This window comes from Thalassophryne amazonica, chromosome 1, assembly GCF_902500255.1.
Source record: "Thalassophryne amazonica chromosome 1, fThaAma1.1, whole genome shotgun sequence".
NCBI lineage: Eukaryota > Metazoa > Chordata > Actinopteri > Batrachoidiformes > Batrachoididae > Thalassophryne > Thalassophryne amazonica.
This window is the reverse complement of record NC_047103.1, coordinates 5,508,445-6,513,944: the sequence shown is the minus strand read 5'-3', so window position 1 is coordinate 6,513,944 and position 1,005,500 is coordinate 5,508,445. Positions and strand designations below refer to the sequence as shown.

The 1,005,500-nt window shown below is 41.9% G+C and overlaps 21 protein-coding genes, 11 long non-coding RNA genes and 1 pseudogene across 56 annotated transcripts; 16 read left to right on the top strand and 17 right to left on the bottom strand.

Moving 5' to 3' along the window:
* Positions 1 to 10,024: 10,024 nt before the first annotated feature.
* On the bottom strand, positions 10,025 to 14,029 carry LOC117527606 (zinc finger protein 99-like). Of its 2 annotated transcripts, XM_034190147.1 has the most exons (3): positions 13,759 to 14,029; positions 10,835 to 12,615; positions 10,025 to 10,768 (listed from the first exon to the last, which is right to left on the bottom strand). In XM_034190147.1, exons 1-3 carry the CDS (start codon positions 13,795 to 13,797, stop codon positions 10,654 to 10,656), a joined length of 1,935 nt encoding a protein of 644 aa, XP_034046038.1. In that variant the 5' UTR covers positions 13,798 to 14,029; the 3' UTR covers positions 10,025 to 10,653. The 2 variants fall into 2 exon arrangements, with proteins under 2 accessions (XP_034046038.1, XP_034045958.1); XM_034190067.1 differs by having other exon boundaries at positions 10,025 to 12,615.
* A 10,472-nt stretch (positions 14,030 to 24,501) lies between these two features.
* On the bottom strand, positions 24,502 to 46,364 carry LOC117530515. Of its 3 annotated transcripts, XR_004566405.1 has the most exons (10): positions 46,284 to 46,364; positions 46,020 to 46,131; positions 43,276 to 43,483; positions 40,172 to 40,365; positions 39,812 to 39,919; positions 39,484 to 39,677; positions 35,627 to 35,883; positions 35,220 to 35,330; positions 34,759 to 34,931; positions 24,502 to 25,743 (listed from the first exon to the last, which is right to left on the bottom strand). It is a non-coding gene; the product is annotated as an uncharacterized LOC117530515 (long non-coding RNA). The 3 variants fall into 3 exon arrangements; XR_004566403.1 differs by lacking the exon at positions 46,284 to 46,364 and having other exon boundaries at positions 46,020 to 46,277; XR_004566409.1 differs by lacking the exons at positions 43,276 to 43,483; positions 46,284 to 46,364 and having other exon boundaries at positions 46,020 to 46,277.
* Positions 46,365 to 71,747: 25,383 nt separating this feature from the next.
* On the bottom strand, positions 71,748 to 93,969 carry LOC117519554 (zinc finger protein 883-like). The gene is made up of 7 exons (XM_034180849.1): positions 93,911 to 93,969; positions 92,527 to 92,657; positions 85,196 to 85,899; positions 82,287 to 82,387; positions 80,275 to 80,435; positions 79,648 to 79,746; positions 71,748 to 72,991 (listed from the first exon to the last, which is right to left on the bottom strand). Exons 2-7 carry the CDS (start codon positions 92,542 to 92,544, stop codon positions 71,894 to 71,896), a joined length of 2,181 nt encoding a protein of 726 aa, XP_034036740.1. The 5' UTR covers positions 92,545 to 92,657; positions 93,911 to 93,969; the 3' UTR covers positions 71,748 to 71,893.
* Positions 93,970 to 95,056: 1,087 nt separating this feature from the next.
* Positions 95,057 to 116,899, top strand: LOC117529271 (zinc finger protein 271-like). The gene is made up of 2 exons (XM_034192042.1): positions 95,057 to 95,120; positions 115,696 to 116,899. The coding sequence occupies exons 1-2, from the start codon at positions 95,088 to 95,090 to the stop codon at positions 116,875 to 116,877; spliced, it is 1,215 nt and encodes a 404-aa protein (XP_034047933.1). The 5' UTR covers positions 95,057 to 95,087; the 3' UTR covers positions 116,878 to 116,899.
* Positions 116,900 to 123,257: 6,358 nt separating this feature from the next.
* Positions 123,258 to 127,390, top strand: LOC117527528 (zinc finger protein 501-like). Its single transcript, XM_034189952.1, has 2 exons — positions 123,258 to 123,347; positions 125,936 to 127,390. The coding sequence occupies exons 1-2, from the start codon at positions 123,315 to 123,317 to the stop codon at positions 127,277 to 127,279; spliced, it is 1,377 nt and encodes a 458-aa protein (XP_034045843.1). The 5' UTR covers positions 123,258 to 123,314; the 3' UTR covers positions 127,280 to 127,390.
* Positions 127,391 to 128,164: 774 nt separating this feature from the next.
* On the top strand, positions 128,165 to 139,241 carry LOC117527826 (zinc finger protein 271-like). Its single transcript, XM_034190363.1, is given in 3 exon segments — positions 128,165 to 129,730; positions 137,294 to 138,313; positions 138,315 to 139,241. Coding segments are annotated over 3 exon segments (1,791 nt in total). The 5' UTR covers positions 128,165 to 129,697; the 3' UTR covers positions 139,053 to 139,241.
* Positions 139,242 to 145,490: 6,249 nt separating this feature from the next.
* Positions 145,491 to 161,432, top strand: LOC117527926 (zinc finger protein 420-like). The gene is given in 3 exon segments (XM_034190470.1): positions 145,491 to 145,549; positions 159,569 to 160,420; positions 160,422 to 161,432. Coding segments are annotated over 3 exon segments (1,707 nt in total). The 5' UTR covers positions 145,491 to 145,516; the 3' UTR covers positions 161,244 to 161,432.
* Positions 148,419 to 160,574, bottom strand: LOC117530901. Of its 2 annotated transcripts, none has more exons than XR_004566492.1 (3): positions 160,493 to 160,574; positions 148,953 to 149,120; positions 148,419 to 148,448 (listed from the first exon to the last, which is right to left on the bottom strand). It is a non-coding gene; the product is annotated as an uncharacterized LOC117530901 (long non-coding RNA). The 2 variants fall into 2 exon arrangements; XR_004566483.1 differs by lacking the exon at positions 160,493 to 160,574 and adding an exon at positions 159,907 to 159,993.
* Positions 161,433 to 167,737: 6,305 nt separating the features above from the next.
* LOC117528231 (zinc finger protein 271-like) lies at positions 167,738 to 304,249 on the top strand. Of its 7 annotated transcripts, XM_034191068.1 has the most exons (4): positions 231,035 to 231,128; positions 290,200 to 290,274; positions 297,426 to 297,429; positions 302,103 to 304,249. In XM_034191068.1, exons 1-4 carry the CDS (start codon positions 231,096 to 231,098, stop codon positions 303,035 to 303,037), a joined length of 1,047 nt encoding a protein of 348 aa, XP_034046959.1. In that variant the 5' UTR covers positions 231,035 to 231,095; the 3' UTR covers positions 303,038 to 304,249. The 7 variants fall into 7 exon arrangements, with proteins under 7 accessions (XP_034047141.1, XP_034046824.1, XP_034046959.1 ...); XM_034191250.1 differs by lacking the exons at positions 231,035 to 231,128; positions 297,426 to 297,429 and adding an exon at positions 167,738 to 167,785 and having other exon boundaries at positions 290,200 to 290,228; positions 302,065 to 304,249; XM_034190933.1 differs by lacking the exons at positions 231,035 to 231,128; positions 290,200 to 290,274; positions 297,426 to 297,429; positions 302,103 to 304,249 and adding exons at positions 167,738 to 167,785; positions 266,797 to 267,569; positions 267,821 to 268,557.
* On the top strand, positions 168,438 to 172,691 carry LOC117518761 (zinc finger protein 271-like). The gene is made up of 2 exons (XM_034179984.1): positions 168,438 to 168,500; positions 170,403 to 172,691. Exons 1-2 carry the CDS (start codon positions 168,438 to 168,440, stop codon positions 172,581 to 172,583), a joined length of 2,244 nt encoding a protein of 747 aa, XP_034035875.1. The 3' UTR covers positions 172,584 to 172,691.
* LOC117530841 lies at positions 173,474 to 185,084 on the top strand. Its single transcript, XR_004566464.1, has 3 exons — positions 173,474 to 175,024; positions 182,033 to 182,225; positions 185,074 to 185,084. It is a non-coding gene; the product is annotated as an uncharacterized LOC117530841 (long non-coding RNA).
* Positions 182,030 to 182,911, bottom strand: LOC117531034. The gene is made up of 2 exons (XR_004566512.1): positions 182,789 to 182,911; positions 182,030 to 182,067 (listed from the first exon to the last, which is right to left on the bottom strand). It is a non-coding gene; the product is annotated as an uncharacterized LOC117531034 (long non-coding RNA).
* On the top strand, positions 223,050 to 224,176 carry LOC117518751 (zinc finger protein 239-like; the record flags this gene model as incomplete). The annotated part of the gene is made up of 3 exons (XM_034179973.1): positions 223,050 to 223,094; positions 223,262 to 223,416; positions 223,501 to 224,176. Coding segments are annotated over exons 1-3 (876 nt in total), but the record flags the coding sequence as incomplete, so codon positions are not given.
* LOC117531270 lies at positions 224,227 to 224,721 on the bottom strand. Its single transcript, XR_004566603.1, has 3 exons — positions 224,658 to 224,721; positions 224,407 to 224,490; positions 224,227 to 224,238 (listed from the first exon to the last, which is right to left on the bottom strand). It is a non-coding gene; the product is annotated as an uncharacterized LOC117531270 (long non-coding RNA).
* LOC117530731 lies at positions 267,327 to 270,954 on the bottom strand. The gene is made up of 4 exons (XR_004566444.1): positions 268,635 to 270,954; positions 268,307 to 268,390; positions 267,803 to 267,970; positions 267,327 to 267,551 (listed from the first exon to the last, which is right to left on the bottom strand). It is a non-coding gene; the product is annotated as an uncharacterized LOC117530731 (long non-coding RNA).
* Positions 282,328 to 283,256, top strand: LOC117530016 (zinc finger protein 492-like). The gene has a single exon (XM_034192982.1). It carries the CDS (start codon positions 282,424 to 282,426, stop codon positions 283,141 to 283,143), a length of 720 nt encoding a protein of 239 aa, XP_034048873.1. The 5' UTR covers positions 282,328 to 282,423; the 3' UTR covers positions 283,144 to 283,256.
* Positions 303,920 to 323,954, top strand: LOC117519490 (annotated as a pseudogene).
* Positions 323,955 to 327,653: 3,699 nt separating this feature from the next.
* On the top strand, positions 327,654 to 337,397 carry LOC117531075. The gene is made up of 3 exons (XR_004566525.1): positions 327,654 to 327,668; positions 331,750 to 331,754; positions 337,191 to 337,397. It is a non-coding gene; the product is annotated as an uncharacterized LOC117531075 (long non-coding RNA).
* An 877-nt stretch (positions 337,398 to 338,274) lies between these two features.
* Positions 338,275 to 355,747, top strand: LOC117530780. The gene is made up of 3 exons (XR_004566453.1): positions 338,275 to 339,669; positions 355,088 to 355,092; positions 355,735 to 355,747. It is a non-coding gene; the product is annotated as an uncharacterized LOC117530780 (long non-coding RNA).
* LOC117530648 lies at positions 339,385 to 346,833 on the bottom strand. 2 transcript variants are annotated; one of them, XR_004566420.1, is made up of 5 exons: positions 346,590 to 346,833; positions 346,353 to 346,438; positions 341,295 to 341,350; positions 340,765 to 340,869; positions 339,385 to 339,989 (listed from the first exon to the last, which is right to left on the bottom strand). It is a non-coding gene; the product is annotated as an uncharacterized LOC117530648 (long non-coding RNA). The 2 variants fall into 2 exon arrangements; XR_004566432.1 differs by lacking the exon at positions 346,353 to 346,438.
* Positions 348,250 to 381,913, bottom strand: ssr1 (signal sequence receptor, alpha). 2 transcript variants are annotated; one of them, XM_034192804.1, is made up of 10 exons: positions 381,780 to 381,913; positions 377,277 to 377,410; positions 374,781 to 374,877; positions 374,243 to 374,346; positions 364,546 to 364,704; positions 358,502 to 358,578; positions 358,328 to 358,406; positions 355,819 to 355,912; positions 355,462 to 355,476; positions 348,250 to 350,241 (listed from the first exon to the last, which is right to left on the bottom strand). In XM_034192804.1, exons 1-10 carry the CDS (start codon positions 381,844 to 381,846, stop codon positions 350,174 to 350,176), a joined length of 894 nt encoding a protein of 297 aa, XP_034048695.1. In that variant the 5' UTR covers positions 381,847 to 381,913; the 3' UTR covers positions 348,250 to 350,173. The 2 variants fall into 2 exon arrangements, with proteins under 2 accessions (XP_034048695.1, XP_034048761.1); XM_034192870.1 differs by lacking the exon at positions 355,462 to 355,476.
* Positions 381,914 to 385,705: 3,792 nt separating this feature from the next.
* nebl (nebulette) lies at positions 385,706 to 605,320 on the bottom strand. 5 transcript variants are annotated; one of them, XM_034189279.1, is made up of 69 exons: positions 546,845 to 547,219; positions 537,668 to 538,137; positions 534,846 to 534,917; positions 528,898 to 528,999; positions 525,159 to 525,269; positions 513,965 to 514,075; positions 511,086 to 511,196; positions 509,998 to 510,108; positions 508,907 to 509,020; positions 497,973 to 498,083; positions 497,571 to 497,681; positions 491,439 to 491,549; positions 491,198 to 491,308; positions 491,020 to 491,130; positions 490,354 to 490,464; positions 488,865 to 488,975; positions 484,966 to 485,076; positions 484,773 to 484,883; positions 484,576 to 484,686; positions 484,225 to 484,335; positions 481,208 to 481,318; positions 480,278 to 480,388; positions 478,340 to 478,450; positions 477,888 to 477,998; positions 474,812 to 474,919; positions 474,395 to 474,505; positions 468,474 to 468,584; positions 467,913 to 468,023; positions 466,727 to 466,837; positions 466,489 to 466,599; positions 466,172 to 466,282; positions 464,433 to 464,543; positions 464,234 to 464,341; positions 463,408 to 463,518; positions 463,165 to 463,275; positions 462,927 to 463,037; positions 459,015 to 459,125; positions 457,949 to 458,059; positions 457,143 to 457,253; positions 456,950 to 457,054; positions 453,940 to 454,050; positions 452,825 to 452,935; positions 452,637 to 452,747; positions 448,594 to 448,704; positions 448,371 to 448,481; positions 447,086 to 447,196; positions 441,487 to 441,594; positions 438,751 to 438,861; positions 438,292 to 438,402; positions 429,730 to 429,840; positions 422,463 to 422,564; positions 418,007 to 418,111; positions 417,748 to 417,861; positions 408,349 to 408,453; positions 406,107 to 406,211; positions 405,915 to 406,022; positions 405,687 to 405,797; positions 398,973 to 399,089; positions 398,540 to 398,650; positions 398,351 to 398,455; positions 398,171 to 398,275; positions 397,112 to 397,216; positions 396,621 to 396,713; positions 395,365 to 395,469; positions 394,929 to 395,103; positions 392,999 to 393,091; positions 391,247 to 391,354; positions 389,892 to 390,028; positions 385,706 to 387,628 (listed from the first exon to the last, which is right to left on the bottom strand). In XM_034189279.1, the coding sequence occupies exons 1-69, from the start codon at positions 547,008 to 547,010 to the stop codon at positions 387,452 to 387,454; spliced, it is 8,085 nt and encodes a 2,694-aa protein (XP_034045170.1). In that variant the 5' UTR covers positions 547,011 to 547,219; the 3' UTR covers positions 385,706 to 387,451. The 5 variants fall into 5 exon arrangements, with proteins under 5 accessions (XP_034045170.1, XP_034045239.1, XP_034045303.1 ...); XM_034189348.1 differs by lacking the exons at positions 447,086 to 447,196; positions 448,371 to 448,481; positions 448,594 to 448,704; ... (9 more) ...; positions 463,408 to 463,518; positions 464,234 to 464,341; XM_034189412.1 differs by lacking the exons at positions 448,594 to 448,704; positions 452,637 to 452,747; positions 452,825 to 452,935; ... (29 more) ...; positions 491,439 to 491,549; positions 497,571 to 497,681.
* An 18,560-nt stretch (positions 605,321 to 623,880) lies between these two features.
* Positions 623,881 to 625,732, bottom strand: LOC117519436 (NACHT, LRR and PYD domains-containing protein 1-like). The gene has a single exon (XM_034180785.1). The coding sequence runs from the start codon at positions 625,730 to 625,732 to the stop codon at positions 624,002 to 624,004; it is 1,731 nt and encodes a 576-aa protein (XP_034036676.1). The 3' UTR covers positions 623,881 to 624,001.
* An 83,277-nt stretch (positions 625,733 to 709,009) lies between these two features.
* Positions 709,010 to 733,718, top strand: ezh2 (enhancer of zeste 2 polycomb repressive complex 2 subunit). 2 transcript variants are annotated; one of them, XM_034189043.1, is made up of 19 exons: positions 709,010 to 709,264; positions 712,965 to 713,088; positions 715,800 to 715,928; positions 716,015 to 716,134; positions 716,603 to 716,723; positions 716,833 to 717,003; positions 718,437 to 718,542; positions 718,787 to 718,950; positions 719,052 to 719,149; positions 719,245 to 719,473; positions 719,575 to 719,741; positions 726,034 to 726,169; positions 726,334 to 726,459; positions 730,421 to 730,599; positions 730,699 to 730,794; positions 731,294 to 731,375; positions 731,896 to 731,976; positions 732,058 to 732,142; positions 732,433 to 733,718. In XM_034189043.1, exons 2-19 carry the CDS (start codon positions 712,972 to 712,974, stop codon positions 732,491 to 732,493), a joined length of 2,268 nt encoding a protein of 755 aa, XP_034044934.1. In that variant the 5' UTR covers positions 709,010 to 709,264; positions 712,965 to 712,971; the 3' UTR covers positions 732,494 to 733,718. The 2 variants fall into 2 exon arrangements, with proteins under 2 accessions (XP_034044934.1, XP_034044996.1); XM_034189105.1 differs by having other exon boundaries at positions 709,010 to 709,268.
* LOC117527031 lies at positions 727,168 to 734,384 on the bottom strand. The gene is made up of 3 exons (XR_004565421.1): positions 734,302 to 734,384; positions 733,293 to 733,297; positions 727,168 to 727,177 (listed from the first exon to the last, which is right to left on the bottom strand). It is a non-coding gene; the product is annotated as an uncharacterized LOC117527031 (long non-coding RNA).
* Positions 734,385 to 739,337: 4,953 nt separating this feature from the next.
* LOC117526819 (cullin-1) lies at positions 739,338 to 765,538 on the bottom strand. The gene is made up of 21 exons (XM_034188925.1): positions 765,162 to 765,538; positions 755,684 to 755,858; positions 755,370 to 755,537; positions 755,132 to 755,182; positions 754,864 to 754,954; positions 753,360 to 753,523; positions 751,876 to 752,038; positions 746,692 to 746,822; positions 746,364 to 746,471; positions 746,176 to 746,282; positions 745,818 to 745,866; positions 745,542 to 745,673; positions 745,344 to 745,461; positions 744,988 to 745,064; positions 744,774 to 744,892; positions 744,079 to 744,184; positions 742,002 to 742,049; positions 740,592 to 740,674; positions 740,406 to 740,511; positions 739,998 to 740,111; positions 739,338 to 739,500 (listed from the first exon to the last, which is right to left on the bottom strand). The coding sequence occupies exons 1-21, from the start codon at positions 765,299 to 765,301 to the stop codon at positions 739,420 to 739,422; spliced, it is 2,331 nt and encodes a 776-aa protein (XP_034044816.1). The 5' UTR covers positions 765,302 to 765,538; the 3' UTR covers positions 739,338 to 739,419.
* A 51,180-nt stretch (positions 765,539 to 816,718) lies between these two features.
* On the top strand, positions 816,719 to 845,447 carry si:ch211-230g15.5 (polyhomeotic-like protein 3). 3 transcript variants are annotated; one of them, XM_034188695.1, is made up of 12 exons: positions 816,719 to 817,200; positions 818,469 to 819,111; positions 820,277 to 820,429; positions 825,021 to 825,131; positions 825,225 to 825,432; positions 834,595 to 835,734; positions 836,018 to 836,352; positions 837,359 to 837,521; positions 840,349 to 840,460; positions 840,571 to 840,691; positions 844,088 to 844,367; positions 844,788 to 845,447. In XM_034188695.1, the coding sequence occupies exons 2-12, from the start codon at positions 818,491 to 818,493 to the stop codon at positions 844,940 to 844,942; spliced, it is 3,399 nt and encodes a 1,132-aa protein (XP_034044586.1). In that variant the 5' UTR covers positions 816,719 to 817,200; positions 818,469 to 818,490; the 3' UTR covers positions 844,943 to 845,447. The 3 variants fall into 3 exon arrangements, with proteins under 3 accessions (XP_034044586.1, XP_034044644.1, XP_034044718.1); XM_034188753.1 differs by having other exon boundaries at positions 816,719 to 817,220; positions 818,472 to 819,111; XM_034188827.1 differs by lacking the exon at positions 825,021 to 825,131 and having other exon boundaries at positions 816,720 to 817,200.
* A 521-nt stretch (positions 845,448 to 845,968) lies between these two features.
* Positions 845,969 to 850,513, top strand: LOC117518959 (claudin-11-like). The gene is made up of 3 exons (XM_034180244.1): positions 845,969 to 846,214; positions 848,285 to 848,449; positions 849,995 to 850,513. The coding sequence occupies exons 1-3, from the start codon at positions 845,989 to 845,991 to the stop codon at positions 850,252 to 850,254; spliced, it is 651 nt and encodes a 216-aa protein (XP_034036135.1). The 5' UTR covers positions 845,969 to 845,988; the 3' UTR covers positions 850,255 to 850,513.
* A 4,755-nt stretch (positions 850,514 to 855,268) lies between these two features.
* On the bottom strand, positions 855,269 to 865,192 carry slc7a14b (solute carrier family 7 member 14b). The gene is given in 8 exon segments (XM_034188622.1): positions 855,269 to 856,088; positions 858,565 to 859,343; positions 859,421 to 859,629; positions 859,979 to 860,106; positions 860,109 to 860,124; positions 860,918 to 861,135; positions 863,482 to 863,718; positions 864,800 to 865,192. Coding segments are annotated over 8 exon segments (2,262 nt in total). The 5' UTR covers positions 865,101 to 865,192; the 3' UTR covers positions 855,269 to 855,714.
* A 6,199-nt stretch (positions 865,193 to 871,391) lies between these two features.
* Positions 871,392 to 876,704, bottom strand: rpl22l1 (ribosomal protein L22-like 1). The gene is made up of 4 exons (XM_034188537.1): positions 876,654 to 876,704; positions 874,624 to 874,737; positions 871,845 to 871,966; positions 871,392 to 871,542 (listed from the first exon to the last, which is right to left on the bottom strand). The coding sequence occupies exons 1-4, from the start codon at positions 876,660 to 876,662 to the stop codon at positions 871,398 to 871,400; spliced, it is 390 nt and encodes a 129-aa protein (XP_034044428.1). The 5' UTR covers positions 876,663 to 876,704; the 3' UTR covers positions 871,392 to 871,397.
* Positions 876,705 to 883,370: 6,666 nt separating this feature from the next.
* Positions 883,371 to 896,142, bottom strand: LOC117526340 (eukaryotic translation initiation factor 5A-1-like). The gene is made up of 5 exons (XM_034188435.1): positions 896,031 to 896,142; positions 892,786 to 892,973; positions 887,991 to 888,095; positions 887,304 to 887,435; positions 883,371 to 883,524 (listed from the first exon to the last, which is right to left on the bottom strand). The coding sequence occupies exons 2-5, from the start codon at positions 892,951 to 892,953 to the stop codon at positions 883,459 to 883,461; spliced, it is 471 nt and encodes a 156-aa protein (XP_034044326.1). The 5' UTR covers positions 892,954 to 892,973; positions 896,031 to 896,142; the 3' UTR covers positions 883,371 to 883,458.
* A 13,542-nt stretch (positions 896,143 to 909,684) lies between these two features.
* On the bottom strand, positions 909,685 to 1,002,158 carry tnikb (TRAF2 and NCK interacting kinase b). 6 transcript variants are annotated; one of them, XM_034187349.1, is made up of 32 exons: positions 1,001,817 to 1,002,158; positions 994,914 to 994,979; positions 980,707 to 980,763; positions 979,998 to 980,123; positions 979,577 to 979,687; positions 977,349 to 977,439; positions 976,689 to 976,819; positions 971,101 to 971,155; positions 970,854 to 970,932; positions 970,556 to 970,731; positions 965,721 to 965,787; positions 965,164 to 965,362; positions 964,920 to 965,036; positions 961,939 to 962,025; positions 959,285 to 959,488; positions 955,151 to 955,453; positions 949,492 to 949,656; positions 941,264 to 941,494; positions 935,460 to 935,566; positions 934,926 to 935,041; positions 931,614 to 931,705; positions 922,416 to 922,597; positions 922,228 to 922,342; positions 921,316 to 921,424; positions 920,951 to 921,127; positions 920,713 to 920,856; positions 916,826 to 916,960; positions 916,604 to 916,704; positions 915,660 to 915,809; positions 912,799 to 912,958; positions 910,344 to 910,483; positions 909,685 to 910,218 (listed from the first exon to the last, which is right to left on the bottom strand). In XM_034187349.1, exons 1-32 carry the CDS (start codon positions 1,001,922 to 1,001,924, stop codon positions 910,135 to 910,137), a joined length of 4,185 nt encoding a protein of 1,394 aa, XP_034043240.1. In that variant the 5' UTR covers positions 1,001,925 to 1,002,158; the 3' UTR covers positions 909,685 to 910,134. The 6 variants fall into 6 exon arrangements, with proteins under 6 accessions (XP_034043240.1, XP_034043309.1, XP_034043455.1 ...); XM_034187418.1 differs by having other exon boundaries at positions 949,492 to 949,608; positions 1,001,817 to 1,002,157; XM_034187564.1 differs by lacking the exon at positions 941,264 to 941,494 and having other exon boundaries at positions 1,001,817 to 1,002,157.
* LOC117526221 lies at positions 978,538 to 994,693 on the top strand. The gene is made up of 4 exons (XR_004565243.1): positions 978,538 to 978,661; positions 982,055 to 982,057; positions 994,312 to 994,317; positions 994,683 to 994,693. It is a non-coding gene; the product is annotated as an uncharacterized LOC117526221 (long non-coding RNA).
* Positions 1,002,159 to 1,005,500: the final 3,342 nt, after the last annotated feature.

Below are 1,005,500 nucleotides of genomic sequence, written 5' to 3'. Positions count from 1 at the left end.
ACTCAAAACTGTTATGTTCAAACTGCTTTTTTAGCAATCCTGTGAATCACTAAACTAGTATTTAGTTGTATAACCACAGTTTTTCATGATTTCTTCACATCCGCGAGGCATTAATTTTGTTGGTTTGGAACCAAGATTATGCTGGTTTACTAGTGTGCTTGGGGTCATTGTCTTGTTGAAACACCCATTTCAAGGGCATGTCCTCTTCAGCATAAGGCAACATGACCTCTTCAAGTATTTTGACATATCCAAACTGATCCATGATACCTGGTATGCGATATATAGGCCCAACACCATAGTAGGAGAAACATGCCCATATCATGTTGCTTGCACCACCATGCTTCACTGTCTTCACTGTGAACTGTGGCTTGAATTCAGAGTTTGGGGGTCGTCTCACAAACTGTCTGCGGCCCTTGGACCCAAAAGAACAATTTTACTCTCATCAGTCCACAAAATATTCCTCCATTTCTCTTTAGGCCAGTTGATGTGTTCTTTGGCAAATTGTAACCTCTTCTGCACGTCTTTTATTTAACAGAGGGACTTTGCAGGGGATTCTTGCAAATAAAATTAGCTTCACACAGGCGTCTTCTAACTGTCACAGCACTTACAGGTAACTCCAGACTGTCTTTGATCATCCTGGAGCTGATCAGTGGGTGAGCCTTTGCCATTCTGGTTATTCTTCTATCCATTTTGATGGTTGTTTTCCGTTTTCTTCCACGCGTCTGTGTTTTGTGGTCTATTTTAAAGCATTGGAGATCATTGTAGATAAACAGCCTATAAATTTTTGCACCTGCGTATAAGTTTTCCCCTCTCCAATCAACTTTTTAATCAAACTACGCTGTTCTTCTGAACAATGTCTTGAATGTCCCATTTTCCTCAGGCTTTCAAAGAGAAAAGCATGTTCAACAGGTGCTGGCTTCATCCTTACATAGGGGACACCTGATTCACACCTGTTTGTTCCACAAAACTGACAAACTCACTGACTGAATGCCACACTACTATTATTGTGAACACCCCCTTTTCTACTTTTTTTACTAATAGCCCAATTTCATAGACAAGAGTGTGCATATCATGAATGCTTGGTCTTGGATTTGTGAGAATCTACTGAATCTACTGGTACCTTGTTTCCCATGTAACAATAAGAAATATACTCAAAACCTGGATTAATCTTTTTAGTCACACAGCACTACTATTATTCTGAACACTACTTTATATGGTTATCTTCACTGTGGATACACAGGTGTTGTTTTAGAGAATATGCGTGACTAAAAGCTGTTCCACACTGTTCACGCCGATATGCATCATGGCCATACCAATTTAGTTGGTTACATGGCTTGTAAAGGGTTGAGATGTGACAGAATTACTGACTCATTCACATTAAAAATGCAAACAAAAGGTCAATTTCAGTTTGTACAAGGGTCAAAAGTTAAAGTTGCTCCAATTTTGGTAAAAACTGATGCAAATTATTGGTTTCGTTAATAAGCTTTTAAAAATGAATAGTTTGCAGCCTGCGTCATGCTTAGTTATTGTGTTACTTGGTACCATGATATTGGGGGAAGGTGATGGGTCTAGCAGGTAAGTGTTGGGCTTGAGACCACATGATCCCTGGTTCAAAGCCCAGCCTGACTGCGATATCAATATGAGGTAAGCACCTTGGATGGTAGCACCCTGACATCGTGTGTGTGTATGTAAAGTGCTTTGAGCTTCTGATTCAGATAGAAAAACACTACAGAAATGCAGTCCATTTAACATGTCACAGAATCCAGTGGATGCTGACCTTGTTGCAACATTACTTTGTAGACCAAACATTCAACATAAGTCCCTTTCACAATGGGCCCTGCGTAAGTTGCACACAGGGGGAGAAGCTTGGCTCCATGATGCCATTTTTACAGACTGCCTGGACACGCAGATGGATCTGATACATTGGAAAAAGTCAGAATACATTATTTTCAGGAGTTGGACTTTATTTAATGTGGCACAACCGTGAGAACTTGAGGAGGTGAAGGAAGAGATGCAGCTGACGATTGCGCACACAAGCTCTGTCCGTGACGAGTTATAGTGGACGTGGACATGTCCTCTCACTGACGATCTGTCCGTGAGGAGTTATAGTGGATGTGGAAGCTTGGCCCGCCTCTTCTCCTTCTGTAGTTTTGAAGCTTCACTGCCAGCAAAGTTCCGTGGGATGAATAATATCTAACAACGCAGGTATGAACTGATAAAAACCTAAAAGGATTTTTTGCCGGACTGGCATAGGGTTGTGTACAATTGCCGAGGCATGGTGTACAGTAGCGCAATGTTGCATAGTCTTACATACAGTAGCGGAGTGTTGTGTAGACTTGCATAGAACATTGCTTCCAGTGCTCTTCACCAAAAACGTTTGTGAAAAAAATTTACCGTGTTTAAATTTTTGCGTCCATTTTGTGGACCCTTTTGTGTCCCTCAGTGTATTGCCAGGTAGGGCTGCATAAACTCAGTGTAGGGCAGCATAGTCAGTACACCCCATTACGCAACTCTACGTTGGTCCCGTGTGAAAGGGGTTATAGAAAAAAAAAAAAATTCCATTTATTAATCCTTATGAGCTCAACAAATAATTTGCATCACTTTTTTACCAAAATTGGAGCAACTTTAACTGTTGACCCCAGTACAACCTGAAATGGACCTTTGCCATATTTTTTCCTGTTTTACCCAATAACATTTAGTCAGATAGTCCAAACAATGCCTTTTTTGTAATCTTTATGATCAAATGGAGCTTTTTTCCATTTTGATCGCTGTGTAATTGTTCACTGACCACTGCAGGTTGATAAAGCAGTAAGAGTTTGGGATTTTTTTTTTTAAATATTCAATACTTAATTGTTGCCAGGCAAAGTGACACTTACAAGGTCTGTTAGAAAAGTATCCGACCTTATTATTTTTTAAAAAACCATATGCATTTGAATCACGCGTGATTACATAGCCAAGCTTGAACCCTCGTGGGCATGCAAGAGTTTTTTTACGCCTGTCGGTGACGTCATTCACCTGTGAGCACCGCTCGTGGGAGGAGTGGTCCAGCCCCCTCGTCGGAATTCCTTTGTCTGAGAAGTTGCTGGGAGACTGGCGCTGTGCTTGATCAAAATTTTTTCAAAAACTGTGAGGTACATCCGAGTGGACACCATTCGAGAAATTCAGCTGGTTTTCTGTGAAAATTTTAACGGCTGATGAGAGATTTTGGATTGTTTCTCTCGCTGTAAGGACTTCCCACGGAGCGGGACATTGCGCAGCGTTCTGAGGCGACGTCGTCATCCTGTTTCAAGCTGAAAACCTCCAAATTTAAGCCTCTGTTGACCCAGGACGTCGTGAGAGAACAGAGAACTTTCAGAAGAGGTCGGAATCAGCAGTTCATCCGGACATTCCACTGTTAAAGGAGATTTTTTTTAATGATAGACGTGCGGACGGACTGGCGCGTCGGCCCGCAGCCGGCGCGGCGCGCCTGCCACAGGTAAAACACCTCCGTTGGAAGCCTTAAGGACAAGTTGGAACATGCCCTGCTGTTAAACAATTTCTCAGATACTCACTCAACTGAAAGCCACCAAAAGCCGCCTGGATTTTACAAATGGTTATCAACACGGAGGTGTTTTTCCTGTGGCGGGTGCGCCGCACCAGCTGCGAGCCGACGCGCCAATCCGTCCGCACGTCTTTCATTAAAAAAAATCTCCTTTAACAGTGGAATGTCCGGATAAACTGCTGATTCCGACCTCTTCTGAAAGTTCTCTGTTCTCTCACGACGTCCTGGGTCAACAGAGGCTTAAATTTGGAGGTTTTCAGCTTGAAATAGGATGACGATGTCGCCTCGGAGCGCTGCGCGACGTCCCGCTCCGTGGGAAGTCCTTACAGCGAGAGAAACAATCCAAAATCTCTCATCAGCCGTTAAAATTTTCACAGAAAACCAGCTGAATTTCTCGAATGGTGTCCACTCGGATGTGCATTAAACAGTTTTTGAAAAAAGTTTGATGAAGCACAGCGCCAGTCTCTCAGCAACTTCTCAGACAATGAAAATCCGACGAGGGGGCTGGACCACTCGTTCCACAAGGTGTGCTCACAGGCGAATGACGTCATCGACAGGCGTGAAAAAACTCACGCATGCGCACGAGGGTTCAAGCTTGGCTGATGCAATCACACCTGATTCAAATCCATATAGTTTTTAAAAAAAATAAAACTGTCAGTTTCTTTTCTAATAGACCTCGTAATTCACTTCACATATCAGTGGTCTTCTGCTGGTTATACTACAGCAATCAGTTTGGAAAAAGTCTTTTTGCAAATTTTCTTTGTTTAAATATTCAGTTAACATCATCGTTATAAGGTGGTGTGACACAAATTCACTGCAACCACCAGAGGTGTTCTGCCCGAGCCAAGCTGGATTAACTTGAATCTCTGAGCTTCTAAGGTCTGGGAGGTGCTTCAAACTCCCTCTAGCAAAAAGCCTTGTAAAAAATCTTTTATCCCAAATGCTATCACCATTTTTAACTAAAGAAAGTGACAACACACATATTTGACTGAGCTGCTATTTTATGCATTTTAACCTATTTACTATTTCACTTTTTCATCTTATTCTGCATTTTTAGCAATATCATGAATGTGCCTGAGCTCTTGTCTGTATGTCTGTCTTTATTATGTGTCTGGTGAGCCTAAGAAAAATTTCAACCATGGTGGACATTAAAGATTTATTATATTATTCTATACCATTTAAGAAATTGTTGCATTTGCTTTCCATGAATCAAAACACTGTTTTCGGCTTCTAAAATTGACAAAAATACAAATGTGCTCATCTTATATTTAGACTGATCATCCCTGTACTGTGAGAACTTACTTGGCAATGAATTAGATTCTGATTACACAAATGCATCTTTGGAGTAAAATGAAAGATCCAAACTGATCTCCATCTGCTCCAGAGTTGTTCTGAATGATACCCAAAGGGTTTGTCCCTTATTAAAGTTGTTTATATAACGGCTGAGTGGATTCTTGTCATTTGATTGGTGCTTTGTATGTCACATGACATGGATTAATTCATCCCATTTGTGTTGCATTGCATTTACTGTGCAGTTTGGTTCCATTTAGAGTGCAAATTTGGTTCCATACATTTGGTATCACTGCACTCGGCACATTCTCATGCACGCACACACGCACACAAAGCGCGCGCATGCACACACAAAACAAATCCACTGTGCTGTCTGGAGGCTGTTAACAGGAATAAAATGAAAAGATTAACTAATTTCTGATGTGTTTTTTTTTTTTTTTCGCTGCACTGACGATGTAAGTCTTTTTGTGGTAGTACACGCGCACACAAGCACCGACCGGGTTGTGTGTGAGTGCACACGCGGGGGACAATGGCGCGACAATTTGACTGAGCTAACTGACGCTGCTAATTCTTGTAACACACACACAAAATTCACTAAGCCCTCTGTAAGCCATCTGGATGCATGAAGAGCTGTTCAGATAAAGGCTAACGTGATTTTTGGCTGGACTGAGGAACTACAAAGTCTTTTTTTCTGGAAGTCTGGAGTCAGTGCACAGCATCACTGGACTACATGTCACAATTTGGACTTTAGCAGCAGTGGACCACCAAAATGTAAGTCCCTTTTCTGTTGATTATAAATTAATAAAATATCAAATGACAAGGATCTATTTTAGCCATTATATTCATGGTATGTTCCAGGTTTCATCTCATGAAATATTCGTACCATTGAACTCAAACATTCATTATTTGTATAACACTTAAGTGCAGTTAGTTAAATTTTATTAAAGACTGTAGGTTGCAGGCACCTGCATGGGGCATTTCATTCCCTGTACAATATACAAGGAATGTTAGAAAAGTATTGGACCTTTTTATTTTTTTCAAAAACCATATGGATTTGAATCACGTGTGACTGCATCAGCCAAGCTTGAACCTTCATGCGCATGCGTGAGTTTTTTCACGCCTGTCGGTTGCGTCATTCCCCTGTGAGCAGGCTTTGAGTGAGCACTGGTCCACCCCTCTCGTCGTTAAGGAAATGGCGGAATGATTTGGAGCTTTGCTGCATCAATTTTTTCCTGAAACTGTGAGAGACCTCCAGGTGGACACCATTCGGTAAATTAATATGGCTTTCAGGGATGATTTTATGGGGATTACACAGATTAAGGAGTGCTACAGCCGGTTTAAAGACCGCCCACAGCATCTGAGAGCGCGGCGCGCTCCGCACACTGATCGACAGGCTCAAACCCCGCTGAAACAACCAGATCATTTCCAACGTGAAGGTTTTGTTTATCCGGGACGTCGTCTGACTTTCACAAAAAGGCAGAAGGCATGGACATCAGCACTTTTTCGGCACATTCCACTGTTACAGGAGTTTTTTTCATGGAAAAAGAAGCGGATGAATGCGTCACCGTGCCGCCCATTGCGTGGGACAAAACCACCTCCGTGTTGGTCTCTCAGGACGGCTTTCAGGTGGCTTTCAGACGGCTTCCGGTTGCTTTTCAGTCGTGTGAATATCCGAGAAATTGAGCATGAGCTGGACATGCCCCAACATGTCCTGTGAGTCTTCATCACGGCGTTGCCTTGCGCCATGTGGCTCCGCCGCGACGCGCGGGATACCTCCGCTCCTCTTTCCATGACAAAAACTCCTGTAACAGTGGAATGTGCCGTTCATTTCTAAACTGGACGCTGTCTTGATCCGGTATGTCGTCTGACTAGCACAGGAATTGCGGAAGACATGGACATCAGCACTTTTTTGGCACATTGAGACAGACATGTGGAGGAATCCTGCGCGTCGTGGCGGAGCCACATGGCGCAAAGCAATGCCGTGATGAAGACTCACAGAACATATTGGGGCATGTCCAGCTCATGCTCAATTTCTCGGATATTCACACGACTGAAAAGCAACCGGAAGCTGTCTGAAAGCCACCCTGTGAGACCAACACAGAGGTGGTTTTGTCCCGCGCCATGAGCGGCATGGTGGCGCATTCATCCGCTTCTTTTCCATGAAAAAAACTCCTGTAACAGTGGAATGTGCCAAAAAAGTGCTGATGTCCACGTCTTCTGCCTTTTTGTGAAAGTCAGACGACGTCCCGGATCAACAAAGCCTTCACGTTGGAAATGATCTGGTTGTTTCAGCGGGGTTTGAGCCTGTCGATCAGCGCGCAGAGCGCGCTGTGCTCTCAGACGCTGTGGGCGGTCTTTAAACCGGCTGGAGCACTCCTTAATCTGTGTAATCCCCATAAAATCATCTCTGAAAGCCATATTAATTTTCCGAACGGTGTCCACCTGGAGGTCTCTCACAGTTTCAGGAAAAAATTGATGCAGCAAAGCTCCAAATCGTTCAGACATTTCCTTAACAACAAGAGGGGTGGACCAGTGCTCACTCAAAGCCTGCTCACAAGTGAATGATGCAACCGACAGGCGTGAAAAAACTCACGCTTGCGCATGAAGGTTCAAGCTTGGCTGATGCAATCACACGTGATTCAAATCGATATGGTTTTTGAAAAAAAATAAAAAGGTCAGATACTTTTCTAACAGACCTCGTATATGTTGTTCAAGATTTTAATTGTTTTCTTGCATCCCATAATTATTCCATGTTTTTTACTTAGAATCCTAAAAGAACAGATGTCAGATTGTTGCCTGTGCACTGTAAATAACATTACAGACACCCAACACCGAGGAGCTGATGTGCTGAGGGTGTGATCCCTCTGCTTCTTTCGGCTGCTCCCATTGTTCTGACTGTATCAAAGGTCCGACAGAATCAACAACCCGCTGTTTGTTTTCCTAATAAAAACCTAAATTTATGATTTTAATAAATTCATACCATGTAAACAGTCACATTTAAAATACATTTTTAGGACAAACAGTGCAAGTTGAAAAGCAGGTTTTCTTTTATTCTTTGACAAAATAATTGACATCAACTGTGTCTTTACAGAATATTGTGGCATAAATTACAAAAATTGAGGAATAGTTAATTCTCTGATAGTCTTCTCATAGTTGAGTGGAATTGAGCAGGTAGGTAATTCAGTACCACATAAGACATATTAATCCAGCCTGAGTACACTATAACCTACATAAATATATAGTGGCCATCAGGTTGAGAATAAACAGGTCATGGATAATGAAGGTTTACGCAGCCGAAAATGGTGTAGCTCTAAACTCAAGTCTTCCATCTTGCACTGTGTGATGCTATTCTGGACTATAAGCACACACTCTTGGATACGAAATGGGAGCATCACTCTGACTTAATAAAAACAAGCATAACTCAGTTGTTTGACACATCGGTTACACTTACAGAGGGACAACCACCCGTAAGCTGGACTCCATGTACCACTCTTGATTTCTTAAGATAATTTTACAGTGAAAAATACAGGATATTTGGTCAAATGTATCAACCGCTATATATTCAACCACTGGCTCATGCTACAGATGGGGGTGCCATCTCTGATAGGATGATGATACTTTACCGCTGGGTGTGCTAATGAAACAAAAACATAAACCCATCTCTCTGATCTGTGGGCTACACGTGGGGCCTACTATGTTGAAAATTATTAACCTGTCATCAGCCTGTTTGTTTTAAATTTGCAGTGATTAAACCAAAGACTCAGGTTTACTGAAAAATTACAGATAGCGAACCTACCCTTTTGCTCTAAAATCCTTGAAAAAAGTAGTGGCTAGCATACCTGTAGTTTCAAACCATTTTTCCTCTCTTGTTAAACTGCGCCATTAACAACAGAGCAGGTCTCTGCCTCTTTATATCTAAATTCTGGCTTTGTTAAGGCCTAGTTCATGAAGCCAAAGTGTGACATAACCATCAAAACTTAAAAGTGGTCTTTTTTCTGAAATGTTATCATTTTAGGTATGGCTATATATCAGAGTTTCAATATTTCTATTGGTCTCGGTTCAGTCATTGCTAGAAATTATCAGCGCATATATATACTATAATGTGCTAGAGCGTAACGCTTGCGACAACAGTTGGAGGTATCTTCTTTAGTCTGCAGAAGCCTGAAACAAAGAAATTCTGTCCATTAGTTCCTGGTATTATTGAACAAGTAATATAGTTATTCTATTGAAGCAGAGTAGGAGATATAGCTAAGGTTTTGACACAAATAAATCAAGGACTTGTTCTCAGCGTTACGCTTGCGACAGTTTTACCTTGCTTTAGAAACATGTTTTTTCTAGGAAATGACATTTCTACCTTTACAAAAATGTATTACTGTGTGTTAGTATGAAGCACAAACCAACTGACAAAATACACGGTTATTTCTTTAACATTCAACTTTAAATAATAATATCAGTTATCAAGTTGTTTGGCCTCATCAGGGTGTATGGTTTTCTTCAGGGTGTATAAAGCCATATTCATTGGTGAACAACTTGATAACGATTTTATCATATACAATGGTCCCTCGTTTATCGCGGGAGTTACGTTCTAAAAAAATAAAATGCGATAGGCAAAATCCACGAAGTAGTCAGCATTATTTTTTACTATTATAGATGTTTTAAGGCTGTAAAACCCCTCACTACACACTTTATACACTTTTCTCAAACAGGCATTAACATTTTCTCACTTTTCTCTCGTGTGTAAACACTCAAAAGTTCAAACCTTAGTAGAAAAAATAGAACGTTTTCCTATAAATAATTATGGCTTTTAGAACTAACGAATTTAATTTTAACAATCAACCTACGAGGTTGGACATGTAAGAAATTATTAACAGTGACTCACCAGTATTTCACAGTTCCTCTGATTGCGCCTCTTCATCGTGGCGCCGCTCCGCTGTCCGGATTGGCTGATTACTCGGGTGGTATGAAAAATATTACCCGTCCGTGAAAAGGGTGTATTGCTATTTATTCTTTAATGTTTTATCCAATCATATTGGCATATCATTTATAGGTATATGATCATGCTAAATATGAATGTCACACAAAATGTATGAAAAAGTGCTATTTTTGGGGGTAAATTTTGTGCATATCTCTGGAACTGTGCGGAATTTTTCCATGAAATTTTCAGTACCTGTCAAAGAGACTATAGGCAACTCACAGATAAATCTGGATGGTGCTAAATAAAATAATGGCTTGTTCATGACAAATGCAATGCAAATCAGCAGTTAAGCTTCATTATTTTTGAACTAGGCCTTAAGGAATCAAAGGGCTAGGTGCTGACGACCACATTAGTACCCTCTGTGCTTCTTGGTTTCATAGTTTTGTCAGTTCCAGCCAACTGATTCTGTTCATTTTCTGACATGCTATTGCTGAAGATAAGCCTGGGACCAAGGTTTCTGTCAATGTCCAGTGAACCTTCTGACATCAAACAAAGCTTTGGATACAGCTTACCTGCTGAATGATGTGGCAGAGCAGTGCTTCAATATGATTTGAAAAATTTCTGGACTTTTTTCAAAGTAGATCTGTCTTGAACTCTGTTTTTATTTTTCTGCACTACATTTTGTTTTGATAAACATGATTATTGTTAGAATGGCCTAAGCAGTGGGTCACCCTTTGAGTTTGGTCTCCTTGAGGTTTCTTCATCCAAAAATGGCAGAGAAAGTTCTCCTTACCACTGTCACCTACGTGCATGCTCATGTGGGTTGGTAAGGTTAGACCTTATCCATGTGAAGCACACTGAGGCTACATTGTTGTGATTTGGCACTATATAAATAAAGTGATCTGAATTAAATTGAAAGAGAATTTAATCCCATGTTGACCACAAGTGTGGGTGGCATTTCTTCATCGTGCATAAATTGATGTTGTTTTAGATTCGATGGACAGCTGAAATCTTTCCCACACTGGTCTCCACTGTGGGTGAACTGGTGGTGTTGTAGGGTAGATAACTGGCTGAAAGATTGCCCACAGTGGTCACAGGTGTATGGTTCATCTCCACTGTGAATGAGTTGATGAGTTTTGAGGTTCCCAGAGCACCTGAATACAATCCCACATTGATCACAAGTGCATGGTTTTTCCTCATTGTGCATAAGTTGATGCTGTTTTAGATCAGATGGACAACTGAAAGCTTTTCCACGCTGCTCACAGATGAACAGATTTTCTCCACAGTGGGCAAGTTGGTGCATCTTTCGGCTATGTGAATGAGTAAAAGATTTCCCACATCGTTCACAAATGTATGGTTTCTCTCCACTATGGGTGCGATGGTGTTGCTGTAGGGTAGATAACTGTCTAAAACAATTTCCACATTGGTCACAGAAGTATGGTTTCTCTCCACTATGGATGCGTTGGTGTTTTTGCAGATTCGATAACTGCCTGAAAGATTTCCCACATTGGTCACAGTTGAACAGATTCTCTCCACTGTGGGAGAGTTGGTGTGTCTTTCGGCTATGTGAATGACTGAAAGATTTCCCACACTGTTCACAAATGTAGGGTTTATCTCCACTGTGGATGCGATGGTGTTGTTGTAGGGTGGATAACTGCCTGAAAGATTTCCCGCATTGGTCACAGGCATACGGTTTTTCTCCACTATGGATGCGTTGGTGTTTTTGTAGGTTTGATAACTGCCTGAAAGATTTCCCACATTGGTCACAACTGTAAGGTTTCTCTCCACTGTGGGTGAGTCTATGTGTCCTTAGGCAATGTGACTGAGTGAAAGATTTCCCACATTGATCACAGATGTACGGTTTCTCTCCACTGTGGATGCGTTCATGTTTTTGTAGGGTAGATAACTGCCTGAAAGATTTCCCACATTGGTCACAGGTGTACGGTTTCTCCCCACTGTGGGTGAGTTGATGTCGCCTTAGGTTCTGTGACTGACTGAAATACTTCCCACATTTCTCACAGGTGTAAGGTTTCTCTCCACTGTGAGTGAGTTGGTGTGTCCTTAGGCTACTTGAGCGAGTGAAAGATTTCCCACATTGTTCACAGACGTACAATTTCTTTCCACTGTGGATACGTTGGTGTTTTTGTAGGGTAGATAATCGCCTGAAAGATTTACCACATTCGTCACATGTGTACGGTCCAACTCCAATGTGGATACGTTGGTGTTTTTTTAGATTATGCAACTGACGAAAAGCTCTGCCACACTGGTTACAGGTGTATGGTTTCTCTACACTGTGGATGAGTTGATGTCTTGTTAGGCTCCATAACTGCCTGAATGTGATCCCACAGTGACCACATGTGTGTGGTTTCTCTTCATCATGGATAAGTTGGTGTTGTTTCAGATGCGATAGCTGGCTGAAAGTTTTTCCACACTGGTCACAAGTGTGTGGTTTCTCCCCACTGTGGACGCGTTGGTGTTTTTGTAGACTAGATAACCAGCTAAAAGTTTTTCCACATTGGTCACAGATGTGTGGTTTCACTCCACTGTGGATGAGTTGATGGCTTTGTAGGTTAGACAACCAGGTGAAAGATTTCCCACACTGGTCACATGTATGTGGTTTTACTCCACTGTGGATGAGTTTGTGGCTTTGCAGGTTAGATAACCGGCTGAAAGATTTCCCACATTGGTCACAGGTGTGAGATTTTCCCTCATTGTGAATAACTTGATGTTGCTTCAGATTCCAGGGCCAGCTGAAAGTTTTTCCACACTGATCACACTTATATCGTTTATCAGTTGTTCCTGGTTTTGGGTGTACATCGTCACTCTGAGCAAAGTGTTGAAGTCTTTCTCCATTTGTCTTGTTCTGTTCCTGCAGTGCAACACAAACAGAAAAAGATGACAGCCCCCAGGCTTCCATACCAGGTGACAGCTGGGAACTATGAACTGAATGATGTGCAGATTTGTTTTTACTTTGCTCAGTGCCACAAAAACAACATGTAGGAAAGTGACAGACTCCATGGATGAATGGCTCATGGCACTGACTGAAAATAAGGGCGGCTATATTTGTCACTGAACATTTCTAAAATGTTAAAAGTGTTTGATAATTCAGTTGTTGTACAGATTACAAATCGGCCGGTTTTCAATTATGACTCAGGAATTTGTACGTTTGTTTTTACTGAGGGATTGTAAGCAATGGAATTGCATAAAGACATTTTGTTTGTGGAAGTGCAGGGTGCTCCCCAGACAATGGAATAATGGCACAATGACAGTTACACCTATGTCAGGCTGCTTTATCTCTAGCAGTTGAACAGAAACCTAGTCTGACGAATATTACCAACAGTTGCACACCTACACTGGACTGGGAAATTCTGTCTGAAGCAGAGTATAATCTATATGCTCAAAGGAATATGATCGTACACAAATTTCATGTGTAATCTTGACATTAAGTTAACCTTTCATTCATACTGCTCTCCGATGTACACAGCTCAACTCTGGTGGAACCACGAGAAATCCTCTATAAACAAATTGTATGTGTCCTATCATAACACCTCTAAATTATTCATTGGATTTTCCAAATATGAGAGTACAAGTACACTCTGCACAGTCTTTGACATACAGTCTTGTCAGGCTGTGATCAGGAATTTGGTGTATCGGTTCATGCAGTGTTTAGACAAGTCTGAATCCCGTCATATGTGCTGTTCTTGACACCAGCTTAAACTATAGGTCTAAGATCAGGACCCACTGGTTACGGATGATGCATACAAACTTTTCTGTACAAGTCTGCAACTACTCAGATATAAACCTATGTACATATCACGTTTCTATGTAGCCTTGAAACTGGAATAAAGCCATTATTATTATTATTATAGTTTTAGCATAAGCTAAGCTAAATACCCAGAAGAACGACTCTGCTAATACTCCATTAACAATGAGAAAACCAAGTTACTTTAAACACACACATAAGACTACTGGCATTTGTAAGGCACCCAGTAATTTTTCAAAGTCGTTTTACCTCCAAAAGCATCTTTGACCCGATGACGGACATTTTCATGAAGAGCAGCACGTGAGCACGTCCGGTTGGTCCGTCCGTACCAAAGGTCCGACAGAAACAACAACACGCTGTCACCTACCGAGTTCGCTCTTTTTGTAATAAGCCTCAGAAGTGTATAAATTTATTAAATTCGGAAGACGTGAACAGTCACGTAAGAATTAAATAATTTTAAGAACAAATGGTCAAAGTTGGAATGGAGGTTCATTTATTCTTTGACAAAATAATTCACTCAAGTCTCTTTACAAAACAATATTGTTACAAAATTGCGGGGAATGTTATTTACATATTTCATTCTGTTCCTATGTTTTCTGATTTGGGGTTGCATTGGCTACAGCTTCCACTTTATACAGTGCAGCAGATAAACAATCCAGCAAATGGCGATAAAAGCACCAAATTTGGCACAAATAATCCTTCAACCTTACTCTTTTGAAAATAAATAAATAAATTGGCCAATTGGATTTTCAATAGGGAGCCACAGGAGTGAAAATTAAAAGATGGTCAAATCATATTGAAAAATATGTCTGATCGTACAAATTCCAAAAAGGTATAGTTTGGACTATCTAGATAATCCAAACTATTCATTTTTGCAATCTTTATAATCAGACAAGTAATGTGGTGTATTTTTCAATCTGATGGGGACATTTTTTTTTTTTTTTTAATTTTGACCCCTGTGTAATTCTTCACTGACCCCTACCTGGCTGCCTATTGAAAATTCAAGCGAGTAGTCTGCTTTGTAAGAAGAGTAATGTCTAAGAGTATTTGTGCTGAATTTGGTGCTTGCATAACCGTTTGAAAGATTGTTTCAGTTATCCGCTGCACTACTACAACGTCATACAAATAAAACTCTTTTGACATTCTCCACAGGTGTAAACTTTATTTCCACTGTGGATGCGTTGGTGTGTTTTTAAGTTTGATGACTGGGTGTAAGATCTCCCACATTGGTCACAGCTGTACAGTTTGTCCCCACGGTGGGCGAACTGGTGTCTTATTAGACTCTGGGATTGACTGAAGGATTTCCCACACTGTTCACAGGTGTACGGTTTCTCTCCACTGTGGATATGTTGGTGTCTTTTTAGATTATATGACTGACTAAAAGCTCTGCCACACTGGACACAGGTGTACAGTTTCTCTCCACTGTGGATGACATGATGATTTTTCAGGCTCCACGAGTGCCTCAATGTGATCCCACATTGGTTACAGGTGTACGGTTTCTTTCCACTGTGGGTAAGTCAGTGTGTCCTTAGGCTCTGTGAATCACGGAAACATTTCCGATTAGCAGCAATCTTCCATTCCAGCTTATTAATTAATCAAAAACCCAGACAGAGCTTTAATTCATTTGAAAGCTTGACTCTTAGTCTTGTCCATCCAAATTGGAAGTCCCAAAAACCAGTTTTATTTGTTATTATCTATCGTCCACCTGGTCGGTACTGTGAGTTTCTCTGTGAATTTTCAGACCTTTTGTCTGACTTAGTGCTTAGCTCAGATAATTATAGTGGGCGATTTTAACATCCACACAGATGCTGAGAATGACAGCCTCAACACTGCATTTAATCAATTATTAGACTCAGTTGGCTTTGCTCAAAATGTAAATGAGTCCACCCACCACTTTAATCATAGTCAAGTTTCATTACACTAGAAGTGCCTGACTCCGTGGTATAACTCACAAACTCGCAGCTTAAAGCAGATAACCCGTAAGTTGGAGAGGAAATGGCGTCTCACCAATTTAGAAGATCTTCACTTAGCCTGGAAAAAGAGTCTGTTGCTCTATAAAAAAGCCCTCCGTAAAGCGAGGACATCTTACTACTCATCACTGATTGAAGAAAATAAGAACAACCCCAGGTTTCTTTTCAGCACTGTAGCCAGGCTGACAAGGAGTCAGAGCTCTATTGAGCCGAGTATTGTTGTGTGGGCCGCCAGAAGAGGAGGTACTGCTGGCCCACCACTACCAGATGGCGCCCTGCTTGGAGTGCAGGCTTCAAGCATGAGAGGGCGTCGGAGCAACGGAGAGTGGCAGCTGTCATTCATCATCTGCACCAGCTGTCACTCATTCACCACATCACCATAAAAGCCGGACTACAACTCCACCTCCCCGCCGAGAAATCAGCAACCAAGAGGTAACCTTCTCTGCGGTAATTTCTCTGCTAACTAAACTCTTCTTTGCAGCCGTTTGCCCTGTGGTGTACTTATCCGAGCTGGAGTAAGAGCGTGACCGCGACAACTTCACATCACGCTCCATAGCAGATAAGTGGTTACACAGGAGCTGCACGAGTGTGTGATTGGAGGTGGAGGTGCTCCCTCCTTAAAGAACATTGACTATGAGTGGACTACTGAGTGTGCGAATTCACACTCACCTGGATTTTCTCTGTTCTCTGCCAGCAGTACCAGGGTCGACAGCCGAAGGCAGAGGCCACCTGGGGACTCAGGACTTGGCGGCTCCGGTGTTCTTCAGGCCCGCTGGTGGTGGAAGCTGTGTGGGAATCGGCTCTTCTCTCGCCAGAGGTCTTCTATCTTCGAGCCTGCCCACACGTCACCTGGTGTCTCATTGGCAATCCATATCTCTGTCTGTATTCCGTTGTGTGTTTTCACAACATTAAATTGTTACTGGTTGGCTTATCCATTGTCCGTTCCTTTAGCACCCCCTGTTGTGGGTCCGTGTCACGACACCTTCCCAACAAGTATTCCTTTAACTTTAACTAGTAATGACTTCATGACTTTCTTTGCTAATAAAATTTTAACTATTAGAGAAAAAATTACTCATAACCATCCCAAAGACGTATCGTTATCTTTGGCTGCTTTCAGTGATGCCGGTATTTGGTTAGACTCTTTCTCTCAGATTGTTCTGTCTGAGTTATTTTCATTAGTTACTTCATCCAAACCATCAACATGTCTATTAGACCCCATTCCTACCAGGCTGCTCAAGGAAGCCCTACCATTATTTAATGCTTCGATCTTAAATATGATCAATCTATCTTTGTTAGTTGGCTATGTACCACAGGCTTTTAAGGTGGCAGTAATTAAACCATTACTTAAAAAGCCATCACTTGACCCAGCTATCTTAGCTAATTATAGGCCAATCTCCAACCTTCCTTTTCTCTCAAAAATTCTTGAAAGGGTAGTTGTAAAACAGCTAACTGATCATCTGCAGAGGAATGGTCTATTTGAAGAGTTTCAGTCAGGTTTTAGAATTCATCATAGTACAGAAACAGCATTAGTGAAGGTTACAAATGATCTTCTTATGGCCTCAGACAGTGGACTCATCTCTGTGCTTGTTCTGTTAGACTTCAGTGCTGCTTTTGATACTGTTGACCATAAAATTTTATTACAGAGATTAGAGCATGCCATAGGTATTAAAGGCACTGCGCTGCGGTGGTTTGAATCATATTTATCTAATAGATTACAATTTGTTCATGTAAATGGGGAATCTTCTTCACAGACTAAGGTTAATTATGGAGTTCCACAAGGTTCTGTGCTAGGACCAATTTTATTCACGTTATACATGCTTCCCTTAGGCAGTATTATTAGACGGCATTGCTTAAATTTTCATTGTTACGCAGATGATACCCATCTTTATCTATCCATGAAGCCAGAGGACACACACCAATTAGCTAAACTGCAGGATTGTCTTACAGACATAAAGACATGGATGACCTCTAATTTCCTGCTTTTAAATTCAGATAAAACTGAAGTTATTGTACTTGGCCCCACAAATCTTAGAAACATGGTGTCTAACCAGATCCTTACTCTGGATGGCATTACCCTGACCTCTAGTAATACTGTGAGAAATCTTGGAGTCATTTTTGATCAGGATATGTCATTCAAAGCGCATATTAAACAAATATGTAGGACTGCTTTTTTGCATTTATGCAATATCTTTAAAATTAGAAAGGTCTTGTCTCAGAGTGATGCTGAAAAACTAATTCATGCATTTATTTCCTCTAGGCTGGACTATTGTAATTCATTATTATCAGGTTGTCCTAAAAGTTCCCTGAAAAGCCTTCAGTTAATTCAAAATGCTGCAGCTAGAGTACTAACGGGGACTATAAGGAGAGAGCATATCTCACCCATATTGGCCTCTCTTCATTGGCTTCCTGTTAATTCTAGAATAGAATTTAAAATTCTTCTTCTTACTTATAAGGTTTTGAATAATCAGGTCCCATCTTATCTTAGGGACCTCATAGTACCATATCACCCCAATCAGTGTTGCCACAGTTACTTTGAAAAAGTAATCTAATTACTGATTACTCCTTGAAAAAGTAACTTAGTTACTTTACTGATTACTCAATTGTAAAAGTAACTAAGTTAGATTACTAGTTACTTTTTTAGTTACTTTCCCCAGCTGCCGACAACAACTCACTTTATAGTCACCCTTTCTTGACTTCAATGAAAATAAATACTTGTTTTATAAAAAGTAAAATAAAGACCTCTTTCTTGACCTCATATTTAACTGTTGACAGCACTGTAACAGTAAAACTTGCAATTTCAAACCTACATTGTTTAGAAATGTAACTATTAAATTCTAATTCTCTAAACATTTTACTTGTCTAAATTATTATTATTTTAAGCAATATTAGTAGTTGTAGTAAAAAACGGCTTCAAAACTGGACCTTTAATCTAGGGGTGTTGTGGGGGGGCACATCCCTGCCCCACGCCCCCATTCCATCTGGATCCGCCCCTGCTTTGGCGTTTGAGCACAAAGAATGGATAACATTTATTTATGTAGAAAACAGGACCAGATTTACAGGTAAGAAAGTTTTATTGCGTTTTCACATCATGTGGTCCTCAGAAAGAGAGTTTAGGTGCATTTGAGTGGAAAATAGTGTTAGTTGTTGACGCGTCGCGGAGGATCAGCTGTTTTTAACGAGACGATACGGAGCGGCTCAGATCAGAATTCTAAATAAAGGAGGGAAAAATGTATAAAAATGTCTTTGTAAAGCTCAGTGCAGGTGTGCTGATCACCGCGCTTTAAGAGGTGAGGACGAGTCGAGCAGCTGCAAAAAACCGCGGATTAAAAGCTCACAGCTCACTGAAAGTGGGCAGTTCAGTCGAACCCCGACCTCCTGCCCACAGACCAAGTTTAATGCTGCTGTCGACCCACAATGAAAAATAATAGTAACGCACAGTGACTTGGAGAAGTAACTTTAATCTGATTACTGATTTGGAAAGATTAACGCGTTAGATTACTCGTTACTAAAAAAAGTGGTCGGATTAGAGTAACGCGTTACCGGCATCACTGACCCCAATAGAGCGCTTCGCTCTCAGACTGCGGGCTTACTTGTAGTTCCTAGGGTTTGTAAGTGTTGTGTGGGCCGCCAGAAGAGGAGGTACTGCTGGCCCACCACCAGAGGGCGCCCTGCCTGAAGTGCGGGCTTCAGGCACGAGAGGGCGCTGCCGCCTACAGGAACAGCCGAGGTGACAGCTGTCACTCATCAACTATGACAGCTGTCACCGATCATCTGCATCTCACCCGAGATAAAAGCAGGATGACACCTCCACCACATTGCCGAGATATCGACTTCTGTGAGAGGTAATATTCTCTGCCAGCATTCAGTGTTTCAAGAGCTCTTGTGTTGCAGCTGTCAACCAGAGGACCGGCGTGGGTCGTGACTGTTTCGTCCTTCATCTCGTCAGATAAGTGGTTAAACAGACGCTGCACGAGTGTGTGTTAAAGGTGGAGGTGGAATTCCCACCATTATTGTTACGGGGTGTACACACACCCACACTTGACTGTCTTTGTTCTCTGCCAGCAGTACCAGATCCGACACGCTGAGACGGTGGCCACCTGGGGACTTCGGGACTTGGCGGCTCCAGTATCCTTCGGGTTCGGTGGCGGTGGAAATCGTGTGGTTCCGGTTCATCTCCAGACGGGCGTCTCCTATCGTCGAGCCTGCCCACACGACACCTTCATTAATTGACTTGTATTCATTCTGTAATCTGCTGTGTGTGGTTGTGACATTCACAACAGTAAAGTGTTCTAATTTAACTTCCTCTATTGTCCGTTCATTTACGCCCCCTGTTGTGGGTCCGTGTCACTACACTTTCCCAACAGTAAGAGTAGAATGGGAGGCAGAGCCTTCAGCTTTCAGGCTCCTCTCCTGTGGAACCAGCTCCCAATTCAGATCAGGGAGACAGACACCCTCTCTACTTTTAAGATTAGGCTTAAAATGTTCCTTTTTGCTAAAGCTTATAGTTAGGGCTGGATCAGGTGACCCTGAACCATCCCTTAATTATGCTGCTATAGACTTAGACTGCTGGGGGGTTCCCATGATGCACTGAGTGTTTCTTTCTCTTTTTGGTCTGTATGCACCACTCTGCATTTAATCATTAGTGATTGATCTCTGCTCCCCTCCACAGCATGTCTTTTTCCTGGTTCTCTCCCTCAGCCCCAACCAGTCCCAGCAGAAGACTGCCCCACCCTGAGCCTGGTTCTGCTGGAGGTTTCTTCCTGTTAAAAGGGAGTTTTTCCTTCCCACTGTCGCCAAGTGCTTGCTCACAGGGGGTCGTTTTGACCGTTGGGGTTTTTACATAATTATTGTATGGCTTTGCCTTACAATATAAAGCGCCTTGGGGCAACTGTTTGTTGTGATTTGGCGCTATATAAATAAAATTGATTGATTTCCCACATTTTTCACAGATGTACAATTTCTTACCACTGTGGACATGTTGGTGTAGCGCCATGGCATCAATGTGCCTAATTAAATAAAGTACATTAATGTTTCAACAACAAAAACAACTAGGAGACAGACTGTGCTTTCCACTCTCAGTGGAGAAATTCCTAAGTCAACAACACTGCTTTCCAGAGGAAAACAAAACCATAATTGAAAGTGTTTCAAAAGGGAGCCCTCGGCTTTTATCAGTGAATTTTCATCATTATGAATCACATGACATTATAATTGCTTCACGTCAGAATCTGAGCTTCTCCAGGCCGGAAAACCCAAAGTTTATGATCAAACTAAGGCAGGAACCTCTCAAGCCTGCAAAACCTTCCCCCATGATAACATGTGGTCATAAACTTGGTTTTGACAATCAGTTTTTATCTCGAGTTTAAAGCAAAGAAAATCTTTGGTTTGAAATAAAATTTGAGATCAGTATTTTTTTCATTGATATCTAAAGACTTACAATGTTGGTTGTATTGATTATCCAAAAAAATGTTTTGCATGTAATCATTCCAGTTTATTGACATGTGCTCATTTTAACTGTGTGTGTGTGTGTGTGTGTGAGACCTTTCTGCAGTATCTAAAATGCTGATGTTGAAGTACTCTGTTTATCCAAACCCAGACAGCAAATAGATCCGGGCCGGATGTCGTCCAACATCTGGTACCAATCCTGAAAACAGATCCGGTCCAGATCTGAACTGGATCCTCAAAATACCAACCGTTTACAGACCATATCTGGCACGGATCTGGGACAGATGTGGTCCGCATCACAGCGCCGTGGCAGGAACATGGGGCATAACGATAAGCAATTTTATCTGCACTCGGTAGAAACTATCCATTAGCGGTTGTAAACTCTGTACTCTGTAATCGTGATCGTCATTGAGGCTTTTTTAAATGCTTATTGCAAAGTGGTTTGTTTCTTTACGACAAGTTTTATAAGTCCAGGGACACTGATCTGTGTGTTATAGATACAAATCAGTTTCCTCGGATCCACGGAACTTACCCCTGTAAAATGTGTTCCTGCCACGGTGCTGTGATGCGGTCCACATCTGCCCCAGATCCGTGCCAGAAATGGTCTGTAAACAGTTGGTCTTTTGCAAATCCAGTTCAGATCTGGTCTGGATCTGTTCCAGAACTGTAAAGCGGAGCCGTGCCGGATCTGGGCCAGGGTGCAAAAACTGTCTGGACCGGATCTGTTTTCAGGATTGGTACCAGATGTTGTACTACATCCGGCCCAGATCTATTTGCTGTCTGGGAAGGATGTGAAGGATGTAAGAATGATGTTTCCATTTGAGTGTCTTCGAACAAATAGTATTTCAAATTAATTAATGTGTTTAAATAGTTGAATCATTTAAGTCTGCCCTCTTTCTAAGGACATGAAGTTTCTGTGAGATTACACACACGTGGCATTCATTCATTCATTCTTTCCTTTTGACAAAGTTTGACAAAGCGGCAAGTCTTTCTGAACTTTTAAGCAAACTTCAGAGCTGAGTTTTTCAAATTAAGAGCGAATTTACAGAAAAGCGACTTCTTTTCATAATTTTCAATGATTTTAAAGTTTTAAAAATTTTTTTAATTCACAAAGACTTTAATTTGGCTCCAACAATTTTTAAGCCACCAGACACCATTTTCAACAAACAGCTTCTACCTCTGGGTTCCTGCAAGCTGACAACGGAGCTGATTTCAAACCAGCAGTGGACTGCTGGCAAAGCCAGCCGACCAGCCCTGGGATCACTCGGGTCGGGGACACCTCTCGTTAACCCCTCCGACCCAGGTGAGCTCACGCTGCCGGAGCAGAAATATCAATGACGGACGGACAGTCCAAGCAGCTCTTCAACAGCAGCTAATTGACCCAGTCCAGGCTCCATGAAAGAGTTTTGTTGTCAATGGATACAGGTGGCTCATCCTTTTTCTTTAAAAACATTCATGTAATATTTTTCTTCATAATTGGCTTCAAAATTCATCACTAAATTCCAATCAGATTTATTTCTTAAAGTTTTAAGCTTTATCTCTTTCTTCGAACATCTCATGAGTGAGTAAGAAAATTGTTTCCATGAATGAACCTGTTTGCAAACACTGTCCAGAAAATGCCAGTAAAATGTTCATTTCTTGTACAAATTGTAAATATTTTCTGCTGTGGCTTATTTTGTGTACAGAAGGAAACTCTTGGTCAACCGTATCGTAGAATTCATGACTTTCAGATCAGAGATTGATTAAAATAAATCGAGACTGATTAATTCATTTGAGACTGATAAATTAATGTTTAAATTAAAGCACTTATGTTACAAATAAGTGGTGCCCCGAGAATTAAGTAAATAATAAGTATTAAACCCTAAATTAATTATTTTGGTGACCTGTTATATTGGGCCTAGTCCAATCTAATTCAATTTGGGAGATTAATTACTTATTCACTATAAACTGCTACATGCCTCTGGTTCCCCGCGTGTGAGCACATTGAATAATAAAGATTATTCCATAAATAAACGTTACATATTTATGGTGCCCATGTGTGGAGGCTTTATTATTAAAACTGTTACACATCTATTGATGCTCCCGAGTGGAGGCACAAAGATTTAACAAAAAACATTACATATTTATGGGTCCCCGTTGCGAGGCCTGAATATCTGTAAAGCAAAGGGTCTCATGAATAAATAAATATAAATGCAACATTGGTGTTGTTGTAGGGCAGTGATACTCACTATTTTTTTCTCAAGAGCCACATACAAAGAAAAAAACCAGGAGAGCCGCATATGTACATTAACATACCATGCCTTTGCAAATGTGCACAAACGTCCACAAAAAAGACAAAAGCAATATATTTTCAATTAAGATATTTATTACCTTAGTACTGGGATGAGCGGACCATTGCTTGCATGGCCTTGACCTTCTTGATGTTGTATTTGTAGTTTGTTGTTGCAATCACAGTAAGACATTCAAGATGAGCATTTGTCAGTCGGTTTCTCTGTTTCCTCTTGATAGTGTTCATAGTTGAAAATGTTGACTCGCAGGTGTATGTGCTCACGAAAAAAGACATCACTTTCTGCACAAGTGGTTTCAAAGTGGGAAAGCTTGCTTCAGAAACCAAACTCCAGAAGTGGCCAACACCTGTATTGAGTTCAACCTGGAGAATGGCATTTGTTTGCAGCTCAACTATTTCACACTTCAGAGCAGCACGATCACCAGGGCAGAGCTGAGTGATGGATGGAGTGAGAGAGGATACATCCATGTGGAAGGGGTTTTCAATAAAATTGAAAATGTTCTGATGTTCAGTCACATCACTGAACCTGGATTCAAACTCAAGCTTCAGCTCCTCCCAAACTTTAACAAATCCAGTGTAGCTGAAATGCTGCAGCAGTGATGGGTCTCGTGTGATTGTTTCTCTGAGTTTTGGGAAGTGGATGAGTTCTCTGTCAGGTATCCACAGAGCAGTTATTTTGCTTTGGAATGCTCTGACTGCCCTCAGCATGTCACCTGGGAGCTTGTCTTTTCCTTAGAGTTGCAAGGTGAGAGAATTCAGGTGACATGTAATGTCAGTAAGGAGGGCCAGCTGCACAATCCACTGTGGGTCTTTCAACTCTGGCTGTTGCTTCCCCTTGCTGTCCAAGAAGGTGCTGATCTCAGGAAGGAGGCTCAGGAACCGCTCCAGCACTTTCCCACGAGACAGTCATCTTACTTCATTGTGCAGCACTAAATCGCTCTGTTTCATAGTCCTCGATTAACTGTCTGAACTGTCTGTGGTTTAGTGCTCTTGAAACAATGTAGTTGACCACATGCACAACAATTTGCATCACATTTTGAAATGCATTATTTCTGAGTTTTGACACCAGGGCCTCCTGGTGGATGATGCAATGGAAGCTAATGAAATTTGGCATTTCATCCCTTTTTTTCATGAGGCCAACAAGACCCTTCTCTTTGCCTTGCATGCTTGGGGCACCATCAGTACAGACACTTGCGAGTTTGGGCCAGCTGAGATTATTTTCCTCAAAAAATGCCAAAAGTGCATTCAGGATATCCTCGCCTCTTGTTTGGCCCTGGAGTGGTAGTAAACACATTTCCTCTCGAAAAGTTTTTTTTTTTGGGAACCTCACCCAAAAGCACAGCTGAGCTACATCGGTGATGTCAGTGCTTTCGTCCACTGCCATGCTGAAGCAAGGTGGGGCACGCAGATCAGCCAACAGCTGGTCACGAATGTCCTTTCCAATGTTTTCCATCCGCCTCATTATTGTTGAATCAGACAACTGTAGTGCTTTTAATTGTTTAATGATCTTGTCCTTGTTGGCGAAGTCTCTGAACACTATTTCCGTGGAAGCCAAAAAACAGTGTTTAACTGTTTCGGAGTCCAAGAAAGGTTTTTTTGTCCCGGGCCAAAATCCACGCTATCTCAAAAGACGCCTCTGTTAAAAGCTCTGCAGCAGAGCTTGTCTTGTGGATAAGTCTTTGCTGCTCACCAAGTGAAGTGAGCTGTGTTATTTTAATCTTACTTCACTGCCAGGTGGATAATTTTCATTAAATTGTGGGTGCGCTGTTTTGAAATGCCTCTCCAAGTTACTCCTTTTAAAGCAGGCACGGGTTTCATTGCACAATAAGCACAGCGGGGTCGTGTTATGGAGAATAAACAAAAACTCATCCGTCCATTTATCTTGAAATTTCCTGTGCTCATCTTGTATGCTTCATACCTTCCTTTTTGTATTCTGACTTTCCGTTTGGCTGCTTGTCCCCTCATCAGGGTCTGCATGCGGATCTTCCTCATGCTCTCTCCCCTCTCTGTTTCTTGCAACTCTCTGTGTCTTTCCATCTCCTGCATCAGCTATTTTCTTTCCCTTTTTAATTACAAACCAATCCATTTTGTCATCTGTGATTTTTGCATCTCACATCCGAAGCAGCCTATTATATGACATCGCTGCACATGCGTTCACAAATGGTTGGTGGGGTGCGTTGCCAGGTTTGCGAGCTGCCAAGTAAAGCTCGAGAGCCGCGCAATGAGTAACAGGGTTGTAGGGTAAATAACCAGCTGAACGTTTTCCCACAATGGTCACAGGTGTGCGGTTTGTCTCCACTGTGGAGGAGCTGATGTTTCTTTAGACTCTGTGAATGCCTGAAAGTAATCCCACAGTGATCACAGATGTGTGGTTTTTCCTCATTGCGGATAACTTGTCACTTCAGATTCCATGCCAGCTGAAAGCATTCCCACACTGGTCACACTTGTACTGTTTATGGGTCTTTCTTGGTTTGGGGTGCACCTCATTACTCAGAGGAAAGGGTTGAAGTCGGTCTCATTTGTGGTGTTCTGTTCCTGTCACACAAAACAAAAAGATGTGATGTGCAAGTTGTGGAAAATTGTCATGGATTAAACTACATGGAGGTGATTTATCAGAGCCTCCAAGCTTCTACGGGATGGTGCGAGTACATGTCAATTCTGGCGAATCCGAAGGTGAGAATTCGTACTTCCACAACTGGCCGCCCAATGAAAACACGCTTGGGCTGTACTGAAATCAGCTGGTTTGGATTTTGTCTCTAACTTGTTTCTAACAGCCAGCTGATAGCTCTCGTTAGCTGAAATGATGAGATTTATACACCAAGCTGACCTGAAGTTGACTTTATGGACGAGTCTGATCCCTTTCAAAAAGTGAACAATTTACATGCATTTGTACAGAGTTCAGTGATGTTTTCATTGGCCCAAAATGGCCACCACAGGTCCCCGGGGTAAAGTTAGCGGCAACCAATACCAGAAGGCACCTGGGAACTATGACTTTTTGCAGTTTTATTTAATTTAGATCATACTGTCCAGACTTGCTTTGACTTTGCTCAATGTCTTAAAAACAACATGCAGGAGAGATATCACATCTTTTGCATATAACACTGTCTGCATTGTTCAGAAAGGGCACGATTTCTATACAGAACAGCGCTCCACTGCTTTGCTTCAATGACAGCAAGGTCCCCTTCTACACCTGACTGAGAACTTGTGGGCCCTTCATAAAAGTGAGATTACAGTGAGGGAAAACAACACCTTTGGGAAGCTGCTGTTGAAACTCCACAAAACATTTGATCATCAACAGATCAAGAAACTGAAACTCCATGGATGAAAGGCTCATGTTAGTAACTGAAAATAAGGGTGGCTACATTAATCCCTGAATATTTTTGAAATGTCAAAAATGTATGATAACTGATTTATTTGTTATACTCAATCTAATAAACGAAAATAAGTGAAAATGGAAAATTTTAGTTTTTCACTGTTGCACACGTATTTCCCTGAGAAGCCTGAGCTGTGACCACATGTTGGACTCCATCAGGGCTGCCTCTTGTCTCAAATCCTGTTCTTGATGTTCATGGACAGGATTTGAAGGCGCAGTCAGGGATGTGACAACTTAACAGAACTCTGATTATGCATTTAAAAGTTAATAATACCTCAAGAACACTTATGTTTGGAGGAAAACCTTTTATCAGACTTTGAGTCCTGTGGGGTCAGCTGGAGATCCAGATTTAATATTCCACTGGATAATCTGAGAGAAGAAAAACATTTCCCCAAATCAACAACAGTTTTATAACTGCTATGTTTGAGCCGTAAATGGACACATTCTGTTGCCTACCCTGATGTCATGTACCCACAATTCTGTGTGCATTCACATGCCCTCCACATTGAAAGTGGTGGCAACAAATAGAGTTGTCACGGTAATGCTTTGCACTGGAATTAAATATTCACGGTTGATGTTAAAATTTACAGGATTCTACTGCAGTGCAGAGAAGGTGAGTGTTGGCTACATTACTTACATCATCACTACAACTTGAATGTTTGGGAGCATGGTGGCTCGGTGGTTAGCACTGCTGCCTCATAGCAAGAAGGTCGTGAAATCGCTTCCTAACTGGTGCCTGTGTGGAGTTTGCATGTTCTCCATGTGGTTGTGTGGGTTCCCTCTTGGTGCTCCGGCTTCCTCACACTTCCAAAGACATGCAGGTTGGGTGAATTGGAAACTTAAAATTGACCATAGGTGTGCGTGTGGGTGTGAATGTGTTTGTCTGTCTGTATGTGGTCAAGTGATAGACCTGTCTATGGTGTACCCCACCTCATGCCCTATGACTGCTGGGATAGGCTCCAGCAAACCTGTGACCCTTACTTGGAGTAAGTGGATATAGAAAACAAAAGAATACAACTTGAATGTATGTGGTCTCTTTTCAGTTTCCTATGTACTTACTACTGAGAATTTCTTTAATTCAATATGGACTTGTGTCTTGATATGAGCAATTTTCCACTCGGTCTACGCAAATAGAAACACTCTGGCACTAGGTAAATAAATGGACTGCATTTATATAGCACTTTTCCATCTGCATCAGACACTCAAAGCACTTTACACACTAATGCCTCACATTCACCCATGTGAGGGTGCTGCCATACAAGGTACTCGCTACACATCGGGAGCAACTAGGGCAGGGGTGGGCAACTTGTTCCAGAAAGGGCCAAGAGGGTGCAGGTTTTCTTTGCAACCACTGACTCCACCAGGTGATTTCACTGATTAACTGATTCCATCTGCTCAAAGTGATATTAATCAGTGAAATCGCCTGGTGGAGTCAGTGGTTGCAAAGAAAACCTGCACCCTCTTGGCCCTTTCTGGAACAAGTTGCCCACCCCTGATCCAGGGGATTAAGGACCTTGCCCAAGGGTCCTTAGTGATTTTCTGGTCAGGTTGGGATTTGAACTGAGGATCCTCTGGTCTCAAGCCCAACGCTTAACCACTAGACCATCACCTCCCCCTAGGTTAGTGGTGTCAATCACTTGTCCAGCTGTAGAAGCACTAAATCATACTTACAGTGGTTCAACAAATTGGAATCAGCCTAATAAAGGCTTTTAAGGATACACTAAGGATTCACCTGAACTGTTTTACAAATATATAAAAAAAACTAGAAGCACTGGGGTCATTGACGCCATAACTGTTATGTGGGCCGCTGAAGAGGAGGTACTGCTGGCCCACTACCACCAGAGGGCGCCCTGCTTGGAGTGCGGGCTCCAAGCACGAGAGGGCGCCAGACCCAGAGGAAGTGACAGCTGTCACTCATCACACCAGCTGTCACTCATCTACACCACTACTTAAGCCGGACTGCAACTCCACCTCCCCGCCGAGAAATCGACTACCATTACAAAGGTAATTTCTCTGCTGACAGACACTTTGTGTGTTTAACCTGAACTTCTGTTACAGCCGTTTTCCTGGAGTGTTTCCTTGTCTGAGGGATTGCCGTTTGGTGTGACAGCGATGGCTTCGCCTCACATCCCAACCCAGATAAGTGGTTGAACCAGGAGCTGTACGAGTGTGTGATTGGAGGTGGAGGTGCTCCCTCCTAACTGTGTATGGACTGTGAATTACTGAGTGTGCGGACTCACACTCATACATCTTATTTCTGCTTTCTGCCAGCAGTAGCAGGGTCGACAGCCGAAGACAGAGGCCACCTGGGGACTCGGGACTTGGCGGCTCCGGTGTTCTTCAGACCGTTGGTGGTGGAAGCCGTGTGGGACGCGGCTTCTCTCGTCAGGGGTCTTCTATCTTCGAGCCTGCCCACACGTCACCTGGTGTTTATTGACTGTGCAAATTTCTGTACATTTAGTTGTGTATTATCACAACATTAAATTGTTACTTTTTGGCTTACTCATTGTCCGTTCATTTGCGCCCCCTGTTGTGGGTCCGTGCTACGACACCTTCCCTACAATAACATCTACACGCCGTGGAATCACTGAACCTAAAAAAGTCTAACAATGATGTTTGCTCAGTAGTAAAAAAAGTTTCATCTGCTGTGACTGGATAGCATGTATCCTTAGCGCCTGGCATCACAGTTTATTGCAACTTGCACCTTTCCCAGAAGCTAGTCATCTGAGCACTGATATTGATATTGCATGTGCTCATAGACAAAAACAAATAAGAGACAAAATTCAATTTATTATTCAACTAAACTGCAAATATATGAATTTTTTTTAACATTTATGAAACACTTCTCTAAACAAGGCCATAGGGTCACTGACCCTAAAGAGATTCCTTCCTTGGCACAGTGATCTATTCAACAATTCAGTGTTACAACCAAAACTATGATAATACACTTTTCTTTCCTTTATATCTGACATCCTTGACCATGAAAACATACCACTAGAACTTGGAATCACTTTTATGTCTTTATTAGTTCAAAAGTTATTGTATAAAAACGATTTTTCGGTAATGGCGGTTTTCTTCTGGATCTAGCGCCATAACATTTGAAGCTACATCAAATCTGATGACACCTTACTGAATCAGTACAGATTCAGCTACAATTTGGTGTTACTTGTGCATCTCTAGCTTCATTTGTCACCTCAGACTGACATTTTCTATTTTCCCTATATTTTTGCATATTCTGGATCACCAGATCCGGAATCTGGATCCGATTATCACCAAACTTTGTTATTTGATAGAACATTTGACTATGTTACACCCTAATTTTTTTTCAAGCCTTTCTGCCTTGTTTTTGTGGAGTTAGAAACTAGAATGTCAAAATTCCCCTTATCCCGCAATGGTGAAGAATCCTTTAAAACTTCCTGGATCCGGATCGTGATCCGGATCACCACTAAAATGTAATCACTTGTTCCTCTTGTCATTTCCAACCACTCCACAAAATTTCATCAAAATCCGTTCAAAATGTTTTGAGTTATCCTGCTGACAACCAGACAGACAAACAAACAAACGCGACCGAAAACATAACCTCCTTGGCGGAGGTAATAAGAAGGTTTGCCCCTCATTAGTGGGTCCTCTTAGGTCCCATATGGGCAACCTGGTAACGGATCCCCAGTTTGTGGCAGAATGATTGGCCCAGGCTTTCCCAATGGTCTATGTTGCAGAATCCATAATCCAGCTCCTCATTGGGACTTTAATATACAGTTGAATGGAAAAGTTTGGTCACCCCTGATGATTTCCATGATTTTCCTTTATAAATCATTGGTTGTAGTAGAGAAGCTTGAATCTTCGACTGGACTGGGTTGCTTGACGCGAGGACGTTTCGCTTCAAAATCGCAGAAGCTTCCTCAGCTAAAATTCTTGCTCTGATAGTCTGACTTCTGTCTTGACTCTTGTAGAGAAGAATAAACAGAAGCCACAAAAGATGGAGTTTTAAACCTAACAGACCCCTCCTACCGAGAGGCAGACTGCTATAGGCTAGTGACTAAACAATAGCTCTAATTAGCACCTATTGTGCTCTAGTTAGCACCTTCCTAATGACATAGCAGCTGTCCCTCCTAATGATGGGACGGACCCTCTCCTGATGGCTCCCTTGATGACAGAAGTCAGACTACCAGAGCAAGAATTTTAGCTGAGGAAGCTTCTGCAATTTGAAGCGAAACGTCCTCGCATCAAGCAACCCAGTCCAGTCGAAGATTCAAGCTTCTCTACTATGGAAACCACCTGGACAACTGAGAGCCTACACAGAAATCATTGGTTGTTTGGATCAGCAATTTTAGTTAAATATATCATATAGCAGGCAACCACAGTGATATATGAGAAGTGAAATGAAGTTTATAGGATTTACAGAAAGTGTGCAATAATACTTTAAACAAAATTACGTAGGTGCATAAATTTGGGCACCCCAACAGAAAAAAATACATCAATAATTTAGTAGATCCTCCTTTTGCAGAAACAACAGCCTCTAAATGCTTCCTATAGCTTCAAGTGAAAGTCTGGATTGTGGTTGAAGGTATTTTGGACCATTCTTCTTTACAAAACATCTCAGGTTTGTTGGCTTCCAAGCATGGACAGCCCACTTAAAATCACACCACAGATTTTCAATAATATTCAAGTCTGGGGACTGAGATGGCCATTCCAGAACATTGTACTTGTTCCTCTGCATAAATGCCTTAGTAGATTTTGAGCAGTGTTAAGAGTCATTGTCTTGTTGAAAGATCCAGCCCTGGCGCAACTTCAACTTTGTCACTGATTCATGAAAATTGTTCTCAAGAATCTGCTGATACTAACTGGAATCTATGTGACCCTCAACTTTAACAAGGTTCCCAGAACCTGCACTGGCCACACAGCCCCACAGCATGATGAAACCACCTCCAAATTTTACTGTAGGTAGCAAGTGTTTTTCTTGGAATGCTGTGTTCTTTTTCAGACATGCATACCGCCCCTTGTTATGTCCAAATAACTCAATTTTAGTTTCATCAGTCCACAGCACCTTATTCCAAAATGAAGCTGCTTTGTCCAAATGTGCTTTAGCATACCTCAAGCGGCTCTGTTTGTGGCATGTACAGAGAAAAAGGCTTCCTCTGCATCACAGCATGATACAGCATCTCTTTGTGCAAAGTGTGCTGTATAGTTGAACGATGCACAGAGACACTATCTGCAGCAAGATCATGTTGTAGGTCTTTGGAGCAGGTCTGTGGGTTGACTATGACTGTTCTCACCATCGTTTACTTCAGTTTATCTGAGATTTTTCTTGGCCTGCCACTTCGGGCCTTAACTAGTACTGTGCCTGCGGTCTTCCATTTCCTCACTATGTTCCTCAGAGTGGAAACTGACAGCTGAAATCTCTGAGATAGCTTTTTGTATCCTTCCCCTAAACCATGATGATGAACAATCTTTGTTTTCAGGTCATTTGAGAGTTGTTTAGAGGCTCCCATGTTGCCACTCATAGCAAAGATGCAAAGAGGGGAAACATTTGCAAATGCCCATCTTAAATACCCTTTCCCATGATTGGATTCACCTGTGTAAGGAGGTCAAGGGTCAATGAGCTTACCAAACCAATTTTGTGTTCCAATAATTAGTGCTAAATGTATTCAAATCAATAAAATGACAAGGGTGCCCAAATTTATGCACCTGCCTAATTTTGTTTAAATAATTATTGCACAATTTCTGTAAACTTCATTTCACATATCAAATATCAGTGTGTTTGTCTGCTATATGATATATTTAACTGAAATTTCTGATCCAGATAACCAATGATTTATAAAGGAAAATCATGAAATTTATCAGGGAGGCCAAAACGTTTGCATACAACTGTATTATTTATGGTCAATGAAATCTACAGACTTCTAATAGCTATTGATGCCGCTTCTACTATGGGTCCCCTAGTATCCACCCTCAGCTCCTTTACAAATGCACCCAACATTTAGCAAACCCTGTTTTCTTCATTTCTGACCAATCCCTCCTGACCAGCACCCTACCTTTGGCTTGGAAAAAAAAAATCTATTGTAATACCAATGTTTAAAAAGGATCCCGACAAAACCACTAAATTACCACCGTATTAGTGTAACTTCTGTGTGTTGCAAGACTTTGAAAAGATTAGTAGTTTCCAAACTTTACGAGGTCTGTTAGAAAAGTATCCGACCTTTTATTTTTTGCATTAACCTTATGGATTTGAATCACATGTGATTGCATCAGCCAAGCTTGAACCTTCGTGCACATGCATGAGTTTTTTCACGCCTGTCGGTTGCGTCAATCGCCTGTGAGCACGCTTTGAGCGAGCACTGGTCCTCCCCCCTTGTCGGATTTTCATTGTGAGGAAAATGTCTGAACGGCTGGAGCAGCGTTGCATCAAATTTCTTCTGGATCTGTTCCTAAATGTTTAGAATCTGCAGTGATTACTTGATTTTGTTCAAAAATTCTGGAAAAAGTGGTTTCATGGCAGCTCGTGGACCAGCTTACTGAGAACAATCTTTTTGAGCCATTGCAAACCGCCTTTAGAAAATATCACTCCACAGAGACAGTGCTCACTAAAGTAGTGAATGACCTTCTGCGAGCAATGGACTTGGACACCACTGCGGTTTTGGTGCTGTTAGATCTTATTGCAACGTTTGATACCGTGGATCATTATATTTTACTTGATAGGCTGGAGAATCATTTTAGGATTACTGGAAGTGCCCTTGTGTGGTTAACGTCATATCTGTCCAATCGTTCTCATTGTGTTTTGCATAACACTACGTCTAATCTTAGTGACATGAAGTTTGGGGTTCCACATGATCAGTCTTTGGCCCCCTGCTTTTCTCCCTTCATGTAGCACCCCTTGGGAATATACTGTGGTGTTTTGGGATTGCCTTTCATTGCTATGCTGATGATACTCAATTGTACATGCTGATAACTGCTGGTAGTCTCATTCACTTAAAATCTTTGGAAGATGTCCTTGCATCAGTGACAAGTTGGATGTCTAGTAACTTCCTACTTTTAAAATCTGATAAGACTGAAATGATGGTTCTTGGTCCAGCGAGGCATCGGCATCAATTTGACCAGCTAGTGCTTAGCTTAGGTTTGTGTGTTATACATTATACGGACAAAGTGAGGAACCCTGGCGTAATTTTTGATCCTACGTTGTCCTTGATCACCACATTAGAGCCATTACGAGGACTGCTTTCTTCCATCTGCAAAATATAGTGAAGATTCGCCCCATCCTGTCTATGGCTGATGCTGAGACCCTGATTCATGCTTTTGTTTCTTCTAGATTGGATTATTGTAATGTTCTATTTTTGGGGTTACTGCAGTCCAGCATTAGGGGTCTCCAGCGGGTTCAGAAGGTTGCTGTCAGACTTTTGACACAAAGCAGAAGGTTTGACCATGTTACCCCCATTCTGGGATCTCTTCATTGCCTTCCTGTCTCTGTGAGAGCAGACTTTAAGGTTTTGCTGCTGACCTACGAAAATGTTCATGGATTGGCACCCTGCTACCTGGCCAATTTGGTGAAACCCTATGTACCGGCCCGGGCTCTGCATTCGCAGGATGCGGGACTACTTTGTGTTCCTAGGGTGAAAAAAAAAAGTCAGCGGGTCAAAGAGCCTTCTCTTACCGTGCCCCTGCTCTGTGGAACAGTCTCCCTGTGTCAGTGAGGCAGTATGATTTTGGGGACATTTTTAAGTCTAGGCTCAAAACGTTATTTGTTTTCCCATGCTTCTGATTATGCCATTACAATTTTTATTGTGCTATTTGTCTTTTATTTAATTGTGTCTTTTAAATTGTGCTTTTTAATCTTTTAATTCTTTTTTATCTGTTTTAAAATTCTTTTTATGTGAGGCGCCTTGACACAATGTTGTGAGTTGGCTCGGTATAAATTGAATAAACTGAAATTAAATTGAAATTTGGGCGGCCTTATACCTTTAAATTTCAATCAATTCTGATCTCATCTCTTAATGATATTGCTTCCCTGGACTCATTCACAAGTGTGCTTAAAAAAAAGAAGAAAAACTGTGAAAACACTCAAAATTTAAACAGAAATTCAAATCATAATGCAAGCCTATTTACGTAACATTTTAAATATTTGTTTATGAACTTCTGATTATATAATGAGGAGTATTTGGTTTAAAATTAAATATTTCACTAACCTGTAAGGGTCAATCCAATGAGGATCCATTTTTCGACCTTTGTGCCTGACTTTTGTCATTACGTGACGCAGCACAGTGTCACCAACATCAAACTTGAATGTTCTGACTGCCTTCAACTTTCGGGCCTTGTAGGACTTCTGTTTTTTCTGGCAAATTTCTATGTTCTTTAGTGCCTGAAGATACCCAAAAACTATTAAAGTTGATCTCTACATATATACATATAGGAACAGGAATATGACAAGCATAGAAAATGTTCATGTTCACTGTTTGTCCAATTCCATCAAGCAAATCACATCACACAGGTCATCCGTTTTACCCACACCAATATAAAACAGAAAAATGGTTGTGTGCGTTTTCCCAACATATCAAAAACTGCGGTTCTCATGTTACAGTAATTTCATCTGTTGATTTAAAATGTTACAGTAATTTCATATGTTGATTTAAAATGTTTTAGAATATACCTGTTCATGGGTGGACTGCACTCTTTCCTCGCAGGCTGACACCATTTCTTCCAGTTCAGCCTCATCTACATGTGTTAGATTGGGTGCAACATCATCCGTTACCGGATCCATCTGAAAGGACACAGTCATACATATCCCAAGAACAGCTAAATGAAATGGAATGACAGGCTGGGTTTTAGACCCATTCTGACTGCACAGCAGTTAGGCTAAACATCACCAAGGGGACTGCAGTGGAGAGAGTAGCTTAATGAACAAAGTGCGGAGGAAAAAAAAATTCAATACCATTTGGCTTTTACATGACAGCTATGCAGTACTTTTCTTCTCAGAATAAGAACAATTTTGTATAGTGCTGATTTTTTTTCTTGTAGCTTTCAATGTAAAATTTCTGGATCTGTGGCAAAACCTACCTCAATTGGTGATCGAGCATGACGGTTGAACATTAGGAAAAGGGTGTGAACTTAGTTGATGTCTGTTTCTGTGTTCTGATGGAAAATGCCATTTCCTCAAGGTATTCGGCCCAATCATCCTGGTGCTCATCCACCAGCTTTGTCAGTCGGACCTTTAAAGATTGATTTGTATGTTCATTGAGCTGATTGGCGTGTGGGTGGTAACCACCGACGATGGGCCGCTTTATGTTCAGCTGCTTACAAACTTCTTCATTTACCTACGGATTATCAGCAAAACAATGACTCATTAACAACCTTGCAGTCAAGGATAATAGCATTTTTAAATAGTGGTAAAAATCTGTCAGTTTTACTAAAAAGAGGTATTGTTGAAAAATAGTTTGTCACTGAATAAACAGCTTTTTTGGCAGATTTATTTTCAATTTAAAGGAATCCTTACATATCAAATCAAATCAATTTTATTTATATATCGCCAAATCACAACAAACAGTTGCCCCAAGGCGCTTTATATTGTAAGGCAAGGCCATACAATAATTATGTAAAAAACCTCAACGGTCAAAACGACCCCCTGTGAGCAAGCACTTGGCGACAGTGGGAAGGAAAAACTCCCTTTTAACAGGAAGAAACCTCCAGCAGAACCAGGCTCAGGGAGGGGCAGTCTTCTGCTGGGACTGGTTGGGGCTGAGGGAGAGAACCAGGAAAAAGACATGCTGTGGAGGGGAGCAGAGATCAATCACTAATGATTAACTGCAGAGTGGTGCATACAGAGCAAAAAGAGAAAGAAACACTCAGTGCATCATAGGAACCCCCCAGCAGTCTAAGTCTATAGCAGCATAACTAAGGTTCAGGGTGGTTCAGGGTCACCTGATCCAGCCCTAACTATAAGCTTTAGCAAAAAGGAAAGTTTTAAGCCTAATCTTAAAAGTAGAGAGGGTGTCTGTCTCCCTGATCTGAATTGGGAGCTGGTTCCACAGGAGAGGAGCCTGGAAGCTGAAGGCTCTGCCTCCCATTCTACTCTTACAAACCCTAGGAACTACAAGTAAGCCTGCAGTCTGAGAGCGAAGCGCTCTATTGGGGTGATATGGTACTATGAGGTCCCTAAGATAAGATGGGACTTGATTATTCAAAACCTTATAAGTAAGAAGAAGAATTTTAAATTCTATTTTAGAATTACCAGGAAGCCAATGAAGAGAGGCCAATATGGGTGAGATATGCTCTCTCCTTCTAGTCCCTGTTAGTACTCTAGCTGCAGCATTTTGAATTAACTGAAGGCTTTTCAGGGAACTTTTAGGACAACCTGATAATAATGAATTACAATAGTCCAGCCTAGAGGAAATAAATGCATGAATTAGTTTTTCAGCATCACTCTGAGACAAGACCTTTCTAATTTTAGAGATAATGCGTAAATGCAAAAAAAGCAGTCCTACATATTTGTTTAATATGCGCATTGAATGACATATCCTAATCAAAAATGACTCCAAGATTCTCACAGTATTACTAGAGGTCAGGGTAATGCCATCCAGAGTAAGGATCTGGTTAGACACCATGTTTCTAAGATTTGTGGGGCCAAGTACAATAACTTCAGTTTTATCTGAGTTTAAAAGCAGGAAATTAGAGGTCATCCATGTCTTTATGTCTGTAAGACAATCCTGCAGTTTGGCTAATTGGTGTGTGTCCTCTGGCTTCATGGATAGATAAAGCTGGGTATCATCTGCGTAACAATGAAAATTTAAGCAATGCCGTCTAATAATACTGCCTAAGGGAAGCATGTATAAAGTGAATAAAATTGGTCCTAGCACAGAACCTTGTGGAACTCCATAATTAACCTTAGTCTGTGAAGAAGATTCCCCATTTACATGAACAAATTGTAATCTATTAGATAAATATGATTCAAACCACCGCAGCGCAGTGCCTTTAATACCTATGGCATGCTCTAATCTCTGTAATAAAATTTTATGGTCAACAGTATCAAAAGCAGCACTGAGGTCTAACAGAACAAGCACAGAGATGAGTCCACTGTCTGAGGCCATAAGAAGATCATTTGTAACCTTCACTAATGCTGTTTCTGTACTATGATGAATTCTAAAACCTGACTGAAACTCTTCAAATAGACCATTCCTCTGCAGATGATCAGTTAGCTGTTTTACAACTACCTTTTCAAGAATTTTTGAGAGAAAAGGAAGGTTGGAGATTGGCCTATAATTAGCTAAGATAGCTGGGTCAAGTGATGGCTTTTTAAGTAATGGTTTAATTACTGCCACCTTAAAAGCCTGTGGTACATAGCCAACTAACAAAGATAGATTGATCATATTTAAGATCGAAGCATTAAATAATGGTAGGGCTTCCTTGAGCAGCCTGGTAGGAATGGGGTCTAATAAACATGTTGATGGTTTGGAGGAAGTAAAGAAGGAATCATATCCTTAAACCTAGTTACAGCACTTTCTGAAAGACTTCTAGTGTAATGAAACTTATTCCCCACTGCTGGGTAGTCCATCAGAGTAAATGTAAATGTTATTAAGAAATGATCAGACAGAAGGGAGTTTTCAGGGAATACTGTTAAGTCTTCTATTTCCATACCATAAGTCAGAACAAGATCTAAGATATGATTAAAGTGGTGGGTGGACTCATTTACATTTTGAGCAAAGCCAATAGAGTCTAATAATAGATTAAATGCAGTGTTGAGGCTGTCATTCTCAGCATCTGTGTGGATGTTAAAATCGCTCACTATAATTACCTTATCTGAGCTAAGCACTAAGTCAGACAAAAGGTCTGAAAATTCACAGAGAAACTCACAGTAACGACCAGGTGGACGATAGATAATAACAAATAAAACTGGTTTTGGGACTTCCAATTTGGATGGACAAGACTAAGAGTCAAGCTTTCAAATGAATTAAAGCTCTGTCTGGGTTTTTGATTAATTAATAAGCTGGAATGGAAGATTGCTGCTAATCCTCCGCCTCGGCCCGTGCTACGAGCGTTCTGGCAGTTAGTGTGACTCGGGGGTGTTGACTCATTTAAACTAACATATTCATCCTGCTGTAACCAGGTTAAGGCACGTGAAGATTACACTGTGAAACAAATCGTTATCTAGTTATCTAGATCAATCTAACTGCGCAGATTAAACAGTAAATAAACGTTTAGACTATTGTAACAGTTTGTTTTCATGTCTAAACAAGAAGGAGTTGCGTCGACTGCAGTTGGTACAGAACTCTGCAGCAAGAATTCTGACGCAAGCTAACAGAAGGACTCATATTTCCCCAATTTTAAAGGAGCTTCATTGGCTACCAGTGTCCTTCAGGATCAATTTTAAAATTTTGGTTTTAACTTTTAGAGCTCTACATGGCCAGGCGCCTCCCTATATCTGTGACCTTATACAGCCTTATGCCCCTGCCAGGGCTTTGAGGTCTGTGGACCAAAATCTGTTGATGGCTCCTCGCACCCATTTTGCAACCAGAGGAGAGCGATCCTTCCAGGCTGTTGCTCCCAGGCTTTGGAATGGTCTCCCGCTCTCTCTGCGCTCACTGGACTCTGTCGATACTTTTAAAAGCCAACTTAAGACTTTCTTTTTTACTCAAGTGTTTGCTTAGCTTTTAGGCTGCTCTGTGATCCTATGTTATGTTTTATGTTTTTATGTCTCGGCCATTGTCTGATGTTTTGTGTGGTGTACTGTGCTTTTATGTTGTGAAGCACCTTGTGGCTCTTGTCTGTGAAAGGTGCTATATAAATAAAATTTACTTACTTACAGCAAAACACCACTGTGCTCCGGAACAGGAAATGATACAATACCGCAGTGAGAGCCAACCTCCAGTAGAGGCTAGTATATACTCACAACATGGTCACTTACATATTTGTCAACTTACCGCTGCAATAAATTCATGTCCTTGATCAGATAGTAACCGTTGTGGTGCACCCCATCTACACACAAAAACCTTTATCCCTTTGGCTACTCCGCTGACTGCTTTAGTTCTCAGTGGGAAGAAATCCACAAATTTAGTAAAGTAATCTGTAAATGCTAGTACATATTTGTAGCCATCTGTAGTCATGGACATTAGACCTGTGAATGAAATATCATTAAGCCAAGTCTTAAATGTCTGCTAGAAAGTTGAAAATCCTTAATAATTGTAGATTAACAATTTAAATTTACTATCAAAAAACTACAAATCCACTAGACCTAGTATGAATAACTACCAAATAAATCCATTCGGACCAACTGCAATGGCTCTTTTACATAGATTGGGTGCAACTCTGGGGCCTTGGTTTAATTTTATGTCGCTGGCACCCATCACAGCAAGAAATCTGAAAAAACAATGCACAGACATTATTCTGGATTAGTGATTATGAAACTTATTTAATGTGAGGTTTTATGAGCATTATAATTGTGGCCATTATAATTATTATTCCAAAATTCCCAAGTGAACATTACAATTGTTTCTTTTGGCGAACAATAAGATTTGATCACCTACAAAACTATTTGACACAGAACAAACCGCTAATTATATATTAAGTTACAAAATCCTAATGCAAACAAACAACATGTTGAGTACATACATATTCAATTATGTCCCCTTTCATGCCATTCCAGATATAAAACTGAGATATCTTGGCAAGGGTGCTGTTGATTCCACTGTGTCCTCCCATCGGGTTTGAATGGTATTGTTGAAGGAGATCCATTATTTGACTCAGTTCTGTTATGACTTTTTTCCTCGACTTAGACTTGGAACCAGTGTAGAACAACTCTTGTCCTGTAAATATAACAAAAATGTTAAATATAGCGGGTAGAAACCCATGTGACTTACACGCAACCAACACACACAGTTCAAAGAATCTATGACATATAACATGACATAGTACTTGCAGTCAGACTGAAATCATAGTTCTCAAAAACAGAGAAATTATGAAAATAATATTTTCTAGTAATCATTTCAGCTCAACTCTGTCTTTACTTATAAACCACATTTAAAACAACCGCAATCAACCAAAGTGCTGTACACAATAAAACATTAATAAAAATGCAGCAATTACAATAAAACTAAGCAACTAACTCAATACTATAAAATTGATAAAATAAATGAATTAAAATTACAGTCCACTTAGAAGTGATTAAAAGCCAGGGAGAAAAGGTGTGTCCCTTGGTAACATCTACGAGAAATTGAATCATGGATGGCTACTGATACAACTGGATTCTAAATCATCTTCTACAGAATGACAAGTTCAAAGTGTGAAATTAAAGTTCTCAAAATAGATTTTCCCCCATAATCACTAATCCATGACCGCCGTGTCATATCTTGTCTCATATCATGTCACAAACTTATTACTATGAATCATCCCTATCAAATCCAAGGGTCTATTTGAGGCCTTATCAAAACTATAACCAGAAGCACGGTGTGGTCTGGCTTGCCTCCCCCCCAAAAAATTTTAAACTTCAACAGAAGTTTGTTTTGATGCCTTCATCACAGGGCCATAACTGAAAAATATACTTTCAGTGAATATGAAAACTGTTTGACAGTGGCTATAACTTTAATACTTTATGGAATACAGTTTTCATTCATTTTTGGTCAAAAATCAGGATTTTACGCTAAAAATATGCATGGCTATAGGATAATAACAGTGCATAATGTAATAATCATCCAGACAAAAGATGTTGCCACATATGGAATCCTTATGACCACACTTAGTGAAACTACAGTGCCTGGAAAAAACTTGACGTAGGGTCCACGCGCATAATAATGACAGACGGATCCTTCATTAGCTAGACTCCCATTGCATTGCATGAGAATGAGAGTCAAAAATCAGCTTCATAGAGAAGCCCACAGCAAGCCAAAATTTTATTCCAATTAGCATGATTAAACCATTAATTTGTAATTAGCCTGTAACGCCCTGTGAACACGTCAAAGCAGAACAAGGTTTGTGGTTAGTGCGCTTGGTTTCAGTGCAGAAGGTTTCTAGTTTAAACCCCACCCCTGCCACATTTCTCCATGTATTGTGGAGTTGCATCAGGAAGGGCGTCCGGCATAAAACCTGTGCCAATTCAACACGAAGTTCTGCCTCAGATTTGCTGAGTGTAAACAAGGGAAGCTGCCGAATGGACTTACTACTATATCTCTCTGGTATCCGTCTGTCTCGGGAGACAATGGAGCTGCGCTGTGGGTCAGCCGATAGTTGGGTTGTAGCGCCTGCTATGACTGAAGAGCCCGATCCTGGATCGGCAGACTCTGTTGCAGGTGCTGCAGGTATAATTTCCAGTTTCTGTGGGTGCTGACTCTGCTCGCTGTCATCGTTGGAGTCTCCTTTCTTCCCAATGCTCCTCCCTCCTCGCTTCTGCCAGCTGGATGCCACTCTTGGTGGTAAGCCGCCAGCTGTCACAGTCTGCTGCTGATGTTTCCAGGTCTGTTGGGCTGATGTTGCTCGCTCTGAGGTCACGCTTACAGACATCCTTGTGGCGTAGTGCAGGCCATCCTGTGGGTCTGGAGCCAGTGGCTAGCTCACTGTACAGCATATCTTTGGGGATACGGCCGTCGTCCATGCGGACAACATGACCAAGCCAGCATAGCCGTCTTTGGCTAAGTAGGGCAAACATGCTTGGTGCTCCTGCCTGAGCCAGTACTTTGATGTTTGGGACACGGTCCTGCCAGGTGATGCCCAGGAGTCATCTGAGGCAGCGCAGATGGAAGGCTTCAGCATGCGTTCTTGATGGGAATACAGGGTCCATGTTTCGCTGCCATAGAGAAGAGTGCTCAGCATGCAGGCTTGGTACACTTTCATCTTGGTGTTGGTGGTCAGCGTGGAGTTGTCCTACACTCACTTTGCCAGGCGAGCCATTGCTGATGATGCTTTGCCAATCCTTGTGTTAAGCTCAATGTCGAGGGAGAGGTTACTAGAGATGGTAGAGCCCAGGTAAGTGAAGTTCCCAACCACTTCAAGGGTATGGTCACTGATGGTTATGTGGGAAGCATTACTGACATCTTGACCCATAATGTTGGTTTCCTTGATGCTTATGGTGAGACCAAACTCAGTACAGTCAGAAGCAAAGCTGTTGATAAGCCGTTGTAAGGCTTCCTCTGTATGTGTGGTGAGGGCAGCATCATCTGCGAACAGCAGCTCTCTGATGAGAATTTTCTTTACCTTGGTCTTTTCACGGAGGCGGGCCAGTTTGAAGAGGTTGCCATCACTTCTTGTGTGAATGAAGACTCCATCTTCAGTCTGGTTGAAGGCGTGTCTCAGCAGCAGTGAGAAGAAGATGCCGAAGAGTGTTGGTGCGAGCACACAGCCCTGTTTCACCCCACTCTTGATTGGGATGGGTTCCAAGGATAAGCCATCATATTGGACAGTACCTTTCATCTCCTCGTGGAAGGACGTGATCATTTTCAGTAGCTTGGGAGGGCATCCAATCCTCTGGAGTAAGGTGAAGAGACCTTGTTTGCTGACAAGGTCTCTTCACCTTACTCTTCTTACCTTCACCACTCTTCAGGGAAGCCGCCAAATGGACTTACTACTATATAACAACACATATTTATGGCAGGCAACACCTGTGTTGTTTCTAGTTTTTGACAATTATACTTTATTATATACATTTCTTGTCATTATCCGAACGTAGAATTTTAAATCATTTACAGCCATGTAGTCACAGTAATTTAACTACCAAACATACTCACTTGCAGCATCCCATTTGTGAGTCTTGGCCTGGTTTCGTACATTGCGAGCTTCTCTCTTGGTGAGTCCTTTTGGCATCTTACCGCTTTGTAGATAGTCACACAGGAGATGGTACCTTTTCTTGTTCTCTGCCAGTCTATCTTCCCTGGACATATGACTCGATGGATTGTTGGGGTTGGCAGATACTTGGTCCTCATCTTCTTGATCAACCTGGTCAAGAGTCAGAGAACTTGAAGAATCAGACTTGTTTTTTGTGGCAGTATTGGTCTGGCTTGTGTCTAATGGTTTGTAGTCAGGAGTTTGACTGACAACGAGTACAGTTGTTTGGGTTTTAGAGGTACTGTCACTGGCACTGGTCTGAGAGATGGGGACAATCGCTGAGGAGGTATTGTTGTGTGGGCCGCTGAAGAGGAGGTACTGCTGGCCCACCACCAGAGGGCATCCTGCCTGAAGTGCGGGCTTCAGGCACAAGAGGGCGCTGCCGCCTCTTCAGGACAGTCAGACGTGGCAGCTGTCAATCATCATCTCCAGCAGCTGTCATTCATCAACCACTCCATAAAGCTGGATGACATCTCCACCTTGCTGCCAAGAAGGTAATACCTCAGCCGTGATTGTGCCGTGCGCACATTATTTTCTCTATTCTGTGATATTGTTTCAGGAGTCTACTCACTGTTGTTGTTCTGTCGGAGTACGGAGTGGTGACAAAGTGAAGGGTGTTCACTTGTCACACCGCACTACAGAGACAACCGGAGTTGAACTGTCAATAAAGGTGGAGGTGTTCTTTCCCACTTTAAAAGAAGTCTGACTGTTCTGACTGTGTTACTGGGTGTGCACACACCCACCCTTGATTGTTTCTGCTTCCTGCCAGCAGTACCAGATCCGACAGCCGGAAACAGTGACCACGTGGGGACTCGGGACTTGGCGGCTCCAGTATTCTCCGGGTTCGGTGGCAGTGGAAATCGTGTGGGTTCCGGCTCCTCTCTGGAGGGACGTCTTCTATCCTCGAGCCTGCCCACACGTCACCTTTGTAGACTGACTGCATACAAATTCTGTAATCATCTGTATTTCGTTGTGCACATTCACAACAGTAAAGTGTTCTATTTTCGGCTCATTCATTGTCCATTCATTTACGCCCCCTGTTGTGGGTCCGTGTCACTACACTTTCCCAACAGGTATGGCTATATGCATTTTTGTGATACATGTGGTAGTTTTGGTTGAGGTGATACTTTGGGGAGATGGAAGACTTGTGTTGGATATGGTAACTATGGTAAGAGCGTTGTTGGGTAATGATGTGGGAGTGCTTTGGGGCTTGAGCTGGAACTTTTGTCAATACAGTTTGGTGTCTGCTAAACTACTCACTATTTTTAGTTGAAAACAGACTTTGTAGGTATATGGTTTTTTATTTAGTAACTTTGTGAAGTCCAACTGCAACACAACATATTTAACTGGGGCACAGGGATGTGCACCATTTACAGTGGGCTTGTTATCAGCCATAGAGGATCAAATTACTGCCAACCAAAACAATAACATATCTTACCTGCAGTGATAACAAAATGAATTATACACATTCACAAATCTAATAATTGATGTTGACTATATCAGTGTATCTTCTTCTCACTAAAATACATATTAATAAAAGCACAACAATAATTTACTAGCTCTACTGCAATAATCCAACTGTGTAAGATTTATAATCTTATTATACAATTAAGATTATATAATAAGATTAAGATTAGATAAGATTACATAATCTTTCTAACATAAAGCCCCCCTCCAGAAGCTGGTTTTAGCCATGCTCATGCTCCACCAAAGCATTTACTCAAAAAAAATAAAAAATAAAAAGTCCGCGACAAATACGTATTATTATGTCATTACACTGAACTTACTAAACAAAATCAATGAATCATCTATCAGAATTTATTCACATTAAGCCTGATTTTGGTCAGCACACAAAAAGGCAAACTCGACAAAAAGGAAAGCCCGACAACCGGCCGGCACTGGCCTCCATTTTGGAGTGAGATTTTTCACTCCTAAACGACCAATAGGAGAGCATCACTGGAATTCCCACTCCTAAACGACCAATAGGAGAGAAGCGCTTGCGCCACATCAACGTGAGGCTGACATCAGCGTCTTGGCCGCAAACCAATCACAGGCTAGGAGAGAGAGAGGCCTAAGCACCCAGCTCAGAGTGCCGCTCTCAATGGAGCGACAACACACAGAATGTGTCTCTTTGTCCCAGATTGATCTCTTTCAGTGCAGCTTCTTGTTCTGACTTTAACACGAAGTTAACACCCAAGTCTTTCATCGTCAACTGTAAATGGTCATCAAAACATTCCAATCATAACTTTCTGAACTCTTCGGCGTCAAACTCCATCGTGTCAATGTTTACAATGTGTTTGAGCAATAACAGGTGAAGTTGCTCATAAATTTTAAGTTTCTTAACTATTAATTATGGCCTCTCTTAAAACTTCAGTTAACTTTATAATTTTATTACTGGTAAATTTTAGAATTGATTTAGATGACATATACCGATTATCTCAATTATATGGGAACTACTTTTTGCACAGGAATTCAACAAGCACGTCGGCCGCGGGCGCGTACTAACACAGAATATACAGAAACTGGACGGTTGTTCGGCCATAACGAGAGCGGCCACTTTTAGCTTGTCAGAAAGCGAATGTACAAATCTAGTACGGGGCAATCTCAGTACGTCAGCTTATCCCCATATACCAAGTTCAGTGCTCACCTCAGAATACGAATGATCACCTGCAACGCGTTTCTTCGGTGATGCCGACAACATCTTTTCTTTTTCCGCTGTTGAGTTTGTGGGCCGCGTAATTAGCTTCTTAAAGACAAACCTGCAGAGGATAAAAGTTAGCTTCGTTGTTATCCGGTTCTTTTAAGAGTATTTTTTTTCGACTGACTTGTAAAAATATGACGTGTCAGACAAATATATAGGTAGGTTTGTGTCTCTCAGCGGTCCATAACTATATATTTTTTTGAAACGTACACATCTTACACGGAAGCCATCTTGCCCGTCCTCCTCGCGCGGGGTAAACTCAGTACGCAACAAACTCCCCATTAGTCGCGCACGCGCAGACAGCGAATATACAAACCTGGCATGAAAGTCTGGAGGTAATCTCAGTACGTCCGTGGCGGAGCCCAAACCTTAAACATCAAATTTCGTCAGAATAATCAAAAATAGATGCAACAGTTTATCTCGGACTTGAAATGTGGTTGTGGGTTAATAAGGCGATGCGACTCGCAAGAGTTCGCGCAGATTTTGTGGGAAGAACTCAGCACTTTTCAGACTGACCTGCTGCAACATTAATGAGCAAAACGTCACTTCTCAGGAAGTAACTATTCGTACGTAGTAACCGTATTAATAACACCAAAATCTATTCGTACGTAGCGAAGACTTGGAGGTTTTTTTTTTTTTTAGTATTATTAGATTTTAAACTTTATTGCAAGAAACAAGAAATTTACAGAAACATTTGGCAAAGTACAGTGAGTCATCAAACATAAAGGCAACTGGCAAGCTTGAAGATGGGAATTACAGAGTACAACTGTCTAAGAAGTTATTGTATAATGTACCTGAAAAGTGTGTGTGTGTGTGTGGGGGGGGGGGGGGGTGCTAGAGGAACTCCAACAGCTTCAGTTCCTCAAATAAGTAACAAAGCTTCACATTTTTGTTCTTCATTAACTTTAAGGAAGAGAAATAAAGACATAATTCTTTGTGAAACACAAACATTTGCGGCACTGATTAGCGGTAATTTTTTTTTTTTCTAATTTTTTTATATAGCGCCAAATCACAACAAACAGTTGCCCCAAGGCGCTTTATATTGTAAGGCAAGGCCATACAATAATTATGTAAAACCCCAATGGTCAAAACGACCCCCTGTGAGCAAGCACTTGGCTACAGTGGGAAGGAAAAACTCCCTTTTAACAGGAAGAAACCTCCAGCAGAACCAGGCTCAGGGAGGGGCAGTCTTCTGCTGGGACTGGTTGGGGCTGAGGGAGAGAACCAGGAAAAAGACATGCTGTGGAGGGGAGCAGAGATCGATCACTAATGATTAAATGCAGAGTGGTGCATACAGAGCAAAAAGAGAAAGAAACAGTGCATCATGGGAACCCCCAGCAGTCTACGTCTATAGCAGCATAACTAAGGGATGGTTCAGGGTCACCTGATCCAGCCCTAACTATAAGCTTTAGCAAAAAGGAAAGTTTTAAGTCTAATCTTAAAAGTAGAGAGGGTGTCTGTCTCCCTGATCTGAATTGGGAGCTGGTTCCACAGGAGAGGAGCCTGAAAGCTGAAGGCTCTGCCTCCCATTCTACTCTTACAAACCCTAGGAACTACAAGTAAGCCTGCAGTCTGAGAGCGAAGCGCTCTATTGGGGTGATATGGTACTACGAAGTCCCTAAGATAAGATGGGACCTCATTATTCAAAACCTTATAAGTAAGAAGAAGAATTTTAAATTCTATTCTAGAATTAACAGGAAGCCAATGAAGAGAGGCCAATATGGGTGAGATATGCTCTCTCCTTCTAGTCCCTGTCAGTACTCTAGCTGCAGCATTTTGAATTAACTGAAGGCTTTTTAGGGAACTTTTAGGACAACCTGATAATAATGAATTACAATAGTCCAGCCTAGAGGAAATAAATGCATGAATTAGTTTTTCAGCATCACTCTGAGACAAGACCTTTCTGATTTTAGAGATATTGCGTAAATGCAAAAAAGCAGTCCTACATATTTGTTTAATATGCGCTTTGAATGACATATCCTGATCAAAAATGACTCCAAGATTTCTCACAGTATTACTAGAGGTCAGGGTAATGCCATCCAGAGTAAGGATCTGGTTAGACACCATGTTTCTAAGATTTGTGGGGCCAAGTACAATAACTTCAGTTTTATCTGAGTTTAAAAGCAGGAAATTAGAGGTCATCCATGTCTTTATGTCTGTAAGACAATCCTGCAGTTTAGCCAGTTTAGCCTGATTTTCCAGTCAGGCTAGGATTTGAACCGAGGATCTTCTGGTCTCAAGCCCAACACCTTAACCACTAGACCATCACCTCATAAGAGTCATAAGAAAAGAGCAGACAGTGGAGCAGCTGCACATCGTGCTCCAGTTTTGTGGAACAGTCTACCAGTTGCAATTGAGCAGCCAAGTACTGTGAATACTTTCAAGTCCAGACTCTAGACAGATTCATTTCCCACTGCTTCTATACAATGAGGGGGTACTGTTGCGTAAATTTGGTAAAAAGGAGCGTTTTGTTTAATTAGCTCATCAGGTCAGATAAACACCGAACTGAAGAACCTCGGGGTCTGTACAGGAACTCTTCTTCTTCTATGCTAAACCAACTTGACCTTTATGGTTGTCTCCTGTATGGATCTGCTTGTGTCTTAAGTACCACTTCATGCGACTGAAACTCTTCTGACATTCTCCACAGGTGTAAAGTTTATATCCACTGTGGATGCGTTGGTGTGTTTTTAAGGTTGATGACTGGTTGAAAGCCCTCCCACACTGGTCACAGGTGTACGGTTTCTCTCCACTGTGGATGCATTGGTGTTGTTGAAGGTTATGCAACTGGCTGAAAGATTGCCCACATTGGTCACAGGTATATGGTTTATTTCCACTGTGGATATGTTGGTGTCTTTTTAGATTATATGACTGACTAAAAGTTCTGCCACACTGGTCACAGGTGTACAGTTTCTCTCCACTGTGGATGACATGATGATTTTTCAGGCTCCACAAGTGCCTGAATGCGATCCCACATTGGTTACAGGTGTATGGTTTCTCTCCACTGTGGATGAGTTGGTGTGTCCTTAGGCTATGTGACTGGCTGAAATATTTTCCACATTGGTTACAGATGTATGGTTTCTCTCCACTGTGGATGCGTTGGTGTTGTTGTAGGATAAATAACCGGCTGAAAGATTTGCCACAATGGTCACAGGTGTACGGTTTCTCTCCACTATGGATGAGTTGATGTTTCTTTAGACTTCGTGAATGTCTGAAAGTGGTCCCACACTGATCACAGGTGTGTGGTTTCTCTCCACTCTAGATGCGTTGGTGTTGTTGTAGGGTAAATAACCAACTGAAAGACTTCCCACAATGGGCTCAGGTGTGTGGTTTCTCTCCACTGTGGATGCGCTGGTGTTCTTGCAGGATAAAAAAAACGGCTGAAAGCTTTCCCACACTGATCACAAATGTGTGTTTTTTTCTCATTGTGCATAAGTTGGTGTTGTTTTAGATAAGATAGCCGGATGAAAGCTTTCCCACACTGGTCACACTTGTACTGTTTCTCCATCTTTCCTGGTTTTGGGTGCACCTCTGTACTCTGAACAAAAGGTTGAAGTCCGTCTCCATTTGTGCTGTTCTGTTTCTGCAGTGACAAAAACAAAAAGTTGTGTTATCTCCAATGCACGTTGTATTTAATGTTTTATTGTCATGACACTGGGCAAAGTAAAAATAAATCTGAAAAATATGATTAAAATTAAATAAAACTGAACAAGTCATAATCCCCAGCTGCCAGAATCTCTGATCACATCTATTATTATTGTATTATACCATTTAATGTTTATTTAAAAAGGGACAGATGCAGGAGACAGAAAATAACAGTTATCCAGTGCAACACATCACAGTACTTATAGCTAATGCTAAATAGCTACAAACAGCCATCATTCACATGAATAATAGAAAGACAAGAAGGGGCTTGATTGTCATTGTACATACATACACACACACACACACACACACACACACACACACACACACACACACACACATATATATATATATATATATATATATATATATATATATATATATATACACACACAACAAAACTTGTCCTCTGCATTTAACCCATCCGAATTACAGTTAGAGACAATCCAACCACTCGGACCAGTGGCAGCCACAGTCTGGCGCCCGGGAATCAACTCCAGATGTAGAGATGCTGCTTTGGTCAGGAGAAGAGAAAGGAGCAGACTCTAAATAAGCATGTTTTTGATTGTGGAAGGACACCAGAGTGCCTGGAGGAACCCCACACAGACAGAATCGATCGATGCTGTGAGGCATCAGTGCTAACCACTAAGCTGCCATGCTGTAAAAGTGATCATTTACTGTAAATTCATCAAAGGGTGCCAATAACTGTCCAAATACATTTTATGTAAAGATTAGAGAGTAAACTGAGCGACCTTATGTCAAAAACTGATTTATTGCCCTGTCAGCCAATCAGAATCGACTACGTCGCTAAGCCCCGCCCCTAACCACACCCCTTATGACGTCACAACCAACCAGAATCGACTACGTCACTATTGATAATGTCATTTTATTTCATGAATTAAAGAACAATTAAAAAATACCTAGATCTTTTTTAATGTATTAAAGAATTAACTAATTCTGAAATAATTAAACATAAATCAGTGTCTAATATTTAATACCCCTTTAATATTTTTTAATTCTTAAATTAAAGCACGTCCTTTTATGGTTTTTAATGCCTCAATTAAAGAAGGATTAAAAAATACCCATATCTTGTGCACAATTATGGAAGGTTTTCTTCAATTTAGTGATTAAACACGAATATTTTAATACCCCTTTAATATTTTTTAATTCTTAAATTAATGCGTCTCCTTTTCTGTTTTTTATTTCTTAAATTAAAGAAGGGTTAAAAATAACCGTCTCTCGGCTGTAACGGCTGTAAGTCTTTGCAGCAAGACGGTCAAATACCCACACATAGAGCTCCTCACGGAAACATCACCCCACGGCTGTAATACCTGTTGCAGACGCTAGCTGTGTGCGTGTGTGTGTGCGCGCGTGTGTGTGTGTGTGTTTCGGAGGTGTGTGTGTGTTTCGGAGGTGTGTGTGTGTGTGTGTGTTTTGGAGCGCTCTGTGTGTGTGTGTGTGTGACCTGCGCAGCGGGGGTGTCACGCCAGATGGTCTTTTATAACATAGTAGAGAAGCTTGAATCTTTGGTTGAAGCTTGAATGTTTTATTACATCCGATTTCCTGATGACGGGGTCGTTCGCTGGGTTTGTTTGAAGATGGAAAAACAAAGCTTATTCTTAGTCACGATAGATGCAGTTTCTTTTAAGATATTACCCGGTCGATCAGGGGCTGCGGGACACCCGCTGATCGGAGTTGCCGCCCGAGGTGATGAAGGCGGAAAAAACAAAGTTTCTTCTCAGTCACACCAGATGGTGTTTTTATTCATCCGAGACGTTGAATTAAGTGTGACATACAGCATTCACCATGGCAAGACGAACTCCGATCCTCCGTTACATCTGTGAGACGCCCGTGAACATCACCATGACGACAGAGGGCTCACTCGCTCCAAAAAAAGCGAGGATGTATGTCAGCCGCTTGAGTCAGCCGATACCAGAGGAAGATTTGACGTACGGCCTGGAGGGGCCCGAACGTTTAACTTACACGTTTGATCTGTATTTCGCCCAAGTAAGTTTCTTCACTCTGGCTGAGGGTGAGACTGCCACTCGAGGAACCCCGCGGGTGGCGCTTCCTTCCGCCGACTGGGGAGTGTTCTCCGCGGCTGCAGGGTTGATGATTCGTGACACGGTCAACCCTGAGCCTCCAGGAGATCGGACGCCGGAAAAGAGGAAAGCTCACTTCCAACTCACCTGGCTCAGCCCCCAGGGGCCGCGCTATAGGGTGATATTTCAGCGGGGACCTCCTAACGCTGACTCTGAAGGTGAAATTAAATTGGAGAGAGTTAGTGCCAGAGGCCACGTCAGATCCGTCACAGCTGCGGCTGAGAGCTGGGACGAGTTGTAATGTAATGTCACAACCACTTTACCGTATCTGAAATTCACCGGTCGATCTTGATCGCTTTTGATTTCGATGCGTATCGTCTCAATATGTCTTTTGGAGACCGGGATGTAATAAGCAGGATTGAATTTCTTTGTAATTATTTCCCCGAAACGACCTCCAATTTTGAACGCTCGGAGGAGAGGAGCAAAAGCGTCGCCCACCGCCTGAGGCTGTACAACGTCTGTATAACAGAACAGGTGATACATGCCCGCTTTTATATCGTGGTAGCGGGGAGAGCTCGTGACCCCGGGTCCGCATCTCAGCCATTGATTAGGCTGTATCCCCAGCATGTATGCTGGCAGGGCTTCAAAATATACCTGGCAGGTACCGTCTCCTTGCCACAGAAACTTTTTCTGGATATCATCATATCATCAGCTTCAGATCTATAGTCTTCAAACGAGGGTTTATCCGCGCTGCAATAACCTCAAAGTTATCGTAATATCCCGTGTCAAAAAATTGCGAGCTTCGAGTTTGTTCTTGGGCGGTAAGCCCGTAATTTTCTTCACCTGAAACGTACAGCAAGGTTTTTCCGGGATATTTAACCAGGTGTGTGGATAAGAAATTTCCGTCAGCGCCACATCCCAGTCACCCTCTAGATCCAGGTGTCGAGCCAAGTCCACCTGGTAGCATGAAATTGTGTTGTCCGGGAATACTTTTAGGCTGGCGTTTGAAGGCAGAGTCATATAAAATCCGTGTTTCAGATCCTGATCCATTTCTCATATGTCGGTTGAAGATAGATGTTGTCATATTTATACGGCCATCAGCTGGTCCGCGGGAACCCAGGAGTTAAATTTCTCGGGCCAATTTTTCCATCTGACAAATACAAATTTCTTCCCCTTGGTAAAACGTTCACGAATAATTTCTTGAACCTGATACGGTCTGTCTTTTGCTATTTTAACCTTCTGCAATTCTGGTTCATAGAATGAACCTTCAATGATCTCGCCGTCATAATCTTTCAATTTATAAACGGGCGGCGCACGTTGTATTCTGACACCATGAACATTTCATCTGTAAACCTTTGTTCATATTTTTTTATCAAAAACTCCCTGTTGTGTGGGCCGCCAGAAGAGGAGGTACTGCTGGCCCACCACCAGAGGGCGCCCTGCCTGAAGTGCGGGCTTCAGGCACGAGAGGGCGCTGCCGCCTACAGGAACAGCCGAGGTGACAGCTGTCACTCATCAACTATGACAGCTGTCACCGATCATCTGCATCTCACCCGGGATAAAAGCAGGATGACACCTCCACCACATCGCCGAGATATCGACTTCTGTGAGAGGTAATATTCTCTGCCAGCATTCAGTGATTTCAAGAGCTATTGTGTTGCAGCTGTCAACCAGAGGACCGGCGTGGGTCGCGACTGTTTCGTCCTTCGTCTCGTCAGATAAGTGGTTAAACAGACGCTGCACGAGTGTGTGTTAAAGGTGGAGGTGGAATTCCCACCATTATTGTTACGGGGTGTACACACACCCACACTTGACTGTCTTTGTTCTCCGCCAGCAGTACCAGATCCGACACGCTGAGACGGTGGCCACCTGGGGACTTCGGGACTTGGCGGCTCCAGTATCCTTCGGGTTCGGTGGCGGTGGAAATCGTGTGGTTCCGGTTCATCTCCAGACGGGCGTCTCCTATCGTCGAGCCTGCCCGCACGACACCTTCATTAATTGACTTGTATTCATTCTGTAATCTGCTGTGTGTGGTTGTGACATTCACAACAGTAAAGTGTTCTAATTTAACTCCCTCTATTGTCCGTTCATTTACGCCCCCTGTTGTGGGTCCGTGTAACTACACTTTCCCAACACTCCCCTGAGCTTGGACCCTGACTGTATCTACGACCTTATATTTAAACTTCGCAGGCCTCCTGCGTAGGGTGGATGCCCCGTACAAATTTTGAAACACTCGATCTACGTTTCGAGCGTTAACCTCATTCGGCCTCATCTTAATGCTTTTATGATAACTCTCGTTATAAGCCGTGAGTAAAGACGACAGGACGTCGATGTATCTTCGTGTGTTTTTAGCAGTAAAATATCTCCACATTTTCGTCTTTAGCGTGCGATTAAACCTCTCGACAACCGAGGCTTTCAGATCACTGGCCGTCGCAAAATGTAGAATCTGGTGTTTTTTCATTAAATCTTTGAACGGTTTCTTAAAAAACTCTTTCCCTGCATCAGTCTGCAGCTTCAGATGCACCCCGCTGTGCTTTAAGAGCGAGGCAAAGGCCTGTGAGACTTCGCGCCCTTGTTTCGACTTCAGGGCTCTGGCATACGCTTTTTTTGAGAAGATATCGATAACGGTCAGCAGGTACTTGTACCCGTCGTTAAAATCTGATAACCCCTGCATGTCGCATAAATCCGCCTGAAATTGGTTAAGCGGGTTTGTGACAAATACTCTATTTCTTGGAAAATGCGTCCTGGCAGGTTTGTGTAATGTGTATGCATCTTCCCCCGACAGGAAATCTCTGATATGCTTCATACGAATTTTAGATCCGAGTTGATCGCGCAGAGCCCTGCGTAAATGCTCCGGTCCTCCAAAACTCCCCGGATTTGCCGGACTATAATACATAGCCCTCATTAAATCCTCATCACCCATCTTTTAAGGCGGATCTCTTCAGAATGATGAAGCGAATAGTCCTTTTTCATTTTTATATGTTTTAGTGAACATAAATATTAATCTTTTGTTTTAAATAGGCACTCTTGGAGATGTTAAATTGAACTCTGATTCAGCACTGTGGAGAGCGCTCACAGATCAGCCTCGACCTTTTAATAAGACCGTGTTAAAACCCCGCATAAATTCATACGAGAACCTTTTTTTTCCACCAAAACCTTGTTTGTATGACTCTGTCTTGCAGTATGAAGCGCCTTGGGGCAACTGTTTGTTGTGATTTGGCGCTATATAAATAAATTTGATTTGAAAACATTTCACCCTTTTTTCAACAATATTATTGGAAAGAACACTGACCGTCTAAGTTTTAGAATATATGCTTTATTACATTCATTAAAGTCACACACAGAGAAAAAAAACAATTGTTCATGTTTATTAAACACAACATACGTGGAGGAAAAAAGTATACGTTCATGTTTATTAAACACAACATACGTGGAGGAAAAAAGTATACGTTCATGTTTATTAAACACAACATACGTGGAGGAAAAAAGTATACGTTCATGTTTATTAAACACAACATACGTGGAGGAAAAAAGTATACGTTCATGTTTATTAAACACAACATACGTGGAGGGAAAAAAGGATACGTTCATGTTTATTAAACACAACATACGTGGAGGAAAAAAGTATACCTTCATGTTTATTAAACACAACATACGTGGAGGGAAAAAAGGATACGTTCATGTTTATTAAACACAACATACGTGGAGGAAAAAAGTATACGTTCATGTTTATTAAACACAACATACGTGGAGGAAAAAAGTATACGTTCATGTTTATTAAACACAACATACGTGGAGGAAAAAAGTATACATTCATGTTTATTAAACACAACATACGTGGAGGAAAAAAGTATACGTTCATGTTTATTAAACACAACATACGTGGAGGAAAAAAGTATACATTCATGTTTATTAAACACAACATACGTGGAGGGAAAAAAGGATACGTTCATGTTTATTAAACACAACATACGTGGAGGAAAAAAGTATACGTTCATGTTTATTAAACACAACATACGTGGAGGAAAAAAGTATACGTTCATGTTTATTAAACACAACATACGTGGAGGAAAAAAGTATACATTCATGTTTATTAAACACAACATACGTGGAGGAAAAAAGTATACGTTCATGTTTATTAAACACAACATACGAGGGCTGTCAATAAAGTAACGGTCCTTTTTATTTTTTTCAAAAACTATATGGATTTCATTCATATGTTTTTACGTCAGACATGCTTGAACCCTCGTGCGCATGCGTAAGTTTTTCCACGCCTGTCGGTGACATCATTCGCCTGTGAGCACTCCTTGTGGGAGGAGTCGTCCAGCCCCTCGTCGGAATTCCTTTGTCTGAGAAGTTGCTGAGAGACTGGCGCTTTGTTTGATCAAAATTTTTTCTAAACCTGTGAGACACATCGAAGTGGACACGGTTCGAAAAGTTAAGCTGGTTTTCAGTGAAAATTTTAACGTCTGATGAGAGATTTTGAGGTGAGACTGTCGCTTTAAGGACTTTTCACGGTGTGAGACGTCGCGCAGCGCTCTCAGGCGGCGTCATCAGCCTGTTCAAGCTGAAAACCTCCACATTTCAGGCTCTATTGATCCAGGACGTCGTGAGAGAACAGAGAAGTTTCAGAAGAAGTCGGTTTCAGCATTTTATCCGGATATTCCACTGTTAAAGGAGATTTTTTTAATGACAACACAACAGGGGGCGTAAATGAACGGACAATGAAAGAGTCGAATATGAACACTTTACTGTTGTGAATGAGCACAACCACAATACAGAGGAATGTGAAATTTTGCAAACAGTCAATCACAAGGGTGACGTGTGGGCAGGCTCGAGGATAGAAGACGTCTGTCCTGAGAAGAACCGGAACCACATGATTTCCTCCGCCACCGAACCCGGAGAATACTGGAGCCGCCAAGTCCCGAGTCCCCAGGTGGCCACTGTCTCCGAATATCGGATCTGGTACTGCTGGCAAGAAGCAGAAACAACAAGATGTGGGTGTGTGCACACCCAGTAACAGCAATGGTGGAGATTCCACCTCCACCTCTCATCCACACTCGTGCAGCTCCTGTCACACAGCACTTATCTGGTGGGGTGTAAAGCGAAGCTGTCGTCGGTCACGCCAATCTCCAGATAGTGCACTCCACAGGAAAAAACAGCTGCAAAAACTGAGTTTACTAGACACAGTTATTTATACGGCTGAGATCGTTACCTTCACAGGTCGATGATATCTCGGCAACGAGGTGGAGATGACGTCCGGGTTTTATGGAGTAGCATGATGAAGTGTTGATGGGTGACAGCTGTCACTCATCATCTCATGACAGCTGTCACCCCCGGCTGTGTCCGTGGCGGCAGCGCCCTCTCGTGCCTCCCGCACTCCAGGCAGGGTGCCATCTGGTGGTGGTGGGCCAGCAGTACCTCTTCTTCAGGCGGCCCACACAACAGGACCCCCCACCTCAACGGGCGCCTCCTGGCGCACGACCAGGTTTATCGGGGTGTCGGTGGTAGAAATCAGCCAGGAGGGCCAGATCCAGGATGAAGCTCCTCTTCACCCAGGAGCGTTCTTCAGGTCCATACCCCTCCCAGTCCACCAAATACTGGAACCCCCGGCCCATTCGACGGACGTCCAGGAGCCGGCGTACTGTCCAGGCTGGCTCCCCGTCAATGATCCGGGCAGGAGGCGGCGCCGGACCGGGATCACAGAGGGGTGAGGTGTGGTGAGGCTTGATTCTCAAAACATGAAAAACCGGGTGGATCCACAGTGAAGCTGGGAGTTGGAGCTTCACTGCGGCAGGACTGAGGATCTTGAGGATTTTGAATGGTCCGATGAACCTGTCCATCAGCTTAGGGGAGGCCACTTGGAGGGGAATGTCCTTCGTCGACAACCACACCTCCTGCCCGGCCTGGTATGCAGGGGCCGGGGACCGCCGGCGGTCTGCATGGGCCTTAGCCCTCATCCGGGCCTTCAACAAGGCAGAACGGGTGGTGCGCCACACCCCACGGCACCGCCGAAGGTGGGCCCGGACCGAGGGCACACCGACCTCTCCCTCCACCACGGGAAACAAAGGGGGCTGGTACCCCAGACACACCTCAAACGGGGAGAGGCCGGTGGCAGAAGACACCTGGCTGTTATGTGCATACTCGATCCAGGCCAGGTGGTCACTCCAGGCCGTCGGGTGCGCGGATGTCACACAGCGGAGGGTCTGTTCCAACTCTTGGTTGGCCCGTTCTGCCTGTCCGTTCGTCTGTGGGTGGTACCCGGACGAGAGGCTCACGGTGGCCCCCAGTTCTCTGCAGAAACTCCTCCAGACCTGAGAGGAAAACTGGGGACCACGATCCGAGACTACGTCAGCTGGTATCCCATGCAGACGGACGACGTGGTGGACCAGGAGGTCCGCTGTCTCCTGGGCCGTAGGGAGCTTCGGGAGGGCCACGAAGTGGGCCGCCTTGGAGAATCGGTCCACCATCGTGACGATGGTGGTGTTGCCCTGGGACGGTGGGAGGCCCGTGACGAAATCCAGGCCGATGTGGGACCAGGGGTGATGTGGCACAGGAAGTGGTTGGAGCAGTCCTTGGGACCTCCTGTGGTCTGCCTTGCCCCTGGCACAGGTGGTGCAGGCCTGGATGTACTCCCGGACGTCGGCCTCCATAGACGTTGGAGGAGATGATAAACCCCAGGAAGGACAAAGAAGCGCGGTGGAACTTGCACTTCTCGCCCTTCACAAACAGCCAGTTCTCCAACAACCGCTGCAGGACCTGACGTACATGCTGGACATGAGTCTCAGGGTCCGGAGAACAAATGAGTATATCGTCCAGATATACGAAGACGAATCGGTGCAGGAAGTCCCGCAAGACGTCATTAACCAAAGCTTGGAACGTCGCGGGGGTGTTAGTGAGGCCGAACGGCATGACCAGGTACTCAAAATGACCTAATGGGGTGTTAAATTCCTTTAACTAATTCCTTTATTCCTTTAACTTTAACTAGTAATGACTTCATGACTTTCTTTGCTAATAATAATTTAACTATTAGAGAAATAATTACTCATAACCATCCCAAAGACGTATCGTTATCTTTGGCTGCTTTCAGTGATGCCGGTATTTGGTTAGACTCTTTCTCTCAGATTGTTCTGTCTGAGTTATTTTCATTAGTTACTTCATCCAAACCATCAACATGTCTATTAGACCCCATTCCTACCAGGCTGCTCAAGGAAGCCCTACCATTATTTAATGCTTCGATCTTAAATATGATCAATCTATCTTTATTAGTTGGCTATGTACCACAGGCTTTTAAGATGGCAGTAATTAAACCATTACTTAAAAAGCCATCACTTGACCCAGCTATCTTAGATAATTATAGGCCAATCTCCAACCTTCCTTTTCTCTCAAAAATTCTTGAAAGGGTAGTTGTAAAACAGCTAACTGATCATCTGCAGAGGAATGGTCTATTTGAAGAGTTTCAGTCAGGTTTTAGAATTCATCATAGTACAGAAACAGCATTAGTGAAGGTTACAAATGATCTTCTTATGGCCTCGGACAGTGGACTCATCTCTGTGCTTGTTCTGTTAGACCTCAGTGCTGCTTTTGATACTGTTGACCATAAAATTTTATTACAGAGATTAGAGCATGCCATAGGTATTAAAGGCACTGCGCTGCGGTGGTTTGAATCATATTTATCTAATAGATTACAATTTGTTCATGTAAATGGGGAATCATCTTCACAGACTAAGGTTAATTATGGAGTTCCACAAGGTTCTGTGCTAGGACCAATTTTATTCACTTTGTACATGCTTCCCTTAGGCAGTATTTGTTGTGTGGGCCGCTGAAGAGGAGGTACTGCTGGCCCACCACCACCAGTCGGCGCCCTGCTTGGAGTGCGGGCTTCAAGCATGAGAGGGCGCCGAGACAGAGAGTGACAGCTGTCACTCATTTACACCAGCTGTCACCAATCACCTGCATCTCTATAAAAGCTGGATCATTACTCCACCTCCTCGCTGAGAAATCAACTACCGTGAAGGTAACCTTCTCTGCTGAATTATCGTTGTATCTAACTTTGTTCTGTGTGCAGCCGTATTCCTGTGGATTGAGTCTGAAGCTGGACTGGCGGATAGTGGGAGTGCGACGTTCTTCGCCTCTTACTCCATCCAGGATAGAGACTAACAGGAGCTGCACGGATGAAATTGTGTCTGGAGGTGGAGGTTTTCCCTCCTTGAAGATCTGTAGAAAAAGGATTACTGGGTGTGTGGATACACACTCACCATTAACTGTTTTTTCATTTTCTACCAGCAGTACCAGGGTCTGCAACAGAAGACGGTGACCACCTGGGGACTCAGGACTTGGCGGCTCCCGGCTCTCCGATCGCCAGAGGTCTCCTATCTTCGAGCCTGCCCGCACGTCACCTTGTGTTCAATTGGCATTATCTTTGTCTGTATTCAGTTGTGTGTTTCACAACATTAAATTGTTACTCTTTGTCTTATCCATTGTCCGTTCATTTGCGCCCCCTGTTGCGGGTCCGTGTTACGACACCTCCCCAACAGTATTATTAGACACCATTGCTTAAATTTTCATTGTTACGCAGATGATACCCAGCTTTATCTATCCATGAAGCCAGAGGACACACACCAATTAGCTAAATTGCAGGATTGTCTTACAGACATAAAGACATGGATGACCTCTAATTTCCTGCTTTTAAACTCAAATAAAACTGAAGTTATTGTACTTGGCCCCACAAATCTTACAAACATGGTGTCTAACCAGATCCTTACTCTGGATGGCATTACCCTGACCTCTAGTAATACTGTGAGAAATCTTGGAGTCATTTTTGATCAGGATATGTCATTCAAAGCGCATATTAAACAAATATGTAGGACTGCTTTTTTGCATTTACGCAATATCTCTAAAATTAGAAAGGTCTTGTCTCAGAGTGATGCTGAAAAACTAATTCATGCATTTATTTCCTCTAGGCTGGACTATTGTAATTCATTATTATCAGGTTGTCCTAAAAGTTCCCTGAAAAGCCTTCAGTTAATTCAAAATGCTGCAGCTAGAGTAATTATTGTATGGCCTTGCCTTACAATATAAAGCACCTTGGGGCAATTGTTTGTTGTGATTTGGCGCTATATAAATAAAATTGATTGATTGATTAAATGCCGTCTTCCACTCGTCTCCCTTCCGGACTCGAACCAGGTGATACGCATTCCTAAGATCCAACTTTGTAAAGATTTTGGCTCCATGCAGGGGGGTGAACACGGAATCTAACAACGGCAATGGGTATCGGTTGCGAACCGTAATTTCATTCAGCCCCCTGTAATCAATGCATGGACGGAGTCCGCCATCTTTCTTGCCCACAAAAAAGAAACCTGCACCCATCGGGGAGGTGGAATTCCAGATCAGCCCGGCAGCTAATGAGTCCCGGATGTAGGTCTCCATTGATTTGCGTTCAGGACGTGAGAGATTGTACAGCCTGCTGGACGGGAACTCCGTGCCCGGAATCAAATCAATGGCACAATCGTATGGACGGTGCGGGGGAAGGGTGAGTGCCAGATCCTTGCTGAAGACGTCAGCAGGATCGTGGTATTCAACCGGCACCGCCGTCAGATTGGGAGGGACTTTGACCTCCTCTTTAGCCTGTGAACCGGGAGGAACCGAGGAACCTAAACACATCCGATGGCAGGTTTCGCTCCACTGAACCACCACCCCAGACGGCCAATCAACCCGGGGATTGTGTTTCAACATCCACAGGAAACCCAAAATCACGCGGGAGGTAGAAGGAGTCACAAAAAACTCGATCTCCTCCCGATGATTCCCAGACACCACCAGAGTTACTGATTGTGTCTTGTGCATGATTAAAGGGAGAAGGGTGCCATCTAGTGCCCGCACCTGCAATGGCGAAGGAAGCGCCACCAGAAGGAGCCCTACCTCCCTTGCCCATCTGCTGTCCAGCAGATTCCCTTCTGACCCCGTGTCCACCAGTGCTGGGGCTTGAAGGGTTAAATCCCCGCTCAGGATTGTAACTGGGAGTCGTGTGGCAATATGTGTGTGTCCCACGTGAATGCTATGACCCCCCCCTTAGCCCAGTCTCTAAGGGCGGGTGTTGTCGTTTTGGCTGTTTGGGGCAGTTTTTCTGTATGTGCTCTTTTGAGCTGCAGAGAAAACACTCCCCGCGGACCAGCCTCCTCATTCTGTCATCTGTTCTCATTTTGGCCCTGTGCGTTTCCCTAGCAACGTCAGCAGGAGGAGCTGTTGCCCCACGGAGCGCTGCGGCTGTGGAGTGTGGGGAGGGCGGAACCCTTTCGGACCCGGAAGGGAGAGAGACGGCACGTGCCCGGCCACGTCCTTCATCTCGCTCCTGACGGCGTTCCTCCAACCAATTGTCTACCCGTATAACTAGATCGATAAGCCCATCTAAATCCCGCGGTTCTTCCTTCGCTACCAGGTGCTCCTTCAGGACCGACGACAGTCCGTTTATGAAGGCAGCGCGGAGCGCAATGTTATTCTAGCCAGACCTCGCAGCCGCGATGCGGAAGTCGACTGCATATTCGGCTGCGCTCCGGTGCCCCTGTCTCAGTGACAGCAGCACTGTTGAAGCAGTCTCTCCTCTGTTAGGGTGATGAAACACTGTTCTGAACTCCCTCACAAACCCAGTATAAGTGGTAAGGAGCCGTGACTCTTGCTCCCAAAGCGCTGTAGCCCAAGCGCGTGCCTCACCACGAAGCAAGTTAATTACATAAGCCACCTTGCTGACGTCAGACGCGTACATTACGGGACGTTGTGCAAAAACGAGCGAACACTGCATAAGAAAATCCGCGCACGTCTCCACACAACCCCCATACGGCTCTGGGGGACTTATGTATGCTTCAGGGGATGGTGGGGGGGTTCGTTGAATGACCAGTGGAACATTTATATCCTGCACTGGGTCGGCAGGAGGAGGAGCCGCAGCAGCGCCCTGAGCGTGCGCTTCCACCTGTGTGGTGAAAGCCTCCATCCTGCGATTAAGGATGACGTTTTGCTCGGTCATCAGATCCAACAGAGCAGTAAAGGCGGTGAGGATTTGCTGCAACTCACAGTTTTCAGGAATTCCTGACAGGAACCAGCCTGGCCGGTCTGATGCATAAGATGTGGCGTATTTCTCAGCCCGCTCGAGATCTTGTACCTCCCCCGGACTCGCGGCCTCCGTGACAGCGGGAAGAAAGCCCACGCCTCCCGGGCTAGAAAGCGCCTGAGAAGGATGGATCTCGCCCCAGACCGGTTCGAGCTGAACTCCCCACGGGGTCTCGTACCCGCCGCGGGTCCGTGAAGCCTTCTGGCGCCGGTCCTGGTTCGTGACCGGCTCGGCAGATCTCGTCCAGGCCTGCCCCGGGGATGGTGGGTCTCTTCCACAGGCGAATGCGCAGTCTCAAGTGATGTCATCGGCCGGTGCGATGGGGGAGGTTGAGGAGCTCATGCTGGTCCATCGTCCGATGCTTAAATGAGATGTGGTCCGCTGGTTTTTTTATAGAAATCCCCGTGCATGCGGGGGAGGAGCTACGACAGAGGTTTTTTTTTTTTTAAGTAAAAAAAGGCGCCAAGTTTTTTTGGACTTCGATCACGTCTCTCCAGGCCAGACACCTTGTAAAAAGGCCCGTAATCCTCTCGTTACAGGTGTTGAACAACTCGTCCCAGCTCTCAGCCGCGGCTGTGACGGATCTGACGTGGCCGCTGGCACTAACTCTCTCCAATTTAATTTCACCCTCAGAGTCAGCGTCAGGAGGTCCCCGCTGAAATATCACCCTATAGCGCGGCCCCTGGGGGCTGAGCCAGGTGAGTTGGAAGTGAGCTTTCCTGTTTTCCGGCGTCCGATCTCCTGGAGGCTCAGGGTTGACTGTGTCACGAATCATCGACCCTGCAGCCGCGGAGAACACTCCCCAGTCGGCGGAAGTAAACGCCACCTGCGGGGTTCCTCGAGTGGCAGTCTCACCCTCAGCCAGAGTGAAGAAACTTACTTGGGCGAAATACGGCTCGAACGTGTAAGTTAAACGTTCGGGCCCCTCCAGGCCGTACGTCAAATCTTCCTCTGGTATCGGCTGACTCAAGCGGCTGACGTACATCCTCGCTTTTTTTGGAGCAAGTGAGCCCTCTGTCATCATGGTGATGTTCACGGGCGTCTCACAGATGTAACGGAGGATCGGAGTTCGTCTTGCCATGGTGAACGCTGCATGTCACTCTGTCATCGAAAACGGGATTTTTAAACCCTGTCTTCGGCCCGCGGGGCTTAATTCAACGCCTCAGATGAATAAAAACACCATCTGGCGTGACTGAGAAGAAACTTTGTTTTTTCCGCCTTCATCACCTCGGGCGGCATCTCCGATCAGCGGGTGTCCCGCAGCCCCTGATTGACCGGGTAATATCTTAAACGAAACTGCATCTATCGTGACTAAGAATAAGCTTTGTTTTTCCGTCTTCAAACAAGCCCAGCGAACGACCCCGTCATCAGGAAATCGGATGTAATAAAACATTCAAGCTTCAACCAAAGATTCAAGCTTCTCTACTATGTTATAAAAGACCATCCGGCGTGACACCCCCGCTGCGCAGGTATCACACACACACACACACACACACACACACACACACACACACACACACACACACACACACACACACACACACACACACACACACACAGCGCTCCGAAACACACACACGCACACACACACACGCACACACACGCACACACACCTCCGAAACACACACACACCCCCAGACAGACACACACGCACACAGCTAGCGTCTGCAACAGGTATTACAGCCGTGGGGTCATGTTTCCGTGAGGAGCTCTATGTGTGGGTATTTGACCGTCTTGCTGCAAAGACTTACAGCCGTTACAGCCGGTTATTTTTAACCCTTCTTTAATTTAAGAAATAAAAAACAGAAAAGGAGACGCATTAATTTAAGAATTAAAAAATATTAAAGGGGTATTAAAATATTCGTGTTTAATCACTAAATTGAAGAAAATCTCCCATAATTGTGCAAAAGATACGGGTATTTTTTAATCCTTCTTTAACTGAGGCATTAAAAACCATAAAAGGACGTGCTTTAATTTAAGAATTAAAAAATATTAAAGGGGTATTAAATATTAGACACTGATTTATGTTTAATTATTTCAGAATTAGTTCATTCTTTAATATTTTAAAATTCTTTAATTTAACATTTACATTTACTCTGATGGACTACCCAGCAGTGGGGAATAAGTTTCATTACACTAGAAGTCTTTCAGAAAGCGCTGTAACTAGGTTTAAGGATATGATTCCTTCTTTATGTTCTCTAATTCCATATACCAACACAGTGCAGAGTAGCTACCTAAACTCTGTAAGTGAGATAGAGTATCTCGTCAATAGTTTTACATCCTCATTGAAGACAACTTTGGATGCTGTAGCTCCTCTGAAAAAGAGAGCTTTAAATCAGAAGTGCCTGACTCCGTGGTATAACTCACAAACTCGCAGCTTAAAGCAGATAACCCGTAAGTTGGAGAGGAAATGGCGTCTCACTAATTTAGAAGATCTTCACTTAGCCTGGAAAAAGAGTCTGTTGCTCTATAAAAAAGCCCTCCGTAAAGCTAGGACATCTTACTACTCATCACTAATTGAAGAAAATAAGAACAACCCCAGGTTTCTTTTCAGCACTGTAGCGAGGCTGACAAAGAGTCAGAGCTCTATTGAGCCGAGTATTCCTTTAACTTTAACTAGTAATGACTTCATGATTTTCTTTGCTAATAAAATTTTAACTATTAGAGAAAAAACTATGCATAACCATCCCAAAGACGTATGGTTATCTTTGGCTGCTTTCAGTGATGCCGGTATTTGGTTAGACTCTTTCTCTCTGATTGTTCTGTCTTGAGTTATTTTCATTAGTTACTTCCTCCAAACCATCAACATGTCTATTAGACCCCATTCCTACCAGGCTGCTCAAGGAAGCCCTACCATTAATTAATGCTTCGATCTTAAATATGCTCAATCTATCTTTATTAGTTGGCTATGTACCACAGGCTTTTAAGGTGGCAGTAATTAAACCATTACTTAAAAAGCCATCACTTGACCCAGCTATCTTAGCTAATTATAGGCCAATCTCCAACCTTCCTTTTCTCTCAAAAATTCTTGAAAGGGTAGTTGTAAAACAGCTAACTGATCGTCTGCAGAGGAATGGTCTATTTGAAGAGTTTCAGTCAGGTTTTAGAATTCATCATAGTACAGAAACAGCATTAGTGAAGGTTACAAATGATCTTCTTATGGCCTCGGACAGTGGACTCATCTCTGTGCTTGTTCTGTTAGACCTCAGTGCTGCTTTTGATACTGTTGACCATAAAATTTTATTACAGAGATTAGAGCATGCCATAGGTATTAAAGGCACTGCGCTGCGGTGGTTTGAATCATATTTATCTAATAGATTACAATTTGTTCATGTAAATGGGGAATCTTCTTCACAGACTAAAGTTAATTATGGAGTTCCACAAGGTTCTGTGCTAGGACCAATTTTATTCACTTTACACGTTTCCCTTAGGCAGTATTATTAGACGGCATTGCTTAAATTTTCATTGTTACGCAGATGATACCCAGCTTTATCTATCCATGAAGCCAGAGGACACACACCAATTAGCTAAACTGCAGGATTGTCTTATAGACATAAAGACATGGATGACCTCTAATTTCCTGCTTTTAAACTCAGATAAAACTGAAGTTATTGTACTTGGCCCCACAAATCTTAGAAACATGGTGTCTAACCAGATCCTTACTCTGGATGGCATTACCCTGACCTCTAGTAATACTGTGAGAAATCTTGGAGTCATTTTTGATCAGGATATGTCATTCAATGTGCATATTAAACAAATATGTAGGACTGCTTTTTTGCATTTGCGCAATATCTCTAAAATTAGAAAGGTCTTGTCTCAGAGTGATGCTGAAAAACTAATTCATGCATTTATTTCCTCTAGGCTGGACTATTGTAATTCATTATTATCAGGTTGTCCTAAAAGTTCCCTGAAAAGCCTTCAGTTAATTCAAAATGCTGCAGCTAGAGTACTAACGGGTACTAGAAGGAGAGAGCATATCTCACCCATATTGGCCTCTCTTCATTGGCTTCCTGTTAATTCTAGAATAGAATTTAAAATTCTTCTTCTTACTTATAAGGTTTTGAATAATCAGGTCCCATCTTATCTTAGGGACCTCATAGTACCATATCACCCCAACAGAGCGCTTCGCTCTCAGGCTGCAGGCTTACTTGTAGTTCCTAGGGTTTGTAAGAGTAGAATGGGAGGCAGAGCCTTCAGCTTTCAGGCTCCTCTCCTGTGGAACCAGCTCCCAATTCAGATCAGGGAGACAGACACCCTCTCTGCTTTTAAGATTAGGCTTAAAACTTTCCTTTTTGCTAAAGCTTATAGTTAGGGCTGGATCAGGTGACCCTGAACCATCCCTTAGTTATGCTGCTATAGACTTAGACTGCTGGGGGGTTCCCATGATGCACTGAGTGTTTCTTTCTCTTTTTGCTCTGTATGCACCACTCTGCATTTAATCATTAGTGATCGATCTCTGCTCCCCTCCACAGCATGTCTTTTTCCTGGTTCTCTCCCTCAGCCCCAACCAGTCCCAGCAGAAGACTGCCCCTCCCTGAGCCTGGTTCTGCTGGAGGTTTCTTCCTGTTAAAAGGGAGTTTTTCCTTTTAACAGGAAGTTTTGCCAAGTGCTTGCTCACAGGGGGTGGTTTTGACCGTTGGGGTTTTTCCATAATTATTGTATGGCCTTGCCTTACAATATAAGGCGCCTTGGGGCAACTGTTTTTTTGTGATTTGGCGCTATATAAATAAAATTGATTTGATTTACATTAAAAAAGATCTAGGTATTTTTTAATCGTTCTTTAATTCATGAAATAAAATGACATTAAAATATTAGACCCGGGTGGGAGGGGAGGTGCTAGGGGCGGGGTTAGGGGGTGGAGCTTGGGGGCAGGGTTAGGCGAGGAGCCAGGGGCGGAGCTTGGGGGTGGGGCTAGGAGAGGAGCCAGGGGTGGGGCTATGGGAGGAGTCAGGGGCATGGTTAGGGGCAGGACATAGTGACGTAGTCGATTGATTGGCTGTTATGTCATAAGAGGGCGGGGTTAGGGGCGGGGCTTAGTGACAGTCAATTCTCATTGGCTGACAGGGCCATAAATCAGTTTTTGACATAAGGTCGCTCAGTTTACTAAGATTTTTGATTTCACTTTATGAAAGCATTTTTTTTTCTTGTTGCCAAATAGCTTTGTATATTTTTCAAAAAAGTTTTTGATTAAACAAAATTCCTTTGTTTGCATTTATTTCTGACCATATATCAAAATGTGTACATAAAATATAGGGTTACAAACAACTTTGTCCCTGTATTTGTAAAAAGTTGAAGTTGCAAACAAGGAATGCAGCATAAATTAGCAAAAATATCTTAGTGCAACCCTTTCGATATAAATTAGCCCTGTGCAGAGTGTTTCATCATCTGGGACATTAAGCCGTTACTGTCCACAAACAGCTCTTAATTCCAACTAAAGCCATTTCTGTATTAAAGGATCAACATATGCTAAGATTATGTCAACTTTGGAATTAATCTGTGCCTCAGTTCTTAACGTTCTCAGCTGCATTCCATTGACACGCATGCTGGAATGCTTCTACACACAACAAAAATATAAACGCAACACTTTTGGTTTTGCTCCCATTTTGTATGAGATGAACTCAAAGATCTAAAACTTTTTCCACATACACAATATCACCATTTCCCTCAAATACTGTTCACAAACCAGTCCAAATCTGTGATAGTGAGCACTTCTCCTTTGCTGAGATAATCCATCCCACCTCACAGGTGTGCCATATCAAGTTGCTGATTATACACCAGGATTGGTGCACAGGTGTGCCTTAGACTGTCCACAATAAAAGGCCACTCTGAAAGGTGCAGTTTTGTTTTATTGGGGGTCGATACCAGTCAGTATCTGGTGTGACCACCATTTGCCTCATGCAGTGCAACACATCTCCTTCGCATAGAGTTGATCAGGTTGTCAATTGTGGCCTGTGGAATGTTGGTCCACTCCTCTTCAATGGCTGTGCGAAGTTGCTGGATATTGGCAGGAACTGGTACACGCTGTCGTATACGCCGGTCCAGAGCATCCCAAACATGCTCAATGGGTGACATATCCGGTGAGTATGCCGGCCATGCAAGAACTGGGACATTTCCAGCTTCCAGGAATTGTGTACAGATCCTTGCAACATGGGGCCGTGCATTATCCTGCTGCAACATGAGGTGATGTTCTTGGATGTATGGCACAACAATGGGCCTCAGGATCTCGTCACGGTATCTCTGTGCATTCAAAATGCCATCAATAAAATGCACCTGTGTTCTTCGTCCATAACAGATGCCTGCCCATACCATAACCCCATCGCTACCATGGGCCACTCGATCCACAACATTGACATCAGAAAACCGCTCATCTACACGACGCCACACACGCTGTCTGCCATCTGCCCTCAACAGTGTGAACCAGGGTTCATCCGTGAAGAGAACACCTCTCCAACATGCCAAACGCCAGCAAATGTGAGCATTTGCCAACTCAAGTCGGTTACGACGATGAACTGGAGTCAGGTCAAGACCCCGATGAGGATGACGAGCATGCAGATGAGCTTCCCTGAGACGGTTTGTGCAGAAATTCTTTGGTTATGCAAACCGATTGTTTCAGCAGCTGAGTGGCTGGTCTCAGACGATCTTGGAGGTGAACATGCTGGATGTAGAGGTCCTGGGCTGGTGTGGTTACACGTGGTCTGCGGTTGTGAGGCTGGTTGGATGTACTGCCAAATTCTCTGAAACGCCTTTGGAGACGGCTTATGGTAGAGAAATGAACATTCAATACACGAGCAACAGCTCTGGTTGACATTCCTGCTGTCAGCATGCCAATTGCACGCTCCCTCAAATCTTGCGACATCTGTGGCATTGTGCTGTGTGATAAAACTGCACCTTTCAGAGTGGCCTTTTATTGTGGGCAGTCTAAGGCACACCTGTGCACTAATCATGGTGTCTAATCAGCATCTTGATATGGCACACCTGTGAGGTGGGATGGATTATCTCAGCAAAGGAGAAGTGCTCACTATCACAGATTTAGACTGGTTTGTGAACAATATTTGAGGGAAATGGTGATATTGTGTATGTGGAAAAAGTTTTAGATCTTTGAGTTCATCTCATACAAAATGGGAGCAAAACCAAATGTGTTGCGTTTATATTTTTGTTGAGTATAGTTGCGACGTCACTTGTTGGAAACACCAAAGTACTTTGTTTTTGGACGCCTCCGTAGCTGTTTGCTGCAAATGCCATATACTTTGAAACCAGTCACGGAAGTGCACAAAGTAATCCCGGTGGATCATTGGGTGGCCACCAACAGCCTAAATCTAAATTGTTATGATTTTGGTGCGACATGTCCTTTAACTTATAAAATTAACATGCTTTACACAAATTTTAGATATATTGTTACTAGTAGCCTATTATGATGATTTTTCACAAGCTTGATTTTTTGGGGCCCCTCAGGCAGCATGGAGCCCTACGCGCAGTGTGTGATTTGCGTATGTGGGACTACGGCACTGTATAAAAAGCACCAAAGTTTGTAGTTTTAACAAATTTGTCCAAAGGGTCACATTGAAATAATATTCAAGACAAATGGTGCAAGTTGAAAAAAAGGTTTTGTTTTATTCTGTGACAAAATAATTCACTTCAACAGTGTCTATATAAAAACAATACTGTGGCATAAATTACAAAAATTGAGAAATAGTTAATTCTTTAATACTCTTCTTGAAGTTGTGTGGAATAGAGCAGGTAGGTTGTTCAGTACCACCTAAAATTAATGAATCCAGCCTGAGTATACTATAACCATGGAGCTGTATATAAGAATATATTATATATATATTATATAAATATATATTCTTATATACAGCTCCATGACTATAACCCACATAAATGTATGGTGGCCATCGGGGTGACAGCAATAAACAGGTTGGGTTCAATTACACAAGATCAATAAGTATTACACAGGGACCAACACTTAACCATGGTCCAATCATATTGAAAATTATAACATTATTTGTCTGATCATAAAGATTCCAAAAAGATATAGTTTGGGCCATTTATGACTGAATGTTTTGAGGTAACAACAGAAACAAATATGACAGCTCAATTTAAATTTTTACAGGGCTCAAAAGTATAAGTTGCCCCAGTTTTGGTAACAAGAGTGTTCTGAGAACACAACAGCCACTGGAAAATGCTTTGATACAAGTTCTTTCTACATTCTAATAACATTTCAAGGTATGTGATAGCTGATTTCAGGATGCAGGTACCCACTCATTTAAACTGACCGTATTGATTTGTTAATTAAGGGCCATAATTGTGGTCAAATGTGCTCAACTCAAACGATATGATAATATTCATTTTACCAAATGATAACAAGGACTAGTACCAGGTTTCACAGAATTCCTCCAAGAAGTGTGGGTTGATTTCAGAACGCTTATACCCTTTTTGGGATGGACAGAGGGACGGACATTGCCATGACATAATCCTGCTTCGGGCCTTTGGCTATCATACAATTTTCTGGAGGCTTCGGTATTCTGGGACTGGACTGGAAGTGTTGTTTATTAACCTCAGGTGGTATCATAAAAAAAAAAAAAGTCTGTGGGCCCACGGACTAATGCCTGTGTCCTTGCATTAAAAACTATCCACTTTGCCTCAGTCCACCCAACTGTAAACTGGTACTGGGATTGGCTGGGGAAGTAGGTAGTCAGACTGGCATCCAATCCACATAGAGTCAGACACATTTATTCATTTCATGCCATGGACTCTGGGGGTAAGCACCGACCTGATAGGCCATAGTAGGGGTGGCCAAGTTCAGTCATCGAGAGCCACATTCCTGACACTTAGTTGTCTCCCTGCTCCAACACACCTGAATCCAATGAAAGGCTCATTAAAACTCTGCTATCGAGTCTTTCATTGGATTCAGGTGTGCTGGAGCAGGGAGACAACTAAGAGTGTCAGGAATGTGGCTCTCGAGGACCGAACTTGGCCACCCCTGGGCCATAGGGTCTGTACAGGACTTCTTATTCTTTGCTAAACCATCTCGACCATTATGGTCCGTTGCCTGTGTGGATCCGCTTGTGCCTCAAGTATGAAAACATGTGACTGAAACTCTTCTGACAATGTCCACACGCATAAACTTTATTTTCACCGTGGATAAGTTGGTGTGTTTTTAAGGTTGATGATCGGCTGAAAGCCCTTCCACACTGGTCACAGATGTATGGTTTGTCTCCGCGGTGGGCGAGCTGGTGTGTCCTTAGGCTGTGTGAATGAGTGAAAGATTTCCCACACTGGTCACAGGTGTATGGTTTCTCTCCACTGTGGATGCGTTGGTGTTGGTGTAGGTTAGATAACTGGCTGAAAGATTTCCCACATTGGTCACAGGTATACGGTTTCTCTCCACTGTGGGTACGTTGATGTAGTTTTAGACTTGTTGACTGACTGAAAGCCCTGCCACACCGGTCACAGGTGTGGCGTTTTTCACCACTGTGGATGAGTTGGTGTGTCCTCAAGCTGTGTGACTGACGATAAGCTCTGCCGCACTGTTCACAGACGTGTGGTTTCTCTCCACTATGGGTGAGTTGGTGTGTCCTGAGGCTATGTGACTGACTGAAAAATTTCCCACACTGGTCACAGGCGTACGGTTTATCACCACTGTGGATGAGTTGGTGTGTTTGCAGGTTTGATAACTGGCTGAAAGATTTCCCACACTGGTCACAGGTATACGGTTTATCTCCACTGTGGGTACGTTGGTGTTGTTTTAGATTAGATGACTGACTAAAAGCCCTCCCACACTGGTCACAAGCATATGGTTTTTCACCACTGTGGATAAGTTGGTGCTTTTGTAGGGTTGATAACTGGCTGAAAGATCTCCGACACTGGTCACAGCTGTGTGGTTTCTCTCCACTGTGGATGAGTTGATGTCTTTTCAGGCTCCGTGACCACCTGAATGTGATCCCACACTGATCACAGGTGAGTGGTTTTTCCTCATCGTGGATACGTTGGTGTTGTGTCAGATGAGCTAGCCGGCTGAAAAGTTTCCGACACTGGTAACACTTGTACTGTTTGTTAGTCTTTCCTGGTTTCGGGTGCAACTCATTACTCTGGGCACAGGGTTGAAGTCTGTCTTCATTTGTGGTGTTCTGTTCCTGCAGTGCCACAAAAAGACAAGATGATGTGATGTGCAAGTTATGGAAAATAGTCACATGGATTAAACTACATAGAAATGAGTAATCAGAGCCTCCTTCCTCACTTGATCTAAATCCAATTGAGAACTTGTGGGCTCTTCTTAAATGTCAGATTTACTGTGAAGGAAAACACACCTTTGACCGGCATTTCAGAGGCAGCTGTTGCTGAAGCACAAAAATTGATCATCAACAGATGAAGAAACTGAGAATCCATGGATGACAAGGCTTGTGGCAGTTATGGAAAAGAAGGATGGCTATATTAAATCACTGAATATTTTCAAAATGTCACATGTTTGGTAACTGAGTTAATTTTGTTACGCTTTAAGTATAACGTCAGTGAAACTGATAACGATGGCGGACACCCCCCCCCCCCCCCCCCCACTGATTCAAATATGACTGCAGTACGGACCACGATACTTTAAATTAAACATAGAAATACTTACAAACGTGATGAGAATTGTGACTGAAATGGCAAGGATTATATATAGCGAGGATTCGTCCCATCCCATCTATGGCTGATGCCATGACTCTGATCCATGCCTTTGTCTCTTCCAGACTCGATTACTGCAAAGTCCTATTTTATGGATTACCGCAGTCCAATATGAGAGGTCTTACAATTGGTTCAACATGCTGCTGTTAGAATCTTGACTAGAAGCAGAAAGTTTGATCACATCACCTTGATTCTGGCCCCTCTTCACTGGCCTCCTGTCCCTGCGAGTTCCTAAGGTTTTGTCACTACATTACAAAAATAATTCACGGACTCCTGCATCCATACCAAGCTGATCTAATTAAATTTTATTGGGCTGTGTTCTGCATTCTCAGGATGCAGGATTGCTATGTGTCCCTAAGGTTAAAAAGAAGTCAGCAGGCCACAGAGCCTTCTCTTTTCATGTGTCTGTTCTGTGTTACAATCTGCTGGTGAAGATAAAACAGTCTGATTCTCTGGATTCTTTCAAGTCTAGACTAGTACAGACTCACCTGTTTTCCCTTTCATATGACAAATATATATGTGCACTGCATTTCCTCTCAATTTAATCTGTGTTATTAACAATGGAACAGGTCTCAGACTCATATCTAAATGATGGGTTTGTTAGCGAAGCATAGGGTTATCTGCAGATGATCACATTAGTAGCCTATTTCTCTGTTGACCTACTGTTCATGAAACTAATCCCTTAGGCGTTGATGGTTGCGCCCAATTGATTCTGTTTTTTTCTTCCTCTGTTTGAGGCATTATGGCTGTGAGTGGGCCTACCTTGGACCGTACGGAGCCGCGTGCTGAATGACTGGATGGGATGCTACCTGCACCTTTCAGACTGAATTAACACAGACTAACTCTCATGGCATTTTTCAAAGTTAAACTTGATTCGCTCAAAGTGTATGTCTTTTCGCTTCATCTGTGAGGTGGAGAGCAGCCAGGGGATCAACACACATAAGTGCATGCCTGCCTCACTGTTTGATACTGTAGAGTTAATATGAATCCTCTTTTTAAGGCTTTATTTTACTCAGTGAGCTGCTTTGTAAAGTTCCAGCTTCTGCTGCTACATTGATTAGCCCTTACACCAGACATGCATATGCTCCACATCTTCTCCATTTTTTTGTGCAACTATTACAGCACCACACACAGCCCTGGAATATACACTCAACAAAAATATAAACGCAACACTTTTGGTTTTGCTCCCATTTTGTATGAGATGAACTCAAAGATCTAAAACTTTTTCCACATACACAATATCACCATTTCCCTCAAATATTGTTCACAAACCAGTCTAAATCTGTGATAGTGAGCACTTCTCCTTTGCTGAGATAATCCATCCCACCTCACAGGTGTGCCATATCAAGATGCTGATTAGACACCATGATTAGTGCACAGGTGTGCCTTAGACTGCCCACAATAAAAGGCCACTCTGAAAGGTGCAGTTTTATCACACAGCACAATGCCACAGATGTCGCAAGATTTAAGGGAGCGTGCAATTGGCATGCTGACAGCAGGAATGTCAACCAGAGCTGTTGCTCGTGTATTGAATGTTCATTTCTCTACCATAAGCCGTCTCCAAAGGTGTTTCAGAGAATTTGGCAGTACAGCCAACCAGCCTCACAACCGCAGACCACGTGTAACCACACCAGCCCAGGACCTCCACATCCAGCATGTTCACCTCCAAGATCATCTGAGACCAGCCACTCAGACAGCTGCTGAAACAATCAGTTTGCATAACCAAAGAATTTCTGCACAAACTGTCAGAAACCGTCTCAGGGAAGCTCATCTGCATGCTCGTCGTCCTCATCGGGGTCTCGACCTGACTCCAGTTCGTCGTCGTAACCGATTTGAGTGGGTAAATGCTCACATTCGCTGCCGTTTGGCACGTTGGAGAGGTGTTCTCTTCACAGATGATGCGAAGGAGATGTGTTGCACTGCATGAGGCAAATGGTCACACCAGATACTGACTGGTATCCCCCCCAAAAAAACAAAACTGCACCTTTCAGAGTGGCCTTTTATTGTGGGCAGTCTAAGGCACACCTGTGCACTAATCATGGTGTCTAATCAGCATCTTGATATGGCACACCTGTGAGGTGGGATGGATTATCTCAGCAAAGGAGAAGTGCTCACTATCACAGATTTAGACTGGTTTGTGAACAATATTTGAGGGAAATTGTGATATTGTGTATGTGGAAAAAGTTTTAGATCTTTGAGTTCATCTCATACAAAATGGGAGCAAAACCAAAAGTGTTGCATTTATATTTTTGTTGAGTGTATATTACAGCGTTTTCAGTGGATTCATGTACGCAGATATTTCTTGAAATGGTGCCGTGTTTATGGAACACTTTTTTAAAAACAACAGAGAAAAAGATTGTATCCGTTCCATGTGAACCAGGCCTTAGTTTGGAGTTTTAGAGAAGATGTAAAGCTGAAGTTTCAGCAAATGGCTTCCATTGCTATTTGAAAAAGGCAAAATGCTAGAGCTTTCCCCGCCTGACTTCTAAGGCCATCATAGTGTAAATTTCTGCTGAGAGCCCTGTACAAAAATTGATCATTCAATGTAAAATGTTAGCTTGTACAATCTCACTTCACTTTATTTATATTAGAGCCCGACCGATATATCAGCCGATATAAGCTCTGTTCAAAGTACTCACTATCGGCCGAAATTTTGCTGATAGAACGCCGATAATTTTTCATAAACAGAACAGTTACTGAAATGTTTGTCAGCAATGTAAAATGTCCTTGCACCGTTTGTCCAGTAGATGGAGCTCTGACTCCATTCAACTGAGAGCTGCTTACACCCCTGCTTAAATGTGTTCATCACCGGCCCCCGTAGTTCGCCGTCACACTGCACTGATCGGCTGACAAAAGCATACAAGTAAGTTTATAAGAATGTTTGTAATAACTTTGCGATTACATTCACCCCACAATTCTCCTGTTTCAGTTCAACTCAGTTTATGTAGTAATGCATCAAATGTGCTTCATTGCATCGGTACGATTTTTATTAAGCCCACGTTGTGTAGACCTTATTTCTAGCATGAAAAACTTTCGTTTACTGCTAAGAGGTTGAAACATTCAGATTCACTGGTCATTTGGAAGGGTTCTGGGGATTACTGCCGTTCGCCATTAACCCTCTGGGGCCAACACCGTCATATACGATGGCTGGGACCAAGCTTTACTAAACTGTAAATAACTTTTTAATGATATGAGATAGAAACTTACTTTTTTTTTTTTTGCTGAAAAGTTAACTCCGTGGAATTTCGATCCAATGTCAGCCATCTTGGTACTCCTCATAGAATATGTGATGACGTGCGCAATTTGAGTGTCCAATCGTAATTGGTTTTCCGTCACATGGTTTTCCAAAATCCAATCGTAAGGCAGATTTACCTCACGTGATATGGCAAAGATCGTTTTCAGGAGTCATATCTTACTAGTTGGCCCGTTTGAATAGCCCCCTAACTGCTCCAATTGGATTTTTGCATTTTTTGAACTTGAAAATTCTTCTCTGTTATAAAGTTAATCAATATGAGGACAAAGCTTCAGCTTTTATCTCATACCTTTTTTGTTAAGGGTCCAAAAAAGAAAATTTTATTCATTTAAAAATAATAATATCGGCTGATTTATCGGCTATCAGCAAGTCAGCCGATTTATCGATTAACATTTTTTTCATCCAAATATCGTTATCTGCATCGGCCTCAAAAAATCCATATCGGTCAGGCTCTAATTTATATAGCACCAAATCACAACAAAGCTGCCCTAAGGCAATTCACTTTGGTAAGGTCCAACCTTTCCAACCACCTGAACCAGCATATAGGCGACAGTAGAAAGGATTTTTTCTTCTGCCATTTTTTTAGGAATCTCAAGCAGACCAGACAGAGGGGTGTCCCACTTGTCTTGGCCATTCTAGCAATAACAAAGTGCATGAAAAGTGAACAGAGTGCAAACAACATTGTCAGTTTACCCACTATAAAGAAACCGTATGAGGTCTGAGTAAAAAAAAAAAAGTCTGAAAGTCTGTTTCTGTTGGACACGATTCAGTGTGATTCCAATGGTGCAGATAACACTCCGTCCAGTTGTTCAGCATGTGGTACCAGACTTCCAGGCCCCACTCTCAGCAGTTTATCTCAGACATGAAGCACACATAATCAGTCGAACGGAATTAACAGCACCTAAGTCATGAGGTTCACTCACAACAAATCAGAATTCCTTTGTCATTATTCAGTGGAGCACAATAAAATTTGAATGCAACTCTCCAGATAAGTTACAAAAAGATAAAAGTATATACAAAAGTAACACAGAAAAATCTAAAAGTAATATACAAATACTGTATATTGAGCAAAGTATTGAGCAACGGCTGTGAATACTTAAGTTTTTTATTTTTAATAAATTAAAAAAAAAATCTTTTCTGTCATTATGTGGTGTTGTAAGTAAAAATTTAGGAGGGGGAAAAATTCTTCTACTCCATTTTGGAATAAGGCTGTAACATAACATGCAGGAAAAGTACATCTGGAAAATATTAACAGCCCTTCATTTTTTTCCACATTTTTTTTTTGTGTGTTACAGCCCAGGGTTCTCCCCAAACGCAAAACTTGAGCTCAGGTGCCTCCTGTTTCCACTGATCATCCTTGAGATGTTTCTACAGCTTAATTGGAGTCCACCCGGGGTAAATTCAGTTGATTGGACATGATGTGGAAAGACACACACCAATAAAGTCCCACAGTTGACAGTCAGAGCACAAACAAGCATGAAGTCAAAGGAATTGTCTGTAGACCCCCGAGACAGGATTGTCTTGAGGCACAAATCTGGGGAAGGGTACAGAAACATTTCTGCTGCTTTGAAGGTCCCAATGAGCACAGTGGCCTCCATCATCTGTAAATGGAAGAAGTTCAGATCCACCAGGACTCTTCCGAGAGCTGGCTGCCCATCTAAACTGAGCGATCGGGGGAGAAGGGCCTTAGTCAGGGAGGTGACCAAGAACCTGATGGTCACTCTCTCAGAGCTCCAGCATTCCTCTGTGGAGAGTGGAGAACTTTCCAGAAGGATAACCATCTCTGCAGCAATCCACCAATCAGGTCTGTATGGTAGAGTGGTCAGACAGAATCAACTCCTTAGTAAAAGGCACATGGCATCCCACCTGGAGTTTGACAAAAGGCACCTGAAGGACTCTCAGACCAGGAGAAACAAAATTCTCTGGTCTGATGAAACAAAGATTGAACTCTTTGGTGTCATGTTTGGAAGAAACCAAGCACTATCCCTACAGTGAAGCATGGTGATGGCAGCATCATGCTGTGGGGATGTTTTTCAGCAGCAGAAAGTGGGAGACTAGTCAGGATTCAGGGAAGGATGAATGCAGCAGAAACATCCTGGATGAAAACCTGCTCCAGAGCGCTCTTGCCCTCAGACTGGGACCACGGTTCATCTTTCAGCAGGCCAATGAACCTAAACACACAGTCAAGATATCAAAGAAGTGGCTTAAGGACAACTCTGTGAATGTCCTTGAGTGGCCCAGCCAGAGCCCAGACCTGAATCCGATTGAACGTCTCTAGAGAGATCTGAAAATGGCTGTACACTGACACTCCCCCATCCAACCCGATGGAGCTTGAGAGATGCTGCAAAGAGGAATGGACAAAACTGCCCAAAGATAGGTGCACCAAGCTTGTGGCATCATATTAAAGAAGACTTGAGACTGTAGTTGCTGCCAAAGGTGCATCAACAAAGTATTGAGCAAAGACTGTGAATATTTTTTTTTATATAAATTTGAGAGGGAAAAAAAAAAAAACTTTTCATGTCATTATGGGGTGTCGTAAGTAAAAATTTAGAGGGGGGGAAAATGATCATACTCCATTTTGGAATAAGGCTGCAACATAACAAAATGCGGGAAAAGTGAAGCGCTGTGAATACTTTCTGGAAAGGCACACACACAAAGCAGAGAGGACTCAATTCCTGTTTTTTTTTTTTGTTGTTTTTTTTTTATTTCCTGTGTGGTGGTGGAGGAAGAGCCTCCAGGCCCCCATAGGTGGACATGCCTAGGGCAAGCAGACAGATCAGTAGCAGTCTCTCAGTATCTGGTGTGGAAAAACCTGCATTTATGTTCATGAAAATAAGTGAAATGGGAAAATGTTACTTTTTCAATCTTACATACATTTAATCCCCTGAGAAAGCCTGAGCTGTGACCACATGTTGGACTCCACCAGGGCTGCCCCTTGTCACTAATCCTGTTTGTGATGTTCATGGACAGGATCTGAAGGCACAGTCATGGATTTGACAGTGAAAAAGAACTCGGATGGTGCATCAAAGTTACAATTATCTCAATAACACATTTATGTTGTGAGGAAAACCTTTTATCAGCTCTTGCGTCCTGTGGGGTTAGTTGGAGATCTAGATCTGATATCCCACTGGATAATTATTTGGAAAAGAAACTCTGGGCAGAAGCAACATTTCCCCAGAAATCAACAGCACATCAGTTTTATAAGGGTTATTTTGCAAACAAGACCTGTAATATAGATACGAGTAAACAGCAAAAACAATGAGCTACTTATCATTAGCTCAACACCTTCTATTCGTGGTTTGTGGCATTAAACCCTTATTGTCCACAAACAACTCTGAGTTACGATTAAAGTCATTTCTGTAGAAATACTGTTCTAGCACAAGCTAAGCTAAATGGGCTAAGTGATCGAAAGAACAACTCCGACAATACTCTATAAACAGCACCAACAGCATACAAAAAAGGACTTCCATTAATACTTAAGACACCAAAAACCATTTTTACCTCTAAAACCATCTTTGAACCAACGACGGACATTTTCATGAAACGCAGCACGTCCGATTGTTCCGTCCGTATCAAAGGTCCGACTGGTCGAACTACTACTACTACTACTACTACTACTACTACTACTACTACTACTACTACTACTTCTTCTTCTTCTCTTACTTAGCAGACTAGACGCATCCAAGGCATAGTGCTGCCATCTGTTGTTCACTTAACAAACAAACAAACAAACACACACACGGATCAGATTCTGCTGAAGAGTCCAATGGTCCGCAGATATGCCAGCACTTTTTCCATTTTGTTCCAACTGCTCACGTTAAGGAGTTCTTTCAGAGTAAAGCTGGCTTGACCAGCACTTCCCAGGTCTCTGTACAGTTGTTTCCTCTGGAGGACATACTGTGAGGAAAATAAGTGTTTGAACACCCTGCGGTTTTGCAAGTTCTCCCACTTAGAAATCATGGAGGGGTCTGAAATTTTCATCTTAGGTGCATGTCCACTGTGAGAGACATAATCTAAAAAAAACAAAAAAAAAACAAAACAAACAACAACAACAACAAAAAAACAGAAATCACAGTGTATGATTTTTTTTAAATAATTTATTTGTATGTTACTGCTGCAAATAAGTATTTGAACACCTACCAACCAGCAAGAATTCTGGCTCACACAGACCTGTTAATTTTTCTTTAAGAAGCCCTCTTATTCTGCACTCTTTACCTGTATTAATTGCACCTGTTTGAACTTATTACCTGTATAAAAGACACCTGTTCACACACTCAATCAATCACACTCCAACCTGTCCACCACAGCCAAGACCAAAGAGCTGTCTAAGGACACTAGAGACAAAACTGGCTGGGATGGACTACAGGACAACAGGCAAGCAGCTTGGTAGAAGACAACTGTTCTGATTATTTATTAGAAAGTGGAAGAAACACAAGATGACTGTCAGTCTCCCTCAGTCTGGGATTAAAAGGGAAGATCTCACTTTGTGGGGTAAGGATGATTCGGGTCAATGACCTGAAGAGAGCTGGGACCACAGTCACAAAGATTACATTAGTAACACATGATGCTGTCATGGTTTAAAATCCTGCAGGGCAGCAAGGTCCCCCTGCTCAAGCCAGCACATGTCCAGGCCTGTTTGAAGTTCACCAGTGACCATCTGGATGATCCAGACGAGGCATGGGAGAAGGTCATGTCGTCAGACGAGACCAGAACAGAGCTTTTTGGAATCAACTCCACATGTTTAGAGGATGAGAACAACCCCAAGAAAACCATCCCAACCATGAAGCATGGGGGTGGAAACATCATACTCTGGGGTGCTCTTCTGCAAAGGAGACAGGACGACTGCACCGTATTGAAGGGAGGATGGATGGGGTCATGTATTGTGAGATTTTGGCAAACAACCTCCTTCCCTCAGTAAGAGCATTGAAGATGGGTCATGGCTGGGTCTTCAGCATGACAATGACCCCAAACACACAGCCAGGGCAACTAAGGAGGGGCTCCGTAAGAAGCATTTCAAGGTCCTGGAGTGGCCTGGCCAGTCTCCAGACCTGAACTCAATAGAAAATCTTTGGAGGGAGCTGAAACTCCAAACCTTAAAGATCCAGAGAAGATCTGTGTGGAGGAGTGGACCAAAATCCCTGCTGCAGTGTGTGAAAATGTGGTGGAAAAACTACAGGAAATGTTTGATCTCTGTAACTGCAAACAAAGGCTACTGTACCAAATATTAACATTGATTTTCACAGGTGTTCAAATACTTATTTGCAGCAGTAACATACAAATAAATTATATATATATATAAAAAATCATACATTGTGATTTCCGGATTTTTTTTTTTTTTTTTTAGATTATGTCTCTCACAGTGGACATGCACCTAAGATGAAAATTTCAGACCCCTCCATGATTTCTAAGTGGTAGAACTTGCAAAATCGCAGGGTGTTCAAATACTTATTTTCCTCACTGTAGTTGCCACATGGGAGCAGGACGTTTCACTGTCTCTAACTGCCCACACTCACACTTTCCATCTGGCTGTTTGCCTGTCAGAACCAGCCCACTCCTCAGCCCACAATACCCTAATCTCAACCTAGTGATGACCACAGATTCCTGCCTGCTACAGCTAAAATATTCCAGTGGTTTCATCACACCCACTGGTCATTTTTCCAGTGATCTGTATATATTATATATTATTAATATATAGAGATCAGTGCGTTTTTCTTATGTACTTTCTGTAAAAACAGCAAAGCATGTGTCCTTTTAGAAAACTTGGATTTGTGATTTTTTTTTCCCTGAAAAAGATTAAGTTAATCACAGTTCACTTTCCCATATTCATGTCTCAAATATAAAAAAACAAATAAAACATATTTATAAAACAACTCAAAGTCCGTCAATAACTTCTCTTTGATGATACAATTCCAAAATAAATGCAACAATATTTCTGGATCAAAATGAACATAACCTATCTTTATGTTGAACATATTTAGAAAGACACGGTTTCACCAGCTAACAGCCGTGTGTCATTCTTAAAGAGAGTCTTACTTTACTTGGAAATACTTGTGGGGCAAAGTCAAGTCCCACCTATATTTTGGTGAAACTGGGACTAGTAACTTTTACATTGTCGATGAAGCAAACACTTCCACACATCATTTCATTGGGATGTAACAAAGGAACATTTAAAGTAAATATTTCTGAGTTAAAAGAAAATTTAAATGTGCAAGGAACTCTTCAGAATGTCAGAATTCAGCTGTCCTACAAATAAAACATTTCTATCAAACCATTTGCTTAAAAATGTATATATACAAAGCTACAGTGTGAGTAACAATTATGCTTGTAAATGAATTTCCGTGCCACTAAGGCCTCCTTATGAAAGGCTGATGACTTCAGGGGGAGTTTGTCTATTCTATAATTAACAGAACCAACACCCTAAACCTGGTTGAGTATTCTAGAAATAGTGTTCTACAAGAAGCACTTCAATTTATTTGTGAAAATATAATTCACAGAAATCAAGAAAATCTAAATCACCATTCTCAATAAAATTGGCAACCACAGGTTTTAAAATAGTCAACTATTTTTCCATTAAAAAATAAGTAACATTTCATCAATAACATGTACTTTTGTCCTCCAGAAATACGGCATTAAAAAAGCATAAAAAATTCTTAAAACCTGGTATTCATAATGAAATGAAAATTGTGATGAATTTCAACTTTAATGATAATCATTATGAAAATTGGGTTCGATTTACGTGATTTATTTTGGTATATAAGTCACACCAGAGTATAAGTCGCAGAACCTCAAAAGCTATTTTAGAAAACATTACTTAAAGTGTGAGCAGTTATGTTTTACAATCATTTTAATATGGCATAAGCATTTGCAATTGTGTTTGTGTGGTATTCTACTGACTAGTACACTTACAAAGAAATTATGAAATAATAATAATAATAAAAAAAACTCGCATTTTTGTTGGAACTGATTTTGTGTTGACATCCCAATAAAAGGGAGTGGGGAGGGACATCAAATACTTTTTTTTTTTATAACTCTGGGATGCCTAAACCTTTTTCACAGTACTGTGTGTTGGGTTTAGAATACTGTATCTTTGATAAGAGGAAGAGACAACCAGGCAATAAAACAAGTGAGAGATAGAATTCAATTTAAGCTCGCGAGGAGTGCAGTCAGGCTGTACACCAAAGCTACACTAAAGTCTGGCCTGCGCTCCCGCTCTTTTTATTTAGGACTTCCCTACATACATGGGCGGTACAGCTCCTGAGGGGAAGAGTGATAGCGCGTGAGCTGTTGCCGCAGAACTGCTGATTGCACAATACATTCAGGATGTTCAGAACCTTTTAATCTTGGGCTCGATTAAGATGTGTTTAAGACATCTAACGATTAATCACACTTCTTCTGACACAAGGACTGATGTATCACAATCACACTGTGGTTGGAACATTCAATTCTCTATTCTTTATCTCACTGCTCAGCTTCGGCTGCGTCCTGCATGAGTCATCTTCACATGTCCTGAAAAAGAGCTTAGCGTGCACAAAGAAATACCACAACTTGCAGAAACACGTCATGTCACATATCTTAAGTAACCTTCACCCATCACATCAGTACAATACACTTTATCAGAGCAGAGAGAACACAAAACATGCATGATAAAATAAAACAGTGTATCCACAGAATCACTCCAACACTGTGTATGTACAGTACTACTTGAAAGTTTGTGAACCCCTTTAGCATTTACATGTTTTAAATTTTTTAGGACATCAAAAAACAAAACTTCAGGCTTAAGTTGATTGATTGATTGATTTTTATGTTAAAATTCCTAAATTCAATTTATTGAGTTTATATTGCGCCAAATCACAACAAAGCTGCCTCACAAAAGCAAGGTCTGACCATACCAACCCCTAGAGCAAGCATATACAGTTAAATAAAAATAAAAAATCTAAAAGCCAAACTGATTGTGTGAATAAGAAAGTGCACCCTTTATTATAACACATACAAACCATCACTTTTGCATCTAGTCTTCTTCAGACAAGTCAGGGAATGAACACATGCACATCTCAAAGGCACTGATTATGTCTTGGACTTTATTTACATCAGTTATGAAGAAATACAAACAGTACTGTGCTCTATGGAAAATCTGTGGAACACAGGTCTCAAAAACTGAGTGAATGTGCAAAAAGAATAACAGTGAGGAAAGCCACCAAGACACCCAGGTGACCCTAAAGAAGTTATAGGCTTCTGTGGCTATGACTGGAGAAATTGTGCATTGTGTAAGTTCTGCATCGCCACTCATAGCTTCATGGTGGAGTGGAGCAGAGAAGAACTTTCTTTAAACAGAACAGATCAAATCTAGGCTATGTGCCTTCTGGCAGATTCAAAATACAATTAATTTTCATTTAATGAAAGATTGAACAAACAAATGTCCTGCTAAGACAGTTTGACCATGCAGTCAGCAGAACACGTCTTCTTCAGTTTGGAAGTCCTCTGTCTTTTCCAATGAGATAAATTGGTGAAGCTTTTATTACACTCTCCGCACCAGTACACTTTCTTCCCGCTGTGGGTGCGCTCGTGCCGTGACAGCTTGGATGAAGAAATAAAGCTTTTTGGGCAGTGTGGGCACTGGTACGGTTTGTCACCACTGTGGATACGTTTGTGCCGTACGTATGAACTCTGCCACCGGAAACTCTTCTGGCACTGGTCGCAGCTGTAAGGCGTAGCCCCGCTGTGGGTCCGCTGGTGTGATCTGAGGTGAGACGGATGGTTGAAACACGTCCCACACTGGTCACACGTGTACGGTTTTTCTCCACTGTGGATGAGGTAGTGCCGTATTAAGTCACACCGCTTGGTGAACGCTCTACCACACTTCTCACATTTGTGCGGTTTATCCCCACTGTGGATGAGCTGGTGCGCTTTTAGATGAGCCGACTGGCCAAAACCTTTCCCACACTGGTCACAGAGGTGCAGATTCTTTCCCATGTGAACACGTTTGTGTAACTTCAGGCCTGACGGGTGGCAGTAAGCTTTCCCACACTGGTCACAGCTGTATGGTTTCACTGTCTTTGCCGGTGATGCTAAAACCTGCTGGCTCTTCTGTTGGCATTGTGATCTGCACCTTTTTGTATCACTTAGTAGCTGCAGGAAAAAAAAAAGAAACAAAAATACATTGTAAAATACAAAAGATGTGGAATGAACTAAACTGAATTCTGGCAAAAATGTATATGTAAAAATGAGTGTGTTTGAGTTGTGTTTCTGAGATGATCACAAGATGTACAGAGGAAATTATAAAACTATGATGAATGAGAGGAATTCCTATTTTTTTTTTTTTTTTTTAAGGATAAGTCTCTGACAGTGAGCCAAATTCCAGGTAGTAAGAATGCTGAACACAATATTTTACAGGCCTTTAATCAAGTCTGTCTATATCTACTACTATAAGCAACATGTTCATTTGTCATGTCCAACAGCAGTCTGTACTCAAGGTTCTTGAAATGGAGCAATATCTCCACCTGGTGGACATATACCATTAGTGCAGGTACAACAGAATTTTGCCAAGAGCTAGAGTGTCTGTCTACAGACAGACAGACAGACACACAAAAAAAAATCTCCCTCTCACCCCCCAAGAAAAGTGGTATGTGTGTGTTCCTTAAGTTCGGGTCCTCTGTCAGAGGTCTGGGAGTTTGATGGTTCTCCACAGTATCTTAGCTGTTCCTAGGACTGCACTCTTCTGGACAGAGACCTCTGATGTTGTGCCTGGAATATGCTGGACCACCATTACCACTTTGGTCTTTACCTTCCACATTTGCTCCAGTTGTTTCTTCAGTTCTTGGTACTTCTTGATTTTCTCATACCCCTTCTTTCTGATGTTGCTGTCAGCTGAGATTGTAACATCGATCACAACTGCCGTCTTCTGTCTCTTGTCAACCACCAGTATGTATGGTTGGGTGACCAGCAGCTGCTTATCTGCCTGAAATTTGAAGTCTCCCAGGACCTTAGCCCTGTTGTCCTCCAACCACCTTCAGTAGTGTCACCCACTGGGACTTGGGGACTTCTGATCCGTATGCAGCACAGATGTTCCTGTACACTACTCCTAACACTTGGTCGTGCCTCTCAGTGTAGCTGTCCCAGCTTGCACCTTGCTACTATTTGCTGGACTGTCTCTGGGTCACATCTGCACAGCCTACAACTTGGGTCCTGTCGGCTGTGGTAGACTCCTGCCTCTATGGATCTGGTGCTTAGAGCTTGTTCTAGAGCTGCCATGATCAAAGCCTCTGTACTGTCCTTAAGGCTTTCATTTTCTAGCCACTGGTAGGTCTTCTTGATATTGGCCACTTCCTCTGTCTGTCAATGGTACATCTCAGGGAGGGGTTTGGTCTTCTATGATATCTCTTCCTCCTGTTCCTTATCACAGTCTGTCTTCTGCAGCTGATCTCAGCATGGGGCATCTTTCTGATGTATTCATGGATTCTCCTTGTTTCATCCTGGATTCTGGCTCTGATACCAGTGGTTGGCACAGATAACCAAAAAATTAACTTTGATAACAGATAATCAGACAACTGAAAAGTTATCTTTGATAAAGATAAAATGATAAACCACCCAAAAATGTATCGGAAGTTACAGATAACCGATAAATTCCAGTATTGTCTCCGGTACCCTTACAGTAGTGTTCAGAATAATAGTAGTGCTATGTGATTAAAAAGATTAATCCAGGTTTTGAGTATATTTCTTATTGTTACATAGTAAACAAGGTACCAGTAGATTCAGTAGATTCTCACAAATCCAACAAGACCAAGCATTCACGATATGCACACTCTTAAGGCTATGAAATTAGGCTATTAGTAAAAAAAAAAGTAGAAAAGGGGGTGTCGGGTCTAGAATACTGTACCTTTGATAAGAGGAAGAGACAACCAGGCAATAAAACAAGTGAGAGATAGAATTCAATTTAAGCTCGCGAGGAGTGCAGTCAGGCTGTACACCAAAGCTACACTAAAGTCTGGCCTGCGCTCCCGCTTTTTATTTAGGACTTCCCTACATACATGGGTGGTACAGCTCCTGAGGGGAAGAGTGATAGCGCGTGAGCTGTTGCCGCAGAACTGCTGATTGCACAATACATTCAGGATGTTCAGAACCTTTTTAATCTTGGGCTCGGTTAAGATGTGTTTAAGACATCTAACGATTAATCACACTTCTTCTGACAAAAGGACTGATGTATCACAATAACACTGCGGTTGGAACATTCAATTCTCTATTCTTTATCTTACTGCTCAGCTTCGGCTGTGTCCTGCATGAGTCATCTTCACATGTCCTTAAAAAGAGCTTAGCGTGCACACAGAGATACCACAACTTGCAGAAACACGTCATGTCACATATCTTAAGTAACCTTCACCCATCACATCAGTACAATACACTTTATCAGAGCAGAGAGAACTACATTCTACCAGAGCAGAAAACACAAAACATGCATGATAAAATAAAACAGTGTATCTACAGAATAACTCCAACAGGGGGTGTTCACAATAATAGTAGCATCTGCTGTTGATGCTACAATCTCAAAAATATTATGTTCAAACTGCTTTGTTAGCAATCCTGTGAATCACTAAACTAGTATTTAGTTGTATAACTACAGTTTTTCATGATTTCTTCCCATCCGCGAGGCATTAATTTAGTTGGTTTGGAACCAAGATTTTGCTGGTTTACTAGTGTGCTTGGGGTCACTGTCTTGTTGAAACACCCATTTCAAGGGCATGTCCTCTTCAGCATAAGGCAACATGACCTCAAGTATTCTGACATATCCAAACTGATCCATGATACCTGGTATGCGATATATAGGCCCAACACCATAGTAGGAGAAACATGCCCATATCATGATGCTTGCACCACCATGCTTCACTGTCTTCACTGTGAACTGTGGCTTGAATTCAGAGTTTGGGGGTCGTCTCACAAACTGTCTGCAGCCCTTGGACCCAAAAAGAACAATTTTACTCTCATCAGTCCACAAAATATTCCTCCATTTCTCTTTAGGCCAGATGATGTGTTCTTTGGCAAATTGTAACCTCTTCTACACGTCTTTTATTTAACAGAGGGACTTTGTGGGGGATTCTTGCACATAAATTAGCTTCACACAGGTGTCTTCTAACTGTCACAGCACTTACAGGTAACTCCAGACTGTCTTTGATCATCCTGGAGCTGATCAATGGGTGAGCCTTTGCCATTCTGGTTATTCTTCTATCAATTTTGATGGTTGTTTTCCGTTTTCAAACTACGCTGTTCTTCTGAACAATGTCTTGAACGTCCCATTTTCCTCAGGCTTTCAAGAGAAAAGCATGTTTAACACGTGCTGGCTTCATCCTTAAATAGGGGACACCTGATTCACACCTGTTTGTTCCACAAAATTGACAAACTCACTGACCGAATGCCACACTACTATTATTGTGAACACCCCCTTTTCTACTTTTTTTTTTTAACTAATAGCCCAATTTCATAGCCTTAAGAGTGTGCATATCATGAATGTTTGGTCTTGTCGGATTTGTGAGAATCTACTGAATCTACTGGTACCTTGTTTCCCATGTAACAATAAGAAATACTCAAAACCTGGATTAATCTTTTTAGTCACATAGCACTACTATTATTCTGAACACTACTGTACAACTCCTAACAAGCTGATTTTGAGTTTTAACACCACGATCGCTTTTGGAAGCATCAAAAGCGACAGACCCAAACAATGACTCAGCACTTCTGTCTTTGAGCGTCCTGCCCCCTCCTGGAAGCTTCTGTTTACTACATGGTTTCCAGCACAGAAGCAACTGAGAAGAGCCACAAAGCTCTACTCTCTACCCAATCACAGCACTGCTGTCAGGCCGAGGTCTTGGAAAATAAAGCAATGCTGAGTTATGGTTTGGTGTATAAATAATGAATACTGATAGACTAACTCCATTAATGTCAATTCTGTCATTTGTGCAAAGTTAAGATATAACACATATCTTTAAATGTTGAATAAGGCACTAATTCTGAAGTTTTGTAACAAACACAGACAGATCGCAAAGGATTCTGGGTAAAATGTGCCTCTGCTCACACTGATTGGATGATTCATTCTATGTAAACCAACACATTAATGTGAGGTGTGTCGTGTGCCATAATCCCTTGCGCGCCAGAGTCGCTGCAGTCAAACAACATAGAGAATCCACATGATGACAGTTGTAAATTAATATTATACTACAAAAATGTATTTTTTATGCTTTTCATCACGTTAATAAGAGACCGCTGCATGATACCCTGAAAACTTACTAAAACAATTATCACAAATAATCCATGTCTGCTACGTTTAATCTGTGTGGAATTTAATAAACGCAAACCGAATTTCAGACATCTTATATATTAGTCTGGAACAAAGAGGACAAACAGTGTTGTAAAGAACAATAATCAAGATGTTAAACAGCAAACTTCACTTTCCCCCAGAACGACATGATCAGGAAGTGAGCGTAGCTCACAGCAGCTCCCACTGAAAATAACTGTTGGGTATTTTCTCCTCCAAACATTTTTAAAACCTTTAACAAGACAAACAGAGTCAAGAAACACCAGTGAGACAGAAAGTCAAATTTTACGCGCGGAGTGCAGTCAGGCTGTACACCAAGGCTACACTAAAGTCTGGCCTGCTTTTCCGCTCTTTTATTAAGAGACGCCCTCATCACATAAACAAAAACTTGTCCTAAGGGTGGGGGTGATGACGCAAGACAAGTTTCTTCCCGTAACATAAACGCATACGTCAATAAGTGCAGCTGTAAGGAAGAACACTTTCTTTTACACAGGTCAGCACATCTCGTTCGTCTGTTGCAGTTATCAGCTGTTCTGCATCTGCCTGAAGTGTCCTGTCCTTCACACTCCTTCACACTAAGCACCACATCACAACAGTCAAAACGTTCTCTTACTCCCAGTCGTTAGAGGCTGCGAAAACAATATATTATAATAATAAATACATCCAGCCCTTCATTCCCAGCTCAGATTGACCCCAGAGTGCTAAAACAAGGTTGAATAACACATACATTCTCGGGGTTAGGTGCAAACAGCACAACACCGTTTTCATAAGAAAGAAGACGAAGGTACAAATGTTTAACAGTGATAACATATATATATATATATAAAATCCTTAACAATAACGGAGAGACAGCCTGTGATTCTCGCATGTTTACATAAAACAAATGCAATAACAATGTCTATAAACCCAGAGAATACATTCATGTGAGTTTTAGGCACTAGAGTTTAATGCTGCTGTCCTGATCAGAGTGTCTGAAATGCATTTCTCCTGTCGTGAACGTACTGAGATTACCATACTGAGATTACCCTATCCCATAATGCACCAGGACACAGCATGTCCACACTAAAACCTTAAAAATTAGCGCATTACTTTAAAACTACAACATATATCTGATATTTTCACTTTATAAAACTTTAGAAGTGATGTTAAATTTAAATAACTCGTCTAAAATAAGTTTGGTTAAAATTTGAACCATAAGTTAAAAATGTATGCCTCTGGATGACTTGGGCGATATTGGGTGCGTATCAGTATGGTGACTTCTCCTTTGCCTGCAGAGCATAGAGCGGTTTCTTCTAAAAGCAGCTCTCCTCTGTTTGCAGAGGGTAGACCCACACATCTGTTCACTTTTGTTAACCACGTTAACGGTCTAAAGGTTATCGGAAGATAATTAGTCCGATAATGGTTTTCAAAATTATCTGAAAAGATAATTCGATAATGAAAACTTTATCTTCGATAATTATCTGAACTGTGCCCACCATTGTCTGATACTCACTAATCCTTGCCTTCCCTCTTTCCATCATAGAGTCTCAGGGTGCTGGAGTCTGTAAGTATTGTGAAGAGTTTTGTGTCTTGACATCAGTGGCATCTATCTCCTCTGGTGGCCATACTTATTATTCTTATATCTGAGGACTGGTAGGGTGTATGTTTTGACTGGACAGATCTTATTCCTACCACTGAGCTGGCTTCTCAGTACTAGTCTTACCTTCTGGAGGCATTTGGTTGTGGGTGACCTTCTTACATTTTCATCATGGTTCTCATTGGCTTGAGGGACTCCCAGGTACTTGGAGCTGTCCTGTATGTCTGCTATATGTTTGGATGATGTACCAGCAACTCTGTCAAGCTGTTAAAATATGCACAACTGGTTGTACTAATTTAAAAAGTCTGTCCGATGTTTTCAGGAAGCAATTAAACGGACAGGTCTTAGCCTCTGCATTGTCAGGTTTTACTGTCTGCCTCATTTCATTGATTGCCATTACAAAGAATACATTCAAGTGCTGCTTTTTTCCTATTGTAAATTAACTCAATGCTGAAAAGACAAGAGAGAATTTGATCCAATTTATCTTTTGGATTTATGCTTTTTATGAAGTGTGATGTTTGCAGTGGCTTGTTTCTTATCAGTCTTTCTGCTGCACAAATTACTGATACTTTGGCAAATGTAATCCATGAGCCAGTCATCAATTTTGACCTAATCGGGTGACCTCTGTGTAATTCTTCATTGACCCCTACCTGGCTACAGCTACCACCCTGGGATGGCTATCATACATTTTTGTGTAGGCCATGATACACTGAGGCTGGATTCTAAGTGGTGTTTCGTCCCTTTAAGTGGTACCGAAAACCTTCTTGGCCCATGGACTAATGATACTTATTAATTATTTGACTGATTGTCCTGTATAAATTTCTCTTCTAGCCAAAGCATCTGTTAAAGCAGAAGAACACATTAAAAATATTCTCACCTGTTTTGAATACCTCATCTTGCCTCCTTTGTGGCTGATATAAAATTCAAGACAGCTGTTCTGGAGTAACACAAAATGACCACAGGTTTTGGTACGCCTCTACTGGGCACGGCCCTTCTCACCAGGCAGCTCTGCAATCAGCGAGGGAAATGTATTCACGCAGCACACTTTAGTCCAAGTAGCCTTCCTGTATTTTACACTCAAACACATGCAGCAGCAGCAACTGCCAAGTAAAAACAAACAAACAATCCAACACCAATATGTGCATGTTGTCCACATTGTTTTGAAAGTGAACCTGAACCACACTGTAATCTTGCCACTGCCCATGACTTTCAGAAGTGTACAAAGATGCACAAAGCTGTGGTGTGACAGCAGAAGTACTGTTCATTCATTCATTCATTTTAGGTAGTCCCTTATTCCAGTTATGGCTCATGGGGGAATGGGGGGGGCTGCACCCTATCCTAGCAGACACTGACAAGAGGTGGTGCACACCCTGGACAGGACACCAGTCTATTGCAGGGCCTCAGTCACACCTTCGGGAAATTTAAAGTCATCAAGTCACCTAACCTGTATGTCTGTGGAAGCAGGAAAGAACTCAGGCGAACATTTGGAGAACATGCAAACTCTGCACATAAAGAACCAGGTGGGACACGATCCCACGACCTTCATGCTGTGAGGCAACAATGCTAATTACCAATCCACCGTGCTTGTGACTTGCACAGCTGTCTGGCTTCAACACCATGATGTCCATCTTTATCTCTCACTAATTACACCGGTTTGTTACAGGATGATGAAGTGTGTTTCTATGGTGTTTCCATCGAGCAGATGTGCAAAGTGCTTTACAATGATACCTCACATTTACTTCCTCACCGTATAAGATACCGTATAATCGCAGCAGTTTGTTAGTGGATTTTGTATGAAGTAGCGGAATATGGCACCGTATTAACAGCTACTTTATTTCAGAAATATTAAACCCCAACCCTTTAACCCAGTCGAACCCAAAACCACTGCAGACAACATGATTTGTCAGGTTGCTCTGCATCTGAGATCAACTGAGGTCAGTTTGTGACAAAATATCTGCATAAACACAGACATACGCATGTGAAAGAAGAGAAAATTTACTGTTTGTTGTAAGAAGCACTGCAGTTTTAGCAACATTTACGAGTTGTTGAGCTGTGCGATTGTTGTGGTAACTAGCAAGATCGTTAGAACGCAGTTCCCCCGCAAGTGTTTGATGAAAGAGCAGCAAAGTTTAAGCCATTCTTTCATCTGACCTGGTCACTTTTCAGAGACATCATATTAAGTATTTGTGTGTAATATTATAATAGCATTTTGTCCTCCCAAACAAAAAAGAAATGAATGTAATAATTTATAGAAGACATACCAAGTACGATACTCAGCCGTAGGCAACATGCTGCTGCTGCTGCTGCTTTTTTTAACTTCACCATATTAAATTAAGGCTCACTACCTCCACCAAGTGGACGGGAGTGTTAAAAAAAACGTTTTTTAGTAAGCCAACTTTATTGACAATTCAAGAACAACAAACACCAACATTGACAATACAATCCAGACACAAAACACACAGCAAACCACAGACGGGAGTGTTAAAAACGTGAACTACAAAACATTTAAAAAATATTTTCTGTGCAATTATGAAATAAATAAATAAATCATAAAAAAATCCCCAAATGTTTTTCATTTTCACCTTTTTAATTTGAATTATTTATTACTTTATTATTATTTATTTATATTTTTTCTGGAATGTGTGGACGTGTATGTATATGTGCGTACATGAGCTCCCCTAAAAAACATAATTTAACATAAATCAAAATTCTGTTTTTCCATACATTTCTGTTTTGGTTTGTGTGTGTGTGTGTGTGTGTGTGTGTGTGTGTTTTTATTGTATTGTCACAATCATGGCTCATGTGCAACATTAGGCTATTTGTGATGTATGATTTGCACATGGGGGCAATTTATCACCATTTCACTTTAATGACCATTGAAGCGTGGGCACATGTAAGTACTCTTCATGGGTCATTCAAAGATGTTTCACACATGGATGAGACCACCATAGACATTATAAATGTGTATTATATTTGTAATTTATGAGATTTATAATGTCTGTTGATCCTGACTTGTTTATTGTTGTCACTCTGATGGCCATCATACATTTATGTAGGTTATAGTTGCACTCAGGCTAAACTAATTCCTCTTAGGTGGCACTGAACTACCTACCTGCTCTATTACACACAACTGTGAGAAGAATTTTAAAGCATTAACTATTGTTCAAGTTTTGTAATTTATGCCACAATATTGTTTTATAAAGACACACTTGATGTTAATTATTTTGTCAAACAATAAACTAAAACCTGCATTCCAACTGACGCAGTTTGTCCTAAAAAAATATTTCAATTAAAGTGTGACACTTTACATCGTACGAATTTCTGAACCTTTTTTTTTTTTTTAAGAAGGCGAACAGCGCTGTCACTGACACCCCGTACCAGGTTTCTGACGGACCTTTGATACAGACGGAACAACCGGATGTGGTGGGCTTCACAAAGATGTCCGTCCTTGATTCAAAGTTGATTTTGGAGGTAAAATGAGGTTTTGAAAACTTATTGGTACCTTTAAAATATTAGAAGTCTTTTTTAAGTAAACTGTTGGCAACTGTTTGTTGTGATTTGGCGCTATATAAAAAAATTGATTGATTGATTGATTGATTCTCGTTGCAATGTTAATGGTTTGTATTCTCGGAGACGTTCTTCCGGTCATTTAGCTTATTTAGCTTAGCTTATGCTCAATAATTTTACAGAAATTAGCCGTTTGTGGACAATCATGAGTTAATGACACGGACCAAAAAAAAAAAAAAAAGTTTTTGAATTGGAGTCATTTATATTGAAGGGCTTGAGATGAATTGCTGTTAAATTAGAAGTTTCCAAGTTCACAGTTCAATAAATGTTAAGAGAAACATTGCAGAAAAAAAACATTTAGCACCAGTTTCTACCCTCAGGAAGGTAGACAAGCTGCAGTCTAATTTTTGTCCAAATTGAGCGTCCTCTGAGCTGGACAAAAACACTGATCTTAATGTGCAGACGCTGCGAGATTAAAAAAAAAAGAACAAACGTTGGGACCGTCTACAATGTGCACAAACGAAAATGCACCAGCAAAAACAATTAAATCAATTAACACAAAACTAAAGTCATTTCAAATGGCAACTTTCTGGCTTTAAGAAACACTATAAGAAATCAGGAAAAAAAAATTGTGGCAGTCAGTAACGGTTACTTTTTTAGACCAAGCAGACGGAAAAAAATATGGAATCACTCAATTCTGAGGAAAAAATTATGGAATCATGAAAAACAAAAGAACGCTCCAACACATCACTAGTATTTCGTTGCACCACCTCTGGCTTTTATAACAGCTTGCAGTCTCTGAGGCATGGACTTAATGAGTGACAAACAGTACTCTTCATCAATCTGGCTCCAACTTTCTCTGATTGCTGTTGCCAGATCAGCTTTGCAGGTTGGAGCCTTGTCATGGACCATTTTCTTCAACTTCCACCAAAGATTTTCAATTGGATTAAGATCCGGACTATTTGCAGGCCATGACATTGACCCTATGTGTCTTTTTGCAAGGAATGTTTTCACCGTTTTTGCTCTATGGCAAGATGCATTATCATCTTGAGAAATGATTTCATCATCCCCAAACATCCTTTCAATTGATGGGATAAGAAAAGTGTCCAAAATATCAACGTAAACTTGTGCATTTATTGATGATGTAATGACAGCCATCTCCCCAGTGCCTTTACCTGACATGCAGCCCCATATCATCAATGACTGTGGAAATTTACATGTTCTCTTCAGGCAGTCATCTTTATAAATCTCATTGGAACGGCACCAAACAAAAGTTCCAGCATCATCACCTTGCCCAATGCAGATTTGAGATTCATCACTGAATATGACTTTCATCCAGTCATCCACAGTCCATGATTGCTTTTCCTTAGCCCTTTGTAACCTTGTTTTTTTCTGTTTAGGTGTTAATGATGGCTTTCGTTTAGCTTTTCTGTATGTAAATCCCATTTCCTTTAGGCGGTTTCTTACAGTTCGGTCACAGACGTTGACTCCAGTTTCCTCCCATTCGTTCCTCATTTGTTTTGTTGTGCATTTTCGATTTTTGAGACATATTGCTTTAAGTTTTCTGTCTTGACGCTTTGATGTCTTCCTTGGTCTACCAGTATGTTTGCCTTTAACAACCTTCCCATGTTGTTTGTATTTGGTCCAGAGTTTAGACACAGCTGACTGTGAACAACCAACATCTTTTGCAACATTGCGTGATGATTTACCCTCTTTTAAGAGTTTGATAATCCTCTCCTTTGTTTCAATTGACATCTCTCATGTTGGAGCCATGATTCATGTCAGTCCACTTGGTGCAACAGCTCTCCAAGGTGTGGTCACTCCTTTTTAGATGCAGACTAACAAGCAGATCTGATTTGATGCAGGTGTTAGTTTTGGGGATGAAAATTTACGGGGTGATTCCATAATTTATTCCTCAGAATTGAGTGAGTCCATATTTTTTCCCCCTGCTTGGTCTAAAAAAGTAACCGTTACTGACTGCCACAATTTTTTTTCATGATTTCTTATAGTGTTTCTTAAAGCCAGAAAGTTGTCATTTGAAATGACTTTAGTTTTGTGTCATGTCTGTGATCTGCTTTTTTTCTACAAAATTAAACAACTGAATGAACATCCTCCGAGGCCGGTGATTCCATAATTTTGCCAGGGGTTGTACTACAACACTCAGTTTGGGGGAAAATAGTGTCTTTGTTAAGATAATAATACAAGTTAACTGTTGCAAGGCAAAGTGACACCAAATTCACTGTAGCCACCAGGGGTCTGGTTATACTACAGCAGTCTGTTTGGGGAAAAAAAAACATGTTGGGCGGCAGTTATGTTTTTGCTTATGTTTGTTTGTGAACGGCCTGTAAGCCACGCCTGGGAACGCCTCGGGATCCCCCAGTCAGAGGTGGTCAATGTGGCAAGGGGAAGGGAACTCTGGGGTCCCCTGCTGGAGCTGTTGCCTCCCAGACCCAAACCCGGAAAGGTGGATGAAAATGAGATGAGATGTTATGAAATTTTTACAGAGGATTCTTATCCTGATAGATAAGAATTTGTTCAGTTTTCAAGGTCAGAGTCAGGAATATATTGTAAAAATCCCTGTCCTTTAACGTAGTACAAATTTTCAAAAATTCATAACTGTCAAAAAAGATATTTGAGAGCGTGATGTAGGATGGTACCCTTTATTGATTGATGCTCCTATTTTTGACACTTGTGAATTGCGTATGTTCACATGTAGCCACTTCTGGACGGCCATATCTCTGAAACAAGCAAAGATATCTGGCTCACATTTGCCTTCATGAGTAAATTTGGCTCCGGCTTTCAGATTTTGTCATTGGAAAAGGCCTATCTCTTCTATTTTGTGAGTTATTGGTCTCCAAATTGGTGATGTTTTTATGCGCAAAAATGAAAAAATTCATTTTCAGGGGGTTGGTGTCAGCCTACAATAATTTATAACAGACTATTGTTTGTTTATTGTTTATTTACAACTCCAATTCCAATGAAGTTGGGACATTGTGTGAAATGTAAAAAAAAAAAAAAAAAACAGAATACAATGATTTGCTAATCCTCTTGAACCTATATTCAATTGAATACACCACAAAGACAAGATATTTAATGTTCAAACTGATAGACTTTTTTTTTTTTTTGGTGCAAATATTTGCTCATTTAGAAATGGATGCCTGCGACATGTTTCAAAAAAGTTGGGACGGAGCAACAAAAGACTGGGAAAGTTGATGAATGCTCAAAGAACACCTAACTGGAAACAGGTGATTGTCATGACTGAGTATAAAAGGAGCATCCCCAAAAGTCTCAGCCATTCACAAGCAAAGATGGGGCGAGGATCACCACTTTGTGAACAACTGCATGAAAAAATAGTCCAAGTTTAAGAGCGATGTTTCTCAATGTTCAGTTGCAAGGAATTTAGGGATTCCATCATCTACAGTCCATAATGTAATCAGAAGAATCAGAGAATCTGGAGAACTTTCTACATGTAAGCAGCAAGGCCAAAAATCAACATTGAATGCCCGTGATCTTCGATCCCTCAGGCGGCACTGCATTAAAAACTACATCATTGTGTAAAGGATCTTATCGCGTGTGCTCAGGAACACTTCAGAAAACCATTGTCAGTTAACGCAGTTCGTCGCTACATCTACAAATGCAAGTTAAAACTCTACCATACAAAGTGAAAGCCAAACATCAACAACATCCAGAAATGCCGCCGCCTTCTCTGGGCCCGAGCTCATTTGAAATGGACAGACGCAAAGTGGAAAAGTGTGCTGTGGTCTTGAGTCCACATTTCAAATTGTTTTTAGAAATCATGGACGTCGTGTCCTCTGGACAAAAGAGGAAAGAGACCATCCAGACTGTTACCAGCGCAAAGTTCAAAAGCCAGCATCTGTGATGGTATGGGGGTGTGTTAGTGCCCATGGCATGGGCAACTTACACATCTGTGATGGCACCATCAATGCTGAAAAGTACATCCAGGTTTTGGAGCAACACATGCTGCAATGTCCAAGCAATGTCTTTTTCAGGGACGTCCCTGCTTATTTCAGCAAGACAATGCCAAGCCACATTCTGCACGTGTTACAACAGCGTGGCTTCGTAGTAAAAGAGTGCGGGTACTAGACTGGCCTGTCTGCAGTCCAGACCTGTCACCCATTGAAAATGTGTGGTGCATTATGAAGCGCAAAATACGACAATGGAGACCCCGGACTGTTGAACAACTGAAGTCGTACATCAAGCAAGAATGGGAAAGAATTCCACCTACAAAGCTTCAACAATTAGTGTCCTCAGTTCCCAAACGCTTATTGAGTGTTGTTAGAAGGAAAGGTGATGTAACACAGTGGTATACATACCACTGTCCCAGCTTTTTTGAAACGTGTTGCAGGCATCCATTTCAAAATGAACAAATATTTGCACAAAAACAAAGTTTATCAGTTTGAACATTAAATATCTTGTCTTTGTGGTGTATTCAATTGAATATAGGTTGAAGAAGATTTGCAAATCATTTAATTCTGTTTTTATTTACACTTTACACAACATCAGCACAAAAAAAAAAAAAAAAATGAGGTGGGCTTCATAGATAATTGGCAAAGCTTCTGGGGAAAACCTGGTCTTGTTAGGAGAGACGACATCCATCCCACTTTGGATGGAGCAGCTCTCATTTCTAGAAATCTGGCCAATTTTCTTAAATCCTCCAAACCGTGACTATCCAGGGTTGGGACCAGGAAGCAGAGTTGTAGCCTTACACACCTCTCTGCAGCTTCTCTCCCCCTGCTATCCCCTCATTACCCCATCCCCGTAGAGACGGTGCCTGCTCCCAGACCACCAATAACCAGCAAAAATCTATTTAAGCATAAAAAATTCAAAAAGAAAAAATAATATAGCACCTTCAACTGCACCACAGACTAAAACAGTTAAATGTGGTCTATTAAACATTAGGTCTCTCTCTTCTAAGTCCCTGTTAGTAAATGATATAATAATTGATCAACATATTGATTTATTCTGCCTTACAGAAACCTGGTTACAGCAGGATGAATATGTTAGTTTAAATGAGTCAACACCCCCGAGTCACACTAACTGTCAGAATGCTCGTAGCATGGGCCGAGGCGGAGGATTAGCAGCAATCTTCCATTCCATCTCATTAATTAATCAAAAACCCAGACAGAGCTTTAATTCATTTGAAAGCTTGACTCTTAGTCTTGTCCATCCAAATTGGAAGTCCCAAAAACCAGTTTTATTTGTTATTATCTATCATCCACCTGGTCGTTACTGTGAGTTTCTCTGTGAATTTTCAGACCTTTTGTCTGACTTAGTGCTTAGCTCAGATAAGATAATTATAGTGGGCGATTTTAACATCCACACAGATGCTGAGAATGACAGCCTCAACACTGCATTTAATCTATTATTAGACTCAATTGGCTTTGTTCAAAATGTAAATGAGTCCACCCACCACTTTAATCATATCTTAGATCTTGTTCTGACTTATGGTATGGAAATTGAAGACTTAACAGTATTCCCTGAAAACTCCCTTCTGTCTGATCATTTCTTAATAACATTTACATTTATTCTGATGGACTACCCAGCAGTGGGGAATAAGTTTCATTACAGTAGAAGTCTTTCAGAAAGCGCTGTAACTAGGTTTAAGGATATGATTCCTTCTTTATGTTCTCCAATGCCATATACCAACACAGTGCAGAGTAGCTACCTAAACTCTGTAAGTGAGATAGAGTATCTCGTCAATAGTTTTACATCCTCATTGAAGACAACTTTGGATGCTGTAGCTCCTCTGAAAAAGAGAGCTTTAAATCAGAAGTGCCTGACTCCGTGGTATAACTCACAAACTCGCAGCTTAAAGCAGATAACCCGTAAGTTGGAGAGGAAATGGCGTCTCACTAATTTAGAAGATCTTCACTTAGCCTGGAAAAAGAGTCTGTTGCTCTATAAAAAAGCCCTCCGTAAAGCTAGGACATTTTACTATTCATCACTAATTGAAGAAAATAAGAACAACCCCAGGTTTCTTTTCAGCACTGTAGCCAGGCTGGCTAAGAGTCAGAGCTCTATTGAGCCGAGTATTCCTTTAACTTTAACTAGTAATGACTTCATGACTGTCTTTGCTAATAAAATTTTAACTATTAGAGAAAAAATTACTCATAACCATCCCAAAGAAGTATCGTTATCTTTGGCTGCTTTCAGTGATGCCGGTATTTGGTTAGACTCTTTCTCTCAGATTGTTCTGTCTGAGTTATTTTCATTAGTTACTTCATCCAAACCATCAACATGTCTGTTAGACCCCATTCCTACCAGGCTGCTCAAGGAAGCCCTACCATTATTTAATGCTTCGATCTTAAATATGATCAATCTATCGTTATTAGTTGGCTATGTACCACAGGCTTTTAAGGTGGCAGTAATTAAACCATTACTTAAAAAGCCATCACTTGACCCAGCTATCTTAGCTAATTATAGGCCAATCTCCAACCTTCCTTTTCTCTCAAAACTTCTTGAAAGGGTAGTTGTCAAACAGCTAACTGATCATCTGCAGAGGAATGGTCTATTTGAAGAGTTTCAGTCAGGTTTTAGAATTCATCATAGTACAGAAACAGCATTAGTGATGGTTACAAATGATCTTCTTGTGGCCTCAGACAGTGGACTCATCTCTGTGCTTGTTCTGTTAGACCTCAGTGCTGCTTTTGATACTGTTGACCATAAAAATTTATTACAGAGATTAGAGCATGCCATAGGTATTAAAGGCACTGCGCTGCGGTGGTTTGAATCATATTTATCTAATAGATTACAATTTGTTCATGTAAATGGGGAATCTTCTTCACAGACTAAGGTTAATTATGGAGTTCCACAAGGTTCTGTGCTAGGACCAATTTTATTCACTTTATACATGCTTCCCTTAGGCAGTATTATTAGACGGCATTGCTTAAATTTTCATTGTTACGCAGATGATACCCAGCTTTTTCTATCCATGAAGCCAGAGGACACACACCAATTAGCTAAACTGCAGGATTGTCTTACAGACATAAGGACATGGATGACCTCTGATTTCCTGCTTTTAAACTCAGATAAAACTGAAGTTATTGTACTTGGCCCTACAAATCTTAGAAACATGGTGTCTAACCAGATCCTTACTCTGGATGGCATTACCCTGACCTCTAGTAATACTGTGAGAAATCTTGGAGTCATTTTTGATCAGGATATGTCATTCAAAGCGCATATTAAACAAATATGTAGGACTGCTTTTTTTGCATTTACGCAATATCTCTAAAATTAGAAAGGTCTTGTCTCAGAGTGATGCTGAAAAACTAATTCATGCATTTATTTCCTCTAGGCTGGACTATTGTAATTCATTATTATCAGGTTGTCCTGAAAGTTCCCTGAAAAGCCTTCAGTTAATTCAAAATGCTGCAGCTAGAGTACTAACGGGTACTAGAAGGAGAGAGCATATCTCACCCATATTGGCCTCTCTTCATTGGCTTCCTGTTAATTCTAGAATAGAATTTAAAATTCTTCTTCTTACTTATAAGGTTTTGAATAATCAGGTCCCATCTTATCTTAGGGACCTCATAGTACCATATCACCCCAACAGAGCGCTTCGCTCTCAGACTGCAGGCTTACTTGTAGTTCCTAGGGTTTGTAAGAGTAGAATGGGAGGCAGAGCCTTCAGCTTTCAGGCTCCTCTCATGTGGAACCAGCTCCCAATTCAGATCAGGGAGACAGACACCCTCTCTGCTTTTAAGATTAGGCTTAAAACTTTCCTTTTTGCTAAAGCTTATAGTTAGGGCTGGATCAGGTGACCCTGAACCATCCCTTAGTCATGCTGCTATAGACTTAGACTGCTGGGGGGTTCCCATGATGCACTGAGTGTTTCTTTCTCTTTTTGCTCTGTATGCACCACTCTGCATTTAATCATTAGTGATTGATCTCTGCTCCCCTCCACAGCATGTCTTTTTCCTGGTTCTCTCCCTCAGCCCCAACCAGTCCCAGCAGAAGACTGCCCCTCCCTGAGCCTGGTTCTGCTGGAGGTTTCTTCCTGTTAAAAGGGAGTTTTTCCTTCCCACTGTCTCTGGTGGTTGGCTCTCACTGCGGTATTGTATCACTTCCTGTTCCGGAGCACAGCGGTGTTTTTCTGTATCTGTTAGCTGTTTAATCTGCGCAGTTAGATTGATCTAGTTATCTAGATTACGATTTGTTTCCCAGTGTAATCTTTACATGCCTTAACTAAAGCACTCCTTCTGCTGAATCACCTCTAAATTATTTACACATTATTCACTTTGCGTGTTTTTAGGAATCCGCTAGCTTAGCGTAGCTACTAGCTCTTAGCCGATTTAGCATGGCGGCTTCTCCTGTCTCTCCCGCACTTTTCTGCTCTGGGTGTGAAATGTTTAGTTATTCCTCGGCCTCCTTTAGCAGTAATGGTACTTGTAATAAGTGTAGCTTATTCGTAGCTTTGGAGGCCAGGCTGGGCGAATTGGAGACTCGGCTCCGCACCGTGGAAAATTCTACAGCTAACAAGGCCCCTGTAGTCGGTGCGGACCAAGGTAGCTTAGCCGCCGTTAGTTCCCCCCTGGCAGATCCCGAGCAGCCGGGAAAGCAGGCCGACTGGGTGACTGTGAGGAGGAAGCGTAGCCCTAAACAGAAGCCCCGTGTACACCGCCAACCCGTTCACATTTCTAATCGTTTTTTCCCACTCGACGACACACCCGCCGAGGATCAAACTCTGGTTATTGGCGACTCTGTTTTGAGAAATGTGAAGTTAGCGACACCAGCAACCATAGTCAATTGTCTTCCGGGGGCCAGAGCAGGCGACATTGAAGGAAATTTGAAACTGCTGGCTAAGGCTAAGCGTAAATTTGGTAAGATTGTAATTCACGTCGGCAGTAATGACACCCGGTTACGCCAATCGGAGGTCACTAAAATTAACATTAAATCGGTGTGTAACTTTGCAAAAACAATGTCGGACTCTGTAGTTTTCTCTGGGCCCCTCCCCAATCGGACCGGGAGTGACATGTTTAGCCGCATGTTCTCCTTGAATTGCTGGCTGTCTGAGTGGTGTCCAAAAAATGAGGTGGGCTTCATAGATAATTGGCAAAGCTTCTGGGGAAAACCTGGTCTTGTTAGGAGAGACGGCATCCATCCCACTTTGGATGGAGCAGCTCTCATTTCTAGAAATCTGGCCAATTTTCTTAAATCCTCCAAACCGTGACTATCCAGGGTTGGGACCAGGAAGCAGAGTTGTAGTCTTACACACCTCTCTGCAGCTTCTCTCCCACTGCCATCCCCTCATTACCCCATCCCCGTAGAGACGGTGCCTGCTCCCAGACTACCAATAACCAGCAAAAATCTATTTAAGCATAAAAATTCAAAAGAAAAAATAATATAGCACCTTCAACTGCACCACAGACTAAAACAGTTAAATGTGGTCTATTAAACATTAGGTCTCTCTCTTCTAAGTCCCTGTTGGTAAATGATATAATAATTGATCAACATATTGATTTATTCTGCCTAACAGAAACCTGGTTACAGCAGGATGAATATGTTAGTTTAAATGAGTCAACACCCCCGAGTCACACTAACTGTCAGAATGCTCGTAGCACGGGCCGGGGTGGAGGATTAGCAGCAATCTTCCATTCCAGCTTATTAATTAATCAAAAACCCAGACAGAGCTTTAATTCATTTGAAAGCTTGTCTCTTAGTCTTGTCCATCCAAATTGGAAGTCCCAAAAACCAGTTTTATTTGTTATTATCTATCGTCCACCTGGTCGTTACTGAGTTTCTCTGTGAATTTTCAGACCTTTTGTCTGACTTAGTGCTTAGCTCAGATAAGATAATTATAGTGGGCGATTTTAACATCCACACAGATGCTGAGAATGACAGCCTCAACACTGCATTTAATCTATTATTAGACTCTATTGGCTTTGCTCAAAAAGTAAATGAGTCCACCCACCACTTTAATCATATCTTAGATCTTGTTCTGACTTATGGTATGGAAATAGAAGACTTAACAGTATTCCCTGAAAACTCCCTTCTGTCTGATCATTTCTTAATAACATTTACATTTACTCTGATGGACTACCCAGCAGTGGGGAATAAGTTTCATTACACTAGAAGTCTTTCAGAAAGCGCTGTAACTAGGTTTAAGGATATGATTCCTTCTTTATGTTCTCTAATGCCATATACCAACACAGTGCAGAGTAGCTACCTAAACTCTGTAAGGGAGATAGAGTATCTCGTCAATAGTTTTACATCCTCATTGAAGACAACTTTGGATGCTGTAGCTCCTCTGAAAAAGAGAGCTTTAAATCAGAAGTGTCTGACTCCGTGGTATAACTCACAAACTCGTAGCTTAAAGCAGATAACCCGTAAGTTGGAGAGGAAATGGCGTCTCACTAATTTAGAAGATCTTCACTTAGCCTGGAAAAAGAGTCTGTTGCTCTATAAAAAAGCCCTCCGTAAAGCTAGGACATCTTTCTACTCATCACTAATTGAAGAAAATAAGAACAACCCCAGGTTTCTTTTCAGCACTGTAGCCAGGCTGACAAAGAGTCAGAGCTCTATTGAGCTGAGTATTCCATTAACTTTAACTAGTAATGACTTCATGACTTTCTTTGCTAACAAAATTTTAATTATTAGAGAAAAAATTACTCATAACCATCCCAAAGACGTATCGTTATCTTTGGCTGCTTTCAGTGATGCCGGTATTTGGTTAGACTCTTTCTCTCCGATTGTTCTGTCTGAGTTATTCTCATTAGTTACTTCATCCAAACCATCAACATGTTTATTAGACCCCATTCCTACCAGGCTGCTCAAGGAAGCCCTACCATTATTTAATGCTTCGATCTTAAATATGATCAATCTATCTTTGTTAGTTGGCTATGTACCACAGGCTTTTAAGGTGGCAGTAATTAAACCATTACTTAAAAAGCCATCACTTGACCCAGCTATCTTAGCTAATTATAGGCCAATCTCCAACCTTCCTTTTCTCTCAAAAATTCTTGAAAGGGTAGTTGTAAAACAGCTAACTGATCATCTGCAGAGGAATGGTCTATTTGAAGAGTTTCAGTCAGGTTTTAGAATTCATCATAGTACAGAAACAGCATTAGTGAAGGTTACAAATGATCTTCTTATGGCCTCGGACAGTGGACTCATCTCTGTGCTTGTTCTGTTAGACCTCAGTGCTGCTTTTGATACTGTTGACCATAAAATTTTATTACAGAGATTAGAGCATGCCATAGGTATTAAAGGCACTGCGCTGCGGTGGTTTGAATCATATTTGTCTAATAGATTACAATTTGTTCATGTAAATGGGGAATCTTCTTCACAGACTAAAGTTAATTATGGAGTTCCACAAGGTTCTGTGCTAGGACCAATTTTATTTACTTTATACATGCTTCCCTTAGGCAGTATTATTAGACGGTATTGCTTAAATTTTCATTGTTACGCAGATGATACCCAGCTTTATCTATCCATGAAGCCAGAGGACACACACCAATTAGCTAAACTGCAGGATTGTCTTACAGACATAAAGACATGGATGACCTCTAATTTCCTGCTTTTAAACTCAGATAAAACTGAAGTTATTGTACTTGGCCCCACAAATCTTAGAAACATGGTGTCTAACCAGATCCTTACTCTGGATGGCATTACCCTGACCTCTAGTAATACTGTGAGAAATCTTGGAGTCATTTTTGATCAGGATATGTCATTCAAAGCGCATATTAAACAAATATGTAGGACTGCTTTTTGCATTTACGCAATATCTCTAAAATCAGAAAGGTCTTGTCTCAGAGTGATGCTGAAAAACTAATTCATGCATTTATTTCCTCTAGGCTGGACTATTGTAATTCATTATTATCAGGTTGTCCTAAAAGTTCCCTAAAAAGCCTTCAGTTAATTCAAAATGCTGCAGCTAGAGTACTGACGGGGACTAGAAGGAGAGAGCATATCTCACCCATATTGGCCTCTCTTCATTGGCTTCCTGTTAATTCTAGAATAGAATTTAAAATTCTTCTTCTTACTTATAAGGTTTTGAATAATCAGGTCCCATCTTATCTTGGGGACCTCGTGGTGCCATATCGCCCCAATAGAGCGCTTCGCTCTCAGACTGCAGGCTTACTTGTAGTTCCTAGGGTTTGTAAGAGTAGAATGGGAGGTAGAGCCTTCAGCTTTCAGGCTCCTCTCCTGTGGAACCAGCTCCCAATTCAGATCAGGGAGACAGACACCCTCTCTACTTTTAAGATTAGGCTTAAAACTTTCCTTTTTGCTAAAGCTTATAGTTAGGGCTGGACCATCCCTTAGTTATGCTGCTATAGACGTAGACTGCTGGGGGGTTCCCATGATGCACTGTTTCTTTCTCTTTTTGCTCTGTATGCACCACTCTGCATTTAATCATTAGTGATCGATCTCTGCTCCCCTCCACAGCATGTCTTTTTCTTGGTTCTCTCCCTCAGCCCCAACCAGTCCCAGCAGAAGACTGCCCCTCCCTGAGCCTGGTTCTGCTGGAGGTTTCTTCCTGTTAAAAGGGAGTTTTTCCTTCCCACTGTAGCCAAGTGCTTGCTCACAGGGGGTCGTTTTGACCGTTGGGGTTTTACATAATTATTGTATGGCCTTGCCTTACAATATAAAGCGCCTTGGGGCAACTGTTTGTTGTGATTTGGCGCTATATAAAAAAATTGATTGATTGATTGATTGACTGTCGCCAAGTGCTTGCTCACAGGGAGTCGTTTTGACCGTTGGGGTTTTTACGTAATTATTGTATGGCCTTGCCTTACAATATAAAGCGCCTTGGGGCAACTGTTTGTTGTGATTTGGCGCTATATAAATAAAATTTATTGAATTGATTGAACATCCCAACTTCATTGGAACTGGAGTTGCAGCTGCAGCTATTCTTCCTGGGGTCCACACAAGTCAACAAACAATATACAGAAATCAAAAAAGTTCCAATCAAATCAGTCATCACATCTCATCAATATCATACACACAAAAAAAAAATCTGTAAATTATCAAAAGCCATACCCAGATTGCTTATGTCCACAAATATCATTTTAGAAATACCTTAAAAGAACATTCATTTGAAATGAGTTTGATGTTTTCTGGTAATGAATTCCATTCCTTCATACCCCTAAATATGACAGTGTTTTTTTTTTTTTTTTTGTTATGGCATTAGTCCTGGCTACAGGTAGCGTAAAGTTTCCCACCACAGCATGTCTGGTTATGTGTGCATGATTTTCTGAACTGAAAGAGAAATTCCTAAACAAAATACACAGTAACTTAGAGACAATAATCTTTCTAGTAAAAATGATCAGTGAATATAAAAGTCTATCTTTAACTAACATCCAGTTTAAATTTTATGAATTGTAATAGTATTTGTCCTATAACTGCAGTTGAGTGCTATACGAGCAGCCTTATTCTGAGTAATCTAATTTATTCATCATTTCCCCAGAGGCATTTGACCAAACTCTTGGGCAATAGTCCAGGTATACTAAAAATAATGCTTTAATAGCATAATTCAACGTTGTACAACTTAAAAACCTTGCATGTCTTCTCATAATCAATAAACCCCTGCCCATTTTTACAGAAATATCATTTATATGTTTTTTCCATGATAATTTTGAGTCTACCATTACACCCAGCAGCTTAGTCTCATCTAAATGATTTATTCTCATATTATTAATTTTAATGTTTAATACGGGATTTTTCATAACACGACTGGAACCAATAATCATGCAGTTGGTCTTTACTATATTTAACACTAACTTATTGGACGTTACCCAGTCAACTACCTTGTGCAATTCCATATTTAAAACAGCTTCCAAGTCATTGGGTGAGCGTGCTGATGTAGAAATGGTTGAATCATCAGCATACATAACTATACTAACTTTATCAAAGATATATGGTAAATCATTTGTGAAAATTGTAAATAATAGTGGACCGAGGCAACTCCCTTGTGGCACTCCACATACTACACTCCTGGTGCCAGAAAAGCTGCCATTAAAAAACACTGAGTCCTGTTAAATAGATAACTATAAAACCAAGTAAGAGCTGAAAGCTCAAAACCATAACCAGTAAGTTTTTCCAATAACAACTCATGGTCAATGATATCAAAAGCAGCAGAGAAATTGAGAAACAGAGTGCCAACTTCTTATCAACATCTCTGAGCCAATCATCAGACACCTGAGTCAACGCCGTGGCAATGGAGTGACTCTTTCTATATGCATGCTGGAAGTCCGTGATTAAATTATTCGACAAAAAATAGTTACTGATTTGCTCATATACAATAGACTCCATGATTTTTCCTAACACAGGTAGAATACTTATTGGTTGACTGTTTAAAGTTGAGAACGGAATTTTCTTATTTTTCAGTAGTGGAATAATTTTAGCCTGTTTCCATAACTATTGTTAAGCATAACTATTGATACTGGGTTCCTTCAGTTTAAAGACAGGACTGTTTGCAGGAGAGAACCGGACTCTGCAAAGGTCTTCATTTAGAACTTATGGGGCTCTAAAAATGGTTCCAGCTTAAAAAATACACTTTTGACTAATTTTTGAATGGGAAATTCACCATGTGGGTAACTACCCATGGTCATGAAATCAGCTTGTTTTCTCACCTCCTTTTTAATTGTTGTTAGGCTCAGATCTTGTCAGTTCTGTGGCAGACAGCGTCAATCGAGTGTGCACCGGCCTCGGCCTGTGTGACACTCAGCGCTGGCATGCCCCTCCCCGATCGCAGTGCCCCGCACAGGCTGTGGTCACCGCCAAGATGAAACAAAAAAATGCAGAGATCATCCTCTGATCACTGGGCTTTGTGTAACGCTTGTGTTTTGTTATGGTTTGTGTCATCTGGATGTAAACAGGATAAATTAAAGAGCTGAAGTTGTTTATGTGAAATTTCCACGAAAAATGGCTTTGTGCACAGTCAGATTCCCACCAAGTGTCGCACTAAAACATTGTGAGATGACTCCACAGTTTAGCGGCGCTAGATGGCAGTATAATGGCACGGCGCCATTATTCCATTATCTGGGGAGAACCCTGGCTCCAAAGGGATTCCCAAGCCAGCTGGGAAATATAATCTCTCCAGCGTGTCCTAGGTCTTCCCCGGGGCTTCCTCCCGGTTGGATGTGCCTAGAAGACCTCCGTAGGAAGACGACCAGGGGCCATCCTCAATAGGTGCCTGAACCACCTCTACTGGCTCTTTTTGATGCAAAGAAGCAGGGGCTCTAGTCTGAGTCCTTCCTGGATAGTCGAGTTTCTCACCCTGTCCAGGAGTGTAAGCCCAGATACCCGACGGAGGAATCTCATTTCTGCCGCTTGTATCCACAGTTTTATTCTTTCAGTAATTCCCCAAAGCTCATGACCACAGGTGAGGACAGGAGCGTAAATCAGCTGGTAAAGAGAGAGCCTCACCTTCAGGCTCAGCTCCGGCTTCACCACAGCAGTCTGATGTAACAGTATAACTCCCCCCCCCGGATCACTTAACCCCCCACCCTGGAAATCCTCCCACCCAGGACAGACAACATTCCACTCTTGGAATTAACTCCAAAATAAGTTTAGACTGAAAGAGCTAATGCCACTTAACACTTTTAAATCACTCTTAAATCACTAAATCACTTTTAAATTATCTCCTTCAAGTGTCTGTTTTCTATGTAAATGTGTATGTATGTAACTCTGGCCTGCCTCTTGGCCTGGACACTCTTGAAAAAGAGATTCTTAATCTCAATGAGTTTTATCCTGCTTAAATAAAGGTTTAAAAAAATCCTACAGGGCAGCACTGATTAACCCAAATCTTGATAAGGCCCAATCAGGATAGAGCAACCTTTAAACTCTATATTTCATGGATGATTGATGGTCCCTGATGAAGCAGTTTGATTGATGGTGAGTGATATTGATATTCTTTCTGCATCTATCTATAGGTCTCTACAATAGTAATATTTCCTATTCTGAAGTATCTTTAAATCCACTTTCCAAATATACTCTACAAATATATGGACCTGATTGACAACCTGAAATACGAGGGCTGTCCGTAAAGTATAGGTCCTTTTTATTTTTTTCAAAAACTATATGGATTTCATTCATATGTTTTTACGTCAGACATGCTTGAACCCTCGTGCGCATGCGTGAGTTTTTCCACGCCTGTCGGTGACGTCATTCGCCTGTGAGCACTCCTTGTGGGAGGAGTCGTCCAGCCCCTCGTCGGAATTCCTTTGTCTGAGAAGTTGCTGAGAGACTGGCGCTTTGTTTGATCAAATTTTTTTCTAAACCTGTGAGACACATCGAAGTGGACACGGTTTGAAAAATTAAGCTGGTTTTCAGTGAAAATTTTAACAGCTGATGAGAGATTTTGAGGTGATTCTGTCGCTTTAAGGACTTTTCACGGTGCGAGACGTCGTGCAGCGCTCTCAGGCAGCGTCATCAGCCTGTTTCAAGCTTAAAACCTCCACATTTCAGGCTCTGTTGATCCAGGACGTCGTGAGAGAACAGAGAAGTTTCAGAAGAAGTCGGTTTTCAGCATTTTATCCGGATATTCCACTGTTAAAGGAGATTTTTTTAATGAAAGACGTGCGGGCGGATTGCAGCGTCGGCTCGCAGCCGCAGCGACGCTCCGTCACAGGAAAACACCTCTGCTGGAAGCCTTAAGGACAAGTTGGAACATCTCCAGCTGATAAACAATTTCTCATATACTCACTCCACTGAAAGCCATCAAAAGCCAACTGGATTTTAACAAATGGTTATCAACACGGAGGTGTTTTTCCTGTGCCGCCGCGTCGGCTGCGTCCCGACGCGCGGACCCGTCCGCACTTCTTTCATTAAAAAAATCTCCTTTAACAGTGGAATATCCGGATAAAATGCTGAAACCGACTTCTTCTGAAACGTCTCTGTTCTCTCACGACGTCCTGGATCAATAGAGCCTGAAATGTGGAGGTTTTCAGCTTGAAACAGGCTGATGACGCTGCCTGAGAGCGCTGCACGACGTCTCGCACCGTGAAAAGTCCTTAAAGCGACAGAATCACCTCAAAATCTCTCATCAGCTGTTAAAATTTTCACTGAAAACCAGCTTAATTTTTCGAACCGTGTCCACTTCGATGTGTCTCACAGGTTTAGAAAAAAATTTGATCAAACAAAGCGCCAGTCTCTCAGCAACTTCTCAGACAAAGGAATTCCGACGAGGGGCTGGACGACTCCTCCCACAAGGAGTGCTCACAGGCGAATGACGTCACCGACAGGCGTGGAAAAACTCACGCATGCACACGAGGGTTCAAACATGTCTGACGTAAAAACATATGAATGAAATCGATATAGTTTTTGAAAAAAATAAAAAGGACCTATACTTTACGGACAGCCCTCGTATGTGATGTGATGGAAAATACTCCAGTTTAGTTTTGCATAAAATATCCACAGTATATGTACAGAACACACAGTAGCGTGTGCACATACACACACATACACAATAGTATGCAAAGAAATGTATGTTTAAGAAACATAATGAAAATGGGGGGCCTATAATGTCTGCCACCTTTCTAAAATCTCTTTTGTACAAGCTAGGTCATAAATATAAAGAGTGAAATGAAAGGATTAATAAAGGGAATATTTTTGACTGTGTTGAATGTTTGGTCTCCAGAGTAAAGGTCAAACAAGGTTGATGTCCATTGGATACTATGACAGGTGTTATACGTGTATGTTTCCCTGTAACGTGATAATTAGGCATGACAGATGGTGCAAACTATTCCTTATTAGAACCCTATCAACCCAAACAATAATTTGCATCATTTTTTACATCATCAAATGACATCATAACTTAAAACCTTTGCTATATTCTGGATCCTCTCATCAAGCCCTTTAATTTGGTGTATTGCACATGTTTTACTGTAGTCTGAAGTTTGACCTAATTTAGGTGACATTTGACCTGAAGCAAAACCCTGAAGATCAAGGTCAATTGCTTATCCCAGGTAATGGCTTATGGGCAAGGCCTATCGCTATGTTCATATCAAATTTTGAGGCAAATTTTCAAAAATTGTGACCAGGAAAGTTGTTTCATTTAATTTAGTGTTTGACCTTCCTGTGACCTTGACCTTTGACCTTGATTTTTTTGTGTATGGAATGGTACCTTACTAGGGCTGCTTATATGTGAACTTGCAAGAGTCTGCGATGTAAACTGTGCTGCACAACGAGTTAAAGGTGAAACATGTAAGCATTACAAACAAACAAATGAAAAAACCCATACATACTGACAAACGTATCTTACAAAACTTCGATTTGGCCTTAAAAGCCAAGTGGTCTCTGTGTATATGTACACGTGCATGTTTTGGCAAGATATTGGGGTGGGGGGTAAGATAAACTGTTAGACCTGTACAGCGTCCATAGATGCTGCCTCAATCAAAAGAAAAAGGTAGAAGCTGAAGGGAGAGATTTTTTTATTTATTTATTATATTGACACAGAAGGTGGAGGTGCTGCATATCTTGTTTGCAAGATCTGAGAAAAGGTTTTCCTCCCAGCATAAATGTGTCATGAAAATATTCATAACGTTTTAATGAATAGAGTTCTGTTCTGCCTGGTGGTTGTTGAGCCTGGTGAGGTCTTAGAAACATGGTGTCTAACCAGATCCTTACTCTGGATGGCATTACCCTGACCTCTAGTAATACTGTGAGAAATCTTGGAGTCATTTTTGATAAGGATATGTCCTTCAATGCGCATATTAAGTAAATATGTAGGACTGCTTTTTTGCATTTGCGCAATATCTCTAAAATTACAAAGGTCTTGTCTCAGAGTGATGCTGAAAAACTAATTCATGCATTTATTTCCTCTAGGCTGGACTATTGTAATTCATTATTATCAGGTTGTCCTAAAAGTTCCCTGAAAAGCCTTCAGTTAATTCAAAATGCTGCAGCTAGAGTACTGACGGGGACTAGAAGGAGAGAGCATATCTCACCCATATTGGCCTCTCTTCATTGGCTTCCTGTTAATTCTAGAATAGAATTTAAAATTCTTCTTCTTACTTATAAGGTTTTGAATAATCAGGTCCCATCTTATCTTAGGGACCTCATGGTACCATATCACCCCAATAGAGCGCTTCGCTCTCAGACTGCAGGCTTACTTGTTGTTTCTAGGGTTTGTAAGAGTAGAATGGGAGGCAGAGCCTTCAGCTTTCAGGCTCCTCTCCTCTGGAACCAGCTCCCAATTTGGATCAGGGAGACAGACACCCTCTCTACTTTTAAGATTAGGCTTAATACTTTCCTTTTTGCTAAAGCTTATAGTTAGGGCTGGCCCTTACCAAAAAGTAGTATATGCAAGTATGTTTCAAGTATACTTCTAGTTTACTTTTTATATACTTATCAGTACTATTTTTTGGTAAGGGGGATCAGGTGACCCTGAACCATCCCTTAGTTATGCTGCTATAGACTTGGACTGCTGGGGGTTTCCCATGATGCACTGTTTCTTTCTCTTTTTGCTCTGTATGCACCACTCTGCATTTAATCATTAGTGATTGATCTCTGCTCCCCTCCACAGCATGTCTTTTCCTGGTTCTCTCCCTCAGCCCCAACCAGTCCTAGCAGAAGACTGCCCCTCCCTGAGCCTGGTTCTGCTGGAGGTTTCTTCCTGTTAAAAGGGAGTTTTTCCTTCCCACTGTCGCCAAGTGCTTGCTCACAGGGGGTCGTTTTGACCGTTGGGGTTTTTCTGTAATTATTGTATGGCTTTTGCCTTACAATATAAAGCGCCTTGGGGCAACTGTTTGTTGTGATTTGGCGCTATATAAATAAAATTGATTTGATTTGAGGTCCAGTACCCACCAGGATCAAGTCTGACGTAACGCAGAACATGTGGTCACAGCTCAGGCTTTCTCACGGGAATATATATGTCTGCAACAATGAAAAATGAAAATTTTCCCGTTTTACTTATTTTCATTTTTTAGATCAAGTATAGCTAATAACTCAATTGTCAAACATTTTGTCATTTTAAAAATATTCATTGATTAATATTATAGCTGCATGTCTTTCCAATAACTGTCACGAGCCTTTCATCCATGGACTCTGTCAGTCTCTTGATCTGTTGACAATCAACTTTTTGTGTAGCAGCAACAGCAGCCTCCCAAATGCTGTTCAAAGTTGTCGTTTTCACTCACTTATCTTCAACTACTTATCCGGGATTGGGTCATGGGGGGGGGGGGGGCTGTTTTCCTTCACGGTAAATCTCAAGTTTAAGAAGGGCCCACAACTTCTCAATTGGGTTCAGTTCAGGTGAGGAAGCCAAGCAGTGGAGAATTGTCCTGCATAGAAAGCATGGCCTTCCTGAATTATGCAGACATTTTCCTGCTCTGTAGTGTTACTTATGCAAAAGATGTGATATGTCCCACACATGTTGTTTTTATGACATTGAGCAAAATAAAAACAAATCTGGACAGTATTATCTAAATTACTAAAACTGAAAAAAGCCATAGTTCCCAGCTGTCACCTGGTATAGAAGCATGAAGGCTCTGATTAATTACATCTGCATAGTTTAATTCATGTAACTATTTTCCACAACTTGCACGTTACGTCTTTTTGTGTTTGTGTACCACTGCAGGAACAGAACACCACAAATGGAGACAAACTTCAACCCTTTGCTCAGAGTGATGATGTCCACCGAAAACCAGGAAAAATGGATAAACTGTACAAGTGTTACCAATGTCAGAAAACGTTCAGCCAATTATCTGATATAAAAAGGCATCAACGCATCCACAATGAGGAAAAATCACAAACCTGTGATCAGTGTGGGATCACATTCAGGCTGTCATGGAGCCTAAAAAGACATCAACTCATCCACAGTGGAGAGAAACCGCACACCTGTGACCAATGTGAGAAATCTTTCAGCCATGCATATATTCTAAAGAAACACAAACTCATCCACAGTAAAAATAAAACTTACACCTGTGACCAATGTGGGAAATCTTGGAACTGCTTATTTACCCTACAGAAACACCAACGCATCCACAGTGGAGAGAAACCATACACATGTGACCAATGTGGGAAATCTTTCAGCCAGTTATCTTACCTACAAAAACACCAATATATCCACAGTGGAGAGAAACCATACACCTGTAACCAATGTGGGAAATGTTTCAGCTTTGCATCTACCCTACAAATACACAAACGCATTCACAGTGGAGAGAAACCATACATCTGTGACCAATGTGGGAAATCTTTCAGCCAGTTATGTAACTTACAAAAACACCAACGCATCCACAGGGGAGAGAAACTGTACATCTGTGAACAATGTGGGAAATTTTTCGGCCTGTCAGAGAGTCTCAGGATACACCAGCGCATCCACAGCGGAGAGAAACCATACAGCTGTGACCAGTGTGGAAGAGCTTTTAGTAATTCACGCACACTGAGGACACACCAAGCTATCCACAGTGGTGAAAAGCCACATACCTGTGTTCAATGTGGAATCGCTTTCAGTCAGTCACGGGACCTAAAACGACATAAAGTCATCCACAGTGGAGAGAAACCATACACCTGCGAGCGATGTGGTAAATCTTTCAGCCACTTGTCTAGCCTAAGGAGACACAAACACATCCACAGTGGAGACAAACCCTACACCTGTGGCCAGTGTCCAAGAACTTTCAGCCAGTCATCAGTCTTAAAAACACACCAACTTATCCACAGTGGAAATAAACGTTACACCTGTGGAGAATGTCAGAAGAGTTTCAGTCGCATGCATCGGTACTTGAAGCACAAACGGATCCATACAGGAGACAAACCATAATGATCAAGTTGGTTTAGCATAGTAGAAGAAGTCCTGTACTTTTGTTGAGGCCCATCAGGTCGGTGCTTATACCAAGATTCCACGGCATGAAATAGATGAGTGTCTGTGAGTTTCCCTTTGACGGGACGTTAGTTTGATTCAGGTTCCAAGGCCGGTATCCATTTACAGCTGGGTGGACTGAGACAAAGCAGATGGAGTGTTTTTAATCCAGCCGGCCAGTGATCACTTTAGTAATTTCTGTTTCCTGTTGCTTTACTGCTGATCAATTATACCTTAGGTGTAGTTTTTCTAGCCGACTGATTCCGCTCTTTTTCTCTCTGTCCGAGGTATGAAGGATGGATGGATCGGAACTGAAGGGCCCGACTGGACTTTGAGGTGGAAGGCCAGAGGAGGATGCTGCAGTCTGCATTTGAAAATGATCCTGTTGCTGGGGCAGGCCCACTGACAACGTGGACGACACCTTGCTGCAGCACTGATGCCTGTGTGGACAGCTCTTCATCTTTTTATCTTATATTATTGTGTTGTTTGATTTTCTATTTTCTGTTTCTTCAGCTTTGTAAAACTTGGAAAAACCTTGTAATTGTTAAAATGGCCCAAGCAGTGGATCACCCCTTTGAGTCTGGTCTGCTTGAGGTTTCTTTCTCAAATCATCAGAGGTAGTTTTTTCTTACCACTGTTGCCTGTGTGCTTGCTCTAGGGGTTGGTAAGGTTAGACCTTAGGGCCCCTTCACACATTGTGTTAATATGTACAACTCAGGGCAACTCCCGGCAGAACAGCTCGTATGAGCACACCACGAAACATCACGCCGACGGGCAGGCGCGCACGATGCCGGGGCGACAGTTCGTGCATGTGGGAACACAGTGCCAACAGCTACACGATGTGAAAATAAAAAAAAATATATATATATACACGTCACCCACGGGATTCAAACCCATGCTTTCCAAAAGCTCTGATTGCCAGTCAGAAGCTTTACCAGTGAGCTACCATCACTGGCCTGTGAAAGGTGCAGGAAAATACTTGATATCAGGAAGGACATGGACGTATAAATAAATAAAACTGCACACCATATAAAAACATTTCATTATATTGAATCCTTATCATGCAGGCAATACAAATACGATCCATCTGTTGCTCTGTAGATGACCTGTGGTACAGTTATGAAATGATATGAATGAGAAGCTCGTCTCATAATGTCCACATCTGTTGGCACGTGTCCAACCGGCCTGCGCGCGCGTACTGCCGGACATGCGTGTCTTGTGGATGGCATGCCGCAGGACTGACACTGCATTATGTGGAACAGAGCTCACGTGGGTGACGTAACAGTCAGATCGCCTGCTGCGTGTTATGAGCTGACGGTCCGTTTCAACCTGGGGCAGCCTGTTGATGGACTGCAGCATGCGCACACGTGCTCACTGCAGCCTGTTGCCGCAGTGATATGTTTTTATTTATGTCCACGTGATGACAGCAAGCAGACACGCGCGTCACACTAGGCAGTTGTGAGTCCATGTCCGTCCAAACACAGTATGTCACCTGGAATTTGGCCGATACCTGCTGCGAGAGGGTTTGATGGGCTCACACAGTGCACACCATCTTTCAGCCACTGGTGTGCGCAAATAGTTTTAGCAACAGGTGTACAAGGCATTAGGAGCAGCTGCGATCATGCTTCATGTGCACTTTATGTGCAAATCAACCAAATTCCCACGATGTATGAGGTGCCCTTACTTGTGTGAAGCACCTTGAAGCAGCTTTGCTGTGATTTAGTGCTGTATAAATAAATTGAAATTGAATTAAGAATTGCTGTTAGATCCTGTACGAGGGCTGTCCATAAAGTATAGGTCCTTTTTATTTTTTCAAAAACTATATGGATTTCATTCATATGTTTTTACGTCAGACATGCTTGAACCCTCGTGCGCATGCGTGAGTTTTTCCACGCCTGTCGGTGACGTCATTCACCTGTGAGCACTCCTTGTGGGAGGAGTCGTCCAGCCCCTCGTCGGAATTCCTTTGTCTGAGAAGTTGCTGAGAGACTGGCGCTTTGTTTGATCAAAATCGGGTCCGCGTGTCGGGACGCAGCCGGGGCACCTCCGTGTTGATAACCATTTGTAAAATCCAGGCGGCTTTTGATGGCTTTCAGTGGAGTGAGTATATGAGAAATTGTTTAACAGCTGGACATGTTCCAACTTGTCCTTAAGGCTTCCAACAGAGGTGTTTTTCCTGCGGCGGAGTGTCGCGGCGGCTGCGAGCCGATGCTGCAATCCGCCCGCACGTCTTTCATTAAAAAAATCTCTAACAGTGGAATATCCTGATAAAATGCTGAAACCGACTTCTTCTGAAACTTCTCTGTCCTCTCACGACGTCCTGGACCAATAGAGCCTGAAATGTGGAGGTTTTCAGCTTGAAACAGGCTGACGACGGCGCCTGGGAGCGCTGCACGACGTCTCGCACCGTGGGAAGTCCTTAAAGCGACAGTATCACCTCAAAATCTCTTATCAGCCGTTAAAATTTTCACCGAAAACCAGCTTAATTTTTCGAACCGTGTCCACTTCGATGTGTCTCACAGGTTTAGAAAAAATTTTGATCAAACAAAGCGCCAGTCTCTCAGCAACTTCTCAGACAAAGGAATTCCGACGAGGGGCTGGACGACTCCTCCCACAAGGAGTGCTCACAGGCGAATGACGTCACCGACAGGCGTGGAAAAACTCACGCATGCGCACGAGGGTTCAAGCATGTCTGACGTAAAAACATATGAATGAAATCCATATAGTTTTGGAAAAAAATAAAAAGGACCTATACTTTATGTACAGCCCTCGTATTTATTTATTTTTTAATGAACAAAAACAAAGTTTGCATCATTTGAAGGAGACCTGTTGGCAGCACACACAGTAAATAAAGTTTTGTAAACTGACCTGTTGGTGGTGTTTCTTCCGGAATCAAATCACAGCTTGATGAAAACTTACCTGCATAAAACATCTGGAAGTGCTTGAATTCCTTATCATGTCAAGTTCTTCAGTGTTTGCTCTGAGTGTGTTTCTGAGTTACCCATAAGCAGAAAATTAATCACTTGTTTTAAGAGCTGAAAGTCTTTTCTGTAAATATTTTATTAGTCACAATGGTCCCAGCGTTCACCACAGCTAACCATTGTGCCGATTCTCAGTACAATTCAACTCTGCTTCCACCTTTAACCTAATGAAATATTCATACCATTGAACTCATTAACATTCATTATTTGTATATGATGTTATTTAGACTGTAATTATTAAAATTAGTATTTGGCCATAATGTTTAAAAAAGTAAAAAAATTGAAACACCTTAATTTGTGTGTAATGAGTCTAGAATATATAATACTTACACTTTATGATATATGATTTTGTTAAACCTCCAATGGAGACATAAAAACACATGATAAAAGCATTACAAAACAACAACGTGATAATAAAATAGAATTGATCTGGACTACAATGGAGACAAAATATTATTAACCATTGATATATCGTGACGAGTAAACAAAAAATACTTGACACTGTCCGAGATACCACACTCTGGTCTCAAACGTAATGTACTTTATGAAATAAGTGACAAAAATAATGATCTTTTTCATATTGTTATTTTTCTGTCACACTTGTACATCCATTCCTGTATTTAAGGCTGCAACACATTAAAAAAAAAGCTGTGATGTGGGCAATTTAAAAATACCTGCTGGTTCATATAGCTGCACCTGGCTAGCCAAATAATGTAGGGACCAATGAAAGCTTACACGGGGGTCAAAAAATAAAACTTACAATTTTGGCAAATTCTGATGCAAATTACTTGTTGAGCCAAGGGCGTAGGTTTGGTCTCAGCTTTGGTAGGGACAATACCCCCCCCCCGGCCCCCCTGCCCACCACCACCACCCCCTAACCCACTCATACCATTAGACGCACAAGTACAGCATAATACATAACATATGACGACATAATGCTGAATAATTTAACACTTTACAATATTAAGCGTGTAGGCAAACAAACAAATAGCTTAAATAACAAAATTGCACCCAAAATCACGAATCTATTCTATAGGCCTACACCTGAGAGAACAAGACAACAAAAATACTTGTGGAGCTAACAAAAAAAAAACAAGTTTTTGCAACCAAGATGTATAATTTATTCTCTTCATCAATAATGCAGTTGTAGGTATCTGGCAACCTAATTAAAAAAAAAAAGAAAAAAGGGATTTCCAATGATATATATGGTGTATTACGGTAAACGAAGCCTGTGATGTCATAACGCAGAGGAAAAACACGGAAGTTTCACACTAATGCGCCGCTGATTTTCATTACCGTAAGTTCTCATGTAAGCCCTCACGCTGAAAAATTTCAACACTGACAGCAAGCCAAGAACCCGTGCTTTCCAACAGTGTGCTATATGTTGCATATATTACGGTAAAGTGCGTTCGGTGACTTTTGAAACGAGGGAAAAGTATGAAAAAGAGCGCAAAAGTGACAAAAAAGTACAGACAGCAAACATAAATGTAGTAATTTTTGAGGAAAAGGCAGGGTGTTAGTGTCATTTGTGAAGGTGTGTGTGCGTGTTTGTGTGGGTGTGCAGTTTATTGTAAGTGTGGCGCACAGCATTGTTCGCAAGCCCCGCCCTTCTTGTTTTTCTGCACCGGAGCAGTGTTGCCAGATATGAAATATGAAACTATCGTACCAAAACCTCAAAATGATCGTATTTTGGGAGAAATGCTCGTACACAAACAAAACGCATACAACGTAGCTATTTTAGCGTTTTGTTTTTTAATTTACAAAGAATTTTATGTCACATTTTTAAACAGTAATTATAGTAATGGGGAAACTAGAACGCACTACTAGAAAGATTTTTTTTTCTGTGAAGGGACACAAACGTGTTAATTACCAGACTAGAAAGAGTCGAATTCAACCTCGAGGTCGCTGTCGTCATCTGATGCCACTTGTGCAGATTTTGTTGAACACAGAAAAAATGTTGACACTTCCATAAGGAACTTTAACTTTTTTTCTTCTTCTTGTATATCTCTTTGCTCTTGTGTTTTGTTCGTTTGTTGTTGCATTTGTTGAAATAAAGTTTTAAAAAAAAAAGATGTTGGTTGGGGAATCTTCCTGTCACGGTACAGATTGGATGGAACTCATTACTTTGTATGGGGAGGGGGCGGGCTTTCAAATGACGTTGTCCCGGGCGGCCAAAGCTGTGTGTGTTGTGTCTTTGATGCCGCCTGAGTGCAACACCTGCAAAATGATTCTTGGGTGTCAGACAGAGATGCGTGTTTGGGCAACCAACTGAAATTATCGTACATATTGGATTTTTCCCATTATTGATCGTACATCGTACAAAGGGCAAAACTATCGTACAAATACGACAATTATCGTACATCTGGCAACACTGCACCGGAGCCACCCATCCTCTGCGCTCCGGGACCTCCCACTTTACAAATGAAGCACTGCCTGCCACGAGATGCGCTTTGTTTACGTCCATGTGAGAAGAACGTGAGCCAATGAAATTGCAACATGGGTAACTCTGTCACTCTGGCACGTCGAAAACACAAAACGTGACGACTAAAATTATAGTCTCGAGTTCGCAAAAAAAAAAAAGTGAATGATTTTGTTATATAAACAAAAATGCTAAATATTGGTAGGGACTATTTTGCCATCCCAAAATAATGGTTGTGACTTGTCCCTATGGTCCATATGCAAACCTACGCCCCTGTGTTGAGCTGATAACAAAGCACAACAAATAGGGCAAACTATTCCTTAAAAAATTGCATTTGCACAACCAAATATTTGAATCACTTTTTAATCAGAATTGGAGCAACTTTAACTTTTGACCTTTGTAGAAACTTAAACTGACTTTTGCTATAATTTTATCTGTTCTTACCCCATAACATTCAGTCATAGATCATCCAAACTACACATTTTTGGAAAATTTATGATCTGATAAGTAATCTGTTTTACTTTTGAATATGACTGGAGCACTTTTAAATAATGACCCCTGTGTAATGACCTAGTGTAGTGACCTCAACCTGTTTATTGCTGTCACCCTAATGGCCACCATACATTTATGTAGGTTATAGAATGCTCACTGATAACTGGCTGAACACCTCCTCCAGCTTTTTCTTCTTGGGCGGGAGGACAGAATACTACTACTAATAATTTTAGGTGGTACTGAACTACAGTCTGCTCTTTTTCTCACTTTTTAAGTTATGACAATTTTTTTTAATAAAGATACTGTTGAAATGAATTATTTTTTGTCAAAGAATAAAAGAAAAGCTGCTTTCAATTCACCCAATTTGTCCTAAAAATTATTTAACCGTTAATGTGACACTTACATGAATGTGACATGAATTTAAGTTATGTACCTTGAGATTCAGTGGGTTGTTTCTGTCGGACCTTTTATACAGACGGAATAACCGGACGTGCTGCCTCATAAAAATGTCCGTCGATGATTCAAAGTTGATTTTGGAGGTAAAATGAGTTTTTGAAAAATTATTGGTACCTTTTAAAAATATTATTAGTCGTGTGTTTTAAAGTAAGCAGTTGGTCTGCTCACTGTGTTGTTAATGGAGTATTCTGAGTCGTTCTTCCGGTCATTTAGCTTCGTTAGCTTAGCTTAAGGTAAACCTGGAATTTTACAGCAGTTACTTTAATCATAATTCGAAGCAGTATGTGGACAGTAAGTACTTAGAGGCCATACCATGGCACATAAAAACACTTCCTGACGCAAACTTGGAAAAAAAAATTCCTGCGGGGGCGTTTCTAAGCTGCCAGCAAGCAGAAAATTAATCACCTATTTTAAGTGCTGAAAGTCTTTTCTGTAATTATTTTATTAGTCACAATGGGCCCAGCATTCTCGCTACAAAAATAAACCCCAATAATGATCCCTCAAGACCTGCGCGACTGAACTTCTACAACGTATCTTCAACCTTTGTCTGCAGCTAGGGAGAGTGCCCACCCTGTAGAAGACTTCAAGCATTGTTCCAGTTCCTAAGAACCGTCCCAGTGAGCTGAATACCTTCCAACCAGTGGCACTCGCGTTGCACCTGATGAAGACGTTGGAGCGGCACTTCCTCGACTTCCTCAAACCCCCGGTGCAATACGCACAAGACTGTCTGTAGTTTGCATATAGGGCAGCTGCTGTGTGGAGGATGCTGCTCCACACAGCATCCTGCTACACCGAGTCGACTCACCTGGATACGGGAAATGGCACAGTGAGGATTCTCTTCTTGGACCTCTCAAGTGCCTTCAACACCATCCAGCCCCTTGTGCTCCAGGACAAACTGAACAAGATGTGAGTGGACGCCTGCTGGGTCAGTTGGATCTCCAGCTACTTCACTGACAGGCCGCAGTATGTCAGGCCGAGCAACACCACGTCTGACACCATGAACAGCAGCACTGGAGCACCCCAAAGCACAGTGCTGGCCCCTCTTCTTTTCACCCTGTACACCTCTGACTTCTGCTACAACTCTGAGCTGGGTCACATCCAAAAGTTTGAAGATGACATAGCTATTGTTGGATGCATCAGGGATGACAGGAGGAGTACAGGAGCCCAGTGAAGAACTTTGCTGCCTGATGCCACACAAACCATCTACAGCTCAACACCTCAAAGACAAAGGAGCTAGTGAGGTGGAGGCTATCAATTCTGACAGGTACCTCCAGCTGTCGCTGTACAGCAAACTGGACTGGACAGCCCACACGAACCACCTGTACAATAAGGGACAGAGCAGGCTGTACTTTCTGAGGAGGTTGGGGTCATTTAACATCTGCAGGAAACTCTTGTGGATGTTCTACCAGTCCGTAGTAGCCAGCATCCTCTTTTAAACCGTGGTGTGCTGGAGCAGCAGCACATCCAAGAAGGACACATCCAGGCTGAACAAACTGATCGGTTGGGCTGGCTCTGTGGTTGATATGAAGCTGGACTCTGGTGACGGTGGCAGAGAAGAGAACACTGGACAAACTGCTCAGGCCATCAGACTGTACAACTCCTCACTCAGGGGGAGGAGGAGAAGAGGAACAGTAGTAGCCAGTAAATCAATATGTCTGGTATTTATATTGTGTATTTATATTTGTAAACTTGTAAGCTAAAATTTGTAAATTTGTTTTTCTTTTTTACTTTCACTTTTGATGCTCTCTGTAGTTCTTACCCTGTGTGCTCCTACACAATGCTGCTGGAGCTTCAGTTTCCCCAAGGGAGTCTTTCCAAGGGATCAGTAAAGTTCTGCTGTGAATGCTAATGTTATCATCAGCAGTGCTTCCACAGTGCCGCCAGCGGCTTTTGTTTAAAATGCATCAGTGTGTTGCATCTTGGTACACTATTCTCTCTGTGGGGAATGGGGTGGAGGGTCCTATTGACTACACAGTGCCCCCTGCTGGCCTCCGTCACACTCACTCCCATCTGGATCATGGCACCAATGTAGTGGTTGTACTCTCTCATCTGTGTTGTGTTGTCTATGTTTGGCTCCTCCCACTCACTCCCCTGGAGACACAAACTCACAATCTCCAGCTTGGCAGGTGGACTCTCTAACCAGAAGGCAAAAACCCAGGTCTCTGGCCAGTGAATCCTTTTAGCTGTTGGGGAGTGAGGATTACAGACTCCTACTGCACAGCGACTCCTGCTGGTCTCTGTCACAGTTGCAGAGATAAAAGCAATACATGGGAGGAGTTTTACAGAAGCTGGGATAACCCACCTCTGCAAGAAGCAGCCCTGGCGATTTCCAACATATGGTCACAGCTTGAGGTTTCTCTGGGAAATATATATGCAATGGTAGAAAAACTAAAAATTTCCTGTGTCACTTTTTCATTAATTAGATTAATAAATAGCTTAATTATCAAACACTTGACATTTCAAAAATATTCAGTGATCATTGTCCTTTTCAATAACTCAGGAATTGTTCATCCATGAATTCTGTCAGTTTCCTAAATGTTTTATGAAGTTCCCAGCTGCCCCCGGTATAGAAACTTGGAGGCTGTGATTTATCACTTCTATGTAGTTTAATCCATGTGACTGTTTGCACGACTTGCACATCACATCTTTTTGTGTTTTTGTGGCACTGCAGGAACAGAACAAGACAAATGGAAACAGACTTCAGCCCTTTGCTCAGATTAATGAGGTTCACCCAAAACCAGGAGGGGCCCACAAACGGTACAAGTCTTACCAGCATGGAAAAACTTTCAGCCAGTTATCTCATATAAAACACCACCAGCTCATCCATGATGAGGAAAAACCACACACCAGTGACCAGTGTGGCAGTGCTTTTAGTCAGTCATCTAATCTAAAACATCTTATTGACAGTGAGAAAAAAGCATTCACCTGTGACCAATGTGGGAAATATTTTAGCCGAATCTATACCCTGCAAAATCACCAACGCATCCACAGTGGAGAGAAACCATACACCTGTGACCAGTGTGAGAAATCTTTCAGCCAGATAAATACCCTGAAAATTCACCAACGCATCCACAGTGGAGAGAAACCGTACACCTGTGACCAGTGTGGGAAATCTTTCAGCCAGTTTTCGAGCCTACAACAACACCAGCGCATCCACAGCGGAGAGAAACCATATATCTGTGACCAATGTGGAGAACCTTTCTGCCATTTATCAAGCCTACAAATACACAAACTCCTCCACAGTGGAGAGAAACCGTACATCTGTGAACAATGTGGAAGAACTTTCGGCCAGTCGTCAACCTTAAAAACACACCAACGCATCCACAGTGGAGAGAAACCATACACCTGTGACCAATGTGGGAAATCTTTCAGCCAGTTATCTACCCTACAACAACACCAACGCATCCACACTGGAGAGAAACCATACACCTGTGACCAATGTGGGAAATATTTCAGCCGGTTATATACCTTGCAAAATCATCAACGCATCCACAGTGGAGAGAAACCGTACCCCTGTGACCAATGTGGGAAATCTTTCAGCCAGTTAAATACCCTGCAAATTCACCAACGCATCCACAGTGGAGAGAAACCATACACCTGTGACCAATGTGGGAAATCTTTCAGCCAGTTATCGAGCCTAAAACAGCACCAACGCATTCACAGTGGAGAGAAACCGTACACCTGTGACCGATGTGAGGAATCTTTCTGCCATTTATCGAGCCTACAAATGCACAAACTCATCCACAGTGGGCAGAAACCATACATCTGTGACCAGTGTGGAAGAACTTTCAGCCAGTTATCAACCTTAAAAACACACCAACACATCCACAGTGGAGAGAAACCATACACCTGTGACCAGTGTGGGAAATCTTTCAGTCAGTCGTCTGCCCGACAAAAACACCAACGCATTCACAGTGAAAATAAAGTTTACACCTGTGAAGAATGTCAGAAGAGTTTCAGCCGCATGAAGTGGTACTTAAAACACAAACAGATCCATATGGGAGACAAACCATAGTGGTCAAATCAAATCACTTTTATTTATATAGCGCCAAATCACAACAAACAGTTGCCCCAAGGCGCTTTATATTGTAAGGCAAGGCCATACAATAATTACGGAAAAACCCCAACCCTCAAAACGACCCCCTGTGAGCAAGCACTTGGCGACAGTGGGAAGGAAAAACTCCCTTTTAACAGGAAGAAACCTCCAGCAGAACCAGGCTCAGGGAGGGGCAGTCTTCTGCTGGGACTGGTTGGGGCTGAGGGAGAGAACCAGGAAAAAGACATGCTGTGGAGGGGAGCAGAGATCAATCACTAATGATTAAATGCAGAGTGGTGCATACAGAGCAAAAAGAAAAAGAAACACTCCGTGCATCATGGGAACCCCCCAGCAGTCTACGTCTATAGCAGCATAACTAAGGGATGGTTCAGGGTCACCTGATCCAGCCCTAACTATAAGCTTTAGCAAAAAGGAAAGTTTTAAGCCTAATCTTAAAAGTAGAGAGGGTGTCTGTCTCCCTGATCTGAATTGGGAGCTGGTTCCACAGGAGAGGAGCCTGAAAGCTGAAGGCTCTGCCTCCCATTCTACTCTTACAAACCCTAGGAACTACAAGTAAGCCTGCAGTCTGAGAGCGAAGCGCTCTATTGGGGTGATATGGTACTATGAGGTCCCTAAGATAAGATGGGACCTGATTATTCAAAACCTTATAAGTAAGAAGAAGAATTTTAAATTCTATTCTAGAATTAACAGGAAGCCAATGAAGAGAGGCCAATATGGGTGAGATATGCTCTCTCCTTCTAGTCCCTGTCAGTACTCTAGCTGCAGCATTTTGAATTAACTGAAGGCTTTTCAGGGAACTTTTAGGACAACCTGATAATAATGAATTACAATAGTCCAGCCTAGAGGAAATAAATGCATGAATTAGTTTTTCAGCATCACTCTGAGACAAGACCTTTCTAATTTTAGAGATAATGCAAGTAGTCCTACATATTTGTTTAATATGCGCATTGAATGACATATCCTGGTCAAGTTGTACAGATCCTGAGGTTCACCAGTCGGTGCTTATCCCCAGATTCCATGGCATGAAATGGATGAGCGTCTGACTCCCCATGGATGGAACACCAGTCTGACTCGGGTTACTTCCCCAGCAAACGTTGGTAACCAGCTGGGTGGACTGAGACAAAGCAGATGAAGTGTTTTAATCTAAGAACACAGACAGTTTTGATGATAACACAGGTTAATAAACAACTGGGTCTAGCCTCATTTTATTAAGACCTCCAGAAAGAAATGTATGACAGTCATTCTGGAGAGGTAGCTGTAGTCAAGTAATTCAACCCCAAATCAGAATCATTAAAATTAGTATTTGATCATAATTATTCAAATGAAAATAATTAAAAAAAATTAATTTGTGTGTAAATTAATCTAGAATATATAACATTTACACTTTCTGAAATAAGTGACAAAAATATTTAACTTTTTCATAATCTTATTTTTTCAGACACACCTGTACATCCATTCCTGTGTTTAAGGCTGCAACAGATTTAAAAAAGCTGTGATGTGGGTAATTTAAAAGTACTTAACTTCAACTTTAACTTCATATAGCAGCCAAATAATGTAGGGGCCAATGAAGGCTTACACAGGGGTCAAAAAATAAAACTTACAATTTTGGCAAATTGTGATGTAAATTACTTGTTGAGTTGATCAGATTTTTAAAAAGTAAAATCATTCTTCAAAGTAATGGATTCTATTCCATATGACCCAAAACATGATGATAAAGCACAACAGATGGTGCAAACTATTAAAAAAAAATTGTATTTGCACAACCAAATATTTGAATCACATTTTATCAAAACTGGAGCAGCTTTAACTTTTGACGTTTGTACAAATTGAAACTGACCATTGCCATAATTTTATCTGTTCATAACATTCACTCATAGATCATCCAAACTATACCTTTTTGGCATATTTATCTGTTTTACTTTTAAATATGACTGGAGCATTTTTAAATGTTGACCCCTGTGTTATTCTTTAATGACCCCGACCTGTTTATTGCTGTCACCCTGATGGCCACCATACATTTTATGTAGGTTGTAGAATACTCGGTTTGGATTAATGCATTTTAGGTGGTACTGAACTACCTACCTGTTCTATTACACACAACTATAAGAAGAGTATTTAAGAATTAACTTTTTCTCACTTTTTGTAAGTTATGACACAATATTGTTTTATAAAGACACTGTTGAAGTGAATTGTTTTGTCAACAAATAAAGGAAAACCTGCTTTTCAATTCACAGTTTGTCCTAAAAATGATTTAACTGTTAATGTGACACTTTTCACGAATTTATTAAAGTTATAAACCTTGAGGTTTTTCAGCGTGTTGTTTCTGTCGGATCTTTTATACGGATGGAATAACCGGACGTGCTGCGCCTCATAAAAATGTCTGTCGATGAATCAAAGTTGATTTTGGAGGTAAAAATTATTTTTTTAAGTTATTGGTACCTTATAGAAATATTATTAATTGTGTGTTTTAAAGTAAACTGTTGGCCTTCTCACTTTAATGGAGTATATATATTTTTACGATCACTTCGCTTCTTTAGCTTAGCTTAAGATAAAACTAATTTTACAGTGTTAGATATATTTGTGTGTTAAACTTGTTTTGTTTTCTTTGCTATTTGTTTTGGTATTAAGTAATTATTTTACTTAAAGATTGTATACTTAGTTTGATATACTTTTAGTCTGTTATTTCTCTAAATGTGCATGTCGAACTGGGTTGAACCAGTTTTGGACACTCTCACGAGCGCCACTAGCTTAGCTTATAGCAAGCTAAAAGTGGACGCTCTCACTATCCGAGCTTCTAGCCAGTTTCTGTGTATTCTGTGTTAGTACGCGGTCGACGTGCTTGTGGAATAACTATTCATGTGAGATAAAAGAGTATATCATCAAAATCAATTCTGAAATTTATCAGTAATAAAATTATAAAGATAACTGAAATTTTAAGAGTGGCCGTAAATATTTAAGAAACTTAAAGTTTATGAGCAACTTCACCTGTTATGGCTCAAACACACTGTAAACATTGACATAATGGAGTTTGATGCGGAAGAGTTCAGAAAGATACGATTGGCATGGTTTTATGACCATTTACAGTTGGCGATGAAAGACCTGGGTGTTAACTTCGTGTTACAATCAGAACGAGAAGCTGCACTGAAAGAGATCCATCTGGGTAGAGACACATTCTGTGTGTTGTCGCTCCAACGAGAGCGGCATGCTGAGGAGTGGAGCGATAGTAGTCTGGCGAGCTCAATCTGTGGGCGAGCTATCCCACAATGCCAAAATAGGAGAGATGTTGCTCCCACAAGAGCGGCACGCTGAGCAGGGTGCCAGTTTGGTTACAATATAAACTAGGACTGAAAGCAGTCATATACGGACCCTCGTGTCAGGGCCACCGCGATTTCTGTTCAGGGGTGACCCTCATCACACGTGAAGTTTCAAGTCAATCAGACAAAGCATGAAGGAGTTATAACTTGATGTTCCATGGCGAAGGGACAAGATGGCGGCGCCGTAGCGGCCACACCCTTCGACATAGAAAAAAGGTTTTGATAACTTTTGATCAGTATAGTCTCTGGATGATCTGAAAGAAATTTGAAGTGCATTCGACGAAATCCCTAGGAGGAATTCGTTCAAATACAACGTGTGAAAATCATGCCAAAATTACATGAAAAATGAAAATGGCTGACTTCCTGTTTGAAGTAGACCAATGGTGCAAGAGACTTTTTTGTACGTCTATGCAAGTTACACAGGTGTACCAATTTTTATCCCCCTACTGCAAACAAAAAAAAAAAACCTATGGGGAGGGGTTTTGAAATATGCAAGGGGGCGCTATTGAGGTATTTTGCACTGCCTATGTGCGACACCCCTATGACCCGTAAGAGGTTGTCATGCTTGACCTGTGTATCAATTTTCATGATGATATGACAAAATTGAAGCCATTAAAAGGAAGAACATAATTTCATAGCGAAGGGTCGATATTCGGCACACCACCCCACGGATGTCATTACTCGTAGCTTCACGGCGATCATTACATACGTTCACCAACTTGTTCTGCATGTTTTAGAAGTGGAATGAAGTTGATGGGGTTAACTATGTGACATCAGTACTTGTTAAAGTATAAATAGGACATTTCCTGTTCCCATCGGGGCGCTATGACTTGGGTAGGAAGTTAATATATGGCAATATTCAGGGCGGAGCCCTGATTATGTCCAGCAACTTTGAACACTCTACAATGAAGCATGTGGGCGTGACAGCCATTTGAAGTGAAACAGAATGCTCCAAAATGCTTGCCAAAGTTTGACGAACCCTAGTCGTCACGCCTTTTGACCTACAGGAATTCTTTTGATAACTTTTGATCAGCATGGGGTCATGTTGATGTGTACCATATTTGAAGACAATTGGATGAAATCCCTAGGATGGGTTTGCTCAAATGTAAGTAGTGGAAATTGCCAAAAATGGCAAAAAATTACCTCAAAATCAAAACTTAAAATCAAAATGACAGACTTCATGACGACACTTCACCATGATGTTAAAAGACTTTTTTGTGTGTCCCAGCATGATAAATATGTGTACCAAATTTTGTGAGGCTACGACATAAAAACCCCAATGGGGAGGGTTTTTTGAACATTTGTAGGGGGTGCCATTTCACTGCGAGCATGTGTGCGACCACCAAAATATCGACTTTTGGATGTTTCCGGACAATTTTGCGAAGTTTGGTAAGTTTTTGAGCATGGGAAAGGCTAAAGTTTCGGCTTGAAAAGTGTGAAAAATAATAAACAGCACAATTACAATAGGGTCCTCATAGGACTTTGTCCTACTCGGGCCCTAATCATATGTCCCGTTATTGTGTGGGTCATGGGCAGGGGGTTGGGACATCCCCTGAATGTCCACGGGGACATTTTCCGGGATTTTCCGAAATAAGTTCCACTTTTGTTACGCACATGTTGTGCTATATAAAAACTGTTTGTGTTCCGGGTTCTGAACGGATGGATCTCCTGCGTCAGAGAAATTCTTCGAAATCCAGACCTGATTTTCCACTGTGACTTTCAATAAGTGTAAAATAGTTTGAGTTTGTAATTTGTGAGTGACAGTATTACAGTAATTATAATTATGAAGTGCTTTGAGAGAGTGGTACTGGCCCACATTCAGAGCAGTATACTGGATACTACTGATCCCTTGCAGTATGCCTACAGGCACAGTAGGTCCACCTGCGATGCCATTGCAGCCGCTCTTCACATTTGCCTGTCTCACTTGGAAAATAAAGACTTCTATGTCAGGATACTCTTTATTGACTATAGTTCTGCTTTTAACACGGTTGTCCCCTGCAAACTCACTCACAAATTGTCAGGACTTGAACTTCATCCCACCCTTTGTGACTGGCTCCTGGATTTCCTGACCAGCAAGCCTCAGTCTATCAGGATTGGGAACAGGACTTCAGCCAGCATCACCACCAACAGTGGAGCCCCACAGGGCTGTGTCCTTAGCCCTATTCTCTACACCTTGTTCACCCATGACTGTGTCGCCTCCCATCACGCACAACACCATCCTGAAGTTTGCTGATGACACCGCAGAGAGAGAATGTATCACTGGCGGCGACGAAGCGGCCTACAGGAGGGAGGTGGACAGTCTGGTGACATGGTGTGGGGACAACAACCTCACTGTCGACACAGACAAGACCAAGGAGATGATAGTGGACATGACAAAGAAGAGTGGACCTTATCAGCCACTATTTATCTGAGACCTTGAAGTGGAGAGGGTGAGCAGCTTTAAATATTTGGGGGTCCAGTGAGGTCATCCCGTGATGACCTCACTTGGACACTGAACACCACACAGGTGGTGAGGAGGGCTCAGCAGCGGCTGTACTTTCTGAGGAGGCTGAGGAAATTCGACATGTCACCCAAGAACCTTGCCAACTTCTACAGCTGCATTATTGAGTCTGTCCTCACCACCTGCATCACTGTGTGGTACGGCAGCTCAACTGTGAAGGACTGCAAATGCCTGCAGAGAGTGGTAAAAACTACGTCTAAGATCATCAGAACACCACAACTCTCTCTGCAGAGCATTTCCCACCGCAGAGCCCACAGGAGAGCTGCCTCCATTATCAGAGACTCTACACACCCCCAGCATGTACTGTTCTCACTTCTCCCATCAGGCCGGAGATACAGGAGTGTGAGATGCAGGACCACCAGATTCAAGAACTCTTACTTTTTCCCCCCGTGGCTATCAGACTGTTAAACAGTTGTTCTGAGAGCTCCCCACTTTAAAGAATGAGCACTATTGATATAGTGAGATTTCCTGATTATGATTATTTTATTCCACTGCACAGAATACTTTGCACAGGTTTATAATTAGCAAATGCAGTGTACCGCACATTTATGCACATTGCTTATTTATCTTTCATTTGCATATTTTATCCTGAGGTTTAAACTTAGATTTATTTTATTGATATTGCTTTTCTTTCTTTTTTTTGGCATTCAGTGTAGGGTGGCAAAGTAAGAATTTCATTGTGCAGGGAAATGTGTTTCTTTACTGTGCATATGACAGTAAAACTTGAGTGAGTGAGGGAGTGAGTGAGAGCAGTGGAAGTGTAACAACAGCAGTTACTTTAGTCATAATTCAGAGCTGTTTGTGGACAGTAAACGCTTAAAGCCCATACCAGGGCACATAAAAACACTGCCTCCCCGAACACACACACACACAGGGTTAATTTACATTGACGGCACTGCACTGAGATAATAAGTAGCTTTATGCTAATTTATGTTGCAGGTCTTGTTTGCAACTTGACCTTTAAAACCAGTTATGAAATTGTCATGTGTCATTTATTTGAGGAAATGTTGCATCTGTCCAAAGTTTCTTTTCCAAATAATTATCTAGTGGAATATTAAATCTAGATCTCCAGCTGAGCCCACAGGACTCAAAGTCTGATCAAAGGTTTTCCTTCCCACATAAAATCTGTTATTGAGCTATTCCTAAGTTCTTAATGCATTCAGACTTCTGTTTCACTGTCAAATCCCTGACTGCTCCGTTAAATCCTGTCTGTGAACATCATGGACAGTTTTGGGGACAAGGGACCAGAGGTGGGTAATCCCAGTTTCTGTGAGTAAAAGTCTTGCCACATGTTTGTTCCATCCACCAACTAAACCAGCTGGGTCAATTCATTTCATTTACAGTGACGAAAATATTAAAAAAAAAAATCATACATTGTGATTTCCGGATTTTTTTTATTATTTTTTATTATGTCTCTCACAGTGGATATGCACCTAAGATGAAAATTTCAGACCCCCCCATGATTTCTAAGTGGGAGAACTTGCAAAATCGCAGGGTGTTCAAATACTTATTTTCCTCACTGTATATAACACCAAATCACTGATTGTAATTGGTTCAACTTTTGAGGCAGGTGGACGAGCTAATCAGTGAAATCACCTGTTTTTGTTGTGTAGCGGCTTGCTCTGTGATGTGTTGTAATTTTTTACTCCACCCACTTGCTCCTCTCAGGACGCACACTCATGATCTTCAGCATAGGATGCAGATGCTCTGACAAGTTGGTTAAAATGCAGGCTCTGGCCTGAGTGGCCCGAGTATCCTTTGGCTGTCGGGCAAAGAGAATGTAGTCAAGGAATGTAGCAGCAACACTGAGTAGAATGCCCCAATACTCCCATGGCTTCATTCTGTCGCTGTCATGTTGGACTGTTTCTAAACTCGTCAGGCCCACCCAGTCTGCGGTCAGACCACATGATGTATCTGACGAAAGAAGCCAAGATCACTGCAACTGTTGCAGAGATGAACTTTTTTGTCTTTTCCTCATATTTTGAATAAGTACATTAATACATGGGCAGCCTGAACACATTCATAACATATAATGAGGTCTCAATGCCACAATCAAACTAAACTGTTTGTGCAAACTCTACACAACCATAAAATGATGATCTGATGTATTGACGGCATTGGGACTCTTCCTTAGAAATCAAAGCTGGTGTTGGATTGTTACACTTTACTTTGTGTCACGTTGGTTATTAGACTTTTCTGAACTGGGGTTCACATTTCTGTCCAAACTCAACGCTGTTAATGTCTCGGTTTCTTTTCTACACAAATCCTCGGACAGCGAACAGGAATAATTGCTGTTAGATCCTGTAGTTTAATTTTTTGAATGAAAAAAAACAAGTTTACATAATTTGAAGGAAACCTGTTGGCAGCACACAGAGGAAATGAAGTTTTGTAAACTGACCTTTTGGTGTTCTTTCTTCCAGAATCAAAATCACTGTCTGACGAAAACTTATCACATAGACGTCTGGAAGTGCTTTAATTCCTTATTGTGTGAAGTCCCTCAGTGTTTGCTCCGGGTGCGTTTCTAAGCCACCACCAAGCAGAAAATGAATCCCTTATTTTAAGAGCTGAAAGTCTTTTCTGTAATTATTTTGTTAGTCACAGTGGTTCCAGCGTTCACCACAGCTAACCATCGTGCCTTCAGTATTCTGCTTGTGCTGAACATAAACCCCAATAATGATCCATCAAGACAAAAAAAATATATTAAACAGCAAACAGAGATTTCTGTCGTCCGCCAATCCAGACCCGGATCACCTCCAGAATTTAATGGCGTGTTCCATGCCCTAATATCTATCTGTGGTGAAAATGTGGTGAGAATCTATGAAGTAGTTTTGACGTAGTCCTTCAAAACCTATATGAAGTGAATCTTTATCCAGATCCAGATCACCTCCAAAATTCAGTGGAGTTTTCCATGCCCGAATATCTATCTGTGGTACAAATTTGGTGAGAATCCGTGAAGTAGTTTTTGACGTAATCTTTCAAAGCGTATATAAAGTGAAACTTGATCCAGAATCTCGATCCGGATCCGGATCAACTCCAAAATTTTATGGGTTCTTCCTTGGCCTAATATCTATCTGTGGTGAAAGTTTTGTCAAAATCTGTTCAGTAGTTTTGATGGAATCCTGCTAAAAGTGACAGACAGACAGACAAACACAGGTGATTTTATTATGTCCTTGGTGGATGTAATTACATTGGTATGAATGCTGACGTTCTCATCAGCAGTCCAGTGCTTCCACAGAGCCGCCAGTGCCTATTGTCTAAAATGTATCAGACTGTTGTCTGTTAGTGCTATCTTCTCTGTTTGTGTGTGTGGGTGGGTGTGGGTGGGTGGGGGGGTTATTGACTACTGTATGCATGGAACATGTCATGGACCATGTATCATGCTTAGTTACCTTGTTACGGGGTAACATATGTCACATGTCATAGAATCCAGTGGACAATGACCTTGTTTGACCTTTACCAAACATTCAACACAATCACATCTATTCCATTTGTTAATCCTATTAGCTCAACCAATAATTTGCATAATGTTTTACCAAAATTGGAGCAACTTTAACTTTTAACCCCTGTACAAACTGAAACTGACCTTTGTCACCATTTTTGCTGTTTTTACCCCATAATTCCTGATCATTCAGTCATAGAAAGCCCAAACTATACCTTTTGGAATCTTTACAGTCAGACAAATAATGTGGTGTAGTTTTCAAAATGATTTGAGCGTTTTTAATTTTGGTCTTTGTGTAATTCTTCAATTGACCCCTACCTGGCCACCTATTGAAAATTCAAGTGGCGAGTCGGTTTGTTCAAAAGAGTAATGTCTAAGGAGTATTTGTGCCAACTTTGGTGCTTGTATCACCATTTGCAGGATTGTTTCAGTTATATGCTGCACTATTTGTACTTTCTCTCGTCTGTGTTGTGTTGTATGTTTGACTCCTCCCACTCACTCCCCTTGGGACGCTAACTCACGATCTCCAGCAGTGGAGGTGGGTGGACTCTCTAACCAGAAGGCCACAACCCACGGCTCTGGTCAGAGAGTCCTTTTAGCTGTTGGGGAGTGAGGTTTACTGACTTCTATTGCACAGTGACTCCTGCATGTGACTATTTTCCACAACTTGCACATCACATTTTTTGTGTGTGTGTGTGTGTGTTTTTGTGGCACTGCAGGAACACAACAAGACAAATGGAGACAGACTTCAGTTCTTTGCTCAGATTAATGAGGTTCACCCAAAACCAGGAAGCGCCCAAAAACGGTGCAAGTCTTACCAGTGTGGAAAGACTTTCAGGCAGTTATCTCATATAAAACACCACCAGCTCATCCATGATGAGGAAAAACCACACACCAGTGACCAGTGTGACAGAGCTTTTAGTCAGTCATCTCATCTAAAACATCTTATTGACAGTGAGACAAAAACATTCACCTGTGACCAATGTGGGAAATATTTCAGCCGCATCTGTACCCTTCAAATTCACCAAAGCATCCACAGTGGAGATAAACCATACACCTGTGACCAATGTGGGAAATCTTTTAGCCAGTCATCAAGCCTAAAACGCCATCAACACATCCACAGTGGAGAGAAACCGTACACCTGTGACCAATGTGGGAAATCTTTTAGCCAGTCATCAAGCCTAAAACGCCATCAACACATCCACAGTGGAGAGAAACCGTACACTTGTGACCAATGTGGGAAATCTTTCAGACAGTTATCGAATCTACAACAACACCAGCGTTATCACAGTGGAGAGAAACCGTACACATGTGACCAATGTGGGAAATCTTTCAACCGGTTAAATACCGTGGAAAGTCACCAACGCATCCACAGTGGGGAGAAACCATACACCTGTGACCAATGTGGGAAATCTTTTAGCCAGTCATCAAGCCTAAAACGCCATCAACACATCCACAGTGGAGAGAAACCGTACACTTGTGACCAGTGTGGGAAGTCTTTCAGTCATTTATCGAGCCTAAAACACCAACACTTACACAGTGGAGAGAAACCATATGTCTGTGGCCAATGTGGGAAAACTTTCAGGCAGTCATCTGCCAGACAAAAACGCCAACACATCCACAGTGGAGAGAAACCATGCACTTGTGACCAATGTGGGAAATCTTTCAACCGGTTAAATACCCTGGAAAGTCACCAACGTATCCACAGTGGAGAGAAACTGTACACCTGTGACCAATGTGGGGAAATGTTTCAGCCAGTTATCGAGCCAACAACAACACCAACGCATCCATAGTGGAGAGAAACCGTACACCTGTGACCAATGTGGGAAATCTTTCAGACAGTTATCGAATCTACAACAACACCAGCGTTATCACAGTGGAGAGAAACCGTACACCTGTGACCAATGTGGGGAATCTTTCTGCCATTTAGCGAGCCTACAAATACACAAACTCATCCACAGTGGAGTGAAACAGTACATCTGTGACCAATGTGGAAGAACTTTCGGCAAGTCATCAACCTTAAAAACACACCAACGCATCCACAGTGGAGAGAAACCATACACCTGTGACCACTGTGGGAAATCTTTCAGTGTGTTATGTACCCTGCAAAATCACCAACGCATCCACAGTGGAGAAAAACCATACACCTGTGACCAATGTGGGAAATTTTTCAGTCATTTACCTAGCCTAAAATACCACCAACGCATCCACAGTGGAGAGAAACCATACACCTGTGACCAGTGTGGGAAATCTTTTAGCTATTTATCGAGCCTAAAACAACACCAGCACATCCACCGTGGAGAGAAACCGTACATCTGTGGTCAGTGTGGGAAAACGTTCAGTGAGTCATCTGCCAGACAAAAGCACCAACGCATCCACAGTGGAGAGAAACCATACACCTGTGACCAATGTGGGAAATCTTTCAGCCAGTCATCAACCTTAAAAATACACCAACGTGTCCACAGTGAATCAGAATAGCTTTAATTGCCAAGTATCCACAGAATACAAGGAAATTGACTTCGGTTGAGCTGCACTCTCCCTGTACGGCATGTATAAATATGCACTGTTGTTGGTCATTCAGCTGCTCCCGGTTTGTGTTCGGGGTCGCCACAGCGGATACAGCCAGATCCGCATTGGTAATTGGCACAAGTTTTACGCCGGATGCCCTTCCTGACGCAACTCCACTTTTACCTGGAGAAACACACACAGCCACTGGTGTTCCAAAGAGGGCTCCCATCCAAGTACTAACCAGATCCTGCTCTGCTTAGCTTCTGAGATCTGACGGGATCAGGCTGACACAGAGCAGGCCGGCTGCTATGTATAAATATACACTAAACATTCAATAATTCGACATCTCCCCTCTCCGTTGTTACTTTTTATAGCTGTTTCTTTTTTTTACCCGTTTAATACTTCTGTTCGTTTTTCAGTTGAACTGCTGTGAATTTTAAGTAATTTTTACTCCTGTGTAAAATCTTAGGCGCGGCTAGCATTTTCGCTTGCAGTTAGCTTGAGTTAGCTATTTCTGACCCTTCTCATAATTTTTTCATTTCATTTTTTACACTCCTGTTAGTTAATTAACTGTTTAGTGTATTTTATAGCTGCTGCTTTTTTACCTGTTTAATACTTCTGTTAGTTTTTCAGTGTAACTGCTGTGAATTTTAATTCATTTATCTGCATCTGTGTGAGCCTGAGGAGTGGTTAGCTTATCCATTATTGGTTAGCTTGTGTTTGCTTGGCATTCAACCGTGTCCCTCGGCGCACCCTGTGGGGAGTGCTCCGGGAGTATGGGGTCCGGGGTCCTTTGCTAAGGGCTATCCCATCCCTGTACGACCACAGCAGGAGCTTGGTTCGCATTGCCGGTAGTAAGTCAAACCTGTTTCCAGTGCACGTTGGCCTCCGCCAGGGCTGCCCTTTGTCACCTGTTCTGTTCATTATTTTTATGGACAGAATTTCTAGGCGCAGCCAGGGTGTAGAGGGGGTCTGGTTTGGGAACCACAGAATCTCGTCTCTGCTGTTTGCGGACAATGTGGTTCTGTTGGCTTCGTCAAATCAGGACCTTCAGCATGCACTGGGGCGGTTTGCAGCCGAGAAGCGTCCGGGATGAAAATCAGCACCTCCAGATCCGAGGCCATGGTTCTCGACCGGAAAAAGGTGCTTTGCCCTCTTCAGGTTGGTGGAGTGTCCTTGCCTCAAGTGGAGGACTTTAAGTATCTCGGGGTCTTGCTCACGAGTGAGGGACGGATGTAGCGTGAGGTCGATAGACGGATCGGTGCAGCATCTGCAGTGATGCAGTCGCTGTATCGGACCGTCGTGGTGAAGAGAGAGCTGAGTAGGGGGCAAAGCGCTTGATTTACCGATCGATCTACGTTCTGATCCTCACCTATGGTCATGAGATTTGGCTCATGACCGAAAGAACGAGATCGCGAGTACAAGCGGCCGAGATGAGTTTCCTCCGCAGGGTGGCTGGACGCTCCCTTAGAGATAGGGTGAGGAGCTCGGAGTCGAGCCGCTGCTCCTCCACGTCGAAAGGAGTCAGTTGAGGTGGCTCGGGCATCTTTTCCGGATGCCCCCTGGACGCCTCGCTGGAGAGGTGTTCCGGGCACGTCCCACAGGGAGGAGGCCCCGGGGAAGACCCAGGACACGCTGGAGGGACTACATCTCTCGGCTGGCTTGGGAATGCCTTGGGGTTCCCCCGGAGGAGCTGGAGGAGGTGTGTGTGGATCGGGAGGTCTGGGCGGCTTTGCTTGAGCTGCTACCCCCGCGACCCGACTCCGGATAAAGCGGAAGAAAATGGATGGATGGATGGATGTTTGCTTGGCTACATTTTCGAATTTCTTAGTGCACAAAGTACACTACTTATTATACTTTACACCCTCCGTAAATCCTTCGTGATGTTGGAAGATAGGGTGGCTCTCTTAGAGAGCCGTGTCCGTAAGTTAGAGCAGCTTCTTAGCGCAGTGGAGTTAGATGTTACGGGCACTCCAGATGAGGTTAGTGTTGGGCCGGCTAGCGAGCCCATTAGCATCAGCTTAGAAACGCCGACTGTGGAGGACGGCTTTCGTACTGTGGCTAGGCGGAGGAAGCCCCGTAGGGCTTGGTGCCCGGTTGTGGCACCCCGATCACATTCGCCAGTGCAAACTGTGAATCGGTTCTCCCCTTTGGATTTGCCAGATGTGAATTCTCTGAGCCCACGATTGACTTCCACTCCTGTCTCCAGGCCGAAACACCGGACTTTAGTGATAGGGGATTCTATCATCCGCAAAGTCAGGTTACAGACGTCGGCTGACGTTAAATGTATTCCTGGGGCCAGAGCTCCCGACATTGCATCTCATCTTAGGGTGCTGACGCTGCAGAAGGGAAGACAGATGAAGGAACATGACGTGAGATATAGTCACATAGTTATTTACGTTGGCACCAATATCAGGATGAAGCATTCAGAGGTCACAAAAATGGACATAGAGAGGACTTGTGACCTTGCCGGAAAGATGTGTCGGCATTGATTAATAGTCTCTGGTCCCCTCCCCTCCCGGGGTACTGATGAGGCGTTTAGGAGGCTGACATCATTAAATAGGTGGCTGGCACAGTTTTGTAGACAGCAAGGCTTTAGCTTTATGGATAACTGGCCTTCGTTCTGGGGCCACCATGGCTTGCTGATGCTGGACGGTCTCCACCCTACTGGGGAAGGCGCCGCCATCTTGTTGTTACGGGCACTCCAGATGAGGTTAGTGTTGGGCCGGACATTGACGTATAAATAAAACCGCACACCATATAAAAACATTTCATTATATTGAATCCTTATCATGCAGGCAATACAAATACGATCCGTCTGTTGCTCTGTAGATGACCTGTGGTACAGTCATGAAATGATATGAATGAGAAGCTCGTCTCATAATGTCCACATCTGCTGGCACGTGTCCAACCGGCCCGCGCGCGCGTACTGCCGGACATGCGTGTCTTGTGGATGGCATGCCGCAGGACTGACACTGCGTTATGTGGAACAGAGCTCACGTGAGTGACGTAACAGTCAGATCGCCTGCTGCGTGTTATGAGCTGACGGTCCGTTTCAACCTGGGGCAGCCTGTTGATGGACTGCAGCATGCGCACACGTGCTCACTGCAGCCTGTTGCTGCAGCAATATGTTTTTATTTATGTCCACGTGATGACAGCAAGCAGACACACGCGTCACAGTAGGCAGTTGTGAGTCCATGTCCGTCCAAACACAGTATGTGTTGTCCAGCTGGGATGTCCACAACGACAGATCTCCACAACCACTTCAGTCGGCGGCCATGCCTCCTGTCAGTTCAGTGCACACACCAAAGCCACACTCGTGGGGCACTTAGACAAATTTCACTGCCAGCACAGCAATGATTGTTTGCTGACTGTTGTCATGTTAATAGTGCGAATGGCCACACATTTTCTAAGTGCCATGCGAGCCGTGTTAGATGTTTGTGCGTGTCACCTGGAATTTGGCCGATACCTGCTGCGAGAGGGTTTGATGGGCTCACACAGTGCACACCATCTTTCAGCCACTGGTGTGCGCAAATAGTTTTAGCAACAGGTGTACAAGGCATTAGGAGCAGCTGCGATCATGCTTCATGTGCACTTTATGTGCAAATCAACCAAATTCCCAAGATGTGTGAGGTGTCCCTACTTGTGTGAAGCACCTTGAAGCAGCTTTGCTGTGATTTAGTGCTGTATAAATAAATTGAAATTGAATTAAGAATTGCTGTTAGATCCTGTACGAGGGCTGTCCATAAAGTATAGGTCCTTTTTATTTTTTTCAAAAACTGTATGGATTTCATTCATATGTTTTTACGTCAGACATGCTTGAACCCTCGTGCGCATGCGTGAGTTTTTCCACGCCTGTCGGTGACGTCATTCGCCTGTGAGCACTCCTTGTGGGAGGAGTTGTCCAGCCCCTCGTCGGAATTCCTTTGTCTGAGAAGTTGCTGAGAGACTGGCGCTTTGTTTGATCAAAATCGGGTCCGCGTATCGCGACGCAGCCGGCGCAGTGCGGCGGCACAGGAAAAACACCTCCGTGTTGATAACCATTTGTAAAATCCAGGCGGCTTTTGATGGCTTTCAGTGGAGTGAGTATATGAGAAATTGTTTAACAGCTGGACATGTTCTAACTTGTCCTTAAGGCTTCCAACGGAGGTGTTTTTCCTGTGGCGGAGCGCCGCCGCGGCTGCGAGCCGACGCTGCAATCTGCCCGCTCGTCTTTCATTAAAAAAATCTCCTTTAACAGTGGAATATCCTGATAAAATGCTGAAACCGACTTCTTCTGAAACTTCTCTGTTCTCTCACGACGTCCTGGATCAATAGAGCCTGAAATATGGAGGTTTTCAGCTTGAAACAGGCTGACGACGGCGCCTGGGAGCGCTGCACGACGTCTCGCACCGTGGGAAGTCCTTAAAGCGACAGTATCACCTCAAAATCTCTCATCAGCCTTTAAAATTTTCACCGAAAACCAGCTTAATTTTTCGAACCGTGTCCACTTCGATGTGTCTCACAGGTTTAGAAAAAATTTTGATCAAACAAAGCGCCAGTCTCTCAGCAACTTCTCAGACAAAGGAATTCCGACGAGGGGCTGGACGACTCCTCCCACAAGGAGTGCTCACAGGCGAATGACGTCACCGACAGGCGTGGAAAAACTCACGCATGCGCACGAGGGTTCAAGCATGTCTGACATAAAAACATATGAATGAAATCCATATAGTTTTGGAAAAAAATAAAAAGGACCTATACTTTATGTACAGCCCTCGTATTTATTTATTTTTTAATGAACAAAAACAAAGTTTGCATCATTTGAAGGAGACCTGTTGGCAGCACACACAGTAAATAAAGTTTTGTAAACTGACCTGTTGGTGGTGTTTCTTCCGGAATCAAATCACAGCTTGATGAAAACTTACCTGCATAAAACATCTGGAAGTGCTTGAATTCCTTATCATGTCAAGTTCTTCAGTGTTTGCTCTGAGAGCTGAAAGTCTTTTCTGTAAATATTTTATTAGTCACAATGGTCCCAGCGTTCACCACAGCTAACCATTGTGCCGATTCTCAGTACAATTCAACTCTGCTTCCACCTTTAACCTAATGAAATATTCATACCATTGAACTCATTAACATTCATTATTTGTATATGATGTTATTTAGACTGTAATTATTAAAATTAGTATTTGGCCATAATGTTTAAAAAAGTAAAAAAATTGAAACACCTTAATTTGTGTGTAATGAGTCTAGAATATATAATACTTACACTTTATGATATATGATTTTGTTAAACCTCCAATGGAGACATAAAAACACATGATAAAAGCATTACAAAACAACAACGTGATAATAAAATAGAATTGATCTGGACTACAATGGAGACAAAATATTATTAACCATTGATATATCGTGACGAGTAAACAAAAAATACTTGACACTGTCCGAGATACCACACTCTGGTCTCAAACGTAATGTACTTTATGAAATAAGTGACAAAAATAATGATCTTTTTCATATTGTTATTTTTCTGTCACACTTGTACATCCATTCCTGTATTTAAGGCTGCAACACATTAAAAAAAAAGCTGTGATGTGGGCAATTTAAAAATACCTGCTGGTTCATATAGCTGCACCTGGCTAGCCAAATAATGTAGGGACCAATGAAAGCTTACACGGGGGTCAAAAAATAAAACTTACAATTTTGGCAAATTCTGATGCAAATTACTTGTTGAGCTGATAACAAAGCACAACAAATAGGGCAAACTATTCCTTAAAAAATTGCATTTGCACAACCAAATATTTGAATCACTTTTTAATCAGAATTGGAGCAACTTTAACTTTTGACCTTTGTAGAAACTTAAACTGACTTTTGCTATAATTTTATCTGTTCTTACCCCATAACATTCAGTCATAGATCATCCAAACTACACATTTTTGGAAAATTTATGATCTGATAAGTAATCTGTTTTACTTTTGAATATGACTGGAGCACTTTTAAATAATGACCCCTGTGTAATGACCTAGTGTAGTGACCTCAACCTGTTTATTGCTGTCACCCTAATGGCCACCATACATTTATGTAGGTTATAGAATGCTCACTGATAACTGGCTGAACACCTCCTCCAGCTTTTTCTTCTTGGGCGGGAGGACAGAATACTACTAATAATAATTTTAGGTGGTACTGAACTACAGTCTGCTCTTTTTCTCACTTTTTGTTAAGTTATGACAATTTTTTTTTAAATAAAGATACTGTTGAAATGAATTATTTTTTGTCAAAGAATAAAAGAAAAGCTGCTTTCAATTCACCCAATTTGTCCTAAAAATTATTTAACCGTTAATGTGACACTTACATGAATGTGACATGAATTTAAGTTATGTACCTTGAGATTCAGTGGGTTGTTTCTGTCGGACCTTTTATACAGACGGAATAACCGGACGTGCTGCCTCATAAAAATGTCCGTCGATGATTCAAAGTTGATTTTGGAGGTAAAATGAGTTTTTGAAAAATTATTGGTACCTTTTAAAAATATTATTAGTCGTGTGTTTTAAAGTAAGCAGTTGGTCTGCTCACTGTGTTGTTAATGGAGTATTCTGAGTCGTTCTTCTGGTCATTTAGCTTCGTTAGCTTAGCTTAAGGTAAACCTGGAATTTTACAGCAGTTACTTTAATCATAATTCGAAGCAGTATGTGGACAGTAAGTACTTAGAGGCCATACCATGGCACATAAAAACACTTCCTGACGCAAACTTGGAAAAAAAAATTCCTGCGGGGGCGTTTCTAAGCTGCCAGCAAGCAGAAAATTAATCACCTATTTTAAGTGCTGAAAGTCTTTTCTGTAATTATTTTATTAGTCACAATGGGCCCAGCATTCTCACTACAAAAATAAACCCCAATAATGATCCCTCAAGACCTGCGCGACTGAACTTCTACAACGTATCTTCAACCTTTGTCTGCAGCTAGGGAGAGTGCCCACCCTGTAGAAGACTTCAAGCATTGTTCCAGTTCCTAAGAACCGTCCCAGTGAGCTGAATACCTTCCAACCAGTGGCACTCGCGTTGCACCTGATGAAGACGTTGGAGCGGCACTTCCTCGACTTCCTCAAACCCCCGGTGCAATACGCACAAGACTGTCTGTAGTTTGCATATAGGGCAGCTGCTGTGTGGAGGATGCTGCTCCACACAGCATCCTGCTACACCGAGTCGACTCACCTGGATACGGGAAATGGCACAGTGAGGATTCTCTTCTTGGACCTCTCAAGTGCCTTCAACACCATCCAGCCCCTTGTGCTCCAGGACAAACTGAACAAGATGTGAGTGGATGCCTGCTGGGTCAGTTGGATCTCCAGCTACTTCACTGACAGGCCGCAGTATGTCAGGCCGAGCAACACCACGTCTGACACCATGATCAGCAGCACTGGGGCACCCCAAAGCACAGTGCTGGCCCCTCTTCTTTTCACCCTGTACACCTCTGACTTCTGCTACAACTCTGAGCTGGGTCACATCCAAAAGTTTGAAGATGACATAGCTATTGTTGGATGCATCAGGGATGACAGAGAGGAGGAGTACAGGAGCCCAGTGAAGAACTTTGCTGCCTGATGCCACACAAACCATCTACAGCTCAACACCTCAAAGACAAAGGAGCTAGTAATTTACTTTGGGAAGTCAAGACCAAGTCTGTGACCAGTTCTGATTGAGGAAGCTGAGGTGGAGGCTATCAGTTCTGACAGGTACCTCCAGCTGTCGCTGTACAGCAAACTGGACTGGACAGCCCACACGAACCACTTGTACAATAAGGGACAGAGCAGGCTGTACTTTCTGAGGAGGTTGGGGTCATTTAACATCTGCAGGAAACTCTTGTGGATGTTCTACCAGTCCGTAGTAGCCAGCATCCTCTTTTAAACCGTGGTGTGCTGGAGCAGCAGCACATCCAAGAAGGACACATCCAGGCTGAACAAACTGATCGGTTGGGCTGGCTCTGTGGTTGATATGAAGCTGGACTCTGGTGACGGTGGCAGAGAAGAGAACACTGGACAAACTGCTCAGGCCATCAGACTGTACAACTCCTCACTCAGGGGGAGGAGGAGAAGAGGAACAGTAGTAGCCAGTAAATCAATATGTCTGGTATTTATATTGTGTATTTATATTTGTAAACTTGTAAACTAAAATTTGTAAATGTGTTTTTCTTTTTTACTTTCACTTTTGATGCTCTCTGTAGTTCTTACCCTGTGTGCTCCTACACAATGCTGCTGGAGCTTCAGTTTCCCCAAGGGAGTCTTCCCAAGGGATCAGTAAAGTTCTGCTGTGAATGCTGATGTTATCATCAGCAGTGCTTCCACAGTGCCGCCAGCAGCTTTTGTTTAAAATGCATCAGTGTGTTGCATCTTGGTACACTATTCTCTCTGTGGGGAATGGGGTGGAGGGTCCTATTGACTACACAGTGCCCCCTGCTGGCCTCTGTCACACTCACTCCCATCTGGATCATGGCACCAATGTAGTGGTTGTACTCTCTCATCTGTGTTGTGTTGTCTGTTTGGCTCCTCCCACTCACTCCCCTGGAGACACAAACTCACAATCTCCAGCTTGGCAGGTGGACTCTCTAACCAGAAGGCAAAAACCCAGGTCTCTGGCCAGTGAATCCTTTTAGCTGTTGGGGAGTGAGGATTACAGACTCCTACTGCACAGCGACTCCTGCTGGTCTCTGTCACAGTTGCAGAGATAAAAGCAATACATGGGAGGAGTTTTACAGAAGCTGGGATAACCCACCTCTGCAAGAAGCAGCCCTGGCGATTTCCAACATATGGTCACAGCTTGAGGTTTCTCTGGGAAATATATATGCAGTGGTAGAAAAACTAAAAATTTCCTGTGTCACTTTTTCATTAATTAGATGAATAAATAGCTTAATTATCAAACACTTGACATTTCAAAAATATTCAGTGATCATTGTCCTTTTCAATAACTCAGGAATTGTTCATCCATGAATTCTGTCAGTTTCCTAAATGTTTTATGAAGTTCCCAGCTGCCCCCGGTATAGAAACTTGGAGGCTGTGATTTATCACTTCTATGTAGTTTAATCCATGTGACTGTTTGCACGACTTGCACATCACATCTTTTTGTGTTTTTGTGGCACTGCAGGAACAGAACAAGACAAATGGAAACAGACTTCAGCCCTTTGCTCAGATTAATGAGGTTCACCCAAAACCAGGACGGGCCCACAAACGGTACAAGTCTTACCAGCATGGAAAAACTTTCAGCCAGTTATCTCATATAAAACACCACCAGCTCATCCATGATGAGGAAAAACCACACACCAGTGACCAGTGTGGCAGTGCTTTTAGTCAGTCATCTAATCTAAAACATCTTATTGACAGTGAGAAAAAAGCATTCACCTGTGACCAATGTGGGAAATATTTTAGCCGAATCTATACCCTGCAAAATCACCAACGCATCCACAGTGGAGAGAAACCATACACCTGTGACCAGTGTGAGAAATCTTTCAGCCAGATAAATACCCTGAAAATTCACCAACGCATCCACAGTGGAGAGAAACCGTACACCTGTGACCAGTGTGGGAAATCTTTCAGCCAGTTTTCGAGCCTACAACAACACCAGCGCATCCACAGCAGAGAGAAACCATATATCTGTGACCAATGTGGAGAACCTTTCTGCCATTTATCAAGCCTACAAATGCACAAACTCCTCCACAGTGGAGAGAAACCGTACATCTGTGAACAATGTGGAAGAACGTTCGGCCAGTCGTCAACCTTAAAAACACACCAACGCATCCACAGTGGAGAGAAACCATACACCTGTGACCAATGTGGGAAATCTTTCAGCCAGTTATCTACCCTACAACAACACCAACGCATCCACACTGGAGAGAAACCATACACCTGTGACCAATGTGGGAAATATTTCAGCCAGTTATCGAGCCTAAAACAGCACCAACGCATTCACAGTGGAGAGAAACCGTACACCTGTGACCGATGTGGGAAATCTTTCAGCCAGTTAAATACCCTGCAAATTCACCAACGCATCCACAGTGGAGAGAAACCATACACCTGTGACCAATGTGGGAAAACTTTCAACCAGTTAAATACCCTGCAAATTCACCAACGCATCCACAGTGGAGAGAAACCATACACCTGTGACCAATGTGGGAAATCTTTCAGCCATTTAAATACCCTGCAAATTCACCAACGCATCCACAGTGGAGAGAAACCATACACCTGTGACCAATGTGGGAAATCTTTCAGCCAGTTATCGAGCCTAAAACAGCACCAACGCATTCACAGTGGAGAGAAACCGTACACCTGTGACCGATGTGAGGAATCTTTCTGCCATTTATCGAGCCTACAAATGCACAAACGCATCCACAGTGGGCAGAAACCATACATCTGTGATCAGTGTGGAAGAACTTTCAGCCAGTTATCAACCTTAAAAACACACCAACACATCCACAGTGGAGAGAAACCATACACCTGTGACCAGTGTGGGAAATCTTTCAGTCAGTCGTCTGCCCGACAAAAACACCAACGCATTCACAGTGAAAATAAAGTTTACGCCTGTGAAGAATGTCAGAAGAGTTTCAGCCGCATGAAGTGGTACTTAAAACACAAACAGATCCATATGGGAGACAAACCATAGTGGTCAAATCAAATCACTTTTATTTATGTAGCACCAAATCACAACAAACAGTTGCCCCAAGGCGCTTTATATTGTAAGGCAAGGCCATACAATAATTACGGAAAAACCCCAACGGTCAAAACGACCCCCTGTGAGCAAGCACTTGGCGACAGTGGGAAGGAAAAACTCCCTTTTAACAGGAAGAAACCTTCAGCAGAACCAGGCTCAGGGAGGGGCAGTCTTCTGCTGGGACTGGTTGGGGCTGAGGGAGAGAACCAGGAAAAAGACATGCTGTGGATGAGAGCAGAGATCAATCACTAATGATTAAATGCAGAGTGGTGCATACAGAGCAAAAAGAAAAAGAAACACTCCGTGCATCATGGGAACCCCCCAGCAGTCTAAGTCTATAGCAGCATAACTAAGGGATGGTTCAGGGTCACCTGATCCAGCCCTAACTATAAGCTTTAGCAAAAAGGAAAGTTTTAAGCCTAATCTTAAAAGAAGAGAGGGTGTCTGTCTCCCTGATCTGAATTGGGAGCTGGTTCCACAGGAGAGGAGCCTGAAAGCTGAAGGCTCTGCCTCCCATTCTACTCTTACAAACCCTAGGAACTACAAGTAAGCCTGCAGTCTGAGAGCGAAGCGCTCTATTGGGGTGATATGGTACTACGAGGTCCCTAAGATAAGATCAATCAATCAATCAATTTTTTTTTTTATATAGCGCCAAATCACAACAAACAGTTGCCCCAAGGCGCTTTATATTGTAAGGCAAGGCCATGCAATAATTATGTAAAACCCCAACGGTCAAAACGACCCCCTGTGAGCAAGCACTTGGCTACAGTGGGAAGGAAAAACTCCCTTTTAACAGGAAGAAACCTCCAGCAGAACCAGGCTCAGGGAGGGGCAGTCTTCTGCTGGGACTGGTTGGGGCTGAGGGAGAGAACCAGGAAAAAGACATGCTGTGGAGGGGAGCAGAGATCGATCACTAATGATTAAATGCAGAGTGGTGCATACAGAGCAAAAAGAGAAAGAAACAGTGCATCATGGGAACCCCCCAGCAGTCTACGTCTATAGCAGCATAACTAAGGGATGGTTCAGGGTCACCTGATCCAGCCCTAACTATAAGCTTTAGCAAAAAGGAAAGTTTTAAGCCTAATCTTAAAAGTAGAGAGGGTGTCTGTCTCCCTGATCTGAATTGGGAGCTGGTTCCACAGGAGAGGAGCCTGAAAGCTGAAGGCTCTGCCTCCCATTCTACTCTTACAAACCCTAGGAACTACAAGTAAGCCTGCAGTCTGAGAGCGAAGCGCTCTATTGGGGTGATATGGTACTACGAGGTCCCTAAGATAAGATGGGACCTGATTATTCAAAACCTTATAAGTAAGAAGAAGAATTTTAAATTCTATTCTAGAATTAACAGGAAGCCAATGAAGAGAGGCCAAAATGGGTGAGATATGCTCTCTCCTTCTAGTCCCCGTCAGTACTCTAGCTGCAGCATTTTGAATTAACTGAAGGCTTTTTAGGGAACTTTTAGGACAACCTGATAATAATGAATTACAATAGTCCAGCCTAGAGGAAATAAATGCATGAATTAGTTTTTCAGCATCACTCTGAGACAAGACCTTTCTAATTTTAGAGATAATGCAAGTAGTCCTACATATTTGTTTAATATGCGCATTGAATGACATATCCTGGTCAAGTTGTACAGATCCTGAGGTTCACCAGTCGGTGCTTATCCCCAGATTCCATGGCATGAAATGGATGAGCGTCTGACTCCCCATGGATGGAACACCAGTCTGACTCGGGTTACTTCCCCAGCAGACGTTGGTAACCAGCTGGGTGGACTGAGACAAAGCAGATGAAGTGTTTTAATCTAAGAACACAGACAGTTTTGATGATAACACAGGTTAATAAACAACTGGGTCTAGCCTCATTTTATTAAGACCTCCAGAAAGAAATGTATGACAGTCATTCTGGAGAGGTAGCTGTAGTCAAGTAATTCAACCCCAAATCAGAATCATTAAAATTAGTATTTGATCATAATTATTCAAATGAAAATAATTAAAAAAAATTAATTTGTGTGTAAATTAATCTAGAATATATAACATTTACACTTTCTGAAATAAGTGACAAAAATATTTAACTTTTTCATAATGTTATTTTTTCAGACACACCTGTACATCCATTCCTGTGTTTAAGGCTGCAACAGATTTAAAAAAGCTGTGATGTGGGTAATTTAAAAGTACTTAACTTCAACTTTAACTTCATATAGCAGCCAAATAATGTAGGGGCCAATGAAGGCTTACACAGGGGTCAAAAAATAAAACTTACAATTTTGGCAAATTGTGATGTAAATTACTTGTTGAGTTGATCAGATTTTTAAAAAGTAAAATCATTCTTCAAAGTAATGGATTCTATTCCATATGACCCAAAACATGATGATAAAGCACAACAGATGGTGCAAACTATTAAAAAAAAAATTGTATTTGCACAACCAAATATTTGAATCACATTTTATCAAAACTGGAGCAGCTTTAACTTTTGACGTTTGTACAAATTGAAACTGACCATTGCCATAATTTTATCTGTTCATAACATTCACTCATAGATCATCCAAACTATACCTTTTTGGCATATTTATCTGTTTTACTTTTAAATATGACTGGAGCATTTTTAAATGTTGACCCCTGTGTTATTCTTTAATGACCCCGACCTGTTTATTGCTGTCACCCTGATGGCCACCATACATTTTATGTAGGTTGTAGAATACTCGGTTTGGATTAATGCATTTTAGGTGGTACTGAACTACCTACCTGTTCTATTACACACAACTATAAGAAGAGTATTTAAGAATTAACTTTTTCTCACTTTTTGTAAGTTATGACACAATATTGTTTTATAAAGACACTGTTGAAGTGAATTGTTTTGTCAACAAATAAAGGAAAACCTGCTTTTCAATTCACAGTTTGTCCTAAAAATGATTTAACTGTTAATGTGACACTTTTCACGAATTTATTAAAGTTATAAACCTTGAGGTTTTTCAGCGTGTTGTTGTTTCTGTCGGATCTTTTATACGGATGGAATAACCGGACGTGCTGCGCCTCATAAAAATGTCTGTCGATGAATCAAAGTTGATTTTGGAGGTAAAAATTATTTTTTTAAGTTATTGGTACCTTATAGAAATATTATTAATTGTGTGTTTTAAAGTAAACTGTTGGCCTTCTCACTTTAATGGAGTATATATATTTTTACGATCACTTCGCTTCTTTAGCTTAGCTTAAGATAAAACTAATTTTACAGTGTTAGATATATTTGTGTGTTAAACTTGTTTTGTTTTCTTTGCTATTTGTTTTGGTATTAAGTAATTATTTTACTTAAAGATTGTATACTTAGTTTGATATACTTTTAGTCTGTTATTTCTCTAAATGTGCATGTCGAACTGGGTTGAACCAGTTTTGGACACTCTCACGAGCGCCACTAGCTTAGCTTATAGCAAGCTAAAAGTGGACGCTCTCACTATCCGAGCTTCTAGCCAGTTTCTGTGTATTCTGTGTTAGTACGCGGTCGACGTGCTTGTGGAATAACTATTCATGTGAGATAAAAGAGTATATCATCAAAATCAATTCTGAAATTTATCAGTAATAAAATTATAAAGATAACTGAAATTTTAAGAGTGGCCGTAAATATTTAAGAAACTTAAAGTTTATGAGCAACTTCACCTGTTATGGCTCAAACACACTGTAAACATTGACATAATGGAGTTTGATGCGGAAGAGTTCAGAAAGATACGATTGGCATGGTTTTATGACCATTTACAGTTGGCGATGAAAGACCTGGGTGTTAACTTCGTGTTACAATCAGAACGAGAAGCTGCACTGAAAGAGATCCATCTGGGTAGAGACACATTCTGTGTGTTGTCGCTCCAACGAGAGCGGCATGCTGAGGAGTGGAGCGATAGTAGTCTGGCGAGCTCAATCTGTGGGCGAGCTATCCCACAATGCCAAAATAGGAGAGATGTTGCTCCCACAAGAGCGGCACGCTGAGCAGGGTGCCAGTTTGGTTACAATATAAACTAGGACTGAAAGCAGTCATATACGGACCCTCGTGTCAGGGCCACCGCGATTTCTGTTCAGGGGTGACCCTCATCACACGTGAAGTTTCAAGTCAATCAGACAAAGCATGAAGGAGTTATAACTTGATGTTCCATGGCGAAGGGACAAGATGGCGGCGCCGTAGCGGCCACACCCTTCGACATAGAAAAAAGGTTTTGATAACTTTTGATCAGTATAGTCTCTGGATGATCTGAAAGAAATTTGAAGTGCATTCGACGAAATCCCTAGGAGGAATTCGTTCAAATACAACGTGTGAAAATCATGCCAAAATTACATGAAAAATGAAAATGGCTGACTTCCTGTTTGAAGTAGACCAATGGTGCAAGAGACTTTTTTGTACGTCTATGCAAGTTACACAGGTGTACCAATTTTTATCCCCCTACTGCAAACAAAAAAAAAAAACCTATGGGGAGGGGTTTTGAAATATGCAAGGGGGCGCTATTGAGGTATTTTGCACTGCCTATGTGCGACACCCCTATGACCCGTAAGAGGTTGTCATGCTTGACCTGTGTATCAATTTTCATGATGATATGACAAAATTGAAGCCATTAAAAGGAAGAACATAATTTCATAGCGAAGGGTCGATATTCGGCACACCACCCCACGGATGTCATTACTCGTAGCTTCACGGCGATCATTACATACGTTCACCAACTTGTTCTGCATGTTTTAGAAGTGGAATGAAGTTGATGGGGTTAACTATGTGACATCAGTACTTGTTAAAGTATAAATAGGACATTTCCTGTTCCCATCGGGGCGCTATGACTTGGGTAGGAAGTTAATATATGGCAATATTCAGGGCGGAGCCCTGATTATGTCCAGCAACTTTGAACACTCTACAATGAAGCATGTGGGCGTGACAGCCATTTGAAGTGAAACAGAATGCTCCAAAATGCTTGCCAAAGTTTGACGAACCCTAGTCGTCACGCCTTTTGACCTACAGGAATTCTTTTGATAACTTTTGATCAGCATGGGGTCATGTTGATGTGTACCATATTTGAAGACAATTGGATGAAATCCCTAGGATGGGTTCGCTCAAATGTAAGTAGTGGAAATTGCCAAAAATGGCAAAAAATTACCTCAAAATCAAAACTTAAAATCAAAATGACAGACTTCATGACGACACTTCACCATGATGTTAAAAGACTTTTTTGTGTGTCCCAGCATGATAAATATGTGTACCAAATTTTGTGAGGCTACGACATAAAAACCCCAATGGGGAGGGTTTTTTGAACATTTGTAAGGGGTGCCATTTCACTGCGAGCATGTGTGCGACCACCAAAATATCGACTTTTGGATGTTTCCGGACAATTTTGCGAAGTTTGGTAAGTTTTTGAGCATGGGAAAGGCTAAAGTTTCGGCTTGAAAAGTGTGAAAAATAATAAATAAATAATAAACAGCACAATTACAATAGGGTCCTCATAGGACTTTGTCCTACTCGGGCCCTAATCATATGTCCCGTTATTGCGTGGGTCATGGGCAGGGGGTTGGGACATCCCCTGAATGTCCACGGGGACATTTTCCGGGATTTTCCGAAATAAGTTCCACTTTTGTTACGCACATGTTGTGCTATATAAAAACTGTTTGTGTTCCGGGTTCTGAACGGATGGATCTCCTGCGTCAGAGAAATTCTTCGAAATCCAGACCTGATTTTCCACTGTGACTTTCAATAAGTGTAAAATAGTTTGAGTTTGTAATTTGTGAGTGACAGTATTACAGTAATTATAATTATGAAGTGCTTTGAGAGAGTGGTACTGGCCCACATTCAGAGCAGTATACGGGATACTACTGATCCCTTGCAGTATGCCTACAGGCACAGTAGGTCCACCTGCGATGCCATCGCAGCCGCTCTTCACATTTGCCTGTCTCACTTGGAAAATAAAGACTTCTATGTCAGGATACTCTTTATTGACTATAGTTCTGCTTTTAACACGGTTGTCCCCTGCAAACTCACTCACAAATTGTCAGGACTTGAACTTCATCCCACCCTTTGTGACTGGCTCCTGGATTTCCTGACCAGCAAGCCTCAGTCTATCAGGATTGGGAACAGGACTTCAGCCAGCATCACCACCAACAGTGGAGCCCCACAGGGCTGTGTCCTTAGCCCTATTCTCTACACCTTGTTCACCCATGACTGTGTCGCCTCCCATCACGCACAACACCATCCTGAAGTTTGCTGATGACACCGCAGAGAGAGAATGTATCACTGGCGGCGACGAAGCGGCCTACAGGAGGGAGGTGGACAGTCTGGTGACATGGTGTGGGGACAACAACCTCACTGTTGACACAGACAAGACCAAGGAGATGATAGTGGACATGACAAAGAAGAGTGGACCTTATCAGCCACTATTTATCCGAAACCTTGAAGTGGAGAGGGTGAGCAGCTTTAAATATTTGGGGGTCCAGTGAGGTCATCCCGTGATGACCTCACTTGGACACTGAACACCACACAGGTGGTGAGGAGGGCTCAGCAGCGGCTGTACTTTCTGAGGAGGCTGAGGAAATTCAACATGTCACCCAAGAACCTTGCCAACTTCTACAGCTGCATTATTGAGTCTGTCCTCACCACCTGCATCACTGTGTGGTACAGCAGCTCAACTGTGAAGGACTGCAAATGCCTGCAGAGAGTGGTAAAAACTACGTCTAAGATCATCAGAACACCACAACTCTCTCTGCAGAGCATTTCCCACCGCAGAGCCCACAGGAGAGCTGCCTCCATTATCAGAGACTCTACACACCCCCAGCATGTACTGTTCTCACTTCTCCCATCAGGCCGGAGATACAGGCGTGTGAGATGCAGGACCACCAGATTCAAGAACTCTTACTTTTTCCCCCCGTGGCTATCAGACTGTTAAACAGTTGTTCTGAGAGCTCCCCACTTTAAAGAATGAGCACTATTGATATAGTGAGATTTCCTGATTATGATTATTTTATTCCACTGCACAGAATACTTTGCACAGGTTTATAATTAGCAAATGCAGTGTACCGCACATTTATGCACATTGCTTATTTATCTTTCATTTGCATATTTTATCCTGAGGTTTAAACTTAGATTTATTTTATTGATATTGCTTTTCTTTCTTTTTTTTGGCATTCAGTGTAGGGTGGCAAAGTAAGAATTTCATTGTGCAGGGAAATGTGTTTCTTTACTGTGCATATGACAGTAAAGCTTGAGTGAGTGAGGGAGTGAGTGAGAGCAGTGGAAGTGTAACAACAGCAGTTACTTTAGTCATAATTCAGAGCTGTTTGTGGACAGTAAACGCTTAAAGCCCATACCAGGGCACATAAAAACACTGCCTCCCCGAACACACACACACACAGGGTTAATTTACATTGACGGCACTGCACTGAGATAATAAGTAGCTTTATGCTAATTTATGTTGCAGGTCTTGTTTGCAACTTGACCTTTAAAACCAGTTATGAAATTGTCATGTGTCATTTATTTGAGGAAATGTTGCATCTGTCCAAAGTTTCTTTTCCAAATAATTATCTAGTGGAATATTAAATCTAGATCTCCAGCTGAGCCCACAGGACTCAAAGTCTGATCAAAGGTTTTCCTTCCCACATAAAATCTGTTATTGAGCTATTCCTAAGTTCTTAATGCATTCAGACTTCTGTTTCACTGTCAAATCCCTGACTGCTCTGTTAAATCCTGTCTGTGAACATCATGGACAGTTTTGGGGACAAGGGACCAGAGGTGGGTAATCCCAGTTTCTGTGAGTAAAAGTCTTGCCACATGTTTGTTCCATCCACCAACTAAACCAGCTGGGTCAATTCATTTCATTTACAGTGACGAAAATATTAAAAAAAAAATCATACATTGTGATTTCCGGATTTTTTTTTTTTATTTTTTATTATGTCTCTCACAGTGGATATGCACCTAAGATGAAAATTTCAGACCCCCCCCATGATTTCTAAGTGGGAGAACTTGCAAAATCGCAGGGTGTTCAAATACTTATTTTCCTCACTGTATATAACACCAAATCACTGATTGTAATTGGTTCAACTTTTGAGGCAGGTGGACGAGCTAATCAGTGAAATCACCTGTTTTTGTTGTGTAGCGGCTTGCTCTGTGATGTGTTGTAATTTTTTACTCCACCCACTTGCTCCTCTCAGGACGCACACTTATGATCTTCAGCATAGGATGCAGATGCTCTGACAAGTTGGTTAAAATGCAGGCTCTGGCCTGAGTGGCCCGAGTATCCTTTGGCTGTCGGGCAAAGAGAATGTAGTCAAGGAATGTAGCAGCAACACTGAGTAGAATGCCCCAATACTCCCATGGCTTCATTCTGTCGCTGTCATGTTGGACTGTTTCTAAACTCGTCAGGCCCACCCAGTCTGCGGTCAGACCACATGATGTATCTGACGAAAGAAGCCAAGATCACTGCAACTGTTGCAGAGATGAACTTTTTTGTCTTTTCCTCATATTTTGAATAAGTACATTAATACATGGGCAGCCTGAACACATTCATAACATATAATGAGGTCTCAATGCCACAGTCAAACTAAACTGAGTTTTCCGTGCCCGAATATCTATCTGTGGTACAAATTTGGTGAGAATCCGTGAAGTAGTTTTTGACGTAATCTTTCAAAGCGTATATAAAGTGAAACTTGATCCAGAATCTCGATCCGGATCCGGATCAACTCCAAAATTTTATGGGTTCTTCCTTGGCCTAATATCTATCTGTGGTGAAAGTTTTGTCAAAATCTGTTCAGTAGTTTTGATGGAATCCTGCTAAAAGTGACAGACAGACAAACACAGGTGATTTTATTATGTCCTTGGTGGATGTAATTACATTGGTATGAATGCTGACGTTCTCATCAGCAGTCCAGTGCTTCCACAGAGCCGCCAGTGCCTATTGTCTAAAATGTATCAGACTGTTGTCTGTTAGTGCTATCTTCTCTGTTTGTGTGTGTGTGTGGGTGTGGGTGGGTGTGGGTGGGTGGGGGGGTTATTGACTACTGTATGCATGGAACATGTCATGGACCATGTATCATGCTTAGTTACCTTGTTACGGGGTAACATATGTCACATGTCATAGAATCCAGTGGACAATGACCTTGTTTGACCTTTACCAAACATTCAACACAATCACATCTATTCCATTTGTTAATCCTATTAGCTCAACCAATAATTTGCATAATGTTTTACCAAAATTGGAGCAACTTTAACTTTTAACCCCTGTACAAACTGAAACTGACCTTTGTCACCATTTTTGCTGTTTTTACCCCATAATTCCTGATCATTCAGTCATAGAAAGCCCAAACTATACCTTTTGGAATCTTTACAGTCAGACAAATAATGTGGTGTAGTTTTCAAAATGATTTGAGCGTTTTTAATTTTGGTCTTTGTGTAATTCTTCAATTGACCCCTACCTGGCCACCTATTGAAAATTCAAGTGGCGAGTCGGTTTGTTCAAAAGAGTAATGTCTAAGGAGTATTTGTGCCAACTTTGGTGCTTGTATCACCATTTGCAGGATTGTTTCAGTTATATGCTGCACTATTTGTACTTTCTCTCGTCTGTGTTGTGTTGTATGTTTGACTCCTCCCACTCACTCCCCTTGGGACGCTAACTCACGATCTCCAGCAGTGGAGGTGGGTGGACTCTCTAACCAGAAGGCCACAACCCACGGCTCTGGTCAGAGAGTCCTTTTAGCTGTTGGGGAGTGAGGTTTACTGACTTCTATTGCACAGTGACTCCTGCATGTGACTATTTTCCACAACTTGCACATCACATTTTTTGTGTGTGTGTGTGTGTGTTTTTGTGGCACTGCAGGAACACAACAAGACAAATGGAGACAGACTTCAGTTCTTTGCTCAGATTAATGAGGTTCACCCAAAACCAGGAAGCGCCCAAAAACGGTGCAAGTCTTACCAGTGTGGAAAGACTTTCAGGCAGTTATCTCATATAAAACACCACCAGCTCATCCATGATGAGGAAAAACCACACACCAGTGACCAGTGTGACAGTGCTTTTAGTCAGTCATCTCATCTAAAACATCTTATTGACAGTGAGACAAAAACATTCACCTGTGACCAATGTGGGAAATATTTCAGCCGCATCTGTACCCTTCAAATTCACCAAAGCATCCACAGTGGAGATAAACCATACACATGTGACCAATGTGGGAAATCTTTCAACCGGTTAAATACCCTGGAAAGTCACAAACGTATCCACAGTGGAGAGAAACCATACACATGTGACCAATGTGGGAAATCTTTCAACCGGTTAAATACCGTGGAAAGTCACCAACGCATCCACAGTGGGGAGAAACCATACACCTGTGACCAATGTGGGAAATCTTTTAGCCAGTTATCAAGCCTAAAACGCCATCAACACATCTACAGTGGAGAGAAACCGTACACTTGTGACCAGTGTGGGAAGTCTTTCAGTCATTTATCGAGCCTAAAACACCAACACTTCCACAGTGGAGAGAAACCATATGTCTGTGGCCAATGTGGGAAAACTTTCAGGCAGTCATCTGCCAGACAAAAACGCCAACACATCCACAGTGGAGAGAAACCATACACTTGTGACCAATGTGGGAACTCTTTCAACCGGTTAAATACCCTGGAAAGTCACCAATGTATCCACAGTGGAGAGAAACTGTACACCTGTGACCAATGTGGGGAAATGTTTCAGCCAGTTATCGAGCCAACAACAACACCAACGCATCCATAGTGGAGAGAAACCGTACACCTGTGACCAATGTGGGAAATCTTTCAGACAGTTATCGAATCTATAACAACACCAGCGTTATCACAGTGGAGAGAAACCGTACACCTGTGACCAATGTGGGGAATCTTTCTGCCATTTAGCGAGCCTACAAATACACAAACTCATCCACAGTGGAGTGAAACAGTACATCTGTGACCAATGTGGAAGAACTTTCGGCAAGTCATCAACCTTAAAAACACACCAACGCATCCACAGTGGAGAGAAACCATACACCTGTGACCACTGTGGGAAATCTTTCAGTGTGTTATGTACCCTGCAAAATCACCAACGCATCCACAGTGGAGAAAAACCATACACCTGTGACCACTGTGGGAAATCTTTCAGTGTGTTATGTACCCTGCAAAATCACCAACGCATCCACAGTGGAGAAAAACCATACACCTGTGACCAATGTGGGAAATTTTTCAGTCATTTACCTAGCCTAAAATACCACCAACGCATCCACAGTGGAGAGAAACCATACACCTGTGACCAGTGTGGGAAATCTTTTAGCTATTTATCGAGCCTAAAACAACACCAGCACATCCACCGTGGAGAGAAACCGTACATCTGTGGTCAGTGTGGGAAAACGTTCAGTGAGTCATCTGCCAGACAAAAGCACCAACGCATCCACAGTGGAGAGAAACCATACACCTGTGACCAATGTGGGAAATCTTTCAGCCAGTCATCAACCTTAAAAATACACCAACGTGTCCACAGTGAATCAGAATAGCTTTAATTGCCAAGTATCCACAGAATACAAGGAAATTGACTTCGGTTGAGCTGCACTCTCCCTGTACGGCATGTATAAATATGCACTGTTGTTGGTCATTCAGCTGCTCCCGGTTTGTGTTCGGGGTCGCCACAGCGGATACAGCCAGATCCGCATTGGTAATTGGCACAAGTTTTACGCCGGATGCCCTTCCTGACGCAACTCCACTTTTACCTGGAGAAACACACACAGCCACTGGTGTTCCAAAGAGGGCTCCCATCCAAGTACTAACCAGATCCTGCTCTGCTTAGCTTCTGAGATCTGACGGGATCAGGCTGACACAGAGCAGGCCGGCTGCTATGTATAAATATACACTAAACATTCAATAATTCGACACCTCTCCTCTCTGTTGTTACTTTTTATAGCTGTTTCTTTTTTTTTACCCGTTTAATACTTCTGTTCGTTTTTCAGTTGAACTGCTGTGAATTTTAAGTAATTTTTACTCCTGTGTAAAATCTTAGGCGCGGCTAGCATTTTCGCTTGCAGTTAGCTTGAGTTAGCTATTTCTGACCCTTCTCATAATTTTTTCATTTCATTTTTTACACTCCTGTTAGTTAATTAACTGTTTAGTGTATTTTATAGCTGCTGCTTTTTTACCTGTTTAATACTTCTGTTAGTTTTTCAGTGTAACTGCTGTGAATTTTAATTCATTTATCTGCATCTGTGTGAGCCTGAGGAGTGGTTAGCTTATCCATTATTGGTTAGCTTGTGTTTGCTTGGCATTCAACCGTGTCCCTCGGCGCACCCTGTGGGGAGTGCTCCGGGAGTATGGGGTCCGGGGTCCTTTGCTAAGGGCTATCCCATCCCTGTACGACCACAGCAGGAGCTTGGTTCGCATTGCCGGTAGTAAGTCAAACCTGTTTCCAGTGCACGTTGGCCTCCGCCAGGGCTGCCCTTTGTCACCTGTTCTGTTCATTATTTTTATGGACAGAATTTCTAGGCGCAGCCAGGGTGTAGAGGGGGTCTGGTTTGGGAACCACAGAATCTCGTCTCTGCTGTTTGCGGACAATGTGGTTCTGTTGGCTTCGTCAAATCAGGACCTTCAGCATGCACTGGGGCGGTTTGCAGCCGAGAAGCGTCCGGGATGAAAATCAGCACCTCCAGATCCGAGGCCATGGTTCTCGACCGGAAAAAGGTGCTTTGCCCTCTTCAGGTTGGTGGAGTGTCCTTGCCTCAAGTGGAGGACTTTAAGTATCTCGGGGTCTTGCTCACGAGTGAGGGACGGATGTAGCGTGAGGTCGATAGACGGATCGGTGCAGCATCTGCAGTGATGCAGTCGCTGTATCGGACCGTCGTGGTGAAGAGAGAGCTGAGTAGGGGGCAAAGCGCTTGATTTACCGATCGATCTACGTTCTGATCCTCACCTATGGTCATGAGATTTGGCTCATGACCGAAAGAACGAGATCGCGAGTACAAGCGGCCGAGATGAGTTTCCTCCGCAGGGTGGCTGGACGCTCCCTTAGAGATAGGGTGAGGAGCTCGGAGTCGAGCCGCTGCTCCTCCACGTCGAAAGGAGTCAGTTGAGGTGGCTCGGGCATCTTTTCCGGATGCCCCCTGGACGCCTCGCTGGAGAGGTGTTCCGGGCACGTCCCACAGGGAGGAGGCCCCGGGGAAGACCCAGGACACGCTGGAGGGACTACATCTCTCGGCTGGCTTGGGAATGCCTTGGGGTTCCCCCGGAGGAGCTGGAGGAGGTGTGTGTGGATCGGGAGGTCTGGGCGGCTTTGCTTGAGCTGCTACCCCCGCGACCCGACTCCGGATAAAGCGGAAGAAAATGGATGGATGGATGGATGTTTGCTTGGCTACATTTTCGAATTTCTTAGTGCACAAAGTACACTACTTATTATACTTTACACCCTCCGTAAATCCTTCGTGATGTTGGAAGATAGGGTGGCTCTCTTAGAGAGCCGTGTCCGTAAGTTAGAGCAGCTTCTTAGCGCAGTGGAGTTAGATGTTACGGGCACTCCAGATGAGGTTAGTGTTGGGCCGGCTAGCGAGCCCATTAGCATCAGCTTAGAAACGCCGACTGTGGAGGACGGCTTTCGTACTGTGGCTAGGCGGAGGAAGCCCCGTAGGGCTTGGTGCCCGGTTGTGGCACCCCGATCACATTCGCCAGTGCAAACTGTGAATCGGTTCTCCCCTTTGGATTTGCCAGATGTGAATTCTCTGAGCCCACGATTGACTTCCACTCCTGTCTCCAGGCCGAAACACCGGACTTTAGTGATAGGGGATTCTATCATCCGCAAAGTCAGGTTACAGACGTCGGCTGACGTTAAATGTATTCCTGGGGCCAGAGCTCCCGACATTGCATCTCATCTTAGGGTGCTGACGCTGCAGAAGGGAAGACAGATGAAGGAACATGACGTGAGATATAGTCACATAGTTATTTACGTTGGCACCAATATCAGGATGAAGCATTCAGAGGTCACAAAAATGGACATAGAGAGGACTTGTGACCTTGCCGGAAAGATGTGTCGGCATTGATTAATAGTCTCTGGTCTCCTCCCCTCCCGGGGTACTGATGAGGCGTTTAGGAGGCTGACATCATTAAATAGGTGGCTGGCACAGTTTTGTAGACAGCAAGGCTTTAGCTTTATGGATAACTGGCCTTCATTCTGGGGCCACCATGGCTTGCTGATGCTGGACGGTCTCCACCCTACTGGGGAAGGCGCCGCCATCTTGTTGTTACGGGCACTCCAGATGAGGTTAGTGTTGGGCTGGACATTGACGTATAAATAAAACCGCACACCATATAAAAACATTTCATTATATTGAATCCTTATCATGCAGGCAATACAAATACGATCCGTCTGTTGCTCTGTAGATGACCTGTGGTACAGTCATGAAATGATATGAATGAGAAGCTCGTCTCATAATGTCCACATCTGCTGGCACGTGTCCAACCGGCCCGCGCGCGCGTACTGCCGGACATGCGTGTCTTGTGGATGGCATGCCGCAGGACTGACACTGCGTTATGTGGAACAGAGCTCACGTGAGTGACGTAACAGTCAGATCGCCTGCTGCGTGTTATGAGCTGACGGTCCGTTTCAACCTGGGGCAGCCTGTTGATGGACTGCAGCATGCGCACACGTGCTCACTGCAGCCTGTTGCCGCAGCAATATGTTTTTATTTATGTCCACGTGATGACAGCAAGCAGACACACGCGTCACAGTAGGCAGTTGTGAGTCCATGTCCGTCCAAACACAGTATGTGTTGTCCAGCTGGGATGTCCACAACGACAGATCTCCACAACCACTTCAGTCGGCGGCCATGCCTCCTGTCAGTTCAGTGCACACACCAAAGCCACACTCGTGGGGCACTTAGACAAATTTCACTGCCAGCACAGCAATGATTGTTTGCTGACTGTTGTCATGTTAATAGTGCGAATGGCCACACATTTTCTAAGTGCCATGCGAGCCGTGTTAGATGTTTGTGCGTGTCACCTGGAATTTGGCCGATACCTGCTGCGAGAGGGTTTGATGGGCTCACACAGTGCACACCATCTTTCAGCCACTGGTGTGCGCAAATAGTTTTAGCAACAGGTGTACAAGGCATTAGGAGCAGCTGCGATCATGCTTCATGTGCACTTTATGTGCAAATCAACCAAATTCCCAAGATGTGTGAGGTGTCCCTACTTGTGTGAAGCACCTTGAAGCAGCTTTGCTGTGATTTAGTGCTGTATAAATAAATTGAAATTGAATTAAGAATTGCTGTTAGATCCTGTACGAGGGCTGTCCATAAAGTATAGGTCCTTTTTATTTTTTTCAAAAACTGTATGGATTTCATTCATATGTTTTTACGTCAGACATGCTTGAACCCTCGTGCGCATGCGTGAGTTTTTCCACGCCTGTCGGTGACGTCATTCGCCTGTGAGCACTCCTTGTGGGAGGAGTTGTCCAGCCCCTCGTCGGAATTCCTTTGTCTGAGAAGTTGCTGAGAGACTGGCGCTTTGTTTGATCAAAATCAGGTCCGCGTATCGCGACGCAGCCGGCGCAGTGCGGCGGCACAGGAAAAACACCTCCGTGTTGATAACCATTTGTAAAATCCAGGCGGCTTTTGATGGCTTTCAGTGGAGTGAGTATATGAGAAATTGTTTAACAGCTGGACATGTTCTAACTTGTCCTTAAGGCTTCCAACGGAGGTGTTTTTCCTGTGGCGGAGCGCCGCCGCGGCTGCGAGCCGACGCTGCAATCTGCCCGCTCGTCTTTCATTAAAAAAATCTCCTTTAACAGTGGAATATCCTGATAAAATGCTGAAACCGACTTCTTCTGAAACTTCTCTGTTCTCTCACGACGTCCTGGATCAATAGAGCCTGAAATATGGAGGTTTTCAGCTTGAAACAGGCTGACGACGGCGCCTGGGAGCGCTGCACGACGTCTCGCACCGTGGGAAGTCCTTAAAGCGACAGTATCACCTCAAAATCTCTCATCAGCCTTTAAAATTTTCACCGAAAACCAGCTTAATTTTTCGAACCGTGTCCACTTCGATGTGTCTCACAGGTTTAGAAAAAATTTTGATCAAACAAAGCGCCAGTCTCTCAGCAACTTCTCAGACAAAGGAATTCCGACGAGGGGCTGGACGACTCCTCCCACAAGGAGTGCTCACAGGCGAATGACGTCACCGACAGGCGTGGAAAAACTCACGCATGCGCACGAGGGTTCAAGCATGTCTGACATAAAAACATATGAATGAAATCCATATAGTTTTGGAAAAAAATAAAAAGGACCTATACTTTATGTACAGCCCTCGTATTTATTTATTTTTTAATGAACAAAAACAAAGTTTGCATCATTTGAAGGAGACCTGTTGGCAGCACACACAGTAAATAAAGTTTTGTAAACTGACCTGTTGGTGGTGTTTCTTCCGGAATCAAATCACAGCTTGATGAAAACTTACCTGCATAAAACATCTGGAAGTGCTTGAATTCCTTATCATGTCAAGTTCTTCAGTGTTTGCTCTGAGTGTGTTTCTGAGTTACCCATAAGCAGAAAATTAATCACTTGTTTTAAGAGCTGAAAGTCTTTTCTGTAAATATTTTATTAGTCACAATGGTCCCAGCGTTCACCACAGCTAACCATTGTGCCGATTCTCAGTACAATTCAACTCTGCTTCCACCTTTAACCTAATGAAATATTCATACCATTGAACTCATTAACATTCATTATTTGTATATGATGTTATTTAGACTGTAATTATTAAAATTAGTATTTGGCCATAATGTTTAAAAAAGTAAAAAAATTGAAACACCTTAATTTGTGTGTAATGAGTCTAGAATATATAATACTTACACTTTATGATATATGATTTTGTTAAACCTCCAATGGAGACATAAAAACACATGATAAAAGCATTACAAAACAACAACGTGATAATAAAATAGAATTGATCTGGACTACAATGGAGACAAAATATTATTAACCATTGATATATCGTGACGAGTAAACAAAAAATACTTGACACTGTCCGAGATACCACACTCTGGTCTCAAACGTAATGTACTTTATGAAATAAGTGACAAAAATAATGATCTTTTTCATATTGTTATTTTTCTGTCACACTTGTACATCCATTCCTGTATTTAAGGCTGCAACACATTAAAAAAAAAGCTGTGATGTGGGCAATTTAAAAATACCTGCTGGTTCATATAGCTGCACCTGGCTAGCCAAATAATGTAGGGACCAATGAAAGCTTACACGGGGGTCAAAAAATAAAACTTACAATTTTGGCAAATTCTGATGCAAATTACTTGTTGAGCTGATAACAAAGCACAACAAATAGGGCAAACTATTCCTTAAAAAATTGCATTTGCACAACCAAATATTTGAATCACTTTTTAATCAGAATTGGAGCAACTTTAACTTTTGACCTTTGTAGAAACTTAAACTGACTTTTGCTATAATTTTATCTGTTCTTACCCCATAACATTCAGTCATAGATCATCCAAACTACACATTTTTGGAAAATTTATGATCTGATAAGTAATCTGTTTTACTTTTGAATATGACTGGAGCACTTTTAAATAATGACCCCTGTGTAATGACCTAGTGTAGTGACCTCAACCTGTTTATTGCTGTCACCCTAATGGCCACCATACATTTATGTAGGTTATAGAATGCTCACTGATAACTGGCTGAACACCTCCTCCAGCTTTTTCTTCTTGGGCGGGAGGACAGAATACTACTAATAATAATTTTAGGTGGTACTGAACTACAGTCTGCTCTTTTTCTCACTTTTTGTTAAGTTATGACAATTTTTTTTTAAATAAAGATACTGTTGAAATGAATTATTTTTTGTCAAAGAATAAAAGAAAAGCTGCTTTCAATTCACCCAATTTGTCCTAAAAATTATTTAACCGTTAATGTGACACATGAATGTGACATGAATTTAAGTTATGAACCTTGAGATTCAGTGGGTTGTTTCTGTCGGACCTTTTATACAGACGGAATAACCGGACGTGCTGCCTCATAAAAATGTCCGTCGATGATTCAAAGTTGATTTTGGAGGTAAAATGAGTTTTTGAAAAATTATTGGTACCTTTTAAAAATATTATTAGTCGTGTGTTTTAAAGTAAGCAGTTGGTCTGAGTCGTTCTTCTGGTCATTTAGCTTCGTTAGCTTAGCTTAAGGTAAACCTGGAATTTTACAGCAGTTACTTTAATCATAATTCGAAGCAGTATGTGGACAGTAAGTACTTAGAGGCCATACCATGGCACATAAAAACACTTCCTGACGCAAACTTGGAAAAAAAAATTCCTGCGGGGGCGTTTCTAAGCTGCCAGCAAGCAGAAAATTAATCACCTATTTTAAGTGCTGAAAGTCTTTTCTGTAATTATTTTATTAGTCACAATGGGCCCAGCATTCTCGCTACAAAAATAAACCCCAATAATGATCCCTCAAGACCTGCGCGACTGAACTTCTACAACGTATCTTCAACCTTTGTCTGCAGCTAGGGAGAGTGCCCACCCTGTAGAAGACTTCAAGCATTGTTCCAGTTCCTAAGAACCGTCCCAGTGAGCTGAATACCTTCCAACCAGTGGCACTCGCGTTGCACCTGATGAAGACGTTGGAGCGGCACTTCCTCGACTTCCTCAAACCCCCGGTGCAATACGCACAAGACTGTCTGTAGTTTGCATATAGGGCAGCTGCTGTGTGGAGGATGCTGCTCCACACAGCATCCTGCTACACCGAGTCGACTCACCTGGATACGGGAAATGGCACAGTGAGGATTCTCTTCTTGGACCTCTCAAGTGCCTTCAACACCATCCAGCCCCTTGTGCTCCAGGACAAACTGAACAAGATGTGAGTGGATGCCTGCTGGGTCAGTTGGATCTCCAGCTACTTCACTGACAGGCCGCAGTATGTCAGGCCGAGCAACACCACGTCTGACACCATGATCAGCAGCACTGGGGCACCCCAAAGCACAGTGCTGGCCCCTCTTCTTTTCACCCTGTACACCTCTGACTTCTGCTACAACTCTGAGCTGGGTCACATCCAAAAGTTTGAAGATGACATAGCTATTGTTGGATGCATCAGGGATGACAGAGAGGAGGAGTACAGGAGCCCAGTGAAGAACTTTGCTGCCTGATGCCACACAAACCATCTACAGCTCAACACCTCAAAGACAAAGGAGCTAGTAATTTACTTTGGGAAGTCAAGACCAAGTCTGTGACCAGTTCTGATTGAGGAAGCTGAGGTGGAGGCTATCAGTTCTGACAGGTACCTCCAGCTGTCGCTGTACAGCAAACTGGACTGGACAGCCCACACGAACCACTTGTACAATAAGGGACAGAGCAGGCTGTACTTTCTGAGGAGGTTGGGGTCATTTAACATCTGCAGGAAACTCTTGTGGATGTTCTACCAGTCCGTAGTAGCCAGCATCCTCTTTTAAACCGTGGTGTGCTGGAGCAGCAGCACATCCAAGAAGGACACATCCAGGCTGAACAAACTGATCGGTTGGGCTGGCTCTGTGGTTGATATGAAGCTGGACTCTGGTGACGGTGGCAGAGAAGAGAACACTGGACAAACTGCTCAGGCCATCAGACTGTACAACTCCTCACTCAGGGGGAGGAGGAGAAGAGGAACAGTAGTAGCCAGTAAATCAATATGTCTGGTATTTATATTGTGTATTTATATTTGTAAACTTGTAAACTAAAATTTGTAAATGTTTTTCTTTTTTACTTTCACTTTTGATGCTCTCTGTAGTTCTTACCCTGTGTGCTCCTACACAATGCTGCTGGAGCTTCAGTTTCCCCAAGGGAGTCTTCCCAAGGGATCAGTAAAGTTCTGCTGTGAATGCTGATGTTATCATCAGCAGTGCTTCCACAGTGCCGCCAGCGGCTTTTGTTTAAAATGCATCAGTGTGTTGCATCTTGGTACACTATTCTCTCTGTGGGGAATGGGGTGGAGGGTCCTATTGACTACACAGTGCCCCCTGCTGGCCTCTGTCACACTCACTCCCATCTGGATCATGGCACCAATGTAGTGGTTGTACTCTCTCATCTGTGTTGTGTTGTCTATGTTTGGCTCCTCCCACTCACTCCCCTGGAGACACAAACTCACAATCTCCAGCTTGGCAGGTGGACTCTCTAACCAGAAGGCAAAAACCCAGGTCTCTGGCCAGTGAATCCTTTTAGCTGTTGGGGAGTGAGGATTACAGACTCCTACTGCACAGCGACTCCTGCTGGTCTCTGTCACAGTTGCAGAGATAAAAGCAATACATGGGAGGAGTTTTACAGAAGCTGGGATAACCCACCTCTGCAAGAAGCAGCCCTGGCGATTTCCAACATATGGTCACAGCTTGAGGTTTCTCTGGGAAATATATATGCAATGGTAGAAAAACTAAAAATTTCCTGTGTCACTTTTTCATTAATTAGATTAATAAATAGCTTAATTATCAAACACTTGACATTTCAAAAATATTCAGTGATCATTGTCCTTTTCAATAACTCAGGAATTGTTCATCCATGAATTCTGTCAGTTTCCTAAATGTTTTATGAAGTTCCCAGCTGCCCCCGGTATAGAAACTTGGAGGCTGTGATTTATCACTTCTATGTAGTTTAATCCATGTGACTGTTTGCACGACTTGCACATCACATCTTTTTGTGTTTTTGTGGCACTGCAGGAACAGAACAAGACAAATGGAAACAGACTTCAGCCCTTTGCTCAGATTAATGAGGTTCACCCAAAACCAGGACGGGCCCACAAACGGTACAAGTCTTACCAGCATGGAAAAACTTTCAGCCAGTTATCTCATATAAAACACCACCAGCTCATCCATGATGAGGAAAAACCACACACCAGTGACCAGTGTGGCAGTGCTTTTAGTCAGTCATCTAATCTAAAACATCTTATTGACAGTGAGAAAAAAGCATTCACCTGTGACCAATGTGGGAAATATTTTAGCCGAATCTATACCCTGCAAAATCACCAACGCATCCACAGTGGAGAGAAACCATACACCTGTGACCAGTGTGAGAAATCTTTCAGCCAGATAAATACCTTGAAAATTCACCAGCGCATCCACAGTGGAGAGAAACCGTACATCTGTGAACAATGTGGAAGAACTTTCGGCAAGTCATCAACCTTAAAAACACACCAACGCATCCACAGTGGAGAGAAACCATACACCTGTGACCAATGTGGGAAATCTTTCAGCCAGTTATCTACCCTACAACAACACCAACGCATCCACACTGGAGAGAAACCATACACCTGTGACCAATGTGGGAAATATTTCAGCCAGTTATCGAGCCTAAAACAGCACCAACGCATTCACAGTGGAGAGAAACCGTACACCTGTGACCGATGTGGGAAATCTTTCAGCCAGTTAAATACCCTGCAAATTCACCAACGCATCCACAGTGGAGAGAAACCATACACCTGTGACCAATGTGGGAAAACTTTCAACCAGTTAAATACCCTGCAAATTCACCAACGCATCCACAGTGGAGAGAAACCATACACCTGTGACCAATGTGGGAAATCTTTCAGCCGTTTAAATACCCTGCAAAATCACCAACGCATCCACAGTGGAGAGAAACCATACACCTGTGACCAATGTGGGAAATCTTTCAGCCAGATAAATACCTTGAAAATTCACCAACGCATCCACAGTGGAGAGAAACCATACACCTGTGACCAGTGTGGGAAATCTTTCAGCCAGTTTTCGAGCCTAAAACAGCACCAACGCATTCACAATGGAGAGAAACCGTACACCTGTGACCGATGTGGGAAATCTTTCAGCCACTTAAATACCCTGCAAATTCACCAGCGCATCCACAGCAGAGAGAAACCATATATCTGTGACCAATGTGGAGAACCTTTCCGCCATTTATCAAGCCTACAAATACACAAACTCCTCCACAGTGGAGAGAAACCGTACATCTGTGAACAATGTGGAAGAACTTTCGGCAAGTCATCAACCTTAAAAACACACCAACGCATCCACAGTGGAGAGAAACCATACACCTGTGACCAATGTGGGAAATCTTTCAGCCAGTTATCTACCCTACAACAACACCAACGTATCCACACTGGAGAGAAACCATACACCTGTGACCAATGTGGGAAATATTTCAGCCAGTTATCGAGCCTAAAACAGCACCAACGCATTCACAGTGGAGAGAAACCGTACACCTGTGACCAATGTGGGAAATCTTTCAGCCAGTTAAATACCCTGCAAATTCACCAACGCATCCACAGTGGAGAGAAACCATACACCTGTGACCAATGTGGGAAAACTTTCAACCAGTTAAATACCCTGCAAATTCACCAACGCATCCACAGTGGAGAGAAACCATACACCTGTGACCAATGTGGGAAATCTTTCAGCCGTTTAAATACCCTGCAAATTCACCAACGCATCCACAGTGGAGAGAAACCGTACACCTGTGACCAATGTGGGAAATCTTTCAGCCAGTTATCGAGCCTAAAACAGCACCAACGCATTCACAGTGGAGAGAAACCGTACACCTGTGACCGATGTGAGGAATCTTTCTGCCGTTTATCGAGCCTACAAATGCACAAACTCATCCACAGTGGGCAGAAACCGTACACCTGTGACCGATGTGAGGAATCTTTCTGCCATTTATCGAGCCTACAAATGCACAAACTCATCCACAGTGGGCAGAAACCATACATCTGTGACCAGTGTGGGAAATCTTTCAGTCAGTCGTCTGCCCGACAAAAACATCAACGCATTCACAGTGAAAATAAAGTTTACACCTGTGAAGAATGTCAGAGTTTCAGCCGCATGAAGTGGTACTTAAAACACAAACAGATCAATATGGGAGACAAACCATAGTGGTCAAATCAAATCACTTTTATTTATATAGCGCCAAATCACAACAAACAGTTGCCCCAAGGCGCTTTATATTGTAAGGCAAGGCCATACAATAATTACGGAAAAACCCCAACCGTCAAAACGACCCCCTGTGAGCAAGCACTTGGCGACAGTGGGAAGGAAAAACTCCCTTTTAACAGGAAGAAACCTCCAGCAGAACCAGGCTCAGGGAGGGGCAGTCTTCTGCTGGGACTGGTTGGGGCTGAGGGAGAGAACCAGGAAAAAGACATGCTGTGGAGGGGAGCAGAGATCAATCATTAATGATTAAATGCAGAGTGGTGCATACAGAGCAAAAAGAAAAAGAAACACTCCGTGCATCATGGGAACCCCCCAGCAGTCTAAGTCTATAGCAGCATAACTAAGGGATGGTTCAGGGTCACCTGATCCAGCCCTAACTATAAGCTTTAGCAAAAAGGAAAGTTTTAAGCCTAATCTTAAAAGTAGAGAGGGTGTCTGTCTCCCTGATCTGAATTGGGAGCTGGTTCCACAGGAGAGGAGCCTGAAAGCTGAAGGCTCTGCCTCCCATTCTACTCTTACAAACCCTAGGAACTACAAGTAAGCCTGCAGTCTGAGAGCGAGGCGCTCTATTGGGGTGATATGGTACTATGAGGTCCCTAAGATAAGATGGGACCTGATTATTCAAAACCTTATAAATAAGAAGAAGAATTTTAAATTCTATTCTAGAATTAACAGGAAGCCAATGAAGAGAGGCCAATATGGGTGAGATATGCTCTCTCCTTCTAGTCCCTGTCAGTACTCTAGCTGCAGCATTTTGAATTAACTGGAGGCTTTTCAGGGAACTTTTAGGACAACCTGATAATAATGAATTACAATAGTCCAGCCTAGACGAAATAAATGCATGAATTAGTTTTTCAGCATCACTCTGAGACAAGACCTTTCTAATTTTAGAGATAATGCAAGTAGTCCTACATATTTGTTTAATATGTGCATTGAATGACATATCCTGGTCAAGTTGTACAGATCCTGAGGTTCACCAGTCGGTGCTTATCCCCAGATTCCATGGCATGAAATGGATGAGCGTCTGACTCCCCATGGATGGAACACCAGTCTGACTCGGGTTACTTCCCCAGCAAACGTTGGTAACCAGCTGGGTGGACTGAGACAAAGCAGATGAAGTGTTTTAATCTAAGAACACAGACAGTTTTGATGATAACACAGGTTAATAAACAACTGGGTCTAGCCTCATTTTATTAAGACCTCCAGAAAGAAATGTATGACAGTCATTCTGGAGAGGTAGCTGTAGTCAAGTAATTCAACCCCAAATCAGAATCATTAAAATTAGTATTTGATCATAATTATTCAAATGAAAATAATTAATTTGTGTGTAAATTAATCTAGAATATATAACATTTACACTTTCTGAAATAAGTGACAAAAATATTTAACTTTTTCATAATGTTATTTTTTCAGACACACCTGTACATCCATTCCTGTGTTTAAGGCTGCAACAGATTTAAAAAAGCTGTGATGTGGGTAATTTAAAAGTACTTAACTTCAACTTTAACTTCATATAGCAGCCAAATAATGTAGGGGCCAATGAAGGCTTACACAGGGGTCAAAAAATAAAACTTACAATTTTGGCAAATTGTGATGTAAATTACTTGTTGAGTTGATCAGATTTTTAAAAAGTAAAATCATTCTTCAAAGTAATGGATTCTATTCCATATGACCCAAAACATGATGACAAAGCACAACAGATGGTGCAAACTATTAAAAAAAATTGTATTTGCACAACCAAATATTTGAATCACATTTTATCAAAACTGGAGCAGCTTTAACTTTTGACGTTTGTACAAATTGAAACTGACCATTGCCATAATTTTATCTGTTCATAACATTCACTCATAGATCATCCAAACGACCTTTTTGGCATATTTATCTGTTTTACTTTTAAATATGACTGGAGCATTTTTAAATGTTGACCCCTGTGTTATTCTTTAATGACCCCGACCTGTTTATTGCTGTCACCCTGATGGCCACCATACATTTTATGTAGGTTGTAGAATACTCGGTTTGGATTAATGCATTTTAGGTGGTACTGAACTACCTACCTGTTCTATTACACACAACTATAAGAAGAGTATTTAAGAATTAACTTTTTCTCACTTTTTGTAAGTTATGACACAATATTGTTTTATAAAGACACTGTTGAAGTGAATTGTTTTGTCAACAAATAAAGGAAAACCTGCTTTTCAATTCACAGTTTGTCCTAAAAATGATTTAACTGTTAATGTGACACTTTTCACGAATTTATTAAAGTTATAAACCTTGAGGTTTTTCAGCGTGTTGTTGTTTCTGTCGGATCTTTTATACGGATGGAATAACCGGACGTGCTGCGCCTCATAAAAATGTCTGTCGATGAATCAAAGTTGATTTTGGAGGTAAAAATTATTTTTTTTAAGTTATTGGTACCTTATAGAAATATTATTAATTGTGTGTTTTAAAGTAAACTGTTGGCCTTCTCACTTTAATGGAGTATATATATTTTTACGATCACTTCGCTTCTTTAGCTTAGCTTAAGATAAAACTAATTTTACAGTGTTAGATATATTTGTGTGTTAAACTTGTTTTGTTTTCTTTGCTATTTGTTTTGGTATTAAGTAATTATTTTACTTAAAGATTGTATACTTAGTTTGATATACTTTTAGTCTGTTATTTCTCTAAATGTGCATGTCGAACTGGGTTGAACCAGTTTTGGACACTCTCACGAGCGCCACTAGCTTAGCTTATAGCAAGCTAAAAGTGGACGCTCTCACTATCCGAGCTTCTAGCCAGTTTCTGTGTATTCTGTGTTAGTACGCGGTCGACGTGCTTGTGGAATAACTATTCATGTGAGATAAAAGAGTATATCATCAAAATCAATTCTGAAATTTATCAGTAATAAAATTATAAAGATAACTGAAATTTTAAGAGTGGCCGTAAATATTTAAGAAACTTAAAGTTTATGAGCAACTTCACCTGTTATGGCTCAAACACACTGTAAACATTGACATAATGGAGTTTGATGCGGAAGAGTTCAGAAAGATACGATTGGCATGGTTTTATGACCATTTACAGTTGGCGATGAAAGACCTGGGTGTTAACTTCGTGTTACAATCAGAACGAGAAGCTGCACTGAAAGAGATCCATCTGGGTAGAGACACATTCTGTGTGTTGTCGCTCCAACGAGAGCGGCATGCTGAGGAGTGGAGCGATAGTAGTCTGGCGAGCTCAATCTGTGGGCGAGCTATCCCACAATGCCAAAATAGGAGAGATGTTGCTCCCACAAGAGCGGCACGCTGAGCAGGGTGCCAGTTTGGTTACAATATAAACTAGGACTGAAAGCAGTCATATACGGACCCTCGTGTCAGGGCCACCGCGATTTCTGTTCAGGGGTGACCCTCATCACACGTGAAGTTTCAAGTCAATCAGACAAAGCATGAAGGAGTTATAACTTGATGTTCCATGGCGAAGGGACAAGATGGCGGCGCCGTAGCGGCCACACCCTTCGACATAGAAAAAAGGTTTTGATAACTTTTGATCAGTATAGTCTCTGGATGATCTGAAAGAAATTTGAAGTGCATTCGACGAAATCCCTAGGAGGAATTCGTTCAAATACAACGTGTGAAAATCATGCCAAAATTACATGAAAAATGAAAATGGCTGACTTCCTGTTTGAAGTAGACCAATGGTGCAAGAGACTTTTTTGTACGTCTATGCAAGTTACACAGGTGTACCAATTTTTATCTCCCTACTGCAAAAAAAAAAAAAAAAACCTATGGGGAGGGGTTTTGAAATATGCAAGGGGGCGCTATTGAGGTATTTTGCACTGCCTATGTGCGACACCCCTATGACCCGTAAGAGGTTGTCATGCTTGACCTGTGTATCAATTTTCATGATGATATGACAAAATTGAAGCCATTAAAAGGAAGAACATAATTTCATAGCGAAGGGTCGATATTCGGCACGCCACCCCACGGATGTCGATCATTACATACGTTCACCAACTTGTTCTGCATGTTTTAGAAGTGGAATGAAGTTGATGGGGTTAACTATGTGACATCAGTACTTGTTAAAGTATAAATAGGACATTTCCTGTTCCCATCGGGGCGCTATGACTTGGGTAGGAAGTTAATATATGGCAATATTCAGGGCGGAGCCCTGATTATGTCCAGCAACTTTGAACACTCTACAATGAAGCATGTGGGCGTGACAGCCATTTGAAGTGAAACAGAATGCTCCAAAATGCTTGCCAAAGTTTGACGAACCCTAGTCGTCACGCCTTTTGACCTACAGGAATTCTTTTGATAACTTTTGATCAGCATGGGGTCATGTTGATGTGTACCATATTTGAAGACAATTGGATGAAATCCCTAGGATGGGTTTGCTCAAATGTAAGTAGTGGAAATTGCCAAAAATGGCAAAAAATTACCTCAAAATCAAAACTTAAAATCAAAATGACAGACTTCATGACGACACTTCACCATGATGTTAAAAGACTTTTTTGTGTGTCCCAGCATGATAAATATGTGTACCAAATTTTGTGAGGCTACGACATAAAAACCCCAATGGGGAGGGTTTTTTGAAAATTTGTAGGGGGTGCCATTTCACTGCGAGCATGTGTGCGACCACCAAAATATCAACTTTTGGATGTTTCCGGACAATTTTGCGAAGTTTGGTAAGTTTTTGAGCATGGGAAAGGCTAAAGTTTCGGCTTGAAAAGTGTGAAAAATAATAAATAAATAATAAACAGCACAATTACAATAGGGTCCTCATAGGACTTTGTCCTACTCGGGCCCTAATCATATGTCCCGTTATTGCGTGGGTCATGGGCAGGGGGTTGGGACATCCCCTGAATGTCCACGGGGACATTTTCCGGGATTTTCCGAAATAAGTTCCACTTTTGTTACGCACATGTTGTGCTATATAAAAACTGTTTGTGTTCCGGGTTCTGAACGGATGGATCTCCTGCGTCAGAGAAATTCTTCGAAATCCAGACCTGATTTTCCACTGTGACTTTCAATAAGTGTAAAATAGTTTGAGTTTGTAATTTGTGAGTGACAGTATTACAGTAATTATAATTATGAAGTGCTTTGAGAGAGTGGTACTGGCCCACATTCAGAGCAGTATACGGGATACTACTGATCCCTTGCAGTATGCCTACAGGCACAGTAGGTCCACCTGCGATGCCATCGCAGCCGCTCTTCACATTTGCCTGTCTCACTTGGAAAATAAAGACTTCTATGTCAGGATACTCTTTATTGACTATAGTTCTGCTTTTAACACGGTTGTCCCCTGCAAACTCACTCACAAATTGTCAGGACTTGAACTTCATCCCACCCTTTGTGACTGGCTCCTGGATTTCCTGACCAGCAAGCCTCAGTCTATCAGGATTGGGAACAGGACTTCAGCCAGCATCACCACCAACAGTGGAGTCCCACAGGGCTGTGTCCTTAGCCCTATTCTCTACACCTTGTTCACCCATGACTGTGTCGCCTCCCATCACGCACAACACCATCCTGAAGTTTGCTGATGACACCGCAGAGAGAGAATGTATCACTGGCGGCGACGAAGCAGCCTACAGGAGGGAGGTGGACAGTCTGGTGACATGGTGTGGGGACAACAACCTCACTGTCGACACAGACAAGACCAAGGAGATGATAGTGGACATGACAAAGAAGAGTGGACCTTATCAGCCACTATTTATCCGAGACCTTGAAGTGGAGAGGGTGAGCAGCTTTAAATATTTGGGGGTCCAGTGAGGTCATCCCGTGATGACCTCACTTGGACACTGAACACCACACAGGTGGTGAGGAGGGCTCAGCAGCGGCTGTACTTTCTGAGGAGGCTGAGGAAATTCGACATGTCACCCAAGAACCTTGCCAACTTCTACAGCTGCATTATTGAGTCTGTCCTCACCACCTGCATCACTGTGTGGTACGGCAGCTCAACTGTGAAGGACTGCAAATGCCTGCAGAGAGTGGTAAAAACTACGTCTAAGATCATCAGAACACCACAACTCTCTCTGCAGAGCATTTCCCACCGCAGAGCCCACAGGAGAGCTGCCTCCATTATCAGAGACTCTACACACCCCCAGCATGTACTGTTCTCACTTCTCCCATCAGGCCGGAGATACAGGAGTGTGAGATGCAGGACCACCAGATTCAAGAACTCTTACTTTTTCCCCCCGTGGCTATCAGACTGTTAAACAGTTGTTCTGAGAGCTCCCCACTTTAAAGAATGAGCACTATTGATATAGTGAGATTTCCTGGTTATGATTATTTTATTCCACTGCACAGAATACTTTGCACACGTTTATAATTAGCAAATGCAGTGTACCGCACATTTATGCACATTGCTTATTTATCTTTCATTTGCATAAAATCTGTTATTGAGCTATTCCTAAGTTCTTAATGCATTCAGACTTCTGTTTCACTGTCAAATCCCTGACTGCTCCGTTAAATCCTGTCTGTGAACATCATGGACAGTTTTGGGGACAAGGGACCAGAGGTGGGTAATCCCAGTTTCTGTGAGTAAAAGTCTTGCCACATGTTTGTTCCATCCACCAACTAAACCAGCTGGGTCAATTCATTTCATTTACAGTGACGAAAATATTAAAAAAAAAATCATACATTGTGATTTCCGGATTTTTTTTTTATTTTTTATTATGTCTCTCACAGTGGATATGCACCTAAGATGAAAATTTCAGACCCCCCCCATGATTTCTAAGTGGGAGAACTTGCAAAATCGCAGGGTGTTCAAATACTTATTTTCCTCACTGTATATAACACCAAATCACTGATTGTAATTGGTTCAACTTTTGAGGCAGGTGGACGAGCTAATCAGTGAAATCACCTGTTTTTGTTGTGTAGCGGCTTGCTCTGTGATGTGTTGTAATTTTTTACTCCACCCACTTGCTCCTCTCAGGACGCACACTCATGATCTTCAGCATAGGATGCAGATGCTCTGACAAGTTGGTTAAAATGCAGGCTCTGGCCTGAGTGGCCCGAGTATCCTTTGGCTGTCGGGCAAAGAGAATGTAGTCAAGGAATGTAGCAGCAACACTGAGTAGAATGCCCCAATACTCCCATGGCTTCATTCTGTCGCTGTCATGTTGGACTGTTTCTAAACTCGTCAGGCCCACCCAGTCTGCGGTCAGACCACATGATGTATCTGACGAAAGAAGCCAAGATCACTGCAACTGTTGCAGAGATGAACTTTTTTGTCTTTTCCTCATATTTTGAATAAGTACATTAATACATGGGCAGCCTGAACACATTCATAACATATAATGAGGTCTCAATGCCACAATCAAACTAAACTGTTTGTGCAAACTCTACACAACCATAAAATGATGATCTGATGTATTGACGGCATTGGGACTCTTCCTTAGAAATCAAAGCTGGTGTTGGATTGTTACACTTTACTTTGTGTCACGTTGGTTATTAGACTTTTCTGAATTGGGTTCACATTTCTGTCCAAACTCAACGCTGTTAATGTCTCGGTTTCTTTTCTACACAAATCCTCGGACAGCGAACAGGAATAATTGCTGTTAGATCCTGTAGTTTAATTTTTTTAATGAAAAAAAAACAAGTTTACATAATTTGAAGGAAACCTGTTGGCAGCACACAGAGGAAATGAAGTTTTGTAAACTGACCTGTTGGTGTTCTTTCTTCCAGAATCAAAATCACTGTCTGACGAAAACTTATCACATAGACGTCTGGAAGTGCTTTAATTCCTTATTGTGTGAAGTCCCTCAGTGTTTGCTCCGGGTGCGTTTCTAAGCCACCACCAAGCAGAAAATGAATCCCTTATTTTAAGAGCTGAAAGTCTTTTCTGTAATTATTTTGTTAGTCACAATGGTTCCAGCGTTCACCACAGCTAACCATCGTGCCTTCAGTATTCTGCTTGTGCTGAACATAAACCCCAATAATGATCCATCAAGACAAAAAAAATATATTAAACAGCAAACAGAGATTTCTGTCGTCCGCCAATCCAGACCCGGATCACCTCCAGAATTTAATGGCGTGTTCCATGCCCTAATATCTATCTGTGGTGAAAATGTGGTGAGAATCTATGAAGTAGTTTTGACGTAGTCCTTCAAAACCTATATGAAGTGAATCTTTATCCAGATCCAGATCACCTCCAAAATTAAGTGGAGTTTTCCATGCCCGAATATCTATCTGTGGTACAAATTTGGTGAGAATCCGTGAAGTAGTTTTTGACGTAATCTTTCAAAGCGTATATAAAGTGAAACTTGATCCAGAATCTCGATCCGGATCCGGATCAACTTCAAAATTTTATGGGTTCTTCCTTGGCCTAATATCTATCTGTGGTGAAAGTTTTGTCAAAATCTGTTCAGTAGTTTTGATGGAATCCTGCTAAAAGTGACAGACAGACAAACACAGGTGATTTTATTATGTCCTTGGTGGATGTAATTACATTGGTATGAATGCTGACGTTCTCATCAGCAGTCCAGTGCTTCCACAGAGCCGCCAGTGCCTATTGTCTAAAATGTATCAGACTGTTGTCTGTTAGTGCTATCTTCTCTGTGTGGGTGGGTGTGGGTGGGTGGGTGGGGGGGTTATTGACTACTGTATGCATGGAACATGTCATGGACCATGTATCATGCTTAGTTATCATGTTACGGGGTAACATATGTCACATGTCATAGAATCCAGTGGACAATGACCTTGTTTGACCTTTATCAAACATTCAACACAATCACCTCTATTCCATTTGTTAATCCTATTAGCTCAATCAATAATTTGCATAATTTTTTACCAAAATTGGAGAAACTTTAACTTTTAACCCCTGTACAAACTGAAACTGACCTTTTGTCACCATTTTTGCTGTTTTTACCCCATAATTCCTGATCATTCAGTCATAGAAAGCCCAAACTATACCTTTTGGAATCTTTACAGTCAGACAAATAATGTGGTGTAGTTTTCAAAATGATTTGAGCGTTTTTAATTTTGGTCTTTGTGTAATTCTTCAATTGACCACCCTGGCCACCTATTGAAAATTCAAGTGGCGAGTCGGTTTGTTCAAAAGAGTAATGTCTAAGGAGTATTTGTGCCAACTTTGGTGCTTCTATCACCATTTGCAGGATTGTTTCAGTTATATGCTGCACTATTTGTACTTTCTATTGTCTGTGTTGTGTTGTATGTTTGACTCCTCCCACTCGCTCCCCTTGGGACGCTAACTCACGATCTCCAGCATTGGAGGTTGGTGGACTCTCTAACCAGAAGGCCACAACCCACGGCTGTGGTCAGAGAGTCCTTTTAGCTGTTGGGGAGTGAGGTTTACTGACTTCTATTGCACAGTGACTCCTGCATGTGACTATTTTCCACAACTTGCACATCACATTTTTTGTGTGTGTGTGTGTGTGTGTTTTTGTGGCACTGCAGGAACACAACAAGACAAATGGAGACAGACTTCAGTTCTTTGCTCAGATTAATGAGGTTCACCCAAAACCAGGAAGCGCCCAAAAACGGTGCAAGTCTTACCAGTGTGGAAAGACTTTCAGCCAGTTATCTCATATAAAACACCACCAGCTCATCCATGATGAGGAAAAACCACACACCAGTGACCAGTGTGGCAGTGCTTTTAGTCAGTCATCTCATCTAAAACATCTTATTGACAGTGAGACAAAAACATTCACCTGTGACCAATGTGGGAAATATTTCATTCATTTATTGAGCCTAAATCAACACCAACACTTCCACAGTGGAGAGAAACCGTACACCTGTGATCATTGTGGGAAATCTGTCAACCAGTTAAATACCCTGGAAAGTCACAAACGCATCCACAGTGGAGAGAAACCGTACACATGTGACCAATGTGGGAAATCTTTCAACCGGTTAAATACCCTGGAAAGTCACCAACGCATCCACAGTGGAGAGAAACCGTACACTTGTGACCAGTGTGGGAAGTCTTTCAGTCATTTATCGAGCCTAAAACAACACCAACGCTTCCACAGTGGAGAGAAACCATATGTCTGTGGCCAATGTGGGAAAACTTTCAGCCAGTCATCTGCCAGACAAAAACACCAACGCATCCACAGTGGAGAGAAACCATACACTTGTGACCAATGTGGGAAATCTTTCAACCGGTTAAATACCCTGGAAAGTCACCAACGTATCCACAGTGGAGAGAAACCGTACACCTGTGACCAATGTGGGAAATGTTTCAGCCAGTTATCGAGCCAACAACAACACCAACGCATCCATAGTGGAGAGAAACCGTACACCTGTGACCAATGTGGGAAATCTTTCAGACAGTTATCGAATCTACAACAACACCAGCGTTATCACAGTGGAGAGAAACCGTACACCTGTGACCAATGTGGGGAATCTTTCTGCCATTTATCGAGCCTACAAATACACAAACTCATCCACAGTGGAGTGAAACCGTACATCTGTGACCAATGTGGAAGAACGTTCGGCAAGTCATCAACCTTAAAAACACACCAACGCATCCACAGTGGAGAGAAACCATACACCTGTGGCCACTGTGGGAAATCTTTCAGTGTGTTATGTACCCTGCAAAATCACCAACGCATCCACAGTGGAGAAAAACCATACACCTGTGACCAATGTGGGAAATCTTTCAGTCATTTACCTAGCCTAAAATACCACCAACGCATCCACAGTGGAGAGAAACCATACACCTGTGACCAGTGTGGGAAATCTTTTAGCCATTTATCGAGCCTAAAACAACACCAGCGCATCCACCGTGGAGAGAAACCGTACATCTGTGGTCAGTGTGGGAAAACGTTCAGTGAGTCATCTGCCAGACAAAAGCACCAACGCATCCACAGTGGAGAGAAACCATACACCTGTGACCAATGTGGGAAATCTTTCAGCCAGTCATCAACCTTAAAAATACACCAACGTGTCCACAGTGAATCAGAATAGCTTTAATTGCCAAGTATCCACAGAATACAAGGAAATTGACTTCGGTTGAGCTGCACTCTCCCTGTACGGCATGTATAAATATGCACTGTTGTTGGTCATTCAGCTGCTCCCAGTTTGTGTTCGGGGTCGCCACAGCAGATACAGCCAGATCTGCATTGGTAATTGGCACAAGTTTTACGCCGGATGCCCTTCCTGACGCAACTCCACTTTTACCTGGAGAAACACACACAGCCACTGGTGTTCCAAAGAGGGCTCCCATCCAAGTACTAACCAGATCCTGCTCTGCTTAGCTTCTGAGATCTGACGGGATCAGGCTGACACAGAGCAGGCCGGCTGCTATGTATAAATATACACTAAACATTCAATAATTCGACACCTCTCCTCTCTGTTGTTACTTTTTATAGCTGTTTCTTTTTTTACCCGTTTAATACTTCTGTTCGTTTTTCAGTTGAACTGCTGTGAATTTTAAGTAATTTTTACTCCTGTGTAAAATCTTAGGCGCGGCTAGCATTTTCGCTAGCAGTTAGCTTGAGTTAGCTATTTCTGACCCTTCTCATCATTTTTTCATTTCATTTTTTACACTCCTGTTAGTTAATTAACTGTTTAGTGTATTTTATAGCTGCTGCTTTTTTACCTGTTTAATACTTCTGTTAGTTTTTCAGTGTAACTGCTGTGAATTTTGATTCATTTATCTGCATCTGTGTGAGCCTGAGGAGTGGTTAGCTTATCCATTATTGGTTAGCTTGTGTTTGCTTGGCATTCAACCGTGTCCCTCGGCGCACCCTGTGGGGACTGCTCTGGGAGTATGGGGTCTGGGGTCCTTTGCTAAGGGCTATCCGGTCCCTGTACGACCACAGCAGGAGCTTGGTTCGCATTGCCGGTAGTAAGTCAAACCTGTTTCCAGTGCACGTTGGCCTCCGCCAGGGCTGCCCTTTGTCACCGGTTCTGTTCATTATTTTTATGGACAGAATTTCTAGGCGCAGCCAGGGTGTAGAGGGGGTCTGGTTTGGGAACCACAGAATCTCTTCTCTGCTGTTTGCGGACGATGTGGTTCTGTTTGCTTCATCAAATCAGGACCTTCAGCGTGCACTGGGGCGGTTTGCAGCCGAGAAGCGTCCGGGATGAAAATCAGCACCTCCAGATCCGAGGCCATGGTTCTCGACCGGAAAAAGGTGCTTTGCCCTCTTCAGGTCGGTGGAGTGTCCTTGCCTCAAGTGGAGGAGTTTAAGTATCTCGGGGTCTTGTTCACGAGTGAGGGACGGATGGAGCGTGAGATCGATAGACGGATCGGTGCAGCATCTGCAGTGATGCAGTCGCTGTATCAAACCGTCGTGGTGAAGAGAGAGCTGAGTAGGGGGGCAAAGCGCTCGATTTACCGATCGATCTACGTTCCGATCCTCACCTATGGTCATGAGATTTGGCTCATGACCGAAAGAACGAGATCGCGAGTACAAGCGGCCGAGATGAGTTTCCTCCGCAGGGTGGCTGGGCGCTCCCTTAGAGATAGGGTGAGGAGCTCGGTCACTCGGGAGGAGCTCGGAGTTGAGCCGCTGCTCCTCCACGTCGAAAGGAGTCAGTTGAGGTGGCTCGGGCATCTTTTCCGGATGCCCCCTGGACGCCTCGCTGGAGAGGTGTTCCGGGCACGTCCCACTGGGAGGAGGCCCCGGGGAAGACCCAGGACACGCTGGAGGGACTACATCTCTCGGCTGGCTTGGGAACGCCTTGGGGTTCACCCGGAGGAGCTGGAGGAGGTGTGTGTGGATCGGGAGGTCTGGGCGGCTTTGCTTGAGCTGCTACCCTCGCGACCCGACTCCGGATAAAGCGGAAGAAAATGGATGGATGGATGGATGTTTGCTTGGCTACATTTTCGAATTTCTTAGTGCACAAAGTACACTACTTATTATACTTTACACCCTCCGTAAATCCTTCGTGATGTTGGAAGATAGGGTGGCTCTCTTAGAGAGCCGTGTCCGTAAGTTAGAGCAGCTTCTTAGCGCAGTGGAGTTAGATGTTACGGGCACTCCAGATGAGGTTAGTGTTGGGCTGGCTAGCGAGCCCATTAGCATCAGCTTAGAAACGCCGACTGTGGAGGACAGCTTTCGGACTGTGGCTAGGCGGAGGAAGCCCCGTAGGGCTTGGTGCCCAGTTGTGGCACCCCAATCACATTCACCAGTGCAAACTGTGAATCTGTTCTCCCCTTTGGATTTGCCAGATGTGAATTCTCTGAGCCCACAAGTGACTTCCACTCCTGTCTCCAGGCCGAAACACCGTACTTTAGTGATAGGGGATTCTATCACCCGCAAAGTCAGGTTACAGACGTCGGCTGACGTTAAATGTATTCCTGGGGCCAGAGCTCCCGACATTGCATCTCATCTTAGGGTGCTGACGCTGCAGAAGGGAAGACAGATGAAGGAACATGACGTGAGATATAGTCACATAGTTATTCACGTTGGCACCAATATCAGGATGAAGCACTCAGAGGTCACAAAAATGGACATAGAGACGACTTGTGACCTTGCCGGAAAGATGTGTCGGCATCGATTAATAGTCTTTGGTCCCCTCCCCTCCCGGGGTACTGATGAGGCGTTTAGGAGGCTGACATCATTAAATAGGTGGCTGGCGCAGTTTTGTAGACAGCAAGGCTTTAGCCTTATTGATAACTGGCCTTCGTTCTGGGGCCACCATGGCTTGCTGATGCTGGACGGTCTCCACCCTACTGGGGAAGGCGCCGCCATCTTGTCTGCGAACATAGATAGAGCTCTACAGGGAGGGTAACATTAGGAATCTACAGCAGGCCACGGAGGAGGTGATTAGAGACCCTGCAAGGCTTATAACAAATGTGGGTGTGGAATCCATTAGCTTAGCGGGAAATTTAGTGCAGAAAATCCACTATGGTGATAGTGCAGTTTATTTGCCAGGGATGGAATTTCAACAAGTTGAGACTGTGGCCTGCTTCCATAGTCGTGTCCATAAAAATCATAGAGGGATATGCTTTCCAAACTTAATACCCATTACTATATTGGATGATGTTGAAATTGAGGATGGCCCAGTGGTTGTTCCAGCAATACCAAAGATTTCGTGTCTGCTACCTACAACGCGCGTGGAATGTCTTAAACCCAAACCTACTTCTAGGCATCTTATATATGCTACTCTGGAACCACCCCTAAACCCAAACAGTTCAACTGTCAACCCCACTGAGGTCCTTAGACTGGGTCTCATTAACATAAGATCACTGTCCTCAAAATCATTGTTGATCAATGATCTAATTATTGATCATCACTTAGATATGATTGGGCTATGTGAAACCTGGTTTAAACCTACAGCTGTCCTCCCCTTAAATGAGGCCTGCCCACCAGCATATACATTTAGTCACGTCCCTTGTGATGCGAAGCAAGGCAGGGGTGTTGCTCTTATTTATAAATCTAGGTTTAGCTTATTAGCTGTTGGGGGTTACAAATATCACTCATTTGAGCATCTGATTCGCCGCTCTGCTCAGGATATTACACATTGCCAAGGTCAGAAGAATAAAAATCAGTCGTATTACTTTGTCACTGTATATAGGCCTGCTGGCCCATATTCTGAATTCTTAAATGAATTTGGTGCGTTCATCTGTAACTTGTCAACGAGTGTAGATAACATTCTGATCATTGGTGACTTTAACATTCATATAAATAAGCCTTGTGATCCCCTCTGCAAATCATTTATGGAAATTGTGGATGCATTAGGATTTCGGCAGTGCATTCGGGATTCGACGCACATTAGTGGAAATACCCTGGATCTGGTTCTCGCACGTTGTATTCCTGTCATGAATGTTGACATCATGCCTCTTACATCAGTGATGTCTGATCACTCACTTATTAAGTTTACAGTTTTGCTGCCGTGTTTAGTGGAACAACAACCTTATATATCTTTACGCCGATGCATCAACTCCTCAACTAAGACTGAACTCGAAGCTAGACTGGCTGATGTCTTAGCTTCACATTTGACAAATACCCAGTCAGTAGACAGACTTGTGGATAGTTTAAACTCAGTGCTCAAAACTACACTCGACATGATTGCACCACCTGTGTTAAAACCGCGCTCCCCCAAATCACAGTCACCTTGGTTCAACGATTATCTGCGTGACCTCAAGCATAAAGCAAGAGGTCTAGAACGGAAATTGCGTCGTTCAAAATTAGAAGTATTTCACCTTGCGTGGCGTGATGCTATCTTAGACTATAAGCATGCATTATTGGCTACAAAGCGGACTTACTACTATGATTTGATCAACAAAAACAAGCATAACTCAAAGTTCTTGTTCAACACGGTGGCAACACTTTTGCATGGACAACCACCTGTAGTTCACTGTCCTTTTACACCACAAGATTTCCTGGATTACTTTGGGAAGAAAATAGAAGACATCGGGTTAAACATATCCCAGCATGCCTTAATCCAGCCACTACACCCTGCTATTGAGGTGGGCGCCACTACTGAGGTATTACCTGGATTTACAGAATTTCACAGTATCTCACTAGGCATGCTGACACAATTCGTAATGTCAGCAAAAAGCACAACCTGTTTATTTGATCCTATACCAACAAAACTGTTTAAGGACCTGTGGCCCACTCTTGGGCCGTCTATGCTGGAAATTATTAATTTTTCTTTAACTTCTGGATCTGTTCCTAAATGTTTCAAAACTGCAGTGATTAAACCATTACTTAAGAAACCTAATCTTGACCCTAGTGTATTGACAAACTGTCGGCCGATATCAGATCTATCATTTTTCTCTAAAATTCTGGAAAAAGTGGTGTCATGGCAGCTCGTGGACTATCTTACTGAGAATAATCTCTTTGAGCCACTGCAGTCTGCTTTTAGAAAATATCATTCCACAGAGACGGCTCTCACTAAAGTGGTGAATGATCTTCTGCTTACAATGGATTCGGACACCACTACGGTTCTGCTGCTGTTAGATCTCAGTGCTGCATTTGATACAGTGGATCATCATATTCTACTTGATAGGATGGAAAATCATTTTGGGATTACTGGGAGTGCCCTTGCATGGCTGACGTCATACTTGACCAGTCGTTCTTACTGTGTCTTGTACAGTAACACTGCCTTTAACCTTAGTGACATGAAATTTGGGGTTCCACAGGGGTCTGTCTTAGGCCCCCTGCTTTTCTCCCTTTATATAGCACCCCTTGGGCACATATTGCGGCATTTTGGGATTACCTTTCACTGCTATGGACAGTGGACTGTTCAGGGCTGGGCCCCTCCTTCCTCCAGAATGGACGAACAAGGCCGTTGATGGCTCCTAAAGGCGGCCTCCGAAGTGTTCTGTCTGATAACTGGACTCTTACAAATCTCGGTCGGCGTCTCTCGTCCTGTTGTCGTGTGTGATCACTGTTCATTGTGCTGATGGGTTTTTTCCTGCATTGCTGCTGCATGATTCAATGCAGCAGCAATGAAGGTTTTTCTTTCCCAAGTTTTACCTTGTGTGTGCTTTTTATATGTGTTCATGTACCGGGCCGGCTTATGTGTGTTGTGTGTTATGTGTGTGTCGTCTGTCGTCATGAGGCCGGTCATGGTTTGCTCAGCCCTGCTGTTGATCTAAGGCAGGATATACATCTAGAGCTGGTCCCCGGGCGCCAAAAGGCGACTTCTGCTCCTAACTGGCAATTAGGATGGGTTAAATGCAGTAAACACATTTCATTCTGCAGGGAACATGTTCCTTTGTGCATATGACAATAAAATTCTTTTGAATCCTTTGAATCCTATGCAGATGATACTCAGTTATACATACCAATAACTGCTGGTAATCTCATTCACATAAAATCCTTAGAAGATTGCCTTGCAGCAGTGAGAAGTAGTGATGGGATGAACAACACTGGTGCGTCAACACTGTGACGAGCACACAAGAGTGAAACCCCGTATCAGTGTGCGTATCGCTTTAAGAAAAAATCACGTGACCGATACAGGAACTGTGTCGTTCGGCTGCGCCGTGCCAAATTGTGTTTTATAAGGAAACAACTGTATCGACATGTTGCGGATTTGTTGGATGGAGTTTTGCTGGTGGATTTTTGCTTGCCCTCACCTTGCTCCACTGATTTCATGGCACGTTCAAAGACGTTTGCCCAGTCTGGAATAATTTTGATCTTTTGATGCCAAATAAGATAAATCTTTTTCTCCTTTCGCCATTGTTTACTGTTATTTTTCCAGTTAGATATGTTTGTACTCCTTTACAATACTGGAAGGATAACCAGAAAACATATCCACACCTTTATCAACTCGCACTGAAATGTTTCTGCTCACTATCTTCATCTGTACCCTGTGAAAGAGTTTTTTCTAAGGCAGGGGAACTGGTGTGTAAGAGAAGAAATCGCCTTGGAGCAAAGACACTTCAGAAACTGTTAAGGATTTTATATATATATATATATATGTTATCACTGTTAAACATTTGTACCTTCGTCTTCTTTCTTATGAAAACGGTGTTGTGCTGTTTGCACCTAACCCCGAGAATGCATGTGTTATTCAACCTTGTTTTAGCATGCTGGGGTCAATCTGAACTGGGAATGAAGAGCTGGATGTACTTATTATTATTATTATTATACAACTTGTTTTCGTAGCCGCTAACGACTGGGAGTGAAGCATGACGGGGTCAGGCTGAACTGGGAGTAAAAGAACTGAAGGTTGTTTTGACTGTTGTGACGTGATGCTTAGTGTGAAGACCAGGACACTCCAGGCAGATGCACAACAGCTGATAACTGCAACAGGCGAACGGGATGTGCTGACCTTCGACGATAAGAGTAAAAGAAAGAAACTGTTTGTCCTTACAGCTGCGCTTATTGACGTATGTGTTTATGTTACGGGAAGAAACTTGTCTCGCGTTGTCCCCCCCCCCCCCCCCCTTAGGACAAGTTTTATGATGTAATGAGGGCATCTCTAATAAAAAGAGCGGGAGCACAGGCCAGACTTTAGTGTAGCCTTGGTGTACAGCCTGGCCGCACTCCGCGCGTGATTAATTTGACTTTCTGTCTCACTGGTGTTTCTTGACTCTGTTTGTCTTATCAAAGGTTTTAAGAATGTTTGGAGGAGAAAATACCCAACAGAAACCTTTGTTCTTCAATAAAAATGCATAAATGAATCTATTTTCAGTCTTTTATTTTGTATGCTTTAACACTTAAGTTAACAAATTTCCATACACAAGTTACAAATTTTAACTCTGAATTTTATTACAGACAAATTTGCTATATTTTACAAACAAACTCAGTTTAGCATTTACACAAACAAGGTTTTAAGCAAATTTTAAACTCTTCTCATGAACAGCTTAACTAGACACACAAATTGAGCACATGAAATTATGCAATGATGAGATCATATTTTAAATAGAGGACTGGCAATTAACTATTTCACAGGCTGACCTTGCATTTGCAGCACGGTAACTTTTCCATCTTATTTACCTGCAATGATTTTATAACTACTGCAGGGGTCACTATTGAGGGACCAACACAGTGCCGACACAGTTTGTGTGGTGTGTCAATACACTCCTTGAGGTATCATCATCCCATCACTAGTGAGAAGTTGGATGTCTAGAAACTTCCTACTTTTAAACTCTGATAAGACTGAAATGATGGTTCTTGGTCCAGTGAGACATCAGCATCAATTTGACCAGTTAATGCTCAGCCTCGGCTCGTGTGTCATACATCACACTGACAAAGTGAGGAACCTTGGGACAATTTTTGATCCTTCTTGGTCCTTTGGCCTCCACATTAGAAATATTACTAGGACTGCTTTCTTCCACCTGCGAAATATAGCAAAGATTCATCCCATCTTGTCTATGGCGGATGCTGAGACCCTGATCCATGCATTTATCTCTTCTAGATTGGACTACTGCAATGTTCTATTTTCTGGTTTACCGCAGTCCAGCATTAGGGCTCTCCAATTGGTTCAAAATGCTTCAGCCAGACTTTTGACACAAAGCAGAAAGTTCGACCACCTTACACCCATTTTGGCGTCTCTTCACTGGCTTCCTGTCCCAGTGAGATCAGATTTTAAGGTTCTGCTACTAACCTATAAAATTATTCATGGACTGGCATCCTCCTACCTAGTTGACCTAATTAAACCTTATGTACCGGCCCGGGCTTTACGTTCTCAGGGTGCAGGACTACTTTGTGTCCCTAAGGTGAATAAGAAGTCTGCAGGTCACAGAGCTTTCTCTTGCGTGTCCCTGTTCTGTGGAATGATCTCCCTGCGTCAATAAATTCTGTGGAGATTTCAAGTCCAGACTTAAGACGCACTTATTTTCCCTTTCATATGGCTAGCATACTGGTACAGTTTTGTTTTACGCTTTTTACTCTTTTAATTCATTTTATTAGTAATTGGTGCAGGCCACGGCCTCAACTTTACCTAAATTCTGGGTCTTAGTGAAGCTTAGGGCTAGTGGCCGGCGATCACCTTAGTATTTCTGTTTTTCTTGTTGTTTAATGCTGACAAGTTATACAGTATTTCTTGTCTTGCCTGATTTTTTTTTTTTTTCTCTCTGTTTAAGGTGCAGCTCCATCCAGAGATGGGAGTTGTGTTCGTGTTGGCGATCCTCCTGTCTTGTGCGCCAATACCATTTTGTTGTATATTCGTCCGTCAATTGTTCTGTAATTTATGTTTTGTAGCATGGCCCAAGCAGAGGGTCACCCCTTTGAGTCTGGTCTGCTTGAGGTTTCTTCCTCAGATGGAGTTTTTCCTTACCACTGTTGCTCTGGGGGTTGGTAAGGTTAGACCTTACCTGTGTGAAGTGCTTTGAGGCAACTCTGTTGTGATTTGGCGCTATATAAATGAAAATAAATTGAAATTGAAAATTGAAATAATTCACAGTAGTGAAATGTGCAGGTAAAATCAAATGTGCAATAAGAGAAAAGGGAAAAAAAAAGGATGTGTGAAACAGACAACAGTCATTCAACCCGGGCATATCCACTTCATGGGCTGCCCTAACAGTTGTTCGACTGACAGACATCTGTGCGACAGCAACTTGGGCAGCCCCCTCGTGACCTTGTTGGTTTGAGGTTATTCACATGCTAAGCACTGCCCTCTGGCGGTCAGGAGGAATGAACTGAAACAAGAGTAACACGGGCTGAATGCTGGATAACATGCTCTCATATACTTGTTGGCTGACGTCACCCAGGTCAAGCCCACTAACGTGACTTTGTTGGTATAAGACAAACCATAATGGCCATGTCGGCTTAGCATAGTCTTGTACAGATCCTGAGGTTCACAGTCTGTGCTTATCCCCAGATTCCATGGGATGTAAAAGATGAGTGTCTGACTCCCCATGGATGGAACAACAGTCTGACTCAGGTTACTTCCCCAGCTAAAGTTGGTACCCATTTCATATGGCTAGCATACTGGTGCAGTTTTGTTTTACACTTTTTACTCTTTTCATTCATGTTATTAGTAATTGAAGTGGGCCGCGGCCTCAACTTCACCTAAATTCTGGGTCTTTTAGTGAAGCTTAGGGCTAGTGGCCGGTGATCACCTTAGTATTTCTTCTGTTTTTCTTGTTGATTAATGCTGGTATTTTTTGTCTTTCTGATGCCTGATTCTGTTTTTTCTCTGTTTAAGGTGCAGCTCCATCCAGAGATGGGAGTTGTGTTTGTGTTGGTGATCCTCCTGTCCTGTGCACCAACAGCAATTCTTGTACATTCGTCCGTGAATTGTTCTGTGAATTATTTCTGTAATTTATGTTTGTATTATGGCCCAAGCAGAGGGTCACCCCTTTGAGTTTGGTCTGCTTGAGGTTTCTTCCTCAGGGGGAGTTTTTCCTTACCACTGTTGCTCTGGGGGTTGGTAAGGTTAGACCTTACCTGTGTGAAGCGCTTTGAGGCAACTCTGTTGTGATTAGGCGCTATATAAAGGAAATTGAAATTCATTTACAGCTGGGTGGACTGAGACAAAGCAGATTTTTTTTTTTTAGTCCTAGTATACAGACAGTTATGATGATACCACCTGAGGTTAATAAACAACTGAGCTGAGTCTCATTTTATCAAGACCTCCAGAAAAATGTACGAGTCATTCTGGAGAGGTAGCTGTAGTCAAGTAATACAACCTTCAAATCAGAAAAGGTAGGAACAAAATGAAAAATGCTCATAAAATCCCCCACAGCCATCTGAACATTTACTTTCATGGTATTTAGACTGTTATTATTATTTACCCATAATTATTAAAATGAAATTTAAAAAAAAATTAATGTGTGTAATGAGTCTAGAATATATAACATTTACACTTTCTGAAATAAATGACAAAAATATTTGACTTTTTCATGTTATTTTTTTGAGACACACCTGTACATCCATTCCTGAGTTTAAGGCTGCAACACATTAAAAATAGCTGTGATGTGGGCAATTTAAAAGTAACTGCTCCATGTAGCAGCCAAATAATGTAGGGGCCAATGAAGGCTTACACAGGGGTCAAAAAATTAAACTTACAATTTTAACTTTTGATGTTTGTACAAATTGAAACTGACCTTTAAGATAATTTTATCTGTTCTTACTGTTATGTGTCGACGCGGGTTGAGGGGTGGACCTGCGTCAGATGGAACCCAGCGCTAAAAATAACCAGAAAGCGGTTCCAATAACAAAAACAATTTATTTATTTCACCCGGTGGTGCCCAACAAAGTGTAAAAACCAAAATAGCGTCCTTCTGGTGGAGTGAAGGCTGGCACGCTCTGCAGCGCCCAAAAGGATCGAAGCCCGGCGCTCCTGAACCCACTACCACCGCCAAACACCCCCCAGGTGGACACGACAAACCGACTCTCTGCGAAGCATAGAAGAGGTGAGGTAAGTCAGCAGTTACAACTAATATCCTTCAAAAGACACACACTATCAGCAACACATTCAGGTCTGCATTTTAAGCTTTATGCAAATGAGCAGCTTCTCACAACAGGTGGAGGATCACTTGTCCGCACGCCACAGCAGTGAGAAGCAAGCTGCACAATTCTCATCACAATTCAAGTATACTGCGTAACAAAATACCAAGTTACTATCAACAATTAGTCAAACACTTAATCACCTCTGATGTGTGCTGACAGCATGTGTCCCTCACCCTTCCTGCTTCACGGGCTCGATGTGTCAAACCCAGGCGCGGTCCTCAGCGTCTCACAAACGAACATCACAAGGTCGAGTTCCCGGCAGTTCTGCTTGAATCACACATGACTTAAATGCAGAACGCCATCCAATTATCTGCTTCAGCTGAAAGTCTTTAAGGCTGCACGTGAGCACCATTCACAGGTGCTGCACATGATGTTGATGAGGGTGAAGGACTCTTCAGCCAGCACCTTCTCCACAGACAAATCACTTTTCATGCCACCTGGAGAGCAAAGAAAAGAAAAGAACACCAAAATGTCCAGCCACACCCCCCCAACACACAACACTTACCCCATAACATTCCGTCATAGATCATCCAAATGACCTTTTTGGAATATGAAGATATATATATGTTATTTTGCTTATAATTAGCTTCGCAGGCTAACAATGCTAAAAGTTAACACATTGAATAAAATGTTTTGTGTTCATTATTTTGGAACATAAATGTTTTGGAATGTAACAAATGTGCACCGTCCTGTTCTAATGAACAAGGTACTGTATGGATTGAATAAAGCTCTGGTGTGATATTTTTGCCATAATGTGTTTAAGGGATTTACCATGATGCCAAATGAATGAAAATGTGTATGCTTATGCTTTGATAAGTGTTTAATTGATTTATGATTTTGAAATGATACAATATCATATGGTTTGAATAAGGATTGTAATATGTGCTTATGATGAATTGTATTGACCGTGCGTAACTGCTGACATGTGGTGTTGACTTCCTGTAGGTAAGCCTGGCATCGACCACTTTGAATAAAGTCATTATTTGATGCCGGCATGATGCTTATGCTATAATTATGTTTAAAGATCTGATGTTTTGTTAAAGTACACATAATTCTTTGGAAATGCTTTGGATAATTTATCATGTCAAATCAAATCAATTTTATTTATATAGCGCCAAATCACAACAAACAGTTGCCCCGAGGTGCTCCATATTGTAAGGCAAGGCCATACAATAATTACGGAAAAACCCCAACGGTCAAAACGACCCCCTGTGAGCAAGCACTTGGCGACAGTGGGAAGGAAAAACTCCCTTTTAACAGGAAGAAACCTCCAGCAGAACCAGGCTCAGGGAGGGGCAGTCTTCTGCTGTGACTGGTTGGGGCTGAGGGGAGAGAACCAGGAAAAAGACATGCTGTGGAGGGGAGCAGAGATCAATCACTAATGATTAAATGCAGAGAGGTGCATACAGAGCAAAAAGAAAGAAACACTCAGTGCATCATTGGAACCCCCCAGCAATCTAAGTCTATAGCAGCATAACTAAGGGATGGTTCAGGGTCACCTGATCCAGCCCTAACTATAAGCTTTAGCAAAAAGGAAAGTTTTAAGCCTAATCTTAAAAGTACAGAGGGTGTCTGTCTCCCTGATCTGAATTGGGAGCTGGTTCCACAGGAGAGGAGCCTGAAAGCTGAAGGCTCTGCCTCCCATTCTACGCTTACAAACCCTAGGAACTACAAGTAAGCCTGCAGTCTGAGAGCGAAGCGCTCTATTGGGGTGATATGGTACCATGAGGTCCCTAAGATAAGATGGGACCTGATTATTCAAAACCTTATAAGTAAGAAGAAGAATTTTAAATTCTATTCTAGAATTAACAGGAAGCCAACGAAGATAAGCCAATATGGGTGAGATATGCCCTCTCCTTCTAGTCCCTGTCAGTACTCTAGCTGCAGCATTTTGAATTAACTGAAGGCTTTTCAGGGAACTTTTAGGACAACCTGATAATAATGAATTACAATAGTCCAGCCTAGAGGAAATAAATGCATGAATTAGTTTTTCAGCATCACTCTGAGACAAGACCTTTCTAATTTTAGAGATATTGCGCAAATGCAAAAAAAGCAGTCCTACATATTTGTTTAATATGCGCATTGAAGGACATATCCTGATCAAAAATGACTCCAAGATTTCTCACAGTATTACTAGAGGTCAGGGTAATGCCATCCAGAGTAAGGATCTGGTTAGACACCATGTTTCTAAGATTTGTGGGGCCAAGTACAATAACTTCAGTTTTATCTGAGTTTAAAAGCAGGAAATTAGAGGTCATCCATGTCTTTATGTCTGTAAGACAATCCTGCAGTTTAGCTAATTGGTGTGTGTCCTCTGGCTTCATGGATAGATAAAGCTTGGTATCATCTGCGTAACAATGAAAATTTAAGCAATGCCGTCTAATAATACTGCCTAAGGGAAACATGTATAAAGTGAATAAAATTGGTCCTAGCACAGAACCTTGTGGAACTACCCTTTCAAGAATTTTTGAGAGAAAAGGAAGGTTGGAGATTGGCCTATAATTAGCTAAGATAGCTGGGTGAAGTGATGGCTTTTTAAGTAATGGTTTAATTACTGCCACCTTAAAAGCCTGTGGTACATAGCCAACTAATAAAGATAGATTGATCATATTTAAGATCGAAGCATTAATTAATGGTAAGGCTTCCTTGAGCAGCCTGGTAGGAATGGGGTCTAATAGACATGTTAATGGTTTGGAGGAAGTAACTAATGAAAATAACTCAGAACAATCGAAGAGAAAGCGTCTAACCAAATACTGGCATCACTGAAAGAAGCCAAAGATAACGATACGTCTTTGGGATGGTTATGAGTAATTTTTTCTCTAATAGTTAAAATTTTATTAGCAAAGAAAGTCATGAAGTCATTACTAGTTAAAGTTAAAGGAATACTCGGCTCAATAGAGCTCTGACTCTTTGTCAGCCTGGCTACAGTGCTGAAAAGAAACCTGGGGTTGTTCTTATTTTCTTCAATTAGTGATGAGTAGTAAGATGTCCTAGCTTTACGGAGGGCTTTTTTATAGAGCAACAGACTCTTTTTCCAGGCTAAGTGAAGATCTTCTAAATTAGTGAGACGCCATTTCCTCTCCAACTTATGGGTTATCTGCTTTAAGCTGCGAGTTTGTGAGTTATACCATGGAGTCAGGCACTTCTGATTTAAAGCTCTCTTTTTCAGAGGAGCTACAGCATCCAAAGTTGTCTTCAATGAGGATGTAAAACTACTGACGAGATACTCTATCTCACTTACAGAGTTTAGGTAGCTACTCTGCACTGTGTTGGTATATGGCATTAGAGAACATAAAGAAGGAATCATATCCTTAAACCTAGTTACAGCGCTTTCTGAAAGACTTCTAGTGTAATGAAACTTATTCCCCACTGCTGGGTAGTCCATTAAAGTAAATGTTATTAAGAAATGATCAGACAGAAGGGGGTTTTCAGGGAATACTGTTAAGTCTTCAATTTCCATACCATAAGTCAGAACAAGATCTAAGGTATGATTAAAGTGGTGGGTGGACTCATTTACATTTTGAGCAAAGCCACTCGAGTCTAATAATAGATTAAATGCAGTGTTGAGGCTGTCATTCTCAGCATCTGTGTGGATGTTAAAATCGCCCACAATAATTATCTTATCTGAGCTAAGCACTAAGTCAGACAAAAGGTCTAAAATTCACAGAGAAACTCACAGTAAAGACCAGGTGGACGATAGATAATAACAAATAAAACTGTTTTTTGGGACTTCCAATTTGGATGGACAAGACTAAGAGTCAAGCTTTCAAATGTATTAAAGCTCTGTCTCGGTTTTGGATTAATTAATAAACTGGAATGGAAGATTGCTGCTAATCCTCTGCCTCTGCCCATGCTACGAGCATTCTGGCAGTTAGTGTGACTTGGGGGTGTTGACTCATTTAAACTAACATATTCATCCTGCTGTAACCAGGTTTCTGTAAGGCAGAATAAATCAATATGTTGATCAATTATTATATCATTTACTAACAGGGACTTAGAAGAGAGAGACCTAATGTTTAATAGACCACATTTAACTGTTTTAGTCTGTGGTGCAGTTAAAGGTGCTATATTATTTTTTCTTTTTGAATTTTTATGCTTAAATAGATTTTTACTGGTTGTTGGTGGTCTGGGAGCAGGCACTGTCTCTACGGGGATGGGGTAATGAGGGGATGGAAGGGGGAGAGAAGCTGCAGAGAGGTGTGTAAGACTACAACTCTGCTTCCTGGTCCCAATACTGGATAGTCACGGTTTGGAGGATTTAAGAAAATTGGCCAAATTTCTAGAAATGAGAGCTGCTCCATCCAAAGTGGGATGGATGCCGTCTCTCCTAACAAGACCAGGTTTTCCCCAGAAGCTTTGCCAATTATCTATGAAGCCCACCTCATTTTTTGGACACCACTCAGACAGCCAGCAATTCAAGGAGAACATGCGGCTAAACATGTCACTCCCGGTCCGATTGGGGAGGGGCCCAGAGAAAACTACAGAGTCCGACATTGTTTTTGCAAAGTTACACACCAATTCAATGTTAATTTTAGTGACCTCCGATTGGCGTAACCGGGTGTCATTACTGCCGACGTGAATTACAATCTTACCAAATTTACGCTTAGCCTTAGCCAGCAGTTTCAAATTTCCTTCAATGTCGCCTGCTCTGGCCCCCGGAAGACAATTGACTATGATTGCTGGTGTCGCTAACTTCACATTTCTCAAAACAGAGTCACCAATAACCAGAGTTTGATCCTCGGTGGGTGTGTCGCCGAGTGGGGAAAAACAGAAATGTGAACGGGTTGGTGGTGTACACGGGGCTTCTGTTTAGGGCTACGCTTCCTCCTCACAGTCACCCAGTCTGCCTGCTTTCCCGGCTGCTCGGGATCTGCTGGAAGGGAACTAACGGCGGCTAAGCTACCTTGGTCCGCACCGACTACAGGGGCCTGGCTAGCTGTAGAATTGTCCACGGTGCGGAGCCGAGTCTCCAATTCGTCCAGCCTGGCCTCCAAAGCTACGAATAAGCTACACTTATTACAAGTACCGTTACTGCTAAAGGAGGCCGAGGAATAACTAAACATTTCACACCCAGAGCAGAAAAATGCGGGAGAGACAGGAGAAGCCGCCATGCTAAATCGGCTAAGAGCTAGTAGCTGCGCTAAGCTAGCAGATTCCTAAAAACACACAAAGTGAATAATGTGTAAATAATTTAGAGGTGATTCAGCAGAGGGAGTGCTTTAGTTAAGGCACGTGAAGATTACACTGTGAAACAAATCGTTATCTAGTTATCTATATCAATCTAACTGCGCAGATTAAACAGCTAACAGATACAGCAAAACACCGCTGTGCTCCGGAACAGGAAGTGATACAATACCGCAGTGAGAGCCAACCACCAGTAGAGGCAAGCAAGAGTCTCTCCGAATGTCCACTCGGATATTCCAGATGTTACTGTTGTTGACTGAACTCTGATGTGATCCTTTTCTGCTGACTTCCCGTGGAAATGTTTGACTCTACAGACATAGGAACTGAAACTTTCATCTGTGCAGCTATCAGAATTGTGGTTTCTCACTGTCTGCACAATGGCGTACTAAAACTGAAGACACCTCCATATATGTACTGAAAACAGGTTTAAACTGGTTTTAAGGAACAGATGTGCAGGCAGATTTAGGTGTGACATGCTCGCAACCTCTCTGCCTTTAGATTCTGAGTACCGGTTCACCACAATATCAACATGTTCAAGAGGACCAATCAATGTGCCCCAGACAACCCAGTACGTCAATTTCCATGAAGAACCTTTCCCCCGACTTCCCGAAGACGTTTCATGTCACACCCCGGCCTTGCCCCAGCCACCAATCAGAAGATGACAGCACCCCAACTGAACTGAACTGTATAAAGACTATATGTTTTTCAGCATTCTGGGTTCTTTGCTGAACACACAACCTTTTGGTATTGTTGTTGCGTAATAAAGTGTGTTGCATCGAACCCACCCTGCGCTTGGTGATTGATGACAAATCTGCTGATCTGTTCTGCTGTATTCTTCAATAAATCCTTTTAAGTTTTGTATAATTACAAATTAAATTCTGAGTTTTTTGCATCTCTCACGATTCATGAACACGTGAGGAACACTTCCAGGTCCTTCAGGATGGAAAAAAAAGGGTGTTATCCTCAACAAATATTTATAATCCAATAAGTAATGTGTTTTACTTTTGAATATGACTGTAGTATTTTTTAAATGATGACCCCTGTGTTATTCTTTAATGACTCCGACCTGTTTATTGTTGTCACCCTGATGGCCACCATACATTTTATGTAGGTTATAGAATACTCAGGCTGGATTAATGCATTTTAGGTGGTACTGAACTACCTACCTGCTCTATTACACACAACTATGAGAAGAGTATTAAAGAGTTAACTATTTCTCACTTTTTATAAGTCATGACACAATATTGTTTTTAAAGACACTTGGAGTGAATTATTTTGTCAAAGAATAAAGGAAAACCTGCTCAGAAAACCCCGTCAGAATTTGTACCCCCTGGCGTGGGAGCGCGCATTCACTCAGTGCAGCACTCTGCAGCTTTTTAAACCATCTCCTGTTCCCAGACAAAAAGCATGTTGGTTGGTTGGTTCAATACATGACCTTAAAAAATAAGTTTCGTAATCTTTTGACGACGTTTAATGCACGCGTGTCTTCACGTCGATTACACGCACAGATAGAAACGGTGTCCAACAACACGCCGTAAGACGTTTATTTATATAAAAAACCAAGCTGTAAGTCCATCCATCCATCCATTTTCTTCCACTTTATCCGGAGTCGGGTCGCGGGGGCAGCAGCTCAAGCAAAGCCGCCCAGACCTCCCGATCCACACACACCTCCCCCAGCTCCTCCGGGGGAACCCCAAGGCGTTCCCAAGCCAGCCGAGAGATGTAGTCCTTCCAGCGTGTCCTGGGTCTTCCCCGGGGCCTCCTCCCAATGGGACGTGCCTGGAACACCTCTCCAGCGAGGCGTCCAGGGGGCATCCGGAAAAGATGCCCGAGCCACCTCAATTGACTCCTTTAGACGTGGAGGAGCAGCGGTCGACTCCGAGCTCCTCCCGAGTGACCGAGCTACTCACCCTATCTCTAAGGGAGTGCCCAGCCACCCTGCGGAGGAACTCATCTCGGCCGCTTGTACCCGCGATCTCGTTCTTTCGGTCATGAGCCAAATCTCATGACCATAGGTGAGGATCGGAACGTAGCTCGATCTGTAAATCGAGCGCTTTTCCCCCCTACTCAGCTCTCTCTTCACCACGACGGTCCGATACAGTGACCGCATCACTGCAGATGCTGCACCAATCCGTCTATCGATCTCACGCGCCATCCGTCCCTCACTCGTGAACAAGACCCCGAGATACTTAAACTCCTCCACTTGAGGCACGGACACTCCACCGACCTGAAGAGGGCAAAGCACCTTTTTCCAATCGAGAACCATGGCCTCGGATTTGGAGGTGCTGATTTTCATCCCGGATGCTTCACACTCGGCAGCAAACCGCCCCAGTGCATGCTGAAGGTCCTGATTTGACGAAGCCAACAGAACCACATCGTCCGCAAACAGCAGAGACGAGATTCTGTGGTTCCCAAACCAGACCCCCTCTACATCCTGGCTGCGCCTAGAAATTCTGTCCATAAAAATAATGAACAGAACCGGTGACAAAGGGCAGCCCTGGCGGAGGCCAACGTGCACTGGAAAAAGGTTTGACTTACTACCGGCAATGCGAACCAAGCTCCTGCTGCGGTCGTACATTGACCGGATAGCCCTTAGCAAAGGACCCCGGACCCCGTACTCCCAGAGCACTCCCCACAGGGTGCCCCGAGGGACACGGTCGAATGCCTTCTCCAGATCCACAAAACACATGTGGACTGGTTGGGCGAACTCCCATGAACCCTCGAGCACCCGATGGAGCGTGTAGAGCTGGTCCAGTGTGCCACGACCAGGACAAAAACCACACTGCTCCTCCTGAATCCGAGGTTCGACCATCGGTCGAATTCTCCTCTCCAGTACTCTGGAATGACCTTAACGGGGAGGCTGAGGAGTGTGATCCCCCTATAGTTGGAACACACTCTGTAAGTAAGTCAAGTCACAAGCTGTAAGTAGTTTATTAAAATAAGAAAACGCTGTAAGACTTTTATATATGTAAAAAAAAAAAAGTGTATTTTTCTGTTTTAAAAGATAAACAGACAAATGTGATGTGGGTGATGGTTGTTTTGGTTTACAAGAAATAAAATTCAGCTTTACACTGTAAAAAATCTAGACCCCCCCCACCTTTTTATGCTGCGTTACAACGACAAGTCACGAATGCCACGAAGTACACATTCTTGGCCGCTGATCACGAATGTGATGATTCGGGGCAGAGGCGTCAGGTGTCCTCAGGAACTGCTGTAACCTGTTACCACACGTTACGATTAATGGCACGTGTTGCTAGATAATTATCGGGAACCATTACGCACGGTCAAGAATAATGTTCCGCGCTGTTGCACACTGTGGCGCCTAACAGCACATCGTTACATTCTGTCACATTGTGACTGAGTTAGATTGTCTACACACACACAGGGTTGCCAACTCTCACGCATGTGGTGTGAGACTCGCGCTTTGAGTATCAATCTCATGCTCTCACGGTCAAGTAAGAAATGTCATGCCAAAATAAAAATTTCTCCCGTTTGTTTCTTAATGAAAGAGGAGTTTAAGACGGGCGCCCTAAACAGCTGTTAACATCTGCTGACAGCGTTCTTGCTGCAGTATTCTCTGATCACTGATTCGCTGAAATCCTGTCACCTGATACGTCAGCTACCTTGTGAAGACTTTAGAGTAGAGGTGGGCGATACCGGGAATTTTGGTATTGATCCGATACCAAGTAAACACAGGCCCAGTATCGTCGATATCAATGCCGATACTTTTTCATATTTAAGCTTCATAGATCAAAAGGATCCAAAAGACCTAGGATAGAATTTCGCCAAACATTGTACGTGACAACAAAATACTTCATTATCACAATCAACATTTTTGTTTAAAAAAATATCACTCAACACAAATTAAAATTTTCTGAGGTAGAGGGCTGACAAACCACAATACAAGGTTACGCTGCTCCATGTTGTTTGACACAGTGCAGCGCTGCTCTTACAGACAGAGAGTAGACTTTGATGAATCTGCGTGCGTAGCAGTCAGTGCATGCGGGAGAGAAAAAAAGCTTGAGTATCGATCTTTTTACACGAGGATCGTTCAATATCAATATCAGCGTTGGTATCGATATTATTGATATTAGGATCGATCCGCCCACCTCTACTTTAGAGAGAGTTCGAGCAAAGCTTCGGAGCTTATGGTTCTGATCGAGTCAGCCGCTGAGGCAGCATAAAGTTTTGGATAACAAGGTGAGTCCATCAAAAGCCCAGCTTTGGGTCCTTTGCCTCTACAGACGGAGCCTCATCAGACTAATTGTGTGTTAAGACAGTTGGCTATAGACTTCAAGTAGGTGCAAACTTGATAATTTAAAGGACATATGATACATTATTTAGTGTCCTGGTTAGCAAGTATTAATGATTGTAAGTCTGTCTGTGCACATGCTCTGATAACGTGTGGTTGCTGATGCATTTTATTGATAATTGTTAATGATGGAACAAATGAAGCATTTTGAACCACTGAATCAATACTGCAATTGTGTTGAAATGGTTCTGTGTTTGAAACAATTAGATATGGCGACATCTGCTGGCCAATCTTTAACAGCACTTGTATGGAACGATTTGAATTTGTATAAAATGTAAACATGCAAAAATAAGACAAAAATATATTTACTAAACACATAAGTACATAAAATATAGGGTAACACAAAACTAAAAAAAAAAAAGCCTGTTTCCATTGTGGCCTGACAAAATACTCACAGGAAAAAATACATTCATACATACACAGAACCCATAACAATTAATAAAATAAAAATGTTTTTTTTTTTCTAAATAATAAAAAAATTGATTGCTCTCTTGTTGAGCCAATTCTTGGAATAAAAACTGTCTGACCTGTTTGTAAAAAGAGGCTTTGATTCACAAACTCTAATTTGACAAGGTGGATCATTAAATAGTTTAGCACCAGTGTACCTGAGGAATGACCAGAGACAAGGTACTCGACCGAGTATTAATATTGTGCTGCGCAGCTGTAAATTTAACAGACTTGACCAAATAAATCGGGGCTTGCTTATTCACAATATTAAATATATGATTTAATTTTAACTGTTGAACTCTGAGCTCAACAGGTAACATACTGACCGTTCGAAATCCAGCCGGGCCTATGTGGGTCCGGGGTTGTGCAGAGAAGAGAAAGCCAATGATCTTAATCTGCATAATCTGCAACCTCCCTTGATTACACTCGGTCAGGCCAGAATACCAGGCTGCACTGGCACAGTCCATGTGACACTGTATCAAGACTGATGGAAGAAGTTTTCTCATATGCAAATCCAAATCTTTGGCCTGCCAGTATAAGAACTTTAATTTTGCATTTAACTTGCTGATCACTTTGTCAGCTATAAGATCAATAGATCAGGTCTGATCTAAGTCCAGACCAATATATTTTACACATGATTTACTTATAGTTTTATTTTACCAGCACATGTTACATTTAATGTGTCATTCCAGTCAGGTGTTTAAAGACATTAATAATATACTTGTGTTATAATGTAATTGTGCCATCATAACATACTGTAATAGACATAAATTGTGAAATGTTTGTTCAACTATGGACTGTTATGACCATATTGTACAAAATGAAGGGGATTTGGGGGATTCAAAGGTTTTTATTTAAAAATAAGATCATTTCAGCTGTCTGTTCCTCTTCTCTCCAGTTTTGGAGAAGACTCACACCGGAACAGAACCTGCTTGCACATGAAGATAGATTTTGTCCAGCTTGTTAACAGTTGGATAAACCGCTGCCTCCATCCTCCCTAACTCTCCTTGCAAACTCACTTCACAAAATGTTCTGGGGAGCATGAGCATGGCTAAAACCCTTCAGCTTCTGTGAAAATGGGACGTTCAAGACACTGTTCAGAAGAACAGCGTAGTTTGATTAAAAAGTTGATTGGAGAGGGGAAAACGTATACACAGGTGCGAAAAATTATAGGCTGTTCATCTACAATGATCTCCAATGCTTTAAAATGGACAAAAAAAAAAAAAACCAGAGACGCATGGAAGAAAACAGAAAACAACCATCAAAATGGATAGAAGAATAACCAGGATGGCAAAGGCTCACCCATTGATCAGCTCCAGGATGATCAAAGACAGTCTGGAGTTACCTGTAAGTGCTGTGACAGTTAGAAGACGCCTGTGTGAAGCTAATTTATTTGCAAGAATCCCCCGCAAAGTCCCTCTGTTAAATAAAAGACATGTGCAGAAGAGGTTACAATTTGCCAAAGAACACATCAACTGGCCTAAAGAGAAATGGAGGAATATTTTGTGGACTGATGAGAGTAAAATTGTTCTTTTTGGGTCCAAGGGCCACAGACAGTTTGTGAAACGACCCCCAAAACTCTGAATTCAAGCCACAGTTCACAGTGAAGACAGTGAAGCATGGTGGTGCAAGCATCATGATGTGGGCATGTTTCTCCTACTATGGTGTTGGGCCTATATATCGCATACCAGGTATCATGGATCAGTTTGGATGTGTCAAAATACTTGAAGAGGTCATGTTGCCTTATGCTGAAGAGGACATGCCCTTGAAATGGGTGTTTCAACAAGACAATGACCTCAAGCACACTAGTAAACAAGCAAAATCGTGGTTCCAAACCAACAAAATTATTGCGTCGAGGATGTGAAGAAATCATGAAAAACTGTGGTTATACAACTAAATACTAGTTTAGTGATTCACAGGATTGTTTAAAAAGCAGTTTGAACATAATACTTCTGAGTTTGTAGCATCAACAGCAGATGCTACTATTATTGTGAACACCCCCTTTTCTACTTTTTTTTTTACTAATAGCCCAATTTCATAGCCTTAAGAGTGTGCATATCATGAATGCTTGGTCTTGTTGGATTTGTGAGAATGTACTGAATCTACTGGTACCTTATTTCCCATGTAACAATAAGAAATATACTCAAAACCTGGATTAAATTTTTTAGTCACATAGCACTACTATTATTCTGAACATGACTGTATGCAAACAGACAAAATAAAGGTGGAAGAGGTGTGGGAATATTTATTGCTAAATCATTTAAATGTAAAATTATTGACAATATGTCAATGGTCATGAATGATGCATTAGAGTGCATAACAATGTGCAATCTGTAATAAGGATCAAAAAATATAATTGTTAGTTGTATTTACAGAACACCAGGATCAAATATTGACATATTTAGAGATTGAATGGAAGAGACAGTTGCAAAGATGAGTCATAAACATATGTTAATTTGTGGTGATTTCAGTATCGAACTATTAAATTCAGAAAATCATAAAACTGAAGATTTCATCAACACTGTGTACAGTATGGGTTTATATCTTCGAGTCACCAGACCATCTAGAATTACTTCCTATAGCGCTACCCTGATTGATAATATCTACAGCAGTGATGTGGACAATAATTCTGTAAGTGGTATACTTGTATGTGATATCACAGATCATCTACCTGTATTCACAGTGTCCAAAGGGTATTATAATGATAAACAAATTGATAAAAAGGTAAATATATGTACATATAGTCGTGTAAAATCTGAGGAAGCCTTACTCTCCTTCAAGAATGATTTACTAAATCAGGATTGGGAAGATGTGTATTGTAAATCAGTTGCAGAAAGTGCGTACAATGAATTCTTGAAGCATTTTCTGTCTTCATATGATAAAAATTGTCCTATGAAGATGTATATAAATAGAGGAAAAGGTAAAAATTGTCCATGGATAACCAGAGGGCTAGCCAAAGCCTGTAAAAAGAAGAATAAGCTATACAAAGAATTTCTGGTTAAAAGAACAGAAGAAGCAGAAAATAAATATAAAACCTATAAAAACAAATGAACCAATATAATAAGGACTGCCAAAAAAGAATATTATCAAGAATTGCTTGAAAAAAACAGAAATGACACTAAGGGAATATGGAATATATTAAATGATATTATCAAAAAAGGAAAAAGACAAAAAATAATTATCCAAATTATTTTCTAGAAAATGATAAAGAGGAATATAATATGGATGCTGTGGCTCATGGATTCAATGAATTTTTTGTTAATATTGGACCTGAACTGGCCAGTAAAATTCCTCTTACCAATGAAACTGGAAATAATGAAAATCAAATTATAAAAACTAATTCACACTCTATATTTTTGAGGGCTGTGAACGAAGCAGAAGTGGTTAATGTAGTGAGTAAATGTAAAAACAAAAAGTCAGCTGATTGTGGTGGAGTAGACATGATGATTATGAAAAAGGTTATTGTTGAAATCACGAAACCATTAACATATATTTATAATCTGTCATTTCAAAGTGGCATATTCCTTTCAAGAATGAAAATAGCAAAGGTCATACCTCTTTATAAAACTAATAACAAACATAAGTTCACAAACTATCGGCCCATTTTTATTCTGCCTCAATTTGGCAAAATTTTAGAAAAATTATTCTGCATTAGGCTGGAATCTTTCATTGAAAAAAATATATACTCTCAGAGAGTCAATATGGCTTCAGAGCCAAAAGATCAACCTCACTTGCTTTAATTGACACAATAGAGGATATAACTAATTCTTTAGATAATAAAAAATATGCAGTTGGGATATTTATCGATCTAAAAAAAGCGTTTGACACTAATGATCATCAAATTCTAATATACAAATTACAGAGGTATGGCATTAGAGGTGTGGCTTCACAGTGGGTTGAAAGCTATTGAAGAAACAGGCAACAGTTTGTCTGGACATTCCCTGCGGTGTCCCACAGGGGTCAGTATTGGGACAAAACTTTTTCATCTTGTACATAAATGACGTGTCATGTATCCAAATTATTGAAGCTAGTGTTGTTTGCAGATGACACAATATTTTTTTATCAGATGGTAATTTACAAAATTTATTGAAGAATGATGCATCAGAAATGAAAAAATTACAAACTTGGTTTAACAGGAATAAACTATCTTTAAATTTAAGCAAAACAACGATGATGATATTTGGTAATAAGATAAATGTTGAAATAAAGGTTGTGTTAGATGGCTGCAGTATAGAGTGGGTTAAAGAAACAAAGTTCTTAGGAGTATTGGTCGATGAAAAGCTTTCTTGGAAAGCACACATCACATATGTGCAATCTGACCCCCTAAAACAAACAAACATCACTTATTTGTTTATGTTAAATTTTCATCCTCATTTCCACACCAGGAGCAACTTTTGTGAGTAAATCCAAACAGCTCATCATCTCACCTGAGCTGATGTGAGATCCAAAGGCAAATCCGCAGATGAAAACCACCGAGAATTAACGGCCAGGAGGAGCAGCAATCATAAAGTCCCAAAGTTCTTCAACTTAGTCCAGCAAAACACACAGAGACAAATAAATAAATAAATACAACCCCAACGTTGGTGGGGTTTCTGTTGCCGCCAAAAACAGGAGCACTTTGATAAATCCACGGGCGACCCAAGCCATTAAATTTGGCAATGCTGATTGGCCAAATATTTATTATCATCCTTAGCAACATACACAATTGGTCATTTTGCTGCACTTCAAGGGGCAGATGAGTGAGCGCCCAAGAAGAGAAATAATACGTTCTGTGCTTCTGAAGGTGGAAATGCACTGTTGAATGAGAGTCACTTGGCGGAAATGTTGTTTTAATAATTCAGATTACATCAGGCATCGACATAATCGCTTGTCCGATTGTCCGGGACAAGTGTAAAATGTGATCGGACAAGCAATATGCTCTAATCGTTGCCCGACCGGACAAGTGCCATTTTTTTTTGGTTTAAAACATTCAAATTCTTTATTTTCATCATTCTGAACCAAAATACCTGACCGCTGCCTATTTTGTTTTCTTATTTAAATCACGTCTTGTCTCGCACCTCACGTGAAAGCGTCTTTGGTTTTTCCCGCCACTCTCCACGCAGCGGACAATCGGAAAACATGATATCAATGTGTGAGCGAGACCACTGTATGGAGTGTGCGTTCGTAGTAGAGGCTGACATTTTTTTGGGATCCCACGGGATGGTAGTCAACTTTGGTATTTATCACATGATTCACACTCACAAAAAGCCATTATTCCTTAACCGAATACAGCCGTGCCGCAGTGAGGCAGAGGTCTTGGAAAATAAAGCAGTTTTGAGTTATGGTATTGATTTAAAATCATCAAATTATTCTGGATAGAATAACTCCATTAATGTCAATTCTGTCATTTGCACAAAGTTAAAATATAACACATATCTTTTAATTTTAAATAATGCACTAATTCTAAAGTTTTTGTAACAAACACAGACAGATGCCAAAGGGGTTATGGGTAAATGAGCCTCCGCTAACACTGATTGGTTGACTCAGTAATTGGTCTGATGATGATTTTCAAAGCTATCTGAAAAGCTACCCTGATAATGAAAACATTAGCTTTGATAATTAGCGGTTAGCAAAACTGTGCCCACCACTGGTCAAGGAATGTAGCAGCAACACTGAGTAGAATGCCCCGATACCCCCATGGCTTCATTCTGCCGCTTTCATGTTGGACTGTTTTAAACTCGTCAGGCCCACCCAATCTGCGGTCAGACCACATGATGTCTCTGACGAAAGAAGCCAAGATCACTGCAACTGTTGCAGAGATGAACTTTTTTGTCTTTTCCTCATATTTTGAATAAGTACATTAATACATGGGCAGCCTGAACACATTCATAACATATAATGAGGTCTCAATGCCACAGTCAAACTAAACTGTTTGTGCAAACTGTACACAACCATAAAATGATGATCTGATGTATTGACGGCATTGGAACTCTTCCTTAGAAATCAAAGCTGGTGTTGGATTGTTACACTTTACTTTGCGTCATGTTGGTTATTACACTTTTCTGAACTAGGGTTCACATTTCTGTCCAAACCCAACGCTGTTAATGTCTCAGTTTCTTTTCTACACAAATCCCCGGCCAGCGAACAGGAATAATTGCTGTTAGATCCTGTATTTAAATGTTTTAATGACAAAAACAAGTTTACATCATTTGAAGGAAACCTGTTGGCAGCACACAGAGGAAATGAAGTTTTTTAAACTGACCTGTTGGTGTTCTTTCTTCCGGAATCAAAATCACTGTCTGAGGAAAACTTATCACATAGACGTCTGGAAGTGCTTTAATTCCTTATTGTGTGAAGTCCCTCAGTGTTTGCTCCGGGTGCGTTTCTAAGCCACCAACAAGCAAAAAATGAATCCCTTATTTTAAGAGCTGAAATTATTTTCTGTATTTTGTTAGTCACAATGGTTCCAGCGTTCACCACAGCTAACCATCGTGCCTTCAGTATTCTGCTTGTGCTGAAAATAAACCCCAATAATGATCCATCAAGACAAAAAAAAATATATTAAACAACAGCAATCAGAGATTTCTGTCGTCCACCAATCTGGACCCGGATCACCTCCAGAATTTAATGGTGTATTCCATGCCCTAATATCTACGAGGTCTGTCAATAAAGTAACGGTCCTTTTTATTTTTTTTCAAGAACTATATGGATTTCATTCATATGTTTTTACGTCAGACATGCTTGAACCCTCGTGCGCATGCGTGAGTTTTTCCACGCCTGTCGGTGACGTCATTCGCCTGTGAGCACGCCTTGTGGAAGGAGTGGTCCCACCCCCTCGTCGGATTTTTATTGTCTGGAAATGGCGGAATGAAAAGGACTTTTTCCATCAGAATTTTTTCAGAGGCTGTTAGAAACTGGCACCTGGAAACCATTCGAAAAATTTATCTGGCTTTCGGTGAAAATTTTACGGGCTTCACAGAGAATAAGGACTGTTACTACAGCTTTAAGAACCCCTTTAAGGACGCTCGGCGCGCCGCACTCCGAGCTGCGACAACGCGGCACAAGCCACCGGATCATTTCTAAGCTGATGGCTCTGTGGATACGACACCGTCGTGTGCTCTTTCTCTGGTTATCACAAGAGCTGGACATGAGCCATTTTCCGGCAGATTTCACTTTTAACAAGAGATTTTGTCATGGAAAGGCTCTCACTGCGGTATTGTATCACTTCCTGTTCCGGAGCACAGCGGTGTTTTGCTGTATCTGTTAGCTGTTTAATCTGCGCAGTTAGATTGATATAGATAACTAGATAACGATTTGTTTCACAGTGTAATCTTCACGTGCCTTAACTAAAGCACTCCCTCTGCTGAATCACCTCTAAATTATTTACACATTATTCACTTTGTGTGTTTCCCAGTGTAAAAAGATTACACTGGGCCTTACGTGCCTTAACTAAAGCACTCCTTCTGCTGAATCACCTCTAAATTATTTACACATTATTCACTTTGCGTGTTTTTAGGAATCCGCTAGCTTAGCGTAGCTACTAGCTCTTAGCCGATTTAGCATGGCGGCTTCTCCTGTCTCTCCCGCACTTTTCTGCTCTGGGTGTGAAATGTTTAGTTATTCCTCGGCCTCCTTTAGCAGTAACGGTACTTGTAATAAGTGTAGCTTATTCGTAGCTTTGGAGGCCAGGCTGGGCGAATTGGAGACTCGGCTCTGCACCGTGGAAAATTCTACAGTTAGCCAGGCCCCTGTAGTCGGTGCGGACCAAGGTAGTTTAGCCGCCGTTAGTTCCCCCCTGGCAGATCCCGAGCAGCCGGGAAAGCAGGCCGACTGGGTGACTGTGAGGAGGAAGCGTAGCCCTAAACAGAAGCCCCGTGTACACGTCAACCCGTTCACATCTCTAACCGTTTTTCCCCACTCGATGACACACCCGCCGAGGATCAAACTCTGGTTATTGGCGACTCTGTTTTGAGAAATGTGAAGTTAGCGACACCAGCAACCATTGTCAATTGTCTTCCGGGGGCCAGAGCAGGCGACATTGAAGGAAATTTGAAACTGCTGGCTAAGGCTAAGCGTAAATTTGGTAAGATTGTAATTCACGTCGGCAGTAATGACACTCGGTTACGCCAATCGGAGGTCACTAAAATTAACATTGAATCGGTGTGTAACTTTGCAAAAACAATGTCGGACTCTGTAGTTTTCTCTGGGCCCCTCCCCAATCGGACCGGGAGTGACATGTTTAGCCGCATGTTCTCCTTTAATTGCTGGCTGTCTGAGTGGTGTCCAAAAAATGAGGTGGGCTTCATAGATAATTGGCAAAGCTTCTGGGGAAAACCTGGTCTTGTTAGGAGAGACGGCATCCATCCCACTTTGGATGGAGCAGCTCTCATTTCTAGAAATCTGGCCAATTTTCTTAAATCCTCCAAACCGTGACTATCCAGGGTTGGGACCAGGAAGCAGAGTTGTAGTCTTACACACCTCTCTGCAGCTTCTCTCCCCCTGCCATCCCCTCATTACCCCATCCCCGTAGAGACGGTGCCTGCTCCCAGACTACCAATAACCAGCAAAAATCTATTTAAGCATAAAAATTCAAAAAGAAAAAATAATATAGCACCTTCAACTGCACCACAGACTAAAACAGTTAAATGTGGTCTATTAAACATTAGGTCTCTCTCTTCTAAGTCCCTGTTGGTAAATGATATAATAATTGATCAACATATTGATTTATTCTGCCTAACAGAAACCTGGTTACAGCAGGATGAATATGTTAGTTTAAATGAGTCAACACCCCCGAGTCACACTAACTGTCAGAATGCTCGTAGCACGGGCCGGGGCGGAGGATTAGCAGCAATCTTCCATTCCAGCTTATTAATTAATCAAAAACCCAGACAGAGCTTTAATTCATTTGAAAGCTTGTCTCTTAGTCTTGTCCATCCAAATTGGAAGTCCCAAAAACCAGTTTTATTTGTTATTATCTATCGTCCACCTGGTCGTTACTGTGAGTTTCTCTGTGAATTTTCAGACCTTTTGTCTGACTTAGTGCTTAGCTCAGATAAGATAATTATAGTGGGCGATTTTAACATCCACACAGATGCTGAGAATGACAGCCTCAACACTGCATTTAATCTATTATTAGACTCTATTGGCTTTGCTCAAAAAGTAAATGAGTCCACCCACCACTTTAATCATATCTTAGATCTTGTTCTGACTTATGGTATGGAAATAGAAGACTTAACAGTATTCCCTGAAAACTCCCTTCTGTCTGATCATTTCTTAATAACATTTACATTTACTCTGATGGACTACCCAGCAGTAGGGAATAAGTTTCATTACACTAGAAGTCTTTCAGAAAGCGCTGTAACTAGGTTTAAGGATATGATTCCTTCTTTATGTTCTCTAATGCCATATAACAACACAGTGCAGAGTAGCTACCTAAACTCTGTAAGGGAGATAGAGTATCTCGTCAATAGTTTTACATCCTCATTGAAGACAACTTTGGATGCTGTAGCTCCTCTGAAAAAGAGAGCTTTAAATCAGAAGTGTCTGACTCCGTGGTATAACTCACAAACTCGTAGCTTAAAGCAGATAACCCGTAAGTTGGAGAGGAAATGGCGTCTCACTAATTTAGAAGATCTTCACTTAGCCTGGAAAAAGAGTCTGTTGCTCTATAAAAAAGCCCTCCGTAAAGCTAGGACATCTTTCTACTCATCACTAATTGAAGAAAATAAGAACAACCCCAGGTTTCTTTTCAGCACTGTAGCCAGGCTGACAAAGAGTCAGAGCTCTATTGAGCTGAGTATTCCATTAACTTTAACTAGTAATGACTTCATGACTTTCTTTGCTAACAAAATTTTAACTATTAGAGAAAAAATTACTCATAACCATCCCAAAGACGTATCGTTATCTTTGGCTGCTTTCAGTGATGCCGGTATTTGGTTAGACTCTTTCTCTCCGATTGTTCTGTCTGAGTTATTTTCATTAGTTACGTCATCCAAACCATCAACATGTTTATTAGACCCCATTCCTACCAGGCTGCTCAAGGAAGCCCTACCATTATTTAATGCTTCGATCTTAAATATGATCAATCTATCTTTGTTAGTTGGCTATGTACCACAGGCTTTTAAGGTGGCAGTAATTAAACCATTACTTAAAAAGCCATCACTTGACCCACCTATCTTAGCTAATTATAGGCCAATCTCCAACCTTCCTTTTCTCTCAAAAATTCTTGAAAGGGTAGTTGTAAAACAGCTAACTGATCATCTGCAGAGGAATGGTCTATTTGAAGAGTTTCAGTCAGGTTTTAGAATTCATCATAGTACAGAAACAGCATTAGTGAAGGTTACAAATGATCTTCTTATGGCCTCGGACAGTGGACTCATCTCTGTGCTTGTTCTGTTAGACCTCAGTGCTGCTTTTGATACTGTTGACCATAAAATTTTATTACAGAGATTAGAGCATGCCATAGGTATTAAAGGCACTGCGCTGTGGTGGTTTGAATCATATTTGTCTAATAGATTACAATTTGTTCATGTAAATGGGGAATCTTCTTCACAGACTAAAGTTAATTATGGAGTTCCACAAGGTTCTGTGCTAGGACCAATTTTATTCACTTTATATATGCTTCCCTTAGGCAGTATTATTAGACGGTATTGCTTAAATTTTCATTGTTACGCAGATGATACCCAGCTTTATCTATCCATGAAGCCAGAGGACACACACCAATTAGCTAAACTGCAGGATTGTCTTACAGACATAAAGACATGGATGACCTCTAATTTCCTGCTTTTAAACTCAGATAAAACTGAAGTTATTGTACTTGGCCCCACAAATCTTAGAAACATGGTGTCTAACCAGATCCTTACTCTGGATGGCATTACCCTGACCTCTAGTAATACTGTGAGAAATCTTGGAGTCATTTTTGATCAGGATATGTCATTCAAAGCGCATATTAAACAAATATGTAGGACTGCTTTTTTGCATTTACGCAATATCTCTAAAATTAGAAAGGTCTTGTCTCAGAGTGATGCTGAAAAACTAATTCATGCATTTATTTCCTCTAGGCTGGACTATTGTAATTCATTATTATCAGGTTGTCCTAAAAGTTCCCTAAAAAGCCTTCAGTTAATTCAAAATGCTGCAGCTAGAGCACTGACGGGGACTGGAAGGAGAGAGCATATCTCACCCATATTGGCCTCTCTTCATTGGCTTCCTGTTAATTCTAGAATAGAATTTAAAATTCTTCTTCTTACTTATAAGGTTTTGAATAATCAGGTCCCATCTTATCTTAGGGACCTCGTAGTACCATATCACCCCAATAGAGCGCTTCGCTCTCAGACTGCAGGCTTACTTGTAGTTCCTAGGGTTTGTAAGAGTAGAATGGGAGGCAGAGCCTTCAGCTTTCAGGCTCCTCTCCTGTGGAACCAGCTCCCAATTCAGATCAGGGAGACAGACACCCTCTCTACTTTTAAGATTAGGCTTAAAACTTTCCTTTTTGCTAAAGCTTATAGTTAGGGCTGGATCAGGTGACCCTGAACCATCCCTTAGTTATGCTGCTATAGACGTAGACTGCTGGGGGGTTCCCATGATGCACTGTTTCTTTCTCTTTTTGCTCTGTATGCACCACTCTGCATTTAATCATTAGTGATCGATCTCTGCTCCCCTCCACAGCATGTCTTTTTCCTGGTTCTCTCCCTCAGCCCCAACCAGTCCCAGCAGAAGACTGTCCCTCCCTGAGCCTGGTTCTGCTGGAGGTTTCTTCCTGTTAAAAGGGAGTTTTTCCTTCCCACTGTAGCCAACTGCTTGCTCACAGGGGGTCGTTTTGACCGTTGGGGTTTTACATAATTATTGTATGGCCTTGCCTTACAATATAAAGCGCCTTGGGGCAACTGTTTGTTGTGATTTGGCGCTATATAAAAAAATTGATTGATTGATTGATTGATTGATTGATTTTTAGGAATCCGCTAGCTTAGCGCAGCTACTAGCTCTTAGCCGGTTTAGCATGGTGGCTTCTCCTGTCTCTCCCGCACTTTTCTGTTCTGGGTGTGAAATGTTTAGTTATTCCTCGGCCTCCTTTAGCAGTAATGGTACTTGTAATAAGTGTAGCTTATTCGTAGCTTTGGAGGCCAGGCTGGGCGAATTGGAGACTCGGCTCCGCACCGTGGAAAATTCTACAGCTAGCCAGGCCCCTGTAGTCGGTGCAAGGTAGCTTAGCCGCCGTTAGTTTCCCTCTGGCAGATCCCGAGCAGCCGGGAAAGCAGGCCGACTAGGTGACTGTGAGGAGGAAGCGTAGCCCTAAACAGAAGCCCCGTGTACACCGCCAACCCCTTCACATTTCTAACTGTTTTTCCCCACTCGGCGACACACCCGCCGAGGATCAAACTCTGGTTATTGGCGACTCTGTTTTGAGAAATGTGAAGTTAACGACACCAGCAACCATAGTCAATTGTGTTCCGGGGGCCAGAGCAGGCGACATTGAAGGAAATTTGAAACTGCTGGCTAAGGCTAAGCATAAATTTGGTAAGATTGTAATTCACATCGGCAGTAATGACACCCGGTTACGCCAATCGGAGGTCACTAAAATTAACATTGAATCAGTGTGTAACTTTGCAAAAACAATGTCGGACTCTGTAGTTTTCTCTGGGCCCCTCCCCAATCGGACCGGGAGTGACATGTTTAGCCGCATGTTCTCATTGAATTGCTGGCTGTCTGAGTGGTGTCCAAAAAATGAGGTGGGCTTCATAGATAATTGGCAAAGCTTCTGGGGAAAACCTGGTCTTGTTAGGAGAGACGGCATCCATCCCACTTTGGATGGAGCAGCTCTCATTTCTAGAAATCTGGCCAATTTTCTTAAATCCTCCAAACCGTGACTATCCAGGGTTGGGACCAGGAAGCAGAGTTGTAGTCTTACACACCTCTCTGCAGCTTCTCTCCCCCTGCCATCCCCTCATTACCCCATCCCCGTAGAGACGGTGCCTGCTCCCAGACTACCAATAACCAGCAAAAATCTATTTAAGCATAAAAATTCAAAAAGAAAAAATATAGCACCTTCAACTGCACCACAGACTAAAACAGTTAAATGTGGTCTATTAAACATTAGGTCTCTCTTCTAAGTCCCTGTTAGTAAATGATATAATAATTGATCAACATATTGATTTATTCTGCCTTACAGAAAACTGGTTACAGCAGGATGAATATGTTAGTTTAAATGAGTCAACACCCCCGAGTCACACTAACTGCCAGAACGCTCGTAGCACGGGCCGAGGCGGAGGATTAGCAGCAATCTTCCATTCCAGCTTATTAATTAATCAAAAACCCAGACAGAGCTTTAATTCATTTGAAAGCTTGACTCTTAGTCTTGTCCATCCAAATTGGAAGTCCCAAAAGCCAGTTTTAGTTGTTGTTATCTATCGTCCTCCTGGTCATTACTGTGAGTTTCTCTGTGAATTTTCTGAACTTTTGTCTGACTTAGTGCTTAGCTCAGATAAGATAATTATAGTGGGTGATTTTAACATCCACACAGATGCTGAGAATGACAGCCTCAACACTGCATTTAATCTATTATTAGACTCTATTGGCTTTGCTCAAAATGTAAATGAGTCCACCCACCACTTTAATCATATCGTAGATCTTGTTCTGACTTATGGTATGGAAATTGAAGACTTAACAGTATTCCCTGAAAACTCCCTTCTGTCTGATCATTTCTTAATAACATTTACATTTACTCTGATGGACTACCCAGCAGTGGGGAATAAGTTTCATTACACTAGAAGTCTTTCAGAAAGCGCTGTAACTAGGTTTAAGGATATGATTCCTTCTTTATGTTCTCTAATGCCATATACCAACACAGTGCAGAGTAGCTACCTAAACTCTGTAAGTGAGATAGAGTATCTCATCAATAGTTATACATCCTCATTGAAGACAACTTTGGATGCTGTAGCTCCTCTGAAAAAGAGAGCTTTAAATCAGAAGTGCCTGACTCCGTGGTATAACTCACAAACTCGCAGCTTAAAGCAGATAACCCGTAAGTTGGAGAGGAAATGGCGTCTCACTAATTTAGAAGATCTTCACTTAGCCTGGAAAAAGAGTCTGTTGCTCTATAAAAAAGCCCTCCGTAAAACTAGGACATCTTACTACTCATCACTAATTGAAGAAAATAAGAACAACCCCAGGTTTCTTTTCAGCACTGTAGCCAGGCTGACAAAGAGTTAGAGCTCTATTGAGCCGAGTATTCCTTTAACTTTATCTAGTAATGACTTCATGACTTTCTTTGCTAATAAAATTTTAACTATTAGAGAAAAAATTACTCATAACCATCCCAAAGAAGTATCGTTATCTTTGGCTGCTTTCAGTGATGCCGGTATTTGGTTAGACTCTTTCTCTCAGATTGTTCTGTCTGAGTTATTTTCATTAGTTACTTCATCCAAACCATCAACATGTCTATTAGACCCCATTCCTACCAGGCTGCTCAAGGAAGCCCTATCATTATTTAATGCTTCGATCTTAAATATGATCAATCTATCGTTATTAGTTGGCTATGTACCACAGGCTTTTAAGGTGGCAGTAATTAAACCATTACTTAAAAAGCCATCACTTGACCCAGCTATCTTAGCTAATTATAGGCCAATCTCCAACCTTCCTTTTCTCTCAAAAATTCTTGAAAGGGTAGTTGTAAAACAGCTAACTGATCATCTGCAGAGGAATGGTCTATTTGAAGAGTTTCAGTCAGGTTTTAGAATTCATCATAGTACAGAAACAGCATTAGTGATGGTTACAAATGATCTTCTTGTGGCCTCAGACAGTGGACTCATCTCTGTGCTTGTTCTGTTAGACCTCAGTGCTGCTTTTGATACTGTTGACCATAAAATTTTATTACAGAGATTAGAGCATGCCATAGGTATTAAAGGCACTGCGCTGCGGTGGTTTGAATCATATTTATCTAATAGATTACAATTTGTTCATGTAAATGGGGAATCTTCTTCACAGACTAAGGTTAATTATGGAGTTCCACAAGGTTCTGTGCTAGGACCAATTTTATTCACTTTATACATGCTTCCCTTAGGCAGTATTATTAGACGGCATTGCTTAAATTTTCATTGTTACGCAGATGATACCCAGCTTTATCTATCCATGAAGCCAGAGGACACACACCAATTAGCTAAACTGCAGGATTGTCTTACAGACATAAAGACATGGATGACCTCTGATTTCCTGCTTTTAAACTCAGATAAAACTGAAGTTATTGTACTTGGCCCTACAAATCTTAGAAACATGGTCTCTAACCAGATCCTTACTCTGGATGACATTACCCTGACCTCTAGTAATACTGTGAGAAATCTTGGAGTCATTTTTGATCAGGATATGTCATTCAAAGCGCATATTAAACAAATATGTAAGACTGCTTTTTTTGCATTTACGCAATATCTCTAAAATTAGAAAGGTCTTGTCTCAGAGTGATGCTGAAAAACTAATTCATGCATTTATTTCCTCTAGGCTGGACTATTGTAATTCATTATTATCAGGTTGTCCTAAAAGTTCCCTGAAAAGCCTTCAGTTAATTCAAAATGCTGCAGCTAGAGTACTGGCGGGGACTAGAAGGAGAGAGCATATCTCACCCATATTGGCCTCTCTTCATTGGCTTCCTGTTAATTCTAGAATAGAATTTAAAATTCTTCTTCTTACTTATAAGGTTTTGAATAATCAGGTCCCATCTTATCTTAGGGACCTCATAGTACCATATCACCCCAATAGAGTGCTTCGCTCTCAGACTGCAGGCTTACTTGTAGTTCCTAGGGTTTGTAAGAGTAGAATGGGAGGCAGAGCCTTCAGCTTTCAGGCTCCTCTCCTGTGGAACCAGCTCCCAATTCAGATCAGGGAGACAGACACCCTCTCTACTTTTAAGATTAGGCTTAAAACTTTGCTTTTTGCTAATGCTTATAGTTAGGGCTGGATCACGTGACCCTGAACCATCCCTTAGTTATGCTGCTATAGACTTAGACTGCTGGGGGGTTCCCATGATGCACTGAGTGTTTCTTTCTCTTTTTGCTCTGTATGCACCACTCTGCATTTAATCATTAGTGATTGATCTCTGCTCCCCTCCACAGCATGCCTTTTTCCTGGTTCTCTCCCTCAGCCCCAACCAGTCCCAGCAGAAGACTGCCCCTCCCTGAGCCTGGTTCTGCTGGAGGTTTCTTCCTGTTAAAAGGGAGTTTTTCCTTCCCACTGTCGCCAAGTGCTTGCTCACAGGGGGTCGTTTTGACCATTGGGGTTTTTACGTAATTATTGTATGGCCTTGCCTTACAATATAAAGCGCCTTGGGGCAACTGTTTGTTGTGATTTGGCGCTATATAAATAAAATTCATTGATTGATTGAAAGCTGCGCGGAGGCTTCGCGCGTAAAGACCGATTGGCTTTGGAAGCGAGACAAAGGAACACCTCCGTTTCAGCGTGTCAGAGGACAAGTTTGGACATGTCCAGCTCTCCACAATTTCACTGATACTTACTGGACTGGTAAGCATTGAAAGCCGAGATAGGCATGTCCAAACTTGTCCTCTAACACGCCGAAACGGAGGTGTTCCTTTGTCTCGCTTCCAAAGCGAATCGGTCTTTACGCGCGAAGCCTCCGCGCGGCTTTCCATGACAAAATCTCTTGTTAAAAGTGAAATCTGCCGGAAAATGGCTGATGTCCAGCTCTTGTGATAACCAGAGAAAGAGCAGACAACGGTTTCGTATCCACAGAGCCATCCGTTTAGAAATGGTCCGGTGGCTTGTGCCTCATTGTCGCAGCTCAGAGCGCGGCGCGCCGAGCATCCTTAAACAGGTCCTTAAAGCTGTAGTAACAGTCCTTATTCTCTGTGAAGCCCGTAAAATTTTCCCCGAAAGCCAGAGAAATTTTTCGAATGGTTTCCACGTGCCAGTCTCTAACAGCTTCTGAAAAAATTCTGATGGAAAAAAAGTCCTTTTCATTCCGCCATTTCCAGACAATGAAAATCCGATGAGGGGGCGGGACCATTCCTTCCCAAGGCGTGCTCACAGGCGAATGACGTAACCGACAGGCGTGGAAAAACTCACGCATGCGCACGAGGGTTCAAGCCGATTCTGTCATACAGCTGTTGAGAGTATAAACCATCTAACTTCAGCATGCCAGATCCTCATGGCAGACGGACATTATACATCCAGACACAACAAGATCTGTCAATATCTCCACTGGAAGGTCTGCAAGGAACTGGAGATGGAAGTCAAAGAACATGTCTGGGAGCACGAGCCAGCACCAGTCTCATCCAATGGAAAAGTAACGGTCTTCTACGACAAAGAGATCCCAGCAGGAAGACACATTGAAGGAGGTGCAATCAAACCTGATATTGTCATCTGGAACAAGCAAGAGAAAACAGCCGAAATCATTGATGTGACAGTCCCCAATGACTACGGCCTGAATCGAACGGAAAGGGGAAAGATCTCGAAATACCAAGACCTGAAAAATGACCTACGAACAACATGGTCATTGAAAGACATTGATATCATCCCAGTTGTGGTGGGAGCAACAGGCCTGATGAAGAAGAATCTGAAGAAATACGTTGAGGCAATCCCCGGTCACCCAAGTGCACATGAAGTGCGAATGACGTAACCGACAGGCGTGGAAAAACTCACGCATGCGCACGAGGGTTCAAGCTTGTCTGACGTAAAAACATATGAATGAAATCCATATAGTTTTTGAAAAAAATAAAAAGGACCGTTACTTTGACAGACCTCGTATCTGTGGTGAAAATGTGGTGAGAATCTATGAAGTAGTTTTTGACGTAATCTTTCAAAGTGTATATGAAGTGAACCTTATTGATCCAGAATCTCAATCCGGATCAACTCCAAAATTTAATGGGTTCTTTCTTGGCCTATCTATCTATCTGTGGTGAAAATGTCATCAAAATCCGTGCAGTAGTTTTGATGTAATCCTGCTAAAAGTGACAGACAGACAGACAAATAAACGCAGGTGATTTTATTATGTCCTTGGTGGATGTAATTACATTGGTATGAATGCTGACGTTCTCATCAGCAGTCCAGTGCTTCCACAGAGTCACCAGTGGCTATTGTCTAAAATGTATCGGAGTGTCGTCTGTTAGTACTATCTTCTCTGTGTGTGTGTTTGTGTGTGTGTGTGTGTGGAGGGGGGATCCCTATTGACTACTGTATGTACAGTGACTCCTGCTGGCCTCTGTCACACTCACCACTCCTTGAATGTCACTCCCATCTGGGTCATGGCACCAATATAGCATTTGTACTTTCTCTCGTCTGTGTTGTGTTGTATGTTTGACTCCTCCCACTCGCTCCCCTTGGGACGCTAACTAACAATCTCCAGCATGGGAGGTGGATGGACTCTCTAACCAGAAGGCCACAACCCACGGCTCTGGTCAGAGAGTCCTTTTAGCTGTTGGGGAGTGAGGTTTACTGACTTCTGTTGCACAGTGACTCCTGCATGTGACTATTTTCCACAACTTGCACATCACTTTTTTGTGTGTGTGTGTGTGTGTTTTTGTGGCACTGCACGAACACAACAAGACAAATGGAGACAGACTTCAGCCCTTTGCTCAGATTAATGAGGTTCACCCAAAACCAGGAAGGGCCAAAAAATGGTACAAGTCTTACCAGCGTGGAAAAACTTTCAGCCAGTTATCTCATATAAAACACCACCAGCTCATCCATGATGAGGAAAAACCACACACCAGTGACCAGTGTGACAGAGCTTTTAGTCAGTCATCTCATCTAAAACATCTTATTGACAGTGAGACAAAAACATTCACCTGTGACCAATGTGGGAAATCTTTCAGCCGGTTAAATACCCTTCAAATTCACCACTGCATCCACAGTGGAGAGAAACCGTACAACTGTGATCAATGTGGGAAATCTTTCCACCAGATACATGCCCTGGAAAGTCACCAACACATCCACAGTGGAGAGAAACCATACACCTGTGACCAATGTGGGAAATTTTTCATCCAGTTATTGAGCCTAAAATGCCACCAACGCATCCACAGTGGAGAGAAACCGTACACCTGTGACCAATGTGGGAAATCTTTCAGCCGGTTTAATACCCTTCAAATTCACCAACGCATCCACAGTGGAGAGAAACCATACACCTGTGACGAGTGTGGGAAATCTTTCAGCCATTTATCAAGCCTAAAATACCACCAACGCATCCACAGTGGAGAGAAACCGTACACCTGTGACCAGTGTGGGAAATCTTTCAGCCATTTATCAAGCCTAAAATACCACCAACGCATCCACAGTGGAGAGAAACCGTACACCTGTGACCAGTGTGGGAAATCTTTCAGCCATTTATCAAGCCTAAAATACCACCAACGCATCCACAGTGGAGAGAAACCGTACACCTGTGACCAGTGTGGGAAATCTTTCAGCCATTTATCAAGCCTAAAATACCACCAACGCATCCACAGTGGAGAGAAACCGTACACCTGTGACCAATGTGGGAAATCTTTCAGCCGGTTTAATACCCTTCAAATTCACCAACGCATCCACAGTGGAGAGAAACCATACACCTGTGACCAATGTGGGAAATCTTTCAGCCGGTTATCGAGCTTAAAACGCCACCAACTCATCCACAGTGGAGAGAAACCATACACCTGTGACCAGTGTGGGAAATCTTTCAGCCAGTCATCTGCCAGACAAAAACACCAACGCATCCACAGTGGAGAGAAACTGTACACCTGTGACCAATGTGGGAAATCTTTCAGATGGTTATTGAGCCTAAAAGGCCACCAACGCATCCACAGTGGAGAGAAACTGTACACCTGTGACCAATGTGGGAAATCTTTCAGATGGTTATTGAGCCTAAAAGGCCACCAACGCATCCACAGTGGAGAGAAACTGTACACCTGTGACCAGTGTGGGAAATCTTTCAGCAGGTTAAATACCCTGGAAAGTCACCAACGCATCCACAGTGGAGAGAAACCGTACACCTGTGACCAATATGGGAACTCTTTCAACCGGTTAAATACCCTGGAAAGTCACCATCGCATTCACACGGGAGAGAAATCATACACCTGTGACCAGTGTGGGAAATCTTTCAGCCAGTTATCGAGCCAACAACAACACCAACACATCCATAGTGGAGAGAAACCGTACACCTGTGACCTTTGTGGGAAATCTTTCTACCATTTATCGAGCCTACAAATACACAAACTCATCCACAGTGGAGTGAAACCGTACATGTGTGACCAGTGTGGAAGAAGTTTGGGCAAGTCATCAACCTTAAAACACACCAACGCATCCACAGTGGAGAGAAACTGTACACCTGTGATCAGTGTGGGAAATCTATCAGCCATTTATCGAGCCTAAAACAACACCAACGCATTCACTGCCCCCTGAAAAAACAAACAACTCACTGCTCCCCGAAAAAATGAGCAGTTCACCAGCTCATCTACAAAACAATATACAGGTGCACACAGACCCAGAACAGCAGGAACTAGAAGAGGAATTGGCAAATAAGATTGAAGAAACAAGAAAAATGGACATGAAAGAGCGTCCAAAGCTGACTAAACTAAAGGAGAATACAAAATTCAAAACTATCCTGCAAAAAGTTAACATAGGACTGACCAAACTGGTCCCAAAAGGAACCACATTGAAAGAGTTAAACTCTGTAAATTATGGAGCGGCATGGTACATACAAAGTAAATTAGCCCCACAAGATTTGGAGAGAAACGGAACCACAAATAAGAAAAAGAATACCATGCCACGATGGAAAAAGAAATGACGACAAAAAAAATCAGCCGCCTAAGAGCAGAGATCTCCCAAATGGCCACATTTTTGGGAAACAAAAACCACAAAAAGAATCTTCTTAAAAAAGTAAATCGCATTAAAAGAAAATATAATGTTGAAGACAAACAGCTAGGTGGAAGGCTGAACATCAAGCCTTAGTAAAAGCTTTCGCAGCACAAATTAGGAACAAAGACAAGAAAATACAAGCAAAACAGATAAACTATTTGCAAAAAACCCCAGACTAGTGTACAGGAAGCTGGCAAACGACACAATAGAAGTACAGCAGCCACCTGAGAGAGAGGAAATTGAAAAATTCTGGAGACCACTCTTTGAAGATACAAAACAACATCAAGAGGCTGAGTGGATTGAAAAAATAAAACAGAAAAACAAACAACAAATGCCAGCAACTGTAATCACTGAAGAGGAAATCAGAAAGAAAATGTTATCCTTTTCTGACTTGGAGCACGTCATGCATGCTTTTATTTCTTCACGCCTGGATTACTGCAATTCACTTTATGGAATTAATCAAAATACACTTAGCAGATTGCAGTTCATCCAGAACGCTGCTGCACGCCTCTTAACTGGGAGCAAAAAACATGAACATATTACACCTATTCTTGCGTCTTTGCACTGGCTCCCTGTTAATTTTAGAATTGATTTTAAAATTTTATTATTTGTTTTTAAAGCTTTAAATGGACTGGCCCCACAATATATTGTAGACCTCCTCCAAATTTACTCCCCAGCGCGTGCTCTGAGGTCTGAGGGCCAGCTCCAGCTTGTGGTGCCTAGGACGAGACTTAAGACCAGGGGGGACAGGGCCTTCTCTGTGGCTGGGCCCAGACTCTGGAACGCTCTGCCTCTCCACGTTCGAACAGCCCCCACAATGGAGTGTTTTAAGTCTCGTCTGAAGACCCACTTTTATTCTCTGGCTTTTAGCTCTGCATGAGTTGTATGGTCCTCTGTTGTCTTTGGCCCAGTGTTTTATTTATTTATTGTTTTTATGTTTATTTATTTATTAGTATCTGAGTGGGTTTATTGTTTTGTATAGTTGTATAATCATTTTTATGTGCAGCACTTTGGAAACTGTTCTGTTGTTTAAATGTGCTATATAAATAAAGTGGATTGGATTGGAAAATGAGTGAATACAGTAACTTCAAGGCACCTGGCATCGACAAAATCCCAAATTTTTGGCTGAAAAGACTGACAGCATTACACCAACATTATGCTGTGGCTTTCACAAAAATATTGAACGGAGAAGAGGAAACACCAGACTGGATAACGACAGGGAACACAAGCCTAATTCCAAAGACCAAGGAAACACAGCTTCCCAACAATTACAGACCCATCTGCTGCCTAACAACAACGTACAAATGGCTGACAGGAATCATAGCTGATGCCATTTATGAACATCTTGACACTGGTGGCTACCTGGAAAATGAACAGAAAGGTTGTTCCAGAAGAAGATTAGGAGCTAAAGACCAGTTACTGACAGACAATGTTATCCTGGAGGACTGCAAAAAAAGGAAGAGGAACCTCAGCATGGCTTGGATTGACTACAAAAAGGCATTTGACAGTGTACCACACTCCTGGATCATGAGGTCCTTAGAACTCTACAACATCAATGAGGAAATAAGATCTTTCCTGAGAGCACAAATGAACAAGTGGAACACCACCATCACCCTCAACCACACAGAGGGACAAATAACAATCCCAGACGTAAGAGTTCAGAGTGGGATATTTCAGGGAGACAGCCTTTCACCTCTCTTATTCTGCTTAATCATGGACCTGCTCAGCAAAACCCTGAAGGAGCATGGCATCGGATATGACTTAAGCAGAAGCAGGAAAAAAAAAAAAAAAAAACTTGTGAACCATCTGCTGTTCATGGACGATTTGAAACTCTATGCCGACACAAAAAAGGGACTCAGTCACCTCGTGAAAACTGTCCATAAGTTCTCAAAAGACATTGGTATGGAATTTGGACTGGATAAATGCTCAAAATGCACAATGACAAAAGGTAAAAAGACAAAAAACAAAAACATACAATTGGATGAAGGGAACTACATTGAAGATCTGGCCGTAGACTCCACATACAAATACTTGGGAATCGAACAACATAATACAATTGAGCACAAGAAAATGAGAACAAAAACAACACAAGAATACCTAAACCGCTTAAAAAAGATCTGCAAAACACAGTTGACACCAAAGAACAAGATCACAGCCATAAACCAGTTTGCAATACCAGTGGTGACCTATGGGTTTGGCATAGTTGACTGGCCACAGCGTGAGCTTAATAAGTTGGACACAGAAACCAGGAAGATGCTCACCCTCCACAAAGTCACATACAGAAATCAGTGCATGGACAGAATATTTCTCCCTCGCAGAGAAGGTGGTATGGGTCTCACTGAAATCAACCAGGCCTACAGAGCATCGATAATAAGTATTGGACAGTACTTAGAGAGCTCTGAAGAAGAAATTGTAAAAAAGGTCGCACAACACCACAAGGCCTTAACCGAATGGACCTCAATCACTAAACTGGCAAAAAACTTTGGCGGAGAACTTCTACAAGAGAGAAAAAGCAACAGTCTCATGCCTGCAACAAAACTTGCAAGACAGACCAGAGACCAATACAGCACAAGAGAAGGAAAACATCGAGTGGAAAGATGGAAACAGCACAAAAGAGCCGGACGTGTCCAAGAAGAACTCGAAAAGGAATACAATGACAAAGTTGGATCAATGCAGTGGCTAAAAAAAATGGAAAACTTGGTTTTGATTGAGAAACAATTTTGATTGGAGCACAAGATCTGGGACTTCTAACAAATGGCTTCAAAAAAATGGCAGGGATCTCACAGAATGATAAATGCCGATTCTGTCATACAGCTGTTGAGAGTATAAACCATCTAACTTCAGCATGCCAGATCCTCATGGCAGACGGACATTATACATCCAGACACAACAAGATCTGTCAATATCTCCACTGGAAGGTCTGCAAGGAACTGGAGATGGAAGTCAAAGAACATGTCTGGGAGCACGAGCCAGCACCAGTCTCATCCAATGGAAAAGTAACGGTCTTCTACGACAAAGAGATCCCAGCAGGAAGACACATTGAAGGAGGTGCAATCAAACCTGATATTGTCATCTGGAACAAGCAAGAGAAAACAGCCAAAATCATTGATGTGACAGTCCCCAATGACTACGGCCTGAATCGAACGGAAAGGGGAAAGATCTCGAAATACCAAGACCTGAAAAATGACCTACGAACAACACGGTCATTGAAAGACATCAATATCATCCCAGTTGTGGTGGGAGCAACAGGCCTGATGAAGAAGAATCTGAAGAAATACGTTGAGGCAATCCCCGGTCACCCAAGTGCACATGAAGTGCAGTTGTCTGCAATTAAGGGAACGATCACCATCTTGAAGAGAGCCCTCGGATACAACACCAGCTCTGGTTAGGATAACTATAGAGCCTAGGGTGCAACTTTAGACCCCAGGTTTGGGGCCCATTGTATTCTATTAAAAAGATATCAAAGATAAATGAAAAACCAAAGAGAAAAACCATACAGCTGTGACCAGTGTGGGAAATCTTTCAGCCAGTCATCAACCTTAAAAATTCATCAACGTGCCCACAGTGAATCAGAATCAGAATATCTTTAATTGCCAAGTATCCACAGAATAAAAGGAATTTGACTTTGGTTTGAGCTGCACTCTCCCTGTATGAAATGTGCAGGTAAAATAAAATGTGCAGTAAGAGAAAAGAAAAAAGGGATGTGTGAAACAGACAACAGTCATTCAACCTGGGCATATCCACTTCATGGGCTGCCCTAACAGTTGTTCCACTGATCGACATCTGTGCAACAGCAACTTGGGCAGCCTCCTCGTGACCTTGTTGGTATGAGGTCATTCATGTGCTAAGCACTGCCCTCTGGCGGTCAGGAGGAATGAAATGGAACAAGAGTTACATACGTAACTACGGTTCTATGAATTTCGGATGTCAGTTGGCGTCTCGGCAGTAGATTCCAAAATGGACTGAATGCTGGATGACGTGCTCTCATATACTTGTTGGCTGACATCACCCAGGTCAAGCCCACTAACGTGACTTTGTTGGTGTAAGAATCAACCTCTGTGAAGAATGTCAGCATAGTTTCAGTCACATGAACTGGTACTTAAGGCACAAACAGATCCATGCGGGAGACAAACCCTAATGGCCAAGTCAGTTTAGCATAGTCTTGTACAGATCCTGAGGTTCACAGTCGGTGCTTATCCCCAGATTCCATGGGACGTAACAGATGAGTGTCTGACTCCCTATGGATGGAACAACAGTCTGACTCGGGTTACTTCCTCAGCTAAAGTTGGTACCCATTTACAGCTGGGTGGACTGAGACAAAGCACATGAAGTTTTTTTTAGTCCAAGGACACAGACAGTTATGATGATACCACCTGAGGTTAATAAACAACTGAGTCTAACATTTTATCAAGACCTCCAGAAAAATGTGTGAAAGTCATTCTGGAGAGGTAGCTGTAGTCAAGTAATACAACCTTCAAATCAGAAAAGGTAGGAACAAAATGAAAAATGCTCATAAAATCTCCCACAGCCATCGGAACATTTACTTTCATGGTATTTAGACTATTATTATTATTATTATTATTATTATTATTTTATTTAGCCATAATTATTCAAATGAAATAAAAAAAATTAATGTGTGTGTAATGAGTCTAGAATATATAACATTTACACTTTCTGAAATAAATGACAAAAATATTTGACTTTTTCATATTGTTATTTTTTTCAGACACACCTGTACATCCATTCCTGTGTTGAAGGCTGCAACACATTTAAAAAAAGCTATGATGTGGGCAATTTAAAAGTACTTCAACTTTAACTTCATATACAAGTAGCAGCCAAATAATGTCGGGGCCATTGAAGGCTTACACAGGGGTCAAAAAATAAAACTTCCAATTTTGGCAACTTGTGATGCAAATTACTTGTACTGATCAGATTTAAAAAAAAAAAAAGCAAAATCATTCTTCAAAATGCTGGATTCTATTCCATATGACCCAAAACATAACAAAGCAAAACAGATGGTGCAAACTATTCTTTAAAAAAATTGTATTTGCACAATCAAATATTTGAATCACTTCTTATCATAACTGGAGCAGCTTTACCTTTTGATGTTTGTACAAATTGAAACTGACCTAGGCTAGAATTTTATCTGTTCTTATCCCATAACATTCCGTCATAGATCATCCAAACTGCCTGTTCGGAATATTTCTAATCCAATAAGTAATGTGTTTTACTTTTGAATATGACTGGAGCATTTTTTAAATGATGACCCCTGTGTTATTCTTTAATGACTCCGACCTGTTTATTGTTGTCACCCTGATGGCCACCATACATTTCATGTAGGTTATAGAATACTCAGGCTGGATTAATGCATTTTAGGTGGTACTGAACTACAGTACCTTCTCTATTACACACAACTATGAGAAGAGTATTAAAGAGTTAACTATTTCTCACTTTTTATAAGTTATGACACAATATTGTTTTTAAAGACACTTGGAGTGAATTATTTTGTCAAAGAGTAAAGGAAAATCTGCTCTTCAGTTAACACCATTTGTCCTAAAAATTATTTAACTTAATGTGACACTTTACTTTTGTTAGCAGACGATGGTTCTGGCGCAGCGTTTAACGAAAAAATATGAAACACAGCATACACTTTTCTCTTTGTGTCGTGTGTCAAATTAGGGAGGTCACATGACAGGAAGCCGTGTGATAGGTTGCACAACAAGCCAACAGAAAACTGGGATACAATAACAAATGGGAGCACCAAAATACAAAAGTCAACAACTTTGCACGATTTTATTAAAGTTATACACCTTGGGTGTTTTTCAGTGGGTTGTTGTTTCTGTCGGACCTTTTATACGGACGGAATAACCGGACCTTCGTGCTGACCGAGGTGCTGCGCCTCAGAAAAATGTCTGTCGATGATTCAAAGTTGATTTTGGAGGTAAAAATTCGATTTTTTTTTTAAGTTATTGGTACCTTTTAAAAATTGTCATTATTATTAGTCGTGTGTTTTAAAGTAAACTGTTGGTGTTCTCACTTTATTGTACAGTCGGGTTTTTCCGGTCACTTCTTTAGCTTATCTTAAGATAAAACTTTTCATTTCAATTCAGCTTTATTACAGACTCAAAGTCCACGTTTTGATTTGATTCGTTTATTTGGCAGATAATGCCTACAAACACGCAACATGTATTATATGTAAATATGACATAAACGCTTATAAGCGAGATTGGAGTTCGGAGTGCGCGCGTGGGGAAAACTGCTCGGGATAAACAAACGGGACACGCCGCATCGCCGCCGCGCAACTTCTCAAAGTGTTTCGGTTCCTCCGCGTCCCCAGCCGAGTACCGACGCCGCTCGCAACAACACCGAGCAGTCGGGCAGTGCTTCAGGAGCGAGAAAAAAAAATAAGGCCGTGGCCATAACTCTCATTTGGCTGTTCGCACGGCAAGACTCTAGTGGCAAAACTTGGAACTACTTGTATAAACAAACATACTGCATTCAAGATGTCATAACTCCTTTAATATTTTTCGATTTTGATGTTTTTTTTATTATTATTATTATTCGGCCGTGTCCATAACTCTCATTTAATGCAGTATATGTATATTTTAACATCCACACAGATGCTGAGAATGACAGCCTCAACACTGCATTTAATCTATTATTAGACTCTATTGGCTTTGCTCAAAATGTAAATGAGTCCACCCACCACTTTAATCATATCTTAGATCTTGTTCTGACTTATGGTATGGAAATAGAAGACTTAACAGTATTCCCTGAAAACTCCCTTCTGTCTGATCATTTCTTAATAACATTTACATTTACTCTGATGGACTATCCAGCAGTGGGGAATAAGTTTCATTACACTAGAAGTCTTTCAGAAAGCGCTGTAACTAGGTTTAAGGATATGATTCCTTCTTTATGTTCTCTAATGCCATATACCAACACAGTGCAGAGTAGCTACCTAAACTCTGTAAGGGAGATAGAGTATCTCGTCAATAGTTTTACATCCTCATTGAAGACAACTTTGGATGCTGTAGCTCCTCTGAAAAAGAGAGCTTTAAATCAGAAGTGCCTGACTCCGTGGTATAACTCACAAACTCGTAGCTTAAAGCAGATAACCTGTAAGTTGGAGAGGAAATGGTGTCTCACTAATTTAGAAGATCTTCACTTAGCCTGGAAAAAGAGTCTGTTGCTCTATAAAAAAGCCCTCCGTAAAGCTAGGACATCTTTCTACTCATCACTAATTGAAGAAAATAAGAACAACCCCAGGTTTCTTTTCAGCACTGTAGCGAGGCTGACAAAGAGTCAGAGCTCTATTGAGCTGAGTATTCCATTAACTTTAACTAGTAATGACTTCATGACTTTCTTTACTAACAAAATTTTAACTATTAGAGAAAAAATTACTCATAACCATCCCAAAGATGTATCGTTATCTTTGGCTGCTTTCAGTGATGCCGGTATTTGGTTAGACTCTTTCTCTCCGATTGTTCTGTCTGAGTTATTTTCATTAGTTACTTCATCCAAACCATCAACATGTCTATTAGACCCCATTCCTACCGGGCTGCTCAAGGAAGCCCTACCATTATTTAATGCTTCGATCTTAAATATGATCAATCTATCTTTGTTAGTTGGCTATGTACCACAGGCTTTTAAGGTGGCAGTAATTAAACCATTACTTAAAAAGCCATCACTTGACCCAGCTATCTTAGCTAATTATAGGCCAATCTCCAACCTTCCTTTTCTCTCAAAAATTCTTGAAAGGGTAGTTGTAAAACAGCTAACTGATCATCTGCAGAGGAATGGTCTATTTGAAGAGTTTCAGTCAGGTTTTAGAATTCATCATAGTACAGAAACAGCATTAGTGATGGTTACAAATGATCTTCTTGTGGCCTCAGACAGTGGACTCATCTCTGTGCTTGTTCTGTTAGACCTCAGTGCTGCTTTTGATACTGTTGACCATAAAATTTTATTACAGAGATTAGAGCATGCCATAGGTATTAAAGGCACTGCGCTGCGGTGGTTTGAATCATATTTGTCTAATAGATTACAATTTGTTCATGTAAATGGGGAATCTTCTTCACAGACTAAAGTTAATTATGGAGTTCCACAAGGTTCTGTGCTAGGACCAATTTTATTCACTTTATACATGCTTCCCTTAGGCAGTATTATTAGACGGTATTGCTTAAATTTTCATTGTTACGCAGATGATACCCAGCTTTATCTATCCATGAAGCCAGAGGACATACACCAATTAGCTAAACTGCAGGATTGTCTTACAGACATAAAGGCATGGATGACCTCTGATTTCCTGCTTTTAAACTCAGATAAAACTGAAGTTATTGTACTTGGCCCTACAAATCTTAGAAACATGGTGTCTAACCAGATCCTTACTCTGGATGGCATTACCCTGACCTCTAGAAATCTTGGAGTCATTTTTGATCAGGATATGTCATTCAAAGCACATATTAAACAAATATGTAGGACTGCTTTTTTGCATTTACACAATATCTCTAAAATTAGAAAGGTCTTGTCTCAGAGTGATGCTGAAAAACTAATTCATGCATTTATTTCCTCTAGGCTGGACTATTGTAATTCATTATTATCAGGTTGTCCTAAAAGTTCCCTTTTGACTAATGATTGAAGTATGTGCTTATGATATATTGTATTGAACATGTGGAACTGCTGACAGGTGTGTTGACTCTCAAATCAGTAAAGTGTTGACTCTCAAATCAGTAATGTGTTTTGCTCCCAGAGGGAAAACAATGGCTGGATTATTTCTTATCTGAAGCCAACCTTGAGAGTGTCTGTATTCCAGACACTCTCAAGGTTGGCTTCCGATGAGAAATAACCCAATCATTGTTTACCTCTGGAAGCTAAATTCTTTCACACAGTCAAAGTATGAGATCACTCACATTTTACAGAATACAGCAAACAGCAATTCATTTTGAACAGTACAGTCATTCAGCTGTACATTATTGATCAGAATAGTTCAAACATGAATGTACAAACCATTTGATTATAAACAGAGACAACAATAATATTATTGTTCTAATATATTTTTTGCAGTACACATCTTGACCTCATGACCTTTGAACATATCATGGAACATCATGTCAGGCATTAGTCATGACTTTATTCAAAAAATGGTCAATGTCTGACATGTTTTAAACCAACATGTTACACCCTACTTCTGAACATATTTATGAAAACCTTAAACCAAAACACCTTACTGATTTGAGAGTCAACACACCTGTCAGCAGTTCCACATGTTCAATGCAATTCATCATAAGCACGTATTTCAATCATTAATCAAACCGTATAATATTGTATCATTTCAAAACCATCATAAATCAACTGAATACCTATCAAAGCATAGGCATACACATTTTCATTCATTTTATATCATGATAAAACCCTTAAACACATTATGGCACAAGTATACACTCTATTCAACTTTAATCATTCCATACAACACCTAGTTCATTTAAACCTGCATGGTGTACATACTTCTCAACATTTGTTACATTTTGAAAATAATGAGCACAAAACCTTTTATTCTGTTTGGTAACTTTTAGCATTGTTACCATGCAAAGCTAATTATGAGTAAACTAGCATATGAAGAGTTCAGGCGCAAAACCCCGTCAACGCCACGCTGACAGAAAATGAGATAACCATTGCAAGTGAAAGCTTACCGAGGCTCGTATCTGATAACAAAATCAATTCTGCTGCAACACCCCATAAATCCTGTGGTAAATGAAAGTCAAGATGCGGTTTGTATGCAGAACCTCGTAAGCGCCATTCCAGTTTGTGTGCAAAACCATATAGTGAACAGCGCACCACTCACTGGCATGTATCTCGGTCACGTGACGCAAAGATTGTGGCGCCCATGAGAGCTTCTCTGATGCTGTGTTTACACATAACGATGGCACGTTACAAATGCCACAAAGTATACATTCTTGGCTGCTGATCACGAATGTGATGATTTGAGGTAGAGGCATCAGGTGTCCTCAGGAACTGCTGCAACCTGTTACCACGTAACAGCGCATCGTGAAGTTGTGTCACGTTGTGAATGAGGCAAATTGTCTCCACACACACACCCATATTCATCCATCTGCTGATGAACATTCGGATCGCTCCAGTTTGTTCTTTTAAATCCACAGCAGAAGCACTTTGTGACTGCATGCTTAGTTGGGATCTGTGCCATGGAGTGGCACAGAGAAGAGGTGGAGATGGAGAGAGCTAGATGTGTGGCTTCACACAGCTCTTGTCTCACTCGTTTTCCCAAACATCAGGCGCAGCAGCAGGTGGACCACCTGCAGGAGCACGCTGAGGAGCATTGGAATTAAACTTTTAGCCGACTTGGCGTCTCTGTCCTAGCGTACGTTAAAGTGATGGACTTACTGAGTTTTGCAAACAAACTGAAGGTGGAGATACCAGGTTTTGCAGCCAAATATATTAAAGGTTGCTAATTAACACATTTCTGAATAAAGGTTGATTTTTGAGATTTTGCTATTTTGTTCAGTGCACCATAACCACTTCATAACAAGAAAGAATGATTCATGGAGATGTACAACTTCCATCAGGTAAATATCCTTATTTAAAACAAGAGTGGTCTGGTGGACCATGAATACACAGTGGTGGTGAGTGGTGTAATTTAATTATTACTATAGATTAGAGCTATCTCAAATTTAAGATATGCATGTTATTCTACAAATTCAAACTATTTGGGTGTTTTGGCTGTGGACATTTTGGTTTGTGGACGTTTTGACTAGAAAGCGTAATTTACAGCATACAAACAGCGAAATACAGTGGGGAAAATAATGACTTCATGACTTTCTTTACTAACAAAATTTTAACTATTAGAGAAAAAATTACTCATAACCATCCCAAAGATGTATCGTTATCTTTGGCTGCTTTCAGTGATGCCGGTATTTGGTTAGACTCTTTCTCTCCGATTGTTCTGTCTGAGTTATTTTCATTAGTTACTTCATCCAAACCATCAACATGTCTATTAGACCCCATTCCTACCGGGCTGCTCAAGGAAGCCCTACCATTATTTAATGCTTCGATCTTAAATATGATCAATCTATCTTTGTTAGTTGGCTATGTACCACAGGCTTTTAAGGTGGCAGTAATTAAACCATTACTTAAAAAGCCATCACTTGACCCAGCTATCTTAGCTAATTATAGGCCAATCTCCAACCTTCCTTTTCTCTCAAAAATTCTTGAAAGGGTAGTTGTAAAACAGCTAACTGATCATCTGCAGAGGAATGGTCTATTTGAAGAGTTCAGTCAGGTTTTAGAATTCATCATAGTACAGAAACAGCATTAGTGAAGGTTGGACTCATCTCTGTGCTTGTTCTGTTAGACCTCAGTGCTGCTTTTGATACTGTTGACCATAAAATTTTATTACAGAGATTAGAGCATGCCATAGGTATTAAAGGCACTGCGCTGTGGTGGTTTGAATCATATTTGTCTAATAGATTACAATTTGTTCATGTAAATGGGGAATCTTCTTCACAGACTAAAGTTAATTATGGAGTTCCACAAGGTTCTGTGCTAGGACCAATTTTATTCACTTTATACATGCTTCCCTTAGGCAGTATTATTAGACGGTATTGCTTAAATTTTCATTGTTACGCAGATGATACCCAGCTTTATCTATCCATGAAGCCAGAGGACACACACCAATTAGCTAAACTGCAGGATTGTCTTACAGACATAAAGACATGGATGACCTCTAATTTCCTGCTTTTAAACTCAGATAAAACTGAAGTTATTGTACTTGGCCCCACAAATCTTAGAAACATGGTGTCTAACCAGATCCTTACTCTGGATGGCATTACCCTGACCTCTAGTAATACTGTGAGAAATCTTGGAGTCATTTTTGATCAGGATATGTCATTCAAAGCGCATATTAAACAAATATGTAGGACTGCTTTTTTGCATTTACGCAATATCTCTAAAATTAGAAAGGTCTTGTCTCAGAGTGATGCTGAAAAACTAATTCATGCATTTATTTCCTCTAGGCTGGACTATTGTAATTCATTATTATCAGGTTGTCCTAAAAGTTCCCTAAAAAGCCTTCAGTTAATTCAAAATGCTGCAGCTAGAGTACTGACGGGGACTAGAAGGAGAGAGCATATCTCACCCATATTGGCCTCTCTTCATTGGCTTCCTGTTAATTCTAGAATAGAATTTAAAATTCTTCTTCTTACTTATAAGGTTTTGAATAATAAGGTCCCATCTTATCTTAGGGACCTCGTAGTACCATATCACCCCAATAGAGTGCTTCGCTCTCAGACTGCAGGCTTACTTGTAGTTCCTAGGGTTTATAAGAGTAGAATGGGAGGCAGAGCCTTCAGCTTTCAGGCTCCTCTCCTGTGGAACCAGCTCCCAATTCAGATCAGGGAGACAGACACCCTCTCTACTTTTAAGATTAGGCTTAAAACTTTCCTTTTTGCTAAAGCTTATAGTTAGGGCTGGATCAGGTGACCCTGAACCATCCCTTAGTTATGCTGCTATAGACGTAGACTGCTGGGGGGTTCCCATGATGCACTGTTTCTTTCTCTTTTTGCTCTGTATGCACCACTCTGCATTTAATCATTAGTGATCGATCTCTGCTCCCCTCCACAGCATGTCTTTTTCCTGGTTCTCTCCCTCAGCCCCAACCAGTCCCAGCAGAAGACTGCCCCTCCCTGAGCCTGGTTCTGCTGGAGGTTTCTTCCTGTTAAAAGGGAGTTTTTCCTTTCCACTGTAGCCAAGTGCTTGCTCACAGGGGGTCGTTTTGACCGTTGGGGTTTTACATAATTATTGTATGGCCTTGCCTTACAATATAAAGCGCCTTGGGGCAACTGTTTGTTGTGATTTGGCGCTATATAAAAAAAAAATTGAATTGAATTGAACGGCATTTAAAGATGAAAAATTAGCGCCAACACTCAATACTGAGGGCGCCGCCATGTTGAAATACCCTCTACGATGATGTCATTTGAACTAGCCAATCAGCGAGGAGATCCGGTCAAATATCGCTACTTGCGTGTTTGCAGTATCCGGTAAAATATCCGCTGCCTATGTATTATCTCTGTATATAATATATTAATTTATTCAGAGTATCCTAATCATCATCAGAATTATTGTTATGGTGATGATGATTATTATTATAAAAATGTACACAAAACAGTAGTTGTCGTTCCATGTAATTTAATTTCCAAATACAACACAAAAGTGAAAAGAATGTGTATTTTTGGAAGTGTGTGAAATATATTTTCTGTCTAACAATTTACATGGAAACAGATTTATTGGTGGGGAAGGGGGAGAGCAGTGGCCGTTCTACAATGAATTACTCCCCGGGCGACACCCCCTTCAAGCCCAACCCCCCTAAAACCCACAGATTTTGCACAAACAGCCATTTTTTTTTTTTTTTTTTTTTTTTTTTATGTTATTATTACATTATATTATGCTTTATTAATCTGTCTTTCAGGGAGGAACAATTAGCTCTTTATTAATTGGCATATTTGTCTCAACATTTAGCTAAATATGTAACTTGATGTTTGTAAATATTTGGCGAAATGTGTAAATACTTCACATTAACTAATCTAAAAAAAAGTTTTAGGTTTGACAGAAATGTGACACTGTAGTGTTTTCCTCATCTCCCCACAGGTGTGGCATATCAAGATGCTGATTAGACAGCATGATTATTACACAGGTGGGAATCAATCCCGCAGCCTTCTGGCTGTGAGGTAACAGTGGTAACCACAAAGCCACCATGCTACCCATAAATGAATACTCTTATAGTGAACTGTTTTTTTTCTATATGCGTTCCAGTTTTATTATATATAATTATGGGTCCAAGCCAAAAGAGCTGAAGCCCTCTTGAAATTGCTTGCATTATTATTATTAATATTGTTGTTATTATTATCTGTTTCCTTTTAGTATCTGCATTGTGAATGTGCTCCCAAAATACCCCCCAAATTTTAGCCATTTCCCACTCAAATAGTGTAATTTGATTGATGTATTATCCTTAATTGGTGAAACAAATTTGCTACAATTAGTTATTCTGGGGCAGCACGGTGGCTTAGTGGTTAGCACCGTTGCCTCAAAGCGAGAAGGTCATGGGTTCAGTTCCCAGCTATGGCCTTTCTGTTTGGAGTTTGCATGTTCTCCCAGTACTTGTGTGGGTTCCTTCTGGGTGCTCTGGCTTCCTCCCACATCCAAAGACATGCAGGTTAGATGGATTGAAGACTTTAAATTGTCCATAGGTGTCCCTAATGTGTTTGTTTGTCTGTATGTGGCCCTGTGACAGACTGGCATCCTGTCCGGGGTCAACCCCGCCTTGCGCTCTATGACTGCTGGGATAGGCTCCAGCCCCCGTGACCCTTCATTGTACTAAGCGGTTGAAGTTGAGTGTGTATGTGTGTAGTTATTTTGGCAAATACAAGGAAAAACTCACTAATTGTAGTACATAACAAATATAAATACAACCCCTGGCAAAAATTATGAATCACTGGCCTCAGAGGATGTTCATTCAGTTGTTTAATTTTGTAGAAAAAAAGCAGATCACAGACATGACACAAAACTAAAGTCATTTCAAATGGCAACTTTCTGGCTTTAAGAAACACTATAAGAAATCAAGAAAAAAAGATTGTGGCAGTCAGTAACGGTTACTTTTTTAGACCAAGCAGAGGAAAAAAATATGGAATCACTCAATTCTGAGGAATAAATTATGGAATCACCCTGTAAATTTTCATCCCCAAAACTGTGATCTGCTTTTTTTTCTACAAAATTAAACAACTGAATGAACATCCTCCGAGGCCGGTGATTCCATAATTTTTGCCAGGGGTTGTAGCTTATTTAAGTTAAAACACTACAAGACTATAATATTAAAAGACAACAATATTAAAATTAATATTTTAGCAATATTATAACTTAAGCAAATAAACTTGTGATTTAAACACTGTGTAAACTCTGAACATAAAGAACACAACGGCATTAAAATTAATTACACTAATTTAATGAAATTAAGGCAATAAATTAATTATTGTATAAAAACAAAATTTCTAAACATGATCATATTCAGTCATTTTCTATACCCACTTTCTCCACTCAGGGGTCACAGGGGGCTGAAGCTTATCCCAGCAGTCATGGGGCAAGAGGCAGGCTACACCCTGGACAGAATGCCAGTGTACCATAGCCGGATATTTACAAAAACATCAAGTTACATATTTAGCTATATGTTGAGACAAATATGCAAATTAATAAAGAGCTAATTATTCCTCCCTGAAAGACAGATTAATAAAGCATAATACAGTGTAATAATAACATAAAAATAATGAAATAATAAAAAATGGCTGTTTGTGCAAAATTTTGTGGAGGTTTTTTTGGGGGGGGGTTCTCGCCCGGGGAGTAATTCATTGTAGAACCACCACTGCTCTCCCCTTCCCTGCCAATAAATCTGTTTCCATATGTAATTAGTTAGAGAGAAAATATATTTCACACACTTCCAAAAATACACGTTCTTTTCACTTGTGTGTCGTATTTGGAAATTAAGTAACATGGAATGACAACCATTGTTTTGTGTACATTTTTATAATAATAATAATAATCATCATAATAATAATTCTGATGATGATTAGGATACTCTGAATAAATTAATATATTATATACAGACATAATACAGAAATGGACGCTAATTTCAACAGGGTCCTCAAACGTTCCACAGTGATTCAAGCTCATATTCATTCATAACGTCAATGAAGAAAATTAAAATCATTTTAACAAATAAACACTAAAACAAACTCCATCATGTGTGATGAAACGTCATAGAATAAATATGATACTAGGAGACGCTTTGTTCTGACTAAACAAAAGCAGCCAATTAGTGCTCGTAAATATGAACATATTCTCTTCACTCCCACATATCTGGAGACAACATGACATAGAATAAGAATCATATTGATGTGTACATTTTTTCGGTGCAAACTGTGTATCTGTGCTGTTAAATGTGAGTTTAAGGTGATGAGGTTCAAATGCGCATTCCTGCGAAGGGGCTGCTTTTCACGGCAGGGGTGCTGAATTCGGCACAACACCGGATCAACCGCCAGGAGAAGAATAAAAGAACACCCTGATATTCTCTCTCTCTCTCTCTCTCTCTCTCTTTCTCAAAAAAATGTTTTCAAAAACATAAGCACACAATCAAGCATTTGAGTTAAAAGCGGGGCTGTGGTGGTGCAACGATGAAAAGTAGTGCAGCAGCGCCCCAGACCTCACATTGAACATAATGCAAAGTTCAATGTGTATTGGTCTGCATGTATAGATCTACACTATTTAAAGAATAAATGTAAATATATGCTATTTTACTCATAATTAGCTGTGCATGCTAACAATGCTAAAAGTTACCAAACTGAATAAAAGGTTTTGTGTTCATTATTTTCAAAAAGTAACAAATGTTTAGAAGTATGTGCACCATGTCAGTTTAAATTAATTAGGTATTGTATGGAATGATTAAACTTGAATAGAGTGTATACTTGTGCCATAATGTGTTTAAAGGTTTTATCATTATGTCAAATGAATGAAAATGTGTATGCCTATGCTTTGATGGGTGTTCAATTGATTTATGGTGGTTTTGAAATGATACAGTATTATACAGTTTGACTAATGATTGAAGTATGTGCTTATGATATATTGTATTGAACATGTGGAACTGCTGACAGGTGTGTTGACTCTCAAATCAGTAAAGTGTTTTGCTCCCAGAGGGAAAACAATGGCTGGATTATTTCTTATCTGAAGCCAACCTTGAGAGTGTCTGTATTCCAGACACTCTCAAGGTTGGCTTCCGATGAGAAATAACCCAATCATTGTTTACCTCTGGAAGCTAAATTCTTTCACACAGTCAAAGTATGAGATCACTCACATTTTACAGAATACAGCAAACAGCAATTCATTTTGAACAGTACAGTCATTCAGCTGTACATTATTGATCAGAATAGTTCAAACATGAATGTACAAACCATTTGATTATAAACAGAGACAACAATAATATTATTGTTATAATATATTTTTTGCAGTACACATCTTGACCTCATGACCTTTGAACATATCATGGAACATCATGTCAGGCATTAGTCATGACTTTATTCAAAAAATGGTCAATGTCTGACATGTTTTAAACCAACATGTTACACCCTACTTCTGAACATATTTATGAAAACCTTAAACCAAAACACCTTACTGATTTGAGAGTCAACACACCTGTCAGCAGTTCCACATGTTCAATGCAATTCATCATAAGCACGTATTTCAATCATTAATCAAACCGTATAATATTGTATCATTTCAAAACCATCATAAATCAACTGAATACCTATCAAAGCATAGGCATACACATTTTCATTCATTTTATATCATGATAAAACCCTTAAACACATTATGGCACAAGTATACACTCTATTCAACTTTAATCATTCCATACAACACCTAGTTCATTTAAACCTGCATGGTGTACATACTTCTCAACATTTGTTACATTTTGAAAATAATGAGCACAAAACCTTTTATTCTGTTTGGTAACTTTTAGCATTGTTACCATGCAAAGCTAATTATGAGTAAACTAGCATATGAAGAGTTCAGGCGCAAAACCCCGTCAACGCCACGCTGACAGAAAATGAGATAACCATTGCAAGTGAAAGCTTACCGAGGCTCGTATCTGATAACAAAATCAATTCTGCTGCAACACCCCATAAATCCTGTGGTAAATGAAAGTCAAGATGCGGTTTGTATGCAGAACCTCGTAAGCGCCATTCCAGTTTGTGTGCAAAACCATATAGTGAACAGCGCACCACTCACTGGCATGTATCTCGGTCACGTGACGCAAAGATTGTGGCGCCCATGAGAGCTTCTCTGATGCTGTGTTTACACATAACGATGGCACGTTACAAATGCCACAAAGTATACATTCTTGGCTGCTGATCACGAATGTGATGATTTGAGGTAGAGGCATCAGGTGTCCTCAGGAACTGCTGCAACCTGTTACCACGTAACAGCGCATCGTGAAGTTGTGTCACGTTGTGAATGAGGCAAATTGTCTCCACACACACACCCATATTCATCCATCTGCTGATGAACATTCGGATCGCTCCAGTTTGTTCTTTTAAATCCACAGCAGAAGCACTTTGTGACTGCATGCTTAGTTGGGATCTGTGCCATGGAGTGGCACAGAGAAGAGGTGGAGATGGAGAGAGCTAGATGTGTGGCTTCACACAGCTCTTGTCTCACTCGTTTTCCCAAACATCAGGCGCAGCAGCAGGTGGACCACCTGCAGGAGCACGCTGAGGAGCATTGGAATTAAACTTTTAGCCGACTTGGCGTCTCTGTCCTAGCGTACGTTAAAGTGATGGACTTACTGAGTTTTGCAAACAAACTGAAGGTGGAGATACCAGGTTTTGCAGCCAAATATATTAAAGGTTGCTAATTAACACATTTCTGAATAAAGGTTGATTTTTGAGATTTTGCTATTTTGTTCAGTGCACCATAACCACTTCATAACAAGAAAGAATGATTCATGGAGATGTACAACTTCCATCAGGTAAATATCCTTATTTAAAACAAGAGTGGTCTGGTGGACCATGAATACACAGTGGTGGTGAGTAGTGTAATTTAATTATTACTATAGATTAGAGCTATCTCAAATTTAAGATATGCATGTTATTCTACAAATTCAAACTATTTGGGTGTTTTGGCTGTGGACATTTTGGTTTGTGGACGTTTTGACTAGAAAGCGTAATTTACAGCATACAAACAGCGAAATACAGTGGGGAAAATAAGCATTTGACCCCCTGCCAGTTTTGCATGTTTTCCCACCTACAAAGAATGGAGAGGTCTGTAATTTTTATCGTAGGTACACTTCAACTGTGAGAGACAGAATCTAAAAAAAATCCAGAAATCACAATGTATGATTTTTAAATAATTAATTTGTATGTTACTGGCTGCTGCAAATAAGTATTTGAACCCCTACTAACCAGCAAGAATTCTGTCTCACACAGACCTGTTAATTTTTCTTTAAGAAGCTCTCTTATTCTGCACTCTTTACCTGTATTAACTGGACCTGTTTGAACTTGTTACCTGTATAAAAGACACCTGTTCACACACCCAATCAATCACACTCCAACCTGTCCACCATAGCCAAGACCAAAGAGTTGTCTAAGGACACCAGGGACAAAACTGTAGACCTCCACAAGGCTGGGATGGACTACAGGACAACAGGCAAGCAAAACAGAAGTGGAAGAAACACAAGATGACTGTCAATCTCCCTCGGCCTGGGATTCCATGCAAGATCTCACTTTGTGGGGTAAGAATGATTCTGAGAAAGCTCAAAACTACACAGGACCTGATCAATGACCTGAAGAGAGCTGGGACCACAGTCACAAAGATTACATTAGTAACACACGATGCTGTCATGGTTTAAAATCCTGCAGGGCAGCAAGGTCCCCCTGCTCAAGCCAGCACATGTCCAGGCCCGTTTGAAGTTCACCAGTGACCATCTGGTTGATCCAGAGGAGACATGAGAGAAGGTCATGTGGTCAGATGAGACCAGAATAGAGCTTTTTGGAATCAACTCCACTTACCATGTTTAGAGGATGAGAACAACCCCAAGAAAACCATCCCAACCGTGAAGCATGGGGGTGGAAACATCATACTCTGGGGGTGCTCTTCTGCAAAGGGGACAGGACGACTGCACCGTATTGAAGGGAGGGTGGATGGGGTCATGTATTGTGAGATTTTGGCAAACAACCTCCTTCCCTCAGTAAGAGCATTGAAGATGGGTCATGGCTGGGTCTTCCAGCATGACAATGACCCCAAACACACAGCCAGGGCAACTAAGGAGGGGCTCCGTAAGAAGCATTTCAAGGTCCTGGAGTGGCCTGGCCAGTCTCCAGACCTGAACTCAATAGAAAATCTTTGGAGGGAGCTGAAACTTCAAACCTGAAGGATGTATGGAGGAGTGGACCAAAATCCCTGCTGCAGTGTGTGAAAACTTGGTCAAGAACTACAGGAAACATCTGACCTCTGTAATGGCAGATAAATGTTTCTGTACCAATTGTTAAACTCTGTTAAAATACTTATTTTATGCAATAAAATGCAAATTAATTATTTAAAAATCATACAATGTGATCTACTGGATTTTTTTTTTTTTTTTTTTTAGATTCTGTCTGTCACAGTTGAAGTGTACCTATGATAAAAATTACAGACCTCTCCATTCTTTGTAGGTGGGAAAACCTGCAAAACTAACAGGGGGTGAAATACTTATTTTCCCCACTGTAAATGGCTGTATATAATCTGGATACCTTCAAATCAGCCACCAAGGGCCTTTGCACATCTGTGTCATCAGACTAATAGTGTGTTGAGACAGCCGGCTATAGACTTCAAGTAGGTGCAAACTTGATAATTTAAAGGACATATATGTTGTTTAATGTCCTGGTTAGCAAGTATTAATGATTATAAGTCTGTCTGTGCACATGCTCTGATAACGTGTGGTTGCCGATGCATTTTATTGATAATTGTTAATGATGAAGAAAATGAAGCGTTTTGAACCACTGAATCAATACTGCAATTGTGTTGAAATGGTTCTGTTTGAAACAATTAGATATGGCGACATCTGCTGGCTAATCTTTAATAGCACTTGTGTGGAATTATTTGAATTTGTATAAAATGTAAACATGCAAAAATAAAACAAAAGTATATTAACTAAATACATAAAATACAGGATAACACAAAGCTAAAAATAATAAAAAAAAAAATTAAAAAGCCTGTTTCCATTGTGGCCCGACAAAATACTCAGGCAAAAATACATTCATACATACACATAGTCCAAGAGCTAGGTGATTTTTATCCACCCAACTTCATTACATAGCGTCGCATCTCAGTAGTTAGAAAATAAACTTAAGAAGAAAAATGATGGTGGAGAGAACCCTTAAGAAGGGCTTGTATGGGTTATATGGTTTTTTTTTTCTAAATAATAAAAAAATTGATTGCTCTCTTGTTGAGCCAATTCTTGGAATAAAAACTGTCTGACCTGTTTGTAAAAAGAGGCTTTGATTCACAAACTCTAATTTGACAAGGTGGATCATTAAATAGTTTAGCACCAGTGTACCTGAGGAATGACCAGAGACAAGGTACTCGACCGAGTATTAATATTGTACTGTGCAGCTGTAAATTTAACAGACTTGACCAAATAAATCGGGGCTTGCTTATTCACAATATTAAATATATGATTTAATTTTAACTGTTGAACTCTGAGCTCAACAGGTAACATACTGACCGTTCGAAATTCAGCCGGGCCTATGTGGGTCCGGGGTTGTGCAGAGAAGAGAAAGCCAATGATCTTAATCTGCATAATCTGCAACCTCCCTTGATTACACTCGGTCAGGCCAGAATACCAGGCTGCACTGGCACAGTCCATGTGACACTGTATCAAGACTGATGGAAGAAGTTTTCTCATATGCAAATCCAAATCTTTGGCCTGCCAGTATAAGAACTTTAATTTTGCATTTAACTTGCTGATCACTTTGTCAGCTATAAGATCAATAGATCAGGTCTGATCTAAGTCCAGACCAATATATTTTACACAGGATTTACTTATAGTTTTATTTTACCAGCACATGTTACATTTAATGTGTCATTCCAGTCAGGTGTTTAAAGACATTGAATGAATGAATGAAAACTGTTTATTTCGAACATTTGATACAACAACAATTACAAGATAGATCAGTAAAGACAACAACAAAAAAGTTCCTACTGTGTACCCAACATGTCCGAAAAGGGGTAGGGTGAAGCATCAGCTTATTTATCCCTACCCCTTCTTCCCCACAACCAGTAATACCCTTTGCCACATATACACATAGATTCCTACACACCTAAACCGATATCAATATATATATATATACATATACATACACACATCAACATACATACACATATATACACATATACATATATACACACATATATACACAAACATAAATATACACCTACACATACCTACTTACATACAAAATACTATATATTTACAAGCCGAAGCAAAAAACAAAAACACCCTAACCCTCATTACCCTTCCTCCTCCCTATACCCAGAAAAAAACATATTTTTGTACCGCTGTTTGAACTGGTTCATGCTTGGACATTGCTTGAGCCCCACTCCCAATCTGTTCCACATCCTCACCCCACAGACAGAAATACAGAAACCTTTTAATGTTGTTCGTGCCCACTGATGCTTTAAATTAAATTTCCCCCTCAGACTGTAATCCCCTGATCTGTTAAAAAACATATTTTTAATATTTGCTGGAAGTAAATTGTTTATTGCTTTATACACAATTTGTACTGTTTGAAAATGAACCAAGTCTGTGAATTTTAAGAATTTGGATTGTAAAAATAGTGGATTTGTATGATCTCTATAGCCAGTATTATGAATAATTCTTATAGCTCTTTTCTGCATTACTGATAGTGATTGTGTTGTACCTTTATAAGTATTACCCCATACCTCTGCACAGTACTGTAAATATGGTAAAACCAGTGAGCAGTAAAGAATGCGGAGTGAGTTGTGGTCCAGAATATGTTTCGCTTTGTTTAGAACTGAAATGCTTCTTGACAGTTTACTTTGTATATGTTTTATATGAGTCTTCCAGTTTATCTTATCATCTATTATCACCCCCAGAAACTTATTTTCATGTACCCTTTCAATATCTACCCCCTCGACTTGTAACTGAACCTGTATGTCTGTATTACAATAGCCAAATAACATGTATTTTGTTTTACTTAAGTTTAATGATAATTTGTTTCTGTCAAACCATATTTTCAATTTTCCCATTTCTATACTGATCCTCCTCAGTAACTCCTGCAAATCAATCAATCAATCAATCAATCAATTTTTTTTATATAGCGCCAAATCACAACAAACAGTTGCCCCAAGGCGCTTTATATTGTAAGGCAAGGCCATACAATAATTATGTAAAACCCCAACGGTCAAAACGACCCCCTGTGAGCAAGCACTTGGCTACAGTGGGAAGGAAAAACTCCCTTTTAACAGGAAGAAACCTCCAGCAGAACCAGGCTCAGGGAGGGGCAGTCTTCTGCTGGGACTGGTTGGGGCTGAGGGAGAGAACCAGGAAAAAGACATGCTGTGGAGGGGAGCAGAGATCGATCACTAATGATTAAATGCAGAGTGGTGCATACAGAGCAAAAAGAGAAAGAAACAGTGCATCATGGGAACCCCCCAGCAGTCTACGTCTATAGCAGCATAACTAAGGGATGGTTCAGGGTCACCTGATCCAGCCCTAACTATAAGCTTTAGCAAAAAGGAAAGTTTTAAGCCTAATCTTAAAAGTAGAGAGGGTGTCTGTCTCCCTGATCTGAATTGGGAGCTGGTTCCACAGGAGAGGAGCCTGAAAGCTGAAGGCTCTGCCTCCCATTCTACTCTTACAAACCCTAGGAACTACAAGTAAGCCTGCAGTCTGAGAGCGAAGCGCTCTATTGGGGTGATATGGTACTACGAGGTCCCTAAGATAAGATGGGACCTGATTATTCAAAACCTTATAAGTAAGAAGAAGAATTTTAAATTCTATTCTAGAATTAACAGGAAGCCAATGAAGAGAGGCCAATATGGGTGAGATATGCTCTCTCCTTCCAGTCCCCGTCAGTACTCTAGCTGCAGCATTTTGAATTAACTGAAGGCTTTTTAGGGAACTTTTAGGACAACCTGATAATAATGAATTACAATAGTCCAGCCTAGAGGAAATAAATGCATGAATTAGTTTTTCAGCATCACTCTGAGACAAGACCTTTCTAATTTTAGAGATATTGCGTAAATGCAAAAAAGCAGTCCTACATATTTGTTTAATATGCGCTTTGAATGACATATCCTGATCAAAAATGACTCCAAGATTTCTCACAGTATTACTAGAGGTCAGGGTAATGCCATCCAGAGTAAGGATCTGGTTAGACACCATGTTTCTAAGATTTGTGGGGCCAAGTACAATAACTTCAGTTTTATCTGAGTTTAAAAGCAGGAAATTAGAGGTCATCCATGTCTTTATGTCTGTAAGACAATCCTGCAGTTTAGCTAATTGGTGTGTGTCCTCTGGCTTCATGGATAGATAAAGCTGGGTATCATCTGCGTAACAATGAAAATTTAAGCAATACCGTCTAATAATACTGCCTAAGGGAAGCATATATAAAGTGAATAAAATTGGTCCTAGCACAGAACCTTGTGGAACTCCATAATTAACTTTAGTCTGTGAAGAAGATTCCCCATTTACATGAACAAATTGTAATCTATTAGACAAATATGATTCAAACCACCGCAGCGCAGTGCCTTTAATACCTATGGCATGCTCTAATCTCTGTAATAAAATTTTATGGTCAACAGTATCAAAATCCCCCCCTGAACAAAAAATGCTTGTGTCATCTGCAAATAATACTAATTTTAATATTTTGGAAACATTGACAATATCATTTATATAAATTAGAAACAGTTTTGGACCCAATACTGACCCCTGTGGGACGCCACAAGCATTGTCCAAGCATGATGATGTATATTCCCCCAACTTCACAAACTGTTTTCTGTTACTTAAGTAGCTTCTCACCCAGTGCAACACCAACCCCCTAATCCCATACTGTTCAAGTTTATTGATTAATATGTCATGATTAATTGTATCAAAAGCCTTTTTAAGGTCTATAAATATTCCAACTGAATGTAATTTGTGGTCTATGGCGTTTGTAATCTCCTCAACTGATTCTATTAATGCAAGTGATGTTGAACTATGTGCTCTGAATCCATATTGACTATCAGTAAGTAATTTATGTTTATTTATGAATTTGTCTAATCTATTATTGAATAACTTTTCTAATAATTTGGAAAATTGTGGAAGCAAAGAAACAGGTCTATAATTTGTGAAGTGGTGTCTATCCCCAGTCTTATACAGCGGCACAACCTTAGCTATTTTCATTTGATTGGGAAATTTACCGGTTTGAAATGATAAGTTACAGATGTATGTTAATGGTTCTACAATCCATTCAATGACCTGTTTTACCACCACCATATCAATTTCATTTAAATCGGTAGATGTTTTATATTTACAATTATTCACAATGTCTATAATTTCATTTCCATCCACTGCTGTGAGGAACATTGAACAGGGATTTCTTTCTATAAGATTATTATCCCAATCCTCAGATTGGGAATCGGGAATTTTTTCTGCCAAGCTTGGTCCAATATTTACAAAAAAATTATTAAAACCGTTGACTACCTCATCCTTATTTTCCTTCTTGACATTATTATCAATGAAATACTGAGGGTAACTCTGTTTTTTATTACCATTTTTGATAATGCTATTTAATATATCCCATATTCCTTTAATATTGTTTTTGTTATTATATAATATGTTACTATAATATTCCTTCCTACATACCCGTATAATATTAGTTAATCTATTTTTGTATTTCTTATATCTATTTTCTGCCTCTTTAGTCTTTAGTTTTATGAATTCTCTATACAGTGTATTTTTCTTATTACATGCATTTCGTAACCCTTTCGTCATCCATGGTCGAGCTTGGATTTTTTGTTTTCTGTAGTCTTGTTTAATTGGACAATTTTTATCATATAATGATGTAAATATTTGTAAAAAAGTTTCATATGCACTATCAACATCACTTTCACTGTATACCTTTTCCCAGTTTTGCTCCTGTAAATCCTTCTTTAGTGTGTTCATGTTTTCCTCTGTCCGCACTCGCCTGTATTTTATTTTCTCCTCTGGCTGATTCCGCCGATGGTTTCTATTATAAACGATGAAAACTGGTAGATGATCACTAATGTCATTGATTAATAATCCACTCACAGTGTTATTCTCAATATCATTGCTGAATATATTATCAATTAAGGTGGCACTATGGGATGTAATTCTGCTTGGCCTGGTGATTTTTGGATATAAACTCATACTGTACATTATACTGATAAATTCATCTGTTATTTTATGCTTATTTGGATTGAGCAGATCAATATTTAAGTCACCACAAATGAACACAGTTTTTTGATTAGTTTTTGAGAACATTTTTCCCATACAGTCAGTGAATGTTTCAATACTAGATCCTGGTGTTCTATATATACAGCTGACTAATACATTTTTGCTTTTTTCTTCACATATTTCAATAGTTATACATTCTAATAAGTTATCAATCACAGTTGTGATATTGTCTACTATTTTATAATCCATGTTCTTATCCACATACACAGCCACTCCTCCTCCACTCTTATTTTTTCTGTTTACACAATTAAATTCATATCCATCCAGTTCAAAATCCATTCTTTTATCTTCATTGATCCATGTTTCTGATATAGCAGTTATGTTAAATATTTTTTTAAACTGACTTAAATATTCTTTAATGTTGTTAAAGTTTGCATATAGACTTCTGCTGTTGAAATGGATTATTGATAATTTGTTATCCGTTTTAATGATCCGATTAAACTGTTCATCTGTATAATAGCAACAACTGTCATTGATATTTGAGAAGAAATTATTGTCCGGGTCTATATCGTGCTCCAAGTCCAGTACATTGTGGTCTGTGTATTTAAATGTTCTCAGTTCTACTTTTCCATGATCAGCAATCCTTTGAGTTATATCCTTCTTGTCTCCAGATGTAGATGAATAGGTAGTAGATGAATAGGTTCCTCTGGTCTGTGTCATGGTGTTGTGATGTGTTTGTGTCCTCATACCTTATTGGTCATATTTGTCCAGATCCTCGCTTTAAGAAACACTATTGTTCATATTTGTCCAGCTCCTCGATGTTCCTTATTGCCATGACTTTTGCTTGTTCTGGTGATCCGTTCAGTTTGATGAATATTTTACAGTTTGAAGTCCATGTGTGCTGGATTTTTCCCTGTTTCTTTAAGAAGCGTGCTTTCCTGGCGATGTCGGCATTCCGTTTGGTGAGATGTTCATTGATGAATACGTTTGTCCCTTTCAGTTTTCTTCCTTGTTTTAACATTAATAATATACTTGTGTTATAATGTAATTGTGCCATCATAACATACTGTAATAGACATAAATTGTGAAATGTTTGTTCAACTATGGACTGTTATGACCATATTGTACAAAATGAAGGGGATTTGTGGGATTCAAAGGTTTTTATTTAAAAATAAGATCATTTCAGCTGTCTGTTCCTCTTCTCTGCAGTTTTGGAGAAGACTCACACCGGAACAGAACCTGCTTGCACATGAAGATAGATTTTGTCCAGCTTGTTAACAGTTGGATAAACCGCTGCCTAACTCTCCTTGCAAACTCACTTCACAAAATGTTCTGGGGAGCATGAGTATGGCTAAAACCCTTCAGCTTCTGCAACAGTGAAAATTAAACTTTTTTTTTTTTTACTTTTTATGTAGCACATTTTAAAGGAACATTTTCATTTCAGAACAACAAAAAACCTTAAATAAAAGGAGCAAAAAAAAGGGGATGACAAATAAAATACCAGAAATGAATCTTAAGTCCATACATCACAATGCCAGGGTATCTTTATGTTGATCTGTTTCAGTAGATAAATATTCACACAATTTTCTCCATCGTTTCTCTCCTTGGTCTTTTTGGAGTCTTATCGAGTAGGTCATTTGTTCTACAGTATGTAGCTGCTTAAAAATGTTAAGAAATAAGGCTGTGGTAGGGCATATTTTCTGTAGCTAATGATTGTTTTTTACTTGCTGACAGCAAAATCTTAAAGAGGCAAACATCATTCGCATTCATACCCTCAGGGATAATTCCAAGATAAAGAGTTGTAAAAGTCATACAAATATTAAAACCTAGTACCTTTGATATAATTCTTGTCACCTTACCCCAGAAAACCTGGATAATAGGGCAAGACCAGAGTGTGTGTGTGTGTGTGTGTGTGTGTGTGTGTGTGTGTGTGTGTGTGTGTGTGTGTGTGTGTGTGTGTGTGTGTGTGTGTGTGTGTGTGTGTGAGTGTGTGAGTGTGTGAGTGTGTGAGTGTGTGAGTGTGTGAGTGTGAGTGTGAGTGTGATCAGCCATAACCTCTTCACATTCCCTCCAGCAGTTGTATTGGATGCCACTTTGTTTTGATTTCTATTTAGGAGTGAGAAAGAATCGGATCAGGTTCTTCCACCAAAAGTCTTTGAGTTTGTGGAGGACGCCTGTGTTTTCCAGGCGTTTAACCACATGTCCCGTGTTATTTCCATGTCTAGTTCTCTTTCCCATCTTTGTTTCACGTAGTCCGTGGTGACCATCTTCAGAAAGGTGAGGCTGTGGTATAGCTCGCTTACCAGTCTTTTGTTGTTACCAGAGTCATAAGCGTTTATAGCTATTTGAGTGACTGCAGACGGGCTGCTCCCTCTTATTGTTTTGCCAAAATAGTCTTGCAGCTGTAAATACTGAAAGAAATCCTGTCTGCCCAAACTGTACATCTTGCACAAGTTATTGAAGTCAGGCAATTTTCCTTTTTTAACACTTTTGCACAAGGATGTAATACCACGGCAAGCCCACTGGCTACACCTCTGATCCAGCATTACAGGTTTGAATTCCAGATGATATGCCAACCATCTAAGTATTTTCACCTCGTTTAGAAGCTTGAAGTGTTTCATCACTTCCCCCCCATACATTCAAAGAAAGATTTATAAATTGACTTGGAGTCCGTGATGTCTCAATTTTTCCCCCATGGCCCAATAGTGACTGTATTGGTGTGTTTGTTAATGATAGCTCTATAGTCTTCCATTTGGCCTCATACGATGGGTTACACCAGTACACTAGGGGTCTTAATTGTGCTTATATATAATAATCTTTCCCAAATGAATCGAGGAAATTATATAATAGCCTGGGAAGGATGTTCATTTTAATAGCTCTTATTCTGCTGCCAAAGTCGAGAGGGAGCAGGCCCCACCCTCTGAGATCTTCAATTATTCTTTTATTATTGTAGGCGTAATTAATTTTAAATAATTGTGAGAGGTCCTTAGATAGACTGCTTGGGCTAAGGGTTCAATAAATAAATTAAAGAGGCTAGGGCTGAGGGGGCAGCCCTGTCTACACCCACAATGTAACATTATTGAATCAGAAAAATGACCATTTTAATTCTTGCTGTGGGGGAGGAATAAAGGGTTTGGATACTAATATATAAAATCCTCAACCTGCCAAAATAGTCGTAAAAAGTTTAGTCTGTATTTAGACCACTAATGGGCCTATAGTTTTTACGGTCTAGTTTATCCTTTCCTTCTTTAGGGATAACTGGGTGAGGGTCTCTTTCACCGCAGTGTCCCATCTCTCCATGTCAGCCATGTGTCCCTCCACCTCTCCTATACGCTCCACCACTCCTTCAATCTGGCCCGTTGCGTCTTCCGTTTTGTGGTTCGTGTCTGCCGTTGGCTCGTCAAATTTTTTTTTTTTTTTTTTTCATGTCCTCCAGGAAAGATGTACGGAATTCAGAGAGGTCTCTTTTTAATTTGGCCTGGAGTTTTGACATTCCCACTGCCAACACTTCACTCACTGTCTTTCGAATTAAGTTCAAAGTTTCCTTTTCTTTGCGGTCGCCATTTTCCTGCTCTGGGTCCCCACCTGTTGTGACTTATTTCTCGGTTTCTCGTTCATTAATGTTTCGTCGTCCATGTCCTCCTTTCTTACCTTTGTCCCTACTCATCATTAAATTAAATATAAATTGTTTTATTTTTTACAAAGCCTCTTGTAAGATGAATAAAGGAGGAATTTAAGGCTGGTGCCCAGCGCCTCATGTTCTATGCTGCCATTCGCATCACCGCACCACCGGAAGTCCAAAATTAAACATTCTTAAACAAAACAGTAATAATACCACACTTATTTTGCACACATCATAAGGTTAGGATACAGTGCCCTCCAAAAGTATTGGAACACCGTGCTAAAAGACACTTTACAAAAAGGAGAAAATAAAGAACAAAGCAACTTTATTATAGAAGGATAAAAACAATAAACAAAATTATAAAATCAAACCTTCACTGTGCCTTGTGATGGAATTACTATGATGACCGGTCCAAGATGGCAGCCACATTTCTTGCGCCTCAACAACTAGTGTGGTGTCTACTCTTTTTCTTCTTCTTCTTCTTTGTCTTTCAGCTGTTCCCGTTAGGGGTCGCCACAGCAGATCAATCGTTTCCATCTCACCATGTCCTCTGTATCTTCCTCTGTCACACCAACCACCTGTATGTCCTCTCTCAGCACATCCATGAACCTCCTCTTTGGTCTCTGTCTTCTCCTCCTGCCTGGTGGCTCCATCCTCAGCATCCTTCTCCCTATATACCCTGGGTCCCTCCTCTGCACATGTCCAAACCATCTCAATCTCGCCTCTCTGACTTTGTCTCCAAACCGTCCCACCTGAGCTGTCCCTCTGATATGTTCATTCCTAATCTTGTCCATTCTTGTCACTCCCAAAGAGAATCTCAACATCTTCAGCTCTGCCACCTCCAGCTCTGCCTCCTGTCTTTTTGTTAGTGCCACTGTCTCTAAACCATACAACATAGCTGGTCTCACTACTGTTTTGTAAACTTTCCCCTTCACTCTTGCTGATATTCTTTGGTCACAAATCACTCCTGCCACCTTTCTCCACCCACTCCACCCTGCCTGCACTCTCTTCTTCACCTCTCTACCACACTCTCTTTTTACAATGTCTAATTTGTCTACCATCAGATTGTGGCTTTTTATGGCAACGTTGTCCGATTTGTGGCTTTTTCTCCACTGGGGCTGAATTTTTGTGCCATTTCCAGTTTGTGCCATTTCCAGTTTGTGCTTCCATCTACCATAGTCTGACTATAAGTGTCGTGTGTGTACTCGGTAGTGGCTCAGTTAGGATTTCTTTAAAAAAACATGCAAATTGCTGTTTTAGGTTTTTTTGTTTTCCCTTTTTTTTAACTGAGCAAATCATTCATTTTAGACTGTGGAATACTTCAAAGAATATTTCACTTCTGTGGTCTGATCCTCATTATGTGTAAACTGAACTCAAGTTGGAAGTACTCCAATATTTTATAACCAAAATGCCACCATGGCTGCAGTTTTGAACACTGTTACAAACAGCCCCAGTCTCCCCTCATCATTATAACTGGTCCACTGTACCAGAGCTTTGACCCCCTAAAATAAACAAACAAACATCACTCATTCGTTTTATGTTAAATTTTCATCCTCATTTCCACACCAGGAGCAACTTTCGTGAGTAAATCCGAACAGCTCATCGTCTCACCTAAGCTGATGTGAGATCCAAAGGCGAATCCGCAGGTGAAAACCACCGAGACATAACGGCCAGGAGGAGCAGAAATCATAAAGTCCCAAAGTTCTTCAGCTTAGTCCAGCAAAACACACAGAGACAAAAAATAAAGAAATACAACCCAAACGTCAGTGGGGTTTCTCAAGCCCAATGCTTTAACCACAAGAGCATCACCTCCCCATCACCTTCCTTCCAACATAACATGTGTTATTGAGATTTCCTTAACTTCTTAATGCATTCAGACTTCTGTTTCACTGTCAAATCCCTGACTGCTCCGTCAATTAATGTCTGTGAACATCATGAACAGTTTTGAGGACAAGGGACCAGAGGTGGGTAATCCCAGTTCCTATGAGTAAAAGTCTTGCCACATGTTTGTTCCATCCACCAACTAAACCAGCTGGTTCTGGTCAGTTAATTTCATTTATATAGCACCAAATCACTGATTATAATTAGTTCAACTTTTGAGGCAGGTGGATGAGCTAATCAGTGAAATCACCTGTTTTTGTTGTGTAGCGGCTTGCTCTGTGTTGTAATTTTTGATACCACCCACCTGCTCCCCTCAGGACGCAAACTCATGAGCTTCAGCGTGGGAGGCAGATGCTCTGACCAGTTGGTTAAAAAGCAGGTTCTGGCCTGAGTGGCCCAAGTATCCATTGGCTGTCGGGCAAAAGAGAATGTAGTCAAGGACAGTGGTGGGCACAACTCACCAAAAAGGTAGCTTCGATAACAGCTAGTCAGCTAACTGAAAAGTTACCTTTTATAAAGCTAAACTGATAAACCACCCAAAAATTTATCAAAATCTACAGCTGATAACTTTCAGTGTTGCTTCCAAGACACTTGCAACTACAAACAAGCTGATTTTTATGGAGTTAAAATTGTCTCATTAATATTTGGAAATGCACGCAGGGTGATCTACAAATAATCATTGATTTGCAAATGTGTTCAGATATCCACAAATGCAAATTTCGTATTTGTAACTTCTAAATTGGTCTTTGCAAATAATGTTGTATTTGCAAATATAAAACTTAATTTGTAAAAAAAAAAAAAAAAAAAATTACATTTGTAAAACTGTAACTTGTATTTGTGAATTGAGTTTCAGCATTTGTGGATCGCTTTCCTCTGCGACGTCATTTTGAGACATTCTTTTCGCGAACACAGATCCACAAACAAATGCCGACAGATTCACAAATGCACACGCACACTGGATATCCACTAGATGGCAGTGTGATTCCATTCATTGATGTGGCAAGCTGAATTATTTTTTTAAATTATGTGTCCGCGGATTTCATCATGGGAAAGGGGGCGGGGGTGTTAGTGTTGTACTCTTTAACGCAGTGGTTCAAATAATTGTATTAAACAACATTGCGCCTGTGCGTGTTCCTCGGATCCGCGGAGTTTCGAGGAGAATAAATGCCACTCAAAGCCTGTCTGTTGCGACAGTTGTCGTAAAGCGGGACTGGTTGGTTGCTGCAGTGACGCTGTGTAGCTCCTGTGTAAAGTAGAGGATGACATTTTTCGGGAATTCCCGTGGGTCACGTGATTCCCGCGGGATGGGAGTCAAAATTTTATCAATCACGTGATTGGGATGGGACGGGAATAAAAATGAACGGGAGCGGGCAGGAGCGGGATTGGCAAAAATAGATGATGATTTTTATCTATTTAAAACAACCAAAACACGTTCACACCGCGATCAGACGCTACAAATTTGCGGGGGTCGCGTGGCGACGGACACGCGTCCTTCACCCGGTGTGTCGCTCTGCTTTTGCTGCGAAAATTCGCCCCGGTGAGTCATCAAATAGGAGGAGCTTCCATTCCGCTCGCCGGCTCCGGTTGTCAGTTAAGTTAACATGACGGATGTTGATCACACGGAGCGAGTTGTAGTGGAAAGCTCATTATCAGTATCATTATTTGCTTCAGGAGCTGTGTCTGGATGACGACCGTCCTTCCACCTCTGCAGGCGCAGTTTGAGGACCAACTGTCCCGTTCACGCGCGCGCATGTAAACAATAATAATAATAATAATAAAGAAACTCTGTTGTCTGCTGTGGTATTGTTGCTTGCTCTCTCCCCCCCCAAAACTCTGTCATAATTGTGTTTATAAACCAGTAACCATTTGTTTTATTATACATCTGTGTAGTTAATTAATAAAAATTCTCCACAGACGAACTTGCTCGCGCGCGCACGTAAAAAAAAAACTCAGCTGCTTGCTGCTCCTCGCTCTTTCCCAAAAACTCTGTCATAATTGTGTTTAGAAGCCATTCACCATTTGTTTTATTATACATCTGTGTAGATAATTAATAAAATATTGTCCATAGACGAGTCGCTCGCACGCGCACGTAAAAAAAAAAACAAAAAACTCCGCTCCCCCTGCTGCAGGGGCGTCGGACTGGGGGGGTAAAGGGTACTGTGTACCCAGGGCCCAGAGCATGGGGGGGCCCACAAAAAACTGGCATTAAATACTTTTGTGTTGCATATTATTAATGTCCATACAATTCATGTTGTAAATGAATATAATTAGAATGAATGTATAAATGTTGCAAAACATAATTCTGCTCTAACAAGAATATTGAAAGATCTCTGAGGGCCCTTCCACCCCTGCACAGTTGTACAATGGTTTAGTCCAGGTTCACAGGCGGCACTCCCCCCCACACACACACACATCCCAAACGGGATCTCACAGAAAGAGGTGTTTAGCAGTGTTGAAACAACTAATCTATTTAATCGATTATTAAAATAGTTGTCAACTAATTTAGTCATCAGTTAGTTGTTAAATAACTTTGTTTTACCACAGATGTTTCGTTTCGTCCATATAAATCAACAGTTTCTGCAGTGCGGCTTTGCTTTGAACCTTGAACCAATCAAAGCAGTGATTTGCAGATCGAAGCAGTGATTCGCAGATCGAAGTACTGCTTCAATCTGGTGCTTTGTTTTATTAAATGGACTGCATTTATATAGCGCTTTTCCATCTGCATCAGACGCTCAAAGCGCTTTACAATTATGCCTCACATTCATCCCGATGTCAGGGTGCTGCCATACAAGGCGCTCACTACACACCGGGAATAATAGGGGATTAAAGGCCTTGCCAAGGCCAAGGTCACTTAGTGATTTTCCAGTCAGGCGGGGATTTGAACCCATGATCTTCTGGACTCACCATCTCCTTTATTTTGCTTAATCTTAATTTTTCCCCACTAAAACCCTAAAGAGCATATGTCTGTGAGTAACATTTACCTTTTTATGTTAATCTGACCTGTTATGGTCTTCTGAAACAGTTGATAGATGTATTTTATAACTTAAAAACGGGACCAGTGCTAACACGTTAGCATGTCTATGGCGTTTACAATGCTGAAGTTAGCATTAAGCTGTTTCAGCTGTCAGCACATTTGTTTTCTTTATAATAATTCATGGCTCAGCATTTGTTGTCGTAAACGAGTCAAATGTATTACAAATTGTACTATTTTATTCATTTATTTTTATTCATATATCAATAATAATAATAGAAACAACAACAATAATAGTAATAATAACTAATAATGCCACAGTTTTAGAGAAACGGACAAAAATAATCTGATAAAACAAAACAGAAAAGATTAAACCAACTAACAAAGAACATAAATAAATATAGAAATAACTGTTTCCTGTGAACACCTAGTGACTCTTAAACCTCCACTTCATCCCTGTTTTATTAAGTTTAATGACAATCTGTTTCGGTCAAACCACATCTAAGCTGTTTTTACACAATAAAAAATAAAATGCAGTAAACTGCACATTTGTGTCTTTTTTCAAGAAAATATCTTATTAAATATAACATATTACACTTTCATCAGGCCTTTAAAATACTTTATTGGACTCTTGCTGTAATGACGGCATCCATCCCACTTTGGATGGAGCAGCTCTCATTTCTAGAAATCTGGCCAATTTTCTTAAACCTTCCAAACTGTGACTATCCAGGGTTGGGACCAGGAAGCAGAGTTGTAGTCTTACACACCTCTCTGCAGCTTCTCTCCCCCTGCCATCCCCTCATTACCCCATCCCCGTAGAGACGGTGCCTGCTCCCAGACCACCAATAACCAGCAAAAATCTATTTAAGCATAAAAATTCAAAAAGAAAAAATAATATAGCACCTTCAACTGCACCACAGACTAAAACAGTTAAATGTGGTCTATTAAACATTAGGTCTCTCTCTTCTAAGTCCCTGTTAGTAAATGATATAATAATTGATCAACATATTGATTTATTCTGCCTTACAGAAACCTGGTTACAGCAGGATGAATATGTTAGTTTAAATAAGTCAACACCCCCGAGTCACACTAACTGCCAGAATGCTCGTAGCACGGGCCGAGGCGGAGGATTAGCAGCAATCTTCCATTCCAGCTTATTAATTAATCAAAAACCCAGACAGAGCTTTAATTCATTTGAAAGCTTGACTCTTAGTCTTGTCCATCCAAATTGGAAGTCCCAAAAACCAGTTTTATTTGTTGTTATCTATCGTCCTCCTGGTCGTTACTGTGAGTTTCTCTTGTGAATTTTCAGACCTTTTGTCTGACTTAGTGCTTAGCTCAGATAAGATAATTATAGTGGGCGATTTTAACATCCAAACAGATGCTGAAAATGACAGCCTCAACACTGCATTTAATCTATTATTAGACTCGATTGGCTTTGCTCAAAATGTAAATGAGTCCACCCACCACTTTAATCATACCTTAGATCTTGTTCTGACTTATGGTATGGAAATTGAAGACTTAACAGTATTCCCTGAAAACCCCCTTCTGTCTGATCATTTCTTAATAACATTTACATTTACTCTGATGGACTACCCAGCAGTGGGGAATAAGTTTCATTATTCAGTTTCAGTCTTTCAGAAAGCGCTGTAACTAGGTTTAAGGATATGATTCCTTCTTTATGTTCTCTAATGCCATATACCAACACAGTGCAGAGTAGCTACCTAAACTCTGTGAGTGAGATAGATTATCTCGTCAATAGAAATCGACCAAATCGCACCATTTTTCTAGAAAATGGTGCGATTTGGTCCCCCAGACCCCCCAACTCAATATTACTCCCCCAACTTTAAAAAGGGTTCTGATTCCCAGGTGTGATCTAAGGTATACATGATTTAGACCTGGTTTGACTACGCATTAGAAATTTGGTGTTTGCGTTAATAAAAAAGTACATAACAGTGGGGGGGGGGGGGGGTCTTCAATATGGCTAGTACCTAGGGCCCACAGTTTGGTGCTACGCCCCTGCCCTGCTGTGGTGCTTCTGCTCACTCCAAAAACTCTATCATAATTGTGAAATAAAGGACAAAAGAGACATAAGTCCTGCTCACAGGCTGCTACCAGATACAGGACATGTTCACATCTTCAGTCAAACTCCAGACATCTCCACGTCACAAGTCCCTGATTGATCATCACGGCACGAGACATACAGGAGTGGGATGGGAGTGGGACTGATTTTGAGTGGGAGCGGGAGGGATTGGGAGTCATCTTTACAGGAGTGGGACAGGATGGGATTTCTTTTTTTACTCCAGTCCGGGATTGGACAGGATGGGATTTTTTTTTCTGGGAGCGGGATGGGACGGGAGTGAAAATCCACTCGTGTACAACACTAACACCCCCGCCCCCTTTACCATGATGAAATCCGTGGACACAATTTAAAAAAATAATTCAGCTTGCCACATCAATGAATGGAACCACACTGCCATCTAGTGGATATCCAGTGTGCGTGTGCATTTGTGAATCTGTCAGCATTTGTTTGTGGATCTGTGTTCGTGAAAAGAATGTCTCAAAATGACGTCGCAGAGGAAAGCGATCCACAAATGCTGAAACTCAATTCACAAATACAATTTCCAGTTTTACAAATGTAATTTTTTTTTTTTACAAATTAAGTTTTATATTTGCAAATACAATATTATTTGCAAAGACCAATTTACAAGTTACAAATATGAAATTTGCATTTGTGGATATCTGAACACATTTGCAAATCAATGATTATTTGTAGATCACCCTGCGTATATTTACAAATATTAATGAGACAGTTTTAACTCCATAGATTTTGAGTTTTAACACCACGATCACAGACCCAAACAATGAGACAGTACTTCTGTCTTTGTACGCCCTGCTAGAAGCTCCTGCTCACTACATATTTTGCAACAGTGAAGCAATTGAGAGGAGCTAAGCTCAACTCTGCACACTCACAAAAAGCCATTATTCCTTAACCGAATCCAGCCGTGCCGCAGTGAGGCAGAGGTCTTGGAAAGTAAAGCAGTTTTGAGTTATGGTTTTGATTTAAAATCATCAAATTATTCTGGATAGAATAACTCCATTAATGTAATTTGTACAAAGTTAAAATATAACAAATATCTTTTAATTTTAAATAATGCAGTAATTTAAAGTTTTTTAACAAACAGGCAGATGTCAAAGGGATTATGGGTAAATGCATTTCTTCTGTCGTATGTGACGTTAATTTAAATAGCTTGTTCAAAATTATATTGTTTTAAATTTTAACCATAAGTTAAAACTGTATGCATCTGGATGACTTGGGTGATATTGCCAACATATGAGGTCAAAAGAAATGAACTTTTTTCTTTTCTGTGGCCAGTTCTCCTTTGTCTGCAGAGGATAGATTGGTTTCTTCTAGAAGTAAGTAAGTAAGCTTTATTTATATAGCACTTTTCACAGACCAAGGTCACAAAGTGCTTCACACGATATAAATAGACAATAAAAACAACACATACAAATATAGAACAATAAAATAAATTGACACTAAAATGCCAGTTTAAAAAAATGTGTCTTTAGTTGCTGTCTAAAAACATCCACAGAATCCAGTGAGCGAAGAGAACAGGGAAGCTCATTCCAGAGGCGAGGTGCCACAGCTTTAAAAGATCTGTCCCCTCGAGTTTTAAAACAAGTTCGGGGAACCATCAGCAGGTTCTGATTGGAAGACCTCAAACTCCTGCTGGAAACATAAGGCTGGATCAGGTCCTTAATGTATTCCGGTGCCTGCCCATGTAGAGCTCTAAAGGTCAGCATGAGGATTTTGTAATTTATCCTGTAAAAAACAGGGAGCCAATGTAAAGACTTGAGGACAGGAGTAATATGCATTCTCCTGTGGGCGCGGGTAAGAAGTCGTGCAGCAGAATTTTGCACTACCTGCAGGCGGGCCAGCTCTTTCTTACTGAGGCATGTAAAGAGACTGTTACAATAATCAAGTCGTGAAGAAACAAATGCATGCACAATCATCTCTAGCTCATTAAAAGCCACCATTTTGCGTAATTTGGAAATGTTTCGAATTTGGAAAAAACAGTTCTTAACGAGCTGCCTGGTGTGATGTTCCAAAGACATCCCTCCATCCAAAATGACACCCAGGTTACGCAGGCTGCCTTTAACAGAGCTACTCAGATTACCAAGGTGATTCTTAATGACAGACATAGCACTATCTGGAGCTACAATCAATGTCTCAGTCTTATTAGAATTCACCTGCAGGCTGTTTTCAGTAAGCCATTCTGTAATTTTAGTGAGACAACTAATGAGAGAACAAATTTTCTGTGCTTCAGTTGTCTTAAAAGAACAGTACAGCTGCAAGTCATCGGCATACAAATGGTAGGACACATCGCAGAACTGCTGGATCAGCTTACCAAGAGGAAGGATATACAGCAGGAACAAAATCGGACCCAGGACTGAGCCCTGCGGGACACCCCACAAAAGATCAGCAGATTCAGACATCACATTGTTCACAGAAACACTAAAAGTTCTACCAACCAAGTAAGAGCTAAACCACTCTAATACAGGACCTGACATGCCAACTGTAAACTGCAATCTATTAATCAAAATGCCATGGTCAACGGTATCGAATGCAGGTGACAGATCCAATAAAACCAGCACAGAACATTTACCACTATCAGCGGCCATCATAATGTCACTAGCCACCTTCAACAGGGCAGTTTCAGTGGAATGAAACTCACGGTACCCGGACTGAAATGTGTCATAGATGTTGTTAGTAGTTAGAAGCAGTTCTCACCTCTGTTTGCAGAGGATAGAATATTATGAATGGTAGTCATAGTATACAAGAAGATAGTAGAATGGTATTATCTTCTCTCTCTGTGTGTGTGTAGGGTAGGGTAGAGCCCGACCGATACATCGGCCGGCCGATATTATCGGCCGATATAAGCCCATCGGCTTATATCGGCCATCGGCCGAAATTTTGCAGATACCACGCCGATGATTTCTCATATACAGAACAGTTACTGAAATAATGTTTGTGTCGGTCATGTAAAATGTCCTTGCACCGTTTGTCCAGTAGATGGAGCTCTGACTCCATTCAACTGAGAGCTGCTTACACCCCTGCTTAAATGTGTTCGTCACCGCCCCTGTAGTTCAGGCGATTGCTCTAAAACTCCATAAAATGTAAAAAAATAAATAAATAAATAAATAACTGATTAAATATATACTGTTGTGTGTACATGTCATTGACTAAATATACGCAACAACGCGCTCAACTTTTGTTCAGAATCAGCTTATCACTGTTAACGACGCTTTCCTCTCACTCATTCTCGCAGCTTCACAGTGCTTTAATAGCGAACCAAAGCATGCAGCGAAACGAGACGAGTCATTGGATAAATGCTGGGCTTTGTCCCGCCCATCGGACGCTCAGCGTGTCTGGGGGTCTATGGGGCAGTGGGCGGGCCTCGGCTGGCCCGGACGTCCAGCTTCTGCATGATGATTGGATGATCTGTCTTAGGCGAATCAGCGATCTTTTGGTGTAAACATCCGTGGGAGAATTTTCATTCTTTTCTGAGTTGAAACAGAGACTTTCCTAATCATCTTAGCGCCATTTTCTTTGTTAAAAACGATTAGCGACAAATCGAGCTTCTATTTCTGTGGCTGCTTGTGTTTGGAGATTGACTTCTATCGCAGTTTCTGTCCCTACCGAGCAGCGGGTGCCACTGAGCTCCTCCACCGTCACAAAGCACTCACAGGTGCACACACTTCACACTAGCCTCGCGCCAGCTAGCGAGCTATCGTAACAGGCGTTACGGCCCGTTACGATAATTTTGGACCGTTACGCTTATTTTGGACCGTGTAATCAACCGTTTGTACAGCAGTACTCCAGTTTAAAGCGTGAATCACTGAAGCAATGGTTCGTTTTGGCTCGTGGCTCTTTGATTCGCTGCTCTTCAGAAGCGGCAAGTCCACTTCTTAACCGCTCTCAAAGCCATTAAAATATCATGAGTCATACTGGGACTGTTGTCATGTTGCAGTCAACAAACGAGAATCATCCTCCGTTCCTTTGTCGCAGAAGGCTTTTCCCCTTTGGGTACCCCTAGAATGGCTAATTTTTAGCTTTAAATTTTCAAAAGCTGCCCCCCTTCCGTTCCGTTCTGTTAACATAATGAAAAATATCCTGCCAGTCCTATCGTCTGTTTGATTTCCACCCAAAGGGACCAAGAATGAAGGGTGAATGTTTCAAGATTTGTTTAAGAACTTTTGTAGAGTTGAGGGTTTTTTTTTTTTTTTTTGTAATGTTATTTATCTTTTCCTTAGAGATTAATGCAACTTTGCACAGATTTTTTTTTTTGTACTAGACAGTTCTTTGTTACTGTTCTTGAAAATTGCACAAACATACTACAGGGTCTTCTGAAAAGAATCTTATTTTACTGTTATATGATAGTTTCAGGGTCTATGTTTTATTGTTAAAATATTCTACCAGCACATTGCATTTTTTGAACTTGAAAATTCTTCTCTGTTATAAAGTTAATCAATATGAGGACAAAGCTTCAGCTTTTAGCTCATACCTTTTTTAAGGGTCCAAAAAAAGAACATTTTATTCATTAAAATATATATATATATATATATATATCGGCTGATTTATCGGCTATCGGCAAATCAGCCAATTTATTGATATATCGGCATTTTTAATCCAAATATCTTTATCAGCATCGGCCTCAAAAAATCCATATCGGTCGGGCTCTAGTGGAGGGGGGATCCCTATTGACTACTGTATGCACAGTGACTCCTGCTGGCCTCCCTCACACTCACCACTCCTTGAATGTCACTCCCATCTGGGTCATGGCACCAATGTAGCATTTGTACTTTCTGTCGTCTGTGTTGTGTTGTATGTTTGACTCCTCCCACTCACTCCCCTTGGGACGCTAACTCACGATCTCCAGCATGGGAGGTGAGTGGACTCTCTAACCAGAAGGCCACGACCCAGAGCTCTGGTCAGAGAGTCCTTTTAGCTGTTGGGGAGTGAGGTTTACTGACTTCTGTTGCATAGTGACTCCTGCATGTGACTATTCTCCACAACTTGCACATCACATGTTTTTTATGTGTGTGTTTTTGTGGCACTGCAGGAACACAACAAGACAAATGGAGACAGACTTCAGTCCTTTGCTCAGATTAATGAGGTTCACCCAAAACCAGGAACCCAAAAACGGTACAAGTCTTACCAGCGTGGAAAAACTTTCAGCCAGTTATCTCATATAAAACACCACCAGCTCATCCATGATGAGGAAAAACCACACACCAGTGACCAGTGTGACAGAGCTTTTAGTCAGTCATCTCATCTAAAACATCTTATTGACAGTGAGACAAAAACATTCACCTGTGACCAATGTGGGAAATACTTCAGCCACTTATCGAGCCTAAAAAACCACCAACGCATCCACAGTGGAAAGACATCGTACACCTGTGATCTATGTGGGAAAACATTTAGCCAGTCATCTGAGAGACAAAAACACCAACGCATCCACAGTGGAGAGAAACCGTACACCTGTGACCAGTGTGGGAAATCTTTCAGCCGGTTAAATACCCTTAAAGTTCACCAACGCATCCACAGTGGAGAGAAACCATACACCTGTGACCAGTGTGGGAAATCTTTCAGCTATTTATCGAGCCTAAAATACCACCAACGCATCCACAGTGGTGAGAAACCGTACACCTGTGACCAGTGTGGGAAAACTTTCAGCCAGTCATCTGAGAGACAAAAACACCAACGCATCCACAGTGGAGAGAAACCGTACACCTGTGACCAATGTGGGAAATCTTTCAGCCGGTTAAATACCCTTCAAATTCACCAACGCATCCACAGTGGAGAGAAACCGTACACCTGTGACCAATGTGGGAAATCTTTCCACCAGTTACATGCCCTGGAAGGTCACCAACGTATCCACAGTGGAGAGAAACCATACACCTGTGACCAATGTGGGCAATCTTTCAGCCGGCTATCGAGCCTAAAACGGCACCAACGCATCCACAGTGGAGAGAAACCATACACCTGTGACCAATGTGGGAAATCTTTCAGCCAGTCATCTGCCAGACAAAACACCACCACATCCACAGCGGAGAGAAACTGTACACCTGTGACCAGTGTGGGAAATCTTTCAGCCAGTTATCAAGCCTAAAACGCCACCAACGCATCTACAGTGAAGAGAAACCGTACACCTGTGACCAGTGTGGGAAATCTTTCAGCCAGTCATCTGCCAGACAAAAACACCAACACATCCACAGTGGAGAGAAACTGTACACCTGTGACCAATGTGGGAAATCTTTCAGTCGTTTAGATACCCTGGAAAGTCACCAACGCATTCACAGTGGAGAGAAATCGTACACCTGTGGCCAATGTGGGAAATCTTTCAGCCAGTTATGGAGCGTAAAACGCCACCAACGCATCCACAGTGGAGAGAAACCGTACACCTGTGACCAGTGTGGGAAATCTTTCAGCCAGTCATGTGCCAGACAAAAACACCAACACATCCACAGTGGAGAGAAACCATACACCTGTGACCAATGTGGGAAATCTTTCAACCGGTTAAATACCCTGGAAAATCACCAACGCATCCACAGTGGAGAGAAGCCATACACCTGTGACCAGTGTGGGAAATCTTTCAGTCACTTATCGAACCAACAACAACACCAACGCATCCATAGTGGAGAGAAACCGTACACCTGTGATCAGTGTGGGAAATCTTTCAGTTATTGAGCCTACAAATACACAAACTCATCCACAGTGGAGTGAAACCATACACCTGTGACCAGTGTGGGAAATCTTTCAGCCAGTCATCTGCCAGACAAAAACACCAAGGCATCCACAGTGGAGAGAAACCGTACACCTGTGATCAGTGTGGGAAATCTTTCAGTTATTGAGCCTACAAATACACAAACTCATCCACAGTGGAGTGAAACCATACACCTGTGACCAGTGTGGGAAATCTTTCAGTCATTTATCAACCTTAAAAATTCACCAACGTGTCCACAGTGAATCAGAATCACAATAGCTTTAATTGCCAAGTATCGACAGAATACAAGGAATTTGACTTTGGTTTGAGCTGCACTCTCCCTGTACGGCATGTATAAATATACACTAAACACTGAATAATTCACAGTAATGAAATGTGCAGGTAAAATAAAATGTGCAATAAGAGAAAAGAAAAAAGGGATGTGTGAAACAGACAATAGTCATTCAACCTGGGCATATCCACTTCATGGGCTGCCCTAACAGTTGTTCCACTGATCGACATCTGTGCAACAGCAACTTGGGCAGCCTCCTCGTGACCTTGTTGGTATGAGGTCATTCATGTGCTAAGCACTGCCCTCTGGCGGTCAGGAGGAATGAAATGGAACAAGAGTTACAAACGTAACTACGGTTCTATGAATTTCGGATGTCAGTTGGCGTCTCGGCAGTAGATTCCAAAATGGACTGAATGCTGGATGACGTGCTCTCATATACTTGTTGGCTGACATCACCCAGGTCAAGCCCACTAACGTGACTTTGTTGGTGTAAGACTCAACCTCTGTGAAGAATGTCAGCATAGTTTCAGTCACATGAACTGGTACTTAAGGCACAAACAGATCCATGCGGGAGACAAACCCTAATGGCCAAGTCAGTTTAGCATAGTCTTGTACAGATCCTGAGGTTCACAGTCGGTGCTTATCCCCAGATTCCATGGGACGTAACAGATGAGTGTCTGACTCCCTATGGATGGAACAACAGTCTGACTCGGGTTACTTCCTCAGCTAAAGTTGGTACCCATTTACAGCTGGGTGGACTGAGACAAAGCACATGAAGTTTTTTTTAGTCCAAGGACACAGACAGTTATGATGATACCACCTGAGGTTAATAAACAACTGAGTCTAACATTTTATCAAGACCTCCAGAAAAATGTGTGAAAGTCATTCTGGAGAGGTAGCTGTAGTCAAGTAATACAACCTTCAAATCAGAAAAGGTAGGAACAAAATTAAAAATGCTCATAAAATCTCCCACAGCCATCGGAACATTTACTTTCATGGTATTTAGACTAATCATTAAAATTAGTATTTGGCCATAATTTTTAAAATGGAAAAAAAAACATTTTAATGTGTGTGTAATGGGTCTAGAATATATAACATTTACACTTTCTGAAATAAGTGACAAAAATATTTATCTTTTTCATAGTTATTTTTTCAGACACACCTGTACATTCATTCCTGAGTTTAAAGATGCAACCCTTAAAAAAAACAAAACAAAACCAAAAAGCTGTGATGTGGGCAATTTAAAGTACCTGCTGCTTCATGTAACAGCCAAATAATGTAGGGGCCAATGAAGGCTTACACAGGGGTCAAAAAATAAAACTTCCAATTTTGGCAAATTGTGATGCAGCATTTTTAAATGTTGACTCGTGTGTTATTCTTTAATGACTCCGACCTGTTTATTGCTGTCACCCCGATGGCCACCATAAATTTTATGTTGGTTATAGAATACTCAGGCTGGATTAATGTACTGAACTACCTACCTGCTCTATTACACACAACTATGAGAAGAGTATTAAAGAATTAACTATTTCCCAGTTTTTGGAAGTTATGACACAATATTGTTCTGCAGAGACACTGTTGAATTATTTTGTCAAAGAATAAAAGAAAACCTGCTTTTCAGTTCACACAATTTTCCTAAAAAATATTTAACTGTTAATGTGACACAAATTTATTAAAATCATAAATCTTGAGGGTTTTCAGCATAGACATTACATACATAGACACCTCATAGACTGTACAGCTGACGTTCAGCGTGGCCGCCATCTTGGATGGGTTCCCTGTTGCACCCCCAGTGCATTTATTTGTACTGGGGAAGTTGTTATCCCAAACTACAATAATGCATAACTCCCCAAATTTTTACCCGATTTGCACACGATTTGGTTTGTTTGAAACAGATTCTGTTACGATACAGGATGCTGTCACACATTAAAAATATGTACTTTTATGCTGAAAGACTTTGTCTTGTGTAGGGCTGCAGCTATCGATTAGTTTTGTAATTGAGTATTCTATCGATTATTCTGGCAATTAATCGAGTAATCAGATAAAAAGCACTTTTGCATTTTAAAACATTAACAGTCCAGGGCTCTCCTTAAGCAATGGTGCAATGTCGCTGCGCGTCATCACGGAGGTTGTCAAATTTACTGTATCCCTTTCTGTTTTCCTGGGTAATTATTTTTTTCACGCCTTTACAATTTTGGATCTTTCCCGGTGTCAGGAGCTCAGCCAAAGTCGGGCAAAAGTCTTGACATTTTGCTGAAATGGCAATGGGTCCATATTTTTTTCCCTCTGCTTGGTCTAAAAAAGTAACCGTTACTGACTGCCACAATTTTTTTTCCTGATTTCTTATAGTGTTTCTTAAAGCCAGAAAGTTGCCATTTGAAATGACTTTAGTTTTGTGTCATGTCTGTGATCTGCTTTTTTTCTACAAAATTAAACAACTGAATGAACATCCTCCGAGGCCGGTGATTCCATAATTATTGCCAGGGGTTGTATTATTATGATTATTTTATTTAAGTTACCGTGTCTGCGAAGCATTGTGTGTTGCCCAAAAAAGCGAAAACTAAAAAGCGCAACACTCATTGTGAGTCCAAGCAAATCACAGAAGAAACAGTGGACTGTTTGTCAGTGTGTCCGGACGGAGCTGTGAGGGCAGTGCTGAGCCGCTGTGCGCATGTGCAGTAGTGCGATGCACATCTTGATGGGCCGCCGCGCGGATAGCCACTCCCCACGTAGAGCAGCCAGTGGACGAAAGTGTGTTTTGTTTTTTAACAGACAAACGCACTGCTTCACTTTAAATGCAGAGTAAGCTATTTCAGATGATCAGTGTGGACAGTCTTTCTCCTAAAAGGCTTTATTTCACTTGTAACGAATAAATGTAAATATATGCTATTTTACTGTTGATTAGCTTTGCATGCTAACAATGTTGAAACTTACTAAATTGAACAAAAGGTTTTGTGTTCATTATTTTCAAAAAGTAACAAATGTTGAGAAGTATGTACACCATGCCGGTTTAAATGAACTCGGTGTTGTATGGAATGATTAAAGTTGAATAGAGTGTATACTTGTGCCATAATGTGTTTTAAGGGTTTTATCATATCAAATTAATGAAAGGGTGATTCTTTAACTACGGGCACTATTGGCCTTGTAAATGTAATTTCCACCATATCATTGCCTTACAATATAAAGCGCCTTGGGGCAACTGTTTGTTGTGATTTGGCGCTATATACACGTGCTCTGATGTCACTGTTTATCTCCATAGAAACTACCCAAACAATCTTTCATACAAACTGTTTAAAGGGACATTACAGTGTTGTGGTGGAAATTACGGCAATAGTGTGGAACAACTACATTTTGTTTAAAAAAAAAATCAACAGTTGTATGACATTGAATACCCCAATTATGTTTTGATTATTTTACTGATATTTTATTCAGAGATATTTTAAAACATTAGAAAAAATGTTTCTTTACCATTCATTTTTATCATTGAAGATCAAAAGTCTGGGTGTGGAACAAGCACAAAACGGCAATATTTGCATATAATGATGCTGAAAAAAGGTGAAAAAGTCATCATAGACTACTAGAACAAATTTCTTAACACACTTTCATTGTAAAGATAACAATTAAAGTGCAAAATTTCCCCTTATTTGTTTTTCATACAATATGATCAAAGGACATAAGTGCCCGCAGTCTAAGAATTATCCGAAAATGTGTATGCCTATGCTTTGATAGGTGTTCAGTTGATTTATTATGGTTTTGAAATGATACAGTATTATACGGTTTGATTAATGATTGAAAAATGTGCTTATGATGAATTGTATTGAACATGTGGAACAGGTGTGATGACTCTCAAATCAGTAAAGTAGGTTTTCATAAAATGACATGTTTAGAAGTGGGGTGTAACATGTTGGTTTAAAACATGTCAGACATTGACCATTTTTTGAATAAAGTCATGACTAATGCCTGACATGATGTTCCATATGTTCAAAGGTCATGAGGTCAAGATGTGTACTGCAAATAATATTTTTTGTTGCCTCTGTTTATTATCAAATGGTTAATTACATTCATTTTTAAACTATGCTGATCAATAACGTGCAGTTGAATGATTGTACTGTTCAAAATTAATTGCTGCTTGCTGTATTCTGTAAAATGTGAGTGATCTCTTATTTTGACGGTGTGAAAGCGTTTTGCTCCCAGAGGGAAAACAATGACTGGGTTATTATCTGAGCCAGCCTTGACAGTGTCTGGAGGAATACAATAACGTCGCTGTGAACTGAACTCATGGACCTTTCCTCTCATACAGGAGCTGTAACAACAAGCTGAAGAGAGTGACACTTTAACACTGATCTACATTAATTAATGAGTTACACATTGTCCCGAAGACAATGTGAGGGCGTATGTACTGGTGACCTCTGCACCCAGAGTGATTATCAGATCAGTTTCCATCACAATGAGGGACTAAGGATTAATAGCAATGTTCCATGGAGTACGCGCAGACCAAGGACGTGAGACTGGATACCCCTCCCGTACAGATTTCTGGACAGAAAGCTTAAAAAAACTTTGTTTTTGAAAAGAAGAGTGTTCCTTTTGCTGCACAATGCTGTGGGTATCAGTTTTGTGGCGTTATTAAAGATTTGTATGCATTCTGAATCCATTTTTGCGCAAAGTTGAGTGAGTTTTGATGATTGATCTGCCCCGCTGTCTTAATAAATCTGGTAGGTTTACCTTAAATTCAAAGTTTTATTGTCTGTATTCTATTTGCACTGCCCACAGACTCACTGGGGAAACTCTGTTTGAGAAAAGGTTATTTTCCCCAATACACTGTCACGTTGGAAAGTTGTAGTGTTTGTACCAATTTGATTAGCGCTTGCGTTAGTCTTCTTCTGTTTGTTTTTCTGGGGATATTACAGTGCCACATACAGGCCTGGCATATGTACTACAGCCTTAAACGAAGCTTTGAGGCACAGAATTTGCCTCGAATGTTTTTTGTAATCGAATTACTCGACTAATCGTTTCAGCCCTCGTCTTATGCTCTTAAACAAAGAAAAGACTTGTGTGATGCGCCTTGAGGCAACTTTATTGTGATCTGGCGCTATGTAAATGAAAGTAAATTGAATGGGGAAAAAATGACATGCTATGTGTTAACCATTCCTGCTTCAGTCTCCTAACTCTTAGTTGGGGGACACATGGGAGATCCGTCCTCCAGGGCCGAAGGCAGCTCTTCCTCCGGGGCTAACTCCCTCGAACGTTCCACGCTGCTATAGTGTGGTGCGGCACAAACAAAGCAAGCAGTACTGTGCTGAAGACTTGCTGCTTTAATTATAACTATACTGTTTACAGCACGAGCCCTGCTACCTGCCCAACCGCCGTCGCTAAACTTCTCCATTAACATACACTGCTACACGCATCACGCCACTCAGCCGAGTCTCGCTGTCAGCAGCGTGCGCCACAGTCACGCGCACACACTCTCTCTCTCTCTCACTCACGTTCACACACACACACACACACACACTGACTGAGCTAAACACAACACATTAGACACATCCCACAACACTACCCCCACCATGGACTGGCAATTAGCAGTAATTCCATTCTATATTATAAAGAAAAGTTACCACACAATCTCTATTAATGTAGGCCTAAATATGTGAAGAGATAGCTGTGTCCAACCAGTACATTCTAATGTAAATATTAAAGTAGGTAGGTTTAACTGTAAGCACAAGTGTCTAAGCAGTGATCAATTTTAGCTCATTTCACAGTGAACAAGTGAGTAGAAATACGAGGTCTGTGATGAAAAAAGCGGTCCTTTTTATTTTTTCAAAAAATAAATGGATTTGATTCATATGTTTTTACGTCAGACATGCTTGAACCCTCGTGCGCATGCGTGAGTTTTTTCACGCGTGTCGGTGACGTCATTTCCCTGTGGGCAAGCCTTGAGTGAGGAGTGCTCCACCCCGCCCGTCGGAATCTCTTTGTCTGAATAGCCGCTGCGGATGGCGCGCGTTGCTTTATCAACATTTTTCTGGACCTGTGAGGAATATCCGAGTGGACACTATTGGAGAAATTAAGCTGGTTTTTGGTGAAAAGTTTAACGGCTGATGAGAGATTATGGGGTGTTTCTGTCACTGTAAGGACTTCCCACGGAGCGGGACGTCGCGCAGCGTTTCCAGGCGCTGTCGTCGGCCTGTTTCGACCTGAAAACATTCTAATTTAAGGCTCTGTTGACCCAGGACGTCGTGAGCGAATAGAGAAGATTCAGAAGAGGCTGGCATGAGGACTTTATGTGGACATTCCACTGTTTAAGGACATTTTGTAATGAAAGATGTGCGCGCAAACGACTCGGCGAATCTCTGCGCCGCAACAGGAAAAACACCTCTGTGTTGAAAACCATTTGTAAAATTCAGGCGGCTTTTGATAGCTTTCAACAAGTGAGTAACTGAGAAATTGTTTAACAGCTTGGGCATGTTCCAACTTGCCCGTTAAGGTTTCCAACGGAGGTGTTTTTCCTGTCGCGACCCCCCGCGGTCGGGTCCGGCCCAACATGCGACTCTGCCCGCACGTTCTTTCATTACAAAATGTCCGTTAACAATGGAATGTCCGAATAAACTCCTCATGCTGACTTCTTCTGCAAGTTCTCTGTTCTCTGACGACTTCCTGGGTCAACAGAGCCTGAAATGTGGAAGTTTTCAACTTGAAACGGTGAGACGCTGCCGCCTCAAAGCGCAGATCGCCGTCAGGCACCGTGGGCCGTCCTTAAAGCGACACTACCAGACCAAAATCTCTCATCAGCCGTTAAAATTTTTACCGAAAACCAGCTGAATTTATCGAATGGTGTCCACTCAGTTGTGCCTTACAGTTTTGAAAAAATTTTGATCAAACAAAGCAGCAGTCTCTGAGCCATTCCTAAACAATGAAAAAAACGACGAGAGGGTGGGCGACTCCTCACTCAAAGACTGCCCACAGGCGAATGACGTAACCGACAGGCATGAAAAAACTCTTGCATGCCCACGAGGGTTCAAGCATGTCTGATGTAATCACATGTGATTCAAATCCATATGGTTTTTGAAAAAAATAATAAGGTCCGTTACTTTTATCACAGACCTCGTATATATAGAAAAATGCAATGACCTTGCTAGGAGAAGAGTACATTACATATTAAGCTGCACTTATACGACAGCCGGGAATAACTGACTGGTCTTATAACACAATACATGCAAATGTTACTGCAAGAATATAAAACATTGTCTCTTCAGCCTTTTTTTTTTTTAACAATGAAAAAGTGCTTTGTAGCAGAAATGCAAAACAATGCGAACAAGACTAGAGTCCCAACAGAACTATAACGTCTCTAGTGCAAATATTAACCTCGAAAGTGACTTACTCAGTGACCCAGTCCCCATACCGATTTGGTCTCCTGTGCTGACGTTCAGGACGTGACACGGGCTGACTCTGGTGGTCTGGGTCCTCCACCACACCCCCACCATGGTCAAATATCACATGGGAAGGAGTGGATGGAAGCAACCCGATGACATTGGAGTCGTTGGCAGGTAGAGTAGATGGCTGAGAGCTGCTGGGGCCATCACTGGAGGCAGTAGAGTAGAGGTGGTGCAGGCCGAGGTCCTGGAATGCTGGGTCTTCGTCCAAGGCTGGTGGCTGGATCTCAGAAGGTGTCCAGTTCTGGGCTTGGTCCAGTACCCAAGTGTTGTCCAGGGGCTCGCGGCTGCAGTAGTGTTTCAGTTGGTCATGGTGGACAACTTTGACTTTGGCTCTTGGGCTCTTTTGGATCCTGTAGACCAGATCGTCCAGCTGTCCCATGACAAAGAAAGGTCCTTCATAGGAGGGGAGAAACTTTGACTTTGTTTCTGACATAACGAGTTCCTTTGATCAGATACCACACAGCATCTCCGACTTTATAGTGTGCGTGGCAAGCATTTTTGTCATATTGTCTTTTAGCACGTGTGACTGACTCACCCAGGGCTTCACGAGTGATGCTGTGAGCCAGTTCCAGCCGCTCACGCATTTGTTGTACAAACTCTGGGGCTGAAAGTGCACAATCAAAGTCCGGGGGCAAACCAGCAACCAGGTCCACAGGCTCCTTTATTTCACGTCCGAACATCATGTAGTTAGGGGTGAAGCCAGTAGAACTGTGCTTGGTTGCTCTGTAGGCCATAACTGCATATGGGATCATCAAGTCCCAATCCCAGTGACAACGTTCCGCAGTGGAGGCCAGAATCTTTTGTAGAGTGGCATTGAAACGTTCAACTTGGCCGTCGGACTGTGGTCTGAACGGTGTCGTGTGGGTTTTCTCAATGCCAAACAGACGGCACATTTCCTGAAAAACCTTGGATTCAAAATTGCGTCCTTGGTCGCTGTGTAGCAAGTGAGGCATTCCAAAACGACACACCCATTCGGTTGCAATGACCTGTGCCACTGTCGCAGCTTTTTCATCAGGGATGGCGAAAGCTTCAGTCCATTTAGTGAAGTATTCCTGTATGACAAGCACATAACAGTTTCTGCATTCTGTCTCGTTAAGTGGGCCCATAATGTCCAGTGCAATGCGCTCCATGGGGGTTCCAACCCTGACAGTTCCCATGGGCGCTTGAGGGGTTTTGTGGGGTCCGGCTCTGCACGCACAGTTTGTACAAGTCCGGCACCGGAAGGCGACATCTTCCCTCATGTGGTACCAGTAGTATCGGGTTTGAAGTCTGGCCACAGTCTGTTCAATACCAAAATGTCCACCTACTGGCCCCTCATGCAATTGACGCATAACATCGGGTTGCATTTTGCGTGGCAGGACAATTTGTGGATAGAACTGTGTGTCGTCCAAACAATAAAAACGACGAACCAGGACTCCATCTCGGAAGTACAGTCTTTTCCATTGACTCTAGTACGTTTTGGTGGCTGGGCTGCATGGGGCGACGGTAGTCCAAGGGGGGCGCTCACTGCTGGCCTCTAACCAGGATCTGACAGGGGAAATGTCTGGATCAGATGCTTGGGCCTGGCGCAACTCATCCATGGTCCAGCCGGGAAACAGTGTAGTCTCGTTTCTATCAGTCACATAGATTGTCTCCTTTTGTTTTAAAGTGTCAGTGGCAGTAATGTTTTCGCTTACCCCCACCGGACTTAAGGCTGCGGTTGTAGGGCATGCCACTACCCTGACTGGACTCAATGGCAGGGAGCTGGTGTTGCAGTCCAAATCACACTGAATTGCTCGGTGACTTTTAGCATTTTGCTGTGAGGAGGGCTCCTGCAGGCTACAAGGGCAGGATTGGCGGCAGGGCCTGCGAGAAAGGCTGTCAGCATTAGTGTGTAAATGACCTGGGCGGTGAAGGATGTCAAACTCGTACTCCGCCAGCTTCTCGAGCCACCGGGCTAACTGACCTTCTGGCTCTTTCATTTTGGTTAGCCAACGGAGACTGCTGTGGTCAGTACGCACCTTGAAGGACCGCCCAAGCAGATACTGATGGAAATGTGACGTGAAATCTACAATGGCAAGCAGCTCTCGTCTTGTAGTGCAATAGTTCTGTTCAGTCTTAGAGAGTTTGCGGCTGCCGTAAGCCAACACACATTCAGCGCCATCTTGCATTTGTGATAGGACGGCGCAGATGCCTGTGTCACTAGCGTCGGTGTCAAGGATCATCTCACCATGGTTCAGCGGGTTGCCTAAGACAGGGGCGGTGGTAAGGCGGTGTTTGAGTGTGTCAAAGGCTTCTTGGTGTTCCGTGTGCCACTGAAAGTGTGCATTTTTCTTTGTCAGGTTGTGTAACGGTTCAGCAATCGAGGCAAAGTTTTTCACAAACCTGCGGTAGTAGGAGGCGAGGCCCACGAAACGTCTGTCCTCCTGGACAGACGTGGGAGTAGGCCAAGTTTGGACTTTGTGGACCTTATTGGGGTCGGTGGCTACACCACGCTCGGACACAATGTGACCTAGATAGGCGACTTGGCGGCGAAATAGGCAGCATTTGGTTGGCTTTAGTTTGAGGTTTGTTTGTTTAAGTCTCTGGAACACTTGGTGCAACCTCTGCAGCATCTGGGGCATGCCTTTGGCCAGCATGATGATGTCGTCCAGATAGACGAGGCAGGTCTCCCACTGCATGCCAGCTAGGACGCGGTTCATGAGGCGCTGAAACGTCGCCGGCGCGTTGCATAAGCCAAATGGCATGACATTCCATTCAAATAGTCCATTTCGCATACAGAAGGCAGCAGCACGCCGGGCTCTGGGTGTTAGTTCAACTTGCCAGTAGCCTGAGGCAAGATCCAGGGTGCTGAACCATTTGGCAGTGGCAAATGTGTCCAGGGTGTCTTGGATGCGGGGCAGCGGGTATGCGTCGGTGATGGTGCAGGCGTTGAGGGCCCTGTAATCAACGCACAGGCGGTACGTACCATCATTTTTACGAACCATAACAATCGGTGAGGCCCAACTGCTGTGGCTGCGGGAGGCGAGGCCGCTTTGGAGGCTCTCCGGATCTGCTGGTCTGCATCCTGCTGCTTGCCCCCAGCCATCCGACGAGGTTGTTGTTTCACTGGAGCCCCAGGCCGGGTGATGATATCGTGCTGCACAAGGCTGGTCTGGCCCAAGTCACCAGGTCCCCTGGAAAAGACACTTTCATATGCACATAACAGGTTAGACAGTTCACGTTTTTCACAGTCATTAAGGTCAACGGAGCTCTGAGCATAAAGTTCTTGCAGGTGCTCCGGCACTGCAGGGGAGCTGGCTGGACGGTCTGCCGCCGTGGGGACACGGGGTGGTGGCACAATTTCAGCCGGTTGGAGGAGGCCTGCAATAGCACCTTCTTTAATAGTCACAGTCTTGTTGCCAGGGTTAAAGAGGCGTAGTGGAACAACATTAGTGGGCTTAGTGTCAACTAGGGTTCTGGCAATGAGTACTTTATGCTTCTCAACAAAACCTTTTGTGGGGCTAAGCATCATGTCTCCCTGAGCAGCTTTGTTACAATGCACAGTGCCCTTGATGAGGTACTCTTGTCCGGGCTCAACCACAACAGTCCTGGCTACTCTCACAGCGTGCGACTTTAAGATGGCCTCAGGGTGAAAGTAGGGCACTTCCTCTCCAAACAGAACTATGCGGTGCTTACCAAAATCCAGACGGGCCTCTGCTTGGTTGAGGAAAGGGTGACCAAGCAGCACTTCGTGACCCGCAATGTCTGCCACTAGAAAGTCCACTTCGATTTGACGGTTGTTGATGCTGACAGGTACTTTGGCTTCGCCAAGTACTGGTACGTCTCTGGGTCCCACACCGACCAAGGTCTCAACGATGGATAACTGAAGTGGAGGCCTCATCTCTGGATGAATGGCGTTGTAATGATGAAGGGGCAGCACGCTCCTCCGCACCCCATTGTCCAAGACTGCGCACACCTCCAGCTCGTACATGTGCAGGTGGATGCTCATTTCACAATTCTGTTCTTTAAGGTGGAGCACAGCGGCCTGGGAGTTTTCTCGGTTGGTGCTTGGAACAAAAGTCTTTACGTTTCTCAAAGAGGAGGGGCACTGGCTCTGCTTGTGACCCCAACCCTTACAGTTGTGACAGTGGATCTCACCCCTTTTAAAGTTCTTGTGCGGCTTTGGAGTTTTAGCAGGGATACTTGGGACAAAGCGGTTGGTTGAGGGGCTGGCTGAGGGGTAATAGCAGGTACAGTCTCATTTTTCTCCATTTCCCTGACAACAGCAGCACGAGGTCTGCGTTCAAGGGTGTTGCGGGCCCCTGGCTGCATCATGCTGGTGACATAGGATGCGGCCCTTTTTGTGGTTTCATGACGGTGTGCTATTTCATATGCTCTGGCTAGTGTAGCTGGACGCTTTTCTAACAGTCTTTGGACTAGCTCTGCATCGCCCAAGCCATTTGTGAAAACCTCAACAGCTATAGCATCTTGTTCAGACTCTGACCAATCTCCATAAGCTACAGCAACTTTTCCATAAATGTCATCTCTGAAAACATGAAGAGCCTCGCCAGATTTGCGTACTCTTTGCCTCAGCTCCACTGCCACGGCCGCTACATGATCTGAAGAGGGGCCGTATGCAGTCTCAAGTTCCTCCAGCAGGCGGCAGTAGTCCCATTTGGATGAACGAGGGTTTCTGTGGACAATAGCGCCTACAGGTCCAGTAAGACAGAACTTTAGCTGGGTGGCCTTTGTCTTTGCTGACCAGTGGTTTGCCTCAGCGCAGCTCTCAAATCTGTGAAGAAACTCTCTCCCTGGTGTATTGCCGTCGTACTGGCCAGGGCGTAGCGTGAGGACTCTCTCTTGTGGTCATAGTCCTCATCACTGTCCGATAATGGAGGCAAACAGGGCGCGGGTCGGCTCTTAGATAGAGCTGAGTGACGGGGGTGGCTTACTGAAGAATGTCCATAGTTAACAGTCTTTGCTGGATAGATGCATGGATAGGACACGGGCAGTGCTTTTGCTTCTGGTTTGGATGTAGCTGGTGTACTATGTATAAAACTGTCCATGTGTGCAGTCTCAAAAGGGTTAGTGTCTGCATAATGCACCTTTAATGACATGTCTGGAGGAGGAAACAGTGCCATATTGACATCTGGTACTCCCACGAAGCCGTGGTGGTGACTGTTAGTTTCGAAGAAGGGATTAGTGGGGGAAAATTGAGCGGGACTGTCAGACAGCGTGAACAAATCTTCTCCATTAGCATGTGTGCTAGTGCCGTTTTCAGCGCACAGAAATGAGTTATAATGTTCATATTTGCTCTCAGTCCTGCATTCATAAGCTTCCACAGTACCTTGTACATTGTCCTGACCATTGGTAAATGACATGAATGGATTTGAGAAGTTGGTTTCTTGTCCGTAAACATCGGGAGGATAGCATGCAACTGGGGCTGGAGAGTTAAAACAATTGAAAAAGAACTGTTTGGCACAGCTTGTTGCGTGTGCTGGCACTCTGTAACTCCACTGTAGTTAATTTTACAATGGCAGCATTGCTTTGTGAAATTACAGACATCACAAACAAATGACTGAAGCATGAAATGATGGTTCTCAATTCCAAAGAATTGTGAAACAAAAGTGCATGACAAGTGGATGGAAATGCGCATAAATACTCTATTTTGCCGCATTAATGAAAATTCACTTAAGAGTTGCGATACTAGTTGGACGGAAACAGCTAATGAATTTTCATTAATGCGGAAAAAGGAAGAGTGCATTTCTGCCCATTTCCATCCACCTGTTAGGCACTTTTGTTTCACAATTCTTTGGAATTGGAAAATCGGGTAAAAATTCGGGGGCGTCTAATATCTGTTTTTTTTTTTTATCAAATTTTGATAGAATATAATTTCTACATTGCAGTCCAGGGAATAATTCATTATTAAGACATTTTCTAATAAAACGATTGTTACATTTTTTATCTAAAATTGACACACCACATATAGGAGAAGGCAGGTGCGTTTGTATTATTTGATTTGAGGCTAGAGAACTTTTACATATAAAAATGAATTCAATGGTGAGGGCATTACGTAATTGCATGAAGCCTAATAAAGATGGATTAAAGTTGTATTTTATGCAGAACTGTTCATAATCTAAGAGGTTTCCTTCATCATCCATGAGATGATAAGTAAGTCCCTTCGGCTGCTCCCTTGTTTGGAAAAGTTTCAAAAAGTCATATAACCTGAGGACACACCAACTCATCCACAGTGGGCACAAACCACACACCTGTGACCAGTGTGGGAAATCTTTCAATCATATGTCTAATCTAAGGACACACCAACGCACCCACAGTGGAGAAAAAGAATACATCTGTGAGCAGTGTGGGAAATCTTTCAGCCAGTCACATAGTTTAAGGACACACAAACTCATCCACAGTGGAGAAAAACCACATGCCTGTGAGCAGTGTGGGAGATCTTTCAGCCAGTCACATAGTTTAAGGACACACAAACTCATCCACAGTGGAGAAAAACCACATGCCTGTGAGCAGTGTGGGAGATCTTTTAGGCAGTCAAATAGCCTCAGGACACACCAGCTCAACCACAGAGAAGATAAACTCTACATCTGTGAGCAATATGGGAAATCTTTCAATCACTTATCTGGCCTAAAGAAACATCACTTCGTGCATAGTGGAAAGAAACCATACCCCTGTAACCAGTGTGGAAGAGCTTTCAGCCAGTCTTATCATCTAAAGACACATCAACTCATCCACAGAGGACACAAACTGTATACCTGTGACAAATGTATGAAATCTTTCAATCATTTATCTAACCTCAGGGCACACCAACACACCCACAGTGGAGAGAAACCGTACATCTGTGACCAGTGTGGAAGAGCTTTCAGCCAGATATCAACCTTGAAAAAACACCAACATGTACACAGTAAAAATAAAAGTTACACCTGTGAAGAATGTCAGAGTTTCAGTCGCAGGAATTGGTACTTAAGGCACAAACTGATCCATATGGGTGACAAACCATAATGGTCAACTTGGTTAAGCATAGATGTCATTGTCCTGTACAGACCCTGAGGCAAATCAGGTAGATGTTTATCCTCAGAATCCATGGCATGAAATGGATGAATGTCCCATGACTCACTGAGGATTGGTTGCCAGTCTGACTCTTCTTCAGCAATGACCAGTACCCCATTTGCAGGTGGGTGGACCGAGACAAAGCAGATGAAGTGTCTTTAATCCAAGGAAAAAGACAGTAGTCTTTGAGACCACAGCCAATTTATTCAGTAGCATCTGAGGTTAATAAACAATTAAAATAATGCAACACTCAGTGCACTGCATTTTTTCAGTCAAGTTTAAACACCTTTAATGAGGTGACTGAGTATTTTCTTTTCTTACATTAAATATTACTTTTAAATACAGTTCTACATGGAAAAGCTGCATTTTATTTTGCAAAGGACGATAGGCTCATATAAAAATTTTATTACAGAAAAAAAAAACATTCCTGTGAAGAGTACGTCGAGAAAGTTGAAGAAATTCACCTTGAAGATGAATAAGACTGGTTTTCAAATCATATAGAACATTTAATTCATGTGACCATGTACCTTTCTGTGAAGTTTGGTGGTGATCGAAGCCTTCGCATGCATATTTTTAGAATCCACAAAACCAATGTCAGTCGGCAAGACACCAGACATGGTGAAATTGACAGTTTTTAGCTTGGAAACTACTGTCACAAAACAGCGTTTTTAAGGTGGATCGCTACAAATCACACATTTAAATGAGATAATAATTCGGTCTGACAGAGTACCATCATTCTGAAATGTAAATAATGAGACACCGGTCACAGCTTTCTGGTTTTTCCGACCTTCAAATGCTCATACCTTTCTTCCTATGTGACATAGAACAAATATTTAAACACCATTTTAAAAGGTCTGAATAAGCTCTTTCCAATCACCATTTATGTTACAATTTAACTTAAATTTGTTAGAAAATGAATTTTTGTACTTTTATGTTAAAATGTTAAGTGTATAATGTCAAAGATTAAAAAAAAATCCGCACTGCAACTTGTTTGGGGGTATTTTTCCCTTAAAAGGAATAAGTCTGTCAAAATTACATTTTTCATTGTACGGCTTAATTAAAATTATAAACTTTGATGCGACCTGAGTTTATGGTTTCTGTCGGACCTTTGATACAGACGGAACACCCGGATGTGCTGCACTTCATAATAATGTCCGTCTTCGGTTCAAAGCTAATTTTTGAGGTAAACTGAGTTCTTGAAAAATTATTGGTATCTTAAAAAATATTAGTAGTTGTGTTTATGTATTTCGTTTCAAAGCGAACCGTTTGTCTTCTCTGTGCTGTTTATGGCTTCCGGTCACGTAGTTTAGCTGACGCTATACAGTAATTACTTTAATCATAATTCTGAGCCGTTTATGGATAATAATGGCTCAATGTTACAGAAAAACAACTAAATAAAGAACACTTTTTTCACACGGTTAATTTATAAAGGGGTTGAGCTGAAATAACTTTGTTGCAGGTCGTTTGGGGTTAATCTTTCATCTGCTCAGTTTGTTTTTACTTATGGGTTGCCGCGGACTTTACACCGAGCGAGCGCCCTCTGGTGGCCATTTCTGGCCGACGAAAACATCGCCGACCTCAACACAAATACATTGAATTGAATTTATTAGACACCCATGCAACAAAATTTCACTCATATACAACAACAAAACTCAAAGTAGTAAAAGAAAAAAAAAAGACAGTAAGAAAAAAATAAACAATGTACACGGTGCCTAAAGGCGTAAGCAGAAGCAAAGCTTATCAACGCCTACACCCCTCCATGAAGTAAAATCAAACCAGGCATATGTGCCTGTTCGTAAACGTTCATTTCTAAACAAAATCTGAACAGCAGCTCATAATTACAATTAAAAGTAAAGAAATATTTCCTAAACAGCTCCAAATACAAGCTGGATACCACCTACATATTTCAGTAAAAAAGGTTCAAGTATAACACCTTCATACAATCAATCAATCAATCAACTTTTTTCTTATATAGCGCCAAATCACAACAAACAGTTGCCCCAAGGCGCTCCATATTGTAAGGCAAAGCCATACAATAATTATGAAAAACCCCAACGGTCAAAACGACCCCCTATGAGCAAGCACTTGGCCACAGTGGGAAGGAAAAACTCCCTTTTAACAGGAAGAAACCTCCAGCAGAACCAGGCTCAGGGAGGGGCAGTCTTCTGCTGGGACTGGTTGGGGCTGAGGGAGAGAACCAGGAAAAAGACATGCCGTGAAGGGGGGCAGAGATCGATCACTAATGATTAAATGCAGAGTGGTGCATACGGAGCAAAAAGAGAAAGAAACAGTGCATCATGGGAACCCCCCCACAATCTACGTCTAAAGCAGCATAACCAAGGGATGGTCCAGGGTCACCCGATCCAGCCCTAACTATAAGCCTTAGCGAAAAGGAAAGTTTTAAGCCTAATCTTAAAAGTAGAGAGGGTATCTGTCTCCCTGATCTGAATTGGGAGCTGGTTCCACAGGAGAGGAGCCTGAAAGCTGAAGGCTCTGCCTCCCATTCTACTCTTACAAACCCTAGGAACTACAAGTAAGCCCGCAGTCTGAGAGCGAAGCACTCTAATGGGGTAATATGGTACTACGAGGTCCCTAAGATAAGATGGGACCTGATTATTCAAAACCTTATAAGTAAGAAGAAGAATTTTAAATTCTATTCTAGAATTAACAGGAAGCCAATGAAGAGAGGCCAACACGGGTGAGATATGCTCTCTCCTGCTAGTCCCCGTCAGTACTCTAGCTGCAGCATTCTGAACCAACTGAAGGCTTTTTAGGGAACTTTTAGGACAACCTGATAATAATGAATTACAATAGTCCAGCCTAGAGGAAATAAATGCATGAATTAGTTTTTCAGCATCACTCTGAGACAAGACCTTTCTGATTTTAGAGATATTGCGTAAATGCAAAAAGGCAGTCCTACATATTTGTTTAATATGCGCTTTGAATGACATATCCTGATCAAAAATGACTCCAAGATTTCTCACAGTATTACTAGAGATCAGGGAAATGCCATCCAGAGTAACGATCTGGTTAGACACCATGCTTCTAAGATTTGTGGGGCCAAGTACAATACACAACTCAACCACTTTCATCTAATACATATCTGGAGAATACCATTTCTTTGTATAAATATTTGAACTGGTTGACATTTGGACATCACTTGAGTTTCTCAGGTAGTTATTCCATTTTTTTAGGACCACAAATGGAGACAAGCATTTCCTGGTTGTCCCAGCAACAGCAATTTTAAAATGATACAAACCCCTTAAAATACATTCCTTCTCTTTGCGTAAAATATTATTGAATTCTAAATGGTAATTACTTATTTTTTTCACTTTATACATCAATTCAACAGTCTTGAATGAAATCATATCAAAGTTTTAATAGCTTCAATTTAATGAACAATGGATAGGTATGATCCCGATACCCTGCATTGTGAATTATTCTTAATGCTCTTTTTTGAAGGATGAATAATGGTTGCACTGTAGTTTTATAGTTATTACCCCAGACTTCAGCACAGTACGTCGAGTACGGTGCAATCAGTGCACAATACAGAGTGTGTAGTGATTTGCCATCAATAATGTGCTTTGCCTTATTTAATACTGCAATACTTTTGGATATTTTCTTTTGAATATGTTGAATATGAGCTTTCCAGTTAATTCTATCCTCAATAATCATACCTAACAACTTCTTTTTGACACATGCTATGTTTACCCCAAGTATATTTAACTGTATATGTACATCCTTTTTATAATTTCCAAATAACATCATTTTAGTTTTAGACCAATTTAATGACAATTTAATATCAAACCAACTGTTCAACTTTATCATTTCAGTTCTTAAATAATAATTGTTGCAAATTCTCTCCTAAACAAAACAAGTTTGTGTCATCAGCAAAGAGAACTGCTTTAAACACATCCGAAACTTTAAATAAATGGTTGATATATAAAATTAATAATTTTGGTCCCAACACAGAGCCCTGGGGAACCCCGCAAACAATGTGCAGATACGTAGAACAGCAGTCTCCAAATTCAACAAACTGCTTCCGATTTTGTAAATAGCTTTTAATCCAATTCAGAGCCACTCCTCTGATCCCATAAAGTTCCATCTTTTCAAATAATATGTTGTGATCAACTGTGTCGAAAGCCTTTCTTAGATCAAAACCAATTACTAATTCCCTTTGGTCCTACATGTAATACATGTAATTTGGTCACTTTTCAAAGGGGTCAGACTCCTCAATAATGTCAATGTAATGTACAATGGTTCATTTCAGGTCAGCTTGGTGTATAAATCTCATTGTTTCAGGCAGTGAGAGCTGTCAGCTGACTGTTAGAAGTAAGTTAGAGACAAAACAAAATCAGCTGATTTCAACAGACAGTCAACGCAGCCCGAGGTGGTTTTCATCGGGCGGCCAGTTGCAGAAGTGCGAATTCTCGCCTTCGGATTGGCCACTTCACCGGAAGTGACACGACTCCACGGCAACCCATTATTAATTTTTTTAAATTACCATTTTGATGCTGTTTTTAGTCACATGTGATTTTTTTAAATCTGATATTTTTCTGTTAACCTTATACAACTATATTACTGTATATTATATGTACTATATATTACAACTATATTTTTCATACTTTATTTATACATTTATGAATTGTACCTAAATAAATCCAAGTCCTTTTTCCTGTTAATTATTCTGTGGATTTCGATCTCCAGCTCAACCCACAGAACTTGAGAGCCAATAAAAAGGTCGGAATTTTTGGGATATTCATAACTTTTTTAATGCAACAACAGTTCTGTCAACATTTGAGTGTGAATTACCCAGAGTAGATATTTTCACCTAAGAACTTAATTGTGAAATGAAGTTCTGTGCATTCAAAACCTTGCAGTGATTCTTATTTGGAAAAAGGGGAATAGCACCAAAAAAGTTAAAGGGTCATAACTCTGAAAACCCCCAAGAAATTTTCCACAAAATTTTGTAATTTAGCCCTTCACCCTTTTAAGTGTTCTTTGTTCTGTTTTCATCAAAATCTGAAGTTGTCACCTGGTTGCTTCAGTATGACCCATGTTTTGATTCTTGGGAATATGTAGTAGTTATAGTTAATTAGCATTACCTATAAATACTGTCATGCATTGAAGTGGATAACTTATTCTCTGAACACATCTGTCTTCATCAAATAAACAATAAATGGATTAATACATCAATAATAATAATAATAATAATGTCCCTTCAGCTGCTCCCTTGTTTGCACTCGGGGTCGCCACAGCAAATCCAAGGTGGATCTGCATGTTGAATTGGCACAGGTTTTACGCCGGATGCCCTTCCTGACGCAACTCCACATTACATGGAGAAATGTGGCAGGGGTGGAATTTGAACCCGGAACCTTCTGAACTGCAACCAAGCGCATAAGTGATCAGAGCCTCCAAGCATCATTACCAGGTGACAGCTACGAATGATAACTTTTTAGTTTTATTGAATTCAAAATCATACAGATTTGTTGTCATAAAAATAAATTGTTAAAAGACATGTCGCACTGAAATCATAACAATTTAGATTTAGGATGTTAGTGACCATCCGATGATCCACCGGGATACTTTGAAACCGTGACGGGTTTCAAAGTATACAGCATTCGCAGCAGACAGCTACAGAGACTTTCGAAAACAAAGTACTCATGAGTACTCGGGTGTTTCCGACAGGTGACATAGTTACTAGAAGTGTCCCAGCGTGTTCTTCAATGAGCTGAGGCACAGATTAATTCCAAAGTTTACACAACATTCCTTGTAGAGACTGACAGTTTTATGACATTTGAGAGTCTACAAGCTTAATACTGATTAAATATTGTTCAAATTCAGCCAGAAATCTGTCTAAATTGGGGGTTAAACAGCTGCTACTGCTGCACACACACACACACACACACATTCTCAAAGTAAAATAAAGTACTTTAATTGAAAGCTCCATTGAAAAGAACACAAAACAAAAGATGAAAAAAAATTAACATTCCACTCACTCCAGCGTAAAGATTTCCAAATTAGTGCACAACAAAAACAAGCCCCCACACATGCATCACGCGTGCATGATCGCAATTGTGATTGCCAGCCATGGAACGGTCCACTCATGGACACTCGGATCCACAGCCAAAGATCATTTTCACGTTCCGCTCGGCCAGAGAATAATGTCCATGTCCACTCGCTCTCACGTTCTGATCGCGCTTGCGCATAATGTCCGATCGCAGCTCTGTCTTCAAGTCAACTTCTGTCAGGATCATGGCACATTAGATAGTCCACTAGCTCCTGAAAATAGCGTCTTCTGAGTTTTTCCAACACGTCCATGATCACAGCAGCAGTAAACTAGCAACTGTGACACAAACAGCAGCCTCATGACACTTTAAATTCCAAAATCTGACAGACTCTGAAAAAACTAAGAGTTTTTGGGTGAAGAGTGTCGGCTCCTATGTAAATCCGAGCCACTGCTTTCAAAGAAAAGCTCAGAAGCTTCATTATCAGACAGAACTGCATTCATTTTGCTCTCTTTGTCTCTGGTTTCTGTTTTGTTCTTAACTATGTCACACGCAGAGAAATCCCGAGAATTGCCAAGTCAGATGTTTTCTGGAAATGCACCTGTTTCCTGGCTTTAGGAGAGGAATAAAAAACATCAGAAACCACTAATTATGAGTGCATATGGGCAGGGAGACTTACAATCATGAGTACTTTGATGTTGTGTTGCTAACACAACATGTGCATAGGATATATCACATTGTGCCCAAGCAGAGGGTCACCCCTTTGAGTCTGGTCTGCTTGAGGTTTCTTCCTCAGAGGGAGTTTTTCCTTACCACTGTTGCTCTGGGGGTTGGTAAGGTTAGACCATACCTGTGTGAAGCGCTTTGAGGCAACTCTGTTGTGATTTGGCACTATATAAATGAAAATAAATTGAAAATAAACTGAATGTTTGTATACTAGTTCAAGTGATGATATTTTATTCTGTAGCAGCACATCACATATTTTTGTGTGTCATTGCAGGAACAGAACAACACAAATGGAGACAGACTTCAACCTCTTGCTCAGAGTAATGAGGTGCACCCAAAACCAGGAAAGACTGGCAAAAAGTTAAAGTGTGACCAGTGTGGAAAAACTTTCAGCCAGCCATCTTATCTAAAACAACATCAACTTATCCACGATGAGGAGAAACCACACACCTGTGATCAATGTGGGATCGCTTTCAGGCATCCGTGGAGCCTGAAAAGACATCAACTCGTTCACAGTGGAGAGAAACCACATACCTGTGACCAGTGTGGTACATCCTTCAGGCATTCACAGGGCCTAAAAACACACCAACTCATCCACAGTGGAGAAAAACCGCACACCTGTGACCAGTGTGGCAGAGCTTTCAGTCAGTCATCTGGTCTAAAACAACACCAGCGTACCCACAGTGGAGATAAACCACACACCTGTGACCAATGTGGGAAATCTTTCAGCCAGTTATCTAATCTAAGGACACACCAACGCATCCACAGTGGAGAGAAACCACACACCTGTGCCCAATGTGGCAGAGGTTTTAGCCAGTCATATTGCCTCAGGATGCACCAACTCATCCACAGTGGAGCTAAACCGTATGTTTGTGAGCAGTGTGGGAAGTCTTTCAGTCAGTTATCTGGCCTAAAGAAACACCAAGTCTTGCATAGTGGAGAAAAACCGTACATCTGTGACCAATGTGGAAGAGCTTTCAGCCAGTCTTATCATCTAAAGACACACCAACTAATCCACAGAGGACACAAACCGTACACCTGTGACCAGTGTATGAAAACTTTCAATCAGTTATCTAACCTAAAATCACACCAACGCACCCACAGTGGAGAGAAACGACACATCTGTGACCAGTGCGGAAGAGCTTTCAGCCAGTCATCAACGTTAAAAACACACCAGCGTGTTCACAGTGAAAATAAAACTTACATCTGTGAAGAATGTCAGAAGTGTTTCAGTCGCATTAATTGGTATTTAAGGCACAAACTGATCCATACGGGAGACAAACCATAATGGTCAAGTTGCCTTTGCATGGAAGAAGTAGTCCTCTTCAGACCATGAGCTTCATAGAGTTAAATCTTTTTTTCCCAGAGTCCATGGCATGAAGTGGATGAGTGCCTATGCCTTCCTGAGGATGGGCCACCAGCCTGGCTCGGGTTACATCCACAGCAAAGACCGGTACCCATTTAGAGCAGGGGGGACTGAGACAAAGCAGGTGAAGTGTTTTTAATGCAAGGACACAGACAGTAGTCCATGAGCCTGTTTTAACCTCAGGGTAGTATCCCACTGGGCTGTGACTGTTGGAGAAACATGCAAAACCAAACATGCAAAAGAGTGACAGTGTCACAGCTGGTGTCTCACTGAAGTGGCCATTCACAACTGAAATGATGACAAGATGGCACACAATGTTCAACTCTTATTATCCTACTATTATCTTCTACAGTGAAGAAAATAAGTATTTGATCCACTGTCAATTTTGCAGGTTTTCCCACCTACAAAGAATGGAGAGGTCTTTCTTTTTTATCGTAGGTTCACTTCAACTGTGAGAGACAGAATCTAAAAAAAAAAAACAAAAAATCAGAAAATCACATTGTATGATTTTTAAATAATTCATTTTCATTTTATTGCATGAAATAAGTATTTGATCGAATAGAAAAAACAGACCTTAATATTTGGTACAGAAACCTTTGTTTGCAGTTCCAGAAATCAGATGTTTCCTGTAGTTCTTGACCAGATTTTCACACACTGCAGCAGGGATTTTGGTCCACTCCTCCATACAGATCTTGTAATGTATGATTTTTTTTATATATATATAATTTATTTGTATGTTACTGCTGCAAATAAGTATTTGAACACCTGTGAAAATCAATGTTAATATTTGGTACAGTAGCCTGTTTGCAGTTACAGAGATCAAACGTTTCCTGTAGTTTTTTCACCAGGTTTTCACACACTGCAGCAGGGATTTTGGTCCACTCCTCCACACAGATCTTCTCCAAATCTTTCAGGTTTGGAGTTTCAGCTCCCTCCAAAGATTTTCTATTGAGTTCAGGTCTGGAGACTGGCCAGGCCACTCCAGGACCTTGAAATGCTTCTTATGGAGCCCCTCCTTAGTTGCCCTGGCTGTGTGTTTGGGATCATTGTCATGCTGAAGACCCATCTTCAATGCTCTGACTGAGGGAAGGAAGTTGTTTGATACATGACCCCATCCATCCTCTCTTCAATACAGTGCAGTCGTCCTGTCCCCTTTGCAGAAGAGCACCCCCAGAGTATGATGTTTCCACCCCCATGCTTCACGGTTGGGATGGTTTTCTTGGGGTTGTTCTCGTCCTCTAAACATGGTAAGTGGAGTTGATACCAAAAAGCTCTATTCTGGTCTCATCTGACCACATGACCTTCTCCCATGCCTCCTTTGGATCATCCAGATGGTCACTGGTGAACTTCAAACAGGCCTGGACATGTGCTGGCTTGAGCAGGGGGACCTTGCTGCCCTGCAGGATTTTAAACCATGACGGCATCATGTGTTACTAATGTAATCTTTGTGACTGTGGTCCCAGCTCTCTTCAGGTCATTGACCAGGTCCTCCTGTGTAGTTCTGGACTTTCTCAGAATCATCCTTACCCCACAAAGTGAGATCTTGCACGGAGCCCTAGACCGAGGAAGATTGACAGTCATCTTATGTTTCTTCCACTTTCTAATAAATAATCATAACAGTTGTTGTCTTCTACCAAGCTGCTTGCCTGTTGTCCTGTAGTCCATCCCAGCCTTGTGCAGGTCTACAGTTTTGTCCCTGGTGTCCTTAGACAGCTCTTTGGTCTTGGCTGTGGTGGACAGGTTGGAGTGTGATTGATTGAGTGTGTGAACAGGTGTCTTTTATACAGGTAATAAGTTCAAACAGGTGCAATTAATACAGGTAAAGAGTGCAGAATAAGAGGGCTTCTTAAAGAAAAATTAACAGGTCTGTGTGAGACAGAATTCTTGCTGGTTGGTAGGGGGTCAAATACTTATTTTATGCAATAAAATGCAATTATTTAAAAATCATACAATGTGATTTTCTGGACCTTTTTTTTAGATTCTGTCTCTCACAGTTGAAGTGAACCTACGATAAAAATTACAGACCTCCACATTCTTTGTAGGTGGGAAAACCTGCTAAATTGACAGTGGATCAAATACTTTTTTGCCCCACTGTATGTGAATAGACTGGAAATTCCTCCAACTGTACCAACAAAAGACAGAGAAATAAATAATAAAGTCTACCGTAGCTCCACGGGGGTGGTGGGGGGGCGGGGTGACTGGAACGAACATGAATAGTGCACTCACAGACTTGCAGAATGTCCCTGCTGGATCTACTGTCCTCTCATCAGTCTCCAGTATACAATCCCTGCTGATATGATCCTTTTGTCCCCAGCTCTGAGATCTGTGCAGAGCTCTCATCCATGCAGTGGACCATCCTCCTCTCCCTGATGCTGTGATGTCCAGCAGCACTTCAGGGCCGTATGTCCTTTGATTTGATTTATTTGTCAATAATGTAAGTCCCTTTGGCTTTTCCCGACAGGGTTTTTTTCCCCCACTCTGGGCCTCCACAGCCGATCCGAGGTGGATCTGCAAGTTGATTTGGTACTGATCACGTGTGACGTCCCCTTGCTCCATCCTCCTGCATTTTGGTTCTGATGGACAGATGGTGTCACATTTCCACGGCACAGCATTTTAGCAAATTTTCCCAGTTTAAAGCTGTATATGCACGCTGCTGGACAGCTGGATATAAACAGTGTGCCGTGTAATGAAAGCATCACGTCATATTTCTACACTGATCGTGTGTCATCCTCACAGCGAGCATGTCAAACAAGTTTGACGCACTTCCTCAGAGGGCAAGAGAGCACTCCACATAAAAAAAGATAAAAAATGACAGCACTGTGTGCTCCACTCCTGCAGACTTGTGTTCCTCAATTAAAAAAAACAAATGCATAAGTCCAGAAAGCTCGAACAGGAATGCTGATGTCCTCTGCAACTGCTCGGCCACACCCCAAAGTGGCTGTTCCTCTCCAATGATCTCCGCTAGTTTGGCGTGCTTCCCAGCAACTTTTGCGTGTGGCCCACCCCTCCCACAGTTCTCTCCTGAATCGCTCACATTAGGAGTTACAGCGAGTGCATTCAGAGGGTCGCAAGACACCAACGACGGCTCTGGGAGTGTACTGGGAGGAGCCTTGTCACCTTGCCAACTGTGGACAGTTCAAAATCCAGGCACAATGCTTTCGACGGCCTGCGAGGGAAGAGCGCTGACCAAGTGGGTGTCAAGCGAAATCAAGCAATTTCCCTCACAATTGCCATTCACATGCTGTCACAGCCCAGTCAGATAGGTGGCACTGATTAGGGTACCAAGTATCCACTCTGCTGCCAGGTAGCAGAGTGGATAAGGAGCTGGTCTTCCAATATGGTGACCTGGGTTTAAATCCCGCTAATGCTGTATGGCTCTGCCCTTGCACAAGCTACTTAATCTACATTGTCCCAGGTCTGTCCATTTGTAAATGGGTACCAGCCTCGGGTGAGGTCTCATCCAGGGGATGTCATGGACTGTCATGCACTTGAAGCTCCAGCGTCTGGAGATAAGCACCAGCACCAACGAGCCTCGGGGCCACATAAGGTTAATAAACAAGACTTGCAACCCAGATTCAAGTGACAATGGTGTTCATCCCAGAGTGGTAGTAGTAGCCAGGTAGAGATCAATGAAGGATTACACACTGGTAGCAAGTAGGGATGGGACCAATCCGATCCCAGATCGTTATTGTGTTCCGATACCGACATAATTCACGTATCAGAAAATATCCAACCCGCGACATTTTCCAAAACCAGAGAAGAGCCACTGTGAATCCTCTCAATTGATGTTTGCTCTCTGCTTCTTTGCTGCTGAGTGGAAGGAGGGGAGATTTTTGAAGCCGGGCTGTTTGAGAGAGCTCTCTTCCGCAGTCTTCTAGTAGTGGTTAGCGGCAAATTTCTGCCCATCTCTCTGGTTCAAATTGTCTGTTCATCGAGCACAGATTTTCCAAATAATTAACTGAATTGTTGCTGAAAATGTGTGCTAAAAAGTTAGCCGCTTTCCCAAGGCTGTCAAACACTAGGAAAAGCCAGCTCAGCATGCAGCCGAGGAGGAGCCGAACAGAGATTCTGTCTGCTGAAAGGGATTAAAGTTTCCATTAAAATCCTGCACGTGAGCATCGCTGATGATACACTTATTTTACAGTTGAAAGTCTTCATGTTTACAAAAAGTCTGAAGTTTGCGCAGCACGAAAACAGCGAGAGAGAAAGAGAGGGAGGCAAAGAGAGTGAGAGAGACAGGCAGAGGGAAAGGATTTAATTTTGAATTTTTTTACTCTAACACTTGCTTTGACAATGTAAAGATATGTCTCCCGTATCAATAAAGCTCCATTCAAATTGAAAATTGAGAAGGAGAGACAGACAGAGAGTGCTGTCTTTTCTCTTTAAATCTATAAAAGTCTATAAAAAAATACATTGAGGCAAATAAGTATTTGATCCACTGTCAATTTTACACATTTTCCCATCTACAAAGAATGGAGAGGTCTGTATCGTAGGTACACTTCAAATGTGAGAGACAGAATCTAAAAGAAAAAAATCAGAAAATCACATTGTATGATTTTTAAATAATTAATTTGCATTTTATTGGATGAAATAAGTATTTGATACAATAGAAAAACATACCTTAATATTTGGTACAGAAACCTTTGTTTGCAGTTACAGAAGTCAAATGTTTCCTGTAGTTTTTCACCAGGTTTGCACACTGCAACAGAGATTTTGGTCCACTCCTCCATACAGATTTTCTCCAGATGTTTCAGGTTTGGAGTTTCAGCTCCTTCCAAAGATTTTTTTATTGAGTTCAGGTCTGGAGACTGGCCAGGCCACTCCAGGACCTTTAAATGCTTCTTATGGAGCCCCTCCTTAGTTGCCCTGGCTGTGTGTTTGGGGTCATTGTCATGCTGGAAGACCCAGCCACAACACATCTTCAGTGCTCTTACTGAGGGAAGGAGGTTGTTTGCCAAAATCTCACAATACATGACCCCATCCATCCTTCCTTCAATACGGTGCAGTCGTCCTGTCCCCTTTGCAGAAAGGCACCCCCAAAAATGATGTTTCCACTCCCATGCTTCACAGTTGGGATGGTGTTCTTGGGGTTGTTCTCAGGATAATGGAGTTGATGCAAAAAAGCTCTATTTTGGTCTCATCTGATGACATGACCTTCTCCCATGCCTCCTCTGGCTGACTGTGGTCCCAGCTCTCTTCAGGTCATTGACCAGTTCCTCCTGTGTTGCTCTGGACTTTCTCAGAATCATCCTTACCCCACAAGGTGAGAGCTTGCATGGAGCCCAAAACTGGGGAAGACTGACAGTCATGTGTTTCTTCCATTTTCTAAGAATTGCGGCAACAGTTGTCTTCTCATCAAGCTGCTTGCCTGTTGTCCTGTAGTCCATCCCAGCCTTGTGCAGGTCTACAGTTTTGTCCCTGGTGTCCTCAGACAGCTCTTTGGTCTTGGCTATGGTGAACAGGTTGGAGTGTGATTGATTGATTGTGTAAACAGGTGTCTTTTACACAGGTAACAAGTTCAAACAGGTGCAATTAATACAGGTAAAGAGTGCAGAATAAGAGGGCTTCTTAAAGAAAAATTAACAGGTCTGTGAGAGACAGAATTCTTGCTGGTTGGTAGGTGATCAAATACTTATTTTATGCAATAAAATAAAATTAAAATCAGACAATGTAATTTTTCAGAATTTTTTTTTAGATTCTGTCTCTCAAAGATGAAGCGTACCTACGATAAAAATTACAGACGTCTACATTCTTTGTAGGTGGGAAAACTTGCAAAATCGACAGTGGATCAAATACTTATTTACCTCACTGTAAAAGCACTTAATTCTTTCACCAAAACATCAAATCTAGGCTTTCGTCTTAGATACACCTTCTGGCAAATTGTAGCTGAACTTTCAGGTCTCCTTTTTAAGAAAATCCTCATATAAAATCAACAATAATGATAATAATATGAGCAAAGCAGCACAATGCTAGCTCTATGGCAGACAGAGGCACAAACTGGAAATGGCACAAAAATTCAGCCCCACTGGAGAAAAAGCCACAAACCGGACAACATTGTCCTAAAAATTTGTAAAAAGCCACAAACGGATGGTAGACGAAGCCGCAAATGGCTCTGAAGAGCTTCACACATTCATGTCCGTGACATATACATATTAATATTAAAGCAAATAGAGCTCTAGTATCAGATTGGAAAAGCATCGGTGTCGGCAGATATCCAAATTCAGGTATCGCGATCGGTTCGGAAGTGAACACCTGTGGATCAGTGCATCCCTAGTAGTAAGTAAGTCCCTTCCACAGCACATCCAAGATGGAGCTGCATGTTCTTTACACCGGATGCCCTTCCTAATACAGGTGAACCGGGAACCTGCACTGAAACCAAGTGCACTAACCACATGGCCACCACCCCTGTGCACAAGAATTACACAGTGATCAACATTTTAAAAATGCTCCAGTGATTTTTAAAAGTATACCAAACTGATCACAAGGATTACAAAAAGACGTCGTTTGGTCTGTCCATGAATGTTACAGAGTAAAAACTAAATTTCAGTAAGTTGTTTATTCGCCTTGAGTGGTACCAAAAACCTGCCTGGCTTGTGGACAACAGGGACTCAAACTCAGGTCTACATATTCAGGATGTCAACAAAAAAATTGAGGTTTAGATTTTTGTTTCGCCAGCAATTCTGGTAAGAGCCCAACTCTAAATCCCACTTCACTACCTGTTCAACACCACACAACTATGACAAGAGCATCAAAGAATTAACTGCTTATTGGAAAAACACTGTTTTAAATGAATTGTTTTTGTCAAATAATAAAATTAATTCAGCATTGTTTTCAGAACAACTGTATTTACAGCCAAGAAGAATTTTCCCACCTCAACTTAATCGTGATTCGACCCAAACAGACTCAAAGGTCTCTCTGAAACTGTACCTGAGTCCAGCTCAGACAGCATTTACAATCAGTGTTTATATTTGTACCATTTGTGGCTACATTTGTAAACAGCTCATAATTATGAAAGTCTGGTTTTCTGCTGAATTTGCTTGATATCTTGTTTGCGATTATTTATGTTTTCTGCTCCAGCATTTTGTTCGTTAATGTGCTTGCATTACTATAAAAATATAAAAACTCAAGGTGTAAACGAACAGCGGGGTTGTCGTTTCTGTCGAACCTTTGATACGGACGGAACAACCGGAAGTGCTGCGCTAATAATGTCCGTCTTTGGTACAATGTTGATTTTGGAGGTAAAGTTAGGTTTGTTTGTTTTTTTATTCTTATTATTACTGCCGTCTTAAAAATATCAACAATCGTGTGTTTTTAAGTAAACTGTTGGCCTTGTCATTGTAATGTTAATGGGGTATTCTCACATTCGTTCTAACGGTCACTTTATTTAGCTTAGCTTATGCTAATACTGTAATTTTACAGAAATGACTTTAATCATAATTCAGAGCTGTTTGTGGACAATAAGTGCTTAAAGGAGACCTGCATTGAAAAAAATGCAGTCAGATTTTTTTGAATAAAAAATGACTTACATTTACACATGAGATCCTTCTGAATGTAGTAAAGTAAATCTGCAAGCCCAGATCTGTCATTCAACGGAGAAATCTTCATTTGAAAATGACAAATTTACAGCTAACATTTAGCCCTCCGCAAATTGTCCCTCTCATCATGGATGCTGCCGAGACGTCACGGACAAGACCCTCTCCCAGCATGCATTGCGTCAATTGTAATTTGTGGATTTATGTCAGTTTGCATCTGCACCTTTTTCTTGTCTTATACGGAAGGATCTACTTTTTGTAAAACTTCATATTTTCTTTCTTTTCTTGAGTGGTGTCGCAATGAAAATTAATGTCTATCGCCTCCGGTACCATCGCGGGATGTGGAGGCGAGACCCGCAAAGAATCCCAGTCATTAAAAATATATAAACCTCTCTCAGCGTCCATGGAGCTCTGGGGCTCCGATTGCCGAGATGTGCGGTGCTGTGGATTTTGCCGCAAGAAGTCTGTCCTTGCAGCAACAGGTGTACCGGCCGCTTCGCATTAAAACAGCAAGTATAATCTCAGGACTTGTGCCAAGTGTGCTGCAGCTCCATTCAGTAGACAGAGAGGTGATGCCGGTGTTGTGCGCTGAATCTGACACAACACCGGCTACAAAGCAGACACGGGCAGTGTGAGTGGCCCGCGTCGGCGGTTAACAAGCTCGTTAACGAGCCCGCAGACTTAATAAGTGCAGCGGAGGCAGAGAGCGGGAGAGGAAGAACGGCGCTCGCTGTCGATGTTGCTGATCTGAGCACACAGATCTGTATCTCACATTCATTGCAGCTTACATTTGGATGTTGAAACCAGGACGTGTATAAGTAACATTACTAACGGATAAAATCAATTTCAATGCGGGATCAGACTAAAGGCGGGAGCGCGTCGTGTTGTCCCTGACGTCATGGAAATGAAACGGCTGTACAAATTGTTTTCACAGAGGGCTAAATTTTAGGTGCAAATTTGTCATTTTTAAACGAAGATTTCTCCGCTGAATTACACATTTGGGCTTACAGATTTACTTTACTGCATTCACAAGGGTCTTATAAATACATATCAGCTATTTCTTTCTGAAATCTGACCACAATTATTTAAATGTAGGTCTACTTTAATGCCACAGACCACGACAAAAAAAAAAAAAAACTTTCACAGGGCTAATTTATACCGAAAGGGGTTTTTGTTAGTTTATGTTGCCGGTCTTGTTTGCAACTTGAACATTTTCATTAAAACTGATAGGTTGTTGATTTGAGGAAATCTTGTGTCTTCCCAGATTTTTCGTAAGAACTAATTGCAAGGGAATGGTCACAATTGTGTATAAATTTGTTTTGATACTTATGAGTATTTTTGAGTGATTTGGAAGTTGTTTTTGTGATGAAAATCTACAAAATAACCCAACAGCATCTGAAAATTACCCCATAACAAACCATTTACTAAACAAGCAATAAGATGTTTGTCAAAATCCTGTCAACGGTACAAAAACATTTCTGGTCTTTTAATAAATGTGAGCAATGTATTTACTGGAATATTCAGTCTGGATGCACAGAGCTCAAAATCTCATAGAATTTCCTACAAATGTAAATGTGAATGTGAATTTGAGGTATAACTTTTGTTAATGTGTTGTCAGAGCTCTGTTCCGCTGTCAAAATGTGACATGAATAAGAATTACAGTAGCAAATTTTCATCTTTGTAGTTAATTTTGAAATGAAGTTCTAAGTTGGAACAATGTGAAAATGACATCTTTCTCTATGTGGATGATTCCACCATCTATGCCCCGGTGACATCACTAAATGATCCCGAGGTGGCTGCATCCCTAAACAAGGACCTGGAAAACATCCACAGGTGGGCTGATATCTGGAGGGTTACATTTGAGCCTAGCAAATGCAAGGCCATGGTCCTGTTCAGAAAGAGGGCTCCATCCTGCCCAGATCTGTTCTTTGGGACAACCAGAATTGACCTCACCAAGCAGATGGATATCCTGGGACTTTGCATTGACAAGAAGCTACTATGGACCAACCACCTGTCAAACATCTGCAAATGCACTAGACAGCGTCTTGGAACACTGCGGAAGCTGGCCAACAAGCTCGACACCAAAGGCAGGGCCAACATCTACAAGACCCAGGTCAGGAGTGTCATGGAGTACTCCTGCCTTGCCTCGATGAACGCCTCACAGACCACTCTTGGGCAGTTACACAACATCCAGAAAAAGACCCTGAAAATCATTGGTGTGGATGAGGACACTGCCCAAAGCAATCATGCCATCAGCAAGCTGAGCCACCGCAGAACAGTCACAGCAACAACCATGTTATACAAGATGCACACTCTGAACTGTCCAGAACATCTCGAAACATTGCTACCCCCACCTGACCTCCCGAGCCGAACCACTCGGAGGGCGCCATCAAGCCATGCCTTGAAAACCCCCAAGTCCCACACTAAATGCCTTGACAGGAGCTTTCTTCATTCCGTAATTACCACCTGGAACTCCCCACCCGCCCCCGCTGTAGTTGGAGATATCACATCAAACAATGTTCAAGCCTTCAAGAAGAGACTGAACAAACACTTCCTCAACATGAGACTATAATCCCTCCATTGCTTAAGGACACTCAAATTTACACCCACGTCAGGGATTTTTTTGACTCCTGAGTTGGTGCAGATCAGTGATCGTCTCTCTTAATGTGATTCTTAAAGCATGTATCTGTAGAAGCTTAATTAAAAAAAAAAAAAAAAAGCGTGGAAAAAACACAGAAGTTGTTGCAGCAATTTGTGTTTGGAAAAAAGAGGTGTAGCACCAAAAAAGTGAAAAAAAAAATCATAGCTGTTATTATTGGGAATAATGGCTGTCATAGTGGATTAACTTTAGCTATAAATACCGTGATGCATTGCATTTGATAATTATTCATTTCTCTCTGTTAACTGCATCTGTCCCCATCAAATCAACAATAAATAAAATGGAATAATACAGTAATAGTAGTGAACAGAGCAACCAAGCTTCTATACTAGGTGGCAGCTGGAAAATATGACTTGATTAGTTTTATTAAATTTAGATTATATTATACAGATGTTTTTACTTTGTGCAGTGTCATACAAATCATTAAGTACACGTGCATCGGCGATATCACAACTTTAGAAATACAGTACAACACCAGTTCAGTCCATATTACTTTATTCCACAGCTGCACAAAACGTTTTTGTTTTTTGTGTCACTGCAGGAACAGAACAGCACAAATGGAGACAGACTTCAACCCTGTGGTCAGAGTAATGAGGTGCACCCAAAACCAGGAAAAACAGATAAACAGTACAAGTGTGGCCAGTGTGGGAAAGCTTTCAACCGACCCGCTTATCTAAAACAACATCAAGTTATCCACAGTGAGGAAAAACCGCACACCTGTGAGCAATGTGGGATCGCTTTCAGGCAGTTACGGAGCCTAAAAAGACATCAACTCATCCACAGTGGAGAGAAACCACACACATGTGACCAGTGTGGGAAATCTTTCAGTGAATTGTTTCGTCTAAAGAAACACCAACTCGTCCACAGCGGAGAGAAACCGTACACCTGTGACCAGTGCGGCAGAGCTTTCAGTCAGTCATCTACTCTAAAATTACACCAGCGTACTCACAGTGGACATAAACCACACACCTGTGACCAATGTGGGAAATCTTTCAGCCAGTTAACTAACCTAAGGACACACCAACGCATCCACAGTGGAGAGAAACCACACACCTGTACCCAGTGTGGCAGAACCTTCAGCCAGTCATTTTGCCTCAGGACGCACCAACTCATCCATAGTGGACATAAACCGTACATCTGTGAGCAGTGTGGGAAGTCTTTCAATCAGTTATCTGGCCTAAAGAAACACCAAGTCTTGCATAGTGGAGAAAAACCGTACATCTGTGATCAATGTGGAAGAGCTTTCAGCCAGTCTTATCATCTTAGGATACATCAACTCATCCACAGAGGGCACAAACCGTACACCTGTGACCAGTGTGTGAAATCTTTCAATCAGTTATCTAACCTAAAGGCACACCAACGCACCCACAGTGGAGAGAAACCACACATCTGTGACCAGTGTGGAAGAGCTTTCAGCCAGTCATCAACGTTAAAAACACACCAGCGTGTTCACAGTGAAAATAAGACTTATACCTGTGAAGAATGTCAGAAGTGTTTTAGCCGCAGGAATTGGTACATAAGGCATAAACGGATGCATATGGGAGACAAACCGTAATGGTCAAGTTGATTTAGCATAGACGTCTTGTTCAGACTGTGAGGCTTGGAGTTGGATCTCATCCCCAGAATCCATGAGATAAAATGGATGAGTGCCTATGATTCCCTGTGGATGGGATGCCAGTCTGATTCAGGTTACTTCCCCAGCAAAGACCGGTACCCATTTACATCTGGGTGGCCTGAGACAAAGTAGATGAAGTATTTTTAATGCAAGGACACAGACAGTAGACCGTGAAACCTCAACCAATTTCAACACAATCAATACCATCTAAAGACACATTCTGCTCGAACAGGTGGATAAGGAGCTGGACTGTCAGTTTGTTGACCTGGGTTCAAATCCCTCTCCTACTACCTACCTATGTCACACTACCTTCATCTGTCTCAGTCCACCTGTCTGTAAATGGGTACCAGCCTTGACTGAGGTCCCGTCGTGAATGAAGGATTACACAGGGGTCAACATTTAAAAATGCTCCAATAATTTAAAAAAGAAAATATACCAACTATTTTTGTGATCATAAGGATTACAAAAGGTGTAGTTTTGTCTATATGGTAAAAATGATCAATTTCAGGAAGTTGTTTATTCACCTTCAGTGGTACTGAAAGCCTGCCTGGCTCGTGGACGACAGTGACTAACTCAGGTCCCGTATTCACAAAGCATCCTAAGGCTAAAAGTTATTAGTTATGTCATTCTAAGAAAAATCTTAGAATTCCTTGAATTCTAAGATTTTTTTTTTAGAGTTTTCCCTTGTTAAAAGTTAAGCATCTTGGGCCTTAAGAGAGCCCCTAAAGTGAAAAACTGTTAAGTGGAGGGAGGAGGACTTTTAAGAAGCCTAAGTGTGTCTTAAACAGACAAGATGGTGGAGAGATGTTCTCCGTATGTAGGATGACTGATTCAATAACACGCTGCCGGCTTGATGGTGCAGGGATAATGTTTGTGGTCGACCTCATTACGAATGAGCTGACTTTTCCCACCCAGCATAGTAACGTAATAACGACTGAGATGGCCATCACAACAACTGGTTACGGGAAAAATGTAAATTGCATGTAAATTCTATAACGTTCATACAGTAATATCAAAGTAAGCAATGTCAGCGGCTTCAATGGTTTCCTACAACCAGTGGTGGGCACAGTTCCGATAATCCGATAACAGATCATTATTGAAGATAATGTTTTCATTATCGGATTATCTTTTTTGGAAACTCGGTCCAAAAATTCCTGCATGAAAAATCATCTCGCACAGTGTAAAGCACGTTTTACAACATCATAAAACGTGCGCACATTCTCTCCACATGCAAAACATTTTGCGATGACACTTCCTGGGCTCCGTAAAAATGCCTGTTTTTACAAAAAAAAAAAGAACACCAATACATGACAGACTTCACATTAACGTGTTGGTTTACATAATGAATGACTGAACCAATCAGTGTTTAGCAGAGGCACTTTTACCCAGAATCCTTTGCGATTTGTCTGTGTTTGTTACTAAACCTCAGAATTAGTGCATTATTCAACATTAAAAGATATATGCTATATTTTAACTTTGTACAAATGACAGAATTGACATTAATGGAGTTATTCTATCGGTATTAATGTTATTTATAAATCAAAACCATAAGTCAGCATGACTTTATTTTTCAAGACCTCCGCCTGACCGGAGTGTTGTAATTGATAGAAAGCTAGCTTTAGGGCTGCTCTCAGGGTGCCTCTGTGTTGGGAGCTCTGTAGTAAACAAGAGCTTCCAGCAGGGGCAGAATGTTCAAAGACAAAAGTGTGGTTTCAGTGTGTGGGTCTGTTGTTACTTTTAATATTAGTAGAAGTTATTGTGGCATTAAAACTTAAATTTGTTTTACTAATAGTTGTAAATGTACCAGAGACAATATTGGAATTTATCGGTTATCTGTAACTTCCGATACATTTTTGGGTGGTTTATTGTTTTATCTTTATCTAAGATAACTTTTCAGTTATCTGATTATCTGTTATCGAAGTTAATTTTTTGTTTATCTGTGCCCACCATTGCCTACAACACTCACCTGTTTTAGGAGAACTTAGCTTGTGTGCTGCAATCTCTGCTCTGGCTTTCGAGCGCTTTTCACACTCACCACTTGTGCGCAAATACAAAAAAACATAATAATCTAATCAATATAATGATCGGCATGTGAATGAGATACAGTCAAACTTTTGAAACTGTGTAGCAATTCATTTAATTTAGTTGAGTTTCATCATCATGAAACTAAATTATTTTCATGATTACACATTTCTTAATACAGTTCGGTTATATGATTGGTTGATTGTACTGTCCGTTCATATCTAGGAGCACGGGTACATTTGTGTTTTTTTTTTTTTTTTTTTTTTTTCCTCTTTCCCTTTTTGTGAAAACCAATCACTGTTTTTCGAAGACTGCATCATACCGAGCAACGGGGTCAACAACCCCGCCTCCTCACAAAGAGGTTTCTGTCCCGTCCTTGCTCTGAGTTGTTCTCAGACGCCTCTTGGATCACTCTGGCTAAGATTCCTTGCTAAGAATCTTTTGGCTAAGTTGTGAGCTCTCTGAGAAGCTTTGTGAATACGGGCCCAAGTTTACATGTTGTAGCCCAACTCCTAATCCTGCAGAACTACCGGCTCTGTTCCACCCAACTAAGAGAAGAGTTTTGTTTTGTTAACTAATTTTACTGACATATCAAACAACAAATATGGCTATATTTTAATAAACCTCAGCAACAGTGAACATATACACACGTGTGTGTGTGTATATATATATATATATATATATATATATATATATATATATATATATATATATATATATATATATATATATATATATATATATATATATATATAATGTCTTAAATACAAACAATCTGGCCCATAAGTATTTAGACAGTGATATTTTTTATGCATTTGTTTGTTTGCACAGTGAGTTTACAGTTTAGCAGTTTTTTTATTATTACTGTATTTACTATTACTATGTTTTATTGTTTTTTATTTGCAATTTTGCCTCTGGAATTAAAATGAAATAATTGCGACGTGTGTGTCTGCATAAACAGAATCATATTCTCAGACATAATGATTAAATAAAACTTTGTGGTGTTTATATCTCTGTCCAGCTGTTCTGGCACACAGTAATGATCAATAATAGCTAATATGGTTTTCTGTTCTATGTTTACAGATATTGTGCTGTGTGGCCTCACAAGTATATAAGTATGCTATACATTATTTGACCAGTAGAGGTCAGTAGCCTTTAATGAGCTGTTAATTGGGCACTGCAGTCTCGTTTCGTAAAATATGACGTAATTTCTCTACTTCCGGGGGACAAACCATGGCATTTTCAATGGGTTTTGGGGCAAATTACACGCAAGCAAAGTGAAAATGCAGAGAAAAAGTGACAATGCAGTGGAAAGTGGACATGTGTTTGTTTATAAACCCGGAGTACAAACGTGTTGAGGCGGTTTTGCAGGCGAGAGAACACAGCTACTCTGATTAGCTATGTAGGCTAACACTTACTGACACGATGTCTCCCATCTGCCTCGTCTTTTCTTCTCCACTGGAAACCGAAAAAAATACTTTTCGCGATTGCAGCCAAAAACAAAACAGTAAACCATTTATCTGTGTGAATTTATGCTGTGTATATGAGGGCTGTCCATAAAGTATAGGTCCTTTTTATTTTTTTCAAAAACTATATGGATTTCATTCATATGTTTTACGTCAGACATGCTTGAACCCTCGTGCACATGCGTGAGTTTTTCCACACGCATGTCGGTGACGTCATTCGCCTGTGAGCACTCCTTGTGGGAGGAGTCGTCCAGCCCCTCGTCGGAATTCCTTTGTCTGAGAAGTTGCTGAGAGACTGGCGCTTTGTTTGATCAAAATTTTTTCTAAACCTGTGAGACACATCGAAGTGGACACGGTTCGAAAAATTAAGCTGGTTTTCGGTGAAAATTCTGGCTTTCGGTGAAAATTTTAACGGCTGATGAGAGATTTTGAGGTGATACTGTCGCTTTAAGGACTTCCCACGGTGCGAGACGTCGCGCAGCGCTCTCAGGCGCCATCGTCAGCCTGTTTCAAGCTGAAAACTTCCACATTTCAGGCTCTATTGATCCAGGACGTCGTGAGAGAACAGAGAAGTTTCAGAAGAAGTCGGTTTCAGCATTTTATCCAGATATTCCACTGTTAAAGGAGATTTTTTTAATGAAAGACGTGCGGATGAGTCCGCGCGTTGGGACGCAGCCGGTGCAGTGCGGAGGCACAGGAAAAACACCTCTGTTGATAAGCATTTGTAAAATCCAGGCGGCTTTTGATGGCTTTCAGTGGAGTGAGTATATGAGAAATTGTTTAACAGCTGGACATGTTCCTACTTGTCCTTAAGGCTTCCAACGGAGGTGTTTTTCCTGTGGCGGAGCGTCGCAGCGGCTGCGAGCCGACGCTGCAATCCTTCTCTCACGACGTCCTGGATCAATAGAGCCTGAAATGTGGACGTTTTCAGCTTGAAACAGGCTGACAACGGCGCCTGAGAGCGCTGCACGACGTCTCGCTCCGTGGGAAGTCCTTAAAGCGACAGTATCACCTCAAAATCTCTCATCAGCCGTTAAAATTTTCACCGAAAACCAGCTTAATTTTTCGAACCGTGTCCACTTCGATGTGTCTCACAGGTTTAGAAAAAATTTTGATCAAACAAAGCGCCAATCTCTCAGCAACTTCTCAGACAAAGGAATCCCGACGAGGGGCTGGACGACTCCTCCCACAAGGAGTGTTCACAGGCGAATGACGTCACTGACAGGCGTGGAAAAACTCACGCATGCGCACGAGGGTTCAAGCATGTCTGATGTAAAAACATGAATGAAATCCATATAGTTTTTGAAAAAAATAAAAAGGACCTATACTTTATTGACAGACCTCGTATATTGCGCAACCGAGCGGAGGTCCATATAAGTGGTCAAATCCTATCAGGCAGGGTTCAAATGAGACTGCAGTGCCCTATTGAGAGAGTTTAGGTGATTTTGTGGATGTGCAGATTATTTCTTATTTTGTTTGTTTGTTTTGTGGTATCTGTTCTTGAATGTATTTTAACATAAAGTTCACAGTTTAATTGTGATTAAAATTGCATTATATGAGTCAGCATATACAGTTTTATGCAAAAGTTTGGGCCCCCCTGATAATTTTCATGATTTTCCTTTATAAATCATTGGTTGTCTTGATCATAAATGTCAGTTAAATATATAGCAGATGAACACACTGGTATGTGAGAAGTGAAAAGAAGTTTCTGGTATTTACAGAAAGTGTGCAACAATTATTTAAACAAAATTGGGTGGGTGCATAAATTTGGGCACCCCTGTCATTTTATTGATTTGAATACATTTAGCACTAATTATTAGAACACAAAATTGGTTTGTTAAGCTCATTGACCCTTGACCTCCTTACACAGGTGAATCCAATCCTGATAAAGGGTATTTAAGGTGGCCATTTGCAAATGTTTCCCCTCTTTGCATCTCTTCTAATGAGTGGCAACACGGGAGCCTCTAAACAACTCTCAAATCACCTGAAAACAAAGATTGGATACAAAAAGCTATCTCAGAGATTTCAGCTGTCAGTTTCCACTGTGAGGAACATAGTGAGGAAATGGAAGACCACAGGCACAGTACTAGTTAAGGCCCGAAGTGGCAGGCCAAGAAAAATCTCAGGTAAGCTGAAGCAAAGGATGGTGAAAACAGTCATATTCAACCCACAGACCTGCTCAAAAGACCTACATGATCTTGGTGCAGATAGTGTCTCTGTGCATCGTTCAACTATAAAGCGCACTTTACACAAGGAGATGCTGTAATGCAGAAGAAGCCTATTTTGCATACACACCACAAACAGTCACTTGAGGTATGCTAAAGCACCTTTGGATAAGCCAGCTTCATTTTGGAACTACACTCAACAAAAATATAAATGCAACACTTTTGGTTTTGCTCCCATTTTGTATGAGATGAACTCAAAGATCTAAAACTTTTTCCACATACACAATATCACCATTTCACTCAAATATTGTTCACAAACCAGTCTAAATCTGTGATAGTGAGCACTTCTCCTTTGCTGAGATAATCCATCCCACCTCACAGGTGTGCCATATCAAGATGCTGATTAGACACCATGATTAGTGCACAGGTGTGCCTTAGACTGCCCACAATAAAAGGCCACTCTGAAAGGTGCAGTTTTGTTTTATTGGGGGGGATACCAGTCAGTATCTGGTGTGACCACCATTTGCCTCATGCAGTGCAACACATCTCCTTCGCATAGAGTTGATCAGGTTGTCAATTGTGGCCTGTGGAATGTTGGTCCACTCCTCTTCAATGGATGTGCGAAGTTGCTGGATATTGGCAGGAACTGGTACACGCTGTCGTATACGCCGGTCCAGAGCATCCCAAACATGCTCAATGGGTGACATGTCCGGTGAGTATGCCGGCCATGCAAGAACTGGGACATTTTCAGCTTCCAAGAATTGTGTACAGATCCTTGCAACATGGGGCCGTGCATTATCCTGCTGCAACATGAGGTGATGTTCTTGGATGTATGGCACAACAATGGGCCTCAGGATCTCGTCACGGTATCTCTGTGCATTCAAAATGCCATCAATAAAATGCACCTGTGTTCTTCGTCCATAACAGACGCCTGCCCATACCATAACCCCACCGCCACCATGGGCCACTCGATCCACAACACTGACATCAGAAAACTGCTCACCCACACAACGCCACACACGCTGTCTGCCATCTGCCCTGAACAGTGTGAACCCGGATTCATCCATGAAGAGAACACCTCTCCAACATGCCAAACGCCAGCGAATGTGAGTATTTGCCCACTCAAGTCGGTTATGACGACGAACTGAAGTCAGGTCGAGACCCCGATGAGGACGACGAGCATGCAGATGAGCTTCCCTGAGATGGTTTCTGACAGTTTGTGCAGAAATTCTTTGGTTATGCAAACCGATTGTTTCAGCAGCTGTCTGAGTGGCTGGTCTCAGACGATCTTGGAGGTGAACATGTTGGATGTGGAGGTCCTGGGCTGGTGTGGTTACACGTGGTCTGCGGTTGTGAGGCTTGTTGGATGTACTGCCAAATTCTCTGAAACACCTTTGGAGACGGCTTATGGTAGAGAAATGAACATTCAATACACGAGCAACAGCTCTGGTTGACATTCCTGCTGTCAGCGTGCCAATTGCACGCTCCCTCAAATCTTGCGACATCTGTGGCATTGTGCTGTGTGATAAAACTGCACCTTTCAGAGTGGCCTTTTATTGTGGACAGTCTAAGGCACACCTGTGCACTAATCATGGTGTCTAATCAGCATCTTGATATGGCACACCTGTGAGGTGGGATGGATTATCTCAGCAAAGGAGAAGTGCTCACTATCACAGATTTAGACTGGTTTGTGAACAATATTTGAGGGAAATGGTGATATTGTGTATGTGGAAAAAGATTTAGATCTTTGAGTTCATCTCATACAAAATGGGAGCAAAACCAAAAGTGTTGCATTTATATTTTTGTTGAGTGTAGAAGCACTCAGAGTGTGCAAACCTCTGCCAAGGCCATGGGGTCACTGATGCCATAACATCTACATGACGTGGAATCATTGAACCTAAAAAAGTGTAACGATGTTTGCTCAGTAGTTAAAAAAAAAAGTTTAATCTGCTGTGACTGGATAGCATGTATCCTTAGCGCTTGGCATCACAGTTTATTGCAACTTGCACCTTTCCCAGAAGCTACTGTCATCTGAGCACTGATATTGTGAATTTTTTAACATTTATGAAACACTTTTCTAAACAAGGCCATAGGGTCACTGACCCTAAAGAGATTCCCTCCTTGGCACAGTGATCTATTTATTTTTGTCTGTTTCTCTAAAATTGTATATAATCATTAGATTATTAATATATAAACAAAAACAAATTTAAGAAATATTACAATTTGAAAACAAATGCACCCGAATGTGATGACAGCTGCAACTGCTTAATGCTAACTTTTAACATTGAAAATGCCATAGACATGCTAACGCATTAGCATCATGATCCGGATCACTAAAATTTAATCACTTGTTGCTCTTGTCATTTCCAACCTCCTTGGTGGAGGTAAAAACAAATTTAAGAAATATTACAATTTTAAAACAAATGCACCCGAACATGATGACAGCTGCAACTGCTTAATGCTAACTTTTAGCATTGAAAATGCCATAGACATGCTAACGCATTAGCATTGTGATCCGGATCACCACTAAAATTTAATCACTTGTTCCTCTTGTCATTTCCAACCACTCCACAAAATTTCATCAAAATCCATTCAAAACCTTTTGAGTTATTCTGCTGACAGACAGACAAACAAACAAACCTGACCGAAAATACAACCTCCTTGGCGGAGGTGCTGTGGACTGATGAAACTAAAATTGAGCTATTTGGACATAACAAGGGGCGGTATGCATGGCTGAAAAAGAACACAGCACTCCAAGAAAAACACTTGCTACCTATAGTAAAATTTGCCATCATGCTGTGGGGCTGTGTGGCCAGTGCAGGTACTGGGAATTGTGTTAAAGTTGAGGGTCACATGGATTCCAGTCAATATCAGCAGATTATTGAGAATAATGTTCATGAATCAGTGACAAAGTTGACGTTGCGCCGAGGCTGGACCGTTCAACAAGACAACGACCCTAAACACTGCTCAAAATCTACTAAGGCATTCATGCAAAGGAACAAGTACAACGTTCTGGAATGGCCATCTCAGTCCCCAGACCTGAATATTATTGAAAATCTGTGATTTTAAGTGGGCTGTCCATGCTCAGAAACCAACAAACCTGAATGAACTGGAGATGTTTTGTAAAGAAGAATGGTCCAAATTACCTTCAACCGGAATTGGAAGCTATGGGAAGCGTTTAGAGGCTGTTATTTCTGCAAAAGGAGGATCTACTAAATATTGATGCATTTTTTCTGTTGGGGTGCCCAAATTTATGCACCTGCCTAATTTTGTTTAAAGAATTATTGCACACTTTCTGTAAATCCTTCTGTAAAAACTTCATTTCATTTCTCAAATATCACTGTGTTTGTCTGCTATATCATGATATATTTAACTGACATTGCTGATCCAAAAAACCAATGATTTATAAAGGAAAACCATGGAAATCATCATCAGGGGTGCCCAAACTTTTTACATACAACTATAAACATGTCTGGCTGTTGCTTTTAGAGCTGATTGGTGGGAGCGTCCCACCAATGGGGCTAAATAACCATCATCATTTTGTCTCAATTTAAGAGTGTTTTGTACTATTTGGTGTCACCTACTAAGAGAAAAAATTACTTCATCACAAGCGGTGAGAATAAATGAGGTGTAAAAGCAAATTCTTTCCGGGTCGACTGCAGCTCATTGCGTCCTTGCTAAACTTCAGTTTGACACCAGCTTCATCTGTCCTGTCCACAAACACCACAGAGAAGAACATCGTTATTTGAGCACAGCAACCTCCTCTGCGACCTTCAAGAGGTTTGTTGCTAAAGACAAACCAGGTATATTAGTTATTTTGTACCAACAGGAACTTCAGTTACTCTTTTCACAACTGTGAAGTGACAGTTTTAACTCTTGTGGTGTGAGACAAAACATGCATTACTTTATTGTGGGGTACATTTCTTCCCACTCTACACTTACAAGTTGAGGTGAGGGGGGTAAAATCTTGTTATAGCAACTGATTGTGGTTGTACTTTCTGCTTCATGTCAAAAGTCTGGCTGCAGCATTGTACACCAACTGGAGACCCCTAATGCTAGACTGCGGTAAACCAGAAAATAGAACATTGCAGTAGTTCATTGTAGAAGAGATAAACACATGGATCAGGGTCTCAGCATCAGCCATACACAGGATGGGACAAATCTTCGCTATATTTCGCAGGTGGAAGAAAGCAGTCCTAGTAATATTTCTAACGTGGAGGCCAAAGGACCACGAAGGATCAAAAATTACCCCAAGGTTCCTCACTTTGTCAGTGTGATGTATGACACACGAGCCGAGGCTGAATGTTAACTGGTCAAATTGATGCTGATGTCACACTGGACCAAGAACCATCATTTCAGTCTTATCAGAGTTTAAAAGTAGGAAGTTTCTACAACCCCTGGCAAAAATTATGGAATCACCGGCCTTGGAGGATGTTCATTCAGTTGTTTAATTTTGTAGAAAAAAAGCAGATCACAGACATGACACAACTTTCTGGCTTTAAGAAACACTATAAGAAATCAAGAAAAAAAGATTGTGGCAATCAGTAACGGTTACTTTTTTAGACCAAGCAGAGGAAAAAATTATGGAATCACCCTGTAAATTTTCATCCCCAAAACTAACACCTGCATCATATCAGATCTACTCATTAGTCTGCATCTAAAAAGGAGTGAACACACCTTGGAGAGCTGTTGCACCAAGTGGACTGACATGAATCAAGGCTCCAACACGAGAGATGTCAATTGAAACAAAGGAGAGGATTATCAAACTCTTAAAAGAGAGTAAATCATCACGCAATGTTGAAAAAGATGTTGGTTGTTCACAGTCAGCTGTGTCTAAACTCTGGACCAAATACAAACAACATGGGAAGGTTGTTAAAGGCAAACATACTGGTAGACCAAGGAAGACATCAAAGCGTCAAGACAGAAAACTTAAAGCAATATGTCTCAAAAATCGAAAAATGTACAACAAAACAAATGAGGAACGAATGGGAGGAAACTGGAGTCAACGTCTGTGACTGAACTGTAAGAAACCGCCTAAAGGAAATGGGATTTACATACAGAAAAGCTAAACGAAAGGCATCATTAACACCTAAACAGAAAAAAACAAGGTTACAATGGGCTAAGGAAAAGCAATTGTGGACTGTGGATGACTGGATGAAAGTCATATTCAGTGATGAATCTCGAATCTGCATTGGGCAAGGTGATGATGCTGGAACTTTTGTTTGGTGCCTTTCCAATGAGATTTATAAAGATGACTGCCTGAAGAGAACATGTAAATTTCCACAGTCATTGATGATATGGGGCTGCATGTCAGGTAAAGGCACTGGGGAGATGGCTGTCATTACATCATCAATAAATGCACAAGTTTACGTTGATATTTTGGACAATTGAAAGGATGTTTGGGGATGATGAAATCATTTTTCAAGATGATAATGCATCTTGCCATAGAGCAAAAACTGCAAAAACATTCCTTGCAAAAAGACACATAGGGTCAATGTCATGGCATAGGGTCAATGTCAATGAGCAGATCTGATTTGATGCAGGTGTTAATTTGGGGGATGAAAATTTACAGGGTGATTCCATAATTTTTTCCTCAGAATTGAGTGATTCCATATTTTTTTCCTCTGCTTGGTCTAAAAAAGTAACCGTTACTGACTGCCACAATCTTTTTTTCTTGATTTCTTATAGTGTTTCTTAAAGCCAGAAAGTTGCCATTTGAAATGACTTCAGTTTTGTGTCATGTCTGTGATCTGCTTTTTTCTACAAAATTAAACAACTGAATGAACATCCTCTGAGGCCGGTGATTCCATAATTTTTGCCAGGGGTTGTAGACATCCAACTTAACTTCTCACTGCTGCAAGGCAATCTTCTAAGGATTTTATATGAACTAGATTACCAGCAGTTATCGGCATGTATAACTGAGTATCATCTGCATAGCAGTGAAAGGTAATCCCAAAATGCCGCAATATGTGCCCAAGGGGTGATATATAAAGGGAGAAAAGCAGGGGGCCTAAGACAGACCCCTGTGGAACCCCAAATTTCATGTCACTAAGGTTAGAGGTAGTGTTACTGTACAAAACACAGTGAGAACGACTGGTCAAGTATATAGTCAGCCATGCAAGGGCACTCCCAGTAATCCCAAAATAATTTTCCAGCCTATCAAGTAGAATATGATGATCTACTGTATCAAATGCAGCACTGAGCTCTAACAGCAGAAGAACCGTAGTGGTGTCTGAATCCATTGTAAGCAGAAGATCATTCACCACTTTAGTGAGAGCCGTGTCTGTGGAATGATATTTTCTAAAAGCAGACTGCAGTGGCTCAAAGAGATTATTCTCAGTAAGATAGTCCATGAGCTGCCATGACACCACTTTTTCCAGAATTTTAGAGCAAAATGATAGATTTGATATTGGACGATAGTTTTTTAATACACTAGGGTCAAGATTAGGTTTCTTAAGTAATGGTTTAATCACTGCAGATATGAAACATTTAGGAACAGATCCAGAAGTTAAAGAAAGATTGCTCAAAGCACTTTACAAATAATGCCTCACATTCAGCCCGCTGTCAGGGTGCTGCCATACAAGGCACTCACTACAAAACCGGGAGCAACTAGAGGATTAAAATCCTTGCCCAAGGGCCCTTAGTGATTTTCCAGTCAGGCTGGGATTTGAACTGAGGATCTTCTGGTCTGAAGCCCAACGCCTTACCTACTACACCAGGGGTAGGCAACCTGTTCCAGAAAGAGCCATGAGGGTGCAGGTTTTCTTTGCAGCCGCTGACTCCACCTGGTGATTTTACTGATTAATATCACTTTGAGCAGATGGAATCAGTTAATCAGTGAAATCACCTGGTGGAGTCAGTGGCTGCAAAGAAAACCTGCACCCTCATGGCTCTTTCTGGAACAGGTTGCCTACCCCTGTACTACACCATCACCTCCCCATCTTTGACCTCCCTCTTCTCCTCCTGCCTGGTGGCTCCATCCTCAGCGTCCTTCTCCCTAGATACCCTGGGTCCCTCCTCTGCACATGTCCAAACCATCTTAATCTTACCTCTTTGACTTTGTCTCCAAACCATCCCACCTGAAATGTCCCTCTGATATGTTCATTCCTAATCCTGTCCATTGTCATCATCCCAGGTGAAAATGCAACATCTTCAGCTCTGCTACCTCCAGATCTGCCTCCTGTCTTTTTGTTAGTGCCACTGCCTATAGGATGTACAACATAGCTGGTCTCACTGCTGTATAGTAAACTTCCCCTTCCAGTCTTGCCAATATCTGTAAGTTGACTCCAAGTGTATAAAGTTCTCTACCTTCACTGCTTACAACTTCACACTTCAGTCTCCCACCCAACTCTTGTTCATTCATACACATGTACTGCATGTTGCTTCTCCTGTCTTTCATTCTCCTTCTCTCCAGAGCATATCTGAACCTCCTCCCTACACTTGCTACAGATCACAAGGTCATCTGCAAATATCATAGTCCATGGAGACTCCTCTCTGATCTTGTCCATCACCTTTGCGAACAAGAAAGCTCAGAGCTGATCCTTCAATCAATCAATCAATCAATTTTTTTATATAGCGCCAAATCACAACAAACAGTTGCCCCAAGGCGCTTTATATTGTAAGGCAAGGCCATACAATAATTATGTAAAACCCCAACGGTCAAAACGACCCCCTGTGAGCAAGCACTTGGCTACAGTGGGAAGGAAAAACTCCCTTTTAACAGGAAGAAACCTCCAGCAGAACCAGGCTCAGGGAGGGGCAGTCTTCTGCTGGGACTGGTTGGGGCTGAGGGAGAGAACCAAGAAAAAGACATGCTGTGGAGGGGAGCAGAGATCGATCACTAATGATTAAATGCAGAGTGGTGCATACAGAGCAAAAAGAGAAAGAAACAGTGCATCATGGGAACCCCCCAGCAGTCTACGTCTATAGCAGCATAACTAAGGGATGGTTCAGGGTCACCTGATCCAGCCCTAACTATAAGCTTTAGCAAAAAGGAAAGTTTTAAGCCTAATCTTAAAAGTAGAGAGGGTGTCTGTCTCCCTGATCTGAATTGGGAGCTGGTTCCACAGGAGAGGAGCCTGAAAGCTGAAGGCTCTGCCTCCCATTCTACTCTTACAAACCCTAGGAACTACAAGTAAGCCTGCAGTCTGAGAGCGAAGCGCTCTATTGGGGTGATATGGTACTACGAGGTCCCTAAGATAAGATGGGACCTGATTATTCAAAACCTTATAAGTAAGAAGAAGAATTTTAAATTCTATTCTAGAATTAACAGGAAGCCAATGAAGAGAGGCCAATATGGGTGAGATATGCTCTCTCCTTCTAGTCCCCGTCAGTACTCTAGCTGCAGCATTTTGAATTAACTGAAGGCTTTTTAGAGAACTTTTAGGACAACCTGATAATAATGAATTACAATAGTCCAGCCTAGAGGAAATAAATGCATGAATTAGTTTTTCAGCATCACTCTGAGACAAGACCTTTCTGATTTTAGAGATATTGCGTAAATGCAAAAAAGCAGTCCTACATATTTGTTTAATATGCGCTTTGAATGACATATCCTGATCAAAAATGACTCCAAGATTTCTCACAGTATTACTAGAGGTCAGGGTAATGCCATCCAGAGTAAGGATCTGGTTAGACACCATGTTTCTAAGATTTGTGGAGCCAAGTACAATAACTTCAGTTTTATCTGAGTTTAAAAGCAGGAAATTAGAGGTCATCCATGTCTTTATGTCTGTAAGACAATCCTGCAGTTTAGCTAATTGGTGTGTGTCCTCTGGCTTCATGGATAGATAAAGCTGGGTATCATCTGCGTAACAATGAAAATTTAAGCAATACCGTCTAATAATACTGCCTAAGGGAAGCATGTATAAAGTAAATAAAATTGGTCCTAGCACAGAACCTTGTGGAACTCCATAATTAACTTTAGTGTGTGAAGAAGATTCCCCATTTACATGAACAAATTGTAATCTATTAGACAAATATGATTCAAACCACCGCAGCGCAGTGCCTTTAATACCTATGGCATGCTCTAATCTCTGTAATAAAATTTTATGGTCAACAGTATCAAAAGCAGCACTGAGGTCTAACAGAACAAGCACAGAGATGAGTCCACTGTCCGAGGCCATAAGAAGATCATTTGTAACCTTCACTAATGCTGTTTCTGTACTATGATGAATTCTAAAACCTGACTGAAACTCTTCAAATAGACCATTCCTCTGCAGATGATCAGTTAGCTGTTTTACAACTACCCTTTCAAGAATTTTTGAGAGAAAAGGAAGGTTGGAGATTGGCCTATAATTAGCTAAGATAGCTGGGTCAAGTGATGGCTTTTTAAGTAATGGTTTAATTACTGCCACCTTAAAAGCCTGTGGTACATAGCCAACTAACAAAGATAGATTGATCATATTTAAGATCGAAGCATTAAATAATGGTAGGGCTTCCTTGAGCAGCCTGGTAGGAATGGGGTCTAATAAACATGTTGATGGTTTGGATGAAGTAACTAATGAGAATAACTCAGACAGAACAATCGGAGAGAAAGAGTCTAACCAAATACCGGCATCACTGAAAGCAGCCAAAGATAACGATACGTCTTTGGGATGGTTATGAGTAATTTTTTCTCTAATAGTTAAAATTTTGTTAGCAAAGAAAGTCATGAAGTCATTACTAGTTAAAGTTAATGGAATACTCAGCTCAATAGAGCTCTGACTCTTTGTCAGCCTGGCTACAGTGCTGAAAAGAAACCTGGGGTTGTTCTTATTTTCTTCAATTAGTGATGAGTAGAAAGATGTCCTAGCTTTACGGAGGGCTTTTTTATAGAGCAACAGACTCTTTTTCCAGGCTAAGTGAAGATCTTCTAAATTAGTGAGACGCCATTTCCTCTCCAACTTACGGGTTATCTGCTTTAAGCTACGAGTTTGTGAGTTATACCACGGAGTCAGACACTTCTGATTTAAAGCTCTCTTTTTCAGAGGAGCTACAGCATCCAAAGTTGTCTTCAATGAGGATGTAAAACTATTGACGAGATACTCTATCTCCCTTACAGAGTTTAGGTAGCTACTCTGCACTGTGTTGGTATATGGCATTAGAGAACATAAAGAAGGAATCATATCCTTAAACCTAGTTACAGCGCTTTCTGAAAGACTTCTAGTGTAATGAAACTTATTCCCCACTGCTGGGTAGTCCATCAGAGTAAATGTAAATGTTATTAAGAAATGATCAGACAGAAGGGAGTTTTCAGGGAATACTGTTAAGTCTTCTATTTCCATACCATAAGTCAGAACAAGATCTAAGATATGATTAAAGTGGTGGGTGGACTCATTTACTTTTTGAGCAAAGCCAATAGAGTCTAATAATAGATTAAATGCAGTGTTGAGGCTGTCATTCTCAGCATCTGTGTGGATGTTAAAATCGCCCACTATAATTATCTTATCTGAGCTAAGCACTAAGTCAGACAAAAGGTCTGAAAATTCACAGAGAAACTCACAGTAACGACCAGGTGGACGATAGATAATAACAAATAAAACTGGTTTTTGGGACTTCCAATTTGGATGGACAAGACTAAGAGACAAGCTTTCAAATGAATTAAAGCTCTGTCTGGGTTTTGGATTAATTAATAAGCTGGAATGGAAGATTGCTGCTAATCCTCCACCCCGGCCCGTGCTACGAGCATTCTGACAGTTAGTGTGACTCGGGGGTGTTGACTCATTTAAACTAACATATTCATCCTGCTGTAACCAGGTTTCTGTTAGGCAGAATAAATCAATATGTTGATCAATTATTATATCATTTACCAACAGGGACTTAGAAGAGAGAGACCTAATGTTTAATAGACCACATTTAACTGTTTTAGTCTGTGGTGCAGTTGAAGGTGCTATATTATTTTTTCTTTTTGAATTTTTATGCTTAAATAGATTTTTGCTGGTTATTGGTAGTCTGGGAGCAGGCACCGTCTCTACGGGGATGGGGTAATGAGGGGATGGCAGGGGGAGAGAAGCTGCAGAGAGGTGTGTAAGACTACAACTCTGCTTCCTGGTCCCAACCCTGGATAGTCACGGTTTGGAGGATTTAAGAAAATTGGCCAGATTTCTAGAAATGAGAGCTGCTCCATCCAAAGTGGGATGGATGCCGTCTCTCCTAACAAGACCAGGTTTTCCCCAGAAGCTTTGCCAATTATCTATGAAGCCCACCTCATTTTTTGGACACCACTCAGACAGCCAGCAATTCAAGGAGAACATGCGGCTAAACATGTCACTCCCGGTCCGATTGGGGAGGGGCCCAGAGAAAACTACAGAGTCCGACATTGTTTTTGCAAAGTTACACACCGATTTAATGTTAATTTTAGTGACCTCCGATTGGCGTAACCGGGTGTCATTACTGCCGACGTGAATTACAATCTTACCAAATTTACGCTTAGCCTTAGCCAGCAGTTTCAAATTTCCTTCAATGTCGCCTGCTCTGGCCCCCGGAAGACAATTGACTATGGTTGCTGGTGTCGCTAACTTCACATTTCTCAAAACAGAGTCGCCAATAACCAGAGTTTGATCCTCGGCGGGTGTGTCGTCGAGTGGGAAAAAACGGTTAGAGATGTGAACGGGTTGGCGGTGTACACGGGGCTTCTGTTTAGGGCTACGCTTCCTCCTCACAGTCACCCAGTCGGCCTGCTTTCCCGGCTGCTCGGGATCTGCCAGGGGGGAACTAACGGCGGCTAAGCTACCTTGGTCCGCACCGACTACAGGGGCCTTGCTAGCTGTAGAATTTTCCACGGTGCGGAGCCGAGTCTCCAATTCGCCCAGCCTGGCCTCCAAAGCTACGAATAAGCTACACTTATTACAAGTACCATTACTGCTAAAGGAGGCCGAGGAATAACTAAACATTTCACACCCAGAGCAGAAAAGTGCGCGAGAGACAGGAGAAGCCGCCATGCTAAATCGGCTAAGAGCTAGTAGCTATGCTAAGCTAGCGGATTCCTAAAAACACGCAAAGTGAATAATGTGTAAATAATTTAGAGGTGATTCAGCAGAAGGAGTGCTTTAGTTAAGGCACGTAAAGATTACACTGGGAAACAAATCGTAATCTAGATAACTAGATCAATCTAACTGCGCAGATTAAACAGCTAACAGATACAGAAAAACACCGCTGTGCTCCGGAACAGGAAGTGATACAATACCGCAGTGAGAGCCAACCACCAGTAGAGGCAAGCAAGAGGCAGTGGGATCCTTGAATCCCACTGCCACCTTTAATGCATCAGTCATCCAGACTGTGCATCTCACGTCTGTCACACTGTCCTTGTACATATCCTGCACCACCCTCACATACTTCTCTCCAACTCCAGACTTCTTCATCAGCACTCTCAGCAAAAATATCTGTAAATGCACTTTCTCAGAAAGACACCATAGTGCTGCTCCCAGATCTTAACATATCTTCTTAGTTTTCACTATTCTGTCCCATAACGTCATGCTGTGGCTGATCAGCTTCAGGCCTCTGTAGTTGTTGCAGCTTTGCACATCACCCTCATTCTTGAAATTGTAACCATTGGAACCAAAATGCTTATTATTGATCCACAAGCTAAACGTGTGTTTATCAATTTTATACATTTGTGATTCAAATCTTTTTGATGCTGCTTTAGAACTTGGGTGACACCAACGCACATGGACCTGAACCCTGTCCACAAAGCAACAAAGCAATTCCAACACCTGCAAAGACAGAGAAACCATACAGCTGCAACCAGTGTGGGAAAACCTTCAGCCATTCAGCAACTCTAAAGACACATCAGCGTTTGCACATCAGAGACAATCTGCACCACTGTGACATAAGTGGTCGAGCGTTCAGCCAGTCGTCATGCTTAAAACAACACAAACTCACCCACAATGGAGAGAAACCCTACATCTGTGACAAGTGTGGGAAAGCTTTCAGCCATTCATCTGACCTAAAAATACACCAAGTCACCCACAGTGAACATAAACCATACACCTGTGACCAATGTGGGAAAACTTTCAGTTACGCAACAACCCTATAAGCAATCCACAGTGGAGATAAACCGTTTATCTGTGAGCAGTGTGCAAAGCTTTCATACGGTTTGCAAACATGAAAACTGACCAAATCACTCACAGGGAACACAAACCGTACACCTGTAACCAATGTGGGAAAGCCTTCAGTCGTTCAGCAAACCTAAAAGCACGCCACGGTTTGCACACTGGAGAGAGAGATAATCTGCACCACTGTAACCAGTGTGGGAAAGCTTTTAACCGTCTATCAAATCTGAAGAAACACCAGTTCATCCACACTGGGAGCAGACCACACCCCTGTGACCAGTGTGAGAAAGCTTTCACCACTCAAGGTTTCTTAAAAGTCCATAAAGTCATCCACAGTGGAGATCGACCGTACACCTGTAACCAATGTGGGAGATGCTTCAGCCGATCATTTGACCTAAAAACACACCAACTCCTCCACGGTGGAAATAAACTATACGCCTGCCCACAGTGTGGGAAAACATTCAGCCACGGAGCTACTCTAAAAGCATACCAGCATTTGCACTCTGGAGAGAATCTGCACCACTGTGACCAATGTGGTAAAAACATTTTCCATGTTATGCAACTTGGAGTTCCTACTGGACACGAGCCTCGAGTGTCCTCGGTCCCACTGTGAAGGGGTTTGCCAGGAGAGATCTTGGTATGAGGATGTTTCAAAAGAAACAAACCCCAGCTAAAACCTCCACAAAGCGCCTAGGCACCAGGGCGTATGAAGAAAGTAGTGGTGATACTTCTCCCAGTGCTGCAGGGAGACATCTCTTCTGTAGCAGCACTCAGCTGGGTCATCCACCAGATAGTTCTGATCCTGGACCCCAGCAACGACACCATCAATGGGCTAAAAGAATCCAGTGAAACTGCATCATTGTAAATTGGTCCATTGGGGAGAAGAAAAAGATCTCTCACTGCTCCGCTTACTCAAACTTGAGAAGTCGAGCAGGAGATCAAAGGCAGTATTTGAGGAGAGGAAAGGTCACCATCTTGAAGAGAGCCCCTCGGATACAAAGTCAGTAATGTTAAGGGTGCAGCTTTAGACCCCGGGTCTGGGGCCCACTGCACTCTTGTAGAAGGAAGTTCAAGGCAGAAACCACACAGCTGTGCACAGTGTGGAAGAGCTTTCAGTCGGTTTGATTACTTAAAGGTTCACCAGCTGACCCACAGTGGACACAAACCGCACAATTGTGATCAGTGTGGAAGAGCTTTCAGCCAACTTCACACCCTCAGGTCGCACCACCGCCTCCACAGTGACAGCAAACTGCATGCCTGCATCCACTGTGGAAGGGTGTTCAGCTTACCTAAAAGCACACAAAGGTGACAGTCTGCTTGCTGACGTTCTCTGTTCTTCTCCAATATTTAAAATTAATCAATTTTATTCTCCTCATTTGTCCGAGTCCGTGGAGCGGAGCATTTCAGTAGACATGCAGCAGTTGTTGGTGATTAAAGAAGAACTTCTCCATGAACAGCAGGAGGGGAATGTGAGTGTTGACCAGGAGGACATTAAAGAGGAACAAGAGAATCTCTACATCAGTCAGCAGGAGCAGCAGCTGGAGGAGGCCATCAACATGCAGCCATTGTTCGTGATTAAAGAAGAAACTCTCCCTGAACACCAGGAATGGAGTCTGAGTGTTGACCAGAAGGACATGAAAGAAGAAGAGAAGCTGTGGATAAGTCAGCAGGGAGAGCAGCTTCAGCAGCTGGAGGAGGCAGATCTCACCAAGTTTGGTTTCACTGCCGTCCCTGTGAAGAGTGAAAATGATGATGAAAAACCAGAGTCATCACAGCTTCATCAAAGCACAGAGGCTGAACCTGTAGCCAGCAGCTCATCTGTACACAGAACACTGACAGCAGAAGATGATGGAGAGGACGATGGAGGACCACAACCAGCCAGCAACTCAGGTCCAAACAGTCATTTACAACCAGATACCAGTGGCAGGAGTTTAGACAGTTCTGGAACTGAGACTGAAGACAGTGACAAAAGCTCTAAATATGGAAAAGCATCTGGTCACATGAACAGCTCAGAGCAACAAAAGGAGTGGCAAACAAGAAGAAAACCATTTAGCTGTTCTGATCGACGACAAATACTGAAACAGAAGAACACTGTGAAGCCACAAACGACAAACCACACAGGACAACTCTCCGGTGGAAGCACTCAAATGGATAATCCACCAGATCAGCATAGTTCTGATCCTGGACTCCAGCAACAACAGCATCAATGGGCCAAAAGAAACAAATGAAACTATGCCACAGTAAATTGGACCATTGAAGAGAAGAAAAAGATCTTTCACTGCTTCACTTACTCAAGGCATGAGAAGTGGGGCAGAAAAACAAAGGCAGTATTTGAGGAGCGCATAAAAGAAGTGGATCTACCATCAGAAAAGAAAGAAGCCACCACAACTGCAAAACTGCAATCGATCGCCTCACAAATCGCAAAATATCTGACAGCAGAGGAAATACAAAAAATAAAGGAAGAAGCCCAAAAAGAAGCAATAAAAGATCATCAGTTGATGGAAAAAGGGAAACAACTTCATTTTGAAAGGAGTCAGTGGAAGAGGGAGGAAGAGTGGATACTGCTGTGGGCAATGGAATATGCCAAAATAAAATACACCAACAGCCAGACAAAGAGATGTGGAGAATGGCAAAAAATATTCCAACACCACTGCCCAAGTAAAAAAGACATCCCAAGAAAGCAACTCACCACCCAAAAATGCAACTTTGTCACACAAAAACATTTCTCGGATGCTGAAATAAAAGTGATGCAACAGGAGGTTGGGCAAATGATCAGAGACGGCATCTGCCCTCTGACACAACCCATTGCACCACCAAGAAATGACTGTCCTCAAAAAACATACACCCAACAAAAAGCACCAGACCAAACCAGCCTCTCACACCAAATGAAAAGTAGGTGTCAAACACAACCCCAACAAAAACGAAATCACGCACTGCCCCCCGAAAAAACGAGCCATTCACCGCCCCCCGAATAAACGAGCCATTCACTGCCCCCCGAAAAAAGGAGCCATTCACTGCCCCCCGAAAAAACGAACTATTCACTGCCCCCCGAAAAAACGAACTATTCACTGCCTCCCGAAAAAACGAACTATTCACTGCCTCCCGAAAAAACGAGCCATTCACTGCCCCCCGAAAAAAGGAGCCATTCACTGCCCCCTGAAAAAACAAGCCATTCACTGCCCCCCGAAAAAAACGAACCATTCACCAGCTCATCTACAAAACAATATACAGGTGCAGACAGACCCAGAACAGCAGGAACTAGAAGAGGAATTGGCAAATAAGATGGAAGAAAGAAGAAAAATGGACATGAAAGAGCGCCCAAAGCTGACTAAACTAAAGGAGAATACAAAATTCAAAACTATGCCAGCAACTGTAATCACTGAAGAAGAAATCAGAAAGAAAATGAGTGAATACAGTAACTTCAAGGCACCTGGCATCGACAAAATCCCAAATTTTTGGCTGAAAAGACTGACAGCATTACACCAACATTATGCTGTGGCTTTCACAAAAATATTGAACGGAGAAGAGGACACACCAGACTGGATAACGACTGGGAACACAAGCCTAATTCCAAAGACCAAGGAAACACAGCTTCCCAACAAGTACAGACCCATCTGCTGCCTAACAACAACGTACAAATGGCTGACAGGAATCATAGCTGATGCCATTTATGAACATCTTGACACTGGTGGCTACCTGGAAAATGAACAGAAAGGATGTTCCAGAAGAAGATTAGGAGCTAAAGACCAGTTACTGGCAGACAAATCTATCCTGGAGAATTGCAAAAAAAGGAAGAGGAACCTCAGCATGGCTTGGATTGACTACAAAAAGGCATTTGACAGTGTACCACACTCCTGGATCATGAGGTCCTTAGAACTCTACAACATCAATGAGGAAATAAGATCTTTACTGAGAGCACAAATGAACAAGTGGAACACCACCATCACCCTCAACCACACAGAGGGACAAATAACAATCCCAGACGTAAGAGTTCAGAGTGGGATATTTCAGGGAGACAGCCTTTCACCTCTCTTATTCTGCTTAATCATGGACCTGCTCAGCAAAACCCTGAAGGAGCATGGCATCGGATATGACTTAAGTAGAGACACAGGAAAGACAAACCAAAAACTTGTGAACCATCTGCTGTTCATGGACGATTTGAAAATCTATGCCGACACAAAAAGGGGACTCAGTCAGCTCATGGAAACTGTCCATAAGTTCTCAAAAGACATTGGTATGGAATTTGGACTGGATAAATGCTCAAAATGCACAATCACAAAAGGTAAAAAAGACAAAAACCAAAAACATACAATTGGATGAAGGGAGCTACATTGAAGATCTGGCTGTAGACTCCACATACAAATTACTTGGGAATTGAACAAAATGCTACAATTGAGCACAAGAAAATGAGAATGAAAACAACACAAGAATACCTAAACCGCTTAAAAAAGATCTGCACAGTTGACACCAAAAAACAAGATCACAGCCATAAACCAGTTTGCAATACCAGTGGTGACCTATGGGTTTGGCAAAGTTGACTGGCCACAACGTGAACTTAATAAGTTGGACACAAAAACCAGGAAGATGCTCACCCTCCACAAAGTCATATACAGAAATCAGTGCATGGACAGAATATTTCTCCCTCGCAGAGAAGGCGGTATGGGTCTCACTGAAATCAACCAGGCCTACAGAGCATCGATAATAAGTATTGGACAGTACTTAAAGAGCTCTGAAGAAGAAATCGTAAAAAAGGTCTTATCCGAACGGACCTCAATCTCTAAACTGGAAAAAAACTTTGGTGGAGAACTTCTACAAGAGAGAGAAAGTAACAGTCTCATGCCTGCAACAAAACTTGCAAGACAGACCAGAGAACAATACAGCAAAAGAGAAGGAAAACATCGAGTGGAAAGATGGAAACAGCACAAAAGAGCCGGACGTTTCCAAGAAGAACTCGAAAAGGAATACAATGACAAAGTTGGATCAGTGCAGTGGCTAAAAAATGGAGAACTTGGTTTTGATGGAGAAAGAATTCTGATTGGAGCACAAGATCAGGGACTTCTAACAAATGGCTTCAAAAAAATGGCAGGGATCTCACAGAATGATAAATGCAGATTCTGTCATACAGCTGTTGAGAGTATAAACCATCTAACTTCAGCATGCCAGATCCTCATGGCAGACGGACATTATACATCCAGACACAACAAGATCTGTCAATATCGCCACTGGAAGGTCTGCAAGGAACTGGAGATGGAAGTCAAAGAACATGTTTGGGAGCACGAGCCAGCACCAGTCTCATCCAATGGAAAAGTAACTGTCTTCTACAACAAAGAGATCCCAGCAGGAAGACACATCGAAGGAGGTGCAATCAAACCTGATATTGTCATCTGGAAAAAGCAAGAGAAAAAAAAGCCAAAATCATCGATGTGACAGTCCCCAATGACTACGGCCTGAATCGAGCGGAAAGGGGAAAGATCTCGAAATACCAAGACCTGAAAAATGACCTACGAACAACACGGTCATTGAAAGACATCGATATCATCCCAGTTGTGGTGGGGTCAACAGGCCTGATGAAAAAAAACCTGAAGAAATACCTTGAGGCAATCCCCGGTCACCCAAGTGCACATGAGGTGCAGTTGTCTGCAATTAAGGGAACGATCTCCATCTTGAAGAGAGCCCTCGGATACAATGCCAGCTCTGGTTAGGATAACTATAGAGCCTAGGGTGCAACTTTAGACCCCAGGTTTGGGGCCCATTGCATTCTATTAAAAAGACATCAAAGATAAATGAAAAAACAGAAGTAAACCACACACCTGTAGCCAGTGTGGGAAAGGCTTCCAATTTTTATGTCACAAAAAAAACACCAACTCATCCACAACAGGAAGAAACCGTACACGTGACCAGTGCCGGAAGAGTTTCCGCCAGGTATCGACATGTCGCATTCACCAGCGTATCCACACGGGGCACAAGCCATACTCGCGCCAGTACTGTGAGAAGTCCTTTATTACATCATCGAACCTGAAAGCACACAAGTACGTTCACGTTGGAGAGAAATCTTACCACTGCGATCAGTGCGACATGAGCTACGTTCACCGGAACTCGTACGTACGACACAAACGCAGACACAGCGGAGGCAAAGCGCACGCTTGTCAACTATGCTCTAAAACCTTCACGTCTTTGTCCAGTCTGTCCGCGCATAAACTCATCCACATCAGGATCAAACTGTACTGGTGTGGAGAATGTCAACAAGGCTTCAGCACCTTAGCTCACTGGAAGAGACAGAAGATGTTCAAAGGAAGGAAACAATGCTCTTCCGACTGCATGGTCAAACTCCTTTAATGTAACCATTGTTGTGGTACTTTTGCTAGTATTACAGGCTAAACGCAGACACTTTAATCGAATCAGCAGCTACTACTCTCCAATAAAGGACACGAGGACCTGAGAAAAGAGGAAATTCTCTGGCCTACTGGCCAATCAACACGCAACACCCACTGGGTTCAACAGCGAATCGAGAATTTATTCTCAATTTTTGCTCGTTTTTGAAAGAAATGAAATGTATGTCTGAGATCCTGTGTAGTGGCCCCAACAAGTATTGGGATTACTCCCCAATTCACATAATGAATGAATGAATGAATTTATTCAGACAGACACAAACATTGAACATCGGATCTGTCATCAAAACATCACATTCACCTTATTTTTCCAATACAAAACAATACAGAAAAAAGAATAACAACAAAAAAAATGCATGTCTGAATTTAAAAAAACACCAACTCATCCACAGCGGGAAGAAACCGTACACGTGACCAGTGTAATTCCAAGATCTGATCTGTGGTCCACGTGTCATGTTCTTGGGTATCATTGAAAACTGATACTTGTGTCATCTGTTTTAATGTGAACACTTTCAGTGGCGGAAATAAAGTTTCCCATATAACGGATCATAAGTACAGTACATTAGCAGTTTGGAATGCGTCTCATCCTTGTGATCCACTTAACATTGGTGTGTTCGTGGGTTTGGGAGTCTTCAACAGTGTGTGTGATGGACTGTGCAGAAGTTCTCAGACCGACCATCTGATGTAACAACTTACTGAGAAATCTTATAAATTGCTGAAAATTTTGGTTGGACAAAACAAAGGCTTTGATCAAGGAAGCACAAAATCACTGGCAGCAGGATTCTCTCACAGCAGACAGGATCCAAGGAGAAGCATAATAGTACAAGTGAGAGGCATAACTAGGAAGAGAGAGTAAGTGCACAGTATCTGTACTGAGTATCGACTGGAATTCTAAAGTAGAGACTCAACAAGTAGGTAAGACCAAGAGAAACAAGATCCTGGAGCTTTCCAGCCACAATAAAGCTGTTAGTGACAGTTTTATGCCACTGTGCAGAGTCCCCAAGTCCAAGTCCTAGGTATCCGAGCCCAAAGCCAAGTCACAACTGGAGTATTATACAAAGTCTATTGTAGTTCCCTTAGACTCACGCGTAATTTCTAACCACAGCCAAGCTGCCTTATATCATCTTTAGCAGTGTGTTGGGATCAGACATTAATATGTCACCTGGGCGAAGGAGTATAATAATGGCTGGGTAGATTTCTATACATTAGTACTTATAGGTGTAGTGCAGCATGTGTCTATGTTTGCGTGTAGTACTGCGGTGACTAGAAAACAATGCCCTCAAGGATTTTGTGCACACAGACCACCGTATGTGTGTGACATTACCAGCACTTTTTGTTTGGTGGGACGTAAACAATGTGAAACTAGTTATAAACGAGCCTTACGCACTAAAACCAAGCACACTAACCACTTGGTTGCCACTTGATTTTACACACCGATTATTGAATCGGTGTGTAACTTTGCAAAAACAATGTCGGACTCTGTCGTGTTCTCTGGGCCCCTCCCCAATCGGCCCGGGAGTGACATGTTTAGCCGCATGTTCTCCCTGAATTGCTGGCTGTCTGAGTGGTGTCCAAAAAATGAGGTGGGCTTCATAGATAATTGGCAAAGCTTCTGGGGAAAACCTGGTCTTGTTAGGAGAGACGGCATCCATCCTACTTTGGATGGAGCAGCTCTCATTTCTAGAAATCTGGCCAATTTTCTTAAATCCTCCAAACCGTGACTATCCAGGGTTGGGACCAGGAAGCAGAGTTGTAGTCTTACAAACCTCTCTGCAGCTTCTCTCCCCCTGCCATCCCCTCATTACCCCATCCCCGTAGAGACGGTGCCTGCTCCCAGACCACCAACAACCAGTAAAAATCTATTTAAGCATAAAAATTCAAAAAGAAAAAATAATATAGCACCTTCAACTGCACCACAGACTAAAACAGTTAAATGTGGTCTATTAAACATTAGATCTCTCTCTTCTAAGTCCCTGTTAGTAAATAATATAATAATTGATCAACATATTGATTTATTCTGCCTTACAGAAACCTGGTTACAGCAGGATGAATATGTTAGTTTAAATCAGTCAACACCCCCGAGTCACACTAACTGCCAGAACGCTCGTAGCACGGGCCGAGGCGGAGGATTAGCAGCAATCTTCCATTCCAGCTTATTAATTAATCAAAAACCAGACAGAGCTTTAATTCATTTGAAAGCTTGTCTCTTAGTCTTGTCCATCCAAATTGGAAGTCCCAAAAACCAGTTTTATTTGTTGTTATCTATCGTCCACCTGGTCGTTACTGTGAGTTTCTCTGTGAATTTTCGGACCTTTTGTCTGACTTAGTGCTTAGCTCAGATAAGATAATTATAGAGGGCGATTTTAACATCCACACAGATGCTGAGAATGACAGCCTCAACACTGCATTTAATCTATTATTAGACTCAATTGGCTTTGCTCAAAATGTAAATGAGTCCACCCACCACTTTAATCATATCTTAGATCTTGTTCTGACTTATGGTATGGAAATTGAAGGCTTAACAGTATTCCCTGAAAACCCCCTTCTGTCTGATCATTTCTTAATAACATTTACGCTGATGGACTACCCTGCAGTGGGGAATAAGTTTCATTACACTAGAAGTCTTTCAGAAAGCGCTGTAACTAGGTTTAAGGATATGATTCATTCTTTATGTTCTCCAATGCCATATACCAACACAGTGAGATAGATTATCTCGTCAATAGTTTTATATCCTCATTGAGGACAACTTTGGATGCTGTAGCTCCTCTGAAAAAGAGAGCCTTAAATCAGAAGTGCCTGACTCCGTGGTATAACTCACAAACTCGCAGCTTAAAGCAGATAACCCGTAAGTTGGAGAGGAAATTGCGTCTCACTAATTTAGAAGATCTTCACTTAGCCTGGAAAAAGAGTCTGTTGCTCTATAAAAAAGCCCTCCGTAAAGCTAGGACATCTTACTACTCATCACTAATTGAAGAAAATAAGAACAACCCCAGGTTTCTTTTCAGCACTGTAGCCAGGCTGACAAAGAGTCAGAGTTCTACTGAGCCGAGTATTCCTTTAACTAGTAATGACTTCATGACTTTCTTTGCTAATAAAATTTTAACTATTAGAGAAAAAATTACTCATAACCATCCCAAAGACATATCGTTCTCTTTGGCTGCTTTCAGTGATGCCTGTATTTAGTTAGACTCTTTCTCTCCGATTGTTCTGTCTGAATTATTTTCATTAGTTACTTCCTCCAAACCATCAACATGTCTATTAGACCCCATTCCTACCAGGCTGCTCAAGGAAGCCCTACCATTAATTAATGCTTCAATCTTAAATATGATCAATCTGTCTTTATTAGTTGGCTATGTACCACAGGCTTTTAAGGTGGCAGTAATTAAACCATTAGTTAAAAAGCCATGACTTGACCCAGCTATCTTAGCTAATTATAGGCAATCTCCAACCTTCCTTTTCTCTCAAAAATTCTTGAAAGGGTAGTTGTAAAACAGCTAACTGATCATCTGCAGAGGAATGGTCTATTTGAAGAGTTTCAGTCAGGGTTTAGAATTCATCATAGTACAGAAACAGCATTAGTGAAGGTTACAAATGATCTTCTTATGGCCTCAGACAGTGGACTCATCTCTGTGCTTGTTCTGTTAGACCTCAGTGCTGCTTTTGATACTGTTGACCATAAAATTTTATTACAGAGATTAGAGCATGCCATAGGTATTAAAGGCACTGCGCTGTGGTGGTTTGAATCATATTTATCTAATAGATTACAATTTGTTAATGTAAATGTGGAATCTTCTTCACAGACTAAGGTTAATTATGGAGTTCCACAAGGTTCTGTGCTAGTACCAATTTTATTCACTTTATACATGCTTCCCTTAGGGAGTATTATTAGACAGCATTGCTTAAATTTTCATTGTTATGCAGATGATACCCAGCTTTATCTATCCATGAAGCCAGAGGACACACACCAATTAGCTAAACTGCAGGATTGTCTTACAGACAAAGACATGGATGACCTCTAATTTCCTGCTTTTAAACTCAGATAAAACTGAAGTTATTGTACTTGGCCCCACAAATCTTAGAAACATGGTGTCTAACCAGATCCTTACTCTGGATGGCATTACCCTGACCTCTACAACCCCTGGCAAAAATTATGGAATCACCGGCCTCGGAGGATGTTCATTCAGTTGATTAATTTTGTAGAAATAAAGCAGATCACAGACATGACACAAAACTAAAGTCATTTCAAATGGCAACTTTCTGGCTTTAAGAAACACTATAAGAAATCAAGAAAAAAAGATTATGGCAGTCAGTAACGGTTACTTTTTTAGACCAAGCAGAGGAAAAAAATATGGAATCACTCAATTCTGAGGAATAAATTATGGAATCACCCTGTAAATTTTCATCCCCAAAACTAACACCTGCATCAAATCACATCTGCTTGTTAGTCTGCATCTAAAAAGGAGTGATCACACCTTGGAGAGCTGTTGCACCAAGTGGACTGACATGAATCATGGCTCCAACACGAGAGATGTCAATTGAAACAAAGGAGAGGATTATCAAACTCTTAAAAGAGGGTAAATCATCAGTCATTTAGAAAGGTGACTGAAAAAATCATCAATTAGAAAGGTCTTGTCTCAGAGTGATGCTGAAAAACTAATTCATGCATTTATTTCCTCTAGGCTGGACTATTGTAATTCATTATTATCAGGTTGTCCTAAAAGTTCCCTGAAAAGCCTTCAGTTAATTCAAAATGCTGCAGCTAGAGTGCTGACAGGGACTAGAAGGAGAGAGCATATCTCACCCATATTGGCCTCTCTTCATTGGCTTCCTGTTAATTCTAGAATAGAATTTAAAATTCTTCTTCTTACTTATAAGGTTTTGAATAATCAGGTCCCATCTTATCTTAGGGACCTCATGGTACCATATCACCCCAATAGAGCGCTTCGCTCTCAGACTGCAGGCTTACTTGTAGTTCCTAGGGTTTGTAAGAGTAGAATGGGAGGCAGAGCCTTCAGCTTTCAGGCTCCTCTCCTGTGGAACCAGCTCCCAATTCAGATCAGGGAGACAGACACCCTCTCTACTTTTAAGATTAGGCTTAAAACTTTCCTTTTTGCTAAAGCTTATAGTTAGGGCTGGATCAGGTGACCCTGAACCATCCCTTAGTTATGCTGCTATAGACTTAGACTGCTGGGGGGTTCCCATGATGCACTGTTTCTTTCTCTTTTTGCTCTGTATGCACCACTCTGCATTTAATCATTAGTGATTGATCTCTGCTCCCCTCCACAGCATGTCTTTTTCCTGGTTCTCTCCCTCAGCCCCAACCAGTCCCAGCAGAAGACTGCCCCTCCCTGAGCCTGGTTCTGCTGGAGGTTTCTTCCTGTTAAAAGGGAGTTTTTCCTTCCCACTGTAGCCAAGTGCTTGCTCACAGGGGGTCATTTTGACCGTTGGGGTTTTTACGTAATTATTGTATGGCCTTTCCTTACAATATAAAGCGCCTTGGGGCAACTGTTTGTTGTGATTTGGCGCTATATAAATAAAATTTATTTGATTTGATTTTATTGTGAATTTTGTAATATGAATAAATAATGTGTGGAAAATTAATCAGTGTTACAATCAAACTATGAATTCACCCCAAAACAATGACTCAGTTTTCAATTTTGGTCAACAACCACAATTAAATACCTGTTTGATTTATCTGCCCTCCACTGGTGTGGTAAATGAAGGTCAGCAAAAAAGAAAAAGAACATTTAAAAAATGTGCAGGGACAGTTTGGTCAAATCTAGTATCTTCTTAAAAAAAAAAAAAAAAAAAAAAAAAAAAAAGCTCTTTGGAGCGACTGAATCTATTCATTAAGTGGATGATCAAACTGATATTTAACTTAATTTTTTTATTGTCTGCATTAAATGGAACAAGACACGTTTTCTGATACTAGTAAACTAAAACATATTCGCAAAAAATAGAGGTGGTGTAGATACCACATATTTTAACATTTTATATCGACACAGGGGAAAAATGTATTTAAACTATAAATGTCAGATATTATTTACATTCTTACATGGCTTAACAAAAGCAACTGCAGCGCCACAGAAAACGTCAGGGCACAATACCTTCCCAACATGGCGGCGCTGCGGACGTGTCTGGATTCTTTTCCGCTTCAGTTTCTTATTAAAGAAAAATAATAAAAGTACAGTCATTAAAAAGAAATTGTTGCTGGTACATCACATATACAGTTAAACGATCGTAGGTACTGACATGCCGAAGTACTCGCAATCATGTATCTTTGGTTTTTCTTTTGAAACGGTGTCCGTCCGGATCAAAGGTCCGTCCTAAACAGCATCCTCCATAGTACAAATCCGCATCTGGATTTGGCACAGCTTTTACGGCGCATGCCTTTCCTGTGGTCTTGAATCGGGAACTTTGTTTTTGAAGCACGTTCACTGACCACTGAATGGCGCGACAGTTTGATTTTAAGACATAATGAAGTTAGACTAAAAATACAGATAAGATTTATTTTTAAATGTACAGTCAGCTACTCGCTAACATAACCGTTTGTATTTATATTATCTTTGAGAAATATCAAACTTTTCATTCATAAAGTTCATATATAGAAAACTATATGTAAAGTTGTACAACCAGCTCCTGCATTGTGCTCATTTTAATGATTAATTATAGCATTAGAGGTATGAAAAAAGCCTCTCATTAAATGCCATATTTCTGTAGAAATGAACAAATTACACGATATCTCTTGTATTTTTTCATTATTTATTGAGAAACTTTTTGAAATTGAAGTGTCGGTGCCTCTTATAATACGTGGTGTATCAAATGTTCCTTTTATGTCGACAAAAATGTTAATAAATAATTTGAATAAATGTTAGTCAGCCGCTGTTACATCCAGTAGTCAGTAGAGGGCAGCAAATCTAAACTCGAATCTAATTTAATCTCATCATTTTATTGAGATAATTTCCAGATAATGAGCAAAATTTTTCTCTGAACTCACGAACGGACTAAAATAACATCTGAAACAAAGACACTGAGACATAATCCAATCAAATTGTGATATTGGGGTCCGTCTCACTGAGAACAAATTTTTCTAAATATGTAAAACCTAACATGAATAGAGAAATTATCACCAAAAAAAAACCTGCAATGACAATTTTATTTTTCTTTCTTTTTTTTTTACATTTATAGTAGTCACAAACGTGTGTGTGTTTGTGTGTGAATGTGCCTGTGTATGAGTAAGGTGTGTACTTTAACTTATCTGTTTTAATCTCGTTTTTATGTTTTATTGTAAGTTATATTATGGGAAATGTGTGCAATATGCTGATGGATTTTCCATAATCATGCAAGCAGTGTACTGTTGTGTTGTTGTATTTATTGATTTTTGAGGCAGAAATGTTTGCAGAGCGCTTAAAGTCCAAGACAAATTTCCCTTTGGGGACAATAAAGTGTATCGTATCATAAAAGTGCATTAAGTGGAATATTTACCACATGGATTAATCATCTGCCTTTTTCTGAAATCCTCAAGTTAGTGCCCAAAAAAATGAAACAAGTCGAGCTGTAAGCAGAAATCTGGAAATGAAGTACAAATCTACAATAAATACATAAAGAAAAGAAGAATGTAGAACAGAAAGAGGAGGGAGGAACTCATGTGAACGTGCAGGATTTAATTTTTCATTACTACAGAAATATTATGGAGGTGAATTGTGCAGAATTCTTTACATCCCAAAAAGAACTCGTCAGGAATCTTCACTGGTTTGTTCTTTCTGCTTTTCTTCTTACGCCTTTACGTCTTACACAGACGGTGGACATGTTTATGTCATGAGATGTTTGTAAATCCAGCTACAGAGAGTCTCGCCAAAATATGAGCAGCAGGACAACAACTCCAAAATGAGAAAATGATTCATCTTTTTAATGACATTAGGTGGAAAAAAGCAAACACAAACTCGTGTCCTAGTTTAAGAATCACTACACATGCGCAATAACAATGTTGCCAGATCTTTCCTGTATATTTGTTTTGTAAATTGTTCTGTCAGTTGTGCCTGTATTATGGCCCAAGCAGAGGTCCCCCCCTTTGAGTCTGTTCTGCTTGAGGTTTCTTCCTCAAATCCTCAGAGGGAGTTTTTACCACTGTCGCCATGTGTGCTTGCTCTGGGGGTTGGTGTTAGACCTTATTGTGTGAAGCGCCTCGAGGCAACGTTGTTGTGATTTGGCGCTGGAACACACAATTCTCCTCGGTCCGTACCTTTAGCAGTCCTGCAGAAGATACGGATGTACGTATCCTTAGCCACTTCAAGAAAAGAAAAAAAAAAAAAAAAAACAAGTAACCATGTGGAAACCACCTGCTGAAGATTCAGTCTGATCTGCTTGTATATTTTCACCGAAGCCTGCAGATATTCCTCTGCTTGATTGGAGGTTTTACAGAGAGACTCTGCAGGATCTGTGTTTAAGGCCGAGCTGATCCTGAGTTCTCTTTGGGTATTTTGCGCTGTCCTCAGAATCTCCATGTGCTGTTTGGATCCTGTTGGAACCTCTCTGATGTTGGACAGCAGCTGCTCCTTGTCCTAGCTCGTCTGCCAGCGTCTCAGAGTCCACGAGCCAAACAGGTTTCCACAAAATTCTATGTTCTAGCTTTTATCAGCGAGCTTCAGTCACTGATTCTAAATATTTTGTTTCAGGGTCAAAATAAGTGGGTGTAGAAAATGAATTCAATTCAATCATCTTATAATGCACCAAATCACAAGAAAAGCCATCTCAAGGCACCTCACACAGAACAATTCAATAATGAACGAATGAATGAACATGATGGACACGGCAGCGTTACTCAGACAGAATCCACAAAGAACAATTATACAGAATAAGAAGACAAACAAGGAGAAACTGTTTTTTCTTTTCATTTTATTTATGCAGCTCCAAATCATAACACAAGTAACCTCAAAGTGTCAGATACAAATTCTGACATCGGTCACATTAGGGAACACACACACACACACACACACATCAGGGTTTTTGTAATTCCACAGCAGACTAGACTCAGTTGGGTGGTCATCTGCTTTCCTGTCAGTTCTCTCCACTGAGTAGTTCACCTTTTTTTTTTTTTAAATAGTTTTTTCTGCACAAGTTTCTGAAGAAAAAAACAAACAAAAAAAAAATCACCTCCAAACCTTCAACATCAGGAAGAGAAGAGAAAACTACCATATTTTAATCACTGTCGAAGAACCAAAAATAGATGGCAATTCGGCTTTTTAACTACAATTTTTATAAATCACTTACACTTAAGTTTTTGTTATCTCATATCATTACTGACTGAAAACAACCAGCCAACATATTCTCACATAAGAGTAGGGAAAAAGCTTTTTGTTTTTCCTTTGTTTTTTTAAGGGGGGGGGGGGGACAGGAATGTGAAATATCAACAAAAAAAAAAAACTAAAATAATCTCTTATTTTTGCACATATTTCTTTTGTTGCGAGACAGAATCTGCAATAGATAAACAATAATTTAAAAACATAAAAGCACAGTTTGACCAGCAACCTACACAGAGAATTAACGAACGTGAACAAAATGTTAGGGCCCCTTCACACATCGTGCAAATTTGTTTGATTTGTGCATAAAGTGCACATGAAGCAGGAATCATGTGTAAAACGTGTAAAATCGTAGCTGCCTCGTATACCTGTTGCTATAACTATTTGTGCACACCAGAGGCTGAAAGACAGAGCGTGCGCTGGACGAGCTCATCAAATCATCTCGCAGGAGGTGTCGGCCAAATTCCAGCTGACACACACAAACATCTAACACTGCTCATTTGGCACCTAGAAAATGTGTGGCCATTCACGCTATTAACATGACAACAGTCAGCAGACAATCACTGTCAAGCTGGATGTGAAATTTGTCTAAGTGCCCCATGACTGTGAAGTTGCACATGTGGCGTCCCAGAGTGTCGGCTCCCCCCACAACACATGTGATCACACTCTCATCTGATCACAGAGTGACATCTTGGTCTGTGCGCTGACAGGACAGGGGGCGTGGCTGGCTGCCCACAGCTGTTGGGAGATCTGCAGTTCTGGACGTCACAGCTGCAGCACACCTCCCTTGTTTTTACGGACATGTGCGTGTGTGTGCTTGTGTGGAACTACATAAAAACATAAAAGTGGACCGTCAGTTCATGTGGACACGCAGCTGGTGAACTGAATGTCACGTCTGACAGGACACGCGTGTTGGGCCGTGAGGACTGTAAGAGGTGCACCACAGGACCAGGACAAGCCAACAGCATGACAAATACTCCACTTTCAGTCACATATCAGTGTGAGTGTTTTTTATATATACACACACACACGAGTATATATATATATATATATATATATATATATACACACACACACACATATTAACCATGGGTCTTTAACCCCAGGCGCCTGTATTGTGTCCCATTTTATGTATTATTTATATCAACCCAGTGATATTCACTAATTATTCAGCTGGTTTTTATTTTATTTTCCTCCACATCAGCGGTGAGATGTGGTGCAGCTCGTCCCATGGAACACATTGTGAGCAGCTGCAGCAGCTCGCACTGTGTTCCTGCTCAAAAGCCACCATCACGTGCACGAACCGTCGCACCTGCATCGTGCACACCTGCCCGTCGACACGATGTTTCAGGGTGCGCTCATAGAAGCTCTACCGCCGTGAGCTGCCCTGAGTTGTACGTATTCGCACTGTGTGTGAAGGGGACCTTACTGATGACATCCAAGGAACCCAAAAATTACAACAACAAAAAAAGAAAATCCACACAAAAAAGTGAGTAGTTTTTCATCAGTATGTTAATTCTGAATTCTGATTAACACTAAATAAAAACTGATCATTTATTAACGCTAAATTAAATGATCAAATAATAGCTTAGACCTGTGAAAATGAGTGTAAAGCCAATAACTGGAACACGGATGGAAATCAGAATTCTAAAATTCACATACAGTTAATATTTTATATTTAATATATGTATTAATTTTTTTTCCATGTTGACTTGTATATTTATATCGTCTATATATGAATTTGTTCGCTTCCTGTACTTAACGGTGTATTGGTCTCTACAAGCTTTGGCTTTTCCAGGTGCAACCCGTCTCACACTCCTGACATTTTTAAATTGACTTTTATTTGAAATGAATCAGAAAATTTGTTTAAGGATGTCATTTAAAAGTTTTTCACAAAGTGAGCCTTTCTTTCCTCTGTCTTTTGTATTTCCAGACGAGATGATGGGAAAAAGTTATTTACCAGTTATGGCTTTCTTGTCAAAAGTGAAATGACCCCAAATGCCCCCAAAGAATTTTTTTTTAACTGACATAATTCCTGAGAGGGCGAAGTCAAACTCAAGAAAAGCTTTGTGAAAAACAAGACTCTAACGAAACATGAAGCAGTGTTCATTCATTCATTCAGATTCCTTCTAGTCTTCTTTGTAACTTTTCTGTTTCTGATTCCCAACTCAAAGATCACAAACGAAACATTTAAATCTAAGTTCATTTACATTAACGTGTTTGAATCACAGGCTGTTTGTTTATGACACAACTCCAACTTCTTTAAACGGATCCAACAGCCAGACTGAAGAAGAACACTGTCTGCAGCATCTGATGGAGTCCAACGGATGAATCCTTTAATGAAGCTCCTCAGGGATTCGTGACTCCTTAGAGATGGAGGTCACGACCAATGGAACAAATTTCATTATTTACTGATAACCCCGGTGACCCCTCAGCATCATGTGATCGCTGAGTGATTCCACAGGTGGCAATCAGAAGGTTGGAGGGTAACCCTTACTCCTCGTCCTCACGCACAAAAACCTGAAATTCAAGTCCACAATCAGCATTTTGTCCAAAACTCTAGAAATTTATTTTGTGAACAAGTGATTTTTTTTTTCAAATTTAAAAATTTAAGGTAAAATTTACCCAATTAGACTGTATTTAAACACACTGACACACTATGGATCCATTCGGAACATGTTTCAAACCTCAGGATTCGAAACATTAGCGATTTAAGAGATTGATTTTCAACTAGAGCGGCACTCAGCCGAGCGCAGTCCTCTGCCAGGCTCACGTTCCAAACCTTTACCCAGAAGGACTGTTTTTAAAACTGAGGTTCATGCAGTATTTCATGACATGTTTGATACCACCTCACCGACCCGCTCAGATTCAAATCCCAAACAAAATTAAACAGGTTCTGAGACGTCCACAGTCCTCTAGTGAGTTTCATGAAAACCAGTCTGTGAGGTTTTGGCTTTTTGCTGGTGACAAACAGAAAATGTGACCCCACTGGTGGAGATTAAACGTTGCAGTACATGTTTCTGCCACCAGGTTGTGCACTAACATCATGACTGACATTTTTAAAAACTTTTGAAACTTTTTAAACCAAAAGTTGCTTCAGATATTTGAATAGCTGCAGCTGAGGTTTGACTGGAGGTTGTTAGTTTGATTCCCCTTTACTTCTGTCATTATGTTTCTAATGTTGCTCGCTGGTGTGTGTGTGTGTGTGTGTGTGTGTGTGTGTGTGTGTGTGTGTGTGTGTGTGTGTGTGTGTGTGTGTGTGTGTGTGTGTGTGTGTGTGTGTGTGTTGTCTTACTTTACAGCTGGAAGTTCTTTCTTCAAGTAAAGATCGATCACTTCATCAATATCACGTGCCACAAATATGGCCGGAGGCTCCGCCCCGTGGATCCATCCGTAATGTCTGAAAGAGTTCAGAGAGATTCTTAAAATATTTGGATTATTTCATCACAAACCTTCTCGGCAGTCACACAGTCCATCTTTCCAATAAATAAGCTATAATCACTTAAATGTGTTTGTTTAAAGCCGTCTGGATTCAGTTTGGACGTCAGTGACACGAGGACAAAAAACACCTGTCACTCAGTCAGTCCTGGTTGTCATGACAACAATGGTGAATATGGCATATTTTGCCGGAAAAAGGCTGCGTTTGGGTCATGCTGTAGGGGGCGCTCTAGGCTATGAGCTACACACGCTGAGAGAGCAAGAGATCGTAAGTATTCAGATCAGTGATATCAACTGATTTCTGGAGCCGCTTAGCCTTCTGGGTAGGTTCAAAGCCAGTGATGTCACAGAAATTTTCAGATTGGTGTATGTGCTGTGTGGTCTGACCTCCAGTTTCCTTCCTTGTATCCGTCTGTCAGATTCATTCTGAGTCTCCAGTTCATCTGAAAGAGAAAAAAAAATGGACGTTATTAATACAATCATCACTTGTAATACATTCATGGTAATTTAGTATTTAAGTCTTTCTAATTTAACTTTTTGAATAACAAACATTGAACTTAACATTAAAACTGTTTTTAAGTCACCTAAGCAGAAATTGTGTAAAGCGCAACTTTTGTCTGTTGCACCGGCGCTCACAGCCTCATCAGGAAATGGAGCAGAGAACAAAACAGATCAAGTCCAGGTTTGCATCTCTTATGTGCCTTCTGGCAAACTGTAGCTGAAATTTCACATCTTTTTAAGGAAATCCGTCTCTGTGCCGTTTCACCGTGAAGCTGCACACCGACTGATACAAAATTCAAAGCTTGCACTCTGCACAATTTCTCCAGTCGCAGCCACAGAAGCCTATAACTTCTTGAGGGTTGTCTGAGTGTCTTGGTGGCTTCCCTCACTAGCCTCCGTCCTGCATGGTCCCTTAGTTTTTCAGAACTGCCTCCAGGAGACACATTTATTCTTCATTGGCTTCCTGTTAATTCTAGAATAGAATTTAAAATTCTTCTTCTTACTTATAAGGTTTTGAATAATCAGGTCCTTATCTTAGGGACCTCGTAGTACCATATCACCCCAATAGAGTGCTTCGCTCTCAGACTGCAGGCTTACTTGTAGTTCCTAGGGTTTGTAAGAGTAGAATGGGAGGCAGAGCCTTCAGCTTTCAGGCTCCTCTCCTGTGGAACCAGCTCCCAATTCAGATCAGGGAGACAGACACCCTCTCTACTTTTAAGATTAGGCTTAAAACTTTCCTTTTTGCTCAAGCTTATAGTTAGGGCTGGATCAGGTGACCCTGAACCATCCCTTAGTTATGCTGCTATAGACTTAGACTGCTGGGGGGTTCCCATGATGCACTGAGTGTTTCTTTCTCTTTTTGCTCTGTATGCACCACTCTGCATTTAATCATTAGTGATCGATCTCTGCTCCCCTCCACAGCATGTCTTTTTCCTGGTTCTCTCCCTCAGCCCCAACCAGTCCCAGCAGAAGACTGCCCCTCCCTGAGCCTGGTTCTGCTGGAGGTTTCTTCCTGTTAAAAGGGAGTTTTTCCTTCCCACTGTTGCCAAGTGCTTGCTCACAGGGGGTCGTTTTGACCGTTGGGGTTTTTATGTAATTATTGTATGGCCTTGCCTTACAATATAAAGCGCCTTGGGGCAACTGTTTGTTGTGATTTGGCGCTATATAAATAAAATTGATTGATTGATTGAATTATTATTATTTGCCAGGGTTCTAGGGAGCCTGGACACAGCAGGATCTCCACAAGAGGAAGCTGACATAGTCTGACCTGTGGAAGGTGGAGCCATTCCAGTTATCGTTCCTGTTGAGGGCCATCTGTGACACCTTCCAACAACCCCGTGGACCTGCACACACGGCGTATGCTCTGTGGCCAAAAGGGAGGCATGGCACACATCCTGACAAGATGTAAGACCTCTCTGACCCACGACAGATACAGCTGGTGCCATGACAAAGTACTGACCATACTCACTGACATCTTAGAGCAGGAGACAACCAGGAAACAAGGAGGTAGCAAAACCACCAGGACCCAGTAAAACCAGAGCAAGTCTCCTGCAGTCAGGACAAGCATGAAAGTTTAAAACTCCAGTTTCCAGATTCTTCCACACCGCCTTAAGACCAGTTCTCTATGGAAGAGAAGAAGGCCATGCTGGTGGAGCTCACTGCGCCATCTGTGGGAAGATGAGTGTGAGGAGGCATGTGAGAGGAAACCTGAGAGCTACAAAGACCCGGTGCAGGTTTGCAGGGATACAGGCTGGCAAACGTGGTTGTGCCCAGTTGACGTAGCACGGAGAGGCCTCAAAGCCCAGTCAGCCTGGACATTCTTGACAGCTGCAGGTCTGACAGGGAGTGGGAGAAATCCTGGGGGACACAGCAGAGAGAGCCCGTTGTTGGATGTGGAGCAGGAAGGCGTGAGTAGTGCCCGTCCACCACCAATGAGCCGCCAACAGGAGGGCATTACGGTTCTGAGTCGAAACTCTTTATGATCGTTCTTAACCATCTGATGACAACCTCCTGGCTGAAGGCTCCAGTCACTGCATCATAACTGAAGGAGAAGCATCCTTGGATGTATAGAATCAGTGGAAGATAATGACTAAGAAATTGTGGCAATTTCTTAGATTCTTCTTCTTCTTCCTTTAGCTGCTCCCATTAGGGGGCGTCACAGCAGATCATCTGTCTCCATCTCACTCTGTCCCCTGTGTCTTCCTCTGTCTCTCCAACCACCTGCATGTCCTCCCTCAGCACATCCATAAACCTCCTCTTTGTCCTCCCTCTTCTCCTCCTGCCTGGTGGCTCCATCCTCAGCATCCTTCTCCCTATATACCCTGGGTCCCTCCTCTGTACCTGTTCAAACCATCTCAATCTCACCTCTCTGACTGTCTCCAAACTGTCCTACCTGAGCTGTCCCTCTGATATGTTCACTCCTAATCTTGTCCATCCTTGTCAATCAATCAATCAATTCAATCAATTTTATTTATATAGCGCCAAATCACAATAAACAGTTGCCCCAAGGCGCTTTATATTGTAAGGCAAGGCCATACAATAATTACGTAAAACCCCAACGGTCAAAACGACCCCCTGTGAGCAAGAACTTGGCTACAGTGGGAAGGAAAAACTCCCTTTTAACAGGAAGAAACCTCCAGCAGAACCAGGCTCAGGGAGGGGCAGTCTTCTGCTGGGACTGGTTGGGGCTGAGGGAGAGAACCAGGAAAAAGACATGCTGTGGAGGGGAGCAGAGATCAATCACTAATGATTAAATGCAGAGTGGTGCATACAGAGCAAAAAGAGAAAGAAACACTCAGTGCATCATGGGAACCCCCCAGCAGTCTAAGTCTATAGCAGCATAACTAAGGGATGGTTCAGGGTCACCTGATCCAGCCCTAACTATAAGCTTTAGCAAAAAGGAAAGTTTTAAGCCTAATCTTAAAAGTAGAGAGGGTATCTGTCTCCCTGATCTGAATTGGGAGCTGGTTCCACAGGAGAGGAGCCTGAAAGCTGAAGGCTCTGCCTCCCATTCTACTCTTACAAACCCTAGGAACTACAAGTAAGCCCGCAGTCTGAGAGCGAAGCGCTCTATTGGGGTGATATGGTACTACGAGGTCCCTAAGATAAGATGGGACCTGATTATTCAAAACCTTATAAGTAAGAAGAAGAATTTTAAATTCTATTCTAGAATTAACAAGAAGCCAATGAAGAGAGGCCAATATGGGTGAGATATGCTCTCTCCTTCTAGTCCCCGTCAGTACTCTAGCTGCAGCATTTTGAATTAACTGAAGGCTTTTCAGGGAACTTTTAGGACAACCTGATAATAATGAATTACAATAGTCCAGCCTAGAGGAAATAAATGCATGAATTAGTTTTTCAGCATCACTCTGAGACAAGACCTTTCTAATTTTAGAGATATTGCGTAAATGCAAAAAAGCAGTCCTACATATTTGTTTAATATGCACTTTGAATGACATATCCTGATCAAAAATGACTCCAAGATTTCTCACAGTATTACTAGAGGTCAGGGTAATGCCATCCAGAGTAAGGATCTGGTTAGACACCATGTTTCTAAGATTTGTGGGGCCAAGTACAATAACTTCAGTTTTATCTGAGTTTAAAAGCAGGAAATTAGAGGTCATCCATGTCCTTATGTCTGTAAGACAATCCTGCAGTTTAGCTAATTGGTGTGTGTCCTCTGGCTTCATGGATAGTCACTCTCAAAGAAAATCGCAGCATCTTCAGCTCTGCTGTGGCAAATATTAGATTATCAAACTTAAAGTTGTTCTTGCTTTATTTTTTTGTTTATCTTTAACTTTTTCCTTTGCATCTTTTTTTTTTTTTTTTTTTGGTTGTTGCACTGGGATGGATACATGAACATTTCCAAGCCACTGAATGTGTTCTGCACTTTATTTCTGACAGAGTGGCAAATCTAACTTGAGTAAACAGTTCTTATTAACTAGGTGATTGTGTGCAACAAGGAGACTAGTGAGGGAAGCCACCAAGACACCCAGACACCTCTGAAAAAGCAGTAGGCTCCCCTGGCTGTGACTGGAGGAACATAGCGCTGCAAACGCCTAAACTCTTAATATGATATTTTTGTTAAACCTCTTGAATTCAAGCTGTCTCAACTTTAGCACATTTAACTCTTTTCAACTCCACTGTGGTGTTATTAATCTGTGGTAAGATTAAATCATTGGAGGGTTACATATCTCACAAGGCTGAAAGGAAACACTCAGAATTTTGTGACTTTGGAGATGTTTAACATTAATCCTCAAATAAATGATAAAATAAGAGGCAGAGTAAACCTATTTCATTCTAAAACATTGCAGCTGCGTTGAGTTATGTCACTTGCTACCTCTCTTTAACATCAAGAGCTCTTCCAAGTTTTGGATGTTAACTCAACTTTACAACTCAACTTGTTGCAGTTTGACACAATATGTCCCCTTTAATAACAACTTTATTGTGAGCAGCAGTTTATTCTGAACTGTTTTCATCCTCAAATCTCCTTGAAATTTTAAACCTGGATGACATTATAGTTTTTCCTGAATCGTACTTTTTCGCAGTTTTACAACTTTAATAAACACGTGCACGGGTCGCTGACGCTCGGTGACGCCATCAGGGGGAAAAAAGTCTGCAGTTCACACATTGATCAACTCCGAGATCATATTTTCATGAAACCTACTATTTTATATGCACATGATTTTATAGACTCCAGCTGTGAGGACGCGACCAACAGCTGTTTGACCCACGTGCGCATTGGGGGGGGGGGGGATTCCTCCCGCGAAAAAAACGAAGAAATCATAAACAAAATAGCAGAAAATGCATCAAAATCCATAGACATTTATCATTTTTTGTCAAACACGGAGAAAGTCCGCGACTTCCAGCGGAGGGTTGAAAGTCTGAACTTTAATGGTGCTGAGTGCACAGCAAACTGTGCACATTTATTTATTTCATTCACACCTTTTGGTCAGTATATAATGGCGCAGGCAGATATCAAGGCCATTAACTGTGCAGCTCCGAGTGGTGGCTTTGAAAATGGGCCCTATCTGTAAACAAACAAACAAAAAAAACAAGTCAGTGCCTGGTTTTGGTACCAGTTCATCTCTGTTCCACTCTGCCACCACCGACAGTCTCTCCAATCACAGCCACTGAAGTCAAGTTTGAATGAGAGTATTTCTTGAGAAGTTTAGCACTGACCTGGTGTCGCCTGTGTCCTCGCTCCTCAGCCGCTCCCTTCTTCTCCTGAGTGCACAATAACCAAACAGGAACTTTGTACCTTTGATTGTTGGCCAGCCTTCTCTTCAAGCACTTCCTGAACTTTCACACATTACAGTCCAGCTGGGGGAAAAAAAAGGAAATGGTATTTCATTCACGCCGTGTTCTTTAATCTTCATCTGTGGAAAAAATGCAATCGTCTTGTGCCACTTCCTTCTTTTACATTCTGCACTCAGGTACCAAGATGCCAGCGGGATCGCGCACACGCACACACCTGATTTGTAGCCAAAGAGGAAATAAACCTTTTAACCAGATCCAGTGAAAGCAGCAGATCCATAAATCCCCTTTTTCTTTAACATTGCAACACCAGGAATTTTCAACATTATTTTGAGTTTCTCAAGAAATAATGCAGATTCTTATGAAACATAATCTGACATCTAGAGCAATAACTTTTTTTAATAAAGCTGTGTGATATTTCTTGAGTGGCAACAGGTCATGGGATCGATTCCCACCTGTGGCCTTTCTGTCTGGAGTTTGCATGTTCTCCCCGTGTGCTCCAGCGTCCTCCCACCCAGCACTTGTGTGGACTGGGTGCTGGGTTCAGGTTACAGGAACCAACTGCTTTGATGGCGAGGAACTGTTTATGGACCTCTTCCCTCGCGGACAAAGTCATCTCTGCTGAACCCATGACCATCCTGACTGCAACACTTGAGAGGCTGATGAGTGGGAGTGTCTGGGTTTGTGAGTGTCCTGGGTACAGATCCAGGTTTTCATAGAGATTTTTGGACTCAGCAGATGTGTTTCTGTGTGTGGTCAGTGTAAAAACTTGAGACCTTCATGTCTCTATGTCCTCGGCCTTTGAGATCAGAAGACACCTGGGATGCCAACAGTGATCTAACATGAGGGCTGGATCTCTTTGGTGCTTGGTCTCCGTGGGATCCTTGGGTACCGCTTGAGTAACTGTCCAAGGAACAGTTCCTCAGGGAGACTTGGACGAGGATGACTTGCACTGTGAGGGACTATTGGTTAGGATGGCGTTAGGGACCCAAGCAGATACAGAATGTCATAGACACACCCACATTTCACTGTTAGGTGGGGAACGGACTGGACACCTGCCTGGGTGGTTGTCATCCAGGATCCACGATGGTTCACACATCATCAGTGCATGCTCCCAGCAGGATGTTTTCATTTTTCCTCAAAAGAAACATTTTTTGAAGAAACAAGTGTCAACACAGCTACTGGCAGCACAGTGGATTAGTGGTTAGCACTGCTGCCTCAAAGTAAGGTTGTGTGTTTGATTCCCACCTGGGGTCTTTCTGTGTGGAATTTGCATGTTCTCCCCATGTTTGTGTGGGTTTCCTCCCACATTTAAAGACATGCAGGTTAGGTGGATTGGACACTTTTTAGTTGCCCAGGTCTCCCTTTTTTGATCTCAGTTGGACTAAGCTATTTAAAGATTAAATTAAAAACTTATAATAAACACCACTGGCATTGTGGTGAAAGTGAGGCATTATTGTAAAGTGCTGTGAGTGTCTGATGCAGATGGAAAAGCGCTATATAAATGCAGTCCATTTACCATTTAATAGTGTCCAACAATAAATCAAAGGTCGCGGGACAGCGGGCAAAGAATCCACAGCAGGTCTGAGAGCAAATCATTTATTTCTCCTGCACAATTAAAAATTAATCAAGATGCAAACTGGTATTCATGGTGACAAAAATCAGTTCTCTGGTGGTTGTGGTACTGCAGACTGCACAGAACCTGGAGCCAGGCCACAGTGTTTGGCCCGTGTGAGCCGACCAATGAGATCCTCCACAGCATCTTCTGCTCCAACATGCAGCCACAACACACTGAAGCCTGGAGAGTTCACTGCTTCATGAAACAGCAGGACGCTTCGCGATTCCACAGAACAAGCTACCAAAGCCCCCTAGTGGTACAATAAGGAAACTACACAAACCCTTCTGCCACTCAAATGACAATTTTGCTCATCAAAATTTAGTGCGTTTTTCTTTTTAAACGCACCAGTGCTTCAGCCAGTCTCACAACATGCTTCAAACTAATCCTGATTTCAGTCACTTACAGATTAGTTCTGATTTCGAAGCTGCTCAGGCAAACAACAAAAAAAGAATTAAAAAGTCATATATTGAAGGTTTGGAGACTGAGGTAAGCTGCTGTTAGCACAAATTTAATCAATTCCTCACTTTGTCATCTGCCACTGAGCCAGAGAGTTCACAGCAAGGTGGCGCTGTGCTGCTTACTGCCTAAACTATGAGACAGAGTTTAAAGAAGAAAGAGGTAATTATAATGCCTGCATTAGATTCATTCAGCTCCTCAAGATTATTAGTTAACATTACGATGCAAAAAAAAGAAAGAAAAAAGAGAACAATTAACCAATCTGCTCTGTCTTTCCATCATTAATGTGTGACATGTTACATTAAATAGCTGATGACAGAATTAAGGCACTTTTTTTTTTTTTTTTAATTGCATGTCACCTTGTAGTTCGCTGTGTTTGAACTAACAGTGTCAACCACAAGGGGCAGTATAACCTTATTGGAAGTAGAACAAGTAGAAAACAAAAATAAACGTGGCAGAAGGTTTGAAGAGGAAGAACTTCTAGGGCCAACAGGACACTGATGCCAATCTGCCCCCTGGTGGACAAACGTATGAGGTAGCCGCACACAAGATCAAATCACGGAAGTGTGTGACGTGAAACTGAAGTTTAGACGCAAAAGCTCAGATGATGGAACATATTTTTGATAACGTACAGAGGAGCTCAGAGCCTCGGTGACGTGGTTCCACCTACACGCCGTCCTAATAAAGACTGCAGTACACACATCTGACAGTAGGCTGTGCACCGACTTAAAACAGCAGTTTCTGAAAAAACATTTTTGCGCTTTGAAATCAACTTTTATGTACACGTTCCCGTGAGCCACTTCATTACACTTTTTTTTGTTCTTCCAGAAGAATAAAATTTTATATTTCACACAGACTCGATCCTTAATCTGTAGGTTTTTATAAAATATCACAAAGAGCTGGGGGGGAATCACTAAGCAAAGTTTAAGTTGGGGAGGGGCCTGAGGTTTTGAATGACAGTTGAGTGGATGAATCAGTGTCTGCGAGTCCAGAAAGTCTGGAGTTAATACAGCAAAATGATGGCAATAACAGGTGAAAGATAGATAAAACTGGGGGGGGGGTATGCCATTCATGTATAAAGGCTTTAACAAACAAACCAAAAAAAAAAAAAAAATTGAGTGACGGGAAAATTACCAGTCTCAGAATGATCCTTTTCTCAGTGTGTGTGTGTGTTTTGTTTTGTTTTTTTGTTGTTTTTTTTGGGGGGGGGGGGGGGGGGGGGGGGGTGCTGCTGTATATTATATTTTGTCGTCTCTCACGGAGGTGTGAGACTGTATTTGACAGTTTAAGCCTTTTACTGGATTTGGCACTGGTAGAGTTTTGCGGGGGGTGGGAGGAAAAAGGCCAGCGTGCGCTCTGGGTCGCCCCCACAGCCCCTCCCCCCAGAGACGAGCAGGTGAAAGCTGATCACGTCAGCAGCGTCAGGGCCCCCCCGTCACTCGTCTGAGCCGGCAGAGCGTTTCTGGTTCCTTTTGCGAGGAGATCGTCTGGGAGACGCTTTGTCTGCAAGAAGACAAACAAAATAAACTCCCATCAATAAACAAGTTCGTGCACGCAGACACCAGACTGTGATATTTACACGTCATTATGGTGGGCTATTAGGACAAATTAAACAACAAAAAATGTGATAATGTAATTAAAATCCAGAAACAAACACTGACACACAGTTAAAGCTTGAGTTGGTAGCACCCTGCTCAGAGTGCCGCTCTCATTGGACCAACATCTGCTATTTTGGCATTGTGGGATAGCTCGCGCCCACAGATTGCGCTCACCGGACTACTTTTGCAAAACTGCTCAGCGTGCCGCTCTCGTTGGAGCAACGACGCACAGAATGTGTGTCTTCCCAGATGAGATCTCTTTCAATGCAGCTTCTTGTTCTGACTAACACCCAAGTCTTTCATCGCCAACTATAAATGGAAATCAAAACATTCCAATCATATCTTTCTGAACTCGTCTGCATCAATGTTTACAATGTGTTTGAGCAATAACAGATGAAGTTGCTCATAATCTTTAAGTTTCTTAAATATTTATTACAGCCACTCTTAAAACTTCAGTTAACTTTATAATTTTATTACTGGTAAATTTTAGAATTGATTTAGATGAGATATACTGATCTCAGGAATATATCACAATTATCTGTGAACTACTTTTTGCATAGGAATTCATCAGGCACGTCGGCCGCGTACTAACACAGAATATACAGAAACTGGACAGTTGTTCAGCCATAACGAGAGCATCCACTTGTCCACTTTTAGCTTGCCATAAGATAAGCTAGTGGTGCTCGTGAGAGTGTGAGTTGGTAATCCTGGAGAGCTAGCAAGATTTGAAAGTAGCACCTCCTCTAGGTTCCACGCCCTCCCCCATCAGAACTCCATCCAAAGCCACACCCCCACAAACTTGAACACACATCTGACTGTGGGACTCAGTGGGGCAAAGGAGAGCGGACTTGAGGCCACCTGACATGCAGTAGCGCACACACGTCGTCATGATGATCCCATCCGCTGTGTTCACAGCTGGACACCATTCTTTGTTCTACCGGCTGCCACGCGCTCTGTGCTGGACGCTGTGTATATAAAATAATTATTTTGTGTTGGATTAATCATTTTCTCTGCAAATTGGCCCTTTAAAATGGCTGTAATCACTTCCTGAATCACAGAGGAGCGCTCCAGCAGTCGGGTGCGCCTGACAAGCTGCAGAAAGCATTTTGAGCTGTCTAAAAAGGTAATTTGTCATGTTTACATTGTCATGGTTGTGTTCTTTCCTTCTTGTGTGCAGCTGCTAAAGTATGTTTATAACAGACTTAAATTCTTGTTATAATGTTCATACAAGCTGCGCTCTGATGCGATCCGCTGACGTCACCACTCGCTCTGTTCACTTCTTTTTTCAACCTGACGAGCTGAACATCGTGTTGGCGATTACATAGCGCCATATAGGATGACATTTATGCGTGAAAGATTTTTTTGAACATTTCACCTTGTCAAGTGGAGTCAAGAATTTAATAGAGTGAGTGGTGACGTCAGTGGATCGCACCAGAGCGCAGTTCATCTGAAGGATTATAACAAGAAGTTAAATCTGTTATAAACATACTTTAACAGCTGCACACAAAAAAGGAAAGAACACACAACTGTTTTACCAAGCCATGACAATGTAAACATGACAAATAATTACCCTTTTAGATGGCTCAAAATGCTTTCTGCAGCCCGTTAGGTACGCACGAACGGCTGAAGCGGTCCTGTGTAATTCAGGAAGTGATTACAGCTGTTTTCAATGGCCAATTCGCAGAGAAAATGATTAATCCAACATGGCACAATCCGGTGGAAGTGGTAGTTTCGGCTGTATTCCCTCTGCCATTGCACCAAACTTTGGTGAAATGAAATGAGTGTGCAGGGAGGGACAGAGGGGGCATTGAGCCTGGTGATGCGAGCAGGAAGAACTAGACATGAAGGGATCTGATTGGCTTTTTGAGAGCGGACCACGGGGCTTATACTGGCCCGAGTTTTATTGATCCTACAGCTGCTACAGACAGTTTTTTTTTCATTCCTTTTTCTGAATACATAATGTATTGACGACTGTTAAGATACACGGACCATTTCACCCAATATAACAAAAAGTGTTTCTGAACAGAGTTACCTACCCTAGCTTTAACAGTTGTTAATACTGAACACAAGTATTGATTTTGGAGGAATCAAACCGGAATCTGTGAATTTATTGGTGCAGCAGAGATTAAGAGTGGGGCGGCATAAAAAAAAAAGCATTTTGAAAAATGAAAAATATACCACATTATTTGCATGATCATATAGATGCCAAACAGGTATAGTTTGGACTATTTACGACTGTTCTATGGAATTATGAGGTAAAAACAGCAAAAACTCTGACAAAGGTCCATTTCAGTTTGTCCAGGGGTCAGAAGTTAAAGTTACTCCAATTTTGGTAGAAAGTGGTGCAAATTCTTGTTTCAGTTAGAGTTTTAAAAAAGGAATAGTTTGCACCATGTGTCATGCTTATTTATCACGTTACGGGGTAACATACATCACGTCATAGAATCCAATGGACATTGACCTTGTTTGACCTTTATTTTGGAGACCAAACATTCAACACAGTCAACTTTTTTTTTTTAAACCAAAGTTGGAGCAACTTTAACTTTTGTCCCCTGTATAAACTAAAACTGACCTCTGTCACAGTTTTTGCTGTTTTTACCCCCTAACATTCAGTCACAGATAGTCCAAACTATATCTTTATGATCAGACAAATGCTATTGTATATTTTTCAATATGATTGGAGCATTTTTAGGGGAGGTGATGGTCTAGTGGTTAAAGCATTGGGCTTGAGACCAGAGGATCCTCGGTTCAAATCCCAGCCTGACTGGAAAATCACTAAGGGCCCTTGGGCAAGGTCCTTAAACCCTAGTTTCTCCTGGTGTGTAGTGGGCGCCTTGTATGGCAGCATCCTGACATCGGGGTGAATGTGAGGCATTATTGTAAAGCACTTTGAGCATCTGATGCAGATGGAAAAGCGCTATATAAATGCAGTCCATTTACTTACAATTTTTCAATTTTCATTTTGAAAATCATGGGTGACATATTGAAAATTTGTGATGGCTCAATATCCAATTTTATTATATGGATACGAAGCTACGCACACTCTGATTGGCTGATATTTTCCCATATCAGACCAGTTACCATGACAATCGGTCCTGATCGCGTATCTGATTCGTTATAACCCAGAAAGGTAAAAACACGATTAGAAAAACGAAGTGGGACATGAACATACTCCATAAACATCTAAACATCATAAAAAATAAAATAATACAGATTGAAAACTTACCAGCTAACCACTAGACTATCTGTTAGCAAGTTCTTCACAGAGGTGAAGAAAGCGAACAGGTCTGACTACGAGCCCAAAACCGTCACCAGATTTCATATTCGGGTGATACTGTAGGTTTGTGTGTTTATAATAACCGTGTAATAAGCAAATCATTAACCTCGCTTGCTCGGTCTGTACGGGAATATCAGAACCTGGTGTTTTTCGATTGGTCTCTACTGTCAACACCTCAGTGATATTTTCCCCACACAGACCTCGTGTTCGGTTAATAATCCTTTATTATTTGGAACACCCTTGACTACATGCGTACCAAATTCTATGCTTTTATCACAAAATACACAATTGTTATGGAAATTTTAACTAAGCTACACCACTATAAACAGTCAAGCTTTCTGAGATCTGCACGGTTTCCACAGCAACACAGACAAAAAGACCCTCACCACGGGTGTGGCCGTAAATCTTCAAATTATTTTATTCCGGTCAAATTTCCTTAAAACCTACAGAAAGCAAAGCTTCACTACTGCAAAGTGCAAACTAAAGGCCCTTTTCCATTCTACAGATCTACCACTACTCTGCTCGAATTGACTGTTTATAGAGCACGCCAACCCGCTGTCGCCAACCGGAGGGGTGCCCCCCTAAAACTCGGTCCGCCTTGCCTTCACTGCGCATGCATCAACTGGGACCACAGCAGCTTGTCTGAGTCTCTACACCCAAAGTGATCAAAGGGAAGAATGTAATTATTAATAATCAGATGACAAAGTATAACCTCACAAATCATTCTGAAGTCAGTTTTAAGCAGAAACGAGGCGATAATCTGTGTCGCTTTGAAATGACCAAAGCGCAGTGAATGCAGCATCAGTGACTCGTCTGGCTGCGGCGCTCTGATCACTTCCTCCATCTTTTGTGATGAAATAATGCTGTGTTTATGAGGAAATGATTGTTGTACCAAAGCTTCAGATATCTGTCGCTGAGACAGATGATGACTGGAGGCAGTTTGAAGCAGAAATGAGGCGATAGTCTGTGAACCACAGCTGAAGCACAGAAATGACGCATGCGCAGTGAAGGCAGAGTGGACCACTTTTTTTGGGGGGGGGGGGGGGTTCAATCAGCAACTCTGGTTCGGGTGCGAGTTTGAAAATTCTCAACATGCGTGCACATACAGACCGTGCACTGATTGTAGCTTACAATGCTACATTCATAATCTGAAAAGGATGCAAATTCCTGAGCTACCCAGCAGATGATATCTTCCTTTTCATGCAAACGCTGGTACAAAGCTTGAAACATGAGCGTTTCTGAACAGGTTTTGCCAGAGCGCGCTGTGAGTAATTCTGTCGTTTAATTCCAGTTTTACTTTCTCATTCTGCCACTCCAGCTGTTGACAGACACATCTACGGCGCATTCTACAGAATAAACAAAGATCAACTTTCCACACTCCCTAAAATATTTTACTGTGAGAGGAAAACAGAACGCATCAGGTGCTGAAGTCACGCAAAACTGATTTGTCTTCATTTGGACTGTTAACATTCAGAGTTTGTAAGTGATGTAAAAAGACACAAAATCACAAGCAAAAGAAATAATGTGTTATTTATATATATATATATATATATATATATATATATATATATATATATATACACACACACACATATACACACACACACCAGCTTGGAATGTGAACACAGCTAAAGTTCAAACTACTGGACTTCATGAATAATGAATCAATTCCCAAAACTGTCCATTATTTTTTTTTTTTTCCCCTGTTGAATGATTTGAGTTCTAACTTTCATTCTGAGCAGAAGGTTAAGAGGAGATCACGTTCATAATTATTACTGGACATGTGGGTCACAGAGATCATAACTACGTTTAAAGGTCAGGGGGGTGAAGGCAGCAGGCAAAGCTCACCTCTACGACTCTGCACTGAAGACGCAGGAAAACATGACAGCAGGAAACCAGAGAGACAGACAGGGTCAGAGGTCATTACACAGAGTGAAGCTCAGAAAGTTCATTCAGAAAAACAAAACAGAAGAAGAAATAACATCACTCAGGAGAGGGGGGAAAAAAAATGACTGGTTCTAAAAAAGTAAAAAAAAAACAACAACAACAACAACAATAAAACCACTGAGAAAGAGAAAAAAATAAGAAGGAAAAACTGTAAAAACTCAAATCAGCCTGCAGTTAAAGCAGAAAAAGGCTGAGATTAAGGAGAAAGGAGGCAGACAACGGGCTGACAGACGGCGGGCTGGCACACTGCGTACGTACTGATCTGATTCAGAGTCTCCTGAGGGATCCAGCTCATGTCCACGTCGTTGTGGCTTGAAGTTCCCAGTTCCACTTTTGGAGCCGGACGCCTCCTCTGCACACAGACAGTTTGATATTAATGAGACATGATGCACCGACATCAGCAGTGTCACTGAAACCTCAGCTTCAGCGGTACAGTGTGCGCCACCACATTTTGATTAAACTCATCTAAACGGAAACTAACCAACTGACAAGACAAAGTAGACACTGGAACTGTGATGTTACTTTTCTGCAGAAGAGTTGCCAAGCTTGAAACATCCATCCATTTTCTTCCGCTTTATCCGGAGTTGGGTCGCGGAGGCAGCAGCTCAAGCAAAGCCGCCCAGACCTCCCGATCCACACACACCAAGTTGCCAAGAGTTGCCAAGCTTGAAACATTTAATTTTAATTTATTCTTTGTTAGTCCCATTGAGGTCAATGATCTCTTTTACAAGGGAGACCTGGACAATTATAAAGTTTCTAGTTCACCTAACCTGCATGTCTTTGGATGTGGGAGGAACCCGGAGCACACCCGGAGGGAACCCACACAAACACGGGGAGAACATGCAAACTCCACAGGTGGGAATCAATCCCATGACCTTCTTCTTGTGAGCCAACAGTGCTAACCACTAATCCACCGTGCTGCCCAAGATGCACAAATACCACACAGGCCATGCTAATACACCTCACAGACCACCCCATAACCACCCAATGGTCGTGTAAAGACAGAAGCGTTTTTTTTGTTTTTTGTTTTTTTTGTTTTTTTAACTCGGCAACAGCAGATCCTCTACTGACACATGACCAGAGTGACACGAGTTTGGACAACAACTCAGAGAAGAGAGAAAGTAATATTTCACTATCACAGCCAACAGGTGCGGGCAGCACGGTGGAATAGTGGTTAGCACTGGATCGATACCCACCTGTGGCCTTGTGTGGGTTCCCTCCAGGTGCTCCGGCTTTGTCCCACATCCAGAGACATGCAGCTTAGGTGAACTGGAAAGATTTAAATTGTCCATAGGTGTGTGTGTGCGGGTGTGAATGTGTTTGTTTGCGGGCCTGTGACAGACTGGCGTCCTGTCCAGGGTGAACCCCGCCTCACACCCTATGACTGCTGGGATAGGCTCCAGGCCCCCCGGTGACCCGATCCTGGATAAGCGGTTGAAGAGCCAACAGGTGTGTCATGGTTGGGGCTGTGATTTTTATGAATAAAGCTTATTTTATAAAGCGAAAAATGAGTTCCTTGTCAGCTGATGTTGACGGAGTTCATTGGAAACTTATTTGTGTTCAAATCTGAACCGATTTGTCTTCTCCTGCAGCTGACAGTTCATTCTGGGCTTCTGAGAGCTCCAGTGTCAATTCAGCACAAGTGGACATGCAGCTCGACTGTCACTGAAGCCCGTTCCCACATTTCTGTATGTGCGCATTAAGTTTGGATTGTGTGCATGTTTCCCCCCACCCCACTGCCGTGTGCCTGACAGCACCTGCCTGAAACACCTCATGTGAAACCTTTTAATATACAAGTAGGTACATTAAGGTCATTGTGGACTCACCACAGTTTGCCCCCCCCATGAATTGCATAATCCAGCATTTGACTCACAGAACGGTGTGTGAAGGAGACAAGAGTGAGTTTTCTGAAGAGGACAACAGTCATGATTTTTTTTTTTCAGTCCCTGCAGTGTTTTTTTTTTACTTTTTATTTTTCATAAGTCCAGTGAAAGGTGTCATTTTGTCATTTTTATGCAGCTTTAGCTGATGCTGCCCATGAATGAAAGGGAATGCCACACGTGCACCCATACAAGAAAAATCCAAACTGACGAGTATGAAAAATTAACTAAATATTTATCTTTATCTGGTTTTGTTCCCCCTTTCTCTCAGGCGCTCGCTCTCTCAGTGTGCGCAAACAGTGAGGAAACATGAGGCAGCATATATGTCAAAAAAAAGTGGCAGAACTCCGGAAATGTGACATCATCTGTAGCGCACAAGGCCTGCTCAAGGGGTTACACAGAGAGGTGCTTTTGCATCACCTCTGCGGATCGTGTGCATTTTTAGCTGCTCCCGTCCTGTCTATAAAGGAAGCTTAACCAGCTGATAGTCGACTCATGAATATTTATACATCTGGCTAAGTTCTGCGCTGTCAAACCAGCATCCAGCATGACAACAGTACATTCATGAAGCATTTCAGTGAGGCGTGGCATGACAAAAATGCAAGAAGTTTTAAATTTTATCATTGCTTTCATAGAGACAGAATTATTGCTCAAAAACATGCCACACCACCACAATTCTGTCCAGGTGCTCGCCAGCGTCTGTGGTCGTGTTTGTGTTCAAAATGCATGTTCCAAGTCTTCAGACTATTTGTAATCTGCATCTCTGTTGTAGACTCACAATGGTAATTACTCTCCTCCCTAGTGTTTTACTTGTAGAAAAACTTTTCTTTTGTGGTTCAGTATATTTTAAGGTAGAAATGACTGTAGGAAAATGTTTGTTTCTGCACCTTTCTGGATTCCAGCAGCTGGTGAAGACCGACGATGACAAGCAACCCGAGTCCAGACAAAAAGACATACATGAAAATCCTGTTTGGGGGGGCACGGATAATAGAAATAGGTTATAAAAGCAGAAATAAACAAACAAGTCACCAGTAAAAACTAAATCTTTTTCAGTCACATACGTCTCTCCATCGAGTCCATCTTCTCTCTCGGTGATGGTCACAGTCTGGTTGAACACAGCATCCTGGAAAACATTCCCCTGTGGCACATGGGGGAGAAAACTTAAAACACCTGCCTTCATCCAACCACCACTTTGAATTTTATTTGTTCCTCATTAACGTGGCTTTTCTGAGGGGCAGCCAACTCTCAGACTGGATCATTATTATCTGTCACTTCACCAGTTCATCAACTGAAGTTAAAAATAATGTCCTCCGTTATGTGAGACATAACTCGTTCCTTCAAATGCACGTGGTGTTACCAGTGTCACATGGGCTCACCGACAAGCTGAAGTTATGGTCCCTCGTGTAAAAAAGGAGAGAAAAAAGTATATTCTTCATGTGTGGTTTTTGTGGAACTTCACTGATTAAGCGCTTTTCTTCCAAGTGACCCGTTCTCTGCTGCTGCCACCGTCTGTTAACGGCTGGGCATCGGTCGTCCGGGCCGCAGGTCTGACTGATACAAACCTCTCTCTCTCCCTCTCTGCTGGACAGGGAGGAGGAGGACCGTAGCTCATGGCAAGCAAGAAACAGAGCGGAGAGGAGTGAAAATTCACACGGTCCCTTCCTCCGCGGTGCAGCGCCATCCACGCTGACACTGCTGCTACTTTGATTAGCGCAGAATGGGATGTTGCTTTGACAGTGAGACTATCATATTTCGGTCCCAAAACACGCATGACAACGTGCGCGCGCATATGTGTGGTGTGTGTGGCTTGCCTCTACTGGTGGTTAGCTCTCACTGTATCACTTCCTGTTCCGGAGCACAGTGGTGTTTTTCTGTATCTGTTAGCTGTTTAATCTGCGCAGTTAGATTGATCTAGTTATCTAGATTACGATTTGTTTCCCAGTGTAATCTTTACGTGCCTTAACTAAAGCACTCCTTCTGCTGAATCACCTCTAAATTATTTACACATTATTCACTTTGTGCATTTTTAGGAATCCGCTAGCTTAGCGTAGCTACTAGCTCTTAGCCGATTTAGCATGGTGGCTTCTCCTGTCTCTCCCGCACTTTTCTGCACTGGGTGTGAAATGTTTAGTTATTCCTCGGCCTCCTTTAGCAGTAACGGTACTTGTAATAAGTGTAGCTTATTCATAGCTTTGGAGGCCAGGCTGGGCGAATTGGAGACTCGGCTCCGCACCGTGGAAAATCCTACAGCTAGCCAGGCCCCTGTAGTCGGTGCGGACCAAGGTAGCTTAGCCGCCGTTAGTTACCCCCTGGCAGATCCCGAGCAGCCGGGAAAGCAGGCCGACTGGGTGACTGTGAGGAGGAAGCGTAGTCCTAAACAGAAGCCCCGTGTACACCGCCAACCCGTTCACATTTCTAACCGTTTTTCCCCACTCGACGACACACCCGCCGAGGATCAAACTCTGGTTATTGGCGACTGTTTTGAGAAATGTGAAGTTAGCGACACCAGCAACCATAGTCAATTGTCTTCCGGGGGCCAGAGCAGGCGACATTGAAGGAAATTTGAAACTGCTGGCTAAGGCTAAGCGTAAATTTGGTAAGATTGTAATTCACGTCGGCAGTAATGACACCCGGTTACGCCAATCGGAGGTCACTAAAATTAACATTAAATCGGTGTGTAACTTTGCAAAAACAATGTCAGACTCTGTAGTTTTCTCTGGGCCCCTCCCCAGTCGGACCGGGAGTGACATGTTTAGCCGCATGTTCTCCTTGAATTGCTGGCTGTCTGAGTGGTGTCCAAAAAATGAGGTGGACTTCATAGATAATTGGCAAAGCTTCTGGGGAAAACCTGGTCTTGTTAGGAGAGACGGCATCCATCCCACTTTGGATGGAGCAGCTCTCATTTCTAGAAATCTGGCCAATTTTCTTAAATCCTCCAAACCGTGACTATCCAGGGTTGGGACCAGGAAGCAGAGTTGCAGTCTTACACACCTCTCTGCAGCTTCTCTCCCCCTGCCATCCCCTCATTACCCCATCCCCGTAGAGACAGTGTCTGCTCCCAGACCACCAATAACCAGCAAAAATCTATTTAAGCATAAAAATTCAAAAAGAAAAAAATAATATAGCACCTTCAACTCCACCACAGACTAAAACAGTTAAATGTGGTCTATTAAACATTAGGTCTCTCTCTTCTAAGTCCCTGTTGGTAAATGATATAATAATTGATCAACATATTGATTTATTCTGCCTTACAAAACCTGGTTACAGCAGGATGAATATGTTAGTTTAAATGAGTCAACACCCCCGAGTCACACTAACTGTCAGAATGTTCATAGCACGGGCCGGGGCGGAGGATTAGCAGCAATCTTCCATTCCAGCTTATTAATTAATCAAAAACCCAGACAGAGCTTTAATTCATTTGAAAGCTTGACTCTTAGTCTTGTCCATCCAAATTGGAAGTCCCAAAAACCAGTTTTATTTGTTATTATCTATCGTCCACCTGGTCGTTACTGTGAGTTTCTCTGTGAATTTTCAGACCTTTTGTCTGACTTAGTGCTTAGCTCAGATAAGATAATTATAGTGGGCGATTTTAACATCCACACAGATGCTGAGAATGACTGCCTCAACACTGCATTTAATCTATTATTAGACTCTATTGGCTTTGCTCAAAAAGTAAATGAGTCCACCCACCACTTTAATCATATCTTAGATCTTGTTCTGACTTATGGTATGGAAATAGAAGACTTAACAGTATTCCCTGAAAACTCCCTTCTGTCTGATCATTTCTTAATAACATTACATTTACTCTGATGGACTACCCAGCAGTGGGGAATAAGTTTCATTACACTAGAAGTCTTTCAGAAAGCGCTGTAACTAGGTTTAAGGATATGATTCCTTCTTTATGTTCTCTAATGCAATATACCAACACAGTGCAGAGGAGCTACCTAAACTCTGTAAGTGAGATAGAGTATCTTGTCAATAGTTTTACATCCTCATTGAAGACAACTTTGGATGCTGTAGCTCCTCTGAAAAAGAGAGCTTTAAATCAGAAGTGCCTGACTCCATGGTATAACTCACAAACTCGTAGCTTAAAGCAGATAACCCGTAAGTTGGAGAGGAAATGGCGTCTCACTAATTTAGAAGATCTTCACTTAGCCTGGAAAAAGTCTGTTGCTCTATAAAAAAGCCCTCCGTAAAGCTAGGACATCTTTCTACTCATCACTAATTGAAGAAAATAAGAACAACCCCAGGTTTCTTTTCAGCACTGTAGCCAGGCTGACAAAGAGTCAGAGCTCTATTGAGCTGAGTATTCCATTAACTTTAACTAGTAATGACTTCATGACTTTCTTTGCTAACAAAATTTTAACTATTAGAGAAAAAATTACTCATAACCATCCCAAAGACGTATCGTTATCTTGGCTGCTTTCAGTGATGCCGGTATTTGGTTAGACTCTTTCTCTCCGATTGTTCTGAGTTATTTTCATTAGTTACTTCATCCAAACCATCAACATGTTTATTAGACCCCATTCCTACCAGCTGCTCAAGGAAGCCCTACCATTATTTAATGCTTCGATCTTAATATGATCAATCTATCTTTGTTAGTGGCTATGTACCACAGGCTTTTAAGGTGGCAGTAATTAAACCATTACTTAAAAAGCCATCACTTGACCCAGCTATCTTAGCTAATTATAGGCCAATCTCCAACCTTCCTTTTCTCTCAAAAATTCTTGAAAGGGCAGTTGTAAAACAGCTAACTGATCATCTGCAGAGGAATGGTCTATTTGAAGAGTTTCAGTCAGGTTTTAGAATTCATCATAGTACAGAAACAGCATTAGTGAAGGTTACAAATGATCTTCTTATGGCCTCGGACAGTGGACTCATCTCTGTGCTTGTTCTGTTAGACCTCAGTGCTGCTTTTGATACTGTTGACCATAAAATTTTATTACAGAGATTAGAGCATGCCATAGGTATTAAAGGCACTGCGCTGCGGTGGTTTGAATCATATTTGTCTAATAGATTACAATTTGTTCATGTAAATGGGGAATCTTCTTCACAGACTAAAGTTAATTATGGAGTTCCACAAGGTTCTGTGCTAGGACCAATTTTATTCACTTTATACATGCTTCCCTTAGGTAGTATTAGACGGTATTGCTTAAATTTTCATTGTTACGCAGATGATACCCAGCTTTATCTATCCATGAAGCCAGAGGACACACACCAATTAGCTAAACTGCAGGATTGTCTTACAGACATAAAGACATGGATGACCTCTAATTTCCTGCTTTTAAACTCAGATAAAACTGAAGTTATTGTACTTGGCCCCACAAATCTTAGAAACATGGTGTCTAACCAGATCCTTACTCTGGATGGCATTACCCTGACCTCTAGTAATACTGTGAGAAATCTTGGAGTCATTTTTGATCAGGATGTCATTCAAAGCGCATATTAAACAAATATGTAGGACTGCTTTTTTGCATTTACGCAATATCTCAAATTAGAAAGGTCTTGTCTCAGAGTGATGCTGAAAAACTAATTCATGCATTTATTTCCTCTAGGCTGGACTATTGTAATTCATTATTATCAGGTTGTCCTAAAAGTTCCCTAAAAAGCCTTCAGTTAATTCAAAATGCTGCAGCTAGAGTACTGACGGGGACTAGAAGGAGAGAGCATATCTCACTCATATTGGCCTCTCTTCATTGGCTTCCTGTTAATTCTAGAATAGAATTTAAAATTCTTCTTCTTACTTATAAGGTTTTGAATAATCAGGTCCCATCTTATCTTAGGGACCTCGTAGTACCATATCACCCTAATAGAGCGCTTCGATCTCAGACTGCAGGCTTACTTGTAGTTCCTAGGGTTTGTAAGAGTAGAATGGGAGGCAGAGCCTTCAGCTTTCAGGCTCCTCTCCTGTGGAACCAGCTCCCAATTCAGATCAGGGAGACAGACACCCTCTCTACTTTTAAGATTAGGCTTAAAACTTTCCTTTTTGCTAAAGCTTATAGTTAGGGCTGGATCAGGTGACCCTGAACCATCCCTTAGTTATGCTGCTATAGACGTAGACTGCTGGGGGGTTCCCATGATGCACTGTTTCTTTCTCTTTTTGCTCTGTATGCACCACTCTGCATTTAATCATTAGTGATCGATCTCTGCTCCCCTCCACAGCATGTCTTTTTCCTGGTTCTCTCCCTCAGCCCCAACCAGTCCCAGCAGAAGACTGCCCCTCCCTGAGCCTGGTTCTGCTGGAGGTTTCTTCCTGTTAAAAGGGAGTTTTTCCCTTCCCACTGTAGCCAAGTGCTTGCTCATAGGGGGTCGTTTTGACCGTTGGGGTTTTACATAATTTTACATAATTTCTGTGATTATTGTATGGCCTTGCCTTACAATATAAAGCGCCTTGGGGCAACTGTTTGTTGTGATTTGGCGCTATATAAAAAAATTGATTGATTGATTGATTGATTGAAATGACGGAAATCCGTCGTGGTGATGGAGAACTTTAACCCATGCCTGAGTTGCTTCCGGTGTGTCATGAGCGTCTTGCACGGCAGCACAGTGGCATCAATGTGTGAGTGTGTCTGTGTGAATGTGAGGCATCACTGTAAAGTACTTTGAGATTCTGATGCAGATGGAAAACACTATATAAATGCAGTCCATTTACAAGACTCCTCTAATTTAAAGGCTCACACCCGTTTTGTAGGGTTACAGGACCTGGACGAGAACTTCGCTTTGGTCCCAGGTCAGATATTCCTTCGGTACCACTTTGTTAATAGGTGGCGACTTCGGGAGACTCAGATGAGTTGTACTGCTTACACAGTGAGGGAGTTACCACCACAATGTAGCCATGCATGCTAAATCATGTTAAAGGAACGCTGAGGGTTCCAGCAATTACACGGTGCCAAGGAAACACCATTTAACAGGGAGCGGTTTTCAGGAAATGGACCACTGGTCTGCTTTGGTGATTGTCAGTTGGGACAGTTCAATGAGGCGATGATGTGCACCTACATCTTACCAGGAAAAAACAAACATGATACAACTGGCCCATCAAAGATCATTAATTGGTTCCATGCTTATTTGTTTATGTTGCTGGTAAGCCCCGCCCCTCCCATCTTACACTGCTGTCCTTGTAATTGAGGTTGATGACCAGTCCGAACGGCCGCCCTCCCATTGGCTCTGCAGGGATGAAGGAGTACTCAAACGTCGCCTGTCGGCTGGGAGGAACCACAGTGCCGAGCTGCAGAGCGGTGAAGTTCTGGATGTAGAACTGGTAATCCTGATGGAGAAGAAGAAAACGTCACCCAAACTTTAGAGATGACAGGGAACCTAAATTTTACAGCAGCATCTAGCCAACCCCCAAAACATCCAACAGAGAAAACAGTGACGGGATGTGACCTTATACAGGAAAGAGGAGGGTTCATGACCCTGCTTCTGATAAGATGTGAAATAAATATTGAGATGATATTGCACGATAATTCCTCAGTACTGTCAGAACAGTTACCAAGGATACCCATCTGTTCTCTACCAAAACATATCAAGCTGTTGTTGCTGCCAAGACCTCCTTAGTGCCCCTATTGCCCACTGAGATAATAGTTCTCAATCACCACCACCACGACTTTTTATTTATATTTAACAAGGAGGTCATGTTGATGACAACTTCTTGCAGTGGTGGGCAAAGTTCTGCTAATCCGCTAACCGCTAATTGTCGAAGATAATGTTTTCATTATCGAATTAGCTTTTCAGATAATTTTGAAAACCATCATTGGACCAATTATCTTCCGATATGTTTTAGACCACAAACATATTTTTGCAGACGTGGTGAACAAAGCTTAACAGTTACAAACATTTATTAAGTCTAAAATCAGTTGGGTACCTACCTGTTAAATGTTTTGTAGTAGATGCGCAGTTCTATCCTCTGCAAACAGAGGAGAGCTGGTTCCAGGAGAAACCACTCTATCCTCTGCAGGCAAAGGAGAACTGGTCACAGAAAAGAAAAGGAAAAAAATAATAATAATAATTTCTTTTGACCTCATACTGATATGCTGGCAATATCACCCAAGCCATCCAGAGGCATACAGTTTTAACCAAACTAATTTCAGACAACTTATTTAAATTAACATCAAGTCTGAAGTTTTATAAAGTGAAAATATCCGATTTATGTTTTAAACTAATGCACTAATTTTGAAGGTTTTAGTGTGGACATGCTGTGTCCAGGTGCATTATGGGTAATCTCAGTACATTCACAACAGAAGAAATGCATTTGAGATGCGCTGATTAGTCTCCACACGGATAACAGCATTAAACTCTTTGTATATTGTGCCTAAAACTCTTGTGAATATATTCTCTGGGTTTATAGATGTTAATGTGTTTGTTATGTAAAAATGCCAGAAGAAGCCCCGGTTCCTTCTCCATTATTTTCAATTGGAATCATTGCAATCAATTCCTGTTTATGCTTTAGAGTCCTGCTTATGTCAAACACTGTCTGTCGTCTTTGTTCCAGAGTAATACATATAATTAAATTCCACGCATCTTAAACGTAGCAGACAGGGATTATCTGGAATTTTGTTTTGGCAAGTTTTCACGGTCTCTACTGTCATCTACTGGCAGTATTCGCCCTAAGTATCGACTGTCTGGACACCAGTAGATGGCAGTGTTCTACTTATTTTATATCAGACAGTTATGTAATTACTTGGCTTTTTTTTGCAAATGCCTTTTTTTTTTACAAATAAAAAGGCATATTTTACAAAAGCGCATCTATATGTAAACACCAACACACACCTCACATTAACGTGTTGGTTTTTACATAGAATGAATGAGTCAACCAATCAGTGTTAGCGGAGACATATTTTACCCATGATCCCTTTGGCATCTGTCTGTGTTTGTCACAAAACTTCAGAATTAGTGCATTATTTAACATTAAAAGATGTATGTTATATTTTAACTTTGTAGAAATGACAGTACTGACATTAATGGAGTTATTCTATCTGTATTCATTTTAAACCAAAACCATAAGTCATTACTCCTTTATCTTCCAAGACCTCCGCCTCATGGTGACACTGTTATTGTGTAGAGAGTTGAGCTTCGTGGCTCCTCTCAACTGCTTCTCTGCTGGAAGTTATGCAGTAAACAGGAGCTTCCAGCAGGGGGCAGGGCGCACAAAGACAGATATGCTGGCTCATTGGGTCTGTGGTCGCGTTTGATGCTATCAGAAGCAATCATGGTATTAAAACTTAAAATCAGCTTGTTAGTAGTTGCAAGTGTACCGCAGACAACACTGGAAATTATCGGTTATTGGTTAGCTGTAGCTTCCAATAAATTTTTGGGTGGTTTACCGGTTTAACTTTATAAAAGATAACTTTTCTGCCAGCTGATTATCTGTTATCGAAGCTAATTTTTTGGTTAGCTGTGCCCACCACTGAGCTCTTGATATCTCCTCCCTGGGTGCTGGTGAACCTGTGTGCATGCTGATTCTCTGATACATATCTTACTGTTCTCTACCGATTTTGAAGTTTTGTGTGCAGGTTTTGGGAGGACTTGCATCATGATTTGGCGCTGTATAATTAAAATGCTCAGACTGCCCAATAGATGGCGAAAAAAGCTACTCAACTGTGCAGCAAGGTCTCGAATGTTCATTCATCTGAGTTTTGGTGGAAAAAGGAAGAAAAAAAAAAAGATGGAATGACAGCCAAAAATCAACATAAAGATGTGTCTCTTCCCCCTTACAAGCAATTTACTGGTCTTTTCACCGTAGCTGAAAATCACAGGTTGAAATCTAATATTCCCAATGGTGGGCACAGATAACCAAAAAATTTACTTCAATAACAGATAATCAGATAACTGAAGTTATTTTTGTTAAAGATAAAATGTTGAACCACCCAAAAATGATTCCAGTATTGTCTCTGGTACATTTGCAACTACTAACAAACTGAATCTTACCACCACAATCGCTTCTGGTAGCATCAAAAACGACAGACCCAAACAATGAGCCCGTACTTCTGTCTTTGAACATCTTGCCCCCTGCTGGAAGCTCTTGTTTAAAACATGGCTTCCAGCACAGAAGCAAGCTGAGAGGAGCCGCAAAGCCCAGTTCTCTACCAAATCACAACGCTCCGATCAGGCGGAGATCTGGGAAAATAAAGCAATGCTGAGTTATGGTTTGGTGTATAAATAAATCAAATCAAATCAATTTCATTTATATAGCGCCAAATCACAACAAACAGTTGCCCCAAGGCGCTTCATATTGCAAGGCAAAGCCATACAATAATCACAGAAAAACCCCAACTGTCAAAACGACCCCCTGTGAGCAAGCACTTGGCGACAGTGCGAAGGAAAAACTCCCTTTTAACAGGAAGAAACCTCCAGCAGAACCAGGCTCAGAGAGGGGCAGTCTTCTGCTGGGACTGGTTGGGGCTGAGGGAGAGAACCAGGGAAAAGACATGCTGTGGAGGGGAGCAGAGATCAATCACTAATGATTAAATGCAGAGTGGTGCATACAGAGCAAAAAGATAAAGAAACACTCAGTGCATCATGGGAACCCCCCAGCAGTCTACGTCTATAGCAGCATAACTAAGGGATGGTTCAGCGTCACCCGATCCAGCCCTAACTATAAGCTTTAGCAAAAAGGAAAGTTTTAAGCCTAATCTTAAAAGTAGAGAGGGTGTCTGTCTCCCTGATCCGAATTGGGAGCTGGTTCCACAGGAGAGGAGCTTGAAAGCTGAAGGCTCTGCCTCCCATTCTACTCTTACAAACCCTAGGAACTTCAAATAAGCCTGCAGTCTGAGAGCGAAGCGCTCTATTGGGGTGATATGGTACTATGAGGTCCCTAAGATAAGATGGGACCAGATTATTCAAAACCTTATAAGTAAGAAGAATAATTTTAAATTCTATTCTAGAATTAACAGGAAGCCAATGAAGAGAGGCTAATATGGGTGAGATATGCTCTCTCCTTCTAGTCCCTATCAGTACTCTAGCTGCAGCATTTTGAATTAACTGAAGGCTTTTCAGGGAACTTTTAGGACCCTGATAATAATGAATTACAATAGTCCAGCCTAGAGGAAATAAATGCATGAATTAGTTTTTCAGCATCACTCTGAGACAAGACCTTTCTAATTTTAGAGATATTGCGCAAATGCAAAAAAAGCAGTCCTACATTTGTTTAATATGCGCATCGAATGACATATCCTGATCAAAAATGACTCCAAGATTTCTCACAGTATTACTAGAGGTCAGGGTAATGCCATCCAGAGTAAGGATCTGGTTAGACACCATGTTTCTAAGATTTGTGGGGCCAAGTACAATAACTTCAGTTTTATCTGAGTTTAAAAGCAGGAAATTAGAGGTCATCCATGTCTTTATGTCTGTAAGACAATCCTGCAGTTTAGCTAATTGGTGTGTGTCCTCTGGCTTCATGGATAGATAAAGCTGGGTATCATCTGCGTAACAATGAAAATTTAAGCAATGCCGTCTAATAATACTGCCTAAGGGAAGCATGTATAAAGTGAATAAAATTGGTCCTAGCACAGAACCTTGTGGAACTCCATAATTAACCTTAGTCTGTGAAGAAGATTCCCCATTTACATGAACAAATTGTAATCTATTAGATAAATATGATTCAAACCACCGCAGCACAGTGCCTTTAATACCTATGGCATGCTCTAATCTCTGTAATAAAATTTTATGGTCAACAGTATGAAAAGCAGCACTGAGGTCTAACAGAACAAGCACAGAGATGAGTCCACTGTCTGAGGCCATAAGATCATCATTTGTAACCTTCACTAATGCTGTTTCTGTACTATGATGAATTCTAAACCCTGACTGAAACTCTTCAAATAGACCATTCCTCTGCAGATGATCAGTTAGCTGTTTTACAACTACCCTTTCAAGAATTTTTGAGAGAAAAGGAAGGTTGGAGATTGCCTATAATTAGCTAAGATAGCTGGGTCAAGGCATGGCTTTTTAAGTAATGGTTTAATTACTGCCACCTTAAAAGCCTGTGGTACATAGCCAAGTAATAAAGACAGATTGATCATATTTAAGACCGAAGCATTAATTAATGGTAGGGCTTCCTTGAGCAGCCTGGTAGGAATGGGGTCTAATAGACATGTTAATGGTTTGGAGGAAATAACTCAGAACAATCTGAGAGAAAGAGTCTAACCAAATACCAGCATCACTGAAAGCAGCCAAAGATAACGATACGTCTTTGAGTAATTTTTTCTCTAATAGTTAAAATTTTATTAGCAAAGAAAGTCATGAAGTCATTACTAGTTAAAGTTAAAGGAATACTCGGCTCAGTAGAGCTCTGACTCTGTCAGCCTGGCTACAGTGCTGAAAAGAAACCTGGGGTTGTTCTTATTTTCTTCAATTACTGATGAGTAGTAAGATGTCCTAGCTTTACGGATGGCTTTTTTATAGAGCAACAGACTCTTTTTCCAGGCTAAGTGAAGATCTTATAAATTAGTGAGACGCCATTTCCTCTCCAATTTACGGGTTATCTCCTTTAAGCTGCGAGTTTGTGAGTTATACCACGGAGTCAGGCACTTCTGATTTAAAGCTCTCTTTTTCAGAGGAGCTACAGCATCCAAAGTTGTCTTCAATGAGGATGTAAAACTATTGACGAGATACTCTATCTCACTTACAGAGTTTAGGTAGCTACTCTGCACTGTGTTGGTATATGGCATTAGAGAACATAAAGAAGGAATCATATCCTTAAACCTAGTTACAGCGCTTTCTGAAAGACTTCTAGTGTAATGAAACTTGTAGTCCATCAGAGTAAATGTAAATGTTATTAAGAAATGATCAGACAGAAGGGAGTTTTCAGGGAATACTGTTAAGTCTTCAATTTCCATACCATAAGTCAGAACAAGATCTAAGATATTATTAAAGTGGTGGGTGGACTCATTTACATTTTAAGCAAAGCCAATTGAGTCTAATAATAGATTAAATGCAGTGTTGAGGCTGTCATTCTCAGCATCTGTGTGGATGTTAAAATCGCCCACTATAATTATCTTATCTGAGCTAAGCACTAAGTCAGACAAAAGGTCTGAAAATTCACAGAGAAACTCACAGTAACAACCAGGTGGACGATACATAATAAATAAAACTGGTTTTTGGGACTTCCAATTTGGATGGACAAGACTAAGAGTCAAGCTTTCAAATGAATTAAAGCTCTGTCTGGGTTTTAGATTAATTAATAAGCTGGAATGGAAGATTGCTGATAATCCTCCGCCTCGGCCCACGCTACGAGCATTCTGGCAGTTAGTGTGACTCGGGGGTGTTGACTCATTTAAACGAACATATTCATCCTGCTGTAACCAGGTTTCTGTAAGGCAGAATAAATCAAAATGTTGATCAATTATTATATCATTTACTAACAGGGACTTGGAAGAGAGAGACCTAATGTTTAATAGACCACATTTAACTGTTTTAGTCTGTGGTGCAGTTGAAGGTGCTATATTTTTTCTTTTTGAATTTTTATGCTTAAATAGATTTTTACTGGTTGTTGGTGGTCTGGGAGCAGGCACCGTCTCTACAGGGATGGGGTAATGAGGGGATGGCAGGGGGAGAGAAGCTGCAGAGAGGTGTGTAAGACTACAACTCTGCTTCCTGGTCCCAACCCTGGATAGTCATGGTTTGGAGGATTTAAGAAAATTGGCCAGATTTCTAGAAATGAGAGCTGCTCCATCCAAAGTGGGATGGATGCCGTCTCTCCTAACAAGACTGGGTTTTCTCCAGAAGCTTTGCCAATTATCTATGAAGCCCACCTTATTTTTTGGACACCCCTCAGCCAGCAATTCAAGGAGAACATGCGGCTAAACATGTCACTCCCGGTCCGATTGGGGAGGGGCCCAGAGAAAACTACAGAGTCCGACATTGTTTTTGCAAAGTTACACACCGATTCAATATTAATTTTAGTGACCTCCGATTGGCGTAACCGGGTGTCATTACTGCCGACGTGAATTACAATCTTACCAAATTTACGCTTAGCCTTAACCAGCAGTTTCAAATTTCCTTCAATGTCGCCTGCTCTGGCCCCCGGAAGACAATTGACTATGGTTGCTGGTGTCGCTAACTTTACATTTCTCAAAACAGAGTCGCCAATAACCAGAGTCTGATCCTCGGTGGGTGTGTCGCCGAGTGGGGAAAAACGGTTAGAGATGTGAACGGGTTGGCGGTGTACACGGGGCTTCTGTTTAGGACTACGCTTCCTCCTCACAGTCACCCAGTCGGCCTGCTTTCCCAGCTGCTCGGGATCTGCCAGGAGGGAACTAACGGCGGCTAAGCTACCTTAGTCCGCACCGACTACAGGGGCCTGGCTAGCTGTAGGATTTTCCAAGGTGCGGAGCCGAGTCTCCAATTCGCCCAGCCTGGCCTCCAAAGCTACGAATAAGCTACACTTATTATAAGTACCATTACTGCTAAAGGAGGCCGAGGAATAACTAAACATTTCACACCCAGAGCAGAAAAGTGCGTTAGAGACAGGAGAAGCCGCCATGCTAAACCGGCTAAGAGCTAGTAGCTGCGCTAAGCTAGCAGATTCCTAAAAACACGCAAAGTAAATAATGTGTAAATAATTTAGAGGTGATTCAGCAGAGGGAGTGCTTTAGTTAAGGCACGTGAAGATTACACTGTGAAACAAATCGTTATCTAGTTAACTAGATCAATCTAACTGCGCAGATTAAACAGCTAACAGATACAGAAAAACACCGCTGTGCTCCGGAACAGGAAGTGATACAATACCGCAGTGAGAGCCAACCACCAGATAAAATGAATACTGATAGAATAACTCCATTAATTTCAATTCTGTCATTTGTACTAAGTTAAAATATAACATATCTTTTAATGTTGAATAATGCACTAATTCTGAAGATTTGTAACAGACAGATCGCAAAGGATTCTGGGTAAAATGTGCCTCTGCTAAACACTGATTGGTTGAGTCATTCATTATGTAAACCAACACGTTAATGTGACGTGTGTTGGTGTTTACAGATAAATGTGTTTTTGTAAAATATTCCATTTTTTATTTGTAAAAACAGGCATTTGTACAGAGCCCTGGAAGTGTCATTGCAAAATGTTTTGCATGTGGAGAGAATGTGCGCTCATTTTATTATATTGTGCGCACGTTTTATTATATTGTGTGTACATTTTATGATGATGTGTGCACATTTTATTATATTGTGCACTCGTTTTAAGCATTGTTTGAGTAAAACAAGGGCACGATCTACTTAAACGTGGCCACAATTTGTAACACGCACACTCAATATTGTCTTGACACAAATGTTAGCCAACAAACCAGCAGACAGTGTAATACATTTCCCCATAAATGGACCTGGTCAGAGCGTATCATCATGGTTTGGGCGCACAAGGACATATAGAGAACTCCAGCTGCCGAGCATGACATCATCGGGAGTTTAAGCACATTAAAAAGGATGCTGAGGCGAAGCGTCTCCCATCGTGAGGATGACAATTTAGGTCATATTATGAAGTTCATTTTGAATGAAAGGAAAACGTGCGCACGTTTTATTCATTTGAGGGCTCAATTAAAAGAAAACGTGCGCACGAATTATCACAGCCAGGAAAACGTGTGCACGTTTTATTAATTTGTGAGCTCAATTAAAAGGAAAACGTGTGCACAAATTATCATGACCAGAAAAAAAAAAAAAAAAAAAATATCACTTTAAGTGACCTCTCCCGGGTTTGGTACTCCCATCGAGAGTTTTTGTAAATTAAGTTTGAAAAAAAAAATCTTCCGTTTACGTTTTGCTTCTGGAAACACGAGTCTGACGTGTGGTTTTTTTTAACATACAATGTGTGTGAGAACATAAATCGTGCGTTCTGAACTTTTACACCGTGCTGGTCTGTCGTACAGTTTGAGCTGTCGCCCAGTACAGTGACTGAAAATATATCAGCCCAGCTTCAGGGGCAATACTGCCATGAATACTACTGGCCAGTAGATGGCAGTAGAGACCATGAAAACTTGCCAAAACAAAATTCCAGATAATCCGTGTCTGCCACATTTAAGATGCGTGGAATTTAATAAACGCAAACACAATAACAACATCTATAAACCCAGAAAATATATTCACAAGAGTTTTAGGCACTAGAGTTTAATGCTGATGTCCGTAGAGCCTGATCAGAGTGTTTCAAATGCATTTCTCATGTCGTGAACATACTAAGATTACCCTATCCTACCCATAATGCACTGCTGGGCACAGCATATATCCACAGTAAAACCTTAAAAATTAGCTCATTACTTTAAACCTAAAACATATATCTGATATTTTCACTTTATAAAACTTCAGACATGACATTAATTTAAATAACTTGTCTGAAATTAGTTTGGTTAAAATTTGAACTATAAGCTAAAAATGTATGCCTCTGGATGACTTGGGTGATACTGACCTCATATCAGTATGGGGTTAAAAGAAATTTTTTTTTTTTGGGATCAGTTGTCCTTTGCCTGCAGAGGATAGAGCGGTTTCTTCTAGAAGCAGCTTTCCTCTGTTTTGCAGAGGGTAGAATTACACATCTGCTACGAAACGTTTAACAGGTAGGTGCTCAACTGATTTTAAATTTTAGAAATGTTTGTAGCTGTTCAGCTTTATTTACCACGTTATCGGTCTAAAAATTATCGGACAAAAATTTATCACAAGATAATTAGTCTGATAATGGTTTTAAAAGTTATCTAAAAAGATAATCCGATAATGAAAACATTATCTCCGATAATTATCGGTTATCGGAAATGTGCCCACCACTGAATATTCCTACACTACAATCTTTGTGGGGTTATTCTTGCACTGAGGCAGGTTATTTTGTACCTGTGGGTAGCGGAAAGAGGCGTCCAAAGACTCCACGATGAAGTTCTCTGCTCCTTTGTTGGTGAAGCCGAGCAGAAACTTTACGATGTTGTTTGCAGGGAAGTCTAGTGAACAACAATAAAAACTGCAGTAAGCTGTTTTAATTTAAAACCTGTATTACAGACAGACCAACACATCCGTACAGTGAGACAGATCCTGAACTTCTTTTAAAACCAAATCAATTCAATACAAATGAAAGCTGCAGAAGCACAATTTCAATGATATTCAAAATAGTTTGGTTAATTACATTGTAGTTATAATTTTTTGTACTTGTGTCTACTACTGCTCACAGAGAAGAAACCAAAAAAGTTGACACAAACCAAAATAAAATCTATTCCATCACATCCTATTGTGAAACTCAGACTTGTCATTTTAAAGAAAATAAAATCTATGCATCTTTATATGCACAAAAAGTGCTTTTTTTTCAGAATTTTTCAAGAAATTAAACTACCCCCTTCTGTCCAGATCTAATGTTTCTGATAAAAGAAAAGCCAGTCACCTTCTCCTTTGACGAAGAGGATAGTGGTGTCAGCATTAGGAGAAGCCTTCATCTCTCTAACTAATGTGTCGTCCTCCTCTTCATCTTTTTCTTCAGTCTAGACACACAAGAGTTCAGTTTCTTTAAACTTATCAATACAATATCAACTTATAGCTGTGAAAAAAAAAACTAGAGCACCGCGCTCGTAGAGACCAATCCTCTGTCAGCACTAGCTTCCAATTCCACAAAACTTACCTTGGAAAAAAATTTCAATATCAAACTACTGTTCGAAGTGGCTTTTCATAAGCTAAATTTGATTTGACTTGAATCAAAGTTTTTTTTTGTGGTGTCAGTTTTTTTTTTTCTTTTCCACTTTTTTGGTTTCTGAATTTTTCCCCCCCAGATAATTGTCACAGAACACTGATTATCTCTGCTGTGCACAATTTGTCATCGCTTTTTTGACACTTGGTTTCTGACTGAAACTATAAGACAAACAGGCATAAAATTGGAACTTCCACCCAATTTTGGTGGTGTCAGTAAATCCATAACAGAAAAATGAGTGATTGAGGCACTTTTGATTGAGATATAATGCAAAATGTACACCAAATGGGATTTTCAATATTAAATTCAAAACCACAATCTGGATCAGATCCAGATCAAACATTGTCAGGTTTGCACATCACTTTCATATGAGAGTGATTGGGGCATTTTTGATTAAACTATAATGCAAAATATACATTAAATGGGCTTTTCAATGTTAAATTTAAATGGCCACAAAATCTGGATCAGATCCGGATCAAACTTTCTCAGTCGATAAAGGATACCATCCTACATAACTCTCTGAATTTTTATCTTTTTTTGACAAATATAGGGATTTTTTTCAATTTTCCAAGATTTTCTCTGACTATATGAATCTTCAATAAAATTGTGGGCTCCAGGCTGTTCACAAACAGACAGGGGCAAAACATAACCTCCAACTTTGTTGGCGGAGGTTATATATATATATATATATATATATATATATATATATATATATATATATACACACACACACACACACACACACACACACACACACACAAATGTGTGTGTGTGTACACAGTGAGGCAAAAAGGTATAGTATTTGATCCACTGTTGATTTTGGATGTTTTCCCACCTACAAAGGTACACTTCAACTGTGAGAGACAGAATCTGAAAACAAACAAATAAATTAAAAAAATCAGAAAATCACATTGTATGATTTTTAAATAATTTTCTTTTTATTGCATGGAATAAGTATTTGAACACCTACCAACCAGCAAGAATTCTGGCTCTCACAGACCTGTTAATTTTTCTTTAAGAAGCCCTCTTACTCTGCACTCTTTATCTGTATTAAATGCACCTGTTTGAACTTGTTACCTGTACTAAAGACACCTGTCCACACACCCAATCACACTTAAACCTGTCCACCATCTGTCTAAGGACACCAGAGACAAAACTGTAGACCTGCACAAAGCTGGGAGGGGCTACAGGACAATAGGGCAGTGCAGTCTTGTTTGAGAGCAGGTGCTAAAAGGATAAAATATGACCCATATGATGTAATTTCTCTACAGAAGCATGGCACTTTCTCGGAGTTTTAGGGCAAATTACATGCAAACAAAGTGAAAATGCAAAGAAAAAGCGACGATGAGGTGGAAAGTTGCCTCGTTTTCCCTTCTCCGCGGTGAACTGAAAAAAACCTGCACTTTTCACGACTGCTTCAGTGACTGCAGCCGAAAACAAAACCGCACACAATTATCCTGTTAGAATTGTTGCTGTTTGTGAGAAGAGGCTAATCCCCGGGCGGAGTGTGGGAGTGTCAGCACAAACCAAACCATTCGGAAGATGGGGGATTCAGGGGAAACCATTTTAAACTGGCAGGCCCGCTAGGTGACAGCAAGTATGCTTTTAAGTTTACCGAGCCAGGCTGAATGGTTTGTGCTGACGCTCCCCGGGGATTCTCTGCTGTGTTTGTGCCGGGTGTCCCCAGATGTGGTCAAATCCTGTGATATCACGTATGGGTTCAAACGAGACTGTGCTGCCCTATAGGCAAGCAGCTCAGTGAGAAGGCAATTAACTGTTGGCGTAAATTATTAGAAAATGGAAGAAACACAAGACGACTGTCAATCTTCCTCAGTCTGGGGCTCCATGCAAGATCTCATCTCGTGGGTAAGGATGATTATGAGAAAGCCCAGAACTACACAGGAGGGACATTTTAACCTCTTAAAATAGGTCAAGGTCAGCCATCTTTGAACTTACCCAAGATCTGTGTCCCAAGAATGTTTCCTGTAATTTTGAAGACTGCACAGTAATAGGACTGGCCTTATACTGAGCACAGACAGACAGGCAGCCTTCGTAATACCCAATGGCCATATCTGATGGCCTCTGGTATTACAGGCAACAAGCTAGTACTGTATTTATTTATTTATTTATATAAATTAACCAAAAGTCAGGACAAGTACTTTTAAAGTATGTCGATTTAGTATCTTTATTAGTCACCAGTTCTGTATTCTCGTCATCTTCTACTTCAGCCTCGTCATCGTCATCTTCAGCCGTCACATCATCCACAACATCTTCATCCGCAGTGTCAGCCTCCTCATCCTCAGTCAGATCCTGCGCAGACACCAGCAGCCCTGATGGGGGTCAAGTAAGATTAAAAATAAATAAATATATAAATATACATACATTTTACATTTACTTTCATTCAGTCATTTTCTGCAGCTTATCTAGGTTTGAATGACAGTCGCAGCAAACTACACAGCTACTCCCACACTTCCCTACCCTGAGCCAGGCGTGCCAACTTCTCCTGTGGCATCCTGAGCCATTCCAAGCTACCTGGGAAATATAATTTCTTCAGCGTGTCCTGGATCTTTCCTGGAGCCTCACGCCAATTCGACATGCCTGGAACACCTCCCTCAGACCTCCCTCCCAGATAGCATGCAGCAGATAAATGAAACAATCCTTCAAATGGTGATTCAAGCATCAAATTCAACACAAATACACTTTAGACATTATTCTTTGGGGAAAAAAAAACAAAACTGACTGGCCACTTGAATTTTCAATAGGTGGCCAGGTAGGGGGTCAACTGAAGAATTACACAGGGGTCAAAATTTAAAAATGCCCCAATAAAACTAAAAACTACATGACATTATTTGTTTGCTCATGAAGATTCCAAAAAGGTATAGTTTGGACTATCTATGACTGAATGTTATGAGTGTAAACAGCAAGAATTGTGGCAAAGGTCAGTTTCAGTTTGTACAGGGGATTGCTCTAATTTTGGGGGGAAAAAAAGTGATGCAAATTATTGGTTGAGCTAATAGGACTAATAAATGAAATAGTTTTAACTGTGTTGAATGGTTGGGCTCCACAGTAAAGGTCAAACAAGGTCGACATCCATTGGAATCTATGACATATGCTACCCCGTAATGTGATAACTAAGCATGACACTTTGTGCAAACATTTCCTTTTTAAAACCCTATTAACTCAACTAATAATTCAAATCACTTTTTACCAAAATTGAAGGAACTTTAACTCAACTTTATTTATAGAGCACTTTCAAACAGCCAAAACTGAAACAAAGTGCTGTACATGAAGGTCATAAAGATAACAAAGCAACCCAACAACAATAAAAACAGCAACAAACAAGCAAAAAAACTAAAACAGAGCAAAGTCTCATATTGTGTTAAATGCCAATGAGTAAAAGTGGGTTTTAAGATTCGTTTTAAAAACAGTGAAGAGGCCTGCCTAATGTGCAAAGGCAGATTACTGCAAATTTTTGGAGCTGCAACAGAAAATGTTCCATCCCCTCTGAGCGTTTGCTTGGACCTCAGTACATCAAGGAGCAGCTGATCAGCTGAGCGAAGGCACCGTGCAGGGGCGCAGGGGTGAAGTAGCTCAGAGAGGTAGGGTGGGGCGAGGCCATTTAAAGATTTAAAAACAAAAGAATCTTAAAATGAACCCTAAAGTGCACAGGCAGCCAGTGGAGGGAGGCCAGGATAGGTGTAATGTGCTCCCTCTGTCCTACTCCAGTTAGCAGATGAGCAGCAGCATTCTAAACTAACTGGAGACGTGCAAGGGAGGGCAACTTTAACTTTTGACCCCTCTACAAACTGAAACTGACCTTTGTCACCATTCTTGCCATTTTTATCCCATAGAATTCAGTCATAGATAGGGATGGGTATTGAGAACCGGTTCCTTTCGGGTATCGTTAAGAAATGATTTGATCCACCGACATGTTTCTGTGTAGTCTCTCAGTTGTCCAGGTGGTTTCCATAGTAGAGAAGCTTGAATCTTCGACTGGACTGGGTTGCTCGCTGGACGTCCTCGCGTCAAGCAACCCAGTCCAGTCGAAGATTCAAGCTTCTCTACTACCCACCGACATCAATAAGCTTTGTGCTTAACGATTCTGTTATCGGTCCTTCAGAGTGGCCGTTGTTTGTCAGGAAAATTATCATTTCTCTACATTGATTATAGACCCTGCAGCGGGTCCTTAATCAACTTTTCTGCAGCGCGGCTTTGCTTTGAATCTTGAACCAATCGAAGCGTGGTTCACAGATTGAAGCAATGCTTCGGTCGATTGCGTCGTTTATTTCTTTCTTTCGCTTAATTTTCCCCCACTAAAACCCTAAAGAGCATACGTCTGAGTATTATTTACCTTTTCTATGTTAAACCAACCTGTTATGGTCTTCTGAAACAGTTGATAGATGTATTTTATAACTTAAAAACGGGAGCGATGCTAACTTAACCTACTTTTAGTACAAAATTCACGAGGTATCGATAAGGGAATTGATAAGGAATCGGATCGATAATGGCATCGATATCGATAAAACCTTATTAATACCCATCCCTAGTCATAGATAGTCCAAACTAATACACTTTTGGAATCTTTATGATCAGGCAAATAATGTGGTATAGTTTTCAATATGACTGGAATGTCTTAAATTTTGACCCCTGTGTAATCCTACAATTGACCCCTACCTGACTGCTGACTGAAAATTCAAGTGGCCAATCGTTTTTTTCAAAGAGTAATGTCTGGAGTATTTGTGCTGAATTTTATGCTTGTATCACCATTTGCAGGATTTTGCTATAAATATTCTCTTATCTGCTGCACTAATGGTCAAGCTTCTTACCCTGTCCAGGAGAGCAAGCCCACATACCTAGAGGAACTTAACGTTTTACTTTTATTCACAAACTTGTTCTTTCAGTCATTACCCAAAGATCACGACCATCAGACTGCCTGGTAAACCAAGAGCCTCAGCTTCTAGCTCAGTTCTTTCTTCACCATGACAGTCCAGCACATCTCATAGTTGCATAGGGCTGCAACTCGCAGCTATTTTGATAATCCATTGATTTAGTGATTAATTAATTTGGCAGTTAATGTAACAATCAAATGTGCAGCTTTTGACTTGTTGCCTCACGTTTCTATTAAGCATGTGCAAGTTAACCAAAAATCCACTGAGGTTGGGAGAAATGGTCTCCCAACCTAAATTTTTATAGCCTACTGGCCTCATTGGAATTTATAATACGACACAAAGTATAACTCCATAAGGCTACAACTAAAATATCGTCACCTTCCTAAAATAATGGCCTATGTCATGTTTTGGAAAATATGACTTAGGCCATTTTAGGAAGGTGATAATCGCCGATTAACCCTGTGACTAAATTTCACAGTTTAGTCTACTTCTTAAAATGTTAGACAAGAAACCATTGCAGTTTTAAAGATTAAGAAAACATTCAAATGATTGGCTTTGCTTAAACAATCATACAAAAACCTAAATTTATTCAAATTCTATTTACAAAATTGAGCAAATCACATTTAAGGGTAAAGAATCTGTTAGTTTTGTGTTTTTGGTTAACAGTCAAATAGTTAAGCATTTATCAAGATAATTTTTATTTTTCAATCATTCGTCTTAAACAACTGCCATGTCCACCATCACCTAGCCGTTTTGTTTAAATGTGTGAAATACAATAATTATAACCTCAGCTTTTTACTGAGACACCAATATCATCAATAATCAAAACATCTCCAGGCTCAAACCAGAAACAGGCTCACAAAACCTGTTCAGATCCAATTAATCAACAAGCCTCCAGATACAAAATCTGCAGCTTTATACAGACAAGATATATCTATAAAATTTTTAAATTGAAAGAAGACTGTGTTAACATAACAGAAAGTCTGAGAAAACCACATTCTCCACCAAAAATTAGACAAAATAACTAATCTTATAAGTTAAAAAAAAATTGTAAGCAAAATGCAAATTAGTATTATGAGTTTTTAAGAAGTTTTTGAAATACTCTGCAGTAACTTTTAATACACAGATAATGACATTAACAGGTCTGAAGTTAAATTACAAATATATTTTATCTGGTGTAACACTATTCTAGATGAAAGAAAACGCTGCTTTAAACGGGATTTATTAATTAATTTACATATTAGCAATCTCAGTATGCTACACATAAAGCAAACTGATTCAAAGATGATTTACACCAACTGCCAGTTAACTTTAGATTTTATTTTAGTGAAATATCTAAAAAAGTGTTGTTAGGTTCGAGATCCCGTGCTTTTGTTACCATTTTTGTCGTTTAATAAGTGGCAAAGTGCAACAACCGAGCAATGACATAAACAATCAATGTTTATTCATTTTTTAATGCCTTCATTATGTTTAGAAAATTTAAAAATTGCATTTGTGACCAGTGAGAGTGAATCAAGTTAGCACTTAGCAACAGGCTAAAGGCTAACAGTAAGGACACGTCAGTTTAACAACAGCGATCGCTTCAAGAAAATAAAACAGTGGTCAAACACAAAACATTCATGGAGAGAAGGGAATCGCTTTAAGAAACTTTCCGAAATGTCATAAATAACTTCAAAGGATCTTTTTCTTTATTTCAGTTTTTTTTAAAAAAGAACCTTTTGGTTCCTACAGCCGCTAGCTAACAGCTAACAACATGTAAACAATGATTGTTTACGCATGTTTACAGTAAACAGCCATTTAACCGCCTTACCTTTAAAAAGCACCGCGGCCGGGAAAGCTAACAGTAGCAAAAGCAATACTTTAGTAAAAAAATTCATTTTAACACAAATCAATGCGTCTCAATTACTTTCAACAGCTTCAAGACATCTGCTTCCGGCGATGCATACGCAGTCAACCGTAAAGAGCATTAGGAACATTACCGCCACCTGTCGGATTGGAGTGCCGAAATATATAAATATATATATCAGAATCAGAATCAGAATCAGAAGAAGTTTATTGCCATTGCCAGTGAACAGGATTCACAGACTAGGAATTTGCTTCGGTACAATGGTGCAACATTAAGAAGAGATAAAATGCTAGGATAAAATATAACATATGTGTCAAAATAAGATAAAATATAAGATTAAAAAAAGAACTCTGAAATATGAAAGGCTGTGTGCAACCGAAAAACAGAGAAACAGAAAAAACAGTGCAGTGGGAGGAGTGCAATTAAAAACCAAAGTACATTGTCTAAAGTGACCCGTGATAAAATGATAAAGTGACAGAGTTAAGCTTAAGGTGACTGAGTTATGAGGTGTTCATGAGTCTAACACCAGAGGGGAAGAAACTGTTCTTATGGAGGGAGGTTCTGGTCCGGATGGACCGTAGCCTCCTGCCCGAGGGGAGTGGTTTGAATAGACCGTGTGCAGGGTGAGAAGGGTCAGCTGTGATCCGACCTGCTCGGCCCAGAGTCCTGGAGACGTGCAGGTCGTGGAGAGATGGAAGGCTACAGCCGATCACCTTCTCAGCAGAGGCCACAATGCGCTGCAGTCTGTGTCTGTCCCTGGCTGTGGCCCCGGCGTACCACACCGTGATGGAGGAGCAGAGGATGGACTCGATGATGGCCGTGTAGAACTGCACCATCAGCTGGACAGGCAGCTTGGCCTTCTTCAGCTGCCACAGGAAGTACATCCTCTGCTGGGCCTTCTTGATGAGGGAGCTGATGGTTGACTCTCACTTGAGGTCCTGGGTGATGGTGGTGCAGAGGAAGCGGTGACAGACCACAGTGGTGATGGGGCTGTTGGTGAGGGTGAGGGAGGGCGGGGGAGCTGTGGCTTTCCTGAAGTCCACGATCATCTCCACTGTTTTCTGGGCGTTGAGCTCCAAGTTGTTGCTGCTGCACCAGGTCACCAGCCGGTCCACCTCCCTCCTGTAGGCAGACTCATCCCCATCTGAAATGAGTCCGATGAGGGTGGTGTCATCCGCAAACTTGATGAGCTTTACAGAGTCGTGGCTGGAGGTGCAGCAGTTAGTGTAGAGGGAGAAGAGCAGGGGGGAAAGGACACAGCCCTGTGGAGATCCTGTGCTGAGAGCCCGAGTGTTCAAAACATTTTTTCCCAGCCTCACACGCTGACTCCGGTCCGTCAGGCAGTCTGTGATCCACCTGCAGGTGGAGTTGGGCACGTGGAGCAGAGAAAGCTTGTCCTGGAGCAAAGCTGGAAGGATGGTGTTGAATGCAGAGCTGAAGTCCACAAACAGGATCCTAGCGTAGGTTCCTGGGGAGTCCAGGTGCTGCAGGATGGAGTGCAGGGCCAGGTTTATGGCGTCATCTACAGACCTGTTGGCTCTGTAGGCAAACTGCAGGGGGTCCAGGAGGGGGTCGGTGATGGACTTCAGGTGGGATAAAACCAGGCGTTCAAAGGTCTTCATGACTACAGACGTGAGAGCCACAGGCCTGTAGTCATTAAGTCCAGTGACGTGTGGTTTCTTGGGGACTGGAACTATGATTGAGGACTTGAAACAGACTGGAACATGGCATGACTCCAGGGAGGTGTTGAAGATCCCTGTGAAGACTGGGGCCAGCTCATCAGCGCAGTGTCTCAGGGTGGCAGGAGAGACACAGTCTGAGCCCGGGGTCTTACGTGGATTCAGCCTTTTGAAATCAATCAATCAATCAATCAATTTTTTTATATAGCGCCAAATCACAACAAACAGTTGCCCCAAGGCGCTTTATATTGTAAGGCAAGGCCATACAATAATTATGTAAAACCCCAACGGTCAAAACGACCCCCTGTGAGCAAGCACTTGGCTACAGTGGGAAGGAAAAACTCCCTTTTAACAGGAAGAAACCTCCAGCAGAACCAGGCTCAGGGAGGGGCAGTCTTCTGCTGGGACTGGTTGGTGCTGAGGGAGAGAACCAGGAAAAAGACATGCTGTGGAGGGGAGCAGAGATCGATCACTAATGATTAAATGCAGAGTGGTGCATACAGAGCAAAAAGAGAAAGAAACAGTGCATCATGGGAACCCCCCAGCAGTCTACGTCTATAGCAGCATAACTAAGGGATGGTTCAGGGTCACCTGATCCAGCCCTAACTATAAGCTTTAGCAAAAAGGAAAGTTTTAAGCCTAATCTTAAAAGTAGAGAGGGTGTCTGTCTCCCTGATCTGAATTGGGAGCTGGTTCCACAGGAGAGGAGCCTGAAAGCTGAAGGCTCTGCCTCCCATTCTACTCTTACAAACCCTAGGAACTACAAGTAAGCCTGCAGTCTGAGAGCGAAGCGCTCTATTGTGGTGATATGGTACTACGAGGTCCCTAAGATAAGATGGGACCTGATTATTCAAAACCTTATAAGTAAGAAGAAGAATTTTAAATTCTATTCTAGAATTAACAGGAAGCCAATGAAGAGAGGCCAATATGGGTGAGATATGCTCTCTCCTTCTAGTCCCCGTCAGCACGCTAGCTGCAGCATTTTGAATTAACTGAAGGCTTTGAATGTCTCCTCACGTCCTCCTCTTGGACCGAGAGGGCAACAGGGGGAGTGGGGAGGGCAGCAGTGAGAGGGGGGAGGTCCAGAGTGTTTGAATATCCAGTTGTATGGGGGTGTGGGGAGGTGTGAGTCCTTGTCTTCAAAGCGTGAATAGAAGACGTTCAGGTCGTTGGCCAGCTTGAGGTCGTCAATAGAACGAGGTGCTTTGGGCTTGTAGTTGGTGATCTCTTTCAACCCCCTCCACACAGAGGCCGAGTCGTTGGCAGAGAACCTTTGCTGCAGACGTGAACTGTACATGGATTTAGCCTTTGCCACCTCCTTGCTAAATCTGTACTTTGCACCTCTATAGCTGTCTCTGTCTCCTTCTCTGAAAGCCACCTCTTTCTGCTGACGGAGCTGCTGGAGTTTAGGTGTGAACCAGGGCTTGTCGTTGTTATATCTCACCCTGGTACGCTGTGGGATGATACTGTCTCTCACAGTGTCTGTGTAGTCATCTAGACTGTCTGTTGAAGCCTCAAACATATCCCAATCCGTGGTGGCCAAGCACGCGCGTAGCTCCTCTACAGCTTCATTGCTCCACACTTTAGACGTCCTCACAACAGGTTTAGAGAGTTTAAGTCTCTGTCTGTACGTGGGGATCAAGTGGACCATCACGTGATCTGAGAGTCCCAAAGCTGCACGGGCCACCGCGCGGTAGGCGCCACTCACTGTCCTGTAACAATGATCTAAGTGCTCCCTTCTCTGGTCGGGCATTTAACAAACTGTTTGTATTTTGGTAATTCCTGACAGATTCCCTTTGTTAAAATCACCGAGAATTATAACAAGAGAGTCCGGAAAGTCTCTCTCCACGCTCATAATCTGATCCGCGAGCACGCGCTCGGCCTCGTGCACGTCCGCGCTCGGTGGAATATACACAGAGCAAAGTATGAAAGAGTTAAACTCACGTGGAGAGTAGAACGGTCTGCAGTTTATGAAGAGATATTCCAGAGAGGGACAGCAGTATATATATATATATATATATATATATATATATATATATATATACACACACACACACACACAAATGCAACATTTTAATTACAAAGCTTCGCTACTGTGTTTTTAAAATGAAACATCCGCTCACAAAATATAAATATAAATGGTGACGCACCTTTATAGAACTTTACAGCTGAAAGACACTTTGGTAGAAGAAAAACAAAAATACACATTTCTGTGCACAAATCATTGATTTTATTTCTTGCACATGTAACACACTATAATTATGACAACAACAGCAAAACCGAGATTGTGTGATATACCATTAGAAATAATAAGTAAATAAATTATAACCTGTGATGATTTACTGAACCAAACTTTACAAAAGTGACATAAGAAGTCAAAAGAAAATCCACAGTTAACATACAAATAATCAGTAAATTATCTTCTATTGCTTCTATCTTGTGAAGTCAAACATATAAAAGTTCCAGATTGTATTCAGCAGATAAACTTTTATCTGATGCAGTCTGTTTCCAAACCCTAAATAACACAGATGACAGGAAACACGACAAAAACATTCTGTGAGGTACAAAAATCAGATTCCAGCACACAAACAATGCACACACCATGAAAAGCTGAAGAATAAGTGAAAGAACACAGTGTGTTAGAATGTTTCATCTCCTGCTAACACTTGTAAAAGTGAACATCTGTCAGTAGAATAAAACTCAACAGACTCACTAGAATGTGAAGTCAAACTCAGGATTAATGATTAAAGTTGGAGTATTCAATCTCCATCCATCTATTCCTCCTCTGTTTATCTTTTAATTGTATCATTACAAAAAACATATTTTTTTGTTTTGTTTTTATTTCTTAAAGTCTTCATGATTTTCCATCATTTCTCCTTTTTTATATTAAAAATGGCTTTATTAAAGACAGATCTCAGGTTTCAAAACTTCTCTTCTTTCTACATCCTCACACCTCCTTCCTACATCCTAGGTTTCCTACATTTCCCATAATGCCTCTAATATTAACTCAACACATTATGAACCAATTACTGATAAAAGAAAGTTATACAAGTATATAATAACAATACAATTAAAAATAATTTTATATGAATATGTGGATGATTTATTTAACTTAATTTTTAAAAAATGTAACAAAGATTCAAAGTAAAATAAAACACCAGTTTATATGTTTCCAATAAAGGTATGCAATAACTGCATCATATTAAACTTTTTAAAAGTATAACCATCTGTAAATTGTTTTACTCATTAGTTGTGTGACTGAATAGTTTTCTTTTAAATGCGCTTGTTTTTCCATTTCAGTACTGTCCAGTAGGGGGCAACATAATCCTTGACAATATAAACTAAAGCACACTTTTAAAGAATGTTAAATTAAGATTTTTATACAACCTATGCCACGGGAGCCCCTGGGGGCCAAACTGTGGGGACAAACCACCCTCTCACGGTGAATGAATGAATTTAAAGGAAACACTAACATTTGTTTCGTATTGTAGAATGTCTTTTTCTTTTTTCTTTTTTTTGGATATCTTACAGACAAACGTCCTGTTGCCTCACTGAACTCTGGTCTTTAAGGAGTTAATACGAGTCACTGAGTCAGTTTTCATACACAATTATCACAGTGGCCAAAAAAATTAACAAGACAAAAAAAAAAAAAAAATCCTGGAATCTAAATGATTTTTTAGACAGATTTTGGGGTATTTTTCGGCTCCAGTAACATGACCTGGAATAAACATGACACCAGCGCTGGTCAGAGGTCAGAATAATCTCTTCTTCCTGATGGATTTCTTGTGTGACTTAATTAAAGTGACGGCTGTCAAATGAAGACGTCACACTTTGATTTCTGAGGAAAACTGGATGTTTATCATCAAACAGACAAACTGTAAAGTACATAACCCACTGTTTCAAAGGATTTTAGGACCTGTTTATAGCAAACTGGCTGTCTGACCTCTTCTTCTTCTTCTAGTTGCAGCACTCCACATAATTTGCCGGCAGCATTCCGGACTTCCCGGTTCTCTGCACGGTGCCGTACATCCAACCCTCGTCGATTGGCTGAGCATTGATGATGACATCACCGTCGCGGAACGAGACCTCGTCGTGGTCCTGTGCCGCGTAGTCGTAGAGCGCCCGGTAAACACGCTGCAAACAAAGCAATAAATGTTTTACACATCAGCTTTATTCTTTTATTATTATTATTATTATTATTTTGGATTTTTATTTCATTCATAAAATAAAACAAAAACACAAGAGTAAATAAAATTACCAAGTTACCATGAATGAAAAGGAGCAGAAAGAAGTAAAAACTTATAACATCTGCCCCCATCATACACAAGAAAATATAACAGTTCCATCAAACTTTAACAGCCATATGGCTTTTTTAAGACACAATACTCATAACGCATAGCACAGAGCAGTTTAAAAAACACGACTCTGAAATTTCATATTTTTTCAACAGACAATTTTAAATTCTTTTAAAACACATACATTGACTTAGAAATTTTTATTTCATCTTCAAGACTGTTCCATAAACCAACACGTCTGACTGAAATAGACTTTCCTTTAGTTGTAGTTCTATACCTGGGTTTTACGAAAACTTCACTTCCTTTCAATTCATATTTACTTTCTCTTTTGGTAAATCTATTTTATAGATTAATAGGTAATTTTTTTAAATGAGCTTTGTACATAGTTTTTAAAATATTCATTTCTACCAATTCAGTAAATTTCAAGATTTTCAACTGTATAAAAATTGGGTTTGTTGGACTTCTGTATCCACTTCCACTCACTATTCTCACAGCTCTTTTCTGTAAAATAAAAACTGGATTAATGTAAGTTTTACAAGCACTTCCCCAAACTTCAGTACAGTAGGTATAATTTTCACATACCCATTTAAATGTTAAATATGCCAAAAGAAACATGAGGATATCATCAAAACAGGAAGACAGAACACAAAAACAGCTCATTAACATGAAATAAAACAATACATGACAAAAGCAAAATAAGATAAATACTGTTGTAAAAGGTACATCCTTTCTGTTTGTATGGATAATTTTACAAAATAATTTTACAATTTTTTTGTATTTTTATGTGGTATCACAGTAAGCATTTACTTTGATGGTCTCCGTCATGACTTTGTGGTTCTAAGTAATGAATTACTAATAAACACACATTAGATGATTATACACGCACACAGTTGTGCAAGCAGGGATGATTTCAGATCTTTGTGTGCATGTAAGCAACATAACTCAAAGAGGTTTGAACCAATTTAAAGGAAACTCAACAGAAAGATTGAGGGTCAGTGAAGAACAAAGTGATTTAATTTGGAGAAGAATCTGTTTAAAGTCAGGGTCACAGGTCAAGGTCAAAATATTGTCCCAGTACTCGTATATCAGTGATATTTAGAGTACTAATTTGAGAAAACGGTTAAATATACACACCTATGGTTACTATGAAACACTAATAATCAGTCAAACATCACCTTTGACCTTTGGTGATCTTGAAAGGTCAAGATTAAGGTCATGTTTAACTCAAACAGTTTGGCGTTTGGCTCTATGGGGCCTTAACATTTCAAATCTGTCCAAAACTGAACCCCTTTATCACGGACTAACTCCCAACCCTTCCACCAGGTTAAACAGTTATGACCTTGAGTTTGACATTTCAAAATCATCCAAGGTCAAACATGAGTCCAAGAGAAAGTGGATATGATTTCATACAAGTGTTCAATATCCCCACAAGTGTACTTTAATCAATTCAGTGCCTTTATATACACAAGCACTGAGTCAAGATTTTGACCTTGACCTCTAACCTTGACTTTAAATAATTATTTCTTCAAATCAAATCACTTTGCCTTTGTCTGAGCCTCCATCATTTCACCAAGTTTGATACAAATTTTCAATTTATTTTCATTTATATTGCGCCAAAATCACAACAGAGTTGCCTCAAAGCGCTTCACACAGGTAAGGTCTAACCTTACCAACCCCCAGAGCTACAGTGGTAAGGAAAAACTCCCTCTGAGGAAGAAACCTCAAGCAGACCAGACTCAAAGGGGTGACCCTCTGCTTGGGCCACGCTACAAACATAAATTACAGAACAATTCACGGACGAATATACAAGAAATGCTATTGGTGCACAGGACAGGAGGATCGCCAACACAAACACAACTCCCATCTGTGGATGGAGCTGCACCTTAAACAGAGAGAAAAAACAGAATCAGGCATCAGAAAGACAAAAAAATACTGTATAATTTGCCAGCATTAAACAACAAGAAAAACAGAGAAATACTAAGGTGATCGCCAGCCACTAGCCCTAATCAGATGAAAACATTTTGAGTTATGCCGCTCAAACCCACACAGACACAGAGGACGGGGGTATGTGCTACCATGACTGTAGTGGGTCCAGGATGTACCATGGTGGCGGAGTGCGGTGGGGAGGTGGCAGATCTGACGGACGACATGCTGGTCTGGTGCATGTAGCCATGGTGATACTGCTGCTGCTGCTGGTGCATGTGGATGCCCTGCTGGTACGCTCCAGGAAGGACAGGGGCTGTGCCAGAGAGAGAGACAGTTTAAAGTGTGAAAAGCGCAATGCGAGAATTCCCGCTGACATAAGCAGAATGTGGATTTCAGGGAAACTGCAAAGAGATGCTTCATTCAAAATGTTAAAATTATGCAGCAAAGACACAAAAAGATGCTTTTCAGTGAATTAGTAACTTGTTTTTTTTCTCCCTCCTGAACCAGAAGTCTACAGCTCAGTGACCACGCCCCTCAGCCGTGCCGCTGTAGCCCATATCCATGTTCCGTTTGTGATTTATTTATTTATTTTCAGAGATGGTCCACTATGGAGGCCTCAGAACTGACTCGGATGATGTTGTCATCCTGATGGCTTCAGGACACGGTTCTGTTGGGAACCACGATTTTCTGCCTAAAAGTAGCTGAATGCTCCTTACGACTGTTACTTCATCAGGTGATGGACTTCCAGGAGTGTGTCATCTTGTTCATGAGTGGGGGGGTTGAAGCGTGTGATTGACAGGCAGGTGGGTGGAGTTACCACTCATCTGTATTCCTCCTGACCGTCATGGAGGTGAGCCAGAAGACAAAGTGTTTGATTAGGACAACTCCCTGTGGACATTCTCTTGGGACTTGAGGTTGACCGAGATACTAGAGGGATTATATCGGTATTTTCCATCTGGAGTTGGGACCCCACAGGAGAAACCTGAGGATGTAGCTGGTCAGAGGGCGGGGCGAGCTTACTTGGCCCGACAAGGTAAGAGGTAGACAATGGATGGATGGAAGTGGGACTTTGATTAGGAAATAATGTGACTTGTATAAAACAGAGACCAGAACACAGGGTGAGAAAGACCAAAGACTAAAAAACAGGAGGTGGAGCTGAAGATGCTGCAATTTTCCTTGGGAGTAAAGAGGATGGACAGGATTAGGAATCAGGACCGTGCATTTAGGACTGCATGGAGACAATTAGAGAGGTGAGATTTTGATGGTTTGGACATGTGCAGAGGAAGGACACAGGGTATATAGAGAGAAGGATGCTGAGGATGGAGACACCAGGCAGGAGAAGAGGAGGCTTATGTATGTGCTTTGGGAGGACATGCAGGTGTTTGGTGAGATAGATGAAGATGCAGAGGACAGGGTGATCTGCTGTGGTGACCACCAGTGAATGCAGCCAGAAGGCGACGAGGACAAACCACACATCAAAAACCTCCACACGTGAGCGTGACCGTGTCATCACACCGTCTGACAATTATACCAGGTGTGCTGCTGCGGTCCCAGAAGTCAGAGGTCAGTGAACTGACAGACTGGCTGTGGGTGAGCGACTGCTGCGAGCTCTGCCGAGACAGTCTGCTCTCAGCTCGCTCTGCAGCCCATCGCCACCAGGGGCAGCGTAGCACCAGAAGAATTATCAAAAGAGGAGACAAAAGGATGGGGAAGAGTTCAGTGAATAAAGATTTCATTTGTACATGCAGTAGATACTTTAAACCTTTAACACCACGACTTCTAAACCTGCTGCAGATGCTAAAGTTAACTCACAATTTAATAGAATAGAATGCTTTTTATTGTCATTATACACAAGGTACAACAAAATTAAAAGACAACTCCCATAGTCCAAAGGTGTAAAAGTAAATATAAAAAATATAAAAAGACAAATAAGAAGATATATACATGTATTTACAAGGGAGCCAGTAGGTGTATATAAATAGAAGTCTGTGCTATTCACTGCATTCACCTTTATAAAAAATAAATGCAATGAATGGTGTAGACTGAAGGCTAAAGTGCATTCAATACTCGTATTGCACTTGGGTAGAACATGTTGGTGAGTCTGGATGTGCGGGCCTTGATGGACCGGTACCTCTTTCCTGAAGGCAGCAATGAGAACAGGCTGTGCCCGGGGTGTGAACCATTGAAGCTGATGCTTCTGGCCCTGCGCAGACATCTGGTGTTACAGATGTCTGACAGAGAGGACAGCTGCGCTCCTATGATGTTCTGTGCTGATGTCCTGACTGTCTCCAGAGCCTTCTTGTCAGCCTGAGAGCAGTTCCTGTACCACACCAAGATGTTGTTGGTGAGGACGCTCTCTACACAACACCTATAGAAGGACAGCAGCAGTTCCTGGGACAGGTTGACCTTCCTCAGTGACCTTAAAAAGTACAGACGCTGCTGTGCCCTTTTTACAAGGGCATTGGTGTTGCTGCCCCATGTCAAAAAGGTGCATTACCGTAGCAGCGTACAGCTACTGTCAATGTAAAGATTTAGCAGCGTAATGGCGCCCTCTGCAGAGAATGAAGCAACACTCCCTCTGTGTGTGCTGTAAGCAGAGCTTTTCTGTTCCTTCTTATCACAGCTGCACTGGTAGCATGTGCACAATTAGTGCACGTGAACACCACCTGACCAAGAATGTAGCCAGAATAAGCTGGTGTTTGTTTCTTCTCGATACGGTAGGTGTGTGTGTGTGTGTGTGTGGGGGGGGGGGGGGGGGGGTGTTACTCAATGCTTTATAGCACCTTTAAAATATGGCACCCAAAAATGGTGAGTGAAATGGCATGCAGTGAACTAGAGGGCGCTAGAGTAAAGCCCAACAATCCCTCTGATTACGATGTTTGCTGTGTGTTTGTCCCTTTGCCAGGAAGATATCTTAAAAAAAAGTCTCAGATTTCAAGAAAATTCACCCCCCCACACTCCCACTCACACATTATTATTATTATTATTATTGTCATATTTATTTAATTAATTAATAAATAATAATAATAATAATAATAATAATAGTCATTTTTAACATAGATTTTTTTTTATATCTGGCTGACAAAGAGACAAACAGATATATTTATTCCTCAACAGTAAGAATCAAACCAGCAACCACGTGAATAAAACACCAGGCTGTGAGATCAGTTAAATAACATCAAACGCCCTGATGGAGCTTAGCTACGTCTCCAAACATCTGGAGATGTTTCTCCTCCAGTTTCTCGGGTTAGAAAGTGAGCAGGAAGTGAGGCGGACGGACTACCAGACATTCTGCGGAGGCTTTTGGACTGAATGTTGTCTTTCAGAGGGTCAAAGTCAAAGATGGACCCTGGATCTGTCCTCCACACCTTCAAATCTTCAGAGAGGAGGGAAAAGTCATTTGGAGATTTTTTTTTTAATAAAATGACAAATGAGTAAATCAGTCATCCAATAAAAATGTATGATCCTCCAAAGAACAAAAATGATTTTTCTCGTAATTACAAGATATATTTTAAAACTTCCTGGCTCCGCCCCTTTATCTGGGTATCTGGATTGATCCCAACATGTTCCAATTCCTATTCCACAAGAGTGGAACAACACATCGTGTATTGTTTTGAATGTATCTTGGGGCCTGTATTGAATCTTTTTTTTTTTCTTTTTTTATGAGGATCATGACACCAAGAAATGTATACATTTATTCATGAGTTATAAAATAGCCCTGAGACAGACTGGCATCCTGTCCAGGGTGTGGACAGGACGCCAGTCTGGGATAGGCTCCAGCAATCATAGGACATGACCCTTGACCTTTGACCAGTGACCCTTAATTGAAGCAGTTGAAGATGAGTGAGTGAGTAACGAGTATAAAATCTACAAATATAAAGTGCATAACATCAATTTGTTTCTTTAAAGTTAAATACTCAGCACAGCTTACATTCTACATAATTATTGTGAACAGCGATGTAATTATATACACCTTACTGAATTTTCATGGATCACGGTGTATATATCCTATCATAGGGTTAATGTATTGTTCCACTCTAATCTTTATAGTGTGGTGCCCGAAGAAGCAGTTAATTCATACTGATGCAAAACGTTACTCTTTTGGTACCAAATTAAAGCTTATGGTCTCAGGAACAATTTTAGTCCAAGTGGGCAATAAGATATAATCATTATTATTATTAATTGATGTTCCAAAATGTATACAATAGTTATTTGAGGAAGTTCCAAAATAAATAAATAGTTTGTTTACTTAGTACATTCACATTTACTTCGTTTACGTAGTAAATGTAAATCAATTTCACTCATATAATTAATAAATGTCAATGTCACATAGATTATCAGTAAATATGAATCAGTTTATTTAGTAAATAATTTAGTAAATCTAAATTATTTTTGCTCAGATACTTAGTAAATATGAATCAGCTTTCCTTGTGAAACTGACTAGGATTTACTAAATATTTTTTGGCAATATAACTCTTCATTTGGCGTGCTATTACTAAATCCAACACATTCCAACTGTTGCTTTTATTAACATGTACTTAATTTTTTGTTTAGGTTTAGTTAATGTATTCAATACTTTTTAATCAGAATTATAGAACTTAAAATCTATTCAATTATATTATGTGTCACTTTGTTGCTACAGTTGTTTAAAGTAAACATTTTTTACAGTGAGAAATGAAACTAAACTGTACCACTCATCTTGTCAGCACATTAGACACAAATCCTTGGCTTCACTAATCAGCAAAACTCGCAGCTTCGTGATGCTTAAAAAAAGCAGCTTTAAATTTCCTTACTCCGCCTCTTTTTTAAATCTCCCTCAGACTGTGATGGACCCTGTTCTATGCCAAGTCCAACAGCTTCAACAAGTTTTGGGAAAACTGGTTATAGTAATATACCCCAATTTCCAATTATTAAAACTTATAATTTACTGGCTCCGCCTCCTTTATGCAGATCCACCCCAAACCAACAGAAGCTATTTGCATCAATTTGTACGTTCAGTAAGAAACACTGTCAGAATGTTTTCCAGGACAGACCAGAACCTTTTATTTAATTAAAATAAATTTTGTAAAAAAAAAAAAAAAAAATAATTGTTATCATAGTAGCATGTATGTAATCAACCATTTCCTGTCTCCATATCAGACCACACCTCCTCCAAAAGTTTAATCAAAACACTGGTCACAAGTAATAAAAAATATCCTTCAGTTTCCACTGACCCACGATGATGCCTCCAGGTCGTCTGTCTGTTTCCGTCCCGTGTGGGTGGATCCTTTTGTTGTAGCCGGCTTCTCCCACCATCTGATTGGCTTGATGGTAACGCTCCATGCTGGGGTCTAATCCCAGGGAGGAGCCACGCCCACGTGTCCGCTCAAAGTCTTCATGGTACTTCGCCTAAACAAAGGTGAAATGCGCACACAGAAGGGGTGTTACCATCACACACGTGCGCACAGAGTGTTACTGTGCACGTACACACACACACATCATGGTGCATTTGGTCAGTGAGCCAATAAAACAACACGTAGAGAAAAATATACATTTTTATTTATCGCCATTTTGGAGACACACACAGTGCTGTTAGTGTTGGCATTCCCACGCCAATCATGTTAGCTCCACCCACAGCCCAGACAGGAGCCATGGCAACCACGTTTCTACCATGGAGACAGAATCCTGTGACTTCCTGACACGCCTGTACTCGGGCGTGTCCAGCTCGGTGCAGCTCCGCCCCCTTAACTCTTGCAGCCCCCGCTGGTACTTCACCTGTATACACACACACACACACACACACACACACACACACACACACACACACACACACACACATACACATACACACACACAGCAGATGGGAGGAAAAAAAAAAACTAGTGAGAGTAAAAGCTTTGAAAAAAATCAATACAGTCTTGATAAATTCAACTCAAGTGAGCACATCAACCTCCAGTTTCACAGGAAAACATGCCCTTTATTTGATTTTATCTACTACTATAAGCAACAAGGCTGTTGTGCACGACAGCTCTTGAAATGGAGCAATATCTCCACCTGGTGGACATTTAATGCAGGTACAATAGAATTTCACCGGGAGCTCTGGCTTTTTATTGTTTGAATGAAGCAATGTCTGTGCACATTTTGGCTCTACAGAGTTAAATTGTACACACACACACACACACACACACACACACACACACACACACACACACACACACACACACACACACACACACACACACACACACACACACACACACACACACACACACACAGCAGATGGGAGGCGTTACTTTAAAATGTATTACAGAATATTTATCAATTGCTTGTTAATTATTATGACTTGTAACAACAGAATCCTGCTCACTGGTTTGAATTCCACCACAGGAAAAAAATAAAATGAGTGAGAGCAACAGCTTTGAAAAAATTTAAATACAGTCTTGATAAATTCAACTCCTCCAGTTTCACAGGAAAACATGCACTTTATTTGATTTTATCTACTACTATAAGCAACAGGACTATCATGTACCACAGCTTGATATGGAGCAATATCTCCACTTGGTGGACATTTAATGCAGGTACAATAGAATTTCACCAGGAGCTCTGGCTTTTTATTGTTTGAATGAAGCAGTGTCTGTGCACATTTTGGCTCTATACAGTTAAAATGTACACACATTTTCCTGCAGCAGTTTGCATCATTATTTACCTGCTAATTCATCAAAGTTTGATATTTGTTGACTCATGCTATTGTGCTCTCAAAATGAATGGCTTTGGAATAGTTTCTGGGGGGGCTGTTTGGGTGGGGGACTGAAGGATGCGGTGCATGCTGTGCATTAATCTGCGTTGTTGCCGTCTTCCCATCAGTCTTTGCAGCAGCATGTGCCGTGCACGTGCAGACTGAAGTGGGATGAATCACGTGTTCTTACAGAGCTGATGTTCTCCTGGTTCCGGCGGACTCGCTCCATCTCTGGCGTGTCCATCATTGCGGTGCCACAACCCACTTCCTGCCGGTACTGGACCTGAACAGAACCTGGAGTCAGCACCAGGACTTCCTCACAGCCTCACAACAACACTTCACTTTGCATTTTATATTCTTATGTCTGTAATGCTGCGTTACAGCGTGCATTTCTAACGGGGTAACAACATCTTGGAGCAAATTCTATCCTGAATTTTCTTTGATTTTCTCAGCAAATAAAAGGTTTGCATAAATATTCTGCACAGATATTCAATGCAGATTTCAAATTTAATGATAATAGAATATTTTTGGAGTTGAAATCTGCTGTTTCTCATTTACTGTGGGTTAAAAAGTGCCCAGTATAAAACCATAAAGACAAGAAATCAGTGACATCAGCTCCCTGCCTTTATGACATCATTTGTGTTTGTGTGTGTGAGTGTTTATGTGTGTGTGCACACGTACGTCGCTGATCTTCTTGGTGTTCTCTCGTGCCAGGAGGATTTCAGGTGTCTCTGTGACTGAAGACATCAGACCTCTCATCAGCTTGGAGTCCCAGCAGTAATGCAGCTAGAGGGCGACAGAGAGCTGCTGAGACAGAAGAACTAGGACTGTAGTTAAAACCCAGTTTTTAAACCCTGCAAGGGCCAAAGGTCACCACAGGAAAATGTGCTGTTTGTTTTGTTTATTTGTTTAAAACTTCAAGACACTTGAAAGCAGTAGTGTGTCCAGACGTATTTGAATGGGGGACCTTGGGGCGGGGGGGGGGGGGATTAAGTAGGGGTGGAGGACATCATATTAGCTTAGCTGATTAAAAACCATAATGTTTAGATTTAAGGCTGATGATCTGTGAACTATCAGAGTGATAGTTTCTCACAAGGATAAACGTTGTGATGTCCAACCCAGATGACCAAAAACAACATAATGATTATTGTCATTACACATTTAACTCACACATTTCTCATCAGAGTTCAATTTAAGCCCCGCCTCTGAGTGGGTAGATAGCCAATCATAAAGGGGGGGGGGGCACCTCGGGATGGCTGAGCATATTCTCATGGTGGCCATTGCCATCCAAGGCCACCCCCTGGACCCGCCCATGCTTCATCTTAATCTTGACGCCTCGTGGAAACAGAGATACCAAACAAATGTCAAGCATATTTCTTGATATATAACATATTTAATTTTTTTTTAGAGCTCATGAAGATAATCTAGATGGAGGGTGAACAGGATTTTCAGTGAGGACCCCAGGTTGCCTTGTAGAGTTTGTCCATGTGTACAAAGACAACAACGTGTGATGCAATTTAGACCAAACTATTAAAAAAAATATATATCACCTATCTGCTGGTCACATGACCTTTGACCTTGGTTGAACGTGAAAGCTCAGACTCAAATTGATCAGTGTATGGCGGTATCGCTGTACGCATGTTGCTCTCTCTCTCTGTGCACTTCTCCTTTATTTAAAGCCCTCACGTGTTAAATGAAGCTTTTGCGATTCGGTGGGTGTGTTGTCGTGTGCGCGCTCACGGAGCTGACATGTCGCTGATTGGCTTTGACTCGTGCCATCTCTGGAGTTTCAGCAACCAGACTGTAGCTCCCCTTCAGACGCTCCGCCTCCTCTTTGTAGCGCTTCTGCAGAGGTGAAGAAACACGATTCAGGTGTGCACTCCTGCAGAACAGTGGTGGGTGGAGCTAATCGGTGCTCACCTGGCTGTAGATGTCTTTGAGGTAGGAGGCGTGCAGCAGCTCGGGCGTGTCTGTTACCGTCCCGTAGGAGTTTTCTCTGAGCTGCTCCGTCTGCTTGTAGGATACCTGGAATGTGCACAGGGTGAGAATGGATAACACTGCGGTTTGAAGCAGGTTTCATTGTGACTCTCATGCAGCCTGACGTAAGACCTGGCTCTGGATCTCTGAGGCTTTCCTGGCTCTTTGGATCTCCAGGACGTCTGCACTGATCTCCATGCCTTTACCCACAACCTCCCTCTCCAAGTCTCTGCGGTACTCCTTCTACACAACACACACACACACACACACACACACACACACACACACACACACACACACACACACACACACACACACACACACACACACACACACACACACACACACACACACACACACAAGCAGGAGCCATGTCAGAAGACCTCAAGTGCTTCATGCAGCCTGCTGAGGATCAGATCTCTCCAGTGAGGATGCTTTGGCCCCTCCCCACTCTTCCAAAGCACTGTTTGAGGTGTGTGTGTGTGTGTGTGTGTGTGTGTGTGTGTGTGTGTGTGTGTGTGTGTGTGTGTGTGTGTGTGTGTGTGTGTGTGTGTGTGTGTGTTACCTCATTCAGTATTTGATTGGCATTCTTAATCCTCAACAGTTCGGGCGTCTCCTCGAGCCCCATACCAGACAAGCCCCGCCCCTTCACCTCCTGTTCCAGATCTTTCCTGTACGCCTTCTGCAGAGAGACGCGCAAAAAGAATGAACACATGCAGGCTTTGATTCATGAATGAGGACGACTGGTGCAGAAACTCTAATCCAGCCGTTAAGGAATTAACATTTAAATGTCTCTGTCTTTAGTTCCTGTCTCTCATCACTGTGTCTGAAAAATGTATCAAACAAAAAGACGTCAATGAAAACTTTTTCTCAGCCTAAGTTATAAAAATGTCTCATTACACCATGAAAAAGGCCTGTTGCTTATTTGGAATACTGATCACATCATGTCAGGACACTTTCTACGATCGCCCACGATCCAAAAAAGTGCAAAAACAAGATGAAACAGCTTAATCCAGTTTTCCTCCTAACAGGCTGGTTTATAAAATGCAGACCTGGCAACCCACCCAAAAATTAAAGAAAGCCCAAACATGATCAAAAACCGTGACAAACACTGATTCGGCTTCAACTTTTTTTACCCTGACGGAGCACGATCAAACAAATCTCAAGATATTCTCACTACTAATACCCCAGTTATGGTCAGGTTTAGGACAAGGGGACACACTTACATCATGGTTATGTTTAGAGTTAGGAGAAGGGGTAGGGTTAGAAACGGTAAAAAAACAAAACAAAACAAGAACAACAACAAAAAAATGCATCACAAAAATGTTACTCATCTCGTGACGGAGGCATGAAAAAAGGGAGAGACTGTGCTGGAAATGTCACGTGGTTAAGCAAAGGTAAAGTTTTCCCTTCATCGGCCTGTGATCTCCAACACTCACTGGATCGGTTCGCAGCCGAGTGTGAATCAGCTGGGATGAGGATCAGCACCTCTAAATCTGAGGCCATGGTTGTCAGCAGGAAACCGATGGATTGCCTACTCCAGGTAGGGAATGAGGTATTGACCCAAGTGAAGGAGTTCAAGTACCTCTGGGTCTTGTTCACGAGTGAGGGGACGATGGAGTGTGAGACCGGCCGGAGAGTCGGCGCAGCAGGGGCGGTATTGCATTTGCTCTACCGTACTGTTGTGACAAAAAGGGAGCTGACCCAAAAAGCGAACCTCTCTATCTACTGGTCAATCTTCGTTCCTACTCTCACCTATGGTCATGAGGGTTGGGTCGTGACCGAAAGAACTAGATCGCGGGTACAAGCGGCCAAAATGGGCTTCCTCAGGAGGGTGGCTGGTGTCTCCCTTAGGGCCCTGTCCCACTGGGGAGAGGATTAATTGCACATGAATTGAGTACACAAATTACGGGCGTTCGTTGTCGTCCGCAACAAAAATGGACAAAAATGACAAATGTCCCAGGATGAATTACGGATATATTAATAATATATTGCAAATATATGATGAACAATCACGGTTGTATATCGCATGTATTGAGGAAACGGATCCGACATATTGCGAATATCATGGTAGTATTACACGTGTTGTGCGTGCACGGCATCTGCATTGCGGTCATAAAAGAAGCACACTCGGGCCGTCAGCATCACTATTCACACCAACAATACAGCCTGTGGAGCATTTGCTGGACTTGGACAAGTTGATTGGAGTAAAGAAGCAGTGAACAGGGTGAGTGGTGACGTCAGCGGATCGCATCAGAGCGCAGCTCATCTGAACGGTTATAACAAGAAGTTAAATCTGTTATAAACAGGAATAAACAGCGTAACAGCTGCTTACAAGAAGGAAAAAACACACAACTGTTTTATCAAGCCTTGACAATGTAAACAAGTCAAATAATACCTTTTTAGATGACTCAAAATGCTTTCTGCAGCTTGTTAGCTGGAACGGCCCAGCTGCAGCTTCCTCTGTGATTCAGGAGGTGATTAGAGCCGTTTTCAACAGCCAATTTGCAGAATAAAATGATTAATGTGCCATGAAATTATTATTTTATGTAGGCAGCATCCAGTGCAGAGCGCGTGGCAGCCGGTAGAACAAAGAACGGCGTCCAGCTGTGAACACAGCGCATCTGATTTGCATCCGCCGCAAATCAGATGCAAAGCAGATGTATTAAAAATGCTTTATTCATGGCCAATCTGTATGCAGTCGCTACAGCTTATTTTAGTTCGTGATGTGGACATGATGGGCATGCAAAATATCCGTTTTACACACTGTCTCAGTCCGCTGCCAAGCCGCAAATCCCTGTCATATCAGCAGATGACGGCGAATATACAGGGCATAGATTGAGTATGTTTGTGTATGTATTGCGTATGTATGGAGTATGTATGGAGTATGTAAGGCGGATGTCATCCGCAGCCAAAATTTTGTGCAGCTCCAAAATCTTGGCAACGGAAAAACGTGCCTCTGCAGATAATTGCGGACATGTGCGGGTGTCGGCCGACTAATACAAGCATGTTTCATGCATACTGCGGATGTTAAATGAATATGAACCAATTTTGTGCCCAATCCATACGCAAATCCTCCTAAACACCAGCGGGACCGGGTCCTTGAAGATAGGGTGAGAAGTTAGGTCATCTGTGGGAGGCTCGGAGTAGAGTGCTGCTCCTTCGCGTTGAAAGGAGCCAGCTGAGGTGGTTCGGGCATCTGGTAAGGAAGCCTCCTGGGTGCCTCCCAAGAGAGGTGTTACAGGCAGGTCCATCTGGGAGGAGACGCCGGGGAAGACCCAGGACTAGGTGGAGAGATTATATCTCCACATTGGCCTGGGAACGCCTCGGGATCCCGCAGGTGGTCTGAGGTGGTCAATGTGGCCCGGGGAACGGAAGTCTGGGGTCCCCTGCTGGAGCTGTTGCCCCCGCGACCCAAACCCGGAAAAGCGGTTGAAGATGAGTGATGAGTGTGATGCCGTTTTAAAGGGGTTTTCATTATCGGATTAGCTTTTCAGATAACTTTGAAGACCATCATTGGACCAATTATCTCCCGATAAGTTCATTCATTCATTCATCTTCTACCGCTTAGTCCAATTGAGGGTCGTGGGGGGCTGGAGCCTATCCCAGCAGTCATGGGGCGCGAGGCAGGGTACACCCAGGACAGGACGCCAGTCTGTCGCAGTCCCGATAAGTTTTGGTCCGATAATTTTTAGACCACTAACATTTTTGCAGATGTACCGTAGTTTTTTGTAGTAGATGCACAGTTTTATCCTCTACAAACAGAGAAGAGCTGGTTCTAGAATAAACTGCTCTATCCTCTGCAAGCAAAGGAGAACTGGTCATAGAAAAGAAAAAAACTCATTTCTTTTGACCCCATACTAATACGCTGGTAATAGCACCCAAGTCATCCAGAGTTTTAACTTATGGTCAGAATTTTAACCAAACTAATTTCGGACAAGTTATTTAAATTAACGTCATGTCTGAAGTTTTATACAGTAAAAATACCAGATATATGTTTTAGTTTTAAAGTAATGCACTAATTTTGAAGGTTTTAGTGTGGACATGGTGTGTGCGCAGTGCATTATGGGAAACGTTCATGACAGGAGAAATGCATTTGAGATGCTCTGATCAGGCTCCACACGGACAACAGCATTAAACTCTTTGTATATTGTTCCTAAAACTCTTGTGAATATAATATTCTCTGGGTTTATAGACATTATTGTGTTTGTTTTATGTAAAAATGCCAGAAGAAACCCAGGCTGCTTCTGCAAAAGCCGAAAAGTCTGTTAAATTGTGATTCAGGCCGTGTGATATAACCGGCGTCAAAATGCATAGAACGCTGCCATCTATTGGTGACTGGTTATATCACAGTGTTGTCGACCACAGGATTTTAAGGATTTTACAGTGGTCCAGCCTCATCGCGGGACCACTGTATCCTGTCAGGGTAAGTGACACTTTCCTACAGCAGGGGGCACAAAGACAGAAGCGCTGGCTCATTGGCTGTTTGGGTTTGTGATCACCGTTGGTTCTATTAGAAGCTATGGCGATGTTTAAACTCAAAATCAGCTTCTTAGTAGCTGAGAGTGTATGGGAGGCAAAATTTAAAGTTATCATTTATCTGTAGCTTCCGATAAGTTTTTAGGCAGTTTATTAGTTTAGCGTTAAAAAAGATAACTTTTCAGTTAGCTGATTACCAGTTATCGAAGCTAACCTTTTGGTTAGCTGTGCCCACCACTGTATATAAATGTTTGGTAATGCTACGTTTACACATAACGACGACAAGTCACGAATGCTACGAAGTACACATTCTTGGCCGTTGATCACGAATGTGATGATTCGGGGCAGAGGTGTCAGGTGTCCTCAGGAACTGCTGCAACCTGTTACCACGCGTTACGATTAATGGCACGTGTTGCTGGAGAATTATCAGGAACCATTACGCACGGTCAAGAATAATGTTCCACGTTGTTGCGTGCTATTGCGCGGAACAGCGCATCGTTAAGTTCTGTCACGTTGTGAACCATATTCATCTAACCGTTGCTAACAATTCAGATCGCTCCAGTTTTTCAGAAGAACTTTGTGACTGCATGCGTAGTTGAGCTCTGTGCCATGTAGTGGCGCAGAGAGGAGGAGGAGGAGACGGACAGAGCCAGATGTGTGGCTTCATGCGGCTCTCGTCTCGCGCATTTCCCCAAACATCAGGCACACGCAGCAGGTGGAACACCTGCAGGAGCGCGCTGAAGAGCACTGAAATTAGACTTTTAGCAGACTTGGTGTCAGCAATCAAACTGAATGTGGTGCAGCAGGGTTTAATTGTGCGCGTGCTTCTTCCTCTGCCAGACTGGAGGAGGTGCAGAGATGTCTGGCTGCAAGTGAGTCTCCTCTCGCTCCTCTGGTTCCTCTGGCTCAGACTCGTTCTCCCGCCCATCTGTTACAACAGCAGGTGGAACACCTGCAGGAGCATCCTGAGGAGGTTCAGCAGGAACTGTGGAATGACACTTGGCTGATTTCACGTCACTATTCCTCTTCAGCATACTGCATCAAACTGAACGCTGTGGAGCTGAGTTTAATTGAGAAAACTGATTCGTCGTGGCGTACAGCGAAATGTGACGCCGCGTTACATGTCAAAACTTGACAGTTTCTGTGTCACTTCGTAATAACGCGTGACAGTCTGGACTAAAAGAACATCACAGGAACCACTATGAACGATGTCACGTTCTATTAAGGATAACTACTCATCAAGACGGATCAATACGCTCAGTTGCGACCTCCACGACGTGAGGCAAAATGAGGGTGGTGTGAGACATTCGTGGAAGATTTTTTGACAGGCAAAAACATGCTCCACGAATGTCAAGAATATCACGCACCAACACGCACTATTAAGAAACCTATTCAGATGCATTAAGTCACATTAAGAATGTCAGGAATGTGTTCAGTTGCAAATCCCCAATGAAAATATATTAACATCCCGGCAACTTTGTCAGTATTTTGTGCGGTTAGGAGGCGTCACGTTGCTGTCCATGAAGGGTTGTTTGTGTTTAGTGGGCAGCATTAGGAGTGTGGACTCTAGTAGTCATATATAAGCTCTTTGTCTGTGCCTCTGGCAGGGAATCTCAGAACGAAGCTCATCTTCCCCCCAACCAGTGACATCATCCGCCTGACTTGCATAAATGGCGGCAGCCGGTCGATGTCAAAGACTCTCAGACCACGACTGAAACAAGGTTTTCTGTAGATGTTTTATGGTCTTTAGAGTTTCTTGAACTATCAAAAGAACACACTTTTTGTGTTTATTCATGCTATAAATAATCTGCAGGTGTTTCTCTTCCCCTTTAAACTCACAGTGAAAACTAATCTCTGCATCATGAATTAAAAGAATTTAAAAATCTAAAAACCAAAATGATGGTGTGAATAACTAAGTGCCCCCTTTGATAGAACACATACAAACCATCACATTTGCATCCAGTTTTCTTCAGACAAGTCAGGGGATGAACACATGAACATTCCCAAGACACTGATTATGTCTTGGACTTTATTATGTAGAAATACAAACAGTGTGACACTCTATGGTAAATCTGTGTGGAGCAGACACTTCTCAAATACTGAGTGACTGTTCAAGGAGACAAATTCATGATGAATTACTTTTCATTATGAGTTTTTAAGGGCATCATTTTCAAAATCTGAATACAAAAAGCTTGAATATTAGATTTGTTTTCTGATGTCTTAAAAATCAAACATGTGAAAGCTTAAGGGTGACAGACTGATGTAGTTTTTATGTGAGTGTGTATGTAAATGTGTAACTTACTGTGTGTGTGGGGGAGTGGGGGTGGGTGGGTTGGCATTACACTTTTTGACTAGGGTGCCAAATTGGATAGGGCTGGCACTGCCCAAAGTTACCACGCACTATCAACGATTTCAAGAATCAGGATGAAATTTCTGAACAGTTCAAAAATTTCATCCCGATTTCAAAACTGGTGGTGATGACGGCTGTAGTGTTCAAGACTGACAAAGATGGACTGTGATGCTTCAAAACGTGCCCCGATTTACTATTCAGGATTAAACTGGAAGGAACGGCGCTCTGTGGAAAAGCCCCAGAAAATCAGTGTTTTTGGGGCTTTCAGCTCAGATGGTCAAATACAAAATGAAAGAAAAAAACAATTCATAGATATCAAAACACAACAATGAAAAATACAAAAATATTCATTAAAAACAATTTAAAACTGTGCAAAGAAATGAATAAAAGATTCCTGCCATCAGCTGTTTTAGTGGTGTAGTGATCACGGGGAAGGTGAGGACACGTTACTTGGCTCAGCAGGCTGCTCGCGTGACGTGCTGTCAGGTACGCGGGTGTCTGGTCCGCGTCCACCAGCGCTTTCCCCTTCACCTGCTCCTCATAGTCCCGCTGATACTCTTTCTGACGGACAGCACGAAGAAAACGACATGAAATGACAGAAACGCCACACAGCAAACAGAGGAAATGTTTGAAGATTAATAAAAAAAAAAAAAAATCAACAAATAAATAAACTTTTACTTTGCTCTGCAGCTTCTGAGCTTCTTTGGACACTTTGTAGGTCTGAGTGTCTCCAAACTCCATCTGACAGCGGCCTTTATTCTTCTCGTACTCCTCTCTGTACTTTACCTGAAACAACAAACGCACATCGATTTGACTGAGCGACAGACGGTGAGCGCAACAAATGAAGCAGTGAATGAGTGAACGTCTCACCTGGCTGTGCAGCACCACATTCTCCTTATGGTGGCGCTGTTCAGCCGCGTCCACAGCCACGTGATACTGAGCCTTCGTCTGCTCGTACTTCTTCTTATACTCCACCTGAACGCACACATCTTATTATTCTATCAGTTTAGCAACAATTCACTCTGAATTCAAAACCAGACAAAAGAACAGCAACAAGTTCCAAAAAAAAAAAAAAAAAAAAAAAAAAATACATAGACTGAAATCATCAGGTCAGATCACAGACGCATTACTGCAACTGTCCATTAGAGGCGCCAGGACACTTCAAAAGATGCATCTGCTGTATTTTCTGGAGTATAACTCGTCCGTGTTATAAATCGTCTATTAGAAAAAATATCCACATGTAAGTCTCATTGGAGTTTAAACTGCACCTGTTCATTTGGGTTTAGTGATTTGATTCCTTGGAAAGTCTTATATAAATAGTCATTATAATTATTATTACTTGTATTATTATTAAAAACAAATATGTGATTTTTCAGTATATAAGTGAAGTATAAGTTGCAAGACCTCCCAAACAAGTAAAAATAAATAATAAATACATGACTTATATACTCCAGAAAATACAGGTATATCAATCTCCAGTAAACACTGGGGTTGGGACGACTAGTTGTAATAGTTGACCGTGACTCGTTAGTACTACACTAGTTGCCTATGTTCTAATTGTCGACCAGTCTGCTGGTACTATGATCTTGAGCAGAGGCAAGTTCAAAGATGTTTGTTTGCTCTAAACAGGTGGAAACAAAACGGTTCACATTTTCCAAACACAGTTCAACTTTCAAAGCGGATGAGCTTCTGTTCCAACACATTTGGTAAGAAGTCAGGTGGAGTGAACTATCACGGACTGCTGGACCCAGGACAGAGATCGAGCAGGAACCAACAGAGTCCAGACCTCAGATCTCTGGCATGACGTCCAACAGCATCATCAACATCGTGTTTGCACAGACCAGAGGTTTAACACCACGTTCTCTTGTTGCATTTGCAATTTGGTAGTTTTGGTCTTTAAATAACAAGAATTTGATAGTTTCATTGCTTAGAGTTGAACTTTAGTGGTTATGAGCATAAGTCAGTGACTCGTGGTATCTGACAAGTCAACTGATGGTTTTCATGAGCTGTTTCAACCTGAGTAAACACACATAACATGTTCCTTCAGAAGAAAGTTCTTTTACTTCTGAGAAAGTTCGACCACATTACACCCATTTTGGCGTCTCTTCACTGGCTTCCTGTCCCTGTGAGATCAGATTTTAAGGTTCTGCTACTAACCTATAAAATTATTCATGGACTGGCACCTCCCTACCTAGCTGACCTAATTAAACCTTACGTACCGCTTTACGTTCTCAGGGTGCAGGACTACTTTGTGTCCCTAAGGTGAATAAGAAGTCTGCGGGTCACAGAGCTTTCTCTTATCGTGCCCGTTCTGTGGAATGATCTCCCTGCATCAATAAAACAATCAGATTCTGTGGAGATTTTCAAGTCCAGACTTAAGACACACTTATTTTCCCTTTCATATGGCTAGCATACTGGTACAGTTTTGTTTTACGCTTTTTACTCTTTTAATTCATTTATTAGTAATTGAAGTGGGCTGCGGCCTCAACTTTACCTAAATTCTGGGTCTTTTAGTGAAGTTTAGGGCTAGTGGCCAGCGATCACCTTAGTATTTCTCTGTTTTTCTTGTTGATTAATGCTGACAAATTATACAGTATTTCTTGTCTTTCTGATGCCTGATTCTGTTTTTTCTCTGTTTAAGGTGCAGCTCCATCCAGAGAGGGAGTTGTATTCGTGTTGGTGATCCTCCTGTCCTGTGCGCCAATAGCATTTCTTGTATAGTCGTCCGTGAATTGTTCTGTGAATTGTTCTGTAATTTATGTCTGTATCATGGCCCAAGCAGAGGGTCACCCCTTTGAGTCTGGTCTGCTTGAGGTTTCTTCCTCAGAGGGAGTTTTTCCTTACCACTGTTGCTCTAGGGGTTGGTAAGGTTAGACCTTACCTGTGTGAAGTGCTTTGAGGCAACTCTGTTGTGATTTGGCGCTATATAAATGAAAATTAAATTGAAATTGAATTTTTATGACATTCCAGCCAGTAAGTGAGACAAAAAATAAGTTGCTGAGATGAATTCAGTCATTTTCAGAAATGTCTCAGAATCACTGATTGTGTTGGAGGTTCTTTAGCCGTTGGATCTCGGTGTCTGCTCCCTGGAGCGTGTGTGTGGGTGTCGTACGTTGCTCTGAAGCTTGCTGGCATGCAGGACGTGCTCCAGCTGCAGCAGGTTTGGCATGTCTGAAGACCCTTCAGGTTTCTGGTTCTGGTTGATCTTATACTTCACCTGAAACAAAGAAAGAGTCAAAATTACATCACAGGCTCAGTGATGACCATCAGACAGCCCCACGCTCTGCTCTGACAGAGGTCTGTTTGGTAACACAGTCACACATTTATCCTTATTATACAGTCAGGACTTCAGACTTCATCAGCTTTTCTTAGATCGCTTCAGGTCAAAGAACAAGGACTGGTGCTGTGCGTCACTGGGTCCTGGATGGCAACCACAGTCAGGTGGAAAGGTGGGCGTGTCCTTGTCCCTCACTAACTGGTACTGAGGCACCTCCATTCTGGATCATGTCCAGGGAAACTGGACACACATGCAAAATGCGGTAGCCTGTGGGTGAGTTTTCCACCATCAGAAAGTCACTTCACACAGATAGATACATGGTCCTCGAAAGATCCTCATTCTGGTCTGATGGCTGGGAAATCCCAGACGACCGGGATCTAAGGACCTGCTGCAGCTTTCACCTGCCTTCACAGCCTGGGGTTACAAGCCATCACCTCCTCCACCTGATCTGCCGTTCAGGATGTCTTTAAATCCTAAATGCCAACAACCCAGAGACATGAAGGTCACTGCAGAAATAAGTGAAAAACGCCACCAACAAGTGGTGCAGGAGGGGCTCTTGGGGTTTTGTGTATTTCTGTTTTCTGCATATATGATGCAGACGGTTCCCCCAAAAAGTACTTCTGATACTGTGTTCCTGTGTGGCAGTATGTGATCAGTGCTAAACCTGAGGATTTTTATTGTCAATGCAATGACAAAAAATTCCATTACAGCTGTCTGTGAGCGGAGCAGCTGCAGACGGCAACAAACACGCTTCTTTTCTGCCTCCTGCATCAGAGAAATGAGAATCTCAGAAGAACCTAATTTTCATTCAGTTGTACTCATGCAGAAAATCCACCAGATGGCAGCATTTCATTAGAAATGGCCAAAGTGATTTGGTGTATATTTTCAATTTAAATGTGAAATTATGTATTTGGGTGATTTATTATTTGAAACATGGGACATCAGAGACAAAAAAACACTGCTGGATAAACTATTGGCAGGCTGCAAGAAATCCATCACAAGGAAATAGTTAAAAGTAGAACCAGCCACCAATGAGGAGTGGATTGAAATTGTTTATGAGATTTATGCCATGGAGAAGATATCACTTTCCCTCAAAGTTCAGAAAGAAAAATTTAATAGGATCTGGATCAAATGGACCAAGTACATGAAACCAATTAGAGCTGATTTCATTTAGCAGTATCAACGCTTTGAGTGAATCAACCCTCTTACCATTTTGTGATGTTTTGATTGTTGGGGGGGGGCGGGGGGGGCACTTCCCTGTTCTGTTTTCTTTTGAGATTGTTTATAACTGGAATAATTAATGATCCAAAAAAAAAAAGTCTCAGGAGGGCAATATGGACAAATTATTTAAACTCTCTGAATCCATTGATTTCTGTGTTCTTGAGTGATTAAGTATGTAAAAATGTATGTGATGGATATTTACCTCTCCAAATAAAAAGATAATTAAAAAAAAAAGAAATGGCCAAAGTGAAAGTCAGCAGGACTGGAAGTGACGCGTATGATTCCTGAGACGTAATGAAGAGAGATGAAGCTCATTCAGCTCTAAAACTTTAAACTCACACCTCATTTATCTGCACAGGTCAAATATAAAAATTAAATTCTACATTTCTAGATGTTTTCCACACATTCTGCCTCCTTGTTTGGAGTCAAAACAGCTTCCAGATTGAGGCACTTATGCAACTCTTTCAGAGACCCCCCCCCAACCTGCATTCAGACCCGTCCTGCAGAAAATCAGTCATTCAGTCACAGAACGTGTCGCGTTCCTGACCACCAGGCAGCGTTCAGCACAACAAAGTGTTACGCAACACTGTGAAGTGGGAACGGCTCTTTTCTGTGGTTGTGTGGCAACAACAACACATGGTCAGATCTGTGTGTGTGTGTGTGTGTGTGTGTGTGTGTGTGTGTGTGTGTGTGTGTGTGTGTGTGTGTGTGTGTGTGTGTGTGTGTGTGTGTGTGTGTGTGTGTGTGTGTGTGTGAAACCTCTTCAGCTGCTCAGACTTTCACCCCACAATTCCTCTCCAACTGCTTCACAAAGGTTGTCATGGTTACGCCCACACATCAGACTGAATTTCGGATCCACGCAGGCAAAGCAGTGAAATGTTCACAGCATAAATTATAATTATAGTTTGATCAAAATCTCACCACGTAAAACCATCGAGTGCTGTTAAATTTAAACTCAAATGCAGATGCAGCTTGTTTTTTTTAGAAACAAAGGGAACAAAAAGAGAAAGAAAATGTTCCGACTTCATCACCTAATGGCTTTGATGTTCGTCCAAACTGTGAGAAGCTTCATTGTGTTGCTGAGCTCATTGATAAACGTGGACTTGTTTAAATCCAGTTGGATTTTTTAACTCCTGAATGGATGATCTGTCCGTCCTTGTAGTATTTTTGTTTTGTGATAAAAATCTCTTTTGGATGAGTCCGTGCGGACTAAAGTTTGACGGTGATGATGACATTGATAAGGATTCAGTGTCGTCGTGTGACGTCGATGCTCCGACCTCGTCTCTCCCTGATGATACTTGTGGTATCGTGGAGTCACGATTAGTCCACTGCATGTCCCCCCCCCTTGTATCTTTTAGCCTCGTAGCATATCATTGAGGACTCAGTAAACCTAATTGTTTTGCACAGATTACAAAGTGCTAAATTTATATATTGATCTTTGCAGCTTTAATTTGATGCAGTTGCTGTGAAAATCGCACCTGAGTTTCAGCAATTTATAGTTCCAACTGGCCGAGAATTTTATGTCGCTTCCCATGAAGCTTTGTGTCAATGTTGTATACTCAACTCAACTCAACTTTTTTCTTATATAGCGCCAAATCACAACAAACAGTTGTCCCAAGGCGCTCCATATTGTAAGGCAAGGCCATACAATAATTATGAAAAACCCCAACGGTCAAAACGACCCCCTATGAGCAAGCACTTGGCCACAGTGGGAAGGAAAAACTCCCTTTTAACAGGAAGAAACCTCCAGCAGAACCAGGCTCAGGGAGGGGCAGTCTTCTGCTGGGACTGGTTGGGGCTGAGGGAGAGAACCAGGAAAAAGACATGCTGTGGAGGGGAGCAGAGATCGATCACTAATGATTAAATGCAGAGTGATGCATACGGAGCAAAAAGAGAAAGAAACAGTGCATCATGGGAACCCCCCCACAGTCTACGTCTAAAGCAACATAACCAAGGGATGGTCCAGGGTCACCCGATCCAGCCCTAACTATAAGCCTTAGCGAAAAGGAAAGTTTTAAGCTTAATCTTAAAAGTAGAGAGGGTGTCTGTCTCCCTGATTTGAATTGGGAGCTGGTTCCACAGGAGAGGAGCCTGAAAGCTGAAGGCTCTGCCTCCCATTCTACTCTTACAAACCCTAGGAACTATAAGTAAGCCTGCAGTCTGAGAGCGAAGCGCTCTAATGGGGTAATATGGTACTACGAGGTCCCTAAGATAAGATGGGACCTGATTATTCAAAACCTTATAAGTAAGAAGAAGAATTTTAAATTCTATTCTAGAATTAACAGGAAGCCAATGAAGAGAGGCCAACACGGGTGAGATATGCTCTCTCCTGCTAGTCCCCGTCAGTACTCTAGCTGCAGCATTCTGAACCAACTGAAGGCTTTTTAGGGAACTTTTAGGACAACCTGATAATAATGAATTACAATAGTCCAGCCTAGAGGAAATAAATGCATGAATTAGTTTTTCAGCATCACTCTGAGACAAGACCTTTCTGATTTAGAGATATTGCGTAAATGCAAAAAGGCAGTACAATAACTTCAGTTTTATCTGAGTTTAAAAGCAGGAAATTAGAGGTCATCCATGTCTTTATGTCGGTAAGACAATCCTGCAGTTTAGCTAATTGGTGTGTATCCTCTGGCTTCATGGATAGATAAAGCTGGGTATCATCTGCGTAACAATGAAAATTTAAGCAATACCGTCTAATAATACTGCCTAAGGGAAGCATGTATAAAGTGAATAAAATTGGTCCTAGCACAGAACCTTGTGGAACTCCATAATTAACTTTAGTCTGTGAAGAAGATTCCCCATTTACATGAACAAACTGTAATCTATTAGACAAATATGATTCAAACCACCGCAGCGCAGTGCCCTTAATACCTATGACATGCTCTAATCTCTGTAATAAAATTTTATGGTCAACAGTATCAAAAGCAGCACTGAGGTCCAACAGAACAAGCACAGAGATAAGTCCACTGTCCGAAGCCATAAGAAGATCATTTGTAACCTTCACTAATGCTGTTTCTGTACTATGATGAATTCTAAAACCTGACTGAAACTCTTCAAATAGACCATTCCTCTGCAGGTGATCAGTTAGCTGTTTTACAACTACCCTCTCAAGAATCTTTGAGAGAAAAGGAAGGTTGGAGATTGGCCTATAATTAGCTAAGATAGCTGGGTCAAGTGATGGCTTTTTAAGTAATGGTTTAATTACTGCCACCTTAAAAGCTGTGGTACATAACCAACTAACAAAGATAGATTGATCATATTTAAGATTGAAGCATTAAATAATGGTAGGACTTCCTTGAGCAGCCTGGCAGGAATGGGGTCTAATAAACATGTTGATGGTTTGGATGAAGTAACTAATGAAAATAACTCAGACAGAACAATCGGAGAGAAAGAGTCTAACCAAATACCGGCATCACTGAAAGCAGCCAAAGATAACGATACATCTTTGGGATGGTTATGAGTAATTTTTCTCTAATAGTCAAAATTTTGTTAGCAAAGAAAGTCATGAAGTCATTACTAGTTAAAGTTAATGGAATACTCAGCTCAATAGAGCTCTGACTCTTTGTCAGCCTGGCTACAGTGCTGAAAAGAAACCTGGGGTTGTTCTTATTTTCTTCAATTAGTGATGAGTAGAAAGATGTCCTAGCTTTACGGAGGGCTTTTTTATAGAGCAACAAACTCTTTTTCCAGGCTAAGTGAAGATCTTCTAAATTAGTGAGACGCCATTTCCTCTCCAACTTACGGGTTATCTGCTTTAAGCTACGAGTTTGTGAGTTATACCACGGAGTCAGACACTTCTGATTTAAAGCTCTCTTTTTCAGAGGAGCTACAGCATCCAAAGTTGTCTTCAATGAGGATGTAAAACTATTGACGAGATACTCTAACTCCCTTACAGAGTTTAGGTAGCTACTCTGCTCTGTGTTGGTATATGACATTAGAGAACATAAAGAAGGAATCATATCCTTAAACCTAGTTACAGCGCTTTCTGAAAGACTTCTAGTGTAATGAAAATTATTCCCCACTGCAGGGTAGTCCATCAGAGTAAATGTAAATGTTATTAAAAAATGATCAGACAGAAGGGAGTTTTCAGGGAATACTGTTAAGTCTTCTATTTCCATACCATAAGTCAGAACAAGATCTAAGATATGATTAAAGTGGTGGGTGGACTCATTTACTTTTTGAGCAAAGCCGATAGAGTCTAATAATAGATTAAATGCAGTGTTGAGGCTGTCATTCTCAGCATCTGTGTGGATGTTAAAATCGCCCACTATAATTATCTTATCTGAGCTAAGCACTAAGTCAGACAAAAGGTCTGAAAATTCACAGAGAAACTCACAGTAACGACCAGGTGGACGATAGATAATAACAAATAAAACTGGTTTTTGGGACTTCCAATTTGGATGGACAAGACTAAGAGACAAGCTTTCAAATGAATTAAAGCTCTGTCTAGGTTTTTGATTAATTAATAGGCTGGAATGGAAGATTGCTGCTAATCCGTTGGTGGTGGAAGCCGTGTGGGACGCTGCTCATCTCTCGTCGGGGGTCTTCTATCTTCGAGCCTGCCCACACGTCACCTGGTGTTAATTGACTTTACAAATCTTGTGTGTTTAGTTGTGTGTTGTCACAACATTAAATTGTTACTTATTGGCTTATTCATTGTCCGTTCCTTTGCGCCCCCTGTTGTGGGTCCGTGCTACGACACCTTCTCAACAGGAATGGAAGATTGCTGCTAATCCTCTGCCTCGGCCCGTGCTACGAGCATTCTGGCAGTTAGTGTGACTCGGGGGTGTTGACTCATTTAAACTAACATATTCATCCTGCTGTAACCAGGTTTCTGTAAGGCAGAATAAATCAATATGTTGATCAGTTATTATATCATTTACTAACAGGGACTTAGAAGAGAGAGACCTAATGTTTAATAGACCACATTTAACTGTTTTAGTCTGTGGTGCAGTTGAAGGTGCTATATTATTTTTTCTTTTTGAATTTTTATACTTAAATAGATTTTTGCTGGTTATTGGTGGTCTGGGAGCAGGCACCGTCTCTACGGGGATGGGGTAATGAGGGGATGGCAGGGGGAGAGAAGCTGCAGAGAGGTGTGTAAGACCACAGCTCTGCCTCCTGGTCCCAACGCTAGACAGTCACAGTTTGGAGGATCCAAAAAAATTGGCCAGATTTCTAGAAATGAGAGCTGCTCCCTCTAAAGTGGGATGGATGCCGTCTCTCCTAACAAGACCAGGTTTACCCCAGAAGCTTTGCCAATTATCAATGAAGCCCACCTCATTTTTTGGACACCACTCAGACAGCCAGCAATTCAAGGAGAACATGCGGCTAAACATGTCACTCCCGGTCTGATTGGGGAGGGGCCCAGAGAAAACAACAGAGTCCGACATTGTTTTTGCAAAGTTACACACCGATTTAATGTTAATTTTAGTGACCTCCGATTGGCGTAACCGAGTGTCATTACTGCCGACGTGAATTACAATCTTACCAAATTTACGCTTAGCCTTAGCCAGCAATTTCAAATGTCCTTCGATGTCGCCTGCTCTGGCCCCCGGAAGACAATTGACAATGGTTGCTGGTGTCGCTAACTTCACATTTCTCAAAACAGAGTCGCCAATAACCAGAGTTTGATCCTCGGCGAGTGTATCGTCGAGTGGGGAAAAACGGTTAGAGATGTGAACGGGTTGACGGTGTACACGGGGCTTCTGTTTAGGGCTACGCTTCCTCCTCACAGTCACCCAGTCAGCCTGCTTTCCCGACTGCACGGGATCTGCCAGGGGGGAACTAACGGCGGCTAAGCTACCTTGGTCCGCACCGACTACAGGGGCCTATACGGCAGTTTAAACCAATCACCATGTAGCGATGCTGGTGGGAAGGAATTTGAATGGATGACAAATTCTGCAGCACCATCTGAGACCCAGAATAATACATACATATATATATATATATATACATATATACATATATATATATATATACATATATACATATATATATATATATACATATATACATATATATATATATACATATATATATATATATATATATATATATATATATATATATATATATATATATGAGGTCTATTAGACAATAAACCGACCCTTTTATTTTTTTTTTAACTATATGGATTTGAATGACGTGTGATTACACCAATCATGCTTGAACCCTCATGCGCATGCGTGAGTTTTTTCACGCGTGTCGGTGACGTCATTTCCCTGTGGGCAGGCCTTGAGTGAGATGTGGTCCCGCCCTCTCGGCTGAATTCCTTTGTTTCACATGCTGCTCGAGACGGCGCGCTTTGCTTTATCAAAATTTTTTCTGGACCTGTGAGGAATATCCGAGTGGACACTATTCGAGAAATTAAGCTGGTTTTCGGTTAAAAGTTTAACGGCTGATGAGAGATTATGGGGTGTTTCTGTCGGTGTAAGGACTTCCCACGGAGTGGGACGTCACGCAGCGCTTCCAGGTGCCGTCGTCGGCCTGTTTCGACCTGAAAACATCCTAATTTAAGGCTTAATTCACCCAGGACGTCGTGAGAGAACCGAGAAGGTTCAGAAGAGGCTGGCATGAGGACTTTATGCGGACATTCCACTGTTTAAGGACATTTTGTAATGAAAGACGTGTGCGCAAATTAGCCGAGTCGTTTCCGTGATGACTCGGCGAATCTGTGTGCGCCGCGACAGGAAAAACATCTCCGTGTTGAAAACCATTTGTAAAATTCAGGCGGCTTTTGATGGCTTTCAAGAAGTGAGTAAATGAGATATTGTTTAACAGCTTGGGCATGTTCCAACTTGCCCGTTAAGGTTTCCAACGGAGGTGTTTTTCCTGTCGCGACCCCCCGCGGTCAGGTCCGGCCCGACATGCGACTCTGCCCGCACGTTCTTTCATTCTCTGTTCTCTGACGACTTACTGGGTCAACAGAGCCTGAAATGTGGAAGTTTTCAACTTGAAACGGTGAGATGCTGCCGCCTCGAAGCGCAGATCGCCATCAGGCGCCGTGGGCCGTCCTTATGGCGACACTTACAGACCAAAATCTCTCATCAGCTGTTAAAATTTTACCGAAAACCAGCTGAATTTATCGAATGGTGTCCACTCAGCTGTGCCTTACAGCTTTGAAAAAATTTTGATCAAACAAAGCAGCAGTCTCTGAGCCATTCCTAAACAATGAAAAAACGACGAGAGGGTGGGCGACTCCTCACTCAAAGACTGCCCACAGGCGAATGACGTAACCGACAGGCGTGAAAAAACTCTCGCATGCCCACGAGGGTTCAAGCATGTCTGATGTAATCACACGTGATTCAAATCCATATGGTTTTTGAAAAAAATAATAAGGTCGGATACTTTTCTAATAGACCTTGTATATATATATAAAGTCAAAATGCCATGGGACTGGAGATTGGGCTGATAAAAAAAAAGTTGACTAAGCAGTGCATTCTGGGTGAATTTGTCCTATGTGTGGTAGGGAGAATTGTCACCTTTTATGCAAATTACTTCTTCAACTACCGAAATTCAGTTTCCCACTTCATCCAAAGCTGTCAGTTAATGCTTCAATAATAGCACCTGACTGACGGGTGAGAAATTATAGACAAAAAGAAACACAAGAAAAATGCACATTGTTACAAAAAAAAAAACTGAAACTGTCATAATTTTAACAGGAAAAATGCCAGCTGTGGTTGCAAGAATAAGTAAAAAATGTATTTACCTTTGCAGAACATACTCTAAATTTTACAGTATAAAATCATTGTAATTAGTAAGACAATGAATAAAAGCAGAATGAGGATGAAGGCAGACTTGAACTGGGGGGAAGGGGGGGGTCTTCTGTTTTTTTGGTGCGAGCGCACTAAACGCTCTGTGATCAGCGGCGCTGCCAAGAGAGATGAAACATTTAGGTCCTGTCCACATGGACATGGATGTTTTTGTCCACAGAAAGGCAGAAAACCCCCGTTTTCAAAAACAGCTGTGTGCACGTGTACTTAGTTCTGGAAAGGTTGTGTCTACCTGACTGGCCAGAGCAGCAGCAGCTCGCGTATGTTTGAAGGACAGACAGTCCAGTGCGTTGTAACGTGGCTTCTGGCCTTTTAGGTCCCTGTTAAAGTTCTCCTTATACTTCACCTGCAGCAGTCAGATGGACAGAGGTCAACGTGAGGTCAATACATTTAACAGAATTACTCCATAAGTTTGTCTGTGAGGGGTTAATCCTGAATATTTCAAGAACAACTGTGCAATGCATGCTGGTTAAACGGAGTCAGAGTGTTACCTGACTGGCCAGTTTCGAAACGTCTTTGGCGTGTTGGATATCGGTGCGGACCAGAACGGAACCATCGGTGTAAAGCAGCTGCTTGGTGTTACTCTTGTAGGCCACCTGGGTCCAGAACAAACGAATGAACACACACACACACACACACACACACACACACACACACACACACACACACACACACACACACACACACACACACCGGCACTCATTAGAGCGCAGACTTCTGCTGGCTTTAAGAAACAGCATCACTTAAATCCATCAACCTGAACCTTCAGAAGCGAGTGCAGGTCGATTAATATTAATAAACGGTGTGCTGTTCCTCCAGTTGGATTACTGATGGTCAGTCCAGATTGCAGACTAACTATGGTCCAGATGCAGACCTGATCAGGTTCAAGTGCAGAAAATGTCATTACAGCAGGTCATAGGCTCTAAGCTCTGCATGCTAAAACTTGATATTTGATAAATGTTGTTTTCAGGTGGGTTGTTCTGGAACATGTGACATAAAATATAGAGATACTCTGTTTCCCAAAATATGCTGACATCTGTCATTTAAAAAAAAATCAATGTTTGATGGTTGAATCATTTCAGATATACACTTATATACATAAATACACTTATATACACTTATATACAATACATAAATATACACTTCAGTGACATGGTTTTATTTTGAAAGACAGTAAAGAACTGCTGAGTTGTATAAGTAAAAAACAAATAAGGCAATACGGCACAAACAATAAAAAATAGACAGAAACAAGGAAGAAAGAAAAAATAAAATAAAATGATGAAAGAAAGAAAGAAAGAAAGAAAGAATTTTTCAATTATCAGCTAATAAACAATCAAAATAATCAAAAACATGCCTGAATGTTTCCCGCTTAATAGAAACAATCCAGAAATGTGTAACTGATAATTATTAACGTTATAAACTTTTAAATTGCAGTTTATAGCAAAAAACACAATAAAATGTCTAATGTACAAAGACAAAAAAAAAAAATCACATATTAATATATCTCACACACACACACACACACACAAACATCAGAGAAAAGTTCAGAGATGGTTAAACAGAACACTGCCTATGGCTGATGCTGAGATTTTGATCCTACGTTGTCCTTTGACCTCCACATTAGAGATATTACGAGGACTGCTTTCTTCCACCTCTGAAATATAGTGAAGATTCGTCCCATCCTGTCTATGGCTGATGCTGAAACCCTGATCCATGCAGGGCTGGATCCAGAGTGAAAATCTGGCAGATACATTTTTGCCCAATGATAAAATAAAAATTGTACACGTCTTGTTATTCACTAATCTTCATTCTTTTATTCGTGTGCAACATACACTGTCACACTTCTTTTAATATATTTATTATACTTCATGGACCATAGTGAACACTTCTTATTTGTATAAATACAACCCCTGGCAAAAATTATGGAATCACCGGCCTCAGAGGATGTTCATTCAGTTGTTTAATTTTGTAGAAAAAAAGCAGATCACAGACATGACACAAAACTAAAGTCATTTCAAATGGCAACTTTCTGGCTTTAAGAAACACTATAAGAAATCAAGAAAAAAAGATTGTGGCAGTCAGTAACGGTTACTTTTTTAGACCAAGCAGAGGAAAAAAATATGGAATCACTCAATTCTGAGGAAAAAATTATGGAATCACCCTGTAAATTTTCATCCCCCAAATTAACACCTGCATCAAATCAGATCTGCTCATTGACATTGACCCTATGCCATGACATTGACCCTATGTGTCTTTTTGCAAGGAATGTTTTTGCAGTTTTTGCTCTATGGCAAGATGCATTATCATCTTGAAAAATGATTTCATCATCCCCAAACATCCTTTCAATTGTCCAAAATATCAACATAAACTTGTGCATTTATTGATGATGTAATGACAGCCATCTCCCCAGTGCCTTTACCTGACATGCAGCACCATATCATCAATGACTGTGGAAATTTACATGTTCTCTTCAGGCAGTCATCTTTATAAATCTCATTGGAACGGCACCAAACAAAAGTTCCAGCATCATCACCTTGCCCAATGCAGATTTGAGATTCATCACTGAATATGACTTTCATCCAGTCATCCACAGTCCACGATTGCTTTTCCTTAGCCCATTGTAACCTTGTTTTTTTCTGTTTAGGTGTTAATGATGCCTTTCGTTTAGCTTTTCTGTATGTAAATCCCATTTCCTTTAGGCGGTTTCTTACAGTTCGGTCACAGACGTTGACTCCAGTTTCCTCCCATTCGTTCCTCATTTGTTTTGTTGTACATTTTTCAATTTTTGAGACATATTGCTTTAAGTTTTCTGTCTTGATGCTTTGTCTTCCTTGGTCTACCAGTATGTTTGCCTTTAACAACCTTCCCATGTTGTTTGTATTTGGTCCAGAGTTTAGACACAGCTGACTGTGAACAACCAACATCTTTTGCAACACTGCGTGATGATTTACTCTCTTTTAAGAGTTTGATAATCCTCTCCTTTGTTTCAATTGACATCTCTCGTGTTGGAGCCATGATTCATGTCAGTCCACTTGGTGCAACAGCTCTCCAAGGTTGTTAGTTAGTTGATTGTAATTTCTTGTCTGTATTACGTTTGTAAGAGGTGTAATTTTATTTAAAACGGCAATTCATTTTGAAGTTATTCATTTTGACCGGACTCTGTCTCAGCAGAGAGCCATGGAGCGTTTGGAGCTGTGCCAACGGAACGGAGGACGATTCTCGTTTCTTGACTGCAACAAAACAAGAGTCCCAGTTAGTGACTTTAATCCACACAAAAGTGACTCACGGTATTTTAGTGGGTTTGAGAGGGGTTAAGAAGTGGACTTGCCGTTTATGAAGAGCAGCAAATCAAAGAACCAACGAGCTAGTGGATCGAAGAATTGCTTCAATGGTTCATGCTTCAAAGTGGAGTTGCGCTGCAGAAACGGTTGATTACAGACCCGCTGCAGACCAAACCCTGAATATCCGACTTTATTTGTACGTCTGTATGACTCTGAAACTCGGAAAAATCTGTATAATTTACGGACAATCCGTATAGGTTGACATGTATGGTCGGAAAATGACCGAAAATGTAATTTCTGTCATCATAGAATGCCTTTCAAACACACTATTGTCTGAAAACTATAAACCACTCACCGTTTCTTGCTGAAATAAGCGCCCAATATTCCTTGCACAACTTTTTTCCTGGATGCCATAATCATCGACTCGACTGGACTGACGCTATGTTTGTTTGATCCGGGTTTGAATTTTTCTGTGTACACCTGCGTGGTGCATTGTGGGACAAATCAAAAGCTGTGTTCACCGCGGGGACACGTTCGGCACTATTTGGGATTATTAGAGATTTCTTTTTTACCGATGATGAACGAAGCGTAAAAAAAACCAAACCGGTCTGGATCCGGGCCTGCCATGTGTTGTCTCTTCTAGACTGGACTACTGCAATGTTCTATTTCAGCTTTACCGCAGTCCAGCATTAGGGCTCTCCAACTGGTTCAAAATTCTGCAGCTAGACTTTTGACAGGAAGCAGAAAGTTTGACCACATTACACCCATTTTGGCGTCTCTTCACTGGCTTCCTGTCCCAGTGAGATCAGATTTTAAGGTTCTGCTACTAGTCTGTAAAATTGTTCATAGACTGGCACCTCCCTACTTAGTTGACCTAATTAAACCTTACGTACCGGCCTGGGCTTTGCGTTCTCAGGGTGCAGGACTACTTTGTGTCCCTAGGGTGAATAAAAAGTCTGCAGGTCAAAGAGCTTTCTCTTATCATGCCCCTGTTCTGTGGAATGATCTCCCTGCATCAATAAAACATTCAGATTCTGTGGAGACTATCAAGTCCAGACTTAAGACGCACTTATTTTCCCTTTCATATGGCTAGCATACTGGTATAGTATGTTTCTATGCTTTTTACTTTTTTACTGTGCTTTTTTAAAAAGTATTTTAATTCATTTTATTTTGTTTTCTGCATTGTTTTGTGTGAAGTGCCTTGAGATGGCTCTGTTGTGATTTGGCGCTATATAAAATGAATAAATTGAACGCTGAAGGCCAGCGTTGACGTCTGGGATTGGGTTTCTGAGCGGACAGACATCTGTCTCACGTCACTGCTGGTTCATAAAGTAACAAAACAAACTCGGTAAAAACCCAGAGTTGGTTAGTTTCACTTTCACAAACACATTTCTGATTCTTTGTGGACTTACAAAGAGCTGAAATCAGATAAATGTCTTGAAAAATTTTGTGATGACAGAATTTGAGTCAAACGTAATCGGATGTCTTGTTGTGATCTCATCCTGCTGGTTTCTCCTGCAGGCTTCCTGCTGATTACAGCTCAGATCAGCGTGTTCAAACATTTCACTACAGTTTCTATAATTAATGACCTGATTATTCAGACATCAGCTGCAGACCAGCATTGCATGATGGGATGCAGTTACATGTTCTTTGCACACAGACTCACATCACTGGCCAGTTTGGTGGTGTTGGTGGCGTTGATGATGTCAGGCCTGTCTGCCACAGCATTGTAGTGATGAAGCTCCTCTTTACCTTTTCTGTAGCTCACCTGCACACACGATTCTCAGTTTTTACACAATGCTGATAAATATGTAAAACATTCAGAATGGCACACGCAGCCACACTGACCTCACTCAGACCGTGAAAGACTGAACAATAACCCCCTACTGTCTGCTAGTGGCTGTTAGATGCACTACCAACTGCATTATAGATACTGCATTTTCTGGAGTATAAGTCACTGTTTTTGAATAGTTTGGGAGGTTCTGTGACTTAATCTCTGGGACGATTTATGCATCAGAAAATCCAAAATGTCATTAATAATAATAATAATAAATATTTATAGAGGGTTTTTCCTAAACCAAACTCCAACAATTAAAAAAACATGCCAATAACAAAAGTACACTACAACGTTTATTTGTCCATCTTGCTTATTTTTGGAATTGAGCCGTCCTTAAGGCACACACCACAAACTGAGGGCTTCCTCATTGTGAAACTCATTTCTAAGGAAATGCTGTTTTACAAAGAGAATTCCACATACTGTTTCCTCTTCACAATGCATTTTTTTGACAGCTGTGACTTATATTCTGGAGAATGTGGTACGTGTAAATTTTTCAAACATTTTACCAGAAATATCTAACTCTTCTGAGCATTTGGGCTTCTACAGACTCCTCTTACATGCAGGAAGACACTGAAGGCTTCCAAACAGATTCCTGCACTGATCCCGGCGTGGAAAATAAAGAAAGCAGTCCTGCAGTAGAAGCAGTGCACATCCTGTGCACAGTCATCAGTACTAAACCTGCACATCAGTACTAAACCTGCCCGTCTTCAATTTTAGTCAAAAAAGAAATGTTACTTAACAGCAACGGCTGTTGTGTGGGCCGCTGAAGAGGAGGTACTGCTGGCCCACTACCAAAGGGCGCCCTGCCTGAAGTGCGGGCTTCAGGCACGAGAGGGCGCTGCCGCCTCACAAGAACAGCCGGGGGTGACAGCTGTCACTCATCAACTATGACAGCTGTCACCAATCACCAGGTCGTCAACCACCCTACAAAAGCCGGATGACATCTCCACCTCGTTGCCGAGATATCATCTACCTACGAGGTAAATTCTCAGCCGTTGTTGTGCTGACGCACGTTACTTGTTTTCGTGTTCGTTGAACTGTTTGCAGGTGTCTTGCTCGCTACTTTCAGCTGGAGGCTGGGTTCGCGGATGGTGGAGGAGTGACGCACGTCACTCCTCACTCCGAACTTCAATAAGTAGGAATACAGACTCTGCATAAACTGTGTACTTGAGGTGGAGGTGTCTTTCCCACCGTAACAGAAACTATTGTTCCAGCTGACTGTTTACTGGGTGTGTTTCCACACACTCATATGTGTTCTCTGCTTCCTGCCAGCAGTACCAGATCCGACAGTCGGAGACGGTGACCACCTGGGGACTCAGGACTTGGCGGCGCCAGTATCCTTCAGGTTCGGTGGCAGTGGAAATCGTGTGGGATCCGGTTCTTCTCGGGACAGACGTCTCCTACCCTCGAGCCTGCCCACACGTCACCTTGTACATTTTGATTGTAACCCAAATTCTGTGTTTGTCTGTATTCTCGTTGTGCACATTTCACAACAGTAAAGTGTTGTATTTTGGCTCATCTATTGTCCGTTCATTTACGCCCCCTGTTGTGGATCCGTGTCGTTACACTTTCTCAACAGGATATCTCGGCCAACGTCATGGATTCCGAGGGGCGTCAACCATCTGTTGAACAACCAATGGAAGAGCAGGGTGCACAGGCGCCAGCAGGAGGCGTGTTAGGTGAGTTGCAGCGCATCTTAACCGCCTTCACTGCTCGGATGGACGTAGTGACCGAGCAGAGCAATATACTCAACCGTAGGATGGAGGCTCTCACCGCGGAGGTGGAAGCGCGCGCACAGGGCGCGGCTGCAGCTCCTCCTCCTGCTGTCCTGGTGCCGAATATAGACATTCCAGTGGTCGTTCAACGAACCCCCCCCACCGTCCCTGAAGCATACATAAGTCCCCCGGAACCGTACGGAGGTTGAGTAGAGACGTGTGCAGACTTCTTAATGCGGTGTTCACTTGTCTTTGCACAGCGTCCCATCATGTACGCGTCGGACTTAAGCCGGGTGGCTTATGTGATTAATTTGCTTCGAGGTGAGGCACGCGCCTGGGCTACGGCGGTTTGGGAGCAGAATTCACGGCTCCTAACGGTGTATACTGAGTTTGTGAGGGAGTTCAGACTGGTGTTCGATCACCCACATAGAGGCGAGACCGCTTCAACGGTGCTGCTGTCTATGAGACGGGGCGTCGGAGTGCAGCCGAGTATGCAGTCGACTTCCGCATCGTGGCTGCGAGGTCTGGCTGGAATACTGCTGCACTCCGCGCCGCCTTTGTAAACGGACTGTCTCTGGTCCTAAAGGAGCATCTGGTGGCTAAGTACGAGCCGCGGGATTTGGACGGGCTTATTGATCTAGTTATACGATTAGACAATTGGTTAGAACAACGCCGTCGGGAGCGAGATGAAGGACGTGGCCGGGCACGCGCCGTCCCTCTCCCTTCCGGGTCCGAAAAGGTTCCGCCCTCCCCACGCTCCACAGCCTCAGCGCTCCGTGTGGCAACAGCTCCCCCTGCTGACGTTGATAGGGAGACGAGCAGGGCCAAAAGGAGATCAGATGACAGAATGAGGAGGCTGGCCTGCGGGGAGTGTTTTATATGCAGCTCAAAAGAGCATATACAGAAAAACTGCCCCAAACGGCCAAAACGACAACACTCGCCTTTAGAGACTGGGCTAAGGGTGGGTCATAACATTCACGTGGGACATACACGCATATCTGCACGTCTCCCAGTTACGATCCTGAGTGGGGATCTAACCCTTCAGGCCCCAGCACTGGTGGACACAGGGTCAGAAGGGAATCTGCTGGACAGCAGATGGGCAAGGGAAGTAGGGCTCCCTCTAGTGGCGCTCCCTTCACCATTGAAGGTGCGGGCACTAGATGGCACCCTTCTCCCTTTAATCACACACAAGACACTGCCAGTAACTCTGGTAGTGTCTGGGAATCATCGGGAGGAGATTGCGTTTTATGTGACTCCTTCTACCTCCCGCGTGATTTTGGGCTTCCCGTGGATGATTAAACACAATCCCTGGATTGATTGGCCGTCTGGGGTTGTGGCTCAGTGGAGCAAAACCTGCCACCGGGAGTGTTTAGGATCCTCGGTTCCCCCCGGTGTGACGACTAATGAGGAGGCTAAAGTCCCCCCCAATCTGACGGTGGTGCCCGAGGAGTACCACGATCTTGCTGACGTCTTCAGCAAAGATCTGGCACTCACTCTTCCCCCGCACCGTCCGTATGATTGCGCCATTGATTTGATCCCGGGCGTTGAGTACCCGTCCAGCAGGCTGTACAATCTCTCATGCCCAGAGCGCGAATCAATGGAGACCTACATCTGTGACTCGTTAGCTGCCGGGCTGATCCGGAACTCCACCTCCCCGATGGGTGCAGGTTTCTTTTTTGTAGGTAAGAAAGACGGCGGCCTCTGTCCATGCATTGACTACAGGGGACTGAACAAGATTACGGTTCGCAACCGATACCCTCTACCCCTGTTAGATTCGGTGTTCACACCCCTGCATGGAGCCCAAATATTCATGAAACTCAATCTTAAGAATGCGTACCACCTGGTTCGGATCCGGAAGGGAGACGAGTGGAAGACGTCATTCAACACCCCATTAGGTCACTTTGAGTACCTGGTCATGCCGTTCGGCCTCACCAACGCCCCTGCGACGTTTCAAGCCTTGGTGAATGACATCTTGCGGGACTTCCTGCACTGATTCGTCTTCGTATATCTGGACGATATTCTCATCTTTTCCCCGGATCCTGAGACCCATGTCCAGCATGTACGTCAGGTCCTACAGTGGCTGTTTGTGAAGGGCGAGAAGTGCGAGTTCCACCACACTTCTTTGTCCTTCCTGGGGTTTATAATCTCCTCCAACTCCGTCGCCCCTGATCCGGCCAAGGTTGCGGCGGTGAGAGATTGGCCCCAACCTACAAGCCGCAGGAAACTGCAACAGTTCCTCGGCTTTGCAAATTTCTACAGGAGGTTCATTAAGGGCTATAGTCAGGTAGTTAGCCCCCTGACCACTCTGACCTCCCCCAAAGTACCATTTACCTGGTCGGATCGGTGCGAGGCCGTGTTTAGGGAGTTGAAACGCCGGTTTTCGACTGCACCAGTTCTGGTGCAGCCCGATCCTAGCCGCCAGTTTGTGGTTGAAGTGGATGCCTCAGACTCAGGGATAGGAGCCGTGCTGTCCCAGAGCGGGGAGTCCGATCAGATTCTCCATCCTTGTGCCTATTTTTCACGCAGGTTGACTCCGGCTGACCGGAACTATTACGTGGGCAATCGGGAACTCCTTGCGGTGAAGGAGGCTCTTGAGGAGTGGAGACATCTGTTAGAGGGAGCCGCGGTACCATTTACGGTTTTCACGGACCACCAGAACCTGGAGTATATCAGGACCACCAAGTGGCTGAACCCCAGGCAAGCCCGCTGGTCATTGTTCTTCGGGCGTTTTGACTTCCGGATCACCTACCTCCCCGGGACCAAGAACCAAAGATCGGATGCCCTGTCCCGCGTTCACGAAGTCGAAGTCAAAACAGCGCTGTCGGATCCGCCGGAATCCATCATTCCCGAGTCCACTATCGTGGCCACCCTCACCTGGGACGTGGAGAAGACCGTCCGGGAGGCCCTGGCATGGAACCCGGACCCAGGGACGGGCCCAAGGAACAAACTTTACGTCCCACCAGAAGCCAGAGCTGCAGTCCTGGACTTCTGTCACGGTTCCAAGCTCTCCTGTCATCCGGGGGTGCGAAGGACCGTGGCAGTGGTCCGGCAGCGCTTCTGGTGGGCGTCCATGGAAGCCGACGTCTGGGACTATGTCCAGGCTTGTACCACCTGCGCCAGGGGTAAAGCTGACCATCACCGGGCACAGGGACTCCTCCAGCCATTACCTGTGCCCCATCGCCCCTGGTCCCACATCGGCCTGGACTTCGTCACGGGCCTCCCGCCATCCCAGGGCATGACTACCATCCTCACCATAGTGGACCGGTTCTCCAAGGCGGCCCACTTCGTGGCCCTCCCGAAGCTCCCTACGGCCCAGGAGACAGCAGACCTCCTGGTCCACCACATCGTGCGTCTGCATGGGATACCTACTGACATCGTCTCCGATCGTGGTCCCCAGTTCTCCTCTCAAGTCTGAAGGAGTTTCTGCCAAGAACTGGGGGCCACCGTGAGCCTCTCGTCCGGGTATCACCCGCAGACCAACTGACAGGCAGAACGGGCCAACCAAGAACTGGAACAAACCCTACGCTGTGTGACGTCCGCACACCCGACGGCCTGGAGTGAACATCTGGCCTGGATCGAGTACGGGCATAACAGCCAGGTGTCCTCTGCCACCGGCCTCTCCCCGTTTGAGGTGTGTCTGGGGTACCAGCCCCCATTGTTTCCCGTGGTGGAGGGAGAGGTCGTGTGCCCTCGGTCCAGGCCCACCTGCGGAGATGCCGTCGGGTGTGATGCACCGCCCGTTCTGCCCTGTTGAAAGCCCGGATGAGGGCTAAAGCCCATGCAGACCACCGGCGTTCCCCGGCCCCTGCATACCAGCCCGGGCAGGGGGTATGGCTATCCACGAAAGACATTCCTCTGCAAGTGGACTTGCCAAAACTCAAGGACAGATACATTGGACTGTTCAAGATCCTTAAAGTCCTCAGTCCTGCCGCAGTGAAGCTCCAGCTCCCAGCTTCACTGCGGATCCACCCAGTTTTTCATGTTTCCAGAGTTAAACCATATCACACCTCACCTCTCTGTGCTCCCGGACTGGCGCCGCCTCCTGCCTGGATCATCGACGGAGACCCAGCTTGGACTGTGCGTCGGCTCCTGGACGTCCGCCGGAAGGGCCGGGGTTTCCAGTACTTGGTGGACTGGGAGGGATATGGACCTGAAGAACGCTTCTGGATGAAGAGGAGCTTCATCCTGGACCCGGCCCTCCTGGCCGATTTCTACCACCGCCATCCCGACAAGCCTGGTTGGGCGCCAGGAGGTGCCCGTTGAGGGGGGGGTCCTGTTGTGTGGGCCGCTGAAGAGGAGGCACTGCTGGCCCACTACCAAAGGGCGCCCTGCCTGAAGCGCGGGTTTCAGGCACGAGAGGGCGCTGCCGCCTCACAAGAACAGCCGAGGGTGACAGCTGTTACTCATCAACTATGATAGCTGTCACCAATCACCAGGTCGTCAACCACCCTACAAAACCCGGACGACATCTCCACCTCGTCGCCGAGATATCGTCTACCTACGAGGTAAATTCTCAGCCGTTGTTGTGCTGATGCACGTTACTTGTTTCGTGTTTGTTGAACTGTTTGCAGGTGTCTTGCTCGCTACTTTCAGCTGGAGGCTGGGTTCACGGATGGTGGAGGAGTGACGCACTTCACTCCTCACTCCGAACTTCAATAAGTAGGAATACAGACTCTGCATAAACTGTGTACTTGAGGTGGAGGTGTCTTTCCCACTGTAACAGAAACTATTGTTCCAGCTGACTGTTTACTGGGTGTGTTTCCACACACTCATATCTGTTCTCTGCTTCCTGCCAGCAGTACCAGATCTGACACCTTGTACATTTTGATTGTAACCCAAATTCTGTGTTTGTCTGTATTCTCGTTGTGCACATTTCACAACAGTAAAGTGTTGTATTTTGGCTCATCTATTGTCCGTTCATTTACGCCCCCTGTTGTGGGTCCGTGTCGTTACACTTTCTCAACAACGGCGCCGCTAAGACGTGGCGATGCATAGCGGCCATGTTTCTGTTCACAGTCTCTCCCAGGAGAATATATTTGGATTAATGAACTGAAAGCACTAAAATCTGATGAATTCTTTTTCATCTGAAGACGTGCACATCAGTCTACGTGTGCTGTAAACCATCTGAAATCCCTGCAACCGCCCTGAATCCAGACCCGCCTCAGGATCCAATTAAATTTATTCCAAATCAGATTAAGCCTTTTCAGAAAGTTAAAGGAAAATCAGTTCAGTACTTTCTCAGTTATTCTGCAACCAATCAAACAAACAAACAAAACTGGTGCAGGTGTCTTAGGGTTCAGAGTTCAGATGGGGTTTTGGTTTTCAGGGTGCAGATGAAGCCTTTTTTTAATTGTAGTTGTGTATTGTTTATGTTTACACACATCGCTCTGGTGTTTGTGGACCTCCATGGCGTGCTCCACCTCCGGCAGCGTTGTCATGGTGATGTAAGAGGACCTCCCCTTCTCCTGGTTGTACTTCTCCTTGTACAGCTTCTGCAGAGAGGAAGAGGAGAACAGGCGCTGTGAGCACAAGAAGAACAGATGCAAATAAAACATTAAACTCATAAAATTTTACAAATGATGAGAAGAAGGAATGCAAAATTCCAGGAATTTTCCCAACATCTAAACCTTCCATGGATATTAATGGGAAGATATGGAATTAAGGGGAATCAACATTAGCAAAATTGCAGGTTACAAGGAACTTTAATGTAGTTTTAAAAAGACATCTTGCAGCATAATCTACATTAAAATAAACAATGCAAATTCAGTTGAATTTCATCCCTGCACTGCGCATTCCTCACTCACGTGCACACACAATTTCTGGAATCCTGCACTTCACAGCAGGATGACCACAGACCAATGGTGGGCACAGTTCCGATAATCCGATAACAGATAATTATCAAAGATAACGTTTTCATTATTGGATTATCTTTTAAGATAACTTTAAAGACCATCATCGGAGTAATTATCTTCCAAGATGAATTTTTGTCCGATAACGTTTAAACCGATAAACAAAACTAAACAGCGACAAGCATTTTTAAAATTAGTTCAGCACCCACCTGTTAAAAGTTTTGTATCAGACGCACAGTTATAACCTTTGCAAACAGAAGAGAACTTGTACAAAAAGCATCTCAATCCTGTACAAACAAAAGGAAAACACCCCCCCCCCCCCCAAAAAAAAATTTCCTTTAATACCATACCGGTATGCTGGCAATATGACCCAAGTCATCCAGACGCATACATCTTTAACTTATGGTTCAAATTTTAACCAAACTAATTTTGGACAAGTTATTTAAAATGACTGTCATGTCTGAAGTTGTATAAAGTAAAATATCAGATATATGTTTTAGTTTTAAAGTAATGTGTTACTTTGTAAGGTTTTGTGAGCACACGCTCTGCCCCGCAGTGCATTGTGGGTAGGATATATGTAATCTCAGTACGTCACGACAGGATAAATGCATTTCAGACACTCTGTTCAGGCTCCAAGGACAACAGCATTAAACTCTAGTGCCTAAAACTCTCTTGTATATATTCTCTGCGTTTATAGACATTGATTTTTTAATTGCATTTGTTAAATTCCACGCATTTTAAATGTGAACAGACAGGGATTATCTAGAATTTGTTGTGAAAGCCTCAACTGCCATCTAGCATCTACTGGCCAGTAGTGTTCATGGCAGTGTCTGGGAACCAGTAGATGGCAGTGTTCTATTTATTTTGACCCCGGTTATGTCAGATATAAGACTTGTTCTTCTCTCTGCTCCTTTTCATTCTGGTGATTGTGATGCTTTATTTCAGTTTTTTCTGTTTTTTTCTTTTAAATGAATTAAATAAATATTAAAGAAAGAAAGATGATTGTCAAATCAAATTTTTGCTTTGCAAATGGCTTTTTTTTACAAATGAAGTTTAAAAACAAAACAACTGCATAATAATAATAATAATAATAATAACATTATTACAAGACAGCTCTGCAGTGTTTGCACAGGTACAGTGTGAACGGTTGGATGCTGCTTGTAGCTTTCAGCAGCAGGATAACCTCACGACGGCCAACCACAATAATATATCAAACAGGTTTGATTCTCATTCGACCATACGATCAGCGATCAGGAGGTGGTCGTCAGATGTTGACCGCAGCTTGACACTCCATGAACACTACACGATGCAGGACGCACGATTAACCTGAAACTTGGTCCAAAAAAGTCCTGCATGAAAAAACATCTCTCACAGTGTAAAGTATGTTTTACATCAAATGAATGTTGTAAAGAGAGAATGCAAAAAAATGAAAAAAAAAAAGAATGCAAAAAAAAAACATGCAAAAAAATTTGCGATGACACTTCCAGAGCTCCGTAAAAAATGCCTGTTTTTACAAGTAAAAAAATGGAATATTTTACAAAAGCACATTTAAACACCAGTACACAACAGACGTCACATTAACGTGTTGGTTTACATAATGAATGACTGAACCAATCAGTGTTTAGCAGGCACCTTTACCCAGAATCCTTTGTGATCTGTCTCTTTGTTACAAAACCCCAGAATTAGTGCATTATTCAACATTAAAAGATATATGTTATATTTTAACTTTGTACAAATGACAGAATTGGCATTAATGGAGTTATTCTATCTGTATTAATGTTATTTATAAATCAAAACCATAAGTCAATATGACTTTATTTTTCAAGACCTCCGCATGACCGGAACTTTATAATTGATATATGGCTAGTTTTACAGCTGCTCTCAGAGTACCACTGCACTGGGAGGGCTGTAATAAACAACAGCTTCCAGCAGGAGTGGAATGTTGAAAGAAAAAAGTATGGTCTTATTGTTTGTCTGTTATTTTTAATATTATTAGAAGGTATTAAATTTGTTTTACTAGTAGTTGTAAATGTGCCAGAGATAATATTAGAATTTATCGGTGATCTGTAACTTCCGATAACTTTTTGGGTGGTTTATTGTTTCATCTTTATCAAAGATAACTTTTCAGTTATCTGATTATCTGTTATCGAAGTTAATTTTTTTGGTTATCTGTGCCCACCACTGCCGCAGACACACCACAGTGTTTCAGCCCAAGACTCCATATGACCAAGAAACCAGACAAATGAGAATCTTGAGAGGAAATGCAATAATTTTTCATCTAAAATAGGACTGTTTTGGGGGGGGGATATGTTTATTTGGTTCAATTTTCAATTTCAATTTCAATTTATTTTCATTTATATAGCACCAAATCACAACAGAGTTGCCTTAAGGCGCTTCACACAGGTAAGCTCTAACCTTACCAACCCCCAGAGCAACAGTGGTAAGGATAAACTCCCTCTGAGGAAGAAACCTCAAGCAGACCAGACTCAAAGGGGTGACCCTCTGCCATGATACAGACATAAATTACAGAAATAATTCACAGAACAATTCACAGACGAATATACAAGAATTGCTGTTGGTGCACAGGACAGGAGGGTCGTCAACACGAATACAACTCCCATCTCTGGATGGAGCTGCACCTTAAACAGAGAAAAAACAGAATCAGGAATCAGAAAGACAAAAAATACTGTATAATTTGCCAGCATTAATCAACAAGAAAAACAGAAGAAATACTAAGGTGATCGCCGGCCGCTAGCCCTAAACTTCACTAAAAGACCCAGAATTTAGGTGAAGTTGAGGCCGCAGCCCACTCCAATTACTAATAAATTAATTAAAAGAGTAAAAAGCGTAAAACAAAACTGTACCAGTATTCTAGCCATAAGTGCGTCTTAAGTCTGGACTTGAAAATCTCCACAGAATCTGATTGTTTATTGACACAGGGAGACCATTCCACAGAACAGGGGCACAATAAGAGAAAGCTCTGTGACCCGCAGACTTCTTATTCACCTTAGGGACACAAAGTAGTCCTGCACCCTGAGAACGTAAAGCCCGGGCCGGTACGTAAGGTTTAATTAGGTCAGCGAGGTAGGGAGGTGCCAGTCCATGAATAATTTTATAGGTTAGTAGCAGAACCTTAAAATCTGATCTCACTGGGACAGGAAGCCAGTGAAGAGATGCCAAAATAGGTATAATGTGGTCGAACTTTCTGCTTCGTGTCAAAAGTGTGGCTGCAGCATTTTGAACCAATTGGAGACCCCTAATGCTAGACTGGCATAAACCAGAAAATAGAACACTGCAGTAGTCCAATCTAGAAGAGATAAATGCATGGATCAGGGTCTCAGCATCAGCCATAGATGGGATGGGATGAATCTTCGCTATATTTCGCAGGTGGAAGAAAGCAGTCCTAGTAATATTTCTAATATGGAGGCCAAAGGACAACGAATGATCAAAAATTACCCCAAGGTTCCTCACTTTGTCAGTGTGATGTATGACACACAAGCCTAGGCTGAATGTTAACTGGTCAAATTGATGCCGATGTCTCACTGGACCAAGAACCATAATTTCAGTCTTATCAGAGTTTAAAAGTAGGAAGTTTCTAGACATCCAACTTCTCACTGCTGCAAGGCAATCTTCTAAGGATTTTATGTGAACGAGATTACCAGCAGTTATCGGCATATATAACTGAGTATCATCTGCATAGCAGTGAAAGGTAATCCCAAAACGCCGCAATATGTGCCCAAGGGGTGCTATATAAAGGGAGAAAAGCAGGGGGCCTAAGACAGACCCCAAGGAACCCCAAATTTCATGTCACTAAGGTTAGAGGTAGTGTTACTGTACAAAACATAGTGAGAATGGCTGGCCAAGTATGACGTAAGCCATGCAAGGGCACTCCCCACTAATCTCAAAATGATTTTCCAGCCTATCAAGTAGAATATGATGATCCACTGTATCAAATGCAGCACTGAGATCTAACAGCAGCAGAACCATAGTGGTGTCCGAGTCTATTGTAAGCAGAAGAACATTCACCACTTTAGTGAGAGCCGTCTCTGTGGAATGATATTTTCTAAAAGCAGACTGCAGTGGCTCAAAGAGATAATTCTCAGTAAGATAGTCCACAAGCTGTCGGGACACCACTTTTTCCAGAATTTTAGAGCAAAATGATAGATTTGATATTGGCTGATAGTTTGTCAATACACTAGGGTCAAGATTAGGTTTCTTAAGTAATGGTTTAATCACTACAGATTTGAAACATTTAGGAACAGATCCAGAAGTTAAAGAAAGATTAATAATTTCCGGCACAATAGGCCCAACAGTGGACCACAGGTCCTTAAACAGTTTTGTTGGTATAGGATCAAATAAACAGGTTGTGCTTTTTGTTGACATTACGAGTTTTGTCAGCATATCTAGAGAGATACTATCAAATTCTGTAAATCTAGGTAATACCTCATGGAGTGGCGTCCACCTCAATAGCAGGGTGTATATACACACACACATATATATATATATACAACCCCTGGCAATAATTACAGAATCACCGGCCTCGGAGGATGTTCATTCAGTTGTTTAATTTTGTAGAAAAAAGCAGATCACAGACATGACACAAAACTAAAGTAATTTCAAATGGCAACTTTCTGGCTTTAAGAAACACTGTAAGAAATCAGGAAAAAAAATTGTGGCAGTCAGTAACAGTTACTTTTTTAGACCAAGCAGAGGGAAAAAAATATGGACTCACTCAATTCTGAGGAATAAATTATGGAATCACCCTGTAAATTTTCATCCCCAAAACTAACATCTGCATTAAATCAGATCTGCTCCTTAGTCTGCATCTAAAAAGGAGTGATCACACCTTGGAGAGCTGTTGCACCAAGTGGACTGACATGAATCATGGCTTCAACACGAGAGATGTCAATTGAAACAAAGGAGAGGATTATTAAACTCTTAAAAGAGGGTAAATCATCACACAATGTTGCAAAAGATGTTGGTTGTTCACAGTCAGCTGTGTCTAAACTCTGGACCAAATACAAACAACATGGGAAGGTTGTTAAAGACAAACATACTGGTAGACCAAGGAAGACATCAAAGCGTCAAGACAGAAAAATTAAAGCAATATGTCTCAAAAGTTGTAAATGCACAACAAAACAAATGAGGAACGAATGGGAGGAAACTGGAGTCAACGTCTGTGACCGAAGAGATTTATAAAGATGACTGCCTGAAGAGAACATGTAAATTTCCACAGTCATTGATGATATGGGGCTGCATGTCAGGTAAAGGCACTGGGGAGATGGCTGTCATTACATCATCAACAAATGCACAAGTTTATGTTGATATTTTGGACACTTTTCTTATCCCATCAATTGAAAGGATGTTTGGGGATGATGAAATCATTTTTCAAGATGATATGCATCTTGCCATAGAGCAAAAACTGTGAAAACATTCCTTGCAAAAAGACACATAGGGTCAATGTCATGGCCTGCAAATAGTCCGGATCTTAATCCAATTGAAAATCTTTGGTGGAAGTTGAAGAAAATGGTCCATGACAAGGCTCCAACCTGCAAAGCTGATCTGGCAACAGCAATCAGAGAAAGTTGGAGCCAGATTGATGAAGAGTACTGTTTGTCACTCATTAAGTCCATGCCTCAGAGATTGCAAGCTGTTATAAAAGCCAGAGGTGGTGCAACAAAATACTAGTGATGTGTTGGAGCGTTCTTTTGTTTTTCATGATTACATAATTTTTTCCTCAGAATTGAGTGATTCCATATTTTTTCCTCTGCTTGGTCTAAAAAAGTAACCGTTACTGACTGCCACAATTTTTTTTTTTCCTGATTTCTTACAGTGTTTCTTAAAGCCAGAAAGTTGCCATTTGAAATGACTTTAGTTTTGTGTCATGTCTGTGATCTGCTTTTTTCTACAAAATTAAACAACTGAATGAACATCCTCCGAGGCCAGTGATTCCATAATTTTTGCCAGGGGTTGTATATATATATATATATATCCCAAATTTCCAGTAAATTCTCATTAATGTCAATAAATTCCCGAACTTGGAATGTTGAAAATCTTTTTGTTTGTTTTTCTTAAAAAGTGGTAAAATTTCCAACATTCCAGAGCTTAACTTCCCATGGAAAGCATCTGGAGTGTTTCCAGAATTTTTTTACCCCTTTGAAATCATAAATAAAATATCTGACAGTTAAAAGAGACATTATGTTTACACTGTGTTGTTTTTGTGGGCGGGGCTCCATTCCTGAGGTACTGGGTGATGGGTTTTTATTGTTGTTGTTCGTCTGCATTACGTGCTCCAGTTAGCCCGACACGGTCAGCATACATCAAATCTGAATCCAACTGGTCGTGTCCCAGTTTAACCAGAGCTTTGGTTTCCTGCCTTCAGGGCACAATGATGACAAACATCAATCTGAGCTTTAAATAAAAAAAAAACTGTGCAGGGGGCGTGCGCTGTGCAGGGGGTGTGGTCTGCGCTGTCGATGCAAACACTGGACGATGATGTGCAACTGTGGCAACTATTCGTGCACCGACGAGCAATTATTCAATTAAATGATTTTATTAAGGTACAGTATTTGGAGTATTGCTGTGACAGGGACAAAAGTACCCTTAAACAGAAAGATGACGTGACCACGCCCACTCTGCATGCATCAAAGTTAATAAATTACTCCCAGCAGGACTGAGTCAGGAACTGGTTTAAAGAATAAGTCATGATTGAACTACAGTACGACACAGATTTCCTACGTGGTGATGCAGAAGTGAGGACAGCTAAGCGGAATATCCCATCATGCCACAATATAATTACTGTTGACTATGGGGTTCCCGAGCCTGCTGCTGTGCACGGCTGCGTGCACGGTGTCCTGAGTTGTAGACGAGCGAGTGTTTGGCGTGTGGGTATTGGGTCAGCATGCGCAGCCCCCAGGCTGTCGACAGCATCACAGCTGCTGTCTGAGGTCACGTCTCAGCAGACTTGATCATATCACCACGCGACCTACTGCTAAGAAAATAAGGTCAAGAGCGCCCGAAGACCTTTGGACAAACAAAGAGACATTATGACCAAATATGGGGAAGGTGTCATTAAGTAAGTCATCTGTATGTGTTACCCGAAATCTTTATGCACAATTATACAAAAATTATTGAACAGATTTTCTGCACTGAATCGAAAAGTGGCATTTTATTTTATTTTTTCCATTTTAGGCGGCCCACAGGGCTTCAATCATAAAGTCCATCTTACCACGACCTCCAAAGAGTGTTTGTACCAAATTTCACAATAATTCTATTCTATTCTTTTGTGCCAAACTTGGTATGTGGATGGAGGTCAACTTGAATTATTCGTCATGCGCTTGTTTAGCAAATATCAAGGCTGTTTGGGTCCAAGGTCAAAATTAGGTCTTTTATTTAAGTATCCAACAAACTGGGTGCACATATGTATGTAGGCGAGCTCCAAAATTACCCAGACAAGGTCAAATGTGCCAAAGGTCATTCACTGGGGTCAATGCAATGTCTATTTATCTATTTGGCAGGACGTGCACTGTGCCGAGGTCCTTTGGTCAATTACTACTAAAGACTGGATATGGGTGAAGGTTGACCCTAAAATTGCCCTTAACAGTTTATTTTTGTCAAAGGTCCATGTCATTGGGATCAAAGGTCGGATTTTCCACCAAAAAAACAGGAAATTCCTTCATAAATAAGATACCTACCTCATTTTCTTATGTTTTGTACTGTTACAAGTATTATTATTATTGCTTATCCTTGCACACGCTGTTTGATGAACATTTTCCTCTACTTGCACCCATCTTGTGCGTTTTTTAAGAGCTGACGTAACATGTGAATTTCTCCTCTGTGAGATCAATAAAGTTTATCTTATCTTATCTTATCCACATCCTTCATGATGCTGTAGTTACCCTACGGATCTGTCAAAGTTTTCATAGAGTTTTGATGCCCACAGACTCTGAAAGGCAACGTGAAGATGTTCTTTGATACCTGACGCTTAACAGCAGCAAGTGTTGTTACAGATTTATTTTAAAAAGTTGGTGTTCAATGGATTTTCCGTCTTGTTTTCTGGCACTAACACTGTGACCTGGCGGCGTTCAGACTCACATCGCTTTGGGTCTTGGTCACCTCTTTGGCAAAGACGGTCTCGATGGTCTGGGGCATCTGCGAGTACAGACTGGAACTGGCTTCCTTCTTACCCTCCTCCCTGTACGCTTTCTGCATGAAACAAAACACGTGTAAGAAATATACGCTGTCCGTGAAGGCATCAGGGGAAACTGTGCAGGATGCACATGAATCAGGACAGACAGAAAAACTCATCCCCATCGTGATCCAGACTTTAAATCCTCCAGTGTGTTATAGACCAACGACAACTCACCGTTGCTCCACCCACAATGAGACAGAGAACCAATCAGGCCCAAAACCTTGAGTTTAAAAGTGACTGGATCAGCACCAGCAGACCTGGAAGCTGTGGCTGATTTTTTGAATTCAGTAAACAAAAGCTGAAACTGATGGAGGAAGATAAATTTAAGTGTAAGTGAGTAGAAGCGTGCAGGTTGCGTGCACCTCGCTGCACAGCTGAGTTTGCTCCTTGGCGTGTTGCGTGTCTTTGGTCTCAGGAAGCACCGCGTACAGACTGCTGAGCCGCTCCTTCTTACCCGCCTCCTTATATTTAGTCTGCATAAACAAAAAGAACCACACGCAGCTTTCAGTTTCATGATGGAATCATAACTAACTGCACGTAGCAGGTGATCATCTATCGCCGTGTCTACAAGGTCGTTTCATATCAGCCACACCTTAACTACCATAGGTCCTGGATAGCAACCACCCAGGTAGATAACCAGTCCATCCCCAACCCCTAAAGTAACCATCTGCGAGCTGCGATTGAGAAGCTTTGAGCCTGACCCAGAAAAAGTAGGGTGTGATTCTCCATCTTTTGCATTTTGAGGAACCAACATTTCTTGAGAACGTGTGAAGTTTTGACTCAGTGGGTACGATGATGACACATGTTGGTTTCTCAGAAAGCAAAAGATGGAGAACAAACAAACCTACTTTTTCTGATTCAGGTTCAAAGCTTCTTGACTGCCCCTCATATGTCCTGTAGCCAGGTGAAATGTGGGCGTGTCCTTGGGTTTCTCCAGCTGCTGGGATCCTCAACACTGAAGCACTGATGCCGGGCATCATGTCCAAAGAAACGCACCACATGGACAAAATGTGGGAGCTGATGTTCCCTCACAGTGTCAGTGATCCTCCTCATCCTGAGTCTCACTAATTAACCCTTCATTTGACACAAGTCACCTCATCATGACTCAAGGATCCTCCAGAGACCTGGTACCAAAGACAACCAGTCCTCGCCTTAGATCACTGGTTAGAGTCCAAGTCTGACAATCAGACAGCAAGACAGGAAGCACCAGGAGCCTAAAGACTTGGACCTTCGTTCTCCTATAAAGATACAGTATCAGCATCATCAAATACCTCTGACCTTTGACCTCATGACTCTGGAGACATGCATGTCACTGCAGAGGTACGTGAATCTTTACAACATCAACACTTACAGAAACACTTGTGATGGCTGAGTCCAGGAAGTCAATGAAATCCAGGGCCCGTATGCACGAAGTATCCTAAGTTTAAAAATAGCTCCTAGTGATGTTATTCTAAAAAAAAAATGTTAGGATTTCTCAAATTCATAGACATTTCTTAGAATTTTCCCTTGGTAAAATGAAAGTTGTCCACAAAGCACCTTTGGCCTTAAGAGAGCTCCTAAGGTGCCAAATTGGTAAGAGTAGTGAGGAAGACTTTTAAGAAGCCTAAGAGTGTCTTAAACAGACAAACTAGTGGAAAAGACAAAGAGGAAGAAGAGATAGTCTCCATATGAAGGATGACAGTGAGTCAGTAACACACTACCCGCTTGATCTACGTAACTATTTTATGTTAATTTACTGTCCTAATGTATTTATAAATTGTTTAGGTTGTTGTTATCATATACACACATTAATATTATTATTTTATTATTATTATGATATTTTATTTTATTTTACTTCTATTTTGTCATTTGATTTGTAAATGGAACACAATGGAAGTAAGAGTTTTCCACTTTCTTGTGTCATGCATGTAATTTTACGTATTTTACAAGTATATTATGTACTTACTTTGAACTTATTATAACACTCACGCACACTTTTAATATGTAGATAATCAGCCTATGAATGAGATATGTTCAAACATCTTCAAGCTGTGTAACAATCATTTTGTTGTGAACTGTGTGGAATGAAAGATAGGAGAGAGCTTTGTCTTTTTGGCACTCTGCCACTAGGAGGCGTGCTTATTTTTCAGATAAAACAACACAGAGACGGCATCAAACCACGATACACTATGATGACAACATGGTGACACTTAACTCACTAAACCAAATGAACTACAAAAACACAATAAATCAACAACACTAACAACATTTTTAACTAACATGACCACAACAGCAAACATTTAAAACCCAAAACCCAGAACTCCCATAATGCATTGCAGGACAAGAATTACAGGTTCAGCGAATGGCCCGGCGATCGCTCCCGTTTAATTATGCTGAGTATCATCATCATCATATTAAATTATTTTCATGATTACGCATTTCTTAATGCAGTTATATTATCGGCTGATTTTACTTTTTTTTATTTCCCCTTCCCTTTCCGTGACAACCAGTCACAACTCTTACAGGACCATGTCATATCTAGTGACAGTTCAACCCCGCCTCCTCACTAAGACAGGAGTTTCTGTCAACTCCTTCCTCAGACTTGCCCTCAGACACCTCCTGGCTCACTCTTAGGCTAAGATTCCTTGCCAGAAAATTTAGGCTAAGTTAGGAGCTCTTTCAGAGGACTTTGAGATGCTTCTTGCATACAAGCCCAGAATCTTAGTCTGGATCCAGGAAAATCACAAACCTGGACACTCTAATCAGGTTTTCCATCGATTCCACAGAGATCACAGCATCGTCCGTGAGTTCAAGGTCAGTAAATGTTGAAATAATGTCGACTCGACCATGCATAAACTAGTCACATGTTAATTGTTAGGACTGTTTCCAATGTCTGCCTCTGTCTGCATCATCAGCATCAAAAACGAATCACAAGCACAAACTGCTGCACCGGCAGCAATCATGACCACGACAGCAACATGATCATGTTTCCATCACGCGTGTCACAGATAAACAACTATCACACCATTGCTGCTGCACATGTGACAGAAGCACACGCGGTGTGGATCAAGATTTGATGATTAATGATTAATCAGTGAGTGTTATATGATATTTCTCACCTCGCTGTGTAGCTCGTTCATTTCTTTAACAAACTGAGTCTGCAGAGTTTCAGGCAGCAGGGAGTATAACGTACACGGCAGGTCCTCTTTGTCCTTCTTGTACTTTGCCTTCAAACACAAGAAACATTAAACAAAATCTCTCCTGACTCACACATACATGATGTTGGCAGCAACGGCCCTAAAATTTATGAGGGATAGAGTTAACATCACTTATTAACTGACATTCCACCCAATCTGCTCCCAACCTAGAGTCTGCCCCTGAGTGAATGTGTGTCTGTGCAGCCCAGTTTCACATTTTTGTTTTTGTTTTCGTGCTCCTGTGACGGAATGAGTCAAATTTTTGTGATGGGTTTTTTTTAAACTCTCTATTACTAACCCTACTCCTACCCCCGACCCTAATCTTAACCATAACCTAATCCTACGCCTTCCCCCCACCCTAACCATAACCACTCCCACCCCCGCTTCACTTTTAATTTCGTGCAGCCATAACGGAATGAATGAGAATGAATTTGTGCCGCTGTGACGAAAATGAGGCGCTTTTCGTCACAATATCACAAACCAATAGATTAATGTATATTTCATGCTGCTGAAGCACGACTTGCCGTGAGACTGGGTTGGTCTGTCTGTGTGCTTCATTAAGTCCTAGGACTAATAGAGGTAATCGCTGAGAGGTTAGAGCAGGGGTGACCAAGTTCGGTCCTCGAGATCTACCTTCCTGACACTCTTAGTTGTCTCCCTGTTTCAACACACCTGAATCCAATGAAAGACTCATTAAAAACCTGCTAACGAGTCTTCATTGGATTTCAGGTGTGTTGAAACAGGGAGACAACTAAGAGTGTCAGGAAGGTAGATCTGGAGGACCAAACTTGGGCACCCCCTGGGTTAGAGGATCCTTTGTTTGGTTCCGTCTTAGTCCCTAAGTTGGTCCTGATGTTCACTTTAGCTGATTCTGTTTTCAAATTTCAAGTTTAATAATTTCTATAGCACCAACTCACAATGAGATCGCCTCAAGGCGCTTTACACAACACAATACAAAAAAACAGAAAAAAAAATGTAACAAAAAGTTAAAAATACAATAAAAAGACAAAACAGAAAAGAGCACAAGAATAAAAACACACAATAACACAATGAAACTAATGATAAAACAAGGAAAACAAATGGTTTTTCAGTCTTGATTTAAAAGTTTCCACATTATCCAACTACTGTATATGTGCTGGGAGATCGTTCCACAGAGGTGAGGCACAGTAGGAGAAAGCTCTGTGACTGGCAGACTTTTTATTCACTCTAGGAACACACAAAAATCCTGCACCCTGCAAGTGCAGGGCCCAAGCTGGTACGTAGGGCTTGACCAGGTCAGCCAGATAGGGAGGTGCATTCCATGAACAATTTTAAAAGCCAATAACAGAACCTTAAAATCCGATCTCGCAGCAACAGGAAGCCTATGAAGAGATGCCAAAATGGGCGTAATATGGTCAAACTTTCTGCCTCGAGTCAAAGTCTGGCAGCAGCATTTTGAACCAGTTGAGGACCCCTAATGTTGGACTTTGGCAAACCTGAAAATAGAGCATTACAATAGTCCAATCTTGAAGAAACAATGCATGTATCAAAGTCTCAGCATCAGCCATAGACAGGATGGGACGAATCTTCGCTATATTTCGCAAATGGAATAAAACAGTCCTCCTAAAGTGTCTAATGTGGAGGTCAAAAGACAACATAGGATCAAAAATTACCCCAAGGTTCCTCACTTTGTCCATATGATGTATAACACACAAACCCAAGCTAAGCGCTAGCTGATCAAATTGATGCCAATGACTCACTGGACCAAGACCCACCATTTCAGTCTTATCAGAGTTTAAAAGTAGGAAGTTACTAGACATCCAACTTCTCACTGATGCAAGGCAATTTTCTAACGATTTTATGTGAGTGAGATTACCAGCAATTATCGGCATGTACAGCTGAGTATCATCAACATAGCAATGAAAGGGAATCCCAAAATGCCGCAGTATATTCCCAAGGGGAGCTCTATAAAGGGAAAAAAGCAGGGGGCTTAAAACAGATCCCCACGGAACCCCAAACTTTATGTCCGTAAGATCAGAGGTAATTTTATACTACTACTATTACTACTACCACTACTACTACTACACCAGTCTCCCCCAGGTACCACGGTTGTTTTTAAGCATGACTGTTTTCTCCAGAACGAGACTGACTTGGGTAAGGTTGTTTTTGACAACGTCATTGGTGCCCCTCCAAGTCTTCACCAACCTGCACCCTCTGGATTGAAGTTAAGGATGTTGGTGATGAGATGACTGAGTGGGAGGCAGCAAAAGTGCCCAAACAACTGGAGCAGACCAGTTTGAGGAAGTATTGGTGGTTGCTGTGTGCATCCGTGGAGATACGTTTAGACTAACAAATGCTTTTGATGGTACAAAGAGCTGGGTGACACTATTGGCAGAGGCTAGGACTCAGCAGCAAAGACAGAGTAGAGGCAATGTAGACTTGGAGCTTCACCAAGCAGGTGATGTTGCAGTGACACCAGAATGGCTTCCAGTGTGACGTCATGACCAGAGAGGCCAGGATTCCACCAATTGTGGTCAACGTTGAACCAAAACAGACAAAAATTCAACAAACTAAACCTACTGGCCCTTGACATGGATGGACTGGGGTGTGGGGCCTTCACTGAAGTAAAGGAGCATAGTTTTTGGCCAACTGACTTGAAGCCCGAGCTTCCTGGGTCTTCTGAGAAAGTGGTGAGGGATCTGATGATGTCCAGCTCCAATGTGACAAACAGGGTTGTGCCAAATGTGTATTCAAGGTTGGACAGGGAGTACTCACCGAGAGCGACCTCAGGGATGTTAGAAGCCAAAATGTTCCTTACGCTGTGTTTACACATAGGCAGGACGTGTTACGAATGTCATTTTTCTGTCATTTGTGGCACATTTCTGACATTCTTAATGTGACTTAACGCATCTGAATAGGTTTCTTAACAGTGAGTGTCGGTGCGTGATATTCATGGAGCATGTTTGTGGCTACCAAAAAATTCTTCCACAAATGTCACCAGTGATGCCGGTAACACGTTACTTAGTAACGCTTTACTCTAATCTGACCACTTTTTTTAGTAACGAGTAATCTAACGCGTTAATCTTTCCAAATCAGTAATCAGATTGAAGTCACTTCTCCAAGTCACTGTGCGTTACTATTATTTTTCATTGTGGGTCGATAGCAGCATTAAACTTGGTCTGTGGGCAGGAGGTCGGGGTTCGACTGAACTGCCCACTTTAAATGAGCTGTGAGCTTTTCATCTGTGGTTTTCTGCAGCAGCTCGTCCTCACCTCTTAAAGCGCGGTGACAACAGCACACCTGCATTGAGCTTTAAAAAGACATTTTTATGTTTTTTCCTCCTTTATTTAGAATTCTGAGCTGAGCCGCTCTGTATCTGGTTGTTAAAAACAGCTGATCCTCCGCGACGCGTCAACAACTAACACTATTTTCCACTCAAATGCACCTAAACTCTCTTTCTGAGGACCACATGATGTGAAAACGCAATAAAACTTTCTTACCTGTAAATCTGGTCATGTTTTCTGCATAAATAAATGTTATCCATTCTTTGTGCTCAAACGCCAAAGCAGGGGCGGATCCAGATGGAATAGGGGCGTGGGGCAGGGATGTGCCCCCCTCCCCCACAACACCCCTAGATTAAAGGTCCAGTTTTGAAGCCTTTTTTTTTTACTACAACTACTAATACTACTTAAAATAATAATAATTTTGACATGTAAAATGTTTAGAGAGAATTTAAATGTTAGAAAAATGTTAGAAAGAATTTAATAGTTACATTTATAAACAATGTAGGCTAGAAATTGCAAGTTTTACTGTTACAGTGCTGTCAACAGTTAAATATGAGGTCAAGAAAGAGGTCTTTATTTTACTTTTCATAAAACAAGTATTTATTTTCATTGAAGTCAAGAAAGGGTGACTATAAAGTGAGTTTTGGCAAAACAAGTATCATTGTCATGTTGAGGTGGCAGAGGGTTGTTGTGGGCAGCTGGGAAAAATAACTAAAAAAATAACTAGTAATCTAACTTAGTTACTTTTACAACTGAGTAATCAGTAAAGTAACTAAGTTACTTTTTCAAGGAGTAATCAGTAATTGGATTACTTTATCAAAGTAACTGTGGCAACACTGAATGTCACACACCGCTCTCATTTCGCGTCACGTCATGGAGTTCACAGCTGTGCGTGTTGATGCGTCTTGATTCATGGTGATCCTTAAAAGAGCGTGACAGGGTTCATAGTTGTTCCTGTGATGGTTCTTGGAGCCCAAACTGTCACATGTCACAAATTGACACAGAAACTCAAGCTTTGACATGAATTGTAACGCTGCGTCACATTTCACTGCACGCCACTATGAATGACTTCTCTCACGTGCACACCATTAAACCCTGCTGCACCGCAAGAAGGACAGTGATGCCAAGTTGGCTAAGTCTTGTTCCAATGCTCCTCAGCGTGCTCCTGTAGGTGTTCCACCTGCTGTTGTGCCTGATGTTCGGTAGAACGAGTCTGAGCCAGAGGAGAGCCACGTGCAGCCGGACATCCGGTTCTCTCCATCTCCTCCTCCTTTCTGCGCAACTCCATGGCACACAGCCCAACTAAGCATGCAATCACAAAATTCTTCTGCTGTGGATTCATCTGGATTTTGAGGAGCAATCTGGAGCGAACTTTTCAGCAGCTGACAGTAGCATGAATATGGGGGTGTGTGGAGACAATTTGCCTGATTCACAATGTCACAGAACAATGCGCTGTTACGCGCAGCAGCGTGGAACATTATTCTTGACCGTGTGCAATGGTCCGTGATAATCGCCAGCAACACGCGCCATTAATCGTAACGCGTGGTAACAGGTTACAGCAGTTCCTGAGGACACCTGATGCCTCTGCCCTTAATCATCACATTCGTGATCAGCGGCCGAGAATGTGTACTTCATGACTTGTCGTCGTTATTTGTAAATGCATCATAAGATGGTCTTTGATGACACTGAGTAAGTCATCATAGCCTCGGTGAACTCTGCAGTTGATGGAGAACCAGTCCGAGTGTCAGCCGTTGATCCACACGTAGGTCTCAGCATTGACATACAAGCCAGACATCGTCTTATGGACACTCGGTTTTATGTCAGTTAGCTCACGTTGTATTTTTGTTGGATATTTTAAAAATAAAATGAGTCTGTAGTGCAAAATACCAAGAAAAAAACCAAATGGACAGTAGACACGACGATTTCAACATAGACAGTCTATCTGTACAAGACAGACTCAAAACTTCAGCTTTATGTCTTTCCAAACAATAATCAATTAATTAATATTTCAGAATACCTGCAGTGGAAAGTTCCGACAGCAGGCGGTGCAAGAGAACTCTTTCAAAACAACACCTGGTTCAGAACTTATGAAACTGTTTCAAAGCTTCAGAATGATCATTTCTAATCAATTTTAATTGCCAGGCTGCTGTCAGCTCCATGTGAACCACATCAGTCTCACTGTGTCAACCACATGACACTTAAAATCATTTTTAATCATCTTCATTACAAAGAGAAAATTACACGACATACAAGCTCACCTCACTCTGAAGTTCAGAGATCTGCTTTACGAACTCCATCTCTTTGGTTTCAGGCATTTGATGGAAAACACTGCTTCTGATCTGCTCTCGTCCTTTCTGCTTGTATTTATTCTAGAAAACACAAAAGAGCTTGATAACAGTTCTTAGTCCAGATTTACAATCTGGACGTGACAAAACCAACAAAGGCATTTTGAATCCACGTGACAATCTGCTGTAAGCAAATGCAGAGTTTACCAAGGACCTAACCCAGAGGTTACCAAGGACCTAACCCAGAGGTTACCAAGGACGTAACCCAGAGGTTGCTGAAGATTTAACCCAGAGGTTACCAAGGACCTAACCCAGAGGTTACCAAGGACCTAACCCAGAGGTTACTGAAGATTTAACCCAGAGGTTACCAAGGACCTAACCCAGAGGTTACCGAGGACCTAACTCAGAGGTTACCAAGGACCTAACCCAGAGTTGACAGAGGACCTAACCCAGAGTTGATTGAGGATTTAACCCAGAGGTTACAGAGGATTTAACCCACAGGTTACAGAGGATTTAACCCATAGGTTACAGAGGATTTAACCCAGAGGTTACAGAGGACCTAACCCAGAGTTGACTGAGGATTTAACCCAGAGGTTACAGAGGATTTAACCCAGAGTTGGCTAAGGATTTAACCCAGAGTTGACTGAGGAGTTAACCCAGAGGTTACAGAGGATTTAACCCAGAGTTGGCTAAGGATTTAAACCAGAGGTTACAGAGGATTTAACCCAGAGTTGGCTAAAGATTTAACCCAGAGGTTACAGTGGATTTAACCCAGAGTCGACTAAGGATTTAACCCAGAGGTTACAGAGGATTTAACCCAGAGTTGGCTAAGGATTTAACCCAGATGTTACAGAGGATTTAACCCAGAGGTTACAGAGGATTTAACCCAGAGTTGGCTAAGGATTTAACTCAGAGTTTACAGAAGATTTAACCCAGAGGTTACAGAGGATTTAACCCAGAGTTGGCTAAGGATTTAACTCAGAGTTTACAGAGGATTTAACTCAGAGGTTACAGAGGATTTAACCCAGAGTTGACTAAGGATTTAACCCAGAGATTACAGAGGATTTAACCCAGAGGTTACAGAGGATTTAACCCAGAGATTACAGAGGATTTAATCCAGAGGTTACCAAGAACCTAATTTAGAGGTTACAGAGAAACTAACCCAGAGTTTATGGAGGACCTAATCAAGAGGTTACCAACAGACAAACCGAGAGGGTTCCAAGGATTTCACCCAAAGGTTACAAAGGAGCAAACCCACCTCACTCTGAAGCTCCATGATAGTTTTAGCAAAGTGAATCTCCTGTGTGTCCGGGAGCAGAGAATACAGGTTGGTGTTGACCGTTTTCTTCCTGCCCTCTTTGTACTTAACCTGCAGACATGGAAGTTCACTTCAATCACAGAACATCAATCTCCACAATCACCCAGAGAACCTGGAGGAGGAAATCTCAGTGCGTTGTTAGTCCAGGAACGTGCACGTGTACCTGACTCTGCAGCCCAGAAGCCTCTTTAGCATGCAGCATATCCAGAGTCTCAGGTAGCAGATGGTACAGGCAGCTGGCAGCCTCCTTCTTACTCGCCTCTTTGTACCTGACCTGCACAAATCACGTGCACGTGTCAGCAGCTGCTTCTGTCAAGTGCTTTATTACTGATGCAGGTGTCACAGGTAAGGCCCCTTCACACATAGTACCAATAAGTGCAAATCAGGGCAAATCACAGGAAGAGCTCATATGAGCGAACCAGAAAAACATCAAGCCGACGGGCAGGAGTGAACAATTCCGTTGCAACGGTTTTGTGCATGCAACAGTGTCGTGCACGAGTGTGCATGAAATCGTCACAGCGGGAACACAATGTGAGCAGCTGGACCATGTGTAACCACATCGCGCAGCTGCTGTGAAACAAAAAAATACATGCCACCCATGGGATTCAAACCTGCAATTTACAAAAGCTCTGACTGCCAGCCCGAAACTTTACCAGTGCATTACCATCACTGTCCTATAAAAATCAACAAGGAGATAAACATATTTAAAAAAATAAAACTACACACCATAAAAAAATACCGCATTTTATTGAATCCCTCTTAACAAGCAAACAATACAAGTATGAACCATCTGTTCCTCTGTAGATGACCCATGGTTACAGATGTATAGTCATGAAATGACATGAATGAAGCAGGGCGCTCTTATCATGTCCACATGTACTGTTCTGGCGTGTCCAGCCTGATACGCGTGTCCTGTGGATGGCGTGCCGCAGGACAGACACAGCATCATGTGGAACAGAGCTCACGTGGGTAACATGACATTCAGATCGCCCGCTGCGTGTTCAGATCTGATGGCCCGTATCACCTGGGGCAGCCTGTCAATATGTGCGCCGTGCGCTCGCTTGCTGCAGCCCATCACAACAGCGACATATGCTTTTTTGTACGTCTACGTGAGGACAGCAAGCAGACTTACGCGTGTCACAGTGGACAGTTTTAAGTTTGTATCCGTCCAAATACGAATGTGTTTTCCAGCTGGGACATCCAGAATCAGAGATCTCAACAGCTGCGGCTGTCAGCGGCCACACCCCCTGTCCATTTAGCGCACACACCAACGTGTCACTCTGTGTCTGTGTTATGTGAGCTGTCAGTGAGTCTCTGGTCAGCAGCTGACAGGCACCTCACTGTGCTGTATGTGCTTAGACCTGCCCGTCCGGCCCCCATGTGAGCATGTCTATGCAGCATACATATAAGCATTTTATGCAAGTGTGCTCCCCTGACACGCCACATGTGTTGGGGGGGAGGTGAGACACATCTACACGTGCGATACACATGCAGGTCACATGTGTGCTGCTTTTTGCAAAGCCACACTCGTGGGGGCACTTAGACAAATTTCACATCCAGCTTGAAAGTGCTCGTCTGCTGACTGTTTTCGTGCTAATAGCGCAAATGGCCACACATTTTCTACATGCCAAGTGAGCGGTGTTAGATGTTCATGTGTGACACCTGGTATTTGGCCGACACCTGCTGCGAGAGGGATCGAATGGGCTCTCACAGGGCACTCTCTGTCTTTCAGCCGCTGGTGTGCGCAAATAGTTGTAGCAACAGGTGTACGAGGTGTTAGAGGCAGCTTCGATTTTTCACGATTGGTACGCAATTCCTCCTTCGTGCGCTAGTTGGCTTAAATCGTGTTATGTGTGAAGGGGCCTTAATGTTTGGGGTCACAGCTCTGACCCTTTGGAGCAGGACTCAGACAGAATGTTGTATCACAGTGATGTGTAAAAGATGCGTTTGTTATGTAATGTGCTGAAAGGTGAGAGTCATGTGACCTGACGATGCACAAAACACCAGTTGGCTGCCAGAACTGACTGTGCTCACAGGCTCCATTTCACCTGCTATTCAAAGTTTATTGTTGGATGTTCTGTTGAATTTATCCACAAGATTGATTCTTATTTATTTTGAGATTAGATAAGAAATGTAAATATCTTTTTTTAAAAAACCTCTTAAATGTGATACCGTAAAAGATCTTAAACAATATCAACAAGAAACCAACAGCCATGTTTTAATTTGGCTCACTGGTGCAGCATTCCGACAACTGGGTCTGAGATCTTTTAGAAAGTTCTCGTACAATCTACATGCTGATTTCACACAAGAAGTTGGATGTTCTTCATGATTCAGTTCCAGATGGACAAGATATTCACAGTAATCATCATAAGTGTGAAAACACTTGTGGCAAATCTGAAAGGTGCCACAACATCAGAACCCACTTTTAAACTTAAAGACCTGAAAGGACTCATTAATAATGTTATTAATGCACCTTTTGTATGAATTTTTTGCCATCTTAAAAAGTCAAATTAAATTAAAAAGATATTATTCCATTAACGGGGACTTATACTATCTATATGCATTTGTTTAAATTCTGCACTTTAAAGCACTGTGTATGCTCCATCTGAAAAGTCTATTTCCAAAACAAAATATGCATCCAAAAAAAAAAAAAAAAAAATCTGTATTTTTTTTCCTTTTTTTATTTGTTTGTTTCAAGAAAAACATTTATTCATTCTAGTAAATTAGGGCACAGGACTTAATATGTTTAACACACATTAGATAAAAAATTTAAATCCTGTTTAATTTCTGGTGATTTTAAAGGCCAAAAAAAACTTTTCTTGTCAAAAGACTATAAATGTGAAACAATAATGGTTTTTTCCTCCAAAATGTTACATTTCCAAGGCTAAAATGGATATAACTTGTTTTATCGGGAGAGAGACAAGGCACATATGTTGTTTTGGAGCCAAACTCAGCATTCAAAAATCAACAGGAACCATCTCAATTTGCATCTCATTTTGAGTTACAAAGATAACTGCATGTGTAGCACTTGACGATGTTGGTGGTAGCAACTAATAATAATAATAATAATAATTAAAAAAAACAAAAAACAAAACATATATCTCATTTTGGAACCAAAGTAAAATTTGCATTCAAAAACAAAACAGGATGCATCTCCATTAGTATCTTATTTTGTATCTCGTTTTGAGTTAGAAAATTAATGGCATGTGTAATACTGTCAATGTAAAAAAAAACAATGCGTATCTTGTTTTGGGATCAAAGTAAAAGTTGTATTCAAAAAACAAAACAAGATGCATCTCCTTTTATATCCTGTTATGTATCTCATTCTGAGTTACACAATTAATAGCATGTGCAACACTGTCTGTTGGTGGTAGTAACTAATAAAAAAAACATTTATCTCGTTTTTGATCCACAGTAAATATGCATTCAAAAACAAACAGGATGCATCTCTGTTAGTATCTTATTTCATATCTCGTTTTGAGTTACAAAATTAATAGCATGTGTAAACACTGTTAATGTTGGTGATAGCAACTGCTTTTAAAAAAATTATGTGTGTCTTGTTTTGGAACCAAAGTAAAATTAGTATTCAAAAACCAAAACAAGATGCATGTCCTTTTATATCCTGTTATGTCTTTCCTTTTGAGTTACACAATTAATAACATGTGTAACACTACCAATGTTGGTGGTAGTAACTACATTTTTCAAAAAATACAGTGTCTAGTTTTGGAACCAAAACTGGATGCATCTTGTTTTGTATCTCGTTTTGAGTTACAACGTCAATGGTACGTGTGACACCGTCAATGTTGGTGGTAGCAATAAAAATAAAAAAAAACATCTATCTTGTTTTGGCAATAAAGTTTTCCTTTACATTTTGAGAAGTTCTCGTCAAAACGACAGGACTCAGTGTTTTTGGCAGAGATCTCAGCACACCGAGCTGAGTGGAGTTTGATTGCCAGGCACGTTTCTGGAGGCTGAAATGGTGCTGGAACTGTTCATCATGCAGACAGATGGATTTTAATCTCAGACCAAGCATCGAAAAGTGACTCATGTGCCGTTGTCACATGGGAACAAAAAAAAGCTCATTGGTGAGACTGTATGAAAACTGTTTTTTTAATTCTGGACTCACAGTGTAAACGCAACTCAAACCTGATTTCAAATTCTATGTTATTTGAGTTCTTTTTTTGTGTTGCCACACTGTCCTCTCACCTCACTCTGCAGCTCACAGAGTGATTTCACAAACTGAGTCTCGGTCGTCTCTGGTAACTGAGAGAAGATGCTGCGCCGGAGCATCTTCATCCCGTCCTCTTTGTACTTAACCTGGAACAGACAGAAGAGGCTGAAGTCTCTGATGTGAGGACTCAAACGGGCCAGACGAGAGCGGCTCAGTCCCTCACCTCGCTCTGCAGGGCAGACACTTTGGCGGCGAGCTGCGTCTCTGCTGTCTGCGGCAGCTGAGCGAATAAACTGGTGGACGCGGTCTTCTTCCCACTCTGCTTGTACTTGATCTGCAGGAAACAGGAATCAAATTTAAAAACCCTACCTGACCAGTCGCTCTCACTGTGTTTTGTACAACATTACCTCTAACCTTAGTGACATGAAATTTGTGGTTCCACAGGGGTCCATCTTAGGTCCCCTGCTTTTCTCCCTTTATATAGCACCCTTTGTCCACATATTGCCGTGCTTTGGGATTACCTTTCACTGCTATGCTGATGATACTTAGTTATACATGCCAGTAACTGCTGGTAATGTCATCCACATAAAATCCTTAGAAGATTGCCTTGCATCAATGAGAAGCTGGATGTCTAGCAATTTATATTTTTAAACTCTGATGAGACTAAAATGATGGTTCTTGGTCCAGTGAGACATCTGCATCAATTTGACCAGTTAACGCTTAGCCTAGGCTCGTGTGTCATACATCACACTGACAGAGTGAGGAACCTTGCGGTAATTTTTGATCCTACATTGTGTGACCCCCCACATTAGAGATATTACTAGGGCTGCTTTCTTCCACCTGCGAAATATAGCTAAGATTCGTCCCATCCTGTCTACAGCTGATGCTGAGCCATACGCTTATCTCTTCTAGATTGGACTACTGCAATGTTCTATTTTCTGGTTTACCGCAGTCCAGCATTAGGGGTCTCCAATTGGTTCAAAATGTTTCTGCCAGACTTTTGACAGGAAGCAGAAGGTTTGACCACATTACACCCATTCTGGCGTCTCTTCACTGGCTTCCTGTCCTAGTGAGATCAGATTTTAAGGTTCTGATATTAACCTATAAAACTGTTCACGGACTGGCACCTCCCAACCTAGCTGACCTAATTAAACCCTACGTGCTGGCCCTGGAAAGTCTGACTTTCCCCACCTGAAGGCTGGCTCGCCTCCAAAAGTAGTGCGTCTGACGCTGAATCACGCCTCCTGTACACAAAGTGTTTTATCGTGGAATTCTTGTCAAGTATTTGTCTGCTCACACATTAAAGATGGACAGGATGTGAATAATACATGTGAGCACCTGGCTCTGAAGCTCTGAAAGCTCTTTAGCGTGCAGCATCTCCGCCGTCTCTGGCAGGTGGTGGAACAGAGAATCCACGACCTCTTTCTTTCCCGCCTCTTTGTACTTGACCTGCCGGGAAAAAAAGAACAACCAACTGCAATACAACTTTGGCATGTCTCATCTGGAAAACTCCCAATGATGTCACAAGACAGACAACGACGTTACGGGCGCCACGTGAACACGGATTATCCCATCTCATCAGAACCTTTAAAGTTTTCACATGTAAGGACAGAATTCCAAACCATGAACTTCCATGATGAAAATCTGTGAAAGTGAAAATGGAACTTATTCAACATACTGTGGATTCAGGTGCATGTCCATAATGAATTTTCCAGTGTTTTCTCTCTCTCACCCACACACAAACACACACACACAAACAAAATTAATCCATTGGAAAGAAACAAGTCTTAACAATAAAAAAGAAATCCTGGAATTCTGGAGGTGGAAGGAGCATTCATTTATAAAGTGATGGAGGTCACGTGACCAGGGTGTGTTTGATTTGCGCACCACTGCACCTGGCAGATCATGTGACCCTGGTATAAGGTGTACATTTGACTGCCTCAACTAGCTCACACTTAAATCATTCACTCATCTTCAACCACTTTTCCAGTTTGGGCAACAGGTCCAGCAGGGGACCCCAGAGTTCCCTTTCCCATGCCACATTGACCACCTCTGACTGGGGAATCCCGAGGCATTCCCAGGCCAGTGTGGAGATATAATCTCTCCGCCTAGTCCTAGGCCTTCCTGGGTCTTCCCTGGGGTCTTCCCCTGGGTCTTCCCCGGGGTCTCCTTCCAGGTGCACGTGCCTGGAACACTTCCCTAGGGAGGTGCCCAGGAGACATCCTTATCAGATGTCCGAACCACCTCAGCCCCATCCGCTTCACACTCAGCTGCGAACCAATCCAGTGAGTGTTGGAGGTCACAGGCCGATGAAGTCAACAGGACCACATCATCTGCAAAAAGCAGTGATGAGACCGTGAGCCCACCAAACTGGAAACCCTCCTCCCCCCGACTAGACCTCGATAGCCTGTCCATGAATATCACAAACAGGATTGGTGACAAGGTGCAGCCCTGGCGGAGGCCAACCTCCACCGGAAACAAGTCTGACTTACTGCCGAGCACCCGAACACAGCTCTCGCTTTGTGAGTACAGAGATTGGATGGCCCTGAGAAGGGACCCCCTCACTCCATACAGCACCTCCCACAGTATCGCCTGGGGTACCCGATCATACGCCTTCTCTAAGTCCACAAAACACATGTAGACTGGGTGGGCATACTCCCAGACACCCTCCTGGATACTTGTGAGAGTGAAGAGCTGGTCGGTTGTTCCACAACCAGGACGGAACCCGCATTGTTCATCTTCAATCCGAGGTTCGACTATCGGCCAAACCCTCCTTTCCAGCACCCTGGAGTAGACTTTACCAGGGAGGCTGAGTTGTGTGATGCCCCTGTAATTGGCACACATTCTCTGGTCCCCCTTTTTAAATATGGGGAACACCACCCCAGTTTGCCACTCCTTAGACACTGTCCCAGACCTCAATGCAATGTTGAAGAGACGTCTCATCCGAAACAGTCCCTCCACACTCAAGAGCCTTCAGCAATTTCTGAACGGATCTCATCAACCCCCTCACACTTAACATTAAATTACCTCCTACTTAAGTAATTCATAATTAACTAAGTCACATCTTACTAACTCAAAATGAACTAGCTCACACTTAACCATCACATTTAACGACCTCACACTCAACTCACACTTAACTAACTCATAACTACCTAACTCACACACTTAACACATTTAACTACCAGACACTTAAATTACATGTAACTAGCTACAATGAACTCATATTTTGTTGGCTCACATTTAACTAACTCACACTTAACTAACTCATACATAACTAACACACAAGTAACTCACACTTAACCAGCACACAGTGACAGCTAACTCATACTTAAGGTGCACTGACACGTGCATGACTTTGATTCACGCACTTACACGCACGTCACTGTGATGATCCCACCCGCTGTGTTCCCAGCTGAATGCCGTGCTTTGTTCCAACTCCTGCCACGTGCTCTATACTGGATGCTGCATATATAAAATAATTATTTCGTAGCGGATTAATTGTTTTCTCTGCAAGTTGCCTGTTGAAAACGGCTCTAATCACTTCCTGAATCACAGACGTCCACTCCAGCAGTGCCGTTCACCCTGAATAAGCCTGAGAAAGCATTTGGAGCCGTCTAAAAAGGTAATTATTTGTCATGTTTACATTGTCATGGTTTGGCAAAACAGTTGCATGTTCTTTCCTTCTTCTGTACAGCTGTTAAAGTATGTTAATGATAGACTTAACATCTTGTTATAATCGTTCAGACGAGCTGCGCTCTGATGTGATCCGCTGACGCAACCACTCGCTCTGTTCACTTCTTCTTTACTCCACTTGATGAGCTGCACGTCCTGTTGGTGATTAGATCACGCCACGTAGCACGACATTTATGCATGAAAGATTTTTTTGAACGTATCAAAATTCTCTGTACGCAATAGCACGTACCAGCACCCCTCTCACGTTCAGTCTGCACCCATTAAAGACGAGTTTACTCTCCTGCACAACACAGTGCGTGCAAGTGTGTGAATCGAAGTCATGCACATGTCAATGCAAGTTTAGCTAGCTGACACTTAACTAACTCATACATAACTAGCTCACACTTAACTAACGTGTATATAACTGTCTTACACTTAACTAGCTCACACTTAACAAGCGTCAGTTTTCGGGTGACTGCGAGAGTGTTTATTTATAACGAGGCTTAAAATAACTAATCTGCTGCATTCAGGAGCATCGTCCATCAGCGCGTCAGGGGGACAGTCTCTGGTTTTGCTTAGACAGAGACACTCCAGCCGGTCAGACTGATAATGAGACCAGAATAGACAATATCTGTGAGGCGTTAACAAGCAGGCGTGCACGTGATGAGTTTCCCACCTTGCTGTGCGTCTCTGCCATCTCTTTAACAAACTGAGTCTGCAGCGTCTCAGGTAGCAGCGAGTACGAGCTCGCCATGTCCTCTTTGTCCTTCCTGTAGTTTACCTGAAAGACAAAAAAACAACAAACACCACATTTGTCAGCAGTTTGTTTACAAGAAACTGAAACCAAAAACAATAAGAAATGGCCCAACCTCACTCTGGATCTCAGACATCTTCTTAGCAAACTGGGTCTCTGAGGTCTCAGCAAGCCGTGAGTACAAGTTGTGGCTCAGCTCCTGTTTCCCGCCATCTTTATATTTCACCTGAAGAGACAAACAGAGGTCATGCTGATGTTTTGTTGCACTACAGAAGTGATTAAAAAATGAATATTCCCACAGCGCATCCAGCGGGCTCGAAGTCACTACGTGCAGTCAGTCAGTCAGTCCCTCAGTCAGTCCGTCAGTCCCTCAGTCCGTCAGTCAGTCCGTCAGTCCCTCAGTCAGTCCGTCAGTCAGTCAGTCCCTCAGTCAGTCAGTCAGTCCGTCAGTCAGTCAGTCAGTCCCTCAGTCCCTCAGTCAGTCCGTCAGTCAGTCCGTCAGTCAGTCAGTCAGTCAGTCCGTCAGTCCCTCAGTCAGTCCGTCAGTCAGTCCATGTTTTACTTATGAGTAAGATTACTTCAGTTGTACTGACCCAGTTGTCACCAAACTTGGTATATGCACTATGCAGCCCCAAGAAGTCGATTAATATTGGGGTCAAAAGGTCAAAGGTCACGGTCACTGGAGTATACTTTCTGAAAATCTTGTGAGCTCGTGAACATGTTTTTTCACTATGCCACAAACCTGGTATGTGTACTCGGCACGGTGCCTGAAAGAAGACTGATGGTTTTGGGGTCAAAAGGTCGAAGGTCAAACTCAATGAACTCTACTTTTCAAAAATCTTGTGCAGAATGTTAAGCTTATCAACGTGTGCCCGGGGCGCTGTAGGTTAGTGCAGCCTCTGTGCTCCTCGTGTTGGTCACCTGGCTGTAAACGTCCCTCAGCCCTTTGGCCAGCTGGGTCTCCGTGGTTTCTGCCAGCTGATGATACAGAGAACTGCTCGCCTCCTTCCTACTGCCCTCCTTATACTTCACCTGCACAAACGCAAAGGAAACAGAACCACAGCAAAGACTGAAAAACAACAACAACAACCAAAACTCAGCTGAAGAGGCGCCTTCCACCTGCATGACCTTTAACACGGACTACAGGACGATCTAAGACGTGGGTCCTGGACATGTCCTACTAAAGTCCTGAGTCATCGTCATGGACTGGAAGGACCATTTTATGTCATCGTGGTGTGACAAGTGGCGTGTTGATGTCTTGGCGGCTTCATGACAGCCAGTCAACCGCCACGATGCTGTCAAGATGATGTGACAGCAGACATCGTTCATCCTCCGTGGCAGCCGTCCTTCATAATCATGTCCATCATTCTTCATGATGTAAACACGCAGAACGCCACATGGTTATAGTAGATTTTGGCGCACTTTGCTCCATAAACATGACTGCCGTGTCTGTGACGTCTAGTCAATGTCTTTACATGTTTTTATATGTCGTAACAGCGTTAAAACATACTCAGGACATTTTGTATGGACGTTCTGACAGCTCGTGGTGATTCTTGGGGACGTTTTGTCAGGTCAAGTTGAGGTCACGGCGCCGTCTTGTGACACTGCAGCGATGTAGTAATGACAAAATCCTAGAGGTGTAATGGCAACTTTTTATCTGATGAATCTGGAGCCAGGCCTGGACGTAGGACCCGTCAGGGAGCGCCTGGTGCCTGGGCTTGCCACGGAGTCCAGCTGAGCACCTTCCATCTACACCCTGGGGGCTCACCACCCGCAGGGGGAACCGCTGGGGTCGGGTGTGCTGTCCCAGGGGTGGCAATAAAAGTTGAGGGACTCAATGGACCACACCTGGACGGCAGCGGCTAGCTCTGGGGGTGCAGAATGTCACCTAACTGTGGGGGAAGGAGCCAGAGCTCCACGCACAGACTCTGCGCTGGAACCTTAGATATGTATATATATTAAAAAATGAGGGACATTTCTTCAGTACCTGACTCTGCAGCTTTGAAACTTCTTTAGCGTGCACGGTGTCCAGCGTCTCTGGAAGCGTGGAGTATACAGAACTGTTCTCTTCTTTCTTACCAGCTTCTTTATATTTGGTCTGAAAACGAGACAAAGTACCGTCTCAGCAACAGACAGAAAGGAACTTTATTCAGTGTGCATTTAAAAACATCTGTCACAGTTCAGAGTCCACAGGACGCTAAGCAGGTGCAGAACGACATCAGGGCGACTTTATAACATCAGAGGCAATTTCATTCAGTTCTTTAAATCATTAAATAAAACCAGTGCTAACAGTGAGATATACGAACCATTTAAAATTCATTTTTTTGGACACTCCTGCATGAATAAAAGCATTAAACAAATGTTCACAGTCAAACTTGTCGTTATTTTTTTTTTTTATTATATTTTTTTATTATATTATTTTTGTAATCAATTATTACCTCCGCCAAGGAGGTTATGTTTTCGGTCGCGTTTGTTTGTTTGTCTGTCTGTTTGTCAGCAGGATAACTCAAAAAGTTTGGAACGGATTTTGAGGAAATTTTGTGGAGTGGTTGGAAATGACAAGAGGAACAACTGATTAAATTTTAGTGGTGATCCGGATCACGATCCGGATCCAGGAAATTCTTCACTCTGGTGATAAGCAAGATCTATGATTTTCCATTTCACAAAACTGGGGGTCCTCAGACCCGCACTAGCAACCAGTACAACCACTGATTCCTCCAGGTGCACTCTAAGGGGACACACTGCAAAATGTGAAATGCGGTGCATACAGTAAGTATCAGTGCATTCCATTTGTACTCAGAGGTTGAAATTTCTCAGTTATGCACTCCCAGGAACAGCCACTGAAGTCATAATTTGTTCTCGACAAGTCATACAAACCCCACATACTCCAAATTCACAACCCATCATGGCTCCTCTGAGCAGCAATGACATTGAAAGCTATATTTTTTTAATGCTTTTGGCACTTCTGTCTGTTGTATGTCCAGTTTAATAAATCCTGCACACAGTACTATGCTACCACTGTCTATGAAAACTGCTGAATATTTACCGCGTAAGGTGGTGTTTATCAACTGATGTCGCTAATACTGGCTAACCCAGTAGAAGTCCTGGTTACAATAACTGGTTACACCATGCTACAAACACTCCTAAATCCTACCCACTGTAGCTTTACCTCAGCTGCTGCATTGTGGTACATGCTTCCTATGACTGTAAGTCATAACAGTAAGGGAAACTGGGGCACAGTCACCCAAGGGGCACAGTGAATCAGTAGTCATATCTGCAAAACTACATATATATATTGCAGCAGTTATGCCATATTTTTATGCATGAAGACATCCCGTATAAATTAGCATTTTATTTTTGGATACATTAAGGGTAAAACTAAGTGGCAAGTGAAGTCAGTTTTTCCTATCAAAGTAAATTGTTTGGATGTCAGTGTCTTTGTATTTATTTCTCACAACAGAGGAAAGGTGGCCCAGAAATTGTTATTAGTTAGAAGACTACCCTGTCCAACTGATGAGTATGTGTTATGTCTTCTCCAGACTATCAGCTATTTGATAACATGACTCGTGTGTCACATGCATCCGGGGCACAGTGAATCGGGCCACAGTTAATCAGTCTAGAAAGTGATTTACTAAGCCCCAGAATCAAGTGGAACACAAATATTACTTGTTGAAGCTTATACATTTATTTTTCCATGAATTATTTCTATAATTACCTCCGCCAAGGAGGTTATGTTTTCAGTCGCGTTTGTTTGTTTGTCTGTCTGTTTGTCAGCAGGATAACTGAAAAGGTTTTGAACGGATTTTGATGAAATTTTGTGGAGTGGTTGGAAATGACAAGAGGAACAAGTGATTAAATTTTAGTGGTGATCCGGATCACGATCCGGATCCAGGAATTTTTTTAAAGGATTCTTCACCATTGCGGGATAGGGGGAATTTTGACATTCTAGTTTCTAACTCCACAAAAACAAGGCAGAAAGGCTTGAAAAAAAATTGGGGTGTAACATAGTCAAATATTCTATCAAACAACAAAGTTTGGTGATGATCGGATCCGGATTCCGGATCTGGTGATCCAGAATATGCAAAAATATAGGGAAAATCGAAAATGTGTCAGTGTGAGGTGACAAATGAAGCTAGAGATGCACAACTAACACCAAATTGTAGCTGAATCTGTACTGATTCAGTAAGGTGTCATCAGATTTGATGTAGTTTCAAATGTTATGGAGCTAGATCCAGAAGAAAACCGCCATTACCGAAAAATCGTTTTTATGCAATAACTTTTGAACTAATAAAGACATAAAAGTGATTCCAAGTTCTAGTGGTATGTTTTCATGGTCAAGGATGTCAAATATAAAGGAAAGAAAAGTGTATTATCATAGTTTTGGTTGTAACACTGAATTGTTGAATAGATCACTGTGCCAAGGAGGGAATCTCTTTAGGGTCAGTGACCCTATGGCCTTGGCGGAGGTTTGCACTCTCTGAGTGCTTCTAGTTGGATTAATGTTTGCAGCTCTGCAACATAAACAGAGCAGTTGAGAGACTTTGTGTTTCCACCATCCAGGGTTTTCATGTATCCCATAATCCCTTGCGCGCCAGAGAGTCGCTGCAGTCAAAACAGCATAGAGAATCCTCATGATGACAATTGTAAATTAATATTATACTACAAAAATGTATTTTTTTATGCTTTTCATCACATTAATAAGAGACTGCTGCATGATACCCTGAAAACGTACTAAAACAATTATAACAAATAATCCGTGTCTGTTACATTTAATCTGCGTGGAATTTAATAAGCGCAAATCGAATTTCAGACATATTATATATTAGTCTGGAACAAAGAGGACAAACAGTGTTGTAAAGAACAATCATCAAGACATTAAAGAGCAAACTTCACTTTCCAGCAGAACAACATGAAGAAGAAGTGATTGTAGCTCACAGCAGCTCCCATTGAAAATAACGGAGAGACAAACTGTGATTCTCACATGTTTACATAAAATAAACAATAACAATGTCTAAAAACCCTGAGGATATATTCACGAGAGTTTTAGGCACAATATAAAAAAGATCAGAGCGTCTCAACGCAGTTCTCAATGTTACTGAGATCTCGCAGCGCGGCGACCTCTCCTTAAGTTTTGCGGGATTTGAAACATGAAAAGGGTGAATGTTGAATTAATATTAAACACAACTGACTCTTATTCAAAGAAATCTGGAGGAACAGCACTGGAGCCTTAGAAGCTCTTTGCTCTTTTATTCATCAGGAGACTTTTAAAAATTAAAGCTACAGTGTGCAGGATTTAAGGGCGTTTAGTAGTGGAAGTAAAATATACTGTAGCCTTCTTAACAATCTGTTGTTTGTGTTTAATTATCTGAAACAATGAATCGGTGTGTTTTCATTGGATTAGAACGAGCCCTTCATATCGTACATGCTAGCAGACCCCAACGCCATGTTACACACCACCATGTTGATATAATAGCCCAAAAGTGACACATATGATCCATCTTTAGCAATTTGCAGCACAGCCAGATGACTGAATAAAAACAGGAATCAGTGGTTACTCCAGTCTACTGGTTGCTAGCGCAAGCTAACAAGTAAGAGAACCCTCATCTTCATGCAACAAAGGATTGAATAGATTTTTTTTAATTACAAGAGGCGGAGAGGGAGTGAAAACGTGAAGAGAAACAATACCATGACTGGAGACGGCATAATGCACTCTGCCATCTCACCACTAGACGGCACTAAATCCTACACACTGTAGCTTTAAAGTGTTCCATCAGATGAAGGTATTTTGTGGGTTTCTGCATCAGGATATTTCATGATTTCAGACAATATGCGATTTTTTGTTTGATCTCCACTATGAAGCAAACGTTTGGTGGGTTTGTGTTGTTTTTGTTTTTCATACCTGACTCTGAATTTCAGAAACCGCTTTGGCAAACTGGGTTTCTTTGGTCTCCGGCAGCCGTGAGTAAACACTGACAGTCTGACTCTTCTTTCCGCTCTCCTTGTATTTAATCTGAAGACATATAAGACAGTGAGACATTATGGACACTTTACTCTGCAAACAACAAACAAACATCGTGTCTCTGAACGTGAGATTGGTGCAGAACCGACGCTCGCCTGTTTTTTGCGTTTGTACGTACGTCGCTCTGTATTTCTGTCATCTCCCGTGCAAATTGTGTCTCTGTGGTTTCAGGGAGCTGTGAGTACAAAGACGAGGTCATCTGCTTCTTCCCCTCTTCTGTGTACTTTTTCTGGAACAAAGAGTTAATTCAAAGTGCAACACATGAGAAAGGTCACGACCTTACCCAGCCCATGAGCAAACAGCACAAAACAAAAACAAAGGATGTGAGACAAAAGAAGTAAAAACATTCAAAGAGACTGACTTCACTCCGCAGCTGAGACACGTCTTTGGCGTGTTTGGTGTCCAGAGTCTCGGGCAGTTTGGAGTAAAGCGATGATGTCGCCTGCTGCTTCCCCGCCTCTTTGTACTTCACCTGATGTGCAGAAACGAGCACGTAAAGTCCAAAAACCACCACAGCAGCAACGTCTACAAACATCTGTCCTCTCTGCCCGGCATCCTATTGGCTGTCTGCGCTGTGACATCATCAGCTGTATTTATCAGTAAGCAGCCAATGAGGCTGCAGGTTTTTGGCTCGTTTGAAGTGAAGTCAGGATCAATCAGAGAGCTCGCTGCTGTGTTCTGAGCCGTGTGGGGCCCTGGTCCAGTCAGAGAACACGCGCTTATCTCTGAGCGCACGTGGCTGCACTTTAAAATGTCTCCTCACACCACTGGCAACACTTTACATCACACACACACACACACACACACACACACACACACACACACACACACACACACACACACACATACACAAGCATGCACACACATGTTAGGTTTATTAAAGTCAACAAAACAATATTAATTACAGCATAAAATCTAAATATGAGAAGTAAAGAAGGCAAACTAATGATCCAAAGTTTTTGCTAAACGTTGTCACTAAACATTATTCATCTTTGTCAAAAATAGTCTGACAGGAGCAGAAAACGTGAAGCCTGAAGAGTGAAAAGTTTCTAGATTTTACTTTTTGGGGAAAAAAAAAGTTTGAACAGTTTTTAAGAATGTGAACGAGGTGCATCTGAAATACTCTGAAAATGATGTCACAAAAATTCCACCAAACTGCGATAACTCGTAATAAACGCGTCTGTTACCTCGCTGTGCGTCTCGGCCATCTCTTTAACAAACTTTGTGTGCAGAGTCTCAGGCAGCAGCGAGTACAAAGACGAGGACAGGTCCTCTTTGTCCTTCTTGTACTTTGTCTTAATAAGAAGACAAAAAAATAACACATAAAAGTAATTTCAGTGAAAGAAAATGAAAGTTGAACCACGTGGAGGTGTGACGTAGGGTTACCTCACTCTGGACCTCTGACAGCTGTTTGGCGAGCTGCGTTTCAGCCGTCTCAGGGAGCAGACGGTAGAGGGACGAGGACACGCTTGTCTGACATCCCTCCTTATATTTCACCTGCATCACATCAACGTGCAGACAAACTATCACAAACTGCATCGATGACCTCAGCAAAACCACAAAGACAACACACAACAGACCACAAAGTTCACGTCGGGTCCAGCAGCGTGTTCTGGTACCACGGGTTACCTGTAGCTCCTTCACCACCTTTGTAATCTCACTGAGATCCAGTGGTTTGTATCTGACTGGTGGATCAGCCAGCAGAGCCCTGACACTGGAGACGTCCAAGATCCTGGCAGGAGGGGATCAGCTTTTGGTAACCGCTCAAAGCAAGTGGCACAGTGGAACAGTACCTCAGAGTACCATCGCTCGCCGTGAATGTGTGCTGCAAGGTTTAATTTTGTCTTACTTTTTACAGATTCCTCTAAGAAATACCTTGGTGGATACCTTCAGTGACATCACAGCCCATGTTCCCGCCCACTAAACACATCCACATTGGCCCCATGTTGGTTCCACATGGGCGGCCTACTGAGGTCAATGCAGTTTTGTCTGGGGGCTCCAACTGGGGCCCAGCTGGTTGGAGGTGGGTATGGGGTAGCCCTTTTGAGCCTCATGTGGGCAGCCAACTGGACCCACCTCCAACCAGCTGGGCCCCAGTTGGAGCCCCCGGACAAACCTGCATTGGCAGAGAACCAACCAATTAGAAAAGAAGTTTTCACTGTCACAAGATGTTTAGATAGTAGATCCCAGTGACCTTGAGCTTTGAATGTTTGACACCAAAATCAATCATCGTGGCAATCCCTTGAAGGCCAGGAAGATTCTCTCTTGATTGATTCCCAGACGGGATGGTGGCCAAAGTCAAACTCTACATCCGGGACCGTTTGTGGGTTCGTTTAATGTGGGAATGTCTTTGCACGCCAGCAAACACACACAGTTGTCATGGAGTTTCAGAACAAAAGTCCTTACTCACCAGACATGAGTCTAAGATTTTCTGCTGCTCAATCAGAAAATCTTTCCTTAAAAGTGTCCACAAAAAATCAGAGAGAGTTAAAGTCCCAAAACCCACAGTTTTTATTTTGACGGCAAAAGGAAGCAGTAGACAGATCACATTACAGCCATCATCACAGCCACTTCGAAGAATTTACACTGGACAAAAATGAGTGGCATCCTTGTGCTGGTCCGATGGCTGGAGAATCCAGACAACCGGGGTCTGAGGACCTGGTGCAGCCTTCATCCACCTTCACAGCCGTTAGGTTACAAACCATCATCTCCACTCCCTGATACGCCCTTTGTGGACTTCTTGTTTCACCAGGGAAATCCCCAAAATCCACAAAGCTCCAAAATCAATCGGTTTCTTGGGGTCACTGTACCTAATCCATATAAACTATGTTTGCTGACAATCGGTCAGAATAACTGCAGTGATCTCACTCACAAGTGACTGACTAATGGACTCCCCACACATACTGATATGTAGCCAACTGACTGCACCCTGCAAAAGGGGTGGGGTTGGGGGGTAATAATCTTGTATCCATTTGTTCCTCAACCTGGGAGTTCCACAGGGTTCTGTATTAGGACCACTATTGTTTATTTTGTGTAAAACTGTATTTTTCATGGTTTCACAGAGCTACAATGCATTTCATGGATTTTGTGGAAGAGCTTTAAAAACTCAGCAACATGTGGGTCACCTGGCTCTGGAGCTCCATCACCTCTTTGGCCCGCTGGGTCTGCAGGGTTTGAGGAAGGCTGGAGAACAAATTGACAGACAGCTGCTTTTCAATGCCCTCCTTGTATTTTACCTGCAGGGATGAAAGGACAGTCATAGCACTCGTGCGTCGCTGCATCCGGTTTACAATCAGCATAAGATGCACACAGTTTTTAATCTGCACTCAAAGACAGTTTAAAGATGTGAATAGCTGCTGGATCAGGATGATAGTGGAGAAGGTTACAGATCCATTCATGCAATAATCATCACCAACAGTGATTTTAGCGTTTGCACTCTTACCTGGCTCTGAATCTGTGACGTCTGCTTGGCGTGTTGCGTCTCTGGCGTTTCTGCCATCACAGAGTAGAGACAATGCCCAGCTTCTTCCCTCCTGGATTTTCTGTATTTTGTCTGATGAATGAAATTTAAGTACAAATCAGCCTTAATGGTGACATGTAAAACTTACACCGACTGTTAGAGTCATGCTGGTTGTGTCAGTGACATCATAAAGAATTCAAAGTCAGACAAAACGTCTCACCTCGCTCTGCAGCTCGGACACACTTTTAGCAAACTGAATCTCTGCGGTTTCTGGCAGCTGAGAGTAAACACTCTGAGAAAGACTCTTCAATCCGTCCTGCTTGTATTTATTCTACAAACAGACAAAATATTAAAATAAATAAATAAAATAAATCAGGTGTGGGATTATTATTATTATGAAGGGAAAAAAAAACATCACAGAAAAACACTTTTACTTTTTTAAAAACATTTTTACTCAGAAGTAACTGCTTGTTTAATTTCACTGGTGGCTTCAGGTCCACATAAGGTTCCCTCCTTTAGTAATTTCAGCTCTCAGATACATTTCCAAAGAATTAAAAATTGAAGCTCAAGGTTTGGTGTCTCATGTCACCTGCAATCTGTTAGAATTGTGGTGACTGTAGTTTCTACTAGTAAAAACTATGATACTACCAGGTCCCAGTTTCTAACCTAACACACAATTAAAACAAATAAATAAATTTAACCATATTTTTCAGAATACATGTCTCACTGCAGGATAAGCTGCACCTTTCTTCTGTTTGTGGAACTCACTTTGCAACACAGCATTTTTCAAGTTTAGGGTGAGTTTAACAATGGACAGGAACTCAGTGTAGCACATGTGCACACCACAGGCTCTGCTGTTTCTTAACATAAGGATTCTCAAATTCCAAAAATAACTAATCGATGTGTTGGAGAACATATTGGATGTTATTTGATGTGGTGTGAAAAAAGAAATCATCAGATGGATTTGGATTGCTGGTCCACAGTGCTGGAAACTCTACAAGAAAAGACATGAGTCCTATATATGATTTTTTTTTTAAATCAGCTCTTTAGTTTAGGAGATTTGTGCATTGCTGTGGTGTATTTTTGTTATTGCCATTTATTCTATTATAATTGGAGTTTATTTTGTTCAGTGCACTTTGATTCGTGGGAAAACCCTGTATGTAAGTCATACCTACAGGATGTATAAGTCCCAGGACCTCACAAACTATCAAAAACAATATTAATAATAATAATAATAATAAAATAATAATAAATAAATAATAACAATAACAAATAATAATAATCCTTTCATTTTTGGGATTTAGTTTGGTTTAACATGCGCTGAGAATTAAATGGTGTAGGCCTCCTCCATGTCACCCAAGCTGCCCGTTACTTGTCCGATCACTGTGAGGTTCCAGTGGTCTGACCTGGCTCTGCATGTCAGTGAGTTCTCGGGCGAGCTGGGTCTCCGGAGTGTCCGGCAGCTGGTGGTAAAGTGGACATGACGCCTCCTTCTTACCACCCTCCTGATATGCGATCTGCAACACAACGAAAGCAAATGTTCCTGACAGCAAAAAATAAGCTGCATCTCACACGTACAATACCAGTTTCAACCACAAGGGGGCAGTGCAAACATCTGAGGAGCACAAATGCAAAGAAAATAGTATGTTTTAATAACAAAACAAAAATGGCTGAGATTGTCCACAGTGATGTCCCTTTATGATGATGTCGCAATGCAGCTTTATCATGATAAATATATCAGATCTGCAACAGAAGAATGATATTCAGAAGTATTCAAAAAAACGATTACTAATCAGCACTAATCTGCCCCCTGCTGGATAAACGTTTGAACCCTTTGGATCCAAGCAAATATGTAAACAACAGCACCACCTGGGAAATGGTTCGGAAACATGTTTTTATACTTTTTTGACTGAAAACTATTTCCTGTTTGTGTTTGATTCCTTTTGATTGTGTTTCTGGTCTTCTACCAGACTCTGCAGGTGTGAGGCCTCTTTGGCATGTTGCGTTTCCAAGGTTTCAGGCAGCTGGTGGTACAGAGACGTTGATGCTTCCTTCTTAGCGGCCTCCTTGTACTTCACCTGAAATACATAATTATTATTATTAATTTGTAGAATTTCTGGGGGTTTGTTGGAGAGTGCAGATGTGAACCGCAGAGAAACCGAGTGGAAAGAACATGGGACGGAAATCAGAAGCTTCTTGTAGAAAGTTAATCCATGAACAAGAACACGTTCCAGAAAATCCTAACAGTCAGTTTCCCAGCCAGTGAAGCAACATTTTTCAGAGGACGTGAGAACAGATCTTTACAGGTGTGTGTGTGTGTTTTTCTCTCTCTCTGTTTCCAGCTCACTGTAATCCACGAAACACTCATTCTGGGTTAGATATGATTTTATCAGTTTTATTTTTTAATCAGTCCTTGTTGTTAGGCACAACATCAACAGAGGACGACACTGAAAGGTCAACACTCAAATGGTTGGGACACACAGAAAGACCTGGGAAGAGATGGAGAGACAGCATACAGGAGACAAAGACGACAAACACACCGGGAAGACTAGAGGAGGACGGGGTCGGCCGAGTGCCTGAGCAGTGGATGATACGACGCTCTCGACCCACAGGGCTTAAGCCACACCCGGGGAAAATGTACATAAGATCAGCGCTTTAGTTTGGATTTTTGTGCATTGTTTTTAAATGACCATTTATTCTTTTATTATTGGACTTAATATTATTATCATTGGAGTTATCAGTATGATTAATTTAATAAATATTATTAATAACAGATGCATGATTGTTCTGTGTGTAAGTCACACTGATGCACAAGTCACAGGACTTCACAAACTAGTAAAAATAAATAAATAAAATAATGATAATACTACTGCTAATAATAATAATAATAATAATAATAGTAATGTGACTTATGTTCCAGAAAATACAGTATGTGTTGATAAGATGAAACGAGAACCTGCTCCTAATTTCCATCATGCATGTAGCCCGACAACCAGTCCTGAATTGGGCCACATATTGCTGGTCTCTCTCTCCTAGCCTCATCACCCCATGCGTCAGCCTCAGGCTGACGTGGCACGAGCGCTGCTTTCCTATTGGTCATTTAGGAGAGGGAACTCTCACTCCAAAATGGAGGCCAGTATCCGGGCCAATTCATAGCTGGGCCGGTTGTCGGGCTATCATGCATGTGATGATGAGATTATTACCTGTTGCAATCCCCAACATGCCCACTAGGTGGCAGGCAAGCATTGGGTATATTACATATATAAAACTTTTTTTTTTTTTCCAGATTTGGTCCATCACAGTAAACCAGACTACAATCAGTTTATCATCAATATCTTCACTTTTATTTTGGAGATTTGCAGGATAACTGCGCTTGCTGCCATTCCTCTCTGCGTAGGCCTGATCCCGTTGGATCGCAGACGTTAAGCAGAGTAGGTCCATTTCTCCATGTAATGTGGAGTTGCGTCAGGAAGGGCATCCGGCGTAAAATCTGTGCCAAAATCAACATGTGGATCCACCTCAGATTTGCTGTGGTGACTCCACGTCGGCAGTAATGACACCCGGTTACGCCAATCGGAGGTCACTAAAATTAACATTAAATCGGTGTGTAACTTTGCAAAAACAATGTCGGACTCTGTAGTTTTCTCTGGGCCCCTCCCCAATCAGACCGGGAGTGACATGTTTAGCCGCATGTTCTCCTTGAATTGCTGGCTGTCTGAGTGGTGTCCAAAAAATGAGGTGGGCTTCATAGATAATTGGCAAAGTTTCTGGGGAAAACCTGGTCTTGTTAGGAGAGACGGCATCCATCCCACTTTGGATGGAGCAGCTCTCATTTCTAGAAATCTGGCCAATTTTCTTAAATCCTCCAAACCGTGACTATCCAGGGTTGGGATCAGGAAGCAGAGTTGTAGTCTTACACACCTCTCTGCAGCTTCTCTCCCCCTGCCATCCCCTCATTACCCCATCCCCGTAGAGACGGTGCCTGCTCCCAGACTACCAATAACCAGCAAAAATCTATTTAAGCATAAAAATTCAAAAAGAAAAAATAATATAGCACCTTCAACTGCACCACAGACTAAAACAGTTAAATGTGGTCTATTAAACATTAGGTCTCTCTCTTCTAAGTCCCTGTTGGTAAATGATATAATAATTGATCAACATATTGATTTATTCTGCCTTACAGAAACCTGGTTACAGCAGGATGAATATGTTAGTTTAAATGAGACAACACCCCCGAGTCACACTAACTGTCAGAATGCTCGTAGCACGGGCCGGGGCGGAGGATTAGCAGCAATCTTCCATTCCAGCTTATTAATTAATCAAAAACCCAGACAGAGCTTTAATTCATTTGAAAGCTTGTCTCTTAGTCTTGTCCATCCAAATTGGAAGTCCCAAAAACCAGTTTTATTTGTTATTATCTATCGTCCATCCACCTGGTCGTTACTGTGAGTTTCTCTGTGAATTTTCAGACCTTTTGTCTGACTTAGTGCTTAGCTCAGATAAGATAATTATAGTGGGCGATTTTAACATCCACACAGATGCTGAGAATGACAGCCTCAACACTGCATTTAATCTATTATTAGACTCTATTGGCTTTGCTCAAAAAGTAAATGAGTCCACCCACCACTTTAATCATATCTTAGATCTTGTTCTGACTTATGGTATGGAAATAGAAGACTTAACAGTATTCCCTGAAAACTCCCTTCTGTCTGATCATTTCTTAATAACATTTACATTTACTCTGATGGACTACACAGCAGTGGGGAATAAGTTTCATTACACTAGAAGTCTTTCAGAAAGCGCTGTAACTAGGTTTAAGGATATGATTCCTTCTTTATGTTCTCTAATGCCATATACCAACACAGTGCAGAGTAGCTACCTAAACTCTGTAAGGGAGATAGAGTATCTCGTCAATAGTTTTACATCCTCATTGAAGACAACTTTGGATGCTGTAGCTCCTCTGAAAAAGAGAGCTTTAAATCAGAAGTGTCTGACTCCGTGGTATAACTCACAAACTCGTAGCTTAAAGCAGATAACCCGTAAGTTGGAGAGGAAATGGCGTCTCACTAATTTAGAAGATCTTCACTTAGCCTGGAAAAAGTGTCTGTTGCTCTATAAAAAAGCCCTCCGTAAAGCTAGGACATCTTTCTACTCATCACTAATTGAAGAAAATAAGAACAACCCCAGGTTTCTTTTCAGCACTGTAGCCAGGGTGACAAAGAGTCAGAGCTCTATTGAGCTGAGTATTCCATTAACTTTAACTAGTAATGACTTCATGACTTTCTTTGCTAACAAAATTTTAACTATTAGAGAAAAAATTACTCATAACCATCCCAAAGACGTATCGTTATCTTTGGCTGCTTTCAGTGACGCCGGTATTTGGTTAGACGCTTTCTCTCCGATTGTTCTGTCTGAGTTATTTTCATTAGTTACTTCATCCAAACCATCAACATGTTTATTAGACCCCATTCCTACCAGGCTGCTCAAGGAAGCCCTACCATTATTTAATGCTTCGACCTTAAATATGATCAATCTATCTTTGTTAGTTGGCTATGTACCACAGGCTTTTAAGGTGGCAGTAATTAAACCATTACTTAAAAAGCCATCACTTGACCCAGCTATCTTAGCTAATTATAGGCCAATCTCCAACCTTCCTTTTCTCTCAAAAATTCTTGAAAGGGTAGTTGTAAAACAGCTAACTGATCATCTGCAGAGGAATGGTCTATTTGAAGAGTTTCAGTCAGGTTTTAGAATTCATCATAGTACAGAAACAGCATTAGTGAAGGTTACAAATGATCTTCTTATGGCCTCGGACAGTGGACTCATCTCTGTGCTTGTTCTGTTAGACCTCAGTGCTGCTTTTGATACTGTTGACCATAAAATTTTATTACAGAGATTAGAGCATGCCATAGGTATTAAAGGCACTGTGCTGCGGTGGTTTGAATCATATTTGTCTAATAGATTACAACTTGTTCATGTAAATGGGGAATCTTCTTCACAGACTAAAGTTAATTATGGAGTTCCACAAGGTTCTGTGCTAGGACCAATTTTATTCACTTTATAGATGCTTCCCTTAGGCAGTATTATTAGACGGTATTGCTTAAATTTTCATTGTTACGCAGATGATACCCAGCTTTATCTATCCATGAAGCCAGAGGACACACAGCAATTAGCTAAACTGCAGGATTGTCTTACAGACATAAAGACATGGATGACTTCTAATTTCCTGCTTTTAAACTCAGATAAAACTGAAGTTATTGTACTTGGCCCCACAAATCTTAGAAACATGGTGTCTAACCAGATCCTTACTCTGGATGGCATTACCCTGACCTCTAGTAATACTGTGAGAAATCTTGGAGTCATTTTTGATCAGGATATGTCATTCAAAGCACATATTAAACAAATATGTAGGACTGCTTTTTTGCATTTACGCAATATCTCTAAAATCAGAAAGGTCTTGTCTCAGAGTGATGCTGAAAAACTAATTCATGCATTTATTTCCTCTAGGCTTATTATCAGGTTGTCCTAAAAGTTCCCTAAAAAGCCTTCAGTTAATTCAAAATGCTGCAGCTAGAGTACTGACGGGGACTAGAAGGAGAGAGCATATCTCACCCATATTGGCCTCTCTTCATTGGCTTCCTGTTAATTCTAGAATAGAATTTAAAATTCTTCTTCTTACTTATAAGGTTTTGAATAATCAGGTCCCATCTTATCTTAGGGACCTCGTAGTACCATATCACCCCAATAGAGCGCTTCGCTCTCAGACTGCAGGCTTACTTGTAGTTCCTAGGGTTTGTAAGAGTAGAATGGGAGGCAGAGCCTTCAGCTTTCAGGCTCCTCTCCTGTGGAACCAGCTCCCAATTCAGATCAGGGAGACAGACACCCTCTCTACTTTTAAGATTAGGCTTAAAACTTTCCTTTTTGCTAAAGCTTATAGTTAGGGCTGGATCAGGTGACCCTGAACCATCCCTTAGTTATGCTGCTATAGACGTAGACTGCTGGGGGGTTCCCATGATGCACTGTTTCTTTCTCTTTTTGCTCTGTATGCACCACTCTGCATTTAATCATTAGTGATCGATCTCTGCTCCCCTCCACAGCATGTCTTTTTCCTGGTTCTCTCCCTCAGCCCCAACCAGTCCCAGCAGAAGACTGCCCCTCCCTGAGCCTGGTTCTGCTGGAGGTTTCTTCCTGTTAAAAGGGAGTTTTTCCTTCCCACTGTAGCCAAGTGCTTGCTCACAGGGGGTCGTTTTGACCGTTGGGGTTTTACATAATTATTGTATGGCCTTGCCTTACAATATAAAGCGCCTTGGGGCAACTGTTTGTTGTGATTTGGCGCTATATAAAAAAATTGATTGATTGATTGATTGATTGATTGATTGAAGTGAAAACAGGGAATAGCTGAAAGGAGTTACTTTTGTCCTGTTTAATACTTGGCCTGGAGACCACTAGGAGATGTCAGTGCCTTTTCCAAGTAGAAGAAGGGCATCAGGCATAAAACTGGTGCCAAATCCTAATGCAACTCTGTACTGGGACAAACCAAAAGAAAGAAAAAGAAGAAGAAGAAAAAAAGCATAAAACCCCTTATTGTCTGTGAGCAATCGTGTTCTTCTATTTATTCATTCACTGTATTTCACAGGCTTCAGGAATATCTGTTTCTGGTACCATCAACTTGTGTCAAACAGCAAGTCTACTGTGAAGTAGAAAAGAAATGAGACATTTAATCATGTGAAGAACAGAATTAGCTGCACACCAAGATTTCCTCATCTGGTATCACTCCTTCATAACTAATAACTAATAACTTCATAACTCATATAGACGTCTGGGAGCTCGTATGAAACTGGTTCATGTTGTGCACATTCATACAGCAGCACGTGGAATCGTCGGTCACCTCGCTCTGCAGCTCCATCTGCTCTTTGGCGCGCTGGCTTTCCATGGTGTCCGGGAGCAGAGAGTAAAGACTGATGCTCATCTCTTTCTTACCATCTTCTTTATACTTAACCTTTGTGATGAAAGCAAAGGCAGAAGAGAGGTAGGATTATTTCTTCAAGATTCTAGGAGGATCACATCTAACATTTGGACTGATGTCTCTCTAATCTACTAACATAAGCAACAGGTTGGTTGTCATCGTGTCCCACAGCAGCCTGGACTTAAGGTTATCGAAATGGAGCCATAGCTCCATTTCAAGCATTATCCTGAATTTATCATGTCGCATTTAAAATCACTGCTTACATCACAAATAAAGACCTGAAATCAATGAATATTTATAGACTGGATGAATTATCTTTATAACTGTGAGCTGTTGTACCTCACTGAGCGTTTCCGTCTGCTGTCTCACAAACTGAGTGTCATTGGTCTCCGGCAACAAGTGATACAAGCTGGAGGAGTCTTTCTTCAAACTCTGCTTGTAGTTCAGCTGAAGCACAAAAGTTCAAACACATTAGGTTTGGATTCAGGTCACATCATTTTCACCAAGTCTCTGGAAACTGTAGGTCCAACAAGGGGAATGGTCAATGGACTGCATTTATATAGCGCTTTTCCATCTGCATCAGATGCTCAAAGCGCTTTACAATAATGCCTTACATTCACCTCGATGTCAGGGTGCTGCCATACAAGGCACTCACTACACACTGTGAGCAATAGGGGATTAAAGACCTTGCCCAAGGGCCCTTAGTGATTTTCCAGTCAGAGGGGATTTGAACCGAGGATCTTCTAGTCTCAAGCCCAAAACCTTAACCACTAGACCATCACCTGACAAAGGGACTTTATCCGAATGACAATAAGTAGTAATGGTGGTGCAGTGGTTGGTCTTGCTGCAAAAAGGTTATGGGTTCAAGTCCACCCATGGCCAGTTCCTTCCTGTATGGAGTTCTCATGTTCTCCGTGTATCCGTGTGGGCCTTCTCCAGCCATCAAGACATGCATGACAGGATGCATTTGGCTTTTCATCAGGAAGCCCATCCGGTGTAAAACCAGTGCCAAATCAAGGTGTGGATCAGAAAAAAATTGGAGTTCTTAATATGGAGAAAAACCATGAGACCAACCAAAAGGAAAAAAAAAGTAACCTGAATAACATCTAGGCTTCTAGCAGGAAAAAAACAAACAAGAAGCCTCAGTATTACAATGATAAAAAAACAAAGAAAAAACATAAAGTTCTACAGTAACTCCTACAGAGAAATCTTCTCAAATTTAAGAAGCAGGAAACACAAAATATTTGTATTTTGGACAACATGTTGATTTAAAAATAGCTGTCTGGTAATCAGGATTTGACATGTTGGCATACAGCCGACAGCAGGGGCGTAGGTTTGCATATGGACCATAGGGACAAGTCACAACCAATATTTTGGGATGGCAAAATAGTCCCTACCAATATTTAGCATTTTTTATATAACAAAATCATTCACTATTTTTTTTTTTTGCGAACTCGATACTATAATTTTAGTCGTCACGTTTTGTGTTTTCGACGTGTCAGAGTGACAGAGTTACCCATGTTGCAATTTCATTGGCTCACGTTCTTCTCACATGGACGTAAACAAAGCGCATCTCGTGGCAGGCAGTGCTTCATTTGTAAAGTGGGAGGTCCCGGAGCGCAGAGGATGGGTGGCTCCGGTGCAGTGTTGCCAGATGTACGATAATTATCGTATTTGTACGATAGTTGTGCCCTCTGTACGATCAATAAATGTACGATCAATAATGGGAAAAATCCAATATGTACGATAATTTCAGTTGGTTGCCCAAACACGCATCTCTCTCTGACACCCAAGAATCATTTTGCAGGTGTTGCACTCAGGCGGCATCAAAGACACAACACACACAGGGCTGCTGCTGGCTTTGGGCGACCGTCATTTGAAAGCCCGCCCCCTCTCATACAGAGTAATGAGTTCCATCCAATCTGTGCCGTGACAGGAAGATTCCCCAACCATCTTTTTTTTTCGAAACTTTATTTCAACAAATGCAATAACAAAGGAACAAAACACAAGAGCAAAGAGATATACAAGAAAAATTAAAAAAAGTTAAAGTTCCTTATGGAGGTGTCAACATTTTTTTCTGTGTTCAACAAAATCTGCACAAGTGGCATCGGATGACGACAGCGACCTCGAGGTTGAATTCGACTCTTTCTAGTCTGGTAATTAACACGTTTGTGTCCCTTCACAGAAAAAAAAAATCTTTCTAGTCTGGTAGTGCATTTGCTTGTGCATTTGCGTTCTTTTTGTGCCATAGTTTCCCCATTACTATAATTTCTGTTTAAAAATGTGACATAAAATTCTTTGTAAATTAAAAAAAAACGCTAAAATAGCTACGTTGTATGCGTTTTGTTTGGGTACGATCATTTCTCCCAAAATACGATCATTTTGAGGTTTTGGTACGATAGTTTCATATTTCATATCTGGCAACACTGTTCCGGTGCAGAAAAACAAGAAGGGCGGGGGGGAGGGGTTGCAAACAATGCTGTGCGCCACACTTACAATAAACTGCACACCCACACAAACACGCACACACACCTTCACAAATGACACTAACATCCTGCCTTTTCCTCAAAAATTACTACATTTATGTTTGCTGTCTGTCTCTGTACTTTTCTGTCACTTTTGCGCTCTTTTTCATACTTTCCCTTGTTTCAAAAGTCACCGAACGCACTGTTGGAAAGAACGGGTTCTTGGCTTGCTGTCAAATTTTCAGAGTGAGGGCTTATATGAGAACTTACGGTAATGAGAATCAGCGGCGCACTAGTTTTTGTTTTTTTTTTTTCAGCGGCGCACTAGTGTGAAACTTTCGTGTTTTTCCTTTGCGTTATGACATCACAGGCTTACGTTTACCGTAATACACCATATATATCATTGGAAATCTTTTTTTTTTTTTTTTTTTTTGGCAAATTAGGTTGCCAGATACCTACAACTGCATTATTGATGAAGAGAATAGATTATACATCTTGGTTGCAAAAACTTTTTTTTTTGTTAGCTCCACAAGTATTTTTTTGTTGTCTTGTTCTCTCAGGTGTAGGCCTATAGAATAGATTAGTGATTTTGGGTGCAATTTTGTTATTTAAGCTATTTGTCTGTTTGCCTACACACTTAATATTGTAAATAAAGTGTTAAATTATTCAGCATTATGTCGTCATATGTTATGTATTATGCTGTACTTGTGCGTCTAATGGTATGAGTGGGTTAGGGGGTGGTGGTGGTGGGCAGGGGGGCCGGGGGGGGGTATTGTCCCTACCAAACCTGAGACCAAACCTACGCCCTTGGCCGACAGCACAGTACGGGACTCAAACCCGGACCTGATCGGTCTGAACCCTCAAAGCAGCTGAACCCTCTCTCTTAAAGGTCGCATCCAGAGATGCTGCAGGCCTCAGCTCGGCCGTTTGTGTGTTTTGTGTGGAAATACCGGACTGTGCAGCTGTGAAGCCTCTTTAGCGTGCAGCGTGTCCAAAGTCTCCGGGAGAGACGAGTACAAGGAGCTCGTCGCCGCTTTCTTTCCTGCTTCTTTGTACTTCATCTGAAAGAGAACACAAATGTTCAGTTAACCTACATCGAGGACTCCATTTCTCTACAATATGTGGACTTAATTAACTAGAACTTTACTTGTGCTTAAATGTTCCACAGTTTTTTCATTATTCCATTTATCTGGTTCTGTCTGAACAATAAAACTACCGTATTTGATTGAGTTTTGCAGGATTTTTCCATTTTAGATAACCTATAATTTGACCTTGACCTGAGACCTATGACCTTGACATGACCTGTGTTGTGACAGAGAGCCCTGGTCCTTATAAAAGCCTCTTCTTCTTTGGCATTGAGGCTAAAACGTAGCATTTATTTCAATAACTGCGTAATTCTCACCTCGCTCTGCAGCGCCGAGACACTTTTAGCAAACTGAGTCTCTGAAGTTTCTGGAAGCTGAGAGTAGAAACTGTGGGACAGACTTTTCCTGCCATCTTCCCGGTATTTATTCTGGAAAAAGAAAAAGAAAAAAAAACGTAGTTTGCTTGATAACCAGAGCAGCATTTATTGTGTATGTGTAGATATAAAAAGGCCTTCTGTTTCAGTTTGTGGGTTCTGTTCTGTCTCATTTAAGTTTCTTCCTTTAACTCAATAAGATGAACTGAGCCAGAAATTAGGGTCGAAATGAAACAATGACACCACAAGACATTCAGCGTCCTGACAGAATATTTTATCAACAAAGTATATGAATATACAGAAATGCTTTTAATCAGTCAGTGCTTCTATTTGTTTGATTTATTCCTAAATACGAGGTCTGTCCATAAAGTATAGGTCCTTTTGATTTTTTTCAAAAACTATATGGATTTCATTCATATGTTTTTACGTCAGACATGCTTGAACCCTCGTGCGCATGCGTGAGTTTTTCCACGCCTGTCGGTGACGTCATTCGCCTGTGAGCACTCCTTGTGGGAGGAGTCGTCCAGCCCCTCGTCGGAATTCCTTTGTCTGAGAAGTTGCTGAGAGACTGGCGCTTTGTTTGATCAAAAATTTTTCTAAACCTGTGAGACACATCGAAGTGGACACAGTTCGAAAAATTAAGCTGGTTTTTGGTGAAAATTTTAATGGCTGATGAGAGATTTTGAGGTGATTCTGTCGCTTTAAGGACTTCCCACGGTGCGAGACGTCGTGCAACGCTCTCAGGCGCCGTCGTCAGCCTGTTTCAAGCTGAAAACCTCCACATTTCAGGCTCTATTGATCCAGGACGTCGTGAGAGAACAGAGACATTTCAGAAGAAGTCGGTTTCAGCATTTTATCCGGATATTCCACTGTTAAAGGAGATTTTTTTAATGAAAGACGTGCGGACGGGTCCGCGCGTCGGGACGCAGCCGGCGGAAAAACACCTCCGTGTTGATAACCATTTGTAAAATCCAGGCGGCTTTTGATGGCTTTCAGTGGAGTGAGTATATGAGAAATTGTTTAACAGCTGGACATGTTCCAACTTGTCCTTAAGGCTTCCAACAGAGGTGTTTTTCCTGTGGTGGAGCGTTGCGGCGGCTGCGAGCCGACGCTGCAATCCACCCGCACGTCTTTCATTAAAAAAATCTCCTTTAACAGTGGAATATCCGGATAAAATGCTGAAACTGACTTCTTCTGAAACTTCTCTGTTCTCTCACAATGTCCTGGATCAATAGAGCCTGAAATGTGGAGGTTTTCAGCTTGAAACAGGCTGATGACGGCGCCTGAGAGCACTGAGCGACGTCTCGCACCGTGGGAAGTCCTTAAAGCGACAGAATCACCTCAAAATCTCTCATCAGCCGTTAAAATTGTCACTGAAAACCAGCTTAATTTTTCGAACCGTGTCCACTTCGATGTGTCTCACAGGTTTAGAAAAAATTTTGATCAAACAAAGCGCCAGTCTCTCAGCAACTTCTCAGACAAAGGAATTCCGACGAGGGGCTGGACGACTCCTCCCACAAGGAGTGCTCACAGGCGAATGACGTCACCGACAGGCATGGAAAAACTCACGCATGCGCACGAGGGTTCAAGCATGTCTGACGTAAAAACATATGAATGAAATCCATATAGTTTTTGAAAAAAATTAAAAGGACCTATACTTTATGGACAGACCTCGTATTAATTTCCAAATCCTCCCCAGTGCTTCTCAGCTCACAAGGCAAACTGACAGCCAAAAAGTTTATAAACAATAAAATATTGCCCCCTTGTGGGTAAAATGTAGAATTTCTTGCTAAAAATAAATAAATACATTTATTGGCACACATTTAGGTGGTATAATTTCTAAGTGTTGCCTGGTAACCGTAGAGATGATGGCGTGAGTACCTCACTCTGTACGGCCGTCATCTCTCTGGCGAAGCTGGTTTCCGTAGTATCTGACATGGTGGAATAGAGTGACCTGGACATCTCCTTTTTCCTGCTCTCTTTGTACTTGTTCTAGGAAGAGATGTAGAAAATAAAATTTATCTGTCCTCCACACACAGTGAGATCACCACGCATTGCATGTTGTTGTCTGTTGGCCAGGAGACTCATCCTCTGTGGATGGAAGGCTCCACATCCACCTTCATACGGTCAGTGGATGAGGACTCCTTCACACATAGTGCAAATTTGGTCGAAGTGCGCATGAAGCAGGAATCGTATGCAAAACGTAAATTCATAGCTGCCTCGAACGCCTCGTACACCTGTTGCTACAACTATTTGCGCACACCAGCGCCTGAAAGAGTGTGCGCTGTGCAAACCCATCAAACCCTCTTGCGGCAGGTGTCGGCCAAATTCCAGATGACACACATGAACATCTAACAGCGCTTGTGTGGCACTTAGAAAATATGTGACCATTCACACTATTAACACGACAGCAGTCAGCAGCCAGTCACTGTCAAGCTGGATATGAAATGTGTCTAAGTGCCCCATGAGTGTGGCTTTACAAAACAGCAACACACATGTAAGGTGCCAGAGTGTCGCCCCCCCACCACACACACATGGCGTGCGTGTGAATCGCGGGTGTGTTGCGCTCCCCCCATCCGTAAACATACGATGCTATGGTAGGGCGCACTTACATGAGGTGCTGATATATGGATGTACAGATGGTGTGTTGGTGTCTGTGCTGAACTGACGGGGTGTGTCCACCAACAGCGCGCACATTGACAGGCTGTCCCAGGTGACAATGGACCGTCAGATCATAACACACAGTGGGCGATCTGACTGTCACATCAACCACGTGAGCTCTGTTCCACATACAATAAAGTGTGTTGTTACCTCATTGAGCAGCTCGGTGGCTTCTTTAGCGTGTTGTGTGTCCATGGTGTGAGGAAGACGTGAGTACAGATTTACATTCGCCTCTTTTTTGGCTGCCTTCTTGTACACAGCCTGAAATGTGAAATAAATGAAAAATTATTTCATGTTTTAATAACCAGTTATTAAGATAACATGTGATAAGATAAGATAACTCGCAATAAGATAACAGAATGAAAACTAGAGAATCACTATATGTGTTGTAAGCAGGATATAAATATACATCATGTGTGATATTTTCTAAAGTTAGTAGAGAAGCTTGAATCTTCGACTGGACTGGGTTGCTTGACGCAAGGACGTTTCGCTTCAAATCGCAGAAGCTTCCTCAGCTAAAATTCTTGCTCTGGTAGTCTGACTTCTGTCTTGACTCTTGTAGAGAAGAATAATCAAGAAGTCACAAAAGCTGGAGTTTTAAACCTAACCAGACCCCTCCTACCGAGAGGCAGACTGCTATAGGCTAGTGACTAAACAATAGCTCTAAGTAGCACCTATTGTGCTCTAGTTAGCATCCTCCTAATGACAGGGCAGCTGTCCCTCTCCTGATGGCTCCCTTGACGACTCTGCTGATGACGTGAATAACTCATTACCATGAACAAAAGACTGAAACTGCTTTGACCTGAGTACCCCATTGTAAACAGGGTATAAAGCATGTCTCAGACCCCCTCCCCGGTTAAGGCTGGGTTTCAAACGTTTCACAAAGAATGCCTCCTTGACCCCTCTCTCAAACCATTTGGTATAGCCTTTTATGTAGAGGTTGCTTAGTCTCACCTATGTAGTCTTCGTTACAGTTTTCCTGACATCTGATAGAATACACTACATTGCTCTGTTTGTATCTAGGGATCCTGTCCTTAGGGTGAACTAATTTCTGTCTCAAGGTGTTAACCGGTTTAAAGTAAACTTTGATTTTGTGCTGTCTGAAGATCCTCTGTAGTTTTTCTCCTACTCCAGCTAAATAAGGGAGAGACACTCCTCTTCTTCTTGTCTCCGTCTCCTGTCTATCTGGTCTCTTTGTTTTCTGGGACTTCTGCACTTTGTCTAGGGACTATCGTGGATATCCACATACTGTGAGGGCTTTCCGGATAAGTTGTTGTTCTTTAGCCCTTCCGTCTGCAGTTGTGGGCACCTGTAGGGCTCTGTGTTGAAGCGTCCTGATCACCCCAAGCTTGTGTTCAAGGGGGTGGTTTGAGCCAAAGAGCAGATATTGGTCAGTGTGAGTTGGTTTTCTGTAAACCCCTGTCTGGAGCTGCCTGTTCTCTCCAATCGTAACATCACAGTCCAAGAAGGCTAAATGGTTGTTTCTGGCATCCTCACGTGTGAACTTGATATTGGCGTCCACCGAGTTGATGTGTTCTGTAAAGTCCTCAACTTCCTGTTGCTTGATTTTGACCCATGTGTCATCAACATATCTGAACCAGTGACTGGGAGAGATGCACGTGAAAAACTTCAAGGCTGTCTTCTCCACTTGCTCCATGTACAGATTGGCCACAATGGGGGATACCGGAGACCCCATCGCACAGCCATGAATCTGCCTGTAGTAATTCCCCCTAAACAGGAAATACGTGGTGTTAAGACAGATCTCCAAGAGCTGGCAGATGTGGTCTGGTGTGAGTTTGGTCCTTTCAAGTAGAGACACATCCTCCAGCAGTCTCTGCCTCACAGCTGAGACGGCCTCAGCGGTGGGGATGCAGGTGAACAACGAAGTCACATAAAAAGACACAATTGTTTGTTGTTCACAAAATCTTGTGTGTTCTCCACATGGTGGTCTGAGTTACCCACTAGAGGAGCCAAAATCCACTTGAGGTGCTTGGCCACACTGTACGTGATGGAATCTGTGCTACATACAATAGGCCTGAGTGGCACGTCCTGTTTGTGGATTTTGGGCAGTCCATAGATGCATGGAGTGGCGTCCCCAGGGTACAGTCTGTAGTATGTCTGCCTGTCGATGAATCCCTCTTTCTCCAGGTTTTGGAGGTAGCTAATGATTTTCTTCTTATAGCCGCTCGTGGGGTCTCTCTTCAGATGTTCGTATGTATTGGAGTCACTGAGCAAGTTGTTGATCTTGGCCTCGTAGTCAGATGTGTTCAGGACCACCGTGCATCTGCCTTTATCCGCTGGCAGGATACGGATGCTTTGGTCCTTTTGCAGTGCTGACAAAGCTTTCCGTTCTTCTCCTGTGATGTTGGACGGAGGAGGCTTAGCACTGTTCAACACTGCTGTGACTCTTAGTCGGAGGTCCCCAGCTTCTGACTCTGACAAACTGTTATGTTTAATGGCTGACTCTACTGCAGTGATGTAATCTACTGTCAGTATATGTTTAGGGGTCACTGAGAAATTTAGTCCTTTAGCGAGCACATCCTTTTCTGTCTGTGTAAGAACCCTGTTGGAGAGATTCTTTACCCAATTTTCCCTGTTGTCACTAATTTGTCTGGGTGTATCTTTAAAAATACTCCCACTGAAAGTACGCCTTTTCTGCACTAAAAGGTTGTGAAACTTCCTGATTTGCCGCTCCTTACTTTTTAAATGTTCAGCCATTTGAATTTTAACTGTGAACTTTGTGATCTTATTATGGGCCTCTTCCTCCACTAAAGTTTCTAACATTTTGTGCAGACTATCCAGATTATTTTGGAGGTCTAATATTTTAAAATGAAGGCTTCTAATTCTAAGACCCAAAATCCTCCTAAGGTAACTGTGCTGGATCTTTTCTGCTGTGTGACCTGCTTCTAGTGCCTTTTGCTTCATGCATTTGGGAATAACATTGTTTTGTTTGCATCTCAGGTTAAATCTTAAGTGCTTTCTAAAGTTAGCTATCTTTTTAGCAGTCTTTTCCAGCTTACGTACCAGTGCCAGGGTCTCATGCCCACAGTTGGTCACATTTTCTAAAGTTTTTCTTGTAAACATACAACGTGTGCACTGACAGTGATTGATGTCTTCACACTGTGCACGAGCAGCAGATCTAAAAGAATTTAAAGGCACTGGCGTACCTCGCTCTGCAGAGCCGACAGCTGCTTGGCCTGCCGGGTCTGTGCCGTCTCAGGAAGCTGATGATACAACGTGTTCTGGATCTTCTGCTTCACACCTTCTTTATACTTCACCTTTAAAAGTCCAACATAGCGAAGAAACACACAAACCTGATTCTCAAATGTTTCGACCAATTAAAAATGGGCGTGTCACAGAGTCACAGAGCATCACTGGTTCTTCTTACTTTGAAAGGTGGCTACAGAACCTGAAAATGTGCTTCAAAGATGCGTTTATATATATATATATATATATATATATATATATATATATATATATATATATATATATATATGTATTGCAGACAGCGTGAATACCTCACTCTGCAGGTCGGACTGCTCTTTTGCATGTTGGCTGTTGATGGTCTCAGGCAGAAGCGAGTACAAGTTCACGCTCAGCTCCTTCTTACCGTCTTCTTTATACTTCGCCTGCAGAATCACATACATGGACCCACAAGGTCACAAAATACCTCCCGAAGAAGCAGGAAGTGTAGCCTGGAATTCCTTTATGCTACCTGACTGAGGAGCTCGGAGACGTTCTTGGTGTGAAGCGTCTCTAACGTCTCAGGCATTAGGTGGAACAGACTGTTGGAGAGATCTTTCTTCACTGCAGACTTGTACTTCATCTGATCACAGCAGAGATCATCCTCATAATGTCAAAGATGAACAGATGGACCAATAATGCCTGACAAATTTTAGTATTTTTACCTCACTTTGCAGCTGAGAAGCTTCTTTGGCGTGAAGTGTCTCCAGAGTCTCGGGGAGAGTAGAATACAGAGACGTGGACACATCTGTCTTTCCTACGTTTTTGTACTTGATCTAAAGTGAAATAAGTGAAATCAAACTTCTGCTTTTTATGAGTTTTTAAAGACATCTAACAGAACTTAAAGCTGTACGGCCTTTCAAATTTCATACAAGTGACAAACGTTAGTTTCTACCAAAATCCAAGCATTATAATGTTGATTTGTTTTTGTAACACGTTGCAAAATTACAGCGCATTTTAATGAAGGGAAAATATTTATTTGGGGGTGGGGAACTTGCTTGATGTACGTTCCTGGCACATGCCCGCCAACGTCCGTAAGATGTCGTGTAAATCACTTCAGAGCTGTTATCTGGTTCCAAGAGTCTTTATTTCTCACTAACCTTTACAAAACATATGAGAAACATAGATTTATACAGAAATAAAATGTGTCAGAAGGTTTTCCGCCATCTTGGTTTGTTTTGTTGGAGTGAGCAGCCAGCTGATGTTACGCTGCTTTTCTTTACCCTGAATGGTGGTCGCCATGTTGTTTCTAGATGATCTATGACATTGCCACCAAATGTAGGTCATGGCGTCTGATCACTTGAATTTCTACCCTTCAGGGGTGTAAAGTGTTTCCAGGCAGCATGAGTTTTGATCATATTGGGAAAATCATATTACAAATCCCTAATTTAAAGACTCAGGAATAAAGTTAGAGTGGTGCCAAAGATAATTCTTTTTATGGCTTACATCTTAAGAATACAGATGCTGTATAGCTTTAAGTAAGAAGGAATGTTGATCTTTCAACACGAAGCGTGCATTTTAAACTCCTGAAAACACAACAAATCAGTGTTGCAGGTATTTATAAACTAATTAACAGATGTTACGAATGCTACATTCTATCTGAGCTAATAAACGTCCCTAAATCCTGCACGCTGGAGCTTTAAATCCTGGTGTTTCTCCTGTTGGTTATTTCATGTCGCTTTAGTTAAGGTGCAGTAAGTTGCATTGTGTGTAAGTAAGTAAGTAAGTAAGTAAGTAAGCTTTATTTATAAAGCGCCTTTCACAGACCAGGGTCACAAAGCGCTGCACATGGCATACAAAAATAATCTAAAAATAACATACGAAAACAATAAAATACATTAGGCTAAAAAGCTAACTTAAAGAAATGCGTCTTTAGTTGCCTTCTAAAAGTATCTATACAGTCCAGAGAACGAAGAGCACAGGGAAGCTCATTCCAGAGGCTAGGCGCCACCACTTTAAAAGATCTGTCCCCGCGAGTTTTAAAACGGGTCCAAGGAACCATCAACAGGTTCTGATTGGACGACCTGAGGCTCCTGGAGGAAGCATAAGGCTGGATCAGGTCCCTGATGTACTCCGGTGCCTGTCCATGCAGAGCTCTAAAAGTCAATACCAGGATTTTGTAATGAATCCTGTAGGAGACAGGCAGCCAATGCAAAGTATTAAGAATAGGAGTAATATGGTCCCTCCTGCGGGTGCGGGTAAGCAGGCGCGCAGCAGAATTTTGCACAACCTGCAGGCGGGCCAACTCCTTCTTATTCAGACAGGTGAAGAGACTGTTACAATAATCCAAACGCGATGAGACGAACGCATGAACAATCATCTCAAGCTCTTTTAAAGTCACCATCTTAAGGAGCTTAGAGATGTTCCGAATTTGGAAAAAAACAGTTCTTAACCAGATAATTTGTGTGCTGCTCCAGAGACATTCCTCCATCCAAAATGACACCCAGGTTACGCAGGCTGCTTTTGACCGTACAGCTTAGGCTACCGAGATGCTGCTGAATTCCAGGTACAGCACTATCTGGTGCTACAATCAGAGTCTCAGTCTTATTGGAATTTAACTGCAGACTGTTCTCAGTGAGCCATTCCGTAATTTTGGCCAAACAATTTGTGAGAGAGCAGAGTTTCTGTGGCTCAGTTGTCTTAAAAGAGCAGTACAGCTGCAGATCATCGGCATACAAATGATAGGACACATCACTGAACTGCTGGATCAGCTTGCTGAGAGGAAGGAGATACAACAAGAACAAAACAGGTCCCAAGACTTATCCCTGTGGCACACCCCACAGAAGATCTGCAGATTCCGACACTGCATTGCCCACCGTCACACTAAAAGTTCTACCAGTCAGGTAAGCGGTAAACCACTCTAAAATACAACCTGACATTCCAACCAAATCCCGCAATCTGTTTATCAGAATGCCATGGTCAACGGTATCAAACGCCGAAGACAGATCAAACAGAACCAGCACAGAACATCTGCCAGTGTCAGCTGCCATCATCATGTCACTAGACACCTTCAACAGGGCTGTTTCAGTAGAATGAAACTCACGGTACCCAGATTGAAAAGTGTCATGGATGTTGTTAGCCTGCAAAAATGATCTCAACTGAGCACAGACTACCTTTTCCAAGACTTTGGCCAAGAAAGGGGTTTTAGATATTGGCCTAAAGTTCTTGAGTTCTGTAGAATCCAATCCAGCTTTCTTTAACTGTGGTTCCACAATGGCATGTTTAAAATAACAGGGAAACACACCACTCGACAAAGATATATTAAACATTTTAGCAATGTAGGGCCTGATGGAGTCAAATACATTCACAAACAGTTTAAACGGAAGAACGTCCAAAATACCAGAGGATGGCTTCACTTTATTCATGATGGTTGAGATGTCCTCTACAGTAACAGGCTCAAATGAGGCCCAGCACTGAGTGGGAGGTTCCCAGTGCTGGGGACCATGGCATGGAGGCAGGGTGTACTTTATAACTCTAACCTTATCAATAAAGAAATCCAGGAACTCCTCACAACTAGTTTTAGAGATAACAGGAGTGACGGCAGCAGGTGACATAAGAGAGCTGATTGTGTCAAAAAGCACTTTAGGATTTCTTTTATTGGAGGCAATCAGGCGATTAAAATAACTAGTCCTGGCCTCCTCTATCGTCTTATTTAAGGAAGATATTAAGTCTCTTAAATGTAGCCTGTGAACCTCCAGTTTTGTTGACTTCCATAGGCGTTCAATCTGGCGACATGTTCTCCTTAGAGTCATAATCCCATCATTTATCCAAGGACAGAAACTTTCACGAGGAGCTTTATTAGCCTTAAGTGGTGTCACTTGATCCAAGATAGTGGCACAGTGGCTATTAAAGCTATTCATAAAACAATCAGTTTCAGTGAGATTACTAAAAAGTAAAGGGTTGAATTTATCACAGAAAAGCGTAGCTGTCGTCTCTGTGATAATTCTCCTTTCTGCCTTAATAGAAACAGGTCGAGGCTCAGATGGCACCATCAAATCAAAGAAAACACAACAATGATCACTCAGATCAGTGTATATTGTCATCATTAATTTTCATAGCGCAATTTGTGACATTCATGAGACTCAAGTGAATGATAAAAGGTGTCATATCACTGCAACGCTCTGGCAGCCATATACAGCAGGTACATTTTAACTGAATTTCTTTAACTCACACATGGCACCCGCTGGCCCGTTCGGATTGTAATTAAAGTGCACCCTACCCAGCCGCTACTATGTAGTAAGTAAAGTGTGATGTTTGCTACCTGACCTGAGTATCAAGTGAAATGTGAAAATAAGGGCTCCAGTGAGCGGGTCGTGATCTAATATATAAGGCTGACTGTGTGTGTGTGTGTGTGTGTGTGTGTGTGTGTGTGTGTGTGTGTGTGTGTGTGTGTGTGTGTGTGTGTGTGTGTGTGTGTGTGTGTGTGTGTGTGTGTGTGTGTGTGTTCGTGTGTGTTCGTGTACACTTTCAACCTAAGAGCCCCTGTGACCTCCTGTTTGATGTCCCCATATAGTTTTTTTTTTAATGTATTTATTAAAGGTTTATGTCAAACTGAAGGTCTCACCTCACTTTGGAGCTCAGACACAGATTTAGCAAACTGAGTCTCAGTGGTTTCTGGTAGCTGGGAGTACAGACTGTGAGGGAGACCCTTCAATCCGTCCTCTTTATACTTAGTCTGTAAAAACAAGAAATGAAAGTCTTATTGGGACAGTTCATTTTAATGAATCACTTTAGTTTCCACAATCAGTTGAAAACAACGCCACAGCTTCATATGAACCACAGCAGGAAACCTGACAGACACACAGACAGACACACACAGAGACAGACGACCGTGATGTCTTTGATACCTCTTTGACAGTCATTCGAGGGTTAATAAAAAGGAAAAACTACTTCTGACGAACTCTACAGGGAGATGACCAAAAACCAACAAACTGTCACAAATGTCACCATGCTGACGTCTTTGAACGTTAACACGTTACACATCCTGTCAATCATCTCACATCTCAGATTAGATAAATCATTAATATCTCAGTTTCTGAAATAATGTCGATTGATTTTATTCTGTCACTGCTTCTTTTATCGTCCCTGTTTGATGAAGACGTCTCTATATAAAGACTGACTGTCTCCAACGTCTGTTTGATGAAGTCGTCTCTGTATAAAGACTGACCGTCTTCAACGTCCGTTTGATGAAGACGTCTCTGTATAAAGACTGACAGTCTTCAACGTCCGTTTGATGAAGATGTCTCTGTATAAACAGTGTCTTCAGCATCTGTTTGATGAAGTCGTCTCTGTATAAAGACTGACCGTCTTCAACGTCTGTTTGATGAAGTCGTCTCTGTATAAAGACTGAACGTCTTCAACGTCCGTTTGATGAAGACGTCTCTGTATAAACACTGACTGTCTTCAGCATCTGTTTGATGAAGACGTCTCTGTATAAAGACTGAACGTCTTCAACGTCCGTTTGATGAAGACGTCTCTGTATAAAGACTGAACTTCTTCAACGTCCGTTTGATGAAGACGTCTCTGTATAAACACTGACCATCTTCAGCATCTGTTTGATGAAGACGTCTCTGTATAAAGACTGAACGTCTTCAACATCCGTTTGATGAAGACGTCTCTGTATAAAGACTGAACGTCTTCAACGTCCGTTTGATGACGTCGTCTCTGTATAAACACTGACCGTCTTCAGCATCCATTTGATGAAGACGTCTCTGTATAAAGACTGAATGTCTTCAGCATCCGTTTGATGAAGACGTCTCTGTATAAAGACTGTCTTCAGCATCCGTTTGATGAAGACGTCTCTGTATAAAGACTGACAGTCTTCAGAGACTAATTGCTGTCATTAAATCTCATTTCACTTATCTACATACATTATCACAACAAATAAATTGCAAATTCATTGTATTTCTCATCTCACATCACCAACTTGTTCTATCATGACTAAATCAGGTGTCACAGTATGCTATGACATACAAAATCATCTCATATCTCTTGTCTGAAAAGTCTGTCAGAACACATGGAACCATGTGTACAACTGTAAAGAATGTTTGTACCTCGCTCTGCATGCCCGTCACCTCTCTGGCAAAGCTGGTTTCTGACGTGTCGGCCAGAGTGGAGTAAAGAGAAGTTGACATCTCCTTCTTCCCGTCTTCTTTGTACTTAATCTGGGAACGTTTACACAGAGACACTGACATGTTGGAACCAAAGTCGCTCTGTCTGCAGCTCAGTTTATTGTTAGAACTGAAAAACAACTTTGTGGAATATTTTCCTGAAACTTGATGAGGAAATTTACAGTAGCATGGAAAAGGTACCCTTGGTCTTTTACACATTTTAATTATTTATTTGTTTGTTTATTTGTTCAACCAAATTAAGAAATTCAGGCTTCCCTGAATTAACATTTAAAATGTTATGACCTTTAAACTTACAGCAAAATTGTATAACTTAAAGTAAATAAACGAAGTAAGTAAGAGCCTAAAATCATCAGTTTTCTTTAGACACGTCAGAGGACGGACTCATGATCATGAAGAAATACAAACCGTGTGATACTATCTGGTAAATCTGCATCAAGGAGTTCTCAAAAACTGAGAGACCAAGTAAAAAAGGGACTATTGAGGGAAGCCACCAAGACTCCCATAACAACTCCGATGGAGTTAAAGGTTGTGTACCTGTGAGTGAGCAGAGTGTAACTGTGGTGTAAATGGCTAAAAGCCTGACTGCACCTCACTGAGCAGCTCGGTGGTCTCTTTGGCGTGTTGTGTCTCCAGGGTTGCCGGAAGAACAGAGTACAGGCTGCTTTCCACCTCCTTTAATCCGGCTTCTTTATATTTCACCTGAACACATCACCAAATAGCTTTTTAATTCAGTTTTTCAAACTGGCTGCACTGTTTGGGGCCGTACCTCGCTCTGCAGCTCAGACAGCTCTTTGGACAGCTGCGTCTGCGTGGTCTCTGGAAGCCGATGGTACAAACTCATCTGCATCTTCTTCTTCACGTCTTCTTTGTATTTCACCTGTCAACGGGGGTTTTCAGCCAACACGTATCAAAAAGCTGACACTTGTAGCTGGTGCTAAAAGCTAAATGGGTCTCACCAGTCATGAAGCTGAGCTAATATTCTGAAATGAATAAACACGCCTGAGTACCTCGCTTTGCAGGTTCGACTGTTCTTTGGCGTGTCGTGTGTCGAGGGTCTCAGGCAGCACAGAGTAGAGATTAATCTGAGCATCTTTCTTACCATCCTCTTTATATTTCACCTGCAAAAAACACCAAACTACAAATTATTATTTACATTACTTCAGAGGATCTATCACATAGAAGATGAAGCAAGTCCCTGATAGGGCCCTGACACCCATTGGTCCTTATCTCCACATTCTGCAGCATCAAGAGGATGAGAATCTACCACTCCCCCCGGACAGTCCAACACAGATTACTTCCCCATCTGAGTCTGGTACCCATTTACAGCTGGGTGGACTGAGACAATGTAATGTAGATTAAGTGTCCTGTCTGAGGACACAGACAGGTAACACGAGGAGGATTTGAACACAAGTCTACATATTTGAAGGCCAGCTTCTTATCCAATCAGCTACCTGCTCTATAGTGCGGTTATGCCACAGAAAAAGCATAAAACCATTATTAGATGACTGCTTATAAGAGTGTGTTTACCCGTGAGGCTAAAGTCATAATCAACTCAAGAACAAGTGGCTGCTGCTCAGTGAACAAGATAAACTGATGTTTTTTTTCACACTGTGCAAAAATGCCCCTTTGTAACAACTTATTTCACTTTTTTTTTTACTTTATAATCGTCAACATGACCAAAAATAAAAAAATAAAATAAAAAATCCAAATACATGATGCAAAAACTAAATAACATTTTAAAATCAAATTCATCTCCATTCAGGATATTGTGTTTTCAAAAGATTTCAGGCAATCTTTAAAGGTTTTTTTAATGCTTCTGTATCAGCACACAACATGTAAAAGCCTCTGCAGACCTACGCAGAGAAGGGGATTATGGGTAATCATGGTAACATAGTGCTCCATAAAGGTGAAGTGTATAATAATCTGGTTTCTTCTCTGCAGTTCAGGTGAGGAACAGGTTCTGCTGAAGGCAATTTAACAAATGTAGGTGTAGATGTGTGCGGTTTGGGAGACATCCAGCACTTTTGCACCTCTGAATATTCAAAATTACTCTTTGCCTTGAAGGTTTTGGCTGATTATGTGATTCAGTGAAAGTACGTCGTCTTCTGTGTGCAAAAATATAGTTATTAATCATTTTACATGTATAAATTATGGCTGAAAAGGCAAAACTATTGAGAACACAAGTAATTCTGGTTCTGACAAATACAGTTAAATTACTTTTATGTTAAATGAATATATTTAAAGTACAAAACATGTTTAATAAAAACAAAAAGATAGTTGAATCAGATCTGATTCATATTTGCCACTGGGGGCAGCAAATAAGAAGTTAGAAAAAAGTTTCTGTATTAAAAGACAGCGTCTGATGTTTCAGGTGCAATTCCACCAAGTTGCCACATGGTGGTACAAGACACCTGGATGGACAAACATGGACAAAGACTTGAAAAATTCTTAGCATCAAAACTGACAATTTAAAATGAGGTGGGCTTCATAGATAATTGGCAAAGTTTCTGGGGAAAACCTGGTCTTGTTAGGAGAGACGGCATCCATCCCACTTTGGATGGAGCAGCTCTCATTTCTAGAAATCTGGCCAATTTTCTTAAATCCTCCAAACCGTGACTATCCAGGGTTGGGACCAGGAAGCAGAGTTGTAGTCTTACACACCTCTCTGCAGCTTCTCTCCCCCTGCCATCCCCTCATTACCCCATCCCCATAGAGACGGTGTCTGCTCCCAGACCACCAATAACCAGCAAAAATCTATTTAAGTATAAAAATTCAAAAAGAAAAAATAATATAGCACCTTCAACTGCACCACAGACTAAAACAGTTAAATGTGGTCTATTAAACATTAGGTCTCTCTCTTCTAAGTCCCTGTTAGTAAATGATATAATAACTGATCAACATATTGATTTATTCTGCCTTACAGAAACCTGGTTACAGCAGGATGAATATGTTAGTTTAAATGAGTCAACACCCCCGAGTCACACTAACTGCCAGAATGCTCGTAGCACGGGCCGGGGCGGAGGATTAGCAGCAATCTTCCATTCCTGTTGAGAAGGTGTTGTAGCACGGACCCACAACAGGGGGCGCAAAGGAACGGACAATGAATAAGCCAATAAGTAACAATTTAATGTTGTGACAACACACAACTAAACACACAAGATTTGTAAAGTCAATTAACACCAGGTGACGTGTGGGCAGGCTCGAAGATAGAAGACCCCCGACGAGAGATGAGCAGCGTCCCACACGGCTTCCACCACCAATGGCCTGAAGAACACCGGAGCCGCCAAGTCCCGAGTCCCCAGGTGGCCTCTGTCTTCAGCTGTCGACCCTGGTACTGCTGGCAGAAAACAAAGACAAGATGAATGAGTGTGAATCCACACACTCAGTAATCCACAGTCTGCACTCAGTTAGGAGGGAGCACCTCCACCTCCAATCACACACTCGTGCAGCTCCTGCTTAACCACTTATCTGGTTTGGGGTGTGAGGCGAAGCCGTCGCTGATTACACTAAACGCCAATCCCACAGATAAGGACAAACACCACAGGATAACGGCTGCAAAAGAAGTTCAGATTATCACTCAACGATATGAGTCAGCAGAGAAAATTACCTCTTCGGTAGTTGATTTCTCGGCGAGGAGGTGGAGTTGCAGTCCGGCCTTTATGGTGATGGTGATGATGAGGAATGAGTGACAGCTGGAGCTGAGGATGAGTGACAGCTGTCACTTCTTCTGGGTCTGGCGCCCTCTCATGCTTGGAGCCCGCACTCCAAGCAGGACGCCCTCTGGTGGTGGTGGGCCAGCAGTACCTCCTCTTCAGCGGCCCACATAACAATTCCAGCTTATTAATTAATCAAAGACCCAGACAGAGCTTTAATTCATTTGAAAGCTTGACTCTCAGTCTTGTCCATCCAAATTGGAAGTCTCAAAAACCAGTTTTATTTGTTGTTATCTATCGTCCACCTGGTCGTTACTGTGAGTTTCTCTGTGAATTTTCAGACCTTTTGTCTGACTTAGTGCTTAGCTCAGATAAGATAATTATAGTGGGTGATTTTAACATCCACATAGATGCTGAGAATGACAGCCTCAACACTGCATTTAATCTATTATTAGATTCAGTTGGCTTCGCTCAAAATGTAAATGAGTCCACCCACCATTTTAACCACACTTTAGATCTTGTTCTGACTTATGGTATGGAAATTGAAGACTTAACAGTATTCCCTGAAAACCCCTTTTTGTCTAATCATTTCTTAATAACATTTACATTTACTTTAATGGACTACCCAGCAGTGGCTGTAGCTAGGTTTAAGAATATGATTCCTTCTTTGTTATGTTCTTCAATGCCATATACCAACACAGTGCAGAGTAGCTACCTAAACTCTGTGAGTGAGATAGAGTATCTCGTCAATAGCGTTACATCCTCATTGAGCACAACTTTGGATGCTGTAGCTCCTCTGAAAAAGAGAGCCTTAAATCAGAAATGCTTGACTCCGTGGTATAACCCACAAACTCACAGCTTAAAGCAGATAACCCATAAGCTGGAGAGGAAATGGCGTCTCACTAATTTAGAAGATCTTCATTTAGCCTGGAAAAAGAGTCTGTTGTTCTATAAAAAAAAGCCCTCCATAAAGCTAGGACATCTTACTATTCATCACTAATTGAAGAAAATAAGAACAACCCCAGGTTTCTTTTCAGCACTGTAGCCAGGCTGACAAAGAGTCAGCGCTCTACTGAGCTGAGTAATCCTTTAACTTTAACTAGTATTGACTTCATGAGTTTCTTTGCAAATAAAATTTTAACTATTAGAGAAAAAATTATTCATAACCATCCCAAACACATATCTTTATGTTCGACTGCTTTCAGTAATGCTGGTATTTGGATAGACTCTTTCTCTCCGATTGTTCTGTCTGAGTTATTTTCATTAGTTACTTCCTCCAAACCATCAACATGTCTATTAGACCCCATTCCTACCAGGCTGCTCAAGGAAGCCCTACCATTAGTTAATGCTTCGATCTTAAATATGATCAATCTATCTTTATTAGATGGCTATGTACCACAGGCTTTTAAGGTGGCAGTAAATAAACCATTACTTAAAAAGCCATCACTTGACCCAGCTATCTTAGCTAATTATAGGCCAATCTCCAACCTTCTTTTTCTCTCAAAATGTCTTGAAAGGGTAGTTGTAAAACAGCTAACTAATCATCTGCAGAGGAATGGTCTATTTGAAGAGTTTCAGTCAGGTTTCAGAATTCATCATGGTACAGAAACAGCATTAGTGAAGGTTACAAATGATCTTCTTATGACCTCAGACAGTGGACTCATCTCTGTGCTTGTTCTGTTAGACCTCAGTGCAGCTTTTGATACTGTTGACCATAAAATTTTATTACAGAGATTAGAGCATGCCATAGGTATTAAAGGCACTGCGCTGCGGTGGTTTGAATCATATTTATCTAATAGATTACAATTTGTTCATGTAAATGGGGAATCTTCTTCACAGACTAAGGTTAATTATGGAGTTCCACAAGGTTCTGTACTAGGACCAATTTTATTCACTTTATACATGCTTCCCTTAGGCAGTGTTATTAGAAAGCATTGCTTAAATTTTCATTGTTACACAGATGATACCCAGCTTTATCTATCCATGAAGCCAGAGGACACACACCAATTAGCTAAACTGCAGGATTGTCTTAGAGACATAAAGACATGGATGACCAAAAATTTCCTGCTTTTAAATTCAGATAAAACTGAAGTTATTGTACTTGGCCCCACAAATCTTAGAAACATGGTGTCTAACCAGATCCTTACTCTGGATGGCATTACCCTGACCTCTAGTAATACTGTGAGAAATCTTGGAGTCATTTTTGATCAGGATATGTCCTTCAATGCGCATATTAAGCAAATATGTAGGACTGCTTTGTTGCATTTGCACAATATCTCTAAAATTAGAAAGGTCTTGTCTCAGAGTGAAGCTGAAAAGCTAATTCATGCGTTTATTTCTTCTAGGCTGGACTACTGTAATTCATTATTATCAGGTTGTCCTAAAAGTTCCCTGAAAAGCCTTCAGTTAATTCAAAATGCTGCAGCTAGAGTACTGATGGGGACTAGAAGGAGAGAGCATATCTCACCCATATTGGCCTCTCTTCATTGGCTCCCTGTTAATTCCAGAATAGAATTTAAAATTCTTCTTCTTACTTATAAGGTTTTGAATAATCAGGTCCCATCTTATCTTAGGGACCTCTTAGTACCATATCACCCCAATAGAGCGCTTCGCTCTCAGACTGCAGGCTTACTTGTAGTTCCTAGGGTTTTTAAGAGTAGAATGGGAGGCAGAGCCTTCAGCTTTCAGGCTCCTCTTCTGTGGAACCAGCTCCCAATTCGGATCAGGGAGACAGACACCCTCTCTACTTTTAAGATTAGGCTTAAAACTTTCCTTTTTGAAAAAGCTTATAGTTAGGGCTGGATCAGGTGACCCTGAACCATCCCTTAGTTATGCTGCTATAGACTTAGACTGCTGGGGAGTTTCCCATGATGCACCCAGTGTTTCTTTTTATTCACCTCTTTTTGCTCTGTATGCACCACTCTGCTTTTAATAATTGGTGACTGATCTCTGCTCTCTTCCACAGCACGTCTTTTTCCTGATTCTCTCCCCTCAGCCCCAACCAGTCCCAGCAGAAGACTGCCCCTCCCTGAGCCTGGTTCTGCTGGAGGTTTCTTCCTGTTAAAAGGGAGTTTTTCCTTCCCACTGTCGCCAAGTGCTTGCTCACAGGGGGTCGTTTTGACCGTTGGGGTTTTTCTGTAATTATTGCATAGCTTTGCCTTACAATATAAAGCGCCTTGGGGCAACTGTTTGTTGTGATTTGATGCTATATAAATAAAATTGATTTGATTTGATTTGAAATGCCAATATAACAGGAATCAGGCCAGGGTTCAGAACTAACACCATACTGGTCCTGATGGTTTCAGAGATCCAGTTCTGGACAGATAGACAGACAGACCATCAAACCCAAGTGGTTCTAATGTTGGGGGTAATAGTAATAATATCAGTGGCTCCAACGTTTGACCAAAATAAACATGTTTGGTTCAGATCTGGTTGTATTGAGAGCTGATTGATCGCGTGTTGTATTTGTGGATTTAGTACATTTACCTCACTGATGAGCTCTGAGATGTCTTTGGCGTGCGCCGTCTCTAAAGTCTCAGGGAGGAGAGAGTACAAACTCGAGGTCACGTCCTTCTTCCCCGGCTCCTTGTACCGGATCTAGAAGTAAAACTTTATTGTACTATGAATTTGTGCAGAAATGACAACGTGTGTAAAGAACCGAGCAGATGTCAGAAGCTGCAGTGGATCAGATCAACATGGGAAGACGTTCTTAGAGCTGATGGCCGCAGATGGACCATCCATCTGTGGACCCACAACTGGTCCGTCTGCGGTTCCACAGACAGATCATCTGTGGTTCCATAAATGGTCTCTGTGGTTCCACAGAGGGACCGTCTGTGGTTCCACAAAGGTTGTGGTGATGATACCTGTGATTATTGCCGTTAATCTCACCTGACTCTGCAGCTCAGAAACAGATTTAACAAACTGCGTCTGTGCAGTTTGTGGCAGGTGAGAGTAGAAACTCTGACTCAGGATCTTCTTGCCGTCCTCCTTGTATTTATTCTGAGAGAGAAAATGAAATCTCAGTGGCTTTCATCGAACCTCAACTACAAGAAATGATTTACATAACATCAACTACAAAACAGCTGAGAGAACTTATTACATGATTGAGATCTCAGTCTGGACTGATTCTGAAAAATGAGCTCTTACTGATCAATTAAAATTAAAAATAAACATTTGCAAGTTTCAGCTTTTGACATTTCTTCTACTTCTGTTTCTTTCCTTCCTACCACTTTCTCTTTCCTTCCTTCCTCTTCTTTTCTCTCTCTTTCCTTCCTTTCTCTTTTCTTTCTCTTTTTATTTCCTTCCTTCCTTACTCTTTCCCTTTCCTGCCTTCCCTTTCTTTCTCTCTTTAGGTTATAAGGGCCCTGTCCCACTGGGGAGAGGATTAATTGCGCATGAATTCAGTATACAAATTACGGGCATTCGTTATCGTCCGCAACAAAATTGGCCAAAAATGACAAATGTCCCAGTATCAATTACGGATATATTGAAAATGTATCGGTAATATATGAGGAACAATCACGGATGTATAATGCACGTATTGAGGAAACGGATCGGACACATTGCAATTATCATGGAAATATTACAGATGTATTGAGAATGCATCGCGCACGTGTGTCGGAAACAGCGGTTGTATTGCGAGTGCGTGGCATCTGCATTGCAGTCATAAAAGAAGCACACCCGGGCCTGTCGGCATCACTATTCACACCAACACCACAGACTTTGGAGCAATTGCTGGACTTGGACACGTTGATTGGTATGTTGTTGGATGGCAGCAATTATCGCACTACGTCTTTGGGGATCCATAACTACTGTTGTATGGGCCGCTGAAGAGGAGGTACTGCTGGCCCACCACCACCAGATGGCGCCCTGCTTGGAGTGCGGGCTTCAAGCACGAGAGGGCGCCGGAGCCACTGGGAGTGACAGCTGTCACTCATCATCAGCACCAGCTGTCACTCATTCAACTCGTCACCATCACCATAAAGGCCGGACTGCAACTCCACCTCCTTGGAGGTAATTTTCTCTGCTAAACCAAAAACACTGACTAATAGTCTGAACTTCTTTTCAGCTGTTTTCCTGTGGGTGTTGCCTTATCTGTGGGATTGGCGTTTGGTGTGATCAGCGACGGCTTCGCTTCACACCCCAACCAGATAAGTGGTTAGACAGGAGCTGCACGAGTGTGTGACTGGAGGTGGAGGTGCTCCCTCCCAAAAGAACACAGACTGTGGGATTACTGAGTGTGCGTACTCACACTCACCTGTACTGTTTCTGTTCTCTGCTAGCAGTACCAGGTTTGACAGCTGGAGACGGTGACCACCTGGGGACCCAGGACTTGGCGGCTCCGGTGTTCTTCAGATCCGTTGGCGGTGAGGGCCGTGTGGGATCCGGCTCGGTTCTGGACGGGCGTCTCCTATCCTCAAGCCTGCCCACACGTCACCCAACGTAACTGACTGTAGTTCCAAACTGGTTGTTGTCTGTATTCCGTTGTGCACAATTTACAACATTAAATTGTTACTGTTTGGCTTATCCATTGCCCGTTCTTTTACGCCCCCTGTTGTGGGTCCGTGTTCCTACACTGTCACAACAGGATTTCTCGGCCAGCGTCATGGATCCCGAGGGGCGTCAACCATCGCTTGAACAGCCAATGGAAGAGCGAGGTGCACAGACGCCAGCAGGAGGCGTGTTAGGTGAGCTGCAGCACATCTTAACCGCTTTTACTGATCGGTTGGACTTAGTTACCGAGCAGAGCGTTGTTCTCAATCGAAGGATGGAGGCTCTCACCGCCCAGGTGGAAGCGCATGCTCAGAGTGCTGCTGCAGCACCTCCTCCTGCTGACCGAATGCCAGAAACAGACATTCCACTGGTCGTTCAACGAACCCCCCCACCTTCCCCTGAAGCATACATAAGCCCTCCGGAGCCGTACGGAGGCTGTGTGGAGACGTGCGCGGACTTCTTGATGCAGTTCTCGCTCGTCTTTTCACAGCGTCCCGTCATGTACTCGTCAGACGCTAGCCGGGTGGCTTACGTTATAAATTTGCTTCGAGGAGAGGCACGCGCCTGGGCTACGGCGCTCTGGGAGCAGAATTCACGGCTCCTAATGATTTACACTGAGTTTGTGAGGGAGTTCCGACAGGTGTTCGACCACCCTCATAGAGGCGAGACCGCTTCAAGCGTGCTGCTGTCGATAAGACAGGGGTGTTGGAGCGCAGCGAAGTATGCAGTTGTCTTCCGCATCGCGGCAGCGCGAGCCGGCTGGAATGCTGTTGCGCTCTGTGCCGCCTTTGTAAACGGACTGTCTCTGGTCCTTAAGGAGCACCTGGTGGCGAAGGACGAACCGCGGGATTTAGACGGGCTTATCGACCTGGTTATACGGTTAGACAACCGATTAATAGAACACCGACGGGAGCGAAACGAAGGGCGTGGTCAGGCACAAGCCGTCCGTCTTCCTCCCGGGTCCAAAAGGGAGCCATCTTCCCCACGCTCCACAGCCAGGGCACTCCACGTGACGACAGCTCCCCCTGCTGACGTTGCTATGGAAACGAGCAGGGCCAAAAGGTGATCAGATCAGAGACAAAGGAGGCTGATCCGTGGGGAGTGTTTTCTCTGCAGCTCAACCGAGCACACACAGAGAGAATGCCCCAAACGGTCAAAACAGCAGCACTCGTCCTTAGAGACTGGGCTAAGGGTGGGTCACAATACCCACGCGGGGAGACCCCGAAAATCTGCACGTATCCCAGTCACGATCCTGAGTGGGGATCTAACCCTTCACGCCCCAGCAGTGGTGGACACGGGGTCGGAGGGGAATCTGCTGGATAGCAGATGGGCAAAGGAGGTTGGGCTCTCTAGTGGCCTTACCGTCACCATTGTCGGTGCGGGCACTAGATGGCACCCTTCTTCCACTAATCACACACCAGACACAGCCAGTGACATTGCTTGCATCTGGAAATCACAGGGAGGAGATTGTGTTTTATGTAACACCTTCTACCTCCCGAGTGATTTTGGGTTTCCCATGGGTGTTAAAACACAATCCCCGGATTGATTGGCCGTCTGGTGTTGTGGTTCAGTGGAGCGAAACCTGCCACCGGGAGTGTTTAGGATCCTCGGTTCCACCCGGTGTGACAGCTAAGGAGGAGGTTATAGTTCCCCCCAATCTGGCGGTGGTGCCAGCCGAGTACCATGACCTTGCTGATGTCTTCAGCAAAGATCTGGCACTCACGCTGCCCCCGCACCGTCCGTACGATTGTGCCATTGATTTGATACCGGGCGCTGAGTACCCGTCCAGCAGGCTGTACAACCTCTCACATCCGGAACGCAAATCAATGGAGACCTACATCCGGGACTCGTTAGCTGCCGGGTTGATCCGGAACTCCACCTCCCCGATGGGTGCTGGTTTCTTTTTTGTGGGCAAGAAGGACGGCGGACTCCGTCCATGCATTGATTACAGAGGGCTGAACAAGATCACGGTTTGCAACCGATACCCATTACCTCTGTTGGATTCAGTGTTCATGCCCTTGCATGGAGCCCAAATTTTCACAAAATTGGATCTTAGGAATGCTTATCACCTGGTTCGGATCCGGGAGGGAGACGAGTGGAAGACGACATTTAACACCCCGTTAGGTCACTTTGAGTACCTGGTCATGCCGTTCGGCCTCACTTCCACTGCACTTCTTTGTCCTTCCTGGGGTTCATAATCTCCTCCAACTCCGTCACCCCTGATCCGGCCAAGGTTGCGGCGGTGAGAGATTGGCCCCAACCAACAAACCGTAGGAAACTGCAACAGTTCCTCGGTTTTGCAAATTTCTACCGGAGGTTCATCAAGGGCTACAGTCAGGTAGTTAGCCCCCTGACAGCCCTGACCTCCACTAAAGTCCCCTTCACCTGGTCGGATCGGTGCGAAGCCGCGTTTAGGGAGTTGAAACGCCGGTTCTCGACTGCACCAGTTTTGGTGCAGCCCGATCCCAATCGCCAGTTTGTAGTTGAAGTGGACGCCTCTGACTCGGGGATAGGAGCTGTGCTATCCCAGAGCGGGGAGTCCGACAAGGTTCTCCATCCATGTGCCTACTTTTCCCGCAGGTTGACCCCGGCTGAAAGGAACTATGACGTCGGCAATCGGGAACTTCTTGCAGTGAAGGAGGCTCTTGAGGAGTGGAGACACCTGTTGGAGGGAGCATCTGTACCATTTACGGTTTTCACGGACCATCGGAACCTGGAGTACATTCGGACCGCCAGGCGTCTGAACCCCAGGCAAGCCCGCTGGTCACTGTTCTTCGGGCGTTTTGACTTTCGGATCACCTACCGCCCCGGGACGAAGAACCAACGATCTGACGCCCTGTCCCGGGTGCATGAAGAGGAGGTCAAGACCGAGCTGTCAGACCCGACGGAAACCATCATCCCCGAGTCCACTGTCGTGGCCACCCTCACCTGGGACGTGGAGAAGACCGTCTGGGAGGCCCTGACACGGAGCCCGGACCCGGGGACAGGTCCGAAGGACAAATTGTACATCCCACCAGAGGCCAGGGCTGCGGTCCTAGACTTCTGTCATGGTTCCAAGCTCTCCTGTCATCCAGAGGTGCAAAGGACCGTGGCAGTGGTCCGGCAGCGCTTCTGGTGGGTGTCTATGGAAGCCGACGTCCGGGAGTATGTCCAGGCCTGCACCACCTGTGCCAGGGGCAAAGCTGACCACCACAAGGCCCAAGGCCTCCTCCAGCCTCTGCCCATGCCTCATCGCCCCTGGTCTCACATCGGCCTGGACTTTGTCACGGGCCTCCCGCTGTCCCAGGGCATGACTACCATCCTCACGATAGTGGACCGGTTCTCCAAGGCGGCCCACTTCGTGGCCCTCCCGAAGCTCCCGACGGCCCAGGAGACTGCAGACCTCCTGGTCCACCATGTCGTGCGTCTGCATGGGATTCCATCCAAATCCAAATTCCATTCAATCCAACTCCTCTCAGGTCTGGAGGAGTTTCTGCAGGGAACTGGGGGCCACCGTGAGTCTCTCGTCCGGGTACCATCCTCAGACGAATGGACAGGCAGAGCGGGCGAACCAGGAATTGGAGCAGGCCCTCCGCTGCATGACCTCTGCGCACCTGACGGCCTGGTGCAACCATCTGGCCTGGATCGAGTACGCTCATAATAGCCAAGTATCGTCTGCTACCAGCCTCTCCCCGTTTGAGGTGTGTTTGGGGTACCAGCCCCCATTGTTCCTGCTAGTGGAGGGAGAGGTCGGGGTGCCCTTGGTCCAGGCCCATCTGAGAAGGTGCCGTCGGGTGTGGCGTACCGCCCGTTCTGCCCTGCTCAAAGCCCGGACGAGGGCCAAGAACCATGCAGACCGCCGGCGTGCCCCGGCCCCTACGTATCGGCCTGGGCAGGAGGTTTGGCTTTCCACAAAAGACATTCCCCTGCAAGTGGAATCCCAGAAATTAAAGGACAGATACATTGGACCATTCACCATACTCAAGATCCTCAGTCCAGCTGCAGTGAAGCTGAAGCTGCCAGCTTCGCTGCGGATCCACCCGGTTTTCCATGTGTCACGCATCAAACCTCACCACATTTCACCCCTCTGTACCCCGGGACCGGCGCCGCCTCCTGCCCGGATCATCGACGGGGAGCCGGCTTGGACCGTGCGCCGGCTCCTGGATGTCCGTCGGAAGGGCCAGGGGTTCCAGTATTTGGTGGACTGGGAGGGGTATGGACCCGAAGAACGCTCCTGGGTGAAGAGGAGCTTCATCCTGGACCCGGCCCTCCTGGCCGACTTCTACCGGCAGCACCCGGACAAGCCTGGTCGAGCGCCAGGAGGCGCCCGTTGAGGGGGGGGTCCTGTTGTGTGGGCCGCTGAAGAGGAGGTACTGCTGGCCCACCACCACCAGATGGTGCCCTGCTTGGAGTGCGGGCTTCAGGCACGAGAGGGCGCCGGAGCCACTGGGAGTGACAGCTGTCACTCATCATCAGCACCAGCTGTCACTCATTCAACTCGTCACCATCACCATAAAGGCCGGACTGCAACTTCACCTCCTTGCCGAGAAATCAGCTACCTTGGAGGTAATTTTCTCTGCTAAACCGAAAACACTGACTAATAGTCTGAACTTCTTTGCAGCCGTTTTCCTGTGGGTGTTGCCTTATCTGTGGGATTGGCATTTGGTGTGATCAGCGACGGCTTCGCTTCACACCCCAACCAGATAAGTGGTTAGACATGAGCTGCACGAGTGTGTGACTGGAGGTGGAGGTGCTCCCTCCAAAAAGAACACAGACTGTGGGATTACTGAGTGTGCGTACTCACACTCACCTGTACTGTTTCTGTTCTCTGCTAGCAGTACCAGGTCTGACAGCTGGAGACGGTGACCACCTGGGGACCCAGGACTTGGCGGCTCCGGTGTTCTTCAGATCTGTTGGCGGTGAGGGCCGTGTGGGATCCGGCTCGGTTCTGGATGGGCGTCTCCTATCCTCAAGCCTGCCCACACGTCACCCAACGTAATTGACTGTAGTTCCAAACTGGTTGTTGTCTGTATTCCGTTGTGCACAATTTACAACATTAAATTGTTACTGTTTGGCTTATCCATTGCCCGTTCTTTTACGCCCCCTGTTGTGGGTCCGTGTTCCTACACTTTCATAACAACTACATCTGTACGTCTCCACTGGACTGGCACTGACTGGCAGGTATGTCGATTTCTGTTTGCTATGCGTTCGCAAATTGTCCGCAAATCAGATGCAAATCAGACGTAATACAAACGCTTTATTTGTGGCCAATCTGTCTGCATTCGCTACAACTTATTTTAGTTTGTGATGTGGACGTGATAGACACCTATATATCTGTTTTACACACTGTCCCAGTCTGCTGCCAAGCCGCAATACCCCATCAGTTGCAGATATCTGCAGATAACGGCGGATATACAGTGCATAGATTGAGTATGTATTGAGTATGTAAGGCGGCTGTCATCTGTAACCAAAATTTTGTGCAGCTCAAAAATCTTGGCAACGGAAAAACGTGCCTCTGTGGATAATTGCGGAGGTGTGCAGACGTCGGCCAACTCATACAAGATGGTTCACGGATATTGCAGATGTTTAGCGAATATAAACCACTTTTGTGCACAATTCATGCGCAAATGTTCCTAAACGCCAGTGGGACCAGGCCTTAAGGTGTGTACTTGTATTGTTTTTATATTTAATACATGAAATCAGAGGTGGGATGAAGTCAGCTTGCAAACACTTGGTGGTCATTACGACTTGAGACTTGACCTGGGACTTTCTGATTCATGACTTGAGAGTGACTTGATGGTGACTTCATCCCATCTCTGCATGAAATTATGAATTAATTTAAGGCTATTTTGAAGAAAATTCAGCTTTACTGACAATTTCAGAGATAATTTCAGGGTAAATTTTATGTCATTTCAACATAATTGTGGAGCAACACAAATTTCCTCAAAGAGGAAAAGTACTCACTTGGGCAATCTGTTCAAATTATTCATGAGATCATATCTGGTTAATTTAGAACGACTAATCACAAACAGTGCTCATGGTGGCTAATGCATTAGCTCGCCAAGTCAAATGATTCAACAAACGCTTGAAATGTAGATCAATATAATTTTCAATTATGGATAGTAATGCTCCCCCTCGAACTGCCACCTTATCGTGGTGGGGGAGTTTGCGTACCAGGATGATCCTAGGAGCTATGTTGTTGGGGGCTTTGTGCCCCTGGTAGGGTCTCCTAAGGCAAACAGGTCCTAGGTGACGGGTCAGACTAAGGACAGTTCAGAAGCACCCATGACCAGTACAAAATCAAGGACCAAGATGTTGCCCGGTATGGCCCACCCTGGAGCCAGGCATGGGGTTGGGGCTCGAGCGCCTTGTGGTCGGGCCTTAGCCCACGGGGCCCGGCCGGGCTCAGCTGGAAAGAGCAACGTGGGCCCACCCTCTTGTGGGTTCACCACCTGCACAGGTGACCATGGGGTCAGGTGCAGAGAGGATTGGGTGGTGGTCGAGGGCGGGTGGCCTGGCGGCCCGGTCCGCGCTCACAGCCCCTGGCTGTTGGGATGTGGAATGTCACCTCGCTGGTGGGGAAGGAGCCTGAGCTTGTGCGGGAGGTTCAGAGATACTGACAAGAGATAGTCGGGCTCACCTCCACGCACAGCTTGGGCTCTGGTACCCAACTACTGGAGAGGGGCTGCATGCTCCACTTTTCTGGCGTTGCGCACGGGGAGAAGCGGAGAGCTGGGGTAGTATTGCTTATTGCTCCCCAGCTCAGTATTCTCCACCTCCACTGTCGATGTGGCCGCTCATAGCTGTCATCGCAAGGTCTCTAGTGCCTGTCACGGTGGCAATCCCCGAATCCAGTGATGGACGCCGGAAGTAAAGGATGCCGTCAAGCTGAAGAAGGAGTCCTACTTGTCTTTGTTGGTAAGTGGGACCACAAAGGCAGCTGACAGGTACTGGCAGGCCAAGCGTACTGCAGCCTGTGGCAAAAATGCGGGCCTGGGAGGAGTTCGGGGAGGCCATGGAGGAGGACTATCGGTGGGCCTCGAAGAAATTCTGGCAAACCATCCGATGCCTCAGGAGGCAGAAGCAGCTCTCCACCGGCACTATCTACGGTGCGGGTGGGGAGCTGTTGACCCTGACAGGGGATGTTGTCGGGCAGTGGAAGGAATACTTCAAGGATCTCCTCAATCCCATCGTCATGTCTTCCGAAGAAGAAGCAGAGACTGGGCACTCAGAGGCGGACTCCTCCATCACCCAGGCCGAAGTCACTGAGGTGGTTAGAAAGCTCCTCGGTGGCAAGGCTCCTGGGGTGGATGAAATCCGTCCTGAGTACCTTAAGTCTCTGGATGTTATGGGACTGTCTTGGTTGACACGCCTCTGCAACATCGTGTGGTGGTCGGGGACAGTGCCTCTGGATTGGCAGATCGGGGTGGTGGTCCCACTGTTTAAGAAGGGGGACTGGAGGGTGTGTTCCAACTATAGGGGGATCACACTCCTCAGTCTCCCCGGTAAGGTCTACTCCAGAGTACTGGAGAGGAGAATTTGACCTCGGATTCAGGAGGAGCAGTGTGCTTTTCATCCTGGTCGCGGCACACTGGACCAGCTCTACACCCTCCATCGGGTGCTCGAGGGTTCATGGGAGTTCGCCCAACCAGTCCACATGTGCTTTGTGGATCTGGAGAAGGCGTTCGACCGTGTCCCTCTGAGCACCTTGTAGGGGGTGCTCCACGAGTACGGGGTCCAGGGTCCTTTGCTAAGGGCTATCCAGTCTCTGTATGACCACAGCAGGAGCTTGGTTCGCATTGCCGGTAGTAAGTCAAACCTATTTCCAGTACACGTTGGCCTCTGCCAGGGCTGCCCTTTGTCACCGGTTCTGTTCATTACTTTTATGAACAGAATTTCTAGGTGCAGCCAGGGTGTAGAGGGGGTCCGGTTTGGGAACCACAGAATCTCATCTCTGCTGTTTGCAGATGATGTGGTTCTGTTAGCTTCATCAAATCAGGACCTTCAGCGTGCACTGGGACGGTGTGCAGCCAAGTGTGAAGCGTCCGGGATGAAAATCAGTACCTCTAAATCCGAGGCCATGGTTCTTGACCGGAAAAAGGTGCCTTGCCCTCTTCAGGTTGGTGGAGTGTCCTTGCCTCAAGTGGAGGAGTTTAAGTATCTCGGGGTCTTGTTCACAAGCGAGGGACAGATGGAGTGTGAGATCGACAGACGGATCGGTGCAGCGTCTGCAGTGATGTGGTCACTGTATCGGCCCACCGTGGTGAAGAGAGAGCTGAGCAGGGGGGCAAAGCTCTCAATTTACCTATCGAGCTATGTTCCGACCCTCACCTATGGTCATGAGATTTGACCGAAAGAACGAGATCATGAGTAGAAGAGGCCGAGATGGGTTTCCTCTGCAGGGTGGCTGGGCGCTCCCTTATAGATAGGGTGAGTAGCTCGGTCACTCGGGAGGAGCTCGGAGTCGAGCCGCTGCTCCTCCATGTTGAAAGGAGCCAGCTGAGGTGGCTCGGGCATCTTTTCCGGATGCCCCCTGGACGCCTCGCTGGAGAGGTGTTCCAGGTACGTCCCATCGGGAGGAGGCCCCAGAGAAGACCCAGGACATGCTGAAGGGACTACGTCTCTCGGCTGGCTTGGGAACGCCTCGGGGTTCCCCCGGAGGAGCCGGGGGAGGTGTGTGTGGATCGGGAGGTCTGGACGGCTTTGCTTGAGCTGCTGCCCCGCGACCCGACTCTGGATAAAGTGGAAGAAAATGGATGGATGGATGGATGGATAGTAATGCACACCTATAAAGTGATTAAGTATTGTTGACAAAATGAGCTCGCTGAGCTAACCTAGTTAATACACTGGATAAAAAAGCCAGCTAGCTTGGATAGTTAGCATGTAGCTCCCCCAAAATTGACTTGTTGAGTTTGTTTGTGAGCAATGTGTTCTGAAAATATGAGGTCATATCAGTGACTGACTTTATTAAATAAAATATCATTGTCTTTGTGGCTTTTTATTATTGTATATTATGATTAGCATGACCAATTTATCACTTAGTAACAGCAATCATGAAGAACCAAAAACTAGTTAAAAAAAAATTTATTTAAAAGTCTACCAGTTGGGGTTGTTTTTAAAATTTATTTCAATTTTAATGCCATTTTTTTGTATATTTTGATAGAAAACAACATTCTGCACATATGAATATAAAATGTTCTTTCAATTGTGCATAATTTCAAATATTATATAACACAGAAGAGCTAATACGTGAAATTTGAAATAACGCGGCGTAATTCTGGGTGTGACTGTCCACTGTGTCCGTACACCGTCTTTGAGTGTTACAAACAGTGTAACTACATGTTTAGTACCTCACTCTGCATCTCGGTCATCTCTCTGGCAAACTGGATGTCTGTGGTGTCAGATAGCTGAGAATACAGAGAGGAGGGGGCCCCTTTGACCACAACCTTTGGATGATAATTCACCTGAGAGACAGAGAGAGAGAGATAACTGATGTCAGTACAGACAGCTTGTTTTTAATTTATGTTTCTATATTTTCCATATCCTCTTATAATAATTGTTAGTACCTATCTGTGTGTGTTTGTTACGCAGAGGTTTCAAGGCTACCTCTCAGCGTTCGCTGGGCCAATCTGCCCAAAACTCGACACGAGGGTTCGGCTGGGAGTGAAGCCGTGCACACTCCATTATTATCCCGATTGGGCCAGAACCCTGAAAGTTACTGGGGTCTGAATAAACCCACTTTTTCCACTATGGGACCCACCTCAGCCAAATTTGGTATGCAGGTTCGGGTATGTGTTGCCAGGTAGATACCTCAATTAGGTCTCGAACAGGTCAGAAGACTCAAAGTTATTGGAGTTAAGAAAATAAATATCTTCCCAAAAGAGAAAGTTTTCAAACTATCCAGCGCTTCTGCATTTTATGGCAAAAATACAAGCTGTATTTATCTGTAAATCTGGGGTGATTACCCACAGAGTCATGAGCAACAGCCTCTGCCAACTGTGCCAATCATTTCTACTTTCTACATTTTTACAAGTCACTAAACCTGATCACAGAATTATTTTAGAAGAAAATTTTCAGTCTTCATTAACCTTTTTTTAATTTTAGAACACTGGCTAAACCTAAACACGGGTTCTTACTTCTAAAAGTAAGCATTAGAACCACACGTTAATGTGTGGCATTTCTGTTAATTCAAATATTTTGAACTTGTCTTTATTTCATTAAATGAATTTAATAAAATGTTTTTATGTAGCTTTAATGACATTAGCCACAAATCCCACAATATAAAATGAAACAAGAGCTGATTTCAACATTAATTTTAAAAATTAATGCTGACAATATTCTGATGAATAAAAATGCATTTCTGATGTAATATTAAAGGGGCATGGCAATAACCAGCATTCAGCGTTCCTCCTTTTTATTTATTGTTTAAATGAATGTGTACCTGACTCTGCAGCTGTGACATCTCCAGAGCGTGCTGGATTTCTGGAGTGTCCGCGAGATGAGAGTAGAGAGAGAGGGACGCCTTCCTCCGACCATCCTCTTTGTATTTTTTCTGAAACACATTAGATCAGATCTCCAGGAGATTTTATTTGATGATTGTCTGTGATGGGGCAGAATGAACTCATTAATATCAGTGTTTACGATTCAGAGAAACTGATAAAAATGTTGAAAATGTCACATTTTGCTATGTAAATTTCATGTGTTCACCACTCTGATAAGCTTCATCAGGTCTTATAGAGACTGGCTGAACACTTATTGAGAAACAGCTTAAAATCTGCAGCATGGATGAAAATAATAAATGATGCATGTGGAGGGAAGCGTGGCTTTACAGTGTCTGCGGAAAGGCGGGCGAGGAGCAGAGTTATGAACAGCACCTACACAACAAGAAACCACTTAAACAGCTTCTGTTTACATCCGTTTGATGTTCGGGATGTGAAACAAGGTTGATCCAGATCGATCCTGGTCAGTTCAGGAGAAGAGGATTCAGCCTGTGATGGTTGGCTGGTCCAGGGTCAGAGACAGAGATCAGAGGTTCTTCAGAGAGCTTCTGACTGCACATCTGGATGCAGATTAATTTCTCTGGTTCGACTGATAATTCCACCAAGGTCTGTAGTAGAGTAGAACAGGTAGCTCAGTGGAGGAGGAGCCAGCCTTGGTTCAAATCCCGCCCATTCTGCCTGTCTGTGTCCTATGGAAGACACTTAATCTGCATTGTGTCAGTTCACCCAGCTGAAAAAATGGGTGAAGGCCTGACAGGTAACCTGTGTGGGACTAGTGTCCCATCCAAGGGGAGTCATGGACTGTCATCCGCATGACGCTACGGAATCTGCAGAGAAACAATGGCGCTAAGAAGCCTCAGGGACGATGTAGGACTTAGTCCTTTCTGGAGGAAAAACAACCTTCTTTATGATATAATGATGAGTTGCAATGTAGCACGAAAAAACCATCAAACTGTGAAGAGTCCAACAAGTCCGAGTCAATGACGTGCATAAAACTGAAGGGACAGCGGACGTGTATCTGTGGACTGACCTCGCTCTGGAACTCGTGGAGCGTCCTGGCCAGCTGCGTCTCCGGAGTTTCAGGCAGCAGAGAGTAGAGACTGCTCCTCCTCCTCCTCCTCCCCTCCTCCTTGTACTTGTTCTGAGGAGAACCGTGAGGAGTCCAAACAGCACTTTAATAGAGTCGACATAAACGTGTCCACCGAGAAGAACCAATCACACAAAACGCTCTCACTGCCTTCTGCAAGCACACAATCCTTCACTCCTTTTCTCAAGTCACATCAACATTCCACCATTTGTCCCTCTCCTCCATCCATCACTCCATTATCCATCAACTCACCCATCCTAATATCAATCCACTCCTCCATCAGCCCCTCTGTCCATCCACCACTCCATCATCCCTCAACTCAACCATCCTAATATCTATTTGAAGTCTATTTGAAGAGTCTATTTGAAGAGTTTCAGTCAGGTTTTTAGAATTCATCATAGTACAGAAACAGCATTAGTGAAGGTTACAAATGATCTTCTTATGGCCTCGGACAGTGGACTCATCTCTGTGCTTGTTCTGTTAGACCTCAGTGCTGCTTTTGATACTGTTGACCATAAAATTTTATTACAGAGATTAGAGCATGCCATAGGTATTAAAGGCACTGTGCTGCGGTGGTTTGAATCATATTTATCTAATAGATTACAATTTGTTCATGTAAATGGGGAATCTTCTTCACAGACTAAGGTTAATTATGGAGTTCCACAAGGTTCTGTGCTAGGACCAATTTTATTCACTTTATACGTTTCCCTTAGGCAGTATTATTAGATGGCATTACTTAAATTTTCATTGTTACGCAGATGATACCCAGCTTTATCTATCCATGAAGCCAGAGGACACACACCAATTAGCTAAACTGCAGGATTGTCTTACAGACATAAAGACATGGATGACCTCTAATTTCCTGCTTTTAAACTCAGATAAAACTGAAGTTATTGTACTTGGCCCCACAAATCTTAGAAACATGGTGTCTAACCAGATCCTTACTCTGGATGGCATTACCCTGACCTCTAGTAATACTGTGAGAAATCTTGGAGTCATTTTTGATCAGGATATGTCCTTCAATGTGCATATTAAACAAATATGTAGGACTGCTTTTTTGCATTTGCGCAATATCTCTAAAATTAGAAAGGTCTTGTCTCAGAGTGATGCTGAAAAACTAATTCATACATTTATTTCCTCTAGGCTGGACTATTGTAATTCATTATTATCAGGTTGTCCTAAAAGTTCCCTGAAAAGCCTTCAGTTAATTCAAAATGCTGCAGCTAGAGTACTGACAGGGACTAGAAGGAGAGAGCATATCTCACCCATACTGGCCTCTCTTCATTGGCTTCCTGTTAATTCTAGAATAGAATTTAAAATTCTTCTTCTTACTTATAAGGTTTTGAATAATCAGGTCCCATCTTATCTTAGGGACCTCGTAGTACCATATCACCCCAATAGAGCGCTTCGCTCTCAGACTGCAGGCTTACTTGTAGTTCCTAGGGTTTGTAAGAGTAGAATGGGAAGCAGAGCCTTCAGCTTTCAGGCTCCTCTCCTGTGGAACCAGCTCCCAATTCAGATCAGGGAGACAGATACCCTCTCTACTTTTAAGATTAGGCTTAAAACTTTCCTTTTTGCTAAAGCTTATAGTTAGGGCTGGATCAGGTGACCCTGAACCATCCCTTAGTTATGCTGCTATAGACTTAGACTGCTGGGGGGTTCCCATGATGCACTGAGTGTTTCTTTCTCTTTTGCTCTGTATGCACCACTCTGCATTTAATCATTAGTGATTGATCTCTGCTCCCCTCCACAACATGTCTTTTTCCTGGTTCTCTCCCTCAGCTCCAACCAGTCCCAGCAGAAGACTGCCCCTCCCTGAGCCTGGTTCTGCTGGAGGTTTCTTCCTGTTAAAAGGGAGTTTTTCCTTCCCACTGTTGCCAAGTGCTTGCTCACAGGGGGTCGTTTTGACCGTTGGGGTTTTACTTAATTATTGTATGGCTTTGCCTTACAATATAAAGCGCTTTGGGGCAACTGTATGTTGTGATTTGGCGCTATATAAATAAAATTGATTTGATTTGATTTAATATCCATCCACTCCTCCATCAGCCCCTCTGTCCATCCACCACTCCATCCCTCAACTCAACCATCCTAATATCCATCCTCTCCTCCATCAGCCCCTTTGTCCATCCATCCCTCCATCAACTGACCCACATCTCTTAATCCACCAACATACATATATTCATCCCTCCTTCCATCCCTCCATCATCCATACAGTGTGGCAGTATCCATTTATCAGCCCCTCTGTTCATCCACTCCATTCCTCATTCATCTAATCAATATCCATCCATCCCTCCATTCATCCATACAGTGTGGCAGTATCCATTCATCCACCTCTTCTTCCATCTCTCTATTATTCACATCCATTCATCCATCCATCCATCCATCCATCCATCCATCCATCCAGTGTGGCAGTATCTGTTCATCCACCTCTTCTTCCACCTACCCACATCCATCCCTCCAACCAACCATCTATTCACCCACCCCATCCATCTGTCTATCCTACCATTCCATCCGTCTGTCCGTCCATCTGTCCATCCATCAATCCGTCCATCAGCCTCTCTGTTCTTCCACTCATCCATTCATTGGCTCTTTCATCCATCACTCATTCATCTAATCAAGATTCATCCATCCCTCCATCCATATGTCCTTCCATCTCTCCATCATTCACATCCATCCATTGTGGCAGTATCCTTTCATCCACCTCTCCTTCCATCCACTCACATCCATCCCTCCAACCAGGCATTTATTCACTCACACATCCATCTGTCTATCCTACTATTCGAGCCATCCATCCATCCATCCATCCATCCATCCATCCTGACCTCGCTGAGGATGTCCGTCAGCTCTTTGACAAACTGGGTCTCTGTGGTTTCTGGCAGTAAAGAGTAAAGTGATGAGGAAATGTCTGTCTTCACACTTCCCTTGTATTTAATCTGAAAAACCAAATAAGATGACCACAGTAATGAGGGAAACTCTTTACAGACGTTCTGATCACTGATTTCCTACCTTAAGCAAATCCTGACCCCGAACTCCATCAGCGTATCCTCAGTTTAACCACGAACCTTAAAACCTAACTCTAATGATTAGAATAACCTTTTCAGAGGTCAGTCATCATTTAATGCACTTTTTAAATTTTTGTTGGTCTAAAGCCCTCCTGAAACAAATAACTGTTTTTTAAAGACCTGGATGACATGTTTCTGTATATAGTGGCTTGCAAAAGTATTCAGCCCCTTGGTATTTCACGCATTTTAATTTATGGCATTTCAAAAACAAAACGTAGATCAGGCTTCTCAATATAAAAGTTTCTAAAATTATTTTCCTTAGACTCAAACTGAAAGTAAATCTGTACAACTTGATATAAATTAATTAAAAATATAAAAGTCAAGATGATGGGTTGCATAAGTAATCAGCCCCTTTGGTATAATACCTGTAAATGATCAATTTTGTTGCCAATTTTCTTCAAACAAGTCAGGGGATGGATACATGAACATTTCCAAGTCATAGTAGAGAAGCTTGAATCTTCGACTGGACTGGGTTGCTTGACGCGAGGACGTTTCGCTTCAAATCGCAGAAGCTTCCTCAGCTAAAATTCTTGCTCTGGTGGTCTGACTTCTGTCTTGACTCTTGTAGAGAAGAATAATCAAGAAGTCACAAAAGCTGGAGTTTTAAACCTAACCAGACCCCTCCTACCGAGAGGCAGACTGCTATAGGCTGGTGACTAAACAATAGCTCTAATTAGCACCTATTGTGCTCTAGTTAGCACCCTCCTAATGACAGGGCAGCTGTCCCTCTCCTGATGGCTGCCTTGACGACTCTGCTAATGACGTGAAAGGTTGTGAAACTTCCTGATTTGCCGCTCCTTACTTTTTAAATGCTCAGCCATTTGAATTTTAACTATGAACTTTGTGATCTTATCGCGTCAAGCTTCTCTGTTATGGAAACCACCTGGACAACTGAGAGCCTACACAGAAACATTGTGACCAACTGTGGGCACGAGACCCTGGCACTGGTACGTAAGCTGGAAAAGACTGCTAAAAAGATAGCTAACTTTAGAAACCACGTAAGATTTAACCTGAGATGGAAACAAAACAATGTTATTCCCAAATGCATGAAGCAAAAGGCACTAGAAGCAGGTCACACAGCAGAAAAGATCCAGCACAGTTACCTTAGGAGGATTTTGGGTCTTAGAATTATAGCAGTCTGCCTCTCGGTAGGAGGGGTCTGGTTAGGTTTAAAACTCCAGCTTTTGTGACTTCTTGATTATTCTTCTCTACAAGAGTCAACACAGAAGTCAGACCACCAGAGCAAGAATTTTAGCTGAGGAAGCTTCTGCGATTTGAAGCGAAACGTCCTTGCGTCTACTGGTGGTTGGCTCTCACTGTGGTATTGTATCACTTCCTGTTCCGGACCACAGCGGTGTTTTTCTGTATCTGTTAGCTGTTTAATCTGCGCAGTTAGATTGATCTAGTTACCTAGATAACGATTTGTTTCACAGTGTTATCTTCACGTGCCTTAACTAAAGCACTCCCTCTGCTGAATCACCTCTAAATTATTTACACATTATTCACTTTGTGTGTTTTTAGGAATCCGCTAGCTTAGCGCAGCTACTAGATCTTAGCCGGTTTAGCATGGCGGCTTCTCCTGTCTCTCCCGCACTTTTCTGCTCTGGGTGTGAAATGTTTAGTTATTCCTCTGCCTCCTTTAGCAGTAATGGTACTTGTAATAAGTGTAGCTTATTCGTAGCTTTGGAGGCCAGGCTGGGCAAATTGGAGACTCGGCTCCGCACCGTGGAAAATTCTACAGCTAGCCAGGCCCCTGTAGTCTGTGCGGACCAAGGTAGCTTAGCCGCCATTAGTTTCCCTCTGGCAGATCCCGAGCAGCCGGGAAAGCAGGCCGACTGGGTGACTGTGAGGAGGAAGCGTAGTTCTAAACAGAAGCCCCGTGTACACCGCCAACCCGTTCACATTTCTAACCGTTTTTCCCCACTTGACGACACACCCGCCGAGGATCAAACTCTGGTTATTGGCGACTCTGTTTTGAGAAATGTGAAGTTAGCGACACCAGCAACCATAGTCAATTGTCTTCCGGGGGCCAGAGCAGGCGACACTGAATTAAATTTGAAACTGCTGGCTAAGGCTAAGCGTGAATTTGGTAAGATTGTAATTCACGTCGGCAGTAATGACACCCGGTTACGCCAATCGGAGGTCACTAAAATTAACATTGAATCGGTGTGTAACTTTGCAAAAACAATGTCGGACTCTGTAGTTTTCTCTGGGCCCCTCCCCAATTGGACCGGGAGTGACATGTTTAGCCGGATGTTCTCCTTGAATTGCTGGCTGTCTGAGTGGTGTCCAAAAAATGAGGTGGGCTTCATAGATAATTGGCAAAGTTTCTGGGGAAAACCTGGTCTTGTTAGGAGAGACGGCATCCATCCCACTTTGGATGGAGCAGCTCTCATTTCTAGAAATCTGGCCAATTTTCTTAAATCCTCCAAACCGTGACTATCCAGGGTTGGGACCAGGAAGCAGAGTTGTAGTCTTACACACCTCTCTGCAGCTTCTCTCCCCCTGCCATCCCCTCATTACCCCATCCCCGTAGAGACGGTGCCTGCTCCCAGACCACCAATAACCAGTAAAAATCTATTTAAGCATAAAAATTCAAAAAGAAAAAATAATATAGCACCTTCAACTGCACCACAGACTAAAACAGTTAAATGTGGTCTATTAAACATTAGGTCTCTCTCTCTTCTAAGTCCCTGTTAGTAAATGATATAATAATTGATCAACATATTGATTTATTCTGCCTTACAGAAACCTGGTTACAGCAGGATGAATATGTTAGTTTAAATGAGTCAACACCCCCGAGTCACACTAACTGCCAGAATGCTCATAGCACGGGCCGGGGCGGAGGATTAGCAGCAATCTTCCATTCCAGCTTATTAATTAATCCAAAACCCAGACAGAGCTTTAATTCATTTGAAAGCTTGACTCTTAGTCTTGTCCATCCAAATTGGAATGTTGGGAAGGTGTCGTAGCACGGACCCACAACAGGGGGCGCAAATGAACGGACAATGAGTAAGCCAAAAGGTAACAATTTAATGTTGTGATAATACACAACGAAATGTACAGTAATTTTCACAGTCAATAAACACCAGGTGACGTGTGGGCAGGCTCGAAGATAGAAGACCCCTGACGAGAGAGAAGCCGCGCCCCACACGGCTTCCACCACCAACGGTCTGAAGAACACCGGAGCCGCCAAGTCCCGAGTCCCCAGGTGGCCTCTGTCTTCGGCTGTCGACCCTGGTACTGCTGGCAGAAAGCAGAGATATGATGTGTGAGTGTGAGTCCGCACACTCAGTAATCCACAGTCCAAACACAGTTAGGAGGGAGCTCCTCCACCTCCAATCACACACACTCGTGCAGCTCCTGGTCAACCACTTATCTGAGTTGGGGTGTGAGGCGAAGCCGTCACTGTCACACCAAACGCCAATCCTCCAGATAAGGAAACACTCCAGGAAAACGGCTGCAATAGAAGTGCAGGTTAAACACACACAGTGTCAGTCAGCAGAGAAATTACCTTGTTACTGGTAGTCGATTTCTCGGCGAGGAGGTGGAGATGCAGTCCGGCTTTTATGGTGGTGATGATGATGAACGAGTGACAGCTGGTGCAGGGGATGAATGACAGCTGTCACTTCTTCTAGGTCTGGCGCCCTCTCGTGCTTGGAGCCCGCACTCCAAGCAGGGCGCCCTCTGGTGGTGGTGGGCCAGCAGTACCTCCTCTTCAGCGGCCCACACAACATGGAAGTCCCAAAAAACAGTTTTATTTGTTATTATCTATCGTCCACCTGGTCGTTACTGTGAGTTTCCCTGTGAATTTTCAGACCTTTTGTCTGACTTAGTGCTTAGCTCAGACAAGATAATTATAGTGGGCGATTTTAACATCCACAGAGATGCTGAGAATGACAGCCTCAACACTGCATTTAATCTATTATTAGACTCAATTGGCTTTGCTCAAAATGTAAATGAGTCCACCCACCACTTTAATCATATCTTAGATCTTGTTCTGACTTATGGTATGGAAATTGAAGACTTAACAGTATTCCCTGAAAACTCCCTTCTGTCTGATCATTTCTTAATAACATTTACATTTACTCTGATGGACTACCCAGCAGTGGGGAATAAGTTTCATTACACTAGAAGTCTTTCAGAAAGCGCTGTAACTAGGTTTAAGGATATGATTCCTTCTTTATGTTCTCTAATGCCATATACCAACACAGTGCAGAGTAGCTACCTAAACTCTGTAAGTGAGATAGAGTATCTTGTCAATAGTTTTACATCCTCATTGAAGACAACTTTGGATGCTGTAGCTCCTCTGAAAAAGAGAGCTTTAAATCAGAAGTGCCTGACTCCGTGGTATAACTCACAAACTCGCAGCTTAAAGCAGATAACCCATAAGTTGGAGAGGAAATGGCATCTCACTAATTTAGAAGACCTTCACTTAGCCTGGAAAAAGAGTCTGTTACTCTATAAAAAAAGCCCTCCGTAAAGCTAGGACATCTTACTACTCATCACTAATTGAAGAAAATAAGAACAACCCCAGGTTTCTTTTCAGCACTGTAGCCAGGCTGACAAAGAGTCAGAGCTCTATTGAGCCGAGTATTCCTTTAACTTTAACTAGTAATGACTTCATGACTTTCTTTGCTAATAAAATTTTAACTATTAGAGAAAAAATTATTCATAACCATCCCAAAGACGTATCGTTATCTTTGGCTGCTTTCAGTGATGCCGGTATTTGGTTAGACTCTTTCTCTCCGATTGTTCTGTATAGTTAGTTGGCTATGTACCACAGGCTTTTAAGGTGGCAGTAATTAAACCATTACTTAAAAAGCCATCACTTGACCCAGCTATCTTAGCTAATTATAGGCCAATCTCCAACCTTCCTTTTCTCTCAAAAATTCTTGAAAGGGTAGTTGTTGTATGGCTGGGGGGCCTGGCTGCCTTTTTGTTTCTGTCTTTTGTTTTTCCTTGCAGGTGGCTTGCATTTGGGACTGAGTGGATGTGTTGCTGAGGTTATCAGGACCTCACCCTGATCACCTGCGGCTCGTCAGGACTCACAGCTGAGGTGCATCTATATGGATTGGAACATGGTGGCATTTAAGACTGGAGTATACAGTGTGTATTTGCCAGAGACTCAACCTTGTGACCAGACGGGTGAGATCGTCATCTCGGGAGCCATCTCATCATCAGTGGATGCAGAGAACGTCCAGGGTTTGATGCACGGTCTGTGAAAGAGGAGGGGGTGAGGTCTCACGCTCGTCAGCAGACTTCCTGAGGTACGTTAGATTTTGTGACTAACATTTATACAGTCAATAAATGTGGTGTCCCTCACACCTTTATTATATTGAGCTGTATGTTAGTCATGTATCGGCTTCCACTGCAGTGGAGTTTTGTGAACTGGATGTTCCATGCCTGCAGGTTGGGAAGCTGATTAGTAATCAAGCCAGGAAGTGTTTGCTGTTTGTACACCTTTAAGTGTTCTCTCTGTGTGTAGAGTGTGGACTCACATAATGGTTCCTTCTTTCACAGACTCGGTTTGTTGCGGCCACCTGGGGGGTGTCGGCGGGGTCCTTGGGTCCGAACAGCTTCTGGCTCCGGACCGTTAGCGCTGCTGGGAGCGCACCACGCCAGACCGCACTTTCTTTTGTTATTTTTTGTATCACTGTTATGTATTAAATTCAGTTAGCCTTTGTACCGTGCTCTGCTTATTTCATACTGGGTCCTTCAAACGCTGGTTGGTTCTCCGAGCTGCGTCTGACACATAACAGTAGTCTCTGGCCAAACATCACGGACCCAGCGGTAGCAGAGACGGTAACGCGCCGGGAAGGCGGCAGCAGACGTTCAGAAGTTATCCGGATCAGTTGCGGGTGCTCTCCGCCCGGATGGTACGTGTTTGAGAACCCATTACTGAATACTGATTCGTGCTCTCTTGCAGCCATGTTCCTGTGTGTGCCTTATCCGTGGGTTGTGGTGGAGTGTGACTGGCGACGGCTTCGCGTCGCACTTCGACCGGATAAGAGGTTTGAACGGGAGCTGCAGGAGTGAGTCTGTAATGGGTGAACGCGCACGGCGGAGCTCTGTGGCACGGGTCGCGGTGCTTCCTGTGTTACAGTCGTAGCCCCGTTTCCCCGGGTAATGATAGCTACTGCGTCTGTTGTGTCAGCTCCGGTGTTATTTAGTTGAATCACATTTTTGGTTGTGTGCTGCTCACAGAAAGGCAGCATGAGTTTGTTTTCTCAGTTACCAAAGGGGGTTTTTCATTTGTAGCACTTTGGCTCCCTCTTTTGGTGACTGAGTCACATTACCGTCAAGCTCTTAAGTCGGAACAGGTGTGTTCCATTTGTTGGAGCTTGACGGTATAAATCCCTTATTTGTTTTGTGTTAGTTCATTTTGTGTGGGTGTTTTTTGAGTTGGTGTTTGTGTGGGATTTTATTTTTTGTTTTTCACTATTTAGTGTCTGGGGTCGTGACCCTGCAGTTCTGCCAAAAAAAAAAAAAAAAAAAAAAAAAAAGGACGGACCCAAGCAACCTTATGTCAGTCTGTTAGTCTTTCTTTTTATTTATTTTTTTTCAGTTTCACCTCCCAGGGTTTGATGGGACGGTCCCCTGGGGGGTCGTGGGGGGGGTATTTGGGTTGTTGTTTTTTCTTTCTTTTTTTTTTGTTTTGTTTTTTGTTATGCCCTCTCTTCTCCTCTGACTCCAGCCGTGTGAGCCGTAGTGTCGGCGTTGCTGGAGTGGTGCAGTTAGGTTATGCTGGGCGTTTCCCAGGTAACCTCTGCACCCGGGAGGGGAGGGGGGGGTTTGGGGTATTTTCTTTTTGTTCCCTCTCTTCTCCTCTGGCTCCAGCCGTGTGAGCTGTAGTGTCGGCGTTGCTGGAGTGGTGCAGTGTGGTTATGCTGGGCGTTTCCCAGGTAACCACTGCACCTGGGGGGGGGGTGTTTTCCCCCCAGTTTCCGCCCTCAGGGTTTGACTGTGGTGTCCTCTGGGGGGGAAAGGGCTGTGGATCCATCTAGCCATAGACGACCAGGGCTGGGTCCGTTGGTCATGAGGGGAGGCGTCTCCTGGGGTTGACGAGTGGTCCTCTGGGAGGCGCTGGGAGTCCCCGTGGGTGACGTTGGATCCCAGAGGGACCTCGGCTGTGGTTATTACTCCTGGAGCTGGCGGGAAGTCCTCTGGGGGGTGTTGGTCCCTACATGTCGTTTGTGGGGGGGGGGGGGGGGGGTGTTTTAGCGCTTTTATTTGTACGCTTAAGTTTGGGGTTTTTCTTTTCTCCTCATCCCGGGGTTTGATAGGACGGTCCCCTGGGGAGGGGGGAGTGGTTTGGTTGTTTGTGTTTGTCTTTTTTGTTTTATGACTAATGACCGCACATGGTTGGATAAAGGCTGACCGCACAGGTTTAAGAACTCCTGGCCACACCTGTGCTAAGTGACTGACTGAAACAAAGGCAAGGATGCAGCCAGAGGAGAGGACATCAACCATTCTGTTGGAAGACGAATGCAGATGCGGTTTCCAGCCATGGTCCCTGGAGGGGGGTGTTTCTCCTGGGCCAGGTTTGTGTGGTCGCCGGGAGGCTTCCCGTGAGGGTGGGGTACTGTTGTATGGCTGGGGGGCCTGGCTGCCTTTTTGTTTCTGTCTTTTGTTTTTCCTTCCAGGTGGCTTGCATTTGGGACTGAGTGGCTGTGTTGCTGAGGTTATCAGGACCTCACCCTGATCACCTGCGGCTCGTCAGGACTCACAGCTGAGGTGCATCTATATGGATTGGAACATGGTGGCATTTAAGACTGGAGTATACAGTGTGTATTTGCCAGAGACTCGACCTTGTGACCAGACGGGTGAGATCGTCGTCTCGGGAGCCATCTCATCATCAGTGGATGCAGAGAACGTCCAGGGTTTGATGCACGGTCTGTGAAAGAGGAGGGGGTGAGGTCTCACGCTCGTCAGCACACTTCCTGAGGTACGTTAGATTTTGTGACTAACATTTATACAGTCAGTAAATGTGGTGTCCCTCACACCTTTATTATATTGAGCTGTATGTTAGTCATGTATCGGCTTCCACTGCAGTGGAGTTTTGTGAACTGGATGTTCCATGCCTGCAGGTTGGGAAGCTGATTAGTAATCAAGCCAGGAAGTGTTTGCTGTTTGTACACCTTTAAGTGTTCTCTCTGTGTGTAGAGTGTGGACTCACATAATGGTTCCTTCTTTCACAGACTCGGTTTGTTGCGGCCACCTGGGGGGTGTCGGCGGGGTCCTTGGGTCCGAACAGCTTCTGGCTCCGGACCGTTAGCGCTGCTGGGAGCGCACCACGCCAGACCGCACTTTCTTTTGTTATTTTTTGTATCACTGTTATGTATTAAATTCAGTTAGCCTTTGTACCGTGCTCTGCTTATTTCATACTGGGTCCTTCAAACGCTGGTCGGTTCTCCGAGCTGCGTCCGACACATAACAGTAGTTGTAAAACAGCTAACTGATCATCTGCAGAGGAATGGTCTATTTGAAGAGTTTCAGTCAGGTTTTAGAATTCATCATAGTACAGAAACAGCATTAGTGAAGGTTACAAATGATCTTCTTATGGCCTCAGACAGTGGACTCATCTCTGTGCTTGTTCTGTTAGACCTCAGTGCTGCTTTTGATACTGTTGACCATAAAAATTTATTACAGAGATTAGAGCATGCCATAGGTATTAAAGGCACTGCGCTGCGGTGGTTTGAATCATATTTATCTAATAGATTACAATTTGTTCATGTAAATGGGGAATCTTCTTCACAGACTAAGGTTAATTATGGAGTTCCACAAGGTTCTGTGCTAGGACCAATTTTATTCACTTTATACATGCTTCCCTTAGGCAGTATTATTAGACGGCATTGCTTAAATTTTCATTGTTACGCAGATGATACCCAGCTTTATCTATCCATGAAGCCAGATGACACACACCAATTAGCTAAACTGCAGGATTGTCTTACAGACATAAAGACATGGATGACCTCTAATTTCCTGCTTTTAAACTCAGATAAAACTGAAGTTATTGTACTTGGCCCCACAAATCTTAGAAACATGGTGTCTAACCAGATCCTTACTCTGGATGGCATTACCCTGACCTCTAGTAATACTGTGAGAAATCTTGGAGTCATTTTTGATCAGGATATGTCATTCAAAGCGCATATTAAACAAATATGTAGGACTGCTTTTTTGCATTTACGCAATATCTCTAAAATTAGAAAGGTCTTGTCTCAGAGTGATGCTGAAAAACTAATTCATGCATTTATTTCCTCTAGGCTGGACTATTGTAATTCATTATTATCAGGTTGTCCTAAAAGTTCCCCGAAAAGCCTTCAGTTAATTCAAAATGCTGCAGCTAGAGTTCTGACAGGGACTAGAAGGAGAGAGCATATCTCACCCATATTGGCCTGTCTTCATTGGCTTCCTGTTAATTCTAGAATAGAATTTAAAATTCTTCTTCTTACTTATAAGGTTTTGAATAATCAGGTCCCATCTTATCTTAGGGACCTCATAGTACCATATCACCCCAATAGAGCGCTTCGCTCTCAGACTGCAGGCTTACTTATAGTTCCTAGGGTTTGTAAGAGTAGAATGGGAGGCAGAGCCTTCAGCTTTCAGGCTCCTCTCCTGTGGAACCAGTTCCCAATTCAGATCAGGGAGACAGACACCCTCTCTACTTTTAAGATTAGGCTTAAAACTTTCCTTTTTGCTAAAGCTTATAGTTAGGGCTGGATCAGGTGACCCTGAACCATCCCTTAGTTATGCTGCTATAGACTTAGACCGCTGGGGGGTTCCCATGATGCACTGAGTGTTTCTTTCTCTTTTTGCTCTGTATGCACCACTCTGCATTTAATTATTAGTGATTGATCTCTGCTCCCCTCCACAGCATGTCCTTTTCCTGGTTCTCTCCCTCAGCCTCAACCAGTCCCAGCAGAAGACTGCCCCTCCCTGAGCCTGGTTCTGCTGGAGGTTTCTTCCTGTTAAAAGGGAGTTTTTCCTTCCCACTGTCGCCAAGTGCTTGCTTACAGGGGGTCGTTTTGACCGTTGGGGTTTTTACATAATTATTGTATGGCCTTGCCTTACAATATAAAGCACCTTGGGGCAACTGTTTGTTGTGATTTGGCGCTATATAAATAAAATTGATTGATTGATTGATTGCGTCATGCAACCCAGTCCAGTCGAAGATTCAAGCTTCTCTACTATGGAAACCACCTGGACAACAGAGAGCCTACACAGAAACATTTCCAAGTCACTGAATATGTCTTGAACTTTATTTACATCAGTTATGAAGAAATACAAACAGTATGACACTCTGTGGTAAATCTGTGTGGAGGAGACAGTTCTCAAAAACTAAGTGACTGTGCAAGAAGGAGAGCAGTGAGGAAAGCCACCAAGACACCCAGACAACCCAGGAGAAGTTACAGGCTTCTGTGGCTGTGACTGGAGAAATTGTGCACAGTGCATGTTTTGCATTTTGTATCCCCAGTTATACAGCGTCAGGATGAAGTGGCACAGAGGAGGGTTTTATTAAAAAGAAGACCTGAAACTTCAGCTACAATCTGCCAGAAGGTATATCTGAGATGCAAGCCTAGATGTAATGTTTTGGTGAAATAAAATCCTCCTCTGTCCCACTTCATTATGAAGTTGTATCATCTTGGCTTTTATATTTTTAATTAATTTACATCATTGTACAGATTTACTTTCAGTTTTTTTATATTGAGAAGCCTGATCTACTTTTTGTATTTGTAATGCCATAAACAAATTAAAATGCATGAAATACCAAGGGACTGAATACTTTTGCAAGCCACTGTATTTTTCACACTAAATTGAACGTCATCAGCAGTTTGATGTTTTGTGTCAACATCATAAATAATAAATAAATATTTCATCTGCCCAGAGGAAGATGACCATCAGGAAAAGCAGAGTGGGAGGAGGCGTGGTGTTGTCAAAGGTGTGAATCTACCTCACTCTGTATGTGAGAAGCCTCTCTGGCGTGTTGTGTCTCTGGAGTCTCTGGTAGGACGGAGTACAGGGACACGGATGCCTCCTTCTTTCCGTCCTCTTTATACTTGGACTGAAAAGTGAAACATTTCAGACAAAAGTTCAGAATATCAGTGTGTAGGATCACAGCCCAACTATAGGCCAACCAAGGAATTTACTTATTTTATAGAAAAATGTACCTGCATGCACCTTCATCAACTCTTAAACATCACCCTGTGCTCCCCCATCTTCTTAAAATAAATATTCATGACAGCCATTTAGATCCTTTTTGCAAAATCGACCACCATCTGCCCTTCCATGTTCTTCTCCTTGATTTCATACCTACAGTGGTGCAAAAAGTATTTAGTCGGCCCCTAATAGTGCAAGTTCTCCTACTTAGAAAGATGAGAGAGGTCTGTAATTTTCAACATAGGTACACTTCAACTGTGAGAGACAAAATAAGTAAACAAATCCAGGAAATCACGTTGTAGGATTTTTAAAGAATCTATTTGTAAATTATGGTGGAAAATAAGTATTTGGTCAATAACAAAAGTTCAACTCAATACTTTGTAACATAATCTTTGTTGGCAATGACAGAGGTCAAACATCCTCACCAGGTTTGCACATACACTGTAGTTGGTATTTTGGTCCATTCCTCCATGCAGGTCTCCTCTAGAGCAGTGATGTTTTGGGGCTGTCGCTGGGCAACATGGACTTTCAACTCCCTCAACAAATTTTCTATGGGGTTGAGGTCTGGAGACTGGCTTGGCTACTCCAGGACCTTGAAATGCTTTTTATGGAGCCACTCCATCATTGCCTGCACGATGCGTTTGGGATCATTGTCATGCTGGAAGACCCAGTCACGTTGCATCTTCAATGCTCTCACTGATGGAAGGAGGTTTTGGCTTAAAATCTCACGATACATGGCCACGTTCATTCTTCCCTTAACACGGATCAGTCGTCCTGTCCCCTTTGCAGAAAAACAACCCCAAAGCATAATGTTTCCACCCCCATGCTTCACAGTAGATATGGTGTTCTTGGAATGCAACTCAGCATTCTTCTTCCACCAAACACGAGTTTTTACCAAAATGTTCTATTTTGGTTTCATCTGACCACATGATATTCTCCCAATCCTCTTCTGCATCATCCATATCAATTTCAATTCAATTTATTAATTTATATAGCGCCGAATCACAACAAAGTCGCCCCAAGGCGCTTCACATAATTCACAACACAAATTAATCTAAAATCAAAATTAAAAGCAAGAAAAGCACAGTTAAAAGATAAAACACAGTAGAATAAAAAGAAATTACAAAGCAAACACAAACAGATTAAAAAAATTAATGATAAGACAGTCTAAAAAAGTGGGTCTTCAGTCTTGATTTAAAAATCTCCACCGTGTCAGACTGCCGAATAACAGCAGGTAGATCATTCCAAAGAGCCGGACCACGGTAGGAGAAGGCTCTATACCCCACAGACTTTTTGTTCATCCTCGGAACACACAGAAGCCCTGCGCCCTGCGAACGCAAAGGCCTCGCGGGTACGTAGGGCTTACCAAGTCCGCCAAGTAGGAAGGCGCCAGTCCATGAACAATTTTATAAACCAACAATAAAACTTTAAAATCCAATCTGGCAGAAACCGGTAGCCAATGAAGGGATGCCAGAATGGGAGTAATATGGTCAAACCTTCTACTTTGTGTCAAAATTCTGGCAGCAACATTCTGCACCAACTGAAGTCCTCGAATGCTAGACTGCGGCAAACCAGAAAATAAAGCATTACAATAATCCAATCTAGAAGAGACAAATGCGTGAATCAGAGTCTCAGCATCGGCCATAGACAGGATGGGGCGAATCTTTGCTATATTTCTCAGATGAAAGAAAGCAGTCCTCGTAATGTCCCTAATGTGGAGGTCAAAGGACAACGTAGGATCAAAGATTACCCCAAGGTTCCTCACTTTGTCAGTATGATGTATAACACATGAACCTAGGCTAAGCGCCAGCTGATCAAATTGGTGCAGATGTCTTGCTGGGCCAAGAACCATCATTTCAGTCTTATCAGAGCTCAAAAGTAGAAAGCTGCTAGACATCCAACTTCTCACTGCTGCAAGACAGTCCTGTAAAGATTTTATGTGGACAGGATTTCCAGCAGCTATCGGCATATACAACTGAGTATCATCAGCATAACACATATGCTCTCTGGCAAACTGCAGATGGGCCTGGACATGTACTGTCTTAAGCAGGGAGACACGCCTGGCACTGCAGGATTTGAGTCCCTCTCTGTGCAGTGTGTAGCCTTTGTTTCTTTGTTCCCAGCTTCCGCAGGTCATTCATCAGGTCCCTCTGTGTAGTTCTGGGATTTTTGTTCACCGTTCTCATGATCATTTTGACCCCACGGGATGACATCTTGCGTGGAGCCCCAGATCAAGGGAGATTATCAATGGTCTTGTATGTCTTCCATTTTCTTACAATTACTCCCATAGTTGATTTATTCACACCAACCTGCTTGACTATTGTAGATTCACTCTTCCCAGCCTGGTGCACATCTACAATTTTCTTCCTGGTGTCTTTCGACAGCTCTTTGGTCTTGGCCATGGTTGAGTTTGGAGTTTGACTGTTTGAGGCTGTGGACAGGTGTCTTTTATACAGATAACGAGTTCCAACAGATGCCATTAATACAGGTAACAGGTGGAGGAGGACAGAAGAGCTTCTTAAAGAAGTTACAGGTCTGTGAGAGCCAGAAATCTTGCTTGTTTGTGGGTGATCAAATATTTATTTTCCACCATAATTTACAAATAAATTCTTTAAAAATACTACAATGTGATTTTCTGTATTTTTTTTTCTCATTTTGTCTCTCATAGTTGAAGTGTACCTATGATGAAAATTACAGACCTCTCTCATCTTTCTACGCAGCAGAACTTGCACAATCAGGGGCTGACTAAATACTTTACCCCACTGTACCTGTTACTTCCTCATCACCTCTGTTCCCTTCACCAAGACACTCCTCTATTCACCTCTATTTCATGCTTGGGTTCACTCTCTACCACCTCATCTAACTCACTCCACAAATCTTCTTTGGCCTTTATCTCACAACCTACCTGTGGGACATATGCACTGATGACATTCATCATCACCCCTTCAACTTTGGCACATTAGCTAGCTCTGTCATGCAGTCAGATTCTATTAAATTCTGCAGTGCTGAAGTCTGACTCTTGCAGAAATTGATTTGTATGTTTTGAAGTCAGTTATAAACACAACTGTGTCATACATATGTCCTGAAAGTAAATTTTATCTCATTATCTGAATAGAAACTACGGTGGTGGCCAAGCGGTGCTTGTTTACAGTGCAGAAGGGTCCTGGTTCCAGATCCACCTTGGATTTACTGTGGCAAACTCAACTGAAACAAGGGAGAAGCTGAAGGGACTTACTGTGTCAGCAAACACACACACAAACAGCAACACAGTGGCTCGCCCCTCACAACCAGAAGATTTTGGGTTTGATTCTCCACCAAAACCCAGTTTCTTTATGCCTCGAGTGTTAGGATGGTTAACCGCAGAAGACTAATTTCCTCTGGAGGATCCATAAAGTCTCTATATTAATTTTTACAGCTTCTTCCTGTTGGTATTTTCGGCCCACAGCTGGACTTATGAAAAACATTTGTGCGACTGCAGGGTGACTCTGAAGAGATTAAACCTGGTGGATGGAAGCCCGTTAGTGTGTGCACACCTCAGATATAACGGCGCTGATGTTCTTGGCGTGGACAAGTTCGGCTCCAGGAACAAACCGACTCTGACCCTTCATCTTTTCAAAGTCCTCCTTATACTTGACCTGCAGGGAGGAGGAACAGAATAGAACTGAGAATCGAATAATTAGAATAATAGAATTGTTCTATTTTACCTTCCAAAGTCCTCCTTATATTTCGCCTGCAGGAAGGAGGAGACGTGGGCACATTGTGCATCTTTTTTACTGCATGTGCGCTGAACTCATGTTACACTTTTGCTGCATCGCTGAGAGGAATATTGTGTTTATTTATAGAAACACAAAAGGAAAATACATGACCAAAAAAAACAAAAACAAAACAACCAAAACAACCAGCATGTGTCTGGAAGGGCACTAATTAGAGTGCATGTATCTCAGCGACATCGCAAAATGTCAAAATGTCTTCCCAAAGTCAATAATAAGAGGCCCTGTGAAATGTTTACACCAAAATTAAAAACTGCTGGCTTCTATTACAGTTAGCCTGTATACTCGTATATATTTTGGAATAGATTCTTCCTAAAAAAAAATACCACACCATTGGCCACAGTGTTAATCATATAGTTTTAAGTTATCTCGATATGCTAAACTAAAAAAAAAAAAAAAAAAAAACATTCAAATGACTTGATTTCACCTTTATTTAAAGAAGTGACACAATTTTATGTTTTCTATTTCAGGTTAGCATTCTCAAAAGCAAAACAGCCAGTTTTACAGGACTTTTTTTGTTTCATTCATCATTATTTTGTTTACTATTATTATTGATTGATTGACTGTTATTTAATTAACTAATTAATTTGTATTTCATTTAAATTTTTTGTGTCTTGGGCTTGCTTTAAAATTTAACCTATAACAGATCCATTCTAATTTTTCCACCATGTGTCCATTCTGCAAATAAAGATTTGAGTTAGCGGATGTTAGCATGCACACTAACGCTGCAAAATGTCCTGTAAATGACTATAGAGGTGTTATCAGGTTATAAAAACAGCATTTTCAGTTTTAGAAGTGTTTATTTCTTGCTAGCTTTTGCATAATATATGACAAAGAGGATATATTTACACACAAACGAAACAGAGCTTTGCAGCTAGCTAAAAGCCTGTGACATCACCATGCTAACATCCACAAAATGTCTTGTAAATGAGTTCAATGGTGTTACTAGGTTCCAAAAACAGCATTTTCAGTTTTAGAAGTATTTATTTATCGTTAGCTTTTATATTATATATGAGAAACCTATATAAACACACAAAACAAAGCAATTTCAGAGAGAGCAGTCACTGACGTCACAGTGCAGCTCTACTCTGATTGGCTGTCACACCCACCACTCAAAAAAAAAAACTGAACAGATTGAAACAGAATGTGACATTTTAACCTTTTAAAAAAGGTCAAGGGCATGGTCTGCCTTTGTCCTTCCCTTTTTTAACCTCTTGTGTGTAGTTTGTCTGTTTTCCCTCAAGGTGGCGTGCTGCAGAGCCGAGGAGCACCTGCAGCTCATCTTCTCCTCGCAGTTGATTCGCATGAGTGGTTGATTAGGAGCCGGCTACTTAAACCCCGTCTCTGAGCTCAGTCTTTGCCAGAGTCTTTGTTCCGTGACCCTGACTGGCCGGATTCAGCTCTTCCATGAGCCTTCCATGATGAATCCGTGTCCTTGACCATGCCAGATTCTACACGTTGTCATTCCTGCCGCTTCCATGCACTCTCATGTCTGAGCTTCCCGTAGCTCATCTCCAGGTAACCTGTCCATCCCTAATTCCTGTATTAGAGCTTGTTGGTCCTTTTGTGTTTCCAGACACTTTCCTGCGCAGCTCCCACGCTGCTCTCTGCACGGCATCACTTTGGAACTCATCTGCTCTCTGCCTCTGAAGCGTACAGCTCTGCCCACGTTCAGTTAAGTTCCTGCATGTCTGTGAGATCCTGTTCTCACGCTGCTCCTGTTTGTAACTGTGCATGACTAAGAACTGTATCCAAGAACTGTTTCCAAGAACTAATTCCAAGAACTTGTATGAGCTCTGATGCAGAACAGCTAAGAACTTTCCAAGTCATTTCTAAAGTCAAGTCCTGCTTAACTGGAACTGTGTCACAAGACGTACAACACCTGACCTCTGACCTCTGAAGATAATTCATGAACTGTGAACAATTCCTGAACAGAGAACCTTATTTCCTAGACAGTGAACTTTATTCCTGGACCTGAAAACATTCCTGTTTAAGCCTTCAGTGAACTGTTTGTTGGTTAAGGCTTCCAATGTCACGAGTGCAGTCACTCACCTGTGTTATAATCCATCCTCCTAGTTCCTCATCCTCGGCCTTCTGCGTCCCACCTGGTCCCGGTTCCAGCTCCATATACTCCAGCACTCCAGCTCGTTCTCAGACTCCCAAATCTGTCCCTGTGTGCACTGCAGCTCCTGAACTTCCACCACTATATGTGGACCTGGTCTCGGCTCAGCAGGCTTCCTCCAGCTCAGCACAGTACTTTAAGTTACTTAGTGTTGTAAATAAAGTTCTTTCCGTTCACAACCTGTTGTGGTTCTTGCTCCCAGCGTTTGAATCCAGCACCATGTAACAGTCCGGTTCCATCCGGACCTCTAACCACTACACAAGGTTAGCCATCTCTGAACTTGTCCAAGGTCTGTGTCCCAAAAATGTTCCCTGTGAATTTGAAGACCGTGGCAGTAAGAAGACTGGACTTATGCTGAGCACAGATGGGCGGACAGACGGACGCAAAGTCTTCGCAGTACCTGATGGCCACATTTGATGGACTCGGATAATAAAAATCTCCTTCAAATTTCCTGTTTCAGTATTCCTGTTTTTGTTGTTGTTGTTTTTTTGCACATCCAAATAAATCAGTTTCATTTCCAGACTAGACATAAATTTTTCACAAAGGTTGATTAAAATCAGTTCAGTAATTTCTGAGTAATTCTGCTGAAACACAAACAGACACAGAAAAACAAACAAACATAACCTACTCAGCAGATGTTGTTTATCTCGCAAATAAAAATGCTTTGGACTCTAATCGGTGACGCTTTGCAGCGTTGCCATCGGTAACCATCCCTTCACTACAGCCTCTGTAATAACATACAGTCAAAGATGACCTTTTGACCTCTGCAGCAGCAGCTCGCTGTCAGGCGCTGAATGTGGCTGAATTGGGCTCGGAGCCGTTTCGGGACATGGGAGGGCGAGTACTGATTCTTCGCTGTGAGTCAAACTTGGCAGCTCGGCTGTTTGCAACAGCAGAATGAGCATCAGCTGCAGGTGAAGCTCTTCAAACCCACTTCAGAAAACCAGCCTGTCCTCCTCCAGCTGTTAGCGCCCTGCAGCCCCATTCACCTCCCCGTGTGTGAAAACCTCAAACAGCTCCGTCCGTCACTGTGCCGGGTTCACTACGTCACACCTAAAACTCCCAGGTGCACCAATCAGTGATGCCTGTTACCATGGCAATGAAAAATGTTCCAAAATGATGTTGTAACTATCTTAAACCATAAATATTTAGACACATTATCCTGCACCAGTTCCACTGGTAGTACTGCTCATACTACCAACTGTACTTTTATTCGTACAAGTACTAGCTACACTTTGTTGGTGCAGTACAACTAGTTTCAGAATTGATTCATTTTTTTAAGCCTTTTTCTTCATAGTAATTAAAAGCTCAGAGGTCCTGCGTTGTTTTTGCCTTTTTCCACCTGCAGAATCTCGTGAAGACTGATGTTGTTCCAGTTGTGGCTGATACTGAATATTGTGGAACATAAAACATGTCCACTTCGCAACATTTCTTAATTACATAACAGTTAAGAGAACAATATATCAAGTTATTCGACTCTTGCAAACAAAGCAAGTAGAAATTACCCTGCATCGATCACATCACCAAACCTCTGGACAGCCTTTTTAAAAACTCCTATAGTCCAAAAAAACTACGGTGCATCTGGAAAGTATTCACAGCACTTCACAGAAGTGATGTAACAATTTGTATAGTTTTTTAAATTATGTCAACTTAGTTATTTCAACTTTCAACTGAGTTAATGCCACAAGACTTATCTACTTTAGCTAAAATAACTTTAGTTAAGTTGAAATAACTTAAAAAAAATCTATGCAAATTGTTACTTCACTTTTTCTCATTGAGATAGCAATTAATTTTTTCGAGTGTGAGCTCAATTTAGAACTTCGTGACAAAGGCCGTGAGTACCTTTGGACGTGTGATTTCTTAGTTTTTTATTTTTAAGAAATCTACAAAAATCTAAAAAAAAAGTTCACATTGTCATTATGGGGTATTGTGTGTAGAATTTTGAGGAAAAAATAATTGAATACATTTTGGAATAAGGCTGTAACATAACAAAATGTGGAAGACTTTCTGGATGCAATTATCTGACTTTAAAATATAGTGAATTACTGGAAGACTCATGGCAAATAACTGTGTTACATTACACTTTGTGACTTTTGTTCATAAATACTTCATAAGTACTTCATAAACCACTGTCACAGACTGAATGGTCCCCCCTAAAAATCAATCCACCCTGCTTTCATTGTGCATGTGTCATTAGCCGTGGTTCACCGATTATCGCCTTGTTTCTGCTTCAAACTGCCTCCAGTCATCATCTGTCTCAGCGACAGATATCTGAAGCTTTTGTACAACAATCATTTCCACATAAATTCAGCATTATTTCATCATAAAAGACGGAGGAAGCGATCAGAGCGCCTCAGCTACATGAGCTGATGCGTTCACTACGTCTCCGTCATTTCAAAGTATCACTAATTATCACCTCGTCTCTGCTTAAAACGGCCTCATTTCTGCTTAAAACTGACTTTAGAATGATTTAAGAGGTTTTACCTTGTTATCTGATGGTTAATAATCCATTTGATCACTTTAGGTGAAGAGACTCATATTATGTGGGGGCGCAAGTTAAAAGGGCGATCCAAGGCTCGACTGAACCCAGCCTAAAATAACTAGAAGCAGTTCCAAAGAAACAAGTTTATTAATCCCCCTGTCATGCTGTACATAAACGTCAAAATAAAATACATCTGGTGGTGGCTAAACAGGCGGCGCGCTCTCTCTGCGCCTGGACTGACTGGAGCCCGAACGTTCAGGACTCAGGATCCCTGCCGACACCCCCCCCCAGGTGGCCTTTCCCGGACTATACTCTGTGAGGAGGAAACAAAGGTGATATCCTTCAATATAAATATCAGAAACTATTAGAGGCTTACTTATCAGCAACACGTTCAGTTTGATCTCAGCGTTATTTAAAAGAACAGCTGCTCGCAGCCGGTGGAGGATTATCACTCCGCACGCCACCGCCGCGAGAAGCAAACAAGACACTGACTTTTAGTATTTAAATTTAGCTATGCACAATTGCCATATTATTTTCATAGATAAACATTCAAAGAAAGTCACCTCTGACGTGTGCTGACAGCATTTGCCTCTCACCCTCGTCCTCCTTCACAGACGTACGGTCAGGCTCTGGAGCGACCCTCAGCGTCCCCAAACGGTCGACACAACGTTGTTTTGAGCTGTGAAAAGCAGCCAGCACTCATCACCGCTGGCTTAAATGCAGCTCCTCATTTCTCTATTGACACCAGCTGAAAGTCCTTACTCTGCACGTGAACGCCACAGGTGCAGCAAATCCTTGTATCAGAGGTGAGAGACTCTTCTGCAGCACAATTTACCCAGAGAACAGTCCCAAACCACCTGGAAAGGAAAACAAACACACAAACACCAACACAATATCCAACCACGCCCCCCAACACACAACAACTCAGTCTCAGACAAGCTGCTGAGCTCCGAAATGACGCATGCACAGTGGAGGCAGGGCGGACCAATTTTTAGGGGGGGGGGGGGGGAGCATTTGGCCTGCGACATTGGGTCTAGTTCTACAAATGGATGTAGAATTTTTTTTTTTTTTTTTTTTGACAACCAGAACTTCATCAAGTCAACTTACGTCACTGGAGAGCAAACTGCATCTCCTGTTGAACGAAGGGTCCGGCAACGGCAGCTTTACATTTGAGGGTGCCTGAAAACACACAAAAATAGTAAAATCAGAAATAAGTGGTGTTTGTGATCACGATTAATTTATTTATATGTAATAACTGGTAAGACTTTGGAATACAAATATAATAATTAATGTTAGTTAAAGCAATGTTAAGAATTTAACAGTTAATTAAGGGTTTTAACTAGTGTGTTTATATATCATTTATTAATGGTCTTCAGTATCTTTATAAATAATTAAATATTTTATAAATAAATGAATACCTTAATTAACAGAAACTCCACCATTAAAGGATTATTAAATACAATTACAACTTAATTCATTGTTAGAAAATACTTGCTATCTAATAACTTTGCACACAAAACTGACAACTTTCTGTATTCTTTTACTGACTTCAGAGCAAACAAAGCGATCTTTTAAACAACACGGGTCACTAAATAAAAGGATAAATATAACAATAGAAATATAAATAGCAGCATATACAGTAGTGTTCAGAATAATAGTAGTGCTATGTGACTAAAAAGATTAATCCAGGTTTTGAGTATATTTCTTATTGTTACCTGGGAAACAACGTACCAGTAGATTCAGTAGATTCTCACAAATCCAACAAGACCAAGCATTCATGATATGCACACTCTTAAGGCTATGAAATTGGGCTATTAGTAAAAAAAAAAAGTAGAAAAGGGGGTGTTCACAATAATAGTAGCATCTGCTGTTGACGCTACAAACTCAAAACTACTATGTTCAAACTGCTTTTTTAGCAATCCTGTGAATCACTAAACTAGTATTTAGTTGTATAACCACAGTTTTTCATGATTTCTTCACATCTGCGAGGCATTAATTTTGTTGGTTTGGAACCAAGATTTTGCTGGTTTACTAGTGTGCTTGGGGTCATTGTCTTGTTGAAACACCCATTTCAAGGGCATGTCCTCTTCAGCATAAGGCAACATGACCTCTTCAAGTATTTTGACACATCCAAACTGATCCATGATACCTGGTATGTGATATATAGGCCCAACACCATAGTAGGAGAAACATGCCCATATCATGATGCTTGCACCACCATGTTTCACTGTCTTCACTGTGAACTGTGGCTTGAATTCAGAGTTTGGGGGTCGTCTCACAAACTGTCTGCAGCCCTTGGACCCAAAAAGAACAATTTTACTCTCATCAGTCCACAAAATATTCCTCCATTTCTCTTTAGGCCAGTTGATGTGTTCTTTGGCAAATTGTAACCTCTTCTGCACATGTCTTTTATTTAACAGAGGGACTTTGCGGGGGATTCTTGCAAATAAATTAGCTTCACACAGGCATCTTCTAACTGTCACAGCACTTACAGGTAACTCCAGACTGTCTTTGATCATCCTGGAGCTGATCAGTGGGTGAGCCTTTGCCATTCTGGTTATTCTTCTATCCATTTTGATAGTTGTTTTCCGTTTTCTTCCACGTGTCTCTGGTGGTTTTGTCCATTTTAAAGCATTGGAGATCATTGTAGATGAACAGCCTATAATTTTTTGCACCTTCATATAAGTTTTCCCCTCTCCAATCAACTTTTTAATCAAACTATGCTGTTCTTCTGAACAATGTCTTGAACGTCCCATTGTCCTCAGGCTTTCAAAGAGAAAAGCATGTTCAACAGGTGCTGGCTTCATCCTTAAATAGGGGACACCTGATTCACACCTGTTTGTTCCACAACATTGACGAACTCACTGACTGAATGTCACACTACTATTATTGTGAACACCCCCTTTTCTACTTTTTTTTTTTACTAATAGCCCAATTTCATAGCCTTAAGAGTGTGCATATCATGAATGCTCGGTCTTGTTGGATTTGTGAGAATCTACTGGTACCTGGTAACAATAACAAATATACTCAAAACCTGGATTAATCTTTTTAGTCACATTGCACTACTATTATTCTGAACACTACTGTATATGCTGTGAACATACACAAAGTCAGTCATGAGAAATATTCCTAATCCCCATTGATCCTTTTCTTCTTTGAACAGGCTGGACTCACACCTACAAAAACCTCCATCGACGTCGCACAAAAGCAGATTTTGAATTGAAGTTTGACTAATCCTGTTTAATTCCCACAGAAAATACAACACAAAGACTCCCAGTCAGAGCAGCGAGGTGGTTTTCCTTTATAACCAACTTTTGTTCAGCAAATAAAAGTCAAATCCTCACCAACATTCAGAGTTTAGCTCAGTGCCAGCAAAAGTATTCAAAATAGAAATTACTTAACAATAAAACAACAGTGAAACAACTGCAGGAGATTTTAAGAAGGTGCAAAATTAAACGTTAATCCAAGACCCACATTTAAAATACATTGTCAGATTTTCAAAACAATAAAAACAGGTGACTTTTTTTCTACTTCTATTACAGCTTCCAATAAAAATAATTACCATTCACATTACCATGGTGTTTAACTATATTAGTTTATCCAATAATTACCACTAGTTCAATTTTAAATGGTGAGTATAAATCACTGAAAACCGTACAGCTAACCTTAGCGTTTATCATATGACTAACATAAAGCTAACGATGCCCCACATCATGATTTTTTTTTTAACATATATATCATCGCAAAACTCAGCAGTGTTCAGACGACCTGTGATTGTGTATCACTACAAAGTCTCATCAAACGTCATGCAAATTAAGAATTTCACATTTTTGGGCAGATCAGCTCATTACGTTTCTGGTAATGTTTGAATTTCATTGATCACTTGTGAGTTTTAAATGTTGCAGGAAGGTGAACTCCACATTTCTCACCTCTGATTCCCACAGTAACGTCACTTTTTTCTCTCCATGCTTCTCCTCGTCTTCACTCACTCCTCCTCCCCCTGATTTTTCTTCTTCTTCCACCACAATTTTGTCCATTTCCGCATTTTCCTTTTCATCTCTGGTCTCTGTTCTTGTATTGAGGGTCCTCTTTGTGGTGACCACAGTTTCCTGGAAGGATTTCTCATTTTTCTGCTCCACCATCACGGCCTCTTCCGACTCACCATCAAACGGAGCAGCTGGATGGTCTTCTCCTTCCACCATTTCCGTATTTTTCTTTTCATCTGTGGTCTCTGTACTTGTGTTGAGGGTCATCTTTGTGGTGACCACCATTTCCCGAAAGGACTTCTCGTTCTTCTGCTCCACTGACATCTCCTCTTCTGATTCTCCATCAAGCGGAGCATCTGGATGGTCTCCTTCTTCCATGTCAGCCTCCTCTGCTTCAGAGACAATCACAGCCACTGTGAATGAAACAGCATTTACCAAAAACAAGGTTCCAAAACAACATCAAACCAGAGCAGAATCCCAAAAGACAAACAACGGAAGGACAGAAACCAGGATTTAGTCAAAACCAAGTAGACTTCTTGTTTTGGTCCCAAATGGGTTTTTCCACTCTGAAGTAAACCGGTTTGTAAAATCGTGAGCTTCTCTGTTATCTTCATTCCATTCTTTAGATTTAGAACTTTGGTGGCCAAACCAGTTTAGAAATGCGACTGGGGAAAGGCCCAAAATAAGTCCAGTTGCTTTTGACCTAACTTCTGCTGGGGGGATCTAGCTTCTGGAGAAACGAGGGCTTGTGTTCTCTTGTGTCTTGAGGCTTTTGCCTGCATTCTGGGGCAATCTGGGAAGATAAATACTGACCCTCTAGTCATCCTTTTTAAAACGCAATTTTTATTGTAAACACTGGAAATCTAATTCTTGCTAGGCGTACTTACGAATCTCGTAACGTCTACAAAAAGCACAACCTGTTTATTTGATCCTATACCAACAAAACTGTTTAAGGACCTGTGGCCCACTCTTGGGCCGACTGTGCTGGAAATTACAGCCGTCTCACTTTTTTTTTCGTGCTCCCATCACACCATGAGTCAAATTTTCGTGATGGTTTTTTTTTAACTCACTATTACTAACTCTACTCCTACCCCCAACCCTAACCATAACAACTAAGACACCCCCCCCCACTTCACTTTTAATTTCGTGCAGCCATCACAGAATGAATGAGAATGAATTTGTGCTGCTGTGACAAAAATGAGGCGCTTTTCATCACAATATCACAAACAAACAGATTAATGTATATTTCGTGCTCCTGAATCACGACATGCCGTGAGACCAGGTTGGGAAATGATTAATCTCTCACTAACTTTTGTATCTGTTCCTAATCATCAGAGGGAGTTTTTCCTTACCACTGGGGGTTGGTAAGGTTAGACCTTATTTGTGTGAAGCACCTTGAGGCAACTTTGCTGTGATTTAGCTCTATATAAATGAAAATAAATTGAAATTGAATTGAAATTGTTTCAAATCTGCAGTGATTAAACCATTATTTAAGAAATCGAACCTTGATCCCGGTCTACTGAAAAATTCTCATTTTGTCCTAAGATTCTTGAAAAAGTGGACCACCTTATTGAGAATAATCTCTCTGAGCCACTGCAGTCTGCTTTTAGAAAATATCATTCCACAGAGACGGCTCTTACTAAAGTGGTGAATGATCTTCTGCTTGCAATGGATTCAGAGACCACTACAGTTCTGGTGCTGTTAGATCTCAGTGCTGCGTTTGATACCTTGGATCATCATATTCTACTTGATAGGCTGGAAAATCATTTTGGGATCACTGGGAGTGCCCTTGCATGGTTGACATCATACCTAAACAGTCACTCTCACTGTGTCCTGTAGCGTCACCTCAAACCTTGTTGCCATGAAATTTGGAGTTCCACAAGGGTCCGTCTTAGTCCACCTGCTTTTCTACCTTTATATTAGCACCCCTTGGGCACATATTGCTACGTTATGGTATCATTTTTCACTGCAATGCTGATGATACTCAGTTGTACATGCTGACAACTGCTGGTAATCTCACACATCACACACTGAAGTTAAACTGCTGAAACTGGTCTCATCATTGGACTCATCCAGGATGGTGGTGAGGATGCATACAGACAGGAGGCGGAACAGTTGGTCCTCTGGTGTGGTCAGAACAACCTGGAGCTGAACCTGCTCAAGACTGTGGAGATGACAGTGGACTTCAGGAGAAACCCTCCATCACACCCCCCCATCCTCAGCAAGACTGTGCCTACTGTGGACACTTTCTGGTTTCCTGAGATCCACCATCTCCCGGGATCTGAAGTGGACCTCCCACATAGGCTCCATCAGGAATAAACAGCAGAGGATGAACTTCCTCAGACAGCTCAGGAAGTTCAACTGCTCCAGGAACTGCTCATCATCTTCTACACATCCATCATCCAGTCTGTACTGCGCAGCTCCATCTTTGTTTGGCTTCTCTCTGCCTCCAAACATAACAGGCACAAATTTCAAGCAACTGTCAGTTCTGCAGAAAAAAATCACCAGAGCCAGCCTGCCCTCCATCCAGGGCTTATACCAGTCCAGGACCAGGAAGTGAGCTGGTAACATCTCTCCAGACCTCTCTCACCCTGGACACTCACTGTTTAAACTCCTCCCCTCTGGCCGACGTTACAGAGCTCTGTACGTCAGAACAACCAGACACAGGAACAGTTTCTTTCCACAAGCCATCACACTGATGAACAACTTAACCTGCCAAAAAACTCACTCATTCATCTGTTTCTCCTTTGCACACATTTTTTATAGCATATTTCTATTTGCACATTTTATTATTGTGAATTATTTAGTGTTTAGTGTGTATGTATATGCTTGTACAGAGAGAGTACAGGTCATTGTATTTTTTAAAGATACTTGGAGAATAAAGACTACTCTGATTCAGAATACTGATGACCTAATCATTCAAACGATGCTCTTCTGCTGTCGTTTAGCTGTGCAGACTAGTTGGAATGTTGTATTCTAACTTAAATCATTACTGAGTTATAACCTTCTCAATGCTTCATCAAAGGGCTGGACATCCTTCAGTTTCTCCTTGATATGGCACTCACCTTGTCCAATTAGTCGTCAGCCTTTCAGTTTTCCAACCATCACCTTTTCCACTCCAACCTGAGGTACTCTGGTGTTCCGTATCTAGATATAGTCCTCACTGTTTTTGGTTTATTGACCTAGCCGTCCTCCCAAACCTTCAATTTGGCCAAATCTTCTGATTCTGAATATCTCAGACTCTCCCTTACCGTTTTGTCACGGTTTCTGTCCTCTAGTCTTTGTCTTGTGATGTCTGACTGTACTTCTGGGTGCTGGATCACTGGGTACTCCTTATCATGTCTACTTTCCACATTTAGCCCTCTGCTCGAGACCTTATCGGCCACTGCGCCCTTCACCTCCATGGCAGTGCCACTGTTGGGACATTTAGAGATGTCGCACACTGGAAGGAATGTTCCACTTACAAACACGTTCTCTTTAATAAATAATGATCCTGTTGGTAGCCATGACTCAGACTGTAGCTTCAGAAAGTTATTCCCAAGTATAAATTGAAAACAAATAAATCCACTTTCACCATCATCCTCATTGTTGAGCATTCTATTAAGGCAAATGATAATGCATACACAAATGCTGTGTTATATCAGCTATTGATGAATGGCAGATCTGAGGGATCAGAAATCACGGTGGTTGTACAGGTCTTTGCTCTTTATGCCCTGCAATTCCTCCACATTCTTTGACTTGTTTAATAACTGTGTGGACTGTAGACGCAGAAATATGCAAATCCCTAATCGTCATTCTTTGAGGAACACTGTTTTTAAACATTTCAATAATTTTCTTGCGCATTTGTTGACAAACTGGAGATCTTCTGGATCTAGAGATTCATCCAGCATTTTAGTATTGCACAATAACCTTGACCTTTGATACCATTCTGGATCCATTACTTTGTAGCCCCAGTGGCCAAGATTACATGAAAAATCTTTCAAATGGTGCTACAAGCATGAAATGTGGCACAAATACTCCTACAGCCTTAGGGCCCTGTCCCACTGGCGTTTAGGAGGATTTGCATATGGATTGCGCACAAAATTGGCCCATATTCGCCAAACATCAGCAATATCCGTGTAACATGCCTGTATGAGTTGGCCGTCATCCGAACACGTCCGTGATCATCCGCAGAGGCACACATGTCCACAGCCAGTATTTTTGAGCTGTTCAAAAATCTGGATGCGGATGACATCCGTCTTACATACTGCATATATACTCAATTCATACACAATACATACTCACTCTATGCGCTGTATATCTGCCGTTAACCACTGATATCCACAACTGACGGGGATTTGCGGCTTGGCAGCGGACCGGGACAGTGTGTAAAACAGATATATTGCGTGCCCATCATGCCCACATCACAAACTAAAATATGCTGTAGCGAATGCATACAGATTGGCCACGAATAAAGCGTTTTTATTACATCTGCTTTGCAGCTGATTTGCGGACAATCTGTGAATGCATAACAAACACGTCACATAAACCCAAAGTACTATATGTGGCAGAAAGCGACATACCTGCCAGTCAGTGCCGGTCCTGCTGTGTAAATCCACAAAGACGTGGCTGCTGCAATCCAGGACTTTAATTTAACACCAACAAAAGGAAGAGTTGCTGTTTAGCCACAACTCACGCTGAAGTCTGTTTTCTGTGACACTCTCAAAAAAAAAAAAAAAAAAAAAAACACCATCTCACACCCCGAGCGGCTTCCCCCCTCCTGCTCCCCATACTCATGAACAGTTAACCCTCGCATGACAACATGAACATTAACTCTGTGATCAACTTGTCCAAGTCCAGCAAATGCTCCAGAGGCTGTATTGTTGGTATGAATAGTGATGCCGATGGCCTGAGTGCGCTTCTTTTATGACCGCAATGCAGATGCTGTGCACGCGCAACACGTGTGTGATGCATTCATAATACACCCGTAATACTGCCATGATAATCTCAATGTGTCAGATCAGTTTCCTCACTACATGCGTTATATAACCGCGATTGTTCATCATATATTCGCTATGTATTATTAATATATTCACAATTCATACTGGGCCATTTGTCATTTTTGGCCATTTTTGTTGCGGACGACAACGAACGCCCGTAATTTGTGTACTCAATTCATGCACAATTGATCCTCTCCCCAGTGGGACACTGCCCTTACATTACTCTTTTGGAAATGCCCATGAGCCACTCATATTTTCAAAATGGCAGCCACTTTCATGAAGGCTGCCATGCTTGGTATGGCAATTCTTCTTTTGGTAACAAGTTTGCACAGACTTTACCAATACTGTTGATCCTAGCATGAAATCATACTTTTTCAACTATGTAGAATCGAAATTTGGAATTGTACAAGTGATTCCTCAACTCAAGCAGCCTTATTTCAGAATGCCAAATGTGCTACCTGTAGACCTGGGTTCAATTCCCTGTCACACTACGTGTCTGTGTACTTGGACAAGACACTTCATCTGCATCATCACAGTCCACCCAGCTGTAAATGGGTATCAGCGTTGGCTAGAGAAGTAACCCATGATGGACTGGCGCTCTGTCCAGGGAGAGTTGTAGACTCTCATTCGCTTCCTGTCATGTATACAGGGATAAATACCGGCTCGATGGGTCTCAGGGCCTGGATAGCACCAACTTCTTCATAGTCAAAAACCTGCATTTGGACACCAGGAGCTTACAAATCTTAACTCTGAGTCTGGAGTCTTATGACATTATTACAACAGAATCCACAAAGGACACATTTGATTTAAAGTCACTGTTCATTTAACAGCGTCTTTGATTTTCACTGAGATGTTTGATTTCGAAGGAGCGACGCTGTTGATGAATCTTTAACACAAATGATTCTCTTTTCATTTTCTCATTCTGCCGTTCCACCTTATCAGGTCAACCTTTAACGAGCTGAGTAATAAAATCCAAACGTGTGGGCAAGCGAACCAGGAGACTCTGAACACGGCAGAATAGGATTAGTCAGTCAGGTGGGCAGGCGGGAGAAGAAAGACCCTCAGAGGAATTTTATATTTACTCTACAGCTCAAACCTGCAGCACGGTCCTGTTCTACACATCTACACAAGGTCGGGAACAGAAACTAATCAAGTCGTATCTTTTAGAACAGAAAAAAATAATATATCAAGAAAGCAGTATAAAGTGTGTTACCCACAAAAAAACCTCTTGATATAACTTACAACCCTAATTCCAATGAAGTTGAGACGTTGTGTAAAATGTAAATAACAGAATACAATGATTTGCAAATCCTCTTCAACCTATATTCAACTGAATACACCACAAAGACAAGATATTTAGGGGTGGTGGCCAAGTGGTTAATGCGCTTGGTTTCAGTTCAGAAGGCTCCGGGTTCAAATCCCACCCCCGCCACATTTCTCCATGTAATGTGGAGTTGCGTCAGGACGGGCATCCAGTGTAAAACCTGTGCCAATTCAACATGCAGATCCACCTTGGATTTGCTGTGGCGACCCCAAGTGCAAACAAGGGAGCAGCCGAAGGGACTTACTTACAAAGACAAGATATTTAATGTTCAAACTGATAAACTGTATTGTTTTTATGTAAATATTTGCCCATTTTGAAATGGATGCCTGCAACATGTTTCAAAAAAGCTGGGACAGTGATATGTTTACCACTGTGTTACATCACCTTTCCTTCTAACAACACTCAATTAGCATTTGGGAACTGAGGACACTAATTGTAGAAGCTTTGTAGGTGGAATTCTTTCCCATTCTTGCTTGATGTACGACTTCAGTTGTTCACCAGTCCGGGGTCTCAGTTGTCGTATTTTGCGCTTCATAATGCCCCACACATTTTCAATGGGCGACAGGTCTGGACTGCAGGCAGGCCAGTCTAGTACCCGCACTCTTTTACTATGAAGCCACGCTGTTGTAACACGTGCAGAATGTGGCTTGGCATTGTCTTGCTGAAATAAGCAGGGACGTCCCTGAAAAAGACGTTGCTTGGATGGCAGCATGTGTTGCTCCAAAACCTGTATGTACCTTTCAGCATTGATGGTGCCATCACAGATGTGCAAGTTGCCCATGTCATGGGCACTAACACACCCCCATACGATCACAGATGCTGGCTTTTGAACTTTGTGCTGGTAACAATCTGGATGGTCTTTTTCCTCTTTTGTCCGGAGGACATGACGTCCATGATTTCCAAAAACAATTTGAAATGTGGACTCATCAGACCACAGCACACTTTTCCACTTTGCGTCTGTCCATTTGAAATGAGCTCAGGCCCAGAGAAGGCGGCGGCGTTTCTGGATGTTGTTGATATATGGCTTTCACTTTGCATGGTAGAGTTTTAACTTGCACTTGTAGATGTAGTGACGAACTGTGTTAACTGACAATGGTTTTCTGAAGTGTTCCTGAGCCCACGCGGTAAGATCCTTTACACAATGATCTCGGTTTTTAATGCAGTGCCGCCTGAGGGATTGAAGGTCACAGGCATTCAATGTTGGTTTTCGGCCTTGCTGCTTACATGTAGAAAGTTCTCCAGATTCTCTGAATCTTCTGATTATATTATGGACTGTAAATGATGGAATCCCTAAATTCCTTCTTAAACTGTTGGACTATTTTTTCACACAGTTGTTCACAAAGTGGTGATCCTCACCCCATGTTTGCTTGTGAACAGCTGAGCCTTTTGGGGATGCTCCTTTTATACCCAATCATGACACTCACTTGTTTCCAATTAACCTGTTTACCTGTGGAATGTTCCACACAGGTGTTCTTTGAGCATTCATCAACTTTCCCAGTCTTTTGTTGCCACTGTCCCATCTTTTTTGAAACGTGTTGCAGGCATCCATTTCAAAATGAGCAAATATTTGCACAAAAACAATAAAGTTTATCAGTTTGAACATTAAATATCTTGTCTTTGTGGTGTATTCAATTGAATACAGGTTGAAGAGGATTTGCAAATCATTGTATTCTGTTTTTATTTACATTTCACACAATGTCCCAACTTCATTGGAATTGGGATTGTAATTGTAATATTTTCAATAATATAAAATGTCCTTTGTACATTCTTGTTTTTTCTTCCCGGAACATATATATATATATATATATATATATATATATATATATATATATATATATATATATATATATATATATATATATATAATGAAAATATCTTTTTTTCCTCAAACCTTTGACATACTTTGGTAATTTCTTGTATTTCAGTGCAGCCAATAATGCTGTACAAGCTGTAACATCACCAAAAGGTTCTCTGGAGGTGCCAAGGTTATGCCACACTGATGGCAGTGTTTCGTTCAAATGAAACACAAAGGATGTTTGTTGCTCTTTTTTGGGGGGGGGGGATGAGGCAGCCACAGGTTGCATGAACACTCTGTTTTACTATTTTAGAGTAGGAGAGAGGATGCATGCGAATCAACTTCATGCAGATCTACTCTGGGGATCTACTTAATGGAGATCTAGTATATGTACATCTACTTTATGCAGATGTATTTCATACAGCTCTACTTAATGCAGATCTAGCTTTTGCAGATCTTTATGCAGAGCTACTTAGTGGGGATCTGCTTTGTGCAGCTCTACTTAATGGAGATGTGCTTTATGCAGATCTAGTTAATGCAGCTCGACCTTATGCGAATCTACTTAATGGGGATCTACTTTATGCAAATCTACTTAATGAGGATATACATAATAGAGATCTACTTAATGGAAATTTGCTTTGTGCAGACCTACTTTGTGCAGATCTACTCAATGAAAATCTGATGCATGGAGATCTACTTTATGTAGATCTACTTCATGTAAATATACTTAATTGTGATCTACTTCATGCAGATCTACTTAACTGGGATCTACTTTATGCAGATTTACTTAATGGGGATGTGCTTTATGCAAGTCTGCTATATGCAGCTCTGGTTTGTACAGATGTACTTTATGCAGATCTGTTTCATGGAAATCTACTTAATTGGGATCTACTTTATGCAGATCTACTTAATGGAAATGTGCTTTATGCAAGTCTACTATATGCAGCTCTACTTTGTGCAAATCATTGTGAAATCCCGCGGGTTTATGGAGGAGAACTGAGGCAGAGAGAACACGAGTGTACCTTGACAGTGTGTGCAGAGGATCAGCAGGTCTTCACGCCACATACGTGTGGGCCATCTGTGTAAAGAAACACATTCAGCAACATGCTGCACATGAAATGAGTCCAAACAGGACACCTTAAAGCACAGAAGACGATTTTTAAAATGAATTTTCTTGTTCAGATTCATAAAGCAGCAGGTGTATAATCAAGCAGTCACTCAAAAAGAGAAGAAAAAAATTAAATGACTTACAGTCAGCGGTCGCAGGAGAAGATCCTCCTCAAACCCTCGAGACTTCTTGATGAAAACGTATGTGCGTGTGCATGTGTGTGTGCGTGCTCAGTGACCAAACTGCACCTGCTTCCAACACATTCACTCGCTCACGCGTACGTGCACAGACACCAAGACAAACAGGAAGGTGGAGAACATGTCCACATGCATACGTTACTGATCTGCTCCTGAGTCCGTCTGAGTCTTTGCATCTCCGGTGTGTCGGACACGATGGTGAACCCTCGACCTTTGCTCTCCTCAAAGTCTTTCTTATACTTCACCTGGAAGACAGAGGTCGCTTGGATAAAATTACCCGGTCAAACCATTTGGAAGTGGGGTAACCCTCCCCAGAGTCTGGCTGTTTGGGATTTGCACCGTTTCTTTAACTAAATCGTGTTTCTCTGCCGACCTGCACTCACACAGCCGCACTGTTTTAACTGCTGCACTTCATCATGACCTTCACCGCATTTAAACTACAGAAATATGACTGTCTGTCGCCGTGGCGATGCATTCGGGTACATCATGGGTTTTCACTACAGGACACGTTAAACTCTCGTTCATCAAATGCCGGCTCCTGGCTGGGCTACATTAATGAGATAAACTGCATGCACACAGTATCTGATTGTAACGTGCACACAGTATCTGATCGCAACGTGCACACAGTATCTGATTGTAATGTGCACACAGTATCTGATTGCAATGTGCACACAGTATCTGATTGTAATGTGCACACAGTATCTGATTGCAACGTGCACACAGTATCTGATTGTAATGTCCACACAGTATCTGATTGCAACGTGCACACAGTATCTGATCGCAACGTGCACACAGTATCTGATCGTAAGGTGCACACAGTATCTGATCGCAACATGCACACAGCATCTGATCGTAACGTGCACACAGCATATGATTGTAATGTGCACACAGCATCTGATCGTAAAATGCACACAGCATCTGATCGTAACATGCACACAGCATCTGATCGTAACGTGCACCCAACATCTGATCGTAACGTGCACCCAGCATCTGATCGTAACATGCACACAGCATCTGATCGTAATGTGCACCCAGCATCTGATCGTAACGTGCACACAGCATCTGATCGTAACATGCACACAGCATCTGATCGTAACATGCACACAGCATATGATCGTAACGTGCACACAGCATCTGATCGTAACATGCACACAGCATCTGATCGTAACGTGCACACAGCATCTGATCGTAACGTGCACATAGCATATGATTGTAATGTGCACACAGTATCTGATGGTAACATGCACACAGCATCTGATTGTAACGTGCACACAGCATCTGATTGTAATGTGCACACAGCATATGATTGTAATGTGCACACAGCATCTGATTGTAATGTGCACACAGCATATGATTGTAATGTGCACACAGCATCTGATCATAATGTGCACACAGCATCTGATTGTAATGTGCACACAGCATCTGATCGTAACGTGCACACAGTATCTGATGGTAACATGCACACAGCATCTGATTGTAACGTGCACACAGCATATGATTGTAATGTGCACACAGCATCTGATCGTAACATGCACACAGTATCTGATGGTAACATGCACACAGCATATGATTGTAATGTGCACACAGCATCTGATCATAACGTGCACACAGTATCTGATGGTAACATGCACACAGAATCTGATTGTAACGTGCACACAGCATCTGATCGTAATGTGCACACAGAGCAGGTGGAAGTGAAGAAACCAACCAAGATGGAATATTAACTAAAAGTAGATTATCCACTTAAAAACAGATAAATATCAAAGGTTTAGGAGTTGCAGTAACAAAAACTCAGTCATAAAACATATTTCATTTTTTCTATAATCTGCCTTCATTCATGGTCAAACCAAACCCGCCGGTCTGTCTGTCTGTTGGACATGTGTCACGGTGTTACCAAACCGGTGTCCACTTGGCTGTTTTGATGGATTTTAATACAATATAAGAGATCAGATCTAGGCTTGAGCCTCCCATGTGCCTTCTGGCAAACTTTTGTTCTCCTTCTCTGTTCCATTCCAATATGAAGCTGTAAAACTGATGATGCAACAGACAAAAGTTGATCTGCAGCCACAGCAGTCTGTATCTTCTTCAGAGCTGTCTGGGTGTTTTGGTGGCTTCCCTCACTTGTCTCCTTGCACGGTCACTCAGTTTGGGAGAACTGCTTGCTGTAGACTGTTTGCATTTCTTCGAGATTGATGTAAATCAAGACCAAGAAAATGTTCATGTGTTCATCCCCTGACATGTCTCAAGAAAACTGGCTGTAAAAGTGATCATTTGCATAAAAAATAACGCTCATATTTAATTTGTAATTGGGATATTTTTGTTAAACCCACTAAATTAAAACACTAAACTGACACTACAAGCGCATCAAATCAAATCAAATCAATTTTATTTATATAGCGCCAAATCACAACAAACAGTTGCCCCAAGGCGCCTTATATTGTAAGGCAAGGCCATACAATAATTACGTAAAAACCCCAACGGTCAAAACGACCCCCTGTGAGCAAGCACTTGGCAACAGTGGGAAGCAAAAACTCCCTTTTAACAGGAAGAAACCTCCAGCAGAACCAGGCTCAGGGAGGGGCAGTCTTCTGCTGGGACTGGTTGGAGCTGAGGGAGAGAACCAGGAAAAAGACATGCTGTGGAGGGGAGCAGAGATCAATCACTAATGATTAAATGCAGAGTGGTGCATACAGAGCAAAAAGAGAAAGAAACACTCAGTGCATCATGGGAACCCCCCAGCAGTCTAAGTCTATAGCAGCATAACTAAGGGATGGTTCAGGGTCACCTGATCCAGCCCTAACTATAAGCTTTAGCAAAAAGGAAAGTTTTAAGCCTAATCTTAAAAGTAGAGAGGGTGTCTGTCTCCCTGATCGGAATTGGGAGCTGGTTCCACAGGAGAGGAGCCTGAAAGCTGAAGGCTCTGCCTCCCATTCTACTCTTACAAACCCTAGGAACTATAAGTAAGCCTGCAGTCTGAGAGCGAAGCGCTCTATTGGGGTGATATGGTACTACGAGGTCCCTAAGATAAGATGGGACCTGATTATTCAAAACCTTTGAAGTAAGAAGAAGAATTTTAAATTCTATTCTAGAATTAACAGGAAGCCAATGAAGAGAGGCCAATATGGGTGAGATATGCTCTCTCCTTCTAGTCCCCGTTAGTACTCTAGCTGCAGCATTTTGAATTAACTGAAGGCTTTTCAGGGAACTTTTAGGACAACCTGATAATAATGAATTACAATAGTCCAGCCTAGAGGAAATAAATGCATGAATTAGTTTTTCAGCATCACTCTGAGACAAGACCTTTCTAATTTTAGAGATATTGCGTAAATGCAAAAAAGCAGTCCTACATATTTGTTTAATATGCGCTTTGAATGACATATCCTGATCAAAAATGACTCCAAGATTTCTCACAGTATTACTAGAGGTCAGGGTAATGCCATCCAGAGTAAGGATCTGGTTAGACACCATGTTTCTAAGATTTGTGGGGCCAAGTACAATAACTTCAGTTTTATCTGAGTTTAAAAGCAGGAAATTAGAGGTCATCCATGTCTTTATGTCTGTAAGACAATCCTGCAGTTTAGCTAATTGGTGTGTGTCCTCTGGCTTCATGGATAGATAAAGCTGGGTATCATCTGCGTAACAATGAAAATTTAAGCAATGCCGTCTAATAATACTGCCTAAGGGAAACATGTATAAAGTGAATAAAATTGGTCCTAGCACAGAACCTTGTGGAACTCCATAATTAACCTCAGTCTGTGAAGAAGATTCCCCATTTATATGAACAAATTGTAATCTATTAGATAAATATGATTCAAACCACCGCAGCGCAGTGCCTTTAATACCTATGGCATGCTCTAATCTCTGTAATAAAATTTTATGGTCAACAGTATCAAAAGCAGCACTGAGGTCTAACAGAACAAGCACAGAGATGAGTCCACTGTCTGAGGCCATAAGAAGATCATTTGTAACCTTCACTAATGCTGTTTCTGTACTATGATGAATTCTAAAACCTGACTGAAACTCTTCAAATAGACCATTCCTCTGCAGATGATCAGTTAGCTGTTTTACAACTATCAATCAATCAATCAATTTTTTTATATAGCGCCAAATCACAACAAACAGTTGCCCCAAGGTGCTTTATATTGTAAGGCAAGGCCATACAATAATTATGTAAAACCCCAACGGTCAAAACGACCCCCTGTGAGCAAGAACTTGGCTACAGTGGGAAGGAAAAACTCCCTTTTAACAGGAAGAAACCTCCAGCAGAACCAGGCTCAGGGAGGGGCAGTCTTCTGCTGGGACTGGTTGGGGCTGAGGGAGAGAACCAAGAAAAAGACATGCTGTGGAGGGGAGCAGAGATCGATCACTAATGATTAAATGCAGAGTGGTGCATACAGAGCAAAAAGAGAAAGAAACAGTGCATCATGGGAACCCCCCAGCAGTCTAAGTCTATAGCAGCATAACTAAGGGATGGTTCAGGGTCACCTGATCCAGCCCTAACTATAAGCTTTAGCAAAAAGGAAAGTTTTAAGCCTAATCTTAAAAGTAGAGAGGGTGTCTGTCTCCCTGATCTGAATTGGGAGCTGGTTCCACAGGAGAGGAGCCTGAAAGTTGAAGGCTCTGCCTCCCATTCTACTCTTACAAACCCTAGGAACTACAAGTAAGCCTGCAGTCTGAGAGCGAAGCGCTCTATTGGGGTGATATGGTACTACGAGGTCCCTAAGATAAGATGGGACCTGATTATTCAAAACCTTATAAGTAAGAAGAAGAATTTTAAATTCTATTCTAGAATTTACAGGAAGCCAATGAAGAGAGGCCAATATGGGTGAGATATGCTCTCTCCTTCTAGTCCCCGTCAGTACTCTAGCTGCAGCATTTTGAATTAACTGAAGGCTTTTTAGGGAACTTTTAGGACAACCTGATAATAATGAATTACAATAGTCCAGCCTAGAGGAAATAAATGCATGAATTAGTTTTTCAGCATCACTCTGAGACAAGACCTTTCTGATTTTAGAGATATTGCGTAAATGCAAAAAAGCAGTCCTACATATTTGTTTAATATGCGCTTTGAATGACATATCCTGATCAAAAATGACTCCAAGATTTCTCACAGTATTACTAGAGGTCAGGGTAATGCCATCCAGAGTAAGGATCTGGTTAGACACCATGTTTCTAAGATTTGTGGGGCCAAGTACAATAACTTCAGTTTTATCTGAGTTTAAAAGCAGGAAATTAGAGGTCATCCATGTCTTTATGTCTGTAAGACAATCCTGCAGTTTAGCTATTTGGTGTGTGTCCTCTGGCTTCATGGATAGATAAAGCTGGGTATCATCTGCGTAACAATGAAAATTTAAGCAATACCGTCTAATAATACTGCCTAAGGGAAGCATGTATAAAGTGAATAAAATTGGTCCTAGCACAGAACCTTGTGGAACTCCATAATTAACTTTAGTCTGTGAAGAAGATTCCCCATTTACATGAACAAATTGTAATCTATTAGACAAATATGATTCAAACCACCGCAGCGCAGTGCCTTTAATACCTATGGCATGCTCTAATCTCTGTAATACAATTTTATGGTCAACAGTATCAAAAGCAGCACTGAGGTCTAACAGAACAAGCACAGAGATGAGTCCACTGTCCGAGGCCATAAGAAGATCATTTGTAACCTTCACTAATGCTGTTTCTGTACTATGATGAATTCTAAAACCTGACTGAAACTCTTCAAATAGACCATTCCTCTGCAGATGATCATTTAGCTGTTTTACAACTACCCTTTCAAGAATTTTTGAGAGAAAAGGAAGGTTGGAGATTGGCCTATAATTAGCTAAGATAGCTGGGTCAAGTGATGGCTTTTTAAGTAATGGTTTAATTACTGCCACCTTAAAAGCCTGTGGTACATAGCCAACTAACAAAGATAGATTGATCATATTTAAGATCGAAGCATTAAATAATGGTAGGGCTTCCTTGAGCAGCCTGGTAGGAATGGGGTCTAATAAACATGTTGATGGTTTGGATGAAGTAACTAATGAAAATAACTCAGACAGAACAATCGGAGAGAAAGAGTCTAACCAAATACCGGCATCACTGAAAGCAGCCAAAGATAACGATACGTCTTTGGGATGGTTATGAGTAATTTTTTCTCTAATAGTTAAAATTTTGTTAGCAAAGAAAGTCATGAAGTCATTACTAGTTAAAGTTAATGGAATACTCAGCTCAATAGAGCTCTGACTCTTTGTCAGCCTGGCTACAGTGCTGAAAAGAAACCTGGGGTTGTTCTTATTTTCTTCAATTAGTGATGAGTAGAAAGATGTCCTAGCTTTACGGAGGGCTTTTTTATAGAGCAACAGACTCTTTTTCCAGGCTAAGTGAAGATCTTCTAAATTAGTGAGACGCCATTTCCTCTCCAACTTACGGGTTATCTGCTTTAAGCTACGAGTTTGTGAGTTATACCACGGAGTCAGGCACTTCTGATTTAAAGCTCTCTTTTTTAGAGGAGCTACAGCATCCAAAGTTGTCTTCAATGAGGATGTAAAACTATTGACGAGATACTCCATCTCACTTACAGAGTTTAGGTAGCTACTCTGCACTGTGTTGGTATATGGCATTAGAGAACATAAAGAAGGAATCATATCCTTAAACCTAGTTACAGCGCTTTCTGAAAGACTTCTAGTGTAATGAAACTTATTCCCCACTGCTGGGTAGTCCATCAGAGTAAATGTAAATGTTATTAAGAAATGATCAGACAGAAGGGAGTTTTCAGGGAATACTGTTAAGTCTTCTATTTCCATACCATAAGTCAGAACAAGATCTAAGATATGATTAAAGTGGTGGGTGGACTCATTTACTTTTTGAGCAAAGCCAATAGAGTCTAATAATAGATTAAATGCAGTGTTGAGGCTGTCATTCTCAGCATCTGTGTGGATGTTAAAATCGCCCACTATAATTATCTTATCTGAGCTAAGCACTAAGTCAGACAAAAGGTCTGAAAATTCACAGAGAAACTCACAGTAACGACCAGGTGGACGATAGATAATAACAAATAAAACTGGTTTTTGGGACTTCCAATTTGGATGGACAAGACTAAGAGTCAAGTTTTCAAATGAATTAAAGCTCTGTCTGGGTTTTTGATTAATTAATAAGCTGGAATGGAAGATTGCTGCTAATCCTCCGCCCCGGCCCGTGCTACGAGCATTCTGACAGTTAGTGTGACTTGGGGGTGTTGACTCATTTAAACTAACATATTCATCCTGCTGTAACCAGGTTTCTGTAAGGCAGAATAAATCAATATGTTGATCAATTATTATATCATTTACCAACAGGGACTTAGAAGAGAGAGACCTAATGTTTAATAGACCACATTTAACTGTTTTAGTCTGTGGTGCAGTTGAAGGTGCTATATTATTTTTTCTTTTTGAATTTTTATGCTTAAATAGATTTTTGCTGGTTATTGGTAGTCTGGAAGCAGGCACCGTCTCTACGGAGATGGGGTAATGAGGGGATGGCAGGGGGAGAGAAGCTGCAGAGAGGTGTGTAAGACTACAACTCTGCTTCCTGGTCCCAACCCTGGATAGTCACGGTTTGGAGGATTTAAGAAAATTGGCCAGATTTCTAGAAATGAGAGCTGCTCCATCCAAAGTGGGATGGATGCCGTCTCTCCTAACAAGACCAGGTTTTCCCCAGAAGCTTTGCCAATTATCTATGAAGCCCACCTCATTTTTTGGACACCACTCAGACAGCCAACAATTCAAGGAGAACATGCGGCTAAACATGTCACTCCCTGTCCGATTGGGGAGGGGCCCAGAGAAAACTACAGAGTCCGACATTGCTTTTGCAAAGTTACACACCAATTTAATGTTAATTTTAGTGACCTCTGATTGGCGTAACCGGGTGTCATTACTGCCGACGTGAATTACAATCTTACCAAATTTACGCTTAGCCTTAGCCAGCAGTTTCAAATTTCCTTCAATGTCGCCTGCTCTGGACCCCGGAAGACAATTGACTATGGTTGCTGGTGTCACTAACTTCACATTTCGCAAAACAGAGTCGCCAATAACCAGAGTTTGATCCTCGGCGGGTGTGTCGTCGAGTGGGGAAAAACGGTTAGAGATGTGAACGGGTTAGCGGTGTACACGGGGCTTCTGTTTAGGACTACGCTTCCTCCTCACAGTCACCCAGTCGGCCTGCTTTCCCGGCTGCTCGGGATCTGCCAGAGGGAAACTAACGGCGGCTAAGCTACCTTGGTCCGCACCGACTACAGGGGCCTGGCTAGCTGTAGAATTTTCCACGGTGCAGAGCTGAGTCTCCAATTCGCCCAGCCTGGCCTCCAAAGCTACGAATAAGCTACACTTATTACAAGTACCGTTACTGCTAAAGGAGGCCGAGGAATAACTAAACATTTCACACCCAGAGCAGAAAAGTGCGGGAGAGACAGGAGAAGCCGCCATGCTAAATCGGCTAAGAGCTAGTAGCTGCGCTAAGCTAGCGGATTCCTAAAAACACGCAAAGTGAATAATGTGTAAATAATTTAGAAGTGATTCAGCAGAAGGAGTGCTTTAGTTAAGGCACGTGAAGATTACACTGGGAAACAAATCGTAATCTAGATAACTAGATCAATCTAGTTATCTAGATTGTAATCTAGTTATCTAGTAATCTAGATCAATCCAAAAGGTTGGAGATTGGCCTATAATTAGCTAAGATAGCTGGGTCAAGTGATGGCTTTTTAAGTAATGGTTTAATTACTGCCACCTTAAAAGCCTGTGGTACATAGCCAACTAATAAAGATAGATTGATCATATTTAAGATCGAAGCATTAATTAATGGTAGGGCTTCCTTGAGCAGCCTGGTAGGAATGGGGTCTAATAGACATGTTGATGGTTTGGAGGAAGTAACTAATGAAAATAACTCAGACAGAACAATCGGAGAGAAAGAGTCTAACCAAATACCAGCATCACTGAAAGCAGCCAAAGATAACGATACGTCTTTGGAATGGTTATGAGTAATTTTTTCTCTAATAGTTAAAATTTTATTAGCAAAGAAAGTCATGAAGTCATTACTAGTTAAAGTTAAAGGAATACTCGGCTCAATAGAGCTCTGACTCTTTGTCAGCCTGGCTACAGTGCTGAAAAGAAACCTGGGGTTGTTCTTATTTTCTTCAGTTAGTGATGAGTAGTAAGATGTCCTAGCTTTATGGAGGGCTTTTTTATAGAGCAACAGACTCTTTTTCCAGGCTAAGTGAAGATCTTCTAAATTAGTGAGACGCCATTTCCTCTCCAACCTACGGGTTATCTGCTTTAAGCTGCGAGTTTGTGAGTTATACCACGGAGTCAGGCACTTCTGATTTAAAGCTCTCTTTTTCAGAGGAGCTACAGCATCCAAAGTTGTCTTCAATGAGGATGTAAAACTATTGACGAGATACTCTATCTCACTTACAGAGTTTAGGTAGCTAGTCTGCACTGTGTTAGTATATGGCATTAGAGAACATAAAGAAGGAATCATATCCTTAAACCTAGTTACAGCGCTTTCTGAAAGACTTCTAGTGTAATGAAACTTATTCCCCACTGCTGGGTAGTCCATTAAAGTAAATGTAAATGTTATTAATCTGAACTGTTTTATTTTAACTCTATTGCTTTAATGTACAGAGGCATTTTTTTTTAACAAAAACAGTGTCACTGTCCAAATACTTATGGACCTGACCGTGTTATCATAGTAGCTTCAACAAGATGTTTGTGGATTTTCTTAAAACTTGCTAGTTTGTGGTCAGGTTTTGCACAGCAGTTTCTTCTCAAACCCGGGGGAGCTGGTGCTTAACAGCTGAAGCGGATTTACATGAAACTGTTATAGCAAGCAGACAGCCCCCTCTGCTGGCCAAAATAAAAAATGCAAAACTTTTGTCTGGTCTTTGTAGTCTGTTTTTAATTCACAGTTAAAAATGGGGATACTTTTAGCCAATGATAGCGACAGAAAACCTCCCGTGAAAAAGGGGACATCTGGCCATCTTAGCATCCGCTGCCTGTGCTAGCATAGACAGCATCCGCTGCAGTAGACTGAATAGTTAGCATGTAGCTGGCATGAAAATTAGCCTGTTTAACTCATTTGTGAACAAATAGCTTGCTTATATGTTAATCAGGTCTGTGAGTGATTTTATTAAGTAGTTCGTGTTGTCGCTGTGATGTCAGATATTTGTGTGCGGCGTTTAGCCGACAGCGACATCACGACATGAAGAATAACAAAGGACAGAATGAATAAATGTGCCTGTAAATCTGGAGTCTCCACATGACAACCTGGTGCTAAAAGTCATTTTATGGGGGCAGATTGGGACGTGGACACACCGCGGAAAACAGCACGTTGTCTTCTACAGACTGCTGAGGGGACGTCTGTCCTTTTGTCCTGCAGTGAAGACATATGGTGGTGAATCACCACTTGTTTCTATCAGTGTGTGTGTGTGTGTGTGTGTGTGTGAGGAAAATATTCAGTCTGACTCATCCTGGGTTCAGGAAGCAGAGCTCTGCGTGTATCACACCCCACATGCCACTGCTCGTTTTCATCTGCATGTGATGCCACAGGGGCAGAGCTTTGAGCCACGCGCTTCTCTGCCAAACAGCAGAGGTTGAGTCGCTCCTGTGCCGCGCAGTCGTCTCAGTGCCAACGGTGTTAAGTTGTTTTTCAGTCCAGTTCTATTTGGAGGCCGTAGTTCTGCGCAAATGTTGCTCACGTTGGAGAACAAGAACTTCCAGATAGAGATGGACGAACCCGAGCACAGAATGTCTGGAGACTGGGAGGACACTCACAGGCGAAGACAAGGAACTATTTAAAGACAAGACTCTGAAAGGACCCCAAGAGTCCTCAGGCACAGCCCAAAATCCAAACAACGTGAACAAATCCAAAGACTGGAAAGGAAACAGAGAGGCAGAGGTCAAGGTCAAGGTCAAGGTCATGAAAAATATGCTTAAAACGAGCCCATACTCTGCACTAATCCACGGCGTTCCGGGCAAACTGATGAGCGATGCTTTTCTGCAGACGACTTTACAAAGTCAGTTCAGTGATTATGACCTTTGACCTTTTGACTCCAACACCAGTAGGCTTCTTGTGGTCACTATGTGTACGACTACATTAAGTAACCACTGTAACTCAGTCACAAATGAAATGTCATGTGAATGACTGAACGATGACCCGCAAACAGAGACATCATTGTTACTGTTGCTAAGCAACAGGCCACACTTACATACATACAACCCCTGGCAAAAATTATGGAATCACCCTGTAAATTTTCATCCCCCAAATTAACACCTGCATCAAATCAGATCTGCTCATTGACATTGACCCTATGCCATGACATTGACCCTATGTGTCTTTTTGCAAGGAATGTTTTTGCAGTTTTTGCTCTATGGCAAGATGCATTGTCATCTTGAAAAATGATTTCATCATCCCCAAACATCCTTTCAGTTGTCCAAAATATCAACATAAACTTGTGCATTTATTGATGATGTAATGACAGCCATCTCCCCAGTGCCTTTACCTGACATGCAGCCCCATATCATCAATGACTGTGGAAATTTACATGTTCTCTTCAGGCAGTCATCTTTATAAATCTCATTGGAACAGCACCAAACAAAAGTTCCAGCATCATCACCTTGCCCAATGCAGATTCGAGATTCATCACTGAATATGACTTTCATCCAGTCATCCACAGTCCACGATTGCTTTTCCTTAGCCCATTGTAACCTTGTTTTTTTCTGTTTAGGTGTTAATGATGCCTTTCGTTTAGCTTTTCTGTATGTAAATCCCATTTCCTTTAGGCGGTTTCTTACAGTTCGGTCACAGATGTTGACTCCAGTTTCCTCCCATTCGTTCCTCATTTGTTTTGTTGTGCATTTTTGATTTTTGAGACATATTGCTTTAAGTTTTCTGTCTTGACGCTTTGATGTCTTCCTTGGTCTACCAGTATGTTTGCCTTTAACAACCTTCCCATGTTGTTTGTATTTGGTCCAGAGTTTAGACACAGCTGACTGTGAACAACCAACATCTTTTGCAACATTGCGTGATGATTTACCCTCTTTTAAGAGTTTGATAATCCTCTCCTTTGTTTCAATTGACACCTCTCGTGTTGGAGCCATGATTCATGTCAGTCCACTTGGTGCAACAGCTCTCCAAGGTGTGTTTAGATGCAGACTAACAAGCAGATCTGATATGATGCAGGTGTTAATTTGGGGGATGAAAATTTACAGGGTGATTCCATAATTTTTTCCTCAGAATTGAGTGATTCCATATTTTTTTCCTCTGCTTGGTCTAAAAAAGTAACCGTTACTGACTGCCACAATCTTTTTTTCTTGATTTCTTATAGTGTTTCTTAAAGCCAGAAAGTTGCCATTTGAAATGACTTTAGTTTTGTGTCATGTCTGTGATCTGCTTTTTTTCTACAAAATTAAACAACTGAATGAACATCCTCCGAGGCCGGTGATTCCATAATTTTTGCCAGGGGTTGTATACGTAAAAACATACATCTGACTGCAACCAAGGAAGGAAGGAAGGATGGAAGGAAGAAAGTGGGACACTGTGTGTGTGTGGGGGGGGGGGGTTGTTAGTTACTGTTGCTAAGCAACAGGCCAGTCATATGAAGACACAACGACATACATTTGACTCTTATATATAAGATTTGGCGTGCTATTCCCGCATTGTTGCAAAGCCGCGCTGACGTCTTTAAACATGGCGGCGTGTCACACAGAGTACCGTATTCTTGGCATTTCAGATTAACATTATGTGTTTAGATTTATTTATTTTTTTGGTTATTTGAGGCTGTGATGATGTTTTGTAAAGCAGCTGCTCTGAAGTCATGGCGCTGCTGCAGTGGAGTCTGTGCGGCGTCACATGGTGGCCGGGGCACTTCCCGGGCCAAATGGGGAAGAACATTTCCAGTTTGTGAAGGTGGAAACGGCACCAATGAGTGAAGAGAACAGGAACCTGAATTTGTCTGTATGTGGTGGTTAAAAACCAGAAGGATCATTAAAGCAGGTTATGACGGCGGGATGTGACGTCGGCACACATAGAGGCTCACCTGGCTCTGCAGCTCACTCTGTTGTCTCAGTCTCAGGTTCTCCGGTGTGTCTGTCACGATGGTGAACGACGTCTTGGGGTAATGTCTGAAAAGATGTCACAGAATCATCAGGAAAAGTTTAAGATTCAATAATATCAATCAATCAACTTTTTTTTTATATAGCACCAAATCACAACAAACAGTTGCCCCAAGGCGCAATAATATGTAACGTGGCAGAAGAATGAACTCTAATGAGGACTTCCAGGCTTCTTGTCATGTTTCAACTCCAGTGAAGCCTGAAGTTCTGATCTATAAGTGGCAACTGTTTTCATGCCTTTTACAAATATTTTCTTTTTTCTTTAAACCTGCAGTTTGAGAAAAGGTGAAAAATAGGTTCAATTTCTGAGTGTGACCTTGACGTGACACTAGAGGACAGTGTGGTGTTTGAGAGTCGTTCTGTTTGTTTTTGGACGCTGACATCACGTCGGCTCACACCGTCTTCATCCCTGAACGTCACAGCTTCAACTTGAGAAATGCTGGTGACAGAATGTTTTATAAATCCTGCTCATGTGCTTTTTTGATATTTACACAGATTGGACTGAATCCTTCTTCTTACTTCTTATCTGCTCATCAGTAAAACCTGCTGAGGTGATCGATTGTGAGGAAAAGATGCACCAGTTTCACCCATCATGGGATGGGTGAAACTGCTTTAACTAGTAATGACTTCATGACTTTCTTTGCTAATAAAATTTTAACTATTAGAGAAAAAATTACTCATAACCATCCCAAAGACGTATCGTTATCTTTGGCTGCTTTCAGTGATGCCGGTATTTGGTTAGACTCTTTCTCTCCGATTGTTCTGTCTGAGTTATTTTCATTAGTTACTTCATCCAAACCATCAACATGTTTATTAGACCCCATTCCTACCAGGCTGCTCAAGGAAGCCCTACCATTAATTAATGCTTCGATCTTAAATATGATCAATCTATCTTTGTTAGTTGGCTATGTACCACAGGCTTTTAAGGTGGCAGTAATTAAACCATTACTTAAAAAGCCATCACTTGACCCAGCTATCTTAGCTAATTATAGGCCAATCTCCAACCTTCCTTTTCTCTCAAAAATTCTTGAAAGGGTAGTTGTAAAACAGCTAACTGATCTTCTGCAGAGGAATGGTCTATTTGAAGAGTTTCAGTCAGGTTTTAGAATTCATCATAGTACAGAAACAGCATTAGTGAAGGTTACAAATGATCTTCTTATGGCCTCAGGACAGTGGACTCATCTCTGTGCTTGTTCTGTTAGACCTCAGTGCTGCTTTTGATACTGTTGACCATAAAAATTTATTACAGAGATTAGAGCATGCCATAGGTATTAAAGGCACTGCGCTGCGGCGGTTTGAATCATATTTATCTAATAGATTACAATTTGTTCATGTAAATGAGGAATCTTCTTCACAGACTAAGGTTAATTATGGAGTTCCACAAGGTTCTGTGCTAGGACCAATTTTATTCACTTTATACATGCTTCCCTTAGGCAGTATTATTAGACGGTATTGCTTAAATTTTCATTGTTACGCAGATGATACCCAGCTTTATCTATCCATGAAGCCAGAGGACACACACCAATTAGCTAAACTGCAGGATTGTCTTACAGACATAAAGACATGGATGACCTCTAATTTCCTGCTTTTAACTCAGATAAAACTGAAGTTATTGTACTTGGCCCCACAAATCTTAGAAACATGGTGTCTAACCAGATCCTTACTCTGGATGGCATTACCCTGACCTCTAGTAATACTGTGAGAAATCTTGGAGTCATTTTTGATCAGGATATGTCATTCAAAGCGCATATTAAACAAATATGTAGGACTGCTTTTTTGCATTTGCGCAATATCTCTAAAATTAGAAAGGTCTTGTCTCAGAGTGATGCTGAAAAACTAATTCATGCATTTATTTCCTCTAGGCTGGACTATTGTAATTCATTATTATCAGGTTGTCCTAAAAGTACCCTGAAAAGCCTTCAGTTAATTCAAAATGCTGCAGCTAGAGTACTAACGGGGACTAGAAGGAGAGAGCATATCTCACCCATATTGGCCTCTCTTCATTGGCTTCTTGTTAATTCTAGAATAGAATTTAAAATTCTTCTTCTTACTTCAAAGGTTTTGAATAATCAGGTCCTTATCTTAGGGACCTCATAGTACCATATCACCCCAATAGAGCGCTTCGCTCTCAGACTGCAGGCTTACTTGTAGTTCCTAGGGTTTGTAAGACTAGAATGGGAGGCAGATCCTTCAGCTTTCAGGCTCCTCTCCTGTGGAACCAGCTCCCAATTCAGATCAGGGAGAGAGACACCCTCTCTACTTTTAAGATTAGGCTTAAAACTTTCCTTTTTGCTAAAGCTTATAGTTAGGGCTGGATCAGGTGACCCTGAACCATCCCTTAGTTATGCTGCTATAGACTTAGACTGCTGGGGGGTTCCCATGATGCACTGAGTGTTTCTTTCTCTTTTTGCTCTGTATGCACCACTCTGCATTTAATCATTAGTGATTGATCTCTGCTCCCCTCCACAGCATGTCTTTTTCCTGGTTCTCTCCCCTCAGCCCCAACCAGTCCCAGCAGAAGACTGCCCCTCCCTGAGCCTGGTTCTGCTGGAGGTTTCTTCCTGTTAAAAGGGAGTTTTTCCTTCCCACTGTCGCCAAGTGCTTGCTCACAGGGGGTCGTTTTGACCGTTGGGGTTTTTATGTAATTATTGTATGGCCTTGCCTTACAATATAAAGCACCTTGGGGCAACTGTCTGTTGTGATTTGGCGCTATATAAATAAAATGAAAAATAAAAAAAATGGGACCTTGCTGCCCACCCCGGTCTGATCAGTCCAAAGGATGACCAGTTTCTTCCCAGGAAGGACTTAGTCATGGTCTTTATCTAATTTCATTCTATTTTTGGAGGGAGTATGAACCCTAATGTACATATTTGACATCATTAGATCAGAGGTCAGTGACCCTGCACCTGGAGGTCACCTGTCCTGCATGTTTTCCATGTAAACCTGCAGCAAACACAACTGCTTACTGTATTTTCCAGAGCACAAGTCTTTTTTTTTTACTCATTTTGGGAAGTCTTGCAACTTATATTCTGAAGTGACTTATGTATGAAAAAATACTGCATGATCATCTATGGCCACACGATGGCAGTGTTTACATGCATGAGAAGCTGCTGCTGTGATTCACACTCAGCAGCAGCAGAATGAAGCAGCTCTGAATGTTTAAAAAATGTCTTAAGAGGAGGAGTTCCATTAATAAAACATGATCTCTATCTGAAAGACCAACACTCTGGAATAAAAAGAAGAACTATAACGTTGACTCAGCACAACACTAATTTGTACTGTGTGAGAACTAGAACAGTAACGCCAACTTAGCCAAGTCTTATCTTTTACAAATACCTTAAGAGTTTTTAAAAGTTTATCTCATGTATGATCGTCTGTTCAGTTGTCAAAAGAAGCAGATTGAAGTCACTTTGTTTCTTGTTGCATGATGTGTGTTGCTAATGTAAATGTGACTTCCAGTCCGGGAAATACAATCGTTAAGTCTGGCGTTTACAAGCTTTTGACTGGCTGAGCACACCTGAAGTCATGTGATGACTTCTTGCACTCAAACTGTGGATTTGGCTGATGGAACCATAATCGTAGATTAACTCAGTCAACAAACTGAGAAAAAAAGGTGTTTTTTTTTAAATCTCAAGATGGTCATCATAATGACGTTCAGGAAAAAAAAAAAAGATCACCTTCTGTAATCTTCAAAAACACCTGGGAATTATTTATAAATCTGTGACAGTTCCTAGTCTTCCAAAAAACTGACCAAGGACTTCATCTTGGACCAAATCAAACATAACTATACAAATACTCCAGTGACACCCCCCCCCCCCCCCCACACACACACACACATCCCCTAATGACATCAACTGAAGGAAGTGACAGGGTGAATTTATTTTGTAGTATGTGGGTATCTGATGAACCTGTCTGGTCTTGTGCCGTATCAAACCCGCGATCGGTCACAGGAGTCTTTGTGCAAATGAAAGGTTGCTTCCAAACTGTTGCTGCCTCAGCAGCTTGCGGCGCTGCTCAGCGTCTGTGGTGTTGTGAGACTCCGGCCGTGCGTCACTGCTGCTGAGACCGCTCGCTAAATTCCACAGTGACATTACAGACAATGCTAAATCTAAATCTGTCGGCGCTGCGCCCACGCACCGCTTCTGGAGGAAGTTTAGCAACTTACAGTGACACAAACTCCAACCTTCATTCATGTGCACCTTTAATATCACTGACATGAACAAACAGCCACTTTAACCTGATGTGCAAAACTCTACATGCCTTTGGTTTGATTGATTGTCTGCATCTTTTTTTAACTTATGAACCTTCACAAGTTACTTCCAATAATTTTGTCAATCAGATGACTGCACAGTGAGACACACACACACACTCTCTCTCTCTCTCTCTCTCTCTCGGTTTAGAAACAGTTATTTTCATTATGAGTTACTTAGTTCATATTTTCCTCAGTTAATAGAATAAAATATCAGATACCATAATATCATTTAAACATGTTTGTTGTTTGTTTGTTTGTTTGGTCTCCTCCTCCTCACAAGTCATTTGTACAACTTCCATTGTAGATATGTGGATGAACATTGGCCATTAAGGTCAAAGGTCAAAGTTACTGGGGCCAAAGGTCAAAATGTTCCAAACCTTAATCGCTGGGGTTGAGGTCATTGGGTCAGAAGTCAAAATTTAACATTTTCCCTCCAATTACTCCAAACTTTTCACACATATGGATACGGGTTCTGATCAGTGTTGCCCAAGTAACTGAAAAGTTACTTTATTATTTACTTTATGCAGTTACATTTTACAGTTACTTCACTAGCAGCTGTGGACAACTTGTCAGCAGCTGCTGAATGTAACTAATACAGTAACTAGTATCTAACTTGGTTATTTCTAAGATTGAGTAAACAGCAAAGTAACTAATAGTTACTTTGCTAAAACAGAAAGACTCAGTCTTTCTGTTTTATTTTATTTTACTAGATCTTATTTTACATTTTATTTATTTTTACTAGATCTTGTTCTACTTCTTCCTTTAATTCTATGTATTTTATATATCTTATTTTGTTTTATTGTGTGTTTTTATGTATGACTATGTTTGTATTTTAGTGTTGTCTTTTTTGTGCTGATGAGCCGAAGACAATTTTCCACCTCGTTGGACAATAAAGAATTATTCTATTCTATTAGTAATATTACTTATTAGTTATAAATTGTCGGCAGCTGCTAATAAAGTAACTGCATAAAGTAACTAAAAAAGTAACTAATAAAGTAACTTTTCAAAGTAACTGTGGCAACACTGCTTCTGGCAAGGTCAAATTTGCCAAAGGTCAATCATTGGGAGCAAGGTCATGTCTGTCTGTTGGTGGGTGTCAAAATCCAACCCCTCCTTCCCGTTGTGACACCTGGGTAACAGATCAAGTAGGGCGGGAGTATTCAACTGGTTCCAGAAAGGACCGAGAGGGGGCAGGTTTTCTTTGCAACCACCGACTCCAGCAGGTGATTTCACTGATTAAGAACATCATAAGAACGTTAGAAAGAAATCATTGGTCTCCCTCTGCCTTCTGGAATCAGTTGAATACCCCTGAAGTAAGGAGTTGCCCCCTGGGGTGTAATATGGTGCAGACCTCGTGGCCACCATGGCAACCATGAAGGCCCAATAGGAACTCTGAACATGAAACGGCTCTGGTGAAGCAAGAAGTCCTCAACAGGGGACCAGCTGGATAAGGTGGTGGCTTGTCTCCCAACGGCTGTGAAGGTGGATGAAGGCGGCAGCAGGTCCTCAAACCAAAATCGTTTGGGATTTCCTAGCCATTGGACCAGCCTAAGGATCTATCAAGGACCGTGTGTTTGTCAGCGTGCAACGACATTCCCACATTAACCAAACCCATGCACAGGTGTCTCCAACACTGGATGTAGAATTCCACCATCCCAACCAGGAATCAACCAACAGACTGTCTTCCTCACCACCGAGGGATTCCCACAACTAAACTTGGTATGTGAGTGAACGTGGACCCAACAATTTCCCTGACCCTACGGTCAGATTAGCTACAAATGTGGGCGGCAAGCAGTTTGTCGCTTAATGGGCGTTCCTGGGGCATAGCTAGCTCGCGGTTACTTGGGTTAATGTGCATCATGTTTAATGATAGATTATAAAGGCTGGAAAAACCCAACACTGTCACTATCAGTTTTTACTTCCTGGTTGAGTGTTTTAATGCAGTGATGTCCAAAGTATTCCAGAAAGGGCCAAGAGGTCACTTTGAGGAGATGAGATGAGTAGTTCATCAGTGAAATCACCTGCTGGAGTCAGTGGCTGCAAAGAAAACCTGCCCCCTCTCTGCCCTTTCTGGAATACTTTGGACACCTCTGGTTTAACAGGAACAAAGTTTCCTTGATTTATTTGAGTCTAATGTCTTTCAGTGACATTTCTGTGCTAATTAATTAGCACTCTAACATCTCCATAAGATGTCTTGTAAATCACAGCAGAGGTGTTATCTGGTCACAACAACAGTGTTTTCATTTTAGGAGTGTTTATTTCTACGGAAGCGTAATGCATTCACTGGATAAAAAAAAATTAGACCGCTGATCTTGTAATTACAAGAAAATATCTCAGAATAACGAGAAAAGATCAGGTGTCTAAATTGTTTATATATATATATATATATATATATATATATATATATATATATATATATATATATATACACACACAGTGGTGGGCACAGATAACCAAAAAATTAACTTCGATAACAGATAATCAGATAACTGGAAAGTTATCTTCGATAAAGATAAAACAATAAACCACCCAAAAATGTATCGGAAGCTACAGATAACCGATAACAGATAAATTTCAATATTGTCTCTGGAACATTTGCAACTATGAGCAAAACAAATTTAAGTTTTAATGCCACAATAACTTCTACTAATATTATAAGTAACAACAGACCCACACACTGAGACCACACTTTTGTCTTTGAACATTCTGCCCCTGCTGGAAGCTCTTGTTTACTACAGAGCTCCCAACACAGAGGCACCCTGAGAGCAGCCCTGTCAGGGAGGGCAGGTGGCAGGCACCTGAATTGTCAGGACCCAAAATGCAAACTCTCTGACTACAACCCCTGGCAAAAATTATGGAATCACCGGCCTCAGAGGATGTTCATTCTGTTGTTTAATTTTGTAGAAAAAAAAGCAGATCACAGACATGACACAAAACTAAAGTCATTTCAAATGGCAACTTTCTGGCTTTAAGAAACACTATAAGAAATCAAGAAAAAAAGATTATGGCAGTCAGTAACGGTTACTTTTTTAGACCAAGCAGAGGAAAAAAATATGGACTCACTCAATTCTGAGGAATAAATTATGGAATCACCCTGTAAATTTTCATCCCCAAAACTAACACCTGCATCAAATCACATCTGCTCGTTGACATTGACCCTATGTGTCTTTTTGCAAGGAATGTTTTCACAGTTTTTGCTCTATGGCAAGATGCATTATCATCTTGAAAATGATTTCATCATCCTTAAACATCAGAAAAGTGTCCAAAATATCAACATAAACTTGTGCATTTATTGATGATGTAATGACAGCCATCTCCCCAGTGCCTTTACATGACATGCAGCCCCATATCATCAATGACTGTGGAAATTTACATGTTGTCTTCAGGCAGTCATCTTTATAAATCTCATTGGAACGGCACCAAACAAAAGTTCCAGCATCATCACCTTGCCCAATGCAGATTCGAGATTCATCACTGAATATGACTTTCATCCAGTCATCCACAGTCCACGATTGCTTTTCCTTAGCCCATTGTAACCTTGTTTTTTTTTCTGTTTAGGTGTTAATGATGGCTTTCGTTTAGCTTTTCTGTATGTAAATCCCATTTCCTTTAGGCGGTTTCTTACAGTTCGGTCATAGACAACTCCAGTTTCCTCCCATTCGTTCCTCATTTGTTTTGTTGTGCATTTTCGATTTTTGAGACATATTGCTTTAAGTTTTCTGTCTTGAGGCTTTGATGTCTTCCTTGGTCTACCAGTATGTTTGCCTTTAACAACCTTCCCATGTTGTTTGTATTTGGTCCAGAGTTTAGACACAGCTGACTGTGAACAACCATCTTTTGCAACATTGCGTGATGATTTACCCTCTTTTAAGAGTTTGATAATCCTCTCCTTTGTTTCAATTAACATCTCTCGTGTTGGAGCCATGATTCATGTCAGTCCACTTGGTGCAACAGCTCTCCAAGGTGTGATCACTCCTTTTTAGATGCAGACTAACAAGCAGATGTGATTTGATGCAGGTGTTAGTTTTGGGGATGAAAATTTACAGGGTGATTCCATAATTTATTCCTCAGAATTGAGTGAGTCCATATTGTTTTCCTCTGCTTGGTCTAAAAAAGTAACCGTTACTGACTGCCACGATCTTTTTTTCTTGATTTCTTATAGTGCTTCTTAAAGCCAGAAAGTTGCCATTTGAAATGACTTTAGTTTTGTGTCATGTCTGTGATCTGCTTTTTTTCTACAAAATTAAACAACTGAATGAACATCCTCTGAGGCCGGTGATTCCATAATTTTTGCCAGGAGTTGTAGGTGTGGATGTTGAAGAAATCATGGTCTTTAATACAGGGTTCAATGGCACGAGCAGACATAGACATCATGGGCAAGGCAAAAGGCGCAGTCAAAAAACACAAAGCAGGGTCTGGATACACAGCGAATCAAAAACAGGACTAGAAACAGAGCTGGTAAGCGTGCAAAGACAACAAACGAGCAAGGGTGTGGTGGCTGGGTGGAGATTAAATAAGACACGTGTTAACAAGGTGCACCTGAGGAACAATCAAGAAGGGGTGTGGCTAGTGAACGAAGATACTACATTGTGCAAGACAGTGAGGGAGGACAACACAAGGTGGAGTGAAGAAAAGTGTCAAGAGTGTGACTAAATGAAAACACAAAGCAGACAGAGTTAAAGTGAGAGACAGGGACACATAGCAGGTGCAGAGAGAACTTAATCAACTGGCTGTGAGAGATGAAGACAGGAATGCAGGTGCAGGATGTGGAGTGAAACAGAAATAAGTACAAAGCTACAATTGAATATAATATTACTGAACAGGAATCAGGCATGAACATGAGAACTGGACTAAACATGAACTGGCGAGAGACTTAACAGGACAGAAAAGCAGGCCGGAGATAAACTAGATAACACAGCTCAGAGAATAATAAGAAATTAAACACCATGACAAAACTAAACTGGAACTGGCAGACAAACTCCTGACAAAGTGCAAACAGAAATGAGAACAGCAAAAATAGGCAAACGATAACTAAATGATAACACACACCGTTAGAATGGAACTGAGACATGGCTAAAGTATTAAAGTAACAAGGAAAGAAAGTGACAAAGCAAACAGAACTGAGAATAACCATAAGATGAAAATAATATAACTAGTGAATCAAAACACGAACCAAGTGACAAGAAAAACAAGACAGAACATAATGAAAATAATTACTAATAAATGAAAGCCGCAGCAAACAGGAAACCATAAAAAGGGGAAAAATAAGGGCTCAGCGCCCTGACCTGGCCCAATCGCTGACAAGCCCTAAAGCCAGCTCTCTATCAATTACAACACTCCGGTCAGGCGGAGGTCTTGAAAAATAAAGTCATACTGACTTATGGTTTTGATTTATAAATAACATTAATACCGATAGAATAACTCCATTAATGTCAATTCTGTCATTTGTACAAAGTTAAAATATAGGATATATCTTTTAAAGTTGAATAATGCACTAATTCTGAGGTTTTGTAACAAACAGACAAATCGCAAAGGATTCTGGGTAAAAGTGCCTCTGCTAAACACTGATTGGTTCAGTCATTCATTATGTAAACCAACACGTTAATGTGACGTCTGCCATGTGTTGGTGTTCATTTTTTATTTGTAAAAACAGGCATTTTTACGGAGCCCTGGAAGTGTCATCGCAAAATGTTTTGCATGTGAAGAGAATGTGTGTACGTTTTATGATGTTGTAAAACGTGCTTTACACTGTGCGAGATGATTTTTCATGCAGGAATTTTTTGGACTGAGTTTCAGGTTAATCGCGCGTCCTGCATCGTGTAGTGTACATGGAGTAACAAGCTGCGCTTAACATCTCAGGACCACCTCCTGATCACCGATCGTATGGTCCAATGAAAATCAAACCTGTTTGATATCATTCTGGTCGGCCATTGTGAGGGTATCCTGCTGCTGAAAAGCTATAAGCATCCAACTGCTCACACTGTGCCTGTGCCGTTGTCATATTTTGCGCTTCATAATGCGCCACACATTTTCAGTGGGCGACAGGTCTGGACTGCAGGCAGGCCAGTCTAGTACCCGCACTCTTTTACTATGAAGCCATGCTGTTGTAACACGTGCAGAATGTGGCTTGACATTGTCTTACTGAAATAAGCAGGGACGTCCCTGAAAAAGACGTTGCTTGGGTGGCAGCATGTGTTGCTCCAAAACCTGGATGTACCTTTCAGCACTGATGGTGCCATCACAGATGTGTAAGTTGTCCATGCCATGGCCACTAACACACCCCCATACCATCACAGATGCTGGCTTTTGAACTTTGTGCTGGTAACAATATAAATGGACTTTTTCCTCTTTTGTCTGGAGGACACGACGTCCATGATTTCCAAACACAATTTGAAAAATGGCCTTTTCAGACCACAGCACACTTTTCCACTTTGTATCTGTCCGTTTCAAATGAGCTCGGGCCCAGAGAAGGGGGCAGCATTTCTGGATGTTGTTGATGTTTGGCTTTCGCTTTGCATGGCAGAGTTTTAACTTGCACTTGTAGATGTAGCGACGAACTGTGTTAACTGACAATGGTTTTCTGAAGTGTTCCTGAGCCCACATGGTAAGATCCTTTACACAATGATGTGGGTTTTTAATGCAGTGCTACCTGAGGGATCAAAGGTCACAGCCATTCAATGTTGGTTTTCGGCCTTGCCACTTACGTGTAGAACGTTCTCTAGATTCTCTGAATCTTCTGATTATATTGTGGACTGTAGATGATGGAATCCCGAAATTCCTTGTAATTGAATGTTGAGAAACATTGTTCTTAAACTGCTGGACTATTTTTTTCAAGCAGTTGTTCACAAAGTGATGATCCTCGCCCTATCTGAGATTTTGGGGGATGCTACTTTTATACCCAATCATGACACTCACAATTGGTGTCCTCAGTTCCCAAACACTTATTGAGTGTTGTTAGAAGGAAAGGTGATGTAACACAGTGGTAAACATACCACTGTCCCAGCTTTGCACAAAAACAATAAAGTTTATTAGTTTAAACATTAAATATCTTGTCCCAACTTCATTGGAATTGGGGTTGTAATAATAATAATAATTGTATTCATATAATACTCAACAGAAACAATCACAATATCACAAATTAATTAAAAGTAAAATAATTTAAAATAAATTACACCAAAACACTAAACCATAAACATTAATACACATTAATATTTCACTGAAAAAAGGAAAATTTGATCAACTAAAAAAAAAACCACTATAATTTGTTGCACCTGTATTTATTATTTTTTTCTCAAAGCATAGTTATAATATGGTTGAAACCTTAAATTATAAATACACTTTGAGAGAAACTAATAAATTTAGGTGAAACAAATTTCAACAAATTTTTTTAAATTCGTCTAAGTTTCACTTTTTCAGTGTTGATCTGTGAGACGGCTGATTGCTAACTAACATTAAACCCTTCCACCGTGAATAATCCACATTTGCTCCAAACTGTCCTGACCTAAACAGTTTTGACCTTGAGTTTGGCCTCTCAAGGTCAAAGGTCATGTGAGCAACAGAAATGCAATATATGACTTAATTTTAGAGTCTGCTGGTAACCAAAGTCGTCTCTAACCAGTTCCTTGTTATAGTCCAGTAAATATTCCTGATGTATAAACGGCAGGGTCAAAATGATGACCTTGACCTTTTAACCAGTTTTTCTCAAAATTAAATCACTTTGTCTGCAGCTGACCCTCAGTCATTCCAACAGGTTTTGGCACACACCATTGTTTTGGCTTTTTTGTTATTTAATTTTTGTCACATTGTAGAGTTTAGTTTTCACTGTGAGTTTGAAGAACATTTTAATATGAAGATGCATGATTTTGATGTCATTTAAAAAAATCAGGGGTGTACAAACATTTGGCAGCACTGAACATAACTGCACGTGCAGGATAACGTGGAATCTGGGCACAAAAACCTCTTTCTGCTGATTTCGATGTGAATTGAGAAACAGGTGTCAGATCTGATTTGACAAAATTTTATAGACTCTTGAAAAAAAATACATTTTGTTCAACTGAATATGGTGAAATCTGATTATTTAATGGAGATTATAACTTGGAAACATCAGGAGCTCTGTGTGTGTGTGTGTGTGTGTGTGTGTGTGTGTGTGTGTGTGTGTGTGTGTGTGTGTGTGTGTGTGTGTGTGTGTGTGTGTGTGTGTGTGTGTGTGTGTGCGCGTGTGCGTGTGTGTTCCTCCATGAGGAACTAGATCTGTGTCAGGAAGGACAGCTGGTGTAAAATTTGTGCCAAATCCAAGTGCAGATCCCAACGGGATCCGCTGTGGCGATCCCGCAAAACTGGGACAAGCCGAAGGACAAACAACAACAAGTTAGAAATGTGGATTTTGATATTAAACAGAATATGGTTTAATATATTGTATTGGGTTTTTACTGTATAATCTTTGAAGTATGAGAGGTATTACAGTGTAATACCTTAAAACAGATTTGACACTATTGTAGAAGTTGTCTTTTGATGAAAAGACGAGCCGAAACTTCTCTCATTAAGACTCCTTGAGTCGAGTTTATTAACAGACTACCAACATGTCACCGTAAGAATATATGAACTACAAACATGGCGCCGCGCGTTAACAGAAAGGCAGGCAAAAAAAGAGCACGTCACCCGAACTCTTAAAGGGACCGCTCCTATTATATGAATCACATGGCACCTAACAGAATACTCATAAGAAAGTGAATTATGCCGTCAGTGTTGAGAGCACTACACATGCCCCCTCAGAATTCACTTTAACAGGACACCTGAACATAAAAAGAAAAGAAGGAGAGAAAACAAATGTATCAACGGCGTGGGGGGCGAATCAAACGTCCAGTGCGACTCCGCCGTATGGGAGAAGGCGGAACCGCCCATTCAGTAGCTGTCTGCGGGGCTCCCCTGCGGCATGGTCGAGGGGCAGGGGGAACAGGCAAAGGGGGCCTAGTCAGAGGCCGTCCTCGTTTCGGGGGTTGCGCCAACTCAACTGGCGTGGCCAGATCTAGGTGAGCTGACTTAAGGCGGTCCACAGAAATACGCTCCGGTTTGCCCCCAATGTCTACCACAAAGTGCTTGTTCCCAGTTTCCACGACACGGAAAGGGCCCTCGTAAGGCGGGCGGAGAGGTCCGTGGTGACCATCTGCTCGAATGAAAACATAGCCAGCAGACTGTAGGCTACTGGGGACGTGAGAGTTCGGCAAACCGTGACAGGAAGTAGGAAGTGGAGCAAACAGCCTGGCATTATCCAACAGGCTGGAGCACTGGAATGTGGCTGATCAAGGGGCCATGGTGTTAGGGATGAAATCCCCGGGGACCCGTAATGGCTGACCATAGACCAGCTCTGCGGAGGATGCGCGAAGGTCTTCCTTCGGTGCTGTCCTGATGCCCAGCATGACCCATGGGAGCTTGTCAGACCAGGAACTGTCCTTCAGGCTAGCACGCAGGGAGGCTTTCATCGATCTGTGAAAACGTTCGCAGAGGCCATTACTCTGGGGGTGGTAGGCCGTGGTGCGGTGGAGTTTAACTCCCAAGCTACCTGTGACAGCGTTCCAAAGGTCAGAGGTAAATTGAACGCCCCGGTCCGAGGAAATGTTTGATGGGGTGCCAAAACGGCACACCCAGGTGCCAATAAATGCCCGTGCCACATCAGCCGATGTTATAGATGACAGTGGAACAGCCTCTGCCCACCGTGTGGTCCTGTCGACCATAGTGAGTAGATGAGTGTAACCCTGGGAGGGCGGAAGCGGGCCAACGAGGTCGATGTTGACGTGGTCGAAACGTCGTTCCGGCACTCGAAACTGTTCCAGTGGCGCTTTGGTGTGGCGGTGTACTTTGGCACGTTGGCATGCTACACAGGTGTTCGCCCAGTCTCTCACGTCCTTTTTGAGACCATGCCACACAAACTTGGCTGCCACCAGCCGTTGTGAGGCCTTGGTTCCAGGGTGTGAGAGGCCATGGATGGCGTCAAAAACGGGTCGCCTCCACTTCGCAGGCACAACCGGCCTAGGAGAGCCCATGGAGACGTCGCAAAGCAGAGTGGTGCCAGCGCCGCCAAATTCCACATCCTGCAGCTGCAGCCCAGTAACGGATGAACGGCAAACCTGCACGTCCGGGTCTGTGGCCTGCTCTGCTGCCATGCTGTCATAGTCCAGGCCAAGGTGGACCGCCCCCGCAACAGCACGGGAGAGGCAATCTGCGACATGGTTGTGCTTTCCAGAAAGGTGTGCAATGTCCGTTGTGAACTCCGAAATGTAAGTCAGCTGTCGCTGTTGCCTGCCCGACCATGGCTGAGTGACTTTGGCCATGGCGAAAGTCAGAGGCTTGTGGTCCACAAAAATGGTGAACTAGCGTCCCTCCAGCAGTGAACGAAAGTGTCGGATGGCGAGGTACACCCCAAGTAGCTCCCGATCGAAGGTGCTATACCTCCGTTCACTGGGACGCAACTGCCTGCTGAAAAAGGCGAGAGGCTGCCAGGCATTATCCACCCACTGCTCGTAAACCGCACCGACTGCATAGTCTGAGTGCGATTGGAGCGGAGGTGGAGGGATGGGCCAACATGGTGGCTTTAGCCAGGGCTGTCTTAGCGTCCACAAAAGCCTTGTCTCTTTCCGGGCTCCAGCCCACAGTGTGCTTAGGCTTGCCGCCTTTCAGAGCCTCGTACAAGGGCTGCATGATTTGGGCGGCCCTGGGGAGAAAACGGTGGTAGAAGTTAACCATGCCTAGGAACTCCTGTAAGGCTTTGACAGTGAGTGGGCATGGGAAAGTGGTGATGGCCTCCACTTTTGATGGAAGAGGAACGACCCCGTCCTTTGTGACTCTGTGCCCCAGAAAGTCTATGGTGGACAGGCCGAACTGGCACTTGGCTGAATTGATGATGAGCCCGTGCTCGGCAAGTCGCTCGAACAGAGTGCGTAAGTGCGAAAGGTGCTCTGAAGGTGATGAACTGGCCACCAGGATGTCGTCAAGGTACACAGACACGAAAGGCAGATCCCGTAACACGAAGTCCATGAGCCGCTGGAAAGTTTGAGCAGCATTCTTGAGGCCAAACGGGGTGCGCAGGAACTCAAACAAACCAAACGGCATGATCACAGCTGTTTTTGGGATGTCGAGAGGGTGTACGGGCACTTGATGGTATCCTCTGATCAGGTCTACTTTTGAAAAAATGACCTTACCAGCCAGGTGCGCTGAAAAATCCTGGATGTGCGGTACTGGATAGCGGTCAGGCGTTGTCGCATCGTTGAGCCGTCGGTAGTCCCCGCAAGGGCGCCAGACCCCCCCCCCCGGCTTGGGGACGAGGTGCAGGGAGGAGGCCCAAGGACTGTTGGAGCGACGAACAATCCCCAGGCGCTCCATGGACTTGAACTCTGTCTTGGCCACGGTAAGCTTGTTCGGCTCGAGGCGTCGAGCGCGGGCATATACAGGTGGGCCAGTGGTGTCAATGTGATGCTCGACACCGTGCTTGGCCGTGGAAGAGGAGAAAGTGGGCTGTGTGAGTGCTGGGAACTCGGCGAGCAGACGCTGGAAACTGTCCGTGACAGAGAGCAGGCTGGAGAAGTGCAGTGCATCGGAGTCGTTGAAGAAGCATGCATACGAACAGAAAGTGACGGCGTCGATCAAGCGCTGATTTTTAACGTCCACCAACAGTCCATATGCACACAAAAAGTCTGACCCTAAGAGGGGAACAGCTACTTTGGCAGTCACAAAGTCCCAGCTAAAGCGTTGGCCCCCAAAACACAGTTCAACATGCCTTGTGCCGTACGTACGGATGGGGCTACCATTGGCGGCTTCCATGGGGGCCGTGGGTGTCAGCTACCACGTCCACCTGGGAAGCAGGCAGTAGACTCCGCTGTGCCCCTGTGTCGCAGAGGAAACGTCGGCCAGAGACGGAGTCATGGATGAAGAGCAGCCTGCCGGCATGGCCGACGCTCACGGCTACTAGTGAGCGCCGGCCGTGGCGTTTCCCACTCCACTGAAGCTGCATGGAGATTGCCATCGTTTGGCCTTGGGGCCAAACCTGGCATGGTAGAAGCACACACCTGAAAACCGTTGCCGACGCGGGGCTGCTGCTGCGATGAGTATATGATCATCCGGTATCTCTGATACAACACCAGCAGGGAGAAGGGCAGCTGCGCAGGGTTGCTGACTTGCCAGGAAACACTTGTCAGCCTCAGCAGCCAGTGCTCTGCAATCAGTGCTGGCGGTGTTGGCCAAAGCAGCTCTCACATGAGCAGGCAGTTGGCGTAGGAAAAGGTGGAGGAAAAGGAAATCTGGCTTGTTGTCGCCAAGCAGGTCAAGCATTCTGTCCATTAGCTCTGAAGGCTTGCTGTCACCGAGCCCTTGAAGACCGAAAAGCCTATTGGCCCTCTCAGCGTCGGACAGTTCGAATGTTCGAAGTAAGTATTCCTTCAGAGTTTCATACTTGTCCGTCAGAGGAGGACTTTTAAGAAGGCTCACCACTCTTGATGCCGTAGAACTTCCGAGGGCAGATACTACGTAGTAGTATTTAGTTTCATCAGAGGAGATCTGACGGAAGGCAAACTGTGCTTCAGTCTGAGCAAACCAGGCCGAAGCAGAAGATTCCCAGAATTCGGGGAGCTTGAGAGACACAGCGTTGGCCGTCATGACTATCTGGATACGTCCAGCAGACAAACGTCGGGGTCACCAGTGTAGAAGTTGTCTTTTGATGAAAAGACGAGCCGAAACTTCTCTCATTAAGACTCCTTGAGTCGAGTTTATTAACAGACTACCAACATGTCGCCGTAAGAATATATGGACTACAAACATGGCGCCGCGCGCCAACAGAAAGGCAGGCAAAAAAAGAGCACGTCACCCGAACTCTTAAAGGGACCGCTCCTATTATATGAATCACATGGCACCTAACAGAATACTCATAAGAAAGTGAATTATGCCGTCAGTGTTGAGAGCACTACACTATTCTCAAATAAATTCACTAAATTGCCAGATAAGATGCCAAATTACAGAACAAACCTTCCAATTTGGCAACAATGGAATTAAAGTGATGTAACTTTTTCCTTTATTTTACTTCTATTGAGCTGAGTATTCCATTAACTTTAACTAGTAATGACTTCATGACTTTCTTTGCTAACAAAATTTTAACTATTAGAGAAAAAATTACTCATAACCATCCCAAAGACGTATCGTTATCTTTGGCTGCTTTCAGTGATGCCGGTATTTGGTTAGACTCTTTCTCTCCGATTGTTCTGTCTGAGTTATTTTCATTAGTTACTTCATCCAAACCATCAACATGTTTATTAGACCCCATTCCTACCAGGCTGCTCAAGGAAGCCCTACCATTATTTAATTCTTCGATCTTAAATATGATCAATCTGTCTTTGTTAGTTGGCTATGTACCACAGGCTTTTAAGGTGGCAGTAATTAAACTATTACTTAAAAAGTCATCACTTGACCCAGCTATCTTAGCTAATTATAGGCCAATCTCCAACCTTCCTTTTCTCTCAAAAATTCTTGAAAGGGTAGTTGTAAAACAGCTAACTGATCATCTGCAGAGGAATGGTCTATTTGAAGAGTTTCAGTCAGGTTTTAGAATTCATCATAGTACAGAAACAGCATTAGTGAAGGTTACAAATGATCTTCTTATGGCCTCGGACAGTGGACTCATCTCTGTGCTTGTTCTGTTAGACCTCAGTGCTGCTTTTGATACTGTTGACCATAAAATTTTATTACAGAGATTAGAGCATGCCATAGGTATTAAAGGCACTGCGCTGCGGTGGTTTGAATCATATTTGTCTAATAGACTACAATTTGTTCATGTAAATGGGGAATCTTCTTCACAGACTAAGGTTAATTATGGAGTTCCACAAGGTTCTGTGCTAGGACCAATTTTATTCACTTTATACATGCTTCCCTTAGGCAGTATTATTAGACGGTATTGCTTAAATTTTCATTGTTACACAGATGATACCCAGCTTTATCTATCCATGAAGCCAGAGGACACACACCAATTAGCTAAACTGCAGGATTGTCTTACAGACATAAAGACATGGATGACCTCTAATTTCCTGCTTTTAAACTCAGATAAAACTGAAGTTATTGTACTTGGCCCCACAAATCTTAGAAACATGGTGTCTAACCAGATCCTTACTCTGGATGGCATTACCCTGACCTCTAGTAATACTGTGAGAAATCTTGGAGTCATTTTTGATCAGGATATGTCATTCAAAGCGCATATTAAACAAATATGTAGGACTGCTTTTTTGCATTTACGCAATATCTCTAAAATCAGAAAGGTCTTGTCTCAGAGTGATGCTGAAAAACTAATTCATGCATTTATTTCCTCTAGGCTGGACTATTGTAATTCATTATTATCAGGTTGTCCTAAAAGTTCCCTAAAAAGCCTTCAGTTAATTCAAAATGCTGCAGCTAGAGTACTGACGGGGACTAGAAGGAGAGAGCATATCTCACCCATATTGGCCTCTCTTCATTGGCTTCCTGTTAATTCTAGAATAGAATTTAAAATTCTTCCCATGATGCATTGTTTCTTTCTCCTTTTGCTCTGTATGCACCACTCTGCATTTAATCATTAGTGATCGATCTCTGCTCCCCTCCACAGCATGTCTTTTTCCTGGTTCTCTGCCTCAGCCCCAACCAGTCCCAGCAGAAGACTGCCCCTCCCTGAGCCTGGTTCTGCTGGAGGTTTCTTCCTGTTAAAAGGGAGTTTTTCCTTCCCACTGTAGCCAAGTGCTTGCTCACAGGGGGTCGTTTTGACCGTTGGGGTTTTACATAGTTATTGTATGGCCTTGCCTTACAATATAAAGCGCCTTGGGGCAACTGTTTGTTGTGATTTGGCGCTATATAAAAAAATTGATTGATTGATTGACTTCACAGCTACCAAATGCCATCAAAATAAAATAAATAAAAATTTTATTTAGAGCCCGACCGATATGGATTTTTTGAGGCCGATGCCGATAATGATATTTGGATGAAAAAATGCCAATAATCGATAAATCGGCTGATTTGCCGACAGCTGATAAATCAGCCGATACTTTTTTAATTAATAAAATGTTCTTTTTGGACCCTTAACAAAAAAGGTATGAGCTAAAAGCTGAAGCTTTGTCCTCATACTGATTAATTTTATAACAGAGAAGAATTTTCAAGTTCAAAAAAATGCAGAAATGCAATTGGAGCAGTTAGGGGGCTGTTCAAACAAGCCAACTAGTAAGATATCACTCCTGAAAACAATCTTTGCCATATCACGTGAGGTAAATCTGCCGTACGATTGGATTTTGGAAAACCATGTGACGGAGAACCAATTCCGATTGGACACTCACATTGCGCATGTCATCACACATCTTCTATGAGGAGTACCAAGATGGCCGATGGTGGATCGAAAGTCCGCGGAGTTAACTTTTCAGCAAAAAAAAAAAGAGTAAGTTTCTATCTCATATCATTAAAAAGTTATTTACAATTCGGCCCCAGAGGGTTAATGGCAAATGGCAGTAATTCCCAGAACCCTTCCGGATGACCAGTGAATCTGAATGTTTCAACCTCTTAGCAGTAAACTAAAGTCTTTCATGTTAGAAATGAGGTCTACACAACGTGGGCTTAATAAAAAGCGTGACTGATGCAATGAAGCACATTTGACACATTACTACATAAACTGAGCTAATTAATCTGAGTTGAACTGAAACAGGAGAAATGTGGGGTGAATGTAATCGCAAAGTTTTTACAAACAACATTCTTATAAACTTACTTGTATGCTTTTGTCAGCCGATCAGTGCAGTGTAACGGCGAACTACGGGGGGCGGTGATGAACACAATTAAGCAGGGGTGTAAGCAGCTCTCAGTTGAATGGAGCCAGAGCTCAATCTACTGGACAAACTGTGCAAGGACATTTTACATTGCCAACACAAACATTATTTCAGTAACTGTTCTGTTTATGAGAAATTATTGGCGTTCTATCGGCAAAATTTCGGCCGATAGTGAGTACTTTGAAAAGGGCTTATATCAGCCGATAATATCGGCTGGCTGATATATCGGTCGGGCTCTAATTTTATTTAATACATTTATATAGCCCCAAATCACAACCTAAGTCGCCTCACAAAAATAACATTAATAAATAAAATAACATTAATAAATAAAATAAAAATTAAATACATTTGCTCTGAAGCCTGATTGTGACAAAACTATTTAAACTATTCTGACATCCATGTCTTTATCTGGATCCACTACAAAACTGGATGGGTTCTATTTCTGTCCCGGCACAAAGCTTTAATTAAGTTTTATGATGATGAGTTTGCATCCTGAGTTGGTTTCTGTAGGAAGTAAAACCTTAACGAGCTGGAAACAGGTTTCATTACTTCAAACTGCCCATCCTGCTCCAAAAGAAATGTGATCAACAGAATGAAGACAAATAAAGAGACACCCAGTGAACCGGGTGTGTGGAGCATGTAGTCCAGTGGGGCAGGCGTTCTGCTACTAGTACGTAGGCACGGGTTCAATTCCCAGTCATGCCATGTGAAATGTGTACTGGTCCCCTGTGATGGATTGGCGTCTTGTCCAGGGTGACTCACTGCAGAATCACTGCAGAAATCTGGAGATGAACACCGGCACCAGCGGGTGTCAGGGCTCCCAGCTAGAACCTCAGGCCCCCCGGATGCCCATTGACTGGATTTCAGTCTTTGATTTCCAGGAAGCTGTCAGTGATGTGTGGAATCTTTGAAACTGTTCTTGGCTACAAGGGACAGAGTGGACGGAACCGATCCCGGTCAGCGGGCTTCAGCTGTCTGTTAAAGCCGCCACACAGACGCGGTCGGTGTCGGGACGGACCAGGGTCACCCAGGCCAGTTCGGTCTGTGTAAAGTATCCCACAGAGCTGCTCTTTGTCTCAAAGCTTTGGACTGCAACAAACCAACAAAACATCCATGGTTGCTAGTAGCAACAGGAGCAGGTGAAGTGAAACGTAGAGCCAAAACAAGTTTTTGTGTCCTCCAGTAAGACTGAAGAGTAGATGAATTTAAAAAACAAAAAAGGATCCTGGTGGTTGTTCTGTTTCTGTCAACCTCTACAGGAAGCCTTTTTGTAAATGTCACAGAAAAAAAAATGAGCAAAAAGAAGTTCAGAATAAAAGAATCAAAAGAGAGAATAAATAACAGAGCTGCAAGTGAAAAAAACAAAAAACAAACTACAGTCCTACTCAGAATTATTGGCTCTCCTGATTCTTAAATACAGATTTTAGAATATGGTCACAAATGAATCCAAATTTACCACTTTTGTATCATAAGAATATTTAATAAAATGTCCAAAAATACACAACAATGAAAAAGCTTTCAGATAGTAAAATTAAAAACTACAGATATAAAATGGTGATATGGAAGAATTTTGTTGTTGTTCAATAACTGAAATTTTTTTTTAAATATTCATTATCCATTTATATGTATTTCTGAACATTTTAAATTCTAAAATTCAGGGTTGCGAATAACTCTGAAAAGAACTGAATAATAATAATATGTATAAAATAATAGTAATTAATACCTAGGACCATCAAAATTCTTATGTTTATTGCCATCTGATCTTTATGATGTCATAAGGTAAAACAGTAAGTAAGTCCGACCCTTCAGATGTTCCCTTGATTTCACTTGGGGTCGCCACAGCAGATCTGAGGTGGAGCTGCATAGTGATTTGGCACAAGTTTTACACCGGATGCCCTTCCTGACGCAACTCCACATTACATGGCCAAATGGATTTTGAACATGGGAACTTTCCTCACTGAAAACAAGCGCACTAATCTGCTTGTCCACCACCCCACCATCACAAAGCAAAATACTAAAGACTAGCTGATGACTCGCCACAGCGCCGGTTTGATTCAGAGACAGAAATGAAAACGTCATCTTCACCAACAAAGCTATCACCTCCCACCTACCCTGGATTCCAGGGAACTGTTAGGGAGCAACTAAAGCTGCCTCAACAAGAGACTACTACTACTGCTGGTACTAAAGTGCTCAATAATCACTCTCCATATGTCAAAGTTTGGCTCACTTCCGAGGTGTCATTTGGACACAGACACACAACCACAAAAAAAGTCTCTAAGTATGTAAGTATGCAGCTAGAGTACTGACGGGGACTAGAAGGAGAGAGCATATCTCACCCATATTGGCCTCTCTTCATTGGCTTCCTGTTAATTCTAGAATAGAATTTAAAATTCTTCTTCTTACTTATAAGGTTTTGAATAATCAGGTCCCATCTTATCTTAGGGACCTCGTAGTACTATATCACCCCAATAGAGCGCTTCGCTCTCAGACTGCAGGCTTACTTGTAGTTCCTAGGGTTTGTAAGAGTAGAATGGGAGGCAGAGCCTTCAGCTTTCAGGCTCCTCTCCTGTGGAACCAGCTCCCAATTCAGATCAGGGAGACAGACACCCTCTCTACTTTTAAGATTAGGCTTAAAACTTTCCTTTTTGCTAAAGCTTATAGTTAGGGCTGGATCAGGTGACCCTGAACCATCCCTTAGTTATGCTGCTATAGACGTAGACTGCTGGGGGGGTTCCCATGATGCACTGTTTCTTTCTCTTTTTGCTCTGTATGCACCACTCTGCATTTAATCATTAGTGATTGATCTCTGCTCCCCTCCACAGCATGTCTTTTTCCTGGTTCTCTCCCTCAGCCCCAACCAGTCCCAGCAGAAGACTGCCCCTCCCTGAGCCTGGTTCTGCTGGAGGTTTCTTCCTGTTAAAAGGGAGTTTTTCCTTCCCACTGTAGCCAAGTGCTTGCTCACAGGGGGTCGTTTTGACCGTTGGGGTTTTATGTAATTATTGTATGGCCTTGCCTTACAATATAAAGCGCCTTGGGGCAACTGTTGATTGATTGATTGATTTTCTGGTAATCCAGGTACTGCTTTTTCAGTTTTATTATCTGCAAACACACGGACAAGATGAGCACATAAGCTCCACCCATTACTCTCAGTTGGGGTAGTTTTGTTTGTTTGATGACAAATTCAAAATAATTTCTCAACTATTTGCAGTTTAAAATCCAGTTGAAACCTGTTGGGCTCTAGTTTGGACCTGTTTAGAACCAGTTCACAAACAGCTGAGAGCCTGTTTGTGTCTTTAAAGCATCTTAAAGTGGTAAGTCCTCAACTGGGAACCATCTAAGGCTTTTTACTGTGAAGCCCATTTAAAAAATAAAAAACAAAAAGATAATCCAACAGTATCATGAGTCGTAAAACCAGTTTAAAGCAGTTTGTTTTTCCAAACTGTCTCAGAAAAGGAGTAAATTGTTCCATGAAGGAGGGAGGATGTTTTTGGAAGAACAGCTTGAGCTTGAAGTTGTTGGTTTCCATAACGACGCGTGACCGTGCTGCGTTTCCGTACTCCTGAGGAACGACGGATGATCTTTTTGGTGAATTAAGAGGCGAGGATTCGGACGATTAGTCTGACAGCTCGGAGCTGTGGATGAAGGTGTCAGTCAGGGACCAGGATCAGGATCAGGATCTCCTGAAGCTCCCTGACAGCAGCACAGACCGTGTGAACGTTTTCTAACTGACAAAATCTCTCCTGGGTCTGAAGGCTGAGATGAAACAGTAAGTTACCCTAAAAATATCTACATGTACCTTGGTCATGAGCACATGAGCAGAGTGACGTGATGATGATGATGATGATCCGTCAGTAGAATGCCTGTTCATTCTGCTCTGCACAGTGCTGCATCTCCTCCACGCCCCCCCACCCAGCCCAATGTGGTGCGTGCGTGTGCACCACATCATCATCATCATCATCATCATCATCACTGCCTTCACCTGGAACAAACTCCACAATCACCACTTCATCCACCTGCTGTACAACTCGATCAACCCGCTTGTCATACAGGCTGTTCCAAAAGTATTTGGACAATAATTAGTCCATTTGTTTCCCTGCATGAAGTTTGAACAAAACAATCCAGATGTCATTTAGGAATTACGGACATTTTTGTCCACTGTCTCTCATTTTCAGAGGCTGTTAGTAAGAGGACCAACAAAATATAAAAGATTATTATTCATTCAATTCATCACTTTTACAGTCAGTTTTCTCTAGACAAGTCGGCGGGTGACACATGAACATTTCAAAGTCATTGAATATGTCTCAGACTTCATTTCCTTCAATCACTGCACATTCAAGCATACTTGCTTGGGACTCCGGCAAGGGCGGTCGCATCTCCTCCTCTCCTTCTGTGTTTTTCTCTATCTCTGCCCCAACCTTCAAAAGTCCGAACTGCACCAGACTGTGTCTGTCAATAAAGTATAGGTCCTTTTTATTTTTTTCAAAAACTATATAGATTTCATTCATATGTTTTTACGTCAGACATGCTTGAACCCTCGTGCGCATGCGTGAGTTTTTCCACGCCTGTCGGTGACGTCATTCGCCTGTGAGCACTCCTTGTGGGAGGAGTCGTCCAGCCCCTCGTCGGAATTCCTTTGTCTGAGAAGTTGCTGAGAGACTGGCGCTTTGTTTGATCAAAATTTTTTCTAAACCTGTGAGACACATCGAAGTGGACACGGTTCGAAAAATTAAGCTGGTTTTCGGTGAAAATTTTAACGGCTGATGAGAGATTTTGAGGTGATACTGTCGCTTTAAGGACTTCTCACGGAGTGAGACGTCGTGCAGCGCTCTCAGGCGCCGTCGTCAGCCTGTTTCAAGCTGAAAACCTCCACATTTCAGGCTCTATTGATCCAGGACGTCGTGAGAGAACAGAGAAGTTTCAGAAGAAGTCGGTTTCAGCATTTTATCAGGATATTCCACTGTTAAAGGAGATTTTTTTTAATGAAAGACGTGCGGGCGGATTGCAGCGTCGGCTCGCAGCCGCCGCGACGCTCTGCCACAGGAAAAACACCTCCGTTGGAAGCTTTAAGGACAAGTTGGAACATGTCCAGCTGTTAAACAATTTCTCATATACTCACTCCACTGAAAGCCATAAAAAGCCGCCTGGATTTTACAAATGGTTATCAACACGGAGGTGTTTTTCCTGTGGCGCCGCACCGCGCCGGCTGCGTCCCGACACGCAGACCCGTCCGCACGTCTTTAATTAAAAAAATCTCCTTTAACAGTGGAATATCCGGATAAAATGCTGAAACCGACTTCTTCTGAAACTTCTCTGTTCTCTCACGACGTCCTGGATCAATAGAGCCTGAAATGTGGAGGTTTTCAGCTTGAAACAGGCTGACGACGGCGCCTGGGAGCGCTGCACGACATCTCGCTCTGTGGGAAGTCCTTAAAGCGACAGTATCACCTCAAAATCTCTCATCAGCCGTTAAAATTTTCACCGAAAACCAGCTTAATTTTTCGAACCGTGTCCACTTCGATGTGTCTCACAGGTTTAGAAAAAAATTTAGATCAAACAAAGCGCCAGTCTCTCAGCAACTTCTCAGACAAAGGAATTCCGACGAGGGGCTGGACGACTCCTCCCACAAGGAGTGCTCACAGGCGAATGACGTCACCGACAGGCGTGGAAAAACTCACGCATGCGCACGAGGGTTCAAGCATGTCTGACGTAAAAACATATGAATGAAATCCATATAGTTTTTGAAAAAAATAAAAAGGACCTATACTTTATTGACAGACCTCGTATTTAGAATAACCATGGAATTGATCAGTTGGTCTCTCGATGCTATTGACACCATTTTTTCCAACAAGGAATCAGGGCTGGGGAACCCTGCATGTCCAGATGTAACCTATCCTGCGGGCTATGTTCTCGACGCCTGGGAGAAGTGGCGCATCGCATGCTTGGCACCACTCTCGATGGAAGACGTCAAGGAATTATTCTTATTTGCCTATATGGTAGGAGGTCTTTTGCTACATGAATTATGTGCTGCTCTGACCTACCGGAAAAATGGCAAGACGGCTGCTACCAAAACCACAACCCCACATCTGTCTGTCATGATTAATGAGGTGGGCAAGGTGGTACAATTTCAGATTGCGTTATCTTTTGAACTTAAATGCAAGTGGAAACCATCTCGGAGCAATTTGTCTGCCCTGCAAAGGAACTGATGTTGGAGACCAGTGAATATTCACAATTGGATCTGGACGGTTAAAGAGAGGCCGTATTGGAATTCTGTGTCTCTCTGCCTAACCCAAACATGGCAGCCTTATCAGTGACCGAAGGTCAAAATGCCCCACTGTTTTCCTAAGGATTTCAACAGCCTTGGTGAAGCATTTGGCTCCATTTGCCCTCCCCTACAGACTCGGACAGAGACTGATGTGAACTCATCTGCACACATGACACATGCGCCCCCCACCCCAACCCCCTCCTTTGTGTTTCTGTCCCCACCCACGCCCCATCCCAGCCTCTGCTCTGCCACTCTGGGAGGCCGCGCGGCACAGCTGTAGTGCCCACCCCACCCACCCACAAGCTCGGCTGTACAGGACTCTGCTGTGGCCTACACTCACTTTGCCTCAATTCGGATGACGGACTGCTTTAAACTTGGCGTGCATGAAGAAATCAAATGTATATGTGCACTTGTTTTAATTCTGATGTGTGCCATTATTACCTTCAACCAGTAATAATTGTGGATTAACTGCTGTATTTCTGAGGTAACTGGGTGTGAAGATAATTTCGGTTGCATTTGTTGTAATGGCAAGAACTCATCATTCATTCATTAAGAAATACAAACAGTCTGGTGTTGTACAGTAAATCTGTGTGGATGAGACCGTTCTCAGATGACGTCCCCGCTCGTACTGTAGGTATATATGTGGTGTACTGACTCCCAATATCAAGAGGAACCTCCCTCGAGCCTCTCCAAAACCCATCCAGACGTGGTTTCTTTAGTTACTGGGCATCAATGAAAAGCTTACAGAGATGGACACCCGGTCACATGGACAGACGGATGGACAGGGTAAACATATAACGCCCCCCCACCCCCAGCTTCGTTGAGTGGGAGCATAAAAACTGAATAACTGAATAACTGTAGAAGGACGATACTAGTAAGGGAAGCCACCAAGACACTCAGACAGCTCCGAAGGACTTCTAGGCTCCTGTGGCTGGAGAAACTGTGCACAGCCCAACGATTCTCTGTTGCATCATTAATTCCACAACTTCAACATGGAACAGAAAAGTATTTTCTTAAAAAAATAAAAAAAAAACAACCTGTAATTTCAGCCGTAGTTAGCAGAAGATGCTGTGTTTTTCTTCCCTGGAACTGAAAATCTCTAAGACCAAGGAGCTCTTGCTGTGGGGGCAGAGACAAAACACCATCTTCACTGTTCCAGCCACTCAGCATCCAGGGTCAGACGGTGGAGCAGGTTCAGTCCGTCAAGTACCTCAGAACAGAGATCGACTCTGGCCTGTCCTTCTCCAAACACAGTGACACTGTTTGTAAAAAAGCACAGCAGCGTCTCCACCTGCTTTGGAAACTGAGGACTTTTCACATCAGCAAGGACGTTTTAACTCTGGTCTATAAATCACTCACTGAATCACTCCTTACCTTCAATATCTCATCCATCATCTCATTTCTTCCTCAGAGGGAGTTTTTTCTCACCACTGCTGCTCTGGGGGTTAGTAAGGTTAGTAACTGGTTCACCCCAAACCCACCTGTCTGAACGATGCAGTCGCTCGGTGAGGAAAGCCACCCTGATCACTGAGGACCCCTCACACCCCCTTCACCACTCCTTCAATTTACTGCCATTAGGCAGACGGTACAAAGTCCGTCTGACCCACAAAAACACTAACAAGAAATCTTTCATCCCCTCTGCTGTAGCAGCTCTCAATAAGACCAGACAGACGCTTGTGTTGTCAATTGTGCTTTTTTTTTAACAGTGAAGTTTTGTGTGAGTATTTTATGTTTTTATGAGCCAGTTGTTGAAGAAGAATTTCTGTGACCTTTGTGGGACAGACAATAAAGTCTATTTTATTCTATTCTATTTTATTCTATGAGAGTTGTGATTTAAACACTTTTAAATCACTCCTGTAACTTGTTGCACTTTATATAGTCTTTTTGTCCTACTTATTTATTAACTTGTCTCTGTGCTGTTTTTACTTATTAACTTATTTTTGAACTTGTTGTGTAACCTTTATATGTATGAATGAGAGCGACGGACGCCACACAATTTCCCTCGGGGTGAATAAAGTATTTATCTATCTATTTATCTATCTTTAAAAACCTAGTTTTTGTTTGAATGTTTTTCATCACTTCAACTGTTGTAACAGTTACACTCAGAACCACAAATATTTGGACACAAACAGGAAGAGTGTTTGTTTGTTTGTTGTTGTTTACCACAGCAGACTGGAGCTCAACGCAAATTCTGAGTATTATATTAAATCACAGACTGACTGCTTTAATTTCAGGATTTCAGGGTTTTTTTTTGTTTTGTTTTTTTTGGTAGGGGGCGGGGTCAAAGGACTTTTAAATAAAAGTTAAAAAAAGACAACTTACTGCTGCAATAAATAAAAGCATTGTGGGATTTATGTTTGTAACTAAAATACTGAAAAACAGCCGTTTTCTCTTTAAAGTTGTTGCTTTTATATTTTATATGGAGTAAGACAGCTGCCAAAAAGATGTGTGCATAATTCTATGTTTAATATGTTTCTCTCAAAAATTCTTGAAAGGGTAGTTGTAAAACAGCTAACTGATCATCTGCAGAGGAATGGTCTATTTGAAGAGTTTCAGTCAGGTTTTAGAATTCATCATAGTACAGAAACAGCATTAGTGAAGGTTACAAATGATCTTCTTATGGCCTCAGACAGTGGACTCATCTCTGTGCTTGTTCTGTTAGACCTCAGTGCTGCTTTTGATACTGTTGACCATAAAATTTTATTACAGAGATTAGAGCATGCCATAGGTATTAAAGGCACTGCGCTGTGGTGGTTTGAATCATATTTATCTAATAGATTACAATTTGTTCATGTAAATGGGGAATCTTCTTCACAGACTAAGGTTAATTATGGAGTTCCACAAGGTTCTGTGCTAGGACCAATTTTATTCACTTTATACATGCTTCCCTTAGGCAGTATTATTAGACGGTATTGCTTAAATTTTCATTGTTACACAGATGATACCCAGCTTTATCTATCCATGAAGCCAGCGGACACACACCAATTAGATAAACTGCAGGATTGTCTTACAGACATAAAGACATGGATGACCTCTAATTTCCTGCTTTTAAACTCAGATAAAACTGAAGTTATTGTACTTGGTCCCACAAATCTTAGAAACATGGTGTCTAACCAGATCGTTACTCTGGATGGCATTTCCCTGACCTCTAGTAATACTGTGAGAAATCTTGGAGTCATTTTTGATCAGGATATGTCATTCAAAGCGCATATTAAACAAATATGTAGGACTGCTTTTTTGCCTGTCAGACTGATGACCCACCACACTTCACCATTTTTATCTGACAAAAGAGAGAGAGAAAAAAGAATCAGAGTAAAAGAACAACACAAAATGAAGTTTAACTTTTGAGCCGAAAAATTCAACAAAGATAAATAAAAACAAAACAGCTATGAAAGATGTTTTTTAAAGAAAAAAAGGAGGGGGAACTAAAGTGTTCCTGCACTAAATCAGAGGTCTCAAATTGTCCGAGGGAAAATTTAAACAAATAAAGTTCCAGTCTAATATCACAGTATCAGCATCAGGGTTAAATACGGTCATTTTATGATGAACTGATGTTGAATGTAATTCTTCTCCTGACAGGCTGGTGGCAGCATCACCACTCCAATCAGTGTAAAAGCTAGGAATGTCCGGATCCGGATCAGAGTCATTTATCATTGATTATCTGCTAATACCGAGTCCAGGTGTGATATCTGTATTTTCAAAGATCTTAAATTTGCACTGCAAATACATTAAAATCAATCCAATATATTATAAACAATGAACTATGAAACAGCTGTGAAATGCATTAAGAAAAAAAATACAATAAGCTACTCCTGAATCATGTTTTATATCATTTTATTTTTGTGCAAAGTAAAGCAACCAAACTTTTTTTATATGCGTCATCCCTCAACCCAATCCAGATAAGTGGTTGAAGATGAGTGAGTGAATGAATTCCGCTTATGCAGCACTGTAGTAGTAAAACTCAAACACTCTTGACTCAACGCCTGGCGGTTGTGCTTTAGTAGTTAAAAATACATTAATCCTCATTACTATTATTCATTCAATTTCTGAACCTGTTTAGTCCAGTTAAAGGTCAGTATGGGCTGGGGTGTATGTATGGGCAAGAGGACATTCTAGACAAACCGCCAGTCTACCGCAGGGTTGACACATATAGACAGACAAACTCAATCACACCTACTGTCATTTTGAGTCACCACATCACCTGACCTGCATGTCTTTCAAAGTGGGAGGGAACTCATGCAAACACAGGAAGAACACACAAACTCCACACTGGAAGGACCAGGATGGAAAGAACCTGGGACCTTCTCACTGTGAGGCAACAATGCTAACTTATTATGATGATTATTATCATTCTTATATGCCTAAATGTCCTTCAATTATGTTTTAGGAGGTGGGCCATATTGGGGGGGGGGTACCATGCCTGCAAGCAGGGGACACCAAGTGCCATCCATCAGAATCCGACTTGGTGCATATCTGAAGTGAAGGAGAGCATAAATATGCCACTAAAAGCTGCACGTCAGTGCTGCTACTGAGCAACAGAAAACACTGACAGCTGTTCGCTCCATCAGGACTGAGCTCATGAAGTGAAATGAGAAAGAACACAGACTGATCCCCGACACTCGGGTTTCATAAATCCAAAACAGATTCATTAACAAATGATGCACTGACTGAGCACAATACTGACTGCTACCATTGGCTGGGGAAACCGCCCTCATGAAAACAGTTACCCAGCTCCAACCACATGAGGGCGGATCAGAGGCAGGTGTGTCTCTGATGTAACCGTCTTTGTATTTAATCTTTATTTACAGTGACACTGCAGTTCTTAACAATCCACCTCAGTGTGACATGTGGATCACGGTGAGGTTCACCTGCCTGTTTGATAAATCCTGAAAACGTGACAGGAAATCGAACTCGTACGTGCTAATTGTGTCTCCAAGTGCCTGAAATGTAAACGGTCTTAGTTCCTGCTGGAGGATCCGTTTCTCTCACTTCTTTTCTTCTGACACATTGAAGAAAACAGAACTGAACAGAAACGTTCTCTGAGCTGCTGAGGAGCAAAATGAGACCGGAGGAATCTGTGTTATGTGGGCAGCGCTTACATAAGCGCACCGTCTGCATCGCCACCATCTGAGCACATCAAACCTTTTTGACAACATACAAAAATCATGTTAACACACACAGACACACGCACGGACACAGGCTGCACGGATGTGCAGCAAGCAGCTGGTGTGTTTGTGTGTGTGTGTGTGTGTGCAGCCTCACATGACCCCCTTTGATTAAGACTAATTAGCATGAAGGGTAAGTTAATTAAAGACTCATATATGAAGGCGCAGTGCAGCAAGTCAGCAGAGTCTTAAAGCTGCAAAACTGACTTGCAGCATCTTAAAAGAACCGCAACTACAGTCCAGCCCGCAGGTGGCGCAATGATGCAGGAACCGTTACATCAGTAAGGACCCAAACCTGCAAGGAAAGCTCACAACACTTTGTTGTCAAAAAAAAAAACAAAAAAAACAAACAAACTAAGAATTAAATCACTTCTGCAGGAAAAAAGGGGATTAATCCAGGACGAGCCCGGTGTACCTAATAAAGCGGCCGCTGAGTGGACGACTGCAGTTTGACATCAGGTTCTGACACTATGTTCTTCTGAAGGCACATCCCTGAAATCTGAGCATCTGGCACATAAAGATAAATTTGATCGGTAAGTAACAGGCCAGTCACAGGGCTGGGACAGATAGTACAATTTATTCCAATATTACAACCGTCTCAAAGTGGATTTCTATTTTTTTTTTATTAAACATCTATGATAAATATCATGTCAGGAAACCAAACCAAAGATATGTAGGTGGGTTTTGAAAAAAAAATTGACATTAAACCAGCTGAAATCAGGTTTAAACAGTTTTCCACTAGTTTAAATGAGTTTAGAAATACTTCATATTTGGTATAAAACACTTTAAAATCTACTGTGACAGTTTTAAACCGGTGTGTAAAACAGATTATATGTAAATAAATGACATTAAAGTTTGTTTAGGACATTTTATTGTTGGCTTAGATCCTTTTAAATTCACTTAAAAATGATTTCAAACAGTTGAATATTTTTGAAACTGTTTAAAACAATTTAAAACTGATGACAACAAATTTGAACAGTTCTAATGTGTTTTTTTTTTTTGCTTGATGACTAAAGTGATTAATCGATAGTCAAACTAGTCACCAACTGTTTCTCTGTTGATGCAATCAACTGGAGACAAACAGTGACCAGGTCAAAGGTCAGATTCCCAAACATTGGCCCCCTCTGATGTTTTTAATCTTTCTGGATCGTGACAGGCTTTGTTTTTTTTGGGGGGGGGCTGAGTGGCAGTTTGAAGTTTGCGTAATCCAGAATAAGAAGCAGAGCGTGACACCACGGAGCCAGAAGACTCCAAACCACTGAACCGCTCCTCCCCCGGCCAAACCGCCGCCATCGCTACAGGAACGTTAAAGACAGGACGAGATAATGACGCCACGACTCCAGCCTGAGACTCCTCGGACGACGAAACCCGACACACAGCTTGATTGGAAAGCATTTATGTGCACCATTAAACGTTCACACCTCATGTGAGCGCTTAGCTGGTTGTCATGGAAACATCTCACAGCTCGCTGACATCACCATCACCTGCACACATGTCCTAAATGGGTGAGCACTTAAAGTCTGTAAACACACCAAACAACTGGCAACACAAATTTTATCCTCACAGTCAAGTGTAAGATACACGGCCGCCACAGCGGATCCGGTACAAAACCAGACTGGGATTTGGCACAAGTTTTACACTGGATGCCCTTCGTGATGGAACTCCAGTTCTACATGGAGAAATGTGCAGCTCCTGGTGTTGGTGAGAGGAATTCCAACCAAAAACTCATTAAGACTGACTGCCTCCCCTCTGAGACATGTTGAGTGAGGAAAGCCACCAACATGAGAAGAAAATCCTCCACGTCACGTAAACACCGACAATGGCTGCTGCAAAATGTGAAGCGCCATGATGCAGTTTTGATATGATTTGGCACTACACAAATAAAATAAATTGAACTGAATTGACTTGTCGTCTTGGTGGCTTCCCTCACCAGTCACCTTCTTGCTCAATCACTCAGTGTTTGGGAACAACAGCACCATACTGTTTTTATTTTTTAACAATGGAAGTAAATGAAGTAAAAGCACATAATAATAATAACCTTGACCTGTTCCAAGGGGTCAAAAGGTCACATTCTTTCTCCACACTATTTCATTGATTACATGCTCATACAGTTGAGGCATTTTTTTTAGCATTGTGTTATTTTTGTTTCTTTCGAGTTTATTTAAAAAAAATTCAAACATGTAAAAGCTCAAGGGTGTTGGGAAAGTGTAGGTACACGGACCCACAACAGGGGGCGCAAAGGAACGGACAATGGAGTAGGTCAAATAACAACACTTTACTGTTGTGAATGTGCACAACAAATACAACAGATTACAACAATAGATCAGAATCAATTCACAAAGGTGTCGTGTGGGCAGGCTCGAAGATAGGAGACACCTGTCCAAAGCAGAACCGGAACCACACGATTTCCTCCGCCACCAGACCCCGGGAATACTGGAGCCGCCAAGTCCCGAACTCCCAGGTGGCCACTGCCTCCGCGTGTCGGACCTGGTACTGCTGGCGAGGAACAAAAACACAATTAAAGGTGGGCGCGTTTGCACCCAGTAATCCGCACGGCAGGAAAGCTACCTCCACCTCTCGTTGGAAAAAAGGTCTGTTATCACTCACAAAAATCACAAAAGGTTACTGTCAAGCAGTCAGCTGAGAATATTACCTTCCAGGTAGAACGATATCTCGGCAAAGAGGTGGAGACGTCGTCCTGCTGATGTACCCCTGCTGATTGGTAACAGCTGTTGCAGGTGATGCGTGACAGCTGTCACCCTAGCTGCTCCTGTGAGGCGGCTGCGCCCTCTGGTGCCTGGAGCCCGCACTCCAGGCAGGGCGCCCTCTGGTGGTGGGCCAGCAGTACCTCCTCTTCTGGCGGCCCACACAACAAAGGGTGCACAAATGTTTTCCCATCACTGTGGACTTCAGGCTGGACCCCTGACTCAGCCCATGAGCAAGCCCACTGGAGACAGCGGAAAGGAAGAAACCCCGAGCAGACCTGACTCAGAGCAAGACGGGGACCATCTGCTTCAGCCCCAATCACACCAAACCAACAGACGACGGCGCTCAGACCCACGTGGACCTCAAACACCGTCCTCCAGCAACGAGACCTCAAAAACTCCCGTACAGACTGCATGCGGATCAACATGTGACAACACACAATGCCATCTGACTGGCTGAAAGGCTTTAAGTGTGAGAGTGTGACTCACGCGCTGCAGTAGGGCTTCTTGTCGTAGCCTTTATAGTTCTTCATGTTCAGTGTCATTCTGCAAACTTCACAGTGGAAACATCCTTTATGCCAGTTCTGAAGACAACCAACCACAAAACAACAAAGTCACGTCTTTGATATCATGGCAGCGTTGATTTTGAACTTTAATTTTATAAACTTGCAGTGAGGCAAATAAGTATTTGATCCACTGTCGATTTTGCAAGTTTTCCCACCTACAAAGAATGGAGATGTCTGTAATTTTTATTGTTTTTATGTATGATTTTTAAATAATTAATTTGCATTTTATTGCTTGAAACAAGTATTCCATCCAATAGAAAAACAGACCTTAACATGTGGTACAGAAAACTTTGGTTGAGGTGAGATGTTTCCTGTAGTATTTCACCAAGTTTTCACACACTGCAGCAGGGATTTTGGTCCACTCCTCCATACAGATCTCCTACAGATCCTTCAGGTTTGAAGTTTCAGCTCCCTCCAAAGATTTTCTATTGAGTTCAGGTCTGGAGAATGGCCAGGCCACTCCAGGACATTGAAATGCTTCTTACGGAGCCCCTCCTTAGTTGCCCTGGCTGTGTGTTTGGGGTCATTGTCATGCTGGAAGACCCAGCCATGACCCATCTTCAATGCTCTTACTGAGGGAAGGAGGTTGTTTGCCAAAATCTCACAATACATGACCCCATCCATCCTCCCTTCAATGCGGTGCAGTCGTCCTGTCCCCTTTGCAGAAGAGCACCCCCAGAGTATGATGTTTCCACCCCCATGCTTCATGGTTGGGATGGTTTTCTTGGGGTTGTTCTCATCCTCTAAACATGGTAAGTGGAGTTGATACCAAAAAGCTCTATTCTGGACTCATCTGACCACATGACCTTCTCCCATGCCTCCTCTGGATCATCCAGATGGTCAATGGTGAACTTCAAACGGGCCTGGACATGTGCTGGCTTGAGCAGGGGGACCTTGCTGCCCTGCAGGATTTTAAACCATGACAGCATCATGTGTTACTAATGTAATCTTTGTGACTGTGGTCCCAGCTCTCTTCAGGTCATTGATCAGGTCCTGTGTAGTTCTGAGCTTTCTCAGAATCATTCTTACCCCACAAAGTGAGATCTTGCATGGAATCCCAGGCCGAGGGAGATTGACAGTCATCTTATGTTTCTTCCACTTTCTAATAAATAATCATAACAGTTGTTGTCTTCTACCAAGCTGCTTGCCTGTTGTCCTGTAGTCCATCCCAGCCTTGTGCAGGTCTACAGTTTTGTCCCTGGTGTCCTTAGACAGCTCTTTGGTCTTGGCTATGGTGGACAGGTTGGAGTGTGATTGATTGGGTGTGTGAACAGGTGTCTTTCATACAGGTAACAAGTTCAAACAGGTGCAATTAATACAGGTAAAGAGTGCAGAATAGGAGTAGTGCAGCAGCTAAGAGAATATTTAGAGCAAAATCCTGCAAATGGTGATACAAGCATCAAATTCTGCACAAATACTCCTTAGACATTGCTCTTGAAAAAGCGGACTAGCCACTTGAATTTTCAATTGGCGGCCAGGTAGGGGTCAATTGAAGAATTATACAGGGGTCAAAATTTAAAAATGCTCCAATCAAATTGAAAACTACATCATGTTACTTGTCTGATTATAAAGATTCCAAAAAGGTATAGTTTGGACTACCTATGACTGAATGTTCAGGAGTTATGGGGTTAAAAACAGCAAAAATGGTGATAAAGGTCAGTTTCAGTTTGTACAGGGGTCAAAAGTTAAAGTCCCTTCAATATTGGTAAAACATGATGCAAATTATTGGTTGAGCCAATAGGATAAATAAATGGAATAGTTTTGACTGTGTTGAATGGTTGGTATCCAAAGTAAAGGTCAAACAAGGTCCATTGGATTCTATGACATGTGACATATGTTACCCCGTAACATGATAACTAAGCATGATACATGGTCCAAACTATTCCTTTTTAAAACCCTGTTAACTCAACTAACAGACAGAATTATTGCTGGTTGGTTGGTGATCAAATACATATTTCATGCAATAAAATGCAAATTAATTATTTAAAAATCATACAATGTGATTTTCTGATTCTTTTTTTTTATTCTGTTTCTCACAGTTGAAGTGAACCTATGATAAAAATTACAGACCTCTCCATTCTGTGTAGGTGGGAAAACTTGCAAAATTGACAGTGGATGTAGTTACTTATTTGCCTTATGCATGTGTGTGTGTGTGTGTGTGTGTGTGTGTGTGTGTGTGTGTGTGTGTGTGTGTGTGTGTGTGTGTGTGTGTGTGTGTGTGTGTGTGTGTGTGTGTGTGTGTGTGCGTGCACATTTGACATTTACATATTGAAAAATCTTGTTTCTTCTTTTTGTGCTCACAGATCACCTCCTAATTGTGCTAAAAACATCTAAAATAAAACCAACATGTTCAATAATACGTCCTCCAAGAGCATTTTTTATAATGAAGTATCTCCTGTGATGTCGAGATTGAATTTGAGTTTAAAAATAATAATAGTAAAGATTCAGCCATAACATGGGAACTAAAAGGGCTTCAGCCAACAAGTAAGTGAGGGGAGCTGATGTTCTGGTGGTTCAGCGTTGGACTTCAGACCAGAGGGTCCTCAGTTCAAACCCCACTCAGACTGAGAAATCACTAAGGGCCCTTGGGCAAGGTCCTTAATCCCTTAGTTAGTGAGCGCCTTGCATGGCAGCACCCTGGCATTGGTTTGTGAGTGTGTCTGTGTGAATGGGTGAATGTGAGCCAACAATGTAAAGCACTCTGAGCTTCTGATGCAGATGGAAAAGCACTATATGAACGCAGTCTATTTAAGTAGTATTTTTTTATTTAATATTTTACTGTGAATCATTTACTGTTCTTTGAAGATACTTGATGAATAAAGGCTTCTGACTCTGACTGTAATCATAATAATAATAATTTACAAAGTGCTTAACTTCATAAAACAGATCAAAACAGTTCAAGTCAAATGCCAATCAGACATAAAATGATTAAATTAATGTCATGGTTTTTTTTAGCATTAACCTGAAAAGATTCAACTGAACTGGACTTTTTAATGTCAACATGCAAACTGCTGACAATAATACTGTCAACTGTAGAAATAATAATAAAAATAATACCAATAACAACAACAAACGCTATGAAATAATTTACCACAGAAAATATTAAAATACACAATACACCATAAATCAATGTTCACAAACTGGTGAGTCGTGTGGTTTTTGTTTGTTTGTTTTTGTTTTTTGCCTTGAAAAACTCAATTTAACATCCACCAACAAGCAGAATGTCAACACGTCCTTCTGTCTTCTGATTTTAAACTGGACATTTTCTGGGTTTGATTTTACTCTTGAATCAACCTGAATCGTACAAATTCGAGCCACATTTATTTGTTTATTCTGTGACTTCTTTCAGGTCGTTTGGCCGATTCTCACCAAACGTGACATGTGGATCACCGTCGACCACAGAACGGTCCTGAGAGGGTTTGGTTTGACAAAGGTCAAGAGAATTTGGGGGAAAAAGGCCAAGATTTAGATTTTCACTGTGGTATCCAAACAGCGTGACGCTCATTTGTCGGTGGAATTACTTGATCAACATCAGATTTACTAAAGGTCAACCACTGGGGTCAAAGGTATAAAATTTAAATTTATTCATTCATTTTCTGCAGCTCATCTGGGTCAAGGATCTCTTTGGCAGCAGACCACGCAGCTCGTACCACACTTCCCTATCCACTGTCAAGTCCTCTAACTCTTCCTGGGGGACCCCAAGGCATCCCCAAGACAGCTGGGAAATAGAATCTGAATAAAATTTGAATTCATTTGAAGAAAATTTAAGCTTCACGCTAAGTGTGGTGCAGATATGGTGGTGGGTTCTGGACCTGTTCAGGAAATGTCAAATTTACCAAAGGTCAGTTATTGTGCTCCAGGTCCTGTCTGTCTGCTGGTCGACTCCTCCCAGTTAATTTCACCAAGCTGGTACACATACAATGTCAAGGTCAAGTTCAAAGGTCAATCACTGAGGTCAAGATCAAGGAATGTGATGTGATGGTCTCCTCCTCCCAGGTCCTTTAGATGATTTTTACCAAACTTATGAATGAAGGTTGAGCCCAGAGTTGCCCTTTACTGGTTTATTTTAACAAAGGCCAAGATATCGGATGACCTTAATACTCCTCTGGCAAGGTCATCCAAAAGGTCAATCATTTGGACTACGGCCAAAGTCACTGGGGTCAAATGTCAGATTTCCACCAGGAAATGAATTGTGTTGTTTACCAGGAATTCTGTCCTAAACAAAGTGACGTGTGATGACCACAAGACAGACACACAAGACATAAGACATGTGATCCACTCTGACTGTGTCATGACCTCACGTTTCATAAAGTTCAATCAGCTGCTTAAATTTTGATGTGGTGAATCATCGATCACCCTAAAAAAGGATCAAATCCACATTCGTGTTTACCTCCAGTGAGAAAAAATACTAATAATAAAGAAGCTTAAATGTGAAACAAAGTGACTTTGAGAACAGCGAAATAACAATCTCATTAGAATTTGGTCTGAGATTGTTAAAAAGAAATAACATGAAAGTGTCAGCTTATGTTCATCCATTAAAATTTTTTTAATAATTCACTATATATCAATTAATAGCAAAACAATAATGAATGTCAGTAACAAGTGAAGCTGACGTGTAACAAAAGCAACAAGTTACAGGAAAAAAAAAAAAAAACTAAATCGGGAACTTTGACGTCTAAATGATTTCTGTCTTTCGGTCGGCGTCTCTGTCTCGTTTTTTCATCTCTTCACTCGCTTCTCCTCATTTATTCACGCGAGTCATCACGGGTTTTAAAGAAAAGCGGCTTTGGTTTCCATTAATTATCTTTTAGATGTTCAAGATTAAAAAAAGAAAAGAAAAGAAAAAAGACTGAGTTTGTGAACCTTCAAAGATGAAAATGCAAGTTTATGTAAGTGGGAAAGATTCATTAAAAATAATAATAAAAATGAAAAGGGGTTTGGGTAAAACACTCACTGTTTTGAAATTAGAAGATTATAATTTTATTTGACTTATTCATACTCTGAAGTTCTAACTTTATAGATGTGTAATTTTTATTTTTTAACAAGTGGCAGCAGTTTGGAGTTTTTAGTTTCTATTTGGTGTCTCATAGATGTTAAAAATGCACTAAAATATTTGTATGTTGACTCTTCTTTCTTTTTCTCTGTTTGACATTTCAAATGAATTTTCTCTGAAGTGTCTCAAATGACTTTGACTTTGATGTGAATCTTTTTGAGCTGTATTTCTATGAAATGTGCAACAGTTTGTCATATTTTTTTCTAAACAGAAGAAGATCAGAGAGGTCTGCTGTTCTGAAACTGGACTCCGATTATGAAACGTGGTGTTAATATCAGTGGCGCCGCCGACACGCTGCTGTGTCATGTGACTCCGAACACGACAGACTGCGAATGCAGAAGACTGCTGACAATTAATAATTTATTTATCACTATTACGCAACACCTGAAAAAAAAAATGCTTTTACATAGTTTTTTTTCTTTTTCTCATCTTCAGCCAGATTCTCCAGACGTGATGTCTGACACGTTCTTCACCTCTTTTTAAGTAATGAAGGACATTTGCATTCACAAACAGGATTTGAACCAGCAGGTCTTTGGGTCACGGACACCTGGTTGGGGTCACCCCGGGTCAAGCACCTGGTCCTTCCATCTGAGTCACAAGAAGTCTGAGTTTCATGCTCCAGTTCTGACTGGAGGCGTTTTCAGTTATTTTTCAGTGACTGTGGCTCAGTGGGTGGAGTCAGAAACCTGTTAACTGAAGGGTTGTTGGTTCATTTCCCACTTGTCTGTCTGACTGTCCGTGAGTACAGGAGGAGATGCGATACGTACCACAGTTTGAGAACCTGTTGAGACTGCAGACAATATTATTAAAAAAAAGTTTACTTTTTAATTAGATCTGATGCAGCTCTGAAGTAGAATTTACTTGTGATAATGGAGTAACACTTACTAGCCAAAAAACAGGAGAATATACGCTGTTAAATTTACTTAGAATTTCAAATTGTTACCAAGATTTTTTTTCGTAAATGACAGTGTAGCACGGGCCGGGGCGGAGGATTAGCAGCAATCTTCCATTCCAGATTATTAATTAATCAAAAACCCAGAGCTTTAATTCATTTGAAAGCTTGTCTCTTAGTCTTGTCCATCCAAATTGGAAGTCCCAAAAACCAGTTTTATTTGTTATTATCTATCGTCCACCTGGTCGTTACTGTGAGTTTCTCTGTGAATTTTCAGACCTTTTGTCTGACTTAGTGCTTAGCTCAGATAAGATAATTATAGTGGGCGATTTTAACATCCACACAGATGCTGAGAATGACAGCCTCAACACTGCATTTAATCTATTATTAGACTCTATCGGCTTTGCTCAAAAAGTAAATGAGTCCACCCACCACTTTAATCATATTTTAGATCTTGTTCTGACTTATGGTATGGAAATAGAAGACTTAACAGTATTCCCTGAAAACTCCCTTTTGTCTGATCATTTCTTAATAACATTTACATTTACTCTGATGGACTACCCTGCAGTGGGGAATAAGTTTCATTACACTAGAAGTCTTTCAGAAAGCGCTGTAACTAGGTTTAAGGATATGATTCCTTCTTTATGTTCTCTAATGTCATATACCAACACAGAGCAGAGTAGCTACCTAAACTCTGTAAGGGAGTTAGAGTATCTTGTCAATAGTTTTACATCCTCATTGAAGACAACTTTGGATGCTGTAGCTCCTCTGAAAAAGAGAGCTTTAAATCAGAAGTGTCTGACTCCGTGGTATAACTCACAAACTCGTAGCTTAAAGCAGATAACCCGTAAGTTGGAGAGGAAATGGCGTCTCACTAATTTAGAAGATCTTCACTTAGCCTGGAAAAAGAGTTTGTTGCTCTATAAGAAAGCCCTTCGTGAAGCTAGGACATCTTTCTACTCATCACTAATTGAAGAAAATAAGAACAACCCCAGGTTTCTTTTCAGCACTGTAGCCAGGCTGACAAAGAGTCAGAGCTCTATTGAGCTGAGTATTCCATTAACTTTAACTAGTAATGACTTCATGACTTTCTTTGCTAACAAAATTTTGACTATTAGAGAAAAAATTACTCATAACCATCCCAAAGATGTATCGTTATCTTTGGCTGCTTTCAGTGATGCCGGTATTTGGTTAGACTCTTTCTCTCCGATTGTTCTGTCTGAGTTATTTTCATTAGTTACTTCATCCAAACCATCAACATGCTTATTAGACCCCATTCCTGCCAGGCTGCTCAAGGAAGTCCTACCATTATTTAATGCTTTAATCTTAAATATGATCAATCTATCTTTGTTAGTTGGCTATGTACCACAGGCCTTTAAGGTGGCAGTAATTAAACCATTACTTAAAAAGCCATCACTTGACCCAGCTATCTTAGCTAATTATAGGCCAATCTCCAACCTTCCTTTTCTCTCAAAGATTCTTGAGAGGGTAGTTGTAAAACAGCTAACTGATCACCTGCAGAGGAATGGTCTATTTGAAGAGTTTCAGTCAGGTTTTAGAATTCATCATAGTACAGAAACAGCATTAGTGAAGGTTACAAATGATCTTCTTATGGCTTCGGACAGTGGACTTATCTCTGTGCTTGTTCTGTTGGACCTCAGTGCTGCTTTTGATACTGTTGACCATAAAATTTTATTACAGAGATTAGAGCATGTCATAGGTATTAAAGGCATTGCGCTGCGGTGGTTTGAATCATATTTGTCTAATAGATTACAGTTTGTTCATGTAAATGGGGAATCTTCTTCACAGACTAAAGTTAATTATGGAGTTCCACAAGGTTCTGTGCTAGGACCAATTTTATTCACTTTATACATGCTTCCCTTGGGCAGTATTATTAGACGGTATTGCTTAAATTTTCATTGTTACGCAGATGATACCCAGCTTTATCTATCCATGAAGCCAGAGGATACGCACCAATTAGCTAAACTGCAGGATTGTCTTACAGACATAAAGACATGGATGACCTCTAATTTCCTGCTTTTAAACTCAGATAAAACTGAAGTTATTGTACTTGGCCCCACAAATCTTAGAAGCATGGTGTCTAACCAGATCGTTACTCTGGATGGCATTTCCCTGATCTCTAGTAATACTGTGAGAAATCTTGGAGTTATTTTTGATCAGGATATGTCATTCAAAGCGCATATTAAACAAATATGTAGGACTGCCTTTTTGCATTTACGCAATATCTCTAAAATCAGAAAGGTCTTGTCTCAGAGTGATGCTGAAAAACTAATTCATGCATTTATTTCCTCTAGGCTGGACTATTGTAATTCATTATTATCAGGTTGTCCTAAAAGTTCCCTAAAAAGCCTTCAGTTGGTTCAGAATGCTGCAGCTAGAGTACTGACGGGGACTAGCAGGAGAGAGCATATCTCACCCGTGTTGGCCTCCCTTCATTGGCTTCCTGTTAATGCTAGAATAGAATTTAAAATTCTTCTTCTTACTTATAAGGTTTTGAATAATCAGGTCCCATCTTATCTTAGGGACCTCGTAGTACCATATTACCCCATTAGAGCGCTTCGCTCTCAGACTGCGGGCTTACTTGTAGTTCCTAGGGTTTGTAAGAGTAGAATGGGAGGCAGAGCCTTCAGCTTTCAGGCTCCTCTCCTGTGGAACCAGCTCCCAATTCAGATCAGGGAGACAGATACCCTCTCTACTTTTAAGATTAGGCTTAAAACTTTCCTTTTCGCTAAGGCTTATAGTTAGGGCTGGATCGGGTGACCCTGGACCATCCCTTGGTTATGTTGCTTTAGACGTAGACTGTGTTTCATAATTATTCTATGGCCTTGCCTTGCAATGTGGAGCGCCTTGGGGCAACTGTTTGTTGTGATTTGGCGCTATACAAGAAAAAAGTTGATTGATTGAGTTGAGTGTACGATAGAAGGGTTATCAAGAAGAAACCTGTTTCTATTCTGACAAATTATTATTATTATTACAAAAATAATAATATGGCCCTTATTACTCGTGTCTGCTGAATATATACAGAATTTAGTTATGTAATCCTATTTTTTTAACAATATTAAGTACTTTTTAAAAATGTATTTATATTTTCTTTCATTTTCATTGTGGTTAACAACACAAAAATAAACAAATAAATAAATAAATACAGATGGGGATTAGATATGAAAATATGAATCTCCACTCCAAAAAAATATTTTCTTGGCTTTTATTTAAAAAGTTATGTGAAGTGGTTCCATGAAACTGCTTAGATCCTACGATAGGAAATGTTCTTGGAGCTGCGTGCACATGTTTTATTGAGGAAAGTTGTACTGATTCAATGAAAAGTCGTTTGAGTTAACCTTATTTGAAATAAAGCAAAATACATTATTACACCTTAGAAAACATTTTTTTTTTCAGTAAATGAAACAAAAGAGGATTGTTTAGCAACGGCAATAATAAGATTTTTTTTAGTGTTGGTTAACTGTTTTATATCACTGTGAAATTAATATAGTTGGATTTTAGGGTGAAATTTTAAAAAGTAATGTTGAGGGTTTGTTTCGTACAAGCTGAAGTATAAACATGTGATTCTGAGTTTGTTTTCAACAAATCCCAACAAAACCTGGTGTGAGAACTTACGTACAGTTTCTGACTTATTTTACACTAATTTATGACGTTTTTATTTATTTATTGAATATCTGAGCAAAGCATCCTTTGCACAATTTGGATGAAAAACTGCACTTGTGACAAAAACCCCAGTACATTTAGGTGTTAATCAAAAATTAGATGGGTTTTAAAATATTTTTATTTATAAAATTTGTTGTTTTGACAGTTTTTCCAGACAATATGTTGACATGTCGCCATCTTTCTTCTTGAAAAAACCGACACAAATATAGTGATTTTGATCAAATATATATTTTATGAAGGGCAATGAAGAAAAATGCGCAATAACTGCGTCATTTGGAGTCTGGTTGGTTGTTGGCGGAGTTTTGCGCACTGAGTGATGCGCCTCTAGTTTGCACCGCGGTCACAGACTGTTTGAAAACCCTAGTTTTGTTTTTTGTTTTCGTTTTATTGCAGTAAATCACAGTTGATTTGGGTTTTATTTTTGCTCACCTTGTCCAGGCAGCTGACTTTCTCCGTCGGATAAACGATCTTCCCGCAGCGGGCACACTGAGGGTTCATCTTTACCAAACTTCTCCAGAAATCCCCTCACAAACACAGCCGACGCGTTGGTTCCAGCTGTTCCACCTGTGAGCGCCGGTTCCACCAAGTTTCTGGATCCTGGACCCTGGGTTCTGGATTCTGCTCCTCAGTCGGTCTGAGCGCTGGATGCTGCTGCGCCGACACAAGCTAGCGGCACTTAGCACGGAGCAAACAGGAAGCTCACCGAAGGAACTAAATAATAAAAGCATGCTGCGGAAAAGTGACAGTAAGGATGCGCCACCTGCCGGCACGATGAATTGCTGCATACCTTACACTTGAGCAGACAACTTCGAAATTGATCATTTCTAAACGATTTGTTTAGATTATTTTCGAACCGTTTTGCACCAGTATGAATATACTTGAATTTTAGGGTTTTTTCTTGAAATAAAAAAGTAATGTATCACTTTGGAACTCTAAAGTCGGCATATAGACAACGAAAATACTCCATCTGTTTATTCTTGTCTAAATTTTTACCATTCACACACAGTGCTGTGCAAAAGTGTTAGGCAGCCTATAATTTAGAAACACTACTTCCGCCTGACACACTCCAATGATACACTCCGAAACTTTCACAACGCCCAGTGCACGAAAATTGCTTACGTATCATTGCAGTAGTATGTGTATAACACATATGATTATGAGTGGTGAAATCATGAGGATTTTCCTGGTGAAAATTAAATCAAAGCAAATGCCTTCCTGTGGACAGCACACAGAATGTGTCTCTTTGTCCCAGATTGATCTCTTTCAGTGCAGCTTCTTGTTCTGACTTTAACACCAAGTTAACACCATGGGCGCAATTTGGTGGGGGATGGAGGGACATGCCCCCCCCCCACCTTTTCAACCAGGTATGGACAGAATATGGTATCTCCCCCCCCCCCCCACCTTCTGACATATATTTGTGTACTTGAAACATGCTATGCCAGTCTTATGTGCAAACCATGTCAGTCTTATGTGCAAAACCATGTCAGAATAGTATCTTTGTTTCTGCAAGTTTGTATTTTTAGCAGCATTGACTTGTTTCCAACACCTGTTTCTTGTTTGTCACATTCGGAATTTTCTAGGACTGCATTTGCCCAGATTTGAAACCAAAAATAGTTGCCTCTAGGGACTAGTGTCTACACATAAGTATCAATGGACCATATGCTAATTTACTAAATTCTGAAAGTTAGAAAAGGAAATCAGAAAAGCTATCTGGGACCTCAGAAAGCCCATCTGCAATTATTGCTTGATCTCCAAAATCAGTCTATGCAAGCGAAATTCTGTTCAGTATGAGTGTTGTCATTAGTGCCACTTCGAAAATTAAATTCATGATAATATCCTAAACTTATGATCTGTTGTTTTTTCAAACTTATGCAAAAACAAATCTTGAGAAAAAAAAATACAGTATGTGATAGTTAATAATTATTAAGAGCCTGTTCTTTCATATTTATGAATACATTTTACCACATTGCAGTTGTTTTTTTTTTTTTAATGAAAACTCAACCTATCATTCTTTTTGAGTTCTACACATGTGGTGATACCTTATTTACACCAGGATGTTAATAAAATCAATGCTGGCTATTCTCAGAATAAAGTACTTATATCCACAGTTTCAGATTGTATAAGTCAAATGGTGTCCACTTTATGGTCTTCTCAAAACATTAAAATTACTGTTCTGGATGCTCAGAATGAATCTGAGCTTATCTAGAAACTGTTGGCTTCTGGGGGCCTAAAACGGACCCCAGACCCCCAGCCTATGGGCTTCGGCCCTGTGGGCCTTGCACTTTGTCCCCCCCAATTTCTAGTTCTAAATTGCGCCCTTAGTTAACACCCAAGTCTTTCATCACCAAGTGTAAATGGTAATAAAAACATTCCAATCGTATCTTTCTGAACTCTTCCACATCAAACTCCATCATATCAATGTTTACAATGTGCTTGAACAATAACAGGTGAATATTTATTACAGCCACTCTTAAAACTTCAGTTATCTTTATAATTTTATTACTGGTAAATTTTAGAATTAATTTCGATGAGATATACTGATCATCTCACAGGAATATATCACAATTATCTGGGAACTACTTTTTGCGCAGGAATTCATCAAGCACATCGGCTGCGGGCGCGTACTAACACAGAACACCCAGAAACTGGACAGTTGTTCGGCCATAACGAGAGCGTCCACTGTCTGAGCTCGTGCCGCGCGTGAGAGTACGAGTCCGATCAGAACGCGTCTCCTCCGAGGTGTTATGATCCAACAGCGCCCCCGAGTGGCGCAATTGAAGAAGTGAAATTATACGGGACCTGTTGTCCAGCGTGGGAAATCTGGTGTTCGAACTCCCGCAGAGCCACAAAGTTATGTCCCTTGGTTACAAACCTTCTGACAGTTGATGTTTCCTGAATAATCCTTTAGAGGCTCACTGTCCATCATGACCTCAAAGACTTTATTAACCTGTCCCAGCAGTCACAGGGCGACAGGCGGGGTTCACCCTGGACAGGCCGCACGACACTTTGTCCATCACAGGGTCGCAGTCTCACTCTCACTCTCACCTGTGGTCAGTTTAGAGTCACCGGTTCACCGAACATGCAAGTGGGAGGAAGGTGGGAACAGCGTAGAATATACAGTCGTGTTCAGAATAATAGTAGTGCTATGTGACTAAAAAGATTAATCCAGGTTTTAAGTATATTTCTTATTGTTACATGGGAAACAAGGTACCAGTAGATTCAGTAGATTCTCACAAATCCAACAAGACCAAGCATTCATGATATGCACACTCTTAAGGCTATGAAATTGGGCTATTAGTAAAAAAAAAAAAAAGTAGAAAAGGGGGTGTTCACAATAATAGTAGTGTGACATTCAGTCAGTGAGTTCGTCAATGTTGTGGAACAAACAGGTGTGAATCAGGTGTCCCCTATTTAAGGATGAAGCCAGCACCTGTTGAACATGCTTTTCTCTTTGAAAGCCTGAGGAAAATGGGACGTTCATGACATTGTTCAGAAGAACAGCGTAGTTTGATTAAAAAGTTGATTGGAGAGGGGAAAACTTATACGCAGGTGCAAAGAAATTATAGGCTGTTCATCTACAATGATCTCCAATGCTTTAAAATGGACAAAAAAAAAAAAAACAAACCAAAACAAAACAAAACAAAAAAACAGAGATGCGTGGAAGAAAACAGAAAACAACTATCAAAATGGATAGAAGAATAACCAGAATGGCAAAGGCTCACCCATTGATCAGCTCCAGAATGATCAAAGACAGTCTGGAGTTACCTGTAAGTTCTGTGACAGTTAGAAGACGCCTGTGTGAAGCAAATTTATTTGCAAGAATCCCCTGCAAAGTCCCTCTGTTAAATAAAAGACATGTGCAGAAGAGGTTACAATTTGCCAAAGAACACATCAACTGGCCTAAAGAAAAATGGAGGAATATTTTGTGGACTGATGAGAGTAAAATTGTTCTTTTTGGGTCCAAGGGCCGCAGACAGTTTGTGAGACGACCCCCAAACTCTGAATTCAAGCCACAGTTCACAGTGAAGACAGTGAAGCATGGTGGTGCAAGCATCGTGATATGGGCATGTTTCTCCTACTATGGTGTTGGGCCTATATACCACATACCAGGTATCATGGATCAGTTTGGATATGTCAGAATACTTGAAGAGGTCATGTTGCCTTATGCTGAAGAGGACATGCCCTTGAAATGGGTGTTTCAACAAGACAATGACCCCAAGCACACTAGTAAACCAGCAAAATCTTGGTTCCAAACCAACAAAATTAATGGCTTGCAAATGTGAAGAAATCATGAAAAACTGTGGTTATACAACTAAATAATAGTTTAGTGATTCACAGGATTGTTAAAAAAGCAGTTTGAACATAATAGTTTTGAGTTTGTAGCATCAACAGCAGATGCTACTATTATTGTGAACACCCCCTTTTCTACTTTTTTTACTAATAGCCCAATTTCATAGCCTTAAGAGTGTGCATATCATGAATGCTTGGTCTTGTTGGATTTGTGAGAATCTACTGAATCTACTGGTACATTGTTTCCCATGTAACAATAAGAATATACTCAAACCTGGATTAATCTTTTTAGTCACATAGCACTACTATTATTCTGAACACTACTGTATAAACTCCACAACACGAAAAACGGACCAGGTGGGAAGTCAACTCATGACCTTCTTGCTGCTGTAACTTGTTTTTTAAATTTGTTTAACTGTCTGTCGAAAGGGCAATGCAGAAGGAAATGAAGGCAAAAAATGTGTTCAGTTCCACAGTTGCTAATCTGCAGTTCACGAAGAGTCTTGTTTATTTTTATCTAGTTATCATGTTTGTAGTAGAGAAGCTTGAATCTTCGACTGGACTGGGTTGCTTGACGTGAGGACGTTTCGCTTCTAATCGCAGAGGCTTCCTCAGCTAAATTTCTTGCTCTGGAAGTCTGGTAGACTTCTGTCTTGACTCTTGTAGAGAAGAAGAAATCATTTGTTCTTCTCTACAAGAGTCAAAACAGAAGTCAGACAACCAGAGCAAGAAATTTAGCTGAGGAAGCTTCTGTGATTAGAAGCGAAACGTCCTCGCGTCAAGCAACCCAGTCCAGTCGAAGATTCAAGCTTCTCTATTATGCTTTGACCTGTAGACCCCATTGTAAACAGGGGACAAAGCGTGTCTCAGACCCCCTCCCCGGTTAAGGCTGGGTTTCAACTGTTTCACATACAAAGCTTCCTTCACAGCTCTCTCAAACCATGTCTTTTCTCTGACTAAGATTTTAACTTCCTTGTCCTCAAACATGTGGTTAGTGTCTTTAAGGTGGAGATGAACTGCAGACTGAGGTCCACCGGCGCCCTCTCTGCGGTGCTGGTATAGCCTTTTGTGTAACGGCTATTATGTTTGCTTTATGCTTGCTTTTTGAAACTGCTGGCTAAGGCTAAGCGTAAATTTGGTAAGATTGTAATTCATGTCGGCAGTAATGACACCCGGTTACGCCAATCGGAGGTCACTAAAATTAACATTGAATCGGTGTGTAACTTTGCAAAAACAATGTCGGACTCTGTTGTTTTCTCTGGGCCCCTCCCCAATCAGACCGGGAGTGACATGTTTAGCCGCATGTTCTCCTTGAATTGCTGGCTGTCTGAGTGGTGTCCAAAAAATGAGGTGGGCTTCATAGATAATTGGCAAAGCTTCTGGGGAAAACCTGGTCTTGTTAGGAGAGACGGCATCCATCCCACTTTGGATGGAGCAGCTCTCATTTCTAGAAATCTGGCCAATTTTCTTAAATCCTCCAAACCGTGACTATCCAGGGTTGGGACCAGGAAGCAGAGTTGTAGTCTTACACACCTCTCTGCAGCTTCTCTCCCCCTGCCATCCCCTCATTACCCCATCCCCGTAGAGACGGTGCCTGCTCCCAGACCACCAATAACCAGCAAAAATCTATTTAAGCATAAAAATTCAAAAAGAAAAAATAATATAGCACCTTTAACTGCACCACAGACTAAAACAGTTAAATGTGGTCTATTAAACATTAGGTCTCTCTCTTCTAAGTCCCTGTTAGTAAATGATATAATAATTGATCAACATATTGATTTATTCTGCCTTACAGAAACCTGGTTACAGCAGGATGAATATGTTAGTTTAAATGAGTCAACACCCCCGAGTCACACTAACTGTCAGAATGCTCGTAGCACGGGCCGAGGAGGAGGATTAGCAGCAATCTTCCACTCCAGCTTATTAATTAATCAAAAACCCAGACAGAGCTTTAATTCATTTGAAAGCTTGACTCTTAGTCTTGTCCATCCAAATTGGAAGTCCCAAAAACCAGTTTTATTTGTTATTATCTATCGTCCACCTGGTCGTTACTGTGAGTTTCTCTGTGAATTTTCGGACCTTTTGTCTGACTTAGTGCTTAGCTCAGATAAAATAATTATAGTGGGCGATTTTAACATCCACACAGATGCTGAGAATGACAGCCTCAACACTGCATTTAATCTATTATTAGACTCTATTGGCTTTGCTCAAAATGTAAATGAGTCCACCCACCACTTTTTTTTTTTAATCAGAATGTATTTATTGTTATTTTTCAAAACATACATAGAATGTTAAGAGCTGGCAGTGACATTTAGAAATAATTCTAAAGAGTCAAATGTTTGTGCAGAATGTCCCACCAGTTCAAGGTCACATGTACAGTAAGTAATGTGAAGTTTAAAAAAAAGAAAAAAATACAGAACAGAACACACACACACACACACACACACACACACACACACACACACACACACACACACACACACACACACACACACACACACACACACACACACACACAAAAAAGCAAAATATTAAAGTAATCCCATGTCACCACCAAGATAGGATATTAACAACATGTGCCATAGATACACAAATGCGACCATAAAAAAAAAAATAATAATAATAATTATAATAATTTCAAAGAGCTGGATACAATTGCATAAAACGTCTCCATGTGTTCTCAAATCCACTGAGATTCTGTTTCAATGAAAACCTTAATTTTTCTAGTTTTAGACAGGACATGACATCCTGTAGCCACTGTGAGTGCAGAGGAGGGTTAGGATCTTTCCACTTGAAGAGAATGGCTCTACGTGCTATAAGTAAGTTTTCCTAGCGCTCACATGTGGCTGATTTTCCAAAACACCAAAAAGTGCGAGTACAGAGTTTTGTTCCAAATTAATATTGAATGCCTGGGACAAAGTGTTAAAAATGTTCGTCCAGAAGACTTGAAGGCATGGGCAGGACCAAAACATGTGACAAAGGGTGGCCTCAGTTAAATTACATCGAATGCACAGAGGACTGACTTCGGGATACATCGTAGACAACCTGGCCCTGGAGATGTGCGCTCTGTGCACCACCTTGAATTGAATCAGATGGTGCCTAGCACAAAAGGAAGAAGAGTACACAAGTTTAAGTGCAGAGGCCCAGGCATCATCTGATACAGCGTGACCCAGGTCTTTCTCCCATGCATTTTTGAATTTATCAAATGGTGAACTTTTAAGATCAAGCATGATGTTATACAACTTAGAGATGAGACCTTTGGAAGGTTTAGATGATAGTATTTTGTCCACCATGGTCTCCTGTATAGGAACCTGAATGTTAGATAGTTGTGTGGTGAGAAAATGTCGCAGCTGAAGATAACGAAAAAAATCTAAATTTTTAAGGTTAAATTTCTCCTTCAGCTGTGCAAATGATGCCATGGTACCATCCACTAACAAATCTTTAAAACGTTTAACCCCCTCATGGTGCCATTGCCAAAAACCCACATCAATAACAGATGGCTTGAATAAATGATTGTTAAGAATGGGGCTCCAAAGTGAAAAAGTGTCCATGACAAAATGTTTTCGAAATTGTCCCCAAATCTTCAAAGTGTGTTTAATCACTGGATTATCAAATAGAGTGGTGGGGGGTAAAGGCAAGGCTGAACCAGCTGAGGCCAAAGGAGAGATGCTCTGTGAGAAGAGCTCTAATGAGACCCAATCAGGACAGTCCAGCCCATCATAACAGTGGGACCAATGTATCAGACATCTCAGGTGGGCTGCCCAGTAATAAAAACAAAAATTGGGAAGGGTAAGACCCCCCTGATGTTTAGATTTTTGAAGGTGAATTTTACTTAAGCAAGGTTGTTTGCCCTGCCAAATGTAAGAGGTTATGATTGAGTCCAACTGTTGGAAAAAAGTAAGTGGAATAAAAATGGGCAATGTTTGGAAGAGATACAAAAATTTGGGTAAAATTACCATCTTGACAGAATTTACACGGCCCACCAGAGACATCGACAAGGGTGACCAATGCGACATCAGCTGTCTGGCCTGATTTAATAAAACAGTTACGTTTTCTTTAAAGAGGTCTTTATGTTTTTTAGTGACTATGACTCCCAAATATGAAAATGTGTCATACTCTACCTTAAAATTTAAATTAGAGAGATCAATATACTGTGCTTTGTCATTAATTGGAAATAGCTCACTCTTGTTAACATTTAGTTTGTAGCCTGAAATCGTGCCAAAGTTATGGAGCAACGATAATGCAGTAGGAATTGATTCAAGTGGGTTAGACACATAAAGCAGGAGGTCATCAGCGTAAAGGGAGACCTTGTGCTCCACACCCCCCCTCCAAATTCCAGACACCTGACTACAAGTACGAAGTGCTATAGCGTCCACCCACCACTTTAACCATACTTTAGATCTTGTTCTGACTTATGGTATGGAAATTGAAGACTTAACGGTATTCCCTGAAAACCCCCTTCTGTCTGATAATTTCTTAATAACATTTACATTTACTTTAATGGACTACCCAGCAGTGGGGAATAATTTTCATTACAGTAGAAGTCTTTCTGAAAGCGCTGTAACTAGGTTTAAGGATATGATTCCTTCTTTGTTATGTTCTCCAATGCCATATACCAACACAGTGCAGAGTAGCTACCTAAACTCTGTGAGTGAGATAGATTATCTCGTCAATAGTTTTACATCCTCATTGAGCACAACTTTGGATGCTGTAGCTCCTCTGAAAAAGAGAGCCTTAAATCAGAAGTGCCTGACTCCATGGTATAACTCACAAACTCGCAGCTTAAAGCAGATAACCCGTAAGTTGGAGAGGAAATGGCGTCTCACTAATTTAGAAGATCTTCACTTAGCCTGGAAAAAGAGTCTGTTGCTCTATAAAAAAAAAGCCCTCCGTAAAGCTAGGACATCTTACTACTCATCACTAATTGAAGAAAATAAGAACAACCCCAGGTTTCTTTTCAGCACTGTAGCCAGGCTGACAAAGATTCAGAGCTCTATTGAGCCGAGTATTCCTTTAACTTTAACTAGTAATGACTTCATGACTTTCTTTGCTAATAAAATTTTAACTATTAGAGAAAAAATTACTCATAATCATCCCAAAGACATAACGTTATCTTTGGCTGCTTTCAGTGATGCTGGTATTTGGTTAGACTCTTTCCAATTGTTCTGTCTGAGTTATTTTCATTAGTTACTTCCTCCAAACCATCAACATGTCTATTAGACCCCATTCCTACCAGGCTGCTCAAGGAAGCCCTACCATTAATTAATGCTTCGATCTTAAATATGATCAATCTATCTTTATTAGTTGGTGATGTACCACAGGCTTTTAAGGTGGCAGTAATTAAACCACTACTTAAAAAGCCATCACTTGACCCAGCTATCTTAGCTAATTATAGGCCGATTTCCATCCTTCCTTTTCTCTCAAAAATTCTTGAAAGGGTAGTTGTAAAACAGCTAACTGATCATCTGCAGAGGAATGGTCTATTTGAAGAGTTTCAGTCAGGTTTTAGAATTCATCATAGTACAAAAACAGCATTAGTGAAGGTTACAAATGATCTTCTTATGGCCTCAGACAGTGGACTCATCTCTGTGCTTCTCCTGTTAGACCTCAGTGCTGCTTTTGATACTGTTGACCATAAAATTTTATTACAGAGATTAGAGCATGCCATAGGTATTAAAGGCACTGCGCTGCGGTGGTTTGAATCATATTTATCTAATAGATTACAATTTGTTCATGTAAATGGGGAATCTTCTTCACAGACGAAGGTTAATTATGGAGTTCCACAAGGTTCTGTGCTAGGACCAATTTTATTCACTTTATACATGCTTCCCTTAGGCAGTATTATTAGACAGCATTGCTTAAATTTTCATTGTTACGCAGATGATACCCAGCTTTATCTATCCATGAAGCCAGAGGACACACACCAATTAGTTAAACTGCAGGATTGTCTTACAGACATAAAGACATGGATGACCTCTAATTTCCTGCTTTTAAATTCAGATAAAACTGAAGCTATTGTACTTGACCCCACAAATCTTAACATGGTGTCTAACCAGATCCTTACTCTGGATGGCATTACCCTGACCTCTAGTAATACTGTGAAAAATCTTGGAGTCATTTTTGATGAGGATATGTCCTTCAATGCGCATATTAAGCAAATATGTAGGACTGCTTTTTTGCATTTGCGCAATATCTCTAAAATCAATCAATCAATCAATCAACTTTTTTTTTATATAGCGCCAAATCACAACAAACAGTTGCCCCAAGGCGCTTTATATTGTAAGGCAAGGCCATACAACAATCATGAAAAACCCCAACGGTCAAAACGACCCCCTGTGAGCAAGCACTTGGCAACAGTGGGAAGGAAAAACTCCCTCTTAACAGGAAGAAACCTCCAGCAGAACCAGGCTCAGGGAGGGGCAGTCTTCTGCTGAGACTGGTTGGGGCTGAGGGAAAGAACCAGGAAAAAGACATGCTGTGGAGGGGGGCAGAGATCGATCACTAATGATTAAATGCGGAGTGATGCATACAGAGCAAAAAGAGAAAGAAACAGTGCATCATGGGAACCCCCCCACAGTCTACGTCTAAAGCAGCATAACCAAGGGATAGTCCAGGGTCACCCGATCCAGCCCTAACTATAAGCCTTAGCGAAAAGGAAAGTTTTAAGCCTAATCTTAAAAGTAGAGAGGGTATCTGTCTCCCTGATCTGAATTGGGAGCTGGTTCCACAGGAGAGGAGCCTGAAAGCTGAAGGCTCTGCCTCCCATTCTACTCTTACAAACCCTAGGAACTACAAGTAAGCCTGCAGTCTGAGAGCGAAGCGCTCTATTAGGGTGATATGGTACTACGAGGTCCCTGAGATAAGATGGGACCTGATTATTCAAAACCTTATAAGTAAGAAGAAGAATTTTAAATTCTATTCTAGAATTAACAGGAAGCCAATGAAGAGAGGCCAACACGGGTGAGATATGCTCTCTCCTGCTAGTCCCCGTCAGTACTCTAGCTGCAGCATTTTGAATTAACTGAAGGCTTTTTAGGGAACTTTTAGGACAACCTGATAATAAAGAATTACAATAGTCCAGCCTAGAGGAAATAAATGCATGAATTAGTTTTTCAGCATCACTCTGAGACAAGACCTTTCTGATTTTAGAGATATTGCGTAAATGCAAAAAGGCAGTCCTACATATTTGTTTAATATGCGCTTTGAATGACATATCCTGATCAAAAATGACTCCAAGATTTCTCACAGTATTACTAGAGGTCAGGGAAATGCCATCCAGAGTAAAGATCTGGTTAGACACCATGCTTCTAAGATTTGTGGGGCCAAGTACAATAACTTCAGTTTTATCTGAGTTTAAAAGCAGGAAATTAGAGGTCATCCATGTCTTTATGTCTGTAAGACAATCCTGCAGTTTAGCTAATTGGTGTGTGTCCTCTGGCTTCATGGATAGATAAAGCTGGGTATCATCTGCGTAACAATGAAAATTTAAGCAATACCGTCTAATAATACTGCCTAAGGGAAGCATGTATAAAGTGAATAAAATTGGTCCTAGCACAGAACCTTGTGGAACTCCATAATTAACTTTAGTCTGTGAAGAAGATTCCCCATTTACATGAACAAACTGTAATCTATTAGACAAATATGATTCAAACCACCGCAGCGCAGTGCCTTTAATACCTATGACATGCTCTAATCTCTGTAATAAAATTTTATGGTCAACAGTATCAAAAGCAGCACTGAGGTCCAACAGAACAAGCACAGAGATAAGTCCACTGTCCGAAGCCATAAGAAGATCATTTGTAACCTTCACTAATGCTGTTTCTGTACTATGATGAATTCTAAAACCTGACTGAACCTCTTCAAATAGACCATTCCTCTGCAGGTGATCAGTTAGCTGTTTTACAACTACCCTCTCAAGAATCTTTGAGAGAAAAGGAAGGTTGGAGATTGGCCTATAATTAGCTAAAATAGCTGGGTCAAGTGATGGCTTTTTAAGTAATGGTTTAATTACTGCCACCTTAAAAGCCTGTGGTACATAGCCAACTAACAAAGATAAGTTGATCATATTTAAGATTGAAGCATTAAATAATGGTAGGACTTCCTTGAGCAGCCTGGCAGGAATGGGGTCTAATAAACATGTTGATGGTTTGGATGAAGTAACTAATGAAAATAACTCAGACAGAACAATCGGAGAGAAACAGTCTAACCAAATACCGGCATCACTGAAAGCAGCCAAAGATAACGATACATCTTTGGGATGGTTATGAGTAATTTTTTCTCTAATAGTCAAAATTTTGTTAGCAAAGAAAGTCATGAAGTCATTACTAGTTAAAGTTAATGGAATACTCAGCTCAATAGAGCTCTGACTCTTTGTCAGCCTGGCTACAGTGCTGAAAAGAAACCTGGGGTTGTTCTTATTTTCTTCAATTAGTGATGAGTAGAAAGATGTCCTAGCTTTACGGAGGGCTTTTTTATAGAGCAACAAACTCTTTTTCCAGGCTAAGTGAAGATCTTCTAAATTAGTGAGACGCCATTTCCTCTCCAACTTACGGGTTATCTGCTTTAAGCTACGAGTTTGTGAGTTATACCACGGAGTCAGACACTTCTGATTTAAAGCTCTCTTTTTCAGAGGAGCTACAGCATCCAAAGTTGTCTTCAATGAGGATGTAAAACTATTGACGAGATACTCTAACTCCCTTACAGAGTTTAGGTAGCTACTCTGCTCTGTGTTGGTATATGACAATAGAGAACATAAAGAAGGAATCATATCCTTAAACCTAGTTACAGCGCTTTCTGAAAGACTTCTAGTGTAATGAAACTTATTCCCCACTGCAGGGTAGTCCATCAGGGTAAATGTAAATGTTATTAAAAAATGATCAGACAGAAGGGAGTTTTCAGGGAATACTGTTAAGTCTTCTATTTCCATACCATAAGTCAAAACAAGATCTAAGATATGATTAAAGTGGTGGGTGGACTCATTTACTTTTTGAGCAAAGCCAATAGAGTCTAATAATAGATTAAATGCAGTGTTGAGGCTGTCATTCTCAGCATCTGTGTGGATGTTAAAATCGCCCACTATAAGTATCTTATCTGAGCTAAGCACTAAGTCAGACAGAAGGTCTGAAAATTCACAGAGAAACTCACAGTAACGACCAGGTGGACGATAGATAATAACAAATAAAATTGTTTTTTGGGACTTCCAATTTGGATGGAAAAGACTAAGAGACAAGCTTTCAAATGAATTAAAGCTCTGTCTAGGTTTTTGATTAATTAATAAGCTGGAATGGAAGATTGCTGCTAATCCTCCGCCCCGGCCCGTGCTACGAGCATTCTGACAGTTAGTGTGACTCGGGGGTGTTGACTCATTTAAACTAACATATTCATCCTGCTGTAACCAGGTTTCTGTTAGGCAGAATAAATCAATACGTTGATCAATTATTATATCATTTACCAACAGGGACTTAGAAGAGAGAGACCTAATGTTTAATAGACCACATTTAACTGTTTTAGTCTGTGGTGCAGTTGAAGGTGCTATATTATTTTTTCTTTTTGAATTTTTTTGCTTAAATAGATTTTTGCTGGTTATTGGTGGTCTGGAAGCAGGCACCGTCTCTACGGGGATGGGGTAATGAGGGGATGGCAGGGGGAGAGAAGCTGCAGAGAGGTGTATAAGACCACAGCTCTGCCTCCTGGTCCCAACGCTAGACAGTCACAGTTTGGAGGATCCAAGAAAATTGGCCAGATTTCTAGAAATGAGAGCTGCTCCATCTAAAGTGGGATGGATGCCGTCTCTCCTAACAAGACCAGGTTTTCCCCAGAAGCTTTGCCAATTATCAATGAAGCCCACCTCATTTTTTGGACACCACTCAGACAGCCAGCAATTCAAGGAGAACATGCGGCTAAACATGTCACTCCCGGTCCGATTGGGGAGGGGCCCAGAGAAAACAACAGAGTCCGACATTGTTTTTGCAAAGTTACACACCGATTTAATGTTAATTTTAGTGACCTCCGATTGGCGTAACCGAGTGTCATTACTGCCGACGTGAATTACAATCTTACCAAATTTACGCTTAGCCTTAGCCAGCAATTTCAAATTTCCTTCAATGTCGCCTGCTCTGGCCCCCGGAAGACAATTGACAATGGTTGCTGGTGTCGCTAACTTCACATTTCTCAAAACAGAGTCGCCAATAACCAGAGTTTGATCCTCGGCGGGTGTGTCGCAGAGTGGGGAAAAACGGTTAGAGATGTGCACGGGTTGACGGTGTACACGGGGCTTCTGTTTAGGGCTACGCTTCCTCCTCACAGTCACCCAGTCGGCCTGCTTTCCCGACTGCCCGGGATCCGCCAGGGGGGAACTAACGGTGGCTAAGCCACCTTGGTCCGCACCGACTACAGGGGCCTGGTTAGCTGTAGAATTTTCCACGGTGCGGAGCCGAGTCTCCAATTCGCCCAGCCTGGCCTCCAAAGCTACGAATAAGCTGCACTTATTACAAGTACCGTTACTGCGAAAGGAGGCCGAGGAACAGCTAAACATTTCACAACCAGAGCAGAAAAGTGCGGGAGAGACAGGAGAAGCCGCCATGCTAAATCGGCTAAAAGCTAGTAGCTACGCAACCTAGTGGATTCCTAAAAACACGCAAAGTGAATAATGTGTAAATAATTTAGAGGTGATTCAGCAGAAGGAGTGCTTTAGTTAAGGCACCAGACAGGCCATGAAGCAGCACAAGTAACGCACGGCAACAGCGAACGCACGACAACGGTGCAAAAATAAAATAAAAATCCACTAGACAGGCTGTGGAGCAGCACAGGTAACGCACGACAACAGTGGTAGAAAATAAAATAAAAATCCACTAGACAGGCTGCGGAGCAGCACAGGTAACGCACGACAACGGTGGTAAAAAAAATAAAATAAAATAAAATAAAAATCCACTAGACAGGCCGTGGAACAGCACAGGTAATGCACGACAACGGTGGTAAAAAATAAAATAAAAATCCACTAGACAGGCTGTGGAGCAGCACAGGTAACGCACGACAACGGCGGCAAAAAATAAAATAAAAATCCACTAGACAGGCTGTGGAGCAGCACAGGTAACGCACGACAACGGCGGCAAAAAATAAAATAAAAATCCACTAGACAGGCTGCGGAGCAGCACAGGCAACGCACGACAACGGTGGCAAAAAACAATAAAAATCCACTAGACAGGCTGTGGAGCAGCACAGGTAACGCACGACAACGGTGGTAAAAAATAAAATAAAAATCCACTAGACAGGCTGTGGAGCAGCACAGATAACGCACGACAACGGTGGTAAAAAATAAAATAAAAATCCACTAGACAGGCTGTGGAGCAGCACAGGTAACGCACGACAACGGTGGTAAAAAATAAAATAAAAATCCACTAGACAGGCTGTGGAGCAGCACAGGTAACGCACGACAACGGTGGTAAAAAATAAAATAAAAATCCACTAGACAGGCTGTGGAGCAGCACAGGTAACGCACGACAACGGTGGTAAAAAATAAAATAAAAATCCACTAGACAGGCTGTGGAGCAGCACAGGTAACGCACGACAACGGTGGCAAAAAACAATAAAAATCCACTAGACAGGCTGTGGAGCAGCACAGGTAACGCACGACAACGGTGGTAAAAAATAAAATAAAAGTCCACTAGACAGGCTGCGGAGCAGCACAGGTAACGCACGACAACGGTGGTAAAAAATAAAATAAAAATCCACTAGACAGGCTGCGGAGCAGCACAGGTAACGCACGACAACGGTGGTAAAAAATAAAATAAAAATCCACTAGACAGGCTGTGGAGCAGCACAGGTAACGCACGACAACGGCGGCAAAAAATAAAATAAAAATCCACTGGGCAGGCTGTGGAGCAGCACAGGTAACGCACGACAAGTGCTAAAAAATAAAATAAAAATCCACTGGGCAGGCTGTGGAGCAGCACAGGTAACGCACGACAACAGTGGTAAAATAAAATAAAAATCCACTGAACAGGCTGTGGAGCAGCACAGGTAACGCACGACAACAGTGGTAAAATAAAATAAAAATCCACTGAACAGGCTGTGGAGCAGCACAGGTAACGCACGACAACAGTGCTAAAATAAAATAAAAATCCACTAGGCAGGCTGTGGAGCAGCACGACAACAGTGCTAAAAAATAAAATAAAAATAAAAACGAAAGCGTTAGCAAGCTAGTTAGCTTGGTCTTGTCTCAGAGTGATGCTGAAAAACTAATTCATGCATTTATTTCCTCTAGGCTGGACTATTGTAATTCATTATTATCAGGTTGTCCTAAAAGTTCCCTGAAAAGCCTTCAGTTAATTCAAAATGCTGCAGCTAGAGTTCTGACAGGGACTAGAAGGAGAGAGCATATCTCACCCATATTGGCCTCTCTTCATTGGCTTCCTGTTAATTCTAGAATAGAATTTAAAATTCTTCTTCTTACTTATAAGTTTTTGAATAATCAGGTCCCATCTTATCTTAGGGACCTCATGGTACCATATCACCCCAATAGAGCGCTTCGCTCTCAGACTGCAGGCTTACTTGTAGTTCCTAGGGTTTGTAAGAGTAGAATGGGAGGCAGAGCCTTCAGCTTTCAGGCTCCTCTCCTGTGGAACCAGCTCCCAATTCAGATCAGGGAGACAGACACCCTCTCTACTTTTAAGATTAGGCTTAAAACTTTCCTTTTTGCTAAAGCTTATAGTTAGGGCTGGATCAGGTGACCCTGAACCATCCCTTAGTTATGCTGCTATAGACTTAGACTGCTGGGGGGTTCCCATGATGCACTGAGTGTTTCTTTCTCTTTTTGCTCTGTATGCACCACTCAACCACTCTGAATTTAATCATTAGTGACTGATCTCTGCTCTCTTCCACAGCATGTCTTTTTCCTGGTTCTCTCCCTCAGCCCCAACCAGTCCTAGCAGAAGACTGCCCCTCCCTGAGCGTGGTTCTGCTGGAGGTTTCTTCCTGTTAAAAGGGAGTTTTTCCTTCCCACTGTCGCCAAGTGCTTGCTCACAGGGGATCGTTTTGACCATTGGGGTTTTTCTGTAATTATTGTATGGTTTTGCCTTACAATATAAAGCGCCTTGGTGCAACTGTTTGTTGTGATTTGGCGCTATATAAATAAAATTGATTTGAAATTGATTTGATTTATGAGACTGGAATCACACCTGCAATGGATAAATACATCTTGAAATTTACCAATAACCTAATCAATGGTTAATACAGCGCAGTGTAAGATCTATAAGAGGACAAGTACGATTAATAAATGGACCAGTTTTGACTGTGTTGAATGTTTGGTCTGTAAACTAAAAGGTCAAACAAGGCGGACGTCCACTGGACTCTTATGACATATGATACATGTGCTCAACTTAATCTTTGCATTTATTTATGTTGTGGAAAATATTTGCAAAAAAAAACAAAAAAAAAAAACCTGAACAACCCTGAGTTTTAATGATCGGGGTGAATGTGAGGCATTACTGTAAAGCGCTTTGAGCGTCTGATGCAGATGGAAAAGCGCTGTATAAATGCAGTCCATTTACCATTTACTTGTGATTCAAAATGTGATTTTAAAATCAGCCACATTAAAGTGTGCAGGATGGAGGTGTGATGTTCCACAGTGATGTCCTGATGGACACGTGGAGTCGCTGAAATACGAACACGTGGTGGCTCAGTTCTCGGTATAATCCAGTTTGAAAATACCACAGATCCAAAACAGCACAGATTTGGCAGAATGTGCACGAAACAAAGCTGATGTCATTTTCACTAAACAATTTGCCTGAAGTCCACAGATCAATTCAAAAGAAGTGAATCACAGCTCCACCTGTCAAATCAGGTGTCTTCTTTATTTGACATAACTGGAGAAATTCCTGTAAGTGATGCAGAATGTTATAAAACTTAGAAAAATTAGTATTTAGTGGAAAATAAGGAAAAGGACCAACATCTGGATTTACAACTAAAATCAAACAAATATTATAACCAGACATCACAGAATGACTCCAACATTGTCTGTTGATCATCTCTTTACGCCCCTGAAAAGTACAGCACAGCATATGTACTGTATTATAATACTGTGTAATGTAGTATATATATTTAAAGTACACATGGATCATATGGTTTTTATTGAAAATTGCATCTGGAACTAACTATTACTGTTTCAGTTGATTCATCTCTTTTTGATTAGTCTATTGATTATACTTTGGTTAATTTACCATAAAAAGTATTTATTTTACAAATCTTTAAAAATCCCATCATATTTAAAAAATCTAAATATATAATATCAAATCTAAAATGTCAAAACTAAAATGCCATTCATTAAAAAAAAAAAATACAGAAGAAAATCTTCCATACAGATTTGTTTCTTCCTGAGACACATAAAAAAAGAAAATAAAATCTTAACTGTACTTTAATTATCAATTAATCTGTTATTTTCTTGATCAGTCTCTTCATTGTTTGATTCATAAAATGTAGAAAAATGCCAGTGTTTCTTAAAGCCTAAGATGATGTCCTCAATGAGGACACTGGACAGAGGTGTGTTACAGTCAGTGTTACAGAAAGTCCAGCGGTGTGTTTATCCACGAGAAGAAGACTCTCATATATAAAACACAGCTGTATGTGTGTACATCCAAGGAAAACTTTCACATCGTCCATCACCCACCAACAAAAGGGGCATCGGAATATTTGTTTTATCAAACAGAATATGTAGAATACCTTGATCTTGCACATTAGCTCCTGCAATCCCCAAATGTGTTCCTTGATTACCATGACAACCGCTGACTAACCCGGAGCTCTTCCGCCATGTTTAATCCATTGATGTTGTTGACCAAAGTGAGCTTCTCTTCTCCAAAGTGGACCTGCATTTTGATTTGGCACAAGTTCTACGCTGGATGTCCTTCCTGTTAGAACTCCATATTACAGGGAAGATGGGCAGGGGGGTTTGAACCGGGAACCTTCTGCACTTGAAACAAACACAGGAACAGCTTGGCCACAACCCCCAGAAATCATTTCAGAAATGAGTTACAGAAATCTGTTTCCAGTCACTCGGTCAATATGGTTTCTTCACATCAGTCCGAGATGTTCGCAGAGGAAGGGGTCGAGCTCGCAGAGAAACTCAATCATCTGTGAACTGGCAGCTTCGCTTTTCATCCTCACCGTGTCGATGACAAAACGAGGCTTGCCTGTTTTGTTCCGGTTCCCGTCCACTGAGTCCTTCTCAGAGTCACTTATCACCTTTTTCTCCAACAGCTTGTCCAGCAGACTTTTGAGAACAGGTTCTGAGACGCCGTCAATGACGTTGCTCCGTATCTCCAGCAGCTTCTTTTTTTCAGGGAGGTTTAGAACGTTCAGCCCAGAGGGTTTTCTCACTGAAGTGGACAGGAGACAAACCGGGCTTTGCCAAACACAGCTGGAGTCAGCGGCATCTCTGAGGAACAGGGTCATGTCTTTGATTAGTGTTTCTAAAATCACCAGGAATGATGGGAAGTAGCTGTCGTAGGACTCTTCATCAAACTCTGCTTCTGCTGGTGTAACTTGAACGGAATTGTCTTCGGGACAGGTGAACAGTGTGTACTCCTGCTTTGGCTTCAGTTTGCAGTGTGGCAGCGTCTCGATGTATTGCTCATCTCCAACTAATCTCTTCCTGATTTGCAGCACATCACGGAGCATGACGTTCCTCGACAGCAGCAGCACATTCAGGACAGACCTGAGTTCAGGATCAAGAGGAGGTGCGTAGAACAGCAGCACCAACGCTCGGACCGGATCAGGGGGCGAGCTGTTGTCCTTCACATTTCCATAAGCAGAAAAACCATTGATGTTTATGATGACATGAGTTTCGGTGATCCTACGAGGAGCGATAAACTTGATGCCGTCGTCTGTCACGTGTGCGACCGATAAGGAGTTGGCGGTTGAGCCGATCTGACAGTGAGGAAGATGAAGCTGACACACAGTCTGATGGAGACTTTGGATGTCAAACAGAGGACCTGCACACTTCTTGTAATATTGGGCAAGCAGCCTCCGGTTCCATGGAACAACCCTGTAGGTCACATCTCCTCCTCCCTCCATGTTAAAGACCAGATGTGTCACACTGCACCAGTACAGACCGGGACCAGGGCACCATAACCTGTAGGTGTCACCGTCTTCATCATCTGTGATATCAGGATCAAACTCCTCAAAACGTTCTTCGAACACCATCTCAGGTAAGCTCGTTGCTGGACTCATGTTCTTGTCCTCTGCAGAGGTGTCCGGACTCAGTGAGGACATGCTGTGAGAACGAGGCAAGAAACTGGTGTTGCTAATGCTGCTGGAGGATTCTGGGGGAGGTGGAGGTGAATATGCAGGCAGAATGTACAACTTAACAGGTGTCTCTATGTCCTCCAGAGACTCAAGCTCCTCTCCAGGTTCACTTGTGGTGACTGCTGGTACAGGATTCTCAGAGGAAAGATCCTCGGCAAGTCCACAGATGACATGAGGATGATGAACAGTCTGAGAAAATACAACATTGGGTGAACACCCCGTTTTCAGTGTGAACAGGGACCCTGAGTCCTGAACAGAGGAGGATCCTGGAATGACTGAAGGACTGGACGCAGAAGGAGAATGTGTTCTTGTGGTTTCTTGGCTCAGGTGGGGAAGGTTATTTTCATGAGGGAGTTCAGGATCTGCTGAAATACTTGTTTTCCTCTTCTTTTTATGTACATCGTCATGGAAAGTGGAGTCAGCATCATATCCGCAAGAACGCTTGCAGGAGCCACTAAGAGAAAGGCGGGTAAAATCAGGAGGTATAGATATCGTCATACAACATATCATAATCCTCTGAGGAGTCATCGACCAGGTGTTGGGTCATGGCCGGATCTGTCAAGGACCGCCACTAACCTCTCTGGAGTGTTGACTGCCCTCTCACCAGGTTGAGAGCCAGAATTGGAGGAGCTGTATCTGCAGCAGAACCAATCCCAGAACCTCCAGCCTGACTGAGGCTCTGAAGTTTTCTGTTTCAGGGCAACCAAAGGTCCCTCTCCTTGGAATCATCTGAGCCTTGACTTCATTTTGTTCCATGTTCTCCTCATTTTCAGCCTCCTGATCAGGATCTTCTTCATCCTCAGCTCGACGCCAAGAAAATACCCGTCTTATCATGTTGTCTTTAATTCAGTTCCAGGATTGGTGCAATATGTTTCTAAACTGTTTCTTGGTGCTCTTCTTTGTGGCTGTTCAGTTTTTCATCTGCATCCACATCCTTTAAAAAAAAACAACAAAAAAACAGCAATATGTCAGTTTAACGTCAACATCATCTTTAGTCTCAATCTTGGGCATTTCAAGGGACTCTGAGAGCACCAGACAAAAGGGACCTGGGAGCTCCTGCATACCCCCCCAAATACACATCATCACCTGCCACTGAGGCAGCCAGTGCGCATCCTTCTGGTCTTCTCATACAAACTTGGCGTATATATAAACACCACAAAAACTCAGTAGGTATGTTACAACACGAACACCTTCTCTGGGGCCCCTTCCTCCACTAGGTAGTTACCCAGTTTGCCTATCCTGTTGTGATGCCCCTGATTTCAGTACAGTCCTGGTGTGGCTGTGTGTGTCTGATGGGATCAGGAGGTGATGTTGTGGACAGTGGAAGAGGAGGCGGCACTCAACTGCTAAACCTCGTGGAGCTGTGATGGAGGACTGCTGCCCCCGTAACCTGTGTGCTAGCCTGCTTTGACCCTTTGCACACAGAGCCATGACCTCATCAGAAAACCTCTCACCTCTGATTCCACCATTTAAACAGCAATGGGCCAGATTCCAGCACACCGGCCCTTTAAAGTGACAATGACAATCTGATTGGTTGAATTAATGTCACACCCAAAATGCACCGATGATTACTTAAGAGATTAAACCCAACACCTTTGTGTATCCTGTAATACCAAAGTGAATTTGGACACATCCCTAATGCACTTTAGATCATCAGCTTGAGATTGTCAAGATAGGGCCCTGTTGTCTTCTCAGTGAATTGGTGTTTTTAATGTAATGTTGTGACGTCAACATGTGTTTTTGTGATCAGAAAAACTTTAAATGAATAAAAATAATGAAACAATAATTAAAATAACGCAAGGTCAACAACATCACATTTTGCCACCTTGATAGATAATATATTTACAGATATAATGATGCAAATATAAAAAGTGGTTTATTAATAAATGATATAAACTACAAAGTCAGGTAAATGATCACTAATAAGTGTAATTATGAGGATGACAGAAGTGAGAGTTACATAAAGTGTAAAATAATAAGACACAAAAGGTTTTCAAAAATAAATTATTAAAGCAAAACTGGAAAAATGATATATGAATTAAATGGAGTTAACACAGTATATGAAACATTTCTCAAGATATTTGAACCATTATACGATAAAAAGTGTCCACCATTCGAATACAACATGAAACAAAACCACAGTGGATGACTAAAGGACTACAGAAAAAAAAAGAATATCCTATAAAGAAAATTCCTAAAAAAAAATAGAACAATTGAAGCAGAATATAAATATAAAAAGTATACGAATAAGATAACCAATATAATGAGAACTTGTAAAAAGGAGTATTTTATTAAGAAATGAGAATTCACAAAAAAAAAAAAAAAAAACAAAACACATAAGGTATGTGGAGTGTTTTCAAACAGTATTAGAAATATGAATGAAGTAACCAATCAATTCAATGAATTCTTTGTAAATGTTTCACCAAAACTGGTAGAAGCAATAAATGTTGAAGGAACAATAATAGGTGTGGCAGATTATGTTGAGAGAAACAACAGCTCAATGTTTCTAAGGGCAGGAGAATAAAAGGAAATTTATGCCATTTTGCTGTCTTTAAGAATAAAACCAGCACAGACTGGAAGGACACTGACATGCAGTGGTGGGCACAGTTCCGATAATCCGATAACAGCTAATTATCAAAGATAATGTTTTCATTATCGGATTATCTTTTTAGATAACTTTAAAAACCATTATTGGACTAATTATCTTGCGATACATTTTTGTCCGATAACTTTTAGACTGATAACATAGTAAACAAAGCTGAACAGCTACAAACATTTTTAAAATCAGCTACCTGTTAAACATTTCTTAACAGATGTATAGTTTTACTCTCTGCAAACAGAAGAGAGCTACTTCCAGGAGAAACTACTCTATCTGCAAGCAAAGGAGAACTGAATACACACACACACAAAAAACTTCCTTTAACACCATACTGATATGATGGCAATATCACCCAAGTCATCCAGAGGCATACATTTTTAACTTATGGTTCAAATTTTAACCAAACTAATTTTGGACAAGTTATTTAAAATTACTGTCATGTCTGAAGTTTTATAAAGTGAATATATCAGATATATGTTTTAGTTTTAAAGTAATGCGCTAATTTTTAAGGTTTTAGTGAGCACATGCTGTGCCCAGCAGTGCATTATGGGTAGGATAGGGTAATCTCAGTATGTTCACAACAGGACAAATGCATTTCAGACACTCTGTTCAGGCTCAATGGACAACAGCATTAAACTCTACTGCCTAAACTCTTGTGATATATTCTCTGGGTTTATAGATGTTATATTTGCGTTTGTTAAATTCCACGCAACTTAAATGTAGCAGACACGGATTATCTGGAATTTTGTTTTGGCATGTTTTAACGGCCTCTACTGCCATGTACTGGCCAGTAGTGTTCATGGCAGTATTCATCCTGAATCTGGGCAGACACTGTATGATATTTTAATCACTGTACTCGGTTTCAGTTCAAACTGTACCACAGAACCGCACGGTGTAAAAGTTCAGCGCACCCGATTTATGTTCTCACACACATTGTACGTTCAAAAACCACGTCGACGAGTGTTTCCAGAAGCAAAACGTAAGCTTTTTTTCAAACTTAATTTACAAAAACTCTCGATGACAAAGTTTAAAAACAAAACAAAACAAAACAAAAAAAACATTACAAGACAGGTCTGCGGTGTTTGCACATGCACAGTGTGAGCGGTTGGATGCTTGTAGCTCTTCAGTAGCAGGATACCCTCATGAGGGCCAAGGGCCAGTCCCAGCTCATGGTGACTAAGACAAGACTTAAAACTCGAGGGGACAGAGCCTTCTCCGTGGTAGGTCCCAGACTCTGGAACGCTCTGCCCCTACACATCCGATCTGTTCCCACTGTGGAGTGTTTTAAGTCCTGTCTTAAGGCCCACTTTTATTCTTTGGCTTTTGACACCGTGTGAGTTGTACGGTCCTTGTGTCTTATTTTGTTTTTTATTTTATTGAAATTTATTGTTTTATCATGGTTTTATTTATTTTATCTATTTTACTGTTATTATTGTTATTATTACTATTATGCGTGTCTATGTTTTTCCTGTGCAGCACTTTGGAGACTCGAATCTGTTTAAATGTGTTTTATAAATAAAGTGGATTGATTGGATGACAGCCAACCAGAATAATATCAAACAAGTTTGATTTACATTCGACCATACGATCGGTGATCAGGAGGTGGTCGTGAGATGTTAAACACAGCTTGTTACTCCATGTACACTACACGATGCCCGATTAACCTGAAACTTGGTCCAAAAAATTCTCGCACGAATGAAAAATCATCTGAAAAAGGGCCAAAACTCACACAGTGTAAAGCCAACATTTATGTGTCAAGACAATATTGAGTGCACATTTTACAATATCATAAAACGTGCGCACATTCTCTCCACATGCAAAACATTTTGCGATGACACTTCCAGGGCTCCGTAAAAATGCCTGTTTTTACAAATAAAAAAATTGAATATTTTATAAAAGCACATTTATCTGTAAACACCAACACATGACACGCATCACATTAACGTGTTGTTTTACATAATGAACCAATCTGTTTAGCAGAGGTACTTTTACCCAGAATCCTTTGTGATCTGTCTGTGTTTGTTACAAAACCTTAGAATTAGTGCATTATTCAACATTAAAAGATATGTTATATTTTAACTTTGTACAAATGACAGAATTGACATTAACAGAGTTATTCTATCAGTATTGTTATTTATAATCAAAACCATAAGTCAGCACTGCTTTATTTTCCAAGACCTCCACCTGACCGGAGCATTGTGATTGGGTAGAGAGCTGTGCTGCAAGCTGTGTAGTAAACAAGAGCTTCCAGCAGGGAACAAGATGTTCAAAGACAGAATTGTGGGCTCATTGTTTGGGTCTGTTGTCACTTTTGATGCTACCAGAAGCAATCGTGGTGTTAAAACTCAAATTCAGTTTATTAGTAGTTGCAAATGTAGCAGAGACAATACTGGAATTTATCGGTTATCTGCAGCTTCCGATACATTTTTGGGTGGTTTTGCTTTGTTTTTTCTGTTATATTTTTTGCGACGCTCTTTTGTTTGTCACCTGGGTGTTTGGTGGTGGGTGTATCACTTCTGTTTTTCTTTTCCCTGCCTTGCTGACTCACACCTGCTCTGCATCACCAGCTGATCACTCATTTTCATTTCATTTCTTTTTCATTTATATAGTGCCAAATCACAACAGAGTTGCCTCAAGACGCTTCACACAAGTAAGGTCTGACCTTACCAACCCCCAAAGCAACAATGGTAAAGAAAAACTCCCTCTGAGGAAGAAACCTCAAGCAGACCAGACTCAAAGGGGTGACCCTCTGCTTGGGCCACAATACAGACACAAATTACAAAACAATTCACAAAACAAACATACAGGAAATGTTGCCAGTGCACAGGACAGGAGGGTTTCAGAAACAGACACCACACCCAAACAAACACCACACTCTGTTTGAGCTGCACCTCAAACAGAGAGAAAAACAGAATCAGACACCAGAAAGACAAGAAATACAGTATAATTTGTCAGCATTAAACAACAAGAAAAACAGAAAATACTAAGGTGATCACCAGCAACTAGCCCTAAGCTTCACTAAAAGACCCAGAATTTTGGTAAAGTTGAGGTCGCGGCACGCTCCGTTTCCTAATAAAATGAATTAAAAGAGTAAAAAGCGTAGAACTATGCTATGTCAGTATGATAGCCATACGAAAGAGAAAATAAGTGTGTCTTACGCGCCTTATTTAAATCTCCCTTTCTTCCACTTTGCCAGATTGTTGTGCCTTGTGCCTTCGTTTCCAGCCTTTCCTCTGAGTGTTTTCTGTGTGACCCAACTGCCTTGCTGTGTTTTTGAAATCCTCTGCCTGGTTTTTGACTCTGCCGTTTGCCTGATGTTTTGGTTACTGTTGCTGCTCTCTGACTGCCTTCCTGTGTACCAAACCAAATTTCAGGATCTGATTCATTTTAAAACAAATAATATTCAAAGAAAAAAAAAAGTCTACTTCCAAATAAAATGAACTTTTTTCGTGAGAGAGGAGGAACTGAATTTAAAAATGCTGTGTGTCGGGACAACAGGGTTAAAATTATGGAACAGTAACAGGTGAACTTAAGCAAAGCAAAAACATTTATCAGTTTAAAAGAAACTGTACATCGTGTGAATTGAAAAATGTTCAAGTGGTTTTTCGTAAACTGACTACAGGGTCGGAATATATAAGTTTATACATCTGCATGTTTTAAATAAATATTCTATCATTATTGTTTCAGGAAACAGTGAGCTCAGGAAATAAGATCAAACAGCACTTTATCACCTGCATCTTTTACCACCCAAACCTGCTGCACACCCTGTCCAGCTCTGTCCCTTTGTCTGGACAATTGGGACAAGTCCTCTTCTCCTTCGTTAATGTTCATCTTCTTGTACAGCTCGCTGAATGCCTTTTCTTTAGCTTTTGCCACTTCTCTTTTTGCCTCACGCCACATCTCCTTGTACTCCTGTCTACTTTCTTCATTCCACCGCCATATACCTGCCAATATTTGACATTAACAATGCAGACAAACTCTTCTCTTGCTGTCTCTGGACATGTTCTCCTCTTCTTCTTCTTCTTCACCCAACAGTAGCCCAACTTCCGCCAGCACCCTGTTGGACGACGGCACCGGTGGTGGTCGTTGTTAACCCGGGCCTTGACTGAGCTGGATTTGTTCTCTGCATGTCTGTTTTTGGCTTGTTTTACACCAGATTCCCTTCCTGACTCATTTATCCAGGCTTGGGACAGGTGTCGTGCCAAAGTATTTATCCCTGTCAGAATTTGTATCCTCTGGCGCGGGAGTGCGCACTGAGTCAGTGCAGCGCTTACAGACGATCTCCTCCTGCTCGCAGACAAAAATAACAGTTGTTCAATACATGACATAAAAAAATAAGTTTCATAATCTTTTGATGACGTTTAATGCACACGTGTCTTCACGTCGATTACACGCACAGACACAGAAACGGTGTCCAACAACACGTCGTAAGACATTTATTAAAAAAGAAAACACTGCAACCGTTTATATATGGAAAAAAACAAACACGTTGTAAGATGTTTATGATCGCACCACCGTCAAGATAATTCAATGATTTTCACTCCTTCTTCAGTTCAGTTCGTTCATTCGAGATTAAAATATGAACAGTTATAAATTGTACACTCTTAAAAAAAGATAAGCAGACAAACGTGATGTGGGTGATGGTTGTTTTGGTTTACAAGAAATAAAATTCAGCTTTTACACTGTAAAAAAAAAAATCCAGTTGATTTTACAGAAAAATTGTGTCAGCTGTGGTTTCCAGGGGAATTCTGTCAAATTACAATGAATATGTAAATGGTTTGCACATACATATTTATGTAAATATTACAGTTTAAACCTGTAATTAAAAAATATTAATGGTCTTTTTCATGTTGGATTGGCATGGCCATGCTGATATTACACTTTTTTTTTAAATTTACAAATATATTAAGTCCCTTTGGCTGCTCCCTTGATTTCACTCAGAGTCACCACAGCAGATGCAAGGAGGGTCTGCATGTTGATTTGGCACAAGCTGTACACCAGATGTCCTTCCTGCTGCAACGTCACATTACAGTGAAATGTGGCAGGGGTGGGGTTCAAACCAGGAACCTTTGTAACTGAAACCAAGTGCACTAAACACTTGGTCACCACCCCTGATATCTGTCATAGATTAATAAGCACAGTAGCTTTGTGGTTGGCGCATGTTGCCTCAGAGCAAGAAGGTCGTTGCTTCGATTCTCACCTGTGGCCTTTCTGTGTGGCGTTTACATGTTCTCCCCATGTTTGTGTGGGTTTCCTCTGGGTGCTCCAATTTCCTCCCACATTTAAAGACATGCAAGTTAGGTGAATTGGAAACTTTATACATGTTCAGGTCTCCCTTGCAAAAGAGATCTTGATCTCTATGGGACTAACCTGGTTAAATAAAATTACACCCTACCATCAGATATTTCAACTTCAGCAGCCACCATCTGTCGGCCTGCCAGAATTTGTATCTCCTATCATTATAGCTGGAATTACATATTCCAGTAAATGCTCATTCATAAAAAGCAGCCTGTTTTTCGTGCTACCGTCATGAACCCATAGATTACTGTACTTTTGTCACCACAAGCTGGCATGAGACTGAGTGATAAATAAAGTTAAGGGAGGGGCACACATTGCTCACCTCCATCCTATCTTTTACTCTGAAAATACTTTTATGCTCTGTGTTTTTGGTCAAAGTGAATGACTTCGGTAAAGTTAGAAAGATATGATTGATGATGATTTTGCACAGGGCAGACATTCCTCAAAGTACTTCGGAAATGGTCGGAACGTGTGTCATGATCGGAAATGACTGAAGTGTGTCGGAAATGACCGAAGTAATCTGTTCTAATTTCTTCGAGTGTTTCGGGAATTTTGAACCATCTTCGACAAACTGAAAATATAGATATTTTATCCATCTCTTAATTTTGACATGAGTTTGGGACTGCAGGTGGATTGAAAGGGACTATAATCTACTACAACCCCTGGCAATAATTATGGAATCACCGGCCTCGGAGGATGTTCGTTCAGTTGTTTAATTTTGTAGAAAAAAAGCAGATCACAGACATGACACAAAACTAAAGTCATTTCAAATGGCAACTTTCTGGCTTTAAGAAACACTATAAGAAATCAGGAAAAAAAATTGTGGCAGTCAGTAACGGTTACTTTTTTAGACCAAGCAGAGGGGAAAAAAATATGGACTCACTCAATTCTGAGGAATAAATTATGGAATCACCCTGTAAATTTTCATCCCCAAAATTAACACCTGCATCATATCAGATCTGCTCATTAGTCTGCATCTAAAAAGGAGTGATCACACCTTGGAGAGCTGTTGCATCAATTGGACTGACATGAATCATGGCTCCAACACGAGAGATGTCAATTGAAACAAAGGAGAGGATTATCAAACTCTTAAAAGAGGGTAAATCATCACGCAATGTTGCAAAAGATGTTGGTTGTTCACAGTCAGCTGTGTCTAAACTCTGGACCAAATACAAACAACATGAGAAGGTTGTTAAAGGCAAACATACTGGTAGACCAAGGAAGACATCAAAGCGTCAAGACAGAAAACTTAAAGCAATATGTTTCAAAAATCGAAAATGCACAACAAAACAAATGAGGAATGAATGGGAGGAAACTGGAGTCAACGTCTGTGACCGAACTGTAAGAAACCGCCTAAAGGAAATGGGATTTACATACACAAAAGCTAAACGAAAGCCATCATTAACACCTAAACAGAAAAAAACAAGGTTACAATGGGCTAAGGAAACGCAATCGTGGACTGTGGATGACTGGATGAAAGTCATATTCAGTGATGAATCTCGAATCTGCATTGGGCAAGGTGATGATGCTGGAACTTTTGTTTGGTGCCGTTCCAATGAGATTTATAAAGATGACTGCCTGAAGAGAACATGTAAATTTCCACAGTCATTGATGATATGGGGCTGCATGTCAGGTAAAGGCACTGGGGAGATGGCTGTCATTACATCATCAATAAATGCACAAGTTTACGTTGATATTTTGGACACTTTTCTTATCCCATCAATTGGAAGGATGTTTGGGGATGATGAAATCATTTTTCAAGATGATAATGCATCTTGCCATAGAGCAAAAACTGTGAAAACATTCCTTGCAAAAAGACACATAGGGTCAATGTCATGGCCTGCAAATACTCCAGATCTTAATCCAATTGAAAATCTGTGGTGGAAGTTGAAGAAAATGGTCCATGACAAGGCTCCAACCTGCAAAGCTGATCTGGCAACAGCAATCAGAGAAAGTTGGAGCCAGATTGATGAAGAGTACTGTTTGTCACTCATTAAGTCCATGCCTCAGAGACTGCAAGCTGTTATAAAAGCCAGAGGTGGTGCAACAAAATACTAGTGATGTGTTGGAGTGTTTTTTTTGTTTTTCATGATTCCATATTTTTTTCCTCAGAATTGAGTGAGTCCATATTTTTTCCCTCTGCTTGGTCTAAAAAAGTTACCGTTACTGACTGCCACAATTTTTTTTTCCTGATTTCTTACAGTGTTTCTTAAAGCCAGAAAGTTGCCATTTGAAATGACTTTAGTTTTGTGTCATGTCTGTGATCTGCTTTTTTTCTACAAAATTAAACAACTGAATGAACATCCTCCGAGGCCGGTGATTCCATAATTTTTGCCAGGGGTTGTATTTTAATAATAATGAATCAGTGACAGAAGGCAACTGACATTACTTGCACAGTGTTACAAACGTAAACTTCAATTTTTATTTTAATTAAAAAAACTTCTGGGAAGCTACACATCAAAAATTATCATTTCTAAACGTGAAACAATTACCGTACCCACAGTCCACACCATTTCAGTTTCAAAAATGTGAACCACGTCCACAGCATGGCGACTGCTTTGAGGAATGTCTGCCACGATTCGGCACACTTCGGTCATTTCCGATCATTTCCGAAGTACCTTTCAACATGGCGACTGCTTTGAGGAATGTCTGCCACGATTCGGCACACTTCGGTCATTTCCGATCATTTCCGAAGTACCTTTCAACATGGCGACTGCTTTGAGGAATGTCTGCCCTGTGGCTAACCTCAAAGATATTCACAGATTCGAAGTTCACGGCTCAATAGATCTTAAGAGAAACGTTGTAGAAAAACAAACACCACTAGTTTCTAACCTCAGGAAGGTAGACAACGAGCTACAACCTTATTTTTTTATCCATATGAGCCGTCCTCTGAGCTGAAAAAATATCACTGATCTGAAGGGAAAGGCGGCAGAGAAACGGAAGCTTAGGGACCGTCTACAAAGTGCATACATGGACAAAAAAAAAGACACCAGAAAAAAAAAAAAAATATATATATATATATGGTGGCAGAGAAGAGAACACTGGATAAACTGCTGGACATTATGAACGATGCCAGTCAGCCTCTGCACACCACCATCAGCAACCAGAGGAGCCTCTTCAGACACAGACTGCTCCTTCCCAAGTGCAGGACCAACAGACTGAAAAACTCCTTTGTCCCTCAGGTCATCAGACTGTACAACTCCTCACTCAGGGGGAGGAGGAGTAACAGGAAGACAGAAGACAGGAAGGAGAGGAACACGAGTACCCAGTAAACCAGTACTGATTATTATTAGCACTTACGGAGGCGTTGCTGGGCCGATAGCATAGATTTACATATACGCTACCTGTCCATACCTGCCCCCAGTAGCAGGCAGGTATCCCAATACCTGCCCGCTGTGCATAAAGTGATGACGTCATAGCGCGCGCAGGCCAAGAACTGTCCGCAGATGAAAAGAGGTGTGTGTTGGTCCCAATATGGATATTCTGGATGATTTTCTCATGGATAGTCTGACAATGAACAGCAGCCAAAGCAGCCAGCTTGATGAGGACGCCCTGGCGAATTTGGAGAGCAGCGTGATACCAACTAACACGACAAAAGTTAAAGTGAGCCAACTTTTTATGTACGCGTTTGCTGGGTGTTGTGTGTTTTTGAAATAACATTAAATATTGTTAATGTGATTCCACGTGTTGTGTATCTCAGAATTAGATGAGGGTGAATATCTGTCATTTTGGGCAACTGGGCATGCATACCTCCCTCCAAAAGCATGTTACTGTATGAGTATGTGTGGTATTTATATTGTGTATTTGTATTTAGATTTATATTTATATTTGCAAACTTTTTTCCACTTTTGATACTGTGTGCTGGTATACAATGCTGCTGGAAACTAAAGTTCCCTGAGGGTGTCTTGCCAAAGAATCAAAAAAGTTCTACCTAATCTAATGTAATATGGGTGATCCCAAAAAACAAACAAACTTTTTCAAGGTGCTTCATCATTTTTTGGTTCCTTTTGGGCAGCTGTGCCCAACACTGTTCCTGGAGGGCCCCTGCCCTGCAAGTTTTCCATGTTTACCTACTCAAGTCACACCAGATTTTTTTTTTTAGAAGTGGTGTCTTCCAGCTCTTGATTACCTGAGTACACCTGATAGAGTTAATTGCCTGGGAGTGGAACAGGGAGAGCTCTGTGAAGTTGACCCCCCATCCACCTAAAAAAAAATCTAAGCAAACACACTGAGTGGTTAGTGCTTCGTTTGTGCAGATTTGTGCTGTTAAAATTTTTGTTTGTGCTGCTTTAGTTTCTGAGATATTAAGAGTTTTATTTTTGAGTGATGACGTCATCACCCCCAGCTTGAGCCAAAATTAACCAGACTGGTCTATTTTTTTAGTGCTTCGTTTGTGCAGATTTGTGCTGTTAAAATTTTCGTTTGTGCTGCTTTAGTTTCTGAGATATTAAGAGTTTTATTTTTGAGTGATGATGTCATCACCCCCAGCTTGAGCCAAAATTAACCAGACTGGTCTATTTTTTTAGTGCTTCGTTTGTGCAGATTTGTGCCGTTAAAATTTTGTTTGTGCTGTTTTTGTTTCTGAGATATTAAGAGTTTTATTTTTGCGCGAAGACGGCGGGGACACGCACAGCGCGAGCAGGCAAGTGCGGTGCTGCGTTCACATCTTCTTCTTTGTCTTTCGGCTGTTCCCGTTAGGGGGTGCCACAGCAGATCAATCGTTTCCACCTCACCCTGTCCTCTGTATCTTCCTCTGTCACACCAACCACCTGCATGTCCTCCCTCAGCACATCCATAAACCTCCTCTTTGGCCTCCCACTTCTCCTCCTGCCTGGTGGCTCCATCCTCAGCATCCTTCTCCCTATATACCCTGGGTCCCTCCTCTGCACATGTCCAAACCATCTCAATCTCACCTCTCTGACTGTCTCCAAACTGTCCCACCTGAGCTGCCCCTCTGATATGCTCATTCCTAATCTTGTCCATTCTTGTCACTCCCAAAGAGAATCTCAACATCTCCAGCTCTGCCTCCCATCTTTTTGTTAGTGCCACCGTCTCTAAGACATACAACATAGCTGGTCTCACTACTGTCTTGTAAACTTTCCCCTTCACTCTTGCTGATATTCTTCGGTCACAAATCACTCCTGCCACCTTTCTCCACCCACTCCACCCTGCCTGCACTCTCTTCTTCACCTCTCTACCACACTCTCCATTACTTTGAACAGTTGACCCCAAATATTTAAACTCATCTACTTTCACCACTTCTACTCCTTGTAACTGCACTATTCCACTGGGCTCCCTCTCATTCACACACATGTACTCAGTCTTTCTTCTACTGACTTTCATTCCCCTTCTCTCCAAAGCATATCTCCACCTCTCCAGACTAGACTCAACTTGCTCTCTACTCTCACTACAGATTACAATGTCATCTGCAAACATTATAGTCCATGGGGACTCCTGTCTGATCTCATCCATCAACCTGTCCATCATCACTGCAAACAAGAAAGTACTCAGAGCTGATCCTTGGTGTAATCCCACCTCCACCTTGAATGTGTGTCTCATTCTGACTGCGCATCTCACCGCTGTCACACTATTCTTGTACATGTCCTGCACTACCCTAACATACTTCTCTGCCACTCCAGACTTCCTCATACTATACCACAGCTCTTCTCTTGGCACCCTATCATAAGCTTTTTCTAAGTCCACAAACACACAATGTAACTCTTTCTGGCCTTCTCTGTACTTTTCTAACAGTATTCTCAGAGCAAACATTGCATCTGTAGTGCTCTTTCTCGCCATGAAACCAGATTGCTGCTCACAGATCTTCACCTGTTTCCTAAGCCTAGCTTCTACTACTCTTTCCCATAACTTCATGCTGTGGCTGATCAGCTTTATGCCTCTGTAGTTACTGCAGCTCTGCACATCACCCTTGTTCTTAAAAATAGGAACCAGCACACTTCGTCTCCACTCCTCAGGCATCCTCTCACTTTCCAAGATTTTATTAAAATCTGGTTAGAAACTATACTGCCATCTCTCCTAGACATTTCCATGCCTCCACTGGAATGTCATCTGGACCAACCGCCTTTCCAATCTTCATAGCAGCCCTCACTTCTTCCTTACTAATCTTTTGTACTTCCTGATTTACTCTCGCCACATCATCCAGCCTTTTCTCTCACTCATTTTCTTTATTCATCAGCTCTTCAAAATATTCCCTCCACCTTCTCAGCACACACTCCTCACTTGTCAGCACATTACCATGTGCATCTTTTACCACCCTAACCTGCTGCACATCCTTTCCAGCTCTGTCCCTTTGTCTGGCCAATCAGTACAAGTCCTCTTCTCCTTCCTTACTATTCAACTTCTTGTACAGCTCGCAATATGCCTTTTCCTTCACTTTTGCCACTTCTCTTTTCGCCTTACGCCGCATCTCCTTGTACTGCTGTCTACGTTTTTCATCTCTCCGACTACCCCAAAACTTTTTCGCCAACCTCTTTCTCCTTATGCTTTCCTGGACCTCCTCATTCCACCACCAAGTCTCCTTGTCTTCCTTCCACTGTTCAGATGTCATACCCAGTACTGTCCTAGCTGTCTCCTTCAACACATCTGCAGTACTTTGCCAGTTGTCCAAAACTGCTTCCCCTCCAACTAGTGCTTCTCTCACCTGCTCGCTAAATTTCACACAACAGTCTTCCTCCTTCAGCTTCCACCATCTGATCCTTTGTTGAGCTCTCACTCTCTTCTTCTTCTTTACCTCCAAAGTCATCCTACAAACAACCATCCTATGCTGTCTAACGACACTCTCTCCTGCCACCGCCTTACAGTCTGATTTCTTTTAGCTTGCATCTCCTATAAAGAATGTAGTCCACCTGTGTGCACCTTCCTCCACTCTTATGTCACCCTGTGCTCCTCCCTTTTCTTAAAGTAGGTGTTCACCACAGCCATTTCCATCCTTTTTGCAAAATCAACTACCATCTGTCCTTCCACATTCCTATCCTTGATACCATATCTATCCATTACTTCCTCATCACCTCTGTTCCCTTCACCAACATACCCACTGAAGTCTGCTCCTATCACCACTCTTTCATGCTTGGGCACACTCTCCACCACCTCATCTAACACACTCCAGAAATCTTCTTTCTTCTTCATCTCACAACCTACCTGTGGGGCATATGCACTGATGATATTCATCATCACCCCTTCAATTTCCAACTTCAGACTCATCACCCTGTCAGACACTCACTTAACCTCCAACGCACTTTTAACATACTCTTCCTTTAAAATGACCCCAACACCATTTCTCTTCCTGTCCTCACCATGGTACAACAACTTGTACCCACCGCCGATGCTCCTGCTCTTACTTCCCTTCCACTTGGTCTCTTGCACACACAATATGTCTACCTTTCTCCTCTCCATCATATCAGCCAGCTCTCTCCCTTTACCAGTCATACTACCAACATACAAAGTCCCCACTCTCATTTCCACCCTTCTAGTTTTCTTCTTCTCCTGCTGTTTCTGGAAACGTTCTCCTCCTCTTCTTCGTTGTCTTCGCCCAGCAGTAGCCCAATTTCCACTGGCACCCTGTTGGGCAACAGCACCGGTGGCAGACGCTGTTAACCCCGGCCACGACCGATCCGGTATGGGAATTCGATTCATAGTCTGCATAGTTGGGTTGGCTTGTTTTACACCGGATTCCCTTCCTGACGCAACCCTAAGCGCCTTGGGGCAACTGTTTGTTGTGATTTGGCGCTATATAAAAAATTGATTGAATTGAATTGAACCCTCCTCATTTATCTGGGCTTGGGACCGGCACTCAGAATGTACTGGCTGCACACCCCATGTGACTGAGTTCACTTACCGTTGGAAATTACAGGGCTTCTTTTGTTGTTTCAAACTCAGCAGTGATTCCTGAAAGGAGTGTGGTTTTCCTTTTATTTTTGGTAAAATAATTCATTGTATCCACACAAAAGATTAATTCTGGCCCATATAATCTTCCTGGAAACACAAGCATATCAGTCTCCAGCAAGCGACACACACTTACTTCAGTCTTTTGCGCATTTGCAAGTGAACATATGTTCAATTTTGAAAAGCTTCACTGAGCCAATATAGCGCCCCTCTGCGGACTTTCAGGGGCGGTGCGTCACCCATATCAATCAATCAACTTGTTTCTTATATAGCGCCAAATCACAACAAACAGTTGCCCCAAGGCGCTCCACATTGCAAGGCAAGGCCATACAACAATCATGAAAAACCCCAACGGTCAAAACGACCCCCTATGAGCAAGCACTTGGCCACAGTGGGAAGGAAAAACTCCCTTTTAACAGGAAGAAACCTCCAGCAGAACCAGGCTCAGGGAGGGGCAGTCTTCTGCTGAGACTGGTTGGGGCTGAGGGAAAGAACCAGGAAAAAGACATGCTGTGGAGGGGAGCAGAGATCGATCACTAATGATTAAATGCAGAGTGATGCATACGGAGCAAAAAGAGAAAGAAACAGTGCATCATGGGAACCCCCCCCACAGTCTACGTCTAAAGCAACATAACCAAGGGATGGTCCAGGGTCACCCGATCCAGCCCTAACTATAAGCCTTAGCAAAAAGGAAAGTTTTAAGCCTAATCTTAAAAGTAGAGAGGGTGTCTGTCTCCCTGATCTGAATTGGGAGCTGGTTCCACAGGAGAGGAGCCTGAAAGCTGAAGGCTCTGCCTCCCATTCTACTCTTACAAACCCTAGGAACTACAAGTAAGCCCGCAGTCTGAGAGCGAAGCGCTCTAATGGGGTAATATGGTACTACGAGGTCCCTAAGATAAGATGGGACCTGATTATTCAAAACCTTATAAGTAAGAAGAAGAATTTTAAATTCTATTCTAGCATTAACAGGAAGCCAATGAAGGGAGGCCAACACGGGTGAGATATGCTCTCTCCTGCTAGTCCCCGTCAGTACTCTAGCTGCAGCATTCTGAACCAACTGAAGGCTTTTAGGGAACTTTTAGGACAACCTGATAATAATGAATTACAATAGTCCAGCCTAGAGGAAATAAATGCATGAATTAGTTTTTCAGCATCACTCTGAGACAAGACCTTTCTGATTTTAGAGATATTGCGTAAATGCAAAAAGGCAGTCCTACATATTTGTTTAATATGCGCTTTGAATGACATATCCTGATCAAAAATAACTCCAAGATTTCTCACAGTATTACCAGAGATCAGGGAAATGCCATCCAGAGTAACGATCTGGTTAGACACCATGCTTCTAAGATTTGTGGGGCCAAGTACAATAACTTCAGTTTTATCTGAGTTTAAAAGCAGGAAATTAGAGGTCATCCATGTCACCCATATGAGACAGAGTCGAGAAATCCTCTGCCAGACGTTGGTTGTGCGTGAATCAAAGAGTATTTTCTAAAGAATTTTTGTGAATATTATCCGTCTATATTCTTTACTTGGTGGATATTTTAATTTTTGCGCACATTTTCCTTTAATTGAGTGCTGGAATTAATAAACGTGCGCACGTTTTCCTTTTTTTTTTTTTTTTGTCCTGGCCGTGATACTTTTTGCGCGCAGTCTGGCGGAGGATTTCTCGACTCTTATCGCTGTGCATTAACATGTCTCACGACTCCGCAGGGGGGCGCTATATTAGCTCAGTGAAGCTTTTCAAAATTGAACAGGTGATACTGTCGTGGGTTCAATTCCCGTGGCCTTTCTGTGTGGAGTTTGCATGTTCTCCCCGTGTTTGCGTGGGTTTCCTCTGGGTGCTCCGGTTTCCTCCCACATCTAGAGACATGCGGGTTGGTGGATTGGAATCTTTAAATTGTCCGTAGGTGTGTGTGTGTGTGTGTGTTTGTCTATTGGTGTCCTGTCCCGGGTGTACCCCGCCTCGCGCGCTATGACTGCTGGGATAGGCTCCAGCCCCCCGTGACCCTTAATTTGACTAAGCGGTAGAAGATGAATGAAAGAACAAGTAATACTTTCACTTGCAAATGCGCAAAAGACAAGCGCCACCGTTCGGCATAAGCAGACTACGCAGCCTGCGTGGGGCACCAACCATGTTGCACTAGTTTGCAGGGCCTCCAATTGACTGAAAAATGTGTTGAAATTATTACATTATTACATTTCAAAATCAATATGAATTATTTATGAATAGACCCATCGTTTTTGTCTTTAAACATTGTGTAGGCCCCGACCCCATTACTTAATTGGGGCAAATTAACAGGTTTTTTTTGCCTAATATAAAGCCCCCATCCACCCCCGCCCCGATTCCCTGAAATGGTACAGCCCTGTTTGCGTCTTTCTCTGTTCGCTGTGTCGCCTAACCAGGGTTGCCAGATGTGACGATTTCCAGTCCAATAAATGCTCAAAAATACAAGGAGGCACTAAATCCTACGCAATTTGAACTGATTTTTAAAATGTGTGTGGCAATTCTATACAAAAAACTCGTCCTGTGCCATATTTTTACCCTAAACAAACCAATTGGATGGGAAAACACCCAATCTGGCAACCCTGCGCTGTCTTTGGATGACCTGATCAGTGAGTTTGCTGCCAGGAAAGCTCGACGTGCACTTTTGTAAAGCCTTCTTCTTCATTTACGAGCAGAATTATTTTTGTTCATCGGCCATTGTTTGTTTGGAACCTGCAGTTGATTTTTTTTTTTTATTGTAAAGCCGTCTTTATTTATTTGCATAATTATATTTGTTCATTGCTCATTGTTTATTTGGAATCTACAGTGTTTTTTTTATTTAATTTAATTCTAATGCTGCTAAGAATGTTATTTATTATTTATACTTTATCAATGGTGCTGCTGTTCTTTACTGTTATTGGCCTTACTTATTATAACATTGTAAATGTTCATTGCTATATGTGTATTTAATGTGAATTTTAATAAATAGTAACGGTTTGAGTAGAACTTGTGTGTGTGTGGGGGGGGGGGGGGGGTTGTTCCTCTTGTATGGGGGTGGGGGGCCCTCCCTGACCAGTTATGCTTAGGGCCTCCAAAACCTTAGCAGCGGCCCTGCAAAAGACTGAAGTAAGTGTGTGTCGCTTGCTGGAGACTGATATGCTTGTGTTTCCAGGAAGATTATATAGGCCAGAATTAATCTTTTGTGTGGATACAATGAATTATTTTACCAAAAATAAAATGAAAACCACGCTCCTTTCAGTAATCACTGCTGAGTTTGAAACAACAAAAGAAGTCCTGTAATTTCTGACGGTACGTGAACGCAGCAGCGCACTCACCTGCTCGCGCTGTGCGTGTCCCCGCCGTCTTCGCGCAAAAATAAAACTCTTAATATCTCAGAAACTAAAGTAGCACAAACGAAAAGTTTAACGGCATAAATCAGCACAAACGGAGCACAAAAAAAAAGACCAGTTTGGTTAATTTTGGCGCAAGCTGGGGAGATGATGACGCCATCACTCAAAAATAAAACTCTTATCTCAGAAACTAAAGCAGCACAAACGAAAATTTTAACAGCACAAATCTGCACAAACGAAGCACTAAAAAAAGACCAGTTTGGTTAATTTTGGCGCAAGTTGGGGGATGGTGACCTTTGAATGACCTAAAAAAAAAAATCTTTAATATCTCAAAAACAATCGCAGCACAAACGAAAATTTTAACAGCACAAATCTGCACAAACGAAACACTAAAAAAAAATTGACCAGTCTGGTTAATTTTGGAGCAAACTGGGGGATGGTGACCTTTAAATGACCTAAAAAAATGTAATATCTCAAAAACAATCCCAGCACAAACGAAAATTTTAACAGCACAAATCTGCACAAACGAAACACTAAAAAAAAAATTGACCAGTCTGGTTAATTTTGGAGCAAACTGGGGATGGTGACCTTTAAATGACCTAAAAAAAAATGGCACAAATCTGCACTAACCACTCAGTGTGTTTGCTTGGATTTTTTTTTTTATGTGGATGGGGCTCAGCTTCACAGATCTCTTTGGCACGACACTGGCACTCAGTGTACTTACTGGCTGCACTCCCCATGCGGATGAATTAAATTAATTAATAAAAAGGAAAACTATTTCAGCAAAATGAAGTGTTAACACTCCTTCCTTATTCAGATAAAATTCAAAAGAAACATCTGTCACTACTTCACTTTTTAGTCATTTCCTGATTGATTGCATTTGCTGAGCTCAGTCAAAACTACAAACACACTTTGTGCGCTTCAAACCAACTAAATCTCTATTGAAAACTGATGGACTTGTGAATAATCAGGCTTTATGTCTCTTACCTGGCACCTGGACGAGCTGAATTTCAAATCTTTTTTCTCATTTCAACTCACTGTCACAAAGTCTGTGTTGTCAGTGATTTCCCCTCGACATGGGCGGTGCCAGAGGGGGCGGGGAGCGGGGCAGCTCCCCTTGGATTAGTCATAGCACCCACAAGAAAATAATTTCTCATTTATTATTTTAATTTAACTCGTCCCTTGTTTTTAAGGCCTTGTCCATGTACAGGTTGAAAACTGCTTCAATAGTTCTATTATGAACCCCCCCCCCCCCCTCTATTTTTTTATTTTTATCCAAATGCCCATTATAATCAATCAGAGTCATTCCTCCTCCTGACTGAATAGATGGTGCTACGGCGCTTCTGTGGGGACCTGTGGGACGCGGGCAGGCACAGTCCCAGAAGTAAAACTGCTGTGGTCCTGTTGACCTCCACATCAGGGATGTTACTCGGACTGCATTTTTCCATCTGCAAAATATAGCGAGTATCCGCCCCATCCTGTCCATGGCTGATGCTGAGACTCTGATTCATGCTTTTGTTTCTTCTAGACTAGATTATTGTAATGTTCTATTTTCAGGGTTACCGCTGTCCAGCATCCGGGGTCTTAAGTTGGTTCAGAACGCTGCCAACAGACTTCTGACACGTAGCAGAAGGTCTGAACATCACCAGTGTTGTATAAAGTACTGGAAAATCACACTTAAGTAAAAGTACAGATACCCATTTAAAAAATGACTTTGGTAGAAGTTCAAGTCACCGATTGAAATGCTACTCAAGTAAAAGTCTTAAAGTATCTAGTATTTATTGTACTTAAGTATGACAAGTAACATACAACTAAATGTACTCAAGTATTGAAAGTAAAAGTACAAGTAAATGTTAATAATCAAAAACGGCCTGATTTTTTTTTTTTTTTAATAAATGTTTATCTAGGCTTGTAAATGACTGGAAGTATTAGTCAGAATACTGAAAATTGTGCACATCACACAAAAACACTTCAGAAACAAGGTTTCAAAACCTAAACCAGAGTAGGCTACTCACTAGGTGTTCACAGGAAACACTTATTTATTTCTATATGTATTTATTTATTTTCATTGTTACATGGTTTTATCTTTTCTGTTGTGTTTTGTTTCATTAGGTTCTTTTTGTCTCTTTCTCTAAAATTGTATTGTAACATTATTAGTCTATTATTATTGACTATTATTGTTTATTATGTAGACTATTATTGTTGTTGCTATAATATATGAATAAAAATATATTTAAAAAATTACAATTTGACTCTTTTACGACAACAAACGCTGAGCCATTAATTATACAGAAAACAAATCAACACAAACGTGCTGATGCGAACAGCTTAATGCTAACTTTAACATTGAAAACGCCATAGACATGCTAACACGTTAGCATCGGCAAGCCCGGATCCAGACCGGTTTGTACTGATGCAGTTGCATCGGTCACATTTTTTTACGCATCGTTCATCATCGGTAAAATAAGTAAATAAATCTTGAATAATCCAGAATAGTGCCGAACGTGTCCCCGCAGTGAACACAGCTTTGGTTTTCATGTCAACCTATAGTCCATAAATTATAATGATTTTTCTGAGTTTCAGAGTCATACGGATGTACAAATAAAGTCGGATATTCAGGGTTTGGTCTGCAGCAGCTCTGTAATCAACCGTTTCTGCAGCGCGACTCCACTTTGAAGCCGTGAACCACTGAAGCAATGCTTCGATTCAATGACTCGTGGCTCTTTGATTCGCTGCTCTTCAGAAGCGGTAAGTCTGCTTCTTAACTCCTCTCAAAGCCACTAAAATATCATGAGTCACTTTTGTGTGTATTAAAGTCACTAACTGGGACTCTTGTCTTGTTGCAGTCAAGAAACGAGAATCGTCCTCCGTTCCGTTGGCACAGCTCCAAACGCTGAGCGGCAAAGTCCGGTCGGAATAACTTCAAAATGAATTGCCGCTTTAAATAAAATGACACCTCTTTCCAAACGTTGTAATACAGACAAGAAACTACAATAGACTAAAACGTTTTTTTTCCTCCCAAAATGAAACGTGCTGTATTTTCTTTACAAATTACATCCTGAAGTGAAGCACAGCAGCTGTAAGAATCAGCTCACATATATGGAAAGACATTCATGCCAATAATGTCTGAAAGGAAATGCTTTTGAGAAAAACTACAGATTGTTTATTCCTGTTTAAGTCCAGAGATCAAGGATCCACCATGTAGAGTTTATTTTGAGGAAATAATATTAATAAAAAAATAAAATAAAATCTGGGAGAATATTTGAAACTGAACTTTTGAATATGTGTGAGGAGGATTGAGAGACATTATTGTTAAGCGCTTTGAGCATCTGATGCAGATGGAAAAGCGTTATATAAATGCAGTCCATTTGTCCAAAGTTTAAGGATCCAGTGACAATTTCATATTTATTTACTTTAAGACTCAATAAAATGATCAATTTCAATTTGATTGGCTTATAAAGATCGGCCTCTACTGGTGGTTGGCTCTCACTGCGGTATTGTATCACTTCCTGTTCCGGAGCACAGCGGTGTTTTTCTGTATCTGTTAGCTGTTTAATCTGCGCAGTTAGATTGATCTAGTTATCTAGATTACGATTTGTTTCCCAGTGTAATCTTTACGTGCCTTAACTAAAGCACTCCTTCTGCTGAATCACCTCTAAATTATTTACACATTATTCACTTTGCGTGTTTTTAGGAATCCGCTAGGTTAGCGTAGCTACTAGCTCTTAGCCGATTTAGCATGGCGGCTTCTCCTGTCTCTCCCGCACTTTTCTGCTCTGGGTGTGAAATGTTTAGTTATTCCTCGGCCTCCTTTAGCAGTAACGGTACTTGTAATAAGTGTAGCTTATTCGTAGCTTTGGAGGCCAGGCTGGGCGAATTGGAGACTCGGCTCCGCACCGTGGAAAATTCTACAGCTAGCCAGGCCCCTGTAGTCGGTGCGGACCAAGGTAGCTTAGCCGCCGTTAGTTCCCCCCTGGCAGATCCCGAGCAGCCGGGAAAGCAGGCCGACTGGGTGACTGTGAGAAGGAAGCGTAGCCCTAAACAGAAGCCCCGTGTACACCGCCAACCCGTTCACATCTCTAACAGTTTTTCCCCACTCGACGACACACCCGCCGAGGATCAAACTCTGGCTATTGGCGACTCTGTTTTGAGAAATGTGAAGTTAGCGACACCAGCAACCATAGTCAATTGTCTTCCGGGGGCCAGAGCAGGCGACATTGAAGGAAATTTGAAACTGCTGGCTGAGGCTAAGCGTAAATTTGGTAAGATTGTAATTCACGTCGGCAGTAATGACACTCGGTTACGTCAATCGGAGGTCACTAAAATTAACATTAAATCGGTGTGTAACTTTGCAAAAACAATGTCGGACTCTGTAGTTTTCTCTGGGCCCCTCCCCAATCGGACCGGGAGTGACATGTTTAGCCGCATGTTCTCCTTGAATTGCTGGCTGTCTGAGTGGTGTCCAAAAAATGAGGTGGGCTTCATAGATAATTGGCAAAGCTTCTGGGGAAAACCTGGTCTTGTTAGGAGAGACGGCATCCATCCCACTTTGGATGGAGCAGCTCTCATTTCTAGAAATCTGGCCAATTTTCTTAAATCCTCCAAACTGTGACTATCCAGGGTTGGGACCAGGAAGCAGAGTTGTAGTCTTACACACCTCTCTGCAGCTTCTCTCCCCCTGCCATCCCCTCATTACCCCATCCCCGTAGAGACGGTGCCTGCTCCCAGACCACCAATAACCAGCAAAAATCTATTTAAGCATAAAAATTCAAAAAGAAAAAATAATATAGCACCTTCAACTGCACCACAGACTAAAACAGTTAAATGTGGTCTATTAAACATTAGGTCTCTCTCTTCTAAGTCCCTGTTGGTAAATGATATAATAATTGATCAACATATTGATTTATTCTGCCTAACAGAAACCTGGTTACAGCAGGATGAATATGTTAGTTTAAATGAGTCAACACTCCCGAGTCACACTAACTGTCCGAATGCTCGTAGCACGGGCCGGGGCGGAGGATTAGCAGCAATCTTCCATTCCAGCTTATTAATTAATCAAAAACCCAGACAGAGCTTTAATTCATTTGAAAGCTTGACTCTTAGTCTTGTCCATCCAAATTGGAAGTCCCAAAAACCAGTTTTATTTGTTATTATCTATCGTCCACCTGGTCGTTACTGTGAGTTTCTCTGTGAATTTTCAGACCTTTTGTCTGACTTAGTGCTTAGCTCAGATAAGATAATTATAGTGGGCGATTTTAACATCCACACAGATGCTGAGAATGACAGCCTCAACACTGCATTTAATCTATTATTAGACTCTATTGGCTTTGCTCAAAAAGTAAATGAGTCCACCCACCACTTTAATCATATCTTAGATCTTGTTCTGACTTATGGTATGGAAATAGAAGACTTAACAGTATTCCCTGAAAACTCCCTTCTGTCTGATCATTTCTTAATAACATTTACATTTACTCTGATGGACTACCCAGCAGTGGGGAATAAGTTTCATTACACTAGAAGTCTTTCAGAAAGCGCTGTAACTAGGTTTAAGGATATGATTCCTTCTTTATGTTCTCTAATGCCATATACCAACACAGTGCAGAGTAGCTACCTAAACTCTGTAAGGGAGATAGAGTATCTCGTCAATAGTTTTACATCCTCATTGAAGACAACTTTGGATGCTGTAGCTCCTCTGAAAAAGAGAGCTTTAAATCAGAAGTGTCTGACTCCGTGGTATAACTCATAAACTCGTAGCTTAAAGCAGATAACCCGTAAGTTGGAGAGGAAATGGCGTCTCACTAATTTAGAAGATCTTCACTTAGCCTGGAAAAAGAGTCTGTTGCTCTATAAAAAAGCCCTCCGTAAAGCTAGGACATCTTTCTACTCATCACTAATTGAAGAAAATAAGAACAACCCCAGGTTTCTTTTCAGCACTGTAGCCAGGCTGACAAAGAGTCAGAGCTCTATTGAGCTGAATATTCCATTAACTTTAACTAGTAATGACTTCATGACTTTCTTTGCTAACAAAATTTTAACTATTAGAGAAAAAATTACTCATAACCATCCCAAAGATGTATCGTTATCTTTGGCTGCTTTCAGTGATGCCGGTATTTGGTTAGACTCTTTCTCTCCGATTGTTCTGTCTGAGTTATTTTCATTAGTTACTTCATCCAAACCATCAACATGTTTATTAGACCCCATTCCTACCAGGCTGCTCAAGGAAGCCCTACCATTATTTAATGCTTCGATCTTAAATATGATCAATCTATCTTTGTTAGTTGGCTATGTACCACAGGCTTTTAAGGTGGCAGTAATTAAACCATTACTTAAAAAGCCATCACTTGACCCAGCTATCTTAGCTAATTATAGGCCAATCTCCAACCTTCCTTTTCTCTCAAAAATTCTTGAAAGGGTAGTTGTAAAACAGCTAACTGATCATCTGCAGAGGAATGGTCTATTTGAAGAGTTTCAGTCAGGTTTTAGAATTCATCATAGTACAGAAACAGCATTAGTGAAGGTTACAAATGATCTTCTTATGGCCTCGGACAGTGGACTCATCTCTGTGCTTGTTCTGTTAGACCTCAGTGCTGCTTTTGATACTGTTGACCATAAAATTTTATTACAGAGATTAGAGCATGCCATAGGTATTAAAGGCACTGCGCTGCGGTGGTTTGAATCATATTTGTCTAATAGATTACAATTTGTTCATGTAAATGGGGAATCTTCTTCACAGACTAAAGTTAATTATGGAGTTCCACAAGGTTCTGTGCTAGGACCAATTTTATTCACTTTATACATGCTTCCCTTAGGCAGTATTATTAGACGGTATTGCTTAAATTTTCATTGTTACGCAGATGATACCCAGCTTTATCTATCCATGAAGCCAGAGGACACACACCAATTAGCTAAACTGCAGGATTGTCTTACAGACATAAAGACATGGATGACCTCTAATTTCCTGCTTTTAAACTCAGATAAATCTGAAGTTATTGTACTTGGCCCCACAAATCTTAGAAACATGGTGTCTAACCAGATCCTTACTCTGGATGGCATTACCCTGACCTCTAGTAATACTGTGAGAAATCTTGGAGTCATTTTTGATCAGGATATGTCATTCAAAGCGCATATTAAACAAATATGTAGGACTGCTTTTTTGCATTTACGCAATATCTCTAAAATCAGAAAGGTCTTGTCTCAGAGTGATGCTGAAAAACTAATTCATGCGTTTATTTCCTCTAGGCTGGACTATTGTAATTCATTATTATCAGGTTGTCCTAAAAGTTCCCTAAAAAGCCTTCAGTTAATTCAAAATGCTGCAGCTAGAGTACTGACGGGGACTAGAAGGAGAGAGCATATCTCACCCATATTGGCCTCTCTTCATTGGCTTCCTGTTAATTCTAGAATAGAATTTAAAATTCTTCTTCTTACTTATAAGGTTTTGAATAATCAGGTCCCATCTTATCTTAGGGACCTCGTAGTACCATATCACCCCAATAGAGCGCTTCGCTCTCAGACTGCAGGCTTACTTGTAGTTCCTAGGGTTTGTAAGAGTAGAATGGGAGGCAGAGCCTTCAGCTTTCAGGCTCCTCTCCTGTGGAACCAGCTCCCAATTCAGATCAGGGAGACAGACACCCTCTCTACTTTTAAGATTAGGCTTAAAACTTTCCTTTTTGCTAAAGCGTATAGTTAGGGCTGGATCAGGTGACCCTGAACCATCCCTTAGTTATGCTGCTATAGACGTAGACTGCTGGGGGGTTCCCATGATGCACTGTTTCTTTCTCTTTTTGCTCTGTATGCACCACTCTGCATTTAATCATTAGTGATCGATCTCTGCTCCCCTCCACAGCATGTCTTTTTCCTGGTTCTCTCCCTCAGCCCCAACCAGTCCCAGCAGAAGACTGCCCCTCCCTGAGCCTGGTTCTGCTGGAGGTTTCTTCCTGTTAAAAGGGAGTTTTTCCTTCCCACTGTAGCCAAGTGCTTGCTCACAGGGGGTCGTTTTGACCATTGGGGTTTTACATAATTATTGTATGGCCTTGCCTTACAATATGAAGCGCCTTGGGGCAACTGTCTGTTGTGATTTGGCGCTATATAAAAGAATTGATTGATTGATTGATTGATAAAGTGCCAAATCATAAAATCTAAATATACTAAAATAAATACATCACAATTGTACACATATCACACAACTGTGATATGTGTACAATTGTGATGTATTTGTTTTAGTATATTTAGTCATGGACATGATGAAAATTGTTACCTGTTGGACTGTTTCTAATTTTGATTGGTATCAATGGAAAATGTCTTCTGTGAACTGTCTGTATCTCAATATACAGTAGTGTTCAGAATAATAGTAGTGCTATGTGACTAAAAAGATTAATCCAGGTTTTGAGTATATTTCTTATTGTTACATGGGAAACAAGGTACCAGTAGATTCAGTAGATTCTCACAAATCCAACAAGACCAAGCATTCATGATATGCACACTCTTAAGGCTATGAAATTGGGCTATTAGTAAAAAAAAAAAAAAAAAAAAAAAAAAAAAGTAGAAAAGGGGGTGTTCACAATAATAGTAGTGTGGCATTCAGTCAGTGAGTTCGTCAGTTTTGTGGAACAAACAGGTGTGAATCAGGTGTCCCCTATTTAAGGATGAAGCCAGCACCTGTTGAACATGCTTTTCTCTTTGAAAGCTTAAGAAAAATGGGACGTTCAAGATATTGTTCAGAAGCACAGCGTAGTTTGATTAAAAAGTTGATTGGAGAGGGGAGAAAATAATGATAAAGTTGTTTTACTATCACTGACATCAGAAAAAAGTGAAGAGGAAGTTTAGATTTTTTTTCTTAGAAACAGGTACATACATTTTAAACCTGAAATATGACAGACAGCACCTGTGAGGGACTGAAAATATTAGCTATTTTTAAAATAAATCTTGTTTCCTTCTTGAATACAGTTAGTGTACTGTGCCATTATTAAATATTAAGACCATTCACGCATGAATAAATATGAAGTCTTACCTTTCAGTGAGATCGTCTTCACGGTCTGACGAAAGCGTATCCACATAAAGCCTGATTTTGGAAAACAACGTCTGAAAATAATTTAATTCTTTGTCCTGGCTGAAGAAAAGTCCCTTTGTGACACTGACACTTTGCACCGCAAGTTGTGCCATCACACTGCAGCGACTGCGCTAATCCGGGACCCACATGGTCTCTGACAAGTGTAATCCGTTGATTGGGCCTCTGTGTCGCAAGTTGAAAGCATCACTGTCTGCACGCAATGAAATTATCCCATGATCCAACAAAAAAAAAAAAAAAAGAAAAGAAAATACTCAGTTTTGCCTGTGCGACGATTTACCCAAACTGACCCAGACTGACTCAAACTCACTCCAAATATAAGTAAATTAAGTATTTTCATTTATGTTTTAGTGATTTATGCACTCTATACTCAAAACAGTATATGAAAAGCAAACAGCACTCACCTTTCCAAACGCACAGTGGGACACATAGCTACCTCGTAACATCAGATCGCAAAGTTCAGAGAGTCGTCGTGAGTCCCAAATAAAGAACTGCCAGGACTTGCAAGCATCCTGAAACATACCTTGTTTGCTGTTTCAGCATTCTAAAGCTCTACACAGCTGTGGCAGAAGTTTCATACGTGAAAAGCAATCAAGTGCTTGATTTTTTTTTTTCTTTTTTTCACAACCAGATCACAGACATTGCAGGTGGCTGGGACAAATAATATTGGACAAGTACATGTGCATAACATTTTGGAATCAGTTTGGGTCAGTCTGGGTAAATCGTTGCACCCATTTTGCCTCGTTCGTGTGCTCGTCAATATAAGTGTTTCACCTGCCAATCAACTGACCCGAACCACTTGGTGGAAACGGGGCTCTCAGGACGGACGAGTCGCTGGGTGACCCATTTATCTGTTTAATCCAGTCATTCCAATGCACGTGATCCTTACGAAACTGAAACCGGTTAACTCTGCCTGCAACAGTGTTTTAAAAAAACTTGCAGCAAACACGTGGAGCTGGCATAACTATAGAAATGAAGCACTTGCACACAGAAATATGCCTGATCGCTAACCAAATAAATGGGGCTGTTAAGATAATGATTCTCCCGCTGATGTCACTTCCTCCTTCTTCTCCAATGTCATGACTCACCCGGAAGTTCCTGTTTTTTTTTGTGGTGCGCAGTTCATATTTATTTCTTCAGTAACCACCCACCGGGAAAGCATTGATTTCAAACTGTTGCTTAATTTTAGTCTCAAATACTCAAAAAACATTACATATCGTGTCACCTCCACTTTAAATTTTGTATTGCTGTTATGATTTCCTTCTTCCTTCCTTTCCATAGATCACACCTTATTATTGGATAAATTATGGAATTTTATGAGGATTAGCTCAAGATTGGATAGCAGTTATTTGCACAACAGGTATCAATGTGTTCATACTGGTGGGATAAATTCAGAATTTTTGAAGTTCACTTGTGGGGTGCCCCATGGCTCAGTCCTTGGGCCTTTGTTGTTTCTTTTATATATTAATGACATATGTTTGGTTTCTCTGTGAGTTGCATTTTATTTGCTGGTGACACGACTGTTTTATAGTGGGGATCATTTGGGACAGGTTCTACAGAAGTTAAATGGTAAATGGATTGCATTTATATAGCGCTTTTCCATCTGCATCGGACAAATTATGCCTCACATTCACCCCAATGTGAGGGTGCTGCCATACAAGGCGCTCACTACACACCGGGAGCAACTAGGGGATTAAAGACCTCGCCCTTTAGTGATTTTGCAGCCAGGCTGGGATTTGAACTGAGGATCTTCTGGTCTCAAGCCCAACGCCTTAACCACTAGACCATCACCTCCCCACCTTCAAAGAATGGTTTGATTCAAATAAATTATCGCTTAATTTTGGTAAAACAAAGTGTATCATGACTTCAGACGTAACAGGGATGTGGCCCAGGAGTGGATTATACACAATGAAAAAGTGGAACTTGTCACGTCATATAAGTATTTGGGGACTATTTTTGATGACAAACTGAAGTTTGATGTAAACACGGACGCTGCTGTGAAGACAGCAGAGAATTTATCTTCTCCATGAACTGAATTCTTTTTCAGTCAGGCCTGTCATCCTTTGTTGTTTTTCTCAGTCTTTTATTGACAGTCTTTTGTGCTTTTCATTTATCTGCTGGTTTCACAGCCTCTCAGTGAAAGACAGAAACAGCCTGAACAACATTGTTAAAATCTGTTCAAAGATTATTGGAGTGAAGCAAAGAGATTTAAATTCTTTCTGTAATCAACAGATCCTCAGGATGCTGAAAGTATCTTGTCTTTGTCAGGTTGTGTTCTTTTAGGGGAGTTTTCTCTGCTTCCTTCAGGACACCGTTATGTTTCACCAGTTTGTAGAACCAACAGCTTTTAAAAGTCATTTCGTTTTTAAAAGGTCTGCCATGTTTTTATTTATTTATTTACTCTGGTGAGCCATTTTAACTCCTCAAGTCTGTTTTTATTTGTTTGTTTTTTTTAAATCTCTTTTTATTAGTTTTTATTACACTCAAAAATATAAATGCAACACTCTTGGTTTTGCTCCCATTTTGTATGAGATGAACTCAAAGATCTAAAACTTTTTCCACATACACAATATCACCATTTCCCTCAAATATTGGCAGATGTCATACTAATGTGGCAGATTTGACTCACATGTTTTGGTCTTGCCATCTGTTAACAGGCTATTGGTCTGATAAATTTAATGTACTGTCAAAGGTTTTTGGAGTTACTTTACAGCCCTGTGCAATGATAGCACTATTTGGGGTACCGAACAAAGAAGCAAATTTATCTAAGAACCAACAGAACATTATAGCTTTTGTTTCTCTGCTGGCACGAAGGCGAATTTTACTCAATTGGAAGTCAAGTGCGCCACCTACTGTCGCTCAGTGGTTGAAAGATGTAATGCTGTTTTTGCACTTGGAAAAGATCAAATTTGTTATAAGGTGCTCAGACAAATTCCAATCCTCCAAGGGCTCCCACAGACACAGACATTGCAATAAATTAAAAAGATACTATGGGTTTAGTCTGTGAATCTTCTTCACAGACTAAAGTTAATTATGGAGTTCCACAAGGTTCTGTGCTAGGACCAATTTTATTCACTTTATACATGCTTCCCTTAGGCAGTATTATTAGACGGCATTGCTTAAATTTTCATTGTTACGCAGATGATACCCAGCTTTATCTATCCATGAAGCCAGAGGACACACACCAATTAGCTAAACTGCAGGATTGTCTTACAAACATAAAGACATGGATGACCTCTAATTTCCTGCTTTTAAACTCAGATAAAACTGAAGTTATTGTACTTGGCCCCACAAATCTTAGAAACATGGTGTCTAACCAGATCCTTACTCTGGATGGCATTACCCTGACCTCTAGTAATACTGTGAGAAATCTTGGAGTCATTTTTGATCAGGATATGTAATTCAAAGCGCATATTAAACAAATATGTAGGACTGCTTTTTTGCATTTACGCAATATCTCTAAAATTAGAAAGGTCTTGTCTCAGAGTGATGCTGAAAAACTAATTCATGCATTTATTTCCTCTAGGCTGGACTATTGTAATTCATTATTATCAGGTTGTCCTAAAAGTTCCCTGAAAAGCCTTCAGTTAATTCAAAATGCTGCAGCTAGAGTACTGACGGGGACTAGAAGGAGAGAGCATATCTCACCCATATTGGCCTCTCTTCATTGGCTTCCTGTTAATTCTAGAATAGAATTTAAAATTCTTCTTCTTACTTATAAGGTTTTGAATAATCAGGTCCCATCTTATCTTAGGGACCTCGTAGTACCATATCACCCCAATAGAGCGCTTCGCTCTCAGACTGCAGGCTTACTTGTAGTTCCTAGGGTTTGTAAGAGTAGAATGGGAGGCAGAGCCTTCAGCTTTCAGGCTCCTCGCCTGTGGAACCAGCTCCCAATTCAGATAAGGGAGACAGACACCCTCTCTACTTTTAAGATTAGGCTTAAAACTTTCCTTTTTGCTAAAGCTTATAGTTAGGGCTGGATCAGGTGACCCTGAACCATCCCTTAGTTATGCTGCTATAGACGTAGACTGCTGGGGGGTTCCCATGATGCACGGAGTGTTTCTTTCTCTTTTTGCTCTGTATGCACCACTCTGCATTTAATCATTAGTGACTGATCTCTGCTCCCCTCCACAGCATGTCTTTTTCCTGGTTCTCTCCCTCAGCCCCAACCAGTCCCAGCAGAAGACTGCCCCTCCCTGAGCCTGGTTCTGCTGGAGGTTTCTTCCTGTTAAAAAGGGAGTTTTTCCTTCCCACTGTTGCCAAGTGCTTGCTCACAGGGGGTCGTTTTGACCGTTGGGGTTTTTCTGTAATTATTGTATGGCCTTGCCTTACAATATAAAGCGCCTTGGGGCAACTGTTTGTTGTGATTTGGCGCTATATAAATAAAATTGAATTGAATTGTTAGCCATAAAGATCCCTGAAGGCAGATTGAGCTACTTATTTACTGTTTTAATTTGTTTATTTTGTCATCTACCTATGTCTATTCTATAGGTCTATTGCTGGTACGGTTTCTGTCAATTTATTATTCTTATTACTGTCATTATTGGTTGGGTCCAGTTTTTTCTTCTCAATAAAAAGATTTACAAAAAAAAAAAGATTGAAAAATTGTGATTGACTGAGCCACTAATTATTTTTGATGACACATAACAGACAGAAGGGAGCAGTGGTTGTGGTAGATTCTCTGAGAACTATTAAAAACTGATTGTGAGACTGTGACTGCATACCCAGTTCTTGACCTCCGGGTCCCAAACAACCTGACAGAAGGTTGGCGAAAGAGAGAGAAAAAAAAGAAAAAGTCTCCTATAAGTTCACTGTACTTAACAGTTCCATTGAGGTCTACTTGTCTACATGTGTGTATAATATGTTGTGTATGTAACACAGGTCTTCTTTCGACCTGTGGACGTTTTTTGGGTTTTTATTTGAGAAGAGTTGGTTTATTTTGCTTGTTTGTTGTAGCACTTGTGGTATTCTGTTCCTGGTCTGGGGTGTTGGAGGAGCGTGTACACACACAGCTGCTGAGGGAAGCTCTAAATGCTCACTTCCCTCCTCCTCCTCGCCGCTCCACACACACACACACACACACACACACACAACTTGAGGGAGGATTTGAGAAACACTGCAGCAATGTTATGAAATACAGTTGTTTTACATGTAATTGATACTAGTGTTTTAAAAGTGTTTGTTACTGTTACACTTAGAGAGATGTTTATTTGATGTCATCAGTTTCAGCTTTAATGTTGTTTTGTATTACTTTGCATTGACTTTACCAAATACATTCAGTGTTCTATTTCTTGAAGTGTGGTTTGTTTTGGGAACAAAGTGTAATTTATCACTCCGGCCGAAGAGCAGAGCAGAAGGTTGTACAGTGTGTGAACAGTAAGACTGGGCTGATTATTGTAACGTGTTTATTGAGCTCCTGTTAGACACATTAATGTTGGTGAGGGTGAATTGAACAGTAAGACTGGGCTGATTATTGTAACATGTTTATTGAGCTCCTGTTAAACACATTAATGTTGGTGAGGGTGAATTGAACAGTAAGACTGGGCTGATTATTGTAACATGTTTATTGAGCTCCTGTTAAACACATTAATGTTGGTGAGGGTGAATTGAACAGTAAAACTGGGCTGATTATTGTAACGTGTTTATTGAGCTCCTGTTAGACACATTAATGTTGGTGAGGGTGAACTGGCAGCAGTGTAGAAGCAACAAATAATGAGAACTCAATATTTTGATCATCCTGTGTTTTGATTGAACTAATGTGAACTCTTAAGTGGTGCAACTAACCCCTGCAGCACATCAAACAAGAAGCTGCAGGCTTTCATAAAGCATTGATCACCAATGAAGTGCTTTTTTTTTTTTTTTTTTTTTTTACATGCAGATTAAGTTAGGCTTTAAAAGATAGAGATTGTTGGACAACTTTTCACTTTATTATTGTCCATTCTGACCCATAGTTATTCCTGCAAACCAAGTATTATTTGTGTATCTGATTCTGTCATTTTTATTCTATTTATTGTTGGTGTTTAAGCATTGATTAATCCAACAGTTCCACTCTGGGATTAATAGAATATAATAATCTATTCTGGGATAAATTGCTAAAAGATACTTCAGTTCACTTTCAATGATCCTGCATGTTTGATGTTCTGTGCAATTAAAGCTGTTTTGACATGACACCTCTTAATGGGTGTTCCCCCACCCCTTGGAACCCCTGCCCAGTATGGAAGGCTGCGAGCCCATGACGGGTAAGATCCCATCTTAAACCCTGGGACAACCTAAGGCAGGCCCAGTCATGATTACTGGACCTTGTCTCTGTGACGCTCTGACTCACTAGGACATGGGGGGATGGCACTGGGGTACTATGGTGGGGCCAAATTTGCCTGTATGCCTACATGGTAAGGCGGTGTATTGATCTAACTGGAGTATTGGATCATTGTTGGGAACTGAATTGTCATATTAAGATCGGTCTGCACAAATTAATCGATGTTAATCAATGCTTATCATTCATCCAATCAATCAATTTTGAAATGATTGGACTGGTTAATAATCATTTTGTGACATTTGGATTTCAGACATATGCAAAGCATTACTGTGGAGCAGGTTTAATCTGTGCGAAGCACAATTCACAGGGTAATGAGAGACCAAAACGAGGGAAATTTCCAACACCTCAATACCCGTTTTCAAATGGATTTTATTGAATGAATCAATGTGAAGGGAAAAATATTGCCTAGTATTGATTGAAGCATATAACAAATGGGTAGAGGTGTTCCCTGTTAGACATGCAGATGCTCTAATAGTGGCGAAGATACTTTGTAGAGACATAATTCCAAGACATGGGCTACCCGAAACAATGTACAGTGATAATGGTACACATTTTGTAAATGAAATCATCCAACAGTTGACAGAACATTTGGAAATAAATGCAAAAACACATTGTGGTAATCATCCTCAAAGTGCAGGTTTAGTGGAAAGAACAAATGGGACAATTAAAAGTGAGCTCAGGGAAATGCATTGTGGAAGAAAAAATAAAAATCCTGGGTTTGTTTTTTTATTTGGTGAAATTGTACACCCAGCTCATGACTAGCTGCTAGCAAACTAGTGACTGGCCTTAAGCCATTCAAAATTTTGTATGGCAGGCCCTATAGAATACCAGATTTACAGAAGATAGCTGGGCCTGATAGTGAGGATGAGGAATTAGTTGATTACATGAGACGAGTATTGTCCCATAAGAATGTTATACATTCTAACATGATACCAGACTCTCCTATTTCTGTGCAGGACCCTGAGGGTCAGATCCAGATCGGCGACTGGGTGCTGATAAAGACTATTAAGAGGAAGAACTGGTCATCTCCAAGGTGGGAAGGTCCATTCCAAATGCTGCTGACCACCCCCACTGCTGTGAAAATTGCAGAAAGGTCATCTTGGGTGCATCTATTTCACGGTAAAAGACAAAGATACCTGAAAGATCCCGAGCAAGACAAGGGGAGTGACATGTAACAGTGTCGGCTGATGGCCTATAGGCCCAGTAACGGCTGGAAGCGCATCACAACAGAGACAGAGAGTGACCAGGAGTGAACAAAGACAAAGACCAGAGATTGAAGCAGGCGCCTTGGTCCTGAAGCAGATGAGAAACCAGCTACAACCGAGGAGAATCCTGTCCACGTAATCCAGGATTAGAAGCAGACGTACTACAGGCTTGAAATAAGAGCACTGACGTGACCAGACCAGGAGAAAAGAAACAGACGAAACTGCATCTTTAAGAAACAGGAGACAATCCTGTTCTATTCCTGTGCACCTGTGTTTAAGGAAAACGTCAAGAACAGGGCACAGGACAGACTACATGACACATTATTTTAATTCCACTTGTAACATGCTTTGCAAATACTGATGATAGTACAGATTTATGCACTACAGCTGAAGGGAACTAACATAAAAAGAGTTCCAGAGTCCCTCGTTGAACAGAACTGAGACTGTGAACTGTCACCTTCAGCCCCAAAGCCCAGACAAATTGAACCTTTTGAACTGTCACCAAAGAAAGAAGACATCTTCAAAACCAGAACTGTTGTCTCTCCCTGCCCCTGGGGATGGGGAAAAAAAAAGAGAGAGAGAGAGGGACATAGCAACTGGTTGTTCAAAATACTGTTTTAGCTATGGAGAGCTTTGCTGCCCGAGCAGGCTGCAAACTGCGCACCCTGATGATGATTTTGACAATTATTGCTGCAATTGTGGCGTTTACTGTGTGGTGGTATGAAAATATATATGAACCACATTACAATTCAGATCAGAAGGAAGGGATACATTTATTCAAATTTGGTGACAAGCATCTTTACTAACTATATGCATGTGTCTTCTCAAAAACAGCAGAAAAACTTTGCAATAACAGATTATTGGACAACGCAACCTGCTTAATGATAGTCAATATAGGTTAAGATGCAATAGAAGCAATTAATAAACACAGTTTTGTGGAGTTCCTCAGGGTTCTGTGTTGAAACCAAAGTTATAAGTTATGCATATTGTATATCAATGATTTATGTAAAGTCTCGGATCTGTTTAGAGCGAATTTGCAGATGATACAAACTCATTTAGTTCAGGAGATAATTCGTAACAATTATTAGATTATCTGGGATCAAAGATGATAAAGTTGAAGAGTTGGTTCAGTTCGATATGAACAAACTGTCACTAAGTTGATCAAAAAAACTAAAATAATGTTTTGGGAAACTATAAAAAGGATGAACAAATACAGTTAAATATACAGGGAGTAAATGTAGAACCTGTCAGAGAGAACAAGTCATTAGGGATGGTCATCGATGTCAGGATCAACTAGACAGCACATATCCAACATAGTCAAGAGAAAGCACTACATACTCTGTGTTGCACACTGATTGAGTCTTACTTGACCCATGGTGCTGAAGTATAGGGCAATAACTACAACACTGCAGCACAACTATTATTCAACCTTAGAGTGAGAGGAAAAAAAGAAAGAGGATTAAGAATAATTCATAATGCAGGTTATCGGGATCATACCAATCCACTGTTTATTAAATCAAAGATTTTAAAACTCCATGACATGATTTAATTTAAGACTGTTCACTTGATGTATAAAGTAAAACATAAGCAAGTATATTTCAGAATTCAAGGATATTTTATGCAAGAGAAGGAATATATAATTTAAGGGATTTGTATCATTTTAAATCTGTGGGCGCAAGGACGACGGGAAATGCTTCTATGTCTCTGTTTGTGGCCTAAACAATTGGAATAAGCTACCTGAGAAACTCCAATGATGTCCAAATATTATACAAAGAAATGGTGTTCTACGGGTATGTATCTGATGGAATCACTGAACTGACTTACTATGTGTTATGATTTGTTGTATGATTCCTCTTGCTTGATCAGTGGCTCAACGGATGATTTCCACCACAATTGATGGCTTATTGCTGGACCATTACTATGTTGCGTTATTGCTATCGGAGACTGAATTATGTCACCCCGTCCTGACAGGGAAAACGGGTGGTTAGGTACACTGTAAGTTTTTGATATTTCTACAATGATAATGTTAGACGTGTAGATATTAGTTTGGATAAACGGGGGAAGAATGACAGGGTTTTTCTCTATATTGTCAATAATGTATGATCAAATATTAATGTCTTCACTTTGATGTACTCTCTGTAATCATGTCTTTGATTTCTGTTCTCTATTTTTATATATATGTATATGTATGTGTGAAAGTTGTACCATTATTCCTTTAAGTAATTACTTAGTGTCAAAAGATTCAAGTGCATTAAGACTGTCAAACAGTGAGCAGATGATCTCTGACCATTCAATGTGCAGATCGTCTATCTAGAATGTCAGACTGGTTGGCTGGGGTCACGATTAACTAATTGCAGATGTGTACTTTTAATGGTTCAGCCTTGGACAGGAGCAGTGCAACCTGACATTGTTATTGAAAGCTTAGGAGACAGGGCTCATATCAAAGTTAGACCAGACTTTGTGTCTTTCCATTGTTTTGTGATATCGTCATTCCTATATGCTGTATGCAACGATATTCAATAAATAGGAGAGGCAATGGGCGGGACCTTTAGGACGGACGACAGTTCTTTCTGAAGGAGCTTCTCGTTTGTCCTCTCCTGTACAGGATAAAGAAATTCAATCTCTCCTGGGTGATCATTTCTGTGTGTAAACTTTTCAGGTCTAACTCTGAAAAACTCTAACAAGGGTCCAAGGCGGAGCTGAAAAAACTAAACAGGAGCCCCACAACCCCCCAGGGCCCACGACGGAGACAGGTGCCGTGCGACCCTAGGGGCTTGAGGCGGAACCAACAAACAAAATGGGAGTGGTCTGCAGAAGTCAGCTGGCAGGGAATAAACACCACTCAGGGAAGGTGGAGCGGAAAACCAGGGAGAAGGACCAGAACTGGGAACCAAACAGGAAATAATTTGGCTTACACACATAGGGAACTAACCAGGGCTGGTCTGGGAACCAGGAGAACTAAAGAGAGGGTTGGTCTGAGAACCAGGGAATCACTCAGGACTAGTCTGGAAACACAAGGCCTGATCAGGGAACCAGGAAACACTAAGGACTGGTCTGGGAACCAAGAAACACAAACACAGTGCTGGTCTGGGAGTCTAGGGACATAGTACTAGGACTGGTGTGGGAACCAACGAGAACACAAAATTAGGGGACCAGGAAAAACAGACTGGACTTAAGAAACCAAACCCCCCCCCCCCCCCCCCCCGCTACCCCAGAGGACATTTACAATCAAACCCTCGAGCAGCAGAGGGATGAAAAAGAAATAAACTCAGGTCCCAGGGCAGCCACCCCAGAGGACATTCACAATCACTCTCCGTGGCAGCACTCCCACGACCGTGGAAAACAAGGCCAAGGTCACCAGTGGGGGCGATGCTTCCCAAGGACATTTACAATCAAACCCCAGGAAGCACCCCCACGACCCAGGCCGACGAGTCCCATGGTCACCTGTGGGATAAGGGGAAACCGCCCAGAAAAGAAAAACCAGGAAACTAAATCTGAAGACAAGGAACCAAATTACAAAACAGGGAACCAGGAAAAAAAGCGGCAAGGGAGCCCAAAACAAGATCAGCAACAGTAACCCCCGCTACCCAGAGGACATTTCCAATCAAACCCTGGGGGAGCTCCCCCATGACTGTGGTACACGAGGCCAAGGTCACCTGTGGGGGCACTCAAACGCTTCCCGGGGGACTTTTACAATCAAACTCCGGGAAGCACCCCACGACCCAGGACAATGAGCTCCGCGGTCACCTAAGGGAATGGAGTAATTAACTGCCCAGAAAAAAGGGGGGGGGGACAGAGACCCAGGAATGAAAAAAAAAATACCTAAACAGGACAAGGAACAGACGAGAGAGACTAGGACGGGCTGGGCACAGGACAGACCAGACTAAGGAACTCTGAAGGAAACTAGGACATGGAACTTGACTAGAAAAACAAACCGACCAGAAGACTTGAACAACCTAGGGACATAAACCAGGAACAAGAACTGACTAAAAAAAACAAAACATGAGCTGACAAGACAGGAGACTAAGGAACTAGACTAGGAACTGACAATGTCTATGGATTAGGAGGAACACCCTAGGGACTAAAAAAAAACATAACCAGGGACAAGCTAGACGAGGAACTAAAACTAATACTGCTCCTGCTGGGTCAGGGTTATGGCCAGATTCTTCTGTTAAGGTTGGGGACCGGGTTGTGTGTTGGACCCAAGTGCAGGAGCAGTAAGACAAAGACTGGAGGAACAACCAAAAGTTTATTTAACCAAACAGGGGAGACTGCACAGTAGACAGGCCAGACAGGGCAACTGGACTGGAACCAGGAACTGACTGGACTGGGACCAACAAGACAACAGGACCAACCAAGGACGGACAGGACTGGGACTGACCGGAACCAGGAACTGACTGGGACCAACTGGAGACCGGGACCGAACCAGGGACCAGGAGGACAACAGGACCAACCAAGGACTGACTGGACAGGGACCAGGTGAAGTGAGCCTGTGGAGCTATGGGGCTGGATGAACTGCAAGGGAGATGAGGGCTCATGAATATGTGCAAGTGCACCATGAGACATGAAACTCAACATTAACTCAAATAGTTCCTTCAGCTGCAGCTCAGGGACAGAGTTCCAAAAGATGACAGAGTTTCAAATCCAAAGTCAAAGTTCAAATGATGAGAATATAGTTCAAAACCAAAGTTCAGTTCAGCATCAAGTCTCTGTGTGTTTAGGTTTTCTGTGCTGCACTCAGATAACCAATTACATTTGTCTCAGGACCTTAGCTGTTGAGGTAATCGCTCAGTGGATCTGCTCACAGAAGACACCAAATGGTTAAACAGTTCAGTCAGTAGAAAACCTACTTCTCATTGCTCACTGTTCCAGAACCGGCACTGATGGGGTTAACTGGGATTATAGAAATCTGCTGATCACTTAGGCTGATTAATGTGAGACGCAGCGGGTGAAAGAACACAGGAGGAATTCAGCAGAAGCATCAAAGTTTAAACACTTACTGCAGATGGAACGTGACCTTGGAATTAACCTGAATGATCCACATTAAACACAGAGTTAGATGTCGAGCTAAAACTCACACAGTAAAAGAATACTGATTGATAACTTAAACATTACTACCAAAATGCTCAAAGAAATACCAGACAGTTTAAGTTTAGACCAAAAACTCACGCAGGAAATAAAGACTACATTAAGTCTGAATGCTAAACTGAGAAAACCACCATTAATTTAGTCCAGAGACCTAGAAGCTCCACTCGAGTGCTCTCTAAGCCTGGAATACCACGGGAGGAAAAACACGACGAGTCATATACTACGCCTGGAAGCAGCAGTGGGAGAAAACACAAGGAGTTCCATTCTGCCCCTGGAAGCGGCTGTGAGAAATACTAGGAATTATATTCTACCTGGACATGGAAGCCCACAGCAGAGGAGTTCGACAGGACGTATGGAGTGCGGAGACTCCAGTCTGGAAAAATGATGAGCTTGGAGGTTCACAGCGGAAAAAACTCAGAGCTTCAGTAGTGGCAACGGAATGCCAAAGAAAACAGAAGATAAAGGTTACCGGCTGAGAGCGATGGTATGGTACAGCTGGGCACCCGTGGCAACCTGGTTCCAACCAGGAGGAACACGGAGGTTCTTCAGGAGATGGTGAGGAAAGAATCTGGCCCCGAACCAGTCGAAGCGCCAAGGTTAAATCCCGATTGATGATTTCAGCTTTCAGTTTATAAATAGTTTTCAGACAGTAGTGTGGTTTGAAAGGCATTCTATGACTGAAATTACATTTTCAGTGGTTTTCCGACCTAAAATCATTGGTTGATCAATGGCCAAAACTTGGAAAAAAAAAAAACCCCACTTGCTCAGTCTCTGTTGATTGTTGATGCCGACGATATTGGACATGCCACATGCATTGATTGTAAAAGTATTTAATTTATCCATAAATCAGGATGGAGGTATGCCTGGTTTAAGGGTATTTATGCCACACACAAACTTTCAGATTGGAAAACATTTATTTATTTACTAAATACATGTATCTGAGCAAAGGCGCCCATTCGGTCACGTGGCATAGGACACTTTCCGATAATCAAAGAAATTAAATTGTTGACACAGAGAATGTCTTCATATTTTAAATACACTATAAATTGGTAGTTATATTTTTCTTCTGGAGCAAATAAATACTATTAGAAATAATTCTATAAAATTCAAAAAACTACAAATGTAAATTTGTAGATCTATTTTTTTTCTTCTGGAGCGAATAAATATTAAAAATAATTCTATAAAATTCTAAAAACTACACTGTAAATTTGGAGATCTACTTTCTTCTGAAGCAAATAAATAAATTCTGCAAACTACAAATTCTAAAAACTTGATTATTTTAAATTATAGGGAAGTTCCACAGCCATGTGATACACAATAAAATAAATCGAATAAAAGAATGAAGATTATTGAATAACAAGATGTGTACGATTTTTATTTTATCACTGGGCAAAAATGCATCTGTCAGATTTTCACTCTGATCCAGCCCTGCGAATGGTTGTGGTGACAGGTGTACGAGGCATTAGAGGCGGCTCTGAGTTTTTCCAAAATGGCATACGATTCCTCCTTCATGCGCCATTCGGCCTAGTTTGTGCTATGTGTGAAGGGGCCCTTAATGAAGTTAAGTTTCTTGGGGTTTTGTTGGATGAGAAATTAAATTGGAAATCCCATATAGATTACATTAAAAATAAGTTAGTAAAAGCATAGGAATTTTATTCAAAGTTAAGATCTATTGAATGAACTTGTTGCGTTTGCTGTATCGCTCAATGATTTCCCAGACTTCAGTTATTGCACTGAAGTCTGGGGAAATACTTATAACAGTACCATTAAGCCCTTGTATTTGCTACGAGAACCATTAGAATTGTCAACAAAGAAGGGTATAGAGAGCCTACTAATAACCTGCTTTGTCAACCAATCAACTAAAACTTAAGGATTTTGTTGACTCAAAAAATGCTCTTATCATGTGGAAAGCTAAGCTTGGTATTTTACCAGGTGCTGTCCAAAATGTATTTAGTCTTGTTACACAGGCCGCCTGCCACAGAAGAAAATATAATTTTCGAACCAACTTTACACGGACAACTACGATACAGAAGTGTCCTTCTGTTTACGGAGTGAAGCTTTGGAATGCTCTGAATGATGAAATCAAGTGTTGTACAAATGTTTATAAGTTCAAAAACATGTATAAGCAGAAAATTATGAGGGAACACAGTAAATTGAAAGTAAAGTGAATGGAATAGTTGAAATGTAAGACATGCGTCAGGGTCAAACACCTTTTAGACACTAGAGAAAGAACGGACACGGGATGCAGCAAATCCTTTCTGTTAGCTTTGCAAAGGGAAGAGTGGTAATGATGATGATGTTTATTTGATGTTTGGTGACTGATGAGATGATGGTGTTGGGGATGAAAAGGTGGGAGAATATGATTATGAATTTATGTTATAAGGGACAAATGTTGCAAGATTTATCTTCTTTTGTTCCTTGTTCATGGAAACATTTTATTTTTTTCATGAGTAAAGATTGATTGATTGATTGTTACAAGAATGGTCCATTTTCTTGGCCCCTCACGGTAATGCAAGTGATCTTTGGTTAAAATGGTTTGGTACCCCACCTCGTTGGTTTAGTGATTTGTCTTTCAGGTCCTTTAGTCTGTCAACTGTTTTTGAGTGCCCGCTGACTTTATGTTATTGGGGGGTTTTTTTTCACTTTTTGCGTCTGTTTATTAAGTGGTTTATGCACCATGTAGTTCTTTTGTTTTTCTTATCTGCTACAGTTACTGTAATGCTTCACATTAGTGGTTTCTTTGTTTGTTTGTTTTTTTGGTTCTTGGGTTAAGCAATTTTTTCCCTCCACCATTACTCAGTTTGCCCCTCTTTCTGTTCTTTGGTCATTTTATCCATTTTGACAGCCCCAGAAGTCTGTTCTGTGGTGTTTCTCACCTTTTGCGCTTTTTGTTGGACAATTCTGCTCCCCATGCTGTCGTTTGTTTTGGCCATCGCAATGTTTTAGTTTGTTATTTTCCGCTGTTGTATATTCTATAATCAGGCAGGTCTGTTCCTCATGTTTGTCTCAGTTTGATTTTTATCACTGTTTGAGTATTGAGTCATTTCGTAACTTGTTATCTTTGAAGTAGGTCATTATATTGGTTTTCTTGCACTCTATGTTCTGTTTTTGTTGTTTTTTTCCCTCATGTCATTCATCTGTTTTTCCTCCCCTCATTTGCCCTGGTTTATTATATCTGGGTTTTGTTAAATGTTTTTTTGTCCCATTGGCTTCCCCAAGTTGTGTGTGCCATCTATCTCCACCATCTCTGCATGGCTGTGTCAGGTAATGTGTCTGGCCCTGGTCCTCCTTCAGTCCCAATCACTGTTTTCAGTTGTCCCCCGACTCCTCTGTGGACCAAAGTAGACATCAAGACCGATACTGTGACTCACCTGTAGACGTTAATGGATGTCCCAGGCACCTTGATAGACCCCACTGTCATCCTCCAGAATCCGCCATGGCCTATGCCAGAGCTCTCAGTACCCTGTCCTGCCCTCTGACCACATTATGTTTGCCACACAGCCGTTGAATGGCTTTCAGTCCAACTCTGCTGTGGACTTGGACAGGGCTGATCAGTCACCCTCCTGATCTTTTTTCCATGCCCTGTTGGTCTTTCTGTTGTTCTCTGATTTTCTCTAGTGTCAGGGAGGTCTTGTGATTCCCCGTCAGTCATTTCTCTCAACATAATCTGCTGCATCTATCATTGTTCCTTCAACATTTATTGCTTCTGCCAGTTTTGGTGAAACATTTACAAAGAATTCATTGAATTCATTCGTTATATTGTTTCCATTTTCTATAAAATACTGAGGACAGTCATTTATCTTTCCATTTCTAATTATACGATTTAAAACACTCCACATATTTGTTTTGTGTTTTTTTTATTGAATTCTCATTTCTTAATAAATATTTATTTTTACAAGTTCTCATTATATGGTTATCTTATTTGTATATTTTATATTTATATTCTGCTTCAATTGTTCTATTTTATGAATTTATATATATATATATATACACACAAAGGCGTAGGTTTGGTCTCAGCTTTGGTAGGGACAATACCCCCCCCCGGCCCCCCTGCCCACCACCACCCCCTAACCACTCATACCATTAGACGCACAAGTACAGCATAATACATAACATATGACGACATAATGCTGAATAATTTAACACTTTATTTACATTATTAAGTGTGTAGGCAGACAACAAATAGCTTAAATAACAAAATTGCACCCAAAATCACGAATCTATTCTATAGGCCTACACCTGAGAGAACAAGACAACAACAAAAATACTTGTGGAGCTACAAAAAAAAAAAAGTTTTTGCAACCAAGATGTATAATTATTCTCTCATCAATAATGCAGTTATAGGTATCTGGCAACCTAATTTGCCAACAAAAAAAAGGGCTTTACAATGATATATATGGTGTATTACGGTAAACGTAAGCCTGTGATGTCATAACGCAGAGGAAAAACACGGAAGTTTCACACTAGTGCGCGCTGATTCTCATTACCGTAAATTCTCATGTAAGCCCTCACGCTGAAAAATTTCAACACTGACAGCAAGCCAAGAACCCGTTTCCAACAGTGTGTATGTTGCGTATTACGGTAAAGTGCGTTCGGTGACTTTTGAAACGAGGGAAAGTATGAAAAAGAGCGCAAAAGTGACAGAAAGTACAGACAGCAAACATAAATGTAGTAATTTTTGAGGAAAAGGCAGGATGTTAGTGTCTTTGTGAAGGTGTGCGTGCGTGTTTGTGGGTGTGCAGTTTTTGTAAGTGTGGCGCACAGCATTGTTCGCAAGCCCCGCCTTCTTGTTTTTCTGCACCGGAGCAGTGTTGCCAGATATGAAATATGAAAATCGTAACCTCAAAATTATCGTATTTTGGGAGAAATGATGTACACAAACAAAACGCATACAACGTAGCTTTTAGCGTTTTTTTTTTTAATTTACAAAGAATTTTATGTACATTTTTAAACGTAATTATAGTAATGGGGAAACTATGGCACAAAAAGAACGCAAATGCACAGCAAATGCACTACCAGCCAGAAAGATTTTTTTTTTCTCATTGTTACATGGTTTTATCTTTTCTGTTGTGTTTTGTTTCATTAGGTTCTTTTTGTCTCTTTCTCAAAATTGTATTGTAACATTATTAGTCTATTATTATTGACTATTATGTTATTATGTAGACTATTATTGTTGTTGCTATAATATATGAATAAAAATATATTTAAAAAATTACAATTTGACTCTTTTACGCAACAAACGCTGAGCCATTAATATACAGAAACAAATCAACACAAACGTGCTGATGCGAACAGCTTAATGCTAACTTTAACATTGAAAACGCCATAGACATGCTAACACGTTAGCATCGGCAAGCCCGGATCCAGACCGTTTGTACTGATGCAGTTGCATCGGTCACATTTTTTTACGCATCGTTCATCATCGGTAAAATAAGTAAATAAATCTTGAATAATCCAGAATAGTGCCGAACGTGTCCCCGCAGTGAACACAGCTTTGGTTTTCATGTCAACCTATAGTCCATAAATTATAATGATTTTTCTGAGTTTCAGAGTCATACGGATGTACAAATAAAGTCGGATATTCAGGGTTTGGTCTGCAGCAGCTCTGTAATCAACCGTTTCTGCAGCGCGACTCCACTTTGAAGCCGTGAACCACTGAAGCAATGCTTCGATTCAATGACTCGTGGCTCTTTGATTCGCTGCTCTTCAGAAGCGGTAAGTGCTTCTTAACTCCTCTCAAAGCCACTAAAATATCATGAGTCACTTTTGTGTGTATTAAAGTCACTAACTGGGACTCTTGTCTTGTTGCAGTCAAGAAACGAGAATCGTCCTCCGTTCCGTTGGCACAGCTCCAAACGCTGAGCGGCAAAGTCGGTCGGAATAACTTCAAAATGAATTGCCGCTTTAAATAAAATGACACCTCTTTCCAAACGTTGTAATACAGACAAGAAACTACAATAGACTAAAACGTTTTTTTTCCTCCCAAAATGAAACGTGCTGTATTTTCTTTACAAATTACATCCTGAAGTGAAGCACAGCAGCTGTAAGAATCAGCTCACATATATGGAAAGACATTCATGCCAATAATGTCTGAAAGGAAATGCTTTTGAGAAAACTACAGATTGTTTATCTGTTTAAGTCCAGAGATCAAGGATCCACCATGTAGAGTTTTTTTGAGGAAATAATATTAATAAAAAAAAAATAAAATCTGGGAGAATATTTGAAACTGAACTTTTGAATATGTGTGAGGAGGATTGAGAGACATTATGTTAAGCGCTTTGAGCATCTGATGCAGATGGAAAAGCGTTATATAAATGCAGTCCATTTGTCCAAAGTTTAAGGATCCAGTGACAATTTCATATTTATTTACTTTAAGACTCAATAAATTCAATTTCAATTTGATTGGCTTATAAAGATCGGCCTCTAGGTGGTTGGCTCTCACTGCGGTATGTATCACTTCCTGTTCGGAGCACAGCGGTGTTTTTCTGTATCTGTTAGCTGTTTAATTGCGCATTAGATTGATCTAGTTATCTAGATTACGATTTGTTTCCCAGTGTAATCTTTACGTGCCTTAACTAAAGCACTCCTTCTGCTGAATCACCTCTAAATTATTTACACATTATTCACTTTGCGTGTTTTTAGGAATCCGCTAGGTTAGCGTAGCTACTAGCTCTTAGCCGATTTAGCATGGCGGCTTTCCTGTCTTCCCGCACTTTCTGCTCTGGGTGTGAAATGTTTAGTTATTCCTCGGCCTCCTTTAGCAGTAACGGTACTTGTAATAAGTGTAGCTTATTCGTAGCTTTGGAGGCCAGGCTGGGCGAATTGGAGACTCGGCTCCGCACCGTGGAAAATTCTACAGCTAGCCAGGCCCCTGTAGTCGGTGCGGACCAAGGTCGCTTAGCCGCCGTTAGTTCCCCCCTGGCAGATCCCGAGCAGCCGGGAAAGCAGGCCGACTGGGTGACTATGAGATGGAAGCGTATAGCCCTAAACAGAAGCCCCGTGTACACGCCAACCGTTCACATCTCTAACAGTTTTTCCCCACTCACGACACACCCGCCGAGGATCAAACTCTGGCTATTGGCGACTCTGTTTTGAGAAATGTGAAGTTAGCGACACCAGCAACCATAGTCAATTGTCTTCCGGGGGCCAGAGCAGGCGACATTGAAGGAAATTTGAAACTGCTGGCTGAGGCTAAGCGTAAATTTGGTAAGATTGTAATTCACGTCGGCAGTAATGACACTCGGTTACGTCAATCGGAGGTCACTAAAATTAACATTAAATCGGTGTGTAACTTTGCAAAAACAATGTCGGACTCTGTAGTTTTCTCTGGGCCCCTCCCCAATCGGACCGGGAGTGACATGTTTAGCCGCATGTTCTCCTTGAATTGCTGGCTGTCTGAGTGGTGTCCAAAAATGAGGTGGGGTTCATAGATAATTGGCAAAGCTTCTGGGGAAAACCTGGTCTTGTTAGGAGAGACGGCATCCATCCCACTTTGGATGGAGCAGCTCTCATTTCTAGAAATCTGGCCAATTTTCTTAAATCCTCCAAACTGTGACTATCCAGGGTTGGGACCAGGAAGCAGAGTTGTAGTCTTACACACCTCTCTGCAGCTTCTCTCCCCTGCCATCCCCTCATTACCCATCCCCGTAGAGACGGTGCTGCTCCCAGACCACCAATAACCAGCAAAAATCTATTTAAGCATAAAAATTCAAAAAGAAAAATAATATAGCACCTTCAACTGCACCACAGACTAAAACAGTTAAATGTGGTCTATTAAACATTAGGTCTCTCTCTTCTAAGTCCCTGTTGGTAAATGATATAATAATTGATCAACATATTGATTTATTCTGCCTAACAGAAACCTGGTTACAGCAGGATGAATATGTTAGTTTAAATGAGTCAACACTCCCGAGTCACTAACTGTCCGAATGCTCGTAGCACGGGCCGGGGCGGAGGATTAGCAGCAATCTTCCATTCCATTATTAATTAATCAAAAACCCAGACAGAGCTTTAATTCATTTGAAAGCTTGACTCTTAAGTCTTGTCCATCCAAATTGGAAGTCCCAAAAACCAGTTTATTTTTATTATCTATCGTCCACCTGGTCGTTACTGTGAGTTTCTCTGTGAATTTTCAGACCTTTTGTCTGACTTAGTGCTTAGCTCAGATAAGATAATTATAGTGGGCGATTTTAACATCCACACAGATGCTGAGAATGACAGCCTCAACACTGCATTTAATCTATTATTAGACTCTATTGGCTTTGCTCAAAAAGTAAATGAGTCCACCCACCACTTTAATCATATCTTAGATCTTGTTCTGACTTATGGTATGGAAATAGAAGACTTAACAGTATTCCCTGAAAACTCCCTTCTGTCTGATCATTTCTTAATAACATTTACATTTACTCTGATGGACTACCCAGCAGTGGGGAATAAGTTTCATTACACTAGAAGTCTTTCAGAAAGCGCTGTAACTAGGTTTAAGGATATGATTCCTTCTTTATGTTCTCTAATGCCATATACCAACACAGTGCAGAGTAGCTACCTAAACTCTGTAAGGGAGATAGAGTATCTCGTCAATAGTTTTACATCCTCATTGAAGACAACTTTGGATGCTGTAGCTCCTCTGAAAAAGAGAGCTTTAAATCAAGGGTCTGACTCCGTGGTATAACTCATAAACTCGTAGCTTAAAGCAGATAACCCGTAAGTTGGAGAGGAAATGGCGTCTCACTAATTTAGAAGATCTTCACTTAGCCTGGAAAAGAGTCTGTTGCTCTATAAAAAAGCCCTCCGTAAAGCTAGGACATCTTTCTACTCATCACTAATTGAAGAAAATAAGAACAACCCCAGGTTTCTTTTCAGCACTGTAGCCAGGCTGACAAGAGTCAGAGCTCTATTGAGCTGAATATTCCATTAACTTTAACTAGTAATGACTTCATGACTTTCTTTGCTAACAAAATTTTAATATTAGAGAAAAAATTACTCATAACCATCCCAAGAGTATCGTTATCTTTGGCTGCTTTCAGTGATGCCGGTATTTGGTTAGACTCTTTCTCTCCGATTGTTCTGTCTGAGTTATTTTCATAGTTACTTCATCCAAACCATCAACATGTTTATTAGACCCCATTCCTACCAGGCTGCTCAAGGAAGCCCTACCATTATTTAATGCTTCGATCTTAAATATGATCAATCTATCTTTGTTAGTTGGCTATGTACCACAGGCTTTAAGGTGGCAGTAATTAAACCATTACTTAAAAAGCCATCACTTGACCCAGCTATCTTAGCTAATTATAGGCCAATCTCCAACCTTCCTTTTCTCTCAAAAATTCTTGAAAGGGTAGTTGTAAAACAGCTAACTGATCATCTGCAGAGGAATGGTCATTTGAAGAGTTTCAGTCAGGTTTTAGAATTCATCATAGTACAGAAACAGCATTAGTGAAGGTTACAAATGATCTCTTATGGCCTCGGACAGTGGACTCATCTCTGTGCTTGTTCTGTTAGACCTCAGTGCTGCTTTTGATACTGTTGACCATAAAATTTTATTACAGAGATTAGAGCATGCCATAGGTATTAAAGGCACTGCGCTGCGGTGGTTTGAATCATATTTGTCTAATAGATTACAATTTGTTCATGTAAATGGGGAACTTCTTCACAGACTAAAGTTAATTATGGAGTTCCACAAGGTTCTGTGCTAGGACCAATTTTATTCACTTATACATGCTTCCCTTAGGCAGTATTATTAGACGGTATTGCTTAAATTTTCATGTTACGCAGATGATACCCAGCTTTATCTATCCATGAAGCCAGAGGACACACACATTAGCTAAACTGCAGGATTGTCTTACAGACATAAAGACATGGATGACCTCTAATTTCCTGCTTTTAAACTCAGATAAATCTGAAGTTATTGTACTTGGCCCCACAAATCTTAGAAACATGGTGTCTAACCAGATCCTTACTCTGGATGGCATTACCCTGACCTCTAGTAATACTGTGAGAAATCTTGGAGTCTTTTTGATCAGGATATGTCATTCAAAGCGCATATTAAACAAATATGTAGGACTGCTTTTTTGCATTTACGCAATATCTCTAAAATCAGAAAGGTCTTGTCTCAGAGTGATGCTGAAAAACTAATTCATGCGTTTATTTCCTCTAGGCTGGACTATTGTAATTCATTATTATCAGGTTGTCCTAAAAGTTCCCTAAAAAGCCTTCAGTTAATTCAAAATGCTGCAGCTAGAGTATGACGGGGACTAGAAGGAGAGAGCATATCTCACCCATAGGCCTCTCTTCATTGGCTTCCTGTTAATTCTAGAATAGAATTTAAAATTCTTCTCTTACTTATAAGGTTTTGAATAATCAGGTCCCATCTTATCTTAGGGACCTCGTAGTACCATATCACCCCAATAGAGCGCTTCGCTCTCAGACTGCAGGCTTACTTGTAGTTCCTAGGGTTTGTAAGAGTAGAATGGGAGGCAGAGCCTTCAGCTTTCAGGCTCCTCTCCTGTGGAACCAGCTCCCAATTCAGATCAGGGAGACAGACACCCCTCTACTTTTAAGAGGCTTAAAACTTTCCTTTTGCTAAAGCGTATAGTTAGGGCTGGATCAGGTGACCCTGAACCATCCCTTAGTTATGCTGCTATAGACTTAGACTGCTGGGGGGTTCCCATGATGCACTGTTTCTTTCTCTTTTTGCTCTGATGCACCACTCTGCATTTAATCATTAGTGATCGATCTCTGCTCCCCCACAGCATGTCTTTTCCTGGTTCTCTCCTCAGCCCCAACCAGTCCCAGCAGAAGACTGCCCCTCCCTGAGCCTGGTTCTGCTGGAGGTTTCTTCCTGTTAAAAGGGAGTTTTTCCTTCCACTGTAGCCAAGTGCTTGCTCACAGGGGGTCGTTTTGACCATTGGGGTTTTACATAATTATTGTATGGCTTGCCTTACAATATGAAGCGCCTTGGGGACTGTCTGTTGTGATTTGGCGCTATATAAAAGAATTGATTGATTGATTGATTGATAAAGTGCCAAATCATAAAATCTAAATATACTAAAATAAATACATCACAATTGTACACATATCACACAACTGTGATATGTGTACAATTGTGATGTATTTGTTTTAGTATATTTAGTCATGGACATGATGAAAATTGTTACCTGTTGGACTGTTTCTAATTTTGATTGGTATCAAGGAAAATGTCTTCTGTGAACTGTCTGTATCTCAATATACAGTAGTGTTCAGAATAATAGTAGTGCTATGTGACTAAAAAGATTAATCCAGGTTTTGAGTATATTCTTATTGTTACATGGGAAACAAGGTACCAGTAGATTCAGTAGATTCTCACAAATCCAACAAGACCAAGCATTCATGATATGCACACTCTTAAGGCTATGAAATTGGGCTATTAGTAAAAAAAAAAAAAAAAAAAAAAAAAAAAAAGTAGAAAAGGGGGTGTTCACAATAATAGTAGTGTGGCATTCAGTCAGTGAGTTCGTCAGTTTTGTGGAACAAACAGGTGTGAATCAGGTGTCCCCTATTTAAGGATGAAGCCAGCACCTGTTGAACATGCTTTTCTCTTTGAAAGCTTAAGAAAAATGGGACGTTCAAGATATTGTTCAGAAGCACAGCGTAGTTTGATTAAAAAGTTGATTGGAGAGGGGAGAAAATAATGATAAAGTTGTTTTACTATCACTGACATCAGAAAAAAGTGAAGAGGAAGTTTAGATTTTTTTTCTTAGAAACAGGTACATACATTTTAAACCTGAAATATGACAGACAGCACCTGTGAGGGACTGAAATATTAGCTATTTTTAAATAAATCTTGTTTCCTTCTTGAATACAGTTAGTGTACTGTGCCATTATTAAATATTAAGACCATTCACGCATGAATAAATATGAAGTCTTACCTTTCAGTGAGATCGTCTTCACGGTCGACGAAAGCGTATCCACATAAAGCCTGATTTTGGAAAACAACGTCTGAAAATAATTTAATTCTTTGTCCTGGCTGAAGAAAAGTCCCTTTGTGACACTGACACTTTGCACCGCAAGTTGTGCCATCACACTGCAGCGACTGCGCTAATCCGGGACCCACATGGTCTGACAAGTGTAATCGTTGATTGGGCCTCTGTGTCGCAAGTTGAAAGCATCACTGTCTGCACGCAATGAAATTATCCCATGATCCACCAAAAAAAAAAAAAAAGAAAAGAAAATACTCAGTTTTGCCTGTGCGACGATTTACCCAAACTGACCCAGACTGACTCAAACTCACTCCAAATATAAGTAAATTAAGATTTTCATTTATGTTTAGTGATTATGCACTCTATACTCAAAACAGTATATGAAAAGCAAACAGCACTCACCTTTCCAAACGCACAGTGGGACACATAGCTACCTCGTAACATCAGATCGCAAAGTTCAGAGAGTCGTCGTGAGTCCCAAATAAAGAACTGCCAGGACTTGCAAGCATCCTGAAACATACCTTGTTTGCTGTTTCAGCATTCTAAAGCTCTACACAGCTGTGGCAGAAGTTTCATACGTGAAAAGCAATCAAGTGCTTGATTTTTTTTTTCTTTTTTCACAACCAGATCACAGACATTGCAGGTGGCTGGGACAAATAATATTGGACAAGTACATGTGCATAACATTTTGGAATCAGTTTGGGTCAGTCTGGGTAAATCGTTGCACACCATTTGCCTCGTTCGTGTGCTCGTCAATATAAGTGTTTCACCTGCCAATCAACTGACCCGAACCACTTGGTGGAAACGGGGCTCTCAGGACGGACGAGTCGCTGGGTGACCCATTTATCTGTTTAATCCAGTCATTCCAATGCACGTGATCCTTACGAAACTGAAACCGGTTAACTCTGCCTGCAACAGTGTTTAAAAAAACTTGCAGCAAACACGTGGAGCTGGCATAACTATAGAAATGAAGCACTTGCACACAGAAATATGCCTGATCGCTAACCAAATAAATGGGGCTGTTAAGATAATGATTCTCCCGCTGATGTCACTTCCTCCTTCTTCTCCAATGTCATGACTCACCCGGAAGTTCCTGTTTTTTTTGTGGTGCGCAGTTCATATTTATATCTTCAGAACCACCCACCGGGAAAGCATTGATTTCAAACTGTTGCTTAATTTAGTCTCAAATACTCAAAAAACATTACATATCGTGTCACCTCCACTTTAAATTTGTATTGCTGTTATGATTTCCTTCTTCCTTCCTTTCCATAGATCACACCTATTATTGGATAAATTATGGAATTTATGAGGATTAGCTCAAGATTGGATAGCAGTTATTTGCACAACAGGTATCAATGTGTTCATACTGTGGGATAAATTCAGAATTTTTGAAGTTCACTTGTGGGGTGCCCCATGGCTCAGTCCTTGGGCCTTTGTTGTTTCTTTATAATTAATGACATATGTTTGGTTTCTCTGTGAGTTGCATTTTATTTGCTGGTGACACGACTGTTTTATAGTGGGGATCATTTGGGACAGGTTCTACAGAAGTTAAATGGTAAATGGATTGCATTTATATAGCGCTTTTCCATCTGCATCGGACAAATTATGCCTCACATTCACCCCAATGTGAGGGTGCTGCCATACAAGGCGCTCACTACACACCGGGAGCAACTAGGGGATTAAAGACCTCGCCCTTTAGTGATTTTGCAGCCAGGCTGGGATTTGAACTGAGGATCTTCTGGTCTCAAGCCCAACGCCTTAACCACTAGACCATCACCTCCCCACCTTCAAAGAATGGTTTGATTCAAATAAATTATCGCTTAATTTTGGTAAAACAAAGTGTATCATGACTTCAGACGTAACAGGGATGTGGCCCAGGAGTGGATTATACACAATGAAAAAGTGGAACTTGTCACGTCATATAGTATTTGGGGACTATTTTTGATGACAAACTGAAGTTTGATGTAAACACGGACGCTGCTGTGAAGACAGCAGAGAATTTATCTTCTCCATGAACTGAATTCTTTTTCAGTCAGGCCTGTCATCCTTTGTTGTTTTTCTCAGTCTTTTATTGACAGTCTTTTGTGCTTTCATTATCTGCTGGTTTCACAGCCTCTCAGTGAAAGACAGAAACAGCCTGAACAACATTGTTAAAATCTGTTCAAAGATTATTGGAGTGAAGCAAAGAGATTTAAATTCTTTCTGTAATCAAAGATCCTCAGGATGCTGAAAGTATCTTGTCTTTGTCAGGTTGTGTTCTTTTAGGGGAGTTTTCTCTGCTTCCTTCAGGACACCGTTATGTTTCACCAGTTTGTAGAACAACAGCTTTTAAAAGTCATTTCGTTTTTAAAAGGTCTGCCATGTTTTTATTTATTTATTACTCTGGTGAGCCATTTTAACTCCTCAAGTCTGTTTTATTTGTTTTTTTTAAATCTCTTTTATTAGTTTTTATTACACTCAAAAATATAAATGCAACACTCTTGGTTTTGCTCCCATTTTGTATGAGATGAACTCAAAGATCTAAAACTTTTTCACATACACAATATCACCATTTCCCTCAAATATTGGCAGATGTCATACTAATGTGGCAGATTTGACTCACATGTTTTGGTCTTGCCATCTGTTAACAGGCTATTGGTCTGATAAATTTAATGTACTGTCAAGGTTTTTGAGTTACTTTACAGCCCTGTGCAATGATAGCACTATTTGGGGGTACGAACAAAGAAGCAAATTTATCTAAGAACCAACAGAACATTATAGCTTTTGTTCTCTGCTGGCACGAAGGCGAATTTTATCAATTGGAAGTCAAGTGCGCCACTACTGTCGCTCAGTGGTTGAAAGATGTAATGCTGTTTTTGCACTTGGAAAAGATCAAATTTGTTATAAGGTGCTCAGACAAATTCCAATCCTCCAAGGGCTCCCACAGACACAGACATTGCAATAATTAAAAAGATACTATGGGTTTAGTCTGTGAATCTTCTTCACAGACTAAAGTTAATTAGGGAGTTCCACCAAGGTTCTGGCTAGGACCAATTTTATCACTTTATACATGCTTCCCTTAGGCAGTATTATTAGACGGCATTGCTTAAATTTTCATTGTTACGCAGATGATACCCAGCTTTATCTATCCATGAAGCCAGAGGACACACACCAATTAGCTAAACTGCAGGATTGTCTTACAACATAAAGACTAGGATGACCTCTAATTTCCTGCTTTTAAACTCAGATAAACGGAAGTTATTGTACTTGGCCCCACAAATCTTAGAACATGGTGTCTAACCAGATCCTTACTCTGGATGGCATTACCCTGACCTCTAGTAATACTGTGAGAAAATCTTGGAGTCATTTTGATCAGGATATGTAATTCAAAGCGCATATTAAACAAATATGTAGGACTGCTTTTTTGCATTTACGCAATATCTCTAAAATTAGAAAGGTCTTGTCTCAGAGTGATGCTGAAAAACTAATTCATGCATTTATTTCCTCTAGGCTGGACTATTGTAATTCATTATATCAGGTTGTCCTAAAAGTTCCCTGAAAAGGCCTTCAGTTAATTCAAAATGCTGCAGCTAGAGTACTGACGGGGACTAGAAGGAGAGAGCATATCTCACCCATATTGGCCTCTCTTCATTGGCTTCCTGTTAATTCTAGAATAGAATTTAAAATTCTTCTTCTTACTTATAAGGTTTTGAATAATCAGGTCCCATATTATCTTAGGGACCTCGTAGTACCATATCACCCCAATAGAGCGCTTCGCTCTCAGACTGCAGGCTTACTTGTAGTTCCTAGGGTTTGTAAGAGTAGAATGGAGGCAGAGCCTTCAGCTTTCAGGCTCCTCGCCTGTGGAACCAGCTTCCCAATTCAGATAAGGGAGACAGACACCCTCTCTACTTTTAAGATTAGGCTTAAAACTTTCCTTTTTGCTAAAGCTTATAGTTAGGGCTGGATCAGGTGACCCTGAACCATCCCTTAGTTATGCTGCTATAGACTTAGACTGCTGGGGGGTTCCCATGATGCACGAGTGTTTCTTTCTCTTTTTGCTCTGTATGCACCACTCTGCATTTAATCATTAGTGATTGATCTCTGCTCCCCTCCACAGCATGTCTTTTTCCTGGTTCTCTCCCTCAGCCCCAACCAGTCCCAGCAGAAGACTGCCCCTCCCTGAGCCTGGTTCTGCTGGAGGTTTCTTCCTGTTTAAAAGGGAGTTTTTCCTTCCCACTGTTGCCAAGTGCTTGCTCACAGGGGGTCGTTTTGACCGTTGGGGTTTTTCCTGTAATTATTGTATGGCCTTGCCTTACAATATAAAGCGCCTTGGGGCACTGTTTGTTGTGATTTGGCGCTATATAAATAAAATTGAATTGAATTGTTAGCCATAAGATCCCTGAAGGCAGATTGAGCTACTTATTTACTGTTTTAATTTGTTTATTTTGTCATCTACCTATGTCTATTCTATAGGTCTATTGCTGGTACGGTTTCTGTCAATTTATTATTCTTATTACTGTCAGTATTGGTTGGGTCCAGTTTTTTCTTCTCAATAAAAAGATTTACAAAAAAAAAAAAGATTGAAAAATTGTGATTGACTGAGCCACTAATTATTTTTGATGGACACATAACAGACAGAAGGGAGCAGTGGTTGTGGTAGATTCTCTGAGAACTATTAAAACTGATTGTGAGACTGTGACTGCATACCCAGTTCTTGACCTCCGGGCCCAAACACCTGACAGAAGGTTGGCGAAAGAGAGAGAAAAAAAAGAAAAAGTCTCCTATAAGTTCACTGTACTTAACAGTTCCATTGAGGTCTACTTGTCTACATGTGTGTATAATATGTTGTGTATGTAACACAGGTCTTCTTTCGACCTGTGGACGTTTTTTGGGTTTTTATTTGAGAAGAGTTGGTTTATTTTGCTTGTTTGTTGTAGCACTTGTGGTATTCTGTTCCTGGTCTGGGGTGTTGGAGGAGCGTGTACACACACAGCTGCTGAGGGAAGCTCTAAATGCTCACTTCCCTCCTCCTCCTCGCCGCTCCACACACACACACACACACACACACACACAACTTGAGGAGGATTTGAGAAACACTGCAGCAATGTTATGAAATACAGTTGTTTTACATGTAATTGATACTAGTGTTTTAAAAGTGTTTGTTACTGTTACACTTAGAGAGATGTTTATTTGATGTCATCAGTTTCAGCTTAATGTTGTTTTGTATTACTTTGCATTGACTTTACCAAATACATTCAGTGTTCTATTTCTTGAAGTGTGGTTTGTTTTGGGAACAAGTGTAATTTATTCACTCCGGCCGAAGAGCAGAGCAGAAGGTTGTACAGTGTGTGAACAGTAAGACTGGGCTGATTATTGTAACGTGTTTATTGAGCTCCTGTTAGACACATTAATGTTGGTGAGGGTGAATTGAACAGTAAGACTGGGCTGATTATTGTAACATGTTTATTGAGCTCCTGTTAAACACATTAATGTTGGTGAGGGTGAATTGAACAGTAAGACTGGGCTGATTATTGTAACATGTTTATTGAGCTCCTGTTAAACACATTAATGTTGGTGAGGGTGAATTGAACAGTAAAACTGGGCTGATTATTGTAACGTGTTTATTGAGCTCCTGTTAGACACATTAATGTTGTGAGGGTGAACTGCAGCAGTGTAGAAGCAACAAATAATGAGAACTCAATATTTTGATCATCCTTGTTTTGATTGAACTAATGTGAACTCTTAAGTGGTGCAACTAACCCCTGCAGCACATCAAACAAGAAGCTGCAGGCTTCATAAAGCATTGATCACCAATGAAGTGCTTTTTTTTTTTTTTTTTTTTTTACATGCAGATTAAGTTAGGCTTTAAAAGATAGAGATTGTTGGACAACTTTTCACTTTATTATTGTCCATTCTGACCCATAGTTATTCCTGCAAACCAAGTATTATTTGTGTATCTGATTCTGTCATTTTTATTCTATTTATTGTTGGTGTTTAAGCATTGATTAATCCAACAGTTCCACTCTGGGATTAATAGAATATAATAATCTATTCTGGGATAAATTGCTAAAGATACTTCAGTTCACTTTCAATGATCCTGCATGTTTGATGTTCTGTGCAATTAAAGCTGTTTTGACATGACACCTCTTAATGGGTGTTCCCCACCCCTTGGAACCCCTGCCAGTATGGAAGGCTGCGAGCCCATGACGGGTAAGATCCCATCTTAAACCCTGGGACAACCTAAGGCAGGCCCAGTCATGATTACTGGACCTTGTTCTCTGTGACGCTCTGACTCACTAGGACATGGGGGGATGGCACTGGGGTACTATGGTGGGGCCAAATTTGCCTGTATGCCTACATGGTAAGGCGGTGTATTGATCTAACTGGAGTATTGGATCATTGTTGGGAACTGAATTGTCATATTAAGATCGGTCTGCACAAATTAATCGATGTTAATCAATGCTTATCATTCATCCAATCAATCAATTTTGAAATGATTGGACTGGTTAATAATCATTTTGTGACATTGGATTTCAGACATATGCAAAGCATTACTGTGGAGCAGGTTTAATCTGTCGAAGCACAATTCACAGGGTAATGAGAGACCAAAACGAGGGAAATTTCCAACACCTCAATACCCGTTTTCAAATGGATTTTATTGAATGAATCAATGTGAAGGGAAAAATATTGCCTAGTATGATTGAAGCATATAACAAATGGGTAGAGGTGTTCCCTGTTAGACATGCAGATGCTCTAATAGTGGCGAAGATACTTTGTAGAGACATAATTCCAAGACATGGGCTACCCGAAACAATGTACAGTGATAATGGTACACATTTTGTAAATGAAATCATCCAACAGTTTGACAGAACATTTGGAAATAAATGCAAAAACACATTGTGGTAATCATCCTCAAAGTGCAGGTTTAGTGGAAAGAACAAATGGGACAATTAAAAGTGAGCTCAGGGAAATGCATTGTGGAAGAAAAAATAAAAATCCTGGGTTTGTTTTTTTATTGGTGAAATTGTACACCCAGCTCATGACTAGCTGCTAGCAAACTAGTGACTGGCCTTAAGCCATTCAAAATTTTGTATGCAGGCCCTATAGAATACCAGATTTACAGAGATAGCTGGGCCTGATAGTGAGGATGAGGAATTAGTTGATTACATGAGACGAGTATTGTCCCATAAGAATGTTATACATTCTAACATGATACCAGACTCTCCTATTTCTGTGCAGGACCCTGAGGGTCAGATCCAGATCGGCGACTGGGTGCTGATAAAGACTATTAAGAGGAAGAACTGGTCATCTCCAAGGTGGGAAGGTCCATTCCAAATGCTGCTGACCACCCCCACTGCTGTGAAATTGCAGAAAGGTCATCTTGGGTGCATCTATTTCACGGTAAAAGACAAAGATACCTGAAAGATCCCGAGCAAGACAAGGGGAGTGACATGTAACAGTGTCGGCTGATGGCCTATAGCCCAGTAACGGCCTGGAAGCGCATCACAACAGAGACAGAGAGTGCCAGGAAGTGAACAAAGACAAAGACCAGAGATTGAAGCAGGGCGCCTTGGTCCTGAAGCAGATGAGAAACCAGCTACAACCGAGGAGAATCCTGTCCACGTAATCCAGGATTAGAAGCAGACGTACTACAGGCTGAAATAAGAGCACTGACGTGACCAGACCAGGAGAAAAGAAACAGACGAAACTGCATCTTTAAGAACAGGAGACAATCCTGTTCTATTCCTGTGCACCTGTGTTTAAGGAAAACGTCAAGAACAGGGCACAGGACAGACTACATGACACATTATTTTAATTCCACTTGTAACATGCGTTGCAAATACTGATGATAGTACAGATTTATGCACTACAGCTGAAGGGAACTAACATAAAAAGAGTTCCAGAGTCCCTCGTTGAACAGAACTGAGACTGTGAACTGTCACCTTCAGCCCCAAAGCCCAGACAAATTGAACCTTTTGAACTGTCACCAAGAAAGAAGACATCTTCAAAACCAGAACTGGTGTCTCTCCCTGCCCCTGGGGATGGGGAAAAAAAAAAGAGAGAGAGAGAGGGACATAGCAACTGGTTGTTCAAAATACTGTTTTAGCTATGGAGAGCTTTGCTGCCCCGAGCAGGCTGCAAACTGCGCACCCTGATGATGATTTTGACAATTATTGCTGCAATTGTGGCGTTTACTGTGTGGTGGTATGAAAATATATATGAACCACATTACAATTCAGATCAGAAGGAAGGGATACATTTATTCAAATTTGGTGACAAGCATCTTTACTAACTATATGCATGTGTCTTCTCAAAAACAGCAGAAAAACTTTGCAATAACAGATTATTGGACAACGCAACTGCTTAATGATAGTCAATATAGGTTAAGATGCAATAGAAGCAATTAATAAACACAGTTTGTGGAGTTCCTCAGGGTTCTGTGTTGAAACCAAAGTTATAAGTTATGCATATTGTATATCAATGATTTATGTAAGTCTCGGATCTGTTTAGAGCGAATTTGCAGATGATACAAACTCATTTAGTTCAGGAGATAATTCGTAACAATTATTAGATTATCTGGGATCAAAGATGATAAAGTTGAAGAGTTGGTTCAGTTCGATATGAACAAACTGTCACTAAGTTGATCAAAAAAACTAAAATAATGTTTGGGAAACTATAAAAAGGATGAACAAATACAGTTAAATATACAGGGAGTAAATGTAGAACCTGTCAGAGAGAACAAGTCATTAGGGAGGGTCATCGATTCAGGATCAACTAGACAGCACATATCCAACATAGTCAAGAGAAAGCACTACATACTCTGTGTTGCACACTGATTGAGTCTTACTGACCCATGGTGCTGAAGTATAGGGCAATAACTACAACACTGCAGCACAACTATTATTCAACCTTAGAGTGAGAGGAAAAAAAGAAAGAGGATTAAGACTAATTCATAATGCAGGTTATCGGGATCATACCAATCCACTGTTATTAAATCAAAGATTTTAAAACTCCATGACATGATTTAATTTAAGACTGTTCACTTGATGTATAAAGTAAAACATAAGCAAGTATATTTCAGAATTCAAGGATATTTTATGCAAGAGAAGGAATATATAATTTAAGGGATTTGTATCATTTTAAATCTGTGGGCGCAAGGACGACGGGAAATGCTTCTATGTCTCTGTTTGTGGCCTAAACAATTGGAATAAGCTACCTGAGAAACTCCAATGATGTCCAAATATTTATACAAAGAAATGGTGTTCTACGGGTATGTATCTGATGAAATCACTGAACTGACTTACTATGTGTTATGATTTGTTGTATGATTCCTCTTGCTTGATCAGTGGCTCACGGATGATTTCCACCACAATTGATGGCTTATTGCTGGACCATTACTATGTTGCGTTATTGCTATCGGAGACTGAATTATGTCACCCCGTCTGACAGGGAAAACGGGTGGTTAGGTACACTGTAAGTTTTGATATTTCTACAATGATAATGTTAGACGTGTAGATATTAGTTTGGATAAACGGGGGAAGAATGACAGGGTTTTTCTCTATATTGTCAATATATGTATGATCAAATATTAATGTCTTCACTTTGATGTACTCTCTGTAATCATGTCTTTGATTTCTGTTCTCTATTTTTATATATATGTATATGTATGTGTGAAAGTTGTACCATTATTCTTTAAGTAATTACTTAGTGTCAAAAGATTCAAGTGCATTAAGACTGTCAAACAGTGAGCAGATGATCTCTGACCATTCAATGTGCAGATCGTCTATCTAGAATGTCAGACTGGTTGGCTGGGGTCACGATTAACTAATTGCAGATGTGTACTTTTAATGGTTCAGCCTTGGACAGGAGCAGTGCACCCTGACATTGTTATTGAAAGCTTAGGAGACAGGCTCATATCAAAGTTAGACCAGACTTTGTGTCTTTCCATTGTTTGTGATATCGTCATTCCTATATGCTGTATGCAACGATATTCAATAAATAGGAGAGGCAATGGGCGGGACCTTTAGGACGGACCGACAGTTCTTTCTGAAGGAGCTTCTCGTTTGTCCTCTCCTGTACAGGATAAAGAAATTCAATCTCTCCTGGGTGATCATTTCTGTGTGTAAACTTTTCAGGTCTAACTCTGAAAAACTCTAACAGGGTCCAAGGCGGAGCTGAAAAAACTAAACAGGAGCCCCACAACCCCCCAGGGCCCACGACGGAGACAGGTGCCGTGCGACCCTAGGGGCTTGAGGCGGAACCAACAAACAAAATGGGAGTGGTCTGCAGAAGTCAGCTGGCAGGGAATAAACACCACTCAGGGAAGGTGGAGCGGAAAACCAGGGAGAAGGACCAGAACTGGGAACCAAACAGGAAATAATTTGGCTTACACACATAGGGAACTAACCAGGGCTGGTCTGGGAACCAGGAGAACTAAAGAGAGGGTTGGTCTGAGAACCAGGGAATCACTCAGGACTAGTCTGGAAACACAAAGGCCTGATCAGGGAACCAGGAAACACTAAGGACTGGTCTGGGAACCAAGAAACACAAACACAGTGCTGGTCTGGGAGTCTAGGGACATAGTACTAGGACTGGTGTGGGAACCAACGAGAACACAAATTAGGGGACCAGGAAAAACAGACTGGACTTAAGAAACCAAACCCCCCCCCCCCCCCCCCCCCCCCCCCCCGCTACCCCAGAGGACATTTACAATCAAACCCTCGAGCAGCAGAGGGATGAAAAAGAAATAAACTCAGGTCCCAGGGCAGCCACCCCAGAGGACATTCACAATCACTCTCGTGGCAGCACTCCCACGACCGTGGAAAACAAGGCCAAGGTCACCAGTGGGGGCGATGCTTCCCAAGGACATTTACAATCAAACCCCAGGAGCACCCCCACGACCCAGGCCGACGAGTCCCATGGTCACCTGTGGGATAAGGGGAAACCGCCCAGAAAAGAAAAAACCAGGAACTAAATCTGAAGACAAGGAACCAAATTACAAAACAGGGACCAGGAAAAAAGCGGCAAGGGAGCCCAAAACAAGATCAGCAAACAGTAACCCCGCTACCCAGAGGACATTTCCAATCAAACCCGGGGGAGCTCCCCCATGACTGTGGTACACGAGGCCAAGGTCACCTGTGGGGGCACTCAAACAGCTTCCCGGGGGACTTTACAATCAAACTCCGGGAAGCACCCCACGACCCAGGACAATGAGCTCCGCGGTCACCTAAGGGAATGGAGTAATTAACTGCCCAGAAAAAAGGGGGGGGGGACAGAGACCCAGGAATGAAAAAAAAAAATACCTAAACAGGACAAGGAACAGACGAGAGAGACTAGGACGGGCTGGGCACAGGACAGACCAGACTAAGGAACTCTGAAGGAAACTAGGACATGGAACTTGACTAGAAAACAAACCGACCAGAAGACTTGAAAAACCTAGGGACATAAACCAGGAACAAGAAACTGACCTAAAAAAACAAAACTGAGCTGACAAGACAAGGAGACTAAGGAACTAGACTAGGAACTGACAAATGTCTATGGATTAGGAGGAACACCCTAGGGACTAAAAAAAAACATAACCAAGGGGACAAGCTAGACGAGGAACTAAAACTAATACTGCTCCTGCTGGGTCAGGGTTATGGCCAGATTCTTCTGTTAAGGTGGGGGACCGGGTTGTGTGTTGGACCCAAGTTGCAGGAGCAGTAAGACAAAGGACTGGAGGAACAACCAAAAGTTTATTTACCAAACAGGGGAGACTGCACAGTAGACAGGCCAGACAGGGCAACTGGACTGGAACCAGGAACTGACTGGACTGGGACCAACAAGACAACAGGACCAACCAAGGACGGACAGGACTGGGACTGACCGGAACCAGGAACTGACTGGGACCAACTGGAGACCGGGACCGAACCAGGGACCAGGAGGACAACAGGACCAACCAAGGACTGACTGGACAGGGACCAGGTGAAGTGAGCCTGTGGAGCTATGGGGCTGGATGAACTGCAAGGGAGATGAGGGCTCATGAATATGTGCAAGTGCACCATGAGACATGAAACTCAACATTAACTCAAATAGTTCCTTCAGCTGCAGCTCAGGGACAGAGTTCCAAAAGATGACAGAGTTCAAATCCAAAGTCAAAGTTCAAATGATGAGAATATAGTTCAAAACCAAAGTTCAGTTCAGCATCAAGTCTCTGTGTGTTTAGGTTTTCTGTGCTGCACTCAGATAACCAATTACATTTGTCTCAGGACCTTAGCTGTTGAGGTAATCGCTCAGTGGATCTGCTCACAGAAGACACCAAATGGTTAAACAGTTCAGTCAGTAGAAAACCTACTTCTCATTGCTCACTGTTCCAGAACCGGCACTGATGGGGTTAACTGGGATTATAGAAAATCTGCTGATCACTTAGGCTGATTAATGTGGAGACGCAGCGGGTGAAAGAACACAGGAGGAATTCAGGCAGAAGCATCAAAAGTTTAAAACACTTACTGCAGATGGAACGTGACCTTGGAATTAACCTGAATGATCACATTAAACACAGAAGTTAGATGTCGAGCTAAAACTCACACAGTAAAAGAATACTGATTGAAACTTAAACATTACTACCAAAATGCTCAAAGAAATACACAGACAGTTTAAGTTTAGACAAAAAAACTCACGCAGGAAATAAAGGACTACATTAAGTCTGAATGCTAAACTGAGAAAACACCATTAATTTAGTCCAGAGACCTAGAAGCTCCACTCGAGTGCTCTCTAAGCCTGGAATACCACGGGAGGAAAAACACGACGAGTCATATACTACGCCTGGAAGCAGCAGTGGGAGAAAACACAAGGAGTTCCATTCTGCCCCTGGAAGCGCTGTGAAGAATACTAGGAATTATATTCTACCTGGACATGGAAGCCCACAGCAGAGGAGTTCGACAGGACGTATGGAGTGCGGAGACTCCAGTCTGGAAAAATGATGAGCTTGGAGGTTCACAGCGGAAAAAAAACTCAGAGCTTCAGTAGTGGCAACGGAATGCCAAAGAAAACAGAAGATAAAGGTTACCGGCTGAGAGCGATGGTATGGTACAGCTGGGCACCCGTGGCAACCTGGTTCCAACCAGGAGGAACACGGAGGTTCTTCAGGAGATGGTGAGGAAAGAATCTGGCCCCGAACCAGTCGAAGCGCCAAGGTTAAATCCCAGATTGATGATTTCAGCTTTCAGTTTATAATGTTTTCAGACAGTAGTGTGGTTTGAAAGGCATTCTATGACTGAAATTACATTTTCAGTGGTTTTCCGACTAAAATCATTGGTTGATCAATGGCCCAAAACTTGGAAAAAAAAAAACCCCACTTGCTCAGATCTCTGTTGATTGTTGATGCCGACGATATTGGACATGCACATGCATTGATTGTAAAAGTATTTAATTTATCCATAAATCAGGATGGAGGTATGCCTGGTTTAAGGGTATTTATGCCCACACAAACTTTCAGATTGGAAAACATTTATTTATTTACTAAATACATGTATCTGAGCAAAGGCGCCCATTCGGTCACGTGGCATAGGACACTTTCCGATAATCAAAGAAATTAAATTGTTGACACAGAGAAATGTCTTCATATTTTAAATACACTATAAATTGGTAGTTATATTTTCTTCTGGAGCAAATAAATACTATTAGAAATAAATTCTATAAAATTCAAAAAACTACAATGTAATTTGTAGATCTATTTTTTTCTTCTGGAGCGAATAAATATTAAAATAAATTCTATAAAATTCTAAAACTACACTGTAAATTTGGAGATCTACTTTTCTTCTGAAGCAAATAAATAATTCTGCAAACTACAAATTCTAAAACTTGATTATTTTTAAATTATAGGGAAGTTCCACAGCCATGTGATACACAAATAAAATAAAATACGAATAAAAGAATGAAGATTATTGAATAACAAGATGTGTACGATTTTTATTTATCACTGGGCAAAATGCATCTGTCAGATTTTCACTCTGGATCCAGGCCCTGCGAATGGTTGTGTGACAGGTGTACGAGGCATTAGAGGCGGCTCTGAGTTTTTTCAAAATGGCATACGATTCCTCCTTCATGCGCCATTCGGCCTAGTTGTGCTATGTGTGAAGGGGCCCTTAATGAAGTTAAGTTTCTTGGGGTTTTGTTGGATGAGAAATTAAATTGGAAATCCCATATAGATTACATTAAAAATAAAGTTAGTAAAAGCATAGGAATTTTATTCAAAGTTAAAGATCTATTTGAATGTAACTTGTTGCGTTTGCTGTATCGCTCAATGATTCTCCAGACTTCAGTATTGCACTGAAGTCTGGGAAATACTTATAACAGTACCATTAAGCCCTTGTATTTGCTACGAGAACCATTAGAATTGTCAACAAAGAAGGGTATAGAGAGCCTACTAATAACCTGCTTTGTCAACCAATCAACTAAAAACTTAAGGATTTTGTTGACTCAAAAAATGCTCTTATCATGTGGAAAGCGAAGCGTGGTATTTTACAGGTGCTGTCCAAAATGTATTTAGTCTTGTTACCACAGGCCGCCTGCCACAGAAGAAAATATAATTTTCGAACCAACTTTACACGGACAACTACGATACAGAAGTGTCCTTCTGTTACGGAGTGAAGCTTTGGAATGCTCTGAATGATGAAATCAAGTGTTGTACAAATGTTTATAGGTTCAAAACCATGTATAAGCAGAAAATTATGAGGGAACACAGTAAATTGAAAGTAAAGTGAATGGAATAGTTGAAATGTAAGACATGCGTCAGGGTCAAACACCTTTTAGACACTAGAGAAAGAACGGACACGGGATGCAGCAAATCCTTTCTGTTAGCTTTGCAAAGGGAAGAGTGGTAATGATGATGATGTTTATTGATGTTTGGTGACTGATGAGATGATGGTGTTGGGGATGAAAAGGTGGGAGAATATGATTATGAATTTATGTATAAGGGACAAATGTTGCAAGATTTATCTCTTTTGTTCCTTGTTCATGGAAACATTTTATTTTTTTCATGAGTAAAGATTGATTGATTGATTGTTACAAGAATGGTCCATTTTCTTGGCCCCTCACGGTAATGCAAGTGATCTTTGGTTAAAATGGTTTGGTACCCCACCTCGTTGGTTTAGTGATTTGTCTTTCAGGTCCTTTAGTCTGTCAACTGTTTTTGAGTGCCCGCTGACTTTATGTTATTGGGGGGTTTTTTTTCACTTTTTGCGTCTGTTTATTAAGTGGTTTATGCACCATGTAGTTCTTTTGTTTTTCTTATCTGCTACAGTTACTGTAATGCTTCACATTAGTGGTTTCTTTGTTTGTTTGTTTTTTTTGGTTCTTGGTTAAGCAATTTTTCCTCCACCATTACTCAGTTTGCCCCTCTTTCTGTTCTTTGGTCATTTTATCCAGTTTTGACAGCCCCAAGTCTGTTCTGTGGTGTTTCTCACCTTTTGCGCTCTTTGTTGGACAATTCTGCTCCCCATGCTGTCGTTTGTTTTGGCCATCGCAATGTTTAGTTTGTTATTTTCCGCCTGTTGTATATTCTATAATCAGGCAGGTCTGTTCCTCATGTTTTGTCTCAGTTTTGATTTTTATCACTGTTTGAGTATTGAGTCATTTCGTAACTTGTTATCTTTGAAGTAGGTCATTATATTGGTTTTCTTGCACTCTATGTTCTGTTTTTGTTGTTTTTTTTCCCTCATGTCATTCATCTGTTTTTCCTCCCTCATTTGCCCTGTTAGTTTATTATATCTGGTTTTGTTAAATGTTTTTTTGTCCCATTGGCTTCCCAAGTTGTGTGTGCCATCTATCTCCACCATCTCTGCAATGGCTGGGTCAGGTAATGTGTCCTGGCCTGGTCCTCCTTCAGTCCCAATCACTGTTTTCAGTTGTCCCCCGACTCCTCTGTGGACCAAAGTAGACATCAAGACGATACTGTGACTCACCTGTAGACGTAATGGATGTCCCAGGCACCTTGATAGACCACCACGTCATCCTCCAGAATCCGCCATGGCCTATGCCAGAGCTCTCAGTAACCCTGTCCTGCCCTCTGACCACATTATGTTTGCCACACAGCAGTTGAATGGCTTTCAGTCCAACTCTGCTGTGGACTTGGACAGGGCTGATCAGTCACCTCCTGATCTTGTTTCCATGCCCTGTTGGTCTTTCTGTTGTTCTCTGATTTTCTCTAGTGTCAGGGAGGTCTTGTGATTCCCCGTCAGTCATTTCTCTCAACATAATCTGCTGCATCTATCATGTTCCTTCAACATTTATTGCTTCTGCCAGTTTTGGTGAAACATTTACAAAGAATTCATTGAATTCATTCGTTATATTGTTTCCATTTTCTATAAAATACTGAGGACAGTCATTTTATCTTTCCATTTCTAATTATACGATTTAAAACACTCCACATACCTTTTGTGTTATTTTTTTTATTGAATTCTCATTTCTTAATAAAATATTTATTTTACAAGTTCTCATTATATTGGTTATCTTATTTGTATACTTTTTATATTTATATTCTGCTTCAATTGTTCTATTTTATGAATTTATATATATATATATATATACACACAAAGGCGTAGGTTTGGTCTCAGCTTTGGTAGGGACAATACCCCCCCCCCGCCCCCCTGCCCACCACCACCACCCCCTAACCCACTCATACCATTAGACGCACAAGTACAGCATAATACATAACATATGACGAACATAATGCTGAATAATTTAACACTTTATTTACATTATTAAGTGTGTAGGCAGACAAACAAATAGCTTAAATAACAAAATTGCACCCAAAATCACGAATCTATTCTATAGGCCTACACCTGAGAGAAACAAGACAACAACAAAAATACTTGTGGAGCTAACAAAAAAAAAGTTTTTGCAACCAAGATGTATAATTTATTCTCTTCATCAATAATGCAGTTATAGGTATCTGGCAACCTAATTTGCCAACAAAAAAAAGGGCTTTACAATGATATATATGGTGTATTACGGTAAACGTAAGCCTGTGATGTCATAACGCAGAGGAAAAACACGGAAGTTTCACACTAGTGCGCCGCTGATTCTCATTACCGTAAATTCTCATGTAAGCCCTCACGCTGAAAAATTTCAACACTGACAGCAAGCCAAGAACCCGTGCTTTCCAACAGTGTGCTATATGTTGCGATATATACGGTAAAGTGCGTTCGGTGACTTTTGAAACGAGGGAAAAGTATGAACAAGAGCGCAAAAGTGACAGAAAAGTACAGACAGCAAACATAAATGTAGTAATTTTTGAGGCAAAGGCAGATGTTAGTGTCATTTGTGAAGGTGTGCGTGCGTGTTTGTGTGGGTGTGCAGTTTATGTAAGTGTGGCGCACAGCATTGTTCGCAAGCCCCGCCCTTCTTGTTTTCTGCACCGGAGCAGTGTTGCCAGATATGAAATATGAAACTATCGTACCAAAACCTCAAAATTATCGTATTTTGGGAGAAATGATCGTACACAAAACAAAACGCATACAACGTAGCTATTTTAGCGTTTTTTTTTTTAATTTACAAAGAATTTTATGTCACATTTTTAAACAGTAATTATAGTAATGGGGAAACTATGGCACAAAAAGAACGCAAATGCACAAGCAAATGCACTACCAGACCAGAAAGATTTTTTTTTTCTGTGAAGGAACACAAACGTGTTAATTACCAGACTAGAAAGAGTCGAATTCAACCTTGAGGTCGCTGTCGTCATCTGATGCCACTTGTGCAGATTTTGTTGAACACAGAAAAAAATGTTGACACCTCCATAAGGAACTTTAACTTTTTTTATTCTTCTTGTATATCTCTTTGCTCTTGTGTTTTGTTCGTTTGTTATTGCATTTGTTGAAATAAAGTTTCGAAAAGAAAAAAAAAGATGTGGTTGGGGAATCTTCCTGGAACTCATTACGTTGCATGAGAGGGGGTTCCGGCAAGATGGCGGCCCGGGCAGGCAACTTCATTTAAGCTGTCGTGCACTAATCCCAGTTTTTCCAATTTAGACACCTTTTTTGACCAACAAACAGGTTTCTGATCTTATTCATCACTTCTGAGTTTCAAGTTTGTTTTTGTTTTGTTTTTCTTCTCAACCAGTTAAAGTGCTTTTGGAGAAGAAGAAGATGTCGCGGGAAAAAGCCGAAGCCGCAGCTAAGATAGCGGCATCCAAAAGTTCCTCAGCGTCTGACCACGTGTACGCAATGGACGTTTCACTGCCGTCAACTAAAAGTAAGACTCCACCGACACCCACCAAAGCTCCCACGCTGCCTAACAAGGTAGTTGTAGCTCAAAATGAAGATACTAACAACTCTATTGTAGAAGCCATTGACAAGGAAAATTGACGGATTTGGAATACAGCTACGTGACAACATGATAATGGTGTCTAACATTTCCAAGCTAGTTGAAATGAATGCAGCTGATATAAAAGACTATAAAACTAAACTAGCTGACCTGGAAAAAGAAATGCCTGCTATTGCCAAAGAAAATGTGGAGCTTGAAAGAAAGAATACTGGAGCTAGAGCGCTACAAGCGTCGCTGGAACTTGAAAATCCAGGGCCTAAAAGAAAAGGAGGGAGAAGAGACACGCAAAGAAGTAATCGACATCTTGGGCAAGATCGCACCACAATGGGCATCATCACTGGACAGCGCTGTGGACACCGCATATCGCCTGGGGAGAAGAGATGAGGGGAGAACACCGTCAAATAATAATCCAATTCACCATGAGACATCACCGTGACGCCTTCTGGAAGCTGACCAAGAACTCCAGGGCGTGCAAGGAGTTGGGCATATACTTCAAGCAAGACTTCTGCAAACTAGACCGGGAAGCAAGAGCAGCAGCCTGGCCAAAAATGGAGCAAGCCAGAGCAGAGGGGAAGAACGTCTACTACCAATGGCACGTCGGGTATATCAATGGAGTTCGGGTATCCTGGTTAATTATAAAGCTATCCAAACATCAATGCACTACTGGAAAGGGGAAAAAAAAAAAATTAACAAATAAAATGTAATAAGGTATCTTAATAAAATACATAGATAATTTTCCTGTTAAAGTTGCACTTAATTAATTTTCAAAGGCTATTTGCCTTAAGTTCAAATACGCAGATTTAAAACTATTAACTAAAACTAACCCTAACTATTGTTTACAAACCTGTTTGAGATGTTACTACTTGACTAAGTTTTTGGAGGTCTACTGTTTTTTTTTCCTAGTTTTGTTAAAGGGATTCAGTGTTTCAATACACTTCTACTTTTACGTGAGAATTTCGCTTTTTACTTACTTTGTTCTATAATTTCATTTATGTCCACTTTTCCTTTTAATTTCAATTGTGTGTCTTTAAATACTAGGGGCTTAAGAGACCATGTCAAAAGAAAATCAATATTTCAGTTTTGTAAAAATGTCAAAACTGACTGTATTTTCTTGCAAGAAACACACTCTGTTGAAGCAGATGAAAGTTTTTGGTCTAATCAGTGGGGAGAAAAAGTAATTCTTTGTCATGGTACCAACAAATCAGCTGGTGTAGCTTTTTATTTAAGAACCTTCATAATAAAACAAACTCATAGGAAAGATGACCGGGGCCACTGGCTAATTTGTGTACTTAAAATGGAAAATGACTTTCTGATCCTCTGCAATATTTATGGCTATAACAATATTACTCAAAACAAACTACTAGTGGAAATTACCAATCATCTTAAAAATCTATCACTCCAATACTCTACAAATAATATCATACTGGGTGGAGACTTTAATATGGTGTATGACAACTGGCTAGATAGGTCTCCTTCCAAATTCCAGTCTTATCATATAAACTCAATTTTACAAAACCTTTGTTTAGATCTTAACCTAATAGACCCATGGAGGCTGGTTAATCCCACTTGTTCAGGTCCTTCTCATGGTTCAAACCTGATGGAACAGCTAAATCCGTATTGATTTTTGGCTAATTTCAAACAATTTTTTGCCAAAAAAAACTGTAAATGCTGAATTTCAGCCGCTCCTTTAACCGATCACTGTTTGCTACTACTTAATATCACATCTCAAATGAAAAAACATCACAACAGAGGTTATTGGAAATTTAACTCATCGTTGCTCACCAGTGAAAATTTTAATAACGAAATTATTGAACAAATTGGTCTTATTACATCGGATAAAAACTTAAATTCTTTTGCAGAAAAATGGGAGTATTTTAAATTTAAAGTACGCCAAATCTCAATTAAACATAGTAAGCTGATAGCATGCCAAATGAAACAAAAAGAATAGAAATTATTCAAGAGCTTAATCATATTTGTTCCAAAACTATTTTTAATAATGAGGACAAACAACGGAGAAGCATTTTACAATCTAATTTAGACGAGATATATACTAAAAAAGCGAAAGGTGCATATTTAAGATCCCGAGCCAAGTGGATAGAGGAGGGGGAGAAAAGTACAACATATTTCTGTAGGCTGGAAACAATAAGACAAGAAGAAATGCAATTAATAGTTTACAAATTAACAATCAGTTATGCACAGATCCTCAAATAATATCCAAAGAGATCTTTACCTTTTACAGCAACCTATATTCCTCCTCATACTCAAAACCTAAGGCTGAGACATTCTACCATCTATTCAACACTTTATTCCTAAAATTAATGAAAATTTTAAACAAATATGCGAAGCTAAAATTACTCCCGAAGAGTTGGATAAGCATTAGGTGCTTTATCCAAGGACAAAGCCCCAGGTTGTGACAGGATTAACCACTAACTTTACAAATACTTCTGGGATCATATCAAAGCCCTTGTTTTTGGAATGCTTGTAGAAATTTTAGAAAGGATTCTTTAAACACATACTATGAAACAAGGGGTGATCACACTCATACCTAAACCCGGGAAACACCCAACTCTTCTGGATAATTTAAGACCTATAACTTTATTAAATAATGACTATAAGCTCTTAACCCACATTTTTGCAAACAGGTTAAAATCAGGCATATCCCAAATTATTTCTGACAATCTGGTTTTTAAAAGGTCGCTCTATTCACAATAATACCCGCCTCATTTGGACTTGATTGACTATAATTATCTAATTGAAAATGAAGGTTTTGTACTTTTCCTAGACTTCTATAAGGCCTTTGATATGATAGAGCATGAATTTATGTTTCTGGCTTTAGATCTCTTTGGATTTGGAAATAACTTTATTAATGTAATCAAATTACTCTATAAAGATACAAATAGCTCAGTATGTCTTCCTCATGGCACCTCACAACGATTTAAGATTAACAAAGGTATAAAACAAGGATGCCCAATCTCGCCTCTGTTGTTCATTGTAGCAGCAGAAATGCTTGCTATACAAATAAAATATGCTAATTTCGGTAAAATTGCTGTACTAGGTAAAAGCTTTCCATTAGCCAGTTAGCTGATGACGCAACCATTTTTTTAAATAATCTAAACGATATACCTCAACTCCTCCAAATTATTGATCTTTTTTCAGAAGCCTCAGGATTAAAATTGAATTTAAACAAGTGTGAAATACTATCTCTAAAAGACTGTACTTTATCTAATGCATCTAACATCCCTATAAAATCCAAAGTCAAATATTTAGGTATGTATATAACTAAAAATAAGACTGAACTTGAAATCTTAATATTTGGGAGAAACTAAAAAAATGCAAAAGTCATTTGAGACTTATCCATTCTGGGAAGAATATTTATCACAAAAATGGAAAGTATCTCCAGACTGGTCTACCCGGCATATACACTAGGATTTCCTAAGTCAGCAATTAAATCTATTAATCAAATGAACTTTGACTTTATTTGGAGACGAAAAACTCCATTATATAAGAAAAGGGAATTTAGTCAAACAGTTTGAAGAAGGAGGGTTACAAGCTATAGATTTCGATAGCCTTAACGGTACTTTAAAAATAAATTGGCTCAGGTCTTTCTTGATTAATCAAATAGCCTATGGTTTCATATTCCAAATAAAATATTTTCTGAAATGGGAGGAGTTAGCTTATTACTTAGAAGTGATTTTGACATTCGGAAATTACCCATAAAACTTTCATCATTTTCACCAGCAAGTTTTATTGTACTGGAGACTAATTTATAACATAATTATAGCCCTCACAATACTCCACTATGGAATTGTCATTATATAAAATCTAGAAACAAATCAATCTTTTTAAAGAATTGGTATGAAAAAGGAATTTGGTCGGTGATGCATTTATTAAATGATAAAGGCATACTATTATCATTTGATGAATTCAAAACTAAATATAACCTGGAAGCAGAGAAAAAAGAATTTCAAAAATTATTAGAGCTATCCCTCCAAATATTTTATCTACAGCAACCAATCTTTTTCAAAACCCCATCTGCAGGTCCCCAGAACTACCAAAACTCCTGATAAACGGACAAAATGTTATGGCTAGATCACTTTCAAATTCCAAAATTAGGGAATTTTTTACTAATGCTTTGTTCCCCTATAAATCCAATCCAAAGTCTATCTCGCATTTATTCTCTCATGATCAAATCAAAAAAATTAGAACAAATTATATAAAATTCCAATTCCCCCAAAAGCTAAGGAAGTACACTTCAAAACTTTTTCAGATGTTTATGCTTCAAAAGATTTTCTCAGACACCGATTTGCTTTTGACGATAACAGTTGTTCTTTTTGCGAACGGGAAATTGAGTCAACTGATCACTTATTTTATGATTGTATATACGCAAAAGCTTTGTGGGATGACGTGAATTACTGGCTTTTTCCTAGAATCCCAAACTTAATTGATTTTTCAAAATATGACATCATATTTGGTATTTTAGGAAAAGAAAAGAAATTTGAGAGTGTTCTAAATGTAATAATTGTGTTGGGTAAATTCTTCATTTCACAAGTGCCGTTTCCTGAAGACAAACCATCCTTCTCCACTTTTCACAAGGAACTCTGCCTCTACTTCTCATCTGTGAAATTTATGAACAAAAATCAAGCATGGAACTGCATTGTTTGTTTAACGAATTGAACTTATCAGAAGTTTAAATTTATTTTATTTGCCTTTTTATTTTACTTTATTATTTAGATTTTTTTGTAAATTTAATTTATTTCTATATGTCCTTTACTTGTATACTGGTCATCTTTCAGTTCTGTTGCCTGTTGTGGCAATATTCAAATTGTTTCTTATTTGTGAAATGCCATTTATGTTGTATATATTCTTTCTCTTTTTGTGTTATCAATTATTTGTTCTTGAATTGTCAATAAAATTGGCTTAAAAAAAAAAAAAACTTTGTATGGAGAGGGGGCGGGCTTTCAAATGACGTTGTCCCGGTCGCCCAAAGCCAGCATTTGATGCCGCCTGAGTGCAACACCTGCAAAATGATTCTTGGGTGTCAGAGAGAGATGCGTGTTTGGGCAGCCAACTGAAATTATCGTACATATTGGATTTTTTCCCATTATTGATCGTACATTTATTGATCGTACAGAGGGCAAAACTATCGTACAAATACGATAATTATCGTACATCTGGCAACACTGCACCGGAGCCACCCATCCTCTGCGCTCCGGGACCTCCCACTTTACAAATGAAGCACTGCCTGCCACGAGATGCGCTTTGTTTACGTCCATGTGAGAAGAACGTGAGCCAATGAAATTGCAACATGGGTAACTCTGTCACTCTGGCACGTCGAAAACACAAAACGTGACGACTAAAATTATAGTCTCGAGTTCGCAAAAAAATAGTGAATGATTTTGTTATATAAAAAAAATTCTAAATATTGGTAGGGACTATTTTGCCATCCCAAAATATTGGTTGTGACTTGTCCCTATGGTCCATATGCAAACCTACGCCCCTGTATATATATATATATATATACACACACACACACACGGTGGCTTGCAAAAGTATTCAGCCCGTTGGTATTTCAGACATTTTAATTTGTTTATGGCGTTCCAAATACAAAAAGTAAATCAGGCTTCTCAGTATAAAAATTTCTTTCACTAAATGACAAATCTAGTCTTGCATCTCAGCTGTACCTCCTGGCAAATTGTAGGTGAACTTTCAGTTCTTCTTTTTAATAAAACCCTCCTCTGCTCCACTTCATCGTGAAGCTGTATAACTGGGGATATAAAATGCAAAACATACACTTTGCACAGTTTCTCCAATCACAGCCACTGAAGCCTAAAACTTCTGGGGTGTCTTGGTGGCTTTCCTCACTCTTCTCCTTCTTGTACAGTCACTCAGTTTTTGAGAACTGTCTCCTCAACACAGATTTACCACAGAGTGTCATACTGTTTGTATTTCTTCAAAACTGATGTAAATAAAGTTCAAGACATATTCAGTGACTTGAAAATGTTCATGTATCCATCCCCTGAATAGTCTGAAGAAAACTGGTAATAAACTGATTATTTGCAGGTATTATACCAAAGGGGGCTGATTACTTATGCAACCCATCATCTTGGCTTTTATATTTTAATTAATTTACATCAAGTTATAGAGATTTACTTTCAGTTGAGTTTAAGGAAGATAATTTTAGAATTTTTTATATTGAGAAGCCTGGTTTATGTTTTGTATTTGAAATGCCATAAACAAATTAAACTGTGTGAAATACCAAGGGGTTGAATACTTTTGCAAGCCACTGTATATATAATTAGTTCTTTAGTCATCCACTGGTTTTATTTCATGTTGTATTCAATGAGGGCAGTTTTTTTTTTTTTATCATATAATGTTTTAATATCTTGAGAAATGTTTCATATGCTGTGTTAACTTCATTTCCTCATATATAATGTTACAATTTTGCTTTAATAATTCCTTTTGAAAATGTTCAGTGTCTTTCTGTTCTAATTATGTTACACCTTATGTAACACTCTGTCGTCCTTATAATTACACTTAAAAACTACGAAGACAGGTAAATGATCACTAATATAATTTATTAATAAGCCACGTTTTATATTTGCATCCATTATTGTTGTGAAAGTGTAGGAACACGGACCCACAATAGGGGGCGTAAATGAACGGGCAATGGATAAGCCAAACAGTAACAATTTAATGTTGTAAATTGTGCACAACGGAATACAGACAAGAAGAAGTTTGGAACTACAGTCAATTACACGTTGGGTGACATGTGGGCAGGCTTGAGGATAGGAGACGTCCGTCCAGAACCGAGCCGGATCCCACACGGCCCTCACCGCCAACGGATCTGAAGAACACCAGAGCCGCCAAGTCCTGGGTCCCCAGGTGGCCACCGTCTCCAGCTGTCAGACCTGCTACTGCTGGCAGAGAACAGAAACAGCACAGGTGAGTGTGAGTACGCACACTCAGTAATCTGCAAGAAAGTCAAAAAAAAGTAAACTGTTAATAATGTTTGGAGTGTCTTAAGTTTAAATGTAACCTGTCAGTGATGTAATCTATTAATTAATGGTCATAATTATGAAATGGGTCAGTGGTATGTGACAAGTTAAAGAAATGCAATCTGTTAAATAATGTTGACTATGATGCTGTATATTGAAAGATTGTATTGTTAAAAGGGCAGAAATCATAAGACTTCTTCTTTCTGCTCCTTTTCATTCTGGTATTGTGGTGCTTTTTGTTTTTTGCTTTTCTGTTTTTCTTTTAAATGAATGAAATGAAATCCCACAGTCTGTGTTCTTTTGGGGGGAGCACCTCCACCTCCAGTCACACACTCATGCAGCTCCTGTCTAACCACTTATCTGGTTGGGGTGTGAGGCGAAGCGGTCGCTGATCACACCAAACGCCAATCCCACAGATAAGAAAACACCACAGGAAAACGGCTGCAAAAGAGTTCAGACTATTATTCAGTTTTAAGTCATCAGAGAAATTACCTCCAAGAAAGCTGATTTCTCGGCGGGGAGGTGGAGTTGCAGTCCGGCCTTTAAGGTGGTGGTGATGTGGATGAGTGACAGCTGGTGCTGATGACGAGTGACGAGGGCGCCATCTGGTGGTGGTGGGCCAGCAGTACCTCCTCTTCAGCGGCCCACACAACACCATTATATCTGTAAACAAGTATTAGTTATCAGATAACTAATACATTGTTACAACAAGATAACAGTTATCTTGTTGTAACATGTATTAGTTATTGTAACAATGTATTAGTTATCTGAATGTATTATTATCAAGGTGACACAATGTGATATTCTTGTTGGCCTTGACCTTGTGTTACTTTAATTATTGTTGTTTTCATTATTTTTATTCGTTTGAAGTTTTTCTGATCACAAAACACATGTTGATGTCACAACATTACATTAAAAAACACCAATTCACTGAGAAGACAACAGGGCCCTATCTTGACAGTCTAAAGCTGATGATCTAAAGCGCATTAGGATGTGTCCAATTCCAGTTTGCTGTTAACAGGATACACAAAGGGGTTGGGTTTAATCTCTTAAGTAATAACGGGTGCGCGTTTGGGTGTGACATAATTCAGCCAATCAGATCGTCACTGTTACTTTAAAGGACAGGTATGCTGGAATCTGGCCCATTTAAATGGTGGAATCAGAAGTGAGAGGTTTCTGAAAAAGGTCATGGCTCTGTGTGCAAACGGTCAAAGCAGGCTACCACACCGGTTACAGGGGCAGTAGTCCTCCGTGACAGCTCCACGAGATTTAGCAGTTGAGCGTCTCTTTACTGTAACACCTCCTCCTCCATTGTCCACAGCATCACCTCCTGATCACTTCAGATACACACAGCTGCACCAAGACTGTACTGAAATCGGGGGCGTGACAATTGGCTAGACAAACTAGGTAACGACCTAGGGCCCCGTGCAGGAAGGGGCCCCAGAGAAGGTGTTCTTGTTGTAACATACAGTACCTACTGGGTTTTTGTGGTGTTTTTATATACACACAGTTTGTATGAGAAAACCAGAAGGATGCACACTGGCTGCCTCAGTGGCAGGTGATGATGTGTATTTGGGGGGGTATGCAGGAGCCCCCAGGTCCCTTTTGTCCAGTGCCCTCAGAGTCCCTTGAAATGCCCATGATAGAGACTAAAGATGATGTCGTCTTTAAACTGGCATATTTGTTATAGTTGGGAGGGGGTGAACCAAGGGACGAGGGGAACCCCTACATGCAGGACAGCTGAGGCAAAGACAGTGGCATTGAAGCACAGTTTTATTAGTAAAAATAAGACTAGGCAAAGTCACAATGTGTCAACAAGACTGGGAATTGAGAGTCCTCTTCCAAAACCCGGTGAGGGCCACGGAGGAATGTTTGTTCCACAACAGGTGGGAGCTCCAGATGAATACTCGTCAGAAGTGGGGACTCCTTCCTTCACCCCAGGTGAGGTTCAATAAAGATATGGTGAAAGGAGGAATAACCTTTCCTCCTCCAAGGGGAGTCAAAACATAGACAAATGGTGGCAGGGAAAAACTGAGGAATATCTTCTTCTCGAATGTGATAGCAATAGAGGAGCTCCTTCCTCTAAAGGGGAGTGCACTGAAACATCTCTTCCTAAAAGGTGAGTACCAAACAGAGATCAGGCGGAACCAAGGAATGTCTTTGCTGCTTGTTGTGCAATTCAAAATGAAACACCAAACTAACCAATAGTCTTTCTTCTTATTCCAAACGGGGTTCAAACAGAAGTCTTTCTTCTTAAAGAGTCAGTACAACACCAGAGTGCAAAAACCAACTTACTCATGAGCTAAACGTGACCACAGGAACCACAGAAGATAGTCAAGCTGTAAAGTGCAAACCTACCGGGTATTATCTGACAACCAGAGACAATGGACCTGCACTGAAGATAAACTGGAGTCACCACAATAATCGAATCAAGAATAGACCTACAAGTATTTGTGGTTCTAGTGGGAACATTAATCAACTACTTTAGTCAATGTAAATGCATAAAATTGTTCACGGCACCAACTTGTGGATTAAACGTCTTTAGAATGTTGGTGTTGAATTCACTAAGTATAACTGTTTCATATTCAATCATATTACAATCTATTTCCACGTGTTCATGTTTGCTTTGGAGATCTACAACAAACACTAGTCATGACTGGGTGAGATTTGATTAACAAGATCTCCAGGCAGACAGCTTCAGTATCACCTTCATTCATGTTGTCTGAACAAAATATCACTGTAAGAGACGATGCAGACTCCTCCACCAGTAGGCTGTCTGTCTTTACATCAGAGATTTTTTTTTTCAAACAGGTCAATACATATATAGAATAATTTACCAAATAATCTGATTCCTCACCAGATGTTTCTTTTTTTTGTTTTCTGATCATTTTTCTCTTTGTATATCAATTTTTCTATTTCTAAAAAAAAAAGTATTTGTAACCATTTTGATTTTCTGATAGTTTTTCTATTTGTGTCAATTTTTATATTTCTTATCTTTTTTCTATTTGTGACCATTTTCATATATGCGGCCATTTTAATATTTCTAGCATTTTTTGCATTTCTTACAATTTTTCTGTTTCTGATCATTTTTATATTTCTGGACAAATTTTCTATTTCTGATTGTTTTTCTATTTGTCACAAATTTTTTATTTCTCATTATTTCATACAAGCCCAATTCCAATGAAATTGGGATGTTGTGTGAAATGTAAATAAAACAGAATACAATGATTTGCCAATCCTCTTATTCAACTGAATACACCAAAAAGGCAAAATACGAGTATATAGACTTTTTTGTTTTTGTGCAAATGTTTGCTCATTTTCAAATGATACCTGCAACACATTTAAAAAAAAAGCTGGGACAGGGTCAACAAAAGACTGGGAAAGTTGATGAATGCTCAAAGAACACCTGTTTGGAACATTCCACAGGTTCTTGTTGTCTAGTCGGCAACTCCCGTTTTTGTTCAGGGTCGCCACAGCGGATACAGCCAGATCCGCATTGATATTTGGCACAAGTTTTATGCCAGTTGCTCTTCCTGATGCAACTCTAGTTTTACCCGGAGAAACACACACAACTGCTGGTGTTCCAAAGAGGTCTCCCATCCAAGTACTAACCAGATCCTGTACTGCTTAGCTTCTGAGATCTGACGGGATCAGGCTTACACAGTGCAGATCGGCTGCTGGAACATTCCACAGGTGAACAGGTTAATTGGAAACAGGTGAGTGTCATGATTGGGTATAAAAGGAGCATCCCTAAAAGGCTGAGCCATCCACAAGCAAAGATGGGGTGAGAATCACCACTTTGTGAACAACTGCGTGAAAAAAATAGTCCAACAGTTTAAGAACAATGTTTCTCAATGTTCAATTGCAAGGAATTTAGGGATTCCATCATCTACAGTCCATAATATAATCAGAAGAATAAAAGAATCTGGAGAACTTTCTACACATAAGCTGTAAGACTGAAAACCAACACTGAATGCCCGTGACCCTTCGATCCCTCAGGCGGTACTGCATTAAAAACAGACATCATTGTGTAAAGGATCTTACTGCGTGGGTTCAGGAACACTTCAGAAAACCATTGTCAGTTAACACAGTTTGTCGCTACATCTACAAGTGCAAGTTAAAACTCTACCATGCAAAGCAAAAGCCATACATCAGGGGTGCCCAAGTTCAGTCTTTGAGATCTACCTTCCTGACACTCTTAGTTGTCTCCCTGTTTCAACACACCTGACTCCAATGAAAGACTTGTTAGCAGGCTTTTAATGAGTCTTTCATTGGACACCCCTGCATACATCGACAACATCCAGAAACGCCGCCGCCTTCTCTGGGCCTGAGCTCATTTGAAATGGACAGACACAAAGTGGAAAAGTGTGCTGTGGTCTGATGAGTCCATATTTCAAATTGTTTTTGGAAATCATGGACGTCGTGTCCTCCGCACAAAAGAGGAAAAAGACCATCCAGATTGTTACCAGAGCGAAGTTCAAAAGCCAGCATCTGTGATGGTATGAGGGTGTGTTAGTGCCCATGGCATGGACAACTTACACATCTGTGATGGCACCATCAATGCTGAAAGGTACATCCAGGTTTTGGAGCAACACATGCTGCCATCCAAACAACGTCTTTTTCGGGGACGTCCCTGCTTATTTCAGCAAGACAATGCCAAGCCACATTCTGCACGTGTTACAACAGCGTGGCTTGTTAGTAAGAGTGCGGGTACTAGACTGGCCTGCCTGCAGTCCAGACCGGTCACCCATTGAAAATATGTGATGCATTATGAAGCGCAAAATATGACAACGGAGACCCCGGACTGTTGAACAACTGAAGTCGTACATCAAGCAAGAATGGGAAAGAATTCCACCTACAAAGCTTCTACAATTAGTGTCCTCAGTTCCCAAACGCTTATTGAGTGTTGTTAGAAGGAAAGGTGATGTAACACAGTGGTAAGCATACCACTGTCCCAGCTTTTTTGAAATGTGTTGCAGGCATCCATTTCAAAATGCGCAAATATTTGCACAAAAACAATAAAGTTTGTCTTTGTGGTGTATTCAGTTGAATATAGGTTGCAGAGGATTTGAAAATCATTGCATTCTGTTTTTATTTACATTTTACACAACGTCCCAACTTCATTGGCATTGAGGTTGTATTTCTTTACATTTTTTATATTTCTGTCAATTTTTGTATTTGTGACCATTTTTATATTTCCGGTATTTTTTCTCTTTATGACCATTTTTATATTTGTATGTACCTTGTATGTACTATTATATATTTTTACGACACAAATAAATGAATCAGAAATTATTAATTATTTCTCTGCATTATATGCTCATCACCATCTCATTTTCGTCAGAACGAGCAGGTGCGCTGGGACAGCGCCACCAGGTGACAGGTGGAGGAACGTACAGCCAGAGTTGAAGCAAGTTTTAAATCAGAATAATGCACACAGACAAACACACACACGGGACGGACTAACGCACCACGGGAGGGTGTCTGCGCCTCTTGTTTGTGTTTTTATTTTTTCTTCTTCTCCGGCAGAACAAAGGGAGCCGTCCACATGTTCCCTCTCCGGGCCCCTGCGCAGCTCCACCGGTCATTGGTTAACGCCGGAAACCATGCAACCTATCGCCTAATGCCATACTGAGAAGCCTCTGTGTCTGCTTCTGTGATTGGTCCAGTTGTTTGGCGCCTCTCGGACGCGCTGCAGCCGGAGTGGGCGGTTTGAACAGTGGCCGGGCTCAGAAAAAAAAAAAACATTCAAAATTAGACAAATTCTTCCTGTACAGAGTGAAGTGAAACTTCTTGTTTTTGTCCGTTTATGATCGGGGTGCAGCGTGAGTTGTTGCTACAGCGTCCGAAATAAAAGCCTGGCTGTTTCCTCCGGCTAACTAGCTCCTGAGCTAACGGACGGCTAATCCGCCGCTCGGACTCTGCCGGTCTTCGCCTCACTGAGCGGCCGTCCCCCCGGTGGGTGAGGACTGAGTCCCCTCTGTAGGTAAGACCGAGTGTCACTGTCGCTGCCTTTGGTTTTTTGGTGCTTTTTTAGGCGCACCCCTCATGGTTCTTTGTTTACTTCCCAGCTGCTAGCGTAGCTCTGTTAGCTTTGCTAGCTAGCTCGGTGGGGTGTCGTGAGAGTTTGTGTGTCTTCTCACTATTGTTTCCTCCTGGAACTTTGATTGCACCTGCTTCTGATGAAGTGTACCTGTTTCTATCCAGATTTCTTCGGAAGCTGGTCTTTTCTTTTGTTTTCACACTTTTTGAACGGTTTTGAACATCCACATCCATCTTCGCCTGAATAGGAAGAAATAGACCTTCTAACTTAGTCGCAGCTCGACGTAACTCTGGATTGTCATCGTGGGTGCAGTTGAGCTATCAAAGCTTTTGCAGTTATACATGACAGGGTGCGTTTTGAAATCATTGTCCAGGGATGACAACAAAAAAGATCGAAGTGTTCCAGAATTTATGAGTGTGTAAAAAGAAAAAATACAACAATCAAAGGAACAGAAGGAGTCAACTGTTGGTATTGTAATTAGCGTCATAATTAAGTCTAAAGGTATTAAGATCTGGTGAGGACAATGTGTTGAGGAAGGCTATTCCATAAACAAACAACTCTTCTTATTCTGTATCCTGGTTATGATTATTGTCATTGAGGAGGCAGGAAGGGAAGACTCCGGTGGATCGGTGCCATCTCCCTGCTGAAAATCGCAAAGGCAGTCAGGAAACTCCTCTGTGGCAAATTGCTGCGCCGGACGAGACTACGTTCCGAGATGCTGAAGTTGATGTGGTGTGGCTGTCATAATTGACATGCTTACACAACGTTGCATGGAAATTAGGGACAGTACTTCTGGGGCGGTGGTCCCATCTTCTATAAAGGTGACCAGACAGAGTGTTCCAATTATAGAGGAATCACACTTCTTAGCCTCTCTGGGAAAGCCTATGCCGGGGTACTAGAGAGGAGACTTAAGGCACCTTCCTTGACATTTGCACAAATTTGATCCCTGCACAGCCGTGCAATAGAAAGGATCGCTGTTGTTGTTTACTTCTGCCTTTCCGGCACGTATACACAGGCCGGTAGGCAGAACACTCCGTAGTCCAAACAGATGCGGTGAGAAAACGCACGGGAAGAGGACTTCAGATCACTTGTCAATTTTTGATCCCGAAGATCGAAAGTCATTTTGTGAGAAAGTAAATCTTGGAGACAATGACCATGAAGGATTTCAAGTTTTTTGAAGGCGTACAATTATTTTATCAGCAGTCACGCGAGGGAATGCCGTTATCAGCCTGCTGCTGCTGCAGACGTTGTTGTTTGTCTGTGATCTTTCTACTGTTTGGTCCCGTCTTTGTGGGCTGAGTGCAGCAGCAGGATGTGCTTTGACGTTGAGGAACTTTTTAAACGTGGTCCAAAAAAAGACAATCCCGCACAGTCCGGCGGGTGTGCGCATCCGTGTCTCGGGCTGCAGGTCACCTGTGTTACAGAGTCATTAAATGCAGCAGTTCTGTGTGTGGTGTGCACCCAGTGCAAGGGTGGAAAAAAATGATGGAAGAAAAACAACGAGCCAACGGTTTCTCTGTCACCAAAAATAAAAAAGCCACTTTAATTATATACACCCGCACATTGATTATATGTGGCTGTGTGGATCACACGACTTCCCAGGGAGAGAGAGAGAGAGAATATGTATGCATGTATTTATTCATACATTTTAACAACCTGAAAGCCACCACACTAGTTAGAACTGAACCATGGGTTCTTGGACAGTCGCCTCTGTGTTTCTTCTCACTGGTTTTATTTTTTCTGCGGCTTACAGTCATTTTGACACCGGTGACTCCAACTTTAAACGTTGTGTTCATCTGTTTGTCTGCAAAATTGCTCCTTTGTGTATGTTGTGGCCCGGTCACATGGCATACGACGATTCCTGAACGAAGGGGAAAAAGTAAATCGCAGAGAAAAGGTCAACAAACAAGCTTTATCACCGAATAGCCTGCGAATAAAGAGTGCAAAAGAAACAAAAGAGGAACAAAACGAAACCGAAGCTAGCGTTGATCTCCACGCTTTAAACAAAATGCGCCTGGAGCCACTGCTGGAGCAGTGTGTGTCTGCATCTGCGTTCCAGGACTCTGTGTTGGGACAGAGCTCATAGCACCTGAGTCCTGGAGAAACTGCAAAGAGAAGCGTGTGGTCCGAACCACTGTGGAGATCTGTGCACGTCTATCAATCCACCTGCTCTGGTTCCTCGTCCAGAACAAAAGAGGGATCATCTCCTCATTGTCAGAATCCTCACTGTCTGATGACACGCTGCACGCTTCGTCTTACTCCAAGTAAAAAAAAACAACAAAAAAAAAACTCGTGTGCCATGGTGACTACTCTATCACTGTATTACCTTACTAAGCCATATATATTGATTTAGAACAGAAATCTGTCAAAAGGGGGAATAAATAAAAGTGGAAAGATGATTGAATATATCAGAGCAGTAAATTGATCAGTCCATGTGAACGCTGCACATTGACTCCCCGAGTGCGATTATTTCCACCAGCTGCAGCTGATCCACAACGTAAATTCTTCCTTCCAGAACAGCTCTTATATAATCATCTGAATCATCTACTTGTTGCCACATGTACATAAGGGTTGGATTGTCATTCCTACACTCATGTTATATTTAATAAAAAATAATAAGCACACGCAGGAAGCAATGGCTGCTACTGACACTGAGTTCAAGTACTGTCAGAAATTACACAAGTTTTTGTAGTTTCAAATTCAGCAGTTGTTTGTAGCAGGACCATGGTTTTCATTTATTTTTGGTAATGGCCCAGTCACACGGCACTTAACGAAGGGCAACAAAGCCCTAACAAAACAAGAAATCTGGACTTTCATTGGCATCGTTTAACTTTTTGCTCAGCTTCGTTTCTGCAGCTGTCGCTTCGTCGGGATTTTTAAACTGTTGAAAAATTTGAGCAAAGGGCAATGAAAACCTCAATTCATCTGTATTTCATTTTGCTGTCATTTTTGATGGGGTTTTTTTATCGTTTGCTTACTTTCTGTAATGTTAGCATTTGGTTTGACTTCGTTCGACCAGCTGAATGTTTTCACACAGTGCAGAAGTCGGTTTGTGAGCACCGCTGCTGCCGCTGTGTTCATGTACCGTCGGAAATTACAGGGCAAACTCAGTCTGTTTGCTTGGATTTTTTTTTTTATCTGGGTGGGGGGTCAGCTTCACTAGGCTCAGGCACCTTATATAGGCCAGAATTGTTGCTTAATGATGACAAATTATACTGTATTTGTTGTCTTTCTGATGCCTGATTCTGTTTTTTTCTCTCTGTCTGAGGTGCAGCTCCATCCAGAGATGGGTGTGGTGTCTGTTTCTGAAACCCTCCTGTCCTGTGCACCGGCAAAATTTCCTGTATATTCGGTTTGTAAATTGTTTTGTCAGTTGTGTCACTAGCATGGCCTGTTGTTGGAGCAAATTCATTTTGTAATTCATTTTCAGTTTTATAAGAATTACCATTCTGCTTCACTTATGAGTATCTCATTGTCTGTGACACTTTGTAAATACTGATGTTACTTGTGGAAAAGTTGTAAGTGAAAATTGGCGCGGTGCTGTCTTAATGCGTTAACCTGAACTGACAATGCAACTGAAGTGTGAAAATATCAAATGTGAGTGACGAGCGGATTTATGATCTTTTCGTGTGACCGCAGGTTGATCATGGTGCTGACTGGGAAGCGCTCAGAGAAAGGTCCTGCCTGCTGGAAGAGGAGGGTAAAGTCTGAGTACATGAGGCTTCGACAGCTCAAACGCTTCAGGCGGGCTGACGAGGTCAAGGTTTGTTCACCTACACGGGCCTGCACACGGAACAGTCAGACTGAAACATGTTCATGGGAGTTGTTGGACGAGAAGTACCGGTGTCGCTGACCGAAGGTCCCCCTAGAAATCAGTCCATCCTGCCTTCAGTGCTCATGCTTCATTTCAGAGCTCAGCAGCGTCATTTCTGAGTGTTGTCATCGATTCAACGATTATCACCTCGTTTCTGCTTAAAACTGCACTCCAGTCATCATCTATCTCAGTGACGGATATCTGAAGCTTTTGTAATAATAAAAGATGGGGGAAGTGATCAGAGCGCCACAGAAAACACATCAGACTCTGAGGTGCTTGCGTCATTTCAGAGCGTCAGTAGCGACTCACCGATTATCATCTTGTTTCTGCTTAAAAGTGACTTTAGATTGATTTAAGAGGTTTTACTTTATCTGATGGTTAATAATCACATTATTCCCTTTGATTGCTTTGGGTGTAGAGACTCAGTCTCAGATGTGCTGCTATTGTCCCAAATGACGCATGCGCAGTGAAGGCAGGGCGGATCAATTTTTAGGGGGGACCGTTCGGTCGGCAACACTGTTTTTAAAACACTATATAACTTAATTTTTGTCATTGCATAAAAATTAAGTGGAGAAGCATACAGAGAGTACACACATTCTACAACAGCCATAGAAATTTTGTCCTGGGACAAACGCTATATTTACGTGATTGTAGATGTAAAGTTATAGTAACATATTTCACTATAATATGAAAATAGGACCAGTCATCCCATTTACCCATTGCAAAAGTTCGTCTGACTTCCATAAAGAATTTGTGAGGTCTAGATGGTTGTTGCCGTTGTTAAAACCCCAAATGTGAGCAGCTAAAAGGGGGAGAAACAGTCTACCCCTTTCAAGGTATGTGCATGAAAGTATCCATACTTACAGAGCCCTGGAGTGGACGTAGAAGGGGGTAAAATGTAGCGGCCTAAATGCTATTGTGTGCACATGGTACACAATCTGTTCCCACAGTTTGATTTGTGCACCCCAGATTATTAATTTTGCTTGAGCACGTCATTCCTCTGCACACAAGATCTATTTTGTAGTCCACAAATGTATTATTATTATTTATTTATTTTTGAATCTACAAAAATGTACATCTGTCAGTAGGTGTCGCTCTGAAATGTAGCGCAAAAGAAGTAATCAAATCTGCAAATTCGTTCATTAAATTGTGAGTTGCTATATGTTAAGTCAACTCAGTGTCCCCATCTTGCCCCTTCAGGTAATAAAAAAAATACACTTGTAGACATACCTGATAAACAGAGGGAGCCACAATTTTTCATCTGTACGTGTACAAGCAGTATTTTCTGAGATACAACTTAATGAATGTGTCAGTTTTTAGTTTGTGTAGATATTTCTGAGCTTGTAATGAAGCTACTTGGCTGAAAGTTTCTACACAATCTTAGAGGAACCTAAATGGTCATTTTCTACGCCTAGAACTTTTCACGTTGCTTCTGACAATTTCCACAAAAAAAAAACCCATTAATTAAAACATACCCCTTGTTTTTGTTCTCAATGGAGCAAAATGGTTGATGCCCCGGTGTTCATATTTGTATGGGAGTTTAGTTTTCCACGTGTCGGATGCAGAAAGAACATTAACTTGAAAGATGAGGAGGACCGTATCCATATGTCCCCCCCCCCCCCCCCCCCCCAAAAAAGAGCATCCACTCTTCCCTTTTGAATGAAAATTTGTTGAATGCCCACCCTAAAATAAATTAATTTTGTTACCGCAACACATTGTAAAAAGCAAAAAATTTGTTTTTGCAACGTTTTTATCATCCCTTCCGTGTTTTACTTGTGACAGTGTCGTCGGTGTGCACAGTGATGTCAATTTGAGAGTTTACAGTACGAGGGTTATGTAATCTGACATCTGTCAGTTAGTTGGTTTTTTTTTTTTTTTGTCATTAAATCAGACATTTTATTGAAATATGTGGAGGGTGTGTGCGTTCCAATTAAAATTAGTCGTGTTTGTGCATCCGTCCAGACCCTCTTTGGGTAGAGTTTGGAACAGAATACCCAGGGTATTTTGATGTGCGAGTACAGTATCGCTTTTGATGTGAGGGAGAGCGAGTGCCAACATTTTGGCCATGGGCATTTCTCTGTGCCTGATCCAGCACGCAGGTGCCTGAGTGTTGAGGACCCCAATACTTGGAGAAGGTCAAGGACACACCTACGCTCCACCTGGCTGCAGCAGATAGATGGTTATTTTAGAGGTGCGGGAATGGAATGGTTGTCTACCTCGGTGGTTGACATCCAGGACCCATGGTGGCATCATGGATGTGGTGAAAAGTGACACCAGCCCACGTGCCTAGGCACCTTAATTTAATAACTGTAGCTGTGATACTCGATCAGAAATGGATTTTTTTTTCTCATATTTCTCAAAAATGCCTTCACTAAAACCAAAAAGTCACCAGGATGATGATTATTGAAGACAAAATATGTCCACACTCGACTCACTACATTTTGGGGCGGAGCTTTTGCTGCACTTGTTGCCATCTTTGTGTAAATCCAAAAGAATTACGTTCCCAGTACCTACGTTACGGCAGAACAATGGGAACCTTCACGTATTGAAAATTGTGGCACCAATTTGGTACCGAAGTATTGGTTCTGGATCAAACGCGCCTTGTGAACTTGCAGTGCTGAGAATTTGTAACTTCACAGTTCCTCTCTTTTGTCCTCCAGAGCATGTTCAACACAAACCGTCAGAAAATAATGGAACGAACCGACATTCTGAACCAGGAGTGGAAGACCAGGCGGATCCAGCCGGTTCACATCATGACGTCGGTCAGCTCCCTGAGGGGGACTCGAGAGGTCAGCAGGTTAAAGGTGGCGCTGCGTGTCTGTGTGCCCGCGTCTACACAAAGGCTTTTAATTGACTGTCCTCTTGTCTCGACCAGTGCACGGTGGACAGCGGCTTCTCCGAATTCTCCAGGCAGGTCATTCCCCTGAAGACTCTTAACGCTGTGGCCTCGGTCCCAGTCATGTACTCGTGGTCACCACTACAGCAGAACTTCATGGTTTGTATGCACACGTATCGGCTACGTGCACGTCCAAAAAAAAAAAGAATTCCAGCTGTATTTGTAGCGTCTGAGTCGTCCTCTAATGAGCCTTACCTTCAGAAGTGTCTCAAGCAGCTTTAAATCAGATGTTAACTTCCTTTCCGCTGGTTTGTGCTTTAATGACAAATTTAAGATGTTTTGGGATGAATTTCATTTGGATCAATTTGAATAGTTTTGGTTTAATATTGAAGTAAAACATTTTAATAGGTGGGTTTCACGTCCGTGTGCGCTGTGTTTGAGGTGTTATGAAGACTCTGTGGTCATTTCCACCTTAATTGTTCTTGCATGAAATTTGAAGCCTGCTTCTCAGTTATATGCGTTTCATTTTTGTAAAACTGCAGACTAGAACTGGTGCAGAACTAGATCCTGTCAGTCGTCATCTGTTTTCACTGAAAAACAAAGCAAATAAATCTGCTGTTGCATCAGGTGGAGGATGAGACTGTACTCCATAACATCCCCTACATGGGAGATGAAATCTTGGACCAGGACGGGACTTTTATTGAGGAACTAATCAAGAACTATGATGGCAAAGTCCATGGGGACAGAGGTGAGGGTCAGCAGGATTCATCAGCGTTTGTTTCACAATCGTTTCTTCTTTGGGGTTCAGATTTCAATACTTTGAGTTAGAGACCTGAATGTTGTTTTGTGTTGTGCAGAATGTGGCTTCATCAATGATGAGATCTTTGTGGAGCTGGTTAGTGCGCTGTCTCAGTACAGTGACAACGAGGACGATGAAGAAGAGGATGATCAAGACTACAAGGTGGATCTGAATGACAGCAAAGAGCACCAGGAGGAACCTCGCAAAGACGGCCTCAACAACAGTGAGAGTAAGAACCGTCGCACCATGTCAAGTCCGGTCAGAGCCACTTAGAAATCCTGCAAGGCTACATCTGGAGTAAAAAAGACTGTTCAGAATTATGGTGAATATCAAACCACCCTGGATCACAGAGTGAATGGATCCCTGTCAAATTTCCTCCACACATACCAGGTTCAGCTGAGGTATTTGTGAGTTCTTACTCACTAGTGCAGCAGATAACAGAACACTTAGAGGAATCCAGAAAATGGTGATACAAGCACCAAATTTGGCACAAATACTTCTTTTATACCAAGGTTGAGACCGATTCGGGATCGGCTTCCGACACTGACGTAATAATCTGAAAATACCGATCCAACCCACGACGTTTTCTGATATGTGAGGGGCCGCTATAAATCCTCTCGACTGCAGCTCTCTGCTTTGTTTGCTGCTGAACGTGAGGAGGGGAGGGGGGCGGTTTCTGAACCTGAGCTGTTTGAGAGACCTCTCTTCCGCAGTGTTCTAGCTGCGGGTAGCGGCAAATTTCCGCCCGGCTCTCGGGTTTGTCTGTTCATCAAACACGGATTTTCCAAAAAATTAACTGAATCCTTGCTGAAAATGTGTGCTGAAAAGTTAGCTGCTTCAGCATCCCGAGGTTGTGAAACGTTATAAAAAGCCAGCTCAGATCGCAGCTGAGGAGGACAGACAAACAGATTCTGTCCGCTGAAAGGGGAAAAAAATCTCCATCAAAGTCCTGCACATGTGCATCACTGATGATGCATTTAGAAATTTACGGTTCATTTTACAGTTGAAAGGCTTCATGTTTCTATAAAGTTAGAAGTTTCACAGCATGAAACAGCGAGAGAGAGAGACGAAAGGAGAGAGAAAGAGAAAGCGAATGAGAGACAGAAAGAGAGGGAGAGAGAGAACTTAATTTAATTTTTACTCTTTTAACACTTTCTTTGACTATGTAAACATGTTTCCCATGTCAATAAAGCCCCACTGAAATTGAAAATTGAGAAGGAGAGACAGAAAGAGAAAGAGACTGTCTTTTCTCTTTAAGTCAAATCAAATCTCAGCTGGCCAGCATGGGAACGGACAGACCTGGATGTGGACATACACTGTAGTCCTCCTGTATTCTGATGTGTCGTATTGACACCTCATTACTCGTCCCTGCATTTGTGTGCCAAAAAGCCAAACACAAAACCTGATAGGACCACATGGATTTAAGAGGATGTTGACACTGTTATTGTATATTTAAAGCTTTTGGAGATGATATCCAGGTCAGGAATGTGAAGAAATACACAAACATTTCCATATCAACAATTCCATCTTAGAGCATAACATCAAAACACAACATTGAAAGGTGACTTGCAGGGTTTTGATTTGTTAAAATGGCGATGATGGTGCAGAGCAACACTCCAGCTGGTGGTTTATTAAACTGCGGCCTCCGTGTTTGTTTTCCAGACAGAACCAACCACGACAGCAGCAAGAAGTTTCCCTCCGACAAGATATTTGAAGCCATCTCCTCCATGTTTCCTGATAAAGGTTCCACCGAGGAGCTGAAAGAGAAGTCAGTGTTTTAGTTTGAATCTGCATGTGTTTTGCATCCTGTGGAACTGTGGGTGTGCCTCAGGGTTTATAGAGCCCTGAAACAGAATATTTAAGGTCTGGGTGGAACTCGAGGTCCGGCAGGTGACAGAAATGTTTAGACTTCATACTGTCGCTGTTCTCCATTTATTTGGTGGTTTTTCCTGAAACAGGAACAGGTTTTTCTTCTGCTGAGTGATGCAGGCTGCCTTGTGGTTTCTCTGCAGGTACAAGGAGTTGACGGAACAGCAGTTGCCGGGCGCGCTGCCCCCTGAGTGCACGCCAAACATTGACGGCCCGAACGCTCGCTCGGTGCAGCGGGAGCAGAGCCTGCATTCGTTCCACACCTTGTTTTGCAGACGCTGCTTCAAATACGACTGCTTCCTACACCGTGAGCGCACGTTGTGCATGTACACCAACACATCACAGCTGCTTAATTGAAAGCCAAGATGCATGAAAATGTTTCTCAAACTTTTACTTTCCTTCTGTTAGCTTTCCATGCTACGCCAAACACATACAAGCGCAAAAACCTGGAGAACCTGGTTGACAGTAAACCCTGCGGCATCGACTGCTACATGTACCTGGTGCAGGTGAGTGGAGCGCAGAAATGTGAAGTACCGCGGTGGCGGTCTAAATGCGTGTGAAAAGTGCCCGGTTTTGATTCTGTCCCCCTGTGGTTTCTCAGGATGGGATGGTGAGGGAATACCCCGCAGTTGTTGTTGCAGAACGGGCGAAGACGCCGTCTAAACGCACAGTGGGTCGTCGCCGTGGACGACTGCCGAACAGCAATAGCCGGCCCAGCACTCCCACTGTTTCCTCGGAAACCAAAGACACAGACAGCGAGCGCGAGGGCAGCAAAGACGACGAGCGAGACAATGACGAAGACAAGAAGGATGAGAACACCAGCAGTTCAGGTACGGACTCGTTTTGTTGAGTTGTGTGTCTGTGAGAAGAGTCTTGGTTCCGCTTTTGCTGTTTTCGCTTGTCACCATTTCTCGCGTGTTTGTGTGTCCAGAGGGGAACTCGCGGTGTCAGACTCCTGTGAAGATGAAGCTTGTGGGCGATGCTGAAGCAGTGGAGTGGAGCGGAGCTGAGGCGTCTCTGTTCAGGGTTCTCATCGGGACTTATTATGACAACTACTGCGCCATCGCCCGGCTCATCAGCACCAAGAACTGCAGACAGGTCAGCTACGAAAAACTTACAGAAGCGTCGGCAGAATTATTCAGAGCCTGGATTTATTTTTTGTTGTCTGACCAAACTGCCCAAAATCAAAAGAGAATGATGGTTTTATTGATTTTATATTATTTACAGTCGGGATGGAGCGATGCGCTAATGCTATGATACACATATCAGGGTTAAAGAAATATTTTTTGAGCCTACTGGTCAGGACCAGTAGCACTAATGTTCTTTCTGGTCCTCCTGGTCTGAGGTGGTGGCCCCAGGTGTTTGGAAGCTCAGAGCCTCCGACAGCGAGCCTCAGCGCAGCATCAGTCATCACCAAGGTTGGGTAGGATTACTTTGAAATGTAATCCAAAAGTAATCAGATTATAAGTAATCCAAATGTATGTACATACATACCTACATGTAATCGACATGTATTCTTTCAAAGTAATCCTACCCAACCTTGATCATCACATCATGCACATGTATTCAATCAACATTCTATAGCATGATAGAATGTTTTCACTTTGTGTTGAATGTAGTAAAGTTATAAACATTTTTTCTTACATGATCCTCTACTTTCACGTAAATGTGCTGTCCACCTTATACTTCACTTTTCTGTAATTCTGGCCTTGTGCTTGTCTTATGGAGCACAAATAGACTTTACTCTTGTTACTTAATCCACTTGTCTGTTCTTGCTACGTGACCTCTATAATATCTCTGATTTTTTTGGTAACAATTATACCTGTTTCTTCTCAGACTAATATGATGAAAATTTTATGAATGGGTCAAGTGAGGACTCTGCAATCTTTACTGTGAAAAGAAACATTTTTGTCACATCTTCCACAAATAAAATTCTACTAGAGCCTCAAAACATATTTGACCTTTAAAATGAAGGTTGGGACAGGGCAGTTTGTTCTAAATGTAAGAATTAAATCATTTTACCAGCCAGTTTTCTTGAGAAATGTCAGGGGATGAATACATGAACATTTCCAACTCACTGAGTCTAGCATTAGGGGTCTCCAGTTGGTTCAAAATGCTGCAGCCAGACTTTTGACACGAAGCAGAAAGTTTGACCACATTACACCCATTTTGGCCTCTCTTCACTGGCTTCCTGTCCCAGTGAGATCAGATTTTAAGGTTCTGCTACTAGTCACAAAAATTGGTCACGGACTGGCACCTCCCTACCTAGCTGACCTAATTAAACCTTACGTACCGGCCCGGGCTTTGCGTTCTTAGGGTGCAGGACTACTTTGTGTCCCTAGGGTCAATAAGAAGTCTGCGGGTCACAGAGCTTTCTCTTATTGTGCCTCTGTTCTGTGGAATGATCTCCCTGCATCAATAAAACAGTTAGATTCTGTGGAGACTTTCAAGTCCAGACTTAAGACGCACTTATTTTCCCTTTCGTATGGCTAGCATCCTGGCATAGTATAGTTCCACGCTATTCAATTTCAATGTCTTTTAATTTATATAGCACCAAATCACAACAGAGTTGCCTCAAGGCACTTCACACAAGTAGAGTGAGGAAAGTAAGTATTTGAACACCCTGTGATTTTGCAAGTTCTCCCACTTAGAAATCTTGGAGGGGTCTGAAATTTTCATCTTAGGTCGGAAATCACAATGTATGATTTTTTTTTTTTTTTATAATTTATTTGTATGTTACTGCTGCAAATAAGTATTTCAACACCTGTGAAAATCAATGTTAATATTTGGTGCAGTAGCCTTTTGTCTGCCATTACAGAGCTCAAACGTTTCCTGTAGTTCTTGACCAGGTTTTCACACACTGCAGCAGGGATTTTGGTCCACTCCTCCATACAGATCTTCCCTAGATATTTCAGGTTTGGAGTTTCAGCTCCCTCCAAAGATTTTCTATTGAGTTCAGGTCTGGAGACTGGCCAGGCCACTCCAGGACCTTGAAATGCTTCTTACGGAGCCCCTCCTTAGTTGCCCTGGCTGTGTGTTTGGGGTCATTGTCATGCTGAAGACCCAGCCATGACCCATCTTCAATACTCTTACTGAGGGAAGGAGGTTATTTGCCTAAATCTCACAATACATGACCCCATCCATCCTCCCTTCAATACGGTGCAGTCGTCCTGTCTCCTTTGCAGAAGAGCACCCCAGAGTATGATGTTTCCACCCCCATGCTTCACGGTTGGGATGGTTTTCTTGGGGTTGTTCTCATCCTCTAAACATGTTAAGTGGAGGTGATTCCACAAAGCTCTATTCTGGTCTCATCTGACCACATGACCTTCTCCCATGCCTCCTCTGGATCATCCAGATGGTCACTGGTGAACTTCAAACGGGCCTGGACATGTGCTGGCTTGAGCAGGGGGACCTTGCTGCCCTGCAGGATTTTAAACCATAAGAGCATCATGTGTTACTAATGTAATCTTTGTGACTGTGGTCCCAGCTCTCTTCAGGTCATTGACCAGGACCTGGTCAATGACCTGGTGGGTAGGGGTTCAAAATTTGCAGCAGTAACATACAAATAAATAATTTAAAAAAAATCATACATTGTGATTTCCAGATTTATTTTTTTAGATTATGTCTCACAGTGGACATTCACCTAAGATGAAAATTTTAGACCCCTCCATGATTTCTAAGTGGGAGAACTTGCAAAATAGCAGGGTGTTCAAATACTTATTTTCCTCACTGTAAGTACCGTGTGAAGGTAGTTACAGTGGGAGTTAGTAAGGTTAGAAGTACCGTTCTAATCTTACTAACCCTCAGAGCAACCGTGGTAAGGAAAAACTCCCTCTGAGGAAGAAACCTCAAGCAGACCAGACTCAAAGGGGTGTCCCTCTGCTTGGGCCATGATACAGACATAAATTACAGAACAATTCACAAAACGAATATACAGGAAATGCTGTTGGCGCACAGGACAGGAGGGTCTCCAGCACAAATACAATTCCCATCTCTGGATGGAGCTGCACCTTAAACAGAGAGAAAAAACAGAATCAGGCATCAAAAAGACAAAAAATACTGTATAATTTGTCAGCATTAAACAACAAGAAAAACAGAAGAAATACTAAGGTGATCGCCGGCCACTAGCCCTAAGCTTCACTAAAAGACCCAGAATTTAGGTAAATTTGAGGCTGCGGCACGCTCTGTTTACTAATAAAATGAATTAAAAGAGTAAAAAGTGTAAAACAAAACTATACCAGTATGCTAGCCATACGAAAGGGAAAATAAGTGCGTCTTAAGTCTGGACTTGAAAATCTCCACAGAATCTGACTGTTTTATTGACGCAGGGAGCTCATTCCACAGAACAGGGGCACAATAAGAGAAAGCTCTGTGACCCGCAGACTTCTTATTCACCCTAGAGACACAAAGTAGTCCTGCACCCTGAGAACGCAAAGCACGGGCCGGTACGTAAGGTTTAATTAGGTCAGCTAGGTAGGGAGGTGCCAGTCCGTGAACAAGTTTACACACTAGTAGCAGAGCCTTAAAATCTGATCTCACTGGGTCTGAAAGCCAGTGAAGAGACGCCAAAATGGGTGTAATGTGGTCAAACTTTCTGCTTCGTGTCAAAAGTCTGGCTGCAGCATTTTGAACCAATTGGAGACCCCTAATGCTAGACTGCGGTAAACCAGAAAATAGAACGTTGCAGTAGTCCAATCTAGAAGAGACAAACGCATGGATCAGGGTCTCAGCATCAGCCATAGACCGGATGGGACGAATCTTAGCTATATTTCCCAGGTGGAAAAAAGCAGTCCTAGTAATATTTCTAATGTGGAGGTCAAAGGACAATGTAGGATCAAAAATTACCCCAAGGTTCCTCACTTTGTCAGTGTGATGTATGACACACAAACATAGGTTAAGTGTTAGCTGGTCAAATTGATGCCAGTGTCTCACTGGACCAAGAACCATCATTTCAGTCTTATCAGAGTTTAAAAGTAGGAAGTTTCTAGACATCCAACTTCTCACTGCTGCAAGGCAATCTTCTAAGGATTTTATGTGAACGAGATTACCAGCAGTTATCGGCATGTATAACTGAGTATCATCTGCATAGCAGTGAAATGTAATTCCTAAACACCACAGTATGTGCCCAAGGGGTGCTATATAAAGGGAGAAAAGTAGGGGACCTAAAACGGACCCCTGTGGCACCCCAAATTTCATGTCACTAAGGTTAGAGGTAGTGTTACTGTACAAAACACAGTGAGAACGGCTGGTCAAGTATGACGTCAGCCATGCAAGGGCACTCCCAGTAATCCCAAAATGATTTTCCAGCCTATCAAGTAGAATATGATGATCCACGGTATCAAATGCAGCACTGAGATCTAACAGCAGCAGAACCATAGTGGTGTCCAAATCCATCGTAAGGAGAAGATCATTCACCACTTTAGTGAGAGCCGTCTCTGTGGAATGATATTTTCTAAAAGCAGACAAAAACTGAGTTATGCTTGTTTTTGTTGATCAAATCGGAGTAATAGGTCCGCTTTGTAGCCAGTAATGCATGCTTATAGTCTAAGATAGCATCACGCCATGCAAGGTGGAAAACGTCTCATTTTGAACGACGCCATTTCTGTTCTAGACCTCTTGCCTTATGCTTGAGGTCATGCAGATAATCATTGAACCAAGATGACTGTGTTTTGGGGAGCGCGGTTTTAACAGGTGGTGCAATCATGTCGAGTGTAGTTTTGAGCACTGAGTTTAAACTATCCACAAGACTGTCTACTGATTGGGTATTTGCCAAATGTGACGCTAATGCCGCGTTCAGACCGGGCGCCCCCCAGACCCTCTGCGAAATTTCCACGGATTTCACAATTTTCATTTCACAGCCCTGCAAATAGGAGGAGCTTCCATTCTGCTTGCCGGCTCCGGTTGTCAGTCAAGTTAACATGGCGGACCTTGATCACACGGAGCGAGTTGTGCTCTTAATTATTGTGGAAAGCTGACAAACGTCGCCAGCGGCGCCGTCCCTGGGTTCACAACATCCTCATGAGATGTTCCCAATTTGGGGAGGATCATTATTTGCTGCAGGAGCTGCGTCTGGATGACGGCCCTTTTAGCGGTCCTTCCGCCTCTGCAGGACCCAGTTTGAGGACCTCCTGTCCCGTTCACGCACGCACATGTAAACAATAAAAAAAAAAAAACTGTCCGCTGCTGCTCGCTCTCTGTCATAATTGTGTTTATAAACCAGTCACCATTTATTTTATTTTACATCTGTGTAGTTAATAAATAAAATAATCTTCACGGAAGATTCGCTCACGCCCGCATGTAAGAGAAAAAAAGAACTGTCCGCTGCTGCGGTGCTGCTGCTTGCTCTTCCCCCAAAAACTCATAATTGTTAAATAAAGGACAAAAGGAACATAAGTCCTGCTCACAGGTTGGCTACCAGAGACAGGACATGTTCACATCCAACTCAGTCAAACTCCAGACATCTCCACATCACTACATATCCAGTCTCTGATTGACGTCGGTCTAGCAGGGGAAAATATCTAGACAGACGTCAAAAGTCACTGGTCCGTGACTTCGGACCAGTGGATTTCTCTATCCCTGCATATCACAATTCAATTCGATGCATAATTACATTTGTATGAGGAATGTTTAACATTAAGGAACCATTATTCTTAAGTATTTTGTGTATATTCTAAATAATTTATAATTCTTCTCCAAGAGGTTCTTGTTCTTATTCCTTCCAGGCAGTAGTTACATTTTTTTGTTGCATTGTGATATTCATCTAAAAAAATTATTTGATTTGATACAGGCTCAAAGATACGCAATATATCATTCCATTGCTATTTTACAGGCCATCACAGTCGGTTTATCTAAAATGTAACCAGTTTAAACTGGTTTGTCGTTGGTTGATAAAAATAATATTAATTAAAAAAACATTTAAAAACTTTACGGTACTTAATCTGAGTGCAGTGGGCCTGTAACATTGGTATGTAACAGGCATGTGCCTGTTACACCTTGACGCTTTAGCTAGAGTGTACTGATGGACAGCCACGTTTCCACTGAGCGGTACCGGTTGATGTGGTTAAGTCCAGCTTTGCTTGCAGTTCCTCTATCAGCGGAAGCCCTTTTTGGTAGGCGGAGCATGCAGTCCATGCTCACCTTCAAGAGCGAGTACGACTCAGTCCCTTTAACAGCTTTGTCCACTTGAAACTGGTGCGCTGCTATTTAGATGACAGAGTCAAATAGGTGAGATGTTTTCTGGTGGGGAAACGTGTCAACAGTTATATGAGCGGATTATTTCTGGGAGCAGCGGCAGTTTGTTCAGCCTGAACTGGTCGGCAAAGGTTTTAAAATACAGGTGCTGTTGAGACATAGTGGCTGTCCATTAAGATGTGGCGTCTATCTCTTCCAGGTCTACGAGTTCAGGGTGAAGGAGTCGAGCATCATCGCACGCGCTCCTGCTGAAGACGAGGACACGCCGCCGAGGAAGAAGAAGAGGAAACACAGACTGTGGGCCACTCACTGCAGAAAGATTCAGCTGAAGAAAGGTCAGGGGTCACCTCAGCGCTGTGTTCATCTTGGCATATGGGGGGGGGCAAGCAAACAAACAAACAAGGAAACAAGGAAACAACTATTTCAGTCAATCCTCACGGGTTTGCATTGATATTCATCATAGAAATGACACTGCTTCTTTTGCTCCACCCACTCACAGATGGTTCATCCAATCATGTGTACAATTACCAGCCATGTGACCACCCTCGGCAGCCCTGTGACTCGTCCTGTCCTTGCGTCACCGCCCAAAACTTCTGCGAGAAATTTTGCCAGTGCAGTTCTGAGTGTAAGATGCAAATGTTTTATTTACCCAGATTACCGGAACTGTATTTTTAGGGTTATAAGTCGCACCTTTTCTGTACTATCGCCTCTTTAGTTGAGGAATTATTATTATTGTTATTATTTAACTATTTACTTATTTTTTTGCATTGTTGTAGTCTTACACACCTCTCTGCAGCTTCTCTCCCCCTGCCATCCCCTCATTACCCCATCCCCGTAGAGACGGTGCCTGCTCCCAGACCACCAATAACCAGCAAAAATCTATTTAAGCATAAAAATTCAAAAAGAAAAAATAATATAGCACCTTCAACTGCACCACAGACTAAAACAGTTAAATGTGGTCTATTAAACATTAGGTCTCTCTCTTCTAAGTCCCTGTTGGTAAATGATATAATAATTGATCAACATATTGATTTATTCTGCCTTACAGAAACCTGGTTACAGCAGGATGAATATGTTAGTTTAAATGAGTCAACACCCCCGAGTCACACTAACTGTCAGAATGCTCGTAGCACGGGCCAGGGCGGAGGATTAGCAGCAATCTTCCATTCCAGCTTATTAATTAATCAAAAACCCAGACAGAGCTTTAATTCATTTGAAAGCTTGACTCTTAGTCTTGTCCATCCAAATTGGAAGTCCCAAAAACCAGTTTTATTTGTTATTATCTATCGTCCACCTGGTCGTTACTGTGAGTTTCTCTGTGAATTTTCAGACCTTTTGTCTGACTTAGTGCTTAGCTCAGATAAGATAATTATAGTGGGCGATTTTAACATCCACACAGATGCTGAGAATGACAGCCTCAACACTGCATTTAATCTATTATTAGACTCTATTGGCTTTGCTCAAAAAGTAAATGAGTCCACCCACCACTTTAATCATATCTTAGATCTTGTTCTGACTTATGGTATGGAAATTGAAGACTTAACAGTATTCCCTGAAAACTCCCTTCTGTCTGATCATTTCTTAATAACATTTACATTTACTCTGATGGACTACCCAGCAGTGGGGAATAAGTTTCATTACACTAGAAGTCTTTCAGAAAGCGCTGTAACTAGGTTTAAGGATATGATTCCTTCTTTATGTTCTCTAATGCCATATACCAACACAGTGCAGAGTAGCTACCTAAACTCTGTAAGTGAGATAGAGTATCTCGTCAATAGTTTTACATCCTCATTGAAGACAACTTTGGATGCTGTAGCTCCTCTAAAAAAGAGAGCTTTAAATCAGAAGTGCCTGACTCCGTGGTATAACTCACAAACTCGTAGCTTAAAGCAGATAACCCGTAAGTTGGAGAAGAAATGGCGTCTCACTAATTTAGAAGATCTTCACTTAGCCTGGAAAAAGAGTGTGTTGCTCTATAAAAAAGCCCTCCGTAAAGCTAGGACATCTTTCTACTCATCACTAATTGAAGAAAATAAGAACAACCCCAGGTTTCTTTTCAGCACTGTAGCCAGGCTGACAAAGAGTCAGAGCTCTAGTGAGCTGAGTATTCCATTAACTTTAACTAGTAATGACTTCATGACTTTCTTTGCTAACAAAATTTTAACTATTAAAGAAAAAATTACTCATAACCATCCCAAAGACGTATCGTTATCTTTGGCTGCTTTCAGTGATGCCGGTATTTGGTTAGACTCTTTCTCTCCGATTGTTCTGTCTGAGTTATTTTCATTAGTTACTTCATCCAAACCATCAACATGTTTATTAGACCCCATTCCTACCAGGCTGCTCAAGGAAGCCCTACCATTATTTAATGCTTCGATCTTAAATATGATCAATCTATCTTTGTTAGTTGGCTATGTACCACAGGCTTTTAAGGTGGCAGTAATTAAACCATTACTTAAAAAGCCATCACTTGACCCAGCTATCTTAGCTAATTCTAGGCCAATCTCCAACCTTCCTTTTCTCTCAAAAATTCTTGAAAGGGTAGTTGTAAAACAGCTAACTGATCATCTGCAGAGGAATGGTCTATTTGAAGAGTTTCAGTCAGGTTTTAGAATTCATCATAGTACAGAAACAGCATTAGTGAAGGTTACAAATGATCTTCTTATGGCCTCGGACAGTGGACTCATCTCTGCTTGTTCTGTTAGACCTCAGTGCTGCTTTTGATACTGTTGACCATAAAATTTTATTACAGAGATTAGAGCATGCCATAGGTATTAAAGGCACTGCGCTGCAGTGGTTTGAATCATATTTGTCTAATAGATTACAATTTGTTCATGTAAATGGGGAATCTTCTTCACAGACTAAAGTTAATTATGGAGTTCCACAAGGTTCTGTGCTAGGACCAATTTTATTCACTTTATACATGCTTCCCTTAGGCAGTATTATCAGACGGTATTCCTTAAATTTTCATTGTTACGCAGATGATACCCAGCTTTATCTATCCATGAAGCCAGAGGACACACACCAATTAGCTAAACTGCAGGATTGTCTTACAGACATAAAGACATGGATGACCTCTAATTTCCTGCTTTTAAACTCAGATAAAACTGAAGTTATTGTACTTGGCCCCACAAATCTTAGAAACATGGTGTCTAACCAGATCCTTACTCTGGATGGCATTACCCTGACCTCTAGTAATACTGTGAGAAATCTTGGAGTCATTTTTGATCAGGATATGTCATTCAAAGCGCATATTAAACAAATATGTAGGACTGCTTTTTTGCATTTACGCAATATCTCTAAAATCAGAAAGGTCTTGTCTCAGAGTGATGCTGAAAAACTAATTCATGCATTTATTTCCTCTAGGCTGGACTATTGTAATTCATTATTATCAGGTTGTCCTAAAAGTTCCCTAAAAAGCCTTCAGTTAATTCAAAATGCTGCAGCTAGAGTACTGACGGGGACTAGAAGGAGACAGCATATCTCACCCATATTGGCCTCTCTTCATTGGCTTCCTGTTAATTCTAGAATAGAATTTAAAATTCTTCTTCTTACTTATAAGGTTTTGAATAATCAGGTCCCATCTTATCTTAGGGACCTCGTAGTACCATATCACCCCAATAGAGCGCTTCGCTCTCAGACTGCAGGCTTACTTGTAGTTCCTAGGGTTTGTAAGAGTAGAATGGGAGGCAGAGCCTTCAGCTTTCAGGCTCCTCTCCTGTGGAACCAGCTCCCAATTCAGATCAGGGAGACAGACACCCTCTCTACTTTTAAGATTAGGCTTAAAACTTTCCTTTTTGCTAAAGCTTATAGTTAGGGCTGGATCAGGTGACCCTGAACCATCCCTTAGTTATGCTGCTATAGACGTAGACTGCTGGGGGGTTCCCATGATGCACTGTTTCTTTCTCTTTTTGCTCTGTATGCACCACTCTGCATTTAATCATTAGTGATCGATCTCTGCTCCCCTCCACAGCATGTCTTTTTCCTGGTTCTCTCCCTCAGCCCCAACCAGTCCCAGCAGAAGACTGCCTCTCCCTGAGCCTGGTTCTGCTGGAGGTTTCTTCCTGTTAAAAGGGAGTTTTTCCTTCCCACTGTCGCCAAGTGCTTGCTCACAGGGGGTCGTTTTGACCGTTGGGGTTTTACATAATTATTGTATGGCCTTGCCTTACAATATAAAGCGCCTTGGGGCAACTGTTTGTTGTGATTTGGCGCTATATAAAAAAAAGAATTGATTGATTGATTGTTGCAGTATGCTTTTATTATTGCTTTTTTTCTTTTCTTCCTTCTTTCTTCACATTTTTTTTTTGTAAAAAATTAGAACAATGACAGCAGTATTTTTAAGTTGTCTGTCACAGTGCAAAACAAAAATACAGAAACACAACTTCAAGGTGTGTGTGTGTGTGGGTGGGTGAGAAACATATATTTTTCTATATATAGTACCAAAACAACAAAAAAGATAATGCAAAAGAAAAAACAAACCCCCAAAAACATCAGTTCTAAAAGTTTGCAGCCTGTTTCCACCGTTGTATTTATTTTCTACTTGACTAAAAGTGTAAAGTTTCTGTTGTGCTGGTTTTTGGGTCCAGGTCAGAACCGTTTTCCGGGTTGCCGGTGTAAAGCCCAGTGCAACACCAAACAGTGCCCATGCTACCTGGCAGTGCGGGAGTGTGACCCCGACCTCTGCCTGACCTGCGGTGCTGCAGATCACTGGGACAGCAAGAACGTGTCCTGCAAGAACTGTTCCATCCAGAGAGGCGCCAAGAAGGTACTGCAGGGAGCTTAAGCCCCTCCCCCAGCAGGCCCAGACTTTGTTTTTAAACATTATCAGCCTGTTATTAAGGTGTGTGTGTGTGTGTGTGTTCAGCACCTGCTCCTGGCCCCGTCAGACGTGGCTGGGTGGGGAATCTTCATCAAAGAGCCGGTTCAGAAAAACGAGTTCATCTCCGAGTACTGTGGAGAGGTACGACTCCAGAACACAAACGGGTTTAAAACTTCAAGTCCTGCTCGAGGTGGAGTCTGTTAACGTGGGAAAAGTTTATTTGATTAAATTCACACCAGCACTTTTTCAGGTAAAGACATGAACCCTGAAGTGACCGAGTGGGATCATTTATGACCCTGGGAATGTATTTTTCTGCACCATTTTTCTAATTTTAATCAGAAAGAAGTTTCCTGCCATGACTTTGTCAATCGATTTGTCCTGCATTTATTCATAGTATTTTACAAGGATCAATCGAGACGGATTCTTGATGCCCAGAGTGAAAAGGATGATGGACAAATATATTAGCAAGTCAAATAAATATGAAGAACCCTAAAACAATCATTTATATTGAAGTTTTCCAACATAAAGTTAACAAGGCCTTAAAAAACCTACTCTGTTAGTCGCTAAAATTGCTTCAAGAAAAAAGTATTTGATTGTTGAAATAACATTTTGTTGCTTTTTTTTTTTTTTTTTTTTGCAGATCATATCTCAGGATGAAGCCGATCGGCGAGGAAAAGTCTACGACAAATACATGTGCAGCTTCCTGTTCAACCTCAATAACGGTAACGTGACCGCGGCGGAACGTGCGGGACTGTTTTGGATTTCATAATGCAGCTACTGTTTTTACTTCTTTTTTTTTTAAGTTCATAATTGGATCAAAGACTGTTTCAAATCTGCTCAATGAACAGAAAAAACAAAACATTATGAATGAAGCTTTTGTGTGTTTTAAACCTGTAAGAGCGCCGAGTGTTTAATTAACAATCATCAGTGACGTCAAAACAAAAGGGATCAAAGTGAGATTAATCGAGGTTTAAAAACTGGATGTGTTATAGGTGCTATAATTAATTAATTAATCAAAATTAATGTTATTTTGACAGCTATAAAACAGTATATATAACTTTGAGTAAATTCACAAATTAAAGGAATCGCCTTCATTGGTTTGTTAAATCAGTAATAAAAACGATCGCTGGTTACGGCTATAATTTGTTTGTGGTGTGTTTACTGCTATAAATTAAAAATATTTGTGGTTTTAATCAATAACATGAGTTTGAGATCATGAAAGTTCTCTTTTTGCCTCCACAGACTTTGTTGTTGACGCAACGCGGAAAGGCAACAAGATTCGCTTCGCCAACCACTCCGTCAACCCAAACTGCTATGCAAAAGGTGAGAACGGCACTTTCTTACCCACAATCCCCCTGTTGCTGTGCGGCGTCCTGCGGCACTCACGGTGTTTGTCGTCTGCAGTCATGATGGTGAACGGAGATCATCGGATTGGCATCTTTGCCAAGAGAGCCATCCAGACCGGGGAAGAACTCTTCTTCGACTACAGGTGGGGTCGTGCCCCGTAACCACGGTGACAATAATTAAAGACGCCTCATCCAAGAAAGCAGTTTGTCAATTAAATAACAGAATAATTTGTGAGATTTTCTGCAAAAATATTTAATCTAATATTTAAATTTATTTAATTTGAAGCTAGTTGGGGCGGAGCTGTTTTGGAAGTGGGTGTTTCCTTAAAGTTTATCGTGTATAAACAGTGTTGAACTCGTCGTCATGGTGACATGTTTGCATGGTGCCCCTTGCTGGATTCAGAATTCTCACCTGATGGATTTTGTGCGACAGGTACAGTCAGGCCGACGCCCTGAAGTACGTCGGCATCGAACGGGAGTTGGAGATCGCCTGATTGTGACGTCTACCTCCTGCAGACCAATGACACAAAGGCCTTACACACAACTATACACAACGGCACAATGTCCACTTCAGCCCCCCCCCACACACACACGATTTGAGGGTCGTAGGAATATTTGATCTCAGTCAAACGGTGCTTTGCCCCATGGACTCCATTTCTATTTTCTCTCGTCATTAATTTGGTTCCTTCTTTAGGGGCGGAGTCTTCTTCATTATTATTTTTTCTATCCGTCAGCTTTAACGTGACGACATAAACCACACGACTTGAAAGAAACTTTTTAATTCAACCTTCAGGGACCAAAATCCTCCACCAGCTCAACCGCTGCGCCTCACTGCACGATGGAACGCTGTGGTGCCGCATCCCACAATCCCTCACTTCAGGAAGGAAGTACAGCTGCAGACTTGTTGCTGTAACTTATTTTTTTGTAAAGTTTATTTATAAAATAAATAAAATCCTGGAAGAACCTGATCCGTAGTCAGGACCAAAAAAAAATGTGATTGTAGTTCATAAATAATTTTGCTTTGAACCCACTTAAAAAAAAAAAGATATTTTACTTAAATTCAGCCTGAATGCAACAGTAACCATAGCAACAGACTAGCAGGCATTGTTTGTCTGCTCAGAAGAGCCGAGTGTGTGTCCTTCACTGGACGGATGAGGGCGCTGTTTCACCAAAACACCATTCATGTGAAATCCAATGAGATGTTTTATAATAATAATAATAAATCTCAGTGATGCTTTTTTTGGCCAAAGTCCGTCCTCGCCAGATTCCATCATCATCAAACTGCAGCGTGACTCTGCCTCTTCTTCATGGGCTACCTTCAAGGGTCTTAAGCTGAACACAAACTTTGAAGTTCTAACTGGCACAAGTCTGTAGTCGACCAAAACCAGTCTGCTTCTCCTCTGGAGCTCCTGTTTTCCCATAATCCTCCAGGGTTCGGTCTGGTTTTTCCTTGTCGGTGCTTCAGACTGGATCTTCGTCGTCGTTGTTATGTGTTTGTATTTTTTTTTTTTTTTTTTTTTTTTTTAGGTAGGACTTCAGCTCATGATGTTCACTTTTTTTAATGGACACTTGGTGGCGCTGTGGAACAAAGATTTTTCTTTCAGCAGTCGCTCAGCAAATTTTCATTTTGATCAGGTCTGAGTTGAATTTTGGTCACTATGGCAACAGTTCATGTTTCAGAAATCGACAGCTTTGTGAGCGCAGCCTCGTTAACTGGTTAAAAAAACAGTCATTCTGATTTTTCAGATTAAATTTAGTTGCTGATTAGATTCTGGTTCTATGTTTGACTGAAGGACAGTCAAACTTTTTTCTTCTCAGGGAATTACCATGAAAATGAGTCCACAACAGTAACATTTCACGACCCCCCCCTTTTAATTTTTTTTCTTTTCTTTTGATTGTCAGTGTTGATTTAAAAATAATTAATTAATCAAAAATGTAAATATTTCAAACGTTATGGCTCCAGATTGTCTAATTTTAATTGATTAGTTGGACAAACATCAGGGACATTTAAAGAAAAAAAAAATACAAAACCGTTTGTCCACATCTTCTGTGATAAATAACTTAGCAAACTCGCATCATAAAACTTATCCAACTGACACTGAAGTCTGGATCTGATCAGTGGGATATGCGCGCTTCACTCCCGTCGCCACGTGTTTGAGCAAAAGGCAACTTTCAGCAGCGACTGTTTTTAAACTAATACTGTGAATAATTTTTTTTTTGTCCCATTATTACTGTTTGAGTTTTGTGTGAAATTAAGTCATTTACAAACTCCACTGTGGCCAGTGTGATTTTAGGTCTGAACCGCTGAACCACGCCCCCTGAGCTGGTCTGTTTTTGGTGTGACACGCCTACACTGAGAGGGGCGGGAAGGGGCGTGGCCAGCAGCTCCTTTCCATTTAGCAACTTCAGCTGCTGTGAGGACTTTTAGGCTACAGCTGATAGCGTTCATCAGTGTCGCAGAACCACAAGTCATTTGTTTCGCCCAAAACCCAGCTTAAAAAAAACTATAGAATTCAAGTTTCTTGATTCTTGTGTATTTTCACTTTAATTATAAATACTGTTTTACAGTATTTTAAAGCTGACCTTTTTTTTTTTTTTTTTTTTTTAAGTATTTTATGTTTTAATCAGTTTTTCTGATCATTTACAAACCATTTAGACTAAAAACACTCAGTGGTTTTTACTCCATCCAAGTCAAAAGGCTGTTTAGTTTAAATAAACTCAACTTGAGTGGATTCACCTGGAAAAAGGCTGACTTTTTGTGTGTTTAAAAAGTTCCATACTTTTCTCTGTGTTGACTCGTTTTATTTCTTACATCTTTAAAAATATTTTTAGAAAAATCATGTTATAGTAATTCTACTCAGGAAACAAATGATCCAACTTCAGCCCATCATCGGATCACCTTGATCACGATGACCCACCGATTTTTCCAAAAAGTTGTTTATGTCTGATTGACGCCTTTGTAACTGAGCAGCAAACCAGAAATATTCTGACGGTATTTCCAACATTTTTTCAAGCATTCTGCCCGGCAACAATGAAGGATTTCCATTATCCACTGCTATGATTGGTTAGAATTGTAAACTCCACCCCCAGGCTGAACTTTGACCTGCAAACAGTAACTTAAACCAGGTTTTTTTTTGTTTTTTTTGGACAAAGGTGCTGATTTGTTTTTTTAAGTTTACAGGGATTGTGTTGTTCAAACTGTTTCCAATTAAAATTATTAAAAGTACTTTTCCTGTTTTAATTTTTGTGTTTGTGAGGTAGGGGGTGGTGGGTAAGTGGTTCCCAGTTCAAACCTCACCCCTGCCACATTTCTCCATGTAATGTGGCGTTTTGTCAGGAAGAGCATCTGGCGTAAAACTTGTGCCAATTAAACATGCAGATCCACCTCAGACCAGCTGTGGTGACTCAGTGAAAAAACAAGGGAGCAGCCGCAGGGTCTTACTTTCACTTTGTTTAATGAATGGTTTGTCATGTGGCAAGTTTTACAAGCGGGACCTCCCACCCCACTTCCAAAGGGACAAGTTTAACCTTTCTGATCTTAATAGTGTGTAGTGAGCGCCTTGTATGGCAGCACCCTCACATTGGGGGTGAATGTGAGGCATTATTGTAAAGCAGTTTGAGTGTCTGATGCAGATGGAGAAGCAATAGAAATGCAGTCCATTTACATCCAAGACTAGTAAGGCACTTTGTCTTGGCTTTGCCCCTTTTTGCAGGCAAAAAAAGTTTAAGTTTCACTTCAAGTCAGAACTTTCTCAAATATTTACTTCATGTTGCTATTTACTTTTTCTTGGCCTGCTACTTTGGGCCTAGGTGTACTTTTTTTTTTTTTTTTAACAGTTTTAAACTTCTTGGCTTCTGACCCACTTCAAATCTATAGTATAGTTGCCAAGTGGCCTCTGAGTGAGTGTGTGTGGCTTTAATCATGCAAAAACCAGGGAGAGCTGACATTTGCTGTTTGGCATGCTTATATATTTTAGTTGAAGGATGAACGCTGCAAAAAGGTAAAGTTGATAGGACAAATGCAATTTTAGCTAACCAGTAAACAGACGTTCTGCAATGCACCATGGGAGTTTGTGGTTTTGAGATTTTAAAGGTTATTGTGGTTCATGTTAGTTTAACACTGTTAGTGTTATTGATTTGTTTTTGTAGTTGAATTTGTTAAGTGTTCTCTCATGTGTGAATTAAGTCTCATGTTGGTACCATGAGTGAAATGTGTAGTGTTTTTTTTTTTTTTTTTTTTTTTGTGAAATTAAAAGCGCCTGCTTACAGCAGCTATGTGTGCAAATTAGATCACAAATTGTGGACATCTGACATTTGCCATTTGGTATGCTTATGTATTTTAGGATAAAGGATGAACGCTGCAAAAATGGAACGCTGATAGAACAAATATTTTGGAGAAGCTAAGGATATACAGTTGTATGCTAATGTTTGGGCACCTGTGAATTTTCATGATTTTTCTTTAAATCATTGGTTGTCTGGAGCAGAAATTTCAGTTAAATATATCATACAGCAGATGAACACACTGATATTTGAGAAGTGAAATGAAGTTTCTAATATTTACATAAAGTGTGCAATAATTCTTTAAACCAAGTGAGGCAAGTGCATAAATTTGGGCACCCAACAGGAAAAAATACAATTAGTAGATCCTCCTTTTGCAGAAATAACAGCCTCTAAAAGCTTCCAATGAGAGTCTGAATTCTGGGTGAAGGTATTTTGGACCATTTGTCTTTACAAAACATCTCAGGTTTGTTGGTTTCCGAGCATGAACAGCCCGCTTATAATCACACCACAGATTTTCAATAATACTCAGGTCTAGGGACTAAGATGGCCATTCCAGAACGTTGTACTTGTTCCTCTGCATGAACACAATGGATTTTGAGCAGTGTTTAGGGTCGTCGTCTTGTTGAAAGAACCAGCCCCGGCGCAACTTCAACTTTGTCATTGATTTATGAACATTGTTCTCAAGAATCTGCCGATACTGACTAGAATCCATGTGACCCTCAACTTTAACAAGATTCCCAGTACCTGCACTGGCCACACAGCATGATGTAACCACCTCCAAATTTTACTCTAGGTAGCAAGTGTTTTTCTTGGAATGCTGTTTCAGCCATGCATACTGCCCCTTATGTCCAAATAATTCAATTTTAGTTTCATCAGTCCAAAGCATGTTATTACAGAATGAAGCTGGCTTGTTCAAAATGTGCCTTAGCATACCTCAAGCGACTCTGTGGCATGTATGCAGAAAAGGCTTCCTCTGCATTACATCTTCTTGTCCTAAGTGCGCTGTGTAGTTGAACGATGCACAGAGACAATATCCAAGATCATGTTGCAGGTCTTTGGGTTGACTATGACTCATCTCACCATCCTTTGCTTAAGCTTATGAGATTTTAATTGGCCTGCCACTTCGGGCCCTAACTAGTACTGTGCCTGTGGTCTTCCATTTCCTCACTATGTTCCCCACAGTGGAAACTGACAGCTGAAATCTCTGAGACAGCTTTTTGTATCCTTCCCCTAAGCCATGATGTTGAACAATCTTTGTTTTCAGGTTATTTAAGAGTTGTTTATAGGCTCCCATGTTGCCACTCATTAGAAGAGATGCAACGAGAGGAAACATCTGCAAATGGCCACATTAAATACCCTTTTGCCTGACTGGATTCACCTGTGTAAGGAGGTCAAGGGTCAATGAGCTTATCAAACCAATTTTGTGTTCTAATAATTAGTGCTAAATGTATTCAAATCAATAAAATGACATGGGTGCCAATTTATGCACCTGCCTTATTTTGTTTAATTATTGCACTTTCTGTAAATACTAGAAACTTCACTTCTCAAATATCACTGTTTGTCTGCTATATATATTTAACTGAAATTTCTGATCCAGACAACCAATGATTTTTAAAGGAAAATCAAGAAAATTATCAGGGGCGCACAAACCTTTGCATACAACTATAGCTAACACTAAATAGCTGTTGCCAATTACTTTCTGGACTCGAGTCATTCCAGTAGAGGGTGGTAATCCATTTTTATATTTAAGGTGTGAGTGCAGTGAGTGATTTTATTTACCAAATTCAATGTAAGTACATAATATAAATGTTAAAAATACATGGATGATACAAGAAAGTGAAACTTATTTCCATTGTGGTCCATTTAAAACCCAAATAACAAAACAGAAGTAAAAATAATAGTGTGTATATGATAACAAGAGCCTAAACCATCCCTGATTCTCAAGACCAGGCACCTAAGTGGCTCTACTCTATACTTTTCTACTCTATTTTACTCTTCCTTTTTAGATATACCTTAGTATACTGGCATAGTTCCACCTTAGAATTGGAATATAATATATAAGATATACCTTACTGAATTTTCATGTAAAAATTACATAATTAACAGGAAATGAAAGAGCTGAGTTCCTCTTACTAAAAACTTGCAGTCTAAGGTTCTAAAATCATTCTGGACGCACACGACATTCCAACTCATTACAGAAACTGCACAATTTATGATGACCCTTGAAAAATGTCATCTCCCTATTTTATAAGCACGACCCAATCTAGAGCCCATAGATCCCCACAGACAACACACTAGTTAGTAAGTAAAACCTTTCGGCTGCTCCCTCATTTTTCCACTGGGAGTCACCACAAGCAGGTTTGAGGTGGACCTACAGGTTGATTTGCCACAAGTTTTACACCGGATGCCCTTCTCTTCCACAACTCTGCATTACATGGAATGTGGCGGGGTGGGATTTAAACAACTTTTCTTTGCTGTACGAGAGCTGTCAATCAATGCTGCCCCACCCTGTGGGTGTAGTCAGGGAGGCGTGGTTTAGAGAAATCTGTTTTTATTTATCACACATTTAGAAAATGAACCACACTATACAAATGTCCACCGTTTCATTAATTACTTCCTGTGTGAACAAACCAGACTAACTTCGGCGGTGAAGAAGCATCATGGCGGCGCGGCGACTGTACACTGGGCACCTTCCGTCACGTTCTTTACGAGTGATGTCGGGTTGCCACACGGCATCGGCTGCACAGTGACCCTCACGTTTTTAAAATTCATTTCCTGTGGTGCGGGGAGGCGGCGGCATGCAGAAACCTTTGGGCGCGGCTCTCCTCTGATTGGCTGAAGGCTAATTCATTATGTGTGCGCTATGTGGAGAAGGGGCAGGGCTTGTCCTTTTCGGTGTCAGTGGTTATTTACATTATGACAGCAGGGGCCATCGTTGCCGCAGGACGGGACAGGCAAGTGTTGGGTTTGTAGATTCCTTCATCACTGAAGGAAGAGCCGAGAGATCAAAGTTCATGCCCTCACGACCCTCAGTGTAGCGGTCACCTGTTTGGCAGCCCCACCCACAGAGGGATCCACACTTGATCTCAGACAGAAAATTAAAAAACAAATAAAATAGTGAGGCGGCAGTGGGCGGGGCTTAGGCCAGGTAGCTGTATGTGTCTTTCTCGCAGTCCACGCGCTCCAGATATTCCTTCTCTATCAAGATGTCGATGCATTTCTGGCCACAAAAGGGAGACAGACAAGATAAAGACCGGTTAGGTTTGGAAGGTTAAAGAAAGAGCCAGAGGGTGGGCGGTTTGATTCCTGGTCCTGCTAAGGAGTCCCTGAGCGAGGCTGTTAAATGCTGCTTCCATTTGAGCACCTGAATAAGTGAATGTTGCTTATTTTCTTTTTCCTAGGAGGAGGCGTGGTCTGTTGCATGTGAACAACGAAATCCATTATAAATTTTACATTAAAAAAAAAAAAATTTTAACTAGTTTTTGGTGCGTTAATAAAAATAAATCAAAACTAAACTTGTCTGTAAATTTTTGTAATTTTCCAGCTTGTACAGCTTTTTCTTTTTAAATTATGATAAAAAAAAAATGTTTTTTTTTCTTCATTGTCTTGCTCAAAGGGCCACAGCAGTACTCAGGGATGGAACCATCAACCCTCCCACATTGGTAACGGTCGTTTGCACGAGTGTGAGGTTTTGCTAAGTGGACGCACGCGCGGCACCTTGATGACGGGGACTCTGGGCTTGAACCTGGACGAGAGCTGGTTCAGGACTTCGGCCAGGAGCTGCTGGTGCTTCAGAACTTTCCTCATCTTCATGATCCTCACGATGGCCGCCTGCACCAATCACAGCACAGTGTGAACATTTGACACACACTGTCCAGCAGGTGGCACTGTGACTCAAACAGCAGTTTTCAACAACTATTCTGAATAAATTTGCCAAAGTGTCAGATTTAAGCTAGCCATGTGTTAGCTTCGTGAACTGTTCCGGATATCTGTACTCAAGTCAAACTAAAAAACTAAATCTGTTTTTGAAAACCAAACAGAAATAATCGGAAAATAAATTCAATTGGTCGTTCATGTTTCTCTGTGATGTCATAAAGACAGGTGCGTTGCTATGGGAACCGTCACCTGGATGAGGAGCTTTCGATCCTCCTCTATGTTCTTGTGTGTCGTCTCTTGCTCCTGTTTCTGCTCTGTCTTCATTGGGACGTTGATGTTCACCCGCAGCTTCTTACTGCCACAAACAAATAAACGAGCGTCAACAGCCGAGCACTTCCTGTTTACGGACAAACTGAGCAATGAGTCGAGCCTCACTTCTTGTATCCGAGGAAGAGTTTGATGACTGTGTCGGGTTTGAAGTCCACCTCGTCCACATTGGCATTCTCATCCTCCAAAACCTCAAACAAACACATTTGTCAAACAGTTCATTTTGTTTTCCTGCTCGAGTTCATGGTGAAACTTGTAAACCGGTTTATGATTCAGAATTTTAAAGGAGACCTGCATTGAAAAAAATGCAGTCAGATTTTTTGAACAAAAAATGACTTACATTTACACGAGATCCTTCTGAATGTAGTAAAGTAAATCTGCAAGCCCAGATCTGTCATTCAACGGAGAAATCTTCATTTGAAAATGACAAATTTACAGCTAACATTTAGCCCTCCGCAAATTGTCCCTCTCATCATGGACGCTGCCGAGGCGTCACGGACAAGACCCTCTCCCAGCATGCATTGCGCCAATTGTAATTTGTGGATTTACGTCAGTTTGCATCTGCACCTTTTTCTTGTCTTATACGGAAGGATCTACTTTTTTTAAACTTCATATTGTCTTGCGGCACGTTTGGTGAGTACACATTTCTTTTATTTGTGCTTGAAAATTATTTTGGGGGACTTTTTCATACGCCCGTGTGAGTGGTGTCGCAATGAAAATCTACTGTCTATCGCCTCCGGTACCATCGCGGGATATGGAGGCGAGACCCGCAAAGAATCCTAGTCATTAAAAATATATAAACCTCTCTCAGCGTCCATGGAGCTCTGGGGCTGCGATTGCCGAGACGTGCGGTGCTGTGGATTTTGCCACAAGAAGTCTGTCCTTGCAGCAACAGGTGTACCGGCAGCTTTGCATTAAAACAGCGAGCGTAGCGGAGGCAGAGAGCAGGAGAGGAAGAACGGCGCTCGCTGCCGATGTCGTTGCTGATCTGAGCGCACAGATCTGTATCTCACATTCGATGCAGCTTACTTTTGGATGTTGAAACCAGGACGTGTATAAGTAACATTACTAACAGATAAAATCAAGTTCAATGCGGGATCGGACTGAAGGCGGGAGCGCATCGTCTTGTCCCTGACGTCATGGAAATGATACGGCTGTACAAACTGTTTTCACAGAGGGCTAAATTTTAGCTGCAAATTTGTCATTTTTAAACAAAGATTTCTCCGCTGAATTACACATTTGGGCTTACAGATTTACTTTACTGCATTCACAAGGGTCTTATAAATACATATCAGCTATTTCTTTCTGAAATCTGACCACATTTATTTCAATGCAGGTCTACTTTAAAGGTTTTGTGTGAAAACATTTCAGAGGCTTTGCAAAAGTGTCATCTCGAACGAGGAAAATTTTCATGTATCAATTTTTAAAAAGTGCAATTTTAAAGGCAGTTTTCCCAGTTTGATCTGGATTAAATCTAAATGACTCATTTCTCAGCGTTTCATAAACTGTTTCACTCACCAGCAGTTTGGACTTCAACAAAATCTGCAGAACCTGAACCAGGATGTCCTGAAAAGCAAGGTGGTTTTCAGATGAAAGTCTCAAACACGTTTGTGAGGATAAACTGGATTTTATGTTGAGTCAAGCAATAAATGAGCAAAACATTATAAGCATTTTCCTTGTGTGTGTGTGTGTGTGTGGGGGGGGGGGGGCATATTATTTAAATAGTTGATAAAATTTGCAGTCCTGTCAAACGAAACATTTGTGTGTCAATTTTAAAAAATGACACCTCTGACCTGGTGTCTCATTCTTCTAATACACATGAATCTATTAACAATAATTCATGTTTTTACATTGTTTTTCCTCATCCAGTTAAATTTCTTTATTGGCCAGATCTCTTTCGCAAAAGAGATTTTCATCTCAGTGAGAGTTACCTGTAAAATGATTGATTGATAGACAGCTAGATATAGATATATAGATATATATACACACACACACAGTAGTGTTCAGAATAATAGTAGTGCTATGTGACTAAAAAGATTAATCCAGGTTTTGAGTATATTTCTTATTGTTACCTGGGAAACAAGGTACTAGTAGATTCAGTAGATTCTCACAAATCCAACAAGACCAAGCATTCATGATATGCACACTCTTAAGGCTATGAAATTGGGCTATTAGTAAAAAAAAAAGTAGAAAAGGGGGTGTTCACAATAATAGTAGCATCTGCTGTTGACGCTACAAACTCAAAACTATTATGTTCAAACTGCTTTTTTAGCAATCCTGTGAATCACTAAACTAGTATTTAGTTGTATAACCACAGTTTTTCATGATTTCTTCACATCTTCGAGGCATTAATTTTGTTGATTTGGAACCAAGATTTTGCTCCTTTTACTAGTGTGCTTGGGGTCACTGTCTTGTTGAAACACCCATTTCAAGGGCATGTCCTCTTCAGCATAAGGCAACATGACCTCTTCAAGTATTTTGACATATCCAAACTGATCCATGATACCTGGTATGTAATATATAGGCCCAACACCATAGTAGGAGAAACATGCCCATATCATGATGCTTGCACCACCATGCTTCACTGTCTTCACTGTGAACTGTGGCTTGAATTCAGAGTTTGGGGGTTGTCTCACAAACTGTCTGTGGCCCTTGGACCCAAAAAGAACAATTTTACTCTCATCAGTCCACAAAATATTCCTCCATTTCTCTTTAGGCCAGTTGATGTGTTCTTTGGCAAATTGTAACCTCTTCTGCACATGTCTTTTATTTAACAGAGGGACTTTGCGGGGGATTCTTGCAAATAAATTAGCTTCACACAGGCGTCTTCTATCTGTCACAGCACTTACAGGTAACTCCAGACTGTCTTTGATCATCCTGGAGCTGATCAATGGGTGAGACTTTGCCATTCTGGTTATTCTTCTATCCATTTTGATGGTTGTTTTCCATTTTCTTCCACACGTCTCTGGTTTTTTTGTCCATTTTAAAGCACTGGAGATCATTGTAGATGATCAGCCTATAATTTTTTTGCACCTGCATATACGTTTTCCCCTCTCCAATCAACTTTTTAATCAAACTATGCTGTTCTTCTGAACAATGTCTTGAACGTCCCATTTTCCTCTGGCTTTCAAAGAGAAAAGCATGTTCAACAGGTGCTGGCTTCATCCTTAAATAGGGGACATCTGATTCACACCTGTTTGTTCCACAAAATTGACGAACTCACTGACTGAATGCCACACTACTATTATTGTGAACACCCCCTTTTCTACTTTTTTTGTTTTGTTTTGTTTTTTTACTAATAGCCCAATTTCATAGCCTTAAGAGTGTGCATATCATGAATGCTTGGTCTTGTTGGATTTGTGAGAATCTACTGAATCTATTGGTACCTTGTTTCCCATGTGACAATAAGAAATATACTCAAAACCTGGATTAATCTTTTAGTCACATAGCACTACTATTACTCTGAACACTACTGTATAGATACACAGAACATAACTGAACAACTGTAATTCTTCGTATTTGTCTGCAGCCAAACATTTAAATTGTTTATAGCAGTAACACCAGCGGACAGATAGGGGGCGCTGTGTCAACTCACAGGTTTGATCTGCGTGCTGTCGGTGAGCTGTTGGACGGTGTAACTGTCCTCTGTGTTGTACTGCAGCAGGATCGCCATCTGGAAGGTGGAGGCCTGCAGCGTGTACCTGGAACAAACAAAAAACAAAGCAAGCTTCAAAAAACAGACAGAACAGGAACTACTAAGTCCCTTCGGCTGCTCCCTTGTTTGCACTTGGGGTCGCCACAGCAAATCCAAGGTGGATCTGCATGTTGAACTGGCACAAGTTTTACGCCGGATGCCCTTCCTGACGCAACTCCACATTACATGGAGAAATGTGGCAGGGGTGGGATTTGAACCCGGAACCTTCTGAACTGAAACCAAGCGCATTAACCACTTGGCCACTCAGCAATATTACAAAGCTGAAGAACAAAAAAAAAATTATTTAAAAAGCTAAAACATTAAAAAAATTAAATAAAATCAGGGAAAACAAAAAAAATGAGCATCAAAAACAGCTTCACATACATGAAATGACCCCCCCCCCCCAAAAAAAAAAACAATCATTTGACACTTTACTTATTAAAAACAAATAAAAAAAAATAAAAAAAAACAGAAGAACCTATGATGAAAATTTATTATAATATTGTCTTTAATCAATTTTTTTTGGTCAGCGGGAATGCCACAGCCCCCTAGTGGCCACTCGTGGTACTCCAACAGGAAGTGTGTGTGTGTGGTACCTGTTTTTGAAGCAGTTGGTGACCAGCTCTCCTTTAGACAGGTGGTAGAGCCACGTCAGCTTCCTGCCGCTGTGCCTGCTGGCGTAGAATGCCGTGAAGCGCTGATAGCTTCGCTCCAGCTGCATGCAGGAAACACCGTTACAACGCCAAAAACATAAACATAAAAAAAAACCAAAAAAAAACTAACGGGCTCGACAGCGAGCGGCGGGTTTACCTCAGACGGCAGGGCGAAGGTGCAGGACTGCTGGAAAGGCCACGAGCCGGAACTCAGAACCTGGATGCTGAAGTCCACTGCATGCACACACAAGGTTAAAGGTTATAGGGGCACTGACACAGGAAGTGGCGATCCAACGGGGAACCACCAGGCAGCTGTCTCACCTTCTATGGTGCCCTTGAGCAAAATCCTGAACCTCTAAGTTAATGTGCACACTGGACCTTTCTAGTGATGTAACTTTTTTCTTTTAACAGGTGTTTTGAAACAGCGTGAACACCTCGTCCAATCAGGATCTGACAAACTACCATCTCGTGGCGAGCTCCTGCCGGCAGAGTGACGGTGGCGTGCTGACTTACAGTCCAGAGGCTCGGAGTTGGTCAGGTGTTTCTTGAACTGCTCATTCAGGTCTTTGCTGACTCCGATGTCCTGGAACATCCTCTGCAGTTTGGACGTGTACTCAAAACCGCACGCTTGCTGCGAGAGAAGAACACAACGACATTTGATTAGTTCTGACTGTTTGTTGACGGCTGACAGTAGCGTCGGCGTGTCCGGACCTTGAGTTTGGAGATCATGCTCGCCTCGGCGTCGTCGCTGGCGCTGTTCTGGTGAACCAGACGCTTGGCTAACATCTTAGCGTAAAACTTCTGGAAAACGTCTTTGTCCTCGATGTACTTAAAGACGACCATCTGCAGAGGAAACAGACCTTTATTTTAGCCTTCCACAGTGTTAGCAAGCACACCGCTAAGATCGCAATGAGCGACTGAATGTTGCATTTTAAATAAACTGTGTGCACTGATGGGGCGACGCACGTGCACGTCAGAGTTCCTTACCACTTGGTTCAGAGTGTCCTCCAGTTCGGCCTCTTCAGGGTTTTTGGAACTAATTGAAAAACAAACAGGAAGTCAGATTTCTCTCCTTTGGGGACAAATCAGAGAAAACTTCAGCTGGTTTGAGCAGATTTGTGTGTTACGATTTATTTAAGATGGGGGGGGGGGGGGGCAGCAGACAGTGAAGGAGCAAAGATCACATACTGACGATCTTTATTAAAGATGAAACAAAAATGAGATCAAACTTTGGACTTGACGCTGAAAATGATTTTTTTTTTTAACCTTCAAACTGAGCGAGAGCGGCTGCGGCGCGTTCTTTATGGCGTTCTAATGTTTGACATTTTGCCATTAAATGCTGTACCTCTTCTTGAGTAAAGAGTCGCAGTATCTAGCAAGCAGCTCCGGTGACTTGCTGGACGACTGAGCCATTCTGGTGACGGCGTTGTTGTTGATGAAGCGCCCGCACGCCTGTCAGAACCAGAACCAGAGTTACAGCCTGAACATTTTGTCTCGCTGCCGGCACATCTGACCTCCAGCGAATTAACAGACCTTGTCGAGTGCCGCCACGAAGCCAGCGTCATTGTTGAAGGCGGACATGACCAGAGCGTTGTACTTCTTATGGACGTCCAGAGTGGTCTGCACGTAGACTTTGGGATCCTGCAGCAAACACAAATGCTCAGCTTCATCGTGACTGGAACTTTAGCAAGTGTTCCGACATAATGTCTGGAGGTCAGCAATGGTCGTGTGGTACAAACAAACACAAAACAAATACCGTGGATAATTTGAGCAGTAATCAAGGATAACAGACAAATTAACATTTTAATTCACAGTCTGCATCTGAACATTTCTTCACCGCCGACTCGGAAATCAAACGTACATTCAGCGCTGCTTCTCCGCACTTCTCAATGGCGGCCAGACCCTGGTTGTGGATGTGAGTCTCGAGGAGTTTCTTCAGCTCACCCAGACCATCTGTGATCCGGGACACCAGGTTGTACATCCGACCCAGATCTGAAAGAACAGCGGCGCCCCCCGCAGTGTTATATTTTTACAAAGGAGGATGAAGACGCAGTAACGGAACACAAACCATTTCTTTACAACACATGAGGAACTGATTCAATTTAAACAGTGCAGCTACAAGTTGTTTTTGTTGTACTGCATTTTCCTCAAGTAGTGTTTTTTGTTTGTTTTTCAACTTAAACTCATACTGTGAATAAATAAAATCACATTCACTATTATTATTTTTCTTTCAGCTGCTCCCATTAGGTGGCGCCAGAGCAGATCAGTCGTTTCCATCTCACCCTGTCCTCTGTGTCTTCCTCTGTCTGTCCCACCTGCATGTCCTCCCTCAGCACATCCATAAACCTCTTTGTCCTCCCCCTCCTCCTGCCTGGTGGCTCCATCCTCAGCATCAGCTCTGCACATCACCCTTGTTCTTAAAATTAGGAACCAAACACACTTCATCTCCACTCCTCAGGCATCTGCTCACTTTCCAAGTTTTTATTAAACAATCTGGGTCCAGTTTCATAAAGCAGTCTAATCTTTTACTCTACTAAACTCAGTCATCTTATCCATCTCATCTCTGTTTCACATTGATAGCTAAATTTGTAGATTAAGCCATCTTACATTAGTTGATTTTCACTGGCATAGCGGTCTTGCGAGTGCCATTGTTGACTTCCGGGTTGGTTGTTGTCCTGAACTATGTAGCCTTTGTTTCATTAACATTTACAGACACATACAAACAGCAGAATGACGTGCTAAGCTCTTCTTCAGTTCTTCTATACTTCCGTCTTTTTGTGCACACAACACTGCTCAGCATAACAGTGACACCCGGTGACTAATGTGAGAACTGTCAGAAACTCATGACAGTCATCTGCTGCAACTACAGCCAGAAGCAGAGGAAGCTCCTCCTTTTAGAGTAATACAAGCGACGTAGGAGAGCTCTTGAGTGTTCCATCAAGCAGTGGCACATGATAGCCACCATTTTTGAGGTAAAACATTGAAGTTTTGTCGACTAAAATAAGATTAGCTTCCTCTGTACCTGGCTAAAAACTTTAATCAGGTAACACGAAACTATAGCGGACTAAGTGCTTTGTGCGATGACTAACTAACATCAAAAGATTAATCGACTAAGCAAGTTTATTCAACTATTTAGTTTATTCTCTTTTTGCCTTAGACTGCATCTCCTTGTACTCCTGTCTAGTTTCATCCCTCTGAATATCCCAATTCTTTTTCACCAACCTCTCTCATTATTTGCTGGACATCTTCGTTCCACCACAAAGTCTCCTTGTCTTCCTTCCACTGTCCAGATGTCATACCCAGTACTGTCCTAGCTGTCTCTCTTACCACATCTGCAGGACTTTTCCAGTTGTCCAAAATTGCTTCCCCTCCAACCAGTGCTTCTCTCACCTGCTCGCTAAATTTCACACGTCTTCCTCCTTCAGCTTCCACCATCTGATCCTTTGTTGAGCTCTCACTCTCTTCTTCTTCTTTACCTCTAAAGTCATCCTACAAACAACCATCCTATGCTGTCTAACTACACTCTCTCCTGCCACCACCTTACAGTCTCTGATTGCTTTTAGCTTGTATCCCCTATAAAGAATGTAGTCCACCTGTGTGCACCTTCCTCCACTCTTATGAGGTCTATTAGAAAAGTATCCGACCTTATTATTTTTTTCAAAAACCATATGGATTTGAATCACGTGTGACTGCGTCAGACAAGCTTGAACCCTCGTGCACATTCGTGAGTTTTTCCACGCCTGTCGGTTGCGTCATTCGCCTGTGAGCAGGCTTTGAGTGAGGAGTGGTCCAGCCCCTCGGCGGATTTTCATTGTCACGAAATGGCGGAATGATTTGGGCTTTTTTTCCCATCAGAATTTTTTCAGAAACTGTTAGAGACTGGCAGCTGGAAACCATTAGAACAATTTATCTGGCTTTCGGTTAAAATTTTACGGGTTTCACAGAGAATAAGGACTGTTACTACAGCTTTAAGGACACTCGGTGCGCCGTGCTCCGTGCCGCCATCGAGAGCCACAAACCACCGGATCATTTCTAACGGATGGCTCTGTGGAGCCGGACCGTCGTGTGCAATTTCTCTGGTTATCACAAGAGCTGGACATCAACCATTTTCTGGCAGATTTCACTTTTAACAAGAGATTTTGTCATGGAAAGCCGAGCGGAGGCTTCACGCGTCACGATGGATTCGCTACTGGAGCAAAAACCACCTCCGTTTTGGTCTCACAGGACGGCTTTGAGATGGCATTCAGACAGCTGTCGGTGGTTTTTCCAACGAGTGATTATCCGAGAAATTGTGGATGTGCCTGGACATGTCCTGTGAGGCTTCATCACAGCGTTGCTGTGCGCCATGCGGCACCGCCATGACGCGCGCAATTCCTCCGCATGTCTGCCTCAATGTGCCGAAAAAGTGCTGATGTCCACGTCTTTTCACAATTCCTGTGCTAGTCAGACGACGTCCCAGATAAAACAGAGTCCAGTTTGGAAATGAACGGCACATTCCACTGTTACAGGAGTTTTTGTCATGGAAAGAGGAGCGGAGGCTTCGCGTGTTGCGGCAGTGCCGCATGGTGCACAGCAACGCCGTGATGAAGCCTCACGGGACATGTTCTGGCATGTCCAGGCACATCCACAATTTCTCGGATAATCACTCGAAGGAAAAACCACCGACAGCTGTCTGAACGCCATCTCAAAGCCGTCCTGTGAGACCAAAACGGAGGTGATTTTGTCTCGCTCCAGCAGCGAATCCATCATGACGCGCGAAGCCTCCGCTCGGCTTTCCATGACAAAATCTCTTGTTAAAAGTGAAATCTGCCAGGAAATGGTTGATGTCCAGCTCTTGTGATAACCAGAGAAATGGCACACGATGGTCACGGATCCAGACAGCTATCCGTTTAGAAATGAAATGGTCGTTCAGCCTGTCGATGGCGGCTTCGGAGCGCAGCGTGCCCCACAGCCGCTGGGGGCCGTCCTTAAAGTGACTAACACTCCTTATTCTCTACCAAGCCCGTAACATTTTCACCGATAGCCAGATAAATGTTTCTAATGGTTTCCAGCTGCCAGTCTCTAACAGTTTCTGAAAAAATTGATGGAAAAAAAGCCCAAATCATTCCGCCATTTCCTGGCAATGAAAATCCGCCAAGGGGGCTGGACCACTCCTCGCTCAAAGCCTGCTCACAGGCGAATGACGCAACCGACAGGCGTGGAAAAACTCACGCATGCGCACGAGGGTTCAAGCTTGTCTGACGCAATCACACGTGATTCAAATCCATATGGTTTTTGAAAAAAATAATATGGTCAGATACTTTTCTAATAGACCTCGTATGTCACCCTGTGCTCCTCCCTTTTCTTAAAGTAGGTATTCACCACAGCCATTTCCATCCTTTTTGCAAAATCAACTACCATCTGTCCTTCCCCATTGCTATCCTTGATACCATATCTAGCCATTACTTCCTCATCACCTCTGTTCCTTCACCAACATGCTCATTGAGGTCCGCCCCATCACCACTCTTTGATGTTTGAGTTCACTCTCCACCACCTCATGTTACTCACTCCAGACATTTTCTTTCTCCTGAATCTCACAGCCTACCTGTGCAGCATATGCACTGATGATATTCATCATCTCCCCTTCAATTTCCAACTTCATACTCATCACCCTGTCAGACACTCGCTTAACCTTCAACACACTTAACATACTCTTCCTTTTAAAATGACCCCAACACCATTTCTCTTCCTGTCCTCACCATGGTACAACAACTTGAACCCACTGCCGATGCTCCTGCTCTTACTTCCCTTCCACTTGGTCTCTTGCATACACAATATGTCTACCTTGCTCCTCTCCATCATGTCACCCAGCTCTCTCCCTTTACCAGTCAGACTGCCAATATTCAAAGTTCCAACTCTCACTTCCACCCTTATAGTTTTCCTCTTCTCACGCTGTCTGTGGACACATTCTCCTCTTCTTCACCCAGCAGTAGCCCAATTTCTGCCGGCACCCTGTTGGGAAATGGCACCGCTGGTGGTTGTTAACCCGGACCTCAACCGATCCAGTATGTTAATTGGATTTGTACTCTACATGTTTATTTTGGCACTTTTTACACCAAATGCCCTTCCTGACGCAACCCTCATTTTTTTTCTGGGCTTGGGACGGCACTCAGAGTGTACTGGCTGCACACCCCATGTAGCTGAGATTTGACATATTTTAAGCTTATTATTACTATTAACAACAACTGGCAATATCAGACTTTGATATGCCCATGATGCACTGTTTCTTTCTCTTTTTGCTCTGTATGCACCACTCTGCATTTAATCATTAGTGATCGATCTCTGCTCCCCTCCACAGCATGTCTTTTTCCTGGTTCTCTCCCTCAGCCCCAACCAGTCCCAGCAGAAGACTGCCCCTCCCTGAGCCTGGTTCTGCTGGAGGTTTCTTCCTGTTAAAAGGGAGTTTTTCCTTCCCACTGTAGCCAAGTGCTTGCTCACAGGGGGTCGTTTTGACCGTTGGGGTTTTACATAATTATTGTATGGCCTTGCCTTACAATATAAAGCACCTTGGGGCAACTGTTTGTTGTGATTTGGCGCTATATTAAAAAAAAAAAAAAAATTGATTGATTGATTGATTGACTTTCCCAGAAATCAAAGCACTAAACAAAATAAATCAATAATAAATGCATGAATTCCAATTATAAAAAAATACACTAAAACAATGCACAAAAACTTAAAAGATGTGATAATATAGAAAAAAAAGGTTTTTCCTCTTCAGGAGGCTTTTTTGTGCAAATGAAAAACAAACCAAAACCTGTTCAGAAATCTGTTCCATCCTGAAAACACAAATCAGGAGGCACACAGAGGATCAGAAGCACAAACATGAAAAATGGTTTAATCGTTACAGCTCGGTCACTTGATGGGCCGGATCCTGAATACAACAAAACAAACTTACCATCAGGTTTGATTTATGAATTTCTGAATTAAATCAGGTTTAATTTCATTCATATTTGGGGTTTAATCCTTTATTTGAAGCCGCTCCTGAAATTAAATGCCGTTTGTTTACCTTCGTTCTTGTCAGCATCCAAGAGATTCTGAAACTCCGTGTGGAAGATCTCCAAGTGCTTCTCGATGAGGACCTGCTCACACTTCCTGGCCAGTTCGTCCTGGGTGGACTCGTGGAGGTAAACCTGGACACGTCGCTGCTCCTCCAGCAGACGAGCCTCAGCCTGCAGGCAAGGAAGGTGGAAGACTTCAAACAGGACACCCCGGAAACATTCATGAACAAGTTACACTCGCTCTCCAGAAAAGGACAGGCGTACAGGCGGAGCACGATGCTAACTGCCCCAAAAGTCCACAGGGTGAGGAAGCCCAGTACACTATTATGAATATAAATGTTTGGAATAACTGGATGAAGTGTTCACAAGTTACAGCGCTGAAACAAAAAAACCCGTGACTGATGCATGGACACGTAGACAGCGTTTAAGTCGATGTCCCGTGTCCTGGCATGGACAGAGGGGAAATAGAAAATCACATTAACAAATCCAAAATTTTTCTGACATCACCCACTGCTTTATGGCTGCCCTTACTTCACCCAAGCTCAGATGTGCAGATCAGAGTTAAAAATATGCCAACTGTCAGGCACCTCTATCAAAGCCACAACTTCTGGATCAAAATCCATGTTCCGGGTCAAATTCAAAAGAAATCCCTCATTTTATATTTGTTCACCAGATTTCATCAATAACCTCTCGACTTTTTGAGTTAAATGCTGCTGTGTGCCAAACATTCTTTTGGATCTGTTCCAGAATATATTCCCAATCACCTCCAAAATGGAGTCCTTTATTTTCCAGAACATTATCCGTCTGCTCAGCAAATTGCACTGAAATTCATTCATTACTTTTTGAGTTATCCTGCAAATACCGGTTAAAACATGACTTCCTCGATGGCGGTAATTACAAACCGGTGTCACAGACTGAATGGTTCCCCCCACACCCTAAAAATTGTTCCGCCCTGCCTTCACTGCACACGCGTCATTTGTGACCTCAGCAGCTCATCTGAGACTGACTCTCTACACCCAAAGAGATCAAAGGGATTAATGTGATTATTAACCATCAGATGACAAAGTAAAACCTCTTAAATCATTCTAAAGTCAGGTTAAGCAGAAAATGAGGCGATAATCAGTGAACTGTTGGTGACACTCAGAAATGATGCTGCTGAGCTCTGAAGTGATGCATGCGCAGTGAAGGCAGGATGGACTGATTTTTTTTTTGGGGGGGGGGGGGGGGGGGGGGAACTGTTCATTTGGCGACACCGGCCTTGACCACAGTAATGTTTATAGCACAGTAACGGCCTTGACCACTTAACGTCTGGGGACAAAAATGAGGAAAGCATCATTTTAGACCTGAAATATTAAAACTAAACGCTGAACAGAGTTCATTCTTTGTTGCTGTGATCTTAAAGAGAAGATCAGCATGTGGAGACAGCTTCAGAGTGATGAAGAGCAGAGTGTCTTCACCAGCGTGACATGTTTTTTTTTTTTAAGAGGCCTACCTTCTTCATGTACTCTGTGACGGGGTTCTGCTGGAGGAACTCTGTGCTCTCACGTGTGTAGAAACGTTCCGTGTCAGTCAGGAATTGACACTCGAAATATTCTTTGTACACGGACAGCGTGGGACCTTTGGCAAAGGCATCCTCCTCGTTCAGACCCAGCTCCACTGCAAAAAAATAGATGAATGAATAAATAAATAAAAAAGCAGAACAACTTTTTTAATCCACTTTAATATCACAAGATGTCAGCACACATCTCATGTTTCAATCTTGGGTTAACAAAGCTCCCGTGTTCAGGTTTGTTCTGGAACATCCGGGTCACTCCTCTGGTGGAGTACCAAGAACAACATGCAAAAGAGAGCGCTCATAACGAGAGCGCTCATTTTGACACTTTACAGAGTCTCCCAGCCAAATGCTTCACCAAAATTATTAGAAGCCTCATTTAACAGCTCAACAGAGTCTACTGACACCTGCAGGTCAAACAGGGCTCCCACATTTTAAGAAACAGTCATATTTTAATGGAAGTGTTGACACATGCTCCCCCAGCCTCCCTTGTTCTGTTTTCTGTTACAGAAGTAGACACCACACCCATGTTTGGATGGAGCTGCAGCTCAAACAGAAGAGAAAAAAACAAAAAAACAAAACAGAATCAGGCATCAGAAAGACAACAAATAACAGTCTAATTTGTCTGCATTAAGCAACAAGAAAAACAGAAGAAATAATAAGGTAGGGATGAGACGATCTCCCGATCGAGGCCTGCATGCACATTCCATCGATGCGTGTTTATCGTCGTGCGCAGTGTGCAGAGGATTCCCCACAAAGATCGCTTTTTTCATTGTCTCGCTGGGGTATTTCCAAGGAATTCCTTGTAATGACGTAGGCAGGAAGTTCCCCTTTGACCTTGTTTTTGTCCGGTTCAATTCTGCTGTTTCTTTCATGTACTTTGTTCATGCTGAAAATTTTGCTCAACTTTACCAAGCGTAAAAACCACGATCGCCTTTACAGCACTCATTCAAAGGTAAGTAGCCCTAAAATATAATATTTTGGCAACATAATGATGAAGTTTCATGACAATCCAATACTGAGAACGCGAAAATGGCCGTGCGTAATTGATCGATAGGAACAAATATACAGATTTTTTTTTAGACTAAAATTACCATGACTTCCTTATTTCTTAACCAATCTTGGTGTCAATTTCTTTGTTTTTTCATGCTCTATCAACTGCACCTGTAAAAAGAACAATTTATAGACTCTTTGTTTTTATGTCTCGTCCCTAACTAAGGTGATCGCCGGCCACTAGCCACTAGAGATAGATACATTCCATCAACTACAGACCTGCAAGTGCCCCCGCTCCCCGTTATTGTAATTCAAGCTAAAGTAACACTGTTGGTACTCATCTGTTTACATGCCATTGCAGTACAATAAAGTACATTTTTGTTCTACCCCCAACAGGAAAGCAAAAATATTGAGCAAAGCTCTAGCTGTCACAGCCTGGCTAATGACGTACCGTAAGACTGGACCACGCCGCTGATCAGCCTGGTATTGATGGTTTCACCGTTTCTCTCTCTCTCAATCAGCTTCAGCACAGCATTTGTAACCTGAGACAGAGATCGTCAGCCTGTATTTAAAAAATAATCTGAATGATGTCTGAATAAAATACAGAAATCTGAAATGAACACAATGAATCTAAACTAAGTTACAAAACACCGACCACTCTTAACTTTACATTTGACGGATCACTGTTAGATGTTTCTACAGGAACAAAGTATTCGCACCTGTTTGTTGAGGGGTCGGAATAAACACTCCCTCCAGGTCACCAGCGCCAGCTGAGAGCAAACAACAAAATACAAATATTAAAAGGTGAAAACACTATTATACTACACACTATTACTTTGATCCAATTTTAGGTCTATTGACACTCTGTTTATGTTCCTCTCCGTTCTTGGTTTGAGGAATCATCAGGATCTTTTCGGTTTCTGTGACATCACTCATCTGTGCATGTATTCGGCTCACTGAGTAGATCTCGTAGATGCCCTTGCGTCCCTCGTCACACTCCCGTCGGACCCAATGGCGGTTGAGGTAGGCGCAGATCCCGTTGAGGACCTTACTAGAGAAACGATAGTCCTCCCACTGCTGGGTGTAAAACTTCAGCACACACTCATCCATAAGGTCCTCACCATCCTGGAGCAAGACAACCTGTTAGCACACGCCGTTCTGCGTTTACGACAGGCAAGCTTTAAGGTTTATGGTTTAGGAAATAATAAAACAAGCAATTAAGCAAAGTAATATGAAACCAACGAGAGGTCATCTACAGGGTGTGGACTCACCTTGAGAAGGCTGGTCAAATAGTTCTTCAGGAACTCTTTGAGTCGCTTGTAGAGCTCCAGACCTACAAACTGAGCTCCTCCTGGTGTGTTGGACTTTTTTGATGGCTTTGCTGGAACTGCAGAGCCCCTGCCCTGGTTGGACTGATGGACACTGGTACAGTAGTTATATACATGTCTGACAGAACGGTTAAGGAACAGAGACATCACGGACTAAAGCCTGGCTCATCGTTCACACAGACACCTGGACCTTTGGACAGCGAGGAAGTTCATCACCAACACGGGACAGCGCTCTGTTACTGATTATAGACAGTCATTTCTGAAACAAGCTGTAAAGTTGCTGGTTTGAGGAAAACCTGCTGTGATCAATAACGTTTAATTAAACAGGAAGGCAACCTGCTTTTCCAAAGAAATATCTGCGCTTATTCTATTTCTGGGAAACAAGAGACGTGAACTGATCGACTTGTAGAAGAGATGAAAGAGTTATGTTATTTTTCAAAACTTTATCAATCATTTTAATTGCTTTCACAATTATTTTCTCAACTAGCATGTTGATACTCATCAATGTGTGACGTAAAACTGCATTTTGACATCAACAAACATGTTACAATGAAAAAAATATTACGTTTACAGCTACACCTGGTTTGGTAGGTCATACTGCATTCAAATGTTGCCCCAAATGTTTCCCATGTGGGGAGTAAGAAAATGTTGGTTAAAACTTCAATCATCATCATCTTTCAATCGTGTCCATCTCACCCTGTCTTCTGTATCTTCCTGTCTCACCAATCACCTACATGTCCTCCCTCAGCACATCCATAAATCTCCTCTTTGTCCTGCTGGCTGGTGGCTTCATCCTCAGCATCCTTCTCCCTATATACCCTGGGCCCCTACTCTGCACATGTTCAAACCATCTCAATCTAGTCTCTTTGACTTTGTCTCCAAACCGACCCACCAGAGCTACCTCTGATATGTTCATTCTTAATCCTGTCCATCCTCGTCACTCCCAAAGAAAATCTCAACATATTCAGCTCTGCCTCCTGTCTTTTTGTTAGTGTCACTGTCTCTAAGCCATCCAACATAGCTGGTCTCACTACTACTGTCTGTCTTTCTCCTTCACTCTTGCTGATATTCTTCGCTCACAAATCACTCCTGCCAACTTTCTCCACCCTGCCTGCACTCTCTTCTTCACCTCTCTACCACACTCTCCATTAATTTGGACAGTTGACCCCAAATATTTAAACTCATCTACTTTCATCACTTCTACTTGTAACTGCACTATTCCACTGGGCTCCCTCCCATTCACATACGTACTCAGTCTTGTTCCTACTGACTTTCATTCTCCTGCTCCGAGTGTATTTCCACCTCTCCACTCAACCTGTTCCATACTCTCACTACAGATCACAATGTCATCTACAAACATCATAGTCCATGGAGACTCCTGTCTAATCTCAGTCAACCTGTCCACCACTGCAAACAAGAAAGGACTTGGAGCTGATCCTTGGTGTAATCCCACCTTGAATGAGTCTGTCATTCCTGCTGCGCATCTCACCGCTTACACACTATCCTTATACATGTCCTGCACTATTCTCACATACTTCACTGCCACTCCATACTTCCTCATACAATATCACAAGTCTTCTCTTGGCACCCTATCATAAGCTTTCTCTAAATTCACAACCACACAATGTAACACCTTCTGACCTTCTCTATACTTCATCAGTATTCTCAGAGTAAACATTGCATCTGTAGTGCTCTTTCTCTGTATGAAACATTGCTGCTCACAGATCTTTTCTAAGCGTAGTTTCTACTACTCTTTCCCATATCTTCATGTTGTAGTACCTCTGTAGTTACTGCAGCTCTGCACATCAGCCTTGCTCTTAAAAACAGGAACCAACACACTGTCTCCACTCTTGAGGCATCCTCTCACTTTCCAAGATTTTATTAAACAGTCTGGTTAGAAACTCCACTGCCATCTTTCCAAGACATTTCCATGCCTCCACCGGAATGTCATCTGGACCAACTGCCTTTCCACTCTTCATCCTTACTTATCCCTTGTATTTCTGCATTTCAGGCTTCTCAATATAAACATTTCTAAAACTATCTTCCTTAGACTAAAAGAAAGTAAATCTATACAACTTGATATAAATTAATTAAAAATATAAATATATAATATATAAATATAAATATGTCCCCGCCTGACTAGAAAATCACTAAGGGCCCTTGGGCAAGGTCTTTAATCCCCTATTGCTCCTGGTGTGTAGTGAGCGCCTTGTATGGCAGCACCCTGACATCGGGGTAAATGTGAGGCATTATTGTAAAGCGCTTTGAGCGTCTGATGCAGATGGAAAAGCACTATATAAATGCAGTCCATTTACCATAAAAGCCAAGATGATGGGTTGCATAAGTAATCAGCCCCTTTGATATAATACCTGTAAATAATCAATTTGCCAGTTTTCTTCAGACAAGTCAGTGGGATGGATACATGAACATTTTCAAGTCACTGACTACGTCCCAGTTATACAGCTTCATGATGAAGTGGTACAGATGAAGGTTTTCTTTCATCAAAACATTAAATCTCAGCTTGCATCTCAGATGTACCTTCTGGCAAATTGTAGCTGAACTTTCAGGTCTTTTTAATAAAATCCTCCTGTTGTGTGGGCCGCTGAAGAGGAGGTACTGCTGGCCCACCACCACAAGATGGCGCCCTGCTTGAAGTGCGGGCTTCAAGCAGGAGAGGGCGTTGGCTTTGCTGGAGGTGACAGCTGTCATCAATCAACACAAGCTGTCACCCATCACCACCACTACAAAGACCGGACTGCAACTCCACCTCCTCGCCGAGAAATCAACTACCATTCAGGTAATTTCTCTGCTGACTGACACTGTGTGTGTTTAACCTGAACTTCTATTTGCAGCCATTTTCCTGGAGTGTTTCCTTATCTGGAGGACTGGCGTTTGGTGTGACAGCGACGGCTTCGCCTCACACCCCAACTCAGATAAGTGGTTGACCAGGAGCTGCACGAGTGTGTGTGATTGGAGGTGGAGGTTTTCCCTCCTTTACTTAATACAGACTGTGGGATTACTGAGTGTGCGAACTCACACTCATCTGGACTGTCTCTGTTCTCTGCCAGCAGTACCGGGTCTGACTGCTGAAGACAGCGGCCACCTGGGGCGCAGGGCTTGGCGGCTCCGGTGTTCTTCAGCTCTGTTGGTGTTGGAAGCTGTGTGGGGATCCAGCTCTTCTTCTCCAGGCGTCTTCTATCGTCGAGCCTGCCCACACGTCACCTGGTGTATGATTGACAGTCCACCATATTGTTATTGTCTGTCCGTTGTTGTGCGATTCACAACATTAAATTGTTACTTTTTGGCTTATCCATTGTCCGTTCATTAACGCCCCCTGTTGTGGGTCCGTGTCACGACACTTTCACAACACCTCCTCTGTACCACTTCATCATGAAGCTGTATAACTGGGATATAAAATACAAAACATGCAAATTTCTCCAATCACAGCAACAGAAGCCTGTAACTTCTTCTGGGCTGTCTGGGTGTCTTGGTGGCTTTGCTCACTCTTGTTCTTGCACAGTCACTCAGTTTCTGAGAACCATTTACTCCACAAAGATTTACCATAGAGTGTCATACTGTTTGTATTTCTTCATAACTGATAAACGATAAATGGACTGCATTTATACAGACTGTTTCCATATGCATCAGACGATCAAAGCGCTTTACACATCAATGCCTCACACTCACCCTGATGTCAAGCTGCTGCCATGCAAGGCGCCCACTACACACCGGGAGCAACTAAGGGATTAAGGAGCTGATGTAAATAAAGTTCAAGACATATTCAGTGACTTGGAAATGTTTACGTATTCATCCGCTGACCTGTCTGAAGAAAACTAGCAATTAAACTGATTATTTACAGGTATTATACCAAAGGGGCTGATTACTTATGCAACCCATCATCTTGGCTTTTATATTTTTTATTAATTTATATCAAGTTGCATAGATTTACTTTCAGCTTGAGTCTAAGGAAGATAATTTTAGAAATTTTTATATTGAGAAGCCTGATTTACTTTTTGTATTTGAAATGCTATAAACAAATTAAAATGCGTGAATTACCAAGGGGCTGAATACTTTTGCAACCCACTGTACTCTCTCCACATCATCCAGCCTTTTCTCACTCATTTTCTTCATTCATCAAATATTCCCTCCACCTTCCTTTTGTGGCTAGAAGACTGAAAATGCACCCATTTTATGGTACAAAAAGACTATGTAGGATGACAACATCAAAGTACAAATATTTTGTTGACATTTGTCACTTTTTTGGAGAAAAATAAGGAATTCTTGGAGAGAACTGTGAAATTCTGTGGGCATTCTTTAGTCTGTCCTGCTTTATTAAAAGTCAAACAGGTCTTTTTTAATTAAATAAAGACAAAATTTAACAATTTTCCAGTATTTAATTCAATTCAGCCCAATTAAAATTATTAATTAAAAATGCTTTGACACTTAGATTTAAAGTAGCTAAATGGTACTTTAAAGTCCAGTCTTCTCCTTGTGTACAACCATTTAGGAAGTCATGAAAAAAAAACATGCAGCTGAACACAGATTAAAATGTGATCAGCAGCTGTTTTTGTTTAACTATTCAACAATTTATTCATGGATAAATTACAAAACAAAAATAAATAAATGAATAAATAAAATTGTGTGACTTCTCACACTTGACCAGCAGTCAGCCAGTCTGGGACAATAAATAAATAAAATCCTGCACTGAAAGGTGCTTGACAGAATCTAGTTCAGACAGGGTTTTAATTACCGTTGTTCTTTCTGCAGTGTTCTGATAGGATTACAGTTAGAAGTCAGACTTCTGAGAATTTCACACCTCGGGGGAATTAGGACAAACATCTACAGAAGAGGAAGCAGATTGTTCCTCCTAGGAAATTTTCTCTGCTCATTATGCTGAAATCATTTACACTATCAAATCTACCAACAATTTACACAAACTAAAATAAGTTTCTAGCAGGATCTCAAGGTGACAAATGATAGCCAACAACTTTACTTTAAATACTACAACCCCTGGCAAAAATTATGGAATCACCGGCCTCGGAGGATGTTCATTCAGTTGTTTAATTTTGTAGAAAAAAAAGCAGATCACAGACATGACACAAAACTAAAGTCATTTCAAATGGCAACTTTCTGGCTTTAAGAAACACTATAAGAAATCAAGAAAAAAAGATTGTGGCAGTCAGTCTTGTTACTTTTTTAGACCAAGCAGTGGAAAAAAATATGGAATCACTCAATTCTGAGGAAAAAATTATGGAATCACCCTGTAAATTTTCATCCCCAAAACTAACACCTGCATCAAATCAGATCTGCTCGTTAGTCTGCATCTAAAAGGAGTGAACACACCTTGGAGAGCTGTTGCACCAAGTGGACTGACATGAATCATGGCTCCAACACGAGAGATGTCAATTGAAACAAAGGAGAGGATTATCAAACTCTTAAAAGAGAGTAAATCATCACGAAATGTTGCAAAAGATGTTGGTTGTTCACAGTCAGCTGTGTCTAAACTCTGGACTAAATACAAACAACATGGGAAGGTTGTTAAAGGCAAACATACTGGTAGACCAAGGAAGACATCAAAGCATCAAGACAGAAAACTTAAAGCAATATGTCTCAAAAATCGAAAAATGTACAACAAAACAAATGAGGAACGAATGGGAGGAAACTGGAGTCAACGTCTGTGACCGAACTGTAAGAAACCGCCTAAAGGAAATGGGATTTACATACAGAAAAGCTAAACGAAAGGCATCATTAACACCTAAACAGAAAAAAACAAGGTTACAATGGGCTAAGGAAAAGCAATTGTGGACTGTGGATGAAAGTCATATTCAGTGATGAATCTCAAATCTGCATTGGGCAAGGTGATGATGCTGGAACTTTTGCTTGGTGCCTTTCCAATGAGATTTATAAAGATGACTGCCTGAAGAGAACATGTAAATTTCCACAGTCATTGATGATATGGGGCTGCATGTCAGGTAAAGGCACTGGGGAGATGGCTGTCATTACATCATCAATAAATGCACAAGTTTACGTTGATATTTTGGACAACTGAAAGGATGCTTGGGGATGATGAAATCATTTTTCAAGATGATAATGCATCTTGCCATAGAGCAAAAACTGCAAAAACATTCCTTGCAAAAAGACACATAGGGTCAATGTCATGGCATAGGGTCAATGTCAATGAGCAGATCTGATTTGATGCAGGTGTTAATTTGGGGGATGAAAATTTACAGGGTGATTCCATAATTTTTTCCTCAGAATTGAGTGATTCCATATTTTTTCCTCTGCTTGGTCTAAAAAAGTAACCGTTACTGACTGCCACAATCTTTTTTTCTTGATTTCTTATAGTGTTTCTTAAAGCCAGAAAGTTGCCATTTGAAATGACTTTAGTTTTGTGTCATGTCTGTGATCTGCTTTTTTTCTACAAAATTAAACAACTGAATGAACATCCTCTGAGGCCGGTGATTCCATAATTTTTGCCAGGGGTTGTAGTCTTAAAATATCTGTCATGTGAAATAAATTGTGTCAAATACAGTTTGAATACATCAGGAATTAAAAGTGAGGTATTAAAGTCCTTTTCCTGTTTTTAAGACTAAACCAGCACCTCTGGACACAGTATTACAAAATGGTTTGGGTTTTAGAGTAAGAAAATAAATAAAGCAGTGCCAGGAAATACTGTGGTCAAAAAAGCTTTTGTTGGAAATTTTTATGTTTTTGTTTTTAAAAAAATCCTCACTAAATAAATAAATCAAGCTCATTTACACAATTTCTTTTTTTTAAATATGCTCTAATTATGAAGTGAGAAGTTTCTACGTGATCTAAATTGAGATAAATACAAAATTCTGAATAAGAGACTGTATACCTGTAGCAACAGCAGCATTTAGTATGCAGGTGTACAAGGTCAGAGGTCACCATCAGATTTAAACAGCAAGAGAATAATGTTCCTCTGTTTCCATTTTTCCAGATCTGGCTTTAGGATCATTTTCCTGCTGGAAAACACACTTCCCAAGTCTCGGGTTGCTTGCAGATGGTATCAGGTTTCCTTCAAAAGTTCATGATGCATTCTGTTGCACTCACTCCAGGGTGCACAGCAGAGAAGCTTCCCCACGACGTGGCACTGCCACCACAATGCACCACAGCACAGCATGTGCAGGGTCTGGTTTATGGAGCTTTTTGTGTTTGTGTTTCACTAGACCACAGAACATTTTTCCAGCTGACCTCAGGGTCTACAATTTGTCTTCTTCAAAGCTGCTTATCCTGTACCGCTACCTTAAAGATGTGACCATTGTTTAAGCACCCAATCAGACTCCTGCACATGCAGATTCAAAGCGGTCATGGGTGTTGTGATGGTCTCCCCTGAGTTGTGATTATCAATCACCTTTTCAAAGTGTTGCCTAGAGTAGTTTGTTGTTACATTGTAGGTTTCTGGAACAGTAATTAATCACAAAATGGAGCATTGACAAAGTGCAGTGATGACACAAATAAGGTGCCTTTTTCAATTTTTAATTTTTTTTTTCCCAATTGAAAATTGAAATTGAGTGCAAATGGGTCACTGGCTAGAAAATGGTTATTTTATTTTTATATAGTATGGCATCAAGTGGGACAAAAGCGGGTCACTCTGACACGACGAATTGCGCGGCAGTGCAGGAATCAAATTCATACAAGTATCAAGGTGGCTTTAGAATCTAAATCATAAAGTGCATCACAATTTTTCAAAAAGCTGCAAGAGGTTTCAGTGAGAAGTATCACTTTGATGACAGAAATGGCAACAGAGTGGTCACTCCTCTCTACCAACGATCTGAAACTGCTGAACATCGGTCTACCTCATTCCACGTCTTTGGACAAAGGACTTTGTCAGATCCCTCACAGAGAGTCAGGACTGTCCCCTACATATCCACGGCTCTCAGAGTCAGCACTGGTTCCCCTCAAGGCTGCTTGCTGAGCCCACTGCTCTTCACCAGCTACACCTGTGACTGCACCCCGTCCACACCAGCAACACCGTCATTAAGTATGCGGATGACACTACGGTGGTAGGCTGTATCACTGGAGGAGATGAGTACACCTACCAGGATGAGGTGGAACAGCTGACTGCATGGTGTAGAGAAAATAACCTGCTCCTGAACACATCCAAAACCAAGGAGCTCATCACAGACTTCAGGAGAAACAAAACAGACATTCAGCCCATTATCATTGAGGGGACCTGCGTGGAGAGGATCAGGGACTTCTGTTTCCTGGGAGTCCACATAGAGGAGAAACTGACCTGGGACAGGAACACCACACACTTGGTAAAGAAGATACAGCAGACATTGCTTGTGTCTTTTCACCACTCTGCTGTGGAGAGGTTTGACAGCTGCATGGGGGAAAACAGGAAAGCGCCTCAGAGGCTTACCAAAATGGCAGAGAAGATCACTGGGTGCCCTTTACCCACACTGGGGGGCCTTCATGGCTCTTACTGTCTCAGGAGAGCCAACACCATCCTAAAGGACTCATCCCACCCTGGACACACTGTCTGAGCTGCTGCCATCAGGCAGACGGTACAAGACCTTTAAAGCAAGTACAAATAGACTGAAAAACAGTTTCTACCCAACTGCTGTTAGAGATTTGAATGCCACTGGAATCAAATAGCCAGGCCACATGACACACTTGAAATGAGTGCAGTATTTGTTTATGTGCAATATCCACTGCCACTGAGATATTCCATAGTTTTGTAAATACTTTTCTCTCTTTTGCTACTATGTTCTTAACCCCCCCCCCCTTTTTTTTTTTTCCATTTGCACTCTAGACATGCCCCTTTCATTTGGTTAAATTTTAGGTGGATTTTTCTTTTCTTGTCCTGACCTTTCAAGTCTGCGTGTGGTTCACTCAGGTTTATATTTGCACTGAAAGGCTGCACCTTACCTTTCGTTGCACACATTACATTGACAAAGAATCTGTATCTGTAATCACATGGAGAAAGATGGCTTCAGAACAAGAACTTGCACCTTACAGTGTGTCTGGAAAAAAGACACACACAAAGTGCAGACAAACATGAAGACAGTGTTGACAGTTTGGAAGCTCACGCATTCACACGCCAACATAAATGTGCTGCCATGCAAATCACTCAACTGCACACCAGGAGCAACCTGAGGATGATGAACCTTGCTCAGGGACACCTTAGCGAGTTATCTGTCTGAGAGAGACTCAAACCCTGGATCCTCTGGCCACATACCTGGGTGCTGTAACCTGCAGGCCCCCTTTACTTTGAAATTAAAATCCTTTTTAAAATGATGACATGAAGGAACTCAAGGGTTTGTTTTCTTGATGCTATAACAATAAAGACATTAAAAAGCCCAAGCAGACTGTACTTTTGACAGGTACTCTATTCAGTACCACACCACACAGTCAAACACACCAGGCCTCAACCTGCACACAGCAGTCAGGATACGTGTAGAGTTCCATGTAGCGTGACTTGGCCATGCTTTGTCGTGTGTACACCTGCTGGATACCAGCCCGCAGGTCATCCCATATCTGGTCCAGCCCTATCTGTTTCAGTCCGTGGGGGTTCTGGGTCCTGTTTGACGACATGGTCGCACCGCTGTTCTCTCGTTTCCTCGTTCCTGCTCCGCTGAGCGATCGTTCTCGTCCCCCGCAGCTGATTTCTGCCTCGACTCTCTCTGCTCTCAGACTGTGCAGTCCATCTGGCTGTGGATCCAATGCTCTGGGAAGCTGGCCTGTCGGATGTCAGATGGGACCCACTCTGCCCGCCTGGGTGGCACTGTCTGCCACTCCACCTAAAAGCTTCAACGCCGTTCACCAGGAGACCTGGAGGAGAGTAACAGGAGAAACGGTTTCAGACAAACTGTTACTCCTGTTTTCTACGACCCTAAATCAGTTCACAAGTTCTAAAACCTGATTCTTGGTGTTGTCCCATTTATGCTTTATTTTTGCTGGGGCAGCAAATCCACTCAACGTTTTCAGACAATATACGTGTTGAAGCTATACTGATAAGTCATGGTAGAAAGATTGATTTTTTTTTTCCCCTGACAAACCAGTCAGTCATCATTCAGCACTGTGAAAAATCACATTTTGGGGGGGAGAACAAACGAATAAAAATTGGGAGGGCATATGTTGTTTAAATTGCAGATCAAATACAAAATCATCCAGAGAGAAATCACAGACTCAAATCACTGCTGCTTTAGTTTTAGATCAACAAAGGGGCTCCTTTAACACTGCAAGGGAGGATGGGTGATTCTCAGCACTTTTTCCAAATCCCAGAACCTCGACAGACTGCCTCAGAAAGCCTCAGATTTCTGTCTGGTAGTGTGAACACCAGCTCAACCCAGAGCTTTGACGTCACTCAGCTGATGAGGGATTATTCAGCTTCACCTCCTCCCAGTTAATGTCCAACCACAGCTCCCAGAACATGAGGGCAGACAGCATCACAATGTAAAAAAAAACAAACAAAAAAAAAAAACTCACTCAAAAGGATGAAGAGCAAATTTCACCAAATATAACTGGACAACTAGCTGCTCACCTAGCCCAGGTCCGTGTTATTCACTCATTACTTTATTTAAAATGTAAGAAAATAATAATATTCCTACAGCCACACATTATGCACCAATAAATGTATTATAAAATTATGCAGGAGTAAGTCTCTCTATGAGGCTGTTTCATGACATGCTGCAGCTAGTAGGGGGTCTGGGAGAAATTTGACATGCAGTTTGGTGCAATTAATAAGATAAATGACAGCTATTTCTCAGTCCCATTTTCTTGCTCATTTTAGCCATAAAAAACATTTTCCCATACTGGCAAGATGGCAGAACTATAATATACAATTTATCATATGGATTAGAATACGGTTATTACTCCATAAAAATTACATATTTGCATTGGACTGTTACTGTTCTCTCTTTATCTAAACATCTGACCTCAACAATTTGTGCTTTTATAACTGATAGTGTCTTAATATGAACAAAAATAAAAACTGATACAAGTGAAGCTGCACCTACTGTTCATTAAGTCACCAATATCACTTTCAGTTCTCAGGAACACCGATTTGGGTTTAAATTTGATTCTTATTCGCTTTTATAAATGGGAAACAATAAGGATTTTTCCATCCATTGATGACGTCCACATTTCTGGGATACTGACAACTTATGTGTCAAGCAAAACGACGCGCAAACGTTTTTCACATTAATATTTGGCTTTTACAGCATGGTAAATGTTTATCATAGTTTCCTCCAATTGGATATTTCACACCCATGAAACAGAACCATAAAATGCAGATTTAGCAGGCTAGAGTTTACTTTTTTTTTTTTTTTTAAAGATATTTAGATGTACCTTAGTATACACTAGTAGAGTTCTACTTTAGAATTGGAATATATTATAGAAGACATACCTTACTGAATTTTCATGGAGACAATTTGAAGTAAATACTTCCCAAAGACAGACTTTGAAACTTGATATAAAAATCAAAGACTTCCATCCATCCATTTTCTTCCGCTTTATCCGGAGTCGGGTCGCGGGGGCAGCAGTTCAAGCAAAGCCGCCCAGACCTCCCGATCCACACACACCTCCTCCAGCTCCTCCCGGGGAACCCCAAGGTGTTCCCAAGCCAGCCGAGAGATGTAGTCCCTCCAGCGTGTCCTGGGTCTTCCCCGGGGCCTCCTCCCAGTGGGACGTGCCCGGAACACCTCTCCAGCAAGGCGTCCAGGGGGCATCCGGAAAAGATGCCTGAGCCACCTCAACTGACTCCTTTCGACGTGGAGGAGCAGCGGCTCGACTCCGAGCTCCTCACCCTATCTCTAAGGGAGCGCCCAGCCACCCTGCGGAGGAAACTCATCTCGGCCGCTTGTACTCGCGATCTCGTTCTTTCGGTCATGAGCCAAATCTCATGACCATAGGTGAGGATCGGAACGTAGATCCATCGGTAAATCGAGAGCTTTGCCCCCCTACTCAGCTCTCTCTTCACCACGACGGTCCGATACAGCGACCGCATCACTGCAGATGCTGCACCGATCCGTCTATCGATCTCACGCTCCACCCGTCCCTCACTCGTGAACAAGACCCCGAGATACTTAAACTCCTACACTTGAGGCAAGGACACTCCACCGACCTGAAGAGGGCAAAGCACCTTTTTCTGGTCGAGAACCATGGCCTCGGATTTGGAGGTGCTGATTTTCATCCCGGACGCTTCACATTCGGCTGCAAACCGCCCCAGTGCACGCTGAAGGTCCTGATTTTACGAAGCCAACAGAACCACATCATCCGCAAACAGCAGAGACGAGATTCTGTGGTTCCCAAACCAGACCCCCTCTACACCCTGGCTGCTCCTAGAAATTCTGTCCATAAAAATAATGAACAGAACCGGTGACAAAGGGCAGCCCTGGCGGAGACCAACGTGCACTGGAAACAGGTTTGACTTACTACCGGCAATGCGAACCAAGCTCCTGCTGCGGTCGTACAGGGACCGGATAGCCCTTAGCAAAGGACCCCGGACCCCGTACTCCCGGAGCACTCCCCACACGGTGCGCCGAGGGACACGGTCGAATGCCTTCTCCAGATCCACAAAACACATGTGGACTGGTTGGGCAAACTCCCATGAACCCTCGAGCACCCGATGGAGCGTGTAGAGCTGGTCCAGTGTGCCACGACCAGGACGAAAACCACACTGCTCCTCCTGAATCCGAGGTTCAACCATCGGTCGAATTCTCCTCTCCAGTACTCTGGAATAGACCTTACCGGGGAGGCTGAGGAGTGTGATCCCCCTATAGTTGGAACACACCCTCCGGTCCCCCTTCTTAAACAGAGGGACCACCACCCCGGTCTGCCAATCCAGAGGCACTGTCCCCGATCGCCACGCGATGTTGCAGAGGCGTGTCAGCCAAGACAGCCCCACAACATCCAGAGACTTAAGGTACTCAGGACGGATTTCATACACCCCAGGAGCCTTGCCACCGAGGAGCTTTCTAACCACCTTGGTGACTTCGGCCTGGGTAATGGATGAGTCCGCCTCCGAGTCCCCAGTCTCTGCTTCCTCTTTGGAAGACGTGACGATGGGGTTGAGGAGATCCTCGAAGTACTCCTTCCACCGCCCAACAACATCCCCAGTCAGGGTCAACAGCTCCCCACCCGCACCGTAAACAGTGCTGGTGGAGAGCTGCTTCCGCCTCCTGAGGCGTCGGACGGTTTGCCAGAATCTCTTCGAGGCCGACCGATAGTCCTCCTCCATAGCCTCCCCGAACTCCTCCCAGACCCGAGTTTTTGCCTCTGCGACCGCACGGGCTGAGGCACGCTTGGCCTGCCAGTACCTGTCAGCTGCCTCTGGGGTCCCACCTACCAACAAAGATAAGTAGGACTCCTTCAGCGTGACGGCATCCCTTACTTCCGGTGTCCACCACCGGGTTCGGGGATTGCTGCCGCGACAGGCACCAGAGACCTTGCGACCACAGCTACGAGCAGCCGCATCGACGGTGGAGAACATGGTCCACTCGGACTCCATGTCTCCAACCTCCCCCGGGATCTGGGAGAAGCTCTCCCAGAGGTGGGAGTTGAAGACCTTGCTGAAAGAGAGTTCCGCCAGTCGTTCCCAGCAGACCCTCATGATACATTTGGGCCTGCCAGGTCTTACCAGCTTCCTACCCTCCCAGCAGATCCAACTCACCACCAGGTGGTGATCAGTCGACAGCTCTGCCCCTCTCTTCACTCGAGTGTCTGAGACACGTGGCCGAAGGTCAGATGATACGACTACAAAGTTGATCATCAACCTCCGGCTCAGGGTGTCCTGGTGCCACGTGCACTTATGGACACCCTTGTGTCCATCAAACCCTTCAGAACCTCCATGACCAGTAAAAGATCAAGGACCATGGCAGAGCCGGGGTCCCACCCTGGAGCCAGGCCTGGGGTTGGGGCTCGCGCGCGAGCGCCTGCTGGTTGGACCTTAGCCCATGGGGCACGGCCGGTCAGCCCGAAAGAGTGACGTGGGCCCGCCCTCCTGTGGGTTCAGCACCTGCAGAGGGGGCCATGGGGGTCGGGTACAGAGAGGATTGGGTGGCGGTCGAGGGCGGGTGGCCTGGCGGCCCTGTCCATGCTCATAGCCCCTGGCTGTTGGGATGTGGAAATCAAAGACTTAGCGGGAGTATTTGCTTTTCTGTATAAACGATCAAAATTCACAGTAAAATCTGTAAAGGCGTCTCTCATTTGCTGTTGTGTGGACGATGTGACAGCGGCACGTAACATTTACCCTTCAATCTTGGATCAGGATGTGAAAATGTCAGACTTAATATCCACTGTGGCATCTCAGAGATGTTTCCAAATGATTTTATAGATACGCACGTCATGACATCATCCCACAGAGTAAATCTGACGATGGCCACGCTCACCACGGAAGTAAATACCCGATTTCTGGGAATTCAAGGAAAGCTTTCATCACTGATATAAAAGCTAGAGTGTAGGGCTGCATTTCTGCCACTTGGACTATAATTTTACTGAAACTGCATCAAAATCAACACGGTCATCTTAAGAACAAGTCACGTGACACAAAATCAAACTTATGTAAACTATGCCATTAATCCAGATTTCACATGTGTTCAGAACTTTAGGGGGCAGACTGTATGGAACAACTGTGATTACCAGGATCACACGTACAGGCAGGTGTAAGCAAAACATTATGACCTGCATATTACGGTCATAGCGCGGGAAATGGTTAATCTGAGGCCAAAGAGGTAAAAGTCTTTAAAGTGACTGGACAAAATACAATCAAAATACAAAGAGCACAGCAGAGAGAGAGCGACATGTACCAGAACAAACTGCTGTGTTCATGTAGGCAGCAGTGCTAAATTTAGAAGGAGAGGCATGCGGCTCTGCCAGTTCACAGTTATTAGGGCCACAGCTTCAGGACATGACCTGAGTCCAGCAGTAGGTCAGTGTGAGAGGGGAGGCAAAGTGACAGATTTCATCCTGCTGATGAACCACAACTGGTCACATGACATCAGTGGCACAACAACACTGACTTCAAAACAACAAAATGCTGTGTCTCAACACCCAGAAAGCAAACGCACTTATGAAATGTCACTCATGAGGCTTATTTACACAGATGATACAAACTCATGACAAGACAACTCCCTCACAGCTTAAGATTTGCTGACAATCATTTTAAAGGATGTAATGAATTTGTCCAAACTACAAAGCAAGAACACACAAAATTACAATTTATTAGGATGCTCTGCTGAATGAGACAAAGAAAGAAAAAGTGCTTCAAGACATGATAAAAGTATCACAAACATGTAAAAGTGTGTTAGTTTCTCAGGTACAGTCACAATGAAAAAATGCGGCAATAGGCTGGTAACACAAACCTGATAAATTTTCAAAAATGAAAATCTTAGCATAATAAGGAAAGTGTCAAATGGAAACTTTCATGCTTCATGCATTTACTGACTAAAATGGTAATCAGAAATAACCTAATGTGCTTTTATCAAAAAGACTGAAATGACAAAAATACAGGGCTGTGAAATGAAAATTGTGAAATCCAGAGAAAATTTGCAGGGGGTCTGGGGGGTGCAGCCCCCCAGGAGCCAGGGTTTAGAGGCGGGGCTGCAGAAACCAAATTTATTTTGTATCTAATGTTACATTTTCAGCACCTGCTGGAAGAAAAAAAATCTCAACAGAAGTACATATTTAAATGATCCTAGATTCAACCTTTCATTTGAACTACCAATGATCATGTTGAAATAACAGAATATGACGTGGAAGTAGGACCTGGAATGATTTTCTTTTTAATTGTAAACCAAATTATGCATAAACTGACTCAGAACAATTAAACTACATGAAATTCATGAAGACTGAAAAGACTGTTAAAGCATTTCAACAACCACAGCTAAAACTGGTAGAATGTTTTGAAAATAATGGTAAAATGTCAGTAACATACATTATAGAAAAAAAAAATCACATATCCTTGTGTAAATTCCTGTAAATCCATTCAAAGCCACTATGTCTTTTTTCCCCCAATTAAAAAAAGTCTACATTAAAATAAGTCACATAATCTTGTCTGAAATCCTGTTTGAACAATGTTTATTTTCCAGACAAAAAATTCTTACCGTGTTTCTTGAGGGCACAAGATGCAGTTTGCTTTTGCCATTTCTTTTATCTGTGTTCATGACATTGAACTTTAAATTGAACCCAGCGCCAATTCCACGGATTCTTGTCCTTATTAAACTTTTTCAAACCCTGTTTCTCACCATCTTCCCTCCATGACACAGACATGACGCAAAATTCTTCTTTTTAAAACTTGATGGCTCTTAAAGGATGCAATGTCCACATGCTACGTTTAGCTTGGAGCAGTCACACAGCAATACCATAGCAAACAACCAGTCCCGCTTTACAACAACTGTTACAACAACCACACTTTGAAAAATGCATTTTTCTCCATGGACTTCCAGTGATCCAAGGACACAGATTTGTATCTGCCACACACAGATCAGTGTCCGCAGACTTATGAAACTTGCACAATGTCATACAACCCCAATTCCAATGAAGGTGGTACGTTGTGTGAAATGTAAATAAAAACAGAATACAATGATTTGCAAATCCTCTTCAACCTATATTCAATTGAATACACCACAAAGACAAGATATTTAATGTTCAAACTGATAAACTTAATTGATTTTGTGCAAATATTTGCTCATTTTGAAATGGATGCCTGCAACACATTTTAAAAAAGTTGGGACGGGGCAACAAAAGACTGGGAAAGTTGATGAATGCTCAAAGAACACCTGTTTGGAAACAGGTGAGTGTCATGATTGGGTATAAAAAAGAGCATCCCCAAAAGTCTCAGCCATTCCCAAGCAAAGATGGGGTGAGGATCACCACTTTATGAACTGTGTGAAAAAATAGTCCAACAGTTTAACAACAATGTTCAACTGCATGGAATTTAGGGATTCCATCATCTACAGTCCATAATATAATCAGAAGATTCAGAGAATCTGGAGAACTTTTTACACGTAAGCAACAAGGCCAAAAACCAACACTGAATGCCTGTGACCTTCGATCCCTGCATTAAAAACCGGCATCATTGTGTAAAGGATCTTACCGTGTGGGCCCAGGAACACTTCAGAAAACCATTGTCAGTTAACACAGTTTGTCGCTACATCTACAAGTGCAAGTTAAAACTCTACCATGCAAAGAGAATGCCATACATCAACAACATCCAGAAACGCACCGCCTTCTCTGGACCTGAGCTCATTTGAAATGGACAGACGCAAAGTGGAAAAGTGTGCTGTGGTCTGATGAATCCACATTTCAAATTGTTTTTGGAAATCATGGGTGTTGTGTCCTTCGGACAAAAGAGGAAAAAGACCATCCAGATTGTTACCAGCACAAAGTTCAAAAGCCAGCATCTGTGATGGTATGGGGGTGTGTTAGTGCCCATGAAATGGGCAACTTACACATCTGTGATGGCACCATCAATGCTGAAAGGTACATCCAGGTTTTGGAGCAACACATGCTGCCATCCAAGCAACGTCTTTTTCAGGGACATCCCTGCTTATTTCAGCAACACAATGCCAAGCCACATTCTGCACGTGTTACAACAGCGTGGTTTCATAGTAAAAGAGTGCGGGTACTAGACTGGCCTGCCTGCAGTCCAAACCTGTCGCCCACTGAAAATGTGTGGCGCATTATGAAGCGCAAAATACAACGGAGACCCCGGACTGTTGAACACCTGAAGTTGTACATCAAGCAAGAATGGGAAAGAATTCCACCTACAAAGCTTCAACAATTAGTGTCCTCAGTTCCCAAATGCTTATTGAGTGTTGTTTAGGGATGGGTATTGATAAGGTTTTATCGATATCGATGCCATTATCGATTCTGCTTATCGATTCCCTTATCGATACCTCGTGAATTTTGTACTAAAAGTAGGCTTTACAGGTTTTCTATGCATTTCCTTGAGTCTTAAAGTAAATAAATATAAAATTAGTCACTGTATCCTTGATCTCTGGACATAAATAAAAATAAACAAAACTGTTTCGCTTTGAAGTTATTAACTCAGACTGAATTTTATCGTTCTATCTTGACTTGTCAAAGAGCCGCGCAACGTTTGGAGCTGTGTGAACAGAACAGAGGATGATTCTCGTTTCTTTCTCGCAACAAGACAGGAGTCCCAGTTAGTAACTTTAATCCACACAAAAGTGAATCACAACTCATATTCAGGGATGAAAGTGGTGAAAAACAAAAAAAGCGGAAACCCAAAATTACCCCCCAACACCACCTGCACGAAAATGTTTGAATTCTAGAAGCTCTGAAATGCAATCTGGGACTATTCCAGACAATAAACTGAACCCAGTTTGCTTAGTTTTTGTAACGTTAGCATTTAGTTTGACTTCATTCGACCAGATGAATGTTTTCACACAGTGCAGAAGTTGGCTTGTGAGCGCCGCTGCTGCCACTGCGTTCATGTACTGTTAGAAATTACAGGGCAAACTCAGCCTGTTTGCTTGGATTTTTTTTTTTTTTTTTTTTTTATCTGGATGGGGGGTCAGCTTCACTGAGCTCAGGCACCTTATATAGGCCAGAATTAATCTTTTGTGTGAATACAATTAATTATTTTGCCACAAGCAACAGCTGAATTTGAAACAACAAAAAAGTTGTGCAATTTCTGACGGTACCTGCATGCAGCGGCAGCAGCAGCTCCTGCGTGCGCTTATTATTTATTTATTAAATATAACAATATGAGTGTAGGAATGACAATCCAGCCCTTATGTACATGTGGCAACAGGTAGATAACTTAAATGATTATATAAAGAGCTGTTTTGGAAGGCAGAATTCACGTTGTGGATCCGTGGCAGCTCGTGGAATAACCGCACATGGGAAGTCGATGTGCAGCGTTCACACGGACTGATCAATTTACTGCTCTGATATATTCAATCATCTTTACACTTATATTTATTCCCCCTTTTGATAGTTTTCTATTAGAAATCAATATATATGGCTTAGTAATGCAATACAGTGATAGAGCAGCACCAAGGCACACCAACTGGAGCAAGACGCAGCATGTTGTCAGACAGTGTGGACTGATGATGAAGGAGATGATCCCTCTTTTGTTCCGGACGAGGAACCACAGCAGGTGGACCCACCGACGTGCACACAGATCTCCACAGCTTCTGTCTGCAGTTTCTCCAGGACTCGGGCACTATGAGCTCTGTCCCAGCACCGAGTCCTGGAACGTAGAGATGCAGACACACACTGCTCCAGCTGTGGCTCCAGGTGCATTTCGTGTAAAGCGTCGAGATCAATGTTAGCTTCAGTTTTGTTTTGTTCCTCTTTTGTCCCTTTTGCGCTCTTGGTTCGCAGACTGTTCAGTGATAAAGCTCGTTCGTCCACCTTTTCTCAACCAATTGTGACTTTTTACTTTTTCCCCCCTTCGCTCAGGAATCGTCGTATGCCGTGTGACTGGGCCATTAGTAGGGTTGAGCCGGATACTCGTTTCAGAGGAGTATCCAGTACGGATAAAGCATTTTTGATTAGTACGAGCATGATTGGAGTAAAACTCGTCAATATCTGTGCTTGTGCTGAAGGAAAATTCTCATTGGCTAACTGTCTTCACAATTCGTGATTGGCTAGTCACACACACGCTTCTCCCTACACACACACGTACACACAAACTGATCTCCCTCTCTGTGCATTGCTTGATGTTACCTTACATTGCTCTCTTAGGACTCCTTAAGTTTTCTTCAGCTCGCCTCTTTTTCGATTTGTATGATAAAGTTACTTGGTGCACTTGTTTCAAATCGTATGTGGTGCATTTGACAAGACAGAGCTGAAAAGGGCTCGTATTGCGTCGGTCACCGCCTCCGTTCTGGGTTTATTTATTTATTTATTTTTTAAGCTATTTGCTTGTTCTTCGTTTGGTTGGGTGATATAAAGTCAGTTGGAAAACTTTGCTCCTACTAAACATGATGCTTTTGAGAAGAATACAGTGAACAAGGCTGACATTATTTCCCTGTTTGCCATCACTGGATGTTTGCATGAATCACCAGGTTCACACAGATCATTAAAAAAAAAAAATAACACTCTTACACACATATAGCTGAACACACAAAGTAGCCTATATTGATATGGCTGCATGCAGTATGTGACACTTTCTCACTGCAGTTCATAAAAATAAATTGGTCAGTCAAACAACCTCTCTCTCTCCCCCTCTCACAGTCACACACAGGCAGACACACACACACCTTAATATTGTTTAACTTCAAGTGGAAAAAAAAAATGGCAAGAATGTTAGGTAGTAAAAATAAATAAATACTCTTGTTCATGTATACTTAGTAGTTCATAATTTCCTACTACACTGAATGTCAATTCTGAGGCTCTTCTGTTACTCATTCATACACTTAAGAATATTCATGTTCTGAGTTCATAAAAACTTGTTCTGTAAATAGTTCTTACTTTTGTGATCAAAAACATTGGTTTGAATCTCAATTTTGAGGCTGTTTTGTAAATAGTTTTCACAAACAAATATAGCAACTTCTGATCAATCCATATGAATTTCAGACTTAAAATAATGTACTGATTTAAGCCTCAGCCATTTCAGGTTAAACCACACCCACAAGTACAGATACGATACAGATAATTTAGATGGCTGAACAGATACAGATAGTGGTGCATCCCTAGCCATTGGTGCTGCGTTTGATACCGTGGATCATCATATTCTACTCGATAGACTGGATAATCATTTTGTGATTACTGGGAGTGCCCTTGCATGGTTGATATCATACCTGACCAGTCGTTCTCACTACGTTTTGTACAATAACACTACTTCTAACCTTAGTGACATAAAATTTGGGGTTCCACAGGGGTCTGTCTTAGGCCCCCTGCTTTTCTGCCTTCATGTGCATTGGGCACATATTGTGGTGTTTTGGGATTACCTTTCACTGCTATGCTGATGATACTCAGTTATATGTGCCAATAACTGCTGGTAATCTCATCCACATAAAATCCTTAGGAGATTGCCTTGCATCAGTGAGAAGCTGGATGTCTAGAAAAGCTGGATGTTTAAACTCTGACAAGACTGAAATAATGGTTCTTGGTCCAGTGAGATATCGGCATCAATTTGACCAGCGAACGCTTAGCCTAGGTTCGTGTGTCATACATAACACTGACAAAGTGAGGAACCTTGGGGTAATTTTTGATCCTACGTTGTCCTGTGACCTCCACATTAGAGACATTACAAGGACTGCTTTCTTCCACCTGTGAAATATAGCGAAGATTCATCCCATCCTGTCTATGACTGATGCCGAGACCCTGATTCATGCATTTGTCTCTTCTAGATTGAACTACTGCAATGTTCTATTTTCTGGTTTACTGCAGTCCAGCATTAGGGGTCTGCAATTGGTTCAAAATGCTGCTGCCAGACTTTTGACAGGAAGCAGAAAGTTTGACTACATTACATTCATTTTGGTGTCTCTTCACTGGCTTCCTGTTCCTGTGAGATCAGACTTTATTTGTTTAACCTTTATTTAACCAGGAAAGTCCCATTGAGATTACTAATCTCTTTTTCAAGGGAGTCCTGGCCAAGACAGCGGCACAAATCACAACAATTTCAAAACATAAAAGACATTTCATACAATAATACAGCTATTTAAAAGCATTTACAAATCATGGATTTCATTTCCAAGCCTTTGAGCAAAAGTTTAAAATTGCCAATTGGAACCAGTTCCTTTAGTTTCCAGTCTTTCTGAAGATTGTTCCATGTTGTGGGGGCAGAAAACTAAAATGCCACCTTCCCAATTTCTGTGCGGACACTTGGTACAGACAAGAGCAGTGATTCTTGAGAGCGTAAGGAATACAGTCCAGCCACTTTTGGCTGAATATATTCAGAGAGATATGAGGGGAGCAGACAGAGAATACCCTTATAAATGAACATATCCCAGTGAGTGAGTCTATGAGAATCCAAGGCTGGCCAGCCCACACATATGTAAAGTTCGCAGCGGTGTGTGCGAGGCTTACAGTTTGTGATGAACCTCAGAGAGGCATGGTAGACTGAGTCTAATAGTTTCAATACTTGAGTTGGGGCATTCATATAAATGAGGTCACCATAATCCAAAATTGGTAAAAATGTTGCAGCTACGAGTTTCCTTTTTGCATTAAAAGAAAAGCATAGCCTGTTTCTGAAATAGAAACCAATTTTCAGTCTCAGTTTACCAATTAGTTGTTCAACGTGTTCTTTAAAGTTAAGGTTGTCATCAATTAGATATTTAAATGATTTGACCCTTTCGATCTCTGCCCCTTGAAGAGTGACAATTGAAGGGCTCATCAGCAGATTGTTTTTTGTTTTTTTGAGAACAGCACCAATTTGCACTTATTAGCATTTAAAGAGAGGTCTAGCTTTAGAAACTTTTCGGGAACTATGTTGAAAGCGTTTTGTAATATAGACACACTAGCATTTAGAGTTTTTGCAAAACTATAGATGACCATGTCATCAGCATAAAAATGATATTTTGTGTCCATGAGATCCTGGCCAACGTTGTTCACATAAATAGTGAATAGGAGTGGCCCCAAAACAGAGCCCTGGGGCACTCCTTTCGTTAATGGAAGAATATTATAACAAATCTGATCAGATTTAATACATTGGGATCGGTCAGTAAGATAATTACAAATCCACCCAACCGCCTCTTTAGATAGTCCAATATAGGTCAACCTCTCTAAGTAAAATATGGTTCACAGAGTCAAAAGCTTTTGACAAATCAATAAAAAGCGCAGCACTATGTTGCTTATTGTCAAGAGCCATTGAGATATCATTGATCACTTTCAGTGTTGCTGTAATGGTACTATGACCTTTTCTGAAACTTGACTGAAAATTGCACAATATATTATTGTAATACAAGAATTCTTTCAACTGGTCATTTATTAAAGATTCCAAAATTTTAGATAAAATACAAAGTTTTGAAATTGGCCTATAGTTATTTAAGATTGTAGGGTCACCACCTTTGAATAATGGTGTGACAAAAGCTGATTTCCATATTTTGGGAATTTGCATAGTGCTCACACAAATTAAAAATATAAGTCAGGGGTTGCGCTATAAAATCAGCAGCAATTTTCAGAAAGTAGGGATCAATTAAATCTGGTCCTTGAGGTTTTCGAGCATCTAACAATTTTAATGCTGTGTGGACTTGGCCCAAGGTAAATGGCTGGAAACTAAAGGCTGATGTGTCAGTGGATGATTCAGACACAGTCACTGGACTGGTTGAATTTAGAGACGGTATAGAGGAAATAAAATATTTGTTGAAACAATTTAACATTTCAGCCTTATCATAAATATTTCTTGAATTGTGAACAATATAATTTGGAAGAGCCTGAGTCATTTCCAGCGGTTAGAGATTTTACAGTTTTCCAAAATCTTTTTGGATCATTGAGACTATCAGTTGTAGCTGACAAATAGAATTCAGACTTGGCCTTTTTCATTTGGGAGGAACATTTATTTCTTAATTTTCTAAAAATATCCCAATCACATTTGAGACCAGATTTTCTTGCTTTTGCCCAGGCAAGGTTCCTCTCACGTAAAACATTTGCCAAATCTGGTGTAAACCAAGGATTATCTCTTCCTTTAATTCTAAATTTCTTAAAGGGGGCATGCTGGTTAACTGTTGCCATGAAACACTCAGAAAAATGATCAAGCTGTTTCAACATCTGGAATAAATTCAATTCTATTCCACTGGCACTTAGAAAGGTCATGATTAAATGCCTGTTCACTGAAATGTTTTAAATCTCTCTTTATAATGACTCGTGGTTTCTTTTTATCCATTTTAGTATTCCTAACAGCAAACAAACTAACTTTAAGGTTCTGTTACTAACCTATAAAATTATTCACTGACTAGCACCTCCCTACTTAGCTGACCTAATTTAACCCTATGTACTGGCCCGGGCTCTGCGTTCTCAGGGTGCAGGACTACTTTGTGTCCCTAGGGTGAATAAAAGGTCTGTGGGTCACAGAGCTTTCTCTTATCGTGCCCCTATTCTGTGGAATGATCTCCCTGCATCAATAAAACAGTCAGATTCTGTAAAGACTTTCAAGTCCATACCTAGACGCACTTATTTTCCCTTTCATATGGCTAGCATACTGGCATAGTACGGTACTGTGCTTTTTACCCTTTTAAATTAAATTTATTAGTAAACAGAGCAGGTCACATCCTCAACTTTATCTAAAGTCTGGGTCTTCTAGTGAAGCTTAGGGCTAGTGGCCGGCGATCACCTTAGTATTTCGTCTGTTTTTCGTGTTGCTTAATGCTGACAAATTATACTGTATTTGTTGTCTTTCTGCCGCCTGATTCTGTTTTTCTCTCCGAGGTGCGGCTCCATCCAGAGATGGGAGTGGGTGTCTTCTTCTGCAGGCCTCCCGTCCTGTGCACCAGCATGGTCTTCGTATTGTAAACTGTGTCGGTAGCATGACACAAGCAGAGGGTCACCCCTTTGAGTCTGGTCTGCTTGAGGTTTCTTTCTCAAATCAGAGGGAGTTTTTTCTTACCACTGTCACCTGTGTTCTTGCTCTAGAGGTTGGTAAGGTTAGACCTACTTGTGTGAGGTGACTGGCGGCAATTATGTTGTGATTTGGTGCTATATAAATAAAATAAATTAAATTACAGAGATAAAAACAGTTTTCTGTACCAGGAAGTAAACATGATTATTTCTTGTTCATTTTTTATTTGGACAATTTAAGATGAACTTGAATAAGAACCTGCTCGTTTTTGGAGCAAGCCTCGAACTACACCTTTTTCTTCTTCTGGGTGGGCATCATCTAAGATGACAGAAGTTCACAGCTTGATTTCAAGTAGTAGCTGGGCAACACAGAGAAGATCTGAGACGTTTGTCTCACATCACTCCATCTAGATGCCAGTACAATTAAGGTTAAGCTACTTTATTTTAAAGTCATTTAAACAGCTCCATTGTGCAGATTCTGAAAGGCAAACTGTAAAACATGGAGATGAAAGCAGGGTAAGGTTACACAAAACAAAAAACAGGGCCTTTGACCTAAAGCCACCAACAATGAATCAGGGGCCGGCTCTGTCTCACCCAGGTTGTCACACCTGTTACTCATAAGACATTCTTACGACCCACTCCTCATGTGACTGAGGCCTTAGAATGATTCAAGTATATACATTAAAATGATCAATAACAACCAGTTTTTATGAATCACTACAAGGGCTGAATGACTTTTAAAAAAAAAACTCTCAATTGCAATTCAAGATTCCCATAATATTTAAGTGAATTTTGTCAAAAAGCACAAGATAAGATTTTCAATAAAACGCTGTACGTATGTTGAAATATTTTTACAGTGAGTCATACTCTGCAGGAGTTAGTCAATTCACGATGACGAGGAGCTCGGTCTTGTGCTTGCAACAGGAATAAGCCCTGTTGACAACCAACGTGTAATGACAGTGGAGAGCATCTCCGTCCCACGTCTAGGAAGCGACCAACTATATAGTCGCCACCTGCTGAGGTGAAGACACACGATTCCTCTCGATGCTACCAGGCGTTTCCAGTGACATTCTTGCCTGTTCATTGGAGACTAGAAGCAGTTTACTGTGTTTTTAACTTGCATCTAGTTATATGATGTAGCAATTTAGCTCATGACAGTATTTGTGTTCTAAATCAATACCTAAGCAATTCTAAATCAGTTTTGTCCTAAGTGAAAAGATGAACTTCAAAACGTATAAAAATAGAGCCCAGGATGGAAAAAAAAAAAAAAAAAAAAAAATCTTACTATCTGCTTTTAACCCTCTGGGGTCCACTGACATGCCAGCATGTCCAAGTGTACTTTTATAATCATATATGTATTAATAAATCAGTGACAGAATGTCACACAGACTTTTATTTGACCACTTCCTGAAATGACAAAGTTTCAGCACTCATTTCTATCTCTCATCTCAACAATCTCTGACTCGTAACCATTCCTAGAGGCTGGCATGTGTCTGTGTCTTTTGGGGATCGTCACTGAACCACAGCAGTTAACACCCAAAGGTTTGCATCATTTAAGGATTTTATTTGAACATTTATGGATTTATTGGTGCACCAAAACATCTAGCTGGAACTGGTGAGTGGTTTTATTTCACAAATATAATGATCTGAATGTGCCAGGTCTGAGCCACACACTCCCTAGCAGGTGGAGCTGCTGTACTGCATTTTTTTAAACTTCATCATCCATAGTTTTAAAATATTTTCATATATTATGCTGCTTTTGTGGCCTAAAGACATTGGTAAACCCATTTCTAACACCAAAACAGTGTTCCACATGAATAAAAATATATATTCACTCAAGATTTTAAAATCTTTTAAAAAATCCTATTTTCAGATATAGATTCAAATCTAAAGAGTTCTTAAAAAAAATAAATCACCACACATTCAGAAAGTTGAGACTGGTCTTAACATTTTGATACGCAACACATGAGCAGTATACTATATGTAAGTACCTTATAGTAGGAATTACTTGTGTTAAATTCAAGAAAATGCCTTTGGGCCACAGAGGGTTAATACGTGTTTGGGACATGCAGATATCTGTTTGGGATACTCGATTACATTGTCCAAATCAGACAAGTGAAAATTTTACTCAGTGGAAATACTGAAGCAGACTTCTAAGACAATCCACTACTACAACAACTTGCACAGCAAGCCATATTATATCAAGTATTTTGGATAAGGACAGACACGGTCAGCCCACAACAGGTAGCAGCATGGCTGCAAGCAAATGAAAATGTTTTGACTGAACATTTTTTCCGTGAGTGGACAGACTGTGCAGCAAAGCCGCAAAGTCATCTATGGGGGTCCGGGGGCATGCCCCCACCCCCGGACGTTTTGAAAAAATGGTGCAATTTGGACAGTTTTCCTTTGCCTAAAACAGTGCTTTTTGACTCTTATACTGCAAAAAATGACTAAAGTGTATTCATTTCATCACAATTTATTTACTATTTTGTATGACAGTATGTGTCCGTAATAAGTTACCATCCACAAATGGAATGACTGTCTGCAATAATTTGACTACAATTTCTGCTTTCATTCTACACAATTAATCAAATCCTAAGTGTGTCTTACAAAATAAATAAATTAGAACCTTTATGCTATTACCTCGTAAAATAAATAATACACTTAAAGACATGATAAGTATTGCCAATGAAAAGTCTTTTTCCCCGTTGTTGAAGCTTATCTCTTCTTCTGCCATGTAGGGCAAATGAAGTTCCTTCAAGTGGCATCCCACTTCCTTGGTCAGAAACTCCCACACTTCTGGCAAGTACTGGTCATCAATCCTGTACATCTTCACCTCTCTCCAAAGACTTGGTGTGCAGATGGATGGCATGTGGCCGTAGCCCTTCTCCACATTGAGTAGGTCCACGATACCTACATACTTCAGCACCTCAACCTACAGTTCTACTGGCAGCAAGTCCATGGCTGTTATTAGATGAAAAAATGGAAGTCTATGGTGGCATACTGCATTCATGTTATCTGTGTGGCACTGCTGAGTTTTCTTTTTTAATGTTTTATTTAATTGGAGATCACTTTTTGGGGGAAATTGTAAATATATTTAGGTATTGTAAATTAACTGCAGTTGTATTTACTGTCAATTAAGAAACCACTGAAGATATGTGCACTGGGGTGGGATTTTTAACTTCTTCCCACTCCCTTTCAAACTTTCTTGTTGTCATTTTTTGATTTGCTTCTTTTTTTATCTTGTTTATTTTTTCATATGAGTGTAGAGGTACAGAGAGCACAAAGAAGCTTTGTTCATTTGATTTGCTTATATTGTGAACTGCCATGATACTGGAATTAACAACTAAGTTTGAAATAAAAAAAAATTTGATTGATTGAACCACCAGACCAACTGAATTTTAAATAAAGTCTTGTGAAATACTGTCACCACAATCCAGCACTTTCAAATGCCACAAGTTTTAATATAAATGATAAAAATCATAACCAATGAACACCTTTACAGTATTAACATTTTATTTTACTTCAAAATATTTTATTTTACAAATTATATCTTGTCATTTTTGAATCGATTAAAGAGTAAAAACTTAATAAATCAGTAAGTACTAAAAGAAGTTTACGTAGAAAGCAATTTAGCCAGAAGGTCGAGAGGGGGTTAGTGTTGACTTTTTAAGTACTTGAAAGACACTGGACTCGAGAGGATTTAGTACTGCTATAATGGACTGATGCAGCAGGTGGCAGCAGTGCGATGCCATTAAGCGCCGTAGAAGAAGAGAGGGGTAAGTTAGATTTCATCACCGGGACACACGTTTGGAGAGGAGTGCATTTCATGTCAAAAATAAAGCCATGAAGTGTAAAAACGGGAGGAAATCAATTGTAAGGCCTGAAAGGAGTTTGTGTATGAAGTATTTTAGCAGTAAAGTCCAGTGAGACGGGGAAGTGTTGCCTTTTTAAATACTTGAAAGACACGGGACTCGGATTTAGGGTTGCTTTAACGGCCTGATACAGTAGGTGGCAGCAGTCCAACAATAAGGATGCCGGCTGCCATTAAACACCGTAGAAGAGAGGGGTGAGTTTGATTTTCTCATAGGGACACCCGGTTTGATAGGAGCTCGTTTCGTATCGAAATAAAGCCATAAAATATACATTTTTTTAAGTTAGCGGTTTTATACGACGATATAAACGGAACATGGAAAAAAATTGGACGGAAATCCATAAACGGAGGTTTTGCTCACATATTTACCTTCAGAAAGCAATGAGCGTGGTGACAGAGTCGCTGCCCAGAACACCACCGCGCACACACGACCGCTTCCTGTAATGGCGGCCTCTGTATGGAATACATTTTAACGCAAATTCCGTCCTTCTCTCCCGTTTTGTGACGAAATGAAGCAATAAAAAATTTTTTCAGTTAGCGATTATAAATGACGGAATAAACGGTACCAGAAAATAAAAACTGACGGACATCCGTATACAGACGGAGATTTTGCAGCCATGTAGCAGCCACTGCAAGCAGGCCTCTAGATGGTTTACCGGTGTCACAGACCAAACGCGCCCCCCCCCTAAAAATTTGTCCACCCTGCCTTCACGGCGTTTGCGTCATCAGCCGCAGTTCACGGATTATCACCTCATTTCTGCTTAAAACTGCACTCCAGTCATCATCTGTCTCAGTGACAGAAATCTGAAGCTTTTGTACAACAAACATTTCCACATAAATTCAGCATTCTAATCCAATTAATTTGTTCCGCAAATCTGACTGGTTAATTATTTGAGATTTCTGACCATAAAATATAGCGTTGACAGTGGCAAAATATTCGACCGTTTCGCATTTGTTGTATTACTCCGCACCATGACCATGTTACTAGGCAGATGTCAATAATGGCACTGTCAGCTGAGAGCGAGAGAAACTGGTGGAACGACAATGATGCTGAAATGGGTGAATTTAATCTATCATATGAAAGTATTGGTTCTGCTGCAGAATTACTCAATGCAGTTGACCAGATGGAGAAATCTGTGGGTCTGCTCAGAGAATTTCCAGTCTGGCATGAAGACGTTGTTGCTACGGCAAGCTTCGCCAACCCTTGTAAATACAGATTGCACTTTGTTCCAGTTAAATATCTCCACCCATTCTGATTTTATAGGCTGTTGAAAAAGGGGCGTGGCAATGTTAACCCTTTGTTATTGGTTTGTAAGCATTTTTAAGAGGCTCTAACTCAAAAACTAAACAAGATATTAATTTGATTTTTTTCAGAATGTATTAACTCTGTTTTAAACTCTCAGAAAAAAAATGATTTTTACAAACATTAACCCTCCACTGACCACACAGGATCAGGGTGAAAATTGAAATTTGAACGGTACTGAAGCAAAATCAGCCAAATATAGGCTCAATTTTCTCACATACCATTGAAGATAGTGCTTTGCTTTTAGTTTTCTGGAAAGCACATGCCAGGGGCTTCCAAAGGAAGTGAACTCCAGACTGATGCTGTTATTTATTTCAGAGCAATGTTAACCCTTTTCAGCCTTGGTTGCCAGGTGGGGCACTTTTGGACCCCTTTTTTCACCATGTGGGTATCTTCTGATTTTCAAAAACTATGTATCATCTAAAAGCTAATCCTAATGCATTCTGTTATTCACAATCAACCCTTGTACCTCTGGTTCTGGACAAAAAAAAGCCCACAATTTTGCCAGGCTACTCTGTAAATATTGATTTCTACTCTGTTGCCAACTTCAGGCTGTCAAACCATGCCTGCACTCTGGAAGCTTCTTGACTAGATAAAACATAGTTCCTTCCAAGTCCAGTGGTGTCTGGAGCATCCATCAAGAGAATGTGAGTCAAAGGTACCCAGCATTCGTCCACCCTACGAGGCCAGTGGAAATTTGAGGCTGGTCCATTTGGGTGCATAAATGAAACTTTGACATCGTCATTCTCTTGAGATTGCTCAATGATATTTGCCAACCACCAATGGTCATCATACAAGCAGGCCACATAATGACCAGGGATACAGTCTGCCAGTTTTAGAGGTTCAGGTATAGGGGTACCGCACTAAAATCTAACCTCCTCTTCACCCGACAAACGTTTGATGAGAATGGTACCATTCCTAGTTACACTGACACAGTGGTTATCCCTAGTACCCAGAACTTTCTTAGCCCCCTCAAATCTCTTCAGCTGCTGCTTTGAGTGCTTCTGAACATCCTCACTCTCAACAAAAACTGTCTCAACCCCCTTGATATTTGCTAGAGCCCACTCAAATAAGTCATGGGGAGTAAGAATATGACCCGAAGCAATTGCTTTCATACTGTGCCTGGCTGTCTCCCGCTTGATTGTGCCCCCTATTCCATCGCAAGGACTCTTTCCATGAGAAGTGGCAAAAAAAAAGCCATTCTGCTTCCATGCCAAAGTCTTCCTTGTGATGGAAAAGGTTGCAAAAGTTCTTGAAATTTTTGTATTGGGAGGCTGCCCCATTGCTGAAGTAATATGCTTTGCTTAAAGTTGTCGGGATACCTGTTTTGCTCAGGGGCACAACCTGAGTGAGGAAATAATGAACTGCAATTGTGTCGTGTTGCAAGTGATTGCTGATTACACATATGCTTCGACAATGCAGGGAATCATTCATCTTGTAGTACACAGTAAAGGGATGCAGGGTTGCTTGGGAATTATCCCAGTGGTAACCCTGTGCAGCATCCTGTACTACAAACGAGTAATTCTCAGCAAAGTCAAGCAGAATGATTCATTCATCTTCCCCCACATTAGTTTTTAGCTTTTCCAGAAAAGCCCCCTGATTCTTAGCAATAAAGTGATGGGTGGTTAGTTTATCAACCATGGAAGCCAACTTCTCAGTGTAGGCCTGACAATCAAGAACATGCTCTACAATAGTTGTTCTGTCAACGGTAACCCATTGCTTGAATCTAATTTCCTCAAGCCCTGCCACAGCCAACCGTTCCTCTAGAAAAGAGACAAGTGTCTAATTTCCCGGACATAGCTCACATCGGTGAAGCATCCAAGTTTTTGACTGCACTGAACAGACCATCTTTGACATCAACTCACAATCAATTTTATCACCTGGCAAGCTTGCTAACATTAATTTGACATTTTGGTGTATAGTACAAACACATACTGAGTGGGTCCCCTTTGCTCCAACAGTAACATCACTTGGGTCTCAATTCACAAAATTTGGACAAGCCTATGTACATATTACTGTACATTAGAATATATGCAAAAAGTGTGATATACCCTGAAAAGAGGACTTTAATTCTATGTGTAGGGGTGTTTGTTTTATATCAGTGTGTAATTTTTCTAGCAGCACATATCAAGGGCTATTAGATGATACAAAGTTTTTGAAAATCAGAAGATACCCACATGGTGAAAAAGAGGGTCCAAAAGTGCCCCGCCCGGCAAACAAGGCTGAAAAGGGTTAACATTGCTCTGAAATAAATAACAGCATCAGTCTTGAGTTCACTTCCTTTGGAAGCCCCTGGCATGTGCTTTCCAGAAAACTAAAAGCAAAAGCACTATCTTCAATGGTATGTGAGAAAATTGAGCCTATTTTGCTTCAGTACTGTTCAAATTTCAATTTTCACCCTGATCCTGTGTGGCCAGTGGAGGATTAATGTTTCTAAAAATCATTTTTTTCTGAGAGTTTAAGACAGAGTTACTACATTCTGAAAAAATCAAATTGATATCTTATTTAGTTTGAGTTAGAGCCTCTTAAAAATGCTTACAAACCAATAACAAAGGGTTAATGTTGCCACGTCCCCTTTTTCAACAGCCTATAAGATCGGAATGGGTGGAGATATTTAACTGGAACGAAGTGCAATCTTCATCTTACACCTCATACCACAAAATACGAGGTCTGTCAATAAAGTATAGGTCATTTTTATTTTTTTTCAAAAACTATATGGATTTCATTCATATGTTTTTACGTCAGACATGCTTGAACCCTCGTGCGCATGCGTGAGTTTTTCCACGCCTGTCGGTGACGTCATTCACCTGTGAGCACTCCTTGTGGGAGGAGTCATCCAGCCCCTCGTCGGAATTCCTTTGTCTGAGAAGTTGCTGAGAGACTGGCGCTTTGTTTGATCAAAATTTTTTCTAAACCTGTGAGACACATCGAAGTGGACACAGTTCGAAAAATTAAGCTGGTTTCAGTGAAAATTTTAACAGCTGATGAGAGATTTTGAGGTGATACTGTCGCTTTAAGGACTTCCCATGGTGCGAGACATCGCGCAGCGCTCTCAGGCGCCGTCGTCAGCCTGTTTCAAGCTGAAAACCTCCACATTTCAGGCTCTATTGATCCAGGACGTCGTGAGAGAACAGAAGTTTCAGAAGAAGTCGGTTTCAGCATTTTATCCAGATATTCCACTGTTAAAGGAGATTTTTTTTAATGAAAGACGTGCAGACGGGTCCGCGCGTCGGGACGCAGCCGCCGCAGGAAAAACACCTCTGTTGGAAGCCTTAAGGACAAGTTGGAACATGTCCAGCTGTTAAACAATTTCTCATATACTCACTCCACTGAAAGCCATCAAAAGCCGCCTGGATTTTACAAATGGTTATCAACACGGAGGTGTTTTTCGTGTGTCGCCGCACCGCGCCGGCTGCGTCCCGACGCGCGGACCTGTCCACATGTCTTTCATTAAAAAAAATCTCCTTTAACAGTGGAATATCCGGATAAAATGCTGAAACTGACTTCTTCTGAAACTTCTCTGTTCTCTCACGACGTCCTGGATCAATAGAGCCTGAAATGTGGAGGTTTTCAGCTTGAAACAGGCTGACGACGGCGCCTGGGAGCGCTGCGCGATGTCTTGCACCGTGGGAAGTCCTTAAAGCGACAGTATCACCTCAAAATCTCTCATCAGCCGTTAAAATTTTCACTGAAAACCAGCTTAATTTTTCGAACCGTGTCCACTTCGATGTGTCTCACAGGTTTAGAAAAAATTTTGACCAAACAAAGCGCCAGTCTCTCAGCAACTTCTCAGACAAAGGAATTCCGACGAGGGGCTGGACGACTCCTCCCACAAGGAGTGTTCACAGGCGGATGACGTCACCGACAGGCGTGGAAAAACTCACGCATGCGCACGAGGGTTCAAGCATGTCTGACGTAAAAACATATGAATGAAATCCATGTAGTTTTTGAAAAAAAATAAAAAGGACCTATATTTTGACAGCCCTCGTATAAAAAAAAAACAGAGCAATTCTGAGACCATGAATCTGGAAGCCTTGGTCTTTTCATATGGAATGACCCTGTAATACAGACAACAAAACCATTGTTTTCCCTCCCAAAATGAGAAGTCTTCCATATTTTATGAATTACATCCTGTGCAGCGTAGCCAGCTGAGCACAGCTCAGAGGCTATGCGGTTACATTTGTGCCATTAATATCTGAAAGTAAATGCTTTTGACAAAAACTACAGATTTTATTTCTATTTATGTCCAGAAATCAAGGATCCAGTGCCCAATTTCATATTTATTTACTTTAAGACTCAATAAAATGTTGACATAGAAAACCTGTAAAGCTTACTTTTAGTACACAGAAAATTCACAGGAGGTATTGATAAGGAATCTGATCAATAAGCGGAATCGATAGATAAAATCTTATCAATAACCATCCCTAGATTTGACTGCAAATATCCAAAATATGTTTGACATTTACATGTCAATGTGCATCATCACTTATGGTCTGCACATCTACAGTCTCGTTTTAGCGAATGGTGTGTAAATATCACCAGTGCATTCATGAGAAAGGAAAACGTGGACACAGAGATTCCTCAAGGCTTAGTTCTTTGGGCACAGTGGGCCCACACAATTCAGTCCCGACTTGGTTCCGCCAACGCTCATTTTCAGATCCCCATTTAAAAATAAATAAAACCACTGCAGCCTTACCTGAGTTGCTCCAGCAGTTGCTATGGTAACTGCTGAAGCAGACAATACAAATACATCTAAGTGGTTACTGGACTGTAGAAGGTAACATGCTCAGCCTCTTTCTTCTATTGACAGGCAGTAAGAACAAAGCTTCAGAGCAGTGCTGGGATCAGATGTTAGACCACTTAACACTGGGGTTCGAAACCTGGTTAAAAGACTGTGTGACCATCTTTTGGGTCACAATCACCACTGATCATCTGAATCACAATTCTCTCCACTGATTTAGCTGAACTCATAATCATAAGATTATTTGTACTTATTTGTGTCATGAAAGTACAGGGGTGGTGGCCAAGTGGTTAATGTGTTTGGTTTCAGTTCAGAAAACTCCGGGTTCAAATCCCACCCCTGCCACATTTCTCCATGTAATGTGGAGTTGCGTCAGGAAGGGCATCCGGCATAAAACCTGTGCCAATTCAACATGCAGATCCACCTTGGATTTGCTGTGGTGACCCCGAGTGCAAACAACGGAGCAGCCGAAGGGACCTACTATTTGTGTCATGCAAGTAGAGTTTAACAATTGATGACATCATTAGTAATTAACTGATTAATAAAACCACAGGAGAAGGGAATGCCTTACAGCCTGTATCCGCAAAATATTAATATGCAATCAGTATAGTCTTAATTGTGTCAATCAACCACGCTTTTGCTTAATTCATGTGTAATATTGCAATATTTTTGACAACAAAAGCAGATTATATAATGGGTAGATATGGTATCAAGGACAGGAAGGTGGAAGGACAGATGGTAGTTGATTTTTCAAAAGGATGGAAATGGATGTGGTGAACACCTACTTAAAGAAAAGGGAGGAGCACAGGGTGACGAGTGGAGGAAGGTGCACACAGGTGGACTACATTCTGGGTAGGAGATAAAAGCTAGACTGTAAGGTGGTGGCAGGAGAGAGTGTAGCTAGACAGCACAGGATGGTGTTTGTAGGAGACTTTAGAGGTGAAGACGAGGGTGAGAACTCAAAGAATCAGATGGTGGAAGCTGAAGGAGGGAGACAGGTGTGTAATTCAGTAAGCAGGTGAGAGAAGCACTGGATGGAGGGGAAGCAATTTTGGACAACTGGAAAAGTACAGCAGATGTGGTGAGGGAGACAGCTAGGAAGGTACTGAGTGTGACATCTGGACAGTAGAAGGAAGACAAGGAGACTTGGTGGTGGAACGAAGATGTCCAGTTAAAAAAAAAAAAAGAAAAGAATTGAGATAGAGAAATGAAGAAAATAGACGGGAGTACAAGGAGATGTGGCGTAAGGCAAGAACAGAAGTGGCAAAAGCTAAGGAAATGGCATTCTACAAGCTGTACAAGAAGCTGAAAAGTAAGGAAGGAGAAAAGTACTTGTACCAATTGGCCAGACGAAGGGACAGAGCTGGAAAGGATGTGCAGCAGGTTAGGGTGGTAATGTGCTGACAAGTGAAGGGAGTGTGTTGAGAAGGTGGAGAGAATATTTTGAGAAGTTGATGAATGAAGAAAATGAAAGGGAGAAAAGGCTGGCTGATGTGGAGAGAGTAAATCAGGAAGTACAGGGGAAGTGATGGTCTAGTGGTTAAGCATTGGGCTTGAGACCAGAGGATCCTCAGTTCAAATCCCAGCCTGACCATCAAATCACTAATGGCCCTTGGGCAAGGTCCTTAATCCCCTAGTTGCTCCTGGTGTGTAGTGAGTACCTTGTATGTCAGCACCCTCACATTGGGGTGAATGTGAGGCATTATTTGTAAAGCGCTTTGAGCGTCTGATGCAGATAGAAAAGCACTACATAAATGCAGTCCATTTACCATTTAAGTACAAGGGATAAGTGCATGCTTGCTGGATTACATGCACGTTGGTATTTACATGTAACACCTCAGGGGCGAAAAAAAGCATTTATGGTATGTATTTAATTACAAGTTAAAAAAAAAAAAATCTTTCTAACATCTTTCTGTTTAAATATCTCATGCTACAATGTAGAGACCAACAGCTTATAGACAAGTGCAGCCTATTTATGTACAATTTCTTTTTTCTTTTTAAAATTGGTGGGTGTAGCTAATATTCAGGTTGCTCTATAGTCAGGAAATTACGGTATGTGTGTGAATGAGAGGGAGCCCAGTGGAATAGTGCAGTTACAAGGAGTAGAAATGGTGAAAATAGATGACTAAGTACTTGGAGTCAACTGTCTAAAGTAATGGAGAGTGTGGAAGAGATGTGAAGAAGAGTGTGCTGGCAGGGTGGAGTGGGTGGAGAAAGGTGGCAGGTGACCTGTGATAGAATATCTGCAAGAGTGAAGGGGAAAGTTTACAAGACAGTAGTGAGACCAGCTATGTTGTACAGCTTAAAGACAGTGGCACTAACAAAAAGACAGGTGGCAGAGCTGAAGCTGTTATGTTTCTTTTTGGGAGTGACAGAGATGGACAGGATTAGGACAGAGGAACAGCTCAGGTGGAACGGTTTGGAGACAAAGTCAGAGAGGCAAGATTGAGATGTTTGGATGTGCGGAGGAGGGACCCAGGGTACATAGGGAGAAGGATGCTGGAATGGAGCCAACAGGCAGGAGGAGAAGAGGGAGGACGTAGAGGAGGTTATAGAAGACAGGGTGAGATGGAAATGACTGATCTGCTGTGGCAACCCCTAATGGGAGCAGCAAGAAGAAGACGATGACGAAAATGGAATAAGATGGTCACATCAACGATAACTCGCGCAAGCCAGATCATCACTAACATGGTGCTGGCACCTACAGAATACAGCTGTGTTGACCAGTGAGGATGGCTTTAAAGTCTGTTACAAAACTGGGAAGTTGCATATCAAATCAATTTTATTTATACAGCGCCAAATCACAACAAACAGTTGCCCCAAGGCACTTTATATTGTAAGGCAAAAGCCATACAATAATTACAGAAAAACCCCAACGGTCAAAACGACCCCCTATGAACAAGCACTTGTGGGAAGGAAAAACTTCCCACTGTCGCATATGATCTCAATAAAACCAGTAGGACTGCTAGTCTAAAAAGTCCACACTTTCTGACCCCACCCAAATATATTCAAAGTGTGAAAGACAACCAAGTGATAAACATGTGAATGAAGCACAGACCACACACCCAAGAGAGAGAGATAAAAATAAACAAATATTTCCTACACAATGACTATCGGTACATGCAGACATTTCTGGTACATGTAAGATGCATGATATAAAGTCAATCAAGTCAAGTCTGGGAACATGCACTGGTGCTGTGCTTTGCCACATCCACAACACCACAGAACTGCCTTAGGTCCTGGATGGCAACCTCCCAGGCAGACAACCGGCCCATTCCCACATATGGAAAATAACCACCCATCTCCACAACCAGGTGAAACATGGGCATATCCTTGACCTTCTCTAGCTACTGGGACCCTCAACAGAGGCACCTGTACACCGGATCGTGTACAAAGAAACATACCAACATACCACATGTCCAAAATGCTGAAACAGAGGGTTCCTCACAATGCAAGTGATACTCCTCCTGATACTAGTCTCTTCAAGTACACACTCATTTGACACATATTCCAGCAGTACCCAAGGATCCCCAAAGAAACCTGGTGCCAAATACATCCAGCTTTAGGTCACTGGTTAAAGTCCAAGTCTCAACCATACAGCAAGACAGGCAGCAACAGGACCCTAAAGAGTTTGCAGAACTGCCCAAAAAAGCAATTTTACTGCCTAAAATAGTGTATTAATGGTGAAAGTGGATATATTTTAATCATTCACTGCTTTTCTTCATTACCTGAGGCCATCAAATATGGCCACTGGGAATTGCTAAGACTTTGTGTCCATCCGTCCGTCCGTCCCTACTCAGCATAAGTCCAGTCCTATTCAAATTCACAGGGAAGAAAGATTCTTGGGACACAGACCTTGACAAGTTTAAAGATGACTAACCTTGACCTATTTTCATAGGTATTTTAAGAGGCTAAAATGTCACATTTTGCTTCATGCTGGTTTTTTTTTTTGGTTTTTTTGAGCGGTGGGGGTGATAGCCAATCAGAGTAGAGTGGCACTGTGACGTCAGTGGCTGGTCTAGCTAGCTGCAAACTCTTTCATTTGTGTGTAAATATAATCTCTTTGTCATATTATGTAAAAGTTAAGGAGAAATAACCACTTCTAAACTGAAAACGCTGTTTTTGTAACCTGATAACACTTCTGGAGTGATTTAAACATCTTGCAGATATCAGCGTGCACACTAACTTCCACTAACTCAAAACTAACTTCTGCTCTTTTCAAAAGCTCATGTATGCACACACACACGCCCTCCTGTAGAAACCGTTAAAATGTAAATATTATGACTGATTGATAGATAGATAGAGGGGCTTTATTGAACATGTACAAACTGTACATAAGACAATAGAATCTTAATGTAAACAATAAAGGCATACACACACACACACAAAAATATAAACGCAACACTTTTGGTTTTGCTCCCATTTTGTGTGAGATGAACTCAAAGATCTAAAACTTTTTCCACATACACAAAATCACCATTTCCCTCAAATATTGTTCACAAACCAGTCTAAATCTGTGATAGTGAGCACTTCTCCTTTGCTGAGATAATCCATCCCACCTCACAGGTGTGCCATATCAAGATGCTGATTAGACACCATGATTAGTGCACAGGTGTGCCTTAGACTGTCCACAATAAATAATCTTATCCATCAAGCACCCTGAAGATTTATTCTGAATAATACAGTAGTCCAAAAAGAGCCACACTTCCTGACATTAAATTATGAATGCATAAAGTTGTAATTTAATTTCTACAATAAATAAATAAAAATCCAGAAACCATTTAGTTCTTTAGCTACCATTAACAATTTCTCTTTAGTGTTTAAAAAAAAATAGATGCATTGAGACATGGGAGATTCTGAATCAATGCACAAATGCCCAGAACCCAGAATTAATTTTATAATGTTTAAAATAGAGCAATGCTGACCAAGGAACTCGAAAGGGCATAATTGCAATGGTCTAACAGTCTATGATAACCACAAAACAGAAACAAGATGACAGAGTATGAAATCCAACCAGCATCCTCTGCATTACAAGCAAATCATATACGAGTACAGTGGTCCCTCCTTTATCGTGGGAGTTATGTTCTAAAAATAGCCCGCAATAGGCGAAATCAGCAAAGTAGTCAGCGTTATTTTTTTTTACAATTATTATAGATGTTTTAAGGCTGTAAACCCCTCACTACACACTTTATACACTTTTCTCAAACAGGCATTAACATTTTCTCACTTTTCTCTCGTGTGTAAACACTCTCAAAGTTCAAACCTTAGAAAAATAAGACCAACCTGTTTTCAGGCCCAAACATTTTTTGAGAAATAAAAATAGAACGTTTTCCTACAAATAATTATGATGGCTTTTAGAACTAACGAATTTAATTTTAACGATCAACCTACGAGGTTGGACACATAAGAAATTATTAATAGTGACTGACCAGTATTTCACAGTTCCTCTGATCGTGCATCTGCGTCCTGACGCCGCGCCTTTTTCCACTGAGTGACACCTCGGTGCAGGTGTCTTTTTCTGAGTGAAGAACACAGTTATGGGTAGTTGTTGGCACTCTTTTTCTCTTCTGGGCGAGAAGATTCTTATAAACAGACATGCAGAACACAATGCACGTGCTCTCCCTTTGTGGTGCCGTGACCGGCCTGCTTGATGAGGACGCAGAACACAATGTGCTGTAAAAAAAATAAAAAAATAAATAAATAAAAATTCAAAAGCATGCAAAATTGGACTAAAAAAATCCGCGAAACTGCGAGGCTGCAAAAGGTGAACCGCGTTATAGCGAGGGACCACTGTATAAACACTTTCAGCAGGTTGGGTCAAGCTAAATTAAACTATTTTAAAAAGATGACAAACCATGTTACATGTCGCTGCTTAAGTGACAACTGTTGAGCAAAGCAGTATCAAAGGATCTGCATCCGTATTCAGTTGATGAGAATCAAGGCTTTCATGCGATGCTGAGCAACTTGAGGAAAAGACACAGGGTTCCAACTTGAAGATATTTTCCTGACACAGCAATCCCCACACTGTCCAACAAGACCAAAACTGAAGTCATGGAATCACTGCAGAACACAGGTAGGACTTTATTTTATTTATTTATTGGCTGAAGAATTGTATCTGCAATTGTGCATAGCTGTTATGTTTAATATAAGTAAGTTCACTCACTGCACCAGCGTTTCTCTCAGGATACTGTAGCTTTGAGCCGATGAGAGTCTACGACTGACCCAAAGCTGTTATGTGAACAGTCTCGGTGTTGCAAAACTGATCAGAGTCCTGTTGTTAAGCCAAAATGATTGCTGACTAATGGATATTTTACTTTTTTTTTTTTCCTCAATTGTGCCAGCATCATTTTTCATTGCAATCATTAAAAAATAAATTTGTTCTGGTTTGGCAGAGTTTCTCAATATAGCCTGGCAGTCCACCAAGCCTGCAGTACTGCCAGGGAAACAGTAAGTGTGCCTAAAGGAAAAACATTTTTATATTTAAATCAAAAATTATAAATTCTGTCCCTTATTAGTCCTGCCCACAAGAAGATCAGTTCCAGAAACCAAATGCGTTTTTACAGAATGTCTTCCAGGTATTTCTCATTTTCCACTCCAAGCAGTTTTCTTACAGAAAAATAAACAAATAATTTCCAGTGCAAAAGAACACCTGAAAACACTGTAGGTTTGTCAAAAGCATTTCCTTTCAGACATTTTGGCATGAAGGTCTCTCCATACCTCTGAGCTGAGCTCAGCCAGCTGCTGCACGTCAGAGCCGGACGTCTCAGAGGATGTCATATTTTAAGTTTTATTTGCTTGTGTATAGGCACTATTTTTAGCTGCACTTATCTAAACCTATGTGACATTTTCTAAGGGTGAGTTTGGAATGAATGTTAGAACCAGGTCACATAACTCTGTGAACCTATCCCTTCACCAGATGTATGGGAATGTGGATTCTTTGTAATCCTCTGCAGGATTCAGCCCGGCATTGTAACATATCTGCATGATTGGCATAATTTTTGTGTGTTTATTTTGCTTAGAACACAGATTATGGTACACAGCACCTGCATTGTAGAATATTGACTGCATTTTTTACCTTTTATGATGCACTTTAGTAAAAGTAAGCTATCACATACACAGGAACTATTAGTGTTTCCCCTAGAATTTGTTTTAGGCCCAGTGGTACGCACCAGAAAACAAATAAATAAAATAAAATTGTGAGGTGCTTAGAAATTCAAAGGCTAAAGTTAAGTGATGTGCTCACTATTTATGTAATCTCAAGACGGTCCTGCAAAACTTGATCATTGGTAAAAACTTCTTTTCACAGAAAAATGCATAAAATACATAAATATTTTTCATATTAAAGAATGCTCATACTCAGTTTCAACATTAGTATCCTCCCCATGGGTGCAAACAAAATATTTGGGGATAAGCAAAATTTAATGTGCATTATTTATTTTCAGAATCCCCAGTGTCATCTTTGACAAGTCTCAGGATGCATGTACACCCACTTTTTTCCTTCAAGGTTTAAGGGCTTGTCCACACAGAGACGGCGTACCTGCAAAAGTTTTCTCTCGTACTGGCATTTAGTTGACATGGAACTGGTGTTTTTGGAGCCCAAAAACAGTACTTTTTGAAAATGTTCCACAGACTGGCTAAAAGTCTAAGCTAAGCTTTATGCGTATGCTCCACATAGTCACCTTTTTTGTGGGAGCATTACAGTGCCACATACAGGACTGGCATACATACTACAGCATTTTCATTCATTTTCAGTGGTTTTGCATATACACAGACATTTCTTGAAACTGTACAGTATTTACGGAACACTTTTTGAAAACGACAAAGAAAAAGATTGTGTAGAGAAAGTTCAGTTTTTGTGTGGACAAGGCATAAGTCCATTCCCTAGACATTACAAACCATGCTCAAACAAAAGGAGGCCAGGCCAAACGAAGCCCACATTAGCTCCCGATGCAGGTGCCTCACAGTGACTGACTTAACAAGCTGCTTTTTGACAAACCCTTCAGGTAGGTCACATTAAGAATCAATTCCGAAGCGTCGGCTGCTGTTGCTTTGGAATTCCCTGTGTTGGTTTCTATCCTTTAAGTAAATTCTCTTTGGACATATTCCTACATTTATAACTTAAATTTTTGTGCATCCAGCTAAGGTTTGCTACAAGTGTTCTCAAAAAACAAATGTCCATTACAATGATAATGAAGTTGTACTGTACTTTGTTTTATTTGTGTAGCAGCTTAATTATAAACTATACAGCAGGTAGCTCAGTGGGATAAGAGTTTGACTACCAATATATAAGCCGGAGATCAATACAAGCTGTGTGTTCCACACTACTGATCCATATCCTTGGACAAGACACTATCTGCATCACCTCAGTCCACCCAACTGTAAATAGGGACCAGCCTTGGCTGGGGAAGGAACCTGCGATGGACTGGAGTCCCATCTAGCTGAAGTCAGAAACTCATCTGCTTCATACTACGGGATCTGGAGATAAGTACTGCTCCAATATGCCTCAGAATCAGAATTTCTTTATTGTCCCGTAAAGGGAAATTAATGTTGCAGCAGGAGAACACAAAAGACAAGGTACACAATGACAATAATAACAAAATAAGACCCCATTAAAAGTCTAAAATCAAACATAAAAACAATACAATATTAAAAAGCACCATACACATACACAAAATCACTAGCCTCAGGGGCTATACAGGGCCACAACTACTCTACTTCACCGATCAGTTCATTCATTGCTTCTTATCAACAGCATACATGCCGACCTGAGCCCAGCCATGTGTACACACAAATTAGATGTAAACATTCTCCCATATGGAACGTGACATTTACAAAAAGCCCCACAGACACAGCATGTTTACTTTACTTTTATAAATATTACAATATACTACAGAAAGACACTTTATACCGAGTAAATTTTAAAACAAAGCAATTTCTAGAACTTTTCCTTTATGATGAATCTATTTCCCAACATTACTCTACTGGCTTACAGCCCAGTAAAACCAGTCCAAAACAAGACTTTGTTTATAATGACTTAAAAACATGTTTGAATGAGTTTATGAAGGGATTTAAAGGAGATCACCTGGTGAAAATGATTAATTTCATGTAATCAGATTAAAAGCATTTGGAGCATTTGATAAATTAAACGGCTACAGAAAGCAACACTCCATAGCCGGTGTCGCAGACCGAATGGTTCCCCCCAAAAAAACTGCCTTCACTGCGCTTGCGTCATTTCAGAGCGTCGGCAGTATTTCACCAATTATCACCTCATTTCTGTTTCAAATTGCATTCCAGTCATCATCCATCTCAGCGACAGCTATCTGAAGCTTTTGTACAACAATAATTTACACATAAATTCAGCATTACAGTACTTCATAATAAAAGACGGAGGAAGTGATCAGAGTGCAGCAGCCATGATGAGCTGCTCCTGCTGCATTCACTTCGCCTCCGTCATTTCAAAGCGTCACCGATTATCACCTCGTTTCTGCTTAAAACTGATTTTAAAGGACTTCCGGTTATGGCGGCTATCTGAGAAGACGAGCGTAATCTGCTCTGCCACTTTTTTAAATCAAATCCTCACATTAAGCAATTTTGCAAAAGCGTAACTCATTTTTTGAAGCAGCGGAATTATAAGGGGAGATTCCAATTTCCCTTAAGAAGACTACTCGGGGCCAAACGCAATCGGATTTGTCAACTTTTGCCACCGTAATGACCAAACCCAAAGCTAACGAAAGAGCAATGGAAACAGAGGCTGGCGAGGGTAACGCTAGCATAGCTCAATCAGCTAGCACCACTACTACGGAAAACGGGCAAGCTCGTGAAGAATCAGAGGCTACTTTAGGAGGAATATTGGCAGCTATCAAAGATATTAAATCAGATTTATTGACAATGAAAACTGATTTTGCTGCAAAACTTGAAGATCTTCTCACTGCAACAGAAAACATGAAGAAAGAGGTAGCCGACTGCACTACGCGCGTCACACAGGCGGAATCAAGAATATCCGCTACAGAAGATGCAGCAAATGTACTTCAGAACAAAGTAACATGTCTGGAAGAGAAGAATAAATACTTGGAGGAGAGAGTGTTGGACTTGCAGGCAAGAGCCAGACGCTCAAATTTGAGATTAGTGAACTTGCAAGAGCAAGCAGAGGGAAACGATGCCTGTGGATTCCTGGAAAGCTGGCTTCCAGAAGTGCTCAACCTTGCACCACTCCGGGGAAAGTTCACAGTGGAATGGGCACACAGGCTGGGTCCAAGAAGAGAGCGTGCAGCTGCTGACTCCACACCCTGTGCTCTTATAGTGAAATTCCTGAATTATAAGGACAAAGAAACTGTGATGCGGGCGGCCAGGACGAAGAGACAAATCCTCTACAAGGAGCAACCAGTACGATTCTACCAGGACGTGCCACCTGAGACGCACATGATGAAGAGATTTGATGAGGCACGGAGACAACTCCGTCAACTGGGGCTCCGGTATGGTATAATTTACCCTGCTCGCCTCATCGTGACCTACAATGACCGCACACACATCTTCACCAGCGCAGAAGAGGCTGAAGTCTTCATACAGAGGATTAAGTCAAACAATCAGTAGAATTGATGGTGTGAGTAAAATGTAAAAAGGTACTGACTAAAGAATGGGCTCTTTCTGATAAACAGTTTTTTTTTTTTTTTGGAATAATTAAAATGAACCAGGCGTTAGTTACTATGTATTCAGTAAATATTCATCTGATGCAGGTTATAGACCTGTGAATTTTTGTTGCTTGGAAAAAGATACTAATGGCAGAGCAGCTACAATTTTTATTTTCATTCTAGTACCTCAGTATAGTTATACTGATCCTCACATGGTGAGAAACAGTTTTTCGCTTTCTGGAAGTGGAACAACTAAAAGGGACGGGGGGGGGGGGGGGGGAGGATTTTTGTATTTTTATTTTTCGCTGTTCTTTGTACATGTTCATCTGGTTTGCTTTGACAATACTAGAAAGGGGGATCTTATCTTTCAACTATCATCTAGTGAATAACTGAAATTAAAAATTAAAATCACATCTTGGAATTGTAGAGGTCTGCAGAAATTAAAAAAGGTTAAACAAGTTATGAATAGGATAAAAATACTTCAATCAACCATAATATTTCTTCAAGAAACATTTAAAGTCAGAAGATGAGCTGAAGGTGAGGAGGAGGTGGAAGGGAAATATTTACTCAGCTCCTTTTACATCTCAGGCAAGGGGTGTAATGATTTTAGTTCATAATACTGTTCCTTTACAGATAGACAAAATAATTAAGGACAAAGCTGGCAGATACATAATCATTCAAGGAACCATTCTCAATAAAAAAAATAATCCTGGTAAATTTGTATGATCCTAACTCTGATGAGCCAGCATTTTTTCAAAACCTATTTTTAATGGTTTCATCTTTGCCCGGGCTATGTATAATGGCTGGGGACTTTAATTGCACCTTGGGGCCTATTTTTGATAAGAATTCAGGAGTAGATCAATCGCATGCAAAAAGTCGAGTGGTGATTAAACAATTTATGAAAGAAATTAATTTAATAGACATATGGAGGGAATATAACCCTAATACCAAAACATTTTCATGCTACTCCAGCACACATCAGTCTTATTCTCGTATAGACTTTTTTTCTTGTGTCTGCATTACTGAAATGAGATAAGATAAAAAATATCTTTTATGACCCTATTCTTATATCTGATCATGCTCCGGTTTCTTTGATTTATGAAGAATCAAAACTTATTACAGACACCCCTAAGTGGAGATTTAAAACAAAATGGTTGACGGATCCAGGGTTTGTTGACTTTCTAAATGATCAAATTAATTTTTATTTTGAAACCAATACGACACAAACGTCAAAGAGTACCAGATGGGAAGCGTTCAAAGCTTTTATCAGGGGGCAAATAATTAATATAACCAGCTCTAAGGCCAAGGAAACTTACAAGAAAATTAAATCATTAGAAACAAAAATTAAATACTTGGAAGAACAATACTTTCAGTCAGGCTGTCAAAAAACTCATCAGGAAATAATTCTAATGAGAGCACAATACAATGAACTATCAGCCTCAAAAGCAACATCGAGTTTGTTACGACTGAAACAGACCTTTTATGATCAGGGGGGGAAAACCTGGCAAGGTATTAGCTTGGCGTATTAAAAAATTACTAAATGAAAGACTCATCACAACATTACTTAACAGTAATAATGAAAATATAGTTGACCCAGTTGAAATAAATGAAGCATTCAAAACATATTATGAAAATCTTTATAGCTCAAACTCTCAGTCGGTTACAAACTTATTAGAATTTAATGACTTTATTCATGATCTACAAATTCCAAAAATTACAGAAGGAACCAAAAATGAATTGGACAAAGATATAACCCTTAATGAAATATCTGTAGCCATTGATAACATTAAAGGAGGGAAGACCCCAGGCCCTGATGGGATACCCGTGGAAATTTATAAAGTATTTAAAATGAAATTGATACACCCACTATTAGAAATGTATCGAGAATCATTTCATAATGAGTCCCTGCCTGCCACCCTTAGAGGAGCTCTTATAACATTACTGCCAAAGCCAGGTAAACCCAATAATAAATGCGAAAATCTAAGGCCGATCAGTCTCTTAAATGTAGACCTAAAAATTTTAAGTAAAATTTTTGCAAAGAGATTAGAGAAAATACTTCCAAGTATTATACATAGCGACCAAAATGGTTTCGTACAAAATAGACAAGGATTCCATAACGTTAGAAGACTCTTAAATATACTTCATTTTGAAAAAGGAGCATTAGACACAGCAATACTGTCACTAGACGCAGAAAAGGCATTCGACAGGATTGAATGGTCTTATCTGTTTCAAATGCTTACACTTTTTGGCTTTGGTGATAATTTCAACAAATGGATTTAATTACTCTACACACAGCCTTATGCCGAAATAATGACTAATCGTAACATCTCAAAGAAAATTCCCATACAGAGAGGCTGTAGACAGGGAGATCCGTTGTCGCCATTGCTGTTTCTTATAGCGATAGAACCATTGGCAATAGCTGTAAGAACAAACCTAAACATCTCAGGGATTACTATTGGACAACGAGAACACCGACTAGCTCTTTTTGCCGACGATGTGATCATATTCCTTAAAAATATAGAAAAATCTATTCCTGAATTGTTACAGTTGATAAATACATTTGGAATATTCTCTGGATACAAATTGAATAAATCAAAATCATCTATAATGTTCTTAAATGAGGCCAACCATGCAAAACCTTCAATTGCATCCCAATTTAAAATAGTTGACCGTTTTACTTATCTGGGTATTCTTGTCGCACCTCAACTTAAAAATGTAATAACCAATAATTATGAACCACTATTAAGAGAAATTACAGAATCACTAGACAGGTGGAAAACAACACCCATGTCTCTAATAGGGAAAATAAATGTACTTAAGATGAATATAATGCCTAAACTCTTGTATGTTTTTCAAAACCTTCCACTCCCTCCTCCAAGTAACCTATTCACACAATTAAAAACACTGTTTATTCACTTTCTATGGAATAATAGATGTCCCAGGATACGTTTGTCTTTACTGTACTTGCCATTTGATAGGGGGGGGGGGGGCTTAAATGCCCTAATCCAACTTTTACTACTGGGCTGCACAACTGCGAACACTGTTATTTTATTTTATGGAGAATGATCCCCCAGTTTCGAAAGAAATGGAACTGAACTTGCCATTCCCTTTGTATATGTACTCTGCAAAACCATCGCTTTTGAAAAAGAAACAAAAAACCCCGTGGTTAAAAATATGATTGCAATATGGTATCGGGTTAAGACTTTTTGCTGACCGGTCCTCTCTCTCTGTCTTCAGTCCAATATGGGGCAATGATGCCTTTTCTCCTGGAAAAACAGATGGGGGATTTAAATGTTGGGCCCAAAAAGGGCTGGAAAAGATTGGTGATCTTTATAACGAACAAAAAGTATTGATGCAGTTTCAAGAATTGGTTAATAAATTTAATATTCCCCATAACCATTTTTTCAAATATTTACAACTACGAAATTTTATTAGAACACAACAGAATCAAACACTATCTATTCCTACATTGTCTATCATGGAAAAAATGATGGAAATGGATTGTTGGGCAAAGGGACTGATAACAAAATTTTATAAACACCTGATTGATGAATGCACCGAAACATCTGTAAAAAACTGGAGGCTTGGAGGGAGGACTTTGGTACTGACATTTCATTAGAGATGTGGCAGGAAACATGTAAAAAAGCACAAACACAAACTATTAATACACGCCTGAACCTGCTGCAGTACAACTGGCTGATGAGAACATACATAACTCCAGAAAAGCTAAATCAATATAATTGTGCTATTCCTGACACATGCACCAAGTGCAACGTGGAAAAAGGTACATTCTTCCATTGTGTTTGGCAATGTACAGAAATACAAATATTTTGGCGGGAAGTGACAATCCACATTCAAAGTATATTAAGTGTCCAGATTCCATTTACTCCAGTTTTTTTTTATTTTTGGCATTTGTCCAGAGGCAATAAAATTCAAGAAAAGTCCGAAAATGTTTCTAGATTTGTGTATATTATTAACAAAAAGACTGGTAGCAATTTGTTGGAAAGATATTAAGCGTCCAAGTATAGGGAGATGGATTTCTGAATTGGCTACTACACTCCCTTTAGAAAAGATCTCTTATACAATCAGACATAAACAAAACCAATTCTACAAAATTTGGGACCCATTCATTAAATATATTACAACAAAAGATTTAACAAACATAATGGAAGAAGCAGAATAGACCTTTATTATTATCTCTTTTTTTTTTATTTACTCTGTGGACCTCAAAAATGAAACTCTATGTTTAATGTACTCTACTTTAACGAAATAGTATTTAGATCCCCAAGTGTAAATATCTGAATGCAAGCCATGTTTCGTATGTGTTAAATGTTGCAAATGTTCTTCTTGCCTTAAATGAAAAATTCAATAAAAATATTGTTGGCAAAACTGACTTTAGAATGATTTAAGAGGTTTTACCTTGTCATCTGATGGTTAATAATCCCATTATTCCCTTTGATAGCTTTAGGTGAAGAGAGTCCGTCTCAGACAAGCTGCTGAGCTCTGAAACGGACCAATTTTTAGGGGGGACCTGTGACACCAGCAATCAATTCACCCTATTGAGGTTTCAAATCCCGCAAACTCTCGCAAGATCTCAGAGAGGTGGCTTTCAGTGTGAGATTTTTATATTATTATGGTTTAACAGCCATGGAGCCACTTCCTAAATGAAAAATAAGATTGTCTAAAAAGTTTTCAGTAACTTTCAAGACACGTTAAATTATATTCTTTGCTCACAACAGTTTAAATCCAGTTTTATTTTAATATAAGGAAATAACAGGATATTGTGCCATTTTAAATGCAGTAACATGTTAATTCACCATAAAAGAATAGTGTAAGATTAGAATATGTTAATCGAATAATCGTTTACCGCTAAGTATTACTCGAATAATAATAATACGAGTGAGTAAAGTGCTAAATTTCATTTAAGTTTTGGAGTCCACTCTCTCCAAGGCAAGCTGACAGGAAAACAACCTCTAATAAAAAGCTGTGGTCTCGTTTATTTAACTGAGGGCTCCACAAAAAGCAACAGTTAAGCCTCGGTCCCACCGAGTGAAGAAGGAGCCACACACCCTGTTTTTTTTGTTTCGTGAGCTATCGTAGCATTATAGTGGCTCAGAGTGGCTCTTAGAGGCATTATCTTCAGTTAACGAGGCTCCTCTCTGAGCGTGGTGCTAATTTCAAGATGTTCAAAATTTAGCAACAACAGCGTGGCGCAGTTTGTGTTCGAGTTACTGCGACGGCTTAGAGGCATTTGCGTGGTGCTTACGAGTCTGCAAAAAGTCCATTATCCGTGCGCCTGGCACCTTCGCAGGACCCGAGAGGCTATTTTTGGAGCGGCTCCTCCTCTTGCGCACACAATTGCACCTGCTCTGTGTGCTGGACTCTATATATTTTGTAGTGGAGTAATCATTTTCTGCCAAACCTTGGATGTTGAAAACACTTCTAATCACTTCTGGCATCACAGAGGACTGTTTCAACTGGACACTTTTTTTCCTCTCTTTCCTGCTCCATGTGGGATGTATTTTGAGCAACTTACGGTAATTATTTTTAATGTTTTTCATAGCTTGATAAAACAGTTCCTTGCTATAAACGTATGTCTGTATGTTGATGTCTGTTGTATGTAAAAGTATGTTGATTTAATATCTTGTTAATGGATCACTGTGTGTGCGCACTGAAGCAAGACCTGAGAGGCTATTTTTGGAGGGGGTCTCCTCTTTGCGCACCAAATTCCACCTGCTCTGTGTGCTGGACGCTATATAAAATAATTATTTTGTAGCGGATTAATCATTTTCTGTCAAACCTTTGATGCCGAAAATACCTGTAATCACTTCTGGAATTAATGTATCACATGAGCTCCGCTGTGTGTGCGCACTGAGGCAGTAGTGACTCCTCATCACGCTTCACACGAGCATTTAGGCAGAACGCCAGCTCACAAAAGAGTGATATTTCAGTCAATATTGGACGAACACAAAGTTAAAATTTGGGTGACTGCGTGTAAGTGGATGTGTGTTTAAAGCCATGGAAGATAATAACTCCAGTGTAGCAGCTAAGAGCAGGAGCTGTGCAGCAACACAGGTGGAGAGCGCGCAAAAGAGCGATTTTGAAGACACAACACAAAGTTAAAAGTTGTATCATGGTGACTTGTAAGCTGCGGAAGAAATAAAGAAATATATATATTGAAAATGATCCACAGGTGTATATAATAAAACGGCCACCTCATTCTATATGCAGAACGGCAACGCGCGCAAAAGAGCGCTTTTGCAGAAATAAACAGACGAACACAAAGTTAAAGTGGAATCATGTTGTAAAAATGATTGTGCTTAAAGCCAGGGAAAAAATAAAGCCAGCAAGCCACGGATGGAACGGAAGCCAGAAAGAGCAGAGAGGCGGCTGTCCATGAAAGGACAACAGCAGCGCGCGCAAAAGAGCGATTTTGCAGAAATAAACGGACAAACATAAAGTTTTGTGTGTTTAAAGACACAAAAAAAAAAAAAAGCCAGAGAGCCGTGGAGCCAGGGAGGAGCACAGAGGCGGCTCTCCAGGAACCCGTGGTTCGGGTCTAGCTGGTCTTGTGCATTACAGGTGGACTGCAGCCTGGCGCACAGCTGAACTGTGATGGAGTGTCTATTTTTGGACTGTTAAAAAAGAAAAAAAAGGGGACATCTTTAAATGCTGCTGTGAATCTGTGAATTGAAAACCCACACTTTAAAGGGACCAGGTGTGGGAGGGCTGGAGGTTTGGACCAAACTCACGCCTTAACGTGCACCAACATGGCGTTATCATGGCACTACGTAGCTTAGTGTGGCTGATGCGAGCCATTCCATGGTGTAACGACAGGTCGGTCGTGGCTCACTAGAGGCTGCTACGCGGAACATGCGGGGTACAGAGAGGCACATAGTGGCAACTTCATAGTGGATACGTGTTAAGAAGAAAACGTGGGTCATTCTTCAAATAAACACCCCACACCCATGCGTGGCTCCTTCTTCAGCCTTCATTATTCGGTGGGACCGAGGCTTTAGACTTTAAGAGCTTTTGAGAGCAGTTGCTCAGGTTTACGTTCGCTGACGCTGAGCTACGCAACAAAGCTAAAGCGCTAACACAAGCCTCTCAATTAGCCACGTTAGCTTGGGACGCAGGCTGAGGAAAGGTTTAGCTAATGTGAGCGTCGTTCTTATTCCTGCTTTTCAGTAAAGACTATCAGACACTCTGTGCAGAATGTGAGTAAAACACAAGCGGTGATATCAGAGCCAGCCGCGGCGGCAGGGACAGGCTGAGTGTAAAATGGCAGCTCCATAATGAGTCAGGAAAACACTAGCCATTAGCCTTAGCTCCCTGTTAGCCGGGTGAAAGAATGTACGTACCCCACCGCACAGCGCTCATCCGCCTCAAAACGCGCTCTTACATCATAATGCTGTCGCTGTCACCGTAGAATTGTTGTACGGAGAGGTGGTATCCAGACACCGTCCCCGCCGCCTCCGTTCGTCCGTCCAACTGTGTGTTTCTTCGTCTATCCAATGCTAACTATTACCGCTCTGCGCTCGCACAAAGATCAGCGAACAGCGCTGCCTTCAGGTGCCGTCGGATATGTGGACGTCAACAACAAAAATGCGCAGTGGAACAACGCAAACGGGTTTCACCGAAGTTACTTTTCTTTACGAGTTTCTGTGGAAATTCAAACCGGGAATCCATATTTTATCATCTCTGTGAAACGTTTCTCTCCTTACATGTGTGTAGGCAGGTGGTGGTCCAGGGGTGCAAAATCAGAAAAAGGTGGGAAAGAAATGGAAAATACAGATTTTAAAAACGCAGCAATCCTTACATTTACTTTGGCTTGTGTTTCACTACTGACAGTGTGAACCCAAGATATTTTATGTTTGTGGTCAGTTTCATTTCATTTATTAATATGCATTCATTCCTGCACTTAAGGCCTGCAAAACCTTCCAAAAATGTTGGGATGCACTCAATCAATTCTAAATATAAGGATTAAATGGTCACTTTTACAGCCAGTTTTGTTGAGACATTAAGCCAGGGAATGAAACACATGAATATTTCCAAGTCACTGAATACGTCTCAGACTTCATTTCCAGTGGCAGTGTTTATGCCCCCTATTATTCTCCCATAAATTAAGGGTTTGACACAGAAAATTGTGACAATGACCATGAAACATGCTGACAAAGACAATGGCGGTCTGCAAAATAAAGCCAAGTTTTGGTCACAGATTATTTTTTTAACGAGAGCAATCCGAGATTTTTTTGAGTTGACGAGGACTCAAAATAAAAGATACGTCGATATCGTGACCCGGACTCTGGATCCGGATTCCTCAACACAATGCAATAACTGCATACAGATCCAGAACAGTTCGACTGATCAAGATGTTGCAATCTGATATTTAATTCACAAGCTGAAACAAAATAGTGTCTTCCTGATCTGAGTTTTACATTGTGATGTTGTATCCGAGAAGTAGTTTTGGCATAATCCTTAAAACTCTACAAAGTGAAATCTTAATCCAGAATCTAGAGCCGGATCCAGATCACCTCCAAAACTGAATGGAGTCTCCCGATGCCCAACACCAAAGTGTGGTGAAAATTTGATGAAAATCCATTAAGTGGGTTTTGATGTAATCCTCAAAATCTGACAAAGTGAAGTGTACAAATTGAAATCCTGATCCAGAATCCAGATCCGGATCACCTTCAAAATTCAGTGGAGTCTTCCATGGCCACCTAATATCAATCTGTGGTGAAAATTAGTGGATAATCCGTGAAGTAGTTTTGACGTAATCCTTCAAACCCTATACGAGTATAAGTAATAAAATTAAATTAATTAATCGTATAAAGTGAATTCGTGATCCAGAATCCAGATCTGGATCACCTCCAAAATTTGAAGGAGTCTATCTGTCTAAGACAGACAAATAAATAAACAGCAATGATTTTATTACATCAGCCAAGGACATGATGTAATAAAATAATTGGCGTTTAATAACTGTAATAAACAGTTTATGCATTAATTCCACATGGTACATTAAGGCACAAGCCAAGTGGTTAATGCGCTTGGTTTCAATGCAGAAGGTTCTGGGTTCAAATCCCACCCCTGCCACATTTCTCCATGTAATGTGGAGTTGCGTCAGGAAGGGCATCCGGTGTAAAACCTGTGCCAGTTGAACATGCAGATCCACCTTGGATTTGCTGTGGCGACCCCGAGTGCAAACAAGGGAGCAGCCGAAGGGACTTACTTACATTAAGGCACAGGTCATAAGAACAAAATGACAAAGTTTGTGACAGTCAGTGAACGCAGCATGTGCGTCATAAAATGACGTGTAAAATGATTACAAAGAAATATGGCTGCCTGACACGCATGCGCATTTATCTGATTCAGTCAGTGACGTTTGAAATATGAGGAGGCACGAGTTTGATATGTAACTTCCTGTTTGTTTATGACAAAACCAATATCACAATTTACATCATGAAAAATTACCATTTAAATCAATAACCCAATCAGGTGATAAAAGACACTGGATATTTTTTTACCTGATGGATGTTGGGGGGCTGTATAAATATTTGTGACGTTACAAAGTGAGTTCTTTGAGATTCAAAGTAATTTTTAAATGTCTTTGATTGTACTTTTTGTAATACCTTTTGGAACGATATTTCTCTCTTTTTAAACAGGAAGTTGGGCATTTATCTTCAATTTAAAGTGGAATTTGTGTTATTCGGATATGTTAATGACGAAACCCCTGCTAAAAAACATATCTGATCAACCTTATTATTATTTTTAGCCAAATTTCATATACACACGAGCTATTTTTTTAATCAAAAACCCAATTTCATTGTTTTCTTGGCTTATTTGAAATCATATTTGGAGACTTTGAAAACACTGCACTAGACAAAAAAGCTGTTAAAACCCAAACATTAATTAAGAGAATTTAATTTCTAATCTTGTCTTATGTACACCGTATGTAAGCTTTTTATTTTAATGCCTTTATCTGTTTGCACACCTCGAGACATTGTTCTGTGTTCTATTATGTTCTATTTGTTTTATTAGCCTGTATTGTTTATATTTGTGTTTTAAAAGTAATTTTTAATGTTAAAAAGAGATACAAGTAAATAAGTCGAGGTAAATCATAAATCAACTGTTTTCTGACTCGAGCTTCAGCTTCAGCTCCAAACATCCACAAACTGCTTTGAAAAAGTTTTTTTTTTTAGTACAAATAAACAAACAAACAAAAAACAGGAAAGATCATAAAACATCCATCTCCATCGGAGGAGATCATCCATCTCCTCCTATTATTTGTCTTGTAGAAGAAACAAGATAATTATTTTCTTGTCTGATGACTTAAACAAATTAAATTGAAATTAAAAAGTCATTTATATTTAATAATTTTATATTTACTCTGTTTGTCTTTATCAGAAAATAATATACAAATCTGAGAGAAGTAAATGACAAATATAGAAAAATGGGAATTAGAAATTAGTAATCATGCTTCATGAAGGGATTTTTTGTGTTTTTTTATTTGAAACCTGACATATTTCGTCTTTGTTGTGTTTTTATTTAAAGTAAATTATCCTTGCATTTTTTTTAAATTCTTCGTCTTCATGCAAATGAACTAGACACATTTTTCTGAACTCAGCAGCACCATTCCACCTTGCGATCCTTCACCGCTAAAAGAAAGATGCCGCCCCCTGGTGGAGATGCAAAGAATGACATAAGAAAACGCGGCCATATAATTAAGTGCGATTTTATTCGTGCACGTGCTCAGTTGAGCTCCAGAGACTAGAGGTAGCAGACTTTTTAAACAGATCTCAGGTGCCAGGACTCTGTCTGACTGATTTAGGTTTTTCTGCAGGCTGCAGAATCTGTTCGACTCCCACAAGCCTTGAGTGGGCTGGATGCAGAGAATGATGCTGCCACCTCCAAGTCTTACAGTCAGGATGTTGTAGTAGTTGTTGTGACTACAGTCTAACAAAGTGTTAATGCATATTTAATATGCAGATTATAAAACTCTATATTTATAAATGTATTGTTATCCTAAAATGGAATGTAATAATGACATTTGCTATGTTTTGGGCCATTTTTCATCAATATTGATGATACCATCATGTCTGGAAAAGGAAATTGAAATTGAACTTGCCACAAAAATTCTGGAATCTACCTTGTGTGTACAACATTTAGTCAAAATCATGTTGAAAATCAAATTCTTTGACCGTGACCTTTGCTTATACAGTTCCAAGTGCCTCATATTTTTCTGTATTAGACAATACAGTTATTTTTGGTACCATGAATTTTTTTGAGATGATGGAGGAGCCTGACTTGTGGCGATCCTAAATTCAATAAAACCTATCTTGTAATGATTATTTTGAAATAGTTTTATGAGGAAGTAAAGTTGACATTCTAAGTGACTTAAAATATACATAGTATACGTGCAGGTGGATAAAACTGAGTTTGAAAGTTTATTCCACTAATATGTATGTAAACTTATATCTGCAAATGTATATGTCAATAACCACAACAACAATCTCTCCTTAGCTCACCTAGGTTCATTTCCCAGTGGCTATGCCCCTTGTTGGTTTAGTGTGTGTGTGTGTGTGGGGGGGGGGGGGGGGGGGGGGGTGCTGTGTGTGGTTGCAGGGCCCCAAGGAGGGTGATGCATGAGATGGTACTACGACTGACTCTGGGGAAAGTTCCAGTGACTGCAAGGAATGATTGCAAGCTGGGATCCTTTCAGCACTCATGACACATATTTTAATTTGTTTATGCCATTGCAAATACAAATATAAAAAAAAGACAAAAAATATCTAAAACAATCTCACTTAAACTCAAACTGAAAACAAATCTCTACAACTTGATATAAATGAATTAAAATTATAAAAGCCAGGATAATGAGTTGCATAAGTAACAGAACACTTTGGCATAATACCTGTAAATAATTAGTTTTATTGCCAGTTTTCTTCAGACAAGTCAGGGGATGGATACATGAACATTTCCAAGTCACTGAATATGTCTTAGATTTTATTGACATCAATAAAGAAGAAATACAAACAGTATGACACTCTACGGTAAATCTTCATGGAGTAGACAAAACCGGAGTGACTGTGAAAGAAGGAGAACAGTGAGGAAAGCCACCAAGACACCCAGGACAACCCAGAAGAAGTCATAGGCTTCTGTGGGTGTGATTGGAGAAATTGTGCACAGTGCACAATTTTGTATCCCCAGTTAAACAGCTTCATGATTAAGTGGTATAGAGGAGGGTTTTCTTTCAATAAAACGTCAAATCTAGGCTTGCATCTCAGATGGCCTTTGGCAAATTGTAGCTGAATTTTCCAGGACTTTTTAAAGAAAATGTCCAGGTGTACTGCGCCGATCACCCTGTGACTGCTGGGATAGACTCCAGCCCCAAGACCCTTGATTGGAGTAAAAAGGTATTGAAATTTAATGAATGAATTCAAGACCGCAGCATGATGGTTAGTGGTCACACTGTTGCCTCACAGTAAAAAGGTCATGGGGTCAATTCCCACCTGTGTCCTTCTGTGTGGAGTTTGCATGTTCTCCCTGTGTTTGTGTGGGTTCCCTCTGGGTGCTCCAGCTTCCTCCCACATCCAAAGACATGCAGGTTGGGTGAACTGGCTGGAAACTTTAAATTGTCCATAGGTGTGAATGTGTTTGTTTGTCTGTATGTGGCCCTGTGACAGACTGGTGTCCTGTCCAGGGTGAACCCACTCACACCCCTGTTGCTGGAATAGGCTCAAGCCCCCATGACCCTTAATTAGGTTGAAGATGAGTCAATCAATCAATCAATTTTTTATATAGCGCCAAATCACAACAAACAGTTGCCCCAAGGTGCTTATATTGTAAGGCAAGGCCATACAATAATTACAGAAAAACCCCAACGGTCAAAACGACCCCCTGTGAGCAAGCACTTGGCGACAGTGGGAAGGAAAAACTCCCTTTTAACAGGAAGAAACCTCCAGCAGAACCAGGCTCAGGGAGGGGCAGTCTTCTGCTGGGACTGGTTGGGGCTGAGGGAGAGAACCAGGAAAAAGACATGCTGTGGAGGGGAGCAGAGATCAATCACTAATGATTAAATGCAGAGTGGTGCATACAGAGCAAAAAGAGAAAGAAACACTCAGTGCATCATGGGAACCCCCAGCAGTCTAAGTCTATAGCAGCATAACTAGGGATGGTTCAGGGTCACCTGATCCAGCCCTAACTATAAGCTTTAGCAAAAAGGAAAGTTTTAAGCCTAATCTTAAAAGTAGAGAGGGTGTCTGTCTCCCTGATCCGAATTGGGAGCTGGTTCCACAGGAGAGGAGCCTGAAAGCTGAAGGCTCTGCCTCCCATTCTACTCTTACAAACCCTAGGAACTACAAGTAAGCCTGCAGTCTGAGAGCGAAGCACTCTATTGGGGTGATATGGTACTATGAGGTCCCTAAGATAAAATGGGACCTGATTATTCAAAACCTTATAAGTAAGAAGAAGAATTTTAAATTGTATTCTAGAATTAACAGGAAGCCAATGAAGAGAGGCCAATATGGGTGAGATATGCTCTCTCCTTCTAGTCCCCGTCAGTACTCTAGCTGCAGCATTTTGAATTAACTGAAGGCTTTTTAGGGAACGTTTAGGACAACCTGATAATAATGAATTACAACCCCTGGCAAAAATTATGGAATCACCGGCCTCGGAGGATGTTCATTCAGTTGTTTAATTTTGTAGAAAAAAAGCAGATCACAGACATGACACAAAACTAAAGTCATTTCAAATGGCAACTTTCTGGCTTTAAGAAACACTATAAGAAATCAGGAAAAAAAAATTGTGGCAGTCAGTAACGGTTAACTTTTTAGACCAAGCAGAAGGAAAAAAAATTATGGAATCACTCAATTCTGAGGAAAAATTATGGAATCATGAAAAACAAAGAATGCTCCAACACATCACTAGTATTTGTTGCACCACCTCTGGCTTTTATAACAGCTTGCAGTCTCTGAGGCTGGACTTAATGAGTGACAAACAGTACTCTTCATCAATCTGGCTCCAACTTTCTCTTATTGCTGTTTCCAGATCAGCTTTGCAGGTTGGAGCCTTGTCATGGACCATTTTCTTCAACTTCCACCAAAGATTTTCAATTGGATTAAGATCCGGACTATTTGCAGGCCATGACATTGACCTATGTGTCTTTTTGCAAGGAATGTTTTCACAGTTTTTGCTCTATGGCAAGATGCATTATCATCTTGAAAATGATTTCATCATCCCCAAACATCCTTTCAAATTGATGGGATAAGAAAGTGTCCAAATTATCACGTAAACTTGTGCGTTTATTGATGATGTAATGACAGCCATCTCCCCAGTGCCTTTACCTGACATGCAGCCCCATATCATCAATGACTGTGGAAATTTACATGTTCTTTTCAGGCAGTCATCTTTATAAATCTCATTGGAACGGCACCAAACAAAAGTTCCAGCATCATCATCTTGCCCAATGCAGATTCGAGATTCATCACTGAATATGACTTTCATCCAGTCATCCACAGTCTACAATTGCTTCCCTTTGCCCATTGTAATGTTGTTTTTTTCTGTTTAGGTGTTAATGATGGCTTTGTTTAGCTTTTCTGTATGTAAATCCCATTTCCTTTAGGCGGTTTCTTACAGTTCGGTCACAGACGTTGACTCCAGTTTCCTCCCATTCGTTCCTCATTTGTTTTGTTGTGCATTTCGATTTTTGAGACATATTGCTTTAAGTTTTCTGTCTTGACGCTTTGATGTCTTCCTTGGTCTACCAGTATGTTTGCCTTTAACAACCTTCCCATGTTGTTTGTATTTGGTCCAGAGTTTAGACACAGCTGACTGTGAACAACCAACATCTTTTGCAACATTGCATGATGATTTACCCTCTTTTAAGAGTTGATAATCCTCTCCTTTGTTTCAATTGACATCTCTCATGTTGGAGCCATGATTCATGTCAGTCCACTTGGTGCAACAGCTCTCCAAGGTGTGATCACTCCTTTTTAGATGCAGACTAACGAGCAGATCTGAATTGATGCAGGTGTTAGTTTTGGGGATGAAAATTTACAGGGTGATTCCATAATTTTTTCCTCAGAATTGAGTGAGTCCATATTTTCTTCCCCCTGCTTGGTCTAAAAAAGTAACCGTTACTGACTGCCACAATTTTTTTTTCCTGATTTCTTTTAGTGTTTCTTAAAGCCAGAAAGTTGCCATTTGAAATGACTTTAGTTTTGTGTCATGTCTGTGATCTGCTTTTTTTCTACAAAATTAAACAACTGAATGAACATCCTCTGAGGCCGGTGATTCCGTAATTTTTGCCAGGGGTTGTACAATAGTCCAGCCTAGAGGAAATAAATGCATGAATTAGTTTTTCAGCATCACTCTGAGACAAGACCTTTCTAATTTTAGAGATATTGTGCAAATGCAAAAAAGCAGTCCTACATATTTGCTTATATCCAAGAGGATATAAATTACTATTATCATTATTATTGTTGTTGTAATTATTTAATTAATGTTATTATTCATTAAATTTGCACTTAGTTATTGCAGCACTGTGAATACTCCACAATAATTGGTGGCATCACAACACAGGCAATAACCGCACAGTCTGTGGTAATAACTGCGTTATTACATACCATGTTTTAACTCATGAAAATATTCCTTCACATTGTATTCATAAACATTCATTATTTGTATACTGTTACAGCCCTGGTTGTTATACACACACTGACGGTTATTCATATGAATGTGTTGTTCTTTGTCTTCTGTGATTTATTTGTAATTTAAATCGTTATTCAAACTGATTTTGGACAAAGTGCTATATAGGTTATTATTAATATTATTATGAATAATTAATTTTATTGTTCTTTACATGTGCACATATTTATTAAAGGTGGCGTCACAGCAGCGGTAATAACCACACAGTCTGTGGTAATAAGCGCGTTATTACGTGCTGTGAGTCCTCCCAGGCGCTGAGTGGTGCTGTCTCGCCTCTGACGCCTTCAGAAAAACCTTCCATCGTCAGCGGACCGACCAGGCCCCTCGCAGCCGCAACACGGTGCCGCGAGCGCTGCTGATTCCTGCCGCAGACCCGGCAGGTGGACCGGCGGAGGTCCAACGGGAGACGGACGGCGCGGCGCACGGCCAGGAGGCCGCATTGACGGCGCGCCCCGCAGGAAAAGTGCAGGCTGTGTGAGTGCGACATGCGCAGCCTGCGCGTATCATAAACGGGCCTGTTGCTGCGTTGCTGCAACTTTGCCGTTTTTGTTTTTTTTTTTGCCGTGGAGCCCGATAAGGTGGGGGAGGAGAGGGAGGTTATTATTGTCTGGAGGGGAGGAGGGTGAGGCGCACCTCCCCTCAGCCTCCGCGCTGCCTGTCAGACGAGGAAGTGCGTGTTCACGCACGCCCCGCCGCCGTCGCGCACGGTCCCGCACGGCGTCACCGACAGGTCGCCGTCTGTCGGATGGACTGGACGAGGACCAGCTGCAGGACCACGACGATCTCAGCAGGTGGGTGAACCCGGACCCCCCCCCGACCGATAATTAAACATTATTATTATTATGTCTGTAAGTGACCGCACGTTAACGTCTGATGGTGCACGATTATTTATTTATTTTAATCAGTCTCTGTCATTAAACCAGCCAGCCTTGATAATATACGATTGCTTAATTTTATGATCTAAACAATCCAATTTGAGAGTATATTCGAGCAATAACAATACTTTTAATCCCTTTGGAAGTGTTCACATTTAAAGTGGTATGTTTGTATGGATCCCGCCCCGAGTCTAACGGCTTCTGTACCATAAACATACTTTCACTGTGCAAATAAAGGTAAATTCAACTCCTCTCTGTCTGTGCTGTTTCTCTGTGGAAATTCAAAATTTTACCCGCAGGGGACAGATTAGTGCTGTTGGGGATTTTATGTCAGCGCTTCTGAAGACTTTGTCACCATCTCACGGTGTCACTGTTGTGATTTTTAACAAACTCACTAATAGTGCAGCAGATAACGCAAACAATCCTGCAAATGGTGATAGAAGCAACAAATTCAGGACAAATACTCCTTAAGGCCCCCTGACACTTGCACGACATTGATTCGCACACTTGCATATACTCTGCTGTGCACAAGGGTAAACTTGTCTCAGACTCATTGTAAACCATTGTAAACTGTGCACAAAGAAAATTTTGTAATGTTTAAAATTTCCATCACACATTAATTACATGAACTTCACATGAACATTACGCAAACAATTCAAAAACACAGCGTGTTAGTGCGAGCGTTCGCGTCAGCACACCGCATCAGAGCGCAGCTCGTCTGAACGATTATAACGAGATGTTAAATCAATCATAAACATTCTTTTACAGCTGCACACAAGAAGGGAAGAACATGCAACTGTTTTACCAAACCATTACAATATAAACATGACAAATAATTACCTTTTTAGACAGCTCCAAATGCTTTCTCCACCTCGTTAAGCACGCACATGTGACAGAGAGAAAAGCGGCACCTGGAACAGCCCTCTGTGATTCCGGAAGCGATTAGAGGCATTTTCAACAGCCAAGTCGCAGAGAAAATGATTAATCATCGTATCTAAAGCTACTCCATGACTTTTCTCTTTGACCAGCCGTCTGAGGATTTAAGATAAATGATATTAAAGGGCAGTCGGTCCTTTAAGGTGCAAATATAAATGTTATCGTAACAATCAGCTTGCGAGTGGATCGTTTCAGATTTCATCATCTGTCTGTTTCTCTGATCTTCTCCAGTGTTCTAAAGCCTTGAAGGATGGACCGGGAACTGGTTCAGCAGAGCCAACCAGAACACAGCGAGGCCACCAATGGAACCAGCACACTGACAACCGTACCTGACTCCTCTGCCCCGAAGACCCCGACCCCGCCACGACTCACCCCCAACCCCATGCTCCTGGACTCTCCTGCACCCACGCTAACGCCCACCACATCCTCCCCTCCACCTCCTCTCACCCCGGCTCCTTCCATCTCTGCCACTCCAGGCCCGAAGGCGTCACAGGCGATGGCGGCGGTGGGTGCTCTGTCACCCCACATTCTCATTCCAGCTCCTCCTAAACTGACCTCTATGGCGACCCCGGCCCTCTGCACGTACTCTCGCCCAATTCTTCCCTCTCCGGCAGCCATCTCTAAACCTCCCTCATCTCCAACCACTCAGACATCCAGCTCCTCAGCTCCTCTTCCTCCTTCCAGCCCCTCGTCTGCTGTAGTCAGCGCCTCCTCGCCGCACCTGTCCACTCCTTCTGCAACGCACAGCAACACCACCATGCCAACAAACGCCACTCCCACCCTGGCCAACGGCAACACAAGGCCCTTGTCCACGACAATATCTGCGCCAATCACGCCCTTTCACACACCAGCCAGCCCGCCTGGCAGACAGGTAAGTCGCACACGTATCACGCGCCGTTGCAGGACGTCTCTGTGACCCGGGTTAAAGTTTCTTCTCAGCTTCAGTGTTTGCTTTGTGCTGAAACCACAACTTCCTTTTCGTGTCACAAGTCATGCATGCAGCATGTGGGACTCTGCAGTCTCGCTGAGGACAGAACTGGTCCTCTGTGTGGGCCTGCAGCAGGTTTTTGGGGTTACAACTTCCCGTGAGTTTGCTTTCATCTGTTCCATGCCCGTCAGCACCAGGTGGCACATCGCTGACTCTCTGTCTCTTTTGACTCTCAGTCAAAAGAGACAAAAAGAGATGACTGCAGATCTGACTCTAGAGGATCAAAGAACTCAAGTGGAAACACAGGAGTTGAAGGCAAAGTTCAAGAAGACTTTAGTTCGTATGTTCTCTGCAGCTAGTTTAGATGCTGGTCACCAGTTAGTGAGTTATAAATCAGAGGTTTTCACAGACCATGGCCATGGATGAGTGGCCTCAGACAGGTTCCATGCAGCACCAAGAGGGTTCAGATGTTCTTTGCAACCACAGTCCATGTTGATGAAAATCTGCACCTTCTTAGACAATCCTGGATCCAGTTTGAGATCACTTGGAACTGGCAGACAAAGGCCAACCCAAGATATGACAGCCCAAGATATCCCCCTGCCCAGACTATACCTGGGGTTAAAAGGAGCTAGCCGGTTTTAGATCATGGGTATAGTCTGGGCTAGTCCAGTTTATACCCCAGGATACTATTTTCATTATTATTTCCACAATTTGAACTTTTCCAGGTTTCTTGTGAATGTTCCAGGTGATGACTAGCTGATGCTCAGTTTTACAGAGGGTGCATGAAGTATGCATTGTTGGAACAAAAGACTCTGCCTCGTCTTATCAAACCTGCAAAATCAGCTTTTCTTACTCAGGTTGTGAGTCCAGTTTGGAAGCTAAATCTAATTTAATGTTTAGGGGGAAGGAAAAGTCAACATGGTTTGCTACAAAAAAAAAATGTTAATGCAAATTTCAGCAGGTTTTTTTTGTTGTTGTTGTTGTTTTGCATTTTTAAAGCCTAAAATTTGCATCATTTATTCTTTTGGTTGCCGCCCGTTTGTACACATGGTTTGGCTTCTCCTCACTCTAAACCTCCCCTCTTTCCCCCTCCCTCCCTTTGTTCCAGGCATCACAGACTCATCCTGTAGGCACACCTGGTCTTGTGCGAGCCAATCAGAACCCCTTACCTGTCAGGCAGAGGGTGTCCCAGCAGGCATTGCTCCTGGGAAAAGGTCTCAAAGGGTCTGGCCAAGACCAGGTGCTGCTTAGAGCCCAAATGGTAAACATAAGATACACACACTGACCCATGGTTGCATCTGACATCCAACATTTTATCTGCTGCTTTGGAAATGAAAAGAGTGCTTTAAACTGAGGTCAAAGGTCACATGGCATTTTTAGGCAACGTGGACTCTAAGTTTTCTGCTTGTTTGACACCACACAGTGAAATTTAAATTGGATTCATTCATTTGGAATTCTCTGTCATCCCTGTATTCATCCACACATCATGTAAACATTTTGGTAAACTTTCATATGCAAATTAGTGCCAACAGCCAATCACAAGCCATCCTGCGACCACAACCTTGAAAGCAAATATCAAAAAATGGTAAAATTGATCAAATTCTGCCCTTCTAAGATATGAAACTGCCCTAAAAACCAGACTGATGCAGAAGGTGGATTTAGCTAGCGACGTATTATCAGGTTAGCACGCACGCTAGCTCACGGACTAGTCTAGCACAGATCCAGGGGGGAAAAAAATGTAAAAAAATTTGAAATTCTTCAAATAAAAACAAGAAAAAAAGCACAGTTTAATATATACAACTAAAATGAGCATTTGGACAAAAGTTACAACATTAAGTACATCAGGTTTCTCTTTCAGTGTAACAGTATTGTACGTGGATCGCTCACGCTCGTCACGTGGCGATTAAATGCACCATGTGGCGAGTGAAGTTTGCCTGTGAATCGCCATGGTGGCAAATATAAAAATAATTAGAACAATTCTGGCAGTGTGACTGACAAAAAACTCAGATTCCTTCCTTTCTTTCTTTCTTTCTTTGGGATAAATTAATGGACCTGTTGTTTTTTTGTGCTGCACTTTGAAACCCATCATTTTTTGAAAGGTGTCTGTGCCATGCACTGGAGCCTTCTACATAAAAATAGGCTTAGGTAGAGATAACGATGCCTCCATGTGGACAGGAGGAAAAATACATTGTGAATGTTGAGCATATTTAATGGGGTTATGCTTATTCATGGTTATTTTGTGAAGAATAAACATCTGCATGCGTAACAAGTGGACCACAGTTCTGCACTTTTAGTCACTGAGCACAAAGTACATTTTAGTGCGACTGCTGATGTGACGGAGGCCAGCAGGAGGCGCTGTGCAACAGTAGTCAACAGGCCTCACTCCCCCAACAGCCAAAGGATTCTCTGGCCCAGATTCCAGAGTCCAGGTTTTAGCCAACTGGTCAGAGTGTCCGTCTCCTGTGCCGGAAATTGTGAGTTTGCGTTCTGATTGGAGTGAGTGGGAGGAGTCAAAAACACAATTCAGAGAGAGAGTACAGCCAGTACACTCATCACTGATGTACTTCAAAGGCATTTTCACCTGAAGGCTGCAATAAATTTCTTAAAAATTGGTGTAAAGAATTTCATGTGAACTGTGCTGTAGTTTCGCCGTCAGCTCTGGTTGAGTTCCTGCGCAGCGACACGGAGCACTTTCAGCACGTGAAAATGTGCAAATAAAACATTCTGATTAATTCTTCAACAGATCTCACAGTTTCTTAAAATACTGAAGAAAAAAAAGCTGCAACACAACTGTGAATAAAGTCTAGAAATGTTTGGTTCAAATTGATAAAACAGAACCGGGGCGGTATAATGCTCCACGCTGTATAACGTGAACTAAAATCAGAACACTTTTGTCTACGTCATTTTTTAAAAATATTGTTTTATATTAAATTTAGAAGTTGCCGATTTTGAATGTGCACGCGTGCATATCTGCATTTTTTCTTTTGAATCGTTGCGCGGCTAATCGACTTCTCACGTGGTGACCAGTTAGCCACAGTGGCTAACAGTTCCTGCACCTGTTCGAGTTTGAGTTCTTGTCATCAGTTCAGTCTGTTGTGTTTCAGAGCAAACAAAGTTTTCTGGAGGTGTCTGTGTTTATTCTGGCTCAGAGGCTGCAAATAAAACAATTTAAAGCAAAATCAAATGAAAGTCTTAACTGTGAATGTTGCTAATCCCCTGAGAGTAATTGAATGAATGAATAAATGAATTTATTTATTTGGCACACAGATGAATAACAAGACAGACAAAAACAAAAATCATAAAAAGAATGAAGTACAATGAACCCATGTGGCCGATAGGGTGAAGGCAGCAGCAAAGCTTGTAAATATAAATATAATATACAATAAAAAATAAATAATGTATACGTATATAAATATACTCATAACAACAATACAAAAGAAATGTACATAAAAAAGACACCTCAGTCAATGCACCAAAATTTCAAAACACAACCAAACGGGCAACAGCGTACAAATATATTTTACATAAGCAAATGAGAAAAGAAAGTCATTATTAGTTTTTGTGCAAAGTTTTCAATAGATTTGATTAAATATGGTATTTTAGTTGGTGTTTTTTGTTTTGTTTTGTTGTTTTTTTTGGAATTTTGCAAACAAATTTATGGAAATGCAGCCTCCTGTGCAGAGGTACGATGCTATGCTATGCTTAGCTTCATCACACCAGCAATTCACTTACAGATATTTTGTGGTAAATCACAATAATTTCAGTATAATTCTGTCAAAGACCTAAAATTATCATCTTACGTAATTTGAATAGATATTTTACACTCATTTTATTATTGGTGAAATATGACACTTTGTGCTTTTCATGTGCTGATTGACTGTTTGTGTTGATGGAAGGAAACAGTAACGTAGTACGATTTTATATAATTCTGTGCAGCCAGAGTGAGCTGTTTAAGAAACAGAAACGTGTGTTTTTTTACAGACTGCAAGAGAAATGTTTTTATTGCAAGTGATCACTTATTATTCTCTGTGTCACCTTGATCCCGTCAGTTCTCAGAAGCTAAGCAGAGCAGGATCTGACCCCGAACAAATCCGGGAGCAGCCGAATGAACAACAGCGAACAAGATAGCTAACTTCTCCAAGCTATCCAGCGTAGCTAGCTTGAAAATGGACCTGTTGAGCTTGTTTGTGAGCAAATAATGTCGTCTGCTAGGACGTGTTTATCAGCTAATGCTAGACATCTACCTAACCTTACTTATTTTGCTTTTTTAAAAAGCTGCATTGCAGTTGTGATGTTAAATATATAAATAAGATGATTAGATGGTTCACTAGAGCAGATCAAATTCACATTGTCCACTCATGTGACCACCCCCTGTCTCATGACAGCACAATGTTTTAACATTATTCATTATCCAGTTCAGTGCTGCCAAAATAATAAAATCTTTATCTTGTTATTGATGAAACAGATAACGCTGTTTCCATCATTTCCTGTCTTCTGTTTTGTTTTTTTTGTTTGTTTTTTTTTTTTTTTTTCAGTTGACGAGCGTTTGTTGTTCATAGAAAACAACGAAGCAAACCTGGCCATGTTTTTTCCACTTTTGTGCTTTGAACACTTGGAGGTTGAAAATTATGTAATTTTGAATTAAACCTTCTCATGTTTGAGGTATACTGAATGCAGTAATCATACTGATGAAAATGTCTAAAGGGCAAAACGAGAGTTGCCTTTGTAACTAATGTTTTATGAATTCTGGCAAGCTGACATTTAACCCTTTTGACTTTGATCCTGACCCAAATGATTGACCTCTGGCTGACCTTGCCAGGATAGTTCTGGTATCTACCTAAGTGTGCATCACATTTGGTCCAAATTGAGTGTCAAACCAAATTCCTAAATGAATTCTTTAAGGCCAATTTCGGGGTCAACTTTTACCGACATACCAAGTTTGCTGACAAGTAGCCAAGGACCTGGAAGGAGTCGACCAACAAGCAGACAGACACGACCTTAGCTCCAGTGACTGACCTTCGGCAAATTAGACCTATTCTGGGGGATTCCAGAACCCACCTCCAAATAGGTGCCAAGTTCAGTGGAGATCGGTGTAGGATAAGTAAGTCCTAGATCAGCCCTGAGGCCTGTTAGTGCTTATCTCTGGATTCCGTAGGGTGAAGCAAATGAGAGTCTATGGCTCCCCCTGGAAGGGACACCAGTCCAACGTAGGTCACTTCCCCAGCTGAAGCCAGTTCCCACTGACAGCTGGGTGGACTGGGACAAAGCAGATTGTCTTGTCCAGGGACACAGACAAGTACCATGAGCAGGATTTGAACCCAGCTCCACAGATTGGCTACAGATTAAGAACTATTGTGGGGTCGAAGTTCATCCACATACCAAGTTTGGAATCTGACACAGGACCAAGGACGAGTAGAGGAACTTTAGAGGACTTTTCTGAAATAATGTAAAAATGTTTTTCTTGAAACCCGCTGAGATGTCATTGTTATGTCACTATTTTGAAAACAGCGACAGTCACAATTTATGGCCATAAAGCCTCCAAACGATGCCCCTAGTGGTTGGAAGCCTTTGAAGCGTGTGGCGGCGTGACGTGAATCAGATCAGGTTCAGGTTAACAGCATCCGATCAGGGCGCCGTGTAGTGCGTTACAGCGGTCAGACTGTGTGCAATGTAGCGCTTCCACTTCAGTAATCACAACAACATTTGGTCTGGATTCTGTTGATCACAGATTTAAGGTTCTTAATGCAGATGGCAGTGAATAGCTGGAGGTGGGGCTAGAAGTCACACGGATTCGTCAGTGCTGCTCTCCTCTGTTTGTTTCCTCTTCACTGTTTCTGAATTGTTCTTTCCAGCTGATTCTTACGTCTGCTATGCGACCTGCTCCTTCCTCCTCCTCCTCCTGCTGCTCCTCCTCTTCTTGCTCCTCCCCCTCTCCCCCCTCCTCTCACGCTGCCTCCGCTCAGGTGAGCAGCAAACAAGTCGGTTCATGTTCTCACACGCGGAACCCGCCGTCCTAATGAAGTGTAACTGTGCATCTCTCCGTCTCTGCCTTCCAGCTCCAGAGTCTCACCCTGAGGCCTCCGCCCCCGGGGACGCTCGCCATCCCCCCCTCCCTTCGTCTCAAGACCCCATCCTCAGCCCCGCCTCCCTTCTCTCGCCCTCACGCCCCCGTGTTTCCCCCCCTCAGACCGCGACCACAGCCGAACACCACGGCAACAGAGACCCTGACCACGCCTAGCCGCCACCTCTCCGTCCCGCCTCCAAGTAAGTCCCAAAGGCATAACAAAACACACACAGTGGGCGGGGCCACGGTGGAGCGCTTTTGTATGTTCAGACCAGGTGATGTTTTGTTTTAAGTTTGTACACAATAATTTAATCCAACACATCAAATGTTTTCAGACAAATAACTTGTAATTATATTTATGCTTGTTGTTGTTAAAAAAAAAAATCAATCAAAATATTCATGGGAAAAAAATTATAAGCATATTTACTGTTTAAAAATCAATATAAATATTCTTGAGAAAAAATTGCATTTATATTTATTGTTTCAACATCAATAAAAATATTCTTTAGGGAAAAAATATTAAAAATATTCTTGAGAAAAACAAGGTACTTAAAAAATTATTTGTTTGTCTCCTAAATAAACAAAAAAACTGCTTTAAAGAAGAAAACGTGAATGAGGTCAGTTCACGTTTAATTTGTCAGGTTCATAACGTTACTCAAAAACCTGCTAATGTTCACCAGTTTGCTTGATTGTTTTTTTTTATTATTATTATTAAAACAGCAAAAAGTGTCACCTGCTTCTTCTTCTTTTTTTTTCTTTTTTTTTTACAAAAGTTGGTGAAATTGTAGAAAAGGAGAACAGCTGGTGCACCACAGGAGTGGGTGCAAAAAAAGGTTCTTAATAAAATAAATAATCTTTTTGCGTCCACCTCTGTGTTGCACCAACTTCTCCTTTTCTTCACGTCTGTCCAGACATGGTTGCACCAGATTTTTGTGCTTGGCAGAAGTGCGGAGAATTTTCCCGTTTTGCTTGATGAAATTGTTGATTTGCTGGTTGAAGTCAGATCATTTTAAACACTTTATGTTATGTGGGCTGCTGAAGAGGAGGTACTGCTGGCCCACTACCACCAGAGGGCGCCCTGCTTGGAGTGCGGGCTCCACGCACGAGAGGGCGCCAGACCCAGAGGAAGTGACAGCTGTCACTCATCACACCAGCTGTCACTCATCTACACCACTACTTAAGCCGGACTGCAACTCCACCTCCCCGCCGAGAAATCGACTACCATTAAAAAGGTAATTTCTCTGCTGACAGACACTTTGTGTGTATAACCTGAACTTCTGTTGCAGCCGTTTCCTGGAGTGTTTCCTAGTCTGAGGGATTGGCGTTTGGTGTGACAGCGACGGCTTCGCCTCACATCCCAACTCAGATAAGTGGTTAAACCAGGAGCTGTACGAGTGTGTGATTGGAGGTGGAGGTGCTCCCTCCTAACTGTGTATGGACTGTGGATTACTGAGTGTGCGGACTCACACTCACTCATCATATCTCTGCTTTCTGCCAGCAGTACCAGGGTCGACAGCCGAAGACAGAGGCCACCTGGGGACTCGGGACTTGGCGGCTCCGGTGTTCTTCAGACCGTTGGTGGTGGAAGCCGTGTGGGACGCGGCTTCTCTCTCGTCAGGGGTCTTCTATCTTCGAGCCTGCCCACACGTCACCTGGTGTTTATTGACTGTGCAAATTTCTGTACATTTAGTTGTGTATTATCACAACATTAAATTGTTACTTTTTGGCTTACTCATTGTCCGTTCATTTGCGCCCCCTGTTGTGGGTCCGTGCTACGACACCTTCCCAACACTTTATTTTTGAACATTGCACAGCAGCTTTAGTGAAAGTCAGTTTGTGCTACACACAGATTTTTAAGTGTGATAATTTGTTGTTCTCGTTACAGTCAATAAGATTGCAATGGTAAAAGATAAAATTACAATTAGAGGAGATCAAATTCAATCTCTTCCCGCCATGAGGCACAGAATGTTACATAAGCTGAACTCTTGTGCAGCACTTTACAAATCCTGCTGCTGTACTCATTAAACATGTGGAGAAACAAAGGCTACAGTAAATCCTGTTTTAAGTCTGGCTGGTTCCATGTAAAGCATTATGTTCTACACGTGTGTCTCAACATTCAGCCACAAACAGCCAAACGTGGCACATGGGTAGTCTAAACAGAGGTTCCCATAGCAACCTACTACTTTGTGTGTTAAATATTGACTAGAACAGAATAATGAATGTTTCTGAGTTCAGTGGTATGAATGCTTCGCCTCGTTGAATGGTACGTTCCATCTTTCACAGAATGAAATATTCGCTCCATTGAAAGAATGAAAAAAAAAAATTATTTGTTTTATATAACAGTTAAAATATAAAACCGTTTTATAAAACGGTTGTGCAGTGTTGCCACAGTAACTTTAAGAAGTTACTTTATTAGTTACTTTATACAGTTACTTCATTAGCAGCTGCTGACAACTTGCTGGCAGCTGCTGAATGTAACTAATAAAGTAACTATTTTATTAGTTACATTACTTAATAGTTACAAGTTGTCAGCAGCTGCTAATATATTTTATTCATTTAGAAAAAAACAGAAAAGGGACTTTACGTGTTGGTGTGCCTCACTGCTGCTTGGACATCAACAGTCCAACACGAACTTTAAAGAGGAGACCAAAACTGTTCTCAGTCAACTTGTAAAAAACAATCAAATCAAAAGAATTTTATTTATATAGCGCCAAATCACAACAAACAGTTGCCCCAAGGCGCTTTATATTGCAAGGCAAAAGCCATACAATAATTACGTAAAAACCCCAACGGTCAAAACGACCCCCTGTGAGCAAGCACTTGGCGACAGTGGGAAGGAAAAACTCCCTTTTAACAGGAAGAAACCTCCAGCAGAACCAGGCTCAGGGAGGGGCAGTCTTCTGCTGGGACTGGTTGGGGCTGAGGGGAGAGAATCAGGAAAAAGACATGCTGTGGAGGGGAGCAGAGATCAATCACTAATGATTAAATGCAGAGTGGTGCATACAGAGCAAAAAGAGAAAGAAACACTCAGTGCATCATGGGAACCCCCCAGCAGTCTAAGTCTATAGCAGCATAACTAAGGGATGGTTCAGGGTCACCTGATCCAGCCCTAACTATAAGCTTTAGCAAAAAGGAAAGTTTTAAGCCTAATCTTAAAAGCAGAGAGGGTGTCTGTCTCCCTGATCTGAATTGGGAGCTGGTTCCACAGGAGAGGAGCCTGAAAGCTGAAGGCTCTGCCTCCCATTCTACTCTTACAAACCCTAGGAACTACAAGTAAGCCTGCAGTCTGAGAGCGAAGTGCTCTATTGGGGTGATATGGTACTATGAGGTCCCTAAGATAAGATGGGACCTGATTATTCAAAACCTTATAAGTAAGAAGAAGAATTTTAAATTCTATTCTAGAATTAACAGGAAGCCAATGAAGAGAGGCCAATATGGGTGAAATATGCTCTCTCCTTCTAGTCCCTGTCAGTACTCTAGCTGCAGCATTTTGAATTAACTGAAGGCTTTTCAGGGAACTTTTAGGACAAGCTGATACTAATGAATTACAATAGTCCAGCCTAGAGGAAATAAATGCATGAATTAGTTTTTCAGCATCACTCTGAGACAAGACCTTTCTAATTTTAGAGATATTGCGCAAATGCAAAAAAGCAGTCCTACATATTTGTTCAATATGCGCATTGAATGACATATCCTGATCAAAAATGACTCCAAGATTTCTCACAGTATTACTAGAGGTCAGGGTAATGCCATCCAGAGTAAGGATCTGGTTAGACACCATGTTTCTAAGATTTGTGGGGCCAAGTACAATAACTTCAGTTTTATCTGAGTTTAAAAGCAGGAAATTAGAGGTCATCCATGTCTTTATGTCTGCGTAACAATGAAAATTTAAGGAATACCGTCTAATAATACTGCCTAAGGGGAGCATGTATAAAGTGAATAAAATTGGTCCTAGCACAGAACCTTGTGGAACTCCATAATTAACCTTAGTCTGTGAAGAAGATTCTCCATTTAGATGAACAAATTGTAATCTATTAGATAAATATGATTCAAACCACCGCAGCGCAGTGCCTTTAAAAGCAGCCAAAGATAACGATATGTCTTTGGGATTGTTATGAGTAATTTTTTCTCTAATAGTTAAAATTTTATTAGCAAAGAAAGTCATGAAGTCATTACTAGTTAAAGTTAAAGGAATACTCGGCTCAATCCTGATGATGTAGTCCGTGATGCCATGCACTGACTTCGTGTACAGACTGGCGTCTGCTTTCCTCGGTCCAGTGAAAAATCTCGTCAGAAATTAGTCCACCTTTTCGTCCTCTTCATCCTAACAGATTCATGCCTCCAGACAGCTTTCGGCGTAGTAGCAGAACAAACCCCCAAATTTGCACGGTAAATGGAACCAACTTTGCATGCTAAATGCAAGGGGACAAATAATCCACATCACGTGAAATACAAAGCACCAATCAAATGACAAGGATGCACTCAGCCGTTGTATAAAACAGTGTTTCTCAACCTTTTTTGAGCCGCGGCACCCTTTTTATATTTACAAAATCCTGTGGCACACCACCAACTAAAATAATATTATAATGCTATTACCTCTGGTTTTGCGCAAAACCCAATTATCGCAATAGAAAATCGATACAGAAAACATCGCATTTCGAAAATCCTCAAGCATTTTGCGTGCGCTCTGATCTCAAGTAGGGCTGTCACGATTAGACATTTCTGGAGACGATTAATTGTCAGACAAATAATTGCGATTGACGAATATATTGTCTATTTTTTTTCTTTTTTCCCCTTCTTTATATTCTACTATTGTAGTATAATTACACAACTCTGGAAGAACGTTTGGCTTCTGTGAAACTGGGAATGGTGCAACATTTTTATTTTTATCTTCATTTTACATACAGTCCCAACTTTTTCTGATTTGTGGTTGTTTCTGTTGCATTTCTGAAATTGTTTCTCCTCATCAGTCACGTTTTGTGCTTAAACACTACATTAAGCTCAAGACTGAACAAATAAATACCTTTGGAAAATAACAGCTGTTAAAGTTCAGAGTTCTCACCTGCTTTTTGTGATCTGTGCGTCTGAACATTTTTTTTTTTTTGTGTATCTCAGTTCATTCATATATTCTCATTTTTAAAATATGTTTTTAAAGATATTTAACCGTTTATTTCATCTCATGATCTCATAAATTCAGCATACGACGCGCACATGGTGTGAACAGGACGGTAACGGCAGAATCACACCTTTAGAGAAAGTTCAGAGAGAAGTAAAAGCTTCACGTTTTCGTTTTAACATGTTCACTCCATTTAAAATCCTCTCTGCTCCGCTCGCTGCGCACTGAACGTGTCGCGCCTGCATTCAGGAATCTCCCTGAATGTGCTCAATGTGGTGGATAAAGTCCAAGGCCACTACGTGGAAGCTGGTATATAATATTTGGGATAGATGTAAAGAAAATAAACAATTGGTAGTTCCAGAAATATTTGTGTTGGGCAGGAGATGTCTGTTATTACCACCTGAATTATCTACACTGAAGTGTACTGTTACCATTTGTTTGCAGTGTACCCCAATAAAAAAAAATAGCTCCATCCATTTTTAAAGTATTTCAAATCTTTTGCCTCTAGAAGTGCCCTCAAATATTTCTGGAACTGTGCTTAAATAAAGCAAGTAAGACACTTTTACCAAATTAAATTTTTAATATCTAGTATCAGTACATCCACTCCTTCCGGAGCTCCATCAGCTGTTATTTTAATCACATCCAACATCATCAGTCCCGTCCCCACTCCTCCAGAGTTTTCTGCATGTGCACTCTGCAGTCTTAGGTTTAACTTTGCTCATTGCGCCCATCTGCAGCACCCCCATCTACACACTGTGAAGTCATCGAGCTTGAAGCAGCTCCTATAAAGAGAAATAATGAAGCCAGAAGTGCTATCGGTTCTCCCACGCATGCGCGCTTGTAACTGTGAGATGGTTTATTACTTTAAAATAGCAAACAAAAATAAGCAGTAAATATGGGTCCACAAAAAAGGCCGACCGGCTTTTCACGTGCAAGCATCATGGCCTCTACCGGCCCTATAAACGGCCGTGACTTAGATCTACATTGAATGCAAGCCCTGAGTGGAAAATTCTTTGTGTGTGAAACACGGTGCCAAACAGCTTGTTGCCTGTTTGGCACCGTGTGTGAAATTGTGAACAACAATACACAAAATCTGTATACTACAAAAGTACAGGTCGATTCTACATATTTTACACGCGTGTTATATGATCTGAGCCCAATCAGTAACTGGCATCATGGCCGTCCCTCACGGGCTGTACCTCGCCTCCTGTACCACTCCTCCTGTACCTCACCTCCTGTACCTCATCTCCTGTACCTCATCTCCTGTACCTCGCCTCCTGTACCACGCCTCCTGTAGCACGCCTCCTGTACCTCGCTTCCTGTACCTCGCCTCCTGTACCTCACCTCCTGGACCTCGCCTCCTGTACCACGCCTCCTGTACCTCGCTTCCTGGACCTCACCTCCTGGACCATGCCTTCTGTACCACGCCTCCTGTACCACGCCTTCTGTACCTCGCCTTCTGTACCACGCCTCCTGTACCACGCCTCCTGTACCACGCCTCCTGTACCACGCCTCCTGTACCACGCGCTTGCATTGCTTAGTCGTGATTCCCGGCTTCATGTGGCTTGATTCTCGGGCAGAAGTTTTCACATGATCTGTACATTGATGCTTCATCATATGTCTACATATTAAATATACATAGATGCAAAAATTCACGTGTACATAGAACATACTTAGCTTTGTTGGTTCCAATAATATAGGTAGAAATACGGCGATCACGACAGGCTAGGGCAGCATTTATCCTTGCAGCCGCTGTTTGATTTCATGTGCATGCGCAAAGTTTGCCAGTAGCATGCTGATTTCAACGCCTAAAGTTCTCCTGTTGCTCACATGGTGTCACTGCGGCGCACTTGTTAGAGGCCTTTATTAAAAGACAAAAAACTCCAGTGTGTTACAAGAGAACACGAAAATATTGAATGTAAATTCAAATGTCTATAGCGATTTGGTAGGACTAGGTAATCTTGAAGAATAATTCACAGACCCACATACATATAATTTCATGGTAAAGAGAGCTGAAACATTCCAACAACGTTCTTGGCATATTACTAAGAAATGTATAAAACAACACGAATTTACAATAAAATTTAAACTTTTGAATTATTTAAAATCATATGCAAACAAGCAATTTAGATAGCAAGGAAGAAAGAAAAGACAGATGGACAGACAGACAGCCAGTTTAGCTAGACAGACAGACAGACATCAGACGGACATACAGAACAAATTATAGATATTACTTCCTGCATGTGTTATATTTTCAATACAATGCAAGATGATATCTCGACATAGAATGACAACAATACCTTACTGTGGAAATTTGAAAAATATGTCAGATTTTTCGTATTTGTAAACATTTCCTGTATGTTCATTTTGTGAATTGTTTTGTAATTTGTGTTTGTAGCATGGCCCAAGCAGAGGGTCACCCCTTTGAGTCTGGTCTGCTTCAGGTTTCTTCCTCAGAGGGAGTTTTTTTTTACCACTGTCTCCTGTGTTCTTGCTCTGGAGGTTAGTAAGGTTAGACCTTACTTGTGTGAAGCGCCTTGAGGCAACTTTGGTGTGATTTGGCGCTATATAAATAAAATAAATTGAAATTGAAATACGGCGGCGCGACCACATGTTGCTGCCCCCCCCCCCCCCCCCATTGCCTCAATTCAGAAAATGGACTGTTTCAAAGTTTAGTGCACATAAACAATGTCAAGTGTGTATGTGTTGTTTTTTTATTCTGATGTGTGCTATTATTACGGTAAAGAAGTAATAATTGTGGATTAATTGCTGTATCTTGTCTGTGGTATTTGGAGCGTGGACGCAGTTTCGTTGTTGTTGCACTCGTGTAATGACAATGACAATAAATCAAATCTCATATTGAAATTGAATTGAAATTGTCATATCAATTTCACATTAGAGCCACACCATGCTGAAGTGAGAAAGTAAGAACATGTAATCAACTCTACTAGTAGAGTTTCCGATTTGGAGTCTTGACTGGGATTCTACCAAATAGGGCAGTGATTGTGCACACTGGGGGCAGTGTTGCTAAGGTGCTAAAAGCGGGAGGAGGTATGCTGGGTTGGTTGTTGTCCGAGGGGGAGGGAGTGGAGGTAGATCAGGTTGTTTGTTGTCGGGTCGGGGGGTTGTTTATAGTAGTAGGTCTGTGGTGAGTGTGTGTCCATGGGTGTTTGCAGTACGTATGGCCCAGGTGAAGAAGCCGTTTGTCAGCCTGCTGGTGTGGGACTTTTTTGACCTGTAGCGTCTCCTGTGATGGCCTTAGTTCTCCTAAAGCAGCAGGATGTGGCAGTGTTGTCCAGGCTGGGAAGAGGACAGCCGATGATCCTTAGGGCAGTGTTGGTGACCCTCTGCACCACCTTTCTGTCCTCGGCTGTGGAGGCTGTGTACTACACACCCATGCAGTATGTCAGCACACTCTCCACCGAGGAGTGACAGAAGGACAGCAGCAGCTTTGTGTCCAGGTTGTTCTTCCTGAGGACATGCAGGAAGTGTAGCTGCTGCTGAGCTTTCTTAACCTGATGTTGGAGGTCCAGATGTGGTCTGCAGAGAATGTGGGTGCCCAGAAACCTGAAGATGGTGACAGTTTTCACCTGTTCTGTGTTTATGAGAAGGGTGTGGGGGTCCTCCTGTCTGTTCTTCCTAAAGTCCATGATGAGTTATTTTGTCTTATGTGCGTTCAGGGTCAGGTTGTTCTCTGAGCACCAGAGCGACAGTTCCTCCACCTCTGCCCCGGAGGGAGGCAGTCTCTGATGTGCTGAGAGACTGATCACTCCAGTCACTTCATGATTACAGAAGTCAGGGCAATGGCTCTGTAATCATTCAGACTGTCTGTGGCAGGTTTTTTGGGGGATGAGGATGATGGTGGAGGCCTTCAGACATGTGGGAACGGTGGCATGTGTCAGGGAGAGGTTGAAGAGTTTGTGAGGATCCCAGCCACTTGGTCTGCACTTGCTTTAATCACCGTCCCCGGGGATACCGTCAGGGCCAGCAGCTTTCCTGGGTTTCACTGGTCTTAAGTTTATCCTCACCTCACGCACCTGGAAAGAGAGAGATAGAGAGAGAGAGAGAGAGAGAGAGAGAGGTGAGATGCTGGAACCAGGGGGGTGGTGGTTGTCTCGAACCGGGCAAAGAAGCTGTTTAGCTCCTTGGTCGTCTGAGTGTAATCAAAGATGTGGGTCTGCACTCTGCTGAGAGCCAGTCCAGTTTAACTTCACGTCTTCGTCTTTCTCTCTGTTTCTCCTCTCAGCTCTTTACTCTCCGGTTCGTGCGGTCCCCCTGAGACCCAGACTCCATTCTCCAAACAGCCACAAAGCAGCATCCCCGAGGCAAGCCTCAACCCTCCAGCCAATCGCTGCTGCTGCCGCTGCTGGTGCTGCTGCCGGTCCGCCAGTCAGCAGGTCCATGGCTGGACCAAAGAGCTGTGCGTTATCCCAAAGTCTTCACAGGGCCGGCCAATCACAGCACAGCTCCATACCTGTGACCAACATGCCAGTTACTTCTCATTTCGAGCGGTCGGCATCAGCAGCAAGGCAGCTGCAAATCATCGCCCTTTCATCGGGCCGCCAAACACAACCCGGCACATACACTCACGCTTCAGTGCAGTCCACACCTCGGACAGTGAAGTCACCTGACCTCCCCAGCCAATCACAGAGGACTGTGAGCAGTGACGACATGCTTCCTCTAAAAATGGCCTCACCCCTGCCCTCCCCGCCCCCTCTTCCAAGTCCATCCTCCCCTCCAAGTCAGGCTGGACCTCACACCCATCTTCTGCTCCAAAAAGGAGAACTGAAGGATGGTGATGAGCAGCGAGTACCGGGGCGATTAACTGGCCCGAGACAAGTGTTCGGGGACACGGAAAGTGTTGGACAAGACCTTAGGGTGGAGAGAGACGACCAAAGAAAGCAGGAAATGGAACAGGATGAGAAAAAGAGGTTAAAGGTCGAGAAACAAGACATAAGCATCTGTAAGACGGAGCAAAAAGTCAAAACCGGTCGTGAGGATGAACCGATGGAAGTGACAGAGGAAGGCCATAGTGAAGGAGAAAGGGTGGAAGGAGAGGAGAGGAGGATGGAAGAGGAAGGAGGGACTACTATGGACAAGTCTGAGAACCCAGCCAGTCATGTTTTACACCAGTATCACAAATTGGATCCTAACCCAATACCTGATTCAATCCAAGACTCAAGCACAGAACCAAAGCATGACGTTGATCTTGTATCAGCTCCAATTCCAGTCCAGACCGTGACTGTAGCTCCAGTTCCAATCCCACCTTCAGTTCCAGAGGCATCTGTCCAGAGTCAGAGGCTGCCAGAGTCCCATCGGGACCTCCAGTCCATCAACCAGGAGGACTTCTGTGAGAACATGTCAACCCAGTCTGACAATCAGTCAGGTACCATCACCCAGACACCCGTAGACCTGAATCACACAATCTTCAAGGCTTTCTAGACCCACTAGAATACTTCCTCAGTTCTTCCTGCTTTTTTAAATATATTATTTAAATTCCATTGTGGTTTCAAAGACTTTGAAGTCAAAACAAAAATCCAGTTAATCATCTGAAAAGTTAAAATAAGTTCCAGTGATCTGACATCATTACTGCATAGTTAAGCTCAAATCTTGTCCAATTTAAGAGCTTATTGACCTTTTGTAACCATCACTTTCTCTGCTTCTTCTAGCGCTGTCGAGCCTCTCCTCTCAGTCTCCGCCGTCCTCGCCCTTTGTCGCTCCATCAGTAGATAATCCTCCACCACTCTTCTCCACTCAGACAACTTCCCCGGCTGACCTGCGTCTGATAAATCACGAGCCCCAAAATGATCACAAAACTGTCGGCCAATCACATCACCTGTCCGAGACTGAGAACGAGCACCTCGGCCAATCGGAAGATGAGTCACAGAGCTTCAACCAACCGCTGACAAGCCCCTGGGAGCCAAGGGCGTGGCCTGAGGGACGGCAGGTTCTGACTCACCTGGTGGAGGGTTTTGTGATCCAGGAGGGGCTCCAGCCGTTCCCAGTACGGTGACACTCCCACTCATTAAAAAAAATAACACACCTGGAGTGGATGTGAAGATCAAAATCATTTTTAATGATAATTCAGTGTAATTATTAGTCCCTGCGATTAGCAGGACATGCAGTCAGTCTGCAAAATTTCTCGACCTAACTCTGAAAAACTACTGCTTATTCAGCTTTGAAATTTTGGGTTCTGATACATCCCAGTGTGGACCAATGAACCTGATGTTTTAGACTATGTGGGATTCTTTAGAATAAAATACAAAAAGCAAATTGCTTGTACTATGCTGTTCGTGCAGTCCTGGTGCCACAAGAGTGCAGAGTTCTTAATTTCTTGTAATCAAGCAATTCAGTTTTGACTGGGTCAGACAAACAGACATAGAGCCAGGATGAGAAAAACATAATTTTGAAATTATAACTTGAGCTTGTGTTAATACAGTTTTTAAAAATGGGAATTGGTGTAAAGGTTTGGCTAATCTAAAACAGAACCCTCTGAATTTTCTAGAAATGGTTTTAAGAACAGAAATGTACAACATGGTGTCATCAGCAAACAGGATCATGTACAGAACTATGATCAGAGATACAAACTCTGAACCTTGTGGAACCCCAAAATTAGTTTTTATTTTGACAAATTTAAAACAACCAAATTCTATCTTATGATACACTGTTTTACTAATGATTACATTTTTACGATGTGAGGTCAAAATGATGGAACTTATTCCATTTCAAAATTAATCTGCAAAAAAAAAAAAAAAATTGTTTTCAGAAGCATCAATGAAAAATCTTAAATTTACTTCTGACCTGGAATAGACACTGTGCATTTTAAAATATGTCTGTCAAAAAGACAATAAATAAATTGTGAGGGAGGCCATGAGAATAAGGATTGTTTTTCAAGTTGGTGAATGTGGTGAAAGTGTGTCACATGGAAGAGAAACTTGAACCTTCAGGTCAATCCAAGCAAAGACCTTTATGTTATATTTTTGTATTTTAAGCTCCTGTTTTTCATGCAGGTGAATCGCTCGTCTCTACTGGTTCCAGATCAGGTGACCAAACCACCCGAAGTGAACGGGACCAATGGGAAAGCGGTGCTGCCGGAGCCAAGGAAGTTGAAAGAGACGCAACGCTCCACCGATTCAGACGAGGACGGAGGGGACACAGATGACCTCGGTTCTAGTAAGAACCTATTAACTAGTTAAAGACAGTAAAAATAAAGCAAGTAAATAACCTTTATGTTGTACAGCAGGTCCGACCTCAGACCTGCTGTTTATAGTGGATCAAATAAGTATGACTTGGCCTGAATTGTTTACTTGGTGATACAAGCATCAGATTTGGCATGAATGTTCTTCATAAATCAGTGTTTGAGAAAAAAGTGCTGGCCACTTGAAAATCCAAAATGGCAGCCAGGTAGGGGTCAATGAAGAATTACACAGGGGTCAAAATTTAGAAATGCTCCAATTATATTGAAAAGTATAACACATTATTTGTCTGATCATAAATATGGATGGATGGATGGATGGATAGCTTTATTATCATTGTCATTACAACAACGAGATTGCCACACTCACATTCCACAGACAAACAGCAATTAATCCACAATTATTACTTGTTTACCGTAATAATGGCACACATCAGAATTAAGACAACACATATACATTTGACATTGTTTATGTGCACGAAACTTATCAGGGCTGTCAGACAAAGAAGGCTGAAGACAAATGCAGGACTCGACAACGTAGCTCTGGTTCACGGAGGCGTTTACTGAAAGGCTCAGCTGGGTTCAGTACACAGAGAGGCAGTCCAAGAGAAGCAAACAAATCCAAAACATCAGGCAATGGCGTGGTCAATAAAACAGGCAGGTGGTCAAAACACAACGTGTAAGCAGGACTTAGAATGAACAAGGTACAGAGCTAGAAGCGATGGCACAGGGCACAATGATCAGGCGAAAAACCAGTGTAACCAGTGGTGTTTAAATACTCCCAGTTCACTCAACCAGAGTGAAACGCCCCCCACCAAGCTCAAAGAAAGGCAGACAAGAGAAATGCGGACCAGAAAACCCAAGCAAGACACACCCAGCCAGAAAAGCAACATAATCCAGAAACAAAAACCAACAGCACAATATAGAACAAAACACAATACATGACAAAACTTGAATCAGTCCGTTTTCCAAATTGAGGCGACGCGAGTGTGTGGTAACCAATGCAACTGGAGTCGCGCCGCCTGCCAGCTTGGGAAGAACAGGGGCCTGCCGCGGGAGGGCAGGAAGGGAGGTAAGGGGAAGAGCTGGAGCATGCTTCAGTCCATGTGTAAGTCTGTCAGTTTATTGTCTTTGTGGGTTGAGATAAGAAAGGAGCCGAATAATCTCACCAAGGCCTGAATAAATTCCTCTGGAGGTAAACAGTCGGGCAATTTGTCCTTGAGGCCAGATAAGCCTGAAGTGTTGTAGCTGAGCAGTGAAAAACACTTTTAACAGTTCCACTTGAACAACTAAATCCCAATTCTGAATTTAGAATATTCCCAATTATGAATTAAGAATATTCACCTGCCTACAAAACCTTCAGCTTCAACTGCTCTAATTTGCGTCTGAGTTCAAGAGTCAACGCAGTCTGAGAATGCACTGCCTTGCCAACCTCGTTAATCATGACAGACAAGTGAGGGCCCGTGGTTCTTGATGCCGCCGTCTTGCCAATTTTCTGGTAGATCAGGGCAGCACATAAGCCAAAAAGTACAAGCCCTGCTGCCATGAGACCAAAAATGAATAAATCCTCGACGTCCTCAACGGAGAAAGGCGAAGCATGCAACACGCCAAGACCCCCAGGAGTCGAGGACATAGCCCGCAGGATACGTTCCATCTGGGCAGGTAGGATCCCCCGGTCCTGACCTGCTTGTAGAAAAAATGGTGTCGATAGTGTTCAGAAACCAGCTGATCAATTCCATGGTTAATCCAATAGTAGTCCAATAGATCCAGAATCCAGTATAGTTTTGAGGAATTCACAGTCTGGTGAAGTAGGGACTTGAAGGTTAAAGGCAGAGAGATAAGGGAGAGTGGAGGAGATGCGACCGCTCTCGTCGGAGTCCCAAGCTGTTGGACTGTTGGGATATTCCAAAAAGGTATAGTTTGGACAATCTGTGACTGAATGATGTAGAGTTATGGGGTAAAAACAGCAAGAATGGTGACAAAGCATTTCAGTTTGTACAGGGGTCAAAGGTTAAAGTTGCTCCAATTTTTTAAAAAAGTGATGCAAATTATTGGTTGAGTTAACAAGGTTTTAAAAACCGGAATAGTTTGCACCATGTGTCATGCTTAGTTGTCACTTTACAGAGTAACATGTGTCACATGTCATAGAATCCAAAGGACATCGACATTGTTTGACCTTTATTTTGGAGACCAAACATTCAACACAATCAAAACTATTTCATTTATTCATTCGATAGTCCAAACTATACCTTTTTGGAATATTTATGATCAGACAAATACTGTGTTATACTTCTCAATATGTTTGGAGCATTTTTAAATTTTGATCCCTTTGTAGTTCTTCATTGACCCCTACCTGGCCAGCACTTTTTTCTCAAACACTGATTTATGAAGAACAGTCATGCCAAATCTGATGCGTGTATCACCAAGTGATACAAGCAGGATTGTTTGTTATCTGCTGAACTATTACTGATGACGCTTTGTTGTACATCTGCTTTTGTCCTGCTATCATCAAAGTGTCATCAGCATACAGAAGATTCGAGGTCATATACCTGTGGAATACCTGAAGAAAAACGTCTCAGCAGATTAAAAACAAACAAAAAATGATACAGACACCTGCGTCCTTTAAGTGTGAAGTTAAGTAGTTAAAAAAATGTGAAGAGACCAGCTAAATTTGATGTCCCTGAAATTAAACGTCTTAATTTAATTTGTTGAATTTCCTGCCTCATACACGACCTGAAGCGTCTTCCACGCGTGTGAATGTTTTGAGTGATGTTTGATGATAACGGTCTCGTCTCACGTGCACAGGGTCGAGCCACAGAGACAGGGCCGTGCTGCACTGTCAGTTCTGCGGGAAAAGAGGCCATGCCCACAACTTCATGCGCTCCAAACGCTTCTGCTCCACATCGTGTGCACGAGGGTGAGACACAGTCACGTACCGCCACAAATCAAAGTGCAGCTAAAAAAAAAAAAAAAAAAGCAAAACAAAAAAGGCGTCACATGACCTGTTTGTGTTCTTTCTGTGTGAAGGTTTAATGTTCGTCTGACGAAGCGTTTGCGAGCTTTGAGCGCAGGCAGTCGGACAGAGAGGCCCCGCCCCTCTCTGAACAGGGCGGAGGTGGTGCCTGGGAAGCCACTCCTACTGCGCCTGGTAGGAGTGCCCACTTTTCTTATTTTTAATTTTCTTACAGTGCTGTGGTGGAGTTGAAACATCGGAGGGACAAAAAGAATCAGAATATGAATTTCTGATGGGAAAAAAATCCAAATTTCAGAAAAAAATGAGTAACGCGTTGTGGATTCTGAATAATACATTTCCACACCCAAATCTGAAGCATCTGTTTATATTAAACAATGTTATTATTTCATTTTAAAATGCAATATGTGCAGCGTTTGATTAGTGATTCAAGAAAATGGTCAGATATCTTGATTTTTTTTTTGATTTTTTTTTCTGTAGACATGGTGCATTTGACTAACAACAAGCTGTCTTAAGTTTGTTTGTTTGTTTGTGAACAGCCTGTAATGCACAGTTTTTCATATATTATTATGAATTTTTTTTTACTGAAGATTCATATTCATATTCAAGGCAATGACTGATTGAATTTTCAAGGTCAAAGGTCAAAGTCAGTGAAAATCTTGGAAAATTAGTGAAATCTCTATCCTTTAACATTGAGCACATTTTTGAAATTCATAACTCTGTCAAAATAGATCAAAATTCTTTCGTATTTGAGAGTGTAATGTAGGATGGTATCCTTTGATCTGAATATGATCCAGATTACAGATTTTGTGGCCATTTAAATTTAATATTGAAAACCCCACTTAATGTATATTTTACATTATATCTTAATCAAACGTGCCCCAATCACTCTCATATTCGAATGTGAGGTGCAGCCTGACACTCCCTATCACCTGACAAAGTCTGATCTGGATTGTAGATACTTGAATTTAATATTGAAAAGCCCACATTTTGTACATTTTGCATTATATCGCAATCAAAAGTGCCTCAGTCACTCTCATTTTTCTGTTCTGGATTTATCTACACCACAAAAATTGGATGGTTCCAATTTTATACCTGTTTGTCTTCAAGTTATCAGTCAGAAACCAAGTGTCAAAAAGCAACGACAAATTGTGCACAGCACAGATAATCAATGTTCTGTGAAAATTATCTGAAAAAAGAAATCAGAAACTGAAAAAGCAGAGAGAAAACAAAAAACTGACAACACCACAAAAAGCTTTGATTCAAGTGTATGAACTAAATAGACCCTCTGACATTTGATCACATCTGATTTTGCTTATGAAACATCACTTCTAACAGGACTTTGACCTTGAAACTTTAGATTAGAAACTGGTGTTGTCGGAGGTTTGTGCTCTACGGTGCTCTAGTTTTGGTTGTTTTAGTTGCTTTTCAAAAAGAAATTCATCAAATCAGTGTAAACACACAGGCCTAACACACACGGCCTGGATGATAATACAGTACTGAACACTTTAATATGAAAACAATGCCATCATGAATGCATCCTAGTATCCATATTTATTCTCAGGGTCGGACTAGAGTGCCTTAATTGAGAGAGTAGCATCAACTCAGAACATGGCGCCATTTTGTTTCCAACTGCGCTGAACTACTGAATGAACCTTTAATGTTTTCAACATTTTTTTAAATCATTTAATCACGTACAGCAACACAACCAGGTGCAGGTGCTATCAAAATAAATATAAAAATAGTTAAGCTATCAAATTTACATAACTTTACAATTTATGATGATTTATTTAATTAATTCAAAGCCTGAATTATTCTGGATTAATTTGGCGCCTTGCATGTTAGCAGCCTGACATCGGGGTGAATGTGAGGCATTTGATGTGCAAAGCGCTTTGAGCGTCTGATGCAGATGGAAAAGCGCGTTATAAACACAGTCCATTTCCATCCATTTCAAAATGAGCAGATATTTACACAAAAACAATAAAGTTTGTCAGTTTGAACATTAAATATCTTCTTTGTGGTGTATTCAGTTGAATATAGGTTGAAGAGGATTTGCAAATCATTGTGTTCTGTTTTTATTTACATTTTACACAACGTCCCAACTTCATTGGAATTGGGGTTGTACCAAATCTGTTATATACAGTGTGTTGTGTTACTAGTTGGCCAGTTTGAATAGCCCCCTGGGTGCTCCAATGAGTACATACTATTAGTACATACTCAGTGAGCCTCTGATGACAATCTCACATGCTCAAACAAAGAGTGTGTAACTATCAGGACTGCTCCACTAGTTTGCATGTGAATGTTACTGGATAACTCTGTTGCTTTCTCTGCATAAAGCACTGTTTACCATATCAATGGAGCAAGGGGAAGGGCCGCTCCTCAGACTGTAAGGAGCCAAAGTGGGCCAAAGTGTAAATGAAAGCTGCACAGAACACTCCACAACACAATAGAAATAGAAGTTTGTAATGTAACCTTTGTGTAATAGCAGACAGAAATTGCTTTGAGATGAAGACAAAAAAAAACGCATAGACCATTTTGTATATATTGTTCAAAATGTGCATTTGTGTTTATTGTTTGAACCTTTTTGTTGTACAGTCTTTCACACAAGACGTCAAATTACCTTTATAAAGTGTCAAAACAGTTGTTTATTATAGTTTGCTCTGTGTTTTGAATAAATGTGTGTGGAAAATTATTTTCGATTTACTTTTTCCTCTTATTTTTGATTGTAAACCTTTATTACACTTATAAAACACAACAAAAGCATATATATATTATAAAAGCACAGGTTGTCCTGGAAAAAAAAAGAGACATAAAACTTGATTGTGGGATGCAGGGATGCCCTTGGACCCCAGACGGTTAAAAACCCTCGCATGTAACCGGACAGAGCAGTCTGGATGTGCACCTGTTAAATCAGACACGGCAAAAGGCTGTGATTTGACACTTCTCTGCTTTCACGCTTCCGTCTCATATTTTAATAGTTTTTACAGTGTGCACACTGATTACATAATGGATCAAGTAGATTTGGCAGAACAGTCTGCAAATTTACAACACAAGAGTCAAAAAAAAAAGGAAATTGCACAGCTTACCTTCGATTTGGAAGTTGATTAGAAAGAAAAGCTTGTTGAGGGACAAATTAATCCAGAATAAATCATAATCCAGCAACATTGAACTTTAAAACTGTCACGCAAGTCGATGTCACGTCATTGCATAACAGAGTTACGGCTACAGAAGCATAAATCAGGCTTTAAATTAATTAACTAAATCATTACAAATGGTAAATTTATGTTCATTTGATATCTTAGATATCTGTCTGTATAAAGGGACTCTAGTTAAATGTCCCCCCCCCCAAATCCAGAAATTCAGTAATTTAGAGAAAACCTTTGTCGCTGCATAGACAGTGTCCTCACTTTGCTCCAAAAATATCATAACAATGAAACTGATTAATAATACGACAGTGATTGAACATTAGCGCTGAAATGTTTTAATCTGATTTTAATTTAAATATTTAATGTGAGATTATTCATGTGGTTTATTCTGTGCAACATTTTCCCGTTCTGTCCTGAATTATTACAGCCTCGCGACCTCTGGAGCGCCGGGCGGCGTGAGAAGGAGGGAAAAGAAAAGCGAGGGGAGGAGGAGGAGGGAGGGGTGGAGGAATACGATGACAGGGGAGATGGAGAAGAAGAAGATCCTGCTGTTGCCGTGACAGCCAGGATGGAGCGGCGGGTGGCACGGCGAGCGAGGAGGGCGTCTGCGCCGGCCCTGACCACGTCGATGCCCACCACGACCTTCAAGCCCGCCCCCTCTCAGTGGAGTGTGGAGGAAGTCACCACCTTCATACACATGCTTCCAGGTAATGACCAATCAGATCACGGTGAACACATCCTGCCATAACGCCGCAGTCACACCCACGTTTTTATGACAAAACTTTCACCCACGTTTCTGTTCATGTCATCATCTGTATCATCACACAGATGTCCACCAGGAGGCGACAGAGTTGTTTGAGTAGTCTGCAAGAATAGTTACAGCAGAGTTCAGTTTTGGTGAAATATTTGCGCACAGCGACCGTTTGCCAGAATTGTTCACCTTGGTGTAGTTAACGGTACGATTTTAACGCCGATAATTTGAGATGTTTTTTCGTAAACTCTCCCTGAACTCCTTACGTGGTCCATCAGCGTCTTTCACGAACATTATCTGCCACCTTGGAGATGTTTGTAACGCGGGTGGCCGCCGTCGTGTGATTGGCTGACATGTCTGTGCGCTGTTGTTTCAGGCTGCGGCGACGTGGCGGAGAACTTCCGCCTGCAGGAGATCGACGGTCAGGCGCTGCTGCTGCTGACCGAGGATCATCTGATGACCAGCATGAACATCAAACTGGGACCAGCTCTGAAGATCTGTGCCCACATCAATGCCCTGAAAAACCAATGAGAGCGAAGAGGCGGGGCCTAACGAGGGAGGAGCTATCGCTGCAATAAGAAGCTCTTAAAAGGAGAAAATCTGAGGCTGAAGAGGAACAAAATGACAAAAAGAAATAATATATGAGATTATAAATGGAGGTGGGGCTTTCAGCCCTTTGAGGTCATGTGTAACAGGAAGTGGGCGGCGTTTTTGTAACTATTTTATTTGCAGGTGGAGTGTAAATTTGAAGCCATTTCATGAAGGATTTTGAACATTTAATATATACATTTTTTTTTCCAGAATGTGACATCGGTGACAAATCTACCCCGTAGCTAATATAACCGGTGTGTGTAATAATAACAATAATAATAACAATAATAATAATAATATCTGGACTTTGTAAGTGATTAATGAAAGCTTAATGTTTCTTATCACAATATTCTGGACAAAATCATGTCTGTGGAAAAAAAGTCACTAATCATCACATTTTATGGTATCCTGCTTGAAATTATTTAATAAATGAATAATTAAATCAGTTCTTTGTCTTAATTGGCGTTTAAAAGCAAGACTAACCAGCAGAGGGCGACCGTGAGGCAGGTGAGTTCTGACAAGCTTCGAAATATTTCACATTGATAAATATATTATTATTTTTGTTCCTGCAGACTGTCTCTGGTCTCCAGATCTGGTTTAAGTTAAAATATCAGACGTGCGCTGTGATTGGCTCAGATTTCCGCCCATTTTTCACCACACACCCTGAAATAAATCATCTTTTTCTGAGGAGCAGATGAGCAGCAGTCAGGACGCGCAGCGGAGAACTATCATCTGGACTTTTTAAAAAAGGATTTTAATCTTTTTTTTTTAAAATTAGATCTATAATAGAAGAAGTCACTGCTGAGAATAACTGAACTTTAACTGATTTTGTCACATTTTTTATCAACTTTTTAAATCATTTATTTAGATTATTAAATGTTTTAAATATTTGAATCATTTTTTTCACCTCAACATTCACGCTTCTGAGTAAAAAGACTTTTTTTTTTCCTTCTTTTTGCGTGCGTAAAAGCGCGCGGCGGCTCTCCATGGCGCGCACGTGCAGGCAGATGAGCGGCAGCGTGGCGAGCTGCGCGGGTTGGGCTGGACTCATCGTGGCCACGGCCACCAACGACTGGGTTCGAACCTGCGACTACACGATGGCGACCTGCGTCCGCATGGACGAGCTGGGCTCGCGCGGCCTCTGGGCCGAGTGCGTCATCTCTCCGGCGCTGTACCACTGCGTGGCCCTGAACCAGATCCTGACGCTGCCCCGTGAGACCCACAGTGTTTGATCTAGAACCTGTTACGCAGTGGGCAACTGGCGGCTCGGGGGCCGACTGAGGCCCTCATTTGTGATGACTCTTTAGGTGTGAAGTTTTGTTAGTAACTCACGTACAACAGCAGAGGGCGCTCACTTTTTACTGCTGCTACTTGGTTTCAGTGCGGAAGGTTCCCGGTTCGAATCCCACCCCTGCCACATTTGTCCATGTAATGTGGAGTTGCGTCAGGAAGGGCAGCCGGTGTAAAATTTGTGCCAATTCAACATGCAGATCCACCTTGGATTGCTGTGGCGACCCCGAGTACAAAACAAGGGAGCAGCCGAAGGGACTTACTTACATTTTTAGGCATGTTAGTTTTGGTTCTTTTGATAAACGTTCAAAAGTAACAGTTCTGCTGGAGATGAAGTGAGTGAGGAATCAGAGTGTCTGGGTTTGAGATGGTCCTGGATCAACACTAAGATTCAGGCTTTTAATGACTTCCTAGACTCAGCTGTCAGACATTTATCAATCTGTATGTGGTGAAAGTGTTGAACCTGTAGACATTTACTGATCTCAGCAATGATGTACATGTCTTCTTGTCCTCGGACTTTGAGGTTGAGAGGCACCTGCTAAGATGTTTGGTGATGCTGATATGTTTGCAGGTGAGCGAAGGTCCAAGTCTTTAGTGTCCTGGTGCTTCCCATTTTACCGAGTGACTGTCGGACTCCTAAGCGGTGACTGAAGGTGACGGCTGGATGTCTCTGGTACCAGGTCTCTGTGGAGGATCCTTGGGTCCTACTGGACAGACTTTGTGTGAAACAAGCAGTGACTAAGACTACAATGAGGAGGATCACTGACACTGTGAGGGAACCTCAGCTTCGACATTTTGGCCATGTGGCCCAATTCTGCCAGAGTGTTGAGGACTCTGATCCCTCCAGAAGGTCAAGGACACACCCATGTCTAACCTGGCTGCAGAAGATAGATAGTTATTCTAGAGATGTGGGAATGTACTGGTTGTCTGCCTGGGTGATTGTCATCCAGGACCCAAGGCAGCTCTGTGGTGTGGTGGATGCGGTGAAGCACAGTGAATGCTCTCAGGCTTGATTTGATCAATTTTCTCTTGCATCAAATATTTTAAAATGCAGTTTTTACATTTATTTGTGTGTATTTCGTTGTCTCTGCCTGTATCAGTACCGATACCTCGCAGGCAATGAATAGTTTGATGGTAGTATTATGCAGTACTACGATGCAGGACAACAAATCAAGTGTGAAAATACATTAAAAATGTTTATTATGGCTGGTGTGAAGGAAAGTATTTTTTAAAAAGCTGCCGAATTGTTCTCTCGAGTGGCAGCACGATGTCAAAATTATATCAACTCCTACTTTGAAACTCCTGCGGATAAATTCAAAAACATAATTTCACCCAATTTTAATTATTTAATTATCATTTTTATTGTGTGTTACAGGTCACTCGTGTCAGCTGTGAATGACATTATGACCAATAAAAAGTAAAATTAGTTTTATTCTGTGTTTTTGATGTCGGACAAAGTAAGAATTTCTGTCTGAACATCTGCTGAAATATAAATTTGTGTTAAATTGTGAGTCATTTGTTAATTATACTGCTCATTCCAAATCGGTAACACAAAATTAATCGATTGATCGATTATCATTTAGCAAGCAGCAATTCTGTGCAAGTTTTGTTTGAGTAGTTGATGCTATTCGTTTGATTTTATTGTAATTTTTTAAGAATTGTAAATACCAGGAGTTTGAACTGTTGGTTCAAATAATGTGAAATTAAAGTAGCTGCGACAGAAAACTGATGTATAAAATGTCATAAACAAGCTTTAAGAGGAAAATGTTTGACTGGGTGAGTGTGTGTTGGGCGGGTGAATAATGGACTAATACTGATTCATTTTATTTTTGGTGGACAAACATAAATACCTAAGAAGAGTTTTACGCATCTGAAAGTATCATGAAAGTCTCCAATCCAATCACATATTGAACCCTTTATGATGTACGAACCTTTTGGTGTAATGAAACGTTTGAACGGTGCTTTGGTTTTGACCCGGTCTTTGTCTCTCAGCACACGTGCAGACGTCTCGCGCTCTGATGATCTCCGCCTGTCTGCTGGGGCTTCCTGCGCTCCTGCTGGTGCTCTTGTCCATGCCCTGCGTGCGCCTGTGCAACGACACCTCCACCGTCAGACAGCGCCGCACCCTGGTGGGAGGAATCCTCATCATCATCATGGGTGGGAACGTGCACAAAGAACGAAATGTTGACATTTATAAGATGACAAACATATATGACGTGTTAACATCTTATGTAAAAAGTAAAACCTCCCATGGCTCCACCCCTTTTTCTACCTTGACCCCAAATTTTATGGTTTGTATGCAGTGCTAGTCCTTGCTAAACTAGGTTAGCAAGGTTAGGTCAGCAAACTAGCGAGTTCGATTCTACGAGACAGTCACGCAAGCATTTCCACTGTAAATGTCAGCATATCGGTAGTTCATCATTTTTTAAATTGGAACAATTAATAGAAATAAATCCTACACGTCCTGAGGCCTGTTGGTGCCGATACTTATACTCGGATTCCACAGTGTGAAGTAGATGAGACTCTACGACTCCCCCTGGATGGGACGCCAGTCTGTCACAGGTTACTTTTCCCCATTTACAACTGGTGGGACGGAAACATTGAAATATTTTGTCCAAGGACACAGACTGGAAGCCTGAAGCACACACCAGGAATCAAACCCTCGGCCTACATGTTGGTGATCCAACACCCAGCAGAGCCGCCTGATCAACATCACCGACGTATGAATAATATCTACTCACAACATCTGGGCTGATATCCTGTTGACATGTATAAATTCAGTCTGCTGTCCAATCAGAAGCCACTTTGACCCTGAGAACTTTTAACACGATGGAAGCTAAAAGGTTTAAGGCTATTGTCACGTGATCAAACTGTACTCCAATGAACAATAAACTTACAAACGCTTGTACATGTACTTTATAAGACACAGCTGGATAGTACAAATACTGTTCTTTGAAGTAATTCATTGTAAACAAGCTAACTAGCCTAGGCTAGCTGCTACATACCTCACCAAGCTAGCTAAGAAGGCTAGGTAGCGCATAGTAAGCTTGAAACTGAACACACTGAATAATTTAACAAGTTAATGTGACTTTACCTTCACGTTAATCCAGCTCATGTTTCATGATACAGTTTATGTATATTTCAGAGTTTACAGTCTAATATTAAAGAGTATTTAAAATACATTTGGTCACTGACAGGTTAGATCCTAGTTAGGAAAACCAGGCCCAGATTTAGCTGATTCTGGCCCAGATTTGTTCAATCCTGTTGATTGCTGAGTCTCAGTAACTTATTTGAATGTTTTCAAGTTGGCTAAAGTCAGCACAGGCCAAAGTGTGAAGAAGAATAAAAAAGAACTATTTGTCAAATATCCTGTTCTAGTATTGGGTCCAGGTCTGGATCTGACTTATGTTTGATGAGGACAGACCCACAGTGGCGTGGTGCTATGTGTAAAATATTCAGTTCTTGGGATTTTGTCTTCAATCGAGTCCAGCATGGACTAACTATGGCATAGTTGCTATGTAATCATATGACATAGTAACTATGCCACAGTGGCATAGTATAGTTACTATGTAATCATATGGTTACATAGCAACCATTAAAGAATTAAACATGAACCAGTAGAAATAAAGGCGTGTGCTTAGCCCCGCTCATAGGCTGTACGGTTCTACATCATGATACTAACCTCTGTAAACTGTTTTCCAGCTCTGTGCGGCATCGTATCGACTGTCTGGTTCCCCATTGGCTCTCACCAGAAGGACGGTCTGATGTCATTTGGCTTTTCTCTGTATGCCGGCTGGGTTGGCTCCGCCCTCTCTCTCCTGGGTGGAGCCATGGTTCTGTTTGGCTATTGCACCAACCCTGCAACCTCAAACAGGGAGAACAGCTTCTACTACTCCAGACGCGGGGGCACGGCTGTGCCACTCGACCCCCCTACCAACCACGCCAGGAGTGCCCGCGTGTGAAGGCATAGCGGCATGCTATGGATGGTGGGAATTTTTCTGTGGTTCCCAACGTGAAGTCACTGGAAGGTTACAGACGTACCAGATAATGAAGTTAGAGGTTTTTTTTTTTCATATTTTCTAGACTTAAGAAAATTTACATAAAAATTAGCATTTCATTTAAATATTTTACATTTGAGATTAATGAAAATGTTAACCAAATTTGTTGCTATGACAATGAGCTATCTCCATTTTCTTTTTTTTGTAGCTTTTGATTTCTTTGTATTTTTGTGTTGTTTTAAAAAGTTTGTTGTGAATGCTGAACCGTTAACGCGTTATTTTCTACCTTATTGACTACTAGTAATTAGTCTTGTATGCTTTAAATCTCATAAACTATATTAACAACACATTATATTATCTTATTAAGATTATACAGTGCATCTGGAAAGTATTCAATGCTTCACTTTTTCCACATTTTCTTAGGTTACAGCCTTATTCCAAAACAGATGAAATTCTATTTTTTACTCAAAATTCTACTCACAACACCCCATAATGACAACATGAAAAAGTTTCTTTAGAAATTTTTGCATTTATTAAAAATAAAAATAAGAAATCACATGTACATAAGTATTCACACCCTTTGCCATGAAGCTCAGAATTAAGCTCAGGTGCATTCTGTAAGGTTCTGAAATGCTGGAACTCTGACAGAGTGACCATCTGGTTCTTGGCCCTTCTCCCCTGATCGCTCAGTTTAGACGGGCAGCCAGCTCTAAGAAGAGTCCTGGTGGATCTGAACTTCTTCCATTTACAGATGATAAAGGCCACTGTGCTCATTGGGACCTTCAAAGCAGCAGAAATATTTCTGTACCCTTCTGCAGATTTGTGCCTGGAGACAATCCTGTCTCAGAGATCTACAGATAATTCCTTTGACTTCATGGTTTGTGCTCTGACTGCCAACTGTGGGACCTTATATGTAGACAGGTGTGTGTCTTTCCAAATCATGTCCAATAAACTAAATTTACCCCAGGTGGACTCCAATTAAGCTGTAGAAACATCTCAAGGATGATCAGTGGAAACAGGGGGCACCTGAGCTCAATTTTGAGCTTCGTAGCAAAGACTGTGAATACTTATGTTTGTGTGATTTCTTGTTTATATTTTGAATAAATTAGCAGCAACAAAAAAAATTTTTTTCACTGTCATTATGGGGTAGTGTGTTTAGAATTTTCATGAAAAAATAGATTTAAACCGTTTACGAACAAGGCTGTAACATAAGAAAGTGTGGAAAAACTGAAGCGCTGTAATACTTTCTGGATGCACTGTAAAGGCTTCAGTTTGTAGAAGAAGTGTTTTGTTGAACAAAGATTCATGAAAATGTTTTACACTTTTTTTTTTCTTATTTTGGAGTTGTCATAATTACGGTATAATTGTGAACTGTGTATCTGTTAAACGATGATAAATAAACAAATTTGTCGGCATTGTTACGAGACATTTATTTGTCTGAGCTGATTCTCATGCAGACAAACATTAAAGTCACTCTCAGGTTCTCACACAATCAGAACCTGAAAACAAAACACACAAATCCCGAGGACAGCAAAATCACCACGTGGCGTTCAGGGTCAAAGAGTGTCCAGTAAACATGAGAGACAACTGAAACATTAAAGAGAAAACAAATACTTCTGTTTTTGAGATGATTATGGTCAGATGAAAATTTATTGTTATGTGTCGGACGCAGCTCGGAGAACCGACCAGCGTTTGAAGGACCCAGTATGAAATAAGCAGAGCACGGAAAGGCTAACTGAATTTAATACATAACAGTGATAATATAATAACAAAAAGGTGCGGCCTGGCGTGGTGCGCTCCCAGCAGCGCTAACGGTCCGGAGCCAGAAGCTGTTTCGGACCCAAGGACCCCGCCGACACCCCCCAGGTGGCCGCAACAACCGAGTCTGTGAAAGAAGGAACCATTATGTGAGTCCACACTCTACACACAGAACACTTAAAGGTGTACAAACAGCAAACACTTCCTGGCTTGATTACTGATCAGCTTCCCAACCTGCAGGCATGGAACATCCAGTTCACAAAACTCCACTGCAGTGGAAGCTGATACATGACTAACAAACAGCTCAATACAATAAGGTGTGAGGGACACCACATTTACTGACTGTATAACTGTTAGTCACAAAATCTAACGTACCTCAGGAAGTGTGCTGACGAGCGTGAAACCTCACCCCCTCCTCTTTCACAGACTGTGCATCAAACCTGGACATTCTCAGCATCCGCTGCTGATGAGATGGCTCCCGAGACGACGATCTCACCCGTCTGGTCACAAGGTCGAGTCTCTGGCAAATACACACTGTGCACTCCAGTCTTAAATGCCAACATGTTCCAATCCATCCAGATGCACCACAGCTGCGAGTCCTGACGAGTCGCAGGTGATCAGGGTGAGGTTCTGACAGCCTCAGCAACACAGCCACTCAGTCCCAAACGCACGCCACCTGGGAGGAAAACCAAAAGACAGAAACAAACCGGCAGCCAGGCCCCCCAGCCATATAACATTTATAGTTTTAATGAATCAAATGGGTTTTTATTTTGTCTAACAGGATTGAAATATGAACTTCAATAGTTAAAAAAGTTTTATGGTTTAAGTAGCAATAAAAAAATGAACTGAGAGATGGTAGCTAAGAGACAACAATTTTCATCATGATTGAAACCATTCTTTTGGAATCCTTTAAACTGTGTAACCTGACAGCGAGAATAAAATGCAGGTTTCTTTAAAAATAAAATCAAAATTGCACCATTTCTGAAAAAATTCCAATAATCTCTGAATCATATGTGATGAACATTTCAGATGGACAAAATATTCTCAGCTTAAAGTAGTGATATTTCATCAAAATCACTTTATTCCTCACATCTCGATCATTTAACAATTTGTCAGAAATAAATTGTTGAATGATAACTCAGTTTATATCCATCTATCTAGACATACATGTATATATATATACATACATATACGTATATATATATACATACATATGTATATATGTATATATACATATACACGTATATATACATATACACGTATATATACATATACACGTATATATACATATACACGTATATATATATATATATATATACATATATATATATACGTATATGTATATACATATATACATGTATATACGTATATATATATACGTATATATATATACGTATATGTATATACATATATACATGTATATACATACATATATACATATATATACATACATATATATATATATATATATATATGTGTGTGTGTGTGTGTGTGTGTGTGTGTGTGTGTGTGTGTGTGTGTAATATTCTGACTTAACCATTGAGAGAAGTGGAGAGAGAAACACAGACATCACTGAGAGAGGACGTGCAAAGGAAAAATTATCGTATATACACACACACATTTGTGGGAACTTGGAAAATGTTTATAAAGCAAAAGAATTCTACTTTTTCTTTTCTGATTTATGACATATCTGTCATACAATACTTTGTTTTGTTTTTTATTGCTGCTTGTAGTCATGACCACTTTCACTGAGGTGTCGGACTTGCAGGTGGAGTGAAAAATGAACCCACAGTTAGAAATAATGTGACTGGGGCAAAAACAAAACATACAGTAGTGTTCAGAATAATCGTAGTGCTATGTGACTAAAAAGATTAATCCAGGTTTTGAGTATATTTCTTATTGTTACATGGGAAACAAGGTACCAGTAGATTCAGTAGATTCTCACAAATCCAACAAGACCAAGCATTCATGATATGCACACTCTTAAGGCTATGAAATTGGGCTATTAGTAAAAAAAAAGTAGAAAAGGGGGTGTTCACAATAATAGTAGCATCTGCTGTTGACGCTACAAACTCAAAACTATTATGTTCAAACTGCTTTTTTATCAATCCTGTGAATCACTAAACTAGTATTTAGTTGTATAACCACAGTTTTCATGATTCTTCACATCTGCGAGGCATTAATTTTGTTGGTTTGGAACCAAGATTTTGCTGGTTTACTAGTGTGCTTGGGGTCACTGTGTTGTTGAAACACCCATTTCAAGGGCATGTCCTCTTCAGCATAAGACAACATGACCTCTTCAAGTATTTTGACATATCCAAACTGATCCATGATACCTGGTATGTGGTATATAGGCCCAACACCATAGTAGGAGAAACATGCCCATATCATGATGTTTGCACCACCATGCTTCACTGTCTTCACTGTGAACTGTGGCTTGAATTCAGAGTTTGGGGGTCGTCTCACAAACTGTCTGCGGCCCTTGGACCCAAAAAGAACAATTTTACTCTCATTAGTCCACAAAATATTCCTCCATTTCTCTTTAGGCCAGTTGATGTGTTCTTTGGCAAATTGTAACCTCTTCTGCACGTCTTTTATTTAACAGAGGGACTTTGCGGGGGATTCTTGCAAATAAATTAGCTTCACACAGGCGTCTTCTAACTGTCACAGCACTTACAGGTAACTCCAGACTGTCTTTGATCATCCTGGAGCTGATCAATGGGTGAGCCTTTGCCATTCTGGTTATTCTTCTATCCATTTTGATGGTTGTTTTCTGTTTTCTTCCACTTGTCTCTGGTGGTTTTGTCCATTTTAAAGCATTGGAGATCATTGTAGATGATCAGCCTATAATTTTTTGCACCTGCGTATAAGTTTTCCCCTCTCCAATCAACTTATTAATCAAACTACGCTGTTCTTCTGAACAATGTCTTGAACGTCCCATTTTCCTCAGGCTTTCAAAGAGAAAAGCATGTTCAACAGGTGCTGGCTTCATCCTTAAATAGGGGACACCTGATTCACACCTGTTTGTTCCACAAAATTGACAAACTCACTGACTACTATTATTGTGAACACCCCCTTTTCTACTTTTTTTTACTAATAGCCCAATTTCATAGCCTTAAGAGTGTGCATATCATGAATGCTTGGTCTTGTTGGATTTGTGAGAATCTACTGAATCTACTGGTACCTTGTTTCCCATGTAACAATAAGAAATATACTCAAAACCTGGATTCATCTTTTAGTCACATAGCATACTACTATTCGAACACTACTGTACGTCACAATAAACCCTGAAAATGTGTTGATATTAATGTTGTTGTTATCGTGGTTCAAATGAATCACCTTTGCATAATATCCTTATCTCCAAACTTTAAGATGTGCTGACGTCTCTTAGCCGATAAGGTAATAAAATTTGAACCTTCATACAGTCTGTGTGTAAAACAGACCTGAGTTCTGGTTTCACTGGTTCTAAGAGGTGCTGCAGTGATGCTGAAGAAACCCCAAACAGACGAGAAGTGACTTTGTTAAGGTCATTAAGGTCGTTAAGGTGAAGGAAACATGAGAAGTGAAGACAGCGATCGAACTTCTTCTCTGACTTCAGTCTGCCACAATTTCAGTTCAGTTTCATGTTGAAATTTGTACTTCTGGGGAATCACATCCGGGTCCATGTCAGTCCTCCTTCCCATCAAAGCTCTGATTGACTCTTCCTCTGCTCGTGCAGCGGTCCGCCGGTACAGACTGGTAGCCGCTCTGCTCTCCATTTTCTTCATGCTGACTCCACTCATGGTCCTGGTACTGGTTGCCCTCATGGTCCTGGTTGCCCTCATGGTGTTTCTGGTAGTGGTACCCCCTCTCCTCTGGGGCAGACCAGCCCTGGTAGGGTCTGCCATCCTGATCCTGGGGGTAAAGGTCATCGTCTGGAGTGAAGGTGTCATCAAGGTGGTCGTCGTAGCGCTGGTAGGAGCTGGCGTGTGCCTGTTCCTCACGGGCGTTCAGCTCCAGCGTGCTGTGCCAGACGCCGTAACAGACGTAGATCAGCAGACCTGCAGATCAACAGTGACAAAGTTCACCACAGAAGAATCAGAAATGATCAAAAATGACTCAGTAAAGTTATATTTTAATTACAGTTCAACTACACAAACGAAGACACCCCCCTCCCCAATTAGGTGACCTCTGACCCAGCAGGTTTTACCAGGTCCAGTATCAGGATTACTGAAAACATTTTCAGCTGAACATCACAGAACCTGCTGGCAGAACCCTTTATGATCCAGATCCAAACCTGGATTCTGGATTCAAATCACTGAAGGAAGAGGAGGAGTGGAGGTCAGAGGTCATGTGATTTGTAAAAAAAAATTTGAATTTTTTTCCCCCTGGTTCATGACACTCCCACGTTTCCACCTAGTTCAGGACACTTCCATGTTTCCACCTGGTTCAGGACATGTCCATGTTTCCACCTGGTTTAGGACACGCCCATGTTTCCACCTGGTCGAGGACACACTCATGTTTCCCTGGTTGCAGCAGAAAGATGGTTATTTAGGAGAGGCGGAGATGTTTGTTGGATATCTGCCTGGTTGGTCGCCGTGCAGGATTTAAGGTGGTTTTGTGGTGCAGTGGATTAAATGACCCCTGAAACTCCAGAAAATGGTAGTTTTATCTTGTGCACACAAGATAACAGTCACATGGGAACATGTTTGTATTTTCTGTGCATAAGATTTTAATGAGTAAATAAACAAATAGATAAATCCACTTTGGGACTTCTGGGGATCAAAAATGTCTAAAAAATATTTGCAGAATTACATGTAATTTGTCAGTAACAGTAACTTTGTGTTCTGACACAGGTGTTGGACCGAGTGTGAACAGAAACTCATCTGAAAAAACAAAAATGTGACGTCACGTTTCGCTCGGCGGTTTGCTGAAGTTCTGCTGACATGTTTAAGTTCAGCAGAGCTGCAGACTGTTTTCAGTTTGCACAAATTCCACACGTTGAGATTCTGTTTTTTTTTTTTATCTCAGTCATCTGTCAACCAGGTGCAGACGAATTTAGTTTCTCTGCAAACCAAAAACCTGCAGCCACAAATCAGAAAACGTTTGTTTGAGACAGAAAACACACAAAAAAATCTGCACTGATCCTTTAGTTGGACTTTTATTTCATTACAGACAACATAAACCCAAAGATATGTCGTGTTTTTTTTCTGATCAACTTAATTTCATTTCATTTGTTAATATCATTCCTGCATTTCAACAAAAAGTTGGGATAGGAGCAATTTAAGGCTTGTAATGAGGTTAAAAGTGTTATGATGTTATTTCAAACAGGTGACTGTAATCATGATGGTACAAAAGCAGGATCCACGAAAGACTGTGTCCCCGAGGAGCCAAGATGGACAGAGGATCTCCAGTTTACCAACAAAGTCATGAGATAATTATTGAAATGTTTAAAAACTATGTTGCTCAAAGAAAGACTGGAAATGGTTTCTACAGTGCAAAATATCATTAAACAATTCAAGTAATCTGGAGGAATTTCTGATCCCTTAGAGAGCACTGCACCAAGAACCAACACTCATCAATAGCTGATATAACTATAAGGGCAAGGAATTACTTTGGTCAAACTTTGTAACTTTTAGAGTTACATCTAAAAATGACACTTAAAACTTTACTGTGCAAAAAAGAAGCCTTATGTTAACTTAGTCCAGAAGCGGCGTCGACTTCTCTGAGCTCTGAGACATCTGGGTCGGACCATCACAGAGTGCAAACGTGTACTGTGGTCAGACAAGTCAGTACTCCAGATCCTATTTGGAAGAAATGGACCCTGTGTGCTCCAGACCAAAGAGGAAAAGGACCATCCAGACTGTTATCAGCAACAAGTGCAAAAGCCAGAGTCTGTCCTGGTCTGGGGTCATGTACGTGCCCTTGTCAAAGGTCATTTATACTACGCAATGGCAGCATTAATGCGGAAAAGTACACAGACTTTAGAGCAACATATACTGCCTTCAAGACGACATCTTTTCCAGGGGTGTCCATGCATGTCTCAACAAGACAATGCAAAACCACATTCTGCGCACATTATAAAGACATGGCTGCAGAAGAAGAGAAATATGGGTACTGGACTGGTCTGCCTGCAGTCCTGACATGTTCACAATAGAGAATGTGAAGAGAGTTTTGAAACAACAAGTGTAAAGATAACGCCTCCGTGCTGTTGGACACCTTAAGACGTGTTTATAGGAAGAATGGGAAAAAATAACACCTGAAACACTTCATCGGTTGGTGTCTTCAACATTCAAATGTCTTTAAGTGTTGTGAGAAAGAACAACAGCATGATTAAGTGGTAAATGCTTCAGTGTCCCAACTTTTTTGGAAGGTGTTGTCGGTGTGAAATGCATGAATGGATGAATATTAAGAAATGAAATAAATTTGACCAGAAAAAAACATGAAATATCTCAGTTTCAAACTGTCTGCAATCAAATAAAATTCAAAGTAAATTTCATTTTGAAGCTACAATCATCCTGCAATGGTGAAGCTGACCTATGAAGCACCAGATGGTGAATCTGACCCACGTGAGCGACGACAGTTTGAGCATCATGTAGGTGTTGACCAATATGGCCGCCGCAGGTACAAACGGCACACAAGGTGCCATGTAAGGCAGACTCCGCCCACTTTCTGGCTGCTGTATAATTGTAATCAGCAGCTTTGCCAAGGAGCCAGCCATCAGCACGCCCACCAGTCCCGAAAACGCCGCTGCAGCACCTGATCCTTGTTCAATGTCAAAGATGATGGTGGACCAGAGGAGGAAGGACGTGAAGAAGAAGAGGAGGGTACATTTGGTCACAGTGCGGCCGGTGGCAGGGGTGGGGCGGGACGATGCATCAGGGATTCCCAGCCGCAATTTAAGAGTATAGTAATGACCTCCTAGAAGCTTCTTCAGCAGGGGGGCGGGGCCTGTGTGGAAATCAGAGTCATCACCATCTCCTTCAGTGCCGCTGCCATGATAGGATGGCAATCCGTCACCTTCTGACCCTTCGATCAGGATGTCGTCATCTTTGGTGGAGGCGGCGCCGTCCTCCTGCTGCTTTAGCTCATCCACTTCCTGTCCCGGGGGGAAGTGGCCGTCATGTTCGTCAGGCTGGTAGCGCAGTAAGAGCACACACATGCTAACCAGCGTGTAGGCCAGCAGGGTGCCAATTGACATCATCTCAATTAGGTCCTGCAGGCTCACCAGGAGAGCCAGGATAGCTGCAAAGCTCCCCGACACCAAACACGCCACTGTGGGAGTGCGAGTGAACGCTGAAACATGTGACAGGAACCTAAACGAAAACAAAAACAGTCGTCAAAGAGGCCGTGATTTGGACTCATTTCTCTGCAGCGCTCTGATGGTTCTGACCTGAACAGCAGTCCGTCCCGTGCCATGGCGTAGATGACCCTGGGCATGGGGAACAGTGACCCCAGCAGGGACACGGTGAGTCCGGCTACCGATCCCACAGCCACAATATATTTCCCCCACCAGAAGCCATGCATGGCGAACATTTCCATGAGAGGAGCCGAGCCGTCAATCAGGTTGTACGGAACCATGAGCGTCAGGATCACACTGACCTGCACAGAACAAAACCTGATAAAGATCCACTTTAAACTCACAGATTTCCTGCAGCAAAACCAACATTTTGATTCATTGGTTCCATTTCCTACAATCCCACAGTTGGTGTCTAAATTGTACATTTGGAGGCGGCGGCACAACAGTGGAGTCTACAATTGAAGAACCACCAAGCCCCACCTACTTTGAAACAATCCAGTCAAGACCAACAGGAGGTCCTGTGTCAACCCTCGTTGAGGTCCTCGGCCAGTTAGCCAACAACAGCGATAAAGTGCTTTTAATCAGCTCAGGTACTTTGATGCTGGTTCCCTGTAGGTTCCATGGAGCTCATGCATGTAACCCTGTACTTACAGACACATAGGCAGTGAGGCAGGTGACCAGTGAGGTGGTGATGGCATAAGGGATGGAGGTATAGGGGTTCTTGACCTCCTCCCCCGTCGTGGCAATGATGTCAAAGCCGATGAAGGCGTAGAAACAGTTGCTGCACCGTGCATCACCTGAACAGGAAAAAGAACTTACAGAGTACCGAGGAACTTCACGAGTACCTTTAGAATTCACATCCAACCACACCTCAAGAACCAGATTTAGTCAAAGAACTTCATTCCTAAACCTGTTCTTGTTCTTGCTGTTCTTGTAACTTCAGGTAACAAATTCAGGTTTGATGGATGAAGTAGGGTTCATGTGGGAGCAACATGTTCTGAGTGGTGTTCTGGCATTAAATTTGAGAAATTGCCTCTTTAATTGGAATCCAAAGTCCAGTGGTTTTGTCTGTGCAACATTCAGGACAAACTAAACCTTAAAGCTGCTGCAGCCTTCATGTACCATGTTAGCACAATAAAGAAGCAACATCTACTTCTGACCTCTTGTTTGGTCCATTTAGTCAATGAGGTTTGCCACAAACAGGCCATGTGCCATCTGCTGGGTCACTGGACCCACACAGACCCACTGCATTGGAGTACCATGAGAGCTTCACTCAACAGACACAAATTCTATCTATATATTTGACTGACTCTCAAACCAGGTGAACACCTGTGGGGGATTTAGAACTGAGGTACCTGACAGCACTCTCCACCACCTTCATCCAAACACCAAATGAGGAAATAACATTTGGAAAACTGAAGGACTATCCCTTCCAGTAAAGTTCCAGAGAACTTGTAGAATTAATGCCAATATTCACTGAAGCTGTTCTGGTGACACACAAATGAACCAACAAACCAACAAACCAACCAATGAACCAACCAACCCATCCATCCATCTGTTCATCCATCCATCCATCGTTGTCTATCTCACCCCTGACCATCCGTAGGGCAGAAACCTGCCACCTTCCCAGTTCTTGGTGGAGAGGAAGAAAAGTCCAGCAATGACCATGAAGATCCAGACAACCAGGTTGACCACATTAAGGATGTTATTGAAGCCCACGGAGTTACGAACACCAAGAGCTATGATCATCATCACCAACAGGGCAATGAAGAGTGCCAACAGGTCGGGGTACGTATCCTCACCTTTACCTGAAACACACCAAAACATCAAGACTCAATGATGTCATAAAGGATATAAAGACAGAAAGGCCTTTGATGTTTCCTAAATCAAATAATTATCCGGATCGTTCAAAATGTAAGACTGAAACTGGTGTACACTCATTGGCCACTTTTTTTTTTTAGGTACACCTGCACAATTGCTTGTTAACACAAATAGCTAATCAGCCAATCACATGGCAGCAATTTAGGCATCTAGACGTGATGAAGACAACTTGCTGAAGTTTAAATTGAGCATCAGAATGGGGTCGAAAGGTGATTTAAGTGACTTTGAATGAGGCGTGGTTGTTGGTGCCAGACAGGCTGGTCTGAGTATTTCACAATCTGCTGATCTAATGGGATTTTCACCCACAACCATCTACAGGGTTTACAGAGAATGGTCCAAAAAAGAGAAGCTATCCAGTGAGTGACACCTGTGTGGACTGAAATGCCTTGTTGATGTCAGACATCAGAGGAGAATGGACAGACTGGCTGAATGGACAGACTGGCTGAATGGACAGACTGGCTGAATGGATGCATCTCTGAGGACTGTTTCCAACACCTTGTTGAATCTATGCCATGAAGAATTAAGGCAGTTCTGAAGGAAAAAAGGGGGTCCAACCTGGTGCTATCAAGTTGTTAAAGTGGCCGTTGAATGTGAATACAACAGTTAAAAAAACAAGAGCAATCAGAGATTTCTGACGTCCACCAATCCAGATCACCTCCAAAATTCAGTGAAGTCTTCCATGTCCTAATATCTATCTGTGGTAAAAATTTTATCAAAATCTGTGTAGTAGTTTTGTCATAATTCTGTCTGACAGAAAGACAGACAAATAAATAAATAACGCTGAAGATTTTATTACATACTTTATGGACGTGATTTAAAAAGAAAGAAAAAGCATCACAAAATAATTAAGGTTTTGAACCATGAGAAAGATTTGGATGATCAAAATCTGCTTTCGGGTGCTTCAGGATGTACCGTACGCCCGGAAAGTATTCACAGCGCTGCACCTTGTCCACATGTTCTTATGTTCTTACGTTATACAGACATTATACATCCCACCCAGTTAGCATCATTTATTCATGAATTCCTTAGCTGTGTGTTATGGGTAATTATACAACGGCTGAGTGGATCTTGCCATTTGATTGGTGCTTTGTATGTCACATGACATGGGTTATTTGTCCCATTTGTGTTGCGTTGTATTTAGCATGCAAATTTGGTTCATTTAATAACCCCCCCCCCCCCCCCCCCCCCCCCCCCCCCCCCCCCCCCCCCCCCCCCCCCCCCCCCCCCCCACCCCCCCCCCGCCCCCCACCCCCCAAAAAACAAAAAAACATATTTTGGTTCCATTTACCCTGAAAATTTGGTTCCGTGTGGTTTGTACCATTGCACGCTGGGATCACCGCGCGTGCACACACTTGCTGGTGGGGTGGCGTTTAGCTAAACATGGTGGAGTTTGTTTTGCTGACAGACGAGGATTTGAACGAGCTAATTGATGATACTAATGCTTCTAACACACACACACACACACACACACACACAACCAAATCCACTATGTTGTAAACCGTGAGGCATGAACAGCTGTTAGGATGAAGTTAGGACGAAAACCGGGACAAATTTCTGATGCAATTTTTTGCTCTGAATTGTTTTTGAGCTATCTGACTGTTTTTGCAAGTTGACTGAGAACAATTTTGGATTCCTATTTAAAGTTCGTGTTGGACTGTTGATGTCAAAGCAGCAGTGACGAACACCAACATGTAAGTTCCTTTTCAGTTGTTTATAAATTAATCTAATATCAAATGGCAAGGATCTATTTTAGCCGTTCTATAAAACAAATAATGAATGATTTTTCATTCTTTCAATGGAACATTCCATCTTTCACCTCATGAATTATTCATATCATTTAACTCATGAACATTAATTATTTTTAGAATGGCATATGGTAAATACACTGCATTTATATAGCGCTTTTCCATCTGCATTAGATGCTCAAAGCGCTTTACAATAATGCCTCACATTCACCTCAATGTCAGGGTGCTGCCATACAAGGCGCTCACTACACATTGGGAGCAACTAGGGGATTAAGGACCTTGCCCAAGGGCCCTAGTGATTTTCCAGTCAGGCTGGGATTTGAACCGAGGATCTTCTGGTCTCAAGCCCAACGCTTAACTACTAGACCATCACCTCATAAAGGCGCAGACGCCTTACATGAAGAACATCAAGCTTGCAAAATATTTCCAGCCTGACTGGGATGAGTTTTTGAAGAACAGACCAGATGACAAACTCCGTTACAAACTCATGAGATGAACATTTCTGACCATGATGAGTGAACTACTGACCGAGTCCTCTAATTGTTCCCAGATGTGTTATCATGTAGTTACTGATGCTGTGATTGGCCAGAGAGTCAAACATGCTGCTGAGAGCCGCCGCCCCCGCCGCTGTGCCAATCAGATACTCCAGGATCAAGTTCCAGCCAATGAAAAAGGCCACAAACTCCCCGACTGTCACGTAGCTGTAGGTGTAGGCCGAGCCGGTGGTTTTAGGGACTCGGACTCCAAACTCAGCATAGCACATGCCTAAAAGGGAGTTACACACCGTAAAAGGGAAGAAAGAAAGTCACAGATTAACATACAACACAAACTGCTCCAAAAAGAGGTAAATTAATAAAGCTATTCCTGACAAGTAAATATCCAATAATTGACAAAGCTAGTCCACCCTCTATGAAGGCTAACCAAGCCAGTTAACATGGCTAATTAGCATAATTAAACCAGCTAACATTGGTAGTTAGCATGTAGCATGTTTTGTTGGGTAATGTTCAGGTATTTTACTGTATTTTACTTAAATTTTGCATTAATGATCAGTATGTGTATTAAGATTTGCTCAATTAGCCTTAATCACATTAGCTAAAAATGATGGCAATGAGCAGTTGGTTTTGTGGCTTGATGTGCGTTCCCGGGCTGTGCATGCTAATGTTTCTGTAAGATGTCATTGTCTGGTTACAAAAACAGGGGTTTAGATTTGGAAGTGTTTATTTCTCTCCAACTTTTACAAAACATATGAGAAACAGATTTATACAGAAATAAAGCTGTTTCAACGCGTATTCCTCCATGTTGGATTATTTTGTTTGAGTGAACAACCAGCTGGCGTGACGCTGCCTTTTCACTTCCCATCTCAGCCGCAGTCGCTTGTTGCTACAAAGCACTGACTCGTTTGAAAATGAACGGCAAGTAGTCGCTCTGCTTTTGATGGTTGTAGCTAATGTGACCGTAGGGTTAGCCCGACAACCGGCCTGGCTATGAATTGGGCCGGATACTGGCCTCCATTTTGGAGTGAGATTTCCCACTCCTAAACGATCAACAGTTGAGCAGCGCTGGAATTCCCTCTCCTAAACAACCAATAGGAGAGCAGCACTCACGCCACATCAATGTGAAGCTGACGTCAGCATCTCAGCCGCCAACCAATCACAGGCTAGGAGAGAGAGGCCAGTATCTGGCCCAATTCAGGGCCGGTTGTCGGGCTACCGTAGGGTTACCCTACCACCAAGCTTGTCGTTCAACCCAGCTACTAGACCACACCTCCTCAACAAAGACATGCCCACTCTGTCAGAGGTTATGAGATAACCTCTGAAGGTGGTGGATGTATGTCTTGACCACTCACCTGACAGGATGGAAGCCATTGCAGCGATGATGAAGGACAGGATGACCCCAGGTCCTGCCAACGCCTTGGCAACCAGTCCAGCAACCACGTACATCCCTGTGCCGACACAGCTGCCCACCCCGAGTGAAACCAGGTCCACAGTGGTCAGAACCTTGGCGAGTCCAACCTCGGACCCCATGCCGAGTTCAGTCAGGTCATCAGAGCTCTGAGCCATGGTGCCCACTGGCTTGGTGCGACGCAGGCGGGAGTACATGTTGAACCAGGTGTCGGTCCAGGACACCCGGCCCAGCCACGCCGCCATCACTCTACCTGTTTGTTTTCTGTTTGTGACTCTATCGTTCCTCCTTCATTTCTCCTCTCAACATGTTCTCTTCGTCATCCTTACTCCTCCCGCTTCTTCTACCTGGTCTGGTTAAAGTCACGCTGATGTCAGAGTCCCTGAAAAGCAGAAGAAGGTATGTGTGGTTACACTAATAATATCGAATACATTATTTAGAGTAAATGCATAATTGACTCTAAACATTATTGGAACATATTTGCTCAAAAAAAGTCCATTTTAAAGCTATGTCCATATGCTATAGTCACATTAGCTAGCTCAGTGACCCACTAGATTAAAAATGAATCACTTGAAAGGAACTCACACCATCCGGGCTTCTTATGAACAACTAAACTACTGTGATCTGCTTTTGCAACCGTGCACAATTTCATAAAACTGGATTATGCTAAATGGCTAGCTGATAGCAGTCTTAAAGGTCCGTGGTTTCAGACTGATTTATGTGGGTGCGTAAAACTAAGCATCATTAATATAACAGTGAAAATTAATTCTTCACAATCTCTGTCCAAGAAGTGCGAAAAGTAAAAACAACAAGGGCCCAAAACAGAACCCTGAGCTTCCCCATATTTCATACTGGAATTTACGACGCATTGCCGGTAAAACGGATATTTGCAACTGTAATCCAGAATGAACATCTGCAAATCATCAGACATAACAGTGTTATTCCCATTCTAATCCAGTAACATCGGTTGCACGGTTTATTTGTAAATCGGTCGGCGAATCGTTGTGAAAGGGTGTGGTCGGCTTGTCAAAGCTTACCGTCGCAACGACGTCTTCATGCCAAACTGGAAATTCTGTGAGCAGACTCACAGATTTCTCCATCTCGTCAGCTACATTGAGTTAAATCCACGGTAAATCCATCAATCAATCCAGTTAAATCCATTAAATCCACTTATTTCAGCGTTGTCGCTACGCCAGTTTCTGTCGCTTTCAGCTGACTGCGCCATTTGCCATTATGAAACCTGCGCAGCAGCACGGTCAGCGCGGGGAGTAATGCATCAAATGTGAAACGGTCGAATATTTTGCCACAGTCTACTCGATATTTTATGGTCTGAAATTTCACATGATTAACCAATTAGATTTGCGGAACAAATGTAAATGGATTAGAATGCAGTTTTACCGTTTCTCAATCCCAAATGTGCATCTTTTTTATGAAGGTTTTTCTGTTGGAATAAGAAAAGTATGATTCTGTCCAGTCTTTTAGATTCACAATGAAGACACTTTTGTTCCCTTTAACTTATATGAGAATATTCGCAACCTTGTATGTTATTTGGCTGGGGCAATTTATCAAGTGTGCTATTTTTAAATTATGTATATTTTAAGTTTTGTTGTGTGTTATAACGGGATTTACAACTTTAAAAAACTGTATAATTGGAGGGAATTTAAATGAGAAAGTTCACTGAGTTGAACTCAATGCAACTGTTGCAATTATACAAACAAATATACGAATTAGACTGATATAAATTTAAGTTTCATGGCTAAAATTTCAGTGTGAACGGCACTTTACCAGCTAACCTTTTTATACTGAAAATATAACTTTTAAGACAATGAAAAAAAGATTAAAAAAAAAAAAGATCATGACCTTTTTGTAAGACATATTAAGTGGTGATGTCATAAAGCAAAAAATTGGTGTAACGAAAACAATCCATAAATGATTTTGAGTACAAATAATTTGAGTATTTTTGAATGCTTTTCTTTTAAGATTGCTGGAGAATCTTACTAATTATGATGTAAACAAGGTCACTGTAAATATCATTTCCACTGTGATAAAGTCTTATAATTATAAAGGGTCTGAAAAACTGGGTGATCCAGATCAGGTGAGACAGCAGGTGCTGATGGGATACAGTCAGCTGTTCTTCTGACTCATCAGAGTGAGACTCCATCTGTAAATCATTAATGAAGACCACAGATCAACTTTCACAGCAGAAAGCTACAGAAGCTCAAAGTGAAGCCAACAGAGAAAAGTCTTCAAATGCCGAGTGAATCGTGCTGCACATTCAGAAAGTTCAGGGATGGAAAGTAGAGGTCTGCGTATAAACGGAGGATCAGCACACCTGAGCAGACATCATGTCCCACTCACCTGTTGGTGGTTTCAGTCCACGTCCCTGACACACCTGTAAGAAATGGTGACAAGAGAAGGAACAGTGTTACTTATTCCAACCCATGTGATCAGCAAACTGATCCATTATTGATCAGCTGAGCAGTGGGTAGCTAACATATACTCACATTTCTGATGGGAGGCGGGAACAGACTCGTGTTTCACTTACATTGTTTTTGATATCATGAACATCATGAAAGGTGAAAATAATTAAAATATCAATATTTATGCCTACCTTCTGCACGGTGTTCTTGATCTGGCCGAGCAGCAGAAAGCAGTTTATCTTCAGTAGGAAAAGTGATCACAGGTCGTGTACGTACATCTTCAGGTGTGACTGAACTCATTAGTGTTGTCGTTTTTTCCACACTCTCTGCTAACTCCAGTACCACTGGACCCGAGTCTGCCAGTCATATTAGTCGTTATGGCAACACATTACAATAAGGATATATTAATTAATGCAGTAATCAATATTAACTAACAGTGAATTTAGTAATTAATTAAAGGTACTAATGAAGTAATTAAAGGTATTATAATTTATCCGTGATGACAAAACATACTTAAAGCATTAATAAATGATTACTAACCACCTTAGTTAAGGGTTAATTAACTGTTAATCTTTTTGAGTGAGGCGTCACTTTAAAGGGATCCGAACATAAAAGCACGTCATTCACTCTTATTGTGAAGTGTTGAACTTTTCTTTCCCACATAGTTCATCTGATTTACAGTTTGTACTTCGCTAAAATAATGAAAAATATCTTCGTGTTAAACGACAAGCTGCAGTTTGAAGCAGACTGAGGCTGAAGGTGGAAGAATTCCGAATTCCTCAGTCAACCTTTTATACGGAACAGATGAGCGAACGGGAATCGATCCAAAGTGCAAAAGAAAAGCATCATTTTCTGTCTAAAGGAACAAAAGTTGCAGCAGCAGCCTGAAGGAGTTAAAAATTCACAAAAACAAACTACAATTAGTGCAGAATTCACATTTATTTAACATTAACAGAACGTTTTCAATTCACAGTTAAACAGTGTGTGACCTCTGACCCTAAGGGTCAAATTAGTTCATATCACCAGAGAAGATCCACAGTATGAGCATAAGTAACTGTACATTTCATTTAAATGTGTAAGTTGTTTTGTCGTTGTTTTTTTTCCAGATCACTGACTGTGTCACAAACGCACCAAACGGCGACGGTAAAATGTAACGTAGATTAAATAAACCAGATGTGACAGATGAGCTGTAAATTGAGTTAAAATTTGAAATTGGGTAGAAAACTTCCTCACACTGTCTGGACACATTTTAGTCCCAGCAGGGCAAAAGTTTACATACATCACCTCTGAAAACAGAAATCGAATTACCTGTAAAAGTTTCCAAGTGACTCATGAGAATCATTAGTGGTTAACTGGGCAAATTTAGGCAGAGTGGAACCAACGGCTTGAAACAAAATGTCATGTTTCACAACATAATCAATATATTACATATTGATGAATATGATGTAAATTTCAATTAATACGAGTATATCAGTTTTCTCAAATGTGAAAAAGATTTCATTTTCCAACAGGACTTGGCACCTGCACAGTGCCAAAGCTGCCAGGACCTGGTTTAAGGACCATGGTATCCCTGTTAATTGGCCTGCAAACTCGCCTGTCCTTTAAACCCATAGAAAATCTATGGGGTATTGTGAAGAGGAAGATACCACACACCAGACCCAACAATGCAGAAGAGCTGAAGGCCACGATCAGGGCAACCTGGGCTCTCATACCACCTGAGCAGTGCCCCAGAGTGATCGACTCCATGACACGCCACATACTACATACTGAGTGCTGTACATGCTCATACTTTTCATGTTCATACTTTTCAATTGGCCAACATTCCTTAAAATCCTTTTTTGTATTGATCTTAAGTAATATTATAATTTTCTGAGATACTGAATTTGGGATATTCATTAGTTGTCAGTTATAATAATCAAAGCTAAAATAAATAAACATTTGAAATATATCAGTCTGTGTGTAATGAATGAATATACAAGTTCCACTTTTGAATGGAATTACTGAAATAAATCAACTTTTTCATGATAATCTAATTATATGACCAGTACTCATATTTGATCCACTGTTGATTTTGCAAGTTTACCCACCTAAAAAATGTAGAGGTCTGTCATTTTTATCGTAGGTTCACTTCAACTTTGAGAGACAGAATCTGAATAACAATTCAGAAAATCATATTGGATTATTTTTAAATAAATAATTTGCATTTTATTGCATGAAATAAATATTTGATACAATAGAAAAACAGGCCTTAATATTTGGTACAGAAACCTTTGTTCAGACATTTCCTCTAGTTCTTGACCCGGTTCATACACTGCAGCAGGGATTTTGGTCCACTCCTCCATACAGATCTTCTACAGATCCTTCCGGTTTGGAGTTTCAGCTCCCTCCAAAGATTTTCTATTGAGTTCAAGTTTGGAGACTGGCCAGGCCACTCCAGGACCTTGAAATGCTTCTTACGGAGCTCCTCCTTAGTTGCCCTGGCTGTGTTTGGGGTCATTGTCATGCTAGAAGACCCAGCCATGACCCATCTTCAATGCTCTTACTGAGTGAAGATTGTTTGCCAAAATCTCACAATACATGACCCCATCCATCCTCCCTTCAATACAGTGCAGTCGTCCTGTCCCCTTTGCAGAAGAGCAACCCCAGAGTATGATGTTTCCACCCCCATGCTTCACAATTGGGATAGTTTTCTTGGGGTTGTTCTCGTCCTCTAAACATGGTAAGTGGAGTTGATTCCAAAAAGCTCTATTCTGGTCTCATCTGACCACATGACCTTCTCTCATGTCTCCTCTGGATCAACCAGATGGTCACTGGTGAACTTCAAATGGGCCTGGACATGTGCTGGCTTGAGCAGGGGGACCTTGCTGCCCTGCAGCATTTTAAACCGTGACAGCATCGTTACTAATGTAATCTTTGTGACTGTGGTCCCAGCTCTCTTCAGGTCATTGACCAGGTCCTCCTGTGTAGTTCTGAGCTTTCTCACAATCATCCTTACCCCACGAGGTGAGATCTTGCATGGAATCCCAGATTGAGGGAGATGACAGTCATCTTGTTTCTTACATTTTCTAATAATTACACTAAGTTGTCTTCCAAGCTGCTTGCCTGTTGTCCTGTAGTCCATCCCAGCCTTGTGCAGGTCTAGTTTTGTCCCTGGTGTCCTTAGACAGCTCTTTGGTCTTGGCCATGGTGGACAGTGTGATTGTGTGAACAGGTGTCTTTTATACAGGTAATGAGCTTAATCAAAAAAAAAAAAAAAAAACACACCATTTTGTGACCCAACTTCCAGTTGTGCTTGTGGTTCCATGAAGCCTTGGGTTAATTCTTCACATTCCCAGCACTGGATCCACACTTAAGAAGCTTAAATTCAACCAAAGCTTCTCCAATTAAAAGGCAAATTACACCAGCCAATTATTCAGAAGCCTATCAAGGTAATTCCAATTTCTGGAACCTTCGGCTATCCGCACGGTTAAGACTGTCCGTATGTAAACCTTTGACCCACTGATACGCTGAAAGCAAATAAAACCAGGGTTGAAACCCTGAATTCTTTTGGACAAAGAACAATTTTGACCAAATATGGGTAAAGTAGCAATGATTCAAGGTGATCCAAGGAATTGATATTGGCATTGACTTTTCATAGACCCTAAATAAACCTTTATGCAGAATCAAAATTCATACTTTACGTCTGTACTTCACAAAGAAGAAAAAATTCTGGTCTGATGGAACAAAGATGAATTCAGGCAAATTCCACTTCTGCACATTTTAAACTGTGTTTTTGTTGCTCTGTGATGTTCAGTTTGTGTCTGAACAAAACCACCTGCAGGATTTCAGAGTCCGGATCAGCTCGAAGCTCAGGCCCGTACGTGACCTACTCAAGGTTCCTCCAGATTCTTGACTCTTTAAAAAAAAAAAAAAAAAAAAAAAAAAAAGAATTTAAAATGATCTATATAAATAAGTTTTTTTCAATAATAATAAAAAAAAAGTATGAAGAGGAACTGTGGCGCCACCCAGTGAGCTGAAGAAGTAACACCTGCATAGGAAACCTTTTCAACCCCCCTTTTTGACCTTTGGCTGTGAATTGGACCCAAAAACCACAGGACAGAACGTGATGTTTTCCACGTTTATTTACTCGTCAGCTTCAGACTCATCGTCGTCCTGACTGATCTGGAAGTATCGCAGCTCGTATGTCTCCTTGTTGGACGCCACCACCCTCAGCCAATCACGCAGGTTGTTCTTCTTCAGGTACTTCTTGGTCAGGTACTTCAGGTACCTGTTGGGAGAGAGGATTTTCACTGACTTTTCCCTCGTGGCAGAAACAGAAGGTCTGAAGGTGTAAATAAAATCCATGGTGCTCACGGCACAAACAGGAAGAGTTCACAAAGACATCAGTCACCTGCGGTTTAATTCAAAAGAGGTTTAAAAGTTTTAACATAAAACCAAACAGGTCAAATGTTTTATTAAATGTAAAATTTTTGTCCGACAAGTCAGTGAAAATAACAGACAGCCACTTTTCTGCCACTTTTGTCCCAAACACCGGAGAACGGAAGATTCAGCAACAACAGCTCGTCTTACCTTTTAGAAAACTGCTTCTCGGACGTGACACTGATCTTGTTCTTCATGCGGCCGACCTGGACCACATTACCCAGGTTCCCCATCTTCCCGTTGACCTTTATCCTTTCTTTGAGGAAGGTCTCCTATTGGACAGAGCACAGTGACACGCTAGGGAAGAGAACCCTAGTCAGTCTGGAACTAGGGAAGGAAACCCTAGTCCGATCACAAGGTTAGCTGCTCGCCAGCGCCACCCAACCCTTAAAACCACATTACAGAAAACACGTCAAACATGACAGCCTCAAGAAACACAGGGTTTTTTTTTAATGACTTAAGCTGAAGTTATTACTGTCAACAGGGATGTTAGATATCGCGATAATGTGATGCTAGTGCATCATTACTCTCCTATAAGCATAAGGAACTGCTTTATATTGTAAATGTACCAAAGTTTGACTCGTTTCAGTTTTAATTGAAAGAAAAAAAAAAAGAATCAGAAAAATGATTTATACCATTTCAAAAACACTTCAAAATTTTTTGCGTTCAAAATGCTCCAAAACTCGTTTGTTGTTAATCAGAAAAAGCATCGAATATACTGCTGTTAAACTCCTTAAAATGAGGTTTAAAACCGCACAAACCTTTTAAAACTGGATTCGAGTCACCCTAACCCCTCTGTGAAACTAATTTAAACTGAATTTACAGTTACACTGAAAACTCTAAACCCGCTGTTTGACTACCTCAGTGACTTCCACCAGGGAAACTGATGCTCCTCCATCAGCTGCTGCCCCGATTACAGGGGTTGTTTCAGTCTGATACAGGAGTTCCTCAAAGTGTTCCTTCCTGCGTCCGATCACCTCATGTGAGGTCAACAGAGTCCCATCCTTACTGTAGACAGCTTGGCTGGTTCCCCGTTTTCCCCTCCTGAGGTGCCTCACAGTCTGCCAGAAGCACTTTGGTGCAGACCGAAAGTCCTTCTCCATGGTTACTCTGAACTCCTCCCACACGTGCTGTTTTGCCTCCCCCACAGCAGAAGCTGCCGCCCTTCAGGCCTGTTGGTGAGGCGGTCCCTTCTCAGGTCCACCCAATCTCTCTACTTACAAAGCAAGATCTGTGTTCGGATCGGACTCGTTTCTGGTGGGGGCTTGGCCTCTGCCAGGGCTGCACCTTGTCACCAATCCTGTTTGCGATATTCACGGACAGGATATCGAAGTGTAATTGGGGGGAGGAGGGTTTCCAGTTTGGTGGGCTCAGGGTCTCATCACTGCTTTTTGCAGACGATGTGGTCCTGTTGGCTTCATCGGCCTGTGACCTCCAACACTCGCTGGATCGATTCACAGCCGAGTGTGAAGCGGCTGGGATGAGGATCAGCACCTCTAAATCTGAGGCCATGGTTCTTAGCAGGAAACCCATGGATTGTGGTCTTGCCCCAAGTGAAGGAGTTCAAGTACTTTGGGGTCTTGGTCACGAGTGAGGAGACAATGGAGCGTGAGATTAGCCGGAGAATAGGCGCAGCAGGGGCGGTGTTGTATTCACTCTACCATACTGTTGTGACGAAAAGGGAGCTGAGCCAAAAGGTGAAGCTCTTGATCTACTGGTCAATCTTCATTCCTACTCTCACCTATGGTGATGACGGTTGGGTCATGACCGAATGAACTAGATCACGGGTACAAGCAGCCAAAATGGGCTTCCTTAGGAGGGTGGCTGGTGTCTCCCTTAGAGATAGCGTGAGAAACTTGGTCATCTGTGGGGAGCTCGGTAGAGCCGCTGCTCCTTCATGTTGAAAGGATCCAGCTGAGGTGGTTCGGGCATCTGGTAAGGATGCCTCCTGGGTGCCTCCCTAGGGTGCTGATGTTCCCTAGGGAGGATCAGTACCATGGAACCGATGGAATCAGCAGGAAACCAATGGAATGCCTACTCTGGCTAGGGAATGAGGTCTTGACCCAAGTGATGGAGTTCAAGTTCCTCTGGGTCTTGTTCACGAGTGAGGAGACAATGGAGCATGAGATTGGCTGGAGAATCGGTGCAGCAAGGGTGGTATTGCATTCGCTCTACCATACTGTTGTGACGAAAAGGGAGCTGAGCCAAAAGGCAACGCTCTTGATCTACTGGTCGGGCTTCGCTCTTACGCTCACCCATGGTTATGAGGGTTGGATCATGACAAAAGATCTAGATTGCAAGTACAAGAGGCAGAAATAGGCTTCCTCAGGACGGTGGCTGGTGTCTCCCTTAAAGACAGGGCGAGATGTTCAGTCATCCGTGGGGAGCTCGGAGTAGAGCTGCTCCTCCTTTGGGAGGTGTACCAGGCACACCTATCTAGGAGGAGACCCTGGGGAAGACCCAGGACTAGGTGGAGACATTATATCTCCACACTGGCCTGGAACGCCTCGGGATCCCCCAGTCAGAGGTGGTCAATGTGGCCCGGGAAGGGGAAGTCCAAGGACCCCTGCTAGAGCTGTTGCCCCTGTGACCCAATCCCAGATAAGCGGTTGAAGATGAGTGAGTGATAAGTAAACCCCTTCTGAAACTAGTATAAACTGGATTTAAAACTGTTACTCTGAAGAAACTGGATTTAAATCATTGTGAAAAACAAGACTTCAAAAATCTTTGGTCAAAACAAGTAATGTGATGTTAGTTGTGGGTTATGAGAAACTCTGCTCTCATCAATTAAATGATTATCATTTTCAGACTTAAGGACTTAAAAAAACAAAAAAACAACAACTTATGCTTCATACAATCTCACAGATTTATCCTACAGGTTTTTTTTTTGCTTTAACATTGTGCTGCAAAGGTGATATTAAAAACATACGAAGTTGGCAGAGTCCAGGATGCCGTCCTCCACGGGGTGCGTCAAGTCCAAGGTGAACTTCCACGTCGCTCCTTTTTTGGACTTTTTGCCCACAACTGACTTCTTCTGTTTGATCTATGAGGTCAAAGGTCAGCATCAGGATCCACATCTTTTATCTTTTTAATTTTTATTTACTGAGCTCACTGACAAATTGACTTGTGCCTCCGACAGCTTTACATACAGATATCCACATCTAATGACTTCAGTGATGTGTAATCTACAAGTCAGTTTTCAGGTAAAAATATAACTTTGACATACAGTCACTTGCCGAGTTCCGGATCATTGCCGGTTCCGGATCACTGCTGTCATATTTGCGCCGTTGTTTCTCGTAATCAGCGCGAATAAGCTAATACTTGGTACCAATGGAAAGAATGATGTTTTGCCTACAAACAACCACAAGCTCAACCAGATCCAGCCATCCTTGTGATCAGCAGAGGAATCAAAACATCCGGTGTCTGTGGTGTGCGCGTGTTTTCTGATACTGCCGAGGATAACAAGAATGCTTCCAATACGGATGCTTATTTACATTGTGGTCCTCGAGCACTGAGCTGCTGATCCGCAAGCTGCCCTTCTACTGCCTGGTGAGAGAAATCGCTCAGGACTTCAAGACGACCTCTGCTTTCAGAGCTCCACTGTGATGTTCTGCAGCTTCCTAGTTCACAATATCGCAGTGTGACACTGTCGGCCAGTTTGTTACATCACCACTAAGTTCACTATCTGGTATAAGATACGGATCCACTGAACCAACTGCTACACATCTATCACGATAAAATGCTTTATCTCGAGGATTTAAAGCATCGTAATAACCGTACATTCTCTCCATTTTTCTATCACACGCCAGGCTCCTTGTAATCCTTAATGGAAACGACACCTGTCCTGCAGCAAATCAGTCACATGATTGAAAACCCTCTATAGTTACTTCCCACCTGAATACCCAATAAAAGACATTCAGTTGCATTATGGCTCCATATTGAGGGTTTTCAATCACGTGACCGATTTGCTGCAGGACAGGTGTCTCCATTCTGGATTACAAGGAGCCTGGCGTGTGATAGAAAAATGGAGAGAATGTACGGTTATTACGATGCTTTAAATCCTCTAGATAAAGCTATTTATTGTGATAGATGTGTAGCAGTTGGTTCAGTGGATCCGTATCTTATACCAGATAGTGAATTTAGTGGTGATGTAACAAACTGGCCGACAGTGTCACCCTGCGATATTGTGAACTAGGAAGCTGCCGACCAGGTCGGCCTCGCCGGCTCTGAAAGCGGAGATCGTCTTTAAGTCCTGAGCGATTTCTCTCACCAGGCGCTGAAAGGGCAGCTTGCGGTTCAGCAGCTCGGTGATCGAGGACCACAATGTAAGCATCCGTATTGGAAGCGTTCTTGTGTTATCCTCGGCAGTATTTTTATGTATTCTTATATATATAATTTTATTGCCGAACAAAATAAAATAAAATTCTGGGAGCAGTGGATTTCTGTTAGCGGCGGATCTCTCTCAGCGCCACGGTGCCGTGAGGCCTCTTCACACCGACGTTGAAGCTTCTGCAATTGTTCGCCAAATGCACGCAGCGTATCACAGCGGCCACCGCGTCGGAATCCAGAATGGGCGCGGGACACAAAATGACGACCGATACGTCACATGAAAACCCTCTATAGCGGGACTTTTCCCTTCGGTTGTTCCCTTGCTTTTACGCAAATGTGTCAGAGGTGGGATTTGAAACGAGAACATTTGAATTTTAACAATCAGAAGTCATTAATATTAAAACTAGTTTCGAGTCCGTGGCATTAAGAACGGAACACGTGCAAGCTAATGCTAACTGTACTAGCACCAAACCGCAGATTCTCACTTAAATGTCTCAGATCAAATTCAAACCCGTATTATTAAAACAAATACAAAAAATAACATCGTTTAACAAATAAAGACAACAATTTAGAATGAAAAATGAACAAATTAATCTCCTTCATAAGGAGTGACGTCGGACGTGTACTTACCGGCGCCATGACGACAGGAAAAGGAGGAGCCACACGTGACGCAGCACAGATCAGGTGCCTTCTCCTTCTTCTGTCAAGTTTATTGGTGGTTTGCAAACTGACACGGTGCTTTACCGCCACCAACTGTTTGGATGTGGAGCATTAATGGAGTCTGACGTATATTAATGAGGAACGTTGATTCGTATTTGTGATATCAGAGCTACTTTGGCCAGCTGATCTACTGCTTCGTTACCCTCAATTTCATAATGAATGACACATGAACCATACTGAAATATTATGTTGCTGTAGTTTAAATAGGCTTTGAAGAATCTCATTGATCAGGTCTGTCCATTAAATCTTAACAGATGACCTGGTGACTGAACTTCACCTCCTCTACCCACCACAGTGCAGCAGGATCACTAGCAGTTCCACCGAAAAGACAGCTAAATGATCCGACAGTCTTTTATGATCAACGTATGAAACTGGAGAATATAAACCACTGCTCCAGTGTGACTGGAGCTTTAGATCAATCTGTAAATATTTGAATCATATCTGTGTATTTCAAATTAGGGAACTAGACCGTCCATCCCACTATACTTATTACTTTCGTTTGACTAGTTCCTATCCAAACAAATCTATTTGACTTAACCCAATCTGGATTTAAAACAAATTTGGTCGGCTGTGTCTGTTTGTGACCCTGTAAATTTGGCCAATATCCCATCAAGGTCAAAGGTAATTCTCCAACCTCGACCTGAACAGGTGGGATTGACGGCGTATTGAAAGCTCCACAACGTACACAGAGGGCCTGAGTTTGTATCCCATGAAGCTTTTGTAGATGAGTTTGTGGTCGGGCTATATATGATACACACATAATCTAAGGCAGATCTTAGACTCCATGCTAGCTCCCCAGCTACTTCCTACCAAATACCTCATTATATTTTTTGCCTTTTTACATCGTGTGACAACTCTCTGGACATGATCTCCAGGTCAGTTTACACAACCCATCCAGACACCCAAAAACCAGTTTGAACTTGCTTAACTACCTGCCCATAACGATTAAATTGATTTTTTTGGGGGGGGGTATTATGGTTTTTGGAGAAACATATAGCCTGTGTTTTATGCACAGAAAAACAGAAACCCCACTTATTCTGTCTCTCCACTGAGCCAACAACAGCCTGAAGCATTTTCTCCATAAATTAAAATTTTTACCCTTAGCCCACAATGCACCATCATCTGCATACAAAGACCTTCCAAGGCTAACCTCCTAGAAAATATCAATTATGATGTTAAACAATAAGGAACTGCACACAATTGTGGAACTCCATTGTCTTGGATAAACACTACATGGGCTACTCCAATTCTTATTTCAGTGGTTTTGTTCTTCAAAAAAATCCATAATCCAGTTAAACATTTGCCCACCTATTTCCTTGGCTTTAAGCTTGGTAAGGTGACCATCCTGCCACAACATACAACCCCTGGCAAAAATTATGGAATCACCGGCCTCGGAGGATGTTCATTCAGTTGTTTAATTTTGTAGAAAAAAAAGCAGATCACAGACATGACACAAAACTAAAGTCATTTCAAATGGTAACTTTCTGGCTTTAAGAAACACTATAAGAAATCAGGAAAAAAAATTGTGGCAGTCAGTAACGGTTACATTTTTAGACCAAGCAGAGGAAAAAAATATGGAATCACTCAATTCTGAGGAAAAAATTATGGAATCATGAAAAACAAAAGAACGCTCCAACACATCACTAGTATTTTGTTGCACCACCTCTGGCTTTTATAACAGCTTGCAGTCTCTGAGGTATGGACTTAATGAGTGACAAACAGTACTCTTCATCAATCTGGCTCCAACTTTCTCTGATTGCTGTTGCCAGATCAGCTTTGCAGGTTGGAGTCTTGTCATGGACCATTTTCTTCAACTTCCACCAAAGATTTTCAATTGGATTAAGATCCGGACTATTTGCAGGCCATGACATTGACCCTATGTGTCTTTTTGCAAGGAATGTTTTCACAGTTTTTGCTCTATGGCAAGATGCATTATCATCTTGAAAAATGATTTCATCATCCCCAAACATCCTTTCAATTGATGGGATAAGAAAAGTGTCCAAAATATCAATGTAAACTTGTGCGTTTATTGATGATGTAATGACAGCCATCTCCCCAGTGCCTTTACCTGACATGCAGCCCCATATCATCAGACTGTGGAAATTTACATGTTCTCTTCAGGCAGTCATCTTTATAAATCTCATTGGAACGGCACCAAACAAAGTTCCAGCATCATCACCTTGCCCAATGCAGATTCGAGATTCATCACTGAATATGACTTTCATCCAGTCATCCACAGTCCACGATTGCTTTTCCTTAGCCCATTGTAACCTGGTTTTTTTCTGTTTAGGTGTTAATGATGGCTTTCGTTTAGCTTTTCTGTATGTAAATCCCATTTCCTTTAGGCGGTTTCTTACAGTTCGGTCACAGACGTTGACTCCAGTTTCCTCCCATTCGTTCCTCATTTGTTTTGTTGTGCATTTTTGAGACATATTGCTTTAAGTTTTCTGTCTTGACGCTTTGATGTCTTCCTTGGTCTATCAGTATGTTTGCCTTTAACAACCTTCCCATGTTGTTTGTATTTGGTCCAGAGTTTAGACACAGCTGACTGTGAACAACCAACATCTTTTGCAACATTGCGTGATGATTTACCCTCTTTTAAGAGTTTGATAATCCTCTCCTTTGTTTCAATTGACATCTCTCGTGTTGGAGCCATGATTCATGTCAGTCCACTTGGTGCAACAGATCTCCAAGGTGTGATCACTCCTTTTTAGATGCAGACTAATGAGCAGATCTGATTTGATGCAGGTGTTAGTTTTCAGGATTAAAATTTACAGGGTGATTCCATAATTTATTCCTCAGAATTGAGTGATTCCATATTTTTTCCCTCTACTTGGTCTAAAAAAGTAACCGTTACTGACTGCCACAATTTCTTTTCGTGATTTCTTATAGTGTTTCTTAAAGCCAGAAAGTTGCCATTTGAAATGACTTTAGTTTTGTGTCATGTCTGTGATCTGCTTTTTTTCTACAAAATTAAACAACTGAATGAACATCCTCCGAGGCCGGTGATTCCATAATTATTGCCAGGGGTTGTATACGCCTTTTCAATATATAAAAAAAGAAGCTCCTAACGGTGCCTTATTAGCTTGAGCTTTCCTAACATCATCCTTCAAGCACAGCACAAGGTCCAGGGTTGTTCTCCCTTTGTGAAAGCCACTCCGATTGGGACCAAGTAACCCTCTAATTTCTACAATATGGGTCAGCCTATCAGTGACCATGCGCTCCATTATTTCAATTAAGTTCCATATCAATACAATTGGTCTGTCACTGGCAGCTTCACATTACTCTTTCTCTGGTTGTCCCAACTGGACTACAACTGTTTCCATGCTAATTGAAGTGTCCCAGTTTCAGACTGTTAACTGTTTGTCTCACACCTGTTATATGCAGCACTGTTTTAACCTTTGACCGTCAGGACCCTGGCCATACTCACGGCCCTCCTTCCCACATTTTACCATACTGTGCTTTACCTCCACACACAGCTGCCAAGTGTCCAAATCTCTTAGACTTTGAACCCAATGGCTGGTGGCACGTCCAGTCAAACTTGATTCTTGTTAAAACATTCTCCTCAAAATGTAACAAGATGGATAGATGCTCCTTCTCAACCCCTCCTCTGGTGAACATCACTTAGTTTTCACTGCCTTGGCTCATTACATGGTTTAAAATCTCTTCACTCTTGATTTCTCCTCCCACGTTTCTTTCGTTCCCACTCAAACTCTTGCTTTGCCTCCACAAGTTTGTCAGTTTAATCCAAGTCTCATTGCTTGAAACGCTCAAGTCCATCCTGAAGCAGTTTGACGTGCAGTTCCTACTTTGTGCTGTAAAGCTTCAGCTTCCAACACGCTCGTTTTACCTTCACCTCCTCTTTGTCTCACGTCACTCTGCTGTTACCCTCAGAATCACCATCACGCCTTCCACTCCACGGTTTGGCTTTTTAGGTTTCTGTGTACCAACCTGGCACTGTTTGTTTCTTCTCCATCTCCACCTCACTCCCCTCAACATCCACTGATCCAGGATCAGTTTACCCAGAGTCGCTACTGTGGTTATCAGCCGTTTTAATGCACAAACTTCTTTTCCTGAACTTTTCTTTAGTGAGTTATTTTGGAGCATCAAGTTTCCAAATCAGTTTTTGGTGCCCGAACGTTTAATACCCTGGATGAAGAATTGGGCACTGCACCAACCACGTTCTGTCTGTTCATCAACCAACGGCTCAGAGGTGATCGACAGAACAGGCGTCGGCTGCAATCCATCCTAAAAGACTTTACAAAGTCTGGATTAAGATTTCCAGGACTAACAGAGAACCAAGGCTTGACCCAACCAAAACAGCTCGCTTTGGATCAGTTTTTGCCAGGAAGATTTTTTTCCATTAACAAGTAAATTACCCACAAGGGCAGGAACACAAGTGTAACTTGATTTTTGTCTGTCAGCTTATCTTGTTTTTGCTAAAATTTAACTTCAAGTGAATAAAATCAAGACCTCACTACATGTATGAGACATGCTCTCTTCCACAGCATGTCTTTTTCCTGATTCTCTCCCCTCAGCCCCAACCAGTCCCAGCAGAAGACTGCCCCTCCCCAAGCCTGGTTCTGCTGGAGGTTTCTTCTTGTTAAAAGGGAGTTTTTCCCTTCCCACTGTTGCCAAGTGCTTGCTCATATGGGGTCGTTTTGACCGTTGGGGGTTTTTCTGTAATTATTGTATGGCTTTTGCCTTACAATATAAAGCGCCTTGGGGCAACTGTTGTGATTTGGCGCTATATAAATACAATTGATTTGAATTGATTTGATGTGTGAACAACTTTTTGCTATCTAGCTGGCAATGTGAGCATTTCAAGGTTTCTACTGAAACCCAAAAAGAATAACCAAGTCCCTTCGGCTGCTCTCTCATTTTCCACTCTGGGCAGCCCCGCCCTTAGACAATCTGCCTCCCATAACCAAGGTCTGGAGTTTGAATCCAATGGATAAAGGTCAGCTCCAGAATGGCCATTAAATGTGTCATTTAAGCAAAGCTCAAGGAGAATTAGACACATATCCAAATATGAGGCCTGTTAGGAAAGTATCCGACCTTTTTATTTTTTGCAAAAACCTGATGGATTTGAATCACACCCATCCTCACACAAAGGCTGCTTGCCAGCAAATGACGCAATCAAGAGTCACGCATGCGCACGAAGGCTCAAGGTTTGCTCATGCAAGCACACGTGATTTAAAACCATCAGGTTTTTGCAAAAGGTCAGATACTTTTCTCATAGACCTTGTATAAAGGTTAATTACAAAACAGTCTGTCACATCCCAAAGTTCTTAAAATGGAAGAGCTCCACCTGGTGGAGATGTACCATTAATGTAGGTACAACAGAATTCCAGCAAGTGCTCATCTCATTTCAAACATTATGTATGTAGAAAATATGCTTCATGTGTCAAAATCAAACCGACAGCACACATTTACCTTATTTTTAACTTTAGTTTGAACACATTACATCTGTTTTTCAATCATGGGAATACAATGCTTGGAAAATACCAAAATTCAAGAATTTCAAAGTTTAAACATTGACAGACTGACAAACTAAACGGATTATTTGCTGCTCCAGTTGACTAAATGTTGTCTGTAACTTGTTGCCATGACACCCACAGGAAACGTGTTGCATGGAGTTGACCGCTGCCACAACAGAATACAAAAAAAAAAAAAAAAAAGACAGTTTGTCCATTGTTTCCATGATTTATTTTTGCCATCTCCTGTCAGCTGACAAAGGCCTCGAGTGAACAAAAAGTTTGCAACCTCACCACCCGCCCCAACCCGAGTCCCTCAAATGAAAACACGCCACGCTGCAACCCACCTCCCGTCTTTCAGACAGGCCCACAACGCCATGCATGCAAAACAAAATGCTCCCTTTGTACTGGGGGCCGAGGCAAGACCTTGACGGGTGAGTGGTGTGAGGCACTCACACCACTCAAACTTGTACACGGGCAAAAGCTGGGCATCGCCAATCTGAATCACCAAGTTTTGTGCATGTTTTTATTTATTTATTTTAATAATCTTGACATGCTGGGACACCCTCAAGTGTTAGTCGTGGGCTCTGAACCCAATATTTAGGAAGGGAGAAAAAACAAATGAACAAAAACAAAAGGAGGGGAGTCTCAGCCAATCCACTCAGGAAGCAGGGTGGAGGCCATGCTGGAAAGCAATATGGCTGCCGGAGAGAAAATCAAAAACCAGGATTCAGAGTCTGCAGTAAGACTTCCCTTCCACTGCTTCAAAGAAAAAAAAGAAAAAAAAAAGAAGAAAAAAAAACCCTTCTCTTGAAAAGGTTTTAGACCCACTATCATTCAAACTCATGTTAATAAAAGAAAAACAACAATCATACAAAAGCTGAATCCTGTTATGGTAACATTCAATAATGTGAGCGGGAAAAACTCACTCTGAAAGTAAAAATTAATAATAATTATAATAATGAGCAGGACAGAGCAACTGACAGTTATTTTGAACGCGTTTTAAAATAAGACAGGAGCCCGGCGAGCAGGCGGAGGACCGCAGCCGAACATTCTGAACGGTGACAGAAGAGAGATGAGGAGGGCGGGGAGGGAGGAAGGAGAGATCAATGAAAGATAAATCACAACAGAATGACTGAGGTCCTCTGAAGGCCGACGCTTTGGTGACAGAACCAATGAGAAAGCAAGAGACTGGTGGTGGGCGGTGCTTGTTGCCTGGGCAGCAAAGTCCATCTCCCCTACTTGGAGGAGCAGCCCTTAACACCGATGGCGCACTCTTCCCCCATGGCAGCCAGCACCGTGACCTGCAGGGCACACGTTCACATCGGTCAGCCCAAAACCAGGGATTAAAGCAAAACAAACTGTCACACACAAATCAGAATAAGGTTCTGTTACTAACCTATAAAATTATTCATGGACTGGCACCTCCCTACCTAGCTGATCTAATTAAACCTTATGTACCGGCCCGGGCTTTACGTTCTCATGGTGCAGGACTACTTTGTGTCCCTAGGGTGAATAAGAAGTCTGCGGGTCACAGAGCTTTCTCTTTTTGTGCCCGTGTTCTGTGGAATGATCTCCCTGCGTCAATAAAACAATCAGATTCTGTGGAGACTTTAAAGTCCAGACTTAAGACGCACTTATTTTCCCTTTCATATGACTAGCATACTGGTACAGTTTTGTTTTACGCTTTTTACTCTTAATTCATGATATTAGTAATTGAAGTGCGCTGCGGCCTCAACTTCACCTAAATTCTGGGTCTTTTAGTGAAGTTTAGGGCTAGTGGCCGGCGATCACCTTAGTATTTCTTCTGTTTTTCTTGTTGATTAATGCTGACAAATTATATAGTATTTTATTGTCTTTCTGATGCCTGATTCTGTTTTTTCTCTGTTTAAGGTACAGCTCCATCCAGAGATAAGAGTTGTGTTTGTGTTGGCGATCCTCCTGTCCTGTGCACCAACAGCAATTTCTTGTATATTCGTCCGTGAATTGTTCTGTGAATTATTTCTGTAATTTATGTTTGTAGCATGGCCCAAGCAGAGGGTCACCCCTTTGAGTCTGGTCTGCTTGAGGTTTCTTCCTCAGAGGGAGTTTTTCCTTACCACTGTTGCTCTGGGGGTTGGTAAGGTTAGACCTTACCTGTGTGAAGCGCTTTGAGGCAACTCTGTTGTGATTTGGCGCTATATAAAGGAAATAAATAAAAATATGCTCACCGGACAACTCTATACAATTCTATACCAGAAAAATTTTAAATCTCAGACGCATTCTAGTGCATTTTGAAGTTGATTTGCAAAAAAAATCTTTGTTGGGTCAGGTCATTTTTGAGTCTTTTCACACAACTGTGGCAAGATGACAGAACTATAATCCACAGTCTGTCACATGGATTAGAACATGGCGTCATTACCGCTTGATAAGAACACGTATTCATTCTCTACATTTATCTCAACATTTGATTTCAGCCATTTCTGCTGAAATGTAAAGCTGCACCTCCTGTTCATTTAGTCAATGTAACATTTACGAGGTCTGTCCAAAAAGTATCGGACCTTTTTATTTTTTGCAAAAACCATATGGATTTGAATCATGTGTGATTGCATCAGCCAAGCTTGAACCTTCGTGCGCATGCGTGAGTTTTTTCACGCCTGCCGGTTGTGTCATTCGCCTGTGAGCAGGCTTTGTGTGAGCAGTGGTCTACCCCTCTCGTCGGATTTTTATTGCGAATAAATGAACAATTTGGAGCTTTGCCGCATCAAATTTTTCCAGAAACTGAGAGACCTCCAGCTGGACACCATTCGGAAAATTTAGATGGCTTTCAGCGACGATTTTATGGGGATTACACAGATTAAGGAGTGCTCCAGCCGGTTTAAAGACCGCCCACAACTGCTGATGTCCACGCCTTCTGCCTTTTTTGTGAAAGTCAGACGACGTCCCGGATCAACAAAGCCTTCACGTTGGAAATGATGTGGTTGTTTCAGATGGCCTCCGGTTGCTTTTCAGTCGTGTGAATATCCGAGAAATTGTGCATGAGCTGGACAAGCCCCAACATGTCCTGTGAGGCTTCATCACAGCATTGCTTTGCGCCATGCGGCTCTGCCGCGACTTGCGGAGTTCCTCCGCTTCACTTCCCATGAAAAAAAAAAAAAAAAAAACACTCCTGTAACAATGGAATGTGCCGTTCATTTCTAAACTGGACACTGTCTTGATCCGGTACGTCGTCTGACTAGCACAGGAATTGCGGAAGACGTGGACATCAGCACTTTTTCGGCACATTGAGACAGACGTGCAGAGGAACTCCACGCGTCGCGGCGGATCTGCATGGCGCAAACCACATAAAAGCAGTGATGAGACCCTGAGCCTACCAATCCGGAACCCTCCTCCCCCTGACTACATCTCGATATCCTGTCCACGAATATCACAAACAGGATTGGTGACAAGGTGCAGCCCTGGGGGAGGCCAACCTCCCCCGGAAACAAATCCAACTTACCGCCAAACACCTGATCTCGCTTTGTGAGCACAGAGATTGGATGACCCTGAGAAGGGACCCCCCTCACTCCATACGCCCACAGTATCTCCCGGGGTACCTGATCATACGCCTTCTCCAAGTCCACAAATCACATGTAGACTGGATGGGCATACTCCCAGGATCCTTGTGAGTGAAGAGCTGGTCGGTTGTTCCATGACCAGGACGGAACCCGCATTGTTCCTGTTCAATCAGAGGTTTGACTATCAGCCACACCCTCCGTTCCAGCACCCTGGAGTATACCGAATAGTGTGATGCCCCCATAGTTGGCACACACTCTCTGGTCCCCTCCTTTTAAATCTGTGGACCACCACCTCAGTTTGCCACTCCTCAGACACTGTCCCAGACCTTAACGCAATGTTGAAGAGACGTCTCATCCAAGACAGTCCCTCCACACCCACAGCCTTCAGCATTTCTGGACGGATCTCATCAACCCCCGGGGCCTTGCCAACGTGGTCTTGTTTGGCTACCTCAGTGACTTCCACCAGGGAAATTGATGAAAATCCTCCATCAGCTTCCAGCTCAGCCCCTATTATAGAGGGCGCTCCGGTCTAATGCAGAAGTTCCTCAAAGTGTCCCTTCCATCACTGGATTACATCCTCAGTTGAGGTCAACAGAGTCCCATACTTACTGTATACAGCTTGGCTTTTGATTGATTGCAGTTTATTGTTTGCATTACAATGTTTGGAAAGAGGTGTCATTTGATTTAAATGGCGAGTCACTTTGAAGTTATTAATTCCGACCAGAGTTCAGCGTTCTAACGTGACTTGCTCACCAGAGAGCCGCGCAGCGTTTGGAGCCATTTGAACGGAACGCTTCTTTCCTCCCACCAAGACAGGAGTCCCAGTTAGTGACTTTAATCTGCACAAAAATGACTCATAATTTGACATTTTAATGGCTCTGAGGGGTTAAGAAGCGTAGAACCGAAGCAAGCAGTGGGTCGGGACAGTGCTTCATTGCTTCCAAGGTTCAAAACGATGCACATATTAAGTTGCAGATGGAATGCAGAGAAGACGGCTGCAGACTGCTCTTCTTGCATGTGATTAACCTCTGGGTACCGAAACTTGGCACCAAAAGACAAGGCATGTTTCAATACTCTGTACTACCGAAGCATTTCGGTCAGTGCCACAAAAGAACCGAAGTTCGGTACCCAGCCCTAGTGAGATTGTGCTTAAGAAAAAGAAAGAAAGAAGGGAGGCGGAAAAAAAGACACCAAACAAGGCAAGTAAACACTTTTTAAAGGCAAAACCAAAAGTAGTCAAAAAGGGCCAATTATACCCTGGACCCGAGGGGGTTAAAGCACTCTGAGCTGCTACACAAGACGGCGGACTAACAGCTCACCACATCCACCGCTCATATTTAAGTGTATGTGCAGCGTGATTACCGGTACACCTACAACACCTTCTACCGATGCTTCGAAAATATGATGACCCGGTATTGACCCATAATTGGCCTGCAACACTCACTGCTAATACTGCTAGTGGTGTGTAGTGTTGCTTGGTGTTCCCTAGGTTTTAATGTAGGGGGAAAACCTGAGCGTCATCTGCTGCTTTCTGGCGTGACACTTACTGTAATCTCTTCTCCAGCATCAAACTTTGTCTGGATATCCTTGCCAACTTCACCTTCAGGAACACGCAAATCCTCCCTGATGTCACCGTTGTCATCCATTAAAGACATAAAGCCTTCTTGGATGTTAACCACCTGAAGGAGAAAGCAAAAAGACAATAAATCACTTCATAGTCCAGTGGAAGAATGGGCGTGATGGACTTAGTCTAGATTTGTTAATTAAGGACCATAACTCTTGTTAACTGAACCCCAACTCGAACAATATTACAATATGCTTATTACCAACCTATAACAAAGATGTGTAACAAGTTTTGCCAAATTCCTCCATACAATGCGAGGAGTTCATTTCAGAACGTTCATACCCTTTTTTGTTATGGACGGAAATTGTCACGACATAACCCCCCCTCGGGCCTTTGGCCAGCGGGGGATAAAAACCAATCAGTTTTGATTAGCTATGTGAGCACCGCACATTACATATAATTTAGGTGTGGAATTTTCATACATTCATCCCCCCCCAAAAAAACAATCATTACAAGGACAAAAAAAAAGGAGGGGTTTGGAGTAAACACTGAAACAACACTGATTGATTGAGCATTGGTTTTGTTTTTCAGTGACGGTGGCAATCTCCTGTGCAACTGACATTTTGTACCTGAACACAGTACAGAGGAAGAAATAAGATCAGCTACGTACCTGGTAATCTCTCCTCTTGATAACAGGAACATCCACATTGTGAGTAGAAGGACACATATCTTCATACTTTTTGTTGGTGAAGATGTCCATACCAGTCAAGTTAACCTGCAGCACACAGTCATTTGCTTTAAGCATACAAAACATTAAACGAGCGGACTAGCTACAGACACAAGTGACAGGTGGAGCTGTGTGTTAGTGATACCAGGACCCCCAGCAACACACAGAAGAATCCAGTCCTGTATAGGTTCAGAGCCCGCAATGAGCGTAGTATTCTTCAAATTTCATACCACGGAGCAAATAAGAGCCTATGACTCCTCCAGGATGGACACCAGATCATCACCAAGGCAGGTCCCATTTACAGCCGATTGGACTGGGACAATGCCAATGAAGTGTCTTGTTGGAAGACACAGACAGGTATCATGGGTAGTCAAACCCAGGTCTAGATGTGTGCAGCCCAACTTATCTCACTGATCCACACGCTCTACCTACACTTCAACTTTACTCCATTTCATCCTTGCCAACACTACATTTACAGCGGCAGCTTACTGATGTGGTACTTAATGTGAAGGGGGGGGGATTTGTTCATCCATTTTCTGCATCTTATTGAGATTGCGGTGGCAGTTGATTAAAGCAGCTCATTCCACACTTCCCCATCAACAACCAAGCTCTCCAAGGCTTCCCCTTCCAACTGTACAAGGTAACAGGGCCCTGAAATGAAAATTGTGAAATCCATTCACAGGGGGTCAAGCTGGTGTCGAGGGCCTGCCGGGCCCCAGAAACCAAACTAATTTTGTATCTAATGATACATTTTCAGCATCTCCTGGGAGGGGGGGAAAAAAAAAAAAAAAAAAAAAAAAAAAAATCTCAAAAGAAGTGCACATTTAAAGTGGATATGACACCTAAAAATTAGGTAAAACTGATATAAATATCAAAATATACATACAGTATAGTAAGTTGAAAGTGGTTTTAATCATTATCACTGAGAAATAAAGTTGGTACAGCTTCTCAAAAGTGTGTTTATTGGAAAGCATGTTCCATCAGCGGTCATGTGATGCCGTGACATTACAGCGTGTAGAGTCCCGTCTTTGTTAGACTGACAACAGGAACAGATGGACCTAAGCATGGACAGTGACGAGATCAAGAACTTTTCCGACTCTTCAAGTGTGGATTATTTCTGTGAGGAACTCGAGACTGACTCGGATCCTGAGGGTGTCACAGCAGTGATTAGACCCTATAGACTGTAGCCGTATCTTTCGGACGAACATTCAAACCAGGAGCATTCTGGAAAATAATGCCGACAGAGCTTATGGCGGAGCCAAACCAGAGGCAAGAGACGTGCCAATTCCGATGGATTTTGAAAGGCTGCAGAATATGGAATGGTAAGGGAGGCTTTGATTTTTGTTGCTGCTGTTTATAACACTCTAATTACAGTATAGCATTTTCGATTCAAGCGTCTGGTTACTGCCTTTGTTACTGTTCCGGAGCCGCAACAGTGTAGCTATTACTTGCGGACCACCATCATTACCTTCGGGTTTTCGCCGTTTTCGGGTGCCTGGCATTGCATTCATCCGTATTTAGTTACGTTATTTTCACGAAAGAATAGGAAATAAATGGCGAAAGTTCCGAAAAAGATCGCCAAAAAACAACAGTGAACATGCCGCTGCCGTGTTTACTCTGTATTACACTGACTTTTTTTTTATTTATTTTTTTTTACTTTTTACAAGTTCCTTGACCATTTCAAGATTATTGTGAACATATTATCTGGGATTGACATTTTAGGTGTTCCTGTGAGCTGTGTGAGAACATGGAGACGGTAGAAAAAAGTATCTGTTGTCGGGAGCAAATGCGTGTGCGAGCGGAGCGAGCGGCAGCCTGACATTTTGTGCATCACACAACACCGCGGCTTTCAATCAATCTGCATGGACTTGAAAAGGCTAAAACACTTCGCCCTTGTGTTTGTGCAATATGCTGGTCAGGCATATCGACAAACGAGAGCTATGTTTAATCAAAATTTCTACCGCTCAAAAAAGTGTAAACAACGGCCGCAGGCACGCAAGCCGATACGGTCTACACGCAACGACGTATTTCAGGCTTGGTGCTCAGTAGGAAGCTGGTCACGGGGCGTGCACATTTTTCAGTGGCAGGACGTTCAAATGTTGTATATAACGGGAGAACCGCGTCCATCTTCCCAAAATTCTTAGGTTGACCGAATTATATAACCTTTGTTACATGTAATAAGACTATTGTCTTTAAGTGTCATATCCACTTTAAATGATCCTAGATTCAACCTTTCATTTAAACTGTCAATGATAATGTTGAAATAACAGAATATGACATGAAAGTAGGACCTGGAATTATTTTTCTTTTAATTGTAAACCAAATTATCCATTAACTTGGAACAATTAAACTACATGAAATTCACGAACACTGAAAAGACTTAAAACATTTCAAAAACCACAGCTAAAGCTTGTATAATATTTTGAAAGTCATGGTAAAATATCAATTACATACCTTATAGCAGTGGTGGGCACAGGTCCGTTAATCCGCTAAACACCGAAGATAATGTTTTCATTATCGGATTAGCTTTTCAGGTAACTTTGAAAACCATCATCGGACCAATTATCTTCCGATAAGTTTTGGCCCGATAGTTTTTAGACCACCAACATATTTTTGCAGACATGGTAATAACAGCTACAAACGTTGACAAAGTCTATAATTAGTTAAATACCAGTTAAATGTTTTGTAGTAGATGCACAGTTCTATCCTCTGCAACAGAAGAGCTGGTTCCAGAAGAAACTGCTCTATCCTAAATGTCTTGTTGTGCACTTGTCTATATCAGTGTTTGATACCTGAAGTTTCCTTACCATCGTTGGTATGCGAGTTCTTTCTATTGTATTATCATTGTTAGTAAAATTGTTCTCACCACTGCTGGTATGTAGCTTGTTGTATCTTATATGAAGATTTAATGTATTTAGGAATCTATTCTTCATTAAGTTATCAATATTTTCAATGTGAATGACTTGCTCCTTATTTTGGAGTGTTATTTATTTATTTATTCTTAATTGATATGGAAATTGCAAGTCAAATATGAGTTCAAGTTAAGTATTATTGTAAGATATGGGTGGGATTCAATAAGTTTTCCTCCCACTCCTTTTCGAGCAAAAATGAAATGTATGACTGTTTAATATGTACTAGGTACGTGTATTTTGTTTACACTGCTCGAAATGAATTAATAATAATAATAATAATAAAAAAAAAAATCCTCTGCAGGCAAAGGAGAACTGGTCATGGAAAAGAAAACACATTTCTTTTGATACGCTGGCAATATCACCCAAGTCACAGTTTTAACTTATGGTTAAAATTTTAACTAAACTAATTTCGGACAAGTTATTTAAATTAACGTCACGTCTGAAGTTTATAAAGTGAAAATATCAGATATATAATTTACTTTTAAAGTAATGCACTAATTTTGAAGGTTTTAGTGTGGACATGCTGTGTCGAGAAGTGCATTATGGATATCTCAGTACATTCACAACAGAAGAAATGCATTTGAGATGCTCTGATCAGGCTCCACATGGACAACAGCATTAAACTCTTTGCATATTGTGCCTAAAACTCTCGTGAATATATTCTCTGGGTTTATAGACACTGTGTTTGTACGCACCTTAAATGTAGCAGACACAGATTATCTGGAATTTTGTTTTGGCAAGTCTTCACAGTCTCTACTGCCATCTACTGGCCAGTAGTGTTCATGAACAGTATGAGCGTCTCGACGCCAGGAGATGACACTGCTTTTATCGAATGGTTAATTAAAACTTGACTTTTTTTTGCAAATGTACGGAGCCTGCCTGTGGATCTGGTGGTTAAATTTATTTGGATTATTGCGTTCCCTCACAATAACCGAGTATCATATTAAAACTCATGCCTATCAGAGCACACAGTGAGTGGAGTCAGGTGGGGGGAGACCGAACACATATGCACGCGCGTGCACGTGCAGGATTCATGAGAGGACAGCAAAAGAAAAAAAAGAAAAAAAAAGAAAAGACAAAAACGCCAATCAGGCACACTAACAGGTGTTGCTACTTACTACCGCTGTTGTATAAATAAACTATATTTCATACAGAGTCTTACAGCTGTGCAAGGTGTAGCAGCTTACTCCCTCATCCGTCGTGAATCCTGTTGCTGTCTGTGTATGTGTGCCACCCCCCAACACACACACACACACACACACACACACACACACACACACACACACACACACACACACACACACACGGGGCAATAACTCCTCTCTGACCCAGTGGGGACAGTGTCTCGGATTTGGAGGTGCCGATTCTCATCCCAGTCTCACCGTCTGATGAAGTCAATAGAACATCATCATCCGTAAAACACAGAGATGCAACTTTGAGACCAGTGTGTAATGTAGTCCAAAGATCTGGTTTGCCTTCTCGCAGTTAGCCTCACAAAAAACCCTTAACCCAGATCTAAGAACTACAGTTTGAATGTAAGTAAAGTAAGTCCCTTCGGCTGCTCCCTTGTTTGCACTTGGGGTCGCCACAGCAAATCCAAGGTGGATCTGCATGTTGAATTGGCACAAGTTTTACGCCGGATGCCCTTCCTGACGCAACTCCACATTACATGGAAAATGTGGCAGGGGTAGGATTTGAACCCGGAACCTTCTGAACTGAAACCAAGCGCATTAACCACTTGGCCACCACCCCTGCACATACAGTTTTGAATGTAAGTAAGGTTTGTGAATTTTTGTGGTTTGTGCAGGTTGATAAGAATGCCTCACCTTTGCATGCCCGTGCTTGCCCGTCTTTGAGGTGGACATCTCAACAATTTTACATGGACGTCCCTTCAGAATCACATGTCCATTCTTGCGCAGAGCAGAACATTGCATGGGGTAAGTGCTGGAGGCACCAGATTCACCACACTGGAAGTCAAGCTCAGGATCTGCCATGGCGTGATGGGTCTGGGGCGCTGGAAAAACAAGTTAGTTATAAACAAAACTGACAGTATAGGTTTGACATTGCTTCATGCAGTATTCTCAAAAAAGAAAAGTAAAAGTCATCCATTTTTCCAGTCCAACTGATGGAACAGAAAACATTAGTAGCTATAAAAACACCCACTCTGACTAAAAACAAATTTTTTATTACTTTGACACTTTCTTCCCTTTTGTTCTCACTTAGTCATATCTTACTGGGACAAATACCTGAAGTCTAAAAATGATCATTCTTTAATCAAAGTTTTTACACACGCACACACACGTATGCGTGTATCATATCATGAATAAAAGTGGATGATAAGTCATGATGGATAATACAGAAAGTGGAATTTTTTTTAAATAGTTGCACTAAAAATAAAACGCTTAACTAGCTACATGAGTTAGTTTTCCCTGCAATGACAACATTTATTACACACAGCTCTATGAGCTTCAGCCTAATATAAGTAATAAAGCTTGTAGCAACACCTAAAGCTCCAAAACTATACACAAGGAGACCTAATAATTGTCTTCAAGTAGTTCGTCCTACACAAAACAACGTGGCTACACATGCTGAGTTAATAAGCCCCTTATTATCTATGTCTATATGCTGGAATAAGGGAGTGAACTCTTCAAATTATTGTTCATTACATCATATTTCAATCATACTCACAGGTGAAATGTTCGCCTGCAGCCTTTAATCTGGCGATTTGCAGTTTATAGCTGTACATAAAGGTATTTTTTAAATAAAATTAAATAAAGTTGTGTGTGCCTCATTAGAGATCAATAGAAAAGAGCGTTCAGGAGCAGGACATCTAGTTTTTCACTCTCCACACTATTTAACTTTTCATTAAATACATACTGGTAAAATACACAAAAAAAAACATAAATGTTTTTCCCAAAAGGAGGAACATATAATATTGATCAGCATGGTGCGCGCACACACACACCATGGATACTCCACTTCATACTCTTTCCCATCACCACCACTAGAATGCTAAAACTGTTGGGTATTAAAACAACTCAGCACTTTTCCGCCAGGGGAAAAGCGAAAAACACATGGACACAGGGCCTTGGTCATTTCAAATTTTTTGGCTTCCTTCACTGACCTGGTTTCAAAATTAGAACATGCGGAGACTGTGCGAGCAGGAAGAACAAGAAAAAAAACAAAAAAAAACTGGTCCATTTGTGTGTAAAGAGTGACTTTATGCTTAACATTTTTAAGACTCGCTGCACACATGCTGCCATTTTTCACAGGGAAACAACACGAGATGACACACTTTTAACTTAAAGCACTCAGAACTGTCGCAGAAAGGGGGGGGGGGGGGGGGGGGGGGGGACCCACCACATCCACTTCCACTATATTCCAAAAACACAGAGATGGGTAAGGCCAGTATGGCTATCTTATAGTGGTAATTTTTTTTAATTAATACTGCAAGCCAGTTCAGACCACTTATTTCAATAACTGTTGCAGGCACACAAAAACTAAACATAAAACTGGCAGAATGGATTTTATTATAGCATAGGAGCCAGAAGATCCTAATACTGCGGGCCGCAAGTAATGCCACTTTCGGTTTGCTTCCATGTCAAGTGACTCAGTGGCATGAAAACACGGGCTGCTGTCTTGTTGTACCACAGAGATACAGCAGTGTATATTTGTGAGTATTACTTGCTGTTGAAGAAACAGTGGCTACTGTGTAATAAAACCACGTCAAATTAAACTGCACTACTTAAAAAGTCCACCCTGGCTTCACAGACCGACAAACACACAAAAAAAGTGTACCACCCTGAAAAACGGTCTGAATGGATTCAATTCCAAATTTGGTGGTCTGCCCCACTGACCTCGTCCGAACAGTTTACCACCTCTTACTGGAAGTCAATAGCAACTCCTTTTCACACCACTTTCGGTATGTAACACAAACACCAGCCACCCAACATCCTTCTAAATGATTTTCAGGCACCCATACACCCACTTTGTACGTTAGCTATGGAAAGAGCTCAAGGAATGTCGGGATACCCCCAAAACATCTTTTTATTTCAAGTAAACTGCAAGCAAAGTATATCATTATTTCAACTTAAATTGAGCCATTATAAACTGTTTGCATGCACTCATCTCTTTTGAGTCAAACAGACTCCTCTAACAAACACTCTGGAAAACTGAATGAATAAATCTGAAGAATAGTTTGCAACTGTTGAGGAAAGGATTGTGATAAATTAAGTTTCTTTAAACTGCAGACTGGCTAATCTCAGATTGCAGCCCCCCCCCCCCGTTAGCAGGGCGGCTACGTCATCGGAATATCGCGAGATCTCAAAAGTGCTGCCCTCATGGTGTTAAATTAGGCGTCAGCCATGTGGCTAACAGGAGCGCGACCGAATGCCGTGTTTCGACTAAAATGCTGTTCCCGCGCCGAATCTGTGGCATTTTAAAGATTTCAGCCGGGTTCAACTACAACTTAACTTTCAAAAACTGCAAAGCAGAAGCCCACGTAGCGGCAAAATCTGCTCGCTTCGAGTTAAAAACTCGCGTGTCAAAGCAAACTATAAGTTACCCGGCCTTTATTACGTCACGAAGAGTTTAAGTGAGTCACAAAACATCGTCACATATGTAACCGCCCGCCAACGTTATTTTCACTTTCCTATTATAGAACAAAAACTTACTAAAAGTATGCGAGCAGGCGACGGTGAATTTGGTCAACATTAGCACTAAACAGCACAGTCACCCAACTTTACCTAACTAATGCCATGCTAGCGGCAGCTAGCCGGGTAGCTAATTAACGCGGAGCCTGACGCTCGGTTCATAACGTTTTTAATCGACGCTGAGGTTTAGATACCGGACAATAAAGCGTCACTGACGAAGTTCGTGAGCACGTCGCCACAGGCCGCATGATCCAGTTAGCATTAGCTCCAACACGGACACCCACACCCGACGGCCACCGAGGCCGCGCAGAGCCACACCGGCACCCCATCACCTCACGGCCCATTACCGGCGGCGTAAGGACGTTGTTAAAGCCCCACTTTCTCTCCAATGACAGAAACACGCGCCATACCGCACTTACCTTCCAAGAAAAAGAGAGGACCGAAAGTGCGCACGCGCCGTCAACTTTACTGCGGCACCCGTAGAGGAAGACGCGCAGGGGGAGGAGCTTATGTTCAGCGGGCAGAAAAGGTTGCCAGGTCTGGCTCAGACATGGCAACACAGCAGTTTTTGTTTGGTAGTTAAGCGGGTTGGAAAAATAAACAACTCGAGGGTTACCGCCAAGTATGAGATTAACTAAGAATAGAAAACAGAATAGAATAGCAATCATGACTGGCAATAACAATGTCACTACACAGCTGTACAACAACACTGAAATATGTACAAAAAAAATGAACAAGTTAATAATTCTCACTAGAAATCTCATCTTCCACTTCATGAAGTTATCTGACAAAAACTATTTATTGTTGCTTTTATCAGTTCTTGCCTTGTTCGGGATTCAGTGTAGGACTTTGTTGTTTATCACGTAAGTGTATTTATTTTTTAAAATCTGTCTCGGGACTCTACTCATGAGTACCCCCCCCCCCCCCCCCCCCACACACACACACACACACACACGTGTGCTGTTTATGTGCACATAATGGGAAATTTGGTTCCTTTGTATCAATATTGAATTTGGTTTTTGTATGAACAACAGCTGCTCTGTCTTTTTCACGACTGCAGAAAAGATAGTTTCAGCAACACATTTACACAGTTTGAAATGTATTACTGTTCTGGTGTGTTTCACTTTGATAAACAGTCTTTCTGAACATTGTATGTATCTACAACCCCTGGCAAAAATTATGGAATCACCGGCCTCGGAGGATGTTCATTCAGTTGTTTAATTTTGTAGAAAAAAAGCAGATCACAGACATGACACAAAACTAAAGTCATTTCAAATGGCAACTTTCTGGCTTTAAGAAACACTATAAGAAATCAGGAAAAAATTATGTAATCATGAAAAACAAAAGAACACTCCAGGTGATCTCCAGGTCAGTTTACACAACCCATCCAGACACCCAAAAACCAGTTTGAACTTGCTTAACTACCTGCCCATAACGATTAAATTGATTTTTATTTATTTTTTTTGGGGGGGGGGGGGGGGGGGTATTATGGTTTTTGGAGAAACATATAGCCTGTGTTTTATGCACAGAAAAACAGAAACCCCACTTATTCTGTCTCTCCACTGAGCCGACAGCAGCCTGAAGCATTTTCTCGATAAATTAAAATTTTTACCCTTAGCCCACAATGCACCATCATCTGCATACAAAGACCTTCCAAGGCTAACCTCCTAGAAAATATCAATTATGATGTTAAACAATAAGGAACTGCACACAATTGTGGAACTCCATTGTCTTGGATGGGCTACTACATGGGCTACTCCAATTCTTATTTCAGTGGTTTTGTTCTTCAAAAAAATCCATAATCCAGTTAAACATTTGCCCACCTATTTCCTTGGCTTTAAGCTTGGTAAGGTGACCATCCTGCCACAACATACAACCCCTGGCAAAAATTATGGAATCACCGGCCTCTGAGGATGTTCATTCAGTTGTTTAATTTTGTAGAAAAAAAAGCAGATCACAGACATGACACAAAACTAAAGTCATTTCAAATGGCAACTTTCTGGCTTTAAGAAACACTATAAGAAATCAAGAAAAAAAGATTATGGCAGTCAGTAACGGTTACATTTTTAGACCAAGCAGAGGAAAAAAATATGGAATCACTCAATTCTGAGGAAAAAATGGCAGTCAGTAACGGTTACTTTTTTAGACCAAGCAGAGGAAAAAAATATGGAATCACTCAATTCTGAGGAAAAAATTATGGAATCATGAAAAACAAAAGAACGCTCCAACACATCACTAGTATTTTGTTGCACCACCTCTGGCTTTTATAACAGCTTGCAGTCTCTGAGGCATGGACTTAATGAGTGACAAACAGTACTCTTCATCAATCTGGCTCCAACTTTCTCTGATTGCTGTTGCCAGATCAGCTTTGCAGGTTGGAGCCTTGTCATGGACCATTTTCTTCAACTTCCACCAAAGATTTTCAATTGGATTAAGATCCGGACTATTTGCAGGCCATGACATTGACCCTATGTGTCTTTTTGCAAGGAATGTTTTCACAGTTTTTGCTCTATGGCAAGATGCATTATCATCTTGAAAAATGATATCATCCCCAAACATCCTTTCAATTGATGGGATAAGAAAAGTGTCCAAAATATCAGTGTAAACTTGTGCATTTATTGATGATGTAATGACAGCCATCTCCCCAGTGCCTTTACCTGACATGCAGCCCCATATCATCAATGACTGTGGAAATTTACATGTTCTCTTCAGGCAGTCATCTTTATAAATCTCATTGGAACGGCACCAAACAAAAGTTCCAGCATCATCACCTTGCCCAATGCAGATTCAAGATTCATCACTGAATATGACTTTCATCCAGTCATCCACAGTCTACAATTGCTTTTCCTTAGCCCATTGTAACCTTGTTTTTTTCTGTTTAGGAGTTAATGATGGCTTTTGTTTAGCTTTTCTGTAAGTAAATCCCATTTCCTTTAGGCGATTTCTTACAGTTCGGTCACAGATGTTGACTCCAGTTTCCTCCCATTCATTCCTCATTTGTTTTGTTGTGCATTTACGACTTTTGAGACATATTGCTTTAAGTTTTCTGTCTTGACGCTTTGATGTCTTCCTTGGTCTACCAGTATGTTTGCCTTTAACAACCTTCCCATGTTTGTATTTGGTCCAGAGTTTAGACACAGCTGACTGTGAACAACCAACATCTTTTGCAACATTGCGTGATGATTTACCCTCTTTTAAGAGTTTGATAATCCTCTACTTTGTTTCAATTGACATCTCTCGTGTTGGAGCCATGATTCATGTTAGTCCACTTGGTGCAACAGTTCTCCAAGGTGTGATCACGCCTTTTTAGATGCTGACTAACGGGCAGATCTGATTTGATGCAGGTGTTAGTTTTGGGGATGAAAATTTACAGGGTGATTCCATAATTTATTCCTCAGAATTGAGGGAGATTTTTTCCCCTCTGCTTGGTCTAAAAAAGTAACCGTTACTGACTGCCACAACATTTTTTCTTGATTTCTTATAGTGTAATAATTATAGTGTAATGACAATAAAGGCTCTGTTCTATTCTATCACGGAGACTCGGCCCCCTGGTGGCCACAATTAGCATTAAAATGCACCTAAAGTCGAACTTGCTGGTGGGGGGCTAAGATACCCCTCTCTCCATCTTTGCCATCTTGTCAATGGGTCAAGTAGGATTTTGGTACCACTTAAGGGGACTAATCAACACTTAGGTCACATTACTGTTGGGAAAGTGTAGTGACACGGACCCACAACAGGGGGCGTAAATGAACGGACAATGGAAGAAGTCAAATTATAACACTTTACTGGTGTGAATGTCACAACCAAACACAGCAGAATCAGAATGTGCAACAGTCAATTAATAAAGGTGTCGTGTGGGCAGGCTCGACAATAGGAGACGCCCGTCAGGAAACGAACCGGAACCACACGATTTCCACCGCCACCTGAACCCGAGGAATACTGGAGCCGCCAAGTCCCGGAGTCCCCAGGTGGCCACCTCTCCGGCGTGTCGGATCTGGTACTGCTGGCAGAAAGCAAAAGACAGTCAAAGGGTGTGTGTGTGAACACTCAGTAACAATGGTGGGAATGCCACCTCCACCTCTCACTCAACACGTTGCAGTGGTCTCAGAGGAAAAGGAGCGCCGTCATGCACAGCCTCCACCAAAACGACCGGTTCTCCTGCAAACACTCACAAATTTATAAATCTCAAAAAAAGGCTGAGTGTAGTACCTCCAAATGAAGATGATATCTCGGCAGTTTGGTGGAGGTGTCTTCCTGCTTTTATACCAGATGTATGGATTAGTGACAGCTGTCACAGATGATGGGTGACAGCTGTCACCACGGCTTGTTCCTGAGGCGGCAGCGCCCTCTCGTGCCTGAAGCCCGCACTTCAGGCAGGGCGCCTTCTGGTGGTGGGCCAGCAGTACCTCCTCTTCTGGCGGCCCACACAACAGGACCCGCCCCTCAACGGGCGCCTCCTGGCGCCCGACCAGGCTTGTCCGGGTGGCGACGATAGAAATCAGCCAGGAGGGCCGGGTCCAGGATGAAGCTCCTCTTCACCCAGGAGCGTTCTTCGGGCCCATACCCCTCCAGTCCACCAAAAACTGGAAACCCCGGCCCATGCGGCGGACGTCCAAGAGCCGGCGAACTGTCCAAGCCGGCTCCCCGTCGATAATACGGGCAGGAGGCGGCGCTGGACCGGGTGCACAGAGGGGCGAGGTGTGATGCGGTTTAATCCTGGAGACATGAAAGACCGGATGGATCCGCAGTGAGGCCGGGAGTTGGAGCCTCACTGCGGTAGGACTGAGGACCTTGAGGATGGGGAAGGGTCCAGTGAACGGTCCTTCAATTTGGGGGACTCGACCTGGAGAGGAATGTCCTTGGTGGAAAGCCACACCTCCTGCCCGGGCTGGTAAGTAGGGGCCGGGGACCGTCGACGGTCTGCATGGGCTTTAGCCCTCGTCCGGGCCCTCAACAAGGCCGAACGGGCGGTGCGCCACACCTGACGGCATTTCCGCAGGTGGGCCTGGACCGAGGGCACACCGACCTCTCCCTCCACCAAAGGAAACAAAGGGGGCTGGTACCCCAGACACACCTCGAACGGGGAGAGGCCGGTGGCAGAGGACACCTGGCTGTTATGAGCATACTCGATCCAGGCCAGATGTTCACTCCAAGCCGTCGGGTGTGCGGAGGTTGTGCACCTGAGGGCCTGCTCCAACTCCTGGTTGGCCCGTTCGACCTGTCCGTTAGTCTGTGGGTGATACCCAGACGAGAGGCTTACAGTGGCCCCCAGTTCCCGGCAGAAACTTCTCCACATCTGCGAGGAGAACTGGGGACCGCGATCCGAAACGACGTCTGTTGGTATCCCATGCAGCCGGACAACATGGTGGACGAGGAGCTCTGCCGTCTCCTGGGCAGACGGGAGCTTCGGGAGGGCCACGAAGTGGGCCGCCTTGGAGAAACGGTCCACTATCGTGAGTATGGTATGGAGTATCCTGATATACTCCAGGTTCCGGTCAGTGAAAACTGTGAAAGGCACAGATGCTCCCTCCAGCAGGTGTCTCCACTCCTCAAGGGCCTCTTTCACCGCAAGGAGCTCTCGATTGCCCACGTCATAGTTCCGCTCTGCTGGGGTCAACCTGCGGGAAAAATAGGCACACGGGTGAAGAACCTTATCGGTTTCTCCGCTCTGGGATAGCACGGCTCCTATCCCTGAGTCAGAGGCGTCCACTTCAACCACAAACTGGCGACCAGGATCGGGCTGCACCAAGACCGGTGCAGTCGAGAACCGGCGTTTCAACTCCCTAAACGCGGCTTCGCACCGATCCGACCAGGTGAAGGGAACTTTTGGTGAGGTCAGGGCCGTCAGGGGGCTAACAACCTGACTAAACCCCTTAATGAACCTCCTGTAGAAATTTGCGAAGCAGAGGAACTGTTGCAGCTTCCTACGGCTTGTAGGTTGGGGCCAGTCTCTCACCGCTGCGACCTTGGCCGGATCCGGGGCGACGGAGTCGGAGGAGATGATAAACCCCAGGAAGGACAAAGAAGTGCGGTGAAACTCACTTCTCGCCCTTCACAAACAACCGGTTCTCCAACAACCGCTGCAGGACCTGACGTACATGCCGTACATGGGTCTCAGGGTCCGGAGAAAAGATGAGTATATCATCCAGATATACGAAGACGAATCGGTGCAGGAAGTCCCGCAAGACGTCATTAACCAAAGCTCGGAACGTCGCGGGGGCGTTAGTGAGGCCGAACGGCATGACCAGGTACTCAGAATGACCTAACGGGGTGTTAAATGCCATCTTCCATTCGTCTCCCTTCCGGATCCGAACTAGGTGGTATGCGTTCCTAAGATCCAACTTTGTGAAGATTTTGGCTCCATGCAGGGGGGTGAACACTGAATCCCATCGGAGAGGTGGAGTTACGGATCAGCCCGGCAGCTAAGGAGTCCCGGATGTAGGTCTCCATCGATTCGCGCTCAGGTCGGGAGAGGTTGTACAGCCTGCTGGACGGGAACTCCACGCCTGGCAACAAATCGATGGCACAGTCATATGGACGGTGCGGGGGAAGAGTGAGTGCCCGATCCTTGCTAAAAACATCAGCAAGATCGTGGTACTCAACCGGCACCGCCGACAGATTGGGGGGTACTTGGACCTGCTCCTTAGCCTGGGAACCGGGAGGAACCGAGGATCCCAAACACCTCCGATGGCAGGTTTCGCTCCACTGTACCACCACCCCGGACGGCCAATCAATCTGGGGATTGTGTTTCAACATCCAGGGGAACCCCAGAATCACATGGGAGGTAGAAGGAGTCACAAAAAACTCAATCTCCTCCCTATGATTCCCTGACACTACCAGAGTTACTGGTGGTGTCTTGTGTGTGAGTAAAGGGAGTAGGGTGCCATCTAGTGCTCGCACCTGCAATGGTGTAGGTAGCGCCACCAGAGGGAGCCCTACCTCCCTGGCCCATCTGCTGTCTAACAGATTCCCTTCTGACCCTGTGTCTACCACTGCTGGGGCCTGAAGGGTTAAATCCCTACTAAGGATTGTAACTGGGAGTCGTGCGGCAATATGTGTGTGTCCCACGTGAATTTTTTGGCCCACCCTAAGCCCAGTCTCTAGGGGCGGGCGTTGGTGTTTAACCGTTCGGGGCAATCGCTCAATTGATGCTCCATTGAGCCACAAACAAAACACGCCCCGCGTGGAAACCTCTGTCTATTAGGTGGTCTAAATGTGGCCCTGCTCGTGTCCATAGCTTCGTCAGCAGGGGGAGCTGTCACCCCACGGGACGTAGATGCCAGGGAGCGTGGGAAGGGCGGACCTTTCTCGGACCCGGAAGGAAGAGGGACGGCGCGCGCCCGGTCACGTCCTTTGTCTCGTTCCCGACGGCGTTCCTCCAACCGATTGTCTAACCGTATAACGAGATCAATAAGCCCATCTAATTCCCACGGTTCATCCTTGGCCACTAGGTGCTCCTTTAGGACTGACGACAGTCCGTTTACAAAGGCGGCGCGGAGCGCAGCGTTATTCCAGCCGGACCTCGCAGCCGCGATGCGGAAGTCGACTGCATAAGCGGCTGCGCTCCGGCGTCCCTGTCTCATCGACAGCAGCACAGTTGAAGCGGTCTCTCCTCTGTTAGGGTGATCAAACACAGTTCTGAACTCCCTCACAAACCCAGTGTATGTGTGAAGGAGCCGTGAATTTTGCTCCCAAAGCGCCGTAGCCCAAACGCGTGCCTCTACCCGAAGCAGACTGATCACATAAGCTATTTTGCTTGCGTCTGACGCGTACATGACGGGACGTTGTGCGAAGACGAGCGAACACTGCATAAGAAAGTCCGCGCACGTCTCCACACAACCTCCGTACGGCTCAGGAGGGCTTATGTATGCTTCAGGGGATGGTGGGAGGGGTTGCTGAACCACCACTGGAACATTAATATCTAGCACAGGATCGGCAGGAGGAGGAGCGCTCGCCGCCACTTGCGCGGAGAGAGCCTCCACCCTGCGGTTCAGGAGGATGTTTTGCTCGGCTATTTGATCCATTCGAGCCGTAAAGGCGGTGAGAATATGCTGTAGCTCACCAATCACGCCTCCTGCAGATGCCTGCGCTCCCTGCTCTCCCATTGGTTGTTCAACAGCCTGGTGACGCCCCTCGGAGTCCATGACGCGGGCCGAGATATCCTGTTGGGAAAGTGTAGTGACACGGACCCACAACAGGGGGCGCAAATGAACGGACAATGGAAGAAGTCAAATTATAACACTTTACTGGTGTGAATGTCACAACCAAACACAGCAGAATCAGAATGTGCAACAGTCAATTAATAAAGGTGTCGTGTGGGCAGGCTCGACGATAGGAGACGCCCGTCAGGAAACGAACCGGAACCACACAATTTCCACCGCCACCTGAACCCGAGGAATACTGGAGCCGCCAAGTCCCGGAGTCCCCAGGTGGCCACCTCTCCGGCGTGTCGGATCTGGTACTGCTGGCAGAAAGCAAAAGACAGTCAAAGGGCGGGTGTGTGAACACCCAGTAACAATGGTGGGAATGCCACCTCCACCTCTCTCTCAGCGCGTTGCAGTGGTCTCAGAGGAAAAGGAGCGCCGTCATGCACAGCCTCCTCAAAAACGACCGGTTCTCCTGCAAACACTCACAACCACAGATTTATAAATCTCAATAAAAAAGGCTGAGAGTAGTACCTCCAAATGAAGATGATATCTCGGCAGTTTGGTGGAGGTGTCTTCCTGCTTTTATACCAGATGTATGGATTAGTGACAGCTGTCACCCATCATCTGTGACAGCTGTCACCATGGCTTGTTCCTGAGGCGGCAGCGCCCTCTCGTGCCTGAAGCCCACACTTCAGGCAGGGCGCCTTCTGGTGGTGGGCCAGCAGTACCTCCTCTTCTGGCGGCCCACACAACAATTACAGGGTAACATATGTCACATGTCATAGAAATGGACGTTGACCTTATTTGACCTTTAACTTAGAGATCAAACATTCAACACAGTCAAAATCGTTCCATTTATTAATCCTATTAATCCAACCAATTTTTTTTTTTTTTATAATTTTTGTTTTTACCAAAATTGGAGTAACTTTAACTTTTGACCCCTGTACAAACTGAAACTGACCTTTGTCACTGTTCTTTCCCGTTTTTACCTCATAACTCCAGAACATTACGTCAAAGATAGTCCAAGCTATACCTTGTCCAACTGTCGGAGGCTGCAAAACCATAGTTGAGAACATCTTTCAGTGTAATGACGTCAACTGCATGTCAGTACCAGCAGCAGAGCACAGGACTGGACCATGGAAATGGTGACGAGTGTACGCTAAAGGTACAGAATGCAAAGTGGCACAAATCATTACTTGAAATTTGGTACAAGAGGAGGCAATGAGCTCAAAACGTTTTTTTTTTGTTTTTTTTTTTACACACAGCAGAAGTGGAGATACAGACCCTTCACTACCTGTAGACAGTGGTGGGTGCTTCTTTTGTTCTAAACCAGAAACAAAAGATAAATTTCATGAAATGTGAACATTTCAAATAGACTACAGAGTCTGGAAGTGTGTCCGTGAGCTCCAAGATGAGGATCTTCAAGCAAAAGTAAGTACATGAGACCTTAATGACCCTTAAAGCAAAATAGCATGCAAGATGCTGAACCAACTTGTACAATTGAACATGTTGGAAAGTCCCTCAGGTGCCAGATACTTCCTCTTCTGCTTTTGGCTGCTCCCATTAGGGTGCACCATAGGAGACCATCCATCTTTATCTCACCCTGTCCGCATCTTCCTCTGTCACCCCAACCACGTGCATGTCCTCCTTCAGCACATCCATAAACTCCCTCTTTGGCCTCCCTCTTCTCCTCCTGCTTGGTGGCTCCATCCTCAGCATCCCTCTCCCTGTATACCCTAGGTCCCTCCTCTGCACATGTTCAAACCATCTCAGTCTCACCTCTCTGACTTTGTCTCCAAACTGTCTGACTTTAGCTGTCCCTCTGATATATTAATTCCTAATCGTGTCCATCCTTGTCACAGCTCAACTTGCTCTCTACTCACTCTCACTCCAGATCACACCATTTGCAGACAACATAGTCCATGCAGACTCCTGTCTGATCTCGTCCATCAAACTGTCAATCACCATTGCAAACATGGAAGGGTTCTGAGCCGATCCTTGATGTAATCCCAGTACCTTAAGTGATCAAATATGCAAAGGCATCACATTAGCAGAACTGACATCCTACATATAAGAGATGGTCAAACTAGCAGATCTCGAAGTGTCACAGGGAGGCACTCTTTGGTCTGCATGTTATGTGGCTGAACAGTGAGCACCTTGAAGACCAAATTTTCATACATTTCCTGGGTTTAAAAGCCTATGAAGAAAGGAGGGATGTGCTCACGGTCTATGGTGATGATACCAGACTCACAGAGATGAACAGTGTCATGATGACTCAAATTGTTGACATGATCAGAAGCGACATTTTTACACAAAAAGTTACACTCAGGTTTGTTTGCCCAGATCAGTCAAATGGAATTTGTCTCATCCACTTGAGATCATCAATGGGGAGGAGACATGTACCATTAGCCTCAGTCATCCAGTACTCGGCGCCGCTCAGATCCTCATGTTCAACTGCATCAAGAGGCACTGGGAAGACAACGTATTAAGAGAGCAGTGTTTCAAGGTGGACACTGCTGGGGATGTACTACAATACCATATCATCAATTGCCATCTCTTGGTGAGTGGGGATGGACTTGGCCAGAAGACTTTGGACAGCCTTGCCAGAAGCCAGGATTCCAAACATCTTTTTATCTTCTGATGACACCAGTTTGTCTTCAAAAATGACAACAGAAAGTTTTGATTTTCTGTAAAACAGCATCGGCCTATTTAATGGGATCTATTAGCTCTATTAGAACAAGGTCTTCATGGATCCCGATCAGAGATGCTGCTGTACAAGTTCAGGGTTGGACCCAGTGACGCAGGATCAGGTCTGTGTCGCCCTTGTTGGCTGGAAAGTCCTCAGTTGTCACTCTGGTGAAGTCTTGAGTGTTGACTTTCATACAGGTATGTCAGCTGCTTGGAGGGTGTTCTTGATCTGGCCAATGTGGTGAAGAGAATTTTCTTAACCTGTGAAAGAATTATTTTTATTTTTTCCATGGCTGTCCGGGCATTTAGGTCATTCTGAACTCTCCCATGTATTCTTTTAAAGAAGCAGTTGATTTGGCCATGTAATTTTGCTGAAAATGATTTGTGTTGTTATTAATACCCCCCCCCCCCCCCCAAACACACACTCACAAACCAAACATGCACAAACTGACACATTTCCTCCACCTTACAATGATTTGAATGAAACAACCCTCAAATTAAAGCTAAAGATCTGCTTTTCCATTTATTTACAGGTAATACTGCGATAATCAGCTGTGAATGAAGACGGCAGACGAGGTGCTGAAGCTGTACAGGAGAGAACGTTTAATGTGGAATTCCCAACATCACAGATGTGCGTCATCAGATCGAGGTTTCATTTTGACTGATTCCAGTGTTTCAAACGAGGTGAAAACCAACACGCACTAACGTGAACACGCTTGCACACACACACACACACCCCCTAACAGCCGCACATTCAGTCGTAATACGTACAAAAATCGAAATACAAATAATACCACAATAAAAACATTGTAATTTTTTTTTAGAAATTCTTATAGCTATTTCCTCTAATCTGTAGAAAGACAACTAAGTTTATTAAGTGAACATTATTTTTGTCTAAACTGATCCTAATGAGATTCTTACAGTATATACACACACACACACACATATATATATATATATATATATATGTGTGTGTGTGTGTGTATATGTATGTATATGAATTTTTTTCAATTCCAGTGACCTTTTTTCACAGGTGTTAATGTTTAACATCCTGCATATGTGAAAGGGTTTCACGTCGCTTTCACTGTCACATCATTTCAGCTCAAAGCACAACAAAGAATATCAAGTAAAATGTTTAAACCATTTCTTAAAGAGTGGTGATTTAAAAAAAAAGAAAAAAAAAACTGAAACAGCTTCAGTGTGTCAGATTGCAGAAAACGCTCGAAGCGGCTTGGCAGGCTGCGAGCGTGACTATAAACTCTAAACAGAACACCGGGCCAGTGGCACGACTGTGTGTGGAACTTCTACAACTCTGGTTCATTCCATGAAGGGGGGAAATGTCACTGTGCATGCAGTGGGTCACCTTAAAGAAATCAGAACATGTGAAACACGCGTGTCCACGTAAACGCACAACTAAATAAACAACAGTGGGGGTGGCTACCTAAAAGTATGCTCTGGTTCCTCACAAAAATAATCAACCAAACAAATCTCCAGATCAAGACAAATGGACAGGTGTGAGAGAGAGAGAGAGAGAGAGAGACAAGGCAGGTGAGTTAAAGAAAAAATGGTCGACAGGTGAGAAAAAAAAAAAAAAAAAAAAAAGCCAGACAAGTGAGACAAAACAGCACCACAGATGAGACAGAAAGACTGACAGGTGTCGTCCTTTCAGTGTTTCATGTTTTGTGATGCTGCAGTGCTTCCTGGTGATGTTTCATGTGAATATTTCCACGAGCACATAGAACAGCAGGGACAGAAAAAGTTCAGAGGTTCCATAGGTTTATAGCTACGCCCGCTTTCTCTCCTCACAGAGTGAAGATCTTCAGCCGTAATAATAAAATATGTACAAACTCTGTGTCCCGGATGTTAATGCGCAGTGCGCACGCAGTGAGTAGGTCGTCGCGTGTCGCTCCAGCAGCACTTTAAATGAGCGTTCACACGGTGAGCAAACAAAACCATCCTGCTCTGCACGACCTTTTCATCGTTCCTTAGATTGACTCTTCTGCTGACACCTAGAAGACGGCTGCAAATGGAACATTTTTTATTCCAGTGCAAAGACAAAATTAAAGAGTTGTGAAAGTTAATTCAATTGTTTTTGATTAATCTTGAAATTAAGTAAATTTCAAGACATTTCAATGTAATTTGTTGCATAACCCACACAGAAAGAGTGAAATATTCATGAATTTTGCACTAATTCTCAGTCAGTCGTTTCTGATGAATGTTGATGAAAAAATGAGAAAAAAAAGGAGAAAATTTCAAGTGGATGTTATTTTTCTCACCCCTGTAATTAAATTCTATCATATAAACCTATAACCATCAAGTTTGATCGGAATCATGACCATGCTAACTAGCAGCCGCGCCTTTACTTTGGTTTATCAAGTCAGCAAGCATGGCTAGTTAGCATGTAGCTGCAAGCATACAGTTTCTTTTGATATGAAGTGTTTATTGATTAATGCTAGTCTGCAACACAACCATTGATGTGTAACACTGGGTATCCGCGTATGACAATAACATGCTCTATTAGCATTTTAGCTGCTAATTTTAGCTGCTAAAATGCTAGCTCACAACGTTTTTTTTTCCAACCCGGTTGAGCAGATAAGCAGCAATCCTGAGAAGGACTGTGCAATAAGACCAGCACTCATTTTTGGACACTTCTGTTAGACGGGGCCTCGGGGTCGACCCAGAACAATCTGGAGGGTTTAGTTTTCCTTCTGATCATCACTAGGACACTCCAGAAGGTGGATGGTACTCAGGAGAGGATCATCTGTGACCTGGTCCTGGATAAAGGGGGGAAACTGAAAGGATAAAGTCTTATTTTATTTGTGGACTTTGTAGGGGGAGGGGGCGGGAGGGTGAATTAGTGGTTATCACTGTTGCCTTACAGCACGAAGGTCATGGGATCGATTTGCACCCGTGTCCTTTCTGTGTGGAGTTTGCGTGTTCTCCCCATGTGTGTGTGGGTTCCCTCCGGCTTCCTCCCACATCCAAAGACATGCGGGTTTGGTGGACTGGAACCTTTAAATTGTCCGTAGGTGTGAATGTTTTTTGTCTCTACGTGGCCCTGCGACAGACTGGCGTCCTGTCCATGGTGAACCCCGCCTCACGCCCTGTGACTGCTGGGATAGGCTCCAGCCCCCGTGACCCGTAATTGGAGTAAGTGGTTAAAGATGAGTGAGTATGTGAAGGGGTTCCGCCTTCCAATGTGATGGTCTGGATTCCATCCATAGATCTGAGAATTTCAAAGCTTTACCTCCACTAGATGTCGCTAGAACCAAAATCTGACCAGAACAGGTCAGTAATCTGTTGCTTACAGTGTGAACATGCTGTAAGAAAATCATGGTGGACGGGTGTGCTACACGCAGAACGTCTCCACAGCTTGCCAGGGAGTCGGACACGGAGGTTACTCGGCGTGACGTCGCCATCCTCTCAGGCTGGGATCAAGACTGCTTAGAAGCTCCCTCAGTCGCAAACTCCACAGGGACAGCAAAAGTCTGTCAGTCAATGATGCTGTCTTCGCTGGTCTGAAGAGAACCACAGCGCCCCCTGTGGGTTACACACTCATCATATGGTTAACAGTTTCCTCGTACAGTTGCTCGGTAATAGACCACGCTCTCCTCGCTGTTGACCCTTCACCCCCCTCTCCTGGCGATGATCGATGAAGAGGAGCGGGGGTGGGTCGAAGGTGAAGAGGTTACCAGTTCATCATGGAGCTCCTGTTGAGGGTCATGAAGAAGACTTGGCTGCTGCCTCCGGAACGCACAGAGGCAAAGAAAACCTGCAACAACGAGATCCGACAGAGTACACTGATTTAACCCTTTGGATCCAAAACTAAGAGAACCCAAGACCAAAAAGAAAAAAAGAAAAATCCAGATCCAAAGGTCTGCAAAGTCTCAAACTCACCTTGTCATTCCTTTCCGACAGAAACTTAAGTCGCTGAGCTCGTTTGTGCATGAAGACTCCATCGAGGTGTCCGGTCTCCACAGAGCGGATCTCGATGGCCTTCTCTCCCCAGCCCATGATTTGGTTGGAGTGGATATAAGCTGCAGGGATGGGACAGGAAACGGACAGAGGTAAAGGGGGCGTGGCCAGGAGACAAGTCAATACCAGTCTCACACACATGCCAATCACACACTAAGGCCACTCCTTCTCAGCCACGCCTCCAGGAGGAGATTATTGCAGCAGTTTGGAAATGATTTCAGCAATAAACGACCTCCTGAACAAGTGTAAACATTGTCCACTGAGACTGTCCATCCTTCTGTTCAGCTGTGATGAACTTGTAACCAGCCTAGCTGACACTGGCCTGAAGATGTTCAGTGTGTTGTAAGCGGACTGGTTGTTTGGAAGTTAAGTTCTAACTCTGCACAGCGGAGTCTCAACTGACAACCAAAATAACTCAGGTGACCACCATGGGGCAGTGATGGAGAGGCGTTAAGGTTACCATGCCTCCAAGTGGACTGTTTGCTGCGGTCCTCTGAGTGGGCAAGTGTGACGTCAGAAAATAACGCACAGCGCAGTTGGCAGAAGAGCTTCAATTTGGGTTCTCAAACAAGTTCACTTTCAAATGAATCAAACACTTGGCTGAGTGGCAGAAGGTCTTATTGTAATGATCACAGTGTATGAATGAATGAATGTGGCAAACCCACCCCAACACACACACACACACACACACACACACACACACACACACACACACACACACACACACACACACACACACACACACACGACCTCCCAAACAAACAAACACACACGACCCCCCAGACAAACACACACACACACACACACACACACAACCCTCCAAACACACACACGACCCCCCAGACAAACACACACACACACACACACACACACACACACACACACACACACACACACACGACCCCCCAGACAGACAAACAAACAAACAAACAAACACACACGACCCCCCAGACAGACAGACAAACAAACAAACACACACACACGACCCCCCAGACAAACAAACACACACACACACGACTCCCCAGACAGACAGACAAACACACACACACGACCTCCCAAACAAACAAACACACACGACCCCCCCAGACAAACACACACACACGACCCCCCAAACACACACACGACCCCTCAGACAAACAAACACACACACACGACCCCCCAGACAGACAAACAAACAAACACACACGACCCCCCAGACAGACAGACAAACAAACACACACACACACGACCCCCCAGACAAACAAACACACACACACACGACCCCCCAGACAAACAAACACACACACACACACGACCCCCCAGACAGACAGACAAACAAACACACACACACATGACCCCCCAGACAAACAAACAAACACACACACACACACACACACACACACGACCCCCCAGACAGACAGACAAACAAACACACACACACATGACCCCCCAGACAAACAAACAAACACACACACACACACGACCCCCCAGACAAACAAACAAACACACACACACGACCTCCCAAACAAACAAACAAACACACACGACCCCCCAGACAAACAAACACACACACACACGACTCCCCAGACAGACAAACACACACACGACCCCCCAGACAAACAAACAAACACACACGACCCCTCAGACAAACAAACAAACACACACGACCCCCCAGACAAACAAACACACACACGACCCCCCAGACAAACAAACAAACACACACGACCCCCCAGACAGACAAACACACACACGACTCCCCAGACAAACAAACAAACACACACGACCCCCCAGACAAACAAACACACACACGACTCCCCAGACAAACAAACAAACACACACGACCCCCCAGACAAACAAACACACACACGACCCCCCAGAGAGACAAACACACACGACCCCCCAGACAAACAAACACACACACACACACGACTCCCCAGACAAACAAACACACACACACACACACACACACACACACACACACACACACACACACACACACACACACACACACACACACACACACACACGACCCCCCAGACAAACAAACAACTTATTAAACAATTAACTTATTTTCAAACTGTATTAATCAAAGACAAAGCCATTCAAAGTGCTCTTCAGGTACTTTAAGAAGGTTCTGAGAAAGACTGGACCATGTCTGTTGTGGACTTTTGTCACTAAGTTCCAGAACATTACTGATGTTGGGTTAATATGACTGTCTTCTTCTGGGAGGAAGCAGTCGTGTTTTTGGAGCTTTACTGGATGAAACACGGCGGATGACGGCGTGTTTCGGGTATTTTAATGCAGAACGTTGGTGATGTAATTTACCACAGTGCAGTGAGGGTGAGACTTGTAGAGGTCAGAGGTCAGGGAGGGGCACTGAGCCAACTGGTTGACATACCGACTGACGTGGGCATCTCGCCCCACTGCAGCACTACGTCTTTGGTGATGCGCCCGTAGGTGTTGACGTAGACGCCCTCGTCCTCGTAGCACAGAAGCATCTCCATGCCGTCCGTCTTGGGCAGAACCACGATGGCGTGTGGCGTCACCTGACCCTGAATCTGCCGGGGCGACACACAGGCGGGTGCGTTAGCCACTGATGTGAGCCAGCAAGGAGGTGGAGCCACATGCCAGGAAACTTCTTCTCTGTTTCTCAAGGTCTTTGCCCCCCCCAGAGTGAAACTGCTGCAATAATAAAAGCCTCCTGCTCCTTCATCACACAGTCACCATGGAAACAGGAGCACAGCATGATGTAAGATTTCTTAAAGCGATGTGAGACGGTTGTCTTGCTTACAGGCTCCTTTCTATTTCCAAGTGTGACTGTACAGACCAGAGTGAGGATGGACAGACAGACTGTCTGACAGACCAACAGACTCACTCAGTGACAGATGCCCTGAGACTGACACACTGAACAGACTCTATGGTAAACACTGACTGACTGACACACTGACTTACTGTATGACTCACTGACCCACTGACTTACTGAATGATTCACTGACACACTGACTTACTGTATGATTCACTGACCCACTGACTTACTGTATGACTCACTGACCCACTGACTTACTGAATGATTCACTGACACACTGACTTACTGTATGATTCACTGACTTACTGTATGACTCACTGACTTACTGCATGACCCACTGACCCATTGACTTACTGTATGACTCACTGACCCACTGACTTACTATATGATTCACTGACTTACTGTATGACTCACTGACCCACTGATTTACCGAATGACTCACTGACCCACTGATTTACCGAATGACTCACTGACACACTGACTTACTGTATGATTCACTGACCCACTGACTTACTGTATGATTCACTGACTTACTGCATGACTCACTGACCCACTGACTTACTGTATGATTCACTGACTTACTGTATGACTCATTGACCCATTGACTTACTGAATGACTCACTGACCCACTGATTTACTGAATGACTCACTGACACACTGACTTACTGTATGACTCACCCACACTGACTTACTGAATGACTCACCCACACTGACTTACTGAATGACTCACTGACATACTGACTTACTGTATGACTCACTGACTTACTGTATGACACACTTACTGTATGACTCAATGACCCACTGACTTACTGAATGACTCACTGACTCACTGACTTACTGTATGACTCACTCACACTGACTTACTGTATGACTCACTGACCCACTGACTTACTGTCAGTGGCGGCGCAAGGGGGGGGGGCTTGGGAGGGCTTAAGCCCACCCAATAATGAGCCAAGCTCCTCCTTAGCCCCTCCAATAATTCTGCCAATAATGTGAATAGCGACTGACATATTTTGACATAGTTTTGCACTGAGAATGTCTCAATATTGCGTAACTGAGCAAAGTGATGAATGTGTGTGTGCAGTGATCCACCAATGCTGAATCACCCTTCGCAAACAGAATTTTCAGTTTTGCAAATAAACGTTTATTTGTAAAAACCCACACACAAGTTACAAATCAGAAATTTGTGTTTGTGGATCACAAAGCACGTGTACAAATCAAAGGATATTTGTAAATCACCCTCTGTGCATTTGCAAGTATTAATGAGACAAATTTAACTCCATACTCCATAGAGGAGCACTGGTGACTAAAACATACCTTGGTATTTATAAAGCAATTTACTATATATATTGTACATTTTGATGACATTTTGTGGAGCCCCTCCAACTTTTACCCCAGCTCCCCCTCAACACCCCAACAAAAATTTCCTGGTGCCGCCACTGACTTACTGAACGACTCACTGACACACTGTATGATTCACTGACTTACTGAATGACTCACTGACACTGTATGATTCACTGACTTACTGAACGACTCACTGACACACTGTATGATTCACTGACTTACTGAATGACTCACTGACACTGTATGATTCACTGACTTACTGAACGACTCACTGACACACTGTATGATTCACTGACTTACTGAATGACTCACTGACACTGTATGATTCACTGACTTACTGAATGACTCACTGACTCACTGTATGATTCACTGACTTACTGAATGACTCACTGACACTGTATGATTCACTGACTTACTGAATGACTCACTGACTCACTGACACACTGTATGATTCACTGACTTACTGAATGACTCACTGACACACTAACTTACTGAATGACTCACTGACTCACTGTATGATTCACTGACTTACTGAATGACTCACTGACACACTAACTTACTGTATGACTCACTGACCCACTGACGTACTATATGATTCACTGACACACTGACTGAACAACAGACTCTATGGTAAACACTGACTGACTTACACACTGTATGATTCACTGACACACTGACTTACTGATTGACTCACTGACCCACTGACTTACTGTATGATTCCATGACCCACTGTCTTACTGTATGATTCCATGACCCACTGTCAGTGTCACAAGCACAGGTTCAATGACACACTGAGGCACAAGCTCAATGATAGAATGACTCACTTACAGATTGAATGAATCACAGACCGACACAGGCTCAATGACAGACTAACTCACAAGCAGAGGCTCAATGACAGAATGACTCACTTACAGGTTGAATGACTGACTCACAGACTGACTCAGACACAGGCTCAATGACAGAATGACTCACTTACAGGCTGACTGACTTACTGCTTTGTTGGCTAATTCAATCATTCATTCACTTCCAGGGCTTCATTTGCTCATGTCTTTGTCCAGCTTAGCTCAGTCATGCTAACTTTAAGCTGTTGCTCTAACACGTGCACTCACGTGAGAGGGGATGTAGATGTCGTACGGGTTTCCAGAATCAACATCAATGACGTGGAAGCCCACACTGGAACCGTAGATGACCTTTAACCTCTGCCCCTCTTCCACAGTCAGGTCGACCAGCAGGGGGCGGTGCTGAAGCTCAGTAAATGACTGACAAAGACACAGAGATGTGAAGCATCAAAGAAAACCTACTTTAAAAGCATCAACAACAAAAATTCCCCCAAAAGATCAACAATCAATATTTATGAGCAGAAAAAAAGAACAACACTCATCTGAGCATATACGCGCGTCACCAACCGTTTTCTCTGTGTTATCTCGATTAACAGTCTGTGTTCCACATCAAACCGGCCAAGCATAACTAAAGGGGTTGCTTTGTAGGTTTTTGAATCATCAAGTTAAAAAAGCCAGAAAAAACCCTCCTTTGCAAAGGTAAAAACAGGAAGTTAGAATTACAGAAAAATCAGAGTTCTGCCAGATTTTCTAATTCATACTCAGCTTTCAGCTTCTGAAGATTTGTGACGATGACAACAACAATAATAATAATAATAAGACATAATCTGTTGTTGATTTGGTTTTCTAGGTTTGGTTTTGATGGGGGGGGGGGGGGGGGGGGGGGGTAATGGGGTCCAACATCTGCAAATGTTGGCATCTTTAAAGGACCCATGAATGTCAAAGGTCATACATATTTTTGTGCAGTCCAAAACCAGGTCTCAGAGGTCAGAAGACATATCATGGCCTAGTTTTATGAAGATAAAACACTTTCAGAAAGCTGACCTTTACCCCAATGTTGGCCTTATGATGCTGACCTTTACCCTGACCTTTACCCCAAAACTGACCTCTACCCTGATGCTGACCTTTACGACACTGACCTTTGCCCTGACGCTGACCTCTCCCTTGACGCTGACCTTTACCCTGACACTGACTTTTAACCTGACATGTCATACCTTGAAAGCCATGAACTTGTGGTACGGTTTCGGAGCCCAAGCGTAAATCTCCACAGAGTTCTTCAAAGCGATCACCAAGAATTTAATCCTCTCGTACTTCACTGGTGGAACAAACCAAACAATAATCTGATGATTACTTCTGCTTTGTTAACAGGTCAAATAACAAAGTAAAGGATCAATGATTAAAGATGAGAACTGTGACCAGAGAGGGCGCCGTCGTACCGACTTTGTAGTGCACGCAGCCCTCCAGCTCGCCGACGGTGATCCAGCCCTGCTTCTTCTCCACTTCAGGGTCATTATGTAAGATCCTGTTTCGCAGCCATGACAGGTAATAAACACGCAGCTTGTTTTTCTTTCCTGGTTTAGAAAAAAGAACAAATAAAAATTCATAACTCAACATTTATTTCTCAAAACTCTTTCTATCCCATTTCAGGTCTCTGCTGTTTGTTTTCATTTCTCATCCAGCACCGATCAGCTGACCAGATCCAACTTATGAACTTGTTTACAGGGAAGGTAAACAAATACAACAAATAAGTATTTTGTGTACAATTTGGTGAAATGGGCGGGGCTAGAAGCTTCACAATCACGCTCTGTGAAATTACTTTATAAAATTGTTAATTTATCAACAGGTTAATGATAATCAACAAACACATTTTAGCAGTTCATAAATAAGATCAAAATATTAAATGTTTTTGATAGTTAAATGCTAACTAACTAAGCTAACATTCTCAGGAAGCCGTTGCATTTACTTAGCTAGGCTGCAAAGTTTACTTACTAGGTCGCCTGACTGGGAAATGGGGAACAAGATAACGATTAAAAAATATGTATGTTTCCTCTCTCATTTTATCTTACAAATGACATCTACATGAAATCTACATTTATTTTAGTGCTAGTTACATGCTAACTAACTCAGCTAGCTTTCTTGGCAAGCCGCTGCATTTACAAGGCTAGGTAGAGTTTACTAGGTACCTTAATGGCTAAATCGGTAACAAAATAATGGTTAAAAAATATGCATCTAGTCTTATCTTAGAAATGACTGAAATCTTTTTTTTTTTTTTTTTTTTTACAACAGATTACACTTAATGTAACAGAATTTGAAAAATTTGACTGTTTGCTAGCAAAGCAGCTGCTAAGAATTTGGACATTAATTAATTCAGTTCATAGATTAGCGGGAATTTTTGATTAGACATCGTAGAAAATTCGTCAGCATGTAATGACACAAACACTGTGGTCCACACATCACGTCAGATTATATAAAATGTTAAACAGGCCTGAATATAAAAGTACAGCTGAAACAACTGGTCAGGTAATCAATAACTTGATGGATAGAAGTAATTAATCATAAAAAGACTTTTATTAATCCTGGGAAATTGTTTTTCCAGAGTGAATGAATGAATTTATTTGCCACACAGTTCAACAATAACAAAAGAAAACCTCATAACAAAACAACTGTACAGTGATCCCTTGTGGCTGAAAGGGTGAGTGCAGAAGCAAATCTTGTAAATACCCACCTCTTATACTATAAAAATAAGAAATATATACACACATAAACACATTTTCATAAATACATATCTACACACACACACACACACACACATACACATACGTAGATATATACATGCATACAAACCTACATGTACACAGATACACACACCCATGATGACAAAAAAGTGCAGAATTAGTCAATCAATCAATCAATTCAATCAATCAATTTTTTTATATAGCGCCAAATCACAACAAACAGTTGCCCCAAGGCGCTTTATATTGTAAGGCAACAACAAGGCAATGAACACACATTTACAAAATACAACCAGACAAACAAGGCGCACAACACACAATCCCAAAAGCAATAACAAAATCAATAAGCCTAAGTCTTCAAACTAGAGCAAGCAATTTTATTATTCTTGTAATGTCTTTTAAAGCCTACCAAAGTTCCAAGTACTTTAATATTGTCTGGACAGTTATTACAGATGTTAATACATTTAACAGAAACACAATGACTTTTTGCAGTAGTTCAGAGCCTTAATTTCTCAAAAAAAAAAAAAAAAAAATCCTCTGAAATTATAACTGGAGTTCCTCAGTTTAAACAGATCCTGGACATGTTGTCGCAGCAGTTTATTTTTAACTTTATACATAATTTGTAATGTGATGTACTCAACCAAGAGTGCCAAAACAGTAAACATTGCTTTTTTTTTTTTTTTTTAACAGCAACAATAATGAGTACAACATGTTTATGCAAAATGACTGAAAGACACTTGCACAAGATGTTGCTCTGAGTAACTGAAAACTCTGAACCTTATGTATTCAACCTGTAGAAGTAGGAGGAGTTATACAGTCTGATTGCCACAGGAAGGACCTCCTGTGGCGTTCTGTGGTGCACCTCGGTGGCTTCAGTCTTTGGCTGAAGGTGCTCTGACAGGACATCAGTGTGGCATGCAGGGGGTGGGAGGTGTTGTCCCGGATGCTGTGCAGTTTCCTCAACATCCTCCTCTCGGACACCTCCACCACAGACTCCAGCTCCACCCCCAGGACAGAATTATCAATCCTTGGATAATTATCCTTTAAGCCCCTTTCACATCAGGCCTGTGTGGAGTTGCATTGTGCTGCGTATCTATTACACAGGAATGGCTGCACATGTTATGCGTAGGTGGAAAGCTTTGGCCTGCCTCTTCTTCTTCTGTGGTTTTGAAGCTTCACTGCCAGCAAAGTCCAGCAAACTTCAGCGGGATGAATACAATCCAGCAGCGCAGGTATGTACTGATAAAAACCTAAAAGGATTTTTCGCCAGGGTAGTATAGGGTAGCGTACAATTGCGGAGGCATGGTGTACAGACGCGCAGTGTTATGTAGACTTCCATACAGTAGCGAAGTGTTATGTAGACTTCCATACAGTAGCGAAGTGTTATGTAGACTTCCATACAGTAGCGGAGTGTTATGTAGACTTCCATACAGTAGCGGAGTGTTATGTAGACTTCCATACAGTAGCGAAGTGTTATGTAGACTTCCATACAGTAGCGGAGTGTTATGTAGACTTCCATACAGTAGCGGAGTGTTATGTAGACTTCCATACAGTAGCGAAGTGTTATGTAGACTTCCATACAGTAGCGGAGTGTTATGTAGACTTCCATACAGTAGCGAAGTGTTATGTAGACTTCCATACAGTAGCAGAGTGTTACGTAGACTTGTGTAGAGCACTGGACACGGTGCTCTATGCCGAATGTCCATGAAAAAATGAAACATGTTTAATTTTTTGTGTCCATTTCGCCTTTGCGTCCCTCGGTGTATTGCCATGTAGGGCTACATAAGCTCGGCGTAGTCGGTACGCTGCATTATGCAACTCTATGCAGGTCCGGTGTGAAAGGGGCTTTAGCAAGAAAAAAGTTTTTGACTGGTTCCAACTTACCAAAGATGAGCTGATTTGTTTTACAGGGTTTAAACTGTTTTCTTATGTAAAACATCTTAAAGTACAACTGAATCTGGTTTAAGACAGATCATGGCTTATTTTATATAAGTTCAAAATATTAATACAAGCTAACGTATCAGGCAGAAAGTCCATTAAAGAAGTTACATCTTTAAGATTCAGAACCTTAAGAGGAGCATTTTGCAGTTTTGGCGCAACTTTCAAATTTCACTCTTTTTGAGGGAAATATGGTTGGAATTTTAAAATTCGGACTCCCTTTGTTTGTGGCCCTACGGGTCTATTTTTTGTGGTAGAAAATTGTGACTGATCCAATAAGAAACTGAGGAAGAGTTGCATTTTAAATAAAACGATGCAGGACGACATCCGTCTTGAAATACGTTTCTCTCAGTGGCACAGATGGAGAGTCAGTAATACCATAAACTCTGCTGATAACTAGTTTTAGTTTGACAATATTGGCGTTATTATGATTTTAAACGGGTTTGCGTGAATGATCCAGTGTCCAGCTGTTTTAGATAGCTACTAACATGCAGCGATCCACCCAGCTAATGATTTAATGTGACGTTATATATTAATGAAGACCGATTCTCTCTACACTGAAAACACACCAGCGGGTGTTCGACTTTGCCACCTCACTAGCTTTGTTTTCTTGCCCCGCCCACCTGCCGCAGGGTGTGGAGGCACGTGCTGACCTGAGATGGTGACGAGGACGTTGAGTCCCTCCAGGACATCCATCTGTTGGAAGCGCCTTCGGTTGATCAGGTTATAAACCTTTCCTTGTCCGCTTCGATCCAGCAGCATCAGCCCGTTCTCCGTCCCCACCAGCAGGTTCACGCCTGCACAAAAAAACAAAAGCTGTACTTTATTTTTTGTTCTTTTTGGCCGTGTGACTGCAGCAGATCATGTTTCCGTGTTGGAGCGGCGCCTCACCCCACAGCGCGGCACACAGGATCTCTGAGTTGAAGCGTTTCTTGTACTTGCGGATCTCGGGCGTGTCGCTGTGAGGTCTGATGTTGGTTGGGTTGACGTTGACCACGGAGATCTTCCTGGCTTCGTTGAGCCGCGCCTGTTCCTGCTCCTGCTTCAGCAGCTCGTCAGCCAACAGCGCTATGGCAATGATGACGTCAACAAAAATAACAAGAGTCAACTTCTCATTAAATCGCAGACACAACAAAAAGCACAAAATTTAACTCTCACACCAAATATTAATCAGTGCGACCACAGCTGATGTCATTACTGGACAGAATAGTTGGAGCTTAAATGGGTGGAGCCTAATGTTTCGGCGGGATACGTACCCGCAGCAGAGTTTTTCTCATCATCTTCAGTTGGTGAGGTTCCATAAACTCTGGGATCAACAAACGGCGTGAAGGAAGCCTTGGAGCCCCCGCCACCTCCCATCCCGTACTGTCAATCACAGAGACACAGGTCACATGGCTGACATTGTCTGATGGCTTTATGGACAACACCATTTAGCCACAAGAGGGAGACTATGAGTAACCCAGGTGACTGCCAAAGTAAAGGAAACGGCAAATTTATTAAAATGACACACCTTTAAAGCAGTCATTGTGATGGAGGAAAACTATGTGGAGAAACTCACTGTAGTGATATAAAAATCCAACATCCCGGAACCCGGAACCCTGTTCATATTGACCCTCCTGAACAGGTATGTAGCTGATACACAACAACACAACGGTTTATAAGACATGCTTGTTCATAAAACGTGGTTCTTGAGCTAGTTGTCTTTCATTTCTCTGGGATCGAGTTGTCATCGAGTAGACCATCCTGTTAAGTTCCCGCCCTGACTCCTGGGACAAGACTACGGGAAGAGGCGGGGTTAAGGGGTGATGGGGTCTGCATGGGGTCAGGTGTGGGTTTTAGGGCCACTGTACTTTTGGGGGGGTCCTAAACCTACTTGTGCCTCAGAGGCGTCGCCAGGCGAGACGAGAGGGGAGGTGCTTTGCTGCACCAAATCAGGGAGACTAGCGTTGCCAGGAAACACATGAGCGCGGCTGGGGAAACCGTTGCTAGCAGCCAAACTCCGTGTCCGGTTCCTGTGCTTGTGGAAAAAGAGAAAGAGGAGTGTCTACTCTGCAGGTGGAGCCAGGCTGTGATTGGCAGCCGGAGGCCTGATGCAGGGCGGGGCCTGCTGAATGGGTGTGTTTTAGGAGGAGGGTCAGGTACAGAGTCAGAACTGACAGGAAGCTCACCTCACGCATCACCAGGGTGCCGTCCTGTGAGCTGTTTGCATAGGAGTCGCCGTGGGCGTCGTTGTGTTCTCCCATCATACCGAAGGACTCGTTGGCACTTTGACTCGCCGCCGGCCTGAAACAGTTTTTAAAGGTCATTTAAATTCATAACCTCCTGATTCCTCTCACATCTTAAGAACAATACCCACATGATGCGAGGGATGTCGCTGACTGCCACTGTGCCGTCATTAGCTCCGCCTTCTCCCTCTTCATCCTCACTGCTGTGCGAGTCCTCGCTGGATGACGAGTAGTCTGTCACTTTGACGGGCGGCCGGTTGGTTTCCTCCCCCTGCCGCAGCTCCCTCAGCTCCTTGGCCAGAGCCGTCAGATCCTGGTGGACAGAAAAATATTTCACCAGGTCACAAACTAGTAACTAGTTGCTTATCACATTCACTAGCTAATACTCTAGCAAACATGATAAGCAACTAATTTCAACTGAACTGTATTTTTAACATTCAAACCACAAATTGCTCACATTTTCTAAATGCGCTTTGATTTTCTAAACCTATCCTACCAAGCAGTAAATAAAGTTTTTAAATGCAGAAATATTACAGCTAGTAGCTAATCTGCTAGTGAATGTGAAAAGCAACTAATTTCAACTGAAATGTACTTTTAACATTCAAATCACAAATTGCTCACATTTTCTAAATGCGCTTTGATTTTCCAAACATATCCTACCAAGCAGCAAATAAAGTTTTTAAATGCAGAAATATTACAGCTAGTAGCTAATCTGCTAGCGAATGTGATAAGCAACTAATTTCAACTGAACTGTACTTTTAACATTCGAACCACAAATTGCTCACATTTTCTAAATGAGCTTTGATTTTCTAAACATATCATACCAAGCAGCAAATAAAGTTTTTAAATGCAGAAATATTACAGCTAGTAGCTAATCTGCTAGCGAATGTGATAAGCAACTAATTTCAACTGAACTGTACTTTTAACATTCGAACCACAAATTGCTCACATTTTCTAAATGAGCTTTGATTTTCTAAACATATCCTACCAAGCAGCAAATAAAGTTTTTAAATGCAGAAATATTACAGCTAGTAGCTAATCTGCTAGCGAATGTGATAAGTAACTAATTTCAACTGAACTGTACTTTTAACATACAAATCACAAACTCTCCACATTTTCTAAACATACTTTGATTTTCTAAACACACCTTAACAAGCAGTAAATAAAAGTTTTTTTTAAAACAGGAATGTAAAATGTAGTTTGTTTCAGTTACCAAACCAACCTAATTTTAATAACTTTACTCTTGAAATCACATTCAAACCACAAATTGTTCAGGTTACAAATATAACTTGACATGTCTAAAAGCAGCAAATATGTTTTTAAACATTGGTACATGAAATATCTTACTTTTCAGTTAGCTACTAGCCAAAACTAGCAATGTAATACATATATATATATATATATATATATATATATATATATATATATATATATATATATTACATTACCTAAGAAATGCAGTATTTCAGTTAGCCGGTAGCTTATTCTCGAGGTCGGCGCTACGTCACTCCGGCAATGTGGCCGATCCGAATCTGTGCTTCCGTGACTGGCCGCTCAGTGAAAATACGCTCAGTCTGTATGCTGTTCTATTGAAATCAGACGTTTTTTTATTGTCTCTAACTTGCTTCTATCAGCCAGCCGATAGCTCTCGTTGTCTTGAACAATGAAATTTATACACCAAGCTGACCTGAAATGAACCGTTGTACATTAAACTGACTTTACTGACGAGTCTGACCCCTTTGAAAAGTGACCAAATTGCATGTATTTGTATTGACCTCGGCGATGTTTTCAAAACCGGCCCCTCGAGGTTAAATGCCTGGATGACCAACCTCAAGAATAAACAAGACAATGTGATTAATATATTAAAGTATTTTAATTATATGAAATATTTGCAATCCATCTCAAGCCACAAATTCATGCCAATTTTTAAGACTACAAACATACCTTTACATATATTTAAAGCCAGCAAATACTAAAAAACATATGATCATTATGCAATAATCTCAGCTAGTTGCTAACACGCCAGCTAATGTGCTAATAATTGAAACCAAATTTTTTAAAATCATGGTCAAATCGCACACAATTTAACATTTTAATATTTCATGTCCACACCTCATTTCATAAGCAGAAAAAAACTGATGAGAAAAGAATAAAAAGTGTTTTTAACTTTATGTGTGACAGTTCAAGCGGTTAGTAACATTCAGTGAAGGAGTCTGTCAGCTAGGAGAGGGCAGCGAGCAGCGGGACTCGAACACACACCATCATGCCTCAGTGCACGGGGAGGGGGGTCAAAGGTTAAAGTCCAGGGGGTCTCTGACTCTCTGAGATATCCCACAATCCAACAGGCTGGCTGTGCACGTGAGAGACACAGACGTGACATGGGAGGAGGAGGTGGGAGGCGACCTCATCTCCTCCTCCTACTGGGGAGAAGGAAGGAAGACGTGGGACAAGCGTGTAACGTGTCAGACCGAGTCGGCGCCTGCACGTTTGTCAGACGACAGTTTGAGTGAAAAAAACACATTTAAAAACGACAGAATATGACTTTTATAAATTTAGACATGAACGATGTCATTTTGTCAATTCAACATTTCTTTTATTCCGCTGCCACATCTGAGACTGAACACCTGGCGCCGTGTGTAAGAACGGCGTTCTCCCCTCCAGCCGAGACTGCTCCGGACCGACATGAAGACTCGTCAGAATCTGTCGCCCGTCTGTGCGCGGGTTCAGAGCGGTCCGCCTCGCTGATGACAAATCCTTTTTTTTTGGTGACCCCCTAAAGGAAAATACTGCAGTAACACGTAACGCTGTGTGACACACGAGCAGTGTGTCGACCTTCATACTGTGGCAGAGTGAAAAGAGCAAAGGTCAGGGAGCAACGGTCAAAGGTACAAACCCCGTAAACATTCTGAACTCTGAAAACGAGAGCGAGTACGTCTGACAAACTGACAGCGCCTGAAGCCTCGCCTCCATCAGACACCTTAAACCCCGCCTCCATCAGACAGTCAGAGTGCACGCAAGCATGAGTTCAGGAAAGGTCACTGACCTCATCCACGGCTTTCCTATAGCTCTGAGGAAGCAAGGAGCAAGGAAACGGCGCAAGGATGTGAAAATTACAGCACAGAGGTTAGTTCACAACACAGTGGGCAGTACTCTGTGTACTTTGTACTGTGAATATTCTATGACATCTAGTGTACTGTTTGTGTGTATTTTATGTTGTTCTGTGTGTAGTATTGTAGTATTGTGTAGCATATATATTGTTCTGTGTGTAATATTGTGTGCTGTGTGCAGTATTGTACAGTGTATATTGTTCTGTGTGCAATATTGTGTAGTGTGTGTAGTATTGTGTGGTGTATACTGCAGCTTCTCTCCCCCTGCCATCCCCTCATTACCCCATCCCCGTAGAGACGGTGTCTGCTCCCAGACCACCAATAACCAGCAAAAATCTATTTAGGCATAAAAATTCAAACAGAAAAAATAATATAGCACCTTCAACTGCACCACAGACTAAAACAGTTAAATGTGGTCTATTAAACATTAGGTCTCTCTCTTCTAAGTCCCTGTTAGTAAATGATATAATAATTGATCAACATATTGATTTATTCTGCCTTACAGAAACCTGGTTACAGCAGGATGAATATGTTAGTTTAAATGAGTCAACACCCCCGAGTCACACTAACTGTCAGAATGCTCGTAGCACGGGCCGAGGAGGAGGATTAGCAGCAATCTTCCACTCCAGCTTATTAATTAATCAAAAACCCAGACAGAGCTTTAATTCATTTGAAAGCTTGACTCTTAGTCTTGTCCATCCAAATTGGAAGTCCCAAAAACCAGTTTTATTTGTTGTTATCTATCGTCCACCTGGTCGTTACTGTGAGTTTCTCTGTGAATTTTCAGACCTTTTGTCTGACTTAGTGCTTAGCTCAGATAAGATAATTATAGTGGGCGATTTTAACATCCACACAGATGCTGAGAATGACAGCCTCAACACTGCATTTAATCTATTATTAGACTTGACTGGCTTTGCTCAAAATGTAAATGAGTCCACCCACCACTTTAATCATATCTTAGATCTTGTTCTGACTTATGGTATGGAAATTGAAGACTCAACAGTATTCCCTGAAAACTCCCTTCTGTCTGATCATTTCTTAATAACATTTACATTTACTCTGATGGACTACCCAGCAGTGGGGAATAAGTTTCATTACACTAGAAGTCTTTCTGAAAGCGCTGTAACTAGGTTTAAGGATATGATTCCTTCCTTATGTTCTCTAATGCCATATACCAACACAGTGCAGAGTAGCTACCTAAACTCTGTAAGTGAGATAGAGTATCTCATCAATAGTTTTACATCCTCATTGAAGACAACTTTGGATGCTGTAGCTCCTCTGAAAAAGAGAGCTTTAAATCAGAAGTGCCTGACTCCGTGGTATAACTCACATACTCGCAGCTTAAAGTAGATAACCCGTAAGTTGGAGAGGAAATGGCGTCTCACTAATTTAGAAGATCTTCACTTAGCCTGGAAAAAGACTCTGTTGCTCTATAAAAAAGCCCTCCGTAAAGCTAGGACATCTTACTACTCATCACTAATTGAAGAAAATAAGAACAACCCCAGGTTTCTTTTCAGCACTGTAGCCAGGCTGACAAAGAGTCAGAGCTCTATTGAGCCAAGTATTCCTTTAACTTTAACTAGTAATGACTTCATGACTTTCTTTGCTAATAAAATTTTAACTATTAGAGAAAAAATTACTCATAACCATCCCAAAGACATATCGTTATCTTTGGCTGCTTTCAGTGATGCCGGTATTTGGTTAGACTCTTTCTCTCCGATTGTTCTGTCTGAGTTATTTTCATTAGTTACTTCCTCCAAACCATCAACATGTCTATTAGACCCCATTCCTACCAGACTGCTCAAGGAAGCCCTACCATTAATTAATGCTTCGATCTTAAATATGATCAATCTATCTTTATTAGTTGGCTATGTACCACAGGCTTTTAAGGTGGCAGTAATTAAACCATTACTTAAAAAGCCATCACTTGACCCAGCTATCTTAGCTAATTATAGGCCAATCTCCAACCTTCCTTTTCTCTCAAAAATTCTTGAAAGGGTAGTTGTAAAACAGCTAACTGATCATCTGCAGAGGAATGTTCTATTTGAAGAGTTTCAGTCAGGTTTTAGAATTCATCATAGTACAGAAACAGCATTAGTGAAGGTTACAAATGATCTTTTTATGGCCTCAGACAGTGGACCCATCTCTGTGCTTGTTCTGTTAGACCTCAGTGCTGCTTTTGATACTGTTGACCATAAAATTTTATTACAGAGATTAGAGCATGACATAGGTATTAAAGGCACTGCGCTGCAGTGGTTTGAATCATATTTATCTAATAGATTACAATTTGTTCATGTAAATGGGGAATCTTCTTCACAGACTAAGGTTAATTATGGAGTTCCACAAGGTTCTGTGCTAGGACCAATTTTATTCACTTTATACATGTTTCCCTTAGGCAGTATTATTAGACAGCATTGCTTAAATTTTCATTGTTACGCAGATGATACCCAGCTTTATCTATCCATGAAGCCAGAGGACACACACCAATTAGCTAAACTGCAGGATTGTCTTACAGACATAAAGACATGGATGACCTCTAATTTCCTGCTTTTAAACTCAGATAAAACTGAAGTTATTGTACTTGGCCCCACAAATCTTAGAAACATGGTGTCTAACCAGATCCTTACTCTGGATGGCATTACCCTGACCTCTAGTAATACTGTGATAAATCTTGGAGTCATTTTTGATCAGGATATGTCATTCAATGCGCATATTAAACAAATATGTAGGACTGCTTTTTTTGCATTTGCGCAATATCTCTAAAATTAGAAAGGTCTTGTCTCAGAGTGATGCTGAAAAACTAATTCATGCATTTATTTCCTCTAGGCTGGACTATTGTAATTCATTATTATCAGGTTGTCCTAAAAGTTCCCTGTAAAGCCTTCAGTTAATTCAAAATGCTGCAGCTAGAGTACTGACAGGGACTAGAAGGAGAGAGCATATCTCACCCATATTGGCCTCTTCATTGGCTTCCTGTTAATTCTAGAATAGAATTTAAAATAATCAGGTCCCATCTTATCTTAGGGACCTCATAGTACCATATCACCCCAATAGAGCGCTTAGCTGTCAGACTGCAGGCTTACTTGTAGTTCCTAGGGTTTGTAAGAGTAGAATGGGAGGCAGAGCCTTCAGCTTTCAGGCTCCTCTCCTGTGGAACCAGCTCCCAATTCAGATCAGGGAGACAGACACCCTCTCTACTTTTAAGATTAGGCTTAAAACTTTCCTTTTTGCTAAAGCTTATAGTTAGGGCTGGATCAGGTGACCCTGAACCACCCCTTAGTTATGCTGCTATAGACTTAGACTGCTGGGGGGTTCCCATGATGCACTGAGTGTTTCTTTCTCTTTTTGCTCTGTATGCACCACTCTGCATTTAATCATTAGTGATTGATCTCTGCTCCCCTCCACAGCATGTCTTTTTCCTGGTTCTCTCCCTCAGCCTCAACCAGTCCCAGCAGAAGACTGCCCCTCCCTGAGCCTGGTTCTGCTGGAGGTTTCTTCCTGGTAAAAGGGAGTTTTTCCTTCCCACTGTCGCCAAGTGCTTGCTCACAGGGGGTCGTTTTGACCGTTGGGGTTTTTACGTAATTATTGTATGGCCTTGCCTTACAATATAAAGCACCTTGGGGCAACTATCTGTTGTGATTTGGCGCTATATAAATAAAACTGATTTGATTTGTATATTGTACTGTGTGCAATATTGTGTAGTGTGTGGCGTATTGTGTGGCATATATTGTACTGTGTGTAGTATTGTGCGGTGTGTGTAGTATTGTGCGGTGTATATTGTACTGTGCATAGTGTCATGTAGTGTATATTGCACTGTGTGTAGTATTGTGTACTGTGCACAATATTGTGTAGTGTGTGTAGTATTGTGCAGTGTATATTGTACTGTGTGCAGTATTGTGTACTGTGCACAATATTGTGTAGTGTGTGTAGTATTGTGCAGTGTATATTGTACCGTGTGTAGTATTGTGTGCTGTGTGTAGTATTGTGTAGTGCGCACAGTGTTGTGAAGTGTATATTGTACTGTGTGTAGCATTGTGTAGTGTGTGTAGTATTGCGAAGTGTATATTGTACGGTATGTAGTATTGTACTGTGCGTGCTACTGTGCAGTGCGTGTAGTATTGTGTAGTGTATATTGTGCTGTGTGTAGTATTGTGTACTGTTCATAATATTGTGTAGTGTGTGTAGTATTGTGCAGTGTATATTGTACCGTGCGTAGTATTGTGTAGTGCGCACAGTGTTGTGAAGTGTATATTGTACTGTGTGTAGTATTGTGAAGTGTATATTGTACAGTTTGTAGTACTGTATAGTGTGTGTAGTATTTTGTGGTGTATACTGTACTATGTGTGGTATTGTGAAGTGTATATTGTACAGTTGTGCACTGTATTGTGTAGTGTGTGTAGTATTGTGTAGTGCTTGTAGTATTGTGTAGTGCTTGTAGTATTGTGTGTGGTATCGTGCATTGTATATTGTACTGCACGTAGAATTGCAGTATCGTGTAGTGTATATTGTGCTGTGTGTAACAGCGCAGTATTGTGTAGTGCATATTGTACTGATCGCAGTATTGTGCAGTGTATATTGCACTGCGCATAGTACTGTGCAGTGCGTGTAGTATTGTGTAGTGTTTAATGCACTGTGTGTAGTATTGCCTCTTTTACTCATGACGGGTCTGCCAGCTTGTGTCGCCTCTCTGTTGTCGTTTTTGGTCCCGTGTATTGTATATTGCACTGTGTGTAGTATTGTGCAATGAATATTTTACTGCGTTTAATATTGTGTGCTGAGTGTAGTATTGCAGTATTGCGTGGTGTATATTGTACTGTGCATAGTATTGTGTATTGTATATTGTACTGTGTGTAGTATTGTAGCATTGCATAGTGTATATTGTGCTGTGTATGGTATTGCAGCATTGTGTATTGCACATTGTTCTGTGTGTAGTATTGTGTAGCATATATTGTTCTGTGTGTAGTATGGTGTAGTGTATATTGTAATGTGCACGGTATTGGGTACTGTGTGCAGTATTGTGTAGTGTGTGTAGCATTGTGCGGTGTATATTGTACTGTGCGTAGTATTGTGTAGTACGTGCAGTATTGTGCGGTGTATATTGTATTGTGTGTAGTATTGTGTGCAGTATTGTGTTGTGCAGAGTATATTGTGCCGTGCGTAGTGTCATGCTGCGTATATTGCACCGTGCATAGTATTGTGCACTCTGCATAGTATTGTGTAGTGTGTGTAGTATTGTGTGGTGTATATTGCACTGTGCGTACTATTGTGCAGTGCATGTACTATTGTGCACTGTATATTCTACCGTGCGTAGTATTGTGTATTGCGGGCAGTATTGCGCAGTGTGTATTATATCACGTGTAGTATTGTGCACTGTGTGTAGTATTGTGTATCGTGTGTAGTACTGTGCAGCGCATATTGTATCGTGCGCCGTATTGTGTACTGCGAGCAGTATTGTGCAGTGTATATTGCACTGTGTGTAGCATTGTGTAGTGTGTGTAGTATTGTGAAGTGTATACTGTACTGTATGCAGTATTGCATAGTGTGTTTAGCATTGTGAAGTGTATACTGTACCATGTGTAGTATTGTGTGCTGTGTGTAGTATTGTGTAGTGCATGCAGTATTGTGAAGTGCATATTGTACTGTATGTAGCACTGTGTATTGTGTGTAGTATGGCGAAGCGTATATTGTTCTGTTCGTAGTATTGTATAGCGTGCGTAGTATTGCGAAGTATATTGTACCGTGTGTAGCATTGTGTGGTATGTGTAGTATCGTGCAGTGTATATTGTACTGTGCACAGCATTGTGGAGTGTGCGTAGTATAGCGAAGTGTATATTGGACTGTGTGTAGTATTGTGTGCTGTATTGTGTAGTGTGTGTAGTATTGTGTAGTGTACATCGCACTGTGTGTAGTATTGTATGCTGTGTGCAGTAATGTGTAGTCTGTGTAGTATTGTGCAGTGTATATTGTACTGTGCGTAGTATTGTGTAGCGCGCGTAGTATTGTGGAGTGTATATTGTACTGTGTGTAGTATTGTGTGGTGTATATTGCACTGCGTGTAGTTTTGTGTGCTGTGTGTAGTATTGCAGTATTGTGTAGTGTATATTGTACTGTGTGTAGTATTGTGTGCAGTATTGTGTAGTGTATATTGTACTGTGTGTAGTATTGTGTGCAGTATTGTGTATTGTATACTGTACTGTGTATGGTATTGTGTCTTGTACTCACGGCGGGTCTGCCAGCTCGTATCGTCTCTCTGTTGTCATCTTTGGTCTCGTGTGATGTCACCGTTGTCGAACCTTCAGTCTTCGCCGAGTTTCCTAAAAGAACACACGAGAACCAGAGCGGCACTCAGAGGTGGTACTGGTTCCTGTTTGTCAGCCGACAGTGACTGAATGAAGGTCAGACCTCCTCCTACCAAATTGGGACCTGAATCTGCATCTGGATCCACACTTTACTGTGGAAACACGGAACCTGTTTTACACCACAAGGACGTGATGCACAGAATGTTCCTGAAGAACTTACAGTCGTAGAAAGCTGGGACCATCTGTGTCCTCCAACGAGGGTCCAGATGTGGTTCAGTCAGAACTCAGACTAGTCTAAAGCTCTGTGCACAATAACTGGTATGTTCTCTGAGGAAACTGATGAATTTGAAAAAAGCATTATTTTAGATTTCTCAACATTCAGTTTCCACAGGCGAGACTGGACGACATCTAAGGCGAACTGCAAAAATTTGAATGCCTGAGTTATTGAGTTAGAACAACAATAAATTACAGTGTCGTCAGCATAAAGATGGGAAGAAGCATTGAATAAATTTACACACAAGTCATTTATGTAAACTGTGAACAGAATGGGTCCTAAAACTGAACCTTTTGTGACCTCTAGGAAGGAGGAACTAACTCCAGCCATCTGAACACATTGTGTCCTACCAACCAAATAATCTGCAAATCAAGCAACAGCTTGACTGGAAATACCTTTCCTCAAAAGAATTTTGAGCAAGAGATCCACAGTGTCAAAACCCTGGCAGCAACATTTTGAACCAACTGGAGAGCCCTGATGCTGGACTGCAGTAAACCAAAAAATACAACATTGCAGTAGTCCAATCTAGAAGAGACAAATGCATGAATCAGGGTCTTAGCATCAGCCATACCAGGATGGGATGAATCTTCACTATACTTGTATTTTGCATGTGGAACAAAGGAGTCCTCGTAATATCTCTAATGTGGAGGTCAAAGGACAACATAGGATCAAAAATTACCACAAGGTTCCTCAATTTGTCAGTGTGAGGTATGACACACAAGCCCAGGCTAAGCGTTAATTGGTCAAACTGATGCCGATATCTCAGTGGACTGATCTTCTAAGGATGTTATGTGGATGAAATTACCAGCAGTTATCGGCATGTATAACTGAGTATCATCTGCATAGCAGTGAAAGGTAATCCCAAAATACCGCAATATGTGCCCAAGAGGTGCTATGTAAAGGGAGAAAAGCAGGGGGCCTAAGACAGACCCCTGTGGAACCCCAAATTTCATGTCACTAAGGTTAGAGGTGGTTGTTACTGTACAAAGCACAGTGAGAACGATTGGTCAGGTATGACGTCAACCATGCAAGGGCACTCCCAATAATCCAAAAATTATTCTCCATCCTATCGAGTAGAATATGATGATCCATGGTATCAAACGCAGCACTAAGATCTAACAGCACCAGAACCGTAGTGGTGTCTGAATCCATTGCAAGCAGAAGATCATTCACCACTTTAGTGAGAGCCGTCTCTGTGGAATATTTTCTAAAAGCAGACTGCAGTGGCTCAAAGAGATTATTCTCAGTAAGATAGTCCACAAGCTGCCGTGAAACCACCTTTTCCAGAATTTTAGAGCAAAATAACAGATTAATAAAATTATCCTGTGCCACAGGGTGGCGTTTGTTTTTTCCTTCTGGGAACTTCTTAGGGCCCTTGTAGGACAATGAAGTCGTCCTTCAAGGACCCTATTGTAACTGCACTGTTTATTATTGTTATTATTTACATTTTGCAAGCCCCAAATTACCCCTTTCCCATGCTCAAAAACTCACCAAACTTTGCAAAGTCATTTGGCTGGATGCGATGTTCGATATTTTGGGGTTTGCGCACATGCTCGCAGTGAAATAGCGCCCCCTACACTTTTTCAAAAGTCCCTCCCCATTGGAGTTTTTTTTTGTCGTAGCCTCACGAAATTCGGTACACATATTTACAATGCTGGGATGCACAAAAAAGTCTCTTAATGTCGTGGTGAAGTGTCGACAGGAAGTCGGCCATTTTGATTTTAAGTTTCGAATTAGATGTCATTTTGGCCATTTCCACTACTTACATTTGAACAAACTCGTCGTAAGGATTTCATCCAATCATCTTCAAATTTGGCACACCTCATCATGATACCATGCTGATCAAAACTTATCAAGAGAATTTCTGTAGGTCAAAAGGCATGGCTGCTAGGGTGTGGCGAACTTTGGCGAACGTTTCAGAGCATGCCGTTTCACTTTGAACGGCTGTCGTGCCCACATACGTCATTGTAGATCCTTCAAACTTGCTGGACATGATGAGGGCTCTGCCCTGAACGTCTGCATATATTAACTTCCCACCTAACTCATAGTGCCCCTTGGTTCTAACAGGAAATGTTAAACAGGACCTTAACAGGTACTGATGTTAAATAGTTAACCCCATCAACTTCGTTCCACTTCTAAAACATGCAGAACAAGTTGGTGAACGTAGGCCATGATCGCTGTGAAGTTACAAGTAAGAACGATCCTTAAAATTACGTTCTTCCTTTTGATGGCTTTATATCATCATGAAAATTGATACACAGGCCAAGCATGACAACCTCTTACATGTGATAGGGGCGTCGCCCATGGGCGGTGCAAAATGCCTCTATAGCGCCCCCTTGCAACTTTCAAAAACGCCTCCCCATATGGGTTTTTTTGGAGTAGGGAGATGAAAATTGGTACACATGTGACTTGCACAGACGTGCAAAAAAGTCTCTTGCACTTCCAACTGGGAGGAGCTCCTGGGTAAATATGGGTGGAGCTGACTGGTCTACTGCCACTGTGACCCAGATAAGCAGCAGAAAATGAATAAATGAATATCATTTTCACACTGCAAAGGAAGACTGAAAATCATAGTTAAAAACAGTTAAAGTGGAAACTTTTAATTAATTAACTTAAAAACTTTTGAAACCCATTTTAAATGTCTTTTTAAAAGACTGGCATAGATATATATATATATTTTTTTTACGTCTTTTCATCTGCCAGTGACAAACAAGAAGTAAAGACAAAGCTTTTGCGTCTACGTTTAGATCTCTGTGACTTCTGGCTTCGCTTTCTGAATGATGTACACAGAAGAGCGCCACCATCTGGCACAGAGGGTTCATGTATGTGCAGAACATACAAGCTCGATGGCCGTTTGCTGTCGTCTCCCATACGCATGTCAGGAGACGGGTGCTGGGGGTGTGTGCCTGGTGTTCGGACCGCACACTGCACTGTGTCGTGTGGGTGTGTGCGCACACGTGCCTCGTTCGTTGGACCCTCCCTGCGAACTCGGGGTGCTGGAGCTGGAGGAGCTGCCGCTGCTGGTCCTCTTCAGGGGTGTCTCCATGGAAACCTCTGTCCGCCGCAGGTCGGGGTTGCTGTGGCAACACAAGCACAGCGCTGTTTCATTGATGCGAGAAGCAGCTGACATCCTGCTCACGCCCTCACGTTTATAGTGTTAAATCAACACTGCAGCCACGGTATTTGATCACAGTCAGAACAGAGTTAAATCAACTCAGAGTGTTAACTTAAGATGATCAACACTCACACAATTACATTAACACTATTTTGAATGGGACCCTCAGCACATGCTGCAGTGTTAATTTAACACTGCAAAATTTAAGGTGCAGCACTTACAAAAGAATCGTCCCGCCTGCTTGAGACGATTGACTTTAGAAAAGGTTTTTTTTTCACTGCCAAATACGACAGAAACAAACTTTAAAACAGGCGGCAGTTTCTCTTTATGATGTCAAAAGGAGTTAAAATCAATCAAACTTTATCAACATGATTTTGCACCTGGCTCGAATGAGGTGCGCTCCGGCACACGGCCCGAGTCCAGGTCCGTTTCCAGGAGAGTTCTTTCTGACCAAAGCTGGTGAGATGGAGGTCGTCCTCTGAGGAACCTGAGGAACACAACAAAACCGTCCGGGTCAGAACTGCTCACACGGCTTGCAGTTACCATGGAGACAAAGATGTTTCTTTCATTGGTCGGAACATTTTGATCTGAGACCTGCTGGAGTTTTCTCAGGGACATTTGGAAACAGCTGGTCCAGATGATGGCTGTCAAATGTTTCGTTTATTAAGTTTTAATCAGACGAGACGAGACGAGATGAGCATAAAAAATAAAGTGCAGGTTTTTTGAAAGTACACTCTTTGATCAAGGCAAAACAAAAAACAAAAACAAAATGTAATATTTCTTGTATTGATTTTTTACAGATACATATAGACAATTAAAGAAAAAAAAAAAACAGTAATAAATAAATAAAATCTGTTCAATAGTTTTAAAAAGTCTTGCCCCCCCGAAACAATCTCTGCTTAAAAAATAAATAAAACTAGGACTGCAATCAGTCATATACGGGCCCTCGTTCCGCGCAACCGCCTACCCAGGCCAGTGGGTGCCCTTGTGACCACATGTGGGCATGTGCATGCAGGGGCAACCACTCTTCACACAGTTAAAATTTTAAACAAATCACACAATGCATCAAGGAGTTATGACATGTTGATTGTTCATCCACTAGGGGGCGCTCAGTGTACAAACAGAGGGGCTGGGTATGTTCAGGGGCGAACCGTCATCATACATGTGAAGTTTCAAGTCAATCAGGCAAAGCATGAAGGAGTTATCATGACTTGATGTTCCATGGCAAAGGGTCAAAATGGCGGCACCATAGCGGCCACACCCTTCAACATAGAGAAAAGCTTTCGATAACTTTTGGTCAGTATCATCTTTGGATGCTGTCAAAGAAATTTGAAGTGCATTGGACAAAATCCCTAGGAGGAGTTCGTTCAAATACAACGTGGAAATCATTTCAAAATGAGAAGAAAATTCAAAATGGCTGACTTCCTGTTTGGAGTAGACTCATGGTGCAAGAGAATGTTTTGTACGTCTATGCAAGTCACACATGTGTACCAATTTTTATCTCCCTACTACAAAAAACCCCTATGGGGAGGGTTTTTTGAAATTTTCAAGGGGGCGCTATTGAGGCACTTTGACCCACCCATGGGCGAGGCCCCTATGAATTGTAAGAGGTTGTCGTGCTTGACCTGTGTTTCAATTTTCATGATGATATGACAAAATTAAAGCCGTCAAAAGGAAGAACGTAATTTAATGGCGAATGGGCAATATTCGGCACGCCGCCACATGGATGCCGTAACTCGTAACTTCGCGGCGATCATCGCCTACATTCACCAAGTTGATCTGCATGTTTTCGAAGTGGAAGGAAGTTGATGGGGTTAAATATGTGACTTCAGTACCTGTTTAAGTATAATGTTCATATGGCGAAGGGTCAAAATGGCGGCACCATAGCGGCCACACCCTTCGACATACAGAAAAGCTTTCGATAGCTTTTGGTCAGTATCGTCTCTGGGTGATCTGGAAGAAATTTGAAGTGCATTGGACAAAATCCCTAGGAGGAGTTCGTTCAAATACAACATGTGGAAATCACGCCAAAATGAGAAAAAAATTCAAAATGACCCAGCCGTCAAAAGGAAGAACGTAATTTCATGGCGAATGGGCAATATTCGGTACGCCGCCACACGGACGCCGTTACTCGTAATTTCACGGCGTTTATCGCCTATGTTCACCAATTTGTTCTGCATGTTTTAAAAGTGGAATGAAGTTGATTGGATTAAGTATGTGACATCAGGACCTCTTAAAGTAAAAATAGGACATTTCTTGCCACCACCGGGGGGCGCTATGGCGCAGGTGGGAACTTAAGATATGTAGACGTTCAGGGCGGAGCCCTCATCATGTCCAGCAAGGTTGAAGGATCTACGATGAAGTATGTGGGCGTGACAGCCGTTCTAAGTGAAATGGCGTGCTCCAAAAAGTTCGCCAAAGTCTGACGACCCCTAGCAGCCACGCCTTTTGACTTAATTAGAATCTTTTGATAACTTTTGATCACCATTGTGTTGTGATGATTTTGACCAAATTTGAAGTCGATCGGATGAAATCCCTAGAACGAGTTTGTTCAAATGTAAGTAGTGGAAACGGCCAAAAATGGCAAAAATTTGCTCAAAATCGAAACTTAAAATCAAAATGGCCGACTTCCTGTCGATATTTCACCATGACAGTAAGAGACTTTTTCGTGCATCCTGGCATGGTAAATATGTGTACCGAATTTCGTGAGGCTACGACGAAAAAAGCCCAATGCGGAGGGGTTTTTGAAAATTTCTAGGGGGCGCTATTTCGCGATTTTTCTGCGACCATGTGCGAGGCCCCCAAAATATCGAATTTCGGATCCGGCCGGACGACTTTTGAAAGTTTGGTGAGTTTTTGAGCATGGGAAGAGGCCGAAATTTCGATTTCAAGAGTGAGAATAATAATAATAATAATAAATAATAACTAGGACTGCAAGCAGTCATATACGGGCCCTCGTTCCGCGCGACCACCTACCCAGGCCAGTGGGTGCCCTTGTGACCACATGTGGGCATGTGCATGCAGGGGTAACCACTCATCACAGTTAAAATTTTAAACAACTCACACAATGCATCAAGGAGTTATGACATGTTGATTGTTCATCCACTAGGGGGCGCTCAGTGTACAAACAGAGGGGCTGGGTGTGTTCAGGGGCCAACCGTCATCATACATGTGAAGTTTCAAGTCAATCAGGCAAAGCATGAAGAAGTTATCATAACTTGATGTTCTATGGCAAAGGGTCAAAATGGCGGCACCATAGCGGCCACACCCTTCAACATAGAGAAAAGCTTTCGATAACTTTTGTTCAGTATCATCTTTGGATGCTGTCAAAGAAATTTGAAGTGCATTGGACAAAATCCCTGGGAGGAGTTCGTTCAAATACAACGTGGAAATCACGCCAAAATGAGAAGAAAATTCAAAATGGCTGACTTCCTGTTTGGAGTAGACTCATGGTGCAAGAGACTTTTTTGTACGTCTATGAAAGTCACATGTGTACCAATTTTCATCTCCCTACTCCAAAAAAACCCCTATGTGGAGGGGTTTTTGAAAGTTTCAAGGGGGCGCTATTGAGGCACTTTGCCCCGCCCATGGGCGACGCCCCTATGAATTGTAAGAGGTTGTCGTGCTCGACCTGTGTATCAGTTTTCATGATGATGTGACAAACCTAAAGCCGTCAAAATGAAGAACGTAATTTCATGGCGAATGGGCAATATTCGGCACGCCGCCACACGGACGCCGTTACTCGTAACTTCACGGCATTCATCGCCTACGTTCACCAATTTGTTCTGCATGTTTCAGAAGTGGAATGAAGTTGATTGGGTTACGTATGTGACATCAGGACCTCTTAAAGTAAAAATAGGACATTTCCCGCCACCACCGGGGGGCGCTATGGCGCAGGTGGGAACTTAAGATATGTAGACGTTCAGGGCGGAGCCCTCATCATGTCCAGCATGTTTGAAGGATCTACGATGATGTATGTGGGCGTGACAGCCGTTGGAAGTGAAATGGCGTGCTCCGAAAAGCTCGCCAAAGTTTGATGACCCCTAGCAGCCACGCCTTTTGACTTAATTAGAATCTTTTGATAACTTTTGATCACCATTGTGTTGTGATGATTTTGACCAAATTTGAAGACAATCGGATAAAATCCCTAGGACGAGTTCGTTCAAATGTAAGTAGTGGAAATGGCCAAAAATGGCAAAAATTTGCTCAAAATTGAAATAATAATAATAAACAGCGCAATTACAATAGGGTCCTCGTAGGACATTGCCTACTCAGGCCCTAATAATAAACAGCTCAATTACAATAGGGTCCTCGTAGGACGTTGCCTACTCGGGCCCTAATAATAACAATAATGACTAATCTATTCTGAGATAAGGCAGAAGGTTTTACAGGTCAGCTCCATTAACGCTCCTGATCTCACTGTTTTATTTTATATATATATATATATATATATATGGTGACTCCAGAACAAAATTTAGCATCTATATTGAGATAAAACTGACCTTTTTCAACCAGGTTTTTCAGTAACCAGAAAACACCTCAGACAAGATAAATATAACGCAACACTAAAATACCCTCATCCACATGAGCATTGTCTTCTTTATAATTTGCAGTTGTTTAATTGGTTTCTCAGTGCAAAGTGTATATAAATAAAATGAATTATACATTTATTCTTATTTACATTACTTAAGATCTTATGGTCTTATGTACAGTTTGTACATGTTCAATCAAGCCCCTCTATTTTGTCATGTGATAATTTCACAAGGACACATAAGCGTTTATGCTTTATTGTGTTATCAGTGTGTCATTGACACATTCACCTCTGTATGTTGAGACTGATGTTGCAAAATAAACTCAACCAATCAATCAATCATAAGCAATATGTTATTTACATTTTAACTGGATCTGCAGAAGGGCGTGCATGTGCGCATGCATGAGCTTTTGACAAGAGCAGAAGTTAGCGTGTACACTGACATCCGCGAGATGTCTTGTAAATGACTCCAGAGGTGTTATCAGGTTACAAAAACAACGTTTTCAGTTTTAGAAGTGTTTATTTCTCCTTAGCTTTTACATAATATATGACAAAGAGATTATATTAACACACAAACGAAACGGAGTTAGCAGCTAGTTAGACCAGCCAGTGACGTCACCATGCTAATGTCCGCGAGATGTCTTGAAAATCACTCCAGAGGTGTTATCAGGTTACAAAAACAGCATTTTCAGTTTTAAAAGTATTTATTTCTCTCAAGCTTTTACAGAATATATGAGAAACATGTTATATAAACACATAAATGAATGGGTTTTGGATCGCCAAAGAGAGACCAGCCACTGACGTTATGGTGCCGCTGTACTCTGATCTACCCCACCCTCCAAAAAACAACAACAACAAAAACACGGATTTGCATGATTGATAGCATAAAAATATGAAACAGAATGTGACATTTTAACCTCTTGAAACAGCTCAAGGTTAGTCATCTTTGAACTTTCCCAAGGTCTGTGTCCCATCAATGTTCCATGTGAATTTGAAGACTGTGGCAGTAACAGGACTGGACCTATGCTGAACACAGACAGACGGACGGACGGATGGATGCACGGACGCAAAGCCTTCGCAATACCCGATGGCCATATTTTGATGGCCATCGGGTAAAAATGGGATTAAAAACAAAAACACAAATCTAAAAACAAAAATACAACCACACGACAATCATGAAATACAGACAAAAGACATATTCAGACACGTTCTCATAATTACTAAAATATACGTAATTATTGTTAAATATCTCATCATTATAACTCAAAGTTCCAATTTTACAAAGATAGCTAATATTAATAAAATGTTAGTAATCAATCCTCTGAGCTTTCAATCACGTTTGACAGCTGCTTCGTTTGAGAGAATTTTTTTTTTTACAAAAAAGTCTCTTATTTATGATTTATCGGTTATCGTCTCATAATTATGAGGAATCTTCTCATGGTTATGACCTGGTATTCCTGTGTGCAATAATGACTTTGTGTCCTGTAATTATGAGAAAAGTGTTAAATATAATAAAAAAGGTGTTTTTGTCCCTTTTTGGCAGTAATGTTCTTCCATACACACAGACTAAAACCCCAAAGAAACACGCACAAGAACTCAAATCACTGACAGAAGCGGACGTGCACAAACACATGGGTCGCGGCATGCAGAGACCTTGGGCGGCATGTCCTCATCCTGCCGCAGCCAAGAGCTGCGGTCCAGTTTGTCGAGAGGGGGCGCCAGGCGGGAGAGGGGCGGGGGAGGAGGGGTGTCGGAGGTCGGGTCGGAGTTCTGCCGGGGCATGGGAGGCCGGGAGGGGGAGGGCGAGGCCGACACGCCGTGAGGGTCGTACAGAGACTGGGAGCCTGACAGGCCGTGACTCCTCACCTGCACCAGGTGGGCCATCTGGACACACATTAGGGGTGGAGGGGTCGAGGAGGAAGAGCAGGGTCAGGATTTTAGGATTTGACAACGTGATCAGGATGAGGGATGCATGTCAGGTGGGGGGGGATTCAGGAGTGATGGGGTGATGGATGTGAACACGGCAATTAGAAACTGGAACCCGCCGCTCAGCATCCAGACTGGTGTCGCAGACCAAACGACACCCCCCCAAAAATCGGTCCGCCTGACTTCACTGCACATGCGTCATTTCAGACCACAGCAGTTTGTCTGAGATGGAGTCTCTTCAACCAAAGTGATCAAATGGATTATTATGATCATTAACCATCAGATGATGAAGGTAAAACCTCTTAAATCATTCTAAAGTCAGTTTTAAGCAGAAACTCGGCAAAACTCTGTGACGCTTTGAAATGAGCGATGCACAGTGAACGCATCAGCTAGCAGCTCATGTAGCTGTGGCGCTCTGATGGCTTCCTCCGTCTTTTATGATGAAATAATGCTGAATTTATGTGGAAATGATTGTTGCAGAAAAGCTTCAGATATCCATCGATGAGACAGATGATGACTGGAGGCAGTTTGAAGCAGAAACGAGGTGATAACTGGTGAACTGCGGCTAATGACGCATGTGCAGTGAAGGCAGGGCGGACCAATTTTTAGGGGGGACCGTTCGGTCAGCGACACTGGGTCCAGACCAGGTCTGGGGGCCAGTGCACGTTAGGATTCCTGTGAACTGAAACTTTCCAGAGAATGAGTTTGAAGATATTTCAAGCTCTGACAAAATGTACTTCTTTACAAGTGTGGAAGCTTTGAGCGTAGAAATCAATCAATAAATAAAAAATCTGATTTTAAAGTTACAGACTGATGAAGCATTCCAATGCAGCACTAAAAATGTGCCAATATACTATTTATATGGTATTCTGATTGTGGATAAAGATTATTGCCAATAGCTCTTAAGAACATTTGAATATTTTTATGATTATAATTATTATTTATTATTATTTTTCTTTACTTTCCTTATTTTTTGTTGTTAAGACCTTTTATTGTAGAGTGTGTGTGTGTGTGTGTGTGTGTGTGTGTATGTGTAAGTGTGTATATTGCTGCAACAAAGGACACAAAAAAGTACATTTACAGGATTTGCCCTGAAATTAATAAAGATTGAGGATTAGGATCCACATTAAATTCTGGTTTACATCATTTCATTGATGGCACAGTTACGTTTAAAACAAAATAATAAACAAAAACATTAGCGTGTCACATGACCGTAGACCTATACACCTTCAGCACCTATGACATCACTTCCTGCAGCTGGAAGAGCTGAAGAAACCAGAACATATCAAACATTATCATCATCATCATCATTATTATTTTATGAACACACAGTTGTCATAAATAATTCGAAATCTGCTTTAAGTCTCTGACGTCAGAGAAATTTCTAGTCTTTTTTTTTTTGCCACTGCACCTGAACGTGCAGCACCTCCATAAAAACAACACATTCATGACCTGAAGCAGAGAGAACTGGAAAAAAAAAAATTTTTTTTTCTCTGCATCATTCTCTGAGGTTCAAATCTGTGTCTGTTATATATCCAGCTAAAAAACCTCAAAAACAAAACACATAGTCAAACAAAAAAAATCATCTTATTGCACATCTTCAGGTAAGTAAGACCCTTTGGCTGCTCCCTTGTTTTCACTTGGAGTCGCCACAGCAGATCCAAGGTGGATCTGCATGTTGATTTGGCACAAGTGTTACGCCGGATGCCCTTCCTGACAGAACTCCATATTACATGGAGAAGCAGGGTTTGAACTGGGAACCTTCCACACTGAAACCAAGTGCATTCAGCACACGACTGGTTCAAGGACAGTGAGAATTTTGACTTCCAATTACAATTTCTATTCTGGCTGTGATTTATTTATTTATTTACTTACAGGATGGGGATCCAGCGATTGGTTTATTTTTACAAAATTTTAAATAAGGCAAGTTGAATAAATGGATTTTGATTAAATAAAACAGAGTTATTTAGTTTTTCTGATGGAAGCATTCAGTGCTGGTTCAAGGACAGTCACAATTTTAATAATATCCGATGATAATGTCTATTCTGGCTGTGATTTATTTATTTTTTTTATCTTTTGGACAATAAAAAAAAGAAAAAGAAAACAAAAGCATGCCTTTCATTCCCAGTAGCAGATTGTGACTTTTAAAGGATTAACTTAGACATCCTTAACACAAAGATTTTATTTTATTTTTTAAGCAAGAACTATTTTTTTTAACTGTATAATTCATGACATGCATTTATGTTTTAACTGTAATTTTTACGACATGATTTTACAGCAACAATCAATCAATCAATCAATCAATTTTTTTATATAGCGCCAAATCACAACAAACAGTTGCCCCAAGGCGCTTTATATTGTAAGGCAAGGCCATACAATAATTATGTAAAACCCCAACGGTCAAAACGACCCCCTGTGAGCAAGCACTTGGCTACAGTGGGAAGGAAAAACTCCCTTTTAACAGGAAGAAACCTCCAGCAGAACCAGGCTCAGGGAGGGGCAGTCTTCTGCTGGGACTGGTTGGGGCTGAGGGAGAGAACCAGGAAAAAGACATGCTGTGGAGGGGAGCAGAGATCGATCACTAATGATTAAATGCAGAGTGGTGCATACAGAGCAAAAAGAGAAAGAAACAGTGCATCATGGGAACCCCCCAGCAGTCTACGTCTATAGCAGCATAACTAAGGGATGGTTCAGGGTCACCTGATCCAGCCCTAACTATAAGCTTTAGCAAAAAGGAAAGTTTTAAGCCTAATCTTAAAAGTAGAGAGGGTGTCTGTCTCCCTGATCTGAATTGGGAGCTGGTTCCACAGGAGAGGAGCCTGAAAGCTGAAGGCTCTGCTTCCCATTCTACTCTTACAAACCCTAGGAACTACAAGTAAGCCTGCAGTCTGAGAGCGAAGCACTCTATTGGGGTGATATGGTACTACGAGGTCCCTAAGATAAGATGGGACCTGATTATTCAAAACCTTATAAGTAAGAAGAAGAATTTTAAATTCTATTCTAGAATTAACAGGAAGCCAATGAAGAGAGGCCAATATGGCTGAGATATGCTCTCTCCTTCTAGTCCCCGTTAGTACTCTAGCTGCAGCATTTTGAATTAACTGAAGGCTTTTTAGGGAACTTTTAGGACAACCTGATAATAATGAATTACAATAGTCCAGCCTAGAGGAAATAAATGCATGAATTAGTTTTTCAGCATCACTCTGAGACAAGACCTTTCTGATTTTAGAGATATTGCGTAAATGCAAAAAAGCAGTCCTACATATTTGTTTAATATGCGCTTTGAATGACATATCCTGATCAAAAATGACTCCAAGATTGCTCACAGTATTACTAGAGGTCAGGGTAATGCCATCCAGAGTAAGGATCTGGTTAGGCACCATGTTTCTAAGATTTGTGGGGCCAAGTACAATAACTTCAGTTTTATCTGAGTTTAAAAGCAGGAAATTAGAGGTCATCCATGTCTTTATGTCTGTAAGACAATCCTGCAGTTTAGCTAATTGGTGTGTGTCCTCTGGCTTCATGGATAGATAAAGCTGGGTATCATCTGCGTAACAATGAAAATTTAAGCAATACCGTCTAATAATACTGCCTAAGGGAAACATGTATAAAGTGAATAAAATTGGTCCTAGCACAGAACCTTGTGGAACTCCGTAATTAACTTTAGTCTGTGAAGAAGATTCCCCATTTACATGAACAAATTGTAATCTATTAGACACATATGATTCAAACCACCGCAGCGCAGTGCCTTTAATACCTATGGCATGCTCTAATCTCTGTAATAGAATTTTATGGTCAACAGTATCAAAAGCAGCACTGAGGTCTAACAGAACAAGCACAGAGATGAGTCCACTGTCCGAGGCCATAAGAAGATCATTTGTAACCTTCACTAATGCTGTTTCTGTACTATGATGAATTCTAAAACCTGACTGAAACTCTTCAAATAGACCATTCCTCTGCAGATGATCAGTTAGCTGTTTTACAACTACCCTTTCAAGAATTTTTGAGAGAAAAGGAAGGTTGGAGATTGGCCTATAATTAGCTAAGATAGCTGGATCAAGTGATGGCTTTTTAAGTAATGGTTTAATTACTGCCACCTTAAAAGCCTGTGGTACATAGCCAACTAACAAAGATAGATTGATCATATTTAAGATCGAAGCATTAAATAATGGTAGGGCTTCCTTGAGCAGCCTGGTAGGAATGGGGTCTAATAAACATGTTGATGGTTTGGATGAAGTAACTAATGAACATAACTCAGACAGAACAATCGGAGAGAAAGAGTCTAACCAAATACCGGCATCACTGAAAGCAGCCAAAGATAATGATACGTCTTTGGGATGGTTATGAGTAATTTTTTCTCTAATAGTTAAAATTTTGTTAGCAAAGAAAGTCATGAAGTCATTACTAGTTAAAGTTAATGGAATACTCAGCTCAATAGAGCTCTGACTCTTTGTCAGCCTGGCTACAGTGCTGAAAAGAAACCTGGGGTTGTTCTTATTTTCTTCAATTAGTGATGAGTAGAAAGATGTCCTAGCTTTACGGAGGGCTTTTTTATAGAGCAACAGACTCTTTTTCCAGGCTAAGTGAAGATCTTCTAAATTAGTGAGACGCCATTTCCTCTCCAACTTACGGGTTATCTGCTTTAAGCTACGAGTTTGTGAGTTGTACCACGGAGTCAGGCACTTCTGATTTAAAGCTCTCTTTTTCAGAGGAGCTACAGCATCCAAAGTTGTCTTCAATGAGGATGTAAAACTACTGACGAGATACTCTATCTCACTTACAGAGTTTAGGTAGCTACTCTGCACTGTGTTGGTATATGGCATTAGAGAAAATCGCCCACTATAATTATCTTATCTGAGCTAAGCACTAAGTCAGACAAAAGGTCTGAAAATTCACAGAGAAACTCACAGTAACGACCAGGTGGACGATAGATAATAACAAATAAAACTGGTTTTGGGACTTCCAATTTGGATGGACAAGGCTAAGAGTCAAGCTTTCAAATGAATTAAAGCTCTGTCTGGGTTTTTGATTAATTAATAAGCTGGAATGGAAGATTGCTGCTAATCCTCTGCCCCGGCCCGTGCTACGAGCATTCTGACAGTTAGTGTGACTCGGGGGTGTTGACTCATTTAAACTAACATATTCATCCTGCTGTAACCAGGTTTCTGTAAGGCAGAATAAATCAATATGTTGATCAATTATTATATAATTTACCAACAGGGACTTAGAAGAGAGAGACCTAATGTTTAATAGACCACATTTAACTGTTTTAGTCTGTGGTGCAGTTGAAGGTGCTATATTATTTTTTCTTTTTGAATTTTTATGCTTAAATAGATTTTTACTGGTTATTGGTGGTCTGGGAGCAGGCACCGTCTCTACGGGGATGGGGTAATGAGGGGATGGCAGGGGGAGAGAAGCTGCAGAGAGGTGTGTAAGACTACAACTCTGCTTCCTGGTCCCAACCCTGGATAGTCACGGTTTGGAGGATTTAAGAAAATTGGCCAGATATCTAGAAATGAGAGCTGCTCCATCCAAAGTGGGATGGATGCCGTCTCTCCTAACAAGACCAGGTTTTCCCCAGAAGCTTTGCCAAAGCAGCAGATCATCAAATGTCTCGTATTCATCCTCCATTTGATGATCTGCTGTAGTTTTAAGGCTCTCGACCTTTTGTGTGCACAGTTTTGCAGCATCTTGCCTCCTGGAGGCTGAAGCATCCTGTTGGTGCAGACGAGGTAATAAATGCTCATTATCCTGCACAGGCGCCTGGAACTCGGCTTTAACGTCACTGCAGGAGAAAGTCCATAATTTAGGAACTCCTCCACAAACCATGTGCACAAAAACGGAAAAAGAAGCACAAGAACATGTGACCCTGAAAACGTTTTAAATGTGACAGATTAACAGGCATCGACATTTACACTCAAACTCTTCTTCTGCTGTAACATGAAGTTATTTTTTTCACAAGAAATTCCATCTTTCCGAAAAATGTTTGTATCTTAAAACTCAAGGGTGAGTCTCAATTCTCCCCCTCGGCCCTTCCTCTTACCCCTTCCCCTCCGTTTTGTGCGGGCACGAGAGACAGAGAGGTGTCTCAGTTCTCTTTTTGGAGCGAGCCGGAGGGTGGAGGGCTTCAGACCCCTTCAAACGAAGTGAATCTGGATGCACACTCCTTTTGGAGGGGTAGGAGGAGCTTACCGCTGTCTCCACAGAAACAAACATGGCGCCGAAAGAGCCGCACAAATGAAAGCGGCTTTCATTACAAATTACACTGTTTAGAAAGTTATAACTTGCCAAAAAACTTTACAGGCAGTTGTCTATGACAACAACGTGTATGCTGCTGGATGCATGTTGCGTATATTGTTGTTCTGAAGAATATTGTAACTTCGCTCTTGCGCTGAAGCGTTATAATGCACATACACATCAACGCTACGATAAGACACTTTTATATCTCACAATAGAAAAAATCATGATAAAGGATAAGCACATTAATTTGTATGTTCAGAAATGTTTGGGTAATAGCGCCCCCTGCTTTTGGATTTCAAGGTCTGTAACGTGTGTGTATTTTGTAAACAAACAGGGAGCCCTGAACACACTCGAGTCCTAATAAACTTTCAGGCAGAAAATGAGAAGCTTCATCAATGGGAGTAAGTTGGAAAATATACACACACATGTATATGTGTAACACAACTTGACGTCCTAACAGACTGATATTATTTGTCAAGGAAATTTCTAAAGGAAATAGAGCTGGATGTAAAAAAAATGGGAGAATTTGAAAAAGAAATATAAGGTTAACAGAACTAGATGCAGCCCAGAACATACATACAGGTGCTGATCATATAATTAGAATATCATGAAAAAATTGATTTATTTCAGTCATTCCATTCAAAAAGTCAAACTTGTATAATGTATACATTCATTGCACACAAAAGGGTTTATTTATTTTAATTACTAATTAATTAATGAATTACTAATCAATCAACTAATTATTAATCAAACAACATCAATTATTACTATTATTGATTAATTATTATTAGTATTAATTATTATTATGATTCAAAATTAGCAATTAATTAAATTAATTAACATGACATGACTGCGATGCTTCGAAGAAATCTGCGACTTCTATTTCTTTGTATTCACGCAGAAAGGCCAGAAAATAAAAAGTGCAAACAGGCTACTGCAACAAGTTGCGTTTCAGTTGCCATGTTAACAAACAGTGAAGACGGCAGTTTGAGACGGGCAGTTTTTTTTCTCCCGTTTTAAAGGGGTAGGCGTAGGGGTAGAGGTAGGGCCAAGGGGAAGGGGTACAAAAGAGAATTGTGACTGGGGTCAAGAACTGTAAAACTCTCAAAACCTAAATTTTTATACATTAATACTGGGAAGTCAAATCTCTGTGTGCCCCAAACAAACAAACAAATAAATCAATCATGTATTTCTGACATTTATAAATTCCTTTTTAAATTTAATTTTGAGTTTTAAGTAGGAAATGTACCAGAAGCCTTGAAATGCTTACATCACCCACCAGATGGCAACAAAAGCTGCTCAAATGTATGGCAAGGTCTCGACTGTTTATTCATTTCAGAAGCTAAGTTTTAACGAAAATAAGATGGACAACAGCCAAAAATCAACTGCAATGTCAACTGTGTGTTAATACTTGCTTGCAGATGTTGTGCGCCCCCTGCTGGCATGGAGTGAGAATAAAATAAACAGTAGAATAAATGCTGGATAATAATCACAACAACCCGCTAAGCAGGTTTTTGTAAATGTGTTTAATCCTGTGTTGTTCCCAGCTAGCACTGTGCACGACGGTGTGCAGACCGCGGTGGTGTGACGGGAAAACAGTAAACCCTGACGTCACAGGACTCAGGTTAACCCTGAACGTGGTCCTTCTAGCATCTCATGACGTCACTGTATGATCTGTGAATACACACGAGTGTTAGCGTGTAGTGTGCGCATACCTGGGGTTCCACGGAGCGGTGCATGGGCGGCGTCCGGGCCTGCTGAATCCCACCGCTGCTGAAGGACTCGGAGCGTGGCGGTAGTGCCGGGTCAGAGATCCGGTTGGAGACTTTATGCTGAAAAGTAGGAGAACTCTTTCTGTTCATCTTAAAACGCTCGTCCACCTGACGCACACACACACACACGCACGCACACACACACACACACACGCACGCACACACACACACACACACACACACGCACACCATCAGCACACACGCGTTTTTAGTGTTTAATTCCAGTAAGTAAACACTGACCTTCACCCCAAGTTTCTGTGGCTTTTAAATATAAAATCCCGTTACCCACATTGTACCAGATTTCAACATTTGGGGGGGGGGGTCTAGAGCGCCTATATTATAATTTGCATGTGGCACAATGGCATCCTGGGGCCTGTTTCAGAAAGCAGGTTTACTGAAAAGGTTTACTGCAAATTTGTCCCTTTTTTGTCACTGAAGTGTTAAAAAGGTAATGTTTTGCTGCGCCCCCTACAGGCAGCACCATCAACTGTCCACTGAAATTTTGCAGTTTTTTTGGAAATCACAATGAAGCTGTGCAGTTATTGTTAGTGCAATGAGATATTTAAGTCCAATTTGGACCTCAACAAATGGAGCCCTCCAGAGACCTTTGGGGCAAAAAATAATAATAATTACACTATGTAACACAATTTTTGTTCCTGGCTTCTAAGTGTTAGATTTCAACTGCTTCTGTCTAAAGTCTATGGAAAAATTACTACATTCAGCACAAACTTTGATTTTATTTTTTTAACATTCTAGAAAGTTCTAAAAGTTTCTTGAAATTTCTGGATAATTCTGGAAACTTCTAGAAAATTCTGGACAGTTCTAGCAGTTAAAGAATATTCTAGAAGACTACTCAGTAGTAGTGAAGGCGAATCAAGAATACGAGGTCTGTCAATAAAGTATAGGTCCTTTTTATTTTTTTCAAAAACTATATGGATTTCATTCATATGTTTTTACGTCAGACATGCTTGAACCCTCGTGCGCATGCGTGAGTTTTTCCACGCCTGTCGGTGACGTCATTCGCCTGTGAGCACTCCTTGTGGGAGGAGTCGTCCAGCCCCTCGTCGGAATTCCTTTGTCTGAGAAGTTGCTGAGAGACTGGCACTTTGTTTGATCAAAATTTTTTCTAAACCTGTGAGACACATCGAAGTGGACACGGTTCGAAAAATTAAGCTGGTTTTCAGTGAAAATTTTAACGGCTGATGAGAGATTTTGAGGTGAGACTGTCGCTTTAAGGACTTTTCACGGTGCGAGACGTCGTGCAGCGCTCTCAGGCGCCGTCGTCAGCCTGTTTCAAGCTGAAAACCTCCACATTTCAGGCTCTATTGATCCAGGACGTCGTGAGAGAACAGAGAAGTTTCAGAAGAAGTCGGTTTCAGCATTTTATCCGGATATTCCACTGTTAAAGGAGATTTTTTTTTAATGAAAGACGTGCGGACGGGTCCGCGCGTCGGCTCGCAGCCGCCGCGACGCTCCGCCACAGGAAAAAACACCTCCGTTGGAAGCCTTAAGGACAAGTTGGAACATGTCCAGCTGTTAAACAATTTCTCATATACTCACTCCACTGAAAGCCATCAAAAGCCGCCTGGATTTTACTAACGGTTATCTACACGGAGGTGTTTATCCTGTGCCGCCGCGCCCGTCCGCACGTCTTTCATTAAAAAAATCTCCTTTAACAGTGGAATATCCGGATAAAATGCTGAAACCGACTTCTTCTGAAACTTCTCTGTTCTCTCACGACGTCCTGGATCAATAGAGCCTGAAATGTGGAGGTTTTCAGCTTGAAACAGGCTGATGACGCTGCCTGAGAGCGCAGTGCGACGTCTCGCACCGTGGGAAGTCCTTAAAGCGACAGAATCACCTCAAAATCTCTCATCAGCCGTTAAAATTTTCACTGAAAACCAGCTTAATTTTTCAAACCGTGTCCACTTCGATGTGTCTCACAGGTTTAGAAAAAATTTTGATCAAACAAAGCGCCAGTCTCTCAGCAACTTCTCAGACAAAGGAATTCCGACGAGGGGCTGGACGACTCCTCCCACAAGGAGTGCTCACAGGCGAATGACGTCACCGACAGGCGTGGAAAAACTCACGCATGCACACGAGGGTTCATGCATGTCTGACGTAAAAACATATGAATGAAATCCATATAGTTTTTGAAAAAAATAAAAAGGACCTATACTTTATGGACAGCCCTCGTATTCTTGAAAACAGACAAATTTCAAAATATCTGTCCTGATCACAGAAGCAAAGTTTCTGTGGAATAACAGCTATTTTCTATTTATTTAAGGCATAACAGGTTAGGAAAACACACTGTGTACCCAGGAACAAAACAAAAATAAAAATTTGTTACATAGTGTAATAATAAATAATAAAAAAGGCTCGGTTTTATTTATTTATTTAGGAATTTATGATTTGTACTCATTGTACTCACTTCATATATCGTTATGAAATTTGTACAGAGGATTCATATCCTGATTTCACCAACAAATCACACCATTTGGGGCAAATTTTGGACAAATGTGACGTTTATGCAAAGTGACCAAGATAACTGAAGCTTTGGGGAATGATCGTACACAGACTGAAAGGGACCTTTGTAGGATATATTAATAGTTTTATGGATTCTGTTTTTTTGTTCACCCTGTATATGAGCATTAGCGGCTCAACTTACAGATAGCATGGATTAAATTTGTTCTAAAACCACGAATGTAATCACAGCTTCAAACAAACAGCTGCTCCTGATGTTGTTTACAGCCAGTTTTACATGGAAAGTAATTGTATTGTTTTTAAATGTTTATTTCATTAACTGGGGAATGATGGAGCTAGCTAGCTCGCTATATTAGCTAGCCTAACCGTGGCTAGCTAACTCGATTGTTTGCTAAAGCACATTCAGCTGCAGAGGTTCGTTAATTTGCCCCATTTTTAACGGTGGTTTTCCCGTGCAGAGGGTCGAAGTTTTATGGTTTTTGTGTAAAATATCTTCAAAAGCTGGTTCTTTGCTGAAAGTTTTTCTTTCATCTTGTTCTTTAATGTTTCTTTTTCACTTTAAGAGAATTCTGAATGAATTCTGATTTTATCTCTCAATGGGTGGAAGGAAGAACAAATAAATGAATTTTTAAGATTAAAATAGGTTTCTGCCAGAGGCAGTGATGCCACCAGTGGGCACTATTACCAGGTATAATTAGATACCCTGGCAACAGTGTTCTGATTTTTAAAGTCATAAAGTTTCAGCAGTGGCTGGCAGAAGTCTGCGCTCTTCATGTCAAACATCACTTTCGAAGTCGATATTTTTCATTTATCTTGAAATGTGACAGCTGCAATCAGAGTGAGGAGCTGAGATGCCGGTCGACCTCGTCCACGGGTACGCGCCCAGATAGAGCTACATCTGACCTACATCAGTCCGTGTGCAGCCACCAGGGGGCAGACCTGGAGCTCCGCCCTAAATGCAGGCCGAGTAATGTAGCCTCGATTTATGTTGAGGGCGAGTTCATATGTACCGAACCACTCCAATAAATAAATAAATCACACAACCACACCAGAGGTCAAATCTGCAAAAAATTCACCAAATTATTATAGTTCAAATAATAACATTTCATGCAAATTAGAGGAAAACAGTTGTTATTTCTCCCCTTGTCAATAAATAACTGCTGAAATCTGGTTTAATGTGTGAAAGATAGAAGAAAAATAAGTGGAGAATCTGTGACAGGAGAGAAAATAAACAGAAAGAAGCCCAAAAGCGGAAAAGTGATGTTAGTGTTTGTTATTAAGTACATGGCCTTAAAGGCTTTGATGGCTTTATGACATCAAATTAAAATAAAATAAAATTCAGGCTTCTTAGATGATAATTATAAAAAAAAACAAAAAAAAAAACAAATAATTTCAAAGTGAAAACAAAACTCAACAAAAGGAGTAAACTAAGTCAAATCTGAAACACACTCACCCTTCAATAGAACAATTAAATGATCATTTTTACAATAAGATAATCAGTGGTGGGCACAGCTAACCAAAAAGTTAGCTTTGATAACTGCTAATCAGCTAACTGAAACGTTATCTTTTATAACACTAAACCGATAAACCACCAAAAAATGTATCAGAAGCTACAGCTAACCGCTAACAGATAACTTTCAGTATTGTCTCCGGTACACTCTCAGCTAACAAGCTGATTTTCAGTTTAAACACCACCAACGCTTGAGTCAGCGCTTCTTTGTGCACCATGCCCACTGCTTTAGGGAAGCAGGGAAACTTCAGAATTAGTGCATTATTTTAAAATTAAAAGATATGTGTTATATTTTCACTTTGTACAAATGACAGAGTTGACATTAATGTAGTTATTCTATCCAGATTAATTTGATATATAAATCAAAACCATAAGTCAAACCTGCACGGCTGGACCACTATATGCTGTCATGGAAAATGACTTTTGCTTTTTTTTGTGGCAGCATGTTGGCCAGGCTCCTTCTGCTGGGGTAGAGATGAGCTCAGCTCCTCTCAGCTGCCTACCTGCTGCAAATTACATAGCAAAACTATGTTAAAAAAACATGTTAGCGGTCTAAAGGCTATCAGAACTAAATTTATTGGAAGCTAATTTGTCTGCTGATGATTTCTGAAGTTAGCTGAAAAGCTAATCTGCTAACAAGAAAGTTAGCTTCACTAATTAGCGGTTAGCAGAACTGTGCCCACCATTGAACATAATTAATGAAACATAGACGAGCTTCTTTCACAGAAGTCATACTGTCTTGGTGGCTTCCCTCACTTTTCTCCTTCATGCACACTCAGTAATTTTGACATTTTCTTGTGTCACTCAGCTTTTTGTGAATTTGAGCAGATTGTTCTTTTGTCTTTGCCCCAATCATTTTGTCACAATACTGACTCATCACCATCTGGACACACGTTAAGTAAACTAAGCTACTTAATGTTTCATGAATGAATTATGCTGGCTGTAAAAGTGATGATTTAATTGTTTTACATTAAAGAGTGAGTGCCTATAGAATCCATTATTTTGTGTTTTATAGTTTAGTTAATTTAGATCATGTTGGCAAGTTTGTTTATTTTTAAATGAAATAGTTATTGTTGTCTACAGCAAAAAAAAAACCCAAAAAAAAAACCATCTAAATTAACATTTTTTTTGGCAGCCATAATAACAATAATAATAATTATTATTATTATTATATACAGAAAGAAACTGATATCATAAAACACAAATGTGAAGTTGGAGGGACGTGAAAAGTTTTCACATGCAGTGTAATTATCAATAACCAATAATGATCCAGGTGTCAATCAACACCAACATCTAATGAATTCTTCTTGATAAAATACATCAACTTCTGCTAAAATGTTTGTTTAGTTTTTTTAGAAAATTAAAACATTTTTAGCTCCAGCAGTAATAATAAAAAGTGATGAAAGTTAAAATTGTGAACATTAAAGAGGAAAAGCATTTGACGTGGAAGGTGAAAGTTCTCGCCAACGTGTCCGCCCACGTTAACGAGGCGAGCCCACCTGGTTAGAGAAAGAAACTATTAGAGGAGGGGTCAGAGGTTAAACCCTTCCACCAACCAGGGTTAGTTAAAAAGGGAGAGCAAAGAATCCTTTAAATCCTCCGACTGACCCGGTGACCTGGGCTCCGCCCTCTGGAATCTGGGCTCCTGTCTGGGCTCTGCCTCCTCATAACTGGTGCGAGAGAATCAGGGGCGGGGTCAGGGACACAAGTCACACGGAGGCGCGGCACATGGGAAGGGTCGAGGTAATTCCTGGAGGGACTGACATGGGCGGGGTAGGAAGGTGGGCGGGGCCGAGGTTTGTACCCAGGAAGCTGGAGCAGCTCGTCGAGGTTAGCGCCTCGCGGCACCCTGAAGGAGCAGTATTTCTTGACAGGGAGCCGCGGCGAGTTGCTCTGAGCTCGACGCATCACCTGGGGAACAGAGTGAGTGTTTACGAAAAAGACAACGTGGCGAAACGGAAAATGGCTACGAGCATCCGGAAACGTTTTCTGAACTGTTTCTGAGGCCGTGTTGGTTTTCTGCTGCAATAAAGTCAACTTGAGGTTGTGAGAAAGAAAAAAAAAAACCAACACACATTTATAGCTTTGGAAAAGCAAAAAACAATTGATACATCAGTCGAAATCTCGCTGATGAAAACACTTAGACTTTCATACTTCTGTGGAGAAAGTATGAAACAATGAGCTGATTATTCAAACTGTTTTTACTCATCCAATGTGGCTTCATGCTGACACACACACACACACACACACACACACACACACACACACACACACACACACACACACACACACACACACACACACACACACACACACACACACACACACACACAGTTTCTTCTAGATTGGATTTTTGTAATGTTCTATTTTCTGGTTTACCGCAGTCCAGCATTAGGGGTCTCCAGCTGGTTCAAAATGCTGCTGCCAGACTTTCGACATGAAGCAGAAGGTTTGACCACATTACCCCCATTCTGGCATCTCTTCACTGGCTTCCTGTCTGTATGACAGCAGACTTTAAGGTCTTACTGTTAACCTATAAAACTGTTCACAGACTGGCGCCTTGCTACCTGGCTGATTTGGTGAAACCCTATGTACCGGCCCAGGCTTTGCGTTCGCAGCATGCAGACCTACTTTGTGTTCCAAGGGTGAAGAACGTCAGTGGGTTAAAGAGCCTTCTCTTACTGTGCCCCTGCTCTGTGGAACAGTCTCCCTGTGTCAGTGAGGCAGTCAGATTCTGTGGACACTTTTACGTCTAGACCCAAAACGCATTTGTTCTCCCATGCCTATGAATAGCATGTTATGCCATTATAATTTTTATTGTGTTAATTGTTTTTTATTTCTTTATTTTTTCTTTTTGTTCTTTTAATTGTGTCTTTTAAATTGTGCTTTTTAATCTTTTAATTCATTTTAATTTGTTTTTGAATTGTTTTTGTGTGAGGCACCTTGAGACAACATTGTTGCGAGTTGGCGCGATATAAACTGAATGAACTGAAATTGTCTCTCTCTCTCACACACACACACACACACACACACACACACACACACACACACACACACACACACACACACACACACACACACACACACACACACAAGAAAAAACAAGTAAAGTGCCAAGAAAACAACCAAAATAACACCTAAGTATTTTTTTAATAGGATAACTACTATTGTTATATTGTTATTATTAATTAAAACTGTAAGTTCTTGTCAGAGGAAATTCTGTCCTTCTGGCAAAACTTTCTATCTTAAAACTCAACAACTGTAAAACTCTCAAAATCAAAATTTTCATCCATTAATACTCTGAGGTCAAAGTAATACTCTGAGGTCAAAGTTCTGCATGCAAACACAAACAAACAAAAATCTATATACATTATGTATTTCTGACATTTTTAATGCCTTTTGTACTGAATTTTGGGTTTGAAGTAGGAAATAACAGAAGCTCTGAAATACTCACATCACCCACTAGATGGTGACAAAAGCTGCTCAAATGTGTGGCAAGGTCTCGACAGTTTATTCATTTGAGAAGTTAACTCAAAACTAGTTTAGGGGTGTGTCCGGTCTCCTTATGAGTAACTTATTTGTTGTTACTAGTGTGTTGTCTGTGGGGATCCACAGGCTCTAGATTGGGTCGTGTTTATAAAATAGGGAGCTGACATATTTCAAGAGTGGTAATAAATGATGCAAAGTTTCTATAATGAGTTGGAATGTTGCGTGAGTCCAGAATGTTTTTAGAACAAGAACTCAACCCTTTTATTTCCTGTTAATTATGTAATTTTTTAAAATATTAATTTACTGTCAATGTATTTATACATTGTTTAGGTTCTTGTTATCATATACACACTATTATTAATATTTTATTTTATTATTACTTCTATTTTGTCATTTTATTTTTAAATGGACCACAACAGAAATAATTTCACTATCTTGTGTCATCCATGTATTTTTAATGTATTTAGAATTATATTACATACTTACATTGAACTTACTAAATAAAAACACGCACACCCGCATACACAGACACCACTTTGCTTTTAATATACAGATGATTTTCCGCCCCTGCAGAATGGTGTTTGAGCCCAGAATGTAATTATCACTGTCCATTGTTCAGTGTTGTTTGCTGATATCTGTAGTTTCTCCAAGAATATTAGTCCTGTCAACATTCCGTTTTGGTGGAGGTCATCTTTGACCCAAAATACATAAACATACCAAACATCAGATCTCCCCAGTTTGTCTGTAATCAAAGTTATACACACACATGCACACACGCACACAGGCCACTTCTCTTTTAATATATTGTGGCGATCAGCACAAAATGAACGAAGGCTGAGCCAGAGCTTTTTGTCTTTTCTGCAGTGGTGCTTTTACTTTTACACACCCACAAACAGAGACGGTGGTGGAAGACAAACACACTTCACTTCTCACTCATGGTACCAGCAACATGACACTTAACTGACTAAACCAAATAAACTACAAAAACACAATAAGTCAATAATGCTAACAACACTGTTAAAGAAACATGAACCGCAATAGTATTTAAACTCCAAAACCCCAAACTCCCATGGTGCATTGGAGCACAATGTCCATTGTTCACTGTTGTTAGTTAATGTTGCTAATTTCTTAAAAAATATTTGTCCTATCAACTTTCTGTTTTCACAACGTTCATCCTTCACCCAAAATGCATAAACATAGCAAATGGCGAATGTCAGCTCTCCCTGGTTTCTCTGTGATCTACGTTATACACACGCACACACACAGAGGCCACTTGGCTATTATAACATAGATTAGATAATCAATCAATGAATTAATTAGCCTGCTGGCTAACACTGCTATGACCCCGTTGAGTGCATCACATTTGATAATGTTTTCTTTTAAATTAGATAAATAGACATTGTAACAACAATAATATATGTTGTAATTAAAAATAAAAGAAAAATGGCGACTAATCAGAGACGTCCTGCAAGAAAACCTTGTTAAAGATAAAAATGGAACTTTGGCAGCACGTGGATTTTTGCCCAGTTGTCACACCTAAAAAAGTAAACAAATCAATAATTTAGAAGCAATCAAACATGAGAGAAACTCCTTCAACTCACAGATGAGACATGGAAAGAAAAGACGCCAGTGACTCACGTCAGCCTTCGCTAATCAGCGGGAATGCGTATAAATAAAAATAGAAATCGTAAAAGCTGCTTGTGGTGACGTGAAGCTGATTAGACCTGTTTCCTGTCCGCACACGGAAAACAATCCACTGGCGCTTCATCAACAGAAATAAACCTTCTGAAACAACCTTTGCAGAGTCACATCGCTGAGTCTGTTTCAGAGTTTCCTCATATTTTCCTTCTGTTGCTCTTATGTGCTGTAAAAAGTGATAAAGATGATGAATCACATTTAGGAATCCGGTGATCTGAAGTGGCTGAAAATGAATCAACACTCAGGGATTAAAGCAAATAAAGTAATAATGAATAAATATATTAATTATAAATTATATAATTAAAAAAATAAATGGAGTGCACCTTATTCAGTCATTTGGCTGTAAGAAGTTTACTTTCTTAAAAACAAAACAAAAACAAAAAAAAACACTCTTTAAGTGGGGTTTTTTTTTGCTGATAATTGTGATTTTTGACAGGTGGAGATGTTTCCAAATATAACTCAGAATTAAACTGTCCTTCTGCCACACAGCAAACCAAACGACTGAAGGAAAATTGGGATGTCAGGATTTAAACGGCGGCGGCGGTGTGCGGTTACCTCTTTGGCCCAGGCGGGTTTGTCGTTGCTGCCGGGCGCCTGGTCCTTGTAGTGGTACAGCTGTTTCTTGTCCTGCGGCGGCCGTTGCGGCGCCTCCTGCTGTTGCTGCTGCTGCAGCGACACCAGGTACGCGCGCTCCTGCTGCAGCTGCCTCTGCAGCCGCTCGGCCTGACGCTGCTCCTCGATCTGCTTCCGCTTGTACTCCTGCACAACAACGCAAAACCAGACGCTCAGCGAAGCTTCTGTTTGAAGACGCAGGACCACGACAGAAATATTTTCTCATGTGGAGAGTCGCAGGAGACCCGGTCAGGTCTGGGAATGCTGTGCATCGTGGACGGCAACCACCCAGCCAGACAACCAGTCCATCCCAACATCCCTGAAGTCCCCATCTATCTGCGACAGCCAGGTGAAATGTGGGCGTGTCCTTAACCTTCTCCAACCACTACAGTCCTGAGACACTGCTGTCCTGAATCATGTCCAGAGAAACTCACCACGTGGACCAAACGTGTTGTCTGACGTCACAGTGATCTTCCTCATCTGAGTCTCACTAAGTAACTGTTCACTGGACATAAAGCCATTCCAGTGGGACCCAAAGATCCTCCACAGAGACCTGGGACCAAAGACATCCAGTCCTCGTCTTAGGACTGGAACGATTAGTCGAGTAACTTGAATAATTCAATTACAAAAAATGTTTGAGGCAAATTCTGTGCCTCGAAGCTCCATTTAACATTGTAGTACATATGCCAGGCCTGTATGCGGCACTGTAACGTCCCAAGAAAAACAAACAGAAGAAGACTAGAGCATGCGCATAAGTCGCGTAAGAGCTAATCTGTAGCACCAAAAGCTACAGCTTTCCAACGCAACACAGAGTAAAATAAAGCCTTTTAAGAGACAGAGGGTTCATGCTGATCATCTGAAACAGACTGACTGCGCATTTAAAGAGAAACTGACTCCATACGGTACATGCAACGCAAACGGCACTCGCCTTTGCCTCGTCAGGACTCCAAACATCAGATATCAAAGTTCAGAGCCCGTTGTGTGTGTGTCCCCCCCCCTCAAAAAAAAAAGAAAAAAAAAAAAGCTGCCAGTACTCACAAACGTACTTAAACATCCTTGTTTCAGCATTTTAAAGAGACGTGGGGGGGGGGGCCCTTCATGTACTGTTTTGAGAACGGAGCGCATTTCTGAAAATAAATAAAAGTACTTCATTTAGTCATGTTTGAAGTCAGTTTGGGTAAATCGTCGCACCCCTCCAAGGGACCAGTATTTCACAGACTGTGCTCACGTTCACATGCAGCCTGACTGACTGACTGAGGACACTGACCGCCTGCGCTTACAGTCCGGTGTCAGGAGCTCAGCGCTGAGCTCCTGACACCGGGAAAGATCCAAAACTTGTAAAAATGTGAAAAAATAAATAATTATCCAGGAAAACAGAAAGGGACACACTAAATTTGACAATTTGTGTGATGATGCGGTGACATTGTGCCACCTGGACTGGTGATGTTTAAAAATGCAAAAGGTTTTTTTTTAACCAATTACTCGATTAATTGCCAGATTGATAGAATACTCGATTACTAAAATAATCAATAGCTGCAGCCCTATTTGAGTCCAAGTCTGACAACCAGACAGTAAGATGGGAAACACCAGGACCCTGAAGACTTGGACCTTCATTCTACTGCAAATGTATCAGCATCAACAAACACCCCAAGACCCAGAGACACGAACCACCACGCCGAGATCATCAGAGATCTGAAATAGACGAGAAACAGACTGTGACGCCACAAAAATCGTTTTTAACCAAAAATGCTACATTTTGACTGTAAATAGGAGCATTTTGCTCCTATTTTTCAGTAAGGGGGGGCTAAATGTCTCAGTGCTAATGCAGCCAGCAGAGGGCGGTATATCTCCACATCAAAACATGACCATAAATGGGCAGCATGTCATGTAAAAAAAAAGAAAGAAATAAACAAAACTCTGACTGTGTGACAACTGGAAGCACCGAGACGATCCGCTCATTTAGTTTTCGCGGTGTGATGGCGGTTCTGATGTTTATCTGTGTGAATGACTGAAACCTCAGTCCAAATCAAGATGTGAAAACTGATTCTGATGTCATTTTTCTGCAAGATTCCTCAAAAATATAAAAAAACTTCAAGAGTGTTTTTGTTGACAACTTTGATTTGCATAAAGCTGAAGGATGAAACAGATTAACCACCAGGGGGCAGATTAGGATGAATTCCTCTTTTTCTTCTCCTCAATGTAGAGCAGCAATCAAACCACCACTCACTATAAATCACTGCTCATTAAACAGAACCTATGTGATGTCATAAAGCCAACAGATGCTTTCCAGACGCTTGTTTTCCCTGTGTGTGTGCGCGCGCAGCATTGAGTGCGTTTAATGGCGTGTTTGTTGTTACTGAAAAGGACGATGGCGCAGGGGTTAAAAATGTCACTTTAAAGTGTGTGACATCGTTTCTCCGAGCCACCAGGTGTTCATGGGCTCAGTATTGATCGCATATCGATCGCCCTGAAAAAGTAAACAATCGACTGATGTGCTCCGCCCACCACTTCCTGGTGCCTGTACCGTTTCTAAAGTGGCGGTTGTCATGGAAACCTTCGTGGCTGTTGCTAAAGTGGGGTGTTTGTGCGTCAGTTACCAGCAGTAGCGCCTGCTCCTGCAGGAGCTGCTGCTGCAGGATCTCCAGCTGCCTCTGCTCCTCCTCCAGCTGTCTGCGGATATACTCCTAACCAATCACAGCCCGGGACAGCAGCACAGCCAGCCAATCAGAGCCCAGCCAGCCAGGAGAGAAGTGACATCACCACAGGAGAAAAAAGAAGGAAGGGAAAAGAACGGAGGAGGGGGGAGAACAGAGAACAGATAAAAGTAGAAACAGTGCAAAGTTGAGCAGGTTTAAGGGATTAAAGCAGCTTTACTGAAGCTGGAATGTAGAAAAGGAAGCCGTTTAGCAGGTTAGCATGGTGCTAGTGTCGCATCGGGTTAGCATGACGAGGAAGAAAACACTAAAGCTGGGCAGACACTGTACGATATTTTCAGTCGTTGTACTCGGCTCCAGCTCCAACTGTGCGACAAAACCGCACGGTGTCAAAGTTCAGAGGGCACGATTCATGTTCTCACACTGTACGGCCCGATGCTCTGATACGATCTGACTGCTCACATTGTACGTTCAAAAACCACACGTCGGACTCATGTTTCCGGAAGCAAAACGTAAACAGAAACTTTTTTTTTTCTTTTTTTTTCCAAACTTTATTTACATTTCTTATTTTTACAAAAACTCTCAATGGGAGACATCAAAGTAAAAAAAACAAACAAAACAATCCAAGACTTTAAATGAGTTGAAGAATAATGGGGAAAAAGAAACAGAAGCTGCTCTCCCAAAGAGATGATCACTGTTTATGCTCTCTGCTGTGTTTGCACAGGCGCAGCGTGAGAGGCGCTTGTTACGCTGCTTCAGCAGCGGGACACCCTCACGACGGCCGACCAGAATATCAAACAGGTTTGATTTTCATCCGACCATACGATCGCCGATCAGGAGGTGGTCGTGAGAGGTTAAATGCAGCTCGTTACTCCATGTATACTGCACGATGCAGGACGCACGATTAAGCTGAAACTCGGTGTGATCCAAAAAATTCTTGCACAAGCGAAAAATTGGCTGAAAAAGGGCCAAAACTTGCACAGCGTAAACCCAGCTTTAGAGAGAAAAATGAGAAGAGAACTGCATCACGCCAGGAACGTGCAAACATGCAAATTCCTGCTCGGTGGCGTAGTTCATAAATATCGAATGCCAAAAATTTGGGTTGCATTATAATATTCTAACATTACCCGATGAGCTAAAAATATATATTAGAAATACATAGTAAATAAAAAATGTTAAAAACATGAGCTCACCAACCTTTGTTTGTTTGTTTTGTTGCTAGATACACACACGCAAGCTAGCAAATATGAATCCATCCATCGTCTACCGCTTAGTCCATTTTAAGGGTCGCGGGGGTCTGGAGCCTATCCCAGCAGCCATAGAGCGCGAGGCGGGGTACACCCAGGACACGACGCCAGTCTGTCTGTCGCAGGGCCACAAACAAACAAACACAGACACACCCACACACACACACACACACCTATGGACAATTTAAAGATTCCAGTCCACCTAACCCGCATGTCTTTGGATGTGGGAGGAAACCCACACAAACACGGGGAGAACATGCAAACTCCACACAGAAAGACCACGGGAATTGAACCCATGACCTTCTCGCTGTGAGGCAACAGTGCTAACCACTAATCCACCGTGCTGCAAAGATGAATGAATTGGCATATTTGTGACTGGTCTTGGTCATCATCCAGGTTATTGAGTTAGTGATTACTGAAAGACACAAAGCTCATCTTTGAGTTACGCTGCACGCAATGTACCTCACAGTGTGAAGCAGGAACTCAAAATCAGTGTGTTTGATAAACAAAGTGGGAAAAAACACGGTTTCCTCGCGGTGTGTTGTGTTGGTTTGGTACGAACAACAAACGTGTCACTTAACCGAAGAAACAGAAAAGCCAAAAAGACGCAAGAGGCACGTTAATGTTTCAGAGGTCGGAAGACTGGTTTGGGCTAAACTAGCTCTCTAACTAGTTCACTCACTACCTGGATATCAACTTATCAACCTGTAAAAGCTAAAATGTTAGCAATATATTAAAACTGACAGCAAGCTAGAATGATATATTTTATTGAATTCAAAGTTTTGCAAATAATATTGAAAAGAACTTCAGATTTTCCCAAAAATTTCTCCTGAAATGTTAACATGATGTTTCGTTATGAAGCGAGTTCCGAAGCGTCACATCTGTTCCCTTTCTAACTCTGCATTTTTATGTATTTTAGTTTTTAATTCCCACAGTAAGGCAGCATGGTGGCTTAGTGGTTAGCACTGTTGCCTCACAGCGAGAAGGTCGTGGGTTCAATTCCCGTGGCCTTTCTGTGTGGAGTTTGCATGTTCTCCCTGTGTTTGCGTGGGTTTCCTCCGGGTGCTCCGGTTTCCTCCCACATCCATGCGGGTTGGTGGATTGGACTCTTTAAAATTGTCTGTAGGTGTGTGTGTGTGTGGGTGTGTCTGTGTTTGTTTGTCTGTTTGTGGCCCTGTGACAGACTGGCGTCCTGTCCTGAGTGTACCCCACCTCGCGCTCTATGACTGCTGGGATAGGCTCCAGCAACTGCAACCACTGATTGGACTAAGCGGTAGAAGATGAATGAATGAATGAATTCCCACGGTAGAATTACCTTAACTATAATTTTAAAAAACTCTTTAAAAAGTCATTGCGTTAAGTTGATAATCTAACTTCAGAAAAAATATCTGGACACGTCTGTGACTCAGTGAATAATTTAACATTGTACAGTTAAAAAAACTGTAAAGAGTAACGTAATGATTAAAAAGGCTTTTAATGTGTTCAATATGAATATAGGATCCTGAAAAAAAGATGTTTTAGGTCATAGTTAAATTTGATGTTTCAGTGATGGGTTTTTTTTTTTTTTTCTTGTTTGGGGTTAACAAGGTGAACTCCAGCCAATCAGCCGATCAATAATCATGGATGACTTTAGAGGTCAGCGGAGAAGCCACGCCCACCTGGATGACACCTGCTTACCTGCTCTCGTTCCGCGTGCCTCCGCTCCTCCTCCCTGCGGAGCTGTTCCATCTCTTCGTATCGCCTCCTCTGCTCGCGCTCCTGCTGCTTCCTCAGCTCGCGCTCTCGACGCTGTTGCTGTAACAAAGAGTTTATTCTCCATCACTGCATCCGGGAGACGATGCGTTTTAACGACATGTCTCATTGCCCCCCCCCAACCAATGGGCAGACTTTTATTGTGAAGGACATGCAGGACCCTAGCTACCTCCTCCAGCCGTCGCCGCTGCTCCTTCTGCTCCTCGATGCGTTTTTGCCTCTCGGCCAGTAGTTGGCGCTTGTGTTCCTCATTCTGCTGCTGCTCCAGCTGCTGGCGGCGGATGGCCTCTGACCTCTCCTTATTGGCCAGCTGCAGACGCAGGAAGTCCCGCCTTAGAGTGGATTCCCCCGGAATGTTGATGATGGAGCTGGAGGACAACCAATCAGAGGAGAGTACAGAGCAGAATTAATCATCTGCAAATGCATCCATAAAAGGTCAAATTAAGTTACTCTGAGGATTCATCATCAGCGGAACCAAATATTAATAACTTGTTCTTTAAAGTTGCTCTAATAAATAAACAGAAATAATACACAATAAAACTAAACTCAGGAGTACTCATGAAATACTAGTACTAGTAGCAGGACTAATACTAAAGGTAGTATCAGCACTAACTGTAGGGGATGTGGGACCAGTAGTACTAATTACAGTAGTAGTTGTAGTACGTGTGGCAGCAGATAACAGCAGAAGTATCAGCAGTACTATTGTGGTATTTGCAGTAATCGTACCTGGGCTCTCCCACATCCCTCTCTTCATCCTCTTCCTCACTTCCACTGTACTCGTACTCTGTCTCATCTGAGGAGGACACACACACACACACACACACACACACACACACACACACACACACACACACACACACACACACACACACACACACACACACACACACACACACACACAGAGTCAACATTCATGTTTTAAAAATAACTACAGTGAGTAAAATAAGTATCGAACACGTCACCATTTTTCTCAGTAAATATACTTCTAAAGGTTCCACCGACAATAATCTAAAGAATCCACACATGCAAGGAAACCAAAACACTCTGACCTTTACTTCTTTCCATTGATTTTCTGTTGGGTTCCCGCCAGCTGATTGGCTGAACCATTCTAGCAGCTTTATTTTCATTCTCTTATGCCACGTTCACACCGCACGACACGCGACGCCACAAATTCACGTCTCTCGCCTGGCGATGGACGCGCCACCAACGCGCGGTGTGTCGCTCTGCTTTCGCTGCAAAAATTCACCCCAGTGCGTCATCAAATAGGAGGAGGAGCTTCCATTCCGCTCGCCGTCAAGTCAACATGCCAGATCTTGATCACACGGAGCAAGTTGCTGTGCTCTATTTGTTGTGGAAAGCTGACAAACGTCACCAGCGGCGCCGTCCCTGGGTTCACAACATCCTCATGATACGTTCCCAATTCAGGGAGTTTCATTATTTGCTGCAGTAGCTGCGTCTGGATGACGACCACTTTCAGCAGTACTTCTGCCTCTCCAGGACCCAATTTGAGGACCTCCTGTCCCGTTCACGCGCTCACATGTGATTTAAAAAAAAAAAAAACTGCCTGCTGCTGCAGTTCCTCACTCTCCCCTCAAACTCTGTCATAATTGTGTTATAAACCAGTCACCATTTGTTTTATTATACATCTGTGTAGTTAATAAAATTATCTCACGGACGATTCATTCGCGCGCGCATGAAAACAAAAAAGTGGCTGCTGTCGCTGCTGCTGCTCGCTCTCCCCTTAAACTGTCATAATTGTGTTAGAAACCAGTCACCATTTGTTTTATTATACATCTGTGTAGTTAATAAATAAAATAATCTTCACAGATGATTTGTTCACGCAAGCAAGTGAAAAAAAAACTGACTACTGCCGCTGCTGCTCACTCTCCCCTCCAACTCTGTCATAATTGTGTTATAAAGGACAAAAGGGACATAAGTCCTGCTCACAGGCTGGCTGCCAGAGACAGGACATGTTCACATCAAGTATAAACTCCAGACATCTCCACGTCACTACATATCCACTCCCTGATTGGTCATTGTGATGCGACAAGACGAAAAAGTTCCGATTTTTCAACTTTGGGAGGGCGACACGACACGATATTGCGCCACAAATGCGCCAATCGCTCAAAACCGCTTCATTCGCGTCACATCGCGTGGCTTGAACTTTTGTGGCGCCACAACGCATCCTTCCATAGGGATTACATGGCAACCTGTCACCGCCATCTGTCGCTTGTCGTCCGGTGTGAACGTGGCATTAAACCATCTGAGAGTTTCCTCGTCTGTGTGTTTGAGATCATTGTCTTGCTGAAATGTCCACCCTCATTTCATCTACATCATCCTGGAAGGTTTTTATCAAGAACATTTTTCCGCTCAACCTTCCTTCAATTATGTGACGTTTGTCAGTGCTGCATGCTGAAAAACAGTCCTACACCATGATGTTCCACCTCCAAACCTCACTGTTGCTGTGGTGTTTTTGGGGTGACGTGCAGTTACATTTATGGTGTGTATCATGGCATCCGAAGAGTTCAGCTTTGGTCTCATCTAACCAGACTTTTTTCTCCCTGAACCATCTGATATTAATATGCACTGATAAGGGGCAGGATTGCTTTCTAATTACTGACAGATTTCAAATGGTGTCTTGGTTTTCCACACCCTTTTTTGCACCTCCCTTTCTTCAAGTGTTCAATACTTTTCTCTGTGTCATTTCACATTATTACACATAACTTAATTTATGGACATTATAGTTTGATTTCTTTATATGTCTGTATTACTTGGGTTGTTACCGACATCTGGTGAAAATTTCATGTAAATAGCACCTTCAGAAATAATATTTACTGAGAAAATGTGATGTTTTCAGTACTTATTTTACCCACTGTATGCAGATGTTCACCACCACCTCAAGTTGTCTGAAGCAGTCTGCAGCTGTCTGTGACTGTCTGAAGCAATCTGTGGCTGTGTAGAGAAGTTGGCAACTGTCTAAAGAAGTCTGCAACAGTGAGAGTCAGTCTGCAGCTGTCTGAAGAATTCTGCAACCGTGAGAAGCAGTCTGCAATTGTCTGAAGAAGTCTGCAACCATGAGAAGCAGTCTGAAGCTGTCTGAAGCATTCTGCAACCATGAGAAGCAGTCTGGAGCTGTCTGAAGCAGTCTGCAGCTGTCTGAAGCAGCCTGCAACTGTCTGAAACAGTTTGCGACTGTCTGAAGCAGTCTGTGACTGTCTGAAGCAGTCTGCAATTGTCTGGAGTAGTCTACAGCTATCTGAAGCAGTGTGCAGGTGTCTGAAGCAGTGTGCAGCTGTCTGAAGCAGTGTGCAGGTATCTGAAGCAGTCTACAGCTATCTGAAGCAGTGTGCAGGTATCTGAAGCAGTGTGCAGCTGTCTGAAGCAGTCTACAGCTATCTGAAGCAGTGTGCAGGTATCTGAAGCAGTCTACAGCTATCTGAAGCAGTGTGCAGCTATCTGAAACAGTGTGCAGCTATCTGAAGCAGTGTGCAGCTGTCTGAAGCAGTCTACAGCTATCTGAAGCAGTGTGCAGGTATCTGAAGCAGTCTACAGCTATCTGAAGCAGTGTGCAGCTGTCCGAAGCAGTGTGCAGCTGTCTGAAGCAGTGTGCAGCTATCTGAAGCAGTGTGCAGCTGTCTGAAGCAGTGTGCAGGTATCTGAAGCAGTCTACAGATATCTGAAGCAGTGTGCAAGTGTCTGGAGCAGTCTACAGCTATCTGAAGCAGTGTGCAGGTATCTGAAGCAGTCTACAGCTATCTGAAGCAGTGTGCAGCTATCTGAAGCAGTGTGCAGCTGTCTGAAGCGGTCTACAGCTATCTGAAGCAGTCTACAGCTATCTGAAGCAGTGTGCAGCTGTCTGAAGCAGTGTGCAGCTGTCTGAAGCAGTCTACAGCTATCCAAAGCAGTGTGCAGCTGTCTGAAGCAGTGTGCAACTGTCTGAAGCAGTCTACAGCTGTCTGAAGCAGTGTGCAGCTATCTGAAGCAGTGTGCAGCTGTCTGAAGCGGTCTACAGCTATCTGAAGCAGTGTGCAGCTGTCTGAAGCAGTCTACAGCTATCTGAAGCAGTGTGCAGCTATCTGAAGCAGTGTGTAGGTGTCTGAAGCAGTGTGCAGGTGTCTGAAGCAGTCTACAGCTATCTGAAGCAGTGTGCAGCTATCTGAAGCAGTGTGTAGGTGTCTGAAGCAGTGTGCAGGTGTCTGAAGCAGTCTACAGCTGTCTGAAGCAGTCTACAGCTATCTGAAGCAGTGTGCAGGTGTCTGAAGCAGTCTACAGCTATCCAAAGCAGTGTGCAGCTATCTGAAGCAGTGTGCAGCTGTCTGAAGCAGTGTGCAACTGTCTGAAGCAGTCTACAGCTGTCTGAAGCAGTGTGCAGCTATCTGAAGCAGTGTGCAGCTGTCTGAAGCGGTCTACAGCTATCTGAAGCAGTGTGCACGTGTCTGAAGCAGTCTACAGCTATCTGAAGCAGTGTGCAGCTATCTGAAGCAGTGTGCAGGTGTCTGAAGCAGTGTGCAGGTGTCTGAAGCAGTCTACAGCTGTCTGAAGCGGTCTACAGCTATCTGAAGCAGTGTGCAGGTGTCTGAAGCAGTCTACAGCTATCTGAAGCAGTGTGCAGGTGTCTGAAGCAGTCTACAGCTATCTGAAGCAGTGTGCAGGTGTCTGACGCAGTCTACAGCTATCTGAAGCAGTATGCAGGTGTCTGAAGCAGTGTGCAGGTGTCTGAAGCAGTGTGCAGCTGTCTGAAGCAGTCTACAGCTGTCTGAAGCAGTGTGCAGCTGTCTGAAGCAGTCTACAGCTATCTGAAGCAGTGTGCAGGTGTCTGAAGCAGTCTACAGCTATCTGAAGCAGTCTACAGCTATCTGAAGCAGTGTGCAGATGTCTGAAGCAGTCTACAGCTGTCTGAAGCAGTCTCCTCTATCTGAAGCAGTGTGCAGGTGTCTGAAGCAGTCTACAGCTATCTGAAGCAGTGTGCAGGTGTCTGAAGCAGTCTGCAGCTATCTGAAGCAGTGTGCAGGTGTCTGAAGCAGTCTACAGCTATCTGAAGCAGTGTGCAGCTGTCTGAAGCAGTGTGCAGGTGTCTGAAGCAGTGTGCAGGTGTCTGACGCAGTGTGCAGGTGTCTGAAGCAGTCTACAGCTGTCTGAAGCAGTGTGCAGCTGTCTGAAGCAGTGTGCAGGTGTCTGAAGCAGTCTACAGCTGTCTGAAGCAGTCTCCTCTATCTGAAGCAGTGTGCAGGTGTCTGAAGCAGTGTGTAGGTGTCTGAAGCAGTGTGCAGGTGTCTGAAGCAGTCTACAGCTATCTGAAGCAGTGTGCAGCTATCTGAAGCAGTGTGCAGCTATCTGAAGCAGTCTACAGCTATCTGAAGCAGTGTGCAGGTGTCTGAAGCAGTCTACAGCTATCTGAAGCAGTGTGCAGCTATCTGAAGCAGTGTGCAGCTATCTGAAGCAGTCTACAGCTATCTGAAGCAGTGTGCAGCTATCTGAAGCAGTGTACAAGTGTCTGAAGCGGCAGTGTGAAGCTGTCTGAAGCTGTGAGGTGAGTCCGCGTGGCGCTGCTCCGCCCTCACCCCTCTCGCCCCGCCTCTTCTTGGTGCGGTCGATGTGGTCCTTGAGCTGGATGCGGACCTGCCGCTCGTTGGGCAGGTCTCTGATGAACGGGTGTTTGAGCAGCTGCTCCGTACTCGGTCTCTGGCTGTGACTCTTCACCAGACAACTTTCTATGAACGACTGGAACTTCTTCGACCTGAAACAAACCAAACCAATACTTTGAATTTAAACTCGGTTCCACAGACTTCCACTCTGGAAGAACGGCGTGAAAACTCCGTGAGGAACGCCAGCGAGTTGTACCGCAGCGTGGAGACTCACCACTTCTTAGACTTGAGTCTGGGGGCGGGGTTTCTGGGGATAAGGAAGAGTGCTCTCATTGGATGCATGTCACACAGGGCTGAGGATGTGAGACAGGAAAGGAGAGGAAAGGAAACAAGGAAAGGAGAAAATATGAACAGAAGCCAACAATAAATTAGAAAAATGAATGTCTTGGGGAAAAAAGTAAGAATGGAAGGAAACAGATTTCAACTTTTAACTTTAATAAGAGAAGTATTGCGTGTCTTACGTGGAGCGCCCTCCGCCATCTCTACCGCCGTGATGCCCAACGACCACAGATCGCTCTGCAGGGACACAAAACATTTCACGTTTTATACGAACGTCAATACTTTGCAATAAGTTGCACACTTCAGGAAATACGCTGAATCCACTTTTTAAAAGCTGCAACACGGAGAGACAATTTCCCGCCTGGGGGGCGGGCGCGGGCCCTAATGGCATCCCAAAGCAGGCAGATCCTTCCTCAGACGTCCTGCAGGGATTCATCCTTCAATCAATCAATCAATCAATTTTTTATATAGCGCCAAATCACAACAAACAGTTGCCCCAAGGCGCTTTATATTGTAAGGCAAGGCCATACAATAATTATGTAAAACCCCAACGGTCAAAACGACCCCCTGTGAGCAAGCACTTGGCTACAGTGGGAAGGAAAAACTCCCTTTTAACAGGAAGAAACCTCCAGCAGAACCAGGCTCAGGGAGGGGCAGTCTTCTGCTGGGACTGGTTGGGGCTGAGGGAGAGAACCAGGAAAAGACATGCTGTGGAGGGGAGCAGAGATCAATCACTAATGATTAAATGCAGAGTGGTGCATACAGAGCAAAAAGAGAAAGAAACACTCAGTGCATCATGGGAACCCCCCAGCAGTCTACGTCTATAGCAGCATAACTAAGGGATGGTTCAGGGTCACCTGATCCAGCCCTAACTATAAGCTTTAGCAAAAAGGAAAGTTTTAAGCCTAATCTTAAAAGTAGAGAGGGTGTCTGTCTCCCTGATCTGAATTGGGAGCTGGTTCCACAGGAGAGGAGCCTGAAAGCTGAAGGCTCTGCCTCCCATTCTACTCTTACAAACCCTAGGAACTACAAGTAAGCCTGCAGTCTGAGAGCGAAGCGCTCTATTGGGGTGATATGGTACTACGAGTTCCCTAAGATAAGATGGGACCTGATTATTCAAAACCTTATAAGTAAGAAGAAGAATTTTAAATTCTATTCTAGAATTAACAGGAAGCCAATGAAGAGAGGCCAATATGGGTGAGATATGCTCTCTCCTTCTAGTCCCCGTCAGTACTCTAGCTGCAGCATTTTGAATTAACTGAAGGCTTTTTAGGGAACTTTTAGGACAACCTGATAATAATGAATTACAATAGTCCAGCCTAGAGGAAATAAATGCATGAATTAGTTTTTCAGCATCACTCTGAGACAAGACCTTTCTGATTTTAGAGATATTGCGTAAATGCAAAAAAGCAGTCCTACATATTTGTTTAATATGCGCTCTGAATGACATATCCTGATCAAAAATGACTCCAAGATTTCTCACAGTATTACCAGAGGTCAGGGTAATGCCATCCAGAGTAAGGATCTGGTTAGACACCATGTTTCTAAGATTTGTGGGGCCAAGTACAATAACTTCAGTTTTATCTAAGTTTAAAAGCAGGAAATTAGAGGTCATCCATGTCTTTATGTCTGTAAGACAATCCTGCAGTTTAGCTAATTGGTGTGTGTCCTCTGGCTTCATGGATAGATAAAGCTGGGTATCATCTGCGTAACAATGAAAATTTAAGCAATACCGTCTAATAATACTGCCTAAGGGAAGCATGTATAAAGTGAATAAAATTGGTCCTAGCACAGAACCTTGTGGAACTCCATAATTAACTTTAGTCTGTGAAGAAGATTCCCCATTTACATGAACAAATTGTAATCTATTAGACAAATATGATTCGAACCACCACAGCGCAGTGCCTTTAATACCTATGGCATGCTCTAATCTCTGTAATAAAATTTTATGGTCAACAGTATCAAAAGCAGCACTGAGGTCTAACACAACAAGCACAGAGATGAGTCCACTGTCTGAGGCCATAAGAAGATCATTTGTAACCTTCACTAATGCTGTTTCTGTACTATGATGAATTCTAAAACCTGACTGAAACTCTTCAAATAGACCATTCCTCTGCAGATGATCAGTTAGCTGTTTTACAACTACCCTTTCAAGAATTTTTGAGAGAAACGGAAGGTTGGAGATTGGTCTATAATTAGCTAAGATAGCTGGGTCAAGTGATGACTTTTTAAGTAATGGTTTAATTACTGCCACCTTAAAAGCCTGTGGTACATAGCCAACTAACAAAGATAGATTGATCATATTTAAGATCGAAGCATTAAATAATGGTAGGGCTTCCTTGAGCAGCCTGGTAGGAATGGGGTCTAATAAACATGTTGATGGTTTGGATGAAGTAACTAATGAAAATAACTCAGACAGAACAATCGGAGAGAAAGAGTCTAACCAAATACCGGCATCACTGAAAGCAGCCAAAGATAACGATACGTCTTTGGGATGGTTATGAGTAATTTTTTCTCTAATAGTTAAAATTTTGTTAGCAAAGAAAGTCATGAAGTCATTACTAGTTAAAGTTAATGGAATACTCAGCTCAATAGAGCTCTGACTCTTTGTCAACCTGGCTACAGTGCTGAAAAGAAACCTGGGGTTGTTCTTATTTTCTTCAATTAGTGATGAGTAGAAAGATGTCCTAGCTTTACGGAGGGCTTTTTTATAGAGCAACAGACTCTTTTTCCAGGCTAAGTGAAGATCTTCTAAATTAGTGAGACGCCATTTCCTCTCCAACTTACGGGTTATCTGCTTTAAGCTACGAGTTTGTGAGTTATACCACGGAGTCAGGCACTTCTGATTTAAAGCTCTCTTTTTTAGAGGAGCTACAGCATCCAAAGTTGTCTTCAATGAGGATGTAAAACTATTGATGAGATACTCTATCTCACTTACAGAGTTTAGGTAGCTACTCTGCACTGTGTTGGTATATGGCATTAGAGAACATAAAGAAGGAATCATATCCTTAAACCTAGTTACAGCGCTTTCTGAAAGACTTCTAGTGTAATGAAACTTATTCCCCACTGCTGGGTAGTCCATCAGAGTAAATGTAAATGTTATTAAGAAATGATCAGACAGAAGGGAGTTTTCAGGGAATACTGTTAAGTCTTCAATTTCCATACCATAAGTCAGAACAAGATCTAAGATATGATTAAAGTGGTGGGTGGACTCATTTACTTTTTGAGCAAAGCCAATAGAGTCTAATAATAGATTAAATGCAGTGTTGAGGCTGTCATTCTCAGCATCTGTGTGGATGTTAAAATTGCCCACTATAATTATCTTATCTGAGCTAAGCACTAAGTCAGACAAAAGGTCTGAAAATTCACAGAGAAACTCACAGTAACGACCAGGTGGACGATAGCTAATAACAAATAAAACTGGTTTTTGGGACTTCCAATTTGGATGGACAAGACTAAGAGACAAGCTTTCAAATGAATTAAAGTTCTGTCTGGGTTTTTGATTAATTAATAAGCTGGAATGGAAGATTGCTGCTAATCCTCCGCCCCGGCCCGTGCTACGAACATTCTGGCAGTTAGTGTGACTCCGGGGTGTTGACTCATTTAAACTAACATATTCATCCTGCTGTAACCAGGTTTCTGTAAGGCAGAATAAATCAATATGTTGATCAATTATTATATCATTTACCAACAGGGACTTAGAAGAGAGAGACCTAATGTTTAATAGACCACATTTAACTGTTTTAGTCTGTGGTGCAGTTGAAGGTGCTATATTATTTTTTCTTTTTGAATTTTTATGCTTAAATAGATTTTTGCTGGTTATTGGTAGTCTGGGAGCAGGCACCGTCTCTATGGGGATGGGGTAATGAGGGGATGGCAGGGGGAGAGAAGCTGCAGAGAGGTGTGTAAGACTACAACTCTGCTTCCTGGTCCCAACCCTGGATAGTCACGGTTTGGAGGATTTAAGAAAATTGGCCAGATTTCTACAAATGAGAGCTGCTCCATCCAAAGTGGGATGGATGCCGTCTCTCCTAACAAGACCAGGTTTTCCCCAGAAGCTTTGCCAATTATCTATGAAGCCCACCTCATTTTTTGGACACCACTCAGACAGCCAGCAATTCAAGGAGAACATGCGGCTAAACATGTCACTCCCGGTCTGATTGGGGAGGGGCCCAGAGAAAACTACAGAGTCCGACATTGTTTTTGCAAAGTTACACACCGATTTAATGATAATTTTAGTGACCTCCGATTGGCGTAACCGGGTGTCATTACTGCCGACGTGAATTACAATCTTACCAAATTTACGCTTAGCCTTAGCCAGCAGTTTCAAATTTCCTTCAATGTCGCCTGCTCTGGCCCCCGGAAGACAATTGACTATGGTTGCTGGTGTCGCTAACTTCACATTTCGCAAAACAGAGTCGCCAATAACCAGAGTTTGATCCTCGGCGGGTGTGTCGTCGAGTGGGGAAAAACGGTTAGAAATGTGAACGGGTTGGCGGTGTACACGGGGCTTCTGTTTAGGGCTACGCTTCCTCCTCACAGTCACCCAGTCAGCCTGCTTTCCCGCTGCTCGGGATCTGCCAGGGGGTAACTAACGGCGGCTAAGCTACCTTGGTCCGCACCGACTACAGGGGCCTGGCTAGCTGTAGAATTTTCCACGGTGCGGAGCCGAGTCTCCAATTCGCCCAGCCTGGCCTCCAAAGCTACGAATAAGCTACACTTATTACAAGTACCGTTACTGCTAAAGGAGGCCGAGGAATAACTAAACATTTCACACCCAGAGCAGAAAAGTGCGGGAGAGACAGGAGAAGCCGCCATGCTAAACCGGCTAAGAGCTAGTAGCTACGCTAAGCTAGCGGATTCCTAAAAACACGCAAAGTGAATAATGTGTAAATAATTTAGAGGTGATTCAGCAGAAGGAGTGCTTTAGTTAAGGCACGTAAAGATTACACTGGGAAACAAATCGTAATCTAGATAACTAGATCAATCTAACTGCACAGATTAAACAGCTAACAGATACAGAAAAACACCGCTGTGCTCCGGAACAGGAAGTGATACAATACCGCAGTGAGAGCCAACCACCAGTAGAGGCCTTCTTCACATTAATAACACCTACAGGGGGCGCTCTGTAGATGGGCTCCAAAATTACCCAAATTTGCCAAAGATCAATCCATGGAGACAGGACCAAGGTCACCAGGGTCAAAGGTCAAAATTTGGACACCCCTCCAATTTAAACAATCCTTGGCACACATGTCAGCGGATTCCAGAATTATCCTGACAAGGTCAACCAAAGGTCATTCATTCAGATAAAGGCTAAGGTCACTGGGGTTAAAGGTCAGACTTCCATCTGGTTGTGAACTGTGTTGTTTACCAGGAAATTCTCTCTGAAACACAGTGACCATATCAAAGTACTCAAATTATCCACCAGATCCACTCCAACAGTCCAAAAGGAATCCTATATAAAAATAAGAATAAATCTAAATCCTTAATATCCATCAGGATTCTTACAAGATTCAAACAGGAACCATCTAACAGTGCGACAGGAATCCTATAAGGTGTTCATCAATAGGATTTCAACAGGAATAAGTCATTCCCATTTCTCATAGAATTCCTACTGAAACCTTAAAGAAAGTCTTCTGGACTTTTTGAGTTGGGATGAAGCTCAGACTTTAGTGTCTTCATGCTTCCAGTCACAGAGGAACACAGCTGCCAAAAAACAAAAAACACTCAGTTATGTTCTGTGAGCGCTGTGTGTGCGCTTTGCATTTACCTTGAAGTCATACGTGGCGTCGGGGTTCTCATCGCAAGCGATGACCTCAGGGGCCATCCAGTACGGTGTCCCGATAAACGTGTTCCTCCGACCCACCGTCCGGTCCAACTGAGCACTCACACCAAAGTCCACTGCACACACACAACAACACTGATTCAGAGGTCAGAAAGTCAAACAATTTAGTCAAACCTTAGTTTTTGTTTTTTTTTTACATTAAAAAGATAAAAAGACAACTTTCTCTTAAGGTGATTAAAAACTCCTTTTTTTGATATGGAGAATTTAAAATGATGTCATAGTCCAAAATCTGTGGCTTTGTTTTTATATGAACCAAAGCTTCTCTTCATTTACTTTTTTTTTCAACAAACGTTGATGTCAGTGACAGAATTATAGAATTAAACGTCATCTGCATAGAGTGACAGCGGACACTATGATTGGTCCATTTGTGAGTAAATTTGATTTAAAAAAATCACTGTGAAAATTCACTCATTTAGTTGTCTGGCTAACAAACAAACAAACAGCTGCAGGTAAAAATGTGGCGGCTTTAAAAACAAAAACCTTCTTGTCCTGCGCAACCAGTCAGGTCTGTGTGTACCTCATGATGATGTCACACAACACACACGCCTCCTCACTGCCTCACAGTGGTGTGTGTGTATGTGTTACCTAATTTAACCTCCGCATTTTCCGTCAGCAGCACATTCTGGCCCTTAATGTCCCTGTGGATGACTTTGTGCTGGTGGAGATGTGTCAGACCCTGAAGATACACAAACACGACACAAGGAAGGCGTTGTCAGTACCAAAAAAAAAAAAAAAAAGAAACATTTTTTTTTTTAAATTTTGAAAAACTAGCAGACACGATCATCCCGCACAGGATTCAAATGATTCTTCTCAGATAGTTGATTATATCTAAAAGCTGAGTTGCAAGCACATTCCCAAAGTCCAGTGTTCTACTTTGATGCATATCTGCCACCTGCTGGACATGTCTGGGATTGCTGCAGGGACTCATCATCATAGGCATGATGGAAATTAGGAGCAAGTAGCTTGGATTTTGCTTGTTTGTCACTTTCTTTCGTCACTGACGCTTGTAATTAAAATGCACCACAAAAGGCGTTTCTCAAAGATCCAACACAACATCAGCAAAACACGTAATAATCTCTTAAATATAACTTTACTGCAAAAAAAATTAAAAGGAGATGTATCAAAGAGAAATATGAGTAACTAGAGCACCACACTTGTAGAGTGCAAACCTCTGCCAACACTGGTTTCCAATTCCACAAATTTCTACCTTGAAAAATGTTTTCAAGGTCAAACTCCTGTTAGAAGTGACTTTTCATGAGCTAAAATACAAAATATAGATCAAAAAGGCTTTTCGATGTTAAAATTATGTATCTGCTAAATCCACAATCCAGATCAGATGAGGATCAAACTTAGTCTGTTCACTGAGAGTGTCAGTTTGCACCTCATTGACACAAATGAGACTTACTGAGGCACTTTTGAGTGAGATTTAATGCAAAATGTACATCAAATGGGCTTTTCAATATTAAATTCAAATGTCCACAAAATCCAAAATCCGGATCAGATCCAGATCAAACTTGGTCAGGTGAATAGTGAGTGACAGTCTGCACCTCACATTCAAACATGAGAGTGATTGGGGCGCGTTTGATTAAGATATAATGTAAAATGTACATTAAATAGCTCAGCTGGCGAGCCGTCTTGTGACCGAAGGGTTGGCGGTTCAATGTGTGGATGTGCGAGTGAATGAATAATGCAACTTGGAAATTACTTTGGGTGTCTTGAAAAGTGCTCCATAAATCCAAGTGGGTTTTCAATGTTAAATTTAAAAGGCCACAAAATCTGTAATGCAGATCAGATCCAGATCAAACTTTGTCCGTCCATAAAGGAAACCATCCTACAGAATGTTGTCAAATATGAATGAAATTCAATCTTTTTTGACAGAGTTATGCATTTTTGAAAATGTGTTTATTTTACAAGATTCTTCCTCTTTCTTTCTTTCATTTTATTTTAAAACATGTTAAAATCAGCATTTTTTTCCCCCAAAAGTACATTTATAAATCATGCATGTTTCAAAAAGGAGTAGGATGAAGCTTAAGCTTATCAAGCCCTACCCCTAATTTACATGTAGTCATATGGTATGTGAAAGGACATTTAAATATAATAAGAAAACAGCATTAGTTTGATTACATTGTACATGTAATAATTAAATTACATTACTCATTTTTATATGCATCTAAAATTAATTTTTTATATTCTTTTTTGAATTGCTGGATGTTTTTACTTTGCTTAATATTTTCAGGCAAGCTATTCCAGAGCTTCACTCCACTGACTGTTACACTAAAACTCCTACGTGTTGTTCTTACACACTTTGTTTTCAAGTTCAATTTTCCTCTTAGATTATATTTCCCATCTCTATCAGAAAACATTTTTTGTATGTGCACTGGAAGTAACCTATTCCTTGCTCTAAAAAGTATTTGAGCAGTTCTAAAATTGATCAAATCAGCAAATTTTAGAACTTTTGACTCCAAGAATAAGCTGTGAGTGTGATCTCTGTAACGTTTGTTATTTACAACTCATATCACTTTTTTTTTGCAGAATAGTTAATGGCTGAATGTTGAATTCCTGACTTTGACCTGACTATCAGGATATGAATCCTCTGTAAATATTTCATAACGATATATGAAAAGTTGTGGGTAACGAGAAGAACAAATGCAAGAACACTTGAAATAAGAAGATCAGATTTAGGTATCCCTCAGGGTTTTGTCCAGGGTTCTCTTTTCATTTGTAACATCGTAAAGTGTGTGTTTTTTTTTTTTTTTTTTTTTAAGTTAAAAGATGCTGTAAGCTTTATTTTAATTTTGTTTAGTTCTCCTCACCCTGAGGATCTCTCTGCAGATGTAGGCAATCCACTCCTCCTTCAGGGAATTCCCTTTGGTGTTTTTTATCAGATCCGTCACTGATCCAGCTCCACAGAACTCCATCACCAGCTGCACACATACAAAAACAGGCGATCAAACCTCATCTCATACTTCATGTCCTCATTTCTTTTTATTTCTTTTTTGTTTCAAAGGATGAAATAAAGTGCAGGAAGGACCCACGTTTAACTTCAACCCACTGACGTTTAGGAATAAACATTTTTCTCATGCGAAAAATGCAGCATGTTTGTGGAGGCATCACAAGAAAATCTAAAGCACTGAGTGTCTCAGCTGTTTAAAAGCAAGGAGAAAAGCAATGTGATTGGCTAACAGGCCATCACCGTAGCTGCAAGACCCCCCAGCCACACACCCACACACATACCCAGAGCTGGTCGTCCATTCCTGGAGGGTTTTTCTTGATGAAGGCGCCGTAGTAGGTCGCAATGTTCCTGTGATGGCTGTACTTCTTCAGCATGTTGATCTCAGCTTTAATCTCCTCCTCCTCATCCTGAAGAACACAAATAAACACGGCGTCTTCACCGAGGGCTAAGGAGAAGACCGGCCCGTGACCACCGCCCACTCACAGTCTGATCATTCTGGAATTTAACTTCATCCAAAGACACATGGTTTCTGACTCGTCTCAGACCTGGACTGTTCTCTATTCAGGGATTCACCAGATTACAAATAAACAAACACGAGCATCTCATCACACTTCTCCTCTGCTCCTTTTGCTGCTTTGTCTATCCATCCGTCAATCATTCATCCATCTATCATCCAACATATGTCCATACATCATTCATCCATCAATCCATCATCCACTCATTAATCTAGGCATTATCAATCTATCAGCTTTCTTCCATAATCTGCTCATCTATCATTCATCTATAAACTACCATCCATCAATCATCCATCCATCCATCCAATCATGCATCATACATCTACCATCTATCCATTAATCCACCAATCATCAATCTCTCAGCTTCTTTCCATCATCTGTTCATGTATCAACCACCTAACCCTAACCCCCCCCCCCCCCCCCCCCCCCCCACACACACACACACACAGAACACAGGTTGCGGTGTGTTACTCACTCCGGTGACGTCCATGACCTTGATGGCAGCGAGCTGGCCTGTTTTGACATGACGACCCTGAAAAACAGAGAAACGAGTCAGAACCCGAGTCCGTCCTGCAGGACTGCAGACTCTCATCCCTCCAACGACGCCAACCTTCAGAATAAATCAGCGTGACGCTTAAAAGAGCACATTCCTGTCCATCAGAACTTTAAAATACAAATCACACCAATTTAATTTCTCACCAGATGAACCCCGAGTGCTTTCTGCCCAACGTCACATTGTTACAGACTGTGGTTTCATTTTTCACTGCACCTGCAAGTCCTGCACCTCTACAGAAACAACACAATGAAGATAAACCTAAAACGACTTTCATCCAAGAAAACACAGTTATTATGTCAAATAACACAAAATATGGATAAATAATGGATAAAAAAATAAATAAATTCTGTGTTCTCTTCTCTCTGCTCCGGTCTGCAGTTTAATCAAAAAATTACTGGATTTTTGTCACCTGATTGTTGGAGTCAGCCGAACCATTTTATGCCTCAGTTACACTCAGAACACAGATTTTTATTTACTTTTTTTATATATATAAAAAACAGGGTTTCACTCAAGCAAACAAATTTTTGGTGACATTTTAAATGATTCTGATGATGTAATATTTTAACCTTAGCTTTAGTCATTTTTTTATGACAGATGTGTTTGATGCCAATGATTAGTTCGAGGACCATGGGAAATTTGAGAATCCAGGTCAAGTTCTGTCTTGACCAGGGATTCAAACCAGAATGTTTTCCCCCAGTCAGATTCATTACTTCAGCACTTCCAATTCACAGTTCCACCTCAAAGGTATCGTTCCGGAACCAGCGAGATCCAAAGGAAATAACGGTTAATGACATTCCATCTAAGGGAGAGTGTGCATCACAATATATGTATTTTGGACACAACAAAAATGTTGATTATCAGCTATAACTGACTAATGTCGCAGTAACAAGCTAGGCTATGCTGGGCGCATCATTAGCTGAATTGTAGTTAACATCAAACGCTGATGAAGTTGAACATTTATAAGCTAAACGGCACAATATTTACACTGTACAGGGAGGCCACGCCCACATTTCAATCTGACCTTCAAAGACATACGCAGCGTTCAGAGGCAACAGGAAGTGACCTCAGCATCAAATTATTGCTGGTATTAAATATTTTAATTTGTAATAAACAACAACAAAAAACATTATTAACCAGTTAACACTTTTTTAAAGTTTGTGTTTTAATTATTTACTTTTTTTTTATGTAAAAATGATCAACAGATGAATAGGTGATGATAGTGATTGGTCTGGAAGAGTCAAACATGGAGGTGAAATTCAATAATAAGTCAGTTTAAGGCAGCGCAGGAAGACCTCGTCCCCGCAGACACCAGCTGAAAGCTTCAAAGTAAACGGACGTCAAACCCGACTTGACTGATCTCAGTGCAGCTGTGACAGCGAGGACGTGGAAACACCCCCCCCACCCCCAAACTTCCTCCTGGTAACCTAGCAACAGGCCTGCCAGGTTGTTTTGTGGGTTGAAAGAGGCAAAGTGATGGCGAGCGTGCATGTGTGTGTGTGCGCGGCCGTTAGGAGGCCATGATATTTCACACTCTGGGTCACGAGCACGCGTGAGCAGCTTGGATTCGTGCCCTCGTCCACACGCCATCTTGGTTACTGCGTGTTGCATCAGACGCTGAACGTACCTGACAGACCGAAACCGTCGGACAGCTTCTGGTTGCCACCCCCCGCCCGTGTCTCTCGCCCTGTCCTGTCATTGGTTGTGTAACTCTCTGTCTCGCCGCAGTGTCTCCCTCGCCGTCATGTCCCGGCTTGCAGCGGCGGCGGTTGTGTGACGGCAGGGAGACGAGCAGATGGAGGAAAGTTGGAGGCCATAACAAGGACAGACAGAAAATCTGACAGTTAGCGTCATTGGAAACCTTAATTTATGCTCCGAACTCTGCACAGCGTCTCCACGGTGACCCAAGTCACTGTGAAAATTAGCTGAAGGGTTGTTGGATCAAATCCCAGCTCCTCCTGTCTGGGTGTCAGTGTGTCCTTGAATGTAGCACTTAAGCTAACTGGGTGTAAACGTTGTGGTATATTAAAGAGTACTTATCACATTTTTAAAAAAATATTATTTTAGGTCATGTGATCGTCAATGATGATGAAAACATGAATTCATACAAACACAACTGATGCAAATAAGTTCAAAAAACATTAGCTAGTGATGTAAAATTTAATTTATAACATTATGCTCTAATATAAAATGTTCCAAAAACACACTGATATGCAGTAATAGAGCTCTTGACATTAATGGTAGTTATCCACCAGGTGGCGACATTGCTCCACTGCTGTGTGGGACACGACCGCGATCATTCTGTTGTACGACGTTACAGACAGGATAAGATCAGTTAGTACACAAACGTTCCCTTCACATAATTTCTTTACTACGGTATTTGAGAACTGACTAGGCTAGCTAAACATCAAACACCGTAGCCCAGGCTATGCAATGGTCCGCTAAGTCAGTTAGCTTGGTGAGTTAGCATAGAGATAGCTCCAAAAGGAACCAGTTGAAGTTGTTTACTACCAAGTGAGTATATTCTCCTAATATGAGGTGATTACGTAATATCAAGAACCAAATTAGTGATTTTACAAATAATGATGTCCGACGCCACTGGAAGCGTAGCATACTGGAATCACTCATATGTGACAAATATCTCTGAAACAAGTGAGCAGATTTTTACCAACTGTGGTTGGAATATTCTGTGAGTCTCGACAATCAACTCCTGGAGCGTACCAGTCAAAAATCAAGGTCATCAAAAATACAGTCTAATTACGACACACTAATTTTCAAACATATCACCAGATCCGTTACGGCTATAGAGACGTCACATTAAGCTAATATCAATCAGAAAATTGATATTAGAAGATCTTCATTTAGCCTGGAAAAAGAGTCTGTTGCTCTATAAAAAAGCCCTCCGTAAAGCTAAGACATCTTTCTACTCATCACTAATTGAAGGAAATAAGAACAACCCCAGGTTTCTTTTCAGCACTGTAGCCAGGCTGACAAAGAGTCAGAGCTCTATTGAGCTGAGTATTCCATTAACTTTAACTAGTAATGACTTCATGACTTTCTTTGCTAACAAAATTTTAACTATTAGAGAAAAAATTACTCATAACCATCCCAAAGACGTATCGTTATCTTTGGCTGCTTTCAGTGATGCCGGTATTTGGTTAGACTCTTTCTCTCAGATTGTTCTGTCTGAGTTATTTTCATTAGTTACTTCATCCAAACCATCAAGATGTTTATTAGACCCCATTCCTACCAGGCTGCTCAAGGAAGCCCTACCATTATTTAATGCTTCGATCTTAAATATGATCAATCTATCTTTATTAGTTGGCTATGTACCACAGGCTTTTAAGGTGGCAGTAATTAAACCATTACTTAAAAAGTCATCACTTGACCCAGCTATCTTAGCTAATTATAGGCCAATCTCCAACCTTCCTTTTCTCTCAAAAATTCTTGAAAGGGTAGTTGTAAAACAGCTAACTGATCATCTGCAGAGGAATGGTCTATTTGAAGAGTTTCAGTCAGGTTTTAGAATTCATCATAGTACAGAAACAGCATTAGTGAAGGTTACAAATGATCTTCTTATGGCCTTGGACAGTGGACTCATCTCTGTGCTTGTTCTGTTAGACCTCAGTGCTGCTTTTGATACTGTTGACCATAAAATTTTATTACAGAGATTAGAGCATGCCATAGGTATTAAAGGCACTGCGCTGTGGTGGTTTGAATCATATTTATCTAATAGATTACAATTTGTTCATGTAAATGGGGAGTCTTCTTCACAGACTAAGGTTAATTATGGAGTTCCACAAGGTTCTGTGCTAGGACCAATTTTATTCACTTAATACATGTTTCCCTTAGGCAGTATTATTAGACGGCATTGCTTAAATTTTCATTGTTACGCAGATGATACCCAGCTTTATCTATCCATGAAGCCAGAGGACACACACCAATTAGCTAAACTGCAGGATTGTCTTACAGACATAAAGACATGGATGACCTCTAATTTCCTGCTTTTAAACTCAGATAAAACTGAAGTTATTGTACTTGGCCCCACAAATCTTAGAAACATGGTGTCTAACCAGATCCTTACTCTGGATGGCATTACCCTGACCTCTAGTAATACTGTGATAAATCTTGGAGTCATTTTTGATCAGGATATGTCATTCAATGCGCATATTAAACAAATATGTAGGACTGCTTTTTTGCATTTGCGCAATATCTCTAAAATTAGGTCTTGTCTCAGAGTGATGCTGAAAACTAATTCATGCATTTATTTCCTCTAGGCTGGACTATTGTAATTCATTATTATCAGGTTGTCCTAAAAGTTCCCTAAAAAGCCTTCAGTTAATTCAAAATGCTGCAGCTAGAGTACTGACGGGGACTAGAAGGAGAGAGCATATCTCACCCATATTGGCCTCTCTTCACTGGCTTCCTGTTAATTCTAGAATAGAATTTAAAATTCTTCTTCTTACTTATAAGGTTTTGAATAATCAGGTCCCATCTTATCTTAGGGACCTCGTAGTACCATATCACCCCAATAGAGCGCTTCGCTCTCAGACTGCAGGCTTACTTGTAGTTCCTAGGGTTTGTAAGAGTAGAATGGGAGGCAGAGCCTTCAGCTTTCAGGCTCCTCTCCTGTGGAACCAGCTCCCAATTCAGATCAGGGAGACAGACACCCTCTCTACTTTTAAGATTAGGCTTAAAACTTTCCTTTTTGCTAAAGCTTATAGTTAGGGCTGGATCAGGTGACCCTGAACCATCCCTTAGTTATGCTGCTATAGACGTAGACTGCTGGGGGGTTCCCATGATGCACTGTTTCTTTCTCTTTTTGCTCTGTATGCACCACTCTGCATTTAATCATTAGTGATTGATCTCTGCTCCCCTCCACAGCATGTCTTTTTTCTGGTTCTCTCCCTCAGCCCCAACCAGTCCTAGCAGAAGACTGCCCCTCCCTGAGCCTGGTTCTGCTGGAGGTTTCTTCCTGTTAAAAGGGAGTTTTTCCTTCCCACTGTAGCCAAGTGCTTGCTCACAGGGGGTCGTTTTGACCGTTGGGGTTTTCCGTAATTATTGTATGGCCTTGCCTTACAATATAAAGCGCCTTGGGGCAACTGTTTGTTGTGATTTGGCGCTATATAAAAAATTGATTGATTGATTGATTGATTGAGAAAATAACTTTTCATCAAATGTTTGAGTCATGTTATGATAGCATGTCCCTAAATAAATAGCACAGTATTATAATTGTGATTACAGTAGCCAGTAGGGGGTGCTGTGGAGTAAGTAGACTTCACTAATAGAAGTCGAATAGGTGAGTCCTTTACAGTACAGGGCCTGAGGCCCGTTGGTGCCGATGCTCATCTCCAGATTCCGTAAAGTTAATCAGATGAGAGTCTGCGACTCCCCATGGACAGGACATCAGTCTGATGCAGGTCCCTTCTCCAGCCAAGGCCGGGACCCGTTTACTGGTGGGTGGACTGAGACCATGAAGATTAAGTGTCTTGCCCGAGGACACAGACAGGTAGTATTAGTGGGATTCAAACCCAGTATATGTTGGCAGACCAGACCTCAAGACCAAAAACACGGTATAACTACAGGCTGTAGAGGTCTTGGGTTTCAGCCTTGTGGTTAGATCACCGGGCTCCCATACTAGCGATAGTAACTTTGAGCCCAGCGAGCGAGACACACCTTATGCCCCGCCCCTCTGACGTCTTTTGTTGACCTTGTGTAGGAGTCGCTGGAAGTTCAGGAACAACTTGTGACTTCACCAAACTTCCAGCTACGTGCATTTATTTAGGCTGCGCGGATTGCTAATTCCTAGTATGACCGAACAAAACAATACGCACATTTGCAAGTGCGCCACATCGCCTGGTGGAAGACATCCAATGCTATGTGCTAGCTCTGTGTCTTATTTACCCTCTGAATATCTATAATTCCAGACAGCACCTCCCAGCTGGTCAGAAATGATAGTGCAAGTCTCATTTTCAAAAAAGTGTTAAAATATTTGCAACATTGTTACCTCCGTCAAGGAGGTTATGTTTTCGGTTGCGTTTGTTTGTTTGTCTGTCTGTCAGCAGGATAACTCAAAAAGGTTTGAACGGATTTTGATGAAATTTTGTGGAGTGGTTGGAAATGACAAGAGGAACAAGTGATTAAATTTTAGTGGTGATCTGGATCACGATCCGGATCACGATGCTAACGTGTTAGCATGTCTATGACATTTTCAATGTTAAAAGTTAGCATTAAGCAGTTGCAGCTGTCATCACGTTCGGGTGCATTTGTTTTCAAATTGTAACATTTCTTAAATTTATTTTTGTTGAAATTTTGTGGAGTGGTTGGAAATGACAAGAAGAACAAGTGATTAAATTTTAGTGGTGATCTGGATCACGATCCGGATCCCGATGCTAATGCGTTAGCATGTTTATGGCATTTTCAATGTTAAAAGTTAGCATTAAGCAGTTGCAGCTGTCATCACGTTCGGGTGCATTTGTTTTCAAATTGTAATATTTCTTAAATGTATTTTTGTTTATATATTGATAATCTAATGATTATTATATACAATTTTAGAGAAAGAGACAAAAAGAAATAGATCACTGTGCCAAGGAGGGAATCTCTTTAGGGTCAGTGACCCTATGGCCTTGTTTAGAGAAGTGTTTCATAAATGTTAAAAAATTCATATATTTGCAGTTTAGTTGAATAATAAATTGAATTTTGTCTCTTATTTGTTTTTGTCTATAAGCACATGCAATATCAATATCAGTGCTCAGATGACAGTAGCTTCTGGGAAAGGTGCAAGTTGCAATAAACTGTGATGCCAAGCGCTAAGGATACATGCTATATCCAGTCACAGCAGATGAAACTTTTTTTACTACTGAGCAAACATCATTGTTAGACTTTTTTAGGTTCAATGATTCCACGGCTTGTAGATGTTATGGTGTCAGTGACCCCATGGCCTTGGCAGAGGTTTGCACTCTCTGAGTGCTTCTAGTTAAAAATGGAATTGCACAACACAAAGAGACAAGCACTTCCCGCTACATGAGTGAACGACAAGTTAAAGCCTGCAGGAGGTTTGGCTCCACCCACCTGGAGGTACTGTGCAGAAACACGCTCTTGGTAATCGTCACTGTAGAGTATCTCTGCATCAGCATTAGCTAGAATTGGGCGTCATTTTACACCAGAGACAGCAAACGAGCACGTGTGTTTATTCACACTCTGCAACATCGGACGAAGCAGAGGCCCCGCCTACTCATTTAGAGTATTTGGATAAGCAGCTGTGGCCTGTACTGTTCACTGAGCGATCTGGATCAGAATGTGATTGAATAATTCTGTTCTGATCCAGATCGCTCAGTAAACCTGTTTCCTGGAACAAGGCACCAGTTGAAGTCTCTTGGGTGTCAAGCGTCAACAATCCCGCATGATGGTTCAATAAAAGCCGGCCGAGGTGAGAGGGAAAGATACCTGTGTCACAGACCGAATGGTCCTCCCCTAAAAATTGGTCCGCCCTGCCTCCACTGCACATGCGTCATTTCGGAGATGAGCAGCTCGTTTGAGAGAGAGTCTCTTCACCCAAAGTGATCAAAGGGAATAATGTGATTATTAACCATCAGATGATGAAGTAAAACCTCTTAAATCATTCTAAAGTCAGTTTTAAGCAGAAACAAGGCGATATTCCGTGACACTTTGAAATGACAGACAACCAGTCAACGCAACAGCTAACAGCCCGTGTAGCCGCGTCGCTCTGATCGCTTCCTGCGTCTTTTATGATGAAATACTGAATTTACAACCCCAGTTCCAATGAAGTTGGGATGTTGCGTAAAATGTAAATAAAAACAGGATACAATGATTTTCAAATCCTCTTCAACCTATATTCAATTGAATACACCGCAAAGACAAGATATTTAATGTTCAAACTGATAAACTTTATTGTTTTTGTGCAAATATTTGCTCATTTTGAAATGGATGTCTGCAACACATTTCAAAAAAGCTGGCACAGTGGTATGTTTACCACTGTGTTACAGTAACTGTGAGTGTCATGATTGGGTATAAAAGGAGCATCTCCAAAAGTCTCAGCCATTCACAAGCAAAGATGGGGTGAGGATTACCAATTTGTGAACAACTACATGAAAAAATAGTCCAACAGTTTAAGAACAATATTTCTCTGTGTTCAATTGCAAGGAATTGAGGGATTCCATCATCTACAGTCCATAATATAATCAGAAAATTCAGAGAATCTGGAGAACTTTCTACACGTAAGCGGCAAGGCCGGAAACCAACATTGAATGCCCGTGACCTTCGATCCCTCAGGTGGCACTGCATTAAAAACCGACATCATTGTGTAAAGGATCTTACCGCATGGGCTCAGGAACACTTCAGAAAACCATTGTCAGTTAACACAGTTCGTCACTACATCTACAAGTGCAAGTTAAAACTCTACCATGCAAAGTGAAAGCCAAACATCAACAATGCCATCCAATGCCATCCAGAAACGCTGCCCCCTTCTCTGGGCCTGAGCTCATTTGAAATGGACAGACGCAAAGTGGAAAAGTGTGCTGTGGTCTGATGAGTCCACATTTCAAATTGTTTTTGGAAATCATGGACGTCATGTCCTCCAGACAAAAGAGGAAAAAGACCATCCAGATTGTTACCAGAGCAAAGTTCAAAAGCCAGCATCTGTGATGGTATGGGGGTGTGTTAGTGCCCATGGCATGGACAACTTACACATCTGTGATGGCACCATCAATGCTGAAAGGTACATCCAGGTTTTGGAGCAACACATGCTGCCATCCAAGCAACGTCTTTTTCAGGGACGTCCCTGCTTATTTCAGCAACACAATGTCAAGCCACATTCTGCACGTGTTACAACAGCGTGGCTTCATAGTAAAAGAGTGCAGGTACTAGACTGGCCTGCCTGCAGTCCAGACCTGTCACCCATTGAAAATGTGTGGTGCATTATGAAGTACAAAATACCACAACTGAGACCCCGGACTGTTGAACAGCTGAAGTTGTACATCAAGCAAGAATGGGAAAGAATTCCACCTACAAAGCTTCAACAATTAGTGTCCTCAGTTCCCAAACGCTTATTGAGTGTTGTTAGAAGGAAAGGTGATGTAACACAGTGGGAAACATACCACTGTCCCAGCTTTTTTGAAATGTGTTGCAGACATCCATTTCAAAATGAGCAAATATTTGCACAAAAACAATAAAGTTTATCAGTCTGAACATTAAATATCTTGTCTTTGTGGTGGATTCAATTGAATATAGGTTTTACACAACGTCCCAACTTCATTGGAATTGGGGTTGTAGGTGTAAATGATTGTTGTACAAAAGCTTCAGATATCCGTCGCTGAGACAGATGATGACTGGAGACAGTTTGAAGCAGAAACGAGGTGATAATCAGTGAACCGCGGCTGATGATGCATGTGCAGTGAAGGCAGGGTGGACTGATTTTTAGGGGGGACCGCTCGGTCGGCGACACCGGCTCTTTGTTTCAGCACCGTACTGACAGAGAATCCAGACAAAGAAATGAAGCTAAAGGAGGCGGCAGAGTGAGAACACACGGTGGAGGATCAGGAGGAAGGAGCCTGGAGGCATAAAAACACGTCAGGTCCGGGCAGGTAGTTCAGACGAGCTTCACATTCCACAGCGGAACACAAGACCGAACACATCAGAGGAAAACATCTTCCAGCTGCACCGACTCAAACCCAAAGAATAAGAACCGCAGTCAGACTTCATCACACACGAGTCTGATTACTACAAACGTTCTGTAGTAAGGGTTACAAAATAAAGTGAGTTTATGCTGCGTTCAATGGTAACTGGGAACTCTGAGTTTTTGTTTACCACGGTCACCAATGTGCTTACTCCCGGGCTGGTTAAGGCCTTAACCAGAGGTCACCGACCCTGCTGCTGGAGGTCACCGACCTGCATGTTTTCCACGTTTACCTGCTTCAAATACACCTGATTAGTCAAGTATGCTGTTTCCAAGCTCCTGATTGGCTGAGCACACCCGGCTGAGTAGATTAGGCCCATTAGAAAAAAATTGTTTCTGGTAACCCGACCTTATTTCACACACAAAACTCTATACATTGTGCCGCAAAATAAAACAAAAAGAACGGGGGGTGACAGGTACAAACCTACAGTCTTACCCTTCATTTGAAGGCTACATTCCCAAAATAAACTTCCAGACTCTGTAAATCCTGTTCACACCAACAATCCAGAGTGTCACAAAAGAAACAGGAGGAAACTTTGGGATTCATAATGTGATTCATAATGTGATTCGTAACTCCATCTGTAATCAGGTTTCGACCACCTGATCACACAACAAGTGGAACAACAGTTTGGCGTGTCGCATACAAACAGTTGCTGCTCATCTTAACAGTTTTACCACCAACACCAGGGGGCAGCACTGCACACAGGTAAGAAGCACAAACTGAAAACCGTTTTACCCGTTAGCCTAGCATAGCACATGATGATGGTTTTCACACATGGATAGTATACCGCAAAATAAAGCAGTAATGACCAGGTCAGATCAGGTCTGGGACCATAAACCAGTGCAAAAAGTTCTCCAGTACGTGGGTCCTGCATGGTGACCATCCAGACATCCAAACGGTCTACTCCCACCTCGCCATAGCAGCCATGTATCTGCTGCAGCCTGGTGAAAGGTGAGCGTGTGCTTGTCCAAGTCTCCGGTCACGGTGGTCCTCGACACTGAGGCACCTGCATCATGTCCAAACAAACGCATCATGTCTGATGTTCCCTCACAAATGTCAGTGATCCTCCTCATCTGAGCCTCACTAAGTAACCATTCGTTTGACACAAAGTCACTCCAGCCGGACCCAAAGATCCTCCACAGAGACCTGGGACCAAAGACATCCAGTCCTTAACTTAGGTCACTGGATAGAGTCCAAATCTCAGGAAGCACCAGGATCGTAAAGACTTGGACCTCCATCCTCAGCATCACCAAACATCTCCAGGTGATGCTGAAAGTCTAAACTTCAAGCTCTTCTGTCTACTCAATTATGTTCTTGTGATTCAAGCTCGTTACCAATCAGCTTCTTTTTCACACACACCAAAGACGGCGCAGTGTTCAGAATCGGCGCATCAAAAAGTCTAATATTACGTAGAATTAATTCCTCAGATATAAAAACAGACTTCCTTGTGGTTCCAGTCTATCTGGTTTCAGGTCTGGTCCAAGTTTCAAACATTTTAACCTTAAATTCTTCAGTCCAAAAAGACATCCTGAAGGACAGGTTTTACGGGTCGCGCTAATGAGACGCCCCAAGTTCACAGGTGAGTCTCCTCCTCAGGTAACGGTTCACGTAAGTTCCAGGTCCAACCAGTTCTGATGGATGCTGACTTACAGCTTTACAAGTTCCACCAGTTTCCTAACTAGGTGAGGTTTCAGCACCCTCCAGTTCCCTCTGAGGTTTTGAAATTGCACTCTGCGTATGAGGACTGAAACTGTCAATATGACAAGTGTAAAGGTTCTCCCAGTTTTGTGACAAGCAGAGGCCGGTCTGAAAATGGACCCACCAGACTCTGATCTGAAACAGGATTCCACTGAAACTGATCTAGGCATGAAAAGCCCTGGTCCCACAGAATAATGAAAGATGAATAATGAGCCACGCAGCATGTTTTCTTTGCTACCAGAGGGTTTCTTCAACTATGGTGGGAGTTTCATGGCTCTGAGTGGCTCTTAGAGACATTATCTTCAGTTAACGAGGCTCCTCTCTGAGCGTGGTGCTAATTTTAAGAAGTTCAAAATTTAGCAACAACAGTGAGGCGCAGTTTGTGTACGAGGTACCACGACGACTTAGAAGCATGTGTGTGGTGCTTACGTGCTAAAAGCTCATTATCCCTGCGCCTGGCAGCTACGCAGGACCTGAGAGGCTGTTTTTGGAGCGGCTGCCTTCTTGCGCACTCAATCCCACCTGCTCTGTGTGCTGGACGGTGTATATAAAATAACTATTTTGTAGCGGATTAATCATTTTCTGCCAAACCTTGGATGCTGAAAACACCTCTTATCACGACTGGAATCACAGAGGACTGTTTCATCTGGATGTTTTTTTTTCCCTCTCTTTCTTGCTCCATGTGGAATGTATTTTGAACAGCTTAAGGTAACTATTTTTAATGTTTTTATAGATTGATAAAACAGTTCCTAGCTGTAAAAGTATGTCTATGGTTGATTTAATATCTTGTTAATGGATCACATGAGCTCCGCTGTGTGTGCGCACTGATGCAGTGACTCATCACGCTCCAAAGGAGCATTTAGACAGAATGCCAGCTCACAAAAGAGTGATTTTTCAGTCAATAATGGATGAACACAAAGTTAAAATTTGGATGACTGTGTGAAAGTGGCTGTGTGTTTAAAGCCGCGGAAGAAATAACTCCAGTGAAGCCGCTAAAAGCAGAGCAGAGCTGTGCACCAACACAGAAGGAGAGCGCACAAAAGAGCAATTTTGAAGATATAACACAAAGTTAAAAGTTGTAGCATTGTGACTTGTAAGCTGCGGAAGAAATAAAGAAACATATATATATTTGAAAGTGATCCACAGGTGTATATAATTAAAGCGGCCACCTCATTCTGTATGCAGAATGGCACCGCGCACGAAAGAGCAATTTTGCAGAAATAAACGGACGAACATAAAGTTTAAAGTGGGATCACGGTCTGTGTGTTTAAAGCCACAGAAGAAATAAAGCCAGCGAGCCGCGGAGCCGGCGAGCCGCGGAGCCAGCGAGGAGCACAGAGGCGGCTGTCCAGGAACCTTTTTTTCGGTTCTAGCTGGTCTGGTGCATTACAGGTGGACAGCAGCCTGGCGCACAGCGCACAACCGCGGGACTGTACTGGAGCTCCTATTTTTGGACTGCATTTAAAAAATGTGACATCTTTAAATGCTGCTGTGAATTGAAAACCCACACTTTAAAGGGACCAGGTGTGGGAGGGCTGGAGGTTTGAACCAAACCCATCATCCCTAAACGTGCGCCAACATTGCGTTATCATGGCGCTATCACGGCGCTACGTGGCTTAGCGTGGCTGATGCGAGCCATTTGAGGCTCTAATGACAGGTCGGTCATGGCTCACTAGAGGCTGCTACGTGGCACATGCGGGGTACAGAGGTGCACCTTCATAGTGGATACATGATGGATGAAAATGTGGGTCATTCTTCGAATAATCGCTGACACACCCACGCGTGGCTCATTATTCATAGCTTATTATTCGGTGGGACCCAGGCTTTAGATGAAGACAGCAGGACGAGATTTACAGCGACAAAGTCACTTGCTTAATATGACCGTTAAACCGTAAACTGAGTCACAGATGAATCCCATCCAGGAAAAACTCAGACTGGTTACGCCACAAAAGGTCACAGGTTTGATTCATCAGCGCTGTAAACCCCACCCCCTGACCCAAAGTACCTCTCCAAAACAGCTTGAGATTTTGGAAAAAAAAACTTGCACAACTGACATTTTTTTATCTTATAAATAAAACTTGGATGTATGTGGGTACGTATATCCATCTACGACTGGCCTACTGCTAAGCAACAGTTCAGTGTTTAGTGTGTCTGTATTTGAAGGGCGGGGTGAGTAGATGTCATGGTTACTGTTGTTAGGGAATCATAGGTGGATGCACAAATCAAGTCTGGGATCATGTGCTGGGGCTTCACTTTGATGCATCAACAACAACACAGGACCATCCTGGGCCCTGGATGTCAACCACCCAGGCAGACAACTGGCCCATCGCTAAATCTCTAAAATAACATCCCCTTTGTCTTCTCTTTGGATTTACTGCAATTCCTGATGGAATATTTCTGTCCAGGATCCTGCTACTCGCTGATGAGCTGGAGATGTGGAAACAGCTGACACTGGAAACGTAACAACAACTTATCTGAGAACAACTGAGAACATGTTGGATGAAGGATAAAGGAAATGTTTCTGCTCTGCAGGACCAAATCAAAGCAGATTTGCTTCAGGACGTTCTAGTATGGATTCAGAGTTTACAGTTTCTGCAGCCAACAGTCTTTTATAAGCCAATGGGGATGAATGTGGCCACACTGCCGCCATACTGGGAAGGTACAAAGGACCACATGGACTCATGAAATCTTTGGATCAGATCACCTGTTTCACAAAAAACATTTAGATGGATTTACCTTATAGACCTGCCCGTAGGTGCCATTACCGACCAGTTCCACCAGCTCAAAGATACCCGCCGGGTCCTGGGAGAGAGAGAGAGAGAGAGAGAGAGAGAGAGAGAGAGAGAGAGAGAGAGAGAGAGAGAGAGAGATTTTGTAGATGTGTAAAGTCAGAGTGATTGACAGCACCTGCTGACCCGCCCCTCATAACCGACACAAACACGACCTCGGCTCTTTGATTTTTTTGTCAGTTCCACAGCAGAAAAACTGTGCCAGAAAAACTGATTGAGATCTTTAAGCATGTGTGTATCCCCGTGTCTGAGCACACATGTGCTGATCTGCCTTCCTGTGCTTTTGTGTGTACGTGTGCACATACAGTAGGTACGCATGTACTTATGTGCACAGGTGTGTGTGTGTCTGTGTACATATGTGCAAACCTGTGTGCGAGTCAGTGTATATGTGTATATATGGGAGGGAGGTGATGGTCTAGTGGTTAAGCGTTGGGCTTCAGACCAGAAGATCGTTGGTTCACATCCCAGCCTGACCGGAAAATCACTGAGGGCCCTTGGGAAAAGTCCTTAATCCTTAAATTACTTCCGGTGTGTAGTGAGCGCCTTGTATGGCAGCAGCCTGACATGGGGGGCGAGTGTGTGTCTCTGTGTGTGTGTGTGTGTCTGTATATGTGTGTGTCTGTGTCTCTGTGAGTGTATGTGTGTGTTGGTATATGTGTCTGTCCGAGTGTCTGTATGTGTGTGTCTGTGTGAGTGTGTGTCTGTGTCTGTATGTGTGTGTGTCTGTGTGACTGTCTGTGTATGTGTGTGTCTGTGTGAGTGTGTGTGTGTCTGTATGTGCCTGTCTGTATGTGTGTGTGTCTGTATATGTGTGTGTCTGTATGTGTGTGTCTGTCTGTATGTGTGTGTCTGTATGTGTGTGTGTCTGTGTGTGTCTGTCTGTATGTGTGTGTCTGTCTGTATGTGTGTGTCTGTATGTGTGTGTGTGTCTGTGTGTGCCTGTCTGTATGTGTGTGTGTCTGTCTGTATGAGTGTGTGTGTCTGTGTGTGCCTGTCTGTATGTGTGTCTGTATATGTGTGTGTCTGTATGTGTGTGTGTCTGTCTGTCTGTATGAGTGTGTGTCTGTATGTGTGTGTGTCTGTGTGTGCCTGTCTGTATGTGTGTGTGTCTGTCTGTATGACTGTGTGTCTGTATGTGTGTGTGTGTCTGTGTGTGCCTGTCTGTATGTGTGACTGTCTGTATGTGTGTGTGTCTGTGTGTGTGTGTCTGTATGTGTGTGTGTCTGAGTGAGTGTGTGTGTGTGTCTGTCTGTCTGTATGAGTGTGTGTCTGTATGTGTGTGTGTCTGAGTGAGTGTGTGTGTGTGTGTGCCTGTCTGTATGTGTGTGTGTCTGTCTGTCTGTATGAGTGTGTGTCTGTGTGTGCCTGTCTGTATGTGTGAGTGTCTGTATGTGTGTGTGTCTGAGTGAGTGTGTGTGTGTGTGCCTGTCTGTATGTGTGTGTGTCTGTATGTGTGAGTGTCTGTATATGTGTGTCTGTATGTGTGTGTCTTGAGTGTGTGTGTGTGTGTGTCTGTCTGTCTGTATGTGTGTGTGTCTGTCTGTATGTGTGTGTGTCTGTCTGTCTGTATGTGTGAGTGTCTGTATGTGTGTGTGTCTGAGTGAGTGTGTGTGTGCCTGTCTGTCTGTATGTGTGTGTGTCTGTCTGTCTGTATGTGTGTCTGTCTGTATGTGTGAGTGTCTGTATGTGTGTGTGTCTGAGTGAGTGTGTGTGTGCCTGTCTGTCTGTATATGTGTGTGTCTGTATGTGTGAGTGTCTGTGTGTCTGTATGAGTGTGTGTCTGTCTGTATTTGTGTGCGTCTTTGAGTCAACGTTCTTCTTTATTGTTGGATGTTTACGTTCTTCTGCTTTGAACCCTCACTGAGACACACCCACTCACCCGCCGGATAACAAGCGCCACTGTTCACACGCGCTCTGTACTTGGGAACCAGCAGGTCAAAGGCCTTTTAATGTCCGGCGGGACAAATCTGGACGTCTTCACTCTGGGGTTGTGGTGCAGGGGTCAAAGAGGTCACAGCTACCAGGACCTGGCAGGATGTGGACCAAGACGGACAACAAGACGGATCACACGTCTTCTCCAGCCCTCGGTGAGGGTGTTCAGGAAACTGGTCAGGACGCACCGCAGCGCATCCCTGTGGACAGTTTCTCAGTTCATGAGACTGGGACGAGATGAGCGGATGGGACGGGGAAACAGTTTATGTCACACGAAAACATTTACCCACAGTTCTGTGTGCTCCATCCCATCCTGGGTGACCTGATTTATAGTCGCCATGGCAGAGAGGAAGGAAGGGACAGAGAGACAGAGACAGACAGACAGGCAGCGAGAGAGAGAGAGAGACAGACAGACAGGCAGCGAGAGAGAGACAGACAGAGAGAGACAGACACACAGTCAGAGACAGACAGACAGGCAGCGAGAGAGAGACAGACAGAGACAGACACACAGTCAAAGACAGACAGACAGGCAGCAAGCGAGAGACAGACAGAGAGAGACAAACAGACACACAGAGACAGACAGACAGACAGGCAGCGAGAGAGAGACAGACAGAGAGAGACAAACAGACACACAGTCAGAGACAGACAGACAGACAGCGAGAGAGAGACAGACAGACAGAGACAAACAGACACACAGAGACAGACAGACAGGCAGCGAGAGAGAGACAGACAGAGAGAGACAGACACACAGTCAGAGACAGAGACAGGCAGCGAGAGACAAACAGACACACAGTCAGAGACAGACAGACAGTGAGAGACAAAGAGACAGAGACAGACAGGCAGCGAGAGAGAGACAAAGAGACAGAGACAGACAGGCAGCGAGAGAGAGACAGACAGAGAGAGACAGACACACAGTCAGAGACAGATAGACAGGCAGCGAGAGAGACAGAGAAAGACAAACAGACACACAGTCAGAGACAGACAGACAGGCAGCGAGAGAGAGACAGACAGAGACAAACAGTCACACAGAGACAGACAGACAGACAGCGAGAGAGAGACAGAGAAAGACAAACAGACACACAGTCAGAGACAGACAGACAGGCAGCGAGAGAGAGACAGACAGAGACAAACAGACACACAGAGACAGACAGACAGACAGCGAGAGAGAGACAGACAGAGACAAACAGACACAGTCAGAGACAGACAGCGAGAGAGAGACAGACAGACAGAGACAAACAGACACATAGTCAGAGACAGACAGACAGCGAGAGAGAGACAGACAGAGAGAGACAAACAGACACACAGTCAGAGACAGACAGACAGAGAGAGACAAACAGACAGCGAGAGACAGACAAAGAGACAAAGAGACAGAGACAGACACAGAGAGAGACAAACACAGAGAGAGAGACAAACAGACACACAGTCAGAGACAGACAGACAGAGAGAGACAAACAGACACACAGTCAGAGACAGACAGACAGAGAGAGACAAACAGACAGCGAGAGACAGACAAAGAGACAAAGAGACAGAGACAGACACAGAGAGAGACAAACACAGAGAGAGAGACAAACAGACACACAGTCAGAGACAGACAGACAGCGAGAGACAGACAAAGAGACAGAGACATACAGACAAAGAGACAGAGACATACAAACAAAGAGACAGAGACAGACAGACCGTGTGTGTTTTATTATTTATCGTTCCAGTGAACTGGAGCTAAAACTTCTGTTAGATTTGAATTTTACATTTTTAATAAAAGTGAATCCGTTGGTTCTGAAACTATAAGTGAGAAAAAAGGGTGATTCTTATATTTACTTTGACTTTTATTTCACTGCAGACGGTTTGAACCAGAGAATATTTCATGTTTTTTGTCCTGGTCAGCTTCATTTCATTTGTTTATTTTCATCCTTTCATCCATTTCACACCTGCAACAACTTCCAAAAAAAACTTTGGACGCTGAAGTGTTTCCCTCTTCATCACGTTGTCGTTCCTTCTCACAGCACTTAAAAGACGTTTTGGTGTCGAGGACACCGAGCAATGAAACGCTTCAGGTGTTATTTTGTCTCATTCTTCCTGCAAAGATGTCTCGGTGTCCAACAGCACGGGGGTGGCGTTGCATTTTTTTTTTTTTTTTTTTTTGAAATTCTCCACACATTCTCTATTGGGATCAGGTCAGGACTGCAGGCAGACCAGTCCAGTACCCATCTCCTCTCCTTCTGCAGCCATGCCTTTATAATGTGTGCAGGATGTGGTTTTGCATTGTCTTGTTGAGACATGCATGGATGCCCATGGGAAAGACAGCGTCTTGAAGGCAGCACATGTTGCTCTAAAGTCTCACTGTACTTTTCTGCATTAATTCTACAACGCAGAGTGCAAATGACCTCTGACAAGGACACGGACACAACCCCGGACAGACCCGGACAGATCCTGACGTCTGGACTTATTGCTGATAACAGTCTGGATGGTCCTTTTCCTCTTTGGTCTTAAGACCACAGCACCCATTTCTTACAAAAAAATTTCTGGAATGCTAACTTGTCTGTCCATAATACATGTTTCCACTACGTGATGTTCCGACCCAGATTGTGCCGCTCCTGGACACCTTTAACGTTAGGCTTATTATTTATTTATTTATTTATTGCTAATTAAAGTTTTAAGCTGCATATTTCAATGTAAACTCTTACCCATGTAGTTATATCATCTATTGATGAATGACTGTTCTTGAAGCAGTGCCGACTGAGGGGTTAGAGGTCACGGGTGTTCAGCTTAGTCCCATACACTTTACACACTGAAATTCCTCCAGATTTCACAAATCATTTCATGATATTTTGCACTGCAGGAGGAGAAATATGCAAATCTCTTCCAATCTTTCTTTGAGAAACATTGTTTTGAAACATTTCAATCATTTTCTCAAACACCTCTTGACCAACTGGAGACCCTCTGTCCACCTTTGTCCCTCAAAGACGCAGCCTTTCATGGATCCTGCTTTTTTTAAAAAATCAAATCATGATTACAATCACCTTTTTGAAATGTTCATTATGACTCATGCTAAACTGCTCCCGTCCCAACAAGTCTGCAGGTCTGAAACGGAGGAATGGACGAACATTAAGACGAGATTTTTCACTCATTTGTCAGATGTCAACTCTCGACTAAAAACCAAATCCAGCTGATGAAGGTGATCAGGGAGAACAGGATTAAAGACTCGTGCACCTGATCCAAACCTGATCCAAAGGTGACCCCGGCACACAGGTCCACATCAACATGTTCAGTCCTCAGAGCTCGTGGACAACTTTGTCCACCAAACCTCACATAACGAAGCCGGCGGGAAAGTGACCTCAACATTCCTTTTTTATCTGAGCACTGTCCACGTTTACTTCCTGACTGAAGTTTGAAGGAACTGTTTGGAACCAAACTGAAACCGAAGCAGCATTTTTCTTTGGAAAGCCGACAGGAAGAATGAAAGCAGAAAACAAACTGAAATGGATTTTGTCCTGTTCCTGTTTTATCCTTCTGTGGTTTGTCTGAATTTCCAAAGAAGACGTTTGTAAATCGATGACTTCATCAAAGTAGAACCAAAAGCAGAAGGAACCTTAAAAAGATTCAGGAACCAGGGGGGTGAATCTTTCAGGAGCTCACGATTCAATTCAAAACCGATTTTCGCTTCAATGGCAGCAAGAAGAAACAGAATCAAAACCAAGACTGTTATTTTAAACATTCAATTTTGACAGTTTTGAATCAAATGTGAATCACTGTAAATCAATCATCCCCCCCCCCAGAAAGGGCTCATCAGCAAACAGGAAGTACAGAAGACTCCGCCCACAGTCGCCAGATGTTTGTTCGTTAATGGATTTTTCGTGTGACGAACACGATGCGTTTCAGTAAACGTTTAGTCATGATAATGTAAGCCTTACGACAACGCTCACGTGTTTACTGCCTCCTGCTGGCCATATGAAGAATATGGTGAATCGTCACATATCCATCTTCGTGTCTAGTGCCACCATCTGATCACTTGGCTGAACAGCACCACAAAAACACATTTCCAATTTCTGCAACTTCATGCAAAAATTTCTCTTATTCCATATAGTGCCACCTTGTGGCTGGTAAGTGGAATTTCACCTGAAACATTAAGCTGCTCTCATTCGGCCCCCTGGTGGTGGTTTGAGTCACGTGGTGACAGGAAGTGAATCAGGTCTGTTTACTCTGGTGTAAACAGGTTTGTCCCGACGCGCACGAGATTTGATTGTTGCTCTGCAGGTAAAACTGATCTGAGAACAGCAGCAGCGGCGCCTGACACACACGCGCACGCGCACGGCTGTCCTTCAGTCTGCAGCTATTTAAACCGTCTTTAGAATTAAAATAAATTAAAATCTGGCCACGTGACCGTTTAACCGACTGCGTCCTGTAACGTAGCGGCGCGTGTGTCACACGCACATTCCTACACTGTCGCGCGCGCGCCCACATCACGAAATGGCGGCACGCGCCGCTCCGACGGTTTATTATTAGTGACGGTTAGCACGCGCGCGCGCTCTGCGCACGGAGGTTTTTCACAAACACTGCGCGATAAACCTGCGTGTGAGCACGCGCGTGTCTGCGCTTTGCCCCACATGCTGCAGAGACATGCAGCCCGTGACGCACGCGGTGCCGGTGCACGCGCGCAGCAGCATCCTCATTACGTCACGTTCCAGTTGTTGAGGACAAAAATATATAAAACACACACATACACGTGCCGGGCGCACGCGCGGTGTTTGCGACCTGATTTTCTGACACGCACGCACATATACACCTCTTCTTGCGCTGCCCGCGCACCATGTGCGGAGCGCAAAAAGAGGCGCATCCTTTCGCTCTGGTGGGGGGGGCACAGGTGCTGACAGCCACACGCACGCGCACAGAAAGCAGTGGGGTTGGGGGGGTGTGGACTCACCCGTAGCGCGGACAGGTCGATCTCATCCAGACTCCGCGCCGGGGAGTCGCTCGCCATGGTTCTCTCTTTGGATCCGGGACTCGAGACGGAACCGTCCTCAAAGACCATCGACCGACAGATGCGGAGCGGCGGACCGGAACCCACAAACACTCCAAACAGCGGCAGATCCACCTCCCACCCGCCCCGAATCCCCCAAGATCCTCTGCGGCTACGCGGCGCTTTCCCGCAGCTCCACGCGCGCTACATGCTGCTCCGCGCGCAGAACCCGCGGGACCCGGAACCTCCAGTCCGGACGGGCGAAGGAGCGCCAGAACCCAGAAACAGCAGCCGAGAACAGACACCGCGAGCCCGAGCAGCAGCGCGCTTCACCGGGAGTGGCCTGGCAGGAGACACGCCCACCACGCAGCGCGCGCGCGCACTCACCCGCACAGCCGTTTACAGGTGTCCGTCTCGCAGATACAGAAGCTCATTAAGGTCAAAACTAAGCGCAGAAAATCAAGCGAGAGCGCGCACCTCCAAAGATCAAAGCATGCGCGCAACGTCATAAATAAATCTCTGCCCCGCCCCTATTATGACGTTTGTATCAGAACTAGAAATGGTCACAAAACACTGATGAGATCCCATTTTTCCTTTTCCACATATAATTACATTAATTACATAAAACCATGTAAATCTAATTTAAAGGTTTGATTGAAAACAGAAAATATAAAAGTATTTAAAGTGGAATAAAACAATTTATCTCCCTGCCAGCGTAATAAAGACGGCCTGGTTTGAGATAGTACGGCCATGCTCCAGAACACAGTCCAACAAGAAGAACCCGTTTTGTGAGCAGGACCACTCTGACTTATCGCACTCGCGACCTCAGCATTGAGGTCATGACGTGTCGTGGTGACGACCTCAATGCCCGACTGTGTGACAGCAGCCTGGAACTTATCAAAATATAAAATGTTCATAATCACTACATTATGACGCAAATTGCAGCAGCCACCAGTTCTGACGTCACACCGAGTGCAAAAGGAATCCAACCGGTGGTTTGTGAGATGTCACTGTAGACGGGCGAGCGCTTAGATCAGCTCTCACCAAACAGTAAAAAACACACATTTTACTTTGTAATACCTCATTTATTCCAACATTGTCACACACACACACACACAAAAAAATCATTTTACATCACAAGAAACACTGTGCAAAAAGTGCAATTCAGAGACACAACTAAAGCAGAGATGCAGAAATACAGCAGAGTCAGTGTTTCTCAAGTTTGGCACTCAAACTGAGGCCAAATATTAAAGGAAACAAAAGGAAAAAAGGTTATCCAAAGACACTCCAACTGATTTGGGTCATTATCCCGTCGCTACAGTGTTTTATTGCAGATTCATTAACAATTTTAAATCCACCCATCAATTTTATTTGTTGTCAATACAAAAAAAGGTGGTGGTGGTGGTGGTGGGGGGGGCAGAGTAACATTGTTAAAAATAAAAACTGAACTGAGTTCGTCTGCCTTGGCAACAAGATTTTACAAACAAGCAACACGACATAAGGTTTTGTTGAACCTGGAAACTGTCCTATTTTGGGGCAGGTCCATAAAAACGAAGAATTTGCAAAAAACAAGCATTTGTTTTGTTCAGCATAGATGGCGCATTTTGGACCTGTTAGCCTTAAGGTGACGCTACTTCAGTTCAAACAATCTCAGGGCGCTTTGAAAACATCTTCCACTTGTTTGGTCGTTTAAACTGTTCCTTTTTTCCATATAATAAAGTCTTAAACAATCCAATTTGACGCTGAGGTCGAGGAGCGCTGGAACGGGAGGTAGAAGAACATTTACTGTACAGAAGTGCAGCAAGCACAAAGACGTTTACGACGCCACATTTATGACGCCATCGATAACATCTGCGGGTTTAAAAGACGCAGGCAGGTCACATGGCTCATGCTACTATCTGTGAAGTTTAATGTTATCATGCCGTTAGCTGCAAGAAGAAGGAGCTCTTATAGCGTAGACACTAACAGTTAACAGCCCCGCACACCATCATGCTCAAAAAAAAAAAAGTAATAATAATAATAATTCATAAAACCACCAACTTTTAGCGTTTTAGTTCCAGAGATCACAGACGGATGTGTCTTTAGTCTGTCCTCCCGCGAAAAATAAGTAATTTACATGAACCACAAAAACACGTTTTCCAAAAAAGCAACCATGTTGTTACAACTGTAATAACCCACTAATGTAATAATGTTCACTGATGTAATAACGTCACTGCTGTAAGAATTGGTATGTTCATTTCCTGTTTTTTTTGTGTGTGTGAATACAAGAGAAGGTTTATAGATTCCTGGTCACGTGATCATTTTCCCAACCATTATTACAGTAGTCAATGAAATTACAGAAAACCTCAGGATTGCGATGATTATTACAACAGTGACAGTTACTACTCACCCTGCTGTCTGTACTAAGAAGTGCATCTAGTTAGCTGCTATAAAACCTCTTGAGTTCCAGTCTAGTGCCCGTGTACGTGGCTGGTGACCGACGTGAGCATCATTTATGTAAATTCACAGAGTAAACGTAAATGTAAACGTTTGCTGTGTGGACAAAAAGTTCACATTACGTTTCAGTCACAATCCGTCTCAATCTCGCTGACCTTTGAGGTGACGTAAGGAAACTTAGGCAGCTAACAGCTTAGCCAACCAAAGTGTTAATTCTTAAAAATAATAATAATAAAAACCTGATAGTTTCTAGACTGTTTTTACAGAAGCCTGGATAAGAAAAACAAACGTTCCTTGGAGTATCTGTTGATTTATTCCTGGGATAATAGTGGCCATAGCCAAGACTAATCTCAACAACTGCTTGCGCCGCCATCTAGCTCAAAAATGGACTTTAAATAAATGTATTTACATATATGAACAGCTAATTTTGCATGTAATGTATGTAAGTGCTACAGCGCCACCTACCAGAAGTACACAGAAAACGTGTCACATTGTGAGGTGGGCGGAGTGTCACACTCACAAATCTTCCTGTTTTATTCATGAAGGCAAATTTATGAGAAGAAAAAGTAAAGTTCTCAGTGCCTGACCTTCACGATGACCTTTGAGGTTTTTGTTTGGACCGACGTGCACTCTGAGGTCACAATAACGACCCGGACAAGTGTTTTACGTGTGAGGACAGAATGAAGTCATCATGTGTAAAGTATTAAGGCCTGTACAGAGACAAAAACTACAAAAGTCATAAAAATTAACATGCAGTCCGATTTTTTTTTTCCTTAAATAAAGTCACAACCAGAAAAGTCCGTATGACAATAAAACTATAACAAGTTAATGAAAGAATTTGCATACTTAAAGAAAAACATGCTTTTTTTCTGCTGACACGAGTTTTTCTTATTAATCATCTAAATTACATTTTAAGAGTTCAGATGCAAAACCCAGTAAGTACTTTTTTTTTTAAATGGAGAAAAATGCAGTTGAAAAGGGAGATTTAAAGGAAACCATATGCAGAAAAGCACAGACTTTCATCAATAAAATAAAAAGTTTGTTCAAATTCTTTCATATTTTGCACACTGATGGTCCCCTTGACAGCCAAGAACATGTCGGCCTCAACTAACTAACTGGGTTTTGCATCTGAACTGCCCCCCCCCCCAAAAAAAAATTCTTGAACTCATGACTTTTCTTTCCTCAAAGTCTCATCTTTCCTGCAACAAAATC

Excerpts from the sequence above, each read along its gene's own strand:
- LOC117527606 (XM_034190067.1), bottom strand. The coding sequence starts at position 13,797 with ATGAAAATGTCCGTCATCGGGTCAAAGATGCTTTTGGAG. Across the intron at positions 12,616-13,758 it reads GGTCAAAGATGCTTTTGGAG|GAACAGAACAAGACAAATGG; the intron begins GTAAAACGACTT and ends GTTGCACTGCAG.
- LOC117519554 (XM_034180849.1), bottom strand. Across the intron at positions 79,747-80,274 it reads GTTCAAAGATGGTTTTAGAG|ATCCTGTCCATGAACATCAC; the intron begins GTAAAAATGGTT and ends CTGTGCCTTCAG. Across the intron at positions 72,992-79,647 it reads GCTTTCTCAGGGGATTAAAT|GAACAGAACACCACAAATGA; the intron begins GTATGTAAGATT and ends GTGGCACTGCAG.
- LOC117529271 (XM_034192042.1), top strand. The coding sequence starts at position 95,088 with ATGTCCGTCCTTGATTCAAAGTTGATTTTGGAG. Across the intron at positions 95,121-115,695 it reads ATTCAAAGTTGATTTTGGAG|GAACAGAACACCACAAATGG; the intron begins GTAAAATGAGGT and ends GTACCACTGCAG.
- LOC117527528 (XM_034189952.1), top strand. The coding sequence starts at position 123,315 with ATGTCCGTCGATGATTCAAAGTTGATTTTGGAG. Across the intron at positions 123,348-125,935 it reads ATTCAAAGTTGATTTTGGAG|GAACAGAACAAGACAAATGG; the intron begins GTAAAATGAGTT and ends GTGGCACTGCAG.
- LOC117528231 (XM_034190933.1), top strand. The coding sequence starts at position 167,753 with ATGTCCGTCGATGATTCAAAGTTGATTTTGGAG. Across the intron at positions 167,786-266,796 it reads ATTCAAAGTTGATTTTGGAG|GAACACAACAAGACAAATGG; the intron begins GTAAAATGAGTT and ends GTGGCACTGCAG. Across the intron at positions 267,570-267,820 it reads ACCTGTGACCAATGTGGGAA|ATCTTTCAGCCAGTTATCAA; the intron begins ATCTTTCCACCA and ends CCAGTGTGGGAA.
- LOC117518761 (XM_034179984.1), top strand. The coding sequence starts at position 168,438 with ATGCTGCTCCACACAGCATCCTGCTACACCGAGTCGACTCACCTGGAT. Across the intron at positions 168,501-170,402 it reads TGGATACGGGAAATGGCACA|GAACAGAACAAGACAAATGG; the intron begins GTGAGGATTCTC and ends GTGGCACTGCAG.
- LOC117530016 (XM_034192982.1), top strand. The coding sequence starts at position 282,424 with ATGTCTAATCTAAGGACACACCAACGCACCCACAGTGGAGAAAAAGAA.
- ssr1 (XM_034192804.1), bottom strand. The coding sequence starts at position 381,846 with ATGAATTTTTTTACTAAAGTATTGCTTTTGCTACTGTTAGCTTTCCCG. Across the intron at positions 358,579-364,545 it reads TCAATTACAAGGACAGCAGT|GGGAATGTTTTCCAGGATGC; the intron begins GTAAGATGGGAG and ends CATGTGCCACAG. Across the intron at positions 355,913-358,327 it reads AGCTGCTGGAATCCAGAAAG|AGGAGGCGTCCGGCTCCAAA; the intron begins GTGCAGAAACAA and ends GTCTGTGTGCAG.
- nebl (XM_034189279.1), bottom strand. The coding sequence starts at position 547,010 with ATGAATCTGAACAAGAAAATTCATTTTAAAAATCGTCTTCTGTGCTTT. Across the intron at positions 480,389-481,207 it reads CCACCGAGCTGCTCAATGAG|AACAAGTACAAAGAGAGCAG; the intron begins GTAACAACACAC and ends ATCTCTTCCTAG. Across the intron at positions 459,126-462,926 it reads TTTCTGAAATTCAGAGTCAG|ACCAAATATAAAGAAGCTGG; the intron begins GTATGAAAAACA and ends TCTCGTTTTCAG.
- LOC117519436 (XM_034180785.1), bottom strand. The coding sequence starts at position 625,732 with ATGACGATATCTATACCTCCTGATTTTACCCGCCTTTCTCTTAGTGGC.
- ezh2 (XM_034189043.1), top strand. The coding sequence starts at position 712,972 with ATGGTGCTGACTGGGAAGCGCTCAGAGAAAGGTCCTGCCTGCTGGAAG. Across the intron at positions 718,951-719,051 it reads ATACGACTGCTTCCTACACC|CTTTCCATGCTACGCCAAAC; the intron begins GTGAGCGCACGT and ends TCCTTCTGTTAG. Across the intron at positions 719,150-719,244 it reads GCTACATGTACCTGGTGCAG|GATGGGATGGTGAGGGAATA; the intron begins GTGAGTGGAGCG and ends GTGGTTTCTCAG.
- LOC117526819 (XM_034188925.1), bottom strand. The coding sequence starts at position 765,301 with ATGTCGTCAAACAGGACCCAGAACCCCCACGGACTGAAACAGATAGGG. Across the intron at positions 746,823-751,875 it reads GGATGCTGACAAGAACGAAG|ATCTGGGTCGGATGTACAAC; the intron begins GTAAACAAACGG and ends CTGTTCTTTCAG. Across the intron at positions 742,050-744,078 it reads ACAGCACGCAGATCAAACCT|GACATCCTGGTTCAGGTTCT; the intron begins GTGAGTTGACAC and ends CTTGCTTTTCAG.
- si:ch211-230g15.5 (XM_034188695.1), top strand. The coding sequence starts at position 818,491 with ATGGACCGGGAACTGGTTCAGCAGAGCCAACCAGAACACAGCGAGGCC. Across the intron at positions 835,735-836,017 it reads CCAGTCTGACAATCAGTCAG|CGCTGTCGAGCCTCTCCTCT; the intron begins GTACCATCACCC and ends TGCTTCTTCTAG. Across the intron at positions 840,692-844,087 it reads AGCCACTCCTACTGCGCCTG|CCTCGCGACCTCTGGAGCGC; the intron begins GTAGGAGTGCCC and ends GAATTATTACAG.
- LOC117518959 (XM_034180244.1), top strand. The coding sequence starts at position 845,989 with ATGGCGCGCACGTGCAGGCAGATGAGCGGCAGCGTGGCGAGCTGCGCG. Across the intron at positions 846,215-848,284 it reads CCAGATCCTGACGCTGCCCC|CACACGTGCAGACGTCTCGC; the intron begins GTGAGACCCACA and ends TTTGTCTCTCAG. Across the intron at positions 848,450-849,994 it reads AATCCTCATCATCATCATGG|CTCTGTGCGGCATCGTATCG; the intron begins GTGGGAACGTGC and ends ACTGTTTTCCAG.
- rpl22l1 (XM_034188537.1), bottom strand. Across the intron at positions 871,967-874,623 it reads TCCTGGACTCTGCCAACTTC|GAGACCTTCCTCAAAGAAAG; the intron begins GTATGTTTTTAA and ends TCTGTCCAATAG. Across the intron at positions 871,543-871,844 it reads GAGAAGCAGTTTTCTAAAAG|GTACCTGAAGTACCTGACCA; the intron begins GTAAGACGAGCT and ends CTCTCCCAACAG.
- LOC117526340 (XM_034188435.1), bottom strand. The coding sequence starts at position 892,953 with ATGGCAGATCCTGAGCTTGACTTCCAGTGTGGTGAATCTGGTGCCTCC. Across the intron at positions 888,096-892,785 it reads GCAAGCACGGGCATGCAAAG|GTTAACTTGACTGGTATGGA; the intron begins GTGAGGCATTCT and ends TGTGTGCTGCAG. Across the intron at positions 887,436-887,990 it reads TCAAGAGGAGAGATTACCAG|GTGGTTAACATCCAAGAAGG; the intron begins GTACGTAGCTGA and ends TTTCTCCTTCAG.
- tnikb (XM_034187349.1), bottom strand. The coding sequence starts at position 1,001,924 with ATGGTCTTTGAGGACGGTTCCGTCTCGAGTCCCGGATCCAAAGAGAGA. Across the intron at positions 971,156-976,688 it reads ACGCCACGTATGACTTCAAG|AGCGATCTGTGGTCGTTGGG; the intron begins GTAAATGCAAAG and ends GTGTCCCTGCAG. Across the intron at positions 965,363-965,720 it reads AGGGATGTGGGAGAGCCCAG|CTCCATCATCAACATTCCGG; the intron begins GTACGATTACTG and ends GTTGTCCTCCAG.